This window comes from Perognathus longimembris, chromosome 16 (assembly GCF_023159225.1).
Source record: "Perognathus longimembris pacificus isolate PPM17 chromosome 16, ASM2315922v1, whole genome shotgun sequence".
Lineage (NCBI taxonomy): Eukaryota > Metazoa > Chordata > Mammalia > Rodentia > Heteromyidae > Perognathus > Perognathus longimembris.
In genome coordinates this window covers 21057504-22081245 of record NC_063176.1, presented here as the reverse complement: position 1 = coordinate 22081245, position 1023742 = coordinate 21057504, and the positions used below count along the sequence as shown (strand labels likewise).

The following is a 1023742-nucleotide window of genomic DNA, read 5'->3' as shown; positions in this document are numbered from 1 at the left end:
TTTACTCCTGACTGATCTAGGGTCTATAAAGTAAATCTGGAAATGGCCTTTCCTAAAACAGAACAAAAAATTAACCAAATCACTTTCATGTAATAAATATTTGTGAGTAATTCCTTAATTACTAGGGTGACCAGCTGTCCCAATTTATTGCAGACTGTGTGTAGGGGAGGGAGGGGGTTTAATTTAAGGACATGGGCTAGAGCTAAAAGTGGGTCAATCCCTCTCAGGGATGGTGTCTGGCAAATTATATGGCTAGTCAGGCTTTTAGCAAGCAATGATGAAGCCATAGTAAACCTGAAAGCCTCTCCAAGCTATGAAGAAATAGAGATAGTGTCTACAATATTTCCCCTTCTCCATCACAGAGAGGACTTACATCATGTCAGCTGGAGCCCAGCCAGGCAAGGTTACAAACTGACTTTTGAACCATCACAGTCATGCTGGCACCCTGTCTAACTTTGGATTTTAAGCCAAAAAATAGGGAAATGAAAAAGGATAGCGAAAGGGAAAGGGAGAAAGATTTTAGACTAGTATATGTACACAAATAAAATGGAAAGTATTTTTAATTTTTTTAATTTTAATTATTTGTGAATTTGTGCTTCATTTTTGGAAACCTAGACTTTCTACCAAGTCATACTTGTAACTCAGTACTAAAATATGACACCCTGGTGAACATCTATAATCCCAGCAGCCAGGAGTTCTAAGGGAGCCTGGGCCACATAGCAAGACCTTATCTCAAAAAAAAACAACAACTAGTGGTTGGAGATGTAGCTCAGTGATAGAATACTTGTTTACCATGTGTAAGCTCTGGGTTCAATCTCTGGCACTATACACCCACAAAAATAATTATTTTGTAACACAAAAATATGAATGCTAATAAATCCCCAAACACTGTAAATTCAGTTTAATGAACAACAATAAAATGATGTTGATACCTGATGGTTACTGAATTTTACTGGCTCCCTCATTGTCCATGTCTGCTGCCTATGCATGCTATTTTTGTGTGTTCAATTTTATTTCTTTGTTTATTTATTTATGGCTGTACTGACTTTGAAAGCAGAGTGTGGCCCTTACAGTGCCAAAGGGTTGAGCCACATTCCAAACCTTTTTTGCTTCAGTAATTTTTCAAGTAGGGTCTCACTTTTGCAAGGTCTGATCTGAGATCCTGTATCCGCTAATGGTGGCCTCCCTCATAGCCAGCCACATACCCAGCCCTGTAATTATTTACCTACTGAACTTATTAACAATTGTTTACTGATACATACTGTGTACCATTTTAAGTACAAATACTAGACATTTTACTCTTAAAAATTCTGTAGAAATTAGTTTATTTCTCTCCTCTTTTACCTAATAAACAACAAAAGTGGCAAATAAACAATCATAACAAACCAAGACATTTTCCAAATTATCTTTTTGGTGCTAAAAACCATACAGTCTGTCTTATTTAGAAATGGGCATCTTGTATGGCATCCAGGACCGCAGCTCTGACTCTCCCAGTACTTTCCTGGCATCCTGGAAGTGACTCAGATTCACATCACATGGGACGTGATTCATTATATAATGTCTACAGTGATTCAAAGGAAGAAAATAATTCTCCCCTACCTACAGGTGACAAAGCTTATTTCCACTTTTAACAGGTAGAGTCATTAAAGACTAAGTTTCTTCATGTCTGAAGTACTTCTCAAGAACAAAATTAAGTGCTTCTGCAAAGTACCATCACTCCTCAGTAAGAATCTCCATATGTGACCACAGGGATGCCAACCAATGTCAGCGAATGATTACCAACACCTGCATTTGGGAATGGACATGTTTTAGATGCAGCTTCTCAGAAACAGATTTGATACTAAGATTGCATGCAAGAGGTATATTGGGGCATGCTCCCAAGGGCAAAACTTGTGGAGGAGGAGGTAAAAATCAATGATCAGGGAGAAGAAAGAACTGTAATAAAACTGCAAAAAACAAAAACAAAAAAAAAAAAACCCTACCTCAGACAACTCCATAGGTAGCTCTGGGGCTGAGATGGCCTTTCATAGTTACTTGAGTTAAAACAGGTAGGGACGCTAGTGCTCTGTGTCTGTGCATGGGCCAATCATCAAATGTGGACTGTCCCTGTATGGGGTGCAGAGCTTCTGGTAAGGCAGACGCTGTTGGCTTAGTTCAGTTATGAAGAAGGACTCGACTGTGGCAGATCAATGGTAAACTATTGTGGGAATGAGTGTCATTCCTGAAGGAAATACCTAGGCAAATGCAACTACAGAATCTCCAATCCCTGTGTGGAGCATCCACAAAATGCCCAAGGGGCCCCAGAGCTACTTTGATGAATATCGTCTCTCATGTGAAAAGTCATGCCTTCACAAGCCAGTGCAGGCTTGGACTGATGTCGTAGAAGGATAACAGTGATTGGCAGCCTCCTTTCTCCAAGGCTTTCTATTGTATCCCTGGTCCAAGTCAATTTGCCAATTCTCAGTGAAATTAGGGTACTCATATTCTGTCTCCTTTTATCATCTGTTCATTTCAACAGTATTCATACTCTGAAGGAAAAAAATGATCATATTAGATACATAGCAAGTTATTGTCAAAGTATAATTTCCAAATAATTTAAAGGCCTCACATAGAATCACAACTTTGATCTATAGCCTACCTATAACAATTATAAACCCTTCATATACTTTACAGTTCAGAGAAACTATGATGGTCCTTGATCCCCTCACATACAATTTCTCTTGAGTCTTACCTCACTTTGTACCCCCTTTGCCCTTAACCACCTTCCAGATGTCAAAGCCTATCTCCTTTCCATTCCCATAGTGACCAATTCAAGTCAAAAGCCAGAGGAAGGATCAACCAAATGGCTGTTGGGGTCGGGAGAAGGGGGTGCTAGAGGCTGAGCCCCATATCACAGAGAGAGGGAACCTGGAGCTGTCTCTCCCCCAAGGTAGAGAGAGATGAAGCTTGATACTGGTCTATTGGAACCTCAGAATAGTGAGGGAGATGTCCAGATAGGAAGATGATGACTCAAGCTCAACCTGTCTGATAGAACAAGCCAAGAAGAGAAGTCACCTTGCAAGAGGAAGTGGCACCAAGGTGTCTTAGCCTAAGTAAGATGAGGAGGAATTCTGGAGTAGGAAGTGAAGCACAGATTCACACAAGGAGTTGTCCTGATTCAGTGGTTGCAGTATAAATAGAAAGAGAAGACAGTCTACATCCAAAGCCAGTACTTCATCTCAGGATATCAGACCCTGGACTGGGGATGATAGAGGCTAGGCATCACATGTGAAGAGGAATTCTGGAAAGAGGAGAAAACCCAGACTTGGGTATCTGAACTTAAGCAGGTAAGAAGGGATTCAAAAAGGGGAGAGGTTGAGGAGAGTGAGAGGTATCCTCTACAGGTCTTATAGCCCAGGTGGGTTGTAGAAGGTGTCCAGGCAGGTTGCAGTTAAGGACTATGTCAGCCTGAGAGTGAAGTAAAAAGACTTCTGTATACAGAAAAGGCCGTAGACGTCTCTTTGCCCCAGAACTGTTCACGCCTCCTGTCCCTTCCTAATAGAGCTGCTCAGCCACCCATCTAACCCAGTGCCCCCCACCCCCGGGGCCCCCACCCCAACCCTGTGTCCAGCAGCAGCCCTGGCCACGCACCGCCCTCAGGCCTCGTCCTCACTCGAGCATGCACACAAGGTGTGGAGCACTAAGATTGTTTCAGCTCGTCTCTTCTGCCTCTGGCTCACGTCTCCTGCTGAGATCTACAGGGAATAGCAAGTGCAGCTGTGGAAGAGAAGGAGCAAGCCGCCGTCCACCATGCAGATGTGGCCAGTGTGTTCCAGGCGTCCCAGCAGCACAGGACACGGAGGCAAGGTGAGCATCTACCACTTTGAGCCACAGCGCCACTTCTGGTTTTCTGGTGGTTCATTGGAGATAAGAGTCTCATGGACTTTCCTGCCTGGGATGGCTTTGAACCTCAATCCTCAAATCTTAGCCTCCTGAGAAGTTAGGATTGCGGATGTGAGCCACTGGGGCCTGGCCTTACAAGTTTTCAGTGAATTCCAGCCACCCTAGATGTCTCAAGTGGACAGACAGTCAACAAGGACATACCGTGTTCTTTTCTGGAAAACTTACCCGTACTGGGAGTGTTCTAGGTGGCAGAGAAGCAGGTGTTATGACACCATTTAAGTGTAGTTCAACACCCACTCCAGTGTACAGACATGGAAGTCCCTACAGCACTGTAATTACCGCCACAGCCAAGAAAAGGACAGGGCGTCAGCCCACAAAGTTCCCTCTTACCAGCTGGACCCTTGGTGATGGCTTTCTGCAGCACCTTAGCATTCCAGAACCTCCTCTGGCTCTGAGGCCTGCACCCCTGCTCACTCTGTGCGTTTAGAAACCAGGCTGTGTTGTAGTTGTGTGTGCTGGGCAGTGTGATATTGCAAAGACGAGCCCTCAGCCATGTGTCTCCTGTTTGTGGAAATTTGGCTTTCCAGTTTTGACTCAAGAATAAACCACTTTCCTGTAAAAAAAAAAAAAAAAGAAAAAGAAAAGGCACAGGCAGATTGCAGGAACAATAAGGACTCAAGCAAGATGAAGTGACTCTTCTCCAGGTAATAGCAGCCATGCATGAGGTTTGGGGCCTGAATGAAAGTCAGTCAAGATGGTAATGTCAGAGCTCAAGCAGGATTGTGGAACAGTTTTGCAAACACTATAAGATTGGTAATGATTTATCCATTCAGGGAGTGTCTTCTTCTGTTAAAGTTACTGTAACAAAACGTCATAAAGTATGGGACTTATAAATCACAGAAGTGGAAGGCAGGAAATCAAAGACCAAGGCCTTGGGTGACTCAGGGTGTGACGAAGTCCATACTATCATATTGGGGTTCAACTTCCAATTTATGAACTTTGCAGGGACATATATATCGATTCGTAGCAGTGGATAAATGGTTAAATCAACTGTACTACATCCATCCTGTATATGATTAATGACAATGAAAAATCAAGAAATTGGGGCTGGTAACATGGCCTAGTGGCAAGAGTGCTCATCTTGTATACATGAAGCCCTGGGTTCAGTTCCTTAGCACCACATATGTAGAAAACAGCCAGAAGTGGCGCTGTGGCTCAATGGCAGAGTGCTGGACTTGAGCAAAAAAAAGCCAGGGCCAGTGCTCAGGCCCTGAGTTCAAGGCCCAGGACTGGCAAAAATAAATAAATAAATAAATAAAAGAGAGTGGGTTGAGGGATGAGGATGTGAAGACAATGGGAATAAACAACCTTAAAAAAAAAAGAAAAAGAAAAATCAAGAAATTGTTGACACATCCCTGGCAGTAAAGGAAAAGCAAATAAAAACAACCCTGAGATACCACCTCACTCCAATTAGAATGGCCTATATTCTGAACTCAGACAACAACAAATGCTGGAGGGGATGCGGAGAAAGAGGAACCCTTCTCCACTGTTGGTGGAAGTGCAAATTAGCACAAACACTTTGGAGAACAGTATGGAGGTTCCTCAAAAAGCTCAGCATAGACCCACCCTATGACCCATCCATACCACTCCTAGGCATCTATCCTGAACAACAGGTCTCAGGATACCATAAAGACATCTGCACATCCATGTTAATCACTGCACAATTCACAATAGCCAAAATATGGAAATAACCCAGATGCCCCTCCACAGATGAATGGATCCAAAAAATGTGGTACCTGTACACATTGTAATACTACATAGCTATTAGAAATGATAAAAACAATGGTATTCACAGGGAAATGGTCAGAACTTGAACAAATAATGTTGAGCGAGACAAGCCTAGAACACAGAGAACAAAGGAGCATGGTCTCCATGATATATAGCTGTTAGACCAGTCATATGACCATATATGACAGTAGAGACCAGGTCTGCAAAATAACAAACTTCTTTTCAAATGGTATTTCCCCATGTTTGGGTCAGCAACTTTATATTATGTATCTAAAACCAAACAACAACTAAACAAACATAAAATGGTCTAGAATAGACCTATCAGTGCATCACACTAGCTCAACAGCTATGTACACGTGATTATATAAGATGAGGATAAGCAAAAACAACTCCAAGAGAAGGACACAGGAGGATTCTATTGTTGGCATTACATTTAATGTTCTAGGTGAATTTCCTTTGGCGTACCCTACGTGGTTACTGTATATGATTTTGGTATATATGCCTACCTGATCTAGGGAAGGGAAAGAAAAATGAGGGTGTAACAGATATCATAAAATGTACTCACTACCTTATTATGTAACTGTACCCCCTTTGCACAACACCTTGTCAATAAAATTTAATTAATTAAAAAAAAAAGAAATTGTTGATACATGCAACAACTTGGCTCCATCTCAAGGGAAGTATGCAGATTTTTCTTTTTAAAAAGCCAAATTAAAAAGGTTATGTCCTTAAATAGTCCATTTATAAAACATTCTTGAAATTCAAAAAAAAACACTTAGAAATTAAGATAAAATTGGTGATCCAAGGTTTTAGGATTATAGTTGGGAGGACATGAGTATGGCTACAAAGGGGTAATTCAAAGGAGAGCAGCATTCAAGAAACAATTGTTTCTTGATTGTTGTGCATATATAAAGATTCATAAGGGATAAAATTACAGACAACTATGCAGCAATGTAAAACTATTTAAAAAATCGGAATAAGCTTTGTACGTTGTACCATCAACTTCACAATTTTGATCTTGTGTAATTATGTAAGATATTGTCATCTAAGGATAAAAGGTAGCTTCCTGCACTTTTTTATTTCCTCATTCATCTCTAATTAGTTCTAAGTAAAAGACTTTTAATGAATGATAGAAACATAAACCTATAAAGTTGTAGATCATAAGTCTATGTTAATATAAGTAAGCATATGAATAAACTCAAAGTTTTATAAGAAACAGATTATTAGAGAATTTATACCCACAAACTCTGAAAAAGAGGAAAAATTAAGAATCCAATGTATAGTCTACAAAATGAAGAAGAGTGGGGCTGGGAATACGGCCTAGTGGCAAGAGTGTTTGCCTCATATGCATGAAGTCCAGAAGAGGCGTTGTGGCTCAAGTGGTAGAGTGCTAGCCTTGAGCAAAAAGAAGCCAGGGACAGTGCTCAGGGCCTAAGACCAAGCCCCAGGACTGGCAAAAAACAAAAACAAAACAACAAAAATTAAGAAGAGTGGGGGAAGAGTATGTAAGGGAAGATGTGTGAGAATGTTGAAAGGGGTTACTTTGATCAAGATATATTGTATTCATAAGTGCCATGGTTAAATGGCAACTCCTTTCTACAATCACTTGAAAATAATAAAAAGTGGGCTGGGGATATGGCCTAGTGGCAAGAGCGCTTGTCTCATATACATGAGGCCCTGGGTTCAATTCCCCAGCACCTAAATAAATAAATAAATAAATAAAATAAAATAAAAAGAAGTTAAAATGAATAAAATAAAATCAAAGATTAGAAAGTTTAAAAAACTTAAATTTACTTTGGATAAATCTATAAATCACTGGGCAAATCGCCTTATCAAAATCAACATCACCGGTAGTCATGAAAAATAAATTTCCTACTTGCTCCTCATAGTTTAGAATGCACTGTCCTACACTCAAGTTTTCCCTTCAATCAAAACTAAGTTATACATGGGGAGAGGCAGGACGTGAGGAGCTTTCCTTGCTGGTGCAAGCAGCACAGGCAATGCTTTGCAGAGTGAGCGGCTCTCCTGCAGCCTACTACTCGAGTGTGGTTTCAAAAGCTGACTAGTAACCCACATGTCCTTGTGAGTTATATATTCCTCTTAATACATTCCTCTCAGTAAATGTAGATTCTGTCTTCAAAGACAGACAAGCCCTAACTGTCTAGCATCACTATGAATTTGAGTTAGTCATTTGGCTGGCATTTCCAATTCTGATTTCAAAATATAACAAGGAAAAGTCTTGATGAATTGTGAATTTTTAATTTATCCATTGCATTTATTTGCTATTGGTATTCTTCTGATAAACTCAGATAACCCTGAAAGACAGAAAAAGCAATGTTAGATTTTTAATGAAGGAGGAAGAAAGCCAGTAAAATTTGAGACTTTTACTTAAACAAACAATGCAAAAATATGGCTTTTAGATAATGAAATTCAAATAATGAGATTAATTATAGAAAGAGACAGATCAAAATGGAGACAAAACAAGTTACAACTAGGAATGATTAAAACAGTCAAGGATATAAGTAATCTTTCAATCTGTCACTCCCAGATTAAGCAATCTGCATATTTATACATACTTCTGAGTTTATAATATATAATAAATTAGAATAACTTATAATACTAATACTAACTTTGTGTCAAAACAACTACAAAATAAAAGAAACAATTTTGAATAATAATATATAGTTTTCAAGGTGCTCCTGTATACATATTGGATTTTGTTATTATTACTATAAAGGTGATGTACAGAGGCATTACAGTTACATAAGTTAGGTAGAGTACATTTCTTCTAGAATAGTGTCACACATTCCCTTCTTTTCTCCCAGTTTTTCCTTTCTGTACCCAACCCCCCCAATAAGTTAGATAGTTCACTTCAAACATAATGTCTAGTATCACTGCTGAATTTGTTCACCCATTGTCCTATCATTTCTGTGCTCCTCCTTGCCCTCCCACAAACAGATAAACTTAAAAACAGGACAAAAGATACAGAAAACAAAAACAGTAACAATGGAAAAAAAATAACCTTCTGTTTCCATTTCTTGCAGTTCATTTTGACAAACATCATTTCATATGATCATAGTCATATAGCTATTGTGCCTTTGTGATCCTCTCCTAAGAATATCCTCCTGTGGTCTCACTGTGTGACTGCCTAGTCTAATGTCCAAGTGTATTTTTTTTCACAGGGGCTGTCTGTGAGCCTCTTTGTGCTCAAGGCTAGTGTTCTAAACTTGAGCCACAGCACCACTTCTGTTTTTTTCTGAGTAGTTTATTGGAGCTAAGAGTCCCACAGACTTTTCTGCCCAAACTGGCAAACCATGATCCTCAGATCTTATTCTCCTGAGTAGCTAGGATTATAGGCATGAGCTAATGGTGTCAGGCTGCAAGGGTATTTTTTTTTGTCTTTTATCATCTAGTATGTTTATTTGTAGACTTATAGTCACATTGTAGTCATGACAAATGAAGAAAACCATGCAACATATGTTTCTTTGGATCTGGCTTACTTTGCATAACATATTTTTCCCAGGTCTTTTGATTTTCCTTACAAATAGTACAATATCATTCTGATGGAAGTATAGAATTTCATTGTGTATATATGCCACATTTCATCCAGTGAGGGGAATCTGGTTTGATTCCATGTCATGGCTATAGTAAACAATGCTACAAGAATGTGGTTGTGCTAATCACTTTATTGTGGCATTGTTTGTGTTCTATTGGATAAATGCCTATGAGTGGAATTGCTAGGTTATAGGGAAGCTCTATATTTAGATTTTTTTTTTTTTTTGGCCAGTCCTGGGCCTTGGACTCAGGGCCTGAGCACTGTCCCTGGCTTCTTCCCACTCAAGGCTAGCACTCTGCCACTTGAGCCACAGCGCCGCTTCTGGCCGTTTTCTGTATATGTGGTGCTGGGGAGTCGAACCTAGGGCCTCGTGTATCCGAGGCAGGCACTCTTGCCACTAGGCTATATCCCCAGCCCTATATTTAGATTTTTGAGAACTTCCATACTGCTTTCCTGAATGGTTGGACAAGATTACATCCTCACCAACAGTGTAGTAGTGGTTCCCTTTTGCTCACATCCCTGACAGAGTCTTGATAATAATTCTTTTGATAATGACCATTCTAACTGGAGTGAGGTGGAATCTCAATTTTGTTTCAATATGCATTTCTTTTATAAACAGAAAAGTTGAACATTTCTCTGTCTATTCTTATTTCTTCTTCTGAGAAGTCTCTCTTTAAGTTTTTAGCCCCTTTATTAATTGGGTTGTTATTTCTTTGAGGGTTTAAGTTTTTGAGTTCTTAGTATATTTTAGATATGAAGCCTTGTCTGATGCATAGTTAGTAAAAATCTTCTCCCATTCTGTTTTTTTTTCTTTTTATCTTGTTATCTATGTCCTTTGCCTTGCAGAAATTCTTCAGTTTTATGCACATATTGGAAGCTTTTACAAACATGTTTTCAACTTAAACAAGATAGCTTTTAACTTTTTGTAATCTACTTTTTAAAATACATCTTTAAGTACATGTAACAAGGGAAATTCAATTAGACAGGTTAGCTGTGAGTATAATACAGCACAGTAACACTATTCCTATGTATATATGTGAATGTGCAGCTAGGTGATGAGCGGAGGGGTGGGGTGGAGAGAAATGGGAGACAATGATTGAACCGATGACACTGATCAACAAGTCAGCTTTTGATGTGTTAATAAGTGCTCGCTTCTAATTCTTCCTTGTCCAGAGCCTTCCTCAAAAGAAATAAGCAAATAGGCCTAGTGGCAAGAGTGCTTGCCTCATATACATGAAGCCCTAGGTTCGATTCCTCAGCACCACATATGTAGAGAAGGCCAGAAGTGGCACTGTGTCTCAAGAGGTAGAGTGCTAGCCTTGAGCAAAAAGAAGCCAGGGACAGTGCTCAGGCCCTGAGTTCAAGCCCCAGAACTGGTTAAAAAAAAAAAAAGAAAGAAGCAAATAATAAGTACTGTGTTATCCTGAATAATACCTTAATGAAGATGGCCTCATTCAATGCACTCAACTAAGAAAATTCTGAGTTGGCTACATCCTTCTTCCTTTATCTTCAATCTTCTAAGGAGTACAGGTGACAACAGCTAGGTTTCCACTATTCTCATAAAGAGAACTGCCTCTTTCCGCCTAAGCATTAATTTAAACACTTTGCAGGCAACATGAAAAATATGGAACTTTTAAAACTTGTTTCTAACTTGTTGATCTAACATTTTTAACAGTCACATTGTTTCAGCTCCAAGATATTTTAGCTTTAGATATGTAACTCCTTCTTTAAGATTGAAAAAAAAATTGAAATGTTATTTTGCTCTTTAGAATAACTATCATAAGTACTTTAATTAAAAAGAATTTTTGTGTGTTTTGGTGGTCTTGTGTTGTTCATGGAAACTACTTGATTAGTGTAAATCCAACTTTATCTTAACAGCCCATATGGCCCATAGATAATCCATCCCGGTTTTCTTGAAATCTTTGCAAGGAGCAGTAAGAAAGTTGTTCATCATCAAATGGCCAATGGGTTTGTAGTGAATCTGGCTAACAAAAATACCAATATAAGCTCACTGAGCCACAAGTACCTGAGGATATATTTTTTTTAAGATTAGTTCATCAAAGGTTTATTTATTACCCTGATCTTCATACAGTGTTAAAATCTTATCAAATGAAAGGTGCTCAAATTTGGATAAAACTATTTTAGTTAATTAATTAAACATATCATTTAATGCCTGCTCTTTGTACGGCATTCATCTGTGATTTTTGGAATACATGAAGTCTCTGAAGAGAGATGTCCTTAACGGATATTCTAATTGTTATGCAGAAAAAAATTAACCCAAATACCAAGATTTAAATGAGTGTATGATAAAAAAAAATTAAATAAATTCTGATAGAAACAATCTTTATAATATTTGACCTATATTCCTCTAAGTCAAGGTCACCAAACATAAGGTAACTTGGAAAACTGTCAAGGAAATGAACAAGTTAAAAGGACATAGCAATTAAGGATATCGAGTCAAATTAAGGAAATCAGAAGAACCTATGAAATTTAATTGATAAATTATATTAATATTGATTCATCAGTGGTAATAAATATAATGTACTTACATGGCATGTGAATAATAGCAGCTGTATCCAGAAAACAAACAAAAAGAATTTCAAAGAGGGAGAAATTACTCAAAATAGTAGAGATCTAAGTTTACAGAGGACAAAAGATTCAATCTTCATCTTAAAGATGGGTAGTACCTTAAATGTTGTCACAGATGAGGGCTGGAGCTTTGCTTATGGGCTAGAGTGATTGTTTCGTAAACTCAAGGCCTGGAATTCAATCCCCAGTACAAAACACAAAGAAAGGGCTGGGGATATAGCCTAGTGGCAAGAGTGCCTGCCTCGGAGACACGAGGCCCTAGGTTCGATTCCCCAGCACCACATATACAGAAAACGGCCAGAAGCGGCGCTGTGGCTCAAGTGGCAGAGTGCTAGCCTTGAGCGGGAAGAAGCCAGGGACAGTGCTCAGGCCCTGAGTCCAAGGCCCAGGACTGGCCAAAAAAAAAACCACACACACAAAGAGAGATTGTGATATATGGGAGAAAGAAAAAATATGTAGAAAGAAAATGTCTAGTCAGCTCACATCTTAGAGTATGAAGGAATAAATAACTGACATCATGAATTGGAATAGACAAGCCATATTACAAAAAAAAATGTTTTACTACTTACCTATTATCTTATATGGCTTTAACATAATCTGAGATGCTTTTGATTTTAGATGGGGACTATGTGGCCCAGATTGGCCTTGAACTCTGGGTCTCAAGTGAGTTATATCTATGACCTTCCACTCCTAGTTAGAATTGGAGGGGTGGGAGTTTAATTAACATCTATTAAATAGGGAAATTGTTTTGACATATTTATATTTACTTCCAAGTTTTCCTTATCAAATTCACTTCCTCTATCACTCTCTCCTTCCTTTCTCCTTCCTCTTTCCTCCTTAAAGCAATCTAACTGTTTAATTTTTCCATTTTCCTACATGTATATAATGTACTGCCACAATATTTGCCACCCCACCCCCACACTTTACTGGGCCTGTTTTACAATCTTATAATTCATATTTCTTTTCTTTCTTTTTTTTTTAGTGCCAGTACTGGGGATTAAATTCAGGACATAGGTGCTGTCCTGAGCTTTTGTACTCAAGACTAGCACTCTACCACTTGAACTACAGCTCCTGGCTTTTTTGGTGTTTCATTGGAAGTAAGAGTCTTACAAACTTTTCTGCCCAAGTTGCTCTGAACCAAAATCCTTAGACCTCAGGCTCTGGAATAGCTAGTATTATAGGTGTGGGCCACAGATGCGGGGTTTTTTTGGTTGTTGTTCTTAATTTTGACCTTGACAAATTGGCATTTTAAAATCATTCACTAATGATTTCCTTTCTGTGGCACTAATATTTAATATAAACCAATGAAGCCAGTAAACACAAACACCAACATGATATAAAAGAGATTAAAGGTAAATTCAATACACTGTGAGGTGATTGGTTTAAAACTCATTGAATTTTTTGGCGTTTGAGTTAATACCATCTTTTGTTCATACATGACATAGTACAGGAAGAATCATGTGGCAGTCAAAAAGAATAAGCTAACCAAGCTGATATCTTCACTGTTCATCATTTCCCTGACACTTCTATCAAAATGGTTTTCCACCCTGAATTGACAGTCAAAACAGAGGCACTTCACATAGAATTTTAAACTATATTCATGTTCAGTGGTAACGCAATGCCATACCAAACTCCTGAGATCAAACACATAATTTCTCCTTTCCCTGAAGGAAACTTAAGACATTCATCATCCCTTTTAACTAGTAATTTTTCCTACAAGAATAACTTGTAGACAGTAAAGTGCATTGACATTCTTCATACATAAGTATATCCTTAGATTTAAACTGAAAGCTAGCTCCATGGGGAAAACAAGGCACAAAGAGTGTTTTCAATATCTTGATTGGGTCTTAATAAGAATTCTTACAGTAAAGACTGAAAATGAGAGCTTATAAAATAAATTTCTGAAGAAACATGACAAAATATTTTTCAATTACCCTCTTGCTAAAAACCATGAGCTATTCCATTCACAGTACATGAGGGGGAAGAGCACCTCTTCACAAACATCTACTGTTATTGATCCTAATCATTCAGAGAAAAGTTTAGGGGAATCCTTTCTGATACTTTTTGCACATTTATTGGTGTCAGGCTTATAGACCTGTGTCTCCACGATGTCTTGTCTCTGAGCACCTGTGAGCAGGTTAGTCACTTTCCATGCATGCCTTAGGACCTGCCTCCAGAAAGTAAATTCTCCCTTTGTCTTTTGCTCTATCTTGCATTTCTCTATTATCTTCAGATTATGCTATTTTTCAGACTTCCCTCTCTCTGGGGATCTGTTTAGAGCTTTTATATAAATGAAGTCATCTGATTTTTAAAAAGCACTTTCATTTTTTTTTTTAAAGTGTTACTACTGCTTCTTGAATCCATCTCCAGACTCTACTCAGGAAGCCACATCTCTCTGCTGTAGCATCTGCCTCGCTGTGATAGGCAAGTGATGAGAGAGCACGGAGAGGCCAGTGGAGCCGGGAGACAGGAAATGCAGCTTGGAATATGAGCTGTAGTGTGCCTTGAGGAATCATTCCCTTCGGGCTACACAGATTTTCTTCTTTGTATTAAAGAAGATGGTGGAACCGTTCCAATATTTATGGGCTTCTCCACATACACACGAAAGCACTAAACAGCTACATATTGAAGCAACTGCTGGAAAACAGTAGGATTCAGTAAGAGAAAATCTGTAAAATCCAGATACTTGGGGCAAAGCATAGCAAGAGCAGCAGATTATATGAGAACCTGCCATCCCTTCTCCACATCCAGAAGAGAAGTCTCCCCTCCAAAAAGACAAAAATAAGAGACCCAGGAAATTGTCAGCACAGATACTGGCAACCCTACTTACTGGAAAGTGTGCAATCCTTAAAGTATGTAGCTTACCTGGATCATCTAGACACGTGATGGTAGTAGCCTAGCCAGCAATGGGAAAGGAATTCACCTCTGCTCCTAACAAACCCTCAGGAGCCAACCAGGGACAAGGCCTATTGGAATCGGGATTTCTCTAAAGGTCTCAGATTCCTGTCTCTGAAACTCCACACATATTCCGGGACACTGGCGCCCTGAGTGGTGGTCGTACAATCCCAAACTTGGCTTAACAGAGTGACTCTGTTAAGAACACTACATCCCTTACGGGTCCTTGTGACATGGAGGGGGGATCAAAGTGTCACTCTCATGAGCTAGGGGGAAGGGAAGGATACATTCTAGACCTGGGGCATGGCCAGTGGTCTGTGGTTCTTACAACAGTCCCAGGTAACTGCCACTGGCTGTTCCATCCCTGTAGGGGCACGTCACTGCCAGGGAAGAGAAAGAACTCTAGCTCACTCCACTGCTTCACTACCCAAAGAAGTATGTTGTGGCAGTATTGTACAGTGCCCCAGCTCTTGTCATCCTGCCCTCCAGGGCATGCAGTTGATGAAAGGTCAGAGAGAAATTAGACAGCCCCAGCTGAATGTTGCTGTGACTCCTTCTTGTGACCCCACCAGCTGAAAGGAATTTTGTCAGGCTTCAGTTTTAATCCACACCTGCTTCATCTCAGAAAGCACTAGAGCTGAGAGAGTTGCGGGGGTGAGGAGCACACCTAGACCTTGCTCCATCTCAGGATGTGCAGAGCGAGGGGGCCCCTGAAGGCCCATTCTTAAACTGGCATTCTTGTAGTAGTAGCAGAGGAACTCTACAACTCCTGTCACCACCACATCTAGGTAAGTCCCAGCCACTGATCACCCCACACCTAGTCTGATCATACACTACTGAGGAGACTCGGTATGAATGTCACAGCGGGAATGTGGTGATTCCTGCTCTCACTGCTTCCCAGTGAAGCACCTATGCCCATAACACTGTCTAGTCAAGGAGATGAAGTCTTCAGACCCCTCACCACTATTGATGCAGCCAACAACAGAGATCTGAGATCCTTACAAGTAACGATGCCAGCATCAACAATGCCTAAGAAAAATCCATCACTTATCTGGCCTCCAGTACCATTCAAGGAGCAGCCACATTGGCTGTACCACACATATTCTGCTGGAGAGTGTGTATGCCACACTGTCTGAGCTGCTCATGTGTCCCCATGCTCTGTGACCTACAGAAACAGTGAGTCCCCAACTCTACCACAGTATACAGTGTATTACAAAGAAATTACAGAAAGCCATCATTAACGACGTAAACCATCCCGCTAGAAATAAACTCAGCATTAAAATACATCTTTAGGAGAAAGTTACTTACTAAGGAGGCCATACCATGAAAGTGGTAGTGACATTCATTTTACCATATGCACAAATCTTAATGTAAGAACTCCAAAAACAGAAAAAGCCAAGATAATATCATAATTCCTAAACATCATAACTCCCTACTAACAGACGGTAAAGATATCAAGATGGTTGAACTGCTTGATAAGAATTTAAATAGTTTTTAAAACACTCAGTGAGATCTGAGAAAAATATAGATAAGCTATTACATTAGGAAGACAATGCAGGTTGTGAATGACAAGTTCACCAAAAATATGAAAATTCTGAAAAAGAACCAATCCAAAATCTTGAAGAGGAAGAACTCAATAAGTCAAATAAAATACTTAGTTGAAAGTCTCAACAAGGAACTAGATCAAGCCAGGTGCTGGTGGCTTACTTACAGTTCTTATCTTAGCTACTTAGGAAACCAAGATCAAGGATAAAAGTCAGCCACAAGGGGAAAACGACCATGGGAATCTTATCTCCAGTTTAGCACCAAAACAAACCAAAAGTGGAACTGTGATTCAAGTGGTAGAGATCCAGCCTTGAACAGAAATCCTGAGGAACAGTACCCAAACCCTGAGGTCAAGTACCAGTACTGGTTAAAAAAAAAAAAAAGAAGAAATAAATAAATAAATAAAAAGAAAAGAGAGTATATTGAGAGGGAAAAAGAATATCTGAACTAGAAAAGGAGATTGATCAAAAGTTTCAAATTTAGAGAGAAAAAAAGAAAAGAAGCAAAAGAATCAGGACAACATTCAAGACCATCATTAGCGTTTCAAACGTCTAGATCCTTGGCATATTCAAAGGTGGGAAATAAAGGTTAATGATGTAGATGAGGTATTCAATAACTAATAACAGAAAACTTCCTAAAGCTTTGGAAAGGCATGGACATCCAGGAACAAGAGAGGCTTATAAAACCCCATGTAGACATGAGCAGAAAAGACCCTCACTATGACATATAATAGTCGAAATCTCAAAGGTACAGGATAAAAGAAAACTTTTGTAAATCTACAAGAGGATATCACCATGTCACAATTAAGGACACCCATTAGAATAATGGCAGATGTCTCAGTAAAATGGTATATACACCAAAGAGAAATAGAAAGCAAGCAAACATTAACAATATAAAAAAGTTAAAGCACAAAGATGAATGAGAGAAATAAATGAACAAAAAACATATTCTATTCTAGAAGAAAACCAAGGTATTAAGTATAAGTCTATGACTTTGAACAATAACTATGAATGCAAATTGTCTTCATTCTTCAATTAAAATGTACAAACTGAGTTTGCTTGCAAAACAAATCCCAATAACATGCTGTTACAAGAAATTTACCTTCCCAATAAAGGCACAGACAGATTGAATGTGAAAGGATACAAAATGGTATGCAAAGTAAATGGAACTCTGCCCACATCCAACAACAACAACAAAAAAGTAAATGGAATTTTTTTTCAAAACTAAGAGTAGTTGTACTAATGTCTGAAGAAATAGATTTCAAGACAGAAACAATAAGTATCTCAGCAGACAAGGACCAACTCAACAAGAAGATACAACCACTGAGAATCTATACCTAACAATAGAATATTTAATTTTATTTAAATACTAACAAAACTACTAGGCCTAGTGGTAGAGTGCTTGCCTCATATATGTGAAGCCCTGGGTTCAATTCCTCAGCACCACATATATAGAAAAAGCCAGATGTGGTGCTGTGGCTCAAGTGGTAGAGTGCTAGCCTTGAGCAAAAATAAGCTAGGGACAGTGCTCAAGCCCTGAGCTTAAGCCCTAAAATTGGCAAAAACAAACAACAACAAACCCCCCCCAAAAAAAAACCTACTAGGAGACCAAAAGGGGGAAATCTATTAAAATATTTGAGGTTAATTTCACCAATAGGTAGGTCAGAGAAAAATGCAACACAAATTATCAAGAGTTAAACTGTACTATAGATCAAATAGACCTAATAGACATTTACAAAACATTCCATTCAAACAACTATAGAACACACATTCTTTTCGAGCAGTATACAGAACTTTATCAAGATCAGACCATGTAAACACAAAATATAATACATCCTATATTTTTCTGATAATAGACTGGGGTCAAGGCTCAAGTGTAAAAGTATGAGGCTCTAAGTTCAAAACCCAGTGCTGAAAAAAATAAAAGGTAAAGGAGAATGGGGGTAAGTAAAATTAGCATGTGTTATCTACACTAACCAAAACAATAAGAGATTTTAAAAAAGTAGACATTGCAACGGATGCCAGGAAAAGATTATTAAGAGATTAATTTGAAAACTATATATTAATGAATTGAAAAATACAGGAAAAAGGACACATTTCCTGAACACATATGACCCACAAAACTGAGCCAGAAGATACAGACAAATCCCATTATTTGCAATTAGTTTAAAAAGAATTTCCTATCCTTGTGTTTTTGGAGTCCAGTGCAGAAAATCAATTGCCTGGAACAATATATTGAAATGATTCCTTTGTTTTCTCTTGGAGTCTCTGAGTTTCAGGACCAAAATCATGGAAACAATAGCAAAACTAAAATTGTATTGTATTGTATCAAGTTAAAAAGCTTCTGGACAGCAAAGGACATATCCAACATGGTAAAGGGACAATCTATTCAATGTGAGAAAGTATTTGCCAACTGTTTATCTAGAGAGTTCTTATATCTGGACCACTTGAAGAATTGAATAATCTCAGCAGCAACAACAAATAAGCTAATCCAATTAAAAGGGAACAAATGAGCCAATGCTGGTGGTGTAATTCTAGCTACTCAGGAGGCTGAGATCTGAGGATTGCAGTTCAAAGTCAGCCTGGCAGGAAAGTCTGTGGGACTTTAATCTTCAGTTAACCACCAGAAAACCAGAAGTGGCACAGTGGCTCAAGTAGTAGAGTGCTGCCTTGAGCTGAAGAGCTCAGAGACAGTGCCCAGGCCCAGAGTTCAAGCCCCACGACCAGAGCACCTCCCCCCCGCAAAAAAAGAGCAAATTATCTGACTATACACTTCTCAAAACAAGACAAAAAATGCTAATGACTGATAACTATATGAAAAATGAGCAATATTACTAGGCATCAGGAAAATGCAAGTCAAACTAATAAAGACTTACCATCTCATCCCAATCACGGTGGTTATAAAAAGATAAATGACAATAATGCTATGATTCTTGTAATCTTTATGTACATCCATGTACTAGGACCCTTATACGTGGTTAGCAGTGATGTTCATGAGTATAGCTACTATTGAAAACAGTATAGAAGCCACAGGTGATGGAGTAGGCCTGTAATTCCAGCTATTTTCATTATGGAGAGAGGCAAGAAACTTGAGAGCTTGAAGTCAGTCCAGGAAAAGTGTATTTTAGCAACAAACATATAAAGAAACGGGTTAGAGATATGGCTCAAGTAGTACAGCACTTACCTAATGTGCATGAGGCTCTGGGTTTGATATCTAGGATCCCTCCTGCCCATGTGATTGGGATTACAAGTATGTGTAACCATGCCTGGATCCCCCATCCCACTCTTTATAAATCACCTTCCCATGAAATGATCTTATTTGAATGTTTTCAAATAGTTTCCTACTGGAAACTGAATTGGAATAGCACTGTCCAGTCTTCTGACAACTCCAAGTTTATTTCTACCCTGATGCTTCTCAACTACTCTTCCTTATTTTTATTTAAGATTTAATCCTCCATTTCTTACTCTTCTAGCTCTTCAAGTTTTCGATTTCTTTTCTCCATAAAGAGCAACCAATCTGATTTTTAAGTGCATTCAACATTCAACGCGAATGCATACATGATATGCTCAATATACTACCTTACTCTCTCATTAAGCTGAATGACAGTATTGGCATATTTTTCTTAATCCCAAAGAATAAATATCAGATGGAAGAATGCCAGGCATCTGTTGCAGGTGGCTTATGGTCAGATATTTTGGTGGCAGTTGAGAAGAGGAACTGTCAGCTGTGGTTAAAATTCAAAGCTGTATTTAAAACACTTAACTTGCTCTCTCCCTGCTTTGAATCTGTTTAGTGATAAAAGTCTGGAGTGAATAGAAAACAATAATAAATCAATATGAAATCCGAATCAAAGTGTATAACATAGGAACAAGAGGACATAACTTTTCCAAATGGAATCCTTATGAAAGGTTTCGAAACTCATGTGTGGGATATTTGCATACTAAAAACTTCAGTGAGTGGGACGAAGGGGGGTGCAAAGAGCAATAAGGGGGAAATACTATAGGTGTACATTAGAGAGATGTGAATACTACAGTGAAACTCACCAAACCATTTAAAAGGATTTAAGAAAAGGAAGGAGGGTTAAGAAACAAAACACATATGGGGTGATTTTTTTTCAGGTTTCATTGTTCTATTTTCATGGAATGCAAACTTCATCTGTATCATTCTTATTCACCCTCATAAGGCCAATCTTCTCCCACTAGTGCTCACCCCAAGGAAGCCTGTTTCTCTCTCCCCTCCCCCAGCCCTTTGATCAATAGCTTTTACTGAGATTCTTGATGCTGACTTCATATACAGTTGCAGTGTTTTTCAAAATGTATTTGCGGGCTGGGGATATGGCCTAGTGGCAAGAGAGCTTGCCTTGTATACCTGAGGCCCTGGGTTCGATTCCCCAGCACCACATATACAGAAAACGGCCAGAAGTGGCGCTGTGGCTCAAGTGGCAGAGTGCTAGCCTTGAGCAAAAGGAAGCCAGGGACAGTATTCAGGCCCTGAGTCCAAGGCCCAGGACTGGCCAAAAAAAAAAACAAAAAAAAATCAAAATGTATTTGCCCTTTTTCTAACTAGGTGTGTGAAGTTTATCAGATAAATAAACATTGTACCACAATAAAACTCCTTTGTGCAATTATGTTAATAACATTTTCAATTCTTTTCTTAATTTTAAAATATATGTAACCATAAATTTATAAAAATACTCTATATTACTCCCTGTAACCATTCTTTAATATGAGTAAGGCTTTAAAAACTATACAAATATAAAAATGTCGTAAGGACTTTTTTAAATAGACATATTAGAGGAATAAAAACTGGATCGTCTGTACCTTACCAAATAATAACCCAAGTAAAAATATGCTTCTAGACATGTACAGATGGTTGTTTTATAATCACTGAAACTTAAGAAATGATGAAATATGGCTGGCCTTTAGGTTTTCTGGATGAAGTCTATTACAGAATGCTTTAGCATCTGAGGATGCAGAGGATGTATAACAAGTTTCATCACCAAAACAATATTGGATAAAGTCTTCAGTGGAGCAGAAGTAAGAACACAGCCTGGGGCCTTGGAAACCTTCTGTCTGGCCTGTGGCCCTGTTATCTGCCATCGTATCTAGTCTGTACAGAAACCTTATTTTAATTTCACTTGGGAGCCATATGTTTCTACTGACCTTTCCTTACAAGGATGACTTTTTTCCCACATTTTGCTATTTTCTGCTTTCTAAGCATGTGGATTTTTTCTTAATTCTTTTGGTTTTGTTGAAGTGACATTTTACTAGCTAAGACAAACAAAGCTTCTAACATAAGGGTAGTGATTAAGAGTTTGGTAGTATCTTAAATGTACACACAACATCACAAAGAATACTACAAGCATTGCATTTTATATTCCCATACTTATATTTAGGCTTCTGATGCCACATTTGTTGAATCCAAACACATTAATTTTTTCCTTGTTTTCACTTTCACTGAATTCATCCTCATTATCAAAATGCACTCAAGTTCATTTTCGTCAGTTTTTAAGGGCATTCTTAAAATTCATTTATAAGAATGTTAGAAAACCAGCCATATGTAATGATGCACAACTATTATGCAACACTTGGAACACTGAGACAAAAAGGTTGTGAGTTCAAGGCATCAAATTGCAGCACTGTTTACCATAGCAAACATATGGAACCAACCCAGATGCCCCTCAGTACATGAATGGATCAAGAAGATGTGGTATATATTCACAATGGAGTTCTTTTCTTTTTCTTTTTCTTTTTTTTTAGTAATGACTCTTTTATTTTCTGCCAGTCCAGGGGCTGGGCACTAACCCTGAGCTTCTTGAGCCACAGCAGCATTTCTAGCATTTTCTATGTATGTGGTACTGAGGAATCGAACCCAGGGCTCCATGCATGCTAGGCAAACACTCTACCACTAAGCCACATTCCCAGCCCCACAGTGGAGTTCTATGCCTCCATCAGTAAGAATGGCATTGCTCCATAAGGAAATGGAAGGACCTGGAAAAAATTATATTAAATGAAGTATGCTAAACCCAAAGAAAAGTAGATTCCCTCAGTTGTAAGAACTAGAATATGTCTATGATATTCTTAATGAGGGAGCGCAACAACCCTATTGCTTAAAATATAGCACCATATATAATAAAGTATACCAACATAAACTCCAAGATATGGATGGAAACAAGAAGTTCTTAATCTGTACTGTACATAGTTGTTTAATTATTTTTCTTTTTAGTATTTTTTCTTTCATTTCTCTTAATTTTCTGTACCTTGTGTCTTGTATATAAGATTATTCGACCAAAGGAAGGGAAAGGGAATCACAGAAATAACAGGTCAAGGGAAGAACTAATACAACAATGATACTTAACAATGGGTTAGATATCAACTTTACAACTTGGAGGGGAGGGTAGTCGGGAAGGGTAAGCAGGAGAAAATGAAGGATGGGGTAACACTGTCTAAAAACAGGTAATTACTAGCTTGGTTATATACCTAAGACTCCTTCTGTTCATCACCTTTTCAATAAAGACAATTTTTTTAAATACACTGCCTCGAATTGAAAAAAAAATTGAGACCCACATGGTTACATTTTTTTTAAGTCCTACAAAATAGTTTTTCAGATTTTCATGTATAATATGTAAATGTTCAACAAGCTGGTATATCTGGAATGCAATTGGATATAAAAGAACATTTTAACCAAACCAACTGTATTGAAATATACCTGAAGACTGAGAGCCCACATGGTCTGTAGGAAGTCATAAGCAGGAACTCACTTCCATCAGCACAATAATGAAGGGCCTCACTAACAGACATGGCATTGCTGGTAGAAGATGTTGAGGGGCCCTGTACACCATAACTTGATAATATCAGCCAGTAAGATCACCCTGTAACTGTGGATTTCTACCAAACCACTTAAATTTCCCTGGAAACATTTGCAAAGTGTGTGTGTGTGTGTGTGTGTGTGTGTGTGTGTGTGTGTGTGTGTATCAGTTGTTTGCAAAGTGTACTGGAATGTAAAGTGAGTAACTGAGGGGTGAGGTCTTGTATTTTGAATTGGCAAGCCAGATCAACTACAGAAAACTCTTGCGTGCAGTGTGCTCAGTATACTGTCCTCTCTAAAGCTATTTGGGGAATAAGCCTCCTGGTTGAAGAAGTAAATTAGATTATCCAATTTCTACTTAAATCTACAATTAAATAATCATATGCAAAAATCTCTTGTAAGATTACTTCCCATCCTCACTTCTCCTAGACAATTAATTACCTTGTTTTTTAAAAGACTCTCCCCTCTAGACCATATATACTTTTTGTCCCAATTCCCAACACACTGTCTGACCCATTATTACTACTCAGTAAATAATCACAAACACTTATCATACCTCAGTGAGAGATTTAGTTCAATTTAGCAAGAAAGAGTTCGGATTTATCTTAGTTATTTTCAAATGAAGTTATAACAATATTGGTAGAATGACTATAGGGATCAATAATGTTTTTGTTTTGTACTTCTATCTTCATTAGCATCACAAAATTGAAGTCTTTCTTAAGATACACTAACTACTTTCTTTTTTTTCTTTTTTTTTTTTCTTTTTTTGCCAGTCCTGGGCCTTGAGGGCCTAAGCACTGTCCCTGGCTTCTCTTTGCTCAAGGCTAGCACTCTGCCACTTGAGCCACAGCACCATTTCTGTGCATTTTCTATATATGTTGTGCTGGGAAATCGAACCCAGGGCTTCAGATACAGGAGGCAAGCACTCTTGCCACTAGGCCATATTCCCAGCCACTCTAATTACTTTCTACTTTGGATTGAAAATGTAGTCTTGGGCATGCTATAACATATTATAAAATGGGTAGCTAACATCGGAAATTTATTCCTTACCATTTGGAAAATGGCAAGTTCAAATTTAAAGCACTTATAGACTTGGTATCTAATCAAGTCTCACTTCCTGGTTCTGCCTCTCCTACATGACAGAAGAAGTGATCAGGTGAGCGAGCTCTGTGTTGTCGCCTGTGTAAAGACCTGAATCCCATTCGTGATAGCACTGTTCTCATAACCTAATCACTTCCTCAAATCCCACCACCTCTTATATCATCACCTGAAGAAATAGGGTTTCAACATAAACATTATAGGAAGCCACAGCATTCTGATAGAATATGAAATTTCAAGAAAAAGGAAATATATAGATATAATATTGGTAGGTTTTATTTTAGAATTTCACTCTCTAACTCAGATGATTTAAATTTTAATATTTTGTATTTTTTTCACTGCCTCTTCTAATTTCTGCTGGAGTAGAAAGTGACTAAAGTGATGAAACGATTTCAGTTGCCCTGGAGGTTCCCATTCTTTCTTCAAGTATACATCTACAGAGGGCTGATGCAGGAAAGGGTGGAAGAAAGACAGGCGCCGTCTGTCCTCATGGACCAGGCTAACCAGCTTCAGTCTACAAGGGAAGAGAAGGGAAAGTGAATTGAGGTGGACAGAAATTTTCATGAAAAACTCTAGATCTTAAAAATAGGAAGCCACCTCTTTTAATCAGAGTCTTGTGTTTTTCATCATCATGCATTCTTACTCAAACTTCTTTCTTCCCAGTTTGTCCTTCAGCTAGCTCTCTGCACTCCTTCCCTTCTGCCCCAGGATCTATTTCTCCAGGCCCCAGCTGTTTGTTTCTGTCTCTCAGCTGTCTTGCTGCCAATAGGGTGGGATGATCAGGCGAAGCCAAGCTCGCTGGATAATGTCATTGCTGGCAGAAACAGAGATTTGCAGCCGTCATGCACATTGTGCCTTTCTCACATTCCGGACACTCCCACGCATCAAGCGCGACTCACTTACGCAAAATTGGCTTTCCACTTCATTCATCTGGTAGCCAAGACCCGTAAAGTAAATCTGGTTTCCAGAAACAGCAGTGGTAACATCAACATCAAAATGGGTTTGTTCCATTCTCCAACTACAAAAATTTTGTTTTTATTTGCTTTGACAAGTACTACTGCAAGCAGTGTTTCTAGAAACCATTCCAACCATTATTTTTACTGAGATTTAACTTTTTCTTAATCACAAAAATAATGGCAACTGACATACAGTGAGTACTTTTCTAGGCTTAGGCTAAATGGTTTACATACCCTGTATCCCTAAGTTCTCATTTCAATTTCATCTGTGTTTTACAAATAACATGGTACAAGTGTGGAGAATAGTTATATCCCTTGTTTAAGGGTGTATAAGTCAGTCTAGACTTAACCAACAACTATGCTAGATCCTAAACTCTTACTATCTGCCAACCAAGTGATATAAGAATTTATCGTCTGTAACTTACAAGGCAGTACCAGAAAATAGATATCACTAGGAAAAATTGAAATGTAGACTCATTAGGGAACTGAATGTTTTTATACTGGGAGTTGAACTCATGACCTTGTTCTTCCTAGGCTGGTACTATACATCTTGAGGCATGCCTCCAACTGAAATGTATACTCATGTGAACTTTTTTGGAGTAAAATAATATTTCTTTCCCAAAATAAGTACATAAAAATGAACTTATCTACATTTTAGTATTAGAAACACATAACTATCACAATGACAAAATAATGAACATGAAACCTAACACAAGTAATTTCCATTTTTACTTTTTTAATAATTTTCTTTTGTTCATTCTTTGATATAAAACATGACCAATATGTACATTCATATACTCTCATGCTATGAAAACACAGATTAAGATAATTGAACTACCACTAAATGAGGAATATACTAAATGTAGTAAGCTACATTTAGTATAAACTCAACTATTAACTGGTTATGAGAACTCAATAGACAATTTACTTAATCTTTCATAATTGAAAAAACATTGTGCAGTAAGAGTGCTGGACAGAACAAACAAATGTTCTCTCCAGCTTGAAAGTTCTATTATTTCAATTATGTAGCTCAAATGACCACCATTCCTTTTCTGAAAAGGCCCAGAGGGAGTTCCTAAAGAGGAAAAACATACCAGGCAATTCAAACTACCAAAGAATCTATCATTACAGATCAAGTTCAAAAGTTCTACATTTCTAAAAGATAAGTAATTCTGTTCTCTCGATGGTTTGTATCAATCATATAAATGTTGAAATGACTCAATAGTAGTTCTACCTTAAATATTTCCTTTTTATTGTTGTTTGTTATTGCCTGTTCATATTTTAAACATAATTTGTTCTAAGAAGTTTTCCTGGACTTTCTCTGGGAAAATAAATGCACCTTTATGCATCCTGGTGCACATTAGTATAGTACTTGATGACTTGCCTAGTAAATTTTCATGTATTGCCTAGTAAATTTAATGTATTATACTTGCTATGAGTCTTCTTGCATTAATTTCATCATTTTCAAATGAGTATCCATTTCTGCTTCTCACCAAACCCTCCAACAGTTCCTGGGACATGATAATGATTTGATAAGTACTTACTAAAATTTTCTACAGTTCAATTTCCTCTCTTCACAGATGAGATTCTGGACTTCCAGTGAAGAGCACCCCCTTTTTTGTCAGTTATGCAGCTTGAACTCAGGGCCTGGGCCCTATTCCTGACCTTTTTTTTGCTTAATGCTAACCCTCTACCGCTTTGAGACACAACTCCACTTCCGGTTTTCTGGTGGCTAATTGGAAGCTCGCAGACTTTCCTGCCTGGCCTGGCTTTGAACCTCAATCTTCAAATCTCAGCCTCCAGAATAGTTAGACTTAAAGAGCCCTTTACTGGAACACGTCCTCTCAAATATTGAAGTACCTACTGTGTATTTTGAGTGTAACTTTAGGCAAAGTAGGGATAGTAATAAGATACAATTATATGGTAAGATATGTGGAGTTAAAACAAAAACATTGGGGCTGGGAATATGGCCTAGTGGCAAGAGCGCTTGCCTCCTACACATGAAGCTCTCGGTTCGACTCCCCAGCACCACATATATGGAAAACGGCCAGAAGGGGCGCTGTGGCTCAGGTGGCAGAGTGCTAGCCTTGAGCGGGAAGAAGCCAGGGACGGTGCTCAGGCCCTGAGTCCAAGGCCCAGGACTGGCCAAAAAAAATAGAAACATTGCTCTACTTTAATAGAGGCAGAAAAAAATTAAATTGCTGATTGAGTGTAAGATGTGGATATGATTAAAGCATTGCTGATATTTTCATTCAGATCCCAACCACTAGCAGGTAAGGACAGGACATAGGCATTTACTCTCAGAACATGGTAAGAAAAGTGAAAGAAAACTCAGAGTTATCAGGTCTAGGGAGGTAGAAAAAATTATATATTTTTACCATCTAGTTAATAGATAGACAAGAATGATTTGTAAACATACACATAAACCACACATGTGTAAATATACATTTACAGCTTATGTAAACAAGATTTTTAAAAATATACCACAGGTATATACATGTTCATCGCACAAAATTATTCTACATAAAGTCTGAAGTTATAAAAACCTTATGAGTCCTGAGAACAGGATGCCTACAAATCAGACACAGTGCATGTGATTTCATTCCCAAATGACTGACTTGCATCACTTTGAGTCCTTACCCTCCAAAACTCCTCCACAAAAAAAGAATCCAATGTTCCCATTTATGGCCACAGAGCCATGATCAGAATGTAAAATCCAAAGCCTGGAGTCAGAGATGGGGAGAGTAAGAAAGATAGACACAAAAGGAAAAGAGAACTAAAGAAGGAGACATGGTAGCTCCACAGAAGGTCAGCACGAGGCCCGATTCTCACCGCTTATTTTGCCTGTTGTCATTTTTAGAGACAGACACAGCAACTGCCTAGGGCTCACAGGAACCTCCATATAAACAAAAATCAAGACTCCAATGATAGCAGAACGAAAAGAGTGAAAAAAGCCTTTTAAATATTGAAGAGCTTCTTATGTTTCATTATGGCTTAGAGTAACAGAAGAATTCATTGACAAGTGATACATATTGTGAAATCCAGCTATATAAAGTTTATTTTAAAACACCTTACCTGGACATCCCATTTACAATATAGCATTCATATATGTGTGTATGTATGTATATATATAATAACATATAACTTGTAACCACATATAGTTTATAGTTTATAGAGTCATAAAAAAATCAGATGGACATATAGTCAGGCAAATTTCTTATCTCTTTTTGGATTCCTTTTTCCTTTGTTACATGCAAATTATTCAAAAGTTGCCTCTTTCTAATGCTTTTTTTTCTTTTTTTTTGCCAGTACTGGGGCTTGGACTCGGGGCCTGAGCACTGTCCCTGGCTTCTTTTTGCTCAAGGCTAGCACTCTGCCACTTGAGTCACAGCGCCACTTCTGGCCATTTTCTGTATATGTGGTGCTGGGGAATTGAACCCAGGGCCTCATGTATATGAGGCAAGCACTCTTGCCACTAGGCCATATCCCCAGCCCCTTTCTAATGCTTTTGGGAGGAAAAATGAACATATATTTCCTCATGTAAACCATCAGGTTATATAGTTGCAATGATGTAGCCCATTCATCAAATACACAAATCCCAAGGTATGTTGTCAAAAGTATATATCAAAAGTAAGGAGCCCATATTAAAACTTCTTTAGATCATTTTAATCAAAGGAAATTAGCAGAAGTATTGATTGACTAAAAGTGAATAAACCTCCTCAACCCCAACTCATTCAAGACTTTTAATTCTCCAGTAAGTAAAGACATTGTTGTATGAAAGGGTAGTGGCATCACTTTTTAAAGATTATCCTACTTCACTTACATGTCTAGACTGCCCAAGTGTGTGTGTCTTTCTGTGTGTCTGTGTGTGTGTGTGTGCCTGTGTGTCCTGAGTTCTGTCCTTTAGCTTTTGTGCTCAAGGATAACATTCTACACTTGTGCCACAGCTCTACTTCCAGCTTTTGGGTGATGATTGGAGGTAAGTCTCAAGGACTCTCCTGCTAAGGCTGGCTCTGAGTTGCAATCCTCCTCACATCTCAGATAGACATGAGCCACCAGCTCCTGGCTCCATTCTTTATCAATAATAAACCTTAAATGGATTCTTACATCAATTCCTCTCTCTACGCCTGCTTTCCCTTATCTGCAGCTGTGTTGGATGTTATTTGTTGTTTCATTTCTACAAAGATATACCCAAATGGCATAATGGAAAATACTGCTTCCATCCTGTTGTCATTTTATTAAACAATCAGATCCCAAGGTTTTTTTTCTGTAAATTTCTGAGGGGGGGAGAGAGAGAGAGGAAGAGAGAGAGAGAGAGGAAGAGAGAGAGAGAGAGAGGAAGAGAGAGAGAGAAAGAGGTCCTTAGAATAATAAGTGCTCTCTCCTGTACCAGGAAGTAAGGATGGGAAGAAATAATAACCCAAGGGAGAAAAAGTGATAAAAAACAACTGCTTATAGCGGTGTTTGGAGAAAATTATGTAAATATTTATGCAAAGACAGCTTTGCAGAACACATCGAGCTACATCAGAACTGCTCGTGCCAGTGCGCACAGGCAGCCTCACAGTTGGATCAACAGCCTGAAAAGCAGATGTGCCAATTTCCTGTATTTGATTATGATGATTCCTAATTATGCCAAAGCTGTGGCAATGTCCTTTCCTAGAATGACTCTTAATTTTGTTTTGCTAAACCACACACACAACCTGTTTGGCTGTGGAATTCACTGTCATGTTAAGTCTATGAAATACTCATTGTGTGCTTGATAGTTTGGAGGACAATGGTTCATATGGATACTGCTTTCTTTTATAATTTTGTATTCTCAAGCACTCAGGGAAATAAAAGAAAGAAAATATGCTGAGTGAATAGGCACACTGTCTCACATCAGGTGAGTATAGACTTGTTTACCACTGTCAACAAATTTCAAATACAGTTATATAATTATTAAAAGGCCCTTTCCTTGTTTTTGTCTGTGTTTATAGAAAGAATGTCATAAACAAGTAATCCTCAGAACCTTTTATGATTAGGCCAAGTGATGATTAGGATTATGATTATGACAGCACTTACATGCTTAGATCTTAACTATATGATAGCTGGGGAGAGAAAAGCAAAATATGATTCACGTCAGTCAAAAACATTCCACATGAGTCTTGTAAACCTGAAGAAGTATTTGCTAACCAGACTTGAAAAGATAAACTTTTCTGCACCTCCAGTACCAAAAAGAATGTTCGTATTTGCTTTACAATGTAAAATATGTGCTTAACTATTCTTTCTGTACTGTAAGCCTAATAGCCTCCTCTCTCATAGCTTAGCATGCTTCTTTCCTAAGCAACATGAGGTCCATCTAGTAAAGGCAGTAAATAATTAGCCTCCACACCCTCTTCCTTGAGATGGCATTCCTTTAGTTCGTTTATGACCATGTAAAGCAATAAGATCTCCTTAGAGTGACCTCCAGGCCTGGACAGTTGCAGGACCCCCCTTATCTACCATCTGACGGCAGCCATCAATCACAGCCCAACATGGTGAAGCACACTGAGGCCCCGCCTCCAAAACCTCCTAGGTTATATATGTCACCCCAGACAATAAACCACACTTCTCACTTCTCCCAGTGAGAAGGGGTCTTGCCAGCCCCTTTGCTGGCCATAAACTTTTCCTTTGTTCTCTTGTACCTGGATGTCTGCGTGGTTTCTGGCAATGTCTGATATATGCTAACATGTACACTGCACAGAAATCCTAGGAGGTGTACATTCTTATATCATTTGTTAGATATTTAGAAATAAGCACACAAAAGTTAAATCATGCCATCAAAATAAGCCACAGAACCAGAGCTTAAACTCCAAAGATCAATATTTGAATGTACTTATTTATTAACTAGGCTTGATCTTTATGAAAATAACAAGAGGTAAAATTTGTGTCTGGCTTTCAACTGTGACCATTTTTGATGAGTCCAAGTCAGAAGGAGACATACTTAATCCCTAGCTTTCTGACCAATGAAGCAAGTATGTTACCAGAAATTTAGCACAGCCAACTTGGCCTTGGTTCTTGTGTCTAGCAAAAGAAGAATTCAGGTAAGATGCAAACATAAGTAAAGGTGATGGAAAGTGTGTTGGCTGAGAACTATGACAGAGAAAGAGCACCTGGCAACAACCTGCCCCAGGGAATGAAGCATTTTAGACTATCTCACTCATCTTGAGCCATCTGTTTTAGTTTAGAACTTGGCCTTGGGTTAAATGGTGAGAAATGGAGTACTTAAAGATGGTTTTCTGATGGGCGGGCTTCCTTTTTGTTTCCCTGTAAGGTTGTGATGCCAAATATTTGCTGGCCTGTCCTTATTCCCTCATTCTTCCTCCTTATTTCCTCTTATTTCTTCTCTCTTCCTCCTTACTTCATCATTCTTTGTAGACCCTTGCCCCCATTTCGTTGTCAGGCAAGTTTTGGTATATGAGCTTACCCTGCCTTCTGTAAGTTCCATAGGCCACAATTCTGGGATTTTCCTGTTATTCTACTAACTCTTCCCACTACCCTCTAATTTGGGGGCGCAGAACACGGGGGGGTGGGTATGTCCTATTATTTTTTATTTCAATTATACAAGCATATAGGGCACAATTTCATAATTCAACACATGCATAGAGTATTTGACATTGATTTCTCTTTAAAAAATTTTTTGATTAACACAAAGTAATTGTATTTAGACAGAACTAACTTCAATTTTTATCTCTTTCCTTTTTTTTCTTTGTTTAGTACTGGGTGTTGAACTTAGGACCTTGTTCTTGCTAGGCAGGCAATCTACCACGATATGTCTCTAGCCCATATGTCTCTAGCTTCCACTTGTATTTCCCTGATGATGTATGAGGTAGAGCAGGATGAGATAAAGCACCTATCATGTGCATTCTGTAGCTCTTCTTTGCTGAAGTTCTTTTGTCCATTCTTTTTATTTGGTTGTTCTTTTTTGTCCTTCAGCTTTAAAAGTTGTTTGGAAAAGAATCCTTTATCAGATATGCCTTTTACAGAATTTTTGATGGCATCATTTACAGAGCATTTTTTTTATTTTAAGAAGTTTAGCTTTTTAATTCATTCTTTCTTAGATTTTTCCCTTAGTGTGGTACATAAAAAATTTCCAAAACTTATAATAAAAATCTAAGTTTCCTCCCATGCTATCATCTCGGAGTTATATAGTTTCATTTTCTATACACTTATTTCTGGGATCTATTTTGAGTATCACATTTCCAGGCAGCTTGAGCAGAAAAGAACATGGAGATTCTCATCTCCAATTAACCACAAGGCCAAATTAGAGGTGCAATACAAGTGATAGAGCACCAGCCTTGAGTGGAAAAGGTAAGGGACAGTGCCCAGGCCCTGAGCTCAAGCTCAAGAAGAAAAGAAAAGAGAAAGAAAGAAAGAAAGAGGTGGGGAGAGGCAGGGAGGAAGGGAGGGAAGGAGGAAGGAAGGAAGGAAGGAAGGAAAGAAGGAAAGAAGGAAGGAAGGAAGGAAGGAAGAAAGGAAGGAAGGAAGGAAGGAAGGAAGGAGAGGGGAGAAAGGAAGGGAGAAGGAGAGAGAGGGAGAAGGAGAAGAGGAAAAAAGGGAGGGAAGAGAGGGAAGATGAGAGGTAGAGGGAGGAGAGGAAAAGAGGAGAGGGTACTGGATGGGAGGGGAAGGAAGGAGACAGGAGAGTAGAGGAGAGGAGAGAAGAATGGTAGGGCAATTGTGATGTTTGAAGCATGAACAAAGAGTACATAGGAATGCAGAGGAAATAGCATTTAATTGAAAGTAGAGCATCAGAAAAAAACTCAACGGAGAGGATTCCTGAAAGTATTCTTAAAGGAGAGATATAGATTTTCTAAATAGAGAAAAGGAGGAAAACATTAATTTTGCATTAATATCATGTAAATTGCAAGCAAAATATGATGCATGCTCAAGGTGCTACAAGTTATTATTTCTGAAATACAAAGCACAGGTGAAGGATGGTGGGAAATGAGAGAAGGCAGATAAGCACCAAGTCTCCCACTGTATTACTCATGTACCGCCTTAAGTCAAGATGGATCATGGAAGAATTTCAAAGTATTGCAAAGTATTCAACGTATTGTTTTTCTGAGAAACAGCGACTCCTTCCTTGGGTCCATTAATTAAATATAAGCAAAGTAAAAGCTAGGCATCCCAGCTTCCTTCATTTTGTGTCTATGTTCTTAACCTTAGGCTATTCTCTTAGACAGTTACTTTGCAGCCATCTTGGAAGCCGTAGAGAACAGACAATAGACTGGATCTCCTGCCAATGTCTCATTATAATGAGGTTCCACCTAACCAATTCTAAGACAAAGGAGGTTCAGACCACTTCTAAAGATGCCTCTAACTTCTCTGATCATCCCAGACACCTCTGTGATCTGGGACTATTTTAGCTATGTATGCCTTGTCCCTCCCTCCTTTTAACTCTCACTATTGAACTTAAAGTTCATCTCTGTACACTGGAAGATGGCTGAATGTGAACTAAAATGCTGTCTTCTTGTATCTGCCATGAATCAATCTCCTTTCTCTGTTCTTCACCATGTCTTTGACCTCCAATATTGTATGAAGTGGTCAGACCTGACATGTGGAACTCCTGTTGTTAAAACAAATTTAATCACAGCTAGCTAAGTTAAGTTTGTTTGGAAGCAATTAAATGCACAAAGGGGATTTTAAAATCTCATAATAGTGATAAATTTTCAATTGAATTATAAAGTATTGTAAAATTATTGCATGGACAAAATTTGTTACCAAGTCTTTGAAACTTGAGCAAATTGAAGACATATAACCAGTACCAGAATGATGGCAATTTGCTCAAGAAAAAAATCCATTTCTGAAACATGTATTACATTAATTTACTTTTCTCTATCCTCATAGCCATCCCATCTTGGTCCTCGTCATTATCCTTCACCTGGAAAATTACATAACTTCCTATCTGATTTCTCTTTTCCTACTCTTAGCAGTCATTGAAGCATATTTCACAGAGCACTTAGATTTTATAAACTACAAATCTGGTCTCATTCCCCACCCTAAAAGTCTCCAGTCATTCCCTCCTCTCTTTAGGATGAGATGCATATTCTTAGTCCTATGGCCAACAATGCCAGCCACATCTTGGACTGTTCCATACATTTTATGCTCTAGGCATACCGCCTTCCTAGGTTTTTCTTCCTCAATGTCTATGGACAAGCTAACAACTAATTCAGTCTATTCATCACCTCGTAATCGTAAACATCACTTCCTCAGAGTAGACATCTAGAATATCTTCTCTCAAACTCTTGATGCTCCTAAAATCGACATGAAGTCTGCTGCAGACTGAGTTCTCTGGGAACTGGTTGAGTTCACAGATACTGAGCCGAAGTTAGGAGTAAATGTTTTGTTTGTTTAGAGGGGGGTGAGAAGGAGATGGGGAGAGAGCAACACCTGTGTAGGAAAGCTTAGGAAGTGGGATTGAGCAAGGGCACATTCAAATTATGATGCCAACTTGACCCAAATCTCTAACAGTACGCCCAAGAGATTTGAAGATTGTCAACTGTAGAGGATGAGCTCTACATAGAAATGTCTACTTCCTTGTACCTCAATCACAATCTGTAGTCCATGTATTTAAAACTAGAATTAAGCCTCATGACTAAATATTGAGGACAGCCATCTATCCAACAGCCTTACCTCTGGGATGTGAGTACTTTCTTGAAGGGATATCTGAGAAACTCATCTCCAAGTCTAACACAAAATCCCCATCTCTTGGGGCTGGGGATATGGCCTAGTGGCAAGAGAACTTGCCTCGTATACATGAGGCCCTGGGTTCGATTCCCCAGCACCACATATACAGAAAATGGCCAGAAGTGGCGCTGTGGCTCAAGTGGCAGAGTGCTAGCCGTGAGCAAAAAGAAGCCAGGGACAGTGCTCAGCCACTGAGTCCAAGCCCCAGGACTGGCCAAAACAAAAACAAAAGTTCTTGTATTTTGCTAGGCACTGGTGGCTCATGCCTATAATCCTAGCTACTTAGGAAGCTGTGATCTGATCATCACAGTTCAAAGCCACCCCAGGCAGGAAAGTCCATGAGACTCTTAGCTCCAATTAACAATCAGAAAACTGGAAGTGGGGCTGGGGATATAGCCTAGTGGCAAGAGTGCCTGCCTCGGATACACGAGGCCCTAGGTTCGATTCCCCAGCACCACATATACAGAAAACGGCCAGAAGCGGCGCTGTGGCTCAAGTGGCAGAGTGCTAGCCTTGAGCAAAAAGAAGCCAGGGACAGTGCGCAGGCCCTGAGTCCAAGGCCCAGGACTGGAAAAAAAAAAAAAAAAGAAAAGAAAACTGGAAGTGTCTCTGTGGCTCAAGTGGTAAAGTGCTCTGAGCTGAAGAGCTCAGGGACAGCACCCAGGCCGAGAGTACAAGCCCCATGACCAACAACAACAAAAACACAAACAAACAAAAAACTTCTTGCATTTCTAACATCTTTTCTCTTCAAAAAGTTCCTCAGAGGGCTGGGGATATAGCCTAGTGGCAAGAGTGCCTGCCTCAGATACACGAGGCCCTAGGTTCGATTCCCCAGCACCACATATACAGAAAAAACGGCCAGAAGCGGCGCTGTGGCTCAGGGTGGCAGAGTGCTAGCCTTGAGCGGGAAGAAGCCAGGGACAGTGCTCAGGCCCTGAGTCCAAGGCCCAGGACTGGCCAAAAAAAAAAAAAAAAAAGTTCCTCAGAATTCATGTATGAAATACTGGGTCATATTGCTCATTTTCCAGCTAAACTGTCCTCTTGAATTTTAGCTGCCAGTCCTCATTTTTATCTATTCCATTGCCATCTCCTCCACCAGATAGCGAGTTCCATGAGAGCGGAGGTTGTTAATTTAATTTTCCATGTATTATACACCCAAACCCAACACAAGGACTGAAGTATTGTGAGACTACAAATGTTTTCTGAATGAGTAAATGAATGTTCCTGATTCTTGAGGATGAATTACTAATAGGGTATTTGTAATTGGGATCCTGGGAAGTCAACACATTCAAATCACTCTACATTATTAGTAGCTTTAAATTAATAAGATTGTTGAAAGGATTAAGAGAATTCTTAAGGCTCTGTTCAACACATTGGAGACACCAAAACACATGATTTAATGCTAAAGTAATGTAAAAGCTATCTAAGATAAAATCCTTCCATATGCTGAAGCTTCTGCAAAGATTCAGAGAATTCCACTGCCCCTTCCAGTGTCCTTGGTAATTTAAATTATAGCCTATAGTTTAGAATATTGTTTGACCTCAGACTCTTCTGTTTTACCTCATTCTGTTTGCACTTCCAGCTTAGTGTTACATATTGCCTTTACTAATCTGCTGAGACTTTTGGCATCTACATCCCTTTCATCTTTGGCAATAGATAGTCATAGAGATCTACTGTGGGTAGAAGGCATGGTGGTTCCATAACTTTGTTCACTACCAGTTACCCAAACCCAAATCTTCTTCTTTCTAGGTTTTGAAGATCTTATGTTTCTAATATCTCTTTTCTCTAACAAGTTCCTCTAAATTCTTTTAGGTCAAATTAGGTCACCAGCTAAGCAGTTTTCCCAATTGGTAGCTTATATACCCCTGATCATGAGACAGGAGGGGCAACAGCTAGTAAGGCTATCAGAATATTACAGATTTTAAGACCTCACTACAGAAATTTTGACATGGGTAATCTCCATCCAATCCAGGCTTCACTTTGTGATTCTCAGTAACAATTTTTGGGAGGACCATAGTGAGTTTAGATTTTATAATTTTTAAGTAGCAAGAAAAGCTTGGAGACCCACAAGATGGACCATTTGGTACCTTCACACAGGGAATAACCTCACCTCAAATGACTATTCGGATGAGTTATACAAAGTCCTCAGTATGACAGTTAAAGAAAAAGATCTGTAGGCCTGGATTTAGACCCAAGCTTTGCTATACATGTCCTTCATGATACTGGGAAAATTGCTCACACTTCTCCATGCCTACCTCTTAAAGACAAAATAAAAGCATCCAATTGCAAGGTATTTATGAGTATTAGAGCTGCCTGTGGTGACTTCTACCTGTAATCCCATCAATTTGGAAGTGAAGTTAGAAGATTCATGCAGAGGAAGCCCTTATTTAAGGACATGTCAGATATAGAAGTACCAAGACTCATGGGAAATGGAGAGGTGAGCAAAACATGCAAAACGGGCCAAATGGAAAATAGATGACAACTGAGCTCTCAAAAGTTGCCACGTGTGAGATTCAAAAAGAGGTAGCCAGTCAATAAAGTCCACAAAAATGGAAATAACAAATCAGCCTCTAAATCCAAACCTGTGATGACTGAATCTCTCATGTTCCTATGTCCTAATAACCTCAGGTTCCTTATTTTCTGTCTCAGTAAATTCTTTTTTTTTTTTTTTTTTGCCAGTCCTGGGGCGTGGACACAGGGTTCTGGCTTCTTTTTGCTCAAGACTAGCACTTTACCACTTGAGCCACAGCGCCACTTCTGACCACTTTCTATATTTAGAAAATGGTGCTGGGGAATTGAACCCAGGGCTTCATGTATACGAGGCAAGCACTCTTGCCACTAGGCCATATCCCCAGCCATATCCCCAGCCCTCAGTAAATTCTTTTACCAACTTGTAACTAAAGCAAAATCCACAATTGATCACAGTTTGAGACCAGTGTGGGCAAAGTGTGAGACCCTTTCAGAAAGAAAATAAATTTTTTTTTTATTGAAAAGGACCAGAGACCATACTCAAAAGAGTACTTATGTTTCGAGCACAGAACAAGGTCTCCAGTTCCAATATGTTTCTTTTGTTTTGTTTTGTTTTGCCAGTCCTGGGGCTTGAACTCAGGGCCTGAGCACTGTCCCTGGCTTCTTTTTGCTCAAGGCTAGCACTCTACCACTTGAGCCACAGCGCCACTTCTGGCTTTTTCTATATATGTGGTGCTGAAGAATCGCACCCAGGGCTTCATGTGTACGAGGCGAACACTTTACCACTAGGCCATATTCCCAGCCCCCAATATGTGTCTTAATACTTGCAAGAACTGAAGAATATTTATGTGTGTGGGTGTGTATGTGTGGTATATCTACACACAAAAAAGTTCATGGTATGAAATATGCTCATGAAATCTTAATGATTATTGCTTAAATCACACATATGCATCTGTTCAATCGTCACTACCTCTCATCTCCTTTTCTATTCCTATCTCTTTCATCTCTTCTCAGGGCTTTTTCATGACTAGAAAAAAATCCTTATCTGCTCCTTCATTGAAACATGAGTGATTTATTGTTAATGAAAAACAATATTGTAAAGGGACTGGGTTGGTGGGCTCTGTTATGATTTTGTTCTGTATTCAGCTTTCCTCCCTGGAAAATGCACATAATATTTGTCTGCTTCCTGGGATTTTATGAAGAAAAAAACTATAAAGTACATGGTACATATATGTTCTGGGTAAATATTAACAGTTTGTCCTTTCCTTTATGTTTTAAGATTTTTTTTTCATTAGAGAAGAGAATTACTGATAAACTTCTGTCTTGGAGGTAGGCAAATGACTCTGTCTCTTATGCCCACAAACTTCCAAGTATTTTTACAGACTTCAAACTGTCAATTGAAAACCTTGCTTTCACATCCCTCCCCAATGATCATGTCTGTTTTGTTGTCGTTATTGTGTTGTTATTTGCTTTTTGTTTTGTTGGGGGTTGGGTTGTTTGGTTGGTCATGAGGCTTGAACTCAGGGCCTGGGTGCTATCCCTGAGCTCTTTTTGGGTCAAGGCCAGCACTCTACCACTTTGAGTCATGGCTCACTTCCAAATTTCTGGGGATTACCTGGAGATAAGAGTCTCACAGCCTTTCCTGCCCGGGCTAGTTTCTAACCATGATTCTGAGAACTCAGCCTCCTGAATAGCTAGGATTACAGATGTGAACCAGTGGCACCATGCATACCATCTGTGCAACTATTTTTTCCCACTTTCCTGGGAGATTTTTCTCTGTCTTGCCTGTCAACAAATCACTTCATATTCCATGTTGCTCATATTTTAAACCACTTCTTTATTATGCTTCCTCATTTGATTTTTCTCCCTTGAATTCCCAGGAAGAAGTGAAACAAGGACATGTTATACCATTGGGACCAGAACATTACATAGTCGCAGAAACTCAAGGTCCTAAAGATCTTTAAGTATAACTCAAATGTTGGTAAAGCAACCTTTTTCTCACTGCTTGTCATAGTACAGCCCTGAATTCTAGCCTGCACTCTTCTTCACTGTCACCTATGAGACCATGAGAATGGGTACGTTTGCTCAGTAGTACATTTTCTACATTGAGAGTGTGTTGGAAAATGTGACCCTCAACAGGAGAGGTAGGATGAACAGAAAGGGAGAGGGAGAGAACGGAAGGATGGAAAACAAGGAGTACCAATACAAAGAAAGAAATGAGGTGAGAGCACAGGAAATGAGAGAGGCGGAACAAGAAAAAGAATTTGAAGAGACTAGTGAGAAGTAAAAAAATACAGACTGAAACTGTCATAATTAACCTACTGAGTTAAAGGAGGAGTACTAGAGCTATGCTGACTGCTCACATTACAACTTAACCACTCTTGAATTAAATAACCTAGTAAAAAGTAACTATTTTTCAGTGCCTCAGTCTCCTTATCTTTAAAATGGGGGTGATAGTAAGTACCACTTACCTCATTTTGTAAAAAACATTATAGCCGGGCTGGGGATATGGCCTAGTGGCAAGAACGCTTGCCTTGTATACTTGAAGCTCTGGGTTCGATTCCCCAGCACCACATATACAGAAAATGGCCAGAAGTGGTGCTGTGACTCAAGTGGCAGAGTACTAGCCTTGAGCAAAGAGAAGCCAGGGACAGTGCTTAGGCCCTGAGTCCAAGGCCCAGGACTGGCAAAAAAAAAAAAAAAAAATTATAGCCAATACCCAGAACTTAGTAAGTACTCAGTATGTATGCCTATGGTGATTAGTAATTAGGATATTAATTCTTTTTAATTAGGGTGATCATAACAATTGTTATGTTTCTTGAATTATTAACAGTTTCTACCAACCCCTAATTATCTACTAATGCGATAATCAGAAAAATGTCTTGCCAGAGATGCCCAATATATTTATCAATAGTATTGAATGTTACCATCTCACTAAGAATGTGTTCAAGATAATTCAACAAAACAAAATTTTTAACAACATACCCAAATGTGCTGCAATCACTTAGGGTAAAAGAAAGAAGTCTAAGTACATTTTATATTGGATTTTAAGACTATTTTAGACTCTCTAGCACCATCCTCCCAGCAGGACCTCTTCCTTTAAACCATTAGGGTCTAGAGGAAGACACAAAGGCCAGTCATGACACGTGTGTCACGGGAAGCTCACCACGCATCCCAGCGCATGCGTATAACCATCTCAAATACCCGAAAGTAAACAAAATGGGAAACTAGTCTTGACTACTGAATCAACACAAAAGTTCTAATCAGAAAGATCTTCTCATTAAGATGTTCACATATTCAAAAGTTTAGTGCATCCCATAAAGTGTTGACATGTTTACACAGATTTGCCACAAAAAAAAAAAAAATCATAGAAACATCTTTTCCACTTAACAGGAGGTTTCAACAATCAGGCTCCTGAAGGGTTTTAGCGGCTCAAGCAGGTGAGTGGCAGATGTGATTATGATCATGAGAAATGGAAGCTAGATTGCCCAAGTCTTCTGGAATCCACCCCCTCCTCTGAAACATCTCACATGAGGCTGGGAACGAAGATCAAAGGGCGGGAGGAAGATGGGGAAGAGGATGAATGGTACTCAATTGACTCCCATTCCTAATCCAGGCTTTTTGTCTAGCCCTGCTGAAACTTTTGATCTGGAATCCTATATTTTTCAAATTAAAGGTGAATTGATCTTACTGTCTTTTGTCATTTACAGTCAGCTACAGCAAAGACAGATCTGATTTTAAACAGAGAAAAATACCTTGCATGAAACTGCCAAATGATACACTCCCACAAATACATTCACAGCCCAGTGACACTTACATATTCAAGCCATTATTATCAACTATCCAGAGCCCTAGTATTTCTTGGCTTTGTGTGATTTGGAGACCGAAGAACCCAAGCATGGTCCCTTTCACCATTATCTGATATTGCCATTTTATAACAGTCAGAGCAGGACATGATAATGCATTCCAATGAAGTGGGAGACAATGCATATGAAAACAGAAAAAGCAATTTGTGTGCTTTAGAGACCTTGATTTTGCCACTACTCATGATATTGTCATTTTTAAAAATGAAAACAATCAGCTGGGAATGTGGCTTAGTGGTAAGGCGCTTGCCTAGCATGCATAAAGCCCTGAGTTTGATTCCTCAGTTTCACATAAAAGAAAAGGCTGGAAGTGGCGCTGTGGCTTAAGTACTTGAGTGCTAGCCTTGAACAAAAGAAGCTCAGGGACAGTGCTCAGGCCCTGAGTCCAAACCCTAGGATTGATTGGCATCAAGAAAAAAAATGAAAGCAATCATTTATGTATGAATTGAACTTCCATAACTTTTTTAGCCATACTACTCATTAAACTTTCTCAAGTATCTTAAGGACTCTTAATTTCTAAGGTTATTCTGCATAACATGTCCTACATTCTTTTATCTCTACTTTCTTGATCCCCAAAACAGAGTTTAAAATCATGAGAACAAATATTTATGGCAAAGCACATACTGTTCATTACTTTTGTAATTATGTTTTTAGTTTTTCTTCTCTCTCAGAAAGGAGTAGGAATCTTTTTTTTTTTTTTGGCCAGTCCTGGGCCTTGGACTCAGGGCCTGAGCACTGTCCCTGGCTTCTTCCCACTCAAGGCTAGCACTCTGCCACTTGAGCCACAGCGCCGCTTCAGGCCATTTTCTGTATATGTGGTGCTGGGGAATCGAACCTAGGGCCTCGTGTATCCGAGGCAGGCACTCTTGCCACTAGGCTATATCCCCAGCCCCAGGAATCTTTTAATCAACAAAAGTTAGCTTTGTTTAAATGTAGATTTTATATTTTTTGTTGTTGTTTTAGGGAAGGAATGGCTGAAGGGAGCAATACTGGGATTTGATTCAGAGCCTTATACTTGCTGGGCTAGAGCTCTACTACTTGAACCAGGCCTCCAGGCCTCCAGGCCTGCCTTTTCCTAGTTATTTTGGAGTCTAGTGGTTTATCTGTTTCCACTGGCATGTAACTATGATTTGCCACATCACCTAAGTAATTAGAATTACAGGAATGTGTCACAAATGCATGGCTGTTATTTTTCTATAAATACTTTTCATTTAGCTCTTATGTTTGTACCAATGGAAAGCTGAATCCTGCTAATTTAAGATTTTTCAGTCAGTTATAGAAATGGTTTAGTACCGTATGCCTTAAAGAAAGAAAAATATGTCATTTCATGCTTTTTCCCTTTCTCTTCATCCTAAGAATGATCTAAATTGTGGGGAAGTCTTTTCTGTGTCCAGTGTCAGGCCAGGAATATATATGAAGTATACCATTCTTGGCTCTCACTCAATGATGAGCTGTTTGCTTAGTGTTTGGGAACCGCTCTGTCCCTTGATATATGTCTGAGACTTGAAGACCATTTCCTATCAAAATCTACCATCATCATTTTGCAAACCACTAACCCCTTTCAGGACTAGTGCCTACATTTAGCTCTTACCACTAAAATTGGCTGTCATGAGATCTGTTCGCAGACACTTCCTTCAGACCTGGTTGATCTTCTCTTCAGTCACTGTGTAAGGCCTAGAACTTTTCTGTACTTTGCAGCTTGGAAGTTTTACTCTATGAAGCTCTACCATGTTTCCATCTATTCCAGGTTTTTCATTCCATTAACCAGGCATTCTTCTGATTTCCCTACGAGGTTGACAAGTAAGGAGGACCCTTTCTACATTCACCAGAGCTTAACAGAGCCCTCTCATTTTTTTTTTCCTTATCACTAGATGATGGGAATTTCATCTCTTCTGTCAAAAACGCTGACAGAAATAAAAAATAAACTAGCTTTTGACTCCTTACAGTAATATCTCACCTCTACTGTTAGCATTAGTAAGATACCATGGCTAGGCACTTGTTCTCAAGAGACACAATGCCCAGGTCCATGTCAGTAGGATAGTTACCAGGTCTCAGATCAACCTTCTGAACTTTTTTTCTTTTAATGTTAATCTTCTTTTTCTATATTCCTACTGGTGTCACTTAGTTGTGCAAGAAGATTTCATGATAATATGTGCATATATGCTTACAACTTTGATGGAGCCATGACCAGCCTCCACCTCCATCAATCTTGAGAGGATTCACCACCTCCATCAGACTCCCTCCATCACTCTCCATCATCTCCCATTCCCCTTCCCAAACCATTCTCAGCAAGCTTTGTTGTTCAATTTTTTGAAGATTTCTTTTCTTCATGAAAACTGGCATAATAATAATAATAATAATAATAATAATAAAGGTTCCTATCTTAAGTAATCACTGTGATTAAATAAGCTAGATACTTAGTACAAGTCAGGAATATCTGTGATGTTCAGGAATGGATCTGGAACGTAGCAAGCAGTTACTTTTGCTACTATAGTTGCCCAAGCTATTATTTCTTAGGAATTTAGAAGTCAAGACTATAATTCAGATCCTGCTAGGTTCTCTTGCGTTTCTCATATTAAAGAAATAAGCTGCAGTCCAATTGAAGAAATTTTGATGCATACAATAACCAATATTGTGCCAATGTGTTCCATTTAGATTATAATCAATATAAGTCAAGTTGTAGTGACAATTAAGACAGGCTCAGTACTAGAGAGCAGGCTACCTCTTTCAATGTGTCTAGGTTTATCTAATTTTAGATTTAGAATATTTAATTTTTTAAAAACTCATCTCAAAGTTCACCCCATTCTATGCTATCAATGATCACCATACTGTGCCTTGATACTGATTCCTAATACCGTTCCCTTAGCACCACCACGGAAAGCTAAATACGATCTCTCTCCTTTGAAGTCACACCGGTTTCTGTCCCTTATGTAGCACTTATTGCCTATTGCATCATTTTGACTTTGCTTCCTTTGTCTGCAACTTGCACCTGGATTCCCAGTTCAGTTTCCTTTCCTAACAGTGTCTACTTCAATGATTTCTACTGAAAGGGGTACAAATAAGTGTTGCTGGACTAAATTTAAGAGACCATGTCTATGACACATAAGTAAGTTGTAGAGAAAAAGATTCTAAGAATTATTAGATGAACTTAATTTAATGAAGTATAGTGCCTTACAGTACCATGGACATTAAAACATCATTGGGTTTAAATTATATCTTTGCAAACTTTGTCCAAAAGTCTGCACAGTCATTTATCATTAAGATGTGGGCATTGTCAGCTATATGATAAAATAGTTATGAGGACTGAAGATACTGCCAAATTCTTACCACAGAATTTGGCATATAGTAACTACTAGTCAATAGCAGCTATTAAGCTTGGGAATGGGAATGCACACACTGCCATAGTTAGAACTTGGGGCCTTGTGCTTGCTCGCTAAGCTTGCTTGCTCTGCTGCTGCTCTACTTGAGCCACCGGTCAGCCTGGCTCTTGCTAGTTATTGTGAAGAATAAATTTCTCAAACTTTTATGTTTGGTTAGCTTTGAATGGAGACACTCCATATCTCTTCCTCCCGAGTAACTGGGATTACAAGTGTAAGACACTGGAGACCCAGCTATGATGCAAAACATTTTGTACTTAGCTTAGGGGACTTTTCCTTACTGATCAATTCTGAAAATACTTACTTAGAAAGTTAGAAGTTCTGGTAGACTGAAAATGCCAGTCTAGATACTCAAGTCCTAATTGCCAAACTTTGCAGCCCTTATCCATATATGTCAGGCACTCCCTCTGCAGATGAGATGAAGATAAGCATCTTGAGATAAGAAACTGATGTGAAATAACCACATAGATAATCAGGTGGCTCTATTAAGGAGGAGGCAGGAAATGAAAGAGATGGGAGGAGATAAAAAGATAAAAATAACAAATTGTAATGTATATGATCCACAACATAGAGGCTGCTATTAGAAACTAAAAATGACAAGGAAATGGACTTATCTTCCTGTAAGAACCAATCAATTGGCTGGTAATCCTTTGGTAAATACCTTGACACTCATATTGTAATTCTGTAATATTGTAATTGTAACATTCCAAGACCACACTACAGGTATATGTTGTTTTAATTCAACAAATATATAGTAATTTGCTGTTGCAGCAATAATAAAATAAGTACTGAAGTTCTGTAACATCAAAATATCACTACTACAAAAAACAATTTAGTAATGTATGATAAACTAAAACATACATTTACTATATGAGCAAACAAGTTCTAGTTACTTACCCCAAAAATATGAAGACATGGGATTTTATACAGAAGTATTTATTGCAGCTTTACTCATATTGACTGAAAGCTGGTGACAACCTATATGTCCATCCATAGGTGAATAAACAAAATTGACATTTATATAAGGGAACACAATGAAAAGATGCTACTGAGAGAATAACACAGGTGAATCTTTAAAACATTATGCTACTCAAGTGAGAGACAAAAGTGTACACATTATATCATTCCATTTTGATAAGTTCTAGATAAGGCCAAAATATTCTTATATGATAGAAATCAAATTGTTGATTGACTAGGAATCTGAGGCATTAGTATAAAGGAATGTAACCTGGGCTGAACATTTTATGGGGTTTTGTTTGTTTTTTTTGTGTGCTGCCCTTGGGGCTTGAACTCCTGGCCTGGGCACTGTACCTAGGCTATTTTGGTCACGGTTAGTGCTGTGCCACTTGAGCCACAGCTCCACTGCCACCTTTAATTGGAGATAAGAGTCTCCTGGGCAAGTGAACAGTGTTGGCTCCCACCTATAATTGCAGTTATTAAGAGAAGCTCAGAGAGCACCCAGGCCCTGAGTTCAAGCCCCAAGATCAGCACCAAAACACACACACACACACACACACACACACACACACACACACACACACACACACAAAATGGGAGCGTGTTAGAAGGGAGGGGGGAATGTTTCCTGGGCTTTCCTTCTCCAGATGGCTCCAAACCATGATCCTCAGGTTTCAGCCTCCTGATAGCTAGAATTATAGGTGTGAGACACCAGATCCTGGCTGCATTTTACGTTTTGATTGTGGTAGTGGATGCACAAAGTGTGTACATGTAAAAATAACAAGGGCCACTATTTTAAGACCTTAAAAACATTGAGGAGATAAGTCCACACAAGATTATTATTAAGTCCACATGGATTCCAGTGTTCCTATTTGGAAATCTAATTTTTAGAAAATAGTACTGAGAAGTTGCATGAACGAATATTTATTTGTAGAACTGAGAAGCCTTAAGATGCTGTGCAAAATACATAAAACATGAAAACTTGCTTCAGTGTATCATTTTGGGAAAAGATATTGTCCCTTTGAAGAAGGCATATGGGTAAGATTAAACTAAGTGAAATTATCTTCTATGTAGGCTAAAGAAATCAAATCTCAGCAATTTTATATAATCTGGTATAATAAAAAGTCAATTTTTCAACTAGCTCCATTTCTTTACCAAATGCTAAAATGTAAGCAGTTCATAGTTGTCTTAGAAAGCATATATATATATACAAAAATAATATTCAGTATATTATATATTTATATATCTTATATTCAAATGAATATCCTTTTCCAATTTATGCTTTAAAACTACAGTAGAATGGTTATTATTTTACTCTGTCAATTGGATTTAAAAGATAGTATATATTTTTAAAGTATTTTTACATACAAAATGCTGTCGGTTTAAAACACCCTGCATATATTTACATTCCAAATCAGTGTCACTTGCATCATATGTTACCATAGTACAGTGTTTCTTCTGTAGTGAATTTAAAAAAAGAGCAAAAACGCAAAAACAGGGTATTCTTAAGCAAGCAGACTTTGACAAGCTGCTCTGAACAGCTTAAGCGCATGCTTTTTTGATTAATTCAGGTATCTATAATTATCTTAAAAGTGTTCTAGATAGAACCAATTCCAATCAAATTCAGGTCATTCCTTCAAGTCTTTAGGCCTCTTGTCACTGGCTAAAAGGATGGTTTGGGAATGCTTAGAAATGACTGCTCCCTTCAGGGGTGGGGTAACAGAGTTAAGATTAGAATCTATTTTAAAATTAAAATGAAGTACGATGGGAGGGTGGTCTGGGAGGTTGGGGGGGGGAGATCATTTATACTTGTAATCCCAGCTACTGGAGGTTGAGATCCTGATGTTTGAGGTTGGAAGTCAGCTTAAGGCAGAAAAGTTCTAAAGACTGAATCATCAATTAGCCGACATAAAGCTGGATTTGGAGGTATGGTTCAGGTGGTAGAACACCAGCTAAGCAAATAAGAGACTGGGGCAAGAGAGAAGCCCTAAGTTCAAGCACAGTGCCAGCAAAAAAGAATAAATAAAATTAAAACGTCAAAGAAGTGTACATCTGTATGGTCTACTCCTATTTGGTAGTAGAGACCATAATTGTTCAGGAGGAATGAGAGGTGGGGGAAAGGCTGTATGTAATATTCATATCTTTATCTTGCCTTCAGACACAACTAGATAAAATATAATGGGATTTAAATGGACTATTTTAGTCCTTATGAAAGTATGCATATGGAAATCAGTCCTATAAATCTTTTTTTCTTTAGCTAGAAAGGACTTGAGCAAATTCAGAAAAATATGGAGTTCTATTTAAAAGAAAAAAGCATACAATGATTTTCTTCTTAAGATGGAAGATTTGTAGCTTTGGAAAGTGCCTAATTCTATTTCTCATTATGGAATAACATATGCATTTTTAAGTATTTACAGATAGTTCTGCTAACCTTTCCTACATTAGGTGTCTAGGCACTTGGGGAATATCAAAAACATATTTTTCCTTTTTTTCAAGAAAATAAAATTTCATTACTAGGTTGTTTTTAATTTTTTCTGTAAAGATGTTTTACAGAATTTTCAAAATTATTCTCTTCAAAGCAGTTAATTCCTTTCTGTTAAAACACACACACACACACCCATTCTACTATTCCCAACATCTAATAGCCCTTTTATTTTCTAGAAAGTGCAGATTTCAAAATTCCTTAAAATTACAAGTTAACAGAATACAATTCTTAAGTATTATTTTATGTTTTTGTTGGTATATCCCAGTTCACATATAGTCCAGAAACTGAAATTAACTATGTTTGAGGGTAGGAAGACATATTTTAAATACCACTGTTTTGAGATGGAAATGAAGGCTTCTTGCCTGTTTCTCCTTAAAAAGCCCTACTTTTAACCTTGTCTATCAGCTCTGGGAACTGAATATCCACAACATGAATGTAATCCCTAGGTAAGATAGTATAAATAGTAACAGAAAAAACAAATTGGAATTTTATTTTCTCTATGATTTTTTTAAGTACTCTTTTTATTTTCTCCTCACTTGCTTGCCTGGGAGGCAGTGAATACTGATTATAAAAGACACATTGGTGCACCCAACTTCAGTCCCTTCTATCCATCTGGGTAGAGAAAGTTTGACAGGCATGCGTGGGTGTGGATGTGTGTTATGAGAATATATAAGCAGGAATACAGGCTTGAGAGAGTGAGAATGTGAGAATGAGAAAATGGACTGTGAAAATTTCAGCCTACCCCAAATCCTGATTAACAAGACTGCTATTTATCTTAACTCATTCGGTAATCAGGGCACATGGGCATCTTTTTTTTTTTTTTTTTTTTTTCCCCCAAGAAAGCTTTCTCTGATTAGAAATGCAGAACCAATAGAATGAAAGCCTATTGTCTGAAATGCTTCTCTGGCCCTTGACTTTAGATGTCTATCAGCAAATACAGATAGAAAGGAAAAGTTCTCTAGTTTAACAACTAAAGCAAAAAGTGGGAGGTTAGAATAGACACAGTGGTATTAGAAAAACATAATCCAAATACACAGGCTTCCTGTCAAGTACATTCCCTTTGACCCTAGCATGCTAAATTCTATGGACTACATTCATTAACTTTGCCTTATTTGTTTGCCTAATTCCCATTGTTGGACATATTTTGAGTTTTCTCCTTGATTTGTCTTTTATCCTCCAATTCTTTTCATTTCTCTAATTTCTCACTCCTTTTCCCCCTTAAATCTCTGTTATCATCTATATCAGCTATTACAACTTTTCTTTCTTGCCATTTTTAAACAAATTTTAAGATTGCTTTTCTTCTATAAATGTGCATTTCTTAAAACTTTAGAAGTAATGGGCAATCTAATTCTTTTAGTGAAGTAGATAATATTGCCAGCTCCTCCCTGGATTAATTTACTTCTCATGTAGTGAAAGTGCACAGAGCTAATTAGTCTGTGCAAATGTTCTGAGAAGAAAATGGCACCTGTCAACTACTGACTCAGAGTGGTGTTAGCAGTAATTAGTATTTATAGGTGGTTTTGAAAAAATTATTCTCACTGATAGTATTTAATTCTCACACATAATGATTGCTATAGCTCTATATTATGAAGAAAGAACCAAAACTTAGAAAATCTAAGCCCCTTGCTAAAGGTCACATAATCCCAAATGGAGGAACAGAACACAAAGTTGGTCTATTACTTGCAAATACCATTCATTTTATCACATGAAATTCTGGCCAGTAAGTGAAAACTTGCCATATAAAAAGTTGAACTAAAGAGGATTTCTTTGAGCTGAAATTGTGGTGTCAGGGCAGGGAGGTAAAGTCTAAAGTAAGGGGGCAGACAAAGGGACAGAGGAAAGGTTAGTGAATAGAATCATAGTATTCTGTGTATATATGTGAAAATAGAACTAGGAAAACTGAAGTATTGAGTGGGTTGGGGAGAGAATTATAAAAGGGTTGAAATTGTTCAAGATTCATTGTACTCATAAATTGACATATTGAATTGAAATCCCTTTGTACAATTACTTAAAGATAATAATAAAAAGAAGATTTTTTAAAAAGTTTTTGCCAGTCCTGGGGCTTGAACTCAGGGCCTGAGCACTGTCCCTGGCTTCTTTTTGCTCAAGGCTAGCACTCTACCACTTGAGTCTCATCTCCACTTATGGCTTTTTCTATATATGTGTGCTGAGGAATCGAACCCAGGGCTTCATGTATGCAAGGCAAGCACTCTACCACTAGGCTACATTCTTAGACCATAAAAAGGATTTACATGAAATATAAACTATAACTTACATCTTTGCTTTGGAAAGCTTATCTAATGACATCTCATTAATGTCAGCTCACTCTTTGATCAGATAGTAGCTTTCCTAATGGCTAGATTAGAGAATGATTTGCCATTTTTGTAAATCATATCGAGACAAATAGTGACAACTATTTGTTTATGCATTGTCACTCCACCACAGTGATGGGGGTTGAATGGTTACTAAAGGGATCCTATAACATTGAATTCAAACAATATTTATTATTTGAACTTTCTGGAAAAATATTTGCTGATCTCTGCCTTAGGTAATTGTTTTGCTACTGTTCCTCCCTAAAAATTCCATTCCATACAAAAGTAGAACCACATTATAACTAGCCAAGTACAATGCCCATAAAATGAATTACATCTATGCAAGGTTGCTAAATTAGTCATTTTCAAATTATTGTTTATTAGTGCAAGTCACTATGAATTCTCTCTGTGTTAGAACTTACGTGAATGTGTGTGTGTGTGTGTGTGTGTGTGTGTGTCCATACTGGAGCTTGGACTCAGGGCCCCATACTTTTGCTTGGCATTTTTTTACTCAAGCCTGGTATTCTACCCTTGAATCATACCTCTTCCTTTTTTTTTTTTCCTGGTTATAAGAATCTCACAGACTTTTCTGCCCAGAATGGCTTTGAAACTTGATCCTCAGATCTTAGAGTAGCTTTTATACTTATTGAAAATCAACAGTATTAAAATGATTAGTGGTCCAGTCATTTTAAATGTACAAATTCAAATCATAGAAGAAATGTCTAGGGCTTTAGATTGTTTTCAGTAGGGATTTTGCTGATATTGGCTAGTTTTTCCTAGACAAGAATTAAATGATTTGCTTAAGAAAGAAAAATATTGAGAAATGTTTCTATGTTTTACAGAGATTAAATCTGTTGGATGTTTGCTGCCTTGTCTCAATAGTAACTAAACAATATGATGTGACAGATGTTTGAGAAACTCATGTACTAATTATACATCTCCATTTTTAACTTCTCAACTGACAAAACTATTGATCTTGAAGAGTTGCTTTTGTTTTCTTGTCTCTGATGGAAACCAAAAAATAACTAATTCATATGTATGTTTTTAGGGATAAATAGGCAGATAGATAGATATGTGCATACATATATACACTCTTTAGCTTGCATGTGTCCCCAAGTTTATGTGTTGGGTATTAAATTCCTCGATGGAATAGCATTGGGAAGGAACTTCTAATAAGAGCTGAATAAGAGCCGGGCGCCAGTGGCTTATGCCTGTAATTTTAGTTACTCAAGAGGCTGAGATCTGAGGACAGTGGTTCAAAGCCAGCCCAGGCAGGAAAGTCTGTGAGACTCATCTCCAATTAACCACCAGAAAACTGGAATTGGCTCTGTGGCTCAAAGTGGTAGACCACTAGCCTTGAGCTGACGAGCTCAGAGGCAGTACCCAGGCCCAGAGTTCAAACCCCACGACTGACAAAAACAACCAACAACAACAACAAAAAAAAGCGAAGAGGGCTTTGCTCTCATGAAATAATTCATGTCATTATTACAGAATTATCATAAGAGTGGTAACATATGCATAGGTAAAATAACATTAGTTATTTCAGTACCTAACCTATCAATGGATCCAAGTGACTTAGAAAATTGACCAATTAAATCAATAGTTATGAAAGGTAAAGCAATAGTTAACGGGACTCATATCCGTTCAGACTTAAAGACTAGGAAACTGCTCTCCAAGAGGCAAAGGATAAAATATCTCCACAGTGTGAATTTAAGATTCCTCTTGGAGATTGTTTTGTAAGCCTCTACCGGGATACACCACATGGGTGCTCTTGTCTCTTCTCATTAAGCATCAACTATCAACACCAAATCTTCCACTTAATATCCAGGAGCATAAGAGAATAAACTAGGATGTTTCAACAAAGCTTTTCTTCATGCCTGAGGGAAAATACACTTAGAAAAAAACATGTATCTCCAAACTTCAAGCTGTATTATAAAGCTATAGTAATAAAAAGAACTTGGTATTGGCACAGGAACAGCCCTGAAGACCAATGGAACAGAACTGAAGACCCAGAAATGAACCCACAGAACTATGTGATTAAGGAGCTAAAAAAAAATAGTCTGGAAGAAAGATAGCTTCTTTAACAAATGGTGCTGGCAAAACTGGTTCAACACCTGCAACAAACTGAAACTAGATCCTTATATATCACCCGGCACCAAAATCAATTCCAAGTGGATCAAAGACCTCAAAATCAAAACAGATACCCTGAAAACACTACAAGAAGGAGTAGAAGAAACACTTGGGCTCCTTGGCACAGGACGAAACTTCCTTAATAAAGGCCCAGAAATGCTACAAATCAAAGAAAGGATGGACAAATGGGACTGCATCAAACTGCAGAGCTTCTGCAGGGCAAAGGACATAGCTCCCAAGATAAACAGAAAGCCCACAGATTGGGAAATGATCTTTACCGGCCATACAACGGACAAAAGCCTCATATTTAAAATATATGTAGAACTAAAAAAATTTCATTCCTGCAAAACAAAACCTCAAAGAACCAATAGCCCCCTCAACAAGTGGGCTAAAGACTTAAAAAGTGCTCTACATCACTGGCCATAAAAGAAGTGCAAATCAGAACAACATTGAGATTCCATGTCACCCCAGTAAGAATGTCCTTTATCAAGAAAACTAAGTGAAATGCACTCCATGTTATAGAAATGACTGTTAAATCACTGTTGTGATTACTTTCAACACACCATGTGAAACTGTAGCTTCTTTTGTTGATGATCCTCTTGTATCCCTTCCTGTGGTTGTACCTGCACTATCACTGTATCTCATCTGAGTACACTGGATACTGTATATACTGGTATTAGAACTAGGGAAGTGAAAGGGAATATCAAAATCGAGAGACAAAGGATAAAAAGACAAATGACTCCAAAAGCAATACTTGCAAAACCATTTGGTGTGAACCAACTGTACAACTGGGGGGGGGGGGAGGGGAGAGGGAAAGGGGAGGGGGAGGGGGGAATGAGGGAGGAGGTAACAAACAGTAAAAGAAATGTACCTATGGCCTAACGTATGTAACTGTAACCCCTCTGTACATCACTTTGACAATAAATAAGCAATTTAAAAAAAGAAAAAGAAAGAAATGTGTATCTAACGAATCTGTCCTGTAAATGTGGCCAGTAAGCACTCATTTCAACTAGATAGTTGCTCTTCAAATTCCACCACACCATGACAGAAGCTTTCAAATTTTGATTTCTTCCTTGGAACAGTGCTCAAAGTTGACGCAATATAAAGGAAATTTTGACAAGATTGAGACAGAGAAAGAAAGAGAGAGAGAAAGAGAGGTAATGAATAGAGAGAGGGAGAGTGGAAAGAAAGGTATAGGAAAATATGTAGACATAGCTATAGGTCAGTAGATATGATCTCATATCTCTGATAGCAATAATTATTATTCATTAGTATTATTTATAATCATTGTAATTATAATGATCAGAATGATGCTCTGATAGAAATTTGAAAAGATTCCAAACTTATCTAACTTTGCCTTGTGAAAAAGCAAATATTTAGCTATACCAGGTCAAGAAGTAAGGTGATTGTTAACGCATGAATGGCACAGATGATAGTTCCCTGCGTTCGATGCGTTTCTGCTCCACCCAAGTCTTTTGTTCAGCCTTCTGTACATGTCCGCGGATCCCCATAGGATTCAGGGGTGGCTGGGATGGACAGACATTGTGCGAGTGTCCAGCCCGGCACTCTCGAGCTTCTACCTGCATATCTCTCTCTCTCTCTCTCCCTCTCTCTCTCTCTCCCCTCTCTTTCTCTCTTTCTCTCTCTCTTTTAGTCCAGAGGGCAGCTCAGAGGATGGGAGAGGCCAGCCACCACCAACGACAGCTCTCACAATCCGAGAAGATTCTGTCGCCGGTGGCCAGGCTGGTGGTGTGTAGACCTTGTGGAAGGCTAATTCCGGGCGCCCGTTGCATAGCTCTCCGAGGATCACCATGCGGACCGAGTTCAGCCCTACACGCATCTCAGTAAGGCAGTCATAGATCCAGCATCCCTCTCCCGCACCCCCGAAGAAACCAACCCCATCTCGCCTGAAGTGTGAGGCCCCCCGCATTCAGGAAACCCAAAATGGTACCACAGGCCCTGATGAGATTCGAACCCAGGCCTATCACACACCACAACCGCCCGGGCTATAGTCTGTGGCGGGGCCCTCAGCCACGGGAGGGACAGGCAGCCTGGAACCCACACCAAGAGCGTCTGGCTGCGAGGCAGGACCAGGTGCCCGAGCCGGCCTCGCCCCCACCCCCGGCTCTGCGCGGGGAGCGGCGCGGGTTCTAGCCCGGCCTCGCGGCCCTGACCAGTGGCGGCCGTCGTCGTGCGGTCGTTGTGTCGTGACAACGACACCCTGGTCGTTTCTGCGACAACAGGTGCACAGGTGCGCGGCCTTGGCCCCGGGGGAGGCGCTCCGAGGCTGCTCGGTGGTCTCTCCACACGCTCCTCGGCCTTCTCCTCCGGGGACACCACCGGCAGCGACCCTGAATCCGCAGGCCCCGCAACAGGCAATGGCGACCTCCACGGCCTCGCAGCAGCCCCTCAAGAGCATCCTGAAGAACAAGACCTCGGGGGCGTCCGCGGTGGGGGTCTCGCCCGAAGAGTCGCGCCAGAAGGTGGAGGAGGAGATGAATAAGAAGTCCCAGAAGTGGGACGAGATGAACATCCTGGCGACCTACCACCCGGCCGGCAAGGACTACGGCTTCATGAAGGTGGACGAGCCAGGCACGCCCTACTTCACCCTGGTGGACGACGACAACCCCGACACCTTCTCCTCGGACCCCAAGGCCTCGGGGGTGGTGAACCCGGCCATCCTGGCCCAGAAACTGGCGGCGGCCGCCGGCTCGGAACCCAAGTTCCGCATCCGACAGCGGGAGAGCGCCGCCGAGGAGGACGGCGGCCCCGCGCCCGAAGACCAGGAGAAAAAGGAAAAGTTTGAAACGCAGAGGAAGCTGCACTACAGCGAAGGACTGAGCATCAAGCTGGCTCGACGGCTCCTTTCCCAGGAACTGCTGGAAGACGACGACGACCAGGACGAGACTGGGACTGTGGACGGCACGAGCAGGGTGAGCGCCCGACCCACCAGCCCCGGGTCCGCCTCCAGCGCCGGGTCCGCCTCCAGCCCGGGGCCCGCCTCCAGCCCGGGGCCCGCCTCCAGCCCGGGGCCCGCCTCCAGCCCGGGGCCCGCCTCCAGCCCGGGGCCCGCCTCCAGCCCGGGGCCCGCCTCCAGCCCCGGGTCCGCCTCCAGCCCGGGGCCCGCCTCCAGCCCGGGGCCCGCCTCCAGCCCCGGGCCCGCCTCCAGCAGAAAACAGCAGAGCAAATCACCGCGTTCCTAGAAGCGAGCTGGGCGGCCCAGCTGTGCTCAGATGCAATTCCCTGCCACTCTATGCACCTTGCTTCTTGTCCTCTGCAATCCATGACTTCAGTACCTAAAAAAAAAAAAAAGAAAAAAATGCACACCAGTTATTACATATCACCAAGAATTAAATGGTAATCTCAGAAAATGATTGTACTGCAAATGGCTAATTCATGTAGATATTCTTGGGCCTCCTGAAAATTTAGTATCATGTCATCTGTCCAAAACAACTTTACTTTTGTAAGGAAGCTGGTTAATTTGTATAAGATATTCTATTTACTAGTTTGTCATGCTTTCAGGTTAGACGGGTTGTCTGTGGGGGTAGGGGTGGAAGAAAATGGCTTATTTTTGCCAATGCTAGATTGTAGGGAGCCAGCAGCAAAGTTGATCCTGACCTCTGGCCAAGCTGTTATCTCAAGGACTGCAGGGTCATGGCTTACTTGAAGGACAGCACTAATCAGAGATCTTTTATTATGTCTACAAGAGTCTGTTTTATGTTAACCATTCAACCTTATCTTGTTTTACTGCCTCTTGTTATTTACCAACTTCAGGGCCTTCTTGTTTTCCTTATATTTTTTATTGTCAAGCTGATGTTCAGAGAGGTTACAGTTTCATACATTAGGCATTGGATACATTTCTTGTACTGTTTGTTACCTCCACCCTCATTACCCCGTCCCCGTTTTCCTTTCCCCCCATGAGTTGTTCAGTTGATTTACACCAAACAGTTTTGCCAGCATTGCTTTTGTAGTCGTTTGTCTTTTTACCCTGTGTCTCTCGATTTTGGTATTCCCTTTCAGTTTCCCAGTTCCAATACCAGTATACACGATTTCCAATGTACTCAGATAAGATACAGAGATAGTGCAGGTACAACCACAGGAAGGGGATACAAGAGGGTCATCAATAATAGAAGTTATGGCTTCACATCACATGTTGAAAGTAATTACAACAGTGATATAACAGTCGTTTCCATAACATGGAGTTCATTTCACTTAGCATCATCGTATGTGTTCATAAGGGTATAGGTATTGGGCTCTGGTGATCTTCTGCTGTGACGCGCCTAAACCTGTGCTAATTATTGCCTATGAGGGAGACCATAGAGTTCATGTTTCTTTGGGTCTGGTTCACTTCACTTAGTATAATTTTTTCCAAGTCTTTCCATTTCCTTACAAATGGGGCAATGTCATTCTTTCTGATAGAGGCATAAAATTCCATTGTGTATATGTACCATTTTCCTGATCCATTCGTCTACTGAGGTACATCTGGGTTGGTTCCATATTTTAGCTATGACAAATTGTGCTGCGATGAACATTGTTGTGCTGGTGGCTTTAGTGTGTTCTTGCTTGTGGTCTTTTGGGTAGATGCCCAAAAGTGGGGCTGCTGGAGAGCCTTTTGAGGAATCTCCATACCGCTTGCCAGAGTGGCTGAACCAGTTAACATTCCCACCAACAATGAAGTAGGGTTCCCTTTTGGCCACATCCTCTCTAATATTTGTCATTGTTAGTTTTCTTGACATAGGACATTCTTACTGGGGTGAGAGGGAATCTCAATGCTGTTTTGATTTGCATTTCTTTTATGGCCAGTGATGTAGAGCACTTTTTCATATGTCTCTTGGCCATTCTCATTTCCTCATCAGAGAAGTCTCTTTTTAAGTCTTTAGCCCACTTGTTGAGAGGGCTCTTGGTTCTTTGCAGTTTTGTTTTGGAGGAATTTAATTTTTTTTAGTTCTGCATATATTTTAAATATGAGGCTTTTGTCCGTTGTATGGCCGGTAAAGATCATTTCCCAATCTGTGGGCTTTCTGTTTATCTTGGGAGCTATGTCCTTTGCCCTGCAGAAGCTCTGCAGTTTGATGCAGTCCCATTTGTCCATCCTGTCTTTGATTTGTAGCATTTCTGGGCCTTTATTAAGAAAGTTTTGTCCTGTGCCAAGGAGCCCAAGTGTTTCTCCTACTCCTGCTTGTAGTGTTTTCAGGGTATCTGTTTTGATTTTGAGGTCTTTGATCCACTTGGAATTGATTTTGGTGCAGGGTGATATGTAAGAATCTAGTTTCAGTTTGTTGCAGGTGTTGAACCAGTTTTGCCAGCACCATTTGTTAAAGAAGCTATCTTTCTTCCAGACTATTTTTTTAGCTCCTTAATCAAAGATTAAGTAGGCATAGTTCTGTGGGTTCATTTCTGGATCTTCAGTTCTGTTCCATTGGTCTTCAGGCCTGTTCTGGTGCCAATACCAAGCTGTTTATATTACTATAGCTTTATAATACCGCTTGAAGTTGGGTATTGTAATTCCTCCAGCACTGTTCTTTCTGATTAGGATTGTTTTTGCTATTCTGGGTCTTTTATTGTTCCATATGAATTTCTGGATCACTTCCTCTATTTCATTAAAAAATGGTGTTGGGATATTAATAGGTATTGCATTGAATTTGTAGATAGCCTTTGGCAATATTGCCATTTTGATTATATTAATCCTCCCAATCCAGGAGCATGGGAGGTTTTTCCATTTCCATAGTTCTGACTTAATTTCGTTTTTCAAGCTTTTTTTTTTTTTTTGGCCAGTCCTGGGCCTTGAACTCAGGGCCTGAGCACTGTCCCTGGCTTCTTCCCGCTCAAGGCTAGCACTCTGCCACTTGAGCCACAGCGCCGCTTCTGGCCGTTTTCTGTATATGTGGTGCTGGGGAATCGAACCTAGGGCCTCGTGTATCCGAGGCAGGCACTCTTGCCACTAGGCTATATCCCCAGCCCCCGTTTTTCAAGCTTTTAAAGTTCTCATCAAAGAGGTCTTTCACTTCTTTGGTTAAGGTTATTCCTAGGCATTTTATGTTTTTTGAGCCTATTGCAAAAGGAGTTGCTTTCCTGATTTCAGTCTGGGCATTTCGGTCATTAGCATATGGAAAGAGCATTGAATTTTGAGGGTTTATTTCATATCCTGCAACTTTGCCAAAGTTTTGGATCAGCTCTAGTAGCTTGGGAGTAGAGTCTACGGGGTTCTTTAGTATAGGATCATGTCATCTGCAAAAAGAGAAATATTAACTTCATCTTTTCCTATATGGATCTCTTTATATTTTCTTCTTGCCTAATTGCTCTGGCTAGGAATTCTAGTACTATGTTGAAGAGAAGGGGAGAGAGCGGACATCCCTGTCTTGCTCCTGATTTTAAAGGGAATGGCTTTAGTTTTTCACCATTTAGAATTATGCTTGCTGTTGGTTTGCCATAAACTGCCTTTATTATTTTCAGGAGTGTTCTCTGGAATCCCAGCTTTTCCAGGGCTTTTAGCATAAATGGGTGCTGGATTTTATCGAGTGATATAACCATGTGGTTCTTTACCTTGCTCCAGTTGATGTGGTGGATTACATTAATTGACTTGTGTATATGGAACCAACTTTGCATCCCTGGGATGAATCCAGTTTGATCATGGTATATGATTTTTTTGATGACCTGTTGAAGTCGATTGGCCAGAATTTCATTGAGAATTTTTTCATCTATGTTCATCAGGGAAATCGGCGTATAGTTCTCTTTCCGTGATGAGTCCTTGCCTGGTATTGGGATGAGGGTTATACTGGCTTCATAGAATGTGTCTGGTAGTGAACTTTCTCTTTCAATTTCATTGAAGATTTTGAGAAATATTGGTGTGCGTTCTCTTTTGAAGGCCTTGTAGAATTCTGCTGTGAATCCGTATGGACCTGGGCTTTTCTTGGATGGGAGATCATTTATTGCCGTTTCTATTTCAATCCTGGATATGGGTCTGTTTAGAAGGTTTAAATCTTCGTGGTTGAGTTTGGGGATATCACTTTTTTCTAGGAACTTATCCATTTCTTCGAGTTTCTCGAATTTGTTGGCATAAAGGTTTGCAAAATAGTCCCTTATTGTGTTCTGAATTTGGTTGTTTCTGTGGTGATGTTACCTGTTTCATCTCTGATCTTGTTTATTTGAGTGTGCTGCCTTGGTTTTTTGGTCAGGTTTGCTAGGGGTCTGTCTATCTTGTTGATTTTTTTTTCAAAGAACCAACTGTTTGTTTTGTTGATTCTTTCGATGGTTTCTTTTGTCTCTAATTGATTTAATTTTAATTATTTGCTTCCGTCTATTGACTTGGGGTTTGGCTTGTTGTTCTCTTTCAAGGAGATTAAGGTGCTTCCTTAAGTTGTTGAGTTGCTGTTTCACCAGTTTGTTGGTGAAGGCACTCAGAGATATAAATTTTCCTCTGAGTACTGCCTTTGCTGTGTCCCAAAGATGCTGGTACTTTGTGTACTTATCTTGGTTGATCCATAAACATTTGAATTTCTATTCTAATTTCTTCAATGACCCACTGATGGTTCAGCAGTGTGTTGTTTAGTCTCCATGAGTTGTAGGATTTTCTGCAGTGGCTGTTTGAGTTGAGCTCTAATTTTATTCCATTGTAGTCTGAGAGAATGCAGGGAATGGTTTTGGTACTTCTGAATTTGTACAGATTTTCTTTGTTCCCTAAGATGTGATCTATTTTGGAGAATGTTCCGTGTGCTGCTGAAAATAATGTGTATTCTGTTGTTGCTGGATGGAATATTCTGTAGATGTCGGTTAGGTCTAGTTGGTCTATGCAGTTGTGGTTTCTTTGTTCAGTTTTTGGTGTGTTGATCTGTCCAGAGGTGATACTGGAGTGTTAAAGTCTCCAACTATCAGTGTGTTTGGGTCTATGAGTGATTTTAGAGTCAGTAGTGTTTGTTTGATGAAGTTGGGTGCTCCTGTATTTGGTGTGTAGATATTTAGGATGGTTATATCCTCCTGTAGAAGAGATCCCTTTGTTAGTATGTTGTAACCTTCTTTGTCTCTTCTAACCATTTTTAATTTGAAGTCAATTTTATCTGATACTAGGATTTCAATGCCAGCCTGCTTATGGGGGCCATTTGCTTGGTAGATTTTATTCCAGCATTTCACTTTTAGAAGATGTTTACTTTTGCTGGATAGATGTGTCTCTTGGATGCAGCAGAAAGATGGATCTTGATTTTTGATCCAACTTATGAGCCTATGTCGTTTAATTGGAGAATTAAGTCCATTAATGTTGAGAGTTAGGATTGAGAGATGATCATTTGTTCCTTTCATTATAGCTATCTGTGTCTTCCCAATTCTTCATCTAATATTCTGGTTTTCTATTTAGGGTTCATTTCTCAGTATTGGGATCTCGATTATTTTCCCTGTATAGTACATCTTTGAGGATTTTCTGTAAAGCTGGTTTGGTGGAGATATATTGATTCAGTTTTTCCTTACTGTGGAAGACTTTTATTTGACCTTCGGCTATGAATGAGAGTTCAGCTGGGTACAGTATTCTTGGTTGGTAGTTATTTTTATTTAGTGTTTGGTATACCTCATTCCAAGCTCTCCTTGCTTTCATGGTCTCTGCTGAGAAGGCTGGGGGTAATCCTGGTTGCTTTTCCTTTATATGTGATTGTTTTCTTCTCCCTAACAGCTTTAAGGATTCTTTCCTTGGACTCTATTGATCCTGTTTTGATCACAATGTGTCGTGGGATGTCCTATTCTGATCTGGTTGGTTTGGGGTTCTAAATGATTCTTTTATCTGTATAGGCCTATCCTTCTGGATATTTGGGAAGTTCTTGGCTAATATTCTGTTGAATAGGTTGCTTATTCCATTAACTTCTTTAGGTTTTCCTCACTACCTCTTAGCCTTAAATTGGGCTTCCTGATTGTGTCTTGGAGCTCCTGGAATGATCTATTTTGTTGATTGGATTGGGTTTGTATTGATTTTTTATCTTTCTCCATAGATTCTAGGGAATCTTCAGCTCATGAAATTTGATCCTCTGCTTCAGCTAGTTGGGACTGTAGGCTAGCTACTTGATTTCAAATCTCTTTTCCTTCTGACTGGTCTTTCCTGATGATTTCCATGTCCTTGTTATAATTATCTCTTAGGTCCTGCATGGACTTCTTTACTTCATTGATTTGGTTGTGAGTGCTGTCTCTCAAAGCTTTTAGCTGGGTAGCTATCTTTTCATTTGACTCTTGAAGTTAATTTATCTTTCTATTTGTGGAGGCCATGAAATTTTCTATTAATTTTTGGTTTGCCTCCTCATGCTCTAGAATAGTTGACTGAAGAGATTTAAACTTTTTATTTATCATGTTTATCAGTAGAGTTTGTAGAGCATTTGGGGGGTTCTCTTCTATGTCTTTGATTGACTGCTCTGCTTCCTGCTTGTTTTGAGTGGGAGATAGGACTCCATTTTTTGCCATCTTTCTTGTGTTTCTTCTGCCCATTTGGATTGGGAATGCCAATGCTTTCTGTGTGATTTCGGCCCGTCCGTGCTCAGCCTGCAATCTGTGCGTGTCCACCGCCGCCTGGAGGATTTCTCCCTGGTCACCGCTGTGTGCTTTAGGTGTGGAGTGCAGGGCACTGTGTTGGCACCGGCACTGGTGTGGTGGTGGGACGCCGCCCAGAGCTCAAGTCTGTGTTTTCAGGCCAGCAAAGTTGATTTTTCCTTCCTGGCCAGAATCCCTATACTGTTATAACTCACTTGGGCTGTCTTTCTAGGAGTAAAAGTTCTGGAGTGGGAAAATTGCAATGTCGAAGGGAGCTCAGCTAGGGCTCTGCTGCTCCTCTGCCGTCTTCCTGGAAGTCCCTTCTTGTTTTCTTAAACTTTAGTTAATCCTATGCTATTCCCTGGTTCCTACACTGCATACAAGCTGGAAGTTAAGAATAAACGGGACTGCAATCTTGGGCTACAGTCTTTAGCTGCAAACCTCCCAAACCCTATCTTTTGTCTTTTGTCTTTTGTCTTTTGTCTCGTGTATCTTTCTTTTTCTTTATTCCTCACCCCCTCAATCAGGATTCCCTTGTGCTGCCGGCTGGCTCCGGCACTAGATGTGATACCTCTTATACGAAGCTTGATTTTTTTAATTAAAAAAAAATTGGAATGACAGGATAAATAGATGAATCACGATTCAAGCTAGAAGGTATTTTCACACTTCAACTTTTTCTACTTGGGGAGGAGTATAAGAGTTACTGTTCAGTTTTCTGACTGTTACATTTCCTGTTGAGTTTCTTTGTGCTTACAAGTAAAGGATTTAAACTTTTCTCACCAAATCTAGTTTTTTTTTTTCACAAATAAATTATCAAGTTAAACTTAAACTAATGTCTGCTCTGAATGTTTCTTTTGTTACACTGTGCAGACCAAATTAGATTTTTGAACTCATACATTCCCTGAATAAACTTGTCCTCCCCTCCTGCTTCTGTTTCCCACTGCTTTCTGAAAGTGCACATAGGACTATAAGGGTTGTATTAAAGGAAGGCAGAGTGGTTTTTGTTTGTAAGTATAGCGCATCTTCATTGGTGTCATCTCTTATCAGCTGAACCAATCCCTGCAAACTTAACCTCTCCCCTCAACGTTTCTATTTTCATATGATATTCATTGAATATTATGATGGAGTTCTCCCCTCCTCCCTCTCTTCACTCATCACCCCCCCCTCCTGTGAACCCACCACCCATCTCCTGGTATTCAATTTGTTGGATTGTGAGTTCTCCTCCACCATACTCCAATTAATATGTTTATATACACTTGCATACTACCTTGTATGTGTTTACCTGTGTGTATATGTATGTGTATATGTATGTATACACACATATATATGGTAGATCTAGCTTTCACATATGAGAGAAAATCTGCAAAAGGATGGCAAAGTTTGTCACATTAGGAGCTCTGCTTTTGCTCACAGAGTCTGTGTGTAGCTGTAAATAGTGACATTACCATTTTTCCCAGATATGCCCACTGGTCCTAATAAAGAAGGTAGGATAAATTCCAGACAAAAGACAGGACATACAACTTAACTGTGCAATGTCTATATCTCTCACTTACTTATAGCTTTAAAATTAAATGGCTATAAGCTCTTTTGGATTAATTAGACTTTAGTAAACAACTGACTGCTTTTGTTTTTATTTTTGCATGATAAGAGATTTGTATGTAACCAGTGTTGGTTCCTAAATGCACAGACAAAATGAAACCAGAACATGTTATTTCAAGGTAAAGATTTTTAAACTGTCCCTGCTTGGAAGGAAAATAAAAATGTTTATCATGACCAATGTGCTTTATTTCAGTGCAGTACTAATTGTTTGGATTTCTTTTCCTGAAATGAAGTCCAGACCCTGTGGATCTGGGTTTACTGATGGTTTAAGTGTTTACATCATCATTTTTTTCTTTATACCAAAAGAATTTATCATAGGAAAAAAACTTCATAAATTATGCATTGAAATTATATATGTATAAAATATGATTCATAAGTAATGTGTCTAAAACTTATGTGTATGTAAGTGTGAATGCATGTGTGCATGTGTGTGTGTGTGATTTATGATTCAAGCTAGACTTTTTTCCCTTTGGAGCAAGTTACTTGTAAATGTTCAGTTCTAGCCAAGGTAGATTTTAGTTTCAGTTTTTAGTGGGTATTGCCTCTCCTACTTAACTCTTTAATATCACTCCTCTGTTCATTCATCAATCTAAAATTCAGGAGGATGTCTCTTTAAAACTATGACATTATAGTATAAATGGGTTGTCAAAAGTAACTTTAATTTCCAGTTAAAGCAAAATGCCATTTTCCCGTAGGGATAGGGAAATGATTTGGTTGGACCTTTTTGTGAACACTTGCAATCCCAGCATTTAAGAAATAAGGGCAGGAAGGTCAGGGTTCAAGATCTAGCTGGGGCAAAGATCATGTGACTCCATCTGAAAAATAAAGCAGCAAGGGCTGGGGGGGGGGAGGTGGCACAAGGTCTGAGTTTAAACAAAAGTAATACCAAAAAAATAAACAATAACTTGATAAGGAAGCAAAACTGTAGAAGAATGACAAAAGGCACACAACAGTTCTGCCAAAGTTGTAGAAGTATGTGCCTGAGATGGTAAAATCTGCAAATCTAAGTATAGATGTGAACTACTGTTGGGGACTGTTTTGGCCTTGGTGGAGGAAGGGCACCAAGAGCGAGATGCTGCCCTTCCCCCAGCCCTGGGACAATGTGGGAGGGAGCCCCTCCCACCTTTCAGCCTCAACCGGAAAAGAAGCCGGGGGGGAGGGGGGGGGTCTGATGCATCCCACCATCACAGTGTGTCCCTGATGCCTTCTTTTCCGCCCCTGCTCCTGGTAACATGTGAGGAGACTGGGGGGAGGGGAGGCTTCAGCAACCTTTCCTCAACTTAGCGCAAGTCCACGAGAGTACACCTTGGCCTTCTGCTGGTGGAAGGCAAGGCTAAGTGCTCTTTCATAGATTTTAGGGTTCAGGCATTTTCCAGGGAGATCGGGGAGAAAGGGATCGATCAGATCCCGACAAACTATGGCAGGGCGAGAACCATATTCAAAAAGAACCACATTGGCTGGGAATATGGCCTAGTGGTAAGAATGCTTGCCTCATATACATGAAGCCCTGGGTTCGATTCCCCAGCACCACATGTGTAGAAAACTGCCAGACGTGGTGCTGTGGCTCAAGTGGTAGAGTGCTAGCCTAGAGCAAAAAGAAGCCAAGGGACAGTGCTCAGGCCCTGAGTCCAAGGCCTAGGACTGGCCAAAAAATAATAATAATAATTTAAAAAAAGAACCACATTGCAGAACCAAGTTCAGGAAATGTTGAACTATGATCCTGTAGTTTCAGCATAAAACAGTATTGGAGTGGGGCTAATAACTGCCACTTGGAATCTTGTTTTGGACTATGGAGTAATGGAGACAAATATTAAAACATCTCATCTTTATTGCTTAGAATAACCCACAAGTCAAGGACTTTCCTTTTACCTATTCATTCAGTCACAACCGATTGTGGACTACCACAAGCACCTGTGAGTGGCGAGCCCGCCTATATAAAATTTGTGACAGGAAGAGCCAAAATGTGTGTGTGTGTGTGTGTGTGTGTGTGTGTACTTTCTGTGCCCTAGATCCTAAGGAGTATTGTAACACACCTGCCTAGTTCCCTAGATCCTTCTTCCAAATGAGACAATCAAATGTCCCTTTTCCCCTCTAAAAGAGGAGTAAGGACATGATGCACATGTCACACCAGCTAAAATTTCCTATATGGAATGACTGAGAATGAGGGGAAACAAGGTATGTGCTGTTCCTTGTAGGTTGGGAGGATCTGTCCCTGTCTGAAATATCATAGGTTCCTAGAAGACTTGACATTCTCTACTTGCTGTGAGGAAGCAAGTATTTGGTAAGACAGATTTAAATATGTCCTGAGACTACAATGTGCATACAGACTACTATTGTCTACCTAAAGAATACTGAAGAAAGAACTATTCTGAATTGTTTGATTGAGTTGAGTTTCCTGCACACAGGGAAGCCCAGAAATAAGAAGATTCTCGAGGAAAATCTTCAACAGATGCTAAAGAGCCATGAGATTAAAGACTTTGAAATTTGAAAGGATTTTTTAAAGTTTTTAAAATAAAAATTTTAGATCAACTTTAGGTCCCCAACAAAATTGAGAGGAAGACCCAGAGAATATTCTGTAACCTTCCTCATACATGCACAGCTGCTCTTAAAAATGTCTTTAAACTGTCAAAACTGTATTTCAGACCTATAGTTTACATCTTAACTTTTTCTTGCCTTAAAAAAAGGAAACACAGCTTAGCATTGGTGGCTCACATCTGTAATACTAGCTACAAAAGAAGCTGAGATCTAAGGATCACAGTTCAAAGCCAGTCTGGGCAGGAAAGCCCAGCCAACTGTACTCTCCAATTAAACACACACACACACACACACACACACACACACACACACACACACACACACACACACACACTGATTCTGGTGCTTGTAGCTCATGCCTGTAATCCTAGCTAGTCAGAAAGCTAAGATTTGAGGATCTTGTTTCAAAGTCAGCCCAGAAAGTCTGTGAGAGTAGTTCCAGTTAATCACAGAAAAAGGCAGAAGTGGTGCTGTGGCTCAAATCTCAGGGCCCTAGCCTTGAGCAAAAAGGAGTTCATGAAGAGTGTCCAAGCTCAGAGTTTGAGCACCAGAATCCAGAAAAAAAATAACAAAGATAATGAAATAGGATGGAAAATGTGGCTTAGTGGTAGAGTGGTTGTCTAGTATGCATGAAGCCCTGGGTTTGATTCCTCAGTATCACATAAACAGAAAATGTTGGAAGTGGCATTGAGGTTCAGTTGGTAGAGTGCTAGCCTTGAGCAAAAGAAGCTCAGGGACAGTGCCCAGGCTCTGAGTTCAAGCCCCAGGACTGGTATAAAAAAAAGAAAAAAGGAGAAAAGGAACAGTTGTCTAACTGTTATGTCTAAGAAAAAACAATTGAAAATAATATCAAAACAAAATCTCTGGCTCTTGGAGAAATATTTGTGCTATGGTAGGAGAGAGTTAATATGGTAGGAGAGTGTTAATTATTAAACATTAAGGATGTAAACATTCATTCTTAGAGACAAGTTTCAAACTGATTTTTCAAATCTGACATTATGTTTGATGTTATTTCAGTATACTTTTTTTTTCAAATGAGTGCAAACCACTAACAATTCTTAATACACGTGAAGGCATGTAGGTGAGCAAACCTCACTTGTCACTGTTTCCCAACAAGGGAATGAGAAACTTCCTGTTTTACTCCAAGTAACTCACATCAACCAAACTGTGAAACTCATTTTTGCTCAAAAAACATCATTGAGCAATGTTTGTGTGCAAGCTTTCTGTTTCCCATAATGTTGTGCATCTCTGTGATTTTCCCCACCTCTGGTGATTTAGCCAATTCTCAGCAGTCTACTGTACAAGAATTTACATTTTAAATGCTTCCCTGTTTAGAACTTCTTTAAAATGGAATAATAGCTGTGTGGAACTTTTCCAACTCTTTGGTAGCACTCCACGGAGAAATCCTAACTACAAATATCCCCATTTTTTTTAACCATTACCTGTACCAACCACCATCACATTATATTCAAAAAGTGAATATTGTTAATAAACTGAAACTAAAACAAAATGCATGTTGTGACATACATGACACATGTAAACACATGTGTATGTGTATATTTATGTTAAAGGGTAGATAATGTTATTCTACCTACTTTCTATGGCTGATCCAGTAACTACTTGATTCCTCCTTTCTCAGCTTCTACCTATTACAGCATTGAGGAAAAAGAACAAGTTCTTTTTCAATGGTTAAACGTGAGTTAGGCCAAGTAACATTGCTCCATGCAATGAGATAATAGTTGCTAAATCTACTTGCAATTGAATCCTTTTAATATTCTCCTAGAGGAACCCAAACTAAGACAGCTATAGGAAGATAGAAGCAGCACAATGTCATACACAGGGTGAACTGGAATGGGTTACAGTGTGTGGAAGAGGATACAAGATGTAGAGATCAATCTGTGCTTGCTCTAGTTACTCCATATTATACACAACAGGACTGTGCTGTGTCCTAAAGCCATTTTATAAAACAGCAGCTTACCCCATTTTGAGGTCAAATGCTAAGGAAGAATGACTACATCTTATTTGTGTAAGTAGAAAGACTACCGTCTGTCTACTATACACTATGAGGCACAGATTAATAGGGAACTTAATTGCAGAAATAAAATGTTACTACCAATAACTTACCAAATCATTAACCCATGGACACATGGGTATACCAAACCTCTATCAGGAAAACCAGGACTATGAGGTTATGGAACACACCAGGCCAACGAATGAGGCAACTTCCTCACCTAGTCCAAATGACAGCAGAGCTACCTAAAGCTGGGAGGTGACTCCCACTGACATCCTAAGGTCTACAGGAGATCCACTAAATCTGTCCCAGCATCTTCAGCTCTGCAGAAAACCCTTGCTCAATGGCTGATCAGACTCAGCCTGGAAATGAAACTATGCTTTGACACCCTGTGCCACGAGAACTCAGTAAGTACTTTAACCTATATATGTACCACCTGGAAAGCTTGATGAGTCATGGAATACTGAGTCCCTAGCATTAGATTTTCTGATTTAGTAGTTTCAGGGGAGGACTTGGAAATGTTTATATCTAACAAGGGATCACAATTCCAGAACTACAAAATAATAAGGAATAATAAAGAATATCTGTCTGCTCAGTTCAGACTAGGGCAATGTTATCGCTCCTGAGGCAAAAATAAAAATAGAAAGAGTTACTAACCAAAAAGAAAACTGACTCAGTTCAAATGACTCACATGAATCTAATGGAGAAGGATAAAGGTACTCATTGATCTGAAGACACTTGAAATGACAGGACACTGTGAACCAAACCACTTTAATCCCTCTCTTACCATACTACTGGCATAGCTATTGAAACACAGAGATGATAAAGACTTGTGATAGGCACCAGTGGCTCATTTCTTTAATCCTAGCTACTCAAGAGGCTGTTTGAGGATTGCAACTCAAAGCCAGCCTGGATAGGAAAATTTGAGAGACTCTTATTTCCAATTAATCACCAACAATTTGGAAGTAGAGTTGTGGCTCAAATAGTAGAGCACTAACCTTGAACTCAAAAGTTCAAGGATAGTATCTAAGCCATCAGTTCAAGCCCCAGCACTGATGAACACACACACAAATGAAATGACTATGGTTAAAAAAAAAAAGATAAAGTTACTAAAATTGTCTTGGTAGGATACTGATCATAGGATCAACAGCTCACTGAAAAGGGGATTTATTATATGTGACCCACCCACTGTGTCCCTCAAAAGGCCTCAGGGGAAACTTCCTTCCTTAAAGCAATAAGGAATTTATCAGATCAGTGAGCAGAGAGGGCTGCCCTTCGTAAATCAGAGATAACAAGTAGGCATGCTCATATAGGACTTGGCTACCCTAATTTCAATAGGAAAGAAAGGGTTCCACAATAAGCGATGTTAGATTGATGCATTTAGTACGAGTTGGGGAAGGGATTGACAGCAAAGCAAAAAGACAAGAGTCCTACTCACAGAAGCATATAACAATTGCTACCAGACCTTGAATTTCCAAGAGGCAAACTAAATGTAGAGAGAAAATGAGAACTACCTCACCGATGTAACCAGAAAAGAACAAAAACAAGAGATGCAGAGGTCGCATACAAGGTCACACTTTCAGAAATACAGCTTCAGAAAAATAATAAGGTAGATTTCTCCACTCAATTCATACTAGGGCAATACTCTATCTCCTGAGGCAAAAAAAAGTTACTCTCCAAAAAGAATGAGAATGAGCTCAGTGAGAATACATGATCCTTCATCCAGTCTGAATATCAGACACAGAGTTTATTGGTCTTCAGTGACATAGTGGTATAGCTATCAAAGAGACATATACTAAGTTTTCAATAAACTTAAAGCTAAAGCTGGCATTGCTTGCTCCACCCAGTTGGTTGACATGACATAGGGAGAAGCATGTCTAGAAAACACCTATAGCAGTCTACATGAGTTATGGTAATCACAGATGGAATAATTCATAATATCTAATAATAGTAATGCCGCAATAACTCAAGGCCCAGATCATTAAGGGAGATGGCTTGTAATAACTCACTTGAGTAAGAAATAAGCAGAAGTGCTCACTATAGGTGAGAAGAAACCAGGAAGTGTTAATAGAGGAAAAAGAATATGAATTTCAATTACAACCTTCGTATTCATTGTATGAGTGTTATCCGTACGTTTTTCCCACTTAACTTCTTGCATTAAATGTTTTCTTTGGAACTGCAATATTGTGTTGTATTTCTAGAACTGTGATCTGAGCCACACATTTGAAGGCTCAGTAATGGAACTGATCATGGGTCATTAGTGCAACCAAACATTACGAGGAGGAGGCTAGATGCTGGTAGAAGCTGCTAAGGCTCCAGCTATATCCCCTCAGCCCTGAGTCCTTGCTCACACCAACCAAGCTTCAAACTACAGCACCTACGTCTAGTTACCTAGTGCCTTCCTCTGGCCACCCATGCCTGTTTTCCCTCCACATAAAACAGGAGGAAAGTGAGTGCTCTACAATATCTACCCAACCAATGACTGGTGAGCATGGGATGTAAACATGGCAGCTCCCTCTGCCTAATGGAACAACCTCATGTCACATTCAACTCTGTCCTAACCCACATCAAAAGCAGCATTTTCTTCACTGGTTTTTTTTCTCTCTCCCTGGTTTTACTTCCCCACCTCTTCTTAGGAAAAAAAAAAAAGTGTTTCCATAGATCCTCTTTCCAACACAACAAATAAATACCCTGAAGTGGGTTTTTTTTTCCTGGGAAGAAAAATGTAATTTTTTCCCCCTTTTCTTATGTAGGACTCTAACAAATCATTTCAGATGTCCATTGCCACAAAAAGATGTCCAATGGAATTTAAAATCTGTCATGAAACTCTAGAGGCCTGAAATGGCACTTTCAGAGTCTTTCTCTTGTGAGGTTTATAAGACATGTATATATTCTTATGCAAACGTGAGTTAAGATCCCGAGGGCTGCTGGCATTGCTGTCAATGTGGAAGGACTGGCAGTAATACCAGGGCTTCAGATGGGGCCAGTTCTGCACATGAGGAAGTATTGCTGCCTGACTGGGCCATGCTTACTCACACTTTTCACAAACAGGCTTCTACTGGAAAATCCAATAGACAGCCTCAAAATTATGGGAGGCTAAAGACATTTGCCCAGAAGCCAAGAAAAAAACCTCAAAGTCCTTTAGACATCAAATCCCATTTTTCCCATTACCATGAAGAAACATGTCTCCTTGATCCCCTGTAGCATCTTCTAAGTAGGAAGCTGAACTTTCAAATATCCAGATGATTATATAAAGTGGGGTGGTTTTAAATCTGAAAAAAATGAGATCATTTAAACTGTCAAGTTTGAATTCTGCCACCACACAGTCCATACTCTGCAGCCTAGGGGTTTCAATAAGTGCACGTCACTCCTACTCCATGTAGATTTTAGGTTTTCAAGAAATAACTGAACTTGCTGCATTTGTTAAGGGAAAACATACATTTGATAACTAATATTTTTCATTCATCTGTAGCATATGTCAAAAGTACATTTTTCCACTTGCATGTTCCATAGATGCAGAGGAAGAGAAAGGGAAGTGCTTCACACGGCAGGCTACACCAACACGAAGGGAAGTGCTTGGCATGCACTCAGCTCTACCAACTTGAGACCAGGAAAGAGACGGTGTCAACATCAAGAGGACCCCAGACCTCAGGGGACTTGGAAACTGGGCAGATAGCAGACAATAACATTCCCTGACCCTTTCCCTTCTCCTCTGAAACTCTTGTCACCCTCACTCCTGAATCAATCTCATGTCTTATCGTAACAATTCAGCCACTCGAAGATCAAATGTTATTAAGAAAATGTATCCTATATAAAGGAAATCCCTAGCTACATAGAACCCAAACAAGTTTGTTCTGAAGAATGAAGTCTTTGTATATTAAAATCATTTAAAAATATGAAATGTGGCCTAGCACATTTTTATTAGGGCAGAGAGAATTAGAAATATTTCAATGTTACTTACCTGAGCAAAATTAACCTATATTCCAAACCCACATCAATCTTTAAAAAATGCTGAAGACACAACTGTATAGAGTACTTTGCAAAGTGCTATCTATATGAAAAATTGTATAGTAACTGGAAATACAGAATGGAAACAATAATGCCACATATACAATATCCTATGCAGACACAATGGGGAAGCTTGGGGGAAAGTCAGAAGTGGGAAATAAGCTTTCTGTAGCTGGAAGTCGGGGACTGTTGATAATGAGGGGGCCAAGGGATCACTAAATCCTGTCAAGGAGGACCACAAAGCAAAATAATTAAAACCCAGCTTTGCTACCAGATGGGACTGGATTTTAATCCTGCTTCTGCCACCTGCTACCTGTGCGGTCATGATCAACTTATTTAACCTTTCTGAGAATTAGCTAAATGTTGTACAGATTAACTGAGATCTTATGAAGTTTCCACAGCATCCAAGTAGTCCAATAATTATCATCTTTTCATCCAATTCATCTAGGAGAGAGAGATGTGAGACGTAACATAAATAGGACTAATGATACACAAAGTACCCTGGAAATACAGGAAGCAGGACTAAAACAGAACAAAACACTGCAGAAGGCTCCTTGATTTTTTAATACATGTATTCTAATAAATCAGAGTAAAATTTTATATCTAGTCTGAGCAGCCAAGTAGGATACCTAACAAGCTATGCCCTGCTTCCTCCAAATCCTTTGGAGTCCATCTGAGCTGATAGCCAACCTGGGAAGTCAAATAAATGATTATTTTCAGGCCCTCACCCAGAGATTCTAATTCAAAATAGACTGCTTCATATTTGCAAAAAAAGGTTAATTATTTGAGACACCTATTTTTCTTCTACTTTCTGACAGTTGCTGCTAATTTTTCTTTTTGTTCTTCCTCTATTTAGTCAGAATCTGCTCTCTGTACATCAGTTTGATAATAAAAATTTGAAAAAAAAAGAATCTGCATGACTTTTGGACAAAAATTAGGAACAGAAATCCATGTCAGATTCCGGTAGCTCATAATTATTATTCTAGCTCTTCAGGAGCCTGAGATCTGGAGGATTGAGGTTCAAATCCAGCCCAGGTCAAAACAAACAAACAAATAAAAAGTCCATGAGATTCCTATCTCCAAATAACCAACAAAAAGCCAAACTGAAAGAGCAGCTCAAGTGCTAGACCATCAAGTGGCAGGGACAAGGTTGAGCAAGACTGAGGCCCTGAGTTCAACCCTAGATACCAGAAAGAAGAAAAAAAGATTGGTTTTCAATAGACCTTTAAGTTTTAAGAAACTAGTGCTTTGGAAGAGAAGAAAAGAGGCTTATTTTGAAGAGTAAAAGCAAATATTATATTATAAACATTGTACAGTCATATAATCCTCTATTCTCCACCTACCCTGAAGAAGAGATAGAACTTGCCCAACTAGAGAAAGGGAGCTTGCAGAGGGAGGAAAGAGGTCTGCAAGTCAGTTTTTTACTACTATAATGGAAACAGCTTACAAGGAAGATTCTTCTGGCTCACAGTTTCAGGTACTTTGGTCCACAGTCTTTGGCTTCCTTGCTTTGGGCCTGTGGCAAACCCAACCATCACTGGGGAGAGTGAGGTAGAATAAAACTGCACATCATGGCAGCCAGGAGGCCAACAGTGTAACTTCAAGGGCACAACTGCCTAGTCACCTCATCTTCAAACTAGGCTCTCCCTCAAAAGTTATAACACCTAGAGGAAGATGGCAGATTGCTACCATATACCATTTCCCTATGATTCTATCAACTGGAAATCAAACCACAAGTACTTAGCTTCAGGAAACAGTGCCCATGCAAGAGAGGGGAGGACACTAGTAGAAGTCTAGTCAGATAGTGGCTAGAGAAAAAATTTTAAATACTAATGTTAAATCTCTAAAAGGAGGAAAGAACCAACTTTTCTTGGATAGAGGCTGAAACCAAATTATGTAGTTGGATGGGACCTGCTCAGTCCCTTAATCATTCCAGTATCTTTTTTTAAAAAAAAATATGTATTTTTACAAGAGTCATCTTGTAAACACTGTGATATAACTGTCACTATTTCCCATATTTTATATGGTGAACATGAGCATTAGTAAATAATTTGACTAAAGATGTACTGAATACCAGGAAAATTGACATCACATTCTATTCTTTTGATCTTGCTGAGATCAAAATCTGTTATTTTATACTAAAAATATTATTTTAAATTGTAAGTATATGTTGGAATATTAAGAATTAATTTCAAGTGATAGTATTTCCTATCAATCCAGGTTGTGGTTGGGTCTTTTCTGGATTCAGATGCTTTACAGACATAAAGATCTGTCAGACATCACCAAAATTCCTTGTCCAGATCCTTACCAAGACTTTATAGCATATTTTCTCTCTGTGTTGAAGATACACTTTTGTGTGTGTGTGTGTGTGTGTGTGTGTGTGTGTGTGGTTTTGTGTATGGCTGTGGGTGCTAGTCCTGGGGCATGAACTCAGGGCCTGGGTGCTACCCCTGAGCATTGTATGCTTACAGCTGGTATTCTACCACTGGAGCCACAGCTCCACTTCCAGCTTCTTGGTGGATAATTGGACACGAGAATCTCATGGATTCTCTTGTCTAGGCTAGCTTCTAACTGCAGCCCATATATCTCAACCTCTTGAGAAATTAGAACTACAAGTGTGAGCCACTGGCACCAAGAAAAGATTTATTTTCACTATATGCTTCTAAGTCTAATCCCCAAAGTAGAAGTTGATGTATAAAGGCTCTTAATTTCAAAACAATTTTTATAATCAGAGACAAAAGTAAGCCAAAATATATTCATTGCTATCTATAAGATTTTACTCAAAAGAATGAAGTGAAAAATTCAATGTATAGCTTACAAAATTAAGAAAAGCCCAGAAAGGAGTGCGTAGGATAGGGGAGGGTTAAATGGGTGAGAATGTTGAAAGGGGTAATAGTGATCAAGATTCATTGTATTTATAAACTGCTTTCTTAAGTAGCAACTCATTTGTACAACTACTTAAAGATAATAAAAATAAATAAAATAAAAACATTAAATCAGGAGTCTATCCATGAAAAATATAGCTCACTGTTGGTCATGGTGGAGTATGCCTTCCTTTCCAGGTACTTGGGAGGCCAGCCTCCAGAAAAAGTCATCCAGATCCTATCTCAAAAATCAGGCTTCACATGATGGCCCATATCTATAATCCAAGCTACTTGAGAGGCAGCAGAGGTAGAGGATTATGATCCATCTGAAGCCCAGGCAAAAGTGTAAAACTGTTCCTGGAAAACTTGAACTCAGGACCTGGGCACTGTCCCTCAGCTTCATATGCTCAAGGCTAGCATTGTATCATTTGAATCACAGCTCTACCTCTGGCTTTGGGGATAATTAAAGATAAAAGTCTCACAACTTTCCTGCCCAGGATGACTTTTAACCACAATCCCCAGATCTCAGCCTCCTGAGTAGCTAGGTTTGCAGGCATGAGTTACAGCCATAAATAAGGTTTATCTCTATATTTATTTGTTTCTTTGTTTGTTGTCAGTCTTGGCCCTTGAACTCAGGGCCTGGGTGCTGTCCCTGAGTTTCTTTTGCTCATGGATAGTGCTCTACCACTTGAGCCACAGCCTTGCTTCTGGCTTTTTCTGGGTAGTTTGTTGGAGATAAGAGTCTCATGAACTTTCCTGCCTGGCCTGGCTTCAACTATGATCCTCAGATCTCAGTGTCCTATCTAGTTTGGATTATAGACGTGAGTCACCAGTGCCTGGCTATCTCTGTATTTATTAAAACAACAGTGGTAACAGCTCAGAGACAGTGCCTAGTCCCTGAGATTGAGCCCCAGACACCACATGCGCGCGCACACACACACACACACACACACACACACACACACACACACACACGTGAATCTTCATAACAGAGAGAAAATATGCTCCAAAGTCTTGGTAAGAACCTAGACATGAAATTCTGGTGATGCTTGTGAGTTCTTTACAGTCCATGTTCTCTAAAATTACAACAGATTAACACAAATAAAATGTATTTCCAATCCACATAAAACCTAATCAGGACCAACAGGACTTTGTCAATGCACTCTGAGACCAAGCTAGCAAGTACTGATGTCACTGATATTCTTAGACCTTGGCACATAGCCAGTAGATCAGCAAAAAGAAAGAATGTGAGGTCATTTGGATAATTTTAAGGTGAAATAAAAGGAAGAAGCAATATTATTTCTGTGCATTGCCATTGGGAAAAATCTCAACCCCCAGGGCCCACATCGATAATAAGAAAAGTGCAAAATGATAGCCTGCACTTCTCAGCAATATTATACACCAGGAAAAGTATATTTGTCAGTTGTAAACACCAACCACATTGGAGTTTAGACAATGAGAATTTAATATAAGCTGTTTATATATAAGAAGTTTGAATAAAATTTAAAACAGAAATGAACAAAGGTAAAGGTGTGTAACCTGAGATTTGCAACTACATAAAAGTATAACCAGCACTGAAGCCCTGCGACAGTACAGGGGCAGAACGCAGAATGGCTGGTGTCAGCACTTGTGGCAATTACATTGGATCTGTCCAACAGGTACATGAGTCCTGGGGAGACTAAGTCCTACCGATTCCACTCAAAGGAAATAGAGGGAGAAATCCATTTATTATTTTTCTTTTAGATACTTTCAATTCCCTACTTGTAACCTGTGTTACCTCTTTGGCAAGTTTGGCCAGAAATCAGTTGGTAAATGTGTTTGTTATTTCACTACTGAGACAAAAATACCGGACATAAACAAGTTGAGAGGAAAAGTTTCCTTTAGCTCAGAGTTGCACAGAACTCAGTAAATGACTACTCAGCCTTGGATGTATAGTGAAGCTGAACATCATGGCAGAGGAATATGGTGGAGCCAAGATGCTTACCTTGTAGCCAGGAAGTGGACAGTAGCAGGGGGAGGGACCAGGGACATTTGTACCAAAAGCAAGCCCACTAGTGACTTGATTGTTCCACCTAATAATATTCTGCTCACCTCTTCATAGCCCATGTAGTTATAAATTCGTCAATGAGTTAACACATGAATCATGTCAGCATGCTCATGATTCAGTCACCACTCAATAGTGCCACCAGCTGGGAACCCAGACTTCAGGCACGTGAGCCCTTTCCAAACTGTAATAGTAAGAAAAGAGGCTTCTGTATTACAGATCAGGCTACTAAACTGAAAAATAATCAGCACTACAGGAAGCATAAATCTTTAGTGAACATCTAGCTACCTCAACTGCATTCCTCTATGACATGCATAAAATGAATAATAATTATGCATACCTTACTAAGTATAGAATTACCTATCAAATTTTTTATTGTTAAGATGATGTACAGAGGGGTTACAATTACATACATAGGTAGTGAGTACATTTTTTGTCATATTTGTAACCCCCTTCCTCATTTATCTCCCCCTTTCCCTCCCTCCACGCCCCCCCTCCCCGATTTCATCGTGGTTTTTTTTTTTTTTTTGGTGGCCAGTCCTGGGCCTTGAACTCAGGGCCTGAGCACTGTCCCTGGCTTCCTTTTTGCTCAAGGCTAGCACTCTGCCACTTGAGCCACAGCGCCACTTCTGGCCGTTTGCTGTATATGTGGTGCTGGGGAGTCAAACCCAGGGCTTCATGTATACGAGGCAAGCGCTCTTGCCACTAGGCCATATTCCCAGCCCTCATCGTTTTTTGTTGTTTTTTTTTAACCTTCCCATCATCATTCTAGTCTACAATGCTTATGAACTCTATGAACATTAACAATAAAACAATTTTTCCAGGTCATGTGATATGTACATTTCTTTCCTTTTGCTTAGCATAATCTGTTCCCTCTTTTTCTCTCATTTCTTCCCCTCCCTCCCCCCCACCCCGCCCACCCCAAACCCACTGCCCTTGAGTTGCTTATTTTGATTTCAGCAATGCCCATTGCAGCTGTGGGGCCTCCTCTGCTGTATTGTTTTCCATTCATTCCATGCCCTCCTCCCAGCTTTCCTCAGTTGTGCACGTGTATACACCATATGTGAGGTAAAGAATATAGGGTCCACTAGATACTATAAGACTAATTAAGAAGAGGTCCTTATCTTTGGAGTTCTTTTCAGTCTGTATATTATTTTAAGTACATATGAAGTAGTGTTTAGGTCTTCCTTTTTGGTGCATTTCTCCCCAAACTGTCTTTTTTTTTTTTTTAAATCACACTATGTATTGGTATTTTAGGTCCTGTTTGCTTTGTCATGTCTCTTTGGAATTTGATTCTAACACCCACATATCAGGGAGGCCATGTCCCATTTGTCTCTGTTCTTGGCTTGTCTCGCTCAACATTATTTGTCCTAGTCCTGTCCATTTCCCTTTGAATTCCATGATTTTATCACTTCCAATAGCTATGTAGAATTTCACTGTATCTAGGTACCATAGTTTTTTGATCCATTCATGTGTAGTGCAGCATCTGGGTTGTTTCTATATCGTGGCTATTGTGAAGAGTGCAGCAATGAAGATGGAAGTACAGGTGTCCTTGTTGGATCCTGGATCATGTCGCCCAGGGTATATGCCTAGGAGTGTTATGGCTGGGTCATAGAGTATGTCTATGTTTAGTTTAGGAACCTCTAGAGTGGTTGTATTAATTTGCACTCTCACCAGCAGTGCAGTAGGGTTCCTCTTTCTCTGCATCCCCTCCAGCTTTTGTTGTTGGCTGTGTTCAGAGTATAGGCCATTCTGACTGGGGTGAGGTGGTATCTCAGGGTTGTTTCTGTTTGCATTTCCTCTACTGCCGGGGATGCTGAACATTTCCTCATATGTTTCTTCACCATTTTTCTTTCTTCTTCTGTGAAGTCTCTCTTTAGTCCCCTTGGTGTCTTTAGCTGTACAGAAACTTTTGATTTTAACCTATCATAATTTTAAAAGATAATACGGTCCCACATCTACAAAAGCAATGATACTCAAAATCACCAAGAGAATGATTGTCCTTTGCTAAGTGTCACAAAAACAGGTAATCTGGCAATTAAGCAAATGAAGATTAAGCTTTAAGACCCTTCACTTACACATGTCCCTTTTAAGCACCAAGAGAGGTGTGAAAAAAACATATTAATATGGTCATGTATTTTTGTTAGCTCATAAAAACTTACATTTAAATGTGAATAAGCCTTTTTGTCTTTGGACTCTAAACCTTCCATATTATTCACAGCGTTGTTGGAATCTAGTTAAAAAGCTGAATGAGGGCATATTGAGTTTGACTTTACTGAGATACATTCATATGCACACTCAACCCATGCTCAATTTATGTTATTTTGAGCCATTTCATGATAGCAGTGTCTCCCCATGATACAACACCTCAATATGCAGACTTGAATTTGTGACATAAAAGCTCAGTGACACATTTTGTAGCAGAAAATTAGAATGCCCTTCTAGCATTTGATAATGAAGGAAAACTAAGTTCAAAGAGTTCTGACCAGGAAGCTACTGATCAAATTTTGTGGCAATTCACTAAGTACTAACTATGCAAAACTGTGAGAGATAAGTCAGTGTTCATAAAAATCAAGATGGAAAATCTCCCTACTGATAAATATATCTGATAATGTATTTGACACAATTATAAATTCACCCCATCTCTTCTCTTTTAATCATAGTGAAATTATAATTGATAAAATGTGTAGAAATCTATGTAACTGAAAGACACAAGTCTGTAGCTGTATTACAAGTAGCAAGGATGAGCATGTGGCATTGGAGATGATGTTTATGCATGTAACTTGTGAATTATAGAAAAATTTCAGTTAGCTGTGCCAAAGACCTATTTTATTCCCTTTATTAAAAATGATCCTATATAATTTTAAATATGAGAAGTAATAAAAGTTTGTGTATCATAAAAGGTAGAGGAACACATGACAAAGTTATCATTGAGTTCAAAAATCACTCATCTTTTTCTGGATTTTCTTGTTTTACAAATTTGTTAAACTATTTATTTTTTCAATGCCTTTTTTCTCTCCTTAAATAAAGATTCACTATTCAACCTATTTTTAAAATTTATTTTCTTTGTCGTTACTGAACATGTCAAAAATTCTACAAACTTCAAACCCAGCAAAACCTGGATTGTGCCCAAACAGAAATTTTAAGGTCCACTTAAAATGTCTCATTGTATACCACTAAAATGTGAAGCACATTAGGATATAATTAAATTTATGAATGCAACATTCTGTATGCTTCTTTCCAAAAGAATGGTTCTGAATTATCAATGAGATTGTTGATGGGAAAGCACTCTGAAAAGTAGTAAGTGCTATATCAATGCAAACTACTGTCTTTATGATCCTTTTAAATACAAGCATCTGGACCTCTCAACATTTGTTTGATAACTATTTAGTGATCTCCCACTAAGTGCATGGCACTCTTGGGGATATAGAGGGTATAAAGATGAAATAATTTGAATCTTGCCTTCAGGGAGTTCACCATCTCCAGCATGAGACTATTGTCTTGAATCTATGTTGGTGATTTTCAATGTTTCCTCTTATTGCAATTCACACTTCAAACTGGTGATGATATTCCAACAAACACACACACACACACATTCATATACACACTAAAACACAGGTTTCACAAAAGACAGCACTTTATGCTTACTATATCCCCCCTCCCTCTTTCTCTTTCTTTCTCTCTCTCTCTCCTCTCTACTTCTCTCTGTGTCTGTCTGTGTGTCTCTCTCTGCCCTATGTTATAGTTTTTCTTGTACATTTTGTGAAATGCTGGTCATAATCCTGTAAATCAATTGCATATCCTCATAATGGATCATAATATAACATTGGAAAATACTGTTTTGTATTATCAGTTTGTCCTATAGTGTGTATATAACCAGAATGAATATTTTCTATCATCTCTAATACAAGTTTTTACTCTATTGAGTGAAAGGCCACTTAAATCCTAATAGACCCTTACTCTCAATTATTCATATATATATTAGGCCAAAGATAAGAGCTCTTTTCCTATATATGTGATATAAATTCATATTCACATGTGTGTGAGAACAAGCCCACTCACATGCCTTCACTTCCTGTATCTATATGTTAAATTGGATTGCTTTTGCATAGTGACAACTGCAATGAAAGCTCCCTGCAGGGAATCACAGGAGTCTGAGTGAAGGGGTTATTTTAGTGGTTTTTCACCATCCGAGAACTGCATTGAGCCACTAGAGCTTTCTGACAGGACTTGGCAAGCTTTGCATTGTAGACAAGATTGTTTATTCTGTTGGCAAATTGTTCCTAAAAGGGTTTGGCTCTCTTCTGTAGTATTTGTTAGTATGTGTGTGCATATATATGTATACATTGATTTCTTTAAATTCTACATAATGTATAGATACAGATGAGGTTCTATCTTAAATCTTTGTTGGCAACATTTGCACTTGAGATTTTATGTCATTAGAATGATAAGTATTGTTTACTTAGGAAATACATCCTATTGATAGAATAGTGCTGAGATCCTACCTCCTCACCACAAAACTTAGTCTATATTTAAAATGAACTTTCTGCCATCAGCTCCACATGTCTCAGAAGAAGATATTCTCAATAAAGGCAGTCAAAAATACACTTTCAAATACAGAAAAATAATAAATGTTTGTCAGTAATTGCTGAACTCAAGGTTTACTGAATTCATTTCTATGTTTATACCTAAAGAAATGATACCATAGTTCTTCTTTATATTGTACTTTTTAAAAAATATTTTACATTGAAACAGAGGCTTCAACTTAGAGCGTGACCACCTTCAGCTTTTTCACTTACAGCTAGCACTCAACCACTTTTTGTTAGTTATATGAAGACTAGAGTCTAATAGGCTTTCTATCCTGGGCTGGCTTCAAATTGCAATTCTCAGATCTTAGTTTCCTGAGCAGCTAGGATTATAGGCTTATGTCATGAATGCCCAGCTATCATGTAGTCTTGACTATGTCAGTAGACTTGCTTCATTTGACCACTTCAAGGGTGAGTAAAGTCAGGCAAGAGTAAGGACATGACCTCGAAACTTGGGGAACCAAGAAATGTCCTTGGTGTAAGCCCGGGAGACATTCACAGTTCCTTGTTCCAAGTGGTTGCTCTTAAAGCCAGAGGAGCATGTTGAATAGCTATGGAGATGTAGGATTGTAGGATGAAGGAAATGAATGTATTAGGAGATGGAGCCAACCAATTATTACAGATATATTACTCCCAGTTACTATTTGTACAGTTTTGCTTTTAAGTCAATTTGTGTTTTGCATTTATTAGTTGAGCATAATAGTTGGGATCACCAACAGCTTTCTTGTTCTTTAGTAATAAAATTTAGTAACTGCAGTTTCACTGCAGTTCTTAGTTGCTCAAATATGTACATACAGTTCATCTCTCAAGTTTGTCTTTACTGTGACCCACTTGTCACATGAATCTAAATTCTTAGTATCCATACTCGTCTTTATAATATTGTCTTTTAAAATATATGAATGCTGTTTTCCAGATTGTACTGTCTTTCTCCCTTTCCAAACCGACATCCCTCAAAATCAAGCTGGAAAAAATGTCCTGTGGAGCCTTCTCTGGTCAATCCTAGTGAAGTGAATCACTTTACCTCATGTCATGAGTGATTCCTGCACAACCTCAAGTCTTTCTCTTCTTCCTCCTTTACAAGACTGTATATTCTTGAGAGTTGAAACTGTGTTGTATGTAGTATTGATACATTTTCCTCCATGTCTCTAATGGAAACTGTTTCTGGGGTGTTTATAAGCAGAACTTGAGAGGGGAAGGGTGAAAAACGGAGCAGCAGAGCTCACTGGACAGGAGTGAAAGTGAACTATATAACCTGGGGATGGAGACTCAGGACCTGGGCACTGTCCCTGCCACTCAAGGCTAGCACTCTACCAGTTTGAGCCATAGCAGCACTTTTGCTTTTCTGGTGGTTAATTGGAGATAAGTGTCTCATGGACTTTTCTGCCCAGGCTTCCAACCACAGTCCTCAGATCTCAGCCTCCTGGGGAGCTAGCATTATAGGCATGAGCCACCAGCATGTGACATCTACTCTTCTTTTATTCTGAAGCACTTTTCTCTGTTGTTAATGAATTGTTCAGTGTGTTTATTAGACATTTATCAAGATAGTTTTTACTTCTTTAGAAATCTGGTTTCTTCACCTAAAAATTAAGCAAGATTCATCTTTTAATTAGATTAATTCCTTTTAATACCAGAGACAAGTTTTTGAAAGCTTTTGTCACTCCCTATTACTTGTAATTTTTTTTCTGTACTTCCATAATATTTGCTCTCTTCACCCCTCCTCCATGCTTTCCTGGACCTGTTTTACATTCCTATAAATCTTCTCTCTCTCTTTCTCTCTTTTTGTTTTTTCAGTGCTAGTCTTGGTGCTTGACTTCAGTACCTGGATGCTGTCTCAAGATGGGTTGTTTTGTTTTGGGGCTTTTTTGTTTTTGTTTTTGTTTGGCTCAAGGATAGCACTCTACCACTTGAACCATAGCTTCATTTCCAGCCTTTTGGTGGATAATAGGACATAAAAGTCTCATGGCTTTCCTGCACCTGTTGGCTTTGAACCACAATCTCCAGATCTCAACCTTTTGAGTAACTAAGGTTACAAGCATGAGTCACTAATGCCCAGCTTATTGCTTGTATTTCTGACTGAAGAGGTCTCCTTAGTGGAGCAAATAATTTAACTAGATCCAGTTTAATAATAAGATAAGGGTAGCAATTTATTGTTTCTACCAATTCTGTGGTTGATTTCCTTTCTAAGCAAGACTACTGTTTAAAGATGACAATTTTGGTTATGGTCCCTGAATGAGTATGAGTTCTCAGTAAGTGGGATCTAATTATAGAAGGTTGTTCATTCCTGATTTATGGTTTTCTGCAGATATAGTTGACCTCCCATACCTGGAAAGAGAGAAAATGTTCTTACATATTTCTCTTAGTGTTTTCCAGGATGCATTTGGAACTATCTCACCTGTGATGAAATTCAATTATAACTTCCTTTTGTCTTGGTTGGAATTCTGAAAAAAGAGGGTTCTTCCTTGTTTTATACGGGACAAAAATCCAAGCATGTCAAAATACTAATGTAGAGCTTGGCACTGGTGACTCACCTTGTAATCCTGGATGCCCAGGATGATGAGATCAGAGGGTCATGGCTCAAAGCTAGCCAAGGTAGGAAAGTCTGTGAGATGCTTATTTCCAATTAGTCACCAGAAAAGCAAGTGGAGCTGGAGCTCAAAGTGGTATAGTGCTAACCTTGAGCAACAAAGCTCAGGGGCAGCACACAGACCCTGAGCTTAAGCCCCAAGACAGGCACCAAAAAAAAAAAAAAAAGAAAGAAAGAAAGAAAGAAAAGAGATAGAGAGAGAATTAATCAGGTATGGTGACTCATCTCTGTGATTTCAGCTACTTGAGTGCTTAAGATTAGGTTCATGGCTCAAGGCCAGCCTGGGCCTACATATTAAGACACTTTCACAACCACCAGCTTGGGCAGCGGCAATGGCTTGTCACCTCAGCCATATGGGAAGCTAACATGGAGATGATATCAGTTCCTGGCCTGCCCCATCAGAAAAGTTCATGAGGCTACCTTAGTGGAAGATTCTGAGTACAGTGGTACTTTCCTGTCATCCCAGATATAATGAGAAGAGTAAAATAAGTGTATCACAGTGTAGGCATAGGCAAAAATCAAGATTCTATCTTTAAAAAAATCAGTGGAAAAAAAAGGTTGAAGACATGGCTCAGTAGCAAAGCACTTATATAAAGCCATGGAAAAGAAAAAAATATTATTACATGGGAACATTCAAGAAATCTCAGGTACTGCTGGCTCACAACTTTAATCCTAGCTACTTGAGAGGCTGAAATATGAAAATTTGGGTTAGAAGTAAGCCCAGGCATTAAAGCTCATGAGACTATTATCTCCAATTAACCACCAGAAAACCAAATGGGAATGGTGCTGTGACTCAAGGTGGTAGAGCAGTAACCTCTAGAGAAAGATCTCAGAGATAGTGCCTAGGCCTTGAGTTCAAACTCCATGACCATCCAAAAAAAAAAAAAGAAAGAAAGAAAGAAAGGCCGAAAGGAAGGAACGAAGAAGTCTCAGGCCTCATTTAGGAATATTCCATAGGACTGACAATAATATAAATCAATATACATTTCCCTTATAAAGGTATAATCTCAGCACTCAGAAGCTGAGGCAAGAGGCAAGAGGATTTTGAGGTCAGCCTCAATTATATAGTAAAAAATTTGCTTAGAAAAGGTAAGCACTACAATTCACAATAGCCAAAATATGGAAACAACCCAGATGCCCCTCCACAGACGAATGGATCCAAAAAATATGGTACTTATACACAATGGAATACTACATAGCGATTAGGAATGGTGAAATATTGTTGTTCGCAGGGAAATGGTCAGAGCTTGAACAAATAATGTTGAGTGAGACAAGCCTAGAACACAGAAAACAAAGGGGCATGATCTCCCTGATATATGACTGTTAACAAAGGGAGACGGAGAGACAGTAGAGACCAAGTCTGTGAATACTGTATATGTGCTTGATACATTGTATATTGTATATATGTCTACCTGACCTAGACAAGGGATAGAAAAACAGGACGTAAGATATCACAAGAAATGTACACACTGCCCTACTATGTAACTGTACACTTTTTGCACAACACCTTGTAAAAAATTTTATGTTCAATTAATAAACAAATTTAAAAAAAAAAGAAAAGGTAAGCACTAGTGGCTCATGCGTGTAAACCGAGCTACCCAGGAGGCAGAGATCGGAGGATGGGGATTCACCAGGTGACTCTTATCTCCAACAGGCTACTCAGAAGAAAGCTGAAAGCAGTGCTTTGGCTCAAGTGGTAGAGCACTAGCCTTGAGTACAGAAAGTTTTAGGGACAGAGCCCAGACCCTGAGTTCAAGCCCCAGGACTGGCAAATAAAAAAAGGAATGAATGAATGGAGGGAGGCAGATAACCAAAGGAAATAAATAAACATACAGGAAATAAAAGATACTTGCATATTGATGCAGCTTTATTCATAGCCAAACTTAGGATTGTGTGAGTAAACACACACACACACACACACACACATATACACACACAGTGGAATGAAACTACAAATGCTTTTGTAAAAGGAGGCAGGAAGGAGGGAAGGAAAGGGAACATGGCAGAGGCAGTGAATTTGTTCTAAGTGCACTATGTGCATGTTTGGAAAATCACAATGAAATCTCCTCATATTACAAATATACATACATAAAAAAAGAAAAAAAACGAAAGTGCAAGTCCTCAAGTGTACTCAAGAACCAATTTTTCCAGACAGTTTCAACTAGAATTAAGAACAATTTTATCCTCCACCTGCTATCACCAACAAGACCCTAAGTTGGCAAGAACTGTTCTGTTGAAAGTCTTGTTGGCCTAATATTAGCTTTTCCTAATGTTTAAATGTTATCTTCTTGCTTGGAACATTTCTATGATACAAGTATCAACATCCATTTTTAAGTATTCAGTGTCTCTTAATGTCCTTTTTATCTGCTCAAAATTGTACCTTAGATCTCAAGCTGAATTTGAGGTGGTTCCATGTCCTGAAGGCCATTTCCGCACACCTGTCCCGGTACCCTCAAATGACGTTGATGATTAGGTGGAGAGTGTTTCAACAATCTCATCAAGAAATCAGTACTTGGGGCTGGGGATATGGCCTAGTGGCAAGAGTGCTTCCTTGTATCCATGAGGCCCTGGGTTCAATTCCCCAGCACATATACAGAAAACGGCCAGAAGTGGCGCTGTGGCTCAAGTGGCAGAGTGCTAGCCTTGAGCAAAAGGAAGCCAGGGACAGTGCTCAGGCCCTGAGTCCAAGGCCCAGGACTGGCAAAAAAAAAAAAAAAAAGAAATCAGTACTTGAACTGAGGCTGTGGCAATGGAAATGAAAAGTTCACAAGGAAAAAGTATTTCAGAAGCATAATCAAAATAATTTGTTAACACTTGGAGTTGATGGAAAAGAAAGAATAACCGTAAATAAACAGAAATGAAACAAATAAAAGTACAAATAAACAGAAATAAAAATCATACTGCTTTTCTAGTTACTTATTACCTCAGTAAATTGAAAGAGAGAATGGAGGAGAGGGGATAGATACACAGAAACAGAGGAGAAAGAAATCCATTAAAAACAGTGAAGGATTGTCATGTGTTAGATCATTTCTGACCTATATAAATGCCAAGTTTATTTGATTCTTTCTAAAAGAATCTGCTAAGAACAAGCAGAATCATTCTTATCATTGACCATCTCCTTGGCACTTTACAATTTTCCTTTGGCAATATTATCATTTTGTGGGTACAGAAAAATACTCAGTGGTAAGTAGCATTAGCCTCCTTGGGTTTCTAAACTGCCAGACAATCTACAGATGGTTTCATTTTAATAATAATAATGCTAGATAAGAGCACTTCCATAAAGATTACAGCATATTATCCTCACAGTAATATGCCCCAGGGAAGATATTATCCTGGTCACAAGCTCAAAGAAACAAGCTCAAAGAGGTTAAACAGTCATGTGGTGACAAATGGAAAATGATGAGCTGCGAGTACTATGATTGTCCTCTTCCACTTTGCATGGACTGCCTCTGAAATGGAAAGAAAGAGTTGCGGTCTAGTACCCATCAGCAATGTCCAAAATACCAGAAGAAGAACAAAAATCAACTTTGATTCCCTAAATCATGATTCTTGTACACTGGCTAAATTGCTTGTAAAGGTGTGGAAGCTATTAAGTTTATCATTTCCCTTTTCAGACTACTTACACCAATACATCCTGTAGAATTTGAGTTGCAGACACTACTGGACAACCTGCCTGAATTACCCTTTCCTAGTGCTATCTGTTTTTGCCTCATGTCTCTGCGTTTTCTGGAGAACATTCCTAGTGCATTTTTTTTCTGCTTTTCACGGAAGGACTGCAGAAGAGTCTGGATTTTTGTTTGAAAAATAAAGAAATACCCCTGAAGAAGGATGAATGACTGTATTACTGTAGACTTCTTTCATTAATATGAGCTTCATGAAATACGAAGCTCAGTAGTGGGGTTCAAGGTTAGAGGCAGAAGACCACACAAACTTGGAGAAGCTTTAAAAAAATAAGAGTGGAAAACATGGTTTATTAGTTATACTAGTTACAGAATGAACAGCATATTGTATGTGCTGTGTTAGAGGTATGTTATGAATAACAAAAGCCCTGGAGCATTTACATATTTGTTTTCAGCAATCCTGGCAGTTGGATTTCACCATTCTACGCCTCTTTGCCAGAATCACTAAACACTGGTGCATATGGCATCTGAAGTACCATATGCCATAGAAAATGTTAGCTGATGCCTATACTTCTATATTATATTTCTATTTCAGATTTTTGCAGTTTGAACAAAGAGTAGAAAAAAGAAAATATTGGACAAGCAGTAAACAGTAAAGTTAAAAAAAAAATGCCTTCAGAGAAAGCAAATAAAGGAAATGAGTCAACCATGAGCTAACATGGCCTCTATGGTAATGGATCAGATATGAGAAGTAATTGTTTCACATTAACACAGTTACATAGCTTTTCATTCTATTATTTTGGTGCTAAGGATTACAACATGAAAAGTGAGAATTAGCTCTTTTTATTACCTTATTCTTTCTGACATTTCTTGTAAAGGCTCAAGTTTTCCTTTGATCGGGACTAATTAGCAAGGCTACAGTCTGCAACACCTAAAATGTTACAAGTTAAAACTGAAGAAAATTGAAATATCAGAAATTAATTTGGGAATGACTAGGCTTTTCAATGACATTTTTCCAGTTACCATCCAGGGTTATTCTTCAGTCCTTATATATAGGAGTGCTCTAGAATTAAAATAGATAAGATTGAATAATCACCTTGGTCAAAACAAAGAAACAAGCAAAGACCCTTCTCCCCACCATTTTTTTTATTCAACTTTTCTTTATTGTCAAAGTGTGGTACAGAGAGGTTACAGATTCATATGTAAGGCAGTGAGTACATTTCTTGTTCAACTTGTTACCACCTTTCTCATTTTCCTTGCCTCCCCCCTCCCCCTTGCCCTCTCCCCCTGAGTTGTGCAGTTGATTTACACCAAATGATTTTGTAGGTATTGCTTTTGGAATGGTTTGTCTTTTTGTCCTTTGTCTCTCAATTTTGGTATTCCCTTTCTCTTCCCCATATAATAATACCCGTATAAACAGTATCCAGGGTATTTGGATGAGATATAGTGGTAGTCAGGGTACAACCACAGGAAGGGAATACAAGAGAAACAAAACAATCAAACAAACAGACAGGAAAATAATAATAATAAATACAAAAGTTACGGTTTCACATGGATGATGATAATAGTTACACCTTTTTAATTGTTTTTTTATTTTCCAGTCCTGTGGCTTGAACTGGAGGCCTGAGCACTGTCCCTGGCTTCTTTTTGCTCAAGGCTAGCACTCTACCACTTGAGCCACAGCGCCACTTCTGGCTTTTTCTATATATGTGGTGCTGAGGAATCGCACCTAGGGCTTCATGTATGTGAGGCTGGCACTTTACAACTAGGCCATATTCCCAGCCCCCACTCCCCACCTTTTACCAATTTAAAGGAACATCAAAATAACAGGATGGTTCATACCACAGGGATGAATGTATTAGGAACATATATGGTTGAATATATTATTTCCAGGGAAGTAGGGATGATGTTATTCACAGTTTTCTAAATGAAGGCTACTTTTTAAAATAGTGTTGAAAACTGAACACCAGGCTGGAGGCATGGTTCCAGTGGTAGGGTTCTTCCCTAGCAAGTGGAAGTCCTGAATTCAAATTCCAGTACCATAAATTAGTTAATGAAAGGAAAACTGAGCAGAAGCTAGTCTGCAATTTAGATGAGATATTTGGATGGTGGTCTGTCCAAACTGTGAATGCAGATAAGGTAAATAAATGGTAAAGGAGTGAATCCAAAGGAGTAAAAGTGAGCATGAATGTTAATATAAAAATATGTTGAAATATTTCAGCTTAAATCATTTAACAATATTAGTAGCTCTAAATTACACTGTACAGTGCTTTATACCTTAGAAGTATGTTTAGTCTTTCCCACTCAAAAGAAACCCTTCTAAAAGTTAGATAGCAGGACTTCTCTATGTCACACATGAGAGAAACAGTTCCAAAAGTTCTTATCTATCATAACTATACACCAGAATTACATTACATTGTAGAAATACTCTTGCCATGAATTGGAAAGAGAATAAAAGCAAGATACCCTGTTCAGATGAATTATGACATACGGTACAAAACTGTAAGCGACTCATAAAAGGTTGCTATTTATAGAGGCTGTGAGGAAGATGAGATAAACTTAAGGCTGGGTTTCCATGTCCCAATCATTCTCTTGTCCTAGGCTCCCAAATATAGGCAAAGAAAATAAACATACATCCATGCTCTTCCACAGTGGAAGTACTCACCTCCCTTCCCAATGCTAAGTCTATACAAATAAAAAACTAGATATATTTGTCCCAATAGGACATGGTCAAAATTTATCATAAACTTTGTAATCTAAACTAATAGCAATTAGTGTTACTCATCGTTCAGAACCCCAGCAGTCCACAAGCAAGCTGGTGCTCCCTCCTCTCTGAGTCTCTAGGAGAGGATTCTTTCTTCCCTCTCCCTCACACTCTAGGAACTCCTGGGCTTGGAGCTGCACCAATCCAAGCCCCACCCATGTCTTTCTGTGGCCCTCTCTTCATCTTCCCATGTGTCACTCTTCTGTGTGTATTTTCTCAGACATTTTTCATTGGATTTAGCACATATTCATCTAGTTCATATTGGTCATATCTTTTTAAAAAATTATTGGAAAAATCCTAAAAACAAAGGAGTTATAGTTAGGTAAGTCAGGCAAAGAGTGCATCTCCTTCTGGAAAATGTCACCCCTTCCCTAGTTCTCTCCCAGTTTTTCCTTCCCATTCCACCCACAGATGAAGAGTTCGTTTTCATTTTTTAACTATATTTTTGTCTTTTCTTTTTTGGTACTGTGCATGGAGCCTAGGAGGTTTCCCTTGCTAGGCAAGCACTTTGCCAGTCATTTTCAATGTAGTGTGCAGTGCATTTGTTTATCCTTTGTCTTTCATTTTCTGTGCCTCCTCTTACCTTCCTAAAGAAATATAGATAGACAAGAGAAAAAAAGAAAAGAAAACGAGTTGGAAGCCTGTGGCTCATACTTGCAATTCTAGCTACTCAGGAAGCTGAGATCAAATGATCATGGTTTGAAGCCAGCCCAGGAAGAAAAGTCAGTGAGACACTTAGCTCCAATAAATTACTCAGAAAAAGCCAGGAGTGGCACTGTGGATCAAGTGATAGAGTGCTAGCCTTGAGCACAAATAGGCTCGGGGATAGGCACCAAGTTCAAGCCCCACAACCAGGAAGGAAGGAAGGAAGGAAGGAAGGAAGGAAGGAAGGAAGGAAGGAAGGAAGGAAGGAAGGAAGGAAGGAAGGAAGGAAGGAAGGAAGGAAGGAAGGAAGGAAGGAAGGAAGGAAGGAAGGAAGGAAGGGAAGACAGAAAGAAGAAAGGAAGGAAGGAAAGAAAGAAAAGAAAAAAGAAAAACAGCAAAAAAAGGAAAAAACCCTTTGTTTCCATTTCCTGGAGTTCATTTCAATAAATACTATTTTGTATGATCAGACGCACATAGACATTGTGCTTTTCGGTTCCTCTCCTAAGTGCCCTCCTTTGGTCTCATTGTATGTGAATGCCTAGAGATCTGTTTAATTTATTATCTCCCAATGCACTTTATATCTTGCTTCCCCATTTGAGAGAAAACATGCACTGTTTGTCTCTCTGAGCTTTGTGCCTCACTTAACATGATTTCTTCTGGGTCCATCCATTTCCCTTCAAATGACATGGTATTATTCTCTGCAATGGCTGTGTAAAATTCAGTTGGGTATAGGTACCACATTTATTGTAGGGCATCTGAGCTGTTACCATAACTTGGCTATTGAGAATAGTGCAGTCGTGAACATGGATTTTCAAGTGTCTTTATGGTGTTCTGGCTTGTGATGTTCTAGATAGATACCCAGGAATGGTATGGCTGAGTCGTAGGAAAGGTCTATGTTTAGTTTTTTGGGGAACCTCCAGATTGCTGTTCAGAGAGGTTGTATTAGCTTACATTGCCACAAACAGTACAATAGATCTCCTTTCTCCCCACATTCCCACCAACATTTGTTGTTGTTTGAATTCACAATGTTGTCCAATTTAACTGGTGTGAGATAGAATCTCAGAGTTGCTTTGATTTGCATTTCCTTGAAGGCCAGGGATAATGAGCATTTCCTTGTCTTTCTTTGCCATTCTTACATCTGAGACGTCTCTCTTTATCTCTTTGGCCATTTAGTGATTGATTATCAACATTGGGAGGGGTTAGTTTCTTGAGCTCCTTGTATAGTTTGGAAATTAGGCCTTTGTCCAATGTATTGCTGGTAGAGATCTTCTCCCCTGTCTGTTGGCTGTCTTTCTCTTTTATTAACTATGTCCTTTGCTGTGCAGAAAACTTTTTAGTTTGATATAATCCCATTTGCCAAGCCTTTCTCCTATCAGCTATACATTACCAAATGTATGCTAATTTAATTAATGAAATAATATAAGTAGCACAAGAAGTGGACTTGGAGCTTTTTAAAGCCCAGTTCACCTATTTTATTTATACTCCATGAAATAAGTAAGATAGATGCCAATCTGTAAAGACTTACTACTAGAACATTCTGGTCCAGAGAGTCCCCACTGGGCTGCTGAGGGACACATAAATGTCCTCTCCCTTGATCTCCACTTCTGAATGGTGGCCACTGTGAGCCATAACCTCTGGACAGTGTCAGGCTGTGACAGACTTCCTTCAATGTGCAAATCTGCCCAAAGAAAGCTTCCATGTGCGTTTCTATGTCATGGTCCCATCTTTTCCCTCCTCAGTGAATAAATGCCTCTAACTCTCCTACAGATTGTGATGAAAACGGCATAGTCATTCTCCTGTGTAAGAATTAGCTGAGGTGCTGGGGATATGGCCTAGTGGCAAGAGTGCTTGCCTTGTACACATGAAGCCCTGGGTTCAATTCCCCAGCATCACATATACAGAAAATGGCCAGAAGTGGTGCTGTGGCTCAAGTGGCAGAGTGCTATCCTTAAGCAAAAAGAAGCCAGGAACATTACTCAGGCCCTAAGTCCAAACCCCAGGACTGGCCAAAAAACAAACAAACAAAAAAAGAATTAGCTGAGCAGCCCCCATCACTTTCCAGGACTATGGTTCCATCTTTTTGAAGCGTGCCATATGCATACACCTACTCTTGGCCTGACTTATGTAACTGTGACCCCTCTGTTTTTAGCATTTTCAAAAAAAATGATAAAAAGGAATGTCACATACACAATATTACAACTTTCTGATTGTCTTCTTTCACTCCACCTAATTCTTTTGAAGTTCATACCATCCAGATGTTTCCATATATCATTACTTCCTGTATTTTCCTTGCTAAGCAATACTTCATCATGGATAGGAATCAGATGTTTCCTCCACTGAGGATATCTGATTGGTTTCAGTTTGGGCAATTATGAATAGAGTGCCTATGAATGTTAGCAAATAAGATTTTGTGAATATGTTTCGTTTTGCCACGGTAACTAACAAAACCATACAAAATAGGCTAGGAAATATAAGCTTAAATTTTGTTTAAAACACTGGCAACTATACTAAAAGGCCTGAGCCACTTTATGTTCCTACAAGCAATGTTCAACAGTTTCAAGTCCTCTGGGCTGTAGTTCAAGTGGTAAAGCCCAGTCGAGCAAGCAAACAGCACACACAGGCTCTAAGTTCAAGTTTCAGCATTGCATAAATGAATGAATGAGTGAATGAGTGAATGATAAGGAAAGCAACAAGGCTTTAGTAACCCAAGTGGTAATGTAACTGCTTAGAAAGTATTAGTATTAGTTCAAACCCCATACCACAAACAGGAAAAAAAAAAAAAAAGTAAAGTCAGGCATTTGTGGCTCACACCTGTAATCCTAGCTATTCAGAGGCTGAGATCTAAGGATCACAGTTCAAAACCAGCCTAGGCAGGAAAAACCTGGAGACTCTTATTTCTAATTAACCACCAAAAGAGCTGGAAGTGAAGCTATGGTTTAAGTGGTAGAATGCTAGCTTTGGGCACAAAAGCTCAGGGCAGCATCCAGAGACTGAGTTCAAACCCCATGACTGGCATCAAAAACAAGTAAGTATTTACATTTGTATGGATCCATTTCAGGATTTTCTATTTCATTTCCAAGACTGCTCTGGAGTTATTGATGAGGCTATCCCTTTAGCAATATCACATCATCCTGATTATTAATAGCTTCAAAGTATGGCTAGAGGTCAGGGGTTTCTAATTCAGTAAGTTTATTTTTATTTTTCAAGGTTGTGTTAGTTATTCTACCTCTGTCTTTTTATGTAAATTTTAGAATCATCTTTTCTATATTTAGAGAAATAACTCTTCTGTATTTTTTATAACTGTGTTAAATCTGTAGATTAATTTGGGGAGTAATCGAACTTTTTCCTACATTGAGTGTTTTAGTCTATATCTAAGACATGTGTCTTCATTATTTAAATTATATTTTGCTTTCTTTATCAGCATTTTATACTACTCAGAATATAGATACCCAACAGTTTGGTTAAGTCTATTACACAGTGTTCATCACTGTATGGGCTGCTTTTGTAATTTTTATAAAAATAATTTTGTATCAAATTGTTCATTGTTAGAATGAGTAATTATTGTATGTGTTGATCTTGTGGATTCATTTTGCATGGCTTTGATTTCATTATATTTATCCTCTGATTTTAAAACACATTACTGGGAGTCTGTAGGTGTGGGTACAGATGCTAATCGATATACCTAGATTATTGCTGGGGATCAAATCCAGAAGATCAGCCTTGCCAAACAAGCAATCTATAACTAAACTACAATCCTTGGCTCCAGAAATTTACTTATAGTGGAAATCCTGTCATCTACCAATAAGGGGAGTTTATTCCTTTTAACTACATATTATTTTTCTTGAATTATTGAAATGGCTATGGTTTCCAGAATAATGTCTAGTGCTAATAATGAGAGTGAACATTCTTGATAGTCTTTAGTCATAGGATAGATTTCATTTATTCTTTCTATAATAAGTGCAATACTAGCTAGTGATTGTAGGTGCGCTTTACCAGGTTGAAGAAGCACACTTTGATTCCAATATTTAAAAGAATTTTTAAAGTTGGATATTGACCGCATTTAGAAGAATGAAAGTAGACCCTCATCCCAAGTTACAAAGAAAAATCAACTTATAATGGGCTAAAGACATCAATATGAAACCTGAAAGTGTAAAACTACTGATATAAAACAGTAAAAAATATTTACAATGGAGTATTATTTCACCATCCAGAAGGAAAAAAATGATGTCATTTGTAGGACAATGGATGGAACTGGAGATCATATTCAGTAAGCTAAGCCAGGCTTAAAAAGCCATATGTCATATGTTTTCTCTCATATGACAAATATGAACTTTAAATGATAACGATGATGATAACAATAATGAGTGTGCAAAGGAAAGAATCAGTGATGGGAGGAGAGACACAAGGGGAAAAGAGTCAAAGTATTTTTATGTGTACTTGTGTGTGTTATAAACACAAAATATAGATTCTTCTTGCATAGACATGTGTGCACATACACACACATAAAGACAGCAGCATAAATGAGACTCACAAAATACTGAAAAAGGAGAAAGGGAGGGAAGGTGAAGGAAATGTAACAGAGGACACTATACACATATATGAATTTATCATAATGAAATTCCCTTGTATTAATATAGCAGAATGAAATCCTTTTGTACTATAATCTCCTTGTGCTCTTTTTGAATGAACAAAAATAAGTTTGTAAAACCTTATTTCTTTTAATGAACAATAAAATATTTAAACCTTTTTGACAATCTTAGCAAAATGGTTTGCTATGTCCCCCAAAATACAGTAAATAAAGCAAAAATAGAAAAGCAGGATTTCATCAAGATGAAAGGCTTCCACATAACAAAAAAATAGCAGCAGAGTAAAGAGACAATTATAAAACATTTGCAAATCATACAATGAAATGTTATACCCAAAATACATAAGAAACTCGAGTAACTCAATAGCAAAAAAACAAATAACCCAATTAAAAATAGACATGAACAGACGTTTCTCAAAAGGTATTCAAATAGCTAACAGGTATACTGAAAAAATATTCAGTATCATAATCATCAGAGAAACAAAAATTAAAACCACAAAGAGCTATCACATCACATCTGTAAGACTGACTTTTATTTAGAAGATAAAAGATGGTTTATGTTGATTAGGGTGCTGAGAAATGGAAAGGAGCACTAGTTACTGTTGGTGAGTATGTAAATCAGTCCAGACATTATGGAAAACAATATGGAGTTTTCTAAAAAATTAAAAATAGAACTGCCATATGATCCAGCAATTCCACTTCTGGGTATTTATATCCCAAAGAAATGAAACCAAGATGTGAAAGAAATCTTTCCATTCTCATTTTAATCACAGCATTATTCAGAATAGCCAAGATAGAAAATCAGCTAAGTGCCTATCAGCAGATGAATGGATGTAAGCAATGCGGTTCATATTCATGACAGAATACTTTCCCCTGAAGAAGGAACTCCTGCCATTTGCAAGCACTCACAGAAACCTGGAACACAGTATGGTGAGTGAAGTAAGGGGAGCACAGAAATTAAATTCTACTAGATCTCATGTACATAGGAAATCTATAAAGGTGAGATGGAAGAGGTAGTGAGCAGAGCAGTGAATATCATAGGCAGGTTAAAAACTTTGGCGAAATGGAAAGGTATTGGTCAAAGGATATTGTTTCAGTAAAAGAGTAGCATCAGGTTCTAGAGTTCTCTCTCCTAGCATATTGACTATAGTGAGCAATAAAGTAAGTACTGTGTAGTTGTATTTTTACAAATTTTATTTTTATTATCTTTGTTTATGAATACAATATATCTTGAGCAATGTCACCCCTTTCAACATTTTCCCTTATCCATCTCCTACCTACCCCTTCTCTCATTCTTCCTAATTTTGTAAGATATAAAATTATATTAAAATCTTGATCTTATTTTCACCAGAAAAGGGTAATTGCATGAGATGATGTATACACAACTTGATTTAATCATTGAACATTGTAAACAGGTATGAAAACATCCTATTTTTTCCATTTCTATTAGCATAGATTTGTTGTACAGGTTTTTTATTGTGACATTTCCATATATGCATGAAAATATCCAAGTTGTACTTCATAAATGCATACAATAATTTTAACAGTGTATATTGATACAATAGAGATAACTGAACAACCAAATCTATTGCACCACTACTCACAATAGCCAATTTATGGAATCAGCCTAGGTACCCATAAACAGATGAGTCCATTAAAAAAAATGTGGTGTGTGTGTACATGATGGAGTTTCCTTCAGCCATAAAGAACAACATTTTGCAGGAAAATGAGTGGAAGTAGGGATCATCATGTTAAACAATAAGCTAGATTCAGAAAAGCCAAGATCACCCATATTCTCTTGTATTCAGGGCTGCACACGCATAAATCCAGCTTCTTAGTGAATACAAATAGGAGGATTATAGTTCCACTCTGCCTAGATGAAAAGTTTGATACTCTATCTGAAAAACAAGCAGGCATGAAGGTACACATCTATAATTCCAGCTGGATATGGTAGCACATTTCTGTAATCCTAGTTACTTGGAAGCCAGATAGTACAGTCTAAGGCAAAGCCCAATGCAAGTCATGAGATACTATATGAAAAATAATAAAGCAATGCCATTACCAGCTGGGGGTCAATATGTGAAACTTTGGAGGACATAGAGCTCTCACAACCATTTGAACTCTTTTCTCTAACAGTGCACATTGACTTTAAGTGCACATTGCTGTGCAGCCTTTATCATTATCTCCAGAACACTTCCATCATTCCAAGCTGAAACTGTGTGCCTATGGAGGCACAATTCTCTTATCCTACTTCCCTTCCCCACTATTCTACTTTCTGTCTGAATAAATGAAATTATGTATTTGTCTTATTTTGTCTGGCTTATTTCCCTCTGTGCAATGTTTAAGGTTTATCAGTATTGCAATGTGTATTAATACAGTGTTCATTTTTATGGCTAAGTAAAATTTCAGAATATGCATATGATGTTCTGATTATCTGTCCATAAGTTCATCAGATATAGTTTGCACTTTTTAACTATGATGACGAGCTCTGCTAGAAGCATGTGCACAGGAGATTTGGTGTGAATGTATCTCGTTCATTCTCCTGAACGTGTACCTACTGGTGGACTTGTTAGATCCTGAAGTAACTCCTTCTGAGGAACTCGCAAGTTCTTACCTATACTTGTTCCTGTTGGCTTTTTTTCCCTATAGCCCTGCTAGCATGTGTGAGGTATAATCCCATTATATTTAGGATACTGATGACCAAGCTCTGAGTTCAAGCTCCAGTACTAGCACACATGAAAAGAAAATTTAGAAAATCAACATACAGGACTGAGGACATAGCTCAAATAGCCAAGTGCCTAAGAGGAACAAGGCCCTGAGGTCATACCTCAGTTGTTTTTTAAGAAGAGTTCTTTCGGGCTGGGGATATGGCCTAGTGGCAAGAGCGCTTGCCTTGTATACTTGAAGCCCTGGGTTCGATTCCCCAGCACCACATATACAGAAAATGGCCAGAAGTGGCACTGTGACTCAAGTGGCAGAGTGCTAGCCTTGAGCAAAAAGAAGCCAGGGACAGTGCTCAGGCGCTGAGTCCAAGGCCCAGGACTGGCAAAAAAAAAAAAAAGAAGAGTTCTTTCTGTAGTCATCATACAAGATCCTCATCAAATGTATAATTTGGCAAAGCACTATTGGCTTACACCTGTAATCCTAGCTACACAGAAAGCTGAGATCTAAAGATTGTGGTTTGAACCTAGCCCATGAAAGAAAGTCAGATACTCTAATTTCCACTAAACTATACTTAAAAAAAAAAAAAAGGAGCAAAGTGGAGCTGTGGCTCAAGTGCTCAAGTGGTAGAGCACTAGCCCTGAGCAAAAGACTCCTGTCTTCTTCCATCTTTTTTGCCTATGGGTTTTAGTTGAGAGACAGGAAGAAAGGACAAGATGGCAAAATTGGGAAGAGGAAATATTTCTGCAGTCTAAAGTTGACATAGATTTCAAACTGAAGGGATAGAAGGGACTTCCGCCTGCTATGGGGTTGATTTATTTTATAAGGTAGTCATTTATTTATGTATTTATTTAATATTACCCAAGTCTGGCAGGCATGCCTGAATCGTAAGGTGAATAAGCAAGCACAGCACCACTGCTCATGGCACAGGAAGCCACAAAATGATGATAGGAGTCCTCAAAGAAAGGCAGTCAGAAAGAAGTGCTCAAAAATTCTTACCCGTCTTCACTTGCCAAGCTTTCAAAGACTTCTGAAAATCTTTTTTATAAAGAGCTGATAGAAAGAATTCAGCGCTGATAAAGGATTGTTTAAAATAGAGACGCTTATATTTTTACCAAGTCCATTCAGATTTTAATTCCAAGCCAGGCATGATGATTCCCACCGGTCATTCTAGCACTTGAGTGGCAGAAGTATAAGGACCATGAGTTGCAAGCCAGCCTTGGCTATATAGCAAGATCCTGACTTGAAAACAAGCCAACAAACAAAAAAAGAGACAAAATTTTATTTCCAATTGGACATATCATTTGTTGTTTGGGGATAGGGCTTGTAGGAAACTGTAATCGTGAATAACTGTGAAGCAAGTTGTTCTTTGTGTCCTCCAAGACTGATTCTCTATCCTCCTCTCCTTCCCTGCCCAGCTCTCTCTTCGTGGAAGCCACCCCATGCAAATTCATCTCATGCTCCAGCACATTGCTGGCTAATTTCCAGCTAGATTTGGCCAATGCTTTCAAACATTAGCATGAAATCAGAACATGAGAGAAAAGAAAGATCGTAGTGATTATTCCTTCAATCCTCCTTTCTTACTATCTTTCTGGAAGTCCTATGTCTTTATTTCTCATTCTCCTCTAAGATTCTAGTCCTGAACAGGCTATAGAAATTCTAATTACTTTTCCAACCAAAATGTGCTATATTAATATCTGTGAGACTCATTGTCTCAGTCCATTTGCTGTTTCTGTAAAAACTATCTGGCTCAAACCTATAATCCTAGCTACTCAGGAGGCTGAGCTGTTAGCATCATGGCTCAAAGACAGCCTGGGCAGGAAAGTCCATGAGACTCTTATCTGCAATTAACCACCAGGAAACCTGAAGGGGTGCTGTAGAGCACTAGCCTTGAGGAAAAAAAAAAAAAAAAAAACTCAGGGACAGTGACCAGGCTCTGAGTTCAAGCCCCATGACTGACAAAAAAAAAAAAAAAAAAAAAAAAGAAGAGTAAAGAAATAAAGAAAAAGAAAAGAAAAATCCTAAGAGAGCAATTTACAGAGTAAAGATACTTATTTTGGGCTTATGGTTCTCAAGGCTAGGAAAACCAAAAGCTGGGTTCCAACATCTGGCAAGGGCCTAGTACTGCACCATAACATGGTGGGCAAACAGTAGGGTCAGCAGACCTGCCTGAACGGAAGAGAAACAAAATGGCTATGGCTGTCATGAGTTTGAGCTCACTCCTATTAAAATAGCATTCATCCTTGGATGCCATGCCCCCTCATTTAATCACTTCTTTTTTTTTTTTTTTTGCCAGTCCTGGGCCTTGGACTCAGGGCCTGAGCACTGTCCCTGGCTTCTTCCCGCTCAAGGCTAGCACTCTGCCGCTTGAGCCACAGCACCGCTTCTGGCCGTTTTTTCTGTATATGTGGTGCTGGGGAATCGAACCTAGGGCCTCGTGTATCCGAGGCAGGCACTCTTGCCACTAGGCCATATCCCCAGCCCCATTTAATCACTTCTTAATAGTCCTGCCATTAAATTATAAAAGTCAGATTTCGACTTGAGTTTTGTATGGGACAAAAACCCTTCACCCCATAGTATCACCACCTCATTGGTTTCCATAACTCAGCTTCCCAGTTAGTAAAAGTCTCAGTGGCTGACTACTTTTTCCTGCTGAGTCTCTGGGAGTTAACATCTTTTTAAAACTACCACTAGCAGTGGTAGCTCATGCCTGTAATCCTAGCTAATAAAGAGGATGAGATCTGAGGATCAAGGTTGTAAGCCAGTCTGGGCATGAAAGTCTGTGAGACTCTTATCTCCAATTAACCACAAAAAAGCTAGAAGTTGACTTTTGGCTCAAGAGCTCTTGTTTGCAACCCAACAACAATTCCCAACTCTTTAACCTTATCTTTTTATACTTAGAAGGCTAATTTCCCCAGATTCCTTTGTAGGTATCTGTGGCCAGATGAATCATGTCCAGCTAATGGAAAGTGAGAGTATGTCATTCACTAATAAAATCATCACAGCTCTTCGCCCTATCCCTTTTTTCATATTTAAAATCCTTGTGTGATACCTGGAATTATAGCAGTTACATTGCTGTCATGAGCTAATATATTTAAGGTTGTTATATAGAAAAAACAACATAGATTTTAAGATCATAAACACATATATGCCTAGTTAAATCTGAATTTCAGATAAATCATGAATATATTTTAGTATAAATGTCTGAAATGTTTTGCTGCATATACTAGGCATATATGATTTTATAAACAATAGCACACATACAGAGTAGTTACATTATGGCCAAAAATCAACATATTCAAGGTTGATGGAGAAAAATTAAAAACAATTTGACTCAATTTGTATACTAAATGCCACAAACACCTAATAACATTGAATTTTGTCATGATCACTTTATTTAAAATGAATGCATGCAAGGATATTTATAAAACATGTGTAAAGCAAAAGATAAACAAGGCATTGGACACCAGGTTTACTCCTAGCCTAAGCCAACCTCTATTTTGAATCCTATGTTCAATTTTCTTTTCTTTCCTTCCTTCTTTTCTTCTTTTTTGCCTCTCTCTATCCCCCCCCCGTGTGTGTGTGTGTGTGTGTGTGTGTGTGGTGTGTGTGTGCTGGTCAGTCCTGGGACTTGAACTCAAGGCCTGGAGTATTTGTGCTCAAAGCTAGTACGGCTCCATGTTTCGGCATTTTGGTGGTTACTTGGAGATAGGTGTCTCACAAACTTTTCTGCTGAGGCACACTTCCAAGATCTCATCCTCCTGAGTAGCTAGGATTACAGGCCTGAGCCACTGGCACTAGCTGTTCAATGTTCTTTTACTGTTAAACAACCTTTCATTGGGAAGTCTAGAAACTGAAACAGGACCTTGGAAAATGTAGCTAAGAAAGACTAACAACCCCCTTTCCCTAACGCTGATTACAAAGCTGACAAGCAAAATTGAAAACAGGAAGTCTTGTCTCCAAAGGTAGACGCTGGTTTTCACCCCGGTAGTTAGGTTTAGACAGAGGTACCAGACACACCCCACACAAGAAAGTGTTGGAAGTTTGTTGGGTCCATGTGTGTTTGCTGAGAAGTAACCTCAACCTCCTCCGGGGCCTCTGCCTGTCTGTCCTTCAACTGAGCCCCAGCCAGACCCCTGGCCGAGCCTCCCTCCTGAGATCTGCATATGCTTTCCTGCTAAATGAGTCTTCGTTTGGTTATCTCCTCACGGGATGTGGCTGTGGGGTGCCTCGCATCCTCAGCTCCCTTTCATCTTTCCGTGTCTCAACACATTGTTTCCTCCAGTCCCGGTGCCAGGGTGGGAGGGAGCCATGCTCAACGGCCGCGCTCTGGGATTGGCTGCTGAGAAATGATTGGCAGACGCGCTCTGGGATTGGCTGCCAAGGAATGATTGGCAGCAGCATCTCTGTCAGAGCTTTGGCACGCCGCAGAGTAGAAGCCCCGTGCTAATGAATGCCATCTACACCTACCAGATGTGCCACTGGGTGACATGCCAGATCTTTTACATAATGCCTTTCTGCCGGACACGAGACAGCTGGGGGTGGGGATATATTTTAACTGAGTCTGTCTTTCCTTTATTTTATTTCATTTTTAAATTTAGACGAGCCGCCACTGTCCAGGAGGCCACACCAGCTTCACCACTTGGGCTGAAAGCCCATGGTTGAGGGCGCTTTTTTCGCAGAGACAGCTCCCAAGCCGGAGAGATTGGGTTCCCAGAACAACTCCTGGGGTTTCCCCCGCGCTCACCGCCGTGACCCCTTCCCCCTTCCTCAAGTTTGCCCCCTGGCCTCTTCCAAAAGCCGGAAAGCAACTGCATTAGAAGAGCTAGGAAATAAAAGTACTGGAAGACCTGAACTGGAAGGAGGGGAGTGGGGCTGCCTCCCACGCCCCCGGCCTGGTTCTTGTGCCAATTGGGCAGCGCACCCATCCTTTGACACTCTCTCTCTCTCTCTCTCTCTCTCTCTCTCTCTCTCTCTCTCTCTCTCTCTCTCTATATATATATATATATATATATATATATATATATATATATATCGGTCTCTCTCTCGGTCTCTTTCTCCCCTCCCCCTCTCTCTATTCCCCTCTCCCTTTCTCTTCCACCACCGGAAACTGGGGAGCACCAGCCCCGCGGGCGCCGTCCTGCCCGCGCCCGTCCCACGTTCCGGCAGCAGCGGTGGTTTTCGGGTGGCGGCGTCCATACCCCTCTGCCGCTTGGAAAGGAATGTTTCCTGGAGTGGGATGGACGACGTGGGAGGAGAGGGAAATGAGAAAAGCGCTTCTGACGGGTGTGCGCGCCAGTACCCGGGCTCCCCATGCCCAGGGGGCAGCAGCGGGGTGGCGCGGGGGCGAGGCCCAGCTGGTCCACTTCACTTCGCCAAACTTGCCAGTCGGGGCAGCTCTGGGACCTGGAGGACTTGGCGGGGTGGGGGGGGGGCATGCTTCTAGCCTCCAGGGAGCGTGCCCCCCCCCCGCACGCATGCCCTCCCAGGGCACCCACCCCGCTCTGCCCCCTCCCGAGGTGCGGGCGCTCCCGGCCAGGCCCCCGCCCTCACACCCGCCCCCGCCGGCGGCCGGGGCTCCAGATGGTGGCTCCCGCACGCGGCTCACCGGCCCCCAGACGCGGCCCGGCAGCCGCCGCCAGTCTCTCCCTCCCCCCCAGCTGCTGCGGCCGGGATCCGGCCGCTCCGCGACGCGGGCGGGCTCCTGGGCTAGCGGGGCGGGAGCCGGGAGAGGGACGGAGGGCAGCCGAGGGGATCGCAGGAGCTCGGCTCCCCGGGTAAAGCCCGCGGGCGGGCGTGCACACGCTGCGGGGAGCCGGACCGCCCCGGACGCCCCGCTCGCCCCAGCCGCCTTCCTCCGTCCGCCCGACCAGCGCGCACGGCATAGGGCACGCGGGATCCAAGGCGCGGGCGGGACGGCGGGAGCCCCGGGGAACCGCAGGAGGGGCAGCCTGGCACCCCGGAGCCGGGGCGGGACGCGGTCGCTACGGGGACTCCTGATCCCGAAAGCTCCTTGGGTCCCAAAGGTCCCCCTCTTCTTCTGCCAGAAAGAGGTAACGCTCCTCACCAGCAATCCCTCTCCCTTCCTTGTCTCACGTCCTTCCTTCCCTCTCCACTGCCCTCCCCCTCTCTTCTTCCCCCCCCCCCCGCCTCCCTCCCCCTGCTCTTTGCATAATTACTTCCCTTCACTGCGCCCGGCCCTAGGGAGTTGGAGACGAGGGGGGGGGGGCGGTGTTTTCCACAGGTGCTTCCCTGGGGTCCACGCCCGCCAGCAGCCCCAACCCGGGCAGCCTCGGGGGGTCGCGGCCCCCCTCTCTGGAGGGGGGAGGCGGGGTGTAGGAACTGTTGGGTGGGATAGTGAGTGTCGGGAAGCAGGGCTTCTCCAGGACGCGGAGCTCGCGATTCCCGTCGCTGGACCGGATGCGTGAAGTTCATTCAGTCAGTGGCGGGATCGGGAGCCCCTTCACCCCAACGAAGAGTCAAGACCCTAAAGTGATCTCAGTGCACACACCGCCGCGCACGCGCACGCGCGCCCTAAGAAGTCAGCCCCCTCCGCGCTCCTGTTTTCTTCGGGAAGCAGTTGCCCTGGGGAGGGGGGTGAGAGAGAGAGAGAGAGAGAGAGAGGGGGGGGGAGCTCGAGGCCGCTGGGTCTCAGATCTCTGCCCGCAGCTGACGTTCCTAATAATCCCCAGTGCGCTCGCGGGCCGGCGCCCCGGGGCCCTGGTCGCGGCCCGAAGGCTTTAGACCTTACAGGTTCCCTAAGCTCTCCAGTTAAATCCCCTCGGAAACACTAATCACCCCAACAGCGAAGGCAAAATGTGTGTCCGTGCGAGGTCTGTCTTTAATCCCGAACATAATTCTGGAAAGCAGAAGCAGACAGGGGCTCTGTTAATCCCCCCATGTAGCCTGGAGATCTCTAACCGGGGGGCCCCGGTTTCCTGCACGGGCGTTGGCTTTCGCGGGGGACCGTGCAAAGACCAAAAGGAAGCGGTGAGAGAAGAGCCTCGGAGCACTGGTGCGATTATGGGGGGCGCCTACTCAAAAGCCCCGGGGTACAGTAGGCTCCCTGGCCAGGAGTCTGGGAACGGGGCTGGGGCCGGCGGGAGGAGGAAATGCTGGGCCCCAGGCCCCGGCGGGGTTGGAAGGCCGCTGGCGGCCGCGGGCCTGGGCAGAGCGGTCCCCTCGCCGAGGAGGCACGCCGGCTCAGGGACCGACGGTGCTCCCCCGGGGCCTCTTCCTCGCACTTGAGATTTCACTACCATGTCGTCCAATTAATCATATTTCCCTTCTCCCATTTTATTCAAACTCGTCTTTCACTTCCCTCATAATCGTAATTTGCGCCATTGCCTTTTATCTTTGATTAATTAGGAAGCTGAAAATGATAATGGAGGGTCGAGCCAATAAATTAACTTTAGGAACAGACGGACCCGCGTCCGGGGCTGCTGCGTGGGTGGGCACTGCGCATTGACCCGGGTGACTTGGGGGTGGGGGCGTTACCCCAACATAGGGAGGAGTTGAGAAGGAGCCTTGGCCCCCCCCGGGGGAGGGACCCCAGCTGAAACAGGCCTAGAGGCTCCAGCAAAGACCTCTAGACAGTTTACGTGGTGGAGGGCGTTTGTCTGGGATGGGTTCGTCCAGTTGGGGTCCAGCAGGGAAGGGAGGATGGAAGCCCTGGAGTGGCCTGAGGGCCCGCCGCCCCTTACATTCGAACAGGCCTAGCTGCACAGGCGAGCGGTTAGGTTACATGTCTAGTCAGCCTATATTTCTTTCAGAGGTAGGCAATTATATTTACTTTTCCATTGAGATTAAGACTGAAAGGTTCAAAGATGAGTGACTCGCTGAGCCCAAAGGAAGCTTCGAGAGGCCAGGGGCTCCCAGGCCTCCCTCCGGCAAGGGGGGAGGGGCTCCTCCTTTCTGCCCATGAAATCGATCATGCCTCTAGACGGCTGAAGGAGAGCACTTTGGCACTCTTCACAGCTTCGTCCCAGCCTCTTTAGCTTCCAATTGAAAACCAATTAAAGGTTTCTATAAATCTGTTAGCGCCCCTTTTATCTAGGGACCCCTGATGCATGCGATATTGCCCTTTAGATGCCTCTTCCGTGTTTTGTTTTACAATTGTTGTATCAATATAATGCGGCCTTTCTTCTCCTGTCTCTATAGATACAGATACACAAGGAGAACCAAAGCTATTCAGGCTCCTCATTTGTCCAGCAGCCTAACAGTGGTGCCCTTTCTCTACGTCTGCTTTCCCTGCTTCGGGAACAGCAGTTATGGTAGAAGCAGATGGCTACTGATTGGGAGAGCTTTGTGGCTCTAATGCTGAATACTTTATGGAAAAGGACTTTATCATGCATCGTTGGGCAGAGGAACAAGGACATAAGATTTACAGCCAGGAAAAATAAATCTTTTCCGAAGTTATGGCACCTTCTCACCATTGTCTCCTTTGCTTCCCCCCCCCCCAGGTCAGGCACAGAGGAATTGGTTTGTTTTCTTTTATTTGCCTTTCTGATTTCAGCATTATTTTTAGTCAAGGTCTGGAGAGAGAATAAGTCTAAGAGTCAGAACTTTAGGAAGTAATGCAGGTGGTGGTTGCTGTGTCAGAATGCTCTGCTGTGTGGGAAGGAGCAAAAGGGCAGGGTCTTAAATGTTGTTTGGAGTTATACTTTCCCATATGTCTTAAGTGAAGCCTCACCATCTATCATCCTATTATTCGCAAAGAATCAAACAAACGTGCACCCACCGGAAAAGTTAGAGAACATAAACACTGAAGGCAAAAGGAAGCCTTACAGGTACACCACCCACAGAGAAAGGGAGTGTGTGTGTGTGTGTGTGTGTGTGTGTGTGTGTGTGTGTGTGTGTGTGGTGTGTGTGTGTGTGTGTTTCCCTCTTCCCTTCCTCTCACCTGAATTTTAGGGACACAGGAGCCTTTCTTTATCTGCCCTTTCGCCTGCCTTCAATATTTATTTATTTATTTTTGTGGAGAAGTGTCACTCGTCCCTGAGGTCTTCCTCTCCCAGGAGCTGTCATTGGAGGCACATCTAAAGGTTCCTTAGTATAGTACTGCATGCCTCCTGGTTGCCTGGCACTGAGAGGATAGCTAGTCCCAATGTTGGGGCTCTCTTCCCACTTCAACAAGAGTCCTTGTCTCCCCAGTTCTTGAACTGTCATCTTCCATGAAAAAAGCATTTGTTGACACTTTTCACATTCTCTGCTCTTCCCCCTGCCTTTTGCATTCCTTTACCTAGCTCTTGGAAAGTCAAGAGGAAAAAACTCCCTCCACAAATATCACCTAAATGTGTACTCTAATCTATACCTTCCCGGGAAGCACTATCACTTCACATTTCATCAGCCCAGAGAAACATCTTCTGGAGAAAAGGAGGAGAAAGGGCGTGGTAGGAGAGCTGAGATTTCAAGGTTCTATTTGCCCATCATGTCAAAACTCAGATGCTTGATTGACTAATGTGGGGCATGTTTCTTATGCTAGACCAAGTGCTTGGCCAGACTTCTCACACTTCATTCTTATAATGACCCTTTTAGTTAAGTATGGCTGTCACTATAGCTCCACCTGCTTCACCAGGAAACAGAGGCACAGGGATGCTAACTAGCGGCCCAGTGAGCCCTCAACTCAAGTTTACTTTTGCAATATTTGTAACCACTCTATGAAACTGATGAATTTACTATATACTTTATAAAGGAAGAAACCAGAGAATTCAGGGAGGTTATGTTATGTATTCCCCCCCCCCAAAAAAAGAGCATACAGCTAGTAGATTGGTTGCAGATCCAGAGTTTACGTGTTCAAGGACCCCCTTATTTGCAGCTTTTACTTACTGCCTCTTGGATTCTTTTAGGAGGAGGGGGCTCGTCCTGGGTGCCAGGGCTAGGCTGGAAATTTTGTCAAGCCAGGTGAGGGGAAAATTTAAAGTCCCTGTTCTGGCTTTGGGAGAGGGACCCGGTTGGAAAAAGAAGATTGGCTGTGTATTTCCCCACTCGGCATGGGGCTCTGTGAGCCCAGCTGCCCACCTAGTCGCAGGATGCAACCCACATGCTGGTACCTGAGCAGGACCAGAGGGGAAAGGAGGCCTGCTCCTAGGCACCTGGGAGCTTCTTGCTGCTCAGCTAGGACTTCCTTATTCCTCCCAGCATGCTCCTTGGGTGTTAGGAAGAACCCTGAGGTGGTCAGAGCTCCTCCACTTTGGAGCTCTTAGTCTGAGCAGCTGTGGTTCACAGACCTTGGCTTTTGGCCAGAACGTTAGCATTAATGGTTGTCTATTTCCCCATCCCACGTGCATCAGGCCTTGCCATCTTGGCTCCCTGTTTCTAGTATGCACTCCAGCACGTGGTGCCTCCACCAGGCCTACGGAAAGGACTCTCAAATAGACATGGGAAGATTGGAGTCAGCAAACTAGCCTTCCTATCTGAAACTGATGGAATGGAGGAGCTTGCAGGAGGAACAACTAGGGCCTCTGGGTAGAATTGCTGAGCCCATCAGTTGTGGATGGGGTCTTGAACAGATTCCTTCTGCCTAGCTTAGCCTCCAGCAACTCCATACAGTACCCCTAGAAATAAAGACACCTTCAATCTCCACTGAGTCACTTGGAAAGTTGATGAACAACAAACTTATCAGAATTTCTGGAGACCAAGCAAAGGCAGTGTTAATAAGATAACCAGATACCAGATTTGTTCTAGGTGCTTGTTCTGTGAGCAACTCAGTGCTGGTAATAATTTTGAAAGGGGATTCTTTAATTGCCTTCAGGTGGCAGAGGAAGCCAAAAGAGTCCATACACCCAGGAACTTCCCTGAAGCAAGCAGGGAGTGGTACCTAGTCTAGTTTCCCTGGTAGTTTTGTGGCATACCTCAGCCTGACCTTCTTCATTGGTGTCTAAGACTGACTCTAAGGAGACTAGTGGTCTAGTCTCTAAGGAGAATGTTCATTGAATTACAAAACACACACGTGCACGCGCGCACACACACACACAGAGGAAACAGAAAATGTGTTACAGTAAGGCCACCAGCACAACTATGTTCATTGCAATACTATCCACCATAGCTAATATATGGAATAATCCCAGATACCCTTCATTGGACAAATGGATCCAGAAAAGAAGGTAAATCTACACAATGGAATTCTACTCATCTATTAGAATGAATGATGTGTTACCATTTGTAAGGAAATGAAAAGACTTGGGAAAAGATATATTATATATTAAGGGGAGTAAGTCAGGCCAACAGAAACAAAGGTTGCTTGGTTTCCCTCATATGTGGTAGCTACAATTAGCCTATAAACTAATAAGCAAACATATCAGATAGTATACCAGTGGTTACAAATGTATTATCTGAAATATGGTCGATTTTAGGAGAACTCAAATAGTGTAATTCCTTAGAAAGCAAAGCCTAACAAAATAAGCACCAGGAAATGAGTACCTGGGGGGGGAGGGGCAGTGCAAGGGATGAGAGGTAGAAAAATGAATTGAGGAAGGGGAGGAGAATGCAGTCAAGAAATCAATGCATAATCTACACAATTAAGAAAAGTAAGAAAAAGGATAGGTGGGACCATAATGCTGGAAGGAGTGGCACTGGTTAAGATGCATGGTATTCATAAGCTGCTTTGTTAAATGGCAACTCCTTTGTACAATTACTTTCCAAAGTTACTTTTTTTTTTTTTTTTTTTGCCAGTCCTGGGGCTTGGACTCAGGGCCTGAGCACTGTCCCTGGCTTCTTTTTGCTCAAGGCTAGTACTCTGCCACTTGAGCCACAGCGCCACTTCTGGCCATTTTCTGTATATGTGGTGCTGGGGAATCGAACCCAGGGCCTCATGTATATGAGGCAGGCACTCTTGCCACTAGACCATATCCCCAGTCCCCAAAGTTACTTTTTAAAAAAGCTATTCAGACCTTCAGAGGTTATCCAGTGCTAAATTGAAAATAATACTGCTCCTGGAAGATAAATCCTTCTTCTGCTCATAGACTGACTTTCCAACCCATGCTCACCACCCTTCGCCCACTGAGTTCTCGCTGTGATCCTAGAGGCCACCATTAGTACCTACAGAAGAAAGGTGACTGGGCCAGGATGTCCACAGCCAGTTAGTAGGAATGGGAAACATTGGCTCTTATTTTTCTAGGGGAAGCAGGGCTAACTGCAGGGCAGGGCAAACTGCACAGTGGCTGGGGCAGGTAGGGTAGTTTCCTGGTAAAAAGAATGTGTGTTTCTGAAGGCTCTACCCTTGGGACACTTTTCTGCTAAGAAGTGGTGATCTAGCAGGAGGTGAATGTGTCCAGTAATCCTTCAGAGGCACTGGATGGTGGTCAGAGAAGTGTCCTAGATCATTGATTTCCCAGGATGCCTCTTGGGTGCCCATGGGTCTCCCTGTGGCTTCTTCATGCTCCAGATTCACAGATTGCGTCTTTGCCTCTATAAGGGCACATCTTTTTGTTGCCCAGATTCCAACTGCTAGTGATTTGCTTTCTTTGATGACACAATGCAAACATAACTGAGCAGCTGGAGTGGTTCTGCCTTTCCCAGTATTGTAAGGCAGGCAAGGATTTCCTTGGAGCTCATCCTCTGTCGTTCTCTTTGGCTCATAGCTCCATCACTGTGCCTGCTGCTGATACAAGAAGGCTGGGGAAAACAGAAGTCGGGAATGTCCTAGTATAAAAAGGATTGCCAAGCCTTGCCTTGCCTCTGAAACTGCCACTTAAAGGGTCATTGGGGTAGAGCAACTAGTGAGTTTTGCAGGAAATAAATGAAACTTGCTGTACTCAGTACCTTGGTTTTTCCCTTGAAGGACACTTTCATAAGTGCAAGGGATCTCCCTTTTTTTTGGAAACAGAAATGCTGTCTTCCTAGAGCCTCCAGAATAAACTCTAGAATGTGAGTGCTCTGAGGTATCTTATATACACAGGCATTACACAGTAGAAGTACACTCCCATAATAACTCAGCCTGTTTTGCTTCTCCAGAACCAGTTGCTCCATTCTCTGACTTCACACTAACTATTTCCCAAAAACCATTTTACATGAAAACATTCACAAAAAGCACTGGCTATTTTGTGGACCTGAAAGCCAAATAAAATAAAGCTGAAGTTTATTTTTTCTAATTAATTTTTGATAGACTCCAGCCCTCCCTCCACACATACCCATACATTGTGGTAAACTGATCTTGAATTCTTTTGAAGACTACCTCTTTAAGTATTTACAATGAAGAAAATTTGTACTGGTAGTTTTAAGTGCTTTGAAAATCTTTTACATAGCTTTCTATGTAACATTTGGGAAGACATCTTCCATTGACATTGATGTCAAATTGATTCATGAAACATTTATAATTCATTTGAATTGAAGTCATGAAAAGTAGCTTTTACTCAATTCAATGGATGAAATAACAGAAGTAGTCATTTGAGTGGTGATTTCCAAGTTTCATACAGAGTAACATGAATCACCACTGCTCTTACCAATTGATATTGTGTCTCATTTCCTCTTGGGCCTCAGAAAAGTACGGCAAGGACAGGTTCCAAGCTAGAAAGGCCTGTGTACATGTGCCTTTGCTAGGCCTCTTCCCTAGAAGAGCCATGCTTTTGCTGCTCATCTCCAGAAACTCAAAACCCCCATAGCTCAGAAGACCAGTTGAACTCAGGTGCCAGGGAATCCATTCTTCCCAGGAACAACACAGTATGTAGCAATCAATGTCTTCTATTCTTAACTCAGGAATTTCATACTTCATCAAGGAAAGGGGGAGGAAAATCAGATGCTAAAACTTGAGGTAATGTCCTTTCTCCTGGCTAAGTCAATTTGATATAAAGTCTCTCAGTTCAGTGATATCCCAAGGCCTTTGCTCAGTCTTCTCAAAATCTTACTTAAGTCTGTTGGTTATCCCCTGGACTCATTGTGGCTAGATAGCCTGACCCATACGATGAAGTTATTCAGATTGAGTGACTGTGACCTGGCTCCATTTCCTTCTCCCCACTCTATACTGACAAGTTCAGGGGCTGGTATCTGACTCTAGGAAAAGCACTGGAGCTGACAGAAAAGTAGCTGTTCCTTCCCAGATCTCTAAACATTTATGTGCTTGGGGGTCTAGAAGTTAGAAGAGGGCTGGGGGTATAGCCTAGTGGCAAGAGTGCCTGCCTCGGATACACGAGGCCCTAGGTTCGATTCCCCAGCACCACATATACAGAAAACGGCCAGAAGCGGCGCTGTGGCTCAAGTGGCAGAGTGCTAGCCTTGAGCGGGAAGAAGCCAGGGACAGTGCTCAGGCCCTGAGTCCAAGGCCCAGGACTGGCCAAAAAAAAAAAAAAAAAAAAAAAAAGAAGTTAGAAGAATCCAGAAGGTCAAAACATTAATGGATTAGCTTCACAAATCACACTACCAAGTATCAAACATTGATTTCAGATCTGTAGCAGATCGCCACAGATTGCTTAGCCCTGTCAGACACACCCCGAAAGACAGCAGACTAAAATGGACCAAGAATGCTGTGCAAAAAGATGAGTTCCCCAGAGCTTTCAAAGAATTAGCTCTGTCAGCTGAACCTCAACAGACTTGTGAGTGAAGCTGGCGGGAGGCGGGGGATGAGAAAGAGAGGAAGAGAGAGAGAGATTTAATTTGAACAAAGGTAAACTGTAATTGAAATAACAATGGCAGTGGCAGCAGATGCAGTAGCATTCATTATGAAAGAAGGAAAACCAAAAGAGAAAGGGTAGCTCAGGAGGAATGCTCCCTGTATGTGGGAGCCTGAAGTCTCTCCTGATAGGCCTGAACCTATGTCCTTCCCAGGACTTGGCTGAGCAATGTGTGTTTACTTATCATCCAAAGAACCAAGTGTATCACTAGGTGAGGAACAGACTCACAAACTGTGCCAACACTGGCTCATTCATTAAAATGCGGTTGTCTTCAAGAGCAACTTTCTTTTCACCATGAATTGCCATATTCTTTTGTCAACTAAACTGCTGCAGGTGTTCCAAATCCTTGCTTTGGAAATTTGGGTTACAGGAGGATGACAAGACTTAGGAAGAAACAAAAAAGTAAACAATATATTTTCATTCTCCAAGGTAATAATCTTCAAGATAATTATTTGCATGATTGCTACACAAGTTATATTTTAGACCCCAGTTCCAGACCTATGAGGAGAAAGAGCTTTCTTACTCTAAGATTCACTGAGAATTAGATTTCCTTTCTTGTTCATTCTCCACCCTCTCATTTAGGTCATAAAAGGAACCACTCTGGGTCTCATTCATCAACTTCTTACACCTTTCTCTTCTATAACAACAATGCAGTAGTCTCCATGTGGATTTTAGCCCTATCAGAAGCCTTGCTAAATAAAGCACAGCAAGGCAAATATACTCATTCTTCATTGCTTTTCTTCTAAACACTTAATTGGAAATAAAATCCTAGAGAAAAGAGGCTCCAAATACAAGCATAAACCCGTTGTTCCATGTCAATTACATAAAACTATTGAGTGGGGTATATTTTTATGGTACTCTCTGAGGCTGAATAAATGCCTCAACCCTTCACTTAGTATCGGTGAATTCTAGCAAGTGATTTCAGAATAGTTTATTCATGATTTTAGCCAAGAAAATTCTACAGAAATATGAATAATTTGAAATTTTTCTTATCTCTTATTAATGATTGTCATTTAGATAATATTGTCAAATGAAATATGTACCATTTAAAATACTAGGAAGCCTTCCAAGTAGGAATTCCAACTTAATCTTATTCTCTGTATGTTTTTTCTTATTATGTCATTCATTTGATCTCTACAAAGAGCTGGTTGGAGCCATAAATGAGGAATTTAAATTTTCCGATATTTACTGGGAGCAGGAGGGAAAAAAAATCTATAAAGAGGACAAATGAACCTGAGATGAAACATCTCATGGCCAGATTCTTAATTTTTTAAAAAGGTAGTTTTAAAAATCCTATCTTTGATTTAGAGGGTTTTTTTTTGGGGGGGGTTGAAATTGGAAAGTTCAAGGTCATCCATAGCCAACTTAAATTGCCTAAATACTACTTTGTCCCAACTGTAGACAAGGCTTCAGTACTCCCAAGGGATACAAGATAAGAGGAAAGCAGACATCCCTTATGCTTCCGAAGAGAAAGAGCAGACACAAGAAAAAAAAGTCTTCTATTGGGTTCCCTTTCTAGATCTCCACCTTTTGGAATGGAGGGCTTTAAGTTTACAATAAGTAAGGATTATTTTTTTAAGTTACTTGCATGAGCAGATGACCTTTTCTGGGAAAGACAAACACTGTATCTTCTAATATGCAGAGCAAGCACAAAGGAGTAGTTTATTCGACTCATTAATGCAAGTAATAAAGTTTCTCAACCCCCTCCACTCTCACCTACAGCATATTATCCCATGTACCAGGCTGTAGCTTCTGTAGAACCACAACTCTCTTATGACTGCTTTCCTAACTTAACTTATGGATGGCTCTTTAGCCTTGGACCCTCTTGCCCTTTCTTTTCTTTCTTTTCCTCCTCTTAATTAACTTAAGTATCTGAGTACTATTCTTCAGTCCTGAGGTTTATTCCCCAGATGTCTAAGATGTCTATTTGCAACATTTCTAAATCTCCTACCCTTCTATTAGAGAAGCAATAGGGGGAGGAGGTTCCTGGCTCTGTGTGTGTGTGTGTGTGTGTGTGTGAGAGAGAGAGAGAGAGAGAGAGAGAGAGAGAGAGAGAGAGCATGAAAGAAAAATAAAAATGAGAGGTGCTAGATATTTCAATGAATCCATCAGTTGGTAGCTAAATACAGCTGCATATTTTTACATGTAAATAATAGCTGTGGATTCAGACATGCAAAGGCTTTCCTTGCACTGAACCTTTGTTCTTAGATACACTATTTAAAACTGTATATATTTGCATATGAGAAATGATACCTTCTGATGAATGAAAACTGCAATTCTACAAGTCAGAGACGAACCTGAAAGTTCAGGAAAATTTTTGCCCTTTCTGGCACCATAAAGAGGCTCATGGCCTTCTTACCTGGAGTCTTACTGTAGTAGAAGTCTCACCTAACCAAAAGGACTAAGAAATGATCAGGAACAGGGGTACTGACCAGAAAAAAAAAAAAAAAAAGCCCAGGGGTGGGGGGAGAAAGATCATGAGAAGTTGACCCCAGAGGAGAACCCCCCCCACACACACACTTTTATTGCTCTTTTTCAAAGTCACTAACTTGGTCTCCTATACCACTGGCACCTACAAGGAAAGGCGCGGAAGGTGACTTGTTGCACCCCTGAGTTCCAGCGAGAAGTCTCACATTTCCAAAGAGGATCAGAATAATAAAATAAGATGTTATTTGGCAACCTTCAATATACTCACCTTATTTCAACCCCTAAAGAAAGGAGCTGGGGATTGTCTCCTCCTTAAATCATGATTCTCCCTCTTGCCCTTTAGCCAGTAGGCTACACAATCGGATTTATCCTAAAGCTGACAGACTGCCCACTTAATGTGGCCGAAGCGTGGGTGGGAATGGAGAGGTCGTGCACACTACTCAAAGGCCTTTATTTCCGTATGAACAGAGAGCGTTGACCAGCAGGGAAAAGAAGTTGAGAGCCCCCAGCGACCTCGTTTGGTGCCCCCCCCCCCAGGAGTCAATTTCCATGCTGCTAAGGACCTCTGGTCATTAACATGCACTGTGGCACTAAAGGGGAAGCCAGCCACTCTAAGGTGCTCTGGGCAACTCCATTCGTTCCTCCCTCACCCGCTTCATGTGAAAAGCTCTCCGGAGCCCCGTTTGAGTCATAAGTTTTACTTTGAATCCTCCTCCTCCACTGCTAGGTCTTTCAGTCCCTGCCACTCCCATTGTGGGATCCTTCTGGGACCCCACTGAACACAGCGTGCAAAGGAAGAAAAAGCATTGGCAGGCTGCAGTCCCGAAACTTCGGCTCTTCTCAGCCACGTTCCCTCCCACCAGCACCCAGGTACCCTGGTCCTGGGACCTGAACACCTTGTAAATCCCCTGCAGGGCTTGGTGTTCACCCCATTTTATCCCCTTCTCTTCGGGGACACAGTAGGCAAAGCCAAGTTCTCACCACTGCATATCCTTTCCGAGTTAGGGCTTGGAAGTCTGAGCGCTTCCGAAGAGAGTGGGTGCTCTCTGACCCCCAGGCAACTAGCTTGCAAATCAGCTGGGGTTCAAAGGACAGAAAATCTCTCCAGGCTATTCCGAACCCTCTCTGCTCCTCAGAACTCAATGCTAGGGATACTGCATGGAGTTTGAGCGCACATTACACGTCCAGATCTTGGTCCTAGATCCTCCAAATGATAGGCAAACGGGAAAAGGCCGTCTCCAGTCCTTTGGGTACCTTTCTTGCAGATTCCGAACTTGATTTTGCCCTTCTACCAGCCCCAGGGGGCCCAAGCCTTAAGGCGGTGGGCCTGGCTGCTCCAAGAGAGGTGTCGCCTCTCTGGGGGAAGCGCTCAGTATCTGCTAGGCGCCGGCAGGCTGGGGAGAAAGGCTGGGAGGCAGGCGGCGCCGGAGGGAGCGCCCAGCCCAGTAAAGAGTTAAAGGGAGGGGACGTGGGCTGTCACGCGTCATTGGGCAGATTATGTGCAGCAAACAAAAAGTGTGTGTCTGCGTGCCAGTCAGTCACTGCATCGGGTCCATCTGTACAACTCTCTCCGTTTCTCTCTCTCTCTCTCTCTCTCTCTCTCTCTCTCTCTCTCTCTCTCTCTCTCTCTCTCTCACATCCTGTCTCCCCTCATCTTTCTTTCCTCCATCTCTCTCTAGGCAGAACCTACAAGACAGCAACACAGACATCTCTTGACATGGAAATACACTGATTGAAACACGCAAAAGGAACCCTAGCTAGCATCTGGCCGTTCCAAGTGGCCTTATTTGGGCGATTGGACCCTGACCTTTTTCCTGGTGAGTCTGTTTGCGTGGATGTTGGAGGGGGATGGGAAGAAGGCAGGTTCCGTGGGGAAGAGTGGGAAACGTTGTCCGCCCCTCTCCTCATTATCCAAAAGAGAGGGGGGGAAATGGTTGTGGGGGGGATCTTGGTTGCCAACAAGATGATACAAAGAGAGGAGCTGGTGGGGAGCACTTTGCTTGGGAAGCAAGGGACTAGGGAGCGAGCAGCCTCCAGACAATGCCTGCCTAGGGGCGGGCTGGAACGGGCGGCCGCAGCCACCAGCTCTCGGGACGAAGGCTGCGGGCTCCGGCGTCGGCTGGGAGGATGAGAACCCGGGACTTAGAGCAGCCGGCGGAGGTTGGGTCTCCAGACGACTGCGCACGCGAGCGCAATCGCGGTCTCTTGCCCAGCCGTTATTGTGACCGGCGGGAGGCTCGGGGAGCAGCCGCGGCTACCCTGACAGTGCCGCGCACCAAGGACCTAGTCGCCGTATTGTTAGGTAGGACTGCATTTTAATGATTGTGTCCCTGCTGTTGCTCGAAGTGACCTCCTGGCACAATGAAACGCTTGTGTGGGAGACTTCTGAAAAGAAGAAGGAAGATGGGGCATAAAACATAGAACTGGGGAGCGTGTAGAAGGGGGCGAATAGGGTTCTATTGTAAAGGAGGTGTTCTGTTTTGTTTTTAAATGTATTTTAATTTGCATTTGAAAATCTACAAGACTCTCTTGTGTGGCACATACAAACACGCTTGGAGTTAGAGATGTAGCGTATAAACTTTACAGGTTATTTTCTTTATTTCTGTTCTGTGGAAAATACACTCACCATCGAGGACTTGCAGCAAATGAATGGAAAAAGAGACGGACCAAAGTTTTGGGCTCCATTAGCTTCAAAACAGGGGAAAACACAATCAATCACACAAATAAACAGCACCACCTTGTAATCACATTTGCAAAACTACTGGGTTAATAGTCATTATGATGACAATAACCATTATTAGTATTTTCTTTCACAAATGGCTTTGCAATAAAAGAATTAGGTCTGTTTTTTCCTTCTACTTCAGTTACACAAAATATACATGAATTACTGTCTAAGATGAGATTATTAGGGAAAATCAACTTACTGATGATTTGATCATTTGGTCAGTAAAGCAATGTAGCTAGTTTTTTTAAAAAAAAACTTGAGATACCTATTTTAAAAATAAAAATGATAGTCTCGTGGGGGGGGGTGTCCAGTGGCAGATGAAACGAAATGTCCCTTTATGACAGCTTAATAAAGAGCCCTCCATTGGGGCATTACTTTCTAAATTACTGTGGATTAAACAGCTGGAGAACACACCAAGAGCTAGTCAAGCAGGGCTGCCCCCTCTTGCCCAAACAGGATTGTAACTGGGGGAAGTGAGAATTCACCAGTCATTACACACATTTCAGACAGGGGACACTCAGGTCTGCCCTATACCTGCTCACTTCATGGGCCACATGTGACTCAACCCACCCTCTTGTATAACAAGGTAACTGGGATTCAACCTCATCCATAAATAAGCATGTCGAAGAAAAAATAATTACCTCTGCTTGCTGCTTTTAATTAAAGCCTCAGAGGGACAGTGTTGGATTATGGTAATGAGCAGACATACGTCCCTTCTTGTAGGCTGCAGAGAAAGGTTAGCTGACACAGAATTAGTAGCCCTGACACCCCACTTGAAATCCATTCGATATGCTCCACTGTCTCTGCCTGCTTGCTAATGCTGCTTCCCTCTTAGGAAGAAAGGGGGAAAATCAGCTTCCAGGCACCCAGTTCAATACACAAGAGTAACAGAGCTTTTCCCTAGGGGCAAGAAGTATTTTTCTGTAGTCAGAAAAGTCTATATTTGCTGGGCAAAATATCTCCTTAACTTTTTCTCCCCAAAGCACACTCCACCTATTCCCAAGCGAATGCAAAAATAAGCTAGTCTTTCTAAATGCATTCTTCCTAGCCATCAAAGGGCTTCTGATCATTTAAAGAGAAAGGAAAAATACTTCTAAAATGGGCCTGTTTAAACCATGTCAGACTAATTTACTTTATTTGTTTAGAAAAAGAGCTACGGGAATGTGTGAAAAGCATGTCTGATCATTGAAATGTTCTGCCTGTGGTTGTCGCGGTGAAGGCAAGAGTGTAACTCGCTTCCCTGTCTTGTGTGTCTGTCTCCAGCGATGGAGGATTCGGGAATCCAGCGAGGCATCTGGGACGGAGATGCCAAGGCTGTGCAACAATGTCTAACAGATATTTTTACCAGTGTGTACACAACCTGCGACATCCCTGAGAATGCTATATTCGGCCCCTGTGTTCTCAGTCACACTTCTCTGTATGACAGCATAGCTTTCATAGCTCTCAAGTCTACCGACAAGAGAACAGTACCCTATATCTTCCGGGTAAGTATCGGCCAGAGTAGTAGAGGCAAATGGGGATAATATCTTGTTGAAAACCGATTAAGAACCATTTTAATGACAGGTGCAGAGAGTCATTGGAGACAAAAAAAAATGCAAGCAGTTCCAGCATATATGCCAAAAATTTGCGAAAAGTTAAAAAAGTATACTTAAATTGTAATAGATTACAACTGTAAAAGAAAATCATTAAACTAGATGGAATTGTACTGGTTGTTGTGGAATAACTGACCATTTGATTTGGAATGCTGAAAATGTACTAAAGAGTGCCTGAGACGGGTTTCGTCTTGGTGATCAAGACTTTTTGCACTATAAGGGAGATTTCACTGGGATGTGGTTATTGGTATATCAAGCAGTTCCTGTAACTACTTTTTAAAAAGTATTAGTTATGTTACATTCCAATGTACGAGGCCTCTTTCTAAATTTTAGTTTCTTCAGTAACATTAGCTAGTGCCTACAGTTTGTATTTAAGTAAAAAATGTACTTGTTTTGACAGTAAAGTATCAATAAACCCACCAGTTTGAATTTGAGGCTACCTGGCCTCTTGCTCCCTATTCTTTCTCTACAGAAGAAAACATTTTTAACGGTTCAAACTAAAATTAGAGAGATGGGAGGGATTCAATGGTTTCTATGAACTCCACTTGCTTTTAACTTCTGAAACAAAATTCTCCTTAGTTTCGTAATGTGTGATAGTTTTGGAGTAAATTCTGAAGAGGCTAATGCTAATCTGCATTGCAAGAGGAAATGTTGCTCAATTCTTACGCGAATAGTATATAAAAATGAGGTCATAAACGATCTATCGAATGGCTACAATGTCTCAATGGATAGTTATCTTGCCTACTAGTTACAAACACGGGCACATGTCACAACGTGGGCTGGTTTGACTCTTGGAAGGTTGGCCTCAGCTAATTCTTTGCAAAGCCTTTAGAAATGGTCGTCCCTCCGGTGGCTTCCATTTCTCACGTGGCTCTCCTTTCTCCCTCCCTTTCTTCTTGTCTTCTTCCTTGGGTTTTCAACTATAGGTAGACACCTCAGCTGCAAATGGCTCCTCGGAAGGTCTCATGTGGCTTCGACTGGTCCAATCAGCCAGAGACAAGGAAGAGCAGAACCTGGAAGCGTATATCAAAAACGGACAGCTGTTTTACCGCTCTCTCCGCAGGATTGCCAAAGATGAGGAGTTACTAGTTTGGTACGGGAAAGAACTGACTGAGTTACTCTTGCTCTGCCCCTCTAGATCCCACAGCAAAATGAATGGTAGGTTGGCTCAAGACTTACACGTGGGCCCCTGGCTAGCTGGGGAGAGGTTCGCAGAGAGGTAGGGGTTCGCCCTCGAGCCTTGGCCGGCGCGCCTGGCTAGCCTTTAGCATTTCCTAGGAAGCGTCTGAGATGGAAAGCTTCGCATAGGAAGCTTCCAGGACAGACAGGTGAGGATAAGTTGGGGCTCACTTGTCTCGATTACGTTGCTCCCCTAAAGCAGGAGGGAAGCCTGAGGTCAGATCGCATAGGATACTCTCTTCTCAGGCACTCAGATTCTGAGAGAGCCAGGAGGATGTGTGGAAGGGGATGCAGGCGAAGTGGCCCGGGCACGTCGCTGAGTAATCGTGGTGTGCGTGTGTGTGGTGTTTGCTAAGCAGGGTCGTCCCCTTACACGTGCCTGGACTGCAGCCAACGTTTCCAGTTTGAGTTCCCTTACGTGGCGCATCTGCGTTTCCGCTGCCCCAAGAGGCTTCCCAGCGGCGACCTGAGTCCCCCGGACGAGCAAGGCGGCGGCCTGGGCACCAAGGACCACGGGGGCGGCGGCAAAGAGCAGCAGCAGCCGCCGCCGCAGCAGCCCCCGGAGGCGTCGCTGGGCCCCAAGTTCTGCAAAGCCGGCCCCATCCACCACTACCCGGCCCCGTCCCCGGAGAGCAGCGCCCCGGCCGCCAATGCCGGCGGCGCCAGCGCCAAGCCGTCCACGGACTTCCACAACCTCGCCCGGGAACTGGAGAACTCGCGCGGAGGCAGCAGCAGCTGCTCCCCGGCGCAGAGCCTCGGCAGCGGCGGCGCCGGCCACCAGGAGGCGGAGCTGAGTCCCGACGGCATCGCCGCGGGCGGCGGCGGCAAAGGGAAGAGGAAGTTCGCGGAGGAGGCCGCGGAGGGGGGCGGCGGCTCGGGGGTCGTGGGGGGCCGGGCCCGCTTTGCCGAGCGGCCCCTGCCGGCCTCCAAGGAGGACTTGGTGTGCACCCCGCAGCAGTACCGCGCGTCGGGCAGCTACTTCGGTCTGGAAGAGAACGGTCGCCTGTTCGCGCCTCCCAGCCCCGAGACGGGCGAGGCCAAGCGCAGCGCCTTCGTGGAGGTGAAGAAGGCGGCGCGCCCCGGCGGGCTGCAGCCGGACGACGTCTCCGCCGACGGCGGGGGCCCTGCGGCCGAGGACAAGGACGCCGGCGGCGGCGGCGGCGGCGTCTCCTCCGCGCCCGCCACTGCGTCCCCCGCGGGCACCGAGAAGCTGCTGGCCCCGCGCCCCGGTGGCCCTTGCCCGGCCTTGCCCAGCCGGCTGGAAGGCGGCAGTCCCGCGCGGGGCAGCGCCTTCACGTCGGTGCCGCAGCTGGGCGGCTCGGGCGGCGGCGCGGCCGGGGGCGGGGCGGGCGCGGGGAGCGCGGGAGGCGCGGCCGGCGGCCAGGGCGCGGGGTCGGACGAGCGCAAAAGCGCCTTCTCGCAGCCCGCGCGCTCCTTCTCGCAGCTGTCCCCGCTGGTCCTGGGCCAGAAGCTGGGTGCGCTGGAGCCGTGCCACCCGGGCGACGGCGTGGGGCCCACCAGACTCTACCCCGCCGCCGCCGATCCCCTGGCCGTGAAGCTGCAGGGGGCGGCGGAGCTGAACGGGGGCTGCGGGGCCCTGCCGAGCGGCGGGGGCGGCCTGCCCAAGCAGAGCCCCTTCCTCTACGCCACCGCCTTCTGGCCCAAGAGCTCGGCGGCCGCGGCGGCGGCGGCGGCGGCGGCGGCGGCCGCGGGGCCCCTGCAGCTGCAGCTGCCCTCGGCGCTCACCCTGCTGCCGCCCTCCTTCACCTCGCTGTGTCTGCCCGCGCAGAACTGGTGTGCCAAGTGCAACGCCTCCTTCCGCATGACCTCCGACCTGGTGTACCACATGAGATCGCACCACAAAAAGGAGTACGCCATGGAGCCCTTGGTGAAGCGGCGGCGAGAGGAGAAACTCAAGTGCCCCATTTGCAACGAGTCCTTCAGGGAGCGTCACCACCTCTCCAGGCACATGACCTCGCACAATTGACCCGGAAAGGACCCCGACCCCCCCCCCCACCCTCTGACCCTAAGCTTTCCTGTGCTCACACAGCACACTCGAGCCACCTGCAGGAACAAACGCGCGAGGACCCACCCATCGCTCCCTTCAACTAGACACATTCCTGCACACTTACACACCTGTGCCCCTCCTTCCCAGGAACCTTCTCATTCAAATGTTTACCCGGGACACACACACACACACACACACACACACACACACACACACGTCAGGAAAGTGGATTTTTGATTGGGTGGGTTGTTTGAGGGGAGTTTTCCTTTGAATGCACGCATTTTCACTTTCCCAAAAGCAAAGGTACATTTTAAAAAATGTCATATATTGCAACATATTGATGCATTTGTCATACGTTTCTACTTAAATTATTAAGCACTTAACGGTTTAGATGTAATAATTCTATGTAAGGGGAAATTTTATTTTAGATATAAAGTCACAGAGGAGGGTGAGATGCTTTGTGCATTTCTCAACGACAGCTTGTGTTCTTATAAAAATGAGCAAAACGAATAAAAAGGGTGGGGGTGGCCATTCAATGTGAAGTTCCCAGGGGAAAGTGCATGTATCATGAAATGATTATGGACTTCAGTGGAGAATGTCATCAATATGTAAATATGTATTTCCTTTTAATACAAAGTGTAATTTTGTGTCAGTGACATGGAGTCTGAATAGTTATGTGTTTCTTTTATCCCTGGAAAGATTTATTAAACTTTATAGTTTATCCGGGTATGTTGGATGCTTTCACAATAAATGACTATTTTCTGCAAAACAATTACTTGGAAAGTTTTTAACATTTCTTTTTGGAGTTAAGTGCTACACTTTGAGCAGACAAAATTTATTATTTTTTGTGCGTCCCAGGGAGGGAAAGATAGTAGAAGAGAGCACCTCTACTTAGATTTACTTACTATAATCTGATTTTCAGTCTAAAAGTTTTGATTATCAGTTGGAAAATATCAGGAAGTGTTGATCTTCGCTATTTCATTTTTGAATAAGCCAACATCAATAACAGAGGGGTTCATTCTGATAATTGTGTAAGATGCATACAATACACTTCCTCTGTTGTATTCCCAGACCCTAACTTGTCCCTTTTCAGTGTTTGGTGATTGCATTTTGCTGTTTTCAGATATACTACACGTTCTTAGTTTTCACCACCTTTTCCTTTCCCCCTCCCCTTTTATATCTTTTATATTCACTCATCATCATTATCATTTTAGGTCTAGAGACCACAAACAAGGTAAAATATGTGTACTTTACTTTTGAGTTTGCTTTGTCTCATTCAACATGGTGACTCACCCACTTCCCCATGAATGACATAATTTCATTTTATTTATCAGTACTCCATGATGTATTTGCATGTATTCATCATCAACTCATTGGTTGTTGGCCACCTCTGATGACTTCTCAGTCTGGCTATTTCTTGTGAACAGAGCTGTACAATATGGGGTGTGTAGGTATCTCACTTACATGATTTATATTCCTTAATTTATGTATGCCCAAGGATGTGTGCTCAAGTGGAATGGTGGGATCATAAATCACAGACATCTAGACAAACCACCTGTCATGTAACTTGTCACTAGGGTGTCAGTATTCTTTTCAGCAGTAGGATACTTCCCATCTCAAACACGGCCAGAGAAAAATGGCTTTTAGGCTTGCATCTGGGAGGCTAGGTGAAAAGACCACTTTAGGTTCCAGTGATGAAGCTGACACGGACTTCCATGGCAACCATCTAGCATTCTATCAGCCAGTAAGAGATTCACTAGAGATTTCTCCTGAACCAAGTTTTTATCATAATCCTGGTATTTCAGGGCTCAATTTTTCTTCTAAAGTCTAACACACACACACACACACACACACACACACACACACACTTTCTCAAAAATACTACAGAGAAAAGTTACCTGGCAACTTTTCTCCTCTACCCATTCCTCTTCTTGTGGAAACCACTCTGTCTTCTTCACGAACGGCCCAAAGTTTAAACTGACTATAGATGTGTATGTATATGTGGTGAATACTGTACTACTAGTAGCAATATATGGTAAATACTAGACTACTAGACATAAAACTAATGTCCAGTATTGCCTTAGGTGTTAGGGACTGATCCTTGTAGCCGTGGGAACTCTGTGATCACTCTACAGATGCCTGCCTGAGGAACCCTGCACTGGTTTTGCTCTCTTAAGAGTGAGATTTCCCATTCTCTCAGCCTTCTTCATGTTCTGTTGACATTCCCCTCAATCTGATATTTGTGAGAAGGTCTAAAACAGGACATTTACTCAATATCTCATCACAGTCTTTTCAATGATTTCCGAAAGGATTTATAAACCTTCATTATTTTAAGAGCACCAGAAGACCAGTTATGATTAGAGTAGGAAATAGGTGTAGACTAGGTGCAGGGCAAAGAGATCTACTGTGTGTGTGACTAAAGTTAGTGAAAACAGCAATGAACTTCCTTGGGGTAACCCAACTTCTAGTGTGATATTTCTTTGAGGCCTGGTTTCTCCGTTTTCCTGATTGCCCCTCTCTGCCCCAGCAAGGACTGGCAAGAGCAGCGCCGAATTCAGTTCTGACACTGCTGCTCTGGATGAGTGTGGCTGTGCCTCCTTGCTGAAGTCATTTGGCCTCCTCCTCCTGGGCTTCCTCATGCAGCAGAGGCGAGGCTCATTCTACCAGGCTTGCCTCACTTCTGCCTTGGAAGACTTGCCAGTTTCTAATGAGCTAAACAACTGAACTTGTAGAAGCTTTCTAGAGAAAGACCAAGATTATTAGTTAAGTAGAAAAATTACCATGGCAGGAAGTGATGAAGATATTTAGGTGGGGCAAATGAAAGATGGCACTTAAAAGATTCTTAAATCACAAGACCTGAAGGGCAGACTAAACTGTCTATGCCCAGAAGAGTAGTGGATTTCTGGAGCAAAACTATGAAAAACAAACAGGTTGTCCCAGCATCTAACTTAAAGGGGGGGAAAAGCCAACCTTAAATGTCCTTTTCTTCTCTAACTGATATTTCTGGACACTCCTTTTCAGTCTCAATATCTGTTCGGCCTTTAAACTTGGTCTCTGGAAAGATAAGCACACACTGCTTTTTGAGGGGGGCTTCCTTTCCCCACCCCACCCCCATGATGGCTATAAAACTTAAGTTTGCAGACACAGCCTCTGCTGCGGGGGTTTCTTTTGAGTATTCACTAATGTTAAGACAGTAGAGCCTCCGCTGAGTTATTGCACACAAGATCCAAATAGAGGTAATCATGGCAGATACTTCAGGACAGGGTATCTGCCCTGCTGATCGATGTGCCCAGTGAGGCGATCTTGGCGAGAGGTACTAAGGGAAGGATGCCCAGAGCTAGTTTTACCCTAAGCCAAGACAAACTCAGGAATGTTTTATTTTTATGCGGCATTTTCAAGCTTTCAGCTGTACTATGATTCTCGGCATTTTCAAGCTTTCAGCTTTCTTGTCCCTGAACCTTCCCAGAAAGGGGATTTTAGTGTTCTACCACCCAGCCTGTCTCCCCGGCAAGCTGAGGTCGCAGATCAAGGCTGTGGCTTGAATATTTGCACACAGCTGTGCGGAGATCAAGTTCACAGGCTCGTGAGGGCACCCGGACAAGCTGCTCCCACAAACTCCCCCTCCAGGAGGCCAGAGCCACCGATACAAGCTGAAGGCCTGAACATCAGAAAAGCCGGTCCTCGAGCCAACCAGTTGCTTCCCGGGCTTCGGTGGTGTGGCGGCCGGTGGAAGAACGCCGGGAACTGACTCCGCTTCGCAGGTCTGCGAACTCTAGGCGGGCTCCGGCGCGGATCCACAGCCCCTCTCTTCAAGCAAGCGATAGTAGAGAGCGGCCTTTCTTTCCCGGGCTGAGCTTGCAGCCCGTCGCCTGCGCAAACAGGCGCGGAAGGGGCGCGCACCACCCGCAGCGCTGCAGAGTTCAAGGGCCCCGGAAATCACACGCAGAAGTCATCCTGGATGAGAAGCTTCCCGAGATCCCAGCAGCGCAGCCGCGCAGCCCTCACCCACCCCGGGCCCCCCGAGGTGGTCCCCGGACGGCGAGGCCTGCGTGTGGCCGCCGGTGTGGCGCGGGGACGAAGCTCCGAGGTGTGGGCCCCGCCGGCAGCTGCGGCCTTTGGGAAGGGGTCGGGGTGGCCAGACTCCCTCCGCCTGCCCTCGCGACCCTGCGGCGAGCTGACTGTGAAACTCCCCTCCACGCAGCGTGAATTCCGCAGCGGGGAAGTTGACCTGGCCCTGGGAAATCCTGCCGAGAGGCGTCGGAAACACGCAGCTCAGAGCGTCAGCTGGCTCCCTCCCCGATCCCGGGCAGCCTCCCCGCGCTCAGGGCCTCCGCCAGGTCGCCGCGGCCTCCCTCGCCAGCGCCGCAGGCTCGGGTGGAGGCGCCGGGCGCGCCGCTGGCTGCCGTGGGGAGCTGAGCGCGACCGCGGCGCGGCGGCCCCGCACCGCCCAGCCCCGCGCCGCCCAGCCCCGCACCGCCCAGCCCGGGGCCGCCCAGCCCCGCGCCGCCCAGCCCCGCGCCGCCCAGCCCCGCACCGCCCAGCCCGGGGCCGCCCAGCCCCGCGCCGCTCAGCCCCGCACCTCCCAGCCCAGGGCCGCCCAGCCCCGCGCCGCCCAGCGCCCGCCAGCGTCCGCCCGTGGCAGTCAGCTGTCCTCTCGGTATTCCGTCCCCGCGCGAGCCCAACTTCTGGAAGGACATGCGCTCATCCTCTGGTGTCTCCTGCGTTCTGTGTCCTCGCCTCTCCCCCCTCATTTCCACAGCCTTGCTGCCTTTTAAGGCCACGTGGAGCTTTTGGATTCTTCCTGCGGCTTTACGAGCAAAGTTCTCCGGGTGACTTTCCTCCACCGAGGTGGGACAGAGGCTCCCAGGGCGGCGCCTCCGGCAGCCCGCCCCGAAACTGCGCTGCCGCCAGTGAGCCCGCGTCTCAGCACCCCGGGATTCGAGGGGGAAAGCCAGCGCCTACCCCTCCCTTCCCCCACCCGTCTCTTTCTCTCCCATTCTCTCTCTCTCTCTCTCTCTCTCTCTCTCTCTCTCTCTCTCTCTCTCTCTCTCTCTCTCTCTCTCTCTCACTCTCACACACACACACTCACACACACACACACACACACACACACTCTTCTGCTCTTCTGAATGTCTCCCCCAGTTTGAAATTGTTTTCTACCTTTGGAGGAAACAGAACACTGAGCCTGCACAGAGTGAAGGAAGAAAAAAAAGGAGGGGGGGGGGTCGTCACCTCCTTTCCTCTTCTGAAAGGATCTTCATAGAGGGGAGAGTCCCCGAGTGTTGAGATGGTTTGAAACCTGTCTTGGCTGGTGGGCCTGAAGATGGCTGCCATCTTGTGTAAGGAACGCGGTTGGCCCTGAGGAGGGGACTCTTGGCCTTGCTGCAACCTAGCTCTCTTCCACCTTGCACTGAGGACTTAGAACTCTTTAGAAACACACCTATTCTCCAGAACTATGGGGTAAAGGAACCGAAGAAAAGCTCTTTTAAATTCCTAGTTCTAGATCTCTAGGGACAGAGGACAACATGGCATAGGTATCTTGCTTGCAATGACTGGTTATGTTTGTTATTATTTATTTTATGACTTCGCAAGTTATGTGTGTAGTAGAATATTTGCTCATGCATCCACTTGTGGATGCATATGCAAATTTATAAAGGCAATATGTGTGTGTAAATATATAGAGACAAGTATGTATATATGCTCTATACAGATTCATATGTACAAACATCATATACATATACACACATGTGTGTGCGCATACTCTGACACTAATCTGGCAGAACATCTTCGTGATTTTCCTTTATTGACTTTAAATCTCACAACTTACCCAATAAGAAAGCTACTGGGGACCTCACAACATCACATTTTAGCAGTCATCCTGGAACAAAAAAAAAAAGTTAGATGTAAGTATGCAAGAGAAAGATTACTAGCTCTGCCAGAAGTGGTGCTATGGCTCCCGTGGTAGTGTGCTAGCTAGCCTTGAGCAAAAAGAACCCAGGGACAGTGCTCAGGCCCTGAGTTCAAGCCCCAGGACTGGCAAAAAAAAAAAAAAAAGGAAAGAACAATATCTCTTCAACCAGGATTGTGCTCCAAATTCTGTGGCCTTTCTGTCTGTGCTTTTCTGTTTTCTTTATTTGAACATGTGACTAACACCACCTATAGGCTTGCCAGTGTCTTGAAAGGCCAATACAATTGTATATCATTTTTTCCCCTGTCATTATGAATGGCTCATTGAAGAGGTGGTGCTTTCAGCCTCACCTTCCTTAGGTCGTGAGGAAGCCCAGCACTGCAGTGAGAAATGCTGTATGGCTTTGACTCCTTTGTAACAATGCACACCTATTTTCAGCCTGAAGTGAGAGTAGTATTCGGTTTGATGGCGTGCATGTGTATGTAACTACTTGGGACTTCTTCCATATCTAAAGCTTACAGGAATCACTATTATAAAAAGATCTGAAACATAAAATCAAGCAAGCCTGTAAGTCATTTGCCTATATAAAGTTTTAATTGGCTGAGCTTCAATGATCCTAACTTGTAAGAGTAGTTATTTCTAACTATTTAAAAACTATAAACCCACATGATGTTGAAGATAAAAGGACTCTTAGAGGCATCCTAGCTGCAACTGCCCTGTTATAGAAGAGATAGTCAAAATGCAGAAGAGCAACTCAATGCCCTTCCTGGGTACTATATAATAAATAGCACCTTGCTTAAAAAGCTACACTGTGCTACCCCCCTGGCTCCCTCTGCAGATCCTGGTGACTGCTGTTAGATAGCCACCATCAGTTAAAATTAAAATAATCCAAAGGGACTCATGATGCCAGATCAAGATTTTAGTGTTTTTAAATAGAGTTACTTATAACGGATTCCTTTGTCATTAATAACTTTACAATGTTCCTTTACAATGGAGATTTGAAGAATTTATAGCATATCTCTTCTTTCCAAATTCATAGGGGAAACTATTGAAATCCTTCATGCAGGTGAAGATTTGAGTGGTGTAACTCCTTTCAAAAACTATTTTACAGTTTAACAAAACGGAATACCAGGAAGCTGGAACATTGCGTGTGTGTGTGTGTGTGTGTGTGTGTGTGAAGTCATGGGAAGAGGGTCGGAAAATGGAGAGGAAAAGTGGGCAAATGCAGTCATAATATTCAATATACTCATGAAAATGAAATCAGGGAGTTGAGAAGAGGGGGGAGAATTACAAAAGGAGTGTAATATCAGTACAATGATCAAGATTGATCGTACTCATAAATGGACATATTGAATTGAAATTTCTTTGTACAACCACTTGAAGATAATAAAAAATAAATTTTAAAAGATCTGTTATCTATCAAGGAATAACATGTATAGCCTCAAAGGATGAGACTTGTTAGGGAAAAAAAAATCTTCACTAATAGAAACAAATTTCCAGTGTCTATTCACTTTTCTTCTGTAAAATGTCTCCCTACTGATTGCAAGTCTTTCCATTCTTCTTTGTGTCTTTTTTTTTTTTTTTTTTTGGCCAGTCCTGGGCCTTGGATTCAGGGCCTGAGCACTGTCCCTGGCTTCTTCCCGCTCAAGGCTAGCACTCTGCCACTTGAGCCACAGCGCCACTTCTGGCCGTTTTCTGTATATGTGGTGCTGGGGAATCGAACCTAGGGCCTCGTGTATCCGAGGCAGGCACTCTTGCCACTAGGCTATATCCCCAGCCCCTTCTTTGTGTCTTTTTCAAGAGGAATAAACAACAACAACAACAAATAAAAATGCTCTGAGATCTGCACAAACAGGCAAGGATTTCACTTCTTGGGGGTTCATCTCTGGGTGGTTTTGCTAGTGTTGCATAATTACCTATGCAACTCAAAGAACCTTTTTCTCATATTTTGTTACACTTTTTTTTTTTTGGCCAGTCCTGGGCCTTGGACTCAGGGCCTGAGCACTGTCCCTGGCTTCCTTTTTTGCTCAAGGCTAGCACTCCGCCACTTGAGCCACAGCGCCGCTTCTGGCCATTTTCTGTATATGTGGTGCTGGGGAACCGAACCTAGGGCCTCATGTATCCGAGGCAGGCACTCTTGCCACTAGGCTATATCCCCAGCCCTTGTTACACTTTTTGGTGAAGTGTGAAACTTAAAAAATTTCTTAACAAAGCACTTGATGGTTTCTCCCCCTCTCCTGTAAAGAAAAAAGATGAATTAAGATTTTTCCCCCCCTCTGGCAAGATTTTTCACTGGGTCTTTGAGAAAGAAAAAACAGCCAAACAGTGACACCCAGCCCAGAAATCAATGTAAGTTACGCAAAAAAATTAAATTCCTCCAAAAGAAAACCGCAAAGAACTAACAGCCCCCTCAACAAGTGGGCTAAAGACTTAAAAAGAGACTTCTCTGATGAGGAAATGAGAATGGCCAAGAGACATATGAAAAAGTACTCTACTTCACTGGCCATAAAAGAAATGCAAATCAAAACAACATTAAGATTCTACCTCACCCCAGTAAGAATGTCCCATATCAAGAAAACTAAAAATAACAAATGTTGGAGGGGATGTGGCCAAAAGGGAACCCTAAGGCACAGTGCTCAGGCTCTGAGTCCAAGCCCCAGGACTGGCAAAAATAAAATTAAAAGAAAAGGGAACCCTACTTCATTGTTGGTGGGAAACTGGTTCAGCCACTCTGGAAAGCAGTATGGAGATTCCTCAGAAGGCTAAGCACAGAGCTCCCCTATGACCCAGCAGCCCCACTTTTGGGCATCTACCCAAAAGACCACAAACAAGAACACACTAAAGCCACTAGCACAACAATGTTCATGGCAGCAAAATTTGTCATAGCTAGAATATGGAACCAACCCAGATGCCCCTCAGTAGATGAATGGATCAGGAAAATGTGGTACATATACACAATGGAATTTTATGCCTCTATCAGAAAGAATGACATTGCCCCATTTGTAAGGAAATGGAAGGACTTGGAAAAAGTTATACTAAGTGAAGTGAGCCAGACCCAAAGAAACATGGACTCTATGGTTTCCCTCATAGGAAATAATTAGCACAGGTTTAGGCTAGTCACAGCAGAGGATCACAAGAGCCTAATAGCTTTGTCCCTATGAATGCATAAGATGATGCTAAGTGAAATGAACTCCATGCTATGGGAACAATTGTTAAATCATTGTTGTAATTACTTTCAACACACCATGTGAAACTGTAGCTTCTTTTGTTGATGATCCTCTTGTATCTCTTCCTGTGGTTGTACCTGTACTATCACTGTATCTCATCTCAGTACACTGGATACTGTATATACTGGTATTAGAACTAGGGAAGTGAAAGGAAATATCAAAATCTAGAGACAAAGGATAAAAAGGCAAATGACTCCAAAAGCAATACTTGCAAAACCATTTGGTGTAAACCAACTGAACAACTCATGGGGGGAGAGGGAAAGGGGGAGGGTGGAATGAGGGGGCAGGTAACCAAGAGTACAAGAAATGTACCCAACGCCTAACGTATGAAACTGTAACCCCTCCATACATCAATTTGACAATAAATTTTTTTAAATTTTTTTTAAAGTTTTTATTATAAAACTGATGTACAGAGAGGTTACAGTTTCATACGGACAATAAAATTTTTTAAAAAGAAAAGTTTTAGTATCTCTACTGTCTCCCAAACCCACCCCCTGGCACCTCAGGAATCTATCCTAGCAAGCAAATGAGAGCAGAGGAAAGAAAGGGAGACCATCACTGCAAGGTCTGCCCTAGAAAGATAAAAGTCAAAATTCTAGGAGGGGCAATTAACTTTTCCATTAAAATGCTTTCAGAGAGAGTGTAAGTGAAACTATTTGCTGTAGGAGAGCTAGGTAGAGATAAATAATGAATGTCAGAAAGCTTATCTTCGGGGACATTTAATCTACTTTCTAAATCCCATCCTCAGTTGCCTCTTAATTTTAGGCTTTGTTGGATCTGCTATACCTTTCCCCTCCAGCAAAGAGGGGGGACCTCAAATTCCCACCTGTGTGAACAAATCGCCAGAGAGAAAGTTTGAATTTATGCAAAGGTACTTTTTGGAGGATTCCATTTGCTTTTTTTGGCTTCATTTCTAATTTTTGAAAGATCTAAGTAAAGGAGAAACATTGGTATGCAGAGTTCTTCACCCAGGCTGACACTGCCTCAAACGGCTTCCAAATCAGATGCATTTGATTTTGAGGCTGGGCTTTATTAAGCTTCCAGACATGCCTAAACTTAAAACCAGGGGAAATATTTAGAAAACCTAGCTTTCAAAAGTCAAATTCCATGCTTAGTTAAGATAATAACATGGTGAAACAAGTTTCATCAAGTTGCACATTTGTCAGTTGCTCCCATCTGAATTTCTTAAATCCCTTAAATATTCAAAATAAATTTATTTATAACAACTCAGAAGTAGACTTGTTATTTTATCTTTCTATGCATCACATACCCATGTACTGTAATATGGTGGCCTTCTATAAACATTACAGGAGTAGAAATTTATTATTATCTGTTTTCATTACTACTATTATTATTAGTGGTGGTGGTGGTAGTAGTAGTAATAGTAGTAGTAGTAGTTTTGAGAAGGAGGAGACATGGGGCTGGGAATATGGCCTAGTGGCAAGAGTGCTTGCCTCCTATACATGAAGCTCTGGATTCGATTCCCCAGCACCACATATATGGCAAATGGCCAGAAGGGGCGCTGTGGCTCAGGTGGCAGAGTGCTAGCCTTGAGCGGGAAGAAGCCAGGGATGGTGCTCAGGCCCTGAGTCCAAGGCCCAGGACTGGCAAAAAAAAAAAAAAAAAAAAAAAGAGAAGGAGGAGACAGGGGCTCACTATGTAGCCCAGCTTGACTTTAAATTCATGATCCTTCTGCCTTAGCCTCCTGAGCACTGGGATTACAAGGCCTGCTCCACCATATCTGACAGAAGAAGTTTAAAGCTCAAATTATCTGATTTTGACCTTGCTCGTGATTTGGAACAAGATCATCCTATCCATATCTCACATATACCTGGGATGACAACTTGTGCCAGCATACAAAACCTGTTGAGATGAGAAGGGGAGGCTATTGTTAATTTTTTACTTGGGCTAGCTTCAAGCTGTGGTTCTGACTCTCCTGCCTGCACTTCTCAAGTAGCTGGAGTGAAGCATCCCACCTGATCTTCACATTCGCCTTGTACACTGTCTGTTCAGGGTCTCAGGGCTGTAGTCATCTAGAAAATCAGACAATGCTATTGGAAGAGGGAATCTGATAGTGACTTGATTCAGTAAAGAAAGGACTAAAAACAAAAAGATAATTTCTCCAAGACCCTGATTCTCAGAAATGTATGAATAATAGCCATTAGCAACTTACAAAGGAAAGAAAAATAATAATACCCACAGAGCATGCCAGAGTTCCTAGAGGAAAACATTCCCTAACCCAACTAGATAGCTGTTAACACAGGTTTTATGGGTTCCATAAGAAATGTGGTATGGTTCATAGTAGGACTCAGAACCATGCAGGTTAAGCCGTCTTCTGCAGGTCCTATAATAGGAGGCTCTTGATCCACACTTAGACTAAGAAGGGGTTAACACTAGCTCTGTGAGAACTTAAGATGTAAGGTAAATAAATATATGCATGTAAGATCTGTATGATGTAAGATATTATATATGTGTGTGTATACATATATGTATGTTTATATATAGTGTGTGTATGTGTGTGTCTGTGTGTGTTAGTGCTGGGGTTTGAGACCAAGGTCAGGCCATTGCCCCTTAACTTTTTGGCTCATGGATGGCACTCTTCCATTTGAGCTACAGATCTACTTCTGGCTTATTGGTGATTACTTGGAGATAAGAATCTCACAAACTTTCCTGCTCAGGCTGCCTTCAAATCTGTCTACTAAGTAGCTAGGATAACAGGCATGAACCATCAATGTTCAGCAAGAGATAGTTTAGAAAACACAATATTTGGGAAATGTTGAGGGTAAATTGAATTGTATGGTTATAAGTATAGAGTGCTTTTTTTTTTTTTTTTTTTTTTTTTTTTGCCAGTCCTGGTCCTTGGACTCAGAGCCTGAGCACTGTCCCTGGCTTCTTCTTGCTCAAGGCTAGCACTCTGCCACTTGAGCCGCAGCGCCACTTCTGGCCATTTTCTGTATATGTGGTGCTGGGGAATCGAACCCAGGGCCTCATGTATACGAGGCAAGCACTCTTGCCACTAGGCCATATCCCCAGCCCCGCGTGCTTTTTAAAAGTCTTGAGTGATGTTTTATCTTTATTTCAAATTGATCTGCACATTTTATTCTTTCTTTCTCATTCATGTCTTTGTCATACTATAATAATAAAAATTGTAATGTATTAAAAAAAAAGTCCCTATTAAACCAAACATGTAGATAAAATCTTTACAAGTACTTGTTTAAATGGTCCTATGCCATTACTCCCCTGGGTTTCATTTTAATTTTTATTTTGGGAGGTTTTTGATATATTAGACTTCCTAAAATTACTTGTCAACTTATTTGTATTATATCTTACAACTTTCACCAATCCAAGCTCTGACACAGAGCTCCTAAGACCTTTTTCAAGCCAAGCTTTGTGAATAGCTAATAGTACTAGAACTGACAATCTCTTGAGCTCCCAGTTTGCTCTCTGCTCTATTGTGGCAGTCTACCACAACTGCTTCTCTGCCAGCTGATGGATGCAAAGAAGCTGCCACTCTCTGATGGGGAGGGTCTCTAAGCCTCTGTTGATTCAGAAGCCACCAACATCTGTTGCAGAAGCGACTGGTGCCAGGAAAACAAGTCTCCATTCACATCGTGTCACTTGACTTAAGTCCACTGCATTATTCTCCTGTGTAGAATTTAGGCATGAGTCTTAGGAGGCAAAGCCAGAAGAGCTCAACTGCCCTAAGTAGATTGCTACACACAATGACCAATCACCCCTCCATTCTGACACTTTTCATTATCCTTGAACACACTATGAGGTCCTGTAATGTATCCTGTATGTTATCATGTCTGCAACAACCCTGCCTTGCCAGCTTTCTTGATATGTAAGGGCATGCCAGAATAAAAGGTTGAGTGCAGCCTAATATTGGGATACAGCTATAAAGTGAATACATATACACATACATATAATTGCCTATGCATGATGGCATAGAGAGCTACAAAAAAAGTCATATTAGGTGACAGATCTAACATCTGATCTCAATCTGGCTATGCCATTTCCTTAGTGTGTGACCTTGAATGAACTACTTCTTTAAGCTTCAGGATTCGCACCTGTAAAATAAGAAAGATGAGATCAGAGTTTCTCAGGCCACAGAATCTGTGATGAGTATTAAGCTGGAGGAGTGGGTTTCACTGTATTTCTGGAGATTCAGAATGAGCAAGACAGTGGCAGGGGTAATGAAATCCAAGTTTTAGTAACTGCTCTACATGATTCTCCTCTAAGTACTTTTGGAAAGTCTAGAAAGTGTAGATCAATGGTTCTCCATTGTGCTCTCCTACTAGGTCATTGATATGCTAAAAAAAAACAACTTTTTTTTTTGCAGCAAGGGTTGAGAAATCAGTGGATTAGATGACCTTTACAAAATTCTTAGTTTTTGAAACCCAGTTTCCAGGTTAGGTCAGATGCCTGCCTAGCAAGCTTGAGGCCTTGAATTCAATCCGTGGTGCTGCCAAATGGTAACCGTGATGATTTAAATAATAATAATAATGATAACAATATGGGGTGTGTTGTATGTTTGCTAGCTGTTAAGGCTGAAATGTGTTCCGCTTCCCTCAATACATTGTTAGTTCTTAATCAAATGTGACTATTTGGAGTTATGGCTTTTGATGAAGTGATTAAGACAAAAAAGTGAGGTTCTCATAATGTGTTCTTATTTAATATGACCGATGTTCTTCTCAGAAAGGTGGGTTAGGACACTGGAGAGATAGTAAGAAATGTGACCTTGACCTAGGAATGGGAGAAAGCTCTCGCCAGTACCTTGGTGTCAAACTTCTCATCTCCAGAATTGTGAGAAGATAAGCCTGTGTTGTTTGAGCCATCGAACTTGTGGTCTTTGGTTATGGTCTCTTTAGCAAACTCATATCCAAGACAAAGAGTTTATCAGGTAGGTTAACCTACCCAAATTGAAGAAAATATTGTTTGTCTTGTTAAGGAACAATATATTTTAAGTACAAACACAGTAAACTTTTTTTTTTAAAAAAGAAAACGCCTTACTTATATATAACTGAAGAATGGGACTTAATAGTATTTCTCCCAGGAAGTCATGATAGAAAACAAAATTTAGCAATGAGTAAAGCATTTAAAAATACTATGAACTATGCCCAAGGAAGATGTGTTAAGTAACAAGACTAAGAAAGAAGAGGATTAAGAAAATTTTCAGTGCCTTTTGATACCAACAATAAATAGTATTATATAAAATAAAATAATAAACCACTACCAAATTTTCAATGTAGGGCTGGGGATATAGCCTAGTGGCAAGAGTGCCTGCCTCGGATACACGAGGCCCTAGGTTCGATTCCCCAGCACCACATATACAGAAAACGGCCAGAAGCGGCGCTGTGGCTCAAGTGGCAGAGTGCTAGCCTTGAGCGGGAAGAAGCCAGGGACAGTGCTCAGGCCCTGAGTCCAAGGCCCAGGACTGGCCAAAAAAAAAAAATTTTTTTTTCAATGTAGTCCTATAAGAGTTAATGCTAACTGTAATTATGGGCATATGTGAAATACAATTTATTATTTTGGTTTTGAGGCTGGGTACATCCCTAATTTCCCATGTCTCATTGTTAAGCTTTCTCTAATGTTAATTTTTTTCAATAGGGTTTACTCAATGAAGAAATTACTCAAATAGATATATATATTTTTTTGGTGGGGGGAATAGATATTTTCTTTTTCCTTGCTTGAAAAAAAATACTTAGATTGTAAAGAAAAAGATATATCGCCACCTAGTGGAAAGTAGGAAGAATCAATTGTTTTTGTAATTCAAGTTCTAAACTACAGAATGTTTAACCTACAATAAGTGTCTTTAAATGATTATTAGTTATGAAATAATTATGCCTTACTAATTAGAAATGTGTTACATAGTTCACTATGATATTACTTTTAAGTTATATATTTTAATGTTTTAACAACTATTTCGAGGATATTCCACTGCCATATGCTATGTGATGACTTTGGACATTGTCTTTCTCAAAGTTATATAGTTAAAAGAATTTTTAAAAAAAGAAAGAAAAAGTCATCAGCAGCATGGTATTATGTACAATGTAAGTACAGTAGACTTAACTTGAACCCATTCTATCCCTGGACATATTTCTTCATCTAAAATATGAGGTTTAACTACATGACTTCTAAGTGTTTTCAATTTTAATAGAATGAGATCACACATTTATAGTATAATGACACTTTATAGGTCACTCTTTCTCTAAATAATTAGGGGATTGCCCAAGTTTGGTTTAAGAAATAGTGCTGATGAGTGAGTAGATGTTGTCCTTGGAATAAGGTTTCAGAAAGAACTAAAAGAAGCTTATTAATGGGAAGGAACTTCCTTTCTATCTATTTATTTGGTTGCCAGGTTCCCAGAGATTTTTTTTTCCCACAAGAGTAAGGTGACCTGGCTAATTTTAACTCGAGCAATCACATTTTATCCCGCCAAGTGATCCTTACAACTTCTGTTTGGATCTAGCATCCTTTATTGTTTCCTGTCCTGAACTTGAAGGAAGTTGTTCTTAAGTGATTTACTGCTGCTGACCTTTAGCTGTGGTGGAGGATGACATTAACTACTTAGTGACTTCAAGAAGCCAGGGAAGGAAATAAGAAGTTCAGTGCTTTGTTTAGTAGCTCTTGGTATGTCTTGAGAACGTTGCAACCCTTCATCACTTCCATACTATGTGGGTGTCCTCGGGAGGGTTTGATTTCAGAGGATGTCACTCAAAGGAGCTTAAGTTATCAAACTGGTTTGGATTAAGTTGTTGGGTTAAATTCCCTTCTGTATGGCATAGCAATAAAAGTATCACTAAAACCCTTTTCCAGTTAAGAGGGGTTTCATTTGAAAATGTCAAGAAGTCTAAAGGAAATGAAGAAGTATGTTAAATTCTGGACATTGTGAAATATACAGATAACTAGCTGGCTATACTTGCTTAACTTTGGAATAAGAAGTTATGAGAAAATGCATATTATGTGAGTGTATAGAGGACATAGAAGAGATTGGTATCACAACTTTTCTGGTGGCTTCCTTTGTTTCTCTTTTTTATTCTTTTCTCACAAAAACAACTAAAACAAAAAAAAACAGAAAAAGAAAAATGGTTTAACTTTTCAGATTATATTTGCTCTCAATAAAGTCTGGGAAAACTGGAAAGCTGAAAGGAAGAAAAGAAGATTGGGTCTCATTTTTCTTTCTAAACATTATTTTTGTGTGTTCTCTCAGAAATGATTAATTCTTAGGTGTATTTCACAGAATATATTGCCCATTTTACCTTCTCTTTTGCATAAACGGCAAAAAAAAATTGAGTCCCAAGTAGGAGGCCAAAAACATTCTGCCTTCCTAAGACCTAATTGCTTTTCTTCTACCGTTTGTATTTTACTAATAATTGAAGAGTAGAATCACCTAATTTCAGAGGCAAACACATCAGTTTGACATGTAAAGTATTCTATCTCACATTACTTTCATTATCAATGTCACCAGCTTATGTGTCTTCTTCTGATTTCCTCATTAGTCAGGTAGCTTCAGCAATACAGCGGGGAAGAAGAACACAGCATGCCTGAAATTAACAGTTGGATGTGACAAGGACAAATTAAAGGTTATGACACTTATCAATAGGGAAACAATTCCTATAGGTTTGAAAGACTGTCTGTTGGCTGAATAGATATATCTATCAACTGATTATTATTATGATTATTCTCCTTAAGAAATCCAAGTGAGAAACTCATTGGTACTCAGGCCCTGAGTTCAAGCCCCTGAGACCTACAAAAAAAAAAAAAAAAAAAGAAGAAGAAGAAGAAAAGAAAAGAAAGAAAGAGAAAGAAACCCAGTGAAAAGACAAGATCTTACCAACTAACCTATAATCCATTTTAATCTTACCAACTAACCTGAAATCCATTTTAAAGAAGACATCTTAAGTGCAGACCCATGAATGGTATTTTATATTGCTTACTGTTTTAAGTGTATTCTTTACATCTTATAAATTATTATTTGATAAATAATAAAATTTTTGTCCAATAATAAAAAGAATTCTATTACCCCAAAGGCCTCCTTATTTGCTACACATTCCAGGGAGACTGAGCTTAGAAAGGTAAAGGTCTTATCATAAAAAATGAGCAAGGATTTCTGAAGTTGTACATGTCAAATTCCACACATTTTTTATGGTGCTTAATAGAAAAATGTGGTAGCCTAATGTAATACTTTGGAAATGCTGTTGGTACACAGAATTTGGATAATGTTAGGCTGGAAAAATGTGTGAGAAATATATGCATACTGATCATTGCTTTCTCTTACAATACTGATATACTTAGGTAATAGCTCTCAATTCTATTGAATGCAATTATACATATGCATGATAAGAAGCTCATTTATATTCCACAAAACATTCATTTTTGGCAAGCAGCCTAGATTATTCTAGTGTTCTAAGAGTCAAACAAATGCCCCAGAGATTCCAAGTCTTTGTTTCTTTTTTCAGTATTTCAAAGCCTACCAATGCTTTGTCCTCTTGTTGCTTCAGTCTACAAAGTACACTAATTGACAAGTGACACAAGCTACCACCATGCATTCCGCATCCACTGAAGAGGCAGAGCATTCACTAGAGAATTAGACCCGGTAGCAACAATACTTTTGTGTACTCAAGTGAATGTATTTAGCTATCAGAATACAGGAGAAAAGTCACAATTTTCTTTTAATTGTCTTTATTAGTACATGGGTGTGACTGGACATAAGTCAGAGTTGAGAATTGTGCAGCTAATAAAAAAAATCCAGATACTGAGATCCTGGTGACTTAAAGATTGATCACTGCCCTTCCTTCCCTTTCCTAGACTGTTGGAAGGTAGAGTAGAGGAAGGCAGGATAGTTGGAAGGATCTTGCATGACCACTCAGTGGCTACTGTAAGCTCAACTTTCACCCCAAGTCTAGTCACCTCAATTTTTGGAATCTCCATTTCCTCTTCTGTTACCTGGAATATCAAAAACTAAGTAGAGATGTAGTAAAGTCTGAGGATCAACTATGAATGTCTCAGTCACATTGAAGATACTTAGGTAAAAATGATCACTTTCCTAATTCCTCTCTTGTAGATAAATTCTCCACTCCCTGTGGCTTCAGTTGTATAAACATTTTTCCTCCCCATGGAAGTGGAGAAGAGATTGCCTGTGATCTTTCTGTACATAGAAGAGGCTGATGGGAAATGGTGGAAACATATGTCCAAGGATATGGACTGTTTCCCCTCACCTCTTCTTTTTCAGAGAATGAAAGATGGGAAATTAACACCAAGTCCAGTCTGAACCCAGAAGCCTCCACACGTCAGAGTAGATTCCTTATCTTCCCTAAACATCTTAGCAAAAATCCATCTCCCCCACCCCCAACGGTTTTGGAAACCCAGCACTCCCCAGCTCCCTCCCCTGGTGGTCCGGAGGAGCCCAGGAATGCTGGCCTTTAGGGCAACAGGCCAGACCTGTTTGCTCACTCCAGCCTGGAGTTAGCTGTGTGGGAGGTGCTGATAAGCTGGCTACTCCACAGTCTAAGATGCTTGCTGAACATCTGTATAGACTGGCGAGGCAAACGGTCTACTAGTCACTAAGGAGTCTGTATTCTGAAAGAATTAAAGCATGATTTTTCAGTGCCATATTATCCTGTAAAAGCCCTAAAATATTCTATATAAATATTTTCTAATATATAGTTAAATACCTATATCTATATATATCTGACTTTGGAAAGTAAGCAGTCAATTCCTTAAAATATTTTTTTAGACTTTCTCCCTTCTAAGTTACCTAAGTACTAGAAAAATCTGAATCAAAGTAGATATTTATAATAATGGTTTGTATATAACAATAGAGACTCATGGTCTAAAAAAGAGAATATATATATACAAGGTAAAGGAGAACTGTTTAATTCAGTCTTAGCCCATATGAAGTTTTAAAGGAAACATGAAAAATAGACAAAAGTAATGCTTACATAATATTCTACATCCCATTCTCTTTTCAAATTTCTATGATTAAAGTAGGGTTGAGTTAGCAAAGGCTTCATAGTTACTGAAGCCACACTTGTCTTATAAAATGACGTTGCATGAGCTAGGGATGACCTACAGAGAGTTAAGTTTCTAAAGATTTGCAATTTCCTGCCTGGATTTGTTGCTCAAGTGTTACAGAACAAATATGAAGCATTGAGCTCAAACCTGGTACTACCTGTAAGTAATAATTTTAAAAGTGCCTAATCTTAAAATGACTACTTTTTGTACATATTTATTAGGGATGTCTGTAGAGTCAGTTTCTAAAAATTCCCTAACCTGAAGATAATTAGAATGGACAGGTAAACAGTAAACTGAGCCAGGTTTCATGGCACAGGTCTATAATCTCAGCATGGGGCTCATTCAGGGTACTTCTACATGCTATTTGGAATTTGTGTAAAATTTCTAGGCTTACAGAAAAAGTTTCTGAATCCCATCCTTCTCTTCCCTTCCCTTCCCTTCCCTTCCTTGTCTTCCCTTCTCCCTCTTCTTCGTCCTCCTCCTCTTCCTTTTCTCCTGTGCTAAGGATGCTAAGGAAAATCTCTATCATTGAGTTTTATTCTCTGCCCCTAAATTTCCTATTTTGTTTCATTTTTTCCCTCTGGGGAAAAGGGAGGGCACATAGGTACATATATATGTATGCACATGTATATACACATATGCCTTTTGAAAGAAATCACATCTTTTCAAGGTGAGGATTTCTTTCACTCTTCCCCTTTCATTTCATCACCATAGATCAACATCTTGTGCGCTTTTGCAGTGAATTTTCTTCATGTTGATGTTGATGGATGCTCGAGTTCAGCAGATGATCTGGGCTGTCTCAGGGGACTGAAGTAATTTTTGAATCTGAATGCCCCTCATGCACTGTATTGGTCTTAGTGGTGTGCAGTGGACCTGCTTCGTGGGAGGTAAAACACCTGGACTGATGAGATCTGGAGGTTCTTGAACCTAAACTGTATCTGTCACAGGCCGAATAAACATGTATTTTTGATCAGTAAACACCATGAAATGTGCAAAGAGTGCTTTTACATGTTTATCTTGTTTTATTATATTGGTGGAATATGTGAAACCTCTCTGAAATATTGATTTATAAAATTTGAAATCAATAAAAATAAACACATGTTTATTGTATGTATATGTGCCTTCAGTGACTCATACTTAAAAGAATACCCCCCCCCCCATACTCCTAATGAAAAGAACCAACCTTATGAGTGAAGCTAATAGCCCACTAGAGGTCACTTTCTCGACTTATTTTGCTTAATAACAAGAATTCAGCCTTGATTGCTGTTGCGATCTGTCTTATACATCTATTTCATTAGACATTCATGCTAAAACTTTTTCTTCCTTCCAGCACAATATCTGTTATTTCTCAAAACTTTTTTTCCATCTTCCTGATACTATTCCTAAGAACTCTTAATTATTCCTTGGGATCACCTATTCTTAATTTCCAAGTATAATGTTACATTTCTATGTATGTCTGCTTGCCTGTCTTGGGATTTGAACTCAGGGCTTGTCCACTGTCCCTGAGCTTTCTGCTTAAGGCTAGCACTCTCACACTTGAATCACTCCTCCGCTTCAAGTGTTTTTGACGATTGTTTGGAAATGAAAGTCTCATGGACTTTCATGCCTGGATTATACCAGGATCTTCAGATCTCAGCCTCCTGAGTAGCCAGGATTATAGGTATATTGTTACATTCTTATTGACCTTGTGAGTCTGTATTATTTCTCATTATTTAAAAGTCCTTGTTTCAACATAAACAAGCTGCATTTATTCCCTACAGTTTAACAAACTTTATACTGTTGTCTTAGCATCAACAAATGAGAAAATGTACTGATCTCTTAAGATTGTGAAACATCTACTTGATTTCTGCCTCTTGCTACAAACATCAATACCACTGAAAAATGTTTAGGATGAACACCTTTTGAGGTTTAGTCTTTAGAATTCGTCAGTCCTGACTTAATTTTACTAGTGATCCATTAAACTATGTTTTTTTTTTTTTTTTTTGGCCAGTCCTGGGCCTTGGACTCAGGGCCTGAGCACTGTCCCTGGCTTCTTCCCGCTCAAGGCTAGCACTCTGCCACTTGAGCCACAGCGCCGCTTCTGGCCGTTTTTCTGTATATGTGGTGCTGGGGAATTGAACCTAGGGCCTCGTGTATCCGAGGCAGGCACTCTTGCCACTAGGCTATATCCCCAGCCCCTCCATTAAACTATGTTTTGAGCTGCTCTTTTAATAAACCAGTAGTTGATGGCTAAGAATAGAGCATAGTGGCAGAGCACTTGCTTAGCATGCTTAAGACCCTGGATTTAATCTGTAGCTCTGCAAAAAGCAAGCAAGCAAGCAAACAAAAAAAGACCAAAGCTTCAAGAAATGAATGCCTGATTCATTTTGTTTAAATGAAGGGCACTTATTTTACCATTTACCCTTAAACCCTTATGAAAACCTTCATACTCAAGTAGTCTTATTATGTGTGCATATAAAGTATCATTACAAACTATTTTCTGTTAGCCAGAAAATAATATAAGCTTGCATTGTGACTTCCCACATGCTTACCACACCCTTCCTGTATCCATAACTATACTGATTTAAAAATATTTTCTATACTATCTTTCAAAATACAACCTAAAAAAAGGACTGGCAAAAAAAACAACAACAACAAACAAAATACAACCTAAATAGGTAGTTTCAACAATATGATCTCATTTATCCTTCATCTATGCTCACCTATTTAAGTGTCTGGTAACACAGTCTGCTTTCACAAAATTTCTCACACGTTTGAAAAGACATTGCTGCTGAAAATATTTAATTCTGTCAGGAAAAAAAAGTTAAAATATCAGGTGTGTTCTCAACAATTGCACTTGTAATATCTAATTTTAACAGTATTATTTGCTAAAAGTAAATTTGTGCATGAATATTTAGCCCTTGTAAAAGAGTAAAATATTACAGATAAGGCTGTAGCTTCCATTCTATTTTTCAGATCTTCTCTTACATAATTCCTGATGTATATTCTTCCAGATTTTTGGTAAACATATACATTCAAATGTATGCCTATCTAGAATATACACTGTGCTATTTTTTATTGTTTACATGTATTTGAAATCAATATTATAGAACACCAAAAAGTTCCATAATACACACTGCAGAACTGTGTTGTTTTCTATAAATCTTTCTCCTTCTTTTGAAGGACACATACTGCCTTTGAGAATGAATGTACCTGTAGTGAATTTACTCAGTTTTACTGAGAACATTTAGTCTGCTTTTCTCTTCCCCTCTTATTACATGGCCATGCATATCTTTGTATGCATAGGTAAGCCCACCTCTACAGTAGGTACTGGAATAGGATTGCTAGACCACAAGGAATAGGAGATGAACACTTTACTGGAAAACACCAACTCACTTCCCCAAGTGGTGCAATGATGTCTTCTTAATCAACAGTACTTTGAAAATATCAGGTGACTTACTATCTTTCCATCATGTACCATTAAACTAAGTTGTGATTTCTATGTCAAAATTACTTAATTATACTTAAATTAATTGTCCTTTCATGGTTTATTATCTATGCTTCTCCTTCTGTGAATTGCTAGTTCTAGTTTTTCTATTCCATTGTGTACTTTTTCTTATTAGTCTCTAGTTTTAAAATATTTCATTTACAAGTGTTATTTGCTACATTCATGTACCAGTTCACCTATTTGTTTTTCACTTTGCTAATCATTTCCGCCACAAAGGGATAATATAATGTTGAATTTCCCAATTCTTTCTCTTAGGATTTTGCTTTTAGTATCTTACAAGACTATTTCTATCCCTAAAACAATTGTGTTATCTTATATCTTTTGTAACTTATCATTTATATTAATATTGCTATTATTTAGTTTTTCTTATTGTCTAACGATTATTTTCATGTATGACTATACAAATCCAATCTCATTCCTTTTTTGGCCCAATAAGCAACAAATACGCCTGGCATTATTGGATGAACAGTCTGTATTTTCTTATTGGTTTAAAATTCTACTTTTATCATAATGAGAATTGAAGAAAAGTTTGGGCGTATTATTCCTTATTTTATTTGTCCTGACTTTAATTTACACAATTTGCTACATTAATTATTATTTAGATATTCTAGTTTAACATTGTATTTAAAAACCAGCAACTTTTTCTAACTTTTTCTTCTTCATTTTTGTCAAAATTATCTTTGTTATAGAATCAGCTTTTCAAAATTCTATTGAAAGTCAGCATGGCACTAAACTTACATATTAATTTGAGAAGAAATGGCGTATTGAGCATCTCATTCATAAGTGTAGCTCTGAAATATTGTGTCAACAATGTTCTCCAGGTGATTTAAGAGTTTCCAATCTACTAGTCTTGCTAGCTTTCTTCCTAGTCATGTCATGGATTTTAGTACTATGAATCCAACCTTTTATCCTTTGCCCACTTCTAGTAAATAGAATGTGCAGAAAAGCCACAGATGGTTACAGATTGATCTTGTTTCTTTCTATCTTGCAGCTTTAGCAATATTTTCACTAACAAGCAGCCTTAAAAAGTGAATTTCAACTAAGTATGGATCCAAAGGTTGACTGTTTGATCAACTCTTCATTTAGAAGAACCCTAGGGTTAATTCTAATTATTAATTCTAATAATGTGCCAGGTAATTCTCCTGGATGGTTTCAATGTCAATGATTATTTCATCACTAAGTAATGACAATTTTTTTCTTTTTTACCATGATATAAACTCCTTACTTATTTTACAATTTATTGCTTTAACAAAGACTTAAAATGCTGAGTAGAAGGAACATTGACCATTCATGTCTTCATTAATTATAAATAGGAAAAAAATAACATTCATCGTTATGACTTTGCTGAAATATTTGACCATCACCTTTTATTCAGTTAGGGAATGTGGTTTCACTTTTTTATTTGCAAGTAACAATTCAACAACATTCTTGTCAAGTGAGATAATTGCTATTTTGAAAGTTCTAAGAAGAATGAATTATTTTGTGTTGCACCACACTCTGAGTAAGTTGCATACAATATGAATTCATTGTCAGACATCCAATATGAGTGAAGCTGGGACCCTTGAAAAATACTCAGAAACAGCCCAAGCAACGAACTTTTGGATCTTTTCTTAACTGAAATTGATTGTTCTAAGGCTGCTTGTCAATGAATACTGTTGCTAAAGAACATATAAAGAACATACCACTGATGTTGATTTCAAAAGCCAAATAAAACACTTTTAAACTGTAAACACTTTGTCCCTAGCCTAGGATAAGTATAGATTTCTATCTATCCTATGCCAGCACTACACAACTAAAAGTGGTTAGAAAAACATACACAATCATACTGACTGCTGTTACTTTTAAGTTCAGTACCATGAATCGCCCACAGGCTAAGCACTGCCCAGCAATCTTGTTATGCTTCTGTGGTTCAAATTCATGTGCTCATTGTGTTGGAAAAGCTACCTGCATCTGCGAACCTGCTGTGCTCCTTTTGATTAACTATGTGTCTCTCTGCAGATAAGCCATCTGAATGGATCTTGGGATTTATTGAAAAAGTTGCTGCAGAAATTATTCTTTTTAATCCTCTGCAGAAATTATTCTTTTTAATCCTCAAATTTTCTCTCACTCCTGGGCCATTCCCAGGACAAAACTATGGTAATGTCTAAAAAAAAAAAAAAAAAAAAAAAAAAAAAAAAAAAAAACTTCTTTGGCAAATAAGTCTCTTTAACAATTGCCCCATAGCTTTAACATCTCTTCCTCCTCTTTATTGTCCTTCTCCTCCCCCACTCCCTTCTCTTCATCTTCTTCCTTCTCCTACTCTTCCCCCTCTTCTTTTCCTCCTCTCCTTCCTCTCCTTTTCCTCTCCTCCCCTCTTCCTTCTCCATCTCCTCCACCTTCTCCGCTTCATCTAACAACACAACTTCTTGAAATACTAATTTTTGCACACTTCCTCTTTTTCCACGCTTTCATGACTCCATTCCATAAGGTTTTCTTCCACACCACTTCCCTGATGTATCTCTTGGCAAAGGCACTAATAGATATCACACTGGAACATCCAATGATTATTTCTGTCTTTAATCAATTTATACCACCGACACTGTTTATATACTCCTGTCTCTATGACACATTTTTCTTTGCTTATTATTCTTTTACTAACAAATAACGGTTTTTAACTTTATGGTTTTATCTTTGTGGTTTTTTATGCTACAAACTAGCAAGACATTAAAACTTTTTTTTTTTTTTTTTTTTTTTTGCTGTTACATTGGGTTAATTCCTAGCAAGATATGAGTCCTCGTGGTGAGTGAGTATTGGAATGTAAAGAATAAATTGTCTTTCCTCCTCTTTAAAAGACAGGATCCTTCGTGAAATATCTTTCTTCATTTGCCTTCTGAAACATCCATCTTGGAGAATTCACCTGTTTACATTTGTTGAAGCCTTTTAGTTTCTTTTGTTGTTTTCTTTTTATGTCCTTAAAGTCTTAATGTAGAAGCATCACCAACTCTATTGCTCATATTGTCCTAGTCTTTAAATATCATTACAAGCTGCTAATTACCCAAAAGATAAACTAGCATGACCCACTTTCCTAAAGTGGTGACTATCCAATTCTTATTTGACATCTTAAATTTTACCATGATCTAGACATAATTCTTACTATCCAACCTGTTTCCATTATTTTAGTAGTAGTTTTATCGCAGCAAATAAATACAAATTATATACTCATGGTTTTTCATGATAAGAAATCTTTGATTCCTGTGTTTGATTTTCTTACTCCAGGGGCAACCCATTAATTAATTCTATTGGTTTAGATCAAAATATATAATCCTCATCTCATTATCTTTACCAACCTGGTCTAAGTCATGATGACTTTATGGTCACTGAATTAATACAATAAAACTTTAAAATTTCTTTGTGCTGCCATCCTTTTCTTGCTACAGGGACTTGATCTGATTTAAATTTCAAACTGAAAATTAACTATAAAGAAAGGTAAAAATAAAATCAATTTGATTAAGAGGCATTATAAGGATTTATGGTAGAGATGGTTGTAGCTTCACCTAGGCTCTTGGTGGCAAAGATAGTGGCATGAAATAAATAAATTATGAATACTTTTCATTATGAGAAATTTAAATATATTTGAATTTTAAATATATATGCAACTAGGAATAATAACCTCATGTACTTGTATCTATCTTCAAAAGTAACAGTGATTCACTCCTTAGCAATTCTTTTTCTTCTGTCTTCCTACTCCTTGTTTTGGACTCAGGGCCTGAGCACTGTCCCTGGCTTCTTCCCGCTCAAGGCGAGCACTCTGCCGCTTGAGCCACAGCACCGCTTCTGGCGGTTTTCTGTATATGTGGTGCTGGGGAATCGAACCTAGGGCCTCGTGTATCCGAGGCAGGCACTCTTGCCACTAGGCCATATCCCCAGCCCCTTTACTGGATTCTTTTAAAGTAAACTCTAGGAGGCAAATTAGCTATGCAATTTTCAAACAGCGATACTGTGTCTGTGCGCTAGTGGCTCACAGCTAGGTCTGGGGATTGCAATTTGAAACCAACATGAGTAAGAAAGTCTGTAAAACTCTTATCTCCAATTCACCACCAAAAAAAAGGCAAAGTGGCAAGTGGCACTGTGGTTCAGGTGACAGAGCATTAACCTTGAGCAAATGATGCTATGGGACAGCACAGCACCAGCACCTCCCACAAGAAGTGATACTTTTAAAACATAAATTACAATGTTCAAAGAATTAACAATTGGGCTTAAGAATATGGCCTAGTGGTAGAGTGCTTGCCTCGCATACATGAAGCCCTGGGTTCGATTCCTCAACACCACATATATAGAAAAAGCCAGAAGTGGCGCTGTGGCTCAAGAGGTAGAGTGCTAGCCTTGAGCAAAAAGAAGCCAGGGACAGTGCTCGGGCCTTGAGTTCAAGCCCCAGGACTGGCCAAAAAAAATATAACAATAATTCCTAACATCATCAAATATCAAATTAGTGTTTTAACTTTTATTATTATTATTGCCTTTGCTAATTTTATAATTTCTTTGAATTAAGAATTATAATGCAATTAATTTAAACAATTTATCTATTTTTAAACCTAAAACTTCCTGCTGGGCTTCGAGGGTTCATGCCTATAATCCTAGCTACTCTGAAGGCAGAGATCTGATGATCGTGGTTTAAAGCCAGCCTTGGTAGGAAACTCCATGAAACTCTTATCTCTAATTAACCACCCTCCAAACAAGGACAGAAGTGGAGCCAAGGCCAGAAGTGGAGCTGTGGCTCCAGTGGTAGAGCAGTAGCCTTGTGAAAAAGCTCTACGATAGTGCTTAGGCCCTGAGTTTAAGCTCCAGGACTGGTACAAAATAAAAACAAACAAAACTTCATTGTTCCACCCCCCACTTACAATCTATTTCATAAAAAGACTGGACACTTGTCCTTTAAAATATATTATGTTCTAGATTTTATTACTGAATTACTGAGGTATCATTAAATCATATTTCTCTGGCACATTTTCTTCTATTAAGCAGTTCTCTAGACGTTGGTTGTAATTCTTCATAGGTGAGATTATGATCACTTCTCAGGAGTCGTGCAGCTGGTTGTCTTTTATAAAAGTGACAATGGTAGTTTATGATCAGTGCTTTGACAATACAAGATTTTGAAAAATGGTGACACATTCATTCTACACTTTTGTTTGTGCCTCGAATATTTCTGTTTTATTTGCACTCCTTCAGAAAGTAGAGCCTGAGACACAAACTCGGTTACAAATAATTTCTTGTGGAAAATGATTCCAGAAAAAAGTACAGAGAAGAATAAGGGGAAGGGAAAGAAAGCTAATACAATCATGTATTGTCAAGTTAGTCACCACTGCGAGCAACTATGATACAATCACACTGGGATTTCCTGAGTAGCTGTACAGAATATGCCTCATAAATGTCTCATCAAGCAGAAATAGGCAAACTAGCTCTAGTCCCTCGTTAGCCAAGTATTGATCCATGGAGCATTAACTCCTTTCTACATCGAGTTTATTATATAAGAAGTAAGCCAGATAAATGATCCAAACTGAAGTGACTGCATCCTAAAGCAGGAAGAATGAGATTCAGTGGTACAGCTAAGGCAATGTGTTTGTAGTTTAGTCTTGGAGAATGAAGAGCAAGAGGTTAGGAGACAGTGAAAAACTTATATAACAAAATCTTTCTAAGTATTTGATCATTGCATGGTATAAGAAAAGCAAATTGATTTCACTTTATTTTTACTGTTTTCAAAATGATGACTGTTTCTTTAGAGTCATAACCAAGATATATTAGTATGTATGTGTTTTTTTAAGTATCATAATGAACTGATAACATAAACATATTTAATAGGCTTAAATCCATTTACTATAATTCCTACTGATGGGAATTTATGCAAATGTAGCTAATTTCTTCAAGGTGGCTCCTAAGTCTTTACAGTTTTTTTTTATTCTCATGTTTAACAAGATAGAAAATTTCTGTTCCATACTCCATAAGCCATGTGTATAAGAAGTGCAGCTTAATAATGGTATTTACAGATTATATTTTGGTTTGAAAACCTAGGCAACAGAATTTCCTGAAGGGACTTGATATGGAGTGTGAACAAAAGGAAGTGTAATAAAAAATAATTCCAATATGTCTGGCTTGTTCTGTGTCTGTTCGAGGTGTCTAGAAGCATAAGGTTGTCGGCAAGTAAGGTGGGAAAGGTGTAGGAATTGAAACGGGAGCAAAATTTGGACAGGATGAACTTTAAGTGTGGATACGTAAGTAGATGTAGAAGGCTGGATTGGGTGTGTAAGCATAAAGACAGTATGTAGAATCATGGAAATTCTTGAGCTCGTCAACAAAAGAAATACAACTAAAGCGATGAAAGAGACCAGTGACAAAGTCCCAGGACAGTTGTTACTCTTGATTAAGAGGTTGGTGAAAAGTGTAGAAACTGGGGCTGGGGATATAGCCTAGTGGCAAGAGTGCCTGCATCGGATACATGAGGCCCTAGGTTCGATTCCCCAGCACCACATATACAGAAAACGGCCAGAAGCGGCGCTGTGGCTCAAGTGGCAGAGTGCTAGCCTTGAGCGGGAAGAAGCCAGGGACAGTGCTCAGGCCCTGAGTCCAAGGCCCAGGACTGGCCAAAAAAAAAAAAAAAAAAAGTGTAGAAACTGGAAAAGGTGTTAAAAAGAGGAGATGTCTAAGAAGGAAGCCAATGGAGGTGGTATCCTGCAGCTTAGGAAGCTGAAGGAGGTGGTATCCTAGGATCCAGTTGCGAAAGAGTTCTCTATACATTATGACTCATTGGATGGAATGTTGCTGAAAGGGTAAAAATGATCAACACTGAGAATTGTTGTTTATAGTCAGCAACTTCATATCAACAGTGATAGAGAAATTTCACTGGTGTATTTGGAATAAGCACTGTATTGAATGACTGTAAGCTATGTGTGCCAAAAAGTTTATAAATCCGATTCTGTGTCGGTGACTCATTTATCTATATGTGGGCCAGTACTGCACTCTCAAGTGACCATCATTTAACATTTAAAACTTATCCTCTAATGGAGCAAATACTTCCTCCACACTTTTCAGAAACACCTCCACTATTCTTGATCTTTTACTTAGTACAGACACCAACAAAAGTTCCAAAAGAGTCCACAAATAATTGCGGAGCGTTTAGCCAAATGGCTAGATTTCAGACTCAATTGCTCCCTAATGTATGGGACCAAATAGCTAGAAAATTTGATTAACAAAAAGATATTTTAAGCAAAGCATTAAGAAATGTGAAATATGCTGGCAGTAAAGACAATTGTACAAGGACTTCTTTGGGAGGAAAATTATAAAACCCTATTAAGTTTTATAACATTTATAAAAACATTATAACTCTTTCTCTTTACTATAAAAGAAAACTTAAATAAATGAAGAAATAAATCATGCTCATGGAGGGGAGATTTACTATTACAAAGAAAACAGTTCTTTCATTGCATGATGTCATGGATAATGAAGGAGAGATGAGGGTCTTAGGGGACATTTGTACTTCCAGATGAAAAAAACAGAGAAGTCAAAATAGAGATTGTACAAGGTGCAGTGTGCTGCGAGAGTGTCACGAGAGAATGCCAGGAAAATAAGGCTGTACAACATCTTCAGAAGGACTGAACAGCTACTATTCCCTATGGCTGTCTACATAGTATTTACATCTGGCAATTACGGATCACTGCTATATTTTGAAAGAAAAGTTGCAGGCAGAGAAGCAGATGTGTAGGATGGAATTGGAGACGGTGAGCTCAGAAGGTGGAAAAGATGTCCGCTGAAGGTGACAGTGACCATCAACAGGGGAAAAAAATGCATTTATTTCTGAATTGAGAAAACTTGGATTCATATTTAGACAGAGAATGAACATAGCAGAGTAACAGAGATGACTGAATGAACACAGAAAATAGTACACTGTCCAAATTTATGTTTGTGAAAAAAGTAAAAGGCTGTGAGGTAAAAGCAAATTTTACTTTATTTTGTAAATTAAAAAAATACTGCATCTTTTCAGTTTGTAGAAGCCTCATAATTTCCAATGTGTCTATACCCTTTGTAATTATTTCAATTCCCCATGACATCAATTTGCATCAGTGGTTCTTTTCAAGTTTATGAATCTCTTTCTCATATCTCAGCTCATTCAAGTTTCAGAACAACACAGTAAGTCTGGTTAAGTGGCACTGACTATAGTACAAGTGAGGAAATTGAAAATAGTATTCTTTCATGGTCATAAATAGTTGATTGTTACCAAGTAGCACTACACTAAGTCTATTTGATTCAGCCATAAATAACGATTGCCTCATCAGTGTTCCCAGTTGTGTTGCTCTACACACAAGAAATGGATGAGTCAAAGGCTACGTTTGTGCAACTTCATTGAATCATTGCTAATTTGGCACACCTGAGTGTTGTGAATGTCATGCAGTCAGGATGCTGCCATAGGATATATAGCTGGGGTAGGAATGAGCAAGCAGAAATAATTACCAGAGTATGCAATACAAGCTATATAAAACTGAGAAGTCTGTACTGGTTTGACTTGAGAATTTAGGCAAACAATTCTCTCTCGTCAGACTAGAGAGAAATCATAAATGTTTAAAGATAAAAGTTGAACTTTTTCAGTGACATTTTTCATATAGGATTGAAAAGTCAGAAGGAGGGCTGGGGATATGGCCTAGTGGCAAGAGTGCCTGCCTCATATACATGAGGCCCTGGGTTCGATTCCCCAGCACCACATATACAGAAAACGGCCAGAAGTGGCGCTGTGGCTCAAGTGGCAGAGTGCTAGCCTTGAGCAAAAAAGAAGCCAGGGACAGTGCTCAGGCCCTGAGTCCAAGCCCCAGGGCTGGCCAAAAAAAAAAAAAAGAAAAGTCAGAAGGAAGCCCAATAACCCGTGTCCTAAGGAAATTAGACTGGGGAATTAGTGTTAAATTTGTGCTGGTTTTGAAAGGACAGGTTTTTGAAACATAAATGCCAGAATTCTAGCGTAGATAATTTCTAAAAATTTAGAAAAGAATGGGCAATGGTAGTGAATGCCTGGAATCATAGTACTCAGGGGAGGAGGCAGGAGGATGGAAAATTCAAGGCCAATCTGAACTATATAGCATGATTGTGCAAACAAATAAATAACAAGCAAAAATAGTTCCCTCAGTACCGCTGCTACTCCGTAGTAGAGATGTTGCCTAGAATGTAGAAGGCTCTGGGTTCAATGTTCAGTTCCACAAAAACAAAAACAAAAAACACAAAAAGCTTAGAAAAAAGTTGCAATACAATATTCTGTTTTAATTTAGCTATAGCCATTATTCCAATTGAGTAAAATTTAAACGTTTTCTAAGAGCAAAAAACAGATCTCAAAAATAATATATTTAAAAGCCTCATCCATTACATATACACAGATCTCATGCTGTATTTCTCTCTCTCTCTCTCTCTCTCTCTCTCTCTCTCTCTCTCTCTCTCTCTCTCTCTCTCTGTAGTACTGGGTATTGGGATTTGAAACTTGAAATTGGGGCTTGACTGGTTGGTGCTCTACCACGTCAGCTCTGTGCTTGTTACTTTGGAGAGTCTCTTGTACTTTTCTGTTCAGATTGGCTGAAAACTGTAATCTTGTGGATATTATTCTCCTGAGTAGATAGGATTACAAATGGTATAATGCCTTTGAAAAACTAACAGAGCTGGGAATGTTGTCCAGTGGTAGAGTGTTTGCCTAGCATGCATGAAGCCCTGGGTTCAATTTCTCAGCACCACATATACAGAAAAAAACTGGTAGTGGTGCTGTGGCTCAAGTGGTAGAGTGCTAGCCTTGAGCAGAAAGAAGCCAGGGGTAGTGTTCAGGCCCTGAGTTCAAGCCCCAGGATTGACAGAAAGAAAGAAAAAGAAAGAAAGAAAGAAAGAAAGAAAGAAAGAAAGAAAGAAAGAAAGAAAGAAAGAAAGAAAGAAAGAAAGAAAGAAAGAGAAAGAAAGAAAGAAAAAGGAAGAAAGAAGAGAAGAAAAACAAACTCACAATCTAACAAAGTGAATAGCAGGAGGCTAGAACTTGTGTTATGGGAGAGAAGAAGTCAAGGGGAGGCAGGCAGATGAAGAGAGAGAGGAAGAGGTAGGAGAATACAGTCATAATAGTCCATGTATATATGTAAAATGGAACTGGGTAAATTGGGTGGAGGGGTAGGCTGGGAGGAAAAAGGAGACTGGTGAAAGGGGTGACATTGATGAACATTCATGTAGTCCAAGACTGACACGTTGAATTGAAATCCTTCTGTACAACTACTTAAAGATATTTATAAAAGAAAATCAAGTGAACAGTTCTATGTCTTAGGCAGTGTTTAGCATTTTACATTTCTTTGCAATTGCTAAATGACAAATTTGTGTTAGCCTCACAGAATTTGAAGCTTCAATAAGGACATGGATGGGTCTTTGAGTGACAGTAAGGAGGTGATGCAGAGAGGTTTGGCTACAGAATTCGCAAGGCACAGGGCAAAAATCAAAGGTTGAGGGTCCCATTTTCAAAACTCCACAGAATACTGCTGGGAAAGCTACTCAAGTGTAATTTTTCCCTGCTTCTTTCATTCAACTTGTCTTTCATGATTAATGATCTTAGTCAAGGAAAAAACTTAAGTTTAAATTAATAACCCATATTTCACTAGGAAAGTGCTCTACCATCCACATCATCCAGCCCTTTTTGCTTTCCTTTTGTTTGATAGGCTCTTCCAGTTTTTTCCCTGGCAGGCCTCATGCTGTGATCCTCCTACCCCTGCCTGCCTCCCCAGCGGCAGGGACTGCAGGCATGCACTGTCATACTTTGTCTAGGCATCTTTGAAATATTTGTCGCACTTTCTAAACTTTATTTTTCTCTAAAGCTGAAAGAGGCACCTTACCTCTTCTGGATAAATGATCAGAGATGATTTTTCACAATAATTTTTATTTCAGGAGAAGTAAATTTAAATTTCTTTAGTATTATAAAGTAGTCACACATACTCTATCATTTGACCTTCATAACAATCTTGTCAATGACAAATGATTTTCAGTCTTAAAGTTAATAAATAAATAATCCCTTAAAATGTACCTTTTTTTTTTTTTTTTTTTTTGTCCAGTCCTGGGCCTTGGACTCAGGGCCTGAGCACTGTCCCTGGCTTCTTTTTGCTCCAGGCTAGCACTCTGCCACTTGAGCCACAGCGCCACTTCTGGCCGTTTTCTGTATATGTGGTGCTGGGGAATCGAACCCAGGGCCTCATGTATATGAGGCAAGCTCTCTTGCCACTAGGTCATATCTCCAGCCCCTTAAAACATATCTTAACACATTTATTTCTCCCCTCCTAACGTGTGAACTTCTTTAAGAAGTTTTTTTTTTAATTATATATTAGCGATGACAAAAATGCAGCTAATGGAGAATATGGGGTCTTTGAGGGAAGCAAATGATAGAGTTTTCTTGGTGTCATTAGAGACAGTTGGGTTGATAACTTACCATAGTCACGTATAGTTGATAATCACAGCTGAATATCTTTAAAACAAGGGATTCTTCATTGCAATACACTTTCTGTGTTGTTTTCTAGGTTAAGCAATGAACACAGGGAAAGAGGAAGTGAGAAATAGGCCCACATTTATTTGGTGAGATCACTAGTGTTAAGCACATTTTAGCATTTCCTCACAATAAAACATTCATACCAAAATATCACAATGGAGAGAGGATAATGAAATAAACAATTTGCAACAATGAAAACAGAACAAGGAAATCTGTTGGGGACACTATTTCTTAGAGGGAAGTATTCAGGAAGTGGTGGTGGGTGGTGAAATTGATGAGTTCAGCATTTACATGTGTGGAGATAAACAGTGAGATCTCTTCTCCCTGTATGACCAAGTCAATTTTAAAACATCAAACAACCAAAAAGCAAGCAACCAAGAAGAAAGAAAGAATGGGAACAAGCAAACAAGCATGCATGCGTACGGAGAATTAAGAACACACAGACACAAAAATCCCATAAAACCAAATCCAAGTTACTAATTTTCTTGAAAATGTCTCATGTAGTATTTTCTTCCAAAATTTAAATCACGTACACTAACTCTTGAAATCAGAATTACTGCAAAAGAGTTTTTCTTACCATGACAAGTCCAAAATAAATTTAAACTATCAAAGTTTAATGAGTAATCGTAAATATATTCATGTTCTTACTGTGTCACCTGCTTAAATTGTTAAAAATGTGTTTTATCTAATATATTGATAATAACATAGCACAGAAGTTGTAGAATCTTACCGATAATTATATTTAAAATAATTTGGTAGTCTTTAAGATTTCTTAAGTAAGGTTTGACTAAATGCTTACTGTGTGCTGCCTTCTTTAAATTTCATTCTGGTGACCAGTTTCTATTTTGAAGTCAGATTTCTTTTCCTTCTGCTAACTTTCCATACCTTTAGTGGAACACATCAATACTTGGAATACCTTTTCACACTCACACTTCCTCTCTCTGAGGTTTCGCTTTCCTTCCTTTTCCTTTCTCAGGGATCCAATTTCTCTTCTCTCAGTTCTCTTTAACCTTTCCTCCTTAGTCCTTCCTTCCTATTGGAGAAGAAGGAGGAGGGGGAGGGGAAGGAGAAAGGGCAAGGGCTGAGGCAGGGGCTGTTCTTGCTTCGCTTGCCCAAACTTCCAGCCCATCACTTTTCCACCTCACAACCCCACCTTCCTCCTTTACCACTGTGTTTATTCTCTCTCTTCTTCCCCCCCCCCTTTATTTTTTTGGCAATTTCTTGTAACTGGAAAACTGTAACTGGAATTCCTTCAATCAGTACTTATATGAGTTGTGGAGCTTCAACTCAGGGACTGTGTGAGGTCTCTGAGCTTTTTTCCTCAAAGCTAGCGCTCTTCTGCTTTGAGCCACAGTTCTCCTTCTGGTTTTCCGGTGATGAATCAGAAATGAAAGTCTCACAGACTTTCCTGCCTGGGCTCGCTATGAACAGTGATCCTCAGATCTCAGTCTCTTGAGTAGCTAGGATTACAGTCATGAACCACCAGAGCCTGGAAAGTACTTATATTTTCTTATCTTGCACTCATCTTGTTACAGCCTTTAAGATAAAAAGATAGAATTGTTTCAAAAAGAAACTGGACATATTGTAGTAGTCACCATAACAGTTACTATTGGAGCTTAGACGGACAACCTCACTCTAAACATTTCCTAGGGTTCTTCCTCCCACCTTCCCCGCCCTCCTCCCCTTTTTCTCCTCCCCCTCTTTCCCTTCCCTCCTCCCCTTCCTCCTCTTTCCCCGCCTCCTCCTTCCCCTCTTCCCCCCTCCTCTCCCTCCTCCTTTCCTCTTCCTCTTCTTCTTTCTTTCTTTTCTTTAGTGTTCATGTGTGTCGCATGCCCGCATGCACTTAATTGCAGGTAAGAGTCTCATAGACATTGCTTCCTAGACTGGCTTCAAACTGTGATCCTCAGATCTCAGCCTCCTGAGTAGCTAGCATTAAAGGCATGAACCAATGTCTGACTTCAGGCTTATAGTTTTTAAATAGCATACACTGCTAAGGTAGAACTTGGTTTGACACTGCCAAGATCCACACCAGAAGGGAAAGTCTGGCTTTTGATGTGAAATAAACATTAAGTACAAAATACCTACATATGGGGTTGAAGTTAGTTTTTTCCCCTTTTCTTCTATTCAGTGTCTGTGGATATTGTCAATGTCTTCAAAAAGCATGTCTCCTGAGTTTTTAAAGAAGCCTTGAGAGAGTATACACTTACCTTAATTCACACAGGGAAAGATATAGTATTCTTTATTTTCCAGGCCCCCATGGAAATTATTCACAAGAAAAATCCACAGGCATGAAATCAGGAATGATTATTTCAAAAACAGGCAGAACTAGAGACACATGATAGTTGTCTTCAAATAACCAAATCACTATTTGAGATTACTAAATGGAATAGCAATTAAATAACTACATTTCTTTTCAGATGATGGTAATTAGACCGAAAGCAGAATGTTTTTCACTGCTATAATCCGAGTGAGAGAGCATCTTGCCTTGTTGTATATTTATATGGGTTGTGTAGGTTATATCCTTTTTATATTGTTTAGCTGCAATAAGTGAAGGGAGTATCTATGGACAGAGTCTATCATGAAAGTCCTTTAGACCTAGCTTTATATATCAAGGAATATAAAGGAATTTATTAAATCCTTTCATCATAGTTGTTCTCAATGAGAGCTGATTTACACCCCAGGGGACTTTGGCAAGCTCTGAAGACATGTTTGGTTGTCACAGTGTGGGCTGGTGGCTACTAGGAAGAAGCCAGACATGCTGCTAAATAATGCAGGGGAACTCAAGATACTTCCCACAATCAACACAGTGCTCAGGAGGAGAACCCAGCCTATCCAAACAATAGCCTGCTTTGCAAAGGGAATCCCAATTAGTCCTGCTGCTTAATCCTGTTTTACATGTCAGAAGGCAAACTTAACTTGATTCTTTCTCTTCATGTTTTCTATAAATCTTTACTTCCCTCCCCTTCCTTGTGGTTGGATAGTTGTTTGAAGCTTGATGGAGGACATATATGAGAAAGATGCATATCATTGGAAAAAAAAATGATCCTTGATAAAAAGTCTTTCATGATGATCCACACAGTCTGTGTGCACCCACGCACGCATACACACACACACACACACACACACACACACACACACACACAGTCTTTCATGGTTAGAAAGATGCAAACAACTTCATATATCTAAACAGCCTGAGATATTAGTTAAAACTCTTTTTTTTTTTTTTTGCCAGTCCTGGGCCTTGGACTCAGGGCCTGAGCACTGTCCCTGGTTTCTCTTTGCTCAAGGCTAGCACTCTACCACTTGAACCACAGCGCCACTTCTGGCCATTTTCTATATTTGTGGTGCTGAGGAATTGAACCCAGGGCTTCATGTATATGAGTCAAACACTTGCCACTAGGCCATATTCCCAGCCCCTTAGTTAAAATTCTTTTGATCACTGTCTTGCCTCCTTACCCAGTCTCCACCTAAGCAGGGTGTGGCATCGCAGCACTGAATTAGGTTGTGTGGCTCTTCAGAAACAGACAAAACTTAAAATGTTATGCAATACTAAACTCCAAGTACTTAGGAGAACTTAAAGGACTGTGGATGAAGGCAGAGGATAAGGGAACGTTCTCAGGTATGGACAGGGAATCATATAGACTCAAGTTCAGAAATGGAGCTCACACCTGGTAAAGCTAATGGAAGACTCTCCCAGGTTGTTGGGAAGTTCAATCTGGAACTCTGGGCCTTGAAGCTCTTGTAGCATCTTCCAGAAGAAAGAGACTAGAAAAAAGTGACTAGTGTGTCCATTCTTCAGAGATAGAACATATATAACAGATGCTTGAAGATCATGCTATGACAGTTCAAGGAAACAATGATCAGCCCAGTGTCCACTTATATTAACAATTGGTTAATAACTTCACCCTCCTAAATTATCCCAGCTTTAAATGTGGAGAGAGCAAGAGGGAACGCCCAGGGGTGACTTGTTAATATGTTGCCATTGTGATACAGTGAGAACCAAGAGAAATGAACTCAATTGTAAAGTTTCCAAAATTGCATTTCCTTCCACTGTCAATTTATAATTCCATGTGCATTTCAATGGACTTGAAGGTAATTCTGCACTACTGAGCAGTGTTTGCAAAAAAAGCAGTGGTTTTCCTTAACCATTCATGAGCTGTTTAAGACAGCATTTTCCTAGCTACTATGCATGGTGTATTAGTGAGTTGTGAAGTCAGATTAGCAAGTTATAAAAAAATTTTAGCGAATAACAGTTCATATAAGAAAAAGGAAGTGAGATGCCTGAATCTCATCACACAACACATGGTTTGCTAAAATATTGCTTGGTAAGAGTGTATATAGAACTCACATAAATTTTAAAGACACAGTTCCAAGGAATGACTTAGACTCATTCCATTTTTCTCTCCTTTCCAGCCTATTCTCTTTGCAAGAAGTCTCTTATCTCCACACAACTTTATGTACTTTCCCATCTAAACCTTTTTCTCTTCTTCTTCGTTCTTATATATTTCCCACAGTCACATGTGGAACTCACATTGTACCAGAAAGTAATTCCATTACATCTTCAACTATATTTTAAAAAGCTCTCTTCATCTTCTTGCTCTTGCTCAACCTTCACTCTCCCTTGAGAACCTCAAATCCTCTAGGATTCTCTGAAGCCAAATATGTTTTGCTAATGCTCCTTGTGCCAGAATTATTGTAGGCGTTCTTCCAGACCATTGCTCTGCCCTTCTTCCTAACACCTCCAGCTTTGCAGCTCATGCAACCAGAGCATACCACTTACTCCCTCCCTTATTAGAGACCTGGAAGGATGTCCCTATCTCTTGACTTCTTGAAGACATTGTGTCTGTCTTTTCAATGTGATTTCTACTCTTCAGCTTATAAATTACTGCCGTACCCATATTGTATGTCCTTTATGCCCTAGCCTCTCAGTTCCTTGATCTCTTTGTGTCCCTTGATCTTATTCCACCTAAAGTCACAGTTTAATGCATTAACCATGCCTACTAATTTTTGCTTAAATTTACAGCCATTTTCTTTAGCTCTGTCTAGCATTCTGTCTAACAATTCACTCTAGTCCACTCATCCTCCCACTCTCAAGAGGCTGCTTCACTTCTCTTTTCCAGTCCCCACTGCTTTCTTTTCCCTTCTCATGCTCAGATGAAGCCCAGTCAATCAGAACTAATTCCATGTCCTTCTCATCTTCGTGATTTTCTGTACCCATGGCCACTTAGTCTGGGGCTATACCTGAACTGCCTGTTTTTTTTTTTTTTCTTTCTTTTTTTTTTTTTTTTTTTTTAAATCTAAGACCAAGTCCTATGCAAAAGGTTCTCCAACACAGAGAACAAAGGCACATGGTCTTCTTGATATAGGATTGTTGAGGGGCAGGGGGTGGAGAACACTAGAAAACAGGTCTGTAAAATAACAAACTTCTTTTCAAATGGTATTTCCACGTGTTTGGGTTAGCGACTTTACATCATGTATCTGAAACCAAACAATTACTAAATAAATATAAAAATATTTACGATAGACCTATCAGAGGATCACAATAGCTCAACAGCCATGTACATATGATTATATAAGATGAGGCTAAGCAAATGAACTCAAGAGATGGAAACAGGAGGACTTTATTGTTGTTATGTTTAGGAGGACTTTATTGTCATTATGTTTAATGTACTAGGTGAATTTCCTTTGACGTACCCCATGTGGTTACTGTATATGATTTTGGTACACTGGATATTGTATATATGCTTACCTGAACTAGGGAAGGGAAAGAAAAATGAGGGAGGGTGTAACAAGACAAGAAATGTACTCACTATCTTATTATGTAACTGTACCCCCACTGTACATCACCTTGTCAATAAAATGTAATTTTAAAAAAAGGTTCTCCAGGGCTGGGGATATGGCCTAGTGGCAAGAGTGCCTGCCTCGGATACACGAGGCCCTAGGTTCGATTCCCCAGCACCACATATACAGAAAACGGCCAGAAGCGGCGCTGTGGCTCAAGTGGCAGAGTTCTAGCCTTGAGTGGGAAGAAGCCAGGGACAGTACTTAGGCCCTGAGTCCAAGGCCCAGGACTGGCCAAAAAAAAAAAAAAAAAAAAAAGGTTCTCCACTTGGTTGATGTTTACCAAGCCTAGAGATACTTTTGTGGTCATGGTCCAGCTGTGGGGTAAAGACTAGGGATGTTCCTAAGCATTGTAAAATGAGCAGGATGCCAATGGTTGCAAGGCTTAGAAAACCCGTCCTACTCTAATGCACTCCCCCTTCCATTACCTCTCCCCATCTTCTTTGTTCTTAAATTGTTCTCACATAGCTGTTACTATATTGGCACAATCATAGCTAATTTGTTCTATTAAAAAAGTTTTAGTCAGGTGTGGTGGTTCATGTCTATCATCCTGCATTCAGGAGACTAAGGTAGGAGAACCACAAACTGGAGGTCAGTCTGGCCTACATATAGAACATTTCTCTCAAAAACAAATAATAGCAACAGCAAGTAAGTTTCCTCACTCTCACAGTTCCTTCTAGCCACTTCTCCACTTTTTTGATCCCCTTAAGCATCAGCATTGATGATTAGGTGCCAATTTTCTCCTCTGATTATTTCTTAATCTCACCTTTTTACCCTTTCTTGAGCACATTGCAACTAAACTTTATTTTTTTACTGTTTATGATAATAATGTACTAGGTTGTAAAAAAAATCGTGTGTGTGTGTGTTTGTGTGTGTGTGTGCCAGAACTCATAGCTTCAAGCTCATACTCTTTTTTCACCTCAACAGTGTGCCACATCTCTACTTCCAGCATTTTGCTTATTAATTGGAGATCAGGGTCTGGCTGATTTGTCTGCCCAGGCTGTCTCTGAAGTTCAATCCTTACATCTCAGCCTCCTAAGTAGCTAGGATTATAGGTGTGAGCTACCAATTTTCTGTTGGTGTTGTCAAACTTAATCATAAGTTCTTAATCACCACCAATTTTTATTTTTAGCATTTGACATGAGTGAATCACCTCTTGCTTTTTAAAAAAAATCTAAATAGTTGTACAAAGGAGTTGCTTTTTATCAAAGCCATTTATGAATACAATAGATCACTGCGATGTCACCCCCTTCAACATGCTCCCTCATTCCTCCCAACCCAACTTTTCCTTCATTTTTCTAAATTTTGTAGGATATGCATTAATTTTTTAATTTTTTTCTTCTTGCGCCTCCTCTTCCTCCTTCTCCTCCTCCTTTCCTCTCTCCCTTTCCTTTTTTTTTGTGCCGATCCTGGGGTTTGAACTCAGGGCCTAGGCGCTGTCCCTGATCTTCTTTTAGCTCAGGGCTAGTTAATGCCCTACCACTTGAGCCTCAGCTCCATGTCTGGGTTTTGCTGTTTCAAAGGAGATAAGAAAATCTCAGACTTTGCTGGCTGGGACTGGCTTTGAAATTGTGATTCTCAGATCTCAGCTTTCTGAGGAGCTACGATGACAGGTGGAAATCTCTGAAGTGTGTGTGCACACGTGTGTGTGCGCGTGCGTGCGTGCGCGCACATCTGCATTTCTTTTCCATGAAACCTTTAAAGCCACAGCAACATCAGAATCAGACTGGGGTAACACACTGGGGGATTTTCCCCACTTGCCTGGTGGGAATAGGTGCAATTCCCAACCCTTCCAGATGGTTCTCTCTCCCCCCTGCCACCTGGAGTGGCTGATTTCACTCACACACCTGGGTTGCAGGCCTGCGGGGGGAGGGGGGCTCTGTGAGCCCCCTGCATTAAATTTTTGACTGCATGTTTCCCCCTTCTTCTTTTAATTCTCTAGATTTCTGAGTTTTTCTCTCACTGTATTGGCTGGGGCTTTTAGTACCTTTTGCTTTAATTGTACTCACTGCAGAGCTTTGAAGTATGTAGATTGCTTTTCAATTTGTAATAGTTTCCTGGGTGCCCTGTTCTGTAGCTTTATATTTTATATGCTAATGGCTTCTAAATTTCTTTGGTACCAATGCTGGGGCATGAACTCAGGTCTGAACACTGTCCTTGAGCTTTTGTGCTCAAGGTTAGAGCTTTACCACATGATCCACATTATCCGTAGCTCTATGTCTGGCTTTTTGGTGGTTCATTGGAGATAAGAGTCTCATGGACTTTCCTGCCTGGACTGGCTTCAAACCATGATCCTCAGATCTCAATATCCTGAGTTGCTAGGACTATAGGCATGAGTCACTGGCAACCAGCTGGTTTCTGAATTTTGATCACTTGACCCAATTTCTTCCAACTCTAGACTTTTATACTCAAAGTCTATTTGAGATTTTTTTTGCATTTACCAAAATAGAAGTCCCAATTTCCGCTCCCAAACATATTCTTCCAGCAGTCTTTCCTATTTGGATTAGTGGCATATTTGCTTCGATAAAATATAAAACAAATAAAACAAAACTGGGTGTTTCCTAGGTGTAGTGGTGCATACTTGTAATCCCAGCACTCAGGAGTCTAAGACATTAGGCTGATGAGTTCAAAGCCAGGCTGAACTACACAGGGAGTTTAAGTCCAGCCTGGTTTACAGTGCAAGATCTTGTCTCAGAAAACAAACAAACAAACAAATGAATGCATGTTATGTCTAGCCTCCCACTCTTCCCTTGTACTCTATACTTTTATCCCTCAGATATTCCTAGTGTTCTATCACCACATTATATCTAGAATTCAATTAGTTCATTGTTTTTTCTACTGCAACTTTACTAGTTCAAACTGTAGCATCTTGGAGCTGGATTATTTCCAGATAATCTCTTACTAGAAATTTCAGCTTTGACTGAAGTTGCATATATTCCAGCAGACACTACGGGTCTATGTTCTTTCCAACACGAGAGTGATCATTTAGAAAATTAAGGCAGCCCAGGTAATTTTTTCCAGAACCCTTTGATGATGTCTTTTATATCTGAGAGAAAAATTCACAATTCTTGCCCCAATCTGATGGTCATACATGGGAAGCGCCTCCTCCCTGAGACCCTGCCACATCTATTATTATCCTTCATTCTCTTTCAATCACATTGGCCTCTTTGTTCCTCCTGGACTGTGTTAGCATTTCCCTAGCCTCAGGTCCTCAGCTCCTCCCACTAGCCCCCAGATCCACCCATACCTAATGAGTCACTCCTACTCACTACCTACCTACTTCCCCTTTACCCCCAGAGAGAGAAGCTGCCACCTAGATAAGGTGAAGACACCATGTAGCTCCCTCTCCCGTGGGAACTTTGGCCCCATTAATAAACCACCTTATGAACCTTCTTCTCCTGTAGGTGATTATCTCCACATGGTCCTCTGGGATGGCCGGGACCTATGCTTTCAGACTTCCCTAAGCATGTTTTGGTTTTCCAGAATATTCTTTCTCTTCATAATGGCACAGCTTGTATCCTCTTTTCATTATCTGATGGCATTTTGTCAAAAAGTCCTCCTTGGCCATTCCCCTATAAACCAGTCAAATAACTTCTCACAGGATAACTCTGTTCTGCAATGTACAATATTGTTGTTTTTAATGTGTTTTGGTCATCAACCTCCATCTATTGATATAAAATCTTACTTAATTTTATATTAAAATTAAACTGAGCTTTCTAAGTCATCCCTCTCCTGAGCCGGAATGACACTTCTGGAATGTTGTCTTCCTAGAGGAATACATTCTTGCGTGAGACAATTTGTCAAGGCAAACATGATGAAATATTAATGGTGTTCTATCACAATGAATTAAAATGTCTTTCCACTGAGTGTCAAGGCAGCATCGAAATCGAACACAGCCACAGTCCTCAGTGACGCTGTTTTTCAGAACTTTTCGGCAGCAATCTGGCATCAGTAAATATTTACTCAGTTGAATCATCTGAGAGAAGAATCTTACAATCACCTATAATTAGCCATCTTGATGTATGGTTTTCTCACAGCGATGGAGCAGTTGAGGTTGAGTTCTAACACGATGTGCTACCTCTGAGTCCCTGTTTAAGGAGTCTGGACCTCAGAATTATAGAGAATGTCTGGATGCTCATGTCAAACTACTGTTCCTGGGGTAAAAAAATTAAACACATAAAACAGTAAACGAAAAACAGAAAACCACTGAGATGCATTTCTGTTTTCCTCTTTCCATGTTGCCATCGGGGGCCACCTGCCTTCTGGCACACGAGCTGTGGTGACTTTCAGGTCTGCTGGTGTCTTGCAGGCTTTCCTTGTCTTCCTGTGGTGAGCTTCCCAAGCCACTTTGGAGCCACGGGCCCCTACTTCCACTCCCATCACGCTCCGTTTGCGCTCGGGAGGTACCTGTCATCCTGCTATGACAGTCTGTTCCGCCTGCTCTTCTATCCTGTGCCACCGTCGCTGTGGTTTCTTCACTATCAGTAGTTCCTGAACTCTGGCTACCGACAGCTTGCCAACAGCACACTCTATGCCCTTGTCATCTCTAGCCTAACACACCTGCTGCTGCCACCTGTCCCAGTACCTTGCCAAAACCTCCCCTATTGCCTTCAGAGCTGGCCAAGCTCCTTCAGGAGGATAAAGGGTATTTTTTTTCTTCCTTTCTTCTAATCAGTGGCTGCTACTGGAGAGTAGCACAACTGAACAGTGACATCTGGGAAATATCGTCATCTATCCTTGAGATAGAGAGCTACTCACTCTCATGGCTGCCTGGGTACTTAACCACCTGATTCTGGGCTCTGTGGCATTTAATGTTATAAGAATATACACATATAATTGTGTATGTATGTGTGTGTGTATATATATACATACATTCACATACACATACATACATATTTCCTAGCTTTCTAAGAACTACAACTTCTACAGAAATAAATGCCATTATTTCAAATTACCCTCCAATAAGTCTTGCTTTGGAAGTGATCTCCATTGATTCTCATATCAAAATTTGATATGGGAGGAAGGGTGGATGTATAGTTGACAAAAGTTTGATTCCAGTACCACTGACATTATCTACAAAGCATAGAAATAAGTCCATTAAAAAGAGCCTTATAGTGTTTATAAGGAAATTTAAATAAAATTGTAATTTAAAGTGAATAGTAATATTAATAAATGATCTATAAAAGATAACTAGGATATTTGCAAGCGAAGTATGCCCTGTAATATTCACTTTTTTCTAAGTGCTAAAGGAAAGATAGCAAGGAGGGAGAAAAGCAGTGAGAGAGGGTGAGAACGAGAAAAGAAGAAGATGGATGTTGTTTATATAGTAATAAAAATTAAGGTTTTTATGAATTTCATCTCTATAGCATAATAAGACAATGGAGAGCAAAATATGATTAATTCAAATCTTATGAATCAACTATTTAAATAATAAATTATCATTCAGATAAGAGAGTTATTTGGGGAAAGAGTATTTCCAAGAAACAACTTCTAGAAGTAGAACTATTTAAAAGCATACATGGTCTATACAGGTCTCTAGGCATTCATATACAGTGAGGATATGCTTAGGAGGGAACACAGCAGCACAATGCCTATGTGCATCTGATCATATACTATTTATTGAAATGAACTCCAGGAAGTGGAAACAAGAGGTTTTGTTGCTGCTGTTCTTGTTTTCTTTTCCTTTTGTCTTGTTTGTTCATTTATCTGTTTGGGGGAGGGTGATGGGACACAGAAGTGGAGGGACAAAGAGTGAACAAATGCAGGAGTGGTACTCTCTAGATACTATGTTGACAATGAAATGTAAGCTTGGGGCTGACGATGGAAGGGAAAAACTGGAAGAAAGTGAGGAAAGGAGTAACATTGTTCAAAAGAAATGTACTCTTTACCTGACATATAACTATAACCACTCTGTATATCACCTTTGTAATAACAGTAAAAATGCAATTAGAAAAAAATCAATAAGTAAATAAAGTTAAAAATAATAGAAAGTCTATTTTGTTTTTAAGAAGCTGAAATTGTTGAGGAAATACCTTAAAAAGCTATTTTAATCATATTACTTGTATTTTTAACTTCCAAATAGTCTAATAACATTTTCATTGCCCTTTAAATTATTAAGGATACCTTTATGAAAACATAAAGCTCAGAATAATGTTATTTTTGTAAAAGTGAGGACTCAAGAACTTCAGGGACTTAGGAAAATGAGGCAGAAGAAACTATAGTTTGAAGCTAGCCTGTCTTATATAGCCAGACCCTGTGTTAATAAAAGGGGCCATCCTGGGGTGCATTTCATTGGTAAAGTTCTAACAAACATGAGATCCTGTGTGTGTGTGTTTTTTTTTAAAAGGAAAAGTTCAAGCATTGCCTGGGGAGTCTATGGAAAGTTATGTAACATTTTGAAAATTAATCTGATCATATATTTTGAAACAAAAAGTAAATTTACATAACAGATCTAGCAATCCCAATTATGGAAAGCTACATCACAAGAAAAAAAATCATTGACATATTTGAAGTTTTATTAATGCATTATAAATAGGTAGGAAAAATAAACCAAAACAATGTGAATAACTATTAAAGCATATGAATTTATTATGTATCATTCTGTATAACATAAAGTAACTATTTAAGAAAGGTGATTAGGTTCATATGTATTAACCTAGGGTAAGAGACTACCCTTACTATGTTTTTATGTGAAGAACAACCATATAGATTACATGGCATCATTTATCAAAACTAACAAAAGCAACCCAAATGTATATTTTGGGGTAGATGTTTTATAATTGTATTTTTAAAGGTCTGGAAAAATATTACATGTAGTTAATATTATTTCTATTTTTAATACACTTTTTTGAATATTGCATTTCTTTTATAAAAATACCTAGAAGTGTGAAACTTTTAAAAAATGTCATGCTTGTCTATAATGTTATATGAAGTTATGTTTTTCAAGGATTTCTTTTGTATTTGGAAATTATATAAAACTGTTTTCCCAGTTACAATGACTAATTTAAACCTTAGTAACCTTTGGTTTTCATACATGAAACATTTAGGTTTCTATTAATAGTTTTTCAAACTTAATGAAGTTATGACCATAGGTTTTTATCACCTTTCTGCTGTTTTATTTTTCAGGTTACCTCAAACTGATGTCCTTCCTGCCTCTGCCTCCCAAGGGATGGGGCTGCTCAGGGTATGCCCCACTATGCCTGGTCCTTTGTCACTCCTGAAGTCCACACTTACATATTAGGGTTCCAATTGGGAATATATTCAGTAAAGGTCAAAAAGTTACAACTCGGGCTCAGGGGTATGGCCTAGTGGCAAGAGTGCTTGTCTCCTATATATGAGGCCCTGGGTTCAATTCCCCAGCACCACATATACAGAAAACGGCCAGAAGTGGCGCTGTGGCTCAAGTGGCAGAGTGCTAGCCTTGAGCAAAAGGAAGCCAGGGACAGTGCTCAGGCCCTGAGTCCAAGCCCCAGGACCGGCAAAAAAAAAAAGTTACAACTCCAAACCCAAGTATAACCACGCCCCCCCAATTCTGTTTCATTATCTCAAATTTCTCTAAATCTTTCAACTCCGTTGCAAAGGCTTTTCCTCAGTTCTTTATGACACATGTGGGTTACTTCTCCTGCATTCTATTGTAAGATGTTATTTTGTTTTGAAAACACTTATCCATATCTTTCTTCCTAGTTTGCAAAAGCCCCGAAGTAGAGTCCTGGCTCAAGGGGAAGAGCACTACCCTTGAGCAAAAAGTCAACCAACCAAACAAAAATTCTGGGAGAGTGCCTAGGCCCTGAGTTCAAACCCCAGGACTGAAATGTGTGCACACACACACACACACACACACACACACACACACACACATTGATTCTGATACAGCTAGATATTAGAATCATAGGGTATTTGCTCTTACCTCTTTTTGATAGTTTCCTAATTTTCTTTAATGACATTTACATGGAAAGTCACTCCAATTTTTTAAAAAAAATTTAAAGTAACCTTCATTTTATTTGAACCAATTTTTTTGCACTTGCTGACTCATTAGTATCAATAACTTTGCTTCTATGAATCTTTGAAATTTAAACCATTCAGTGCAACACTATGTAATTAGTGAGGCAATTGATGAACTAAGCTGATAAACAAAGTAGTGCCAAATACAGAGACATATTTTTTTTATATTGTGGCTGTAAAAGTATTATGAAAAGCCTTGATTAGTATTGCACTCGACACTAGGTGAGTTTTGCATCACAAAAGCTCTCCAAGTGTTGTTCCAAGACCACCTGCATTAGGATTACTAAGTGCTACTGCAAGTTACTTCCCTTTCCTATGTGCAATAAACACATAGTTAGCAGACCGTGTGACATTGTGACAGATGGTGAACTGGCACATCCCCCAAACTAAGGAGAAGACTAGACAGTGCTTCTGTGATGAGATAACTGAGAATAATCTTGAAAGATGATAAAGAGGAGTGAGGCAAAAGAGACAGAGTGAAGTCAAGGAGATGGGAGAACAAATCTTGTTCATTATCAATGAAATAACGAGACTGGAAAGATAAGCAAGGGCCAGTTCAAGAAAGGCCTTTTATTCCATATCTGTGTATGATAAGCAAGGTTCGACTCCATCCTCAAGATTAGGGGAATTCTCTGAAAGACCTCAAATAGGGGTTTAACAGGGTTAGATTTGTTGTTTTCTGTCCTCAAGGCACTGAGGCCAACCGACTGAAGGAAATAGGAAGCAAATGGAAGAACTCTGGGTGAAAGGCAAAATGGTTAAAAAAAAAAATCCTATAGTAGTTCTAAATTTAATTATTTGAAGAACTTTCATTCTATTTTCTATCATAGTTTTACATTTTATAATACAGCCATCCCACTTCTGTCCAAATAAGAATTGAAACTAGGGTCTTTAAGGGAATCACATTCCATGTCATGGTCTTACCATTCGTAATAGCTTAGAGGTAAAAGCAGTCCAAATACCCATTAGTGGATGAATGGATATGGTATAAGCATGAAGTGGAATATTCCTGGGAAGGAGGCCGTGTCACATACTGCAACATGGTTAGACCTGGGGGACATTAGGCTAAGTCCAATTAGCCACAAAAAGATAAATATTATGTGATTCCACTAAGAGAGTATCTAGAACAGTCAAATTCCCAGAAACAGAAGGCAGAATGGTGGTTACTTTGGCTGAGGAGAGAGGAGGAGAGGAGTTATTCAGTGGGGTTACATTTCAATGTTTCAAGAAGAAAAAGTTCTGGAGATCTGTTTCAAAACAATGTAAACACAAATCACACTACTGAGCTACTACTGAGTTACTTGGTTCTTGTCATAGCACAAATAAAGCAAATATTTTTAATTTAATTTTGTTGTAAAGGTGATGTGCAGAGGGGTTATAGTTACATAGGTAAGGTAATGAGTACATTTCTTGTCAAACATTGTTCCCCCTTCCCTCATTTTTCTTCCACTACCCCTGCCCTCACTCCCTCTCATTTGTAAAGTTCATTTCCAACCTAGTGTCTTGTGAGTATCACTGTTGCATTGGTGCACCCTCTGTCCTTGTTTTACTACTTTGTTATTCTCCTTCTGTCCCAAACCAAATAAACATATATATGACACAGAATCAAAATCAGTGACTACAGGGGATAGACCAAAGGAGAAAGAAGAAGGAAAGGAAAGAAAGAAAAAGGAAGGAAGGAAGGAAGGAAGGAAGGAAGGAAGGAAGGAAGGAAGGAAGGAAGGAAGGAAGGAAGGAAGAGAGGGAGGGAGGGAAGGAAGGAAGGGAAGGAAGAGAAGGAGAGAGAGAGAGAAAGAAAGAATAAAGAAAGACAGAGACAGACAGGAAGCAAACAAGGGAGGCAAGAGAGGGAGAGAGAGAAAAAGAATCATATAGTACCTTGAAAACAACAACATCCATAACAAAAACAAAACCCTTTTTGTTTCCATATGTTAGAGTTCATTTCAATTATCATCATTTTATTTGATCATATGTACATAACTATTGAGCTATTGTGATCCTCTGCTAGGACTATTCTGGACATACACTAATTATTACAAATGAGGGAAACCATGGAGCCTTTGTTTCTTTGGGCTGGCTTATTTCACTTAATATGACTCAACATAGAGCTTCCCTATGATCTAGCAATCCCACTCTGGGCATTTACCCAAATTATCACAAATAAGGCCACAGAAAAGACACCATCACACCTATGTTCATTGCAGCACTATTTACCATAGCTAAGATATGGAACCAATCCAGATGCCCCTCAAGAAAATGTGGTATATATACACAATGGACTTCTATGCTTCCATGAGAAAGAACATCATCCCATTTGTAAGGAAATGGAAAGACTTGGAAAAAAATCATGTTAAGAAAACAAATCTGGGCTGGCTTAGTGGTAGAGTGCTTGCTTAGCATGCACGAAGCCATGAGTTTGATTCCTCAGCACCACATAAACAAAAAAAAGCTGTGGCTCAAGAGGTAGAGAAGCCAGGGACAGTGCTCAGGTCCTGAGTTCAAGCGCTAGGAATGGGGAAAAAAAAAAAGCAAATCTTACCAAAACAAAGGAGAGGCTGGACTCTGGTGGCTCATGCCTAGAATCCTAGTTACTCAGGAGGCTGAGATATGAGGATCACGGTTCCAAGCCAGCCCAGGTAGCAAAGTCTGTGATACTCTTATCTCCAATACACAGCTCAGAAAAAGCCAGAAGTGGGCTGGGGATATGGCCTAGTGGCAAGAGTGCTTGCCTCGTATACATGAGGCCCTGGGTTCGATTCCCCAGCACCACATATACAGAAAATGGCCAGAAGTGGCACTGTGGCTCAAATGGCAGAGTGCTAGCCTTGAGTAAAAGGAAGCCAGGGACAGTGCTCAGGCCCTGAGTCCAAGGCCCAGGACTGGCCAAAAAAAAAAAAAAAAAAGAAAAAGCCAGAAGTGATATCATGGCTCACATGGTAGAATGTTAGCTTTGAGTACAAAGAGGCTTAGGTACAACACTCAGACCCCGAGTTCAAGTCCTAGGACTGGCAAACAAAACAACAAAACAGAAACAAACAACAACAAGAAAGAGAGCAAGTCTTATCAATATTGTGTGTGGGAAATGGAGGGCTGGGGAAATACAGGATAGTTGAAAGCCTTCTGGCTTAGGCAACCTGGTAGTAGAGACTATGTTCATGGAAAAGTACAGGGGACAGAGCAATTTAACACAAAGATCACAACAGACAGTCTGGTGCCTACCACAGCTTTTTTGCCCAAATGCTTTTCTTATTGCAGGGGTACAGATATCACAGTGACATGTGTGTTAATAAGGCCCAATCTCAAAGGGAGCAATTGAACATTTGCTTTTCTATTTCAAGTTTTTCTCCAAGGCACTGACACCCTTAACTAGAATCTGTATTTGAAAGGAAGAAGAAAATATTTTTTTCCCAGTGTTTCTGGTTTCATTCTCTCAACTATCTCTTTTTCTGATTTATTAGACTATCTTAAAAATACTGCAGTTTACAGCAAATCCTGTCGCAGGCTCCTATAAAAATGACAACAAAGATAATGAGTGATGTGACATGTAAAATTGTTGAGAGATTCCAAAGGCTTAATTCAAGATGAACATTAGAAAGCCAAAATTAATCAGTGCCACCTCAATGATAGTTTTTGTTTTGATCAGTCCTGGAATTTGAACTCAGGGCCTTGGGTGCTGGTCCGTGAGCTTCTTTGTGCTCAAGGCTATTATTGCTCTACCACTAGAGCTACAAAGCCAGTTCCAGCTTTTTCTGTGTTAGTTTATAGGTGATAAGAGTCTCATGGACGTTCCTGACCAGGCTATCTTTGAACCTCTATCCTCAGATTGCAGCCTTCTGACTTGGTTACAAAGCTGAGCCACAGGCACCCATCATCAAAGGTAAGTTTTAAGCACTGTCTGATTCCATTCATATGTGGAATATTTTTTTAAATGTCCTCATAGAAGTAAGTAGAAAGGTGGTTACCAGAAGCTGGGGAAAGGAGGAGGGGAAAAGGAAGGGGAAAGGTTGATCAGTGTGTAGTAGGTTACTATTAGAGAGGAGAAAAAAGTCCTGGTGTGCTATCTATCATGTAATAGCACAGTACTGGATATTTCAAAAAGTGAGAAAGCAGTTTGAAAATTTTCGCCATGAAGCAATGATAGACTGGGGGCATGTTTCAAGTGGTATAGTACTTGCCTGACAAGTGTAAGTTCCTGAGTTCAACCCTGTACTAGCCAGTCATTGATGGGTTGTGTCTGTAATCATAGCTATTCAGGGGGCTGAGATCTGAGGATTATGGTCAGAAGTCATCCTAAGCAGACAGATTTGTAGGGCTCTATGTCCAGTTAACCAGCAAAAAGCCAAAAGTGAACTCAAGTGAGTGAAAAAGCCCAGAGACAGAGCATGAGGCCCTGAGTTCAAAGTCTCAGTAGTGGCACAAAAAATAAATAAGAAAAGAAAAAGTGTTTGAGCAAATTGATATGTTTACGTTGATTTGAAAATTATATAATGTATACATGCATCAAACATTTTATGGTACTCTAACCAGGTTTTATGTATTTGTTTAAAGATAAATATAATCACCCAAGAGGAATGTTCCAGAACTGGACTTCAAGCTCCAGTGTTCACACACACACACACACACACACACACACAAAATAAATTTATGTTTAAAAAACTGGCTTTAATCATTGTCTTGATCATTCTGTTTTTCAAACTTCCAGTTCTTTCACAAAATTACATTTGCTGTTGTTACTGTGTTACCACAGATCCTATTTTGTTATTTTATTTCCTTCTTTCCTTTTTTCGTCTAAGGCTGGAGTTATAGCTCAGTGATGGAAAACTTACCTAGCATGCATGACATTCTAGATTTGGTTCCCAATGCTGAAAAAACAAAAGATAGTCCGATCTCAAGCACATTACCTGACCCTTTCCTTCCTCACATGTGATCACACACAGCTCTTGCTTCTTTTTAGAGACTTATGTACTCTCCTTGCATTTCTCTAATTGTCGTGCATAGTGGAATCTTTCCAACCTCTCTGATCCTTTATTCTAACAAACACAAAATGTTTTTAAAATGTGAAATGACAGTTATTTTGACTCTTCTGGGTCTTGTCAGTGTAAGAAAGATTTGTAACACACTTAAGTGAGCCTTCCTTCCTTCCTTCAAACTACCTTTAGGCAACCAACCTATTCCTGGGTCACATCGCGTAGTTGATGCGTGGTATCAGAAATGTGGTTGAAATCGGGATAGATCCACAATCTTTGGCACTTTTCCAAAGGCTAAATGAAATTACAAATGAAAGCTGCCTGTGTCCTGACAAGGCAACGTTACACTGAGCAAGTCAGAATTTTTGTCTCAAAGAGAAGAAAGTGAAGTTTGGAAGATGAAAAGATTAATCTAATCTTGTTTGTGGCAAGAAATACCAGTGAAATCCTGTCGTTGTTTACATGTAATTTTGAGCAAACATGAGAAGTCTCTTCTCTGGAGAGAGTATTTTCCCCTGTGCTTGTTTTCTCCCCTTCCTCTGTCTTATACTGACTATTGTGCTTTTCAGAAATAACTTTTTTTCATGAATTTTCTCTTCTTTATTAAATTTAGGTGATTTATTTACTTGACTCAAGTTTAAAGAGTATTATTGCAAATTGGATACTTAAGTGACATAATTGCCAAGATTTTCTTTTTTTAAAAAAGCACAACTTTAAATAAAAAAATATAAAAGAATAGTTCAATGTTGATGCTGAAAAAGGTTTAAAAACTCCTTAATATAGCTTGATGTTTATATATAAGAAAATGAAGACCTATGCTATTCAAGTGATATGTAAAATGCCGCATTCCAATTATTAGCATTAGAATTAAAGCATTTTTTTTTCTATTGTTCATTCTATCTTGGTTGTAGGCTGAGATTAACAATAGACATAATGACTTTTGTGTTGTTGCTGGTCCTTACGTTTATTACATTGGTCCAGTTTTTATATCTGTGTGTGTGTGTGTGTGTGTGTGTGTGTGTGTGAGAGAGAGAGAGAGAGAGAGAGAGAGAGAGAGAGAGAGAGACAGAGACAGAGACAGAGGCAGAGACAGAGAGACACAGAGAGAGAGTGTGTTGGTTGCTCCTAGGGCTTGAATTCAAGTGTCTGGGTGCTGTCTCTGAGTTTCTCTGAGGATTTTTGCTTTTCTGTTTTTTGTTTTTTTCTCAAGTCTAGCACTCTAGGACTTGAGCCACAGCTCTACTTCCTGCTTTTTTGGTAGTTAATCAGAGACCAGAGTCTCACTAATGGACTGCCTGGGCTTCAAACCACTCTTCTCAGATCACAGCCCCCTGAGAAGCTAGGATTATAGGCATGAGCCACCAGTACCCAGCAAGTGAGTACAGCTTTTAAAATTACCTTAGTGGATTAAAAACTTTGAGCCATCTAATAGTTTTTACAGGATTTATATTTTACAGAAGAGAGATGGAGAGATGACAAAGGTGAGTAACTTGTCCAATAACATGTCAGAGCCAGAATCCAAGCAGATTCATTCATATACTCAATCACAAAATAAATAATTCTGGAGTACCTTCTCTGCTACAAGTAATGTAGAGTCACTTCAGTAGGGACTAAACTAGAAAGCCCATTCCCCAAGAGTCCACTGTGAATTGTCACTGGGTTTCTATATATCTAATATTACCATAAGAAAGAGAACTTGGAAGCATTTAATTGTGGAATAGTGAGAATTCCTAATGGATAGAACCTTGAGTCTTTTGGCCTCTTCCCATAGTCTAAAAATATAACATACTCATATTCATAGTCTTTTGCATCTACTTACCACATTGTATATTGATTCTTTAAAAGACTGAATAAACAAACCTTTTTTTTTTCATGTACCAGCCTAAGGAACTAGGAGGAAGAGAGCAATCATGCATTCCCAGCTCCTCCCGAGCTCCTATGATCTGTGCTTCTGTGGTAGGTCAACTTTCTTCTCTTTGTTCACTGATTCTGCTTCAATTAGTAAAAAAAAAAAAAAAAAAGGCAAACTTTTTAGGTTTACAGGTTTTCAAAGGCAGATCTACTTGTGTGTACCCATTATGCTTAGACTTTATTGTCCAGTGAAAATGACTATGAGGTATAATAGATTGTAGAACCTAACTCTAGATGACAGGAAGCTGGTGGCAGACCATGTGTCATCTCTTGATTGGAAAATAACTTCCTATAAGTTCATATAAAAGTGATCCATATTTGACTGCATTTATGTACCTTATAACCTTAATGCCAATTTTCAGTTAGATACACTGACTCTTACACAACCCTTGTCTAGTCATTACTAGTAATTTGGTAATGTGGTGTTAAGAATCTGGTAAAAAGAATTAGGCTTATTCCAACCTAATGTCTGAAAAAGATATTGTTTTTTATTTTTTTGTTTTTTTGCCAGTCCTGGGCCTTGGACTCAGGGCCTGAGCACTGTCCCTGGCTTCTTTTTGCTCAAGGCTAGCACTCTGCCACTTGAGCCACAGCGCCACTTCTGGCCATTTTCATTGTGGTGCTGGGGAATTGAACCCAGGGCTTCATGTATGAGAGGCAAGCACTCTACCACTAGGCCATATTCCCAGCCCTGAAAAAGATATTGTTGAAATAAAAAAAAATTTAGTCATGAGCCTACTGTCCATTAAACTCCTTTACTTTTTATTTTTATTTTTTAGCTTAGTCAGTATAGGAGTGACATTAGGCCAAATTAGCCATTAAAAAACCATGTAAGCCAGGCACTGGTGACTGTAAGCTGCTGGTAGTTCTAAGCTACTCAGGAGCCTGAGGTCTGATGATCTGGGTTCAAAGCCTGTCCTGGCAGGAAAGTCTGTGAGACTCTTTATCTCAAATTTACAATCAGAAAACAGGAAATGGAGCTGTAATTCAAAATGGTAGAAGACTAGCCTTGGGAAGAAAAGCTCAGGGACAGTGCTCAGGCCTTCAGTTCAAGACCACTCCCCACCCCACCCCCCAAAAAGAGAGAAAAGGCTGGGACTGTGTCATAGTGATGGTAGAGTGCTTGCCTAGTGAGCATGAAACCTTGGGTTCAATTCCTCAGCACCACATAAACAGCAAAAACCAGAGCGTTTGTCTCAAGTGGTAGAGTGCTAGCCTTGAGCAAAAAAAGCAGCTCAGGGACTGACACAGAGGGGGGAGGGGAGGACACTCACTATGTAAATGGGAAGTGTTGGGACTCCTAGAGGAAGGTGAGGAGGGTGATGACAGAGGGGTGACGGATCAAGATGCACTGTACATAGAAGTAGACACATTAAATTGTAACTTCTATGTACAACGATTTGTAGACCAAAATATGAAGCTTAAAAGAGTAAAAATAGGGGGCACAAAGCATTGTAGAGAAGGCACAATGTGGATTTAATTAATTGTTCACCTAGGGACCTGTTAGAGAGAAGGAAACACTGAAAGCATGTCACAGAAGGGCTGATCTAGATTTGGGGTGGTGATGAGTCAGGACAAGCTCATTTGAGACAGCAGATTTTATTCTGAAATATTAGTACAGTAAGTAAGTAAAAGGCAAACATGGGGTTCATGGAGGGTTCATTTCAGGAGATAGAAATGCAAGTTCCTTTTCTCAACATTTGTCCCATCTTTTATGTTTTCCCTTTGAAGGATGAAGTCTGGTTCATTGGCATTTAAATTGCATTCCATACTCCTTAGGGCCAATTAAAACTAAGTTAAGATCTTGATTGTGGTGATGGTTTCATGACCACGCCTTTATCAAAACTCAGATAAGTACAGCAAAAGAATGAATTTTATTGCACATAAATTAAACAAAACAGAGCACAAATTAAATCCATCATTGACTCCTCCAGCAAGTTCTTTCAGCAACAAGTAGCATGAGAGATCAAGTATGCTTCCTGGAAATTCTAATCTTCCCCCTGGGAATGGAATGCTCACTCTGTTTCATTTGTTTGATTGTTGTATATTTCTAACCCAAGAGGGTCTCTTTAATAAAGCTTGTACTTGTAGACAGGCTAGAGAAATCCCCCAGAAGAAAAATATGTTTTGTAGCATACAGATTTGACAAATGAAGTGTCATTTTTAAGGCTTTATTCTGGCACTACATGACAGGTGCCTTTGTTATCTAGAAGAGATATAGCTACACTCAGAAGAACACATGATATAGGTTCCTGAATGCCAACACGCTTATAACAAGAAGACATGAGTGATCATTATTTCATAGCTTGCAAGGCTCTTGTACTATTGTTGTTAAATTGGAGGGCTGTCATTTCTCCGCCTGTCATCTGATACCATTATCTCAAATATTTATAACAAAAGAAATACCTTGGATTTTTACTACTCAGATTAAATAGTATATTCTTTACTTTTCACAAAATTGAAATAATCTACCTTAAAAAAGAATGTCAATCAAATAAAGAAAGGAAGGAAGGGAGAATGTAGCCATAATGTTCAATGTATAGCCTACAAAATTAAGAAAACTGAGGGGAATGATTGGGTTGGGAAGGATGAGAAAGAATGATAAATGGGATGATATTGATCAAGATGCATCAATAAACTGATTTGTTCAATGGTATCTCCTTTTTTTTTTTACAACTAACGGTAATATAAATATAATTTTAGAAAACATATCTATTTAAGTGGCATTTGTTAAGTTATATTCTCAGTCTCCTATAAACTTATTTCTTCTAAAATCTGCTAGGGAACAACGGAGATTCAATTTTCATGGTCAACAGTTTTACAATGTGACAGAAATGTATATTATTAAATCATGCACTCCTTAATTTTCAAGACAGTATGGTGAGATTATTGCTGTTTCCATTTTTATAAGTGAGGAAACTAAAGCTCAGGTAAGGTATGAAATCTGCTGCAGGCTATAAGCTGTGTGTGTGTGTGTGTGTGTGTGTGTGTGTGTGTGTGTGAGAGAGAGAGAGAGAGAGAGAGAGAGAGAGAGAGAGAGAGAGAGAGAGAGAGAGAGAGAGAGACTTGTGCCTGTCTAGGGGGTTTGTTTGCTTTACATTACTAGACTCAGTATGCTGGTAGGGAAGAAGGCATAATGCTGAGTAGCTCATGCAAACATTTCTAATGTTATTTAGCTCTATGCTGATTTCTTCCTGCCAAAGGACTGTATGTTATATCAATTCATATTAAGGCCTCATTACTTCTTAATTTCTGGAATTCACAATGACTTCAGCTTACTGTAGAGTCCCTAGGGTTTGGTTTAGTGAACCATTCCGATTTCAATGATAAATTGTAATTGTGAAACAATTGCAAAGGAACGTTGTAAAAGTTTCCCTCATCCTTATCACTAAAAGATAATAAAGATTCTAATAATAATATCAAAGGTAGTAACAAAGCCATGGTGATCTTTGCCACTGAAATAGACATGTCATTTATACTTATATGCTGTCGCTCCCTCCCTCCCTCCCTCCCTCCCTCCCTCCCTCCCTCCCTCCCTCCCTCCCTCCCTCCCTCCCTCCCCTCCTTCCTTCCTTCCTTCCTTCCTTCCTTCCTTCCTTCCTTCCTTCCTTCCTTCCTTCCTTCCTTCCTCTCTTTCTCCCTCCCTCCCTCTCTCCCTCCCTCCCTCCTTCCTTCCTTTTTTCCTTCCCTCCCTCCCTCTTTCCTTTCCACTCTACCTCTTGCTCCTTATATAGCCCATACCTGGAACTCAAAGTCCCCCAGACCCCTGAGTGCTGAGATTACAGATATGAGTCATCACGCTCAGCATACTTCTTTTCCTTAAAACATATAGAAACGTTAATTTGTCTTGGATGTGCTGAAAGCTTTTGCGAAAATGGTATGTTGTATTCAACATAGAGTCCTGCAGTACATCTTTATCTAAACAAATAAAGCTATATATAATTCAGTAAGAGATTCTAAAAGACTGTTCCTGAACTTTAGGAGTTAATTATAGATGAGGGAAACTCTCAAAGCTGCGTGTTTGTGTCTTAGTTTTACCAATGAAGAAATGGAGGCAAAAATGAGTTGGATTTTGTTGTCTTTAGCTACTTGCTCCCTGTGCAGTTATTCAGTTGAGTCAATATGAGATTACCTGATTTATTTTAGGACACATAGCTTTAACTATTATGGCATAAGGGCACCTGTTACAGTGGTATTTTGACTTAGAAATCTGAAAAAAAAAATCCCCTGCAAAGAACTGGCAAGTTATCTCCATAGACCCACACATCTATCAAGTGTTACACCTGCTGGATGCTAGGAGGTAAGCAACTATGACCCTGTGGACTATTGCTACCTTTATGTAGTTCTGGCAACACAAAGTGTCACTGAAGATGGTTGAAAATAGAAGTGGGCTTCTTTACTTCAGTTATTTCTATACAGTACTGTCTTTAAGAATAAGGAGATGAATCTCATGCACCTATATTCTACAAATGTTCATGAAATTGCCTTTGCTATTACCCTACCAGTAGAGATCCACAATCCAACCTTATAAAAAGCTACTTGACCAAGACATTCTGCCATATATTATGATATACAAGATCCTTGATTTTGTTTTACTGCCTGCATTTCTCCAAGGCAAAATGAACTGACTAAAAGACTTCTAGAATCATAGATTACTCAGACTCATACTTTGACATCTTTAACACAAAATTATTTTTGTTTAATTACTTTGTGTGCATGGTAACACTTGTTTTTATTTTCTTTTAAAATCAAAAGATATCAAAATAGAAATTATGATGCCAGTTTTTGTAGAAAAAAAAATATATATATATATATAAGGTTCTGAAGTTTGGCCCCTCTGTGTGTGTGTGTGTCCCTACATATGTGTTTATATTTAATGGGGCTATAGAATTAGAATTCAGACTTCTTGCTTTTATTGAGGGTTTTTTTTTTTCAATCCATGCTTCCCTGCTATCTACAAACTATCTTGGGCCTCTGTGTTCTTTTTCCCTGCACTACTAGAATTTTAAAAGAGATTTAGATGTCATTTTCTTTTTTCCAGTTGTACATAGTTTTGTTTTCAAGAGTGAGTTCAGTGAAAAATCAGCCAGATCTGTCATGCTGTCCCTGTCTTTGGGCTGCAATTCCCTTTGTGGTTGTGCATTAACTTCTCTCAGAAAGCAAGGTTGGATGTGGTGGCTAGGTGGTGGTTAGTATGTTTGCCTAAGAATGAGAGGGAACACTGGACTTGTCCTTTCCTCAGTCCCCTCATACCCCTCCATCCTTACAGAGTGGATGAAATTGAAAGAGCATTAGCAAAAACTCATCAAGGCATCAACTCAGTCTAAATCAGATGCTGTTTGACCCTGTTCTTCTGTTTGACCCGGTTCTGCTCTTCCAGACCACTCTTAGAGTAGAACTCAGGTACTGAAGTACTGAAGAAAAGGGTATTTTGTCCATACACCTGAATAGTGGCTCTCAAGCCCTCAATCATCAAGTCCATTTGTTTACTCAACAATTAATTATTGAATACTAAGATATATGAAGCATCGATCTAGGATTTCCATAACTATTTACAAACTGAGGAAAGTGCTCTATTAACATTGAACTTACAAACTAGCAGGGTGATGCACAGTGCCCAGAACTCACAATATGCAAACATACACACACACACACACACACACACACACACACACACACACACGTGAATCCAGTGACAAAGAAATATATCCTATGTTAAGTCAAGTGATAAAGGACAGCCAAGGTCTAGAGGCAAGAGTGTTTGCCTAGTAAACATGAAGCCCTGGGTTTGATTCTTCAGAACCACATATATAGAAAAAGCCAGAAGTGGCGCTGTGGCTCCAGTGGTGGAGTGCTAGCTAACCTTGAGCAAAAAGAAGCCAGGGACAGTGCTCAGGCCCTGAGTTCAAGCCCCAGGACTGGCAAAACAAAACAAAACAAAACAAAACAGGGCTGGGAATATGGCCTAGTGGCAAGAGTGCTTGCCTCCTACACATGAAGCTCTCGGTTCGATTCCCCAGCACCACATATATGGAAAACGGCCAGAAGGGGCGCTGTGGCTCAGGTGGCAGAGTGCTAGCCTTGAGCAGGAAGGACTGTCCAAAACAAAACAAAACAAAACACCAGCCAAGATAACTCACACTCCTGGAGCCACACTGCCTCTTTAGCTCCACTATGTCCTATTAATGAGACTTGATTAACTTACTTAGCTTCTCTGAGCCTGCCTTATTTTTTTTTCTTTTTTCTTTTTTGGTGCTGATTCTGGGGCTTGAACTCAGGACCAGGATGCTGTCCCTGAGCTTTTGTTGCTCAAAACTAGTGCTCTAACATTTGATCCACTGCTCCATTTCCAGCTTTTTGGTAATTCATTGGAGGTAAGAATCTCAAGAACTTTCCTGTCCAGGCTGGCTTTGAATCATGATCCTCAGATGTCAGCCTCCTGAGTAGCTAGGATTACATGTGTGAGCCACTGATGCTTGGTATTTTACGGCTCATTTTTGATGATTTAAAGACTCAAGACCATAGTGTCTTTCCCCTAAGGTAATTATGAGCATTAGCTGAATTAATATGTGGCCATATTCTTTGCCTTATAGTGGATACTTTGTAGCTCTTTATTAAAATTACTATGAAAATAATTTTAAAAGAAAAGTAGCAGAAAATCACAATAGCCTAATAGCTATGCCCTTATGAACACATAAGATGATGCTAAATGAAATGAACTCCATGTTGTGGAAACAAGTGTTATATCACTGTTGTAATTATTTTCAACATGCTGCGTGAAACCGTACCTTTTTTTTGTGTGACTCTCATATTCCCTCCCTGTGGTTGTAGCCCTACTATCACTGTATCTCATCTGAGTACCCTGGATACTGTTTATATCGGTATTAGAACTAGGGAAGGGAAAGGGAATATCAAAATCGAGAGACAAAGGATAAAAAGACAAGTGATTCCAAAAGCAATACTTACAAAATCACTTGGTGTAAACCAACTGTACAACTCATGTCGGGGAGAGGGAAAGGGGGAGATGGGGGAGAGGAAATGAAGGAGGAGGTAACATTGTACAAGAAATGTACTCATTGCCCTACATATGAAACTGTACTTCACTTTGACAATAAAGGAAAAATATATATAAAAAAGAAAAGTAGCATAGTATTATTATTATTTTTTTTTTTTGCCAGTCCTGAGACTTGGACTCAGGGATTGAGCACTGTCCCTGGCTTCTTTTTGCTCAAGTTTAGCACTCTATCTCTTGAGTCACAGCACCACTTCCGGCTTTTTCTATGTGGTGCTGAGGAATCGAACTCAGGGCTTTGTGCACGCTGGGCAAGCACTCTACCACTAAGCCACATTCCCAACCCTGTAGCATGGTATTATAAAATATGTGGAGGGTGTCATTTTTTTAGCACGTTCGTGTAGCAAAGACTTGAGGGAGGTGAAGAAATAAGAGAGACACCTCAGAGAAGAGAAGCTCCAGCTGAAGAAATGGCCTCTGGTAAGAATGTGACATTGATTTGAAAGAATATCCAGGAAGCCAGCATGGCTCCAATAGGGTAAGCCTGGAAATCAGTTGGAAGCCTGGCAGTCACCCGGTGGATTTTACCTTTTATATTGAGTAAAATAAGAAGTAATGAATAGGTTTTAAAAGAGGAGGGTCAAGAACCAACATTTATCTCTGAAAACAAAAAAAGATTACTTTGCTGCATTGAGAATACATTTCAGTGGGTGAAGGCCAAAGGCAAGAAGACTGACAATTATAGGCACCAATGTGAAATGCCAAGGGGGCTTACATTTAGGGGCATCAGTGAACCTGGCAAGAAGGCTTTGGATCAAGAATATACATAGGACATAAAGCCAAAAGAAGGGCCTGATGAATTGCATATAGGGAGAGCAGGGGAAAGAAAAATCAAGGATGAATCCAATCCTCCTAATGATTTATCTTGCCTGCTCTTCTTCCTGCCTGAAATTGTATTAATTGGTATTTAATGCACAGAGTATCCCAGGACTAGGAAAAAGCTGTAATTTGAGAAATTAGAGTACATTCATGAGACAATGGGGCAGAAACCAGAATCATCTACCTGGAGAAAGAAGATAGACTGGCAGCTCCTTCCCAAGAGCATCATGGGAACATTTCCAACTGGAAAGGGATGTGTGTGGATGCTTAGGATATACAGCTCTCTGGGCAATCTTTCATAGGTCGAAGCAGGTTCCAGAAGTTTCCCTGAGCCAATATGGATTTCTGTACATCTTGAGCTTAACAAAACAAAAGGTTAGGGTATTTTAAAATGAAGAATGATGTTAAAATTTCTTTGGAAAAAAAAGTAAGCCTTTAATTTTTGCTCTTTTTCCTCCTCAAGCTTCCTTGTAAAAAATTTTGTTCTTTTCCTTCATCTTCTATATGTGGGTATAAGCCATATCTAAATAATTAAAACAAATTGCTTCAAGAATTGATTCTGACTTTTGCAGTGAGGTCTGTGATTCCAATTTCATCTGTCTATGTACAGAACCAGCTCAGTACCATCAATGCACTCAAAATGTCACTATTTGGAAAGGATCATGCAGAAAAAAGAAGCTCCTTTGTCTCCATTTTCATGTCAGTACTTCTTTGCTTCCTCTCCTTTTTCTCCTTATGGCCCATTCTCAACTCTTATCAGTTCAATATACAACAGTAACATTGCTCCTATCTGTTAAATGAGTTTCATTTAGAGAGGAATTTTCTTGGAATCAGGACTGCATTGATTCACTCATTAACAGATGTTGTGGCCCCAGGCTGCATTTCTCAGGAGTAGAGAGTAAAAGGAGAAGGATTCACCAACATCTTCTGTCACAAGTCAATGAGCTGTCATTCGGATCTCCTGAGCCCTAGGCAGGTGCTCTTCCTTTCTTCTGACACTAGCAAAGGTCCCTAAGCCCCCCACGGCAGCCCCTGTACTAGCACTTTAGCCGCTCCACTGACAGGTGTTTCTCTGTAAAGCCAGACAACAGGTGTTTGCTGGGTGCAGCGTGCCAAAAGCCGGAGATTTGGAGTAGAAAACAAAGCCCATTGCAAAAATGATTACTGTAATTAAGAGCCATGGTAATGCAAATCACACACACACACACACACACACACACACACACGCACACACACACACACACCCCTCTTCCAAATCCTCAGGCCTCTTGACTTGAAGAAATGGCAGCAGATCAGCCAGCATTACAATACAGTTTTAAATGCAAACGTTTCGCTGCTAGGGGTGGGGGTTGGGGGGAGACATTTAAACAATTATTTAGCAGCTTTTGAAGCCATTGTTTGCTAGGATTGTCACATTGGATTTACATTGTCTTGCATTTGGGAGATTACAAGGTGGTATATGCCGAAAGGAGATTGCCTTTGGGGATCTTACAATTTACTTGAGATTATACAAACCCATGAGAAAAGCGAAGGAGCAAAGTCATAAACAACAATGCTTCTTCATTCAGTGAGGATGGCAAAAGGTTTCACTGTGTTGCCCTCTGGTTCCCAGCGGGAAATTGCTTCATTTGCAACCAAGAGAAATAGTGTTCGTAAAAAGCTGTAAAGTCTTCAATCCCACCCTTAAGGATCTCGCCTGAGCTTCAAAGCCAAGGCAGACAGCAGGGTGGATTGCATAAGGTAAATTCTTCTTTTTTAAATTCAGTCTGTGAATACACTCTAACCTGCCTCTCCACCCCCCTCTTTCTTGGCCCTCCTCCCTCCTCTCTCCTCTTTCTGTCTCTCTCTTCCATCTTTCCCGGTGTCTGTCTGCCTGTTTGTTCCTCTGTGTTGGGAAACGGGGGAGACAGGAAAAGGAATAGGCCGGAGTCCATTATCAACAGGCGAGGACTGTTTATTGAGGAGCAGGAGAGGCACAGACCTTGCTGCGGGATTGGAGGTTGTGCGAGGGGGTGAATTTGGGACCAGGTTTACATGGGGTCTGAGCAAGGGGAAGGTAATTGAAAGCGCCACTAAGTCTAGGAAGTTGGGGACCACAAAGGGTTGTTTACAGCTGGGTCTAGGTGAGAAGTCCTGCCTGCCTATCCCATATTGAGGTTTTGCCTGGTGCCCGCGTATCAAAGCAAGTTCGTATTTTGAGGCTCTGCCTGGTGTCCGTTTGGGCCTGAGGCAATAGGGTGGGGATCAGTCCTTCAGTATGTCTCCCTCTTTCTACCTTTTTGAAACAGGATCTCCTATCTAGGTGTGATCCTTCTCTTCCAACTAGAGTAGCTGGGCTTACAGAAGTGTATCACACAAACACTTTTCCTCCCCTCAGAATCAACTCACTGTTTGATCTGCATCAGCTAGTGGAATGAAAAACAAATATATCAAAAGACGCATACTTAACATGATTTTCAGATATTATACATAGGATCACAGTAATAGAAATGTTTTATGTCTTAGTCTCTGTGCTCCATTTGTGAGTGTGTGTGTGTGTGTGTGTGTGTGTGTGTGTGTGTGCGCGCTTTGGTACTGAGGTTTGAACTTATGGCCTGGGAGCTATTCCTTAGCTTTTTCCCTCAAAGCTAGTCCTCTATTACCTTAGCCACAGCTCCATTTCCAGCTTTTTGCTGGTTAATTTGAGGGAATATTCTCATGGACTGTCTTGGACTGTGATTCTTAGATTTTAGCCTCTGGTATAGCTGGGATTACAGGCACAAGCCACTGCCTGCGCTCTAATTTGAGTTTCATTTTCTCTATGTTTCCATGAGACAGAGAGAGGGTATGGTGGGAAGTTGTCATATACTGTGACTTATCAAATATTTTACACTATACCAACCAAGCATTGTAGAATTTTTCTGCCTTCTTTCTTTTTTTTTTTTTTTTTTGACAGTACTGGATTTTGAATTCAGAGCCTTATACTTTCTAGGCAAACCCTTAACCATTTGAGCTATGTGCCAATCCCTTTATGCTTTTAGTTATTTTTCAGATATTTTGCCTGGACTAACCTGGTCTGCCATTCTCCTACCTATGTTTCCTGACTAGCTGGGATCAGAGATAATCACCACAATGTCTGGTTTGCTTGAAATGGAGGTCTTGTTAACTTTCTTCCTGGGCAGGCCTTGAGCCACCATTCCCGGAATTCAGGTTCTCAAGTAGCCAGGATCATAGGAAGGAGTCATTGCACTCTGCCCTCTGGCTCGTTCAGCTAGCTATTTTGTGATTTGGAAATATTGAAAAAAAAAAAAAAGCAAAATGATGGTTCACAAATAATTCCTTTCCTTCTCCTCCCTTCTTTTTCATCTCCTCCCCTTCTCCTTCTCTTTCTCCTCTACCTTTCTTTCTCCTCTTCTTCCCTTTTTTCCTCCTCCCCTCTTTTCCTTTTTCTCTTCATTTTTCCTTTCCTTTCCTCTCTTCCTCTTCCTCTTTTGCCTCCTCCTCCCAACCCTCCTTCTCCTCTTTTCCTTCTTTCTCCTCTTGTTCATTCTCCTCCTCTTCCTCTTCGTTCTTCTTCATAGATAAGAAAAGTTTCTGATTTCACACCCTAGGTAGAAGTTATGGGAAATATATACAGAAAGTACTACATTGTTGCACAATTGACCACATATCTCTTATACTAGATATATATTGAACCAAAGTCAATTACAAAGAACCAGAATGGGCTTTGTTTTGGAGGGAGAGCAGGTAGTGTGGGGTTAAATCATGACATTGGTATCCACGTGAAACAGGCACAGGGAGCCCTGGCCTTCTCGTACTTTGAGGACAGATGCCTCCCTGCCACCAGTCCTGGTGCAATGAGGAACTGAGGTGTGGAATGCTTTGGGACTCCGTACCTGGATGTACCACAAGCTAAAGCAGACCTCATCACAAGGTTAGTGGAAACCATGGGAGCTTATAAGGAATAATAAATGAGTTCACTCAGGCCACAAAAGGCCTCCTGTTAGCAACAAAGACTACTTTGCCATCAGCCCCATAAGAAGCAAATGGGTGTCCATGGCTATTTCCAAATGGCTGCTGCCTCGTGGCTCTCCACTTACAGGAAAGCAGTGGACTCTGGAGAAAGGGGGAAGAAGTCTAAGCTCTTCCAACCACACTTCACTCTGCTGTTTTCTTCTCACCTAGCCGGCCCTGCCCACCCTTCTCAACCTGCTCATCCTGCTTCTTTAGCCACAGGCTATTTGCTGCTGTAGCTGCTGCCAACTGGGCTGGTGGGAAGGGAAGCTAGACCTGGAGGAAGCAGAGGGTCCTGGCACCAGCATGGACGGAGGGCCCCACAGGTCAGTTCCCACTCCTACAAAGCAAGTATGCATCTGCCTTTGTGAGGCAGCTGTAACAAGAAGACTGGAGACAGGAGGATTTTAAGCAAGAAACGTATATATCTTGCAATTCAAGTGGCTGCAAAATCTGAGATGAAGGTACTGACATGGCCAGGCTTTACTGAGGACCCTCCATGTGGTTTCTTCATATGGCAGGCAGGGGTGAGGATGAAGCCTGAATTTTACTGGTCCCTTCTTCCAAGGGCATCAATCTCATTGTGGGGACCCTACTTTATGACCTAACTATGTACTGCACCATCTCCAAATTCCATCAGATTGGAGATTAGCAATGCAACAGGAATTTGGGAGCAACCCACATATTCAGACCACAGGACTTCCATTTAAAATGGCATGAAATCAGAGGTGGCTGGAAGATGCCCAGAACATAGCAAAGAGTAGTATATTGTTATGTGGACACAGCCTCTGAGTTTGTAGAAAGGCTACAAGAAGAGTTCTTATTAAAGCCAGGGTTGAAGCAATTTTCTCAGGACATGCTGAAAAACCCCTGAGCTTCTCTTGGTATCAACAGAGGAAAGGAGGCCTGGCCTTCCCATCGTGCAGTGTTGAAAGCTACAGAGCAGACAAACTCCAGAAGCAGTGATCTGGCTGGACTGAGGCTTTGGAAAAGAAACCTGGCACTGCAGCAACCTGCTTCAGAGTAGCAGCCTCCTGGGATTGGTTTGCACAACCCTGGGTTGTTCATTCTATCCCACAGTCTGCTCTTGTGCATCTCAGGTCGTCCCACTATGCACATTTCCAGAGGAGAGTTATGACTGGAGAGCTTGTCCCTTGGGTGAAGGCAACTTTAGGCACTGATTTCTTTATCTCAGGTCTCTTTCCTTCATTTATTTCGATTCCAGACAGAGGGTAGAATAATGGTGTCTGCTTTTGTAATATAGGAGCCAGATTATAAAGAAGTTCACTTCCAGGATTTCCTCAAGGGAGACAGGAAATCTGGAAGGAGAACTCAGAGGCTGGGGTGTAGAAACAGTAGTCTGAGATGATCAAGCTTCTAGGCTAGCAAGGGTTGCAGTAGGTAAGCCTGGTTAACCTGTTGGGTAGTTTTTTGTGGTTTTTGTTTTGTTATTTTTTTTGGGGGGGTAGAGATGGTACTCTGTAAGGTGGTGTTGAGTTCTTTGTGGTTTTCCATCTTTTTTGGGGGGGGGGTGCTCTGTTAGGTGGTGGTTTCTTTGTAGTTTATTGTTTCTTCGGGAGGATTGCTCTGTTAGGTGGCAGTGAGAAGCCACTGGTCTTCCAGGACCATTATCTTCATCTATGCAGCTAATCAAGAGCGTGCACCTTCTCCATACCCTGCATACTGGCTCCAGAACAGGAACCTGGGAATAGTGGGTCAGCTGTGAGCACACCTGTATGCCTCAGTTGTTGGGAGCTTATCCAGACTCCCTTGTGAGAAGATGCTCAGAATGTTTCCAGTAGGAGGCTTTGGCCAACTGCCTACCAGAATTGTGGTATGGATCTGTTCTCTCTTTAGGATAGAATTGATAGTAGCCAAGAGTAGCCAAGATACTGAAATGAGATTATTATTTTTTATTTTTGGTCATGGAGCTTGAATTCAAGGCCTGAATTTTTTCCTGCTCAAGGCTAGCTTATGTTCTACCTCTTTGAGCCATAGCTCCACTTGCAGTTTGCTGGTGGTTAATTGGAGATGAGTCTCACAGGCTTTCCTGCCTGTGCTCACATTGAACAGTGATCTTCAGATCTCAGCCTCCTGACTAGCCAGTAGTGAGCCACTATGGCCCAGCATTGAAATGAGATATTTTTTTGCCTCTCCAAATGCCAATATGCACTGAACACAGATTAGATATGACTGGAAGTGCAGGCATGGCCTGGGAGTTAGGTTGGATTGTGTGTTATCACCACACAGCTGTGAAGGGGCGGGGGTTGGCAGCTAACACCATTGACAGGTATTCTGTGGTCTTTTCAGTCCTACTGGTCAGTCTTTGTAGTACTTTTTCAGGATCTCAATATGTTTTCTGACATTTTTCTCATTTACTTGCTATGTACACCAAATGGAGATTTTTGTGAGGACATTCTCTGTGCTACAAAAGACAAGTTTACCAGCCTGCCTCAGCTTAATCAGAGAGTTTAATCAAACTTAAGCACTATCCACAACAGATATGCTCTTGTCTCATCTTGGTGAAGACATTCCTTGCCCCCTCAGACTCTAGAAGACTACTTGCTGCCTCTAAGCTGAGACAAGCTAGAGCCAGAGCAAGAACCTTGGCTTTCCACAATCATTCTTCGACAAGGATTTGGTCCCCAGCTAGCACTTCTCAGGGGCCATTGTGATTCAAAAGCCAATCTTACAAAGAAAAGACAAGAGGCAGTATCTAGAAACATGACCCCACAGTTGTCTTACTTCACACTCCTTAAAAAGGAGGCTGATAAAGCATCTGCTACAAGAGTCATTCTCCTACTCTGCAGGAAGAAGAGAAACAAGCAGGTGGGGTTGTTTTAGGAAATCCTGGCCACTAGAAATCCTGAGGGCTAGACTGTGAGGCATGCTATAGAGAAGTGACCAATAGCACCCAATGTACCTTAGCCCCGAGAGTTTTGTCACAGACCCAGTGGCACAAAAGGCACAACACCCTATTGCAGCATCTTCCATTCATCTTCCCTAGAATGAGGACAGCTCTAGTGGACACTGTGATGACACTCCAACTCCAATAGCAGGGTGGCTTTCCAAGTGTCTATCAACCGCCTGTTAATCCAGAAGCACACAGCATGCACCTGTACCAGTAGAAAGAATGCTCAAAGTGAACAGTGCTTTACATAGCAGGTCAGAGGCCCCAGGCCAGGTGTCCTGTACTTCTGTGTCAGACATAGGCCCTAGCTTCTCCACAGTGGCTTCATTCAGTGCTCCAGGTGACTTTGTTTTTTAACAGCTTCCTCCATGCTAACTACTTCGTGGGAGATTTGATTTGCTCTTCATTACTGAGATAAGACACCTTAAGTGAATATTCAATAATGGATCAGGCCCTATCTCAGCATCAACTTTGGCTTCTGTACATTGACCTTATGAGTCAATACCACAGATTTTTCCATTAAAAAATGACCAATGAATAATGTATCATAACTTCATTTTTCAAAGCTTGAGATATGTTTTCAGAAAGAAATATCCCAAGAATGCAGGTCAGGTATATTTCTCAGATAAACAAAAGCCAAGGCTTTGCATAGAGGGAAATTCTCTGCTCTCAGGTTTCCTGAAGTTGAAATCCAGCGTGCGGGTCATCAATCATCCCCGGGTCGGTCCTCGCTTCGGTGGCATGTCTGAGTAAGCTGAGGCGGGCTGAGAGCTAATCCTTCCTGCCAAAGGCATCCTGGAGCGCAGGGGACAACTGGGCCGTAGGAGACACGTGCTGGTGTCCAGCCCCCCTTGCCTGGACCTGGGCATGGGCGTGCAGCGCGTGCGTGTATCGTATTGCGCTTACCTGCCTGAACACACATCCGATGTCCCAGAAGGAAAAGCAAATTAGGAAGAAAGTCCACAACAACTGAGAGAGAGTTTGCCATAGGGAAGCAGTTCGTGAGTCGTGGCGTAGTGATTCATAGTTGTTTTCGAAACGCTGAACAAACCCATTCTTTTGCTCATTAATAAGCCAGCAACAACAAAACCCACCTCCGTCTCCCAACCAGCCACACGAAAGCGTTTCCAAGCGCAGGTGGGAATTGGGGTTTGGTTCTTGCCGAAAGCACCGGGATCGCTTGCCAGGGGGCTGTTGGGGTGAGCTGGTGGATCTACCTGGCGAGAGGAGAGGACGCTGGAAAGGCGTCAGGGCACCGGGCCGGGGAGGGTGCACGCCAGGACACGTGTGCGCGGAAAAGGTGGCAGAAGAGGCCAGCCCAGTTTCCACATCTCCATCCCGCATTCCCTCGTCCCCCCCGCCCCGCCCCCCCCCAGTGTTCCGTCCGTGTCCTTGGTGGGTTCAACCGGGAACCGAGTTCCGCGCGTGGGGTGGATGTCGTGGTGTCGGGGTCCAGTTGGAGAGGGACGTGGCGGCGTGGTGCGTGATACCGGCTGGGGCGCGTGGCCCTTGTGTGGGCGCACTCAGCGTCGGGGTGCAGCCTCTCCTCCCACTCACTCTCTCCTATCTCCTCCCTCCCTCACACCCCCCTTCCCGCCCCCGGGACTCAGAGGCTCCCTCCCCGCACCGGCCAGGGAGTACACAAAGCGGCGGGTGAGGGGAAGCCTCGCCGGCGTTCACGGAGCAGTGAGATCACTGGCGTTATAAATATCCCTGTGCCAGCGCGAGATCCGCTCGGGTGGCCTCTCTCTCTCTCTCTCTCTCTCTCTCTCTCTCTCTCTCTCTCTCTCTCTCTCTCTCTCTCGTCTCTCTCTCCCTCTCTCTCTCTTCCCCGAGGCTATGTCCACCCAGGGCGGCGCGGGGGGCAGCGCCAGAGGCACGCAGCCGCGCGGGGGCCACGGAGCCCAGCCGCAACCCTCCAAGATGCACTTCGGACCCCCGCGGCTGGAAGCATGAGCTTGTCCTTCCTCCTCCTCCTCTTCCTCAGCCACCTGATCGTCAGTGCTTGGGCTCACGGGGAGAAGCGTCTGGCCTTCAAAGGGCAAGTGGGACCGGCTGTCACGGAGAGGAACCCGGGGGACTCCGGCACCCGTCGGAACAGCAGTAGCGCGCGTGGGTCTCCGGCCCCCTCGGCCCCGGCGGCGGCGGCGGCGTCCGCGGGCGGCCCGGGCAGCGGCGCGGAGCAGGGCACTTTCCAGTGGAGCCCCTCGGGGCGTCGCACCGGCAGCCTCTACTGCAGGGTGGGCATCGGCTTCCATCTGCAGATCTACCCGGATGGCAAAGTCAACGGCTCCCACGAAGCGAATATGTTAAGTAAGTTGTCTGCTCCCCTTCCACCCCTGCCCGCGGGGGGCTGGCGTTCCCGGGATCTCGTCCCGGAGCCCCAGCGTCTGGGACCGGCTGGTCCCAGGAACTGCGGGGGAGCTTGAGTGGGGAAGCGTCGCGATGGGCGCGCGCAGACGCACCCTTCGATTGGGCACGAGGAATGGGGAATTCGGAGGTGCAGGTTACCCTCAGGCTAGTCCTCAGACAGGCACCTTGCTCCCCGGATGCTCTGGTCCCAAAGATGAGCTTCTGCCCATGCGAGGGGGAGAGCCGCCCCTTCCCGCACCTCCTTTCTTCCCCAGCAGTTTCTGCTTACCTTCTGCTGGCGTTTGTCAGTCACTAGGCGTCAACGGGCATCACTTTTCCCTCTGCATAGCTTAAGTTGTTTGCTCGCTTGTGGGGTGAGAACGCAAATACTTCTTTTCTCTAAGTGCTACCGTGAACCCCCAATTAATATTGTATGAGCATATACATACACTTAAATGTGTAGATGTGTATGGACAGGTGTGTTTGCTTTGTCTATCATCTGTTTATTTACCTAACCATGTCTATTTTTGTCTAGATGGATAGATCAAGGCAGATATGGAGAGTAGAGAGTCCTGCTTAGGAGAAGGCAGTGGGATTTGGAAAACTGGATATGTTTTGAGAAGAAGATAGGATGGACATTGCAATTGTTAACTCCAGTAATTGGGTTTAGCAACATTGAGTGTTTGAGGCCATGAAAACTCCCTTGTGAGAAGGCTGGCCAGTTCTTCATTGGTCCCCAAGGACAATGAGAGGGAAGTTCTTTGTTAAAAAAATTGTCTAATACAGTCAATTTGATATGGGTGCAGAACTTTTAAAGAAACGAGTTACACATTGTTTTTCTGGGTTTCCCCAATAGTGCCCCCACCCTTTCCCTCCTTTTCCTGCCACCCAAGTTTCTAGACCATCACAGTTGTTCCTCTTATGCCTCACACGGCTTCTAGGAAGCTGAGGGGAAAAGTGGCTGAAAGGTGGCTTGGGGTGTGAATGGTGATCTACACAGAGCTTCTCTTCAACAAAAGCAGATTGTTTTTCTGGGGGTGGAGTGGGGTGAGATTAGTCAGCCACATAAAAAGCAGAGCTAGGGCCTCTGGGATACCCAAGAAGAGAGGAAATGTGTCCAGGAAATAGAACACTAGGCATTGTCACCTGCCCTTCAGTCAGCTCACAAGTGTGCCTAACTTGTTGTTTCACACCAAAGGCCTCTTTGGGGCGCCAAGCTTCTTACTCGGACTTCCGGAGGAGCTAGGAGTGCAGGCTTCCTAGAGTGCTGACAATCTGGCAGGAGCCCATGAAGTGCTTTGAGAGGTGTCAACATCAGTGGGGGTGGTTGGCTGACAAACCTCCCCTGGAAAGGTTGGGGAGCAAGGAGCAAAAGACCTGAGGCTTCTCACCAGGACAGGCAAGGCAGTCCACCTTCTGCCCATTGCATGTGTTTAGTCCTTGGGGATTTGTAGCTGGTTTAGCCGCACACATGGAGGTAAATCTGAGCACCCAGAAGAGAGTGGGCCACATGCATACACCCCAAGCTCCTCAGAGAAACCTATTTTCAGGTTTTAAAGTTCGCTGAATCCAATCAACTCCCATTTTGGGGGAGAACAAAGCAACAACAGTCTATTGTGGTGAAGGTGAGTTTTCTGAGACTTAGAGGCAGAGAAGGTTACTTATGTTTCTGTATTTCTATTTATCTGTCTCACATTGTAGATTGTCAGAGTTTATTCTCCACTGAGAAATCTTCCCTCTTCTTTTCAGGAAAAAACCTCCTCGAATTCTGTTTTTGTATTTTATTTATGAAATCAGTGCCAGCCCAGGACAATCTTTATGTGCTTAAGGAAAGTCCCAAAGTAGCCAGGCAGCAAGCAGCAGTTGGAGCCCAGGGACTAAACCAATGTGTCTAGGGATTACTGAAAACAGGGATCAGTCCCAGAATGCTGGCCCTTTTCTCTACAAAAATACTGGAATTAAAGATTTTGTAGCTAGGCCTTGCTAGTGGGGAAGAACTGATCAACAAAGAAAACCATGTCAGCTAAAGAAGACCTTGACCCATTGTCTGTTGTTGCCAAAATACAACTTATTTTAAACCCATCTTTAAAAATGTCTTCAAAAGAACAGTAATGTCACTGAAACAGTGCCTGCATAAAATGTAATTAGCTCTTTCCTAATGTGTCACTGTTTAAAACAATTCAGAGTTTGGTCTGTGTCTTTCACATGAATTGGTTTTAATCACTCATTCATCCATTCATGCACGTATTGTAGAATACCTATTGCACCAGTCATAGTTATTTTGGTGCTAGTTTTTGTTGATGTTGTTTCATTTGTTTGTTTTCACAAAGGAAAATATGTCTTAAAAATTCAAGTCATAGTGATAGCTTTGTGATGGCTGGTGTGTTAATACTGCTTTGTAAAATTTTACTACCATTGTTCAATGAAGACATTATAACAGAGCTTATATTGAGTAGGTTAGTCTATAATTGAGAAAGTTAAAAAGGGTCTCTGCCTTTACATAGCTATGAAAGAGAAGCAGGAACAGCTTGCTAAGTGCAGTTTGTCGTTCACTTCTTTGAAGGTAGCCCTAAATAGTTTCCTGACATTGTGTAAACTTTGTTGTTGGTCATCTGTTATTGCTTAGAGCATATGAAGAAATGCTGTGTTTTGGAAGAGAGGCTGGGTGAGCTGGGTCAAGGTTCATGGAGGATAGATGGGTCTTCCATTATCATCTAATTCTACTACTGTCAGAGAGTTAGCAATAATAGAAAATTGGTATTCTTTTTTGCTGTAAGCCAACTACTTCAGGAAAAGTGAACATTTTGCCACGGAATTTCATTCTAGGAGGTTCTTTTAAGCCCAGTAATATGATTTGACAGACAGAACAAATAGCTGTGTAGTCACAATTCATATTCAACAATAAATATTTTTGTAAATTGTGAGTATTTTCTAATTTCATCATTAGGAGTATGATTTGCTCATGCAAATTGAAACATAACTTCTTTAGTTTATATGTATCACTTAATCTAGTCTTAACTTCTCTTATACAATAACAATCCCAAGTTGTAAAAATAGAAAAGAAAACCAAAGTCATTGCATGAAGGCCCTTATTATGAGGAAATATTGGGGAAAGATAAAAAAATAAGACAGATGATATTATCCAACCATTGTGCAGGAACAAACAGCTTTAACTGCCATGCTTTCAAGTGTCTTTTTGACCTAATATTCCAATTGACCTACCTGGTACCAGTAAAATTAAGGAATCAAGTAAGTCAGTCCAGGGAGAAAAAGTTGAAAGTTTTGGCTTTCTAAGCCAAAGCATTCACACAGAATGTAAAACATCTCATTCACATTTTGATTACTGAAACCATTAATTTTACTGATTTTTTTAAAAAAAATCTGAATTGCTATCTGTTTCGGTGTCACATTACTCATGAATCCTTGATAAACCACATAAACCTTGACAAACCAGGCTTTGATAAACCAGAATTTTATCTATTATTCGAAGCTCAAGTGGAAATTTTGTGTTACTAACTAAATCGCAGATATGATAAATTGGCATAGCATATCTATTATTACATGGATGCATATAAAGAAACTTCACCTTTAAAAATATTCTTCCCTAGAAGTTTTTAGATGGGCAGCTTGAAGCTTCCGCACACATGGAATTTCTGTGTTATTCTAGATTTAGTCATCAAGTCTATAACTCTTACTACCACCATGAAGAGTTCTTTTACATTAGTAATCTCAAGAGGATTAAGTTAAGACAAAATGTCTACATGGGTATTCTTTCTGAATTAAATTTGCTTCATAAGGCATGATTATCTTTTAAAATAAGTAGAATAAACTGGATGTATAATCTCAGAGACACCAAGAAATTTTTGCCTTGCTCCGCTTCACCTAGATGTCCACCCTGAAATTCTACCAAGGGAGACTTTCTTATGTCAATCATTGACCTCCTTCTTTTAGTTCTCCTCAACAACAATACTTTAGGGAAGATAGCACACTAGCACTCTCTTGTGAGTTAATTAATAAGGAACGAGCCCTACCACCAAACAGGAAAGGCCCAAAAGAGCAGGACATCACATGTCTTGAAGCAGGGAAAACCATACTGTGAGTGTCAGAGAAGACAATCGAACCTACAGGCAGTCATTGACTGTGACCTGTGAGACAAGCTTTATCTTCTATGATTTTGCTGAAGCATACTGTCTTGGCATAAGGCAAACAATGTGGATTTTCATGGACCCTCCCCCCCCGCCCCCAATGATAAGTCTTTAAAATGCTTAAATAAAAAAGTCCGAGGTAGAGAAAGGTTTTCTGCAATTTACAAATGGGTGGTATAATGTTTATGAGCTTAAAATACTATGCACAATTCTGTAATGAGATATTGAGGTTTGGTATTGTAAAATAAATAAAGTAATAGCCCATTATATTTCAGGAAAGGGAACAGGAAGTTGAATTGTGAGGCAGATAGATTTTACACATCAATATTCTAGAAAGTAAGATAATATGAAAGCATTTCTGATATTTCTGTGTAATAGTCTTAATAGTAAGTCCAATATTAAACAATAATTACATTAACATTTAAAATATAAATACTGATGTTTGCTTGTGTGAAAAATATTTTTTTAAAAAAATCTCACTGCATCTTTTCTCTTTTTACCATTCACGGTAATAAACAGAATAATTTGTATAATCATGTGTTTTTAAGCTTCTATTTCCGTTTCTTAAAATTATCAGATCTTTCCATTCTCTGGTAAGAACTCATTGTGCACAGGAATTTATAAGAAAAAGACCCCACATAGAATATAATAAGATTATAACCCTCTCAAAATTCATTGCATATATACTCTATATACACAGGTTGTACATACATATACAAGTTAAATAGGTCAACATGATTTTTTCTTTAAAAATAAGATATGATAAAAATAGTATTTTTATTAAGTAACTATAAACTCCTTTTACATCAGGATCTTAAAAGTTAGCCTGAACACACATGCTTATGAGAAGGTATTTTTAGTACTATATTTTCATTAATATACAATTGATTTATATTTGTCATGCAAAGTAATTTCCCAGAGAATGAAATAAAAGCTTCTAAAAATGCATATATCAGTAGATATAAAGCCTAGTCTATTTGTCAACCGACTCTACATTGTCTCCTTTGTATTTATTAATCCAAATAGAAAGATTTTTTATGTTTTCCCTGCTTGTTTTTAACTACAAATGCTTATACAGAATTCACAAGCAGAGCCATGCTCTTTAAAATATAGTTTGTGATATTTTAAATATCATTTAAAAATTTCCTTCCCTGTAGTAATCCTTTTATTGTCTATATGTATCTCATAACATTGTGTCCTAGGTCTATACAATTTTAAAACATTATGAAAGTGAAAGCCAATTGCATTTTCTTTTTAAAAACTTTATTTATTGTCAAGGTAAGGTACAGAGGGGTTACAGTTTCATATATAAGGCAGTGGGTACATTTCTTATCAAGCTTGTTACCTTCCCCTTTGTTTTTCTCCCACCTTCCCCTCACCCCAGTTTCTTCCTCCCCCTCCCCCAAATTGTACAGCATATTGTCTTGTAAGTATTGCAGTTGCATTCGTTTGCCTTTTATCCCTTGTCTCTCCATTTTGGTGTTCCCCTTCCCTAGTTCCGATAAACGTACACACAGTACCCAGTGTACCAAAGTCAGTTACAGTGACATCATTATATCAGATGTCCTGAGCATTTTCTTAGCAATGCTATTATTATATTATGCCTTTGTAATTTAACTTTGTAAAGTTAAATACATTATGTTCACATGATATAGATTAGTAATTTAAAGTTGTAAATGCACTACTTAATTTGCAGTTGTATAAACACTTTATATACTTATATGAAGTATGCAATCATATTTATATAAGTAATTTATGTTTGATATAAAATATGCAAAGCATATATACCTGTAGAGTAGTGTATATACCAGTAGAGTAGTATAATTAACTTAAGAAAGTATTCTATGTACTTTGCTATATGATACAATGACAATTCTTTGAAGTCTTCTGTGTGTGTATCACAGTTGGACGACTTTTGTTACAAATTCTAATGTAAAGAGCATTTTGAAAACATTCTGAAGGAAATGATGAATGGGACATCTGTATCTTTATTGGTAGTTTCTTACTAAAGTAAAAGCAATTGATTTCCTCCCTTTTTCCCATTAGAATAAGTATTTTATTGTTATTGCTGAATCCAGTTGCTAATCCCTGTATTCCTAGCTACTTAGGAAGCTGAGCTTTGAAGATCTTGGTTTGAAGAGGGGTCAGACAGGAAAGTCTATGAGACTACCAAAAGTGTGGAGACGGAGCTGTGGCTCAAGTAGTAGAACACTAATCTTGAGCCGAAAAGCTCAAGGACAGTGCCCAAACTTCAGGTCTGTCACCAAAAACAGAAAGAAAAGAAAAGAAGAAAAGAAAGGAACTAAGATGTAGCTGCAGTTTTTCTATGCAGTTTTTTAAAGATAGGTTTTATTTATTCTGAGCAGAGAATATTCATAATGGAAAGTGTTGTTAGAGTTATTCCCCTTTCTCCATGAACTTCCTAATCAATTATTTTTAAGAAACGAAATGAATAAGAAGCAGTATTTGTTACGATTATGGTGCTCAGTTTTCATTGTGCAATGCACTTGCTGAAAATTTATTCATGTATATCATGTGTTATATATACTCCCTTATTTTGTAAGTTTTTTATGATAAACAATTTCAGTATAAATGCTTCTATTAGTATACATTAACAAGTTAGGATATTATTTATCCTCCCTCCTTCTTTTCCTTCCTGTTTCCTTTTCTTTCCTTTGGTTCCTTTCTAATAAAGATTCTTTCTTAGGTCTAGTGAACTTTGTTTTATTTATTTACTTATTGCAATTTCAGATAACTAACAAAAGTATTATGGACTCTCATAAAATTCTACATGATTTTTATGATAAATGAGCAGCCTTTTCCCTATTTGTACACAGATTGTGACTTATCTTAAAATACTTGAGTTGTGGTGAGCAATTCTCTTTACTCAGTAGATGTCAACTTTGCCATAGTGAAGAAGGCAAGAGTCATAATAAAGCTAACTATGAAATTCAAAACAGTAACAATAATGTAATAAAATATCTCATTAATTTTCTAGGATATGATTAAAATGCAACATGTCTCAAGGGATAATCCATTAAACACTTCACTGAGACAATAATTTCAAGTTATTATGTTTTCATGATCTTGTTATGTATAGAATTTAAGAGAACCACTAGAAATGATTGAGCATGGTATATACTTATCTTATTCTTTTAACTTGTGATAACTTGAGAAGAGGGATTTATTTTATGTAAATCGCTGCTCTTTTCCAGGCTTTGGAATGGCTTATACTTAAAGTGGTATATTTGTCTCCAGTGACAAAATAATGGATGAAAATTATTTTTAAGAGTGAGAGAAATGTCTTACCTTTTAGAACTTGAAGAGTCTATTGTCAAATACTGTTTACTAAAAACAACTTGTTATGTATAATAAAAATAGGACGTACCGATGAAGCAGAATCGAACTTTTAAACTTTGAAATTAATCATCATAAGTGAATACTTGAATGCTATCCATTATTAACATAGTGAATACCACAAAAAAGCATCTTAAGTACTATTTTTTACTTGCAGTAATAAAGAATATGTAAAAATTTAATTCTTCACAATGACATGCAGAAGAGTTTGTGTTTTATTTTGGGATTTCTGTCATCCTAGGTATTTTGGAAATATTTGCTGTGTCTCAGGGGATTGTAGGAATACGAGGAGTTTTCAGCAACAAATTTTTAGCGATGTCAAAAAAAGGAAAACTCCATGCAAGTGTAAGTAGAATCATTTATATTTGCTGAAGGTAACGCAGAGACTTTACTTTTGTAACAAAAAATGAAGTGACTTCTTAATTAATTGATTAGGCCAATAACTTGCTCAACATTTTTTCGTTTAGTATTATATATTCTTATAGCCAAGAGAATTGTTTGCATGTCTGTAAGCAATCATTTAAATATTTTGTTTATTTGAATTTCCGAAGTAAATGCATTTGGAAATAGCCCTCTCAAAATACTTGATACCTTTTATTTCTTAGAAAAGCACAAGGACAGAGAGCTATTATAGTGACAAGATATTATATACCATTTTAATTTTACATGTTTCTGTGATGGCGTGTGTTTAGTAATTATTTAATTTTGTAAAATATGATGCTGAAATATGGGTGAACATAGTTATTTTTACCTTATAAATGTTAGTAAGGGAGAAATCCCATAGGGAAAATTGATGAATTTGAGAACTTTCATCTTATATTTTTATCTTATATTTTTGTCATATCAAATATAATGACTAGATTACTTCTATACTTTATAATCAATCTATAAATTATTTCTTTGCTTTGTTATGAAAATGTTCAGCCAGTTGGAAAACATAAATATATCTAAAGGATAATAAAATATGTCTAGATTAAGTTTCCCACTCTCCGATTCTGTTTATTTGTATTAATATTCATGGCACTTAGAAACAATTTAAGCTTTCTTTTTTGTGGCATTTCAAGTTTATTCAAATGAAGTTATTTTAAAATAAAATTCTTCTTTAAAGTTAGTTCTTTAATATTTATTTCTTTTAGTTTGTATTAAAAAGAATGCCAAATATTACTCTCCAAAATTTCAAAGTATTTTGACAATTTTTAATTAAGGGTATAACCAACTTAAACATATTTGTGACTTTTACTTTATAGACCTTTAATATTGCAGTGAGATTTCTACTTGGTTCTATGTGTAAGACTTTTACAATTTTCCTTTCCTCAGCATCCAGAGGTGATTGTCAATAGTTTTTAAAGAACACATTAGAGTTGGAACGTGCTTTGTAGTTATTTAAATGAAACTGTGTATATATATATACATATATATACATATATATTGCTTAAAGTAATACTTGATGCTTTAAGTACTCAATAAATATTACAGACTATTATATGTAAAAAGTTACATATAATATAAACACAATTATCTACAAAAATCTTGGCTTATTAAAATAAATGGAAAACTTTGTTACACTCTGAAATCACTTATTGCCAGAATTATAATTTATCTATTTCATTCTCTGAGCTGATTATTGCACAATAGCAAGCTACAACATAGTATTCATAAAAGAATCACTCTGATTGAGCATTTGAAAATATTGGTGTTTTCATTTATTTCTCTCGAGACAAAATTATGAATCATTGTGGAACAAGACAGATATTTCATTTTATTTAAAACAAGATTTGAAATTTAAAAGTCTACATACAGCTTTGAACATAATGATGTAACACCTCTGAACAGATTAATCTCTCCTCAGTGTACTTTAAGATTGTATAAGATTGGAATGTCTTCAAAATCTAAAGATCACAATGATGTACAATATGCATAAAAGAACTTTCACTGCTTTGTTTGTTGTGGCTTAAAAAATCTTCACTTTGAAAACAATCCCTATTTATGCACAAGTCCATGCAAAAATTATATGAAACTTGGACCTGCTTAAGATAATTGCCACAGAAAGCAAAATATTATAAATGGATGCCAATTAGAAAGGTCAAACCAAGAGGTTAGGATACATGATTCCTCTGTCAAAAGCAAGTAACAAATTTCTAGAAATCTGACCCAAATGTCTAAGGAGGACTAGAGGGAATAATGCAGATAATGCAAAAACAGCATCTGTTATTCTTTCTCTTCTTGGCAAGCTAAAGTTATTTCATGGAATAATGACTTTTACACACTACAAAGCAAGTCTTGCTCCTGTCATTCACCAATTCTCTTTGATATAAAAGTCATTCTGGTGACTTTGAGCTGAATCATAGATAAAAAAATTAAGCCCCATGATTATATGGATTCTTTTAAAATCTATTGTTCAAACCCACTTTCTCTTATCTGAGCTTTTATTAACACTTTTTTTTTTACTTGCTGGAAACCTAATTAAATTATGAAGTGATTTATTTTTAAAGAATTTGATCTTAGAAATAAGTATTAATTCTAGTAATTACCAGTTTTTATGCCCAGATGGTTTCTTTCCTGTTTTCAGTTTCTAATTAAGCATGTTGAAATTTTGTCTTTATAACTTTAAATGTGACTATTTTATTTAGATTTAATTTGTATACCATCACAGTGTCACCAAAAAAGACTAAGATTAGATACGTATTAGATATGTAATTTGCGAGCTGTAACAAGGCATATAGAGGCATATCCATAGGTTCTAGTTACAAAATAAATGAGAAGTAGAAGTCTGAAGTATTCATGTAATTTGGGGGCAAGATGTCTCCCATTACAATGAAAAATATTCATGCATAATGGTCAATTTTCAAGCTGCTTTTTGTGCCAAAAGAGTATTAACTAGTTACTAGATAGGGACAGTTCTGTGAAACCTCTTTCACTCACATTATCTCATTAGATAATGAGGTGAGGAAAGAATCAGAGATGTGAAATTGTTTTCCTAAGGATACAAAGTTAAGTGATTGGACTCCAAACTATACACTCTTAAAATTGTTTTCCTTTCTTTAAATGCTACAAAAATTGCAGATGAGCGTTTGCTTAAGGAATCAATAAGTGCAGGACTTAATAATATTAGTGTATAATATTTTAAAAAGTGAACATTATAAATTACTCCCGAAGAATAATTGAAACACTTGGCTAAAGAAGTATGAAATTTTAGACATGGAAAATAACAAATTTCCCTCTTGGTGTCTCTCTCTTTCTTTTTCTCTCTCAGAACCCTCTCCTCTTTCGCTCTCTGGTTCAGAATTCTTTCTTGTGTTAGACTTTCCTCAACACTTTCATTTATCACTTTTGTCTCCAGTACTTGATTTTAGAGTTTAGAGAATCAGGACTATATCTGTCACAGAAGTGAACACAGACTTTTCTAAGTGTTGATTCTTCAATGTGATGTAGTTTCTTTTAGGGAAACTCTCAAGATGAACTTCCAAAAAATAAAATTATTCTCTTAGTTCAAAGCAGCCTTCATTTGGTTTTATTGGTAGTAGACACAAAGATAAAAAAAATGTTAGGGTATGAGAAGTTAGATTTAGGAGGCATTGAAGCTGGGGTCATTTTCTTTGTGTATGCTTAGTCAATTCCATGAGTTTTTTTGTTTTGTCTTCAGCTCCAGCTGTCTACCTGAGGCTCCTTGCTCTTGTTCCAACTTCCCTTGTACATGTGGCTCTCCTTAAAACATTTAGCATACTGTAAATATATAAGACAGACAAGTTCTTACCATGCAGTGTTTTTTAAGCAGTCTTTACAGGGTAAAGTTTATTGTCTTCTTCTTGTCAAAATGTGTCAGGAATCATGGAGAGTAGAAAGAGGTAATTGTTTCCCAGAGCACCCCAAGGGTCAGAACCATCTTCGATCTCCACATTCTCAGACTATGCCCTTCTCTGCCTGTCTCTGTCCCTTCGTGTGTTCCCGTTTTGTCCATAGACTTTGAGTCCTTATTGAAAACCCTTCAAAGAGCTTTTCGGGAATTGTCTGCGGTGGGCTCTGATATGAGTGAAAGTTCTTGGTTGTGTAGTTGAGTGTGCAGTCTGATTGACTATGGCCGAGCTATACATGATTTATTGGGACATTTTATTTAGTCTTTCTATACTTTGGTTTTATCAATGGTAAAAGGAGTAGCCACATGAGTTAATACAAATAGAATGCTTAGAATGGAATTTGAAAAGTATTCCTCTTAATGTGTAAACAGATCCTCTTGAATACACTGTCAGCTGGTTGGTTATTAACAATTTCTTTCTTCCTCATTTTGAGGTCAGGCAGCTGTGTTATTTCGGCTAGCCTCTAAAACCTCACTTTTCGTTGACCTCTTATGTTTGAATTCAGACCTAGTGTGCATACAATCATCCTTTATCAGATGTGCTTCCTTTTCTTCAGAGAACCAGCTTGGAAGCAAAATTTCTAATCTCATGTTGCAAAAGGCAAGGATTTCATAATATTGCTATTTTGAGGAGACCTATGGTCCATATTATTTTGATTTCTCTAAAAAATATAGATCCCAGAAAAGGCAGTACCATGTATTCTTTATTCTTTCATAAAACGTGGTAGCTTTTTGCCTATTGGGGGAAAACATGTTGGCTAATTTTAAAAATCCCAAGTGAAGCATGTGGTTGAATTATTTTTGTTTCTTAAGGTTTTAGGGGATCATATTTGGAAGGAGACTAATTGCAGAGTTTACGAAACAGGCATGGAATGCATGCTTGATCAGCCTAAGGAAGAACTAGAGCACCCTCCTTTCCTGGGTTCAGAGGGTGCCAGCTGGCTGGCCCAGAGGAGAGTCTAGGCTGGACTTCCGGCAGAGTAAGAGTCGACAGCCCCTTAAGCTGAGCATGTTTGATGAAAAGGGATATGGGACAATAGTTCTTATCACCATTAGAAAACAATCTAGTAAACTCTACTCTGTGGGTCAAGATGGTGACCTATGGCAAGACATTTGCAAAGAAACATCCTTTTCCCCTATTAAAAAAAAATAGCTGCCTGGGAATTCTGGGTCTCCTCAAGTGGGCTGGGAGCTTTACCATTGCCATTTAAATTCTTTTGCTTTTCCCTAGTGTTTCACTCTGCAAGTGTGGTGAGAAGGTGTACTTTAGTGAGGAAGTTTATGTTTAATGAACTGATGTGCAGCATCAGAGAGGCATGTTTGCCTTAAAGAAGGGATGGTGCTATATTTCACTGATGGCTTGGGGAATGATACATGACATCTGCCAGTATTTTCACATGGAAGGACTTGAGAGCAAGTACACTGAAAAAAAGTTGAGAGACCGACTTGGTTGTCCTACATAATGTATTGGAAAGGACATTAGCTATCAGAAGTTAGATTTCAATCATATGCCCAATCAGGCACTTGGTAAATTTAAGGATTGATTTAATTTCTTGATTGAGAGACAAATAGTATCCTAATCATCACTGAATTATTATAAGAGGTAAATAAATTAGTAAACTACTACTTGATAGGTACAAGCCTTGTGTAGCCCACCTTTTGAGAGCAGTTAAGGGTATCAGAAAGAAAGCTTCTGTCATATTTCACTTCTTTCCAGATTTGATCTTTACTTTGCCTGTATCAGACTCACCCAGGGCTCTGACTGATGAAGTACATTTAAGCCTTTCACCCCACAGGAACTAAAACAATCTTTGGGCATAGTGCTTAGGAAAATCCACATTTTGAACTGACTCCTGGTGTAATTTTAAGGCAGCTTCTGAAGAAAGAGAGATCCTCCACTTCTGAATGGAGATAGAGGAATCTGCCACATGGATATGCTTGCAACAAGGGAACTTTCTAGAGCATGATTTGGTCACTAATTTTTTAAATTACAGTCCAGAGTAACATTTTAATTTTTCCACTTAATTATTTCTTAACTTCATTGGGTTACTCAGGAGCAAGAGATAAATTAAACAACAACAACAGCAAAAAACAAAACAAAACAAAACAAAACACTCCTAAGTGAAATGGGGAATTAAAAGTGATTAAATATTTCACAAAGTCTAAGGTTTATGCTGGTATAGTCTAGCATCCCTCATTCATATCCCTATAGCTCTGTGTGGAGAACTGGCATTTGCATTGGTCCCATTCATTCATTAATTAGACTTTCGACTATCATAGACTATGATCATTACGAAGAAATATCTCTGCTAACAGATTTTAGAGAGATTCTTTTTAAAAATATCATTTCAGAGAGAATTACCTATTTGGTTTAATTAACCTTCTGTTTAATTACAATTTGATAGAACTAGTCTTTTCTAGACTGTTCTATTTTGCCTAAATTTGGCTTTTTAACAAGTTGACCAACACTTCCCTGCCCCCCTCCACCATCACCCCCACAACACAATTTCTGAGTTACAGTGTGCATATGGAGCCCAGGCTGGCCTTTATGGCAAAAAACACCACACCTGGCCTCACCATGACTTTGTTTAAGTATTTGCTATTTTTTATTTTATTTTATTTTTTTGTTGGTTGGAGAGCTTGAACTCAGGGTTTGGGTGCTGTCCCTAAGCATTTTTGCTCAAGGCTAGCATTCTACCACTTTGAGCCACAGCTCCACTTTCCATTTTTGAGTGATTTATCGGAGATAAGGGTTTCATGGACATTTCTTCCCAGGCTTGGCTTCAAGCCATGAACCTTAGATCTCAGCCTTTGGAGTAGCTAGGATTACTGGCATGAGCCACCGGCGCTTCGCAAATATCTGTTATTTAAAATGGATTTTTCACTATAAGAAGAGATGAATAGACTCAAGACAGTATGTTTTTATTACTTTTTAAAACTTATTTTCCTTAGTAGTGTGTTTTCCCACCTTGGAATAATTTCAATATTCAAACATAGTTCAATTTGCTAAGATTGGTTTTGAAAATTAATATTAAACTTAATTAAAACTAATGTCAATATTAAACTAAATGAATTGGTTAATTCAAGCATTTTATTTTGATTTTCAAATTATGGCTTGTTGAATGTAACATAAATGAAAGAAACTTAAAGAGCAAAATCCAGATAGATAACAAGATATATCTACCTATTTATTTATCTTGGTAGGATCAGGAAAATATCCATTGTTTTTCTTTATAGAAGCGGCAATCAGCACACTGCCTGGTATGTGTTAGGGTTAAACATCTCTTAGATAAACTATTTAAGAATGAATTTGGAACAAAAATAGAGATACTTTAGAAACATTGGATGATTATTTTTGTCCTAGTAGCTAATGGTGGTAGGCAAGTGAGATGATTTGTCTTAATTTCAATAGTTTATTTGAAATTTCATTTACTCCCCTATTTCATACCTTGAGTGACAACTTGCATTTTTTCTTTTTCTTTTTTGTTGTTTCAGTACTAGGGATTGAACCCAGGACAATGCACTTGCTAGGAAAGTGTTTTGCCACTGAGCTACATACCAGCTCTTGCCTTTTTTCTAGAGAAATATTGTATTTCTATTATTGAAGGAGCATACATTTTATTAAAGATGCCAAATAATTCACAGGAGAATTTGCACATGAAGATGAGAATAGAAAGGTTACTATCTAAATTTGTCTAATGACCAATTCATAGGTTTTAGTGGTTACAGCCAAGACCTATGATTCTTGCTGACACCACTGGCAGAGATGCTATGCTTCACATGTGTACAAGGACATATCACTTAGTTTCACCACCTTCCCTGAGAGGCAAGGAATCCTGACAGGGGCAATCCATCTTTCAAGAAGAAACTAGAGGGGCTGGGGATATAGCCTAGTGGCAAGAGTGCCTGCCTCGGATACACGAGGCCCTAGGTTCGATTCCCCAGCACCACATATTCAAAAAACGGCCAGAAGCGGCGCTGTGGCTCAAGTGGCAGAGTGCTAGCCTTGAGCGGGAAGAAGCCAGGGACAGTGCTCAGGCCCTGAGACCAAGCCCCAGGACTGGCCAAAAAAAAATAAAAATAAAAATAAAAAAAAGAAGAAACAAGATCTCCTAATGAAAATAATTTTTTACTGATATATTTGTTCAAATAGTTATGTTTTGTGAGAGGTGGAAGAATTTTTCAGACAAAACATTAAATAAGAAGTCAATTAGGAAAGCCAAAATAGTTGGATTGCCTTTACTCCAGTGTTCATGTAGGAATCAGAACAGCTGAAATGCTGCATACAGTGTGTGAATCCTTAGAACTCCATGTGTTCTGCTCTTTATGATGTCTAGGTGACCTTGGAAAAAATCTACAGCTTGATCGGTTATCTTCTTAAAAGGACTACTTTTGAGAAATATCTTTTGAATATGACTCTGGAGGGGAACATAAGAAAGTTTTTAGTTAGAATAATTTTAGTGGTATGGTAGAAGAATGAGGAATTCTTGGATAGAATTGATGTATGTTTTTAAATGAACTCCGATGTGTATGTGTGTGTGTGTGTTAGTGACTTCTTTTACATAATTGAACATGGAACCCAGAACCATTGCTGAATCACTTGAGCCACATCTATACTTCTCAATGACATTTTAAGACGATTTCTCACACATGCTAAGCAAATGTGCTAACACTAAGCTACAGGTCCAGCCCTTGTCACTGTATTAAATAAAATGTTCCATATCCTTCTAAAATGTTTATCCATAATGAAGTCAGAAAGTTTCCAGATGATTGTAGCTTTTATTTTCAAATAAAACTTTGGGATTATCTAATTAAATGAGAGAGCCCTTGCAAGAGCTAAGCAGCTGTAGACAAGTCTATGTTTAACTTGTAAGAAAGTCTTTAACCAGAAATGGCAACAGTATCAGATTTTCTAAAGTGTTGTCATCATCATCATCTTGAACTTAGGCCTGGGCCTAGGACAGGGAGAGATGATGCTGCCTGCATGCGGTAGTGCTTTATTAATACACCTGCTTTTCAGGACTGGCCCAGGTCTTTGTGGACCTTGTAAATTGCTTTGCAGTATTCAGATTTTTAGACTATAGTGTTGCGATCTGTATTGCAGAGAAATGTTTTAGAGAAACATTTAGAAAAACATTATTAGAAAAAGCAAGAACAGGGGGTGCTTTGATTCCAATTAGAACTCTTCTTATTTGATATGTTATCACATATTTTTTGAGTTTTATATATTAAGATAAAATATTTCTCCCAAGCCCAATAATTCTATGCAAACAGAACACTATGGAATTATACACTTGGTAGTCTAGATTTATGCAGGAATGCTAATTTCTTGGGGATTATTGATGAGTTTTGCTTGGATGAAACTAGATTTCTCCACTAGAAAAAAAATATTTTGATTTTCACAATAGTCTTTGGGTTAGCAGGTTGTGGACAAGAAGCTTAAGACTAAGAGCACAATTGGCCGAATTGATATTTAATGGCACATTTGACTCCATACTCAAGTTCTATCTTCTATAATTCCTTCAGAGTCCTCAGAATGGCAAATCAAGCCTTTGGTGTCGGTACTGCCTTTCTGTGGAAGTCTCATTGCTGGTCTTTCTCCCAGCCCTCCCTAATGGATGTTACATCAAACTACTTATAGGTGTTCAAAGTATCATATTGACTTTTGAAGGCTTTCTGCTTCCTGAAAATTCTCTTTACCCCTGCTTCCCTTACAGCGAATCTAAGTAACTGTATTCCAAGACATGACTCAAAAGTCTCTCTAATATATAGTTGTAGTTGAAGATCTGACTCAAGTGTCAGGTTTTCTAGGATGACTTTCCTGCCCTGGTCCTGCCATCTCAGCTCTCTAAGATGTCCTTCCTCTCTACTGTCAGTGTGCCTTTTGTGTACTGCTGCTGCTGTCATAATTCTATTCATTAATCTGTGCCATGATCTGTGTCTACTTGCCTGCTTTTCCTGAGCATTTTAAGTCCGTGTGTGTGTGTGTGTGTGTGTGTGTGTGTGTGTATGTGTGTAGATATGACTGAAGTCTTGCTAATGATTCAAATGGCTTTTTTTCTCCTGGAATCTGATATACTGTCCTGTTTCACATGTATAATAATGTTTTTTCCTTAAAGAACTTTAGCACATGCAATATTAATTGGGCCATATGCTACCCATCTCTCAGCAGAATGCATTACACTGATAACAGTGAAAAATGCATACTTGTTTCAAATGAATAATTTGATCCTATTTCTGCAAACATGAATTCATTCATGTTTTACTAGGCAGTTATTTCTTAACACACAGTTCTATTTTGTTTTCTTGATAATGTTGAGGGGACAAAAATCCTACATTAGAAAGTTTAACTACAAATTTTAAAGTTTCTATGGAGCAGGAAACATTTGAATGTATTAAATAAAATGGAAAGTACTATATGTTGAAGAGTTTTAGTTATCATTCGAAAATACATTGGCATTCTGTCTCTAAATGCACAGTGAACAGAATACAGTGATAAAAGATGAGTAAACTAGGAATAGAGAAACAAAAATAGGAAATTACAAAAGGAACTCTGAAAGAAACAAGCATGTCTTTATGAAAAGAAATGGAGCAGTAATCAGTCAAATTTTGGATTTGTTTCTTTCTTTTTTTTGGTTCTTAGTCCTCATGCTTTGTTACATGCTGAAACATTGCTGCAAGTTTAAATTTCCTTTTTTTTTTCTCCACATCTAGGCCAAATTTACTGACGACTGCAAGTTCAGGGAACGCTTTCAAGAAAACAGCTATAATACCTATGCTTCAGCAATACACAGAACTGAAAAGACAGGGCGGGAGTGGTACGTGGCCCTGAATAAAAGAGGGAAAGCCAAAAGAGGCTGCAGCCCGCGGGTGAAGCCCCAGCATATATCCACCCATTTTCTACCCAGATTCAAGCAATCTGAACAGCCAGAACTTTCTTTCACAGTTACTGTTCCTGAAAAGAAAAAGCCACCTAACCCTGTCAAGCCAAAGGTCCCCTTGTCTACACCTCGAAAAAACCCCAATACAGTGAAATACAGACTCAAGTTCCGCTTTGGATAATTCTCATCTTCGCTTTGGGAGAAACCACTGTTTACCTTCAGGAGTTTCTGCAGGTGTCTTTAGAGCTTTGAAGAACTTTTAGACACAGTCTCAGACTGAACTTAGATTGTATGGAAGTCAGGTTATATGTTTTGGTTTAACTAAAACAACAACAAAAAATGCTTTCTTTGCTATTCACAGAACTGGAATTCTGTGTTTCAATACAGGGAGTATACCACTTCAGCTCAAGAACACATAAAGCCTTTTGCTTTATGTTTAAGGGATATTTGGAATTCCATGTTTTTCAGAAAGTTAAATAGTCTGGACTACGTATTTTTCTGACTTTTACAGATCCACGTGAAAGAACAGACATGAAACATTTTATTTTTTTGGTTTCCAAAGAATATTTTGATGCAGATAAAATATTTTATTAACTGTTTGTTTTGTTTTTCTTAAAGTACCTCTGCATTGAGCATATTTTCTTACTTTTATTATTCTAATTAATATGACAAGCAATCATTTTAATGCTGTTTTTGAATTACACATGTTTTCATAGCTTATGTGCACGTGGCGATTTCCTTTGTATTTTCTAATTCACTGTTTTTTTTTTATTTTATTAGTCATACCTCAGATAATGTAAGCTTAGTTCAATATTTTCTAATGTTTAAATTCTCCTCCACAAAACCAAAGGCTCAGCATGGGTTTCCATGTGTCTATACAAATTCATAGCATTATATAGAATCCTACTCCTTTAGTGGCTAGGATATAATTGTTAGAAGTAAAGAGACAACAGGACATTTTGATGAAATTAAAAGGTGGAGGTAAAGAAAAGAATTAGAGGTTAAAAGTACACTAAGTTTTCAGCATTTATCGAGATCTAATTCTGTCTTTCTTGGTTTCTCCTTTCATCTACCCCCTGCCCTCATTCTTGAACAGCTGAAGGAATACATTTTATTCTGCCCAACAAGCATACACTATGAAACTGGAGTGCTTTAAAATACTTCTGTGACCTTGTTGTTCTTACTGTACAGATCCCCAGGAGCAGCCATTTAGAACGGGCTGATGGAGAACTGGAGATGAATGGTTGACCAGTTACCCATGTTGAACCCATTGTCAAAAATTCTTATTATTCAGCTAGCTACCTTTTGAAATTCCTATCCTAAAAGGAATCATTCCAGTGAATAGATCTACCCTTTGATGAGGAAACTTTCTGATATATATTTTTCACAAAAATCTGGACTTGTGATATGGGAAACTTAATTTGGGATTTTGATGAGTTGAAAAGGGATTTTATTCTCAGCCCAAAAATTTAATGGTGGACGTAAATCACAGCAAATACAACTTACAATTATTTACACAATTTGTTTTCTTGGATAATCATTTTTATGGAGTTTCATGAAATGTGAATGTTCATCTTATATTCAGAAATGTTGCAATAAAAAAGATACAGCTAATGTTTAGAAGTATGTCATTTATGGTAAAGAGCAAAAGTTTGTGGTTGGCACTTATGTATATTTATAGAATACTGATGAACCTTTATTATTTTTTTCCTAACAAAGTATGGCTTATTTGGTGAAGAGTGAAAGCTTATCAAAATTGAACTTTGCCTGCCCCAACAAATTGTATCATTTCAATGGAAACAAACTACACCTGTATATATTATGTATATAAAATTCATCTACCAATTAAAATATTACCCATATACACTAGCATAGTAATTCATCATAAAGTCAATAATATGACAAAAAATTACTTGCATTTGATGCATGAGTTTAAAGTACAAAAGGAAATGCTACAAAAGTTTAAATTAGTTTGCTCTTTAGATTACTCTTGGGTTAAGTAAAACAATGTTTCTCAACAAGCACCTCTCTTAACTGGCAAATCACCTTACATACAGAGCACAAAGCTACAAATGCCCTTCTATTGTCAAGAATTGTGAGCTATATTCTGAGTTCTTAGACAACATGAAATATTTAAGTTGTAAGGCAAGAGACTACTATCTGTGTTTCTAAATGGATAAGGGGCAGATGATAATAATCATAAGTACAGACTAAGTTAACAAATAATTTACACTAAAATAAAAAGAAATTACTTACCTTGTGCTCTTATTTTATTTACATATGATGGTAAAGGTAGGATAGCTACCAAGTATATATTATGCAAGTCAGGACTCATTAATTTCAAGATTTAAAGCCAAACTAAAATTAGAAAATAAATTATCCTTATCTGCAGTTTACTAATCATAAAATTGTATTTGATTAATGTTTAGTTAAACATACATTTACCTAAATTAATTCTACGCAGACTCATGTAGAGATAACATGTACAAATGTAACTGCTTATTCCTAAAAGCTCCTAAGAAAGTTTTTGTGTAGTGTTTGAAGTAACTAGATCTAGCATCAAATGAATTTGATTGTTATTATGCTTATTTAAAAATAAATTTCAATGAATTTTATGCTAATATGTAGGAACCAAACTTATTTCAAAGACAAATGACAAATATCTTCACTCAGACATTTTAGTTTTATTAATTATATTGTTTAAATTTTAATTTAATACTTATTTGGAATACTTGTAGGAATGTGTTTCCAAATAAGCCATGGGAAATTGAATTTTTACTTCATGAAGTCAATACTTCATTCTAAAAATAGCCTTACATTTGAGAATATGGGTGTATATATATGTAATATATATATATGTTATCCTAGTATTTTGTGTGTGTGTGTGTGTGTGTGTGTGTTTAGTTATCATACTCCACTAGTTGGAAATTTTGTGATAAAAATAAGGGATGCTGGCAAAAGTTGTTTCTATGTTATACATAACCTAATAACTAAAAAAGAAACATCATACACCAAGTAGGAAAAATGTCTACAAAATTGATCTTAAAGTGGCAAAATTACTTTCTTACCAGCAACATTATTATTTTTGTTTATCTTTCCAAATGAGAGAGAAACAAAGCCATGACTTCTCACACTTACAAAGGCAAAATAAAAATGTTGCACTAACAAAAACTTAAAAAGATGATTCTGGTTTCACAGTTGTAGCTAATAGTAGAGAGATAATTTTAACGATATAGAAAGTAAACGCAATGGGAAAAATAAAAGTAATTTGCAAAAGAATTCCATACTTCCTTTTTAAGGTTTTTGCTTCATTGCCACATACAAATTTTGCATCTGTAATATCTACTTCTTAAGCCAGTGGTATTTAAAAAATGTGTTTTTTTTTCCTTTTTTCTTTCTTCCTTTTTTTTTTTTTTTTTTTTTTTTTTACAGAGGTAACTTTGAGATAAATGAGTATGGCTCACTTATTTTTTGATAGTCAGTATAATTGTACTGGATAGTTCTCTTAAAAAAAAATTTTTTTTGCCAGTCCTGGGGCTTGAACTCCGGGCCTGAGCACTGTCCCTGGCTTCTTTTTGCTCAAGGCTAGCACTCTACCACTTGAGCTGCAGTGAGACTTCTGGCTTTTTTCTATATATGTGGTGCTGAGGAATCGAACCCAGGGCTTCATGTATACGAGGTGAGCACTTTACCACTAGGCCATATTACCAGCCCCCTGGATAGTTTTTTTTTTTTTTTTTTTTTTTGGCCAGTCCTGGGCCTTGGACTCAGGGCCCCGAGCACCGTCCCTGGCTTCTTCCCGCTCAAGGCTAGCACTCTGCCACTTGAGCCACAGCGCCGCTTCTGGCCGTTTTCTGTATATGTGGTGCTGGGGAATCGAACCTAGGGCCTCGTGTATCCGAGGCAGGCACTCTTGCCACTAGGCTATATCCCCAGCCCCCCCTGGATAGTTTTTAAAAGTAGGTTTTTATATTAAGAAATCTTCCTTCATGGACTCTTTGTTCTATTTGAAAGTCTGAAGTCAGAGGTGGTCTTTTTAATGTCTAAGAAATCACAAAAAGCATTAAACTAGTCAAATGAAACAGCATTTAACCATCAAGCAACATTTTATCAATTTTTAGTAAAAAACAAAAGTGATACACCAAGAGTTCTTATACACATTTTCATTATTAAATAACTTTTGGGTTGATTCTGTCATAGATATCACATTTTGCCTCTACCATTTGATCTCTAACCTCACTTTCAGCTTTATTATTAACGATTATATGAGTCAAAATGATAACAGTTTTGCTGAGGTGGAAAAAAAGGGACATGGTTCGTCTTCAGATGAAATAATCTGTAGACAGATAAAACAAGAAAGCTACATGACAATTTCCAGAAAATAACATTTTTGTTTTTGTTTTTAAAAAAATCATTTTAGTTTAAAAAACAAAAGTAAAACTCAGGCTGGGAGTGTAGCTCAGGGGTAGAGCATTTGCCCAGCATGGTCCTGGTTTGATCTCCAAAATGAAAAGCATGGAGGAAGTGTGAGATTGGACCAAAAAAGTTTAGTGTTTTATGAAGGTCCCTGAAAATTTGAATGAATCCAAAGGGGAATGATCAGAATGGTATGATTATTGATAATAAATGAACATACAATTTTTGACTACCTCTTCGTGATTAAAGTTCCACATTCCTTGCATATTTCATGAAGAAATATGAGCAATATTTTCTTTACAGCCAGAATAGGATAGCTCGCAATTCAACTTTCTGTTACCTTTTTACCTACTTTACTACTGACTAAAGAAGTTATTTTTCTTGTATAAAGCACCCAATTAGTAAGACATCTTTTATTTGCTCGGTACTTGTTCAGTGTATTTTTGTTGATGCTTGCATGAGTGTATTCTCCTAATGTGAAATTGGAGGACATGCATCTGATCTTATTGCACTATGTACAACTTAACATCAGGCTAATAAAAAGAACCTAAGAAATTCTCTTAGCTGATAGTCATTTTGAATGACATGTCCCTCTTACTTAAATGTTTTGTAAAAGCAATTGGATATGCTACTTATTTGTAAAGCTTAGTATGTACTTGTATTTCTAGGTTCCAGACATATGCTAGTTGCTCAAAAGTGATTTTTTTTTTTAGGATGGATAGAGTTGCAAAATAAGATTTACTTGAAGAAGATAAGAGAATTTCATGTTAAATATAAGACATCTCCTACAATAAGAATAGGATTGTTCACTGGCCCTCATGCTTAGTTTTCTTACATACAAATTTTGAGACCAAACTAAAAATATCTTGCCCTTCAAGCTGCATTTAGGTATCAATAAATTAGTTATCCTGTGACACTTCAATTTCATTGGCATTCATAAAAATAGGTCACCATGAAAATTCTGATGTTTTGGCTATTTGTAGGACAAACAGTTCAATGAGATGTCAGTAGGTATCAGTGGGGGAGTGAAGACATTTCTTCTTGGTAATTTATTTCTAGATGTGTTATTTTTTCCTTTCCTCAGATAAATTCCCTCAGTGAAGACTGACTTTTTCTCTACCCTACAGAGAGATTAGTGAATGCATAATCACACAGTGACAGGTCCCATTCCAATGTGTTTCTCATTAAATTCTCTGTTGTCCCCTCTGTGGGAAACTGGAAATTTTTTTTTATCAGATTTTCATACATGGAAGTGAATTTCTGCTGAGGAAGCAACGCAGTGTCTTTTGCTCTCCAGAGAGCAATTATGACTGTGCTTCCAGCAGCAGTAATTCATTTTATGGTAAAGATTTCTTTGTGGGATGCATGCATCCTTTAACCTGTTTCCATGCTCTGATATATTTACATTTTAAAAAGTTTGATGGTTGTCCTACACTTGCCTCCATAAAAGGCCCCTGAGAGTAAATGTCTCTGTATTCTAGATTATTAAATATGCCGGGAGGATGTACAAAGACTTCCAGAACAGCCCCCGTCCTAACAGAACATGAGAGAGAACAAATTTAAAATTTGGAAAGGAAAAGCAGCTTGAAAGTAGCACATTCTCTCCTTCTTTTACATGAAGGATGCATTACAAAGGAGTGAAAACATGTTTTCTGTTTAAGTAGTAGAAGAATGGCTTCCATAAACCACTCTAAAGTTTGGAATTCCTGTAAATTATGATTAGGAAAAGAAGTCATTCCCACTTAGGTTGCTGAAGTAGTTTTCTTGCTATGGTAAACTCTGAGAGATTTTACCTTAGAAATCATGCTACCTACATTTGTAACCTAGTCAAGAGAGAATGAGAGGAAAGGAGAGAAAAACATATCTATCCCAGCTTGCTCATGTGGAACACTGATCCTAAGACCTCAGGATTAGTCTAGAGAGTTTATGCAAAATCAACTCTGTTTAGCAAAACTCCAAAGTCTAAAAGAAGCCAAGGCAAACTCAAAGAATAATGGTTTCTTGGTTGCTAATAATGCATGACAGAAACCACTAATAAATTTCAAATAAGTGCCTTCAATATTCAGTTAGCTCCTTTATAGTACACCTGGCATTTTGCTGGCATTCTGGGGATAGAATTAAATATGATACCTGTTTGGAGGAAAACTTGCATCTTGCTTAAATTATCAGAGCAGTAAATTGAATTCTTTGAATGTTATATACTGGTCTCAATAGGTTACAAATGGCACTTATTCTTGCCAAAAGAATTTAATGTGTTAACATGGTTTGTCACCATAATGGATTCAAAAGCTCGAGTTGTAGGTTACATTATATATTTTAGAAGTGACTTGCACTTTCACTTGGTGTGTTTGTTGGAAATGCATGGCCCATTTTCCAGAATTATTGACCTACAGGGTATTGTCAAGGATGCAACGTTTTTTCTACTCTCTTTTAAAAAAAGAGGATCCATTAGAATATAGGATAATGATACATAGAAAATTTTTAAAAGGAGACTTCAAATTCTATCTGTTATAGACAACACTGACCTAATGGCTAGAACTGGATGCATGATTTCAGGATTTCTCAGATATTAGAAAAACTTTATCATACTTTCCTGAGTTCAGTTCATTTCAGAAGAATGACAATAGTGCAGAAATAGGTGGTGAATTTAAAAAAATCAAGATGTGAATGTAGTCCAGAATCTTGCTTATTAACTTTTCAGCTCTTTTCTACCTGCTTGCTGGGGAAAATTTGTTAACAATTTAGCACATTTTTAATAAAACATCACCTCCCACTGTTGGTCTTCAAGGAGGGATTATATATCAGACTCCCTTTGAGAACAGCTGCTGGTTTTTGGACTGCTGGGATTAGTGCAAATGAACCTCCCCCAGGACATTTGAGGGGGCTGGCAAATGTTGCTGTGTCTACCTTGGGTGTTAGAGGCACCTTCGCAGTGGTTCCAGCCAGCGTTCCTGTAAGGTTGGCCTGCAGTCAATAAACATTTCATGTCTCTTTCCCCGAGGGTGTGCTCAGAGGACCACCCTGCCAGTATCTGCCTCTGTGGTCACAGCTTCACTCCGTGGGCGGAGAGGTGGGTGTGAAGCCAGAGGCAGGATGTGCAGGCCAGATCCAATGTGGTTAAACTTTGGGATCACTAGTCTGGCTGTAGGGAATCTGGAGCCTACTTCATGTCAACACTCAGTCTGGAAGGAGAGGCATGTCCACCAGAGGATTATCATCAAGCATCAGTGTGACTCACTCAAGGGTTAATGGAAGGGAACATTCATAAGAGGTGAGGTTGCAGGCTAAAAGAGAAATAGAGGCCTCTTGCAGGTTTTCACTAGGTAACAGAATGACTTCTTCCCTTGAGGAAACTGATTGTTAAGGTTTTCAAAAGTTCCCAAAGGGCTCCAAGTAGGAAAGGGTCTGTTTCCTTTTTAAAACAGCATCATGAGTCATACATTTAAGAAGAACTCAGTAAGTGAACATCTAATGAACCAAATGATTCAGGGATTGGTCAGGAGTCTAATCGCCTAACAAAGGAACGCAAAGTTCAGGGAGAATAGAGACAATTTTGTATGTCTCACACTGATTTTGAGGGCCAGATAGGAAACTTCCTCTTGCTCTAAAAGAAGGCAGTTCTAGCTAGTATGCATTATCATTTGGTTGGCTTTCTTAGTTGGTCTCTATTTGGTTTCAATAACTGTGAGATGAATAACTAATATATGCTAAACAGGGCATGGAATATTGGGCATGTAGAGATAAATAAGATAGGACTTTTCCTTACAGAAACTTAATGGGTCCAGATGGGATGATGGATTCAGATGCACATCTGTTTTGTACTACAGAGGAGGGTTTGAGCTCTATGGGTAAAGTATTAGTCAATCACTTTACTACAGTAGTTACCTCCTTATGTTTGAACAGCATTTTTTGGTTTTGGCTCAATGATCTTAGGTTTCAGAACACATTTAGTTATTTCTAGAAGTGACCTTGTTTTTATATTTGGAGGGATACATTTCAACATTCTCATGGGCATAAGGATTTTTATACAGTATTCATAAGCCATGCCAGATTCAAAAGTTTCATTGTTTACACAAACCTTGAAATACTTATTCCAAACAGGTTCATAAGAAATTAATTCGTTGCTCACAAAATACTAACTAGGAGCCTGTGATTGTAAGGACTGCTCTAAAACACATAGTGTATTTCCCTAAATGCGTCTGTGACTTACCTTGAACATTTCTGAAAGTCTCTCAAAGAGTAGATCACTCTCCCATTCATGAAATGCATTATTTTTTAAAAGACTTGTTTTCCAACAAGTGATCATCCTCTTGATGATCAGGACTGTTCCTCTCTTATCTTTTTGGCTGGCTCCTCTTTCACTAACCTGAGGATCACAGCACTCAGTTTCTGCCTCTTTTCATTCACTTATTCATTCTGCAGCTTTGCTGCTCTTGATCTCATCTCTACTTTAAATGTTGCATGTGGACTAAATTATCCTCAAGTTTATATCATTAACCTGAATCTTTTCCTGAGCTCCAGTTCACATAATCATCTGCCTGCCCTCTATGGGACATCAAGCAGGGAAATCAAAACAAGCATGTCTCAAACTCAATTCTTGTTCTCAAGAAGGTAAAGTTTCCCAATTTAATGAGTTTAACAAACAGTACGATGATTTATGCAATGACCAGAGCCAACTGTCTAGAAATAATTCTTGAGTCTTTTATTTTGCACATAACATTTCTTCAGCCTATCAGCAGCTTTCATCGGCTAAATCTTCAAACTAAGTTGAGCCCATTACTTCTCTCTGTCAGTGTTCAGTACTTAGTCTAAATCATCTTATTCTTTTAGCCTCTGGCTTTTAGCAATGAATGCATTGGGTTATAGTGGAAACAAATGTCTTTTATCCTCACAAAAACTTAATACAATAAACATATTGATGGTGCATATCTCATACACAATATAAATATAGGTGTATATACCTAAAGAACATATTAGGTATATTCATACCTAACTATTAGTCACACTTTCATTACAGGGCCAAATAAAGTTGCATCTACCTCTGAGACATGTCTCCAGCCCTTTTGTTGTTGTGCTGGTTATCTTTGAGATGGGGTTTTGCAGAGGAGCAACTAGACCAAAATCTTGTTTTTTTCTCTTTCTACCACTTAGGATGACAAACATGTTGTACCATATGCAGCTTCTTCCATTGAGATAGAGTCATCTGGACACACACACACACATATATATATATATATATGTCCACATACACATATATACATATATTTATACATATATTTATACATATTTTATTTATACATATATAAATATAAATATATATATACATATATGTATATTTTGGTCATAGCTGGACTGGAACTGAGATGCTTTTGATATCTGGAATTACAGGTGCCTACCTACAGGTGCCTAGCTATTGTTTAAGAAGGGTAACTTTTGCCTTGAGTTAGATTCAAACCATGATACTCACACTTTCAGCCTCCCAAGTAGCTAAGGTTATAGACCTGACCCATCATATCCTGCATTTTAATGTTATCAAATAGCTTTAATCTTATCATCTTCAAAGTAAGTTATCTTTCTGAGATGACATTTACTCTGGAAACTAAAAGGAAAACACATAACTTAGATAGTTTAAGTCCAAAGTCTGTGATTGATAATACATAGAAATTTTGGATGGCATAGTTTTTAAAATAATAATTACTTATTTATTGTCAAAGTGATATACAGAGGGGTTACAGTTTCATATGTTAGGCCCTGGGTACACTTCTTGTACTGTTTACCTCCTCCCTCATTCCCTCCTCCCCCTCCCCCTAGCCCTCTCCCCCCATGAGTTGTTCAGTTGGTTTACACCAAATGGTATTGCAAGGATTGCTTTTGGAGTTGTTTGTCTTTTTATCCTTTGTCTCTCGATTTTGATATTCCCTTTCCCTAGTTCTAATACCAGTATATACAGTATCCAGGGTACTCAGATAAGATACAGTGATAGCACGGGGAAAAACACAGGAAGGGGATACGAGAGGATCATCAACAAAAGAAGCTACGGTTTCACATGGCATGTTGAAAGTAATTACAACAGTTATATAACACTCATTTTCATAACATGGAGTTCATTTCACTTGGCATCATCTTAGATGTTTATAAGGGCATAGCTATTGGGCTCTTGTGATTGGATGGAATATTTTTGTTACTAGTTTCAGTAATTGAGCTCACAATTACTAGATACTGGCCTCATTTTATTTTTAGCTCATATATGCATTAATTATTAAGTAATGTCAATTTCCAACTACACAGGTCAGCAACAATTAAAAATAAAATACATTAATGTTTAAATAACCATATATTATAAAAAATTGTTTTAAGACACCACACATTTTGTTATCAGATAATATTGATCAAATCTACAATGTGCAGGGGGCTGGGGATATGGCCTAGTGGCAAGAGTGCTTGCCTCATATACATGAGGCCCTAGGTTCAATTCCCCACCACCACATATACAGAAAACGGTCAGAAGTGGCGCTGTGGCTCAACTGGCAGAGTGCTAGCCTTGAGCAAAAAGAAGCTAGGGACAGTGCTCAGGCCCTGAGTCCAAGCCCCAGGACTGGCAAAAAAAAAAAAAAAAAAAAAAATCTACAATGTGCAGATAGGTTAAAATGACAAGAGAATATTTTCTTCTCTTTGTTTTACCCATGTTTGTCTTGCTTCATTGGTTATACAAGTTCTCTAAACCTGCGTTCATTTGAAAGCACTCTTTATCTTTGGAAGAGCTATGACTGGCAGATAGGAGAGATATGACTGGTAGATAACTTAGCCTTGTCATGAATTCGCCAGAAGGGTGTGGATATCTTATTGGGGTTTGACTTGAAGATGTGTGTAAATCTCTAGCCCTATGAGCTGGCTTTTCTACTGTTTCCCTCTAGCCAGTTTCCAAGTGGGATCCAATTAAAACCGAGCCCTCTTTGCCTACCATACATATTGTAGAGAACTCTTTTCTTCCACCATAACTTTGTAGACATCTGCAGGCTCCCTTTAGAAAAGAGCCTAGTAGGCAGATATGGTTAAGAGAAATATTTTGCTTAGGATATGAAGTCAATGAGTAGTGATAATTTAATATTTACTTAGAGAAAAGGGGAAGATACCACTAAAACATGGTTAGCTTAACACTTAGTATAAGTGAATGGATGAAAAGATTAACAAACATAGGTTCATCTCCTTTGTTGCTGTACATAAATTCCCAAATACCTCTTAACATTCCAATCTAGGTTGAAAGAAAGTTAACCCAAACCCTAAACTCAGCTACTAAATTAAAGCTTTATCTTCAACTTAACTCTCCTAAGATAAATCACACTTCTTAATGTGGCTCTCATTAGTCTCTCTTTTTGAAATTCATTTCAATTCCAGGATTCTTTTATTCTTTCTCAGAGTAAATTCTTTACAAATTAAAAGAAAGGGAGGGAGAAAATGTCTAATAATTGTTAACATGACTTAAAAAAAACAAGGCAAAGACGTAAGAAGATGGTCTAAATTGCTGCCAAGGCACTCTAAATCTTTTCTTAATCCAAAGTTTAAAAAAATGTACATAAAGTATACTCATTAGTAGCAAACATCTTGGTTGGCTAGTTGCTACAGTAATTATAATGTAGGTCATTCAACTTAAAGCTTAGTAGGGTTAAAATAGAATTTAAAAGAAGTAACCTTAAATATTTCAATGATATGCCACACATTCAATAAATTTATGAATTCGGAATGCTCATGATCTTGTCTCTAAGGGTTTTTAAAAGACAAATTTCACAAATGTCCTGAGCAGAAGAAATGAGAACACTATAGTTGTGCATGACAACAACATGGAAAATGAGTAGACTGATGAATTCATAAAAAATGTTTTGTCTTTAAAATACAAAGGCAGAGTCAAAGGGCACTTGAAAAATGGCATGTGCATTTTTAGCAAAAGTTATGACCACTCATATGATTCAACATAAGATGTGTCACGTCTGGACAATAGCCTTGTACTTGCTGCTGTGCAAATTGAACTATGTACTTTTGATGTACTCCCTATTCATGTTAAAGAGTAAGGAATAAATGGTAGAAGTCAAGAGTCATGACAATTGAACACACTGGGTATCTTTCTTCTGTGATTCTGACTCAGTCTCCTCGGTGGATTACTAAACACATTCCAGAAATCTCATAAGTTACTACTGGTCTAAAAATGGATATAATTAAAGATGAGTAAACCTACCGCAGAGCTTGATGTAATCTTTAAGCTAATTAACACAAACTATTTACAACAGACTTTTATTCCACTTTTCTAATGATTGCATATACGTTACTACAAGTTCATAGGCTTTTCCATTACAAAACATGACCCCTATATCAACACATTGAAACACAGAAAGATTTCTGCATTGTAACATACCTAGAGGAAGCTACTCTAGATACCATTGTAGTGAATACTGACCATGGCCAGCCCAAATGTAGAAATTCTTTATGAATTCCATTACTGTAAAGATATACCAGTAAGACACCTCTGGATGTGGGAGTACTAAGATTTGGAGGAAGCCAATACCCAAGATCTGATTGCTCAAACTCAGTTGTTTTTTATTGCTATGCTACTAGCTGCTTTCTGTGGGGAGGAGATAGATGATTCATTTGGAAAATTCTCCCTCTTTTCAGGTCTGACAAAGTGTTATTAAATTGTAGAAAATAAGTCTCCACTTCTGGCTGTCTTCTAGGGTATTCTTAACTCAGACACCACTTAACTTACCAAGACTTTAAAATTATTTCTTTATTTTTATTGTAAAGGTGATGTACAGAGGGGTTAGGTTTATTATGCGATGCGTACATTTCTCTTTTAACAGTTTTGCCTCTTTCTTTGTTTTCTCCCAGTTTTTCCCTCCCAACCCACTCCTCCACAAGTTGTATAGTTCATTTTCAACATAGCATTTAATGTGTGTGAAAGACCTACAAGAAGTAGGAATTTCTGGTTTACTTGCTGTATCTTCAAAGTCCTATTTGACAAATATTTCAGATACTGTGCTGAGTGCTTTCACCTTAGCTCTTTAGTCCTCACAACCACTGTTTGTGTTACACAGAACAATTCTTTCCTTTGAGGTTCAAAGAAACTGAGGCACAGACATTTTATCAAATCTGTCAAGGTCACAAGATAAAGTTGAGAATCAACTGGTTGTTTTTTTTTTTTTTTTTTCTGTCTTCTACTCTGCCACACAGAAAGATATTGTTTACTAAGTTTAGTTTCTACATGCTGTGGAAACTATAAATAAATTGCCTCAAAACCTAATTTCTCCATTTTTTTAGAGACAGCTCTGGGGGTGATAAAGAATTTAGAAAAGGAGAACAAATGATCAGATACAAGTTTGTTTGGCTAAGCTTGAACATGGATAGAACACATGAGAGATGGACCACTGAGTGATCAATTAAGAAGGTGGAAATGAATTACAGTCTTGAGTTTGAGCTGCTTTTGTCACTCTGCACTTCTACAAGTGCTCACTGATCTTTTGGTATATTGAATCATTTTCCCCATTTTTTCCATCTTTTGAGAAATAACAGGATTTTTCTTTCCAGAATTACACCTAGAGTTATGCCTAGATGTGCTTTCAAGATTTTTAACATCAAAGAACCCACAAACAAATTACATGAGTCAATTGTCACAAAACCCAGTACCCATAGCATATCTTTTTGCGATACCCCAGTCTCATTATAATTTGACCTGCTCTTACTTTAGAAGTAGTTGAAAATAATCCCCTTTTTCTCAGCTGTCAAGATTCAGTTGATACATCACAGATCCCTAAAGCTATGTAGGGAACTCTCCCCTTAATTCCACCGCTTCATGTCTAAGCATCTGAAATAGGGACGGCTGGGTTCAGCGAGAGTTCTGCTTGCTGTGAGTGTGAGATCATGCCCTGTGTAATTACAGTGAGCGTGCAGTGAAAATATGTGGTGAATATAATGTCAGGAAATCATGCAAATTTTATTATCATCAGTGAAGTGGTGGCTGGTGGAGAACTTGTCAGTATTTGCAGCTTGAAGCCTAATTACCTTGATTTACTTGTAGTACCATTCATAACCTTGCTGCCGTGCTGTTCCTGACAGCACTTCAGCATTTTACAAGAAAGGAATAATGCCATGTAAATAATTTAAAAACAATAAATCATTTAGAGTGGCTTTAAACCAAAACCTAATGCAGTAGCTGGCTGAGTACTTGCTATACTTGACAGGTAGCTGGCATGCAGAATACAACTGCGTCTAGGAGGTATTTACTCTTAACCTCCACCAATCTAAGTCAGGCAGATGCAAGAAAAACGAGACCTAAAGCCTCGTCAAACTTGAGTAGACCTTTTCCCCTCTTTGACGTGAAATGACAAGGAGAGGAATTAAAGTCTGTAGAGAATATTTTTTCTTTAAACAAGGATTTGCTGAGTTATGCTGGGTAAGTGACTAATTATAGCTGACTCCTTGAGCAGAGCTGGCTGGGTGTTAGAGGGGTACTTCAACATGCCTAGGGTGGTACCCCCCACTTCCCTCACCCCATACCAGAGCTGGATGGAAAAGACCGACAATTCTGGGAGCTGGAGGAGGAAGTCAGGCTGATAGGTCACATCTCCAGGAGGTCAACACTGCTTTCTCCCTGGTCATTTCTCCTCACACAAAGCAGATAATGAAAAGCAAAAGCCCTGGGAGAAATCTTCTGCTTAAGAGGAAAAGGTAGGATGACTTCCATTATGCCGGAGGGGAAGCTGGGGCTGCCAGCTGCTTTTGGACAATTGCGTTCCTACTGGGTGCCAAGCAAGTCATTATCTCTTTTAATCCTCACAACAATTCTCTGAGGTAGGTATGATTATCCCCTTTTATAGATAAGGACAAAACCTGAGTTAGATTAAGTAATTTGCCTGAGATCACCAGTTAGGAAGTGACTATCAGGATTAAGTCTGAATCTGTCTGACTCAGACAACACTCTTTCTTCATCCCCTGCTCTGATCCCTCCCCCTAGGTAGAGATTTCCTTACTTATGACTTTTCCTGGCCTTTCTGACATAGTTTTGAGGGAGTGCTAGGAACATTCAAAGGATGGAGAGGGATTGATTCTGAAAGGTAACTGGACAAGCTGTGGCTGAAACAGCTCTTTTCTGCCTCCCAGCAAGGAAGGGTCTTCTGGCTTTATCTGCCCAAGTGACGTGAGAATGAGCGGGGATAGGCCAGTTTGCAGCTTGCTTGACATACATATGAGGGCCATGTCTTCTAAGTCACTTCTGCCTGGGGAATTCTCTCCCCTTTCCCAGGAAGCTTCTTTCTCTGATTATGTATTTCTCTTTTAGGAGACATCCAGGTCTGCTGAAACTCCAATGTGTGTGTTTGGTGTTGGGTGCTTTGTTTTTCTTTTTTCCTTTTTTTGAGAAAATACTAGTTTTCAAATATTTACTCCTTAGATCTTTGGTTCTTACATTTTAGTCTGTCTGAGAATCACATGGAGGGCTTGCTAAAATAGAATGCTCTTGCGAATTAAATATTCATAATGCAAGATTCTGACTTTAGTAAATGTTAGTTCCTTTTCCGTGTATTTTCCTCACTGAAATTGATCCTATTGATTCCTAGACATTGAAAATCAGTTTCTATTTACCAGCAATAGTTCCCTTGAAATAACACATTCCAGAGGAAACTTGGTAGAATATTTTCAACCCATTTATTTGTATGGTGTGGAGAGGCAAAAGAGTAACATTTTTGGGCCCACCCATATATACACGACATATCCAGGAGACATGGTAGTGTGCCTATACTTGTACTAGAGATGAAGAAAACCAATATGCCTTTAGATAACTATTCACTCAAATGCTCAAAAGCCTGTACAATGTTTTGTGGAAAAGCAATTTATTCTGAAAAAAATCTGAGAACAAATGGCAGAGCCTAGCAGGTGCAATCTGCCAGTGGCTTACTGATGTGACTGGGAGGTCAGTATCTTTGCTCAAGGCTAGGCTCTGATGAGAAGAGATGCACTCAGGGCTGAGGGGAGCCAGTTGTGAAGAGTCTTTGCTTGTATGATGGAAAAGATCATCATGGAAGAAGGCTGCTGGTGGGCTTTTCTCAGCTGTGTGGATTCTCAGGGTATAATCCTAGGACCTGAGCAGCAACAACATCCCCTGGGATCTTGTTAGAAATGCAAATTGTCTGGTCTCATCCCAAACTTACTGAACCAGAAACTTTGGGCATAAAGCCCAGAAATCTGTTGTAGCAAGTCTTGCAGGGGATTCTGAGGAATAAGAAGGTTGGGAATCATTGTCTTAGGACAACTTTTTAAAAGCCAGTATCAGAAGGTTTAGAATGTATTGACCTAAGATTTTAGTTGTGATTCTGCTCAACTACCCCTAGTAGAGATTTCTATAAAGACAATTAGAACTAGAAGAGAACTCAAGGTAGCTTTTCTTCTGAAGAGTGGTCATTCTCCATTGCAACTGAATAGTAGGGCCACATGCAGGTACTTTAAAAATACCTTTCAAAGCATTCTTACTAATAAACGATATCTTACCTTACTAACAATGATATCTTGCCTAATGATGAAGGTACTGTGCATTCTGAGAAATGTGTCATTCAGCAATTTTGTCATTATGAAAATATCAGAGCATACTTACCTAGTTAGGACAGCCTAGGTTGTATGATGTGCTGTAATGCTTCTAGGCCTGTGATAAACAAATCAACATGAGGGTAAATCAAGTTGGAGAAACTATTATGGAATTGAAAGATTGATTTTATACAATATTAAAAGAGGATAGAGTAAACACTCAAACTATTGATACACTGTCTGATTTCATTATCAAACTTTGTGTGGGGCTGTGTGTAATTGGAAGTGCTGTTCTTTCATCCCAAGAGCAGTGCTATGAGTTTGTTCACATGGGCATCACCAAAAGCAGGCGATTAATGTGTTGTTCTACACTTCCACAAGGGCTATGCTGTCACCACATGATAGGAATGTTTCAGTTCCGTTATAACCTATGGACCAATGTCCTATACATAGTTCACCTCTTCACTTCACGATACATAAATCTGTCATTCCAGGCTATCTCTTAGCAACCTGCAGGCTTCCATGTATTTTTAAGAGCTCTCCAGATGTTCTAATGTTGAGTCTCTAATATTCCTGACTCTAATGGCTTGGGTTGAAAAATCACTGTTGTAGAGACTTTCCTTAAGATATCACAAAATTCAAGTGAGTGAAAGTGAAATTTTTGTGCTAGGAAGTAACAGCTACCATTCAATTGTGTACCTGGAGTTTCTATCATAATGAGTGGAACCTCCAGACCACAGGCTACTGTCACTGCTCCTAGCTTGAACTTATGTCACAGTTTTCTATTGCTGCCTGAGCCCATACAGAAGTACAGATGGCCACCTTTAAAGTAAGCCCACTGCTCTACATGCAAAGGAAAATGGTCAAATGCATGAAAAGAGGTATGTTTTCAGAATGAGGAATTCTACATTAAATTGGAGTAGTTGCATTTCCATAAACCAGGTCCAAAATTGAGTCAAACAATGTAAATATTATGCCTCAATTCTCTCATCTATACTGTTGAAAAATAAAACCTGTGGAAGAGCTGTGCGCTTAGTTTCTTCTGCCTTAGGCAAAGTGGTCATTTGTATATTCATAGATTACATGAACATATGCATTTTATATGCTAAGAGAGCATGTAATCCATTGCACCACACATTTTGATCCTTGAATCATACACTTTGAGGTTTTCCATTTATTAACTTTAATCTTTCACTTCAGTACATGAAACTGATGGTCCAAGGAAAATGTAGAAATTACTAGAATTATGTTCACACGGAGAACAATGTCCATTTTGTTTGTTCCAACTATAAATTCACAAGGAACAACATATTAGCTTGCTTCTAAAATCAAGTTTTCATAAAACAGATTACCTTCAGAAGGTAAGATGCTTCTCAAATAGAACTTTTTACATTAGCATAAGATGTACGGGTGACTCTTTTATTATTATGAAGCCAACTCAGAAGCTAAAGCTGAGAACTTGGCTGAAGTACATTCCTTTCCTCTCATAAATGATGCTCCAGACAGCATATGATTCTGAAAGGTACCATATGAAGCATATCGCACAATTATTACACTCCATTCATCATGGTTGGTTTCAACTGCTGAGTTTGGAAACCATGCAAGGGTCAGATTCTAAATGGAGTACTTAAGGAGACAAATCGAACCTCTGTCTTTATTACCCTACTATTCTATCCCTCTTGCGTTTTAGTGTTGTAAATATTTCTTCTGCTGTGGCATAAAAGATGTCTTTCTTTTCTTTCCTCTGTCTTCTCCAACATCACTTTCCTCTTTGTCTTGTACTCTAATATATTTCCAACTATTTAGCCAATTCAATCAATTTAAAGTGTCTTGTAAATGTTTGTATTTGTTGAAGCACAGATTAATGATTATAGTCCAATTTTCTTTTATTTCATTTTAATAAACTTTGATACACATCTGTGTATATGTGCATAGTTGCAGATTTCTCAGTTAACCATTTCCTTTTCTTGACCTAAAACTTAATCTTGAAGGCAGTCACATTACTCACTACTAGAGGGTAAACTACAGGACCAGAGAGAACAAAACCTCCATTAGATAAGGATGTTCAGTACCTTCTCATTGCATGAGAGGCTAAGTGATCACAGGGCAGACAGAACTGTATTTGCTTTCTATAATTGGTAGATGGGTTAAACTGGTATTGAAATTCAGTAAGCAGAGCTTACAGTACCTCTCTCGTTTGGATCTATATAGCTTGTAAATAGTATTTTTCTGTTATAACTAGACGCTTAAAATAATATGTTATAATATAATGAAATGTAATGAATTTAGAAATTGTAACACAAAAGGTTAAGTCAAGTTTTTTAAAAAACTTTGTTGTAAAGGTGATGTACAGAGGAGTTACAGTTATATAAGTAACGTAATGAGTATTCCTTTTTGAGCAGTGTTACCCTCTCATTCATTTTCTATTTCCCACCATGACTGTCGTCCCACTCAAGTTGTAAAGTTCATTTCCAACATAGTGAGTATCACTGTTGCATTGGTGAGCTTTTGTCCCACCATTTCTGTGATTCCCCCTCCCTTCCCCAAATCATATAAACATATATACAAGACAAAGAATACAGAAATCAAAACAATGACAACAGAGAATAAACCCAAGTTGGGGGTGGGGGAAGAAAAAAGAAAAACACTGCAAACAGTACAGTTAACAAAAACCACAAACCTCTCTTGTTTCCATTTCTTGGAGTTCATTCTGTTGAGCATCATTTTATATGGCCATATGCACATAGCTATTGAGCTATTGTGTTCCTCTGCTAAGAATATCTTAGATATATTCTAGTTATTACAAATGAAGGAAACCATGCAACCTATGTTTCTTTGGGTCTGGCATATAAATTCTGAGTAAATACTTTAAAAATATTTTATCATCTATTGTTTACTTGTAGATTTATAGGCATATTCTAATTACTACAAATGAAGGAAACCATGCAACCTATGTTTCTTTGAGTCTGGTTTACATCACTTAATATACTTTTTTTCCCAAGTCTTTCCATTTCCCTATGAATGGTTCTGCCAAATTTTAACATACCTTTGATAACTCTTTGTGTAACAGTTAAAAAGTCTTACCTGAAGGGAACAAGGGTTCATTAGAGAAGGAGAATGAATGAAGAGAGGAATGGTGGGCAAATTAAGTCATACTCACGTAGCTTGGTGAAAATGAAGGTAGGAAATGAGAAGGTGGTAGGGTTGGGATAGAGGGCAAGAGGTGACATGAATCAAGATGCATTATTCACATAAATAGAATTGAAATCCCTTTGTACAACTATTTGAAGACAATACAAAATTATCTGAAAACAAAGCTAGCCAGGTTAGAGGACAATTGCTTATGCATTTCCTGTGATTGCATGCATTTTCTTTTTAGAAGCATGTACTGCAATATATCTAAAAGCAGAACTAAAGCTACATTACAGGTTAATCTGTTTCTTCTGACAGAGGTCTTAGAGTTGTTTTTATAGTAGCAATTCAGTCTCTGTGTCTCTCTCCCTCCCTCTCTGTCTCTCTGACTGTCTCTGTCACTCTCTCCTCTCTCTCCACAAAAGAGAAGATATTTTTCATGAAGAACTGTTATGGCCATATTCCATAGAACAACCCCTGGATTCTGGAGGCCATTGCTTGAGGTGAAGCGGTTATCTCTGAACTGTTTCACCCTCTGCGGTAAAACACTAGCCTGACAGCTGAGCTGCTTGATGAGTGGGCCAGGAACAGTTTTAATGAAGAGTTGGATGTGGAAGATAGATGGACTTCGGGCTGAAATGGAGAGACATGTTGAAAACTTAACAGTAGTCTCAGAACCATTACAGACTTCTTGTCTAATTTTTTTATTACTTTTCTATCAGATTTGTGCCAGAAAATGCTTTTCTGTACTTTGTCATGTAAAATAATTATATAAGAAAAGTTGTCTAATTTTGTTGAAGTAGAGACTACTGACTACTTATTGTTAGACAATATACTCTACAAAATAATAATATTTTCCTTTAGCAGAAGAGTTGTGGTGGGTTTCACTATTGGGAGGCAATAGGCAAAAGAGCTAATTGTCAATGCAATTTATATTAAAAAAACAAAAAGAAAAGGAATGCTTTATTGGAAATAATTGAAAATAATGAAAATTAGATTTTTACTGAATGCAAAATCCAGACAAGTGTCTAAGTGTATACATTTAGATATAGCAATTCAGTGGTTTCATTTGTGGCTAAAGTAATATGGATTTTTGTTTCAAAAGAATTATTAAGGGGCTGGGGATATAGCCTAGTGGCAAGAGTGCCTGCCTCGGATACACGAGGCCCTAGGTTCGATTCCCCAGCACCACATATACAGAAAACGGCCAGAAGCGGCGCTGTGGCTCAAGTGGCAAAGTGCTAGCCTTGAGCGGGAAGAAGCCAGGGACAGTGCTCAGGCCCTGAGTCCAAGGCCCAGGACTGGCCAAAAAAAAAAAAAAAAAAAAAGAATTATTAAGAAGTAAAACATTGTTATGTTCTTACATAATCATAGGAAATCAACTAAGAAACTAGGGGAACTAATGAGTAAATCCAGCCAGAGTGTAGCATACAAGAGTAAAATACAAAATCAATTGTATCCTTAAACTCTTACAATGAACAACACAAAAAGATATAGTAAGCAATCCCATAGAATCAAGGTGAATAAAGTGTTTAGGAATAAATTTAACAAAGGAAGGATAAAACTAACAGTTGGAAAGCTACATACCACTATTAAAATTAAAGTAAATATTTAAGCACACAGAAATATATTCTAAACTCATGGATTGGAAGACATGATGCTGTTACGATGTTAAAATTCCCCCAAATTACTTATGGATTCAGTGCATCTCCTATGAGAATTCCAGCTGGATTCTGTATAGTTACGAATCTTAGAATTCATGTAGAAATTGAAGGGACTATACCAGCCAGAGCAATTTTTAAAAAAAGAAGAAGAAATTTGGGAGGATTTGCATATCCCAATTTCCAAACTTTCTACAAAATAATAATTATCCAGACAGTCAAAGATTATCATTAGGAAAAGTATATTATATATACACATATACCATACAGGCACACAGAAAAACATATTCTTAAATAGTATGTGTGTATTATATCTATAGAATAGCCAAAACTAAACTCAGATAACATGATCAATTAATTTGATTTTTTTCTTCTTTTTGTTTTTTCCCCTTTTTCCTTCCTTCCTTCCTTCCTTCCTTCCTTCCTTCCTTCCTTCCTTCCTTCCTTCCTTCCTTCCTTCCTTCCTTCTTCTCTCTTCCTTTTTTTCTTTCTCTTTCTTTCCCTCCCCCTCTCTCTTTTCTCATATAGGGTCTTGCTATATAGCCCAGACAGGCCTCAAATTGTGATCCTCCTCTTTCAACCTGAGTGTTGGAATTACAGGCTTGTACCACCAGGCCCAGCAGATTTGATTTTCAAAAAAGGATGCCAAGACTATTCAAAAGGAGAAGGAGACTTTTCAATAAATAAATCAGTGCTAATTTGAAAGTCATAGAAAAATAAAATTAGACAATGGTATAATTCTTCATACAAAAATTCACTTGAAATATATAAAGTGATTTGATGTAAGTGAAATTATATAACATATTTTAGATATAGACCATAATTTTAAAATCAATGTTTCAACTATCCTATTATTTTATCAAGTGGTGTGGTAGGCACTGTGGGACACCTAGAGAAATACAAGATATGGCTCTTGTTCTTGAGAAGATTCATAGAAACAGATCACTCATGACATGAATGAATGAAAATTTCAAGAAAAGAAATGACAAAGCAAAAATGTTCTACAATGAGAATTTTATTCATTCCATATGATTTTTTTTGGGCAATTCAATTGTTATCTCCTGCTCTGATTTTGTGGATTGTCTATAATCAATATAATTTTATTTTTGGTTTTCATATTGCATGAAAGAATTTAAAAGTTGATTAAATAAAAGATAAAACCATACAATCTGGTTGGTTGCTTTTGTTACATACTTATAGCTACTCAGTAGGCTAAGATCTGGAAAATTGTGTTTCAAGACGAGCCTGGACAGATTCTATTTCCAAAATGCCATCAAGAAACTGCATTGGAGGTCTGGCTCAAGTAGTGAAGTACCACAATAAGAAGTGGAGAAGGACTGGGTTCAAACCCCAATACTACCAAAAAATAAATAAAAACAAGCCAACATCACTTTTAGAAGTAAACATAAAGACAAGTTGTCTTCATCCTGTATTTAGTAGCTATTTCCTAGATATTTAATACTAGCATGAGCATCAGAAAAAGAGAGTAAACAGATACTTTGAACTCTATCAGAATTTAAAACATGCACTTCAAGTAATACTAAGCAAAGTTTAAAAAATCCTCAGGATAAGATTAGTCATTTGAAAATCATATATCTGATAAGGTAACTATATGCAGTATAAAGAAAACAACTCTCTCCATTTAATAGTAAAAAGGCATGTAACTCAGTTTAAATCTGGACTAAGGATGTGAAGAGAATTCTCTAAGAAGATATAGCAATAGCTAATAACACAAAAAAGATGTGCAATATTTTGATTCCTTAGGGAAATACAAACCAAATCCACAGTTAGCTCCACAAAACGTTAAACATAGCTGGGTGCTGGTGGCTCATTCCTGAAATCCTAGCTACTCAGGAGGCTGAGATCTGAGGATCACAGTTCAAAGCCAACCCCGTCAGAAAAGTCTGTAAGATTTTTTATCTCCAATTAACCACCAGGAAACCAGAAGTGGAGCTGTGGTTTAAAGTGGTAGAACGCTAGTATTGAGTAGAAAAAAAGCTCAGGGACAGCTCCCAGGCCCTGAGTTCAAGCCTCAAGACTGACTTAAAAACAAACAAACAAAAAAACGCGAAGTTAAACACGGAGCATTTGACCAAGAATTTCTCCTCTGAGGTGTATCCAGAAATGTGTCCATACAAAAGCTTGTATAGTAATAGTCATAGCCTCAGAAGTCGTGGTAGACAAATGATGGAAACAAACCAAATATTCATCAACTACTATATATATGTATACATATGCATATATATGATTACTACCTTACCAAAAATAGTGCAATGAATCTTTAATATGTTATGCTAAGAAAAAGTGTTCAGTCACAGAACATGTTTTGTGATTCTATTTATATAAAATGTTGAGAATAAGGCAAATACAGAGACAGAAAATAGGTTATTGGTTGCCTAGGGCTGGGGATGTGTGTGTGTGTGTGTGTGTGTGTGTGTGTGTGTGTGTGGTGTTTTGAATGAAAACAACTAAACAGTATGAAGGTTTCTTTGGGGGTTGGTTAAATATTCTAAACTAATAGTGTTGATTGATATACATATGGGTGAATTACATCTATCAGATTATCCGTTCTAAGTTTAAGAATTGTATATGTGAATTATATTTCAAAAATATTACCAATAAAAGTCTTATTTTTAAACAATAGTTATACTCTCAATATTAAGTATCCCGTTCAACATGTAGTTTCCAGTAAGTAACACTTAGGAAAAATAATGAACATTTGTAAACTACTTTTTGTTGAGAACTTTGGTTGGGGTGCATAAGTATCCAAAATACTTCTAAAATATGGATTCATTTAAACTCAGTGTGTTATTTATTAGCATTGTGAAGTTAATGGTTAGAAAGGTCAAGGGACATGAAACAGGAGAACAGATTCTTTAGGCTTTTGTTCATTTTAAAACAGGTGCACTCTATCCTCAGAAACAGTTGGTGTAACCTTTAGATCCATTTATTTGGTTGTTGGTAACTCAGTAGAAAATACTATTTTCAGAAAGCAGAGTCTTTCCAATGAACTATTCATTATTTATAACCTATTATTCTTTTTTAGCCATGAAAATAATCATAGGGCATTGAATCAGAATCCTGAAGAGCTGGCATGAGAGCCAATTTGGTGTGCCCCTGAGGCTGCAGCCTTACTACTTAATCGAAAAATGTCGTAGGTAAAATAATTTAGATTCTGCCTTCCTAAAGCTGTACTCTTAAGTGAGCCATTCACTTCTGAACAAAAATTCCCACCCCCTTTTTATTCTTTTGCCATCTTTCACCCTGTGCTTTTTCAGACCCAAAATGTCAAAGTACCAAGCAGATGGAATTACATTTGGAGCATTGCTTTGCTTGGGAATGACTCCATGCCTTTAGCAGATCTGTAGTTGTAATATATATTTTTTAAAACGAGCCATTAATAAAAAATTCATTGAATCCATTTCTCTGTCTCAATGAACTGCTGTGTCTAGATAAAATATTTCATAGTGTAAAATAAAACCAGCACAGTGCATTTGCTAAGGAGTCTAAGCGGTTTTAGTGGGTCAGACTTTTGTTTAGTTTTTCTTTAGAAGACAGAAGCTAAGTGCACTTCATATACTTTAGTTTCATTCTTCCTCCCCTTTCCCCTTCTCCTCTTCCCTCCCTGCTCCTTCTTCTATTTCTTTCTTTTCTCCTCTTTTCTCCCTTCTTAGCTTTTCTTCTTCCTTTTTTAGTTTGTATGGGCCTATGGCTCTGGAAAACCTCTTTTGACCCCAGTTAAGCAGAAGGTAAGAATGACTTTGTTTGTGGGGTCTTATGCCCACAGAGCAGCAGGCAAGGACATTTTGTTATGCCCCTTAGAAGAATTGGCAGTGTAATTTCCTTAATGAGCAGTTTACAGAAACATATGTTTGTGACTGGCAGTGCATTATTTCGGCTTTTATTTTCACTTTCTCTACTCCTTCCACATTTTGCCTTATAGACCTAAATAATGAGGATTATGTCTTAATGCATGGCTGAACATAGTTAGGGAAAATGTATGGATGAATGCTGGACAAGCCATTGACCAGGAACCAAGAATCCATCTGGCTTCTGTTACTTGATCAGCCATTGGATATTAGTTTTTTCATTCAACAAGTATTTTATGATGGCCAGATGTGGTGGCTCAAGCCTGTACTCTTAGCTACTCGGGAGGCTGAGAATGAGATGATTGTGGTGTTAGGACAACCTGAGCATAAAAACTCATGAGACTTTAACCCAACTGTGGTGTGATCCTGCCATGCATAGACATAGGAAAAGCACATGGCTAGTGCAGTGGCATAGTATACACCTGCCATCTCAGTGACAAAGGGAAGAACAAATGGGGTCATTGTCCAAAATGTCCTGGTATAAAGCATGACCCTCTTTTGAAACTAACCAACACAATCATGTGTCCGTGGCAGAAGACTGTCCTCCTAGCTACTCAGGAGGCTGGGATCTAGAGAAACCTCATATGAAGCTAGTTTGGACAGAAAGGTCCATGAGATTTCATCTTGAAAATAACCAGCAAAAAGCAGGGCTTGGGGTGTGGTTCAAACGGTAGAATACCAGCTAAGCAAGCAAGTTAAGTTCAAACACTCGTACTGACAAAGAAAAACCAATACAAAAAGAGACTGGTGGGGTGGCTCATATTGTAGAATCCTTGCTTAGCAAGCATAGTGCTGGAATTCAAATCCCAGTGTAGAAGAAAGGAAGGAAGGGAGGCAGGCAGGCAGACAGACAGACAGACAAAGTGTAAGGCACATGAGGAACCATGTAGCCCAGCAGCAAATGCTCCTGGCTGTAGATGTAGACATGTCATGGGATATGAACCATGTCATAAAGTGCCTTTGGTGCTGATTATGGATGCTTCCATCTTGCTGGGTCAATATACTTCATGGTGGGAAGGGATTATGACACCCAGCTCTGGTCCTGCTTCCCTCTCCTGCTCCTATCAAGGAGAGGCATTCAAGAGGCCAAAAGAATACGTTTGCCAGGGCCCTCCTCTTTCTCCACATCCTTCTTTATTTCTTGTAAATAGGGACTGTATGAGACCCATGGACATAGGCAGCTGTGTACACTCTGACTGAGAAGTGGTTAGGACAGGAGCAGATCCAGATTAAGTGCTGCAGCTTCAGTATCCACATGCATGTGAACCACAAATGGGGAGAAAATGGGAGGAGGCTCCAAGCCAAGCAAATGTTAGAGTTGACTAGGGAGTAGGTATTGACTATTTGTTATGAAAGTATCCTGTCATGTACGTTTCTATGATCATGGAATCACTTCGACTCTGCAAGGAACAGCTATGTATTTTCAAGGCAAGTTAACTGTAAATTCCAGATACAATGTTAAGTTGATTAACTGCACACTTTAAACCAAGTGCCAGTGGCTCATGCCTGTAATTCTAAGTATTCAGGAGGCTGAGATCTGTGGATCTCAATTTGAAGCCAGTCTGGGCAGGAAAGTCCATGAGGCTCAGCCTTGTGGTGGTTAATTGAGACTTTTTATCTCCAATTAACTACTACAAAGCTGGAAGTGGATTTGTGGTTCAAGTGGCTGAGCAAAAAAGCTCAGACAGGCCCCAAGTTCAAGGCCCAGTATGACCATCAGAGAGACAGAGGGATAGAGAGAGACAGACACACAAAGAAACAGAGACAGAGAAAGAGATCTCACACTTTAATCTTCTCTGTTCCCAATTTATTCCTTTTTTAGTGTTACTGGCATTTTCTTCTCAACACCTAAGCAATCACCCCATATTCCTTCTTTTGACTTTGAATGCTTATAATTCTCTCTAAATCAGATAACCTCACCTGGACTATGCTCAGTCCCTAGATTCTTTTCTTCTTTTCCTACCTCAAATCAACATAGGTTTTCCCTTTGTACCAGTAAAGGCTATGTTATTGTCAATTGCTTAAATAGTTAAATGTATCTTTGACAGCCCACTAACTGATTCCATTCATATGCTTTTTCTTATGAACAACAAAAGGCTTAGTCTTGTTTTAATCCATCTTTGTTCAGAAGGCATTTAACAGGAAAACAGCCTGCACTTAGAGATAGAAGCCCAGAGCATCCTAAGTTTTAAGTTTGGCCTTGATCATCCTCTATGTGTCTGCTTGGATTCTTCAAATTTTGACTGCAGTTTTTTTTTTTGGCCAGTCCTGGGCCTTGAACTCAGGGCCTGAGCATTGTCCCTGGCTTCTTTTTGCTCAAGGCTAGCACTCTGCCACTTGAGCCACAGAGCCACTTCTGGCCGTTTTCTGTATATGTGGTGCTGGGGAATCGAACCCAGGGCCTCATGTATACAAGGCAAGCACTCTTGCCACTAGGCCATATCCCCAGCCCCTTGACTGTAGTTTTGCAGCTTGGGTGAAACCTTCGTCCTTTACTGGCCCTTAGTGAGGAGGCCAATCTTTAAAGATATTTCTTTTTCTTTATAAATGTAAAGTAAAATAAAAGCGACACAAGCAGATTGTAAGGCACATTGAAGCGTTGCTTATCAAGAACTGTTTGTTTTGCTATCATGCGGTTACTGAAATCTTAAACTTCTAGTTTTTAGTGATTATGTAAGAAAACAATTATTTCAAGAGGCAAAGGCTGGAATGGGGGCTAGAATGGTTCAGATTCAAGACAACAAAGTTATTTTAAGGAGCAACACTAATGATCCTTGGCTGGTATTTTCAGGAAGACTGCCAGGGGAGCCTTTGGTTGGCAAGGCCTGATGCTCTTCAAACCATTCCACAGCACAGCTTCACCTGTGGACAAAACTGATTCTGCAGGGCATTTTGGGCAGAGAAGATACAAAGATTGGATCTTGCATTGGGGCTGGGGAAACTCAGGCAGGAGCGCCACCCACAGGAAGTTATACTACCCGTATTACTTAGAGAAGGACAAACCAAGATGCTATATGGAAGAAATATATACATCTCTATGTGAGAAGTAATAGTCAAGGTCATCATTAGGAAAGTAAAATACAGTATGATGTAGAGGGCCAAGTTAGGCAAGGATAGATTTCATCAGTAGTAGAAAAGAGAGAGAGTGGTGTGAATACAGTATACACATCAAACAATAGGCTCTAGACTGGGGTCCTGACATATGATTGAAAGCTGGCTGCTAATTGATATTTTGATTGTAGATCTCATGGGTTGAAGAAAAAGAAGACTTAAAAGAAAAAGAAGACAGCAAGGTCTGTTTTATGTAGCTCATTTCTTCCAATTAACTTCACTGTTTAACTATGTTTTGATGGAAACTAATTAGTACAATCTCTTATAGGAAAAATATGATTACAAAAGGTTGTAAAGTTTGACTAAGATGCCCAAGTAAATATGTGTAAGAACTAGGATTGGGCTTTCGTTTTCTAAAACATAAACTTATACGGTCTTTATTAGGTGTTGACTTCTCAAGAAAATTTTCTCAAGAAAATGACTGCCTTCTTGACCTACCAAAAAAACTTGATTACTTTATATTTGTGTAAGTATCCAAAGACCTACATTAAAATCACATTCAAATAAAAAAGATATTATTTAACATTGTTTAACATGTGGAGGAACAAATTAGTCATGTATATTATAATGGTTGATAAATTATATAGTCTCTTAATGGAAAGCAAATATTTCATGAAAATAATATAATCACTCACTGATGAATAATTACTAAGGTCAAACTTTCTGATTCAGTAGGATATTTAATTTTATTTTAATAACATCTTATGATTTTGAATTAACAATTAGATTTCTCCTTGTATATCAGTAGTTACTTGGAAACTTTTAAGTGATTGAGGTTAATTAGAATATTTGCCAGTAGCCGCACTGTTTTTTTTTTATTATTATTATGATAGTTCTTCAAGGAGATAACTGTATCTTTAATTGAAGCAAGCGATAATATTCTTCAACTACATTTTTAAGAGCTCAGAAATTGACTGTATACCACATGTTCACTTTCTGGAATATGTAACCTATTGGGAAACATTAAGGAAGAACATGGGCTGAATAACTATGTTGCTCTTAGAGTGGTTGTTGTGAAAGGCTCTCAAAGTACTCTGAAATCAATTGTTATTATCAGCCCTTTTTACAAAACCCCCTCAAGATTTATGAAACTAAACAGTAAAAGAAAAGAGGAAAATTTGGAAGTATAGTGCATTCTACATTGCATAATAAATGGAGGCCTAATTTATCAGTACCAATGCACTTACTGATGGATAAGTATGCCGGTAGAGCGTCATTCTGAAGCTTTAGTCTTATTTTTGTCTCATAGACTCATGATGGACATTGTGTTGTATTGCTGTCACACACTTCTTGCGTCTTGGTGTTCTCTCTCTCAATCATGGAAATCCAGGGAAACTACCAGGGCTGTCCCTGGAAGAAAGCTATTTCTGAAGTTAACAATAATGTAAAGAAGTAGAAGTTGGGCACCAGTAGTCTACCTGCAATTCTAACTACTCAGGAGGCTGAGAATATTCTAAGCCAGCTTAGGCAGAAAAACCATCAAGAATCCATCTCCAATTAAGCAAATGCCAGACTGGAAGTGTGGCTTAATGTGCCAGTCAAAAAGAAAAATGTCCAGAGGCACTGAGGGGCTTCCTTCTTTTCCTTTTTGGTGACCAGTTCTGGCATATACACACAAAAAAATTACAGGAAGACATGGACTGTTAAATCTCCATTCAAATATCCATATGGCAGTTGATATCCTGAATAAACACAGAGAACATGTTTTTGGAGAAATGTATAAAAGTAGAAAAATAAAAATATTAATGTAGTAATAGCAGGAAAGGAAACAACTAGGCGTTCTTTAACAGGCTCATGATAGTATAGATTTATTTATGTTATTGAAATAAGATTACATTAAAATACTACTGTAACACAGTAGTGATAAGCTAGTAGTCTTAAGCTAGGTAATGGTGGCTTACACCTGTAATCCTAGCTACTCAAGAGGCTGAGATGTGAAGATTGTGGTTCATAGCCAGCATGGGCAGAAAAGTGTGTGAGCCTCTTGTCTCCATTTAACCACCAGAAAACTAGAAATGGTACTGTGGCTTAAAGTGGTAGAGCACTTTGAGCAAAAGAGCTCAGGGACAGTGTCCAGACTGAGTTCAAGCCCCACAACCGATAAAAACAAAAACGAAAACAAAGAAAACTAAGAAGTCCTTCCTGGGTTCACAACAGTGACTCCTGAACATCTCAATGTGTGTTATGCAACTTATACATTCACGTAGCTAATACACGGTTGGTACACACTGACCCCAGTGACTTTTATAGGCATGCCCTGAGTGACTGTGGTCTCTGTTATCTTCTTTTTTTTTTTTTTTTGGCCAGTCCTGGGCCTTGGACTCAGGGCCTGAGCACTGTCCCTGGCTTCTTCCCGCTCAAGGCTAGCACTCTGCCACTTGAGCCACAGCGCCGCTTCTGGCCGTTTTCTGTATATGTGGTGCTGGGGAATCGAACCTAGGGCCTCGGGTATACCGAGGCAGGCACTCTTGCCACTAGGCTATATCCCCAGCCCCTCTGTTATCTTCTAAATGAGGAACTTCTTCCCGTTCTTTTGCTGGGACACACACCAGGGGCTATGACTACAGCAAAGAGGATACATAGAGTCAGAGACATTTAAAACCATTTTTGACAGTATTGTGGTTGGAATTAAGGAACTTATATTTGTTCAGTTGGTGCCCTACCATTTGAGCCATAACTTTAGCTCTGCTTTTGGCTTGTTAGTTTGGGGGATGTAATCTAGTGAACTTTTATGCTTGGGTTGGCCCCATTGTCTTCCAGATCTCAGCCTCCTACGTACGTAGCTAGCACTAGAGGCACGATCCCCTGCTATCCAGCCTCATAGACACGTTTGGCATGACTACTGTTCATCTCCCTCTGTCTCTCCACTGCTTCTTTTCACTTGTTTATTTAATTTTTTTTAACTTTTTTTCCCCTTTTGGAAGCATGGATCCTATTCTTGCTTATTACAACAAGTCATTTTTGTGGGTAATGTCAATCAGCACTTTGCCTCATCTAGTTGTAAAATCTTTTCATTTTTAATGACAAATATGTTCTAAGTATATTTACTGTTTAAATTATTTGGCTAGCAATATCATTATTCAGGTCTGAATTTTCTTAAAAATAATATCTATCCTATATTTTTGCATTTGAAAATTAAATTGGTGATGGCAAATGAAAGTTTTTGCCCAATGACTACAGCTAGTGACCTTCTAAGTTAGTATTTGAGGGCTTGTTAAAACACAATTCTGTCTTAAAACAGCCACTTAAATTCTACTGTCACATTGTTTCTTACAAATCATACCATATTGCTAGAAATTCTAATTCCAGTTTTATATGACTGACTGGCCATCTGGACATACAGTGTAGAGGGATATTTTAATAAAGTCATTCCTGCCAGCCCAACTGTGGAAAATAGTCCTATTTTCTAAGTCTTTCTGGATGAAGGGAAGAGTACCTCTTGCCAGTAACTTCTGTAATTCTCTACCTTACGTGCAGACTACACAGGAAGTAGTGAAAACACATCTGCAATCTTACTGGCCTTAATGAATATAGTTAAAGATGAGTGTAATAATCACAGAAATTTTGGTAGGGTAATCTTAGTAAAAGAAAAAAAATAATCACAGCCAGTGGCTCCCTGTCATAGGATTATACCTGAAATCCTAGCTATTTAGGAAGCTGTGAGGATAAAGGTTTGTTGCCAACCTAGGCAGCCCAAGAAAGACATGGAGGCTTAGAGTTTAAGGGCCAGTACTAGCATGTACTCATGCTAATACTCCCTCCCCCACATGAATAAATACATTAAAAATAGAAAATAAAAATAGCATTCTTATTTCTACACAAAGGATTTCCTTATGAAACTGCCAGTAACAGATATTGGAAGGTAGTTCAGTCTCTCATCTAGTTGAACATATTTTTTCTGTTTAATGCAATGTGCTCCTGTATGCCTGAAACCCATATGCTTGCATTTATTTATATATCTCTGGAGAATGTATTGTGTGTGTGTGTGTGTGTGTGTGTGTGTGTGTGTGTGTGTGTGTGTTATGATTCAGGAGCCTGTAGTCTGTTTAAGTAAACTTTCTGAGAAATTTGGAAAAGGAGGAAATGATGGAGGCAAATGGGAAAATATTAGAATAACAGGGAAGTACTGTGAAGTTAAGTTTCAACTATAGATTCACCAAGGGCTTTATATCAAGTGTGATCATCACTGCATTCTGATGATGCGTACATCAGCTTTCACTCGTCACAATAGAATATTACCAGCTGAATATTACCAGCTGTGGTCTCCTCTGTGTATTTGACATTTCTGAAGTACTAAATGATTCCTTATAGGTTTCAGTAGATATAAGGAAGCCAATTAGAAATGGATGTATAAGAGATTGGTGTTTTGCTTAAGGGTGGTTGCTTTAATAGTTTCATAGTAATGATAAAAATCAATAGTATTATGAAAGTTGTATGGTTACCATAATTAAATCTTAATTGAGTACAAAGTATATTCCAGACACTCTTTTTACTGCTTAGAATGTAGTAAAGAAGTATGCCTAGATTAGATTCTTCTCACATAGCATTCACATTTCACTAGGTGAATGTAAATATGTGTGAGTAAGTAGCAATATGCAGAGAACTGATAATGGGATTTGTCCCACTTGGTCACTGTGGCCTGGGAGTTTGGTATTCTCCCTGGTGTGTATCTGATAACCTGATAAGAGAATGATAGAAAGGAGCTGGCTAGGAAAAGATAAGGTTAAGGCGAGAGATGGCCTTCTGAGCCTGAGGAAAATGATCATCATAGATTTTGCAGACAGAAAGAAAATAAACTTGGATGGATGGTACTGGGGGCTAAGGAAGATGGTAGTAAAAAGGAAGACTAGGGAATAAAGGCAGAGTGAGGTGCAGGGCTTCTCTACATAAGGCAGGAAAAGGGTTTCGATTTTGTTTTTCATAATTGCATGAATGTTGATGAGGACTTTAGCAGGAGAGTCGTATAAACTCATGGATATTTTAAAATCAAATACTCTTTTACTGTGTGGAGTCTGGATTAAAGGAGAACGTGAAAGGGAAAGCAGGACATGTAGTCTTTTACTGGAATTTTCCAGGTGAAAAAATGGTTCTGTCTTGCACTAGGACGGAAGCAGCACAGATGGAAAGAAGTGAACAGATTAGAAATTATATATTGGCAGCAGGGAAAACTAAACTTGTACTTAAGTGAACACCTAGGCTCTTGGCTTGCGCAACAGAGTAAGTAATGTTCTTTGTTGGGACAGTGCATCACTGGGGGTAGAAACAGAAAGCACTATGTTTGGCCATATGAACTCTGAGGTATCTAATGGATATACAAGTAAAAATGTCAAGTAGACAGGGATAGGCATCTGGAATTTAGAGAAGAGTGTGAAGCTAGTGTTAAACATTTAAGAATCTGTAACAGGAAAAAATCATTTATGGTCATGGAACTGGATGAAATTTTCCTTAGGGAGAATATATAAATTAAGAGAGATAAGGGTCCAAGATTAAGTGAAGGAAGAGGGAGGTATGTCTACACACAGGAATGGAGATGTGAAAAAATCATTTAAAAATAAGACAGCAGACATACCAAGACAGTAATAGCCTGCTTATTGTCAGGCACACTTCTATTTATGGTATTGAAATATATTTATGAAATCCAGTGCTATCCTCCATCAAAGCACATGATAGGTGATGAGTTGTAAGCTATTTCCTTTGGGTAAATTCAAACACTTAGTGAGAGTATAAGGTAGAATTACAGAATTCTGAAGCCTCTGTGGCCATACCTTATTCTATTCCAAAAGATAAAATTATTTCCTGATTTCTTCCTTTCTTCCTCTTCTTCCTCCCTCCCTCCCTCCCTCCCTTCATTCTTTCCTTCCTTCCTTTCTCTCCTACTCCTTTTCCTTCTTATCCTTCTCCTTCTCTTTCTCCTTCTCCTTTTCTTCTTCCTTATGTTCTTTCTCATCATCTATGTCTTTTTTGGTATTGAAATTGGAAACGATGGCTTTATGCTTGTTAGGCAGAAGCTCTAGCTATTGAACCAATCCTTCAGTTCTTTATGATTCTAGTTGTTTTCCAAACAGGATCTCTCATTTTCACCCATGACTGGCTTCAGACTGTGGTCCTCATACCCATGCCTCCTATGTAAATGGGACTACAGACACAAGCCACCCTACCAGGCTTATATGTTGACATGGGAATCGAACTAACTTTTTTCTGGACTGGCTTGCTATTAATTTCTTTTTTCTTTGTGGGGACTGCTCTCTCTGCTCCGGCTCAAGTGCTCATTTCTTTCTCTCTTATTATCCTCGCATCGCCTTCTCCCCCGACCCTCGGCCTGCAGGTTTGTCGGGGTGAGACGTGGGGATGTCTCCGTCCTGGCGGGCGCGCGACCCGCGTGGTAATGTGACCGCTATCCTACTCTGGAAGCAACGGACATAGACCACGGAGTCAGCTTCTGAGAGCGAACTAACTTTATTGAGAGAGGGGCAAGGGTAGATGATCAGGGGAAGGGGGTTGGCCAGGATTCCCATAGGCCACGAGCTGTCAGGTGACCTCCAAGGGGCTGGTCACTTGACCTCCAAGGGGCTACGTCACTCGACCTCCAGGGCGGGGCTGGTAGGCGCCAGGCTGGCTGCCAGCTAGGTCGGGGGTCTCTTATCGGACCGGTTTCTCCAGATTCCAATGTAGGGAGGATGGAAGGGCTGCATTCCCCAGCTGGGGGAGGTGCCTCAGGCCCCTTCCATCTAGGGGGAAGATGGACCCCAACATCTGCCTCTTTTATATTTTTTTTTTTCGAACAGCAGGAGGCGCCCTACTCGAGAGCGCGCCATGTCTTAGGTTGCCCCCCCCCCAAGGGGAGTCTTACCCGTCTTGGGCTAACGCCCTAGCTCTTCAGGCTGACCTTCCTGCCGGGCTGGCGGGCCCGATGAGAGGCCTTGGGGAGAGTAGGATTGGCACTCGAAAGAGAGCCTGATAATTTTTCCGGTGCCGGCGGACCTTACTGAGCAGCCGGTCCTAGGGTTTGAGTGACGAGCCTCTTGGGGTGCTTATATGGCTAAAAGGCTAAAGGCCACTTGGTACCTAGACAGCTCTGGCCCATCGCTTACAACAAGAGACTCAATGTAAACATAAGGTGAATGGGAGCATAAAGCAGACATGAGCATAAGCAATCGTAATACAAGGCAAATGCAAACATGAGCAACTGTAACACATGAGTAATTACAACAAGGCACAAGGCAATGGAGGGTCTCTTATCGGGGTCAGTCCACGGAAAACGGAATTCTGGTCCAGTCTGGTGTCGCTCAAGGCAGCACAGATGGCTCTTCCTTCCCTCGATGGTGAGGTAGAGGGGCAGGTTCAGGTCCTGGTGATGTGGCGGCCAGGATGCTGGTAACTTAACAACTGAGGTTAGTAAAACACTTCATAATAAACATTGCAGCAAGGTGCCAATACCTTACTTATTATAAACATTTATAATAAAACATTAAAGTGTCCAAGTCCTTTAGCTCCTATTTCCCTCCAATGGGGACCCCTGAGATAAGCAGCAAAGGGGGGAGCGAAAGAGAGGGACAACCGTGCAAAATTTCCCTTTGGTCCTTGTGCAAGGCTGTGGGTCAGGCTGCCACAGCAAACGGTACTCCAAAGGGCGTCAGGCAGGGTCCAGGGAAGAAACAGGGCCGACACTGGGTCCAGGTCCATCGCTGGTGCAGGCAGGCTTTCCCGTTTCTCCTTAGAAAATTCCACCTCGGTCTTTGCTTTCCTGAGAGGAAACAAGGGGAGACATCCCTCAAGGGCAGATGCCCTTGGGTGGTTATTCTGTTGGACAATATTTTACATCTCTAGCTGGTATCCAGATTGGATTCGGTTCCCCAGTAGGGAAGACGCAGGCGAATCCCCTTCCTGCGCTGATAATTGGGTCGGGTCCACGCCACGCCCCTGTCAGAGAATCCTTCCACCGGGCCTCCACTTTTAAGTAGGGTGTTTGGCTTGACCAGTGTCTCTGGAAAGCCGACAGAGGTTGGTCCTTAGAAAAATTTAAAATATTCAATGTAAACATCGCTGTCCTCAGTTGGTCCTGGGGGCTTCCCCCCCTTTTTTGTTTTAATAATTGATCCTTCAGGGTCCTATTATGCCTCTCAATTATGGCTTGACCCTTTGGGTTATAAGGTATTCCAGTGGTATGTTTAATATTCCACATTTGGAAAAATGCCTGTAAAGGCTTACTGGTGAAACAAGGTCCATTATCTGTTTTAACCTGTAAAGGCAGTCCTAGGATAGCAAAACATTGTAAGAAGTGGCTTTCAGCATGCCGTGCTCTTTCACCGGTATGCAGAGAGGCCCAACATGCACCAGAGCAGGTGTCAATGGACATAAATATATATTTTAGCCTTCCAAAGGGGGCGTAATGGGTCACATCAGTCTGCCAAATTAAGTTGGGTCTTAAACCTCTTAAATTCACACCTGGAGATTGTAAGGGAGGGACTTGCACGAAAGGCATACATGATTTGCAAGTCCTTATAATCTTTTTTAAGTCTTTTATAGGAATTGAAGGAAATCTCTGATGTAACCCTCTCCAATTTAAGTGAGTACGCTCATGAAGCCCTTTGGCCATTTGGAGGTTTTGAGGTTGTACGATGGCTAGAGCTATGATGGTTCCATCAGTGGCCAGCTGGTCGGCCCTACGATTACCTTGTGCCAGGTCCCCAGGCAGTCCTTGGTGTCCACGAAGGTGCTGTAAAAAAATAGGCTCACTCCGCTCTTTTAACAGAGACCTGACTTGGATCATCAGAGGAGTGATTGGGTTTCCATCCAACTTGATATGTGAACATACCAGGTTGGGTAGCAAGTTAACCACATATAGACTATCAGAGAACAAGTTCATTGGCTGTTTAACATGGGCTTGAGTAGGCATACAGAGTCTAGTTTAAGCTCTGCCCCCAAGATCTTGAAGGGGTATACTTTCTGAACCTTGTTATTGGCTATATGCAGCCCTCCTCTTTGAAGGAGTGTTTGGGCCTTGCTATAGGCCAAATCTAGCACATGGGCATCTGCTGATCCAATAATAATGTTGTCCAATTAAATGCATATGGTCCGATCTGCTCCTGTATTAATTAAGAATCGGAACTTTTTTCCAAATATCATGATTACTGTCTCTGGCAATAGGGACTGCCCAGCAAGGGGCTTTAGGCTGTTTATTGCCTTGGTTGGTGGGAAATCTGAAAGCCAGGCTGTAAAGTTAATATTTTGCCCAGGGCGTGTTCGGCCTGCCTCTCTCAAGAACCATCCTCCTGGACTCATGAAAATCTGTAGTTTCAAGGCCTCTGAATTTAAAAGTGGCCAGGCCGGTCTTTTTTTTTTTTTGCTGCGGGGCACCGCCGCCGCAGAAAAGCGGCTCAGGGCTGCCGAAATCTGCATATGTATAGAGTCAAGCTGAGTTTCACATGGGGGAGGGGTAGCAAGCCTGTGGCTGCTCTGCTCATTTCCTGTCTGCCGCGGCTTGGGTTCCTGGGTACCGAACGAGATTTGGTCCCAGGGCTTTTTGGAGTAGGCATCGGGGCCCACTCCAGATCAAAATTAACTCCGGCTTCCTTCTCCTGAATCCAGGGACTCCCCGCCCGGGTCCCAAGAGAGGCAAGCCTTGAGAGTCTTAATGGCTCGCAGTGGGAGTTTTCCCCATGGTGCTGTTTGTAATTCCCGCTCTAGTTGGTCCCAAGTTTCCCATGAGAGTGGGTTGGCTCCAGTTAGCCACGGGACCCTGTGGGTCAATTCCTCCCAAATTTGTATGGCGCAGGGCTCTGAGATATTAATCCCCGCGTTTTGGAGGGTGAACTTTAGGATCTTAGGGGGCGAATTGTTTCGCCGACTCTGGACTTGTCCCATCCTCTTACCTGGGGTGGGAGGATCGCGCGTCTCAGGATTTCCAACCTGTTTCCGTCAGGGCCGGTCGGGAGCCGGGCTTTCTTGCGTGGATTCGTGCAAACCACGTGGGGCGCCACTCTGTGGGGACTGCTCTCTCTGCTCCGGCTCAAGTGCTCATTTCTTTCTCTCTTATTATCCTCGCATCGCCTTCTCCCCCGACCCTCGGCCTGCAGGTTTGTCGGGGTGAGACGTGGGGATGTCTCCGTCCTGGCGGGCGCGCGACCCGCGTGGTAATGTGACCGCTATCCTACTCTGGAAGCAACGGACATAGACCACGGAGTCAGCTTCTGAGAGCGAACTAACTTTATTGAGAGAGGGGCAAGGGTAGATGATCAGGGGAAGGGGGTTGGCCAGGATTCCCATAGGCCACGAGCTGTCAGGTGACCTCCAAGGGGCTGGTCACTTGACCTCCAAGGGGCTACGTCACTCGACCTCCAGGGCGGGGCTGGTAGGCGCCAGGCTGGCTGCCAGCTAGGTCGGGGGTCTCTTATCGGACCGGTTTCTCCAGATTCCAATGTAGGGAGGATGGAAGGGCTGCATTCCCCAGCTGGGGGAGGTGCCTCAGGCCCCTTCCATCTAGGGGGAAGATGGACCCCAACATTTCTTTATTTAAAAAAATTTTATTGTCAGACTGATGAACAGAGAGGTTACAGTTTCATAAGTTAGGCATTGGATACATTTCTTGTTCTGTTTGTTACCTCCTCCCTCATACCCCTCCCCTCCCCCTCCCCCTTCTCCTTCCCCCCCATGAGTTGTTCAGTTCATTTATACTGAACACTTTTGCAAGTATTGCTTTTATAGTCGTTTGTCTGTTTTACCCTGTGTCTCTCGAATTTAGTATTCCCTTTCAGTTTCCTAGTTCTAATACCAGTATACACGGTTTCCAATGTACTCAGATAAGATACAGAGATAGTGCAGGTACAACCACAGGAAGGGGATACAAGATCATCAATAATAGAAGCTACAGTTTCACATAGCACATTGAAAGTAGTTACAACAATGATATAACAATTGTTTCCATAACCTGGAGTTCATTTCACTTAGCATCATCTTATGTGTTCATAAGGGTACCACTATTGGGCTCTTGTGATCCTCTTCTGTGACTTGCCTAAACCTGTGCTAATTATTCCCTATGAGGGAGACCATAGAGTCCATGTTTCTTTGGGTCTGGCTCACTTCACTTAGTAAAATTTTTTCCAAGTTCTTCCATTTCTTTACGAATGGGGCAATGTCACTCTTTCTGATAGAGGCATAAAATTCCATTGTGTATATGTACCACATTTTCCTGATCCATTCATCTACTGAGGGGCATCTGGGTTGGTTCCATATTCTAGTTATGGCAAATTGTGTTGTGATGAACATTGTTGTGCTGGTGGCTTTAGTGTGTTCTTGTTTGTGGTCTTTGGGTAGATGCCCAAAAGTGGGGCTGCTGGGTCATAGGGGAGTTCTATGTTTAGCCTTCTGAGGAATCTCTATACCGCTTTCCAGAGTGGCTGCAGCAGTTTACAATCCCACCAACAATGGAGTAGGGTTCCCTTTTGGTCACATGCCCTCCAACATTTGTTAATGTTAGTTTTCTTGATAATGACATTCTTACTGGGTTGAGATGGAATCTCAATGTTGTTTTGATTTGCATTTCTTTTATGGCCAGTGATGTAGAGCACTTTTTCATATGTCTCTTGGCCATTCTCATTTCCTCATCAGAGAAGTCTCTTTTTAAGTCTTTAGCCCACTTGTTGAGGGGGCTATTGGTTCTTTGCAGTTTTGTTTTGGAGGATTGTAATTTTTTTAGTTCTGCATATATTTTAGATATGAGGCCTTTGTCCGTTGTATGGCCAGTAAAGATCTTTTCCCAATCTGTGGGCTTTCTGTTTATCTTGCGAGCTATGTCCTTTGCCATGCAGAAGCTCTGCAGTTTGATGCAGTACCATTTGTCCATCCTTTCTTTGATTTGTAGCATTTCTGGGTCTTTGTTAAGGAAGTTCCGTCCTGTGCCAAGGAGCCCAAGTGTTTTTCCTACTCCTTCCTTTAGTGTTTTCAGGGTATCTGTTTTGATTTTGAGGTCTTTGATCCATTTGGAATTGATTTTGGTGCAGGGTGATATATAAAGATCTAGTTTCAGTTTGTTGCAGGTGTTGAACCAGTTTTGCCAGCACCATTTGTTAAAGAAGCTATCTTTCTTCCAGACTATTTTTTAGCTCCTTAATCAAAGATTAAGTAGGCATAGTTGTATGGGTTCATTTCTGGGTCTTCAATTCTGTTCCATTGGTCTTCAGACCTGTTCCGGTGCCAATACCAAGCTGTTTTTTATTACTATAGCTTTATAATACAGCTTGAAGTTGGGTATTGTAATTCCTCCATCACTGTTCTTTCTGCTTAGGATTGTTTTTGCTATTCTGGGTCTTTTATTGTTCCATATGAATTGCTGGATTGCTTCCTCTATTTCATTAAAAAATGGTGTTGGGATATTAATGGGTATTGCATTGACTTTGTAGATAGCGTTTGGCAATATTGCCATTTTGATTATATGAATCCTTCCAATCCAGGAGCATGGGAGGTTTTTGCATTTCCTTAGTTCTGCCTTAATTTTGTTTTTCATGTTTTTAAAGTTCTCATCATAGAAGTATTTCACTTCTTTGGTTAAAGTTATTCCTAGGTATTTTATGTTTTTTGAGGCTATTGCAAAAGGAGTTGCTTTCCTGATTTCATTCGGGTCATTCCTGCTGTTGATTTCTTCAAACATATTTTTCTTGTATTCTTTCTATTAAGTCTGTCTTCATATACAATCTGACTTACATTCCATACTATACATACATTCTATCTATCCATCTATCTGCACATATACATGATAAAACCACGTACATGTTTTATTCATGTTTTACCTTGGTTATTCACAAATTTACACTCTCAAATCTGTATAGGTTATTTCTGTTCTTTTACCCAACCAACTCAATTAGAATATCACTGAACAAAAGGGTTTAGCATTATTTTTCTTGCACCTGAAGACCCAGCATAGTACATGACTCTTTGCTTACCTTAAATGAATGCTGTTGTGAATAAGTTTCACTTATGCTGCAGTTCAGTTCAAGTCAATAATATAGACAGAATAAATGGATCAAAACACTTTTATTGTGATTAATTTACCTGTAGTCAAAGAATGTTTCATGTCCTGGTAAGGCAGGGCTGGGGCCAATGAGTTCAATTAGCTCTTAATGGAATTGACACCATTTTCTTTCATGCTGCTTTTAGAAAGTCTAGTGATCTTCATTTTTTTTTTCCTCTCTGCATTGGCTTAGCTGTTCCTGAGATTGTATTAGTACCATAGCCGCAGAAGTACTTGAGTACCTGATGAGTTCTGACATTGTACTCAGAAGCTAAAAAGAAGATGCTGGTTTAAAATAGATCATGCCTCTCCTCTTAGTAATTCTATAGAGGTCACTGAGTATCTTAGAGGGGCTAAATATACTCCTCAGCGAGGCAGCCTGTTTCTGACTTGTCTGTGGGGTTTTAAAGATGTCACTTTTTATTTTCTCCTGAAATTTCATCTGAATTTCTTTTTCAGCCTCAAGTCACTGCCTCATCTTTTGAGTTAAGTACCAGCAAGTTCTATTAAGAATCCACTACATCATTATACTTCTTATTCTGAGCCAGTAAACGTTAGATCTGAAGCAAAAATCTTCTGATTCTTGCTTAAGGGTAAAGTATGTACTGAACTTATATAAATCCTTGTCTGTATAAATCCTTCCCCAAGTTTCTTTTTAACTCCATCTCCCCTGTAGCAACTCTGAAATTCAGACTTACCCCTTCTCTCTCCTGACCTAAGACATCTTCCTGACTCCCTCCAGTCATTCACTGCTGTCAGGAGGATTTCTCAAACTACAGATGTGAAGATAGGTAGTTTTCAAGAATCTCTTTTTTCCTTTCTTTCTTTTTTTGTTTTTGGCTTAGTGTATATAGGTTGAGGTGTGTGTGTGTGTGTGTGTGTGTGTGTGTGTGTGTTGTGTATAACATAGGTTCTCAGGGTCTCATGCACCATTTAGCTGTGGTCTCAACACTGGTGTGTTACAATGTGAGCCATGCCTCCAGTCTGTCATTTTTTGTTGTTTAATTAGAGATAAGAATTTCATGGACTTTCATTCTTGGGATGGCTTTGGACCACAAACCTCAGGCCTCAGACTCCTAAGTAGCTAGGTTATAAGCATGAGGTATGGAAAGAGCAAGGTGAGATAGCTGTAAATACACTGAGCCCAGAACGATCACTATCATTTCTGAGTGACCTTCCATTCCCTCCTGGATACATCCTGAACCATCATCAGATTTATCTAACATGCTTCTCTGAACATCTTCTCTTCTTCACCTTACAATTTTAGCACAAGTGATTCACTCAGATGGCCGTTTAATCAGTGCCTCGATTTATCATCCCTATATGTATAATTAAGCACACAAGATGATGTCAGGTTTCAAACTTTCCTTAATCACCCCTTATTGGAACTGAATTTCACTTCTCTGAATTTGTATAGCATTTCAAAATTATTCCTATCTCATGTCCTTCTTATACAGGTAATACCAAGTTCCTTTTGAAACTCAAATAACTCCGATTGTTTATTTTTGCCTTTCTCACACTAAGTGCAGTGTCTAAGATGAATGACTAAGATGTATAGAAAAGTGGTTTCATTTAGTAAATACATCTTAGAAAATACTATGCATAATCTTCAACTTCTTGTGTTTTAGATTCTAAGCAGTATTGATAGTTAGCAAATATTTTATGGGCAAGATATTCAGGACAAATGATCTATATGGAAGCTTTTAGAAAGTGCTGTGTGTGTGTGTGTGTGTGTGTGTGTGTGTGTGTGTGTGTATTAACTTCTGTGTGCCTTCTAAACATCTATGTAGAAAATTAACAGTTGAATGGGAAAAGTCTGTACTGTATAAACTGTTCTAAGCCACAAACAATAGTATATATTTAGGAATTATTGCAAAAGAAGTTGATGGTTCCTTTGAAAACTGAAAGCCATCTTGTGTACATGATACATTTCACGAGAGATAGGAGATGGCAGATGAAGGTCTATAACATGGTCTCGTAAGCCATGTTAACAGAAGAACTCAAACATAACTATTCTAGGAGCCACATTGGGTCTTATGCCCACATTTCTAGATACGCAGAAGGTTGAGATTAGAAAGATTGTAGTTCAAGGACTATCCAGGTAAAAAAATTTATGGAAACTGATTTCAACCACCAAAAAGCTGTGCATACTGGTGCCTGTCATGTCAGCAACTCAGGAGATATAGATAGAAGGATTGCGGTATAGACTGGCCTGGGAATAAATGAGACACCATTTAAAAATAACTCAAGCCCCCCCAAAAAGATTTAGGGTATATCTCAACTTATAGTGTGCCTGTCTAACAAGTTCAGGACCTTGAGTTTAAACCCCAGTATTGCCCCCCTCCCCTCGCAAAAAAAGATGAACTTGGTAGACTAAAAACTTGGGAAAGGCCAGGGTCAAGACGACTTGGCAAGTTGCCTCCATGAGTCACTGAGAGAAGAGGAGGCAATATATGAGAGATTCTATATTCAACAAGCTTGCCAAAGGCTTCCTAAGCCTTGTTGCCTACAAGAAAATGAAGCAGTACCCCGAAAGAGTGCTCCTGGTGAGTGACTGAACACGCAACACACACAAAGGAATAGTGAAAGTATGACTACAGCACTGAAAATCTACCTTTATGTACAAAATTGGTTCCTGTGAGGCATATGTGGGAACCAGCGAAATTGTAAATTAGGGAAGCATATCCATGTAGGACACTAAGAAAACAGTGACACTCAGAATTTCCCCAAGTAAAGCATTAAACACCTAGGATAAATATACTAAGAATAGAACAGGCACAACCTATAAGAAGGTGGCTAACAGGACAGAGATTATCAGATGCCTCTCAGTCCTAACTCTCAATATCAATGGACATAATTCTCCAATTAGAAGACACAGCGACTGGTTGGATCAAAAAGCAAGATCTGTCCATCTGTTGTCCTCAAAAGACACATCTTGCCAACAAAAGCAGACACATTTTCAAAGTGAAAAGTTGGAATAAAATCTTTCAAGCAAATGGCCCCAAAACACAGGCCAGAGTAGCAATTCTAATATCAGATAAAATAGACTTCAAATTAAAATTAGTAAGAAGACACAAAGAAGAGCTTTACTTGCTAATAAGGGAAACTCTGCTAAAGGAGGATATAACAATTCTAAACATCTATGACCTAAATGCCGGGGCACCAAATTTCATCAAACACAAGCTATGTGACCTAAAAACACACATAGATCTAAACACCTTGATTATTGGCAACTTCAACACATCATTGTCACCTTTGGATAGATCATACAGGCAAAAACTCAGCAAAGAAACCTCAGATCTAAGTAACTGCATTGACCAAATAGACTTAACAGACACCAACAGAATACTTTACCCAGAAGGAGAAGAATATACATTCTTCTCAGCACCCCATGGAACATTCTCAAAAATAGATCATATTTGAGGTCACAAAACAAATCTGTGCAAATTAAAAAAATTGAAATTATTCCTTACATCCTTGTCAGACCAACAATGGATTAAAATTAGAGCTCAACAGTAAAACCTATCACAGAAAATTCTCTAACTCAAAAGTAATCCAAAAATTCATGTGGAACCAAAAAGACTTCAAATAGCAACAATCCTTAGTAGGAAGAACAGTGCTGGCAAAGCATATAGGTAACAAGATAAATAGAAGCATGGCAAAGGATATAGCTAGCAAGAAAAATAGAAGGTCCACAGAATGGAGGAAGATTTTTACCACTATGCATCAGTCAAGGTCCTCATATTTAAAATATACTTAGAATTCAAAAGATTAAGTTACCCCAAAACAGATCCTCAAAGAAACAACTGCCCTATTAATAAATGGGCTAAAGGGGCTGGGGATATGGCCTAGTGGCAAGAGAGCTTGCCTCGTATACATGAGGCCCTGGGTTCGATTCCCCAGCACCACATATACAGAAAATGGCCAGAAGTGGCGCTGTGGCTCAAGTGGCAAAGTGCTAGCCTTGAGCAAAAGGAAGCCAGGGACAGTGCTCAGGCCCTGAGTCCAAGCCCCAGGACTGGCCAAAAAAAAACACAAAAACAAAAACAAAAACAAAAACAAATAAATGGGCTAAAGACTTATAGAGGAACTCTTAAAAGAGGAGGTAAGGATGGCCAATAGACATATGAAGAAATGTTCAACATCTCTGCCATAAAAGAAATGCAAATCAAAACAACATTGAGATTCTACCTCATCCCAGTTAGAATGTCCATTATCAAGAAAAGGAACAATAATGGATGTTGGCAGAGATGTGGCCAAAAGGAAACGCTCCTACACTGTTGGTGGGAAAATAAACTTGTTTTGCCACTCTGGAAAGCAGTATGGAGGTTCCTCAAAGACTAAACATAGAGCTGCCCTATGATCCAGCAATTCTAGTCCTGGGCATGTATCTAACAGATCACAAACAAGGCCATATTAAAGTTACTAGCACTAGGATGCTAAGGGCAGCATTGCTTACTGTAGCCAAGATATGGAATTAATCCAGATGCCCCTCAGTGGACAAAGAGATCAGAGAAATGGTATATATGCACAATGGTGGTATATATGCACAATAGAATTTTATGTTTCCATCAGAAAAAATGATATTTATACCATTTGTAAGGAAATGGAAAGACTTGGAAAAAAATTATATTAAGTAACATGAAGTAAGCTAGACCCAAAGAAATATAGATTGAATATTTCCCCTCATTTGTTACAGCTAGAATATGCCTATAGATCTACAATTAGACACATTGGATGGTATATGTATATATGTATATATACACATAGATAGATAGATGATATGACAAACATACAGGTCTCTAGATGGTCACATGGTAAGAACAAAGGAGGATATTCATAGGAGCAGGTCAGAAAGGCTCAATAGCTAATTGCATATGATCACATAAAATAGTATTTCGTGAAATGAACTCCAAGAACTGGGACCAAGAGATTTTTATTGTTGCTTTTGCTGTTTTGGTTGTCTCTTACCTTTGTCACATTTGCTAGTTTACTTGTCTTTGGGAGGGTGAAGTGAGGAGGCACAGAAAAGCTGGGACAAATACAGAAGCTGTACTTGCTAGATACTATGTGGAAAATTTGTGAGTGGGAGCAGGAGAGAGGGAGGGAAGGGTTGACATCATTCAAAAAGAAATATACTCATTACTTGATTCATGTAACTAACCCCTCTATATATCCCCTCTTCAATAGCAATCAAATATGTAAACAATTATATATATAAGATCATAATCTAACTTTTGAGAGTATTTTTATGAGAATTTAGTTATCTATTTTGCAAACCATTACTTGAAAATACATTTATATAAAAGAACACTGACTGGAAAAAATTAAAATGTACACACTAAATGGAAGAGGAAAGAGAGAGAGTGAGAGAGTAAGAGAGAGAGGGGGAGAGAGAGAAAGAGAGAGAGAGAGAGAGAGAGAGAATCCTGGTGGGCTTGAAATTAGGGCCTGAGTGTTGTCTCTGAGCTTTCTGGCTCAAGGCTAGCATGCTGCAACTTGATCCAGAGCTTGTAGATTTTTGATGGTTAATTGGAAGTAAGACTGTCACCTGCCTGGACTGGCTTTGAATCTAGATTCCCAAATCTCATCCTTCTAAATAGTGAGGATTACAGGCAGGCTTGAACCAGCCTGGCCTTTGTGTGGCCATCTTTTACTAATCACTTGACTTGTTTTCTGAGTATTTAATCACTTACTGAGAGTGCCTTTTCAGGGTAGTGCTTGATTTCCCTATAGGCCTTAAGCAAGCATGTTGGGGATATAGAGTCTGAGAAGCCCAAGTTTTACTATATTGGAGTTGGATGCAGTGATTACACCCATCATCTAATTTATAACACAGGAGCAGTTTTCATCCTTTTGTTTGTTTTGTGCTGGTGCTGGGGCCTGAACTGAGGCTTTGTCCCGATGCTCAAGGCTGGTGCTCAACCACTCGAGCCACATCTCCACTTCCAGATTTTTGGTGGAGATAAGATTTCATGGACTTTGCTGCATGAGCTGGCTTCAAACACGGATCCTCAGATCTTAATCCTCTAAGTAGCTAGCACTACAGGTGTGAGGCACCCAGTGCCCATTAGAGTTTTCATTCTTTATCAGGGGCCTATATCAGGAGTCCAGCAAGCAATTCCATCTTACATCATCCTTTTTCCTGGAGTCTTTCAAACTGCCAGAAATTGAAAAGAAAGGAGAAAACCTGGGAATTGCGACATGAATGTATTCAGTCTCCACATGTGAGAAGTAGAGAAACCTGAACTCCAGCACCCGAGGATAACAAATGGAGTGGAAGCCCAGTGACCTCATTGTAAGAATAGCTTACATAAATTCAGTGTCATCATTATTACGAAGCTCAAAAGAGCTTGATTTGGCTCATGATTGAGCAATAGCTCTCATCTAGAATCACAGACACTTAATAAGCAGTTGGGCAACTTCAGACAAAATCTCTTATCTTAGCAGAGTGAGCCGATGTTTTTCCTTCCTACAATATGGTTAAGTCTCTCATAATGCATCTCTGAGTTCTTACTCAGAATTCAGCACTAATTAGCATTATTAAGCAAAGTATCCCCTTTACTGTCCTGTCATCAGGCTGAGCAATGTTTTCTATTCATTTTGTTAGCTACCATAAACTATCACTAAACATTTGGGAACAGGAAAAATATAGAGTTTAATTAGAAATTATTTGTATTACTCCTGCATGTTGGTATAATACCAAAGCCTGTTTATTACAAATACATACTTTTTCTTTGTTGCTGTTGCTTGGTTTTGCCTACAACTTTCATTATTTTTACATTGAATCTTTTTTTGTTTTAAATCCTTTAAGCTAAATATGGCATGCATTTTGTTATTCTTACATGACTCCTATTTCTGGCCTTCTACATCTTGGAGTTTTATTGTGAATATATATAATCCTTGCTTGCCTTTTGGCAAAGAATGCAATTTCTGGGTTGGTGCTAAATTCCAGAATTCAATATTTAAAAGTCTTGGACTTGAAGTAGAAATGCATGTTATCCAAAGTAAAGTATTTCTTGATCATAACAAAGATCTTACAATGGGAAAGAGAGATGTGTTGGAACCCATTCATTTCTTTACTATCATTCTTCCATGCTTCTCATTCACCATTTAATGGTTTGAAACTTAAGTTGAAAGTTGAAATAAAGGACAAGGGAGTTAGGCTTACCATAGCTTTTGTATTTGTAACGTGGCTAAACTTACACATTTTCTTTTTCATTTCACTATTGGTAGAGAATGTGAGTGTTTAAGTTTGCAGTAGATTACTGGAGTCATTGACTGAAAATATTTTTATGGTTGGTAAAATTCAGATATTTTGGGGATTAATATAAATACTAGTCAATGAAACCATCCTTCTTTTGGCACATAAATTGAGTACTCAGTAAATGTTGTTAGTATTATTATTAAATATTTTCTTTCTGTTCTCTCGAATTCAGTGCTTTTGCTCTTAAAAAGAAAGTTTTGAGGGCTTTCTGAAAACATTTCCTAATATTTTGTTAAATAAAATTAACATCACATCGATTATTGTATTTATACCACTTAAAATTTGCACATTTATGACACCGTGATTGTTTTTTGAGAGGAATTAAAACTAGAGACATGGCTCAGTTGTAGAGCTCCTGCTTAAACTGCGACCCTGAATTCAAGCCCTAGTACTACTCACAGACCCCAGAAATACAAAGATGAAAACAACATAAAATTGTATAAGATAACTGAAAGGGAAATACCCTACTGAATATTGTCATTAAAATAATTTCAGCAAATCTATAAACAATTTCTATGTTAAGTAAGCATTTACAAAGTAACCAATGCATAGAATAGTACTATGTGCTAATTCTCAAGGACAAATTAAAAAAATATAATCCAAAAAATTATTCTGAAAAGTTTTGCCATCTGTCTATTGGGTTACTTTAAATCCTTATTTTTAAAATTACAAAAAACACTATTTTCCAAACAAAAATATTAGAAAAAAGCATTTACTTTCTAAATTTGTAGAAAAACTTTAAACTTTTAAATTTTTTTATTATCCTTAGGTAGTTGTACAAAATGGTAACCCTTTTGTAATGGTAAATTTATCATTGTAATTTTATAAATCAGGCTTTGAGTACAATGCTTCTTGGTCAATGTCACCTCTTCTTTCATTTGTCCTTATTTTCCACTTCCCATCCACTACCCTAAAGTTACATAGTTCATTTTTTTACATAATGTATACTGAATGTAATGATTACAATTGTTCACCCTTCCTCCCTCAGTTCCTGTGCCCTTCCAAACCTTTTTTTTTTTTTTAAAGGCCGTTTGCATTATGGGTTTACTGAAATTTAAATAGCAAAAGATAAAGAAAATTATAAAGCAAAAATTTAGAACCAGAAGAGGTCTTTAAAGAATTTGAGCACTGGAGCAGTGCCACACTTGGTGTGTATGGGGACTTGGTTTTCCACATCTCTTGGGGGTGTGAGTCAGCCTGTGGGTCAGCCTGCTAGGGCAGAACTTGAACATGTAGTGGGGGTACTTTGAGACCCAGCTCCCGGGGTTCCCTAAGAGTTTGGCCAAAGCTTGAGCTACAGCCGGAAGCCAGGGGGCGGGGCCAGCAAGCCATCGCGACCCCCCACTCGCAGGTGATTGGAAGGAACGATGTAGGCGGGGCCTTCCCACCCCGCCCCCTAGCTGCGGTTGCTAGGGACGCTTAACCCCAGGCAAAAGCCATGGCTCAGGATGATACGATGACGGCCGTGGACAACATAGTCACGCAGTTCAGCACCTATGAAGATTTCCTGGACTCGCAAATCACAACCGTGGATCTGTACTACCTGGAGGTGAGGGCCGCGGGTGGGCGGGGGCGGCTGCCGGGTCCCTGGGGCCCTCCGGGGACGGTGGCGCCATCTCGAGGCGCGCGCCCCCTGGCGGCGGCAGGCGCGGCAGTCGGTTTCCGGGCGTCAGCCTAGCGGGCGCCAGCCTCGGAGGAGGTGCGGGGTCGAGGGTAGGCGGGGTCGTGCGGTGCCCCTGCCACGCAGCGCGGACCCTGGCGCGCTCGCACTCCGGAGAGCCTGGGAGTGGTGCGCTTCAGCCTCCCGGGACGGAGCGTCTCAGCCCGGCTGAGAGTCTGGAGGTGGGGACGGGAAGGGGAGGGGAAGGGGGAGGAGGAGGGCTGCACTTCAGGGTGGAAAGAGTAACTCGGGGCAACTTTCCCTCTACGGTGCCCAGTGCTACTCGGGGACAGAGCGCGGCGTCTTCCCAGGGCGGCTGGCCACACAGACCTGCTGTATTTGGGGTGATCTTGGCCAACTGGGCTCATTAGCAACCGCCCCACTCTCATGGATTACCAACATGCCTGGATAAACCTCTGGGGCACATGAAAGTCGGGCAGATTTCTGATTCCGGGTTAGGGAGTTGATGACTGTAAAGAATGATGATGGTTAAAATGGAAAAAAAAAAAAAATCAGTCCACCTTTTCTCCTGGGGGAGCATAGAGGATGAGCAGGAAGGGAAGAGCACACTCCTAACTGGACTGAGCCGCAGGGGTTCTGTGGTCCTGGAGGCCTTGACCGGGCCACAAGAGGCCGAAGTGCCGCCTCCAGATGCGGGCCTGGCAGAGCAGGAGTCCCTGCGTGTTGTCAAACCACATCGAAGGCCGGGAAGGATGTGAACCGCTTCTCATGTGCCTCCTCACTCTGCATTTTAGTGAACGGATTGTGGACTGCAGAGTCTGCATCACTGAGGAGTTTCATTGGAATGTGAGCGACAGATTTGAGAAGCGTTTATCCTTCAAAAACACATTCGTGATTTTAAGAGAAAAGCTCTGATTTCAGCCTCCTAAGTAACCAGCATTGCAGGCATGAGCACCTGCCCCTGGCTAACATAATAGTTCAAAGTGTGTGTTTGTGTGTATAACATATATAATTATATATAATTTAATATACTATGTAGTAAATCACATACATTATATACCATATAGCATATTTTATTATCTATATAGAGATGTATATCTTTATTATCCATATATTATCTAGGACATATCATGTATATAGTGTGTACTATATACACAATACATAGGGTATATCTTTTATATACTGTGTGTGTATATGTACACACACAGTAAAATGGCTAAATAGAGCTAATTAACATCTATTGCCTTACATAATTACAATTTTGTGGTAAAAATACTTAGTCTACTTTTTATGCATCTTTTGCTGCTACCAGTACTGATCAAGGCCCGATCAGGGTCTTGTGCCATAACTTCAGCCCTTTTAGCTTTATTTTTTAGATGAATGATCATATCATTGTCCAGGGTAGTCTTGGATTGCATTTACCTATATATCTTGTATAGTTGGAATTAGATATATACAACACCACACCTGGCCCCTTCTTAGAATTTTCAAACACATGATATATTGTTAGTAACTACAGTCACAATATATATTTTTAATTTTTTTTTTTTGCCTGTCCTGGGCTTGGACTCAGGGCCTGAGCACTGTCCCTGGCTTAAGGCTAGCACTCTGCCACTTGAGCCACAGTGCCACTTCTGGCCGTTTTCTATATATGTGGTGCTGGGGAATCGAACCCAGGGCTTCATGTATATGAGGCAAGCACACTTGCCACTAGGCCATATTCCGAGCCCCTAAATTTTTTATTGTAATGGTCATGTACAGAGGAGTTACAGTCACATAAGCCAGGTAAAGAGTACATTTCTTTTTGAACAGTGTCACCCCCACTCTTATCAGATCTCTTGAATTTATCTGAACAAATTATTTTTATGACCATGTAAGTGGTTGTTACAAATGCTTTTCTCTTATAACAATTCATTAAGCACTACATTTTTATTTGTTTTTGCTAGTATTGAGTGGGACTTGAATTCAGGACTTTGTACTCTTGCTCAGCTTAGTCACTTATGGCCGGTTCTCTACCACTTGTACCATACCTTCACCCCTGAGATTTTGATGATTAGTTAAAGATAAGTGTCTCTTGGATTTGTTAGCCTGCCCTGGCTTTAAATAGCAATCAATCCACAGATCTCAGCTTCTTGAGTAGCTGTCATTATAGGTGGATGGCACAACCGCTCCTCTAAAGTTTCATTTTAACTGTCAATCAACAACTCTTAATGATATATGCCATAGGACACAAATGTAGTTATGGTTTATGGATACAGTATGGAATAATTAAATAATAAAAACTACCTAAACACACACACACACACACACACACACACACACACACACACACACACATATATATATAAAACTCCAAATATTTAGGACTTTGTAGTGAGATTTGAAATTCACTCTATTATCAGCTTTGAAGTATACAGGCTATTATTTATTATGTTTAACACACTGGGTAATAGAATAATTTTTCCTCCTACTGAAACTTTGTATTCATCAATAATAATACTACATTCTTTATTCTTTGACTCTCGAATTGGGCTTTTATAGATTCCACACTTAAATAGAAACAAGAGGGAGGCATAGTAGTTCACGCTTATCATTCCAGGCCCTCGGAATGTGGTAATGGGAGGATCAAGGTGCGTGGTCAGACTGAGTAAAAGCATGTTACCCTCTCTAAAACACAAACTTAAAGCCAAAGATCTAGGGGCTACTAAAAGCTTTTAGGTTTCATGAGAATGAAAATCCACAAAACCAAGTAATTCAGTTAATTCCAAGCCTAATAAATACAAAGTCACCTCAAAGATTATCTTAGCATGACTTCCTTAAATCAGTGATAAAGAGAAAAATCTTAAAGACAAGCAAAGTAAAAGTATTAAAATATTCATTCTTATAAGCCAACAAAGATAAAAATAAGTGGACTCAAAAGAAAAACAAGGTAGTGGATTAAAAATCCAACAATGAGAAATATTATAGCATAAAAATATAGCAATATTATATAAATACTTAATTAAAAGCCAAACAAAGTGTATAAAAAAGAGTTTCAGATCCATATATTCTGTCCTATGTTAAATACAAATAGCAATTTAGCAATCATATAGATATGTTAAGTGTATTTAATGGAAAAGGTTAAATAACTTTGTGTTATGCAAATACAAATAGAAGGTGAATTGGAATGATGATCTTAGTATCAGGCCAAATAGGTCAAACAAAGTATATTTCAGGGGTAAGGAAGGGCATTTTATATTACTCAGTCTATGCACCTCATAACAGATGTTCAAAATCCACAAAACAGACTGATAGATATTTGAAAGAATAAGTTGTAACTGGAGATGTTAATGGTACCTTTTTCATTAATTGATAAAGCCAGAAGATAGAAAATCTGTGTGGACATAAAAGTTTAGAAGAGTACTAACAACCAGCTTGTTCTAATTGACATTCATAGAACAGTCATTCAACTACAGACTACATTTTCTTTTGAAAAGATATGTGGGGCATTCATGAAAGTGATATCTGGTATGCCATAAGAAAAGTCTTAATATAAGAAATATATTCCCTGATCATAACATAATGAAAACTACAAATGAATTACAGAACTAAAACTGAAAATTTCTAAATATTTGGATTTTAAACACTTAGTTCTAAATAATTCATAATCAAGCAAGAATATCTTGACTTGGTTAAAAATGAAAATAAAACATGTTAAATTGATTGAATGTATACTAGGGACTTTATAGCCTGAAAGTCTTATACTGGAAAAGAAGAAAGATCGAAAAATTAAAGATCTCAGCACATTCATACTCTGAACCCACATACACAGCAAACTAAGTGTAAGCCCAACAGGAGGAAGTTGTTCATAAAGATAAGAGCTGAAATAAATGAAACAGAAAAGTTGAAAATTAGTAGAGACCATCAGTGACATAAACACTGTCTCACCAAATATCAAAATCAGCAAACTTCTAAGGGCTAATTGCTGTCATCCCATTCATCCTTTCCAAAGTCAGCTCTTTTGTGGGGCAGCTCTTATCTGATTGCTGTCCATTTTGAAGTTATAAAGATTTGACCACCAGTTCTGTGGGGCCTTCCCAATATTGGAGCTGCCAAGGACTTGTGGACAATCTTAATGCATACTTCTGATTCTTTTCAGAAATGTATAAAAGTGTGTGTGTAATATATACATATATACATGTACATTACATATATACATATATTACATACACATACATACATACACACGTATATATTACACACAAACACACATATAAACACATTCATATATGCACCAAAATCTGTTTCTCAGAGAACTTCCCTTTAAGAGGTATACTCTTCAAATGTCATGTTGTTTCTTTTAAAAATCCATGTATTTTTGTTTGGTTTTTGCCAGTCCTGGGGCTTGGACTCAGGGCCTGAGCACTGTCCCTGACTTCTTTTTCTTCAAGGCTAGCACTCTACCACTTGAGCCACAGAGCCACTTCTGCCTTTTTCTTTTTATATGGTGCTGAAGAATCGAACCCATGCTTCATGCATGCAAGGCGAGCACTTTACCACTAAGCCACATTGACAGCCTGTCATATTACTTTAATATGACAAAATCAGTACAATTTCTAGCACTTAACACTGACCTTTCCTCCTTGAGTGAAATTAGGGGGATATAGCCTTATTATTTTTGAAATAGTTGAGTGAGTCCAATAAATAAATTGAAAGACAAATCCAGATTCAGATATTTATTTGGAAGTACAGTTTGCTAAAATGTAGAAGTTCAAGTTAGTAGAGAAATAAACAGTATTTAAAAATGTTGTCACAATTATCTAGTTTGAAAAAAAAACTTCTAGGAAGCAACAGTACTTCCCTTTCTAAAATCAAAACACTATATTCCCAATGCGCTGAACATTTAGGTGTAAAAACAAAACTATATTTGTAGAGAGCTGCGAGCAGCTGCGCCCTGAAATGGCGCCGGCTTCTGCCCTCCGCCCTCCCGATGGCGAGTGCTCTCTGTGATAAACAATGCCTAATATGGTTAAAGCTTGGACTCTGGCTTGCTTCCGCGTACCTGGACCTATCGGTAATCCCCACGTAGCTTACCGGGATTGGCTACCCAGTTTGCACTTAAGGCCAAGCGGGAAGCCCCCGGGAGAGAGAGAAGATTTTACAAGGTCCTGAATAAACTGCTGAGAGAAGAATCCGGTGTTGTGTCTTCCTTGCTGGCCGAGGTGGACGCGACAAGTGGTGGCCCGTACGGGGAACAACGTTTCTATAAGGATTCAGAACTCTCCGCAGCCAGGGTGGTGCACCGGTAAGTCCCCGGAAAAGAAGGGGATCCGCGATAAAAGGCGGGAAGGGAATATAGGCTCCTTGCTGTAGACAAAGAAGGAGCAAGAGGTCCCCGGGTGGCAAGGGAAAGAGGTTAAGAGGAACGGGCTAAAGCGAAAGCAAAACCTTATAATTATGGGCGCCTCATCGTCGCACCCAATTTTTTTGGCTCTTAACGAGCTGTTGCTCTCGAAGAAGTTAAGGATAAAGAAGAGTACTTTGGAGAAATTTTTGGATGAATGTGACACAGTCGCCCCCTGGTTTGCAGTTTCGGGGAGCCTCACCGTGGCATCCTGGGAGAAACTAGGGAGAGATCTGGACTTTGCCCATGAACAGGGAACCCTAAAGAGCGGGGTTAGGCCCATATGGGCGCTTATCAGAGGCTGTCTTGGGGACCACCGCTACAGTGAGGCGGTGGAGAATGGACAGGCTGCTTTAGAGAAACTACAGGAAGAAAGATCAGAGAAAGCGGCGAGCGAAGGTGGAGGGACAATAGGGGGACTGTATCCAGATCTTGCAGAATTAGATTCCTCTGAGGTTACAGATTCTGAAGAAATGGAAACCATTTTAGAACGATTAGAGGAGATGAGGGTGAAAAGGAGAAAGAGACGAATAGAGAGGGAAAAACGGCAGCAGGATAAAGGCCCGCCCTATGGGCGCTCCCCAACTCCCTCCGCTCCTCCGCTATACTTGGGAGGATCCGGAAGTGGCGGCTCTGGCAGCACTTTCAACCCGGAACTATGGAGAACCGTTAGAACAGAGTTAGACCTGGCATGCCCAATATTTCAGGATCCGCAGGGACAGAGATATCATGAGCCTTTGGACTTCAAAGTCATCAAATCTCTGGCAGAGTCTGTGCGCGCTTATGGAATAACCGCTGCTTTCACGGTCACTCAAGTGGAAGCTTTGCGCAGACACTGCATGACCCCTAGTGACTGGAGCGGGCTCGTGCGAGCCTGCCTTAGCCCTGGTCAGTACCTAGACTGGAGAGCCTTTTTGCTTGAATTTGCCAATGAGCAGGCAGCGGCTAACCAAGCGGCAGGAAACGCGGCTTGGGACAGAGATATGCTTCTTGGGCAGGGGAGATTTGTTAACCAACAGACAGGGTACCCCGTTGAAGTGTATGAACAGATCAATAACATGGGGATAAAAGCATGGAAGGCCTTACCAAATAAAGGAGAAGTGAGCGGGAACCTTACGAAAATCCTGCAAGGCTCCACAGAGCCTTTTTCAGATTTCGTAGCCCGTATGGTAGAAGCCGCAGGAAGGATTTTTGGGGACCCAGATACTGCCATGCCACTGATCAAGCAGCTAGTCTATGAACAGTGTACAAAAGAGTGTAAAGCAGCCATAACCCCTTACAAAAACAAAGGGCTAGAAGCCTGGATGAAAGTGTGCAGGGAACTGGGTGGGCCATTGACTAATGCTGGGCTTGCCGCGGCGGTGATTCAATTATCACAGAAAAGGGGAGGCAACTCCGGGGTGTGTTTTAAATGCGGTAAAGCGGGACACATAAAACGCAATTGCCCGGAAAAAGGGGGCCTAATAGGGGCTGAAAGGGGCCCTCCAAGTAGACAGCCTGGGCTTTGCCCGAGATGCAAAAAGGGGAAACACTGGGCAAATGAGTGCCGGTCGGTAAAAGACATTAATGGACAGCCTTTAAGGCAAGCACAGGAAAATTACCATTCAAAAAATGGCCAGCGGGGCCCCCGCCCTCAGGGCCCTCAAATATATGGGGCAGTCGAGAGTCAGGACAAGAGCTCTTACCCGGAGCGGTGGCCAACACTCAGGCACCCCAAGGACCAAGGAGAGCCACTGCGGGTTCCGCAGGACTGGACCTCTGTGCGGCCACCCGACTCGTACTAACTCCCCAAATGGGGGTACAACTGATTGATACTGACTTTCAGGGACCTCTTGAGCCAGGTACAGTGGGCTTACTAATAGGAAGATCATCCTCCATATTGCGGGGCCTTAGGGTACATCCCGGAGTTATCGACCCTGATTATACCGGTGTGGTTAAGATAATGGCTGAATCCCCAAGAGGAATAGTGGCCATTTCCCCAGGAGATCGCATTGCTCAGTTGTTGCTTTTGCCTAGTCTGCATGAGAATTTCCCAGCACAGCCCCGATCGCGAGATCAGAAGGGTTTCGGATCCACGGGAGTGGACCTGGCCTATTTGTCTCTCGACCTAAATCAAAGACCTGTCCTTGAACTTGAGGTTGACAATAAAAGGATCCTAGGACTTCTGGACACAGGGGCAGACAAAAGTATAATTGCTAAAAAGGACTGGCCAACAGGATGGCCTGTACAAGCTTCTTCACAGACATTACAGGGTTTGGGTTATGCAAGGACCCCTGACATGAGTACAAGACAATTACGGTGGAAAGATAAAAATGGATACTCAGGCACCTTTCAACCTTATGTGCTAGAGCTCCCAGTCTCACTATGGGGGAGGGACCTTATGAAAGAAATGGGATTTACATTAAGCAATGATTATTCTCCCCCTTCTAGGAATATGATGATGCAAATGGGGTATTGCCCTGGTCTTGGCCTAGGAGGATATTTACAAGGAACTAGGGAACCTATAAAAGTGCACCAGAAAAGAGACAGACAGGGCCTGGGTTTTTCCTAGGGGCCACTGAGGAAGGGATCCCCATATCCTGGATAACGGAGGACCCAGTATGGGTGCCTCAGTGGCCACTTTCCTCCGAAAAATTGACTGCTGCCAAGGCTTTAGTTCAGGAACAACTTTCATTGGGACACATCAGACCATCGGTGTCCCCCTGGAATACCCCCATCTTCGTTATAAAAAAGAAATCGGGAAAATGGCGGTTGCTGCATGACTTACGCGCCATTAATAATCAAATGCAAGTCATGGGCCCGGTGCAAAGGGGCTTGCCTTTGCTGTCTTCATTGCCAGCCTCTTGGTCTATTATTGCTATTGACATAAAAGATTGCTTCTTTTCTATCCCATTGTATTCCCAAGATAGTGTTCGGTTTGCATTTACTGTTCCCTCTTACAACCATGAGGAGCCGGATAAGAGATATGAATGGGTGGTCCTGCCTCAAGGAATGGCTAACAGTCCCACTATGTGCCAATTGTACGTGGATATGGCCATCAGTCCGCTCAGACAAAAATATCCTCAGCTGAGATGTGTACATTACATGGACGACGTTTTGTTAGCAGCAAAGGATGAACGCTTGTTACATTCAGCATATGGGGATTTAGTCAATTTACTACAAAAAAGGGGCTTATTTATAGCCCCTGAAAAGGTACAACAGGAGCAGGTAGTTAATTATTTGGGTGCCAAAATAACAGATACAAGTGTGTTGCCGCAAAAATTAGAAATACGAAAAGATGGCTTGAAAACTTTAAATGATTTTCAAAAGTTATTGGGTGATATTAATTGGATACGCACTTATTTGCAATTGCCCAATTGTGAGCTAAAACCCCTCTATGCTATTTTACAAGGAGACACTGCTTTAGATTCTCCTCGACAGTTGACTGAGGAAGCTAGAGAGGCCTTGGAAAAGGTTGAAGAGAGACTTCAACATGCATGTTTAAAAAGGGTTCAGGAAGGCAAAAATATTCTCCTGTGCATCCTTCCGACTGTAACACAACCCACCGGGCTACTATGGCAGGAAGGACCACTATTGTGGATTCACCCAAAAATGTCCCCAGGGAAATCCATAGAACATTATCCTACTTCAGTGGCTTCTATTGCTTTATCTGGCATCCAACAATGCATACAGTTTTTTGGAACTATTCCATCTTCCATCATAACCCCCTATACTAGTCACCAGGTTAAGACCTTATGTGCTACCATTGATGAATGGGCCATTTTACTGTGCAGCTTTCCAGGAGATATGGACAATCACTTTCCAAAACACCCGTTATTAGGCTTTTTTAAGGAACACCCCGTTGTATTTCCAAAAGTAACTTTGTCTCACCCATTGAAGGGAGCCCCTAATGTATTTACGGACGGCTCTAAAACGGGATGTGGTGTATATATGATTGAAGGCCAGCAACCTGTACAGCATCAATTTTATCCCGATACCCCTCAAATGGTGGAGTTACAAATTGTTATAAAAGTTTTTGAAGCATGTCAATTTCCATTTAATTTAATATCTGATTCTGCTTATGTTGTAAATGCACTTAAGGACTTGGAAGTTGCGGGACCTATCAAAATGTCCAGTCCGGTGGGCCCACTTTTTCAACAACTGCAGCAGCTAATATGGCACAGGAGGTCTGGCTTTTACCCCTTACATATTTGGGCCCATACAGGCCTGCCAGGACCCCTTAGTGCGGGAAACAATATAGTAGATCAGTGGACCCGGCAAGACTGGGTGTTTCTTGCCTCTGCCCTAAACAGAGCCAGGACCTTTCACCAAAACTTTCATGTTAATGCAAAAACCCTTCAACAAAAATTCCAGCTCTCTCGAGCAGATGCACGTCAAGTAGTCTTAGACTGCCCCCAGTGCATCATTCATCAACATCCACCCAGCATCGGAGTCAATCCCCGCGGTCTACTGCCACTAAAGATCTGGCAAATGGATGTGACCCACATTCCTGAATTTGGACATCAGAAATATGTCCACGTGTCTGTAGACACTTGTTCAGGCGTCATACATGCCACGCCTTTAACTGGGGAAAAGGCTCGTAATGTTATCACCCATTGCCTGGAGGCATGGGCAGCTTGGGGCAAGCCTCAACAACTCAAAACTGATAATGGACCTGCTTATACAGGACGGCAGTTTCCCTCCTTTTGCAGCTCCATGGAGGTACAACTTGTGCATGGCCTGCCCTACAATCCCCAAGGCCAAGGCATTGTGGAGCGTGCGCATCGCACTATTAAAACATGCTTACAAAAACAGAAAGGGGGAATTGGCCATGGCCGTACACCAAAAGAAAGACTTTCCCTAGCTTTATTTACTATAAATTTTTTAAATTTGGATGCCAATGGTAGGTCCGCAGCAGACAGGCATTATGAATCCCATAGCCCAACAAAAGGATTAGTCAAGTGGAAGGATGTTTTGACAGGGCTCTGGCGTGGGCCCGATCCCGTGCTGACATGGGCACGAGGCTCTGTTTGTGTTTTTCCGCAGGACCAGCAGGATCCGGTGTGGGTACCTGAACGCCTCGTGAGAAAAGCCCAAGATGAGAGGACACGGGATACAGCAGATGTCAGCCCTCCTCCTAGTGCTTGCCCTAGTACAACAAGGAAAAACAGTACTGAGATGGGGGATTCTGTCGGTATTCCCAAAACCAATGCCAGTTCGGCATGATGCTCAAATGTTCCCTCGCCTATTTAGTAGCAACAGGACACTTGATGCCCTCTACCTTCCTATGGATGTGTCAGAGGCCTCGTTGGGGGCCCTTATAGGCCTTCTGGCCATGGTCATCCTGGTGTGCCTGTGGTGCATTTGCCGAATTAGGAGCTTCCAGCGTCGCAATACAGCCATGCTTGTCCAAGCCTTTACTGCCATGGAGGCCTGACAGTCCCCCCATGTGTGGCTTGCCACACTTAAGAAATAGCGCAGGATGCGAGGCTAGCGCACTGCACTTGGGAGACGCATCCCGGCGCTCGCCCCAAGAAGAGCATGTTAGATTGCATGTGGGTTGATGCCCTAGGCCCCACCTCTGTAAAAAAGGCATCGGACGGGTCTGGTAGTCCTTGGGAAGGCGCCACCTAAGTGAAGGCCAGTACAATGTCCCTCAAATAACATTCACAGAGATCTGACCTCTACTCTTGCCTGCCGCTCAGAAAATAAAAAGGGGGGAACTGTAGAGAGCTGCGAGCAGCTGCGCCCTGAAATGGCGCCGGCTTCTGCCCTCCGCCCTCCCGACGGCGAGTGCTCTCTGTGATAAACAATGCCTAATATGGTTAAAGCTTGGACTCTGGCTTGCTTCCGCGTACCTGGACCTATCGGTAATCCCCACGTAGCTTACCGGGATTGGCTACCCAGTTTGCACTTAAGGCCAAGCGGGAAGCCCCCGGGAGAGAGAGAAGATTTTACAAGGTCCTGAATAAACTGCTGAGAGAAGAATCCGGTGTTGTGTCTTCCTTGCTGGCCGAGGTGGACGCGACATATATTAAGTTATAGGCAGACAATTACCTAGGAAAAATATTTGCCTCCAGTACAGCATTTTACTACTTATTTTGGAGGTGGAGACTCGCGCAGTTTTTTGTTTTTGTTTTTTCTTGCCCGGGCTGACTTCAAATCAAAATCCTTCACCCTCAGCTTCTTGAGGATTACCGATGCCAGGTATTTGCACCCCGCTCAAGATGCATCCTTAAGTGTTAAGGAAGTAGGCCACGAGGGACTTTGTATAGCATGATCTTACTTTTATTCATGATCTTTCTTCTACCCTTACATAAGCAAAAAATAAGCATTGAAACACTGTATACCAGGATGTCAGGAAGTATCTTTGAAAAAGACCATGGTAAGTCTAAGGGTGATATGGGTCATATGTTGATCCGGTGTCTCAAAGTTTCATTTTATAATGATTATAATATTACTTTTTCAAAGGGGGAAAGACAGAGTGAAATTAGTAGCATTTTTTTGGCTGTGAGACAAATGACCAGTTATTACCTTTCTGACGGTCATAGATTTCACATTTCTGAATCCTAGTCCAGAAACATAAAACGGATGCATTGGGGTCTTGTGCTTGCGAGGCAGGCATTATACCACTGAGGCATTATACCTCTTCTGATTTTATTTTTGGATGCAAATCTGCCTCCTTTACAGAAACTTCTTCTGGATACTGGAAATAGGAGGCTGTCACATGTCAGCATTGGCATTATACTTTAATTGGCATTAGACTTTAAAAGCATTATTTTGGGAGTTGGGAAAAAAGGTTATGCCAGATTTTGTAAGTTATTTTAATCCCTCCTCTTTCCTGACAACAGGAGCTTCCTGGAATAATTTTCCTTGGCATAGTAGTTTTTTTTTTTAATACAAATGTTTATTATTTACTTATTTTAAAGGTGATGTACGGAGGGGTTAGAGTTAATAAGGAAATGGTAAGACTTGGAATCAATGATAAGCAGAATAACCAGACCCAAAGAAACATAGGTTACATGGCTTATCCTCATTTGTTGTTACTAAAATGGGCCTATAAATATACAAGTAGACACACTGGATGGTAAAAGACAAAAAAATGATAAATTATACAGGACTCTAGACATTCACATTCTCAGGAGAGGACCACAAAGGCTCAGTAGCTATGTGGGTATTATCATATAAATATTTTACTTATTTATTTATATTATCTTTATGTAGTTGTACCAAGGATTTGGCATTGAACAATGCCATTCATCCATACAATGCATCTCCATCAGTGTTAGCCCTTTCAACCTTTGCACACATCCTTCCAGGCCCACCTTTCTCTAAGTCTGCAAGATATGCATTGAATTTTTGATAGTATTTCCCCTATTCTCTTTTACCTTGCTCCTTTCTCTCCTCTATTTTCCGATTAACACCGACTTTTTGATCTTCAATCCTGAATTTTGTTTACCAATGTAATTGAATAAATTCAGTAGAAATTAAAGCATATTGTATGTATGTATACATATGATTTAAAATAGCTGTGCTCTTCACCAGCATGTTCCAGAGATATAAGAAATATATTAACTATGTGTAGAGATGACTAGTGATTCCATGAGCTCCCAAGATTGACAGTTTGCCTCTTTGGTCGAAAGAGTTTGACTATTTGTTACATTACAGAGTTACTGATTGCAGAATAATCCAAATGATTTTGTATAGCCCAGATAAGGTACCTAGGAATAGAAAATTCACTGTGTATGCAAAATAAGTACAGTAACTTCTTAATGATCTGTATTACATAAAAATATTGTGTTTACCATAAGACGTTTCTAGTCATACTGAAGAGTAATACAGTCTTGCAGAGCTGAATTCTTTCCATAACTTCCATTTTAGTAGTATATTTATGAAAATAAATATACATATCATCTCACTAGTTAACTCCCAAGTCTACATTGGTTTTCCTATTAAAGATTACTTCCACTAGGTGGAGACATTTGCTCAGTTTTACGGTCAAACTAAGTAAAGTGTATAGCAGTAGAGAATCTATTAAAAAGAGTGCTTCAGAAACAAGACCTATAGCTTTTGGCCTCCCAGGCTTGTAACTGTGTGTGTGTGTGTGTGTGTATAATGTGTGTATAAATATCATTAGTTTGGTTCCTAAACTGCTATTATAAAGTTAATATATAAAATTGCTCTCCCCCCTAGTTTACCACCAATAAACTTACTCTGTAGGTCTGTTGAAGTTCATATGTGGGGATGTCCTTAAAACTTGAGGCAATTTCTCAGTAGCCATGATTGAATCTCAGTGTTTTTTGGATTAATGTTATTCTTAAAAATTATTATTAGTGCTATTAGTTATACAAGGTTGTTTTATTTCAGATGTCCATTTGTAGAAACAGTGCATTTTGATCGTAACCATCCCCTCTGTTATTCCCCCTCCTTCCTTTTTCCTCTTCCCAAACCCGTCTCCTCTAGTTTCCCTGTTCCATTTCTATGCATGCACATAGATTATTATAACGATATTCACCCTTCTTTCTCATCTCTGTCCACTCTCTTTCCACTAGTCCCTAGTGTTCAAAAAGATCTTTGCTATAGAATCTCACACCTGCAAATACCATATTTTAATTGTATTGACTCTGTGTGTGTACATGTGTATATGTTTATGTAGACATGTATCATATACATGTACACACATATGATCTGGTGATATGTGTTTACACATAAATTTATATTTTAAGTCTAGCATTCCTATATGCTGGAAAGCATGTCACCTTTGTCCTTGGGAGCCTGGTTTACTTTACTTAAAGTGGTATTTCCCACATCCATACATTTCATTTTTGTAATGCTAAGGTCTGTAACTTTGCATTGTAATAACCTTGCAAATGTGTGTATTTACTCCAGGTAAATACAATGGAGTTCAGTTTAGGTTCTTAACTTTTAGCAAAGGAAGTAGTAGGTTTAGTATCTAAAATATTAGGTTTTGGTTGGATATTTTTATTTTTAAAAGAGTCATTGTGCATTGGAAGATTGTTAAGCATCTTAAATACCCTGATTTGTTTGACAGTTCCTTCATTCAATATTGATAATACTGATTAATGATCTATAATAAAAAGGTATATGCTGTTCTTGTGTTTTAATTAAGATGGTAATGATTGGAAAAATTGGGAAAAAATAAGGGAGGGGATGACACTATTCAAAGAGAAGTGCACTCACTATCTGACTTACATAGCTGAAACCCTTCTTATTTTTTTTTTTGGCAGTCTTGAGCCTTGAACTCAGGGCCTGAGCACTGTCCTTGGCTTCCTTTTGCTCAAGGCTAGCACTCTGCCACTTGAGCCACAACGCCACTTCTGGCCATTTTCTACATATGTGGTGCTGGGGAATCGAACCCAGGGCTTTATGTATACAAGGCAAGCACTCTTGTCACTAGGCCATATTCCCAGCCCCCTGTAGCCCTTTACAATGAATGTTTTCATATGATTTTGTATTTTAGCAGCTTCATATAACATGATATTCCTTCAAATCATAGAAAACAAATACTTTTTTTGAGTATGTTATGCACTTAACAATTGACATTGTCAATTTCAGTGGACAATTAACTGAAATATAAAAAGCCTAAATTACTGTGGGGATTTATTTTTGAACTTGAAGCTTGTTGTGATTATCTTCTTGGGCGTCTACTTTTTTGTTTTTATTGCTACCAACATTATATGGAAACAAATCTTTCCAATTAAGTGAGCAATTCATCTGCTCTGCTTTAGTTGTATTTGAAGTTACAATGTTTTGTGTCATCAGTTACTTGACTTCAAGGAACTAAGTGGGAAGCATTGAACTTCCTTAAAACAGCTGAATTCTCTTTTTGTGCAATTGATTTTCAAAGTCTTTCTTCTGTGGGCACAATTGTCTCTAACTCATTGTTTTAAGATATACTTTTAATTGTCTATTGCTGCTCTCATAAATTGATTAAACACATAGTAGACTTTTGTCTTTCAATCCCTCAGAGAAACTAGTGGTTGATGTTATTTCTCCTTTCATCTTGTATCTGTGGTACACAGAAAGACATGTGTCTAAATTTATTGTGGGAGAGCTAGTTTTCATATCTATTAACTTGTATCATTTTAAAACAATGCATTCAATTTGTCAGCTTACACAATTGCTTATGAATTGATTATCTCCAGGACGAAGGCCTGGCTCGCCAGTTGGTGGAGCTAGGCTACCGAGGGACTGGAGAGATCGTGAAAAGGGAAGATTTTGAAGCAAGGAAGGCAGCTATAGAGATTGCAAGGCTGGCTGAAAGGACTCAGAAAAAGTAAGTGTCTATATTCCAATTCCTGATTTTTTTTTTATATTCTAGGGTCTGTAAGAAAGTCCATTTTGCAGTTTGCAATAATTGGGAAGCACTGATGGGAGCAGGTAAAACTTGGAATACCCAAAGCATGTGCTCTGCAGATCAGGAACTGGAAGAGCTATCATATACTTGCAGTAAAGTCATATGCATCTTTGAGTGCTAATTCAAGAAATGCAGATGCCAAAATATGATCATCGTACCAATAAAGTTCTGTTAAAAAGTAACTCACTGTTACTGCTTTTTATGCATTTGTACACTAACAATATGAGTGACATTTGCCTTAGATATCTTTGTACTTTTGAGGTCTGTAAACGTCAGCATCATTTATGTTCTCGAATTTTCTAAACATTGATTTCACTCACCTACATTACCAATCACTAGCTTTTGTTAATGTGACTAATATGCGATTATATATAGTATGCAGGTAATAAAATATGTTAAAGTATTTAATAAGTATTCCTGAAGTGAAGCGTATCAAACTGGTAAGACGTGACAAAGGAATCATATATTTAATTAAATTATTAATTTGTAAATGTTGGGTAGGATGATAACTTTGAATCACTCTGTTTTTATTTTTATTTAGCTTTGTGAAATTCTGAGTGTGTGTGTGTGTGTGTGTGTGTGTGTGTGTGTGTGTGTGTATTGGGGCTTGAAATCAGGGCCTGAGCACTGTCCTTTAGGTTTATCCTCAAAGTTAGAGCCTTACTACTTGTACTACACTTCCATTTCTGGCTTAAAAAAATTTTTTTTTTAGCGTGTGTGTGTGTGTGTGTGTGTGTGTGTGTGTGTGTGTGTGTCTGTGTGTCTGTGTGTTAAACTGGAGTTAAGAGACTCACCAAGTTTCCCTTTTGGGCTGGCTTTGCACTATTACCCTCAGGTTTCAGCCTGCTGCATAGCTAAGATTACAGGCATGAGCCATTGGTGCCTGTCTAGGAAATTATTTTAAAATATTAAATATTTAAAATATATTTAACATTAAGTTGTTCTGTAAAATAGTTGGTGATTTTTATTAGACATTTTCAATATATTCATTATAAAATAATGAGATATGAATAGGTCCTGGAAATGTACAATTTTTGAGACTCTTTCTTTTCTTTTCTTTTCTTTTCTTTTCTTTTTTCTGCCAGTCCTGGGCCTTGGACTCAGGGCCTGAGCACTGTCCCTGGCTTCTTTTTGCTCAAGGCTAGCACTCTGCCACTTGAGTCACAGCACCACTTCTGGCCATTTTCTATATATGTGGTGCTGGGGAATCGAACCCAAGGCTTCACGTATACAAGGCAAGCACTCTTGCCACTAGGCCATATCCCCAGCCCAGAAATGTACAATTTTAAGTGGACAGTCTAGAGATTTTTATTTTAAAATTGTTACTGCATAGGTGATATACAGAGGAGCTACAGTAACATAGATCAGATCATGAATCCATTTCTTTTTGGACAGTTTCACTCCTTCCCTTGCTGTCTCACAGTTTTCCCCTCCTGTCCCCACCCACACGTGGTATGGTTCATTTTCAACATAGTATGTAGCGAGTAGCATTGCTGCATTTGTTCATCCTTTGTCCCTCCATTTCTGTGCCCTCCTTACCCTCCCAAAGACAAAGGAACAAACAAGACAAAAAGAAAAGAAAAATGAAGACAACACAGGAAAAAAAATCCTCTTGTTTCCATTTCCTGTAGTTCCATTTCCTGTAGTTCATTTAGATAAATATTATTTTATATTAAGAACATTAGAATATTAGAATTTATGATACTGCTCGTTGGGAATATTATAATTCGCCATTGCTGCTATAAAGGATTACGGTTGAAACAGTTTCATACAGTGTATCTCATCTGGGTCCCCTGCTCAAAAACTTATAGAATTCAAGTCTGCTGTTGGTTGAACTGGGCTGGAGGCTCTGCAGGGTTAGGACTGAGGTCCTGTGTCTGCATTAGTTGTCATTGAAATGACACAGACTGTATGTATGCAGTCCTCCATGTGAGGATCAGTACTCCAGTCTAAGGAGTCAAGAGCAGAAGTGGAAAGATTTCTGTGAGACTTTTACAAGGAATTTATGTTTACTCACATGTGACTTTACAAGAGATATAAACTCTTTCATATCAAGAGGAGTTGGCCTCATTTAAAGTACAAGTTCCATCTGGGTCACGTGTCCCTTTTGTGTTAAAGGATCAAAGTGGGTATTTCCTCTGCCATGGCCTTTTCACTGGTCCGAGCTGGAAGTCATCAGGCTACTTAAGTGCCAGCATTGGGAGGCTGATCCTGAGTTTCTGGGAGTGGAAGGCCTTTCATCTGCAGAGCTTCTCTGGCTGCCTTTGTATTGGGATGCGCCCCATATGTTGCCTCTTGTCCCATGTGGGAGTCACTTTGCTGTCTTCCTTGCTAGCCCATTTTTAGTGTTGTTGACAGCAGGGCCAGCAGAGGGCGTCCGAGAGCCAAGAATATTTGCTCAGAACATTAGGAAATGTGCTGGGGCACCTGACTATCTACTAACACTGACGCAGACTATTTAGTCTGCTCTATGAGACACCTTATAGTACGAACTTCTCTAGAATGCAGATCACAACTTAGGTCACAAGTCTCTGGTGGAGCAATTGTTAGAGTGCCCATTCATGCATTACTTACAATAGCTTCAAAGGAAGGGTGAAAGTTAAAGATACTAGAAAGGAATATTTTCATGAGGAGCAGTGCTATAAGAAAGCATAAGGTAAAGAAAAAGCTATTTGGGACTCTTACTGAATCTTGTACAAATATAAGTAACTACACTGTGTTAGGCATTATTCTATATTCTGGGAATACAGCAGAACACAAGACCTGGTTTGTGCTCTGAAAAAGGTAGGGCTAGATAAATGGGAGAAATTATATTGTAAGTGGGAATGGAAAGTGGATAAATATTTTGTAATTGTTCAACAAGTTAAATATGTTTGAGTATGTATGGCCCAGTGGTTCTACTTCTGAGTATATGAGCATGGGAAATGAAAGCCTAGGTCCATTTATCCAGACATGAATGCTCATGACAGCATTATTCATTGGCATGTAGCAAAAAGTGGAAACAACCCTAAGCCATAATGGATAAAAACATTGTATATAACTTTAATAGAAGCTGGTGGCTCATGCCACAACCCTAGCTCCTTAGGAGGCTGAGATCTCGGGATCAGGGTTCAGGGCCAGCCCAGGCAGCAAAGTCCACGGGATTCTTATCTCCAGTTAACCTACAAAAAGCTAGAAGTGAAACTGTGGCTAAAGTGCTAGAGCACCAGCCCTAAGCAAAAGAACTAAAGGACAGCAACTAGGCCCCAAGTTCAGCACACACACACACACACACACACACACACACACACACACACACAATAGCATAATGGAATCCATTTAGTCATAAAAAATAGAAAGTATTGTTTCATGTTAGGGCATAGATACATCATAAAAATGTAAAGCTAAATGAAAGGAGTATCTTGACAAAAAGACAGTATTACCATATAATTCAGTTTATATAAATCTCTCAAATAGGTCAGTACATAGAGTAGGCCTGGAAAGTGTGATGACAGGCACATGTTTGCTAACAGATAGGAAATTTCTCTTGGAGGATGATAAAATGTGTAATTATAATTTGTCAAGGATTATTGTAAATATATTGAGATTTATTAAAAATTACACAACTTTTTTAAAAACTAAAATTGGTCACCCATAGTATGTGATTTTTATTTCAAAAGAAAAGACAATTACAACAGTAGATGATTATGAAATCAGAGGAACTGTGGCGTCACCCTGAAGACATTGTAAGTGAAGATCTGTGAGAAAGATGTGAAAAATATGGAACGGTCTTCCTCAGACATAACTGTGAAGTTGTCTTGTAAAGAATGAGGCAGAATTCACCAGGCAAAGAGAGGTATTAAAGGTGAGAACATCTGGTTAGTCTTGGTTCTATCATTACTCTGCTTCAACACAAACCATTTTCTCCATTCAGTTTTAATTGATGCCTGTGTTTTCCCTACGACATCCCCCCTGCCCCCACCAATGCTATCCCAGCTCAGAGGCCACCCAGTTCCGCACTGCCGAGGCTGTGCCTGGTGGTGTGGCATTGGAGAAGTGGGTGGGAGTGGAACCGGTTGTATATTAGCCATCAATCTTTTCTTTCAGATATATCATGTGAAAATCATGTTTTAGAAAGTCTCTCATTTGGATTGCCATAGTTACAGATAGAAACGATCAAGTTTGGAAAAGAAGAATGGAAGTAGTTTAGGGGATGCTCTTTGTAAGGACCGTGTAGCTTATTCTCCTGCAAAGGCTGCTTGCATTTTTTAAATGAGGAAACTCCTTTCATACAGGCTTCTTCCATTTTTAGTGAGAAATGGAGCTGATTTCCATAGGTAGAACAGTGATGGATTTTGGCTGTTTGCTGAATACTGGGCTCCTGTGGTCTAGTTTATAATTATAACTGAATCATGCTTCTGGATGGACAGTTTCTTGGATGAACTTGTAAAATCAGTAGCCATTTCAAATTGGGTCAGTTTATTTAGTAGGACATGAGTGAACTCCTCTTGCAACTGGTTCTGGGCTAATGACCTTATTTGACTACAGTATAAGCTCGGAAACATTGATGGTAGGAATACCCCATTTGATAGACCTTAATTGAACTGGGTTGGCTGTTGCTATCTTCTCAGAAGACTTGGTAATTAGTCTTTCAACGTCCTGTAAACAGTTTCCTTGAAGTACTGGAGGCATTTGTAGTTCAAGTAGTAGAGTGCCAAACAAGTAAGCAAACTGAGTATGTACAAAGCCCTGGGTTCAAACCCTGGTAGGGGGGAAACAAAGTAAAAAGAGTTGTTTGTTAGGAACTTGCATGCTGAATGTGCAGAGATTTCTGTGCTCTTTTCATGGGGAGAGGAAGGGGAAGCACGGAAATGGTGGGACAAAGGGAGAACTAATTCAGCAGTGATACTCAGTAGACACCATGTTGGAAATGAACTATACAACTGTGGGGAGAGGATTTGGGAGGAAAAACTGGGAGAAAATGAGGGAAGAGGTGACACTGTTCAAAAAGAAGTGTACTCATTATGTGACGTATATAACTGTAACCCTTCTGTACATCACCTTTACAATAAAATCAAAATTAGAATAAAAATAGAGTATTTGTAGGGGGATTTCGGATAAGATTCTTATAACCTTTTCTCTTAGGGTGTCACATTAAATGTAAAAGCTAGACACATCCTCAAACTTTCTTATACTAATTGATCTAATCAATTGATCATCTGTTAACCTGTACTTTCTGGAGTAATTTGTACTTTTTCCTTTGATTTGTTTTTAACAATAGAAAATGGAACTACTAATGAAAGGAATTTAATTTTATGGGAATGAAGTTGGATAATAGGACAAATTTTTCACATAATATGGCTTTCTCTCATCTCATTGTTTTATTTTTGGTTAAAGTTTTATAGTGAGAAGTGAGTGTTGTAAACTTGAGAATGACTTGAAGGAATTTATATGTTTTAAGCGTGGCTGTGAAATGGTTTCAATTTTTTGCTTCGCTTCACATATGATAATTCTCAGAAATTATTCTCACAAGGCTTACAGTGCTTAACCCCTTTTCCCCCACCTTGACCATGTAGTTGTGATGGGTTGCAGATGAGCGTTTTTTAGCCAGCAGACATTACAAGTAAGAAGTGCCCATGTGACACAGGTGAAGTGAAGCAGATAGGGACAGAACAAGGCCAGAACCTTGATGCCATATTTACAGACTTTCCCATTACAACATAGAGCTCCCAAGTAAAGCTGCCAATGAAGAGTCCCACATGGGACATATTAGCTGGGTTTTAGTCTTCCTCCTGTGGCCAACCACTGCCAATTATCATGTGGAAGCTGCCACAGAAAAGTGTGATTTCAGCTAGAAAGCTGCTGGGTCTGTCAAAGTCCCAAGACCCTTACAGTTGGCGGCAGACCTGTTGTTTTTCTTCAAGGGGTATATGTGTGATGTATCTCCACTTCTGCCATAGTTCACCCCTTGTGGCACACAGATCCATTTCAGGTCAGCCTGAAGCAAATTCCTCCAGAGTATTATGGCCATTTTCTCTGGGCGGAAACTCAAAGAGCCAGGTTAGTGGGATGCACCAGAGCCTCCATTACTGTTGGTTTGGCGGCCACAAGTGGACATATATAATATTTAGGTAGTTCTTAAATAGGGTCACTATTCAACAAATCAGTCTATAAGTACAATGCATCATGATCTATATCACACCCACAACTGATACTTATTACTGCTGTCTTCAGCCATCCATTCTAGATCTCCCCCATTAGGGTAGAAAAGAAACTCATTCATTAAAACAATGAATGTGGTCACAATAACGGGTTTTCACAAGTAGCAATATAACAATCATGATGAGCTAGGATTCAATATGGGGGCCGTAGCCGCTGCAGGTTTGACAGTCTAATTTAGGCCCATCTAGATCTCCTGTCTCCAAGCGTGCACTCATAGACACAGTGGTCCTAGCATGGATGAACACTGGGCCTCTTTGCTGTCTGCCTCTTCTGAGGCTATCTGGAGATAAGTGTTGCAATTTCCAGCTCTTTGGATTTGTCTTATGGATTCATCAATGTGCCTTTTTAGCTTTATTTGCATAATATTATACATTTTCATGTTATATGCTAGGCCTTCATGGTTTTAGTTTCTTTTTGAAACAAAAATTGAATTTTATGCCATGATTTACTCTCTAAGCTTGAGTTGTGGCAAAATTAATTTTCATGCAACCTACTTTTTTCTGCTATTCATATAGCCAGGTTTTCTTTGAAAGAGTATTTGCTTGGGATACTTTTCTCATAATTTGACTAATACCTATAGTTAAACATTAAATGGATTTTTATGGACAATATGTTTGTATCTTGCTTTTTAAAAATGTTCTGTCGTTTATTTGCTTCAATAGGTATATTTGGATCACCAAGTCTGTATTTTTGTAATTGTAGATGATATCTAAGGCATATCAAGGGTATGCCTTGCCAGCTCTGTTGTGTTTGTCAAATTTAGTCTTTGTTCTTTTTTTCTTTATTCTTGTTTTTCTTGGAATTTAGCTTTAAAATAAACATTTCTGAAGCATTCTCTACCTCTGCCTTACTATGTAACCTTTCAAGCATTTTGTTAGTGGTTACTCTTTAAAAAAGAAGCTGCTAAATAGATTGTAATCTTTTAATTTTATATAATGTCTTAAAATTTTTTATTTTATTTTTTACATAATATATCCTTTCTTATGAATTAAGAGCCTTACCATAGTTTTAGTAATTCATCCAGCATTTTGTGATTTTTTTTTTTTTTTTTTTTTTTTTTGTCAGTCATGGGTCTTGAACTCAGGGCAAGGGTGCTGTCCCTGAGCATTTTCACTCAAGACTAGTGCTCTTCCACTTTGAGTCAGAGTACTACTTCTGGTTTTTGGGTGGACATTTGGAGACAAGAGTCTCATGGACTTTCCTGCCCTGGCTTGCCTCAAACTGTAATCTTCAGATCTCAGCCTCCTGTATAGCTGGGGTTACAGGCATGAGCCACTGGTACCCGCCTGGCTTGTCATCTGTTCTGATTCCATCCTTGTTGTCAATCCTGAAACTCACTGTTACCATCTTCACAAAAGACTGCAATTAAAATATTTTTTTAAATATGAAAAAATTACTTTACATTTATCCATTTTTGTCTTACTTCTGGTCATCTGTCTTTGTGTACATTGCCACTGCTGTTTGGAAGCATAATGCTTCTGCATGAGTAATTGTTTATCATGTCTTGTAGGTCCATTGTTCTTGTGATGAATATCCTCATCAGTCATTTGTCTGCAAAACTGTTTTACTTTAATTTGGTTTTTAAAACATTCAACCCACTCTCAGCAATCCTTGGACATCTGTGCCCTGGTGGGGGGTATAGGCTTTATGCCACCCCAGGCTCTTGCTCTTCCCTCAGCAACTGCACATCTTTCTGTCATATGACTGACATTTAATGTTTCATGGCCTGTTGTCAGCCTGTGGTAGACATTGCTGTTTTCTGCTGCATGAACTTGGTCAAGAATCTTGTCATCTGAACTTTAAGGGTGGATGATTTCTATCTCTTAGGATTATGGGAGAGTAAGTACTCTAATTATTACTTTGTGTAGTATAAAGTCTAACAAGCTAACTACTTAAAGCAATATGTTCCAATCCCTTATGAAATTCTCATATCCCAGCCATTAAGCATGAATTCTGTCAGCTAAAATTGTCTTTCTTTATAAGTTTTATTTTAACTGTTAGAAAAGAGTGGCATTGTTTTCATGTTTAGAATTCTCCTAAAATTTCTCTACATGGAATTTATTACTAAATATTATTTCAAATGCAACATTTCTTCTTTTCTTTCCTGCCCTCTCCCTTCCTACTTCATTACCTGCTTGCCTTTCTTCCTTCTTTTGTTCTTTCTTGAGATAAGGTGTCATTATGTAGCCCAAGCTGTCCTCAAACTCACAATGCAGTGCAGGTTTGCTTCAAAGTCATAATCTTCCTGATTTAGCCTCCCCACTCCTGCAATTACAGGCTTGTGCCACTATGCATGGCCTAGCAAATAATTTTCTTTTAATAAGTTCTATGTACAAAGAGCCTATACGAAGTTTTACCTCATAGAAAGCTACTTTCTCAAGTAACTAAGAATATGTGCAAATAATTTCAACACCACCACTAAATCTCAAAATCATACATCAATTCACTATTAACTAGTTAGCTATTGTATCATCACTGAGACTACTCATTGAACTTTTTCTCCCCTCTTTCCTTATATCCCTCTCCTTTACCTTTACTCGCCTTCCCTTTTCTCCTCCTGCCATCCATACACACACACACACACACACACACACACACACACACACACACACACACACACCCAATAAGCAATTAATTGCAGATTAGTTTTGAGGAACAACACATCTATTTACTCATCCATTAATCCAGAATTATCATTTATTTCATTGTTTTATGTTCTGTGCTTATGTGAACATGTTCATATACATATTTAGTTCAAACTGTCCAGAAAATGTAATCATTCCTTAGATAAATTGGCTATATTTAATTTGCTTGTTGTTATTGTCATCATACTTGGTTAAAGGGATTAGTTTATCTTGAGGTTAAAATAAATTTATGGAGAAAATTATGTAGACAAAATCCAGTATTACTGAGAGCTCAAGTAAAGATTAATCAAGAGTAAATAAAATTTGCACTCTTAAAGATTTTTTTTGCTATTCAGAATATCATTTAGATGTTTATTCTTGTTTTTAATGTACTTTGTGAGCAAATTTGAGGACCTGTTCTCAGATTTACCCTACTTGTTTATATTTTGCTATTGACTTTAATAGTAATGAGAAATTATCCATTAAAATGTTTGTCCTCTAACTTTTGTTATTGTATAACTTTTCTTTCGCCTTCTATATTGCTGATGTCAGCTACCTTTATTGTATCTTCTCATTTGCCACTAATTTGGATCTTTCTGAAAGGACCGGTTTTTTGTTTTTATACCTCTTACATTCTGCCACTTTTTTTTTTATCTCACTCACTCTTATCTATTCAGTTAAATTTTCAAGTTTGATTGCTCTCTCTTCTGGACTCTGTAGCAGTTTACTGTAATATAGTCAAATCAACTGTCAAATACTTTAAGGCAGCTCATTGTTCGTTTACTGAGTTCTTCAGTTAAACAAAAATGCTAGTTAGTAAAATTCTGGTAATACTTTTTGTCCCTGTGGACTATATATTTTAGTATGCTTTCAAAATGTGCTTGACGAACATTTCTCACTGGCAATCAACAGCACACTCTATTTTGTTCTTGTTCTTATATTCATAAATTTTTCATTCTTCTTACACTTTGGATTGGCTTAGTTTATCACATCTTAGCTATTTGCCGAATCTCAACTTGCTTCATACATCATGATCTCTGTCTGAGCATGTTTCTGAGGAATAGCTTTCAAAACATTCTTCCTGCTTTTCTCCCAATGTTCTCTTCCCTTTCTGTACGAACTGCCTATAGCCTGATTTCTACAAAAGAATGTGAGATGGAAAACAGTATATCTTGTGCCAATAAAAGTTTAAGCACTAGTGAAAAAGAAAAGGAAACATTGAAGAAATTGAATGAGGCTGAGTTGAGGTTAATGAGCAAAGTATCTGTTATTTTAAGTAGGCAGATCAGAGGGAAATACATCACACACACACACACACACATACATACACAAACACACACACACACAGAGCAGTGAGAAAGAACCTTGAATTATTTAATGCCCTCATCACTATCTCTGAGCTTTTGTACTCAAGGCTAGCTGCCTACCCCTTGAACCACAGCTCCACTTCTGGGTTTTTGATAGATAATTGGAGTTAAGAATCTCACAGACTTTTCTGCCCAGGCTACTCAGAACCACGGTTCTATGATCTCACCTTCCTAAGTGGCTAGTATAGCCACCCAGACATTGTATAATTATTAAAATCCACTCAGAAAAACAAAATCATTGAATAGAAGAAGCATAGATAGTTTTTACTCTAAGGTCTAAGTTTAAATTTTCTTCTAAGGAGCCAAATAATGAGACCCTAATGTGACAGAGTGAACCATATCCGAAGCCACACTTTATAACTTTAATAATACTAGAAAAAGCAACTCCCTTGCCCATTAGGTTTAAACTTTTCATTCCAGTGATTTTTCACACTTAGCAAAATAGTTCCATATAAAGTCTTTTTACTAAAAAAACTAGTAGCTTGCCACTAAATGGTCTGATCAAATTTCCTAATTTTATCTACCAACATTTATAATTTATTTCTATTTATTTGGTGAGTGTGTCCAAATTTTTTCCTGATTTTCTTACCCTCATCAGAAGTTAAGAAGATGTAGATTCTCAGGAATAGATACTGTCGTTGTCTTTTTTAAGGCATCCCTTTGATTGGTCTCTGATATGATAGTCAATATAACATGGAATAGGACTTGGCAGGTTTTCTATGATAGCCTTAGTTATAAAGCTCAAGAGACCTTGAAACTGCCTGATTTTGACCTTTATTCAATGTTTCTTATATAGCAAAGACTCTTATTCTTCCTCCAGTAATTGTTTCCTTTTAATATCTTCCCTTATCAATTTGTTACAATTCCCCCTTCCCTTCAAAAACATACACATATAAAACACTTAATGGCTTTCTTTATTCTATTTTCATACATGATTATGAAGTACTTTGAACATACTCCTACATTTTTCCTTCCACCCCTCTGCTACTAATTCCCATCTTCAACCAGCCCCAATTTGAAAAAAAGTGAGGTAAGAAAAAGTAATAAGGATCACAATGGCTCCTTAGATATATTCATATGATCTGATAAAATGATACTTATAGACATGAGCTCCAAGAAATGGAAACGAGGTTTTTATTATTTTACTATTTGTGTTTTTTTTGTTGTTTTGTTTTCCTCTTTTTTTTTCTCTTTTGTCTCTATTTCTGTATCCTTTGTCTTGTACATAAGTTTATCTGATTTGGGGAAGGGAAAGGAGAGCACAGAAACGGTGGGGCAAAGGGAACAGATTCAGCAGTGATACTCACTAGACACTGTGCTGAAAATTAACTATACAACTTGAGGGGGATGGGGTCTGGGAGGGGAAAAAGTGGAAGAGAATGAGGTAGGGGATGACACTGTTCAAAAAGAAATGTACTCATTGACTGACTTATGTAGCTAACTCCTCTGTACATCACCTTTACAATAAAAAAAATAAAATAAGGGTTTTATTTTCTGGGAAAAAAGAAAAAGTAATAGAGGGAAGAATTTGACCAAAATACATTATATTCATGGGCTGGGGATATAGCCTAGTGGCAAGAGTGCCTGCCTCGGATACATGAGGCCCTAGGTTCGATTCCCCAGCACCACATATACAGAAAATGGCCAGAAGCGGCGCTGTGGCTCAAGTGGCAGAGTGCTAGCCTTGAGTGGGAAGAAGCCAGGGACAGTGCTCAGGCCCTGAGTCCAAGGCCCAGGACTGGCCAAAAAACAAACAAACAAAAAAAAAACATTATATTCAAATATAGAAATATCACAATAAAACCCCTTTGTTTAATATTTTATTGCTAATAAAGAAGAAAACCCCCAAATTGCAATCAAATAGATACTTTATTCTAGTATCTAATTACTCATATTTTTTACTAACCAAGTGATCAAAACTCTTAATTCTTTTTTTTTTTTTGTCAGTCCTGGGCCTTGGACTCAGGGCCTGAGCACTGTCCCTGGCTTCTTCCCGCTCAAGGCTAGCACTCTGCCACTTGAGCCACAGCGCCGCTTCTGGCCGTTTTCTGTATATGTGGTGCTGGGGAATCGAACCTAGGGCCTCGTGTATCCGAGGCAGGCACTCTTGCCGCTAGGCTATATCCCCAGCCCCAAAACTCTTAATTCTTAAAATACAAAGGATGCTTGCTAGAGATGCATTACACTATGCCTAAAAGATCCTAAAGAATTCACCAAAATGAAGCTAGGTCTGATCAAGTCTGTTGGCAAAGTAGCAGGATTCAAAATCAGTAATAAAAATATATTAGCTTTTCTATAGAATAAAAACTGAAAAATCAAGAAATGAATCCTGGGATTATTCCTGGGGATTTCAATGTAGGTAGTCATGTCATGTAAAAGCAGTGATGTTTAAAGCTGGGTACCAGTAGCTTATCCTTATAATCCCAGCTAAGCAGGAGGCTGAGATCTGAGGATTAAAGTTCAAGGTCAACCTGAGCAGGAAGGTCCAAAAAACTCTTCAACCCCAATTAACTACCACAAAGTTGGAAGTGGAGCTGTGGCTCAAATGGTAGAGCACTATCCTTGAGCGATAAACTTCAGGGATAGGACCCAGATTCTGAGTTCAACACCCAGAATGGACACCAAAATAAACCAACAATAAAGTAAAATCAGTGATGTTTATTTCATCTTTTAAAATCATTTTGACTTTAATATTCTTTAAAAATATTGCTCTGTACTTGGGGAAATATAAGTGGTGATAGTGATTTCTCTTGTGTTGTTCTTGATTTTAAAGGGATATTATCTACTGTTTCCTGTTAACAATCGTGTGTGTGATTGTGTGATTGTGTACATATGAGCATATATGTGTATATTTAATGTGGGCATTTCCCTTCATGTGCAGTTTATTTAGACAGATGATCCTATAGTATTTTTCTTTACCAAGTATTGCAAGATAGACATGGGAGACATTTTTACTACTAACCCTCCTTGAATTTCTGTGATAAACCTCTGCATGTCTATCAGTTAGATAAGAATTTATCTGGATTACCTTTTGAATTCTCAACCCAATAGTATTTGCTAAATCTTCCTACCTGGTATCCTAGTAACAAATAATGCTTCCACCAGTGCTTTTTACCTTCTACAACCCCACCTTACCCCATTCCAGGCTTACATTAGTTTTTGATGAGTTCTTCTAGGAGTTGAGGGATTTGATAAAACATACTTCATTAGAGTTGTGATTCTAAATCCAAGGAAGCAAAAGCCAAGTTTTCACAGCTGTTTCTAAACATGTACTCCAGACAAAAGACTTATGCTTAATAAGACCAGAGCAGACCTGGATGATAGCAAATGAAAAGAAGAAGGGTAAGTAAGTAGAATGGATCTCGGGTCTAGCTGTGGCAGGCACAAGCAGAGTGATAAGACTTTAATAGAGAAAAAAATTGAAAAAACAAGATTTACCTAACTATTCATCTCAAACTCAAATAATTCAGATACGGCATTGGCTAACTTACTTAGTTTAGTTGAAAGCCTTTTTTTTTGAGAAAGAGATCACATACAACTTTTATTACAGTATATTGTTAAAATTGTTCCATTTTATTAATGCTTTTATCTCTTAGGGTAGCTAATTTTTAAGTTAAAATCTATCAGAGGTATGTATATACAGGAAAAGCACAAATCTCCGAGATTTGGAGCTATCACTGACATCCACTGAGGTTTTGGAAGGTATGCCCCATAGTTATAAAGATTTTGAACTTTCATTGTTTAATTGATATGAAAACAGCTAAGCATATTAAGCACATTTAAATTCAGGAACAGTACCAAATCTTTTACATAAAAATTTTTAGGCAGGGGCTGGTGGCTCATGCTTGTAACCCTAGCTACTCAAAAGGCTGAGATTTGAAAATCATAGTTCAAAGTCAGAGGAAAGTCTGTGAGAGATTTATCTCCAGTTAACCACCAGAAAGCCAGAAGTGGTTTTGTGGCTCAAAGTGGTAAAGTACCATCATTAAGCAAAAGAGCTCAGGGACAGCACCCAAACCCTGAGTTCAAGCCCATGACTGATATAAAAATACAAATAAGAAAAATAAGGGGCTGGGAATATGGCCTAGTGGCAAGAGTGCTTTGCCTTGTATACACGAAGTCCTAGGTTCGATTCCTCAGTACCACATATATAGAAAAGGCCAGAAGTGGCACTGTGGCTCAAGTTAGAAGTGGCACTGTGGCTCAAGTTGGCAGAGTGCTACCCTTGAGCAAAAAGAAGCCAGGAACAGTGCTCCAGCCCTGAGTTCAAGCCCCAAGACTGGCAAAAAAAAAAAAAAAAAAAAGGAAAAGAAAAAGAAAGGATTAAAAAAACAACCCAAAACCCGATTTCATGGATGATGGAACTGAAGCACAGAAAGATAAGAAAGCTGTAGTCTTTGAACTAATACATAGCAAAGCTGGGATCCAAATCAATCCAGGCAGAATGGTTCCAGAGCCCACAGTGATGTATTTTTTCCCTACTGTAATAATTGATATTCTTTGCCAGTTCTTTTGCCAGAGAGTTTCTTTGCCAGCTTTATTTAAGTATGATTAACAAATGAAAATTATGAGCCAGGTGCTTATGTCTGTAATCCTAGCTACTCAGGAGGCTGAGATCTGAGGATCACAATTCAAAGTCAGTCTGGGGCAGGAAAATCTATGAGACTCTTATCTCCAGTTAACTACCAGAAAGCCAGAAGTGGTGCTGTGGCTCAAAGTGATAGAGCACTCGCTTTGAGAAAAAAAAAAAAAGCTCAGTGACAGTACCCAGGCCCTGAGTTCAAGCCCCATGAACAACAACAACAACAACACACACGTGTTGTATGTGTGTACGTGTGTGTGTGTGTGTGTGTGTGTGTGTGTGTGTGTGTGTGTGAGGCCTCATGCTTGTTAGGCAGATGCTCTACAACTGTTACATTTCCTTTCTCTTGCAAATATTTTTCAATGTCATGTTTTTGCTCAAGCTGACCTGGAAGGTGACCCTCATATTCATGCTTTCTTTCTTTATGATAAATCTAAACCACCACATCCAACTTATAAGATATGGCTTTTCTAAAATTTTTGTTTGTTTTTGTCTAGCTGGCCTCAGACTGTGATCTTTTCAATCTTTACTTCCCGGATAGCTGAGATAACAAGCAGTAGCCACTACACCGAGTCTTTAAACATAGTTTTTGTAAACATTTGATATAAAATGGCCTATATCCAACATGTATTTCCTATTTATAATACTCAGATACTCTGTTCCAAAAATTTAATATGATGAATTGTTTTAGCATCCAAATTATTTTTAACAATGGGTGATATTCAATGAGTTCTTTCTAGCGTACATATACCTTCTAGGAGAATTGTTCTATTCAGTATAATAAGTGATCTGTTTAGTGTAATTCCTTTTTTGTTGTCTATAAGGCTATAGTAATGCTATTCTTTGCCTTGGGAGAGAATCTTTCTGGGTAGTTAAGGACTGCCTCCAACTTGTCATTCTCCTGCTTTAAGGCCTTGAGTCCCTGTCACACTCAAGATGGTAGGGTCACAGTCCAACTGGGCTGTTTAAATTTAATTTCTGTGTTTGCCTGGTTCTTTTTTTTACCAACTTTTCAGTGTATAACCTTTTCCAACTTGTAGTTACTCTATGTATTTATTTTCATACATTTGTAATTAATGTATGATGTATTATGAACCTTCACAAAGGTAGAGAGCCTGTGCATATTTTATATTTAATGTCATATTAACCAGTAGTAATACTGTAACTCTCATTTACTGATATGAAGTAGGTATTGGAGGAGTTTTGTTTTTTTTTTTTGGCCAGTCCTGGGCCTTGGACTCAGGGCCTGAGCACTGTCCCTGGCTTCTTCCCACTCAAGGCTAGCACTCTGCCACTTGAGCCACAGCGCCGCTTCTGGCCGTTTTCTGTATATGTGGTGCTGGGGAATCGAACCTAGTGCCTCGTGTATCCGAGGCAGGCACTCTTGCCACTAGGCTATATCCCCAGCCCCTGGAGAAGTGTTTTTAATACAGCCATTTTGGTGAATGTAAGGAAGTAGTATCTCCATTATATACACAAGGAAATAGTACACACAGAGTTTATATCTCAATTTATATGTTACTACAAGGAAACAAAAGCAATATTAAAACTCATTCTACTGTCAGAACTTGATTCTTAGCTATACTTTGTTGCCTCACATAATAAACTCTGTGGGTAAATACTCTTATCTTCACAATGCAACTTTCTCCTTAGACATTATGCTACCTATTCTAATCTACGAATTCACAGAGAAAACCTAATAACAATGTAAAATTATAACTATTGAATTCTTCTTGACAATATTGAGTTTGGAAAGTATGTCATAGAATGGAGGGTTTTCAGAATTCAAAGTTGGGATTAATCAGAATCCCAGTAGCCTCTTGAATTCACTCTGAATAGCAGATGGAGCAATGGAGCTTTTTGATGACTAAACACTCATGTCCTTAACATGCTTACTTAACATAAAGTTAAATCAGTTTTGAAGAGATGCAGGTGTGTTTGGGTAGCTTTTCTCTCTAAGCAGTGAATTTGTAACATTAACAAACTGTTTTTGCACCTGGACCTGAATAGCTTAACTTTCTCAGCCTAGAATAAATTGGGACTAGAATTTAATTTTTTTCCTGTTATTTTAATATGCTTGAATTCTAAATAGTTTTGGAAAAGTCAATGGCAGCAATAAATAAATAAAGTTTGTTTACATAGTTGCTAAAAAGCATTTCCTTATAACAGACATTGTTACTTTTTTGGAAGAAGTTAAAGTTAAAAGGCTTGATTGAGTTCAAGAGATAATTTATTTAATGGCAATGTTATCATGCATAGGTTTAATAGGCAATTGTTTTAAATCATTTTCCTGTTTATTTTCCCCAATACTAACAAATAGTTCTGATTTAATTACTTTGAGGATATGAGCTTGTTCCTGACAGAAAGTCTTGACATTGTGTTTTCTACTCAGAAATTGTGTTGCTTGCTGAGTCATTGTATGATTCCTTCTCACTGTGATCCTAGCTTGTGTGTCACTTGCCCTAGAAGTCTCCCCACACTGTCCATAGAAGCCAGCCAGCTAATTGATCTGTTTAATTTTTCTCTGAATCTCCTTTTTTCTACATGCAGTGCCATTCACCTCAAGTGCTAGTGAGTTCCGAGTGAGCAGCTGTCTTTTGTTCTTGCTAACCAATGCCTCTTCAGAGTCTATCAAATCAATGGATAAATATTAATACTTGATGGAAGAATTTTTTAAATTTAGACTAGAGAGTTTCATTCCTAAATGGGTTTTGAATTAAATGGCAGTGTGGTGATTTGCCATTCAAGTGATTTTGTCATTCAAATCTGGCAGGTGTGTCTAGCATGGATGACCGGGTTCTGTCTGGTATGGTACACATGACCCAGTCTAAGAGTTTCCCAATTTAAATCAAGTAGTTTTAAAAATTACAAAAACGCATACCTATTTATCTGTTCAAGCCTTAGTTTTTATTGTGTTATAAAGTGCTTAGGTAAATGGCTCCTAAGTGAGAGTTCCAGGTCAATTGTTGTGCTGCAATTATAGATATGTTAAAATATTTCACAATATTACGTAATTACATAATTATAAACTGTTATACATAAGCGTGTATGTGTAGAAACATAATTTTCAAGTAATTTTTATTTAGGGTAAAATACACAGTTTCAGTTTGATAGTGAAGCATATTTACATTAAGATGCAGTAATAACGTTATCAGTTTTCAGAACTTCAGTTCTACACAGTTTAACTAACAAATCATATTTTGCTCATGTTTCAGCTTTTGGCACTTTCTATTCTACTTTCTGCTTGTGTGAATTTCACTACTCTAGGAACTTCATATAGATGGAATCATGCACACTTGTCACTTTGTTCCTGCCTGTGCGGAGCAACATTCTGAGGTTCATCTGCGCTGCAGCATTCATTCAAATGTCCTTCTTTTTTTGAGATTGAATAACATAATATTTTATGAATGTACTACATCTTGTTTATTTTTTGTGCTTTAAAAAATTTTATTTATTTATTGTCAAAGTGATGTACAGAGGGGTTACAGTTTCATACATAAGGCAGTGAGTACCTTTCTTATCCAACTTGTTACCTCCTCCCTCATTGTTCTCCTAACTTTCCCCCTCCCCATTTCCTTCCCCACCATGAGTTGTACAGTTGGTTTACAGCATATACTTTTGTAATTGCTGGTGCATTCTTTTACATCTTGTTTATTAACTCATTAATCAACATTATGTTGTTCCTACCTTCTGATTCTTGAGAATAATGCTACTATGAACACATACATACAAATATTGAGAACTTGCTTTAAATCTTGTATATAATCAGAAGGCAGATTGCTGGGTCATATGGTTATTTCACTTTTAATAATTTTAGATGAATCATATTGTTTTCCATGATGGTTTCATCATTTCACATTCCCCAAAACAGTGCATAGGAGTTAGTGTCTCCTCATTTTAGGTAATTCTTATTATTTTCTGTACTCCCCCCTCCCAATTTTAAGACTAGCCCTTCTGATGGGTGTGAAAAGTAGCAGTCAAATTTTAACATAGGACATCAAACACATATTCCTTGGTGGATCGTGGACATTATGGTAGAATTGTTACAGGAAATATAGGCCATTAAGGGCCATGAAACTTTGGATCTTGTTGGTTTCTCTATCTGCCCAATGTAGGTCTCATCTCCCTGAACCAGACCTGCCTTACTTTTTTAGGTGGTGTCTGACACTGGACTGCCAGCAGTGGTTTCTGTTAGCCTTCTACAGACTGGCACCATGTATATTCTCGGGTGGTCTCAAGAATCAGTGTTGACATGGCCCTAAAACAGACTCCTGATAGGCATTACAAAACTCCAGAAACACTAGAGTTTAGTCACGACTACACATGTTATTTATTCCTGACATTTAAAATATGTGAAAGGATGTTGTATGCTTTTGATTTTTTCCCCTCATTCCTATTAACTCTCTAAATGTTATAACTTGCTAAGTACTTAAATGTGTAAACATCTTCATCTCAGAATGTGTAATTATAAAAAGCACAGGACAAAAGTAAATTATGTATATAAATACATTATGTAATATATTACAGAAAATATATTATGTAATATTAATTATACATATATAAAACTAATTGCAACCATAACTACAAACCATAACAAATATGTCTCACATAAGACCTAAGAAGAAATATTTTTGATGGATAATATAGAATGTTGGTATATTGATTCAAAGTTTGACAAGAAAGGTTATTTAATGGGATTTGTACATTTGTTTAAAAATATCAGAGTATGCTATGAACCTTATACATTTATATAAATTGATATATATATTTATCAGGTTATTAAGGTTATCATGTTAAAACAATCTATTTATCTCTATATAAATATCCCTCCACACGCATGTGTTGCTAAGTATTTTAGGACACCCTTCTGCTCACATCTAAATTAACAGCACTGTTTCAAATCTGACAAACAGCATTAAGTTTATATAGAGACTATGAATATAAAGTTAGAATTCGTTGTAAAGCCTATCTGACAATACGTTTTGCAATTTTCTGGAGAGCATATTATTTTTATTTAGTTTTTTTTGTAGGTTCTGAAAATGTATTCAGTTTAGTTATAAGATAGTGGCTCTGAATTAGTTTTCAATTATATCAGCTAACACCCTTTGTTAGTACCTCATCAAAATCTATGGCATTATGGGTGATATTTTTGATTATATCTACTCTTCATGATATATAATGTTGTAATGGAAAACAATGGCAATGGCAAAGCAATAGCAGGGAATGTCCCACATATGACCTAAGAGGAATAATTTTTGATAGAGAGTTTGGATTCAGGGTTTGAAAAACAGGCAGGTTATTTAATAGGCTTTGGACATTTGTTTCCAAAATATCAAAGGGTATGCTATAAACCTTATTATTTGCCTTGAAAATGTCTACTTCAACAGACACGTAAGCCCCAGGTAGATATATGTAGTGTTCTGTGTGTGTTGTGTGTGTGTGTGTGTGTTTTGTGCCAGAGTGGTGGCTTAAGTGGTAGAGTTCTAGTCTTGAGCACAAAAGCCCAGAGACAGTGTGCAGGCCCTCACTTCAACAAAACCAAGACAAACAACCCTCTCCATGCCCTCCACCCCAAACCTAAATAGGCTGATAAGGAGCTTTGAGCTCAGGGCCTGGCTGCTGTCCCTTAGCTTTTTCACTCAAGGTTGGTGCTCTACCACTTGAACCACACCTCCACTTGCAGATATTGGGTGATTAATTGGAGATAAAAGTTTCATGGACTTTTGCTGCCTTAGCTGGCTTTGAACGTTTCCTCTGCTTTCAGCCTCCTGATTATCTGTGGTTATAGTACCCAGCTAGCTTTCTTTGCATCATATGAAGAGGAAAGATGAGGGCTTACCTCTCCTCCATTCATGTGTTAGGTTGTTTGCTGACTTTTGAGGGAATGGTTAAAGCATTACAGATAACTGGAAAAGGAAGAAAATTCTTTGCTTTTCTTAAGAAGTTGAATTTCCAAAATGAAAACACACCCACGATGAGTTCTTAGGTCATCATTGTGTTTTCTTTGTATGTCTTGAAATTTTAGCATTGCTATTCAATAACATGGTTGAGTAGTATATTGAAAAAAAAAAGACCATATTTGTTAAGAAGGTATACTTCTTCTTTAAAATGTTTGTAAGAATGTGGAAATAGTTGGATATTTTTATAAATTTAAACAGAAACAAAAAATGAGAGAATTCAGCTGTTTTCAAATATTATTTTTAATAGTTCAAAATAAAACATTATAAGTATTGGCAACTCTTAAACCCTTAGAAATATATCACTAGATAAATACATGCAAGCATTTAAACCAATGCTGATGTCAATTTAAATCAACAGTGCAGAGTGTAAATTTAAATTGCAAAACCCATATCAGATTAAAAATATTCTAGACCTTAACATTTTCACAAACATATTGCTATATTTTTCTGGATAAATTTCCGGCCTTTTGTTTTGCTCTTTCTGTGCTTCCTTTTAAAGATGCTCCCATAAAGCTTATTAGATTATTTCATTCTTGAGTTGGAAGATGGATTTCTGTGTACACATCAAGAAGAAAACATGTTTTTAAAATGTCATCAAGATGTAAATGTTGATGGTTATTTCATGGATTGCATGAATTTTTATTTTGTTTGCACAGCTTTTCTATTTTAGCTTTTATAGAAAGTAGAAAGAAGTTATGAAACAGTGTGCTTCTAAATTTGGTCTTTACTGACAGGAATTATTCAAAGCACCTGAAATCGGATATAAGCCTTGGAGAAAGGTACCACAAAATGATAGCACACATGATTACAAAGCAAAGAGCCTCAGAAAGAGCAATATATTTTTGGAAGAAAGGGCAAGCACACCACTTGGAATGTTTTATCAACAGAGGGACACAGAACTGAAAAGTAATCCTTCTGCTTTATTTGGCCTTATTGCTGTGTTCGATTTTGGTCTTTGCATTTGGCAAAGAATATGGAGACTCTGGAGAAGGTCCAGCGAAGATCAGCAAAAGTGATGTAAGGAATGGGGGCTAGGTCCTGAGAGACAGCTCAGTGGGATCAGGACTGTTTAACTTGGAGGAGGGAAGACGAAGGGGGTGATTTAACTGTCTTCAAGTATTTGAAAGGTTATTATATGGAAGATGCAGAACAGATGTTCTTTACTTTCACAGGAGACCAAATAAAAGGAAATACTTTTAAATTGTAGCAAGAGAAAAAGTTCAGTTGGTCATAAAGATGGACATAAGTAGAAAAAAGGGATTAAACATTGAGACAGGTAACCAAGGAATATGGGGAGGTTCAGTCCTAAGAGATCCTTAAAACTAGAAATACCTAGCCATCTGCGGGCGTGATTTAAATGTCCTCCCACCTCAGCTGCAGGAGCTACTCATGTCTCCTTTTGAATCATTTCCAGCTCTTGAGATTCTGTGCGTATTGTTTTCACTCTCGTTGAGATATCTGGAAGACAGTCAGTTAGGAGCACTTATCCCTGAAGGGAAGTAGAACTCAGCAAAGGCAGAGATCAAAGAGCTACCTGCAATTTCCAGGCAGATCTTTGATCTCCTCTTAACCCCACAGGTCTTAGTGTTGGCCCTGGAGAGAGAAAGTGTTTCTTAACCTTTTCATTTGTATGTGTGGGATATGGGCCTTTTCCTCTAAACTGCATGGATCTGCAATGATAATTCAGGGAATTAAGATAGCTACTTCTATATTGAAGATCAGATATTGAATAAATTATCTCACTTAATCATAGTAAGGTTCTATGTTTCATTTTACAGATGAGGAAACTAAGAGGAAACTACATTTAGTTATTAGCTTAAGATCATTAAGATCATTTAACAGGTTATTGCAGAATTCAAACCTTTGCCTGCTAATTAGCTTTCTATTCTGTGTATAAGTTATATAAGTTTAGATTTATCATTCATTTTTAATACTGGTGTCTATTTTCAATGTGATAGTAAGGATGTAGTGTCTGCATTTGGAGAACATATGGAAATGTGAGTTGAATGAAGATGCAGACTCATGTTTGGGATAAAATTTGATGAGGTTGTGTGATATGTGTCATAGTTAAATTGCTATCTTCCATAAAATTATACTGTATATAACCAAGGAATTTAAAAATTATTATCCTTAAGCAGTTGTACAAAGGAATTTCAATTCTATATGTCAGTTTTTGAGTATAATCATCTTGATCAGTGCCACTTCTTTCATAATCAAAGACTTTATTTCCTTGACCTGGAAAAAATGCAAAAATAAATGCAATGGTTCATGTTATTTTATATGCTTTACTGAGCTAAAGAGATTTTTGCTTTTTGTAATAATTGGCTTTGTGTGTGTGTGTGTGTGTGTGTGTGTGTGTGTGTGTGTGTGTGTCTGCATTTCCCAAAGCTACTTGTTCAGTGATATCACCAGTACAGGTAAAATTTTGCTAAAAGTTTAATTGGTTTAGGTTTAAGAGAAAATGGGAGGATTAGAATTATATAGCAAATATAGAGCCTCGTCTAGAATCACATTGGTGTCATTACTGATTGTTGACTCTGTTGTTGTCCTCTACCTTTAGGTGGTTTTTGTAAACGGCAGGCATCTCTGGAAAAAGATATTAATGTGTCTGAACTTACCTGTGACATATTTCAGGGTGGGCCTTGGTAGCTAGAGAGATTTACAGGTATGAAGACGGGATTCACGCTTCCAAATACAGCATATTACCTTTAATGAAACCTTATTTGTCTGTCTAGACTTTTAAGCTGAAACTTACTCTGAATGAGTTAAAACAGAGGGAAAACAATCTGGGACAGTGAAAGGACTAAGAAACTTGAGGAACTGTTGGATGGAATTGATTCCAAATTAAAGGAACAGACACCCATTTTATAGTTGGGTTTCATGAAATGGAGTTGATTCTGTCTCAAAGAACCTCATGCTTCCTCCTTTCTGTACTTGACTGAATGTCTCTGTCATTCTTTCCTATCCTTAACTGTAAAGCCTGCTGCTCTGTTCTTCTGTGTTTATGCCAGAAAATGATTGATACAGTCTTAAATACCCTTTTGTCCAAGGACTCAGAACTGATAAAAGTTGTGATTCATAACTGCAAATTTCCAGGAGAAAGAATGTGCTGGACCCAGGTCTAGTCTCTCTGTCTAGGAAGACAAGGTCATTTTACCAAGCAAGAATACCATACCCAAATGGGAGACTTAGTTTTCTCCTTGGAGGCTGAGAGGCATGTAAGATGCCCAAGAAGGTTTCTTGGACAGTGGCATGTGGAAAATGGAAGTAAAGAAGAATATTATTCAAAATCTAATTTTTAAATAGAAAGCAGTTATTTTTTTCCTAGAATTTCAAAGGATTTTCCACATAGTCCTAACTCATTGTTTTTCAGCCTGTTTAAGGAAGAAACAAAGCATTAATGAGGCAAGTGATTTTGAAAGCCTTTTTCTTTTATTTCTCTGCCAGAATTAGTTTTACAAATGAGATATCAGGAATAACTCCACAGATAAAATAAATGCAGGTGAAATGTGGTGGATGGAGGGTTGTCAAGGGTGTGGGATGCATTCTCTGAATACATACATTTTAAAACATACATTTTAACCCAAAGTACATATATATATGTATATATATATATATATGTACCTTGGGAGACTTTCATCTTTAATAGTCACGCATCTAATTGTGCCCTTTATTCTGCAACATCTGTTATGCAAGAGTTTCATACCCATCTGTGTTAAGAACCAGGAAAGAGAGACTTTAACTTTTTAGTATAGCATTATGATTTTACCCACACCAACTGCTGCTTTATATGTAGAAGTGCTGAAGCAATGGTTGTAACCAATGAATATGGATTAGTAAATGAAACTGTTTACACAAGGACTATGTCCACACTGTTAAAAAGATTCTCTCAGTAAAACTAGGATTTAAAATAAATATTTGCTGAACTAAGTTAACTTGAAAACCATGTCTTTTATCACTAATGCTGTTTGGCAATATTATCACCTTGGCTGTGGTTACCTATCTAATGAAAATTTGGCAGTCTTTCTGGATTAGCCAATGTGTGGTTCAAGCCTAAGAAATTACTGAAGAGCTTAGAAGCTGCTACTAATTTTTTAAAATGTTTTTATGTCACCAGATGCAGGTGCGGTTTAGTGAAGTTTTCCTTTGGGTGTAGGAAGTCTTCACTTGAGGTCCTTGACTTTGATCACAGAATAAGAATTTCTGGGCAAGTTAAGATAGTAAGAAAACTTGGTGGAGCTTTATTAAGTAAGCAAGCAGATTAACAGGCATGCAGAGAAACGGACAAATGGATGGGCAGGGGACACTATCAGAGTGCAGGTGCTCTCATAAGGAGACAGAGAGAGACACACACAGCTCTTTGGGCTGTTAGGGGTATTTATATAGTAAAGGCAGGTGGTCTGGCTTCAAAGTTATAGAAAGAAAGTTGCTTTGTCTTTTCTCTAATCACACTTGGTGTTACTTGCTGAGGTTCCAGGTAAGCATGGATCTGTCCATAAAACAGATCTTTATCTTTGTGATAAGGGAGCACCTGTAATATGCATTTGGGGCAAGGTCTGGCTTAAGTTTGAAGAAGCAATTTTCTCAGGAAGGAATGTATTCTGTTGTCTCTCGTTGAAGCCAAACGGCACTTCTGTGTTTCTAAATACCATATTTCTGAGTTGCCTTCGTCAGGCCTTGGTTTCCTTAAGCTATTCTGTTTCATTTTCCTCTAAATGACTTTGGTCACTTATTCCTCAGGGAAGTACATGAAGCAATATCTCCAGTATTTGTGTAATCTTAAAGCTTGACAATAGGAAACTGCCATGCAGTCTTCAGGTGCCAAAAGAAGATTTATTGAACTGCCAGCTCCACTCACAGGTGGAGGTGCGTAGAGAAGGGGTCCACGGGTGGAGGGGGAGGAGGGGTGGCCACAACAGATGCCAGAGTCAGGCATTAGGTATTAGGCATTAGGATCCAAAGTAGGCATTAGGAGGTGGTCCAGGATGTGACCTCAGAGAAAGGGGAGGTAACTGCCCCTAGCTGTGCTGGTCACTTGGATAATGCAGGAGCTGGGCCAGGGGCTTCTAGGGAAGACATGTGCCTTCTTGCATGGAAAACAAAGGGGGAGGGGGAAGACTTCGTGCAGACTTGCATTGAGAAAGGCAGCCCTTTTCCTCAGTAGACCTAACAGTCTATCCTTTTGATAATTATGAAAGGTACCCTGCCTCTCTATGGATACTTCCTGCTGCTAAGGGACATTGACTTTAGAAATAGTAGGCAGAGATGTCTGGTCCAGACTGGGAGAAAGCAGCAGTGACTGTTCCTTGGTGTTGAACACACTTGTGTGTCTTTGGATGAAAACTGAAAGAAATCTTACAAGGCCTGGGCAATCAGAAAAATATTAGAGGGCACACAAACAGCAGAAGTAAGGGATCAGGGTAAAAAATTAAAATTTGGATGGCTTGGTTAGTTCAGTCAGTGTTAGAAAAGTTAACATTTAAAAATACCTTTTCTAACAAGCAAAAATTTACACAGCTAACCAAGACCTACATAGCTAAGACTCATTACAAATTCATCATTGAACACTTGACTCGGGTATGTGGGGGTGGCTTTAAAATCCACCATGTGGCCAAGATGACAAAAAACAAACTAGGATGGTAAGATTTGGTGAAGTTTTACAAAGTAAGCAAGTAAGTAAGAAGAGAGAGAGAGAGAGAGAGAGAGAGAGAGAGAGAGAGAGAGAGAGAGAGAGATTGAGCTCAAAACAAGGCTGAGAGGCCATGAGCAGAGATGTGTAACTTGACAAAGTGCCCTGGGTTTCTCTATTGTGATATTCATGGAGGCCAGTATCTGATAAGTTGGGATCCTGTCTACATGGGCAGGGTGTGGGAGGAGATGTCCCACCTCCCAGACAGAGCTGAGAAGGAGTGACAGTTGAACACCCAGTGTCTCAGTTGCCCACTCTTTGGGCAGGGTCCAGGTGGTGATTGCCAAGCAGGGCAGGTTTTTGCCCAGTGGCCTTCCTGGCCACACTTGAAACATGATCCAGGTGCTGTGTGCTGGGTGCCTCTTTGAGGAGTCTGGAGAGTAGCTGGCACGTTTCCTGTTACAGGCAGCTTTACTAGCCTTTTCCTGTCTCTTCTGATTATGTAAAACCTTAAAGGCCATGCTCACCTGGTCTCATTGGACTAATAACCATACCCTCCATCTTAGCATAGCGCTGAAGCCCCACCATGAACTGATGGAGGAAATCAACTGGATTTTCATTGGGCCCCTGGCTAATCTCCCAGGTCTCTGGTGATTTGGCAGAGATGGGCTGCCCACATGCCAGGGGTGTAAGGAAAGTTAGACAAGATTGGAAGGGGGAAAGACAAGCGCAGAGAATAAGGAAAGCCTGGACATACAGAACTTCTAACCATTTACCATTGCAATGGCAAAAATTGTCCAAGTTTCTGAGAATATTATAATCAAAAGTCCTGTTTTGGGGCCGTTGAGACTGATTGTCTAGTCAATATGATGTCCAGGCCTTATCCCAATAAAAAGATAAGGCACTTTGGCTTTATAGAGTCCTTGAGGTAACGGACACATAGAGAGCACAGGAGGCACTCATGAGGAGTGTCCCAGCTCTGGCGTGACAGCAGCACCCCATTGGAAACATGGGAAGGAGTCTAGTGTGCCGGGCTAGATTTACCTCCCCTGGTGTGGGGATGCTAAGCTTACTCCCTTATCAGTGCTCCCCTTTCCATCCTCTCCCCTGGGCACCCGACCAGCAGGTGGCCAAGGTGGAGCGAGGGACACGGGCTAGCCTAAGGTGCACGTAGCCGAACGAGATCCCCTTTTCCTCCCTCCTTACCCACCAAGGAAGCCAGGCGCAGACGGATCTCGGAGAGACGCTTCGGAGAGCAATCCGGTTTATTCGGGAGGGGCTCACAGTAATATAGTAGTGATGACGAGGATTGAGCATGAGCTGCGATAGGCTGGCGAGCTTGTCCGTCCAAGAGCAGCTCCCAAGGACCTCCCTCATGGGCTAATGTCACTTCCTATAGTACTGCTCTGTGTGCTTGCTGGCGCAAGGTGGGGGATGGTCTCAAAGCTACCCCTTCTGGTTCTGGGCCCAGAAGGAGATAGGTGTGGCTCACTTCTACACTGCCCCAGGGCTGGGGGAAGGGCAGTGTCTTGGGAGCGCTCTCCTCACCCTTCCCCCCTTTAAGGCCAAGATGAATCCCCAACACTAGTGAGTATTAAAGAGGTTACTAGATGGAAGGCAACCCTCTCCACCTGGGCCTCTTAGAGTGAGTGCCAGATTTTTGAGTCAGGTGTCCCCCAAACAGAAAGCAACTAGCCAGCCTATGGAGCTCTCTGGTATTGTACCATGTCTAGAGAGAGAGAGGCAGAGAGCGAGAGAGTCAGAGAGGTCAGAGTGTAGAACACTCACCAGAAGCAGAGAGTGGTGACCGTAGAGGCGGGAAGTCCGGCATGGAGTTCCTGCAGCAGTTTGCTCAGTGAAAGGTGTGGTCAGGGTGCCAATTAGCTCTCAGAAAAAGAAAAGTGGAGGGAATTCTGCTATTCCTGTCTCAAGTCCCTCCAGGGTTTGGGCACCATTAGGCAAGGTTTGCCAACAAGAAACTCCTATGCAGTCTTCAGGTGGAAAAAGAAAAGTTTATTCCAAATTGCTGGCCCTCATGTGGTGGAGGTGCCCAGGGGAAGGGGTGGATACCTGGGAGGATTAAAGTTGATGTAGGGAGGGGGTGTGAAGACATGTGGCTGTGGTTATGACCTTGGGAATCTCCAAGGTCCAAAGGAGGACCGATCAGGAAAGTCCAGGATGTGACCTCAGAGAAAGGGGAGGTAACTGCCCACAGGTGTGCCAATCACCTGAGCAATGCAAGTGATTCTCATTTAAATCTAAATTCTCATTTAAATCTTTGATATACCAAGATTAGTAAAAAGCCTGTAGCATGTCTTTATGTTGATAAGCTTGATTCTGCCATTTAGAATTGTGCATTTAAAAATTAATTAAAAATTGATCATCTTTGTCTTTCTTCAGATGAGTTTGATATATTTATGTTTTGTGATTGACATATTTTAGTAATTCTACCATCTTAATTTGCATTTTCTGTTTATGATATTTTTGTGTTTTTGTAAAAGAAAAAATAGAATTATGCTTTTATAACATGATTTTTTATGACTCCATGTTCTGACTGCAGTTTACCTATTGCATATTTTGTTATTTTTATACTTACTTTGTTTTTTTGCTGTGATAATCTATGATCTCTTCTTAGAAGGTTGTAGTTCAAAGTGTGATAAAAGAGTTAATACAGAATCCTAACATTGGTAAGCAACAGGACTATTTATTTATCTGATCTTGTATATTGGCACATTTTCTTTATCATTGGAAAGAAAAGAAATATGCATAGGTGCCAGTACTTTTTTTTTTTTTTTTTTTTTTTGGCCAGTCCTGGGGCTTGGACTCAGGGCCTGAGCACTGTCCCTGGTTTCTTTTTGCTCAAGGCTAGCACTCTGCCACTTGAGTCACAGCGCCACTTCTGGCCGTTTTCTGTATATGTGGTGCTGGGGAATTGAACCCAGGGCCTCATGTATAGGAGGCAAGCACTCTTGCCACTAGGCCATATCCCCAGCCCAGTACTTTTTTTTTTTATCTAACTCCCAATGAGCTTTTATATGAAACTAAAACCAAATAAACCCCACTGTTAGTCTTCATCATCCATCTGCTTAATCATGACATTGTAAGGAATATCATATGTGAAAGGCTTTTAAAAAGGAGATTTTACATATAAATCATTTTTTAGAGGTGAACAAGATTATTAGTAAAATTCTATGTCATGGACAGTGCTGCTAAGGATAGTTTTCTAAGCAATACTTGAACTCTAGAGCCCATAGTCATTTCTAACTACCACAAACTGCCACTGTATGTAAAAAATGGAGATATTCTTGCCTGGTCATGCATAGAAAACATTATAACCTACATATTCTTCGCTTAAATTTTTTTTCCTCTCTTTGTTTTAATCAGTGTCTTGCCACAGTGCTCAGGCTGGCTTGAGTTTATGATTCGCTTACCCCAGTCTACTTAGTGCTGAGCTGACATGTGTGTGCTCTAAAGCATAATATATGTAATATGTATATATACATATATATCATATATATTTCTTGAAAACCTTAAGCAATATTCTATATAATAAAAATTAGCAGTGGATAAATCATGGTATAAATGGTCTGTTGCTGATTCCTGAAGTGAGTAAAATGTGACATGGCTAGGAGTGCTAAACTTGCAAGTGAAAATATAAGATGCTCAGTTAAATTTAGTTGCTGAAAACCCCTTCCTCCCAATATTCTAAGCCATTCTCTGGTTTGTAGGATCACAAATCATCTGAGACAAATTCTGTGATACAGAGCGATGCTTATCCAAGATCTGATCTTTTGAGGCTATAATTTCCATGTCTCCCATAGAGGGCCAAAGTAGTCTATAAATCTATTTTGGTCAAGTAATCAAGTAGGTTTCTTTGGAGGTCTAAAACTGGATCCTATGGTGCTTCCTGATCTTTGGCTGTGCAACTTTTCCCAGATGTCCCTATGCTAACCCAATGTTCTTTCATCCCATGCAAGATTAGGCCAGCAAAAGTGGTGTTGATGTACTGATGATAGCTGTTGAAAGGTAATGGATAAACGCAAGGCACTGAGACACTGTGTCTTGAGATGAAGCTGCTTGGGGGACCCATATATTTCCCAGTGGAAGGGTTGCCTCCAGTCTAATTTACCTGGGAAACCAGTTTTCTCCCATTGCTCATACCAAGAGAGGTCACCCAAACCTCTGCAGACAGTCCTTTCAGGTGATCATGCCCCAGGCCCCTGAAAGACTTCAGACTTTTGTTCTATAGCATCAGTGAGTCAGTAGACCCTCCTGTCAGTATCTTCTGTTGTCTCTGATCTAGGTGGATGTATGTTCTCCTAATAAGTATCAAGCATGGTAGCAGATGAAGAATTCTTCTTTCTGTGGCTATATAGGCCCCTGCCTACTCTTACCGGTAGGTAGAGGGTTGCATTTTCAAAATCAAGAGTTCACTTTCTAGAAATGCAGTGACTATGAACTAAAGATTTCAAAAAGTGGCTCCCCTGGGAGGTCCATTTTATGTTATACAATTCTGAAGGGTATATATAACATTACCCAAAGAATTTTTTAATTCAAATTTTCCTGCCTGCTCTGGCTAAGTCTCTTTCTTGTAACCATTATGAACGAAGCACAGTGTCATCTTTTGAGTCCTGACTGCCAAGGTGTCATCAGGGAGAAGGCAGCTTTCCAAGAAATGATGTTATCAGGGCTGGGAATATAGCCTAGTGGCAAGAGTGCTTGTCTTGTATACATGAAGCCCTAGGTTCAATTCCTCAGCACCACATATATAGAAAATAGCCAGAGATGGCGCTGTGGCTCAATTGGTAGAGTGCTAGCCTTGAGCAAAAAGACGCCAGCGACAGTCTTAGGCCCTGAGTTCAAGGCCCAGAACTGGCCAAAAAAAAAAAAAAAAAAAAAAAAAGGATGTTATCAGTATGAATGGAGTGTCAATAAGGAGATAGAGAAGCAAGAAGATCTATATTTTGTTGCTGAAAATGGAGGACATCATGTTAAATGAAAAACGCCAGACAGAGAACGGCAAATATCACATTTTATCTTACATGTAGAAATAGTAAAAAAAAAAATTGGACTTGAAAATAAAAGAGAGATCAGTAAGGCCTGGGAAGGATGGATATGTGAAAGAGTATACAACCCATGGTGTATGCAAGGACATGAGCACTACAGTGATAATTACTTGGTATATAATTAATTGATAAGTAGCTGTGCTAATAGTAATGAAATTATCTTTACTGTTTTAGTGCAGCAAAGGTCCAAAGAGCCATGGCATTTTGCATAATAAGAATGTTTCTCTGTTTTCATTCCTGAGAGACTATTCACCAAGAACAGCATAGAACAATAAAGATCATGAATAGCTTCCTGCTTGTTCTGGAAGAGTTGGTAGCTACCTAGACATTGGAGAAATCCTCATATTACCTGACCAGAAAAAAATTAAAAATAACTAAATACTAACTCTCTACCCATTTGACTATATTATCATCAACTACTGGAGGTCATAATAAAGAACTTCCATGTCATTTAATCAGATTGTGTATATGGGGAGGGTCTTGCACACACCAATGGCTCTCAACCAGAACCAGTATGAAGTCTATGAATTGTTCAGAAGGAATGGTGCCTGTCTCTTTTGAGATATAGCTTATGACTTATATACTTGTGGAGTTACAGAATCTCTCCTACTTCTCTGAAATCTTAAAAATCCTGAAGCTACAAGACATGGCCATTTTCATGGTTGGAATTAGTGTTGAAAACTCAATTTCCAATGACTGCATCAGTGTGGGGAAGTATGGCCTGATGATAGAGGACTGGGCCATGATGGGGGTCAGGCAAATGGATTGCTGCCTTTATAGCAGGAGTGGGTTCTGCAAGAAGGATTAGTTTGACTATGTTTTGTCTATCTCTATCCTTTTTCACCATGGGATGACAGCAAGACAGCCCTTGCTACCTGCCAGTCCCTAGATCTTGGACTTCCTGGCCTCTAAAACAGTGAGACAGTAACCTTTCATTTGTTATAAATGACTCCACCTTAGATACCCTTTTAAAGCAACACAATACAGGTTGACAGTCATGGACTCGTAATGTGGAGATGGAGGTGGGAGAGGGAATGTCCTATCTTTCATATAGAACCGAAATAAAAGACCTCTTGGGCCAGGGCTTGGTAGATCACATCTATAATTCTAGCACTTCAAAGAGAAGCAGGAATATGGTGAGCTAGAGGCCAGCCTGCAGTATGCAGCAAGTACCAGACAAGCTTGAGCTACCTAGTGACACCCTTCTGTAAACACAGGATAACAAAAGACCAGTTAAGAATTCTTATTTCAACAAAAATTACCATTACTGTTTGGAGAAATTTTCATGAAGTTTCAAAGTTAACAAAATCTTAAAACTAATTTTATATATAAAGTGGTATTAAAAATTCATAAGAAGATAGAATTATATGACATAAGGAAATTTTATTTTAAATTTCTTTACAGTTTATGTTTTATTTTATATTTCCATATGTGGTAATAGTATGTGCATTCACATATGTGTTTAAGCCTGAATCTGCTAATGATAAATATAAAATGACAAGATGTAAGGACTGCCTTTAAAATACTTGAGAGGTGAGATGGCATGTAAGACAATAGATAATCAATGATTGTGGAAGATGGATTTAAGAAATATGCAATCAAGCCAATATATCAGGTATGAGAAGAACCTTTGCCTCTCCTTATTTTTTTTGTATTACCATGGCACTCTGGTACTCTGGATAGATGGTGTATGCTTTCTATTTGCTACATATATCTATTTACTAGTGATATATTTCTTAATCTTTTTTTATGTTTCATGGTTTACCCCTTAATCTCTCATGTGATCTTTTATTCACATCATATGCTCTGCACATGTCTTATGATTGTCAATAAATATGTGTGGAAAGTACAATAGATGTTCAACACATAGCCATTGCATTGAAAGCAGTGATTTCATAACAAATGAAAGAATGCATTCTTGGTTCTTGATCCTAATAATTATTTTTCTCTTGAGAGATTATAAAGAATATTTTTCCCACATTCAACAGTGCACAGGAATTTCTGAAAACACAAGACACTTTGGGGATACTTTTGTTAGATCAAGGATTATTCTCACCCTTTCCCTTTCCTTGGGGAAGGACAGGTTTAAGCTTCTGTGAAAGTAATCTGGGCTGTTTTATTTATTTTTTGTTCCATTGTCTGTTTCTAAGTCTTTTACATGGAATCTTTGTACAGGCAGGTGTATAAATAGACTTGTTTTCAATTAAAGGGAACCTTGCCCTTCACAAGGCTCTGAGCAATTTTGTATCACACCTGCAGCAATAAAATTGGAGAGAGATAATGTACTGAATTTTAATCACTTGTTGCCTTGTTACATATTCACTGTTTGAAATCATTGCCTTTATTGTGGAGTTGTTGTTAGTAAGAGGGCGGTATTGCCAGTTAAGCCATGGAATTGCTCAGGGAGTGATTTTACACTAGGGAATGGTTATAATCTTGTGTAAAAATAGAATCTCAGGTTAAAGTGAAATGATCTGGTAAACAAACTTGATGAGAACTGATCTCACCAAATGTGTGTGTATGTATTTAAACTCATAGAAAAGCTTATTATTATTATTGAGTTTTATTTTTTGGCCAAGTACACAAAATGAAACTCATTTAGCCAACAGCTATGCACGTTAGTGAGAGCCTTTGGAAGACTGTTATCTGAATCTTTAAGATGCTTATTACTTTTCTTTATTGATATATATCAGTATGTTTTTACTCATGAAGCTAGGAGTTGTTGAGACATATGAAATGATTAGGAAATGTACAGGTACTAGTACTTCTGTAGAGTATAAAAATTAGGAGTTCTGGGCAGTGTAATCCCTTGGGTAAATACAGATTTGGAGACTCTCAGTTGTTTATTCCTTAAAATAGGGGCCATCTCTTCATGCAGTGAAGAGTCAATCCAGCTTTCTGTGTGTCAGAATCTCTCTCTTATTACATTAGCTACTTGCTGGAGAGCACAGGGCAACTGAGGACTTCATCAAGTTCATAGAATCTGCTTTTTACTGTAAGGAAGGAAAGAGTTCTTTTCAACAATGTATTTTGTAGGCTGCTGACTCCGGCACCTATAACAAAAAGACAGCTTAACAAGAGAAAAGCACAAAAAATATATTACCTGTTTCTCTGAGTTAGGGAGGTCAGCTCTTAAATGCAGGTCTTATTCCTGCAGGGGGGAAAGGTATTGGAAAGGTAAAAGATACCTTCTTCCTTCTGCTGTTTGTCAAGTGCTAGTTTACCATGTTTTGGCCAGGGTGTCCTTAAGCATTTTTGTGTGTTTCTTTGCTGTGTTTGGGCCTGTGACAGAATTCATTGCGAATCTAGCTTTCTCTATTTTATACTCCGGAGTGAGTTATACAGGATATTTTCAGCACACTGCCTATAGAACATTGACCTACCTTTAGTTATTAGAGACTACTGAACAAGATTTTGAGGGACTATATCAGACTATTCCAATTTCTAAAACCTAATGGTTTTACCACAAAAGTTTTAATTTGTAGGTCATACACTCAGGGAGGTGAGGCTCTCTTTTCTGTCTTTGCTATGTCACTCACATTCAGTGGTGTATTTGAGCTGTCCCACACACTGACAGAAAGCAGATGTGCTTGTCATTTCCTAAGTTTGTTTCTAGCTTGGACTAGAACATGACAGGACTAGTCACAAATTGCAACTATGAGTTGTATAAACTACTTCCAGTGTGTGGGGGGGTGGTCTACTGGGGCTAGTTGACAACTATAGGTCAGTATTCTATTCTATTTATCTGAGAAAGTGCAGATTTTCATGGTCTGTGTTTATTCTGATAGGTCTTTCCTCATCACTCATTGATTTTAAAATATTTAGAATATCAAAGTGGCAAAGGAAGACAAAAGTCACAACATTCTTAAAAGGCATAGATATTTCTTGCTCCTCAGGAATCTTTCCATTGTTAGAAATATTCTGTTGTATTTCTTTTTTTTTTTTTTTTTTGGACAGTCCTGGGGCTTGGACTCAGGGCCTGAGCACTGTCCCTGGCTTCTTCTTGCTCAAGGCTAGCACTCTGCCACTTGAGCCACAGCGCCACTTCTGGCCATTTTCTGTATGTGGTGCTGGGGAATCGAACCCAGGGCCTCATGTATATGAGGCAAGCACTCTTGCCACTAGGCCATATCCCCAGCCCCTGTTAGAAATATTCTGATTACATAAAATCTTACTTATTGAAATGAACTCCAAGAAATGGAAAAAGACATTTTTCCTTTGTTGCTGTTTTTGTTTTCTTCTCTTTTTGTCTTGTTCATTCATTTGTTTATCTTTGTAAGGTGAGCATAGAAATGGTGGGACAAAGGGTGAACAAATGCAGCATTGATATTCATTATAAACTATGTTGAAAATGAACTATGCAACTTATGATTGGGATCAGGAGGGGAAAAACTAGGAGTGAGTAAAGGAAGGGGTAGTATTTTCCAAAAAGAAATGTACTCTTTATCTGACTATGTAACTGTAACCCTCTGCATACCACCTTTATAATAACAATAAAAATTCATGAAACAGAAAAAAATATACACACCCATCCCCTCTCCCAAAGAAATAGCCATAGCTTGAAGAGGATCCTAAACTACAAACATGGAATTGGAATGGCAATTAGCAGAAGAAATGAAGAAAACACTCAGGTAAAAACAGGTAAAACTATGACTGGTAATGGGACTGAATATAGAAACTCAGATTCTTGCATTAACTCACATAGGTGCAACCAAGTTTTTCTGTTGTTGTAGTTGATGGTAAAGTCCGGTCCCACCCTGTTCATATTTATTTCAATGTTGTGTTTTTATGGAATCAAGTATGTATATTGCAATAATTATAGATAGCCAAAAAGTTGTAAGAAATAACAAAAAAATTCCTGATTTCACCTTTCTTGAGCCACCTTCATTAGTAGCATGTGACAGCTCTGGTATTCCAAAGCCCCAAGATGGACACCGATGTCAAGATACAGACCATGGCCACAAGAATTTGCAATGTACTTCTGTGGACTCACTTCTGTTCACTCCACCTCCTTATTCACTAATGTGTTCTTTGAGCATGCACCCATAAAGGACATCCTTGGCTGTTTTAGGTAAAGCAGCAATAAACACTGTAGGTATATTGTGAATACAACTAATTATGATACAGCTGTTATAAATATTGATGCATAGGTTTTGATGTGAATGAGTTTTTCTTTCTCTGAGGTTAATGCTCAGGAATATAATTACTGAATTATATGGTAATTATGTTTTATTTTTAATTTCTGAAAAATGTTTTGGAGCACCCATACCATTTTACTACTGGATTAGCCAGATAGGCGATAGATGTACACCACGGTGGTCAAATATACATTGAAAGCAGAGGAGGAGGGGAGTGTCTCATGAACTTTTATGCCCTGAGTGGCCTCAAACTATGATCTTGCCATTCTCGGATTCTCATTGAGAAGATGTGAAAGTTTATTTTTTTCAAGGAATTGGTCAGTTTTACCCAATTTGTCAAAAATTTATATAGCTCTTTGTGTACTTTTTGTGGTTCTTTTGATGTACAGTCTGTAGTTATATTTTATTTGTCATTCCTGACATTCCTAGTTTTTATTTTCTCTGAAAGATTAACATAGGCTTGATAATGTTACTGATTTACACTACTTTCCTCTACCATTTAGCTGTTTAGAATGTCATTGATAGGTTTATTTTTTCTATACGTTTGCTTGTTTAAGGAATATATATATATATATGTATGTATGTATGGTTCCTTTTAAAGCATATTGTTTAGACCTTAAGTTTCTGTAGGCTCCCACACTGATGTTGTGTATTTTATTTTCAACATAAGTTTGCGAATGTATAGTTGATTAATAAAATTACATATATTTATATGATACAACAATATTTGATAAATGTATATATTTTGATATGCTTAATTCAAATGAAATAATGTGTTATATACCATTCCATATTACATCATCTTACATACTTATTATTATTATTTGTGAGAACACATTAGATCTCACCACAATTCCATTTTTAAGCATGAAATGCAATATTATTAACTATAGGCATTATGCTGTGCAGTAGAGCTCGAGTCCATCATCTTTACAATTGATTTCAAGTTTAATTTTTTTGTTGTTGACAAACCACATGGAATTTGATTTTAATCCCTTTGAATTTGGGATTGTTTTAAAGCTGAGAATATAGTCTATCCATATACAGGTATATATATATATATATATGTATATATATATTCCTTGGACACTTGAAGAAAATGAGGAATGGTTTTGGTGGAATCTTTATAAACTTTGAGTTTCTGTTGGTTAATGATACTGCCAATTTCTTTTGTATCTGAAAGTCTAAATCTACTCAGACATTATTGTTCTTTTATGCTAATATCTGGGATTCTTTTAAGAGGAAAAAATGAAAGCTAAATGTATATTTGTATGCATTCAAAACTGACAAATATTAATTAAAACTGTTGTAGCTGAATGGCATGGGGACTCTGAAAATTCTGTGTGACATTTTGTGCAAGAAATGCACACTTCTGCCCAAGGATCAATGCTTCACAATTTACCCTAAAAGATTAACACCCAGTGATATTAACATTATTTTCCCATTCTCAAATCTTGGAGCTACATTCAGCAATAATTTAGGCATCTAAACAAGATAGGAAATACATGATTATTTAGTGGTTAAAGGCATTTAGAAATTTGTTTTTATTTCAATTGCTTATGTGCTTTAAATATCTATAAAAAGACAAGGAAAGCCATACTGTTTATTTTGAAATAATTAATGGCAAATTTAAACTTTCACTTGTCTTGGTGTGTCTACTAATTCTTGTCTATTGAAGTCATTATTTACCAATTTGCTATATATTAGATGACATGGAAAGAAATAAAGGAAAGCCAATTAAGGAACAGCTTTTACTTTGTGCTGGTTCATTTCTGAGAGAATACTTCGCAAAGCTACTATGCTAGACAGAAAGTCAATGCAGTGACCAATGACCCAATAAAAATTGCAGATTTTGAAAAGATAAATTTTGCTAGAGTTGTGACACCACACCTTACCCTAGTTCTTATGATTTCTGGAATCTATGCTAATGTTACTCCTTTGCCCTGTTTGTATAGGTCACCCCATAAACGACTTTCCTTTAATTTCTGATTAATCCTAAATTCCATAAATTTTCTATACTCATTTTTCTACTATTATTATCCACTTAGTATCGTATGAAATGTCAGGTTTGATTTGAAAATCAGCAGGGGCTGTTCTTAACCCGTATTCCCTAAAGTGATGCAGGCAGCAATTAAGTCACAGGGTACTATGGTATAAGCTTGCATGATCGATGTGGGAATGGGGAATGGTGAAGGGACAGAATTTGAAACTTTGACCTGCGTAGCATCATGTATTTACAAACCAAATTAATTACTCTAGGAAAATAATGTACAAGCATAGTAACATAGGAAGAAAATGCTTCCTTGACAGGAAAATTAGCCGATTATGGTATAAATATTTAAGCAAAAACAACACTGCATTCTTTGAAAGTGAAATCATGAATAGAAGTAAACTAATATTTCCAGAATTATTGACAATCTGTACACAGTGTGTGTATTTTTCTTGGCTTCAAACGTTTTCTCACTAAATAAGGTTCATTCCATTTGACAAGAGTTGCAGAAAGGACATGAAGTTATTTGTGGATGAGTGCTTGACAAGTTCACACAATGTACAGTTCAGAGTTCAAAGTTGAAATCACAGCACTGTTTTGCTTGACAAGCTCTCTCTGGCAAATTGCCTAGTAAAATTCTGGAATGTTTCCATGTATCCCACCCGATATTCAACTAATAATACAAAATCAGTCATCAACTGGGACTAACAAGTCACTCTAAAAGTATTTAGATGATTATTAGCTTGGTTGAAACTTTAGGGGTACATTTAATTGAAAAAACTCAAATTTGTACTCTGAAAATTGGAGAGAAAACATACATTACACTCATATCTGGGAGAATATGAAATATATTAGGAAATTTTGTAATTGGCAGGATATAGAAATTAATATGTATTATGTAATATATACTGTACACAATATAAACTCTTCAGAAATGTTTCTGTTTAACTTCGTTTAATGATACATTTCTCTAGCATTTAAAATGTGCCATCAACATTTTTCATTTGTTTCGTGGATATGGTGCTGAAACTTTTTGTCATTTTGAGCTATAAACTCAGCTCAGTTGAAGTCTTACACAACATGTGCTTTGTTTTCAACTATAAGTGCCTCGTTTTCTCTCTTACTCTTTCCTCCTTTCTTACTTTCCCCCTTCTTCTTTTTATTTTCTCCCCAGTCCTTTCCCTTTCTTCTTTCTCCTCTCTATCTTCTATTTTTCTTAGCAGGTTTAGAGAAATCACTGAATTAGGGGCAGTTTTCTTTTCTTTTCTTTTTGTGAGTTCTTTTTTTTTTTTTTTTTGGCCAGTCCTGGGCCTTGGACTCAGGGCCTGAGCACTGTCCCTAGCTTCTTCCCGCTCAAGGCTAGCACTCTGCCACTTGAGCCACAGCGCCGCTTCTGGCCGTTTTCTGTATATGTGGTGCTGGGGAATCGAACCTAGGGCCTCGTGTATCCGAGGCAGGCACTCTTGCCACTAGGCTATATCCCCAGCCCTTTTCTTTTCTTTTTGAATTAACTTACTTTATTGTTATTATAAAGGTAATGTACAGAGGGATTATAATTATATGAGTCAAGTAATGAGTACATTTCCTTTTTTAATATTTTTTGAAATTTAATTTTATTGTCAAGGTGAGGTACAGAGGGGTTACAGTAACATAGCTAAGATATTCTTGTTGAACATTGGTACCCCTTCCTTCATCTTTCTCCCACTTCCCTTTGCCGCAACCTTTCCCCCAAAAGCGGGAAAGTTCATTTCCAACATAATGTCTTGTGAGTATCATTATTCCCTTGGTTTACCCTTTGTCCTTTGTCTCACCATTATATTGTTCCCCTTGCCTTCACCAAATTAGAAACGTGTATACAAGACACAGGGTACCAAAATAAAATGTGGTGACCACAGAGGATAAACCAAAGGAGAGAAAATAAAAGAAAAAAAGAAATAACTTCATACAGTACACTAAAAACAACAACAAAGGAAAACATTTTGTTTCCGTATCTCGCAGTTCATTTTGATTAGCATCATTTTATATGATCATATGTACATAGCTATTTAGCTATTTGTGATTCTCTGCTAGGACTATTTTAGACATATACTAATTATTACAAATGAGGGAAACTATGGAGTCTATATTTCTTTGGATCATGCTTACTTCACTAAATATGATTTTTTGCAAGTCTTTCCATTTCCTTATCAATGTGGCAGTGTCATTATTTCTGATGGAAGCATAGAATTCCACTGTGTGTATATACGGCATTTTCTTGATCCAGTCATCTACTGAGGGATATCTGGGTTGGTTCCATATTTTATTGATGGCAAATTGTACTCTGATGGTAGGTTTAGTATGACCTGTCTGTGGTCATTTGGATAAATACCCAAAAGTAGTTGCCGAATCATAGATGAGCTCTATGTTTATGCTTTTTTATTTTTTATTTTTTTGTCTTCGGACTTCAACTCTGGGTCTGTGCTTTGTGCCTGAGCTCTTCAGCTCAAAGCTAGCACTTTACCACTTGAGCCATAGTGCTACTTATAGTTTTCTGGTGATTAATTGGGGATAGCAGTCTCATGGACTTTCCTGCCTGGGCTGGCTTTGAATCACAGTCCTCAGATCTCAGCCTCCTGAGTAGCTAGGATTATAGCCCTGAGCCACCATTGCCCGGCTCTATGTTTATCCATTTGGGGAACCTCCATACTACTTTCCAGAGTTGTTGAACAAGTTTATACTCCCACCAACAGTGTAGTAGTATTCTCTTTTGGCCACATCCCCATCATCATTTGTTGTTATTAGATTCCTTGATAATGGTCATTCTAACTGGAGGAAGGTGGAATTTCAAGGTTGGTTTGATTTGCATTTCATTTATGGACACAGATGATGAGCATTTCTTCATGTGTCTGTTTCAAGCTAATTCCCTGTTTTGATGGCAGTTGCTTGAGCATGTGCAAATGTTGTGTGTTGCATTTTTGAGAAGTGCCCTTCTGGGACCTCATAGAAATCTTCCTCACCTGAGCCCATTGGCCATTAGCTCTACTATTTAAACTTTGCTGCTGCCAGCTTAGTCACCATTAAATGCTACTGACATCTATGCCTCGAAACTTGTTTCCAGTAATTTATTCCTCTAATGAGCATCTGGTATGATGCTCGCATGGCTCTTATGGCCATTTTTTTACATCTGTAATACCGTGCTAGTACACTCACAGCATAGCTTATTGTTCTCTATGCTAGTGCATCAGAAATTCATGAAGTAGGAACGATTTCTGAATACTAAGGCCTAGAATTGTACCTGGTTCACAAAAAGAACATTAGTAGGTTTTGAATTATTTTTTAAAAATCTCATTTGTAAGTATAGGTGGGAATAACTAAAAAAGAAAATAAATTTAGGAGGTATTTTATGATGGTAGAATATTGGGGGTGAGCACTTCTTCCTTTCAGGAGTGAGCCAGTGCACATGTCTTATCTTTAATGGAAGATAGTGCTCACTTTTTTTAAAAATGCATTTTCCCGATAGAACATTCAATCACTTTGTCTGCTCCCAAAGAACAACAACTCTTGTCCAAGGAAATTTCTAACAAGAGATTCTCCATGTGGCATAGCAAGGATTGAACATTTATTTTCTGTAGCTATTGTCCTCAGTTTGGTTTATCTGTTCTTAAATATAAAAAAGTTATAGAGAAAAGGTCTCATAAAGAGCTGAAGTTGTGTATTTTCTCCTAAGATGTTGTATCTTGGAAACCATGGATATGCTGTATGCTACAGTGGTTAAAGGAAGAATTTTATGTATGTATGCAGATAACTTATTTCTCTGAATGCACTTACAGCATTATAAATAACACATCTCAATGTTTAGAGATATATATATTTTGAAAAATTTTCTGTAGAATTGTCTAAGATTTGCTTTTAAGAATAAGACAATAAAAGAAAGAAATATTAATAGAAAAATAAAATAATTATGTACTTATACCATAGAAAATGATACAAATCAAAATGGACTCCAATTAACTTATATATAGTCATATATATAACTCATATATAGTCTTATAGTAAGTAATTGATACTTGTTGTAGCTTGATTAGTTCATTTTTTCACTAAACAACTATCAAATGTCTATTGTTTATCAGATGTTTAGTGCAAAGATACATTGCAAATTTGCATTTATCTACACTAAAATTTTTACTCTGGTTGTTGTTCCTTGTGAAAATTCTGATAAATGTTGGTGGAGCAACATCTGGTCTTCATGTGATGCTCTAGTCAACTCATTTCTTTCTGATTTAACAACATGCTACATGCAAATAAATAAGTTACTTGTTCTAAAGTTGTAACAAAAACTTTGCATCTCCCGATAATCTATTCCTTCCCCTTCTCCAACAATAAAAACTTTGCAGCAGATCATGTGGCCTTAAAGATCGCATTTTTCTAGCTTCTTGAAGGTGCTTCTGAGCATTTTCTGACAGGTCCTTTAAAGGAGGTAGGGTTAGCCTTTTTTCCATCCTTTTGTCATCCTGTTGTCGTGAGTCACCCATTCCCTCTTCTCCTTGTAGAGAAGAAAGAATCACATGACAGAAAGAGCCTCAGTTCTTCTTGAAAGCCCTGGGCTACTTAAGACAAGAATGAGAAAAGACTAAATCTCTCTTTTTTTCTATGTTTGACTCTTTGTTACATATTTTAAACCCATATCTTAAGACTAAATGTTGTGTCAAATATGATATGCTCAAGAGGCATAGCCCAAATATGTAGCATATTTGTTTTTTGGAGGTAGGAGGAACACAAGTATTAGAGGCTAAAATCTTGATTGATTCTTAAGGATGTTGAGGCAAACCATTGGTATGAGTGTAGCTTGACGTGTTTTAGCAGGGAGACCACATACTAACTGAGACCATAGCATTAGAGAAAATCATAAAAGGGTGGCAAGATCTTGATGGGTATTGACTGTGTCTTGTTCTTCTGGCAAAATCCTATGACAAAGATGAACTCAGACTAGTCTGCAAGCAAGCAGAGGTGGAAAGGAATACAGCTTTGCTAAGAAAGTCCTTTTGTGCTGGGTTAGCAAAATAAAGTCACTGTGAGTCCTATAATTTGAGGCTTCTAAGGGTTGAAAAAGTCAACTCCTTCAGTACTCCAAAACCAAAGTAATTATAATTGGTGGCTTCAAAGCCACTGCCTCAGTAGGAGATAAGCTCGGTGCTCTGCCAGATTTGGGAGCCAGACCCAAGGCAAAATCAAATTAAGAGTATTGCTTTCCCACCCAAACAAAATGGTTCAGATAGCCCACATGCAGTCTGTCTCCAAAGAGAGAGCGAGCAAAGCACACAGGATAATGAAGACAAGCATCTTGAAAACTGCATCTAGATTAGATCTTTGGCTACAGTTGCTTACATATGGAACAAATCCAAAACAAATTGCCTAGAAGCTTACTAAGTTTTAAAGGAATTGTATGGATAAAGAGCAACAACATGCCCTGCAAAAGCCTGTAATTGTTCAACCTCTAAGGAAATCCATTGGCTTGCCAAACCAGGACCAGCAAGAAGCAGGCTTCAGTAACATTTCAGCCTCAAAGAGGCATAATCTCTCAAATGCCTCCTTGATTCCCAGCAAGGGAGAAAACAGATAGGAGAATGCCTTTCAGAAGGCAGAACTAAAGACTTTGGAAGACAATGCGAAATTTTTCAAGGCAAAATTAGGTAGGCAGAACCAAGAAACCATGTGCTAACCTTCAGCAACTAGGTTCTGAGACAGGCACGCAGGCCCTGAACTGAAGTTAACAAAAAAGGACATTCATTTCTTTCTGATGGTTTTATGGGATGCTTGGAACATTTCTGAGTGATAGTCATATAGTTTGGTAATTTCCATTTCACACCTCATCGCTCCTCGTATCCTGGAAATGTATGGCTAGCTAAAGTGAGTGTGTTGCGTGTAGCTTCCAAGTGTGATAAATAGATAAATGACTGTGGTGAACTGTCCCATATAATGTTCTGAAACGGAACATCATGTAGATGAACGATAATTGAGGTGCGATCTCTAAGGCATTATTTAATATTGTATTGAGTGGAAATGATTATGTCATTGCTAGTTATAATGTGTGTGTGTGTGTGTATGTACAAACTCTTGTCACATTACCATCTATCTCTTTACAACTCCCAAAGACATGAGATGTTTATCCTCCTTGCTCATGGATAAGTTAGCCTGCCATAATTTAATGAATGCTGGCAGAAAACCAATACTTCAGGGTTTGAGATGAAGGGGAATTTATTATTCACAGCAATGGCAGCAGCAAACATATCATCTCTTTTACTTCTGTTACTTGACTCCCAGTTTCCCATAGAAGAGCATAACAGGGGTGAGTTAATGCCTGTGTTCTCAGTAAGGTGCCGTACCAGGGAGGAATCCTGAGAAGTGAAATGTCCATTTAAAAAATAATCACCAGGAAGCATGCCTGCTATTGCTCTTTCTTCTAAGGTGGTAAGCAAACCTACTTTTTGTTCTAGAAATAGACCCTATACTAGTGCTTCTAGGTCAGCTTACTATCCATATATCCTTGCAAAGGTATCGTCGAACAAAAGACATTCAGTATTTCTGCTAGGATCATTTCTGGGAATACGGGTCCCAAATTACTCACCAGAGTCATTATTGACATCTTAGCTTTTATTCTAGTGACCACTTTAAAAATAATTAAGTAGGCCTCTCTGCAGCTTACTGCTCTGTTGCTTATTGCTCATTTTACCCCATTCTGACTTCAGTTTGCACCATTTTTTTTTCTGCTTTCCTTTGACCATTTATTCATTTTTCTCTTTGATTCCTCACATACATTTTGGGCTCTCAAGATACTCCAGGTAGTCATGTAGGTTCCAAAAAAAATCTTTGCTACTTTATAATCCAGTTGAGGAAGTGGACAATAATTATGATAAGTAAGAGAAACCAATTGTTGTTTTGTAATTGGTTAGGTGACGGAAAGTTCTGATTGGGAAAGAACAAGGGGAATAGGGAGAGTGATTGAGTTATGACTTAAAAGCAAAGACATGGATGAGAAGGTAAATATATAATAAATGAATAGATATCAGAGAGGAGAGAGCTGCTTGGAGCTTAGATGATCAAAGGTCTATAATAAGACAACAGGAAACGTGAAGTCCCCGAGCTTGCAGTGATTGTAGAAGTCTCTGGTTTAGTTGTTTCATGTTTAGCTTCCAAAAGTTTCTTCAAGTCTAACAACATATGTCTACTCTTTTCCTGTTTTCTTATTTGTAGTGTGTGTGTATGTGTGTATGTGTATACATGAATTCATGTGGACTTCATCTATTTGCAAAGTCTCAAGTGGAGAATTTTCCAATTATCTAGTTATTCTAAGATAATTAAGTAACTTTTTTCCTGAATTGAAATATTTACAATAAGTAAATTTCTGTAGAAGTTGTTTTTACTCTTTTCTAATATTTGTTTTTTAATCTAAAAAAATCATTAGGGAGATTTATTTATACCAACATCACTTTATTGAAACATTTCTCAAATTTTTCTCTTATTTTTCTGATTGATTTTACTATCTTCATGTGCGTGTTCAATAGCTTCAAGGTATTTAAATTTATATAGCATGAGATAATTCGAAGTGACAAGTATATTGTCTTCTTATGCAAAGTTATGATTTGTGTGTTCATTAAGTATTATATTTTTCATTACACATTTAATATAAATAATATGTATTTTCATAATTAGCTATACATCTATACCTTTTCTCTTTTCAATTGTTTTAAGTAATTACTCCCTTCTGCATTTTCTCAGCAGTACTTAGAAGAGCTGCAGTTTCCTATACCAATATTTTAACTTACTAGCATTTCTTTTACATGATGACCTCATTAGGTAAAGTCAATTACTAAGTGTCATTGATTTATCCACTGACATTTTTCATATGAATGATTTCATTGGGTTTCATATTTTTTATATATTTGCACATTTTGAAAACAAATTGTTAACTGACTTTTGAAATAGCTCATCTTATTTTTCAGCTCTTCAGAGTTTAATTAAGATACATGAATGGGCACTGAAGAGTAATAGCGGATGGAGCACAAGGGGATTCCCAGTGATTTCTTTTATCCATCAAATCCTAAACAACTAAGATGAATAAAACAATATCTGTGTAGAATTAAGGACAGTATTTTTGTAATTTCAGATGCTTGAAGGTTTAAAGTCAACATTCTCATAGAAATATTCACAGGAAAATAAGGGGAAAATTTTTAACTTGAAGACAGATACTCTTGAAATACAATTCATTCAGAATGATCTGAGCTGTGTTAATTCTACAGGAAAGCAATTTCAAACAGTTTAAATGTTTTTTTTTTTTTTTTTTTGGCCAGTCCTGGGGCTTGGACTCAGGGCCTGAGCACTGTCCCTGGCTTCCTTTTGCTCAAGGCTAGCACTCTGCCACTTGAGCCACAGCGCCACTTCTGGCCGTTTTCTGTATATGTGGTGCTGGGGAATCGAACCCAGGGCCTCATGTATACGAGGCAAGCTCTCTTGCCACTAGGCCATATCCCCAGCCCCAGTTTAAATGTTATTAAAATGTTTTCTACCATAAAGTGTGTCGACAAAACATCATTGTATTATTATGAAAAATTTACCTGAAAATCAGCTTGATAAAGTTTTGCTTACAGCCACTGTTGGAAATGTACTGGGATTGGAACTTAGGACCTACGGCTTGCTAGGCAAGCACTCTGCTACTTGAACCATTCCCCTAATCTTTTTGGTGACAGTTAATTTTCAAATACAGCCTGGCATTTTTACCCAGGACATCTTGGGCCATAATCCTCCTATTTATGCTTCCTATTTATTTATATTTATCCTCCTATTTATATAGCTGGGATAACAGGCCAGAATCAAAATGCCCAGTGCTATTGATTCAATGAAGCTGGGATTATAGTCATGAGCCATTGAGCTTAGCCTTCTTATGTTATTTCAAGCAGAAAGCAGTTTACCAGTTCATTATGTCCACAGAGTAAATCTCATGTTTCTTAGTAAACATTTTGAAAGGAAATTGGAAAATTTCATTTATTGAAACATTACAAAACCTTTCCTAATGCTTTGTATTATGTTTATACAAAAAACATAAAAACCCAGAAAAATTTAATGTTTTTTCACCGAGCATATACAGATTCTTCCCCCAAGGTGATATTTTATATAGTATCATTAAAAGAAAAATTATGATTCCCTAGTCAGTGAGATGACCAGAGCTGACCAATGAGGAATTTTAAGATAGGAAATGAAGAAGGTAATGATTTCTAACCTGTTTAAATGGCTCACATTACAAGGCTGCAATTTTTCTTTAAAATGTTCTTCTTTTTTTTGTGACAAATATAGTAATGAATGTTTTTGTGGCAATGCTGATCTTCTTTTTTTTTTTTGGCCAGTCCTGGGCCTTGGACTCAGGGCCTGAGCACTGTCCCTGGCTTCTTCCCGCTCAAGGCTAGAACTCTGCCACTTGAGCCACAGCGCCGCTTCTGGCCGTTTTCTGTATATGTGGTGCTGGGGAATTGAACCTAGGGCCTCGTGTATCCGAGGCAGGCACTCTTGCCACTAGGCTATATCCCCAGCCCAATGCTGATCTTCTTGAACCCTCAACTAAAATTACTGAAAAATGTCCTCAAGTCTACTAATTTCTAAAGCCAGTTTTCATCAGAATAAAAAGAAAACAGAGCAAATCTAAAATAGGGTACAGAAGATAAATGATTTTGCTGGGGAGTAGAAAAGCTTTTAGCTGAAAATCTTGAGCTTTTATACTTGAGCCTCACAAGTTTTCAACTCTTTTTTTTTCTTTAATTGGTGGAATGGTTTTCCTATTACCAAGTACTGATAACTCAATAGTGATAATTCTTTCCTGTACAATGATTAATATATGGTATTTTTCTATGGGAAATACTTCCATTCAAAATCAAGTATTTCATTACTTGATTTAAAATTTTCAGTCTTTGGACATGATTGTAGATTCATTTTATTTTCTCTTTTGACAATGTTCTTTCCACACAATTAGCATTCCAGTAATAATTGTTTTACATTAACTTAGTCTCCTCCGTACCTTTTCCCATTACTAGCAACAGATTATGCTCTTGACAAAATGGAGCCTAATGTGGCTCAATTGATCTAATAATAATCCAGTGCCTGATTAGGTCTCACAGGTCTGAATCCTGTGTGCCACTTGTAAAAGTTTTCCTGGGAAACTGACTTTCACCAGCTTCTACAGCAAATACTCAGGCTTGTCAACTGTCAACTTGCGCCTAGTGGCAGGAAGGCAAAAACTTAAGTTGAAAACATTCATGGGGATGAAAAATGTAAACCACTAGTAGAATGGCAAACGCAGTTGCCAGAATGCCTTAGCTGATAAGATCTTCACCTTATAGATGACACAATCCTGGTAGGGGATGTATTTCAGAGCTTCAAGACAGTAAAGCCTGCCCTCTGCTTGGGAGTGCTGCCACAGAATAATGGTGCATATGATATGGTGTATGTTGTAACCTGCATCCTTTCCTTCCATTAAAAGAATGTGTAGCTGTAACTGGGTTCTGTGAGTATCTTTCAGCCAATTACATCATCCTGTTAGGATCAACTGGACCTTATTCATTTCATTCCATCCTTGTTCCTGTTCATACCCACCCACAGACTACATTATTGGACATGCCAATCCAAGTTAGTTTTTTTTCTAGCTACTGTCATTTCTAGGAGAGAACAGGATAAAATTACTTCTAAAATTTCTTCTGAGAATGTATTGGTTTCTTAGCTTGATAAAGGCCACAAGTAACCTATATGCAACTAGCTAAGTTATGTTAATGTACTGCCATTGGGGTAAAGGCTATTGTAAAATGTATCTGATTATTTACTTATTTTATATCATAGAAATTTAATGTCCTTTTGGAGCTAAAGACATTTTTGTTAACATTGTTAACATTAAAAAGGCCATCAATCCAAACTGAATAAGAAAAATATGGGACAATAATAAGTTTGAAAAATAATGTAATTAAATTATTATATTTTACTTGATTACTTGTTAAGCGGTAGAAATTGTGGGGGTAGATTATGGGATTTGTTTGAAGGAATATAACACATTTCCTCAAATGAAAACATCTGTCCACATTGGTGTTTTCCATTAGTCATCTCCAGAGATGTTAATTTAACTTAAAACAATTCACACTGCTCTGTTGATGATTAATTTCAAAATGATGTTTGCATTATTAGTTGAAGTCAGAGACACCATGAGAAATGGGAGTGGAAACAGATGGCCATGATGATGCATGTGGTACTTTGAATGTTTACATTAAAGCAGCCCCTGGTGTTTGCATAGAGATTGAGAGCAGAGAAGAAACTAAACCTGGCATAAGTTATTCACATGCCTCACTTGGAGAGTCAGTGTAAGCCCTGATCAGATCTCAAAGAAACTCTATTGTCTTACCAAGTTTCATGTGACTGAAGTAGCGTGCATTGACCTAGTATTCTGCATGGACACAGGGTAAGAAATGAAAACTCAATCTCTTCTTGTTCATACTTTAAGAAAAGTTTGAGGGCTGGGGATATAGCCTAGTGGCAAGAGTGCCTGCCTCGGATACACGAGGCCCTAGGTTCGATTCCCCAGCACCACATATACAGAAAACGGCCAGAAGCGGCGCTGTGGCTCAAGTGGCAGAGTGCTAGCCTTGAGTGGGAAGAAGCCAGGGACAGTGCTCAGGCCCTGAGTCCAAGGCCCAGGACTGGCCAAAAAAAAAAAAAAAAAAAGAAAAGTTTGAAAAGCATAAAAAGATATTAGAAGAGAACATACTTTAGTTCACTGTACCTTACAGGTCACAAATGTTCCACTGTCAACAGTGAATAATTTTCTGTTGGGAATTCAGGCAGAGATGTTTAGCCTCCTAAAGTAAGAGATGCGTTCTCACTTATCATCCCTCTCATTCATTCCTTCTCATTAAAAAAAAAAAATGCCAGTCCTGATGCTTGAACTCTGTGCCTGATTGCTATCCTTGAGCTTTTGTGATAAAAGCTAGCACTCTAACACTTGAGCCACAGCTCTACTTGTAATATGTTTTTTTTGTTTCCTGTGCTTACTTGGAGATAGTCTCATGACGTTTCTGCCCACTCTGGCTTTGAACCATGATCCTCAGCTCTTAGCCTCCTGAGTAGCTAGGATTACAGATGTGAGCCACCAGCACCAGCTTCCCTCCCAAATTATAGTGTACACACATCCTATCCTAGAAGTTTTCGATGACAGTCCAGTAATCTAAAATATAACAATGTTTCCTCACTTTTAAACTGAATAGTAGTTTTCAATACATTATTTCTCAAATTACATAATAAAATACATAAGATAATATGTGGTCATAAGGCTCTTCGGAGATACAGTAAGCCGAACAAGAAGATAAATTGAGGCTGGGAGTAGAGTTGTCATTATACAAAGGATGACCAAGGTAGAATGAGAAGAATATCAAGAATGTTGAACAGTTATTGAAAGAATATTATGAAGAAGATGATATATGAGCAAAAAGCTAAAGAAACTAAGTTCTCAACTTGGAGGATAGGCAGGGGCGGGTCCTTCCATGCAGTGGTGGAAGCAAGCACAGACTCCCTGGGGGAGGAGCAATGATGGCATGCTTGGGCATAACGAGGAGCCAGAAGCTTCTGAATAGAGTACTTGAGTGTCCGATACAGTCAGGGATATAAAGGAAGTACATAGATTTAAGACATGATTTAATGTAGCTTCTGTTTTTGAGATAGGAAGCCACTGGAAGGTTTTGCTCAGAAAACTGACAAGATCTGGTGTCAAAGGATCTCTGCTTGGATATAGAAAGAGTGGTTGGCAGTATACGAATGGAAGTAAGGACAGTGATATTGTGATATTGTAATAAGCCTTGCAATACACAGGCTCTCTGGGCCAGGATGGTAGCAAAATTACTGGGAAGGAGTTGGGTGGATTTGGAAGGCAAAAGAAAAAGAAATTTAAGATGAGAAGTTTTTTTTTTTCATTGTTGTTGTTATTTTTAATGTACTATGTGAATTCTGTTCTTTTTTGTTCCCAGGGTTTATCCCCTGTTGTTACTGTATTTTATTTTGGTACCCTGGGTATTGTACATACATTTATCTGAATTAGGGATGGGAATGGGAACATCAAAATGGTGAGACAAAGGATAAAGGGTGAACCAATGCAATAGCAATACAAGACAATATGTGGGAAATTAACTGTATAACTCGAGGGGAGAGTTGGGGGAGGGAAGGTGGGAAAAATGAGGGAGAGAGTAACAAATGTGACAAGAAATGTACTCATTACTTTACCTATGTAACTGTAACCCCTCTGTACATCACCTTGACAATAAAATACAATTTAAAAATTTCAGATGAATTCACTATGAAGTGTGAGAAACAGACTGGCTCAAGGATGACTTTAAGAGAGTTGTGTACTTGGAAACATGAAATAGTCACTCAGCTGCACAGAGAAGATGTGGAGATGAGAATATATGGAGTTGAAATCAGGAGTTTGTAGTTCAGACATGTCATATTTGAGACGATGTTATGGCTTGGATATGGTGTAAATGTATTTCACTCAGGTTCATTTGTTGGAAGCTTTATCCTTAACATATTGATGTTGGGAAGTATTCGAAATTTTAAGAGCTGGAGCTTAATGCAAGGTCATTAGGTTGCTGGAGGTGCTTCCTTCTCTAAAGAAGCTCTTGTAGAAGCTCAGTTGTCATGAGAGTGACATGAGAGTGACTTACAGAAAGCAAACATTACCACCTCCATGTCTCTGGGTTACTATTTCATTATATAAGAGACTTTTCTTTACATGCTCCCAACATGATGATATGCACCATGAAGCCCTGAACAGGGGTCAAGCAAATGTGAACTGAGGCAACCTTCTATCTTTTATCCTCAGGTATTTTGTTATAGTGATGATATATAAACTAAGACCGATGTTAGGTCGATATCTAAATGCAAAAGGAGAGAACATTTGGATACAAGCTGCTTTTTGTCATCCTTATGGTTGAGGTGAAGAAGTTGGAGATATTAAACTGTGAATCTTACAAGGATAATAGAATTTAAAGTCAGGTAAATGGATACAATAGAGAATATGTTTAGGAAATGGGCCCTCAAACTTTTCGTTATTTAGAGGTTTGGGAGTTGAGGAAGCACAAACTAGAAGCTATAGAAAAAGGCTAGCCAGAATGATCACAGGAAGTATGATCTGGATAACAAGAGAAGAAAGTGTTTTGAGGAGGTAATCCATCACTCTAAATGCTTCCTTAAAGAAAAAAATTGCAGATGTTTTCATCTGTAAATGGGTAGTGGTAAGGTTCTTATTATTTTATGAGGCTATGCAAACACACAAAAACGGAAGAGTTATGTAGTGCATAAGTAGTTCGCATTATACCAAAATGTAGCCACTTCAAATATAACTTTGAAGTAGGAAGAATTAAAACAAATTATTCAATTAAACATTAAATTGAAAGGCAAGAGTCACAATATTTGACAATCTACAGGCAACATTTTCCTTACCATCAGAATTAAATCATGAGGGAAATTGAGTAACATTGTTATTAGCCAATGTTCCAACAGCATTGCTAAAACCTAAAGTCACTACTGGGAATATTTGGAAAGTTGTTTATGGTCATTTCTGTTGTTTGGAGAAGAGTCAAAGAGATGACCTTATTGGTAGTATTTAGAAATATATTTTTGTGTGTATTTTCACACTTAGGCAAAATTAAATGAGGTAGTAAAGCCCTTTGGTGTTAGTGAATTGATAGAGTTATAGGAAATATTCTTTCTTTTCAATGTATTCTTTAAGTATTTAGAGTTATAAATAATGCCACCATGTGGTGAATTAACTCATTGAGTTAGTACTCAGCTCTTCTGTTACATTTCTCTGTATTCAAGCAGATAGTTGGGTTCTTTGCATATCTTCTCCTTTGTTTCTCTAGGCCTCCTTGCAAGGAGTCGTGAAGGGAAGAAAGGGTCCAAATTTTGTAAGGAGAGCAAAGGATTTTCTTTCTCACTCAGTAGACTGGAGGTTGGTAGATCTTCTATGTAGCAAGTGATATGCCCTTTCTCCAGAGCAACACCATATAGAGTGGGATTAGAAACCTGTGTTCTAAAAATGGAGGATAACATCCACTACATATTTTATGCCTCACCTGTGACATAGGGAAAGCCCTCAGCCTCTAGGGGTGGGATAGGAAGCATCTGAAGCCATTATTTGATTTTTTGAAGGTGCTAGAACACATTGTACAACGTTCTATTTGACACTGCCATTTCAGGTTTTTTTGCCATTGATTTCTAAGATAACGTTCAAGAAATCCAAGATTTTTTAAATCCAAGACTTAGTCCTAGTTCTTCTAAGCCAGCACAGTTTGGCCGCCTATTTCCTGTTAGATGAGTGGATCATTTTCAGATGTGCTCCAGGCTTTCTGGAACCACATTCCACAGAAACACTCATTTTTTATATAAGGCTCCATGTATCTCTATTGCCCTAACTACAACGAGGCCCCCCTGCTGAGGACACACGTTTTCTGGCAAGCATCTACAATAGAGACTATTTATTCATCCCGTGCTTCACAGAGCGTATAGCAACTTGTTTTTCGCAGTCATTTTTTCCTGCCTCATCCATTAAAGATCTCATTCTACTTTGAATCTTATTCTGGACACCCATTTCAATCCTTCTGTGATCCATTAACCTGTTTGTCAAAGTCACTGGCAACTAGGTCACAATTTCATTTATGAACCCCCCCCCCCATACTTTTGGACTGAATACCAGAATATTACTGGAAAAATTTCAACTATTAGTTGGATTTTTAACCAAAATTACCAGCTTCATTTTGAACTAGATTGAGTTATGCTCTATGATTATCTTACTTCAAATTGCTTCCTTTTATTATTTCTTTTTTAAAAAATTTAACTTATTTATTAATTGAACATAAATTTTTTGACAAGGTGTTGTGCAAAAAGGGTACAGTTACATAGTAGGGCAGTGTGTACATTTCTTGTGATATCTTACACCCTGTTTTTCTATCCCTTCTCTAGTTCAGGTAGACATATATACAATATACAATGTATCAAGAACATATACAGTAGCCATGTGGCCACGCCCAAGAAAGTTCGCCTAGGGCTTAAAATGTAGTGGTGATATTAGACAATATGTTGACAGTAGTCTTATATGATCGTACATACATAGCTTTTGAGCTATTGTATTCCCCTGAGAGGTCAATTTTTGAGTAATTGTTGAGTAATTGTTTGGTTTTAGTTACATACTGTTGGGTCGCTGCCCCAATCCTGTGGGGAATACTATTTGACAAGCAGTTTTTGGTTTCACAGACTTGGTCTCTACTGTCTCTCTGTCTCCCTTTGTTAACAGTCATATATCAGGGAGATCATGCCCCTTTTCTATGTTCTAGGCTTGTCTCGCTCAACATTATTTGTTTGAGTTCTGACCATTTCCCTGCAAATAACAATGTTTCACCATTCCTAATCGTATGTAGTATTCCATTGTGTATAAGTACCATATTTTTTGGATCCATTCGTCTGTGGAGGGGCATCTGGGTTGTTTCCATATTTTGTTTATTTATTTATTTATTTATTTTGGCCAGTCCTGGGCCTTGGACTCGGGGCCTGAGCACTGTCCCTGGCTTCTTCCTGCTCAAGGCTAGCACTCTGCCACTTGAGCCACAGCGCCGCTTCTGGCCGTTTTCTGTATATGTGGTGCTGGGGAATCGAACCTACAGCCTCGTGTATCCGAGGCAGGCACTCTTGCCACTAGGCTATATCCCCAGCCCCTGTTTCCATATTTTGGCTATTGTGAATTGTGCCACGATAAACATGGAAGTACAAATGTCTTTTTGATATCTTGGGGTTTGCTGTTTGGGATAGATGCCTAGGAGTGGTATGGCTGGGTCATAGGGTAGGTCTATATTGAGCTTTTTGAGAAACCTCCATACTGTTCTCCAAAGTAGTTATACTAATTTGCACTCCCACCAACAATGGAGAAGGGTTCCTCTTTCCCCGCACCCTCTCCAGCATTTGTTGTTGCCTGAGTTCAGAGTATAGGCCATTCTAACTGGGGTGAGGTGGCTTCTCAGGGTTGTTTTTATTTGCATTTCCTTTACCACCAGGGATGTTGAGCATTTCCTCATGTGTTTCTTTGCCATTTTTATATCTTCTCTTGTGAAGTCTCTCTTTAGCTCCTTTGCCCCTTTCCTAATAGGTTTATTGGGCTTGGAGGGGCTTAGTTTTTTGAGTTCTCTGTAGATGACAGATATCAGGCCTTTGTCTGTTGCTGTGCTGGTAAATATCCTTTCCCATATGGTTGGCTGTCTTTCTATTTTGGTGGCTATGTCGTTAGCTGTGCAGAAACTTTTTAATTTGTAGTAGTCCCATTTGTCGAGTCTTTCCCCTGTTTGTTGTGCCCCTGGGACTCTATTCAGGAAGCTCCTTCCTGTGCCTGTAAATTCTAGCGTCTTTCCTACTCTGTCCTTCAGTAGTTTCAAGGATTCAGGTTTGATATTGAGGTCCTTGATCCATTTTGAGTTGATCTTGGTGCATGGTGACAGGCTTGGGTCTACTTTGAGTTTTCTGCATATGGCTGCCCAGTTCTCCCAGCACCAGTAGTTGAAGAGGCTATGTTTATTCCATTGTATGTCTTTAGCCCCTTTGTCGAATATCAGCTGGCTGTAAGAGTGCAGTTTTATTTCTGGATCTTCAGTTCTAATCCATTGGTCTTCCGATCTGTTTTTATACCAATACCAGGCTGTTTTTGTTATGATGGCCCTGTAGTAGAGCTTGAAGTCAGGTATTGTGATACCTCCTGCACTGCTTTTTTTGCCTAGAATTGCTTTGGCTGTTCTAGTTTTTTTTGCTGTTCCATATGAATTTATGGATTGGTTTCTCTATTTCAGTGAAGAATGTGGCTGGGATTTTGATAGGGATTGCACTGAATTTGTATAACAATTTGGGCAATATGGCCATTTTCACTATATTGATTCTGCCTACCCATAAGCATGGGAGGTCTTTCCATCTCCTTGTGTCTTCTTTGATTTCCTTTATTAGATTTTTATAGTTTTCATTAAATAGGTCTGTCACTTCCTTGGTTAACTTGATCCCTAGGTACTTTATTCTTTTTTTGGCTACTGTAAATGGAATTGTTTCCATAATTTCCTTTTCTGTTTGTATATTGCTGGTGTACAGAAAAGCTGCTGACTTTTGTAGATTGATTTTGTATCCTGCTACTTTGCCAAATTGGTTTATTAGGTGTAGGAGTTTGGGTACTGAGTTTTTTGGGTCCTTCAGATATAAGATCATGTCGTCTGCGAATAGGGATAACTTGATTTCTTCTTTGCCAATGTGGATCCCTTTGATGTCCTCCTCTTGCCTTATTGCTATGGCTAGGGATTCCAGCACTATGTTGAAAAGAAGTGGGGAGAGTGGGCATCCTTTGTTCCTGAGTTTAGGGGGAATGGTTTTAGTTTCTCCCCATTTAATACGATATTAACAGTTGGTGTGTTGTATATGGCTTTTATTGTTTTGAGGAATGTTCCATCTATTCCTGTTCTCTCCAAAGCTTTTAATAGGTATAGATGTTGTATTTTGTCAAAGGCTTTTTGGGCATCGACTGAGATAACAATGTAATTCTTAATTTTAGATCTGTTTATGTGGTGAATTATGTTGATTGATTTATGGATGTTGAATCATCCTTGTGACTGTGGGATGAAGCCTACTTGGTCATGATGTATGATTTTCTTGATCAGTTTCTAGATCCTGTTAGCTAATATTTTATTGAGGAGCTCTGTGTCTGTGTTCATTAGTAATATTGGCCTGTAGTTCTCTTTTTTTGTTGGGTCTTTGCCTGCTTTGGGAATGAGTATGATATTAGCTTTGTAGAATGAGTTTGGGATTTCTCCCTCTGTTTCTATTTCACGGAAGAGTTTGAGAAGTATTGGTATTAGCTCATCACTAAAGGTTTTGTAGAATTCGTTGGTGAATCCATCTGGGCCTGGGCTTTTCTTTGTTGGGAGTTTCTTGATTACCTCCTGCATCTCACTATAAGTTATTGGTTTATTTAGTTGATTTATTTCTTCTTGGTTCAGTTTGGGCAGTTTGTACTTCTCTAAGAATTGATCCATTTCTGTAAAATTATTGTTTTTTTGCTGAGTAGAGGTTTTGGAAATAGCTCTTTATGATTGTTTGAACATCGTGTGTACTTGTTGTAATTTTTCCGGTGGAGTCCTTGATTTTACGTATATGAGTCTCTTCTTTTTATTTGTAAGTCTTGTGAGGGGTCTGTCAATTTTATTTATTTTCTCAAAGAACCAGCTTTTAGTCTTATTTATTTGTTGAATGGTCTTTCTATTTTCAATCAGATTTATCTCTTCTTTAATCTTTGTGATCTCTCTCCTCCTCCAGATTCTGTCATTTCTTGTTTCTCCAAATGTTTTAGTTTCATCGTGAGGTTATTCACCTGCTCTGCTTCCATTCTTTTAATGTGAGTGCTGAGGGCAATGATCTTGCCCCTCAGTACTGCCTTAGCTGTGTTTCATAGGTTTCTTTGTGATGTGTTTTCATTGTCATTGTGGCTTATGAATTCGTTGATTTCACCTTTAATTTGGTCTGTGGCCCAAGTGTTCGATAGCAGTGTGGGGTTTAGCCTCCAAGAGTGTGTATAGCCTCTGTGGTATCCTTTGTTATTGAGGGTTACCTTTAATCCACTGTGATCAGATATAATACATGGGATGACATCAATACTTTTGTATTTACTGAGGTTCTTTGTGTGTCCTATGACATGGTCTATTTTGGAATATGATCCATTGGCTGCTGAGAAGAATGTGTATTGGGTCTCTGTAGGGTGGAAGATTCTGTATAGGTCTGTCAGATCCATTTGGGACATGGTGTTACTTAGGTCCTCAGCTCCCTTACTGATCCTCTGGGTGTTGGATCTGTCTCTTGGAGGGAGTAGGGTATTAAGGTCACCCACTATGATTGTGTTTGTGTCTATCTTGTTCTGTAATTCTGTGAGAATTTGCTTGATATATGTAGGGTCTCTTTTGTTTGGTGAATATACATACATTTATCACCGTGATGTCTTGATTATGGATTTTTCCTTGTATTAATATGTAGTGTCCATCTTTGTTTTTTTGAGTTGATTTTAATGAAAAGTCCAGCTTGTCTGAGTTCAGGATGGCTACACCTGCCGTTTTGATAGGTGCGTTTGCTTGGTAGATCTTGCTCCATCCTTTCATTCGGAGCCTGTTTTTGTCTCTTGCTGTAAGGTGGGCCTCTTGTAGGCAGCAGATGTCAACTTTTTGTTTGCAGATCCATCCTGCCAGTCTGCTCCTCTTTTTTTTTTTTGGCCAGTCCTGGGCCTTGGACTCAGGGCCTGAGCACTGTCCCTGGCTTCTTCCCGCTCAAGGCTAGCACTCTGCCACTTGAGCCACAGCGCCGCTTCTGGCTGTTTTCTGTATATATGGTGCTGGGGAATCGAACCTAGGGCCTCGTGTATCCGAGGCAGGCACTCTTGCCACTAGGCTATATCCCCAGCCCCAGTCTGCTCCTCTTTATTGGAGAGTTTAAACCATTTATATTTAAAGAGATCAAGGGTAAGGATGTTTTTTCTCCTTCCATTTTCTTGTTGGGCTGTTTTATCTTCTTTTTTTTTTCTTGTCTTTAGTGAGCTGTTCTTTCTTTTGGGCTTTGGCTATTGTAGTTTCTTTCTGTTTCTGTCTGTGTGTGTTGTACGATCTCTGTTGGGTGGGGCTCCCTCTTAGAATTCGCTGTAGGGATGGTTTTTTATTCACATACTCCTTTAGCTCCTCTTTGGTGTGGAAAGATCTGGTTTTCCCTTCGAATGTGAACTCCAATTTCACTGGATATTTGACCCGAGGTTGCATATTGTTAGCCTGAAGTACTTGGATGGTGTTCTTCCACTCACTTTGTGCTTGGTAAGTTTGTGTGGAGAGGTCTGCTGTTATTCGAATCCTCTTCCCATTGTAGAAAATTTCTTTCTTCGCTTTGGCTGAATTCAGAATTTGCTCTTTAATCTTGAGATCTGAAGTCTTGAATATTATGTGCCTTGGGGTGGCTTTTCTGGGGTCTGGACTGCCAGGTGTCCTATAGGCTTCGGTTACCTGGATGGGGTCCCTTGTGAGATTGGGGAAGTTTTCTGCAATAACTTTATTGAGAACATGTTTAAACCCTCTGCTCTGGTATTCGGCTCCTTCTTCTATTCCAATTATGCGCAGATTATATCTCTTGTCTTTGTCCATTAGTTCCTGGATTAGTCTGCCCTGAAGCTTCACCGTTTCTTGGAGTGTGGTCATTTTCTGGTTGTTGTCGGCTGCTTCATCATCCAGGCGAGAGATTCTGAATTCCATATGGTCAATTCTTTGTGCTGCGGATTCAATTGCGTAGTTTATGGATATCAGAGAGCTATTTATGGTTGTCAGATCAGCTCTGATCGTGGAAATTTCTTCCTTTAAAGAGTTGTATTTTGAATCTATTTTTTCATCCATTTCAATTCTCAGGATGTTAAGGACTTCTTTAAAGGCGGCTTGCATTGTATCCATTTTTGCTTTCATTTCTTTCTTGGCTTCCTGGGTGTCCTTCAAGATTTCCGCTCTAAACTCCTGGAATTGTTTTCTGATTTCATTTCTGATGCTTTCCATCATTCCTGTTAACATGGCCTCATTTGCTTTTTTAGTCTCCATCTCCTCTTCAGTTGTGTTGCTTTTTGGAGCTGGCGAGTTGGCTTGCTCTTTGATGAACTGTGTTATGTTTCTTTGTGATTTGCGCATCTGGAGATCTGTGGATAGCTTCTCAGGTTTGGTTTATAGCTCTGCCCTCCCTCCTGTGTAGGTGTGTCTACCAGAGCAGGTGCTGCCGCTGTGGCCCTGCCCACCTGTGCGGGGTCCGCCTACCAGAGAGGGCACTGTCGCTGGGGGCCCCACCCGTCGGCTGGTGGGGGGAGGGTGCCCCGGAGATTCTCTGGCTCCGTGTAGGTTTTCGGCTCTTCTTTTTTACTCCTTTGTGTTTTCCTGCGTATCTCCACTGCTTCTGGCTGCTGGTTTTGCTGGGTTCTTGATGGGGTGTTGGGTGTTGGAGTTCCCAGCTCGCTGTTCAGTTGGAGCGAGTCGGGGTGCCTCCCTACTCTGACGGTGCCATCTTTCCTCTCCTCCTTTTATTATTCCTGTAAATAATTATTTTAATCTTTATTATGAGCTCTTTATTTGTGTGTTTAGATTTGCATCTCCTGTGTCATAGAATAGAAGCATACCAAAAGTAAGAATTTTCTCTAGTGGTTGCCCTTTTCTGCCCATGTGTCAATAAGTCTATATTCATTGTGATGACTTTATCCCATTTCTGTGAATGGACTGCTTCACTTTATTCTTGAGGTGAATGACTCCACTTGGATCCTAATCTCACTTTCCTTCTTAGAAACTTTGGGCAGTAAGGAATTTTCTTATTATGGCAGAATATCATGCTATTCCATCCTTGAACCCCCAATGTACAACATGGAGCATGGTATATCATAGACGTTCAAAACAATTTTTTTGTATTTTCATATACTTTTATTTATTTTTAATTAGCCTCTATTATTTGTGCATGAGGGCTTCATTTGACATGTCCAAATATACTTCCAATACATCTTGATCAAACTCTCTCCCTCCATCTTGAAAATTCCCCCCAATATCATTAAACTTGATTTATTCCACCTGTACATAAAGTATTTAAATGATATACACCCTCCTCTTTCACCCACCATGTTCTGACTAGTACCTACCCTACAGACAGGAACTCTTTTATTCCCTGTCATTCATTTCAAAACAAGTTTTAATAAGTGCATTTTCCCTTTCACATTTTCAATATCTTCCTTTTTACTTTTACTACCCATTCAATCTATAAATATTTTTCTTATTGAGTCAATACACCTAATTAAATAAATACATTGGAGCCTTGCCTTCTCAGTTTACAGTAGCCTCAATCTCTACTTGATTGTATACCTATTTGCTTATGTACTTGTTGGACCCTCATCAAGATTTCCTCCTCTTCCTAGATTTCTCTCTCAGTGAATGACAGAGTCCTAATAGGAGTATATATGGGAAATTTTGAGGTGTTAAAATAAACTATTACATTGATAGTACTCAAGTATGGAGGTGGTATGGGAAGGAAAAATTGACCCCTCAGGATAGAAGTTGGATTTTTTTCTTCTGGCATCTTCTTACTGTGTCCTTACATGATCTCTTTTCTGACAGTGACATGACTCCTGTCAGATTAGGTCCCACTGTTATGGCTTCATTTAATAATAATTTCTTCCATAAAAATCGCTATATCCAAATATAGTTAGGCTTTAGGACTTCAACATAGAACATTTTTATACTGTAATTCATTTTTGTCATCACTTTAAGCAGAAGAGAGGTTCACCTAGAGTGATGTTTTGCTCCGTGTGCAGTATTAGTATTGCATGCATAGCCTTGTGTGCACACACATCAAGACTCTGCCAGTTGGACCTGGTCTTCATTATCCACAAATATCTGCAACATTTCATTTTTAAAGTGAAACCTGATTAGAGATGGAGTAAAGTGTCTATATTCAGCCAAAATCATGTTTTTTTTGGCTGCCCTTGACTCAATAATAAGAGAACTAATTTTGACTTTTATTTTGTAAAAAAAATTACACACTCCAATCAAGCACTTCTATGCCAAGTTTAAGACTGGAACAAATGCACAAACCAAATTACAACTCCCTAAAAATGTAGGCGGTTGCTAGTTCCTCAACATCCCTCTACCACCAAGTGCTTGTTGAAATATTTGCTTACATTACTAGTAGTGAAGCTGAAGGAGCCCATGTTTTTGTACAGTTCAGGATCCATAAAATTGTTTCTCTACATTTGACCCTTTGACCGTTCATTACGAAGATGTGTAGTATTTTACCTGAAAGTGAGAAAAATAATTTTCATTGGCTATTCAAATTATGGCAGTGCTGTTGTATGATGCAGAACTTTACAAATGATGAATGTCTCTCAGTTTTCCAATATTTAAAACTTCTCCAAACACTTCACAGCTTTATACATAGAGTATATAGTCCAGGATTCCAAACTTCAAAGGCTTAAAAAATAAACTGCAAACTATTTGTTTATGTTTAGCTAACCTTTCCTTTTAAACACAATCTTTCTTAAATTTGCCATTTGCCGATAGTAATATTGAAATAATTCATTTTTAGTAAATTCTAAGTATGTTAGCTTTCTGTGAGTTGGACCAAATGACATAGAAACTATAAACTCCATAAGTTTTATAACTTCTACCTTTTTCATAATATTTTGACATGTCCTAGTGAACATCACAGTAAAAAGACACCTGGAATATTATTATTGATTAATAGAAAAACTTCAGAAACCTACTTTTTTCAGTTATTTTTCTCTCCTGTCAAGATAAAACATCTAGTTTTCCTCTTCTGTGATGAGATTAAACTTTTTTTAAAAGATGACATTTATGTGATAAATTATTTCATAAGTATAGTTAAAATATGTTCCCATGGCTAAGTATAAATTTATTTTTACAATTAGAAGAATAGAACTTATATTTGATTTATGTATGTAGAATATTCCAGATTATTTGTTAAATTACTTTTCTTTTCAATGTATATATAGGGGCTTACTTTTCAGCAGAAGAAAGTCATAAAAAGAGAACAGAACCAGGTATTGGTGGCTCATGCCTGTAGTCATAGCTGCTCAGAAGGCTGAGATCCAAAGATCACTGTTTGAAGCCAGCCAGGCAGGAAAGCCCTTGAGACTCTTTTTTTTTTTTTTCATTTCTTTATTGTTAAAGTGATGTATAGAGGTGTTACAGTTTCCTATGTAAGGCAGTGAGTACCTTTCTTATCCAATCTCCAATTAATCACCAAAAAAATTGGAGATTGGCTCAAGTGGTAGAGTGCTATCCTTGAGCAAAAACAAAACAAAATTTAGAACAGTGCTTAGGCCCTGAGTTCAAACCCCAGGACTTGAGGGAGGGAGGAAAGGAGGGAGGGAGGGAGAGAGAGTGAGAAAGAGAGAGAGAGAAAGGACAGAGACTGAGAAAGAGACATAGAGAATAGAAAATAATGAGAGAATAGAAAATAGATGTAGAGAAAAGAAAAATAAAGACTTACAAAATGCAAATAATAATTCCCCCAAACCCTTAAAATACCCAAACAACAAATAAATAAACATGCTTATCCCCCACCCCAGAGATACAAAGCCAAAAGATGAGGAAGAAGAAGGAAGATAGTTCTTTCCCTTGAGGAAGTTCTCTGAGTTGGGAGAGAAAGGAAGGGGTGAACTTTGGCACCACAGACAAGAGGTAGTAGAAGGCAGTGAATCAGAAATCCCAAAATGTACCACAAATCCTAGGGGCAGTGACGTTTGTGGAAAATTGGCGGAAGCACTAGCTCCAACTCTCCATCCTTCAGTAGTCCTCTTCCTTTCCCACACTCAAAAACCTTTTGCTATCTTATGAGTGAACGAATCCGTCCCAGCCATCCCCGGGGATAAAGCAGAGACAGTCACTGACAGAAGAAGAAGGTTTATAAGGAGATTTATTAGTGAGGCCCCATCTCCCATGCGAGAGGGACCTTAATCCAGGTGGTAGCTTTTATAACTCTGGGGCTAGAGGGGTAGCAGGTAGGTCTGAGTCGCGAGTGGGAGTGGCCAATTGTATGTAGCTCTAGGACAAGGAGTTTAGGTGTGGGTGGAGCTGGGGGCTAGTGAGAGGGTCTGAGGACCTGCGGTGGGGGAAATACTAACATTGAGTAATTTCAAACTGGTCTTTGACCTTCACCCTCACACCTCTCCATACCTTGAAAGATTGTAAAAAAGGAAACTGAAGAGAAGAAATAAAGCGCTTCCATAAAAACAAAAACAAAACAAATGAGCACACATAAGAAACCATAGCCTTCCTAACACATTTTGAGTTCTTCCTCAATATCTTAGCTCACCCCCCCCCCCCACTTTTTTTCTCTTTCCTGGCACATACATGAAGGAGGCAGACCCAAAGAAAACAAAAAGGGAAAGCCTAAGGAATAAACACTTCACATGATTAACATTCACAGCTCTGAGGTTGCAGCCGCTGCTCCCAGCTGTCTTTCACCAAATGGAACCAGTGTGCGTCTTCTTTCATTTAGCAGCAAGAATTTCTCAGAAGAAACAGATCTTCTTAGAAGTTCAGGAGTGCAGCAGTTTCCAGGATTTAAGGCTCCTGGTTGAAAATCTTTAAATGAAACATTTTGAATAATCCAGAGTTCCCAGAAAATCAAAGTTACTTTCTGGTCATTTGAAATGCATATTAGTTAACAAGGGGAAAAAATAGTTTTCATGTAATGCTGTTCTACACTGAAAAGGTATCTTCCTGAATGTTTTTGAAAAAAATGGCACCAAGTACAAATTAGAAACCCTTTGGGGATCAAGAGCTCTCTAGAACCTTTCTATGAATAGGAATAATAAGCATATAAGTAATGAAATTAATATGATAACTATTCATTGTTACATTCCTCAAGACTAAGTATTTTTAGACTCTAAAAATGGCTTATCAAGGTTAAAAGTATTGGAAGAAAGAAGGTACATAACTATTTCTCTGAATTAGGTGAAAAGTTGCCAGAGACTTGTTTTAAAATATTTAATCATCATGTTCCTTTTCTGGCATGTTGACCAGCATTAGAACTATGGTGAATTTTCCTGGAGTTTTCCCTTCCTACCTGAATAGCTTTTCCTCTCACTTCCTTGATCCAACGGTGGGATAGTTTCTCTCCTCTTAAGTACACCCCAGTCACAGGAGTCAGTCAAATCAGCATTCTGATCCTTTAGCTCTTGGAATGAAGTCTAGTAATGACTGGTGAAATATATCTGTATCAAAGGATGGAAAAATTTTATGCCTAAGTTTGTTTAGAAACTCTAAGGAAGGCAATCGATTGTTCTTGACCTTTTAAAGCAAAATGGTGGAGCCAATATTTAGCTGAAGGCTGTGGAGAAAGCCATAGAACTATTGAAGGATTGATCCCCACCTAATTCTCCCAGGTCGAGCAAAGCACCGGGTATGAGCTCACCTGCTTCAGTCAGGCCACTCAAACATGGGCTCAGTACACCTAACACCAGGCAGAGCTTGGAGCTTTCAGGGGAGAGAAGTTCATATTCAAATGTTTGCATGTCAATTGGGCAGTCTTTTACCAGATCAGTTGTTTGCTGACAGCCTGAAATTGGTCAAGGTGAAATTATTTACACCAGTGGTATTGGCAAAGCAATTAAGTAAGCTGTCTGTGGTGCCCTCCAGACAGATTTAGTTGCATTGATGATGAGCTAGAACTATTCTTTTTTTCTCAAGGCTAGCACTCTGCCACTTGAGCCACACCACCACTTCTGGCCGTTTTCTATAGATGTGGTGCTGGGGGAATCGAACCCAGGGCTTCATGTATACGAGGCAAGCACTCTTGCCACTAGGCCATAGTCCCAGCCCTAGAACTATTTTTAATAAGTTCTTTAAACTATGTTGAAAAATATGAATCTTGCCTCTTATATTTTTCCTTTTTATCTTCTTCATTTTGATCTAGATTTTTTCTTCTTACCCACTTTTCCTCTTTTCAACTTCCCCACCCTTTATTTAAAACTTACCTTTCTGCTGGATCTGATCCAGAAAGGGTTTCTCAATTGTCCTGCTCCTTTGTGTGAACTTTGCTGGCTTATAAGGTGACTATTTCAATTGAGTTCCTCTTAGTAAGCATACAGGAAAATATATTCCCTTTATGGCCTCCCAACTTTGGAATGTGTGTGTAATTTTGTCTAAATAGTGTAGATATTATGATTAAATGATCTGATATAGGTGTAGATGAAAGTCAATTCAAATGCTGATCTACATGAGAATTAACTCATTCATTCACAGGGAAAAAAAACTAGTTGATACTCTGCAGACATAATATTACCTCTTATCTTTTGCTTTGTTGTAGCTCTAAGATGTAGTATGTACTTTCATTTTATAATATTTAAAATAGAAAATATGTTAAAATTGCACCTCCTTTTAATATAGAAAAACATTGGAAATGAAAGTTGGGCATAGGTACTTTTGTTAAATAGACAACTCACTGACAAATGCAGTTTAGGAAGGGATAACATTTCTATGTCTCCCTTGCCCTCTTCCATTATTCTTTCCCTCAATTGGTGTTCTTACATTTGAGATCTCACTCTGCTAAAAAATTTGGATGCCTGAAAAAAGCAATGAACACACTTACTTGGTTGAAATTATGATCTATGTAACTCTGATCTATGGGTAGTAAAATTTGAGGTCAGTGTTTCTCAAATGACTACACTCAAATCCAGAAGAACTTTTGAAAAAAAAACTAATATACTTTATTAAAACTTTTCAAATGTTAATAAACTGATATAAATGGCTGATTAAAAAGACACTAGATTAAAAGTTTCCTTTATTAGTTTAATATAGGAAGCATACATTTTTTCAGTCACTTTAAAATGTTTATTGTGAAACAGTACACACATTCATGTAATGAATAAAATGTAGCTGTCAGCTTACTGAATAATTATAAGTATACATATAAAGTAATTAAAGTGAAAAATCTACAAAATGACTAATAACTGCTATGTCATTATTTATATCCATTACCACTTTTCAGTCCTCTTCTTCTCCCAAACATAATTACTTTCATAGCTGTGATTTTCATAGCTGTTCTGGGGTTTATAGGTTTACATGGGGAAAAAGCTTATAGATGAAGAAATATATACCCTTATTAATTCTGTTAATGAGAATTAGATCATTAATAGCATTTTCATTTTTACTTTGGATTCTAGGACTCTCAGGGCCAAATGCTGCCACATCAGTTATTCAAGTGCTCTTATTTAATGTATTTACTTGCTTAGTCCCTAGATACTTTTCATCTATCTGTTAAAATTACCTTATTTTATATAAATCCCTATTAAGTTCTATCATACCTTTAAAAAAAGGTATTTATTAATTAAATTTTGTTGACAAGGTGTTGTGCAAAAGGGGTACAGTTACGTAATAGGGCAGTGTGTACATTTCTTGTGATACTTTATACCCTCATTTTTCTTTCCTTTCCCTAGATCAGGTACGCATATATACAATACCCAGTGTACCAAAAACATATACAATAGCCACCTGGCATACGCCAAAGGAAATTCACCTAGAACTTTAAATATAACGTCAACAATAGAGTTTGCTTATCCTTGTCTTATATGATCATACATACAGAGCTTTTGAGCTATTGTGATCCACTGAGAGGTCTATTTTAGACCTTTTTATGTTTAGTAGTTGTTTGGTTTTAGTTACATAATGTAAGGTTGCTGACCTAAACCTGTGGGAAATACCATTTTAAAAAAAATTTTTATTATCAAACTGATGTACAGAGAGGTTACAGTTTCATACGTTAGGCATTGGATACATTTCTTGTACTGTTTGTTACCTTGTCCCTTATTCCGCCCTTCCTCCTCCCCCTTTCCCTTTCCCTTTACCCCTATGAGGTGTTCAATTCACTTACATCAAACAGTTTTGCAAGTATTGTTTTTGTAGTTGTTTGTCTTTTTTTATCCTGTGTCTCTCGATTTTGGTATTCCCTTTCAATTTCATAGTTCTAATACCAGTATACACGGTTTCCAATATACTCAGATAAGATTACAGAGATAGTGTAGATACAACCACAGGAAGGTGATACAAGAACATCATCAATAGTAGAAGATACAGATACACATGGGACGTTGAAAGTAGTTACAACTGTGATATAACAATTGTTTCCATAACATGGAGTTCATTTCACTTAGCATCATTCATCTTATGTGATCATAAGGGTATTGCTGTTGGGCTCTTGTGTTGCTCTGCTGTGACTTGCCTAAACATGTGCTAATTATTCCCAGTAAGGGAGACCATAGAGTCCATGTTTCTTTGGGTCTGGCTCACTTCACTTAGTAAAATTTTTTCCAAATCCTTCCATTTCCTTACAAATGGGGCAATGTCATTCTTTCTGATAGAGGCATAAAATTCCATACTGTATATGTACCACATTTTCCTGATCCATTCATCTACTGAGGGGCATCTTGGTTGGTTCCAGATTCTTGCTATGACAAATTGCGCTGCGATGAACATTGTTGTGCTGGTGGCTTTATTGTGATTTTGTTTGTGGTTTTTTGGATAGATACCCAAAAGTGGGGCTGCTGGGTCATAGGGGAGTTCTATATTTACCCTTCTGAGGAATCTCCATACTGCTTGCCAGAGTGGCTGAACCAGTTTACATTCCCACCAACAATGAAGTAGGGTTTCCTTTTGGCCACATCCCCTCCAACAATGGTTATTGTTAGTTTTCTTGATATATGACATTCTTACTGGGGTGAAATGGAATCTCAATGTTTTTTTTTCGCCAGTCCTGGGCCTTGGACTCAGGGCTTGAGCACTGTCCCTGGCTTCTTCCCGCTCAAGGCTAGCACTCTGCCACTTGAGGCACAGCGCCACTTCTGGCGGTTTTCTGTATATGTGGTGCTGGGGAATCGAACCTAGGGCCTCGTGTATCCGAGGCAGGCACTCTTGCCACTAGGCTATATCCCCAGCCCCTCAATGTTGTTTTGATTTGCATTTCTTTTATGGCCAGTGATGTAGAGCACCTTTTCATATGTCTCCTGGCCATTCTCATTTCCTCATCAGAGAAGTCTCTTTGTAAGTCTTTAGCCCACTTGATGAGGGGGCTATTGGTTCTTTGCGGTTTTGTTTTGGAGGAAGGTAATTTTTTTAGTTCTGCATATATTTTAGATACGAGGCCTTTGTCCATTGAATGGCCGGTAAAGATCTTCTCCTAGTCTGTGGGCTTTCTGTTTATCTTGCAAGCTATGTCCTTTGCCGTGCAGAAGCTCTGCAGTTTGATGCAGTCCTATTTGTCCAACCTTTCTTTGATTTGTAGCCTTTCTGGGTCTTTGTTAAGGAAGTTCCATCCTGCACCAAGGAGCCCAAGTGTTTCTCCTACTCCTTCCTTTCGTGTTTTCAGGGTGTCTGTTTTGATTTCGAGGTCTTTAATCCATTTGGAATTGATTTTGGTGCAGGGTGATATATAAGGATCTAGTTTTAGTTTGTTGCAAGTGTTGAACCAGTTTTACCAGCACCATTTGTTAAAGAGGCTATCTTTCTTCCAAACTATTGTTTTAGCTCCTTTATCAAAGATTAAGTAGGCATAGTTCTGTGGGTTCATTTCTGGGTCTTCAATTATGTTCCATTGGTCTTCAGGCCTGTTCCAGTGCCAATACCAAGCTGTTTTTATTACTATAGCTTTATAATACAGCTTGAAGTTTGGTATTGTAATTCTTCCAGCACTGTTCTTTCTGCTTAGGATTGTTTTTGCTGTTCTAGGTCTTTTATTGTTCCATATGAATTTCTGGATTACTCCCTCTATTTCATTAAAAAGTGATGTTGGGAAATTAATGGGTATTGCATTGAATTTGTTGATAGCCTTTTGCAATATTGCCATTTTGATTATATTAATCCTCCCAATCCAGGAGCATGGGAGGTTTTTCCATTTCCTTAGTTCTGCCTTAATTTCGTTTTTCAAGCTTTTAAAGTTCTCATCAAAGAGGTTTTTCACTTCTTTGGTTAAGGTTATTCCTAGGTATTTTAAGTTTTTTGGAGCTATTGCAAAAGGAGTTGCTTTCCTGATTTCAGCCTCTGTCTTTGGGTCATTAGCATAGAGAAAGACAGTTGATTTTTGAGGGTTTATCTTATATCCTGCAACGTTGCCAACGTTTTGGATCAGCTCTAGTAGCTTGGGGGTAGATTCTATGGGGTTCTTTAGGTATAGGATCATGTCATCTGCGAAGAGAGAAAGTTTAACTTCATCTTTTCCTATTTGGATCCCCTTTATATTTTCTCTTGCCTAATTGCTCTGGCTAGGAATTCTAGTACTATGTTGAAGAGCAGGGGAGAGAGTGGACATCTCTGCCTTGTTTCTGATTTTAAAGGGAATGGCTTTAGTTTTTCATCATTTAGAGTTATGCTTGCTGTAGGTTTATCATAAACTGCCTTGATTATATTCAGGAATGTTCCCTGGAATCCCAGTTTTTCCAGGGCTTTTAGCATAAATGGGTGTTGGATTTTATCGAACGCTTTTTCCGCATCCAGAGATAAAACCATGTGGTTCTCCACCTATGGTGGATTACATTAATTGACTTGCGTATATTAAACCAACTTTCCATCCCTGGGATGAATCCAGTTTGATCGTGGTGTATGATTTTTTTGATGACCTGTTGAAGTCGATTGGCCAGAATTTTATGGAGAATTTTTGTGTCTATGTTCATCATTGAAATCAGTCTATAGTCCTCTTTCCAGAGTCCCTGCCTGGTTTAGGGATGAGGTTTATACTGGCTTCATAGAATGTGTCTGGTAGTGAACATTCTCTTTCAATTTCATTGAAGAGTTTGAGAAATATTGGTGTGAATTCTGTTTTGAAGGTGTTGTAGAATTCTGCAGTGAATCTGTCTGGACCTGGGCTTTTCTTGGATGGGAGATCATTTATTGCCGTTTCTATTTCAATACCGGATGTAGGTCTGTTTAGAAGGTTTAAATCTTCATGGTTGAGTTTGGGGATATGAATCTTTTCTAGGAAATCATCCATTTCTTCCAAGTTCTCGAATTTGTTGGCATAACGGTTTGCAAAATAGTCCCTTATTATTTTCTGAATTTCGGTTATTTCTGTGCTGATGTTACCTGTTTCATCTCTTATCTTGTTTATTTGAGTGTGCTGCCTTCGTTTTTTTGGTCAGGTTTGCCAGGGGTCTGTCTATTTGTTGATTTTGTCAAAGAACCAACTCTTTGTTTTGTTGATTCTTTCGATTTTTTTTTGTCTGTAATTGATTTAATTCTGATTTGATTTTAATTATTTGCTTCCATCTATTGACTTGGGGTTTGGCTTGTTGTTCTCTTTCAAGGAAATTAAGGTGCTTCCTTAAATTATTGAGTTGCTGTTTCTCCAGTCTGTTGGTGTATGCACTCAGAGATATAAATTTTCCTCTGAGTACTGCCTTTGCTGTGTCCCAAAGGAGCTGGTACTTTGTGTCCTCATCTTGTTTGAATTCCCTAAACATTTGAATTTCCGTTTTAATTTCTTCAATGACCCACTGATGGTTCAGCAGTGTGTTGTTTAGTCTCCATGAATTGTAGGATTTTCTGTGGTTGCTGTTTGAGTTGAGCTCTAATTTTATCCCATTGTGGTCTGAGAAAATGCGGGGAATGGTTTTGATACTTCTGAATTTGTACAGATTTTCTTTGTGCCCTAAGATGTGATCTATTTTGGAGAATGTTCCATGTGCTGCGGAGAAGAAAGTGTATTCTGTTGTTGCTGGGTGGAATATTCTGTGGATGTTGGTTACGTCTAGTTGGTCTATGCAATTATTTAGTTCTGTGATTTCTTGTTCAGTTTTTGGCGTGTTGATCTGTCCAGAGGTGATAGTGGAGCGTTAAAGTCCCCAACTATCAATGTGTTTGGGTCTATGAGTGTTTTTAGAGTCAGTAGTGTTTGTTTGATGAAGTTGGGTGCTCCTGCATTTGGTGTGTAGATATTTAGAATGGTTATATCTTCCTGTAGGAGAGATCCCTTTACTAGTATGTAGTAACCGTCTTTGTCTCTTCTTTCCTTTTTTAATTTGAAGTCAATTTTGTCTGATACTAGGATTGCAACTCCAGCCTGCTTATGGCGGCCATTTGCTTGATAGATTTGATTCCAGCCTTTCACTTTTAGAAGATGTTTACTTTTGCTGCATAGATGTGTCTCTTGGAGGCAGGAGAAAGATGGATCTTGATTTTTGATCCAACTTATGAGCCTATGTTGTTTGATTGGAGAATTAAGTCCATTAATGTTGAGAGTTAGGATTGAGAGATAATTGTTTGTTCCTTTCATTATCACTATCTTGTTAAAAGCTTTGTCTTTCCATTTCTTGATCTGATGTTTACTATTTAGGGTTCATTTCTCTGTCTGTATTGTGATATTGATTACTTTCCCCTGTATAGTACATCTTTGAGGATTCTCTGTAAAACTGGTTTGGTGGAGATATATTATTGATTCAGTTTTTCCTTACTGTGGAAGACTTTTATTTGACCTTCGGCTATGAATGAGAGTTTGGCTGGGTACAGTATTCTTGGTTGGTAGTCATTTTTATTTAGTTTTTTGTATACCTCATTCCAGGCTCTCCTTGCTTTCATGGTCTCTGCTGAGAAGTCTGGGGTAATTCTGATTGCTTTTCCTTTATATGTGATTGTTTTTTTTCTCCCTACCAGCTTTAAGAATTCTTTCCTTGTACTCTACTGATCCTGTTTAATCACAATGTGTCGGTGGGATGTCCTATTCTGGTCTGGTCGGTTTGGGGTTCTTAATGCTTCTTGTATCTGTATAGGCCTATTTTTCTGGATATTTTAGAAGTTCTCAGCTAATATTCTGCTAAATAGGTTGCCTATCCCATTAACTTCTTTCTCCAAGTTTTCCTCAATACCTATTATCCGTAAATTGGGCTTCCTAATCGTGTCTTGAATCTCCTGTCGCGATCTGTTTTGTTGATTGGACTGGATTTGTATTGATTTTTTATCTTTCTCCAAAGATTCTAGGGAATCTTCAGCTCCTGAGATTCGATCCTCTGCTTCAGTCAGTTGTGACTGTAGGCTAGCTACTTCATTTTGAATCTCTTTTCCTTCTGACTGGTCTTTCCTGATGATTTCCATGTCATCTCTTAGGTCTTGCATGGACTTCTTTACTTCATTAATTTGGTTTTGAGTGCTGTCTCTCAAATCTTTTACCTGGGTATCTATCTTTTCATTTGACTCTTGAATTTCATTTATCTTTCTATTTCTTGAGGCCATGAAATCATCTATTACTTTATGGAAGGATTGCTGTATTGATTCAAACTTTTCATTTAAAGTGTTTATCAGTAGACTTGGTAGAGCATTTTGCGGGTTCTCTTCTATGTCTTTGATTGACTGCTCTGTTTCCTGCTTGTTTTGAGTGGGAGAAAAGACTCCATTGTTTACCATCTTTCTTGTGTTTCTTCTGCCCATTTGGATTGGGAATGCCAATCTACAAGCACCTGTGAGCACCGTTTAAGACCTAAAGCAGCCCTTACCAAGCACTGTTGTGTAAATCTTATAAGTTCACAATTATATACAGATACCTTGTATACCTGTCTATAAAATTAGATTTGGTGTTCCTAAAGAATACAATTTCAATATTACAACCAATCCTGGGCCCTGTATTCAGTAGTTACTTATTTACTGTTACAACCCTATGAGCAATTCTTGTTCTTATATTAAGTTCTTTTAGGAATGGCTTTCTCTATGAACCCCTTTGATTCACTCAGATTAAGCAGGGATGTCCTCTATCCAATAACCAGGAGTCAATGGAACCTGAAGGTCCTGGCAGTAAGTCAGGAGGGAAAGTTAGAGGTAGTAAAGAGAATAGAGTAAAATGTAGTGTGTGTGTGTGTGTGTGTGTGTGTGTGTGTGTGTGTGTGTGTGATGATTTTGGTTTAGTTTCAGTGACGTGGAAATGTGGAGAAGAGTAGACTCAGTAGAAAGAACAAGGTTAAAATGATAGGCAATGGAGAGTTAGCAGAAAAGAGTGGAGGTGTTACTCATAGGAAAGTAATTTTTAAAGAAAGAGAACGCAAAGAGAGAAATAAAGAAAAAATACTGGAAGACAGATGCACAAAACAGAGAAAAATTATTTAAAAAAATAAATAAATAGGAAAAAAAAACAGAAAAACAAACAACCAAAAAAAAAAAAACTTGATAAAACAAACAGGTAAAAATGGAAAACAAAAAAATCAACAACGTTTCAGAAGTGAAAAAATAAAATAAAAGTTTAAGAAATATTTGAAAAGAAAATAAATGGAGTCCTCCTTGTTTGGGTGGTCTTTCCCCAGTCTCTGGTTTCCTTGCAATGGTCTGCAGTCTATTCTGCCGCTTGGCTGGTTTGACTTGCTTTCAGTTTACAGGGGCTGGGTCTGTTCTGACCCTTCTCCCCTGTTGGTGCAATCCTCGGTCTCTGTGGTTCGCACAGCTTGCAGGTAGGCCTTGGACGTCCTCTGTAGATGGGGACATGAGCAGTCTCGGGCACCGTGGCTCCTCAGTCTGCTGTGGGGCAGCTGCCTTTAATGCCTGGCTTTGAATAGGCTGTGGATTCAGCAGGGCGGTGTGCCTCTGGCCTGTTTTACCCAGCCAAGAGTTGCTTGCCTGGGGCCGGTTCCTCTCTTCTGGGCGGAGTGGCCTCCTGGCGGAGCTGGCTATGGAATTCAGCTCCGTTTCGGGCTGGGAATTGGGCTTCCTCTGTAATGGGACCGTTTATCTGTCTCAGGAACTGTTTGTTCCCCTGTCTGGTATTTCCGTGCTGCCGGTAGCTGCTCACGGCTTTCGCCTTAAATTTAGAAATTCCGGTGGGCAGGGCGGGGCACCTCTAGCTAAGCCTCCTGCCTGGGCAGGGGGCCATTCTCCTGGGCGGAGCTGGCTCTCACTGGTTGGTCCCTCTTGCCCTTTTCAAAGATGGCTCCTTTGTCCTCGCTTTCCCCAGGCCCGCTTTAGTTCCAATCTGGTCTGACCCTATGCCAGTGTCAAAGATGGCGCTTTGCTCTGGAGGTGGGGGAAGGGCTGCCTTCCAGAAGCTGCTCTGTGGGCGCGAGTGAGAATATCTTTCGTGGGGTACTCACGCTTTCTCTGCGATTTCAGCCCGTTCGTGCTCAGCCGCCATCTGGAGGATTTCTCCCTGGTCTACACTGTGTGCTTTAGCCGTGTTCCGGGTTGCTGTACCAGGCGCTGTGCTTGCGCCGGCACTGGCGCAGCGGCAGGATGCCACCTGGAGCTCAAATCTGTGTTTTCAGATGAGCAAAGTCGATTTTTCCTTCCTGGCCAGAATCCCTGTACTGTTAGAACTTACTCTGGCTGTCTTTCTAGGAGTAACAGTTTCTATGGGGTGAGAAAACTGCGATGTCGGAGGGAGCTCAGCTAGGGCGCTGCTGCTCCTTCGCTGTCTTCCCGGAAGTTCGGGAAATACCATTTGACAAAAATGTTTTTTGTTTTGCAGGCTTGGTCTCTACTGTCTCCCCCTCCCCCTCCCCTTAACAGTCATATATCAAGGAGATCATGTCCCTTTGTTTTCTATGTTCTAGGCTTGTCTCATTCAACATTATTTGTTCAAGTTCTAACCATTTCCCTGTGAATACCAATATTTCATCATTTCTAATCGCTATGTAGTATTCCATTGTATATAGGTACCTCATTTTTTGGATCCATTCACCTGTAGAGGGGCATCTGGGTTGTTTCCATATTTTGGCTACTGTGAATTGTGTAGCAATAAACATGGAAGTGCAGATGTCTTTTTGATATCCTGAGACCTGTTGTTCAGGATAGATGCCTAGGAGTGGTATGGCTGGGTCAAAGGGTAGGTCTATATTGAGCTTTTTGAGAAACCTCCATACTGTTCTCCAAAGTGGTTGTACTAATTTGCACTCTCACCAACAGTGGAGAAAGGTTCCTCTTTCCCTGTATCCCCTCCAGCATTTGTTGTTGCCTGAGTTCAGAGTATAGGCCATTCTAACTGGAGTGAGGTGGTATCTCACGGTTGTTTTTATTTGCATTTCCTTTACTGCCAGGGATGTTGAACATTTCCTCATATGTTTCTTTGCCATTTTTATCTCTTCTCCTGTGATGTCTCTCTCTAGCTCCTTTGCCCATTTAATAATTGGTTTACTAGGCTTGGAGGGGTTATTTTTTTGAGTTCTCTGTAGATGACGGATATTAGGCCTTTGTTGCTGTGCTGGTGAAGATCCTTTCCCATATGGTTGGCTTTCTTTCTAGTTTGGTGGCTATGTCTTTAGCTGTGCAGAAACTTTTTATTTTGTGGTGGTCCCATTTCTCGATACTCTCCCCTATCTGTTCTGCCCCCAGGACTATATTCAGGAAGTTCCTTCCTGTGCCTATAAGTTTTAGCGTCTTTCCTACTCTGTCCTTCAGTAGTTTCAAAGATCAGGTCTGATGTTGAGGTCCTTGATCCATTTTGAGTTGATCTTGGTGCATGGTGATAGGCTTGGGTCTACTTTGATTTTTCTGCATATGACTGCCCAGTTTTCCCAGCACCAGTAGTTAAAGAGACTATGTTTTTTTCCAGTGTATGTCTTTAGCTCCTTTGTCAAGTATCAGCTGACTGTAAGAATGTAACTTTATTTCTGGGTCTTCTATTCTATTCCATTGGTCTTCAGGTCTGTTTTTATACCAATACCAGGCTGTTTTTGTTACGATGTCTCTATAATAGAGCCTGAGATCTGATATTGTCATACCTCCTGCACTGCTTCTTTTGCCTAGAATTGCTTTGGCTATTTTAGGTCGTTTGCTGTTCCATATGAATTTATGGGTTGCTTCCTCTATATCAGTGAAGAATGTAGCTGGGATCTTGATGGGGATTGCATTGAATTTGGGCAGTATGGCCATTTTCCCTATATTGATTCTGCCTATCAATGAGAATGGGAGGTCTTTCCATCTCCTGTGTCCTCTTTGATTTCCCTTTTTAGATTTTTATAGTTCTAATGAAATAGGTCATTCACGTCTTTAGTTCTGTTGATCCCTAGGTAATTTATTCCTTTTTTAGGTATTGTATATGGTATTATTTCCATAATTTCCTTTTCTGCTTGTACATTGCTGGTGTACAGAAAAGCTGCTGACTTTTGTGGGTTGATTTTGTATCCTGCTACTTTATCAAAATGGTTTATTAGGTGTAGGAGTTTGGGGACTGAGTTTTTTGGGTCCTTCAGATATAAGATCATGTCATCTGAAAATAGGGGTAGTTTGATTTCTTCTTTGCCAATGTGGATCCCTTTGATGCCCTCCTCTTGCCTTATTGCTATGGCTAGGAATTCCAGCACTATGTTGAAAAGAAGTGGGGAGAGTGGGCATCCTTTGTTCCTGAGTTTAGGGGGAATGGTTTTAGTTTCTCCCCATTTAATACGATATTAGCAGTTGGTCTGTTGTGTATGGCTTTTATTGTTTTAAAGAATGTTCCTTCTATTCCTGTTCTCTCCAAGGCTTTTAATATGTCTGGATGTTGTAATTTGTCAAAGGCTTTTTGGGCATCGGCTGAGATGATGATATGGTTCTTGGTCTTAGTTCTGTTAATGTGGTGAATTATTGATTTATGGATGTTGAACCATCCTTGTGTCTGTGGGATGAAACCTACTTGATCATGATGTATAATTTTCTTGATCAGTTTCTGGATCCTGTTAGCTAATATTCTGTTGAGAAACTTTGTGTCTGTGTTCATTAGTGATATTGGTCTGTAGTTCTCTTTTTTTGTTGGGTCTTTGCCTGGTTTGAGGATGAGTATAATATTAGCTTCATAGAATGAGTTTGGGATTTCTCCTTCTGTTTCTATTTCGCGGAAGACTTTGAGGAGTATTGGTATTAGCTCCTCACTAAAGATTTTATAGAATTCATTGGTGAATCCATATGGGCCTGGGCTTTTCTTTGTTGGGAGGCTCTTGATTACCTCCTATATCTCGCTGTAAGTTATTGGTTTATTTAGTTGATTTATTTCTTCTTGATTCAGTCTGGGCAGTTTATACTTCTCTAAGAATTGATCCATTTCTGTAAAATTATTGTTCTTTAGTGAATAGAGGTTCTAGAAATAGTTCCTTATGATTGTTTGAATATTGTGTGTATTTGTTGTAATTTTTCCAGCGGAGTCCCTGATCTTACGGATATGAGTCTCTTCTCTTCTTTTTTTTGTAAGTCTTGCAAGGGGTCTGTCAATTATATTTATTCTCTTAAAGATCCAGCTTTTAGTTTTATTTATTTGTTGAATGGTCTTTCTATTTTCAATCAGATTTATCTCTTCTTTAATCTTTGTGATCTCTCTCCTAGTCGTTTTAGATTCAATTTTTTCTTGTTTCTCCAAATGTTTTAGTTTCATTGTATGGTTATTCACCTGCTCTGCTTCCATTCTTTTAATGTGTGCGCTGAGGGCAATGATCTTGCCTCTCAGCACTGCCTTAGCTGTATCCCATAGGTTTCTTTGTGATGTATTTTCATTGTCGTTGTGGTTTATGAATTTGTTAATTTCATCTTTAATTTGCTCTGTGACCCAAGTGTAAGATAACAATGAGGGGTTTAGCCTCCAAGTATTTGTGTAGCCTCTGTGGTATCCTTTGTTATTGAGGGTTACCTTTAATCCACTGTGATCAGATATAATACATGGGATGACATCAATACTCTTGTATTTGCTGAGATTCTTTGTGTGGACTATGACATTATCTATTTTGTAGTATGTTCCATCGGCTGCTGAGAAGAATGTGTATTGGGTCTCTGTAGGGTGAAAAACTCCGTACAGATCTGTCAGATCCATTTGGGATATGGTGTTACTTAGGTTTTCGGCTCCCTTGCTAATTCTCTTTGTGTTGGATCTGTCTTTTAGAGAGAGTATTAAAGTCTCCCCTTTTGGTTGTGTTTGGGTCTATCTTGTTCTGTAGTTCTGTGAGAATTTGTTTGACATATTTAGGGCCTCTTATGTTCGGTGAGTATAAATTTATCACTGTGATATCTTGATTCTGGATTTTTCCTTGTATTAAAATATAGTGCCCTTCTACCATGCATCTTTTTACTTTAGTGAAAATTAAAAGAGGAGCAGTAAAGTTAGCACTATCATCTGACTTGGTGTGAGACCTTTACTGAAGAAGTTATTACTAGTAGAGTGTCCACAGTAGTTATGCCTCTGTGTCAGCTGCAGTAGTTTTCTCTCTCAGCCTCTACCTTTCCTTCACATGATGAAACAGAATAGTACAAAAGTTACAAGACACTGTTTCAGAACATTAAGACAAAATCTCTGCTCCTTAGACATATTACTAGGTCTGTTATAGTCAGCTACCTTCTCTCTTAAATGGACTGTGAAGAACTCATAAGAAAATGTACATAGAAATGATTGGTAAGCAGCAAATAGGCAAGTGCAACCTAGTGTATATAAAATTTTGGTCATACACATACAATTTGTAGAAACAAGAGTAAACAGTGAATTTGTTATTTATAAATTTATTATTTATACATTCTGAATTTATAAATTCTCTTTCTAGTGTAGTGTAAGTATATTATGTTTTTTTTTTTTTTTTTTTTTTTTTTTTTTTTTTGGCCAGTCCTGGGCCTTGGACTCAGGGCCTGAGCACTGTCCCTGGCTTCTTCCCGCTCAAGGCTAGCACTCTGCCTCTTGAGCCACAGCGCCGCTTCTGGCCGTTTTCTGTATATGTGGTGCTGGGGAATCGAACCTAGGGCCTCGGGTATACCAAGGCAGGCACTCTTGCCACTAGGCTATATCCCCAGCCCAGTATATTATGTTTTGAAATGCAAATTAGGGTAATATTTTAATGGATAGCACTAATTTAATTTCTAGGAATATGATGTATATGTAGATAACACCTTAAATGAAAACATTTTACTTAAAAGAAACTCATGCAAATATAATTGTATTTATCATTAATGAGTTATTATATACAAGTTAATGACATATTTGATTTAAAATTTTCACCTTCAATTTGGGATTGGATAAGTATCTCAAGTTCATGAAATTATTAGGTTGATTTAAAAAGTATTTACTTACTTTTTTTGAATCAAGACTGATAGCACAGCCACACTAAATCTACCAGCACAACTATGTTTATTGCAGCATTGTTTCCTATAGCCAAGATATGGAATCAACCCAGATTTCCCTCAGTGGGCGAATGGATCAAGGAAATGTAGTATATATGGAAAAATGAAATTCTACTCATCCATCAGAGAAGTAATTTTGTATTGGTTGTAAGGAAATAGAAAGTCTTAGAAAAAATTCTATTAAGTGAAGTAACCAGACCCAAGGAAACCTAGGCTGCTTGATTTCATTTGTGGTAGCTAAGATGTGTCTATGAAACTACAAATAAACACACTAGATGGTAATAATGGGACATAAAAATGATGCATTTCTTTAGGCATCCACACATAGTGAGACCAAAGGAGGGTATTCTTAGGAGGATATTCTTAGAGGAGAAGCACAAAAGAGCAATCCTATGTGCTTCTGATTATATAAAATAATGTTTATCCAAATGAACTCCAGGAAATGGAAACAGAGTTTTTTTCCCCTTTGTTGCTGTTTTAGTTTTCATTTCCTTTTCTCTTAGGTGTTCCTTTATCTGTCTTTGGGAGTGTGAGGGTAGGCATAGAAATGGCAGCACAAAGGATAACCAAATGCAGCAGTGATACACACTAGATACATTATTAAAAATGAACTATACAATTTGTATGCGGGGATGGGAGGAAAAATCTTGAAGAGAAAAGAAATTTCAAAAAGAAATGTACTCATTGCCTGACTTACAAAACTGTAATTCCTCTGAACATAACTGTTACAATAATAAAAATGCATTTAAAAGGACTGATAGTGTAGTGTATTATTAATGAAGCCATCATTTTGCATCCCTATGCTGTAGGCTACATATATTTTACAAGAAAATTAGTTACAAATATGTTTATTTTCATTTTGTAACTAATTATATCACTAAGCATGTTGAGAAACCATATAAAAAGTGAAATTAAATGATGTTAAAAGCAAAGTGGTAATAATGACAATAATAATATATATATTTTTCTATTACCAGGCACAGGACTGAATTTCCTGTGCATTAAATCACATTGTCCATGAAATAACTTCCTGTTGGGCGCTATGTTGATTAGCCCTTGCTACAAGAATATCTTTGGCTGGAGAGTTTGCATAGTCTGTTCAGGCCTCATGCATTGAGTTGTCCAGTTAACTACAGATTGCTAGCCTGTATTCATAAACATTAACTACCATAACATTATTGCACACTGTCTTAGTACTACTTTTGATAATAAGCAGATAAACCAGAATACTAAAACTAACCACCCTCAAAATATTTTTAGTTTGTTTTAGAAAAAAACAACCCTCTAACCCAGCTCTAGTGGCTCATATCTGTAATCCTAGCTACCTGAGAGGACGAGATCCAAGGGCTGCAGTTCAAATGTAACCCAGGAAAGAAAGTCCATGAGACACTTATCTCCAATTAACCAGGAAAAAGCCAGTAGCTCAAGTGATAGACCACCAGCCTTAAGTGGGAAAAAAACCACCCACAAATGAGAGCTCAAGGCCCCAAGTTCAAGCCCTTGTACCAACACACACACACACACACACACACACACACACACACACACACACACAAACACCCTAGACAAATTGAAAGAAAAAACAAACCCCAAAAACCTGTAGAAATGAAAACAAATGCCTCATCATCCAAACAAACATTTTAGCGAACGCTGTAGTTTTTAATGAGCCTATTGATAATATATGGCACATTTAATACATATGCTATTTTAAAAGAGTACTGTTATGCTATTGAACAGACTTTGGCAGTGAACAATCCTGTAGTGGTATTAATTCCGTCCATGCAACCATAAAAAGAATCCTTGCTAAATGCCAGCAAATGAGGTGGTAATAACTTCAGACTACTTTTCTCAGCAGGGAGAGAGGCTTGAGTTGGGTAAAACTGCTTTCAAATCTCTTAGGTTTTCAGTATAAAACCGAGACAGGAGATTCAGGTATGCCTTAGGGGTGAAGAAAGTTGAGGAGGTAATAACAAATGAAATAGGATGTATCAGTTCTACAGAAATGAGACATTCTTACAAGCTGGCATTGGGATTCCACAGTTGAACTGCCAGTGTTTCTGCAGGGGACTGGACCGCAGAGCTCGCTCTCCTTCCCTGCGCACCTGTGTTGACATTGAGGCCTTGGCCGCACCTGACCCAGAGCTTGTGCTGTGCTCTCACCCATGGCAAGCCAAGCTGCCTCTGCACTTTCACTAGCGAGCCCTGTTCTGTTCCAGTGTTGACTTAGCAGCCTGAAGCCTGGAGTTTAATAGAAATCACTCTGTTGAATCTCACTCACTCAGTTTAGAATATTACACAGAAATGTTCTTAACTCCTAAACAGGAATTGAGTATGCCTTGTAAACACTGTTGAACTTTAAAAAGAGGAGCAGTTTTCAGATGACCTTTTGCTTTTTTATGGACTTAATATATTTCCCCTATTTGCAGCTCTTGGTTGTTTTTAAAAAGAGGTTGTGTGTTTGCTATATTAAAGCAAAAGAACTCTACAAAATAGAATAATTTTTGTGACAGATTTTGAATGCTATGTTTTTAGTGAAAAATTGGATGCATATTATTTTTTAACCCCAAAACCTCCTCCAGAAACAGATGGGTAAATAGTGGAATGCATCCCCCCTTGATATACGTGTAGTGGGTAATGCAGTTATAGTAAAGTATGGCAAGTGTGAATTAAGTTATTGATTACTACTCTCTCTCTCTCTCTCTCTCTCTCTCTTTTGCCAGTCCTGTGGCTTGGACTCAGGGCCTGAGCACTGTCCCTGGCTTCTTTTTGCTCAACGCTAGCACTCTGCCAACTTGAGCCACAGCGCCACTTCTGGCTGTTTTCTGTATATGTGGTTCTGGGGAATCGAACCCAGGGCTTCATTTATACAAGGCAAGCACTCTTGCCACTAGGCCATATCCCCAGCCCCTAATTTTCTATTTTAAAGTTTCCTCACAAAGAAAAACCCCAAATTCATATAGCTTCAGGAGAGGCTTCTATAACAGAGAAATAGCATAGTTTTTAAGAACTGACAGAAAACTAATTGAACCAGGAATTGAACCCAGGGCTTCATGTATATGAGGCAAAGCACCCTTGCCACTAGGCCATATCCCCATCCCAATTACTATTCTTACACTGATTCATCAAAAGATAATGAGATGTTGCTTTCAAAGAGCTTACATTTATTAGGGGTTAAAGGCAAGCAAATATGCCATTATATGTGATATAAATAGAGAAAAAGCTGTGGAATATACCCTGTGGGCCTGGAGGAAAGACCCAAGCCTTGGTGCTGTAGGGCCAGGCAAGTTTGTATAGAGGAAGGTGTGACAAAGCTGAGACTTTACAAATGAGGAATGGTTGGTCAAGTAAGGGTCAGGTTCAACATATTAAGTTAAATTTTTAAATTTCAGTCTAAGGTAAAAAAACAAACAGCCTGATATTTTGCTTTAAATACCAGTACAGTTGGTTATCAGTTGATTCTTCTTTCTATGTTCTTTAGAGGAAAGCTTAATTCTTTGTCTTAATTTTTAAAAAGAAAGTTTGATGTACTTTGTACTGAAAGGCATTGGCATGAAAAGCCAGGGGCGTGATGATATGGTGCTTTCACATAAATGGTTTAGAATTCTATCTAAACAAGCAAATGTGAATAAATAATATGAGACTAGTATAGATGTCTCTTCACTTTTCTTTTTTGTTTCTTTGTTGTGATTGCAAGTCTGGGATGTGAACTTGGCACGTGATGCTTTCTCATTGGCTGGTGCTCTAACAACTGAGCCAGGCCCCCAAAACAAGTCTTCTGACTTGTAGCACATACTACACTAACTAGACATACATGACCTAATATGCCTTATAATCGTGCACTGCAAAATGGCCTATTTGAAAATTTTGTAAATTATATAAGAATTGGAAATGAAGTATACAAAGAGTACTTGGTTATTTTTTCTATTTCCAGGCTCTTAAAATACTTCTACATGTGGTTAATAAGTTTCATGAGACATATCTTCAGGAAATGCTAGATTAAGGAAGAACAAGTTGATTTTATTATTACAAGATTTCTCAGATCATTCACAAACTAATATGCCTATCAAAATGGAGAAAATACTTATACTTTTACAGTACACATTTTTTTGCCATATAGTCTTCAACTCTTAGGTAAGATGGTAACACATTTCTGGTCCAAAGCACAATTTGGATGATTAGCTATATACTGATAAAGCACCTACTTTTAATTATGAAAACTGATTTATTTTGAATAATAGAGAATGTTATAAAATTGCATCCATTAAATAAATGCAAATTATATTTTAAGTTTAAGCATATAGAACTATTAGTGTACTATCACAAGAAGCTCTCACATGGATATAATAAGCTTGCTTAGTTGACACAATTAGCCTACATCTTGGAGTTTTAGATAGGAAAATAATCTTTATATTGGTACTAGGTGAATTAAGTGGACACCTGGAACATTAACACATTCTGGGAAGTCTTAAGAGACCAAGTGACAAAAAGCTCACAGACTGTTGCCAGAAATTTAAAACACATGTTCTAAGTCACACAGGCCAAGTATCTGCTAATGGCTGTATCCAGATTTTTATTTTTAATGCTTATACCCAGCTGTAGAAATTTAATGTGGGACTGATTAATGTACTCTTTCTTTTTCTCATTTACTGAGCATCTTCCTTAAATATAAGTTAATGTAAAATTTTATTGTTCTTTTTTTCAGATATTATCCCTAGTCTTCCAGGGATTTCTATATAAAGGCGTCTAAGTAGACATTGTAAAAAAACATACGTTATTGATTGTTGTGAAAAGGTAAACTGAGGCATAATAACATTTGAAGAGTTTAATTGATGAACTCTACATGTGGTTCAGGAGTTGAACATTGCCAAAATCAGAAGTGGTTTTGGGATTCTCCCAAAGATATGTCAAACTTTAGGTTAATAGGTTAAACAGATCTAAAGAAAACAATTGATTGGTTCAGTTTCATAGTGCCTTATGTTGTGCCCACAGAAAAGACCCCAGTTATATTACACTACACCTCAGTTGGCTGCTTCTGATTGCTTGAAGTTAACTTTTGTTTTATTCTAACATAAATATCTTTGAGAATTGGCTCAAATTTTTCTTGCTGTTGCAAGGTTAAGGCTTATCTAGATTTGTTTGCTCATAGTTTTCAGGTTTGATCTCCATGTGAATCTACTTCAATTTTTTGGTAAATTATTTCAAAAATTACATTTTTGTGTTTGTAGTGGGGCTTGCAGTCATGGACTGGGTGCTGTCCCTTAGTTGTTCATTCAAGGCTGGTGTTCTAAAACCATTTGAGGCCCAGTTTCACTTCTAGATTTTTGGGTAAATTGGAGATAAGAATGTCATAGACTTTCCTGCTGGGGCTGGCTTTGACCTGCAATCCTCAGATCTCAACCTTTTGAGTAGTTAGGATTACAGGCCTGAGCCACATTTTTATCAGCATTTATGAAGGTAGGTAGCATAATGAAACTCCAAATAAAGAGAATTGTATTTCAAGAATTTTATCTATTATATATATTAAACTGTTAAGATTCTAGTGCTAGGTTTGTTTTAATGATTGAAGCTCGACTCTGTCTAAAAGGCATTTACAATGTAAAATACATTTTGCCCATAAATATATTTTGAAGTCATTCTGTATTGATCTACCACATAAATCACTTAAACAAGCAAATGATATTACTGAAGATCAACTGATGTCCAAATATGTGTTCACTATTCCTGGAAAAGTATCAAAAAAAAAAACCCCAACAGATGTATTTTTTTTACATCATTAGTTTCTCTGAGCCACATAATCAGAAATGGCATGTTCTAAGAAAATGATGTCATGTTTGACAGCTGGGAATGTTCAATCCTAGTACCTCTCAAAAGGGGCAACACTGTTGAAAAGGTATCAGCTCAGGTAGAGGATTTCAGGTTTTACTGAATTTGGGATCCAGTGGCTGATACCTGTAATTCTAGCTCCTGGAGAGAGGCTGAGATCTGAGGATCACATTTCAACGCCAACCAGGACAGAAAAGTCTGTGACTCAATTAACTACAAAAAAAAAAAAAGCCCAAAGTGGAGCTATGGTTCATATGGTAAGGTGCTAGCCTTGAGCAAAAACGCTCAGTCCACGAGTTCAAGCCCTAGGACTAGCACAAAAACAAACAAACCAAATAAATAGTTCAGACATTAAGACCTCTTTGAAAATGGATGTTGAAAAGTTTGCAACTGGTTGGAATGTTTCTATGTACCAAAACCCAATGTGTAATGTTTTTAAATGACCAACCAACACTGAAAAAATGATACATTTTAAAAGATCCATGTAATAGAGTTTAACTGATTTGAGACTGTCAGGTATTGTGTTCAACTCAAATAAGGGTAGTTCCTTTTTTTTTTTTTTTAACTCTGTGGGTATGGGCATAATAAATTATTGTGTTTTACTGGGTTTCCAAAGCTTATATGCAGTAGTTTTGTTAGTGTGATTTTTTTTCTGTAGAGAATGTAAATTACTGAGCATAGTCACTAAATGCTGATAAAAATTTAATACTGAAAAGAAGCTTGGAGATCTAGTCTGTGTTTCCTTATTTTAGAGATTGAGGAAACCATGTATATCCCTGGGGTTTTAAAAGTGACTTATTTTTAAAAGTACATGCTAATTAGTGGCAGAGCTGGGGTGAAAATACAAGTAACCTTAGTTTTACACTGGAAAATAGAATATATATTTGAACTATTATATATTTATTATTTACAGTATATGATGATATCAGTTCTTACCATGCATTCCCTTCCATTTTATCAGAGAATTTTCTAGAATGTGCCTTGTTTAGATTTATTAGCCAGTTCTTGGCTAATATTCATGATCAGTAACTTAATTTAGAAAGTTCATCCAATGATGTGAGCAGACAGAATATTTTTGTTTCAGTATACTGAGATTTGAAAATATGGTAATTCACTTGCTTCAAATGATTATATGAGAAAGGGTTACTATCTGAACCTAGATAGTAATAAAAGAAGTGGAAGATTTAGATCTTGTAAAATGGCTCCATAACTGCACAGGTGGAAACCCTATCTGGGAATATAGAATTTAAGGAAAGATTTTTATTATGCTTGAAATTCCTTTAGCAGAGTGTGTACTGGATCAACAAGAACACCCATGTTCTACTCTTCAGTAATATCCTTACTCTGTCTAGTGGCTTTTCTCTTTTATCTGACCAGAAGCAGGTATTAGAGATTGAGAGGAAAATTGAATAGTCATCTTTATCTAGATGATATTTGTATGATTTCTTCAACAATATTGTTTACAATGTGTTCATAGAGTGATTAAAATACCATTCAGAATTATAAGTCTCCTAAGAAATCTCTTAAGTCATCCAAGTAACAAGACAGCTTTAGCACATACACTTAATAAAATGTATTGACATGTAGGCTATAATGACAAATACATTTACAGATAGTTCATGTTACAATGATAAAGATAAACAGTAGGATAAAGGGAAAGTTTTCACTGGACTGAAGTTATAACAATTTTATACTGTTTATAGTACTAGCCCAAATTTTTGGTGCTATTCTTCTACTTAAATTTTCTTTAGTCTCACAATAATCCTACAAACTGTTAGTTGCCCTGTTTTTCAGCTTAGGAAATCATTATTTCAGGATTTAAAAAATGTCATTTAAAATGTCATTAAAAATGTCATTTAATGACTCAGTCATTAAACACTGATGATAAATTTGATGTTCTAATACAATGAATAATGGAATAGGTCATATATAAAAGTTGACTGTTAGTGAAAATATCTAAATCATATTCATTCAAAGATACCCAAAGAGGTTCATTGTCATGTTAACCATTGTGTTTTATAAATATAAGCTAAAAATTTGTCTGTATGAGTACTAATAAAATGCTGAAAACAAAAATTGTTCAAAGTACAGAGCCACAGTTGAAAATTTTCTTTGTACACTTTGTTTTTCTTTGAAAAAAATGTAACAAACTTTAGTTTTGATTTTACATTATTAATATAACTTTAGTGTGGAAGATTTAAGAAAAAGTATTACAAATTTCAGCATTGACTAAAATAAAATTGGTGTAAACATAATTTTATTTTATTTTATTTTTTCAAATTTTTATTATCAAAACTGATGTACAGAGAGGTTACAGTTTCATACGTTAGGCATTGGATACATTTCTTGTACTGTTTGTTATTATTTTAAATGCATGTTTATTTATATATCTGTAGTGAAGGAAAGGAGCTTTTGTCCTATCATGAGATTGTATTTCAGTATAGAAATGACTTGAGGTGTTGAAATAACATTCTTTGTAGAAAATCCTAGCGATGAAATCAGCATTTACAAATCACATTTTATAGGGACATGTTAAGTTATGCAGGAGTCTAGAAATCCCCACAGTGAGACCTAAGGAGGATACACACACCAAAGGAGGAGTAACACAAAGGCACAATGCCTATGTGCCTTTTGTGATGTACAATAATATTTATTTAAATGAATTCCAGGAAATGGAAACAAGATATTCTTCTTTATTGTTGCTTTGTTTTCTTTTTTGTCTTATTTGTTCATTTACCTGTCTTTGGGAGGGTAAGGAGGGGCACAGAAATGGAAGGATAAAGGGTGAACAAATGCAGCAGTGATACTCCTTAGTCACTGTTGAAAATGAACCATACAACTAGTGGGTGAGGATGGCAAGGAAAAGCGGGGAGAGTAAGGGAAGGAATGATATTGTTCTCTTTGTCCCTGTCATGCAAATGTAACCCATATCTACATCACCTTTATAATAACAAGAAAAAATTTAAAAAGAAATAATTTCTTTTTTTTTTCTTTTTGCCAGTCATGGGCCTTGAACTCAGGGCCTGAGCACTGTCCTTAGCTTTTTTTTTTTTTTTTTTTTTTTTTTGCTCAAGGCTATCACTCTGCCACTTGAGCCACAGTGCCACTTCTGGCTTTTTCTATATATGTGGTGCTGAGGAATCGAACTCGGGGCTTCATGTACACAAGGTGAGCACTTTACAACTAGGCCGCATTCTCATCCCCTAAAAAGAAATAATTTCTTGAGTCACAAAGGTCGATGAATGATGAAACCATTTGGACTGATAAGTAATTTTTTGAAGCAAAATCTAGGCCTAGTATCATCTAGGCCTAGTAAAATTAAACAGAGGTAGCTAGCTAGACAGGGGTGTCCCCTGACAAGATTTTGTCAATATTCACCTCCATGAAGCATTCTTAAATTGGATTAAACTAGCTATAGTTTATAGTGTATATAAGATATATAAATATAGTTTATGGAAAATAAAAGAATTTTTACAAAACTGTCACAACACAGGATGTCATAAAGGCAATCAACACAATTTCACCATGAAGTCAATGGTGATTGTGAGTAGATATGAAAAGAATTGTTCTTACTTGAAAGACAATTAAACAAAAACTAAATTAGACATGTAGAATTTATGATGCTAACTTTAACCAATTCTATGAATGCAGTTTTGAAAGTAATTAGATATAAATGACATTAGGCAGTACTAAAGGAGTTTGCTAATGTTGTAGGCATGATTACTGTAATTATGTCACAAATATTTTTGTGATATCTGTAGAAATAATTGAGGAAAATGACATTATGGAAGGGGTTTGAGTTAAATGAAGAAGTAAAAGGAAATAAAAGAAAATGGAAAAAATGAAATAGTAAATGAAGCAAAGAAGCCAAAATGTTGACCAAAATTTTTACTCTTTATCTCAGTTTATTTTAGTATTACAATCATATAATTCCAAATAATGTAGCACAGGCTCGACAGTGGATTTCCCAGAGCTACTTTTCCAGGTTAGACTTAAACTCATAATCCTTTTTTTAGTGTTGGGATTACAAGCATGTACCATCTCACCTAGCTATAAAGGCTCTTTTTATTTGTGACAATGCCTTAGGTGATAATTCTCTAAAATTCATTTCTGAAATGAAGAATTTATAGCCTTTATGTTAGGATCATGGTCACTAAATTGTAACATAAGTAGATTAGTGACTTAAATTCTCTGGTCTTAATATTTAGATTCTGGTGTCTACAGATCATACCAGAAACACAGACATTGCATGAGATTTCTGCTCCCCTGTTTGCTCTTTCTTTTAAAGGTATTCCAGTCTAGTGATTTCCATACCCACAGGGCCATGTGCCTTTGAGACAAGTTCTAACCATGTTGTCTAGACAATGCTCTGATCTTCAAATTCCAAAATGGTTGTTTTTCCTGAGCACTCACCAAGTTAGGATCAAGGAAGTCCCTGTCCAGGCTTGACAGCTGGAAGAAGAACTCTGGACTTCATCAATATTGAGTTTTAGTATTTGGTAAGTTCACTGTCATTAGCTGCCAAAAGTTAAATCAATAGCTCCCATACTTTTCTCCTTTGGAAAAAGGATTGGCTTGGAAAAATAGAATGTAAAGAAGCCCTTTTCTCCTTGTCCTCTACCAGAGTTCTAATGTTCCTCTACAGACAAATGTCCAGGTCTTAGTCTCTGTGATCATATTCGGTCTGTAGGTTGGAAAGAGATATGTGGTTACAAAGAGATATGTTAGTAGACCATTGCCTTTGCCTAGGTAGTTCTCATAGTTTCCTATATCTAAATTTATCCAGCTTCTGTAGGGGGCAGCATTGATCTACTGGTCCATTAAAACAACCAGCAATGGCCTTGAGCCCTCATTAGTTGGATATGAGCTTTTATACAATGTCCCAGGTGGCATGAGATAAGATATCAGGCATGCACAGAGTCAGGGCTCAAAGCATGAGGAAGTGTTGTGCTTGGAGCTAGCTAGTTACTCTGAGTAGTGAGTGCCTAAGTTTACAACCCCACTTGCTCCTGGAGATCACTATTAGATTAGTTGCAACCAAGGCCTATATGTTATATTTAAGATATCATAATAATTAAATAAAAATGATTGAAACTTATTCAACCTCTTCTTTAGCCTTTTTAGAACTTGTAATAAAATCACTTAGCTCCCTCTATTGAGAATTTCATGACAAAATTTAGTATACTCCATTTCTGATGAGGACTCCCTTAAGCCTTTGAAATTTCTTTTCACAATTTGATGGAGAATAAACGATGCTGAATAGCTCCTAGTCCACCAGCATTTAGATGTACCTCCCTCCTTTATTTCTAATTCTTATGGTATTTAGATTTAAGTTATTATCATTTAAATTTATGGCATTTGTGATATTTTCTTTAAATATACAGACTACCAGTTTTGACTTAGACAAGACTAAAGAGCACAGTTTTTTTCTATTTATCTTGCACAAATTTTTATTGGATTTATTATGTACAGACATTGAAAAGAAAAGAGAGAGGATGTGTGTGAGAGAGAAATAGAGAGACAGAGAGTGTTGGGTTCTCACCTACAGTGTTGCCAAGAACTTTTTCCTGGGTCTACAAGGCAGAGAGTGATATTAGTTTAACTTCCTCTTAATTATTATATCTTAATTATTAGCATTCACAAGGGAATTCATCCATATGAATATTCAATCACAATGATTCTGTACTTTGACTGTTTTTCATAATTCTGATGGGAAATGATGAAACTAATGCATGTTAAATTTGAAAATATGACCACAAATAAATGACACCAATGCTAAAAATAACTGTGTACAAAATACTAATAGAATATTACTGTATATATAAAACATAAAATGGTAATTTAGACAAAATACTGCTGTATATAGAAATATGAGTAAATTGGTAAAGTACTGTTTAACAGTGTTAAAAATGGATCAAGTCTTTTTATACTAAGTAGGAAACTGAAGATAGACTGAAATAACACTTCAGAATAACTCAAAGAGAATGAATGTAGAAGAATCCTAAGAAGTTCTGGCTTCTCAGTAGCTTGTGGAACATTTTCCAAAATAGACTATATTGTAGGTTTTAAAACATGTTTCACCAAATGTAAGGTAATAACTATTCATATCATGTCAGACCACAATATAATACAATTAGAAGTTAAAAAGAAAGGAAATCACAAAAAATATTCAAACTACTGGGGTGTGAATAACACATGGCTTAATGATGAGTAGGTCATTCATATAAGAGGAGAAATCCAAAAGTTCCTAGATCTAATGAAATGAAAATACAACATACCAGAACCTTTGGAACAAAGGGAAGTAGATTGTAAGAGGAAAATTAATAAAGTAGTACAAGTTCACATGGCATGTTGAGAATAATTACAACAGTGGTATAACTCTTGTTTCCGTAATGTGGAGTTCATTTCACTTGGCATCTTTTTTTTTTAATTTAAATTTTTAGTCAAACTGAGGTACAGAGAGGTTACAGTTTCATACGTTAGGCATTGGATACATTTTTTGTACTGTTTGTTACCTCCTCCCTCATTCCCCCTCCCCCTCCCTCTTTCCCTTCCCCCCCATGAGTTGTTCAGTTCATTTGCACCAAACAGTTTTGCAAGTATTGCTTTTGTAGTCGTTTGTCTTTTTTTACCCCTTGTCTCTCAATTTTGGTATTCCCTTTCACTTTCCTAGTTCTAATACCAGTATACACGGTTTCCAATGCACTCAGATAAGATACAGAGATAGTGCAGGTACAACCACAGGAAGGGGATACAAGAGGATCATCAATAATAGAAGCTACGGTTTCACATCACATATTGAAAGTAATTACAACAGTGATATAACAGTCGTTTCCATGACATGGAGTTCATTTCACTTAGCATCATCTTTTGTGTTCATAAGGGCTATTGGGCTGTTGTGATCCTCTGCTGTGACTAGCCTAAACCTGTGCTAATTATTCCCTATGAGGGAGACTATATACTAAGTGAAGTAAGCCAGACCCAAAGAAACTTGGCATCTTCTTATGTGGTCATATGGGTGTAGCTATTAGGGTATTTTGGTCTTCTACCATGACTAGCCTACTCATGTACTAGCTATTCCCTATGAGGGACACCATAGGGCTTATGTTTCTTTGGGTCTGGGTCACTTCACTTAGTATGATTTTTTTCCCAAGTGTTTCCATTTCCTTATGAATGGGCCAGTGTCATTCCTTCTGATGGAGGCATAGAATTCCATTGTGTATATGTACCACACTTTCCTGATCCACTCATCTACTGAGGGGCATCTAGATTGGTTCCATGTTTTAGCGATGACAAGTTGTGCCGCGATGAACATAGTTGTGCTGGTGGCTTTAGTGTGGTCTTGCTTGTAGTCTTTTCTTTTTCCTTGTTTGTTTGTTTGACTGAATGGTTTCTTTACTTTTGTCTCTCTTGTAGTCCCTTCCTGTGGCTGTACCCTCGCTACTACAGTATTACATCCAAGTGCCCTGTATACTGTTTATACGGGTAATAGAACTGGGGAAGGGAGAGGGAATACCAAAATCGAGAGACAAAGAACAAAAGACAAACCATTCAAAAAGCAACACTTAGAAACCGTTTGGTGTAAACCAACTGCACAACTCTTGGTGGGGAGAGGGGAAAAGGGAGAGGAAAGGGGGGGGAGATGAGGGAGAAGGTAACAAGTAGAACAATAAATGTACTCACTGCCTTTTGTATGAATCTATAACCCCTCTGTATCACACTTTGACAATAAAGAAAAAAAGAGGAAAGTTAATGATAAATTCCTATATTAACAAAAAGAGATCTCAAATTAAAACCCATTTGATGTACCTCAAGGTCTTAGAAAAGAGAGAACAAGCCAAACCACAAGCCAGTAGACATAAAGAAATAAGAAAGATGTGGAAGAAATCAATGGAATAGACAGAAGAAATCTATGCAAATAATCATCAAATGAAGAGTTGGTTCTTTGAAAAGATAAAGAAAATTGAGGAACCCTTAGCAAATGTGATCAAAAGGAGAGAAGCTACTATGATGCTATGAAGCTTGTTCTGTCTGCTAGCCTCCTCAGGAGTGCTGGTCCAAAGATCTTCTGCCTAGATAAAAGTGATTTTATCTTAGTTGTTATATTTGTTTTCATTGCAGTCAAGATATTTATTTAGATTTAACAAAAAGATCAGCTGGAGATAAGGTTGAATCCCTTACTAAACATTTGCTAGTTTTTATATCTTCTTAAACATGGGCTTATTACACCTGTATTAGTTAAACACATAGACATTAATTTCCCAACAATCTATCTTGAACAATAACAAGGCCATACTAAAGCTACTGGCAGCATTGCAGCATTATTTACCATAGCTAGGATATGGAGCCAACCCAAATGCCCTTCAGTAGATGAATGGATCAAGAAAATGTGGTATATATACACAATTTGATGCTTCTATCAGAAAGAATGACATCGCCCCATCCGTAAGGAAATGGAGAACTTGGAAAAAATCATATTAAGTGAAGTAAGCCAAAGAAACACAAATTCCATGGTTTCCTTCATTGGTAATAATTAGTATATGTTTAGGATAATCCTAGCAGAGTACCACAATAGCTCAATAGCTATGTAAATATGATCATATAAGATGATACTAAGTGAAATGAACTCCAAGATATGGAAACAAGAGGTATACCATTGTTGTTATGGTTGTTAATGTACTATATGAAGTTATTTCTTTCTTCTTTCATTTTTTTCCCTATGGTTTATCCCTGTTGTAACTGTGTTTGATTTCAGTACCGTGGGTATTGTATATATGTTTATTTGAATTAGGGAGGGGAAGGGGACCATCAAAATGGTGAGACAAAGGACAAAGGGGGAATCAATTCAGTGGCTGTACTCACAAGAAAATATATTGGAAATGAATTGTACAATTTGGGGAGGCGGTGGAGAGAAGGAAAGTGGGAGAAAAATAAGGGAAGGAGTAACAACTTTTATAAGAAGCTACCTTATGTATGTAACTGTAACCCCTTTTTACCTCACCTTGACAATTAAATTTAAAAAGAAGGCTATTTTTTTACTATGTGTATTTTAATTACTATTTCAAGTTATAGATTTTGTGAATTGGAAGCTGCTGTTCAAACGGTAACAGTCCTTCAGTCAATGCCTAGTCTAGGTTATCCCTGAATATGGTTATTTTCTTCATTTGCTAACTAACAAAGGAGGTAGTGGTGAATCTAGTAACCTATTGGCTTATGGTAGTGTGGAAATTCAGAAACTGGAGTGGATGATGTTTTAGCTTTGGTCTTGATCACAGAAGACAGAAAATAATATAGAAGAAAAGGAACACAAATGTAGAAAGTAAATATAGCTCTTCATTTAGTCTTCTTCTGTTATAGGTGGAAAGCAGTTATCTGTCAATCTACCAAGAGATGAACAGAAATCAACCTTATATTAAATGAATAACTTTGCTCCAGGGTTCACCTCCTATTACCCTGAATAGTTCTATTAGATCTATTAGACTACTAATTATGTCTTCTGTTTTTATTGACCATTAAGATTGCTCAGTTCTGTTTTTTAATACTTCATGGCCACTGAAACAACCTTCAGGTTATAAATTAGTTTAAAAATTAAATTTAATAATTCAGGTTTTAAATTTAAATTGAATTTCCTATTTTGAAGAAACAAAGTGATTATTTGCTGATGCAAATTTGATAGTTTACTTGCAGTTGTAAACAATGAAACAATGGATTTCCATTGGCTCTTGAAGGTTTAGTTAGTAGAATAAGTTTCTTCTGAGTCCAATGGACTGGGGAAATCTGATGAAGTGACTGGCCAGCTACTTCAGATATTTATCAACCTTCTAACGATAACTTGACTTTGAATTTATGTAGATCTATGTAGATCTTCTCTACCAACCTACTGAGTAGAGATTGATTCCATGTCCTAAGCATGTGTGGGCACTTTCTGCATCTTGGATTCTCTCTCCCTATGTCTGGTCAAATCGTTTGGAAAAATGACAGTACTTATATGTCGAAATAGCATGTAAACTCTCTGAGTTAGTAATTTTAAGCTAATGTTTAACACATTTTTCTATCCTTGTTTTTCCATTTGAACCTCTTGGCTGGTTTAGAAGTCACACTTTTGCTTCTACTTGATCCTACAGAGTAGAAGATCTTTGGGTACTGTAACCTCTTCTGTCTTCTGTGAAGTTCTTATACCTAGATTGGTTCCTGGCTAGTAATAGTCGTTGGATATTAAATAAATGTTACACTAGTTGTGTACCTGTTAGGTCATTCTAGAAACAGAATAATTTATAGATTTTGGGAGCTCTTAACCTACATTTGGTTGGTAAATGTAACATGGTAGCATCACTTGTTCTTGGAAAAATCAAACACATTTGTTTGTAACCACACAGTTCCAGCCCATGTCACTGCTCTTGAGAAGTCTCCGTCATCACCTAGGCTAAGGAAACCACTCTCTACTCCTTAACTTTCTGTCAGATCTGCTTATTTCTTTTTCTAAACAAATCAACATTACATTGTTTAGTTATTCATGTATTTATTACTGATTTTCTGTCTGTTTTAATAATATTTTTATTTTTCAATTATTTATTTATTGTCAAAGTGATGTACAGAGGGGTTACGGTTTCATACGTAAGGCAGTGGGTACATTTCTTGTATAACTTGTTACCTCCCCCCTCATTTCTCCACCTCTCCCCTCCCCTTTCCCCCCCTCCCACGAGTTGTTCAGTTGGTTTATACCAAATGGTTTTGTAAGTATTGCTTTCAGAGTCGTTTGTCTTTTTATCCTTTGTCTCTCAATTTTGGCATTCCTTTTCCCTTTCCTAGTTCTAATAGAAGTATATACAGTATCCAGGGTATTCAGATGAGATACCGTGATTGCGTGGGCACACCACAGGAAGGGGATACAAGAGGAACAACAACAAAAAGCTACAGTTTCACTCAGCATGTTGAAAGTAATTACAACAGTGATACAACACTGGTTTCCATAACATGGAGTTCATTTCCCTTAGCATCATATTATGTGTTCATAAGGGCATAGCTATTGGGCTCTTGTGATCTTCTCCTATGACTAGCCTAATTCCGTATGAGGGAAACCACAGAGTCCATGTTTCTTTGGGTCTGCCTCGCTTCACTTAATATAATTTTTTCCAAGTCCTTCCATTTCCTTATGAACGGGGCAATGTCATTCTTCCTGATAGAGGCATAAAATTCCATTGTGTATATGTACCACATTTTCCTGAGGGGCACCATATTTTAGCAATGACAAATTGTGCTGCGATGAACATTGTTGTGCTGGTGGCTTTAGTATGTTCTTACTTCTAATCTTTTGGATAGATGCCCAAGAGTGGGGCTGCTGGGTCATAAGGGAGCTCTATGTTTAACATTCTGAGGAACCTCCATACGGCTTTTGTTTTAATAATAAAGTTTAAATTTTTTCTTCCAACAGTGGGGCTTGAACTCAAGGTCTGAGCACTGTCCCTGAGCTTTTTGATCAAGGCTAACATTCTACCACTTTGAGCCACATCTCACTTCCAGTTTTCTGACCGTTAATCAGACATAAGAGTCTCATGAAAAAAATTTTTAAAAAAAGTGTCTCATAGACTTTATTGCCCAGCCTGGCTTCAAACCGTGAGCCTCAGATCTCACTCTTTTAAGTAGCTAGGATTACAGGCACGAGCCACCAGTACCCTGCAATAAGTTTCTTAAGTGGTTTTAGAGTCCATCTCTCTCTAGCCTATTTTTATGTTTCAAGCCCATCTTCCACTATGTTTTAGTGACTAAGAACAGAATAAGTGAAATCTGTGAAATTAATAAACATATTAATGTGTGTAACAAGGGCTCAGAATTATAATCAGAGTGATCATTTGTAGCAATGATGGGTCTTCATTATAGTTTAACTCACTTCAAGTCCAGAAATTTTCCCATTGGTCTAAACAGATATGTATTCATTTCACTGAGTATGTTTTAAAAGGAAACAGTCATTAAATTTTATTTTGCCTTATTAAAGAATATATTGATAGGCTCAATTTTATAGATTTGGTGTTAAAATGCATCATTAACTCAGTTTTACAATATAGATAGTAAGAGGAAGAAGAACGAAAATGATGAAGTTGGCTAAAACAATCATTTCCTTCCTGAAATGTAGGCTTGCTTTACTAGCACAAAAGAACTATAGCACAGACAAATTTTGCCTTATATATTTTAAATAACGTTTTAGGATGTTATTTAAAGAACCATTACAGATATATTTAGCAGCCAATTCTTGGTGATTGTGATATTTTTTATGTGGGTCTAACAATAAGTTATAGTTGCCTATTTTCTTCTTGTTTAGAAGTTGAATCTCTATTTTTGCTTAAGTAGTTTTATAATTCACAGCAAAGATCCTTTTTCTTAAAGTTTCTCAAAGTAATCATGCTATTTTGATTAATTACTAAGTGACATTTTATTATTTACCTTGACATATATGACATTTGAAATAAAAGTAAGTGTGCTAATTCAAAGTAAAAGGTGATTCAACAAGGTAAGAGCAATAGTATTCTAAAGGTAACATTTTATATCTGACATTTATTATAGAATATGATATTCTACAATAGAATACATTAACATTTGTATTATAAAATGTAAAATATAAGCAAAAATGGTAGTGCTTTTGGTAATTTGGGTTATTTTATTATGTTTTATCTTTTCATCTCCTCACATATGGAAATCTATATTTTATATATTTCTATATTTCAACTCCATATTTTATATAATCCATATTTTACACAATATTTTTATTATATAAAATTGCATAAATTTTTATAAAGCTATACATTCCATTTGAGTCTTATTTTTAAAGTGTAAAATAGTGTATTATGGGTAATGTTCTGAGGCATCAAATATTTTTCTGTAACAAATTTTACTTCTTTTTAAGTGACACATAAAATGACATGAATTAGTGAATTAGTGTAATGTTTGGGTACATGTATACATTGTATAATATTAAATCATTTAAATATTTTAAAATTTTATTTCTTTATTGTCAAAGTGATGTACAGAGGTGTTACAGTTTCATAGGTAAAGCAGTGCATACATTTCTTATCCAACTTTAATAGTGAACCTTAAAAAAATTTTTTTTTATTAGTCATGGGGCTTGAACTCTGGGTCTGTGTGCTGTCCCTGAACTCTTCAGCTTAAGGTTATCAGTCTACCACCTTCATTCACAGCATCACTTCCGGTTTTCTGGTGGTTAATTGGACCTAAAAGCCTCACATAATTTCCTGCCCCGGCTGCCTCTGAACTGCGGTCCTCAGATCTCAGCCTCCTGAAAAGCTAGGATTACAGGTGTGAGCCACCGGCTCTGCCCCGCAAATAATTTCTTATACCTTTCTTTTGTGTGTGTGTGTCGGTTGTGGGACTTGAGCTCACAGCCTAGGTCCCTAAACCTCTTTGTGCTTAAGGTCAGTGCTCTGCCACTTGAGCCATAGCACCATTTCCAGTGGTTAATTTTCAGTTTAACATTTGGTTTTGTTTTTGGAGTGGTTAATTGGAGGTAAGAGTCTCATGGGAATTTTTCTGCCTAGGCTGGCTTTGAACTACAATCATCAGATCCCATCCTCCTGAGTAGCTAGGATTCCAGGCATGTGCTGCTGGTACCTGGCTTCCTCCAACTTTTTGAAATGTCCCCTACTATATTGAGTATATTGTTATCTGTAGTCATCCTACTGTGTAATCATACAGTAGGACTTCTAATTATTACTACCAGTTGATTCGATATTTTTCTTGTGTCTCCCTACTCTCTTTGTATTTAAACTTCAATGAGACAAACAGTTTTCAGATTTTGTGTGTGAAAATAACATGGTATCCAGTTTTCTCTCTCTGTTTTATGTCACTCTGGAAGTTTTATTCATCCACTTCCACCACCCCCTCCCAGCATCAGGAACTACATTTCTCTGAAGTAAACCCATATTATTGAGTAGGCCAGAAAAATATCTCTAATATTTTCTTATTATTTTGGATTATTGTATTTTTATAAAATAAGCAAAGCTAATGTAGCTTTAAGGAATTTAGAAATCTATTCATTTTATTGATTTTTTTGATAAAAATGACTGACTTTGGCAGTTCTGTTTGGAAATATATTCAAGTTTTATGTTGTACAGAATTTTTAGATGAACTTCTCTTTATTTTTTTAATCCCACTGTAGTTTGTATTCAACTCCCATTTCACCTAAAATTTCCTTGGCTAATATATCCACTGATTTCTAGAAATCAACTCTGTAGTCACTTAATTTTTCTATCCTAACTAGTTTCTCTGGAGAGCATATGATGACATCATTGAGAGCAAATTTCTCAGAAGGTAGTGGGAACCTAAGAGAAAAAGGCCTTCTAATGAGTGGATGCCTCTTATTGGACTCTTAGTACATGGAAAACAGCTTCACTCTGTTCTCTTGTGACTAATTTCTACTTGGGTGAGCTCATTTAAAAACGGTTTCCTAATTTTTCACATACAAGTGCCTGATGTCTTTTATTAACATAAAACCTTGTAGTTTAAATTTGTGCAGGTTGTAATGTATTAGTAGAATTCATCTGTATAAAACTATCATTATAAATTGCATTAATTCTACTAGTCCAGTATACTGTCTTCTCATTTGTGGGAAATACCTGTTATTTTGTTGAAACGGCTGTCAAAACAATAATAAATTTATTCTAAAATGGCTTAATACTTGCGGCATTTGGCAGTGTATGCAATAAGTCTTTAATTGCATCTGATAGAAATACAAGTTCCATCTGTCTCACACATGTATCCTCTTCTGAGCAGGCACCAATGCAAATCTGTTTCCGATGCTCATAAATAAGATACCAACAAACCCACAATATTGGTACAGACTGTTCTGCTCCAGGTTCTAAAATGTTAACCACAGGAAATGATTTTAGTTCTTTTTTTAAAATCTTTTTTTCCTCTCCATCAGCCTCCTACGTGCTCTCAATGTGGCACTTCAGATTTCCTGGATCCTTAAATTACTCAGAATTGTTGGAATAACGAGGGGGAAGGTGATCTTATTAAACAAAATGGAACGACTAAAATGAAAGCTACCTTAAGTCTTAGATTGTTTTTTAAGAACTGCAGGTTTTAATAAAGTTAATTGAAGCTTGTAAATATATGGACCGAACATGATGAGCAGTTTTGATAATTTGTAAGAAAACTTGAACCATTCTAAGTCTACCTTACCCCATCAATGTTTTTGGTCATTTGTATTTACGCTATGAATAACTGCTTATGGAGATTTAAATTATGTTAAGTGATTGTGTTAAAATTATGTGTTTAATTTATGTTAAGTGAATGTGCTTAAAATGGTTGAACTCAGATTTTTCCAGAAAATTCTTACTTCTATGAATTATAATTTGCATACAAATATAAATTTACATATAAAATGATATACGTTTACATTCTAATAAAATACCTGTAAATATATAATTATATGTAAATGGATATAAATACATTAATTTATTAAAATTAAGAAACTGCATACATGTAACTGAAGAGAACTCTACAAATATTTTAAAAAGTGAATCTGTCAACATTTTTAAACAAAAATGTGTATATTGTTTAAAAGCATGATTATTTTTGTGAATAACATTTTTATTTTTCTTGAATATAACAATATGGAAACTAAAGCATATTGAATGTAGTGTTTCAGTAATGATCTGCCATTTTCATTTTTAGAGATTAGTTCAAATTATTATGATCATTTCTATGTCAATTTCTGATTCAGCATGTTGCTATTTCAGTGTCTTAGTTCTGCTCAATTCTCCCTAACTGCCTAATACTTCATGGCAAATAATTTGGAATTTTCTTATGTTTTGGGTAGTCTGTTAATTATACTTGAGCAAGTATGGCTACTTTGTTAAGAATACTCTGATGTGATACTTTAGCCATTGTTTTTATAGCGTGAAATGCTTAGCCTTGGATGAGTGAGTTGCTATAGTTTAATGTATTATAGCTGTGATAGATCAGTTTTATTTAAGATCATGGAAAGTTATAATTTATGTTCATTAATATTTTTACCTTGGAGATTTCACACTAGTCTGTTTCGTAGGTGACTTGTTACATAAAATAAGGAGAAAATAAAATACTATACTCTAATATGTTCCTGTAAAAATCAAGCTGTAGATTGGGTTATCTTGCCTATCAGTAGTTTACATTGATGCCATAAAGAGCAAGCCAGTATTAAAGTTGAGGATCTAAGATTTGCATCATATACCAACTTAGATAGTAAATTGTGTGTTTCCTTCACTAAAATAGTCTTTGTCTTTTTTCTAGATAGAAATAGATGCCAAATAAAAGGATCTTAATTTACCATTTATATCTTTATCTGAGCACTGTGTAGCATTTTTCATTCAAAATCAACACCTACCAGGCACCAGTGGCTCATGCTTGTAATCCTAGCTACTCAAGAGGCAAGATCTGATGATTGTGATATGTAGCCAGGATGGGAGTTTTCTGTCTTCTGTTTTCTGTTCACCTTGGTTTACCCAGGAAATATAATTACAAGCTCTAATAGATATTAGAATAAGACTCTAGAAAAGTTATGAAAATAATAATTCTTTTCAACAAGAGGAGACTCTGACCTCATTGACCTGAAGTAGTTAGGGTAGCATTCCTAAAGGAGCTGATCAAGGAATTTGAAGTTAGTGATAGAAATGAGGCATGGAAAGTCAGATGAGCAAGCAAGATCAGGTGCACTGGTCAAACACCATTTTAGTAATACCAATACTCAACTAAAATCCTTCAGTGCTACCTCAGCATCTACAAAATAAAGTTAAAATTCCTTAACTGAAGACTCAAAGTCCTTCGTATTCTGACTTCAATTACATTGAATCTGTTTTTATTCCTTCTTATGTAGTAGCTGATTGGTAAATATAAATGTGCCTTCCAGGCTCTTTGATTTGTGACATTTTCTTTGTATTGATTGATCCCTTTCTTCTATACATTTACCCCTTGATAGGCATCTTGTATTCAACATTCAAAGCTTAAGAAAATATTATTGTGCTTTTGTAATTGACCCACCAAGTGGGTTTGAATAAAATGTTTAGCAGGGCTTCAGCATGCTCATTTCATTTTCTAGAAGTAAGAATGATGGATGAGCATACAGGCCATTTAGTATCAGAAGGATTCCTCCATTTTTCATCTGTGATACTGTTCACAGCAATGATAGTACTTACTTCACACAGTTGTTGCAAAGGTCTATTGTGTACATATTTTAGGACAGTAGTGAGGTTTTAGTTTTCACTTACATCCACCAATTTCAAGTTCCAAGCTTCTCTTATAGACAGTCTTATTCACAAACACACACATATGCACACACATACACGCACATATTTGTAGATTGAGTTGAAAAGGATGCTTAAGGATTGATTACAAGTCAAGCTTTAGTCGGGTGATAGGTGGCATTTCTTTTCATCAGAACTGTGCACTACATGTGGTGGTCGGAGCAAGGGGTGAATTATGCAATCAAACATGTTTCATTTGTGAATGTTATGGCATTATAGTCAAGAAAGATGTGAAACACTGAAAATAGATGCGTACATAAGTCAGATGATCATACTGTTGCAGGAGTGCTGTGTAGCATTTTTCATGTTTCTTATGGAGATTGATTACATTTGGGAAGTTATAAATGACTTTTTGGAGGAAGTTACTGATGTGTGGTGGGATGGAGTAGTATGCTTTCGCTTGGTGTTGCAAGGATCTGGAAAGCAGCAAGAGGAGATGACAATGAGTATGGGTCAGAAAATGCAAAGGAGATCATGGTTGGATAAGGAACAGTGTGGGTAGGTAGGTATTTGTAGAGTAGAATAATGTTTTATGTTATAAGGACAATGAGCTAAAGGTATGGCTCAACTGGTACAGTGCCAGTGAGCAAGCAAATTGAGCAAGAATGAGAACTCGAATTTAAGCTCCAGCTTTATCCCTTTCCCTCCAAATAGAACAGTGGGAAAACACTTAATGTTTTAAGAAATGTAGGTTATCACTTTATCATTTAGGAAAACTAATCGGAGTCTGTGGATATGGCTCCATGATCTGGCCTTTACATACAGTATACAAGGTGCTGGATTCAATCCTCACATCTGAAAAAACATCAAGTGCAATATACAAATAAAATGAATAAGCTGATGCTTTAGGAGAAAGAGATGATCTTCTTAGGTAGGTCAGTGATGGTTATGTTGGATTGGAAAGACTGACTTACATTGATGAGTTTGGAAAACAGAAACAATAGAAATAGGATACATTCTTGCTCCATGAAAACTGATAATTCTATTATGGAACTTATATCCAGGGATAACTTTAAAATTACATCAAGGGGACAGCTTGCTTAGTGGAAAATGAGGGATAAAACAGTTCTGTAGAAGATTATGTGGCATATTTTAAGGGTAATTGGTTTGAGAAGAAGCTAGCACATGGTTTGCCAAGGCCTAAGAGAAACAAAAGTAAGAGTGGGAGAGAAAGACACAGAGAAAGAAAGTGACTGAGAGAATGAAAATACAAGAAAGATAATTCTTCCTAGAACAGAAGTGGATTACTATACAGTCAAATTACATATGTAGTGACCAAAATTTAACCCAGTTACTTCCTGAGCAGAGAAACAGTACAGTTGAAGTAATTTTTCTACCCTTATTAATTTATTTGTGTTGGTGATAACTGACATGTGACATGGAGTTCTTAACATCACCAGGCAATGACATAAAATGCCACCACCTTCTGTCATGTGAACATGAATTTGTTTTGACAGAGACTAGAAATGATATAATGAAGCCTGTTGAGGTAAAACTTGACAAAATGGCTGCTACTGTAAGTGTCTTATAACATGAGGCAGGCAGCTTTGGCTCACACCTGTAATCCTAGCTTTTCAGGAGGCTGAGATCTGAGGATTGCAGTTTGAACCAAGACTGGACAGAAAAATCCATGAGACTCTTTTTTTCTAAGTTTTAAAATTTTATTATAAAGGAAATGTACACAGATGAATTACAGTTATGTAAGTCAGGTAATAAATACATTTCCTTTTGAACCATTCACTGCCTCCCTCATTCTCTCCCATTTTTTCCCTTCCTGACTTCCCCTCCCCCAATTTGCATAGTTTATTTCCAACACAGTGTCTAGTGACTTTTACTGCCGAATTAGTTCATCCTTTTTCCCACCATTTCTGAACTTCCCTTTCCCTCCCCCAACTAGATAAACTTATATACAAAACAGATAAACTTATATACAAAACAAAGAGTACAGAAATAAAAAACAGTGACAGAGGTAATAAACCAAAGAAAAAAGGAAAGTAAAATAAAAGAATTGAAAATGGTATAATAAAAAGACCCTTGGAATTCTTGGAATTTATTTTGATAAGCATCACTTTATATGATCATATGCACATAGCTATTGAGCCCTTTGGATCTTCTCCAAAGAATATCCTTCTTTGTTCTCATTGTGTGAATGTTTAGATTATCGCCTAATTAATCATGTCCAAGTGTAACTATTTGTTTCTTATTATTCATTGGATTTACTTGTGCATTTATAGGCACATTCTATTACAAATGAGGGAAACCATGCAGCCTATGTGATTTGGGAGTCTTTCCATTTCCTTACCAATGGGGCAATGTCATGCTTTCTGATAGAAACGTAGAATTCCAGTGTTTGTGTGTGTGTGTGTGTGTGTGTGTGTGTATGTGTGTATCTATATGTGTGTATGTATGTATATATATGTATGTATGTATATATATATATGTATATATACCACATCTTCTAGATCCATTTATCCACTGAGTGGCATCTAGGTTGATTCCATACTATATGGTAAACAACATTGCAAGGAACATAGTTCTACTGGTTTATGGTCAATTGGAAGGATATTAGAAGTGGAATTGCTGGATCGATTATGGGGAAGCTCTATGGTTAGTCTTTTGAGGAATGCCCACACTGTTTCCAGAGTGGTTAGACAAGTTCAAATTCCCGCCAATTGTATAGTAGCAGTTCCTTTTGGCCAATCCCCACCAGCATCCATTATTGTTAGTTTTCTTGATAATGGCCAATCTTACTGGGGTGAGGTTAAATTTCAGTGTTGTTTTAATTGTATTTCTGTTATGGCCAGAGGTGTTGAACCTCTCTTCATGTGTCTATTGGCCATTATTATTTCCAGTTCACCACCAGAAAACCAGCAGTAGTGCTGTGTCTCAAAGTGATAGAGTGCTAGCCTTGAGTGCAACAACTCAAGAGGACACGGCGAAGGCCTTGAGTTCAAGCCCCATGATCAATCAAATCAACCAATCAATAAAATATGAATAATGACCAGTGTCTCTATTAGACAAGACAGATAGTATGCGTTGTAGGAGGGGGTCCGACAAAGCATAAGAATATATATAATTCCATAGGTAAAATGAAAATAGTGCTCTTTTAATTTGAAACCTTGAAAGATACTTTGTGCAAAGGATTAGTACACATACTAGATGAAGAGAAAATGTCCTTTTTTTTGGTCTCTGAATGAATTCCTATTCACTCAGCCATTTTGTTCTTAATCCAATATGTCTGCTAGGTAATTTCTACTCATCGATGAAATTGAATGTGCTTTTTATTGTATTATTTTTCTGTGTGGCAATGACATTTATTTATTTATTTATTTATTTATTTATTTATTTATTTATATTGTCAAACTGATATACAGAGCGTTTATAGTTTCATATGTTAGGCATTGGATACATTTCTTGTACTGCTTGTTACCTCCTCCCTCATTCCTTAGATGTAACTGAAAAAATATCATTTTAAGCCCTCTCAACTTTACATGTAAAAAACTGCCACTCGTAAGTTTCCAGACTGGGTTTTGGTAGATAGGCATTTCTTAACATTGTTTTCATTTAAAAAAAATTGGCTATACTAAATCCAGATGACATAATTTGAAACAGACTTTCAAATAAACTCCTGGATGTGGGAAATTTTAATTTTATATTCATATGGTTAGTATTGGAATCAGTGGGTGTTGTGTACATATGAAAATAATAGTACTGTAGTTGAGATAGTGTATTTGTCAAAGGAGAACTCTCATTGAGGTTAGACTAACTAAATAAAATTCTGTTGGTTTACTGTTTCTAAGAAATGTTTTGAATGAAATTCGAACTACCATTCTTATTTTAATTTAAATCATTCATTATTTTTCAGAAAAAGAGAAATTGAGGAATGAACTTTAATTTCTCCATGTTTTGCATTGATTGTCAATATATGGATTCTTAGACTGATGCAAGGAATCTAGAACCATTACTCAACAGTTAGACAAAATTAATTTTTTGTCTCTCACTCTTTTATTACTCCTCCTCTTCCTTTTCTCCTTTTTCTCCTCTTCCTCCTCCTCTTTCTCTTCCTTCTCTTCTTTCTCTTCTTTCTTTTACTTCTACTTTCAGATATTTTTTCTTTCTCCTTTTCTCATATATATTACTTTTCAATTTACTGAGAAATGAAAGTACAGAAAAAGAAAATAAATGTATGTTTATTATTATTTTCGTCATAACAATGTTTGTTAAGTTAATGAAATGTTAGTAAAACATAAATAAAAGAACTAGAGGTGTGGGGAGAACAGAGAAGATGGCGGAGGAGCGGCTGTGCCCTGCAGAGCTCCCTCTGATATCGTAGTTTTCTCACCTCATAGAAACTGTTTCTCCGAGAAAGACAGCCAAAGTAACTTCTAACAGTACAGGGATTCTCTACAGGAAGGAAAAATCGACTTTGCTGGTCTGAAAACACAGTTTTGAGCTCCAGGCGGCGTCCCGCCGCGGCGCCAGCGCCGGCTCCGGCACAGTGCCGGGCACAGCCCCCAGCACTCCACGCAGCTAAAGCGAGAAATACTCCAGACGGCAGCCGAGCACGGAGGACCTGACATCGCAGAGACTGCGTGAGTACCCCGCAAAAAAAAAAAAAAAAAAAATTATTTTCGCTTGTGCCCACAGTCCAGCTTCTGGAAGGCATCCCTGTCCCCACCGCCAGAGCAAAGCGCCATCTTTGCCACTGGCATAGGGTCAGACCAGACTGAAACTGAAGCGGGCCTGGGGAAAGCGAGGTCAAAAAAGCCATCTTTGAAAAGGGCAGGAGGGGCGGAATCAGTGAGAACCAGCTCCGCCCAGAAGAACGCCCCCTGCCCTGGTGGGAGGCGAGTCCGGGGCCTAGCCAGAGAAGCCCCGCCCTGCCCGCCGGAACTTCTAAACTTAAAGCAAAAGCTGCGAGCAGCTACCAGGGGCACGGAAACAACAGAAGGAGGAACAAACAGTTCCGGGGACAGCTAAACGGTCCCGTCACAGAGGAAACTAATTCCCAGCCCAAAACGGAGCTGCATTCCATAGCTACCTATGCCAAGGAGGCCGCCTCCCTCAGGCAAGCAACTCTTAGTGGAGCAAAACAGGCTAGAGGCGCCATGCTCTGCTGAGTTCACAGTCTAGTCAAGACCAGGCATCAAAGGCAGCGGCCCAACAGCAGACAGAGGAGCCACAGTTCCTGTGACTGCCCACGTCCCCATCGACAGAGGACGCCCAAGGCCTGCCTGCAAGCTGTGCGAACCTCAGAGACCCACGATTGCACCAACAGGGGAGAAAGTCAGAACAGAACCACCCCTTGCCAACTGAAATCAAGTCAAATCAGCCAATCAGGAAAATAGACTGCAGTCCATTGCAGGGAAACGAGAGACTGGTTTCTTTTTCTTTTCAAACATTTTTTTTTAACTTTTCTTTTAAATTTTCTTTTTAATTTTTTCACACCTGAAACATCATTGGCTGTTTTTTCTTTTGTTGTTTTTTTTTTTGGTTTGTTTGTTTGTTTTCCATTTTTACTGGTTTGTTGTATCAAGTTTTTTTGTGTGTTTGTTTATTTGTTAGGTTTGTTCCTTTTCGGTTATTTTCCTTTTTATTTACTTATACTTCCTTGTTAAATAATTTTTCTCTGTTTTGTGTATCTGTCTTCCAGTATTTTTACTTCATTTCTCTCATTGCGTCCTCTTCCTATAAAAATTACTTTCCTATAAATAACACCTACACCCTTTTCTGCTAACTCTCCAGTGTCTGTCATTTTATGAATGTTCTTTCTACTGATTCTACTCTTCTCCACATTTCCACGTCACTGAAACTAAACCAAAATCACCACCACCACCCCCCCAATACAGTTTACTCTATTCTCTTTACTACCTCCAACTTACCCTCCGGACTTACTGCCTGGACCTCCAGGTTCCATTGACTTCTGGTTATTGGATAGAGGATATCACAGCTTAATACGAGTGAATCAAAGGGGTTCACAGAGAAAGCCAGTCCTAAAAGAACTTAATATAAAAACAAGAATTGCGTATAAGGTTGTAACAGTAAATAAGTAACTACTGAATACAGGGCCCAGGATCAGATGTTATATTGAAATTGTATTCTTTAGAACACCAAATCTAACTTTATAGACAGGTATACAAGTTACCTGTTTATAATTGTGAAATTGTAAGATTTACACAACAGTGCTTGGTAAGGGCTGCTTTGGGTCTTAAACAGTGCTCACAGGTGCTGGTAGGTTGGCATTCCCAATTCAAATGGGCAGAAGAAACACAAGAAAGATGGCAAATAATGAAGTCTTATCCCCCACCCAAAACAAGCAGGAAGCAGAGCAGTCAATCAAAAACATAGAAGAAAACCCCCAAAATGCTCTTCAAAGTTTACTGATAAACATGATAAATGAAAAGTTTGAATCTCTTCAGTCAAATATGTTAGAGCGTGAGGAGGCAAAGCAAAAATTAATGGAGAATTTCATGGCATCCACAAATAGAAAGATAAGTGAGCTTCAAGAGTCAAATGAAAAGATAGCTACCCAACTTAAAGATTTGAGAGACAACACTCAAAACCAAAGTAATGAAGTTAATGAAGTAAAGAAGTCCATACAGGACCTAAGAAATGACATGGAAAACATCAGGAAAGACCAGTCAGAAGGAAAAGAGATTCGAAATCAAGTAGTTAGCCTACAGTCCCGACTAACTGAAGCAGAGGATCGAATCTCAGGAGCTGAAGATTCCTTAGATTCTATGGAGAAAGATCAAAAATCAATACAAATCCAGTCCAAGCAACAAAACAGATCGCTACAGGAGATTCAAGACACAATCAGGAAGCCCAATTTAAGGATAATAGGTATTGAGGAAAACTTGGAGAAAGAGGTTAATGGGATAGGCAACCTATTTAACAGAATATTAGCTGAGAACTTCCCAAATATCCAGAAGGAAAGGCCTATACAGATACAAGAAGCATTTAGAACCCCAAATCGACCAGACCAGAATAGGACTTCCCATCGACACATTGTGATCAAAACAGCTTCTGCAGAGTGCAAGGAAAAAATACTCAAAGCTGTTAGGGCAAAGAAAACAATCACATATAAAGGAAAAGCAATCAGAATTACCCCAGACTTCTCAGCAGAGACCATGAAAGCAAGGAGAGCCTGGAATGAAGTATACCAAACTCTAAATAAAAATAACTACCAACCAAGAATTCTGTACCCCGCCAAACTCTCCTTCATAGCCGAAGGTCAAATAAAAGTCTTCCACAATAAGGAAAAACTGAAACAATATATCTCCACCAAACCAGCTTTACACAAAATCCTTAAAGATGTACTATACAGGGAAAATAATCAGGATCCCAACACAGACAGAGAAATGAACCCTAATTAGTAAACACTAGATCAAGAAATGGGAAGACACAGCTTCAAACAAGACAGTGATAATGAAAGGAACAAACGATCACCTCTCAATCCTAACTGTCAACATTAATGGACTTAATTCTCCAATCAAACGACATAGGCTCATAAGTTGGATCAAAAATCAAGATCCATCTTTCTGCTGCCTCCAAGAGACACATCTATCCAGCAAAAGTAAACATCTTCTAAAAGTGAAAGGCTGGAAACAAATCTATCAAGCAAATGGCCCCCATAAGCAGGCTGGAGTTGCAATCCTAGTATCAGACAAAATTGACTTCAAATTAAAAAAGGTAAGAAGAGACAAAGAAGGTTACTACATACTAGTAAAAGGATCTCTCCAACAGGAAGAAATAACCATCCTAAATATCTACACGCCAAATGCAGGAGCACCCAACTTCATCAAACAAACACTACTGGCTCTAAAAACATTCATAGACCCAAACACAATGATAGTGGGGGACTTTAACACTCCACTATCACCTCTGGACAGATCAACACGCCAAAAACTGAACAAAGAAACCACAGAACTAAACAATTGCATAGACCAACTAGACTTAATCGACATCTACAGAATATTCCACCCAGCAAGGACAGAATACACATTCTTTTCGGCAGCACACGGAACATTCTCCAAAATAGATCACATCTTAGGGCACAAAGAAAATCTGTACAAATTCAGAAGTATCAAAATCATTCCCTGCATTCTTTCAGACCACAATGGAATAAAATTAGAGCTCAACTCATTCAGCCACCACAGAAAATCCCACAATTCATGGAGACTAAAGAACACACTGCTGAACCATCAGTGGATCATTGAAGAAATTAAAACAGAAATTCAAATGTTTATGGACTTCAACCAAGTTGAGGGCACAAAGTACCAGCTCCTTTGGGACACAGCAAAGGCAGTACTTAGAGGAAAATTTATATCTCTGAGTACATACATCAACAAACTGGAGAAACAGCAACTCAGTAATTTAAGGAAGCACCTTAATTTTCTGGAGAGAGAACAGCAAGCCAAACCCCAAGTCAATAGACGGAAGCAAATAATTAAAATCAAATCAGAATTAAATCAATTAGAGACGAAAAAAACCATCGAAAAAATCAACAAAACAAAGAGTTGGTTCTTTGAAAAAATCAACAAGATAGACAGACCCCTGGCAAACCTGACCAAAGAACGAAGGCAGCACACTCAAATAAACAAGATAAGAGATGAAACAGGTAGCATCACCACAGAAATAACCGAAATTCAGAAAATAATAAGGGACTATTTTGCAAACCTTTATGCCAACAAATTCGAGAACTTGGAAGAAATGGATGATTTCCTAGAAAAAATTGATACCCCCAAACTCAACTATGAAGACTTAAACCTTCTAAACAGACCCATATCCAGTATTGAAATAGAAACAGCAATAAATGATCTCCCATCCAAGAAAAGCCCAGGTCCAGATGGATTCACAGCAGAATTCTATAAGGCCTTCAAAACAGAACTCACTCCAATATTTCTCAAACTCTTCAATGAAATTGAAAGAGAACGTTCACTGCCAGACTCATTTTATGAAGCCAGTATAACCCTCATCCCAAAACCAGGCAGGGACTCATCACGGAAAGAGGACTACAGACCAATCTCCCTGATGAACATAGATGCAAAAATTCTCAACAAAATTCTGGCCAATCGACTTCAACAAGTCATCAAAAAAATCATACACCACGATCAAACTGGATTCATCCCAGGGATGCAAAGCTGGTTTAATATACGCAAGTCAATTAATGTAATCCACCACATCAACCGGAGCAAGGTAAAGAACCACATGGTTTTATCGCTGGATGCGGAAAAAGCGTTCGATAAAATCCAGCACCCATTTATGCTAAAAGCCCTGGAAAAACTGGGATTCCAGGGAACATTCCTGAATATAATCAAGGCAGTTTATGACAAACCAACAGCAAGCATAACTCTAAATGGTGAAAAACTAAAGCCATTCCCTTTAAAATCAGGAACAAGGCAGGGATGTCCACTCTCTCCCCTGCTCTTCAACATAGTACTAGAATTCCTAGCCAGAGCAATTAGGCAAGAAGAGAATATAAAGGGGATCCAAATAGGAAAAGATGAAGTTAAACTTTCTCTCTTCGCAGATGACATGATCCTATACCTAAAGAATCCCATAGACTCTACCCCCAAGCTACTAGAGCTGATACAAAACTTTGGCAAAGTCGCAGGATATAAAATAAACCTTCAAAAATCAACGGCCTTTCTCTATGCTAACAACCCGAAGACCGAGGCTGAAATCAGGAAAGCAACTCCTTTTGCAATAGCCCCCAAAAACATAAAATACCTAGGAATAACCTTAACCAAAGAAGTGAAAGACCTCTTTGAAGAGAACTTTAAAAGCTTGAAAAATGAAATTAAGTCAGAACTAAGAAAATGGAAAAACCTCCCATGCTCCTGGATTGGGAGGATTAATATAATCAAAATGGCAATATTGCCAAAGGCTATCTACAAATTCAATGCAATACCCATTAATATCCCAACACCATTCTTTAATGAAATAGAGGAAGCAATCCAGAAATTCATATGGAACAATAAAAGACCTAGAATAGCAAAAACACTCCTAAGCAGAAAGAACAGTGCTGGAGGAATTACAATACCCAACTTCAAGCTGTATTATAAAGCTATAGTAATAAAAACAGCTTGGTATTGGCACCGGAACAGGCCTGAAGACCAATGGAACAGAATTGAAGACCCAGAATTAAACCCACAGAACTATGCCTACTTAATCTTTGATAAAGGAGCTAAAACAATAGTATGGAAGAAAGATAGCCTCTTTAACAAGTGGTGCTGGCAAAACTGGCTCAACACATGCAACAAACTAAAACTAGATCCTTATATATCACCCTGCACCAAAATCAATTCCAAATGTATTAAAGACCTTGAAATCAAAACAGGCACCCTGAAGACACTAAAGGAAGGAGTAGGAGAAACACTTGGGCTCCTTGGCACAGGACAGAACTTCCTTAACAAAGACCCTGAAAGGCTACAAATCAAAGAAAGGTTGGACAAATGGGATTGCATCAAACTCCAGAGCTTCTGCACGGCAAAGGACATAGCTCTCAAGATAAACAGAAAGCCCACAGACTGGGAGAAAATCTTTACCGGACATTCAACAGACAAAGGCCTCATCTCTAAAATATATGCAGAACTAAAAAAATTACCTTCTTCCAAAACAAAACTGCAAAGAACCAACATCCCCCTCATCAAGTGGGCTAAAGACTTACAAAGAAACTTCTCTGATGAGGAAATGAGAATGGCCAATAGACATATGAAAAAATGCTCTACATCACTGGCCATAAAGGAAATGCAAATCAAAACAACATTGAGATTCCATCTCACCCCAGCAAGAATGTCATATATCAAGAAAACTAATAATAACAATTGTTGGAGGGGATGTGGCCAAAAGGGAACCCTACTTCATTGTTGGTGGGAATGTAAACTGGTTCAGCCACTCTGGCAAGCAGTATGGAGATTCCTCAGAAGGCTCAATATAGAACTCCCCTATGACCCAGCAGCCCCACTGTTGGGTATCTATCCAAAAGACCACAAACAAAATCACAGTAATGCCACCAGCACAACAATGTTCATCGCAGCACAATTTGTCATAGCGAGAAGCTGGAACCAACCCAGATGCCCCTCCATAGATGAATGGATCAGGAAAATGTGGTACATTTACACAATGGAATTTTATGCCTCTATCAGAAAGAATGACATTGTTCCATTTGTAAGGAAATGGAAGGACTTGGAAAAAGTTATACTAAGTGAAGTGAGCCAGACCCAAAGAAACATGGACTCTATGGCCTCCCTTATTGGGAATAATTAGTACAGGTTTAGGCAAGCCATACCAGAGCATCACAAGGCCCAATAGCTATACCCTTAGGAACACATAAGATGATGCTAAGTGAAATGAACTCCATGATATGGAAACAAGTGATATATCACAGTTATAACTACTTTCAACATCCTATGTGAATGTGTAGTTTCTATTATTGATGATGTTTTGTATCACCTTCCTATGTTTGTACCTACACTATCTCTGTAATCTTATCTGAGTATATTGGAAACCGTGTTTACTGGTATTGGAAGTAGGAAATTCAAAGGGAATACCAAATTCGAGAGACACGGGGTAAAAAAAGAGAAATAACTACAAAAGCAATACTTGCAAAACTGTTTGGTGTAAGTGAACTGAACAACTGGGCGGGGGGGAGGGAAGGGGGGGAGGGAGGGGGGCATGAGGGACAAGGCAACAAACAGTACAAGAAATGTATCCAACGCCCAACGTATGATACTGTAACCTCTCTGTACGTCAGTTTGAAAATAAAAATTTGAGAAAAAAAAAAAAAAAAAGAACTAGAGGTGTGGCTTAAGTGGTAGAGTACCAGCTATGAGCCCTGAGTTCGAATCCTAGTACCAACAGACGCAGAATAAAAGAAAAGGAGAAAGGATGTTCATGCATGATCCATAGAAGAATGAAAAAGACAATTTTCTGAACTAAAGTCTAATAATATTTTGGTTTTTGCATGAAAGAACAGTATATTTCCCATGGTTGTTTACACTTGAATTGAGAATTGAATTTACTTCAGGTTAAAATGAATTCATGTTTTGGTCATTTTAAACTGAGTACCACATTATTTTATTATGCATAGCTCTAAAAATGCAGTTACCCTCAACTCTGACATCTATTCATGCTCTGTCATGGAGGTTTATCCCTTCATATTTATAACAAGCACTTAGGTCCTTGAGTTCGCTCAGCTCACTTTGCTATGTTCATAGATGCCTGAATACTGATACTGGTGAAATTCCACAGTGACAAGCTTTAGGCAGTTGTGTTGAGAGTGATAGACTTCTTTTAAATTCTGCTTTTATTATCTTTAAGTAGTTTTTCAAAGGAATTGCTAATCAGTAAATTAGTTTATAAGTATAATGAACCTGGATTGATTTCACCCTCTCGAAAGTACTAATCTTTACAACATGACATGGTCTTGCTACTTCATATACTCCTAAGGTAGGTCTTAGTGATGCTAATTTTAATATATTGTTAGTGTATTTGGCAGCATGTAGAATTGTAACCTATGGAAAGAATTGGGGCAACTTTTTAATGCAGTACATTCAAAGTGTTGCATTAATTAATTAATGCAGTTTACAATAGTGCTTTTGGAAGCATTGCTTTCTTAGTACTTATACAAGTCTTCTTTTGGAAGATTCAGTCTTATTTGGAATCTAGTCTACCATCAAATCATGTTGATTCTACCAAAACAAGATATTAAATTTACTATAATTCTTCTGTTTTCACTGTCAGTGTTCTAGTCTAATCTTATTGCTTCATTTGCTACTTGTTAGGTGTATGTTTTCTTCTGTGACATTCTATACAAGCTCTATTCTGGTGCTTTTATGATGTGAACCCATTATCACTGTAAACATCAAGCATAAGGGACCTTGGTGATGGGCTCATAGGTTCAAAAATCTGCTTATAGGGATTTGAGTTGGGCTTCCTCCATTTAAAATAATAAATTATAGCTGATATCCCTGAAGACACTTAAAATAACAGTTGCATCCTTATACCATATACTGTAATTATTTGAATCCAAAATAACTTTAATTATACTAGCCAGATACATTTTTAAAATTGCTCTCAGCTGGTATACAAGAGTAATCCATAATTGTGACTTTAAAAGTTATGTCATGTCTACTGTACTCTAAGGAGAAAATAAAATAAAAACTATGCTCAGATTTTACTGAGAAGGCATTATTTCTTTACAGGATAGAAGTTATTATTAATTTTTCTATTGATTTGCTAATTTTCTGAAATTACTACACTTCCCCTTCTCTTCCCTTCCCTTCCCTAAACTTTCCTTCCCTACATTTCCCTTCCTTTCCTTTCCTGTTACCCTCCCCCCCTCTCCCCTCCATTCCCTTTCCTTTCTTTTCCTTTTCCTTCTTTTCCCTTCCTTTCCCTTCCTTTTTCTTTTCCTTTTTTTCCCTTCCCTTCCTTTCCCTTCCCCTTTCCCTTCTTTTCCTTTTTTTTCTCATTTACTTCTTCCACTTACTTCATTACAGCCACACTGATTGTGACTGGCCAGCTAACTCTTACCACAAAGATGTTATCCTGATAGTCTAATCTGTTCCTTCAACACGTATTACCTAGGGATTGATTGTATATTATCTTACGTACTCATTTATATTTTCTTAAGTTTTCATTTCCTATTTTCCACATTGGAATGTAAGCTTCTTGAGGACAGAAATTTTTGGTCATTTTTCTCCTGCTGGCTTATTAATAAGTGCGCAGAACAGTGTCTGAGTTATAGCAATATATATTGAGTAAATGAGTGAATCAAAATTTTTTCCAACTGGAGAACTTGTTGATTTTATTCATTTTTCAGGTTTCACAGTATATTCTTTCTTTATGAAGGTATTCTCTCCCTTCTGTCCTCCAAAACAAATAGCTGAACTTCTTTGCATTAATTACTATATACTGATCCATATTTTTTTCACTTTATTTTTCTGCCTAATCATATATCCTCTAAGGGGGGGGGAGACCAAGTATTTACCAATTACTTATACCTTCAGAACCTGCAGCATAATTGGTGTTTAGATTGTTACTGGTTGAATGAATAAGGACTACATCTATTCTGTATTGGGCTTCTAGAAGCATCATTTTTCTTAAGGACTATCTTTATGGAAACCCAAGATTTACTTGTTGCTCTTAAAGATTTTCTTAAAATGCATAACAAATAGGCTCTCCTTTTTCAAAATGGTGTGGCAAGTCCTTTGAATTAAATTTTTTTGAATTCTTTGAATTAAACATTTTTAGTATCATCACAGCATGATTATTTTCAATTTATTAAAATGTATTCAAAAATTAACAAATTGATTTTCAAGTAATAATATTTCTGTACCAGTGGAAATGAATATTGATTTCCCATGATCAGAGTAAAATTCTAGACAAAATCCAGGTTTAGTGTCTTGGATAATCTTCTTTAGTGTTATGATCTGTATTTTCAAATCTTCCTCATTGGCAGAAGACAACCAAGGAAGTTGCTTTCAATATATCTCAGTTCTTCTTGGATACTTGCTCAGGTAACAAAAGACTTGAGGTTGATTGAAATGTACTGGTGAAAACCAAAAGATTTATCCTTAAGGCTGAATTGAAAATTGATTTTTATTTTATTGGAATATATATGAAACAAAAGCTTTCTAACCAAACGCACTGTTTACACTTTCATTTAAAATTCTTAATGTCTTCAAGATTCTCAAATCTGTTAGCAGAAAGGTTTGAGAAATATTCCCTTGTAATATTCTAAATCTTGGTTGTTTCTGTCATAGTATTTCAATTTTCATCTCTGGTTTTGTTTATTTGAGTGTACTCTTCTCTTTTGGTAAGACTTTCTCAGGATCTGTCAATTTTGTTGATTTTTTTTGGAAGAACCAACTCTTCATTTTGTTGATTCTCTCTATGGTTCTTTGGACTCTAATTCATTTAATTTGGATTTAATTTTAATTATTTGTTTCCCTCTATTGGCTTGGGGTTTGACTTGTTGCTTTTTTTCAAGGAGCTTAAGTGCATCATTAAATTGTTGGATTGAGATTTCTTCAATTTGTTGATATAAGCACTCAGAGATATAAATTTTCCTCTAAGTACTGCCTTTGCTATATCCCGGGGGAGCTAGGATTTTGTGTACTTGTTTTTGGTTAAATACCATAAATGTTTGAGTTTCCATTCTGGTTTCTTCAGTGACCCACTGGCAGTTCAACAATGTGTTGTTCAGTCTCCATGAGTTACAGGATTTCCTATGGTGGCTTTTAGTGTTGAGCTCTAATTTTATTTCACTGTGGTCTGAGAGAATGTGAGGAATAATTTCAATATTTTAGAATTTGCAGGTTTGCCATGTACCCTAAAATGTGATCCAGTTTGGAGAATGATCCATGTGCTGCCAAGAAGAATTTATATTCTGGTGTTGCTGGGTGGAATATTCTGTATCCATGTTGGTTAGGTCTAGTTGAGTTGCCTAGTTTTGAGGTTTCACTGGTAAGTTTTTGCTGCATTAACCTATCCAGAGGTGGCAGTGGTGTGTCTCCAGTGATCAAGGTGTTTGGATCTATGTGTGGTTTTAGAGTCAGTAGTGTTTGTTTGATGAAGTTGGGTGCTCCAACATTTGGTGTAGAGCTATGTAGGATGGTTATGACCCCAAATAGCAAAAACAATCCTTAGCAAGAAGAACAATACTGGAGGAACATCAATACTAAACTTAAAACTCTATTAAAAAGCTGTAGTAATAAAAACAGATTGGTATTGTCACAACAATAGGACTGAGGACCAATGGAATAGAACTGAAGACCTAGAAATAAACCTGCAGACCTAGGGCCACCTATTCTTTGATAAGGAAGCCAACACAATAGGATGGAAGAAAGACAGCCTCTTCAAGAAATGGTGCTGGAAAATGGTTAAACATCTGTAAAAAAAAAGAAAGCAAGATCCTTATATATCACTCTGCACCAAAATCAATTCCAAATGGATCAAAGGCCTCAAGGTAAAACCAAATACCCTGAAAACATTTCAAGAAGGAATAGGAGAAACAATAGGGCTCTTTGGCACAGTTCAAAACTTTCTTTAAAAATTTTTTTTGTCAAACTGATGTACAGAGAGGTTACAGTTTCATATGTTAGGCATTGGATACATTTCTTGTACTGTTTGTTACCTCCTTGCTCATTCCCCCCTCCATCATCTCTCTTTCCCTCCCTGCCCATCAGTTGTTCAGTTGGTTTACACCAAACAGTTCAAAACTTTGTTAATAAAGACCCAGAAACACAACAAATCAAAGAAAGATTGGACAAATGGGATTGCATCAAGCTGCAGAGCTTCTGCACAGCTAAGGATATAGCTTGCAAGATAAATAGAAAGTCCACAGATTGGGAGATCTTCACTGACAATACAACAGACGAGGGCCTCATATATAAAATATACTTAGCATTCCAAAAATTAAATTTCCCCAAAACAAACTCTCAAAGAAACAACTGCCCCATCAATAAGTGGGATAAAGACTTAAAGAGAGACTTCTTGAAGAGGAAATGAGAATGGCCAAGAGGCACATGAAGAATGATTCAATATCACTGGCCATAGAATCAATACAAATCAAAACAACATTAGATTCCGCCTCACCTCAGTAAGAATGGCCATTATCAGAAAACTAGTAATAACAGATGCTGAAGGGGATGGGGCCAAAAGGGAACCCTACTACACTGTTGGTGGGAGTGTAAACTTGTTCTACCACGCTAGAAAGTGGTATGGAGATTCCTCAAAAGGCAAAACATAGAGCTTCCCTATGACCCAGCAGCCCCACTTTTGGGCATCTACCCAAAAGATTACAAGCAAGACCCCTCAAGGCCTCTGACAAATGTCAAGGCCTTTACACTTAGACTCAATTCTGAGCAAAATTACATGGAGTTGGAGTGAGTCTAGGAATTAAGTTAGTGTTGAAAAATAGTTATTGTCTTGTATAGTTTTTTGTGATGGGAGCTTCATACCTGATTCACGTATTTATTTCCCTAACATATTGAAAGTTTTAGCTAATATGTACCCTTGGCTTGAGGAGCAGCCACACTTACAGGAACACTGACAGTTTGTTATTGAAGTACATTCCAGGGTCATTTGAGTGACTCATGTGAAGCTCTGATTGGCAAACATTAATTTCTACAGGGACTCTACAAATGGGATTTCTTTGACCTTTCAGGCAATTACATTTTATATAAGAGAAAAATCTAGATATTTTCTATCATATATGCAAAAGCCACAGTAAGTGAAAGTTGCTGTCTGTTGTGTCTAGCAATTAGTATATTAAAGCCAAGGTAGAGGTCTCTAGGTTTTTAGACAGAACACAGTAATTCCTAAGTTCGTGGTGAATTTCTACCTCCCCTCAATATTTATAGGCTTATTCTGGAACACAGCTCTCCAGACACCAGAACCAGCCAAATGACAAGCTGCCAACAGAGGAGTGTTGGATTTGGTTTAGATCCCTTCTAGATTCAGAACTAGACTTCCAGAGCTGACCTTTGGCTGAAAGTCAGTTCTAGACACTTAGGCTTTCCTGCGGCAAAAACCTGAAGCTAATTCCTTGTCTCCAGATGCTTGCATGATGATCTTATTGACTCATGAGGATAAGGAAGATGATTAAATGGCAGGATGTATTGTAGTTGGACATAGATGCCAAAGTGTGGCTGGTGTTAATTAAATACAGAATTTGAACATTCATTCTGAATACATGAATGAAGTTACTTAATTTTAGTTTTAAACAACTTATTACAAATAACAGCATAGTGCTCGATATTCTATTAGCTTGTAGCATGCTAACAATATATGGTCAAATTTCTAATTTATGTGGAAGTATTTTAAAACAGGCTTGAGTAAATTGGGTAGAATTAGATGTGTACTTTGAAAATAAAGAATATAGAGTTTTAAAATATATTTGTTTTAAGTAGACTTGGCATTAATCAGAAGTAGAGAAATGTCAAAATCATTTGTTATGTTCATGTGTGATGGTAGAATGTAGTCAAGAATACATTGTTACTTGGCACCAGTAGCTCATGCCTATAATCCTAGCTACTCACGAGGCTGAGATCTGAGAATCACAGTTTGAAATTAGCCCAGAAAGGCAAGTGTCTGAGACTCTTATCTCCAATTAATAATCAAAAAGCTAGAATTGGGGCTGTGGTTCAAATAGTAGAGGGCTAGCCATGAACATAAAAAGCTCATGGACAGACCCAGGCCCTGATTGTAAACCCCAGGACCGGTACTCAAACCCAAACAAACAAACCCAAAACTCTACACAGCCACAAAAAATAGCATGCATTTTGAAAATTAAACATCTTTCTTAGTGAAGGGTTAAGGGTTAAGACATCTCAACTGCCAAGAAAAACCTCATAGATTTATCATAGTACTGTAAGCTTCAGCATCTCTTACTTGGTTTCTAGAAGATTTTTTGAAAACATTATTTTACACTAGATGAGCGCTTATAAACTATCTATTTCAAAATTTAGTTGGTTTCTAATTGCTACACTATTATTTGCTATCAGTGCCAGCCTCATGGGTGAACAAATTGTACAGTTTCAGAGCACCTCAAATTTAGAATGTTCCCGTGTTTGATTTAATGCTATCATCATCTTAATTTTAATGATTTTGAAAAAAAATGATCCATATATTTATTTTGTACTGGGTTCCCAAATTATACAAGACATAATTTCCAGGTTTCCCAAGCAAACTAATATATTCATTTTCTGGTTTTAGGCTTTTAACTTCCTGTCTGAAGTATGAAAACACATGATACTACAAGATAAATATTATCTTTGTTACCAGGGAGTTGTAGCAGGTGCTTATGGTACACATTCATCTTTTAGCTCCTGTGAGATGTAGCTACTACAATGAGTTCATATCTTATGTTATAAAGAGAGAGCTATTCAGTGGTACAGAGTACCTTGTTGTTTCCCTTGCATGACTACAGTTTCTGGTATTTTTCATGTAGCAGCGACAAAAGACTACAGCAAACACCTGGTCCAATTCATTGTAGATTATAGATATCCAGTAGTGTTTGGAGCAATGACCTTTCTAGCCTGGTTGATTTGAATGCCAACCTACTTTTATTTTCTGTTTAAGTGTTGTCTAAGACCTAATTGCAGAGGGAGTAATTATTTTCTCCATTAGAGTAACTTCATACATTTATACTTCTGTTTAGGTTAGAGTATGGTCGTTCTAGTCAGAGTCTCAACTCTGAACCATATCTTTCCTGCTCTCAAACTTAAAAAAAATGAGACTGTATATGTAAGAAGAAAGATAGGAAAACTAGAAATTATGAGAATATATCATAAGCTATTCTTTTTCTTATAAGCTTTAGAGACCATATTTTGATCATTATGGAAAAAATTCTAACATCATTTGAAACATAAGACAGTGATATTTAGAAGAAAAGCTGACCGACCACTTGTGACTCATACCTCTTATCTAATTTAAGGTCTTTAGCAGGCTGAGATAAGAGGATCACAGTTTGAAGCTACTCCAGGAAGAAAAATACATGAGAGTCTTTCCAAAATAACCAGCCATAAGCCTGACTTGAGGCATGGTTTAAGTGGCAGAATGCCAGTCACAAGCAAATACACTGAGTGTGAGGTCTCTCTGGTCAGTATCCATAACTAGAAAAATTAATTTTAATAGTATAGTAAAATTTAAACAAAAAAAATGACAATGAGGTTCATCTATGAAATTTGAAGAAATCTACCAAAAGCTCCCGAACTAATAAATGAGTTCACCAAAGTAGCAATATATAAAATCAACACGCAAAAATAATTTCATTTTTATTTTAATATTAAGCAGGCACAAATGGAAATTTAAAACCATACCATTTATTATTACTCTGAGAACAAGAAATACTTTGGTGTGAATCAACAAAGAATGTTAAAGATCTTTGTGCTAGAAATTTACTAAAATCTTGAAGGAAATAAAAGGGAGAGGTATGGGTTGGTCAAGCTCAACATAATAAAGATGTCAGTTTTTCTCAAATCAGAATGAAATGTCTACCAAAATCCTGTCAAAGTTTTCTTTAGAAATAGACAAGCTTATTCTAAAATTTGTATGTAAGGTACAGGACTTAGAGTTAGCTAAAATAATTGTTGCAAAGAAAACGTGTGAGGAATCATGCTACCAAATATAAGGGCTCTGCTTGTGGAGAGACACATTGATGAGTGGAACAAAATAATAAACCCTGTTCTCTTAATGTTCTTAACTGATGCTTGATGAAGGTAAAAAACAAAAACAAAAACGAGTGGTGTCACAATTGTCTTTTCAACAAATGCTGCTGGAATCAAGAGGATATCCATATACAAAAAAAATGAAAAAAAGATATGGCTTTTCAGTATGACTTAGTTCAAGTGCATTTTTTAGACTATATAGCCCAGACTGGTTTCAAACTTGCTACATAACCTAAGCTGATCTCAGATTCATAGGCCTCCTTCCTTAGCCGCCTGAATGCTGTGACTATAGTGTACCACCATGCCTTGCTCAAAATATTCTTTACTTGGGCTGGGGATATAGCCTAGTGGCAAGAGTGCCTGCCTCGGATACACGAGGCCCTAGGTTCGATTCCCCAGCACCACATATACAGAAAACGGCCAGAAGCGGCGCTGTGGCTCAAGTGGCAGAGTGCTAGCCTTGAGCGGGAAGAAGCCAGGGACAGTGCTCAGGCCCTGAGTCCAAGGCCCAGGACTGGCCAAAAAAAAAAAAAAAAAAAAAAAAAAAAAAAAAAAAAAATTCTTTACTTGAAAATATTCTTTACCTATTCAGTAGTCCAGATTCTACTCTTATTTTTTTCAGACTCAACAAGATTTTTTATCCTCATATTAATACTGCTTATAACCATTAAATGAAGCCTACTTGGTCATGATGTATGATACTGTGAACTCAGGCACCAACAAATGCTGGAGGGGATGCAGAGAAAGAAGAACCCTACTTCACTGGTGGTAGGAAGGTAAACTAGTAGAACCCCTCTTGAAGAGCAGTCTGGTGGTGCCTCAAAAAACCCAGCATAGACATACCCTATGACCCAGCCACACCACTCTGAGGCATATACCCTGAGCAACAGGATCCAGGATATGACAAGGACACCTACACCTCCATGTTCATCGTGGCACTGTTCACAATAGCCAAGATATGGAAACAACCTATATGCCCCACTACAGATGAATGGCTCCAAAAACTGTGATACCTGTATACGATGGAATTCTACACAGCTATTAGAAGTGATAAAAATAATGGCATTCTCAGGGAAATGGACAGGTCTAGAACAAATCATGTTCAGTGAAACAATCCTAGAACATAGAGACAAATGGTGCATGGTCTCCTTGATATATGAGTGTTAGAAATAAATAACAAAGAGACACAACAGCAAACAAGATACCAATTTACAGGGAGACACAAATAGGTCAGTCTTGGGAGAAAAGTACCAAAAAGTAAAACCCAGACTCTTAATTCATATGTACATAAATTAATATCCAGACTGAAAAGAATTCCAAAGATAAGGAAGCAAAGGACTTCCTAATTAGTCTTAAGAGTATTTAGAGGACCCTATACTCTTCACCTTACGTATGGTGTATACATGTGCACATCTGAGAGAAGCCAGGAGGAGGGCACAGAATGAGTGGAAAATCGGAGAGAAACACAATAGAAGGGGCCCAACAGCTGCAATGGACACCGATGAGAGCAAACTAAGCAACTCAAAGGCAGTGGGGGGAGGGAAGAAATGAGAAAAAAAGAAGGAACAGGTTACACTAGCAAAAGGAAAGAACTGTACATATCACCTGATTTGGAAGGAATTGTTTTATTGTTGATAATCATAGAGTTCATAAGCATTGGAGACAAGAATGAAAATGTCCACCAAGGGGAAGATTTTTTTTAAAAAAATGATTAAAGAAAGGGTGTGTGTGTGTTTGGGGGAAGGAATGCGGGAGAAAAATGAGGAAGGGAGTAACAAGTATGACAAGAAGTGCATATGTATTCACTACCTTAAGTATGTAACTGTAACCCTTCTGTACATCATCTTGACAATAAAAAATTGGAAAAAATACTGTTTATAAATGAGCATCTACAAATAGGAAATAATAGGTTATTATGGTGTAGATATAATGTGAGTATTTGTTACATGTTGATGTTTTCCTTTTTCTTTTTTAGTGTTCCATTGGCAAGTTACCACAATGGGACCAAATGACAATCTCTATCAGGCTGAAGTATTTTTCTTGACAATTCATTTCCCAACAGGCAACCTTTTCAAACCACCTAAGGTTGCACTTACAATAAGAATTTATCATCCAAATATTAACAGTAATGGGAGCATTTGTCTTGATATTCTACAGTCACAGTGGTCTCCAGCACTGTTTCAAAAGTACTTCTATCCTTCTGTTCTCTAGTGTGTGATCCCAGTCCAGAGGATCCCTTAGTGTCTACGATTTCTCAGATCAACAAGACAGATAGAGAAAAGTACAACAGAATAGCTTGGGAATGGACTCAGATGTGTGTATGACCCAATTAAAGAAACTATTGGCTAACCTCTACAAATAAAGTTAGGGGAACTCTGAAAGAGAAAGTCCTGTTGATTTCCATTTGACTTCTTTTTATGAACCCATGCCCCTTCTTCCCCTGTGCACGTGTTTACTTGACAAAACACCAATGCTGCATGTTGTACATACTTGGAACAACAAACTGTACCGACATTGCCTCCTAGCAGAGAAGCATGTGTGTGACAAGCCAATCTTCCATGCATAACCGAGGTGTTATGGCAGAAATTTGGATAATGGCGAGGTTTGAGGGATGGTGAGTACTACGAGGATGGGGGAAAGGTCCACTGGCCTGTAGGAGAGTGTTTTTAAGTGGAATACATTTAAACTCAAAACAGTTATGAACAGCAAAGTGAAGAACATGAAGGTACTTCTGTATTCATTTTCTTCAAAGGACCTACAACTTAAGTGAAAGTTATGACCAACCAGACTAAACCACATTCTGTATATTAAGGTCTAAGTTTAACTGATCAACATTTAAATGGATTAGGGCTATTTGTACAAAAAGTGTGATGGGCTTTGTTTCCAATTCTTTCACATTCCCCTACCCTTTCAACCTTCCTACTCTCCTACTCTCTCTTCTCTTTATTTCCATCTCTCCCTATTGTTTCACTTGTATGTGATTTCCCAGTTAATACATAGCTAGTAGCACTTATTATTCTTATGTGTTTCAACTACTTAGGTCTATTTGGATATAAGGGTGAATATTCATCTGATGGATATACTTGTATAGTTAAAGACCCAATTGCTCCTCTGGAGATTGTATGTTCAAGAATGATTAATCTGTGTAAAAATGATTACTATAGTCATTACATATAACAAAAAAGCAAAATAAAAATTCTCTTAACATTTTATACCTCAATCAAAATCAGCTTAAATTGAACGCAATTAAATATGAAACATAAAACATATAACACTTTAGAATGAAAGATTGGAGAAAATATGTGGCATTTAGAGCTGATCCAAAAGTTTGATATGAGATTAATGGCATTATAAACCATAATAGAGAACTTGAGCTTCATCAAAACTACAAATCAGAGTTATATAAAATCTAGTGTGGAAAGGATACATAAAGCCACAAACTGGGAGAAAATACTTGCATACCAGATGTCCAGATCAGAACCAAGTTCTTAAGAAAGTCAACAAAATTAAAATAGAAAAAAATTAGGATGAAATATTACAACAAACCATATATACAAATAGCATACAAACACATGGAGAGATAGTCAACAGCTATATGTGTGTGAGTACGTGTGTGTGTGTGTGTGTGTGTGTGTGTGTGTCTGTGTCTGTGTGTATGGATGCAGAATTGGGAATTGGATCCAAAACTTATGTCTGACTAGTCAAGTTCTCTACCATTCTAGCTATGCTGATGTCTAAATGAGCCTTTCAGTGATCAGAGAAATGTAAATGAAACTGCAATAAATTATCATATACATCTATAAGAAAGGCAGCAAGAAAAATAAAGTAGTGAAAACACCAAATGCTGACAAGGAGAAGCTTTATCACTCACTTTTAGTGTCAATATAAAATTGTTAGAACCATGTTGCAAAACAGCTTGAAAGATTTTTACAAAAGTAAATAGTCAATTAACATCCAACTCAGTAATTGCCCTCTTGGGCATTTATCCCAGAGAAATACAAATTTGTGTTCAAACACCTGTACATTAATATTCACAGTAACTTTAGAATAACAAAAATGAAAAACCCTGAAATTAGCCTGCGTAGAGTAAAACAGATGGATAGATCAATAACCTGTGCTACATACTCCATATGTAGCAAGAAATATTTTCCAGCAGTAAAAAGAAATGGCTTAAGTGATTCACACAACAAATTGGGTGAATGTTCAGAAAATTTTGCACACTGGAAAAATGCCAATCCCAAAGGTTGCATACCATTTATAAAGCATTTTAAAAATGGCAGCATTTTAGAAATGAGAGAGATTAATGCCTACCAGAGAGTGAGATAAGGGAAGGAGTAGATTTACAAGGGTAGAAATATACACATCCTGGAATTAAGAAAGCTAGCCCTGTGGTAAAGCAAATGCTAAACATACATGAGACTTTGTTTAATGCCCAGAATCACACACACACACACACACACACACACACACACACATACACACACACACACGAACACAGGTATAACTGGAAAGGTAAGTAATACTACTAGAATAGAATATATCATTATATAAATGAAAAACTAGGTGTGAGCACCCTTTTATGATGAAAGCTCTGGAGAAGCTAGGAATCCATGGAACATTTCTCAATATAATAAAGGCTTCATATGACAAACCTATAGCCAGCATTATAATTAATGGTGAAAAGTTAAAACCATTTCCTCTAAAACCAAGAACAAGACAAGAATGTCCACTCTCTCCACTCCTCTTCAATCTACTACTATCATTTCTAGCAAGATCAATAAGGCAAGAGAAAAACATGAAGGGATCCAAATAGAGAAAGAAGAAACAAAACTGTCCCTCTTGTACATGATAAAATCCTGTATTTAAAGAACACTATAGATTCCTCCCTCTAGTTACTTGAGGTGATCATAAAATTTGGCAAAATAACAGGGTATAAAATCACTTCATAAAATCAAGTTTTCCTTGACATTTTTTAATGAAATAGAGAAAGCAATAAAAAATTCATATGGAATAATAAAAGGCCCCAGAAAGCCAAACAATCCTTAGCAGGACGAACAATCATGGAGGAATATCAATACCAAAGTTAAAATTCTATTTCAAAATTATAGTAATAAAAACAGCTTTGTACTGGCACAAGAATATGCCTGAGGAGCAATGGAACAGAATAGAAGACCCACAAACCTATGGCCACCTAATGTTTGATAAAGGAGAAAAAAAGCAAAGGTTGGAAGAAAGCCTTTTCAACAAATGGTCTTGGCAAAATTGGCTATCCGCATGCAGAAAACTCAAGCTAGATTCATATATATCACCCTGAACTATCAATTCTAAATGACTCAAAGACCTCAATGTAAGGCCAGGTACCATGAAAGTATTACAGGAAGGAGTATGGGAAACACGGGCTCCTTGGCACAGGTTGAAACTTCTCAAGTGTAAAGAACCAGAATCAGAGCAAATCAAAGACAGACTGAATAAATGGGATTGCATCAAACTGAAGAGTTTCTGCATGGCAAAGGACATAGCTAGCAAGTTAGATAGAAATCCCACAGAATGAAAGATTTTTTATCAGTTATCTATCACACAAGGATATCATATCTAAAATATACTTAGAGCTCAAAAAATTAGCACCCCCCCAAAAAAAGAAATAAACCCTGGAAGAAACAACAATGTGATTAGTAAATGGGCGAAAGGGTTCAAGAGACACTTCTCGAAAGAAGAAGCAAGAATGGCCAATAGACATATGAATAAATGTTCAACATCCCTGGCCATAACAGAAATCATTCCAAAGATTCTACCTCACTCCAGTTAGAATGGCCATTATCAAGAAAACTAACAATAACGAATTCTGGTGAGGATGTGGCCAAAAGAGAACTCTACTACACCTTGGGTAGGAATGTAAACCTGTTCAACCACTCTGGAAAGTAGTATGGAGGTTCCTCAAAAGACTAAACTTAGAGGTCCCCTATGACCCTGCAATTCCACCCCTGGACATTTATCCAGTAGATCACAAATAATGCCAAAGTAAACAACCAGCATAACACTGTTTATTGCACCATTCATCGTTTACCATATTGAAGATATAGAACTAACCCTGATGCCCCTACCTACACAAATGGATTTAAAAAATGTGGTATATATACCCAATGGAATTCTGTCTTCCATCAGAAAGAATGACATTGTCCCATTTGTAAGGAAATGGAAAGACTTGGAAAAAGTTATATTAAGTGACGTAAGCCAGACCCAAAGAAACATACATTGCATGTTTTCCCTCATTTATGGTTATCAGAATGTGCCTACAAATCCACATGTAAACACACTTGATGGTAAAAGACAAAAAGGTGCACTTAGTCATGATAAATTATACAGGTTTCTAGACATTCACACAGTGAAACTAATGGAGCGTATTCTTAGAAGAGGATCACGAAGGAACAATACCTATGTACATATGATCATATAAGATGATATTTATTGAAATGAACTCCAAGAAATGGAAACAAAAGATTTTTTGTGTTATTTTGTGTTTTACTTTTCCAGCTGTTTTTGTTTTCTGTACCTTTTGCTTCATGCATAAGTTTTTCTGTCTTTGGGAGGGCAAGGGGGAGCACAGAAATGGAGGGAGAAAGGTGAAGAAATGCAACAGTGATGCTTTCTAGACACTATGTTGAAAATGCCTTATACAACTTGAGTGAGTAGGTAGAGAGGGAAAAACTGGGAGAAAGTGAGGGCAGGGGTGATACTGTTCAAAGAAATGTACTCATTACTTGACTTATGTAATTGTACCCCCTGTGTACAATATCTTTAACAAAAACAACATATATCCCTTATTTAGACTTTTCTTACTGAATGATCTGTTAGAATCAAACATAAGCTTTATGCAGTGGTACATGCATAGGATCCTAGTACTTGAGATGATGAGGTAGGAGGACAAGTAGTCCAAGGCCAGTCTAGGCAACTTAGTGAGACTCCCCTCACAACAACAACAAAGAACAAAAAGGATTTGGAATATGATGTATTGGTAATGTGCTTCTCTACCATGAGTGAGACTCTTAAATTCAACACTTACTACTATGAAATAATGAAAAAGAAAATTTTAAAACTGAAAGAAAGTAAATCAAGTTGAGAAATGATAGGATAATTAATTGTACACAGGAAACTGGGTAGTATGAGATCTCTTTGTATTTCTATCAATTTCATGTGAATCTCTGATTTTCTAAATAAAAAAAAATTTAGTGACCCCCAGGCAAAATTCAAGTATAAAGACTGTGAATTATAAACTACAACAATTTGCTGGAACTGGAACTCAATGTCTCATGCTTGCTAGGCATGTGCTCTATCAATGAGCCAAATCTTTAGCCTATCTTTTTTCCTTTTATTTATTTTTTTAAAAACATAATCTTTTGGGCTGGGAATATGGCCTAGTGGCAAGAGTGCTTGCCCTGTATACATGAAGCCCTGGGTTCGATTCCCCAGCACCACATATATAGAAAATGGGCAGAAGTGGTACTGTGGCTAGCCTTGAGCAAAAAGAAGCCAGGAACAGTGCTCAGGCCCTGAGTCCAAGGCCCAGGACTGGCCAAAAAAAACCCAAAAAACATAATATTTTGTTTCATCCAAGGACAGCTTTTAACTAAAAGCGGCCTACCTAAGCTTCTTAGTTTTTAGACATGCCCCACTCCACCTTGCCTAACGTTAAATATTTAGCTTTTGTCTTATTTTATATAGAGATATCCCTGGTTGACAGGCATGCCCCACCATAGCCTGCGTGCATTTACATATTCAGATATTGTCTTGTTTTATATAGAGAACAGGTTTGATATCTAATTCACTAGCTGTTTACAAAGAATATTTGGAAAAATTTGTTAACATTTTAATATCTGTGTGTGCATATATATGCACACACACACACACGCACACACACACACACACACTAGTTGTTTTTTTCTTGTACCAGGCCTTGAACTCAGGGCCTTGTACTCTCTTGGTTTACTCATGGATGATGCTTTACCACTTGAGTCATGCCTTCTAACTTCATATTTCTTATGTACATCTGGTTCTAAGGTATAGAATATTATTAATTTTTTTCCTATCATTCTGGGGATCAAACTCAGGGCCTTGTATTTGCTAGGCAGGTGCTTTACAATGAACTATATCTCTAGCCTCTATTGCTTTCTTAAAGCATGTAAGATCTCTTGATGAAATAGAACTTCTCATAGTATTTTCTGAGTGTGGGTGGGTGGCGGGGGAGGATTTATTCACCTGTGTGTCAGAGGTAGATGTTCCACTCTGACAGTGCTGTTACCAGAAAGATTTAAATAATTTCTATGATTATTTAAGCATGAGAACCAATATTTCACTGCAGTTGGAAAAGAATCTTGGCATAGAATAGAGCAATCTACTTCAGCCTTTAACCTTTACTTGTTTAATGCATTTATAAGATTAAGAGGTCACATCCTAATCCACCTGACCACATCTCCTGCCCCTGCCGTAGATAAGGCAGGGCTGGGTGGGGGTCGCCCCTTCTCTCCCTTCTCTCCGGATCATCTCGGCAACAGGCCAGCAGTTCGGTAATAAACTTTCTCTCCTGCCAGGAAAAAAAAAAAAAAGATTAAGTGTAGCTGCTTTGACATGCCTTTAATTGCTGAGGTCACCTTACTGTACATACTTTAAAGCATAATAGTAAGGAAATGTGGATGAACTAAGATTTTATTGTCACAGGTCATTTTATAACCTACAGATATTACTTATCTGCAGAACTGAAATAATTTTACCATAGGATGAACTTTCACCTTTTCAAGCTTTTCCATAAATTTAACAGAGGAAAGAAGAGAGCGATCTGTTCTATAAATCTTTCTCCCTCTCACACCACCTTGTTGAATATTTTTAAATTCTTGTTTGTTTGTTCATTTATTTATAATTATACACCAGAGTTTAAGTTCTACCTCTATGTGATTCTGGTAATCTTGTTTATCTCTTTCCTTGTCTACATTAAAATTAGCTATCTCATAAAGGGATTATGAATATACAGCATGTGACTATATATGGAAAGCTGAGGAGAGGGATTCATAGGCAGCAGATGGTATAACACTGAACTGAACTACAGAAGGTACATAGAGCATCAGTAATCTATTTTTGAAGCAAGTAAAGCTATATTGAATGCTTACTTGTGAGGCAAGCACTCTTGCCACTAGGCCATATTCCCAGCCCCTTGAATGCTTACGTATAAATGAAATTTATAGGACTATAGTAAATAGCTATATTTTAATTCAGTTATTCTTTTCTAGTAGGACATAAAATCAAGGTGTAATATAATTATACTTTATTGAAATACTCAAAACCACTTTTTTAGTTTAGTTTTTTTTTTTTTTAACTGAAGTGAATATGACTGGTCTTTAGAAACTTGCTGAGGGTCAGTAGTTACTAAAGATGAAGACAATGGCCACAATTTGATTGTGAGTTTGGCCACTGTAAGTACTTAGAGGCTGCTTCTTTTCCTTGAATTTTACCAAGAAAAATCTTCAAAGAAACTATATCATGACATTTTCTAAAGCTAATGACCCCAGACACAGCACCTCACTTAAACGCTGACTAAAGGGACTCTTTTTATCTTTTAATGGTATGTGCAATATCTATAGTTAAATCAAGCATAAAATAATAGGTCTACTTTGCTTTATGATTGAATTACCACAGTGATTATGTTAATGTCTCAGCCTGTAAAAATCACTATAGAAATCATTGCATCAAAGTTAAGTTCTGAAATGAAATTTTCTAAGATTCATAAAGGCATATAAATTCATGTTTAACATTCTTACTTCAGAAATTACTACCAGTTTTCTAAGAGTTTAAAAACAATGCTCTCCTCCCTTAAATGTTTCCAGCAATTGGACAGAATAAGTTGTTGTCCCCACTTCTAATACTTCTATTTGTGTGAAACTGGATAGAAATAAATATTAAGTATAACCTTAAAGGAGGAACACTTTCCTTTCTTAATTTGTGCTTAAGTGATATGGAAAGTAATAAGTAAATTCAACTTAGTTTTAACTTGAAAAAACATAAAAATTTACAGATACAAACCTAAACTTCATGTATAAAATGGAACATTTATTACCTAAATATCTGCAATATTGGAGAAAGTGTGAGAAGATAACAAAATATGCTCTGCTACAAAAAGTATGTTTTAAATAAGAAAAAAATGATGTACCTAACTTTTGAAAAACAATACAACAATACACGTACAGAAATCATGTGGTAAACAGCTATAAATGGTAACGCAGAGACTCACATTTTATTTTATTTTATTTGTTTTTGGCCAGTCCTGGGGCTTGGACTTGGGGCCTGACCACTGTCCCTGGCTTCTTTTTGCTCAAGGCTAGCTCTCAGCCACTTGAGCCACAGCGCCACTTCTGGCCGTCTTCTGTATATGTGGTGCTGGGGAATTGAACCCAGTGCTTCATGTATAGGAGGCAAGCACTCTTGCCACTAGGCCATATCCCCAGCCCAAGACTCATAGTTTAGATCTGAGGATATAGTCATCAGAGATTTTGGCAAAAATCTATATAATAGATGTGAGATATTTAATAAAATGACAAGTCATTAGTTATAAAGAAATGAAGGAATAATGTTACATGTGATTTCATCTTCCTTGGGTTCAAATCACCTGCTTTTGAACTTGCCAGCCCTGGGCTTCATGGAAATTGCTTAATTGCTCACCATCTGTATTGTCACCTGAAGCATAGTGATAATAAGTATTACATGATAGGGGTCTTATAAAGATTGAGTGAAGTATTATGCTTAAACAATAAGAATACTGAGTAATTGCACACTCACTACTCTCTAATTAACTGTTCATGTTGAATTCAAGAAGAACCTTTCCTGTTTTAATATGTAGTTTGTAGTGATTAGTGTTCTAAAACTTTCAGGATTTGTTGTTTTGAAAAATAGCTGTTTCTATATTTATTACATTATTTGAAAATAGGAAGTATGAAGTGCTTTGTAATCTATGTATACTTTTGACAGGGTCATTTTATACCAGGCAGAATGTCTAGCAGTTAAAACAAGTCTGTAAACATCCAATTGACTTCATTATGTTTCTCATAAATATGACTTGGAAGACTGCAGTTGTACACAGGAACCAGATGCTAGAAAGCTTTACCATATAGCATCAAAGTTCTTGCAGAAGAACAGATTTCCTAAGCTAAATACATTCACAAATATTTAGCTCTCCAGAACTACTGTAACAGCAATATACATGGTGTAGTAAGCCCAGAAGGAAGGCCAAATTCATATCCTAACATAATTCTGGCATTTTAAATTGATACCAAAAGCTAGCTAGTGCAAATAAAATGCAATATTGGTTGGTTTGTGCTACATGTACTTACTTAAAAAAGTTGAATAATTAAATCAAGTAAATCCTCAATGTAATTAACATGTTTTTTATGTTCAGTCACGGAGCATTTGATGTTATGGTTTATGAAGTACAAACTTGACAGTAAAATTGCAGGCATAAGTGCCAGTAGGCTGAAAACAACTATGTCTTCCTCACAGGCCCTGTTTAGCTCGATACACTCACTCTTGTAGGATATCATAATGGTTAGGGCCCAGACACCAAGGCTCAACTACACATGTTGGAATTCCAGAGTTTTGAATGCTGGCTGTGTGAATGATTTGTGTGAATTTATTTACCTTCTTGGTATGTTAGTTTCCTCATTTCTGGAGCAAATTATTCTAGTCACAACTTCATAAAGTTCATGTGAGGATTAAAGTCCCATACACACACAAACACAAAGTACAATGCTAAAGAATCACATCTTTATAGTGCTTGCTTTCCTGATATTCTTTTTCTACTCTTTTTTTCTGTATTCATACAAGAAGCAGAACTGGGATTGTCAATAATATCTCCATTGACATAGGCTAAAGAAATGATAAAGGTGTTGACATTTGTTTTTTATACTATCCTATCTATTTCTGTATGCTTTTCTCTCTTTGCTCTACTTTCAGCTTGCATTATGAGGCTTCTAACTTCTATACATGTGTTCTGGACAATACTTTCCTTTTATCTACTTCCTCCTCCTCCTCCTCTTCCTCCTTCTCCTCCTCCTCTTCCTCCTCCTCCTCCTCCTCCCCCTACTCCTCCCCTTCCCCCTCCCCCTCTTCCTCTTCTCCCTCCTCCTCCTCCTCCTCCTCCTCCTCCTCCTCCTCCTCCTCCTCCTCCTCCTCCTCCTCCTCCTTCTCTCCCTCCTCCTCCTCCTCCCCCTCCTCCTCCTCTTCCTCCTCTTCCTTCTTCCTTTGTTAGTCATGGGGCTTGAACTCTGGGCTTGGGCACAGTCCCTGCGCTCTTCAGCTCAAGGCTCATATTCTACCACTTGAGCCACAGCACCACTTGTGGTTTTCTGATGGTTAATTAGAGATAAGAGTCTCACAGACTTTCCTTCCAGGGCTAGCTTTGAACCTTGATCCTCAGATCTTAGCCTGCCTGGCTGTTTCTACCTTCTCACATAGCAATCAGATAACTATTTCTTGCTCCTTTACCCCATCCTGCCTTTCTCATCAAATCCATATGAATCTTTTTCAGATGACTAGTGTGTAATATCCCATAACCCCAAAACACATGCTCACTAAAGTATAACTAACAAGTAGCATTATCTTCCTGCTTTCCCTTGAGGCAAAATACTTCACCTCCCTTGGAGTAGTGAATACTGGAATTGCACATTTTAATAGTTTTTAGTGGACATGAGTAGTTGGATAGGTGAGGCCACCTTCTTGGAATTGGACAGACTTTAAAGCATGGGATGTATAGTCTCTGTACTAATATTTGGTAGAAATAAGTATCATCTGAAAATGAAAAGAGACTAAGGTAGGTAAAGAACAAAATTATTACGTCAGCATTTTTATTTATTCTGCAGAGCATTATTGTTTATTTTCTCAATATCACCAAACCCTTACATGTATTGGGATAATACTGTAAGAACAAATTAGGTGTTCTTTACTTATTGTACTTCTTAGGTTTATAAAATGATAGGTACCCATGTTAGGTAGTTGCACTTTACTATAAGAAAATATCTGAAGCAGCTAACACTATAAAGAGAAAATATTTATCTAGCTTGTGGCTTCAACATACAAAATCAGAGGGAAGGGCCTATGGAGGGGGTGACAGACAGCAATGGCAGGTGTGCATGTTTGTGTGTGTGTGGATAGAGACAGTGTCCCATAACACCCTTTAAGATAGTGTCCCATCACACCTCTGGATAGTATACCTATTGTGACCTAAGAACATCTGCTTGGCCCATGTAATTCTACCACTTCTCATAATGCCACCACTGAAGAGGAAGCTTTCAATTATTATGGTCCTTTAAGGGATTCTCATCAAATCTGCAGCACTCCCAAATACATCCATAATAAATCCACGAGACAGAAATCCATCTATTTCATTTTGACCATTTTGGATCATTGGCTTCAGTAGTGAGTATTTGTAAATACTGGCTTAATTTGAAGGAATTTAAAATAAGGCTTTGTAATGAATAGAATGTCTTTCCAAACTCCTAGAATACAAATTCTACATTCTCACTTCTATTGACAATAGGCATGCACACAGGTTGTAGCCATGTAATCTTTGGCCAAGGTGAGCCTGACCAGAGAATGCACACATGATACCAGTACCACTAGACTTGTTAACAAAAGCAAAGCAGGACCAGGATATCTGAACCCATTTTCTCTTAAAGAGTTGTGTCACTTACTCTCTAAAGCATAGGCAAGCCCAAGAAATGCCCAGAGTTCCTTTGAAAAGCATGTAGAATCTGATCTCATAAGTAGAGCTGTGTTAGGAGGAAGCAGTTGGACCATTGCATTTAAATAAATAATTTTAAGCAGCTGCTGTGGCTGCAATATAAACTTCACATAATTACCTTTGGTCACTTCTAAACTAATACGTTATGCAAGCACTCATGGTCCAACTTCAGTGAATCTATACTAGAGCTGTAGTGTAAAAAGCATCTGGCTGCAAAGACCAAGACAATATAATAAAACGTATTTGGTCACTAACAATATCATTTAACTATTAAAGATGGTTAATAATTTCAAGGGCAACAAGGATTTATACTTCCTTCAATAAGGTTAACTACAATTACATATAATTCTGTGTTTGACATTTTCAATATGTCCTTTTTTCTCTAAATTTCTGTCAATGAAATAATGACATTTTACATGCAATTTTATTGAAAGTATGAAACAAATATTAGATCAAGAATTTTACCAATTGTCTAAATGGACTTCTAGTTTTACTTTGGTTGAACTCGCATTTAACCCAAAATGTATGAAAGAGGTATATGTACTTAGATCTCAGATCTTACAAGGACTATGCATTTGATTTGGTTTAGATAACCCCAATTTGTCAGTTTTCCCAACAAAACTGATTTTTCATTTCCCAATGAACGTGTTTCCTAACACTCACTTTTACTCTCAAAAGTGTTTTTGTTGATAAAGCATACATAGACCCCACCTATATGAGGAATTTGCATGTGAAGCGCTGTTATAACCTAAAAACAAAACAAAAATCCTCCAGATGGTTGAGGCTGCAGCTGTGCGCCACAAGTAGTTGCAAAAAATGCAATCAAAACCAGCATCAGTTCTTGTTCATCATCCCGACTGGTTTGCTTTATGATGTGTTCCTATAAATATTTTTCAGTCCATATTTAGTAAAGAAACAAATTTATCATTTCATTCTAGCACATTTTATTTAAATTGTAAAATGTAGGCTGACTGCTTTCCTCCATTAATATTTTAATCTGTATAATACTTCATGATTTGGATTGTTTCTAGCAAAGGCTAGACTTGTGTTAGGTAATTTTATCCCAAAGTAAACTCTGGGTCTCTCGGAGTAGCACAGTGTCACCTATTCAGATGGTACCTTTTATCTGTAATTAACTTTTTGTTTTTGAGCTCTTTAGCTCAAGAGTAGCATTCTACTACTTGAGCCATAGTGCTACTTCTGGTTTTCTGCAGTCTCCCAGACTTTTCTGCCTGGCTGGTTTTGAACCAATCCTCAGATATCAGCCTCCTGAGTAGCTAGGATTACAGGCATGAGCCTCTGGTACTTGGTCAGTTATATTAGCTTTTCAAAGAAATAATATAAATGTTGATAGTCAATAGATTTTTTTCCCAGTCAATCAAATAACAAAACATAATAAAATTCTTTCTCATGGAATCTCTCATTATTGCTATCCACATTTATTAGATTACATAAAATATAAATGCATACTAAAAGAGGGTTAAATCACCCTTTGTATTTTAAAAATGAAGAAGGAAACACCAAGCTTGGTGGCAGACTCCTGTAATCCCAACACTCTGGAGTTAGGAGGACTGTGAGTTTAATTCCATTGTCCCTGGGCTACACAGTGAGACCCTGTATCAAAAAATGAAGTAAAAGGAAGTAAAGGGGCTGGGAATATGGCCTAGTGGCAAGAGTGCTTGCCTTGTATACATGAAGCCCTGGGTTCAATTCCCCAGCACCATATATATAGGAAATGGCCAGAAGTGGTGCTGTGACTCAAGTGGCAGAGTGCTACCCTTGAGCAAAAAGAAGCCAGGGACAGTGCTCACGCCCTGAGTTCAAGGTTCAGAACTGGAAAAAAAATGAAGTAAATAGAGGAAAAGAGACAATAGGACAACATGAGATCATTGAACTTGTGATGAACCATGCTGCAAAAAATTTCTCCTATAGAATTATTATTGGTAGCCTTCCAAGGACACTATGTGGCACTGACTAATGATTTTTTTTTGTTTTCCTGAAATACACATCCCTTTCCTGATCAGAAAGATGGCTTGTGATTTCAGCCTAAAAATAACTAGAGAAAAGAAATGATTGAGTTGACAGTAGGCCATGAACTTTCCAAGCTATAATTGGAAACCAAAGCTTGAGAAATACATTTTAAAAGCTGGGCTCTGCCCTTTGATCATGTTATTAATCTTTCAGGAATTTAATAACACCTAAACTTATTTAACTAAGAGGTAGTCAATAATTATAATAAGCTTTAAGTGCCTGTAATAGCATGATGAGAACAAGGAAAGCTCAACAATAGCATAGGTCACAGTGTTAAGTCTTTAGTTCTTGTAGTCAATAGGAAGAGAGTTACTGGCATAAAAGTAGGTAAGCCATCACTAAATTAAAGTGGTTGTTTAAAGCCCAATAGTCTCTTGAAGATATAATTGTCATCACATCAAAGACTTAAGCTTTATACTTTCTTGTCATTACTAACCACGCTTTCTTCACCTTTGTTAATCCTCTCTACTGGTTTTATTTACCTTTTGAATAGATTATTGTTATTAAGAACGAGAATAATTTTCTCTGCCTTTGAAAAAATATATCTAATGGAGATAAAAGCCTGACCATATGAAAGTTCAGTAACTATCACAAAATTGCTCAAGTAGGCAAAAAAAACAAACATTTTAATATCCTATTTCAAATTATTGCACAAAAATAAGCTGTTTGATTTTTAAATTTAATTTTATACCAGTTTTCTTAATGCACAGTATAAAAAACACCCACCCAGGGATACACCTATGAAACACAAAAGGATAAATTGCTGGCAGTACATTTCTTGAACTAAATTTCTTTTATTAGAATATTGCTAATTTTATGATGTTAAAAACAAATATAAAATTACTTACAAGCTATTATATAAATGTTTTTATTGCTTTTCTTTAATATATAGTAACCTCCACCAGATAAGTAAGAAGGAGTAAGGAATATTAGGACTCCTTGGCATGGGCAGGAATTTTCTGAGTAAAAATTCAGAAGCACAGTAAATCAAAGAAAGACTTGATAAATGGGACTACATCAAATTAAAATTGTCTGCAAGGAAAAGAACATAGCTAATAAGCTAAAGAGTCAGCCTACAGAATGAGAGAGAATTTTTGCCAGCTATACATCAAACAATGGCCTAATATCAAGAATATACAGAGCTTAACTCTCTCTCTCTCTCTCTCTCTCTCTGTGTGTGTGTGTGTGTGTGTGTGTGTGTGTGTGTGTGTGTGTGTGTGTGTGTGTGATGGTCCCAGGGCTTAAATGTAGGGCCTAGGAGCTGTTCCTTAGTTTTTCTGTGCAGGCTGGCACTCTACCTCATGAAACACAGCTCCACCTTCAGGTTTATGTTGGTTAGTTGGCAATAAGTATGTCCATGGACTTTCTTGCTCAGGCTGGCTTCAAACCTCCATCCTTAGTTCTCAGCCTCCTGAGTAGCTAGGATCACAGGTGAGAGCCACTGGCTCCCAGCTAGAAACCCCGTATGGAGAAAGAATCTAATGATTATAAACCATGAGAAACTGTAAGTGCAGTCTCAGTTGGGACCAAAATTCCCTTCCCTGAGACAGTAGAAGGGACAGAACATATGTTGATAGAGCTGTTTGTAAAATACTACTGGCCTACTTTTTTGTTGTATTCCATTAAAGTCATTGTTTTACAGTGAGGAAAGATGTAGCCAGAGCTTTGAGAGGAACTTAGATACTTTCAAGTGGCTGATGTGAGGAAGGAAGTGTTATGATGACACCGAAAAGTATTAATAGACAATGGTGGGTGAGCTGCGCATGGTTGAGGACGTAGATCCATTGTGACTCACATGCACTACTTATTTTTCCCTAGAACAGTTCAGCTGCCCTGGCGGTATTCAATTTAAGTCAGGACAAGTTATTGATGGATTTAATGAAGATGGGCAGTAATAGACACATAAATAAGCTATTTACTGGGAAGAATGTTAGAGGCATGAAAAAACTGGATGCTTTTTATATGATCTTAGTGTTGGTGCAAGGTGAACTGAGTGGAAGTTAGGAGATAGACAACTGTGGCTGTTTAATTTAAGGGTTTTCCAGTAGTTCCAGGTGATAATAAACTCGAGAGCACAGATGTGAGAGTTGATTGGTAAACTATAAGAAAAAATTGTTGACCAATTTGAGGAAGCAGAGAATAGGACATTTAAAGTTGGAAGACACCAGTTCATGTTAGCATTGTATAAGAACCATTGCTGAAGGCAAAAACTTCAGAATAATAGATTGGGAGAATGACAGTGATTGGTGGGTAAATAGCAAGGAGAAAGAGGGTGAAAGGATGGGTGTTATATAAGCCACTGAAGATCAAAAGTGATCGTGGAAGTCTATACACGTAAGACCTAAAGATATTATTTCGAATTAAGAACAGTGATCACCACTATTCTATCCTTTGCAGAAAGGGAATGAGAAGATTGAATACATTCCAATTGCTAGCTCTTTATGAGACTACTAAGTTTAATTAAGTCAGAATCATAAAGGAAATAGCTGTTCAGGATGCAGGTCATTTAATTTCTTTATGAATTTAGTTTTTGTTTTGGAGCATAGAGCTTTCTGGGGGAATAAAACTGAAAATCTTGATCAGATGAAAATTATGGAATAGTGTAGAGGTACGAGTCCAATGATGTAATCCTAGCAACTCAGGAGGCAGAATTGGAAGATCATAGTTCAAAGCCAGCTTGTGCAGGAAAGTCCATGAGACTCTTATCTCCAATTAACCACCAGGAAATTGGAAATGGCTCAAATGCTATAGCACTAGCCTTGAGCAAAAAGAGCTCAGAGACAGCATCCAGGCTATGCCCTGAGTTCAAGCCCCACCACCAAAAGAAAACCAAACCAAACAATAACAACAGAAAAAAAAAACTAGGATTTGACATGAGTAGTATTTTGCTCAGAGAAAATGCGTAGGAGGATACGGCAGGGAGAAGGAAGAACACACATAGAGACATGCACTTGGTAATGAAATGAATGCTGACAGGGCAAGCGCAGACAGAGCCATAGGATACGTGGGCTTCAGTGTAAGACCCATAAGTGCTGACTGTAGAGGAGTCAAAACTTTCATGGATGGTAGTGACTAAATATAAACTGATTTTTGTTGTAGGGAGCAGAGCTGACTCCCTCTTGACTAGGAAAACATGGTAGGAAATGGTGGGGGGAATAGATTAGGTCAACCTGACCCCAAAATTCTGCTTCTGTAAATGGCTTGCTTAACTTGTTTGTTGCCTGCTCTAGCCCCGCATCAACCTCCTACATCTGTGCCACACTTGTTTGTTGCTTGCTTTACCGCCTGAGTCAACCTCCTACATTTGTGAACTTATTGCATGCTCTACCCCCTGTGTCAAGCCCTTACATCTGTGCTACGCTTTTACCTTTATAAACCCCAATTTGAGGACTTCTTGGGGTCAAGGTGGCAGCTCCTGAGTCTAAACTGTGTCCCTGGCTGTTCAGTCTGCTTTTCACTGTCGCAGTTCAGCTCCCAAGTCAGTGCTGCGTCCCTGGCCAGTCAGTTTGCTTTTTGTTTCCCCAATAAATCCATCTTTTTGCTTCAGACCTTCTCTGTGGTGGTGGACTCTTGGAGGGATGGGGACTCCCCTCCCTCAAACCCTGTAACATGTCTAACGCCAAAACAGTTTTTGCCTTATTTCTGTAATTTCATGGCTTAACATAGTTACTAAAACATAGAAACCACTCAATGTTTGTTGAGCAAACAGAAGTACAGTGACTTAAAGGATAATGAACATGTGTGAATTAGAATAAAAAATATGATGACAGCCTGGAATTGGCCCAAAACAATGAAAAATAATGTAATACAAGGGCAAATATAAAATCGTAAATTTATATTCAAGAAATCTCTAACCTCAGTGCATATGGAGGTAGTGGTTTGGTTGTGAGCCAGGCTTCAGAACAGACTAGTGCTACAAAATATAGGGAGTTTAATTGACTATAGCCAAATATATGTCAACACTATCACACAACTGCTCTCCAATCTTGGGTTCATAAATAAATGTTGCATATTTTAAGTACAAAAAGCAGGTGGAGAAGTAGCTCAGTGATAGTGTTGCTGCCTAGTATGAATAAAGCTTTGGGTTCAATTCTGAACACTATAAAAACAAACAAAAATGCATTTCAAAAGCAAGTCAAAGTACACCTGTAGTCTCATTAGGAGGTTTTTTTTTAGATATTAAAATTTTTATTGAAAAGGTGATATACAGAGGGGTTACAGTTACATATGTCAGGTAATGAGTACATTTCCTTTGAACATTGTCACCCCCTCTCTCATTCTCTCCGTTTTCCCCTCCTGACACGCTCTCCCTCAAGCTGGATAGATTCATTTTCAGCATAGTGTCTAGTGTGTCACTGCTGAATTAGTTCACCCTTTGTCCCCCCATTTCTGTGCTTCCCTTTCCCCTTCCCAAATCAGGTAAACTTATATACAAGACAAAGGGTACAGAAATAAGAAACAGAAACAAAATGGAATAAATCAAAGAAAAAAGGAAAGAAAAAATACAGAACTGCAAACAGTACAATTAAAAACCTGAAGCTTCCATTTCTTGTAATTCATTTCAATAAGCATCATTTTATATAATCATATATACATAGCTATTGAGCCCTTTCAATTCTCTCCTAAGAGTATCCTCCTTTGTTCTCACTGTGTGAATGTTCAGTCTGTTGTTTAATTAATCATATCCATGACCATTTATTTTTTTGTTTTCCATCCATTGTGTTTAGTTATAGATTTAGAGGCACATTCTAATTATTACAATGAGGAAAAACATACAGTTTATGTGTTTTGGGATTTCACTTAGTATAATTAAGAGTTCTGAGTACCAAATTGTATGATTCACATTATGATTCACATCAGTTAGTGAACATTGAAATGGACCCAAAGGTTAGAGGGCCCTATTGGGAAGAGTTTTGTACAAGGGTAGAAGTAGAACACAGTAAGCATTCATAATATTTCATGCTTATGTTATGAAACAAGGAAAACTGAAGAGTGGGACTGAGCTGGGAGGGAAGGGGGGAAATGATGAAGGAGTGATATAGATGGATCAAATGCATTGAATTATAAATTGATTTGTTGAATGGTAATCATTTTGTACAATTACTGAAATATAATAAAAAAATATATATATATATTTTTTTGCCAGTCCTGGGGCTTGAACTCAGGGCCTGAGCACTGTCCCTGGCTTCTTCCCACTCAAGGCTAGCACTCTTCCACTTGAGCCACAGCGCCACTTCTGGCCATTTTCTGTATATGTGGTGCTGGGGAATCGAACCCAGGGCCTCATGTATACGAGGCAAGCACTTTTGCCACTAGGCCCCATCCCCAGCCCCATAATTTTTAAAGTTTGGAAGGCTGTGATCATGGCTCAATTTTGACATTCACTAGAGAAAGGGGTAGGAGGGAGAAGGAGAAAAAGAGGAAGAGAGGTGGGGAGAGGGAGGAGGAGGGAGCAAGAATGAGAGCAGAAAGGGAGAGCAAGCTGGGGAGGAGAGGAAGAGAGAAGGAGAGGGGGAGGGACTTTAGTCATCTTCCTCTCTTCCTGTTCTAGGAAAATGTTACATTGACTTCTCACTGGAGAATCTGAAATAGGTATTTGGAAACAACAGGTGATGGCAAATCAGAGATATGCCATATTTGAATTTCCATGAATCTAAAACAAAATATCAGGTGTGTGCCAGAAGACACGGGTGGGAAAAACAAGGGAGGGAAACAGCAAGCAGTTGACAGAGACTTTCTGAAAGTTTTTAAATTTTGAGATTTTTTTTTAAAAATTCAAATTGAGATTTTTTTTTTTTTTAGCAAAAGGACTCTAGCATACATAAAATGTTAAGAAAAATGGCAGACAATGGGGTGAGTGCTCTCCAAAAGGACTGGAAACAAAAGAGATAAATACAGCCTTAGGAAATGAGGAGGAAGGGTGCACATACTGGCACACTATAAGATCAAAGTTTAAGACAAGAGCTTCTCTATACATGCACCAAGCAGAAGCCAGAGAAGGGACCCGGTACTTCCTACCTTGTTTACTGCTGAACATGAAGGACAATCATCTCAGAAGATGTCTTACAGCCAACCTTCTCAGCTGGGGGGAGTAGAAGACTCTGTTATTAAATCTCCACCTCACAACCCAACCCCCACCTTTACGAGCTAAGCAAAGAGTTATGACTTGGACTTAGATTCTCTTTGCTGATTATTCCCTCTTGGATTCATAGAAGTGTTTATGTTGATGTAAGCTTTTTGCATTCTCCTGTCTTTCTAGGTGAGATCTTTCTTACCCTTCTATTTCATCTAGCTTACTTCAGGCAACTTTTTCCATCACTCTGGATATAAAGGCTCATTATGACAGGTTCTTCCATTTAGAATTATAGGACGTTAGATCTTTTCTTTTCTGTGTGAAGCAAGTACTGGATGAACGCTTTAGTCTCAGCATGGGTAACCATACTTGGCACATAATAGAAGTTTAATTTTCTTTGATCTTAATGGGTAAGTGACTGATTAGAGAGTTAATCCAAGAAATTAGTCATATAGAAGATACAGATCCTTTCAGCAAGACTTTTATTAAGTGTTTCTAAGATGAAAGCAGTATCTGGATGTCCTATTTAGCAATTACATATTTTATAGCACCTGTATTCGGGAGTATGGCATAGGTTACCCAGGTTCTCTGGCCTTGGTTTTTCAAGATTATAATAAAATAGCAAACTTAACTGAGATATAACTCTCAGTAAAGTCTGACCATCAAGAAAATGTATTCCTTTGGAAAGTAGCTCAGAATAGTATATTTTGGCTTAGAAAATGGAAGATTCATCATATAAGAAAGAGCTAAAGTCCAAAAATTCTCTATTCCTTTAGGAATTCTAGTGTTTCCACTATTCATTTTATAAAATGTTTTATGTAAATTTTACTAAAACATACTAAGTTAAAATCATAAATCTCTTGAGTAAGGACATAGTCTCTGCTATTTATGCTAATATATATTAAGGAACAAATTTAAATCAGATAACTCACTACTAGTATCCTTTTAATATTAAAGAGTGATTGAAACCTTAATAAAATGTAATGATTTTAATGAGCATTTTAATATGGACATAATCCTACATTTTCAATTGTAAATAAATTAAACTAACAAATTAAAAATAAATTAATAAGAATAACAAATTAAAATTTGTTAAAACATTTACCTTATTCATTGGCACTTATAATATTTCATTATTAGTATAACAGTTACTTTATACATTCTGTGTTTCTAATTAAAACTAATAAAGAAACTTGTATATTGGAACTAGGGAAGGGAAAGGGAGTACCAAAATGGAGAGATGAAGGATAAAAAGACAAAGCAGTTCAACAGCAATACTTACAAAACTATGTGGTGTAGACCAACTGTACAACTCATGCGGGAGAAAGAGAAGTGGGAAGGGGAGAGGCAGGGCAAAATGAGGGGGGAGGTAACAAGTTGGATAAGAAATGTACTCACTGCCTTATGTATGAAACTGTAACCCCTCAGTACATCACTTTGACAATCAAGAAATGAAAAAAAAAAGTTGACATGCATGCATACTAGAATGGATTCACTTTGCCCCTTCTATTAGAATTGCCCTTTAAGTTTCAGGTCTATACACAATTCAAATGTACTTTTGATGAATTAATTGGCATTAGGAGGTTTCATTTTGACAGCCCATTTATGCACATGATGTGCCTTTATCAGATTCATCTCCATCACTCTCTCTTAACCCATAACCATAACCCATAATCCTTCTCAAATGAATTTCAAGAAGCTTTATTGTTACATTTTCACATGCACATAAGGTATTTTGACTATACTAACCTTTCTTCAACCTCTCTGTTCTCTTTTTTCCTTCTATTAAGTAATGAGTATTAAGAATACTCATTGAAATGTTAGACTTTATTAAAGTTTCAGTCATTCATTAAGAAAAAAATGAAACTGAAAATGAGTTATTTCATTTAATTAAAATTTTACCTTTAATATATATTAGCATAAATAGCAGAGTACCCATATGGTATGCTTTTTAACTTCTTTTATTTTGGCAACGTGCATCATAATGATTCAAAGCAGTTTCATCATGGTATTTTACATGTACTCATACTTTAATCTAGTTGGCTCACACACCTACTCTCACTTTCCCTGACTTTACTACACTTATTTAGTTCATCAGATTTCAGTGAATTTGGTTTTGCTGTCATCATTCACAGATGTAATGTATTTCAGTGCTGCTCACCCTTTAACTTTTGAATTGCCCAATAAATGCTTGACTGCATATTCATTATGGCTTTCATTTTAGAATGTTATGACTAAGCAACAAATCTATTTTCAAATTTTTTCATCTCTTTTCATAGTATGAGATCAAGACAGGAGCTGTGTGAACTTGTGCTTTTTGGAACTATGTTCTCATTATCTGATACCTATCTCAACGAGTGTTGTGAGGATGAAATGAGATCAGTCACATAATTCATTAGTGGCATGTATATTTCCTGCTGAGCATATGCAGGAAATGTTAGCAAGCTCATGTTAATGCATCCTTTTCTTTGTGCTTCTTAGTGCCACATCATGCTTACTCACCATGAAATCACTGGGGACTTATTAGGAAGAATGTTTAGTATCAACAATAGCATTTATTCCTATAAAATGAGAGCCATTACCTAGACTGAAAGTAATTTAGGCAGGGAAAAATAGGCATTATTCAGAACCTCTTTCTTACAACGTTGGCTTTCTTAATCTTCATCAAATGCCACCTTCATCATATAATTTCCTTTTACAAAAATTTTATGTGGCTTCTGGTGTTCAGAGTTTGCCGAGTCAAGATCGGTGAGTGAAAGTCCCTCCCTCACCAGATTTTTCCTCATAGTGTTCAACCAATTAAGATTCTAACTACTTTACACGAGTGCCCAAAAGATTGCTATGGTTTCAGTTTCACCGAAATTGTATGACCTGTCTCACCTCCACTCTTTGGTTCATGTATCTCTTTGACTGGTATGTCTCTTCTATTCCAGAATTTATTAGGTGGTACAGTTTAGATTTAAAATGTCTTCCAAAGCTGGGTACTGGTGGCTTACATCTGTACTCCTACTTACTCAGGATGCTGAGATCTGAGGACCAAAGTTCAAAGCCAGCCTAAGCAGAAAAGTCTGTGAGACTCTTATCTCCAATAAACTACTCAGAAAAAGGCAGAAATGGCACTGTGGCTCAAGTAGTAGAGTGCTGTGAGTAAAGTAAGCTCAGGATCTGTGGCTAGGCCTTCAGTTCAAGCCCCAGGATTGGAAAAAAAAAAAGAAAAAAAGAAAAAAGAAATAGATGTCTTCCAAGGGTCATATGCTAAATGCTTAGTCACTAGCCTGATGAAGATGGGGTCCAGCTGGAGAAAGAAGGTCACAGAGGGCTCTGGTTCATCCTATCTCTTTTTTGACGTTGTGGGGACATGAGGTGACAATTTAACTTTATCATGCACTCCCATCTTGATGTTCTGCCTTGCTAGACACCTAAAACAATGGGGTGGGGCAAGCAACCATGGACTCCAATTATCTACCAGAATAAGTCTTTCCTCCTTTTTTTCTCCCTAAAACTTACATTAAAATTTAACTGCTATTATAAAGTGATGGAACATTTTAAATGGATTAAAGTCAGCATTGAGGGAGGGGGTCCTTTATAAGAGGGAGCTTTAGTCCCCTTCTTGCTTCTCTGCTTTCTGCCAGGACATGATGCACAAAAAGGCCCACACTAAATGCTAGTCCTTTGGTCTTGGATTTCAGTATCCAAAACTGTGAGATATAAATTTTGATTTATTACAAATGATTCATACTGTAGAATCTGTTAGTTATAACAGAGTAAAACACACTAAAATACTACTAACTTCCATTTCTAAATTGATGATATCATACTTGTTTGATATAATGTAGGCTTCTTTTCCCCTAGTTGTGGGGCTTGAAATCAGGGACTAGGCATTGTCCCTGAACTCTTTGGACTCTTTTGCTCAAGGCTAGCACCCTACCACTTTGAGCCATGGATCGACTCCTGGTTTTCTGGAGGTTAATTGGAGATAGGAGTCTCATGGACATTCTTACCCAGACTGACTTTGAAACATGATCCTCAGATCTTAGCCTTCTGAATAGTTAGGATTATAATGAGAGCCACCAGCAACCTGCTCATGTTTGTTTTGTTTTGTTTTGTTTTTTAGCACAATACATCATGAAGTATTTTATTCACTTGCTGTCTTCACTACTAGACTGTGTATTTGCTGATCATCAGAGTTGTATTTTATTTTTCTTGACCTTCTCAGTCTTTGAACTGTATCTAATTTGTGGAAGATATTTAATGGGTGCTTATTAAGTGAATGAATAAATTCAATAACATGATTGGAAGGGAGAAATGGATCAATAGTATTTATTTAGTAAATCACATAAAGCATCATAACTGTAGAAGTATAGTGACAGAGCAAAATTTGTGGTTTTGTTTTATTTGTTTTTTTGCCAGTCCTGGGTTTGGACTCAGGCCCTGAGCACTGTTCCTGGCTTCTTTTTGCTCAAGGCTAGCACTCTGCCACTTGAGCCACAGTGCCTCTTCTGGCCATTTTCTACATATGTGGTGCCGGGGAATTAAACCCAGGGCTTCATGTATATGAGGTGAGGAGGCGAGCACTCTTGCCACTAGGCCATATTCCCAGCCCCGACAGAGCAAAATTTGTATGCAGCTAGGTTGAAGAATAATAGAAGTAGTTTAAAACTTTTTAGAGAGACAGATCCCAAACATAAAGATTTTGAGTTTTGTTTTTTTTTTCAAATGCATTCTACAAATATTCTCATTGGGAAATACTTCTATTGGTTTTTTTTTCATACTCATTCATGTATAAAAATGCTTATTGGCTATCTCCATTTGAACTTAGGTATGAAGACAGATACATTTTTTCATAAGTTTCATATTTGATGAGGCCGGGAAGTGGGATAAAGGTGTTCAGTCCATCAATAAATGCAGCATGTACTTTCAGGCAATTATTGTAAATATGAAGAAAGCTAAAGGTGACTAAATGTCTAGGAAGAGACATTCCAGATGAGTTCATCAGGGAATATGCATTGATAAGTGGTGCTGAGTGCAGGAGGAAGCTGTGCAGGTGTCTGGTAGAAATGTGTGTCTGGCAGGTGGGGTATGAATAGAGGCATGATAGGACTTGCCTGACGAAGGTCAAGGACAGTACTGAGGAGGATGCAGAAAGTTGAACAGAAAGTTGGGAGTTGGGGTGGAGAAAATAAACATGGAGATCAAGCTAAGGATTTTGTTTTTCTGTGTACTGTGGGTGGTCATTGGAAGGTTTTGAGCCAAGCAACCTGAGTCAATCGAAATTAATCTGCTTCAAGCTGTCAAGTTAAAAGGATTCTCTGAGCCAGGCACTGATGGCTCACAATTATAATTCTAGCTAAGCAGAAGGCTGAGATCTGAGGATCCTAGTTCAAGCAGAAAATTACATGAGATTATTACCTTGAATTAACCAGCCAAACGCCACAAGTGGAGCTATGAAAAAAAGTTCAGGAACAGTGTTTAGATCCTGAGCTCGGATACCCAGGATTTGGGTGCATGTACACACACACACACACACACACACACACACACACACACACACACACACACACGGATTCCTCTGGGTGGTATAATGAAACATTAGTTGTAAAAGAATAAGGAAGAGAACAAGAGGGCAACTAGAAGACTGTCATGACAAAAATTCTAGGCCAAAATGGGGCACTGGTGGCTCATTACTGTACTTTTGGCTACTCAGGGAGACTGAAATCTGAGGATTGTGGTTTGAAACCAGCCCAAGCAGGAAGGTCCATGAGATGCTTATTTTGAATTAATCACACATAAAAGCCTGAAGTAAAGATGTGGCTCAAGTGGTAGCATGCTAGTCTTGAGAAAAAAGCAAAGGATAAAAAAAGCTCATGGCCAGTGCTGAGCTGAGGCCCTGAGTTCAAGCCCCAGGACAATCTCTCTTCCTCCTTTCCTCTTTCTTGTCTCTCTCTCTCTCTCTCTCTCTCTCTCTCTCTCTGTCTCTCTCTCTCTCTCTCACACACACACACACATACACACACACACAAACAAATTCTATAGAGAGATGGCAGTGGTTTGGATTAAGGTGAAAGCAGATGACATGGTACAATGCTGCCTACCAACTCACCATTTAGATATAGTGCCTTTCTTTTCTTGGCAAACAAGTTCTAGATGGCTGGGGAGCTGACATTGGCCTTTCTATGCACTGTAAGCATTAGCATAGTGCTGTGGGCCTAAGGAAATTGAATCATACATGAATTAACTTAAAAGATGGCAGATTTTCCTTTTTGCCAGTATGGTACAGAAATTTAAGTACATTATTTCATTTTGAAAGCAGTTATTTGTTTGTTTGTTTGTTTTTTTGGCCAGTCCTGGGCCTCGGACTCAGGGCCTGAGCACTGTCCCTGGCTTCTTCTTGCTCAAGGCTAGCACTCTGCCACTTGAGCCACAGCGCCACATCTGGCCGTTTTCTGTATATGTGGAGCTGGGGAATCGAACCCAGGGCCTCATGTATACAAGGCAAGCACTCTTGCCACTAGGCCATATCCCCAGCCCCTGAAAGCAGTTATTTGAAGACAATAGTAACTGTGATCTGAAAGAATAAACTATGTCACCAAGTTGAATTATTTTTTATATACCATAAATACAAAATTTTAAACTGCACATGACTTAGCAAAGCCAGTCACATGTTCATTAGCATGGGGAAGCTATTTCTATTTATTCCACAACAGATTTGAGCTCTCTGGTGTTTGCTTGGGAATGTGGGATGTCATTGGATTTAAAGGATTTAAAGGATTTAAAAATCTATCTGAAACTATGATCATGGTGCTTCCAAATCAATAGGAGCAAAAATATACTACTGTTAATGCTGAAGATTTCTTTCAGAAATCACACACACACACACACACACACACACACACACACACCACTTCTTGAAGTGAAATGATTTAAAGTACTTTATCACGTATCCTAATCCCAAGGTATTTTCCACATAGTGTAATTTATAGAAGTTTGCAAAAGTCATTTAACTATATCATAATTACTTTTTTTTTTTTGCTATTGCTGGAACATGCATCTCTTTTTGCTTGTTTCAATAATGATGTCCTTCAAGCAATTTAACAAATAGATTTATTCTATGTGCCAGAAAATTACACAGGTTTCACTAGGTAACAAAATAGTCCCTATTTTGTGATATTACTCCTTAAAGAAAAGCAGGATAAAAATCAAACAAGTTGGTCATAGAGTGTACTTTAGAGGATGACCAGTGCAATGGAAAAGGAAAACTAGAAGGCAATATTGGAGGAGGGGAAGGTGAGCTGTCATTTTTTTCATAATGGCACCCATAGAATTGGGAGGCTGATAGGGAAGAGATGAAAGGGAAATGAGGCAGGAAGCAGAGAAAGTTTCAGAGAGAAAGTGTCCCAGGAAGACAGAAACTCATTCAAAGACTTGTGCTTCAGGGACTGACTTAGAGTTGTTCAGTGAGAGTTGGTGGAAGAGAAATTTAGGACCTGTGGTCCTAACACCCTGTCAGTGGAGAATCTTCTGATTTGCTTTGAAAATGAGTGGAGTCTTTCAAATGATTGTAAGTGGATGGAAATTATAATGGTTGATATTTGGAAGAGATTTCCCCAATAGAGAACATTCTACTTGGCTTTCTGAACCCACTAGGATAACAGACAGACAGACACACACACACACAGCCTCCTCCAAGAACCAGGAATTAAAGCAAAATGAATTTCAAAGTAATCTACATATGAGGTACACAAGTCCATAGCCGGTAGAGATTTACTGAGCAGAGGAGATGGAGATAAATCAGGTGGCAGGAAAGAAGAAGCTAGAGAACTTTCTGATTAGGCTATCAGAAAGTAGGGGTTCCTCTGCTAGGAACTATCCTAAGCATATACTATTACAAATGAGGGAGCCCATGGAATCTATATTGCTTTGGGTCTGGTTTACTTCACTTACTATGATTCTTTCCCAAGTCTTTCCATTTCCTTATGAATGAGGTGATATTCTTTCTGATGGAATTCCATTGTGTATATATGCTGCATTTCCTTGATCCATTTGTCTACTGTGGGACATCTGAGTTGATTCCATATTGTAGCTAATGGTAAGTAATGCTGCAGCTGCAATGAATATAGTTGTGCTGGTAGCTTTAGTGTGGCCTTGTTTGTGATCATTCCGATAAATGCCCAAGGGCTGGATTGCTGAGTGGTAGGCAAACTCTATGTTTAGGATAGTCCTAGCAGAGGATTGACAAGAGCCCAACAGCTATGTTCATATGACCATATAAAATGATGCTAATCAAAATGATCTTCACCATATGGAAACAAGAGGGCTCTTTATTGTTTCCTTTTTCTTTTTTTGTGTACTGTTTGCAGTAATTTCTTTTTTTTTTTTTTTGCCAGTCCTGGGGCTTGAACTCAGGGCCAGAGCACTGTTCCTGGCTTCATTTTGCTCAAGGCTAGCACTCTACCACTTGAGCCACAGCACCACTTCTGGCTTTTTCTATATATATGGTGCTGAGGAATCGAACCCAGGGCTTCATGTATATGAGGCGAGCATTTTACCACTAGGCCATATTCCCAACCCCCTGTTTGCAGTAATTTCATTTGTCTTTTGTTTTATTCTTATCTGGTTTAGTCCACGTTTTCACTGTTTCTGATTTTGGTACCCTTTGTCTTGTTTATAAGTTTGTCAGATTTGGGGAGAGGAACAAGAATCATAGATAATGGTGGTACAAAGAGTGAACCAATGCAACAGACATACTCACTAGACACTATGTTCGAAATGAACTTTACAACTTGGGGGGAGGTAATGATGGGGAGGGAAAGCGGGGGAGAAAAAAAGGGAGGGGTAGCGCTGTTTGAAAAGAAATGCACTCATGACCATACTTATGTAATTGTAACCGTTCTGTACATCACTTTTACAATGAAATAAAATTTAAAAAGAAAATACATGGGCCATGATTCTAGAGTTGAAAGAAAACTGGCATCCAAATTCCACAGCTAGCAAAATTATGCTTCAGAAATTAAGAGGAAATAAAGAATTTGGCAAAGAAAATTCAAGAAAATTTTTCCCAAACTTACCTATACCAATTACATAGCAAAATGAATCATTTAATGCCATGAGAATTTAAAGTATTTGCTAATAAAAAGTTTTAAAAAACTGAAAAAAATAAGAAAGTAGGGGTTCCATGAGAGGTGTTGATCCCAGGATGTCTATGTCCTCTAACTACACTGAGGCTCAGAACTGGTCACCGGGATATAGGGTTACCTAGCAACGTCCCAATTATCCTGTTGTTTCAAGCCTAGAAACAAAAGGTTTGGAGTTTTCTTACAGTTAAAGTTTTCTCACATGGGTGTCTGTTCTTCCTGGTCCTTTTTAAAACATATTTTTGTCCTACTAGATTTACAAAAAAAAAAAAAAAGACACTCTCTACTCCCAGATCAAATTACTCATTTAGGGGCATTATATCTCACTTAACATCTTTAGGGGAAGGGAGGGTGATGGAAAGACTGTGGGCTTGCATGTTCTTAAGTAGCATGCCACTTTCTTGCTGTTTTAGTGATTTTTAGAGGCTTCTTCCCTAGTTAAGTCTCAGCTCCTAAATCTGGATTAATTTTGATATATTTTTAAATTTTCCTATTTCTTACCCTAAATATCTTGCCTCAAAAAGATTTGCACTTTGTAAATATGGCCATGGCTGCAGGATTAAAAGCAAAGGACAAAATGGGAAGGTAGTTAAGATACTAATTTTACAATCCAGGCAGGAAATAGCTAGGTGTCTCTCTCTCCTGCAACCTTAACTACTCAGGTAGAAAACTCAGATAATCCATCTCCAAAATAATCAATGAAAAGCCATGTTGGATGCATGACTCAAGCAGTAAATTGTTAACTCCTAGACCCAAGTACCAGTATCACCAAGGAAGAAGAGAGAGAAAGGAGAAGAGAGAGAGAGAGAGAGAGAGAGAGAGAGAGTGGGGGATTAAACCATGATGATAAGAAGGTGAAAAAAATGTGATCAAAATGTACCATAAAGGTTGCTCTCCAAAATTTTCTTATGTATTTGTTATGAAATATAAAAGGAATGGAATCATACATTATTTAAAATTATTTTAAATGCCTTATACTTTCATAATTAATCATACATTTACAATACATTTCTTTATAGATTTTGTTTAAACGTGTAGAATATAACTTAAAATATTTTTAAAATGTAAGATAAGGAGCTAGTAATAGTACTAGTTTTCAATATCTTAGTTTTTGGTTCTAACATTTGCTTTTAAGTGCCATTTGGGCCACTGGATACCAGCTGAAGTAGATGTAATATTTCACTTCAGAATTATGCTAAATCAATGTCTTTTGTTATCCTTTGAAATCAAAAGAGATAAACCACAAGGCTTATCCTAGACTGTAAGTGGTTCCTGATAATGAATTATTAAATATTATTTTTCCCCTTTCTCATTGAAAATAGATCTCTGTCTTGGTTCAAGTTGACAATATTTCCAGCTTAAAAAATGACCTTCCCAGACTCCTTTGCAATTAGTCAACATTTTTGATTAATTACATATGGAGGAATTTACTATTAGAGTGCCAGGAAATAAATATTTTTTAAAGATATAGATGATATGATATTTCTCTCCATTTTCCCTCTTGCTTCTACTTATGCTTGAGCTGTGGAAAAGTAGAATAGTGTATGTACTCAAATCTCAAGTAGGTATTTAATATCTTAGAAAGATGGTTATTTTGAGATGTCTCTTTGCATCCTAATTTTTTCCCTAATTTTTAAATAAGGAAATTATCATAGAAAAGAATGTGGGACTTTCTTTGGATTCTTTACTGCTGTGTTGGGAAGAAGTTGTCAGAAATGGTAATTAAAAAGTGGAAATTATTGCCTGTAAACTTTCTGACTTTTTAAAAACTCTGTTTGCAATATATAGAATTGAAAAGTCACATCTATACTGGAAGTCCACTCTTGTGAATTGTGTGGCTGAGTAAAAATTGACCCTGGCTTTTCCTAAATTTTTATGTGGCCTTGATATAATCCAGACAAAACTCATTCTTTGCACTGTAATGTAAGATTGCTATGTTCTCATTGCTTTGAAATAACTGAATCACACATAATAAATTATATGACTCTCACAAAACCCTGAAGCATAGTTAAAGCCATGCTAACAATTATTAATCTTCTAGCTTAAAGATTCTATTTGTTATTAGAATCATAAAGTAAAATAGTTTGCAATTTAAGTTACACATAGCATTTATTTTATTCATTTATTTTAAAATTTTGTGCTAATGTTTATTTATCACTTTAGTTCTGCAAAGTCAATTTCTTTTTTTTTTTTGGCCAGTCCTGGGCCTTGGACTCAGGGCCTGAGCACTGTCCCTGGCTTCTTCCCGCTCAAGGCTAGCACTCTGCCACTTGAGCCACAGCGCCACTTCTGGCCGTTTTCTGTATATGTGGTGCTGGGGAATCGAACCTAGGGCCTCGTGTATCCGAGGTAGGCACTCTTGCCACTAGGCCATATCCCCAGCCCCCAAAGTCAATTTCTTGATTGTTTTATCCTGGATAAAGAGGTATTAAAAATGAGGAAATAAATAATCTCCCGAAGGGTTCATGTGACAACTCCAGAATGCGTGCATAGCTTTTGATACCATGAGATTTTGTGAAATAGAAGTGAGCTATAAAGTACAATTCTTTCTTTCTTCCTTCCTTTCTTTCTTTTATTTAAAAACAAACAAACCTCACAGAACTGAAGGCAGCCTTGGTTTGATAGAGTTCTATCTAATGTGACTCCCAGGAGAGTATGAAGGACTTCCCACAGGGAGGATGTTTGGAGGATTGCTAAGAATTCTAACCTGCCTGGGGTATTCATTATTTTAATTTCACTGGGCCAAGTATCTCAGTACTGCAAACACTGTAATGATTTGTTGTCCTTTTGTTATGTCTATTTCACAGCTGACAAAGTTTAAACCCTATGTCTACTACGTCCTATTGAATTCCTTGAAAGTATTGTCTCCATATGAAAAGCTGTTCACCTGCTCTGCTGTAATCTGAGTTGAGCAATGTCACATACATGTCTGTAGAGCAGGATTTAAGAACTCATTAGAAATATTAAATCTACAGGCAAGCACAGGTGCAGGACTTCTGGCTTCAATTTCATTTGCATAATAGCAGTTGGGTAATTGAAGCTGCCACTAGCTACCTGACTAAACACTAAAGATTAAAAACATCATGTTCATGCATTGTTCCCAGAATCTACTTTTTGGTTTTTAAGAAGTTGAATGAATGTTTTTAATGTTGATTAGTATACACAGGTGTGCAATTGTGAGATTCTATTTATAAATTCTTTTACTGGAATGTCCCAGTTTTCTTTGAGATTTATCTTTGAGTTCTCTAACTAAAAGGGAAGACTTTGCCACTAAGTCCCCCCCCCCACACACTTTTTTTTTCTTATCAGTGTGGGTACCTTTGCAATTTTAATTATAGAAGAGCCTTAACTGTTGGCAAAACAAAGCCATTTAGCTTCCTGCCTCAGGGGAATTCAAAAAATATATTGTATTCTAAGATGTTAGGAACAAACATTTAAGATCTAGTCATTTCTCAAACATTTAACATTCAAAAGTCAAAATTGTAAAACTCTGTAACAATAATTTAGTAATATTTATTAGATGCTGTTTAATGTATATTAATTTTATCTCTCTCCCTCTCTCTTTCTCTCTTTCACACATACATTTCAAGTTAGTTCATCAAGTTAGTTATAGCACAATTCCTGGGAAACTTTCTATAGTAAAAGGTACAAAATACATGCAGTTAGATACTAAAGGATCCTATAAAATGATATTATACAAAACTGTCTGATGACTTAGGAATATATTCTGGATTTATTAAGTAAGAAATAAGCACAACAAGTAGGTATATTTTATGTGCAAATACTGGGAATATGGAAATTGCACTGTAGCTGAAAGTGGTAGAGCACTAGCCTTGAGCAAATAGAGAGCTCAGGAGACAGCTTCCAGATCCTGAGTTCAAGACTTAAAACCAACAACAAACCAAGCCAAATCAAATCAAAACAAAACAAATACTGGGAATATATGTAAATGTTGATTATATCTAGTGATTTCCTTAGGAGAATTGCAAGGCAAATATGGTAATCATGGGAATGGAATACCTTCATTGATTTTTGCCATCTGCCATGGGTAATGGAAAGGAAAATCACACTTTGATTGCTATTTATTTAAGATTTTTGCAAAAAGTCATTAAAGTGATTTTTTCTGGTTAATGAGATGAAAGAGAACTTTGTTTGTTTTGTTGGTCCCAGGCCTAGAACTCTGGGTCTGGGCACTGTCCCTGAGCTGTTCAGCTCAAAGCTAGTGCTTTACCACTTGAGCCACAGCACGACTTCCAATTTTCTGATTGGAGATAAGGGTCTCATGGACTTTCCTGCTTGGGATGGCTTTGAGCCACTATCCTCAGATTTCAGACTCCTGAGTAGCTAAGATTACAGGTGTGAGCCACTGTTGCCTGGATTATTTTTTCTTATCTTTACTTAGTGTTTGTTTTCAAACCTTAGAGGAAGAGTAGTTATTTCTTTAATAATAAAAAACCAAAAATTATATACCTTTAAGAATCTTTTCTTTAAAATATAAATGATCCACGCATTCAATAGAAAGTTTATTTTATAAATGAAAATTTTTCTCTTATATGCTGGTTAAGGCTTGGGAAAATTCAACTAATTTTTATAAAATTTCTAGACAAAGCTTTTCCATTTCATTTAGCTGTTTGCAATATATACTGCCTTGATCCTAGCAGTTACATGTATTTAAGGAAGATATTTAATTAATCTCAGTGATGAGGTGTATAATACTCATGATAACTGACAATAGACAACTATCTCTTAAGGTTTTGATGATTGATTCTTTTAGAGTTTATCAAATGACACAAGATAGTAGTGTATAATCTGTTGGATATAAAATCAGATTTTTAATTTTACACTTTTAAGTCTAGATTGTAGGAATATATTTTCATTTCAGAAAGTAAGTCATAGACTGTATAATAATAGAAATATCTCTAAGTTAAAGACATTTCTCTGAACTGACATAGTTACAGGAAAAGTATTTTGAATCACCCTAAAAATTATGTAAATAGGTGTCCTCCATTTTACTGAAAGTAAGTGAAATTCTATTACCAACATTTTCAATTTAACATTGACTATCTCAATTTAATGTTCAATTTAACATTGACTATTTTTAAAGAAAGTATAAGAACGATTGAAACTTTGGTCAATAGGAGTCATTGGAGATAAATTTATAAGAATTCTATTCATCTTATTTCTGTGCAATAAACAAGCAACAATGATAAATATTTAAAGCAATCTGCCAACTCACTGGTGTTCCTGTCCTGGAGATGATATGATTTTCTGAGAGAAGAGTTGCACTTCACCTAATTTGTTTGTGTGTGACTCTATTAAGAAGAATCATGTTCCATCTGGATAGGGCAAAACTCCTATCATAAAAACATGAAAAAGTAACAATGCAATATATTTTATGTTTCACAATAAGTTGAATAGATATATAGTCTGATTTTAGAGCCATCTCTAAGGATGAGAGAAAATAATTGTTTCAAAATTTCCAGACTGAGGAAATTCATGTCAATCCTCAGCCATTTTTTGATTGTTGAAGTAGAAATAAAAATTGAGATGGATGCAGCTTAATCAAAGAGTGGAATTATATTGATAAACTGCTTTGTTAAATGGCACTTCCTTTATTCAAATGCTTAAACATAATTAAAATAATTAATAAATAGCTACATCTTACCCTAGAGTGTAGCCCAATGGTGTGACCCTTCCAGTAAACTCAGTTCTGCCTGAAAAAAAATTGTAAATAAAAAAAAATACAGGAAGATGAAAAATATAGAAATAAAATATAGAAAAGTATAGAAATGTGAAAAAAGTATAGAAATCTCATTTGACCATCTGTAGTTATCCTGTAGTCCCAAGAACTTCAGTCATGAAAGAATGCTGTTCAGAAAGAAGCTACTTGCAAGAAATAGTTTCCAATGACTATATTTCTCTTGGCTGTTGGACTATTCCAAATTGGTGATCCCTTTGATTCAGCCACTAGCAACCATCCATGTTTTTAGCTTATTCTATGAACAGACCTGAACACAATTGAAATATGTTCACGACAACTTGTAAAACAAATACGGCAAATTAAAATTTATTTTGCTTCACCTTATTTTCCATGTATTCTTTTAAAAAGTATAGTTAATTTCCTTGGCAGACATATATTTGTGTTTTTTTTATTGCGCATATACCTCCCAGTTTGCAAAACTAGTCTGTACATGGAAAACAACAGCTTTTACTTTTATTTTAATATTAATATTTTTTGGTTTACCACAAGACCTCTGCGTGTCAGCAAAGTAAACCTTAACAAACTAACTGCTTTAGATAGAGTAATTGATCTAACTCTGTGCTTTTATGGAGTGCTCCTGCAAATATCTGGGTTAATTAATTAAAATTTTGTTAAGACACATATGGCTCAAAAGCATGTGCATGTTGTAAATGCTTAAAAGTATAGACCAAAAGTGAGCCTCCTATTGTATCTTTAGAGAAATAGTTTACAAGAAAGAGTTATACATTGGAATACATTCAGAGGAGGGCTGTCAAGCAAGTGAAAGCTCTAGAACTATGAAGATAATGAAGTGCTACTGTAATTAACGTCTGGGCCATCACAGTGGTAGGAAAAGTCAGCTTTATTAAAGAACCAGCGATCTCAGGGAGATGGAGGAAGTAGCCACCTCCTAGCTCCTTGGGGAAAGAAGGCTCCAGGGACCAAAACACTTGTAGTGGAAGAAAGGGTGCTTGAGTGGGCCAATGGGCAGGCAGGAATGCTGTATGTGGAGACCTATTTCTCCTGTTGATTTTCTTTCTCTCAAAGGAACATGGCATGGATCTTGATAAGCTATATCTATATCTCCTATCTCCCTAAAACAAATGTTGAATTCAATTACAGAAAGTTATGTATTTTGTGGTAGTACTAAAGTCTAAGGAGAACCCGTAGCAAACTAATCAGATATTACTCCTTCCATTATTCTAAATAAAGACATCATAGCTAACATTTTGACCACTAATTGGGACTTCTTTTCGGCAATGGTTTAGGGAGAGATACAAAGTAAAGGAGAGCTAGAGAGAGGGAAGGACAATTGCAAATGAGTGACTCTTTGACAAAGGGACTCATAATATTAGCCTTAAGGAAGTAAGGACTTAAATGATAGCCTAATAGCTATACTCAAGTATTTGAAGATATTCTTGTTGGATAGATACAGAGACAAAATTTGAGAATTTAGTAAAACAGAATTACAAAGAGTTAGTGGTAGTTGCTGTTATCAGTGAAAGGTACATTCTCTGATAATGGGAAAAGGGAGAAGAAATCCTCAACTCTTTCTTGCCAGTTTCCATAGGTAGTTCTTCTCTTAGCATCCTTCAAATAACCTGTGCATGAGTCACAGGGCACAAAACCATGACTGTTGCTTGAGTAATGTCCAGGAGCATGGCATTTAGAGAGTCCACAAGGTGAGGGAAGGAAGCACACTGAAGACACTTCTTTTGGTCAGCAGTACATGTATTTTTGGGGAGCCAGCAGGAAATGATGTTTGGGATTTAGTTTCAGTACTTTTGGTATAATTACGGAGTCTGAAAAAACTGGAGTACCTGGGACAAGCACAAAAGGAATAGTGTTTTAACCAAAGCAATTAATTTAGTGTGACTGACAGTTTTGCATAGTTTATAGCTTCTGGTATTTGTGGAAGTTCTAGCTCCATCAGATGTTCCTATAATGCCCATCTATGCTTTACTTATACAGAGTATTCTGTATTTTGCAACTGAGCACATTGGTGATATGCAGTGAAATCCTAGATACTTTCCATGAATTCAACAGGAAAAGTTTCCTGAAGAGAGAATACAAATCTAAATAAGTATAAATATGAATGAACTATTTCTAATTTGAAACATAATTAGATACTCTATGATGAACTGAAGTGATGACATTATACGCAGGTAAAATAAAATATCATAAAGTTGTGAATATCTAATACCTTCAATCAAGGACAAAAGAACATTAGTTATAACAGTTATAAAAATAGCATTTTATAGCTGCTTTGGTGGCACAGAAAGATGTATGATTAACTGATTAGAGAGCAACTTTAATGAGAAATTAAAGTTTGTGTACAGAGAAATGAAAAGAGTAAGTGACCATATATCGTGATATCTGGAAGATCTCTCTACATGTGTAGTAAGTCAGAAACCTCTCATTCCTATAAGAAAGATGTACTATGTATTTTCTCCACACATTTGTAAGCTGCCTTTCCATGATTTAAAGGATACAGTGTATACTCTGAGATGTAGAAAGGATGAAGTGCACTTCATATGCCATAAATGATACTTATTTTTTCTTATACCATGTAACAGACCTTTGGGGTGACCAGAAGGGAGCTATCTACCAATCTCTTTTAACTTTTGCAAAACTGTCATCTGCTCCTTTGATGGGGATTTTTCTTCTTGATAGTTATGAGCGCTTCTAGCCATACAGAAGGATCAGAGACGCCAATGGCTCAATGTGTGCTCTGATCTCTGTTTCACAGACAAATTTAAACCTTGCTACAAAGAGAAATTTGCTTCCCCTAAGAAATTTCATCGTCTAATTTTGCTTTTTCCAAGAAACATGATGGAGATGTTATTGTGTGTGATTTAGACATAATACTAACAGAAAGCAAACATTTCACATGAGAGTAAAGATTAGAAATACTGAAATGCAGTTTTCCCTTAACTTTCCTTAACATTGAAGCAATAGGATCTGTTTGGGTATATTTCATATAAACACACTTAGGTTATTTGACCTCTTCGTTTCCATGTTACAGCATTGAGGTTGCATTATGTGTTTCTTCAAAGGATGAATTACTTCAAAGCTTTTAATGTAAGAGAATATTAGGATATTTTTGGTATAATATTATACATCATTTTTATAGGCTTATTTGGTACTCGGTATACCTTTTAGCATTGCCAGTTCTCTTTTAGATCTATTTAATATTTTAGACTCCCAATTCTTTTATTGCTTTCCAAGACAGAACCTGTACCTTATCACATATCTACTTTTAGTACTTGTCAAAGTAACTGATGTTGTATGCCATATAGTAATTAGTATAGTAACAAACATTTATTGAGGCACTTTGTTACTTATTGGGTATACAGAGTTTTGCAATATAGGTGGGATTCTTGCTCTCACTAGAATTAACAGGATAAAATAGATTTCATAATAAAGCAAAAATAAAGCTTGTAAGGGCATAATGCAAAATACAAGGACTTTGTTGGAATTTATGGTAACCTTAACATAATGTGATAGGAATTCCTAGTTGGTTACCTATTTCCATGGTACTATGCTATTAGTGAGTTATTGCCACGGACAAATAAGGAAATGAATCAAGAATGTATTCATAAGCAAAGTGAGGAAAACCCACTATAAAGCACAACAGCAGGCTCTACATATATCCACCTACATAACTAATTAGATAAATTCAGATATAGAAAGCCAATGTCTTTTTCTCTTGTCTGACTGAGGGCTGCTGAAGCTTTTATCCCCCCTCCCCCATCCCTTAGTGAATTCATGTGAGATGTTTCCATCATCAGATGGTTTCCTTAAATCATTCCCTTTCTAGCAAATCGGGACTGTGGCATGACTCAAGTGGCTTGCTTAGCAAGCCTAAGGCTCTGAGTTCAAATTCCTGTTCCAACAAGCAAAGTAAAGAGAGGACTCTGAGTGAAGATGATTAGGATGAAGCAGAGGGTAAGAAATAGTTATTTGTAACCAGTTGGGCTCCACTGCTATGATATTTAATATAAACAATGACAGTGATTTGGACCAAAATAATGGCAAAGAAACAGAGGAATTAGAATGGTTTCCAGACATGTTACAGAGGGAGATTTTGTAGGACTTGGTAAACAGTAAGTGAAAAGACTACATTAATTAAAACAACCAAAGTATTTATCCTGGTATTTCTGAAAAATGCATACTATAGTATATTTGGCAGACATATGTTAGTGGAGATTCTGTGAAATGACAAAATAGTAACTGAAGGAAAAAATTGAAAGCTATTGGTGTTTGCCAAAGTTAAGGAGTTTCTTATGACCACAATAATTTCATAATTACTGTGATTATAGGAATAAATAATTGCTATTAAATTTTGTTCAATATAGATTCAACCTGCATATTACTGTAGATTTTACCTAGCAATTCTATTGGACATGTGAGACATCGATTTATGAGTAGCCATGATAATAATATCACATCTAGTAGACATTTAGTCACTGTTCACATTAGTTGTTTGACATGTACAAGTTATTCTTCACAATTTTACTGAGTCACTTGATTCACCTCTTCTAGCCTGTGTCTCTCCTACATTTAAATACAGCTCTGAGTATGCTTAGACATGAATAAGATAACCATAGATTATATATTTTAAGAAATTGTGTTAATTTAGTGATCAGATATCTAGGACTTTGATTAGGTAGAATTATCTCTGGCTTAAGTAGCTTAAAAATTGTAATCAACCCAGTTGACCTTCAGTGGACGAATGGATCAAGAAAATGGGGTATATGTACACTATGCTTCCATCAGAAAGAATGACATCACCCCATTTGTAAGTAAATGGAAAGATTTAGAAAAAATTATATTAAGTGAAGCAAGCCAGAATCAAAGAAACATAATCTCCATGGTTTCTCTTATTTGTAATAATTAGTGTATACCTAAGATAGTCCTAGCAGAGGTACACAATAGCCCAATAGCTATGTACATATGATCATATAAGATGATGATAATAAAAAATGATCTCCATGATTCCTCAGAAGGCTAAACATAGAAATCCTCTATGACCCTGCAGCCCCACTTTTGGGTATCTATCCAAAAGACCACAAACAAAATCACACTAAAGCCATCAGCACAACAATGTTCATTGCAGCGCAATTTGTCATAGCTAGAATCTGGAACCAACCCAGATGCCCCTCAGTAGACAAATGGATCAGGAAAATGTGGTACATATACACAATGGAAATTTATGCCTCTATCAGAAAGAATGACATTGCCCCATTTGTAAGGAAATGGAAGGACTTGGAAAAAGTTATACTAAGTGAAGTGAGCCAGACCCAAAGAAACATGGACTCTATGGTTTCCCTCATAGGGAATAATTAGCACAGGTTTAGGCAAGTCACAGCAGAGGATCACAAAAGCCCAATAGCTATACCTTTATGAATACATAAGATGATGCTAAGTGAAATGAACTCCATGTTATGGAAATGATTGTTATATCACAGTTGTAACTACTTTCAACGTGCCATGTGTAACTGTAGCTTCTATTATTGATGATCTTCTTGTATCACCCTCCTGTGGTTGTACCTACATTATCTCTGTATCTTATCTGAGTATATTGGAAACCATGTATACTGGTCTTAGAGCTAGGAAATTGAAAGGGAATACCAAAATTGAGAGACACAGGGTAAAAAAAGACTAACAACTACAAAAGCAATACTTGCAAAACTCTTTGGTGTAAATGAACTGAACACCTCATGGGGGAGGGGAAGGGATAGGGGGAATGGGGAGGGGGAATGAGGGACAAGGTAACAAACAGTACAAGAAATGTATCCAATGCCTAATGTATGAAAATGTAACCTCCCTGTAATTCAGTTTGATAATAAATACTTTAAAAAATGATCTCCATGATATGGAAACAAGAGGGCTTTATTAATAGTTGTTTTGTTTTTCTTTCTTTACTTCTTCTTTTTTTAAGTGAACTGTTTGTAGTTATTTCTTTTGTCATTTTTTTCTCTTCTCTGGTTTATTCAGTTTTATCCTGTTTACACTGTTTCTGATTTTGGTATTCTTTGTCTTGTATATAAGTTTATCTGATTTGTGGATGGAAAGGAGAATCACAGAAACAGTGGGACAAAGGGTGAACCAATGTAACAGCAATACTCACTAGACACTATGTTGGAAGTGAACTTTACAACTTGTTGGGGAGGGGAATAGAGTGGAAGGCAAAGTGGGAGAAATGAGTAGTGTAACACTGCTGGAAAAGAAATGTACTCATTACCTTACTTTGTAACTGTAACACTTCTGTATGTCACATTCACAATAAAACAAAACAAAACCCCAATAACTGATTCTGTAGCTGAGGGCCCTGTGCTGGCTCAGGCCCATAATCCTAAATCCTCAGGAGGATGTGACATAGAGCATTGCATTTTGAAGCCACCCAGGACAGAAAGGTCCAATTAACTTGCAAAACCTTTACTAGTAGTGTGGTTTAAGTGGTTGAGTGTTAGCTGAGCAAATAGCCAAGCAAATATGAGGTCTTCAATTCAAACCCTGCTAACCAGAAAAAAGATTCTATTCCTTTGTGAGTATTGATTACTCCTATGGAAAATGATTTCAGAGTTTACCCTGGTGCCTCTTCCTTTCACCTTCTACATTTAAAAAAACTTAATCTTTACATTTTCCCTAACTTAACTTCTCATATGACTCAGGAATAATTATGTAAAAGACTGTTTTCTAAATATATAGCAAAACATAGACACACATTTCTAGACACAGAAAGTATTAAATATGAAAATACAAAGGGAAGAAATTCATTCCTCACATATCCTGAAGCATGTACAAGTGTACAGGAGAGCTTCTCAGTTTCCTTTAATCCCCTTTTCTGGAAGCGGTGAGTTTTACAAACTTACAGAAAGCTGATTAAAAAAAACTTAAAAACTATACTGCTAATGCTGGCTAAGTGTCATGGGGCCATAGTGCTGGTAGCTCTGTGAACTGTTAAACATTTGTGCCAATATTTGGTCAGGTGTGAGCATTAGTGTAAGCCAAAACCCTGAAAACCCTGATAACCGTGGAAACTGTTCAACTGAAGTACACGAGCAACAATAATATTTTGCAAAAATCATTTACTCAGTGGAGTTTCAAATATCATACAGAAAGGACACTTTTTATAATTACTTGCGCATTTCATTAAACTATAAAATATCCCATATTAAGGTCCTTACAAAGGCATTTCCTATACATTAGATTATGCAAGTTGCAATCAAAATTTTATAATAGGTTTTTCAGTTGACAACGTGCCAACAACGTCAAAATGACTAACAGCCTAGCTTTAAAAAATGACTTCCTAATCCAGTTATTCTTGTAAAGGATAGCACATTTCACAAAGCTCCTCAGATGAAACATAAAATATGTAGTGGAAACAGAACATACATATGTAAAATATATTTGTTGTGATGATTTATCCATTCTTATTTCTAACTCACATATATCCTTAATTCAGTACTTTGTACTTGGTAGCTCATGGTACTAATGTAAATAGTGCCAAGTTGTAGTGCCATAAGTGCTGTTGTACAACCATTATTACCAGGTACAAAAATAACCAGATTTTTTTTCTTGGATTGAGTTTTAGGAAATTTATATATGCAATTCCTTAAATATTAAAGATAGTATTTCCATATCTGATTAGTATTTTAATTTTAGTATTTCTTAGTCTGTAATATCACTGCTAGTATTCTTAAAGTAACTAAAAGCATTGATTTACTTAAGATAAAATCTTTCATCCTATGTTTTTCAAGGAAATATTTAGATAGAAAAATTAGTTGTTAGAATCTAGCTTGCTTTTTTTTTATTGGGATAGCAGAACAAATAAGTGTTGCCTGAACACTGAATTAATAAAAACTATTAAATATCAATAGTGTAAATGGGAAATATGGGGCTGTGTAACTGAGGTAACCATGTATGATTGCTTATGTAATTGGGAGAATGTAAACAGAGCTGCTTTTACTGATGTAATGAATGCCTTCAAATGGGAATGAAAACAAAACATATCCTTTCCCTGGCTCTGACCTGTTAAATGCTTTCATAGCACAGATGTAACTGTAGCCTCACCCTGAGCCAGCCAGAATAGTATGGACCTTAATGGTCTTTATTGGAAATGAGTGGTTTATTTTATTATCTGACCTTTAAAGTGTTCTAGTATGTCTCCTAAGTATTTGCATGGTGCAGAATATTACCAGGGAGGCTACAGAGAGGGAGAGGATTATGGAAAAAGAGAAATATTTTGCTAACATGAAATCTGGCTTTGCAGGGACTTAAGTGTATTTTCTACAAAAGTTTATTATTTCCAAGCACTTTTATTCTTAATGTATATGTGAATAGCTAGATATAAGTGATAGTCACAGTTATTAAAATAACATTTGACTTTCAACTTTTTTTATTATATATGAAAACTATTTGAACCATCCATAAATGGAAGGGCTTACAAAAGGAAAAAAATCATCTATTATGATTAGCCTAATCATTTACTAGCTATTCTCTATGAGGGACACCATAGGTTTATGTTTCTTTGTGCCTGGGTTACTTCACTTAATATGATTTTTTCCAAGTCCTTCTATTTCCTTACGGATTGGGCAGTGTCATTCCTTCTAATGGAGGCATAGAATTCCATTATGTATATATACCTTCCTGATCCACTTGTTTACTGAGGGGCATCTAGGTTGGTTCCATGTTTTAGCAATGACAAGTTGTACTGCGATGAACATAGTTGTGCTGGTAGCTTTAGTGTGGTCTTCCTTGTAAATGCCCAAAAGTGGGGCTGCTGGGTCATAGGGTAGCTCTATGCTTAGCCTTCTTAGGAACCTCCACACTGCTTTCCAGAGGGGTTGAACAAGTTTGCATTCCCACCAACAATGTAGTAGGGTTCTCTTTTGGCCACATCCTCTCCAGAATTTATTAGTATTGGATTTCCTGATAATGGACATTCTTACTGGGGCTAGTCATGTTTGAGGATCAAAATACCCCAATAGCTACACCCATATGATCACATAAGATGATGACAAATGAAATGAACTCAATGTTACAGAAACAAGAGTTATACCACTGTTGTAATTATTATCAACATGCCATGTGAAACTGTACCTTTTATATATTTTTTTCTTGTCTGTTGGTTTGTTTGATTGTTTTGTTTCTCTTGTATTCCCTTCCTGTGGTTGTATACACCCCGCTACCACTATATCTCATCCGAATACCCCGGACACTGTTTATATGGGAATTAGAACTGGGGAAGGGAAAGGGAATATCAAGACTGAGAGACAAAGACAAACCATTCCAAAAGCAATACTTACAAAACCATTTGGTGTAAATCAACTGCGAAACTTTGTGGGAGAAGAAAAGGAGGAGGGGGGAGGTAGGGGAAAATGAGGGAGGAGGTAACAAGCTGAAGAAGAAACGTACTCACTGCCTTACATATGAATCTGTAATCCCTCTGTACCACACTTTGACAATAAAGAAAAAGTTTAATAAAAATAATTTAAAAAGGAAAAAAATAAAAGCAAAAACAAACATTTATAAAAGGAAAAAATGAAAAGCAAAAGAGAAAAGTGTTTTTCTATGCAAAAGAAATTTCTTTTTTTTAGCTCCTTTATCAAAGATTATATGGCCATAGGTCTGAAGGTTCATTTCTGGGTCTTCAGATCTATTCCATTGGCCCTCAGGCCTATTCCTGTGCCAATACCAAGCTGTTTTTATTACTATAACTTTGTAATAGAGTTTGAAGTTTGGTATTGATATTCCTCCAGCGCTGTTTTCCCTGCTTGGTATTGTTTTAGCTATTTAGGATCTTTTATTATTCCATATATATTTTTGGGTTGCTTCCTCTATTTCACTAAAGAATGGTGTTGGGGCATTGATGGGTATTGCATTTAATTAGTAGATAGCCTTTGGCAGTATTGCCATTTTCTGTGTTAATCCTCCCAATCCAGGAGCATGGGAGGTATTTCTACATCCTTACTTCCACCTTAATTTCCTTTTTAAGATTTTTTAAGTTTTGGGCTGGGAATATGGCCTAGTGGCACGAGTGCTTGCCTTGCATATGCGAAGCCCACGGTTCAATTCCCCAGCACCACATATATAGGAAAGCCAGAAGTGGCACTGTGGCTCAAGTGGCAGAGTGCTAGCCTGAGCAAAAAGAAGCCAAGGACAGTGCTCAGGCCCTGAGTCCAAGACCCAGGACTGGTGGGAAAAAAAGAAATGATTCTTAAAGTATTTATCAAAGAGTTCTTTCATTTCTTTGGTTAAGGGTCATTCATACGCATTTTATATTTTTTGAGGCTATTGCAAAAGGAGTTGCTTTCCTAGTTTCTTCCTTGCTGTTCATATTGTTTAGAGAAAAGCCATTGATTTTTGAGGATTTATTTTATATCATGCTACTCTGCCAGAGTTTTGGATTAGCTCAAGTAACTTCGGTCCTTTAAATGCAAGATCATGTCATCTGCAAAGAATGACTTCCCCATTTGTAAGGAAATGGAATGACCTGGAAAAAAATCAGATTAAGATTAAGTGATCTAGACTCAAAGAAACATACACTCCAATATCTAGTGCATATGACCACATAAGATGATGCTAAGCAAAATACACTCCAAGTTATGGAAATTCTTGGTTTACCATTGTTGTTATTTTCAACGTGCCATGTGAAATCATGCTTTTTTCTTTTGCCTTTCTTCCCCATGGTTTTACCCTTGACATCACTGTAACTGATTTTGGTATGCTGGGTATTGCATATATGTTTATCAGAAGTAGGGAAAGGAAGGGGAACATCAAAATGGAGAAACAAATGGTAAAAGGCAAACCAATGCAACAGTAATACTTTCAAGACAATCTGCTATAAACCAACTGTACAACTCATGGACGGGGGGTGGGGGATGAGGAGAGAGGAGGAGGGAGAGAATGAGGGAAGAGATAGCAAGATTGATATCTCTCATTGCCTTACATATGACTGTAACCCCTCTGTACATCACTTTGACAATCAAGAAATAAAAAAAGGACATTTCATTACATACTTGCAAAAATATTTGAACAAATATTTCTGCAATACATGTCATATCTTTAATTGTCTGTTTCATTTTGCTCTTCTTCGGGTCAAAACTTCAGAAAAGACCTCACTGTGAGTTGGTCTCATTCACCCACACTTGAGGTCCAAGTACATATTGGCTTTCTCACTCACATGTTTGGGATTCTGCTATTCTCACTAGTCTCTCTCTCTCTCTCTCTCTCTCTCTCTCTCTCTCTCTCTCTCTCTCTCTCTCTGTCTCTCTGTCTGTCTCTCTTGTTTCTTTCTATATATCCCTCTCTGACTTTTTGTCTCTTCTTCATTTTTTATCTCTGTCTCTGTCTGTCTGTCTGTCTTTCTCAGCTCATTGCTCAGGGTCTTTCTCCAATGCTGGGCTTCTCACAGTTGCTCTTCTTTCATCTTCTTTCCAGTAGGAAACAACATGGTACTTCTCATCCTGTTGTCTATTGTTCGTTATCATCGGATTCAGGGTTGCAGAGTGGAAAGACTACTTCTTATTGCAGGAGAGATGGCATGATCATAATATACAAAACCACAAAACTAGACACAGAGACAATATTTCTCATGGGAAATATTGGGAAACAACTCATAATACCGTCAGTAGTTAAGTAACTAAATGATGACTGAGAAAGGAGAGAAATATCTCACCACTAGATCACAATTCTCTGAGTAAAGTGCTATGTGAAAAAGTGGTATTTAAGATGAAAATGTGTATATATGATACCACTTAAATATTTGAATACATAGCTTCTGGTTTGTAGATATTACAAACAACAGGAACAGTGGAAATAAATCAACCAAATCCTTTTTTGGTAGTAAATAAAGTGTATGTAGAATGGAATAGAATAAGATAGAACCAGGAGACATGCAAGCTAGAGGCATTGGTTAACCTTTAGTTGCTATGACCAAGAACTTGAGATAAACAACTTATTATGAAAAAGGGTTGGCTTTAGCTCATGGTTTCAGAGGTTTCAGTCCATGACCAGTTGCCCCAGTTTGGGGGACAAAGTATGGGCCTATTGCAATGAAGAGCATCACAGAGTGTGTGGAGTACCAAAGCTGCTCACTTGCTAGTGGCTAGGAAGCAATGAAAGAGAAGTGGGGGTCAGGGTTCCAATGTGCATTTGAAGGGACCATCTCCAATGACTTAACTTCCTTTAACTAGGCTACACTTGATATAGGTTCCACCACCACCAGTAGTGTGATAGGCTGGCAATGAAGCCATTAGTGTATGGACTTTGGGAGACACGGAAGTTCCAAACCATAACAGATTTCTCTATACCTTTCTAGTCCATATTTGAATTTAGAATTCTGTAAATAGTTTATATGAATATCAGAAAAAGTTAGAAAAATCTTAATTAAAATAAAACCGATAAATAAGCCCAATTGTGTATGTAATTAGTATTATACCTGTTGTTATTTGCATTATAAATGTCTCTCAAAGGCCCTTTGTGTTGAATGGCTCCACTCCTCATTCCCCTCCAACCCCCAGGCTGTGGCACTTTGGGCTCGTGGTGAAACTTTGAGGTGGTAGGTAGGTTTAGTAGAAAAAAAAAAAAAAAGAAGTGACAGAGTTGTAGCTTTGAAGAAAATATTGGAAACCTGCTCTGTTCCTATATCATCCTTTGCTTCCTGCATGTCATGAGATGAAAGGACCAAAAAAACCTCCTTCCTTCTCCACTCTCATACATGCTGTGCTATGTTGCCACAGTACATGAGTAATAGAGCCAACTGATTATTGAGTGGATGCTCTGAAGTCCAAATCCAAAAGAAACCTTTGTTCCTGGTAAATCTATTACCAGGTGATATATACATATATATACATATATATATATACATATATATATACATATATATATCTATAACACAAAAGGTAACTTCCAACTTTATGGACTGTAAAACACAAACATTTGAACATACATCTATACTAGGATATACTGTGATTATTATAACATCTACACAAAAATCTTAAACTGTTTTCAATAAGCATATGCCTGATGGTAGTATTTACAGATCTTATTTATAACAAAGTACTGAATTTTTTTTGGCATTTGTGCATCTTAAAATTTTGATATGGTTGAAAGGACGTTGTGGACACAGGGAGTGTAATTGGCACAGGGTATCTTCGGCTCCTCTCTGAAACCCATGATGCATTTGAACCCAGGACACCCCTTTCACAGGCTGCTTCAGTGACAAGTATAGTGCGGATAGTTAGGCAGATGATTCCAGGAGCCAGTTGTCTTTACTGGTAGACTTGGCTAAAAGGACACCCATTTGACTTCCAACTTCGCTCTCGCCTCTGTTCTGTCTTCACCATCTCTCTCTCTCTCTCTCTCTCTCTCTCTCTGTCTCTCTCTTTCTCTCTCCCTGCATCTCTATTATTTGAGAGTCAGATTTACATTGTGATACTTCAATTTTTATTAAAGAGAGAACATACAGGTGTGTAGAGAGAACATTATGCACCGAGGTTTATTAAATATTTTGCAAGCATTGTTCTTTCTAAAGTCCCACAGTGAATGCCCTCTTCTTTCATCTAGTCTCTTCCTCATCCATATATGTCTTTGTTCACATTTTTTGTGACTTGGTCTTCCTGTGTAGTAAAGCCTCACACCAGATTCACTACTGTTCCACTATAGTGATCTCAAATGTGTCATTCTCATGTTTTATCCTTCCAAATCTAAGGATTACTGGCATGTACCACTATGACTAGCTCCACAGTACACTCTTATTATCTGAGCATTCAGGGATCACTCTTCCTGATGAAAACAGTGCATCTCACTTTATGTGGTTGTTAAGAAATGCAGTATAGGTTTCTATAGTGACTCTTTTCCTTTGGTGAATAATTGTCCCCTGGAATTCCGTTGTATCAAATAACAAACAAGAGTTCACTTTCCTTGATTTCTTGGCTTTCACTACATAAATAGGATGAGAGGGTCAGAAAGTACATTCTAAATCAGGATTACATATGTAGCTACCTCCCAGAAGAGAATAAAAGTACTTATATTTTAATATATTTCTGGAATAAAATCAAACACAAAGAACATTTATTTCCTTTCAAAATGGTATTTCTTTTCAGAACAACTTACCCTACCATACTTAAGAAATAACTGAAGAAAATTGGCCAGAAAAATAAACTGTGCAGAGACATTTTCTCACACAGAAGTCAACCCATTTTGTTCCCTCAAAGGAAAGCAAAGTTGTCATGTAAAGGGAGTAGTGCTTGACTGATTTAAGACACCAGTTCTTTTGGGACTCCCACTTGGGTTGCCCTTAACATGGAAAATGAAAAGCAGCAGCTGTCTAGGGTACATGTGAGCACTTCTTGTCTTTCTTTTGTGTGTTCTGACAGTGGGAATATTTCCCAGAGATGTTGATAGCTTTACTATAGCATTTGACCCTTTAAGGACTCTTTCACATATAAAAGGATATGGGAAGAGGTGCCATTTTTTTTCTCAATAGACATTTGTTCTTTTTTTTCTTATTTTTTTTATAGTTGCCTCCTTTCTGAAAGTTATTAGAATGTAATTGATGAGCTCTTGGAAATTACAATACATGCTGTAAAGGGTCGTAAACCATAAATCTCTGTAAGCATAATCCATATTGACTCAACTTCTAAAGAATATTGTTTTAATCAAATTAAAAGAAAATGAAAACCACAAGAATAGTTTTCAAGACACACAGGAAGCTTGAAACCACATGTAGGATGTAGTTCCGCCATTTCCCAATCCTACTCCACCTTCAGATTGTGCAAAGACAACCCCTTTGAGATTAAAGGTAGATTGTCCTGTTTAATTAATATCCAAAATAATAGTCTTAAAATAGTTCACTAATTGTTTTTTGCTTTGCATATAATTTTGGAACAAGAAATTTATTTGAAAAGGTCTATCTAATTATGTTCATATATATTAGCACATATATTTTTATCTGCATGCACACAGAAGAAACTATGCAAGATCTAAGAAAAGAATTTGAGGTTTATACTTCAGGTTTTTCCAGTTGCAAAAGGTGAAATATATATATATATTATATAAATAATCCATTGAAAAGTAATATACATGATTATATAATCAATAAAAGGGTCAACTTTAGAATAGAAGCCGTTTTGTTTTAAATATAAATTCATTGTCTTTTTTTTCTCTTATTTATTGTCAAAGTGATGTACAGAGAGGTTACAGTTTCATACGTTAGCCCTTGGGTACATTTCTTGTACTGTTTGTTACCTCCTCCCTCATTCCCCCTCCCCCTCCCCCTCTTCGTCTCCCCCCATGAGTTGTTCAGTTGGTTTACACCAAATGGTTTTGCAAGTATTGCTTTTGTAGTCGTTTGTCTTTTTTTACCCGGTGTCTCTCGATTTTGGTATTCCCTTTCACTTCCCTAGTTCTAATACCGGCATATACAGTATCCAGTGTACTCAGATGAGATACAGTGATAGTGCAGGGACAATCACAGGAAGGGGATACAAGAGGATCATCAACAATAGAAGCTATGGTTTCACATGGCATGATGAAAGTAATTACAACAGTGATATAAATTCATTGTCTTCTAATTCACCATACTATTTAAAATCTTTTGAGGGAAAGATACTGACTGGTGTAACATGTTTTAAAATTCACAACAGTAAAAGACTATTCCTAAAAAAAATTAAAGAAACAAATGAGATATATTTTTTCTGTGTGTGTGTGTGTGTGTGTGTGTGTGTGTGTGTGTGTGTGTGTGTGTGTGTGTGTGTTGTACTGGGGCTTGAATTCAGGGCCCAGCTTCCATCCTTGAGCTTTTGTCCTCAAGGCCAGCACTCTACCACATGAGTCACAGCTCCATTTCTGGCTTTTTGGTGGTTAACTAGAGATAATCTTCTCACAGATTTTCCTTCCTGATCTGGCTTCAAACCATGATCCTTAGTCTCCTGATTAGCTAGGATTATAGGCACGAGCCACTGGTGCCCAGCAAGATATGTTATTATTATCAATTAGTTCTACACAAACATAATAGATGCAGTAAGTATTTACCTTCTTCCCATTAATTAACAATTTTCATGGTTTAGACACCATTGCATTTATCAAGTTACATTTAATTGTATATAGAATTTGAAACTTGGAATTGAATCATTTATGATTATAATTTAGCAAATTAGAAAACATAAAAAACATCTGAGCATCGACTGTTCATTCATGCCTGTATTTCTAGCTACTCAGGAAGCTGTGATCTGAGGATTGTGGTTCAAAGCCAACTCAGACAGGAAAGTCTGTGATATTCATCCCCAGTAAACTACCATAAAAGCCAGAATTTGAGCTGTGACTCAGGTTGTGGAATACTAGCCTTAAGCAAAAGAAGCTCAGCGACAGCAACCAGGCCCTGAATTCAAACACAAAGATTGGCATATAGTTCGTATATCATTATGCTTCTGAAAATAATATTGGAAAATTCACAACCAAAACTTTAAAAATTGAATTTACAAATTATATCTGTTTTCTACTCACTTCTAAGGAACTAAAGTACAAATACTTATAGGAACAAAAATAAAATAAAACCATAAAAGTGGAGTTGTTCAAATAGACATGGCTGTCAAAGGTGTTAAAATTTTACTTAGAAGTAATCAAGAAAATGCAAATCAAAATGAAGATAAGAGGAGTCATAATAGCCAAAGCATATCCTAGAAAACTAGGAAAATCAAGGGTAGGGGTGAGTTTGGTGGGATCAAGGAAAATGAAAGCAGTGATATTGAACAAGATGCATTGTACTCATAAATTGACATGTTGAATGGTAAATGATTTATGCAATTACTTAAAAATAATAAAAATATAATTAAAAGAAGAAAATGAAAATTCTATGAGATACACTAACATGTATATGAGTTTAATAGTAAACATTTTATATTATGTGGAACAAAAGGAACTTTCCTGCCCCAGTAATAGGTATTTGACTTAAGAATTTTGGATATTTTTTAAACTATTTTGTGAATTTGAAATTATGAATCATTTTGTATTAACTACTCTGTTGCTATCCATAAATCTTACAGAATTTAATGTTCAAGATAGATGTACAGGAAATCTAGCAGCATGTTTATAGATTCAAATGAGAAATAATTCTGTGGTTTGTAAGCGAAATATAAATGAAATGTTGGCTACTCATACAATAGAATTCCACATAAATGAGGTGCAGCTACATACGTTAGTACATATGGAGCACAAAAGTATTTATGAGATAAAGAGCATTTTAGAAATTTGTGATTCCATCTTTAAAATCTTTAAAACCAGACAAAATTAAATTATATTGTTTACTAGTACTTATGTAATAAAGGGATTGATGACTGTGATTGAAGTGGAATAAAGAACAAGGGTGAATATGAGAAAAGATGGAAAACAGCACTGGGAGTATGGCTCAGATGGTAGCTACGCAGTCTATGAGTGAAAGCACAGGACTCTGAAATACAGAGGTTGAATTATATATTTAGACAACTGTTTGTAAGTTGGCTACAAATTCTAGAAATATGAAATGTAGACTATGCCAAAGTTCAATGGCATTGAGAAAATAAAAAATACCTCTCCGCAGAGTAGTTTGTTTTTTTCTTATTTATTGCCAAAGTGATGTACAGCAAGGTTACAGTTTCATCGTTAGGCACTTTGATCTAGATTAGAAATATAGCTGTGCCCAACTAGCTTTCCATGGAAGTCTTAAGATGAAGATTTCAGACCTCACTGCCCTTTCTCTGAACACTCTTGCTGAAATAAGCTTATTAGAACAATACCAATTATATATTAAAAAATTTGAGACAACTAGTAAGTCACAAATATTTACTGAAAAAATTTAACTCTAAGTGAACTCTTAAGCAAATAACTCTTGGATATAAGTTTTTGCTTTAAGTTTTCACTTTAACTCTTTGTTATTCATTCTCCTTTTTAAAATATTAACCTAATAATTTGAATATGTGTAATACAATGCATATATGACAAACTTAACTTAGAAAACTAGTACCCTAATTTTCAGGGTTAAGAATATGTTTGTAGTCATTTTGTAGGATTATGATTCCTTTAGCGAATGATTAAACACAGTTGGTAAAAAATAACTCACTCATATTGCTTTTACTCCATTTTTGAAAGTGGAACCAAACAACAAAGATGGAGTATTTGCTTTTACAAAACTCATAACCCTAAGATTTTGTAACAGATTTCCTTCAATTCTTGAGGAAGTAATTTCTGTCAAAATATTTATTTAAGCATGGTTTCTCAGGTCAGTGACTGTTAAAAAAATCTAGTTAAATAAAAGTTATATGTGTTAAAGATTTCATAATTCCTTACCACACACAATTTACATTGCCTTTCCTTCATTTTCAATATTTTTCCTTTCAGACAACTTCCAAATTCTCAGCTAAAGCATGGTATAAGTGTGGCTATTTGTATAATTTTTCCCAGAGCTATAAGCCTTTATTCTCATATATACATCTAGATACTTACCAGTTCATTACATTTATACATTTACCTATTTACTGCCTATTTATCATCAATCTATCTGTATGTTGTATATATAAATTTAGGTTTATAGGTATATGTATATGAGAGAATAAGAGCTCATATCTATATGAATGTATTAACATATAGATATAAAGCATCTAGACACTAACCTTGACTAAGAAATGCAAGACTGTTAACATCCGTTACCTTTTGTGCTGAGATTTTTGACGCAAATTGGATTTTACTTAGCTATAAAGTTATAAATATTTACAATAAAACAAGATATTTGGGGAGGTGGTAGGAATAGGGAGTAGATTTAACACCTGCAAACCTGAGGGGACATAGTGGTATCTCAAATGGATTGCTCTTTGATCAATAACAGATTTTGCTATGAACAATGTGAACAATGTCCAATGAACTAATTTAAATAGGGGACTTTTGGAAGAACATTGATTATAACAATTTCAAAACAAAATGGAAAAAATCATAGTATGTTTGAAAAATAATTACTTATAATTGAAAACCCTGGGATCTGGGCCATTTGTTACTGCAGCAAAACCAACCTAGTTCTGACTAATGCCTTTATAAAACTAATTATTTGTTGAAACCTCATAGAGAATTTCTAACACATTGATTCTGAACAGACCACAATCTGGAAATTGACCAAGAGATTATCAGATTATCCTGTGAGCAGTAGAGGAGTAGAACATATTTTCTGAGTAAGCAATTGACAAAATGAATTTGACACTTTTGAGATTTATTATTGCAGCAGTGTAGAGGATACAGGAACTGGAAAATAATGAAACATTCTCAAATATCTGATTTTCTTGGTCTATGTTCTGCTACTGCAAACCTGCTGATTCAAAGCTAGAAAAACAAAAGAAAGAAAAGTATGGGCAATTTAAAGAGTTGTATATCTAGATCATGAAAATTCATATCTGCCTATTCTTTATGAAACTTGTGGTAATCATTGCTTAAATCTTAAATGCTTAAAGCAGTCACCATCCAAGTCAGTGCTTTTCTCCTCTCATCATCACAGTTTAAATCAGAGCTTCCGATCCTTTTGCTTAAGTTTTAAACTTGAAATAATACTCTATTTAATTTGTTAAATATTGTTCTCTTCTGGCTCCTCCTCAGATAAATATTCTTTTTAATGCATGAATTTAGCCATCTTGTTTCCTTGTGTGAAGTCTTGGGGTTTAATAGCTTCTAGAAGACAAGGTTTAAGTTCCTTACACAGCCTTCCTGGAAGGCAAACACCACCCCGTGTTTTAGGACTGGACTCCCTGGGTTTGAGCTCAGGTTTTTCTCCTGCTAGCTGTGTGGCCGCACTAAATATCTGTAGTAGGAGGTCTATAAAAATGGCACTTTCTCTAATAATATGTGGTTTCTCCCTTACTTCCCAAATTTACTTTATGACCATTTGCCTTTACCAAAACTTGTCTTGAAATTATTTATCTTCTATTTCTTTGCAGTTATAGATACCTTTCCCATTTTCCAAACTCACTCCATGAATGGCTAAAAGTGTCTTATTTTTTAACATTCAGTTAAAGAATAATTTTTTTCCTTGTAACATTAAGTGACTCGTTTTTGAAAAGGTAGAATATTTTATTAGGCACTCTGATACTATGACCATATCTCTATTAACACAGTTAAGATGTGGTATGCCCTAATGTTTACATACCTGCCTTCTTTCTGAAACTGCAAGCAACTAAGATGGGAATTATCATTATTTCATGAGACACTTCCTGGGACATAGTGGATATATATTAAAAATAGAAAATTTCCATATACAGGACATGTTTATTCATTTACAAATCTTTAACTCACTCTTCATTATGTGGTCCAATGTTGTCTCGGATGTTTCTTTTATATTTCCTGTAAGTCATATTTCTATAAAAATTCATTTTTAACCTTGATTTTCTCCCCTTCTTAACTGTCTTTGTGATTTTATGTTGTAATATTTTTAAACACTAGGTTAACATATACTATCAAAATTTGCTCCTAAAAACATGGAAACTAGAAAAACAAAATCATAATTGTGCTTTTGTCTCTGACTGTCCCTGTATTTCTGGTGGAAATTTTTTCCACCAGAGGCACTGAAGTTCATCTCCTCCTGGTAGTGATATCAGTGGCTTCCCAATCTTTCATGGACAGAAACAACTTGGGGTGAGTGTGTGTGAGTGTGTGTGTGTGTGTGTGTGTAAATCTGTGTGCGTGTATGTTTCCTAGTCTTTTGGAGTTATGCACATAGTAGTTGAACTCATAGTATTTCCTTTCACCTAATAAATATATCACAATCTAGCTGCATTCTTGCCTTCATTCCTTTTCCTAATATGATTTTCTATTCCCTATCAATATTGGCTTAGCTACCTCATGATTTTCAATTTCTTAAATGAATTAATTATATTTAAATCACAGACAATTAATGTTTGTAGGAAGTGAATGCATAAATATTTTGACTATTCAGGGTGTAAAAACGAAAATAAAATAAGAATGTAAATAGAATTCATTGTATCTGAGATGAGTATTGACATGGATATTTTTATTATTTATAGTCTAATTTTAATTACTAACAAAGACTATACAGCTATTGAATTAAATTGAGAAATCTACTAGATAAAAATGATTGTGTGTATATAGTTTCAATGTCATAAGGGAACTGTCACTTGGAATAAAGATCCATGAATGTTGGCCCCATCTGATAGCAAAACATTTTAGTATAACAAAGATTTTCTCTGTACAGGACACTAACAAGTGCCGGTAAAGATCTGCAGGACAATTTTCTGAAGGCCCTGGCAACAAGAGAGGAAGACAATCGTACTGGGAAAGTGAGCGTGAGTACATTTCACCCCCAAACCTCAAAGTAATGTACAGCAATTGTGCAGTTCACACTGATAATGTAACTTCTTATAGCATCCTAAAACAATTTAGGAGGGATAAAATATGGCTGTTTTGATACTTGCATATTATAGGAATGTATGTATTGTGTCTTTTCATTTCCATTGTATCTGTAGAAGTTGCCAAACAAACTTGGAAAAATAATAATTTAAAGATTTCATGCAAATTTCTGTGATAGTGCTGCTTCTTTCATCATGCTTCTTTTTGGTCTAATTTCTTGTTTCACTCATAACTAATTGTGTCACCCATGGTCCTCCAAAGCTTGTCCTCTTGCGTCTGATTTTATGACATGATTAGAAGATAGTTCTATATCTGCTTTAAGGTCCTACCTTGGAGGATGTGACAGAAACCACATCATACAAAGACACAATCTGATTTATCCAAGAGAAACTTGCTTTGGTTTTAGTAGAATGTAGGGGATATCAAAAATGTAAAGGATACCCATAAATAAAGAATTATTATGTATCATGCATACTATATGTACTTACATATAGTTATGTATTGCAAATACTCATGATAAAGTCATTTTAAGACTTAAAATATTCTAAATTAAATTTAATAGAAAGACACATGCTGAAATATAGTGACTCATTTTCCAGAAAAATAACCAGAAGTGATGTGATGAAAAATTTAGAGCTACAGAAGAAATGTGTGCATAAGGAACTCTATTCACCAATGTTTTCTCAATGAAAATGTTGGAATTTTCCTATCAGGTTGATTGACTATTGCACATGGAGACAAAACCTTGAATGTACTTAAGAAAATGACATAATCACATTAGGGTCGATGACTGAATATTGTAAATCCATGCTTGAAATAATGGCTATTGTTATAGGAAAGAGGCTGTGAGAAATTTTTTTTTTTTAATTTGAGGAAGAAACTAGACTCTACTGGGACTTGTAAATTATAAAAAGGAAATAGGAACTTGTCCAATTCTTAATAGAAAGAACAACTTTGAAAGTGGAGGAAAGGCAGAAAACTGTGTTGTTCTAGGAATCCTAGTTATAGACTTTAAAAAATTACAAATGATCCTCAATGGTCAAGCTGCAGATTAAAACAACAGCAACAACAAGACCTTCCTTGATGAGAACACATTTTACTCATATTAAGGATGGAAATGTGATTCTGTACACTTGGAAAAATGATCCACAGTTAGTAGAATTACCAAGAACAAACAGTATCAGAGATTTTTAAGCTGGCATTTTTAACCATACTAGTTTACTTCTTAAAATACCTTCTTTCTGGTGCTGGTGGCTCACACTTGTAATCCTAGCTACTCAAGAGGCTGAAATCTGAGGATCATGGTTTGAAGCCAGCTCAAGAAGGAAAGTCCATGAGATTCTTGGTTCCAATTAAGTACCAAAAAACAAAAAGCCTAAAGTGGATCTGTGGCTCAAGTAGAGCAAGTGGCTCAAGTGGTAGAACACTAGCCTTGAGCAAAGAAAACTCTTAGAGATAGTGCCCAGGTTCTGATTTCAAGCCTCAGGAGTGGAAAACAAACAAACAAACAAAAATCCCTTCTTTCATTTTTCATTCCCTTCAGAGACTCCTTTGACAAAGCATTATCTGACCATAGTATAATAGTTATTATAGGCTCTTAACCTTCTCTCACCCATGTTCTCTTAAATATATGTAGAGACATTATATATAGAGACACTATATAAATATATATCTGTGACAGTCCTGGGGCTTGCACTCAGAGCCTGGGCACTGTAGCTGAGCTTCTTTTGCTCAAGGCTCACACTCTACCACTTGAGCCACAGCACCACTTGCGGCTTTTTCTTGTATGTGGTACTGAGGAAATGAATCTAGGGCTTCATGCATGCTAGGCAAGCACTCTACCCCTAAGCCACATTACCAGCCCTAGAAGTATTTTAATAAAAGTAATAGAATTAAAACATATACCTTAATGAAAATATACACCTCAAGAGCATATAATAAAAACTTAGCAAAATCTTAGATTATACTATGAAAATAAGATGATGACATGAAGAAAAGGTATATAAAATTTAAGATGTAAATTGGGTCATTTGGGGGTAATAATTTCCATTTATTTGTAGACTACTGTGAGATACTTGTGTAGATGTTCAGTTTGTCTTTCTCTACCATCTTGTTGTTTATGACATAGTTATTCTGTGGATTTCCTACTTCCTTCTGGTTTTTAATGTTAATGTCTTTCTGGTGATGATCGTTGATCACAGTATGCCCTCTTTTGACCTATGCCTCTTCCAGAGAGACTCCTTGCCTTAGCGAATTATTTAAATGCAAGAACTCATTGCGATATACTTCTTTCTAGATCTTTGTTGCTCATGTGTTAATTTGATTAAATTAGTCATTAATTGAATAGTGACAACTGGCTTTACAGCAGGTATTATTCTAGGTGCTGGGGATACAATGGATGCCAAATACCTGCAGAACTTACAGAGTCGTGGAGAAGAAAGTGACTAATCAAGTAAATACATCAATAAAATCAGAGTTGTGATTGTGATAGGTTTTGTGAGTCGCACAAAAACACTGACTTGAATGAAAGGACTTTGCTGGCAATAATGCAACATGAAAATGACTTCATAGATGGCATACTGATATTTCGGGTTGAAAGCATCACATGCCTTCAATATAGAGGGAAAATACAGAGAGAAGAAAGAAAACATCACAAGATGCCTAGCAAGACCAGATAAGAAAAGATGAGAAATGAGATGGTAGCTGGGGTCATTAAAATGAAGGTAATTCATTCCAGAGTTATTTGGAGAGTAAACTTGACAAGATGTGGTAATAGTATATGGCCAAGTAAAGGGAAAAAGAGTCATGATAGCACTCACACAGGTGGATAAATATAATGTTTTACTGTGTATACAGACACATATACAAACACATAAATACACAGTCACATATGACCACACACTATTTTTTGTTCCTACTGGTGTTTGAAGTTAGGGCCTTGTGATTACTAGGCAAGTGTTCTACCCCTTGAGCTCTAGTCCTTTTATTTTTCAGATATTCTTACTTTTTGCCCAGGCCAGCTTTAAACAGTAATTCTCCCCCACCCCCTGAGCCCTACTTTGCTCGGTGTCATCTAAGGTAAATATACAACTCAACCAATTTTCTTTCCCATTTTCATTCTTTAAGTCTTATGTCCAGTTGGTCGGTAGATAGAATTTGAATAAGTGTTGTGGAAGAACACAAGGAAGCCAATGTGGTGACCCACCGCTGGATTTATAGGGCCTTTTCCTGTGGTTAGTAGCATGGAAACATGCCCCAAGGATGATCGACATCCTGGAAAGAATTTAGATCAACAGTTCACGTGATCAGACATGCATTATAAAAGTACTTTAGCAGCAGCAGATGGGGAGAAGAATGTGTCTATAGGGAAGGAGAATGATATATGATGCAGGCAACACAACTGAGAGACCATTATAGAAGTCAGACAATTGATAAAAGGGTGGGATAGAGAAATTACAGAATTAATATGGAGGTTTATTTAAAATTAAGTATTGAAGCCATTATAGTAGTTAGACAATTGATGAAAGGGTGGGATAGAGAAGTTACAGAACCAATATCGAGGTTTAAATTAAATATTGAGGCTTAAATACTGAAGTTTAAAACAAGTTAAGCATTTGTTTGTTTGTGTTGGTGCTGGGGATTGAACCCAGTGTCTCACACATGCTAAGCATATGTACCACTGAATGGCACTCTCAGACGTAAAGTGATTTGTTTTGCTGTAGGAAATAGAGGATTTGTAGGAGGCTGTTCCCATGTTTCTATTAGGGTGACTCAGTGTAGAGTGAGCATCTGAAGATCATTTTAATAATGGGAAGAGAAGTACAGCTCTGAATTTAGAGGATTTTGGATTGCTCAGGATTTTGTGTTGCTAGATTAAAAATAGAAGTTGGAGATACACAGGGACTAGTTCCAGACTTGCTCCCGATTGAGTACTACAAATTATTTACAAAAAAATTAGCTTAGGAAAACCTATTATTTAAGGAGTTCCTTACATATTTTAAGCCACATTGTCCTCTTCTTTAAGGTGTGGATTGAAAAAGAATATTCTTAGCTTAATATTGAGTTTTAAAAAGAAAATAAGACTGAAAACTTGGAATGCTGCCTGAAACATAGCAAGTATTTATCAAACTGTAATTTTTTAACTATGATTATGATTAATAGACATGAAACTATTATGCCTTTTCTGGAATTTTTAAATGTAATTTTATTGTTATTGTTATTAAGTACAATTCTTTGTGGACAATGTTAACCTTTCCTCCAGTTTTCTCCTCCCATCCATGCCCACAAGTTACATGGTTCATATTTTCAATAGTGTATATTGAAAAACATGACTACCTTTGTTCACCCCAGTAGTAGTTTTAAGAGAGGAAGTAAATAGGTTCCAATTTCTCTTTACAAAATATAGGTGAAAGAGTTCTTTGTAACAAAGTTGCTTCCTCATTTTATTAGTGGCTTTAAGATTGTTACGTCATTAGCAAAATATTACAGAAATCTGAATACTTAAAGAAACACGTTATGAAGTGCTATAGGAAACTCCAATCCATTTTCTTAATATTCTACTCAATACAGTCCCTCCCTACAGTATTTCTATTGTAATAAGGTTATGCAGTTCTTTTATTTATTTAATTGTCTTTATTGTAAAGGTGATGTACAGAGGAGTTAAAGTTACATTAGTCAGGTAATGAGTACATTTCTTTTTTAACAGTCTCACCTCTTCATTTTCTCCCAGGTTTTTCCCCCTTATCCTCCTCCCCCACAACATTTAAGTGTCTAAATAGTGAAAGATTAAGTTACCATTTTTCAGATGGTAGTAGCTATGAAGTCTTTATTTGTGAATGGAAAAGACAAAAATAAAACATTCTCTACATAATCAGAAACTTATGATGAAAGACCACATACCATTCTGGGTGGGACCTTCTGACTCTTATTTTCCCCTGAATGTTGACTATGTAAACAGTTACATGGCTGATTAGTTTAGGCTTTGAAATATGCATTATTGGAGCTGGTATGAAAACATTGCTTACAACTTTTCCTTCAGAGTCATTCAAAGAAACCACTGTACCTGGGTCAGGAAAAATCTATGAATTAGGCAGTTTCCAATATACTTATTTCCTGTGTTGAAATCTCTATGAAACATAAGATTGTGTTGTATATGACCAAAAACATTGTGTTGACATGATCTTTTCCCTCCTCTCTCTTTTCCAACTTTTATAAAATGTTCTCTTTCAAGAAAATGAAGGTACTATACAGAAGTTTATTTCCTTTCTAATGGAGCCCATGCGCTTGTCCACTAATAACCCCATATGGAAATTATGACTCATAAAAATCTTACCTTTATTTTAAACAAATGACATCACTCTTTGCAAAATAAAATACATATCAACTTTAATTTCACTAGAAAAATATAGTAGATATATCTTTATCTTATTTTTTGATTCCCTAGTTATAATTATATTGATACTATATACTGATTCAAACATTATGGAAATAGTTGACAGAAAAATGGTATCTGGGTTTGTGTAGGGTTTAGCACTTACTACAAGTTAAATATATGTCTCAACATTATTCAGGTTAATTCTCATACTCACAATGGGGAGATAATTTTTACAATATTAAGATAGTTCTAGAATAAAACTCTATAATGTGTAAAGCACATACATACCTACAACATATATTTCTTTTTATTATACCTACACTCCTACCAATAGTATACTAGGTACCTTTTCGCCCACATTCACACCAGTATCTGTTACTGTGTTTGTATTTTTTTTTTTTTTTTGGCCAGTCCTGGGCCTTGGACTCAGGGCCTGAGCACTGTCCCTGGCTTCTTCCCGCTCAAGGCTAGCACTCTGCCACTTGAGCCACAGCGCCGCTTCTGGCCGTTTTCTGTATATGTGGTGCTGGGGAATCAAACCTAGGGCCTCGTGTATCTGAGGCAGGCACTCTTGCCACTAGGCCATATCCCCAGCCCTGTGTTTGTATTTTTGATGATAGCCATTCTAATTGGGGTCAGGTGGAATCTCAGTGTTGTTTTGAATTGCACTTTCTTTTTATTCATGTCTGTTGCCCATTTTTACCTCATTTTCTGAGAAGTCACTGCTTACTTCACTAGCCCATTCATTAATTGGGTTGTGGATTCTCTGAGTGTTTGGTTTTTTAAGTTCTCTGTATATTCTGGATATTATGCCATTGCCAGGTATATATCTGGCAAAAGCTCCCCTTCTGTAGGTTGCCATTTTAGCTTGTGAATCATGTTCTTTGCTATACATAAAGTTTTCAGTTTCATGCAACTCTACTTATTAATCTTATTTTTATTTTCAATTAGTTATAATTATTATGTATGGTGTTGTGAGGCTACCTAGAAAAGAATCTTAGGATTTAGTTTCCATGCAAGTGACCTACTGGGGAATTTCTCTCATGTGAAATCGATAATAGCATGAGGGAAGCAAAGATAGTTCCAGTGGAAATGTAGTCTTAATCTGATAAAGCATAAATCTTTTGAGTGTGAACTGTCATAGGCTTCTGCTTTAAGGTAAAGAATCTGTACCTCAATAGGACTTCATTTTGTCTTTCTCCCTCCATCAGTTAAACACTAGCTGTGACAGATGTGAAAGGCGGAGGGAGGAGGGAAGTCTTTTTGAAGAAGTAGCAGGTGAACACTAGTAAGGTCTTATAAATGGGTGCATCTGTCTGAAGTAGAGGTCTAGAAAGGTCACCACCAAAATCTGCTGCAGAGCTGTGGTGCTATTGGTGCATGTACATTTCCATGTAGAAACTCTATCTATGCACTGGGAATTAATAGATTAAATCATTAATGCATCATGTAGTTAATGACAATTGTACCTCTCATTTACAAAGCCAATCACGTTTGGTGAGAAACGAAAGTCTTAATAAGCCAGGCAATAGTGGCTTTCTCCTGTAATCCTATCTATATTGGAGGCTGAGATCTGAGGATTAGAGTTTGAAGCCATCCCAATCTAGGAAGTCTGTGAGACTACAATCTCCAATTAATCACACACGAAAACCTGGAAGCAAATAAGTGGCTCAAGTGGAAGAATGCCAACCTTGGGTAAAAATGCTGCGGGACAACATGAAAGCCCTGAGTTCAAGAATCTGTCCCCCCTGAACAAAAATTTGAATAAATATTGAATTATACCCATGTATCTTTTCTGGTGATAACACCATTTTAATAGACATAGAAGTCAAATGAAAAAGAATATCACATAATTACTAATGAAAATTGACAGTGAATTTTATAAAACATTCAGAGCTAAATGACAGTATTTGCATTAACTAATATGTTAACTACGAGAAAAGTCTATAGCCATAAATTCATTCATTTAAACAATAAGAGCAGTGAAACTATGATTGTCACTGTGACAGATAGCCAAGAAAGACAACTTATAAGGAAAATCATTTTGGCTCATGGGTTTCCCAGATGTCGTGGTCAGCTGTTTCCATTGCCATGAGTCTGAATTAAGGCAGGAAACCATGGCAGGGGGAGCATGTGGCAGAGGAGGCTGCACCCGTAGTTGTGGCCAGGAAGTAGAGAGATTGAGATCAGGGAGGGGTTAGATGTATCTTTCCAGTGATGATCTTCCTCCAATGGGAGCTCACCTCCGAGTATCTGCTGCCTCTCAATAATGCAATTCTATTAGGACAAGGAAAGAATGCATTTATTTGGCAGAACCCACAGGAGCCCATATCTTTTGCAAAATCCTGACAAAGTAGCCCTTAGCACATGAATCTTTCCAGATATTTCAGATTCAAACCACAATAAACTATCAAATCAATGAGCTAAGATACAGAAAAAGCTTAGCAAAATAAATCTAAACTATCAGTAGAATGAACATGTTAATAATAAGCTGAAAAGTTAGAAATAGGACTGAATGAATAATCAGTAGGGTTAACCAAAGGAAGTTGGTATTTTAAAAGAGAATAAAATGATAAAAATTCTAACAAAAGCTGATGACAAAAAACAATTTGATGGTGTGACAGTTTGATTTCAGAGTCTTGTGCTTGCTTGGCAACATTGGCCATGCCCTGCTGCTCTTCTCTCTACAGGTTTTATTTTAGAAAATGTCTACCTTCTTACACAGTCCAGCATGGGACTGAGAGCTCATCTATGACTCCTGTACAGATGGAATTATGGTCATACACCACCATGTCCTATCTATCGAGATAGAGTTCTCATTAATTTATTGCTTTGCTGGCCTAGAGATATGATCCTCCCAGTCTCTCCCCACCGAGTAGCTGAGATTACAGGTGTGAGACAGCACAGCCAGTATTCTGATGAAACCAAATTTGGAAGCCATATACAATTTTTAAATTAAAAAAAATGACTGTAGATTGAGAACTATTTTAGAGGAATTTTCAGATACATTTATTTCAACATTTAAAATTAGATGTTGTAAACAAATATTTAGAGAGATACAAATTGGGCCAGCTCCGGTGGCTCACACCTGTAATCCTAGCTATTCAGGAGGCTGAAATCTGAGGCTCATGGTTCAAAGCCAGCTGGGACAGGAAACTCTGTGAGCCTCTTATCTCCAATTAGCCACCTGAAAACTGGAAGTGATTCTGTGGCGCAAAGTGATAGCCTTGAGCTGAAGAGCTCAGGAACAACACCAAGGCCCAGAGATAAAACCCCATGACCAACAAAAAGAAAATAAAAAAGACAGAAAGGAAGGAAGGGAGGGGGGAGGGAGGGAGAGAGAGAGAGGTTGAGAGAGAGGGAGATAAACAGAGAGAGAGAGAAAGGGAGGAAGGAAGGAAGGAAGGAAAGAAGGAAGGAAGGAAGGAAGGGAAGGGAAGGAAGGAAGGGATTGGAAGAAATAGAATCCAATAATTTACAACCACGTAAAATGAACTAATAAAAAGTGACTTCTGATTTTTTTAAAGATAGCCTTTCTGGAATACACCAAAAGATGATATAAGGTAGTTATTTCTACTATTGGAAGGAATGGGCACTGCCTACCTCATACAAAGTGGAGAGAGGAAAGGAGAGACAGAGTGATAGAAATGAGACTTCTTTTCTATTTGTTTTCTAAAATCTGTACAAACTTGGTATCAGAGAGACAGTGAGAAAAGAAAATTACAGAAAATCCCATTTGATTAAGGTCATTGATAATGAACACTTAATTATTTCAAGTGTACTGCAAAGTTATGTGCATTATTTTCATAGAAAGATAGAGATATTTTCATAGAAAAGATACAATTTAAAGCAATTTACGGGCTGGGGATATGGCCTAGTGGCAAGAGTGCCTGCCTCGGATACACGAGGCCCTAGGTTCGATTCCCCAGCACCACATATACAGAAAACCGCCAGAAGCGGTGCTGTGGCTCAAGCGGCAGAGTGCTAGCCTTGAGCAAGAAGCCAGGGACAGTGCTCAGGCCCTGAGTCCAAGGCCCAGGACTGGCAAAAAAAAAAAAAAAAAAAAAAAAGCAATTTACTAGGAAAATGGCCGACATTAATTCATAGAGACAAATCTATATGCCATTTTATCACACTGGGAAATAAGCATTTTTAATAAATTTTAATAAACATTCATTAAATACGTGTGTTGTGTGTGTGTGTGTGTGTGTGTGTGTGTGTGTGTGTGTGTGTGTGTGCTAGTTCTGGGGCTTGAATTCCAGGCATGGGTGCTGTCTCTGATCTTTTCCACTCAAGGCTATCACTCTACATCTTGAATTACAGCTCCACTTCTGGCTTTTTATTGGTTATTTGGAGGTAAGTGTCTCATGGACTTTCCTGCTTGGGATGGCTTTGCACTGTGATCCTGAGATCTCAGCCTCCTGAATAGGTAGGATTACAGACATGAGCCACCAAAGCCCCACTTCTACACACTTTTAACAGGCTATGTATACATTATATGATTCTTCAGGTGGTTCTAGATCAGCTAGGGCAAAAAACCAACAACAACGATTAGACCTCATTTCAACAACAAAAATCCAGATGTGCTGATATGCAACTGTCATTCCAGCTATATGGAAGGTTTAAGTAGGCAGATTATGTCCAGCCTAGGCTAAATTTCTTAATGAAATTTCTCAAAACTAAGCAAAAGTGACTAGGAGAATGTTTTAGGTGGTGAAGCTTTGGCCTACTAAACACATGTTCTGAGTGCCATCAAAGAAACAAACATTTGTCAAAATATTTAACAATACAGTGTTAAAAGGCAAGAAATATCTATATTCAGTTATGAGATCTTTTCATGTGGTTTGTGTGTGTGTGTACATGCGTGTGTTGCACACGCACGTGTGTGCATGCTCCAGTAGTAGGTCTTGACTTTTAGGCCAAATGCTTTTGCTAAGTTTTTCAACTCATTTCTGGAGCTTCAGCACATGGGCTACATCTCCACTTCTATACTTTTTTTTTCCTGGCTAATTGGAGATGGACTCTCTCTTGAATTTGGTTTCCTAAGCTAAATTCAAGCCACCATTCTAAGACCTTGGCCTCCTAAGTAGCTAGAATTATAGGCATGAACTAATGGCACTTGGCTCATAAATCTTTAAAAAATCATATTTACAAATAAAAAATACCAGACCATTTTATCAGTAAATGTGTAGACTATAATAGGTGACTCAAAAGCAAGGAAGGCAAAATGATTAATAAGTAGATAGATATTCCACCTATAAGTAGATAGATATTCCATCTAGTAATCAGAAAAGTGAAAATGAATTAAGTTCACACCCACAAATCAACAAAAATGAAGGATGATTTTTATGAGTTCAGGTGAACAGCAAGCTGTGCTAGTGTATAGTATGATAATTCTAAGCTTTTTACTGGTATGACAAAATACCCAAGACACTGAACTCAAAGGAGGGAAGATTCATTTTGGCATAAAGTTCTAGAAATTTGCATTCTTTTGTACTTGTGGCATGGTGCTACTTTATGGTGTAAGAACATCAGAGCCGATCCCCTCATGGTGGACAGGGGTAGCAAGAGCAAGAAGGGACCAGGGATAAGATACAGGCCTTGAAGTTCCACCCCCTAAGTTGCCACTACCTCCAAATAATGCCTCCTTGAGATAAATTGTCAGGGGATTAATCCATGGTTGAGATCAGAGCCTTCATAATCCAGTTGGCTACCAAAACCCTACCTATGAATACTCCCAAACTAGGACTATGTCTTCAACATAGGAGTGATTGGAGGAGCATTAATTTCAGGTGCAAACTTACAATGTGTTCTTTGTGTACCTAGAAAGATATTACTTCCTCTGTGTTTGGTTCTCCATGATTTTTTCATGCATCAGTGCAAATAGTAATTAATAACTATTGAAAAATGACTGTACTTTTTTTGCACAGACACAGCATGATATATAGTGGGACCAGTAAAATATAAAATTGATGGATGTGTTGACTGCTTATATATATATATGTATATACATATTATACATTTAAAGTATAGAATATAATTACATACAGTATATATGATAAATATATATGTGGATGGACATACATGGAATAACTGTGGGATATATACATATATACATACACATATACATACATTTTACAGATATAAGAATGCAGTGAACATACCCAATAATTTTATATTTTACCTTCCCCAATAATATATGCATAATTATGATTTTATATATATTTGAATATTTTATTAATATATTTCATTATTACTTAGTATTTTTATTATATATGATATTTTACTTGTTAAAAATTTAAAAATGAAAATAAAAGGTCATGTTCTAGTTAAGGATGGAAAAATTAATAGATTGTTTGGGATTTGGACATGTGGAAGATAGATGATGGTACATCCCTCAGACTATTTGTTCTTTTCTTAGTTATTGGTACAGGATAACATCAATATTTATGTCATCAAACCACAAAATGTAAGGAATATTTCTGTGGGTTTTAAATTTTTCTATGGGTATTTATCTGTTTTTTTGTGAATAATACAAAACAAGCAATGAGAAAAGAACATAAATCTCAATATATAAAATATATTACTAGAACTGAATGAAGTAAATGTTTATTTCAAAACAAATAGTTCCACTTTCTGAATATTAAATGTGTGCCTTATAATAAATGTTGGAATGAAAATAAGGTGTCAGAAAAAATTTGGTCTGATAATAACAAAATGTTCAGAGTCCTAAGAAAGTTGTAACAATATTCTTTAAAATGTGTGAAAGCCATCACTCAGTCTACTTTGTAAAATGTGATAATAAAAGCAGCAGAGAACAACTCACATTGTCATTCATAACATTTCTCATTTAATACAGACTATTAGAACCCAATTACATTGCATCATAGTCAAAATATTTTTTAAAAATTTTCTAGTTGGATATAATTTATCACTTAAAGAGATATATGCCTATATTCTCAGTGTGATTTGTAGCACAAATAAAAATATAGCAATTTTGCTATGCTTTCTTGATCTCTGGAACTCCAGTATATGGAAGTCAGACTTGGCAGCCTAGATTTAAAGCAAATTTCTGTTAAGTTCAATGGGATAGCTCAAAGATGGGTGCAGTTGAACTTTTCTGTTACTTTCCCCATTCCTGAATCCTGGGGTGTGGGGTAGAGAAGGTCTTTTTGATGAGAACAGTGTGGATGTTGACAGGGGTTCTTACTCACCTCAGTTTTAGATATCTCACTGTTGCTAGTGTCTGCATTTATTCATCTGAACTAGAGCGGTTAAAGAGGAGGGTCTAGATATGAGCCAATTATGCCATTAGTCTAAATACCAAAAAAATAGAGCTGGCCATGGTGATACATTCCTATAATACCAGCTATTCAACCGGCAGCAAAAGGGATTCTGAAGTAGAGGCAACTTAGAAAGAATTAACAAAACACTATGTTAAAAAAAATACAAACAAAGATCTAGGGGCAAAGCTCATGTGGTAGGGAAATTGTCTAGTAAGTATGTTTAATCATCACTGAAATAAAAATAATGTAACATTAAAAATAGCAAATATCTGCTTCTGAAGTTAATTAGGATATATCTTATGCATATATAGATATTTATAATACATATACATATTTATGTACATACACATATTTATGATATGTATACATTGAATCTGCACCATATATGTATATACATATTTACATATGCATACACATATATGTACACACATATATATCTATATATTACACATATATATCTATATATTAGTTCTTGAGATACAAGAAAAGGTAACAGACAAATTAGATTATCTGTCACTCATTTTTCTAAAACCTCTTATCCTGATGGAAGGGATCAAGAAGCACTGTGCACTTAGGTGGATTTATTAAATATTTTTTTCCTTTTTTTTTTTTTTTTTTTGCCAGTCCTGGAGTTTCAACTCAGGGCCTGGGTACCGTCACTGGGCTTCTTTTGCTCAAGGCTAGCACTTAGCCACTTGAGCTACAGCGCCATTTCTGGCTTTTTCTGTGTGTGGAACTGATGAATGGAAACCAGGGCTTCATGCATGCTAGGCAAGCACTTTACCACTAAGCCACATTCCCAACCAGATTTATTAAATATTTTAAGCCCCTTTGTACAATCTTTTGAAGTTTAGAAATTAAAAAGCAAATAAAAATTCTTTCCCCCTTTTATTCATACTTAAGTTTAAGGCCTTTGCAAATATTGACAATTGCAATTTTAAATAAGGCAGATGTATTTTATTGACTACTTGTTTTGCATTGCCTCTTATGCTTTGTCAAATTACTGGTGCAATATTATTTATAAGGTTCCATGTCACTTAAATGACTGCAGAGTTTATAGTGACACCTAAACTTTCATTCTTGACACTGGTAATTTGTGTTATCTGGAGGTTTTTTTTCCTTGAATGGATCAGCTAGAGATTTATTAATTTTATTGATCTTCTCTAAGAACCAGCCACTAGTTTCACTAATTTTGAATGTTGGTATTGTATGATTAATTGTATTAAGGGCTTCCCTTCATTATTTTTTTCTTCTAAATATTTTGCATTTAGTCTGTTAATTTTCTTACGTGGAAGTTTAGGTCATAGATTTGTGAGTCTTTTTTTTTTTTAATAGAGTTGTTTCCATGCTATTCATTTCCTTTCGTGTACTGCTTTTCTCCATCTCATATTTGAACAATGTATTCCTTCCTTTCCATGTCATTCAATTAACGTCTACTTTTCCTTTCACACATGAATTAACTAAGGGTTATTTCATTTATAATACATGGATATTTTCTTATTTCATTTATTTTGTCTCCCTGTGTGGTCCTGATTGGCCTCTACATCATAGTCCTCCTGACTGCAGCAATTACAATTATATACCACTATGACCAACTAAATGTGTATTTCCTAGCTTCTCAGATTATCCCAGGCTTTCTGGGATTGTTGACTGAATTAATTTTAATTGCTCATTTCAGTTCTTTCTAGTCATGATCTTATCATTTACTCATGCTAGGGCTAGGTTGTACAGGCATATTGCTCCTCCCTCATAATTACTCTTTCTTGAGCTTGCATTATGTTGGAAGTATAAGTAATCTAATTTATATGTCCTTGTCATTTTTATCACATATGACTTTGATTTCCTTTTATCTTGTTTTCCTGTTTGATGACCTAATCTCTGAGGAGAATAGCAGTTTGGTTTTACTTTTAAATTTTCTTCTGTTCCCTTGTGCGTGTGAGAGAGATTGTGTGTGTGTGTGTGTGTGTGTGTGTGTGTGTGTGTGTGTATTAGTGATAGGTTGGGAGAGCTTGCCACTAGGCAGAGGCCTTCTTTCTTTTCTTTTTCCTTCATTGTCAAAGTGTGGTACAGAGGGGTTACAGATCCATATGAAAGGCAGTGAGGGCGCAGTTCCAGCTCCCAAGTCTGGGCCGTGACCCTGGCCCTTTACTATACTTTTTACTTCCCCAATAAATCCATCTTTTCACTTGAGACTGTCTCTGAGTGATGGACTCTTGGAGGGATGGGGGATTCCCCCCACTCGGACACTATTACATTGTGATCCCTTCCCTTGTAGGGACCCCATTACAGTATATATGTGTATTGGAGCTAGGGAAGGGAAGGGGAATATCAAAATCAAGAGATTTTGGTGTAAACCAACTGCACAACTCAAAGGGGGGAGAGGGAAATGGGGCAATGAGGGAGAGGTAACAAGCTGGATAAGGAATGTACACACTGCCTTATGAATGAAATTGTAACACCTCTATACATCACTCTGACAATAAAGAAATGAATAAATTTAAAAAGATAAAAATAGAGATAAAAAAGAAAGGCACTGAGTACATTTCCTGTTCTCCTTGTTACCTCCTCCCTCACTCCTCCCCTCCTCCTTCTCCCCCCCCCCACATTGTGCAGTTGGTTTACACCAAATGGTTTTGTAAGCATTGCTTTTTGAAAGGTTTGTCTTTTTGTTCTCTCGATTTTGGTATTCCCTCTCCCTTCCCCAGTTCTAAAGCCCGTATAAACAGTATCCAGGGTACTCAGATGTGATACAGTAGTAGAGGAGGTACAGCCACCGGGAGGGGACATAAGAGAAACTAAACAAACCAATCAGTCAAACAAACAGACAGGAAAAAAAGTGCGAGTTCACATGGCATGTTGAAAATAATTACAACAGTAATAGAACTCTTGTTTCCGTAATGTGAGTTCATTTCACTTTAGCTGATCATATGTGTATCATTGGGGTATTTTGATCTTCTACTGTGAATAGCCTATTCATGTACTAGCTATTCCCTATGAGGGACACCATAGAGTTTATGTTTCTTTGGGTCTGGGTCACTTCACTTAGTGTGATTTTTTTTCCAAGTCCTTCAATTTCTTTATGAATGGGACAGTGTCGTTCCTTCTGATGGAGGCATAGAATTCCATTGTGTACCACATTTTCCTGATCCACTTGTCTACTGAGGAGCAACTCAGTTGGCTCCATGTTTTAGCAATGACAAGTTGTACTGCGATGAACATAGTTGTGCTTGTGGCTTTAGTGTGGTCTTGCGTGTAGTCTTTTGGGTAGATACCCAAAAGTGGGGCTGCTGGGTTGTAGGGAAGCTCTATGCTTAGCCTTTTTAGGAACCGCCACACTTCTTTCCAGAGGGGTTGAACAAGTTTGCATTCCCATCAACAATGTTGTAGGATTCCCTTTGGCCACATCCTCTCCAGTATTTGTTATTATTGGATTTCCTGATAATGGTTATTCTTACTCAGGTGAGGTGGAATCTCAATGTTGTTTTGACTAGCATTTCTTTGATGGCCAGTGATGTAGAGCACTTTTTAATGTGACTCTTGGCCATTCTCATTTCCTCTTCAGTTCTCTTTTAAGGTCTTCAGCCCCTTGTTGAGGGGGCTGTTGGTTCTTTGTTTGTTTTTGAGAAATTTAAATGTTTGACTTCTGTGTATATTTTAGATATCAGGTCTTTGTTGTATGGGGTCTTTGTTCAATTACTGTAGACATTACTCTTCAGTATGTTGCCTGATCACTGGAGGATCATAACTGCCTCGCTGTTGATAGTTCTGTTTATGAGGGGAAAGCATGTTCTTCCTTTTTTTTTTGATATGTGAGATTTCATTGCCAATTAACGTAGATTTCCAAGAGCTACATTAAAAACTATTGCTGCTTAATCAATCAAATAAGCAGTTTTCCAGAACCTATATTATTATTAAATATTATTACATACCTGTATTTTAACAGATATTCAGACAAACAGAGCAAGGATAAATCTTACTAATCACATAAACCAGAATTCGTGTTTTACAGGTTTTGAAATCAAAGTCAAAATAAAGAAGTGATTTTGGACAGGGCCACGTACAAATGACTTGAGTTATAAGCAGTTCAGATCACTTGGCTCTCATTGCGACTCATCTTTAGGTGTGCCATGTTCTTTCTACTTTTTCATAGTTTTCTTCTATCCCTGATGTTTCATGTTTGCATTTTCTGCTTGGGGAGTGACAGGCAAGTTTGACATTAGCAAGTCCAATAACAAGTTTTTCTAGAGACATTATTTTTTTGCAGTGAACTCAACTAAATAGATCTTATTTATCAAAAGTTCTCACCTTTGAGTAGAGAATGGAACAGCATCTCTGAAGAGAAGATGATTATATATGGTCCTTCTTATGGGCTTGAAACAGACATATCAACCATTTGGTCCTCAGCTGGAAATCTTCCTCAGCACACTCCCGTACTCTGGATAAAGCAAACTTTCAATTGATCTACTCATTTTAGCTCTAATTCACTTTTTTTTGCCTTCTAAATTATGGTATTACTGAATCTTGAGTAGCTTTGTTGTGGGACCTGAATTCTGGGCCTGGGCGCTGTCCCTGTCTTTAGCTCAAGGCTAGCGCTCTACCATTTGAGCCACAGGGCCACTTCAGTTTTCTTGTGGTTAATTGGAGAGAAGAGTCTCATGGGCTTTCCTGCCCGGGCTGGCTTTGAAAAGTAGTCAACAGCCTCCGGAGTTCCTAGGATTACAGGCGTGAACCAGCAGCGCCTGGCTGTTATTCTTCTTAAATACAAACTCCTTTCTTTCCCTCTCTCCCTCTCTCCTTTTCTTCTTCCGTGAATTAAAACCAACTATGCCTGCTTCCTTTTTTTGTAATGGTGTCCACTGCTGGCTAGTCCAAAACTCTTTATGTATCTGCTGCTTTTGAAGCAGTAATGATATGACTTGCATCTGTAATTACTCTGTATCAAATGAATTGGGCTAAAAGTAATCATATGCAATGGCATCTGAATTGTTTGAGAGAATATACTGGAATGAAAGTCAAATGCAACATGTTCTGTAGTGTTAGGGGTGTGTGGGAACCCTAGAGATGGAGGCATTATGTCAAGGATGCAACATACCACTTTGATATTCGTAATCTGAATGAAATATTTATTAACTTATCTAACAAGAAAAATGGTGCACATAGTTTCTTGTATGCTTTTTCAGATAGTGAAGGTCTCCAAAATACTTGGGAAAATATTTGGGGAGGAGGAATATCCAGTTCCAAAATACTTTCTCCTTTGGGATAAGTGAAGTTGGCATGGCTCCCGAAGGTCTTTGGGGCTGACCCCTGCTGGGGGCCTCTTGCTCTGCTCTAGGGATCTGTGGAATTTGTTGGAATGAAGAACTGAGAAAATTAAATATTTCATTTTCTGCTATCATTGTGTGGACTGGGGGAGGGGAGAGAGAGAATGTGAACTGAGGGAGAGAAAGACAAAGAGAAAGAGAGATAGGAAATAAAGACATCTTAGGGGGAAACCCCATGGTAAATTGCAGCTTGGGAGTTACCAGTTCCTTAAAAGCTGTGAATATTTTGCTGGGGTACACTGGAGATAGGAAGACTACTGAACACTTTTGCACTGGGATTTTGTTCTTAAGACTTAATCTTTTTTTTCTTTATAAAATAGTAGAATCAGACTGTCCATTCCAAATGTCTCTTCTCTGATCACAAACAAAAACTAAATGTCAGTATCTCATGATGGTGACGAAAGGAGTTAATGCAAATAAGCAAATAAACTTTTCACAATATAAAAGCGACAGAGAGACAAAGAGGAAAGGGCAGGAGCAATGGAAAGAGGAACCGATAACATGTTTGATGCCATCTTATCATAAGCTACAGCATCTTATAAGTGATTGGTGCAGATTCTATCTTATTCAACTCTATTGTGTTAAACCTGGTGCCCATCCTCTGATAGATGGCTATGCAGCCATTTCTCAAATAGCTTAAATATTTCCATCTAGTGTTCTAGTTTCTTTGTAGGTTGTTATTTCCATTTCAACAAGTTCTCATAATTACAACATGAAGGGGGAAAAATAAATCTGTCTTGTATCATTACTGGTCTTCCGGGGCAATATAAAATTTGATTTCCCACTGTGATTTTTTTTTTTGTTTTCCTTATGGATTTTAGGCTAAAATTGTGATTTCATTTCATCAGTGATTAATCTCTTTAGCATTTTGGATAACTTCATGGAAGTCTCTAAGTTAAGACTCAACATCCCTAAAACTCCTTTTCATTTGTGTAATTGAAATGCAAGGTAAATATATAGAACTACATTTTCAGGCCTCTTTCACTGAATTCTTGTCTTTGAATTTTTTTTATTTATTTATTTATTTTGCCAGTCCTGGGCCTTGGACTCAGGGCCTGAGCACTGTCCCTGGCTTCTTTTTGCTCAAGGCTAGCACTCTGCCACTTGAACCACAGGGCCACTTCTGGCCATTTTCTATATATGTGGTGCTGAGGAATCAAACCCAGGGCTTCATGTATAGGAGGCAAGCACTCTTGCCACTAGGCCGTATTCCCAGCCCCTCACTGAATTCTTTATTTGTGAGAACTATCATATCATCAGACATAATTATGGTATTACATTTTCCTGGTTTTTCACTTTATGATGACACAATTTATTTTTTTCTAATTTAGCTGTTCTTGCATGGTAGATTGTAGTACTTGGCTGATATGAATAAGATGCTTTTAATATATTGTAGAGATGTTTGAATGAAACTGTATATGGATGTAATTTATAGGTGTAAATAACCTATAAATGTAATTGTTATGTTATGGGACAACACACATGCACACACACACACACACACACACACACACTTTTAGCTTTTTTAGTAGATAATAAGCAAAAGTTTTCAGTGACATAGCCAGTTTATATTCTCGGCAAAAAAATCATCACTACTTCACAGTCTTGGCAGCATTTCCACCATAATTTCCAATGTTATGTACTCTAATACACCACTGTGCAGTGCTACCTCAGTCATTAAATTTGTATCTCTCTGAATATAAATGTTTGTTATTGAGATATCATCTGAGAAGTCTGTTCAAGTACAGTTTTCTAATGTGGTTTATATTTTTTTTAATTAAGGTGTTTTTCTTTTTTTTCTGTATGTCATGTTTTGGAAGAATGCTTCTTGATTATATATACTGCAAATATCTTCTATAGGAGCTAACCTGTTTGCTCTCCTAATGAAAGCTCTAGAATTCAATGTCGACCAATTTTCTTTTCCATTATCGCTATAAATGTTGTATTCCATTTCAGACATCCTTGTTATCCATTGATCACTAATATCTACTCCTTTGTTACATTCTACAGGTTTTATTGCTTGTATTTGGATTGTTTAAGGTAGATGAGATGGCTAGTTTGCAGATGAAGGGAGGTTGATACCTAAGTATCAAGTTAAAAATACCTCCTGCACATCTTAGCAAAGTTGTCAGGTAGCATAGATACATAAATATGGATTTCAATGTGGAAGCCTATGATACTAAAATTTGGAGTTTTCAATGTACAAGTGCTATGATATTGATTGTTACATTAAATAAGTAGACATTGAGAAGAATTTAAGTATGTCACCCTCAACTAGATTTACTACTTCACAACCCATTTGAACCCATAGAGTACTGTGGTGCTGTACACCTGTATAACCTGGGTATTAGTTTTAGTAATGCATTTTTTTTTTTTTTGCCAGTCCTGGAGCTTGGACTCAGGGCCTGAGCACTGTCCCTGGCTTCTTTTTTTTTTGCTCAAGGCTACCACTCTGCCATTTGAGCCACAGCGCCACTTCTGGCCATTTTCTGTATATATGGTGCTGGGGAATTGAACCCAGGGCCTCATGTATAGGAGACAAGCACTCTTTGCCACTAGGCCATATCCCCAGCCCCTTAGTAATGCATTCTATGTAATGATTGACTTCATTGGTTTATGCCAAAGTGAAATCACAGTCTTAGCTTAATTAACTACTATAGTAAACCAGGCAGTAAGGTTTAAATTAATAATGGATATTAAGCCATGTACTTTATTCTGCCCTCAAATAGGCAACCACCCAAAATAAGAAAGGAGAGCATTGTATTTTAGAGTGTATTCTCTAATGATATTCTGAGTTCCATTTGTATTTGTTGTGTTATTCCCCTTTTCTTCTCTAATTTTATTAGATTATGTTGATCAGTTTTAGAGTTTTGAATACCTAGGATTGCAGATGTAAACCAATGCACCCAATTCTAATATTAAATTGCAGGTACATTAAATTGCAGGTATTAAATTGCAGGTACATAGCTCTTATCCCTACCTTTGCTATGTCTCAAAGATCCATTTCATGTTTCTCCTAAGAATCTTTTGATTTCTTTCTTTTCTCTTTGGTCATCTAGTGAATTTCTCAGTTTCCATGTATTTGAATATTTTCTGTAGTTTGCTATGCAATTTTTGTTTTATCCCATTGTAGTCTAATAAAATGTAGTATTTATTTATGTCCTAAATTATACATTTTAGAGAAAGTTTTCTGTGGTTTAGGAAAGAATATAAACTCTCTGGGTACTCACTGGAGTATTCTGTGCATGTCTGTTAACTTCATTTAATCTGTAGTGTAAATTCGGAAGTTTCCTTGTTGATTATTTTGTCTGAATGACTTATCTATTAGTGAGAGTATTAAAGACACCCACTCTGTTACTGTATCTGGAACTTATCTATTTATGACCACTAGTGTTATTTTTATGAAATTAAAAGTGCCAGGGTTGTGTGTGTATGTGTGTGTAATATAATCCCTTACTTCATTCTTTCCTTTATTAATATGAAGTGGTTTTGGACTCTTCTAATTTTGGATTGAAATCTGCTTTGTCAGTTATTAATATTGGTACCTCTGATTGCCTTTGTGCTCCATTTGTTTATTTTTTTCTTCTCACCTTAAGCATATTTTTATTTGCCAGTGAAGTGAATATCTGGTAGACAACAGATGGAGAAATCTTGTTTTTCATCTAATACAAAAGACTGCTTGAAAAATTGAGATATTATCATTCAAAGTTATGATGAAATGTAGGTTATAATTCCCATTATTTCATTGTTATTTTTCTTCTCTAATCATCATTTGTTAATCTAATTATCTAGTAAGATTTAGTTTTCCTATTTTTTTCTGATTGCATTTTTCTTCTACTTCTGTGTGTAGAATCACTCATGTATTGCTTTAATTTTCTTTTCTATAATGGATAATGTTTATTTCCTTTTCTATTATAAAAGAAGGATAGTTTTCCTAGATACAATAATCTAAGTTAATTGTTACTTTCTTTCTGGGTTTGAAATATACCCTCCTTCATTGCAGTGTTTCAAGTGAGGAATCTTCTGTTATTGTAATAGGCTTGCCTTTGTTTGTGAGCTTTTGATATTCTTTCTTTGTTCTGTGTCTAAGTATTTTAATTCACCAAGGATAGTTTCTTTTCTTTTTTATAATTTCTTTTTTTTAAATATTTACTTATTTATTGTCAAAGTGATGTGCAGAGGGGTTACAGTTTCATACCTAAGGCAGTGAGTACATTTCTTGTTAAACTTGTTACCTTCTCCCTCATTTTCCCTCGACTCCCCCCTTCCCGTATCCCTCTTCCCCCTATGAGTTGTACAGTTGGTTTACACCAAATGATTTTGTAAGTATTGCTTTTGGAATCGTTTGTCTTTTTATCCTTTGTCTCTTGATTTGTATATTCCCTTTCCCTTCCCTAGTTCTAATACATGTATATACAGTATGCAGGGTACTCAGATGAGATACAGTGATAGCCGGGGTACAACCACAGAAAGGGAATACATGAGAAACAAACAAAAAAAAGCTACAGTTTCACATGACATGTTGAAAATAATTACAACAATGATATAACACTTGTTTCCATAATGTGGAGTTCATTTCACTTAGCATCATCTTATGTGTTCATAAGACCATAGCTATTGGGCTATTGTGATCTTCTGCTGTGAATAGCCTAAACCTGTGCTAATTATTCCCTATAATGTGTTTTTTTTTGACTTGTGTATTTACTTATTTTTATTGTCAAAGTAATACACAGAAGGGTTATAGTTCCATCTGTAAGGCAGTGAGTACATTTCTTATCCAACTTGTTACCACTTCCTTCGTTTTTCTCCCACCTTCCCCTCTCCCCAGTTCCCTCCCCACTAGCCCCTCAGTTGTACAATTGGTTTACAGCATATTGTCTTGTAAGTATTGCTGTTGCATTATTTTGCCTTTTACTCTTTGTCTCTCCATTTTGGTGTTCTCCTTCTCTAGTTCCCATAAACATACACACAATACCAGTGTACCCAAGTCAGTTACAGTGACAACAAGGATTTCTTATATTAGCTATTTGATATAATGAAATGACCATTTCTTTCTCAAGATTTTAGTCTATTGTTTATTGCTAGTATATATGTAAATTGTATCTTTTCTTTCTATGGCTTTGATTCATAATGTTGGTCTCAATGTCTTACATGTTCCATTAATAACGCCTACCTGTTTTTCTTTATATGAGTGTTCTAATTCATCTGCTGATTTTTACTGACTTGCTGAGCCTTTTATTTCCAGAACTTCAATTTGTTTTTTTTCAGAATTTATACATTTTTATTGAAATCCTCTTGCATATATCCTTTATATCTTCTTTATTTTTCTCAGTTTTTTATTTGTAGTTTGGACATGTATTAGTGTCCTCTTTGATTTCATTTATTATTTCTATGACCATTCTTTGAGATTCCATCCACTTCATCATCATTATTGTCAATTATTGTGGAGTTGTTTATTTTGTGGGATATATATCTCTGTGTATATAAATAAATAAGTATATAGATATAGATATACACACACATTTTTTGTCAGTCCTGGAGATAGTGGGCTCAGGTCTTCGTGATTACAGGTGCTGTGCGGCCACAGGAGCCCCTTCTCTAGCCCTTGGAAATGTTGACTTTGGTTATTATTCACACTGCTGTATATTTGCTCTGGTATTTGTGGACCAGAGTGCACATCATTGGTTGTAATAGCATAGATCACCTCATGAATTTTCATGTGCTCCTTGTGCAAATGTCATGTTAATCTTCTTTGTATCATTCTAATTTAATATATATGCTGCTGGAGTGGGTATCTGTGAACCTTTCTGTGTTCCCAACTGCCATATATATGGATAGCAATGACAGGTCAGAACATTGAGTTTTGGAGAGGTTAAGCTATGTTCTTAGTGATCCAAACCAATAAGCCTAAAATATTTTACCGATCTCTAGTACTACTGGAATTGAAAAAAACTAATCTGTAAACATAAGTTCCAAATTTTAGAGGTATTGAACTGAAAGACCCATGTTAACAATTCATACAAATTCAAAATTCTCTTAGTTGTACCTCATGATTATGCTATTATGGTGTTCATGTAAAATGAATTTCTACTGCTCATCATATTTCTCACCACTACTCTGAAGCTCTCAGCAGATCTTTTGGCTCTGAAAGGGTTGTAAGAGCTCATTTGTTCCTGAAATACTTAAAACAGTGTTTTTCTAAGACATGTGACCAAAGTATAATATACTCCTTTTTCAATGAAGCAATAGAAGTTGTTGATATCACTAGGCAATATGTATGTTATACATTTCAAACTGAGATACAATGGGAAAATAAAACTTTAACTGCATCAAATCTCAAAGGGAGAGATTAGTAGTACATGAATAATAAATAGGAAAAATATTTGGAAAAGACAGTATGTCCAAATACCAATGACATCAGTTTAACATATATGAGGCCCCTACTTATATATAGCACATTACTAAACTTCAAACTGGCCTCTATAAGGGCAATATTCATGAAAGAATGAGGTCTACTGAAACAGGCTTGCAATATATTAGGCACTAAGATGCTTTCCTTCCATGGTAGGCATGCAGAACTTTTTCCCACCTGTTTATTTTTCCTTAAGCAAACATATTATCTGACCTAACTAGTCCAAAGAAAATTTTTCTCTTCCTCAATGTGAGTGAACTTCCCTCTTACCCTTTTGCTAAAGCCTGGAGTTCTTTTTTTTAATGTAGCCCAAAATCTTATATTACATCTACATCACTTTTTGTAATCACTTCCATGCTGTAATACCCTGAATTATTTAAAATCATTTAGTTAGCTTCTGTTTTGTTTAAGTCAGATTTCTTCTTAGTGTAAATTTATTTTTTCAAATCCAAATGTATTATAATACAGACTGGAACCCTGGTGCTGTTGTGAGATTTTAAATGAAAGAATACACTTTATCTTAATGACTTTTATATATGCAAAACCTTCAAAGTTAAAAATGTTTCATCAACTTTATACCATAGCTTTCATAAGAATTATATGCTGTGATTATTTATTTTCTTTTTTACCTTGAAAAATATCTGATTTTTTAGTCATAGGAATGACAATGATTTTTCTGTGCTCCAAAAAAAAATGTTTCTTATATGTAGACTTAATTCTGAGCAGAGAGAGTAGGTTCTGGAATCAAATTTTTAGACACAGAGTTGAGCTCTGACATTAGATGAAGCACGTTGGGAAATTTTTACACCCTTTCCTAGGCTCAATTTCCTCAGTTGGAGGAATAACATGAATAAAAAAGGCCCTCCATGAATTATGTAATTCCTAAAGTCAGATAGAATAGATGATGTGCTTGGTATGGTATCTGGTTTGTGAATGCTTAGCAAATATTAGTTAATAGGATATACACTTGAGGTTATTATATATGCTAACAACTTTCTCAAGAATCAGTAAAACAACACCCTCAAATGTTCTCCTGCCTTTCACTTCTGGATAATGATATTGACTCAAAGAAGTGACTAGCCTATAAGTTCCATCTTAATTATCTAAGAAGGGAAGGTGAAGCTTCTAATTTCACCATTATTCCATTTGACATTATTTAAAGTGAGACACGTGTACTTCTCTAACTTATTTTTCCTAAATTTTCAGTTTAACTAATTTGTTTATTTCTTAATTTTTTTTCTTTGCATGCGTTGCCCGCCATCACACTATGTTTAGCGCTTTTCTGAAATATAAATAGTACTAGTACAAATAATAAAATTTTGGTCTTAGGTGAGATTGTTTATACATGGCTTTTCTAAATTTAGAAATAGTTTAAAAGGCATCCTAAACTCAGAGGGATTAAATGATCTTGATTCTCAAAAAAATAGGTCTACATGGGAATAATGATTAGTAAAGGAAAAATGGGATTGCTATTGACATCACTGACCTTTTTCTAGACATGGGGGCAGCTAGTCTGAAGGAAAGTTCATTGTATATCATGGATCACCACAGTACTTCACACTTGATATTTGTTTGATTAGCTCCAACCCTGGTATGGGAATCATTAACTATATTCTTGTCCATTTCCATGCAAAGTAATAAATAATATAACAACATTCCAAGTCAGTGAAAAAGAAGGTATATGCTTTCTAAAATTGGACTACTTAGTAAGAATGTTTGCGAAGATTGTTTAAATAAATTGATGGTTATTCTTGTGGCTCTAGATTAAGAAACTATATAGTAAAAATGTTTAACATGGAAAAGAGTTTCATGTTTCAGTAGTGAATGCAAATGTAAATTTCTCCCAGTTCAAAAGCACTAATTGAGCCTGCCACTGTGGTTCATACCCAGAATCCTAGCTGTTGGGAGGACAAAAATCAGGAAGATCACAATTTGAGATCACCTTCAACAAAAACCCTCTTGGGAATTATCATCGTGGTGTGTGTGCCTACCACCCCAGCTATGCAGGAGATTTAGATTGATTAAGTCATGGTTCCAAACCAAACTTAGTAAAACAAACAAACAAACAGTTCATGAGACTACAACTCATAAGACAAACCTGGGTGTGATAGTTGCACCGGTCATTCTAGCTGTCAGTCCAGGCTATTTCCAGCCAGTCAAGGCAATGAGCAAAATCCTGTCTCAAAAGTAATCACAGCACAAAGCCAAATTCCCATTACTGCAAAATTAAAAAATAAACCAAAACAAGCATGACTGAAAAAAAAATCATTAAGACCACTAAGAATGCTTTATAAGGAGATTAAATATTAGATCTTTGCTTTACACTGGTTAAAAATGCTAAGATAATGGTTTAAATACAGAAAATTAAACAACCATCAAGATTTAGCTTGATGAGGGACAAATCCAGGTGGCTAATCAATGTTCTTTTCCACTTTGCTTAGCAGAGCAATGTCTCAATATGTGTGAATCAGTTGAGTGGAAGGACAGTACTGGTGCCCAGAGGTTCCCACCGTCTGTCAAGGACATCCTCTGAGGAGGAAGTGTTCCTTGTTATGGATGTCTTAGAGTTTCCCTCTCATCACTGTTTGTAAATGCACACAACTTTACTGACATGTGGCCATACCCTGTTGGGATGTTGACCAAGTACGCAAACAATTGTGCAACAGATGATGCAAGATGAGAGATGAGGACAGTGTGTATTCTACTACATCTCTGCTTATCAGCTTACTTTCAGTAACCTCTGAGCTTTATCTGTGAGGTATTGGTTGTATGTGGACATGACCTCTGTAGTGACTACAGTATAAGCAAATGTTCACATATTTGTGAGTGAAGATATCCAAGTGTGATATGAAAATTTAAAAATGGCAAAGAGTAAGAATTGTAAATTTGACCAAGTAAAGTTATATCATGTTAATAGTCTCTATGTAAGCAAAATGGACACAAAAAAGGCCAAATAGGAATATTTTATTGGTATATTTTATCTATCAATGTTATTTATTTATTCATTCATTCATTTCATCTGTGACATTAGCAGACTTCCTTCCTTCAGGGGTTTATATAAATATATGCACAATTAGAATAACTTTCCTTCCCAGATTGAGAAATTTTACCTTCTCAAAGGTAGCTATGATTGAGTGTTGAGAATAAAAGATGACCAAAGAATACATTTTACTATCAGTAGAAACTATTTGGTAATGTGATTAAAAAAGTTTCTTTTAGGAATTGTGTCTCAAGAATAGTTATGAACATGTTGAAGGATTTAACTATGATAATATAAATTCAATTAATTTATGTTTATTTGTATACATTAATATTACAAGGGTATTTTACTGTAAGAATTTCATGGCTGAATGTATATATGCCTATGTTTTCATTTAGATAAATGTGATAATAGTATAAATTCTAAACGCAAAATTTCTCAATTTGTGCGTTACTCCATTATATGATGGAATATTACATAACTATCACTGCATTTTCAGAAAAATAGACAATGGCTTTCGAAATGTTGTCAATAGGTAATTTAGAAATATAGTCTACCATCTGTCCTGTAATCCCATCCAGATGACCTCGTCACAAAACCCTTTATATCCTGTGGGAAAACAGATCTATGATTTTTTTTCTCGTGGTTTAATTATGGAACCTTGAATTTGTTTTTCTGTATTTCCCTTTTTCCCCTCAAATTTATCACTACATATTATTTCATGTGGTCACAAACCAAAATGTTCACTTGAAAAAGCAACATGGAAAAGCAAATTACATGTTGGATTAAATGTAGAGATTATAAACCCTGGATTTTTCACTTGTTGAACCCATTATACTTGCCATTACCAGACTTCCTTCCTTCAATAGTTTGTCTAAGGGAAAAGATGACCCAAATCTAAATAAAATTCAATGTCTCATAATAGAAACAGTTTTAAAAGAGACCTTTTCTTCAAAAGTTTGGTTTGAGGGGAAGGAAAAATAGTTTGAGAATCTACAGTTTGAGGGACTGAGGGTATCTAAATAATAAAGTTGAACGGTGAAGGAATGCAAGATAATGGACCTTTTTTGCTCATTGCCACCACAGAAATCTGGCCAGTAGGCAGTAAGTGAATTGGAAGCATATTTCACAAAACCATTGTCGTTATCATGTCCCTGGGACATACTACAGTGTCGTACTCTCTACATATATCTTTCCCATTTTGACATGGAGTCAGTCAGGAGAACTCAATATATATGTTTTTGAAAAATGTAGATGAGTGTAAGGTAGAAACCACCTCCTACCTTCTAAAGCATGGATTCGATTTAAAACCTGAAAACAACTTTTTGTTTTCAACATGGTGGCTTAGCAGTGACAATGAATAGATAAGAATCTGGGCAGATGTCTCACAAAGTCAAGTTCATCCAGTCAGAAATAAAGAGGTCTTGAGCTGGGATAGAGGGTGAAATGAATGAGCCTGACAACTGTTTAGCAAAGTTGGGAGACTTGTGCTTCCAGATGAATGAAGAGAAGACAAATACCCACATGTGAATTATACAAAAGCATGGATTACTTTGTACATCACCTGTCACAAAAGCAAGACTGATAGGTCTTAACCTATCAGGTCAATGACCTTCCATTTGGATACTGGTCCTAATGTGATGCCAGAAGGAAAAATTTAACCCCAGGGACATGCAAACAAGAAAAGGGAGGTGAATCTGAACAGATCCAATATTTGTGCCAAAGGAAGTATTTACACTAAAAAAGAAGTAACTGAATTCATTTTATGTTGGCAAAATCACATGTTTTGCCACAGGGGAAAATGGGGTTTCACAGGCAAGAACACTCATAGAACTCCAGTTTCACGCCTGAGTAATGTAGAATGCATATCTTCACTCAGAGATCAATTCCTATTTGTAATTGTACTTGAGGCCATGTTGAAAAAATCAGCTCACATTTTAAAGAAAGAGAACTGGATGATTTTCACTGAAAAGATCTTCTGTGCAGATGCATTTTTAATTCTAACATTTACTTTCCAACCAGGTGTTTAGTGAAAGGTCTTTGACTTTATTTTCCAAAAGCAAAAAGTAGCCTATGGGAGGAGAAGGAAAATACTGAAATGCTTTTCCTGAAGTATTTTTAATAATCATTTTTCCTGAAAAATAAAAGAACTGACACTAATACATCTTCCTCTAAGCACAGACTGAAAAGCTGAAAAACTTGATTATAAATCCAAGAGGAAATGATATTATGAAAGGCTGCTTCTGACTTTACTATGCTCTTTTAAATAAAAAATAGAAACAAATGTCAAGAATGTGTTTTCAAGAATCAGTTTATAGCTTGTGTTGTTTTATTCTGACTTTAAACATAACCTGCAAATAAAATTTTTAAAAAGATAGAATCTTTTTATATAAGAACAAAAACAATTTGCATGTCATCTACTGCAATTTGTACATCATTATGCCAGCTTTCATTAGGAAATTATTTAAATTATAGAAAAAACAGAATAAAGCAAATTTTTATTCAGAATAAACTTGTTACATATCATTTTCCCTATTTTATTCTTTCTTGCTTTCTTTCCTTTTTCTTGTTTTCTCTCTCTCTCTCTTTTTTTTTTAGCAATACCAGTCTATGAATTCAGGGTCTCATACTTGCAAGATTGATATGATACTACTGATCTATGCCTCCAATCTGACCCACAATCTGCTTACTTTTAGTCTTCCCATCATCACAGGGAGAACTGGTACTGTTATGTAGAGTTTCACCTCCTTGGAGTCCTTTCATTCTGGCCTGGCACCATGATTTCCTCAGTCTTGGCGTCCCATGTAGATTGATATGACAAGCACATACGCCAGATCCCAAGTATGTGTTGATAAAGCTTCTGAATAACTTTTCTTCTCAGACTGACCTCAAATTTCAGTACTGCAATTATCAGCCTCCCAAGTAACTAAGATTACAGGAACAGATATATATTTCAAATTTTTTCCATGTTCTGCCTGATGGATTGTTCTGTATATGATATTCTGCAATTTATTTTACCCATGTAAAAAGTGTCTTTTGGTATTATTCCATATAGATTTACCCCTAATCTTTTAAAAATATTTATTTATTAAAATTATTTTATAATTATTATAAAGGCGATGTGCAGAGGGGTTACAGTTACATCAGTCAGATAAAGAATACATTTCTTTTGGACAGTGTCACCTTTTCCCTCGCTCTCTCCCAGTTTTCCTTCTCATCCCACTCACAAGTTGTATAGCTCATTTTCACCGTATTTGTCAGTGAGTACTGTTGCTGCATTTTTTTCACCCCTCGTCCCTCCATTTCTGCGCTTTCCCTTACATTCCCAAATACATATAAATGAACAGAAAGAACAAAAAGGAAAGACAACAAAAATAGCAAAAATTGTTTGTTTTTTTTTTTTTTTTTAAACCTCTTGTTTTGGGCTCAGAATGTGGCTTAGTGACAGAGTGCTTGCTTCACATGCATGAAGCCCTGGGTTCAATTCCTTAGAACCACATACATAGAAAAAGCTGAAAGTGATACTGTGGCTCAAGTGGTAGAGTGCTAGCCTTGAGCAAAAGAAGCTCAGGGGCAGTGCCCAGGCACTGAGTTCAAGACCCAGGAAAGGAAAAAAAAATGCTTGTTTTTATTTCCTGAAGTCCATTTCAATAAATATCATTTTGTATGATCAGCTATATCCCCAATATTTTCAGGGACTGAATATTTAATTATATACTTGTGCCATGGCCTGTTAATCCATAGTCTAAATGGTGTAGTTTTGATTTCTTTTCTCTTAATTATTGTTGGTCAAAAACAAAACAAAACATAAAAAACACCAAAGATTTGCTACATAGATCTCCTCTTTTAGATTTGTACATTTAACTTGTGATAATAATTCTTGGAATAATTTGGTAACTATTTGAAAAATTTGTCTTTGGTGCATACAAGGAAAGAATGTAGGGAGGAAAAATAGAAGCAAGGAATGATACCAGCTAGGCTTGATTTGGGTGAGAAGTAATTCCTTTTTGTAAAATGAAAAATACAGGATCCCTCAAGTCAAGGTTATGATTATGGGGAGGGTTTGAACTCATTACCTTACACTAGCTTGGCTTGTGTGCTCACAGATGGTTCTGTCATATAAGTAATGCCACTAGCCTTGCTTTTGGCGGGTTAATTGGAAATTGTATCTTGAAGACTTTTCTGCTTAGGCTGACTTCAAACCTCAATCCTCTAGATCTTGTACTCTCAAATAAGTAGGATAACAGGAATGAGCCACTAGCACCTGTTATGATTATCTTTACTTCTTATTTTCTATGTGATATAATACTTCCTTAGGAGTGACTGTATATCAAATACTTTTATTTTATGAAAAGTAATATATCAAAATATTTTTATAATCCTTTAACTTTTTCAATGGCTGTCTTTATGGATAGACAAGAATCAGGAAAAGCTTTACAGACATTTTCTGTCTTGTTCATATATTTATAAAATGCCTTAGGTGGTCTGCACTTATTTATTTATTTATTTATTTATTTATTTTTGAAGAGCCAGGTGAGGTGTTTAGCTCCCATCATTCCAGCACTTGGAAAGCTGAGCAGAAGGACACGTTCAAGGCCAACCTGTTCTAGTACCTGAAGAAAGGAGAATCAATAATAAAAAAGGAAGGAAGAAGGGAAGGAAAGAAAGAAGGAAGGAAGGAAAGAAAGAAAGAAAGAAGGAAGGAAGGAAGGAAGGAAGGAAGGAAGGAAGGAAGGAAGGAAGGAAGGAAGGAAAAAGGATCCCAGCAGGAAAACATCATCACCACCAACCAAAATGGAGGAAGGGATAGAGAGAGAGACAGAGCGGCAGTAAGGAGGGAGAGAGGAAGAAAAAGAGGGGAAGGTAAAAAATGAGCAAGAAGACTGAAAATGCCCGGGATTAGAGCTGTAGATATTGAAGAAATGTGAAAAAAAAAAGAATTGTAGGGAGAAAAAAAGTAGAAAACACCAATGTGAGAATTTTAGTCTCTTTGGAATTCAATTCAGGGAAACATTGTGTTTTCCAGAAAATCAAAGGAATTGATGGTGTGATGATAACTAGGCTCCTGGGTACAGAAGGAAACTTTAGAAGGGCACTGCTCTTGAATAAGAGGTAAAATGTCTGCTTTCTATTCCCAAATGTTGTGGGAATAGAAATTTAATTACGGCCATGAATCTTCCAGAGCTAGTCCAGCATGGAAATTGCATTCAGGTAGGAGCCTGTATAATATAACAATATAAGTGTTACATGAAGTAACTTTACTTATTTTGATTTTACATTAGAACTTTGTAAAGATTTTTTTCATTTCTTTATTGTTAAAGTGATGTACAGAGGGGTTACAGTTTCATATGTAAGGCAGTGAGTACATTTCTTATCCAACTTGTTACCTCCTCCCTCATTTTTCCCCCACCTCCCCACCCCACTTTGCTCCCTGCCATGAGTTGTATAGTTGGTTTACACCATATCTTTGTCTCTCAATTTTGGTATTCCCTTTCCCTTCTCTCATTCCATATACAATGTCCAGGGTACTAAACTCAGTTGCAGCGATATCAGGGATAAAATCACAGGAAAGAAAGACAAAAGAAAAAGGGTATAATTTCACATGGCATGTTAAAAATGAAAACAACAATGATAAACCACTTGTTTCCATAACATGGAGTTCATTTCGCTTAGCATCATCTAATGTCTTCATATGGATATAGCTATTGAGCTATTGTAGTCTTCTGCTAGGACTATCCTAGATGTACATGTACTAACTATTCCCAATGAGGGAAACCATAGAGTCTGTATTTCTTTGGGTCTGGCTCACTTCACTTAGTATGAATTTTTCCAAGTCCTTATATTTCCTTATGAATGGGGCAATGTTATTCTTTCTGATAGAGGCATAGAATTCCATTGTGTATATATACCACATTTTCTTGGTCCACTGATCTACTGAGGGACATCTGGGTTGGTTCCATATTTTAGCAATGACAAATTGTGCTGCAATGAACACAGTTGTGCGGGTGGCTTTGTGTGGTCTTGCTTGCAATCTTTTGGGTAGATGCCCAAAAGTGGGGACTGCTGGGTCATAGGGGAGCTCTATGTTTAGCCTTTTGAGGAATCTCCATACTGCTTTCCAGAGTGGTTGAACAAGTTTACCCTCCCACCAACAGTGAATAAGAGAAACATTTGGGATCTTTGCCACAGGATGAAACTTTCTTAATAAAGGCCCAGAAACACAGCAAATCAACAAAATGTTGGACAAATGGGATTGCTGAGCTCCTGCATAGCAAAGGATATAAGCTTGCAAGATAAATAGAAAGCCCACAGATTGGGAGGTCAGACAAAGGCCTCATATCTAAAATATACTTAGAACTCAAAAGATTACATTTCTCCAAAACAAATCCACAAAGAACCAACTGTCACCTCAACAGATGGACTAAAGGCTTAAAATGAGACTTCTCTGAAGAGGAAATGAGACTGGCCAAGAGAAACATGAAGAAGTGCTCAACATCACCAGCCATAAAAGAAATGCAAATCAAAACAACACTGAGATTCCACCTCACCCCAAGAAGAATGTCCATTACTGAGGTGAGCACTTTACCACTAGGCCATATTCCTAGCCCAGTGTCCATTATTAAGATAACTAATAACAACAGATTCTGGAGGGGATGTGGCCAAAAGAGAACCCTATTTTGTAGAGATTTTTATAAAGCATCTTTCCTACCTAGCATTTGTTTTTGTTATTTCATACATAATTATAATGTGTGAAGATATTTATGTTAAAATTCTGGTGTGTGTGTGTGTGTGTGTGTGTGTGTGTGTGTGTGTGTGTGTGTGTGTGTGTATGTGTGCAGGTCATGGGCTCAAAACTCAGGGCCTAGGCACTGACCTTGAGTTCTTTTGTTCAACGCTAGCACTCTAGTACTTGAGCCACAGCTCTACTTGTAGCTTTTTGGTGATTAATTGGAGATAAAATATCACAGACTTTTCTTGGATCTCAGCCTATGGAGTAGCTAGGATTACAGGTGTGAGCCACTAGCACTTTGCTATCTTGATTTTTATAATCCTCCACAGATATCAGTTATCAAATACATAATTTTGGAAAACAGTCCACTCAGTGTGTAAACTTTTTATTTCCATCTATTTCTCTTAATTTATTTAATTAGCTTACATTTGTTATGGGGGTATTTTTTTTGCTGTCTTTCCACACATTTACAATATATTCCAATCAAACTTACCACCACTTTTATTCTTTATCTTCCTCTGCCGTCCTCCTCGTAAAATAATTTCAATAGGTTTCATTGTTATGTTTTTATAATTTAGAACAATCTATTTCAGTATTTAGGAACCTTCATCCTTCTTTTTAGCCCAACCCCCTCCTGCTATTATCCACTCTCTTCCTCTTTCCTGCTATTGATTGATAGCTTTCACTGAGATTCTTTATGCTATTTTCACATGTACTCACTTTCTTTCCTTCCCTTCCTTCCTTCCTTCCTTCCTTCCTTCCTTCCTTCCTTCCTTCCTTCCTTCCTTCCTTTCTTTCTTTCAGTGGCTCATAGGACTTAAACTTTGGACCTGGGCACTGTCCTTGAGCTCTTCCGCTCAAAGCTTGTGCTCTGCAATTGAGCCACAGCGTCACTTCACTGTCTTTCTTGTGAACCATGTCCCTTCTTTTCACCAATGCTGGTAAATGAGTTCATGAAAGAAAAGGAATTGAAAGTCAAAAAATACCATATCCTTAACTTTCTGTTCAATTTACTTATCGATAGTCTCATAGACAGATATCAACATATCTTATTGATTGCTTAGTCTAGTAGTAGAAAAGGATGACATTCAAATATACTTTAGCTGGGAGGACTTAGTGTAATATATGGAATATATTGGAGTTCCTTTCTTAGTTTATTGAAGTGAAATAAACAGGAGCCACAATGTTGTGTGTACCTTCAAGGAGCAACTGGCAACTGGAAACTGCTCATGGAAAAGTTTCGTTTACAAGTTAGAAAAAGATTTTGGCTTCATCATATATACATAGTCTGCTCCAAGGGCCATTGCTACTGTTTTCCAAATTACTCACTGGATTTGATGAATGGCAGTTATAAGTAGTACTTTTATGGCAATGTACAGATGTTGATATTTTCCATGATTTTCTTAAATTAAATGGATGTGGAAAAACTCATTTTGAATAAAAAAAATCTTTTCCACTTTTAAAAAAAATCAATAAACCCATAACTTTTAATTTTTTTAAGGAAGTTTGTTGAAGCCTCTTCACCAAATTGTTTTGGCAGAATTTTCTAAATAAGTACAGAAAACTGAAGCTATATCATTATATATCATCCTGCATCAGAATTAATTCCAAATGGACCAAAGACTGAAAGGTAAAAGCAGATACCCTGACAATATTACAGGAAGGGGTAGGAGAAACACTAGGGCTCTTTGGCACAGGTCAAAACTTCCTTAATAAAGACCCAGAAACACAACAAATCAAAAAAAGATTGGGCAAATGGGATTGCATCAAACTGTAGAGCTTCTGTACAGCAAAGGACATAGCTTGCAATTTAAGTAGAAAGCCCACAGATTGGGAAAAGATCTTCACTAGCCATACAACAGACAAGGGCCTCATATATAAACTATACTTAGAGCTCAGAAAATTAAATCACCCCAAAACAAATTCCAAAAGCAAACCACCCCATTAACAAATGTGCTAAAGCTTAAAGAGCGACTTCCTTGAAGAGGAAATAAGAATGGTGAATAGACACATGAAGAAATGCTCAATATCACTGGCCATAAGCAAATGCAAATCAAAACAACATTGAGATTCTTCCTTGCCCCAGTTAGAATGGCCATTATCGAGAAGTCTAATAAAAACGGATGAAGGCAGGGTTGTGATCAAATGGGAATGCTACTACATTGTTGGTGGGATTGTAAACTTGTTCAACCACTTTGGAAGTCAGTATGTAGGTTCCTCAAAAAGCTAAACATAAAGCTGTGATCCAGCAATCCCACTTCTGAGCATTTACTCAAATGACCATAAACAAGGCCACACTAATGCTACTATACTCATTTCAGCATTATTTACCATGGTGGAGATATGGAACCAACCCAGAAGCCCCTGTAGATGAATGTATTGAGAAGATGTGGTATATATACATAATGGAGTTCTTGCTTCCATCATAAAGAATGACATTGCCCCATTTGTAAGGAAATGGAAAGACTTGGAAAAATATATTAAGTGAAATAAGCCAGGCCAATGAAGAGTATGTTGAATGATTTCCCTTATTTGTAATAACTAGAATACATCTATGATATTTTTAACAGGGGATATAAGTAGCCCAGTTGCTAAGTGCATAAGACCATATACAATGAAGCATATCAACATGAACTCCAAGTACTGCAAACAAGAGATTCTGACTGTGTGCTGTATGCAGTTCTTTCTTTTTTCTTTTTCTGTTTTAGTTTTCTGTACCCTTCATCTTATATATGTTTATTCTACCTGTGGAAGGGAAAGGGAATCACAGAAACAGCAGGACAAAGGATGACACTATGTTGGAAATGTACTATACAACTTGGGGTGGGGAAGTAGGGAGAAGTAAGCAGGAGAAAATGAGAGAGGGAGTAACAGTGTTTAAAAAGAAATGTACTGATTACCACATGTAACTTATGTAACCCCTCCCCCCCTGCCATTCATCATCTTTACAATAAAGATTTAAAGGAAGAAAGAAAGACAGACAGGCAGACAAGAAGGAAGGAAGGAAGAAAAGAAGGATGGAAAAAGAAAAGTTTATTGGAATTGGGCACTGGTGGCTCTCTCCTGTAATCCTTGCTACTCAGGAGGCTGAGATATGAGGATCTTGATTAGAAGCCAGCCTGGACAGAAAAGTTCCTGAGATTCTTATCTCCAACAAACTACTCAAAAAAGCCAGAAGTGATACTGTGGCTCAAGTGGTTGAGAGGGAGCTCATATTGAGCAAAAGAAGCTCTTGGACAGGGCACGGGCTTAGAGTTCAATTCCCAGAATTGGCAAAAAATAAAAAGTTTGTTGAAAGAACCTGTCCTACTTGTCATTGGCATTGATGGAAAGTAGTTACCAACAGGATAAAGCTAAGAGGATTAACGACAGTAATAGAGAGTTAGAAATAGCATAATTTTGCTGAGATTCCTGAATGAGTTAGAATATGTATGTAAAACTGAGAAAAGATTGTAGGGAATGTGTGAGTATATGTGTGTATAAATGTGTGTCTATGAGTGTGAATGCATGTAAAAATATGTGTGTGAATATATATTCAATATTCAGTGCACAAATACATCCACAGAAAGAAACAGGTTTAGAATTTTTTGAAAGATAAAATAAGGGCTATTCGCTCACCAAGTGGGCTAAAGACCTACAAAGAGACTTCTCTGATGAGGAAATGAGAATGGCCAAGAGACATATGAAAAAGTGCTCTACATCACTGGCCATAAAAGAAATGCAAATCAAAACAACATTGAGATTCCATCTCACCCCAGTAAGAATGTCATATATCAAGAAAACTAACAATAACAGTTGTTGGAGGGGATGTGGCCAAAAGGGAACCCTACTTCATTGCTGGTGGGAATGTAAACTGGTTCAGCCACTCTGGCAAGCAGTATGGAGATTCCACAGAAGGCTAAATATAGAACTCCCCTATGACCTAGCAACCCCACTTTTGGGTATTTATCCAAAAAACCACAAACAAAGTCACAGTAAAGCCACCAGCACAACAATGTTCATTGCAGCGCAATTTGTCATAGCGGGAAACTGGAACCAACCCCTCCGTAGACAAATGGATCAGGAAAATGTGGTACATATACACAATGGAATTTTATGCCTCTATCAGAAAGAATGACATTGTCCCATTTGTAAGGAAATGGAAGGACTTGGAAAAAATTATACTAAGTGAAGTGAGCCAGACCCAAAGAAACAGGGACTCTATGGTCTCCCTTATTGGGAATAATTAGCACAGGTTTAGGCAAGCCACAGCAGAGGATCACAAGAGCCCAATAGCTATACCCTTATGATCACACAAGATAATGCTAAGTGAAATGAACTCCATGTTATGGAAACGATTGTTATATGACAGTTGTAACTACTTTCAACATCCCATGTGTATCTGTAGTTTATACTGTTGATGATGTTCTTGTATCACCTTCTTGTGATTGTATCTACACTATCTCTGTAATCTTATCTGAGTATATTGGAAACCGTGTATACTGGTATTAGAATTAGGAAATTGAAAGGGAATACCAAAATTGAGAGACAAAGGGTAAAATAAGAGAAACAACAACAAATCAATACTTGCAAAACTATATGGTGTAAGTGAACTGAACACCTCAGGGGGGGAAAGGGGGAGGGGGGAGGGGGGTATGAGGGACAAGGTAACAAACAGTACAAGAAATGTATCCAATGCCTAACGTATGAAACTGTAACCTCTCTGTACATCAGTTTTATAATAAAAACTTAAAAAAAATAAGGGCTATTGCATGAAAATGCTGCATGATGCGTCTTATGTTGTAATTAGGATTACCTACATTTGTATTTATTTATTGTTTTTAATTTAATTTTTATTATAAAGATGATATACAGGGGGATTGCAGTTACATAAATCAGGTAATGAGTACATTTTCTTTTGAACAGTGTCTCCCCCTTCCTCATTCTCTCCCAGTTTTTCACCTCCGACCCCTCTCCCTCACAAATTGTGTAGTCTAGTGACTATCACTGTTGAACTTGTTCATTTTTTGTCATTTATGTTCATTTTAACTTGGCTTTTCATGGTCGAATAGTCCGTGAGACTGTTAAATCAGTGCTTATACACCAATATAAGGGATGAATTCCTAGAAAAGTTTCCAAGATCTTTAATGCACAAATATATGCTGCTTGAACTCTACTATGGTCAGTGATGTGAGTTTGTTTGTTTTTTTTTACAAAATTAGATTGCATTTTGATAAATGTAAGGACTTGCCATTTTCATATTCAAAATAGCAAATATATTTTAGAAGGTCTGGGCTTGATCTCAAAGCCTTGTACTATCAGGTGCTATACCACCTGAGACATTCTTCCTGTGCTTTTTGCTTTTTGCTATTTTTCTAACAGGATCTTGCTTTTGCCAGGGTTGTCATGAACCTCAATCCTATTTATGTCTCATGTAGCTGAGGGTATGCAGGTTTTTAAAAATTGATTGACATGGAATCTCATGAGAGTTTTACCTGAGTTGTCCTCAAGCTACCGTCCCCAGATTTTGCTGAATACCTAGGATTACAGGTATAAGTCCTGTGGCCAGCTTACAATTAAAGATATCTCCAGTGAAAAGTAAACAATGTTCACAGCTATTAAGGAGGTTTTTATGATGTCACTTAGCTGTGTTAAGTAATCTTGATAATTATTGCCATATTATTTATACAATATTGCCAAGGTCAGGAAACTTCGTAGTGAAGGAAGGAAATAATTGGTGTGTTAGAGGAATAACCCTGTAAAAATGTTGCAAAGTTTGCTTTGTATGGCTTACTTATGTATTTTGGAGGTACAGTGATTTGAGCTTAAGAAGTTTACACTTGCGAGGCAAATGATCTACCGACTGAGCCATGTCTTAGTCCTCCTCTCATTTTTTGCTTTAGTTAGGATAGGATCCTACACATTTACCTACAGCTAGCTTTGAACCACAATCCTTCTACCTATGTATCCTCTATACCAGGGATTATAGATATGAAAAGGCATGCCTGGCTTATTTGTTGAAATGGAGTATCACTAACTTTGGTCCAGGCTTGCCTCAATTATTATCTTCCTGATTTCTACCTCCTGAGTATCAGAGTGTTTAAGTCATATTTATCTACAAGTTTATGTATACATTAGGTTATTTTTTCTATATCATGAATTTCAAGTAATCTGGAATCGTAAGATCAAGTATTATAAATATTTTTATTTTTTTGTGCCAGCCCTGGGGCTTATACTTAGGGACTGGGAGTTATCCCTGAGCTCTTTTGCTCAAAGCTAGTACTCTATTACTTGAGCTAGAGCTCCACTTCCAACTTTTTGGGAGTAGAAGAAAGAGTCTTGCTAACTTTTCTTCCAGAGCTGGCTTCAAACTGCGATTCACAGATCTCAATCTGCTAACTAGCTAGGATTACAGGCATGAGCCACTAGCGCCTGGCTTCAATCTTATTATTTGTGTTTATTTCTGTAATGAGTCAAAGTAATAATGGAATTCAGAATGATTTTTTCATACAATATTTAACAGTTGCAACTTTTCCTTATTTATATGACAACTTGTAGAATATTTTTCTGATTGCTATTTTATGTGTGTATATATTTTGGCAGCTTTACAGATATGTATTTTCACATTTGCATGCTACATTCTATACATTTGGGTCCACATGTCTCTGTTTGCTGATGGGTTTTGGCTGGCAAAAAATAATTTTACCTGAATAGTCCATGATCACTCCCAAAATAATAGAGTGAAAAGGAATCCAAAATTCTATAATGTTTGAATAAATCCAGATTAGTATTTTTGTGCTTTACCATCCAAATCATATACATGCACCATTTTATCTTTGAGAAATTTCTTAAGACTTTTTTGTTAGAAATGCTGAATAATGCTTATTAATGTCTATAGATCTGCAGATAATTTACATATTTAATTTACCTTTATGCCTTAAACCAAAGTTTTAAGTAATTTGTAAGTCTGATGGATTTCAGTCTCTTCTGTGTCTCTTCTTTTGGGTCATACAACAACGTTTTAACTTAATAGAATCTCCAATAAAAATAAGTGACCACAATGAGATCAGGAGGATGTGAGTGCCTTGGCGCATAGAAAACATTACACTAATTTCCAGAATTCACAGCCACCCACAATCTGGGTTTATTGCTGAAAGGACGAAAAGATTCTCATTACAGGAAAAGAACACAAGAACAAAAGAAATCAAATGGAATGCTCCTTTAGTACCTCTGGAGAGATTGCCACTTTGTGTTTCTATCTCCTCTGTTATCAGTGTCATTTTAACTAGATACAAGATGAGATTTCATTTCCACACATGTGTAAAATGCTTTCCAATCAACCCTAGCCTGTCATACCCATTATCTATGTCTTTCTTCTAACCATTACAACATACTTTGTCATTTTGTAGAAATTCACACTTAGTCTCTTTTACAGTTTTAATATTCTTAAACTCAGTTTCTCAGCTCTGTAACCTGATATTAATAGTACACAGTGAACACTTTTTTTTGTGTGTGTGTGCCAGTCCTGGGCCTTGGACTCAGGGCCTGAGCACTGTCCCTGGCTTCTTCCCGCTCAAGGCTAGCACTCTGCCACTTGAGCCACAGCGCCACTTCCCGTATATGTGGTGCTGGGGAATCGAACCTAGGGCCTCGTGTATCCGAGGCAGGCACTCTAGCCACTAGGCCATATCCCCAGCCCCACAGTGAACACTTTTAATTAATATAAGTCAAAGGACTTATGCTTAATGATTTCATCAGATGAAAGCCAAAGCTGAAAAGTTCATACAGACTTTATTTTCAAGTCTGTAAAATCTATGAAAGTACTGCTCCTGAATGCAAACCTGTAGTCCATATTCAGTGATCATAATGAAGATTTTTTTAATACTCAAATAGCTATCTCAAGTCTTGATATCAGTCCAGAAACTTGCTATTAAGATGGTTTCATCCATCATGGTGAAATTGCTCTGGGTGGCCTAAAATCATTATGTCATTATCAGTTGAGAGATGAATAGGTCACACTGTAGTTTCATTAAGTTTTCGTATCAGCTTCCAGAAATAAATGCAAATAAACAGGCCTCAAAGCCCTGCAGAGCACACTGTAAATCTTTGTAACTTCATGGCCAAACGGTAAACTGGTAAACCACAGGAGCATATGACTCAATTCCCTTGAGACCGTCATGTTATTCCTGTCAGACTTTTCCCCCCTCATTCATCAGCTGAGGGCTTTCATCTCCTTTTAAAGTCATGGCCTTTCAAGTAGGGGTGAAATTACACCTGTCAGAAATAAATGTTTCCAGTGCTTTCTGTAGTTTTGTCATTTCACAAGAGAAATTAAAAGTTAAGTAGAACATATTCCATTTTTAGCTAACAATTCTTTCTGGTCTTTCTCTACAGCATTTAAAAATGTTTTCTAGTAATTGCGCAGCTTTTGAAAATAGGCATTCTATGGAAAGGACATGAGAATGTTGGGTAAATTGGTTCCCATGTGAGCTGTACTTTACATTCAATAACTGCATTAAACTTATTTGACAGAAATATTTAACTTTACACCCAATCTACAACGGCAATCTAGATGTGCCCCTTAGCACACTTGTTCTGTTTATTTTTTCTACATTACACTCTAATAACTTTGTGGTTGCCCATAACACCACACAGCAGGTGCACCTGTGCAGCCACTTTTTTATTTACCTAGAGAACAAAGTTAATGTTTTATCAAATCCAGGCCACACCTGGACTGGAATCTTACTTGGCAGCTGAGTTCAAGTCAAAAACTGAAATTTGCTGTTAACCTGATGTTTGAAGTCCATTGAGCAAATTCTTGTGAGTTCTCGTGAAGGTTTCGAGGACTCAGCCTGTGAAGTCCCAGGAACCAAAAGGTGAAAGGGGTCCCAGGAGACTGGATACATGCCCCATAGACCTGCCACTCAATATCGTAGGTCATGACTTAGGAAATAAGGATAACGGCACTGACATTACTTCTTCCACTACACCTTGTCCAGGGTAGATAATTCTTTCACGATTCAGTAACTTTTAATATATGCACAGAATTGTGCAACTACAAATGGCGTGAAGTTTAGAATGTTTTGTTTACACCAGAAATAAAACCTTATTAATTTGCAGTCACCCCTCATATCCTACAGCCCCTCTACACTTAAGAGACCATGAATTCTTTTAAGTATTTTCCCATGCTCACATGCCATAGAAATACAGTCATATAGTATGTAACCTTTCATGGAGGAATTCTTCTATAAGTCTTAATATAACATTTTAAAGATTCATTAATGTATCATGCCATTTACAAAAATACCACAGGTTGCCTATCCATTTCAGAGTTTGTAGGGTTCTTTTTGCTTTTCACATTATTTTTTACATTTTGTAGAAAACTTGCTGTATGGTATATTTTTATTTTTCTTGAATGTATATCTGGGAATGGAAACAGTTAAACATAAATGTGTTTGGCTCCATGTATCTGAGTGTGAGAGCAAATGTTTTGATCACTATCCCCAAACTAAACTAAAATGTGTGATTCTCGGGACCTTCACAAATCACTGATGATGATCATGTCATAATTCTTTTGGTTCTTTGTATTTGCTTTTGTTTGTTTTCATCCCTTAAAGAGACAGTGTGAGCCAGTTATTTTAAATACCACTGAGAATACATGAAAGCAATTAGCCACCCACAGTTACTAACAAGACATGTTTTATTTTATCCAGAATTCTAAAGGAAGTATAATACTATAGCATCTTCCTTCCTTTCTTTCTCTTTTTCCTGCTAGAAACATGTCTCATTAAATTGGAAAACAAAACATGAGACTTACTAAGAAGGATGAATGTACCCAGTTCCTTATTAAAGAATTAACTTAAAAAATACAGGCTAATTTAATTTCTTCAGAAATGATTCCATGCAATATCACTAGGGTTTTATATGAAAAAATCCTATACTATTTAACATTAAACAACTAGTATCCTTATTTATAAAAATACCCCCATCAATATATAAGGCTGAAAATGAATTGCTTTTTTAATACTAAGTTTGTGAAAACTCTACATCTAGACAAATAAATAATTTGCAGAATTATATTATCACTATTCTGTGCCATTATTTGTTGTGGTTGTTATGCAAGTACCATAGCCTGCCCTCAGGGACTTGCACTCTCACTTGGCTTTCTTGCTCATGGACAGTGCTCAGCCACACATCCCGTTTCTTCAGTACAGCACATTGTTAGTGAATTTTAGAGATGGAGTCTTGCGTATTGTTCTGCTTTGGCTGTTTTCAACCACACTCCTCCAGGACTCAGGCTCCTGAGTAGCTAGGAATAGAGCTGTGAGCCACAGGCATATGGCTCTACATGTTTTTGTATTAGATGATTTTCCATGATTTAATTTAAAATGTTTCAATGATATTCCACTTAATGAGCATTAGAACTTACCACCTCTCAACTTTCTGTATGGAGTACAAAATGCTTGTGAATATGTTTAATACTCAAGTCTTAGACTCTTGCTTTGGATCTTTCCCCGTTTATCCATTAGCTTTTAACAGGCTTCAATATCTGTACTTTTCACCTTTAAAAGATAAGATATAGAAAGAATCAAGCCATGGGAGTACAAAGAGAAAGACTAACAGCCTAGGAGAAGAAAGAAAAATAGTATGTGCTGGACTTGTTATTTGGCTCTTTGGATAATTGGCGCATTGGAATCCACAGTCCTTGATGGAGTTTATTCCTTAATTCACAAATAAGCAGGCTGAGGTCCATGGAGCAATGCCCTATCCCCTAGACTACAACATGACAGGCATGGAATTTTAACATCAAAATATTTCATCTTAGCTCAGCAATAACACAAGTACATGTACCAAGAAATACAGAAACAAACACTTGTTCCTCTCCACCCATTTCCTCTGCTAAAGTGTTCGCTGACTCGTATGTTCTACTGCTGGGGCTCCATACCATCTCACAGGGTTTTTTGAACTGCAGTCGTCTATCAGAATCACCCTTAATCTGCCTTTAGGATGCTGCTCTAAATTAGGAAGTGGGCAGATAGGACGTAGGCTCATTAAAGTTTGAGACCACTGCTTTTCGATAAGACATTATTTCTATTTGCATGTTAGGATAGAAGTGCTCTGTAACTGACTGTATTTCGCAGCTCTATGGTACCTGCAAAAGCTAGAGCTTGGCCAAACCACTGTTACTAAAGATAGAAATAACTGGGAAAGCATAGATCTCCCCTGAGTTTATGAATGGTGACTTTAAAAAAATTTCTTCTACAGTTGCCATAGAAAACCAGGCAAGTGGGGCTGGGAATGTGGCCTAGTGGTAGAGTGCTTGCTTAACACGTATGAAGCCCTGGGTTCGATTCTCAGCATCGCATATACAGAAAAGGCCAGAAGTTAGCACTGTGGCTCAAGTGGTAGAGTGCTAGCTAGCCTTGGTCTAAAAAGAAGCCAGGGACAGTGCTTAGGCCCTGAGTCCAAGCCCTAGGACTAGCAAAAAAAAAAAAAAAAAGAAAAGAAAAGAAAAAGAAAAAGAAAAGCAGGCAAGCATATTTGAATTCTCACTTTCCAGTTTATATATTATTATTGTTTTCCAACTTTTATGGAGTTGGGTTTTGTTATTGCAGTTTGTGCAACTCTATTTTATCTGTTTTGTTTTGCCAGTCCGGGACCTTGAACTCAAGGCCTGAGCACTGTCCCTGGCTTCTTTCTGCTCAAGGCTAGCACTCTGCTACTTGAGCCACAGTGCCACCTCTGGCCTTTTCTATATATGTGGTGCTGAGGAATAGGACCCAGGCCATCATGTATATGAGGCAAGCACTCTTGCCACTAGACCATATTCCCAGCTCAACTCTATTCTATCTATTACGGATATTTTTATGTTTTTCCCCCTCTCTTTTTCATGTTAAATTTACTCCTACAAAATCTTGATGGTGATTTGCACTGAAATTATGGTGTTATTCCTATCTTATAGGATTTGATTACCTAGAATATTTTCACTGTTCAAGAAGTGATTTAAAACAAAGGCAAAATATGTTCCTGAAAGAAAGTGTCCTATAAAGTGAATTTATGTGACTAATAATGACCCGATCCCATAATATTATATTTAATAGAGATTACAGATAATCTGTACCAGCAGTGAGGTTCTGACTTTATATCAAGGTCTTTCTATTGAAGGAAGACCTTGATCTAGATATCATAGATACTGTAATCAGAAGAGATGGCTTTGACTAGATGTGGATAATGAGGAAGAATACAGATTGACACTTCGCTGGAGTAGTATGTGCTGTGTGTGGTACTAGAAACCGGGCTGTCTACTAAACGGTGGGAAAGCAAAACTAATTAGTTGGAACAATGCCTCTTCTCTCCTTTTCCTCCTTCATTCTTTTCTTCTCCCTTCTTCCTTTACACCCTTCTTTCTTTCTTCTTTTTTTCCGTTCTTCCTTTTTTCCTTCCTATTGGAAGATTAAATACTAAAAATCACTGGCAATGTGGCTCCTTCTGAATGTGGATACAAGTGTTGAATTTCAAAGAGCTAGTCCAATTTATTTTCAAATGTTGTGAAAACATTGCTTACACATGGTGTTAAAATGTTGTTTGAAGTTGAAATGTTTTGAAATAGTATCTGATCAGAAGGAAGAAACATGATGTTAATGTCAACATGTGGGTAACACCTTTGGTTGTATTTTTACCACAACATTGAGAGCAGTGTATTTCATTATAGCCCCACGTTTTTCAGTTATTCATTGATGTATTTACATGTTTATCTACCGATTACATTTTAAGCACCATATTATATTATGAATTTTCTCAGTGGTAAAAATATTAAAATTATCCTTATATTTTAATAGCGTCCTTTATTTGAAAAATTACATTTTTAGTTCATTAATTCTTTCTTGCCTTCCACATACCCAGTGCATTGTGACTAATACTGAAAACAAAAGTTATCACTGCTTTCTCACTGAGAACACAAATTTTCTACACTTTAGGAACTCTGATTTGAGCATAGGGAACTACAGTCTGAGTTCAAATACTCTTCATTGACTAGATAAACCCAGATAGGGATACAGACTTAAACAAATGCGAAGGAAATAACAACATGCTTATTTTCCCAACATTTCTAACAAACTATTATGAGTTATTGGAAGTCAAACTTATTGGAAGACAGAACAAAGCTTTAAGAACATTTTGATACCTAACTCTGCTGTGTCTAAATTATAGTAGAAAGCTGACAATGCCAATTAGTTTATTAGGAGGGCATGGGTCTTGATATATCAAGACGCATATATATGTATGAGACAGCAGAGCTGTTATAGCAGTTACTTTTGTCTTTTCTGTTGGACTCAGAATTTTCTACAAAACATTTAAGAGATCAGGGTGTCCCTATTTAAAGAAACTACATTATTGCTCATGGCTGTGGAATGCAGTGATATTTTTCTGGCCCCTCAATAATGAAGTATGAAAGTATTGAGGGTAGCCTCATCTCCATTCCTTCAGCCATTAGAGAGCTGGTAATTAGTGCTAATTACTCACTGCTGCACCCACTCTTCTGCAGGGGAGAACTGTCTAATTTTACAAGTTAATACAATCTCAGATGTTTAAGTAATAGCTTCAACTCAAGTCATAGTTCTTTATTTTATTGCATATATGTTATTTCTCCATAAGTGCTCGTATTTGTGTCTTCCCAGCTAAACTGAAAATTTTTATCTATGCATGTACCACTAGAACCAGGCCTAAGTGGCTCGTCTTTACAACTGCAGGCTTTCTGTCTGTCCCCAAACCGACCGAGTAGATGATTGTTGATGCTGAGATTATTGGCTATGAAGGAACTCGTGGTCTAGTCAGCCACATTATTTCTTGTTGTTTACATTTTTCTACTACTCAGCTAAAAGTGCATTAAATACATTTCGTTCTCATCATCTTCAATTGAGTCTTAAGATACTGTTATTAAAATGGGCTGTTAGCTATGAGAGCAAAAGAAATTTTTAATAAAAACAAAATGACAAAGATTTTAAGAATATTTGAAAGCCATACTAAATATTAGTCATTAAAATAGAGAGGAAGTCTGACATGTATATTCAAAAACATATATTACTTATGTGATTTTGGCTACCTCAGTATTTTTTAGTCACTTAGGAATTAGGGACAATTGGAAAAGTAGGATATTTCATTTGTACTCTTGGATGGTAATTGTTTTGTGTGGTCTTATGAACACAGAAACAAGACATGAAAAAAAAATACAACAATAACCACAACAAAGTTTTTACTTCCCAAATCAACATCTAGGAAACATTTTTTCTGATAAGTTAAGAATGAAATTACCATAGCTAAGATAGGGAAACAATCCAGATGCCCCTCAGTAGATGAATACATCAAGAATATGTGGTATATATGCATAATGGAATTCTATGCTTCCATCATAAAGAATGACATCACCCCATTCTTAAAGAAATGGAAATACTTGGATAAAATCTTATTAAGTGAAGTAAGCCAGACACAATGAAACATAGCCCCCCAGGGTTTCCCTCATTTGTAATAATTAGTATATGTCTAGTATAGTCCTAGCAGAGGATCACAGTATCTGAATAGCTATGTACATATGAACATAAAAAATGATGCTAATCAAAATGTACTCCAATATATGGAAACAGGAGGGTTTTTAATGTTTTTTTTAATGTACTGTTTGAAGTTATTTCCTTTTTCTTTCATTATTTTCCTTTGGTTTATCCTGTTTTGTTACTGTTTTAATTTTGGCACCCTATGACTTCTATTTATGTTTATCTGCTTTGGGGTAGGGAAGAGGAATAACAAAATGGTGAGATAAAAGAGAAAAGGTGAACCAATGCAACAGTGATACTCACAAGACACTGTTGGAAATGAACTGTACACTTGTGAGGGAGATCAGAGTTGAGGGAGGAGGGAGAGTGGGAGAAAATGAGGAAAGGGGTGACACTGTTATACAAGAAATGTACTCATTACTTTACTGATGTAACTGTAGCTCCTCTGTACATCACCTTGACAATAAAATTAAATTAAAAGAAGAATGAATCTTATATTAAATGAACTGAATAAAAATCCCACAAGGTGCCAGTGGCCTTCTCAGGGTAGGGTCTTTACAGAGGCACCAAAGGATCATGTACTTTGAGTTGAAATTCCATTTCTATCATGTTTTACTTTAAATTTAAAATTAAGTAATGGTACAAGAAATTTCAACTCAACGTATTTTATGGGTTTTTTGAAGTAAACTTCTTAAGTCATGTGCAATTATCAGAACATATTTATTTGATGTTGAACACTCAAATTACTTATTTCCATGATCTTTTTTTTTTTCCAATACTACAAGAAGGAATCAAGAAAACAATAGGGAACGAAAACCTGACTCACTCTTGTTTGAAGGGTCTCTTAAAAAACTGAATTCAGTGGTATGTTATATTTATCTCCAAACACAAGTTAGCTAGCAAAGAGCTATTCACTATGCACCCATTAGAACACCTTTTAAGATAGTGTCTTAGTCTCACTGGCTGTGATAGTGGATTTGAACTATTTTCCACATAGATATTTTATGTTTAAGGACATATTCTATTGTGTGTAACGCAATGATTTTATGTCATCTCTTTATCATCATCATATAGCCCATTGGGGTTTAGCTGAGACTGAAAGAATTTGTGACCATGATGTTTAGTTGTTCATTTTCTAGTATGTAATATAATTCTTAAAAATATTGTCTAATTTTCATATAAATATGTTGGTACATGCATAAAATATTACCAATAATCAGAAGCATTAAGAGAATAAGATGATATAGACTTATGGAAACAATTTTCCAATACTTGATGTAAAATACAAAAGCATTATGTAGCTATTATTATAATTCTTTGATTAAATACTTGTATACAGCAGAGTAGTCCAGGCTATGGGCAGTGAATTTATAGACAGAAGAATCTTCAGGGTTAAATTTTATCACTATCCTTCCTTGTTGGTATACTAACATCAATAGTATAATGCATGAGTCCATTTCTGGATGGCTATTCAGTCAGTGACTGAAAATTTAGAGAACAATAATCAGAGATTTGGAACAATTGTGGTGTTGTCAAGGATGGCATAGTGATAAAATAGATATTGCTCTACTGTTAGGGAAATTCAACAATATTATTGAGATTCGACGTGACTTTATCCAAGATAGTCGCTTAACAGCTTTGAAATGAATTCAGTACATCCTGACTTTGTGTTTTGGAAGCTTTATCTTCTCCAAAATTGGATGAATTTAAACTACATTGCTTGAAGGAGTTGGCTTGATCACTGATGCCTTACTGATAGGTTCAAATTCCTCTCTGTAATGGCGTCCTCGTTCTCATCACTTGATTTATTAGGTCATATTTTATGTCAGCTTTACACAGACTGACTGGCAACCTCTACCAATTCTTCTGAACTCTGTTCCTTAGCTACAGGAAGCCAACTGGGTATTGGTTTTTTCAATGGATAATGATGAAAACTAAACAGCACAAGTACATAGAGTTCCTGGAAGACTAAGATCACACAATCCTGTAAAGCTTCTATTCCTGTGACTGCTTTTTGAAAATTCTGCACTTTCTTTGGTAAGAAAGTACAGAAAAAGCCAGACACCCATGGATCACACCTGTAATCCTAGCTACTCGGGAGGCTGAGATCTGAGGATCTGGGCCCAAAGCCCGCCCAGTCAATAAAGTCCAATTAACCACCCAGAAGCCCAAAATTAGAGCTACGACTCAAGGGCTAGAGCTCTAGCTTGAGTAAAAATGCTTGAGGATGCTGCCCCATACCTGAGTTCAAACTTCAGGACAAGAACAAAAAAATTAAAATAAGAAAAAGAAAAGAAATGGAGATTACAAGAGGAGAAAAGAAGAGAGGGGAGGGCAGGGGAGGGAAGAGCAGAGGACAGAAGAAGAAAGGGGAGGGGAGGGGAGGAAGGAGGAGAGGGGAGGGGAGAAGTAGAAAAAAGCGATTAGGCCAGCAACTTTTGACAAAGCATTTATTAATGATACTTCATAGGGTACCTCCAATAAAATGGTTCTTCCTTTCAGTTATTACCTCAAATGTTTGATGTGGCATGAAAATGGAATACTTTTTGTAGGATTTAATGACAAGTAAGAGCTGCATTAAGATTTATGTAAGAAGATTTGAATGTTCCTACTTAAAGATAATTTCTTCCTAATGGGTAGGTTTAGATGCTAACACTCTAGAGTGAGTATTACAAAGGTCGGGAATAATTTAACATAAGATTCTTTAAAATTTGTTTTTGCACTTACTGGATAAAAGTCCCACTAGTACTTGAAAGTAGTTTTAATTTTCTCTCACTTATTTCTTTATCTAAAATATTTTTAATGTTTGTATTTTTCTAAAGTTTATTTTAACTTTTAGCACTTCTCTGGATGATCACTTGTTGTATTACTGCATCTGTTTTTGCTAGAGGTTTGGAAGAGGTATATTCTACTGGTTTGCAGGTAGATTATTACCAGAATGGGTTGAGCATCTGATGTGTGCCAGACACATGAAAAATTCAGGAATGAAACAATCTAAGGCATTTTCTAGAAAGGAGAAATTAAAAGTTGTTATAAATAATTCCACATAATCAGTACCTCAACAAGTTATTAATCCAACATGTCAACTGCTTTAACATGAAAGCATGAAGGGTATGTTGAGACAGGAAAAAACACCAAAATATTTTTGATGTTAAGGAAAGTAAGCAATTTCCAGATCATGTCGAGATGAAGTCTGCTGACCCAAAACATACCAGGAATAAAAGAAAGTATTTCCATTAGAAATATTCAAGGAGCAATATCCCATAGAAAGAAAGACTAATTGCCAGAGATTGAAGTGCTGTGCTTGGAAAGTCCAAATATATTCTTACGTACAGAGACCTGTAACCTCCCCTCCCCCACACCCCTAGGAAAGCACAGAACAATTCCGACTATACCATGCATTTTTAACTAGAGTCTTGCCTGGTGAATTACACTAGATAATATTAACATTGGTTCTAGGTTTCATAAGACAGAATATTCATTTGTATACATACATACAAACATCTTTTTAGCTTTGCTTCCCTTTGTAATCCTTTTTATCAATATGCCCTAGAACTTTGGTTTGGGATAGCTCAGGGATTTTTTCCTTTACGGACCACTTCTACTTCATAAATAGCTCTGAAAGACACCTATAATGAAAATACAAAACGTATTGCCATACTCAAAGGTAAAATCAATATCTTATGAACCAGAAACATAAAATTGTGAGCATATGAAATTACAATCTTCTAAGAATCTAGCTGCTACATACCAGAGTTCAAAACACCACTCTAGGAAGTTCTGAAAGTAGTTTTAATGGCTTACTACTTCACCTCTGGTGGAAGAAAAAGTCTTTAATTATTTTATTCCAGAATGAAACAACTATTCTTGTTCAATCTGATGCCTCTCAGGAGAGGAGGCAAGAATTATGGCTCTGACTGTGAATATGGACTCCAACTTTTCAGGACACTGGTGACCAAAGTGATGAGAAGATTGATATATTACCATTTTAACACTGAAAATTTAAATTTTCCATTTATTTGGCGACTAAATCTATAATCAAGGATGACACTTTGGAGAAGGACATATTTTATTGTTTGATTCTGAACTTATTAGAAACAAAGTTCAAAAGAATAATGAGGGCTTATAATAAGGAAGTAGTAGAAAAAGTGAAATTTCTTTTATTCAATGACATTGCAAGTTATGATTCGAAAGTATACAACAAACTAGTTAATGTTAACAGAGATGACCAACTAGTAGGGAATATGCACAAGAGTATATCCCATATAAAACTATTTTAGGGAGTAGTTTGACAAAATATTCATGAATAATAAAGACAATCATATAACAGACACACACATGGGCAGAAATAAAAGAAAATTAACTTGGCATGAGTAGAAGGGATGGAGCAAGGTACCAGTCCCCAGGGAACATCCTTCTACAGAATCATCTATTTAAATGATGCTTCATGAATGAAAATATTTTCAAAAGAACTAGAGAAACCGGGTGAGTGATCTCGTTATCTAGTTGTAGGTCAATAAGTAAAGGAACACTGAAGAGGGTAGAAGTTTTACATTACCTCTACCATCTCTCTCCTAAGATCAGGCAGCACAATGAATATAGAGCTGTTGCTCCATGAGAAAGAGAGGAGGAAATTATACACAGTAATTTATTGTGGGTCCCAAAACTGGACTGAATACAGTGAAACCCACACTGTGAAACCCACACTATGGTACTGTACTTCAGACTAGTACCTAAAGAATGAGCTTCTAGACGTTTTCTGCCAATGGGGCCCATGGCGCCCCAGGTTTCACTTTTGCTGTCTGTCTCTGGTGTGTAACACTTCTGGGCCAAGGCCCATAGCCTTGAATTGCAGGCATCCTTCTGCAGTAGATAGTTCTCAGTAGCCACAGGCTTCTGGAATGTTCCAGCCTAGCACCGGCTGCCTCAGTTCTCTTATGTGTTCTTTTTCTATAGTGGTTTTAGGGCTTTCCCAGAGCAAATCTGCACAAACTTAGGTAACTCAATAATTAAGAACAATCAGGGAAATACTGTATCACCAAATGGGCCAATTAGGTTGCCAGTTACAATCCCTAAAAAAACAAAAACAAAAACAAAAACAAAGAAAGAAAGAAATGTATGAATGGCTTAACCAACTGCTCCAAAACAACTCTTTTAAGAAAACTCAATGAGCCAGTCACAGTGGCTCATGCCTGTAATCTAGCTACTCAGTAGACTGAGGTCTGAGGATAGCAGTTCCAAATCAGCCAGGGCAGGAAAGTCGGTGAGACTCTTATCTCCAATTAACCACCAGAAAACCAGAAGTGCTGCTGTGGCTCAAGTGGTAGAGCTGCAGAGCTCAGGGACAGTGCCCAGGCCCAGAGTTCAAGTTCCATGACCAACAAAAGAAAGGAAAAAACCAAACCACTGTCAGCTTCAGGAAAATAAGAAAATATAGAAAAATAGTTTGAAGAAACAACACTCATAATGGGCCAAAGATCTAAGAAGAGACTTCTCTGGAGAGGAAATGAGTATGGCCAAGAGACAAATTAAGAAGTGTTCAACATCACTGGCTGTAAAAGAAATGTAAATCAAAACAACACTGAGATTCCACCTTACCCCAGTAAGAATGTCCATTATCAGGAAAACTAATAATAACAAATGCTGGAAGGGATCTGAAGGGAACCCTACTACATTGGTGGGAATGTAAACTTGTTCAACCACTCTGGAAAGCAGTGTGGAGATTCCTTAGGAGGCTAAACATAGGGCTCTCCTACGATGCAGCAGTCCCACTTTTTGGCATCTACCCAAAAGATTACAAGCAAGACCACACTAAAGCTGCCAGCACAACTATGTTCATTGCAATTTGTCATTGCTAAAATATGGAACCAATCCATATACCCCTCAGTAGATGAGTGGATCAAGAAAGTGTGGTACATTACACAGTGGAATTCTATGCCTCTATCAGAAAGAATGACACTGCTCCATTAGTAAGGAAATGGAAGAACTTGGAAAAAAATCATGCTATGTGAAGTGAGCCAGACCCAAAGAAACATGGACACTATGGTTTCCCTCATAGGGAATAATTAGTACATCTCTAGGACAGTTATAGCAGAAGAAGATCACAATAGCTCAATAGCTATGCCCGTATGAATACATAAGATGATGATAAGCGAAATGAACTCCAAGTTATGGAAATAATTGGTTTATCATTGTTGTAGTTATTTTCAACATGCCATGTGAAACCAGACCTTTATTTTCTTCCATTTACCTTCCTGTGGTTTTACCACTGCTATTACTGTAACTGATCTTAGTATCCCAGATACTGTATATATGTGTATTGGAACTAGGGCATGGAAAGGAAATACCAAAATTGAGAGACAAAGGATAAAAAGACAATCCATTGCAATAGCGATACTTACAAAACCATTTGGTGTAAACTAACTGTACTCTTGGAGTGGGGAGGGAATGGGGAGGGGGAAGATGGAGGCAAAATGAGGGAGGAGGTAACAAGTTGGATAAGAAATTTACTCACTGCCTTACATATGAAACTGTAAGCCCTCTGTACTTCACTTTGACAATAAAGAAGCAAAAGAAGAAAAAGGCCATCCCAGAAAAAAAAAAATGACACACATTACCTGTACTCATTACCTGACTTATGTGACTGTAACCCCATCACCTTTACAATAACAAAAACAACAAAAGTGAAATCAGTAATTGACTAGAAAAGTTAATAGGGATTTTAATAATGAAACAATTAAATAAAACTGCTAAAGCTAAAAAAAAATAATGAGCAAAGGAAATCTGTAACAGATGACATCAATAATTTAACTGAGGAGAAGAAAAAAATCTGTGGTTCAAATGACAATTTTTTCAAAATATCAAGTTAGAGATGAAATTAAAAAATTGATGAAAGACTGAAAAGTTTATTGAACTCTAAGAAAAGATCAAATGATTGAATGATAGGAATTTTAGAAAGAGAAATAAAAGACAAAGGGGTAGAATGCTTGCAAAGAAATAATAATAGAAAACTACAAACCCAAGGAAAGATGTACATTTCCAGATACAGGAAGGAGTCATTCACTTACAGAACTGATAAATTGTGGACTTGTGGATGAAAACCTATCGTAGTTCAATGGTAAAATCCTTCTTTAGTGTTCATTAGGCCCTGAGTTTGTTTTCAAGTGCTATGAAGAATTTGATGCTTTCATGTGCTAAAAGTAGACTGTCTGGAAAATAATAAATAACATGTTTCCATTTCAGTAGTTACAAAAACGGAAAAAGTACATAGAAACACATTTAATTATATAGGTAAAATTACTATACTGAAAACTGCAAATACTGATGAAAGAAGTTGATGCCCGATGACACAAATTAATGTAAAGGTAATCCATGCTTGTGAGTGGGAAGAATTTATTGCTAAAAATACCTGTGCTATACAAAGTAATCTATAGGTATAATTCCTTTCAAAACATCAATGGCGCTTTTTACACAAAGGAAAAGCAAAATCTTAAAATTCATATAAAGCCACTGAAGATACTCAATAGACAAATCATTTTTTCTTGTGCTAAACAGATAAAACCACAAGTATCATACTATCTGATTTTAAAGCATACTACAAATTTATAGCAACCAAAACATCAACTAGCATTAAAGCAGATATATGAATCATGGAACATAGTAGGGCCCAAAAATAAATAAGTGCATTTACAGCCAATTGATTTTCAACAAACATGTTACGGTTTGGTACTGAAATGAACCAAAAAGGCCACATGCTAAAGACTTGTTCACCATTCTGTGATGCTACTGAGAGGTGGTGGAAACTTTAAGAGATGGAAGATAATGGAAGGGAGTTAGATCACTGTAGATATGCCAGTAAAAGTGACATTAGTAACTTGGCTCCTCTCTCTCTCTCTCTCTCTCTCTCTCTCTCTCTCTCTCCATCTCTCTCTCTCTGCCTCTTTACTTCACAGTCATCATGAAGTAAACAAGCTTCCTCAATCATGATATACAACTATAATATATAACTTAATCCTTGGCAATATTACCAACATTGTGGTCATAGATTTAAACCTCTGAAATCCTAATTCCTAATAAATCCTTTTTCTTTGAAGGTTATCTCAGGACTTTGTTATGGTGATGAAAATCTAATTGACACAAAACTCACTAAGAATCGACAACTGGGAAAAGACAGTTTCTCCAATGAATGATGTTGTAAAAACTGTGTCTTTACCTATAGAGAAATCAAATTGGACCCTTATTTCACACTATAGTAAAATTGGAGTTCTAATGCATTGTGTTGACCATCAGTGCTTCTATAATAGTAGACAGTGCATTCATACTTTTAAGCTTTAAACATAAATAACTTTAAAAATATATTAAAGAACCAAAGATATGAAACTACTAGATGAAAATACAGAAAAAAAATCTTTGTGACAATGCTTAGGACATAAACATTTAAGTTGATTCCATAATTAAGTAATAGTGTGTGAATAGTAACTACCCAGAGACTCTTAAGATAAGTTTACTAATAGATATATTTATTTTAGTTTCCTTAAAATTACAAAGTAGTTTCTTGGTATAGCATTTGAACATATTGTTCTAATTTATTTCTATTGGTACATAATAATTTTTCATATTTATCAGATCCAGTGTGAAAATTTGACATATGTGTACTATATATTGATAAAATCAGGATAATAATCACTTCCAGCTTCTTAAACTTTTACCACTTGTTGGAATTTAGACGCACAAAACTAATATCTTCTCATCCTTTATAAAATATATAATACATTGTTATAAACTCTTGGTACATATAACTGTCTTTTTCTTCCCCACCTCCCCCATCCCTTTTTACTTTCCAGTAGTGGTTATCATACTTTCCTTTGTGAGAACATATATTTTTAGCTTTCCCATATGAGTGAGTGTCTATGTCCAACTAATCTCGCTTTCCTACATAGACTAGCTTCGAACTGCGATCCTCAGGTCTCAACTTCTTGTATAGCTAGGATTATAGACATGAGTCACTAGCACCTACCTTGAGCTTATTATTCTGATTAAATCAATTTACATGAATAATTTTTCAAAGATGTTTAGTTTTTAATGCATATCACTGTGTTTTATTATTGCTTTTACTTTAATAGTGATAGAAACAATTGTGAATATTAAAATTATTTCATACACATTAGAATCAGACTCATTTCTTTATAATTTTTCCCAGGCTGGCACTATGCCACTTGAACCAAACATCTACTTCTCTCTGTACAGTTTCATGATGCTCAGTTTATTGATTTGTGCTATTGATCTGAATGTTTGTATCACTCTCTACTTAATAAATTGAATTACTAATCCCCCACAATGATAGTTGAAGTAATTGTATTATTCACCAGAGTGAAATTTAAGGTGAAACTTTCATTAATGAGATTAGAGCCCTTATAAATGAAAGCCCAGAAAGTGTTTTCCATCGTCCAACCTAGAAGGAGACAGTCATAAGAAAATGACCTGGCTGATTCAAGACTTTCATTCTCTAGAACTGTAGAAAATAAATTTTTATTGTTTGTAAGTCACTCAATTTTAAATAATTTTGTTGTAACTTCCCAATGTGCTAAGATAATTTGTTTCACTGTGACAAACAATTCACAACAAAAATCACCTTCTTATACAAAATAGTTTTAGTTAATACCAATTTGATTCTCTCTTTATAAGGTCCAAATGAACCTTATTATGATTAAAATGTATTCATTTCCTTTGTTTCCTGGTAATTTATTCATGCCTTCAATGTATTTACATTTGCTTAGCATCTATTAAGTGCAAGGTAAAAGCTGTCAGTAAGTCACTTGGCATCATCAAAATTACTATGGCTAACAATAAGCAAAAATGAATAAAGACAGTGATTACTACAGTAAAATGAAGGATGATGGTATGTGAGAAGCAGAGTAATTCTGAGATAGAAAAAAATGGAGAGTTAAAATTAAAGCTCTATGAATGGTGTCATTTTAATAAACAGAATTCATAATGTGATGAAAACTCATGTGATGATGAATGGATGAACTATGGGTGAATTAACAATATTGTGTGGCTATTTTAATATCATAATTAGGACATAATACTGGAGAGAAATGTATTAATTATAGTTATTTTTCTTCCCTTGAAAATGCTTTTGGAAAAATTAAATTAATTTTAACATTATAATCTTTTCTTTTTTTAAATTTTCTTTTTCTTTTTCTTTTTTTTGCCAGTCCTGGGGTTTTGAACTCAGGGCCTGGGCACTGTCCATGAACCTCTTTTGCTCCAGGCTAGTACTCTAACACTTGAGCCACAGTGCCACTTGTGGCCTTTCCTGTTTATGTGGTACTGAGGAGTCGAACCAGGGCTTCATGAAGCTAGACAAATACTCTACCACTAGGCCACATCATTCCAAGCCCTATAGTCTTTATTTATTTATTTTTTTATTGCCAGTCCAGGGTTTGGACTCAGGCCCCGAGCACTGTCCCTGGCTTCTTTTTGCTCAAGGTTAGCACTCTGCCTCTTGAGCCACAGCGCCACTTCTGGCCTTTTCTATATATGTGGTACTAAGGAATTGAACCCAGGGCTTCATGTATAGGAGGCAAGCACTCTTGCCACTAGGCCATAGTCCCAGCCCTCTATTGTCTTTTCTTAAAACTGAAAAACAAAGTATGAATGCAGCATACTTTTTCCTCTTTCAAATGTGAAGCAAAGATCCGAGGAGTGCAGTTCGAAGCCAGCCCAGGCAGGAAAGTCAATGAGACCGTTATCTTCAACTATGTTCACCAAATAGCCAGAAGTGGATGGTGGCTCAAGTAATAGAGTGCTAGCCTTGAGAAACAAACCTCAGAAACAGCACCCAGACCCTGAGTTCAAGCCCCAGTACACACACACACACACACACACACACACACACACACACACTTACCATGCAAATTGAATGGACCTCATGACTTGGTTAATTTTCCATTCTTCAGAGACATTTGTTTTCTAGAGGAAAGCCTCTAACTTCAGAGTTTTATATATGGAAAGATATTATCAGGAATGCTGATAATTTCCTTCCTGAATTTTCTTTGCTTTTAATTAAGACCTCAAGTACACTAGTCATTACAAAATAAAATTAAATCCTGTTCCTTTGTTTGCTTCTGAATTTCATGGGAGAATAATTTATTTTTGACTGTACAGAATAGATACTTTGGTCAACGATTGAATTTGTTTAATATCAATTATGTTATTGTATAAAAAGGAATGGTTCCTGAAAGTAATTAGATTTAATTACAGGCTTTTCTCTACATGATTAATATTTTCCTTCTCTAAACATTTTAATAATGTAGAGAACAGAATTAAAAAAAAAACATGGAACTATTAAAGTCAAATGGAATGTAACTCTTGGTTACCAAGAAGAAAACACTTGAGATAATAGAGCACAGTATTTTAAAAACATGTGCTCTAGAGCCAGAGCCGATTTAGGCTAACCAGCTCTGCTCCCAACTTCTTAAGCAAATTATTGCATCTCTTTTTTCTCAGTTGTTCAAGGCTAAAATGGAGAAAACAGTACCTACTGTGGAGTGCTATTTCGTTATATTATTGTATGCTTCATTATATGCCTTCGTTGTATGCTGCTATTTTAATTATATATGGCATTAAGATGCACTTAAAAGAGTGATTTTTATTTCATAATAATTTCATTGTTTCTAGCATTTTCTACTTCGCTATTTAAAACATTGTGTCATGGCTGCCCTTATCATAAGCTGGTTTGATTTGGAGCATACAAGTTGGAGAGACGTCATACAAAATGCATTTCAGTAGAATGATATAATTGGAACATTAGAATGCATTCAAAAGTACATGCCAGGCTCGGGTCGCCTCCCCTGGCGCGGGGATCAAGGCTCTGCTATGCTTCTAACAGCTCCCTTTCTCACCCTCTCCCCTGGTCACCCGACCCGCAGGTAAGGCCAGGGTGGAGTGGGGGTGGGGGGGGGGCCAGGAAAGACCTCAGGTGCATGCGGTTGTACGAGATTGCTTTACCTCCCTCCTTACCGGTGAAGAAAGCGAGGGGTATGCAGACCTCAGAGACGCTTGGTGAGCAATCTGATTTATTAGGGCGGGGGCAAAGGCTAATGGTAGGAAGGGACGAAAGAAGGCTGATCGGCCAGGACGCTGATAGGCTGGCGAGCTTGCCATAGGACCCACCCATGAGCTAATGTCACTCAGAAAGCGCCAGGCCATGGGGAGACTGGGGGCCATGGGCTGGCAAGAAAGTTTGGGGGCTGTTCACAAAGCCGTTTCTTCTGGTTCCGGACCCAGAGAATTGTGGCCTGCTTCTGCATTCCCCAGGGCTGGAGGAAGGGCGGCGTCTCTGGAGTGCTCCCAATGCCCATCCCCCACAAGGCCGAGGGTTCCCCAACAAGTGCAATCATACTACACATCCTGGTTCAATATTTTTATACTTGCAAAAGCATTTTAGAGACTTTTACTTCTTTGAAAACACTATTATGAACATCTATTATCACTTAATTATAGTTGTGTTACAATTTTGGTTGACAGTTCTACTGAGTGAATGCCAACTGAACTAGATTTTGCTGAAATTTAAAACATGTGGAATATTTTTTGTCTAACCTGAAATGTACAATATGTGAGTAGTGAAATAAAAATAAACATTATGTATTCCACTGAGGTCATTGTAAATCATTTCTTGTGCTATCTCCTGAAGGAATTCAATTGCAACATGATTGATAGCCTAAAACTTGTGCTTTTCTTAAAACATGTATCCTTTATAGAGTAATTTAGCTCATAGGTAATCTAGCTTTATAAACTTGGAATTATAAAGTAAAAGGAAAGTTCAGTGTATATTTATGAAAGAGTTTCATTTTTAACAGTTCAAATCTCTTTCTCTCAACTTGACTTTAATATAAGTATCATTAAGGCTATAAACAGTTAAAATTGTGATAATAATATCCAATGGTCCTCATAAAAGATGTTTTCCATGAAAGAGAGAAACTGTCATAGAATAATCAGTTTGAAATTATATCATCCTACCATAATTTAAATGATGTGACATCTTTCCTTTCTCTTTTTACTTCCTGCTACAAATGACCATCCTTTCACACACAGCCAATTTCTGTTTCGTGTTTTAATTCTTTACTCCTAGCAAAAATAATGAAGAAAACAAGTTTAAATTAAAAAACGTTGTTAAGTGTAACTTTTTACTAAAATTTAAGATAAATTGTCCAAATTAAACTGATCACAAATGCAATATATGTTACAACTGCTATGTCCTCCTTATTCTCTATAACTTATTCTTGAAAATGAGATGAATAAGAATGAAGTGAAAGATTAACAGGGTAGTTAATTTATATGTTCACTTACATTTTCACAATGAGATTCCTTTCAAGTAATGAGGAGTAGTTTACTAGAAATCAGATTTTTTATGACCCATGTTATCATTGAAGGTAGCAGCAAGCATTCAATTTCTAGGTGGTAATATTCAATCATGAGCCCTCTCTTACTCAACTTTATTACCTTAGACAACTGTACAGAATTTGATCTTAGATCGCCTGTGAAAATAGCCCACGGATAATTGGGTAGTTTTATGTTCTTATCGGAATTGAAATCATGTATATATTAGAAGAAACCTCAGAAAAAATTCACTTCTAAACAAAAGAAATGTTCCATGAAAGGCAAATCTTATCAGCATTTCTGGCTTGTTAATAGAGTCCCATGTTGATATAAAAAGAAATACTTTAGACTACAGAGGTCATGCAATCAGGGTGGTAGTATATTTCAGGAGGCTTGAAAAAATGAAGGGAAGACCAGCCATGGTGATGTACATCTGTAATCTCAGCCACTGATGAAGTGAAGGCAAGAGGCTTATACATTTGAGGCAAACTTGAGCAATTTATCACAAGCCTATCTTAAAACAAAAGTTTATAAAGGACAGGGGACCTAGCTCAATGGTGAAATTATTATCTAACATATGGGAGACTCGGGGTTCAATCCCAAGCTAAATAAATAATTACACAAATAAATGCTCATCTTTCCCATGGAATTAGACTCCCTTATTCATATGTAAAGACAGGAATTAGTGAGAAAGAAAGGGAATAACTGTCTGGCTGGACATATCAGAAGTCTAAACCTTCACATGTCCTTCACCTTCACTTGTCTTTTCCTCTCCTATAGTCAGTCACAAGTCATTCCTCGAGTCTTTCCTTCTGACACTAATTCTATTATTGTGAGTCAATTGAACATTTCACTAGTAATTACTTTGAAACTGTATTGAATAGTTTAAGATTTACCTCTCTCAGTAAAGCAAGAAAAATAAAATATTTTCCAAAGGACAGTCTTTAAAACACAAAATATTTTAATAAGTGTCAGCATTTAATTCCATATTTGCATAAGAATGGTCAGAGGACAGTCAAGTGACTATAGAAATATTAGTCTTTCATAACTACATAGATCAACCTCCTTCAAATTACAATTGAGAAAGCTAAAGTAGGTTAAGACACATGCCCACAGTGACTTAACATGCCATAGCACACCATATTATATTATATGGACTAAGATAAGATAAGAGTTGGAAAACAGTTGCCTATAGCTTGCTCTTTACTTATGTAAAAACTATTTATTGGAAGAGCTAGAAACAAGGAAAAGTGTTAGAGGACTTACCTAGTAAGCAAAGATCCTGAGTTCAAAGTCTAGTACCACCAAAAAGAAAAAGAGGAAAATATTTATCCAAACATGGCTGTGTTCATTTTTGTATATTGTCCACAACACTATGCTTACACAAATGTTATCATTAACTAATTATAGTACAAACTATTACAAACATAAAATATTAACTTGTTTATTAAAGAAAAAATTGCCCATTTCTGGCATGAAGAATTAAGATATAATTATTCATAAGAAAAAATATTAAATGTTTAGTGTACCTATGTAAAAATAGTTACATATTTCAATCTGAGTCTCTAAACAAAAAAATAAAGACTATGTCTATTTATGGATAATGTAAGAAGTTTCATAATAAATTATTTTCATTCAACTATTAAAAAATCAGGAATCATAAACCTGTTATATTTAACAAAAAAGAAAATATTGATAGGGGAAGTCAGCGAAAGAGATATGGATAATATTTCCTAAATTGTATTTCATCAAAACAAAAGGAAAATGAGAAAAATGCCACTGTCAGCAAGGTGTAATAGGTATAATAGAATATACAGTAAAAGAGGAGAAGTGATAGACATGCATTTTCCCCTTGTGAAATGCCTTTACTTTGGAAAGAAATGGTTGTCAATGCCTGTGTATTTCCTGGACAGATTATACCATGCTGCACAATGGCAGCATTTGTCTTTGGTCTGTGGACCTAAGACAGTCACTATCGATAGAACCATTTTCTGTACAGGTAATAATAAGGTGGTCAGTCAGGCAACCGAAAGATCGAGTTTAAAGTTAAAATTAAAGAGGAATTCCCAGAACTATAGCATTTCATTTCATGCAAAGCTTTTTAGCGGTCAGGCTCGTTTACTTGTCACAGAGACCCAAATGAGATATACAGGGTTGACAAGAAAGATACAAGCATATAAGGTAGTCTTGTTCCATAAAAAAGGAGCTAACAGAAACACTACAACAGGCCTATTTGATGCCTTAAAGAGACTAGGAGAAAGGAGTAATTAATAAGAGCATATGACCTCTATCATGTCCTTTACAGGACATGACCAAGCAGTGGTTCACCTGGAGGTCATGATGATTTACAGCTGTGATTTCACTAGAGAAGCCTCATTTACAGTTAGTGCAAATTTTTGGTTTTTCTTTTATCACAAACAGTTGAGTATCCTAAAAACATTTTTTTAACTTAAAATATTGTAGTTGCTGTTTTGTAATATGTAAATTCTTATTCTTAATTTTTGACTTGTCCTCATCATTTATGTAGAAGAGAAGTTTGGTAGCTGTGGGAAACTTAGGAGGCCAGAGTCCCAGGAGATCCCACTTACCAAATCACTTTGACAGGCCAGGAAACTGAGGCAGAAGAGCATTTCTGCCAGACTTAAATAGCAAAATAGGAACAAGACTGGCAGACCCATGAAGAAATGACAACCTCCCCACTGCCATCAGCTTTGCACTGTGCCAGCCTTACTTCTTCTACTTGAAATAATTTATTTTATAGATTTTGTGGAGTGAAAGGGAGTTAATTTATCAAAGAATTTATGAATTTGTAAAAGAAAATACACCAAGTACTGGTATGTTGTATATATTTACAATAATGTATTTTTAATATGCTAATAAAACTTTATAATAAACACAATACAACAGAAAGAAAGAACAGTTCACCATTTCAAGGTTATGATTTTTTATATGAGAATTTGTGCTACTGTAGCCTTTGAATATTATTTAGCTGCTGTTCTTGGGTCTAGTTTTGAGACCCACATGAGAATATAACATTTTTGTGAAATGTAAACGCAAATGAGGTAGCCTTATTTCAAAGAAAGGAGCTAGAGATTTTCTGAATCAAAATCAGAGCAAGCACATTGATGTATTTTAAACATTGAGTCTAACACAAGCCAGGTCTCCTTGAACATTCAGGGACAAGTTTACAGCTCACATTTTCATAAGCTAGATAAAATCCAGAGTTTCTGGGGTACCAAAATAATCACATTTCCTGGTGGAAATTTTTATTTTTTTCCTATTAGATCTTATTCAATTTGAAATCCAGCACTGATGTCAAGGGTTGATCCAATATCAACCCACAACTTAGAAATGGTTTGGATGTTTTTCTCCCACAAGTTCATATGTTGGAAGCGGGGTCCTCAGGGTAGAAATGCTGGGGTGAGATGGGGCTTTAGAGAGGTGTATTACAGTCCTAGTTCTGGAAAAAGGTGATGGTAGTTATTTTAAGATCCCCATTAGGTCTCATAATAGTGAGTGCTTTGTTGTGAAAAGGAAACTGATTTGGTCTCTTGTGTCACTATGAGTGTTTCATTCATGTGCTCTCAGATGTTACCATACCATCCACTTAGAAGTTCTCACCAGAGCTGGCACCACAACTTCAAACATCTAGAATGGATGAGCTAATAAACCTTTTCAATAATTACAAGCCTCGTGTGTCAACAATAGAAAATAAATACTACAATATGATTCCATTACATGAAGCACTTTAGAGTACCTCTAAGTAAGTTGGACATTAGGGTCTACAATGGAGGAGAATGGGGAGTTATCGATTCATGGTTACAAGATTTCAATTTAGAAATATGGATGAAGACAGGAAGATCTGGAGATGAATGATAACAATGGGAGCACAAAGTTCTGAATATCCTTTATGAGCACCTGGCAGGGTAATCATATATCCTAATTAATAATGATGAGCTAAGTGTGAGGCCTTTCTAGGTCAGGTGCTATGGAACTGCCCAGGAGTTATATCAGATAATTCTTTTCTGATTTGCAGAATGCTAGGGAAATATGAAGTCAAGAAAGCTAGCTAGAATACTAGAAACAAGTATGTTTATGTCAGGGCTGGTAGGAGGTGTGAACTGGAAGAATGGATTGAGACCATATTAGGCAGATAGCTTTGCTTGCCTACCCAACCTAAAGACTTGTAGTTTTATTTTCCTAACATAAGCATTTGTGTTCAGGTATGCCTCTCTTACACAAAGTAACCCCATCTCTACTCAGAACTTAGTCTGAAAACAGAGTGATGCTGGGAGGCTTCACACACACACACACACACACACACACACACACACACACATCATTTGGAGAGTGATTGAAGGCATCACAATAATCCACACTAGGGAATATCATGCAGTTATTAGAAAATGTATTTACATTAGTTCTATATCTGTCATACTCGAGGGACTTCTGACATGTTCTTGTCAAGTGAAGGAAACCAGTTATAGAGCAATGTGCTTATTGTTATCTTAAGTTTTATAATAACAAAATGAGGCATGTGTCTGTGTAAATCTTTGAATAGTATCCTACTGTGATGTAAAGCAATATAGAATGGTCCATACTAAATCATTTACATTGGTTGTTTTTTGGATGGTGAGAATGTAATTATGATAGAAGAATGCCCATCTCTAGTTTTATAAAACTTTTCACTGCTTCACTGATGATATGTATTTTCCAAAGTAAACACTAATATCAAACTAGATCTACAAATTCAGCATTATTTTTTCCTCTGTGTGTGCGTCTATGTGTGTGCACTTGCACATACTCATTCCTGGGACTTGAACTCAGAGCTTTGTTCCTAAACTCTTTTGCTTAAGGCTAATGCTCTACCTCTTGAACTAGTTAACCGGAGACAAGAGTGTCATTTACTTTTATTTATATCCTCATGGAATTAAAGATCTTGATACTTAGAATGGAGAAAATGAGCATTTATGAATATTCTATATAGGTTATTTTAGGCACAGAGGAAACTCTAACATTTGTTTCTTGAGTGAATTGTGCACCGTATATGGAAGGCTTTTATTCCAGAGACAGACAGTTTCTTTCTCTATGACTCCGGTCCTGACTTTTGCCACCTAACTGCTCTATCTTCTAAATAGCACTTATTTTTTCAGTTCACACTTTGAAAAGTGTTCAGATTAGTCACAACATTGTGCTTTAAATTAGTGAATTACTTCTCATTGTTCATAGGATACTATGGTCATAATCAACTCTAAGCTTTGCAAAGCGCCTTCTTGACCTTGGGCTTTTGCACATAGAATGTTTACTTTGGGGGATGTTTTATACTCATATTCTCTACCTAATTAAGCCCTACTCAACCTGAAGATATCACTTTTTTCCAGAAAGGTCTTTCTGGACCTTTCAGACTAGCTTTCTGTAATGTGACTCTCTCCTTAGTTATTACAATAAAATGTAACATTTGGTTAATGTCTACACTGTAGCAGAAATTTCAGTTGTTTTTGTTCATCCCTGAATTTCTAGTATCTAGATAAGAATATTCAAGGAACTCAATAAGTGTTTAGTGAATATGTGACTAAATGAAGGTGTATAAAAGTTAAAGTTTACCAACCTTCTTCTGTTAATTTATCATTTTCTAGCATTCATATTATAAAACACAAGTTTGATAAGAAATGTACTCACTGCCTTACATATGAAACAGTAACACCTCTGTACATTACTTTGACAATGAATAAATATTTAAAAAATAAAAAGAGGGCTAGGACTGTGGCATAGCAGTAGAATGTTTGTCTACCATGCATGAAGCCTTGTATTCAGTTCCCCAGCAACTCATAAACAGAAAAAGCTGGAAATGGTGCTGTGGCTCAAGTGGTAGAGTGCTAGCCTTGAGCAAAAAGAAGCTCAGGGACAGTGCTCAGGCCTTGAGTTCAAGCCTCGAGACTGGCAAAAAAAAAAAGACAGAACAACACATATTTAGGTAGTGGAACCTATTAAAATTAGCATAAAGATGAATGGATAATTGACTGTCTTTTTAAAGATGAAAATATCACTTTGTTTTAACATATATACTTAAAAATTCCTTCTTAAATTCTTAGCTCATTTTCTATTATTTGGAAATTTATTTTGATGATTATTTTATTATATATGTGTATTGTTTTCAAGAATTATCTTTATGTGTAGTGGCTTAGAACAACAAAAATTCTTTATTTTCTGATTCTGAAGGCTTGAAGTAGGATGCACTACAATAGAGGCAAGCTGTTGAAGGTTTGGAAGAATCTGTCTTTACCATCTCCTCCTAGTTACCTGCATTCCTTGTTTTATGACCCCTCTAGTAATGTTGGTTTGTTTCTTTTCCATGCTACCAGCTCTTTGAGTTCTTCTCTATTGCCTTTCTCTTTCTCTTTACTAAGGACTCTAGAGGTTAAAAGGAGCATACCTACTAATCCAAGATGATCTTCTCATCACAAGGTGAGTTGATTAGCAAATGTCATCCTACCTGTGTCCTTAATCCTAACTAGCCATCTATTTCTGTGCTGTCATGGATTCTTACGTCAGGGTTAGGACTTATCAGAGGCTAGAGGTTCACTCTATAAAATGTATATTGATAACAAACATACACACAAGAGGCAGGTGGAGTTGGAGTCTTAAATACTTATAACGTAATTGGGGAGAGAAAATGTGATTGTAACCATGATATGAATAAAATGAGTGGCTAAGAGTCAGAGCTATTCCTTACTTTATTATGTCTTTAAAGATTCTAACAAAATCACATTTGTGAAATCTTGTTTAGAAAGATTGAGAAACATAGCACCCCAAAATGATAGTGAACATTGCTTTCAAAAGGTAACGAATGCTTATTCACTCCCTATCTCACGGTCTATGTGTTACAATGATATTCTTGTTGCCACCTGTGTTTTGTGTGGCTCGAGCTGTGTGGAGGAGAAGAAGGGTTTCTCACAGGTATCTCACTAGATACCTGGCCCAATCTCTGCCTTGAAGACATTTTCTTTGGGGGCCAGGTTACAATTTATATCCCTATCTAGAAAATGAACAATTTTTCTTCTTTTAAAATGGTGGCATTTATGGTAAATATAATCCAAGAATCACAGAGGCCAGGGAAAGTTCCACATTGTATCATAGTAATCTATTTTGTCTTAAAGGAATAATCAAAATGTCCTTTTTCACATCAGCAAACATGGAAACATGAAGACCGGGTTCAACTTCATATAATGCAAGTTAGTGCCTAGATTTAAGGCTGATTTAAAGGAATTAGTGCTAGATGCAGAAGCTGAGCTAATTTGATAAATTAAAGATGACCTTTGTGGATTTCTGATGGAAAACTCAGAATTTAGGATGTTTGATATGTCTTCTAAGACAGAGGCTTGAAATAACTAGGGGGAAAAAGGTGTCATTAGCTAGAGGGTGCTAGTTAGGTAAAATACTTCTCCATTGAAATTATTTTGGAGGTTGAGAAGAGATATTTGCCTTGGGTCATGTACTGTTCTTTCTTGTACTTGATATATTTTCTGAAGTCTTCATGTCTTTTAAGGTTAAGTGCCAATGTGACTTTGCTCATAAGCATAGAATGTAAAATTGGGGCACTTTGGCTTAGTCCTTGTGTTTTTACTGTGGCTGAACTTCTTTTAGTTTAAAGTATTGAGATTTTTTAGCATGATCTTGAAACACATCATTCCTTCCACTATTTTGCTTTCAGGCCTCAGCATTTACCACAGCAGTCTCTGAAAAGGCAGCATCATTTCCTAAATGTGGTAGTATCTTTGAACCACAGCTAATGAAAATGGAAGATTTTTAACTGCCAAACCACAACAGTGCCTACAGTGTCTGTACTCTTGCTTTGAGCTGGGACAAATGCATGTGTTTTGCATCTGTAGTAGAGAGGTTGGCCTTGACATTCCTTCATCCCATGCAATATTTGTTAAATAAAAGAAAAAGAAAGGAGCTGGACATGCTTCACCCAGATGTGACATTTAGTCATCTTGGAAATTCTTTCACCATGATTTTGCTGTCACCTAATAGTATCCACCATTGCTGGTCTCCTGCATCTAATTTGAATTGATGATTGCTGGTGACTTATTAGCCCAATTTCTAATCAGCAAATTATAATAGACCTACTGTTCCGAAGAGAAGACTGCAGTTTGTTCTAGTAGGAGCTGTAGTCTTAGTATCTTGTTTACAAATTTTGTGTTTAATTCATTCTCTGACAAGAGCCACTTTGATTTGTGAATTTCTTCAAAAAGAAGAGAGAAAATACAGGTCATGTGTCACAACTTCATCATATTAGCTTCTGAAAGACAATGCACACAGATTTCTGTTGCTTGGTATTGTCATTTGTCCCTCATTGGAAATCTTGATGATTCTCTTCTTTCTTTCTTCCCTTTCTTTACTTTTTTGGACCATTCACTGTACTATTTTTTTTAACCTTCAAAACCAGAAATCATATATCATTCTGCTAATGAGGTGAAATATATGAAGAATAGACCAATAAATGACTCAGTTTCATAGTGCTTCCAATCAGACACCCAACAATGTGGTTTAGAAGTATAGAATGGAAATAGTAATGGGTCACTGAACTGTTCCATTTCAATTTTTTTGAAAAGATATGAATCTCTAAAGTACTGTAAAGGTCAGGGTTTGTTGTTCTAGTGCATGGGCATTTCTTCTTCAAATGGCTTCCTCATGTAACTAACTGCATCTCTTCTCTCATCAGATTACAGGGAAATGGTCTTCATCCCATAAGATAGTCAAAGTCTTTTTCCATTTAAATTTTAAAACCCCCAAGTGTGCTGAAAAGGTTTTTGAGGTCTGCCAATTTGTTTGTGAGCACAGTGTGTTTAATTTCGGACAAGTTAGACTCTAAAATGAAGTTCGAGAATGTACACCATAACACATGTATATTTGCATATTATTTGTAAATATCCATCTTTGGATATATACATATATATATATGTGTGTGTACCTAAAAGGCAAATTGATAGAGATATAGATAATCTTCAAGCATTTTTCATGTGAACAGATGTTAACAGAAGCAGAAGACTGCCACTGGTGAAGGGAGTTCTAAAAAAAGAAATAGATCTTTTTACCATCATACTTCCAGACCTTGCACAGTTGGTTGCATGTGTGGGGAACCAATAAATATTTGTTAAATTAGTTAATAGATGATCTCAGCACAATTGCACAGAGCTCAATCAACATTAGTTAAATCTCAGACATCTGCTTAACGCATGCTCTTATCAGAATCCTTAGCTAAATATCAAATCATTTTAATTGCTAATAGTGAGATGGTATACTAGAAAATATTTAAAGTCTTCTCCATGTTTTATATGTATAATAAGGTGTCTAAATATTGTTAAGTGATCGGTGCAATAAAATGCTAGAAAATAATTCACCTTTTCTGAAACCCTTGGTGTCCTGCGTCCTTCAGGTGAAAGGTCACACTCATTAAAGTGTGTGCTCATGTACTTCTATCCCCTCTCGTTGTTTTGCATGCTAACGAAACACTTGTAATCCCAGCACTCCAGAGGCTGGGTCAGGAGGACTGAGAAGCTAGCCTGGGCTACCTAGTGAGCACCCTATCTCAAACCATAAAGAAGCAAGAAAGAACACTCTCTTTTGTTCTCAAACTTGTTCGTGCAATGTGTTCTTGTCATTTGCAATTAAATTAACATCACCATTTAATTGTTCATGTAATTGAGTTAGATATATGCATATGGAATGTAAGAGAGAAAAAGAGGTTTATATGAAAGGTAGCGGAGGTTTTGAGAAATTTGGGTTAAAATTATGGTTATAAAAATCATAAATTATTAGGAGGGATCTAGATAGTGTCTCTGCACAAGTTAATTCCTCGTGTTTTTAAGTTTCGGCTATTCTTTAAAGAAAGGAGTCTTAGAATTTGACACCTTAGAAGTAGGCGGTGTAAGATAAGTAAGAAACTCCTGCTTAGAAAAGCCCTTAGTTTAAGAACGGCAATTTCAGGGGCATTTGTATGTTTTAAACCAAAACAACAAAAATGTTGCCTTCTCATAATTCTGTCTGCCTGCACTAGCTCGCACATCCTCTGCAAGTCAGCCCTGTGAGTAGCTGGGCTAGAAGTCCTGAGCCAGCAGCATGCAACGCTAGTATTTGTTGAAGTAGAATTTTATGCCCAGGGCCAATTTTAGTGATTCTCCTACCTGTGCCTCCCACGTAGAAGGGATGGCAGATATACACCACCACACTCAGCTTATTGGTTGAGATGGTTGTCTCACTAACATTTTTGTCTGACCTGATCTTCAATTGCAATCCTCCAGAGTAATTGGGATGAAAGGCATGTGCTACCACACCCAGACTGATTTTAAAATATTTCTCAAAGATTCCATTTTGTGTCATATGGTTTAAATGCAAGTACTTTTCTTTAAGATAAATGTGTTCATCAGACATCAGGAAATTTCCTCTATAAATCACTGGGAAAGATGTTCTTTGTCAAACAAACAAACTTCTTTGTCAAACAAATTTCTACATAATTGCAAAAAGAAGTACAGTATTATCATTTCTTCAATATTGCACTGATTTTGGTTGGATTAGCCTACTTGTAAATATGTGAAATCATGAAAAAATAAGTTAACTTTCCAACACTTGTTTATATGAAAATATGGATGTTATTTTTAAATAAATACCATTTAATACCATGTTAGGAAAGTAAATAATTGCAAGAATTTGCAGAACTCAAACATTCATATATGGAGAGCTTCAATTTTGAGCTTTATGTGAGTTTTAAAATGATAATTTTAAACACATAACTTTAAAAAAGCAGTTTAGAAACATTAGTAAAATAATCAAAGAAACTACTTCATAGGATGTAGCTCCTTTTGTTTATGCATAAAAGTGTGTAAACTACAATTTCTTAAAATTTTTACTTCTGAAAGTCACACTGATATAACCTCTTTGGTCCTTAACTTAGTGTATTTTTTAATATTGTAAATTGTTTTCATCAAGAATAAAACCTTAGGGGCTGGGGATATGGCCTAGTGGCAAGAGTGCTTGCCTTGTATACATGAGGCCCTGGGTTTGATTCCCCAGCACCACATATACAGAAAACGGCCAGAAGTGGCGCTGTGGCTCAAGTGGTAGAGTGCTAGCCTTGAGCAAGAAGAAGCCAGGGACAGTGCTCAGGCCCTGAGTGCGAGGCCCAGGACTGCCCCCCCAAAAAAAAAAAAGAATAAAACCTTAGGTGCTGGGGATATGGCCTAGTGGCAAAAGCCTTGTATACATGAAGCCCTCGATTCGATTCCCCAGCACCACATATACAGAAAATGGCCAGAAGGGGCGCTCTGGCTCAAGTGGTAGAGTGCTAGCCTTGAGCAAAAAGAAGCCAGGGACAGTGCTCAGGCCCTGAGTTCAAGGCCCAGGACTGGCAAAAAAAAAAAAAAGAATAAAACCTTAATCATTTCTTCATATGTTAGTCAATTGACCCAATTTTTTTTTTTTATGTGCATGCCAGTACTGGGGCTTGGACTCAGGATCTGGACTCTATCTCTTAGCTATTTTGCTTAAGACTGGCACTTGCCTGCTGCTTAAGCCATACTTCACTTCCAGCTTGGTTTTTTGTTTTTTTGTGTTTTTTTGTTTTTGTAAGTTCAGGGTGTCCTTGAATTCAGGGACTGGGTACTGTACTTAAGCTTTTAAACTCAAGGCTAGAGCTCTGCCACTTGAGGTGTTTTTTTTTTTTTTGTTTTTGTTTTGGTTGTGTTGTTTGTTTTTAAATTGGAGATATGTCTCATGAACTTAACCTGCCCAGGTTGACTTTGAACCGGGATCTTTTGATCTGAGACTCCCAAATAGGCAGAATTACAAATGTAAGCCAGCAATGTTAGCTACTAATATAGTTTTATTTAGACAGTCATCTGTGGTTTGTACTGTTTATATTGTCTCTATCATATTAATGGTCTTCTCTCTCCATTTCTCTCTTCTCTCTCTCTCTCTCTCACTCACTCTTGAAGTTTGTCTTTAATTTTATTGTCGAGATGATGTACAGAAGAGTTACAGTTACATACATAAGGTGATGAGTACATTTCTTGTCAAACTTGTTATGTCCTCCCTAGTTTTTCTACCACCTTCCCTCCTCTCCAATCCTGCCCCGGCCCCCAGGAGTTCAGTTAGTTTACAACATATTGTCTGTGAGTATCACTGTTGCATTGGTTTACCCTTTATCCTTTGTCTCACCATTTTGATGTTCCCTTTCCCTTCCCTAATTCAGATAAACGTATATGCAATGTGCAGGGTACCAAAATCAAATACAGTGACAACAGGGGCTAACCCATGGTGAAGAAAAACCCATGAAAAAAAAGAAATAATTACACATAGTACATTAAAAATAACAACAACAATGAAAAAACAACTTGTTTTCGTATCTTGGAGATCATTTCACTTAGCATCATCTTATATGATCATATGTATATAGTCATTGAGCTATTATGATCCTCTGCTAAGAGTGTCCTAGATAAATACTAATTGACAATGAAGGAAAACATACAGTCTATGTTTCTTTGGGTCTGGCTTACTTCACTTAATATGATTTTTTTCAAGTCTTCCACGTGCCCATCTCTTAGAAGTATAGTACAAGGATACAGGCTGTAAGATCTCAACTTTTGGTTGATGGGGTGAACTACGTATCCAATTTATATGCTACTTTTTCTAAACTCTCATATCCAGGTTAATATGTTAGTTTTGTTTTTGTTTAGTTTGTGTTATTCTTTGCTACTTTCTGTTTTAAATCAATTGTTTGCGACTGAATATTTTATTTTTATTGGTTGTTTATTGTAACATACAGTTTATGAATTTATTTTTTTACCATTTAGATTGCAAATGTTTTTGCTTCAATATTTTGTTTAGGGCAGTTTTTAAATAGCAGAATTTTTGTTTTAGTGATCAAATTTTACAACCTTTTTTTTTTTTTTGCCTCTCAGGGTGTTCTGCAGGCACACACATTTGTGTGTGTGTGCGCGTGCATGCATGTGGGTGTGTGTATGGTGGTTTGTGTGTTGTGGTCTATGTTAGCTCAACACAATGGAGTGAAAAGCACAGCTAATATTTGGAACAATAATTTTGCATACATCCTTCAGTGTCACTCAGGACAAAGTCCAAGAGACTATGTAAGCAGTCCACTTATCTATGAAGTTGAGAATTCATTTGTGAAAATAAGAGATTGAAAATACTGAAAAGCAGTTTAATTTTTCCCAAAAAGAATATTGATTTTACAATATGAAACCAAGAGATAACCTTCCCCCAAGTCATGTATTGGAGTGGTTTTAAGTATACAGAAGAGAAAATTCTCAGGAATATAAAAAGTTACATGCATGCTAGGAGATAAAATTTAGTGTTGTGATCCAGTATTTCAAAACAGGCAATCCAAATTAAGCTGTGAATGTCACAATAACATTTTTATCTGATGAGAACTTGAAGCTCACTGATGATGCCAATAAGTGTTTCCCATTAGAAGTGACACGGTACATTTTTGATGAAGAAATACTATTGCTAATGGATGTAGAACTTTAATGGTGCCAGAAATATTTCATCAAGTAAATTCTCTACATGAGGTAAACTTTCAGCAAGTTTTAAAATTTTATTAACAATGTTTTATAAAATATATTTCTATATTTGGCAAGACTATAGAGAAATGCTAGAAACAAGGAACATAAATTTCAGGGTGGTAGTTTCCTCTGGGAGTACATGAAATAGGCGTAATCAGGGAGAGCAAATAAGGGGCGAAAAAGTACTAGGAATATTTGATTTGGTGGTTGTTACACACAGCTCTTAAAATATGTTTCTTGCTGGGCACACTTGGCTCACTCCTATAATCTGAGCGATTTAGGAAGCTGAAATCTGAGGATCAAGATTCAAAGCTAGCCCTGGCAGGAAAGTCCTTAAGACTCTTATTTTCAATTAACTACAAAAAGCTGGAATTGGAGCTGTGGCGCAAGTGTTAGAGCACTAGCCTTGAGGACAAAATCTTACAGACAGCACCTGGGGCCAGAGTTCAAGCACACACACACACACACACACACACACGTACACACATATACACATTTCTTATATATTCCACATATATTATGCTTTGATTTTGTCTGAATAAGATGATTATATTTTGATAATTTATTTTAAAAGAACAGAAATGCTTATAGTGAACACAATATTAGTCATAGGAATTTGAATGTATGCTCTTCCTTGAAATCATCTTCCTTTTTCCTGGTGTGTCCCACATACTGTAGACGCCCTACTCCTCTTGTCTCTGCTTCACCTCTGACATTCTTCCCTTTTCTGTGGTGGATGGCTCCTTACTAGACTTCCTGAAATTTTCTCTGTAGAAATACCCTAGACAAGACCTCTATCAACAACACACTAATGAGCTTGAGCTCACCTGTTACAGAATTGACTTACTTGTGCTTGGTTGCTGCAGTATCCGACTCATTCTGGATGATTCCTCAAATGAAGAATATGAGTTCAAAGATCATTAAAGACAATATTTCCTAACTTTAATACTTAATGTGAATATGACATGCTACTTTATTTCCATCTTCATTCCCTTTTCTTAGCCCACATGCTCTGTACTTATCTGCATGGATAGCTTTTGTATTAAACATGTATGAAATGGATGTGTACTTCCTCACCCCTCTCCCAAACCTTCTCTTTTAATTTTTAAAACAAAGAGGAAAGTTTTCTCAAGTTAAGGTGATTTTACAGAGGTGTCAGAATGACTCACAAGAGATGTCCTAAAGCCATCCCCTCCATGCCTCTCTGTTTTTACTATCTGTTTTTCTGCTCCACACATATAGGTTGCAGCCTCATTTTCGCTCAGCTGTATGTATATGTAGGAAAAAATACCAAATGGCCTCACTGACCTATGGTGTCTCTTTTTCAAATTTATTTTCTCCAGAGTGAACTGTCAGGGCTAACCTCCTGTTCAGAAATCACAATGTGCCCTTACTATTTCCACCGGCAGTCTCTGGGGTATGTCTCAGAGGGGAGGGGTCAGAGTGAGCAACTGGAGTGCCTGAAGAAAACAATGTACTTCTGTTTATATTTGTTTGAGAGGAACTCAATAACACAATGTTTTAGGTAAGAATGGTATTCATAGTGCCATCAAGAACTATTTCATTTTACTTTAAAGTGCCTTTGAACCCTATAATGCTATTTTACAAGTTTTCACTCAAACTATTCATCCTTTAATACTGAAAATTATTTCATACTCTCGAATATTTTTCTTAACAAATGAGACATCACAATAATTTTAATTTTTTACTATGTTCTATTTATTGTTTTGGGGGTTGTGTGGAAGTGAAGAGCTGGTTTGTGTCCTGCTTTAAAGCACTTTCTCAGAGAGCAAGATTCATTTTCATGAGGCCTGAACTAATCTGAGCACTATCATGGATATACACTATGCTCCTGGCTTCTGTGACGTTTGAGATTCAAGATAATCTGTAGAATATGTGGTTTTTTCCTGAAGTAGTACAGAGTATTCCTTTGACAAATGAGGGTTCTTTGCATTCTTGTTCTTAGATGAAAGAACCTGGTACTTTAGCCTTAAGAACAATTTGAATAGAATCACATATCCAACTTCCCTTTCTTTTGGGTACCATTCAATAATGGTGAAAATTTATTACAATATACAACTCATTAAAAGACTTCAATTTCTAGTAGTAATGGGAATGAAGTAGTAGAAAGGGAGTGAAGAAAGAATGCCCCGTTCAAGTTCAGAACAAAATATTAATGCTCATCTTATTCCTGCAAGATCCATAAATAACAAAAATGGAGAGGATACTAATTATAGAAACAATGTGAAAGGAAATGTCCATATAGACTTTTTAACTTAAATTGGCCTCTTATTCTAATTTAATAAATGTTCATAAAAATAGTCACTTAAGAGACTAGTTGCTAATCAGAGATTCTTGAGAACAAAAAAATGATTATATTGGTCTATATTTGTCTTAGAAAGGTTATTTTGTAAGATGAGCATCTATGTTATTCTGGAAAACTCAAAGCAAGACATAATATCCTAGAAAGTAATATCACAGAAACTTCACATAGAAAGAAGTAATAGCACATGGAAAGAAGTGATATTCTAGATAGTAATATTGCAGAAACTTCATCAATACATCCACACAGACATTTTCTTATAGTTCTTGGTTTTCAAACCTTTGCCACACATCTCACAAGTGCCCTTTTGGAAGACAGAGTCCTGGCATTAATGAGGACTCAGCTGGTGATTAGAACTGTTGCAAATTCCACAAGTGGGAAATGTGTTCATTCCATATGGATCAAATCTGCTTGTGTTTGAAGTCAAAGCTTTATTTTTCACTCAGCCTTCTCCCATCAGTTTCTGTGGTATTCCATCTATCCATGTATCTGGAGTGATAACAGTACTAAGTTTCTCTTCATAGGTTTTGGGCACCATTCTTCCATGATATTTCCCCTACTCACAGACTGCTGGGTTTAAAAAAAAATAAGATATTAAAGGTGCATATAAGTTGATAATCATTTATTAGCTTTCTAAAGGTGTATGTTCTTGGTGTTTTACGCTATCCAAAATTAATAAACATAGTAAAAATCTTCAGTGAAACTTATTTAGAATATGTGTTACCCATTGAATTATAGGTCATTTGTCAGCTGTGAAAGGGTCATTTTCAGTAATACAACTTTTTGTTAAGAAGTTTCTCTGCAATGGATAGGAAGACAGGATTTCCTAAGAAGAGAGGATTTTCCTAGAATAAAATTTTTCTATTATACTCAACTAAAGGTTAATGAAAAACCAGTTTTACAAACAAATGTTTTAGAATCCCAATATAATATGCTTTGTGTATATTGAACTTGAACCTGTAAAACCAAAAGGATCCTTGCTAGAAAGAATTGGTGTAGGTGTGTTCTATGGTTCTATGGTTATGCGGGCTTCACAGATTTTTTTTGCCTTTTTTTTTAGTTGTGGGGCTTGAACTCAGGGCCTGGGAACTGTCCCTCAGCTCTTTTGCTTGACTAGCACTGCATCACTTTGAGCCACAGCACCACTTCCACTTTTCTGGAGGTTAATTGGTGATAAGAGTATAAGCCACCGGCACACAGCAGTTTTTCTTTTTATTATTATCTTTAAGTAGTTGTACAAAGGGATCTCAACTCAACATATGGATTTATGAGTACAATACATCTTGATCCATGTTGCTTTCACCATTCTCCTGATATTTTGTTCTTGAAGAACAAATAAAGAACAATCATCTCATCTCTCAAGGGCATAGTCATTTTTTTTCTTTCACAAATATGGTTCTGTTTTTAAATATTATTCTAATTTTATTTTCTTAAAATGCTTTAAAAAGTGAGGAGATGTGTCAATTGTAAGACACAGCTGTTCCAAAGATCAGGCACAAAAGAAGCCTAATAATATTCTCAAAGTGGAATTGAGATTGCAATTATGTGGATATTAGCCACCAGAATTATAAACATGGTTCCCCAAGAGGAAAACTAGAATGCTGCCAAGTGCATTTTATAAAACCATTTCACATATGTCACAGAGAGTTAAGGATGCACACCCCTTCCTGCTTCTGGGGAAGAGCTTCTCCTCTCTCTCTAGTTGAAGGTGTGCAAGTAGGCCAGCTGCAGGTTGCTTAAGGATTTCATCTACTGGGTTCATTCACTGAGCACCTGCACCAAATTATCACACAAAGTTTTGAATATGCATTGCTCAGCTGAGCTTCAAAGGAATGCAAAGTAATTTTATCTTCAATATTTGTATGGCACATTTTTAAGACCTTAAAAAAGAATATAGATCAAATTATTGTTGCAGTTTGATACCAAATAAGAGTATTGTTAGGATGGGAAATTTGAAAAATAATTTTTATTTTGTCTTATATACTCTGCAATTTCCTAGTAAATGCTAAAGAAAGGTGGGGATGTTTTTCTTTTTGAAAGTATTTTGAGCTGAGCACTGGTGGCTCACCTGTAATCCTAGCAAAATAGTTTGTTTTTCTCTACCTCCAGCAGCAGCATATGCCTCCAGTCCTACGACGGAAGATAGACACAAGTAGTAGAAGACCTTGCAGGGAAATGCTCACAAATATGCTTTCTGCTTATTCCAAATACATCAGCATAAGATTCCGTTTTCAAAGTTGAGGCTTTCCAGAGAGGCTAACTGAAGGAGGCAGGTAAAAATTCTCAATATTGGTTAGCTCAGTATCAATCTAGAGTAACTTTCAGAAAGGCAAATTTATTCACATCTTCTATTGTATTATCCAAATCACCCTCTGAAAGCACAATTCCCTGGTCTCTCCCTGCTTTACAGATCAATCCCATAGAACACCCTTCCCTTCCCCGCCCCCCCAGCCCATTCTCTGTCTCTTGCTCTTTTGTTTATTAGCCAACAACTGCCTATTTAAATTGACTTTCAATTTTTTCCCCAAAATATGGCTTTTATTTTAGGTATTTATTCAAAAGTGTCATTATGTTGTATCTTGGGATTTCATTTCTAAGGTGGAGAAATAGAGAAGACTAGGTCTAATTTATCTTGTCTAGAACCAGAAATCAACCCACATTAAAATTTTTTTCCTATGGTAATGTCTGAGACTGTGCAGTTTTAGTTTATTTTGTCATACATCTAAGACTGCTTCTTAAGTATCTTTCATTATCTTTTCCTTCTCTATCAAATCTCTAAGTTAGGCATTCATCAACGACTTACTCCAGTGCCTCTGCACTCCTTATTGCCCGCAGTTTCATGACAGTGAAATCTCTGGACCAAATCTTCATTTCCATTTAAATACCAATATTCTCACTTTAGCCTTCACATGTCTGTTGTCCTATTTCCAGCTGGAGATTTTGTACTTGATTATTCTGTAACAAGAGATAATATCCAGGAAAATTACAATGTTTCTTTTTTCTTTCTGGTGAATAGATAAGACACCCAGCTGTCTGACAAAGATGATCACATGTGAGATGAAGAACAAATTAATAGGCAAAGTATAGCATTTTGATTTTCCATAAATTGTCAAAGAAACTTAAAACACAAAGTTTGAGGAGCATTCTCAACTCCTTCCACTTAGCATTATCAAGGCTAACTTCCAGAAAACTTAACGGTGCAATTTTTCCTCTAGTGCTCTGATCTGTTTCCTCATACCCATGTAGTAGAATTCAGAAGGATGGATTTCTATATAAAGAATGTAAAAGAGATGGCTGCCTGTCTGTTTGCAGGGGCTTGCTGAAGTAGAATGCTGGCAACAGAAAGGAAAAAATAACTGAGGGTTAGGGATCATGTTTGCAATCCTCTGTTCTTCTGTGAGGTGAATTTGGGAACCACTTCGAGCTTACTGGGAGGATCACAAAGGAAGAGGACCTTCCTTGGCTCTTGAAGAACATTGTTCCTGGACTATCTGTGCTCCTGCACTAGGTAGAGACATAAAGGAAGCATGACCTTTTTATCCTTGTTGGTAAGAGGATCCCTGAACCAACTGAGAACTTCATTCAATTCTTCTGCTGTGTGGAGAGGCTGCAGATCTGGCCTAACATCCATATTTGAGGAGGGGTGGGATACACAGCATTGAAGCCACATTCATTTCTAAGTTCACAAATACCAGTCAAGTTTGAGTCTGCAATATTGTTAAAAAAAATAATCCACAATGCTTTCCAGAGTGGCTGAACAAGTTTACATTTCTACTAACATTGTAGTAACATTCCCTTTGGGGCACATGCCCACCAGCATCTATGACTGTTAATATTCTTGATAATGGCCATTCTTTTGGGTTAGGTGAAATCTCTTTTTTTCTTTTTCTTTCCCTTCCTTCCTTCCCTTCCTTCCTTCCTTCCTTCCTTCCTTCCTTCCTTCCTTCCTTCCTTCCTTCCTTCCTCCCTCCCTCCCTCCCTCCCTTCCCTCCCTCCCTCCCTCCCTCCCTCCCTCCTTTCTTTCTTTCTTTCTTTCTTTCTTTTCTTTCTTTCTTTCTTTCTTTCTTTCTTTCTTTCTTTCTTTCTTTCTTTCTTTCTTTCTTTCTTTTCTTTCTTTCTTTCTTTCTTTCTTTCTTTCTTTCTTTCTCTTTCTTTCTTTCTTTCTTTCTTTCTTTCTTTCTTTCTTTCTTTCTTTCTTTCTTTCTTTCTTCTTCTTTCCTTTCTTTTTTGCCAGTCCTGGGGCTTGGACTCAGGGCCTGAGCACTGTCCCTGGCTTCTTTTTGCTCAAGGCTAGCACTCTGCCATTTGAGCCACAGCACCACTTCTGGCCTTTTCTATATATGTGGTGCTGAGGAATTGAACCCAGGGCTTTATGTATATGAGGCAAGCACTCTTGCCACTAGGCCATACTCCCAGCCCAGGTGAAATCGCAATGTTGTTTTGATTTGCATTTCTTTTATGGTCAAAGATATTGAAAATTTCTTTGTGACTACAGGCCATTCTTCTTCTGAGAATTCTCTCTTTAAGTCTTTAGCCCACTTATTAATTTGGTTGTTCTTTCTCTGGAAGCTTATTTTGGGAAGTTTAAATTTTTGAGCTCTAAGTATGTTTTAGATGTGAGGCCCTTGTCTGATGCATACCTGGTAAAAAGCTTCTCCCATACTGTGGACTTTCTGTTTATCTTGCTAGATATATCCTTTGCCATGCAGAAGCATAGAGCTTTCCTATTATCCAGCAATTCCACTCTTGGGCATTTACCCAATATACCAAAAACAAGGCCTCACTAAAGCTACAAGCACAACCATGTTTATCACAGGATTGTTTCCCATAGCCAATATATGAAATCAACCCAGATGCCCTTCAGTGGACAAATGGATCAAGAAGTTATGATACACACAACATGCACACATAAAATTGAATTCTGTGCTGCCATCAAAAAGACTAATATTTACAATTTGTAAAGAATTGGAAAGACTTGGAAAAATTATATTAAGCAAAGTAAGCCCTATCCAAAGAAACATAGGCTGAATAGTTTCCTCATTTGTTGTAACTAAGAAGTACTTATAAATCTACAGGTGAACACATTGGATGGTAAACGATAAAAACATACACATAGATATCATTATTTCTACAGGACTCTCAACATTCACATAGGGAGACCAAAGGAGGACATTCTTAGGAGAAGCTCACAAAGGCTTAATGGCTATGGCATATGATCATATAAAATATCTATTGAAATGAACTCTAAGTAATGGTAATGAGGTTTTACATTATTTTGCATCTTGTCTTTAAATTTTTTTTTTCTCCTTTGTCACCTTTTTAAACATTTCTGTACCTTTTGCCTTGTAAGTTTATCTGTTTTGGGGGAGACTAAGGAGGAGACTAGAAATGGTGAGACCAAGGGATAACAAATGCAGCGCTGGTATCACTAGACACTATGTTGAAAACGAACTATACACCTTGTGTGAGGGGTTCAAGAGGGAACAACTGGGAGAAAACAAGGAAAGAAGTGACTGTTCTAAAAGAAATGCACTTATTTCTTCACTGTACATCATCTTTACAATAACAAAAAACCCACAAAGAACAGTAACATATTTTACTGCCTTAGCAAGGACTGAACTTATTTTGCTCATCATACTCAAGCCAGGGATAGCCAGCATACGGGGAGGGAAGGCAAGAAGAGTAAGTAAGACAAGTTGAACTATGTGATGTGGTTGAACAGCTTTTCTGTCAAAGAAAGTAAACATCTTGGGAGAAGTTGTACACCCTGGGCTCTGAGCAACCCTTCATATTTTTGGTGAGTACCTTAGACCACAAAAGTTTTAATTTTTTGTGTGTGTATTCATGCTGGCATTGGGGCTTAAATTCAGGGCCTAGGCACTGCCTTTTAGTTTTTATTCCAATGAATGGTTTTTTACAGTGGAGTCATAGCTCACTTTCAACTCTTTGCTCATTAGATGGAAATCAGTGTCACAAACTTAAGTAAGTTGCGATCCTCAGATCCCAGCCGTGAGTACCTAGGATTACAGGTATGAGACATGGCACCTAGATTATAATTTTTTTGTTTTATATTTAAATACATGACCAATTTTGAATTAATTTTATGTAAACTGTGTAATTTAGGTTAAGTCTCATTCTTTTATTACCTAAAAATGTCCAATTGCTTAGTAACTATTGTGTACATGTCAGTGTTGAGGCTTGAATGCAGGACCTGGGTGTTGTCCTTTAGTTTTGCTTTTTCACTCAAAGCTGGTATTCTACCACTTGAGTGCAGTTTTGGGCTGGCTTCAAACCATGATCCTCAGATCTCAGCTTCCTGAGTTGCTAGCCATGAACCAGTGACACCCAGCTAAGGGTTATCATCCTAATACTGAACAGTTGCTTCAGAGTGTCACAGAGGCAGCTAAGTAGACCAAGGTGAGCATTATGTGAGTCTTTGAATCACATCCCGAGGGGATGGGCACTGGTTTATATGTTCATTGCTCCAAAGTGCTCAGCCCCTCACTGCAGATTTCCATCAGCAGTCTATGTGTCCATCTCAGCCTGTTCTATTTTAGGGTAATGAAGCTGGAGAAACTATGTGGGTGCTGTAGTGTTTATTGTAATAAACTTATTCCAAACCATGCGGTGTCCCTGGTTGCCTTGGACACCTGGCAGTGAAATGGCAGGTTTACTCATTGCCATCTTCCCTTAACAGCATTCCTGGCCCAAAGCGCCTGTTAAGAAATCCCCTAACTTGCTGGAATGGACTGATTTAGTGTCTCTTGCCATATCTGTAGCAAGTCTCAGCTTGGTAAAGATTCTGTGGACAGGCTTAGTTTCGACCATGTTGGATTTCAGATGCAGCTGAATAGCCTTGGTTTCTAGAGCTCAGCAGCTGTGGCCAGAAGTCTGTTATGGTCCCTGAAGTCAGGAGGTCCTAGAGACACAGATCCTTCCTACACAAAAATAATGCAGTACACATTAGCTTTATTTTATTTTAATTAATTAAGTAATTAATTAATTTTTTTGCCAGTCCTGGGCTTTGAACTCAGGGCCTGAGTACTGTCCCTGGCTTCTATTTTTTTTTTTTTTTGCTCAAGACTAACACTCTGCCACTTGAGCCATGGCGCCACTTCTGGCCGTTTTCTGTATATGTGGTGCTGGAGAATCGAACCCAGGGCTTCATGTATACGAGGCAAGCACTCTTGCCACTAGGCCATATTCCCAGCTCCACATTAGTTTTAGTTACCCTTTGAGAAGAGTGAATGTTGCCTTGTGACTTTCATGATTGGCTTTGCAGAAGACAGTTTGAGTTCAATGGTAAACAGTTTCCCAGAGTTCTCAGAGTTAAACAGCCGCACTGAATGAAATGCTCATAAAGAATACCTTTTAATTCTTGGTATATCATTTTCATTGATGTGGTCTAATTAATGCCTGAGTTTGTCTGTCTGTCTGTCTTGTAACCTATTAGTAAAATCATGTCTTGGCAGTTTATAGACATACTGAATGATTTAAAATTTTTTAAGTTTTTGGGTATGCCAGCACAGAGACTTGAATTAGGGACTCATGCTCTTGCTTAGGCTTTTGACTTCCATTTTCAGCTTTTTGCTAGTTGGTTGGAGGTAATAGATTCATTGACCTTTCTGCCTAGGGTTGACATTGTACCATCTTCCTCAGATCACATGAGTATCCAGGATTACAGGCATGAGCCTCCAGCACCCATCTTTTAAGAATCTTAAATTGTAAATGATGTCTGTCTGGTGTGGGCTATCCTTTCTTCAAACAAATTTTGAAGCTCTTTGCAAGGCATAATATAGTCTAAGTCTAAATGACATTCTGGTGAAGGGTAAACGGCACCATGCTGTGACATTATGACCATGGAACAAAAGCCAAACATTTCCTCCTGTCTCTTAGGGGAAATTGTAAACATAGAAGTTGTAATCTGGGATGTGATTATTTGTGCTATGAGGATTAAACCAAGTGCTTCTTCCTTTACTAAGTGGCCCTTGATTTTTGCAAATGTTACTGGAAACTGAAACATTTATTAGATCATAAGGGTAGGTGATATTCTTTGCAGTAGGAAATAATTAACAATTCTCTTTAGTGACCAATATAGTGACCAATAATGTCACATATAGTGACATTATTGAGACACTAATGTCTCAATATAGTGACCAATAATGGCTGTCAATATTATATCATCTAAGAAATCTTTATCTCTAGATGAATGATTAAGAATGCTGAATTTATGTGTCAAATCTTTATACAGGGGCAAACCCATATAACATATTTTAAAGTATATACACAGATGATGTAAAGCTTTTCTCGTGGTATACTTAATCTCAATACAATGTCTCTATCATGAACACAAGTGAAAGTTTGGTTAATTTTTGCCAGTTTAGAGATTAGAAGGGTATGTTGAGGACAATAAAGGGTAATTTAGCCTCTTTATAGAAGCCAGAGAAGTTGAAATGAGTGTTTTCTGTTGTCTCCTGCCTTAGTAGCAGTTGAGACACTTATTTTCCAATTCACTTTAGGTTAAGAAATTACTTGGTGGTGGGGAGGGCTAAGGAGAAGGAGGGCACAGGAATGGAGGGAGGAATGTTGAGCAAACACAGCCATTATAACTAATGGACATTACATAAGCATTGGACTTCACAATGTGAGGGTAAGAATGAATTAGGGAAAGATGGGGGAGAACGATGGAAGGGATAAATTGGTCAAGATGCCTTGTACTCATAACTTGATTTGCGCAGTTGAAACCCCTTTGTAGAACTACTTAATAAAAATTAAAAACAAAAATAATCAACAAAGAACAATAACTTATTTCATATCACTGCATCACAAAAACAGAATTACTTTTGTTCATCATGTTCAAGCCATTACTTCCAGTGACCAGGCCTTTACTGGCACTTTTGTCCCAGAATGTCCTAGCCTTCGCTCTACAAATACAATTTTACTACTTTTAAACTATACAATTTTCACCTTCCCCACAAAGAATTATTTAACTACCTTGAATGGAAGTATAGCTCTCTTACCTTAACTTTAATTTATATGTTTAAATATATTTATAATGTCTTAGAAACTGTAAACTGTGTAGGTAAAGAATTTTACTTGTTTCATTATTTTTAACATTCTATAAGAAATGGTTTGTATTTTTTGTACCTCCATAGCTTTCAGCATCATTTTCAGACTTTAAATATTTAAAAACTTTTGATGTGGTCAGCCTATAGCTAGATCCCAGAAGTTGGTTTTGGTATTTAGCTCCAACACAGAGGACATTAGTTCAGAAATTCCAGGCATATAATTTTCCCTTCCTTTCCTTCCTTCCTTCCTTCCTTCCTTCCTTCCTTCCTTCCTTCCTTCCTTCCTTCCTTCCTTCCTTCCTTCTTGGTGTGTGTGTGTGTGTGTGTGTGTGTGTGTGTGTGTGTGTATGTGTGTGTGTGTGTGAGAGAGAGAGAGAGAGAGAGAGAGAGTGTTCTGGGGTTTGAACTAAGGATCTGGGCACCTCCCCTGTGCTTTTTCACTCAATGCTAGGCCTCTACCACTTGACCCACAACTCCACATCTGGCTTTTGGTGGTTAATTGGAGACGAAAGTCTTGAATTTTTCCACCCAGACTGGCTTTGAACCATGTTCCTCAGATTTTAGCCTCCTGTGTAACTCTGATTACAGGTGGGAACCACCAGTGCCCAGTTGGAAATTTACTTTTTTGTTTTGTTTTGTTTTGTTTTTTGGCCAGTCCTGGGCCTTGGACTCAGGGCCTGAGCACTGTCCCTGGCTTCCTTTTGCTCAAGACTAGCACTCTGCCACTTGAGCCACAGCGCCACTTCTGGCCATTTTCTGTATATGTGGTGCTGGGGAATCGAACCCAGGGCCTCATGTATACGAGGCAAGCTCTCTTGCCACTAGGCCATATCCCCAGCCCCAGGAAATTTACTTTTAAGATGACAACAGGTCCATTTATCTTAGGACTTTCCAGTAAGTTATTACTTCTGGGTTTTGTTCAAACTAATGAGCTGTCCTTTCAAGTAAGAATAGTTCATATTTACCTACCACTAATACAGGCCAGGCCTACAGTAAATAGAGACCATTCTTCTTCACTGGACTTAATAAACAATGAGTGGGGCAGCCCTTTCCTAAATATAGTTTGGTAATAATATCTGGTCTCTTAATTATATTTCCATAGAGCTTTTGGCATTGTTTTAAATGTGCTCCTGAACAATGAGTTGGAATTACAGAATAAAATTTTGAACAGGATATTACAAAGGGAAAGTAAATAAAAATTATAAACTTGTAGCTAATGAAATTATGAACTTGTAGCTAATGAAATAGGCTGATTTAAATAAGGCATAGGGTTTGTATACCTCTCTCTCTGTCTCTCTCTGTGTCTGTCTCTCTCTCTCTCTCTGTCTATCTCTTTCCTTACCACTTGAGCCACAGCATCACTTCTGGCTTTTTCTGTTTATGTGGTACTGAGAAATCAACCCAGGGCTTTATGCATGGGAGACAAACACTCTACAGCTAAGCAACATTCCCAGTCCTGTACAACTTCTTAAAGATAATAATAATAATAATAACAATTATAGTAAACCAGGTGCCACGGGCTTACACCTGTAATCCTAGCTACTTAGGAAGGTGATATCTGAGGGTCCAGGTTCAAAGCCAGCCCCAGAAGGAAAGTCCGTGAGACTACTACCTCCAGTTACCCTACAGAAAACTGGAAGTGGCACTGTGGCTCAAGTGATAGAGCACTAGCCTTGAGCAGAAGAGTTCAGGGACAGCGCTTAGACCCAGAATTCAAGCCCCACAACCCACTCCCCCCCTAAAAAAGTTATGGAATAATTCAGCACAAGGACTAGGGATGTTGCCCAGTGCTAACATGTGTGCTTAGCCTTAAATTCTGTCCACAGCACCACACTAAAGAAAGAAAAGCTGTTCACCAGTGGCTCACACCTGCAGTTCTAGTTACTCAGGAGGATTGTTTTTTTTTTTTTCCTTTTTCTTTTTAATTTATTAATTTTTTTTTCAAATTTTTATTTTCAAACTGATGTACAGAGAGGTTACAGTTTCATACGTTAGGCATTGGATACATTTCTTGTACTGTTTGTTACCTTGTCCCTCATACCCACCTCCCTCCTCCCCCTTTCCCTTCCCCCCCTGAGGTGTTCAGTTCATTTTTCACCAAACAGGTTTGCAAGTATTGCTTTTGTAGTTGTTTGTCTTTTTTTTTTTTTTTACCCTGTGTCTCTCAATTTTGGTATTCCCTTTCAATTGTAAGTGGAGTTGTGGCTTGAGTGACAGAGCACTAGCCTTGAGCAAAATTCAAGCCCAACACACACACACACACACACACACACACACACACACACACACACACACACCAAACAAAAAGGGAAAAATAAAGAAAACAAAGAAAGAAACAAAATTAATCACAGTCAGTGTCTTTAGATAATGTAATTGGCTCCTGCTGTAACACTTTAGATTGTAATATTATTATTTTTGATACCAGTCCTCAGATTTGAACTCAGGGCCTGGACACTGTCTGTGAGCTTTTGTGGTCAAAGTCCTGCTCTACCACTTGAGCCACTGCATCATTTCTGTCTTTTTGGTAGTTAATTAGAGGTAAGAATCTCACTGATTTTCCTGCCTTTGAAACATGATTCTTAGATCTCAGCTTCCTGAGGAGCTACGATTACAGGCAGGAGACACTGCCTGGGCTTTATCTGTGTCAGTTTGTGAAGCCATCACAGTTGGGATTCTGGTGTAGCAACTGTATTTTTTTTTTTGTCGGTCATGGGGGTTTAACTCTTGGCATGGGTACTGTCCCTGAGCTCTTCAGTCAAGGCGAGACTCTACCACTTGAGCCCACAGTGCCACTTCTGGGTTTCTGGTGGTTAATTGGAGATAAGAGCCTCACAGACTTTCTTGCCCAGGCTGGCTTTGAACTGGGATTCTCAGATCTCAGCCTCCTGAGTAGCTAGGGTTATTGGTGTAAGCCACCAGTGCCCAATGCAACTGTACATTTTTGTGTGGAGTTTTAAATGTTATGCAGCCATGCATGACATGTCCTAAGTGGGGAAGTGGCTCTAGTGGTAGTGCACTTGCCAACAGGCATAAGCATGTGGCCCTTGAGTTCAAATTCCAGCACAGGCTGGGGTGGGGGGATGAAAGGGGGAAGGATCTTACAAGAAATAATTAGATAGCATAACTGCTGATGCTTCCACAAAACCTTGCTATGGTGTTCCCCACTCTAGGACGTAGAATGTTTCATGACGGAACACTTGTGAGATATAGGCCAGTCCCCTGTCATTTACACTGAAGCACACATCTTTCTGGCAATGTAAATTCAGGGTTTTGAAGTGAAGGTTATCAGATTCTGACCAAAAAGTACCTAATGAGATGGGATTTGAAATCTAACCAGTCTAGGTCCAAACACAGCCGATAAATGGTGACTGTGGTTGTGTCTTTTATGTCAGGGGATTGTAGTGACTTACTTCTCCTGTGAAGCTTCACCTTTCTTGGGGCTGGACGTGCTGCTGGGGATTGAATCTACAGCTTCATACTTGCTGGGGCGGGGGATGCCCTTCTACTGCTCTGTACCACTGGTCCAAGTCAGTTCATTTATTTCTTCCTTCGGGTTAATGATGATTAAATTATTCAAAATCTCCAATAACTACCTATGTATTCAATGATACACAAAAAACAATGAAAGAATAATAAACAATAAGCATATTATCATTAAAATTTGTAGATGGGTGGTTATTTGAAATGAGGCTTACAGAGATACAAATGTATCAACCAGATATTATTTTATTCTAGTAAAATGTGCATTATATAAAATCTACCATTTGCCATTTTTAATGTACATTTAATGGTACTAAGTATATTTATAGTGTACAGCTACCACAGGCACCAATCTATTTCATATTCTTAAGCTGAAACTCTACATCCACTGAACAATATTTTTTTCCTAGTAATTAGCCCTAAAACCTAGGAACGAGGCTTTCTGCACTATGTAATCAAACACTGTTTGTTAGCTTATTTATTTACTGTATTATATTCAAGTTTCATCCTTGTTGTACCATGTTCAGCATTTTATTCCATTTTAAGACTGAGTAAGAGCTTGCATAAATACATGCTGTCTGTTCATTTGATGTTGACGATGTTTTCATGTCCTTATTGATATTTTCTATTGCTTCACTGGGGAAATGTCTGTTCTGGGGTTTTGTCTATGTCTTAATTGGATTTTTGGTTTGATGTTATTGTTGGTGATATTGTGGGAATTTGTTTACATATTCTCAATACCCATACATTTTCAGATGTGTAATTTACAAATATTATCTCATTCCATACATTGCGTTTTATTCTGTTGATAATCTCCTTTATTGAACAAAAGCTTTAATTTTTAAAATTTATTTATTAGCTCTCAAAGTTATGTACAGAGGGGCTATAGTTTCATATGTAAGACTGTGAGTACACTTTTTAGATCAAACTTGTTACCTCCTTGTTTCCCACCTTCCCTTCCCTCAATTCCCTCCCCCCGAGTTTTACAGTTGGTTTACAGCATATTGTCTTGTAAGTATTGCTTTTGGTTCACATTTTACCTTTTGTCTCTCCATTTTGAAGTTTACCTTCCCTTGCTAGTTCTGATAAACAAATATAAAATACTCAGGGTACCAAAATCAGTTGCAGTGACATCAGGGGTAAAACCATGGTGAAGTAAAACAAGAGAAAGGCCCAATTTTACATGGTATGTTGAATATAACAAAAACAATGGTAAACCACTTATTTGAGTTACTTGGAGTTATTTCGCTAAGCATTATCTTATGTGTTCATATGTACATAGCTATTGAGCTACAGTGATGTTCTGCTAGGACTATCCTAGGCATACTAATTATTACCAATGAGTGTATCCATAGACTCTTATGTTTCTTTGGGTCTGATTCACTTTTCTTAGTGTGATTTTTTTTCTAAGTTTTATCATTTCCTTACAATGGGGTGAAGTTGTGCTTTCTATTGTGTATTTGCACTACATTTTCTTGATGCATACATCTAGTGAGGGGCATCTGTGTTGGTTCCATATTATAGCAATGACGAATTGTGTTGTGATGAACATAGTTATGCTGGTGGCTTTAGTGGGGTCATGCTTCTAATCATTTGGGTAAATGCCCAAAAGTGGGGTTGCTGTGTCACAGAGGAGCTCTATGTTTAGCCTTTTGAGGAACCTCCATACTGCTTTCCAGAATGGTTGAACAATTTTACACTCCCACCAACAGTGTTGTAGGGTTCCCGTTTGGCCACATCCCCTCCAGCATCTCTTGTTATTAGATTTCTCAATAATGGACATTCTTACTGGGGTGAGGTGGATCTCAGTGTTGTTTTGATTTGCATTTCTTTTATGGTCAGTGATGTAGAGCACTTCTTCATGTGACTCTTGGCCATTCTCATTTCCTCTTCAGAGAAGTCTCTTTTTAGGTCTTTAGCCCATTTATTAAGGGGGCAGTTGTTTCTTTGAGGATTTGTTTTGGGGGGAACTGAATTTTTGAGTGCTAAGTATATTTTAACTATGAGGCCCTTGTCTGTTGTATGGCCAGTGAAGATCTCACAATCTCTGGGCTTTCTATTTATCATGCAAGCTATGCCCGTTGCCATGAAGAATCTCTTCAGTTTGATGCAATTCCATTGGTCCAACCTTTTTGATTTGTTGTGTCTCTGGACCTTTATTAAGAAAGTTTTGACCTGTACCAAGGAGCCCTAGTTTTTCTCCTATTTCTTCCTGCAATGTTTTCAGAGTATCTGCTGTAACCTCAATGTCTTTGATCCATTTGGAATTGATTCTGGTGAAGGGTGATCTACTTTTAGTTTGCTACAGGTGTTTAACCAATTTTGCCAGCACCATTTGTTGAAGAGGCTGTCTTTCCTCCATCCTATTTTTTTCTTAGCTCCTTTATCAAGGAATAAGTAGCCACAGGTCTGCGGGTTCATTTCTGGGTCTTCAGTTCTATTCCATTCTTTCTCAGGCCTGTTTTTATGCCAATACCAAGCTATTTTTATTACAGTAGGTTTGCAATAGAGTTTGAAGTTTAGTATTGATTTTCCTCCAGAAGTGCACTGTTTTTCCTGCTTAGGATTGTTTTTGCTATTCAGGGTCTTTTTATTGTTCCATATGAATTTTTGGATTGCTTCCTCCAGCACAACTATGTTCATCACAGCACAATTTGTCATTGCTAAAATATGGAACCAACCCAGATGCCCCTTAATAGATGAATGCATCACGAAAATGTGGTACATATACACATTGTAGTTCTATTCCTCTATCAGAAAGAATGACATTGCCCAACTCATAAGGAAATGGAAGGACTTGGAAAAAATCATACTAAGTATAGTGAGCCAGACCCAAAGAAAGATAGATACTATGGTTTTCCTCATTGGAAATAATTAGTATATGTCTAGAATAATCCTAGCAGAAGATCACAATTGCTTAATATGAACACATAAGATGATACTAAGCAAAAAGAACTCTGAGTTTTGGAAACAAGTGTTTTATCGTTGTTTTTGTTTTTTTCAATATACCATGTAAAGACATGCCTTTTTCTTGTGTCTTTCTTTCCCATGGTTTTACCCCTGATGTCACTGTAACTGATTTTGGTACCCAGGATATTGTATGTACATGTATTGGAACTAGGGAAGGGAAGGAGAATATCAAAATGGATAGACAAAGGATAAAAGAGAAATCAATGCAACAGCAATACTTACAAAATTATATGCTGTAAACCAACTGTACAACTCATAGGGGGGTGGGGAAATGAGGAAGGGGCTAACAAGTTGGATAAGAAATGTATGCACTGCCTTACATATGCAACTGTAACCCCCCTGTACATCACTTTGACAATTAAAAAAATTGTGTTGGAATATTGATGGGTATTGCATTGAATTTGTAGATAGCCTGTGTCAGTATTGCCATTTTCACGATGTTTATCCTCCCAATCCAGGAGCATGGGAGGTTTTTCCATTTCCTTAGTTCTGAAAAGCTTTAATTTTGTGAAATTCAATTTATCCAGTTTTCTATTGTTATCTCTGTCTTGTATCACATCTAAGACGTCATTGTGAATACCAATGTCCTGAAACTTTGTGCTATATTTCTTCCTAAGAGTTTTATAGTTTCAGATCTTGTGGTTACCTCCATTTTGAGGTTATTTTTGTATGTAGTTTAAGGTTAGAATCCAACTTTGTTTGCTCAAAAGTGTACACTTTTGTTAATGAAGCTTTATAGTAAGCTGTGTAATCTAGCGGATGAGATCTCTGACTTTTTATGAATAATTACTTATTTATTGTCAAAGTGATGTACAGAGGGGTTACAGTTTCATAGTAAGGCAGTGGATACATTTCTTGTACAATTTGTTACCTCCTCCCTCATTCCTCCCTCCCCCTTTCCTCCTCTCCCCCCACCATGGGTTGTTCAGTTGGTTTACACCAATATTTTTCTTATTTATTGCCAAAGTGATGTACAGAGAGGTTACAGTTTCATACGTTAGACATTGGATACATTTTTTGTACTGTTTGTTACCTCCTCCCTCAATGCTACTTTGGCTATTAGAAATCTATTAAGGTTCCATATGAATTTCACTTATCAACCACTTACTTTCTCCTCCCTAACCTATGCAAAGAGTCCCAAGAATAATCGATATTAGTACCTTAGGACTTTTAAGCATCTCACAGTATTAAAAATATAAATAACGTCCTAATAATCAGAATGCAATATTTTTAAATGGAAACATCTTTAAGCTACAAGTAGGAAAGTTAAGAATAAAGCTCTAATGTAGATTTATCTGCAGGGTCAACCAAAAGCTGTTTACAACTTTTGAGCTTCAATTTATCCATTCTCAATTAGGAAGACTGAAATAGGATACATCTCTATTTTACTAGTTTATGGAAAATATTAATTCTGGTAACACAATATGTTACTGTTCAAATCTCTTCCCATACCTCCTGTTAACAAATTTTATGATTATGAAATAGCCCTCCTTCTTTGTTGAAATATATTGTGTATATTCCTTTCTATGGCTATCTCCACCTGTAGATTTTCTTATTATCAAGTATAGATGCATATTGATTACTGTTCCATCAGGAGGTTAATGAAATAGAAGTCTAACAAAGGATGAAAGATAGGTTGAACACAGATGTCAGATAAGTGAAGGTAATTAGCAAGAATGTTTAGTGCCAAAGTAAAAGTTCAGAGGCCCATGAAGGTAAAGAATGAATTAAATGGTTGGGATTTGAATGCTGGAAACTTGAGTAGCAAAAAGCATCAAAACCAAAATTAGGGCTGTGTATTTCTTTAGTCAAGAACCTATTGATGTAGAGGCACCGAGAAAGACAGAAATGTGTCTGGTACCTTGAGAGAGGAGAAGAGCATAAAGATCAGTATGAAATTAAAACTACAATGTATTATACTCTGAGATTAGCCAATGTAGTTTAATAAAAGGCAAAAGGTATAAAATGTATAATGTGATCAGGATTGGTGGCTACCAAAAATTACCTAGACCTGAGCACTTTCTCTGTTTCATTTGCTCAAGGCTAGTGTTCTGCTTGACCAACAACTCCATTTATGGCTTTTGGTGGTTAATCAGAGGTAAGAATCTCATGGACTTGCCTGTCTGGGCTGGCCTTGAACAGTGATCCTCCTGAGTAGCTGGGATTAGAGCTGAGAGCCACCAGCCCCTGGGTCCCACTCTTAAATCGGAATAAATCCTTATGCTTTCTGGCTAAAAAATATCTAGTACGTAAGAACTAAATTTTGTAAAGTCAAATGTCCTATGTAAGTTTCTCTTGGTTATTCAACCTAATTTTTTTGTCATTTCCAAGGAATATTTGATAGAGTAGACTAACATTTATTTTGTAATACACACAGGCATATCTTTATAGACTCTACCTTGTTTCATTAGCCTGTTATGGATCTATCAACATTAAGCTTAATGTTCTATCTCGTGAACATATTTGTGTTTTAGCTTAACTTTTAAAAGTATAATGAGTTCCATATGTTTACTACTTAATTGCTTAAGGCAAGTACTTTTGGAATCTTTTTATAATACCAGTTTTGGAAAATATGAATAACACCTGCCTTGGCAACAAACCCTAATGTATATTATGCTGCATGCAGTACTTGCATTTCTGAATATAGAATTGGATTGAGACTAACCTAATTTCTGAGGTGTTTAGCAAACATGCACTGTTTACACTGAACATTATTCATAGCAGATGCTCAATAAATATTTAAGTTACTGGTGTGTTATCATGGAAATCTAGTATATTTCCTTTTCGGCATTATAGTATTTCCTTTTCTGAGTTTTAAGCAGTACATATTAGTTCTAGCATTTTAACATTAGGCAAGCAAGCCAATTTCTCATACTTTTTAGAATTTCACATACTTCAAGATTTTTTAAAATTTCACTTTTGAACCAAGGCTTCCCCAAATATTCTTTTTATGACCTAATAAACTTGTCTATTGCCCCTTTCTGAATCTTTGTTAAAATAAATCATATCCTTTTTGTTCCTCAAGTCATTAGTATCTAAGCCTCTAGGTTTCTGGATATAGAAGACCATTTATATTTGGCTAGGAGAATCTTAAGACATTTTGTATATTTGTTTATTTTTCTTTCTGTTAATTACACTGGGGTGTCTGTACTTTTTACTCTAATAATTATGTGCTAGTTCAGTTTATTAGAATCACAGTCATTGTATTACTTAAATTACACTTCTACTGTAACTGAAATCTAATCCCTGTCCTTACCAATTGATAAGATTTTGCCATAATTTGCCATTATTTATTAGTGCCTTACAAGAATCAAAAAGGTTTATTACAACCACCATCATACTTACCTTTACTATGTAAGTAAATGTGCATCTTTCTATATAGTGTCTTTTCTTTATTTATCATTTCAAAATTTTCTCTGTTCATTAGGCTAAGATACTTTAGATGTATATATAAAATCATATTATATTAATGAAGATATAACTTAATTGATTCACAGTTTTGTAAATTAAGTTCTGCTAAAATTATTTATATTTAAATTTTTGTCCAAAAGACAGTTGGCTTTCAAGATTGCAATGTATAATAGCTTAATGTACTTTTTGGTCTTGTTCTTAATCAGTTGATATTAATGATGAGATATATGCTACTTGTATCTGGCTGCTGAAAATACTTTTTGCATTTCAGTACTGTTGAGGTAAAAATAAAGCTGTTACTACTCAATCAAAAAATTATATTATTTTTACCTCAAACCAAAGGAGTGTGATTGAAAACAATTAAAATCATAAAGTTAATATAATACAATTATACTTACATTGGTATATATTATTTTGTGTAATCAAAGGTAATTCAAGACGTAGTAGAAAAATCATTTACATTGTGTGTGTGAATGTTGCTTTATGAAAGGCAACAAGCAGGAAATTCAAACTTAAAATACGCTGTGCAACATTATCTTTTGAATTTTTTCAGGAAAAAAAGACTATAAATTTGGCCCCATATATTCACTTAACTTTTCTCTAGAGTTTTCATCACTTATTCTAGAAGCTCTTGTTCAGTGAATAAATTTTCATAATGTTATTAAATTTGGGTTACTAGTTTCTCAGATTTAGTTTGAGATCTCTGAGGGAAAAGAAAATCCAAGGCTTCAGCATGAGCTACCCAATGCGTAATGTCTGCTTTCAAAACAATGAGCAAGGAAATATGACCTTGTGCTTGGGAATTGAAGCCTTGCCAGTTGCACTGAAGTGTTCCATTCATTATGTCATACCACACACATCTGATAAGAGAAGACATAGGCTGTTGGAGAGTTTCTTATATACAAAAAAAAAAATCTATAGGTCCAGTAAAGAGCTATTTTTCATTTAATAACAAAACTATGCAGGTGCTAATTTGCACCACATGCAGGACAATGAAGAAATATTTTACTCCACAGTGGAGTTGGTTTTGTGTATGAGCGCTGGTATTAAGGGGGGATTTTTTGATTAATTAAGGTGCCTATGTTCTGGTTAGTTTAAGCCACAAAAATGCAATTGACATAACTTTGTAAAAAATGAAGCTTGTAGAAAACTGTCATAATGCTGAAATTTTTCCTGTTCCTTCTCTTCACACACCCTGACTTTTTGAAGCTCCCTATGGACCATTTCATTTGAGAGAAACATATTGGACACTGAGAAAGGCCAAATTAGAACTGAGGCAACAATTGACTCTCTCATTAAATATGCCTGCCATGGGATCTACATAGTGGATCTGGCATAAGTAATTCTGAATGATTCAGGTTCTTAATATTTTTCATCTTCTTGTGGGAAGTAAGTTGGAAAAAAGCTCCCAGAGGTAACATGGTAAGAACCATTTTCACAGTTTAATTGCAAATTTGCACTAAGCAAGTATAGGCTACATGTTGAAACTTAAGGAAACCCACAGTAACTTTGATGAATATTTTATTTTAAGACTCGCATAAAATCCTAAGAGAACATTTTAACTTCTGACCCAGTCTAGTGAAATATGTCCACTTCACAGTTCTTACTTTTTGTTTCTATGCATCTCTAGAATTTTGTATACTTCTCTAGTGTCCTTTTGAGAGTATGTTATAACAATTATCTTAGTTGTAATGCTAATATTATTGTCTAACTTCTTAAAAATTTTTAAATCATTCTTTACTTTATGATAATTACACACATGTATGTTGAGAGAACACTTTGACAGTTTACTAGACATATAAACATTATCCTCACTTTCATTGTTTTGTGTGTTTTTTGACTAATGAACAACATTGAGGTCTTCGGTGCTGTGGTAGTACATGGATACAGCTTCTAACTATAAAGAATAAGAACATTTTAGTAGATATAAATACTAAGCATACATTTGATACTTAACCAGAAGGATGATCTTTTCTTTCCCTTTTTGCAGCAAGTTATTTTAAAATTTTATTTGTATAACTTTTTTTTTATCATTTTTAAATAGTTGTACAAAGGGGATTCAACTCAACATGTCAGTTTATGAGTACCATGAATCTTGATCAATATAACTTCTTGCATCATTCTCCCCATGATGGCATATTCTGAGCCATCATTTCAACCAGGACATAGCAACTCTGTCAGGAAAAATGAAAATATGAAAAATCTCCCTCTAATCTCTAGCTTCCAATGCAGTAAACAGGGTAACTTACTTGATATATTGTTACTTCAGGTAGACTTCTGGCTGAAACTACCTGAGTTTAGCCTTTTGTACTCTTATTCCTAAATTAGTAGCTTTTGACTTACTTTTACACCCATAACACACCACAGTTATCATTCTTCGGATTCCTGATACAACATACTTTGCAAAAGTTGTTATTTTAGAACATATTTTCACATCTAAAATACAACTTGTAGCCCCCAGCTAACTAACTAAGTCATTACACCGTCTGGCCCCATCTATCAGTTAGTTCTCTGCCCTAGTGCTCTTTAGTGCAGGTTTCCACTCAAGCAACTTGGTCCCATCTTCTGAAACTATTACGTCACCTCCCCTCAGTTCACCCGATTCCATTTCCTTGGAATGCGCTCCTCCCTCCTTTCTGTTTATTAAAGCCCCATATTTCACATTCCCACGTCAAACCCAGTTTTACCACCCAGGATCTCCTCAATCTTGAAGTTATTTATTGTGGAATCCTGGATGTCTTTCTTAAATCAACTTTGTAAATGATCTATTTTAACATACTCATTTTATAAGTAATAATATTGAGACTCATGGAATATAAAATTACTAGCTTATTATTTCAGGAAGATTTTGAGATACACAGACGATGGAATTTATATCAAAATGAGCATTAGTATTGTTCTTTCACATCAAGATTAAGTTTTAAACCCATCACCTAACTTGTCATTAGGTACTTTAGAGGTATTTGAAAACAGTATACATCATGATGAGATGATGTAAAAGAACTGGCAACTATTGTTAATTATCTGAAGTCCAGTTACAAAATAAAGCATTAGTTTCCATCATTAGAAAATTTGCAACAAAAATTTGCAAAATTTATTTAATAGGTGTTTGCCCTTATCCCTACCTTGAAAAGCTAAATGCATTCTATTAAGAAATCATTCCCGCAATGTCTCTGACTGTTGCTTATGTACAAAATCTATACAAAATCTTCTATTTGAAAAATTATTATGGGTAAAACTGCCACTGACTTAAAAATTGTTGGTGTTTCTGGCTTACCACTGAATGTCAGAAATACAACAGTTGAAAGCCACACACGCAGATACCATCTTTGGAATTTTCTCTGTTTGATCATTGCTAAACAACATGCAAAGCTTTCTCACCTGAACAAATAGTGCTGTACATTCACACGTGGAGGTCAATACATATGTCACATACAACAAGCAATCTTTAGCTTTTTCCCTGCCTGCTCCAGTGAAAGCAAAAGGTCCAGCACTTGTGCTACCTGCTTGAGACTTGTTGAAAAGTGGCTTGTATATAGTGGAAGTTGGGAAAGTGTTACAGAAAAAATGATTCAGGCATCTATATTGTAGTCCTGAGCTCTGTACCCTAGACATTCAGTTTTTTCTTAGTAGCAGTCTCCTTGGAGCTATATGCTTAGCTTAATTTTTCTAATCTTTAGAAAGCATGATTCTTTTAGTTTCCACTTTACACTGGCTTTTCTGACAAGCCTGCCTGGTTTTTATTTGGGGGTGGGGCGGGCATTCAATTTAACAAGTCATTTTATGTGTACTATCCATCTTGATCATGTTTATTTGGCTGTTCTCATTATAAACCTGATTATATACACTCAGTAATCATCATACCACAGCTCCATACTACATTCTCTAGAAATTTACTCTGTCAGGTAAATTGGCTCATTGTTTTTCAATTCTGCTTCATTCAGTCTTAGAACAATGATAAAATGTAGAGAATTTCTTTTAGGGAATGTAATGTGAATGGCAGTCTAATTTCTAATAGAGTCCTGTTCCTGTCCAAAACCCTAGGAGCCTAACCTTCACTGTTCACATTCCGGAAAGCATTGTGGTCTTCATACTGGATCTCCCGCTAGAATCTCTCTTTCAGTTCTGTTTATAATATTCTTGGACTTGCCTATTTTACTTCTCCAAGTGTTTCCAAATTCTTCCTGGCGACCAGTTCCAAATGCTTCAGAACCCCATGGTTCGGTTTAATTACAGCAACAACTCCAGTCCTCTGGTACCAGTTTTCTATATTAGTTAGCTTTCTTTAGTATCACTCAAACCAAATACCTGATTTAAAATATGTTAAAAAAAAAGAAGCATTTTTTTCTTTTAGTGTCAGATGTTTCATCCATCATGCATAGTTGAGCTGGCAGCTTTAGTGTGGACTTGTTTGTGATTGTTTGGGTAAATGCCCAGGAGTGGGATTGCTGGGTCTTGGGGTAACTCTATGTTTTGTCTTTTGAAAAACCTCCATACTGCTTTCCACAGTGGTTGAACCAGTTTACATTCTCACAAACAGTGTAGTAGTGTTCCCTTTTGACCACATACCCATTGGCATCTGTTATTATTTGTTTTCTTGATAATGACCTTTCTGAATAGAGTGAGGTAGAATCTCAATGAAGTTTTGGGTTGTATTTCCTTATGGCTAGAGATGTTGAACAGCATTGTCATGTATATACTCCTCTGTGTATATATGTTAGAGTTTTACTTTGCGTCTAAGATCCACATATGAAAGAAAATATATGTCTTTTGTTTTTCTGGACATTGCTTAATTTACTCAGTGTGATTCACCCCCCCCCCTCAGATCCATTCATTTCCTTGCAAATAACATAATTTCAATCTTCCTAATGGCAGAATAAACCTCTCTCTCTCTCTCCACACATATATACACACGTGTGTATATATTTAACTCCATATATATGTGTGTCTATGTATATATAATAGCAAATATGCACTATAGTGTACATACTACATAATATTTACACTATATATAATATATATTATACAACTGTATATATAATGGGTGCATATTCACATATATACATATCTCTCTCTACATATATGTGATGAATGGATCAAGATAATGTGATATATATATATTCATCATTTATAGGGCATCTGGAATATTTCCATAATTTAGCTTTATTTGAGCAGTGTTGCAATAAACATGGACATACAGATGCCTTTGTTCTGTCTTCTAATCTTTCAGACAACTGCTCAAGAGTGATATGACTATTATATCTTAGTTCTATTTTTGAGGCATCTTATTTCCATATAGTTGCATTACTCTACAATCCCAGCAATGCAGTATTAGCACGTCTTCCCTCCATCCTTGCCAGCATTTGTTATTCATACTCTTAACAGCCATCCTGAGTGGAGTTAGATGCAATTTCAGTATTTTTTTTATTTGCATTTCCTATTTTGACCTCTAATTTCATGTCAGTAACATGGCAGGGGGCAGTATATCCCACATTCTTTGGGATAGTATGAGAACAAATATTTTGCTTTGACAGATATACATTAATTTTAAGGCATGCTAAAATAGTGTAAGCCTGTTATGAAAAGCAAATAACTCAGAAATAAAGTCAAAGATTTCATAAATACTTGTGTTCTGAAGAAATTCAATCCTGTCTTTTTTACCTGAAAAACTATTTGGCATGATGAATAACATTGCCAGTTTCAAAACTGACTGGTCGAAGATTGAATAAAAATTAGCATTGAACCAACATAGGTCCCTCAAATTAAAATTCTGCCTCTGTACCTGTGTAGCTGTGTGACTCTGTTAGTTTAACCCTATTTCTTATGAAATGGGGCAAAATATATGCCATGTATACATTTCATTATTATATTGTAAGAATTAACGAGAAGATAATTCACTTAAAGACACCAATATGTCCTGCTGTGAAAACTCCATCCTAACCACAACTATGCTCTTTCACTACTTGCCACAACTATATTCTTTGACTACTGACTCTTTCAAGGCAATAATTTGCTTTTTCTATTATTACATCTCCAGGATCTAGCCCATTTTCTAAGAGTCAGTGAATGTTTTTGAATGGATAAAAACAAGGTAGATAAATGGAGGTATCCGCATTTGAATCTCTTAACCGATTAATTTGACTCTTCCACTTGTATTCTGTCCAATGTGCTATATATTTTCAGTATTTCCTATGTACTAGATTCTATTTTAGATTTAGATAGTCATTGACTTGGCAAATTTATATCAAGTGTTTTAATGACTTTACTATCATAAGAGTAATGCAGTAAAGAGGTCAACTGCATATGGAAATTACGGAGTCTTAAATATTTCTAGCAGTTTGCATTTTTTAGCTTCCTTATACTTGGTATGAAAGAAGTCACCCACCAGTAATATTCAAACTCTGCTTCCTCTTCCCTCATTAGAGTAATTGCTGAGGGCTCTGAGACGCACTAACTGATACATCTTATAACAACCTTCTTATGTCTGAGATTAGTTAAGTACTGTCTCAAACATGTTAATTTAAAAAGCAGCTGCTCTAAACAGATCTGGTGGTGGTTTACTGTGCCTGTGTGGCTCCCCTACAGGGCGATGAGAGGCCTGTCAACATCTTAAGATGTCCTACTTAATGGCCACTCCAACAGACAACTGCTTATCTGTTTCTGCCTCTCCACAAGTCCCCTTCAGCTTCCACATTGCTTCTGGATGCAGAAGCCCTTTCACTTCCTCACAACGCGGTAACAAAGTACCTTGGATCCTCACAGGGCCCAAGATGGGAAGCAATCCATAGCGAATGGGAAAAGTGGGGCGGGGGGGCGGGGAACTGTTCTCTAATTTGCATATTATTAGAGAGTCCTAAGAAATACTGGTAGCTGATCAACATCAAGAAAGCATTTGGGGGGCAGGAAATGTGGCTTAGCGGTAGAGTGATTGCCTGGCATACAGGAAGCCCTGGGTTCAATTCCTCAGCACCACATAAACAGTAAAGGTTGGAAGTGGTGCTGTGGCTCATGTGGTACAGTGCTAGCCTTGAGCAAAAAAAAAAAAAAAAAGAAGCCAAGGGCAGTGCTCAGGTCCTGAGTTCAAGCCCCAGGACTGGCAAAGAAAAGAGTAAAGAAAGCATTTGGGGGCTGGGAATGGCATAGTTATAGAGTGCTTGCCTAGTATGCCTGTAGCCCTGGGTTCGATTCCTCAGCATCAAATAAACATAAAAAGCTGGAAGTGGCGCTGTGGCTCAAGTGGTAGAGTGCTAGCCTTGAGCAAAAGGAAGCCAGGGACCGTGCTCAGGCCCTGAATTCAAGCCCAGTACTGGCAAAGAAAAAAAAAAAAGCATTTGAAGACACAGGTGATATAATGTGTTTTTATCTTATTTACTTACTCAGCTCTGCGAACTTTTTTTCACTGTCAAATTTATTTGTTGTACTGTTGAGAGGCTCATTGGTTCCTCAAATTCAGGCTTCCAAAAATTTAATATGTTAAGTTATCTTTGAAACTTTATTTGATTCTTAATGTTCTATTCGAGATTTGGGGCAGCTTTGGTTGATTTTGGCTCTAGGTTTGAACTGTCCCAGGTTTTAATTACTCAAGTCTCTTGTTAGATTATGATTGCTAGAACTTAGCTCTGAAAAGGCCTCAACTTAATTTGGCATCTCCATTCTCCTGCAACATTTCACCCAAGGAGAAAACCGACCAGATTTGCCTATGAAAAGATAACTCTGTGTTCTGGAGCTTTTCTATCCTTAAAGAAATTGAAAGCTGTTTGAAAGCAAGGAAATAACTCATAAGAATTTAATACTGATTTCACACTTCTTTTAATTTTTTTCTCTTTTTTTCAGTTTTGTTTTAGAGACAAGCTTTCATTTTTGTAGCTGGTCTCTAACTCACTCTGTAGTCCAAAGTTGGCCTAGAATTTTCCATCTTCCTGCCTCACACTTCTGAGTGCTGGCATTCCTGAGGCTTAGAAAAGATGAACCAGGAAGGATTATGAGTGAAGAACGTTCAAATTTGTACTTTAAGAAACATGTTTGATAGAGAAATTGGAATTAAAATTAACAGAAATTAATAGCCTGAAAGAGAAAATGAGGAAAAAAAGAGAATTCGTAGATGAATTTCATCTTTCTGATTACCATGCTGATTCGGTATAATAAAGTGACTATATGTACATGCCTCTAAGGTAGAAAAAGCCTGGAGTTTATAACTGACTTGGAAAAGTTATGTAAGCTTCTTCTTCATAAGATCATAATAATAATTACTTCATAGGTTTATTCTGTGAACACCAAGTTAATATTTGTAAATAATCAGGATAATGCCTGGTATTTAATAAGTATTTAATGTTATTGATGTCTGTAACTATTGTGATGGTGCCTATTATTTTAATACTCTCAGTCAGATCATGGTGGTATCACTAGCTAGCATAGAAGAGGCCCAACAAATTTAAAAGATAAGGTAGTATTTTAATTTTAGATTGAGTATCAGGTGTTAGGAAGCAGTACACAGCAAGAAAATATACCTGGATCTCTAAGGGATTCTTTTGATGGAAAATTGTGAGTATGTGAGATTGTCTTTTTAAAAAGCCTGGGGAAAAAAGTTTGGGGTGCTAAACAGCAAACTAGGTCATACAGACAAAAATGAAGTGAGAATTTCATAAGATGATTAGCCTATTTTTTTTCAAGAAATTTATATGTAAGAAAGTTTGACAATAAACAGATATAGGGATTTCAAAAATTAAATAGGATAGATTGGATGTTTCTAGACAGTTTATAAAAAGCCAGAGAGCAAGGCAAGGACAAAAACCACAATGGAAATTAAAACCTAATACATATTAAAGACTTCTTATTTTGTGTCAGAGACTATGCTAATCACTTACATGCACACTCCCAAGGGAGCCTCAGAACCAAGCAAGCAACCTGGGTAGGGGGGGAGAAGACTGTGGGCTAAGTTGAATCTAGTACTTAAATCCAATAGCTATCATTTATGCCTTTAAACAACATATTGTTTTGCCTCCCATACCTAGAATAAAAATGACAGGTGGATTATATTTTCTAAAAAGATTAGTTGGAAGCTATAATTGAGACTATAAATAGAAAAATAAAGGCAACCTAAAAGGTAAAGTTATAGTTGGAGAATCTTTGTGTTCAATTAGAAGGTACAGAAAGCCAGTTTCTCAGCCTGCCCTTGTGAAAATAGAAATAGTATTCTTTTTAGTTTAAAAAAATGGCTGAATTCTGATCATCAAACAGATATCATTAAACAAGTTTAGTTAGGTTGCTTTTTTTTGTTCTAAAATCTTGCTAAACTCTTGGTAGGAAGTATTTGGAAATGATATTTAAAAGAATAATCTTAAAGGGGATTTCGGCGGAAGACGGCGGAGGAGCGGCTGAGCCCTGCAGAGCTCCCTCTGATATCGTAGTTTTCTCACCTCATAGAAACTGTTTCTCCGAGAAAGACAGCCAAAGTAAGTTCTAACAGTACAGGGATTGTGAACAGGAAGGAAAAATCGACTTTGCTGGTCTGAAAACACATTTTTGAGCTCCGGGCGGCGTCCCGCCGCAGCGCCAGCACCGGCTCCGGCACAGTGCCGGGCACAGCCCCCCCGCACTCGGCGCAGCTAAAGCGAGAAATACTCCAGACGGCAGCCGAGCACGGAGGACCTGACATTGCAGAGACAGTGTGAGTACCCGGCAAAAAAAAAATTATTCTCGCTTGTGCCTACAGTCCAGCTTCTGGAAGGCATACCTGTCCCCACCGCCAGAGCAAAGCGCCATCTTTGCCACTGGCATAGGGTCAGACCAGACTGGAACTGAAGCGGGCCTGGGGAAAGCGAGGTCAAAAAAGCCATCTTTGAAAAGGGCAGGAGGGGCGGAATCAGTCCAGAAGAACGCCCCCTGCCCTGGCGGGAGGCGAGTCCGTGGATTATCCAGAGATGCCCCGCCCTGCCCGCCGGAACTTCTAAACTTAAAGCAAAAGCTGGGAGCAGCTACCAGGGGCACGGAAACAACAGAAGGAGGAACAAACAGTTCCGGGGACAGCTAAACGGTCCCGTCACAGAGGAAACTAATTCCCAGCCCAAAACGGAGCTGCATTCCATAGCTACCTATGCCAAAGAGGCCGCCTCCCTCAGGCAAGCAACTCTCAGCCGAGCAAAACAGGCCAGAGGCGCCACGCTCTGCTGAGTTCACAGTCTAGTCAAGTCCAGGCATCAAAGGCAGCGGCCCCACAGCAGACAAAGGAGCCACAGTTCCTGTGACTGCCCACGTCCCCATCGACAGAGGACGCCCAAGGCCTGCCTGCAAGCTGTGCGAACCTCAGAGACCCACGATTGCACCAATAGGGGAGAAGGTCAGAACAGATCCACCCCTTGCCAACTGAAATCAAGTCAAACCAGCCAATCAGGAAAATAGACTGCAGTCCACTGCAGGGAAACCTGAGACTGGTTTCTTTTTCTTTTCAAACATTTTTTTTTAACTTTTCTTTTAAATTTTCTTTTTAATTTTTTCACACCTGAAACATCATTGGCTGTTTTTTTTTGTTTGTTTGTTTTCCATTTTTACTGGTTTGTTTTATCAAGTTTTTTTTTGTGTGTTTGTTTATTTGCTTGGGTGTCCCTTTTCTGTTATTTTCCTTTTTATTTACTTATGCTTCCTTGAAATAATTTTTCTCTGTTTTGTGTATCTGTCTTCCAGTATTTTTACTTCATTTCTCTCGTTGCGTCCTCTTCCTTTAAAAATTACTTTCCTATAAACAACACCTACACCCTTTTCTGCTAACTCTCCAGTGTCTGTCATTTTATCAATGTGCTTTCTACTGATTCTACTCTTCTCCACATTTCCACGTCACTGAAACTAAACCAAAATCACCACCACCACCCCCAATACACTTTACTCTATTCTCTTTACTACCTCCAACTTACCCTCCTGACTTACTGCCTGGACCTCCAGGCTCCATTGACTCCTGGTTATTGGATAGAGGATATCCTAGCTTAATACGAGTGAATCAAAGGGGTTCATAGAGAAAGCCAGTCCTAAAAGAACTTAATATAAAAACAAGAATTGTGTATAAGGTTGTAACAGTAAATAAGTAACTACTGAATACGGGGCCCAGGATCAGATGTTATATTGAAATTGTATTCTTTAGGAACACCAAATCTAACTTTATAGACAGGTATACAAGTTATCTGTATATAATTGTGAAATTGTAAGATTTACACAACAGTGCTTGGTAAGGGCTGCTTTGGGTCTTAAACAGTGCTCACAGGTGCTGGTAGACTGGCATTCCCAATCCAAATGGGCAGAAGAAACACAAGAAAGATGGCAAATAATGAAGTCTTATCCCCCACCCAAAACAAGCAGGAAGCAGAGCAGTCAATCAAAAACATAGAAGAAAACCCCCAAAATGCTCTACAAAGTTTACTGATAAACATGATAAATGAAAAGTTTGAATCTCTTCAGTCAATTATGTTAGAACGTGAGGAGGCAAAGCAAAAATTAATGGAGAATTTCATGGCATCCACAAATAGAAAGATAAGTGAGCTTCAAGAGTCAAATGAAAAGATAGCTACCCAACTTAAAGATTTGAGAGACAACACTCAAAACCAAAGTAATGAAGTTAATGAAGTAAAGAAGTCCATACAGGACCTAAGAAATGACATGGAAATCATCAGGAAAGACCAGTCAGAAGGAAAAGAGATTCGAAATCAAGTAGCTAGCCTACAGTCCCGACTAACTGAAGCAGAGGATCGAATCTCAGGAGCTGAAGATTCCTTAGATTCTATGGAGAAAGATCAAAAATCAATACAAATCCAGTCCAAGCAACAAAACAGATCGCTACAGGAGATTCAAGACACAATCAGGAAGCCCAATTTAAGGATAATAGGTATTGAGGAAAACTTGGAGAAAGAGGTTAATGGGATAGGCAACCTATTTAACAGAATATTAGCTGAGAACTTCCCAAACATCCAGAAGGAAAGGCCTATACAGATACAAGAAGCATTTAGAACCCCAAATCGACCAGACCAGAATAGGACTTCCCACCGACACATTGTGATCAAAACAGCTTCAGCAGAGTGCAAGGAAAAAATACTCAAAGCTGTTAGGGCAAAGAAAACAATCACATATAAAGGAAAAGCAATCAGAATTACCCCAGACTTCTCAGCAGAGACCATGAAAGCAAGGAGAGCCTGGAATGAAGTATACCAAACTCTAAATAAAAACAACTACCAACCAAGAATTCTGTACCCCGCCAAACTCTCCTTCATAGCCGAAGGTCAAATAAAAGTCTTCTACATAAGGAAAAACTGAAACAATATATCTCCACCAAACCAGCTTTACACAAAATCCTTAAAGATGTACTATACAGGGAAAATAATCAAGATCCCAACACAGACAGAGAAACGAACCCTAATTAGTAAACACTAGATCAAGAAATGGGAAGACACAGCTTTAAACAAGACAGTGATAATGAAAGGAACAAAAGATCACCTCTCAATCCTAACTGTCAACATTAATGGACTTAATTCTCCAATCAAACGACATAGGCTCATAACTTGGATGAAAAATCAAGATCCATCTTTCTGCTGCCTCCAAGAGACACATCTATCCAGCAAAAGTAAACATCTTCTAAAAGTGAAAGGCTGGAAACAAATCTATCAAGCAAATGGCCCCCATAAGCAGGCTGGAGTTGCAATCCTAGTATCAGACAAAATTGACTTCAAATTAAAAAAGGTAAGAAGAGACAAAGAAGGTTACTACATACTAGTAAAAGGATCTCTCCAACAGGAAGAAATAACCATCCTAAATATCTACACGCCAAATGCAGGAGCACCCAACTTCATCAAACAAACACTACTGGCTCTAAAAACATTCATAGACCCAAACACAATGATAGTGGGGGACTTTAACACTCCACTATCACCTCTGGACAGATCAACACGCCAAAAACTGAACAAAGAAACCACAGAACTAAACAATTGCATAGACCAACTAGACTTAATCGACATCTACAGAATATTCCACCCAGCAAGGACAGAATACACATTCTTTTCGGCAGCACACGGAACATTCTCCAAAATAGATCACATCTTAGGGCACAAAGAAAATCTGTACAAATTCAGAAGTATCAAAATCATTCCCTGCATTCTTTCAGACCACAATGGAATAAAATTAGAGCTCAACTCATTCAGCCACCACAGAAAATCCCACAATTCATGGAGACTAAAGAACACACTGCTGAACCATCAGTGGATCATTGAAGAAATTAAAACAGAAATTCAAAGGTTTATGGACTTCAACCAAGTTGAGGGCACAAAGTACCAGCTCCTTTGGGACACAGCAAAGGCAGTACTCAGAGGAAAATTTATATCTCTGAGTACATACATCAACAAACTGGAGAAACAGCAACTCAGTAATTTAAGGAAGCACCTTAATTTTCTGGAGAGAGAACAGCAAGCCAAACCCCAAGTCAATAGACGGAAGCAAATAATTAAAATCAAATCAGAATTAAATCAATTAGAGACGAAAAAAACCATCGAAAGAATCAACAAAACAAAGAGTTGGTTCTTTGAAAAAATCAACAAGATAGACAGACCCCTGGCAAACCTGACCAAAGAACGAAGGCAGCACACTCAAATAAACAAGATAAGAGATGAAACAGGTAGCATCACCACAGAAATAACCGAAATTCAGAAAATAATAAGGGACTATTTTGCAAACCTTTATGCCAACAAATTCGAGAACTTGGAAGAAATGGATGATTTCCTAGAAAAAATTGATACCCCCAAACTCAACTATGAAGACTTAAACCTTCTAAACAGACCCATATCCAGTATTGAAATAGAAACAGCAATAAATGATCTCCCATCCAAGAAAAGCCCAGGTCCAGATGGATTCACCGCAGAATTCTACAAGGCCTTCAAAACAGAACTCACTCCAATATTTCTCAAACTCTTCAATGAAATTGAAAGAGAACGTTCACTGCCAGACTCATTTTATGAAGCCAGTATAACCCTCATCCCAAAACCAGGCAGAGACTCATCACGGAAAGAGGACTACAGACCAATCTCCCTGATGAACACAGATGCAAAAATTCTCAACAAAATTCTGGCCAATCGACTTCAACAGGTCATCAAAAAAATCATACACCACGATCAAACTGGATTCATCCCAGGGATGCAAAGCTGGTTTAATATACGCAAGTCAATTAATGTAATCCACCACATCAACCGGAGCAAGGTAAAGAACCACATGGTTTTATCGCTGGATGCGGAAAAAGCGTTCGATAAAATCCAGCACCCATTTATGCTAAAAGCCCTGGAAAAACTGGGATTCCAGGGAACATTCCTGAATATAATCAAGGCAGTTTATGACAAACCAACAGCAAGCATAACTCTAAATGGTGAAAAACTAAAGCCATTCCCTTTAAAATCAGGAACAAGGCAGGGATGTCCACTCTCTCCCCTGCTCTTCAACATAGTACTAGAATTCCTAGCCAGAGCAATTAGGCAAGAAGAGAATATAAAGGGGATCCAAATAGGAAAAGATGAAGTTAAACTTTCTCTCTTCGCAGATGACATGATCCTATACCTAAAGAATCCCATAGACTCTACCCCCAAGCTACTAGAGCTGATCCAAAACTTTGGCAAAGTTGCAGGATATAAAATAAACCTTCAAAAATCAACGGCCTTTCTCTATGCTAACAACCCGAAGACCGAGGCTGAAATCAGGAAAGCAACTCCTTTTGCAATAGCCCCCAAAAACATAAAATACCTAGGAATAACCTTAACCAAAGAAGTGAAAGACCTCTTTGAAGAGAACTTTAAAAGCTTGAAAAATGAAATTAAGTCAGAACTAAGAAAATGGAAAAACCTCCCATGCTCCTGGATTGGGAGGATTAATGTAATCAAAATGGCAATATTGCCAAAGGCTATCTACAAATTCAATGCAGTACCCATTAATATCCCAACACCATTCTTTAATGAAATAGAGGAAGCAATCCAGAAATTCATATGGAACAATAAAAGACCTAGAATAGCAAAAACACTCCTAAGCAGAAAGAACAGTGCTGGAGGAATTACAATACCCAACTTCAAGCTGTATTATAAAGCTATAGTAATAAAAACAGCTTGGTATTGGCACCGGAACAGGCCTGAAGACCAATGGAACAGAATTGAAGACCCAGAATTAAACCCACAGAACTACGCCTACTTAATCTTTGATAAAGGAGCTAAAACAATAGTATGGAAGAAAGATAGCCTCTTTAACAAGTGGTGCTGGCAAAACTGGCTCAACACATGCAACAAACTAAAACTAGATCCTTATATATCACCCTGCACCAAAATCAATTCCAAATGGATTAAAGACCTTGAAATCAAAACAGGCACCCTGAAGACACTAAAGGAAGGAGTAGGAGAAACACTTGGGCTCCTTGGCACAGGACAGAACTTCCTTAACAAAGACCCTGAAAGGCTACAAATCAAAGAAAGGTTGGACAAATGGGACTGCATCAAACTCCAGAGCTTCTGCATGGCAAAGGACATAGCTCTCAAGATAAACAGAAAGCCCACAGACTGGGAGAAGATCTTTACCAGACATTCAACAGACAAAGGCCTCATCTCTAAAATATATGCAGAACTAAAAAAATTACCTTCTTCCAAAACAAAACTGCAAAGAACCAATAGCCCCCTCATCAAGTGGGCTAAAGACTTACAAAGAAACTTCTCTGATGAGGAAATGAGAATGGCCAATAGACATATGAAAAAATGCTCTACATCACTGGCCATAAAGGAAATGCAAATCAAAACAACATTGAGATTCCATCTCACCCCAGCAAGAATGTCATATATCAAGAAAACTAATAATAACAATTGTTGGAGGGGATGTGGCCAAAAGGGAACCCTACTTCATTGTTGGTGGGAATGTAAACTGGTTCAGCCACTCTGGCAAGCAGTATGGAGATTCCTCAGAAGGCTCAATATAGAACTCCCCTATGACCCAGCAGCCCCACTGTTGGGTATCTATCCAAAAGCCCACAAACAAAATCACAGTAATGCCACCAGCACAACAATGTTCATCGCAGCACAATTTGTCATAGCAAGAAGCTGGAACCAACCCAGATGCCCCTCCATAGATGAATGGATCAGGAAAATGTGGTACATTTACACAATGGAATTTTATGCCTCTATCAGAAAGAATGACATTGTTCCATTTGTAAGGAAATGGAAGGACTTGGAAAAAGTTATACTAAGTGAAGTGAGCCAGACCCAAAGAAACATGGACTCTATGGCCTCCCTTATTGGAAATAATTAGTACAGGTTTAGGCAAGCCATAGCAGAGCATCACAAGGCCCAATAGCTATACCCTTAGAAACACATAAGATGATGCTAATTGAAATGAACTCCATGTTATGGAAACAAGTGATATATCACAGTTGTAACCACTTTCAACGTCCTATGTGTATGTGTAGTTTCTATTATAGATAATGTTTTGTATCACCTTCCTATGTTTGTACCTACACTATCTCTGTAATCTTATCTGAGTATATTGGAAACCGTGTTTACTGGTATTGGAAGTAGGAAATTCAAAGGGAATACCAAATTCGAGAGACACAGGGTAAAAAAAGAGAAATAACTACAAAAGCAATACTTGCAAAACTGTTTGATGTAAGTGAACTGAACACCAGGGGGGAGGAGGGAAAGGGGGGGAGGGAGGGGGGCATGAGGGACAAGGCAACAAACAGTACAAGAAATGTATCCAATGCCCAACGTATGATACTGTAACCTCTCTGTACGTCAGTTTGATAATAAAAATTTGAGAAAAAAAAATAAATTGATGGAAATGCCTCGAAAAAAAAAAAAAAAGAATAAAGACCACATATCTGGGAGAAAATGACAAGTCCATCTCACCCAAGAGCTACATCACTGTGATTCAGAGCAATGAGGCCATTTGTCTGCATCCCGCAGGAGCTGAGTCCAGACCCTGCCTCCTGCCCAGCAAGGTCCTATCTATTTCCCCCTCATTCCTGGTGTGCACACATTAAAAGCTGCCAAATGAAAATAGAAAAAAAAAAAGAATAATCTTAGATATGATCTATTTAAGTACTCTCTTTTAAGGCAGGAAATATAGCAAGATTTTATTGGTATCTCTAAACTTTTTTTTTTCAAAGCTTGAGTCTGGTTTATGAGATAATTGTAAGGTAAATCCCTGCAGAAATGTTGGTGGGCATTGAACCCCTTGCACTATCTTTTCCCTTGTTTAGGTATGCAGTATTTTCCTGATTTGGAGAGTATCCCTATCAGTTCACAGCAGACTTCTAAAACAGAACGTATGCTTCTACATTTTATAGGCAAATAAAATAGAATAATGATAAATAATAAATGTGCCAAGGTGATAATATTAATCAGATTATTTAAACAAACCCCAAGTCATGTGCCAAATTTCTACCATCTTGTGAAGGAGCAGTTTTGTTCTTTCTATGTGGCCAGATTTTATTGGTGTTATGAGGCAGGAATTCAATTCATGTAGGTCAGGAATGACCTTAAGTCCTGTACATGCTTCCAGGGTGTATCTTTTCAAACAGGTAGGAAAATGAGGTGAGGTAGAAAAAAGCGTACATTAATGCTGAAGATATTAAGAAACAGCTTTATTTTTTGTAATGTTCACTCTCAAATCTCAAGCTTTTTAAATTTATTCAAATGTATTGCAAGACTCTGAAGTTATCATTGCTTACGTTGTATTTTTCTCTAGTATAGCATAACGGCAGGCATACTTTTATCATTATAGTTGCTTGTTTTTCCATAATCTCTTTTTACATGTATTTGATGAATCAGAACTTGATTTGTTCAAGGATTTGGTTCACTCAAGCATTTTTATTTGTTAAGAAAATAAATTTACCAATTAAAGAAACTCATGGCAAAATATTCTCTTGGGAATATTGAAAGATTTGAATTTTTTCTCTATACTTACGTGAAGTACTGAGTTATTCTTAAATGGAGTAGGGTTAAATACCTTACCACATATCGGAAGTGTTGGCATCAATGCAAACTAATCAGCATATTTAGGTCATTCGACATCATTGTGCCCAGATAAGACCATACAGCCATTTTATTTATCCCTTGTTATTTGAGTAAATTTTGGAATTTTATTGAATGTATTTTTTTCCTGCCTCTCTTTCATACTAAGTGATAACAAATACTTTTCATTTTAGGTTTTTAAAGCAGTCATTTGAGATCTCAATAAAAAAATTAAAAAGTGTGTGTGTGTGTGTGTGTGTGTGTGTGTGTGTGTGTGTGTGTGTGTGTGTCTATACTGGCTCTGGGCTTGAACTCAGGGCCTGGGTGCTGTCCCTGAGCTTTTTGGTCAAGCCTAGAACTCTACCAGTTGAGCCACAGCTCTACTTCTGGCTTTTTGCTGGTTAACTGAAATAGGACTTTTATGGACTTTCTTGCCTGACTGGCTTGGAATCAAGATGCTCAGATTTCAGACTCTTGAGTAGCTAGGATTACAGGTGTGAGTGATCAGCTCACTTGTTTTCCTTAGGCATTTATTCTTGCTAATTGTTAGCAAGGTTTCAAATATGGTGTCATTGCTAACAAATAAACCTTAGTAAAATTCAAAATTATTCCATTTGAATGTGTATTTGGATTGATGGAATATTTCTGTAATAGTCTTGGAAAAGATGACATAGTGGAAGAAATGCTTTAACTTTCTGGAATGGTATGATGGAAATAAGCTGTGCTAATCGTAGCCTTCATAGAGAAGTTAGACTCCAATTCCTACATATTTCATTGTCTCATTCCTACTGGGGTCTGTTTCTTCGCTGGTAACCCTACATTGATTTAGTAGGATTTGAGGGGAATCTATCTCGCCCCTTAACATAGACATAGCCTACAGCAACTTAATAAGCAGTTACGAAATGTTAAATGTGAATCCCAGTAAAAATCTACAGTTGTCTTCTTTATTACGCTGAAGACCTCCACTATCTTTGCTTAGATCTTAACCTGTTGACCCACTGGTTTCTGTCACAAACACTATGACCTCAGATATTTCATCCATGTCTGAAATGCTAATGAAAAGAATAATCTAGTTGGCAGTATATCTTCCTATATATCACTGAAATGCTAAGTAATCTCTTAGATTCTTGAAATGGCATTGATTACAGGATGTCTTTAGTATTTCTGTATTGAGTGCGAACATCTGTCTTGGTCCATTTTGTGTTTGTATCACAAGATAACTGACATTAGGTAATATATTAGGGAATGAAGTTTTTGTAATTTACAGTGTTGGAGACTAGGGGATTAAGAGCACAGAGTTAGTATCTGTTCTGATGAGGGGCTAATATGGTAACATAGTGGAAAAGCAGAAAGGCAAGCAGGTGCATGTGAAAGAGATAAAAAGCACATGGAGTAGTCTTGCTTCATAACAGCTTGTAATTAATTCAATCCTGGGAGGGTGGTGTTAATCCCTCTTTTAATGACCTAATCACCCCTTAGAGGCCCACTGACTAACAGTTCACAACAACCAGGTTGCAACATGAGTTTTGGAGGAGACAAACTACATTCAGACTAGAGCCACATTTTTTTGTAACTAAGGATAAAAATATTAAGAAATTAATCTGGGTTTAAATTAAACACACTGTGAAAGCAAAAAGGTTTGATTTTTTTTTAAAAAAAAGGGATATTGGTGGAAATTTTTTTACAGACTAGTATGAAAAAATTGAAATGTTAGTGGAACTTTTTTAGAAAGACTAGTAATTTTTTCAGGCTTTTTGTTCTATTTTCATACATGCTTATAAAGTACTTTGACAATATTACAACTGCACGGATATTCTCCTACTTATTCTTCTCTCTGTAGCTGGGATGGCAGGTACATATCATATACCTAACCTTTTCTATTGAAATAGGATCTCATGAACTCTTTCTGCACAGGCTGGCATTGAACTGCTATCCTCCTGATCTCTGCTTCCCAAGTAGCTAGGATTACAGGCATGAGCTACTGGTGCATGGCTGAAAAATGTCCTATGTCCTACCTGACAACAGGCAAACTATTCATGAAAATTGTTAGTGGGAAATAAAGTGTAATACCTCTTTTTCCCTTAAGTTGGCTCACTTTTGTGAAGCCACTCCTTGCCTTTGTTATCTGCATAATGTATCTGTGATGTTTTTTAAGACAGAGGATGGATATCTACACACATCCACTTTCGTTGCCATAGGAAAGGTACAACAGTGCTATGGTAAGGCAACAGCCTGGAAATTGACTGACAAATCCTGCCTGTTCTGTCTACTATTTATAGGACCTAATCCAAAAGTGTGACTTCTCTGAGCTATATCTTTATATTAAGAATTAAATGGTTAATAAATGCAAAACTATAGAACAATGTCCAGAACATAGAAAACAACCAACAAATACTACATTGTTATTTCCTATCAGTAGTTATGCACATATTAGGCCAACTATAGACTTGCTTCATCAAACTCTGGAAACATCATTTTACATCATAACTCCATGAAAAAGTTCAGAAGCAAAAGTGACAAATATACCATTTTACCTCCTAAATGAGCACATATATTTGTAACTTTGAATTAATGGCTCCAGAAGTTTCCTGTTGTAATCAAAGCATATCATATCACAGTCAATGGGAAATTCTGGAAGTGACTGTAAGTACTTGTTTCTTATGTGTTAGGCAGATAATCCTTTATTAATGGGTTACGTACAAATTCAGATTTCTTTTCCCACCTTCCCCATGTGTCATATGACTTGTGCATAATGTCCTGTGAAAATTTCAGTTTTGACAGTGGCAAATAAAGCTGTCAAATATGCATTCTGTGACAAAGACATTGATCATTTCATTGGGTGTAAATGCAGAAGATTATAATAACAAGAAGTGAGAAGAAATGGAAAATACTGAGCGGTAAGACTGGGAAGAGAAGCTGAGTCTTTCACTTACCTTTTCTCTAGGATTTAAGATGCAGTCAGCTCATGTACTCATGCTTTCAGATATTGTGAAGTATTTAATTACTTATAAATAATTGAAACAAAACCATTTATATGCTGTATAAATCTCGATACATGTGTTCTCTACACTCTATTTTACTTTCCAGCTCTTTCTTTGATCTTTTCCCCATAACAACATAATCCTACTCTCTCAGAAGAATATTTTCCTCTAGACTTGTCTATTGTACTATTTTGCTTCTGCTTCTGTGAATATCTTTCACCCATCTTCAACTGCAATGTTCAGCCCATTTTATCAATTATCTCGATTAAGGCATAATAAAAGACCAGTTGCTGGAGATAGGACATGGGATGTATAAATGATTCTTTTAAACATTTCTTAGTAAAAAATGACTAAAAGTTTATGTGTGTGATGTGTGTATTTTGCATATATGTATATGGATATGTTGAATTTTGCCAAAAAAAAGACTGCATGTGATGAGAAAAACGGAAAATGAAATAGACAAAACAGGAGGAGGTGGAAATAAATGGAGTTATGGGTTATGGTAGCCTGTTTCTGTAGTGCAGGTGGCATGAGATAAGGCATGATGGACATAATGCACCTTCATTCATCTGTTAGGGGAAGTAAGGAGGGACATTCATCTGATGATAAAGGTAGGTGAAAGTTGAGGAATTTGAGGAAGCCATGTAGGATGTCTTGTATTTAACTGCTGAAAATTAGAAATGCAGGGTTAGTGATAGACACTTAAGAAGTTCTGGAAGAACTATCATTGAAAATAAGGTAGGTTGTCAAAGTTAAATTGAGACTTACTTGTGATTAGATACATATAGAGATGATGTAGGGTCCAGTCATAGATTCTCATAGTTGTTTTTTTTTCAGTTCTAAGATATGGTATGTACCGCTACTTTATGGCTAGACTGATGATAAACATAGAAGAAAATGGGTTTAATGATAGGTCAGTGTTATTTTTGGAAAGAAATAAAACATTCCCGGAATTCTAGAAGTAGAATTCCTTCAAGGCTTTTATAATAAAATGGATAAATATTGGGTTCCAAAAGAATCTAATGTTACAATTATGGCTTTTTAGATGGAACTATGTGTGTAGATAGATATAGCAAAATGCTTGTAGAAGTTTCAGTCAATTCTAACTCATTTTTTAATTTTTATTTTTATTGTAAAAGTGATGTACAGAGGGGTTACAGTAACATATTCAGTACATTTCTTTTTGAAGAGTGCCAACCCGTGTCTCCCTCTCTTTCCCCCAAAGTTGTATAGTTCATTTCCAAAACAGTGTCTAGTGAGTATCACTATTGAATTAGTTCACCCTTTGTCCCACCATTTCTGAGCTTCATTCTGTTTGTAAAATGTCCATATGCATGATTTTCTATTATGAGAGTTGTCAGTCAAGAATTATGTCTATGTCTTCAAAATGAAATGGCCATTTTGGCTAGTTAACATATGATTGTGTAAGTTGAATAAATCTCATTCATTTGTCATTTATGGCTACTAAAGCACAGAGTAACTATCTTTAGGCTTCAATATAGGATTAAGAAGTAATTATCAAAGATAAAGACGTCAATATCAACACAGAGTTGGAGAAATAATTGTAGCCCTCATTATGTTAAGTAGGGTAGCTAAAGTACATTGACTCCACCAATTATAAATGTTTCAACAACTGGAAATTTTATTTGCTCACACATCCACTCTGGACAATTCAAGTCAATGAAATTCCAGTTCAGTAGTACATAATTTGTTCCACTCAATCATTCAGAGACCCAGGTTATTGGAGCCATCTTCATATCTTATGCTCTAAAAGTGTACATTTGTCCCTTTCTAAGAAGATGTCTAAAAATATCAGAGAAGTTGATCTATGAGAAATGTGATGGACTAACCTGAAAGTGTAGTACATTATTTATGCTTATGCTTCACTGTCCAGAAGTCTATCATGTGGCCCAATCCAATTGTGAAGGAATCTGAGAACATAGTGTAGTTGTGTGCCTAGAAAAAGCAGAAACCCACATTCCTTAACCATTGCTATACCAACTACTGAGTCAGTGGTGTGAAAATAGCCACTGGAAAAGAGATCTAAAAGGGAGAGTCATTTCTTCCTTTCCAATGCAAATCTCCATCTAATAGTTGGGGATATGTGACTAGTTTGTGTGTGTGTGTGTGTGTGTGTGTGTGTGTGTGTGTGTGTGTGTTGACCTTGAGGCTTGAACATAGCCTGGGGCTTTCTCCCTGAGGTTGTTACTCATGGCTAGCACTCTATCACTTAAGCCTCAATATCACTTTTGACTTATTTGGGCAGTTAATTGGAGAGAAGAGACCACAGACTTTCCTGTCTGGGTTAACATTGAATCACAGTTCTCAGATCTTGGCCTCCGGGGTAGTTAGGACTATAGGGAAGAGCCACCAGATCCCTGCTATAATTAGATTTCCTATGATTATTTTTTTTGAAATCACCAATTGATAGGAGACTATATATAAATTTATTTGCTTAACACCATTCAATGACTCCTAAGATATTAATGAAGCTACATGAGACATTTTTGTGAATATAGAGGTCACAAAGTCTTATCCACATTGTGATTAGCAACAATAAAAATCAATGAATATATTTATCACAGAAACTGAGAAGATTAATTTGTTAAGGCAGTGAGATTTTGTCCATTGCTATTTTTTTTTTGTTAATTTTGGAATATTTATGCAATCAATAAAAACTGGTATTCCTCTAAATGAGCATTCAATAGTTTCAACTGTGCTTAAATGTGCAAGGTAGGGCATGGCAATGTTCATATTTATACGAATGTCATGAAATGTTAAAAATTAAGATTTTACTTCATAGTCTAATTTGACTTCAAATATAGAATTTTCTAAGCAAGTGGAGCCAGACACATTCATTGAAAAATGTTCATTATTACTGGTCTCTCTTCTCTATGGTCTGTGCTACGTCTCAAGCAAATTTTTGTTTCTTCTCATATTTCAGTGTGAGTTTTTATGAGCATATAAAACAATAAAAATTTTCATTAAAACAAATGAAGGTATTTTCCAAACCCCTGTGTTTTCAAAAGTTAAATGAAAATTGACTTATATTAGTCTTGGCCCCACAGCGTAACTTCTAAGTTAAAGGCAATAAAGGTTTTACCAAAAGCAAGATTTGGGGAGGCAAATAAAGTATCTCCTGATATTTTCCCAACATAAAAATATACAAACTTCTAACAATAATAGACCTTACACATGAAATTATAGCCTAAATAATAACATGAAGGGTCAAATAAAATTATTTAACAAAATTAAGTTGAATACCTACTTTCATGTAGCAATTGTTTCAATAGCAGATTACATGTATGTGTTTGTATTATATATACATATTTGGCACACATGTTTGGAATGTGGCTTTAGTGGTAGAGCCCTTACCATGCAAAGCTCTAGGGCTAACTCTCAGTATCCCCCAAAAGCATGTTTATTGTACATATAAGACTAATTTTCCTAGTTTCCTTTTGTTCTAGCATGAATTTATTAGGTATATTTATTGAGTGGGTTTATTCCAGTTGGTTTGATATTTCTATGTATAATTACATGTCTATACATTTGCATATTGTGAATGCAATGTATGTGTCTTATGTATATGTATGTATATGTGCATACATATATGTGTATATATGTGATTTTCTTTCATTATATATAATAATAAGTTACATGCATGTTTCATGCATTGGCCTGAAGTGCTGATTTGGTCCTTATCAACCTATCTCCAGTTTCATAAAGTTAATCATGTACTTTGGAATAGAGAAAGAAAACGTGATAGAATACTAAAGGTTTGGAGTCCTAATTAAATAAAATTGGAGGAAATATGAATATGTATTTCTACTAAGTGTTCCATTTCCCCAAATGTTTGATCCTTGGACCACACATTAAGACATGCTGCCTCAAGGAGCCAGTCTGAAGCTTTCTGTGTTGGAATCTTTTATCAGCTTACATTGAGGCTTAAGCAAAGTGGTGTTACTTGTGTTTTGTGTATGTCCAGAGTCATATTAAATATGACTTGTATGATGACACATGGAGACCTTGACAGATTGCTATGTCCTGTTTTGCTTTTAAGCATGGAGCATTTAAGCTAAGAGGCGCTCACAACCATGGACTGGGGGCCACATTTGGCCTACTGCTTTGTTTGTAGGGTTTAATAGTTTTTATAATTTGAAATGATTGAATTCAAAGGAAGAAGAATATCTCATGATTCCTAGCAGATGGTCATAATACCTCAATAGCTATGTACATATAATCACATAATATGATGTTAAGCAAAATGAACTCCAAGTTATGTAAATCAGTGGTTTATCATTGTTGTTGTTTTCAATGAACTATGTGAAATTATGTCTTCGTCTTTTGTTTTTCTTCTTTATGGTTTAGCCCCTGTTGTCACTCTATTTGATTTTGGTACCCTGGGTATTGTAAACATGTTTGTCTGAATCAGGGGAGGGAAGGGGAACATCAAATTGGTGAGACAAATGGTAAAAGGTGAACAAATGCTAGAGCAATCCTTACAAGACAATGTTCTATAAACTTATCTGTACAACTTGGGTGGGGGAGGGAATTGGGGAGGCAGTAAGGTGAGAGAAAAATAAGGGAGGAGGTAACAAGTTTGACAAGAAATGTACTCACTGGTTTATTATCCATTGCTGTTCATTAATTCAGCAACAAAGCTAAGAAGTAGAAAGATTCATTTTTGATTGTTCTCTGTTCAGTACTAATCACAATGACACAATTAATGTCTCAATAATATTTCAGGTGCCACACATTTAGTCATAACATAATATAAGCAAAGAATTATGCTTATTATGCTTATTTGAGTCATAGTAAAATAATGTATATCAACATTATTATCCCAAGGTAGGCTCTCATCCTTATGTTGCCAGAACTTAGGTACCATTAGAAAATTTAAAGTAAAAAAAAAATAAAAAAGGAAATGAAACCAAAGATTTTAAGTCATTCATTTGTTAATCAAGCAAGTAAGTTATAATGAGATAATGGAATCATGTTTTCTAGTGGTGACTAAAGAAATTTATCCGGGGAAAATAAACTTATTTAGGACCATTACCCTTTTTATGAAAACAGTTGGTCAAAGACATGAGATTGTTGGGAATAACATCAATCATGATATGAAAAGGTTCTTAGTGAAGCTAAAGCTGGTGTCTATGTTGTTTCCATGTTTATTTGAGAAGTCAGTTTTGAGTGTAAAGTGACTGAAAAATTAGCCTATATATAAATAGTATTGGTGGAAGAACTATAAGCAAGAAAATTTTAAGTTGAGAAACCACAAATTCATTACAACCTGAAATAGAATCAGATAAGATATTACAAATGATAGTGTTGAAAATATGTATAAAGCAGATTAATTGGTACAAATTTACAAACTATGTAAAAAATCATATGCCATGATCAAACTGGATTCATTCCAGGGATGCAAAGTTGATTCAATATACACAAGTCAATTAATGTAATCCATTACATCAATTGGAACAAGGTAAAGAATCTCTAGATGTGGAAAAGGCATTCAATAAAATCCAGCACCCATTTATGACAAAAGCCCTGGAAAAATTGGGATTGCAGGGAACATTCCTGAATATAATAAAAGCAGTCTATGACAAACCAACAGCAAGCATAATTCTAAATGGTGAAAAACTAAAGCCATTCCCTTTAAAATCAGGAGCAAGACAGGGATGTCCGCTCTCTCTCCTCTCCTCTTCAACATAGTACTAGAATTCCTAGCCAGAGCAATTAGGCAAGAAGGAAACATAAAGGGCATCCAAATAGGAAAAGATGAAGTTAAACTTTCTCTCTTTGCATATGACATGATCCTATATATTAAGAACCCCATAGACCCTACTCCCAAGTTACTAGAGCTAATCCAAAACTTTGGCAAAGTAGCAGGATATAAAATAAACCGTCAAAAACCACTGGCCTTTCTATATGCTAATGAACTGATGACCGAGGCCGAAATCAGGAAAGCAACTCCTTTTCCAAGAGCCTCAAAAAACATATAATACCTAGGAATAACCTTAGCCAAAGAAGTGAAAGACCTCTATGATGAGAACTTTACAAACATGAAAAACGAAAATGTAAAGCTGTTTAAAACAATAGTTTAGGAATTTTGTGGAAAATATTTTGGGGATTATGAGACCAAAATTGTAAATGGATATTTTATTTAATTTTTCTAGTCCCATGGTTTTTTGTGACACAATTTCACTTTTATTTACTTTATTGCTATTACCAAGGTGATGTACAAAGGGATTACTTACATGAGTCACACAATGAGTTAGTTTCCTCTCATAGTGTCTTCCTTTCCTTCATTCTTCATTCCTTCATTCTCTCCCAGTCCCTTTCTCATATTCACCCATCAATTGTATAGCTCACTCTCATCAGTGTCCAGTGAGCTCAACTGCTGCACTTTTTCCCTTGAGTTCTGTACTCTCCCCAAACCCTCCCGAAGATATACACATCACTTTTATGTAACTGAAAAATAATATGCATATAAACATTCTTGTACACATTCATCTGTTGTTAAACTCTGATTCCATAAGTTAGCTATAATATTCTTAGGGATACAGCTATCTCTATTGGATGCTGACTTTGACTCTTTCAGGTGTTCACCCAAGAGCGATTTTTGACTAAAACAGAAATAGCAGAAATAGGCTATCTTGAGCGGCCTTATCATATTAAGTCATTTAGTTTTCTTATAATTATTTTACTCAGAGCTAAATAGGAAGAACCACTCTCAGCCACTGTATTTATATAGGAAGTGGCTTTGGAAATATGTTTTCTTTAAGCAGAAGAGTTTGCTTAGATTTAACCTAAATGATATATAAAACAAGGAGTATATGTGAAATTTTACTGTAGTGAAGTCATTTTAGTAACAACATACATGATTTGAGTCAAATATACCACTTTTTCTATCTCTCTGTAACAAATTATCATAAACATGGCTGCTTTAAAACATCACCCATTTCTTAGCTACAGATCTGTAGGCTACAAGCAAGGTATTTGCCAAGCTAAGTTCTCATTTGAAGACTCTTGGGAAAAATCCACTTCCAAGTTATTTTTGTTGTTGGCAGAATCCAATTCTTTTCAGTTGTGGGACAGAAGACCAAGTTTTCTTTACTGGCTGTTAGCCAGAGATCGCTCTTAGAATCTAAAGTTTGTCCTCATTTTTCTACTTGACCCTTTCCCTCTTCAAGCCAGAATCAAGTCTATCAAATCATTCTCAGAATTAGTATCTCTGGTTTTCACCACCAAATTTAAAAGATTTACACATTGAGGCTTATGCATGAGAGTAAACTCTATCTTGTTCAGTTTCCCAAGGATTTCAGAGTCTACTCATTTGTGGCTGTTTACACACTATCATAGCAACATTAAAATGCTACCATAGAGGCCATGTGTGATATTCTCATGACTCAGATCTCAGGAATGGGGATATGAGAAGTCACCTTTCTACCACATCTCAGTAATATCAAGGTATTTCATGCATATTCATGCTGTCAGGAGGTGAAATAAAAGGGAAGAACAAAAAGAAGAAATAAAAAGACATGAGCATTTCCACAGAAATTCACTGCAGACATATTTTCCCAACTCAAACTACAGATCTAGTTGTATTTTTCAAGTACAAAGGAAATTTCCATAGTTTTTTGATGTGCAGTTCAGAAATTTACACATAATTTTCAATTGGAAATGATTAATCTATATTGTAATCACAAACTAAGAGGAAAATACTGAGAAAAATGGAATAGAATTCTGTAATGTCTTTCAAGCAGTGAATATGCTCAATTAAATCATATCATTGTGAACTGATACCAGTACTTGGCAAGATCTATGTGTGTGAACAAAAGAAAAAAATAGATTTTCCAAGAGGAAATATGCAAAATCTCATTTTCGTCAGAATTAAACATGGGAATTGGCACTTGATTTTGATGACAGAACAATATTGATCCCAAATTAAGCAAGGTATTCTTGAAACCACAAAGAATTGTATGTGTGATTAGTAAACATTCCTTACCAAAAGTAATAACCTATAATTATTGTTTGAATGTCACCAAGAAAATGTGCTCATTTTTTAACTACCTGAACATCCTCAAATGTTCCTTTGACTCACAACAATCTAAACTATTTTCTACTTATCGCTTTGTAGGAAAATTTTGTTATTATCTCTGCCTTTACAACCTGGCACTTTAGAAGCATCATGGGACCATGAGAGTGATAATCTCCATATTTTATCACATATTTCTTTTTTATTTAATTTTAATTTTATTTTTGCCAGGCCTGAGGCTTGAACTCAGGGCCTGGGCACTGTAAGCTCATGGCTAGCACTTGAGACACAGTGACATTTCCGGCTTTTTTTGTTGATGTGGTACTGAGAAATCAAACCAAGGGCTTCATGCATGCCAAGCAAGCCCTCTACCACTAAGCCATATTCCCAGCTCTATCATATTTCTATGAGCTATCACATATAGGATTGACTAAACAACATCCTAGTCCAGAATGACCATATGAGTTCTTTGTGTTTGGCATTCTCTTTTGACCATCATTTTATATTCAGCTTTAACTCCCAGGTAAATTAAATTTAATTATAAATTTAATGCTCTAGGAATTTCCAATATATAATTTTCTGTTAACCTAGCTAATTTTAATGTTCATTATATTACTTTTTGTGAACTTCAGAGCTACATGTATGTGTGTATGTACATATATACATATATAATTTTTATAATAAATTGTGAATGTATATAATATACACATATATTATTTATATATGTTACATGTACACATACTATATATTCATGTACTCATGCTAACTATGCAAATGAAAGTGATGGGAGAAGTTTATTTCTCAGAGTTGCCATTAATAAGTATTTTTTTAAAGTATTTTTGATTTTGTTCTTAAAACGTGGGGTTAAGAATGAATAGATGAATGAATAAATGAATAAACAAACACAAAAAATTGGGGTTCGTAATAGAGCTTGCAAAGTACATTGTAATTTTGTGTAGTTTTCTGAAATCAATATAATAATCACTCTCCTATGAAATATTCATCATAACAATGGCAGGATATTTCTAAGTATGCTTCAAAAATATAAAGTAAACTTTTGTGTATTCCCACATGTGACCTCCATTTTTAGAAAAATGTACTTTGTTGTTTCCTAAAATAATATTGTCTTCCCACTTGATTTCAATTTTTGAAAACAGAAAACTTCAAATCTCTTCTTAAGAAATTACAAACTATCTCATTTAATATTTCTCAAGAAATATCAAGAGTAACAAAGTTAACAAGTTCAAACCTAATAGTTTCAAACCTAAGTTCAAACCTAAGTAAGAGTTCAAACCTAACTCATTTCTTTATTGCCTCCCATAACAGGACAAAAGGAAGAAAAAGACAAAACCAAGAAAGTATACAATTCTTCGTGAACCGTTGGCATGGCTTCTTCACACGTTATGTGCCAGATAGTATATAATTATTGTGGGAATATGCAAGCAAGAAAAACTAGTTTGGGGAGACCACAGACAAAATAGAATTAAGTAAAATATATTATTAAAGGAATTTAGTAAAATGGCAAACAAACAAACATGGTGTTGGTGGCTCAGGCCTATAATCCTAGCTACTCAGGAGGCTAAGATATGAGAATTGTGGCTCAAAGTCCTCTGGCATAGGAAAGTCTGTGAGATTCTTATCTCTAATTAACCATCAAAAAACACTGGAAATGGCACTGTGGCTCAAGTCATAGAATGCTAACCTTTAGCAAAAAAAATCCAGGGACAGTGCCCAGGCCCTGGATTCAAGCTCCAGGATTGGCGTGTGTGTGTGTGTGTGTGTGTGTGTGTGTGTGTGTGTGTGTGTGTGTGTGCGCACGCACACACACATACACCATGCACTTATGATTTGTGTTTAATGTTATTCAGTCCTTCAAAACACTTACTAGATTACTTTCTCTGAATCAAGTACTCTTGTAGATATTGTAGATACATCAGTGTACATGAAGAGAGTATGTCACTATGTCACATGTAAAAGGAATCCTTTCCTTTTGTGAATACAGGAGCTGACACTTCAACTATAAGACCTGCTTATTAAATAATGAAGAATGTGTTTTAATTTAAAAGAACAATGCATGTAAAGATCCTGAGGCAGAACTCATTTTGTTTATTGCACAATCCCAGCACCTGGTAAATAACTGCTAAAATAGTTTCTGTATCATGTAATGTGGCATGGAAGGAAAAGCATGTTGCAAATAAGGGGGAAAAGAAAGAGCATTCAAGGGATCACATACTTCAAAAGAGAAGTTAGATTTATTTTAAGCAAAAAGATAAGTCAACGAAGAATTTCAGGTCTGGGATGATACCCCTGATTTATGTTGTGAGCATGCATTTTGTCACATCATACCTTTTTGTTCAACATTCTAACAAAACTTTGTACATTTCCTCATTGTCTCAACATTCCATGCCTGTGTATATGCATAATTTTTTTTACTCCTTCCTAAAAGAATCTTTATATCTTCCTTTTTTCTCCAGTATGCTGTAAGTTGGGATGATGAAGTGTTTCCTTAGACACACTCAGCTTTTCCTTTACTAGTATCTTCCTTATAGTTTTGACGTAACTTTATCTCATTCTAGCCATTGTGATATTCCATTAGTTTCCATCAAATTGATGTGAACTTTTCAAATATAGCTGCCAGCTCTTCTTCAAGTTCATGTCCCCATATGTGTTTTTTTTTAATTACACCTGGTACGTAATAGTTATTCAGAAAATCTTAGCTGAATACCAGATCTAAAATATTTTCTTCTGATATTAGATTTAATTATCAATAGTAAGCATTATTTCCAAGACATAGTAGTGAATTTACAAATGTAGTCAATTCTCACTGTTGGAAGCAGAATAATTTGGATAAGTATTTTTGGCTAGAAATAAATGTTCATTGCAGTGCAATTTGTCATAGCGAGAATCTGGAACCAACCCAGATGCCCCTCCGTAGACGAATGGATCAGGAAAATGTGGTACATATACACAATGGAATTTTATGCCTCTATCAGAAAGAATGACATTGCCCCATTTGTAAGAAATGGAAGGACTTGGAAAAAATTATACTAAGTGAAGTGAGCCAGACCCAAAGAAACATGGACTCGATGGTCTCCCTTATTGGGAATAATTAGCACAGGTTTAGGCAAGTCACAGCAGAGGATCACAAGAACCCAATAGCTATACCCTTATGATGACATAAGATGATGCTAAGTGAAATGAACTCCATGTTATGGAAACAATTGTTATATCACAGTTGTAACTACTTTCAACATCCCATGTGTATCTGTAGCTCCTACTATTGATGATGTTCTTGTATCACCTTCCTGTGATTGTATCTACACTATCTCTGTAATCTTATTTGAGTATATTGGAAACCATGTATACTGGTATTAGAACTAGGAAATTGAAAGGGAATACCAAAATTGAGAGACACAGGGTAAAAAAAGAGAAACAACTACAAAAACAATACTTGCAAAACTGTTTGGTGTAAGTGAACTGAACACCTCAGGCGGGGAAAGGGTAAGGGGGAGTGGGGAGGGGGGTATGAGGGACAAGGTAACAAACAGTACAAGAAATGTATCCAATGCCTAACTTATGAAACTGTAACCTCTTTGTACATCAGTTTTATAATAAAAACTTAAAAAAAAGATTCCAAACTAAAAAAAAAAAGTGAAAAGAAGATTTAGATTCCAATTACTCATGCCCATTCAGATTACTTAAAAATACATGTTCAGTCAGTCCTAACATTCTGCTCTAATTGGGTTGTTTATAAAGTTCAACTGGTCTGCATACATAACCTATTTATTTTAAAATATGAACATTAGAAAAATAGGTGACATTATCCAATTGAGTTCTGTATTAGACAGTTCTAAGAAAGAAATATGTATGTGTTTCTATTGATGTTCATATTACCCAGAAGTAAACTTGTGTCTACACACACACACACACATAATTCCTACTTTCATTGGAAAACACTTACCTATTTCTAGCATTTGCTTGAGTATCATTGAGAAATACAAAGGATTTCAATAAATTTTAGGGATTGAATTTAGAGCCTTTAGTCCCTGAAGTCTTTTTGCTGAATGCTAGCTACAGCTTCACTTCTGTTTGTTTGTTTGTTTGTGTTGTGTTTTGGGTGGCTAATTAGAGATAAGAATCTCAACGATTTTCCTGCCTAGGTTGGCTTCAAATCACAATCCTTATAACTCAGCCTACTGAGCAGCTACGGTTATAAGCATGAGCTACTGGATCCCAGCTAGTTGCTTTGACTTTTAAAACTGTCATTTGTGCATATACAAACTCACCATTACTATAAGTCAATACCTCGTGTCTATAGTATTTATTTCATAATGTTGCTTAATTCTCATACTCCTGAATCTAGTCATAGAAAATAAATTCTAGGGTCCCACACATTACATTCAACTTTATGCCTTTTATGTGGGCAGTAATTCTGTTATTTTTAAACTTTGAATATTTAAAGACTTCAGTGTGTGATTCATACATGTGGTTAAAAGTTAACTATCTGTGTAGTAAACTGCAAGTGGGAGAAAAGGAGCACTCGATTCCAGTTCAAGAAAGTAACATTAAATATGTAGCTATATACCACAATAACTCTAGCTGTCATGAATTAGATTAGTGGTCTTGGGAGGCAGGAAAACTCAGGAATCTGATGAGGGACTTTCTGAAGTTCCCTCATGCAAATCACAAACCTTCAGTTATTATCCATGAGGGACAGATAGTTTAAGCTTGGAACTATCAGTTCAAAAATCAGGATATTTAGAGCCAATATCAATAGTAACCAGGAGTATTGTATGCTGACAAGTATATCTAGGTTACAGCTGCTCACCAACAAACCCCACTCTTGGCATATCACTTACCTTGCTTTTTTTTACTGTAATTTTCACAGTTTGGCTATTTGATGGATTTACAATCCATATAACAAATATTAGAGTTAAAGTATTTCTTCCCTTTTAGTTGGCTAAACAGATAATACCAACCAATCTATGCTTCATGCTTATATTTTTATTTCTTTACAGACCACCTAGATAAGAATCCAAGCTTAATAGGAAATGGAGATATTCTTGGTTCTTCTGCTTTTTATGTAAATGTATTCTAGGTTCACTTTAGCTTAACAAAGCCCAACATTCCACACAATGCCTGCCATATTTTTTTATTAGATTCAGTATGTTATTTACAGTTTAAATTATAGTCTTCATGGACAAATTGAACTGGGAAAGATTGTTGGTTGATTCTTTTCGTTATGAAGTTGCTAGAGATTTAAATTGGTGTAAAGATATTTATAAAAAGCCAGGTGTTCGTGGCTCACACCTATAATCCGAGCTCCCCAGTAGGCTGAGATCTGAGGATTATGGTTCAAAGCTAACCTGGGCAGGAAACTCCACGAAACACAATTAACCACCAGAAAATTTGAAGTAGAGCTGTGTCTCAAAGCCATTGAGTGTTAGCCTTGAGCAAAAGAGCTCAGGGAAAACACCCAGGCCTCGAGTTCAAGCCCCATAACTGACAAAAATAAAGATACTTTTGAGAAATAACTTTAATGTTAATATGTTTAGCATACTAAAAATGAGTGCATATGTTCAGAGAGGTTACAGTTTCATACGTTAGGCATATGCTCAGTTTGATAATAAAAATTGGAAAAAAAAAAAAGAAAGCCAATACTGAAAAAAATATGCTGAATCAGAAAAATTAAATGAAATAAAGTAAACAATGTTTTAAAAAAATGAGTGCATATGGAACTGTCCTAACATCTTCCTTTCGATGGAAAGAGGCACTTGGGAACTTTCAAAGTTATTATACAGTATGCTCTTTCTGCCTACAATCACTCATACACAAAAACAATGAATATTATTATGTGGCTAGGAACAAGTAAAATTTAAGACTGATAATTTTATGGGGGAAAACATTCTTGTATTTAAACTTTTAACTACCAATACTTAAAAGTTCACAAAAATATTAAAATAAATGACTATAAGCATCATTTACAAAAGCAACAAAAATGTTTTCAAGAATTAATATAGAATATCAGAACCTGGTTACTTTAATACCTAATCAGTAGAATATTGGCTTTAAAAGTTCAAAAATCTTACAAAGTAGATATCAGTTCTGTTTATACTTTTATAAATTCTATGGTTTATTAACATGTTTACATTTTTTCAATAGTTAGAAAAAGTGTGCTAAATTGTTTAAACTAAGAAATGTATTCCTATAAAATATATTTTACATATAGCTATCTCAGTTCTAACAAGGAAAACCCAGTTTTCTTTTCAAAGTTTAAGTGTTTCAGTTGTCCATGTGTTTTACATTTACTAAAGGATGTGGCTCTTTTAAAAGATGTTTGGCTTACAGCCGTTGTGTTCTATGAGTAAATGAAAGCAAACTATGCTGTAGTAAAGTATAAAGACAAAATAAAAATTTGCCAAGGTTCTAAACAAGCATAAACCTACAATACTTAAAAAAGTAATCTGAATTAACTCTCAAAATTGTCAGACACACTGCTTCCAGGGCTGGTCTACTCTTAATATACTTATTTTTTCCTATTCTTTTTTCTTAACATACTTCAACTATTATCATTATTGTATATGTATCTGCTCAGTTTAAATTGCTGCTTCAAGCTGAATGGATCATGTGTCACCAATGTTCTGGTAGTTCAGATTCTGGACAATCTGATCCAGCATAAGCCTGTAGTGTTCTTTCATCCATAAGCTAGATAAAATGTAACACAAACACGGACAAGGTCAGTGGGGTCACTGGGCACAGGATTTCTTAGACTGGTTGAACAAGAAATTTGTTTGACTAAGTCAACACCTGGTAAATGATTCAGATTTCACACCTGTTGTTAGCAGTGTGCAAAAATCTGGGTACATTATTTAAACACTGAATAAAATATCTGTGGGCAAGAACACAGAAAGAAAGAATGGATTGGGGCAATTGTTTTCCTTAAAGTTCTCTTCCATTAATATAGTTTGTGTAAATAATATGAACATGAGTCAAGATATGGTGGAATGTAATAGCAACTATAAGACGATAGGCTCTGAAGCCAGTTCCATGTCTTAGCCAAGACACTTATGCCTCAGTTTCCCCACCGCAAAGTGAGGGTAATATTAGTAACAGCACCTTCTCATGTACAAATTAAATGAGTCCAGAAAATGTGTCGAGTCTCTATGACATTCATAAAGCATATGATGTTAGTAATTAAATCAAACCATCTATCTATCCACATATTCTAAAATTGTGTACTTGCTGTTTACAGGTGAACACGTGACTTCTTGATTTCCCACCATATCTGTGAGAATCAATTCAAATTTACAGTCATTAAGTACTGATTAAATTAAGTACTGGAAAAATTGGTGGAAGACAATGAGAATAGGTCAAAAATTAGATAAGACAGTGTTGATAATGGCATAGTTGGAGGAAACTTGATAGAATTAGAAACTCTAACCAGCTATGCACAGGATCAAATAATCAGAAACAGGAACTCCAGAGAGCATTATAGCTGAGTCTCCTTTTCAGGCCCAAAGTTGAAGTTGGTGAAAGCATTTCTTTCCCATTGTTGGGGATAGTTGAGTATAATAGGTTCAACTTGGTCCAAGGAAAGCAAAGTGAAGAAACCAGAATGTGAAAACAATTTTCTTTTTTTAGGGATTTGCAAAAGAGAAATTTGGAATTGAAGAAGGAAGGCTCAAATAAACATAGTAGAGAAGTAGCCTGTTTCAATTCTGCCGACTTGGTGCTGGGTTAGGACAAGTCCCAAGTGTGCTAGAATCAAGCATTATAGATGGATGGCTTAGGACAAATTCAATAAAGTAACCTTTTGGCTGTCTGTTTTAGTCTATGATGTATAAAAGATTTGGAAAAATCTTAAAGTAAAGTGTATATTCCCCAATTCCATCAGGATTTGCTCTCTCCTCCTTCTCAACCTCCTGACTCACCTACTTGGCCCTTAGCAGCATGTGAGTGAGAGATCTCTCTATTCCCATTTTTATTGTCCTTTTTGTGTACAATAAATGTATTTATGCACATGTAGTATCTGTGAAATGTAAATGAGCAGTAATAACTGGCTATATATTTTTATGCTAGGACTTAAACAATCTATATTTCTAACCCTCAGACCAACCTTATGGGAGAAGCTAACACTACAGATAGTTTTACAAATGAGGAAACTAGGGCTGGGGGATATAAAATGCCTTCTCCAGCAGGTCCATCATCATCCTAATCTCTACAGACTACCTAGAGCCAAGTTCAATGCTTCCATGTTTCCCAATGTATCGTGTTTATTACTACTATCTTGTAAAAAAAATAAAAATAAATGCCCAAGGAATATTTTTCTGCAAAATGGTCTCATCCAGTGTACCATATTTTCTAATTTACACTACCAGAAAGAATTGTTACCTTCTATGGAGATGAGAATACTACAAGATTAAACCCTCAAGTAGGCTGATTGGATACTTCACCCAAACTTTGTAGAATACCAGTTCGTTAGATGGGTCTGCATCTTTTCAAATAGGCAAAAGTGTTCAGTTGGTGTTACCACCCCAATGTTAATAATTGAATTCTTAGCTTACAGTTCTAAAATGGATCATTTTTCTGGGTTAATTCTAGCATCAATACTAAAGGAGCAATGGTTACCTTGTCTGAAATGTAGTAGTTGAGTGTATGTTTCTTCTCAGTAGCTTAATTAATCCAAGCTTCTGATGGATTCACAGTTCCTGAGAATGTGGCTAAGAGGTAAATTCCCTGAATGCTATTGGTACAAGTCTTTAACAACAAGCCTCCTTATGTACTTTGGGGATTTGGTTACATCTGTGTAACCACACTCCCTTCAAAACCAGTCTTCCCTAACATCTGTTCTTTAAGTACTATTTTAATTATGACTGCTTAGCATAGTGAGAAAAAATGGTACTACTGTTACCATTAAAAGCCTGTATAGCTGGGATAAAGTAGATTTGTTTCATTTAACCGCAAGTATCAACACAAACTTCAGATAAGTACTGATTCAGAATCTAGGTTATATGTGATAACATGAATTATGATAAAGACTGACTTACAAGAGATACTTAAATTCTTAGCTACTAGCTCAAGCTTGTACACTGGCTGATGAAAAATATCTTGTTTTGACTTGAACAAATTAAATGTGCACATTTTTAACAGTGACTAATTGTACAATCCCTATATTTAACAATTTTCAATTCTTTTCGTCCCTAAAATTAAACCTTAAGCTTTCAAATAAGCAACTAAATATGATAAGATGAATACAAAGACTTAAAAACCAGATATAGAAACTATTTAATATGATTTGTCAATTGATTGATTCTACTTACCAGGGAATGATATGTCCTAAAATAATCAAACTTTTGAGACCTCACAAAATGTGTACTACAAGTTCTGTGATATATATATATATACATAAATATATATGTTGTCATTATACAGTTTGAATAGTATCATACACTAAATTTTCAAATGGCAACTTTCTTTTTCTGCATTCTCTGATCTATCTTTAGTGAGGTGCTCTATTAGAAGAGTCTGCTTTTGTTCATCTACCCATTCATTGAGTGTCTCCTGTGTGTCAGATAGAACACTGGATGTTGGAAGAGAGTGGTGAGTCCTTCATTGAACTAGGAGGCTAGGTGAATTTGTAAGAACTGATTATTGAAGGCATTACTGTAGGCATTAACCAAGTAGAGGATGAAATAAATTCTAGTAGAATACAGAGATAGCAGTAAACACATGGAGGTAAAGCATCTTGTAAAAGACCATAAGTAGGTTAGTGTTATGGACCACAAATTGAAAAGAGGAAGGGGAAAGAAGCTAGAAAGTTGAGAAAAGGCTTGGAAGAAAGGACCTTATTAATTAGAATGTGCCATGTACAGAACCTTTGAAGTGTTAGTGTTCAGAGCATTGCAAAACTAGCTGTACCATGGGCAGTGTATAGTTTTGTGTGTTCTCAGAGGTTAATGCAAGTCAGGTAAAGAAATGAAGATAGTCAAAACAAAGCTTTCGTTGTTGCATTTTGAAAACTAGTTTTAATGCCGGAAGAACCTGGGGATAATAGAGAAATCCCACAAAGGCATCACCAATAGCAACAACAGTAACATTAGTGGTAACACCATTAGCAATCAGAATTTATGAAGCACTTACTATGCACTAGGCATGACGCCAAACACTTTGCATGCTCCACTGCAATCCTTACTATCAATGTGTGAGTTAAGTTCTCTTCTAATCCCCAAGTTTGGAGAAGCTCATATAAATAAATCATAGGTGAGTTGACTCAATGTTAGATATTTTAAACGTTCTGTGCCTTCACTTCTGTGCTATGTGGCAAAACTTATTTAGTCCTACCCAAGTAGAAGTAAGCTACTCAGCAAACCCCATCCAACTTGTCAAGGAATACTTTTTTGCCTCTTTACTTCTATTTCTTATTTCTTTCCTTTTCCTAGATTATGTGAAACCCAATGCTATCTCCCTCAACTCTGGGAGAAAAGTTACTCCAAAAACGGATTTGAATAACGTATTTATGGATATTCCTCCTTGAGGATAGCTAATGTCAGAGCAGACCACAGGGAATAAAGGTGGAAAGATAATAAAAGGCTCCTTGAAGTATTTAGAAATCATGGTATCTGGAAAGAAGTAACTCAATTTTTTAAATTGTTATTTGAAAGGATTTACAGAGGAGTTAGTTACATAAGTCAGGTAATCAGCACATTTCTTTTTGAACACTGTTACCTCTCCCTCATTTCCTCCCACTCCCTCCAACTTCACTCTCCCACAAGTTGTAAACTTCATTTCCAACATAGTGTCTAGTGAGTATCACTGTTGAATTGGTTCATCCTTTGTGATTCCCATAATTCCCCTTCCCTTCACCAAATCAGATAAACTTGTACACAAGACAAAGCGTGTAGAAATAAAAAAATAGTGCCACCAAGCAATAAACCAAAGGGGGAAAAGGCACATTCTAGTTACAAAAAATGAGAAAAATCATACAAGTTACCTTTCTTTGGGTCTGGCTAATTTTTGTATAGTCATCTGATGTGATGAACTCTGACATTCACTCAGTAAGTAATCTTTATTCAAATTCCATTCTTGCAAGCAAATTAATGATTATTTGACTTTCATTGTGGTTGGACTACTTAGAATACTGTGAGTCAAGGATTACTCCGACATGTGGGTAATTATAGTTCTTAATGATAATTCTTAAATTATCATCTGTTTTCTCCATTATATAGCCATGAGTTTTGGTTAATGTGAGTCAACTCTTAAGACAAAGTTCCATATCTAGAATACTTACAAATAAAATTTATAAACCAGAAGAATTGAGGAAAGACCTGAAGTAATGATCTTTTTAATACTGTTCGGCTAAAAGCTACTTTGTTTCCTTTGTATTCTCACTTAGCTATGTTGGGCTTCCCTTTAGACATGTTAGAACCTGTTTAGAAAGCAAAATAATCATCCCAAGACTTGGAAGGGCGATAGAATTTTTGATAAGGCAGAGTGTTTCATTAGCTCCAGATTATATCATCTAGGAAAACTGGTCCATCTTTGAAATTTACTAATCATTCTTCTAACATTGAAATTTTTTACCTCACTGTAAGGAAAAATACCAATTTTGACAGATGCTCATTTCTTCTAATTGCATTTAATCAAAGAGTTTATTTTGAAGTTACTTAGAGTTCTTACTGCATTCCACAGAGCTGACTCCTGGCACATGTAAGAGGACTGATAGTCATACTAAAACCTCATAATTTTCCAGGTAGTTCCCTGTCTTACCTAATAAATCCCTGTTTCTCTTCTCAAAAGTTATTAGACATCCTAGGCATTAAGTAGATCAAGTTGGGCAGATGTTTTGAAGAAGTTCTGACCAATCCAAATTAGGAAAGAGGTATTTGGAATTCACTATATAAACATAATAGATTTAAAATTTGGCTGTGCAAACTGGGCAGGATGCAAGTAAAGAAAGAAAGCATCTTACTGCTTGTACATGGCCCAATCTTACTTTAGAGAAAGGGAAGAAAATAGACAAGTTGGCCTACTTCACATATTTTGATATCTTTTCAAATCCTGACAATACTTATGTCTGTTTGCTACTGATAATGACAGTTCACGCAATTCTTTCCACAAAAAAGTTTGTTTTGTAATAACAAATTAGTTTTATTTCTGATGTGGAAATAACAATTTTTTTAATTTCCTGAGGGCTGTCATAAGAAATATACTTCCGAAAATCCAAAATGAGGCTTTAGTGTGTGTCATCAATCATGTTACATTGGTCAACAATTGAGTTAGCATTATAGTATGCACATTTTAGGAATCAAACAATTGTCATAAAGAAATGAAAACTGACTTTAAACACATAAAATGTGATTTTTTTCCTAAACGTACATTTCCATACTTGTAATAAAGCATAAATTCTTCATAAGATTGCTATTGGAAATGTGATGAAGTTGGATGACTTTATGAAGCTTTAGGTTTATGAACTCCATTTTATCTGTGAATAAGAGTTTCAAATCAGGGGTCGCAATGCTAATCAAGATAAAGGCAAGGTCAGTGTATTTTTCATCAGATCTTGAATATGTATCCATTTAGTGTTAACAATTTAACCATATAACATTCAACAAAAGCACTTGATATTCTGACAACTTGATTTGATATCTTTTATATCTGAAACTGGAAATGACTCTATAAAGGCTAATTCTAATAAGCCTGAAAGAATATAAGGCTATATATAGGTTATACAACCCTGAATGAAAGTAAGGGAACAAAGTCTTCACAATAAAATAGAAAGAGTAAGAAAAAAGAGACAGTGGCTCTGTTAACAATTCCTTTAAACTTTGATGTGCTGTGTTAATGAAATGGAATTGGTATGTGGGTGTCTTTTTTACTCTCCCACTGATCTTGAATAAAGATACAAGACATGTAATCTTTTACATTATTCAGATGGAAAAATGAGTCTTAGAATACTCAAATAATCTAATGCCTGACAGCATGTGAATGCCAATAGAGATAATTCTAACTTAGATAATGCAACAAGTATAACTTGTGATGTATAAAACAAGTCAATATCAACTTTGCTTTGATGACATACAAAAACCTCCTTACACCCATGTAAATATGTGAAAAACTGTCATATTGCCATGCCTTATGTCAAAACACTCACTGAAAGTACTGTTACTTCAAGCACATTGGTGCATGGATCTTTTCAATCTTTTACATTTATCTGAAGTCTTACAGTGAAAAGCTAGATTTAGCTCTAGTGATATCTTTTTAAATCTTTCTTCCTTCCTTTTTTTCCCTTTTTCTCCTTCCTTCCTTTCCTTTCCTCCCTCTCCCCTTCCCTTCCTTTTTCCTCCTCCTCCTCCTTTTCCTTGCTTCCTTCCTTTCCTTCCCCTCCTCCTCCTACTTCCCCCTCCTCCTCCTCCCTCTCTCCCTGCATCCCTCCCTCCCTCCCTACTTCCCTCCCTGGCTTCCTTCCCTCCTGCCTGCCTACCTGCTTTCTTCTTTGCACTCAGGTTTTAACACTTGGCAGGCTATCACTCTACAACTTGAGCCATACCTAGATCTGCTTTTTGCTGATAATTTTGGAGATGATGTCTAGCAAACTTTCCTGTCCTGGCTGTTCACAAACTATTATCCTCTAGATTTCAGCTTCCTGCTTAGTTAGAATTACAGACATGAGTCACTGGTGCTTGGTTTATTTATTTATTTTTTACTTACAATTAAAGTGAGTATCTTGTTCACTTTTGACTGGATGAAATAACATGATAAAACATCTAGCTCTTAACCTTGTACTTAAGTTCTAAATTAAGTGGTTTAGTTGAATCGGGATTTGTGCATGTTCCGTGCATAGCTTTGGATTAAGGAGTACTAACCATGCTCACCTGGAAGGCCTCTTAGTATCAGTGGTGACTGCCAATGGTAGACTGTCCTTAGTTGCAAACAGTAATTGGCACTTTAGCCAGTTCCACTAGAGAAATGAATTTGCATACTCACCAGTGTCTGTTTCCAACTGAGATCCTAGAGCTCTCTTTGTCCTTCCATTTAAATATGCACATCCACTAGAGAACTTATGCACTTACCTACTCAGTCACTCAATAGTTACTCCGTCAGTAATATTGACTCAAACTATGTTCTCAGTGCTGGAGTTGCAGAAGTGAATGAAACAGACATGTCTCCTGTTTTTATGGAGTTTGTGAAATATTAAGAAGAAATACAACTAAAATAAACCGTGGTGAATAGTATAATAGGGGAAATTGAGAAGGAGCTTAGGATCACATAGAAGAGTACCTGAACCTAGTCTATAGGGATTGGCTTCGTTTTGGAAGTGTATATGTATCCACAGAAAACTTAAGGATGAGTTGAGTTAAGCTGTTTTTAAATCAAAGAAAAGAAGCAGACCGTCTGGGAATGATTTTCTTCTGTGTAGTTCCAGCTTCTCCTATGACAGATGAGATACACAAAGTCATATTTGAGTTCTTTGTTGTGACCACTGTGTGTTACTGGAAATAAATCAGGTCAGCAGAAATGACATATGACTACTCCTTATTTCCAGCTACTGGTAGACAAAACATTGGAAATCCTGCATTTCCACAAAACGTATGCTAGAAAGGTCTGCAAATTATTTCTATCTCTGGCACAATGTTGAAACAAAGAATAATATCTATCTCTCAATAAGAACAAATTGATAGTCAGGAAAGCAAAAACTGCTCTCAACACAATGCCTGCTTTCAAGAGCATTTTTTATGACACTGTTTTTATGTCTTTAAAATTTTTAATTGACATAGTATTTGTTCATGTTTATGGGGTATTATTAGTAATAATATTATTGAAAATCCAATAAGGTTGATATTTTTAATCATTGTGTCCTATGAATAAAAGTTCTGTAGAAGTGAATCTAGTTTAATTCTCATTTTATGTCTTAGTCATAAAGTTTATTGTCATAAGATGTTAGATATACAAAATATACTTGTTGAAACCTGTGCTTTCCCCTTCTCACAAATATCTTCTCATTATTAATCACTGTGATTTTAAGAACTTTTAAATTTCAAATTATAATTACATGTTAATTTTCTGATATCTGTTTCAATGTCCTACTAAACACTGAAGCCACAGTCTTTGTGTTCAGAGCAAAGTAAGGGAGAACAGGAAGAATTGAAAATGGCACACAATTTTGTTGCTAGAGGTCAATATGGTGATTTTTTCTGGGTATGTCCTAAAGGATTTTTAACAATGATATGTGGCAGTAGTAAGTCTGGGTGACACTGTACTGAAAAACAAAGAAGAAAACCAAGGAGGAATCATAGTAAAACTCAGAGGGAGGAAATACATTGCACAATGTTTCCTCTGGGACAGGAGCCATGTCTTCAGACCCATAGTTCTAGTATTCAATACTAAGTGCAATTCTAAATCTTCCTTATCTGGTGAGTTGAAGACTATATAGATGGAGGAGAAAAAAATCTCTTAAATTAAGAATGGGCTCAATTTCACTATGATCATGTGGAAATTGTATCTGTGTATAGTATTTTGGAAAGTTGTCAAGAGTAAACTATTGAGTGACCTTAATGAAAGTAGGGAGAACATATGCGAGATAATGAAGATAAAGACAAGAAAATAGAAGTAAATGTTTAAGATATACCACTTTAAAGATCTCTTCTACATTATATCACAAATAAAACTTGAATAAGTTTCATGAAGTAAAAATATCACAGGGACATACTGACCAATTAGAATTTATTGGCCATATAAGTCATTTCAAGCTGGATGCCAGTGGCTCACACTTGTAATCCAAAAAGTAGACTGCTAGGAGTGGTGCCGTGGCTTAAGTGGGAGAGTGCTAGCTAGCCTTGAACACAAAGAGGTTCAGGGACAGTACCCAGGCCCTGAGTTTAAGCCCCATTACTGACAAAAAAAACAAACAAACCCCAAAACCAAGAACAAAACAACAACAACAACAACAAAAACACCTCACAATGCTTACCAAATAGTAGATGGCCAGCTAAGCAAGCAAGCTGAGCAAGCACAAATACCTGAGTTCAAACCCCAGTACTGGCAAGTGAGTATATTCAACACGCCATATTTTACTAAAAGCTTGGACTCTTCACCTATGACAGCATCAAAATAATATTGCAATGATGTATCAAGGATGTCTGTAGTTTTTAAGTGTTTGGAAAGCTGTTTAAAATGTCTTCACTAATATTATTCATGTAATCACTAATATTCAGCAAATATTTGTCTGTTAATTAAGAAAAAAAGTATTTTAAAATAGTCTTCCATTTATTTTGTACATATTTAAAATGAACTTAAAAATAAAGCAAATACATAGCTTATTTTTGTTTACATAGTTTATATTGAATACAGTGACTACATTTGCTCACCCTTCTTTTAGTATAGGCCTAGATTGATGGAGGCTTGCAGATTTTACATTATTTATTGTAAATCAAAGGTCAGTGAAGACTTTCTGTAAAGGCTCAGATATTCTAGTCTTTGTAGGCCATATTGTCTTTCTTGCAATCACTCAACTTTACCATTGGTGCAGAGAAGTATATACAGGCAACGTGTAAATGCACAAGTGGGGTCATGTTCTAATAAAACTTTATTTGTAGATTAGAATATTTATAAACATAGAGAAAACACATTTTTACCATTTATATTCACAGTTGAATGAAAAATCTTCAAATTATGCAAATGAAAAGGAAAGAAAGAACAAACCATGCTAAGAACAGTATTTTTCCACACTTCATGGATGCTAGAACGTGTGATGAGCTGTCTTTCTCTGTAATACTTTTGGTATTTGATGCACATAGCAGATCAACACCAGCATGTGTTCTTTCCTTTTTTTTCCATTTCCTCACTAACTTCAACTTTGTGGAACTGGCTATACTACTTACCATTGGTGGAATAAACTAGTTGGCTTGCAGTTGATTTAAATTAAATCTGATATTTCAAAGATACAAATACTGTTTTTACAGTATTACCACAACACTCTTGAGCTATTTGTCAGTAGAATACAGGTATGTGTTTATCAATATGTCTTTTCTCATCTAGAAATACTTTTCATTATTAGAACTACCTTTCTTTTAGTCTAATAATGTAGCTCACAAACAAAGCTTAAGTATTCTTCTACATCTTACCCAAACCTTACAGAAAAATACAATAAATACTAAGTAAAAAATGCTCATTAAGACCTGGAATAAAGTTCTATGTATTCCAAGGTAACATTTAAATATTTTAGGAAAATATTTCCTTTCAATATAAAAGAACATCTATAACTTTTCTAGGAAAAATATTTTTTTTATTTCATCTCACTATCAAAACATGATAGAGAGCAGATTTTTAGGTAATTTAGTATAAGTATCTACATGCTATTGATTTCCTTCTGGAACATTATGTTTTACCACTATGATATTTTAAAATAGTTAAGATGTCTTTATAGAAGTATTTAAGCATCCTGTATTTTATTTTCCTTCTCCAAAAAATGTAAGAAAAATAATGGACAAACTGTATTAAAGACATGATATAAATCTCAGATCATTGTTTTTAGAGTAACAAATGGCTTAATAACCATTTAAGAAGGTCAAGAATAGTGAAGAGCAATAGATTCTTCAGCCAAACTAGCTGAGTTCACACCCTGATTCCATCAGTTACTATTTTCTGTATATCCATGGGCCTTGGGCTCCTCACTTCTCAAGTGGACTAATAGTTCATGAAAATGTTAAGAAGAAAGGCACCATACATACAGAGCACAAAGTACAGTGCCACTGCTGCATGAAAATACTAAATGGTACCTATTAATCATTACTATTATAATAAACTCCTTCTTTCTTATAGCTACCATTACTAACAGAGTTCATTTTAAGATCTTATCCACAGACATCTGTTGTTAGATTCATGACAGTCACTCTAACTTTGAGTTACTCATCCTGTTCTTCAGTTGATTAACAAAATACTTTTTCACAAAGGAGCCTAGAAAATAAGTGTGAATTGTTTGGTCAAATCTATTGGAAAACTTTTCATAGCATTGTGAAAAGATCATAAAATTAATATTTAATAAAACACAATCTTTGTTAAGTATTATTATTTAATATGCTTATTAATTGACTAAATCAAGAAGTTTCTAAATTTATTGATCATTTTCCTTCTGTAACCAAAGAACAGATCAGATCCATTGTGTATTAAATAAACAATAAAAACATAACTTCTGTCCTTGAAATCAGGAGTAGCAGGGATTTTCCTCCAAAAAATCTTACAGTTTATACCCATTTGGGCCAAAGTGTAGTTCAGTGTTTCGGTGCTTACCAGGTATGCATGAAGGACTAGGCTCAACTCCCAGAATACACACACACACACACACACACACACACACACACACACACCACAACAGATATCTAGAGTCTAATCCTAGTCCTATATCTGTTGTGTGATAGATAAAATAATGGTTCCTCAAAGAATACCACATCCTAATCCCTGAACTCATGCATAAATTAGGCTACATAGTAACAGACTTTGAAACATGATTAATTAATATTCTTCTGAGAAGAAGAATTTATTCTGGTTACCTAGCTGGGCAAAATTTCATCACACCACTATGTGAAAGCTTATCCACGCTATGATCAGAAAGGTATAGTTGAGGAAGAAAAGTCAGATGGATGAAATACAATGTTCATAGTTTTGAATAAGAAGGAAGGAGGACATAAGACATTGAATGCCTCTTGCCTCCAGAAGTTAGAACAAATGAGAAAACCGATTTTCATGTAGGCCCTTTATAAAAATGCAGACACACTGATATTTTTATAGTAGCCCAGTGAGATTTTTGTCAGACTTTTAGCCTATAGGTAGTAACATAATAAAGTCATGTTGCTTAAAACCTACTGCAATTTAAATATTAATCGCAGTCAAAACATTTCCAGGTGGAGTTGGAAAGGAAATGACACTCAATATTTCTGTTCTCAAAGCTCAGTACATAATTTTCCAGCTGATAAGATTTGTTTCCCTATTTACCACCTTATACAGGCATAACAAAACAATTTTATCACTTAAAAAAATTATGGGGGCTGGGAATATGGCCTAGTGGCAAGAGTGCTTGCCTCCTACACATGAAGCTCTCAGTTCGATTCCCCAGCACCACATATATGGAAAATGGCCAGAAGGGGCGCTGTGGCTCAGGTGGCAGAGTGCTAGCCTTGAGCGGGAAGAAGCCAGGGACAGTGCTCAGGCCCTGAGTCCAAGGCCCAGGACTGGCCAAAAAAAAAAATATATATATATATATATGTGGTACTGAGGAATTGAACTCAGGGCTTCATGCACACCAAGCAAACACTTTATCACTAAGCCACACTCCTAGCCCGTACATACTATTTTTTGCTATAAGATTCTTCATTCTAAGACTAGTGTTTTGCCTATTAATTTCAAGTATAGAAAAACATACCTTTTTTTTTCACACAGGATTTTTCAGCCTTTATTAACCAAGAGTGAAGCCAAGGCTTAGAGTTTCCTTGAAAAACAAAAACAAAAACCAAAACAACAAAAACCCAACCTTGTTTATGGCCAACAATGATTTAACTCTTAATAACTCATAAATGATATGTTCAATACCACAGAGCAAGAATTGTTTGCTTTCCAACAACTTTTCTTCTAAGATTAAAATGCAAGTGTAAAATAGGTTAAAGTAAGATTTACTCCCCAATGATGTATAAAAAACTCCAATTGAAAGACATTTCAAACACCGTGTGTGGAACTTAGGACCAAAAGATAACATATATATATATATATATATATATATATATATATATATATATATATTTACCTTTGAGGTAGCACAATAATGCTAAATTAGGTTTTGGTTTTTTTAAATTACAGTGAGCTTAAAAAAAAATAAACAACAAGAATGAGGAATCTACTCTTTACTCAAGGTGGGCTAAATGATTTTCTGCAAATAAAAGTGCAGATACTTTGCACAGAGAGAAAGGAAAAGGACCCATGAATATCATCTTTTTTTTTTTCCTATTCAGTTGGTTGATGTTGGAATTTTTGGTTTTGACATGTACTGGTAAACGATTCTTGCCAAGATCTGATCTTTCCCCTCCCCCACACTACAATTACCTCTTGTTCTTCCTGTCTTGACTGCTGGCATTCCTCAGTCATTCTAATGTCTATTTTATGGGAAGCAGCCATCCCATGAGTTTCCTTTTACACACTGCAGGGCTATCTTTATACTTTAAAAAAAAAAAAAAGGATGAAAACTGTCAGTAACCTCATGAGGTATTTGCAGAAAATCATTTAGCCCACCTTGAGTAAAGGGTAGATTCCTCATTTAGTCCACCTTGAGTAAAACATAGCTTTAATACCTTTTATATTTTCCGAAACCAAAGGAGGAACAGACTTAAAAAAATACCATGGGAAAACTAAAACTAAATCCTTAAATTCCCAAAAATGAACTCTCAAAGAAACAAGAACCCAATTAATAAATGGCTTAATGACTTTAACAGAGACTACTCAGAAGAAGAAATAACAATAGTCAAAAGGTACATGAAGAAATGTTTAACATCTCTGGCCACAAAGAAATTGCAAAGCAAAGCAACATTGAGATTCCTCTTCTCCCCAGATAGAATGGCCAGTATCAAGAAAAATAACAGTAACAAATACTGGTGTGGATGTCGCCAAAATGGAACTTGTAAACTTGTTCAACTACTCTGGACAGTAATATGGATGTTCCTCAAATGACTAAATATAGAACCACCCAGGAATTCTGCTCCTGGACATTTATCCAATAGATTACAAACAAGGCCACACTAAAACTACCAGCACAACCATGTGCATTGCAGCATATTTTACCACAGCCAAATACAGAATCAGTATGCCCCTCAGTGGACAAATAAATCAAGAAAAATGTGATATATGTACGGAATGGAATTCTACTCCTCCATCAGAAAGAATGATATTGCACCATTTGTAAGGAAATAGAAAGACGTGGAAAAAATTATATTAAGTGCAGTAAGTCAGACCCAGCTAGAATATGCCTATAAAACTATAAGTAAACACACTGAATTATAAAAAAAATAATAAACTGGGACATGATAAACTATACAGGACTCTAGGCATTTATACACAATGAGACCAAAGGAGGATATTCTTAGGAAACGAACACAAAGGTGCAATAACTATGTGCGTCTGATCATATAAAATGATATTTATCAAAATGGACAGAAAAGATGTTTCCTTTTTTGCTGTTTCTGTTTTCTTTTTACTTTATTTATCTTTGGGAGGGAGAGGGGGAAACAGTAAAGGAGGAAAAAAGATAAACAAATGCAACCGTGGTACTCACTAGACGCTATGTTAAAATGAACAATTTATCTTGTGGTTGGAGTTGAGGGAAAAACTGGGAGAGAGTGAAGGAATGGGTGACATCATACAAAAATAAACATACACTTCACCTGACTTACATAACTGATACCCCTCCGCACATTACTTTTATAATAACAACTAATTTTTTAAATGAAAGAATACTTTTTCTAGTAGCACAGCATACTTTCATTCTTTTTTTTTTCCCCTTAGAGTTAGGAAACTATTATGAGCCATAATATCTAACTGGGATTTCTTATCTTTTTTCAATTTGTATTTTCTTCCTTATTCTTAATTGATCTTACTAAATAAATATCCTCATAATGAACTTAAATCATTTCTCTTTTTAATGAACTACTAACAACAATGTACTTTGCCTTTTCAGTACATCTCATTCCATTCTCTTTTTGTTTTGTCTTCTAAACTTCTTTGAACCCAGGCCTACAAAATGAGAATTGGAAGAAGCAGTTACCCATGGCCTCTACTCCTCCAACCACTCTCTCTCCACACTGAACAGAAGGGTTTTGTAATTGACTTATATTTCACTGGTGAAGTTGAACTTATTAACAAAGTGTAGATGTATCTTACACCTTTCCCCTAGATAAATGTTTGTAGCTCTTTGTTTTTCTACAAAGTTGTCTTGCCATGAGTTAGCACTCCTTCCAGAACTACACTTGAGATTCTATACAGGAAGCTCTGCATTATACCACTGCAAGCTAAATGCTCTTCCACTTATCCATCACTCAACCTCAACTTGCTGTGTTCATCTATGCCTTGAAGTAAATTCACACCTGTTTGTGGAAGGAAGCTCCAGTTATCCTTCAATAGGTGTAATTTTACGTAATCCTCTCCTCTAAGCTGACTTTTGTGAGTCACTTCTAACATGGAAAGCAACAGAAGTCATAATATGTCACTCTTGAGATTGGGTTATAAAGACTTCTTCTTTCTTGGGCACTCACTCTGAGAGAGGCAAGTCATCCTGTTGTAAGCAGCCTTGGGGGGAATCCTCTTTAGAGAGATTGGAAGTGGATATGTACTTCATTCCTAGTCAGGCCTTGCTGAATTTAGCCCCATCCAAGTAGTATGACAATAGCCCAGGGAAGAATAAAACACAGTTAAGTCAGGCACAGATTCTTGACCCAGAGAAACTATGGGATTATAGATCATTGTGGTTGGAAATACCAAATTTTGAGTGAATTTGGAAAATGAGCAGCAATGGGCATTGCACAATAATTTTTTTCCTCACAATTGTCAAACCTGCTTGAAATGACTGCTAAAATTTCATTATGCTGCAAAAATATTGAACTACTAAGGTCTTTCCATACACAGTGTGTTGTTATATTATTTCTTTTCATTTATTCAGATTCCCCTTGCTTTTTTGTTCTGCTCTCTGTCTCTACTTATTCTCTAGTTCTCTTCTGAGATGACCACCTAAATAGCATCCCTTCTCTTACTTCAGTACTTTACACCTACCATTATTTTGCCTAGATACTGTTACATAGTAATTGTTCAAGATACAATGACTTACAAACATACAATCTAAGTCTGCATGCCTATTTTCACTGTTTGTGTTTAAAGATGATACCAACTTTTCCTAGTGCAAAAACATAAAGTAAAACATCTGTGAAGGAAGTGCTTGGTTTATTTATTTTTTTTGACTTCTGAAAACTTTAAAAGGCAAAATCAAATCACATATTGAAACCAGTGTAAGGTGATTGCATATAGCTAAAGTAAATGTTAGAGTGTGTGGGTAAACAAAAACATGCACAGTAAAATCACTGGATCTTCTGCATTTAAAATATGACCACTGGCAATATTTCCTCAGCATCCCCTCAGTCCCAACTGACAATAAAAGGGAAGGCATACGTGTGGAAATGCACCATAATGGTTTGTAAAATAACTTTCAAATTACACCAAATCAAACATTCTGGTTTCTGTGGGGCTCACTAGCCATTACCAAGCTTTAATGGATACAGGTGGAGTTGTTTCTTAATATGTTTTTGTTTTCACTTAATCTCTTTATCTCTGGCTATAACCAATACAGCACCATCTGCTTGCTCCTTCTCATCCTCACACTCTTGTAGCAATGCCATGACCAACTCAATTTGCCATCAGAGGCAAAAATGTTCCCTGATTTCACCACAATCAAACAGTAACAGATGGAAAAACGCTTTGTTTTTTAGTTGACTGGCCTAAAGTTATAGCAGCTCAAGTGATTTTCATTACCTGTTCTTGTCTTTATCTCATAATGTCATAATTACTACCTGTTAGTATTGAATTCTAGAAAACACCCTGAGTTTTAAAATTCTCATCACACTCGAACATGACTCTTTGCTGTTTTATTTTGTTGCAGTGTATAATTCTTCTTATTTTATTTTGTTGCAGTGTATAATCATTTTGTTCATGACCTTGTTGTAAGACATTAAACTTGTTCAAAGCTTCCATAAACTTTTATTTTCGTGATAGGCTATTATTCCTTTTAAAATGCTGTGCACGGATTTCTCTGTATTAAAAAAGCAAAGCTCTGTGTTTTGAGTGTAGACACTCAAAGCAGGAAAAAGACCAATCTGATTGGAAAAGTTCCAGAAAGAGTGGAATATTTGAAGGAAATGATTCAGTTTCATGGTTTTCCCTCATAAATCTTGTTTACTTGGAGAAAAGCCATAGATCCAGGAGTTTGCTTTGAGGATCCCACACCTTTAACTATGAGTTTCTGCTCAATCTTTTCAGGTGCATTGAAAGATCATGTTCCCATTACACATTAACCTTAGTTTCATCCCTCTTTAATAAATAAGAATGTTCCTTCATTTTGCTTGGAAACAACACACACACACACACACACACACACACACACACACACTGAGTAATGTCACACATGAATTATTTAGAGAATATCAAAACTTCTATCTACTCAGAAAAGAATCAACAACTGGGGGAAACATCTCTTGAACACCCTATTAGATTTTACTAGTCTAATTCCACTTTTAGAAGCAGAGAAAGACTTGTCCCAAATGGTCATTATCTTTTCTTTTTTCCCTAACAAACTTGTCATCTGACATCTAAATCTACCAGATTTGTGCAGGAAGTCTTCTTAGATATCCTGTCTGAGACTCCACATGGAACATTTACATTTGCATTGTGAGATTCTTTTCTGTATTCTTTGTGCTAGAAATTGTGTTCTACTATAGACCTCCAACAAATATTATTGAGGAAAAGAAGCAAGTGATAAGTACTCCATATAAATTTTTCACTCTAAAAGAGCCTTCAAAATACAGTTAGTGATGTTTTCTAACTTTGGATGACTAAAAGTCTTTTTAAAAAAGTGCTTTCTGTGGATCATCAAAAAAATTCCTAGAAATATACACATTCAAGTTGATGTTAATTGTACCCTCACTAACACTGTAATTATGGTCCTTTATGTTCTAGATATGGCTATAATTTTGAGACAAATTCTATCATATTAATACTTTTGCGACTGACATATGTCTAAATACTATAATAATTTTGAGATCTACATATGCTTCTTACATTGAACTAAAACCTAAAGTCTACAAAGAGGTATTGTATGTGACTTAAAACTTGTAAGGCATACAAATTAACTTTGAATGAGCTACTAAATTACTTTTTAAATTTTTGGAGTTTTTGATAACTTATTTAACTTTTTTGGGGAAATATCCTAATGGAGGTACTCAGAAGTGTTCTTTACTGGCTTCCTAAGTATCTTCCAATACAATCAAATTAATAGGCAAGATTAACCATTCCAGCTGGGTGTAGTACTTCAGGCCTGTAGTCTTGGTCCTCAGTAGGCAGAAACAGGAGGATCTACTAGAGTTCTTGACCAGCCTAGGTTACTGATGTCCAGAAGGGGAAAAGAAAGAAAGTTTAAACATCATAATCCTCATCTTTTGAAAAAATTTAAATTGAGTTATTTATTGTCAAAGTACAGAGGGGTTAGAGTTGCATATATAAGGCAAATGTGTTACCTCTTTCCTCATTTTTCTTCCACTTTCCCCCCTCCCCCATTTTCTCCCCACTGACCACCCTGAGTTGTAAAGTTTGATTCAAGCATATAGTTTTGTAAATATTGCTGTTGCATTGTTTCTCCTTTTTCCCTTTGTTTCTCCAGTTTGATATTCCACTTCTCTTCCATACTTCTGGTAACCATATATATAATACCCAGGGTACCAAAATCAATTACAGTGACATCAGGGTAAAAACATGGAGAAGAAAGACAAAAGAAAAAGGCATAATTTCACATGGTATGTTGAAAATAACAACAATAATGATAAACTACTCCATTTTGCTTAGCATCATCTTATGTGTTCATTTGGGCATAACTATTGAGCTATTGTGATCTTATGCTAGAACTATCCTAAATGGGTACTAATTATTATCAATGAGGGAAACCATAGAGTCTATGTTTCTTTGGGTCTGGCTCACTTAGTATGATTTTTTTCCTCATCTTTTAAAGAGGAAAATACTTTCAATAAGGTAGTCCAACATATTATTTAAATAATACTTTGAGTATTATTTACCCAAATCACATTTAAATACACTATTTTCCATTTACTATACATATGTATCTATCACATGTTATAAAGGGTGGTTTGTAGAATCTGTAGCTTGCTCTTGACCTATGATAAAATAGGAAGTGTATTTGATGATGGACTAATGCCTATCATATGTTGATGTTTGGTTATAAATATAAAATAATATAATTTGAAACTCAAGCTTACCATATATTATGATTTAGTTTTTCGTAAACTAGTTTCTTGCTGCTCTAACTATAGATCTTTAAAAGAAAGAATTTAGCTGCACAGTGGTATTTGAGAATGAGTAGGATTGAAATCTATAAAATATGACTGACTTTGCCACGTGTCAGAAACTATAAAAGCAAATGTATCTAAAGGTCTTTCATGCCTGCATGTATAACATGAGTGGTCTTTTTCATCATTTATAGTAAATATGATTATTGCCAGATTGTAAATGTGCACTCAGTCTGTTCCTGGGGAAATATAGTTCAATCTGCTGGCAACTCTTTACAGATGTTAGTTTTCCACAAAGATCCTATCTTTGTACTCTTAAAAATTTGATTAGATTATTTCATTTATCCCTTAAAAGTATATGATAAAATTATTTATGTAATTCATGTTAGACTGATTGAATGTCCATGGTTTCCCATCAAAATAAGTGGAAGACAAAAAGGAAGAAAAATAAGATGGCAGTCTTGTGTACAGAAACTTGTCTTATTCCAAAGATAGCCGTAACAGATGTGCTATTACTGCTTTTCTATTGCTTGGAAGCCAAGATCAAAGTTCACTCATCTCAGGTCCTAGTGTTGAGCCTTCTTGTATTCTGCATCTTAGTTTAAGAGTCTTCTCTGAACCTGACTTACCAGCTCAAAAGTTGGTTCACAAGAACTGGTTGAGGTCATGAATAATAGCTAGCTAGCTAATTCACTCTACTTTTGGAAAACGATGTTCACATTTTACTTATATGTGTGAGCCCTGAAATGGTGGCCTGTGAAAGGATTTGTAATCCTCTGCATATGTGCCTCACTTGTCCCTTACCTTTGATGGTTTTCTTCATTCAATTAACTTCTTAATACACAAGAGCTGTCCAGGATAGAAATAACATTTAGGAGTTATTTACATGTTAATAAGAGGTACATTGACTCATTAAGATCTTGAACATTTCATAGTAACGATTAATCTTAATATCTCCTGAACATAACAAAGTAATTTCCACAACTTTATGAAAAACAGCTTAATTATCTAAGGTACAAATCAATTTACTTAAGGTTTGTGCAAAATGATCCTCTAAAAAGATGGTAGTGGTGGTGGTGGTGGTGGTGGTGGTGGTGGTGGTGTGTGTTTATTTTGGAGAGTGATTATCCATCTAATTTGAATCAGTAAAAATTCTTGAAGGATATGAGATTTCTGATAGATAAGTAATGAATGTCATTCTACACTGAAGATAAGACTTCAGTATTTCTGCTTTTAAGATAAAGTTTTGTGAAAATGAAACACAACAGAATGACTTCAAGACAAAGACCATAAGCATATGAAATACTTTTAAAAATTCACAAAGTAGGAAGGAACTAAGTCGTATAGAACAACATAAGCTGGAGGCAGAAAGGGTGATCACAAATCACTTTGTTATAGCATGTCTATACTCAGGTTCGGTGATTCATCCTGATGCAGAGTGCCTATCATGCAGTGCAATCTCAAAGGATTATTTCTGAACTGCTCTGCATGCCCTCTGACAGTTTTCAGATCGTTACAGGCAGAATAAAAAAAGGTTTGATCTTCTACACTTAAAAATGATGATGTTTAATACAATAGCAATATGCTTTGAAAACTTATTATAAGAAGATCTTGCACTGGCCTTGATGTCATCGTATTTCATCCTAATTCTGTTTTCCATGGCTAATGTATTGTTTTCCCCACTTTGCATGTAAGGAAACTAATTGAAAGTACTTAATGAATTTGTAAAAAGGTTTTGCTTTGGTAATAAATATGAAAATAATGGCACTGGTTGTAAATGATATTACTAAAATGACCAGCAAATGGAAACAAAAAAATGTACAATTTAAATTGCTGGCTTGAAAATTCCACTTCAATATGATACATCAAATAAAATTCCAAACTTCCTATTTATAATTCACTAAAGTGAATTATAAAAGAGCATTTGTTTCACTTTTTCAATAATCTTTACAGCACATCAAGATCTACAGAAAGTATGTGAGGAAAAAAAACAGCATTTCCATGTACCCACACAGTGACTTTGAACTATTGTTAATGAGTATCTTTGTATGATACATTTGTCAGAATTAATGAACCGATACTTAATCATTACTGTTAACTAAAACCTGTAGTTTATTCTGACTTCTTAAGCTTTAACCTAAGGCTGTTTTTCTCTTGTAGGATTTCTTTTGAGATTCCCTCATTACATTTTTGTCATTTTGCATCCTTAGACTTATTCTCAGTTGTCCTGAAGTCTCAGGGGTAGGGGTTATTTTGAAAGCCTTGTGGGTTTTGTTGAGTACTGATCAAAAGTCCCAATCAGAATATTCCTTTGCTGGGATTTATCTGATGTGTTTCTTAAAACAAGAAATCTCCCAAGGAATTACATTTAATCACAGTTTTCTATACTCTCATAGCTATCAATTCCTTCTGAGTTTTTTAAAACCTAGTTTTTTTGTAGATGTAAACAATTGGAAATATCAAGAGAGACAAAGGAATGAACCCATATGTGAGTCTTGGTTCAGCCGTTTATTAGACTTTTAGACTAGGACAAATAGTCACCTGTATCCTGCTTACTCATAAATCAAGGGATACCTTTCATTTTAGAGAGTATTCTAGGAAATGAAAGTGTGCTGCATGCTAAATGTCTGATGCACTGAGACACAATATATTAAAAATAGAGCACATATTAGGCTTTATAGAAATCCACTACAAATGAATTCTTGAAGAAACATGTATGCTTAGTTGTGAAAGTATTTCATTTAGAAATAAATATTCTCAGAGGAAAGGTGATATTTTGCATATGAGTTCACAACAATGACACCCTTTCTCCAAACAAGCATTCATTTCTTTTTTTTAATTATACAAAAGAGTTTTAATTCAGCATATCAGTTTATGAGTACAATGCATCTTCATCTATGTTACCCCTTTCATCATTCTCCCTTATCTTTCCCAACTCCATTTACCTCCCTCAGTTTTTGTATGTCAGTTTTCACATATATACCTTGAATATTATGATAGGATTCACTTACCCTTCCTTGGGAAATGCTGTCTCCTATTTCATTGCTCATCCAAGTGAGAGGTTGTTATCAATAATGTTGACACGGCTTTCTTCAAAAGGAGAGATGGGCTAGTATTTTAGTGGCTGATCACAACCAAGAAATCCTGTTTTATGTTGAACTTCTAGTGAGTTAATTGTATAGAGAAAATGTTCTGGTATTGGAACAAACAGCTGTTTTCATAAACTTGTATTCCATTCTATAGTTAAGATAGCATGAGGTAGATACTGTGTAGTCTTATTTGTAATGCACTTTTTTATTTAGAAGAAGATTGAAAGATCATGATAACCAGGATTGTCCTTTTTATCCCTGGCTTTAAAAGAAACCAGAATAGGTTCCATGGAAATTGGGCTCTGAGCCCAAGAAGAATTAGGCAGGGAGCCTAAAGGAAATTTAATGTTCTCTTGCTTCTCCTTTCTGCTTTCTATTTAATTTGGTTTTGGAAGAAGTTTCTATTTGTGAGATGATTTTTAAGTTTATCTGAAGCAGGTGGATGATGACTTTAAGTTAACTGATGGGAGCAGCCAGAGTAAAAGGAAGAAAAGATGAGGGCACCAACCTTTTAGTAAATGTCAGACAGGTGTGGAAATTACTGCAAATAGAACTTATCAACTGTAATGTGAAGGAGTTTTATACATTTTGCTTGGGAGAACTGAACATCTGGCAGTTTATCTTTGTTTTATAGTTTACTTAATATGTCCTACATTATTATTATTATAGAATTCTGATATTGCATAATCTTAAATAGAATTTGATTAGTTTTATTTACTAGATGTTTTCATCGAAAAGGATTCCCTGTATCCATATAAATACATCAAAGCATAAGAAACATTTCATTTACTTAAGCCCAATCTTATCTTTTAACAAAATGAATATGGAGAATGGAATAACAAGCAAAATGTCACAAAATCTTAACTATAGAAGGAATTTTAAAATAATACATTTGTGAGAAGTTTTGAGAAAGTCAATTTCCTCTGTCTCCTCTTAGAGAATGTCTGGCTTAATAGTGATTCCACCTTTGTGAAATTTATTGAAATTTTATTTAAGGAGACAAAACAATAATGATGACAGTCTGAAAATTTAAGATAATCTCAAACTGAAATAGATGAAAACAAATGGCAGAAGCATCTCAATTTAAGTTATTGAAATGTCTGACTCAAAATAAACATAATGAACAAAATAACTCCTTTCCAACTTCAGAGACTGAGGTTGAACTCAGGGCCTGGACTCTTCCTCTGAGCTTCTTTGCACAAGGCTAGTAGTGCTCTACCACTGGAGCTATAGGTCCACTTCTTGCTTCTTCGGTAGTAAATTGGAGACAAGAGTCCCATTGGCTTTCTTGCCTGGGCTAGCGTCAAATCAAGATCATCAGATCTCAATTTCCTGAGTAGCTAGGATTACAGGCATGAGCCCCTAGCACTTGGCAGGGGATTGCAATGTTTAAATTGAAGTGATCACACAAATAAAACAATAGAAAGCCAAAGGTAACAAGAAAAAAACAGCAATTATTATAGAAAATGATTATTTGATGCTAATACTATACTTCTTATAGGCAGATGGCTTTATAATTAAGATGTGATGGATGTGATCTTATAAATTAGGAATATTAATATTAAACACAGACTAAACATTTAAAATGATAATTAAAAGCAATTTAAACAGAATCTTGAGTTTTATTAAGCTTTGTTACTTACAATTCAGTTTGGTTTTTTTTTGAGCAAATTATTTTCATATTGGTGCCATCTATGAATTGGCATTATTTTATCTGGAAGTTTTATTACCATTTAAATTAAATCCAGTATAGCCATCAAATGTAAATAAGTAGAAAATTGCAAGGTATCATTTATACATAATATCATTTATATCTTTGTTAACAGAACATACCTGTCATATTTGATAAATTAGCTTTATAACTGGACACATTTCTGGAATATATATTTATACATATAGATTCCCATTCTTTGATGCTTTGTAATAACAAAGTATCATTACAATTATTAAAAATTGTAGCTCTCAATAAATATTGCTAAGCAAAGGTGGAATAACAAAATTCCAAAATAGATACTTGTAAGTGATGAAGATTCAAAATTCTATTATTCAGAGGCAAGATGTCTATAGGGGAAAAGGATATAGAACTAAAAACCGTCAAAATTACTGATGAGTCCAGTTTTTTTTCTTGTCATATATCTAGATTTCAGCCTATCTTTGGACAGAAATAGGCATTCAACTGTTTCCCTACTACAATTTTCGTATTTGCCTTGTCAAATCAGTAGCTCTAGAGTTTATGATTTCACTACTAACCAAATTACTTTAACAAAGAGCACTTTTTTTATAGGAGAGTCTTGAGACTCCTGGCATTTAGCCACAAACTATAGTTTGCCTTTCTGCTGTGCACTTGAGAGCTGAGGGTTTTCTAGCATGCCCCTTAAAACTGTCAGTGATTCAGTGGAATTGTCCCTTATCAGTAGCTATTGACGAACCTGATAATTCTATTTTTTCTTTTATATTGGGTAACAGATTCTTGGTTTACTCTGACATAATTAAAATTATCACATGCATAATGAGAAGAATCCTTAATTTCAGTGAATTTGTTGTGCTGTATATGAACGGTAACAGTCCTTAAAATAAAACTTAGAAGTAACTTTGTAAGAAAATGTTTAGGATGAAAAAGAGAAGTAGCAAGCACTGTTTCATTTTTCGAGTATTATAAATAATGCTACAATGTTTTTATGGTGGAGTGGTGTATATATTACTACAAAATATAACCAGCATTAGTATTACTATCTAATGCCATTACTAACTTTTTTTTTAGTGGGAAATATGCAAAGTTCTTTACTGTCTTTAAGCTTGTATTTCCAATAGAAATGAGAGACTTCCAGTTGGTAAGCCCTTCATCAAATCTTGAGGTTGTATGACTCATTCAATTATTATGAGTTTGTAGATGTACCACATTTTTGTTATTAATACACATTTCACTGATTGCTAAGAGACTGAAACTTTATTCCCATGCATTTCTTGGCTACTTGGATTTTTGTTAAATGAATTTTAGTGATTGTCTAATTTTTACTTACATTATATATTGCCTTTTGATTTACAGTGCTCTTAAAACATAATTTGTATTCAGACATTCTGTAAGTTATATGCATCACAAATGCCATCTCTCCCCTCCTCTATATCTCACCTTGACCTTTCTTGAATAGTGTCTTAATGAACAAAATCTCTCAACATAGTTTGATATTTTCCCTTATCAGCATATAATTACATTTATGATAGTTTCAAAATCCTACATATAGTAAGATTATATTTGTTGAAGTCGATTGGCCAGAATTTTGTTAAGAAGTTTTGCATCAATGTTCATCAAAGAAGTGGGTCCATAGTTATCTTTCTTTGATGAGTTCCTGTCTGGTTTTGGGGTAAGGGTTATGCTGGCATCATAGAATGAGTTGGTAGCAAACTTTAACTTTCAATTTCATTGAAGAATTTGAGGAGTATTGGTGTGAGTTCTGATTTTAAGGCCTTATACAATTTTGCTGTGAATCCGTAAGGACCTGGGCTTTTCTTGGATTCTCTTATTGCTATTTCTACTTCATTGCTGGATATAGGTAAGTTTAGTAGATTTAAATCTAGTTGGTTAAGTTTGGGCATATCAATATTTTCTAGGAATTCATCCATTTCTTCCAGATTCCCAAATTTGTTAGCATATATATTTGCAAAATATTCCCTTATGATATTCTGAATCTTGATTGTATAAGTTTTGAAATATTCTCTTATAATATTCTGAATCATTGTTGTTTCTGTTGTGATGTTTCCATTCTCATCACTTTGACCATAAATAAATAAATAAATAAATAAATAAATAAAACATGGTCTTTTTCTGGAGGTCTTATAGGCAGCCATGGAGAGTAATAAAAATAATCTGTGTTCAGGTGGGTTTTTTTTTCCTCTTTGAATGCTTATATTCTCATCTTCTATAATAGCTTGGTGGTAGCATACCCAATTGACTTGTGTATCAATTACTTCTTGTGTCCCTTCTCTTCCTTAATATGGCAAGCATTTATCTGAATGTCTTTTAATTTCTTGGGATAATATGCCAAATTCTTTTGTATTTTTGTGCTTACTTACTCTTGGTGTTACTATCCAATTTTATGAGGTAATCCATCATTTATGTGTTTAAACATTTATATATTCAGATGCAACATTTTTCTGAGTTTCTTATTTGTAAGCCTAGCCAGCTAGTTAACATTTCTACTTATATGTCTTACCTGCACACAAAGTCATAAAAGTATATGAAAAATTAGCTTAAGAAATTTATACAGAGAAGTCTCTTTGTAAGTCTTTAGCCCACTTGATGAGGGGGCTATTGGTTTTTTGCGGTTTTGTTTTGGAAGAAGGTAATTTTTTAGTTCTGCATATATTTTAGAAATGAGGCCTTTGTTGAATGTCCGGTAAAGATCTTCTCCCAGTCTGTGGGCTTTCTGTTTATCTTGCGAGCTATGTCCTTTGCCGTGCAGAAGCTCTGCAGTTTGATGCAGTCCCATTTGTCCAAACTTTCTTTGATTTGTAGCCTTTCTGGGTCTTTGTTAAGGAAGTTCCATCCTGCGCCAAGGAGCCCAAGTGTTTCTCCTACTCCTTCCTTTAGTGTTTTCAGGGTGTCTGTTTTGATTTCGAGGTCTTTAATCCATTTGGAATTGATTTTGGTGCAGGGTGATATATAAGGATCTAGTTTTAGTTTGTTGCATGTGTTGAGCCAGTTTTGCCAGCACCACTTGTTAAAGAGGCTATCTTTCTTCCATACTATTGTTTTAGCTCCTTTATCAAAGAAGACTTACAAAGAGACTTCTCTGATGAGGAAATGAGAATGGCCAAGAGACATATGAAAAAATGCTCTACATCACTGGCCATAAAAGAAATGCAAATCAAAACAACATTGAGATTCCATCTCACCCCAGTAAGAATGTCATATATCAAGAAAACTAACAATAACAATTGTTGGAGGGAATGTGGCCAAAAGGGAACCCTACTTCATTGTTGGTGGGAATGTAAACTGGTTCAGCCACTATGGTAAGCAGTATGGAGATTCCTCAGAAGGCTCAATATAGAACTCCCCTATGACCCAGCAGCCCCACTTTTGGGTATCTATCCAAAAGACCACAAACAAAATCACAGTAATGCCACCAGTACAACAATGTTCATCGCAGCACAATTTGTCATAGTGAGAATCTGGAACCAACCCAGATGCCCCTCAGTAGATGAATGGATCAGGAAAATGTGGTACATATACACAATGGAATTTTATGCCTCTATCAGAAAGAATGACATTGTCCCATTTGTAAGGAAATGGAAGGACTTGGAAAAAATTATACTAAGTGAAGTGAACCAGACCCAAAGAAACATGGACTCTATGGTCTCCCTTATTGGGAATAATTAGTACAGGTTTAGGCAAGCCATAGCAGAGCATCACAAGGCCCAATAGCTATACCCTTATGAACACCTAAGATGATGCTAAGTGAAATGAACTCCATGTTATGGAAACAATTGTTATATCACAGTTGTAACTACTTTCAACGTCCTATGTGTATCTGTAGCTTCTATTATTGATGATTTCTTGTATCACCTTCCTGTGTTTGTACCTACACTATCTCTGTAATCTTATCTGAGTATATTGAAAACCGTGTATACTGGTATTGGAAGTAGGAAATTGAAAGGGAATACCAAATTTGAGAGACACAGGATAAAAAAAGACAAACAACTACAAAAGCAATACTTGCAAAACTGTTTGGTGTAAGTGAACTGAACACCTCCCGCGGGGGGGGGGGGGGATGGGAAAGGGGAGGAGTGGGGGGGCATGAGGGACAAGGTAATAAACAGTACAAGAAATGTATCCAATGCCTAATGTATGAAACTGTAACCTCTCTGTACATCAGTTTGATAATAAAAATTTGAAAAAAAAAAGAAAAAAAAGAAATGTATACAGCTATTCAGTGTTTTCTGTTTATGCATAATGTTTCTGTTTGTACTCATTCCTTAAGTCATTTCATGCTACCTGCCACTAATGGAAGATGTGTGTCATCTGAAATGAGTAATTACAGAGTCACTGAATGGGCATTTTATCAAGAAGGATTTGCTAAAACAACTATGCAAATGAGATGTACTAAATCAAACAAAGGTGTTCCTGTGGTAAAAATAAAAGTACACTCCCTTAGGAGACCTTCAGGGAGAAATCTGATCATGAAACTTGAGTCTTGGAATCTTTTATGAAGAACACTTAATGATTACGCTATATATATATATGTATGTATGTATATGTATGTATGTGTGTGTGTGTCTGTGTGTGTGTGTGTATTTACAGAACTTCCTTCATTCTTAGAATGTGTTTCTAAGAATGTAAGTACAGAAAATGGTTTACGTAAAACAGTGTCCTCATAGCCAAGAAGACTGACTGCTGTGGGAATTAATGCGTTCTCACGGGACCATAGATATAATGAGATGTAGACAAGGCCTCTAGCTAAAGTTTATGGTTGGGAAAGTCCCTGTCAGAGGACTTTTGAACCAATAAATTCTCTCATCACAATCAACTGTTGCACCAAGATAATAGTGGAATAGGGGATTTTGCAAACTATATCTGGTTGATGTTGAACCTATTTTCATGAGAGGAAATTGTTACCTACATATTTCCATGATAATACAATGAGTGGAACAAAAGTGCTCAAATGTCCAGTGCAGATCAGATATTAGCCTGCAAAGAAATGTCTTAGTGTTGCACAACAAAATAATCACATGCTTCCTTCTATACCGCACACATACTTAGCAAAATGGGTATGAAATGAACAAGATGATGAAGGACAAAGTGAGGTAAAGTAGGAAAGAAGACAAGTCCCATGGATGACTTAGGAAATCAGGAAAAATGAAATCAAAACCTTCTATGAAAAGCTAACAAGGTCTGTACTTCAGAAAGAGGCAATTAGCTGGCCCCGCCTGTGTCCCAGCCCCGGGGTCACGTGTGGCTATTACGCCTGAAAGGCGGTTCTAGCTGGCACCGCCTCCCAGCCTTGGGGCCATGTGTGGCCAAAATGGCGCCTGATGGTGAACCTGGAGGTGGTCCTGTGGGCTGTGACATAAAATAAGGCCCCCTCGTAGGATTGGTCCCTTGGCCCTTCACCCTTGACAGACAGCTCAGGCCTCCTCACAGTCCCTAGATAGGTGCAGGAACACCCCTCCCCTTCCTGCCGATCTTTGACCTGATTGGATCCTGTGCCTTATTTAATGGTGAGATTTACCTCAATAAATGAGACTTTGTGTTGACTTAGATCCTATAGGTGCCTGTTGTCCTCCGGTAAGGGAGGGCTGGGTGTGGGCAGTCCGTGGACCCTTTCATTTTCTTGGCTAGCCCAGTCGGGGCGTGTTTCCCCATCTCTCCTGCAGGTCAGGAGAGCGCGGGAGGCTAGAGACCCCGACAAAGGTCTTTTTTTCCTTATGTAGTGTGTTCACGAGCATATATTCAGAAAGGTGAAGGAGAGGGCATAGAACTTGATGGAAAAATGGTGGGAAAGTGCAGCAGTGGAGCTCACAGGACACAGATGAAAGTGAACCAAACAACTCATGTGTGGAGACAACAGGGATGGATTTGGAGAGGGTGAGGAAACAGAAGACATTATACAAGAGGAAATGTACTCACCACCTGCAATTGTACTCCCTCTGGACATCAGAGGGATTAATTATTTAAAAGAGAACCAACAAAGGATAAGTCTACCGACATTATGTATACATCCATGTTTTTCCATTTTTCCTACATTGGAATCTGACTTGTAGCGTGTTGTAGACCTAGTGCCTAGCTAGCTCCATGATTATCATAAGTGTCATGGAATCTTCTATCAATGAACATCCTAGTGACATTTAATCGCACAATTGAATAGCAGTTTTTGTTTGGCTTTGGTCTCAGGAGACTGAGAGGTCAGAGAAAAGAGACAGAAAGGGAAATTTTCATATCAAGTTAGCAAAGCAAGACGTTTAAAAAGGATCTCATCAGTTCGTATGAAAGGTAGTTAACCTCACCTGGATCTGATAATCCAGCCAAATATCCTGCCACAGTCACCAAAACATATCGCTAGAGACAAATGATGATGAAACAAACTGAAGAAAAACAACAACTCCAAGGGCTGACAGAGTTGTCTTAGCAGAGAAAAACCCATTGAAAAGATGCAAAAGTGAGATTTACTGAAGGAACAACAACAACAAAAACTGTTCTTGAAGCAAAGAAAAAAATATTATTGAAGCAAAAGCAACAATGTACCCTTATAGGATATTGCAGGTGTGCCTCATGATCACGTAGCAAAGTGCATTGAGCTCTGAGTTCTCCAGCACTTTTATGGGTATAGCTTAATAATTATGCTAAAGGTAATGTACATAAGCAAAAGTATTTCTTAGGAATGGGAGGGCATTTCCAAGAATCAGAGAATGAGGAGTGCTTTATCTAACAAAGTTTCCTCAGTGTCGTGTTGGTGATTTCAGAGGAGGAGTGTACATGAAACCACCACAAAAATGAGATTCAGATAAGGCCTCTCTCTGGCTCCCCTTTAGTGCTGAGAAAATCTCTGTTTGGGAGACTTTAAGCCACTATGCAGAAGAGTAGGCTCAACCATGCTCAGCTGTTATGCCAGGACAATAGTGGAGCAAGATGATTGTTGAAATTCACCTGTCCACACTTATGTATCCATTCACTGTTTCTTTAGAGTCATCATTTCCTTTCTGCTTGCTTATCTAAAAATATCTATTATTTATCACTCAAATGTTTCTACTTTTCAGTCTTTTGTTAAGTCATGGACAGAATTTACCAATAATCTTTGGAGTCATCTTCTTACATTAACTTATCAAATGAAACCCTTTCTTTACTTTGAAAAGTTATCTACTCAGGATGGAAAAAGTAACCCAGTCACTGGTGGCTCACACTTCTAATCCTAGCTACTCTAGAGGCTGAGATCTGAGGATTTCAGTTCAAACCCAGCCTGAGCAGAAAATTCAGTGAGACTCTTATCTCCAACTAACTACTGAAAATCCAGAAGTGGGCGTGTGGTTCAAGTGGTAGAGCCCTAGCCTTGAGCACAAAAGCTCAGCATCCAGGCCCTGAGTTCAAGTCCCAGGACTGGACTGGAAAAAAAAGGGAAAGATTAACTTACAATTTCCTTGCTTCAACTCCTCTAATATTTCCCCATAACTTTAGAGTAATTAAATGTTAATAATCCTTTAAAGAAGCTAAAATAAGCAAGTCTGACTCAGTCTTTGCAACCTCTCCAGCCTTATTTCTTATCACTCCCATAGATGAATGTGTGCCTTCTCTACTAGATTATAAATTCTGGGCAAACATATTGTTTTTCTTCTCTGGCATTTAGTGACAAAACATTTTAATTGAAAAGATAGAATTCATTTATGTTCATCTTTTCTATTTTTTATTTTGGTTATGGTTTTAATTGTTTATTTCCACTGTTTTCTAGGAATTCAGAAAAAAATTAACTGTGGCCAGTAGTCATTGTGTTTCTAAGGAGGTATCTTCTTACCACTACTCTCTTCAGAATTTTTGTCTGTATTTCCTTCTAGGCCAGAGTTTGGCTTTGCACTCTCATACAAAATAAGTGTCTTAAAAAAAATAATTTGACCATTTGTTTACCCAATGAATTCTTTGATACAGTGAAGCAATGGATGGGTTTATTTATTTTTCTTCTGGAAAAATTTAGAGCTCCATAATAAAGACAATGCACATAAAAGCACAGTGTAAAGACTATTTTACTACTATTTTACTACTCTCTAAGCATCCCTTTTTCTGTAGAATATGAAAATATTCTTTTATATTCACCAATCCCATTTTATAGGGAAAGAGAGAGAGTAAGAGAAAGCATTCTGTCTTTTTCACAGAAAATCTATTTATTTAGACAAATTAGTGAATACTTAGAGAATCTACTACTACATGTTATTTACTGCCTAGACAGTACTGCTGCATATTAGACGTAACACTGTAGAGTCTATAGCCTGGATTGGACTTCATTCAAACACATAATATCTATTTAAACTACTTGACCTCTCTTAGGATTGGATTCCTTACAAATAATATAAAATCATAACATATTTTGTGTGCCATTATGAATATTATAGGAGAGAATATTTACTACCAGGCATCAAATACCTGATAAATTATTAGTAAATCTTATCAATTACTGAAGTAAAATATTGGAAGATAAGTCTTTTGGTTGAAGTTACTGTTTAGACTTTAAATATATGCTATAATACTGGCATGTAACAACCTATTTTTTCTTAAGTGTAATTTTTACTGTTGTATCACACAAACATACAGTAAATCATTCATTCAAACTATGAAAAGTAGTATTATAATGAAACCTTTCTTTACCATCTTTAAAAGTAATATTTTAAGAGGTTAGCAATTTTAAAGTATAGATGGTGTGTTTCCTATATCCAGACTAAAAATTGCATTGTGTACTGAATATGAATGAGAAAAGAGGATACTACCATTAATACTTGTGTCATTCTTAGCTGTTGTAACATTCTGACATACTTTATTATAATTACTAGGTTTCCATGTGGGATAATACCATTATCAAGTTCATTACATGTATAATAACAATGAGTTATCTGAATAAGAGTCATAAATCTTGTGTGATATTTTTCCACCTGTGGATTGATGATCTTGGAACTTAGCCATGATTTTTCAACACAAATGAAATTTTTCTTGACTATAAGATACAGAAAGCACAGTGGTCATTAATTATAGTTCTTTATTATACTAGAGGCTTGGAACAATTAATGTTATTTACAGGATAAGCTTTGTGTTTGATTTAAGTTATGTTGAAAGCTGCAGACCATGTGTGAGTTATTTTGGCATTATCATGATATGATTTTATAGTAAAGACATCAGAAAGAAAATGTGCTTTGGATTATCTGACTAATGAAACTACTCTCTCTCTCTCTCTCTCTCTCTCTCTCTCTCTCTCTCTCTCTCTCTCTCTCTCTCTCTCTCTCTCTCAGGGCCTGGGTGCTGTCCCTGAGCCTCTTTGTGCTCAAGGATAGTACTCTGTCAGTCGAGACATAGCACCAATTCTAGCTTTTTTTTTTCTTTTTGAGTAGATTACTGGAAATAATAGTCTTATAGACTTTACTGCCCAGGCTGGCTTTGAACCATGTTCCTCAGATCTCAGCCTCCTAAGTAGCCTGGATTACAGGCTTAAGACAAAACTGCCTAGCTGAAACTAGTCTGTAAGAGGGAAAACAGTATGGAGGTTCCTCCAAAGACTAAAGATAGAGTTCCCTTATGATCCAGCAATCCCAATCCTGGCATTTACCCAAATAACCACAAACAAGGCCACCTTAAAGCTACCAGTACATCTATGTTTATTGCACCATTTTTTACCATAGCTGAGATATGGAATCAACCCAGATGCCCCTCAGTAGATGAATAGATCAAGAAAACATGCTATATATGCACAATGGAATTCTATGCTTCCATCAGAAAGAATGACATCACCCCATTCTTAAGGAAATGGAAACACTTGGAAAATATTATATTAAGTGAAGGAAGCCAGACCCAAGGAAACACAGACTGCATTGTTTCCCTTATTTGTAATAAGTAGAATATGTCTAGGATATTCTTAGCAGAGGATCACAATGTCATAATACCTGTATGCCTATGATAAGATAAAACTATGCTTATAGAAATAAACTCCAAGATAGATAAGAAATGTATGCACTGCCTTACATATGAAACTGTAACCCCTCTGTACATCACTTTGACATTAAAAAAAAGAAAAAAAAGAAATAAACTCCAAGAAATGGAAAATGAGAGTTTTTTTTAAGTATGCTGTTTGCAGTTATTTCTTCTTTTTTTTCCCCCCTCTGATTGATTCCCTGTTGACACTTTTTTATTTCTTTACCCATTGTCTTGTATATAAGTTTATCTGGTTTGGGGAATGGATGGGAAATCACAGAAATGGATAAAGTTTGCACAAATACAACAATGATATTCACTAGACACTGTGTTACAAATGAACTTTATAACTTGAGGGGAAGGGGAGGAGAAAGTGGGAGAAAATTAGAGAGGGGGTAACACTGTTCAAAAAGAAATGTACTCATTACCTTACTTATGTAACTGTAACCCATCTGCATATCACTTTTACAATATATATATATTTTTTTTGGCCAGTCCTGGGGCTTGGACTCAGGGCCTGAGCACTGTCCCTGGCTTCTTTTTGCTCAAGGCTAGCACTCTGCCACTTGAGCCACAGCGCCACTTCTGGCCATTTTCTGTATATGTGGTGCTAGGGAATCGAACCCAGGGCCTCATGTATATGAGGCAGGCACTCTTGCCGCTAGGCCATATCCCCAGCCCACTTTTACAATATTTTTTAAAGAAGACAAAATAGGTCATCTGCTACTGACAACAGCATGGAAGCCCCAGGCTCCTTGGCTGAGTACAGTTACATTTGGACTGTCCCAAGCCAGCAGACCCCAGAACAAGTGGACAGATCCAGCCAGGCTCTGTCTTCCAACACAGAGCTGAAGCTGATGGGCAACAGCATCTCTGCAGAGGCTAGGTGGCCTTGAGCCTGTGGAAACAAGAACAGGTACAGCAGATACTGGCCTACAAGGGCAGGTGCTTAGTGGTCATGCCTGGCTTAAGACTGTGCTCCTCAGATCTCAGCTCTTAGAGCTCTTGTACCCACATTGGTGAAATCTCTAAGAGTCAAGGTTCCTTGATCTAGAAAGTCACCGAATCCCAGGGACTATGGAAACCCCATTCTCATGGCTACTGCAACAGGGTAGCAGCATCCATCATTCCTGAGAGAAAGCTAGGCCTCCTTTCCAGGATGGAATAAGGGGCGTAGATGAACCCCCAGTGTTTGGGAGCACATAACCCCCCAATATCAAAATGTGATAAGATGTTAACCCTAAGTGTTAAAAAAAACAAAAAAACAACCAGACACCTAAGAGATAAAGGAAATCTCATCAAGTTAATTTACTTTGGTGCAGAAGGGTGCAGTCTTCAGGAAGCTAGAAAGCATCCTGTCAGAAAAAAGGTTCCCACTTTGTTGGGGTCTTTCTTTTAACCCCGTTGGAAAGTCTCATGCCTTTGACACCATTGGATGATTACAAACACCACAGCAAATATCTATAGTTGAAGTCAAGCAGCAAAAAATTATAGGAAATATAAGTACAAAATGGCAACAAGATGGTGAGTTTTTGGTTTGACAGAAAATGCTGCTTTTCTCAAAATAGCAACAGGAAAAAGCAATTCAAGGACTATTTAACTCCACTTCACAAACTTTAGGAGACTCTATTTCTGTCAATTAAACACCCATACACAGGGAAAGAAGACCAGGTTTAAATGAGAGCTTACTGTGTGCAAAGTGTTTGACAATTGTTTATAGTATTTTCCAGTTTACATTCAAAACTGCACTATAAGCATGCATTGTACTTTCAGCTTCCTCTATTTCATCATCCTTTTATTAGGAGTAAAGAAAACCTATGGAATATGTAGTCATTCAGCATTTAAAATGTGTTCAGAACAAGGTCTACTGGGGGAAATCTTGAAGAAAGTGGAGATGGGTGGGCTGCAATTAGGTTAGAGTGGAAGAGCAGAGCACAAACACACTAAGTGTGTACTAGAAGGACCTCTGGCAACATTATAATTGTGATTCAGTCCTGGAGTAGAATCCCAAGAGAAAGGCTGGTTGGATCCATTGCTCTCTTTCATAGGAACAAAGTACATGAGGGCTGGGAGATGACCAATATCTAGGAAATGAATCTGAGTAGGAGGAGGACAGATTCATTACCCAGTATCTAGGAAATGGTTCTGAGTAGCAGGAGGACAAATTAATTCCTGGGATCAGGAACATTCCACTAAGGAGTGGAGGAGTTGTGGCACTGGAGGAGTAAATGGTGAATAGACTGGAGGTGATGTAAGACATGAAAATATGGGGCCAAATTGTGAAATGAGGAAATGGACTGTAAAATGATGCAGTATACCTGCTCTCTGTCGCTCATTTACCACCTGAGCTCTAGGACCAATTCCACTCACCCTGGTCTTGAGAGTCTGCAACACAAAAAGTCTAGAGTGGTGGTCCGAGAGTGACATCTCAGGACCACTGGCTGACTTCACTTGTGTGATGAAGGTCATGGCCTTGAATATTCTTGTGTACAACACAGCTGTGAAAGCACACAGCTAGAGCTGGTCCTGCCCTGCCACTCAAGTGGGCAAGGTGGATGGGGAAGGGGTAGCAGAAGCAGCACTCATGTTGACGCCACTCATTTTGCCTGGATCACAAGGATTTAGGTGCAACCCTTTCCTGTTGCTTATTTCTGGCCAATGGGATACAAGACTCGAAGCCACACTTATTGTGTGCTGCCTAAGGCCATTGGCATTCCCATATACAGGCTTACACCACTACTAGCAGTTGAGAGAGGTAGAGGTACTGCACGGTGGGTGAGATAATCCAGATGATTTCAGAGATCCTGTAGAAAGTAGACATAGTTGGTGGTGATGGAAGGAATAGAGGTGATTATAGAGAGCCAGGTAGCCCCTTACCTTCCCCACCTTAGCCCTGGATGTCTTAACAAAGAGGATTTAAAAAGTATAGTAGCTGCAGGGATGTGCTATCCTGGTGGACTCATCAAAGCAAACAAAAACAAAGAAAGAGAGAAAGAGAGAGAGAGACAAGGAGAGAGAGGAAGGAAGAAAGAATTTTAAAGGGGAGGTTACCTCAAGACAAACACTAGTGGGGATTGTAAATCAATCCAGGGTGCCACCAATGACTACCCTGACCCTGAGCCTCCCCCCTGGGTCCTTCCTTGCCAGAATCTTTTCCCCTCACAATATGTCAGGAACAAGATGTCAGAAGTCCTACTTCTTCAATTTTTGAGTGAATTCCATCTGTAGGTAATAGTCAACTGGTACAAAAAGTAATGGAGGCATGAGCAGTGCTGGAGGGGAAGCTGGAGTGAATGAAGGAGTTAGTGACAAAATTAAAGTTGGAGGAAGACATTATCAGAGAAGTTAGGGATAGAGAGCTCCCCATGGAAAGACAAGTCCAGCAGATAAGCGAACTGAGGGAGGAGAAAGAGCAAGGAGTGAAGCAATTTTCAACTACAGGACTAGCTGGTGGGCGTTTGTAGGGCTGGTACCACCACCACAGCTGAAGAAGGAGCAACAGAACTCGGAGGAACAACTTTACCTCCAGACACAGGAAAACCAGAGCCTCAGTCTCCAGAACCTGAAGCTTCAGGCCCAGGTATGGAATCAACATGCCCAGGGTCAACACAAGCTCTAGAGACAATGGAAAGAGACCACAAGACTATGAGGTGCACCATACTGCACACTGAGAGATCAAAGACCATCTGGCCTGCTGCAGGATGCCTTCCATAGGGTGAGCAGTGAGCAGTGAGAAGATGGAGTTCACCTGTGTCCTGCACGCAGAGCAGCAAGTGAAGAAAAATCTTAAGGAGAAGCTGGATCAGTCAGAGGAGAAGTTAGGAGAAATGAGACAAATATCCAAACAGCAAAAAAAAATAAAAAAAATCTGGAAGTAGGGGTATGTATCAAGTGGTAGAAGTCCAGCCTTCAGTGAAAAACCTAAAGGATAGCATGAAAGCCCTGAGAGTGTATCCAAGAACCAGAACTGACATTAAAAAAGAAAAATTTTCTTTACTAGTCTTACTTTCATTTTCTTAATGGTGTCTTGGTGCATAGAGATCCCGATATAACTATGGCCAAAGTATTGATTGTTCCTTATGGTTTGTATTGTTTTCTTGATCTATCCTAAGCACATGAAGGTATTCTCTCAGATATCTTATTTTCCTCCCAAATTAATGTTTATCAACTACATAGTGATAAATTTTTATTGTTTCTCTTTTTCAAATAAACTCTCTCTTTTTCAAATTGTTTTTATAGTTTCTCTTTTTCAAATAATTGAACAAAAAAAATTGTAATTCAATATGTCCATTTATTTGTATGGTGTATCTTCATAATAGTCACCCCTTTGATTATTCTTCCTCCATTCTGTCTATCCCTTCCTGCCTCTGGTCATTTCCTGTTTCTCATTTTGTTTCAATTATCTTGTGTCAGTACCCAATCTTGAGTTCAGGGCCTTCTGTTCTCACTGGGCTTTTTTCCACTCAAAACTGATATTTTACTATTTGAGCCACCCTCTTAAAAGCCACCCTTTTAAAAGTAGTTAATCAGAGATAGAATCTGCCAGAGTTTTCTGTCTGGGCTGGCGTCGAACTACAGTCCTCTGATCTCAGCCTCCTAAGTAGCTATGATTATGGGTGTGATCCATGGACCCATAGTATCTTTTCTTTTCCAATGTCTTTTCCTGTGTGAAGGTTTTGTTTTTTTTTTTTTGGCCAGTCCTGGGCCTTGGACTCAGGGCCTGAGCACTGTCCCTGGCTTCTTCCCGCTCAAGGCTAGCACTCTGCCACTTGAGCCACGCGCGCCGCTTCTGGCCGTTTTCTGTATATGTGGTGCTGGGGAATCGAACCTAGGGAGGGGCTCGTGTATCCGAGGCAGGCACTCTTGCCACTAGGCTATATCCCCAGCCCTGTGTGAAGGTTTTTGATGAACCTAATTTACTATTTTATTATTTTGAAAGTCATGCTTTTGGTATTGTAGCAAAGACATATTTGTGTAACAAATGTACTATGTTTTCTTCTAGAAACTTTCTCTGTTTTCAGATTTTCTGCTTACATTTTCATCCATTTGCAGTGGACTTGATACTGTTGTAGGCTATAGAGTGTGCATGGAATTTCACTCCTGTGCAGATGGATATCCAATTATTCCATCAGCATTTGCTCAAAATACTATGTGAGCTTTCTGTTGCACTCAAAACCTTCCTATTAAAAACAGTCCATATTCAAATAGCTACATGTCCCAGCTCACCAAGAAAAGGATGAAAGTTTCTTCAGCAAGAACAACCTTGTCACTTATGACAAGACATGTACTCACTACCTTAAGTATGTAACTGTAACCCCTCTGTACATCACCTTGACAATAAAATTAAATTAAAGAGAATAACCATGATATTAGCTAGACCTAACGAGAGAAAATTACATATCAATATCTCTCATAAACATAATTAATACTTTCAACTTTATTCCTATGATTGCTACTGATTTTTATCATTTTATTCATGATTTTTCTGCCTGTGTTATCATTTATTAAGAGACAATTATAGCTGGAAATTATAATGCCTTTATGTTTAAGGCAAGTTTCTTGTAGCAACAAATAACTGGCTCTTGCTATTTTTTTTTCAAGTCTGACAGTCCTGTTCTTTCTATTCAGTATTTTCATTCCTATTATTTTATTCATATAATTGAGCCAACAAATCTTCTTAATTGTTTTTATTGTTCTTTGTTTATTTTTAACACTTTTGCTTCTTTTTGTGTAAGTATTCATAAATTGATTTAATCCTCCACTATTGACTTTTCAATTATGTGTCACCTTAAAGGTTTTTGTTTTTTGTTGTTGTTGTTTTTTATAGAAAATGATGCCATAGTTTAAAATATAATATAAGCCTTTATTTTGTGTGTCAATTCTGGCTCCTGAACTCAGGGCCTGGGTTCTGTCCTTGATCATATTTGCTTAAGGCTAGAGCTCTAACCCTTAAGCCACAGCTCCACTTCTCACTTTGGGGAAGTTAATTAGAGATAAGCACACATGGACTCCCCCCAGGCTGGCTTCTAGCCACAATCCTCAGATCTCAGCATTTTGAGTAATTAAGAGTACAGGCAAGAGCCACTGGTACCAGCCTTTAGTATATTCCTTTACCTTTTATTTAGTACAAAAAATTACATTATTCACATTTCCCCCACATTCTCATACTATTATTTTCATCTACTTTATTTTAAATTTATTTATATAAATTCGACAAGTCATACACTAATTTTACATATGAAGTAGCAATCTCCATGTTGCTACTCTGTGTTAGGTTGCTTGCATTTTAAAGCAATTAAAATGTGATAATCTTGTCATATATAGCATGAATGTGAACCATCCTTCAAGAAAAACCATTCACAGGTGGGAATTACCCCAACAGCAGAATGTAGGACTAAGCTTTCAGAGCTGCATAATAACTGCCCCCACAGTAGGAATTTCTATTCCTCTTCTATTCACTGTAGACCTAGGAAGCAGAAAGGAAGGAAGCAATTTCTGTATCTAAAAGGCTACCAATGGGCCATCACAGACACCCATCTTGAGGCCTAGATTCTGTGGCTTTTATCTTCATCTCTAAAATGTATTCATGAAGTAGATTAACAGCAGTGTTAGTTAAGGAGATGTAGACTCTTCATTTCATAGTGCACTATCTATGATTAATCCTATAAAACTATAATAAGTAATAAGTAATTTTTCCCTTAGAGGAAAAGTTAAAATGAATTTCATGTTTATTTTTCTTTTTCTATTTCCTACCCTGTCTATTAATATGTATAGATCTAATTGTTTTCTCTTGAATCATATTACTTTTGCTTGAAGTACTTTCTTTAGTTTATACGGAAGGTCTGCTGACAGTGAATTTTTCCCTCTATTTGCCCGCAAAAGTATTTATTAACTTTTATATATTTTGAGTGCTTTAGAACTCTGGATTAATGGGATTTTGTTTAGTCTATAAGTATTTTAAAGATTTCATACCACTTTGTAGCTTATATTATTTCTACAGAAAAATCTGCTCTAAATTTTACTTCTGGTCCTCTGTGCTGTAAGACATTTTTTCTTCTGGTTGTCATCAAAAATGTCTTTCTATTATTTGTTTTCAGCAGTTTGAACATGATCACCCTGAGTTCTTGTTTGTTTTCTTTTAATCTATTCTGCACAGTATTCTTTCAGTTTCTTTGTGGTTTGGTGTCAGACATTAATTTTGGAAACTCTCCAGCCATTTATTCACCTAATATTTCTCTGGTCCCCACTTTTTTTTTACTACAGTCTTTGACATACTAATCAGAATAATAATACCTTGTGAGTCTTGTTTATCCTCTTGGTTCTTCACTTTGGAACCAGGTCTGTTGTCTTGTCTTCAGTCTCAATGATTCTTTTCTCTGCCATGTCCCACTTAATGAAGATCCATTTCAAAACACTTTGTATCTATTCCTTTTGGTTTGCTGGTTTTATTTCAAACATTTCCATTTCATTCTTATGCTTTCTATCTCCCTGCTGAAATTATCTGCCTAATCCTAAATGTTCTCTCCACTTTTCTACTAGTCTTTGGCATACTAATCAGAGTAAAAATGTCTTGTGGGTCTTGTTCTGTGTATTGCTTTGTCTCCCACCCATATTTTTTTCTTCCTTTCTGTATGCCTTCTAATTTTCTGTTGAGAGTTTGACATATCGCATAACAATATAGAAGTAAATAAATGTCATGCTTGGAAAGGGCTCTCTTTCCTTCTCAATGACCTAATTCCAGCCTCACATTTAGGTTTGGGCCATGCATGTATTCTTCCTTTTTTCCCCATGAACAAAGTGGGTATTTTATGTTTCCCTTCTAATTGTAATGGGTTTTTCACAGAGTCCCTAAGGGTAACAGTGTTTGTTGTCCTTACCAAACAATTTTAAGGCTTTTCCCCCATGGAAAAAATGGGGGAGGGAAAGGATCTGTTCAGGATTTTATGCCTTTTTGAAAATTAGTTTTTACAGTGCTGCTCTTCCAGGCCAGCAGTCCTGCTCTTCTTAGTAGACTTATTCATAACTTCCATTTGTCTTCTATTGCAAAAACCTGTTGAGTACTGTAAATTGCCTTGTGCCTGCAGTTCTCAAATGTTCTGCACTCTCTTGGCACCCTACAACTAACTTTTAGCAAAAAAAAATTAACTGAGTCTTCCTAAGGATTCATTGGTATCTGCTCCAGGTGATAAGGTGCCGGCTTTTATTTCTCTATGGGATGCTTGTCTTTCCTTAGATTCCATGTTTATTGGTTTGGACTATCAGATCCCTTGTGTTGTCTATAACCTCCTCCCCCCCCCCCCCCAAACCCATGTGTTGGCAATTGATCAGGTTTGCATAGTTGTGTTTGTAAGAGTAGGAATGGGGCACCTTTTAATATTCTTTTTCTTATATGGAAACATTCATATTGAAGTCATTAAATAGTCAGAATTCCAGAAGAGATATTAGTACTAAAGAGATCCAAAGATTAGTAGAAGAGCATTCTCTGGGTCAATATACAAAAGAGGGGCTGGGGATATAGCCTAGTGGTAGAGTGTTTGCCTCACATCCGTGAAGCCCTGGGTTCGATTCCTCAGCACCACACATATAGAAAAAAGCCAGAAGTGGCGCTGTGGCTCAAGTGGTAGAGTGCTAGCCTTGAGCAAAAAGAAGCCAGGGGCAGTGCTCAGGCCCTGAGTCCAAGCCCCAGGACTGGCAAATATATGCAAACAAGAATGAAGAAATCCTAAAATAGTCATAATGAAGGGAGAGACACATAATGGACAGTGGAGAATTTTCCTTTAATTTTTTCCTGATTATTTTATAGGAAGCATCTCTCTGTAACACTGGGTATGCTGCTTGAGAGGCATGAGGCCAACTGCAAAATTGCCTGCTTTGTAGTCAGATCTAACAAAGAGAATAAATAAAACAACAGCCATGAATAAAAAATGTCAAGTTCATTGTAGGACATCAAAATTTATTACTTCTTCCGGTTTTATTTCATGATTTAGAAACTATTCTTCAATGTTTTCTCAATGATAAATGCTGGCAAAGTATTTTAGGAATAAAACAAGGGAACCACAAATTATGCAGAACAGATGCTTAGAAGATTCTACATTCAGCTATTAAGTTCACCCTGTACCCTTCAAGTGATAAGTGAATAATGAAAAGGATGTTTGAACTGGATAGGGAGTAGAAAGCAAAACAATCCAGTGCATGAAGAATCCTGGTTTTGTCACTGCTCAAGGAGAAAATGCTCCATTTCTAAGCTGTAATTTTTGTACAAAGGCCAGCACAGTTTTTATTAGGACTCTGGCCAGCAGAAGCATCCTTTCATTTATTTGACTAGCAAATATTTTTATGCTTTTATATGAGTAAATAAAAAAGACCAACTCTGACAATCCCATTCCTTTGCTTTAGTGCTTTTCTAACAAAATGCTCTTCTTGAGTTTGGAGCAGCTCTACCATTCTGCCCACAGTTCCTCCTCAGACGTATCAGGGAAGCAGAAACTGTGGACTGCTTGCTCCACATTCAAGAAAGCATCAGATACCCAGGTTCATGAATTTGAGGGAAAAGTGTCTGTGTGAGCCCCTCATTTCCCAGCCAGATTTCATCTTTTCAAAGAGAACCAAATTTCTTTGCTTTAGATTTATAATATAGAAAATAACAATGACTACATTGAATCTATCAATTCTTCATCAAAATCATCAAATAGCAAAGTAGATTTGTCTTTGGAGCATTTTTTACTTTGTTTAGATCTTTCTACATCCCAATTCTCTCCATTTCTTCTTTTTCCTATGAAGAAAGTGTGGTTTAATGTTTGAGTGGTTGTCTTTGCAGAGTGTCACTGCATATATGTATCTCTATGCAAATTAAATAGCTTATTCTCTAACCAGGAGAATGTATTTAAGCTAGTTCATTTGTGCTGTCTCTGACCTCTATTAGTGAGCTTGAAATTTATAGCGCCTACAACTGAAGTCAGTGCATAAACTCATCAATACTTTATATCAGCAAATAGCAACCTATAACCTATAAGTGAAATCCAGCCCTGAAGCTCAAGAATGTTTAAAAAATATTTTTCCTTTCTTCCTTACCTCTCTCTCTTCTTCCCTAGTTTCTTTCTTTTCTCTTCTTCCCACAGTTCTCTCTCTCCGTATCTCTTTCCCTGTCTTCATCATTCTGCACTTTCTCTTATCCAATCTTTCCTTCTTTTATCCTACTGCAATAATGGAGATTTAACTTAGATAGTCACACAATTGAGTCTCTCTCTGACTTGAGCCATATGGCCATCCTTTCAGTTTTTATTTTATTCAAGAGAATAGGGTTTTAGTATTGATCTTTGACTCAAATTACAATCCTCCTGCCTTCACCTCCCCAGTAGATGGAATACCTGGGATTACACACATGTCCCACTAGACTCATCCTTTTTTTGCGGGGGGGTCACTTTCTAACAAGAAAAGAAATAGAACATCATTTCCTAATGTGAAAATTATCTGAAAGTCAAATTACAAAGCTCATAAACAGTTGTATTAGAACACAGCCGCACTCATCCGCTTATTAGACATTTATATTTGTTTCCAGGGCACAGCGAAAGAGGAGAAGGAGTTGCCAGGAGTAATATGACTCATAAAACATGAATATTATCTAATAATTTACAGAAAAAATATACTTCTGTCACACAAAAATGTGCATAGGTGGAGGTCAGGAATTTCTTCAGGGGACAATAGTGTGCTGAAGATTAGTAGTAGTATGGTACATACAGTATGTAGATGGTACATACTGGTGAATATTGGTATCTTTATCAAAGTTTTGGTAGTTTTCTAAAATATACAGACATTACATAATCAAATGTTTGTTATTTGTGAAAGCAATCAGCTGATACAGATGATGCTTTCCCAAAATTTACAAATCATGATTTGGGACTTTAAACATTTCATATTAGAATAATTAAAATAATTTAAAATGATCACATAAATCACACATAGAAGCTAATGGTTTTTTTCTGTAATTATAATGCATTTGTTCTTTGTTTTGTTTTGTTTTTGCTTAGGTAAGTTGACTTTTTGGGTTCTTGCTTCATTTGTTTCTTATCAAAGAAGTCAGAAAGAATTACATAACAAGAAAAATATAATTATAATTAAAAATAAATTGTGAGATACTTGGTATTATTCAACTGTGTAAAATATTGTTTTAACCAAAGATCTGGTTGCTAATGTATTCTAAATTATTTTCTCATGACTGTGAGCAGCTGAATTTACAAGTGATGAGGGTATTAATGTTTCCAAGATATTTCAATGGGAATGTCCATTGATTTTACTTCTTTTCAAAATATTTCCTGAAAGCTAGATTAGTTATAAAAAGAAATATTATAGTCTTACTAATATCATGATAATGATTCTATACTAAAGATATTGGTAGTTGTTTTCTCAACTTTTTTTTTTTGTACTGGGGATCGAAACCAGGACATTGCACTTGCTAGGCAAGCACTTGACACTGAGCTACATCTCAGCCCATTTTCCTCTTTACCAGAGTTAACATTCCATTATTTAGCTTGATAGTATAATGTTAGATATTAACAAGTGAATGTGGATATTATGCCATTTTTGTTTCCATAAATTCAAATTTTATTTAACTAGCATCAGCTGAATTAAATTGTTGCTTCCTTGTAGGACCATTTTCCATAAACTATATATAATACAAACAACAGAAGATAGAAAGAATGTCTAAATAACAGTTTGCGGCCCTAAAGTTATTAATTAAATATATAACAGTTCTCTTTCTCCAAAGCTTGTTAATTTGGTAACCTAAGTCTATGTTTATCATATAGGCATGTTACACTTTCTTGAAACCTCAAAACAGAACGTTGCTTGTCAAAATGACCACAAAAATTGAAACACTTGCTGGGCATTGGTGGCTCATACTTGTAATTCTAGCTACTCAGGAGGCTGAGATCTGAGGATCTCTATTCAAAGACAGCCTGGGCAGAAAAGTCCTTGAGATTTTTTATATCCATTAACGACCAAGAAACTGGAGGTAGAGGTGTATCTCAAAATGATGAGTGCTAGCTTTGAGCAAAAGTGCTCAAGGACAGCGCCCAGGCCCTGAGTTCAAGCCCCAGGACTGACCAAAAAAAAAAAAAAATGGAAAAACATTCTTTTTTTTGGTAAAAGCAGAACATATTATAACAATTAAAACACTTATGAATATTAAAATAATATAGGTGTTTATTGCTGATTTTTATACTATTTTTAGCATTTTTTGCTTCCATGTTTATGGTTATTGTAGAGGTGATGTACAGAGAGGTTGCAGTTACATAAGTCAGGTAATGAGTACATATCTTTTTGAACAGTGTTCAAAAGATCCTTGTTCGTAACACTAACTGTAGAGGAGAAGCAACAAAACACATACAAATTATTTTAAAATATATGTTAGAGTAATTTGTAATATAGTAGGTATATTACATAACATATAACTAATATATTATATTAGACATATATGTAAACAATATATATAATTACATAAAATGATAATATTTATAATTTGTATATATATATGAGTTTATATGTACTGTTGTTTTAATGTAGAACAGAATTTCCAGTACCATCAGCATACTGGAACTTAATATCTATTTTAAAGATATCTAATAGAGAGAAATAAAATAATTTTACATGATTTACCAAGTAATCTAATTAATTTCTGGGTGAGTTTTCTACAACTTTATTTCTTTAATATCAATATAGATTTCTTATGCTCATTTTATAATATCTAGGTGTTATGATGGCAATACTGTATTTGAATTATGGTACTTAGAAATTTCTCTGTGCCCGCAGACAGCCTCTTCAAAAGTCTAGGAAGTGTACAAGGCGAGAGAACTATTTTTATTTACTTTATAATAATTTAGTCTGTTTTGTAATCTTTGTTTTTTAGTGTTTTTTTTTCCTGCCAGTCCTGGGGCTTGAATTCAGGGCCTGAGCACTATCACTGGCTTCCTTTTGCTCAAGGCTAGCACTCTACCACTTGAGCCACAGCTTCACTTCCGGCTTTTTCCATTTATGTGGTGCTGAGGAATCGAACCCAGGGCTTCATGCATGCTAGGCAAGCACTCCACAGCTAAGCTACATTTTGTCCCAATGTTTTGTGATCTTTGAAAACTGTCTAAAACTTAGATGTCCTTCCATATTTTCATATTAGTTCCATTATTTTATCTAGAATGAAAAAATAATAGGAAGTCATGAACTTAAAACTTTAACATTTTAGCTACATTTTCAAATTAAGCAGGGTATTTAATATTGTCAGAGAGACTGTGTTCTTAGTACTATTTAAATCATAAGGGTTTATATTTTATAACTTATATTTGAAAAGAAATTCAGAATTAATGTATGAATTCTACAATAATGGGTAGTTCATAGAAAGACAAGGCTTTATGTAACTGTGGAAGAACCTGAAGAATGAGAAGGAGTTATAGAAGGAAAAAGAGCTGAACATAGAGCAAGGGAGAATGACGATGAGCAAGGACTCATTGTTACTTCTGCACCTTCCTCCACCATATCTCACCTGATTGACAAAGAATGATGGCTACTGTCTAAACTCCAATCTGCTAATTTTTTTCATACTTCTTTCATGCCTAATCTTAACCAGGAACTATACAGGAAAGAAGATTCTGAGAAACAATTTCAATTAATAATATTATTACTTTATTTTAAGTCATTTATATAGTTGTTCATTTATTCCATAGCTCTTTAGCTCTTTGATAGTTATTGAAGATAAAATTCTACACAAAGTCCTTTCTCTTTAACACTCAAAGATTTTCAGGCTCAAAATTATAAGAAATAACTGCATTCTGGTAGCTCACATCTGTAATCCTAGCTACTCAGGAGGTTGAGATCTGAAGATCACAGATCACAGCCTGTTCAGGAAAGTCTGTGAGATTCTTATATCCAATTAACCACCATAAAAAAAAAAAGTGGTACTATGGCTCAAACTGGTAGAGAAGCTAGCTTTGAGCAAAAGAGCTTAAGAGCTCAAAAGAGTTCAAGCCCCACGACTGATTATCTATCTATGTATGAATATTTCAATTTTGACTACTTTAAGAACTACAAGTAAGTTTGAGAGAACGTGTCTGGGACTCTTATCCATGGAGTTTACCAGGGTCACCTTCCTAGGCAATGAGACATCTAAGTTGGTACCTGGTAAATTGGCAGAAATGATGACAACGATGTGTAGGAAATAAGGAAGGAACGTCAAGTGTAAAATTCCTCCAGACTGAGAGACCACATGGTGTATTCCAAGAGCTAAAAGGAGTTCCATGTAAGTATAATTTTGCATTCCCAAGAGGAAGATATAACCTTTGACACACATATTACTTTCTTTTATACATTATAATTTTTCGGCTCCCGTCCCCATCCTCATCTTCACAGAAGCTGAGTCATCTGAGTATCATCATTTTAGAAGTCCCTCTGATTGCACAGGGTATTTTCATAAGTATTATTGTCTCTTGGCAGATGATGGAGAAAGAATTAAGTCTGACAGAACCACATCTTATTTTAAAATCTCCATTTAAATTTGTCTAAAAGTATAATATAAACAGGAACATATGTTTAGCCAAACTCTTTTTTTTCCTCTTTCCATATCCACCCAGTAAATATCCTTTTACTCTTGGGTGGTCACCATTGCAATATTTGTTTTTATACAAAGGAAAATATAGGAAGGTGCTCCTGTAGAGTAAGTTAGAAAGGAATTTTGATTAGCATTGGACTGTTAAACCACAATCGTGCATTTTATCCTATGGCTGTTATTAGCATGGCCAATCTCTACGCTCAATGATATGCTGCACTCTTGAATGCTGAAGCATTCATATGCTTCTATGGAAGGGAGAAATGAGGCTTCTTTCACTTAAATCTAAATATTGCATTTAAAGTCCTCATTGTTTATTCAGTGAAGTTGATGAATACAATTGTATACAGGGGAAAAATACCCCTCCCCCAAGTGCCCTCCTCTACATCTGTAATAGTTAATTCAAGAAAGGAATTATTTTCTTTATCATAATTACAAATATTATGTAATTAAACAAGTAAATAATAAGAAATAAAATCAACAAGAATAAACAGTTTCTATATAATGTACTACACCCCAGTCACATTTTCCATTGGAGCCTGATGTTTTGTTCTATTTTGAGACAGTGTCTTATTATGTCACCCAGGCTGGGCTTAGACTTTAGATCCCCCAATCTAATCCTGTTGAGATCTGGCATTATAGGTAGACTACCTCACTCAACAATAATAGGATTTTAATTTTATTTTTATTTTTAACTGTTACTAGGGTTTGAACTCAAGAGCTGGTATTTGTTAGATAAGTTCTTGTGCCTCACTGCTAGTACTCTTTGCTTTAGTTATTGTTCTGTTATGATTTCTCAGTTTATCCAGGGTCTTCCTTGGAATGTGAGACTCCCACCCACATCCCCTGAATTACTGAGGTTACAAGTATGAACTACTACCATTCTGGCTTGTTCTCCAAGGTTGTATCTCACTAGCTTTCTTGTAACTGGATTCACCTCAAACTATGGTCCTCTTATCTTTGCCTCCCACATACCTGGATTATAGCCTAAGATTTGTTTTAACTACCCTAAGAAAATATTAGGCAAACAGAGATTGTATTTTATATTAAAGTAAATTACAAACATACATCCGATGCAGAAGTAGACAAGCAGATTAATGGAGATATTTTAAATGTAGGAACAGATTTCAGTGCTTGAATATTTGTGTTCAAATGAATGTGTGTGGGGGTTAAGTGTATTGAAATTCTAATTAAGTCAATGAGTAAATGTTTCATGCCAGACTAAATGATTCATGGTGCCATTTCAACTTTGTAAATATAATGGCAGATACATAAACTACATTAATAACTTCAAGTTTCAGCACATATCATTTCTTGTCCTGAAAGTTGGCAAACTAAGATAATATTAAAGTCTTTCCACATCTACACAGAAATGTTGGTGGGAGAATAAGCAACAACCAAAACAGTGGGCCTTTTGAAGGAGATGTAAGAAAGAAATTTTAAACAATATACTGTGCAGTTTATCTGAGACAAGTCTGTTGTAATGTGCATTTGTACTTCTAAAAGCAACTTAGTTTGGATAATTACAGTAATTGTAAATAGAGATGTATGTACTATTAAATGACCTTACTTTAAGTGTGGTAAAAATAAAGTACAAGGTAACAAACAGTACAAGAAATGTATCCAATGCCTAATGTATGAAACTGTAACTTCTCTGTACATCAATTTGATAATAAAAATTTGAAAAAAAAAGAAGAAAAAAATAAAGTTTCTATATTGATTTCAGTAAGTAAAAGTGTAAGTTTGATGTTTGTCTAGGAATAGAGGATGAGGTTGACAGCTCAAACAGATTGGAATCATGTTTGTATTCCTGTAGGCCTGTGGTAATACCATAAAGCCAGCCTTTGTCAAAATAGACACTCTTTTATCAGAATAGTCAAGTTATTAACCTTTTAATTATCCCATGCACATCTTTTCAAAGAAATTAATGTTAATTTTGAATATGTCATATTAAAAACAAATGTTCCAATTCTTATGAGAACACGGTGTTTCTGGTTGTACACAATCTGTTTGCATTGGATATGAAAATATATTTAATGTGCTTCAGTTTTGCAAGTATGAGAATTTTAATAAGTGAGCTCCACGGTGGCATCAATGCCTTTGGCATCCACTGTCTTCCCTTCAGGAAGGATGAATCATCAGTAAGCAAACATTAATAATAACACCTGAAGTTCTAAACAGAGCTTTTGAAAAGCACAGAGGGTTTTACTATGGTTCTTAAGAAGTTACATGAATACATTTGAGATGGTGGAGAGAATCAACTGAAAGTTATTTGCATCAAGTTAGTCTTTTTATCATAAAATGCTTGCATTTGATTTCTCCCAACATTTTATTTGCATTAATTAGCTGTACAGGGTGGGAGTGGTTTAGACATGCCTATATGTGCATATGATTATCTAGGAGAGTTATGAAACTCACTCTCCTACATCCTCCTCTATGTCCAAACTAATCTTAGGAAATTTCATGGCTCCATTTTCATATATGTATATAAAATATCTTGAACATATTTTAAATGAATTTTATAAATTAGCTGGTTGTACCATACTGCATAAAAACTAGCATAACACTGAAACAGTATTAAAGATAAATTTATCTTCCAGGCACAAAATTATTTCCATCACTAAGCATGACTAAATACATTGGTTTGCCTATGAAGGCCCAATATTCGACCAATAAAAACAGAGAAAAAAATGTCCTGAAATATTGAAAGTATTACATTAACTGAATGTATTGAATAGAATTACCTTCTCACAATTCATTTTAATTATGTATTTGTTTCTACTATGCACCAGACACTTTGTTAGATTCTGTGATATAGGGTTGCATGTACAAAGAGAAGAAACAAATACTGATTTACAACAGTCTTCTATCTCAGCAGAATAGAGGCATGTAAAGCACTTGTAGGATGAAGTAGACCTTAAATTAAACTACAAGTCATAAATGCTGTGGTAGCTCAGGGGATGGAAGGATTGAATTATCTATGAGGATTCAAACAAAGCCTTCTGCAGAAGATGTTTGAATTTGACCTATAAAGTAAAGACTTTGTAGGGAAGCATATTGTATTATTTTGGGTGAAATCTTTTGAGAGCTGCCAAGACACTCATTTGAAAGAAAAACTGTAAGGTTTTATTCTTTTTCAAAATAATGACACATACATTTTGATAAGTAATTACTGGATGATTGATAGTTTCCTTCAAGCTTAGTAAGAATTACAGTGTTCAATTCATTTTGGTATGGTACAGGTATTATTTTCCTGCTTTGATAACACAGGGAGCCTCTTGATATTTTTAAGAACATGGATCTATGATAAGTATTACTTCTGAACTGTTAAATATCTTCCTGGGAGGAGGAAGAATATTTCACATTGAAACTATTTCCTCCTACTAATGTATGCTAATTCAAAAATAAAATAATTTAAATCCATTGATGTGTATGTGTGTGTGTGTGTGTGTGTGTGTGTGTGTGTGTGTGTGTGTGTACACAAATTTAAAGGTGACCGTCTCATTTCTTTCAAAATAACACTTCCTGAAATCAAGATGTTAGGCAGCTGGTCCCACATTTGGCAGTTCAACTAAGGAAACATTAACTTCCTCACAATTTATTTCTTTTGGTTGTAGGAATAGGGTCCCAGCTGATTTGTTGTTTGTTACTTAGGCATCAGAGTCAGGTCCCAGAGGCTGTTTTTCAGTCCGTGCCACATGGTCAATCCTAGGAGCCCTCTCACATTTCCAGCCTTTCTGACTTGTCTTTTTTTATGTAGAGTTGAACTGTATGCTCTCCATTTTGGTCAACTCAAAGTCAAGTAATTAATAACCAGCTATGGGAATTATATACCTCTGTACTTTCGGGGTCTCTGCACAGTCAAGAGGAAGAGATTTTAATCAATTGCACCTAGGGAACGGGAATTGTAAGGGACATATTAGGCTTCTGCCTACTACAGTGACATAAGTCAAAACTAGGTCTCTTTTATTCTAAAGTCTTTGCACCTTAACATTATTATTTTTTTTTATTTTATTTATTTATTTTTTGCCAGCCTGGGGCTTGGACTCAGGCCTGAGCATTGTCCCTGGCTTCTTTTTGCTCAAGGCTAGCACTCCACCACCTGAGCCACAGCGCCACCTCTGTCCGTTTTCTATATATGTGGTGCTGGGTAATCGAACCCTGGAATTCATGGATACCAGGCAAGCGCTCTTGCCACTAGGCCACATCCCCAGCCCTGCACCTTAACTTTATGATATCCCAGACGTCATTGAGCTATTTCAAAGCATAGTTCTTAATATGCTATGTTAAAATGAAGACCTGTGTGTATGCTTTCTCCAAGTGTCAGGCTCAGGCCAAAATTATTCACTTCCCACCAACTCAGACATAAAGCCATACTTATCTCCAGAATATAACTGTTTGTTGAGGAAACATTTTACTAATATAGATATTAATCATTTTCACAAATGTTACAGCTTATCATTTCTTTTTTCCTACTCAACCAGTTGAATAAAATCATCATTTTTTTAAATAAGGAAAAGTGGTTTTGTATAAGACAGAGTATCTTATCATCTTATATTTTCAGTTAGAAGTCTTTTCAACCATCATAAATGTTCTATTAACAACAGTGAACACTTAGACATCTCCCTCTCCTTTTAAAAGTAACAGGCTGATGATGATAAGAAGGTAAATCCATTCTCTTGGATTCTGGGAGCAATCTGTTCTCCACTTAGGTTGTGGCTCAGGCATCTTAGGTACTTTTTCCAACACATGGTTTAAGTTGGCCTCTGCATCTCAAAAGGTAAGTACAGAGAAAGCTTGGACATTTCTGTGAAAGAAAAGACCAGATATTGTATACATTACTTTTCCCCACATACCATTTCAGTAGCCAGCAACTAAATGCCCATTTATAGCTACAAAGGAGTCTGAGAAATTGTCTTTGCTGAATAATAAGAGGAATGGTAAAAAAAAATGTATTATTATAGAAAAAAGGAAAAAATATATAGATGGTCCAGTAGTGCTCTAGCACTGCTTGCCACATTTTGTCATTGTGATCCCAAGTTTTACTGGCTTACACTTTAGGATGAAGAATTTTCACCTATCATCACAAATAATAAAAGTACAGGGTATTACACAGGATATGAGTATCTAAAGTTTTATGGCCTTGGGGTATAAACTTCCTTAAAATATCAGCAAAGGAAGCAGGTGGTAATGATCAGTGGTCAATAAGGGGTTACTTGGTATCTTCTGCTTCATAAAGGGCATATAAACATCCACACAGCCTGGAGAAAAGTGACAAAAATGTTTCAAGAATTTCCGTGAAAAACGCAGGATACAGATGTCTGATCATTGTATAGAATGCAAAGAAAATGAGATGTGCCTGTCTATATATGACACCAGAATATAATAGCACAGTCACAGACTAGTATTCAGTAATAATTCAGTGTGGTCCCATTTCAGCTAATACAATTTAATGTTCTAAATTGAATAATGAAGCTGTGAAAGTCATTCACATAAAAATATTGGGTATTATTTGACTAACTTTTGTCTCATTCACTTGAGAAAGCAAATTTTACATAATTTTATTACTTACCTATCAATCTGAGATCTGAAGTAAGGGTTTTGCCCTTGCTAGGCACATATTCTACCACTTGATCCACACCCCCAGGCTTAGTTCTTTTGTTATTTGTCAAGTCTCTCTCTCTTTCTATCCCAGGACAATCTGGAATAAGATGCTAACATTAATGTTTTGCTGTGTAACTTCGATGGCAGTTCCATACCAATGGTCTCAGTATTTATTGGTTTATATCCAGGTCATCAGAGAGGCATGTCTCATGAACTACTTGCCTAGACTGGCCTTGAATTACATTCCTTCTGATTTTTGCTTCCTGGTAGGATTACAGGTGTTCTTCACTGTGCCTGGCAGAAAAGGCCCATTTTTAGTATATTGTGTTGTTTTTACTGCTATTATTAATGTGACAATCACAATTTTAGCCAAGTTTTAGGATATACATGGGATGCCATCGGCTATCTTTTAAATGTCCATCAGAATTGTGGTCTGAGTATATTGTAAGAATATGTCAGAAATTCAGAATAGGGGCTGGGGATATGGCCTAGTGGCAAGAGAGCTTGCCTCCCATACATGAAGCCCTAGGTTCGATTCCCCAGCACCACATATACAGAAAACGGCCAGATGGGGCGCTGTGGCTCAAGTGGCAGAGTGCTAGCCTTGAACAAAAAAAGAAGCCAGGGACAGTGCTCAGGCCCTGAGTCCAAGGCCCAGGACTGGCAAACAAACAAAAACAAAAACAAACAAACAAATAACAAATAATTCAGAATAATATGAAGCAAGAACTAGACTGATCTGAAAATGTAAGTTATCTATTGGTCTGAGGAGATGAATACCAAGTAAACAGAAGATAATCTCTGCTGTCCTTGAGTTAAGAGGGTTAGTGCTATTAGCCTATCTTCTTTGGTGGGTATGGACTGAATTCCATGGTCCACATAAAGACTGGAGAAGTGGCCTATGGTTCTCTTAGTGGTGAAGGGAAAAATCTACTGCAGCCTAAGGACCATTCTTAATCTATCTCCCTTTGGAAATGGTAATACCATAAGGTGGCCAGTTATGACACTTCATCATAGCTTCACTGAATTTGTCTTTCCAAAAATATGCTATCCTAGCTACCCAGGAATTTTAGATATGAGGACCAAGTTAAAAGCTAACCTGGATAGAAAAATCTCTCACTCTTATCTCAGGTAAATGTCAAAAAACCGACAGTGGAACTGTGGCTCAAGTGGTAGAGTGCCAACCATGAGTGGAAAATGCTAAGGAACAGTGCCCAGCTTCTGAATTCAAGCCCCAGTACTGGCATACCACACGCACACACACAGAAATGGAAATTTTTATTTAAATAACCAATTTTATTAGCTATTTAAACTATAGTAATAATGTGATTAGAAGCACTATATTATTTGGGCAGTTAGAATTTATGTATTAGAATATTTATTTTTGACTCATATTTTAGTTCAAATGTTAAGAATCTTAACGACATGCTTCAAGTGTACTGTATTTTGGAATTTAACATGAGAATTACTAGAACTGTTTAAGTATTCTATAGTAAATTCCTGACAGGGACTAGTTGAATTATTCCAAAAATATGTTACTGTGTTGAATTTACAAACAGGATGTAACTGAAAAATTTTAGCTTATAAATGGTAGAAATTGCTAAGAAATTCTGGCTTATTTCCACTAAGCTGATTCACATTAACCAAAAGCTTCCTTGAGATGGTTAACATATATATAATTTAATTTAAAAGAATAATAAAAAATTATTGTATGCCTTAAAAACTGAACTTAAAATTTCAAGAAAAATAACTCTCTGTATGTTTTTACTTTATTAAATTAATTTAAATTTGAAAATTCCAAAGACTCATAAATACTTTTCATGGCATATACTGTCTAAAATCTTCTGCAAATATCTTTTTAGAACAACCATACTGATAATTGATGTCTTGTAAACAAAAATAATATCAATTTAAACAAAACAAAGACACTTGATAGGTAAATAATGCCAAATAGAACGGCTCCAGCATGAAGTTGTAGCTACTAAGTAGGCAGAGATGAGGAAATCTAGTTTGTAGGCCAGCACATATAGGAGTTCATGAAATTCCAGCTCAACCAATATCTGCCTGCTTTGACAGTGGGTGGGTAGATGGGGAAGAACAATGGCTGGGTACAACATTGGAACCATAAATGGAATGATCACAACTGCTCAAAGCTTTTTGAAGCCTGCAAATAAACACCATGTGAAGGGACTAGAAGTGGTAGTCCAAGTAGCAGGGCAACTACCTGACAAGTTTCAATCAAAATCCAGTACAAAAAAAAGTTAAATAATACTTCTGGGCTTCCAAGTACTTCTTTGCAATGTGTGTGGGGTGGGAGGAGGGAGGTATTTATTCACACTTTCTGTCTCCTCTAATATAATATATACAAATATTATTGAAATTTGTTTTCTCTTATAAAAATATGTTTTTATATAAAGAATATGCTAGATAACCAATTGGTAAAACTTTACAAGTGGCTAATAAATTATATGAAAAATACAGAAACTCATATTGAAGTGAATAATTATACATAGAGATGGCTAAATAGTTCCTCTGTTTATTTGGCAATCATTTCATGAACACTGTTTTGAATCAGGATTTGAATGAACACTCATCCTATCATGGGTAGCAGCAGTGAACCTCAACACTCTCCAGAAAATTCTTTGCAAATATGTGTTTAATGTTTTAGAATAGTGACAGTCCTCAATCTGATGGATTCTTTTCCATGTACTTATGTGCATGGACACTCATCAGAATCATAATTATTAAAATGCAATAAAATAAGAAAGGGTGTACTTAAAAATAATGTAAATATTTGTAGAATGTATAGCCAGTAAAAATTTTCAGAATAATGGCATGAGGATATGTTTAATCTGAAACTATGATATAAATATATTTACATATATATTTATAACTTATATCTGAACCTCTATAAACATGTTTCTAATTTAAACAGATGTCACAAAATTTATTGTTTAAATTTATACAAAGCTGTTAATAAAACTAGAAAACATTTGTAATACCTCAGACACATTGTAATACTTCAGCATAGTAGAATTAGTAACTCAAAAAGTTTTCTTTATACTATTCTTCTAGGTTTTCTTCAGTGAACATGCATCAATAGTAACAAACAATAAATTATTTAAATAGTAACAATAATAGTGTATATTTAATTTTATGTTTTTACTGTATTCACTGATATATAACAAGGTCCCTTTCCCCTGTAATACACGCTATGTGTATGTGTATATATGTGTGATGTGAGTGTATGTGTATGTGCATATAGTGAATATATGCTATATATATATGGCATATATATATATATACATCAACTATATATATTGCTGATTGGTTTAGTTGATATTTTTATTAAACTTTTGTCTTTTTTTTAATTCCTTTTTTTTTTTTTTTTTTTTTTTTTTTTGCCAGTCCTGGGCCTTGGACTCAGGCAGGGCCTGAGCACCATCCCTGGCTTCTTCCCGCTCAAGGCTAGCACTCTGCCACTTGAGCCACAGTGCCCCTTCTGGCCATTTTCCATATATGTGGTGCTGGGGAATCGAACCGAGAGCTTCATGTGTAGGAGGCAAGCACTCTTGCCACTAGGCCATATTCCCAGCCCGACTTTTGTCTTTATTGACAAAGTATAGAGGGTTTACAGATTCATATGTAAGGCAGTGAGTACATTTCTTGTTCAACTTGTTACCTCCTCCTTCATTTTTCTCCCACCTCCTCCCTTGCCCTTTCCCTCTCCACCCAAGAGTTGTGCAGTTGATTTACAACAAATGGTTTTGTAAGTATTGCTTTTGGCATGGTTTGTCTTTTTGTCTTTTGTCTCTCAATTTTGATATTCCCTTTCCCTCCCCCAGTTCTAATATTCGTATAAACAGTATCCAGGGTATTTGGATGAGATATAATGGTAGTGGGGGTACAACCACAGGAAGGGAATACAAGAGAAACAAAACTAAACAAAACAATCAAACAAGAAGACAAGAAAAATACAAAAAAATACAATGGTATGGTTTCACATGGTATGTTGATAATCATTACAACAGTGGTATATCTCTTGTTTCCATAACGTGGAGATCATTTCACTTGGCATCATCTTATGTGATCATATGGGTATAGCTATTGGGGTATTTTGATCTTCTACCATGACTAGCCTAATCATTTACTAGCTATTCCCTATGAGTGAGTGACACCATAGGGTTTATGTTTCTTTGGGTCTGGGTCACTTCACTTAATAGTTTTCAGGGTAGTGTAGAGAATATATGCAGAAGTGAAATTAGGAAAATTGAGAGAATGGATGGGATTATAAGAGATGTGGGAGAATGGTCAATAGGGTAACATGGATCAAGATGCATTACATCCATAAGCTGGCATGTTGAATTGTAACATCTTTGTACATCTATTTAATGATTTAAAAGTATCAAAAAGATTATTAGCAAATCAAGACATCTCCCAAGGTTTTAAAAGTTATTAAAATCCTCAACCTTAAAAATATCTTAAAGGAAGCCCTAGAACATTAAAAGTGAAAAAAATCAGTTCAAATATATTTGTATAAAAGCTTAAAAATTTTAGACTTGGGAGAAGTTTGGAGAATAAATTTTAACAACTGACCATCCAAATAAAACATGTTTGTCTGGGATGCAAATTCATAAACAAAATAGCTGTATAAGGTGAGAACGGCATGAGTCTTTGTTTGCTCCGATATTATTTTTAACACATTGGAATATTCCAGTAAATGATTTGAATTTCAATTTGAGAACCAACCAAGTGAACAAAATAAATATGACAATTTGATGCCATTTGAGGCCATTGGAATTTTTCTAAAAGAAATTGTCTTGTAGAGCAGATGATGGTTCTGGCTCAAGGTGCTCTTTTTCTCCTCCTCCTGGCCCTGGATGTAGATTGTTGCCATCACGTTCAAAACCCTTCTGTGCCAGCTCCAACACCATGGAAATAATTGAAGGATGGAATGGTTGAAATGCTTCAGGTTAACAGAGGCTTTTACAACTGTTTACTATACAAGGGAATACTTGTATAGGTGTTCAGGAGTGGGACTATGCAAACATACCATGCTAACTTAGCCACACAAGTAATTTAGAACCACTGCCAGGAGTTCATAAGCCCATGTTCCTATTTTCCTAAAATGTCATGTCACCCTAGTTGCTCAGCCTTTATTTGTGTGTTTCTAGCCCCAGAGAACTCTGTCTCCTGTTTTTTTCTTCTTGTTGTTATTGTTACTTTAGTTTCACTTTATAAACTACAAAGATGTCCCCATATATGTTACAAGATTTCACAATATTCTGTAGCTGTGTGCAAATATTTGGCCTATGTATATAATCTCAAATGCCTGTGTGACTTCTAATTAAGAACCATTGTCTCAGCAATTGATTCTATTTTCATTGAAGTCAAATAATTGAAAAAATCAAATATAAAAATAGGACTATAATAACAATATTTACCAATGCAATAGTGATACTCACAAGACAATATGTTGGAAATTAAGTGTGTAACTGGGGGTTGGGGGAGGCAAGGTGGGAGAAAAATGAGGAAGGGGAAACAATTATGACAAGAAATGTACTCACTACCTTACGAATGTAACTGTAACCACTCTGTACATCATCTTAACAATAACATTAAATAAAAACAACAATTTCTACATCTCTGTCAGGCCAAGTACTCTGGGATGAGGCAGAGGTACAGTGCAAATACAGCAATATGATTTCTTTTGACATAACTCAGTGTGATGTATATGAACATCGGTATATAAACCAAGATCTTCTATGATGATAATTTTTGCAGCTTGCTCATGAATGCACAAACTTCATGTACTATTATATTTAGATTTACATATTGAAACATTTCTGTAAGAGAAAAGGCAAACTTTACAAAAGAGGAAATTACTTCTAGCTGTTGTAGTTGCTTATAGTTCAATTAAAAAGTCATATCTAGGGGATGGGAATATGGTCTACTGGCAAGAGTGCTTGTCTCATATACATGAAGCCCTGGGTTCGATTCCCCAGTACCACATATATAGAAAATGGTCAGAAGTGGCACTGTGGCTCAAATGGCAGAGTGCTAGCCTTGATCAAAAAGAAGCCAGGGACAGTGCTCAGGCCCTGAGTCCAAGGCCCAGGACTGGAAAAAAAAAAGTCATATCTACAAGTAATTCCTGTTGCCCTAGTCCTACATGTTTCCCCAATGACAAGAAAAGTTAAATCCAATAACTCTAGGTTTTGAAGTTTGGTCTCTTATGGCAGATCAAGATTCAGTTTTTTCAAAAGTTATTGTAACCATGATGTACAGATGGGTTACAGATATGTAAGTCAGGTAATGAGAAAATTTCTTTTTGAATAATGTCAACCTCTCTCACATTCTTGCTCAGTTTTTCCTCTCCTGACGACTCCCCCAGGAAGTTGTATAGTTCCCAACCTCCCAAGTTGTATAGTTCATTTCTAACATAGTGTCTAGTGGGTATCACTTCTAAATTGGTTCACCCTTTGTCCTACCATTTCTGTACTTCCCCTTCCCCTCCCCACATCAGATAAATGGATATAAAGATAAAGAATATAGAAAGCTAAAACAAAGACAAAGGGAATATATGAAAGAAAGAAGGAAGGAAGGGAGGGAGGGAGGGAGGGAGGGAGGGAGGGAGGGAGGGAGGGAGGGAGAGAGGGAGAGAGGGAGGGAAGAAGGAAGGAAGGAAGGAAAGAAGGAAGGAAGGAAAGAAGGAAGGAAGGAAGGAAGGAAGGAAGGAAGGAAGGAAGGAAGGAAGGAAATAAAAAGAGTGGAACTTCAAGTAGTACCATCAAAAGCCTCTTGTTTCCATTTCTTGGAGTTCATTTCAATAAGCATCAATTTATATGCCCATATACACGTAGCTATTGAGCCCTTGTGATCCTTTCCTAAGAATATCCTCCTTTGTTTTCAATGTGTGAAAGTTTAGAGTGCTGTTTATTTAATTATGTCGAAGTGTAATTATTGTCTTTTATTATCCATTGGGCAATGTTGCCTAAAGCTGTCTACAAATTCAGTGCAATACCTGTAAAAATCTCAACGAAATACTCCAATGATATTATAGAAGTAATGCAAAAGTTCATATGGAATAATAGAAGACACCAAATAGCAAAAACAGTCTTAGCAGGAAGAACATTTCTGAAGGAAAATCAGCATCAAACTTTAAACTCCACTACAAAGCCATAGGAATAAAAACAGCTTGGTACCAACACAAGAATAGGCCTAAGGACCAATGGAATAGAATAGAAGACCTAGAAATGAACCTATAGATCTGTAGCCACCTAATATTCGATAAGGGAGTCAAAAGCAATGGATGAAAAAAAAGACAATCTCTTCAACAATTGGTGCTAGCATAATTGGCTGTACATGTGACATGTCAGAAAAATGAAGTGAGATCCTCTTTCTTTTCCCCACCAGTCCTGGGGCTTGAAATTGTGGTCTGGGCATTTGTTTCTGAGCTTCTTTGTTGAAGGCTAACATTCTATCACTTGAACCACGGTGCCTCTTCTGGCTTTTTCTGTTTATGTGGTACTGAGGAATCAAAACCAGGGTTTTATGCATGCTAGGCAAGCACTCTAACACTAAGCCGCATGATGCTTATATATCATCTTTCATGAAAATCAATTCTATTTGGATCAAAGACCTAAGTATACAACACAGATACTCTGAAAATATCACAGGAGGGATAGGGGAAAGACTAGGGCTCCTTGGCACAGATTAAAACTTTCTAAGTAAAGATCAGGAATCACAGCAAATCAAAGAAGGACTAGATAAATGGGCTTGCATCAAACTTAAAAGTTCTTGTATGGCAAAGGACATAGCTATCAAGATAAATAGAAAGCCCACAGAATTAGAGAAGATCTTTACTAGCTATGCATCAGACAAGAGCCTCATATCTAAAATAGACTTAGAGCTCCAAAAATTAAGCCCTCCAAAAATAAATCCTCAAAGAAACAACCACCTTATTAATAAATGGGCTAAAAACATGAAGAGAGATTTCTCTGAAGAAGAAATAAAAATGACTAATAGACACATAAAGAGATGTTCAACATCTCTGGCCATAAGAGAAATGGAAATCAAAACAACATTGAGATTCCACCTGACCATGGTTACAGTGGCCATTATCAAGAAAACTAACAATAACAGCTACTGGTGGGGATGTGGCCAGCAAGGAATGCCGGTTCACTGTTGGTGTGAATGTAAACTTGTTCAACCACCCTGGAAAGCAGTAAACATAGTCCAAAGACTAAACATAGAGCTTTCTGATGACCCAGAAATCCTATTCCTGGGCATTTACCCAAATGACCACAAATTGGGCTTCCCTAAATCTACCAGCAAAATCATGTTCATTGCAGGATTGTTTACCATAGGTAAGATGGAATCAACCCAGGTGTTCTTCAGTGGACAAATGGATCAAGAAAATATGGTACATTTACACAATGGAATTCTATGCTTTTATTAGAAAGAATATCATTGCCTCATTCTTAAGGGAATGGAAAGACTTGGAAAAGTTATATTAAGTGAAGTAAGCCATAGAAACATAGGCTGTGTGGTTTCACTCATTTGTAATAATTCAAATGTACTTAAGTCTACAAGTCAAAAAATATTTAAGTTCTCCTTTTTCTCATTTTTTCCCCCAGTAGACAGGCTTGAATTTAGGACCTGGGCTTTGTCCCTGAACTCTTTTTTTTTTCAAGGCTAGTGTTCTACCACTACAAGTCCACTTCTTGTTCTCTAGTGGTTAATTGGAGATAAGAGTCACACAGGGACTTTTCTGCATGGGCTGGCTTTGAATCATGATCCTCATATCTTAGCCTCCTGCATAGCTGGGATTACAGGCATGAGCCAGTGGTGTTCAGCTCCAATTTTTGCTATATAGACTAGCTCAAGACTTTCTGGTTGTATTAGGCAAATATTTCCAAACATCTCATGCAAACTGAGCTTATCACACCAGTCTGGAGAGGAGACAGCCTTACTTGTACCATCCCCTAGACCTCCTCTGTGAGAATGAGAATCCACTCCTCAGGACTGGCAATTTATTTGTCCTGAGTATTGACTCTAGTCTGTGCTGAGGCTTCAGCTGACTCTCATTGTGCAGCGAGCAAACAGGACTCCCCTGCCAATTAAGTCGAACTTTTTTAATATTTTCTTACAAGTACTAGTTTACCATCTGTCCCATTTTAGCAGACACTGCTGGTACACACTAGGTCCTTAGTATATGACTCTATTCTCCAGAAATCATATTCGGTCTTCTCTTTCACCAGAAAGCTGCAACATAGTCATTTCCTCCACATTTCTTGCTTTGTGATAATTGAGATATTTTGAGGTAATTGTAGATTTACATGGACTTATAAAAAAATAGAAGTCCATCGTACAAAACTGTAGCACAACATCATAACCAGTGTATTCACATTGTTGTAATGCATCATCAGTCTTGGATTTCCTCGATTTTACTGGATTTATCAATGCATGTGTATTTGGTTTGATGCATGTTTCTTTTCCTTATGTGTAAATTAACCCATACATTTGTACTTGTATGACTTTGCCCCAGATACTTTATCTGTAGAAAATTTTCCCCAAACCCTGAGATATAGGGAAGATAAGACTTTCACCTCTTCATCACAAAGCAGACTAAGCATATAGCTAAAATGTGAGCTAGACAGTAGCGTTATGTCCATTAGCATTGCCATTTCTGACAAATTCCACTGGTTTTCAGCTCTTCGGTGTCTTCTGAATGGTTACTAAATAAGAGTTTCTCTAAACAACTCCTTTAATGCATTACTTAATTTTTCAATAGTAATTTAGGGATTTGCATGCTGTTTTTCATAAGGGTTATGACTGTATTTCTACTAACAGTATATCCAGTCTCCTTTCCTCTCTTGTACTATTTCTTGTATTTTTTTATAGTAGCCATCTTGATAGGTGTGAAATGATATCTCTCATTTACCTAGTGATTAGTGAAGCTGAAGAGCTTCTCCTATACCAATTGGTCAGTTTTAATATTTTTGGAAAAATAAGTACTCACGGTCATTGTTCATTATTTGATTTCTTTTTCTATGAGTTCCCAAAAGTTTTGGGTATTAAGCTTCTATCAGATATGCAGTTTGAAAACAGATAGTTTTCCTAGCTCATAGTTTTCTTTTTTATATCATGTATTTTCTGTGTTTCCTTAACTATGAAAATTCTTTTATATTAACTTAAAGTATTCCTTATTTGATTTGGTTTCTATAGTTTCATCTTTTGATGTGATATTCAAAAATATTATCTAGGCCAATGTTAAAGAACATTTTCCTCTGTGCTTTCTTCTAGAAATTATGTGGTTTTAGGTCTTTTAGTCATTTTGACTAGATTTTTGTATATAATATTTGACTGAATTTATCAATGCATCCTATTTCATTTTTTGCACATGGAAATCTGAAATCATTCATTGAAGAAACTATGGTTAGACTTTCATAAATATCCATATCCCTCTTAACAATGGTATGAGATTCACCAGTGTCTGTGAACTAAAGTGTTGCCTATTTATCAAATGTTGAATTATTCTTTCAGAGCACCTGTACTATTAATCATTTCTTTTTCATTTCTAGGACCATAATGTTCTAGGATCACATTCTAATTGTTTCTGGCAGTTTGTTCCTGGATTCATGAATTGAAGATTTAAAACATTTGTTAACTACAGTTTGTGGAAATGTGAAATTGTGGGTTCTTGTGTAGACAAATGTGTTTAATAACTGAATAGGTATGTACTCTTAGGAGAGGATCACAAAGGCTCAATAGCTATGTGCATAATCATATAAAATTAAGTTTATTGAAATAAACTCCAAGAAATGGAAATAAGAGGTTTCCTGTTATTTTGCTTTAGTCTCTCTCTCTCTCTCTCTCTCTCTCTCTCTCTCTCTCTCTCTCTCTCTCTCTCTCTCTCTCACACACACACACACTCTCTCTCTCTCTCTCTTTTCTGTCACTGATTTTGATCTCTGTACCTTTGGTCTGTATATAAGTTTATCTGTTTGGGCGAGGGTCGGGGAGAATACAGATGTAGTGGGACAGAGGTTAAGCAAATGCAGCAGTGCTACTCACTAGACATTATGATGAAAATGGAACTTTACAACTTATGGGGGAGGGGGAGGGGAATAAAATTATTGGGAGAAAATGAGGAAGAGATGACCCTGTTCAGAAAGAAATGTATTCATTACCTGACTTACATTAATGTAACCCTTCTATAAATGCCTTTGCAAAAAAAAAAATTTAAAAAATAGATACGGTCTGTGGCAAACTGGATCAGAACTAGACAGAATGAGCTCAGGATAGAAGTTAATCTATTTAAGCATAATTATTTATTTATAAAAATCAGTATAGTCTGGCAAACAAAAAAATCAGTATAGTATTTTCTTAATGATTGGTAGACAGTATTTTCCACAAGATACTAGGGTTTGTTTTTTGTTACTGAAAAAAAATGGGTTCATCACACCAAAAGCTCCGTGTTTCATAATACAGCTAAAGCATTTTAGTGAAGTAAAGCTATTTTTAAGGTAATTTTTTTAACCTGGCAATAAATTTCTCTATTCAGAGCCAAGCAGAACATATTTAAAATGCTTATTAGTTTATTTTTCATGTCAGAAAGGGAGGTCATATATTTTCTACAAGTGTTGCCATTTGGTTTTGCCATTGTCTTTAGTGCTATTTAGCCAGTAAACAAGTTACTCTGAATTCTAACCCAGTGTTGCTAGGTTGTGATGAGTAAAACAGATCTTTATTTGGTGGCCTACTGTTTCTGGGGAAGTAACTGTGATAGCTGAGGCTGTTTTCATGCCATGGTTTTAAAAGGTTAAGCTTATTGCAATTAAGTCACAGGTTAGTGTAGAAAAAGGTAAAGGGGGGAGATATTAACACCAATGACAACATTGCTGTCTAAATTACCTTGACTATTTGATGTAGCAGAATAAAAAGTGGTGATTTGTAACTCTATGTGTATCCAATAGCCCAAGAGAGGTTGAATTTCATTAATAAAACTATAAAGACCAATTTGCCACATAGGTGCTCTGTTAGTTTTCAAACATGAAATGCTTTAAAAGCTAAAATCTAATTATGGACGATAGTTATTCTATGAACATTAATAAAATTTAGACCAAACTTAAATTATGCTCTCTGTAACTTTTTAAAAGTACAAAAAAAAAGTCAAACCTCAACCAATTATAGTAACAGTGCTGTGTAGGAGGTTTGCAAATATATGATACATTTTGACAGCTGTTTTTTACTGGAACCCTATCAAGATAATCACTAAAATATTTTGGAATGCTTAAAATGAGAGGATGCTGAATTTGTAGCTGTGCCTCTGCCGCTTGAGGCCCCAAAGTTCAAAAGGGGTTTTGGCTGTTCCTTGCTACTAGTTCTTCATGTCTGCCACTTTCTGGAACACAGATTTTCCCCAAATCATGCTAATTATATAGTTTAAATTCAGTCCTCTACTATTCCAAAAATTGGTGCCATTTGTGCAAAATAACATGCCTTTCTGACATGCTTGTTCACATAACAGTTGTTCAATCACGATAAGATGGTAACTATAAAATAGATATGATGATTAGATGATATTCCCAAATGTATAAAAGACAGACAGTTGACTAGATACAGGAAGGAATAAATGCAGATTCTTGACTCTGTCAGTATCAAGACCAGGTCTTATCACATGGTCTGTGCACTGAACATGTGTAGTAAATACAGTTACATATATATGTATACACATGTATGGATAATCTCAATCTCCCTTAAATGATTGCTGTTGCTGGTGTTGCATATTCCTAGGCTTTATTTAGAATGAGGTTAATTATAATATGTAAAATACCTCTTCTTATCCTTCCACCCCTCATCTTTTTTTTTTTCTCAAATTTTTATTATCAAACTGATGTACAGAGAGGTTAAAGTATCATACGTTGGGCATTGGATACATTTCTTGTACTGTTTGTTGCCTTGTCCCTCATGCCCCCCCTTTCCCTCCCCCCCAGGTGTTCAGTTCACTTACACCAAACAGTTTTGCAAGTATTGCTTTTGTAGTTATTTCTCTTTTTTTACCCTGTGTCTCTCAAATTTGGTATTCCCTTTGAATTTCCTACTTCCAATACCAGTAAACACGGTTTCCAATATACTCAGATAAGATTACAGAGATAGTGTAGGTACAACCATAGGAAGGTGATACAAGAACATCATCAATAATAGAAACTACACATACACATAGGACGTTGAAAGTAGTTACAACTGTGATATATCACTTGTTTCCATAACATGGAGTTCATTTCACTTAGCATCATCTTATGTGTTCCTAAGGGTATAGCTATTGGGCCTTGTGATGCTCTGCTATGGCTTGCCTAAACCTGTACTAATTATTCCCAATAAGGGAGGCCATAGAGTCCATGTTTCTTTGGGTCTGGTTCACTTCACTTAGTATAACTTTTTCCAAGTCCTTCCATTTCCTTACAAATGGAACAATGTCATTCTTTCTGATAGAGGCATAAAATTCCATTGTGTAAATGTACCACATTTTCCTGATCCATTCATCTATGGAGGGGCATCTGGGTTGGTTCCAGCTTCTCGCTATGACAAATTGTGCTGCGATGAACATTGTTGTGCTGGTGGCATTACTGTGATTTTGTTTGTGGGCTTTTGGATAGATACCCAACAGTGGGGCTGCTGGGTCATAGGGGAGTTCTACATTTAGCCTTCTGAGGAATCTCCATACTGCTTGCCAGAGTGGCTGAACCAGTTTACATTCCCACCAACAATGAAGTAGGGTTCCCTTTTGGCCACATCCCCTCCAACAATTGTTATTATTAGTTTTCTTGATATATGACATTCTTGCTGGGGTGAGATGGAATCTCAATGTTGTTTTGATTTGCATTTCCTTTATGGCCAGTGATGTAGAGCATTTTTTCATATGTCTATTGGCCATTCTCATTTCCTCATCGGAGAAGTTTCTTTGTAAGTCTTTAGCCCACTTGATGAGGGGGCTATTGGTTCTTTGCGGTTTTGTTTTGGAAGAAGGTAATTTTTTTAGTTCTGCATATATTTTAGAGATGAGGCCTTTGTCTGTTGAATGTCCGGTAAAGATCTTCTCCCAGTCTGTGGGCTTTCTGTTTATCTTGCGAGCTATGTCCTTTGCCGTGCAGAAGCTCTGGAGTTTGATGCAGTCCCATTTGTCCAACCTTTCTTTGATTTGTAGCCTTTCAGGGTCTTTGTTAAGGAAGTTCTGTCTTGTGCCAAGGAGCCCAAGTGTTTCTCCTACTCCTTCCTTTAGTGTTTTCAGGGTGCCTGTTTTGATTTCAAGGTCTATAATCCATTTGGAATTGATTTTGGTGCAGGGTGATATATAAGGATCTAGTTTTAGTTTGTTGCATGTGTTGAGCCAGTTTTGCCAGCACCACTTATTAAAGAGGCTATCTTTCTTCCATACTATTGTTTTAGCTCCTTTATCAAAGATTAAGTAGGCATAGTTCTGTGGGTTTAATTCTGGGTCTTCAATTCTGTTCCATTGGTCTTCAGGCCTGTTCCGGTGCCAATACCAAGCTGTTTTTATTACTATAGCTTTATAATACAGCTTGAAGTTGGGTATTGTAATTCCTCCAGCACTGTTCTTTCTGCTTAGGAGTGTTTTTGCTATTCTAGGTCTTTTATTGTTCCATATGAATTTCTGGATTGCTTCCTCTATTTCATTAAAGAATGGTGTTGGGATATTAATGGGTATTGCATTGAATTTGTAGATTGCCTTTGGCAATATTGCCATTTTGATTATATTAATCCTCCCAATCCAGGAGCATGGGAGGTTTTTCCATTTTCTTAGATCTGACTTAATTTCATTTTTCAAGCTTTTAAAGTTCTCTTCAAAGAGGTCTTTCACTTCTTTGGTTAAGGTTATTCCTAGTTATTTTATGTTTTTGGGGGCTATTGCAAAAGGAGTTGCTTTCCTGATTTCAGCCTCGGTCTTCGGGTTGTTAGCATAGAGAAAGGCTGTTGATTTTTGAAGGTTTATTTTATATCCTGCAACTTTGCCAAAGTTTTGGATCAGCTCTAGTAGCTTGGGGGTAGAGTCTATGGGATTCTTTAGGTATAGGATCATGTCATCTGCGAAGAGAGAAAGTTTAACTTCATCTTTTCCTATTTGGATCCCCTTTATATTCTCTTCTTGCCTAATTGCTCTGGCTAGGAATTCTAGTACTATGTTGAAGTGCAGGGGAGAGAGTGGACATCCCTGCCTTGTTCCTGATTTTAAAGGGAATGGCTTTAGTTTTTCACCATTTAGAGTTATGCTTGCTGTTGGTTTGTCATAAACTGCCTTGATTATATTCAGGAATGTTCCCTGGAATCCCAGTTTTTCCAGGGCTTTTAGCATAAATCGGTGCTGGATTTTATCGAATGCTTTTTCCGCATCCAGCGATAAAACCATGTGGTTCTTTACCTTGCTCCGGTTGATGTGGTGGATTACATTAATTGACTTGCGTATATTAAACCAGCTTTGCATCCCTGGGATGAATCCAGTTTGATCGTGGTGTATGATTTTTTTGATGACCTGTTGAAGTCTATTGGCCAGAATTTTGTTGAGAATTTTTGCATCTATGTTCATCAGGGAGATTGGTCTGTAGTCCTCTTTCCATGATGAGTCTCTGCCTGGTTTTGGGATGAGGGTTATAGTGGCTTCATAAAATGAGTCTGGTAGTGAACGTTCTCTTTCAATTTCATTGAAGAGTTTGAGAAATATTGGAGTGAGTTCTGTTTTGAAGGCCTTGTAGAATTCTGCGGTGAATCCGTCTGGACCTGGGCTTTTCTTGGATGGGAGATCATTTATTGCTGTTTCTATTTCAATACTGGATATGGGTCTGTTTAGAAGGTTTAAGTCTTCATAGTTGAGTTTGGGGGTATCAATTTTTTCTAAGAAATCATCCATTTCTTCCAAGTTCTCGAATTTGTTGGCATAAAGGTTTGCAAAATAGTCCCTTATTATTTTCTGAATTTCGGTTATTTCTGTGGTGATGCTACCTGTTTCATCTCTTATCTTGTTTATTTGAGTGTGCTGCCTTCGTTCTTTGGTCAGGTTTGCCAGGGGTCTGTCTATCTTGTTGATTTTTTTCAAAGAACCAACTCTTTGTTTTGTTGATTCTTTCGATGGTTTTTTTCGTCTCTAATTGATTTAATTCTGATTTGGTTTTAATTATTTGCTTCCATCTATTGACTTGGGGTTTGGCTTGCTGTTCTCTCTCCAGAAAATTAAGGTGCTTCCTTAAATTACTGAGTTGCTGTTTCTCCAGTTTGTTGATGTATGTGCTCAGAGATATAAATTTTCCTCTGAGTACTGCCTTTGCTGTGTCCCAAAGGAGCTGGTACTTTGTGTCCTCAACTTGGTTGAAGTCCATAAACATTTGAATTTCTGTTTTAATTTCTTCAATGATCCACTGATGGTTCAGCAGTGTGTTCTTTAGTCTCCATGAATTGTGGGATTTTCTGTGGTGGCTGAATGAGTTGAGCTCTAATTTTATTCCATTGTGGTCTGAAAGAATGCAGGGAATGATTTTAATACTTCTGAATTTGTACAGATTTTCTTTGTGCCCTAAGATGTGATCTATTTTGGAGAATGTTCCGTGTGCTGCCGAAAAGAATGTGTATTCTGTCCTTGCTGGGTGGAATATTCTGTAGATGTCGATTAAGTCTAGTTGGTCTATGCAATTGTTTAGTTCTGTGGTTTCTTTGTTCAGTTTTTGGTGTGTTGATCTGTCCAGAGGTGATAGTGGAGTGTTAAAGTCCCCCACTATCATTGTGTTTGGGTCTATGAATGTTTTTAGAGCCAGTAGTGTTTGTTTGATGAAGTTGGGTGCTCCTGCATTTGGCGTGTAGATATTTAGGATGGTTATTTCTTCCTGTTGGAGAGATCCTTTTACTAGTATGTAGTAACCTTCTTTGTCTCTTCTTACCTTTTTTAACTTGAAGTCAATTTTGTCTGATACTAGGATTGCAACTCCAGCCTGCTTATGGGGGCCATTTGCTTGATAGATTTGTTTCCAGCCTTTCACTTTTAGAAGATGTTTACTTTTGCTGGATAGATGTGTCTCTTGGAGGCAGCAGAAAGATGGATCTTGATTTTTGATCCACGTTATGAGCCTATGTCGTTTGATTGGAGAATTAAGTCCATTAATGTTGACAGTTAGGATTGAGAGGTGATCGTTTGTTCCTTTCATTATCACTATCTTGTTTAAAGCTGTGTCTTCCCATTTCTTGATCTAGTGTTTACTATTAGGGTTCATTTCTCTGTCTGTGTTGGGATCTTGATTATTTTCCCTGTATAGTACATCTTTAAGGATTTTGTGTAAAGCTGGTTTGGTGGAGATATATTGTTTCAGTTTTTCCTTATTGTGGAAGACTTTTATTTGACCTTCGGCTATGAAGGAGAGTTTGGCGGGGTACAGAATTCTTGGTTGATAGTTATTTTTATTTAGAGTTTGGTATACTTCATTCCAGGCTCTCCTTGCTTTCATGGTCTCTGCTGAGAAGTCTGGAGTAATTCTGATTGCTTTTCCTTTATATGTGATTGTTTTCTTTGCCCTAACAGCTTTGAGTATTTTTTCCTTGCACTCTGCTGAAGCTGTTTTGATCACAATGTGTCGGTGGGAAGTCCTATTCTGGTCTGGTCGATTTGGGGTTCTAAATGCTTCTTGTATCTGTATAGGCCTTTCCTTCTGGATGTTTGGGAAGTTCTCAGCTAATATTCTGTTAAATAGGTTGCCTATCCCATTAACCTCTTTCTCCAAGTTTTCCTCAATACCTATTATCCTTAAATTGGGCTTCCTGATTGTGTCTTGAATCTCCTGTAGCGATCTGTTTTGTTGCTTGGACTGGATTTGTATTGATTTTTGATATTTCTCCATAGAATCTAAGGAATCTTCAGCTCCTGAGATTCGATCCTCTGCTTCAGTTAGTCGGGACTGTAGGCTAGCTACTTGATTTCGAATCTCTTTTCCTTCTGACTGGTCTTTCCTGATGATTTCCATGTCATTTCTTAGGTCCTGTATGGACTTCTTTACTTCATTAACTTCATTACTGTGGTTTTGAGTGTTGTCTCTCAAATCTTTAAGTTGGGTAGCTATCTTTTCATTTGACTCTTGAAGCTCACTTATCTTTCTATTTGTGGATGCCATGAAATTCTCCATTAATTTTTGTTTTGCCTCCTCACGCTCTAACATAATTGACTGAAGAGATTCAAACTTTTCATTTATCATGTTTATTAGTAAACTTTGTAGAGCATTTTGGGGGTTTTCTTCTATGTTTTTGATTGACTGCTCTGCTTCCTGCTTGTTTTGAGTGGGGGATAAGACTTCATTATTTGCCATCTTTCTTGTGTTTCTTCTGCCCATTTGAATTGGGAATGCCAGTCTACCAGCACCTGTGAGCACTGTTTAAGACCCAAAGCAGCCCTTACCAAGCACTGTTGTGTAAATCTTACAATTTCACAATTATATACAGATAACTTGTATACCTGTCTATAAAGTTAGATTTGGTGTTCCTAAAGAATACAATTTCAATATAACATCCGATCCTGGGCCCTGTATTCAGTAGTTACTTATTTACTGTTACAACCTTATACGCAATTCTTGTTTTTATATTAAGTTCTTTTAGGACTGGCTTTCTGTATGAACCCCTTTGATTCACTCGTGTTAAGCTGGGATACCCTCTATCCAATAACCAGGAGTCAATGGAACCTGGAGGTCCAGGCAGTAAGTCAGGAGGGTAATTTGGAGGTAGTAAAGAGAATAAAGTGTATGGGGGGGGGGGGTGGTGGTGATTTTGGTTTAGTTTCAGTGACGTGGAAATGTGGAGAAGAGTAGAATCAGTAGAAAGAACATTGATAAAATGACAGACACTGGAGACTTAGCAGAAAAGGGTGTAGGTGTTATTTATAGGAAAGTAATTTTTAAAGGAAGAGGACGCAACGAGAGAAATGAAGTAAAAATACTGGAAGACAGATACACAAAACAGAGAAAAATTATTTAAAAAGGAAGCATAAGTAAATAAAAAGGAAAATAACAGAAAAAGAACAACCCAAACAAATAAACAAACACAAAAAAAACTTGATAAAACAAACCAGTAAAAATGGAAAACAAACAAAAAACAAACAAACAAACAAAAAAACAGCCAATGATGTTTCAGGTGTGAAAAAAATTAAAAAGAAAATTTAAAAGAAAAGTTTTAAAAAAATGTTTGAAAAGAAAAAGAAACCAGTCTCTGGTTTCCCTGCAATGGACTGCAGTCTATTTTCCTGATTGGCTGGTTTGACTTGATTTCAGTTGGCAAGGGGTGGATCTGTTCTGACCTTCTCCCCTGTTGGTGCAATTGTGGGTCTCTGAGGTTCGCACAGCTTGCAGGCAGGCCTTGGGCGTCCTCTGTCGATGGGGACGTGAGCAGTCACAGGAACTGTGGCTCCTCTGTCTGCTGTGGGGCCGCTGCCTTTGATGCCTGGACTTGACTAGGCTGTGAACTCAGCAGAGCGGGGCGCCTCTGGCCTGTTTTGCTCGGCTGAGAGTTGCTTGCCTGAGGGAGGCGGCCTCCTTGGCATAGGTAGCTATGGAATGCAGCTCCGTTTTGGGCTGGGAATTAGCTTCCTCTGTGACGGGACCGTTTAGCTATCCCCGGAACTGTTTGTTCCTCCGTCTGTTGTTTCCGTGCCCCTGGTAGCTGCTCGCAGCTTTTGCTTTAAGTTTAGAAGTTCCGGCGGCGCTTCAGTTCCAGTCTGGTCTGACCCTATGCCAGTGGCAAAGATGGTGCTTTGCTCTGGCGGTGGGGACAGGGATGCCTTCCAGAAGCTGGACTGTGGGCACAAGCTAGAATAATTTTTTTGTGGGGTACTCACGCTGTCTCTGCAATGTCAGGTCCTCCGTGCACGGCTGCCGTCTGGAGTATTTCTCGCTTTAGCTGCGCGGAGTGCGGGGGGGCTGTGCCCGGCACTGTGCCGGAGCCGGCGCTGGCGCAGCGGCGGGACGCAGCCCGGAGCTCAAATCTGTGTTTTCAGACCAGCAAAGTCGATTTTTCCTTCCTGTTCAGAATCCCTGTACTGTTAGAACTTACTTTGGCTGTCTTTCTCGGAGAAACAGTTTCTATGAGGTGAGAAAACTACGATATCGGAGGGAGCTCTGCAAGGGCTCAGCCGCTCCTCCGCCGTCTTCCTCCCAGTCCCCCCACCCCTCATCTTTTATTCACTCTACTTCAGTGCCCTTTGGTTAACCCTGTTACAGCCTAGCTAGAATCTCCAGCTTCTGAAAAGCACCTGAGTCTAAGGCTTTCTTCTGACTCTCTCCCATTTTTTCCCTCTTAGAAAATAATGCAGTGATAGCAGGGGTCAAACCATGGGAAGGGAATATGAGAGAAAAGAAAAAAGAAAAAAAGGGTAAGGTTTCACATGGCATGTTGAAAATAATTACAACAATGATATACAACTTGTTTCCGTAACTTGGAGTTCATTTCGCTTAGCATCATCTTATATATTCATACGGGCATAGCTATTGGGTTATTGTGATCTTCTGCTATTACTATCCTAGATGTATACTAATTATTCCCTATGAGGGAAACCATAGAGTCCATGTTTCTTTGGCTCTGGCTCACTTCACTTAGTATAAATTGATCTTAGTACCCTGGATACTCTATGTACGTGTATTAGACCTAGGGAAGGGAAAGGGAATACCAAAAGGATAAAAGGACAAACCATTGCAATAACAATATTTTCAAAAACCAATTGGTGTAAACCAACTGTACAACTCAAAGGGGGAAGAAGGAAATGAGGAGAGGGGAGGCAGGGGAAAAATGAGGGAGGAGGTAACAAGTTGGATAAGAAATGTACTTGCCTTACATATGAAACTGTAACCCCTCAGTACTTCACTTTGACAATAAAGAAGAACAAATATTTATAAAAAGAAAATAATGCATTTCCCTTAGCCATGTAGAGCAACCTGAGCCAGCTCAAAGGAATGGCGGTTAGTAACAGGAAACCCAAGTTTTATAGAAACATCACTCCAGGCATTTTTCCTTTTAGTTATTTGCATTTGTTATAGCCCCTATCCTGAGCACTTGATAAGCCAAGACATAAACTATTCAAGATTTTTAGCTACACCCTAGTTCTAGTCTTTGACTCAGGTCTTCAGTCTCTGGGAGTATCTGACACTTGGACTTCTCTTTCTATTTCTTCTTCTTTTTCTTTTTTTTTTTCCAGAGCTGAGGACCGAACTCGGGGGCTTGCGCTAGCCAGGCAGGTGCTCTTTCACTGAGCTAAATCCTCAGCCCCTCTTTCTATTTCTTTATACTTGAAAAAAAATATTGTAAAACCTTCTTGCCCACAGATCCAGGATCAGTTCCTTAAGGAACCTTTCCACCACATCTCCAAGTGCCTCTGGGTCTTGTCACTAGCTTTTTTATGTGTATGCTTCTGATTCTCAAATGTCAGTATTTACCAAATTCACCCATATTCCTTTTAAAATATAGATTCCTGGAACCTACTTCCTGAGTTTCTGATCAGTAGGTCTGTAATAGGCCTTGAGTGTTTGCATTTCTAAAAAATCCCTAAAGATGTGGATGCAGCTAATCTAAGGATTATATTTTGGATGCAGTGTGCCAGGGTTTCATTAAACATAAAAGCGTAGGCTACAGTGACCCCAATTCACTGGGGAATGTTTGGAGGCAAATAACTTGGCTTTTTGTCTTTATATGTTCTTTTAGTACCCAAGCACAATGCTTGACATTCAGTAAGCAATCAATGCTGGAAATTAGAAGCTTATAGTCTTAGATACAAGGTAGAAACAAGCCTGAGTCTACTTATTGTACCAGTACTTATGTGAACTTGGATTTGCAAAACTTGTGTTGCAATGTTGCCTGTGAAGCCTGTGTTTTTCTCATATGCACTTAAGGATTAAAAAGCAGTCCAATGACATCTGGTCATTTTGAGAAGTTAAATTACATTTATTTATATAGGTGTCACATCTATTTGTAGTGTGCGTGTGTGTGCGCATGTGCACACATGCATACATATGCATGTGCTCTCACTGGAGCATATAGTGATAAAGTATGTAGTGTGTACACTCATTGGTTAGTACATCTTATGTACTTAGAAAATAGTATTGTATGTATGTGTGTGTATCTGTGTGCATATGGGTTTTCTAATCATATTAGATATACAGTTATGCTAGCTAACTTAATGGGTGGGGCAAGGAAATTAGGAGAAAATCTATTATAAAGAGGAGGCAGGAAAATATATAACAGTGCTCTGAAATATAATTTTCTGTGACAATTGGAAAATCTTTGTTAAAAGTGGTTTGGGGTTAGATAATATGTTCTTGGATTTTTCAAAGATTTGGTTTCCTTGGGAATGGGTTAGTCTTTAAATTAAGTGTGGTTGACTCAACATAAACATCTAATATTTTTTCTTTTCCTCTATCTGCCCACCTCAGAACATTGCTGAGTCACTTGAGGGTTGCTAAAATAGAGCTCTTGAATAATGGTCACATACAGGATGAGGTTATATTTCCATATGGAGATTTTGACATATGGACATTCTATGTAATTTAAAAAAATTCCCAATTCTAGGAAATATAAGTAATCAATGTTATGTGCCTAAATATATACAGTTGTCTCTATTCTAACTAGTAATAGTCAAGAAGAAAGGTGCGTGAGACTACCATGGCTCACAATATCAGGAGGGCTTTTCTTACCACCTCAATCCTGAATACTGAGCCTGCCTCTGTACACATCTTCATCCTATACTGAAATGAAAAATACCAAGAAGAAACAGACTCAGTATTCAGGTGAATGTGTGAAGGGAATACTTTACAACGCATTAGCAATGCTTGGAACCCAAGCTCTCTGCTTTAGAGAACCCTGTTAGTTTGTGAAAACATTAATGCTGATGGAACATTACCTGATACAGGGTTATAAGCTGGGTTTTTTTTATTACTACTCTGATAAATTATCCTATAGGTGCTGGTGATTTTTGCCATCTGTAAATAAAAATATCAGTAGCATTTATTTTAGGCTCTTTGAAATATATTGACACAAATATTGCTCATATGTTTTATTATTTATTTGCTGGTACTAAGGTTTGAATCCCCAACCTCTCACCTGAATAACTGGCTTTCTACCACTTGAACCATACCTCCAGACCAGCTTTTTGCTAGTTATCGTGGGGATGGAATCTTGAATTCACCAAATTTCAACACCTTGAGTAGCTGGGATTACAGGCATGAGTCACCTTCCATCATTCATTTGGTTTATTTTTGTCACTAATTTTGAGATAAGCAAATAAAGTACAGAATAAGAGATTATTCTAACCTTTGGGAAGCAGACTTGTGACCAATCTCTTCTAGAGTCTGGAGTTGACTGTTTTTCAACTAATCCTTTCATATTAACATGGGAGTCTATTCACTTGATCATGTATTTTTTTGGTTTGTTTTTATTTTTTGCCAGTCCTGGGCCTTGGACTCAGGGCCTGAGCACTGTCCCTGGCTTCTTTTTGCTCAAGGCTAGCACTCTGCCACTTGAGCCACAGCGCCATTTCTGGCCATTTTCTGTATATGTGGTGCTGGGGAATTGAACCCAGGGCCTCATGTATATGAGGCAAGCACTCTTGCCACTAGGCCATATCCCCAGCCCTTGATCATGTATTTTAAAGATGCTTTTAGGCATTACTAAAGTTACTAAGGAAGGATGTTACAAAAGCCATCTACGTTCTATGAAAAACAACCCCTTTTTTACAGGAAGGACTACAAGAGTCAAAAAGACAAAAGGGACAGGAAGCAAAGGACAATTCCAAAAAGGCACCTAATACTGAATAAAACCTATGAGTTACGCATACACCATGCCTACATTTTATTTTTAAATGAGTGTTTTTACTATTATGCTCCAAAAGTATTTTCTATGAAATAAAATCTATCTTTATTAGAAAACAACTTGTTCATCTTAAATAGAAATACTATGATAGAAATATGATGACAGACTTCCAATTAAATTCATATCTATGAGAAAAAGTAAAATCCCATATGTTTCAAGGCAGCTTTTTGAGTTTTTCTTCTTCTATTGCTCTGTCTGATTGATGGATAACAGAAGAAATCATGACAAGTGAGCTAACTGTCCTGTCCCCTGTGATTGTCAGTGGATGTTTCTCCAAGTCCATACATACTATTATGATAACATCTGAGAAGGACAATGGTGAGCAAAACAGACTGTTGATAAAACTGCAAAAAAGGCAAATCCTCTTTCACAGAGGAGAGATTCACGGAAGAGGTTCGGTAAAATAGTGACCCATTTTGCCCAAAGCACTCTATTTTCTCACATTCAAGCGCCTGTGAAGTTAACCAGAAATGTAATCCTTATGTAGTCTATTTATTTTCAGCTAAATCAGGACAATATTTTGCAAGCAATTTTTGATGTCAGAGAAACATGGTTTTTGTTTCTTTACAGCCATTTTTGTTAGAGCAGGAAGTTAAAAATTAGCATAGAGAACAAAACACTAAATTTTTCAAAACGATTTAAAACTTCAAAATAAATTACTCTAAAACTTGTTTAAAATTAATTATTTTAGCCATCATTTTAATTCAAATACTCAAAACATTCTTATCTCAAACTTCTTATTTGCCTTATGAAAGAAATACTAAATTCCAGGATTGCAGGAATGGATAGGGAGTAATAATTAACTTTAAATCTATTTTAAAAGCAATAGGGCATAGGTTTTAGGATTTGTAGGCTCAATCATTTTGAGGCCTGGCTTTACTCATAATACATGTTTTTAGAAGTGGATGAGTACTGCTAGTTGTGGTACACATGATTTGTTTTTTGTTTATTTTTCAGTTTGATTCTCATTCTATCATCTTATAAGAATAATACAATTATGGTTTTTATAATATGTGACTTCATTATTAATTGCCATGATATTGGTTCGTTGGTAGTCATCTTTGAGCACACTGGAAGCTTCCTGTGCCATGTTAGCAGAGGCCCAGATACCCTCCGCTCTTGTGTCATCAAAAACAGTCTTTGAGCTGGGGATATGGCCAAGTGGCAAGAGTGCTTGCCTCTTATACATGAAGCCCTGGGTTTGATTCCCCAGCACCACATATATGGAAAACGGACAGAAGTGGCACTGTGGCTCAAGTGGCAGAGTGCTAGCCTTGAGCAAAAAGAAGCCAGAGACAGTGCTCAGGACCTGAGACCAAGCCCAGGACTGGCAAAAACAAAACAAAACAAACAAACAAACAAAACCCATCAGTCTTTGAGACTTGAAACCTACAAAGTGTACAAGTAGCTCTGGAAAGCTTAGCAGTAGTTGACATGAGCCCCACAAACCATGATTTCTTTTTTTTTTCATCTTTCTCATGAAAAGATTATATCATATTTTACATGGCTTTTCTGTGGTACAGGAATTTAGTGTCAACTCAACTTCAACAAATTCAGTAATTTAGAAAAAATAAAAACTTTATAAGCCATATGTTTCATAATTTGGTTGACATCTATATCATGGCATATATATTATTGGTTTGTATAAATATTGGTAATTTTTATACTGGTGTTTTTATTCACTTTAGGTGATAATTTGGAAGAATTCTCTCTCTTTCTTTCTCTCTCTCTCTCTCTCTCTCTCTCTCTCTCTCTCTCTCTCTCTTTGTGTGTGCGTGCATGTGTGTGTTATGCTCATACTGAAGCTTCAACTCAGATCCTGGGTCCTGTCCTTTAGCTTTTTTAAAAAAGATTGATTTATTTATTGTCAAAGTGATGAATAGAGGGGTTACAGTTGCATAAGTAAGGTAGTGTGTACATTTCTTATCAAACTTGTTACCTCCTCCCTCATTTTTCTCCCACCTTCCTCCCAACCAAATCCCTCCCCGCCGAGTTGTGTGGTTGATTTACAGCATATGGTTTTGTCAGTATTGCTGTTGCATTGGTTTGCCTTTTACCTTTTGTCTCTCCATTTTGATGTTCCCCTTCCCTTCTCTAGTTCAGATAAACATATATACAATACCCAGAATACCAAAATCAGTGACATGAGGGATAAGATCATGGGGAAGAAAGACAAAAAAAATGGCAAAATTTCACATGGTACGTTGAACATAACAACAACAATAATAAACCACTTATTTCCATAACTTGGAGTTCATTTCACTTTGTTGTTCAAGGTTGGTGCTCTACCACATGAGCCACAGCTTCCCTTCTGGCTTATTGGCAGTTAATTACAGATAAGAGTATCATGGACTTTAAAAATATAATAATTTTATTGGCATTATTATGGTATTGTACAGAGTGGTTACCATTTCAGAAGTGAAGTAAGGAGTACATTTCTTTATTCCTTTTTTTTTTTTTAATTTTTGCAATGTCTGGGGCTTGATCAGGGCCTGAGCACTGTCCCTGGCTTCTTTTTGCTCAAGGCTAGCACTCTATCACTTGAGCCACAGCGCCAGTTCTGGGTTTTTCTGTATATGTGATGCCGAGGAATCAAACCCAGGGCTTCTTATATACGAGGCAAGCACTCTACCACTAGGCTACATTCCCAGCCCCACCCATGGACTTTTTAACACAAGCTGGATGTGAGCCATGACCCTCAGATCTCAGCCTCTTGAGTAGCTAAGATTACAGATCTGATCTGTAAAACAAAGCTACAATAATGCTAATTTTTATACCAATAACTTTTTAATACATTAGGTTTTTAAATCACATTTAAAAGTTCATTTTTAAGCTAGTTTTTGTAATTGCACATCTTACATTTAAAAGAAAAAGTGAAGGTTTATGTCCTTTATATACCTTCAAGTTACTACCTCTTCTATATTATTTCATTTCATCCTGGACAATTCCCTCAAGAATTCCTTAAGGGAAAGTCCAGTTACAATTACTCCTGCTGCCTTTGTTTATCTCAGAATAACTTAATTTTTTCATATTTATTTTTTGGCAGTACTGAAGATTGAACTCACACTTGCTAAACAAATACTCTGCTATTTGAACCATTAACCCCTCCTATTTAGCTTTACTTATTTGTTAGTGTTGTATAGTTTTTGCCTAGGGCAGACCTAAAGCCAAAATCCTCATACATGCCTTGCCTACATAGCAGGGATTGTATGCTTGAATCACTATGTCCAGTTTATAAGTTTGGCTTGTTGTGTTTCTTTTTTCCTTATCAGGACAAGGACTTGAATACAGAGTTTCATACTCTTACTCACCTTTCTGGCTCACAGTTGGTACTATATCACATGAACTATATCTCTAGCTTTGCTTTCACTGGTTAATTGGAGATGGAGTCTCAGACTTTTCTGCACAGGCTGGTTTCAAACCACAATCCTTCAGGTCTCAGCCTCCTCAGTGAGTAGCTAAGATTACAGAGGTGAGGCACTGGCCTATTTGGCATCCATTTCTTTGAGTTTATCTTCCTTGTTTACATCTGTGTATTTCATAATCTTTGGAAAGTGTCTGGCCATATTTCTTTTAATATTTTCTCCACCTCTTTCTCGGGTCTTGTCTCCTCCTTGGCACTGAAGGAGTTGGAATATTGGGATGCTTGATGATGTTTCAGATGTCCCTTTACATTCTGCTCACTTGCATCTTTTTCTCTATCTCAGACTGGATATCTCTATTGTCTTGAATTCAACTTCTTTCATTGTTTGTCTGCCTATACAAACATGCCTCTGAATCTCTCTATTGAAATTTATATGCTAGATATAATCTTAAACTCTGGAATATCTTTATTGGCTTCCTTTTAGTTTATTTTTCCCTCTTAGCTGATTTTTTACACATTGTTTATACATCTTTTTCCTGACTTTTGCTCCATCATTCTTCAGTTCTTTGATAATTTTTTAACAGTTGATTTGGAGGATTTTTATCTGGTAGAACTTCCACAGGTCTTTTACGGGGACCTTCGAATGGATTTTTCTACCTTGGAGTGACTTACTCTTTCCCATTGTGTATGTGTGTACTCTGTGACCTTTTTAAATTGAGCATTTAGTTTACCAGTGAGTTTAACTATGGAAATAATATTTTTCTCTTTCCCCAAGTTTCACTGTTCTTTGTTTGTATTATTTGGTTTTACACTGTTTTATTGTTATGAATTATTTCTGTGTAAATGATCAGTTTGAGGTGTAGACTCAGAGTTTTTTTTAGGTCTTTTCTGAGTTTGTGTTTTTTCCTAAGTATGAGTGGTTCCTTTCTAATGTTTACCATACATAAAACTGGTTTGGTGGTTTGAAATTTCCAAGCCTTTAATGTCTGTCTCCAAAAATGGTGGGAGGGAGGAAGGAGGAAGGAACTGAGGGCAGGGATGAGAAGAATGGAAGACTGTCCCTTTAAATATCCTGGAAGTCACTTCAGAAGGAGGGAGAAGGCAACTGGATAAAGGTAGGAGTTAAGAGTGCCATTCATAACTCCAGACCTGTAATCCAAACTAGAAATTACAACAAAATACAAATTCCTAACATTTGGAGGATATGATCCTTTTGTCCACTATAGGTCCAACATGTCACATGCAATTTGCTTCAGGAACACATGCAAGTTGGTCTTCTGACTTGGCTAGGAGATGAAGATGGGGATGGGTAACTGCTACTGGGTGGTAGGAGGTGAAATAGCCAGAATTAGATACATTGTACGATTTATAATTTACCCAGTAATTGAGAGTATTAAATAGACTCTAGGGTTCTAGATAGTTAAAACAGACCAATGTATCCCATGAGATTATTTCCTAGATGGGAAAAAAGTTTGTTTCTTTTGTTATATCATATTTTTATACTTCTCTCAAAATGTGATCATTTATAATACTGTCAACATAAAATTAATTTTATATTTTATCTATTTGATTCTGATTTGTCAAAATCTCATGCTTATTTCATATTAGCACCACATGAAAACACAGATTAGCTACATTTTAGTAGCTATACTTTAGTAGCTAATTCAGTAGCTACATAGATTTGTCTACTATAAGTGATTTCTTGCTATAAATAAGAAAATATGTTGGACAAAGTAAAAGCATGACACATGAAACATGCTTGTTTCTTTCTGATGGCATTTTCAGTGATTGAGTAATGACGAACAGATTGGCATCAAATAATTGAGTTTTTTGAAGTAGTCCATGTAATGAAGAGGATGTACACTAATATAGTCATGAAGATATTATTGAATGGTGGAAGGGCAGTACAGACTAATGGATGTTATTAATTGAAGTGAGTATGAAGGAAGAGAAAGACTCAAGAATAATGCCTTGTCTCTGACGTAGACAGATCTATATGGTTGTTTGTCTATTTAGTTAAATATAGAAAAATAGCATAGACCTATTCTGGATGGAAAAGAATTTGTTTTAAATATGCTGGAATGAATAAGGAAATGGGTAAGGGCCGAGCAATCACGGTAACAATTAGGAGATATGACTCTCATCAGGTGAAGGTAATACAAAAGCCTCAGGAGTAAATAGAAAATCACTCAGATGTCTAGAGTGAGATAAATGAAAGTTGATGATGGTCTCCAGAGAATGACCACTAGGTGTACACAGGAGGGTCAAATGAGTAAGTCACTGATATGGTAAATAAGCCAATCTTTAATTGTTAGTCTTAGTAGATGGCATCTTCATGAGCAAATTGCTGAGACTAAAAATTTGAGAGACATTCAAGTCTCTTCCTTTTCACTTGTCAATCACATTCAGTTAGCACTTTTACTTCTGGAGATGAACCTTAAAATATTATTTTACATGAGTTACGTTTTAATATGCAAATGTTCAAAAGTTCATAAACTAGCTTGGTGCCAGGAGCTCACTCCTGTAATCCTACTTATTCAGAGGCTGAGATCTGAGGATCTTAGTTCAATGGCAGCCAGGAAGAAATGTCCAGGATACTCTTATCTCCAGTGAACCACCACAAAGATGGAAGCAGAGTGGTATTTTAAGTAAGAGAGCACCCACCTTGAGTGAAAAAGTTAAGGGACAGTATCCAAGCCCTGTGCTCAAGCCCCAGTATAGGCACACACACACACACACACACACACACACACACACACACACATGCACACACAGATTCATAAATGTACATGTTTAAACTTTTGATTCTGATAGTAAAATATTGAATTAAGCAATTAACTTAGCTTGAGATATTTTTTCTAAGATATACAGATGCCCACATGTATATAGGTGACAAAACCTTATATTTTCAGAGTTCTTTTGCTTTTTGATGAGAGCCCTATATGAAGAAGGAATTCATAGAAGATGATATTCTGCTACCCTGGATGGTCTTTGTGAGGACATTAGCATGCAACAACTATAGGAATCAAACTAGAAATACCAAACACAGTGGTGTGGTGTTGATCAGTAACTTCTTTTCCTCCAGAATAACACTGTAATTTCATGAAGGAATATTGAACTTAATTTTGAATACAAATGTATTCCCTCCAAATGCCCTAAAATATTTTCTTAATTCTGACCTGAAGGAGATGTATTGAATTTCACGAAATAGAGCTTTCTGATTTTAGTGTATTACATGGTCAACCATGTTGCATTTCAGTGTATATATTGTGATCTCTGTCTTTCCATAATATAAGCATTTTTAAAGCTGCTAACCTGCTACTCCATATGCTGCACATGTTAGACATTAACTAATGTGATTTTTTTTCAAGAAACTTGTACATGTGACACATTTAGGACTAAATGCCTGTGAAGGTCTTGATTCTGAGAGCCACAATTATAGGTTAGAACCCATTCTCCCTTTTTATTTGTGGTTCGGTTTTAATGTGGTCACGGTACATAGTCACATGATTTACAATCAGATGGACTAACCACGGGCTTATGCCTCACATAGCATTATAAATTCAGATACATACCTTCCAGATGCAAAGAAAATGCAGGAACATTTTCATAATGGATTATTCAGACCATTTTTTTTTCGGTTGGGAGAAACTGGTCCAAAGCAAAACAGCTTTTACATATGGCATCCATAGCTCCAATGCTATTTTGCCAAAAGTATTCAGACAAAGCAAAGATGTCCTTGAGAAAGACAAAAAATAAATAAATAAGTAAAATAAACTAAAATAAAAGAGGCCAACAAAGTATTTATAGATGCAACTGTCAAATTTAGAGTAAACCTTTGCCTCTAACCACATTTGCAGTGGAATTCTTCTCACTAATTGCAGGCTACTCTTGCTTTTCATGGAGACATCTGCACTGTGACACACCCTGTAATTATACAGGAAGGGATCACTCATAATTTGGTTGATAGTGTATTATAGCTAAATTCTTTGGGATAGAAGCAGAACTGTATTGTTTCAATCTAAGGAAAATTAGTGAAACTTTTAAGAAAATAAAATATTCCAAAGGATAATGTTTCATCTTCTTAATTGTTTACAATGATCCTTTAAATTTGTGAAAGAGAAAGCAGGGAGGAGAGAAGATGATCTGGATAGAGGCAGGATTGTTCCCTCTAGCATGCCTGAGATGAGTCATAATCACCACCACCCTGGGCCCTTATCATCTCTTGAAGATTTGTTGTAGACGCTTGAGTACAAAATCCTCCTGTAGCCTTCACAAGAGCTCTGTTCTTCAGTCTGTCCCGATCACTAGTCAGTGGTCAACCTTCCTCACTCTGTTTCCATTATATTACATGTGCTCTCAAAAGTTTAATGGCTCCCATTCTTAGAGAACAGATGGCCTTACTTTGCTTTTTCAGATCCCAAAAGCTGCCACCATCATCTTTTCTAACTCTGTCCCCTCCAACAATGCAGCATCAACAGTGTTTAGTCACCTGAGTTAATTTGCTTCTCACTGCTAAGAAGTTAATAATTCTCGGGTTTGATTACTTCAACTATTAAGTAGGTATAATAATCATATCCAATAATAATTATAATAATAACATGATAATAATAATGCATGTAAAATGCTTATAACAATGTCTGGCTCATGAGTAAGCACTCAATAATTGATAGCTATGTGATTGTTATTGGAAGACATTTATACTCTGGTAAATTATTTTTTCTCACAGAAGTATGTTACCTCGTGAGCCATGTTTAAATTATTTTTAGAATTTTCATCCTTCTGCATTGATTATGTTATATAGGAATTTAGGCTTCACATTTGGCTAACTCAGCCTCTGAAGGGATTCAGAGGTCTTTGCCCAAATGAATGCTAGCCTACCTATTTTTAGAAGGTTGAGTAGCTTCCCTTACACAAAAATCATGTCAATTCTGAATCTTTGCAGGTGACCCTATTTACAACTGTTGTATTTGCACATATAATTAGTTAATAATCTTGAGATGGAGTTTCCCTGAGCTTTCATATGACCTGTATCCATTGAGTATTGTCATTCTAAGAAGATGAGCATGAGAGGAGGTGAAGAGGTAAAGACGGAAGACATGGCCATGAAGCGCTAATAGACCAGGGAATTCCAAGGGTTTCTAGCAACCACCAGAAGCTAGGGGAAAAAAACAAAACTAGAATGATTTCTAGTATACATCCTCTGTAATGAGCCACCTCTGCCTACATCTTTATTTTAGACTGCTAAATAAGACAACAAACTTATTTTGTTTGAAAATACCTAGTTTGTGGTGATTTTCTGTGCAAGGCTATAGGAACTATGTGAGCATAGCTCTGTCCTGAGAAACTCATTTTAGTTCCTACCTGTGTGGAAAACCTTCATGGAAATCACTCCTGCTCTGAATCTCCACCAAAGCAGGCTTTTTATCTTCTTGTCCTCTTTGCTTTATCCATTTACATGCCTTGTCTCCACCACAAGAATATATTCTTTGTAAGAAGGGAAAATTTTAGCTCATACATTTTTGCACTATACATGAGAAAAGATAATTGATATGTCAAAATAATTCTGTGTGTGTGTGTGTGTGTGTGTGTGTGTGTGTGTGTGTGTTTGCCATTACTTCACCTCAGGGCCTGGGCCTTCTCTGAGCTTTTCTGCTCAAGGCTAATGTTCTACCACTTTGAACCACAAGTCCATTTCTAACTTTTTGGAAGTTAATTGGAGATATGAGTCTCACAGACTTTCCTGCCCTGGCTGGCTTTGCATCCTGTTCCTCAGATCTCAGCCTCCTGAGTAGCTAGGATTACAGGATTGAGCCATCAATGCCTGGCATAATTAATTCTTAAGCATTTAGAGTAAAACATTTCTTTATATGTGCAGAAAGAAACTAAAATAATATGGGTTGCCTAAATTGCAATAATCTTTTACCAAGATATTCTCATACATGAATTGCATATTTAAAATTATTATTCTGGGCTAGGAATGTGGCTTAGTAAACTGCTTGGCTCACATCCATGAAACCCTGAGTTCAATTCCTCAGTACTGCATAGCCAGTAGTGGCACTGTGGCTAGAAGGGTAGAGTGCTAATCTCAAGCAAAAGAAGCTGAGAGACAATGCCTAAGCCCTGAGTTCAAGCCCCAGGACTGGAAAAAAAAGATTATTCCACCTTTTCAGTGTTGTCATAATACATCGGCCAACTATGCATTCCAAAACACATAATACACACATATGTATATATTGTATATGTGTATATTTCATATATAGATGTATATGCAATACATGTATATGTTATATATAATATGTGGTTTTTACACTATACTTAATCTTTTTTAATTTTTCAAAATCATTTTTATTTTATAGAACAGTGCAGTGTAATATTTTTATATTGTTATCTAGACAAAGATTACTGTTCTAGAAACTTATATCATGTTTATTTTGTGGTTACATATTGTTATTTTTTTCCCTTTGGCTGAATCTTTTACCATAGGATTTATTTGTATACTCAATAAGAAGCAAGAGTATAGGTCTTAGATTTAAGTAATTAGAAAATTAGAACCCTAGCAAAGTTTGGGTGCCTGGAGCTTGAATAAAAATGCTAAGTAGGTATTAGAGTAATATATTTGCTCCATGGGTCCATTTTTTCCCTCATCTTAACCATGTGTTCTTCTTTGTTTAAAAATATTTACTTATTTATTGTCAAGGTGATCTACAGAGGAGTTACAGTTTCATATGTAAGGCAGTGAGTACATTTCTTGTTCAACTTGTTACCTCCTCCTTCATTTCCCCCCATATAGCTGTTATTTAAAACATTATTTAGTTGTATACATTGCTATCAGCTATGATAATAATTAGCTGCTCATATTAGGTTTGCATTTAACATATGAAAGTGTTATCTGAGTGTACCACTTAATTTGACAGATGTATTGTTACTATTTCACCTAATTTAAAAAAATAATTAGTACATTAAATGCAATAGCCAAGAGCATGCATTTGATCTCTGGTGAGCTGGTTAGTTTCACTCTTAAGTGGAGCTACCGAAGAAGCTCCGTTTGGCCACAACTGGCTGATTCAAATCTCTGTGGTCTCTAAGAGAAGTGATCTCCCAAGGAGTTGATGGTGTCTGTTTTGTGTTTAAAGGACTACCGGAGGTGGGTTGTGGATTGGCAGGATTATATCTCTGGAGACTCAGAAAGGAATTCAGTGATTGAAGATAAGACATCTGACACTTGTGACAAAGAGTGTAATCTTACATCAACTGAAAACTCAAGTGTACAAGGAATGTACAAGAACACCAGACATAAAAGCATAATGACACATAATGGAGAAATGTGGAAAGGGACAGAGAACCATACAGATCTATAACTAAGTTGAATGTATTACAGTTAATATTTTTTAATATATTTTTTTCTAAATATATAAGGAGGTATATTCTCAAGAAAGAATTTTTTCAATAAAGAAGAAAAAAACAGATAGTTTCTGTAGTGGGAGATTAAGTCGCTTTTTATGAGACAGAGAGGAATGCATTCATATATTTTTAAATTCCAAATTTAAATTTATACCAATGGTGAAAAGTATATATCCAGGAGGTTAAGTTGACCAGAGAGTCACAGCTGGAATTGTGATCACCTATTATGTGTCACAGCTTCTCTTGCAGACATAGGCCCTGTCTCCAGTGAGACTAACAGTTGAGTGGACACACCAGCTCTATTCAAGTACAGAATGGCAAGTATTTTGATATAGATTTGCATGAAGATCAAGATTGCACATTAAGAGTGTCCTTTCTCTTATACTGGGACCCCTAAGGCATCCAAAAGGAGATGACTCAAAAGATGAAGGAGTCTCAAAATTCTAAGTAGCTCCCATTTATTCCATTTGTTTATTTTGTAAGTAATATTGAATCTTCTAGTATCACTTAGTAATTAATATTGAACAACCTAATTTTGAATTATCTAGTATCATTTAGTAATTAATATTGAAAAATCTAGTGTTTTCAAGGTACTACAAAAGTCTTGAAAACCTTTTGTTCCCTGCAATCTAACCTGGACCTTGTAATCTAGAGTGGACCATCAGCATGATCAAATTAGCACTCATAATTTCATCATATCCCAATGGAGGCAAACTATTCCCATTGATGGACACTTTTGTCTAGAAATTGGGCATTTGTATAAAAAAGGAATGATTACAGAGAAAGTGCTTTAGTTGATCATAACTTACACAAATAATTTTCACATCAATTTATCCCAAAGCCTAGATAAAATAGGTTGTAAAATATGCAAAAATGCTATACAATTCATTGCAATGCATGCTAGAGTCATATTTTGTGCTTGAGTCTAGTGATGTAACTAATATAGGCATACTCATTGAAGTCTAGGAACATTTCTCTAAGAAAGTAACAAAATTTCTTGGGAAATTTCAGCAAACTTTCAGAAAACTTTAAAGGAAATTGTGCTGCTTTAAAACTTCAAAGTACTATAACTTTCATATATGAAAGCACAGTGCCTATGAGATGAAAATAATTTTTCTATGTGCATGCACAAATATTCACATGTATATAAACAAACTGTGTGCTAGCATTAAAGGAAAAGGTTGCATTATATAAATTGAGAATGTTGTTGCAATACGAAATACTTTGAGTCTACCACAGTAAATTTATGAGCAGTATTCTATCACTCAACAACTAGATTTATGAAAGGCAAATTTCCAAGAATGAAGGAATTTTTCTGCAGCTTAGATATTTATTCATAAAATGATATTAAATTCCTCAAAAGAATTTTCATAAAAATCAGAGACTTGTATATGGGAAATTAAACAATGGGTCAAAGTAATTCTCCATATGTATTTACAGAAAAGATATTTTCTGCTTTTCCTTATATAATTATTGGAGACATGTATCCCATCCAAATAGTAAGCCTTTTGGGCTTATGAATAAATCCAGTGGGTCATCAACTGTATCTGTACCAAACAAGACAGAACTCTCAGGAATGAATACTTTGACTTAATTCACATAGAGTTCAGAAGTTTAAGAAATGAGTCCATTTAAACACCTGTTTTTAGGAAAAAAATGTATATGTGAGTAGCCATAACAACTATTTAAGACAAACAAGAAAATATTGCATATGTATCATCGACACAAGTTTAAGTATAGATTATAGCTCAACATTTCAATGCAGACAAAAGTTTGATACAGTTTCTTACTCAGTATCATCAAAATAGTAATAACTTCAGCAAAATCTAAAGGAATATTTTCAAAGTTCTTAACATATAATGATATTTAATTCTATTATATGGATTTACTGTTAATGCTAGATAGGTAAGATTTCTTGTTTTGGTACTTTCCCAATTAACAACATACATTTTAAAAAGTTAGGAGACTCACTTTTTGTATCTCCCCTTCTGTAATTGCTTATTAGTTAACTAATTCTCAAAAGTACTGCAAAGTTTCACTTAGTATGATTTTGTTTTCTTTTTGTGTCTTCTGTTGTTGCACTTTCCCAAAGCTCCAAGTAGATCACATTTAAAGCTTTGCAAAGTGTGTTTGAGCAGGTTGAACTCTATTACACTTCATCACTTGCCCTAAGAAGTGAGCTAATGATGTCCTTAGCTTTTACAGTGTTTGTTGAGACATTCACACGTGTTGCCCAGCAACGCCTCAAACTTGTGACAAGCACGTGCCTATATCAGTGCTCTGGAAATGTGCCCTATTCTGGCACTTGGTATTAAGCACAGATGGACACAAATGTCATTAGCAAACTCGTAAGAGATTTTTTTTCCCATGTTTATAGTGGGTTTTGAAAGCCTTTGGATAGTTTCAATGAAAGGGGAATAGTTGAGCCAGAACACACATTCCAAAGAAAAATATGCGAGAAATCAACTCCCCAGTGAGCTCTGTTCATAAGAGTCTTTTCCTTGAGACTTTTGTAATTTGTGAGTAACTTTAATGTCTATGACTACTTTGCATTCCAAGCATGTGGTTGAGAACACTTCCTCAGGGTATTTAGCAAATTTAATTATTTTTACTTTAATACAGCTATTAATTTAAAAGAAAAGTTAATTTGGGGAGGTCTCAAGATATTAAGCATTTTGGTTGAGATGAATTCTCAAGTGAATATTGACACTAGAAAATAAGCATAGCAAAACCTGATGTAACCTCTTATCTCCTAAGAATAATTCAAGCAAGAAAAAAATTAATTAACAAAATTGCTGGCAGGATAAAAATATAGATTAAAATTTCTGATTCACATAACTGTGCCTTGAAGGAATATAAAATCTAGAAGACATGCCGTTCATCTACATATCTTCAGTGGACACACACACACACACACACACACACACACACACACACAGCAATCACCAGAAGTTGGACACTGCAATCCTCCATTACATTCACCAAAGGTGAAATGGACTATTGAGCCCAAATATGAACCAATAAGCCAAATATGCCAAACACATGATGAAAACTAACTGCCAACAGGAAAAACAGAGAAAAACTTAAAATTGGCACTTAATGTACTGAAAGGAGGTGCAGATATTTCATCTGTAAAACATAATTTCACAGGCTACTGTGAGAAATAAGTAAGAGTTTTAAAAATTAAAAATAAGATGTGATAGAAAATGACCTATGTCATTTGTGGGCTATGATGGGAAGGAAATGGGGGGAAAGCGAAGGAAGAGGTGACTTTGTCCCAAAACAGAAATGTACTCATTACCTGACTTTTGAAATGGTTTCCTTTCTGGACAACACCTTAATAATAACAATAAAATATTTTAAAAATGAGATATAGTAAATGCTCTAGATATATGCTCTTGCTTAAATCAATCCTAACTCCTTCATCATACACTCTAATGTATGTGTATGTACAGGACAATCTACATTTCTCCAAGTCCTTTCTACTGGGTTTTGTGTGGGACCTAGCTACTTTCTTCATGGATATTCAGTGTAGGGGATATGGAAGACAGTGAGTGTGTGAGTGCAAGCTACACTGGCTTAGTACCTACTTGATGGTACACCAAAAGAGGCTTGTGACTTTTCTGTGGCAAGAGATCTAAGTTTCTGTTGTCTGGCTTTATAGAAATGGCTGTGACATCTGTTTGGTGGTGCAGATTAGGACTGAGATTTCATTGTCTTACAGTGAAGAGAGAATATAGTGGTAACATCTCTTATTGTGGCTGAAGCCTTTGGACCTAGAGCCAGTATCAACTTAGGAGAGGTCACACATTGTCAGAATCACGCCTGGTGTGTCTAGTTCTCCATTCTTGCTCTTTGATACAGCATACTCATTTTGACCTTCAAATGATTTTTTAAACTTCAGGTTCCAGCTGTTTCAACTTTTGCTTAAAGTAGCCCGAGTGCTACAGAATCCAATCGATATGTGTTGGTGCCTAAGTAAAATTTCCCATACAGAATATGGAGCAGAAAACACAATAGGTACACATAAAGACTGAAGCAGTAAGCTGGAAGATCAAAGTTATTTCTGTCTCAGCACACAAATAACTGGAGATGCAAAACATGAAACATAAAAGATGTGTTTAAAAATACAGGTTGAATATCTCTTCTGTTTGGAATTGGAGTGTTCCTGATTTTCTTGTTTACGTTTTGGAATACTTGCAAATGTGTAATGAGATACCTGTAGCCTGGGACCCCAGTAATTGTTATCTTGTCTCATGTATACCTCATACTCACAATCTAAAGGAAATTTCATACAGTATTTTAGTGCACCTGCATTTTGGCTGTGATCTATCAGACATGGAGAAGTGTGAATTTTCTCACTTGTGACATAATGTCAGCTACTCTCCAAAGACAACTTTATACAAAACACTTGAATTCAGAAAAAGATAACTGTTATGTTACAGAATCATAATGCTCCCACTTGAGAGAACATCTTAAAATACTAGTGAAATCAACAAACTCAGAGCTACATCAAAATCTGAGCAGATTAACAAATGATGAATAAATCCTCTTGAATTAAAAACTCATATAAAATATATGCAAAATTTTTCCCAAAGCAATTCACACTAGTATTTAATTTATAAGTGTGAGTGAGTGAAGTTCTTCTTAATCTGGAACCAACCCTTAAGAAATACAACACCAAATGTAGAATCTACCTTAAGTCTTGAAAAGGTCATTGAGAAAAAGAATTTAACAGCGTTTCTTCAGCAATTAAAAAAAATCAAATAGGGCTGGGGTATAGCCTAGTGGCAAGAGTGCCTGCCTCGGATACACGAGGCCCTAGGTTCAATTCCCCAGCACCACATATACAGAAAACGGCCAGAAGCGGCGCTGTGGCTCAAGTGGCGGAGTGCTAGCCTTGAGCGGGAAGAAGCCAGGGACGGTGCTCAAGCCCCTGAGTCCAAGGCCCAGGACTGGCCAAAAAAAAAAAAGAATCAAATAGACAAAATGGTAGAATGGAACCTCAGTTTGAAATCACTACCTTTTGCCATCATTTCTTTGCTCCTGATGCAATGCAAACTAAGAAAAAGCTTTCTGCTGACAACCTTGTTTCACAGAAGGATTGTTCTCCTTAGAAGAGAATGTACCGGTCAGCCAAGACAGATAAGTCAGTCCTCATGTTTTTGTATTTCTCAGTGGAAATTAATAGATCATTGCATGTATATATTGTGTTCCTATGAATCATTTTCTTCATTCCTTATCATAAGTAATGGATGCTTAATAAGAAAATGTGAAAAAAATAATACTTTAGTAAACAAAGAAGTTCATATTTGCTTTTTCTTTAATGTAAAAAAACAAAAAGAAATTAATTGGCATATCATTATTAACATAAATACTTTAAATGTAATTAATCTGCTAACCTGGCCTTCTAGATCCAAAAATATACATTAGATTCCTTTGTTTAATGTCTTATTTCATTTCATTACAATTGAACCCTCAGAAATCAGACACAATCATTTTCATTTAGGACAAATCTGTGTATTATGCAGTGAGAGCTAGGAGCCACTACAACTAGTCCTTACAATTAATGTTTACTAAAATAATTTCTATATAGGTTCAAAATACTTCTCTTCCTCCTCCTCCTCTCCCTCCTTCCCCCTCCTCTTCCTCCTTCTCCTTCTTCTTCATTTTATGCTGGTACTGGGGCCTGAAAACAGGGTGCTGTCCCTGAGATTTTTGCTCAAGGGTAGCACTTAACAACTTAAGATTTTTTTGGTGGCTAATTGGAGATAAGAGGCTCAGGTTTTCTTGCTCATGGTAGCTTGGAACTGCTATTCTCAGATCTCAACTTCCTGAGTAGCTAGGATAACAGGTGTGTGGGCCACCAAGATCCGAGTTATTTTCCTTCCAGTTTTTTTTGTTGTTTCTTAATCTAAGTTGACAAAAAGTTATTTCTAGTAGAAGTTTTCCCACGATGACTTTGCTGTATGTTCATCATGATCCTAAGTTTCTTCAAATGAACTGAAAACTGTGCCTCAGTCTCCACAGGAGAATGATTGGTGGATGTATACAATCTCTTCCTGTGAGTACTAGACTTGGCAGATGCTCCCATCAAAGGAAGTCAAATTTGCATATAACCCAAAAACATCTTCCCATATACTTTAGTAGGGATTGAACTCATGATATGAGCCTTAGCTTTTTCACTAAGGCCTCTTGTTCTACCACTTGAGCCACAGTTCTACTTCTGACTTTCCTATCAGGTCTGGTTTCAAACCAAAATCCTGAGATTTCAGCCCTTTGAGTAGTTAGGATTCCAGATGTGAGCCACTGGTGTTTGGCCTTTCTATTTCCATTAAATAACTTCTGGGACTTTCCTCCCTGGGCCAGTTTTGAACCAGGATCCTCAGATCTCAGACTCTTGAGTAGCTCAGATGACAAGCCTGAGCCAACGGTGCCTGGCTAAACCATTGTTTTTAAATTTAATTACCTCCACCTATCAGAAGATGGGTCTAGATATACATGATTTGCCAAAGGAAAAGAATGAAATGAGGGAAACTTTCATCACCTAAATAACAGCTAGACATGAGGCCCTAAAAATAGTTGTCATGGTAATGTCATCTGGGGCAATGGAAACATAGCATTTACTTCAAAATGATTCTAGAATCATTCAAACAATAACCTTAAGCATAAATAGACTCAGAAGTGCATCAATGACTGAAGCACACTGAGAAGAGGTAACCTAACAATATTTCTCTCTCTGAATGGCTTGAAGGGAAGAGACTATGTCTGCTTTGCTATAAATTATAAGTGCATAAATGTAACTCTGAAGGAAAAATACTTACCAGAAAAAATGATGGATATATGTAAAGTAAGGATAACAGGAGAAATGTGATTTGTTGTGATTTAGGTCTATAGGAAAGTCATTGTATACAAAATTGATTAATGAGAGGCAAGAGAAAGCTGAAAGTGATACATTTGAGCAATAAATTCTCTGTTAGGAGCAGAAGTGATCTAGAATGTATGAATGCCTTAAATGGGCTATATACTGTGTAAGGAGCAAGGAAGAATTCACAGAATAAAAACAAACTGTATCTGCAGGCTAAATAAATATCACAGAAGGGTTTTCGAAGAGCCTCAATACAAAAGTACTCAAAGGGTGAACCAATTCAACAGTGATACTCACTAGATACAATGTTGGAAATGAACTGTACAACTTGGGGAGAGGATGAGAAAGGGGGAAATGGGAGAAAATGAGGGAGGGTGTAACACTTCAAAAAGAAATATGCTCATTAGCTGACTTATGTAACTGTAACCCCTCTATAAATCACCTTTACAATAAAATTTAAATTTAAAACAAATCAACACCCAAAAGTACTCATAAAGGCCTCCTCAGGTGAGTCCAGGTGGCAGAACTTCAGGCTAGGTGTGCTGAGTGTTAGAAAAGGAGGTGGTAGGCTTTGACACTGTGGAGAGAGAATGAGCGAAAGTGTTTTTGCTGAGCCCGGGGGAGCAAGGAGTAAGTTTTCCAGTCCGTTAAACCAGATAAGCAGACAATTGGAACTTGATTTGTACACAAGTGAAAGGGGGGAAACGGACATAGAAGAAGAAATGTTACAGCATTAAAAACACTCAAGTGAGACTCACTGAATTAGTCCGTTCTAAGCCTTGATTATAATGTGTGACAACTGATTTTAGTCATTTTTGTTTTTCTACATGGACAGAATCTATGTGGAAACTTTACAATTCATAAAATAAATAGGTTTCAGAATGTTTTTGATTCAGGAGTGCTGTGAACATGTAATATGAAACTAACAAAATTTGTTTTATTAGTTTTGTTTATTAGTTATTGACACAACAATGTGTCAACCAGTTCATACTCAGAAATTTTCATGGGTAACAAAACCTTAGGGTATATTTTCTTAAGATTAATTGAAATGACCAAGCTTCTTAAAAACAAACTGAATGTTCATGGAAATCAGAGATCTGAAATTTTTTATTTTATTTATTTTCACATTTTCTGTTCACGTACAAAAGAATAGTGTTTCTTCCACGTTAATAATAATAATAATAAAATCCCCGAACTAAAAACATGCCCTCCCTCAACCATCCCCCAATTAAATATACAAACATCTTCAAAAACACGCCATCTAAATGGGCTTGATCTTGAAGTGTAATCCGATGAGACTGAACACCAAGCATTTCAAGTCCTGCGCCAGGTGGTAAAATACTTGAAGGCCTTCCGGGTCTTTTGACTGATTCACGTCAATAAGAGAACCAGTTTTGGATGTGGTGAAAGAAATGGGCTCATCTCCAATGACAATTTGAAGCTCCTGCCGACCGACCCTGTCGGGCGGCGGCCACAGAGCATCATCTTCCTTTGTGATCTCGCTGTCGTCGATGATTCTCTTCAGTTCCTCCATCACACTCTTGTGGGACGAATGCCTCCTTTCTGATCATGACGTCCTTTTTGTCATTGCTGCTGTTGGCATATCTAAGCTTTCCGTCCGGCCGGAACTTGAACTCCAGAAACTCGTGTCTGAACTTGCCTTTGTGGGGCCCACGTTGTATCACAGGTAGAAGTCACTGGCCAGCGCCATCTTGGGCCCGGCGAAACCAGAGATCTAATCTTTTCTTTGTTTCTTCTCTCTTTTTAAATTTGTATTGTCAACGTGATCTACAGAGGGGCTACAGTTGCATATGTAAGGCAGTGAGTGCATTTCTTGTCAAACTTGTTATCTTCCCCCTCATATTTCTCCCATCTTCCTTCCTCCCCTACACCCCCCCCCCCCAGTTGTACAGTTAGTTTACAATCTACTGTCTTGTAAGTATTGGTGCCCTTTGTCTCACCATTTCCATGTTCTCCTTCCCTTCCCTAATTTCAGACAAACGTGTATACAATTCTCAGGGTATCAAAATCGAATACAGTGACAACAAGGGCTAAACCATAGGGAAGATAAACCAAAGAAAAAAGAATTCACTACTTATTACAAATGAGGGAAGCCATGAAGACTATGTTTCTTTAATTCTGGCTTACTTCACTTAATGTGATTTTTTTTCCTCAAATCTTTCCATTTCCTTATAAATGAGGTAATACCATTCTTTCTGATGGAAGCATAGTATTCCATTGTGTATGGGAACCACATTTTCTTGATCCATTCATCTACTGAGGGGCATCTGGGTTGGTTCCATATTTTAGCTATGGAAAATAATGCTGCAATGAACATTGTCGTGCTGGTAACTTTAGTAGGGTCTTATGTGTGATCCTTTGGGTAGATGCCTAAAAGTGGGGCTTCTGGGTCATAGGGGAGCTCTATGTTTAGCCTTTTGATGAGCCTCCACACTGCTTTCCAGAGTAATGAACTAGTTTATACTCCCACCAACAGTGTAGTAGAATTTCTCTTTGGCCACATTCCCTCCAACATCTGTTGTTATTAGTTTTCTTGATAAAGGCCATTCTTACTGGGGTGAGGTGGAAACCCAGTGTTCTTTTGATTGCCATTTCTTTCATGATCCAGGATGTTGTTCTTCTTCAGCGAAGTCGCTATTTATTTTTTAACCCACTTATTAATGGGATATTTGTTCTTTGACTCTTTTTTTACTGTAGATGTGTGGCTTGCTGTACTGTAGTTGGCTTGCTTGCTCAGCTACCATTCAACCACTTGAGCCATTGTTCCAGACTAGGTCTGGCCTCAAATCTGGTCACAGTCCTCCAGGATGTAGCCTCTGGAGTAGTTAGGATTACAAGTGTGAGCATTAGCTCACATCTTTTTTCTGTTTGGGGTTTTGCTTTTTTCATTGTTTTTGTTTTCAGTTTTGGTTTCCAGAGTCTGAGAAATGATTTTTTAAAAATTACCTACAAATTAAAATGGTTATTCCACAGAAACTGAAAAAAATATCATATAAGACAATATAATATAAGACATCTTGAAACAAATATTTCTTTTTATGACCTCAGAATATGCCTCTAATATCATGTAGTTTTACCAGCTACTTAGGTTTACATTTTAAGAAATAGACTCAGGTATTTCTGGCAATATTATTTACTGTATATTCCTTTTCTAGTTTAAGACCAGATAAGAATATACTATTTTTTTGTTCTTTCAATAAATTCTATATTGAATTTTCCCTTTCTGAAGGGAAGTTCTAGACACAGGAAACTAAGAGAGAAATTTAAACAACAAAACTCTGTCTTTGGCAAACTGAAACAAGATGAGACAAACTAGAGGTTAGTGAAAATAGCGTTTGATCACAAGAAAAGGAGAGAGTCATAGCAACAAAGAGGTATGCAGATATAGATAGATGTTCACTAGGTTGGAGAAACAGCAAGAAATCATGTTGTGGATTAGCATGAGGACAAGAAGGAGAAATAATAGGAGGGTACTGAGCTGGGTGAGAAGTCAGTATGTCATTTCAGTTGACTTCAGAGGTTTGGGGGGTTTTTTGCAGAAGAGGTAGGTATTCTCACTCCTGTTTTACAAAGATCCTGTGGTAACTAGCTACAATAGCAAGGTGGGTGGGCAGACATGGGGCTGGAAGATCAGAATCATTCTCCTCCTCCCTATGACGGTGTATATATAGAACATTTTCCAGAACACATGAGTGAGTGAATCAGTGAATAAGTAATGAATGAAACTGCTTTATGATTGATTACAGAATTTTGTGAAGTAATAGATCACTTTCACAAATACTCATTTGAGAAGTTGCGTAATTGTGGATAATTAAATGGAGGGAGATTTTTTTAAACACTGAGAACCAGGCAAAAGCTTCACAGATTGGCAATACTGAGCTATATTAGACTTTACTGATCCCCTGGTCACGTTTCATGAATAGGGTCAAGAAAATTTGAGCAGCTGTCAGAAAGATGACAATGATGACCATAGAACTGATTTGTCACCAAATAATTGGTCAGACTTCAACAAAATAGAAATCCCCTCAGCAAAAAATTGTTTTGGAATATTCTCATTAAGATATTAAACTTTATAAATACTTTACTATGAAGGAGCCTATGAAGTAAGCCCATGGGAAAATCATTCACAACACAGCAAGCTCAATAAGAAAGTTTCATTCTCATTTTTACAATCTTGAAAATGAAACTGGGGATGAAAAAGATTCTGTTTCAAAAGATAATTGTATGTCTTTTTTAAACTTTTATTGTCAAGGTGATACACAGAAGGGTTACGGTTACATATGTAAAGTAGTGTGTATATTTCTTGTCCAACATTTTACCTCTTCCGTATGTCTTTAGCAAGGAGAAATAGATCGAAAAGCAAAATTAGTTCGAAATCATTCAAATTATCCTTAACTCTTTTAAATATAACACCCCCTCAAAAGAAAAAAAAAACACCTCATCCATTTTGGGAAAACACAGTTACACAAACAAGCTTCTGAAAAGAAATGTTTCAAAACCAAGCAGGAGATGTGTTCTTCTGGTAGGAATGAGAAAGCAGAAAGCAGCACACCTGCTTCCAGCTGGGCCGCCTCCCCCTTCTGCAAATCTCACAGGGCTTTGCCCTGTGAAGTCTCCGCCAAGCCAAACAAGTAGCAATTTTAAAGTAGCACCTAAAGAGGAACTAGGGCAGAATCTGCCAACAAAACCTGAGACCCTAAAAGTTCCTGCTGTACGGGTTTTATTTTCATTTCCTTGACCCATTTGCGGAGAGTTGTTACTGATGGCCTGCTTGGCCTCCCTGTACACAGTGCACGAATAATAAACAGAGGCCAGCTGACACCCCAGACACCTGCAGAGCACTCACAGTGAGGGATTGTTCACCCAAGGGGAAACATTTTCACTGGGGGTAGATGGGTAAGCATCCATTGGCTCATTACATACACAGGCACGGACACACACACACACACACACACACACACACACACACACACACGAAAATTTACGAAGGCCCCTCCGGAGGGCCTGCTGGACTGCCAAAAGAGCTAGCATTGCTGACGTAGGGAGCAGTCTGTGAAAAGATCTTTGTGTGCAGGCATCTTCTCCTGTCCCAACCCTTGGATTTGCTGAAATTCATTTTGCAAAATTTGGTTGAAACCACATGCAAACTTTTGCACAAAGACTTTAAGGCATTGCACTTCTTACTCCACTTTCTTGAGATCCAATTTCTTATTTATGCATAAACTGCATAAACTGTGTATTTGCCAATAAAAATACTTGGTTGAAGGTCTGATCAAGCAGGTGCATTGAAATAACCTGAAAACCCTTCACTAACATTTGAAAACTTTTCAGAACTGCATTTCTTGGAATTGACAACGAACACTTATTTTTTTTAAATGTTCCATGAATTCAAGGTTGAAATATTATTTTTAAAAAATAATACAGAAAAGATGACTTTGGCTTATAATGGATCAATGAGATAATATAGAATAACATTAATTATATTATGAAAATAACATATATTAAATATATTCAATTATTATCATTAGCATCTTTAAGGAGCCTGCTCAAAATTAGCTATTCAGTACATTCCCTGCTTTGGATGAATGCTGATAATTATACAAAATACTGATTTTAAGATGTACTATTCAATTCAGTTTCCATAATATTTAAAGTTGGGTTATGCTCTGTCCAAGCATGTAAGCAAATAAAAATATTGAAAAGCATTGAACCTAAAAATGGGACATAAGGTAACTAAAGGCCATAAGATGAACAGAATTGACATAAAAACTGGAATGCTATTGTCTAACACCCTAACATTTTTTCTAGAATATTATGCAGTCCAATTTTTAGATGAAACCCTAATATCCTTCAAGAAAACTGAGTTTTTCCACAATATGTGTTTTCTTAAAAATTATATGGTTTAGAGATTTCAAGCATATTGAAATCTTGTTTTTATCCCCCCCCCCTTTTTTTCATTAGCAAAGTCCATCTTTCTGATGGTCTTTAAAATCACTTACATCGAGTTTTAGGAATATTCTAAACTATTCTTGGACAATAGAGAACACACCAGCTGTGGTATAAACAGCAATGCAGCTGTTGCAAGTATGTGACTAAGACCTGGGGCTGGAGAAAAGCCAGTTTGCTTTAAAGAATTCCACCTGGACCTACTTAGCACCTCCCTTGCCCTAACCTTAAACATACAGCCTGGGCCTCCTCAGAATAGGAATGGAACCACTAGAGAGCAAGAGGGGCTTAGGACATAGTTCATGTTGGAGAGATTGTTCCAGGCTCTTCACCCGAGTTTGTTCCTTCTTCCCTCTATGCCGCAACAGAAAATTATAGCTAAAGCCTGGAGATATGCTGCCTGCTGATAAGTCAGAAACAATAGCATTTCTCCATATTGTCTTTTTATTATTTTGATGAAAGAAATCCAAAGTATATGCTGGAACCCATCTTTCATTATGTGTAATCAGAACAGTAAATAACTGGGTTGGTAGATAAAATTGTAGATAAAATTGATTCTGCAATCAACATAAAAAGTCTACATGATTATGTTTTTCAGTATGCTTGTCCTTAAATAGAGACACCATCGTTTTATAGCCCGTAGCTGAACAACAGTTACCAAATATCCTGTAGGAGCATCTTTAGGAACTTTGTTTTGCCTTCATTTGTTCATTCAGCAAATACTAACTACAGTAGATTAAGCCAATGTTACATGGTGTGCTTGGTGTTGGGTTAAGTATTCTGCATAGATTGTATTGCATAAACACTGAAGAAATGCATGAAATAAGTTCTACTATTATCTGCCTTTTCTGTATAAGGAAAATAAAAGTCAGAAACAGTAAAGGAAACTTACCCAAGATTACTCAGCTAAGAAATTACAGAATTAGTATTTGTTGGTAACAAGCATATTACTGATAGAAAATAGAAACCATTCTGTAATGTTGTTTACTGTAATGTTGTTTTCTGTCAACTTTTCTGCATGCTTTGAAATTTTTATAATAAAATATCAGGAGTGAATGGCTTGTATTTTCATTATCATGAAATATTTGTGGATAAAATATGTTGATTAATTTGCTATTCACTGAGATCAACATTATAAATGATAATGCAAAATATAGGCACTATGCAAATGCTCAGAAATCAGAGGAATAGGAAACTCCAGGAATCTGCTTTCCTATCTAAGCATCAGGCACAGGACAGAATCTGTGTAGTGTAATCAGTTTTTGAAGTTTGGAATAGAATGAGGCTTGCAACTTTTGCAGGACTGGTTGGCAGTTTCAGATCTTAACAATAACTAAATAGCCCCTAGCCCTGCCCCAGACATAAGGCAGATAGTTGGACATGTGTTTGTGCAACAACTTGCATGCAAATTGCATGAGATGGAGTAGGGAAAAGTCCTTATGGTCGGTTGTAGTTTCTGCTCAGAGAGGTACAAGGTGGAGGTGGACAGCCATTTTCATGCACATGTGCACCTGAACTGTTACAAGCCTCTCCCTCTAAAGTGACTCCAGGAGTTTATTTTGTTCCCTGTTCGTTATCTCTTTGCCATTTGTGGAGCCAAATATTAAAGACTACATTATTCAAAAGCAACTCTGTGTGTGTGTGTGTGTGTGTGTGTGTGTGTGTGTGTGTGTGTGTATGTGTGTTGGGTGGAGGGAGAAAATCACTGTGGGTGATGAGGTTTAAGTTTATAGTTCAGGCTTTTCCTCACATAGATGTAAGATAAAACAACAACAGAAGAAAGAAATATAAAAATGCAAGAAAAAAGACAGAAAACCACTGGGGAAGAGGGAGAATCTAATTTCCAGGTTTACCACATCATTAATTTCAAATACCTTGTTTTCAACAAAATTTGAGGAGATATTGGGGAAATAAAACCATAAAAAAACAACTGATTCAGGGTAAAAAGAAAGAAGAGGGGACAGAAGGAGGGAATGAACAAGGAAGAGGAAAGAGAGAAGGAAAAGGAAAAAAATGAAGAAAAGAAGGGAGGGAAGGAGAGGGGGAGGAAAGGAAGGAAGGAAGGAAGGAAGGAAGGAAGGAAGGAAGGAAGGAAGGAAGGAAGGAAGGAAGGAAGGAAAAAGGGAGCGAGGGAGGGCGGGAGGGAGGGAGGGAGGGAAGAAGGAAGGAAGATCTTCAAAGAACAAGCAGATGACAGATCTATTAACCAAAAAATAATTTTAAAAAAAGGAACTTTCAAACAACTACCATAAAAGGACCCTGGAAGTCATTGAGGATATTAAGAAAGTTATCTATTTTTTGTGCAAAATGGATTCATCACTAAAAAGATTGAAAGGAATCCAAAAAAATCTAAAGATAAAGATGCAAAAACAACTAAAAAACTCATTAGAGATTGGAAAAGAACAATTAAGCAGGCAGAAACTCTAAGCACAATGGAAATTATCAAAAAACAGAGGAAGAAAAATATCTGAAGAAAAGCAAACAGAGCTAAAAGGAACCTGTAGAATACCATGAAGCAACAGAAGTGCATTGAAGGAAACAAATAGAGAACAAGAGACAGGTTATTTGAAAAATTAAATAAATGATAAAAATCTTCTCACTTTGGTGAAAGGCATGATTATAACAAGCCATAAACCTCACTGAACTCCATATAAGAAAACTATATACAAAGGCAACTTTTGTATGTTATTTAAGCCATACTGATACAATTAAAATTAGATTGTTAGTCTTCACAATAATCATCAAAATAGTTATAAACTACACACAAATAAACTGAGGATACAACACTGGGTTCAAAATACCAACTAAACACAAATGAAGACAGTAATGTAGGAAATAAGGCATCAAAATGCTAAATGACTAATAGAAAACAAATATCAAAATGATAGAAAAAAGTCCCTCCATCTCAGTAATTACTTAAAGTCTAACTAGACTATTCCGATTGGAAGGCAGATATTGTCAAAATGCAAAAACACTTCAAATTAGAAAATGTCATAGGGGAGGAAAGACATTTTTAATAAAAGTTTCAAAGTAGCAATGATATATATTTATAAACATTTACATCTATAATAATAATACAACTTCAAAAATCTATGAGACAAAAATGGATAGAATTGAAGGAAGAAATGAGTAGGTCCACAATAATAATTAGAGACTTGAATATCCTACTTTAAGCAGTTAATAGGACAACCAGACAGAAGAAAACTAAAAAAATTGAGTATCTGGCCCAACATTAAAAATTTATAGTGAATTCTTATAATTCAACAGCAACAAAAAGCAAACAACCAGATCAAAAATAGACAAAGGACATGGAGAAATATTTCTGTAGAGAATACATTTAAATTGACAATAAACACCTGGAGGAAAAACCTTCAATGATCAGCGATGAACTAACTTTTAGTTATTAAGATAGTTATTGTCAAAGAAAATAGAAATTCACACATGTTGTGGAATGTGATATAAAAAATTCAGTCCTCTCTGATGTCAGTTTATAGATAATAAGAGCAGTGTTTTACAGAAAGCAAATGAAGGTTTACCTTGCCTGGCAAAATGAAGAAGACAAAAGCCTCAGTCCCCAAAGCTGTGGTTATACTCAAATCAGGGCGAATGTTTGGGATTTTTTACTTTTTAATGTTTTTATTATCTTTGAGTAGTTGTATAAAGGGTTTGCTATTCAATAAAGCAGTTATGAATACAGTGCATCTTGATCAAAGTCACCCCTTCCCATATTCTTACCAACCTCTCCCAATCCACCCTTCCCACATTTTCCTTCTATTTTTTTTTCATTTTTTTATTGTTAAGGTGATGTGCAGATGTGTTATAGTTACATACACGAGGTACTGAGTACATTTCTTGTCAAACGTGTTTCTAGGATAAGTAGTGAAATTTTTTTTTCCATTTAACAAAATGGTCATTGAGTACAATCCATCTTGATCTGTATTATCCCTTCAACATTTCACCCTGCTTTGACCCACCCCTTCCTTTAATTTTCTCAGTGTGTGGGAAAGCCATGGATTGTGGGTTCCTGCGGTTCACGCTGAAGCCTGGGTTTGGGGCAGACAGTGGCTTTGGCTGTGCTTATGTCTCCACACACTGGCATTTGTCCCCAGACCTGCAGATGTTGTCCTGGATGTTTCTGCAATTGTGTGGTCACAGAGATAAGGAGAGGTGCTTGATGACCTTGCCCAAAGCTAAGAAAGATGATTTGGGGATCATTGACATGAGGGCATGTACATAGATCAGCAGAAAAGACAAAGAGAAAGGAAAGGAGGAAACGTATCTTTAATACTTTTGTTCAAAACACTTGCATCATTGAAAGCAAACTACATAGTAAAGTGAATTAATCATTGGGCTAAAACCAGCTGTGAGCATCTGTAGGCATCTGTTCTTGTTGCAGGAATGTGAAAATATTAAAGTTCTTATGCACTCTTTTTTTTTTTTTGGCCAGTCCTGGAGCTTGGACTCAGGGTCTGAGCACTGTCCCTGGCTTCTTCTTGCTCAAAGCTAGCACTCTGCCACTTGAGCCACAGTGCCACTTCTGGCCATTTTCTGTATATGTGGTGCTGGGGAATCGAACCCAGGGCCTCATGTATACGAGGCAAGCACCCTTGCCACTAGGCCATATCTCCAGCCCCTTATGCACTCTTGATAAGAGTGTAAACTGGTGTTGCTGCTGAGGAAAACACCATGACAGTTCCTTAAAAATGAAACGAGGGCTGGGGATATAGCCTAGTGGCAAGAGTGCCTGCCTCGGATACACGAGGCCCTAGGTTCGATTCCCCAGCACCACATATACAGAAAAAAACGGCCAGAAGCGGCGCTGTGGCTCAAGTGGCAGAGTGCTAGCCTTGAACGGGAAGAAGCCAGGGACAGTGCTCAGGCCCTGAGTCCAAGGCCCAGGACTGGCCAAAAAAAAAAAAAAAAATGAAACAAAAGCTTTGAATAATAATACATAGTAAGTAGCCATTAATTCTATTTAGCAGTATTTCTTTACGTCCAATCAGAATCACCTGTATCATTAAAAAACAAACAAACAAAAAAAAAAAACCCTGTACCTGTCAGGCCTTCAGCCATTAGACTGGCTTTGTAGAGGAGTCAGATTTCTTAAACTTCTCACAAAAGCCCCTGCCAAAAGCCACCATTTGCAGTTTATAGCATTATTTTTCAAAACCGATCTGTGGGGTTAGCGGTAAGGAATAGTTACTAAAATGTGAATTCCAGGCTTTTTCTTGTACTTTTCAATCACAATATCTAGGAGTAAGCCACAGAAACTGCATTTTATTTCTCCAGTGATTTATATTCTATAAATTTTGGTAACGATGAGCCTGTGGCATTGATCTACATTCACATTATAATGCTATCTTAATGAAAAGCTACATCATTCGTATTCAAAATATGAATCCCTGATATAGCCATTGAGAATACAGCATTTTCTTTTTAAACAAAAGTCAAGTTTATTTGCAGGTGAAAGGAAACCTAACCTGTGAAAGTCTAGCTTAAAGTCTTCATCTGCAGAAGTCACTAAAGAACATTCCTGAGGTCGTATTTTATCATCTAATAATTTTCTGTTCCTGTTACCCATTTAAAACCACAATCACTTCATTGTCCAGCATTCCTGAATTTGTCATTATTGTATAAAAGCGCGAACATGAATCCAGTAATCACTATTCACTGATAATGTCTTAAGTACCTTTGTGTGTTAGGACTATACTATGCCATTCATAATAAAAATGAAGCTATGACATATTTGTAAGAGTTCTCTCCAAATAAGGCTTCTATTGAGAACATTTGTCAGATTTGACTTTTTGTATCAGAAGAATGAGCATAATATGGGTAGACTTTGTTTCTTTGGAACTCCAAAATATTTATTGTTTAATGCTTAGGGACTTTGTCTCCACTGAAGCTGATTTCCCATGGGTCTATAAGCTAGGGCTACTTTGTATTGTGACACGTCATATCTTTATTTTCTATGATGTGCTATGTGGCAACATTGCTCAGCGTCAATGATTATGCCCAAAGGGAATTTTAACATGCTAAACTAAATCATGCTCTTATCTATTTCTTGTTATATCTCATTGGTGAACATAGCCACTATAAAAAGTTTATGCTCAGATTTGTTCGCAAAAGTGACTTAAAAGCACGTTGATAACTAAAAGAAATAAAAGGCACATATTAACTGAAGATAACATTGTTGACAATTTGCTTTAAAATGATCCAGGTTCAGAGAGGGAAAAGGCATATGTTTTCTCTCATGTGGGTAAGTTAAGTCTAAAATATAAATATACAAACCTACACACAGCTGTATGCATATATACACAATCAATCTGATCCAATTATACTACATACATGAATGAGAATCTACAGTGTAACTTTTTGCAAAGAGATAGTTTAACAAACTTAATACCAGGAAGCTGTCTTGTGTGAGAGAGGGGGAAAGGGGCAAGGAAGGTGAACAAATAGCTAAAAAACTGCAGGCAAACCCAGTCATAATGTTCCTTGTGCCTACGTGAAAATGGAGCTAAGGAAAGTGAGGAGATAGGTAGTGAAGGGGTAGATGGAATGAGAATAATGAATACTAATCAAAATGATACTAATCATAATACATTGCCCATATAAATAGGCATATCAAATTAATTGAAACCCCCTTCTATCACTACTGAAGATAATAATAATAAAAAGAGGCAAACATGATAAGGATCATGACAAAGGCTGTAAATTTCAAAAAGTATTACATTTTAACATAAGAATAAAAATTCTGAGTTTATTCTTCATCTCAAATTGATGTGTAAATATTTGTGTTTGTCTTAACTTTGACTGTTGACAAAGATTAGTTGTAGCTCATTTCAGAGCAAGAGTTCTTGTTATTTGTTTGTTGTGCCAAAAGTTGAGCCCCACTCTGAATGTTTTCTATGACAGAAATATCTGTGTGCTATAACATTCATTGGTCACATTTCTGTCATGTAAAGAAAAATGCAAGACACAACATAGCGAGAAAAAGAACAGAACAAAAAGGAAAAGAAGCCAGGAAGAAAGATCAACGCTACAACCAAAAAACAATTAATCTAAGGTCTATATGTAAAGATATATGTTCACATCTAATACCTTCCATGATATTCTCATAATTGACAAAAGAAGCCCGAATCCATCATTGTATTACACTTAGTAATGATCTAATCTGTAATAAATACCAGCTGAGCCTTCTGACAAATCATACAACTTGAATCTTAGTAATTGTAATTTTATTCTTTCTTCATTCCAGTCTTTTCCATCTCTTTTCAAAAGATATAAGAAGCTAAACTTTTGTTTTCTATAAGCATATTTAACATCTTTTTTCAAGCCTTATTACTTTTCTGCAAAACATCGTAACTAATTTTCCTCAAAACATTCAGTCTTCATTCTAGCTAACTTCAACATTTTTCCAAATTTGTCTCTCAAAGTTCAGTTTCTTGTTTTCTTAGCACAAAGTGCTGAAGTTCTGAAGTTCACCTTCTTTGTAATTGTAGTGTCCATAATCTGACACTGAATTGACATTTGAGGACTACCTGCAGCTTCCATGTAGTCTCCTTTGCACAAGAGATTTGTTTTCCTTCATACTTATATTCACTTTACTCGATAATATATTCACATATTTTCTAAGACTCAAACACTATTGCAAATAATGTATTAAATACGTATGTGTTATTATTTTCAATTTTCCTTCCAAAAACTTTACTTTGCCAAGGTTTTACCATCCATAAAATTTTAGCAGTATACTTTTACAGAAAGTCTGTACAATAAATAGTATATGATGCTCCTCAGAATCATTATATAATAAATTCATTTAATCTAAATCAAAATTAATTGTTCTTACTACATATGTAAATATATTTAAAATTGCATGTCTTACATACTTACATTATCTTAAAATAAGTATACTTGCCCTTGAATTAAAAATGAACTCAACAAGAACTATGGTGCTACCTGACTTCAGCTATCCCTGAATAATATACTACTACTGACATTTCTTCATACTTTAGTTTTCCTTCTTATTGTGGAAAATGATTATTTCTTCCTACCTGTCTTTTCAAATCATTCCCCTTCCATCCTTCCCATTATTTTGGGTACATAATTTTGTGTTACATAATTATTCTTTGCTTACAATTTTAGCAGCACTGAAATATTAGTTTATAGAATCAAAAAGCTCAAAGTGTTCTAGTTACTGTGATTGGATTTTTTTAAAGCTTTTCAAAGGCATCTGTGCCTCTTGCTTGTAATCCCAGATACTCAGAAGGCTGAGATCTAAGCTACCCTAGGCAGGAAGGTTCAGGAGACTCTTATCTCCAATTAACTACTACAAAGCTGAAAGTGGAGTCATGACTCCAGTGGTAGACAGAAACCTGGAATAAAAAGCTCAAGGAAAACATCCAAGCTCTGAGTTCAGGCTCTATGATTGGTACCAAAAATATAAAAGCTTTTTTAAACTATGAGGTTGTCTTGGTTTCTTACTCCCTTCATTTTCCATGCACCAAGCACTAATCCACTATAGAATTTCCTGAAGAACCCTAAGTGTCTTCACAATGCATTCATAGCCTCTCACTGATTTTCTTTGAGACATTTGCTTATTCACAGTCTTCCTCATTTACTTGCACTTGATTCTTTCCGGTTCACAATAGAGACCTTTAAGGAGAATTCTTTCACCAGCATCCCTGGTCTTGTCAATGTTTCTCACTTAGGATCCCCTAATAAATTTCAAAAACTACTCTTATTTTTGTGTTTGCTACATTTATTGTAATGTTTGAGGTCATTTCAGACTAGAGACCGTATCTCAAACATTATGTTATTAATATATTTCTTGTCACCTAGTTTTATGGCAGGTAAATAAGCAACAATATTTTTGGAGGCAATTAAACAAAGGATGAAAAACTAATCTTCTAGGGATATATTTATTTAATCATGCTTCATATAATTTGTCATGTGTAGCAGAACATGATGAATAGCACCAAAAGCTGCATTTATTGAGTTTATACTATATCTTAGGATTTCCTACTGTTTAATCCAAACCCCCATGACTCATAATGTTGGTGCTATTACTAATCTCATTTTACAGGTTAGAAAACTGAAGTACAAGGAGAGTAAGGAACAGCCTAAGGTCATTTGGTTAGTGTGTCAGTCAGTATTCCAAGAGGAAACTATGGCAACATGTGTTTATTTACACAGCGACTAATGGATGGCTTGTAGGGTCACAGTGAGGGATATTACATGAACCTGGGGCTAGTAGTAATAAAACTGACACCATTCCAGCTGTTAGCCTCTCCCTTACCATATTCCCAAGAGGAACAGTTGATCAGAACTAAAAAAAAAAAAAAAAGTAGACTAGTATAGATCGTAAACATTGAGAAGAGCACAAGCCTTATTTCATAAACAGTTGCGGGCAATTTTATGAATGAGAACCAAGAGGAGCTGGACCTTTGCACAGCCAAATCTGATCTGGGTAGGTTCAGAGCCATAATACTCTACACTACTTTCTTTGAAGCAGGCTCCCTGGTCAGAGGGTCAAAGGGCCCTGAAGCAGCAAACTAAGTTTCTCAGAAAAGCTTGTGGTAATGCTGGGAATTGTACTGAGTGTCTACTCTGAGTCTTTGACCTTACTATGATGCTATGCTTGTAAGGCGGGAGGCAGGAAAAGAGGATCAATTTTCAGGTTGAACTCTAAGAACAAAGTATTTTATCTGACCAAAAGATTTTGATCCATTTCCCCCCTATCTGCATTGTATCATGCACCTTACAAAGAGAATGTGATTGCTTTGCAGATAAGAGAAACAATCTTGTGAACCTAACAGCGCAAAGATTGCAATATTGTACAAGCATTCTAGGTATCAGGAAAATAAGCATTTGGTGTTTTTCAGGGTGTTGGTTTGTAGCAACAGCTTTCATGCACAAAGGAAACCTAAACATCTAAAAATCAAAACAAAATGGTCTGAAAGAATTTTCTTATTTCCCCAAAGTAATAACATCCTAAAACAAATAATAGAAAAAATATTTAATCCCAAAAAGAATTTAGTGAATTAACCAGACTTGATATGGGTTAAACCCATTAACAGTCACCTGGCTGCTACCCTTTTCCCCTGCTCGGCTGGAAATAAAAAGTAGAGGAGGCTCAGTTCTCTGTGTTGGCTTTCCAGGGCCCTTCAGTACCATAGACTTATGGTCTGACTAACAGATTTAGAGCCTTATGGTTCGAGGCCTAAGAATTTGATTCTTAGGATTCCAAACTTTAAAACCTAGAAACATATAGTTGTAGGTTCTCTGGGCGTTTAATGCCAGTGGTCTGACTTAGAAGCTAGTATAACCCTCAGCTTCTAACAATAACTAACAGGAGTGGTAGTCAGTACCAATTAATGTTGTGGCTTTCCAGATTTATTCAACAGGACCCTTGGTTCCTGAGGCTTGGCAGTTCCGGAGAATTCTCCCAGCAACAAGTGCTGTAAACATCTCATCTTTGGCCCTCCAAGTTTTTACCTTCCGCAGTCTTAGTTTGTTGCCATCTCTTATTTTCTCTGAACTTCCATAGTTCTTTATTGTCCCAGCAACTTCTGTTCCTGGAAGCTGCATTACCTCACTTTCTAGGTATCTTTAGTTGCAATCAGAACCTTACAGGAAGACCAATCCCATGTCTGCAAATCTTGTATTGCATCAAGTACAGAATCATAGTGAAGGTGCACTTCATCCTTCTTGAATGAAAATAGCATTGTGGGTATTGGTGGCTCACACCTGTAACTCTAACCAATCAGGAGGCTGAGAGGTGAGGCCTACTGTTTGAACCTAGCCCATGCAGAAAAGTCTATAGACTCTTATCTCAGTGATGTACCAAAAATGTCAGAAGTGGCGCTGTAGCTCACATAGTATAGCACTAGAAAAAGAAATGAAGGGACTAGGCCTAGGCCCTAGGCCAAGCCCCAGGACAAGCACCACTAAAACAACAAACAACAACAACAACAAAACTGCAGAGTCAACAGAACCACCTAGACTTTCCAAAAGCTGAGACTTCAGTGCCAGTACTGATTTGCTTGAGTTCAGGACCCCCGAAAAGACCACCAGAGACCAAGACCGTTATAAGCCGCAAGGAGGCGTTTGTTGTGAGCTAGCTCAGTCCTCCTCGTACACAGCAGCAATGGTGAGGCTAAGAGGCCCCGAGTCCAAGTTTAGCAGTCTTTTAATATCATGAAACAACTCTTAAGCAGTTTGGGGAAACTTCCACACAATCAGGCATATATTTGATTAACAATTATATCACACTAAGTAAGTAAAGGGAAATTGGCTAATTTTATCTATATATAGTTACCTTTGTTAACAGGGGGGTAAAACAAAAGTCCTTCCTCTTGTCCCTTGTCTGTCTCAATCTCTGTTCATATTTAGCACATACACCCTCTATTTGGGACATTCAGCAGTTTTTCTCAAAAAAATGTTTATGCAGGCTTTCTGTGTAACTTCCTGATTTAGGGGAGAGCAAGTTTAAGGTTAGGTTTTTAAGATAGAGTCACTGGGTTTTTTTGTGTCTCTTCATTCCCCCATTTCTTTTATGAGCTTTGGAAACCAAAAATGGGTTCCTTTGAGTTAGTTCATAAGATTTTACCTCACCATAGCATACAGGTTGGTACTGGGCTCGTAACACCAGTAATTGAACAGCACTAACTCTATCTTTTACAAAGGCAATAAGTTTGTTATTTATACAGGTTCCAATAGTAAGCACAAGCAAAAGTATTATTAGGGGCCCCATAAATGTGAAAATTAAGGTAGTCAGCCAAGGGGAGTGGCGCACCCTTTTTGTAAGGCTACACATAATGAGCCAATCCAGGCTTCACCTACAAAACCATCTTAGCAAGAGAATCAAGCAGTTAAAGATATTTACATAAAATCTTTCTGGTGTACATTTAGATGACATCATACAAGTCCCTTAACCCTGCAGGTGCAGATACAGATAGACATAATTTCAGACCGAAGTCCCAATTCTGATTCTATTTATATTATAGCCAACTTAATTACATATCAACTTACTCATAAGCTCTAATTTTAAGATATACTCATCCATTTGCTACATATGCAAACTTTCTAGGGATTGTCTTCCTTTACTAAAGGGAATCACTTGTTTTCCCCAATTCTCTTAAAGTCTTTATTATCAGACTTGAACATTCTGTGACAATTGACAATCCTTACTTTTCAAATTCCTTTCTTATCCAGAGGAAACCATCTTGCTTCCTCTATCCCTTTCTCCAAGGCTTTCTATACTAACTTTCCTCTTTACATTTCCTGGGGTTTCTTTGCTGCTAGAGTTTTAAACTGTCTATATTTTCTTTTCCTCTGGTTTGTGGAATCTGGTTTATCTAATTTACTGTGACTTCACCCACAGGCTGTTGGGGAAAACAAAGATGGGGCAAGGGTCAGTCCGATGGGACTGCTGCTCCTAAGAAACCAGACAAGAGCCAACTATCATAAGTTACTATTTTAGAGTGGATTACTCCAGTTTCCAGTGCCTCTAAGTGCCTAAGGTTGGCCAGTGGCATCTGTAAGACCCGCCCCCAGGAGGGCTCCATGAAGATGCCCCCAGCAGTTTAAATCTCTGTCCAGTTACCTTGGTACCTGGCACAACTGATGGCAGTTACCTCCCTCTCTTCTCTGAGGTCACACCCTAATCCATCTGGACACACTCCAATACACTTGGACACACCTCCCACCCCAGGCATTGCCTGGAAGTGACTCTCCAGCCTGTCATACATGCTTGGATTTGGCAGCAGGCCATCAGTTCCATGGAATTGTCTACTTGAAAATCTCTTACAATATCCAATTTTCTTAATAGAGGTAGTTAACTCCAGTCAACTCAAGAATATCCCTCCAAAATTTTAGTTTTGGGAGATCCAAAGCACTTTCCAGAAGAAATGAGGTGTGTGTGATAGAGTCCCCTCTGTTTTTATCAAGATAGGGCTGCACAGGGTGAAAATGTAGATTCTTCCAGATGACTGTCAGGCTGTCCTTGATCTTAACTCAAATAGAATGGGCAGCAGCAGGTAGCAGTGTTTCCCAGTGGCTCCAACAGAATGTCACACCTCCTGCTGGGCTGCCTGAAACTCTGCATAGACTCTATTAGTAATCAGATATTTTTAATAAGGCTAGGAAAATTTTTTTAAAGCCAACATAGAAGCTTGGCCTAAAACCATTTCTCACAAGTGCAGTCTCTGTACACTTGTTTACCTGTGTTTTCCATGCCTCTAGTTTATCCTGACTCATCTTCCCCAAAACAACTCTGGTCCCTTGGTCCTCAAGGGTAGCTGATGGGCGAAGATCATCCATCTTCTGTAATTTCTTCAAGCTGACTAATGGGCACAGCTTACCTAGTTAGGATCCTATTACCTTAAACTACTTTACCAAGGTGCAGCAGGATCAGAAGTCCTTTAGGAGCTTTACTCCATACTGGAAATAATTAGTCATTTAACTTTTAACAATTATACAAACCCTCTCTTGGGCTACAGCACTGTAGCCTCTTGTCATTTTAATTTGCATAAGCATTTTTTTGACTGGCTGAGGAAACCTAACAATGCCTAAATTACCTTTGCAGGCCTAGATCTCAATAAAGATAATTTTAGGTCCACAAGCTTTCTTTCCTGAACAAATATGCTAGCTTAGAATTCTCATTGCCAATTAGAACTTTGAATAGATGCAGGGGTTTGGGATTTTAAACTATCACCCCATGTGACAATCTTATCATTACTACTCTCTATTACAGATGGCTGGCAAGTTTCAGCCCAGTTGCAGATATGGGCATTAGAAAGGCATGCTTAGAAAGTATTCTTCTAGGACCTCCCGGCTCTGATTAACTTTTGAAGGGCCAAGCACACATGACTCTAGGATCTGACACCATCTCCACCATTTAAGCAGTGGCTTACTGCATCAGGATGCTCCATCACTTTTGTCCCAGGAGTGACTTTTCCATTCTGAGGTAAATGCACCTTTGGCATTTTGCTTGGTCCATCGCTAGACTTGGCCTCGGGTCCTGAGTGCTGTCCCTCAGCTCTCCAGCTCAAGGCTAACACTCTGCCACTTTGAGCTCCAACATAACTAACAACTCTGTTCCCAGCACTCTGCTAGCTGATTAGAGATGAGACTCTCATAGGGACCTTTCTCTGCCCGGTCTGGCTTCGAACCACAGATCATGAGTCTGTAAGGCCAATTTACTCCAATTAAAGCAACAAGGTGGTCCATACAGAAATCGGTTTTAAGCATGATCTTACCTGGAACTTATTAAGGACCAAAGTTACATCTGAAAAACTTGTAGGAATCATCTGTCCTTCTCTGTGGGCCTGCTGGAAACTGTTACAAAAAAACCTACAAACAAACTGGAATGGCAATTAAACATTTTGGTAGCCATAATTTTCCTTTTCTCACTTTGCAACAATCATTTAGGACAATTTTACTTCCAAATTTCTTATCTAGAAATGCATTCTTGATTTCCAAAGCCTTTTACTAACCTCTGCTTTAACACTAACACTTTAGCTTTTATCTGCATTGAAAAAACTCTGAAGCTTACAGGCATTCTGAAACCAGGTGCTGCCCTTTGCCTCCTGGCTGCCTGTTTTAAAAGAGCCCTCTTTTTTTTTTCTTCAGTCCCAGTTACTGTATGAAGACCTTTGAACTCAAATGACAATTTTTCCTTAATGTAAGAATTACAATTACAAAATTAGAAATACTTATCCATTCAGCTTTCCAATAAATTAGTGAGAAACATTAGCTCATTTTGCCATTTCTTCCTACATACAGAAAGTTAATGAGAGTTTACTTCTATCCCCATTAGTTTAATATATATCCTTTAAAATACTTGACTGATTACATGTAACCTAAGATAGTTAAGAGTCTTACTATTACATCACAGTATACACATAAAATTCAGTACCTGAATCATTAAACTGATATCCAAAACAATTGTAACAAAAGTACTTTTGACAGTGTTCACCAGAATTACAAATACAAGAAATCCAGTCTCAGCATCTTTGCTCTTTCAATACATCTGAATTGCAAAAATAGCACAGGAATCAAATCACATCAGGTAAATAAACTTTGTTCAATCATTTTAAAAAACTTTTCCAATTTTTAGTACTTCTCAAGGGGTAGTTTTAGAAATTCCCATCAAATCATTCATTTTTATCACCAGGTTTCCAATGTTCACCTAAAAACAAAAGAGACAAAAGAAAGGCCTCCACTGGCCTATCCTACAGAACGGCCTATCTCCATCCTACTCCTCAGAGCTTGATGAACTGTCCTGGTGCTGGCTTGTCCTCTTCCACCATGAATGGACACCCCCTTATGGCTGTCCCACCACGTGGATTCCCTCCAGGGCCTGTGCCACCATGTGGACTGGCTAAGCTGCACCTTTGCCAGATCACCCCTCACTCCTGTGGATAGGCACACAGGCCCGTCCTAGGTTTTTCCTGTCCTTTCCTATTGGTCTCTGACTAAGAAACCCAAGTAGGTTTTGTTTTTTTTTCAGTGATATTTACATTCAAATTTCTGACACTTAGCCCTGGTTTTTTTTAATTAAAAAATTTTTTTAACTATAGTTCCTCTTTAAACCAGTGCAATAATCCTTTAAAGCATTTGGTAACGCCCAAACTTGATGACCATTTGAATTTAAACTTAAACTCACTGAATTTTACATCATAATAACAGTCTTGAACATGTTCACACTCACACATGCACACACACACACACATTCAAAAGATCTTAAAGCATGCAAAATAAACATCGGCCATACATTTTCCAGTGGCAAGAGGTATTTTTGCCAGTCTTACTCCTGCAACACCCAAATTGTAAGACAGAATTTTTTTTTTTTCCCCAGTCCTGGGCCTTGGACTTAGGGCCTGAGCACTGTCCCTGGCTTCTTTTTGCTCAAGGCTAGCACTCTGCCACTTGAGCCACAGCACCACTTCTGGCCATTTTCTGTATATGTGGTGCTGGGGAATCGAACCCAGGGCTTCAAGTATACGAGGCAAGCGCTCTTGCCACTAGGCCATATCCCCAGCCCTGTAAGACAGAACTTTTAACAAATGATTTTAGCATTCTCCAGCCTCATTTTCCAGGGCTTGATAGTTTTAGCAAAACATTTTAGCACACCAAATAATTTTCTACTGAAGAAAGCTGGGTGGGGTCCCCCAGAGTTCTCTGATTGTGAGCTGTCGCCTGAACATCATTCCAATGAGCTAAACATAAGTCCAGGGTGGGGGGTGGGCGGTAGAGGGAGTCTATCCCATTTCGTCAGTCACAGTCAGGAGATTCAGAAAACAGAGAACAACAGTCCAGACCACAGCAAAATCAATTTTCCCCTCTCAGTGATACAACCTGATGGCATTTATCTCTTTTTGCTTAACACCCAAAACCAGCTCTCACAGAATCCACTCAATCCTTTCTACTTTCTGCTTCCAATCCTAACTCCTCACCTTTCCTTTCACTTCCTCTCACATTCAAGCCAACATTCAGCAGTCCTTTCTATCAGCCCAAAAAACATTTACCACAAAATATGCAACACACAATATAATAACAAAAGCAATACCATAAAACAAACAACAAACACCTAGGCCTTCTGCCACCAGGCTCTCCCAGTGGTTTGGGACCTGCTTAAGTTCTGAGGAGACCACTTCCCCCTCAGCCAGAGGCAACCAAAACAGCCAAACAACAAAAACAAGCACAAACACAAATGTTACAAAAGAACTTGCTGAACGGCGTGGATTGCTAACTAGAGACCAAAGGCAGTTGTGGATGGAGAAACCGTCAATCATAAATACAGGTGCCTTTAGAATGAGGCAATCCACTCAGAACCAGAACCAGAGGGGAAAGGGACATCTCCAACAAACCCCGTCAGCGGCCCTATAGTGCGTCCACTAAGACCCTTTGCCAACTTGAACAGAAAAACCTGAATCTGCAGGCAACCAGAGTACTCACTGCGTGACATGGATTGCTAAACAGAGACCAAAGGCAGTTGTGGATGGAGAATCCGTCAATCACAAATACAGGTGCCTTTAGAATGGGGCAATCCACTCAGAACCAGAGTACAGAATCTCACAGATTGACAATGTCTTCCCTTCACTTACCAGCCGGATTTTTACCGCCTCTCGATCAGGTGTCTGGGTGGGCTTGGGCGGGGGGGGGGGGGGGGTGTGTTATCCCGGATGAGCCCCCAATATTTTCTCGAGTTCAGGACCTCCGAAAAGACTACCAGAGACCAAGACAGATGTAAGCAGCAAGGAGGTGTTTATTGGGAGCTAGCTTGGTCCTCCGCATACACAGCAGCAACTGATGACGCTAAGAGGCCCCAGTCCAAGTTTAGCAGTCTTTTTATATCATGAAACAACTCTTAAGCAATTTGGGGAAACTTCCACACAGTAAAGCATATATTTGATTAACAATTACATCACACTAAGCAAGTAAAGAGAAATTGGCTAATTTTTTCTATAGTTAACTTTGTTAGTAGAGGGCTAAACCACAGTCCTTCCTCTTGTCCCTTGTCTGTCTCAATCTCTGTTCATATTTAGCACATACACCCTCTGTTTGGGACATTTAGCAGTTTTTCTCAAAAGAAAAATGTTTATGCAGGCTTTCTGTGTAACTTCCTGATTTAGGGGAGAGCAAGTTTAAGGTTAGGTTTTTAAGATAGAGTTGCTTGGGTCTTTTGTGTCTCTTCAGTACCAGTTACCTGGGGGAGACTGTGACTTGGGCAAGTCCTCCTGATTTGGAAATCTGCGGCTTTAGCAGTACCATGGGTTCAGTACTCTTAGAGTTTCCTTTAGACAAACTTGAAGTGATAAATGCATCTGGGATGCCATAATGAGATTGTGGTCATCAAAAGAGAGACTATTTGTTTTTATCTTAATTTCATTTTATTGTCAAGGTGATGTGAAGAGGGGTTACAGTTACATAGGTAAGTCCGTTCTTAATGGAACCTCCATACTGCTTTGAGGAACCTCCATTTTGCTTTCCAGAGTGGTTGAACATGTTTACACTCCTACAAACAGTGTAATAGCATTTGTTTTTGGCCACATCCTTGCCAGCACCTGTTGTTAGTTTTCTTGGTAATGGCCATTGCAACTGGGGTGAGGTAGAGTCTCAATCTTGTTTTGATTTGTATTACTTTTTTTTTTTTAACTGGATGCCTTGTAGGACTTTCTTTTTTTGTTATTATTAATTAAATTTTGTTGACAAGGTGTTGTGAAAAAGGGATACAGTTACATAATAAGGCGGTGAGTACATTTCTTGTGATATCTTACACCCTCGTTTTTCTTTCCCTTCTCTATATCAGGTAGGCATATATACAATACCCAGTGTACCAAAATCATATACAGTAACCACATAGCATACACCAAAGGAAATTCACCTAGAATTTTAAATGTGATGTAAATAATAGAATTCTCCTGATTTGTATTACTTTTATGGCCAGAGATATTAAGCACTTCTTTGTGTGTCTCTTGACCATTCTTATTTCCTTCAGTGAAGTCTCTCTTTACATTTTTAGCCAACTTATTAATGGGACAGTTGTTTCTTTGAAGATTAGTTCTTGGGGGATTTAATTTTTTGAGTTCTAAGTTATATTTTAGATATGAGGCCCCTGTCTGTTGTATGGCCAATGAAGATCTTCTCCCAATCTGTGGACTTTGTATTTATCTTGCTAACTAAGTCCCTTGCCAAGCAGATGATCTGTAGTTTAATGCAATCCCATTAGTCCAACCTTCTTTTGATTTATTCTGTTTCTTGGTCTTTATTAAGAAAGTTTCTACGTGTGCCTGGACTGCCTATTTTATAACTCCCATTCAAGCCAGTTAGCCACTAGACAAGGACCTAACAATTGTTTATCAAAGAACTAAATCAACCAAGCCCTCCTTAACATCTTGGCTTATTTGAAAGTTTAGTAACTATTAGTGAGCATGTATAATAAAAACTAATCATTAACATTAATATTCATAACATAAATTAGCAGTGCATAATTCAGCTCAGTACCCTGAGGGAGAATGGAACTTCTCTATCTATCTCATGATCACTTTCTTAATAAGGTAAGGCTACACGCTGTTATAGTAACACAATATATGGGTTTATAATTAATTAAAAATGAATGTATGTTAAATTCTAGTTCTTATTGTGGACTTTATTTTGTCAATCTGAAAATTTCTCCTCACTTTTTCTATAACATTCGGGGTTTAAAAACTGATGCATTTTGTCAAGCATCAGTGGCTCACACCTTCAATCCTGGCTATCCAGGAGGCTGAGATCTGACGATCGTGGTTTGATACCATGAGGGAAAAATCCATGACACTCTTATCTTAACTAGCAAAAAGCCAGAAGAAGTAGAGCTATGGTTTAAGTGGGAGAGCACTAACTTGGAGCAGAAAGAAGCTCAGGGACAGCATTTAAGCCCTGAGTTCAAGACTGAGGATCAGTATAAAAATGTACATATTTTAATATATGCATCTGAATAAAGGAAATCAAGCTGTGCTTTAGAAGGACTCATCTAATGCTTACTGAAAGATAATTGTGTACTATATGCTGTCTTAGGTGCTAGACATGTAGTACCTAACAAAATAAGGTCTTGACTTCATGAAGCACACAATCTAAACAGAGCAAAGGACATCTTAAGTTCCCCATTTGGAAACCTGGAATGAACTTCCTTCCCTTCATTCATCCTGTTTTCAGAATACCAGTCTCTACTCCCTTGCAGAACCCAGTTTTCCCCCTAAAACCATATGATGCATCTTATTTCTTTATTGTCTCTTTGTTCTTCTGTTCAATTTTTAGCTGCTGTGAACAGAAGACCACAAATATGTAAATAAATAGCTACATATAGAAACACTCTGTTATGAGATCAATAGAACTGCTAGTAAGTGGAATTAATGCAACAGATAGGGGAGTTGAATCAAATCTTTCTAAGAATAAAATGTTTAATGTGAAACTTGAATAGCCATGGGAAGATACAAAGCAAGAATAACCCAGGAAAAAGGGACAGTAGATTCAGTGTCCCTAAGGCAAGAATTCTCCTTTACTTCAAGTCACAAAAAGAAGGCCAATGTGTCTGTCTAGGTTATAGTGACACCAGGAAAGGAAGTGGTGAAGGAGTGGTGTGAGACCAATTTTGAAATGAGATGAATGCTGGGAGTGTGGCTTAATGGTAGAGTGCTTGCCTAGCATGCATGAAGCCCTGGGTTCAATACCTTAGCACCAAAAAACAAACAAACAAACAAACAAAAAACAGAAAAAGACAAAAGTGGCTCTGTGGCTCAAGAGGTAGAGTGCTAGCCTGCTAGCCTTGAGCGAAAGAAGCTTACGGACCATGCCTAAGCTCTGAGTTCAAGCCCCAGGACTGGCAAAAAGAAAAAGAAAAACAAAAAGAAATAAGGCACAGGCAAATTCTGTAGGTCAAGGAGATTCTGGATATGGGTTTAAATTAACCTAAATAAAACAGGAAGATGTTATTGTGAAGTCTTTTTCTCAAGAGAATGTGAATTCGATTTTTTTTTTTTTTTGCTTAATGACACTTTTTAAGAGATTGAAAGGTCAGGTGGAGAGGACAATGGGCTGAGCAGATGGAGCTATGGATAGAACTATAGAGGAATAGAATAGAAAGCTTGCTTAAGAGAATGGGATGATGATTTGTCCCAGCCCTTTATTATTAAGTAACTTGTAGCAAATATAAGCAAAACAGTAATGACTTCTATTTCTTTACATTGCAGATTGTAGGTTGGCATTTATCTTACAGATGTTTAACTGCAAAGCACTAAGATTAGACTTACTGAAAATATCCCTACAGAGTATAGGGGAAGCAATGATTGCAAACCCTGAGAACTGTATTGATGATTTTGAAATCATTAAGCCCATTTTACTGATTAGAATACTATGACTTTAAAAGAAGTATTTTGCCCACATTACAATAAATTTGAGAGAACTAGAAAGAAAAGGCAAAATTTGAATTCCTGAGAATATTTCACTAGTGTATTCTCTGCCGTCCTGAAAATAAAGGAAAGTTGAATGGATCCAGCAGTAAAACAATATAAGAAAGCAGTGTCAATTATTACCCAATGTCTTATGATAAAACTAGCTAACAACTACCAAGTTCAGCCATGTTATAGGTAGTGTATAAGTACTGGAGCTACAGTGTACATACACACACACATACACACACACACACACACACACACACACACACATATAATTGGAACTGTTCAAAGTCTTCCATTTCTTCCACTCTACCCCTTTTCTTCCAAAGAAGAAATGATAACCAGGTTTAGGATAGGCACCTAGCAAGAAGTATTTGAGAACATCCAGTCTTTTTCCCTAATACACTTTGAGAAAGGCTGGAATAAGTGGATTTGCCTCTTTTCTCTTGATTTTAGAAAGAATTCTGGCTTTTCTTCTTGCCAAAGTTTCTTATCATTAGACTAGTAAACACACTTAATATGAAGACTTGGGTTAAAATGAGACACAGTCCTTTAAATTTATTGCCATTGGCTTTGAACAAGAATTAGACCAGTCTGAATAACATTTTTCATGTGGTTCAACTTAGCTTAATCTTAGGTCTACTTTGGGTTTTAGGGGAAAGCTCCATTTTACAAGAGGGTTCTGGGGACATGGGGAAGATCACAAACATGTTGAATGGTAAACTCTTTGAACAACTACTTAAGGATAATAAAAATATAATTTTAAACATAAATAAAATAAATATAAAAGAGGCGTTCTCAACTGCTAATGAAGGTTGTTATCTGGTAGTTTTCAGGACTCCCAGTTTTGAATCAAATATAATCATAATATCACCATAGATGTAACATCTCTCATAGGGATTGTTTTTAATTTTTCAATTAGTTGATTTCTAAAACTATAATTATAGGGTATATGTTGGGATCCAGCCTTTGGACTTGACGGGGGACTTGATGCCCTTCCCCCCCAGCCCTAGGGGAATGTGGAAGCAGGCTATGGTTCTCTGGGTCCGGAACCAGAAGAACCGGCTTTGCACCCAGCCCCCAACTCTTTCTCCAGCCCAGGCGCCTCCTAGCCTCTCCCTGGCCCAGCGCTTTCGAGTGACGCTAGCTCAAGAAGGGATCATGTGATAGCACCCAGCCTATCGGCGTCCTGGCCGATCGCCTTTCCCTTCCTATCACTTCCCTTTACCCCCGCCTTAATAAATCAGATAGCTCTTGAAGCTTCTCCTAGACTCGTGTATGCCTGGCTTTCTTTACCGGTAAGGAGGTGGGTAAGCGTTCTCGTTAGGCCGTGCGCACGTGAGGTCAGTGCTGACTCCCCCGCCCCATCCTGGCCTTACCTGCGGGTCGGGTGACCAGGAGAGAGGGTGAGAAAGGGGGTGGTGAGAAACTTAGCTGAGCCTTGATCCCCATGCCAGGGAAGGCGACCCGAGCCCGACAGGTATATTTGTGATAAAATTTCTTATCTTGTGTAGACTTAACTGCTATTTGGGGGCCACAATACAGTTAGTGACTATGTTGAGACACCCAATTGAATGGTTATAAAAGAATAATTGCACCATAACCTTGGTAGCATTATGGTGATATTTAAGACTAATACTCTAAAGGTAGGTATTTCATGTTGCTTAAGATGAGTTACTGCCAATGAAATCACACATCAAGGGGAACAGAAACCCCTTGCCTTCACATGTGGTATTTCCTGCCAAAGATGATGTGTATGAGATAGAATGACATAAGCATTATCAGCATTTCAATTGTTCACAAGTTTATGTATTGGTGAAGTGTTCATTGTTACTGTGTTACTGTGCTTGCTACACAGGTAAATAGAGCACCATTCCTGCCTATTCTTGCAGGCAAGAATTTTTTTTATACTATTTTTATAGTCCAGTGTACAATTAAGTGTTTATCATTTGTGAAGAAACAACTATTACCAGGCATTTTCATATAGTGGAAAGAATCTCCATAAGATAAAAGTGAAAACAATCAAAACCTACTCCAAGTTTCACTATTAGCCAGATGTGACCACAGGTAAATAAACTCTTTGGGACTCAACTGCTTCATTTTTAAAAGGAAAAGCATAAAACTGGTGGGATATTTCAAATGTTCTTTTGAAAATCCAACAGGCAAAACCAGTTGCTTTGAGGCTACCCTGGTTTGATGTTTTCCAATAACTCTAAAATAACTTATGTGTTTAATAAATATTAAATTAAAAGAAGGTCATCTTAATCTTCTCCTTCCTTTGCTTCTAAGTCTCAAAGGATCTTTAAACAACTCAAAATTCTTATGCATCATGCCAGAAAAAAAATCAAAACAAACCCTGAGAGTAAGTATCAGATAAAAAGAGCTGCCCTTAAAGTCTCTAAAATCCAAAATATTCAGGAAGTGGTTTAAGTGCAATGAGCAAATCCAACATTGTGATCTCAAGATATAATAATAATACATGTATGTTTACCTTTTGTTATCTGCCCATGTAAAATCCTTCTGTTCTTAATGGTAATAATTAAATAACATAGCCCAGTTGTATTTATCTTTAATAAAAGTATAAATTTATCTAATTTCAAGGATGTCAGTTTAATCTCTCAGCTAATCTCAGTCCTTTCTGCTTCTGTGATGATTTGTGTACCCAATTTACTCTTGATTTTTAAAACAATAACCATTTTTGATGGACACAACCACAGAGATAGTGAGTACTAAACTTGATTACAATACACCATACACCATCTAACTCATATTTTAGTTATAGGATTCATCATTTCATTGTCTGTAGAGTTGAGACAACAGCCCTCCTCTAATGTATCATGTTTCAGAATGCAACTGGGATTTTATTGCTAGGAATTTGATTACTTCTTGATGGTTTCCCAGAGACTTGGAGCCTCAGAAGCAAGCAAAGCAAATGAGTTGTTCTAAGTAAACGACACTATTTGATAGAGCAGAGCTGAACTTCCATTATCTCAAAATACATTCCAAAGGGTCAAAATGAGAAATCCAAATTCCAAAGAGAAGATCTCTTTTAAAAATCCAACTGAACACCTCATAGGGGGAAAGAGGAAGGGGGAGGAAAGAGGGGGGTATGAGGGATGAGGTAATAAACAGTACAAGTAATGTATCCAATGCCTAACATATGAAACTGTAACCTCTCTGTACATCAGTTTGATAATAAAAATTTGAAAAAATAAAAATAAATGAAAAATTAAAAATAAATTAAAAATAAAAATCCACTGAACTTCCTGGACACTCTTGTCTGAGAACTTAATTTTAATATGATCATGAAAAAAACCTCTGGTTTACATAAGGGTATTACCTTTTTACAGTGAATTTTTTCTCCTATTTTCATATTTTTGCTACACGATACTCTGATAGGGAACTTAGGAAAGACATTGTGAAAGTTTAGGAGCAACCCTGAATTAACTAAAGCAACATTTTCCTTGCAAGACTTTTTGTGGAATTATAACTACGAAAACTTTATGAGAAAATGTGCCACTGGTACTAGACTAGAACCTAAGGTCAACTATCTGCTCTATGAGAGTTGATATCAAGAATGTTGGCAGCAGTCTGTTTTTGTTTGATCTGAGTGTTTGATTGTGTTTGTGTGTAAAATGTGTTTTGTGTTTGATGCATAAAACATGACCCCAGATATACTAAAACAGCATCCTCCTTTTTATAAGGTCTTTCAGGTGATTTCTGCGAATGCTGAGCATTGCAGAAGCACTGTTCAGAAAATGTTGCACATTTACATACCCTGGGTATGGTATATATGTTTATTGGAACAGGGGAACAGAAGGGGAACATTAAAGTGGAGAGACAAAGGTAAAAGATGAACCAATGCAACAGCAATACTACAAAACTATATGCTGTAAAACAACCATACAACTCATGGGGGAGGGATAAGGGTGAGGAGAAGGTGGGAGAAAAATGAGGGAGGAGGAAACAAGTTTGATAAGAAATGTACTCACCGCACTGCCTTATGTATGAAACTGTAACCCCTCTCTAACCCAATTTGACAATAAATTTAAAAATAAATTTTAAAAAAGAACTTGATGAGTGATTGGATGAAGAGGCTGGCAATGAGGGAAAGGATAGGGTAGGAAGGAAGGAATAATCTTAGACTTGCAAACTTCCATTTTAAAGGAAAAAGATTTATAAATGGCAGGAACGTATATGTTTTGCTTTAATGAATAAACTTCTAGAACAAAAGAATGCAGACCTATTTGGAGTCAGTAGATCACTGAAGTCTCTCGACTTATCCTCAGAGTTTATGAATTATCTAGTAGTATAAGACCTTCTTCATACAAGTATGATGACCAATGAGCATTCCTTCTTTCCTGTTAAAAGTGACTGCTAAAACACAAACTTGTTACAAGAAGATTGTGGTTTTCAAAATTTTTCACCCTTGGGCAGCAAAATCATTATCTTCTAAGAAGATGAAAAGAAATGCATATTATTAGATGGCATATGTGCTGAACATGTAAAGTTAGAAATTCTGGTGTGAGAAACAAGAAACTTCTTTATAGGTCTATCTAGTAATGTCTATCTAGTAATGCTAATATCCCACACTGTGAAGTTAGAGAACCATTCAATAAAATGAAGTGAAGAAATCAGAGTGAAGGCAGGAGGGGAAGAGGGAAAGGTAGAGGAGGAAGAGTAAGATGAGTAAAGGAAATGGAAGAAAAAGGGGGGGGGAGTAAAGAGATAAATAGAGAAGCTTCCACCAAAAGCTGCCTTCTTGGCAGATAATAAGTCTGTTTCTGTTTCCAGCATGTCTAGGCAAAGAAGGAAGGCTGACCAATATATTTGGATTTCCTCTATCACCACATTGTCCTCAAGTTAGAACTCTGTGTCTCTACTTGGGAGACAAATTTCTCAAGGATTATGTGAAGTTTTGTGTGAAGTTTTTAATTGTTATTACAGAGAGGATGTACAAAGGGGTTACAATTACATAAGTCAGGTAATGAGTACATTTTTGGACAATGTCACCCTTTCCTTTGCCCACAAGTTGTGTAGTTCATTTTCAACATAGTGTCTAGTGAGTTATCACTGCTGCATTTTTCACTCTCTTTTCATTTCTGTGCTTTCTTTATCCTCCCAAAGACAGGTTAACAAACAATCCACAAAGAAAAGAAAAAAAAAATCACTGGGGATATGGCCTAGTGGCAAGAGTGCTTGCTTCGTATACCTAAAGCCCTGGGTTCAATTCCCCAGCACCACATATATAGAAAACGGCCAGAAGTGGTGCTGTGGCTCAGGTGGCAGAGTGCTAGCCTTGAGCAAAAGGAAGCCAGGGACAGTGCTCAGGCCCTGAGTCCAAGGCCCAGGACTGGCCAAAAAAAAAAAAAAAGAAAGAAAGAAAGAAAAGAAAAAAACAAAAACCATAAAACCACCTTTTTTTCCTTTTCCTGGAGTTCATTTCAATAAATATAATTTTATATATCACAGGCACGTAAGTATTGTGCCTTTGTGTTACTCCCCTAAGAGTATCCTCCTTTGATTTCACTGTATGTGAATGCCTAGATATGTAAATATTTTTATTTCCTCATTTCCCCCTTCATAATCAATCTATCCTACTTGACCATATCATCTACTGAAATGCCTTTGATCATACAAAGTTCTTTTCTAATGAAAATTTCAACAATGTGATCTGCAATTCCCTACAACTTCTTTCTTTTAGTAAGTACATATATATTGAGAACACCAAGTTATCCATTTAACAACTTAGAAGCTACTGTGTCTTAAGTACAGAAATTGTTAATTGAGCATAGATATAAAAAAGGAAAGACTTTACATTTATTGATCCTACAATCTTAGGAGAAGGAAAAAACAATCTAAGAGATAAAATATCAAGAAATAAATACTTACATATCTATCTAGAGATATGTATTACATGTCTCTACCTATATAAGTATATATATTAATATATGTAATATGTCTTTAGACAGACAGATATTATAATATGTAATATAATAATCTTATAGTAATATAAAATTATATTAAATATACAATATGTATTGTATATTATATATGTATCTCTAGAGATACTATATATAAATAGATATACAGATATAGACAGATCTATATATGTATATACAGATGTATATGTACATATATGTCTATATATATATACGTATGCACATACATATCTGTATATATCTTTCATGAAGAAAGAAAAATATGGCAAAAAATCAGAGCCTGGAGTTTGTGAGCTATTTTAGTTCGAGTGATGAAGAAACACTATAAAAGGAGTGAAATTTTACAGACGCTCATAAGAAGTGAGAGACCAAGCTTTCAAATGTCTGAGAAAGACTTTTTGGCCACAGGAATATGTCAGAAAAAAAAGGGGCAAAACAACAGAGAAAAACAGTGTGCTCAAGGGGATGGAATAACTGGAATAAAGTGATTTATGGGGATCAGAGTAGTAATTGAACCAATATGCTTAGGTTGAAGGTTGAAGCAATAGGACTTCCAATGGGTTACAACAGATGTGAGACATAATGAGAAATTGAATTTTGGTCTCAACAATTAGGTAAATGATGTTGCTTATTACTTGGAGAGAAAAAAATTGATTAAAGTGATCAAATGTTTGATCAAGGAAATAATTTCATGAAGGATATGAAGTTTGAGATACCTAGGAGATCTCTGAGAGAAAAATTACATGCGCAACTATCTTTTGAGTTAATACAAATAGAAAAAAATATGAGAACTGAGCCTTGAAAAACTTCAAATCTTAAAAAAATCAGAAAAAAAAACAGAAGAAGATAATGATAACAACTCAGATGTCCTACAGTAGATGAGTGGATACAAAAACTATGGTACCAATGTACAATGAAATTTTACACAAAAATTAGAAAGAATAATAACTTGTAATTTACAGGAAGATGGATGAATCTAGGACAAATCAAGTTAAGTGAGATAAGCTAAACTCAGAGAGACATGTTTTCGCTCATATACAGAAGCTACAACTACATTACACCGAGTCATGATAAATTATACAGTACTCTAGGAATTCACACACAGTGAGACCAAAAGAGGATATGCTTTGGAGAGGAACACAAAGGCACAATCTCTATGTGCATATGATCATATATAATATATTTATTGAACTGAACTCCAGGAAATGAAGACAAAAGTTTTGTTTTTTTTTTCATCATTGCTTTTTTTGTTTTCTTTTCCTTTTACACTGTTCATTTATCTGTCTTTGGAAAAGTGGGGTGGGGTTTCACAATAATGGAAAGACAAAGGGTGAATAAATGCAGCAGACACTAGACACTATGCTGAAAATGAATTATACAATTTGTGGTTACAGGCAAGAAGGTAAAACTGGAGAGAGCAAGGATTGAGGTGACAGTGTCCAGAAAGAAATGTACTCATTACCTGACTTATGAAACTGTAACACCTCTATACCTCATCCTAAAATAACAATAAAAATTTAAAGGAGTGTGATAAAGCAGAAGAAAGCCTCAGGAATATGTAAGGCACTGACGCTAGGTAAGGAAACTATTTCATAAAAGATAAGGTAAAATTATGTTAATCACACAGGGAGTTTGAGTAAAATAAAAACAGAATTAGCTGTTATATTTGTAAACAAGAAATGGTTAGTACAGATAGAACAGTTTTAGCAAAGTGCCCTGGGAAAATAACCAAATAATTGTGAATGTCGCCGTCAAGACCAGTGCTTAAGAGGTTGAGGTACATGAACTCTGAATTCAAGGCCAACTAAGGCTATCTAGTGAGATCTTTCTTCACAGGAAGAAGAAAAGAGTGGATAGAAGCAGGAATTTGAAACTACAATAGTATTTTTTCCAAATTCTAAATATTATAGCATCCTTATGTCTCAGTAATAATGAATGGGGTCAAATACACAAAAGAAGAGACTGACCTTAGTTGGCTTTAAATAGAAGCTCAGGTTTTGCAACATTTACAACAGGTTGTAAAGATGTAAGGAAGAACATAGAAAAGGTAGTTATGGATAGGCAGATTTGATGGGAGAGACATGAAGTGACTCATTTCTGATTTCTTCTATTTTCAGAGAAAAAGCAAGGATCATGTTGACGTTTGATAAGAGAGTAGAACTGAAAAAGTAGAGGTGTGAGAGAGATGAAAATATAGACTAATATTTGCAATGGGTATATATTCATTGTGGTTTAAGGTTTTTAAATTTTAAAAAGGCTAGTTACAATAGTTTTCTTATCTACCCAATCTTTTTTTTTTTCAATTTTTAAGAGTAAGTTTTACTAGGACTTACTGTCTATGCAATCAAAACTAGGCACTTTACATTTGAATCAATCATCAGGGCAATGATCACAATCATGATTCAGCAAGTAGCCATTAATAATCCTTTCTGTTCAAAATTGGAATTAAAGGAAAGTTAAGGCAGACACTGGTGCTTCATCCTGTAATTCTCGCGACTTAGAAGGTGGAGGGTCTAAGGATTGTGGTTCAAGTCAGCCCAAGCAGGAAAGTCCATGAGACTCTTATCTACAATTAACCACTAGAAAACCAGAAGTGGAGCTGTGGCTCAAAGTGGTAGAGCACTAGCCTTGAGTGAAAGAGCTCAGGAACATAGTTCAGACCTCAAGTTCAAGATCCATGACTGACAAAAATAAAGAGGAAATTTAATTAAAATGATGTTAAAATTTATGCCATTAATATACAGAAGGATGTATCCAAGGAATTTAAAAGGATATGCAGTAAACAGTCATAGCGCTCCACTATACAATCTATACTAGGCAAAGAGAAAACTGAACTAATAAAGAAAATAATCGTGAAATGTGATGGTTCAATGGAATAGTAGCTGTAAGAAACTAGGCCTGCTGTGGCATGAGGTCTGAAAAAGAAAAGCAGTGTTTCTGAGGAGTCTCATGTAAGAATAGCCAATAGATACATGACAAAATGTTCCACATCTCTGACCATAAAGAAAAGGCAAAGCAAAAGAACTTTGAAATTCTATCTCACCCAGGTAGAATGGCCATAATCAAAAAATAAGCAACAATAACAAATGCTGACATGGATGTGGCCAAAAGGGAGCTTTATTAACCTGTTGATAAGAATATATCCTTGGTCAAGCCTGGAAAGAGTATTGAGATTCCTTAAAAGACTAAACAGAGAACTACCCCATGACCCAGCAATTCCACTCCTGGATATTTATCTGTTAGAGCATAAACAAGGCCACACTAATGTTACCAGCACAAACATGTTCTTTTCAGCATTACTGACCATATCCAAGTTATGGAATCAGTCTAGATGCCCGTCAGTGGACAAATGAATCAAGAAATTGTGGGATATATGCACAATGGAAATGTAATCATCCATCAGAAAGAATGATATTGTACCATTCATAAAGAAATGGAATGACTTGGAAAAAACTATATTGAGCAAAGAAAGCCAAACCCAAAGAAACATAGATTGCATGGTTTCTCTCATTTGTGGTAGCTAGAATGTGCTTATAAATCTACACTGGGACATGATAAATTGTACAGGTCTCTAGGCATTCACACACAGAGAACAAAGTAGGATATACTTACGAGAGGATCACATAGACTTAATAACTATGTGCATCTGATCATATAAAATATTATTTGTTGAAATGAACTCCAGGAAATGGAAACAAGAGATTTTATCTTTGTTGCTGTTTTTCTTTTCTTTTCTTTTTGTCTTGTTTGTCTTTGTGAGTGTAAGGGGGGCACAGAAATAGAGGGACAAAGGGTGAACAAATGCAGCAGTGATACTAATTAGACACTTGAAAATGAATGATACAACTTGCAGGTGGAGACAGTAATCACTGGGAGTGAGCGAGGGAAAGAGTGACACTGTTCAGAAAAAATGTACTCTTTACCTGACTTACATAACTGTAACCTCTGTACACATCACCTTTCTAATATCAATGAAAATGCATGAAGAAAAAGGAAAAGAGATGCAGATGATAAAGTGGCATGCTTGAGCTAGGCACTGGGGACTCACTTCTGTAATGCTAGCTATTCAGGAAGCTGAGGTCTGAGAACTATGGTTTGAAACTCCAGTTAACCAGAAAAAACAAACAAACAATTGATACTGGAGCTGTGGCTCATGTGGTAGAGTGCTTGCCTTTAGCAAAACCCTCAGACAGTGAACATACCTTGAGTTCAAGCCCCAGGACCAGCACCAATAGAGAGGAAAAAGAAGGAAGAAACAAAGGGGTGGATCAAGGGAGAAAGGAAAGGCTTTGTTCAAAGACAGGTATTATGAATGAAAGCGAGTGTACTACTTTATGCAAAAGTGTTTATATTTCATACATACCTAATTGTGTGCATGAGTATATTTCTGAGATAATTACCTGCTCAGCTATTACCAGTGATAGATGGCTTATTTATTATAACTTACACCTAATAATGCAAGCTATATTGCTTACTCCAATTTTTATCTTATTGTTCTTAATCATTTTATTTATGGTACTTTTTAAGTATTCTGAACTACTCTTTTGACAGTTTGCTTAGAGTTTCTTTTTATGTATTTTATAGTAACTTTTCTTCAACAAAAAAATTTAAAAATATTTTCATGAGAATTTTAAGATTTATACTTTTAGAAAGATTTTAACACAAAGATTTTGAAAATTTTATCATGTTAGTAAAAAGCATAATGCAAATTAAAATTACTTCTCAGTAATAATTTATTACTAGTACAGAAATAAGGCATTATTTTTCCGTGTTCATTTTGTGTTGAATGGATATATTGAACTTTGTCAAAAGTGATTTTATTCAATGACTTGGATTTTCTAGGCAAAATGATAATTTCATCCTCTCCTTTATAATATTTTAGAGATTAGATTTTCATTCATTAAAACTTACAGAACCTTGTGGATACTAATGGTGGTACCAGACATTCTTATGTTATTCCTATCTCATAGGTAATACAAAACATATAAACAGGAAAAAGTTACCCTAGTCATTTGTAAAATTGACATGTGTCCATTTTAAACTAGGAGCGAAAATGTAAAGTCCTTTAGGAATTAAATCTCTAAGCTATTGCAAAATGAGCAAGCCAAGCTACATGTAAAGTTCTTTGGAGTAAGTTGTTTTTAGGTTAAGTTCTTAGGTTAGGTTCTTTGTAGTAAGTTTTTATGGATTGCAAAATAGACACAGTTCTTGACCCTTATGTCCATCCATGCCTTTTTTTGCAATAACGCTCTTCCTACCAAGAAAAGAACAACCAAAGCATATCAATTATCTTTTCCTGCAGCCTTCCTTCACCAACAAATCAAAGAAAAAATGTTCTTGTTCTGAACAGGAGTAAAAATGCCTAGATCTGTGTAATACATAGCTCTGGTAATTGTGAGAACACTGAAAATGTCCAGCGGAAATTGAATAAGAGGATGCATTTTTAAAAAGAATTGTTATTATGGACATTTCACAAAATAACTAATATCAAAGAGAGTTATACTGCCAGATATGTAGAAATGTTGAAAAACATACATTGGTTCCAAAGTAATGACTCCATTTACACAATTATTTCTCTTTGGAAATGAATAATTTTTCTAAAAGTATGCATAAAGGTCTTCCGGAATTTTAAAATCATATCATAGCAGATAACCATTCTCTCAATTGTCTGTCTCGGAGAGCACAGTTAATGTTAAAATTTCAGAAGTTATACCCAGAAACTTAGTTTTGTTTGACAGTACTCATTTCCCCAAAATGGATATTTTCCATTTTACCACTCCAAAATTCTGCTTCGTATGCTTTTCTGTTGTTGTTTTTTGCCTTGGACTTCACTGTTGTCAAAATCCCATTTCAATGTATCAGGTTTATGTCTCCTCATTAGTATTTGGCAAGAAAAATCGGGCAACGTGTGTAGTCAATTCATTATAAGTTTATGAAGTTGTATTTTAATCTACTTCTGGGAAAAGACAAGCAGCCAACTATCTAAATGATATATTAATGCTCTGAATTTTGCTCTAATTCAACTTTTTCCAACATACAAGAAGTATCAAGAACCTAAGCATTTATTCTGAGTCGTTTTCAACTACAGTTAGTTCACTTTTGAGATCACAGACTCACTCAATGAAATCTTAGATTCCACATGCTCCTTAGTATCTGAGTCTGCAACTCAATATTGGGAATAAATAAAATTGGTATTTTCCAATGTCTTGTTCTTATAGGCTTCTTATTTCATTTTTGCTTTATTCTTCTTTGTTTTAGTGATTTAATGTAGCTAGTGGTTTTGGATTATGATGCTAAGAAATACAAGTCAACATATACAACCTCAAATGGGATATTTTATAATTTAGCTGATGTATTTTTGTTAAATCTTGACTTATTATAGAAAAGACTAAAGGATTTTTTTCTAAGGAAAAATGTGCATTCCAGAATATAGCATCATTCAAAAGAGATCTTTAAAGTACACTTTTCATGTATCTCTTGGGAAATTAACTGTAATCAATACTGTTATTAGAATGAAAACAGGTATATATATGATTTCATTTATATGAAAATAAAGAAAACCTCATCTATAGAGACAGAAAATTGATAAGTGATTGCCTGAGGCTAGGGTGGGAATATGAATGAATGGCAATGTTCATCTGGGATCTCCTTGGGTTGATGGAAATATTCTAAAATGACATTGTGTTCAACAACTGTATAAATTTACTGAAAGTCATTAAACTGTACAGTTAACTTTCTGTCCTATTATATAAATTACACTTCAATGTAGATATCATAAAGGAAAATATTATTAGAGAAGTTTAAACAATTATTTGTAACATCTTTCAACTATTTTTAAAACAGCAGAAGCTCTAAATACCTGAGCTTTCAGTTATTGAACTACACTGATTCCAGGTTAAAATTAAAATTTAGTCTTGAAAAGACTCTGTGCTAGGTGCCAGAATTATGGATTTTATTGTATATAATCAACAATGCTTAAAAAGTCTGTCTTAATTTTAATTACAAAATACATCCAAAGTTTTAGTTAGATGACCCAACAAATGAACTATGTACATTATCCTAAACATAACTATACACAACTAGGCAGAAGAATTCTGACATGATTTTCCATTTCCTTGTCCCTAAGGCATGAACCAAGCTGTTAACATAACATAAATACAATATCAAAAGAGTAGTAACATTTTTAAATATTAATAGATTCTATTTATTGAATATTTACCTTGTGTTTACCTTAGTGCTTAAAATAAACATTTAATTTGAATACCAGTGTTAGTGTTAGAACCACTTTGTGATAAAGGAAACTTAATCTTAAAACGTGTAAATGGAGGGAGGAAGTGTGAGCAAATGGAGTCATTATATTCAATGTACATTATGTGAAAATTGAACTACATAACTTGAGGGTAATGATGGGAGGAAGAAAAATTAGAGAAAATGTAGGAGTGCCATCCATCAACATGAATTATACTCATAACCTGACTTATGAAATTGAACCCTATTTGTACACTATATAACAACAACAACAACAATAGGTAAAAAGCTCATCTGATTTGCACAAAAAGAAGATGGTAAAGCCAGCACTTGAATACAGGTCTGTTTGTTCACTACACACTGAATTAGAACATAAAGGATAGTGAAAAACTTACCTCTTTGTGAGTGTAGGAGTTTCTCTCTAACTTCATTTCCTTGGGGAGATTCTGAAACTTACTGCTTTCAGATGTTATATTAATAAAATGAGGGTAATGTCCCCTACATACTACAAAATTTTTGAGAGCTATTTATGATTTGCTCCAAACATACTGGCCTTTTAAGGATAATAAGAAGTATGTATAGTTGCAGTAATTATTGTTCACTTGAGGAAAAATACATGCTAAATTAATCAAGAGTATTGATTAACTTCCTTGTAATTTTCATACCACAACATACAACATAAAGGAAACACTAAGATTTCACCCACATTATGCTTGTTTGTAACTATCACCTCTTCTCTTATATCACAGTATCATCACCTCTTCTAACCCCATAGCCACAGGCTGTGTATTTGTAATGATGTAGTTATAAGTTAAATGTCAAATTCTAATGTCTTGATAATTTATACCAAATTACCACACCTTATTAGTACTAATTAAAATTTTAAACAATTTTTGGAGAAATACTTTCATGGAGAAGATATATTCATCAAACATTTTTATTTTATTAAAAATACTTTTAATATACTTTTGCATATATGTGACCATTCTAGGGAATATAAGAACAGGGGAATTTTTTATCTGTCTTGAGCAGATTTGTATGAAAGGGGACTGAACATTTTCTCCTCTTGAAATAGAAGAAATTATAGAAATTAAGGAAATTTTCATTAATTCCTATTAAAAATTAAACAGTACTGAGATATTGGTATGGAACTTACCATTTCATTTTTTGTAAACTCTGAGTATACCAGACTGTGATCTAAACAGTGCCAGACAAACAAAAGAAAGGAATCATGCTGTTTCTCTACCTCTTTGAGGAACAAACAGAGTGAAGAGAGAATTGCTAGGTGGCTGAACTAAGGAAATGCTTGGTTCCATGCAGGATTTTGGAGGTTTGCTTCCTTTGGTTTTATCTTGTTGTGTTTATCACAGGTACTTTCTAGATTTTTCAGAAGCCTGCTCTAGGGTATCAGATTTGCAAATATGGAAGAAGCATTCTGAATTAGAGTGACTTTCCCCAAAATAATCAGTGAATTTAGAGGAACAATATTTATATCCAGTTAAGCCTCATTTGAGTTTTCCTAGAGTCAGAAAAGCTCGAAATTCACAAAAATAACACAGCAGACTTAAAAGGTTGGGAAAGTAAGATTGGAAATACAGTTCTGCATGTAAAGGGAGGGCTAACTGTCATGAAGGTACACACACACATACACACACAGGTATGTATGTATAATAACAGAAAATAATGAAGCTAATGGAATATATGTAGTTTTAGTATATCAGTCCTTTTGTTTTCATAAGAATATTGAAGAGTAAATATGCTTACTTTCTTAAGATTAACACAAAGCATTCAGGCTTGCCTTTTCAATTCTTTAAAAATCTATTGTAAATTTAACTTATACATCTATATTAATTTACCAATGTCTACTTAATGTAGAAAGTAATGATAGGGACAGTCAAAGCTAAACTACTGTTAGGAATTTAAGCAAAGAATTTGTTAAAACCCCTATATGTTTCCCCAACTAGGTTGACACTTAATAATCTGTGAAAAAAATAATAAACAGTACTTATTTATGAGCTGGAGGCATGGTTCAAAGTTAGAGAGAACCAGCTATGAGCAAAGAAACTCAAGCAAAGTGATGTCCTTAGTTCAAATTCCAGTGTTGACAAAATTAAAGAACATAAAACTCTATGGATTACCATTCATTTTGTATTTGTGCTGCAGAAACTGAAAATTGAAATCTATATGAATTTGACATGAAAATAAATGTGTGGGAACAATGAGGACTATGAATTGAAGTTTATGGGAAGATAAGTCAGTCAGTCAAGGTCTCATAGCGAATAAGTGGCAAAACTTATATTCAAACCTAGGCTTATATTTGTTTTACTATTACGTTCTTTTCCCAATTGAACCATTATGTATTTTCTGTAATAGAGATATATATAGAGAGAGTACCTTTCATCTCATTATCACAAGAATCAATGTCCTTTACAAAACTCCACAAATCAAAATTACGATAATTGTGTATTTTAAAATATTTCTCATTCATAGTAATTACAAATATCATTAACACCTTCTACATTTTCTGTCATTTTTATGAAATAACACAGTAAAAACCAAGAGTGCTAATTTCCAAGGTCCATAACTCATGGCCTTGTGACAAGACAGAGACAACATATGCAAAAAATGAATATTTCACATGAATGAAGCTGTGATGTAGCAGCGAACATGATTAGCTACAGAATGATTTGTTAGAAAACACTTATTTATTCAAATATTAATTATTAATTAATTAGTTTGTGATTTTGCCAATTCTGAGGCCTGAACTCTGGGCCTGGGCATTGTCGTTGAGCTCCTTTTGCACAAGGCCAACATTCTATCAGTTGAGCCATAGAGCTACTTCCCACTTGTCACATGATTTAATTGGAAATAAGAGTCTCACAGACTTTCCATGGATCCTCAGATCTCAGCCTGCTACATAGCTAGGGATTACAGGTGTGAGCCTTCAGTACCCTCTGTAAGTACTAATTTAGATGGTAAGGAAAGATCTCAAAAGGTCAACCCTTATAGGAATGAGCAGAATAGGAGAATCATAAAAAAGGCTTAGGTAGGACAAAGAATGAAAGAGGAAACAAGGAAGTATATTTTGGGGGAAATGCCACATATCTCAAGTTCTAAGGGGGAAAAAGGAAAGGAAAACAATAAATAGCTTCCAAACAGGAAATGTTAACACATTTGTTTTCAAGTATCGATCAATTTTTGGACCCTCATGGAAAAGTTCTTTATTTGGGAAAATCCCTGAGACTTCCGTTTTCTCCAGCAATTACTGAGTGCCAATGGCTTACACCTGTAAGCCTGTAGATACTCAAGAAGCTAATATTTAAAGATCACAGTTTGAGGCCAATCAAACCAGGAAAGTCCCCGAGACTCTGATCTTCAGTTAGCCAGTATAAAGCCAGAAGTGGAGTTGTGTCTCAAGTTGTAAAATTCTAACCTTAAAAGAGCTCAGGGACAGTGCTGAGGTCCTGAGTTCAAACCCCAGGACTTGCACATTAAAAGAAAGTATATAAGTCTATTACAAACAAGGTGTTCTTAGAAAGGGTTGTATATGTTATTCATTGATGTTATTATATAAAATTACTATAAATACATCTTACATGCACTCTTAGTTAATTTTTGTTTCTATACCTGCCAGGAGAAAATGATTGTATCTACTTGAGAGAATCATTGTAAGGATTTAACATAAGCATTGGAAATAGTCCTAGTGAATACAAGCCTCAGGAGCTGTAATTTTTATTATCAAGTACAATGTACTTTTATGACTTTTATTAATTTTCTCTCTCTATTCTTTGTTCTTCTATGCAATCACCAGTCTGTGATCTTCATTCGTGACAAAAATGTTCATGGGCAAGAGGTGTCAGGTTACATCGACTATGCCCACAGACTCAAAAATGAGGATTTCGAAGTCTACTTTAGTGGGAAAAGAAGACTTCTTCCAAGGACCACGGATTTGAGGTAAACTATACACAAACTTTGTGACTTCAGAGACAGGGACGAAGGGGCTTAATGTCTTAGTCTGCATTGTACCTAGAATGATAATGCTGTGTAGTAGAAATAGGATAAGACTAGCGATTTTTTTAAATTATACATTAGAGAATAAGCATAGGTGTATTTTTACCCTCTAATGAACTAAAACAAAACCTCTTGCTTAATGTCATCTAATAACTAATTTTCCCTTTTTCATTTTTTTCACTAGTTGTCTCAAATGGTTGATCAATCAAAACTCAAATAAGTTTTATTCTGTCATTCATCTGTGTCACTTTGTAACAATTCTTTCCCTGGTATGCTATTTCTAAGTTTTTCTTATTTTCAAATTTTTCTTTCCTGCAACTGTGGCTTAAATTCAGAGAATCTAGCAGCCATACCTCTACTTTCACTTTCTTTCTTTTTTTTTTTCAGCCAGTCCTGGGGCTTGGACTCAGAGCCTGAGCACTGTCCCTGGCTTCTTTTTGCTCAAGGCTAACACTCTGGCACTTGAGCCACAGCGCCACTTCTGGCCATTTTCTGTATATGTGGTGCTGGGGAATCGAACCCAGGGCCTCATGTATATGAGGCAGGCACTCCTGCCACTAGGCCATATCCCCAGCCCCTACTTTCAGCGTCTTGCTAGTTAGAGTTAAGAATCTTGCAGATTTGTCTGCCTGGCCTAACTCCAACCTGTGATTCTCAGATCTCAACCTCCTGAGTGGCTAGGATTAAAGGTGTGTACCACTGGCATCTAGATTGGCTAAGATTAAAGGTGTGTGTCACTGGCATCTAGATTGGCTAGGATTAAAGGTGTGTACCACTGTCATCTAGATATGCTACTGAGATTTCCTAGAGAAACCTTTGTTTCCCTAGTTTGAAACGTTTCAGGTGTCTTACATCCTTAATTTGACTGATAGTCTCATATTGTTATTATAATCTAGCTTTCTCTCTTTATTTCTGTGAAATGATTGGACCAAATGAAGTTTAAATTTATCCCTAAATAAGAAATTTTAATAAGTGATCCAATATTCCATATTCATCCAATTTTACATCTCTCCCATTTTGAACAATGTATTCAAATAGAATCAGCCTAAGCCCTTTATTAGGTTTACCTTCACATTTTACTCAATAATTTTTGCATTTATTAATGAAAACTAATTAAGTATTTTTAGTAAAGTTGGATTTTTTTTAAATTTCAATCATTTTTCATGTACTTTTGCTAGAAAAATTCCCATACAATAATTCTTCCTCATCACTTATTTGATTACTTTGAAATGTAATTCATGAAAAATGACCAATTATCTCCTTTCCTTAGTTTATAAAATAAAATGTGAAACTAAAATTTTACCCTTGTATATAGAAAATGTTAAATTATTTCTCAAAATGGTTATACCAATTTGTAACCACAAGGAGGAATGTATATAAATGATCAGGTTAACACTTATCCTTACCAATAGGTGATATTAAAAAACATTTTCCCATTGTGGTAGGTATAAATGATCTCTCATTATGGTTTTAATATTTTTTCCACTGTTACTAATGATTTTAGACATCTTTGGTGGGCTGCTCCAATTTTGTTTCTGTGAGCAATCTATTAAGATTTTTGCTCACTATAAATATTGGAATATTCTTCCTCTAGTAAATTCTAGAACTCTTTTTTATTTATTATGAATATTGTTCAACATTGTCTATCTTATGTATGCAAAAATATAATCTTTTATATCCTTTATTTTCAAATTACTTTTAATAGCCAAGTTAATGCATTTTAATGTTGCTTTGCAGTTTGAATTTTTAGATTTTCTTTAATAAATCTTCATCTTTTGGAGGTCATAGACACTCTTGCAGAGTTTTGCTGTTTTGCCTTTTTCACTGTCTCCTTTAACTTATTCGAGTTACTATTGCCTACACCAGTTAGGCAGTTGTTGGGGGAGGAGCAGGATATACCCTTGTTAAACATCACTCCACACTTGGTTCAACTCATAACTAAAGCAAATATTTTTAAAGTGAGATTTTTATAAAACTTATTCCATTTCCTTACCATTTGACATATTGTTTTATGCTGTGTAGTGAGAGAGAGAGAGAGAGAGAGAGAGAGAGAGATTCCTAGGATTAGAATTCTGCCATTCAATTTTATTGTGGAAAAAAAATAGATAAATGTGGAAAGACAGCTGCAACTACTTTGAAACGCAGCAGTGGGAAGGTCCCTGAGAACTTGATCAACTTGTCAACCCAGATTCAGTCTTGACCAGATCCTTCCAGCCCACCTCCTTCTCAAGATACTTGGGAACAACTAATGAACAGAAACATTTTAGTTTGTCAAGTTCCCTCACATTTCGCCACATACTATAATATATTATATATGTAATATACTATAATATACTACAACAAGCACTGTTCTTACCATCTGAGAGAAGCCAAGTCACTTAATAAAGCATAAATAAATACTGAAGTTCTTAGCCATTTTACTACACTACGATTCTATATGTGTTTTAATACATTTTTAATATAATTTATTTCTTTAAATAGTTGTGCAAAGGGATTTTAGTTCAACACGTCAGCTTGTGAGTATAATGCATCTTAATTAATGTCGCCCCTTTTATCATTCTCCCTCATCTCCCACAACATTACCCATCCCCTCATTTTACCTGGTTCCATTTTCTTATATGGACATTGACTATTATGCCCATCCTTCCTCTTCCTATTTGTCTGTCTCCTACCCCTGGAGAGGTCCACCCACCTCCCCCACACCTACAAAAACCCATGTGTCAGCTTTCTGGTATTAATTTTGTTAAACTGTAAGTTTAGTTAATGTGATGTATACATATGTTTATGAAACTGTACTTACATATGTACAATTATCAATTAGGAATAACATTCACATATGAAAGAAAGCATGCATCCTTTGTCTCTCTGAGCCTGACTTAACTCAGATAATTTTCATCAGTCCATTCAGTCTTCCTGATGAATGAGTAAAATTACATTATATATGCATATATATGTATGATATGTATTATATATAATATATACATATAACATAGCCATTGAAGAGCATCTGAGCTATTTCCATTACCTGCTTATGGAGGATCATGAAGCAACAAACATGAGTGTGAAAGTGTCTTTAGTATATCTGGCTTTAAGGCTTTTTTTTCCCAAAGATGATGTACAATGTAGAATATTTACTTTCTGCCCCACATACATCTGTTTATATTTTTGTGTTTATGTGTTTATTAACTAGAAGACCTAAGGCCTATTTGTGAAGCTTAAATAAACCCTCAGGGAGGATAATCAGGAGGAAATGAAAAAATACCTTTCTGCATTTCATTTCTCTTTGAAGATTCCATGAAATATTCATATCTTGGACCAGAGATTTCCCCTAAATACTAAAGCTTTCAAAGTTATTATTATCAAATTTCCCATATACTCCTATTGTCAGTTTTTTTTAAATATTCCAAATACCTGAAGTTAGAATGATAAGTACTTATCCTGTGCTTAAGTGCAGACTTATGAAATCATCTAATAAGATACTGGCAATTTCTTAAGTTTGAAAAGCCACTAGGAACAAATAACCAGTGAGCTTAAAAGAATGATATAAAATATTACTTGTTATTAAAGTGTTGTTCCAAAATCAAACATGGTCATAAATCATTATCAGTTTAGTCTCATCAACATTTATCCACTAAATTTCAAAGAAAGGGTAATACTTTGGCACAAAAGGAAATAGAATGAAGGAGACTTGCCACAATAACCTGGAGTGGCCAATGAAATCATCTAAGGTACTATAAGAAGGGAAGGATTTCAGTCTCTGTACCATCCAGTGCATGAGAAATATTGCATTAATATGATCCTCAAACTTTTACATATTCAATTTGTCCTTATCCATTGGTGCAGATATAGCAAAACACAGGAGTCTGAGTAATTTGTAAATAATAGTGTTGATTTCACATGTGTACCACAGGATACATTTTTCCCATTTGTGGAATTTGATCTGAATCATAAATATATGTGTGCAATCCTATATACGGTAATAAGCATATATAAACGAACATTAAAAAGTAGGGTATGTCTATGTAGGAGAATATGTCATTGGTATAACTCTTTTGAACAACTAAACAGTTTAACAAAATTGAGTACTATGAAGCTATAATATGTGTTGTTTGGTGGGTAAGGTCAGGAAAGTGGGTTACACAAATGGAGAAAGGAAGAGTGGGCAAATATAGTCATAATATTCAGTGAATCTATGTGAAAATGAAACTAGGTAAACTAAGGGTTGTGGGTAAGTTTGGAAGAGATGGGGGACAGGATGGAAGAGGTAGAATTGATCAAGTACATTGTAGTCACAAACTGACATGATTAGGAGGCACTTCATGCAAGTACCCAAAGATACTACAAATAAATACATTAAAAATAATGAACACATAAATCAAATCATACTTTGTTCTAGTTAGGACTTTGTCAAGTAAAGATACAATTTTTGCCTGTGATCCTCTCTGGAGCCCAGCAGTGATCAGATCATCTATGTCTTTTTCAGCTATGTGTCTCTCTGACAAGAACTAATTTGGGATTGTTTTTCAAAACTTTAAGCAATCTTGCTGTCCACAGTTAAGGTTGGGAAATTTTGGCCATCCTGTACCCACCCATTCCACTTCCTCCTTTCATTGAGCTTGGTAGAAAACAACCCTTTGTACTTAACCAGGCTTTCATTTTCAGTCACTGTGAGTAAGAATTACAGTGTCCCATAGCTTTGTGTGTGGAAGAGCTCTGAAGAGACCTAAAAGTGGTCTATAATTGTGGCTTTAGCCTAAAAGTCTTTAGGGATAAATTGGCCCTGACTCGTTGAACCTCAGTTACATCCCAGGATACTTTTAGAATCTATTCATATCCTCCACTGTGGCCCACATGATTTCTGTAAAACCTACTTGGAATTCTTTTACAGATAAATTTAATTTTCCAACACTTAGCTCATTTTAGCTTCTCATTATCCGTAGCTGATGAAATGATGAAGAAGAGACTTCCCAAAAGTTGTGTGCAGCTACACTTCCCCCTTGCCTATAAGACCTAAATAGGCCTGTAGTTTACAGTCCCTATTGAAACCTTACTGCATCACCCTGGACTGAAATTTCATCCAGACCCTGTTTCACTCCTTATATTTAAAAATCTAGATCCAGAGAACTCTTCTAGCATTCTTTTAAATCATCTACAATGAGCTTCATGTCTCTGGATAACCCTTAAATGAATAATTAGAGATCTAACACAGCCACTCGTTTATTGACAACACTGACTGCGGTTCAGGCAGGGTTATTCTTTCCACAAGAACTTTCCAACTTTGTGTAAGTTTTGGTAAAATATTCACAGCATAAAATTTACCATGTTAGCCATTTTAAGGGTACAGATTACTAATATTAAGTACATTTAATATTTTGCAAATTTTCCCATGTGTTATTCTTAAGTGTTTAATGTTTTTAAAATCCTCACAGTACAGAACATTAAAGATGAATGGATTCACCACATAGACTAAACAACTACTAACATTTTTTAGATTTTGCTTCAGCTTTCTTTGGTATTTTGGGGTGTTTGGATATGTGTGGTATTTGTGTGTGGCATGTGTGTATGTGACATATGACTCTGTGTGTGGGGGTGGGGGTGAGGGGTAACTCTGTGTATACTACCTGAGGGAGTTTAGGGATTTCATTGCTAAATATTTTACCATCACCTGAGGATAAGAACTTCTACTATACAACAACACTGTTATCCTACATAAAAAATATTACTTTTTAATGTTTATCTTTTTCAAAATTCAAATTTATTTATTTTAATTGTCAAGATGATGTACAGAGGGGTTACAGTTTCATACATTAGGTAGTGAGTACATTTCTTGTTCAACTTGTTACCCCCTCCCTCATTTTTCTCCCACCTTCCCTCATGTAATACTCATATTACTACTAGTTACTCTCCAGATGTATTTTATAGTTAGTTTTGTGACCTACCATCTAATCAACATATAAAGTTCTTCTGTTCAAGTCTCTTGACCATTGTTTACTTTAAAACAGCCACCCAACCAGATTTTATTTCTTGGTAAATGGCATTGACTTTGTTTTTCTTTTGTTTTCTGTGAATATTTGCTTCATTGTTCATTTTTCTTGGTTTTGCTTCTGAGATACGATCTCATCAGGCAGCCAAGCAAATGTTAAATTTTCCATTTTGCTGTCTGTCTCCATAGTGCTGAGGTTCATGGATAACACTGACTTTTTAAAGAGTTTACCTTAATAAATTTTGATTGATGATTTGCAATATCATTTGTTTGTCCCATCTTGTGTTAGATTTAAATGAGGAGATAACCTAGGGTTATTTGATTTTAGAGGTTTAATTGTATTCAATATAAATATTTTGTTAAATAAAAATTCTCTATTGATAAGTAAATATATATCACATCCTATAAAGTAGTGTGGAATATCAACTTTTTACACCACTATTGATACTCAATTTGACGTCTTACTTAAAGAAAAATTGTTGTGTGTTTCTTACTTAAAGCTACATTTTCCTTATGTTGGCACTGTCTTATAGTACTTAAACTAGTTTGAAGTAACTACTTGTATGTTTGTGTAAACCTAATTATTTTTCTATTTTTTTCTTTAAAATCTGTATCTTAAATGGTTTGTAGCAAATTAACTTTGGTTGTTTTCCAGTCTTCTGAATTAGTAGAAATTGTAGTACTTATGATACTATCCAAACTGAATTAAAACTTGTAGTGTATAAATAAATGAAGTATGCAAAAATTCACTGCTTTATTATTTGGAACTCATTCTGAAGCCTTTTTTTTCCTGTGGGTATTTTCTTAGTAAAGAAAATAAGTTTCTCAGATCATCCATCAGATATATAAATCCATTTTTCTATGAAAAATTAATTTTATTCTATTTATTAATAAGTAATAAAAGTCCTTGCTTTCCCGTGACTCCCTAAGACTTCAGCTGTTATCATGCACACCTCATCTGGGATTAAAAAATAAAAGAAAAACAACGCAAATTACCATAATCATTATTCTTTAGAAATCTTATCTGTAGTCATGACAGAATCCAAAAAACAAAAAGAAAAAAAAAACAAAGTAAATGATGAACTTTCTTCTCCACAGAAAATTATAGCTTCTGTTCTTTAAATACATGCAAGCCAGTATATTCTAAGTGTATTAGGGCCAATTGTCCAATATTCATGACTTTTAAAACTCCCAAAATCTATAGATGCTTCAAGTGGAAATCTCAAGCTTAGAATAGGATTAATTAAGCTTATTGATTAAAAGAGTAGATAAAAGTGGGTCTACATTCAAGATATCCTGATGCTTAGTTCAAATTTTTTCAATATTCCAAAATGTTATCTATTTTTTATTTGTACATCCAAGACAATTCTGTTCCTTTCTCTCTATTTCAGTTACTTTTAAACTGTTCAAAGGAGGTTTCAGTGTATCAGTTTTTGGATGCAAAGCATCTTGATCTATGTCACCAAAAACTGATTTACTTTTTTTTTTTTTTTTTGCCAGTCTTGGGCCTTGGACTCAGGGCCTGAGCACTGACTGAGCACTGTCCCTGGCCTCTTCCCGCTCAAGGCTAGCACTCTGCCGCTTGAGCCACAGCACCGCTTCTGGCGGTTTTCTGTATATGTGGTGCTGGGGAATCGAACCTAGGGCCTCGTGTATCCGAGGCAGGCACTCTTGCCACTAGGCCATATCCCCAGCCCTGATTTACTTTTTAAAGTGGATAATTATACTTACACATCCTCTATGGGTTTTTTTTTTTTTTGATAACTATGGCTGAGCTAAATAGAAGAAGAATGGACATTAGAAACACAGGGACCAGATCCAAATCTGTTTAAAGTATTTCCTATTGAGAAATTCTGGAGGGATTCTAGAGATGAACTGAGAGAAATTTTCTACTGCCTCCACAACCTGATTCCATTTACCTTAGAAGTCCTATTCTATATGCTAGAAAAGTCTTCTCAAACTTTTACAGTCTAGATTATAATTAAATATTCTCAAATTCTATGTAACCATCTAAAGACAGATGATTTTTAAGATACTCTCAATCAAATTTTCTATTTTTAAATGAAAACTTTCTATCAAATTTCCCTCTCTTGCTTCCCGTGTCTTCTGACCTTGCCACATTTCTTTACTTTCTTTAATAGCAAAGAAATTGACAATTTCCTTAATTCAAACACCTGTGTTCAGGTTCTCCATTTAGTGAACCCTTCCTTCAGGACAAAATAAAAATGTGGCTTCCTTTCTCAAAACTCTTCAATCCATGGCAAGAGACAGCAAATAAACAAGAGCAAGTACATCTATCATTCCATCTGCATGTGTGTACAAGCATGTGCTTTTTTATATACGTACTTACAATAATTTAAATTACAGTATAATTATGTTTTAGTATTTCATCAAATTTTCATACTAAAATATTACAGAAAAAGGCTTGCAGACACATTAATATTTTTAGTCATATATATTGAATCATGCAGAAATATATAAAACACAACAGAATTTATATACATTGTTGGTGATATGTATTGAAAGTCTGATCTCTAGAGTGGTCATGGTGGCTTATGTCAGTATTTTAACCTGTGCAGGAGGTTGAAAGTAAGAGAAAGGCAATTTCCCTGGGAAAAACAAAGGACCCTGTGCAGAAAAACTAAACTAAACTAAACTAAACAGTATAGAGGAATGAAGTTGCTGCTTAAGTAAAGCACCTGTCTGTAAGCTTATGACCTTGAGTTCAAACTTCAGTACTCAATATACATATATTTATATATACATATATAAGTATGTATGTAAAAATCCTTTTACAATTGTTTTCCTTTTTTTTTTTTTTTGGCCAGTCCTGGGCTTTGGACTCAGGGCCTGAGCACTGTCCCTGGCTTCCTTTTTGCTCAAGGCTAGCACTCTGCCACTTGAGCCACAGTGCCATTTCTGGCCATTTTCTGTATATGTGGTGCTGGGGAATCGAACCCAGGGCCTCATGTATACGAGGCAAGCTCTCTTGCCACTAGGCCATATCCCCAGCCCCTGTTTTCCATTTTTACATGCATAATTTTTACAATTCTTGCTTATATTTTACTTATATTTATTTTTTTGTGTAATATTTTTAGCAGCGTGAACCAGGCAAGCCCTGGTACATACAATGTAAGCCATTGTAATTATAATTGCACTTCATGAACAAATCTCACAATCTGCTGATGTACATGCATATGCTTCTTTTCAAAATTTAATTTTTTAATTTGATTTTTAAAGTCATCCAGTTGCTTTGGACATAACTTAGAATCAAACTTTGCTTTTACATTTTCAAATAAATAAAAACACAAGTCTAAATATAAAAAGACAGTCATTCAGAACACCAGTATCTTTTTTATTACTTATCATAAACTCCATTCCCTATTGTTAATACAGGTGGAAGTTTTCAAATTCAAGTTTTAGGAATTTTTTCTTTAAATTATAGGGGAAACTGGTGCCAAAATGTTTTGACTATGACATACTATTAATAAGGTTCAGAAAATGAACATGATGAGGAAAGAAAGACAAAGAAAGAAAAGAAGGAGGTACAAAAAGAAGGTATATTATGTTTGAAATCTTAAAAATATCTTTTAACAAAATTAAGAAGATTGGCATCATATATTATTTTGCAGCCACAGTAGCACAGGATAGAAATCTACTTCATAAAATTCACAAACATGTTAAAATTTAAAAACATAGACTCCTGACAAGTACTCCAAAATCAAGAAGGTTTCAAAAGGAAAATCTTGAGATCTGAAGGGGAAACTCATAATTTTACGACATACGTCAATGGAAACAATATATCTGGAATTATGTAGTATTATAAAGGTACTTCTAAGAGGAAAGTGACAAATAGCTATAAGACGAAAAGTGTAAAGATCTCAAATAAACAACTCAAACAAACAACTTCAAGGAGCTGCAACCATTCCTTCTTTCCAAGGAAGGAAAAAGTAAATATCAGAGCAAAAATAAAGTATATAGAATAGAGAAGATATGTATCTAAGAAAGGCTTTTGAAACTATGAGAAAAATTCATGATGTTTTTCCTAGACTAAGAAGAAAAGAAGATAATATGTAAAGTGACAGTCAAAACATTTAACTGATTTCAAAGAAATAAGAAATAACATAAGAGATTAATGAAAGTAATTACATGTTAATATGCTAAGAAATCTAGAAGTAAATTAATCCCTAGAATCATACAATCTAGTGAGACTGAAATGTGAAGAATAAAAATGAGTCTTTATGAACCAATAAAAAGCAAGGAGATTTAATCATGAATCAGGATTTCAACAAGACAAAGTCCTTGATCACATGGTTTCACCGGAGGTATCTGTCAAGCACTGAACAACCATTAATGGCACTCTTCAACTTTTCAAAAAATTTAAGAGGACGGAACACTTCCAAATGTCTTTTACGAGGCCAGCATCACTTTGATATGAAAGCCAGAAAAGAATGGTATAATAAAATAAAACTACAGACAAATATTCAAGATGAACACACATGTAAAAATCATCAATAAAGTGCTAGCAGTATGAATTTAATAGCACATCTAAAGGGTCATGCAACATGATCAAATGGATTTAAGTGTGAGGATAGGAGGAGTTAACATATGCAAATAAAAATTGTAATGCATGCCCTCATAGACTGAAGAATAGATCATATAATCACAATGGATGAAGACAACACTGTACGATGAAAACTCAACAAACCAAGTATAGAAGGAATGTATTACAGCATAAGAAAGTCTGCATAGGACAAGAATATGACTAATGTCAATTGAGAAAAACAGAGGATCACAGACCCTAATAGCTATGCCCCTATGAATGCATAAGATGATGCTAAGTGAAATGAACTCCATGTTATGGAAACAACTGATATATCACTGTTGTAAACACTTTCAACATGCTATGTGAAAGCGTAGCTTCTATTGTTGATGATCCTCTTGTATCCCCTTCCTGTGGTTGTACCTGCACTATCACTATATCTCATCTGAGTACACTGGATACTGTATAGACTGGTATTAGAACTAGGAAAGTGAAAGGGAATAACAAAACCGAGAGACAAAGGATAAAAAGACAAATGACTCCAAAAGCAATCCTTGCAAAACCATTTGGTGTAAACCAACTGAATAACTCATGGGGGGAGAGGGAAAGGGGAAAGGGGGAGGGGGGAATGAGGGAAGAGGTAACAAACAGTACAAGAAATGTACCCAAGGACTAACGTATGAAACTTTAACCTCTCTGTACATCATTTTGACAATAAATAAGAAAAAAAAAAGAATAGAGAAACATTCCTCTAATGGTTGGGAATTAAAATTAGAAACCTTCTCAACTTGCTGGAAAGTCTAGTTTCCTTTGTTTACTGAACACATGCCTTTATGTTGTCTTTTTTTTTTTTCAAAATTCTAGGCATTTTCTTCAGTAGCTTTTAAAGAATGCATGTTATTTGAAAGATCTATAGCTAGATGATGTTTGTTGCTTTCCTGTATTCAAGTTTCCTTGAACACTCATTCAAAAAATGGTGCAGCAATGACAACTTTCCCAAAGAGATTTTAAGGCTGTAAAGATCTGAAAGATGTAGAGGTTTTGTTGATAGTTTACACTTCTTTAAAGATGACAATGGTCTATTTAGCTCATCTGTGAAGCAGCTGTGCAGATCTGTAGAAGCCCATGGTAAGGACAAACCACTGTTAGTAAACAAAGAAATATAAAGATGGTCAAGGGATAAAGGAACCAGAAAATAAAATGTATTCAAAGAAAATACATGAAAGAAGAAGTTTTTTTTTCTCTGCCAACTCGGTAAATGTTTAATCTGGAAACATGCTTTCTACATCTGGCTTATGTTTAGTATTGTAAATATTACTTCTTCTGTTATTTTATGTAAATGTGAAATTATTAACAAAAATAAAATGAAAAATCAGTGGATATGGTATTTATTACTACAAATGTCAAATCTTTCAACAAAAAAATCTCAAACACAAATATTACATGCAGTGTTACATGTTTCTGAATCAATATTGAAAACACTGGAAATAATAAGTACTTGAATATTCTGTGAATAGGAAACAATTAATATGAGAAATAGATTTTTAACTCTCAAGATGACCAGGAGAGAAGTTATTTTGGGATCTAGACAACACAGCATAATTTCAAGGCGGTTATAATTTATTTAAAAGAAAATTAAAAGGGAAAAAAAAGAAGAGAAAGGATTTGTTTGCACTTGCTAGCTTAAGTTAGTATTACAAATATCTGTATCCCAAAAAATGAACCAGTCTCAAATTGAATTAATTCTTTTGTTTTTTGAAAAAACCCTAAGAGATCCTTACACTCTTAACATAAGCTCTACTAATCAATATGAGGCCTTCTTGGACTTCCTTGCCCCCCTTTTCATGTCTTGAAGAAGTCAGCTCATATGTAAAGCAAGTAAATCTAACACAATAAAGAAATAAACTAGAAGTTCATTCTCTGGGAAAGAGAAGTGAAATTGACTGATTTTCTCTATTTCTGCAGAAAAACATATATTGCTAATCATTTATATTTTGTAGTTTATTGGATGCTTTAATGAAAATTAGGTCATTTTAATATACTTTAATCAATGGACGTTATTTCACGTATTATAAAAAAAATTCAGAATAATAAAACCTATCTTACTCTTCTGCAAGTGCTGTAATGAAGTATCTGTAAAATATTATAGGAACATATAGGTGTAACTAATCATTGGGAAAGTACTTACAAGGTAGTAATTCAGTTTGCCCTTGAATGCAAAAACAAACAAACAACAACAAAAATAAACCAAGTTATCAAGCCAGTAAATATATGGAAACAGAGGCTTGAAATTATATTCAGAGACATGAAGAAAGAAAAATTTTAGGAACTATGAGTAGTTGATATCTATGAAGCACTATCAGCTCCAGAGATATTCTACAATTGCTGGGGTTAAATAAATGGAATAACCTACAGGATATTTCAGAACACCTGTTATCATTTCACAAGAGACAAAACCTCTCTAAAAATTTTTATTCTAAGTTTCCATAATCGTACATTGTATGTATTATGATATGTATATTATATGCATATTTATAATAATTTCTAATACTTGCTCAGTATAATTTGTGGGGTTTTATGTGTGTCTATGGGGTTTGAACTCAGGGTCTGGGTGCTGTCATTAAGCTTCTTTTCATCAAGGCTAGTGCTCTACTACATGAGCCACAGTCCCAATTCCAGCTTTATCGTAGTTTAGTGGAAATGAGAACCTCTCTAACTTTCCTGCCCAGGCTGGCTTCGAACCACAGTCCTCAGATCTCAGCCTACTGAACAAGATTCCAGTCATGAGCAACCAATACCTCGTGTGCCAGTATAATGTTATATTGTATATAATAATTGTTTAGTAGCACTATTGTGGGCTAAGGTGTGTCTGGCATTGGGAAGTCAATGAAGAATAAGAGGCTAACTTCTCTTGGAGTACTTATAAACGTAACAATTATTAGATTTACTAGTCATGGGTCTTAAGTACATAAAGCAAATTCTACCAAAGCTAGCATAAATGAATGGAACTTAAGGAGATATAAAAGTTCGCAAAGTCTATGGAAGCACCCAAGAGATAGACTTTATTTTTTTCAGTTGTGGGCCTTGAACTCAGCCTGTCCCTGGCTTCCTTTTGCTCAAGGCTAGCACTGTGCCACTTGAGCCACAGCATCACTTTTCTATATATGTGGTGCTGGGGAACTGAACCCAGGGCTTCATGTATACGAGGCAAGCACTCTTGCCACTAGGCCATATGCCCTGCCCAAGAGATAGACTTTAAACGGAGCCTTGGAAATGATTCCTAAAGTGATACTGAAAGACCAAGTTGGTGAAGGAACCACAGAATTCGCCACAAGCAGAAAGCAACATAATAAGGAAGCTGCTGTTACTGTGGCCAGTTCCAGAATCAAATTCAGGCAGCAGGATCCTTCTGCCACACTTGACAGCTGTAGGACTATCAAATTGTTCTCTACCCCTTATGTCTTCTTCCAACCTAACTTAGCTCAAAACTGATCTAAATCACAGCCTTAAGATCATCTTGGAAAAGTATCTCCACACCTCTGTGGTACAGGATAGGGATTCCAATGGAGGTATTAAACAAAATGATCCTCCACACTTGACAAAAGTGATGAATGAGTTGAGGAAGTAATTTCCAAGAAATAAACAAAAACCAAGCCTGGGAGTAGCCATCATGAGCTTCTCTGACATGATAGGGAATATCCCCTACAAGGACATAAAAAAAGGCTTATTTCCTAAACAATGAGAAAGCCATGAAAAGAAACAGCAAAAATAAAAGTTCTAAAGTTTCACACGAATTGTGAAAGTGGAAAGCAGTGTGTGTGTGTGTGTGTGTGTCTCCATGAGTGTGACTGTGAGCACTGATGTAAATAGTGTTCCATTATCAAAGAGAGAGATTAAGAGAGAGATTCACAGACAGGCGATATAAGAGCCCAAAGCAAGGAAAAAGACTCTCAGCACTCTGTCATATGCTATTCTAAGTCAGATCTTTACTACTTTACTTTTATTCCTTTATATAATATGCATTTGTACAATGAATTTAATAGAGATGATATAAAACTAAAATACCTTTGAAAGTATCACATGTGTCAATCTAACAGCTCTGTGTATGATGAAGAATTGGTTTATCAGCTTAGTTTATCAGTAAAAAAGATGTGTGCCTTTTCTCTAACTAAATTTGTTTATTAATGATCATATTTGGATCTGTTTTAGAAAAATTATGTTTAACAAGAAAACAAAAGAGTGGACAATCCAAAAGGAAAAAGGATAACAGTAGTAGTGATAAAATTTAAAATATCTTTATACTTGAATAGCAGTACTCTGAAAAAGTAAAATTTGGTATGATTCAATAAATATTTAATCATAATAGTAATAATAAAAACAGCAATCCATGGTTTTCAAATCATTTAAACTTTATTTCTAGTTGTGAATTTATCAACACATTTTGAGAAAATAAATTTATAATTTACCAAAACAATTTTGGTTCTAAAAATGGAAAGTAAACTGATGTAGCACATATGGAACAAATAATCAGAGGTCAAGATTGCCTGTGGAGGCAGAATTCCCCCTTGAGTCATAAAGGAAAATGGAGAGGGGAAATGGTAGAATAAACAAAATACACTGGGCACAACAGGAATCAGATTCATGACTGATCAGATAGCTCAGTGGTCAGCACTAGCCTAATATACTTGAAGCTCTGGCTTTGATCCTCCAGCTCAGAAGATAAAAAATTGAATTTGAGTGATATAACTTATCCTCATAACAATGAACTATGTCATGTGTGCACAAACAGCACATATTAAACAATTTTATTGTTTGAAAATTCATCACTTTAGCAACAAATGGATTGCTTTATTTGTATGATTCATCTGAATGTGATGTTCTCTTAGTACTGCAGGCAATCTTCAGCTGCAAGCAGAAGGGTCATTTACTTATAAAAATATAAACTATATAATACATATAGAGAGATATACACACATGCATATATATACTGTGTATATAATGAGGGTTTTTTTGTTAAGTAGTTATACAAAGGAGTTGCCATTTAACAAAGCAGTTTGACTACAATGATTTTTCATCAGTTAAAATATTAATACAAACTAATGGCACAAAGAAGATTTATTTTCACATTGCATACATGTATATAATAAATGTACTTTCATCAAATTCACTTTATATGTGTTTTTCTTCCTTACTGCCCTCTCTCTGTCCTCTATTTTAAAACTATTTAGTAGGTTTTATTATAGATTTCATAAATACATATGTTGAATTTAGAACATACATGCTATATACATTTATTACTAAGTCCATATATATGCTATATTATGCAATGTAACATACACCTGTGTCATGTATATCACATTTACATGTATATGTGCATATATATGTATATTCGTACATGATCATATTCATCCCTCATCTACCTCTCTTGCTTCCTCCACTATCAAAGTAGTTTCTCCTTAACAAATCTCCTTTTAGATTATGTCATTGTTGTTACTGCTATTACTATTGTTATTATTTATAGATTCTACAGGTGAGCCCCAAAATGCAAGCCTTGTCTTCTTTTAACTTGGCTTAACAACGTGAAGATCTCAAGGACCATTATTTGTCTAATAGCACAAGACAAGCAGTTATATCATGGTTTTTGTTCTAGCTGTTCTTTCTTCCTAGGAGACTCTTCCATTTTGGCTCATTACTGGCTATGATCACAGTTAGACCTGCGCAAACCACTTAAAACTAAAACTTATTCCACCATCTCCTCTTTTTAAAATATAGAAGCAGCTTTCTGTATTTTATCCACGTCAAATTTCTCTAGATGCCTTATTTACATCCTTACTAACAGGGTGGTTTTTGTGTCTTTGCTTTCTTGTTATTAGTTTGTTTTTGTTTTTGTGTGTGTCCTTGGTGAGCTCCCAGAGTCTACCAAGAAAATTCTTCTCTCCTGTGGGCAAATCAACCAAGAAACAGAACAGTTATGTAATTTGTGTGTCCAGGTATTCTTACAAAACATCCCATCCCCAGGAAGAGTAAAAATGGAACAGAAGTCATTTGCTCTTATGCCTACCCATAGTCATAAACAATTTTGGGGAATGTATTTGGCTTCATTTTGGTTTTTCTAAAATGCTTCATGACTTTTAGATACGGCTCCAAGCGTATGGCAGCCTGTTTGATCTGCTTGGCTCTTTAAAACCACCTGAAATTGAATTCCTTACTAATTTTTATCTCACTTTACTGTCTAGAGTAATAGATTTTCATAGTATACATTACATTTATTAATACTTTACTTTCTTAGCCCAGTCATTGCTTTTGGTCCAGTTCTCTGACTTTTCTCAATTAGGGATATCTAGTTTAGCTTGACTATGAGGATAAAGCCTTGAAAATTTGCAAAAGGAACTTGGAAATTTAAAATCTTCTTTAATAAAAGTTTTAAAAGAGTTTTCATTCTTTGTTCCCCTTTGAGATTGCCAGCTGAATTCTATCCCTTTCCCCCACATCAGCCAACTAGCTCTTGGCTTAGGATAAAATTTGTTTCTTTCCCTCTGTATCCTGATCTTGTCATTTCTAAAATTAAACACTACAGCTTACATATCTGCACATATATTGTAAAGGAAAGTTCAACAAAAATACTTTTCATTAGTGAAATTGCACTATTTTCAACTCAGTTTTGTGCCCCCCTCTTTTTCCCTGAAAAATACCCTAGAGTTATGTTTCTTCCACAGGGAAAGCTTGCAGGAGTTTTTGGTTTGGCGAGATCTTTGACATTTTCTTTTCTTTTTCTTTTGTGGTAGGTAGAGGAGGCATGAAATGTTGGAAATTAAGGCCTGTGCCAACCATCTGTTTGTCCACAATAAATCTATGGCAAAAGATGACTTTTGTTTTTATTATCCTTCTTTCCTTTTTGTTTCTGATCTGATTTATGGATTCTCTAGTTGGTACTGAAATATGCCACCATTCTGTGACAAGAAAAAGGGATAGCTGGTTTGCTCACTACATAAATTATCATGTGGTTTCATATATCATTATTTTTATGTAAATTAAGACTTCTTGAAGCAACCTTCAAATAACTTCATTAACCTTTTACCTCCAATTATATTTGATAAGTCTTCTTTAAAAAACATACTTTTTACAAAGTAACATAGCATATATAGGATATTATGTTATTGTTTTGTCTTCTTAAAAAACATACTTTTTACAAAGTAACAGCATATATAGGATATTATGTTATTGTTTTATAAACATCTCAGGGGAGATTTCTTCTGCTACAAAGAAACTATGCCTATTTAAATAGTTAATATAATTTCATATAAAAGGATATACTATAACCAGATCAAGATTCATAGAAAACTTGTTCCCTTAACATGAATAATCCTTTATATAGACTTATTGATAAAGCCAAAATGGGCAACCTTGACTCTTTAGTGAGATCATATTGGTGAGTTCCCTCCTTTTTTGGCTAGGGAAGTGTACAAAATCTTACAGGGCAATTCCATCTTCCCAACGTTTGGCCACACTTCAGAAGTCAAATCACATGTCTGAAACAGAATGATTAGGGATAAGAAGTTGTAAGTGTTGTGCATGTCTGGTTCATTAATCTGCGTAAACCCCAAGAGAGATTTTTTTTCTTATTGAACCAAGAAAGAATCCAAAATTCTCAAGAAATAAGACAATGGAAAGATGACAAATTTAATTACTATTTATGATCCAGAAAAGGAAATTTCTTATTCTTTCTCAGTTGCATAGAAAAAGAAAACCTGAGATTACATCTAAACCAAAATTACTCATTATTATAGCACTACTTTTATTCCAATTACAAAAATTGTTGCCCTTACTGAAGACCATACAGGTAGCATATAAAAATAGTATTCTATCTTGCTACACATGGCTCTAAGTAGCTTCTATACAAATCCTTAAATAACAAACTGCAACCTAACAGTACATAAACAAACTGAATACTGAACTTGAAATATGCTTTTGAAATAAATATCTGAATCTCAGTGAACCACAGGCAGCCAACCATTCAAACCATAGTCAAATGAGGCAAACCAATCTAGCCATTTCTATACCTCACTTCCATTTTCTGTACGTCACGCCTTCTGCTCTGGCATAAGTGTAACCTACATATGTAGTGGGATGGAATATTCTAGGTCATTTTCATCCAGATTGCTGCTCAGTTTAAGAACTTCAGTCAAAGCCAGCTGAGGTCTACAAAACCAGTTTTAATTTTGTCCTTAGAAAAAAAGAAATTAAAATCACTCATAATTTTACCCTACCAAGACATAAAATTATTATTACTCATTATTTTAGGTGCTTCTTTTCTTCTAGTAACTTTTATTTATAGAATTATATATGTAACTTGGTAAATACTGATAGTAATATACATAAATACATAAAGGTTAATTTAACTTTTTCTCAATCTTTGGAACATGTAAGGGAAGTTCACAATAAAACTTTTTTGTATAATTAATATGTTAATAAAAAGAAAAAGCATGACCTAAATTTTATGCTATAAAAAGCACTTTTAAAAGACACATTTCTACTTCCTATACTTTTTAATATTGGAGGTCCTTATTTCTTAAACTGTGGAAACAAAACTACAGGAGCCTGACATTCTTCAGTTGCAAAGAAAAATCCAATGCTTTTTTTAACAAGCAAATCTTACCATTTCAATCACTTGATCGTTTCAGATCACAATACTACAGGTCAACAAATTTTAATCTGGCCCATTCAATGAAAACAAACAAAAACATGTAGCTGCTTAATTACACTTACTGTTACGTTTGAGCATTGCTATGCATTGTTGCTTATGTCCAGCTCCTGAACCAGGAGACTGAAGTTCTGAATTCCATTGATCCTCATTAAAATGCATTGGATCCAGCAAATAGTACTCTTTGTTGTCAGGGAAAGACTATAATTTTAAAGAGATGTGTATCCCAAAAATTAATATTCTTAGTGCTCAAAGAAACTTTTGACATTTTTGTGTAAGAAAACAATGAAATGTATTGAGATTTAGGGTTATCCAAGTTTTATGTACAAAAATGAACAGTAATTTCAAAGTGATTCTGGTGTGGAAGGCACCCATTCGCTCCTTCCATTGTCCACAGTGTTTTGCGGCTGCCATCTTACTGGTCACCTAAGTTTATGGCTGTCAGTATTTGAGTCTCTCTTTCTTCCTATTTTCTCATCCTTTAAAAAATTACCTTTAACTCTTTGTACAAAGGGGTTCTTAATTCACCAAATCAGTTTATAAGTACAATAAATCTCCATCACCCTTCCCATAATTCCTAAGTCTTACACTCAAATTCTCTGGTGCACTTTTCACATATATACATGGGGTGTAATGATTATATTTTTCCACCCTCCCTCTCTCCATTTGAACGCTGATATTTTGAGTATGGCTTTCCCTCAACTATAATAATGTTGGGGGGAGGGAGGAAAGGGAAAAAAAAATTCTTCAGTCTACCAAGAGGCTGATGCCCAAAAGCAAGGGGATTTTCTCACCTCTCTGACTGCTACCTGGGGAACAGTATTAGTTCCCTTTGGCTTTGCTCTGGCAAAGGGCTCGTCCCTGCAGGTTTTGATGGTGATTTTCATCATAAGATTAACAGGCAAATGCTGAGTGATTTCAAGCTCTGTTCAGGGTCTTGCTCATTGCTGTATGACTTTTTCAACTCTCATAAATTCCTCTAACTTTTTCCCCATGGTCCAAACAATTCCCTAACTTAGCAAGTGTGTAGTGAACCATAGTTTTAAGTTGATGCTGCCTCTGTGGAATGGCAGCCGGGCTTCAGGTAGTGAATGGATCCTGTGGGTTACATTCGTCAGAACTGCCAAAAAGCAAGCAAGCACAAAGGCAGTGAAACGTCATTCATTTTGATGGTGGAGTGTCCCACAGGGTTTCCATTTTCAACCTCCTCCTTTCCTTGGAATATTTTGGGAATATAGATTTAGCATGACATTCCTACCTGCTTAAGTAACACTTTGGAAAAAATCAGCAGAGGAGTAACCCAACATAGAGTTACGCACATAATTTGCCTCTTGTCTGATCTGCTTTGGAGATACATTGGCCCCTACACACCAGCAGACCAAATAGAAAGCATGCCTTTCTCATGCTGTGTCTCATTACATCTACAGATCAAAATGCTCTTTAGAATTAAACTTAACAAGCAAAATCATCTAATTAGCACTAGTGTACCAAATCTCAGAGAATATTTATGGTCCCTCAATAGTCAGCACACTACATCTATAAATATTGTCAGTATACTACATCTATAAATATTTGTTCAAGACGTCTTTTCTTTTCTTTTTGCCAGTCCTGGGCCTTAGACTCAGGGCCTGAGCACTGTCCCAGGATTCTTTTTGCTCAAGGCTAGCACTCTACCACTTGAGCCACAGCGCCACTTCTGGCTTTTCTATATATGTGGTGCTGAGGAATCAAACCCAGGGCTTCATGTATGCAAAGCAAGCACTGTATCACTAGGCCATATCCCCGGCCCTCAACATTTCTTTTTAATTGTTCTTGATTTATCTTAAAATATATACCTTCAAACACATAATTTTGTGAGTTGTCACATTTTCCACAAGTCATATGTGCACGATAGCAATTGTCTACTTAAATTTCTGTAGCACAGGTTGTGAATTTAAATTTCAAATCATTCTTACCAATTGCCTTTATCTACTACTTGATTGCTTATAATTAACAGTATTGGGTTTAGCCTTTTCCAAACTTCAGTAAATGCTTGGGGTGTTTCACCCTTGTAATAAAATAGAGTTCATGCTATTCTCAATTTCCTTCATTCCTTCACTCTTTCCTCCCTCCCTCCTTCCCTCCCTCCCTCTTTTTTATGTTCTACCTTTTCTTCCTGATTTTCTTCCTTTCTTCCTTCATTCGTTCATTTGTTCGTTCATTCCTTCCTTCCTTCCTTTTTCTTTCCTTCCTACCTCCCTCCCTCTTTTCTTGCCTTCCTTCTTTTCTTCCTTCCTTTCTCTCTTTCTTTTCTTCCTTCCTTTCTCTCTTTCTTTTCTTCCTTCATCCTTTCTTTTTTATCTGGTAGTAGAGTTTGAAGTCTGGGACTTTTATTCATCCAACTTGATTGGCTGGTGTTTTACCACTTGAGCCATGTCTCTAGCCCAGCCTTTTGCTGTTAATTGGAGTCTCCCAGACTTTTGTGCTTAAACTGATTTAAATTGTGATCCTATAGATCTCAGTATCCTGAGTAGCTAGGATTACAGGTGTACAGCTGAGTTAATTCTTTTTTAATTGATTTATTTATTGTCAAAGTAATGTGCAGAGAGGTTACGGTTGCAGTGAGTACATTTCTTTTCAAACTTGTTACCTCCTCCCTCGCTTTTCTCCCTCCTTCCCCCATTTCCTCGCTTTCCATGAGTTGTACAGTTGGATTACAGCATATAGTTTTGTTAAAAATGTTTCATCAGAGATTTGATACAAGATTTAGTTTCTGACTGGCAATAGCTTGAATTTTGCAGTGTTTTAATAACTTTCAAAATAAATTTGCAGTTAACTATTATAAACAGATATTAAAAATCAATCCACTGTGTGATGGTGAATTAACTACAAGGAAATAATACGTAATTTTAAAGCCCTGGAAAGTATGTATGTGATACATATCCATGGATCTTGACTGTGTCATTCTGAGGAAGTTTTATTCATTATGCCTTTGTTTTAAGCTTGAACTGGAATAAGTACTTAATTTAAGTTTAAAAGTCATATTCACTTTTAAAACTTGATATTTTTCAATATTCCATGCTAATAATTGAAATACCTGTGAATTTAAAAGAACATACCCAATATATGGCCATTTAAAGGTTAGAAGATCATGATGCTTTGGAATGTGTTAGGTTTCTATACTTTTCTGAAACAAACTTAAAATGATTTTTATTGAATTTCATCTAATAACTGAATTTTTTGAAAAGTATAAATTAAACTCATACAAGTTGATTTCTATGATACAGCAATGGCTTGAATTAATTCTTTTAAAAATGCATGAGTTGGTAATTACTTCTAAGTACAACATACAAGAAAATATTGTGTAATAACAGAATACATGTTTATTTCCTCTCTTAGAACAACAGATTAGTATGCCAGTTTATTTATAAACTTTGCCTCACCACTGACAGTTCATTTTACATATGTGAACACAACTGTCTTGAAATACGTCAATAATGACAATTGACATAATTTGAGACATTCTGAAAGTATACTAATTCAGCAAATATTAACTCAGAGCTCCCAGAAAGATATTTTTTCTGTTCTCTGCAGCTTTTAGTTACCATGGGGTATTAGAAATGCTTTAGAATTAAAAGCCATTCTGATAATAATATACTTAAAGTAACATTTTCTATTAAATATACTTAAAATGTTTACAGCTGGGCATTTCAGAGCATTTAAATAATTAAACCGGAGCTCTTCCTCTCTCTGTACCTATGTCTTTGAGCTGCTCTGTTCTTAAAGTTTCCTCATCTTTTACTAGCTTTTATTTTTTTATTCATTTTATTTGACTTTTATCTTATAATGATTGCTTTTCAACCCTTTCCTACTTTTTACACTCATACACTCTTCTCATTCTACTTAACCAAACTCACATTTGAAGAAACTTTTTCTGACATAAATACAAGTCAGTTTACAAGAATATTCATATCAAAGTTATGTGTAGTTAAGTGTATTGATTTGAAAAGAATGGAAATAAAAGCCTTTTCTGGTTCAATTCTATTACTCACACGAGATTTTGATAGATTTGAAACTAGGTATCTATGCCAAATGGATTTTTTTTCATATTTATTTGTCTGTATGCTGGAAGGAAATTCATATTGAGTGCATTCATCATCCAAATTGATGTCAGGCTTAGGTTATTGGGGGGAAATCTGGCTGCAATAAAATTCTGGTCAATTCCATAAATTTCCTCATGGCTTTCATGTCATACTACAGTACCTCACATGGACCTCTAAAACCATACCACATACCAGAGAAAGGAAAAGAGAATTACCCCTGTCAAGATCAGCTGAATGGCATCAGAAGTACTTTCTGAAGAAGAAAATGATTTACCAAAATGCAATAGACATTTGTTTTACATTTGAGAAACTTGGGTCAATTTGTTTTTACTTTTTATAGAATTGAAAATAGTTGATTAGTTTTTAACTTCATAACAGAACTTGTCAAAAGAAAATCTTTAAATTGCCCCCCCAAAATATACATATACACATCTATACCTATGAGTATAAATTCACACATATATACATATGCACATAGGTATATATAAAATATATGTGAATGTATCTTATATGTATTTTATGGGAATGCATAGAGCCTACTTCTGTACTTTTATTTTGAGAAACACTGATCTGTGGACACTAGACAACATGATTCAATAGTATCTTCTTTTTCTTTTCTGAAATGAGGTTATTCTGTTTATCCCAAGCTGGCCTTGAACTCACAATTTGATTCTCGTGCCCTAGCTGGGATTCTAGACATGTGTCACTACATACAGATAAATAACATCGTTCTTAAAAATAGAAGAGTATGAACATTTCAACTTTTAAATTAATTGTTGTATTTCTTAAGATGATTGAGAGTTCTGTGGGCTTTTCACTCTAGCAGACAAAAAAACAAGTAAGAAAATAAGAACCTAACAGAAATTCCCACCTAATGGTAAACTGCAAAGGAATGATAAGAATGGTCTCTCTTCAAGGTAAGTTGATACTTAGATGAGTGATAAAGAATAGGCATCAAATTATCAGCACACCCATCTATTGCCCTCCCAAAACCCTGAAACATAATGTCATCATACCCATCAGAACTGTCCACTAGAAGGGCCATTTGGCACAGAACAAGAGGACGATCACCTTTGGAGGAGGTAGGCATAGGCCATCTGTGGAAAATGCATCCCTCACTCTATGGGTTTTGCAGAAGGTTCTATAGTCATAAGCAGGGTTGCAAACTGCAGAGAGACGGGGAGGATTTGTCACATTGGCCCACACATGCAGCTAAAGTTCAGAATCAGCAGTAACCCAGGGTGATGACCCCACAATCCAGCGTTCACCCAAGGGAAAATGGACACAATCCAATCCTCAGCCCCATTTGGGCAACAGCAACTGCTGGCATTCTTTTTTTTTTTTTTTTTTCAAATTTTTATTATCAAACTGATGTACAGAAAAGTTACAGTTTCATACGTTAGGCACTGGATGCATTTCTTGTACAGTTTGTTACCTTGTCCCTCATACCCCCCAACTGCTGGCATTCTATAGAGAAATACCATTCCTTCCAATGAGGGCAACTGCTAGCCAGGCTAAACAACATGGGCCCAAGCTCGGGGTCCATGATGGCCCCAAAGGACTGAGACCTGAGCTCCATGACTTTTCTAGGGGAGATCGCAGACAGGAAGGATTCAATGGGAAGTATGCATCCTGACAGGAAGGAAGAGCTATCAGGAGAAGCAAAAGTGTTTGTTCAGTCTTATTACTACCCGAACAGTCCTGTCTCTCCAAGTTCACCCTCAGAATGACATGAGAGCAGAAGGATATTTAGGAACGTTTTCTAGTGCTATCGCTTTACCTGGATGGGTCCAAGGACTGGACTTTCTGAAAGAAGGCAATGGAGGCAGGCTTTGCAAGGGCAACAGGAGATGCTTGCTAGTGAGTGAGCGAGAAAAGTGAGAGGCGCTGTGGAATGATTCCACATGGAAAGAAGGAAATAAACACAATCCATGTAGAAGCAGGAGGAACCAGCCGGACACTACGTGAAGGTGAGATGAGAAATTGTGGATATTCTGGCATCATTCATTTGCTTTGCGTTCCAGTTTCCATTTGATGTCCCTAATGTACTGTGGAATCTGGGTAGCTACAAAACGCTGCAGGTTCGTACCTCTCAGACTCCATCACAGCCAGGATTCTGCATGAGGAATGGGCTTCCTGCTTCATTTCGGAGCTATCGTGAGGGCTAGAAAAGCAGGCCTTAAATGTTCAGTATGGGGATCTTTACGAGAATAGGTTTGAGCTTGCATAGGAAGGCAGTTTTCTACCTGGGCTGGAGTTTTCCTGCATTGGACAGGCTGAATGATGCTGAAAGCTTCAATTGAAAAGAGAAATTACAACTCTGACATCGTTTCTTCTTCTGTCCTCCTCGTCCTTGTCCTCGTCCTCGTCCTCGTCCTCGTCCTCCTCCTCCTCCTCCTCCTCCTCCTCCTCCTCCTCCTCCTCCTCCTCCTCCTCCCCCCTCCCCCTCCCCTCCCCTTCCCCTCCCCCTCCCCCTCCCCCCTCCCCCCCTGCTACTCCTCTCCTCCTTCTCCCTTCTCCTACCCCTCTCCTCCTGCCCCTCCTTCTCTTCCTCTTTCTCATGTCTTCAGTTATCCTCTGTTCATCTTCCTCTTCCTCCTCTTCTTCCTTCACCTCCTCTATTTCCTCCTCTTGCCCTATCTTACCAACGTTTTTTATGGAATAGAATCTAGATACAGTCAAAATTCTTGATTTTAAACTATACAGCATAGTTTTGGGAAAATAGCCATACAAATATTGCTACAATGAAGATTTGCAATAATTTGTCACCTCTAAAATGTACCTTTGTCCATTTAGTGCTCAAACTCTACTACTATCCATATTGATCCACCTTTATTTTTACTACTATACTATAGTGTCTCTTTTCATTGCGTTTTATGTTGATGGGATTCAACAGTCTACTTCTGGAGTGTGGTTTCTTTCAATGAAATCAATCATTTTCAGACTTATGCATGCTTTCGCATGGGTGTAGTTTATTTCTTTTTATTCAATTTCATTGTATACTACTATCAGTTTATTGGTCAGTTGATAACCATTTGAGTTCTTCACAGTTTATTAATGGCTATTATGAATAAAGCAGCTGGAAAAATACATTTCTTGTGTGGATGTAAGTTTTCTTTTTCTTGGATAAATAGGAACTATAAGGTTATTAGATATGACTACAAACATACTTAACAGTATCACAAATTACCAAAAATATGTATTTTCCAAAGATTTCATAGGCAGAAAAATCTGTGCCATCTCTCTTTTATTTTAGCTCAACCTAGCTAGAAATTTCTCAGATTTATTGATCTTTTCAAAGAACACGTTTTTAGTTTGCTTTTCACTCCATTTTTTTTCTGTTTTCAGAAATCAGTTTTACTGGGGCTGAGAATATGGCCTAGTGGCAAGAGTGCTTGCCTCGTATACACAAAGCTCTGGGTTCAAATCCTCAGCACTACATATATAGAAAAGGCCGGAAGTGGCGCTATGGCTCAAGTGGTAGAGTGCTAGCCTTGAGCAAAAAGGAAGCCAGGGACAGTGCTCAGGCACTGAGTTCAAGCCCCAGGACTGGCAAAAAAAAAAAATCAGTTTTACTGATTTCTACCTTTTTAAAAAAAATTATTTCCTTCCTTGTATCTCATATCATTGTTTTGTGGTCACAATTTCTTTTCTAACATAACTATTTATTTCCCTAAATTTTTTTTTTAATTTTTGTTTTTTTGGCCAGTCCTGGGCCTTGTACTCAGGGCCTGAGCACTGTCCCTGGCTTCTTCCCGCTCAAGGCTAGCACTCTGCCACCTGAGCCACAGCGCCCCTTATGGCCATTTTCTATATATGTGGTGCCCGGGAATTGAACCCAGGGCCTGATGTATACGAGGCAAGCACTCTTGCCACTAGGCCATATCCCCAGCCCCATTTCCAATATTTTAAAAAGCATTTGTGATATTTTCTTTGACCCAGGAGTTATTTGAAAGGCTTTGGAAATTTCTCAGTCATTTTCTATTGCAAATATCCTTGCTTAGCACGGAGTATAGAATTCTTGATTGACAATTTTTCTCTTTAAGTACATTAAAATATTACTTCAACTTTCTAGCTTGCATAGATCAGATGTGATGCCTTCTATCCTTCGCATGCTCTTTTCCTCTGCATCTTAATGTGTCTTTTTCTCTGGTTTTCTTTGCCTATGATTTTCTACAACTTGGCATATTTGTGAATTTTTTCTGTTTTTTAAATATTCTACCTAGATTTAATGTTATACCTAGATTTCTTAATTTACCTAGATTTTTTAATGTTAAACCTAGATTTCATTAAACATTTTACAGGTAAGGCTTATAGTTTTCATTAGATTTGAAATAAATTTGGGCCTTTATTTCTCAAGATGTATTGTTTCTTCTAAACCTACTTCCGACCATTCCCTTAGATCCTTCTTCCTCTTATTCTTGGACTTCAGTTATATATATTCTAGTTCAATCAGCCTCTAAATGTCTCTGTCCTTTCAATTGCTCTGTTTGTTTGTCTTCTACAATATCTAATCTGATTAATTCCATAAAGTTGCTTTTCATTCTAGTTAACCACTTTTTTTGTTCAAGCTTAATTTGAATTACTTTTATACTCTTTGTACTATCTGTTTACCGTGTGCATATGCAAGCTTCTTTGCAAGGCAACAGAGATACAAATTTGGTGACACTAGCGGCTAAACTTCACAGTTAATGTTTATATTAGCTTTTCACAAATTTATGATTTCTTTCAGCTATATATACATCTTGTGTTTCTCCTTCTTCCTTTGAATTGTGTATTGGTTGAGTGCTGTCAATTATTGATTTTTACATTGTTGGTGCAAGATATTTCTGAATTCTTTGGAAGAATGCTACCCCTTTCCTTAAAGTATAATTAAGCTATATGGAAACAGTTCTCTCCAATGCTTACTTTAAAGCAAAGTTTGAACAGGTCCAAAATAGACTCAAGTCTAAGTCTAGGTTGCCTCTAGCTTTGGCTAATGGATTATGAGATCCAGGGTACTCTGGCTGATAGGAACTTGATCTATTTCTAACCCTGCATAAGTGTTGGCAAATATTTCTTTAATACATTAGATACAGTATTTATGCATTCATTGTTAGCCGTAGTATATTCTACAGAATCATATAAATAAAAAGGAGAAATGTTCTTTGCTGAGATTATCTAAGGAAATAAAGTAATTTATAAAAGATATTGAAACTCAGGCCCAAATGACAAATTATAATCAAGAGTAGAGGTAAAGCTATTTGTTTTAGAGATATACTGTATGATAAAGCAAACAAGGAATTAAATCTGGTAGGAAGTACTGTGTTCAGTGTATCAAAGAACACAAAGTTTGGAAATAAGAAGGTCTACTGTAAAAGCAATGAAATAATTTCATTAAGGGTAAGCACAGCACAAAAGGAAGAGGGAACATGATTACAATGAGCAATACTTGGAAGAAATTATTTGGAAGGAAAAATTTAATGACAAAATGGATCAAGCAATATTAGAAATGGAAAGGGAAGAATCAAACATGACTCAGAAGAGAAAAGAATTTGGACAAGGAAATGTAAATCCTGAGATGTTGAGTAAGGTTTGGACTTGTGTATTATGATGAAAGTAGCTCACCCAAGTAACTACGTTCTGGACACCATGGAAATCTAACAAACTCAAAAAAAGTAGAATGAGACAGAAATCTGGAAAGAGAAATCTGGTCAGTATGAATGGGTTTTGTTGCTTTTCAGGTGTATTGCTGTTCACTAATCTGCCCTTGTGTCATTCTAACTTGCATTAAAAGAACTTATATTGCAAGAAATAATATTTATGTTAAATGTCCCTTCGTGTCTACATTTTAAAAGGAATTAGAAGTATCACAAAAATGCAAAGATGGTTACTATTCTGAGCAATTATTGACATAAGAACTGGAAGACTTATATAAAATGTTGTGTTTGAGGGAACTCCAGCCATATTTATCAGAGCTTTGGCGAACCTTCAGATAAACAAGCCTCCAAAGGGCTCAATAGTCATCTCTGGCAATTGCCAGTGTAATGCTTTCATTTCCTTACCCTGGCTTGTGTTCCAAAGAACCTGAACTCTCTGAGTTGTTAGGAAAGTTTTCATGCAAAAAGACATGCCATAGGGGCTGAGAATGTGGCTTAGTGGTAGAATGTTTGCCTAGCATGTATGAAGTCCTGGGTTCCATATAAAAAGAAATATCTAGAAGTGTCTCTGTGGCTCAAGTGGTAGAGTGCTAGCCTTGAGAAAAAGAAGGTAAGAAGGTCAGGGACACTGCCCAGGCTGAGACCAAGCCTGACCATATATATATGGCATATGTATCACATATATAGCACACATAGCACACATGTGTGTGCTATACATAAACACATATGTACATATATGTATGTATACACACATAAACACACACACACACACACTGTAAAGGCACAACACATTGCTATTTTGCTGGTTTCGTAATATTGACAACTTCCAGACTGGATCTCACAATTATTTATTCTCTACCAAAAAAATTTCCTAGGGTAGCAATCCATTCAATGCTGCTGCTGTAATCACATGACAAAGACAAAAACCAGCCATCTAAGGCATGTTAGAAATCACCTGGCATAAAACGAAATAGTGGCCTGTCCAGATAATTACAATTACAACTGGAACTGAATTTCTTAATACTTTAGTCAGTGCAATTTGCACTACCATTTGCTCTGCTCCTTTAGTAAATATTTGTTTAAATTGTCATAGGATAAGAAGATACCAATCATACCTACTTAATCTGATTCTTTTCTGCCTTGTCAGTAGTGTATGCTGCCTTGTTGTTCAGTTATAAGAAAAATGCTGCTGATTAACCCTGAGTAATTTTTAACAAAAGATTCGTGCAACCAAAAAGATTCCGTTGATTTCATAACATATCTGAAACAAGTAACTTTTTTGTTGCTACATGCCTTGTCTCTGATTATGAGATAAACTTCTAGTTTCTATGGCTATGAATAATAAAGAGGTGAATTTGAGCCTAACTTCAAAAGTTGGGAAATTTAACAAATAAAGATGTCCTGATTCATGACTACTCATACTTAACTTGTTCTCACAGATTTCAATTTTCTAACAAGCTTGTCTTCCAGAAGTTTATAAACTGCCTATGAGAAGTTAGAAACAAAATATGTTCTCAACAAGATTATATATGCAATTTAGGTGTATATTTTTAATTATTTATTTATTGTCTAAGTGATGTACACTATTGTGTCTGTGGTGTGTGTGCGTGAGGGTGTGTGCGTGTGTGTAAACTAATATTGGGAAAATTGATGTCAATTCTCTATTGATGTATAAAATATTTTGGAAGTTCTTGTATGTGTCACCAATATTGCCCCTTCTTCACTCCTAGTGGTGAAAGGGTGCATCCTTGCTTCTGCTCTGGCGTAGGTTTCATAATAGCCGCCTCATTCAAGAAAGCTGGAAGGAAAGAGGAGACTGCAATCTCACTGCTACATTGAGTGTTTCAATTTTAGAACAGCATTGTTTCTAGATTCTAGTTGTGATGGGTAATATAAAATATTTGTCTTTTTGTTAGTATGGAATCTGTTATTTCACAGCAATGAAAAGCATTTGATTTTTTTTTTTTTGTCAGTGTCAGGCTTGAACTCGGGTCCTGAGTGCTGTCCCTGAGCTGAATTTTCTCAAGACGAGTGTTCTAACACTTTGAGCCATAGATCCTCTTCTGGTTTTCTGGTGGTTAGTGGGAGATAATTATCTCACAGACTTTCCTGGCCAGGCTGGCTTCGAACTGCAATCCTTAGATCTCAGCCTCCTAATTAACTAGGATTACAAACATAAGCCTCCTGCGCCCACAAAGATGTGAGTACATTTTAATGGCTGATTATACTCTATTGTGACTATCTAAAACATTTTCTTTGATGGATATTTAGATTAATTCCATATCTTAGCTACCGTAAATATGGACAAAGTACTGTTCACAATATACATAAGCATGTAGGTATGGTTTTGGTGCACTTACATTATTTCCTTTGGATACATATGCAGGAGAAAGATAATTGGATGATATGGTTGCTCCATTTTTATGTTTCTGAGGAGCCTCCACTCTGTTCTCCATTTACGTGGCTCATCTGTGGGAAAGTATATGGATAGTTGGAACAGGGGCAAGGCCTCTTTATTTAATTCAACGTATTTTGATTAGTTTAATACAGAACCTACAACTCTGAGGACCTGAGTTAATTTTTCCTCTGACTATTTCAGTATATCTACATCGACTTCTTATAAATACTTGCTCTAAAGTAGGCTGCAAGTTGAGCAAATTAGAAAGCAGAGTATTTCTATTTAGAATGGCTTCCAGATCCCACAATTTAAGTTATAATCCAATGCACTGTATCAATATTTTAACCTCCAAATGTTTCAATAACCAGGTTGAATTACCATGCAACCCTCTAATTCAACTTATTGGACAAATGTGGTATATGAAGTTCAGGAATTTAGCCTCTGGTCTCAATCATGTCTAAGGCAAAAAAAATGCAGTCATCTGCACATTATAATTCCAGTTGAAAGATTTTTCTATTATAGTTTCAGGGTATTATAATGTTTTCCATTTTCAACTGTGGGTATGAGGTCCTCAGGTAATGTTGAATTATCCACTTCTTACCCTTAAAATAGCTCATGTACTTTCCAAACTACATAAGAATCTGTTTTACTTCTAAGTCCATGACTCACAAATTCAATATGTTTGGATCATTTTCTAATGAGGTGAGCATCATTTTTTCTCTTGTTGGATTCCAAATTTATCTACTTCACATAGAAGTGGGACATCCTGTTCACTCAAACAAAGTTTATTAAGTGTCTATTAATTCCAGGCTTCCATCAGATAGTACTATTGTGATTATCACCAACCAGACCAAGTTGAGTGTAATTTTTCCTGCATGAAGGCAGATCCCTCAGGACTCAAAAGCTGGATGCATACCCCAGAACATCTGCATGAAGAGAGTTAGAGTATGCCTCTTTTGTAAGGGCTTTCTTGAATACCCTCTGTAGCTAGACAGTATAGACCTTGCTTATGACCTTGTTTCAATTTTCTAAGAATTGTCTATCCTCGTTTTAGAATTTTATCAGTAAAAAATATAGACTTGTAAGACCTTCTTTGTGTAAAATACTGCAATTATCTGATGTATTCCTCTTATTCCCACTCAAAGAATCATCTACTGCAGTTATTTCTACCTTTGTTGTGTTCCCGTTCAAACTTAGAAGGCAAGACAAGTAATCCTAGTCAAAATTTAACTGTGAAAGAAAAACAAGTGTGTAAGATATCACAAGAAATGTACTCACTGCCTTATTATGAAACTGTGCCCCTTTTGCACACCTTGCCAACAAAATTTAATTAATAAAAAAGAAATGCTTATTGAATACATGACTTTCTATTAACAGTAAAATTTCTAATATATACTACTGTGCTAAGAAAGAATTTTATAGTTAAAATGACTAGACTTTAAAAGATAAAAGAATGAACTCTTTAATCAAAGTACTGTTGCTTCAACATAGGTGTATTGCCTTGGGGTCAATAAAAAAGCAAACAAAAAAAATTTAACTGTGACGACAGATGTCTGTGTGATTGGTCAGCATCTACCAGACAATATGGAACTAAGCTCCTCCCTCAAAATGTGGCTCACCTCTCTGACCATCATTAAGTATAAGCCAGAGCCTACACAAGGCAGAAGCTTGCAGCCAAAAGGAGCACTGAACCAAAGCTAAATACAGCAATGGTAAGGGTGGGAAAGAGCGCATGTGCCATCCTGTAGTGTCAGCATACCTAACCTACTTCCTTGTACTACAGAAGTGGCACAGTTATGTGACTTATTTCTCCCTGGGATGCTCTTCACAGACGTCCCTTCTGTCTTCTCTAATACACTACATACATAGTTGCTCAGCCTCTAATTCTAGCCTCCATTTCATGCTTTTCTTCTCACCCTTTTCCTTTCAGTTCTTTAACACATACTATAACTGAGTCAACCTATCCTAAGACCCATCACCTTTTACTACAAAAGAATGGTGGCTTGTTTCCTTTCATTGCTTGCAGAAGGTGTCCAGAAGTCTTCTCATCACCAATGACTTAATTTATCAGGAAGGGGTGAGCCCTTCTCTCAGTTTCCACTACCTTTTTGGAGAACATGTTAGGCTTTTGGAAAGGAAGGGTTGAGCTATGGCCAATTTTCTCAAAGCACTGAAATGAAACCAAATTTACTCCTAAAAATGCTGTTTTCCTGAGGAAGGTTGTTTAACCTACTCCTTATGTAACACACACATTCTTTATATTAACCTGGCTTTTGTTCTATTCTTATAAGCTGTGATCAGTTTTCTGTTTAAAAAAAGCTTTAACAATGGTTTATTTTAGTAAAAGAGGATTAAAGAAAGGAGAAATAGGAAAAGACAGAAGAGCATTCCCTACCCCTCCTAAGGAAGGAAGCAAGCAAGAGTCAAAGACTCAAAGAATAGCAATTGGTATTTCCTGGGGGGCATTTTCTAGTGACCCCTAATCCTTGAACAATGAAAAATCATTTTCTTATTGGCTAAAAGTATTTACATTCTCTTCTAAACTTCTGTGTCTAAATTTCTCTGACCCAATTTCCCCCAGTATTGACAAAGACCAACACTGAATTCATACCATGATCTTATGACAGCAAGTCAGCACTGGGTATCAAACGCAGGGCATTAAACATAGTACACAAATTTTCTGCCGCTTTGTTACAGCTCCAGTCCTTGGTTTGCTGACACAACTCCCACTATGTAGTTCAAGTTGGCTTTGGATTGGTTCTATACCCCAAGATGGCCTCAAATTTGCACATCTTCAGCCTCTGACTCCTGAGTACTTGGATTACAGACTGGTGCCTCCACTCCTTTTCTGTTACAATATTCTTGATCCCTAAGGGGTTTTAGGAACAGAGTTCAATATAACTTCTGACACATTATTATGTTCTGAAGGTATATTATGACCCTACTATGTCTTAAGAACGGTGTGAAGTGATTTGAAACATGATAAGTAAAGTGCAACCCTTTCCCTGGAAGACTACATTGTTTTGAAGAATTAGTAGTTAGACAATTATAAGGTGAGATGCAGATGCAATGAGATAGATATTTCCCAGTGTAAGGGAGAGTGGAGGAGGAATTCGTGTGGGGGAAAGGCTGGGCTTCATAGAGGAGCTGGTAGTATATAGTAATTTTTCAAGAATGTACAGTCATTTCTAGGAATGGGAGATAGGAGAGTGGCATGTGAACAACAGAAACAGCATGAGTGAGGGTGTATTTGGAAGCCAGCACAGTTCAGAAAAGAGAAATGATTAGCAACTCAGGGTTGCTATAGCATAAATGTAAAACTAAGAGCAATAAGACAAGAAATGCATGTCAACCCTACTAATAACTTTGGAATGTGTACGTGGTAGTGAGTCCTTGCAAGGGATTTGCACCAAAGAGCAATGGTTCAATCTGTGAGGAACAGCCTTGCAGGCTTCACAGAAGAGGGATTTGAACAGATTGAAGACAGAAGGGAAGGAAACCAACAAGCTACTGCCGAGGAATTGCATTCAAGGCAAGATGATGAGACTCAAAATGAGAACAATTTAGAAGAAAGTGGTTATAGCATGCTGAGTGGGAATGGGATATGAAGAGAGAGACAACACAAGCACACATCAAAAACACACGTTTCTAGATAAACAGAGATAACCATAAATGTAAGAAAAAACTCAAGTGATCATAATTCAGGAAAGATTGAGGCCTCGGCTCAGAACATGTTGTAGTTAAACTTCCTGTGCCATGTGTAAAATGTAGTACATCATAGAAGATGGATATATAAGCCAGAATCTCTGATACATGTAAGTGGAGAGAAATATGGATATGAGAATTATTTGCATGTAACTAATTAAAACAATGGGAAAAGATGATTTAATTTTAGGAGGTTATTCTTTGTGCACTGGCAGTGTTCTTTGCAACTGTAGCAGCATTGTCTATAGGTACTACAGGATTTTTATGATTGTTTTATATGTTTCTGAGTTGCACATATTTTGAAGATGCATGGTTTGCAGATACACTTAAATGTTTACTTGTAAACTTATACATGTAAAAATAGGGAAACAGGCACCACTGATTTCCATTATCTTATGACTGAAAGTTGGGTTGTTCTTTTAAATATTGTGCTTAAAAGTAAAGCAGTAGTTTCTGTATTTACAGATGGATTACATGTCAATTCTTACTGTCATAAAGACACTTTTCTCAAAAAAATGCCCATTTTATACTCTAAAATTGTTAATATAATCTTATGCAAAATGTAGCACATTGAGACAGATACACAGTAACTCCCACAGGAACTTGATATGCATGTTCTAATAAAGGGATTTGTGCACAAAGTTGTTTTATTTTCTGGAGGACCTGAGATGGCATGTTGAAAGAACTGCACTGAGTAAGGAAAACCCCAGAGAAATCTGTGAGTGTCAATATATACAGTGACTAGAGAGACAGCTTCCAGGTTTCAAGGAGTTTGTGTCCTATACTAGAGTGTGTTCAGCAATATTCAGTATGAGGAAAGTAGTTTAAAAGGGGATATGATAACTGACAAGATAGTCTTAAAGAAAACTGTTGTTCCAGAGGGATGATTTGTGGATGATGTGTAGACCAAAGGTTGGGAGGGTAGATGACTAATTGTGAGACACTTATATCTGTTAAGGGAAGAGTTGATTTGTAATACTGCATTTAGAAAGTCATATATAAGCATAGGCTAGATTAAGATCAAGATTACATCCCTAAATCTTCATGAGAGGATGCAGAGTGGAGGAGTAGGAAAACCTTAGGCCAACCCACATTTCTAGCATTGGTGATTTGGTGAGTAGTAAGTAGTATTTACTTATGACTCATATCCACAAAAATATGACTCAAAAACATGATAAAACATTGGTCCTTCCTGTTTCACCATGAAAATTTCAAAAGGAAGAAGAATTGCTGCAAAGGGAAAGATTAACTGGTATTTTAGTCTAATTAAAAGAGTGATTATATAAGAATTTACAGAATAAATATAGGACAATCTCCTATTTGTGAGTATAAATCAATCAGCATTTTATTATCTTGATTAAGTAGGACCTTCCGAAGATATGTCAAATGAGAGATATTTCCTTCTGAACATTCGCTTTCACTGAGTCTTACTACTTCACCTCAAATGCAACAAATAGCTGCCGCAATTTGACTACCATCTAGAATAAACAGAAACATATTCTGCTTTAGTAGAACATATGCTTTAGTTCTGTATAGTTCAGTAGATTGTGGAAGTCCTGGAGCTTGAACTCAGGGCCTGAGCACTATGCTTGATCTTTTTTGCTCAAAGCTAGCACTCTACCTCTTGAGCCACAGCTCCACTTCTGGCTTTTGTGTATGTGTTTGTGTGTGTGTGGCTAATTGGAAATAAGATTCAGACTTTCTTGCCCAGGCTGGCTTAAACCACAATCCTCAGATCTCAGCCCACTGAGATCAGCTATAATTCTCGATTGTTCCAGTTATGTTTCTTGATGTTTTGAGTACACAATGAGATCATATTCCTTTAATTATTCAAAATAAATTTTGAGCTCCATTCTATCCCCCAATTCTAATCATTCTAAAATGTTTCTTCTGTAACATGTTGCTTGTACACAACGATCTTGAATAATATACTAGGTTTTCACTATCAAGTAACAAATTACCACAAATATAGCCATTTCAAATAGCACCCACCTACGGTGTCAGAAGTCCTGTGAGGTGCGACTGGGTCTCAGACCAGGTTAGTCTAAAGACTGGGAGAAAAGTACAACAGGGTTGTGTTTCCTTCTGGGTGATCTGGGAAGAATTCATCCCCTACCCTATTTAGATTGTTGGAAGAATTCTGTTCATTTTGTCTGTAAATACGAAGTCTCCAGGGCCCTTGTACCTTAACATGTTCAACAGCATACTAAATCTTTCTCCAGAGAAGGTCAGAGGCTCATACCTGTAATCCTGGCAATTCTTAAGATATTAAGAGGATTACAGCTTGAATCAGCCTGCACAAAATGTTGACAAAAGGCAATTTCAATAAATAAACTAGATATGGTGGTTCATGTCTGTATTTCCAGCTATATGGGAGCAGGGAGAGGCAGAGCATATTGTGTGGTTGATGAAGGCATAAATGCATGATCCTCTGTGGAAAATAAGGTAAAGAGAGGATGGCTTTGTGCATGTATGTGTGAAGTTCAGACAGTAGAGTAAACCTGCTGAGAGAGCATGAGGCACTGAGTTTAAACCCCAGTACTGTCAAGGAAAAAATTCCCTAAAAAATAGTAACAAACCCTTCTCATCCTCTGAATTTCCCTGACTTCTTTCTTTCCTCTCTACTTCCAACACACCATGTGATTACACTGTGCCTATTTGGATAATGACAAGTACTCTCCTAAAGTCACCTTAATGCTCTGTAAGGTCTCTGGCCAAGGAACAGAAGCAATGCCAGAGGGCAAAGGTCATGAGAGACAGTTTTGAATTGTGCCTACTCCAGCTGCTCATCACTAAGTTATCATGCATCTACCTTTCTACTTACGAAAGGCACTTAATTACCAGGTGCCCCACACTAACTGGACAATCTCTCCAAACAGAGCAAAAGAGGAGAAAGTCTCTCAGCATAATGTTTCTTCCTCACATCTCCATGCTGCCTACTTCTCAATCCATGATGCTCATTATAATAATATATGGCTCTTTAATTTCACATCTTTTCTAGTTTTTATTTTTACAAGTTTAAAGCCATTTTGTTTCTGGGCACCATTGTACAATCTGACCCTGCAAGACAATGTGGTCTCTTCCAAAGCAGACCTGTAAGTCTTGGGGGCATGGCTCAAGTGACAGAACATCTGACTAGCAAGCATAAGAACGTAAGTTTAAACCCGAGTTCTACCAAAACAATAATATATCTATCCAAGTTTCTTCCTCCTAACTTCTCTGACTGGTCCCTAGAATTGAGAAACTACCACTGTTTCTCCTCCTCTGAATCTTGATTCTACTAATGACTAGAAAATTGTAATTCTAGCAAAGCCTAGAAATGTATCCACAGATAAGAACACGGTTTATGGTAATTCCAATTCAGTTATGAATAATGTAGACATTTTACTAAGGTTAAAGAGCATCTCAGTCCTCACAACATAAGAAAATGAGAGATGAAGCTGCTGGTACAATCTCTGAAAATATTTTCATATTCATAAAATAAGTTACCAAGAACTTTCATTACAGAGGGAATCTGATATATCACAGAGTGTTTGTTATCTCTAGAGAACAGAAATTTAATCTTATAATTTCAATGTAAGCAACAAAAAATACTTTTCTACAAAACATTCTTAGCCTAGGATAAACATACAATTGCCAAATTTTACTCTTCATATTCTCATGCCTTTTCTTTTTGACAAATGTGATTCTCTCATTATTTTCTCATCCTTTTTTTCTTTGATTTCCAGGATATCTATCCTATTAAAACACTCCTCTTATACTTGTGTGAGATTCTCAATTCTTCCCAGGCTTTTACAATGTATCATAAATGTGGATATCCTGGAGGGTCTGTTTAGAGTCAACTGTTCTCTTTCCCACCAAATTAGGACACCAAAAAATTGGTATTTATATAGGGGGGGGGAGTCCCTTTATTTAAGTTAGAGGCGTAGAAAATGAGTTTTCCTATAACCTTATGAATGGCAGTACCATTATCTATGCAGTTTCTCAACTGGGAACCTAAGAGTTATCTGCAATGCTTCTTGCTTCTGTAAATATCCTCTAGAAATTATCTCCTTTTCCAGAACATAATAACTAATAATAATCCTCTTTCAAATCTTATCTAGATTACTAAAACAGATTCTAAGCTTTTCCTCACCCAGCATTTAGCATTCTCCAACCCCAGCCACTACCAGATGGTCCTTGAAAACTGCTTATCTTGCCATGAGGCTTAACTGATTATTGCATTTAGATGTTCTCTTTGCCTGCAGGATAAAGGTTATATTATTTGGTGCAGTTAAGCAGGAAATTCTGTTACTGGTTCTCTGGGTTTGTCTTTAATTTCATTTCTTATACACTTGCTGTTACTTTCTGTTTCATTGATAGTCATTTGGCATTCAGTTTCTCAATGGATTTCTCCATGCTGTCTTACGTAGCTGAAAAGAGATGGATGCCTTTTCCTAGAGAAGTCACAGATGAAGTTTCAGCATTACCACCACTGAGAAAGTATTTTAGGTGTTTCTCTTCTCTGTCTGGCTTGGGCTTCCTCATCCTGCCTTCTTTAATCCTGATACACTTATGTTGTATGCTTTATCTCTTCCCCCATCTCAAAGTCGGTGGACCCAACCAAAATCTAAAAAGTGTTCTATCTATCCTAAACACGTGAATCAAGCCTAATAGAAAAAAAAAAAAAACACTCTGTGCTCTCCCTGAGATGAAATAATTCTTTCTTCTTGGTTGCTTAGTGGACTATGAAGGAATATCTGGCTCAAATAAAAATCCACTCTTTGGAGTTAATTCTTCTTTGTCCCTTCCATATAGTTGGCACTGAGAAAAAAAAATGGCTACTGCTGTGGTATAGCAGGAGTTTGGCATTACCTAACAAACCCAATAGACACTAATAGTTAACCAAAATCAGCAATAAATAAAAATCATTTCAAATTCATAGATTGAATATTCTGTAACTTTTTCTCTAAACGGGCTAAGGTTGGGGTTCGGGTTCAGCACAGGTTCAGGTTCAGGTTCTGGTTCAGGCTGGTGCTCTGTCTTGGATTCGGGTTCGAGTTCAGACTCAGGTCTGGGTTTGGGTTCGGGTTCGGGTAAGCATTTAGGTTCAGATTCCGGTTCAGGCTGGGATTTGGGTTCAGGTCCATGGTTCTGGTTCGGGCTTGGGTTAGGCTCGGGTTTGGGTTCAGGCTTGGGTTCAGGTTCTGGTTCTGGTTTGGGTTTGGATCGGGTTCAGTTTGGGTTTGGTTTCGGGTTTGGACTTGGGTTTGGGTTTGGCTTGGGTTTGGCTTCGGTTTAGGGTTCGGGTTCGGCCATGTACACAAACATGACCTGTCATAACATTTCCATACACAATATGAGTATATCTTGATCGTTTTGTAAATGAGAAAGCATTTTTTTGTGTCCAATGCCTTGAATATTTATTGCTGGAATGGCTATATTTTGAGGAAACTGTCTTTAGATACAACAGTGGTAATCTTTAAAGTTCATGAAAGTAGTACCCTGGAAAAAGTAGTCACGAGAATACAAAATAATTATTCACAAATGCCACCTATATTGTACTAATTAGAAATATACAATTAAGACACATTTTCTATCATGAAATGACTTTTAAAAATCTTTTAAAAGTTCAAAGGGAGGAAAAACGAAAATTAGAGATATAGTAAAAAGATCAAATGACTGTATAAACCCTCATGAATATTGAATTTTAAGTAAGCTCCTCTTTGGCTTAGGGACCAGGTCTGAAACAGTTATTGGTAGAGAGGTAGAAGAAAAGTGAGGGTTATGCAGATGCAGGAGAGATTGTAGAGGTCAAGGGGAGGAGAGGCAGGCACCTGGCTTTTGGGCCAGGAAGTTGCTGATAGTCTGGGCCACTGAGACAGTTAATGCAGTCCCCTTGGGCAAAATAAAATCCTAGGATATCCTGGAGATATTTCATGGATAAATACAACAATGGTCTCATCAAACCTTCCTTCTTGGTGGTGCTGCCAGGGATTCCTTAGACTTACCCCAATCCCTTTCTCACCCCCTCAGGGCACAGATGGGAGTTCACCACTGCTCTCACCAGAAAGGCTCTTTCTTCTTCTTTCAGAGGCTACAGACCTTAAAGGCACCATGGACTCTGACTGATCTTGTCCCCCCAGTTCCCAGCCAGCATTAGCACCAATTAATAGTAGAATCACTGGAACTGTATTGAGGAGGAAATGAAGGTATGCTTACCTGCCACACCATTTCATCCCTAAAACACACTCGCCCAGAGTTCCTTCTGAGTACAGGATTTGGAAAACCCCTTTTTCTTTTCATTTTTCTTTTTGTCCCTTTTGTTTGGAACCACATTTGGCCATATCATATAACTGATGTTGGACGAGCTACTAGCATTCTTGCTTGACTTTGAGATTCTCAGCCACTTTTTTTTTTTTTTTTTTGCAACTGGCTGTAATACAGGACAGCTCTAATACTTTATAACTGCAAATTAAAAAGAACCGCCTTGATAGCCCCGAGAAGGGGAAAATCTTGGATGGCGGTGATTATCACTTTCCTCTCCCCTGCTATCCTGGCCAGGATGAGGCATTCAGGTGGTCCTTTCAGAAGTCTCCAGTGCTTTGGGGAGATACCGTTACAGTTAAGGTAAAAGGAAGCAATTATGGAATCTTCCATCAAGACTTCCATCTATAGGGAGAGTCCTTCTAGACAAGGAGTTCCTCTGTGATAACCTATGTAACCCGGCCATTAAAGCTACTTTTTTATTTATCCCTGGGGCCCTACTTAGACATCACAATCTTTTCACCTTTCCCTCAGTCTTCCATAATCATCCACCAGTTCAGAGCCCATTGCATGATGTACAAGCCAGATAGGGGCCCCCCTGTCAACGGCGCGGGTGAGGATTTGCAGTGTCGGCTAGCTGGCAACACTCTCCCTTGTATTTATCTGCATGGCAGTGCAGAAAAACCAGACTCACCAGCCCTCTGGGCTTCCTTCTGCTGCCCCAAACAGAAGACACACACAGTCAACATTTCTGCGCTTTTGTCGAAGGCCATTCAGGAACAAACTTTACAGTTAATTCTCAACCCACAGTATTTTACTTTTTTGCCTTGTCCTTTGGTGTACTCCATTCATAATGATTGACACGGATGTACACATTTTCCAATTCTTATCAAACCTAAATTTTCTGATGTATTCTACCTAAAATACTTGGTTATATGGCTTTCCATCAGAACCCCCTTCCCCACACATGTGTATATTCCTTTTTAACTTTTAGGATAAAAAAAAATCCAAGAAATTAATTTTTATTGAATCATCTTTCACACTCTTTTAATCTTTGTCTCTCTCTAATTTTTGACTCTTGAAGATAAGACCTGCTTACATTCATTATTTTGTATCCAGTAACCACTCCTGACACTCCTGCCTGTTTCTGTCTCTTGGACTTTAAATGTTCATAATTATTTTTCTAATATTTATGGTAGGTATTTCAGTAGTTGTCTATATTTTCCTAACTATAAGTAAGAATTTATGAAACAGCTGATTGAAATTAGCGGTATGATATATAGTCATGAATAGGAGCCAAGTTAACATAATATAAAAGCCTGAACTTTAAATTTCATATTCTTACTACCCAAAATAACTGATCAAACACATTTTACAGGGAATGTGGTATTTCAGAAAACTTTGATTATAAAATATTTTATTGCTTTGATACTGTTTGAAAAATAGAAAAAAGGAGTATGTATTATTCTATATTAACTTTCATATCTCTGTACCACATTTGCAATTCCATGTAATACAATTTTCCACAGCAATCAAATCAAATTTTAAAAAGGATCAACCATAAAAAGCATATTGTAGCTTTGTTTAAATACTTTTATCATATTTTGGTATATCTGTGGCAAAACTTTGGAAATATTTTACATAAACCTTAGGTAAATTAATTGGAAATCAGAAACATTAAAGTGTTTTATAGGTGTGGAGACCACACATTTCAGTTGTATGAAGGAATAACTCAGACTTACCACTTGCTGTCACAACCCAGCTATTAAGAGCAGCCCCTTTCTTTTCCAAAAGGGTCCTTGATTATGAAATAAAATTAAAATATTAGTCTGCCTACATGCTGTGCACAGAGAGAAAGAGATGATAACATATGATACCTCATAATTGATAAAGTCTCACTTTTTCCTATTTTACAATTATATATATGAGATGTACAACTGTGAAATGTATTGTGAAATAATTACAACTAAACTAATAAACAATATATTATCCTATATAACAATCACTTTTTCTTCTCTCATTTTCTCTTCTGTTTCTTTCCAGTTCCCTCTCTTTTTCTTTACTTATTTTTTATTTTTGTGGTGGGAACACTCAGGACGTATAGGACATTAGTGTTACCTGTGATTATCATTACACAGAGTAGATGTTCAACTCTTATTGTTTACCTTGCAAAAGTAAAGCTTAATCCCTTTGACCTTTTCCCTCTTACTTTTGGCCCTAAAAATGGGTCCCTTTTTTGTACCTTTGAGCATGATTATTTTAGATTACAAATATGTGTTCAAACAGTATCTGTCTTTCTGAGTCTAGTTTATTTAATGGATGGCAATAATATTGTCATACATAGCAAAGGTTTTCTTCACTTAAGATGGAATAATATTATATTGTATGTATTTCCTATATTTTACCTATCATTTCATCAATTAATGGACATATAGATTATTTCCATATCTTGGTTGCTAAGAATAATGCTGAGATGAACAAATGAATACAGGTATCTCTTTCACATTTGCAATATACATCGAAAAGTGGTTTTCCAGATCATCTATTTTAATTTTTGAAGAATCTCCATAATATATTCCATACTGGTTCTATCAATTTACATTCCAGCCAGCGTTGTATCTGGATTCTCCTTCCTTTACATTCTCGCCAAATGTGATTATGTCTTGTTTTGTTTTGTTTGAGATGTGGTCAAGTTGTGCAGTCCAAGCTAGCCTAAAACTCACCATCCTCCCCTGCCTCAGCTACCTGAGTGTCTGCAAAAGAGGGTGTGCAAATAACTGAATTGTCTTTTTGATAATTATAATGTATATGAAAACATTCATTCATGATGATTTGACTTCAAATTTCCTAAATATTAGTAAGATTGAGTACTTTTTCATATACCTGTTTGTCATTTGCCTTTTTTGAGAAATTTCTAATCAAGTCATTTTCCTATTGCTAAAGGGTTATAAGATTTTCATTTTTTTTATTGAGCTGTCAATTTTTTCTGTAATATTTTGAATAGTATGGTTTGCAAGTATGTACTCCAGATTTGTAGCTTGTGTCTTCATTCTTTTGAATGTTACCTTTGTTATGCAGAAGCATTCTAGTCTGATGAAATCCCATTTGTCTATTTGTTTTTATCACCTATGCTTTTAGGATCATATACAAAACAGCAATAAAATTATTGTGCAGCCCACATCAGGAAGATTCTTCTCTATGTGTCCTAATAATTTTATTATCTCCTTCTAGTCTTACAGTTCAAATTACCCGATTTGGGGTCAATTTCTTTAGATGGTGTGAGATGAAAGTCTAATTTTATTCCTCTGTTGGTTGGAAACAGAAAAATAGTTTAAACTTTGATAGTCTTAATTTCTATGCTACTTTGTCTGAAATGTCAAATTGGAGGTTACTGTAATGGTACCTCTATGCTTATTAACATAGTGGAGGTTGGTCTCTGTGTATCAGGAGAAAATGTGGATATATACACAGTGGAATTCTATGCTTCCATCAGAAAGAATGGTATTGCCCCATTTGTTAGGAAATGGAAAGGTATGGAAAAAATTATATTGACCAAAGTAAACAGACCCACAGAAACATGTGCTGCATGATTTCCCTCGTTTGTTATAACTAGAACATATCTAGCATATTCGTAGCAGAGATCATAGTTGCTCAATAGTATGACATATAAAATGAGTATATAAAGTGATACTGCTTATCAAAATGAACCCCAAGAAATGGAAGCAAGAGATTATTTTTATTGTACTGTTTGCAGTTATTTTATCTTTCTCTTTTTCTTTTTTCTTTCTTTCTTTTCCCTTTGGCTTATTTCCTGTTGTCACTGTTTTTGATTTCTGTACACTGTCTTGTATATACATTTATGTGATTCGGGGAAGTGAAGGAGAATCACAGAAATGGTGAAACAAAGGGCGAAGCAAGGCAACAGTGATACTCACTAGACACTATGTTGGAAATAAACTTTACAACTTAGGGGGAGATAGGAAAGGAGGAAGAGAAAGTGAAAGAAAGTGAGAGAGGAGATGACACTGTTCAAGAAGAAATGTACTCATTACCTTAGTTCTGTAACTGTAACACCTTTATACATCACCTTTGCAATAAAAAAAAATTTAAAAAGATCTTAGCTTGTCTGAAATTTACTTTTAGGAATAGTTTCTTATAACCTTTGATAATGCTTTCCATTTTGAACTTCCATAATTTTCATGAGTTGTTCCTTTCCACTGCCTTTGAAGGAAGTTACATATCTGTATGTGTGTGGGCATGTGTGATCACATATATTTTATGACAAGTCTTTTGATTTGATTTTTTTGCCTTTTTAAAGTCTTTTTTCTCCTTCATACATGAAAAAACATAATTAAGAATATTCCATCTTAAGAAAAATAAATTCTATGCCTTTATGTTAATATCCTTTGGAAGTGCTCTCCTAGTTTTCTCCTTCACAAGTAAATTGTTAAAAGAATTACTCTTATCCAGTGATCTTCTTGCCTTTCTCTTACTTCTCTGTTATCTGACTTTATCTTCCCATCACATCACTGTATGTGATCTTCTTGAAATATTCTTTTTCCGTTTATTTTTTGGACTTGTCAGCCACTCCTTTAAATTTAAGCATCCTGGATACTTCCAGATCTATTATTTACTCTGAGAAACTATGTCCTTTTACAATTGAAGGCCTGCTTAAATTATTCTAACTTGGCTGCAAGACAAGCAAATCGAAACACACAAAGTAGTTATGTGTTGGAATGATGGGAGAGAACCCACATTCCCAGGAATCTTCTATGGATTTCAGCTTGTGCTTGACCATGTTTTATTTCATAGGGTCACATAGCTTTAAGACCTGAGTAGACTATAAGAAATACAAGCTAAATATTTTTTAAATTAGTGATTTTATGGACCAGAATATCTGGCTATCTCTAATTTCTCTGTCTTCATTGAACTCAATCTTCAATTATTTGGTTTCTTGAACTCTATTTATTTTAAACCAGCCCAAGATTATGATACCAACTAGATAAAATAATTTGGTTATTTCTTATTGCAGATTAATACAACTGATGTGAAAAAAGTGATGCTTAAGGTATATGTATTATATAAATATAAAAACATATGTCATGTAAAGAATACTTTTATAAAATGTCTGGATTTCCTTGAAGCTTTTAATCTGATGTCTGAGCAACAAGATAGGAATGTGTGATATAAGCCATGCCACTCTAAGCATAGCTATGACTCAAGTATTTTCTTGGAATTATCCATATCTATAGATCTCATAAATAATTAGGGAAAACATACATGTCAAGTTGAAAATACCATGTCTCCCATGCCAATTTAGCAATCTTCTTGCTGAAGAGTCAGTAAGAAGAAGGACAAATTACCTTCTTTCTGATATAATAAACTGAATTAGAAAACCCAGCTTTGGTCAGCTTGAGAGATAACACAGTCAAAGTAATTGCTTCTACTTTGTCCAGTGAATTGAATTTTCTCATCAGGTATGCTATGTGTTGGCCATAAAAAGAATAGTGGAATCTTGGCAGCCCAGAAAGGAAGTTCTGTGAAACTCTTATCTCCAATTAATCACAGAAAAAGCTGGAAGTGGTTCTGTGGCTGAAGTGGTAGAATGCCAGCCTTGTGCAAAAGGAGCTCAAAAATAGCGCACATGCCCAGAGTTCAAGCAAAATAAAAATGTAGCGGAGAAAGGGAACAGATGGTTCTCTCCAAGAAGCTCCATCTTGATGGCATAAATACAAAACCTGTATTAGCTGGGTGCTGATGGCTCACACCTGTAATCCTGAGTATCAGGAGGCTGAGATCTGAAGATGCTGATTTGAAGGTCCAGCGTGGAAGAAAAGTCTGTGCAACTCATACCTGTAATTAACAGTCTTCCTAAGTAAACACTCAAACATAGCTTCTCCAACTCCCTAGGTAATGAAACACAAATCAAAAATAAATAAAGAAAGAAATAAATTTGAAATAGTTTTGAATGAAAAGCGGTGACTTTACCTGCCCTTCCTCTAATAAATAGTCTTTTTATAATCCTAAGGCTCTGGTAACCTTAATTTGCATCAATTTATTCTGGACTCCAAGAGAATATACTGCAGGAATAAGTTCTAGGTTTTATGACATGTAAACCAGTAAAATTATGCAAAAATATTTATGATTATATATTTAATTATTGGAGAATAACTGAATCTAATCTATTCTAAAAGGATTTAAATCTCATCTGTGCTCTTCATGGTTCTGTATACTGTCTATAACCACTTCTCTTGAGACTGAACTACCCACAAAATTATCTGCAACATTTTGTTAATTTAATGTATTATTTATCTTAACTTCTAATGAATGTTTATTTTTATAGCTTTTACAACTGGGATAGTCATGTTGCTGTTTGCAATTCAAGTTCCAATTATCAAGTTATTGCTGACAATCCTGAAGGCTTACTTTTCAAATATAAAAGAGACAGAAAAATTCTCAATGTGGATCCAAAGGTAATTCTGGTTCATAATTGTCTATCTCTTCACATGTTATTATATTCCAACCTATTAAAAATCCATTCATTATTTAATAGCTCAAAGTTATTTTGTTTAGGAATTAAACCTGTTTTGAAATTTAGAACATGAACTGGCTTAAAAAATAAACTCCACGGGCTGGGAATATGGCCTAGTGGCAAGAGTGCTTGCCTCGTATACCTGAGGCCCTGGGTTCGATTCCTCAGCACCACATATACAGAAAATGGCCAGAAGTGGTGCTGTGGCTCAAGTGGCAGAGTGCTAGCCTTGAGTAAAAAAGAAGCCAGGGTCAGTGCTCAGGCCCTGAGTTCATGGCCCAGGACTGGCCAAAAAAAAATAAAAATAAAAATAAATAAATAAATAAATAAATAAAATCCAAAGCTTAATAAAATATAAGACATTAATAAGAAAGAGTTTAGAAGGAATTTAAGTAGACCTGAAGACCTGATAATTAGGAATACTTCTATGAAACTGTGAACCGAATTAGATCTGGGAGTCAGTGGATAGCCAGTTCTAGCTGTCTCCAGTCTTACTTTACTTTTAGTGTGCAGGGGGAGGGAGTGGGTCAGAGGAGATGGGCTCTCATATTTGTACCCAGAATTTTAATCCTCATCTGTATTTGACTAATAATGAAATTAGTAAAATGGTATGTCTGTCAATGGATTTGTAAGTATTAACTTAAAGACACATTCTGAGTATTTTAAAGCTATGTTCATGGCACATACAAAGTGCTCAGTAAATATGTGCCCAAAGAACTTATGAATTAAATTCAACAGTAAGAAGTAGATTTACCAGGTGCTGGTGGCCCACACCTGTGATCTTAGCTATGCAAGAGGCTGAGATCTGGGTGATACTGATTTGCAGCCAGCCTGGATAGGAAAGACCATGAGACTCCATCTCCAATTAACCAACCCAAAGCTTGGCTAGAGGCATGGCTCAAGTGATAGAGCCTCAACCACCAGTAAGCGGGCAAGCCCAGCAAGTGCAAGGATACTGAGTTCACACCTCATTACTAGTAAAAAAAAATTAAATTAAAATAAAGGAGTAGCTTATGGTCCACAATCAGATTCAACTGGAAATATTATTTTTTCTCTTAGAAATCCTAAGAGAGGGCTGGGATGTAGCTCAGTGCCAAAGCACTTGCTAGCAAGTGCAATGTCCTGTGTTCGATCCCCAATACCAAAAAAGAAAATACAAAAAAATACAGTTTGAAAAAGAAATTCTAAGAGAGCAATGAAAGCTTCTCTCTAACACATCATTCTAGACAGTGGAAGCTTGAGACTAGAATGGCAGCCTCTATCATCAGATGCCAAAATAGCCACTACAATCCTGTTCCACACAGGACACTTAGAGCAGGGTGAGGGTTTGCATAGATATGCAGTCATTTCCCCGTAAAGAAATTTCTCATATACTCCCATACAAATGGTCCCTCCCACCCATAGTCATATAACCAGCTCCAGCTGTATAAAAGGCTGGGAAATACAATCGTTCTTCAGGAGACCGTGAGTCAAGCTAAAACAGGGGTTCTGGTACAAGAAGAGAGATTTGGATAAATAGCCAGCAGCTTCTAACACTACTTCAAAACAACACTACTGGTTTTGGGTCTCAGGTTTCTCATAACTTACATGAGTTTCTAGAGCAGAAAACCTACGAACCTATGAGTAATAAGATTACTAGCATGCCTTTGTGCTAGTAGTGTCTTCTTATCTATATAAAGTGCCAAAATGGCATCTGTTTATGCAAATAAAGAAATTTAAAAAACAACATTCAGTCTTTTCCTGAGAAGGCTAAGCTATACAAACAGGAAAAGCTTAAAATCATTCATTGCTTCTTTAAGATGTGTGAAACAAATATTTGAATTAGCTTTGAATAACATCATACTTAAGCTATTTAAAATACTTTAGGGCTCTACTTTATTAATGGCATACTTCTTGAATGTATATCATGAGTTAGAGTTGTTATGGACTTTGGGGAATTATTATTGAATGCAATCTATTACTTTAACATGGCTCAAATAACTAACTAAGACTCTCAGATCTGATAATTAACCACAAGATTTTAAATAATTTGTCAATAATATATGATATATAACATATGTCTTCCTATTTTCTGGAAGGAAAAATGAATTTAAAAGAAGTTACTCCAAATTTTGGAAAAAGACAAATGATCTAGTCCATGAATTACAAAATAATCCTTCAATAAAACATATGATGATATTTGAATACTTTAAAATTTGTATGTTATTTTTCTTGTATTTCATTTTAATTTTTACATTAAGTTAAATTGAACAACACTACTTCTAGAAAGAAATTTCTGGCCTCGGTATCAATAAAGGAACTTCTAGGCCTTTGCTTGACTATATTGGCTATATTGCCTTGACAAATTAATTTAACTTTCCTGGGTTTTAATATTCAGAACTGGAACCTAAGGCTTTGCTCCTCATTTTTTAATTGCCTTACTCTGGTTGAAGTCCTTCCTTCTAATGTACCAGAATAAAATTTCAGATATTCTTCCTCAACTAAACCCCAGAAGTACAATTTTAATAATCTACCACTGTGACTCTACAGGTTATCAATGAACCACAACTTAAGAAAACATTTTCCATAAAAAGACAATAGAGACATCAAGATATCAGGCATTCTATTCTGAAACATAAGTAGAAAAACACATTGATTTTGGTTTTTGTGGACAAGATAGATATAAAATCAGAATGTATGGGCTAGTGCAGTGGCTCTGATGATAAAGCAGTAGAGTATCTGTTTCGTAAGTTCAAGGTCTGAGGTCAATCCTCAGAACCACAAAAGATAAAAGAAGACAGAAAAAGAGGAAGGAAGGAAGGGAAGGAGGGAGGGAGGGAGGGAGGGAGGGAGGGAGGGAGGGAGGGAGGAAGGAAGGAAGGAAGGAAGGAAGGAAGGAAGGAAGGAAGGAAGGAAGGAAGGAAGGAAGGAAGGAAGGGAGAGAGGGAGGGAAGAATAAAGGAAAGAAAATTAGTATATATCTCTTACATAATTCTTTACTCTTAGTCTCTGAGATCCCTAATATTCTCTATTTCTATATTTTATACATCTAGAATAATATTTCTTAATCACACACAAGATAATTCATAAATGAGAAATTAAGATCAATGTGTATTTTAATAATGGCAAATAATCAGAATTGTACTAAACATTCTTCTTAGTAATTTTCTTCAAGTTCTTCCAAAATCACGATCTTAGAACTCCAACATTTAAGGTTCTGCACATTATTATATGAACAGTGCCACCCTTCTTTTCCTTCAAGTACCCTCTTTGAATAGTTTATGCTTGGAATTAAAGGGGTCAAGATAAATGAAAGGTAGAATCAGTGGTAAACAGGATGTGTTGCCTTTGTACAACACAGATGTAGGCTCATTAATTCTGAACTGTAGTTCCCATGAAACACAGTTGTTTGTGAATGGTAACAGTGGAAAAAAGAAAACCATACAGGTCTTAGAACAAGTAATATGAGTTCATTGGTTAAGAAATTCCAAATGCAATAAGAGTTTGGTTGCATTGAAAACAGGACCACTGGCTTTAACTTCCCTGCAGCTGTATAACATCTGGAACAAATAAGGCAAGTTTCTATTTTTGAGTGAAGAATGCTTGTCTGAGTGATTCACACCCACCAGAATGTTTCCAGTGTATTATCTTTAGAGGGCTTGAGTTGGAGCACTTTACGCTCACTCTCCTATATTAGCCAAAAAATTGAAAAAATATACATCTTCTTTTAATGTTAGAAAATATTAACTATGTTTTAGTGTTACCATAGCATACTAGCTCTAAAACTGAAATGACCCACCAACAGGATGAGAAAGGTTATATAGACACAAAACAGGGGGGAAAAAAACTTTTCTTAGTTACATTATCTCTTCTTTTCATGGAAAAAGTCCATGAGAGCCCATCACTTGGAAAAAATACCTATTAACAAGTAAATGCTAGGTAATTATGAATAAATAATTGAATTAATGATCCTAAAGCAAACAATAATAATAATGTCACACTAATTCAAAATCGAGTAGATGATATCATTAATATTTGACATAACAATGATAACGAGTACAATCATCTCACTCTATATTTATCCAACTAAATCAGAAAAAAACTGCAGGAATTTATCATTGGGAAGAGGTTTGGTAGAGGTTATGGAGAAATCTTTATTTTGCTTTCAAGTCTTCTTGTGTGGTCCCAGGAATGTGTAATTTAAGTTATCTCAATGAGACTATTAAATTAGAATGTATTTTTGACTTATGAACAGACTCCAACAGTTTAAGTGATCTGCTCAAGGTCACATAGTACATTATTAGTACAATCTAGCAGTGAAACAAACTCAAACAGTGAGACAGCACAGAGGCAAAATTGAGTCAGCCTTTGTTCTTTAATGATGTTTGTTTTCAGTTAGAAGCTAGTGGAGATGACAGGTAATATGGGGGCAGCATGGAGATAAATGTTACCTAATAATAGAGAAGGAAGTCTTTATTTTTAGCTATGACTTGAAAAATGATTAGAAATTGACTTTATAGAAAGGAAGAGACAGTCAATAGCAGGAATTGAATTTACTAGCCAACCTTCACAAGTGGAAGACAGGCAAAGGATATTTTAAAAATAATTTCAATTTGGCTGTTGCATTGGCTTGAAGGAGTGAAGTGGGAATTAAGCCTGAAGTCTCAAAAAGCCTTTCCTGCAGGACTGATGAGGATCTTGGACTGGGTGTGATGGGAAGTGGGAAAAATGCCAATCTACTTGTGCTTAGAAATAAGATGGTCAAAAAAATCATGTTTTAAATGGATTGGAGGATATAAATCAACACATACTAACAATGGGGACAACAAAAAGGTAAATGTATTAAACCAAATAAAGAGCAAAGATTAAAATAGAGCTATTGTTATAGTTAGTGTATTTGGTTCATGTTTTTAATATTCCAACTGCCTGATTATTTCAGGAAAGAACAACTTGGAGAATTTATATCTTTCTAGGAGTGTTTTTGAGAGATCTCCTTCAACCTCCGGAAAGATATACTGGATCATACCTTGGATCTAGTTGCTTACCAAATGGCTAATAACAAAACAGGCAAACAAACAAAGCATGTTTAAAAGATCACTGAGGGTATGTGGTTTCTCTTAGATGTTGGATAAACAATAGTGGGAAAAAAGACCTTGTTATAGAATAACATAGACATTAATTTGTTCATAATTAGTTAAGTATGCATTAATTTAGCAAGAAATAGTTCTGTTTTTGCTTTATGTATCAATACTCTTGACTATACCAGCTCAGCCTCCTCACTTGACCATAAGCAATAAAGCATTTCCTCTTCCTCTCTCCTTTCCATATTAGGCCAATTAGAAAACCCCAGGCTCCAACTCTGGGAGTCAAATGGAATCAGTCTAAGGTGAAGGCCAGAAATTTATATTTTTAAGTCTCCTGAGGTGATCCTAAAGATTAGCTCGGTTTGATATCCATGATTCTACACAGTAACTTTTTATTAGCTATTGCTTCACCTTACTATATATGCATAAAGGAACAAAGTTTCATTCCTTTAAAATGGGTTGTAATTCAACAGTCTTAATTTTAAGGATCTTAAATTACATATTCCTGGGAGTGCACAAAGAGACCAGACAGTATACCAAAGACTTCTGGGTAGCCTCCACGAAATACAAGTGCACTGCAAGCTTCCACGGATACATTGCTGCCATTACAAAAAAAATAGAAAATCACAGAAAGGTGAGGGGTGGTTCCTAATTTTGGTATCACTGTGATCTCAAGAATTATTTTGTGAAGTCATTTTGTCCAGAGTCTCCAATTAAACATTAGTGACCAAATCATATAAAGTGTGAAAGGTAGGGCATGAGCTTTCTGGTTGTTTTACCATTGTATCACCATTTTTAGTGCCGAATTTGCACATAGTAGATACTCAATAACATCTGCAAAGTGAATAAATTGAATATTAAATATTTGTGAGAGAAATGAAATGGTAGGTCCAAAAATAATCGTGGAAACTTTTGAGGTTAACTCCAAAATACTTTAGGATCTTAGGGACTAGAAACATATGTAAAGCTAAAAATATATTTAGTTGAAAACTACCAGAATAATTGGAGCTAGTACTTTTTTTTTTCTTCTTGGTAGGTGCATTAAACCACAAACATTCTTAGCTGAGCCTGGAAATGCTGACTATGTGTGTACTAAGCGATGACAATATATCAGATGTATACTTGAATTAGAGTGACAAATATTTAATCAGTTTTAAAAGCAAAGGTATATTTGTCGTTATCATTGTCATGTATGCAGATGCTATAAGCAAATATGTCAGATAATAATTTCTTTTCAAAATTGTTTTTGTTTTGTTTTTGTCAGTTGTGGGGCTTGAACTTGGGGCCTGAGCACTCTCCCTGGCTTCTTTTTGCTCAAGGCTAGCACTCTGCCACTTGAGCCACAGCACCACTTCTGGCTTTTTCTATATATGTGGTGCTGAGGAATGGAACTCAGGGCTTCATGCATGCTAGGCAAGCACTCTACCACTGGGCCACATCCCCAGCCCCCTTTATTTTTTTTTTCATTTCTTTTCTGTCAGAGTGATGTACAGTGGGTTTCATAGTAGGCCAGTATGTACATTTTTTAGCCAATTTGTTTATTGTACAGGTGATGTACAGAGGGGCTGCAGTTATATAAGTTAAATAATGAGTATATTTCCTTTTTAACAATGTCATCTCCTCCCTCTTTCTCTCCCAGCTTTACCCTCTATACTCCCCTTCCCCCAAAGTTGGATAGTTTATTTCCAACATAGTAACTAGTGGATTTTACTGCTGAGTTGGTTCACCCTTTGTCCCACCAATGCTGTGCTTTCCTTTTCTCTCCTCAAATAAGATAAACATATATAAAACATAAAGGGTACAGAAACCCAAAACTGCAATAGATAGGAAATAAACCAAAGAAAAAAAGGAAAGAAAAAAAGCATACAGTACAAAAATCAACAACAACAAAGCAAACTCTTGTTTCCATTACTTGGAGTTCATTTCAATAAACATCAATTTATATGACCATGTGCACATAGCCATTGATACCTTGTGACCCTCTCCTAAGAATGTCCTCCCTTGTTCTCACTGTGTGAAGGTTGAGCATGCTGTTTAATTCACTGTATTTAAGCGCAATGATTTGTCTTTTACTATCCATTGGGTTGACTTGTAAATTTACAAATTACAAATGAAGAAATTACATATAAATTACAAATGAAGGAAAACCATAGGTTAAAGATTAAAGAGATTCTTCATCAAAGAAATAAGAATGGCCAGTAGACACATGAAGAAATGTGCAACGTCTCTTGTCATAAAAGTAATACAAGTCAAAACAACATTGAGATTCCACTTCACCCTAGTTACAGTGGCCATTATCAAGAAAACTAACTTTAGCATGCTGGCAGGGATGTGGCCAAAAGGAACCCTACTACACTACTGGTGGGAATGTTTAACCACTCTGCAAAGCAAGATGGAGGTTCCTCAGTAGACTAAACATAGAGCTTCCCTATGACCCAGTAATCCCAATCCTGGGCATCTATCCAGTTGACTACAAACCTAGCAACACTAAAGCTATCATCATAAACATGTTCATTGCAGTATTATTTACCATCGGCAAAATATGGAACTAACCAGATGCCCCTCAGTGGACAAATGGATCAAAAAATATTGCATATATACACAAAATGGAATTCTATGATTCCATCAGAAAGAATGGCATTACCATTCACAAGGAAATAGAAAGACTACTTGGAAAACATTATATTAAGTGAAATAAGCTAGTTTCTTTTACTGTGAGAAAAAAATTGATAGGTCAGTTAGATTTTTAAATTAATTTGATCAAAAGAAAATACCTGTTAATGTTTTTGTTTTTTATTTTTAATTTAGAGGGAAATTCCAGCAGCACCAATTCTCTCCTCTGTTCACTCACAACAACAAGTACCACCCAGGTACTGCTATTAATAGGAAAAGTGTTCATTGCCTTGGATCCGCTTCCAAGTTCATTGATTGCTCTTAATTTCCCTTGCCACCCAGACCTTCATATCCCAGCCCACCACAGCCTATGAACATTGCTGTAAACGTGGAAGCCTTTACCATCCTTCAAGCAAATCTGCTCCATCCTTTATTGATAGGGATTAGTTTTGCAATCTGTCTTTTCACAGGGGACGGGTATATTTCCTTTGAACATTAAAATAAAGCCAAGCTTGTGAGAGTGTAGCTCAGTGGGAGGATGCTTGCCTGAGTTCATTTCCCAGAATGGGCAGAAAAAAAATTACCAAGCAGAGTAAGTGTAAGAAAATTTCAAACATTCTTTAAGAATGTCCCCTCAAATGCCACTGAAAAACTGAAGTAAATAACTGAGCCAATAGGTCTGGGGCCACTTACTGAATCTCCATTTTTTTGGCCTTTGGCTTTGCCTTGGAGGCTGCTTGTAAAATAATGCTTTTTAACTGTGGCACAGTTGTAGTCATTAAGTAAAGCTGAGATCTTGCCAACTTTCTGGTTTTGCTGCCTAAATTACTGAATATTTGGTTGATTATAGCCTTAAAACACCCACATACTAAGTAGCTTTTAAACATTTTTCCCCTGGGCAATCACCTGGTATATCTGAACTAAAAGTCCACCACATATAAATTAAGTATTTACTCAACTAACTACTGCTAAAAATCAATGGCCTTAAGGAGCACATTAAAATTACATAATTGAGCTTGGCTTTTATGAATTAAAACTCCTAAAGCTTAAATTCCATGTCCTCCTCTTGACCTGGAAGAATGACTTTAATTTTACACGCAGTATTTATGGAACATGCCCTAGAGATAAGCACATTGCTATAAAGTATCCAATATCTGAACATATATTTGAAATGGAGCACACAAAAGATGAACTGGAAGAAAGAAAAATCTTAAATACATAATTTTGAATTATTCCACAACTGCTATGACTAACTTTCACCACACCAACCAATGCTTAATTTTCTCAGGCATTAAAACTCCAGGGCAAGGTGAGAGAGGTTGACCTATTAGAACATGAAGCACACTAGCATGAATGATGGTAGAAAATGAGAAAATCCTCCTATTGGTAATGTCTAAGTGATGTTACTGGCTTGCATATCTTCAGCATAAGCAGTGGTGGCCTGGATTGTGTGCATTGCCTTAAACTGCTAAAGCAAGAGTCAAAATTCATACGAATACAAAATGGCACAACCTCCTCGTCCCCCAATGGCAGGTGAACTCACCAGCCTGAATAACGACCTCTTAAGCACATGAGGCTGCTCAAGAGATTAGAGTATTAATCTTTTGGGTAGCATAACTTATTTTTTAAATTTTGGTAAGTTTCATAAATTCATCTGACACCCTTCCATACAAGAGTAACATAATAAGGTCAGGATGTTCAAACACACATGGCACTTACTGAAACTCACTTGAGGCTTACTGAGGGCTACTCTAAATATTTGGGAACTGGTGAAAGGGCTAGGAATGGCCACAATATTCAGGAAGGATAAAGCCATTCAAGAGGGGCAATATTTTAAGTGGGTTGCAGAAATTTTATCTGCTCTGTAATTAGGGGAAATCACTTAACCTCTGTGAGTGGTGCTTCACCTCTGTTGCATCATCTATCAAAATCTATGCAAACTGTAATTTTACAAGAGGTGGTCTTGAGGGGAAAATGAGAGAATATGTCTAAAATGTCTGCTATCAAGTAGGTACTTGAATAAATATTTCTTCCTTGTGGGATATTACTTTACAAATCACAAATATCCTAAATGGAAAGACTGTTGTTTTTAACTGACAGGAGTTAAAAACTGTAAATAGTCCATATGTCCATGATTGGGCAATGGTTGAAAAGGTGTTATGATTGACATAAGAAATAGAATATAACAGTTTTATTTTGACCACCATGATTAAGTGGCAAAAACAAATTGCAAAATAGTGTCAATAGTTGTTTATCATTGTTAGTTATAATTACTTATATAATATATATTATTATACAATGTATTACATATAATATAACATAATATATAAGAATTTCCCACTCATAATCATTAAGGTTAGTTCTTGTTTTCCTTCAACTAACAACTCTACAACTAAGTGTCTGTGGGGGTTTCCACAGACAGACTTCTAAAAGTGAAATTACTTACTTTGTGAAGCCTTAAAGGTACTGTCAAATTGTGTTTCAGACCACATCCATTTACAATTACACTTAAACTCTCCTATGACTCCTTTGTCAAGCTCTATTTATTTTACATTTTTAAATATAATATTATTGTTATTATTAAGGTGTTGTACAGAGGGATTACCGTTTTATTTTGTATCTTTAAACTTCATTATGTAGACCAAATTTAATTGAGGTAAATTTCTTTACATTTGTATTGTGATTGGAAATTGTTATTGGAAATAATCAATATTGGTTATTAATCAGCAGGTCAAGAGGAGGACATGGTAGTCATTTAAGGAGTTTCAATTCATGTTTTTAAAAAGCTCAACTGTGTAATTTTGTGTGTGCAAGATGGTTCTGGTTCTTGAGCTCAGTACATGGGTTTCGCCCCTAAGCTTTTTTCTTCAAACTACAACTCTACCACTTGAACCACAGCTCCACTTCCAGCTTTTTTTTTTGGCCAGTCCTGGGGCTTGAGCTCAGGGCCTGAGCACTGTCCCTGGCTTCTTTTTGCTCAAGGCTAGCACTCTGCCACTTGAGCCACAGCGCCACTTCTGGCCATTTTCTGTATATGTGGTGCTGGGGAATCGAACCCAGGGCCTCATGTATATGAGGCAGGCACTCTTGCCACTAGGCCATATCCCTAGCCCCTCACTTCCAGCTTTTTGGTACTTAATTGGAGATAAGAGTTTCATGAACTTTCCTTCCCAAGCTGGCTTCAAACCATGATTCTTAGCTCTGACCGTCCTGAGTAGCTAGAATTACAGGCATCAGACACTGCACTCAGCTTCAATTTTATAATTTTAATGTGCTTTTCAAGGCCTTTGATTTTTAGCAATAGTTAAGTAAATACTTAAAGTATCCATATTAGTCTACTCAATTGTTTTCTTCCTGATTGTTACTTTCTTCTTCTCATTTTTTCCAATTAATATTTAAGTATGTTATGTATAAATGGCTACAATTTAAACTATAATTGGATAAGCCTTTATAGTCCTTTATGGTATGCAAAAAAATCTCGATTGTTTATATAGTCCGAACTAGTACTTTTTCTGAGTTTTAAAGTTTCCATATTAGATTTTGAAAATGTTTTCCTATATATTTATCTAAATCTACATATCTATATATTTATTTATTTATTTTGTTTGTCCTTTTCTTGATGCATTGAAATTTATGATTTTTCTTGGATTTGGTGGAGCAAGCTGAAATTCCTTCATTTTTCCCTTCATCCATATTTCTCAGCAATTTATTATTATTATTATCTTAGTATCTTGTTTTACTCATATTTTATACTTGGATTTGAGTCCAGTCTCTTTGGGGGTTTGGCAATTAGTTCAAGCAGTTGTTTAAAAGCTTCTCACAGTGAGATTTTGAAGTAAGGGCTTTCCATATGTTGATTTTTCTCTCTGCAACAAGGCTTGCTCTTGCTAATCTGTATGTATGGTTGCCATTAGCAATTTTATGATTATTAAAGAAAACTAGCTCAAAAATAGAATTATGATTCTCATATAAATAAAAAATGGGCCTATGTGAGTGACTTGTAACTGATTAATCAATGAGAGAACAGCAAAGTGCTACCATTCATTGATTCTAGTGCTATGCTGTTCCACTTTATCTCATGTTAATCATCACATAACACCCTTTCCTTTGGCCCTAAAATGTACCCAGAAATATTGACTCAGTTTATCCACAAAGTCTTTACATTGCCAGTTCTATACTGAAATGTAGCTCCTAGAAGTTCTTGGTACAGAGATTCTGTAACTCTTTTCTTCTTCCTGAGAAAATTAGGGCCTATACATTGTCAGAGACTTTAGGGAAGCATGAGAATAAAATACTAGGCAGAGACTAAAATTGACTACTGTAGAATTCTGACTAAAAATTAACCACTGAGAACAGTTAATTGAAAGTTAGTAACAAGAGTAACTCAGCAAACCAGGGCAACGACACCAAGCCATGCAAACAAATGAGGCAAATTAAATGTATTTTCAAAGAAGTCTATGATTGGTGGATCTGACTCAAAAATGATTAAAAATAATTTCATTAAAGAAAAAAGATCTTGAAATATGGCACAATATTCCCAAGATATAATTGTCAATACTATGAACAGCAGGTAAAGAAATTTAGTTAAGATCTCAAATATTTATAGTTTTAGCCTGTAGCTAGAATTATATCCAATAACATTATACTATTATTATCTAATTATCATCAAGCAAAGCACAACTAAAAGTCTCACAAATATAAGAAAACCAGTTTTCCATGGAGATTTAAACATATATGAAGTTAAAAGCAGTGACCAACTTCCCCTAATGCAGATAAACATTTTCCACATATTTACATGAATAGTAACACATTTACACAAGTTTACCTAAAAGGCTGATCATGTCTTCTGATTTGTCAGCTCCTCCGGTGAGAGTATAAAACAGACTTATTTTGGGCATCATTTTTCAAACATTCAAGACTGAATCTTTTTCTAATAATTACTTATTTATTGTCAAAGCGATGTACAAAGGGGTTACAGTTTCATATGTAAGACCATGGGTACATTTTTTTGTACTATTTGTTACCTTCTATCTCATTCCCCCTTCCCCCTCCCTCTTTCCCTCTCCCCCCATGAGTTGTTCAGTTGGTTTACACCAAATGGTTTTGCAAGTACTGCTTTTGGAGTCTTTTGTCTTTTTGTCTTTTGTCTCTCGATTTTGATATTCCCTTTTACTTCCCTAGTTCTAATACCAGTATATACAGTATCCAGGGTACTCAGTGTCACAGCAGAGGATCACCAGAGCCCAATAGCTATGCCCTTATGAAAACTTAAGATGATGCTAAGTGAAATGAACTCCATGTTATGGAAAAGAGTGTTATATCACTGTTGTAATTACTTTCAACACACCATGGGAAACTAGCTTCTTTTGTTGATGATCCTCTTGTATCCCCTTCCTGTGGTTGTCCCCGCACTATCACAAGACTGAATCTCTAAAATTGTTTTTCTGAGGTTCTCTTTAGGAAATCTCAAAAATAATTTTGAGCATAAAAGAAAACCCAAAAGTTTTATTTATTTTCAGTAACAAGGATCCAATTATGAAATGGAAAAAGTCAGAAAAACTTGTCAATGCGTATTCTTATACTTTATTAAGCAACCAGAGAAATACTGAGTTAACTAAGTATACATTTATACATTTTAAACAATAAAGTGTTTTAAAATGAATAGAAGTTAACTACAGAACAGAACATATATTCTGCATTTATACAAGAAAAGATACAGATCTTTCTAATTTGTATCAACACATAGAGAAACATACATAGCTCATAACCAGAAAAGAAAAGAAAATCATTCTGCGTGCCTGAGATACATTTTCTACTACTGTTAGTATAAGATTGTCAATTTAAGTTTAGAGAAGTGAGCAAACAATAAAAATAAAGTTCTAGAAAATTAATTTTCTATTGTTTCTAACAGAGAATAAAATTCTATACTCAATGCTTTTACCGAGTTCACAAGGGTTAGATTATAAAACTATATTCTGAATCATCCACTATCCCCAATTGAGGTAAAACTTATCAACTATAAAAGATTCAAATACAGAAACACAAAAATGACGAAAAGTCTAATATGGATAAAAACAATGGATCAGTGAAGTTAACAATTTATTGCTACTGAGGATTTACCTCTAGTAGCCAAGAAAGATGACCCTACCATCCTAGGAGGTACAACCTTCTCCTGGAGAGAGAAGGTCGGTCAGCCTCCACAGCACTAACTGTGCACTTCAGAGGCAGAGTGATAACAACCCTCACACAGATAGAAAATGAATGTGCCCAAGATTTCACTTGATTCATTGATTACAGATGGCACCAGAGAGATATTGTAATAATTTCAAAGAGAATTCAGTGAGTGTAAATATTCAAAACAGTTGGTTATTTTCATTTTTTATTATCCATAAGTAGTTATACAAAAGGGCTTCAATTCAACGTATCATACTATGAGTACAGTGTATCTTGATCAATGTCATCCTTCTGATCATTCTCCTCACCATCACTCCAAGCTTTACCCAGCTACCTCAAGTTACCTGGTTCCATTTTAGTGTATGTTCCATGAATATTGTGACTATTTGCCCATTCTTTCTTTCTCCATTCATCTTACACCCACCCTTGAATCCTATCTCTTGACCAAGCATGTTGGGTTAACTGGTATTAATTTCATTAAACTGTTATATAGTTCAAAGAATTATCCTTTGCACATACCATACTTTAGTCAATTTGTCTGGTTGTATGTACATATGATCCTATATATTTTTCACATGTGTTTATAATTTACATCTAACCTCCACACATGAGAGAGAAAATATGTGTCCTTTGTCTCTCTGAGACTGACTTAATTCACTTAACACAATTGTTTTCAATTCCATCATTTTCCCAACAAATGACATAAATTTTTTCTCCTTGATTGATGAAAAAAATTCATACACACTCACGCACACATATAAGCATATACATGTCGCTATATGATTATTAGTTTCACTCCATTGAATCCAAGCAATTTGCATTTTACAAGCAATAATAGTGGCAATTTTCTACAACTTAAGTAATTGCGAAACAACTCAAACAAAAAAACAACAAAAAGTAAAAACAAGATGGATGAAACCGTTTGATTTGCCCACTTTAAGACTTTACAGTTTTTCCAATCCTGTTTAAAGAAACATGGATCTAAAATATTCACAACCCTGTAGCCATGAAGCCCATAATAGAAATCATCACTACTCCTGAGAGAAAAAGAATCATCAGGGGTGGAGTAGGATGACCGCCATGGAAATAGTCATTTTAGCTTTGTTTTCTGTACTATGAAAGAAAAATCCTCTAATGCCAATTATTTGTATGGATTTGGTTAATAATGAAATTGTATATTTTAGGCTCAACCTGGTGACAACTCTACTAGAATCCCTATTCAGACAGACCTCTACATACAAGCTGTCATTTTTGACCATGTTTCCAGAAGGAAGACTTAAGCACCAATATGTTAGTTGGTTCTATAATTGCTTGTTAAATCAAAATTAATTCTGTGTAAAAAAATAATTGGAAACATAAATGAGTCTTACAACTGGAATGCAAATTAGAATAATAAAAGTTAATAAGGAAATTAAGAAAAAAATCTGTAATTTTGTCTGTCTTTTTATTGTGCAGATAGCCTCTTGATCTGACTTGAGGTTTTCCTATTTTTCCCCTGAACATTGAAGCTGATTGCAACAGTTCATGGAAGAGAATCTTGTTGCCACTTCAAAGATACGCTAATTGGTGACATATTTTGAAGCTCAGATTTTCCAAAACAAAAATGTTCCAGGTCCCACAATTGCCAAATCTAGCATGCCAAACATTATACCATATGGCTGTGCTGGCAATACTGTACCCTAAGATCACTGAATATTGATAAGGAGCCCCAAATTGGAGAGTGGGCATGGGAAGCACTGTAATGATACAAGTCTTTCAACAGTTCTGTGTAAATGAAATATGAAATGACCTGTGTGATGATCTTAACAACAATAAATGTGCTTTGCATGCTTATGTGACTGGACCACACAAGTCCCGTGCAATGAAGCTCCAAAATGAAACGTAAAAGAAGCCCAAAATCTTCATAAAAGAAATGAACATGTTTTCCTAGTGTGTTCTCCAGGTGGCTTTGTGCAGAAAAGAAGTTTAGAAGCAATCTGTTATTCAAAATTAATGTCTGGTTCCTCCTCTTCTTTCCTATTGTTTTCCTGTTCTGTGCAGTCTATTAGTGAGGTAAACAGGAAAAAGAAAGCCAGGTGGGCCTCTGCTCTATGATATTGGGTTAGGAGATGGGGTGAAAAGCATATGTTCATGGGGTACAACAGGAAAGTTTAGATCCCAAGCAGGGTGGGAGAGGAAGTCCTGTTAAACAGGAATTAGATGTCATGGTGTGATCTCATAGTCTTCGGTACATACAAAAGATGCAAACAGTGAAGCAGGGAAAATACAGGAGTCTTAAAAAGAACTCACCAAAAAGCAAAGTCCTCAACTAAGGAAGAATGTATCAAATGGACCAAGAATTTACATTGAAGGAGTTGTCAATGACCAAATCTGATACAGTTTGAGCATCAACATGAATAATCATAAGAATAGGAATCAAATTGGTCATTGGAAATTTAACTTAGGCTGATGGTTGAATGCAGGATCCAGGAGAAAGGAGATACACAAGGAATGTTAGAGTCAGCAAAAGAAACAGTGATCCAAAGACTCAGGACCAAAGCCTGGGCTAGCCAACTGAAAAGAAAGGAAAGAAGAAATGGGGCAATGCAATAAAGAATAAAGGTCATTCCAAACCAGGCTATTTGGCAAGCTAAAGGTGGTTATTGGCCAAATCACCTTATCTCCCCAAATTTTGGATCCTGAAGGGTCCTACAAAATCCAAAGCTGTCTCTCTAAAGTATTTATAGGCTCAGTTGAAGTGAAGTCTTGCAAGTGTAATTTTCTCCCAGTGGTGTTTAGCTACATTATTCAGGGATTCTGGATGGTTGTAACAAAATCCAATCTGAATCTTTATTATAAAAACACAGGGTTATCTCTCAAACCTGGAAGAAAAGTGTATGCCTTTATCCAAAAATAATATAGTAAAAAACCTCAAAGGCTGGAGAGAAGCTAAGTAGAAGAATACTTGCCTAGCATGTGCAAGGCCTAGTGTGTGATCCCAACACTACAAATATGTAAATAAGTAAAAATTAGATACCATCAAAACTCCATGTCCAACTAATTATTGCATCCTTATTGCAACAGTATACTTCCACTTTAGAAGCCTCTGTGTTTTTCCTGAACTTTTGGTAAGAAATATGGCTCAATGAAACTGTAACCTCTCTGTAAATCAATTTGATTATATATATATATATATATATATATATATATATATATATATATATATATGAAACTCAGGAGAACCAATTCATATCCTATTGCAGGAAAGGGGTAGGTAACCATACTGAAATGGGCATCAGGGTTTAATTGGAGATGGCATCTTGATTTGTGGGTCTAGAGAGCATACGCTTTAGTAAAAATAAACTTTAATATGAAATCTAGAACCTTTTTTTGCCAGTCCTGAGGCTTGAACTTAGGGCCTGAGCCTCTTTGTGCTCAAGGCTAGCACTCTACCACTTAATCCACAGCACCACTTTCAGCTTTTTCTAAGTGGTTTATTGGAGATAACAGTCTCATGGACTTTTCACCCAGGATGGCTTTGAACTGCAGATTTCAGCCTCCACCTGAGTAGCTAAGATATAGGCATGAGCTCCCAATGCCTGGGTGAAATCTAGAATCTTAATGTAAAGTGTTCCATTGTCACAGATCTCCATTTCTTTTCCTTTAAAAATAAACCTAACCAAGTTTTTAAAGTGTGACTATAGGCCATCTCTTCCAGATTACTCATTTTGTCATCCCAACCCTTAGAAATACAAAATTTTGAAACTATCCCTGGTATTTTGCTTTAGTAATAGACAACTTGCAAATGAGAAAGAATCCTTGAATTTTGGTTTATTTTTCTTAAATGGTTCTACTAATACAGGATTGTAATGTTTTAAAAGACTCCTATCAGATTATTGTTCAAAAAGTGATAACAGGTTAATAAAGATCACATTAATTTCTAAAAAAAAAAAAAAGAAATATGGCTCAATGAATGATTCTAGACTCTCATTCATACTCGCATTCATGTTCCCAAAACTTTCCATCTGTCTACCATCTTCTATTCTTCCTTCTCTATTCTTTTATCACATTCCCAAAAATTCCCCTAACAACTTCAGGAGTCCAGTCACACCAAAATTTAAAAACCTCAAATGAGGAGGCTGTGCAGAATTATATTTAATAATTACAGTGACCATGATAACTTCTTGGGTAAACAAGAGTATACAAATGACCAAATGTAATCTGCACAGACAGTGTGACCTTAGGTGATTTTTCCCCATGTTAATTGTAGATCTTCATGATTTTTTTTGATTCCTTGGTTCTTTACTATGTAAGTATTAAAATGTTAATACATCTAGTAGATATATAGTTTTATTTCTCACTATAAATGACCTTGAGCAAACATGTATCCTTTTATTGAACATTTTGAAAAAATCTTTTAAAACTTATACCTTTTTAAAACTTTTTTTATCATTCCTTATCTCCCAAGAGATTTGGAAATGTTTCATATATGCTATTTTGTAAAAAGTGAGATGCAAATATTTTCCTTCTTTATTTTTTCTGAATTTTATGGCAACTTCAGTTCTGCTGAAAAGATTTCATTTTTAATCAATCAAGCTCACTGAACTAACCTACTGATACACACAAAATTAGGGGGTGAGTGGGCCAATGCTGGGTCTTGAACTCAAGTCCTGGTCACTATCCCTTAGCTTTTACGTTTAGGGCTAGCACTCTATCACCTAACTCTTCCAGCTTCTTGGTGATTAGTTGGAGATCAGAGTCTCATTGACTTTCCTGCTTGGGCTGGCCTGGAACTGAGTTCCCCAAATCTTAGCCTAATGAGTAACTCGGACTACAGGAATGAGTCACCAGCACACAGTTCAAAAAGTAATAATAATGGAAAAAGAATGTTCTTTTCCAAGGAAAAGAAAACAAGGAAAAAGAGATTGCTGTTTATTACCCAGTATAGACCAAGATTTCTCAACCATCAACATTATTGATGATGGATAATTCTTTGTTTTAGAGGAAATGTCTTGTACTTTAAATTTTAGTAATTAGTTAAAGATGGCCAGCAAATAACAAAAAAAAATAATAATAAGCAAGAGAATTTAGGCTGAGCACAGGGACTCTCTCATCCCAGCAGCAATCAGAAGTCCAGCCTAAACAAAAAGTTAGAAAAATCTATCTAAACAAATGAACTGGACATAGTGGCATGCACCTGCCACCCAGCTCCATAGGCAGACTATGACCAGCATGACCAAGAGAAAATCATGAGAACCTATTTCAAAAATAACGAAAGCAGACTGGCTGTGAACCTGAATCAAGTGGTAGAGTGTAGTCCTGAGTTCAAACCCTAGTACAAAAAAAAAATAGCAAATCCTTTTGAAGGGAAGGCCCTCAACATAAAAGATTAGAACTCTAAAACTTGAGCCACACCCTAGCTTTTTGTTTTTAAGACAAGGTCTCATTAACTCTGTACAGGCTGACCTTGAACTCTTGATTCTGTTGACTGCATCCAATCATATTTTATTTTCACTGAGTTCTATATGGTCAGTTTGGGTCCTTTATTTCTCTAATATTTAATTTCCTCTAGTTTTACACTTTGGAAAATGGATCCACAGATAACTCCATCTTTTAAATTTCCCTTTATTTCTAAATCTTCACAACTGATTAGTTTTATTTCACTAGTATCTATTTCTAAAGATCAAATTTGTCAATTCTCATGTAACAATAGTGCTCACTTTAATTTAAAAATGGCTTATCACCAAAACAGCATTACGAAAAAGGTTTCTTTTCTCAGAAATAATTTCCTCTTCTAGAAATATAAACACTCTCAATAATATGCTGTGGTCACATCTTTCAGGAAATCAAATAAATGAGTATTTAAGTAAGAATACTAACAATCGAGAAACAAATTGGGTTTTTTTTCTTGGCCATTATTTATTCCATAGCTGGAAAGAAATAAGGCAGAAAATATGTACTTACTGTCCAAGTTATAACCACACGTCTAAGTTCAAAGAACAGGGAACTTGCAAATCATATTTTTAGTTTTTAATTTGCTAATTGTTTTTGAAAAACAGTATTTCTTTCAATTTATCATTGTAAGAAAGATTAACTATTGTAATTATGAGGAATTCCAGTGAAGTGTAAAACCACACAAAGTAAATAGCTTAGAAAGGTGTAAGAATTGAAAACTCTTATACACAACAAGGGGAGAAAAAGGAGCTCAAGCAAAGAAAGATCTTCACGTTCTTGGATACTGAGATAATAAAAACAATTATTTTGAATACATGAATCTAAAGTTCCATTTGTCAAATTTTTCTGCAATTCTTATTGCTGACTAGAACCCAGACATAGGTATAAAGGCAAATATTATATAAAGTATAACAGATAATTAATAAATCATAAACTAATAAATTATAACAAATGAAGGAGCTGTCAGAGTGCATTCTGTATATTATAGTTGCCAATATATCCTAGAGACCTTCACCAACTTAAACTTAAAAAGACTCATGCAGTTTGATTGAGCTTTTTCAGTAGCTCAAGGACCTCATTCCTTCAGCTATGCAATTCTAACACATCAAAATTCTTTGCCATTAAACACATTATAGAATATTGCATCAGAACCTCTCCTTCCTTACAAGTTTAGGACTTCTTTGTGAGACCTGTCCTACAATGGCGGACATGATATATTCAGCTTGTAAGCAATGGCACTTAAGAGCCTGCATCTGAAATTGTTACACAATGTAATACGCTTGGAAGAATGAGTATTCAGTACCCAAGCAATGACCTGGTTGAACAATGTCCATTACTATTCATGAAATGAATACTTACTAAGTAAGCATATACTAACTAGTATGTTCCTGATGATCCCATAAGAGCTAGAACTACAGTAGTAAAGCACATAGTTATTTTTTTTGCCTTTTTCATAAATCAAATGGAATTTTTTTAATTTTAATTTTTTGTTGTAAAGGGTTACAGTTATATGTCAGATATTGAGTACATTCATTTTAAACAGTGTCTCCCTTTCCCTTATTTTCTCTCAGGTTTTCTTCTCTCTCCTCCACCCTAAATTGTGTAGTTCATTTCCAACACAGTATGTAGTGAGTAGCACTACTGAATTAATTCACCCTTTGTCCCACTGTTTCTGTGCTTTCCCTTCCCCTCCCCAAGTCAAATAAACTTACAAGCAAGACAAAAGGTTCTGAAATCAAAACAGTGACAAAAGAGAATAATATAGAGAAAAAAGAATCACAAAAAAGAAAAACCTCTTGATTCTACTTCTTAGAGTTCATTTCAATAAGCATCATTGTATATGGTCATATGCACATAGCCATTAAGCCCTTGTGTTTCTCTCCAAAGAAGATCCTCCTTGGGTCTCACTGTGTGAATTTTAGAAACTTGTTTAATTTATCATGTCCAAGTATAATCTTGTTGTCTTTTACTATCCATTAGAGTTACCTATAGATTTATAGGCACATTCTAATTATTGTTTCTGATTTTCAAGAACTTATCTTGCAGTGAGGAATACAAGCAATACACAAACAATGAAGAAAATCGTTGTCTTATACATTAACTTTTATTTTCCTTTCATACATTTGTTATTGTTAGTATAAAGGTGATATATAGAGGGGTTACAGTAACGTAAGTCAGATAAAGAGCACATTTCTTTGTGAACAATGTCATCCTTTCTCAATTTTTTCCTCCAGTCCTTACCCACAAGTTTTATAGTTCATTTTCAGCATAGTGTCTAGGGAGTACTACTCCTGCATTTGTTTACCCTTTGTCCCACTAATTATATGTCCCCCTTAACCTCCCAAAGACAGATAAACCACCAACAACAGAGAAAAAACCTCTTGTTTCCATTTCATGGAATTCATTTTGATAAATATTTTATATGATCAGATGCACATGCACATACATGTTCATCTCCTAAAAATATCCTTCTTTGATCTCACTCTGGAAAGCAACATGGAGGTTTCCTCAAAAGACTAGAGATTGGGTATCCTTATAACCCAGTAATTCCACTCCTGGGCATTTACCCAGTAGAACACAAACAAGGCCACACGAAAGCCACCAGCAAACGCATGCTTATTGCATCATTGTTTACATAGCCAAGATATGGAATCAATCCAGACGCCCCTCAGTGAATGAATGGATCAAGAAAATGTGGTATATATGCACAATGGAATGCTATTCATTCACCAGAAAGAATAATACTGTACCATTCATAAGGAAACAGAAAGACTTGGAAAATTATATTAAGTAAAATATACATTATCTTAAATTTAAAAATCTTCACAAACAGTTCTAGCATAATTTATGAACAATGAGTTTAGATTCAACTCTGCATTTTTGTGCTTATTCAAATTTTAGTTAAAGTAAAATGTAGAGAACTTAAGGTTACTTCTCATTTTTGAGCAGTACATTCTTTTTCAAGTATTAATTTGCCCCATAATTATCATTTTGATGGTTAATGAAAAATTTAGAAATGCCCAATAGTGCAAAAATATTTCTATTTCTCAATATAAAACGTGTTGATATTCTATTAAGTTCAGTGAAACATCAATAGGCAATGTCTTAACAACACAATCAAAGTACTAGGAAAGAGTTGACTATCCTCCCCCAAATTAAATTCAGAACATTCTATCTCAACTGTTAGCATTTGTGAGAAGCATTTCTCAACACATTGATATTAGCCTGAGATTAGAAATTATAATATTTTGAAATGTTTCTCTTTTTATTTTTTTAAATATGTCCTTGAACTAAATACACTCATTTTTAAATGTCAAAACTGGACTAGGAGAGATTGTTAGTCCAATGAGACTTGTGACAAACTTGTTCCTCAGAAAATTAGAAGTCATAAATCTAAGTAAACCAGTTAGATGGGCTAATGATTTAAAGAGAGACTTCTCAGAAAAAAGAAGTGGCCAATACACACATGAAGAAATATTCAACATTTTTTCATGTTCAACATGATCATAGAGAAAATGCAAATCAAAACAAAACTGAGGGGCTGGGGATATGGCCTAGTGGCAAGAGAGCTTGCCTCGTATACATGAGGCCCTGGGTTTGATTCCCCAGCACCACATATACAGAAAATGGCCAGAAGTGGCGCTGTGGCTCAAGTGGCAGAGTGCTAGCCTTGAGCAAAAAGGAAGCCAGGGACAGTTGCTCAGGCCCTGAGTCCAAGGCCCAGGACTGGCCAAAAAAAAAAAAAAAAAAAAAAAAAAAAACTGAGATTCACCTCACCCCATTTAGAATGGCCAATATTAAGAAAATTAATAGTAATAAATGCAAGCATGGATGTGGCCAAAGGGAACTCTGTTACACTGTTGGTGGGAATGTAAGCTTGTTCAATCTTTCTGGAAAGCAGTATCGAGGCTCTTCAAAAAAAACTAAATATAGAACTACCCTATGAGCCAGCAATTCCATTCCTGGATATTTATCCACTAGAACACAAACAAGGCTACATTAAAGTTACCAGCACAACCATGTTCACTGCAGTACTATTCACCATAGCTAAGATATGAAATCATCCCAGATGTCCCTCTATGCATGAATGGATCAAGAAAATGTAGTACATATACACAAGGAGATTTTACTCATCCATTAGAAAGAGTGTTATTGTGCCATTCATAAGGAAATGTAGAGATCTGGAAAAAATCATATTAACTAAATTAAGCCTAACCCAGAGAAACAAAGGTTGATTTATTTTCTTCATTTGTGTTAGATAGAATATGCCTATAAATCTACAAGTAAACATGTTGGGTGGTATGCAAATGGTGACAATTGAATTAACTGGGGCTAGGCATGTGGCTTAGTGGTGGAGTACCTGCCTTGCATGCATGAAGCCTAGGTTCTATTCCTCAGAAAGACGAATGACATAAATAAAAAAAGCTGAAAGTGGCGCTGTGGCTCAAGTGGCAGAGTGCTAGCCTTGAGCAAAAAGAAGCCAAGGACAGTGCTCAGGCTCTGAGTCCAAGCCCCAGGACTGGCAAAACAAACAAACAACAAATGAATTTACTGAAGTGTAATAGACTCTATGGAGAGCTCAAAGAGTATATATTTTTAGAAAGGTTAGGTCAAAGCCCAAGCAAATAAACAAAAAGAAATGGATATTTGCAAAAGTGGAAAGGCAGGGGAGAAGGGTAGATAGATGAAGGAAGGAAAGGGGAGAACACAGTCAAGAATTTATTGTATATACCATAAAATTAAGAAAAGTGAGGGAAGAGGTGGGTTGAAGAGGTATTAGAGTGCCCAAGGAAATGACAGGGATCAAGAGGCATTGTATTCATAAGCATCTTTGTTAAATGGAACCTCCTCTCTTTACAACTCCTTAAAGATAATAAAAAATAAAAATAAAAATAAAATAAATCTTGGCCAATTCACAATAATGACTACATTTATTATCATTGTGTTTGATAACTTGTTTTAGGGAAAATAGAGTACTAAACTTCATGTACTGCTTATTTAATCAATTTAGGAAGGAAGAAAGAAAGGAAAGAAGGAAGAAGGGAGGGAGAGAGGGAAGGAGAGAGATAGGGAGGAAGGGAGGCAGGGAGGGAGGGAAAAGTTTATAGCAAACTTTTGCTTATCAAAAGGAATTCCACTAGCTCAACCTTCAGTATGAAAGCTTTTATTAACTTATTGTAACATCTTCCTATTTTTGCCTTCATCTTTACTGAACTAAGAAATGTGTGTAAGCTATTCACCAGACTGGTCCTTTACTTTCTCACGAAATGCTTTTTCATATCACTTTTATTAAAATTTTGCTTTATTGTTATTATAGAGGTAATGTACTGTTACAGAGTCAGGTACATTTCCTTTTGTACAGTGTCTTCTGTTCCCTCTTTCTCATTCCCCACCTCTTGTTCCCCCCACCCCCCCCCAAATTGTACATTTCAGTTTCTTCAGTATCCAATGAGCTCCACAGCTGCACTCTTCACCCTTTTTCCCCCAAGTTCTATTCGCTACCTCCAACCCATCTGACAATGGATACTTGAATACACTATACATAAGGCAAAGAAGACTGAATTAACAAAAAATAAAAACTGAAAGAGAGAGAGAAAGAGAGAGAGAGAGAGAGAGGTGTCTCCTACACATCTTTTTGTTTGTGATGTTCTTCATTATTGTCTTTGGTTGCTAAAAGTCTATTTGTGCTAAATGTGAAATCCTTTACTACTTCTTTCTTCATGTGTTTTTTTCTGATTTCCCTATGTGTAAATGAAACATTTTCCCATTTTTACTTCCTTAATCTTAAGTTATGTCTCTTAAATTTATGTCATTCCATCTTTTTGTATGCAAAAATGTTGCTTTATACTCAAATCACAAGCTTTTCAAAATGAAGAATCTTCACTTTCTTCTTAATGCACTAAAGAAATGCTTGAGAATTTTCTTTTCTGGAAAAAAAAATACAATGCAATATGAATCAAGCCAGGCAAGTTGGTATATACTCTCGATACCTAAATGGCAGAGGCACAAGAATTGTGTTTATTAGACCAGATAGGCTTCATAGCAAAATACTAACAAAAATAAAAGAAAGAGAAGGAAAACAAGGAAGAAGAGAAGGAATGGGCAGATGGGCAAACATTCCTCTTGTTGTATTAAAAAGACTTAGTATGGGGGGGCGGGGAAAAATGAGGGAGGAGGTAACAAGTTGGATAAGATATACTTGCCTTACATATGAAACTGTAACCCTTCTGTCCTTTACTTTGACAATAAAGGAAAGACAGTATAAAATACCTGATTTGCTTTAAATGCAACATTTTAAGTTATTATCTTTGTGATAGCATAGAGAAAATATTATAAGTTTATAAGATAATAATAATTTTAAAAAAACCTTCTCATGCAACAGGATCATCTGTCTCTCCGTAACTCATTGTATAATAAGGAGATATCCTTCTGTCCATAAATTGTCTCGTAGTCAGAACACTGTCTATGTTTGGTACAGTTCTTTAAAAATTTTCCAATGTTTCTTTCCCTATTCTCTGACTTGCTTATTTTTCCATATTTCAAAAATAACAATTTTGTCTTCTCTAAACATGTACTTTCAGAGCCCTAGGCGGAGGACCAGGCTAGACAAATGTGCCAAACATATGGATGACAGGGGGATGATTTTCCTAGAAATGGGAACCACATGAAAGTTGTCAGTGTTCTGCTGGCATCAGCACTTTTGGAAAACACAAACTAGTGTGGCAGAAGTTCAGGTTATATAGAAGAAGAGATAAGAACAGTGTCACAATTTTAGAAAAGCAAACCTCTTTCTCGATGTATAAAATACTGTATATACTGGTATTCGAAATAGGGAAGAGAAAGGGACTATCAAAATCGAGAGACAAAGGACAAAAAGACAAACGACTCCAAAAGCAATACTTACAAAACCATTTGGTGTAAACCAACAGAACAACTCATGGGGGGGCAAGGGCAAGGGGGGAAAGAAAGGGGAAATGAAGGAGGAGGTAACAAATTGTACAAGAAATGTACCCACTGCCTTACGTATGAAACTGTAACCCCTTTGTACATCACTTTGACAATAAATAAGTAATTATTCAGAAAAAAATACCTTCATTATTTCTAAACATTCGTTCTACTTCTAAAATGGTAGTTTGGGTAGATGGTAAATTTATGAAAAAGAAAATGATTGATGGTGCAACAAATAAAATTTGGGGCCAGAAATAGAATAGCTAATTTTTAATAGTCAATTATATTAAGTGCCTACTCTAATGGGCACTAGATTAGGAATTACGAATACATAGTTGGTAATACAGGCCTTGTCCTGAACAAGGCTAAACACAAAGCCAATTCAGAGCTCATTTGCTCATCAAGGAGCTAATTAGCTTTCAATAATTTCTTCTGAATGATTTAACTTTTAGGAAATTGACCTGCCTCTGAGAATTTCAAAAAACTTCAGAGAACACAGAAAAGGGTAATTATAATGAATAAATTAATTTTTATCTAAATAATAATTAGGAGCATTTACAAGATTTTGATAGTTTATAGACATTTAAAGATTATTTGGAATATGTCAGAAAAGGTGATCTCTGAAGTCAGCTTTAAAAAAAAAGAAATGATCATCAAAGATTGGGTATTGGAACTATGATGCGTAGTTAGAACAGGATATCCTGGATGTCTTTTAAGTAAGTTGGAGCTTCTGAGACAAAATTTCTAAGGTAGAATAAGAATACCGAAACAGAGAAAAGGAGATCAATAAAAAAAATCCAGCTCATAGAAGCCCTTGTATATATGTATATATATATATATATGTATGTATGTATGTATGTATATGTGTGTATATGTATGTATTTTGAAGCCTAGAAAAACTAAAACAAAAAGGTTTAAGTATAAGAAGATTTAGATGAAGTACATGAAAGACCATTTTAATGTGCAGGTTATATGGAAAGAAAGACATGAGACAGAGAGGGGGAGAAAAGTTAGACTGGAAAAATGAGAAGCTGGAGTAACTTAGAAGGAAATGCAAAAATTCATGAATAAAAACAAGTCACAGGCCATAACACATTTAGAAGAGGAACAAATGAGCAATATTTTAGAAATAGAATTAACATGATCTATTGGCTGGGAGAATGATGACATTGTCAAAAGCTGGTACTCTCTACCTAGCACATAACACTGAACGTAGAAGAAGTAGAGCAGAGTTAAATACAGCCCAGGTTAGTAGACAAGTCTGAAATTTTTGTAGCATTTTGTGATGTTGCACTTAAAATGATTTCTCTAATTTTATCCAAACTGCATAGTTAACCCACAAAACAATATGCATGGAAAAGGCTTTTAAATCATTCTTTTCAAATACTTTATATGTTTTAGTTAACAAAAGTAGTAAACTTGTGGGCTGGGAATGTGGCTTAGTGCTGGAGTGCTTGCCTAGCATGCATGAGCCCTGAGTTTGATTCCTCAATACCACATTAACAGAAAAAGCCAGAAGTGGGATGTGGCTCAAGTGGTACAGTGCTAGCCTTGAGCACAAAGAGGCTCATGGACAGAGCCCAGGCCCTGAGTTCAAGTCCCAGGAGTAGCAAAAAAAAAAAAAATGTGGTAAACTTGCTGAATACTGTGTTTAGGCCATTTCAAATATTTTGCATTCTATTTCTTTAACATAAAACTGGAAAATGCTTCACAGGAAGTTCAAGTAACTCCAAGAGTCTACAATTAACCCTGATTGCATTTAAAGCCTAAACTTTAACTTTGTAAATTTTTATCTTCCTACAGCCAAGGTCATAGACGACTAAATGTTCTTCATTTCTAAGCACAATAGCAATTACTATACTGAATAAGGCTTTATATTTGGGTAAGACTCTATGTATATCTTTGGTAAAATGGGAATCCATTTGGTTTTTATGGTATGTTAGAGTTCACATAATATTTGGACATCTTATTTTGGTATTTTAATAGTCTGCTGTCTGCTTTCCTATTTTAGAGATAATCTAACATGAGGTTTGAAAACACAATGCTTCATTTGGGAATTCATACTTAATATATGTTTTTCTAAGCTTTGTATTGTGTTATTGCCAATAGAAAATAGAAAGGGAAATTCAGTAATTTGGCTGAACCTGCTAGTTAATTTACCCAAACACTTCCAAAAGGTCAATCATATTATCTTTGATGGAAACATTACACATAGCAAATTAATTCCAGGAGATTTTATAACAGAATAAGAATCTATTCCAGTGGAAATTGTGAATTATCATTCATTGTGCAGCACCCACATCTGACGAACATGTTCAGAACTGGACATGGTCTGCGTGTGAATATGTTTCATTGGCCCTAAATTGGAGAGTCAGACAGTCTTTATAACTCGGGTCTGTTTGGGACTACATGACACCAGGGATGAAAGAAATGAGAGCAGTAGTCAACTGGCTGAAATTTGGTTTCAAAACAGAAAAGGAAAATGGTATGTAGAAAGGAACCATTATTTGATATACCTCTACCTTGGAAAAGCTAAGACTTTCTATGTCCTAAAGAAGGAATAAGATATTATACGTTTCATATATATATATATATAATGATGTATATTACATATAGTATACAATTTATAGTATATTATATAGTATGTACATATTTATACCATATAACAGATAGCCTATATACTATATATTATATACAGTATACATTATATAGTATATTATGTATTAATATGTGTGGTTATGTTGTGTCTCTGTTTCTTGGGGAGATTTTAAAGATGTGACTTATAACCAGACTTGTATAAATTTACAAAGTAACACAACAGATCCTTTAGAGGTTACATAGCTAAATCCTTTGAAAGGCTTTTCATGTCCTCAAATTTTTAGAGACGGACATTCACAGTATCTTGGAAAGCAAAGCTACTGAGTGACTCACTGAAGGCAGTTATGTTCCATTAAAGCACAGATCATGGCCTTTTCCCTGGGCAGTGTCTCAAAATGGCAATAAGGAAAAGTAACATGAGAAGTTTGTTGACTAGCAAAAAGAGCCTAGAGAAGCTCTGCCTCAGGACAATTGGGCATACAGGTGTGTGCAATCCGGAAGGAACTTGCTCTTCCCTACAGCAGTTTGTCACTCCTTGTTATCATTTTCTTTATAAGGTGACATTTTGAAATGCAGGGGTTAAGAGTATACTTCACAAACACACAAGCACCAGCAGCAAAAACCTGTTCCACATGAACAAATTCCTCATTACCTAAATGTGTACTCATGCCTCTCAGCTCTGACCGCTTTATCGTATGATTTCTGTGAGTTTACCCAAGATTCGTGACAACTACATAAGATATTGGAGATACTAGCTTAAAATAATCTCACAAATTTAAAAAAAGAAAACTTCAGGAAAATAGATATATTTCATTGAATTTCAATCTTTCTAATTTCTCAAACAGTAGGATTGGTGACAGGTAGTTCCTCTCTAAATCACTGACTGTCATTTTCTAAGAATACATCCTAGTGACAGCATTATGATGAAGAAAAAATGTATAGTTTTGAAACAAGAAAGTATACATTTTTGAGCAGTAGAGAAATAAATCACTTCAATAATGGTGTAACTGTGTAACATTTTCTTTATATGTCATTTCCAAGGTCTTATATATTGTATTATTTTGGATCCCTGGTTATATTTGAAATGTAGCAGCAATGAAGAGACACAAGCAGGTGGCTATCAGTAGACATTCACAGACATCATCTTCTAATATCCAGGGGATTCTCTTCTTGTTTTTCACTTCTCGATTACCTCAATGTTTAGGGGGAAAACTGCCGTTAACTTCTTGTTCCATAGACACTTAAGTGACCTGAGTACAATAAGTATGTTGTGGAATTCTGTCTCATTTTTCTAGTCGAAGCAGAGTCCATCAGCCTGTTCTCTCTTTTAGGAAAAAAAAAATAACTTATCTTTCCACTGGCTCTAAGTCTCTGATTAGCTCTAAGCTTAGATGTCTAGAATGAAAGAAGAAAACACGATTGGCCTCTCCTCTGTAGCTTTCTTTTGTGTATTTATTTTGTCCCCCCTCTTCTGCCTAGATGCTTTCCCTGTCTTTCCAAGTTTGGCTTCAGATAAGTGGAAGTTTGAGAGAAAAGAGCTTTGGGCGGCTACTGCAGTTGTGTTCTGGTATTGTTCCCCATTTGTGGCAGATGTACAATCCCAGTACTTTATCCTGTGCATCCCTTTGCTAGGCCAAGTTCTCAGACTCCGGTAATGGCACATGTCACCCCCTGAGCTTTTGGACTCAGAGGCTTAATCTTCTTCTGAGGTTGCCTGGCCTTTTCAGGAAGTCTTCCTAGATGAGATTCCTTTAAAAATAATGCCTACCCCAAGCAGCAAGGTGCCAGTGGCTGGCGCCTAAAATCCCAGGCTGCTCAGGAGGCTGATTTCCGAGGTTCTCCTGTTCAAAACTGCCCTGGCAGGTGAGTCTGTGAGACTCTTATCTCCAATTAACCACTAAAAAGCTGGAAATCGAGCTGTGGCTCAAGTAGCCTAGCTTAGCACCAGCCTGCCTCAAAAACTCAAAAGCTCAAAGACAGTGCCCAGGCCCTGAGTTCAAGACCCAGGACTAGAGTGTACACATGAACACACACAAATGAGGCCCCACATTTAAGTTGTATCCCCATCTTCTCTCTCGGAAACTGGCACTTTCAGCCCTCTACTTGCTCTCTCTCCAATTTGACTTTGAAGATGGAGTTAGCCACTGGTCCCTTGGTCCTCCAGACCTGCGGCACAGGTCACAGTGACGTGGTTTCTCAATGCACACTTCTGCTCTTGGCTAATTTAGAAAGAATTCCTCTCATTGGGTAAAAGAATATATAAAGCAAAAAATACCTCCAAAAATGTAATTTTTGTCATGTTCCTTTTTTTTAAATTATGATGATTATTGGAACAATGAGGGCCACTCAAGTTTTGTGGCCTCTCAGTATATCCTGAATGATCTTGCTCTATAATATGGACAGTTATATACCTATCTCATTATTCTAGGCTTGCAGTGTCTCTGCAGGCATTCTACGATAATAACAAATATGATAGTTTGTTGGGATCGGTCTTTCGCCTTGATGGAAGGGGTTTGATGCCCCTCCCCCAGCCCTGGGGAATGCGGCCCGGCTACCCTCTCTGGATTGCAATCCAGAGAAACCAGCTCAGCAAACAGCCCCCCAACCCTCTAGCCAGCCTGGTGCCTACCAACCCCGTCCTGGCTCACGCTCGAGTGATGTTAGCTCAAGGGGAGATCAGGTGACAGCACTCAGCCTATCGGAATCCTGGCCAACCCCCTTCCCTCGGAATCATCTCCCGTTGTCCTTGTCTCAATAAAGTTAGTTCGCTCTAAGAAGCTAACCCCGAGGCATGTGTATGTCTGACTTCGTCTATTGGTAAGGAGGCGGGCACACATTCTCGGCCAGGCCCAGTGCATGGCAGGTCAGTGCTGACTTCCCCGCTTCACCCTAGCTTATCTGCGGGTCGGGAGAGGGTGCGAAAGGGAGTGTGGAAAGAAAGAAGTAAGTACCCGAGCCGGGAGAGGCTAACGAGCCCAACAATAGTTGATGTTTTGTATTTGTATTTGTATGTCTGAAAACATACATGAAATACTCTGAATCATACATGTATATGTGTATACATGTATGTGTATACACATACATGTATACACACACACATCCACAACCTCTGGAAATAAGCAATTGAAGAATATGTGCTAGTATGTAGTTAAATTGCATATTACTAATGCATTATCATCATTTTTAAAGCAAACATGTGGCTTTGGTGCTCATTCAGGTTTTGGAGATACTAACTCTCATAATTAATTACTTTGCTTAAGGCACTTACTTCAGTTTGTGGCTATTATTATCTGTGCATGTCTTCACTGACTGCCTTACTACATTCTACTGTCCGCTAGTATATATTCCTAACATTAAGCAATTAGTAGACATTCATGTTGAAACAAATATAAGAGAAAAAGAAAACTAGGAGCGAATAGGAGTGTTACTTACAGTGGATAGGGAAGGCACAGATGAGAATTATATTACACTGTACAATTTTTGCTTTTGTTTCTGTTTGGTGCTGGTACTAGGCTTGAACTCAGTCCCTGAGCTTTTGTCCTCAAGGCTAGGGTTCCATGAAGTGAGCCTCAACAACACTTCTGGCTTCTTGCTGATTCATTGGAGATAAGTCTCTCAGAACTTTCCTGTCCTGGCTGGCTTTGAACCCAAATCCCCAGACCTCAGCCTCCTGATCCAGGATTATAAATGTGAGCAATTGGTGCCTGGCTTGTACAGGGTTTTTAAGAGTGGGAAGAAAGAAGAAAGAAATTCAGGGGAAAATGAATGTGCCACTACATCCATGTGTACATTTTTTCTCTACATCTTGAACATTTAAATTCCTCTTGTATGCTGAAAATTCTAAGAAAAAGAAAAAACTATCAACACTATATAATATTTTGAAGGTCATTTTCAGTGAAGTCAGAATACCAAGAGCAAAGTCATTCTCTTTCTTTAGTCTAGGCTGTTGTCATGAGGCAAGAGGTGTTCTTTTGTGTAGACAATAGGTGTAATCGAGTGATCTTTACAATATTATGAAATGATATGTGCAAAGGTGCCCTATAAGAAGCAATGTGATAGAAAACTTACTGTAATTTTCTTATATTTGATTCCTTCAATTTCTGGGCAATACTTTATATGTATTCCAACTATTAACTCAGAACCCCTCTGAGGGACTTTTATTATCATTTTCTGAATATAAACTTTTATTCAAAACTAGCAATGGAAATTTAATCTTTCTAAGGGAGGAATGACTGGGCATTGTAGCTTTGACTTGGGCTCCTCTGAGGTTCTCTGCCCTAATGGAATGGCTGTCAGTTACCACTGCCCTCACTTCAGCCGCAAGAGATGGTATTGTCCTTTTGTCCATGTGGCTTGGATATAACTTCCTTTATTGCTTTAAGGAATAAGCTAACCATCAAACAGACTTTACTAAATACCTAGAGAGAGACATAGTAGCGGTATTAAATGAACATTTAGAGACAATGGAAAGATAAGGAGGATGAAGGGAAACCAAAGAAGAGCAGAAGAATGAATGAATACATGACCCAATTTGATGCACTACATTTTAGCCAGATACACTTGACCCTATGACATTATTCACAGAAACCATGGACTGTACAGAAGCCTAACAATTGTCCTCTCTCCATGGAGGAGTTCCGTGTTAGAAAAGACCATGAGCGACACTCTAGCAACTCAAATGTATCATCCAGGTATCAGACAAACACACAAGCATTCACATATAAGTCCACCTGCTTCTCTACTCAAAGTTATTGTAATTTAAAGACATTTATTAATTAGGAACATTTCTGGATGATTCGACAGATAACATAAGCTGTATATCTTAAACAATAAAAAAAATTGTAAGGGAATTCTGAGCCACAGAAAAACAAATGTATTTGTTTTAATTTGACATCCATACCATGATTTGTATTGTACTATTTCGCCAAAGAAATTGAAACACATAACTAGTTGAATAAAACTAAAACGTATTATTTTTATGCTTCTTTTCTTAAGTAAGTCAAGAAGGAAAAGACCTTAAGTCATTTTTAGGGCTCTGTAAAATTCCAGCATTACTTACAGGTTATAATATAAAACTCAAAGGAATTGTTTTTGTCCCCACGGACACAAAAATCCATCCTCTGTTTTCCTATTTAATAATGTAATGTTTTAATAATGATGTCTTAAGTCTCAGAAAGTAAAACAAGATAGGAAAGTTGTATAAAGGCTTTTGAAGTATAAATGGCCTCAGGCACAGATCAAGCAATAGTAGAGCCATTATTTTTATAGAAGAACAAAACTGAGGTTTCCTAATTGAATTAGTGAAGAAGAACTGAAGTTCACAATGCCATGTAGATTCAGTATAATGAAATGAACTCACTCTAATGTGAGTGTATCATGAATAGTGTCTGATAATGTAATTCCAAAACCATACAATAAAGAAGCAGAGAACAATGAACAGTCAGGAAGAAAACCCAAAATTTCATAGAGATGACTGTGTTCTTTCTATATATCCCCTTACTGTGGTTGTCCCTGTGCTATCACTGTATCTCATCTGAGTGCCCTGGATACTGTATATACTGGTATTAGATATAGGGAAGGGAAAAGGAATATCAAAATCGAGAGACAAAGGATAAAAAGACAAATGATTTCAAAAGCAATACTTATAAAACCATTTGGTGTAAATCAACTGAGCAGCTCATGAAGGGAGAGGGGAAGGGGGAGGGGGTAAATGAGGGAGTAGGTAACAAATTGTACAGGAAATGTACCCACTGCCTTATGTATGACATTGTAAGCCCTCTCTGTACATCCCTTTAACAATAAATAATTATTCAGAAAAAAAGAGTTCAGTTTGTACTACATTTTTGAATGGTGCATATAACCACTCTAAATGTTAACTTCTTCTTTTTTGTTGTTGTTGTTGGTTATGGGGCTTGAACTCTGGAGCTGGGCACTGTCCCTGAGCTCTTCAACTCAAGGCTAGCACTATACCACTTGAGCCACAGAACCACTTCCAGCTAACCATTCTTAATTAACTATCAGGCATATAATCTTGCTTCTCTATACTTACTGAGAGGTATTATAAAAAATCAAGTGGCATCCAAGAAATCTGGGTAATCACAATATTCTCTAATTAGTACGTGTTTAAACCACATCCAGTAAACATATTTTATATATCTGTCCCACTGGTATGCCACTGACATTATAGGGGCTACTGAAAAATAGAAAAAGAAAACTATTAAACAATGAAATATGATATAATATGATAACCTGTTGGTAGAGGTAGAGTATTTGATGGAAGTCCAGGGAACAAGCAACTAAACATGTTGGTGGATTTGTGAATATTAAGGGATTTCTAATAAATCAATTTAAGATTAACTTATAGCTTTTATTCCACCTCCCATCTTGCGCCATTTTTGTCATTCTTTCTGTTTCTCATCATTCCCTAGATTTCTAGCTTTGCATTCTTCCTGTCCCAACCTAACTTGTATTTATTCCTTTCCACTGTCTGCAGTTATAACCAACATAGAAACTGGAAAACAGTTCTTAAAACTCATTCATTCCTCAACCTCACAGAGGCTCTATTTACCTTGAAGAATGAGTTTTGACTTAGTGATTATGAGATCCAGATTCCAACTCTGATTTTACTATATACCAACAATAGATTGCTAAGAATAAATAACCTGTTAGACTCTTATCAGGTTCCTCTTAGTAATAATTGCAACTTATAGGTTAAATTGCAAAGAGAATTGTAGGTAAAATGTGTATAAATGCTGAGATTGTAAACCAAAGGGAATATTATAGAGATACATAAACCAAAACAGGTCTAGTTTGTCTGAAATGGGAAGTGTTTGCGTGGCTTTGCTTTGAGAAACATAAAGGGCTATACTGTAATTGTACCATCTCCAAAATCAGTGAAACTACAGAGATGAAGAAGGTGTCATTATTCTACAGTTGTGTGCTTAGTTTGTCATGAATTTTGTTAGTAAACTATATAAGTATGTAAATATGGCTGCTAGAGTTTTCAGGAATATTTCTAAGTGATTATATATGCATCATATTCCCCTATTCTTTCCAAGATTTATGGAGCTTTTTCATGATAAAATAAAACCTTCTTACTAGATGAGGCCAGGAAGCACATTTCCATTTAAATGTGGACAAAATAAGCTATCTTACATATGAAATGGACTTATAATTCCAAATTCTCAGATGTGGGTTTCCATTGCTTACCATCATCTGCATGTTTATTTCAAAGCTAAACACTATTGAGCATGCTACTCTTTATTTTCCATTATCTTCTCTGCCATCCTCAAAGAAATCTAACAGCTCAAAGGAAGGAAAAACAATCTAAAGAGAGTGACTTACCATGTTCTCTTGTATTTATAGTTGACTGTTTCCAAGACCCAGAGTGATAATTCAATCTTGTCTAGCAGTATTTCCAGACTTAGTGAGTCACCTTTAGCAGAAACTTTTGGATAAGTGTATTTTAAAACTCTAAACAGTCTTGTATTTTATAAAAAAGAATCCTGTTGATTTTTCTATTAAATAATTTTAAATTTCTCTTTCTTTGAGCAAAGCAATGCTTAGTTCAGGGCATTTTAGGGAATATATTTTTCTCCTATTGTGGTTCATTAACTGAGTTGGTCATTCTTCAAGCAAATATTTCTTAAACTAATAGGTTCCACGTTCCCTTTAGCTGCAAATCATTGCCTATTTTAAAGGTAAAGATACCTGGATAAAGACAAATAAGCAAAACTCAACTAAAATCCTAATGAAGTTTTCTTTCTGTTCACCATGTCCTTATGGAATTACTTCCCCAATAAAAGCATACTCGGAAATAAATGCCAAATTCTGTTTGAGTCTTTCAAGAACACCCTATTCACTTAGGGGGATGTGCACTGTGTCATAGCGAGAGTTGTTCAGATTTCTGCTTGATAGTTTCCATGTTATATTAAAACCTAGGCAACAGGGGATGGGGTGGGGGGGGGGAGAACATCAGATTTCCCTTGGCTACAAGATTTGCCATCTAGTGGCAAGGATTAGCAAAATGTCTATTACAACCACTTACCTGGCTCTAAATTGTTCTTTTCTTAGTTCTAAATGGGTCTCAGCTTGGCTCAGCCACCTTCAGTGACCAGGGCAGACTCATTTTCATGCTGATAAATTACTAGGCAGACTTTTTTTTTTTTAAATTAGGCAAGACCACTCTGAATCTTCCTTTCTTGATGAAAGAATAAAAGTGCAGTCTTCCATTGCTGCCTTTTTTGGAAAGAATGCCATTCTGCATACAACAGAACCCTGCAGGCACAAGCTACAGTGAGAGATGGCAAAGCAGAGGCAGCTAAATTAGGATTTAGGAGTTTCTAGATTCAAGAGTTCTCTGCCCTTTTATTTCTCTAGCTTTCAAAAGAACTCTTGGAAAATATCTTGCTGTTTTTGGAATCCTACTCTTTTTCACTTAAAAAATGCAAATTCCAGTCTTTCTTATCAAGTGACAAAAGTAAAGTGCTTTGGGATTTTCCAATGAGCACTGACATTTGCCAAAAATTTCTAAACTTGAAGTCTGAGACTTTAATTAAATGACCAGGCATAAAAGTAGAACATTTTGAAGTCTTGGATAGGCCTACTTTTTTATTTTTGGTTTAATTTCTGTTACAGTCCAACTCTGCCACTGAAACTCTTGAAGCACTGAGATTCTCCCTCTGGAGTGGGAAGACCCTGACTGCCCATTCCCAAAGAAATGCCTTCATCAGCCCCGTGACTGGCTGTGAGGCAGATGGGGCGCCTCTGTATACTGGGCAACTGCACTTCATCAAGAAAAACAAAAACCCAGGTGCAGACTATACTGGGACAGTGCAGATGGGCCTTCAGGGGTGTCCACTGTTTACAAGACAGAAGAACTATGCTCTCATCACTGAGTGGCTACTCTGCCTTGTGATCCATTTCCCCAGCTGGTCTCAAGCAGAATAGCCCCTACTCCTAAAAAAAAAAAAAAAAGACTCAAGCAGCAGCTGTCAGTGACCTCTGCCCCCCTTTGCTGGGAGCGGCTGGGTGGCCGCTTTCACCAGGTCAAGACATGCTAATTACTTAAATAAGAGACTCTTCTGAGCCTACATAATGCAGCACTGTCTGCCCCCATGCATCTTTCTTTCCTTGCCCTTAAATCCTTTGAAGGAAACCAGTTGACATCTGTGTCTGTACAGATTCCTGGCATCTTTTCCATCCAGTTGTGTGTTAGCTTCCAGTTATTTCTGGGACATAGTAGGAATGAAAGTCGCCCTAGGAACCAGGATTTATGGAAGAGAAATCTCCAGAGACCTGAGCTGTACCAGGGGCAAGTCTGTCATGCACAGAAATAGCTCCATCTGATCATCATCATAATTCCTAGAGAATATTCTGATTCAGACTCAACAGACATGGAAACTGAGGCCAGAGGAGAATGAGAGTTTTTATGGCACGCCAAGCCCTCCTTATCTTTTTTAGATTATTCTTCCTAAAAGGTGACTCTTGATTATTTCATGTTTGTATATTCATTCATTGTCTCATAAATGAAGTACAAATTTCCTCATTGGCCTTGTTTGGATTTAGTCTTATTTGGACCCTCCAACCCTGCCTCAGCCTCCTCAGTGACACAAATGTTACCAAGCTTCTTCTCTTCCTCCAAGCCACTCAGTCTTCACTCTCCTAGCTCCTTGCTGTTTATTCCTGATCTTCTCACAACAATCTTGACCATATCTCACAGATCAGCATGAAGATTGTCTTCCTCATAAAACCATTTTGTACCTTTTTAATATATATCAAGTTCACTATAATTCTTATAGCAAACTTATTACTCTTACCATAGTTAGCTGTCCATGTTCACAGTTAAAAAATTACAATCAAAACAAAATGCAATAATCACCTATGTGGGGCCCTGTATTAGGAGTCATATGGGGAATGTTTGAGAAAAGAGAGGGAAGTTTTGATTGCTCCTGAGAAATATTGAGGAACAGAGACATCAGACAGACATATAGGCAAAGATTCGAGTCAAAAAATATCGTAATGAAAGTATGGTAAGTACTTTTTTAAGTAACAAACTCTTGTTATTTTGTTTTATCAGGAAACATGACAATAAGAGATTTTCATATAATATATTTTATAGGGTGGCTGAGATGAAGGAAAATAAATATTACATTTCTTAAACTGGCATAATCCTGTTTATAACCTCATTTCACACATAAGCATAGATGATTTAACATTAAATTTCCATAAAGAAGGCTTAAGAGTTAGTCTACAAATTTCTGCAGTGTAAATTTTTCACCACTAATACTTTAGTTTTAAGCTACAAACATGGCATCTCTTACAGTGGAGTTAGAAGAAATACACGAACCTACCCCTCAGAAGCTCATACCATACCTCTCTAGCACACTACTGTAAGAGCTAATAATTATCCTTATTAAGAAGATGAGGAAAGTGAGAGCAAATGAGATGTTGACACTTGTGTGGGATCACACAATAGATGTATGGAAGACATGTGCTTCTAATCTGATATGTTAGATTACAAGTGCCACTCTTCTTTGACGGAGAATTCAATCTGGAAAACATCAGCAAGTCACTGAAGAAAGGAAAAGGAACAATGGCACCCCTCATCCAGGAGTAGAAAATTGGAACACAAAGAAACAGTCATATGCTAAGCAGATCTTCCAAAGATGTCAACAAGGACAAAAGTTCTGGTAGCAGATAGTGATGTTTTTCAGAAAGAACAGAGAAAGATAATAAGTATCAAGTGTTTGTGTTTATACATGGCTGGTCCTCTATTTATCCTAACCCCTCACTTTCAACCCCACCACTGTCCCCTTTGTCCTTAGTTATGAGGCAAGCACTCTTGCCACTAGGCCATATTCCCTGCCCCCTTTGTCCTTAGTTAAACCACAGTGATATCTCCTTAGTCACTAGTCTCTAATACCCCCTCCCTTTCTCTTTATCTTTTTTAATCTGACATTTTTTTTTCTGTTCCTCAGATTGATGGAAATTATAAGAAAAATGTGTGGGAGTAGAAAACTAAGCCAAAATACTGGAGACAAACAGAAAAACAAAGAGCAGAAGAAAGACAATGACCTGACACATGAGCAGCAGAAATTACATTGAATAGAACTATAGTGAACAGAATTTCAAGAATGCTACAGAGCTCAAAAATATTATGAATTTTCCAGAATCCCTTTCTTTTTTTCCTGTTTTCCCTTTTACTTACTTCTCTTTTTCATGCTAATATTATTTTATTCTTGTTTTACTTTAAGTTATGTAGGATCTAAATACATGTACTATTTCCCAATGCTGTATATCAAACATAATCCTGAATTGTCAAGACATTTTGCTTAGATAAAATGTAAAAGAAATAGTCAGAGAAACAGTAGTGCACAGGAGTTTGTTGTGAGAATAAAGCAGCTTTACCCCAAAGCATGAACCTCCCCCACCTGAAAATTTGAAATACAAAACTAATTTCTGGAGTAGCAAGCTATATTGGTTCTTTTCTATATATCGAAGCACAGGTTAAGGTACAAATATTTATGCATGTAACACTAGATCCCAATATTTTACAGAGGAAAAGAACAAGTACTATGAGGAATAGCAGAGTATGAATTTGCTTTATATACAGTTTAACACTATTCATTTCTAACTTAGCCTCTGTAATAAAAAGGATCAGTGATAAAATGGTTGATGCTGCCTATCAACTAAAATCGAAAAGCTCATGTCAGAAAGAATTCTTTCAATTAAATGAAATATGAATTTTTTAAAAGTAAAATATGGGGCTGGGAATTTGGCCTAGTGGTTGAGTGCGTGCCTCGCATACCTGAAGCCCTGGGTTTGATTCCTCAGCACCACATACACAGAAAAACCCAGAAGTGGTGCCGTGGCTCAAGTGTTCAAGTGCTAGCCTTGAGGGAAAAAAAGCCAGGGACAGTGTTCAGGACCTGAGTCCAAGCCTCAGGACTGGCAAAAAAAAAAAAAAAAAATCAAATATGCCTTGTACCAGTGGCTCAGGATTGCAGTTCAAAGCCAGCTGGGAATGAAAGTTCATAAGACCCATCTCCAATGAATCACCAGAGAAAAGAAATGGAGCTGTAGCTAAAGTGATAGAGTGCTAGCCTTGAGCAAAAAAACAAACAAAACAAAAAACCTCACAGACAGTGGCTAGGCTCTGAATTCAAGCCCCAAGATGGCCACAAAAAAAAAAGCAAACAACAACAACAAACCCACAAATACATAAGAGTCACTTGTTGCACTTAGTTTTTGTCTAAAGCATTTGCAAATAATTTAGAGGAGCCAATGGACCAGCCACCAGCATTCTCTTAATATCCTCTGTTTGTCAAACCATTTGTCAGCACACTGTAGTACCCAAAGCGTGCAGCCTGCTATAGTCTTATCTGGAAAGTCAGGCAAAGCTTAGACACTTACATTTCAATCTCCAGCAAATGAAAAGAATCAGCCTTGATGAGGCTGGCCACTACTGCAGCAGGCTCATCAAGAGAACCATTAAAAAGAAAAGTGATCAACTACAAACAAACAAACAAAGCTAAAAGCGAAATTTTAAAAAAGCCAAGTGACAGAAGAACTTAAGAAGCAGTCATGACGATCAGACCATATCCAGGACTAGATTTCTTCATCTTTACTTTAGACATGATTTTCACATCAGAAATGAAAGTGTTTTTCTTTCTTTCTTTTTTTTTTTCTTTAGTAAAGCATCACCAGGCTATAGCTTACATTCTTAACTGCATAGATAAAATTCAGGGGTTGACCAAGCAAGAGTACACTAACTTTTAAGTCACTTGCCCTAAACAGGGGAAAGTGTGATTAAACCAGTCAGAGTGTGCTTTGGAGCTTTGCTTGGTCTTAGAAACTCTGAAATAAAGAATATAGAGTAGAGTTCTCTGAGAGAGGAGGCTACTTATTGGTGCAGCTGGGAGAGATCTTGACCTTCATCTAGCATGCACATTGTGTTCAAGGCTTTGTGTACAGACCCATAAAGCAGGACTTCCTTTATTGGCTGCCGCATGGCACTGGAGCTGAGCCTTGACAGGAAAATAGGAATCTAAATCGGTGCAACACTGCCCTTGGAGGTGAGAAGGTCCAGAGTGATGAAATAAATACCACTTAAGGACCTGGTTAAGGATTTTCCTGACCATGCTTTTCAATAATCAACAGAATATCATTGTTATCATTTTATGAGATGAGGATAGTGAAGTTCAAAAGTGGTGAGTAACATACCCCCAAATTACACAAATTTTAGAAAGAGACGGGGCTTGGTTTTACACCCTTGTCTCTCTAACTCCTAAGCTAATTTGCTCAAATAGTACTTAGTGTCATCTCAAAATTACCTAACCAGAATCTCTTGGGATGTTTGTTTAGATTGCTAAATAAACCCTGGGGGGAATGGGGAGTTGTACATCTGGGGGTGCATGATATAGGAGCAGGGGGAATAGGAACCTGTTGTTCTTAAATTCTCAAGTGATTGTTGTGAATATTCAAGTATGTAAGCTTCTGTACAACTCTATATTGCCTTTCTAAGTGCAACTCAGGAGAACCTGATCTGAATTCAAAATGCATACTTACAGAATTAGAACAAGGAATGTAGATAACAAGAGCAGTATAAAAACCAGGTTAGAATGCCACTCTGCTTTTTCTCTGCACATGGCAAAGTAGCGTCTCTCAGAAGGGGGCCTGGGAGAGAGCAAGCATGGAGAATCCTCACCATATGTCTCCACCAGGGGCTGAAACCTGACAAGGGAACCCGTTTCTACAGCATTCTGTAAATTGGTCAGGTCTACATCTGTAATGATAAATTCCTGCTCTTTGTCTCCTCTGGCTGACCCCAATCTTCCACTGATACACTTTTAATCAGTCACAGGGTGCAATAACATTGACTACGTTATTGTTCTTGTTTTTAGCTTCTGAAGAAATAGCTTTGATTACCTCTGTTAGAATGAGACCCATACCTGATCACCCCCATTAATTACACATCTGCAAACTATTTCTTCAGCAGAGAATAGTTTTATAGATAATATAAATAGCTACCAGTGATATGCACCATATGCCAGATACTGTTCACAGATACTGTTCTAAGAAATGACTTGTGCTATCTTTATTAATATTCACAGTACCTTGTGAAGGAAATATTGCTCATTGCCTCCCTTTCACACATGGAGAAACAGGCACAAAGACATGAAGTAAACCTCTGATAGCTTAGCAGCTAAAAGCTGTGTGGAGGGCTGGGGATAAGCCTCAGTCTATGATCTTTCCTACCATGATATGTGCTTCAGAGAATGTTTTCATGCTTGTTTTGCTAGGTTTATTGTTGACAAATGTACTTATATACACTTGAGATGATTAAAAATGACTGTGGGGCTGGGGATATGGCCTAGTGGCAAGAGTGCCTGCCTCATATACATGAGGCCCTGGGTTCGATTCCCCAGCACCACATATACAGAAAATGGCCAGAAGTGGCGCTGTGGCTCAAGCAGCAGAGTGCTAGCCTTGAGCAAAAAGAAGCCAGGGACAGTGCTCAGGTCCTGAGTCCAAGCCCCAGGACTGGCCAAAAAAAAAATGACTGTGGATATAATAAAGGTTCACTAGACATTGCATTTTTCATACACAGGAGAATGACCTCATGAAACTAAAATACCTTTCAATATCGACTTATCCTGTTTCCATAAGTACAGTGCCCACTCCTATTAAGTGATTATCTTAAAATTACATAACGCAAATTCTAAGCACAAATGTCACTGGGAATATTAAATCTGTGTAGCAAAGTCATGGCACACAAACACACCACTTCTTTCCTCTGGTCGCCTCTCCCGCTGAGGTTTGTCTAGATTTTCTTACTCCTAAGCTATTTCAGAATCATCAGAACTTAAGGTCTACTTTCACTTTCTAGTTTATATTATTCTCTTTACTGTACTGCTGCTGATGTTGATGATTGCTTCCAAGCTAAACTAACTTACATTTGATCTAAGTGTTTACATGCATGTGTGTAACTATCAAATGAAATTCCTTTACATGGTTAGTTTCTAATAAAAATTAGCAGGTATAAAAACATTCCCCACCATCTCACTTTTTTATTTTTCATGCATTTTTATTGTTATTATAAAGATGATGTACAGAAGGATTACGTTACCTAAGTCAGATAGAGTCGTTTCTTTTTGAATAATATCACTCCTTCCTTCACTGTCTCCCAATTTTCCCTCTTGTTGTAACCCACAAATTGTTAAGTTCATTGTCAACATAGTGTCTAGTGAATACCACTGCTGCATTTTTTCACCCTTTTTCCCATCACTTCTGTGCCCCCTAGTACCCTCCCAAAGACAGATAAAAATCAAACAAGACAAAAAGAGCAGAAAACAAAAACAGTAATGAAGAACAGTCTGTATGTATTCATGGTACACAACATAATACCTAACTAATCTTGCTTTTAAGCTTAATCCTTAAGTGATCCCTTGGAATATCCAGGACATCGGGAGATGAGAGCTTGCAGAAATGATAACAGGCCAAATGTAAGCTTTGTTTCCACTGAGTTTCTCTTGTATGATGTGAAGACTCAGCGCAGCTGCCTGCACTTTCCACACTGAGTACCCTTTGCTCTTGCTATGGGGGTCTCTGTTAGACTGAGAGGCACAGTCATATGGATTTTCCAAAAGAGTGATTTAGGAAGCTCTGCCCTCCACTAGAGATTGAAAGTAGCCAATGTTCCTTGGTGAAATGGCTTTCCTTTCAACAAACAAACTGAAAGTATAAGCATTTCTCCCTTTTCCATCCTCCTTTCCCATTACTTTGATTAAATGTTCTGTTAATAAATGCAATCCAGTCTAAAGCATTTCACTTCTAGAAAAGTCTAAGAAACTTCTGATTACTGAACAGCCACAATATAATTGCCTATATGTAAAAGAGAAAAAAAAACATGAAATGCTAAGATGAGCATTCAATCAATTCACATATTACCATGAAATCAATTATTTTAATAGTGTGAAATAAAAGATTAAATGAGTCCATTTACAGGTAAATGACCAACTGGACACCAACAGCCCTTGGGAAAAAGTATCAGATATCTTTGTTTGTAGAGGAGGTCCATGCTAACCATTAAGACAAAATATTGCAAACTGGGCAATTTGTAGGTAACAAAACATTATTAACCTCTCTGTACATCACCTTTAGAGTAATAATAAAAATTTAAAAATTATTTCACACAATTCTAGGAGCTAGGAAGTCCAAGATCAAGATGACTTCAAATTCCTAAGTCCTCTCACCCAGAGAGCCTACCTTGATGTACACAGAGCAGAAGAGACCAGGGAGCACCCTTGAAAGGCTTTGATCATGCCACTGCCCACAGCTGGGAAGGGTTGTCTTCATGACTTAGTATCTTTCCTAAAATCCCACTCTCCTAACATTTCACATAGAAATTAAGGCTCAACATATATATTCTAGCAAACCACAAATGTTCAGACTACATCAAGGAGAAATATCAAGCATGCACCTTATGTGCAAGATCTTTGGTTAGTAAAGAGCATATATGAACACCAAATATGAAACATGTTTAGGACAATTCTGATTTCAAATATTCTATTCTCCCTATGGATTTATCAAATGTCTCCTACATGCCTTACAGAGTACATACTATATTTCCTGAAATTTGTTTGGAAAATATGGTAAGAATTGATATATATTCATTTTTCTACCATCAATGAGCTTTCTGAGGATGAAATTTCTAAAGATATCTAAAAGAATTTCTATATAAAGGAATTTGTTTCAAGAGTCCATGTTTCTAGAACTAGCTTGCTGTTTGTCTTACTAGCTGTGTGAACTAAGGTACATAATTAAATCTCAATGGTTCTTACTTTCCATCTGCAAAGTGGGTCATGACAGGGCCTACTTCATTGAATTGTTAAGGTAATTATGTGAGTTATAAATATAAAACTTGTAGAATACTCAATACTTGTTAAGATTCAATAAAAATGAACTCAAACTGTTTTATGTAAGCTATTGAGCAATTTAATTGACCATTGGATGAAATTGATACAGAAACTTTACCATTTAACTGACAATTTTCTCTGGGGGATGAGATTGTTGCTCAATGGTATACTGAGTGCTAAGTGTGTTCAAGATTTCTTCCCAAGAAAAATACACACACACACACGCACATAAATAGTTGTGTATAAAGTTTATTTGTACTGAACTCATAAAATTTAACACAGTCCGAGAAAGTTGTTTTGCTGTTTACCTTGCTCTTATAAAGCATAGGTATTACATTGTTGTATAGTAAGTACTTTTTTTTTTTTTTTTTTTGGCCAGTCCTGGGCCTTGGACTCAGGGCCTGAGCACTGTCCCTGGCTTCTTCCCGCTCAAGGCTAGCACTCTGCCACTTGAGCCACAGCGCCGCTTCTGGCCGTTTTCTGTATATGTGGTGCTGGGGAATCGAACCTAGGGCCTCGTGTATCCGAGGCAGGCACTCTTGCCACTAGGCCATATCCCCAGCCCCCCAGTAAGTACTTTTGTAATGTGAGAAAATATGCTTGTCTTAGGTAGTGTCAATATATCTCACTAAAGATAAACTGTTCAAGTGGATATTATCACACTGACTTATTAACAGTCTTAATACATATCCAAATGAATATAACTTTTTTAATTAGCCTATTCACTAATATCAAATTATTTCAAGTGTTAGATCAATGACATATTGGCTTATTATTCTCTGTTTTGGTTTATTATAAAACTTTAGGGCATTATATGTAAGAGTCAGGTATCTTTAATTCAGACTACTTGAAGTCTGAAGGATGAAAAATCTATGTGCTTTTCTTTTAACTTGAAATAGGAAATGTTTATACTTGTCACCCTCTTCTTCATTATAGATAACCAAAACAGACAGAATAATGTGGAAAAATATATGAACAAGACGTGACCAACACGTAAGAACTCATTAATTCTTGAAAATGAAATGCTATAAAATGCCATGACAAAAGCCTGATTCTTATAGACAATCAGATTCCCTGGATCCATGGGGAAAGACAGATGATTTCACATGTGAGAATCGACAGAATAGAGTTGAATTCGAGTCAGTGGATCAAGAAAAAGAAAAAGAAAGATTTATTAAGACATTGGCAGGACAACTTTAAACCATACCATCTAACACACATGGAAATGCCATCAATTTTAAGTCTCCCAGGAAATCGGGAAGTAATGAAAAATGGAATGATCCCTGATTTATAAGAGATGGAAGCTAACTGCAGAATAATTTGTGTGACTAACTGAAGAATAATTTGACTTTGATATATTTTAGTTTATATAACATTTTATTTGCAGGGAAAATGGTTATTAATTTTAAAATGATTATTAAGATATTAGAGTTTAAAGTTCTCTCTACTAAAGGAAGTTATTGCAACTTTCAAGTGAGAGCTCTGTGAAGTTCATAAAATGATTTACAAAATGAAGCTATTTTTATTTCAACTTCTTTGAAGAAATTAAAAACCACTGGTATGTTTTCCCAAATATCTTCCCCTCTATCAACACATATACATATATATGAATATTTTGCATATTTATTTATAGGTACACACACGTGTGTGTGTATGTGTGTGTAAAGGTATGGGATTCCATAAAGGAAAAAGGAGACATGGGCCTTGGTACACAGGAAGAAACTAGAATATTTCTGTCATGCTTCCCCATGATGAGTATCAGGGAGTATCTATACAAGTCCTAAAGTGAGCAAGGGCTCATCATTATTTCCTTCTGCATCACATGAAGCAAAGTGTTGAGGAAAGCAAAGGACCAGAGATACAGCCTAGGCAGAGCAGTCACTCCAAGTCTCAAGTGTGCAGAGTGCTATTTTAACCTTGTCTTGTCCTCCTACCTGGCCATGTGTGAGGGGTTAGTACCCCCTCACCTCACTGAAAACAGAAGGATGTCAGGGGTGTGGGGTGGGTCAGAAAATAAGAACCAGAATTTCCTAAGTTCAATTCCTTATATGTGGTTAGCATTTTTAAAAACATATCCAAGGGTTGCTATTGAAATGCAAATGTGTGTTTTCTGTCAGGAGGAAAATGTTGTTTCTTAAAAAATACATAAAAACATAGACAATGCCCAGAACTGGAAATTGCCCCCGGGGCCAAGGAAAGATGTTGGGTAAGAATAAGAACATGAGGGAAGAATGGGCCAAGGAGAGAGGGATAAGGAGTAAAAGGACCAAAAAGAAGGAGCAAGGACCTCACGGACACCCCAGGAGAGCCGATTAAAAAGCCACAGCTGGGGCTGGGAATATGGCCTAGTGGCCTAGTGTGCCTCCTACACACGAAGCTCTCCATTCGATTCCCCAGCACCACATACATGGAAAACGGCCAGAAGGGGCGCTGTGGCTCAGGTGGCAGAGTGCTAGCTAGCCTTGGGAAGAAGCCAGGGACAGTGCTCAGGCCCTGCGTCCAAGGCCCAGGACTGGCCCGTTCCCCCGCCCCCCCCCACCCCCACCCCCCCCCGCACCACCACCACCAAAAAAAAGCCACAGCTGAGCCCAGCCTTTGCCACACCAAGAAAGAATTCTCCAGACTTAATGGGCAGAGTGGTCAACTAGTGAGGACTGGAAGTTCCTTGCCAATAGGGCCAAAAACGGTAATGCTGAAATACCCTGGTATAAATGCTTAGTATATTGGTGTATATTAAGTGATACTTAGTCAAAGGTTTTAGCATGGCATTTTCATTCATGTCATAATCAATTTATACTGAAGAAATTAAAAATGTCTTAGCTACTGATTGATGTGAGGGACAATTTAAAGTTTGAAGCCAGATGTAGTGGCTCAAACCTGTAACCTAGTATACAGGAAGCAGAGACTGGAGGACTGTGGTTAAAGGACAGTCCAGGATTGGTGCTAAGTACCTGGTATTCCAGATGCAGAGGAAGCACAGTGGTTGAGAATGGTGGTGTGCTCTTTTGTATTAAATTACATGAGAAAGCACAACTATAAAGATCACAGCCCAGGCCAGTGCAGGCATAAAGCAAGGCAAAACGGGGTTGGAGGCATATCTCAAGTTATAGAAAGGCTGCCTTGTAAGCTTGAAGCCTAGAATTGTCCTCATTGTCAGCAAAACAACAAAAAGGAAGGGAGGGAAGGAGGGAAGAAGAGGGGGAGCAAGGGAGGGAGCAAGGGAGGGAGAGAAAGGAAAGAAAGAAGGTCCTGAGATAAACCCCCATACTATCAAAAATAAAAATAAAATATATTGCTTGAGCCAGGCCTAGGGCGCACTTCTGTATTTCCAGCTACTCAGGAGAAGGATATTTCATGGTTTTGGCCAGCCCAGGTCAAAAGTTACCAAGACTTCATTTCAACACCCAAACTAGACAGGGTGGTTGAGCCTATAATCCCAACTACTAGAAGTAGGAGTATCTAATTTATTTGGGAGGATCTGATCATTGTCCAAAGCCAGCCATGGGCAAAAATTAAATTACATTAAATTTAAATAAGACCCTCTCTGAGAGATAAAGTAAAGCCAAAAAAGGATTGAGGCATGGCCCATATGTTGGGGCCTAGCAAGCTTAAGGTGAAATTCAAATTTTAGTTCTACAAAACAACAACAACAACAATAATTTTAAAGATTTGAGAACTGCTTCTTGAATAGTTATGAGGGCATGGAGATGTGATTAGAGGTGTGTCAGTGACGATGCAAAACAAATGATCAGATCTCTAGCAGAATTAGTAAGAATCACCAACAGTTAAAGACCCAGAAGAGAGGGAAAGGACAGACATTGGGCTGTTTTAGCTTGATTAAAAAGCCATTATAATATAAATAACCTATGTACTCCAAGAAGCCAGAAAAATACAACATGTCTTCCATTCCTTCTGTTTTTCTCCCTGGGCTGGGGCTGTTGAGTCACTGAGTAGCCCAAGGCTGCCAGCTATCTTGGCCCAAAGGAAAGGCCTAGACTTCAAAGATGCTTATCTCTAATTCATCATTAAGATCCTTAATGTTAACACAGCCTGCATTAGAGCTAATTGTTTGTTTTACAACTGGTGGGGAATACTCCTTATCTCATCCAAATAGTAAGCGTTGCTAGAAGAGCAACACCTTTAAGAGTGACCCTTGTTTATTCTTCAGGACATCCTGTCCTGGAGTAGATCTCCTTATCTGAACACAGCTAGGTCTCCAGTGTCCCAAATTTGGAGTTGGAAAGTAAAAATCCAAGGATGAAGTTTAAAGAGCATTGCATCACAATGAACATTTTTGTCCTGAACTTGAGATGTCCCTAGTTACTGGTATGGTGACTTGACTAAGAAGAGCACCAAGTCACAATGAACACACTAAGGTAGGAACTCAGGCAACATTTGTTTATTTATTTATCCAACAAGTGTCCTTTTTTATGATAGTTACTATTTGAAAGTTCTAAAGGGCTTTAATATAACATAAGGAAATAGTGAAACACAAGACATTGCATCATGTCCATAGAGCTACCTACCAGAGGAGACTACAGAGGCCTGGTGTACTGTGGAAACTTCACAAGGGAAACCAAATCTAAACTTGGGCTCCAGGGCTAAGTAGGAAAATTCACCTTCCTGTGCTAAATCTGTCTTCCCCAACACATTAAATCCCATAGAGGGAAAGGGTGAATAGGGGAGGGATGAATGAGAATGTTGAAGGTATAACATGGATCAAGATATATTGTATTCATACACCCCTTTGTTAAATGGCAACTCCTTTGTACAACTACATAAAGATACTAAAAAAAAAATAATAAAAGATAAGTATCTAAACAATTAAAAGATTTGGGTTGTGGTTTAAATGTTGAAATTTGAAATCAAGCTTTAAAATCTCAACTGAAAGCTTTCTTTTCCAAAAATGTTTCCTGTGATTTCTTTGAGATATATATATATATATATATATATATATATATATATATATATATATATATATATATTTTTTTTTTTTTTTTTTTTTTTTTTTTTTTTTGCCAGTCCTGGGCCTTGGACTCAGGGCCTGAGCACTGTCCCTGGCTTCTTCCGGCTCAAGGCTAGCACTCTGCCGCTTGAGCCACAGTGCCGCTTCTGGCCGTTTTCTGTATATGTGGTGCTGGGGAATCGAACCTAGGGCCTCGTGTATCCGAGGCAGGCACTCTTGCCACTAGGCCATATCCCCAGCCCCTTGAGATATATTTTATAAAGTAGATTTTTAAGTTGCCTTTTACAAATAATGTATAGAAACAACATTGTAAAATATTTACTAAGTGATATTTAGATTAGAGTGATATGGAAGTCTGAAAATCTTACCTCAATATACCGAGAGTCTACTTTGTGCCAAGCACATTATATCATTTTACTAAATGTATGTAATACTCCTGGGGTAGAATCAATTCTCATTTTTCACAATACTTATGGTCTATCAGGTCACTATGAATATACTGAATTAGTGAATACTAAATCATAACTCCTTTGAAAATACAGGATTAGATTCTTGGGAGTCACCGGTCACAAAATATTCACCCAAAGTATCAATATATAACCTTGTTTTTTATGTGTTTCTGTTTGAAGACACCCTTATCTAATATATAATATGAATACTTATCAAATATATATTCAAATATATAATGTATGTGTATATAATACATGTATATACATATATGTATGTTATATATGTGTATATTATGTCTAATATATTATATATTTATATGTACATAATATATGTACATAACATATATGCATATAATATATTCTAATATATATGTATATATATATTCATTGGCATTGAACTCACAGCCAACACTTGAACTCATGCCTAAATGAAGCTTATCTAATAGGTGTACTTTCTCCATGAGGCGCTCCAAGGGCCTTTTGTTTTTCAAAACCCCAGTCAGCACTTTAGCAAAAAGCTTGGAGGCTTTTTTAAATAGCAAAAGCACCCAGCACAAACAATGCAAATAGCATGGCACTTAATAAACTGTGGGAACAGCTGCTCATAGCATGAGAACTGAAAGAAGAAACCTTGAGTCACCTTATTTAACAGTGTACCCTGGGACAAACTTTTCACCACTTTGCATGCAAATGAATGAATGGCTGCAAAAAAAAAATAGTCTCAGTATTGACTGGATGGATACAATTTAATTTTAGCAAGTAGGTAAATTTATAAACAAGGAATCTGCTTGTCCATGGAATATCAGCTTCTTGAAACCTGCTTATATCACTGATGAAGCAAAGACATCAGCAATCACGCTATAACCAGAAGATTATGATTAAAATAAATAATGCTCTGGAAGTGATCAACATTAGTCTGAGCATAGGAAAGTATACACTGAATGTTAACGACTTAATCTCTGTGTTATCTTCTTTGTAGCCAGCCTACAAAAAATGCGAGATGAATGAAACACTAAACCAGGTAGAGGGCATTTGATTTACTCTCCAACAAACTGATGACAAGATATGGAGAAGATTCAGATCAAAGAGTATACAAATGTTTTTGTATAAGATGAACAAGGATCTACTATACAGCATAGTGAATGTTAGTAAAAACATTATATTGAATATTTAAACTTTTCTCAAGAGGGTAAAAAGAAAACTTCTCAAGAGGGTAAATACGAAAACTCCTAGAGATAATAATTATGCTTATGCCACTGCAGTTTGCAATGGCTTTGTATTTATCTTTAAATGAATTAAATATATGTGTATATATACACACAAACACATATGTATATGTATATATTGGATACATACAGATGTTTTACAAGTCAGTCAGACCTCAATTTTCATGTGTGTGCAGGTCCTGGAGCTTGAACTCAGGGCCTGGGCATTGTCCCTAAGGGGTTTCAGTCAAGGCTAGTGCTCTACCACTGAGCCACAGCTCTAGTTCCAGCTCTTTGTGGTTAATTGAAGATAAAATTCTCAGGAACTTTTCTGCCCAGTTGACTCTGAACCACAGTCCTAAAACCACAGTTTCCTGAGGAGCTAGGATTACAGGGGTAAACCACCAGCACCCAGCTAAGATCTTATGTTTTTAAAACAGACTTGATTATACATTAGAATTTTGGTGCCTTTTTTATTATAATAGGTTATTTAAAAATTAAATGAAAGCCACTATAATGCAATTGAATAAAAAGTCAGTATCTTGGGAATATGGCCTGGTGGCAAGAGTGCTTGCCTCGTATACATGAAGGCCTGGGTTCGATTCCCCAGCACCACATGTATAGAAAACGGCCAGAAGTGGCGCTGTGGCTCAAGTGGCAGAGTGCTAGCCTTAAGCAAAAACAAGCCAGGGACAGTGCTCTAGCCCTGAGCAAGGCCCACGACTGGCAAAACAAAAAAGAAAAAAAAAAGAAAAAGTCAATATCTTGAAAAGTTTTGTATTAACCTGGGTCAAATTTACTTTCTAAGTAATTATAAACATTTATAAATTAGAAAATAAAAAAAAAATTCAAAAGTTTAAAGACCACTCATTTTCATTTGAAGTAAACTGAAACTTGCAGTAATGTGTAAATCACCCTCGTGATATAATAATTAGCAGCTCCCAAACTTACTGACTCAGGCAGATTTGTTCTTCACTGCCCATCCACCTCAGCTGAAAACTGATCCATGTGGTAGGCCCTGGATTTGAAGGATAATCATTGGCGGGGTGAGATATATATCAGAGTAGCTTGCAACCTGCCTTTGACCTGCCTGATATAATCAAATCAACCAGAAACCTTCTAATGGAATAAGTAGTTGGTTCAGAACCCATTCTGTACAATTTTATATAAAATTTATAAATATCTCCTGTTCGAATATGTTTTAAAACATATATATTTTTCTCAAATGTCCTTTTGAAATACTTTGCTTCCACTGCTTAATCAAGAATGTAATGTTGTGGTCATCACAGTTTTCTTAAGGTAATTAATTTTGTGTTTACTTGACTATATCACAATGCCCTGTAGCTTCATCGGTCAAATGTCTACCTGTTGCTGTGAAGGAATTTGTGAATGTGATTAACATTTTACAACTAGTTTTCTTTAACTAGAGCTTATTACCCTACTTGTCATTGCTGGAAATTATCATAATCAGTTAAATCTATTAAGAGCAAAGACTGAGTTTTCCTGAAGAAGAAAAAAAATACTGACTCTAAGTACAACATGAAGAAAACAATACTGACTCTAAGTACAATATAGAAATTACTCCTTAGCTTTTCTCTTTCTGCTCTGCCTTACCAATCTCAAACTTGCAAGCATCAAGTCAAATGGGTGAAGTACTTAAATCCAGAGAGAGAGGGAGAGAGAGAGAGAACAGACAGAAACAGACAGAAAGGAAAGTAGATGATAGATAGATAGATAGATAGATAGATAGATAGATAGATAGATAGATAGATAGGAAGGAAGGAAAGGAAGGATGGAGGAAGGAAGGAAGGAAGGAAGGAAGGAAGGAAGGAAGGAAGGAAGGAAGGAAGGAAGGAAGGAAGGGAGGGAGGGAGGGAGGGAGGGAGGGAGGGAGGGAGGGAGGGAGGGAGGGAGGAAGGGAGGGAGAGAGGGAGGGAAGGAAGGCGGGAAGGAAGGAGGGAAGGAAGGAAGGAAGGAAGGAAAGAGGATAAAATTTAGATGCTGGTTGGGTATCCCTTATCTTAATTTCTCTTGACTATAACTGTTTCAGATTTCAGAATTCTTGGGGTTTTGAAATATTTCCCTAGTTTTTAATCAATGTAGCTCTCCTAATAAAAATACAAAATATGAAACGTTTTAAGTATCATATTACACTTGAAACATTTGGACTTTGGAAAATTTATATTTTCAGATTAAGTATATTAAGCTAGTAACTTCCTCGCTCTCCATCTCTCTTTCCTTCTCCAGAAATATCCTAATTAATACAGGGACCAATCATTTTAGTTTGCCCAGGATAGAGATATTGGGAAGAACGTGCATAGACCCAGTACTAAGGAACAAACAAGGCCAGTTGTTCTCACTCTCCTCTAAGTAACTTTGACCTATGGTAAATTGCCTGGTGTCAAAGAACAGCAGCATTACACAAGTGACCCGGATGATTTTCATTATTTCTGGCACAAGTTATCTAACCAATCACAAACTAATTGATAGATAACAAATTCACACTGCTCTATGTGTGTGTGTGTGTGTGTGTGTGTGTGTGTGTGTGTGTGTGGTGTGTACCAGTGATGTGCAAACATTACTACTACTTTGTTTTCAGAACATAACATCTCCCCATCTGGAAACAGTTACTCTTTCTAGCTCTTGGAAACCATTGTTCTATTCTCTGTCTATGGATTTATATACTCTGGGTATTTCATATAGATGGGATTATAAAATATGCATCTTTGAGTTCAAGAAAAAAAATTATGCAGATGTTTATACCAGCTCTATTTACAATAGCCATAACAATAGCAACTCTAATGTCTATCAGGAGCTGTATGAGTAGACAGATGGACATCCAGACAAAGATGCACACTTGGCAGCAAAAACGATTAAGTATCTATACATGTACAAGGTGACAAAGAAAGCATGCTCACTGTATTCATTTATTTTTTAAGTATAGAAAACAAAATAAATAAATAAATAAAAAGAGCTAGAGACTGATGGCTTATTCCTTTAATCCTAGCTACTCCTGAGGCTGAAATCTGAGAATTCCAATTCAATGCCAGTCAGGGGAAGAAACTAGCCACCAAAAGCTAGAAGCACAGGTGAGGTTTAAGTGGTAGAGCACCAGCCTTAAGCACAAAACACTGAGTGAGAGCCTGGGTCCCTGAGTTCTAGCCTGAGTTCTAGCCTAGTACCAAAATTAATTAATTAATTAATATATTTTAAACATTTTTGACCACAAGCAAAATTTTACAGGAGTCCTCTCCTAAACCAGTTGTTCTCCTATAGCAGTAAACCCTGCATGTACCAGTCTTTGCAGAAAACACTTACTAACTCTTCCTACTAGCAAGATATCTTAGAGGTTGAAAAGATAGGATTTACTAATTTAATCCTCCAACTAGCCTCCTCATGTTATATACACACAAATAGAGGGGTCATTCATGACTCTATGTATATTCATATGTACATGTCTATAAGACTTTCATAGAAGAACTAAGGTTAAAATTAGAAATAAGCACTTTTGTCAATTGGTTAAGAGATAATTACTAAAATAAGATCATATTTTGATAGAGACAAAGTCAGGGCCCTGCTGACCCCTAAACCCCTAAACTCATTCACTTATTTGTTAAACATGTATTAAACCATGCACAGTTAAAGCAGCAAATCAGAGGAGCAACTCCACGTTAAAAATGAAGTGTAATAAGAAAGATGAACAGAACTGGTTGATATCAGTCAAGGAACTTATAGGAACAACTGAGTGCAATGAACACCTATGTAACCTAAGGCATTGAGATTTTTTAAATAGCTACTTTTTTTGGGGGGGGGCAGTCCTGGGCCTTGGACTCAGGGCCTGAGCACTGTCCCTGGCTTCTTTTTGCTCAAGGCTAGCACTCTGCCACTTGAGCCACAGCGCCACTTGCGGCCAATTTCTATATGTGGTGCTGGGGAATCGAACCCAGGGCTTCATATGTACAAGGAAAGCACTCTTGCCACTAGGCCATGTTCCCAACCCCTAAATAGTTACTTTTTAGAAATTGTGTTCCACATCATAATTAGGGGATAGGAATATCTATTAGGAAACAATGAGAAAAAAATATATTCAAGCTGAAATGATTTTCCACTTTGGTTGAATGGCAAGCATGAACTAGATGCTTCTCACAGTTCTGAGAAATACACTGCCATCAGCGCCATAGATTTACCCTCCAGAGAAGCTATGGATGGCAAATGTGTTAGGTGCATTTATTGAATGTATGAGGAAGTGGAAATGAAGCTGATGGAGTAGTGAATATAGACATCCTATATCTTCACATAGAAGTTCAAATGTCATTTGTTAGTCCTTAGATTCCAGAACAAATATGAAGTGATGCAATCTTAGCTATCCTACTCCTGTTTCTGCATTATGGAAAGAGTCAAGGGACACATACAAGCAATCATGCTATGTCAGCACGAAGACTAATACATCTTGTCATTGAAGAGGAAGATAAGAGTAATAACTGTAGAAACAGAAAGTTTTCTCACTTTTTACAGGATTTAAAAAACAAAACAAAACAACAACAGAAAAAGCCTTTCCAACCCAGAATGACTTTGAGCTGGGTTAGGCTATGCATTCAGATATTACTATCAGATAAGAAATACCATTAAACACCTGTGTTAGGTAATAAACTCCAACAACATCTCCTTTATATTCATACCTAATCTATATCCATTGATATTTAGTAGGACTTCCACCATGACCTGGTAACTAAATACTTCGAACGAGGCCACCTTTCCACAGAACTAGCGATAAGTACTTCCACAAATGATTGCTGTTATGATGCTACTTCTTTCACATTTACAATCCCGTCATAAAATCAACAATAATACTTTGTACTTAGGAATTGCCTCACAGTCGAAAATCTCAAATGTTTTATAAGCCATAAATTCTCCCAACACGTCATGAGATAAAGAATAATTACTCTCTCAAATTCACAGGTAAACTGGAAATTAGCATTGCTGAATGACTTGCCCAAGGCCACTGAGGTAAGGCAGAGTCCAATTGTTCTGGAGGCATAAGCAGTGCTGATCTGGACAAAATAAGCAGCTAGGCAATCCTGGCCAAGGGCCCCAGTTTCTCTTCCTCTTTCTCTACTACCTTTTGGCAACTTTCCTAAGTTTCTCTTAAGGTGTGAACTGATACTATTTGATAATGCTCAAGGTGTTAGCCTTCAGGGATATCTGTGTTTTATTAGGGGGCTCTTGAAGCCTGGCTGAATGTCAAGAGTCAAAGAAAGGACTCTTTGAATTGCTGGTGGAAAGACTGCTCCCTTTTCATAATGCACAAGGTGTATTACCCCAGAGGCCCCACACCCCCGTGCCCTGCCACCCAAAGGAGCATCCCCAAGGAGAAACTTTCTCTCCTATAACATCAGTCTGGGAGTAATGGAAACAATGAAATCAACTTTGTGGTCATTACTATCTGACATCAGGATGGGTCTGGATCTGTCAGAATCATCTCTAATTTAGGAGGGAATACCTAAATCTCATTCGTAACTAATCGTTTCCTATCAATTGCTGGGAATAGAACCCAAACAATGCCGATACCCAAGGTGGGTTTTCTTTCAACTACAGGGTGACCGTTTTCCTTGGTGTTTTCAAGGACATTGACAACATTTAAAATCTCTTCCTACCTTGAGAGGAAGAAAATGGAACCATTTGAAACCACTAAGCAAATATCTGGTTGCCCATCACTTTCTGTTGGGACTTGTGTCCGATTTCCTGGACACATTTCCAATAGGAAGACTGTTACATATGATTCTAGGGAAAGGTAGGAATTAGTAACTCAAGGACTGATGTTTGCTATGCTATAGGAGATCCCCAAATCTATAAGAACATTCATAGTTTAAATGATTTGGAGAAGGTAAGCACAGTTACATTATGAATAAGTACTGCCTGTAAAGAGTAATATACTGAAAACATTTTTTTTTGGTTGGCTGTGGGGCTTGAACTTAAGGCCTGGGCACTGTCCTTTAGCTCCTTTGCTCAAGGCTAGCACTCTACTGTACCAGTTTGAGCCTCTGGTTTTTGAGGGGTTAATTGGAAATAAGAATCTCATGGGGATGTTTCTGATTGGGCTGGCTTTGAACCCTGATCCTCAGATCTCAGCCTCATGAATGGCAAGAATTACAAGCATGAGCCACTGGCACCAAGGTGAAAACTTTTTTTTTTTTTTTTTTGCCAGTCCTGGGCCTTGGACTCAGGGCCTGAGCACTGTCCCTGGCTTCTTCCCGCTCAAGGCTAGCACTCTGCCGCTTGAGCCACAGCACTGCTTCTGGCCGTTTTCTGTATATGTGGTGCTGGGGAATCGAACCTAGGGCCTCGTGTATCCGAGGCAGGCACTCTTGCCACTAGGCCATATCCCCAGCCCCTAAGGTGAAAACTTTTGACAAATCATCTCAGGACTAAAAATCAAATGATACAGGGAAACAAATTTCTGTTAAAAGATAAATTTCTATCAACACGATGCATAGAATATATTCAAGTTCTCAACTTTTACTTTAGCTGGAAAAATTAGAACATCATTGACTATACCTCAGCCACCACAGTCTAAATGATATTTATGGATACTTATTGTTGCAAAGAACTCCCCTGGCATCATACATGTCTCTTATCTGCAAGAAGCTGCTACTGAGTAGAGAGCAGATGTCTTAAAATGTCCATTTATATTGTCACTAACTCTAGTAAGTTTATGTATCAAATCATAATGGTCTGGGAATCATGCAGGAAAGCTTCACGGAAACTAAAAAAATAAAATCTGAACTTTACCAATCTGGAGAAGATTAACATCTTGGTTGAGTTGTGTGTCATATTACCAGGAAATTTGCTCTGGAATATTTGAAGGTAAGAAAAACTGCCCCAGGACAACAAGACATTCCTTAAGGTTAGTCCTTGTCAGTGCCTCAGCATTGGTAATTACCTAACTGAACCAGCTACAGAAAGGGAAGCCTGAGTTTCTTTAATTATTTGCACTTCCTTCAAAACATACAACTCAATCAAAATGTGCTTCTTGCTTAGTGTATATGTAGGCACATGAACACACACACGTGAGTGCACACACACACACACACACACACAGAAATGCTGAAGCTTTTGCTCTTCCACAGTGAAGGATCTGTCCGCATCCATTCCATTGTGATCCTATCTGGTCAAATCCCACCCAGCTCCTCCAGAGCTATCCAGACACTCCAGCTCTGTTTACAGTTCAGCAATAGTTACCAGGATTGACAACATGGATACTTGAAATATTTATGTAGCATTTATGCAATCACTTTTCATTGCCCAGGAAAAAAACTGGTTTGCAGGACCTGGCTTCTTGCCAGAGTTATCTTGATCTTAATTTTATAAGGCAAGAATTAACCCCAGAGTTCAAAAATTGAAAAACAGGGTGGAGGAGTTGTTGGTAGGAGATCATTTGTGGTCAAGGAAAGCTATTTGCTGTTCTGTGGGCAGATATCCAGGCACAGTTTAAAATGACTTCCCTCAAGGAAGAAACGCCAGAAAAACACCTGGAAGCCCTGAAGCAGAAGTCAAGAATGGAATTAGTCTCCAGTGGTGATAGTTAGCATTTCCACACCCGCAACTGCCCATGTATCTGAAGAATTTGTCACCAAACTTATGCAACTTTAATTGATCCTGTTAAGGCTTTACAAGGGTCATCTGAGTAGCGACACCTGGGCATTTGCAAGGTGAAAAGGCAGAGGCTCAAAACCATGCTCCTGAGTAGATCTCTGAGTTGCTGAGTTGACACATAAGATCATGTCCCTCAAATGACTCCTCCACAGATGCTACAGGGTTAGTACCTTCTGTCCACAGTCTCCATGCCTTCAGCCTCCTGGACTACATTAGAGCTAGGAGAAGCCAGCCAGAGGTGACCAAGCCCTAGAGCAGCAAGAGGCAGCTGCAGGAACGGCAGAGCTCCCCCCATGGGCTCCAAGCAGGCCCACTTGACAGTCACTTGAGGGGCAATGTTCATTAAGCTGTGAAGGGACCAACTGCCAAGCCATAATATGTTAATTAATTAATTGTTATTTTTTTTAGAAACTCAATTTAGGAACTATTCACCAAAGGGATGAAGTAGAAAAAGAGATAGACTCTAAGGAAAAAAAAGTAATGTAACAATTTTTCCCAAAAGACAGAAATGGAATACTGACAGACTTCTCTGTGCAGAAATGGCTGTTAAGGCTCAGCGAGAGAAACCTGCAGATAAATGAATTCTTATGGGCTTTCAGAGGCCATAAGAATTTAAACCAACATTACAAAGGGAACATGCTACCTATACAACCTTCAGGGAGAAACTGATTAGAAAGAGGACCGCGGGTACCACTCCACAGAGCAGACCTTGTAGACTGGTAGGTGTAAAAAATCAATGCAAACGACTCCTGGGCAGACCCTGCAAGACATGGAGGAGTCTTGAATTAACAAACCTGGGGAGCAAAACATTCAAGGTAGAACCACAAAATGCAGTGATTCAATCATGGTTCAAATCATCCCACCAGAAGGAAAATTAACAAGGAGAACTAAAATGTTAACATATTTGGTAAGTGGAGTAGTGAATTTTCAGTCAAAAATTTCAGTAAGGGGGCTGGGGATATAGCCTAGTGGCAAGAGTGCCTGCCTCGGATACACGAGGCCCTAGGTTCGATTCCCCAGCACCACATATGCAGAAAATGGCCAGAAGTGGCGCTGTGGCTCAAGTGGCAGAGTGCTAGCCTTGAGCAAAAAGAAGCCAGGGACAGTGCTCAGGCCCTGAGTCCAAGGCCCAGGACTGGCCAAAAAAAAAAATTTCAGTAAGGGGAGATATTAAAATTGAACAATAAAAATATTCTCTCGTTTCTCCAGTATGTCACCTGATTTCTTCATCATGAAGAAGGAAAGAAAATAGGATACAAAAAGTTTTACTCTCCTTATAAGAAGGTTTTTTAGGTAGAAAAATAAAAAAATTGCAGTATAATTATAACAATATAATCAACACAGAAATATTCTACCCCTGGGCATAGAATATCAGAGAGAGGGAAATATACCCTAAATGCTAACCTTGGCTTTGTTTGGAGCTTGTGACAATGGGTGATGCAAAAATATATAAAACACTGTTTCTGCCCTCAAGGAACGAATTCTTATTTCTTATTATATTTGTTTAATGATCTTTAATGTTCATATCGCTAAAGTTTTAGAGACTATCTTAGTAGAAAAGTAGTTGAGGTGAATTTTACAGAGGAGAAAAACCAGCAACTGCTAAATTGTCTTGCTTTGGTCAACAGGAATATGAACAAACTTGTTTTTTTAAATCTGTTTATAAAGGAAAACAAATGTGTTTGGCAGGAGATATTTGATGGAACACACCTTGAGCTTATCATTATTAGACTGGTTTCAGCTCAGCAAATATTTAGTAAGCAGGTAAAAAGACAGAAGGAAATTCAGAAAAGTCACTGAGGAAAAGCCGAACTACCTGCTTTGGAGATATTAGCATCCAAGCAGAAATAAATGATGCAATAATCTTTTTACCTCTCCCTAAATTGGACCAAACCTTCAGGTAGAGCCTCTGAGCGAGTGAGGATTTTCAGTACAAATTATTAAGAAAATGAGACATCTTCAGACATTGGACAGTGCTCACAAGCTGTATGACTAGTTTCTACTTTTGTTGTCTGGAACACTTTTGTTTTTGCCAATCCTGGGCTTGGACTCAGGGCCTGAGCACTGTCCCTGGCTTCTTTTTGCTCAAGGCTAGCACTCTGCCATGTGAGCCACAGTGCCACCTCTGGCCATTTTCTATATATGTGGTGCTGGGGAATCGAACCCAAGGCTTCATGTATATGAGGCAAGCACTCTTGCTACTAGGCCATATTCCCAGCCTGGAACACTTTTCTTTTCGAATGTCTGTGTCTAGCTTTCCAATCAATCTAGTTTTGATTCAAATGATAGGTAGTCAGAGACGCCTTTCCTGACCTTCAGCCTCCCATAACATTGCCCCTTTCCAGCCCAACAACCCCTCCCCCCCCACCAATCACATAAACCATTGTTGATCCTATTATTCTGCTTTATTATGCTATTTCTGTGAAATTCGTTGTTTTCTTTGTTTCAACCTATATCATCCATTTCTCTTCCTATATAAACCTTATGAGGATAGGGAATCTCAGCTGTTTCATATGATTATACTCCCAGCTTCTACACTGTGTGGTTCATAATGTACACTTTTTCATAATGTACACTCATAATGTATACTTTTGAACAATGGAGAGAAGAAACAGCTGCCTGTGACTCTCTGGGCCTTTCTATCTTGATTTGAGACTTTGAAATAAGACAAACTTCACTTTGCTCCTAGCTGCATGTCTGGCACCTAGAAGAATGTCATGTATAGTGAATACTGAAAAGCTGAAAGTAAGATAGGAATAATGAAAGAAAAGGAAGAAAATTGGGAGTGAAAACTTCTTTCAAGAAAGATTACACAGCTGTGTGTTACCTTTGCATGTTTATTCCCTTAAATCTTCAGCCAGTTACCGAACAAAGGTCCTGTTTGAATTTTTTTTTCCAATTTAGCTGATACTGAGTAGGTTCTTAATGATTTCTGGTCAATTTTATAACAGGAATGGAGCTACCTGAGAATGGGGCATAAATCTAGAGGCCGGGGACTTACTTATTATGGTAGACAACATTCTAACATGGCTTCCAGTGCCCCATGTTCTAGTATGATCCATTCCCTCTTAACGTGGAGGGTGCCATGGTTGTGAGGGGATATCACTCAAATGATTAGGTCTGTCATATGGCAAAGGTGACTGGAAGAAAGGGAGATAATTGGTGGGCCTAGCCTCAGGTAAGCTTGTTTAAAGGATGAGGGCTCTTTCTGGGGAATGAGATTTGAAGTACAGTACTAAACATGATAAATCCTTCATTGTTAGGTTGAAGGTATAAGGAAATATGTGTCAGAAATAGCAGATGTTTGTTAAATGTTAAATAGTAGGTGCTATGTTAGTGGCAACTCCTTTGTACAATTATTTAATGGTTTAAAAAAATAGCAAGTGGCTTCTCCTAGCTGATAACAAGCCTCAGTAACAGCCAGTAAGAAGAGACCTCCATTTTCTTGCTGTAAGGAACTTTGAAAACCAGCATTTATTTGAAAGATGATTTCTACCCAAAGCCTTCAGATAAGACCCCCACCTGGCCCTCGAGCCCTGAGCAAAGAACTCAGTGAGTCCACCAGAACTTTTGGACTACAGAACTGCTGTGAAATAATAAATACATGTTTCAAACCTATAGGTTGGTATTAATTTGTAATGCAGTAATAGAAATCAAGTACAGTTAGAGGGGAGAAATGGGATGCCAGGAAAAAGAGTTTGAAAATAGTCTCAAATAAATTAAACTAGTTACTGAAAGAGGCTGTAAAAATAAAATAATAAAGAGGATGAATGGATTAAATACTAAAGACCCAGCATTTATGGATTGCAAATGGTGGTTCAAGCAAAGCTAAATATAAGCCTAAATCTTGGGACCTGGCTGGCTAAAAGGGGAAGGAGGCCATTCATAAAAATTTCGATGTCAAGAATGTATTTGGAGGGGTGAGATTAATTCATCAGGTTCCTTTTATGTAATTTATTTTGAGTTTTTAATGTGAGGAGATAGGTTTATTAATCATTCCACATTGTAAATATGTATTCAAATGTTGCATTGTAGCCCATAAACTATAAAGAGCATGCAGTTAAATATACACTATTTTAAATATATCTATGGTGCCATGACCATCACAGGTGAATTAATACCTTCAGTACCCAACCTTATTTCATTCATGTATTTATTCATCATTAGGGTATTTATTTTTATTCTACCGGTAATTAGGTCTATCACAATGGGTGCAGAAACTCCTCTCTCAATGCTCATATTGAATATAGATGGAAAATTAAGATAATTCAGACACCTCTATGTAATTGTAATTGTCAAATCATCCAGAATGAAAAAAAGACCCTGATTAAACTCATTAGCAGGAATCTAGGCTGAGAATCTTAGTGATAAAGCTAGTTCTTAAAGACAAAAGTTTAAAAAGATTCCCTCATTGTTATTTAAAATATTTCTGCAGATAATAGTGATGCTGTCAGTTATGCCATGCCCACTCCTTTTAAAAACTATTGGTAGCTGTAACCACCTCTGAATTTGGTTTAAATCTATTTTTCCTTAGTTATACTTTTTATTTTTGATAAGTAAGAAATCAACCAACCACAGTTTGGCTTTCCTCATTGTGTTCATCAAGATTAGAAAAGTTCCAAAGCTATAATCTGTTCTCAGTAAATGTGTGCTGAAGTAAATTGAATTATTTCCTATCGGGTTTGTTTCCTATAACTGAAATCAAGATGTCACTAGGATGTCCACACATTTATTGAAAGTAAAGAATGAACCACTGTAGAGAAGTCAGAGTTGGGAATGTACATCATTTGATCAATCTTGATGGCTGAAGAAAAATGCATGGCTAAAAGTTGAAGAAATAAGCAATGAGGAGGATTGGAAAATGTGGCAAGAAGATCCCAGAAGAATGCTCCTTCCCACCTCTGTGTAGGTGACATTCTTCCTCTGCCTGGAATATCCTATCAGAAGTACTCTTGGAAAATCACCTGGTTAACTTTTCATTTCAACTCAAGTATCCCCTTTCCATGCAGCACCCCTGCTGTGGTCAGCAGATAAATAAACTCAGCCAGAAAAGAAACCACACTCAGATCTCTAAGTAGACTAAGTTTCCTAAAAGGAGGAAACATGATTTGATTTTTGTATCTTCAATGATAAATTTTGTCAAGGCCACGCTGAACACTAAATATTTATTAAGTGAATGAAACAAAAATAAGAATAATAAAACAAGGAAAAAAGAGAAATTATACATGTGAAGATAGCCTAACATGAGTACTGAATAGTTTTCGATGTAAAAATTTTGGGAAAGGAATGTATATAATGCTCAAGGATGCCAAGAAAAACATAAACGTGAATAGAGCACATACACACATAGACCCACAGGCTTTTGTAGTCAAAAGTAAAGTCAACTTGACATGATGTACTAGAATTTCAAATTCGTCTTTGCTCTTTTTCTTAAGTTAAATTCTGTTGTCAAGATGAGGTACAGAGGGGTTGCTGTTGCATACATAAGGTAATGAGTACATTTCTTGTCCAACATTGTTATCCTCGCCCTCCTTTTTCCCACTTTGCCTCCTCCTAAGTCCCCCCTGACAAGTTGTAAAGTTCATATTATAATTTTCTTAGTGTTTAAAGAGCAGAAGTGTCCTGTGCTTCAAGAGTTGCCTGTATCCGTAACACGGATATAAATTAGTAAAGTCCTAGTATTAAAACACTTTTATTGAGTTAATCTGACATTAGAGAAATCAGATGCTAGAGACTTGAGCCCTGGTATGTTGAGCTCTGAAGTTACTTTACTTGAGAAGCTGTGAGTCTTCCATAAATTAAGGAAAGCTGATACTTAGCTTGAATTATGAACCCTCCAGCCTATTGCTTTTGGGGTGGGGTATTTAAGGATGGCATTTAATCCATCTAGATCTGGGATTCTTTGGCCTCGAACAACAAACACACCACACCACTCACTGTCTTGGGATATCTTGAGATGGCATCTCCAGGTGTTCTGATAAGAGAATAGCTTACTTCCAATTCAATTGCCCAAGAGTTCCTTAGAAGGTTAGCAGTGTACCTCTCTTCCTTGCTGCTGGACATGCTGCTCTTGGCTTCACCCAATGTATGTGTTACTCCATCTTCCTGGGTGTATTGGCTGTACATGATGGTATTAAGTTCAGGATAGGCTTTCTACCAGTGTTCTGTAGTTTCTGGGCTTCCATATCGACACTGGATTCCAGTCTTATAATTACAGTGACACTCTCTGTCAGGGATTATTCCATATATTTAACATTTTGTTACTTCACTTATTCTGAATGTAATACCTGGTTCCTAAAATATAAATAGAGGTATGGCTTGGCATTTGCTCTAGACAAAAACTGACAAGCAGTCTTCTTAGGTCTCAGCTAACTCCTCTTAAGCATTTCCTATGTGGTATATGCTAATCTCTCTCTCTCTCTCTCTCTCTCTCTCTCTCTCTCTCTCTCTACTTCCCTCCCTCCCTCCATCCCTTCCTCCAGATCTCTTTTCCTAGGGATAGAGTGTTATTATGTTATTACATTGTTGAACTCACAATCCTCCTGCTTCAGCAACCCTAGTGCTATGATTACAGGCATGCACCACCACACCCAGCTACATGTGTGTCATTTTATGACATGGGCTAGCCAACTATTCTTCATTTAAAAGCCCTGTAAGAGAGAAACTACTACTTTGTGCTGAATACTTAAAAGGAGGTAGAGAAAAGGGGAAGGTACCCAGAGCCAGGAACAGGTGAAAATACAGTGATGACATTTAGTCATCCGCAATAATACAACATGGCTTCCTACTTCCTATAAACTAAAACTTACAACATTGAGGACAGAACAACAAATGTTACCATGGAAATTTTTATGAGAGCTGAAGGAGACCCTCACAGGCACTTCCTAGGAAAGAAGATGAACACTGCCAATGAGGGCTCCAATTGGAGGAGACCCAGATCTATACTACTGAAAGATCTGAAGTAGCCATTAATGCAGCAGGAAAAAAACACAAATTTTCTCCTCAGTTGGGCTTTCTCCTAAGGTACTGTATGAAGCAGTGAGAACTTTATAGAACACATCTCACAGAACTCAGAGCAGAAAGGAGAGGAAGCAACCCAAGATTCAGAAGGAAAAAAGTCCTACTGGGGCCTACTGAATATTGCAATTAGGTCTTTATTATGTTCTGTAGTGTCTGCTATTAATTTCTCTAGGTCAGACAAAGATCACCCTGTTGATCTCATTGGATTTTTCAAATCATTCTTAAGTTATGTGTTACTATCTGCAGATGAAAGCTCTCCAGATCCAGGGTGGCTTAGAGCAAAATCCAAACCACAGTAGGTTGAGAAGTGATGGAGAAGAATCTAGTTAATACTTGAGAGAAATTAGAACAACAAAAAAAAAGGTAGGGGGGTAGGGGCTAATTGAATCACTACTAAAGGTCAGTTAACAAATTTCTAAAAAGTCTGTGGTGTTGTTCATCAGTAAAGAAGAAACTGAGATAAGGCCATTGGTTTTGATCCTGAAGCCTGTCTTTTTTTTTTTTCCACCAAAGTTCATGCGGCAAAGGGGAAACAGAGCCGAAAGGAATTTTGATTGAGGGTTTTGTTGCACCTGGCCAGGAACTGTACTAAGAATTTGAACACAGGTTGTTCATTTTAACTGCTGGTCCAGAAGTTATTCCCTGAGTAAAGCGCTCGGCTAAGTGGATAAGTGGATACTAAGTATCCATTCACCAGTGGTCTGTAAAATAGGCTTTATCTTGAACATTATTGCAAATGGTAATGGGAACGACTAAAAAAAATGAGTGCCAAGCCATGATGCCTTCCAGGTTAAATGGTAGCTGGTCTTTTAATCTCCATTTTACAAACCAGAAAAGGGAGTGTGAGCAAGGGCCTCTGATCATGAACTCTTGGGTTAAAAAACCACTTCGGGGAGCTGGGAACCCAGGTCTACCACCGTCTGAGCATCTCACAGGAGAACGCGTGGGGGAGGCCATCAGGGTTGGGAGTGGCCTTCCACGGTGCTAAGCGGGTTTACAGGGGTTAACGTGGGATGGGCAAGATCCATGAGGGCTTAGCTTCCAGGACAGGTAGCCAGGGCCCAGAGGCACAGGTGTCGGGCCCGCAGCTGCCACGGAGACCTACTAAGGGGGTAAAGGTAGTATTCAAGAAGCCACTTTGTTTGGGAAATCTGAAAATCAAAAGCCAAAATCCCACCGGAAGACGCACTCTTTTATTTGGCTCTCCCTCTGTTTTTTAAGAGATTTTTTTAAGTCCCTCCTACTCTTTCTTCCTCGATCTTCTCTCCTTTCTCCCTCCCCTGTCCACCCCCCCCCCACACCCCCACTTCCTCTTCTCTCCCTCCCCCTGCTGGCTCGCGGGTTATTTCCCTCCCTGCTTTCCTGGCTCTAACCCGGTCTGAGCGGCGGACTAGAGAGAGCCTGAGGGCTGAGGGCAGAAGGCTACATTGGCGGCCCGGGGAGTGGGCCGATCAGCTGGAAAGGGGGAGGAGGAATTCTCTCTCTCTCTCTCTCTCTCTCTTTCTCTCTCTCTCTCTCTCTCTCTCTCTCTCTCACACACACACACACACACACACACACACACACACACACACACACACACACACCACGTATATTCAAAACTCTCGGACACTCCTCCAATCTGGAAAGATCGGGGACCCTCGGGTCCCGCACTCGCGCCGGGCAGCCGGGGTTCTCATCCCCAGCTGAGCCTCCGCCCCGTGCGTTCCTGCGAATAAAGTGAGGAGAGTGGAGAGAGCCAGCGAAGCGATCCCCGCACCGACCGGGCCACACGCGCAGACCTCCAGCTCGTTGGCGGCGGTGCGGTGGAGCGGCGCCCGCAGCGCCCTGCGCGGGGGAGGTCCGCGCCGCCGCCGGGCAGAGCCCACCTGCCTCCCGGCGCTCCGCCAGCGCCAGACGCGGGGCGCCCCGCTGAGCCCGGGGCTCACAGCGCCCTCGCCACACCTGCAGGTGGACCCCCGGCTCGAGGCTCGGCGTCTCGCACCTCCCGATTGTTTGTCCCCGCTGATCCTAGCGGCGGCCGACGCGCCACACCGCCCCGGGACCTCGCCATGGCTGGGGCGCTCAGGCTGCTCTGTCTGTGGCTGGGCTGCTTCTGCGTGAGCCTGGCGTGGGGAGAGAGACCGAAGCCGCACTTCCCCGAACTGCCCCGGGCTGCGCCGGGAGATCGCAGCGCAGGTGGCGGCCCGAGTCCCGAGCTGCAGCCGCTCGACAAGGTGTCGGAGCACATGCTGCGGCTGTATGACAGGTACAGCGGCGGCGGCCGGGCCCCCGCGGCGCGGAAGCCGGGCTCGCCGGAGCGGGGCTCCCCGTCCCCGCGCCCGCATCCTCTGCGCCAGGGCAACACCGTGCGCAGCTTCCGAGCCGGAGCAGCAGGTGAGTGCGCGCGGTGAGACCCCCTTCCCGCGTCCCGCCCCAGCTTCGCCCACCCCCAGGACCCCCGCCGCTCCCTCCAGCGGTCGGGACGCCTGGCGAGCTGGCCCGGGGCCGTTCCCCGCCGTCCCCGGCCGCCCTCTTTGCCCCCCCCCCCCCCGGTGCCTTTACACCCTGCCTTCCGCCAGCTACCTTCCGAAGCCGCTCAGTTTGGGATTGGAAGAGTAGGAGGGAGGAGATGGGGCGGATGAGTAGCTGAAGCAACTGCGTGGAAAAGGGGGAAGGGGCGACACCCCATGCGCAGCGAAGCCCTCTTGCCCAGGGTGAGGGGAGCGAGCGTGGCTAGGAGACCTGGGGCTCCGCAGCGATTCCTCAGTCAATCCGCGGACTCCCCCCTCCCACCTCGATTTGGACTTTAGCTAGGTTTATCCAGAAGCAAATGCCATTTTCTGCCACCCCACGGCCCTACAGAGAACACACACACACACACACACACACACACACACACACACACACACACACACACACACACACACACACACACACTTGAACTCGACGCCTTGGGAACTCTCCTGTCCACGGCCCTACAGAGAACACCACACACACACACACACACACACACACACACACACACACACACACACACACACACACACACACACACACTTGAACTCGACGCCTTGGGAACTCTCCTGTCCAGACCTTCCACCCGCTCCTAACTAGCGCCTTACTAGACTTGATAATCTCTCCATGGCAAACACAGCCCAGACCAGGTGCTTGAATGTTTAGCTTCTTTAACACCCATCTGGACAAATAGGGGATGTATCATCTACCCCAAGAGAAGTGGGGGTGGAGAGGGGGGCGCAGTGGTGGATAGTAAACACCTCTTGGAATCTGCAGTGGAAATCTGCTCATCCTATTTTTCAAAGCAAATCACTGCAGATTGAAATCCATGGCTTAACAAGGTTTGGTTTTTTGGTTTTTTTTCTCTTAGCCTCTGTGGTGAAGGGAATAACTTACACTAACAGGCTCCCTCCCTCGTGTTAACAGCTTGAGGGAAAGTTTCTTGGCCACTCTACCACTGTTTATGTGCTTTGAGGATGCACCAGGCTCCCCCCATCCCCCTACATTCAGGATAAAGGGAATGTGACTGCACAGCCCGTCTTTGGTAGACCTTTGAGAAATAGCCAAGAATCTTCAAGGAAGGAGGCTTTATCTTCATGCCCTATCAGTTCTGTCAAAATCACTAGAAAGTTCCTGAAACTTTGATATTTAGAACTCCTAGGGGGGAAAAAAAGGAAAACTAAAACATCCATCAGGCAAAGCCCTAGGATGACACTGTAAATACTCTCTCAGCTCACAGGCATGATGACATTTACAATAAATGTGAGTTATGCTTCCTAATGCAAAAGCATTTAGCAAGAGACTGAGCTGAACCAGATTTCGCCTTCTTCTAAGAGCCATGAGCAAGATCAGAAATAGCTGGCCTAGGCTACAGGAGTAGAAACCTGCCTGGCCTTATCCACAGCACCAGGCCAGGGGATGAAGCTGTCTGACAGGGGACCACACCAGGGACAGTGACAGATCTGTTTACTTTAATGCATCTCTGCCTCCCAGCTCAGAGAAGCAGCAGTGTGGGGCTAAGGAGATTGGAAGCAAATTGGGGAGGGGCACAGCAGGTGGTGATAAGAAAGATACTCAAATCACTCTTCTCTTGATAATCACTTTCTTGGTTCTGTGGTTATGTTTCTAAGGGAGTGGTTGAGGCACCTAAGAGACAAACAGTAGTTTGTTGTGGGTGTTTGTTTGTTTTTTTTTTTGTAACAGCAAGTTTTATTTTTAGTATAAATCACAGACTTTGGAGGGAGACTGATTTTTGTTTCCACACATATCGTATAGCTTTTTTGTCTGTATGGTGGGGACCTGGGAGGGGGTAGATTTGAATATTTGAGACAACATATAGTTTGTGGCTTCTACTAATTCCATTTATTATAATTTCAGTGTCCATTATCAGTCTCCTGTGGTCTTATATCAGCAAATGATAAACTCTGATTACAGAGTCCAGATGTTCTCTTGAAATGATGAATTGGAGCTCAAAGCATATATACAAGGCTGTGTGCCTTGATAAGAAAACTAATCCCTTTAGCATCCTAGGGACTGTCCTAATGACTTATTCATCAAATGTAGGCACTGGTTTTTGTGGAAACTTCAGTGTCTTGTTACCTGGTTGGGAACTCCTGGAGAGGTGGTTCATGCTGGACCTCTTCCAAGAGTGTTTGGTTACTAACACACTGAAAAGACTTCATTATGGGGCAGTTCTGGCTGTAACAAGGTAGGACTCCAGGACGGTGCCAAGGGTTTTGAGCATGTCAGTTCCTTTTGCTTCATCCATACCAGCATTTCCTTAACTCCCTTTGAATTGGGACCTGTGTCCTGATGTACATACAAAATACTGTTTGCATTAATAAATGAGAACTGTTTCCCAGCCCAAGGTGTATGGAATTTAAAAATGTATATGAGCTTCTCTATACCAAAGATGCAGAGGATTTACAGAAGATGACATGCTGTGCTTCACACATGGAGTGACCTTGGGGGGAAGGAGGGAAGGCACTGGGCCGTGAACTTGGGGCCTGGAGCTGTCCCTTAGCTGTTTAACTCAAGGCTGCTGCTTTACCACTTGAGATACATCACTACTTCCAGATTTTTAATGCTTAATTGGAGATAACAGTTTCATGGAATTCCTGCTTTGGACGGAGGCCCTTAGATCTCAGCCTCCCAAGTAGCTAAGATTAAAGGTATGACTCTCCAGCACCTGCTGGAGTGATTTTGTGAGTGCTTATTTGTAGTGCTTTGCTCCTTACAGCATGCATGATTAAAATTATTTATTGTTCTATACCTAGAGTTTCTTTGGTTGAAATTTAGCTGCTGCGGTCTCCCTCTGGTTACTTTTTACTTAATCCATTACTTGATGGTGGGTGGCATCCACCCTAAGTACACTTGCTGCTAACCCCTTTTCTCCTCCCTCAACTCCAGGCAGTTGTTGCCAAAACCAAAACGCCTGGCTATTTATAAAGTGTGTGTGTGTGTGTGTGTGTGTGTGTGTGTGTGTGATGTGTATGGGTTTACATAGTGACAGATTTTATCTTTTCCCTTTGTAAAAGGTGACTTAGGAAAATATTGATGACAAATTGACCAAAATAGATCACTTGGAGGAAATACAGAAGGATGTTAAAATAGTTTTTAGTTGAATCTCAATTTAAATGTGGTTCTTGGCTACTATGAGATAAAAGAATAATATTTTACAATAGGTTTTCTCCTGACTTGATCCGTAAGGTAGATACTTTTTTTTTTTTTTTGCCAGTCCTGGGGCTTAGACTCAGCGCCTAGCTCTGTCTGGCTTCTTTTTGCTCAAGGCTAGCATTCTACCACTTGAGCTACAGCACCAATTCTGGCATTTTTTGTATATGTGGTGCTGAGGAATCGAACCCAGGGCTTCATGTAAACGAGGCAAGCATTCTACCACTAGGCCATATTCCCAGCCCAGGTAGATACTTTTTGTTTATGAACTTTCTTACTCACTTTACAGACAAAAAAAAGTACCATTTCAGTGGTATGTATCACTTTTATAAAAGAAATAACATGTATCTCATGAATAAGAGAAAACAGTATTAGGGTAAAACAGGTTCTCCAGGAAGGAAGAAAAGGAAGATGCTTTCCTAATAGGAACCAAAACATTTAAAAATAAAGAATTTTGCTGAGCATTGGTGGCCACACCTATAATCCTAGCTACTCAGGAGACTGAGACATGAGTCTGTGAGATAATTATAGCCAATTAAACACACACACACACATACACACACATACACACACACACTCAGAGAGAAACACACCAGAGAGAGTGGTGTGGCTCAAGTAGGACAGCACTAGCCTTGAGCATAACAGACCATGGACAGTGGTCCTGAGTTCAAGCTCCAGGACTGGTACACACACAAAAGGGGAAGAATTTTGGTTTTGACATGTTTCTGAAGTCTAAGGCTCCAGGAAAGATGATATGGAATTAAGGCTGAATGATCACCACTTGAGTAATATCCATTCCTATGAAATACATGGACCAGTGGGAAAACACACTGATAGGGTTGATGGCAAGGAGCTGAAAAAACTTTATCAAAACATAGTTCTTTCTTGACATACCCAGCATTTGAAACGAAAGAATACTTGGATTATATGATGTTTTTGTTTAAAGGACAATAATACATCTGGAGAAGAGAAGCTGGATATGCAGCTGCTTTGAATTACACACTCCTTTGAATACATGATAGCCTTTAATGAAGTTCTTACTGTAACAGGCAAGACAGCTTTATAATCTCTGACATTTAAAAATCCATAATACCATGAATTCTTGATTATTCATGCTAAATGGAAATGAGAAATAGAATGAATTGCATTTCTTTTAAACAATCAAATACTACTAGCTTTGTAGTATTGCTAGGCACATTCAAAGAAGCCAAGAGACCATGACTCAAAACCCCTAAACAGATATTTCATTCAGGCATATTATTCATTCAATATTTTTACATGAAGTTATATACATAATAAATAATTAAGGGGGTTATATACATTTTACCTAAGTATTAAAAGTTCAAAGTCAGATTCAGATCTGTTTTTACTTAAATAGAGATATGAATGTCATCTACTTCTAAGTATTTTTGTCTTATATTACAGAATTTTGTATATGGAGAGACATTGAAGAAAATGAGTTCAAGCTCTCTAATAGGAGAAAAAATGGCCACTGTCATACTATTTACCAGACAAATGAGCTAATGACGAAAGTTATTGTTTCTAAAGATCTGATCTCATTTTTAAAAATTAATTAATTAATTAAATATTTCTGTTGGTTATGGAGCTTGAACTCAGGGCCTAGTCCCTGTCCCTGTGTATTTTCCCCTCAAGGATAGCACTTAGAGCCATAGCCCCACTTCCTGTCTTCTGGTGATTAATTGGAGGTTAGAGTCTCACAGACTTTCCTACCTTGGCTGACTGACTTCCAACCTCGCCCCTCAGATCTCAGCTTCCTAAGTAGCTAGGATTATAGACATAAGCCACCAGTGCCTGGGCTTCTGATCTCATTTTCTAGGGAAATACTTCATGAAAAGAGGTCGTTTGAAGATGTTAACAGATGTTACATAAAATTAGGTCCTGTGGTCATCAAATAGGTTTGGAAAGAGTGTCAATTTTCTTTGCCTTGAGGTCCTTGATTGATAATGAGTTCATGAAAAGGAGCACATTTGCTCCTGAAGAGAATATTTTATAGAATTGGTGTTAAAATGTCTAGTTTAGGAAACAGATTGAGAACCATCTTAATGTAGCAGGAAAGGTATACAATATCCACTGAATACCACAACTGGAAACTATCTCAGTTCCTCAGTTTCCATCTCCCATTTGCTACCTATCTCAGGATGCTTACCAGTATTGTTTGCTTTAGAAATTGGCCCAGTGGGCATTCTACTATTGTCCTGGTTTCTTTTCTCCAGTGCTGGGGCTTGAACTCTGGGCCTTGGAGCTGTTCCTGAGCTTCAAGGTGACAGCTCTACCACTTGAGCTATAGCACCACTGCTGGCTTTTTTGAGCAGTTTATTGGCGATAGAGTCTCATGGAGCTGCCTCACCAGGCTGGCTTTGAACCACCGTACTCAGATCTCAGCCTCCTGTGTAGCTCGAATTATGGGCATGAGACATCAGTGCCCAGCTTGTCCTGTTTTTATTTTATTAATGAATATGATTTTAGAGTTTCCCTATTGCTCTGCTTTATTTTCAACTTTCTGTGCTTCTGTATTGTTTTCTTCTGTATGGTTTAGTACGTTATGGCAGGTATAATGTTTAAAAAGGAAAGCTACTTTGAAGAAAAATACATTCGAGATTATACACATCATGTGGTCAGTGTTCCAGCTCCATTCAGACCTTTATGAAAAACACACTTATTCAAGTATCTATCAGTTCTCTTAATCTCCAGGATTGTTATATTTGCTGGATAGGACAGTTGTTAAGCAACTGATATATATTTTCTCTCTTGGTTAGATGGGAATTTTGCTCTACAGCATCTGGCTCTACAGAACATTGGATGGTTCTTGAACTTTTTAATTTCCATATTGTGGTAATCAGTAATTGTTTTTCTGTGTATATGTTAGGACCAAGGCTTGAACACAGGGCTTTCCAGTGTGCTTCAGTTTCCTTGCTCATGCCTGGTCCTCTACCTACTGAGCCACATCCGGCCTTTGGGTTAGCATCTTGATAGTTTATTTTAGTGGTCATAGTTGAAAGAATGGCCTCAAGAGATTGTCTACATGTGAGCTATCCTATGCCAATTTCAGTCAAGTAAATTTTTCAAATTAGCTTGTAAATTTAAGAAAATAAATGTTTAAATGAGAATACTGACATAGTATTAGTCAGTGATGCACAAGGTAACACCTTCTTTGGGATAGGGGGAGGTAATGGCAGTATAACAAAAGATTCTTCAAATATGAGAAAGACTTGGCAAGCAGTAAAATTGGTAGCCTTTTCTCATGTTGATGGTGATTGCATCATGGCATACTGGCTTACATAGTACTATAGTAATAGAGATTTCTCGAAATATTTTAAAAGGCAAGAATTTCTGGACGTATCTGATATATGTATGTACGTATGTATATATGTATGAATGCATATGCATACACATATGGTGGTGGTATAAAATGAAATGTGTATATATGTATATGTGTGTATATATGTGTGTGTATGTATGTATATGTATATATACATACATACACACACATATATATATGGTGGTGTTAAATGATTCAGGTTTGTTCATTGATTTCTTCAGTGCCATACCTATCTAAGGCCCATTTTTTTCATGGACAGAAAAAGTAGAGAACAGTAAATACAGTACCTTTCATATTTGTAATTGGGAATACTATGAATAAGCTGGATGAGAAGATCTCATCAAATTACTATTGTCAATTAGTTCCTCTGACTTTACTAAATAAAGTAGTTGTCAAGTCTTTTTTGTTTGTTTGGTGCCAGTCCTGGGATTTGAACTCAGGACCTAGGCCCTGTCCCTGAACATTTTTCCTCAAGGCTAGCATTTGACCACTGGAGCCACAGCTCTGTTTTTAGCTTTTTGGTGGCTAATTGTAGGTAAGAATTCCATGGCCTTTCCTGGCCAAGCTGGCTTTGAGTTGAGATCCTCAGATCTCAGCCTCTTGAGTAACAAGGATTACAGGCATGAACCACTGGCACATGGCTCAAATACTTTTATATAATACTTGTAGCCAATAGTTATAGGAATCCAAGGTTCTTTTTCTAGCCCTCCCATTTTCCAATTAAAGCAACTAATGTTGGTCAGATGTACTTTTATTTATTTTTCCTTCAAAGTTTCTTTAATTTACTTGCACAAATTAACCTAAAGACTGAATTGAATGAGATTTGTGCAGTATAGGTAAAAGAAAAAAAAAAGATTGCTGAAGACTTATTTTCCTCTCCTTCTTCCCAGTTCTCTTCTCTTCTCTTCCCTTCCCTTCCCTTCTCTCTCTCCCCTCCCTCCCTCCCTTCCTTCTTTCTTTCTTCCTTTCTTCCTTGTTGTTGAGCTGGTACTGGAGCCTGAGTCCCCCATATCCAAATCTTGAATCCCCTCTCATATAAGGATTCAAGCTCAGGTTTGATCACAAAGAGTATTCTACCACTAAAGCCACAGCTCAGTTTTTTTGATACTTTCTTTCATGATTAATTGAAGATGGAGTCTTTTAAACTTTTCTGTGTGAACCTGCTTCAGCCTTAGTTCCTGAATCTCAATCTCCTGAGTGCTAGGAGTATAGGCATCAGCCAACAGTGCCTGACTAAAATTTTATTTTTCTATTGCTTAAGACTAAGAGTAGGGATAATTAAATTTGAATCTTGACTAAACTATCAATTAATTGTCCTCTCATATTGCTATACTCATTTTGTCATCAATCAAATGGTTTAAATCAGACATTATGTGTCTCACAAAAAAGTGAAATTCAATTGAGGAAATCAATGAGATATGCATGCAACCTTGCATTAGTGAGTTTTTTTATTAATACTGTAAATAATTTTCAGACACTGTCTCCCTCTAGCTTCCCACAAAGCCTTGAACATGTCTCAGATATTAAAGTAAGCCTTTGTTCATAGCACACAGGATATTTGGGTGACAGTATAAACATAAAGATGACTACCACTAGTGATCTTTGACTACACCTGTGATAATCCAACCCTGCGTTCAGCAAATTACTGTTTCTCTCCTGGTAGCTGAGAGGAGCAAGTTGTACTTTTCTTATAGCGATTTCTTGAGTTAGTCTTATAATATAGCTCCTGCATCGAAGTCATCTAGAATGTATCACAGATGCTCCAGCCCATGCCAGACATTGTGAATCAAACTCTGGGAGTGAAAATGGAAGTTTAAAGGTATACACACACACGTACATTTAGTGTGTGTGTGTGTGTGTGTGTGTGTGTGTGTGTGTGTGTGTGCATACACCTTGGTACTTGAATTTAAGGCCTGGGCATGGTCCCTTAGGTTGTTCATTAAAGGCTGGTACTCTACTACTTCTGCCACAGATGCTTTTTTTGCTTTTTGTTGGTTATTTGGAGATACCAGTGTCATGATCTATCCTGATGTGAGGATTTCAGTCTCCCGAGTAGCTAGGATTACAGATTGTGTCTTAACAAGATATTTGCTTTTTCCTGATTCATGTTTGAGAAGCACTGTTCCAATCTTCTGCCTCCCCTCTCCCCCCCTTTTTTTTTAGTATTTTACATTATAACTAGCATTTGCAATTTAGGGCTGATTAGTGTGCTATTTTGGGGTGTCTGGCCCTTTTAGTTAGCATCTTCATGGACAAATGTTTGATAAGCATATATAACGGGAAGTTTCTTTTGCTTTGGGAGGAATGTAACTGTGTATCTGACACGTTTTTCCCTGGAGGAGGCTTCAAAGTAAGTTAATCAAGACTGTTTGCCATTCTCACAGCTGCAAAGTTGTGACCTAACAGATTTACTTAAAAGAAAATCTTCCCAAATGAGCCTCTGGAGGGCCTGGAGTCTATTTCATTTCTCCCATTCTGAGGACCTGACATAGTTTGTCATGTAGTTTGAATTCAGTAAATACTTGAGTTGAATTGATGTTTGGAAGATAAGAAAAGATCGTAGGAAAGCTATCAGCCAGGCAAAGGCTCTTTAAAAATAAACTTGCCTTGAAAGAATTTCCCACAAGCTTATTATCATTTGCATGTTAAATGGCAATAACATTCTACTTCACCTAAAACTATTCTAATAATTATTTTCAAATGAACTGGCAGAAAACAATATATAGCACTTGGGCATTTTCCAACTTTAAGAATTTGAACTTAAAAGTTTTCTCACTTCAATATTAAGTAGGAAACACTTTTGAATCTAGTAAATTTGAACAACTGATCGTTTAAGAATTCTAAGAAATATTTTTCAGGATATAGATGCTCCAGACTGTGGGAAGTAAGCGTGAGGAATGCAAGAATTTACAGGGTAGAAGTCTGCCCTCTGAGAGCTCACAGTCTAGGAATGCCCCAGGGTGGAGAACAAGAGTAGATGAACTGATTAGTGAACATTTGGCTATTCTAGAAAAGCATACATTATATCATCTTTGGCCATGTTTTACTTTGGATATGGAGACGGATTGTTTTGAGATCCCATAAAACTCAGTCATTTGATTTGGATACTGCAAGAAAAACAGTTCTGTGACTTTGTATTCTTACACATTAGCTCTCCATCTTGTCCGTGCCTAAAAGTGGAAGGTATCTTAGAGAAAAGTTCAGTCTTGACTTAGCAGCAAATAGGTAGTGACTTTGAGGTGTGTGTGTGTGTGTGTGTGTGTGTGTTTGTGTTTGTGTGTGTGTGTATGATCTACTCCTAAGCACTCCAATGATACTTGTAGCTGAACTGTGTTTGGAGAAAGAGGTGGAGGGGAATAGGGAGCTGTTCATAGTTACATATTTTCTGTCTGACTAAAATGTTTCCCCTGTTTCCTAGGGATTTAACTAATCATCTAGCTTTCATTTAGTCTATTTTCTTTAACATCAAAACTTACATAGAAAGCTTTGCATTGTATGTTCTAATTCCCTTTGAAAATGTGGTGTGTGGGCCAGCATGAAAGTGAAGTCCCATACCAGTGACAGACATGGTCTTTCCAAGCTCAATTAGAAATTAGTCAGATAACTTCCATCGTCTTTCATCTAAAGTTCTGTAGATTCTGTAGATAAGCATTAACATTTATTTATTTATTACAAAGTCATTTTTATAGGAAGACACTGGTGGCTCACTCTTGTAACTGTAGCTACTCAGGAGCCTGCGATCTAATGATTGCAATTTGGAGCCAGCCAAAGTAGCAAAGTCTGTGAGACTCTTACCTCTGGTAAAAGTACTCAGAAAAATGCCAGAAGTGGTTTTGTGGCTCGAGTAGTAGAATGCTAGCCTTGAGCACAAACAGGCACAGCTCACAGGCCCTGAGTTCAAGCCCCACAACTGACAAAAAAAAGAAGCCCTTTTTAGTGAATAAATAAACTTTAATACCCCTGGGTATAGCTTATGTATCAAACCCTGTGTTATGTTACAGGCAGGACAGTATAATGGAAAACAATGTTTTATCATTAGGGAAGTTATAGTCTTAGGAAGGAGGGACAGAATAATGCATTGCTAACAGTGGCAGGATCCTAATCAAGGGTGGTCACAAGCTTGCCTTTGGGAGCAAATCTGGAGGCTACAGGGGTATCTCAATAGCAGAATATTTATTTAACATGCACGAACCTTGGGTTTGATCTCCAGAACTGCAAAAGCAAAAAAAAAAAAATACACACAGGGCCTCGTATATCTGGACTATGAAGGTAAAAAAGCTAGAAAGAGATGTTCCAGAGAGAAGCAAGTACCCACAGAGGCAAGATCCCCAGTGTATAACAGTGCAGGTTTTTCAGAAACTTACCCTATTTACACACTCCCTTTCAATTCTCACATGTTAAGATGCAAAAATGTCAGAATAGAAGATTATAATGTGGATGGTAAACCTTTAACCAGACAAGCAGATAAATAAATCCTTAGCAAGGAAAACCGGCGGTTTCTGCAGACAGCAAACTGTGTGAAAACAGCACCACCTACTGGTTGCCATCCTGTAGAATGAAAATCATTTTTAGGGGAGAGTTGGAAAGAAAAAGCCCAATTTTATATATACTTACAAGTTTTTACGAAATAGTTACTTACCACAATTCATCTTCCACACATTAGCTACCATAGAAGCATCCTTCTATGATATTTTTAAATTATTACCACTTTTTCAAGTCCCATGATAGTTCTCAATAAATTAAGTCAAATAGAAATTCATGATGTATTGGCCTGCATCTGGTCTCCATTTAACTATCACCTGTAGATTTAATTTACCAAAGTTACCTCTTCCTTATGTATTCCTCCGTCCCCAACCTGGGACAGCTAAGGATTTCACTCTGTGATCATAAATACCTTTGGCAGTGTTGATATGCCATTATTCTTCATTACTATACAATACTCCTGAGTTCTCGCACTCCCCACAGTGAGAACAGGAGCATGTGTTTGTACAACCCTATATATCCTTGCCCAATTTCTAGAAGGTATTCCATTCACATTTCTTAAAAAATTATTTTTCTTTGGTCTCTGTTCTTCACTGGTTGTGGTATATTTACATGTGTAATGGGCAAATGACATCATGGAAGCTGTATTGACAATTCCGTGTTCTAAGCCTTGTTAATGCACTATCCATTAGCCCTATTCTAGATCATTTTTTTTCATTCTTAGACTTTTGACTACAGTTTGAAATGATTAGCTAAAGCTAGTGGGGAAATTAAAAAACAATCACTAACATTGTCTTTATCTAATATGGTCCTTTGAACAAGAATGTTGCATTTCAGAAAGATAATTTTTGCTCAATTTACTGTTTGTTTTTCACATTTATACTGAGAAAAATCTGGAATTCTTTGCTACATCTGGAAAAAAAATGCCTTCTAAATCCCCTTTGGGTCCTATAAGTATAAAACTAGTGGCTATCCTAGAGAACTACTATCATCACTCAATAAAGATTTAATTTGAATCACAAATGTGAGCCACATATATAATTTTAAAAAATGTGTAGTCACCTTTAAAAATGTGAGAAGAAACAAAGGAAATTAATTTGAAAAATTCATTATATTCCATCCAAAGTATTCTAATTACATTTCAACACATATTCTCTATAAAATGTATTAACATAATACTTTGGACACATTTTTGTATAAAGTCTTAGGAATTTACTGTGTATTTTATTCCTTCAACGTATTTCAGTTGCATTGTCATCTTGTTTCTAGTTAACTTTTATTTTCTGATTCTTCTATGTGCTGTGGTCCTTACCTGAATTCTTTTCATTAGTCTTCACAAACCTGTAGTTTATGGCCCAAAGTTCATTGTTTAGGTGAGCACACTGATATATAAAGAGCTTGCTATTTGTGTGAGAATTTCTACTGGCTCTGATGGTCTTTGAATCAGGTAATTGAGTTTGACTTCAGCGCAGTGCACCAGTCTGCAATGAGAGTGACAGGAAAAGGCCGTGTGACAAATTCTGAGAGATTTTGTGAGGAGATGTTGATGGTTAGAAACACAGGTGGTGGCTAACTTAATAGCTGATCAAAAGGTGTCAGTAAAACTATTCGAAAGACGGAAGCAATCTGAATCAAAACATGAGGGGAAGGAGTAAGATGAGCTTACCAAGTGAAATACTACCACCCTTGTCCCCTGAGTTCATTTATTCCCTGCCAGCGTACTTGTGTGGCAGACACTGCATTGCCACATACTTAGAACTGAATGGCTTCTCTTTCTTTCATTTTAAACTTCCATCTGCTACACGGAATTTGGGTAAAAGTATGTACTATGGTGACTGGTATGAATTAAAGCCAAAGTCTCTGAACAACCCTGATGCCATGGCTTTGTTATAAAGGTCTGTAAAATATTACCCTGGTGTCATGGATTATACAATGTGCACAAATGGCAGTTTCCTCCTTCTGCTTCACACAATGTTAAAAATGAGTAAAATGTGTTTCCCGTTGCAATTCCCCTGTGCTTGGGGACTCAATGAACTCATTTTAAGTTTCCACGTCTTTATAAAACTGTTTTGTTTTTTACTGAAACATGGTTTTGATCAAGAACATAATTTTGTGATTGTGTGTGTGTTTCTGAAACAAGCATGTATGTGGACCTTACTTGGAGGAAGGTTTACATTCTGATGACCGAGCCCAAGACAGGAGATTCTTGAGTTCTAACTTCAGCCCAGCACACCATCAGACATGCTCAAGAGAAAAAAAAAACACAAAAACAGCTTGTCTTTACTAACCAATCTCTGTCACTTTCTGTCTCTTCTTTCCAGATTCAAAGAACTGGAACTGCAAATGAATCATGCCAAATTTAAATTTCTATTTAGATTTCTTGCCATTTCTCGTATGTAAGCTGTATAGCAAATTGTTAAATTGATGGAATAGAAAACTTCAAAGAACTGCGCAACCAAATTTTTCTATGTGTTGGAATGAGAGGCTCATCATTAAATCTATTATATGAATAATATGATACATTGTTCTGCTTATAGAATGTATATTTTGTGAAGCAGGTAGGAAATACAATTCCTATAATTCAGTTAATATTGACACTAATCACAAAAAGAGTTTGTAGGTAAAAACATTTATCAGATCCTTTATGAACTGCTTTATACATGTCTCATTTAATTATGATGGAGGTCGACATTTTTAAGTAGAGCCTTAATCCAGAGATGCAATTCTAGTGGCTCACAACCAAGATTGATTATGGCTCCTTGCCCTGGAAACCAAAGAGAAAATAATACTGGGGAGACAAGAAAGGAATTTAATCAATATGGCCATATTGAGAAGACAGATATCAAGCACACTGACCTGTCTTTGGAGTGGCAACATGAGCTTTTGGTTTAAATAGAGGAATAATTTGCGTTGAGGGTGAGAAGTAAATATAAGGAAGCAGTGTTGAAGAAATTGTGATCTGCTGGGTCACCATCGCAGTCTTCATTTGGGGGTCACTCTAGACAAGTCTTTATCTCCAGAGGAGACAATCCTGCGCCCGCCCGTGAGGTGATTGCTCTTGCTGTGGGGACAGAGAGAATGGCCTCCATTCCCATCAGGAGCCAATTGTTCCCATTTAGAGCGGGCTGTCTTCATGAGGTGATCTGTAGTTCCTGGGATCGCAGGCAACTGCAGGCTTTAGACAATGAATTGGAGACCTTGGGCGCCTTTTGAGGAAGAGGTCTGGGAAAGCTGTAAGAAGCTGACAGGAAAATACCTGTTATCCTTGTCTTTGTGCCTTCAGCCTTGAAGGGGGATGAGCTGGTTTGAGTATACTGAGGCCTGATCAACCTGTATCGCCATTTTTAGACAGGCACTCCTTAAGTGATTAACATGCCTGAGTAGAGAACTGAGCCAGAATCCCATCCAAACTGAAGGAGACAGATGTAAGAAGAAGGCAGAGATATCAGCCTTTTACTCTTGCTTTTCGTTTATTTTTTAAAAGCAGTTTCTTCACTACCTGTTACAATATACTATCTAATACTATAATCGTATAATATTATATGAATGAGTATATTAGATATTCCAGAGCTACAAAGTTCATCAGTAGCAGAGGCAGTGTTAAGTCAAGATAGTATAAAAGCATTGGTTTGTGACTTGTAGTTTATATAGGCTTTAGACGTACTTTGATGAGTTCATAGAAATATTTCTTGGAGAGGGCTGGGAATATGGACTAGTGGTAAAGTACTCGCCTCCTATACATGAAGCCCTGGGTTTGATACCTCAGCACCACATATACAGAAAATGGCCAGCAGTGGCGCTGTGGCTCAAGTTGTAGAGTGCTAGCCTTGAGCAAAAAGAAGCCAGGGATAGTGCTCAGACCCTGAGTCCAAGGCCCAGGAATGGCAAAAAAAAAAAAAAGAAAAGAAATATTTCTTGGAAGTACACTCAACATCATGTTTATATGTAGGTGTGTGTGTACACATACACAGCTAGAGAGAGTTTAATACTCTGTGATACTTTCTGCATATTTTTGTTGCTTCAATAATGGAAAGAACTTAGTACAAATAGCTAATATTTGCTGTAATCTTTTTTTTTCTTTAAAAACTACTTCTGTTGAGCCAGGTTTCCATGGGTCACATTTGTAATCCTAACTACTCAGGAGGTTTGAGCTCTGAGGAGCCAACCCTGGTACAAAAGTCTATGAGACTCATCTCCAGTTCACTACTGAAAAGCTGGAAGTGAGCTATCTCAAGTGGTAGAGCACCAGTCTTGAACTTTTTTCTCTGTCATTTAGCATAATGTTTTCAAGGCTTATCTACATAGTAACACATCATAGTAGTTATTCTTTTTTCACAACAGTAATATCTTCTTTATAGATATAGAATAATTTGTTTATTTCTCCCATTGATGGTCATTTGAGCTATTTCTGCCTTTTGGCTTTTGTGACTATATTTATTTCAATGTGTATTTTCTATTTAAAGGGAATTCCTGGATTGTAGACTAATTCTATGTTTACATATTTTAGGCACCACCAAAACTAATTTCCCCAATATCTGAACCATTTTTATGTTTCTCCACCAATAATGAGAGGAATTTCCAATTTCTCCAAATCCTCACACACTTTCTAGGGTTTATGTGTGTTTGCCCTTTTGCTTGCTTGTCTGGTTTCCATACTAGCCTTTATTATATAGTATTTCATTGTATTTCCCCCAATAGCACCATTTTCATAGGTTTATTAACCATTTGTATGTATTTTATGGAGATATGTGTAATCGGGGCTTTTACTCCTATTTTGTTGTGGAATTATAATGCTATTGTGTTCTCTGTTTTGAATGCTAAACTTGTCAACAACCTAGTTAGCAAATATTTACCTCAGTCTATAAATTAGCTTTTCACTTTTTTGATAATACTCTTTGATACAGAAAAGTTTTAGCAAATGCTAGTTTTTCTACTGTATAAATGCATTTCTATATCATATTTATGTATTTTTATATTTATATCACATTTATATATGGTACATATGAATTATTGCTCATGCTTTTAGTGTCGTATCTAGGAATCTATAATCAAACCCAAGACTATGGCAATTTATCTGTATGTGTCCTTCTAATAATGTTATGATTTTTGGCTCCTAATAACGTTATGATCAGGGCACTCACTTGAATTAATTTTTTAATATGATATGAAATAGAGATCCTGTTTATTTCTATTTACTTTGTTTTACTTTTGTTCCTTCTTAGGAACCCTGGAAAGCAAGGGACTACATATTTTTAATCTGACTTCTCTAACCAAGTCTGAAAACATTTTGTCTGCCACATTGTACTTCTATATTGGAGAGCTTGTCAACATCAGCCTTATTTGCCCATTGTCCCACGGATGTTCTGATGATGCTCAGAGGAAACACATCCAGCTAGATCTCGCTGCATGGATCCTCAAACCCAACCAAAATCAAAATCATCTACTGGGTCATTTGTCAGTCGATGTCGCTAAACCTCATCGAGAAATCATGTCCTGGCTCTCTAAAGACATCACTCAGCTCTTGAGAAAAGCCAAAGGGAATGAGGAGTTTCTCATAGGATTTAACATTACCTCCCAAGTCCATGAGCTGCCAAACAGGATGTTACATTTTCAAGAGCCTTATATCTTGGTGTATGCCAATGATGCTGCCATTTCTGAACCAGAAAGTGTAGTATCAAGCTTGCAGGGACACCGTAATTTCCCCACAGGAGCTATGCCCAAACTGGATAGTCACATCAGAGCTGCCCTTTCTGTTGAACGAAGGAAGAAACGCTCTGCTGGGATCTTACTTCCTCTGCAGAACAATGAACTTCCTGGAGCAGAGTATCAGTACAAGGATGATGGAGTTTGGGAGGAGAGAAAGCCCTACAAGACCCTTCAGACTCAGCCCCCAGAGAAGAGTAAGAGCAAAAGGAAACAGAGGAAAGGACCTCACCAAAAGACCCAGACCCTGCAGTTTGATGAACAGACTCTGAAGAAGGCAAGAAGAAAGCAGTGGATTGAACCGCGAAATTGTGCCAGGAGATACCTTAAAGTAGACTTTGCAGACATTGGCTGGAGTGAATGGATAATCTCACCCAAGTCTTTCGATGCTTATTATTGCTCTGGAGCATGCCAGTTCCCCATGCCAAAGGTAGCTATTGCTTGGTCCTGTACTTCCTTCCTATTTCCATAGTGTAAAAAGGCAGGCCGAGTAAGTTATAAAGTGTTTGTGTGTATGTGTGTGTGTGTGTGTGTGTGTGTGTGTGTGTGTGTGTGTATGCATACACCATCTAGTCCCTTATTTACTACATTCTCAAGTGTAATAGGTCTTATGGTTACACTTGAATTTTCTTAACAATTGTTAAGTTAGATGAGGTCAGCATTGACATGAAGGATATAAAAAAAAAGTTAGGTATAAAAGAAGTATTTTGCATGGCTTCCAAACATGAAATATAGCATAAATATGCTATATTGATACCTGTCCATACAGTAAGCTAGTCCCAAATGGTAGAAGACTGATATTTCAGAAACATTCAGGGAAGGGGTGAATATTGTGGAAGCAAAGGGAATGACTAAGGGGATTTATGCCCAATGCAGAATATCTTTTGCTAAGTAGTGCCTTCTGAGACGAGTTCTCCACAGAGGTCAGGATCAGAGTTTGGCTAAGTAAACTAGCCTAATGAAATTCACCAGATGCCTATTTCATTTGCTAACTTGGAAAACATAAAAAGAAGGCAAAATATGATATTATGACTCTATAAAGTTCTTCCAAGCTCAGCTATCTCTCCCATTACCTATCTATGGAAAAAGTCAGTATGAACTGTATTGTATTATGCGCATACTCAGTAACCAGGCAAATACATTGTCACAAGTCTCTCTAACTCTCAAATGATGGTTATCTTTGAAACTAGAGTATAACTAGACACTCTATAGTAAAACACAGTCATGCCCTCCAACCTTTGGTTAAGCTTGTTGCTGTGCCTCTATTCTCAGCTTGAAACAGAATCTCTGTTAAATGATGAAAATTGACTTTACAGAATTCAGAAGAATAGAGGCTTTTTTAAAAAAAAAACTTCTATCAGTTTCGTCTAATGTTTGATAATAGAGAAAAAAAGATTCTTTGCTTCCAAGTGGGACCCATTTCTTCTCCTAGGTCTTTAACACAATATTTTGATGTTCTGGACTGATAACAGTTGGGTAACAGATGCATTAAAAACAAAGGGCGAGTGCACAAGGCCTGCTCATTCTCAGGGTCAGAAATGATTGAAATCCAATTTTCTGGTTAAACTGTCTCAGAAAAATGAACTTTCTTCGTTTTCTAAGATTTGTCTATCCTCAAAATTTTTGATCATTTTACATTTGTAAACTCAAACATGAAGCCAAGACTATATACACTTACAATGATATAAACACCATTTGCCATGTCTAAAGAATCATAAAGGATACTTTAATGGTCAAACAAAACATGTAAAAACCCTACAATGCCAGGATTACAAATGTAACAAGCAGAGATGAATCCTTCTTGTACAGAGTAGATTGACTGTGGCATTGAGAAGCAACAATGGATTCAAAGTTGGTTTGTAAATCCAGGATGACTGAGTTTAGGTGGGCATTAGGGTTTTCCAAATATTATCTCTCATAGCCTGTAATTTCTGCATGGTCACCTGGGCTTCTACTTTTAGGGTCCTGGGAGCCAGACTGAGGCAGAGAATTCTCTCAAGCTCGGGAATACTTGCTCAGTCTCTACTCCTCCCCACTTTCTCTCACTTCACCATGCTTTTTTACTGTTTGAAACCTTGTTGCTTTAAAACAATTTCACTATGGTTCTCAGAGATCTAAAGAATAATAACTTATAACTTAACAAGAGGTAAGTTAAGAATAGCAGAGATAAATTTCAGGAGGGAAGTATGTTAGTGTGGCAGAGTCATTAAACAGATCATAACAGATGAAAGAGCTCATAAATTGCCTGGGATCATGTTAATATAAATGTCCTAATCCATGGCATTTGGGGAAAGAACCTAAGATTCAGCACATCAAGCTCTGAGATGATACTGATACTACCTGTCTACATATTGGACTTGCAATAATAACATTGAGAATTAAATCCTTCTGGCTTGAATCGTGCTTCCACCATTGAAAAGTACCTACAAATCTTTGGCTAAGTCACCCAAACTATCCACATTTTAGTTTTATCATCTCAAATGGGTAAAATAGTAACAAAAATATTAGTGTAAGCATAATGAAAACAGTAGGAAAACGCTACTAAGAACAGCATGCAAACAGCATATTGTAGGTAAATATGAATGGCCATTATTGAGACTGAGAAAAACAGAAAGCTAAATGTTGATGGCTGAAAACAGACTACATAGGAGAGTATGAAAACTCAAACTGTAAAGCAAGAAGGAAAATATTGTAAATGTTTCTAGTCCCTTTTCAAACATCTCCGAGTTGAAAATAGGATTCTCCCATGGGTTTGACAGCTTTCTAGCTCTTCAGTGAGGCAGGCTTCTTTGAAGAATAATAAGACAATGTTCATTGCAACAACTGGACTCATCACAGTGTCAAAACTTGGAAAAGCCTCAGAGCTGAGGGGAGGCATAACAGGGATCCGCATGAAGGTTTTTCTCTGAGCCTGAAATTTCCTTCTGCCAAGTTGAGAGTAGAATTTTGGCTGTCACAAACAGTGCTCTGACTCTTCCCTTGTGTGGAGGGGCTTAACTTTTAAAGCTATCTAGTGGTTCCCTTTAAGTCTTCCAGGCTTTGTGTCTACTGCTTGAAAGCAAAAGGATGGGGTGCATGAAGTAAAAAGAATAGATAATCAACACCACTATCATCACAGTGTCTAACTGGGCAACAAAAGCAAATTACTTAAGAATGCAATCTTACCATCAAAGGCAAATGAAGGCATCTGATCAGATCAATACAATAGACAAGGAATAACTGAAAAGCCAACAGATTTTTTTTCTGACTTAGATATATATTTTGTCCCAGAGGAAAGTTCTCCTAAGCTAGACTCTGCTCTCTCTCGCTCTCTCTCTGTGTCTCTCTCTGTGTCTCTGTCTGTTTCTGTCTCTTTCTCTCTCTCTCTCTCTCTCTCTCTCTCTCTCTCTCTCTCTCTCTCTCTCTCTCTCTCTTTCCTCCTGGGCAAAAGCCTGTTCTATATGGCCAGGCTCTCTGTCTGCAAAACTTGACAACCTGCTCTGTAATGCAGAACAGCTGTGTTTCTGCCTTTCCCAGATTCCAAGCTTTGCCCTTTCGCTGATTCCAATTAGATAGTTTCTGGGCCATCACACCCATATGGGCTGGACTGCGAGTGTGGAGCAAAACCTCATGGGCTAGGTCAGGAATGAAGGCTCTTAGCTGATGACATACTCTCCCTGGCTAATGCATTTGTAATCAAATTCAACTCGAGGACACCATACACAGCTTGGCAGGTGCAGGCTTGACCACTACAGATTTCATTCACACAGCAGTTTGGATTTCTTTTTTGTTAATTTCCAGCTCTTACAGCTAATCTGTTCTCCCAAAGAGAGACTTTTGGAATGCTGTCATGAGATGAAAAATACCCAGATAGCTAAAGCCAAGTTCCATGTCTCTGCCTCCCTCACCAGGCTGAGCAGAGATGGAAAACAGAAATTTCAAGAGAAAATGATTGGAGCCGTTGCTGCTGACAGAGATCCAAGAAAACAACAAGGGTTAGAGGAATGAAGTTATTTTTGCAAGGAATTGTGCGAAAGCTAGGAATAGCAAAGATGAAGACATAGACACAAATAATAAATATTTTGAACTAAGTATCTCATTTAAAAAATACACCACAATTCACATTTAATGAGTTCAAAATGAATTTCCTAGTTCTAATCTGGTGAGGAAGATAAACAAAACCAAGGAAGATTAAATTTTAATATATTAGATTATCTATGCTAAAAGTTTCCTGAGCTGATGAAGACAGGTTTCACACTTATTAAGAAGAAACTGATGGGCTGGGGATATGGCCTAGTGGCAAGAGTGCCTGCTTCATATACACGAGGCCCTGGGTTCGATTCCCCAGCACCACATATATGGAAAACGGCCAGAAGTGGCGCTGTGGCTCAAGTGGCAGAGTGCTAGCCTTGAGCAAAAAGAAGCCAGGGACAGTGCTCAGGCCCTGAGTCCAAGGCCCAGGACTGGCAAAAAACAAAAAAACAAAAAAGAAGAAACTGATGAGAGAAAGAACATAGCACTGATTTGTGGTTCAGAAGTTTTTGTGACCCCAATACAGACAGTGAGGAAAACATGATCCAAGCTCAAAAACAAACAGAAATTATGGACTGGCAACATACTTCACACCAGCAAATTACAACATAGATCCTTTGTGCATGACATAATTATTTCTGGTATTGGCAACTTGATCAGAGGATTCCATAATGAGAAAAAGAGGGAAACTCCCTAGTATTCTGAAAGGTTTCTGATAAGACACATCAATCTGGAAACAAAGGATCAGGCCTAAATTACGGTGAGCCACTGGACAGTGTTCATCTATTCATAGTTTTAAAATCCATCATTTCTGAGTTGGAGCTTAAAAAAATGGACAGGAATTTTCCTAGGAAACACCCATGAATATTTTCCATATTTATGCCAGGTCATTTTCACAGAAGCTTTTTTAATTGATGGGAATTGTTGGCAAAGAAATAGGTACAATGGAGGGTATACTTAAAAAACAACAACAACAAACCAAAACATTTCCTCCACTTATCAAGTCTTCCTTAGGGTTTCACGTTGCCACTGCTCTTGCCACAGACGCTCAGTGCGGCATATCAATACTCAGTTCCCAGTGCCTCAGCTCATTAAGTTGATCTCTGTGTATGAAATTTAATATTATAGTAGCCATTAAACATTAACAATAACAAAATAGTGTCAGAGAATCCGGCTTAAAAGTCTTTTGGGGCTTATGACAAGCTTTTTGGATGATTCAGTTCTTAGAAGAGCGAGAAAAGTGGAAATGACCAATATTGGTGAAATAATAAACAGCGACTTTGACTTCTTATGTAATCCTGATAGCACTTTGCATAAAGTGCCCATGGTTTTGTGGTTTTTGTTAGTGCATATTAATGATAAAGGATGAGTTTCACTGTGAAATTTTAAAACATGCATATAACACATTGATTCCCTTTGTCCTTTCCTCTCCCAATATCTTCCTTTTCTCTAATATTCCCTGGGCTATAAAGTTTACATATTTTTGTTAATGTGGGGCATATAAGATACAAAGTAGAAGAACCTGGGCATGTTTTTGTTGTTTTGTTATTACTTAGAAGGGAAATACTCTGCACTGCAATTGATTAAAGCTAATTAATCAAAAATATCTATTTTCACAAGTATTTTCACACATATTTTGTCTCAAAAGAGGAAAAGTAAATGCCTCTGATAAAAACTAATTTTTAAAATGATTTCTCACTTTTATCATAGGTTGCAGGCTAACATACAGATAATTTTTTTCATTGAAATTGAAAGATGGGAGGACAAAATCAGATAGACCAAAAGAATCCTTTTTTGTTTTGGTTGTATCTGTTTTGCTTTTGTTTGTTTTTTTTGACTCCTAAATTATTTTAAAACTATATTTATTTTAAATATATATATATATATATATATATACATTTAGTTTTAAAAGCTGCCAGTTTCCAGTATTATCTTTCTTTTCTCTTTTCTCTGCCCTTCAACTCTTAGTTTATTCCAGTTTTTCACGCTGGAATTTTAAACGAAAAGCCCTAGCTGAACAGGGAGAATGGGTTTGTTCCTCTGATACACACACACACACACACACACACACACACACACACACACACACACACACAGGGATATGGCTCAAATCCTAAAATTTTAAAGCCACAGTTTTAGGCTAAATCCTATTTCTAATTTGATCTCTGATAAGTTTATTTCTTTCCCTCCTTCTTTCCCTCTCCCTCCCTCCCTCCCTTCCCTCCTTTTCTCCCTCTGCCTCCTCTCTGCCCCCCACCCCCTCTCTCCTCTCCTCCATCTTGCTCTTTGCTGTGCTTTGGATCAAACTCATTCAAGTGTTCTAACTATGTTTAAAATAGCACTAGTTTCACTCACCTAAAAAGAGACACTGATGTTGAAAAGTATGACATTTCTTCCAGAGTTCTTCTAACCATTCTGGCAGTATCAAACCATTTTAGGCTTAGGAGTAATTCCTCCTTTTAGATAGAGTAAAGCTGTATGGAACTTTCTAAATAAAACCACATGCTTTACTTGGATGTTAGTGGTAGCGCTTGGCATTTTCTCAGAGAAGAGATTTAACCCAGACTTCTTTGGTTAAACTCCTGACATCCCTGGTATAACCTTAAGCTCCCCTAACCCCCTAGTTGATTCCCATAGAGCACTGTCCACTCTTAGAAAACCATTGCTACCAAGTTTAGGTCTAAAACTATGGGGCAACAGTGACCCCCAGTGGTCAGTAGTGTGGTGTTTTTTTTTTTTTTTCAAACACCAATTTGTGTGTGAGAGAGTTGAATTAATTACATTAAAATAGTCACCATCCAATTCATCCTTTTGGCAACTACCTCAATAAACCAGTGGGCCTCTGTCTTTCTTAGGTTTGGTTTCACAAAAACGTTTAAATATAATGTTAGTAGTGATAATTCTCTCTGTTAAGAAGGGTGTTCGTTTTTTAGGATTAATATAGCCAAGAACATTTTGTTTTGTTTTGTTGCAATCTTATTATTGAAAACATTGAGGCTGGATTACTTAATTAAGAACTAAGTTGCTTAGCATCAAGTTCAAATGTTCACTGTACCACTTACTACCTGTTTGACTTCAGACATGTCCGTTAGTTCTTCAGCATATTTACAAAGTATAAGCAGTGATGGTTAAATTCCTAGAACATAGTATGCACTTAATATATAAAATTCCCTTGGGCATGGAGCTGCACAGGGTGGGGGGCAGGCTGAATGTGCAATGATGGAAGGTTTTACAGCTGCTGGAACGAATTCATTAATAACCATTCTATGTAATGCAGGCTGCAAAGTGCAAAAGCAATCCTGCCTAATCCATGTGTCCTGTCATTTCTTTTTTCTAGTCGTTGAAGCCATCAAATCATGCTACCATCCAAAGTATAGTGAGAGCTGTGGGGGTTGTTCCTGGAATTCCTGAGCCGTGCTGTGTTCCTGAAAAGATGTCCTCACTCAGCATCTTATTCTTTGATGAAAACAAGAATGTTGTGCTTAAAGTATATCCTAATATGACAGTAGAGTCTTGCGCGTGCAGATAATAGGGCAAAAAACTCATTTGAATGCTTCATTCAATCATTAGATTATTCCCATGGACTTTTATTTTGCACTGCCAATGCGTTTGTTCCTAAAGATTTCTTTTTTTTTAAATAATGAAAAGAGAATGAACAAATAGATTGAAGATATCCACTAGGCAGAACTGAACTGGATTTGTTTCTGAATGTAACTAAAAAGCAAGATGTTAAAAATGATGGCCATCTATCTCTTTTCCTTTTAATTACAAAAGAAAAAACTTTCACTCAAACTCTTTTTGAACTGCTAGAGAACACACTTATTTTTGTAATAGGCTTTAAAAGTAGATCCCCAAATCCCAGCAGTAGCTAATCATTGACCTCTATTCATCTACTATGACTAGAGGGAAACAGAGAGGAATTTCTTGTTTTTAATAGGCTTATTGCCTTAGATCTCTGTGCAACCCAGCCAGTGCCAAATAATCTAATTATTTGTGATGTTTATATTATTTTTTGAGACTCACGTGCCCTTGATTTTTCTCCACAAGTTCTTGTAAATCTCTGAATGTGTGCTCAGTGGTGAATAGTGTAGAGGCAGGTACCAGATCTCTGCACCCTCTGGGAAGTCTGCTTGACCGAATTCGACAACTTGGGCTACACAGAATTCTTTATTTTTAACTGTATGTTCTGGAAAGCTTCATTTGGTTCTTCTGTAAACCTCACCGAGAATGATGTAATGATCCAAGAGCATATGCAGACAGTGACCACTTAACCATTTCAATTGAAATACTGTTATTTTTATTCCATTGCCTCCAAGAAAGGGAATCAGCAATTCAATTTTTGAAAACCTGCATGGAGTTACTCTCCTCTTTCACAAGACTTTACATCCCCCCTCTAATTTTAACTCAAAATTCCTTTGTGCAGTACTAGATGGACTACTAGAAATCTCCTTTAAATGATCAATTTTGTTACAATCACATATTTAATAATTTTTCAGTCACATGCAGGTTCGGGCATTCTTCACATGTAGCAGAGCTTTTGCCTCAGTCAGGGAATTGACAATTCAGCAAAGCTTGCTAAAATATTATCCACCAGGAAAGAGAATCAAATACAGACTTTAGTCTCCTCTTTTCCCCCAATGTCCAATTGTCATCATTAACTCCCTTATAATTTCGGTCCTTGAAAATTGTTTCAAAATATTTCACTAGTTGTATTTACTTGAGAGATAAAAGGTATGTTTAGGCCTAGATGGTCACTGATGTTGTATTTGTGGTTAGTCTGCATTTAAGTTCAGCCTCATCTGGTGATTAGAAATAAGTATCATGTTTTAGAGGCTGTGTGGTATCAGAAGTCATAAGATTTTTGTTCTATTTCTTGCTTGTATCTGTGGAGGTTCAGTCATCTCATAAAGACTTGTGTATCATCTGTTTTGTATAAGGCACTATATTGACTATGTATCTTAATGCCTGCTCCCATAAAATAAAAGGCTGATCACTTGAGTTGGATGGCCCTTTGGGAACTAAAAGGTTGGGTTTCTACCATGAGTTATTATGTGCAAATCTTCCTTGAAGGGAGGATACTGATAGATAAACACAGCAAGTATTTCTACTAAAAAATTCAGTGCAGGAGCAGCCTCCCTATGGCATTCTCTGTGGTCTAAATTGTATATTATTGGAAGCCTTTTAAAAGATGATAGCCATTATAAAGACATTATTTGCCACTTTTGAAGTATAAGTAAGTTGGTGTAGATATGTGTTACAGCTCAGACATACCAGGAGTTAAAAAAAATGAATTAAGTTTGTATGGCTAACTGCTGGATTTTCTCTTTTTGTTTTGTAATAAAAAGCTAATGATTCAAACAAAGATAAGGATGAAATTACTTCAAAATACATTTCCTTACAAATTTGAAAGCAAAGTTATATAATAGAAATGGACCATATTGGGCATCATATTCTAGTCGTACTGTCTTTCCACAGAGGATATGTCTTTTTCCATGGCAGATTTGATGGAATTTTTGACTTAATTTCCCCAAAAGATGAAATTTCAAGTTTATGGCCATTCTTAGTACCAGTTGTCAACTTTTTACGCACAAATGCCTCTAATCTTTTAAAATTTGAATCAATGCCTGCTGGTCATAGATTAAATGTTACAGGGATCAAGAAATCCTGTACATAATCAACAGTTCATGTACCAACTAATTACAATTTTATTTTAAGAGCAATTTACATGATAAAATTAACACACAGTGAAAGAGCTTAGACACAGATTTCTGAGTAACTTCTAATAATCATTTCAGCCTCTACTGAATAGATCACATATTGTGGGATATACAGGAACAATTTTATTCCAAAGCAATAGATATTAATTTTCACTAGTGAAGGATGAAGTAGATGGACCAATATTTAAATTAATAAAAATGTATTTTAAATGAAAATGTAAGTATCAAGTTTTCAATTTATTATGTGCTAGTGTCCATATTCTTTGTACCTAGACTTCCAAGAAACCTGCCAGTGTTAAATTGACATTGACACAGAAAATACATTTATAAGTGCTGTTTCCTCAATCAAGTGTCCTCGCCTTCTCTCAGTTATTTTCGCAGCTATTCCTTGATATGTGCTTGCAAGCACACACTTGCACACGCACACACACACACATCATTGAAGAAAAGAATGTTTTCTAAAACTCCATTTAAGGTAGTTGCAGTATCTGTCTGGTGTGTTTTAAGACTAATTTGTTGTAACCATGTAAATACTATTCAATTGATAGAATTTGGAGTTGTATAACTGAACCTAGAAGATTGGATTCTTCAGATCTCAGGATTCCAGATTTTCATATCCATGTACTCTATTATCTGGTGATCACTTATTCATCATTATTCAATATAATACGTTATCCTCCTACTATTTCTGTATAAAAGCTTCAACTTCCCATTTAATGTTTTTATAAGTAATTGTTTTGAGTGATACTGTCAGCACCCTATGAGCTATACAAGTTTTCACATAATTACACTAATTGGTTACTCATGCCATAGTCACCTTTCTCTGCTAACAAATAACTACTTGTTGCTGTATACACACTTTTTGTAACACTTACTACTTATTGAAGCAAGGCTGGGTGAGAGAACTGTGCTTCCTGACGTGTAACATTAAAGAGGTGATTAAGACATTGTGAGTTAAGTCTGACTTCTCTACACAGCTTTTCTTCCACTGAGAATTATATTCTTGTGTAGTTTGTAAGTGATAAAAATGATCTTACTTTTCTAAAAGTGAAGCCTTCCCTTCATCTCTTCCTATTTCTGTAAATGTTTTAGTGGAGAATTTAATGCTTGTACAGTCAATGGCAATTAAATATATATATATATTATATGTATATGGAAAAACTTTAAAGATGCTTTTAATTTATTTAATGACTGTTGCCTTTCTATACTGGTAATAATTTTCATTTATAGAAGTTAAGAAAACTTCTTTTTCACTCCAGTTCCTAAAAGCAACACAAAATTTGGTTCTTTTGTCAAATTCACTTGAAGAGTGTATCAAAGTGAAGCTTCACTACTGATGGATTAAGTTTTGCTGTTTGTATCATTTTCCTCCAAGAATGAACTGCTTTTCATTATATATTATGAGAATAAAAGATGCTTAATCAAACATTTTTGCATTCTTTTCTATTTACTGTGAAAGAATATTTCTAAATTGTTTCCAAATATGCTGCATTTGAAAAGAAATAGGCTGGGGAATGGAGTTGAGCATTTCCAAATGCTCAAAGGGAGCACCATAATGTATTAGCAACATAACATGATTAACATTATCAATATTCCTAAAATATACCCATCAGAGTGCTTTCCAAACTTGGGAAACATAATTTGAATCATTCTATATGAAAAGTGCTACATCAAGCTCATGCTTGCTATCCTAGCTACCCAGGAAGCTGAGAACTGAGGATCCTGGTTCAAACCTAGCCCATAAAGAAAAGTCTGTGAGACTTATCTCCAATTAACCAATTAAAAGACAAATGTAGTGGTGGTTTTAGCTTTGAACAAAAAGTTTGAGGGACAGTGCCAGGCTCTGAGCTCAAGTAAGTACTGGTACCAAAAAATATCCAAACAACAAGAAGAAGAGATGAGAAGAAAGAAAAGGGAGGAGGGAGGGAGGGAGGGAGGAGAGGAAGGAAGGAAGGAAGAAAAAGGAAAAAGAATGAAAAAATAGCAACACTTAGAAACCATTTGGTGTAAACCAACTGCACAGCGCTTGGGGGGAGAGGGGAAGGGGAGGGGGGAGAGGAAATGAGGGAGGAGGTAACAAGTAGAACAAGAAATGCACTCACTGCCTTTCATATGAACCTGTAACCCCTCTGTATCACACTTGGACAATAAAGGTAAAAAAATAAGGTTAAAAAATAAATAAAAGAAAATACATAAAAACATAAAAAAGGAAAACAAAGAGAAAAGCTGTTCATTTTAGGATGATAATGATTTAAACTTAACTAATCTGATAATTGGGTTGTGGCTTAGATTTCTCCTTAAAGATAAAATAATGTCCCAAGGAAAAGCAATAAAATAGGCCAGTCAGATACTAGTGTCTCATTCCTGTAATCCTAGCTCTCCTGCAGGCTGAAATCTAAGAGTCATGATTCCAACCTAGGAATGTCTTTAAGACTCTTCTCCCAAATAACCACCCAAAATCCAGAAGTTGAGTGGTAACTCAAGTGGTAGAACAGTAGCCTTGAGTGGATAAAGCTAAGTAACACTACTCAGGTCCCTTAGTTCAAGCCCCAGAACTGAAAAATAAATAAAGGAAATATGCCTTCTCATTTAATTTTCTAAATCTGTCTCTATTAAACTAAGATATGAGTAAATAATAACACTTTGAGCACTTTAAATTTCGTATGAATTATATCTTTTTCCAGTTGCACTTAGTACAACACTCCATTCTAGGCTTGTACACAGGGCTAAACTTTCCTTTACTTCTGAAATTTTCTTTCTTACTTAAATGACCTTCAAAATCCCTTCTTCCTTTGGTATACCAGATTCAATGAACCAAATGTCCACATTAAGTCATTACTTGGAGATATTTTTGCCCTGATAATGTCTAAAGGAAAAAAAATAATGAACATTATTTTGAAAGTTATTTGAAAGTTATGATGAAAGGGAATATGAGAATTGAAGAGTGAATAGATGCCTCTTCCCATCAGTCAGAAGATCATAGAGCGTGTCTTAATTCTAGCATACAGTATGGGTAATGAGACTCTTCTACCTTCACATCTATATTTACTTTAAAGTTTCTAAAATCTCATTTTAATAGTATAAAATAGTTAAAACAACAACAAAAAGAGAAAAATAAAGCAGATGCAGGGAAGTGACACAAGTAGTGACCGCCTACAAGAGAAAGGCCTTGAATTCAAACCTCAATATCATATGTATACACACACACACACACACACACACACACACACACATTTTACCCATGTATTTTTAGAACAAAATAGAAGCTCTATAAAATTTGCTTTTGATTCATTAATTGAGCCTACCTGTGGTGGGCATTACTCTCATGTTACATGCCAAGGAAAATAATTGACTTTCCTTAGGTTAGAGCCATGTTAAGATTCTGGGGTCTGGAGTCAATGCAGCTGTGCCCGTGCTCTAGTTGTCCTATTATTTTTTTTTCTACTTTTCCACGGATGCTTGGGCATCAAGAAAGTCAGCAGAGGACTGGGAATATGGCCTAGTGGCAAGAGTGCTTGCCTCCTACACATGAAGCTCTGGGTTCGATTTCCCAGCACCACATATATGGAAAACGGCCAGAAGGGGCGCTGTGGCTCAGGTGGCAGAGTGCTAGCCTTGAGCGGGAAGAAGCCAGGGACAGTACTCAGGCCCTGAGTCCAAGGCCCAGGACTGGCCAAAAAAAAAAAAGAAAAAAAAGAAAAAAGAAAGTCAGCGGAGTCAGGTGCTGGTAGCTCACACCTATAACCTAGCTACTCAGGAGGCTGAGATCTGCAGATCATGGTTCAAAGCCAGCCCCAGTAGAAAAGTCCATAAACTCTTATCTCCAATTAACCACCAGAAAACTGAAAGTGGTGCGGTGGCTTCAGTGGTAGAGCACTAGCCTTGAGGTAAAGAGCTCAGGGATAGCACCCAAGCCCAGAGTTCAAACCCCACTACAGAGAAAGAGAGGAAGGGAAGGAGGGACGGAAGGAGAGAGGGAGAGAAAAAGAAAGGGAGGAAGGGAGGGAAAAGAGAATGAATGAAAGACAAAGAAAGTCAGCAGAGTAATCATCCTATCATCCCTCAGAGTTCTGATATATGTGAGGGAAACACAACCACCATATAAGGAGCAAAAGATAGATTTTTTGGTAATGGCAATATTTGATTATTGCTTGGTCGGAGGTGCTTTCCAACTGCGTTGAACTTTCCTGTTCAATTTCAGAACATCTGTAAGGGACAGAGAGACTTCTTAGAAGATGAAAAAATATGCATTCGATGGAGAAAAATTATGAAAAGGGAAAGTAAAGAAGGACTCAGCTATATACTCTCATTTCTTGTTTATTATTGTCACCATTCATGTAAAAAGACAGGCTGCAGATCATGATAGAAAATATTGCTCTCACACTGCTTTCTCTGAACAAATACAAGAAGATATCTATTTCTGTCTGGGGCCACTGGAAATAGGGTGTTGTTAAGAGCCTCCCATCATCCACTGCTTCCATGTGCATATGGTTTGAGTGTATTCCTCAAGGGTTCATGTGTTAGAAACTTGGTCCTCAATGTGGTGACAATGGGAAAACTTTAAGAAGTGGATCTGGTTTTGTGCAAGTTGATGTTGCCAATGGATATGGAAAGATACTGCCCTCCACACACAATATTGCCATATAAGGGGAAAACGTGTCCTTCCCTACATGTCTTTAAGCTTGGAGAGGCCAAGAGAACAGGAACCCAATTGGCCATGACTTTAAATCCAATCACGGCCCCACCCAAAATCACAGGACAGTGGATGAATGGCCAGTCTTCACCAACTGAGCAAGAGAATCATTGTTCCTCCTTCCACTAGAAAGAGCAATGAAAGAAGGGTAACAGTATAGGAAGCATCTTTCACTACCGTTCCCTCATAGCTAGTGAAACAGAAGTCCAGCCCCTTTATGGGAAAGTGGGGGATGGGGTAGAAGAAACTCCTCCAACTGAGAATGAGACTTAAATTGTCTTCAATCACTTTGAATCACATCTAAACATGTATTATAAATCTAAAAACAGAAGCATTATATATAATAATCATTTTGAGAAGGGGCAGATTTTATTTATGTCATTCCCCTTCCTTTTCTCAGAATATGTGGAAAGAAAACTCATCTTTGATTTTATTTGTCTGAGTATTTAAGTTGCAGCCTATAGAAAAAGGATACTAGCCTGAGAGGCAGTTAGAAGCCCTTCATAATTAACAAGGTAAAAGTGCAGTATTGCCCACTTCCCCACTCCTTCATTCAGTGTCCCCAACTTTCATTGGTCACATGTGAATTTCATTTAGTCCTCATTTTTTCCCAGAGCAATGAAACATTGCCCTGATGGAAATAAGTAATTTAGTTCTAGACAAAAGTTAAATTAGAGAGTAGCAGGTGATTTTTCTTCCTTACATTTCCTTTATTTGTCCTCTTCCCCCACACTTGAGATGAGGAATAGGTGAGGGGAAAAAGGAAGAACAGGACTTACTTCCACCTTAGCATCATGGATGCTGTGATGGGGGTATGATTATGATCCTACAAAAGTATCAGCAAAACTAATGATCAGAGTCTACACAGAAATAAGTTGTCATCAATTAATAGTCAAAATCAGAATCTGCCTTAGGGAGCTTAAGCCAGATGTGAATGCAGTGGTCCACAGATGAGGCAGTTATTTGGCAGAATCATGGGAGAGAGTTTCATCACAATGGCCTTGAATAAGAGAAAGTTTGGTGCTTGTAGGACATCTGCCATGCTATCTGGTGTTACCCCATCGTGATAAACATTGACATATGCACACATGACATGGATGTTTAAAAATGAGTTCAGCATTTATAATTTCATTAAATCATCTCATTTTAAAAAATAAATGGCAGCAGTTAATGACATGATGACCAAATGTTGGCAATTGAGACAGTCTGAAATGCTGTGTAGAAGCTGGAGTCTGGTGTCAGCAACATGAATTAGAAGACTTAGCAGTGTTAGGAAATTCTGGGTGATTTTTCAATGCAGAGGTAGGTGGCACACCTACTCAGAGAGTGAGATGCAACCAGATCATTAGGAGCTCTGTTTCTGCTCTTCTTGAATTGAGGAGGATCTTTGAACACTTCCACAAGATGACAATTTATTACAAAAAGAAGCTCCAAGATTAGTGAGCTAGGATGAGAGCCCTTTGAAATTACTGTTATTTCTAACATTGTCACTAATTCCTCAGTCTTCTTGTAGGGTGTAGAGTTATCCTCTCAAATTTTATACCACTCCAGTAAAATCTGGCTGAAGATTTTGAGTTGAGATGTAGAGTCCATCTTTATACAGGATATTTCTGTCTTGTAGTGGGAAGCCTTTTATTTTGAACTGTCTATTAAGAACATAGCAAACTGTTTCATGCCTGGAGAACAAAGGAGAACCCTCATAAGCACATACACTCCTTTAGAGTAAAATGTAATATTTTCTCTAAATATGACATCTGAAAAATTACCTTGGACTTAATTATCATCCTTTCTCTTTCAAATTTCTGGAAGAAAACTTGGATGTGAGAGAAGACATTTTAGCCTCTAGAGTGATGGTTAGAGACATTAGAGACGATGGCCTATACGGCTCAAATCTACTATGAGTTAGAACATAAAGAAAAAAATAAAATAAATGGAAAATGGGATGACTCATTCCACCCATTTAATTAATGAGCTTCCTGTGCCTATAATAAAATACCCCAAATCATTAACATATAGAAAAAGGGTGTACTTTGGCTCACACTTCTATGGTTTCCCAACCTGAGACTCGGTGTCTCTGATGAGGCAGTGTGTCATGGTGGATATGTGTGCTGAAGCAAGCCACTGACCTCACGGGATGGGAGGGAGGAGCTACAGAAAGAAGAGACCAGGATTCCTTTGAGAGTTTACTCCTCATGACTTGAAGACTTCCCCCTGGGCCTTAGTTCTAGAAGGCTCACCACTTTCCAGTGGTGCCTGCCTAAGGAGCGTTAAGACATGTAAGTCAACCCCAGAGAGACAATGGATATTTGCTTTCTCTCATGTGTGGAAGCTAGAACTATAAATATATAAATATACACTTCTGGATTGTGTCCATGGATACCCAAGTATATTAACTGAAATGTGGTAGATTCAGGAGAGCTCTCAAATGATGACATTCCTTAGAAAGTCTAACTCACTGTCCAACAAATTAAATACCAAAAGTAGGGAACTGGAAAGCAGAAAAGTGGAAACAAGGAGAGGAGGTGAGAAGAAAGAAGAGGGGAAATGCAGTGTATATTCTCCACAAATAAGAAAATTGAGGGAAGGTTGAAGTTGGGAGGGATGGAGAAGAATGATGAATTGGAGACCATTGATCAAGATTCAATTTATTCATATACTACTTTGTTGAATGGCAACTCCTTTTATAGCTATTTAAAGATAATTTGTTTTACAAAACCATGCATCTTCTAGGGACACTCATTGTAATCATAGCACCACTGTATATTAATTGAAACAATTTCTTAGGTTGTAAAATTTTGTTATTATTATTATTAAGGTGATATGCAGAAGGGTCAGCGTTTTATATGTCAGATAATGAGTACATTTCAGGGGGAGGGGCAATGCTGTTCCTTCCTTCCTTCACTTGTTTTTTTGAATTCATGAAAAAAGTCAGAGTCAAGCACTGGACTAATATAAAACAATTACTTTGAGCATTAAGTTTCTCACCTAAAAATGTATCTGTTTTGAACCACTGGGAATTTGAAATGTGTTACCACAGTCTAGAAATCCTTATTAGTAATTTATTCATTCATGTACGTAAACATCATGTGTAGTAGAGATAAGCTAAAGAAAAAACAGCTCTCCGGTCAAACCAACAAAATCAGTCCTTTAGTCATCTGAAAAACAGTCTCAATTTTAGTTTTGGCCTACTATTCAAGGTCTTGGCATCTAACAACTCAGAAAAAATTCTCTCAGTGGACAAATTCTCTCTGATTGTACAAATGCCATGGCCATTGGCCATATGTAGCTACTTACCTTTACAATAATTAAGATTGAATAAAATTAAAAATTGAGTCCTTCAGTTCAACTTACCACCTTTCAAGTGCTCAACAGCATGTGCAATTAAACATTACCTTTATTGAACTCTACTGAGAGTTGTGGGACAGCACTGACTTAAAGGATAAACATGAAGTAATTTCACTTTTAGTCTGTTGTTTCCCTCAGTCAAATACAGTGCATGATGAGAAAGGAACTCTTGAGCTAATGTAAAACCTCCATGTTCTCCTGTTGGACTAAAACTTGAAAAATCATTACAAATTTATAACCCATACGTAGGCTATGTGTTAATCCCTCTCTGATGTAAGAGCTGCCTTGGGTCATTTCTCTTGGCATTGAGTCTGGTTTTTACTCAACAGCAGTTTATAATGCAGATGTTAATTAACATTCGAACACAGCTGTGCTTCTCATTCCTGCATTACATAACCAAGAAAGCTCCTAGCACATCTTTCCTTTGATTCTAAACAATTTAAGATAAAATTAAATCTGCCTGCAGTAATTCCCCATTCAGGCATTCAGATTCACTTTTTAAAGAAGCCATCTTGTGCTCGTATGAATTTAGAGTATGTGTAGATACACGTGCAGACAGACTAAGATAACCAGTTAAGCATACAGTATTAAATCACTTTACCCTGATTGTCCTCAGCAGTTATTTCAAAGGAGTTGGCTAGGCAAAGGCATTGGTTTTAACCAAGTAAATTTCATAGAAGAAAATGTCATATGGAAGCATGAATACTGAATCATTTGTTGTTGCTTAAAACTCAGTTCTCAGCAGTAGAGACTAGGTCTGCGAAAGCAAAAACTTCTTGTCAAATGGTATTTCCCATAGGTTTGGGTCAGCGACCCTACATTATGTAACTAAAACCAAACAACTACTCAACATATAAAGGCCAAAAATAGACTTCTCAGTGGATCACAATAGCTCAAAAGCTATGTATGTATGTTCATATAAGACATGGATAAGCAAACTCAATTGTTGATGTTACATTTAAAGTCCTAGGTGAATTTCCTTTGGCGTAGGCCACGTGGCTACTGTATATGTTTTTGGTACACTGTGTAATGTATATATGTCTACCTGATCTAGGGAAGGGAAAGTAAAACAGGGTGTAAGATATCACAAGAAATGTACACACTGCTCTATTATGTAACTGTACCCCTTTTGCAGAACACCTTGTCAAAAAAATTTGTTTAATTAATAAATAAATTTTAAAAAACTCAGTTCTCAGAGACAAAATAACAGAAGAAAACTTTGAAATGTAATATGTAAATAATGATAAATAATCAGGAAATGACAATACAATTGAAAAAAAATGTGAAATATAAAGGATGAAAAGTTTTATCTGGACCGCAGTAGCTCACATCTATAATCCTAACTATTCAGGATGCTGAGGTCTGAGAATTGAATTTCAAAGACAGCCCAACTGGAAAGGCCTAGCAGACTTTAACCTTCAATTAACCACCAAAAAGCTGAAGATGGAGGTGGGTTTTGAGTGGCAGGGTATCAACCTTGAGCAATAAAGCTAAGGATATTTCCCAGGCCCCGAGTTCAATCCCTAGTACCAGCACACACACACACACACACACACACACACACACACACACACTTCAAAACGTTCATACATTTTGCCTAAGATACCAGTAAGAGTCTTCTAAAGACAACAGAGTGCTAAGCATTTGTTTTGAAATTCTCCTACGGCTCAGAATTCCAGTCTGCTTGGACCTTCACCCAGAAACTCTTTCTCATTGAATCCCATCCTGTTATCTCTTTCTCAAATATATGTAGAGACAGAGACAAGCCTTTGCACACATGAATGAACACATACATTTAAACAGGAGAGTGTTTCTCCAAATATATTCCGCATGACTGGCAAATCTCCATTAAACTCTGCCCAATCCTCTATGATACACCTGCATTCTGATTTTCTGGAGAGGAAAGAGTGGAAACTTTTGGAAGCTATCAAACTCCTCTTAAATCAACCAGGTAAATGAGTTACACATGGCTTTTAGTGTTCACAGGAGCCCAAATAATATGGCAAGGAACAAATGCAATCCACAGTAATGCACAAAAGAATAGAAAGAACCTACAGTTTATTCCTGTTATTGTGAATAGTATACTTACGTAAATGCATTGTACATCTCAAAGTAGTATACAAAATTAATTGATACTGATTTCTATGTATCCAATCTATTAAATTCCAATCATCCAAACCAAGGAAGTGTTTCCTACTTTCTAATTTTGTGAATATTAATGGTACTCTTATTTATAATAGGTGAGACGTGCATAATAAAGTCACATAGTTTTAAAGTCTTAAACTATTAATCTAATTATTAATAATGACAATGGTAATATCTTTCACTTACAGAGCAATAGGCAAAGTAACTTTTTTCACAACATTGAGCTTAATCTTCATAGCAGTGGAAACTAATTTGGGGAAGCTAAATAACTTTTTCAAGACATATCAGTCAACAAAAAGTTATATTTTAATGGATTCCAAATGCAAAGCTAATAGTGAAGGCACTATCATTTATAAGTGTATTCTATGAACAGTAATTACAGTTTACAATGATGAATGGCATGCATGATGCTGCACTATGAGATTTTATTATTATTCTCCCGCTAAGGCTGTGGAAAATGAGGTCTGGAGAGAAGTAGAGTTTCTAAATTTATGTAGCAAATTACAATGTTCATCCTATTTATTATTTTGCTTTTCTTTCATCATTATTTATTTATTATAATTTATTTATCTCATAAAGATTTGTTAAGCTCTGTGCTTGGCACTGTGGAATGGCTAGGACTGCAAGCATAAACAAGACCATATTGGCCCTTGTGCTCAAGTGGTTCTGAGTCTAGTAGACTCAACATGAAACTCAGTGGGCAAAGCAGAGTGACCCTATAGAATGCCAAGAAAGCCAGGTGGTAGACTAGCCACACACACCCTCTGCCCAAGTTACCCAGTAGATAACGTGGAGATCAGCAATCAGCAACCTCAATTCTTGACCAAGTAAGCAGTAGAGATGATTGTCACTGCCTTAGGCTGACCATCAGAGTGTAATTATCCAAATACTGGAAAGCTAGGCATGCTGCCAGAAACCATCGGAAACCCCTGAAAGTGCAGGGGCCATTTCCTGGCAGCTGACACTAATAGTTTCAGGGCATCTGGTCATGAATTCACTAAACATTTATTGGGCACGTACAATATGTTGGGCCAAGAATGTAAATAACATACTATCGGGGATACCACCGTGTAAATGATAATAATGTAACTTGTGTATATACTGGACTCATGCTCAATGAGTGATCAGATTCTCCCAAACCTGTTCCCTGAATACATTGTCCAAACCCAGTTCAGATAATAAATCATCAACCATTGTAAATGTCATACAATTGAAGATATCACATTAAGAGTCTTATAACCAGCATGACCATCCATCTCAATTTTCCCAGGGCCAGCTGCAGACTTCATTTGGCTTCAGCATAACTAAATCAATGCCCTTTCACTGTCAAAAGTTATCTCATTTGTTTGATAAATTATATGATCAGCTAAGTTATGATAAATGGAGGCTAATGATACCTGCCTTGCTAATACAGGGAATGTCTTGATTTTCATGGCCAGAACACTGAGTGTGTGATAGGCATTATACTTATGTCACTTCACCCTTTCTAAGAAGTAAATGCACTACTATTATCTCAGTCCTACAGATAACAAAATTGACAATTTATATAGGTCAGCTGCTTGTCTAATTGAAATCATATAATACTCTTGATGACAGGAGAATTCAGGCATACACCTGTTTGATTCCACTCTACTTGAACACAGAATAATCTCAACAACAATATTAAGGCCTACAGAAGTCTTCCCTCAAGATGTTGAGGTTGATATGTCCAGTGCCCAGGTAAGACATAGTCATAACCTGAAGTCTGTGCAGACACAGGAGGTGAGGGATGTCACTGAGCTCACCCATGGAAGGCATATTCCTAGGTTATCCATGCCAGCCATTTGTCTACACATAAAAGTCATTAGGCATATCTTCAGCTCTGGGGTGTGTGTGTGTGTGTGTGTGTGTGTGTGTGTGTGTGTGTGTGTGCGTTTCAGTTTTTGGGATTGAACCAAGGGCCTAGCAGTTGCATGCAAATACTCTTCTACTTGAGTCAGGCCTCCCCCCAACCCTCTTGTTCCTATTTTGTTTCTGAGATAGGATCTCAGTAACTTTTCTCAGGCTGGTCTTGCACTGCATCTTCCCATCTCTGCCTACAGCTAGCTAGCATGAGGAATGAGAGACACCATGCTGGGCCAGCTCTCTTATTTTGAATCTAACAATTGCAATACACCATGTCCTGTAAGGGGTTGCGTGCAAACTGAGGGGATATATTCTGACCACGTGTGTATTCTGCTCCATATTCCCTTAAGAGAGGGTCTTTGTAAGTTTCTTATTTACCTTCTTCCATATGGAGCCCTAATGCAGTGTCTGAGGGATATGAAAAGAAATTTTTTCACTAGGAAAATGGAAATTTTATGGTCTGTGAGAAGACGCATCTCCTTTGTCAATCTATTTATCTACCTCTGCAGTACTATAAACTGAAACAGGAAATTATACTTTCAGATTAAGAAAGATCCCGGAAGTATAGTAAAGATTTTCACAAGAATTTGCCCTAATAGCACAGTCTTTCTCCTTTTCAATAAAAATTGCTTAATTGGTTTATCTTCTAATAAAAGTAATCTATCATAGTTGTGGGAAATGTAGGCATAAAGGTAAAAAATGAAAGTAAAAAAATGCCTGTAATTTTAGCACTAAGAGATAAGCACTAGAAATGTTTGAAATGTTACCATTGTGGATATTTTCCGTGAGAATTCACATATAAACACACTATGTGAAAACTATGGTGTCCTGCCCATCTTTGTTTGCAAGCTGTATTATCTTTAATATATTATATTATTTTAGACGTTACATGTAGTTCTATGTAAATATTACCTCAGTACAATATAATATTTATCAAATATTATTACACTCCAACATGGCAAGATATTATGGTCAGTTTCCTCTACCTCATTTTTCATTGCATGAAATCTTACACTGAAGATTAGTACATAAACAGCTGGGGATAGTTATACATTCAGTTGTTGCTTTTAAACATAGCCTGAAAAAAAGAATGTCACACAGTCGGCTTCCTATCATTAAGCTTTTCTCTACATGAGTTACCAGTACTTATTCCTTTCTTCATCTTTTCTACATAGTCTACATTTTCTACATATTAGTGATAACTAGTTTTCTTGGAACTCTTCTGCTCTAACCAGGATTTTCAATTTCAAGTTTTATCAATTTATTTAGTTAATTAAAAGTTGATTGCTAAAAAATGTAAATGGTTCATATTATTGGGTATTGTTAATTCTTGTCACTAAGAATTTATATTTTTGTTATTAATTTGTAGGAATTCGTCATACATTAATAATATCAAACTGTTTTGTTTTGTTTTTTGGTCTCAATACTGTGGTTGAAATCAAGGTCTTGAACTTAGACCTTCACTCTCTTGCTTCTCTTTTTCACTCCAAGCTGGCACTCTGCCACTTGAGCCACATCTTCACTTCTGACTGATTTTTGGCTGGTTAAGGAAGAGTCTCACAGACTTTTCTGCAAGATTGTTTTTGAGCTGGGATCCCCAGATTTCAGCACCCTAATTAGCTAGGACTTTAGGTGTGAGCCACTGACACACAGCGGATCTTTTACCCAATGGTCACCTGTCTTTTGTTGGTTATGGGTTTCTTATTGACTAAACATATATACACCTATATATGTGTGCATTTACACGAGAAGAGATAAACACATAGACAGAGCTACGAATACATAGGGCAACAGACCCAGATTACTATTTATGACATGTTCCCATATCTACCACTTAAAAGTAATTAGCTAACCCTCAATCTTCTACATGGAACTCCCTTGTGGATTTCTGGGTATGAAATTTAGCACTCTCTTTGATATATTTTAGAGACTTGGATTCAAAAGTTATTTCTTCTCTTGACCTCGAAATCCTTGGAGCACCACAAAGCACCCATCATGGCCCTGGCAGTCATTAAGTAAGTGTAAGAAAGCCTGTGACCTTGCCCTCGCCTACAACACAAGACACTGTCCTAGAAACCCATAGTCTCCAGGACTTACTCACACTCTCACGGCAAAGGTGCTGGTGCTGAGGTCACAGAGCAGAAGGAATTCTCCACATTTATTTAGTGCTCTTTCCACTAGTCTCCTATGTTTCAAATAACAATAAAATGCATTACCCAGCAACTGTTCCTATGGGACTGCCTTAAATGAATAAAATCACTCCAGCCTGCAAAACAGACGGCCACAACAGGCTCCTGCTTGACTTAAGGGACCCATCAGAGCACCAGATACAGACCGGCCCAGAAGCACTGCCCTTGGTTATCCTCTACTACCCAGCAGCCAAATCTCAAGATCAGTTTTATGGATTTTGCTTTGCTTTAGTCCATGCTGTCAGTGAGTTCGTTATTCTGACCACTAGAGGGAGTCCAGCCATTAGCCTGAAGAAACAACCACAGGCTTTCTATCCTAGGTTTGAGGTCACAGAAGGTGATCCCTCCCTGGTGATTAGGCAGCTCTTCCTTCCAACTGCTACAATTCCAGGTAAGGTCGGAACTCATTTTCTCTTTGCTGTCAGCTAATTTTTCATTTGTGAGGCTGATCAGTGGAATCTTTTTTTAAAACTTAATTTCATTGTCAAGATGATATACACAGGGGTTACAGGTACATTCTTAGGTATTAAGTGCATTTCTTGTCATACTTGTTACCCCATCCCTCATTTTTCTCCCACCTTCCCTCCCGCTAACCAACGCCCCCTGGAATTGTATAGCTAATTTCCAACATATTGTCTTTTTTTTAATCCTTACTTTTTTTTTTAATTGTCAAACTGATATACAGAGAGGTTACAGTTTCATACATTAGGCATTGGATACATCCTCTCTCATTCCCCCCTCCCCCTCCCCCTTTCCCTTTCCCCTCATGAGTTGTTCAGTAGATTTACACTAAACAGTTTTGCAAATATTGCTTTTGTAATAGTTTGTCTTTTTTACCCTGTGTCTCTCGTTTTTGGTATTCCCTTACACCTTCCTAGTTCTAATACCAGTATACACGGTTTCCAATAGGGAATATTAGCACAGGTTTAGGCTAGTCACAGCAGAGGATCACAAGAGTCCAATAGCTATACCCTTATGAACACATAAGATGATGCTAAGTGAAATGAATTCCATGTTATGGAAACGACTGTTATATCACTGTTGTAATTACTTTCAACATACCATGTGAAACTGTAGCTTCTATTATCAAGATATTGTCTTGTGAGTATCATTATTGCATTGGTTTGCCCTTTGTCCTTTGTCTCATCAGTGGAATCTTGAAGTAGCATTTAAATGTCCATACAGTACTCAATTTTCTGTCTCTCTGTCTCTGTCTGTCTCTCTCTGCATCTCAGTCCTCTGTCTCCTATTCTTATATTTATTATCTCAAGATTAAAAAAAGAAAGACCCATACTAGGTATAAAATAAATGCACAAGAGAAATGTAGATGAGAATAAGAGAAAACTGGAATCCTCAATTATATAACTCTGAGATATGACTTTATAAAATGATTCTAATTAAAATGAACTCCAAGATGTTGAAATAAAATGTTTTGGTGGTTTGTTTCTTTTTAGTGTACTGTTTTCAATTGTTCCTTTTGTCTTTTATTTTTCTCCTTTGGTTTATTCCCCTTGGTCACCGCCCTTGATATCAGTACTCTTTATCTTGTATATAAGTTTATCTCATTTAGGGAAGAGAAGAGGAATCACAGAAACGGTGGGATAAAGTGTGCACTAATGCATCAGTGATACACACTAAACACTAGGTTGGAAACGAGGAGGAGGGGAATGAGGAGAGAGGGAAAGTAGGAGAAAACAACAGAAGGAGTAACACCGAAAAGAAATGTACCCATTACCCTACTTATGTAACTATTATCCCTCCATACATGACCTTGACAACAACAAAAATTTCACAATCACTTCAATTCGCTTGCATAAGAATTAGTTGCCTATGCTTCACCAGGAGGTTCTAACCTAATCCTTATTTAGAAATAGAGAAAATAGGGCTGGGAATGTGGCCTAGTGGTAGAGACGTGCCTGCCTGGAAATAGAGAAAATATCAGCTTAAAGACATGGTTATGTGCCTCAGTTTTGTATTTATACGAATGGAGCTGAATACTACTTGATCCAAAGAGCTCAACTTTTGTAACACGTGTTAGACAGCTCCCCGAAGCAACCTTCACATAATTTCAACTTAGAATGCTTGAGAAATTGAAGACAGGCCTGGGAAAATAAGAAATCATTTAACAAGTTAGTGGCAAATTTCCAAACTATGGCTTGCAAAATAGAATAAGATCTCAAGTTATAGCAAAAATCCTCTGGGAGATATTTTATGTATTAAAATATGTATAATATTACCTTCCTTTGTAATTTTCCTTTTTACTACATACAGTTTAGGTAGAAAAATAATAGAATATCTTTGTTGTCTTTCTTAATTTCCTTGGCAAATGCTATAATTCTCAGACAAAATATGTATGAGAACAGATTAGGTCTGTCAGCTTGAAGGGAAAGTTGCACTATTGGACCATGTTAATAATTTCACAGGAATTTTGTATAAATCAGATACTCTTGGATAATTTATTTGCATCCCATTACATGCATAAAAAGGAATTTTGCATTATATATGTACAACTTCACTGAAGGTGCATTGCAACTTAACATATTAATTTCAGCAATATTAAGCCTAGACACGACTATACTCAGGAAGCTGAGGTTCATATGCCCACGTAAGATACAGTTAAAACCTGGAAACTATGTGTGGAGACAGTAGCAACACAGAAAGTTCTGTGAAGAATCATTATGCTATGGAAAAAAGTGAAGTCAGTGGAAAAGCATTAGAAAAGCAATTCAAATGGGCTCAAGTAAAAAATTAAGTAACCACTTCAGAAATGTTTTCTAAACTTTAGAGTTAAAAATAAATAGCTCCTATAAGCATGCATGTGTGTGCGCACACACACACACACACACACACACAGCAGACAATGGAGTATTATTTAACTATAAAGAACACTGAATATGTCCTCTGTAAGAAATGAATGGAACTGGAACTGAAGACAATGATGTTAAGAAAGTAAGCCAGGTTCAGAAGGTCAGAAGGATAAAGGTTACATGTTGTGTTTTCTCTAATATGTTGATGGCAGTCCTGAAAGAAAACATTCATACCGACATACAGGATCACATATACATACAGTATCACACACACACACACACACACACACACACACACATATATACATATATACATATACAGAGAGAAAACATATTTTAATTGTGAGCCTGTTTGAGGGGATGAGAGGAAGGGAAGAGAGGAAAGATATAATGTTACTGGGCATACAATACCAGAATACGTTGCACAGGTGAATAGAAATGGGATAAGGAAACTCACTGAAAGCTGTAGGGAATGGGGAAATGAGGTGAAGTGTGAGAGTCAATCTGAATAAAGCAACCCTATATGTGTCTATGAAACTCCCTTGAATAATTAGCATACACCAAAAATAATGTGTCAGGAAAGTAAAACAAGTCCTGCTTAGATGTGGATACTAGTGGGAGAAGAAGCAAATTGAGAGAGTGAATATTGTTAAAATACTTTGTGTTCATGAAGCTTGTTGAGATTGGTTTGGGAAGGTGGAAGAGAGATGAAGGAGTGATAGAGAGGTGAGTCTGATAAAGAGACATTGTATGCGTATATGGTGGACATGTCAAAGTGAACCCATGTGCAACTGTTAATGAAAATATGTGGAAAAATTTAACTGTAAAAACATAAGGCTCTGAGTTCAAACCCTAGTACTGCTTCATCTCCCCAAAAGTCAATCACACAATGTACACCATGTTTGCGTAACAAAAGAACCTAAACATAGCACAAATATGACTGAATCTCCTTTCTCCCCAGACCCATCATCCTTCTTATTTCTTGTGTTTGTGAACTGTACAGTTGTATGCAGTGATCCACGTTAGAAGCCTGAAAATCATTCATAGATTTTTCCTCATTCTGTTCTCTATACCCAATCAATATTGAATTTCTAATAAAGTGTGTAACACTCTTGGATTCTTCTCCTTTAACTTTCATTTTAATTGTTACCTACTTATAAAACCACGAGGAAAGTGAAACCTAACAGCCTAGAGAAAAGAGAAGTTTAATTTGCTCTTTTGAATAACTTCTAACACACACTCCTTGTGATAAATGTATCCTGGATTTCCAGGTGAATCTTTGTATGGGCTAAGTTCTCCTGCATAGACCGTGGTGGTGAATTTGGTAGCCTTTTAACTCATCCAGAGAGAAGTGTGGAGTAGCGAGGGCTTGGGGAGGGAATGAAAGATGAGGAATCACATTTTATATATTTTCGAATAAGTTTGAAAATTTCCAATATACTGGTAACTGAGAAAATAAATGTAGGGATGTTAATTAAACAGTGGCAGTGGAGGTGACCTTTAATGCAATTGTTAAAAATGAAAAATGAGGGGCTGGGGATATAGCCTAGTGGCAAGAGTGCCTGCCTCGGATACACAAGGCCCTAGGTTCGATTCCCCAGCACCACATATACAGAAAACGGCCAGAAGCGGCGCTGTGGCTCAAGTGGCAGAGTGCTAGCCTTGAGCGGGAAGAAGCCAGGGACAGTGCTCAGGCCCTGAGTCCAAGGCCCAGGGCTGGCCAAAAAAAAAAATGAAAAATGAGGGCTGGGGATATGGCCTAGTGGCAAGAGTGCCTGCCTCATATACATGAGGCCCTGGGTTCGATTCCCCAGCACCACATATACAGAAAATGGCCAGAAGTGGCGCTGTGGCTCAAGTGGCAGAGTGCTAGCCTTGAGCAAAAAGAAGCCAGGGACAGTGCTCAGGCCCTGAGTCCAAGCCCCAGGACTGGCAAAAAAAAAAAAAAAAGAAAAAAAAGAAAAATGACTAAACTCTAGCAAGTGGTAGACAGCATGTAAGTAAAACAATATGAGCCAATATTTAGCAAGCAGATTGTAACTTATTCTGCTAAATGAGTGTCACCCTCTCAGCTGAATGCAACATTCTCGTGAAGCTATATGGTTTATATGGTTTTATTATTATTATTATTATTATTACTCCCCTAGTTTGTGTGAAAGTATGCATCTTTACAGTTTGGAGAATTCTGTTTTAAATCCAAATAGCATTGTTTATCAACTTGTAGATATTGCCAGGGTTAGCTTCTATGAATTTTTGTCCATATAGCCTGCATCATTCCCATTATTCTGGCATTCTTATGGTTACTAAAGAACTAGAATGTTCCACTGGTTCTGAAGGTAATTTCCTTGAGTGGTTAACATTTGTTCATACATTGAAAACCATCTTGTGCCTTTGTTTTCTTCCTTAACACACAGTGAAGGCAACTCTAACATTAAAAGTGACAATGAGCTCTCCGAAAATAGCAGGCCAGTGATGGTGATGGCCCAATCCTGCTGTGGAGAACCAGAATTCAGCTCTCATTTGAAAAAAAAAAGTGGAGAAAAATTAAGCAAGGAGTCTCTTTATAGTCTGTGTACTACTTGCATTTCATTAGCAGGAGGTTATTTCAGACTTTTGTGAAAAGAAAGACAGAATGTAAGTAGCCACTGAAGAAAATGGTTAGAGTAGTTGCATGTATAAAAGAGCTGGTATTCCAGAAATACTTTGAAGAGTAACTCCTTATCACATACTTAGTTACAACATTTTCTCAAATATTCTGAATAGAAATTTTTCTATCAGATATATGACCACAAGTACTTTCTTCTAACTTGTAAATTACCTTTACTGTCAATCGCTTGCATGCTGTCCAGGTACTTTTAAATTGCTATGGTGTCACTTTTTTTTTTTTTTTTTTGCATTTGCTTTTGTTGTCTGTACTTTGCTGGTTCACATCAAGAAACCATTGCTAAGGCCAATGTTAGGAAGCTTTTCTTCTATTATCTTACAGCTTCAGGTCTTGCGTTCATTCTGAGTATTTTTTTAAATTTAATTTTATGTGTGTTTATGTTTGAGATTGGATGATTCAATTTTATTCGTTGGTTGCATGTAGGTTTCCATTGTGATTTATTGAAAATACTACCCTTTTCCATTGTGTTTTCTTTACATCCTTATCAGTTGCCTTTAAGTATAGATTTATTTCTGGGCTTTCTATTCTGCCCCAATGCTCAAAATGTCTGCTTTTTTGTTGGTGTTCCATTGTTTTGCTTGTTGCTTTGAACTCAGGAAGTGTCCTGGTTCAATATGTGCTTCTTTCTTAAGATTGCTTTGGCTATCTGACTCTTTTTTTTAGTTTCATAAGCATTTTAAGACATATTTTTTTCTTTTTTCTTTTTTTTCTATTTTCTTTTTCTTTCTTTCTTTCTTTTTCTTTCTTTTTTTTTTTTTTTTTTTTTTTTGTAACCCAGAACGAGAACTTGAAATTAGGTCCTCTTGCTCTCATTTGGCTTTTTCACTCATGGCTGGTGCTCTACCACTTTACTACTAGCCTTTTACTGGCAATTAAGAATAACATGAACTCCTTGCCCAGACTAGCTCTAACCTTGATTCTCAGATCTCAGCCTCTTTTAGTAGTTAAGATTCCAGGCATGAGCCATCAGCATCCAGATGTCATTGGGGTTTTGATACAGTCTGCACTGACTCTTTTTACTGCTTTCGATAGTCTGGATAGTTTAATAATATTTAGTTCTCCAATTTATGAATATGAATCTTTTCCCATTTACTTGTATGCTCTTCCACTTCTGTTACTGTTGCTTTATTCCTTTTCATTTTTGAGCCTTTGTCTGCAAAATATTTTTTTTCTATTTTCTTCTTCCTCAGTTTTCATAGTGAAGGGCAGTCGTCAAATTTTATGAAATGTTTTTGTGTTTTTCTGCTGAGATGCCTCTGTGATTTTGATCCTTCACTCTACTTCGTCATTAAGTGATTTGCACATGATATTCTCATATCATGGAAGCAGATGCTACTTGTTCTTTTAGTATGCTACTGGATTTGATTTTCTAGTATTTCACCAAGAACTATTTCATCCCTATTCATCCAAAGATATTTGCCTCTAGTTTCTTTTCTTTGGTGTACTTGGAATGAGGGAATATTGGACCTACTGAGGGAGCTCAGAAAAATTCTCTTGAAATAACTGACAACATAGATGGAGCTAAAAGACATGCTAAGTGGGCTAGTCAAAGAAGGATAAATACTGTGCAATCTTACTCATACAAGTTAACCGAAACAGTCACACTCAAAGAAATACAAATAGAATGCCAGTTGTCTGGATGACAGGAAAATAAGAAATTTCTGTTTAATGAGTATGATGTTCCAAGCTGACTAAGTTCTAGATATCTGCTATCTATCATTTTGCTCATAGTTAACCAATATTGTTACCTAATTAAAATATTGCTATCTAAAATTTTCAGAGAGAGTATAACTCGTGTTATATCTTATAACAAAAGCAAGATAAAAAAGCAAACTAGACATTTGCTCATTACCAAAATATTTATTAATGACATTTAGGCTAATTTAGAAAATAAATGGAGTGAGTACTGAAAATAACCTATACTTCTACTATCCAGAGGTCAAAACTTATTCTTTTGCAATGTTCTTTTGTTCTTTTCTCTTTCTTTCCAAACAAATATACTGTAACTATTTGAAGAAACTTAAGATTTCACTTTCTACTAGTAAAATACAATGACTTTTTCCATATGAACCCAATTTCTACATAATACAAAACATGTCCTGGACCAATGTTAAGTGATTAATATGTAACACAAAAATCACAGAAACTTGGTAAACAAAAATAACCAATAAATTCTGGGTGGCATTTATTTTAGTTGTTGGATGGATCATTTTGTATATTAGGAGTCAAAATGTATGTTGAATGAATGATGGATTTTAGCACATAAAACAGTAAGTAGATTAAAAGATGAAATAAAAATAGTGTCACCTACTTTGTCTTATTCCAATAAAAATTTAAGAGATAGTAGAAAATGAATTTGGCAAAGAGACATAAAAAGTTAATAACACTCTTAGACTTCCAGACTTATCACACTCTGGGACCTAATATTTGACAACATTTTTATAATAGTTGTTGAATACAATTAAAATACATAATATGACAAGAAGGATAAATATATATTGGTGATGGCTCCTTACTCTGCTCAGTCACATTCTATCCTGTTTAATTGTACTATTGCATTTGAAACTGTGATGAAAGTCTCTGGCTTATATATTTATGCAGAGGGGAAATTATTTTCTTTTTTTCCAAATTATTAATGCAATCTTGTTTTTGCTTCATGGGAAGTACCCTTGGTTCCTTCTGAGAACTATCTACCTGCTGATTGGTATTCGTCCCATAGGGGTTGCACTGAGAAAGTCTGAGCTTTTGAAAGTCAAAGGCCCATTTAGTCTCAGTTCTCCTCCTTTTAGCTTTTAAACAACCAGGCTTTGAGAAAATGACCAGAGAAGTTTTATTCTATGTGTTTTTTCTATGTAAAGGGAATCCATAAAGATGGAACAGAGAGGAAGAATTTCCCTCCCAGGAAACTGTAGAAAGGAAGAGGGAGGTAGAGTACCTTCCTTTTCCTGTTCCGGGCTCTGCATAGGCATCTGTTGAACAAATGATGGCATAGCAACTTCTGTTGCATAGTTCAGCTGGGCAGTGGGAGGCCAAGAATAAGAGTCATCATCAATCCTCTGATTCTGAAGGCCTGGATAGGGAGGGGACAGACAAGACTGGGTTTGTAGAAAGCAGGTATATTTATAAGTTCTGCAAATCCAGTCTCAGCTAGAGCTGAAAGAAACCACAAGGAAACCCTAAATGTCTTTAGTGCCAGTAGTAACCAAGGGGAATCTGAGCTATGGAGGTAGGCCTTATCCTAACCAGAAAGAGCAACTGGTATACTCTTCCAATTTGATTCTGTGGCCATGAACAGGAACCAAATATCACCAAGTTCCATATAATGCATTGCACACTGTCTTCCATTTCAGTAAGGAATATAATTAAAAGAAATGCTAATGCCTTGTCTCTGGTGTCTCATGCCTGTAACCCTATCTACACAGGAGGCTGAGATAAGAGGATGGGGGTTTGAAGCCAGCTGGGTCAGACAAATAGAAGACTCTTGTCTCTAAATAACCAGCAAAAATCCAGAATATGGGTCAAATGGTAGACTGGCAGCTTTGAGTAACAACCAAGTGAGAACATGAGTCCCCGAGTTAAGCCCCAGTGTCAACATGCATACAAAAATTTGCTGAGTGAGCATCTGAGCATTGTTGTCTAGAAGACTGAACATTTCATTGGACAAGGTTATCAGATATGTTATGGCTAACCATAAATACTGGCCTTGCCAACTAAAGCCACAGAGGCTTACACTCTTTGAAATGGGGGTAAATCCTGACCCTGGTATGTGCACAAACTTCCCCACTGTGTATAATTTGCCCTAGGTGAACTATTTTAAATAAGACAAATTTCTTCTCCTCCTAACCCCCACTAGTGAAGTAGTACAAGCTCAAAAGAGATGAGGTAAGCTACAGATGCTATTTTTTGTTTCATGTACAAATTTTATGTCGACCTAAACTTCATTGGTCTGAGCAGTTATGGTCAATCTCTTGCAATTAGAATGTTTGCTATCTGTTGAAGGCATATGTTGTTCACTGATGAATACCATTATCTGTCACTGCTCCTACTTGTACAAAAAATTAGTGGAGAGAATCAACCAGTTAACTAATTAATTGACTAACACATATGCAATTAACAGAGATAATTTGGTGTCAGAGATACTCTGCCAAGGGCAAGGGAAAAGATAGAGGAACTGAATCTAGCCTGGTAGAAGTATCTTTTTTTTTTTTTTTAACTAGTCCTGGGGCTTGGATTCGGGGCCTGAGCACTGTCCCTGGCTTCTTTTTGCTCAAGGCTAACACTCTACCTCTTGAGTCACAGTGCCACTTCTGGCTGTTTTCTATGTATGTGGTGCTGGGGAATTGAACCCAGGAGTTCATGTATACGAGACAAGTGCTCTTGCCACTAGGCCATACTCCCAGCCCAGAAGTAAAAATCTTTACAAACAACCCAACATACCTAAATCTGCTGCTATCTAAATAGCAGGGTTGGCTACTTGTCTTCTAGTGAACTTGTGTTTCAGTGTCATCATCAGCCTACAGTGTCATCCATTGGCCTACAGAGGAAGCTCTATTCACTCTACATGGGTTCAAGGTTTAACCAGCAGTGTTCCTTAAGCACTTCATATTTTCTCTTCCTTTCTCCTACCTCAAGGTATGCCTTTCCCTCCTTGCTGAAGAAAGAATAAATCTCTTGTTACTTTAGTTGTATAATCTATCAACAAATAAGGAAATAAACAAACATGTTTTGGTCTTATCTCCTTTAAAATTGAAATGCGTCAGTTATAGTTCAGTCTAATGTTGCCTGAAATACACGAGACAAATTATTATTGTTTCTTCCTATGTTTCAGGTGGCTTGTATCTGAAATTCATTCCAACACTATGTAGAAAGAGAAAATGCAAATAGCACTTAAAAATCCAAGCTAAATAAACTAAATACTATTTTAGACATATTTTATACCTTGTCAATTTCAAAACTGAGCTACTTTGTACTGTGTCAATTTAGCTAAGTCAGAGGTATGTTTCTCAGAATTTCTTTCTTTGCTGGGATCTGATTTAAACTTTCTCTAAGAGGATTTTGGATAAAGTTCTGAAAGACATATGTAAAAGGCAGCTACATTACACTCTGGAAGTCAGTATAAGATCAAGTTCTGCTGCAGCTCATGCAGATTACTAATGTAAGGATTCAGCTTTTGGTAGACAATAGCATTCAGAGTTGGTTTCTCTAGTTTTAGCCAATTTTCCTTTTATTATCATCTTCAAGTTTTAAGCCAGGCAACAAGGTACTCTGTAGTTCACCCAGATGTCTAATATTGGTTAACATGAGAGAAAGATGAAAGTTTGTCTACATGGTTTCTGGCCTGTTATCACACATTCTAGGGTATTTTTTCCCCTGAAGAATCAGTTTTTTTCTCTTGTGTCCAATTTATTTTTGCTCCTGCAACTTTATATGTACTTCTCCTACCCCATTTAGTAGGAAAGAGACTGGGAAGTAGAATGCCAGCGAATGATTTTCTAATGTTATGTAATGTAATGTTATCACTTTTGTAATATTCAATTTGTTAATGGGAAGTCGCCAAATTCAGCCCACATTGAAAAGGAGAGAATTATAAAAGGCAAGCATACCATAAGGAGAGCCCACAGGAAGCTGCCTACTGTACCCTTTTGAGCAGACCTTTGAAAGGTGCTAGGAAAGACCTTCTTCTGTATAGAAACAGAACTCAAGATTTTCTAGAATTTTCTCATATCATTCTATGTTTTAAGCTATAGATAATTTAATGGAGTCAATTATGAGCAGATCATGGGAAATAAATATGAAGAACAATTCGCAGGCAGGAAAGCTGAGACCTACGCAGAAAATGGTAAATACTATGCCAGGCTAAATTTCAGAATTACTGTAGACAAGTGACTGCTTTGTGACACTCACTTTCCTAGCTCTCCTCAGGCACAAGTATCTGTCATGGTTATCTTTTGCTCATTTTACTATCTAGTGTTGTGAGTGTGGGAAGCTGATGGGTTCACTCATTTTATGATGGAAAATATTCAAAAATCATACTTGAGTGGCACTCCTGACTTAGATTTAGATGGTGAGATGCTGATCTTGAGCCTGACCTGAGCCTGATGATATTTTTAGTGACGCCCTGGGAAGGAATGAATTCGTTTTGCGTATGAGACTAATGTAAGTGCTATGTAGCCAGAAAGTGGATTGTATTGAAACTTTTTAAAAACTACATGCAAAATTTTAAAACTCTATTGATTAAGAATTTGCATCTATATTCTGCTCTGTCACACCCAGGTGGGGGCTTAGGTGCTCACCAAGAGAATAGAGCAGAACCAATGCTATAAGACTGCCAAATATAGGAGCCTCCTTGGCTCAAATACTCAATCAAGGATCCGGAGGGTTCTGGGAAAGAAGCCGACAGTTTTGATGAGTATAAGCTATAACAATGACAAATTTAGACTACATGTTCTGCAGTCTTAGTTATTGAGTAGTCTCAGATAAGCAGTCCCAGCTCAGGTACCAAGTATGAAAGTGAAGAGGCTTCAGGTGACTCTAGGGTCCAGTCATTAAATTGCCCCTAGTCTTTAAGTGTTTGAATCTGATGCCCCAAGTATTGCCATAGAGAGACAAATCTTGTTAGCCATGTGTTGCCTAAATTCTTGACCAGTAGAATCTTGGAGAACAACAAAATGTTTTTCTCAGTGCCTAGGTTTTGAGATAACTTAGTATAGAGTCAGAGAAACCAGGACTGATTCAGGAAAAGAATCGGAAGTAAATTGTGAATAAAACAAATATTTATAGGCTCTATGCAGTTGGGGGAAGCAGTCAACATTCAATGTGTTCATAACTATTTTAGAACCTTTATGAATGAGACAAAAAATGTAAGTGCTTCTAATATAATGTCCAACAATAAAGAACAAGAATTTATTATTAATCCAAGAGAGATATTGTAAATATTTATTTCCAACTGATTATTATCAATGGACTACTAGCATAATAGCCTGCCCTAACATTTAAAAATTTTAAATATCTATTACCCAAATCCTTTTTTATTAAAAAAAATGTGCTTTATTGTTTGAAGTCATGCAAATTTACACCGAACTAAAGCTTTTTTAAACTAAAAACTTCTTATTTTTACTTCTACAGTCTCCTTCCTACAGACATTTTAATATTTATGGCAGGATTAAGAAACTACAATTATGAAATTTTGATCCCAAGTGGAAAAATCTCAAGAACAAAAACTTAGCCTTATATCTTAGAAAAGAGAGATTAGACATAACATAATGATTAAGAATATATTTGAATAACTTTCTGTATTTCCCTGTGCATGTCTTTAATTCATAAAAATGAAAACTCAAATTAAATTAATAAAGTACTTCATCTCTTTTAATACATTGAAGTTAGATCAACCATCTTTACTGCAAGATTGAAAATTAATAAAAGGACAGATACTGGGTTTAATTGGTCTAATACGGATGCCATTAATACATAAGGTTCAAAAATAAAAGATAATTAAGCCCCTTTTATTTATCATAAAGATAGTAACCGTAGCTCTCAACTATGTAGAAATAATCATTTCATAATACCAGGTAAAGAAGATATCATATTTACTCCCAAAGACAAGTTTCTAAAGCAAATATTACTTTAATGCTGTTTTTCTACAAACGTAAAAGTAATTACTCAAGAAAAGTAAATAATTTTCCAAAGGTCACTTAGCTAGAAACTAGTGGAGCTGAGATTATATGATGGTCTAATTTCTCATATTTTTAATTTTATAAAGCCCTCTGAAGAAAACACAATAAAATCACATGTGGGTACCGCATATGACATGGCCAGCCACTGACAGAATTAACCTGGTGTACTCTTGGCTTTTATCTCTACCTGTGTAGGGTCTATTTTTAATTACATCTATTGCTCTCCTTTGAGAATGCCATTGCTATTATAACTATACAGTTCTAATCTCCACCAATCATTACATAAATTTTATACCCGTGTGTGTTTGAAACTTTAAAATATATACATGGAAAAACATAGCTGTACATAAAAACTAAATGCAAATAAAAATAGTTTAAAAATTTTAGAAATTCTTTAAGCAGGTTATGTTAATTCTTTTAAAAATGGTTCTCTTTGTACAATACATAATCTTTAAAAATACTACTCTATGAAACAAAAACTCTTTGGTTCAGCAAAAGGACTCAAGTGTGGAAATGCAGTTAAGGATGCACTTTCTCAGTTACACTTCACTTCTCTGACTTAAGTTTTCAACAAGCACGCAGCTAACTTTCTCTGCATGATGCAAATATGTGCGTGGAGTGGGAGTAGGTTGCTTTGCACATAAACTACTTTCATATAAAAATATAAGCAGAAGTTTGAAAAATATGGGAAATCAGATGTTAGTTTTACTTGCCAGTTTAAAAAAAAAATAGAGCAACAAGCTCTGCTTCTTACCCATTTTGAAAGGAAGCTAAGAGAAGGATCATGGTCAATACATACAAGCATTCATAAGGAAAGTTCTTAGGTACTGGTGTCCAACTGTTGAGAGTATCCTATATATTGATTGGAAGATTGCCAGAAGTGTCAAGAAAAGGCCACAACTTGGGTGTTATTTTTTTCTTTCTAAAATGCTACCACTTCTCCAACAGCTCATGTTAAAATTACCAATATATGCATGGCTCAACTGTCTTTAAAAGTATACATTAACTCTACAGTACTTACAATGCATCAACATTTGCCAAGGGGCTTCTCACTAAATATTAACAGGGCTCATACTATACTATCTTTTGTTTTATTATAGCAAGAATAACAGAATTGGTCAAAACATCTCAGAGTTTAAAAGAGTCCACAACTTTACCTATTAAAATGTATTCTTGTTTATCTTTAATGAAAAGGAAAAGCCTCTTTTAATTTTATTCTGATGTATTTTTAGTATTTCACAGTCTGATGTGAATTTTAGTATAGTCTTTCCAAAGGGCTACTGATCATTTATTTAAGCATACATTATAACCATTCTTAACAAAGTTTGTGAAAATTTTCTGAGGTGTCACAAATGGTTACAAGAGAAAATACTTCCCTTATATGTTTTCCTTCCTTCTTTAGTAAAATATAATTACTCCATTGGATTAATTAACTCAATGGGGTAATAGTCAAATTTTCCTTTTTTAAACTAGTGTCAGAAGACTTTCAGTAATTTTATCAGACTTTATAGATTGAAAGAAGATGAACATCTGGTCTAAAAACCACCATCTTAAGATGCATTCATAAATACATGGAGTTGTTTCAAAATGTGTGTGTATTCCTCTTTCCGTTTGCATGACTTAGTTATTCAAGAACAAGGTCCTTGTTAAAATTCACTGGGACTGAGAGGAGAGCAGTCTGATCTGGGAAGAGCAATAGATTGCAGAGAAAGTGATGCCACTGCAACAAAAATGGTTTGATTGTATAAAGGAGAGGCAAATAGCCTTTAACATCGGAGACCAGCATATACTGTGATAAATGAACACTTTACAGCATCTAAATGAGACTTCATCACGCAGAACCATCTCCATACATTCTCTTCCACCTCTTGTGCAGAGATTTCTTGTCCTTCATGGTCTTCCAAAAGTTCATAGAATACTTTGAAGAAAGAACTAATCAGTGTTGGGTTATTGATTCATATAGTCCTCTTCTGAGGTATGAAAGCAGGCATCACCTTGTCTTTGGTCAGAAGTCTTTATCCCAGCCTGATAGCTCATCGGGTGGCACCCCCTTTTCGGGTGGATACTTGTCGAAGTAGCTGTGATCTACGGGTCCACTAATCTAATGTAGGGAAAGAGTTGAAACAAAGATGAATATAATGTTCATTAAGCATATTACAATCGAGTGAGACATTGTTATTATTATTTTATTATCTTTAAGTCGTTGTATATAAAGGAGTTACCATTCAACAAATCAGTTCTTACGTACAGTGTAACTTAGTTGCTATCATCCCCCCTTTCAGTTACTAGTTGAACCTTAATTTCATTCTATAGCCTCTTGTAAATTGCATATAAAAATTGCTCAACATCATCATGTAGTTAATCTCAGACTTGTTAGATCTCCTTCCTCATGAGAATCAAATGTTTTGGTCCTTAGACTACATTATGAAGAGCCATCTGGTATGAGGAGCTATTTTCTTTAAAAAAAAAAGCCAGCAATAATACATATTTTTATCCAATTGAAAAATAGTTTAAGTAAATATTCAAATTTAAGTAAAAATAGTTTAAGTAAAAATTCAAATTTAAGATTTACCTCTTCTACTTTCAGAAGATTCTGACCAATAGTAAATTTTATATGGCTAACTCATTCCTATAAACTAGGTAATTTATAATTAAGGGGTAGTTAGAAATATTTGTGACCTCGTTAAAAGAAAGAAGAGTCTGGTACTAAATTATTTTTCAAATCAGGTGGCTTCAAATTCCTTGCTTTTCAGAAAAATTCAATAGTACCTAATAATCAGACAACAAATCATTAAGATTTCTCTGTATGACAGGTCATAATGTGTGGGGAAGAAATCATCCACGAGTTCACGTGACTCAGCCATTGCTTAGGTATTTTCAAGTTCAACACTGTACCACTTTATGCTAATAGTTTCTCTGAAAGAAACATTAAGCCTCATGGTCTATATTTGTAGACTGACCTCTGAATTTTTAAATGAAAGATTAAGTACTGCTGGGTGCCAATGGCTCATGCCTATAACCCTAGCTAGTCAGGAGGTTGAGATCTGAGGATTATAGTTTAAAGCCAGGCAGCAAAGGCAGGGATGTCTATGAGACTCTTATCTCCAATTAACCAATAAAAACTGAGGAGGGAGCTGTGGTTCAAATGGGAGAATGCTAGCCTTGAAATACAAAACGACCAAAAATGGTATAAATATTATGGAGAAAGAACACTTGTGTGTTGTAAATATTGACATTGTCAAAACATTACTATAACTTCATTGAAATATATCTAGTATAATTGAAATAAAATGAATACATGACATCCATCAGCCATTTAAACAGTAGGAATTTCATATCCCTCTTTTTTATCCTTTTGCTTCCATTTCATTTTTCCTATAAAGTAGATGTTAATGTAATAGCATTATGCTTGAGAAGAATACTTGATCATCTTTAAGTGTCTTGCTTATATTTTCAATTTCTGTGACAATACAAGTATTTCTTCTAGAGTGATATAATTACATTTTTAATAGTATACAATATCAGATAACATAAATAATTACAGTTTCCTGAAGGTAACTGTTAAATAAGAAATTTTATCTGTTTGCCTATCCAACTGTGCCTTTCTTGGGACATAAGTGGAATTGTCATGTAATTAGTTCCTGAAAAGTTGACTTCACACTCATCAAAGAATCAATATAATTTAGTCTGAATTACAAGTAAAATTCACTTTCATTTAATTAAAAACACTTGCTAAACTGTTTGCTTTTTCCTTTATTTTTGTTTCATTATTCTATCTCTTTCTCACACATTTGAATACTGAGCAATTGAATATTGAGAAACTTAGCAACATATCCTTCTCCCTTTAAAGGATTCAGCCTGATAACTCCAGGAGCCAAACTGACTCACCCAAGTCACAGTTATATGAATCAAAAACTTTACATTTAACATATGGATATTTTCTGTGCTACTGGCCTTACTCAAAGTTTGCCTCTTTCCTAATAAGATTTCATTTCTCTACTCCCAACTTGTGTTAAACTGCATCTTAAACAATATTGTATTAACAAAGCAATCTATGAGTACTAACAATCTTAGTCAATGTCACCCCTTTCAGGGTTCTCACCTACCCCTTCCCCACCCACCCCTTCTCTCACTCTTCTTAATTTTGTCTAATATACAATGTATTCTTGACTGTATTCTCCTCCTCTTCATTGCTCTACTCTTTGTTCTTGAAAGGGGTGGGGTGAAGTGGAAAACACTTTTAAGAAACCATCTAATTATGGTATGCATGTGCATGAACACGCAGAAACATCCATCTTTTACACATCCCTCCATAAAATCTGTTTGGAAAAACAAATTCCAAGGACAAAATCAAGAAGGTAATGTAGTCAATACCATACCTCTCTTCGTAAAGGTGACGGAAGGTTCCTTGCCTTCAGTCCCTCCCAATTGAACCCATTTAGCCACCTGAGAAATTAAAGAAGAATGTTGTTTATTTAATAAACTATTAGCAAGTTATGTATCCATTCATTTATTTTGACTCTCTCTCTTGCTCTCTCTCTGTGTGCGTGTGTGTGTGTGTGTGTGTGTGTGTGTGTGCGCGCCTTTGCTTAGGATCAATTCCTCTTCTGCATACTTGTTTCTATTGCCTGTTTTCTATTCACTGCTATACTCCTGTAATTTAATTCTTCTTTCTCCTGTCTTCTCTCCTGGATCATTACCACCAATATGGAAACACAATAAGCACCAAGCACCATCTTTAGCCTTCTCTCAGTCCAATTCTCTCCTTCCCATGGGAGGAGAAAATCCCTGCAAGGATTAACCACTCTACAAATCCATTTCTCTGTTGACTTCCCTACAGCCTGGTTTTCATCCCACCAATTTACCTTGATTTTCAGTTTTCCTCTTACTTGGATTTTAGTAGCCACAATTTTATTTCCTAGAACACGATTTATCTGGCTTCCAGATTCTACTCTCTGAGTGATATCCTTCATCCTGTTATTTTCTGTTGAAGCTGGTGTGCTCCAGAACCCAGTCCTCTTTTCAACCACCCTTGTTTCTTGTGTTTCTTTCATTCAGTCTTATTGCCTTAAATAACATTTAAATTCTAATGTCTTTTTTAACTCTGTTCCCTCTTATGAACTCCTTAGTGGTTTGACAAGCTTCCATCTGCAAATGCTATTCCTGATGTCTAAGAGGCAACTAGCATATATCATGTCCAGATTGGAGCTCCAAAATTTTTCTAGCTAACTTGCTTCAAGCATTCCACTCACCCCGTAGACATTAGAGTTAAGCAAATCGGGTAAGCATTATCTTCAAACTTTATCTGTATTCAGAATCTGACCAATTCTCCAAAACTTTACCAGCATTACTTTTGTCCTTGGGAAACAACCTAGAAACAAGAATAATCTAACATCACAGGTTACATGGCAGCTTTGCTCAGAATTCCCCAGTGTTTTCTATCCAGTTCAAAACTTGTCTTCATCATGTCATACTGTAGCCTCCAAGGCCTTACCTAATTATCCTCTCCACCACCACCACCACACTCTCCAGTCATTATGCTGTCCTACTTTTCTTTGTCTCTTCCTTGCTAATCTAACCCTTCAGGATTATCTCAGCCTGCTTAGGACTTTCCCACTTCAAGGCCTCTGCACTCACTGATGGATTATTCTTTATCCAGGTTTTGATATTACTTGTTCCCTCAGTATCTTCAGGTTTTTCCTCCCAAGTCATCCTCATAGCAGGGACTTTTTAGGCCACCTACTATCCCTTTATAATATTACAACTTTTGTCACCTGTGTCCCAATACCATCTTACCCTTTTTCTCAGCCTTATTTGATCTCATTAGCTATCCGATGAACTGTCTGGATCATCTTGTTGATTTCTTTGGCTTATTTTACTTACTTTCTATCTCTTCCTCTAGACTATAAGCTCCAACTCAACAAGGAGTTTTATTCCTTTCCTTAATACTGGAGGAAGTACATGACACAGAATAGGGCTTAATAAATATCGGTAGAATCTTAAGTAGGAACACAACCTTGCACAGGAGTTACTACTACATAAAGGCATAATATGACACCATCATGGGAATGGTATCCCTGGTAATGTGAATATAAAACATTGCAAGACAAGGGAGTATTTTATAGTGATAATTTAAAATACAGAACTCAGCTAATAAAAAAAGATGAAGTTCTTTCCTTGCTTCTATAACATTTATTTCCAAGGGATGCTTTCAATATATCTATATATCTATATGTATTACATACACACATATATGTACACACATATATATTTATACACACACACAAGCATAGAGTTTGCTGGATTAGAAGTGTAATACCAAAAATCTGGAGGCCTCACTTCTCTTAAACACAATCTGTCTCTGTCTATCAATCTGTCTGTCTGTCTCTCTACCTCCTCTCAGAATCTTATAAAGCGTGTTGAATAATAGACTTTTGCACTCACTGATCTTTTCTGTGGAGATACTGAGGTCAGTCAACAAAAAATTGTGACAAATGAAGAAAGAAAGTGGGAGGAGAATGCATAAAATTCAAGGCATAAAGTAAAGCAATAGCCAACCCTTTAAAAATTGAATGCATATCTTACAAAATCAAGAAAATGGAGGGAGGGGTAGAGTTGAGAGGGATGCAGGAGAACGATGAAAAGGGTAACACTGATCAAGATGCATTATATTCATAAACTAGTTTATTGAATGGCAACTCCTTTGTACAACTACTTAAAGGTAATTTAAACAATTGTGCTAAGACAAGTAGGTCTTTGAATGAAAAAATTCAAAGAACTTACATTAAAAATGTTTTTATTTGGGTGGAAGATGACAGACAAAAAAATCCAAGTAAATAACACAGAGCACTTAGTTTTAGACACTATTAAGCATGATAAAGTGGTAGATGATGGCTAGATAAGAAGTAAGTTGTAGGTATTGATTTTGGCTAGGATGCTATTTAAAGTGATATTTGAATTAAAGCCATATGAAGAAAAGAGTGATGTCATTAGAAGATACGGGGCAATGACCTTGCAGAGAGAAGGAAGAGATGGGAAAAACTAAAACATAAATGTAAAGAAAATGATGGGGGGAGATAAAAGAATATCTGAGAAACAGTCAAAGGCCAGATCATGTTATGACGTTTTAGGACATAGTAAGGAATCTAAACCATTTAATGTGATGGAAGAGAGTTGAAAATTCTAAGAAAATGGTTCTGTTCGTTTTGGGAGAGATAAATCTGGCTGTGATGTGGAAGGCCAGGGTAGAGTGGGCAGTGTGGTCAGGGGATGGGTCTGAGACTGAGACTGGGGACTTCTGCCACTCTGGAGGAATAGTTCTTCTCTTCTACCTCTTTCAACCTCTCTTCACCCTTGAGTGAGTTTATGTGAAATCCTTGACTAGATTTCCTTGTTCAAGTCTAAGTTTAGCAATTGAAAAGGAACTAAAAACAGAGAAGGCTGACTCTAGTACATTCCATTTTAGTTACCATTTTGGTAGAAGCTGCTGGAACTCTAGTCAAAGAGTAAGAGTCACACAACAGCCCAGCTGTTTTATGTCCTTCTTCTGCCCTTGCTGGCGAACCACAGAGGTTCTGTCCTAGATCCACCCATCCTCTCTTCATACAGACTGAGGTTCCATTTTCAGGGATTTCTAGGTACACAGTTCTGTGGATTCTGGACACCAAATATGGCAATAATTCCTTCAAACATATTTTTACAATGCTCTCTACCCAGTAGGTGTTTTCGACAATATTAATAGAATTGATTTTTATTCATCTGCTAAATCAGGGAGCCTGTAAATTGCTGATGGTCTACTTATTGCAACGTGACTTATGACAATATTTACTTAACATGAGTGGCCATTCACTTAATACTTGGAGTTTTGACACTAACCACATTGTAAGTAACCCAAATGCCAGCATGTTCTCTTATGTGGAAAATATTAGCCAAAAATTATTAACATCAACAGCTCATAAATTGCTTCTTTGTTTTTGAAAGAGTTGTAGACATTATTATTAAAAGTAAAAATAATCTTAAAATACTGGGAACAAATCATTTCTACTCTTATCAAGAAAGGATTAACTGTACCCAAGTCCCTTAGTCTTCTTTTAAAATAGGTGTTGAGAGACAAGTCCAGTATTTAGTTACAAGTATATAGGGAAGAGAAGAGATCTGTAATTATTTTTAAGACACATAGCTTTACATAAAATGGGCACATATACATAATAATATGTGACAATTAGCTATATGTATTTTAAATAGAAAGCTAAAATGAATTATTCTCTAAGAAAAAAAGTTTAGAGAAAAATGGAAAACATTAATGTCAAGCCTTAAGAATTTTCCTTTCAATTCTGGCTGGTAAGGATACAAGCTGTTTTTATTAAAATTCTTTATTTGGAGAAGCAGGCAACTAACTTTGCCCCCAGGTTCCTTGTAGCTTTATAGCTTAAGTAGCATGAAACCAGGACAATAGATGGATAGCCTGTTTCTGAGGTCAGAAAATTCACTATAAACTTGTTATATCTTATTAGTCAAATAGACCCGGCACTCTGTACATGTATTCTATTGCTACACATAGCAAATGCAATCTAGCTACTTAAGGACAGGCAAATTAATAAGGAAAGATATTCAGAGTCCTTTATTACAATGCTTAGGTACCGAAATACTTTAGTATCCATTTGCATGTGCATCCAATCACAATTTGACAGCTACACTTAAATAAGCCTCAGGTAAATAAGAAAAAAAAAAGGATAATGCTAGATGGAGACTGTTAATAGTTACATCACTTCTGTTTCCCAACTACCCCAGAGCTAGGCATGCAGACTGGTTAGTGAGATGAAAGAGGACAATATATTGGACAAATTACTTTAATTGATGGGACACTTGTTTCCTCAATATGAAGGGTATGTTTATGTGTCATTTTATAATGAGAGAGGAAACTGTGGTAACAGCATGAGGTGCAGGAAGAAGATAAATTGGAATAAGACACATAATGAGCTTCAAAATTGAAAGCAATCCAAAGGATGATAAAGAAGATTAAAATACTGCCAACACTTTGATGTCTATAAAATTCACAGATGTGTCTGTCTTATCATGTCCTTTTTTCTCTGTCCCTCCCTCCTTCTTTTTCTAATTCATTCTAAAGGCAGAGGCTCCACACTAGTTTACAATGTTGAATACATGGCTTTATTTCAAGGAAGTTCATGAATACATAGAGGATAGTTGACAGCTTGGGGATTTATTTAATTATTTATCTCGAGGCTGTGCTGCTACTGTGGAGGAAAATGAATGGTGTTTCTATTCAGCAGCTACCTCGTTCCCTTTAGCTTCACTCTGTGCTCCTAAGTTTTCAGTGAAAATATCCACAGAGGGCTGGGGAAGGTCGCTCACTGAGAGTGTGTGCTTAGCATGCATGAAACCCTGGGATCCATCCCTAGTACCAAGAGAAATTTTAAGAAGAAAAAAGAAAGATAAAGAAGGCAAGGAAAAGAAAAATGAAAAAAATCCATACAGGAACAAGACATTGGGAGGTGTTTTCATTTCTTAAGGTGAACACATTGGTGTAGTCAAAGGCTTTCATAATGGAATTCTGGGTTTTATTTCTGGCACCATCAGTGTATTTTCTAACTGATATTTTCTGTCAATTATAACAAAATGATTATAGGACTTCCTCAGACATTGACTTAAAAAAACAAATGCCCGATGGCTTAAAGAGCCATATTTGAATATTTAACCAAATCAGAGAGAATGTCTTCAGGAGGTTACCAAGGATTCTGCAGGCATTTAGAAATTCATATGACTAGAAATGGCATGTTAGATTACTGCATAGGGAAAATTTACTGTTTGCGATTCTGTGTAAACCAATGTACTTTGCCCTCCAAAGTAAAAAAAATCAGCATGAGGCTTCAAACTTTGGTGACATAATCACAGGGAAATCATATTTACAATAAATAGATAATGTAAGCTAAAAGTGAAATGATGAAGTCCTATATGGATATACTCATTGTAAGTTGGAAGTGCCCTAAATAGAAATACATACCAAATATCATAGCTAACATAACAGTGCACTGTAGAACTGGTTCCTTTTCCTCCTGATTGTGGTATATCTGCATGGCAGTTGTGGCTCAAACAGCTGCTCTGCACCTCAGAACAGAATCTTAATACTTACCACTGGTTTCAAGAAAGATCAAAATCAAAATTTGCCATGATTTCTACAAAGTACATACTGCTCTTCCACTAACATAACCTCAAAATTCTCATTAGTCAGCACTATATAGTAGTTGATTGAACTTGCACAGTCTCTTGAAAACTAGCAACAATATTAACAATAATAATCATAATCTCTTTTAATTTGCTCATTCAAAGCCACAATTAAAATTCAACTCCTTCACAGAATCCTAAATGGTAGTTATAAAGACAGCAGTGGATAAAATGTGAAGTGTCTATGACTTGACAATGTGATTTTATAACTTGCTTTGTGACTTCACCCATTTCACCCATTTTTGATAGAAAGTTCTAGCATTAAAAAAGTGTTTGGAGATTGATTATGATAACTACATCTAGTAAAACATCAAGGATAAAACAACTGAATCTATAAAAAGAACATTTTCGTCTACAGAGATAAACTACTGATATTAGTATATTATTCTATCAACTTCTATATTTTTTCTGGCCAAAGTAGTAACTACCTGTGTTTCTTTATGTCATTGATTCCGTTCTTCAGATTTCCCAGCCTTTCTGTTGGATTTTGCCTGAAATGATAATTTTCCAAAGGCATGTTATAATATACTTATTTGTTGGTTACTTTAGTCACTCAAAACCATTCATTAAGTTTTTACCATAGGTTAGATGTCTGAGTACAGGGAAATATGAATATGTAGCCCCTAATTGAGTTAGTCCTTCAAGGAAACTATGAGTAAATGTTTACTAAACTCTATTTTTCATAAGGACTTGGTAAGTCCTTAAGTCAATAAATCTTGTTTTATGTAAGTCCACTCCAGATTTCCTCAGTTCTGCTGAGGAAAACTGGGAGAGATTTACAGCGTCATTTACACCTAAACATGCAGAAATTCTATGTTTAAAGCTTATGAACTTTCAATGCTTTAAACAGTGTTCAAACATGGGGGAAAGCAGCAGCACAATAGAATTTAGCACCTCTCCTGCTCTCCCCCAAAAAACAAGAACAAAAACCAGGACTCTCCAATTTTCTGACACATGATTTTCAGTAGCAAAACAAGTCTTGCACATTCAAAGTAAGGCCAGAAAAGTACTCTTCAAAAAGAAAAAAGAAGCAGAGATTGAAAGAGCCCAATTCTATCATTGTCACTGATTTTCTCTCAAAGCAATGAGATTGTAAGTTAATTACTTTAAACCAAGGTGTGTCATTCTGTTTTGTTCATAATAGTTCCATTAGATGACTTGCAAATGTAGTTTGCAAGTCTGAATTGTTATACAGTGATTCTGTGACATGAGGTAAACTCAGATTATAAAACAGAAATAAACTTACTTTAAATGTAATTGGGCAACATAGAAAAATGTGAGACGACAATGTATAATAATTTTAACATATACAAAACTAAAACCTGCAAGCCTTCACAGGTTCTGCAAAGCAAGTATTTTTTTTTTTTTTTTTTTTTAGGGGTCATTCTCACCTGCAAAGCCTCCTAATCAAATCCTCAGGCCGCCTTGTTATCTTTCTGGGAAAATCCATTTTTTCAATTCCTTTTAGAATTAAATTATAGGTCATCATTTGGTCAATTCCAGAAAAGGGTGGGCTACAAAAAATTCAAAGTAAACACACTAAGACTACATTCCACGTCTCTTCTTTATTCCTTCATTTTACTCTGCCTCCCTCTTCATCCTTCCTTCCTTCCCTCCTTCCCTTTTCTCTTTTCCCTTCCCTTCCTCCTGTACTTTCATCCCCTTTTCTTTCTCTTTCCTTCTCCCCTCTTTCTCTCATTTTGTCACTAGTTGTTTTGCTAGAAATTTGAAATCTGCTAGAAAGTAATTTCATTAATTTCACATCATATAATGATGCACTTAAAATGTAATTGTTATCTAAAAATAAAATGAACACACACAGAATGACAGAAAAAGTGTGACTTTTTTTTTTTGGTGCAGTAAAATAGGAAAAATCCTTCTCCTGAGCTGACAGTGGAACAGAGGTGTAAGTGAAGAGAAGGAATGAGCCACACTGTTATCTGTGGGCTGGATTTCTGAAACAGGAAGTACAACGCCATCCGGTAGGAGTGGGCTGGAATGTTCTGGAACTGTGAGGTGGGCAGGTAACTGGTGGAGTGAGTAAGCAGCAAAGGGGTATAGCATTAGTAGCATCACATAACCAGTATATTCTGAGTCAGTGATCTAATTTACAGCAACCAGAGTCAGCAAGTTTTAATTCACAAGGGATAAGCTGTGCTGTGGGGGAGGCCAGAGGCCTGGAAGGATAGTAGTATTGAAGGTGAGACGTCTAAAGTTTTAATCTATCTAAACTATATAATGGATTGGATATAGTGTCCTCCTCTCAAATTTATACAATGACACCTTAATCCCAGCATGTTGGCAATTAGAGCTGGAACCTATGGCCTGTAGTTAGTACATGTGGATGCAACTCAGATGAATAAAATCAGTGCCCCCAAGGCAGAGGCCACAAGGGCTGACTAGTGGTCTTTCCACAATCTGAAGATCTGAAGAAGTCCGAAGTTTTCAACTAGGATGAATCCTTGTCAGAACTCAGTCTTGCTGGTACCCTGATCTGGGATTTCCAGCTACTAACACAGTAAGAAATAAATGTCTGATGTTAAAGCTACAAATTTAAGGTGCTTTTTTTTATAGACAGTGTAAGCTAGGACAGATGGTAAAGGCCAACAGGATTTGCTAATGGGGTGAAAGTCCTGTGGAAGAGAAAAACAAGCATCAAGAAGATGCTAAAGTGTTGTTGTCCAGATGCCCATACAAGGGAGCTGTAAGCATCCTTTATGAGCTTAATTTTAGAAGTCTCTCTTCACTTAACAGAAGGAAAATGGGGTGAAGTGGAATGCCCCCTAAACGTTCCCATGTTAAAGGCTAGACCACAGCATCGGTGGGTAGTGGGACCTGTGGGAAGTGAGATCTAGGGGAAGAAATTGTCACTGGGGATGTGTTCTTGGACAGGATACTGGGACTTACATCTCTGTGCCATGTCCATCACTAGGTGAAAAGCCTTCTCTGCCACACGCTTTGGCCGTGATGTACTATTCTGCTATAGCTCCAAAGCAAGAAAGCCAACTACTTCCTTCAAGCTGATTATGTCAGTCATTTTGTCACAGCAAAGAAAAGCTGACAACTCAATGGGTGTGCAAAACAGATTAAGTGGAAGGGACTCAAGGATCATAGTGTGTGTGTGTGTGTGTGTGTGTGTGTGTGTGTGTGTGTGTGCACGCCAGTTCTGTGGCTTGAACTCAGGGCTTGGGCATTGTCGCTGAGAGTTTGTGCTCAATGCTAGCATTCTACCACTTGAGCCACAGCTCCACCTTTTGGAAATAAGATTCTTACAGACTTTCCTGCCTGAGCTAGCTATGAACCACAATCCTCAAATCTTGGCCTCCTGAGTAACTAGGATTGCAGGTGTGAGCCACAGCTACTTCAGCCTTCAAGGCCCTCTTTAAAATTTTTGGTGTTCTGGGGTTTTGAACTCAGGGCTTCATACTTGCTAGGCTTCATTGGGTATTTTATGATAAGGTATTATTTCTTATCATAATATGGACTAGTGCCATGAGCTACCTATTTTGGGCTTCTCATCAGAGCTCAGATCTCAGCAGCTAGAAGTACTAAGATGGCCTTGAGCCACCACAAATAAAAACTTATTTTCAATTGATGATTATCTGGAAATTTTTGTTTCATCCAAATCTGAAGCAATAAGTATTTGAAAATGATTACAGATAATATAAAAAGATTTTTCATATCTGTCCAATGTTTATGGACAAAATTTAAATCAAGCCACAGGATATATAACATTAAAATGTATAGTGTAAAAAGCTTAAAAGTGCTAAATATTAGTGGCACAGTATTTGTCTAGTATGACTGAGGCTCTAGGTTTCATCTCTAACACTGAACATAAAGTTTAAAATTTTAAAGTTTTCTTCTTGTGAAGTATGTATTGAGACTTGCAACCCCATCTGTGGATCCATTCTAATATTTCTTAGTTTTGTTTTTGCCAGTCCTGGGGCATGGACTCAGGGCCTGAGCACTGTTCCTGGCTTCTTTTGGCTCTGCCACTTGAGCCACAGCGCCACTTCTGGATTTTTCTATATATGTGGTGCTGAGGAATTGAACCCATGGCTTCATGTATTCGAGGTGAGCATTTTACCACTAGGGCCCCCCCCATTCTAATATTTTTTAAACAATCTCACACAAATCTTCTCTAAGATGAAGATTGAGGGTATGTGTTTATAAAGTATTGTGTGAATTACCATAAATCACACATGTGTAATGGTAAGTATGTCACATTCAGAGCCAGAAAGATCTGATCATATTACTCATCTTGAACAGCAAGCTTTGTTGCCTAGTTTTCTTAACCTATAAAATTTTAACCATAGAAATAATCATAAAATTTTAAACCATAGTCATAATAAAAACTCTTGTCTTATCTCCCTTACAAGTATATAAAAATTAAACCAAACTGGATAGTATGTATATGACTGCTTTGTGAACCATAAAGTGTTTTACAAATATGAGGTAATATTCCATATATTCTGGATTGGGAAAGATGTTCATGAATGCATGCTAAATATTTGAGACACTGCACTTGTTAATACAGTCTTTTAATCTCTTTGGGGATGAAAACTCAATAGTAACTGCTAAAACCCCGCTGTGCTTTGTCTCTGTTCATTAGCACTTCTAGAAAGGAGTTGACAGAGGGATTAAAATTGAAACCAAGCAATGGAGCTTTCTCTTAGCATTTCTGTTTAATGATACCTTGGGAAAATGGGAGAATGTGGATAAATTTGGTTTGATTGATCAAGGTATTCAACTAGACTAGAAAAATAGCTATTCAAATTGAGAAAAATATCAATATGTTCTTTTTCTGGATTATTAAAGCCATCACATACTTAATTTATTATTTATAATAATAAACTATCCCATTGTAGTTAAACCACAGCAATTTTCCATCAACTTCCTGAATCTTTTCTCCATAGTGTAAAATTTCAAACCCATTAAGTGCAAAGGAAGGAAAAGGACATACTTAAAAAGATTTCCAAAATGTTATACTTTTGTGTTTTACTATTTCTAAGTCGTTTTTCCATATGTCTAAGGAAGAGGCTGAAGGAAACTTGAAAGTTCACACTTACTTGCCCGTTAGAAGTTCATATACTAGGATTCCCAGAGACCAAAAATCTACACTGAAGTCATGTCCTTTGTTGAGAATGACTTCGGGAGCTACATACTCTGGAGTCCCACAGAATGTCCATGTTTTCTGTCCAGAACCTATCTTCTTAGCAAATCCAAAGTCAACCTGAAAACAATTGTCAAAGAAAATTTCAGCAATTGTACAATCTATTATTGTTTGTTATTATTATTATATTTTTTGTTGGTTCTGTACTTCTTTTGCTCAAGGCCAGCTCTCTACTGTCTGAGCCACAGCTCTACTTCTTGCTTTTATTTTTGGTAGTTTATTGGAGATGAGTGCCTCATGGACTTTCTTGCCAGTTTGGCTTTGAACCACAATCATGAGATCTCAGCCTCCTGAGTAGCTAGAATTATAGGCATGAGCCATCAGCACTCAGCTAAAACTTAAATTTTTAAGGTCATTCTTAACATTTTCACAAATTTCCTAAATTTACTACACTCTTATCCTTATTGTCACCACACAAACACACAGACTTTTGTTCAGGGTTGGGTATAGAGCTAGCAGCTTAGGAGACAGTTACATGCACACACTTCTATATTTATTACCCTGGAAGACAACAGACGTTTTTTGTTTTGTTTTGTTTCTTTTGTTGTTGTTTTGTTTTGTAGGTCATGGGGTTTGAACTCTGGGTCTGGGTGTTGTCCCTGAGCTCTTCAGCTCAAGGCTAGTGCTCTACCACTTTGGGCCACAGTGCCACTTGAGATTTTCTGGTGGTTAATTGGAGATAAGAGTTTCACAAACTTTCCTGCCTGGGCTGGCTTTGAACTGCTAACTTCAGATTTTAGCCTCTTGAGTAGCTAGGATTACAGGTGTGAGCCGTCAGTGCCGTGCTAGGCATTTATTTTCAAGCAGCCTGTAAGAAGAACTTAAGACAAAAATGAACTTGAAGATAGTATTCCAAAGAAGGAGATAAGACAGGACCTGGGCCTGTAAAGCTCATGATAATTTAAAATTACCAAACTGAGAGTCTAAACAAAAAAGAAGGCTTCAAACTGTATCATTCTTAAAAATCATTATGCATAATGCCTGCTTCTGATACATTTTGGTCATCCAAAGCAAAGCCCACAGCATTTCTTGCCACACACTGGCTCCATTAAGGCAGGTGGTGGATAACATTTGTATTAACTTATTTCTTTGGAAAACATCACTTAGCACCCATTCTAGGTCAAGCTTTGTGATTGACCTGTAGATACAGAGTTGACTATGAGAAGATCAGAGTGTAAAAATTACACATCATATTTTGTCATGCAAATTACAATGGAGAGTGAGGTATAAACTGGGGGCAAAAATCATGTACTTCCAGAGCATTCAGAAGTGAGGGCTGGGGAGGGTGGGATTTGAAGTTGATATTTGAGGTAACTAGAAATCAGGAACTCTCCTAGAAAAAGGCATCGGGAGGCCGAGGATTTAGCTCAGGCATAGCAAGTGCAAAGCCCTGAGTCTGGTCCTTATCAGTGAAGAAGGAGAAGGGGGCTGGAGGGGGGGGGAGGAGGAGGAGGAGGAAGAGGAGGGGGAGGAGGAGAAGGGGGAGGAGAAGACAGAAGAAGAAAAGCTAGAAAGACCAAAAAGAAAAGAGGCAGTACTATACTCTTCTTTCTTAATTTTTAAAAATTTTATTGTAAAGGTGATATACAGAGGGGTTATATACATCAATGAGGTAATGAGGACATTTCTTTTTTAACAGTGTTACCCCCTCCCTCATTTTCTCCCACTCTCCCCTACTCCCAGACCTCTCCCCCAAAGCTTTAAAGATCATTTCCAATGGAGTGTCCAGTGTGTTTGGCTGTTGCATTGGTTCACTCTTTGTCCTATGGTTTCTGTGATTTCCCCTTTTCTTCCGCAAATTAGATAAACTTATATACAAAACAGTGGGTACAGAAAAGAAAAAAAAAAACATTTTCAAAGGGGAGTAAACCAAAGTGAGGCCCGGGAGGGGAGAAAGGAAGAAAAAGGAAATAACCGCAAACAGCACACTAAAAAAACCAATCAAACAAACAACAACAGCAAAAACTCTTATTTCCATTTCTTGGAGTTCATGTCAATAAGCATCATTTTATATGCACATATGTTTTGAGCCATCGTGATCCTCTACTACGAATATCCTAGTCATATTTTAGTTATTACAAATGAAGGAACCCATGCAGCTTGTTTTTCTTTGGGTCTGGCTTACTTCACTTAATATAATTTCTTCTTTCTTTTCAGAACAGGGCTTCTGGATTCCCTAAGCTTCTACTTGGTGAAGTCTATGAACAGGACAAAGAAGAAGGCTGCAGTTGGAGCAGGTCCTCATTGAAAGGAGACAATGTATATCTACAACCCTGTATTGCTCAACAGTTTGACTTCCTTACACAGATGTATGTAGCAGGCACTTACTTTTTTTCCAAGCCTGTGCTTGAACTCAGCACCTGGTCCCTATTCTTGGGCTTTTTCACCTTGAAGCTACGGAGACTCTTTTTAATCTCTAATAGTTACAGATTTCATTTTCACAAAACCACCTTCTACCTCCTTCAAGTTAACAAGCATACAAATTATTCCTTGGCTTTAGCATGCACATTTTTTGGGAGGGGTGGCAAGGGTGTGTATGTGTGTGTGTGTGTGTGTGTGTGTGTGTGTGTGTGCACGCGCACGCGCGTGCACAGGTCCTACGGCTTAAACTCAGGGCCTGGGTTCTGTCTCTAAGCTTCTGTTGCACAAGTCTAGTGCTCTACCACTTGAGCCACCATAGGACTTCCGGTATTTTTGAGTACTTCAATGGAGGTAAGAGACGCATAGTCTTTTCAACCCTGGCTGCTTTGAACTATGGTCCTCAGATCTCAGCCTCATGAGTAGCTAGGATTCCATGCACATTTTAATATTTATGGTACACATAGATTGTTTCAGTAATAGAGCAAAAATCCTGAATATAAAAATTAAATAAAGGTAACCCACTGGAGAAAACACCTAAAAAAGAGTGAATGAAGTAGATAATCTACCATTTTTTTGGTCTAATACTAATACTGAATTTATTTTTTAATCTTAAATCTCTTGGAAACTTGGCATTTGATTGATACCTTGTAGTACTTATCAGATAATGGCAAATCTTTTATTACTGGTAAAAAGAATCCAAATAACCTTCTTTAAAGTAGGCTTTTACTGTGTTTCTTTTCATACTCCGAATGACTCACAACTGCTATATCTAAGAGGTGGCTGGGAGATACTATAAAATTAAAATTTGTAACCAACTGAGATTAGCATATCTACTGTTCCTCAGAGAAAGAGCCAATATGAAAATCCTAGCTAATTGTATAAAGGCTGAAATTTAAGAGACAAGGAGGCAATGCTTATAATTACATTTGTATGCACAAATGTATGAGACTGTTGTATTTTGTTGGTTTGTAATGGGCTCTCATCTCATTTTTAATTTAACTTAATTTTCCTCTTAAGAATGACTGGAAGTTCATTAACTATTTAGGAGAGTTTTTTCTACTTTCTAAAATAATATGTTTTAATTTGAATTGCTGATTTTCCTCTAGTAATATTTGCATATTAGTCCAAAGAGATGAACATTTTAGAATGTATAGAAGAAGATGACTTTCTTTAGCTCCTTGGATCCTAAAACCTTGGTCTGTTCCATTGCATTATAGAAAAGAGACATATCCAAATTTTTGTTCCTAATACAGAAGACCTTGGGTCCTGTTTGTCAAGTTCTGTGTATGTTCTATTAAAATCAAGCTATCTCTGTCAACAAGCTATCAACAAGGACAATCATGACAACTTGGTTCTTTCTTTTCTCCACCGACTCGAGGTAACAGAAAGGTAAGTTCCTCCATTTATTCACCCATTCAGTAATTTTTTTAAAAAAACACTACATGTAAACCATCAGGAATTAAAATACAGCCCAGGAATTAAAAGACAGTTGGGGTTCCAATAGAGCTGATATTGAACAGAAGAGATTCATACTAAACATAGAAATATACCATCATAATGATAATATACTGCCACATAGTAACACATAATACGAAGAAAGAAACAGCAGAACTAAGTACATGAACAACGCCAATTGTCCTTGTAATAAGGTGACCAGATGGAAAGCTCCAGGGGGAGGTAGTGCATGAATAGCTTTGAGTGGAAATCTGAATGAAATAAGGGAGTGGCAATCTGTAAGTATCTGCATATGAGTGACAGTGCCAGAAGGTAGAGCTAGCACAAATGTTTTGAAGTGGAATTATGCTTGCTAAATTCGTAGGTTGGCAAGAAGACCAATATGGTTGGGCCATAATGGGGAGAAAGGCAGGAAGTGAGGACAGTCTCTGGAGAGGGTTTGAAAAGGAAAAACCTTGAAGTTTTCTTCTAAGAAGTCATCATAAGATTACGAGAAAGAAGTATGATAGCATGGTCTGATTTATGTGTTAAGGGGATCAAAGGAGCAAGAAAGCAGATTTTATTCCTCTATTTTCTCAAGTTCTACTAGTAAAATAATTTTATTCAAAAGGAGCATCTCAAACAAAGATCTAGAATATACAGGTTTTCCTTTGGATTAATGTTCAATTCATTAAATATGACTGACATTAAACTAAATGTTTAAACAAATTAAGCTTCCACAGATTGCAGTAAGGTTTAAGAGACTTCCAGACCTGCAGCCATGATTTGCATCATTCAGAAATGGACAAATTATCATTGTGGCTTGCTAGAGTTTGTGTCTGGTAAGTATGAGCTTTTTCCCAGAAGTTTCTCTCTGGGTCAGTAAATTTGTCAGATACTGGTTCTCTCAGTCACATAAAAATGGACACAAAATGACCAGTCTAATTAAGCCAGATGATTCATGGAAACATAACATTCTGAAAAAATATTTATGTGGCATTTTTAGGGCATTTTCTTTACCCAAGTCTAGACAAGGGTAAAATGGAATCTGTTTATCCTGTCTGCCAACACCCAAAGTTAATTTAATGTCCTTCTGATACTAGTGCCCTTCCTCTAAACAAGCAACGATGGTTTACAGAGAGTGTCAGAGAGAGAGAGAGAGAGAGAGAGAGAGAGAGCACACAGAGAGAGAGAGAGAGAGAGAGACAGAGAGAGAGAGGGACAGACAGAGACAGAGAGCAAGACAGACAGAGACAGAGAGCAAGACAGACAGAGAGGGAGATAGAGACAAGAGACAGTCTCAGACAGAGACAGGCATAGAGACACAGAGACAGGCTAAGATATGAGTAGATGATACTTTGCTACTACAACAGCCCATTCTTCATGAGGCTATGGTGACTCAACTAATATATTCAGAGTACTTGGTCAATGTACTCTGGCTAGATAAAGAAAAGATTTATATGCTCAAGGGCAAACGATAAAGTTTGAGTTTCACCTTACATAACACCATCTCCTTGAAGCCCCCCTTGAATTACAAACCTCCTACAAAAATTCCCTAACACCATTTTCATTCCATTGTTACATTTTTGGTAGCAGTAGTGTCTAGTTGGTTTGAATAAACCTATATTCTTGAGTAAAAGTGAATGCAGTTTGACCCTACACTACTCATAACATGGCAGATTTTCAACTCAGGTTTTTTGAAAAATGAAGCAATAACAGTTAATCTCATTTCAGTAAGATATGGTAAAGTCTAGGAAGGTCAGGATGCTTGTAGGAGGTAAGCCTTGAATGGGGTTTCAAAGGGAAGATAAGTACTAAGCACAGGGATAAGTGTAATTTCCATTTAATAAATACACCTAACTACATTGGATTATTTGTCTAGCAAGAGAATATGGTTGGAATCAGTGAGTAAGTTTTATAACTAACGTTGAGAAATATGTGATACACACACACACACATACACACACACACACACACACACACACACACACACACACCAGACAAAAATTACAAAGCATGGCATAAAATAACCTCATGCCACCACCAGCAAAATAGCTAAAGATAACCAAGAGAGAAACCTCATATGGACTCCCAGAGTCTGTCTTCCTGCCTGTTGCTATAGGCACACCAGTGCTCAGGAATTTGCATTTATCATTTGCTTGAGTCTACCTATCTAACATCTCCAAATATTATATAAACTTTTAGTCCTTAAGTCAGACTTGTCACACCTATCTTGGGGGAAAATGAGATTTTTTTCATTCAGAATTATATTTATGGACTTAATGTACACTGGTACATTTATTTTATCATGATACATGAATTAATACACCATGATTCTTTTGCCCATTCTGCTGTTGATGGACATGTATGATATTTCTCATTTTGTGTTGTTACAGAAATGCTTCTATAGAACGACTTTCTCATATTATCTAGTGGATAGATATAAGGAACTGTGAATACTGTGTCAAAGATGTAGTATTTTATTAGATATTGTCAAACTTCTTTCTTCTTTACTGGTAATGTGTAAAAGCTCTTGCCCTACCCCCTCATCATCATTTGTTTAATACAAACTTTTACTTTTTGATATTTATAAGTGTAAATTCATAGTACTTTTAACTCGTATTTTTCCACTAGTAATTAGTTTGAACTGTAGCATTCTAATTAACTCCAATATCTGAGAAAGCAATCTCCTTCGACACTGCTCTTCTTGTCTTCATTAATGTCTTGGATATTCTAAGTCCTTGGTTATTCTAAAGAAACTGACGAATCAGCATGCCAAGTTCTATGAAAAGCTCTGCTGGAAGTGTGTCAAAATAGATCGACTTTCTGAGCATCAATAACTTTAAGGATGTCCAGTCTTTCTATTTTTAAGCATGGTGCATTTGTTTGAGTTAAAGTAAATAATTTTAGAGTAAATATTTCTAAGAAGGTCCAAAAGAAGAAACTCTACATTAACTTACTTCTACAGATACTGGGTTTTCCTGAACAGCAAGTGACTTTCAGGAGTGTAGGCACTATTGAATTTAGGGTTCTGGCACCAAGACAGAATGAATACATAGGAATCACTTAGTGGTAAAGACCACTTTGGTCAACATTTCACTAGCTAGAATTATATAGTACATGGTCAGAACTACCCAGAAAGAGAGGTGAGATAGGTTGGCTAGCCTTGGGCATAGCAGAGAGAATGACCCAGATCACCTATCAATTTAGGTCTTTTAAATATCTTTCCATATATTTATCAATAAAGCTATTATACATTGTTAGACTTGGTCATAGATACATTATATACTCATGCTTTTGTTGTTGTTGGTTCTGGGGCTTAAACTCAGGGCCGGGGAGCTGTCCCTGAGCTCTTTATGCTGAAGGAAAGCACTCTACCACTTTGAGCCACAGCTTCCAGTTTTCTGGTGGTTAATTGTACATAAGAGTCTCATGGACTTTCCTGCTTGGGCTGGCTCTGAACAGCGATCCTCAGATTTCAGCCTCCTGAGTAGCTAGGATTATAGGCATGAGCCACCAGTGCTCAGCATATTCATGCTTTTGGAAATGGTATTTATGTTTCTATTTGTGAATTGTGTTTCTGGAATTTAAAATATACTCAGTTTATACATTCACAATCTTACATCCCACAACCATATGATAAATATTCTAATTAAAATATTTCTTGTCACATTTTAGATTTCTATAGAGTTAATCATACCATCTGGTAGATTTGTTGTTTACTTTTCAACGTGTCTTTTTAAATTTATTTATATCTTACTTCACTGGGTAGAACCTGCAGTGAAATACTGAATGTTTGCTCTAAATTTTATTAGGCATCTTTCCTTGGATTACTAAGATTTATTTCCCTTCTGAGATTGTTAAGATATTTTATCTGGACTAATTATAAAAATGCACTAAAATTATCTCTGCAAATTTTGAGAGATTATGTAATTTTTTAATCTTGTAATCGGTTAAGGGATAATTTATTTGAATGGGCTTTCTTAAACTTGAAGTCTTTTTCTTTAAGAGTGGACAGTGAAACTAGAATCTTCATAAAGACTTCTTATAGATGCCTAGCTTCCCCCCGACCCCCGTGCCCAGTTTTTAACCCATTAATTGCAGCGTTCAGCATTACATACAGCATGTACAGCATTATAGGTCATACATTACAGCAGGTGAAGCTATCAAAGAGGGTACACTTTCAGTTCATAGGTTTGGACAAATATGTAATTTCATGTATGCAATATGTTGACATACTGGACACATTTTACTGCCCTAAAAATATTACTCTCCTATATTCCAACTCTTTTTACTTTCCCCAACAGTTTTTCCTTGTTACAAAATGTCACATGGTTGACATAACACATTATGTATTTTTCCCATAGTGGCATTTTTTTTTACTTGCAAACATGCATTTACTGTTTCTACATGTCTTTTCATGGCTTGATAGTTCATTTTATTTTGGCACTGAATAATATTTCCGTGTCAGATGTACCACAGTTTTATCTATTCACCCACTGAAGGGCATTACAGTGCTTCCAAGATTTGGTGATTATGAATAATGTTATAAAGTTTCTTAAACATTTGTGTGTAGGTTTTGTGTGGTCATAGGTTTCCAAGTCTTTTATGTAACTATCAAGGACATGATTGTTAGATCCCATAATAAAGATCTGTTTAATTTTGTGAAGAAACCAGCAAACTGCCTTCTAAAATGGTGGCACTGTTTGCATTCCCAGCCACTGAGCAACAATTCCCAATGTTCCAATTCTCACCGTCATTTCATGTTGTCAGGGCTTCAGATTTTAGTTCATCAAAAGATGTGCAGTACTATTTTGTTGCTTTAACTTTTAACATCCCAATTGTACTTTTATACATCTTCTTATAGGCACATTTTCTTTCTGTAGATGTTCTGCAGTAAGCTGTCTACTATTCTACCCATTATTTAGTCAAGTTGTTTTTTTCTTCTTTTGATTTAGTTTCAGTATATTCTTTTTGCCTTGATAACAGTCCTTTTTACACCTTTTACTGAAAGTTTCCCTTAACCTGTACTTTTCTTGACTTTTCTTCTACAGAATATGTGTCTAATGTCAACGAAGTCTAGCTTTTCAGTGATCTTAGTGATTTATATCACACACACACACACACACACACACACACACACACACACACACATCCCAAATGGTCACCACCATACTCAAAGTCATCTTAATGACCTTGTGTTGTAAGGAGGTTTATGAATTGTACCTTACATTATTTCTGTGATCCATTTTGAATTAATATTTATGTATCGCATGGTGTCTGTCTAAATTCACTTTCTTGTATGAGGATACTGTTATTCCAGCACCACTTGTTGAAAAGATTATTGTTGTTTTATGACCTACATTTGCTTTATTGTGCCTATTTCCAGACCACCTACTCTGAATGACATACTATTCTATTCTTTTACCAAAGGCGTGGGATGACTCTGGAGTACTTGTATTTTTTGTGTGCATGTGTGTCAGTCCTTGGACTTGAACTAAGAGCCTGGGTGATGTTCTTGAGCTTTTTTACTCAAGGTTAGCACTCTGTCACTTAACCCATACCACCTCCAGTTCTGGCTTTTTGGTGGGAAATTGAAAATAAAAGTCTCAAGAACTTTCTGCCCAATCCAGTTTCCAACCCTGATGCTCAAATCTCAGCCTCCTGAGTAGCTAAGATTACAGGCTGTGCCACCAGCACTCAGCTATTAATATTATTGATAATTTTTAAAACTATTTTTGCTTCATTGATTATCTGTAAAGATTTCCCATTTTCAATTTTTGTAAAGTCTGCAAGGATTGTTATTTATTTTGGTTACTTTGAATTTAATTTGTTCTTCATCTTATGGTTTCCTAAGTAAGAGCATAGATGATTGACTTTAGGACTTATTCATCTTCTAATCTATGTACTTGATCTTTTAGACTTCTCTATAAGCTCTTCCTTTCCTTCATTCTACAAATTTTGGTAAGTTCTGTTTACATTTTATTTAATTTAAAGTATCTACAATTTTTTCATGGATCCATGTGTAATTTACATTCATCTCTATGTGTTTAGGGATTTTGTAGTTATTCTCTATTACTGATTTCCACTTTAATTCCATGAAGCCTGACAGCAGACGTTGGAATGTCTTCAATCAAACATTCAAATGGCATTATATTTCAGGTGTATAAAAGCAAAATGATCTTAATTCTTTGCATATATCATCGATACCATTCCTTTTAGTTATATGTAGAAATATAATATGCTTTGAAGTTCTTGGATCTGTTAGTAGTTGATATTAATTTTAGTGATTCTCAGTGATTATAGTTTCAAATATTGTTTTTGTACTTTCATGCTCTTTTATTTCTATTTTATGATACATATTTTATGATACATAGGCAGTTTTGTTTTCCATAGTCCTTGGAATTTCTTTTTTATTGTTTCCTTCATTCTTTGTTCTCTGTGATCTTCATATTTTGAGATTTCTATAGAAACTCACAGATTGCTTTTTCTTCCTCAGTTGTGTGTAGTCTACTCATAAGTCCATCTAAGGCATTCTTCATTCTGTTGTAGAAGTTTGATCTCTAATATCTCTTTTCACATTCTTCCCTAAGATTTCCAAATTTCTGCTTAGATTGCACATCTGCTTTTTTTGTATGCTGCCCATTTTATCTGTTAGACCACGTTGTACACTAATCACCGCTGTTTTAAATTCTCGGATCCAATATTCTTACCTTCTGGTTCTGATGCTAGTGCTGCTTCTTCATATTGATTTTTTTTGGCTTTTAGTATGCCTAGTAATTTTCAATTGATAGCCAGCTATTATGTAAACTGCCAAAGGAATTGTAAAAAGCCCTTTGGTAATGGCGTAGCAGGATGAAAGCATTCAATAATTTATCAGTCCTTTAGTGAGACAAACCTCTGGACTGTGAACTTCCCTGTGTTTCTCAGTTATTTTGCCCTACCCCCTTAGATAAAGCAAGACAGCAAGAGTGGGCTGATAAGAGATATTTTAATCCTCCGGGTTCTTGGGCTCTGACAATAACCAGTTTTCCATGAGAGCAGTCTTTTTTAAGCACAGACTTCTCTGTCATATTTCAAAATGGCTCAGTTTTTCCCTCCCAGTACTGGAACTATTTTCTGTAGTATTTTCTTGTTTTCAGTAAATATTTAGTGGTTCAGCTCCTGGGGAAAAAGCTCACAAAGTGTAGGATCCTGACCATGACTCAGTCTCTCTGGGTTTTTCAATGATACACTGAGTCTCCAGCAATTCCCACCCAGCACTGGTTCCTAAAGAGGTTTTCACACACAAGGCGCTTCCCCTGTGAACTATGATGGTGCTTGTGTCTGTGTCTCAGTCTTCAAAGTATCACTTTTCCCTGTGTTTTCACCCTTTTCTTAAAAATCCAAGAAGCATATTTTGGGATTAAAAAAAATTATTTGGTCTTCCTAACATCTACTGCTTAGTAGAGTCTAGCAATTTCTGTGCTCCTAACATGTGGAACTGGGCAAAGACTTTTTTGAAAGAATTTTTAATGTTAAACTATGTTTACATTCTTAAGATATATATAGCCTAGTGATGCTATGTTAAGAGTTTGTATTGATTCCAATAGTGAATACTAGTAGTCGGCTTATGATTTATACACTGGATTTATGAGTGAGTATTAGTGTGCTTTTCTTAGAAGATTCCTTGGGAGAGTTTACAGTAATCGCCTTATAAAATTCTGATAAAAATTATCCTTCGGTTTTTGGAAATAATTTGCATAAAAGTTCCATTAAGGTTGATGTTACAAAAGTTTTTTTTTTTTTTTTTTTTTTGGCCAGTCCTGGGTTTTGGACTCAGGGCCTGAGCACTGTCCCTGGCTTCATCTTGCTCAAGGCTAGCACTATGCCACTTGAGCCACAGCACCACTTCTGGCCATTTTTTTCTGTATATGTGGTGCTGGGGAATTGAACCCAGGGCCTCATGTATATGAGGCAAGCACTCTTGCCGCTAGGCTATATCCCCAGCCCTACAAATGTTTTAATAGGATCTGCTCGCTCAGACTTTCTACTTCTTTGGTTAGTTTGGCTGGGTAGTTTGTGCACATTTTCTGTTATCTAAGTTTTTCTAGGTAATTTAAGTATCTAAGTGCTTCATCCTCCACCGCATAAAAGGGAACACCTGGAGACACATTGCCCAAATTCAGACCTTTCTCTGACACGCTTTCTTTGTTCAGTATTTCTATTTGAAAAACAAATTCTTTCCTATACTTGTTTTCATTAAATAGCCGGCCTCTTGTAGATATTAGATGCAATTGCAAAGAGAATTAAAATGTAACTTATCAGAATTTATAGAATGAAACTGAGGTCCTCCTACAAGGAATCTTTTTTTCCTTAAAGTTATTCAGGCCCCAGGCTGGGGCGCCCACCATGTCCTTCACTCAGATGACACCCTGCTGGGCCAGCTGACACCCCAATTTCACCACTGTTTCACTCCCACAAAGCCCTCTCCTTCAAGGCAATGCTGAAGGGTTTCCTGTCAACACTACAATTCCTATTTTTCTATTTGCTGGAATTTGCTTAACCGCCCATTATATAATCACATTTTATTCACATATTGGGAAAAATATTCTACAAGTCTATTAGATCAAGCTTATTAACTGCATTGCACATATTTTCTAAAGCTTTAAGGGCTTTATGGTCTAAATGTTCTATCAATTTCTGAGAAAAGTGAACTAAAATGTCTAAACTTGTCATGTTTCCTTACTCTGCCAAGGTCTGCTATTTATTATTGAGGCATCTCATCAGTAAATAAGAGGCTGGGACAGGGCACTGGTGGCTCATACCTGTAATTCTAGCTACCCATGAGACTGAGATCTGAGGCTAGAGGGTCCAGGGTTGAAGCCAGCCTGGGAAGGAAAGGCCAAGAGACTCTTAGCTGTCTTATCGCTCTCTTATCTCTTAACTATTCAGAAAAATCAGAAGTGGTAGGGGTGGTGCTGTGGCGCAAGTGGTAGAGCTCTAGCACTGAGCACAGTCTCAGGGACAGTGCTCAGGCCCCAAGTTCAAGTCCCAGGATCAGCAAGGAAAAAAAAAAACTCTGATTTTTTATGTCATTTTGGTAAAATGAGCCTTTCATCATTATCTAGCAACCTTTTTTTTAATCTCTAGGAATATGTCTTCCCTGATATTACCATGATGAAACTGCACTTAAATTGATTAAATGCTTCCCAGACATATCTTTTTCAACCTTTCTACACCCTTGTATTTTAGATGTCTCTTTAAAGCATCATAAGGTTGATTATTTTATGCATCTATTTGATAACATCTTTAGCTGGAGAATTATTAAGTGCATTTAAGTACATTAGAGTTATTTCTTTATTTGTGTTTTGGGGCTTTCCATTTTATTGTTCTCCTTTTCTTTTCTTGGTTTGGCAGTATTGAAGTTTGAACTCAAGGCCTCCCTCTCATTCCATTAGCTTACTCTAGCCCCACTCTTTGTTGGTAGTTTTGGAAATGGAATCTCACAGACTTTTCTACCTGCACTAGCTTCTAACTGTATTCTCTCAATTTCAGCCTCCTGAGTAGCTCAGCTTAGCAGTGTGAGATACCAGCACCCAGATCTTTGATTGTTTTCTACATTTCCTGTCTCTTCTTTTCTATCTTCTTAAATGCTATTTTATCCTCTTATTTTAATTTCAATGACTCCTACACTCAGTTTATCTGAGACTGGCTGGTGTTTGGTTATTTAGCATTTGTTCATTTTAATCCTACAAATTAACGATTATGATTATTGCTTTATACCATCATTTTAATTGGGTTAAGATCTGTATCATTTTTCAATGGTCCACACCCTACCTGGCTCCCCAGATTTTTCATAAGATAATTTTCATGTCTTTTGTATGTAGGAGTAAACACCTTTATCTTTCTTTAAAAATGTCTTCATTTCACTTTTTCTGACATGTAGTTTCACTGGGTTTATAATTAAAGTTTATTTCTCTCAAAAAATTTTAATCACTCTACTGCATTTTGGCTTAGTGTGGTGGTATCAAGTGAAAGCCTGTTTCCTTTAATCCCTTCAGTTTACAGAAGCTATCCTATCTCTTTCAAGATTATCTCTTAGATTTCCTTCAGAACCTTCTTACCCCAATAGCCAGCATCCACAAGAAGCCCCAGAGATTCACTTCTAGTGTTCAGCGGTAGAATCTCTGACACTGGCCCTGTCTAATCAACAGCAGAGATGCTGATGCATGCTTTAGAGTAGGTCATGAAAGGCCTGGTAGCCTTTCCTCAGGTATTTCGGTGACTCACTTTGATAGAAACCAGCTGCAAAACCATAAGGATATTCATCTAGTCCTGTGAAGGAGAGGTCTATGGAGAAACAAGGCCTCCAGTGAATGATAGCATCAGCTCAACAGCCATGGAAGTGTATCACTCTGGGTTTGGTCCTATACTCCACTGGATGCACAAGCCGCCAAGTGACAGTAGCCTGGCCAACTTGTGACTAAAACTAAATGAGACACCTTGAGTCTGAATAACCTCACAGAACCATTTCTTAACTCCAAAACTATAGAGTGTAGAAAATAATAATAGATTATTGCTGTTTACAGTTATTAAATTTTGGAGTGATTGAGGGGGAAAATAAACAGTGCTGTCTGTATAATCACCCCAAAGTTCTAGCAGAGGTGGTAGAAATCAAGGTAATGGCCGTCTTTGGGAGAAACATTTACCTTGAAACAAACATGAGAAAATCTTCTGAAATAAAGGTGTGCCTGCATTTTGAGCAGGTGGTGGCTGTGGTTCTATGAGTGCAATCTGCATCAAAATCTAGTGAATTCTATGCCACGTAGGTGTCTGTGCACTTGATGATGTCAATATGAAAGAAAAAAATGCATTGGAAAAATTGAATAGCAGAGGATTGATACAGAGAGAAAAGCCAAGAAAATTTAAATGATTTATGAAGAATGGGGCATAAGGACATTAAAATGGTCACTGGAAAGAAATGAAGAAACTTGAAGAATGGGGTCAGACATTCTGACACAATTTAATTTCAATCCTAGATTAAAATAATAATAATAATCCAAAATGTGGAAAATATGTGAAAATATGACTGGGAATATTTTAGAAATGTGTAAAAGGCACCAATGATAGAGCAAAGGAACCTTGACAAATCTGAGGGGTAAACTGTGTATTTGAGCTTCTATTTTTTAGTAGCTGTATTTAGTTTTACAGGCCTATAATCAATTTTAATTAATTTTTACTAAGCATATGTTAGAAAACAGGCTCAGCTCCTTTTCTTTTTTTAATATGGAAATCCGATTATTGTAGCAAAGCCTCCTGAGAGACCTAGCATTACCTCTTTCATTGACTGTCCATTTCTGAATTTTAATTTTCTAAACTGAGGTATTTGTCCATTCTTGCATCAATATCATACTTCTTCCATCACAAGAACTTTATAGTTAGTCTTGATATCATATAGCACAAATTTTCAATTTTGTTCTTTTTGTACAATGTGGCGATTACCTCTTTTAAATATTCTGTATAAAATGTAAACTTTATGAACTGAACACCTCGGGGTGGGGGAAGGGAAAGGGGGAGGCGGGGGGGGGGGTATGAGGGACAAGGTAACAAACAGTACAAGAAATGTATCCAATGCCTAACGTATGAAATTGTAACCTCTCTGTACATCAGTTTGATAATAAAAATTTGAAAAAATAAAATAAATAAAAATAAAATGTAAACTTTAGGAGTAAAGTTCTCTGTAGATCATTTTGAACATCTTATTAAAGATTGAGTTTATATGATCCATAAATACAGTATGTATTGCTAATTACTGATTTCCCATTGGTATTTTATGACTTTCAATGTAGAGGTCTTATAAAAATGTACATATAAAATATACTTTGTAAGTTTTTATAATTTATTCACGATAATTATATCATCTTAGTAAGATATTTTATAAAATTTGATGTTACTGTTTTTAGCCTTATTCACTTAAAAGCTTTGCTTCTAGTATGTGAAAATAAAACTTTTAATTGCACATTGATTTTGTATCAATTGTCACATTTAATTTCTTCATTCTCATACTTCTTTGTTAGACTTTTAAACTTCTACATTAAAATTTATGTTATTTACAAATATGGGAAGCAATTCCTTATTTTCTAATCTTTGACTCTTAGTTCTCTTTCTTGGTTGATTTCATTTGCCGAGACCTCTGTTACTATGCTAAATTACAGCTGTAAGTTTAGCTATCCTTACCTGGAAGGGAGTTCAATATCTCGTCATTGGGTATGATGTGAACGAAAGGTTTACTTTCCATCTCTGTCCAATGAGCAATGTGCTGCAGTGCGCAGTGGTGCACAGGTTGTTCACATGTAGATGTCACCTATCATGATGCCCTTTTATTAAGGCTTGAATATCTTTTCTTTGTGCCCTCACACAAGTTTATGAATATGTCATAATCTGATCAAATGTCTACTCCAGGAAAGCTATACCATCATCAATAAAAGCTTTGGTTGCATATTTAATATGAATTATTATAGTCTTAGCTTCTTAATAGATGCCTTACTCGGCTTTTCCTCTTCCAATTTGTGAGATCTTTTGTGAAAGATCTCTGTTCCTCATTCATTTTAAAGTGCATTAAATACACTTACTGTACATTCTGTATCCAATTTCTCCAAAATAAGAGGCACTTATCTGTCTGCTTTTGCTCTTTCCTTTTTTTTTTTTTTTTTTGTTTCTGGCAAGTAATGCTAACAGTAGTTCTTTTTTTTCTCTCATACATTTATTTTGTTATTTTTTAATGTAACTTCATGTTTCCTGGAACTTTATCCCCAAGAATTCTTTGTGTACTCACTTTAGAATATATGCTTCCAGAGAAAATATACAGTGAGTCTTAGTACCTTGGGAATGCCACAACATGGATTCATTTGAATTCTTGCTTATATTTTTCCATCCTGAAAAACTGGGCAACTAACCTCCATTAAGACTAGCCTGTGGTCAAGAATTCTTAGAGAAGACTTTTCTGTCTTGCCACAACATGGATTCATTTGAATTCTTGCTTATATTTTTCCATCCTGAAAAACTGGGCAACTAACCTCCATTAAGACTAGCCTGTGGCCAAGAATTCTTAGAGAAGACTTTTCTGTCTAGAGCCAAAACTAAGAAAGGCATGTTTCCTTGCATGTATTATCTCTATATATTTGATATTTGTTTCCTGGATTTTTCCCTCTGAAAGTTTAATCTCTGTGATTCTTGGACTTATACAATGTTCTCTGATTCAACTTTCTCATACTGCCAATGTTCAGAGCTTGGTCTCCTGTTCCCAAGTGTATAGCTACTAAAAGGAAGCCTCTCAACTGCTCAATGTTGCTGGCACTCACAAGATGGCAGCTTCCATGTTTGACCTTCACCACCAACTATTGCTCAGCCTTGCTTCCCAGACCCATGCTGTGTTATGAACTCAGCTATGCATTTGTAATACTGCTTGTCATGACTTTTCTTGCATGTTCAGATATTGTTGTAATGAAAGGGTTTCAGAGTGTTTTAATAAATACCTAGAACAGAAATATTCAACGTTTACTTTTTTGGGTGTTTTTTTTTTCAGTCATGGGGCTTGAACTCAGGCCCTAGGTGCTGTCCCTGAGCTATTTTTCTTTTTCTTTTCTTTGATATTTTTTCTGCTCAAGGCTAGCACACTGTCACTTCCAGTTTTTTGCTGGTTAATGGGAGATAAAAGTCACAGAACTTGCTCGCACTGGTAGCTTTAAACTCAATCTTCAGGCCTCAGCCTCCAGTGTAGCTAGGATTATGGGCCTGAGCCACTGATGGCTGGCTCAACATTTACTTTTTAATCTTTACATGTGTTAGTTTTTACTCTTCACTTAGGTGACTGGTAAATGAATGAGTAGGACAGATAACAGTCATTGGATACTATGCATACAAACACGGACCATTGCCCATGATGGTTTACTTCTAGAATATTCCAAAGGTTTCCTATTATCCTCTAGAGCTAAAGATCTCTAGAGACACAGCCAGTGAAAATGGTGAATAAGAGGAGTGAGACTGAGAGTACCTCCAATTCTCATACTGTCTTACTTGGATAAGATAAAGATTGAATGGACCAAAACAGTTCTTGGAAGTTAGCAAAATTTCACACAGAAAGAGGCTCTCCACAAGGAGCAATCATACATAGTAATTTAATCACTAAGCCTAAATTTTATAATTATATCATATGTCTTATAAAACCTATCTTAAAGGCTAGGAATATGGCCTAGTGGTAGAGTGCTTGACTTGTATACATAAAGCCCTGGGTTCAATTCCTCAGCACCACTTATATAGAAAAAAAGCTAGCCCTGGGTTCAATTCCTCAGCACCACTTATATAGAAAAAAAGCTGGAAGTGGCGCTGTGGCTCAAGTGGTAGAATGAGCAAAAAGAAGCCAGAGACCGTGCTCAGGCCCTGAATTCAAGCCCCAGGACTGGCAAAACAACAACAACAACAACAACAAAAGAAACTATCCTAAAAGTTGTTAAACAGAGCTGGAACCTGTGGTTCATGCCTGTAATCCTATCAGGAGGCTGAGAGCTGAGTATCACGGTTGGAAATCAGCTCAGGCAGGAAAGTCTGTGAGACTGTCATCTCCAACAAACTACAGAGAAAGTCGGCAATGGCACTGTAGCTCAAGAGGTGGATCACTAGCTGGAACAAAAAGAAGCTCAGGGACAGAACCCAGGCCCAGAGGTCAAGCCCCAGGACCAGCAAAATACAAAACAAAATAAAAGGTTGTTAAATAGATTAATTGAAAAAGGTTGAGCATTCTGTCTTTTTCACCTAAGAAACATTCAGGAAATAATGTTCTTCTGTCCTTATATGAAAGGTTGAAGTTGAGGCTGTAAAATTCAGAGATGGTTTAATGTCTTTAGGGAGCTATCAAAATGGACCCAGGGAATCTCAGCCTTGGTTCCTCATCCTTCTGGGTTCTCACCTGAGGCCCAAAGTACCTTGATTTCTCCATAGCTGTGGCCCTCTAGTTCTAACATAGCTAGAACACTATGCAATGTGACACTCAAAAGAGTTTCTGCTGGACATCAATAACTCCCAGATAGCAAGGAGAGTCTCTGTCCTCAAAGGGCCTGTGGTTTAATTTGATTCTCACCATCCATTACCTATTAGATTCACTTGGAAAGATTTCCAAACACCTGTTAATGCTTATGTGTTTATTGTCTCTCCCTCTGTATATATGTGGATATCTTGGTACAGGAGTACCACTATTTTCTTTATTGCTCATAGACAGTACCTATGTATAAAACACTTAAAATTTAGTTAAAATTATTCAACAAAAACCCCAAACAGAATCTAATTCTGAAAGCAAGCCATTATATGAGTCTTGAGTAGGAGAAACAAACATGGCTGACACATTGAACTTGCAAGCCCTGAAGAATACATTAATAACATTGTTCCCAATGTCATACACCAGTTTCAAAGGCCAGACTGAAAACAATAGCTCCACCAAATTATAAGGAAAATTACAACCACAATCTAACTTTGTCCTGGAAACATCTCACATGTTACTATAAATAAAAGGACTTGGCTTACCAATTTAAGGTAACCCTCGGCATCTAGAATTAAGTTTTCTGGCTTCAGGTCTCTGTAGATAATACCTAGTCGGTGCAGGTAATCAAATGCTTCCGTCACACAAGCAACACAGAATTTGGAGGTGGGCTCATCAAAGCTGCCTCTGCAATAAAACCATTTCCATTTTTAATACCCCAGATATATGTCTTTGGTGTTATTCTAGGTGTCCATTATTATAGTGCACTTTATATAATGTGGAATCTTTTCAGAGCACCAACACTAAAATATATTTTATACTTTCAATGAATTAGGCTACTGATCCTAAAGAATCTAACTGCAATATGGAAATCAAAATGTCTACATTTAAGTAAGTGTTTCTAGTACTCACACATAAACATGTAATATAGGAAAACAAAAAAGAGACTTTTGGACTTCTGTGGCATGTTGTGATAGGAACATATTATTGGATATTCCTATCACAACATGCTCATCTTCTTCTCAGATGGTCATTAGACATTTCTTGCCTAGGCCAGTGATTCTCAGCCATAAGTGCACAAAGCAACTTTTTGTTTGTCATGGGGTTTGAACTCAGGGCCTGAGCACTGCCCTTGAGATTTTCTGCTCAAGGCTAGCACTCTATCGCTTCTAGCCACAGCTCCACTTCTGGGTTTCTGGTGGTTAATTCTAGATAAGAGTCTCACAGACTTTCCTGCCTGCGCTGGCTTATAACCACAATCCTCAGATCTCAGCCTCTTGAGTAGCTAGGATTACAGACATGAGCCACGGGTGCTTGGCCAAAGCAACATTTTTAAAAAATTGATTCGCATGGCACCAAGCCAGATTAAATGAATTACAAAGTTTGGCTAAGTATATCATATGATGATCATATGCAGCCAGGGTTGAAAAATTACTGCCCCAGGTGAGACTGTCTAGATGTTTACTTAGCTTTAACTCCTATGACCTAATAGGGGTTAGCCTTCCCACTTACTTTTCTGCTGTCTTTGTATTTGTACACTCTATTTACTTCTACATACTCCTATGCTCATTATCCAAAAGATTTGATACTGTGTCTACCTTCCTGTGTTTTTCTTTCTCTACCTCTGTTTTCATTACCTGTCCCTTAATATACTCCACAGCTCCCCACCTAAGCAGGCCTCCAGAAGCATGTACACGTATTTATTGTCCTTGAAAGTACGATATAACCTGTAAAGACAGATTAAAAGCACAGTTAGAAATACAGGTTACATTTCATTTTGCACTTCTAGTTTTGTGAAAACAAGTTATTTTGAGAAATATGGTTTTAAAACTCTTTACAATTGCTTTAAGTTCATCATCAATAACATTGGAGAAAAAATAAGCCTCTTTTCCATACAGATATCCTACAGCCACACTGGGCTTCTTACCAAGTCCTCTTTGATCATTCCTGGGACTCTGGAGTTAAACTGCTCTGCTTCTTCCCACAGGCTGAACTGCTTAATCTCAGTTGCACTGAGAAAGTTTTATCCCTTCTTTATGGCTAAGCCCCACGTCCCCCTTCATAATAAAATAGCTCATTATCCCGCCTACAAAACATGACCTCTCCCCTCCAAAGCCACGGGCCTGTGTGTGTATAGCACTTTGAAGATAGGCCTTTCACAAATAAGTCATGTCGTATGCCTCCCAAACTTATTATCTGGTGTTAGATTCCTTGAGAAACAGACTCTGAGACATAGCTTTCTAAGCAGTAAATCTAAAGGAGAGTGATTGAGAATAATATCTCCTATAGGTGGTGGTGGAGGAGGAAGCAGCCTGGGCAGAACAAGGGAGGGCTGGACTATGACTTAGTTTCAACAAGGCCCACTGTCAAAGAATTGAAGTTGTATGGCCCTGGAAAGACAACATGTTGAGCAAGGTGGTTCTCCTCACGTCAGAACAAGGCCAGAGAGGGTTTAAGCTATGATTCTTACATGTAATCGTCCAAGAAGCTGAGAGGAATAGAATCCTTAGGTCTGCAGTATATCTAGGAACAACACCATATTAACAGTAAAAGTACTATCTGGGTTCTCATAATGATCAAGACTCCTTTCTCTTCCTAGCATCCTGCCTGGGCTAGTGCAGACAGTAGAGCACCCAGGTTATATGCAAGTAGAAGACCCTGGAGCCAGGCAGCCCAGGCAAAAATCCCAGCTCGAACCATTTCTAGTCATGCAAGTTCAGTTTTCTCTCAGAACATATATGTTTATTTGTTTGTATATTACTTATGTATTATTGATGATACATATTTATTGAAAAATATAAATTCACTTGGTCCTCCTATTAGGCTAATAAGACAAATGTGATTATTTTTTTACCCCCTCTACATATGTACTTCTTAGAAGAGTACATAGTACATGCTAACCTTTTAGTATTGTATATTTTGCCACTTACGGTATTTATTCTTCTTCTTATTGCCTTACTACATGTTGCATACTTTATGAAGGGCTAGAAGGGGAATATGAATACCCTAATCTATGCCATTAAAAGTCTCATCATATCAGGCTAATAAAATATTAATTTTGAAAGAGTATCTGAGAAGATAATTAATATAAAAATAATTAGAAGATGGCTGCAGCATTGCCTTGAGTTTAGACTTGCTTTAACTTTGAAAACTAGTAATATGCATCATCTGGGAATATGGCTAGGAAGAAAGATTCTCTCAAGGCATTTGATAAAAATATAAATTTTCTTCATTATAAGACACTGTGTATCACCCCAAATCACAAATCACTGCAACTGTACTCTGGAGCACTATGGAAAAAATGTGCATATAAACTGGCTTACATGATAAATAAACCCATGAACTCACAAGTGAAAAGGGTAATAGCTCAGATTAATTTCTGTTTCTCCCCTGAACTCTGGTGATATTTACAGAAATTAAAATATAAATACTAGGAGATGTTTCCTATGGTACTTAAGCATTGCAAGAACCAGGTGTGGATAAAATAACCACTTGAAAATACATTGCAATAATATTGCTCGAGCAGGTACACACATACACACACATACACATACACATACATACACCCCCCCCACACACACACTTGTGAGGCTTACCCATAAACAAAAAGAAACTGACAACTTTGTCCCTAGAACTGGTTGGAAAATCCTGCCCTTTAGCATGCAAACACTGACAAGATGAGCCAGAAACCTGTGTCTGGGAGGCCTGAGCTCACTTACTTTACAATGAACGGAGAGCACAACTCCTCCAGGATCCTCTTCTCCGAGTAGATGTGCTCTTGCTGCTTCGTGTCTACTATGTGTTTCTTCCGTATACATTTCATAGCAAAAGCAACATTCTCATTTTTTACTTTAACCTATGCAAGAAACAGAAACATCTTCAAAATTAACTTACTAGGAAACACTTGGACTATCTATATAAAATATGCTAACAGCTTAAACTTGTCTCACACTTAAATAATATGCAAGGTTTACCCACGTATCCTATTAGGCTTGAGTTCTATTTACAGAAACACACTTCCTTCTCATCATGATTATCCACATAGTCATAGATCTGGTCTGAATTTTTTGGGGGGTAGAAAAATTATTCTGGTTAGGAGACCTAAAAGTCATTCCATTTTAATTGCACAATATGAAATATAAGTATTGTCCCCAAATTCTCACTTTTTAATGTTCACTTCTAATTGTATTCATTTATTTTTATTTATTTTTTATTATCATCTCTGATTTTTAAAATAAAAAAGGAAGTGCTACATCGAGCTCCATATCTGCACTATTCACTAGGGGTTGCTTAAAGTTAATTAAAACTAGAAACTGAATTTCTCAGTTATATTGTCTACCATTTCCAAAGCTCAACAGCAACATCCACCTATTTGCTATCATGCAGGGTAAGCCAGATAGCAGGGCATTTCCATCAGGACGGAGATTTCTATTGGATAGAGCTCTAGTTTCTGAAAAAAAATCAAAATTTTTCTTTAGGGACGAGGTAACAAGTTTGATAAGAAATGTATTCACTGCTTTACATATGAAACTGTAATCCCTCTGTGCATCACTTTGACAATAAATATTTTTTTAAAAAATCAAAGCAAGTATCTTTTACTCTATAGGTTTAAACCCAGTAAGTTTTGGTTTGAAGAAAAAAAAAGTCTAATAAATAGATTACACTGAGAAGTAAATAATACTTACTGTGCAGCAATAGCTGCATCCTATATTTTGCTTACATCCTGTTAGTACTACCTATGAGTTTTTAATCAATTGTTGAGTTACTGCTTTAATAATTGTCTGGGAAAACAGTTATTAGCTTTTTAAATTCAATCCTTCTTTCTCTTGTAGTACTGAGGATTGAACTCAGGGGTAGGTAGGCTCTGTATCAGTTGACCCACACCTCCAAACCTAATTCACTCTTTTAGTGGAACATACCACTACAGATGGATACCTGCATATGGCATGAGCAACATATAGATTTTTTGTGCCCTATTATGAAATCATTATTCCCTTCCACCCATCAAGGACAAGTACAGACTATGTGGGAAATGTGCTAGTTTCTAGCATTTCAGGTCTGCCCAGGGCCATCCAGCAGATGGAGGCATCAATAGAGTTCCCAGAGGTCAATGCACAGTGATTTGTTAAAAATCTGGTCGGCAAAGAAGGTCTAGGAACTGCCAAGGGCTCAGCGCCATCTGTGCCTCAAATGGTCCCAGATTCCCACTCTGCCGTTTCATTAGGACACTTAAACTGACAGAACGACTTCTGCTACTCCTTGGAAGCTGATTATTAAGCTTAGACAGTTGGTGGTGTGGAAGATACAACTGAAACCAGTCTGTACGTTTCCAGATGTTTTACTGAGCTTTGCAGAGGCTGCACATCAGATATCCTTTTGCAGTCATCTTCTTTTTTCCTGATGGAAAATTTTAAACAACCCCAAAATAGGACAATGAAAACTGAATGTAGACATGGTAGTGGAGTTAATTACAATTACTAAAATATTAAAGATTACTCTTCTATGGAATATCTGTTGGCTGGATTCCCTTTCTCTAATATGTAGAGCTAATGTGTTGTGTGTGTGTATATATACATGTATATATATGTACATATGTATATATACACATATTTTGCTGTTAGGAAATGCTTTTTTTCACATTTGTAGTCCTTGGGAAAGCCTACTTGGCACATTTTTCTATAATTGCTATCCAGAAAAAAATTCACGAAAGGGTGTGACGTGAGAAGCTTGAAATTGCAGTTAGTTATTGTGTTACTAGCACAGATATGCTGCTATACAATAGACAGATGAGCAAAGTTTACTTTCCCAATTTGAGTTCAAAACAATACTTAAGATAGCAATAATAACTCATATAGTCCTCCAAGATAAACTGGAATATAAAACAAAACAAAATAAATCAAAACAAAACAAAGAAGTCAAAAGGCTTCTCTCAGATGCTTGAAACGTAAACCCCTTACAAGCTCAACTCTTCCGAACCCACCAACGCCCAGTGTGGCGATAATCTCAAGGTTCTGGAATGGGGATGAGGAGGAAAATCTGGCCACCTTCTCCTTTAGCTGAATCATCTCCAGAGAGAGTGCTTTGGACAGCTTCCAGTTAGACATGGATCGCCTGCACAAGAGAAGTGAAAGTTGACATACACACACCCTTAGGCAGGCAGGCACCAGGTCGTTCATAAATTCCACTGAAGTCTTACTTCTGTCTATACTACTGCCTGGAGTACCATAGAAACTGTATCAACATTGATAGATTGGATTCACATCTGGGAAGAAATAGAGCCACACACACACACACACACACACACACACACACACACACACACACACGGACCAAGGAATGTACAAAGGTCAAAGAGATTCAACGAGAAGTAAAATAAGTTTTGTAGCCTTCAAAATAAGCCTCAGTAAAGTTGTTAATAAACAACCCAGAAAAGGAAGTGATGGAAGGGAATAAAACCAGGGCTATTTCATTGGTGGCACAATTAGAATGCCACACTCAAAGTCTTACCCAATTTTACTACGTGTGCTAGTTTGGTAAGATCTTTTAGTTATTGAAGACTTGCCTGGGAAAATTGCTTTGTAAAACATTAAAACACGTTTCTTATTTTATGTCTAAATATCACTCTTTGGGAATACTTATTTTTCTCTTTTCATTAAGACTTACCATTCTGAAATATATATATATATATATACACATATGTATACACATATGTGTATATATATATACACATATGTATACACATATGTGTATATGTATATGTGTATATGTGTGTATATATACACTGTCATTACAAAAGGGCCTTTGGCATGCTCAAAAACTGATATGCTGAATTGGAACCTTTTTGTGCAACTAATTCAAGATAATGATTTTAAATGGCTGAGTGCCAATGGCTCACCTCTATAATCCTGGCTACTCAGGAGGCTGTGATCAGAGGACTGTGGTTTGAACCCAGCTCTGACAGAAAAGTTCACAAGACTCCTATCTCCAATACACTACTAAGAAACCTACTATTTTGAAAAGGTTGTAAGTGGAGCTGTGGTGCAAGTGATAGAGTGCTAGCCTTGAGTAAAAAAAGGCTTAGGGATAGCACCCAGGCCATGAGTTCGATCCCCAGAACTAGCACATGCGTGCGTGTGCATACACACACACACACACACACACACACAACTAAAACACACAAATAATAATAAATTAAAATTTCAAGTGTACTGTCTTCTTTGTGTAAAACTTATTAGCCACTACTGATTGATTGTTCTAATTTAACTCAAAATTCAGTCTTCTGGAAAATTTGCCTTATAACTTTGAAAGTACTATTACAGAAACATGTCTAAGCTTTCATTCAAAAAAAGGGCTGAGGGTTTGGCTTAGTGGTAATCACTTGCCTCGCATGGATGAGATACCCTGAGTTGAACCTCACACTTATAATCACACTTAAAAAATTGGATTTCTATTCAATTTTAAAAATCATTACTGTTAGTACATTTCAAGGCCCACGTAACCCTTTGTCTGTACACATTAAGTCCTTGAAACAAGCTCCAGCAAGCTTTTTCAAACCATAGTCTTACTCTACCTATAATCAGCTATCATTGATCCTGCAATTAAATCACCAAAACCATTATTCCCTTTACTGAGAAATTTCTCCCTATAATTCGTATTCCTCACTTAAAACAAAGGTGCTAACTACTTACAGACTTAAACAATCTCTATTTGAATGGTAAGAAGTACCATGTTTGTGGAAGAACTACTTAAAAATTCCCCAAGAATTTCCTAATAAAGTCCATGTTCATTGCTGCACTATTTTTATTTACCATAGTCAATTTATAGAAACACTCCAGATGGCCTACAATGGATATACAGATTATCTATTATATATATACATATATGTATGTATAGATATATCTACATACTTAATATATATCATAAATATGAGAATATATAGAAAAGTGATACATATGAATATATAATGTATATTCTGTATATAGTCTATATATTTCATATCATATTCATACATATTCATGTGTATATATTCACATATATATTACTTTTCTTTGATCCATACACTCACATATACAAACACCCACACATGCCCACAAACACACATACAATGGAATTTTATTCATCTATCAGGAAGAATAACATTATATCATTTGCAGGGAAATAGATGGACTTGGAAAAAATTATGTTCAAATGAAATAAGTCAGGCTCAGAGAGTAAAAGGGAGCATGTTTTCTCTCATATACAGAAGATAGATCTAAATTATAAACATGTATGAAAACATATATACACTGACTATGTTATATGCAGGGGAAAATTCCAATAGTTTAACTCCTCTGAACCACTAAGTTACAGTTTAACAAAATGAATACCAGGAAACTGAAACATATTTTGTTGGGAGGGGGAGAGTTCAAGGGGAGAAGGATCAGATGAGTGGAGAGAGGAAGAATGGGCAAGGACAGCCACAACATTCAAGGTATGTATGTGAAAATGGATCCAGGCAACTTTGGGGGGGGGGCGGGGGAAGTAGGATTTAGATAGATGACAGAATAATGGATGTGGTGAGACTGATCAAGATGCATTGTAATTGTAAATTGACTTACTGAATTGCAACCCCTTTGTATAGTTACTTAAAAATAATTTAAAACAGTAAGATAAAATAAAATAAAAATTACTCTATAGGGGTGTTCGTATGATGGGACAGACAGTCCAGCTTTTCATATGATTCTACTCAGTTGTTGGTGGTTGTCTGCGTGTATGGATAATTTGGTATGGCCCTCCAATAATGTTATAAATATCCAAATGGCTCCTTGGCTGATTCAAAGTTCCCCATCCCTTCCTCATTCTTTTTTTTTTTTTTTTTTTTTTACCAGTCCTGGGCCTTGGACTCAGGGCCTGAGCACTGTCCCTGGCTTCCTTTTGCTCAAGGCTAGCACTCTGCCACTTGAGCCACAGCGCCACTTCTGGCCGTTTTCTATATATGTGGTGCTGGGGAATCGAACCCAGGGCTTCATGTATACGAGGCAAGCGCTCTTGCCACTAGGCCATATCCCCAGCCCCCCCTTTCTCATTCTTATCTTCCAGCAGAAGTGAAGTCTTTCATAGGAAAATGTCTCCCACGTACTTTGCATGTCTCTTTTCGTCATCTCGGTTCAGGGTGGCCACGTACCCTTCAAGGTATTTTTGGAGTTCTTCAAATGTCCCAACAGTTTGGTTGAATGTTCTAAACAAAAAAACAAACAAATAGATAAATGCCTCCATTCTGATCATGGCAATACAAATTGCTATTCTTAAACTCATGAAAACTGTTTAGTTACTTGTGGCTTTTTATAATTCTTTAAAATAATTTATGGGATAGTAAAGCTACTGCAATCAATAATGTAGACTAGTTACCGGAAGTTTATATTGATCATGTGAGTTCCCGAAATAGCTATCAGTGAGAAGACCAAACATTTTCTACAGATTTCTGTCTTGTAGTTTTGCTTTCTCAAAAATCTTTTCTTTTTGGGTGGACGGGTGCTTGGTTTTTATTGTTCTGTTTTGAGACAGTGAAAAGGAGTGTATCTGATGTGTTTTCTGAATCTATGGGTAACAAGTGTTACAGATTCTTCTAACTTTGTTTATTTGAATTAGACTATGTAGATTAAAATTTAAAATAAACTTATTCCTTTTTTATCTCTGAACATTTCCCACATGTAACATTCTTTCACAACTAACTTCTCCATTTTTTACTTTAACTTAATATTTCTCCAAGATGCATGCTAGCTCATGCTTCATAGATAACAGATATATATTGGGTGCCTGTTTTAATCTCCTATCCCAGCCCCTTGTCTGTGGGATTTCTTGCATACGTGGCTACCCATGAGAAAAGAATCAATCCCCAGTGAAAGGATCATTTTCTGAATTACACTTCCAATTCTCCACACATACCCACACTTACCTATCTACCTTGATTTGTGACTATTAGGTACTTATACTCTCTACATCAAAATAGAAGCCTTGGAAGTAGAGAACCTGCTTTAAATAGCCCTGTAACATTAAGCACCTAGTATATAATATAACAAAAAATTACCTCCAAACATCTAAAAGTAAATAAAACCAGTATCACCTCAATCACATACTGTCATGGTTTACTGCCTCTGCACAAATTTAATTGACAGTCAACCTTTATATTACTTAGCATGTATTACAGAACTAGGCTGTCTATTTTATATTCTTGCTTCCATAAATACCTTCCATTCTTTTCTGCTTGTTCTATAAACTGACCCTTGGTAACTGCAGTAAGAGATAAAACAATACTACCATGGGATTCCTGTTTTCCAGAATCGTTGAAATTTTCAAATAAAAAAGAAAGATTTGGGGCGCTTTTATTTTTATTTTATTCCACCCTTTGACAATATTTGTTCTTTGCTATTAATCTCACTGAAGTATTATTAGAAACAAATCTATGTTAAGTATAGGTGATATTGGTATTACAAGTCTCTGTAGATTCGGCCCCTTAATCTTTAAACAATAGTTGAGTAGCTACAACATTCTACCTGTCACTTTGACTCAGCTGTGTTTATTCAGTTGTCACAGTTTGAAGGGCAGACTAATCAACTCATTTGGGATTTGATCGATCAGTAATGGAGACATCACCAATAGCACTTGCCAAACAACACATTCCCATGTTTTATCACCTTTACAAAATAGGAACTAAAACTCAGACTTTTAACTCTCCTTTTTCTGCACTGTAATCATTCTAATCATTTGTTAAAAATCATGCTTATGAATGAAGAAATGCAGATCTGGAGGTTTTTAGTCACTGCATTTCAGAACAAGGTGGTGCCCTTCATTCAGCCATCTGGTAACACTGCCCCTATGCCAAGGACTGTGTCAGATGCTGGCAATGTAGCCTCGTGGCAAGAGTACTGTGTTGCTGTATTCATGAACAGAAGAGTGGTAACACAGATGTTAAATGAAACAAGTATAAATCTAAAATTAGCTATAGAGGGTGCTATGTGAGCATTATTTTAGGATTTTAATTGACTTTATAAGTCATAACTAGGGAGGTCATACCATTTATCTCCAAAACGGAATACTTTTCATAGTGCAATAAAATATAAAAAATAAATACAATGTTAGGATAACCCTCAATGTCCCAGGAAATTAAAAATTCTAGGACAGCCTAATTGTAGTGGATACTGAAACTCTCTTCATATCATGTTTCATTTTGTGTTGTGCCAAATGTATAGACTACAAATAATAAACACATAAAATAAACGTTTCAATTATATGTTTGCAAGTAATTTGTAAAACACATAGAATTCCATTTTTTCATGGGTATGAGATAATATATAAATATTCCATGTATATAAGTACAATAAAGAATGGGGAGTTCTTTCTCTCTATCATATATTTTGTCCAACAAATTGAAACAGCTACAGCCTACACTTGATGTTATTCAGTTTATACATGCATTTTTAAGAAACTTATACAGAAAAAATGAATAATTGAGGCAATATTGTACCAAAACATTTTTTCCATGTGAGAAGTGTCATCCAAAAATTACCTTTAACTGAGCACCTTTGACGCTTTCCTAGCCCTGCATCTTTTCTTTGGAATTTTATTTCACCTGGAGTGAGTTCCACATTTCTTCTTTGCTCAGAAAAATCCTCTTAATTCTTTAAGCCCTATTACTACACTAAAAAATAAAATACAATAGCCACTACTTCATTTTCTGAGAAGGTGGTATGGGAGCCAAATGGAAGAAAGAAGAAAGAAGAGAGAAGATGGAAATGACTCCAGAAGGCTGGAAATACCTCCTGCTCAATTACAGATGGACTGTTGGACAATTCTTTAACCTATTTTATAGTCACTTTTCTTATCTGTAAAGGAGAATAAATATAATTCTAAGTGATACCAAGAAGTACCAGGTTTTAAAAAATATTAGTATTATTATGTCCAGCATTATAAGTAACGCTTGGATTCTAGATGAAACAGTTTCAGTTTTGGAGTGTGCCTAAAAAGTGTGAACTAGGCATAGATTAATAAGGGGAATATGGATAAGATATTAAGTGACAGTCATTTAGCTGGCATAATATTTGAAATTTTCTTTGTATTAAATCAGCAGTTGACTATATATTCCTTTGTGAGGCCTCTTGTCATTTTACTGGTTGTTCTGATATTTCTCATGAGTAAATCCAATTTATTTGGCTATACTGTGACTTCACAAAGACAATAGCCAGCTCTGATATATTTGAATTTCTTTTGTCATACCTAGTAAGTAGGCAATAAATGCTTAACTTATTAATAATAGACCGAAGAGGCCAAAATATGATTTGACATGAGTGAAGGGTACGATATCAAACATTCTGAAAAACAATCTAAGATAGACAAAAATATTGACACATGGAACAAATTACTACAAATGTTCAAGCTTCTCTGGAAATATACATTGCTACTGAATATTGTATGCTTTGAGAGAGGGTTTATTCAAAACTTTTTTGATTGCTGGCAACATTAGAAAACAAATTATGACCTGTAGTACTATTTAATCAGGAAGCTGAGATCTGAAGATTAGGGTTTTGAAGCCAGCCAGAGTATGAAGTCCTTCTGTCTCTTATCTCTAAAAAAATCAGGAAAAAAACTGGACTGAAAGTATGGTTGTTTCAGTGGTAGAGTGCCAACATCCAAAATAAAATGCCTCTCCCCTGATTAAAGAGAATAGTTAACTAGCAAGGAGACAGATAGATTTGTTAGAAAAACAGTCAAGAAATTAAAATATGATAAGCCAGTTAAGAATAAGATCCCTAGATAGTGTTTTCAGTGCCTTACCACCCAACTAATGAGATACTAGAGAAACCTGAGTAAGAGAGCCCAAACCCATGGGTTGATATCAGCACAAAAATACAAATGAATAATGTGTTTAAATCAGGTTACATGCTAAAAATTATAAAATGATTCACTATGTGTATGGTAATAAATCCATAAGGGCACCAATAATCTGAATTTTCTAGAGAACGCAGAATTTAAGTCAGTGTATGCCTGGTATTTATGTACAAACTTTGCACACAAAATATTTAGCCTGCCATTATCTTTCACTGCCACAGACAGATTAGATCAGAAGGCTGCTTCCTTCTCATGAATTTTAATCAGAAATGCTCACAGCTGAGGATTGTCCAGCATTTCTGAGTAGTGATGAAAAATGAAAAACAAACAAACAACAACAACAACAAAAATCAGCCTTCGGAGTAACAGAAGACTAAGTCTTCCGTGGTGGCAGTAGTCTGATTTTCCCAGCAACATAAATGTACTCACTCTCGATCTATAACTAGGCACGCAACATCATTTTCTTCAGCAATAATGTTAGCGGATCTGACATCATCACTGTGGACAAAAGCAGGGAAGTCAGCTTTCAATACAGCTAGAAACAAGACATTCAGCTTTGTTAAGAGAATCTAGTACTTTACACAAAAGGCACAGACATCACTTAGATTTCCAAATGTTATGCTTAACATTGTAATTTATTTTCACACACACATATGCAAAAACACACACATAGGATTTGAAATGCATCCCAATAAAGCTTACATATACAAAATTTCAAAGTAGATATCTGTGCTGGGAACATACAAAAATAATTGACTATATCTTTGTATAGAATGTTGTTTTTAACTCTTTGTCACTCAAAATAAAACACCTACCTCTTGATTAAAGGAGAATAACTAATTATCATGCAGGCAAAGTAAAAATAAATTATTCAGAGAGATTCGTTGGGAAAACAGTCAAGAAATTAAAGTATGATAAACCTGTTGAGAATAAAATCTCTGGATGGTGTTTTCAGTGCCATATCATCCATTTCATTAAGTACTAAAGTACCTTCGCCTCACAGAATTTAAAATTAATATTATTGATTTAAAATATGAAATTAGTAATGCCATATATGAATTGCAATTGATAATAAAATGTAGTGTGACTAATAGTAGCATCTTAGAGGTGTGTAGTAGAATAGACCATCTTAGGATGGAATATATATATATATATATATATATATATATATTTTTTTTTTTTTTTTTTTTTTTTTTTTTTTGCTAGTCCTGGGCCTTGGACTCAGGGCCTGAGCACTGTCCCTGGCTTCTTTTTGCTCAAGGCTAGCACTCTGCCACTTGAGCCGCAGCGCCACTTCTGGCCATTTTCTGTATATGTGGTGCTGGGGAATCGAACCGAGGGCTTCATGTATAAGAGGCAAGCGCTCTTGCCACTAGGCCATATCCCCAGCCCTGGATTATATATTAACTGATGGCAAGTTTAATTTCTTAATGAATACAAATGAATCAAACATAATGTAATAAATTTCTTTTTTATTGGAGGCCTTATTATGTGAGATTTTTCCCTCTGTTACAAATTCAAGATTCCAAAAAAAGTGATCCCAAAAATTTACACCTTTTATCTAGTACTCAGTGTTCAAAGATCCACTGTAGGTAAGCTAGGAGTAAACATTGGGAAAGCTCTGACAAATTCAACACAAAGGGCGACCTGCAGAGAATGGAATCACTCAAGGCCCTCCACCTTAGTGAAGGACAAGGAGAAATTCCACATGTAGCCCATCTCTTCCATCCTAAAGAAGCCCTGTGCCTGCCTAATTGACATCCAAAGACCTTCTGGCATAATTTACAGTCGAGTCTCTCCCCAGTTTACAAAATCCTGGCTTTTGGGTCAGAGGCATGGTAGATAATACTAATTTATATCTGTAAATAGATAATATGATAGATAATACTCAATTTATATCTGTAAATATGAGAGAGAAAGAGAGAGAGAGATTGACACAGGATCAGAGGCAGAAGAAGAGGCAGGAACAGAGGTAGGGATAGAGTTGGGGAAAGTAGCAATGGTTGAGATAAGAGACACGTAGAAGTGGATATAGCCACAAACATACATGTTAATGTGGGTTGTAGACCAACTATTTGTGAGTTCCGACACAGGAAAAAGGTATGGTATTCCTTTCACATGTCAGTGTCATGATGGTCACTGACAAATGCTTTACAACTATTAAATGTTCATACATTCAAGTTTATTTCATAGTAACTGTAAATGGCACGGATTTATTTCTACAAATAAAATTATTCAAGAACTCATGGAACTATTTCATGTCAAGTCATGAGGGTATACAAGGAATACTGATTTACAGTGAGCAACTCCTTAAAAAGTACAAAAAATGTAAAAGGAAGTGCAAAAATGTAAAAATATTTGACTACAACATCCTTCTTCTTCACTAGCTTGTGCTTTCAAACACAGGTTGGGAAGTTGAATGCTTATATGTTAAGCCTAAATTTCTATGTTTGTCATAGGAAGATAATGTAATTGAGTATCAGCTTGTTTTGTCTAGAAATATGAGAAAAATAATCTATAAATGTTAAAAATATACACTGAAGTCCTACATAATGATCTTGATTATTTACAAAAAGAAAGATAATTTCCGTTACTGAATTGTCACATTATCATCTAGTAAGTGAAAAAATTAAAGTTTATCTTGTCGATAAATCACACTTGTAAGTTGTTTAATAAATTATAACCACTTTTTAAATTTTAATACTTGAGTTTGCTTTTTAAAATGAATAGTTCATTATTTTTAAATAATCAAATTTGTAAGTAATTATAAATACTTTTGTTCTCTGAAATTATAAAAATGTCATACAAATCAGCAAAATCTTGACTTCATAAAATAATCAAGATAATAAGTGAACAGCAGTGCAATTCCTTTTCTCCAAGCATAAATTTGGAATTCAATCCTTTAGTTGTAGCACCAGTTTTAAATACATCATAAGTAATTTCAAGTATTCATATAAGAACATATGTCACTCCAAAAAAGCTAGGTTGCTTGGTATTTCAGGTAGCTATTTCTAATTAGGAAAGTGTATTTCTCTATACATGAGGTTTTCTGACTTTCAGGAAGTTCAGTGTCATTTATCTGCCATTGAAAACATTATTACATGAGTTAGATCAATAGCAAATGAACTCATACCTCAAAAGACTAAAGGTTAAAATAGAAATTTCAAGCATAGTATTTTGACATGTTTCTAAAATGTACAAAATAAACAAGTTTCAGAAATCCCTATGTATGCATTACTTTTTAAATGATGATTTAAAACCATCCCTATTTAGGTGAACAAATGCAGCAATGGTACTCACTAGAAACTATATTGAAAATGAACTATCCAACTTGTGGGTGGGAGAAAGTGAAGGAAGTTATTACCTGACTATGTAATTGTGATTGGTAAAACAAAACAAAAACCCCCACAATTTTATAAAGTCTCCATTTGATTAAAATAATTAAGCAAAGTACTCTTTCAAACTATGTAAAACTTGTTCTTAAGTTTCAAATTTTCCCATTGTAATCCTGTTTACTATCTCTTATTTCAAACACAAACCTAATACAACTCCCATCTTATTTTTCCTAATAAACTTGAGACTTCACAATGACTTTCTGTGCAAAATTAGTATAAGTGTATATTTCATATTAATTTCTTAGAAGTCATTGTAATGTTTTTGTTTCATTCCTAGGTATTTATTGTCATTTACTAGTAACTCAATTTGACCATTTTGAATAAATAAGTTCCCATGCATGTAAAATAGTCCAAGTACTTTAAATATTCATATAAATTCATGGGTTCACCTGATGAGAGCTTTTTCTCCAAAGTACTCTCCTTTCTGCAGGGTTTTTATCAGCTGTGGTTGGTCATGGTCCTCTGTACTCTGTGTGACTTTTACCTAAGTGATGTTACATAATTAAAAGGAAAGTTAATTTTTAAGCTACTGTCTTTATACATTATTTTACTATATTTAACTAGGATACATCAATAGTGCAAGAGTTTCATCATGGTAATTCCATATATGCAGATATGTACTTTGAACAAGTTCACCCGTTTTAGACTGCTACCTGTGTCTTTCCTTTCCTTTTCAAATACTGGTTGATGAATTTCATTGTATTATTTCATACATATAATGTACTTCAAGGTAACTTTTTAAAATGAATCTAGTGACTCCTTCCTATAGATCCTCAAAGCAAGTATCAATGGTCCTGTTTAATGTTCTTTTATTTCAAAAAGTTTAATTGAATTAACAAATCAATCACAAGTATGACAAAATAGCCAGATCCTGTGTACCCTCTAAAATGGAATGCGAGATGGGGTTTGGAAGAGACCACAACTTCTTTGGGCATCTTAAAATGAAATATGATCCAGGAAAATATAAGAAATCCATAGAACATCCAAACAAAAAGTTCAATATTACCTATTTATGGCTAGAATTATTTCAATCTAGCATAGTAATAGTGTTGTTTCATGGTGATTAGAAATTCTGATTGACATTTATGTCAACAAATTACCTTTTTTGTTAGTATTAGTAATAAGTACAGCCCCTTTATTAACCAGATTTTTTTTTGCTTTTAAACACAGTTACCATATAAAGGAGAGATGGCAAGAATTGGTTTTGACTATTGGGGATATTCAAAGGTTTGGAACATTTTGTCTGAACTTTTCCTTCACTGGGGCACAGTTCAAAGTTCATTTGCATGTAAACCAAAAAATTACAAAAAAAAATACCTAGGTCTTTGAAAATAAACTCTTCCACAGAAAAAGAAGACATATCAAATATCTGACAATTTAAATATAGAGGGGCTCTGAGTCTTTGCCTCAATATTTCTCAAATATTTTTTGTATCTTTGAGGAACACTGAGTTGAACACAAACCAGTTACCACCTTAATAACTAAGTAAAGAAAAGAACACAGACCCATGATAGATATGTAGAGAGAAGATAGATTGATAGATGACAAATATATATAAAGACAAATTTGTATCACTATCTAAATCAGTTTGAGTTACAGAATATAAAATTCTCAATCCATGCTGGTTTTAAATCTTGATGTCTAACCACAGCAATCCTCAATTATTGAGTCCATTTTTCTCTAGCTGCTTGTCATCCTGTCTGTTGGATGAAAGAATATTCCAACACTGTTCTTGGATTGATGGAAAATATGTATTTACAGCTAATAAAGGACCTCAGAGATAACCTAACTATAATATATAATGAAGCTGGGCCCAAAGAAAGTCAAGTCGTTGCCTAGGTTGGTCACTAAGAGAGTTACTCTTCAGCTGTAACTGGGCACAAGACGCCCCTGGCCCCACCCCAAATCCACCTCTTTTGCATAATCCCAGGAAATGCTCCCACAGGAAGTTCTTTTATCCATCCCATGCAATGGAGCGCACTATACATTTATGGAAAACTGATTAAAACAAAACTTTTTGTGTTACTTTAAATATGATTTCATTAATAATTACCTTTCCTTTTGCCAAAATGAAAAAAGTGCTTCCTTCTTCACCTTCCCTAATGATATAATCTCCTTTGTCGTAGTATTCCTATTGGGAACACAGGAGAAAACATTAGACCCGAGTGGAGGCATACAATCTAAGACATAAAGGCAGTAGAACATTTATCTCTGAAATGAATGTTTTGCACCTGCTTCTTTTATTTATTGCTCATTGTAACTTTAAGCTTTTCTTAAATTGCCATCATCAGCTGTAGAAAAGGTTAGGAGACTTTATTATCTACATTACATTTATGGTTTTGGTTTGGTTTCAGAAAAAAAATTCACTTGGAATATTGACTTTTAGCTATGGAGAACAACATCACAAAGAGAAAATAAACATAATTAACGTGCAGTGAGTGTTCACCTACATAGTCTAAATATAAATGTCCTGGTGATTGGCAACTCGCTGAACATTACATCTAAAAAAGAGCAAATGATTACATCGTATATTGAAAATATTATCCTTAATGGATATTGGGACCTCAATTTCTATTTCTCCGAAGATCAATAACTCCTACAAAGATCCCACACATATTAACTAGTTTTTTCATATGTATTCTTTTTAAAGACAATAACTTAAAATATAAAGAAATTAGACATTTTTGTAAATGCTGATTTATCTTCATAAAATTTCAAATGATCACATATTTATTTTTATGTATTATTGTTTCTTTCCCTCATAGAATATTATGTAACTAGAGAATGCTTGAGCAAGGAAATATAGTTTAACCGCTTCTCAAATAAAAAGACCAATATAGTACCTGAGAAAGCAAAAGATGGATTTAACTGTCTGTCTCTATATTGCTTTAATTTGATCTTGTCTCAAAGTTATAGAACTGAAATGGATCTCTTAATTATTTATGCACATAAAATAGACTTGTTTAATTTTTTAAAAAGACATAAACCACAGCATAATAGCTCTCTTTTGTTTGTCTTTTAGATTTGAAAATAAATTCCAGCAAAACTACTTTTGTGTGATTGATTTTCATTATCTTCTTGGTCAATTTACTCTTACAACCAACTTACACTTATGAAATAAGTATTACTCCTAATCTGAATAAGGATTTTTTACTTACATGGCATTACGCACACTTGAAAAACATCTCAACATGCCATTGAAAGAAGTATGATGTCTGAGGGAGGAAAGTATTTTGAATCCAAACCAACCTATTTTCAAATCTCAGTTCTACACTGAGTTCCATTTATCAATGCGTTAAATTAAAATCCATTTACCGTTCAAGACTTAAACTATTTGCTTTCAGAGACTTAGAAAAACTCATTCATTTTTTCTGCCACTGAAACAAATGACCACAAATGCAGTGACTTAGAACCTCTTTTATTGTATCATAACTTCTGGGAATCATAAAATCCAGGCACAGCCTGGCTTGATTATGTTTCTCTGCTTGGGGTGTCTCAAGGAAAAGTTGGAGTTACCATTGGAGATGTGATTCCTTCTGGAAGCTCAGAGAAAATCTGCCTTTAGTCTCATTCAGGTTGTTGCCAGAATTCATTTGTAGAATGAGGCCCCCATTTCCTTACCAGCTATCAGAGGAGACTGCCCTTTAAACCCTGCAGGACTATTATATAGGACCCCCTCTATTACAGGATCGGTAATGGTCTGTAGAATTCTAACCCTTGGTGCCTCTACTCTAACAAGAAATGTCTCCTCTGTCGAGGGCTCATATACTTTTACTCAGCTCACCTAGCCAATCTGAATAATGCCCTATTTAAATATATCTTCAAAGTCTCTTAAATCATAAAATATATCACAGTCACACATTGCAGGGATTAGGGTTTGGCCTTTTGAAGGATCATTTTCCTTATTTCAATAAGTTGTTTGAAGACAAGGTTTTCTGGGGCACTAAGAACATCTTGCATATAGTAAGTGTCCTTCTAACAGTTCCTGTGCAAAGGATGAAGATTGTTATAATTGATTAGCAGTTCTATGTACTGGACTTCAGTTTCCTTTGCTGTAAATACTAAGATTATATACCTACTACAACCTAACATTGTTGGAGGATGAGTAGGGGGTAGGTGCATGTAAAGTGCCTGGTAGAGTGTTTAGTATATACCAGGTACCTGGTGACCGTAATGTCTGGGAAGAGGCTACAGGCTGATCCTCAATGCTCTATGGACACATATGGCAGCAGTGCAGGGGAGTTCCTACTGTAGTTGTAACCATATAATTAACTTTGAGCTGAAACAACTGGGGCAGAGGTGATACATCCTACATCCAGGCCACACTCATGAGTACTTTTGTGCTCACATCTTCAGAACTTTTCCCCCATTTTAATGAATGACCCCATGAAACCTTGAAAACCACATGCTGGTAAAAATGGCCAAGTAGTCATCAGCTTCAGTTCCTGAGTGTATGTGTGGATGTGAGCGGAAACATCTTTCCTGGACTGATATGTGAACAAGAGCCACATTTCTATTTCATGTGAACAGGGATGTTCTGAATTTCTTTGCATTCTGCTTTGCTTACTCTACCTCTTCACATATTTCTCATTTTAGACTTATCACAAGTCTTTGTTACAGACAAGATCAGTTTAACAGAGGTGTTGATTATGACCCTTATGAATGACCATAATACCAAAGTACAGGTGCTTTCATTCTCTAGTTAATATCCCTTTCCTTTTACTAAAACTGCAGTCATGTCTGATTTTTTTCTGATTCTGATCATCTGCTCGCCAGTCTTTCTGTCCCAATCTCTGTCCCCATTGCCTACAGAGCATAAAGAACATGGAGAATTTTGGCAGTGCTATTCAGTGGGATAAAGCCCTTGATGTATACAGAGGTGTGGCTTTCAATCCAATCAACCAGATACATTTAAAAATAAAACATTAGAAAGGAAACACTGAGACAGAGCTTAATTGTTTCATGAGGGACAACTTTCCTAGTAGCATTTTTCCCAGGAATGATTCTTTGTCACCCAGTACCCCAGAAGGAAGATGAATAATGCCTCCCAGTGTGTTGACAGTAACTTCATAGATCAGAAAGGCTGTGGAAATAGGTCAGACCAAAATATATAGTGGTAAGTACTGGCCATGATGCTGGATTCTCCAGTGTTTGTCAAGCCAGGGTGGTCACCAGGACCAAAAAGAGAAATGCAAACACTGTGGTTATTGTCCTTGTGGTTTCGTTGCAAAGGGGTCCTTTAAACGACACAGAAGCCATGGACTCTGTCCTGTAAAGCAATGGGTTTCAAGCATTTTTCTTATCTACAGTAAGAAATGCATTTCACATGTATACCCAATGCATCTACTAGAGTATGCACATGTGTAGACCCTTGTATAATTGAAATGTATTTTTCAAAGCAATATTTGTGTTTACTACTCTGATTTTTAAAAATTGTCCTACTTGGCCAGCTTCATGACCTAGCAATGATTTATGACTTGTTGCTTGGTCACAAATGTTTCAAAGGAAGATGACTAAAAGCTATGAGAATAGTTACTCTGGTGTGTGGCCAGAAAAAAGAAATCAATTTCAGGGTAGACTAAGAAGTTCAGAAGAAAACCATGCACAGAGACAGCAACAGCTCTAGATGGAAAGATTTTAGTTCTCACTAAGGAAAACACTCATTTTGTGTTAGCGTACCAAAAGGCTAAATACAGAGTGACTGTAAAAAGCCTATATAAAACTAGAAGGAAACTCCAAGGATGTGGAGGAAAAACAAGCTTAGACAGATTCCCTAAGACTCTCTACTATGCATTTGCATCTAGAAATCATCATTACAAAGAAATATCAACATTATCAACATATAACTATGCATGTGATACACACACACACACACACACCCCACACAAACATTTTCATGTATCCTGCAACTATATACCCAAATTTGTTGCTTAAAACTTTTTACAATTTGAGTTGTTACCATTTGTGTTTTAGTTTTCAAGTACAATATTTAAGATAGCTTTAAAATTTTAAAGCCAACACACATGAGTTAGGTGGATACTATGTAAGGTATTGCACATTAATTTAGTACCTGGTTTCTTATTTCCAAGGGACTAAATCCTACACAGTGGAATCCAACACAAATTTTTCCTATCTGGGCAAGGCAGCTCTGCAGAATTCTGTGACTTAAAGAATAAAATTCATAATGATGTGACCCATCGTCCCATTGTTTTGTGACCATGTGCACGATATGCTCAGCACAATTAACTGACAGGACAGTAGCAGAGGAAAAACACACTCATTTCCAGACTTTGGACTAGTGTATTTTCCACTTCCAGACCTGCTGAGATAACTGTGGCAAAATCCACAAGTGTCTCTGCTTTCGTGTGGTTCCAGTGGAGATCATGACAATGAGGAAAATGCTCTGACTTACACCCTGCTAGCGAGGACTTTCAGAAAGGAAGACTAGAGTTGGAAAGAAAATGATTAAAATTCCACAGTGAAGAGGCAGACCATGGCACACTCTGAATACATAGATTCTCTTAATAAGCAAACCATTGCACCTCAATGCTTCACTGAATGCAAGCATCCCAACTGAAAATGTTAATAACGTGGATTTAGGGACTCCTACCAAAGTTTCAGGTTCAGAATTGTATGGGTGCCAGGAAATGTGCCTTTCAGTAGGCACCATGGGTCTGAAGAAAGAATACGTTGCATGCTACTCTGTCCCCAGGCCATAGTACAAGTGTGGCTTTGTGAAAGACAAAGGTTGAACAGACTGCAGAAGGCCACTGGGTCAAATTCCAGGGATATGCAGCACTGGGGTGACCTTCTAATGAATCAAGGTGCTTGTGACTCAGGAGAATACCCTTTGGACTGTCACCTGAGAGGGAATAGAAACACTTTCTTTCTTCTGCACCACACAGCAGCCAGGTGCACAAGGCACATGTGATTGATTTCCATTTCATCAATTGTGGCCCTCCATTCTGATACTGTGAATCTCCTTAGTTGACTCTGAAAGTGCAGAGTATTGGTAATATTCCCATTTGAGTTCCCATCAGATCAGGAAAGACATCAAGGCAGTGACCTCTTTGAGAACAGAACGCTCTGTACAACTCAAGCTACAAAGCGAGAGAGCTGCCAGGTGCCAGTGGCTCATGCCTGAAATCCTAGATACTCGGAGGCTGAGATCATAGAATCAGCGTTCAAAGTTAGCCTGGAAAGAAAAGTCTCTGTGAAACGCTTGTCCCCAATTAACCAATCATAAACTGCAAGTGGCACTATGGATTAAGTTGTAGAGCACTAATCTTGAGCACAAAAGGGTTAAAGGATGGTGCCCAGGCCCTGAGTTCAAACCCTACAACTGAACCAAAAGGAAAAAAGTAAAATCAAGAGATCAAACTGGACCATAGCACAGTTGGGGGCCTTTGTCCAGAACTTCAATACACAGTGATCTTCAACATATGAGGTAAACTGCGTAAGGATTGGTGTGTCTCCCTTCTCTACATCCCTTCAGCCTACCCTTCACCACCTCCCAGCACACACAAAGAAAAATCCTTCCAGTTCAACTCCTAAGCAGCATAACAGACTCTGTTTGTTTTCTCAGAGATCATGGTACCAGTTTGTGGAATAGCTGGTCTGAGAACTCAGCGGGTGCTCTCTCATAACTCTGTGCATTAGGGATTGACTCTTGTCAGGACTATGTTGATGGGTCCTGAGTCCAAACTATGCTGATAAGCTGTATGCTTTCCTTAGGCCGAAATAGATTCCATTACTTCCTTGTTAATCACTTTTGCATCTGAGAATTTTCACACATTACAGAGACACATTTGTTTGCCAGGTATGAATAAAGAGCTCTTTATAAACTGTGCTGCTGTGTGCAAATGCTAAGATACAGGAAAGCACATTTTCTAGGGTGTTTTAAAAGATGAGACTTTCATACATGAATTGTGTGCTAATTAATACAGAATCTGAGCCCCCATTTTATGTTCTTTAGCTATTGCTTATGGCTGAAATAATATGTCTAATTGACCATTTCGTTTTAATGATACTAAATTTTCATATTTGCTATCAGCATGGAATTCCCCTCTGGTGAGTCTACTCTATTAGTATTATATTAAAAACAGATTTCTTTGGTTAACAAAAAATACAGGGTCTCTCTTGCTTTTCTAAAAAAAACCACCACCCTCAGAAATTGGGATGAATTATTAATTTGTAACATCTGTGATTGGGTTATGTTACACTGAGGAAATCCCGAGGGATGCTGGGCAAGCAGTATTCTTGAAAATGACTTCATAACTGAACCCCTGGGGATACCGGGGCATGCACTGTGTCATCATGACCTGTCCTTGAAAAACTGCTGGATGGCTTCCATGAATTGTAAATGGAAACGTTACTGGTGTCACTTACACTTAGGATATAATGACCCCTGCTCCCTTCTCAATAGAGATTAATTTATGTTGTTCAGTATGACTGACAGAGGCATGAATCTGTCAACAATCAATCTTGCAGTGCCTTTCCATTTTCCTCCCACTGACAGCCACTTGAATGCTCCAAGTCTTCATCTGACACTTTCACCAGTCCCTTCCTCCTTTTAATTCCATGAAAGCCACTCTGGTTTCATTGAAAGTGACCTATCTCTACACCAACCACTCCCACCGGAAAACAAAAAGTTAGAGAGGTAATTTGCTTTAAATTTTAATCTCTGAAATCTGAGGAGGTTTTCATAAAATGCATATCATTAGAAACCAAGGTACATGTACGTCATAAAAGCATTATTCACAAAAAAAAAAAGAAACACTTGACAAGTCCTGGATTCAAACCGACCATCTGGGTAGTGCCTAAAATGAGTTTTGAGCATATTCCAATACACCACTTTCCTCTAGATATTAACATAGGTAGAGGGATTCTTGAGTTCAGTTTCTTTAAATGTATTTTCATGGCCTAGAGTGTGCAAGGAAAGAATGTTTCCTAGTCTGATTCAGAGGCTTGTCACCAAAAGCAACCACATGCCCTTTCTATGCTCTAGCTCCTAATTACGCCTCACTGCCTCCTTTATACTATAAAAACTCTGCAAGGGATTGTGATGCTAATTGTAGAAAAATCAAATGCCTCCTGTGGAAGGAAGATTAGTTTTATAACATAACTAAAAAAATTAAAATATGTAAATCAAATTTCACTTTGCACATGCAAATCCACTTTCTTTTGGTAAACTTCAGAAGAATCTAACCTTTTCTGGATTCCAAATTCAGCAAGAGCTAGACTAAGATTTTTCAAAATAGGAAATGGCTCCCACTCTCTGGAGACTGGTAATCTACCATTTTTTCCTCTTTATTCATCTACAGTCCTAATAATAGTAGATGATAAAATCTAATAAAATTTATTTTTTACATTAAAATGTCTTACCACTTCCAAGCAGTCAATGATCTTGGTCAGTTTATCTTCAGGTAAATTTTTCAGCAAGGATACACTTCAAAAGGAAAAAGAAAGAAATCTTTACTTAATTATCTTTCCTTTTCTCTCTGACCCCCACAACCACCCCACTATATAGTCCATGCTGGTCTTAAACTAAAGTTTTCCTTCCTCAGTCTCCCAAGTGCTGAGATTATGTAGATTCTTTTTCATTTCTTTTTTAATTAAACTTTTTCTTTATTGTCAAAGTGTGGTACAGAGGGGTTACAGATTCATATGTAAGGCAGTGAGTACATTTCTTGTTCAACTTGTTACTTCCTCCCTCATTTCCTCTCTCCCTTCCCCTTTCTATCTCCCCGCCCCCCAAGAGTTGTGCAGTTGATTTACACCAAAAGGTTTTGTAAGTATTGCTTTTGGAATGGTTTGTCTTTTTTTCCTTTGCCTCTCAATTTTGATATTCCCTTTCCCTTTCCCAGTTCTAATACCCGTATAAATAGTATCCAGGGTATTCAGATGAGATATAATGGTAGTAGGGGTATGACCACAGGAAGGGAATACAAGAGAAACAAAACTAAACAAATCAAACAAACAAATAGACAAGGAAAAATAAGGGTACAGTTTCACATGGCATGTTAAAATAACTACAACAGTGTTATAACTCTTGTTTCCGTAACGTGGAGATCATTTCACTTGGCATCTTCTTATGTGATCATATGGGTGTAGCTATTGGAGTATTTTGATGTTCTACCATGACTAGCCTAATCACGTACTAGCTATTCCCTATGAGGGACACCACAGGGTTTATGTTTCTTTGGGTCTGGGTCGCTTCACTTAGTATGATTTTTCCAAGTGCTTCCATTTCCTTACAGATGGGGCGGTGTCATTCCTTCTGATGGAGGCATAGAATTCCATTATGTATCTGATATTAAAATGATGATTTACATTCATTTTTCAAAGTAAGTTTCAAATATCGGAAAACATAAATTGCTGAATTTTGTGCACATTGGAAATGATACATATTTATCTCAGACATATATCACAAGCAAATAAGTGAAAATAATAAGATGTTGTAAAGTGAAAAAAATTACATTGTATCAGTTTGGGACATTAAGACATTTGGTTTGTTTGGTTTTGAAAGTGACTCATGTCTGGAAATATGTTCCTCTCCATACCTCGATATCTCATCTGTTATACTGAGCGAGAAGCTCCTCTCAGAGCAGAGGATCAAACATTCATCTGAATCCTCCTAATAAAGTCCAGACGCGCTCCAGGGAATGTGGGCATTGCCACTGGAATGCCATACTGTACTGTCTTCTAAAATCAATGATAGCCAGAGGCATATAATAGGAACATTTTTACAGCTAATAATTTACAGAGAATGAAATAGAATACAGAAACCAATTATTTCCACAAATCAGAAATGATCATGATTAAATTGTGCTCTTAAATAAAGTTCTCTTCTACTTCACCAATTTTTATTTAAGATTATGGATATAATTTCTTCCTTCTTGCCATCTAAAATTTGACACCCCTATGGGGAAAAACAATGATATTCCATAAATTCACTATCTCAGATCTGATTATGTGAACACAAAGAGCTCTGGACTGACTTCTGTACACAAGCACCAGGAAGAAGAATGCCAAGAGCCATGCATAAGAATGTCTGCAGTAAAACAGCTTGTAATTGCAAAGCAAAGCATTGGAACAAGTCCCAGTGGGAAAACAGATAACTCAGCACTAGAATCAAGGAAGGACGCTGTATAAGAGACCTACATGTTAGAAAAAAAATGTATGGAAAAGACACAAAAACAATGCCATTTTTAAACCTTGAAAATATACAAAATCAAACTACAGGCAAAATTATTTTTAAAAATTCTAAGCTTCATCCTCAATCTATTCTATGGAGCAGGAGAGGGGGAATGGGAGGCTAGCAAATCAGAACATATAAAAAATTCAGTAACTGAGCTAACTTTCTGTTCTTCAGGTTGGGCAATAGCTTCATGAATATTGTTATGATCTTTTAAATGTAAATACATTTTAACTGATACATAAAAACATAAAAATTATACATTTGTATCAGTGCTCTTTATGATATGCCTATACGTGTAATCATTTTGATCTGTTTAAATCCCAGTAAACGTTTCTCTCCTCAAATATCTGTCACTCACAGTAACAGCATGCAAATTCCTTTCTTCTACCTTTTTCAATGAATCACTATAATATCAATATGTATGTTCATTTTGCAGTGAAATACCACACTAGAATTCTATACACATATCTATCTATAATTTAGTGCCCAGTTGATCAGCATGTTTCCATCCCTCCGTCCAATTCCTCCAGCTTCAAATAACCATCATTCTACCCACAACTTCTATAAGCTCAACCCTTAGATACCACACGTAAGTGACATGGTTTCCTCTGCTGGGCTTCTTTCACTTAATATAATCATCTCCATGTCCAACTCTGTCAGCACAAATTAAAGGGTTTCACCCTGTTTATGGGAAAATAGTGTTGTAATGTACAAATGTAGTGTGTTTTCTTTATCCATTCATTGATTTATTGATGAGCTGTTTCTTTTCTTCTGTATGGAGAATGCTGCTGTACAGGTGTCTTTTCAATGTATTGGTTTCATTTTCCAGTAGTGGATTTGTGGGTGACTTTGTAACTTACATATGGAGTACATAACTCATATCTTATATACCTTAGAATATAATTGTAAAGGAAAAAAGAAAGAGCTTATTGCATAATATGAAATGAAGAAAAACATGCTTCCCTAGCATGCTTCCTTATTGATGAAGTAGTAATCTGGTAGCCAGAATTCATCATTATTTCACACAAAGTTGTTATTAAAAAAAGTACACCCTGTCTGAATTGAGCTCTTTACATAGAAGACCTATCACATTTGAGAAATGATAGGGAAATAGATATGAGGGGAAATCTCAGCCTATCTTTCCTCTATGAAAATAAGGATCAGGTTTACCTTGTCCACCACTGAAGCCACATGGTATGACAAACTAAAGGAAGGAAAGAAGTGATGTACTAGTAGATTATCTGAGCGCCTGCCACTAAGTCAGAACATACTAGACTCCTAAAGGATGAGCTGCTATACAGGGGAATTTCAGTTTTATCTCAAATATTCAAACATGACCCAAAAGCATGGGTTTATTTATGAAGTTCTTGTTTGGCCCGTGTAGAAGTGTAGGCTACTAAGTGCTGACCTACCCCACTCATTTGTTAGTTTTTGAGATTACTTATATTCAGGAAGATCTCACAAAATAATAACTAAGGTACTGACTGGTAGATAGGTAAGGTACTTTCTTGTCATGATTGTGGCTCACGGCCAAGACATTATTATTGCTGAGAGGACAAGCCAAGAAAATTCTACATAAGATACCTTAATACCTGCAGTGTTCTACTTGATTAGTAGTGCATTCTTTAGATGTTTATGGAGCGCTCACTATGGGCTAAGGCATCACGCAGCCCTAAAATCGTTAGTGTCACAGGTTTGCTATGCAAGATAAAAATCACCCTATTTCATTTAAGATGAACTTTGTATTTATTTTTGGAAACCACACAGTGCAATATTATTATTGTTCCTACTCATCATAAGTAACACTTCGTTACAGAATGTCTTACAGATCCAGAGACTATAAAAAGTCTCACAAATGATACAAAAGTAATTGTGATATGAAATTTATAGTCCCCAAACTTTCCTTTAATTTGGAAATTGCTTTCTAATCACATAGACACTTGCTTCTCTATTGATTGATGTTTCAAGTTGTTGAGGTACAGATATTTCATGAAATTAGCATGTGCCACGAATCTGTGTTATTGTGACATAACTAAAATATTAAAGTAATGTTTGGGGCAACTTAAATGCACCAAATAGTGATGAGTTGGAAGATAGAATGGGTATGTAAATGAAAAAAAGGAATGTCTAAGTGCTAGAAGAGTTAGAAGAGTTATCTTTATGCTATTCTCTTTCCAACCTCAAAACATCATCAGCCAAGTAAGCATTTGACACAGATTTATGTAGGATTCCTTGCACAGTTTTTCAATACTGTACACTATGGCTTGATCAATACAAGGTCAAAAATTGTGGCAAAAGAAAACCAGTACACAAACTAATGATAAATAAATATACATTTTGATGCAATGACATTTATTTTTCTTACAGGGGCAAACTATACTAAAATAATCAAGCTTCTTAAATCCTAATATCTGTATTATGCCTATAATATATTTCTGCAATTCCCCCACAGGGTCATTCTTACCTTCTGAGAAAGTTTCTGTACTGCTCATCTCTAGCTTGGGCTGTTCTTCTCATTATATTCTGAAAGACCTCTCGGTCAAGTGCCCAAGTTTTAACATTGGTAATGGCTATAGAAAAAAAAATCAAGAAAACAATAAAACTTGTGTATAGTACTATATTAAGAAAACATGTTGGCCAGCTGCCAAAGGCTCACACATGTAATCTTAGATATTTGAGAGACTGAGATTGAGAAGATTATAATTCCAGAACAGTTAAGGCAGCAAAGTTTAGGAGACGCTATCTCAACAAAAAGAAGCTGAGTATGGTGGAAAACATCTATTAGCGCCTGAAATAGGCAAATCACAGACTAAGCACAACATAAACACTCAAACAGGAAAACAGATCCTATCTCAAAAATGACCAGTGAAAATGAGAGCTGAAGGTGCAGCAAAACAGAAGAGCACCAGACTAGAAACACACACACACAAAAAAAGAAAAATTATTCCCAAATATTATTCAATGATTTTGCATTTTTAAGAAAATGCATTATTTAAACATGTAAATGGAAGGAAGCAGTAAAATTAAGTGATTAGTTTTATAAATCATTTTGGCTCTGAAATGTACCATGATCTGGAAGTGGGTAGTGGAAGATTTCTTTTCTAATTATGTTTGGTTACAATGATCTGCAAATAAGTTTGCAATTCTCAGTTATGTACTACATCATCAGGATGTAATTCAGATGAGTGTTGTTCTATTAGAGAAGACCAGGGAACCTGTATAAATCTAGAGTGAAGAATTCAGAAATAAGAGCTGCAAATTTAAAAATCTCTGGGATTATGTGTTTTAAGACCTCTTCTTGTGTTGTTTAAATATGGCTTTCAAAGACACTGGAACCAATTTTAAGGATCTCAATGATTACTTACATATAATATACATGCAAATAATTTTAAAGAGACTATAAATTTTTATTGGAAGATATTAAAAGCAAACATAAAAACCAAAATGGAAGTAAATCAGCAGTAGAAATCCTACAAATGTATACATGGGGTGCCATTGATTAATTTACAAATACAGATGTATTGTACTCATAAATTGATATGCTGAATTGAAACCCTCTGTACAATTAAAGATATGATAATAATAAGTAATAAAGCCAGGTGCCGGTGACTCCTGCCTATAATCCTAGCTACTCAGGAGGCTGAGACATGAAGATTGCAGTTTGAAGCCAGTCCAGGGGAGAAGATCTATGAGATTCTTATATCCAATAAACTATCAAAATGTCCGAAGTGGAGCTACAGCTCAAGTGGTACAGCAATCTCGAGCAAAAGAAGCACAGGACAAGCGCTCCGCCTCCCACTCCACAAACCAACACTCAAAAAGAAAGAGTAATAACCCTAAGCTCTGGTAACTGTACTTTAGAGTTCATTGGAATGACCTCAGAATTATTGTTAAACAATATAAACTCCTGAGGCCCCTGGCCAGAAATTCTTTTTCAACTTTAGAGACTTGGAATCTGAAGTTTCTTTAAATACTTCACAGTGATATTACACATAACCCAGTCCACATACCACACCTGAATAATTCTGGAGAAAATCCAAGATTTTTCTCTTCATGAGTAATAACTTAATGTGTAAAAATAAGAATCCTCAGAAGAAATGATCAAACAATTGTAAAACTCATTCACATAAATGCTCATTACTTGAACTGACATCCTTTTTTAGCTATGTATATGTGTGCATAAATACAATGCATTTGTGTATACACACATTTTCACTGGTTTAATTTTTCTGGTTCATAATATGGTCAGAAATTCGTGGAAACAAGGAGAGAATCATTTTGGACGAGTCAAAGGCAGATGTCTATGTAGTAAAAAAAAAAAAAACAAAACAGTGAAATATGGCAGCTAAAGAAATCCTGGAATTTGGCAATTGGAAAGTATTTTCCAATAGCATATAAGTGTATATGAAAGAAATTTTCTTTTTTAAATGGACTATTTAGGCTTTTCTGTATAAATCCTATTACAGCCATAGCACTTCTATTAACAAAGCATATAGGGTGATATAGGAAAACAAAAGACTGGAGCAGGATGCAAGCCTGACTGAATGAGATAACTACTGTGTAACAATCCGGATGGGGCATTTCATCTCCTGTTACCTTTCACAGAGGCTGTTCTTGTACAGTTGTACAAAATGGCGAGTTCCCCAAATGTTGTCCACATAGGGATGGACGATAACAACTTCTCTCCTTGGAACACCTCTAATCGGCCCTCTGTGAAGTACAATGTAAGACAATAAAAATCATCAAAATCTACCTACATTCCATAAATTAAAAAAATCACAAAGCATAAAGGTAAAATGGTGTGTGTGTGTGTGTGTGTGTGTGCGTGCGTGTGCGTGTGTGTGTGTTGTTTTTCCATAAAACTTTCTTTTGGTGAATTAACCTTTGAATTTCATGTATTTTCAATTTCTTGAATCAGTTTTGTTTTATTACGTGTATGCATACACGGCACGACTCAAATACAATGGGTATTGATCAATGGCTTACCTTAAGAAAAATATTTTCCTGAAGTTCTTCACTGGTCATGGAAATATTAATATTAATAATAATATTCACTTCATACTTTGGTCATGAGAATTTTAAAAGTTAATAGAAACAAGGCATTTAGAACCTGGGGCGTTCCGAGAGAGCTGAGGGCGGTCTGCTTCCCGGGGTCCTCCAGGCCTTGCTGCCCCAGGCCGGAGGCTGAGCAGAGAGTCCGGGACCAGCCCATCTTGCCCATCCAGTCCAATGCCTCGCGGGGCTGTGGAGGTCGCGGCGCCCTTGGGATGTAGCGGGCATGCGCAGCAAGGCGAGTAGAATGACAGAGGCCTTCACCTTTCACCAGCTGGAGGAGGAGACCGCAGGCGGCCTTGGAAGCTCGCCAGCATGGCTGATCCGGGGCCTGGGGTGACCTCCCTGCCCCACAAGAGGGAGACCTCAGCCCTCCACCAACCAGGACCGACCAGGCCCTAATGGCCCTGGAAGGTGAGCGGAGCCGGATGGCTGCAGGTGCATCAGTTGAAGGCCAGGCCCGGGGCCTGGGCTGGTGGCCGCGGATAAATGGTAGAGCGAGGAGCACAGGTGCCCGCCGCTTGCAGGCCTGTGTGTATAATATGAAAGGCTGCTCTCCACTTCCCCCCAGCCATTGAAAAAACGATGTCCAGTCCATCTGGACATTACAGCTGTGAAGTAAAGGTAGAACATGGCACTTGCCAATGCCCATCTGTTTGTAAAAACCATTACAGTGTCTTCTAGAAGCGACTGTGAATGGTGATGTTGGACCACCTGTAGGCGAGCCAGCCAGAGCCACGCTCATCCGCATTTGTTCTGCGGATGGACAACGTGGAACAGGAGACGCATGAAAAGGAAGAAGAGGCTACTGGCGAGAACGCTTTCCAATGACAGCCTCTGATCGGTGTACGTGGCTCCCCCTTTGCTGTATCTAGCGTTGACTGCTTAAGTACCTTTGATGTTGAAGTGCCTGGTGTATTTTTAAAGTAGGAGTAGGAAAACAGCATGTTTTGTAAATGTCTTTTCGTTAAAATTCTTGTGGAATGCATTTTTGGGGAGGAGGGAGAATTGTCAACCCCTTGAGTTGTGGGCATGGTGCTTGTGCCCTGGTTCCCAGGAGAAAGAAATGTAAAGAGGGACACACCAGTGCTTACAGTGAGGGTATCGTTGCAAAAGTAGAGTTAGTAAACTAACACAGTGAGTACATTTTGTGTTGAGATTTAAAGACTTGAAACATCAAAGCAAAATCATTAAAAATCCCCTGGCAACATTACAGATGTGTAAATAACGCTGACATTGGGTTGATGGTGATGAGAAGGGTTCTAGAGTAGAATCTCCCTTTCAAATTAGAGCTTTTATTGAGTGTGTATGTGCTTTATCTGGTGCTACTTGTATGTTTGGTTGGAAACATTAGACCTAATTAGAAGCCTGTTGCCATTTTTGTCTTCAGTGAAATTTTTATCCTTAAGAAAAGCAGGATTGCAATTTTTTACCAAACAGATTGAGCTGGTATAGTTTATTCTTGGTTATCAAAATATATATGTAGCTTTGGATTTTAAATAGGTGAATTCATAACATTTTGGAAAGCATGACACAGACCGTGCGATCTTAGTTACCGAAAAGGGAGGATCTAGACAGTCATGTTCAACTGAACTGCTTGTCACAATAATACTTTGCACTTTGCCTATTTATGTTTTCTGTAGTGCACATGTTAAATGAAGGTTTTTTAGAGAAGAACCATGCGTAGCACACAGTACATTCCATTTAAGTATTAACTATGTTTAATGTTGTTATTATTGTAACAAAGCTGCTTCCTTGCAGGAGTGGATGACAAGTGGTTTGTTGAAAATTTATTTTACTCTAGGAAAAAAGTAGCACATAAAACTATTTCTTACTAGGAGCTCCACAATTACAGATGTCTTGAAAACATACACAGCTTTTGGTCATAGGAAGGCCAGCTTCTCATTATGGACAAACACTAGCTTTGATTCTTGGCTCCATTCCTTACTGGCTGTGTGACTTCATGCAAATTATTTTGTGGTCCTTCACTATTATCAAATCTCTATTTTATTTCAATATAATACCTGCCCATTTTAAAAGGAATTCACTAACCAGAGGGCTTAGCCCTTGTCTAACCCTAAGCAAAAACTGGAGAAAGGTTGACTAGGGCAAGCTTTTCATAATTGTTTTGCCCTAAACCCATGATTTTTCCCCTTCAAACAGAATCTAATCACATTAAACTAATCAACAAAATATTTAAATTCTTAAAGGAAGAAAATGGATGCAGTAATGTCTCTTTCTGTTCAGGAATTAATTCGATTTTTTCCTACCATACCATTAAGCACCTCTAGGATCTGTGTCCATTCACTCATTAAGCAAATTTGATTTGAGGACCCATATACTGCCTATTTGAACTATTCAAGGGGCCAGAGCAACTGAGTAGGCAGAAAAGAAAATGAAATTTTGATACAACTATTCAACTACTCTGTTTTGGTTCCAAGTCCCACAGATTAGATACTAATTTTAATGGATTTTCATTAAAATTTTAATAATTTTTTATTACAGCTAAGTCTGTTTCCATTAAAGCCATTTAACAGTATTGCCTAGTAGGGTAGGTGTCCTGGCTCTCTATGCATTTCAAGGATTTTTTTTCCTAATTGATTATTGCCCATAGGACTTGAGTACTGCTGAAGAATTACATGAAATATAAAATGTCTTAAGTTAAATATGCTTGTGCTACTTGCTATTTATACTATATTTTATAAAGGATTTTTTAATTATCAAAATAATTTGCTTAGCCAGATAATTAAGCCAGGAAATTCAGACTTTAGATGGTGCCATAATTAATTCAAATAAGAAACCATCCAATTTTCATTTCTACATGTACTATAGCCCTGATTTCAATAGCAGCATTCATGCTGACTTCTGTCCAACCTCTTCTCTCCCCAAGCCTTTCATCAGAGTTACTGGCAAGGAACAAGACAAGCTGACATGAGTTTCTCGTCTTTTCCTAGCAGGTTTCATAAATATTTGTTGACATAATAACTTATCTTCTCTTGCCAGAATGCTCCAGTGTTGCTAAAATCGATGTGAAATAACCAACAGAAAAGTTGCAAGAAGGAAAAGTGGTCCAGATCAACCATTACTCTGGGTCACTTGCCCCTATAAATCTGAAGGCTACATAAATTCAGACTGTAAATTCACTACTTGATTATTTGCTTGTGAGTTATCATAGAACTTTAGACTTGCCTATAAAAATTACATTATATGGAAAAATACACATGTAGTTGTAAAGCTGACATGTTCAAAGAATCTTAGGATATGAAAATATCCTAATTGCTCACATTGGAGTTATAATAACATATGTCTATTAACTTGTTTGGAAAGGCAAACCTCTACTCCCATGCATTACACAAAAAGCCCTAAGAAAACAGAGACAGTATTGCTTGGGTGATCCAGACATACAAAGTGAAACAGATATCACAACCTATCTCAGGTTATCTCACCATCTGGGTAAGACAGTATAACTTGCTTCCCTTAGACTCAAAAATAAGAGCAACTCAGAATTTGACAATGCATCCAATAAACTTAATCCCTATTGAGAAAATTTCTTGTTTCTATATCTAAGTAACAATAATAACAATCATAATTTCTTAAATAGCCATCACAAGACCTACATATTTCAAAAATGAAGCTTTTATCTCTTCTAAGTTTCCCAACATGTAAGCATGTTCAAGTGATTAGACACAACTGGTTGTGCAAACCCCAAATTTAATTGGAAGACATTGTATTTGAGTTGTCTATTGATTAAACATATCTAAATTATCTTTTAATACCATGGGTATATAACCCAAAGTTTCTAGAACCACAAAGACAATTTGTCCTGATGCAATCATCTAATCTTATCAACATAAGAAACTGTATTTTGAATAGAGACTTTTTTTCAGTAAGTGGTACTGTGCTTGAAAAGTACTTGATTGTGAATTTGAGCTTTACCTTCACAGATATGTGACCTTGAATAAGTAACCTCCTTGAAATGGGTTATATGGAGATAATAACCTACATTAGAACTATAGAGGGAGAGAATAGTACTTTCCTTGTAGGGTTGGTGGGAGATGAGATGAGACCTTGACAGAGATGCAATACAATGCCTGATATATAGAAAGCATTCGATAAATGTTGCCACTATGATTTGATCAATAATGTTGCCATTTCATGAACTCAAATCTGTTACATTTTATACAAAGAGCAATTAATTTTGTGTTGTTAGAAACCTTTGCAAAATATCACAGTATAATATTTGTCATGTAATAATGGGAAAAATCTGTGAAGCCTACCTGCCAGCACAAAGATATGATTTCCTGGTTCTCCTTGCTTAATAATGTAACTGCCTTGTTGGTAGTTTCTCCCATACATACATTCCACCATGTCTTTGATCTGCTGAGGGTCCAGTCGCTTCAGAAACTGGTTTTTATTTAGGGCATCTGTAATGAGTTTCTTCTCACTGGTGAGATAGAAAAGAGACAAGATGCTAGCTGTAATGAAAGAAAATCATACCTCATGATTCTCAGGATTCATTCATTGTGGTTATTGATATTCCTACTTGCACACATGAAGTTTCCTGCAAGTACAGACTTTTCCGTAGCCCCACCTCACCTTTGTCACTACCATACCTTGCATTCAAACCTGTTATATATTTTTGAATATTTCTCTGGTAGTCATTATCACACAATGTGTTATTGTTTCTACTTCCAACATGACATTTCTCAAGGGAGCATCTTCAGATTTCCATCTCACACAATTTTCAGATGGAGAATAAATCTAGTGAATAGGAAAATCTATATTCAAGGGATAATATCCCCATATCCATTCATGATGCATGTATGCACAAGGCCTACAGAATGAATTGTTTTGCATCATGGTTTTGTGACCTATGAAATCATTACTATTCTCATTTTAACTAAGGAGCAAGAAGCAAATTATTCTCTATAGGGTTTAAAAATTCATCTGTGAGTCAAACAGCTAGGATGCTTCCATTCTATTTACTCTTTTTATGACAAAAAAAGCTGGATCCTTAAGTTTAATTAGACATAGAGGGGAATGGTAAACATCTAGGTTTGCTTTGCTTTTATCCTAGGTGTGTCTGGTCTGGACAAAACCTGTGTTTGCAACATCAAAGCCTGTTCATTTTTTAAATCCAAGTCCTGATTATTGATAATCCTAGAAGACTTTGCTAATCCTAGAAGACTCTGCTTTCTATGGAAAAGAAACAGCTCAAAATAGCAACTCAATCATCATAAATCACAAATGTTTAAACTTACATTTTAGATTAAAAATGTCACAAAATTATTGAACTAGAAGAAAATGTACTTTTTTTTTTTTTTTTTTGGCCAGTCCTGGGCCTTGGACTCAGGGCCTGAGCACTGTCCCTGGCTTCTTCCCGCTCAAGGCTAGCACTCTGCCACTTGAGCCACAGCGCAGCTTCTGGCCGTTTTCTGTATATGTGGTGCTGGGGAATCGAACCTAGGGCCTCGTGTATCCGAGGCAGGCACTCTTGCCACTAGGCTATATCCCCAGCCCGAAAATATACTTTTAAGAAGCTATTACAGGGCTGGGAATATGGCCTAGTGGCAAGAGTGCTTGCCTCATATACACGAAGCCCTGGGTTTGATTCCCCAGCACCACATATATAGAAAATGGCCAGAAGTGGTGCTGTGGCTCAAGTGGCAGAGTGCTAGCCTTGAGCAAAAAGAATCCAGGGACAGTGCTCAAGCCCTGAGTCCAAGGCCCAGGACTGGCAATATAAAAAAAAGAAAAGAAAAAAAAGAAGCTATCACAATCTTTCTACAATATATTTAATATCTGCATGACTTTCCAAAATAGGCTTTTTTCTTTGCTGGAATTTACATTAACATGTCAACTCTTGATTTTCTACTTGAAAACTTATGAACTTGTTCTATGCAAGTTCTTAAAAATATGAAGCCAGATTCAGGGCAATGGTTACATCCTTCATGATTACATCTAATCCCTGAATTGTGTGAAGAAAATCAGTGACACTTTTACACAGAATTTCCATTCCCCAGCAGGGACTCTACTATCCTAGAACTGAATATCATAAGAAGTTTCTTCTATCTTCATCTAAACTATCAGTAATAGTAAGATGCTCCATTTAACCCAAATATATTATATTTATAGTAAATATACATATTTACTATAATATAGTAAATACTAAATATTTTAACTAGAAGACAAAATCATCACAGTGCTAAAGTAAAACAAAAGGGAAATGTCAACTGTGTGTTATACAGATAAGACAGACTTTAAAGCAAAAATACAAAGGGAAAACATAATAGGTAAAAAAGTATGAATAGATTCATAAGATTGAAATAAAAAGGGGAATTCTTTGAATACAGTAGCGTAAATTAGAAGTCGATAACTACAGATAACCATAGAATCCTCAAATGTCTGAAAACTGAGCAAGACATTTCCAAACAATCCACTACACAAAAATTAAATCATATGGTAAGTCTAATAAATTTTTGAAGCTAAGAATAAAATATAATGTGTTAAATTTTGTAGGATGCAATTAAAACAATGCTTAGAATAGATTAAAGAAATGAATAAGGACTCTAAATGAATGATTCTGTTTCAAAAGGATAGAAAAAAAAAAGTAAAGAAAAGCGCAGCCAGGAGTAGTGATACACTGTCTGTTATCCCAGAAATGGGAAGCTGAGGCAGGAAAAGTCCCAAATATTTGAAGCCAGCATGACTGCATATCAAAATCTTCCTCCCTCAAAAAGAGAAAATTAAAACAAACTGATTACACACAACAAAAATAAAGATGGAGGAGTAGGAAAAGAAGAAAATAAATAAATACAAAAGAAAGGTCTTCCTCAAAATTCTAGAGTCACATGACTTTATTGTAAACTTTTCTGGACAGTTAAGGGGATAAATTACATTAAACTTCCAGAAAAAAAGAAAGAGAATTTTTCCTATTTAGGAGTATTTTAGGAGACAAAGTTTTTTGTTTCTTTTTTTTTTTTATAAAAACTCATAAGCTAGGAGCTGGTGGCTCACGTCTGTAATCCTAGCTACTCAGGAGGCTGAGATGTGAGAATCTAGGTTGGAAGCCAGCCTGGGCAGGCACATCCATGAAACTCTTAGTACCAATAAAACTAACTACTCAGAAAAAACTGAAAGTGGCCAGGTGGCTCAAGTGGTAGAGCCTTGAGTACAAAGAAGGTCAGGAACAGCGCCCACACCCTTAGTTCAAGCCCCAGGACTGGCAAAAACAAAACACAAACAACAGAAAATCACTCATATTACAAGAAAGGAAAACTAAAATGTGTCTAAAAATAGTTGCAAATCAAAAAGCAAACAAAACTAAGTAAAATAGTCTAAACACATGAAAAGAATAAAAGATGAAAGAAATAGTAAATTTAATTGGATACAGAAAAACTAGTTGGTAAAGTTATGTATCTGTAATGGTTTAACATCGTAAAGCAGTTCATAAGAAATTATGAATAACAATCTTAGTTCAACAAAACATCCATAAAGCAAAATGAAACTGAAAACAATGTTTGGGCTGTGAAATACTAAAGCTTTGATATTAATAGTAGATATAGGACACATCAGCTCAAACCTAAACCAGAAACATCAGCACATTCAGTGAAACTAAGAAAAGAAAAAAGTAGAAAAATGAGAGGAAACCCAACAGAAGTGAAAATACAGGAAAAGATGAAATTAAATTACTCATGTTTTTCAAAGGGCATGGTTGTATAGTGAAAAACTCAAAATAAGAAAAATCGAGACAAAGGATAAAAAGACAAATGACTACAAAAGCAATACTTGCAAAATCATTTGGTATAAACCAACTGAACAACTCATGGGGGGAGAGGGAAAGTGGGAGTGGGGAGGGGAGAATGAGGGAGGAGGTAAAAAACAGTACAAGAAATGTATCCAAGGCCTACCATATGAAACTGTAACCTCTCTGTACATCACTTTGACAATAAATAAGAAAAAAATAGAAATTAAAAATAAAGAAAGAAGTAGGTGGCCATGCCTGTAATTCTAGCTACTCTGAAGGCTGAACTATAGAGGATTCTGGTCACAAGTCAGCCCAGGTAGAAAAGTCTGTGAGATGGCATCTCCAAAATTACCATCAAAAAGCAGGGGGAGTGTAGCTTAAGTGGTAGAGCACCAGTTAAGCAAGCAAGTTGAGTAAGCAAACCCAACATAACAAGTCTCTAAATTTAAAACCAGTACTTCCAAAAATGGCCCCTGGGTGGGGGTGAGGGGGTTGAACAACTAAATGATCAAAATTAACAAGTGTTCTGGGCATGGTGGGTCATATCTGTAATCCTAGATACTTAGGAGGCTGATCAGGAGGATTGGGGTTTGAGCCATCCTTGGCTAAACTCTATTTTTAAAATGTAGGTGCAACAGCAGAGGATCACAAAAGCCTAATAGCTATGCCCCTATGAATGCATAAGATAATGCTAAGTGAAAAGAACTCCATGTTATGGAAACAACTGTTATATCACTGTTGTAATGACTTTCAACATGCCATGTGAAACCGTAGCTTCTATTGTTGATGATCCTCTTGAATCCTCTTCCTGTGGTTGTACCTGAACTATCACTGTATCTTATCTGAGTGCATTGGAAACTGTATATACTGGTATTAGAACTAGGAAAGTGAAAGGGAATACCAAAATCGAGAGACACAGGATAAAAAGACAAACGACTGCAAAAGCAATACTTGCAAAACTTTTTGGTGTAAACCAACTGAACAACTCATGGGGGGAGAGGGAAAAGGGGAAGGGGGAGGATGGAATGAGGGAGGAGGTAACAAACAGTACAAGAAATGTATCCAATGCCTAACGTATGAAACTGTAACCTCTCTGTACATCACTTTGACAATAAATAAGAAAAAAAATAAAATAAATAAATCTAGGTGCAAGTTCACATATTTGTTATCTCAGCTATCAGGAAACATAAATAGGAGGATTGTGGTACAGATTTGGCCTGGGAAAAATGTAAGACCATATTTTAAAAAACTAACAAAATCAAAAGTGGGTTGGGGACATGGCTCAAGCTGTAGGATAGCTGCCCAGCAAGTACAAATAATTGAGTTCAATCCCAGAAAGTATAAAGCCTTGAGTTCAAACCCCAGTATTACACACACAGAGAGAGACACACACACACACACATGAAGGGAAGAAAGTGAAAGAAAAAAATCAACAAGTGATTATCAATATTTCAATAGCTAATAAGTCAGCATATAAATTACTTACATTAATATATTCTGATACCAAACAAAATAAAAATTTATCTATGACATTATTCATTTAAAATAGAATAAAACCATCAACTATGTGGGATTATATTTAATACATAAACATATATTTATATAAAACCTCTTCACAAAAAATACAAAACATCAGTAAGAGAAATTGAAGAAGATACAAATGAATGAATTTGCCACATTGCGAATGAGAATATTAAATGTTATTGGTGTCAAGTCTATTTAAGTTGGTCAATTTTCAATTAAAGCACAATCAATAGTGTTTTAACTCATAAAACTGGCAAAGTGATTCTAAAATTCTTATAGTTGTAAAAGGACCCAATGATAGGAAAGCTTCAGAATGTTGAAGAAAAATAACAAAAAACTTAAAGTGATGGATATCAAGAATCATAAATTAAAATAATAGAGAATATATTATTGGCAGAAGACTGTACAAAAAAGATCTTTGGAACATTATTCAAAGTCCAGAATTTGGCCTACACATACAGAAATACCTGATGTACAAGAGCAGCTTAACTACAAACCTATGAGGGGAGAAAAAAGAAATCAATGGAAAAATACATCAAATAGTGCCCTAGCGCCCAACAGAAAGCCAGTGAAGGCCACAGTGAGATGCTACAATATATCCACCAGTCAGAATGGCAAGAATGCAAAATGCTGAGTGTCATATGCTAGAAACTTAACATGCACACACATTGCTGTGGGTGCCTGCTTTTGTTCAATCACTTTGAAAAGCTCACAACCTGTGGCCAATTTGAACTTAAAAATAATGTACTCTCCAACTATTTCACTTCTACATTTCTATTCTATCCTACATCATACACACCTGATGCAAAAGACATGGGCAAAGGATCGATAGTCGCATTGTTCATAATTGCTAAACAACAGAAGTAAACAAAGAGCCAGTGATAGCAGAAGTGGTCAATTGTTTATACTCATGCAATAACTAACCCTTTAAAGAGAAGACCATTAATAAGCCACTGCTATGTATAATAACATAAATGAATCTCATATAAATGAAAGAAGCCTCAATCTGTATAGTCCATATTTTATTACTGTATTAAGATAAATTTCAAATGTATGCATGTATGGTGATATAATAAATAGAGATTGTCCTTATTTAGGGCTTCTAAGGTTCTTGTAATGTTCTATTTCCTGCTAATATGTGGTGGTTACATCATCCTGACCCATTCATCCATTCAGGGGAATCTGAGCTGATTCCTTATGTTGGCTATTCTAAATAACTCTGCAATAAACATGGTTGTCACTTTAGTGTTTGTATTCTATTGGATAAATACCCAGAAGTGGGATTGCTGGGTCATAAGGTCACAGTATGTTTAGGTTTTTGAGGACCCTCCATGCTGCTTTCCAGGGTGGTTGAGCAAGTTTGCATTTCTACCAACAGTGTGCTGAAGTCTACATTTTGTTTGTTTGTTTTAAATGTTGTTGTAGGTGATGTACAGAGGGGTTACAGTTACATAAGTAAGGTAATGAGTACATTTCTTTTGAACAGTGTTACCCCTTCCTCATTTTCTCCCATTTTTTCCCCTCCTGACTCCCCTCCTGCCAAGTTGTATTGTTCACTTCTGAATTGGTTAACTATTTGTCCCACCATTTCTGTGTTTTTGCTTCCCCTCCCCAAATCAGATAAACTTATATGCAAGACAAAGTGTAGAGAAATAAAAAAAAATACTGACAAAAGGAAATAAACTCAAAGAATAAAAAAAATAACTGAAAACAGTATAATTAAAAAAAAAACTCTTGTTTCCATTTCTCCTTCTCCTTCTCCTTCTCCTTCTCCTTCTCCTTTTCTTCTTCCCAGTCCTGGGGCTTGTCTCTGGCTTCTTTTTGTTCAAGGCTAGCATTCTACCTCTGGAGCCACAGAGCCACTTGTGGCTTTTTCCATTTGTGTGGTGCTGAGGAATTGAACCCAGGGCTTCGTGCATGCTAGGCACTCTACTGCTAAGCCACATTTCCCAGCCCCTCTTGTTTCCATTTCTTAGAGTTCATTTCTTTTCTTTTTTATCTTTTTTTGCCAGTCCTGGGGCATGAACTCAGGGCCTGAGCACTGTCCCTGGCTTCTTTTGCTCAAGACTAGCACTCTACTACTTGAGCCACAGCACAACTTCCCGGTTTTCTGTGCATGTGGTACTGAGGAATCGAACCCAAGGCTTCAGGCATGCTAGGCAAGCACTCTACCACTAGGCCACATTCCCAGCCCTTGGAGTTCATTTCTATAAGCCTCATTTTATATGATCATACGCACATACTATTGAGCTTGTGAGCCTCTCCCAAGAATATCCTGCTTTGTGCTCACTGTGTGAATCTACAAGTAAAACCAACGGGTAGTAAAAGACAAATAATTACACTTGGACATGATTAATTAAACAACACTTGAACTAGACTAGACCAATCCAAGTGGTTATAAATGAATTAACAGAAGTATAGTAGAATCTATGGAGAATGCAAACAACAAATCATATAATTCTTTAGAAAGACCAAATCAAAGCCTAACAAAATGAGTACTAGGAATTGGGTACTTGCAAGGGGGAGGAGAAGGTAGAAGGAGGGGTAAAAGAATCAATTGAGGAAATAAGTAGAATGCAGGCAACAATTCATCATATAATGTCACAAAACTGAGAAAAATAAAGGAAGAGGGGGTGAAGATGTTGAAGGGATGACACAGAACAACATGCATTATATATATATATATATATATATAAATGATTGTGTTAAATGGCAATATATCAATATGTAACCTAAAAATTAAGCAAAGTGAGGGAAGACATAGGGTGAGCGGGTGGATAAGAATATTGTAAGAGGTGACATTGATCAAGAGGCATTGTACTCATAAACTGCTCTGTTGAATGGCAACTCCTCTGTACAACTACTTAAAGAAAATAAAAAATATATAAAATAAAAGCCTAGGTTTAAATTTCTCAATTCTGCTACCTTTTAGTTTCATATTCTTGGACCAGTTACCTAACTTTCTGATTCTCAGATTTCTCACCTGTGATTAGAGCATGTCATCCTACCTACTTCATAGGGATATTACACATATTAACTCAGATATGTGGTAGTAAATATTTGATGCACAGAAATGCTGGTAGTCAGCAGTAGAAGGAGTTGTAGTGTGTTTTTGTTTTGTTTCATTTTCTGGAAAGAACACATGGGATGTGAAAGGTTTGAGAATCTATTGAGCAATAAAAAGGTGCTTTTAGGAGCCTTTAAACAGCTCAAGGTTCCTCTAGTGGACCTTCCTCTCTAATACATATGAGTCTGTGGCAATAGCCTAATCCTTTGGCAATCCTTTTACCCCCAACTTGCATAATCATCCCTAGAAGCAATATATTCTTGTCTTCCAAGGTGTTGCAGGAATTTCATTTGTCAAAGTTCACAGATGGTGCTTATGGGTCTCTGAGGCTTCTGTTTGCACAGTTGTTTTTCTCAGGTCCATACGCACTGTTACCCGCAACCTTCTCTGCATGAGGCTCAAGGCAAAGTTATGGGCCAGTAGCTTTTCTGCCTTCTTTCTTATCTACCAAAAATTTCTTGTGAGCAGAAGGATGATAAACACCTAAAATGATGATGATAAACATGTAAAATATGCTACCTCTGGGTTAGCTCTTGCTTTGCTTAATCAGCATGTGTTACCAATAATTTTAAAAATGAGTGAGAAAAACAAAAACTATATTCTAAGCCAGAAAACTGTGGTTCGTGCCAAGATGCTACATAAGAAGCTGATAGCTGAAGATTGCAGTTCAAAACCATCCGACTCATGAAAGTCTGTGAGATTCTTATCTCCAATTAACTACCACAAAGCTGGAAGTGAAGCCATGGCTCAAAAAAATGCCAAAAAATAATGTCCAAACTCTGAGTTCAAGCCCCAGTACCGACAAAAAGTAGGTAAATAAACTATATTCTGTTCATAAGACTTGTCTTTATTCATTTAGGGAGAACACTCTGAAATGCTGGTAAAATGCCTGACAGTCTACATCCTCTGCTTGCCTAGCTAGCCTCCCATACCTCAGGGGATTCCAGGGCCACTGAACTTCTTGACTTCCACAAATGTGTTCACCTATTCTGTCTCCTTACAGTCTCTTCTTCCTTCAAGATCCAGCTCAGTATTTTCTCTTTTGTGGAAGTGTCTCAGACTCCCACAAGTCAAGAATGTTCTCTTTCCTGTGTACATTTATCTCTCACACAGCATTAGTCACAAAAACTGAAATAAATAATTTTAATTTCCCTGCAGAGGAAATTCTGAACTTCAAGGGCACAACTATGTTTTCTCTGCCCATTTACTACTTCACATCTATAATGATACCTGGCACACATGTGGATCTCAGTAAAAAAGAGAAAGCTAGAGGTCATTCGAGGTTTTTTTCTTTTTATTTAAATATTATAGCTACAGGGATATTGAAAAATGTTAGTAACCTACTATATAGGCATAGATAGCAAATAGGATACATAATCTCTTTATTATATAATCCTCTCATTCAAAAATCTGAACACAAAACAATCAACATGATACCCAATAAATTCAAATGATCATAAATTGGGGAACCAGTGCAAGAAAAATGAGAGCATTCTGTAGGTAATCAGAAAATAGGCATGACTTTCTCCTGTCACTCCTCTCACCTCTTGCCCATGTAATCAAGCATGCTTGTGATTTAATCAGGTTGCTGTTATTTCTTGCTCACAACAAACATTTCTCTGTCTCTTTCTTAAGTCTCTGCACATTATCTAATTCCCAGGAGCACCAAAGAACAGACTTCAATAGTGAAATGTTGACAACAACCAAAGTTTACAAGGAAGTTAACCTGACAGACTCAATGATATGCATAATCATCATTTGGGTAGCATGGTAATTGGGTATAAATGGCAAGTGGTTCTTGGAAATGTCTTCAATTAGTAATGCTCTTAGATCATCAAACTAAATGTTTTGGGAGTCAGCTGCAAGAAGACTGTTCTGGTAACATGATAGCTTTCCATCTTGGCTGCATATTAAGACTATCTGGAGCTTTTCTAAACCCATCATCCTAGGGTGTTACCTTCAACCAATTCAACCAGACTCCCTGGGGGTTGGATCCAGGCATAATTTTGTTTTATTTTATTTCTTGTTATCTTTAAGTAGTTGTACAAAGGAGTTGCTATTTAATAAACAGTTCATGACTACAATATACCTTGATGAATGTCATCTCTTTCAATATTCTCACCCATCCCTCCTTTGTGCACCCTTCCCTTACTATTCTTAATTTTGCAGGATTGAATTCTTGTTGGTGTTTTCCCCTTCTTCTCCTCTTCTTTGGTCTATGCCTTCGCCTTGGCTCCATCCTGCCCCTTTCAAGTACCTGCTTCCTGATTCTATTTTGCTGAATTTTTATTTTGCCCTTCTAAGGGAGTACACTATTTGAGATCCCCTTGAATCTACCATATTTCAGGTAATATATTTGTATACACTTGCATGCACAACTTATGAGTTTGTAAACTAAATCCAGCTTACACATATAATGAAAACTATACATCTTTTGTCTCTTTTGGTTTGACTTGCTTCATTTGATGTACTCTTTTAAATGATACAATGCCATACCACATTTTCTTGATTCATTCATCCATTGAGGGGCACCTGGGCTCATTCGATACCTTGGCTATGGTGAATAGTGCTGCAATGGACATGGTTATGCTAGTAGTTTACTGGTATTGTGCTGTTGGATTTACTGCTGGTTGTGCTGGTTTGTGATCTTTTGGGTAATGTCATTTAAAAACAAATGTTCCTCAGGTAATTACAATGTGTGTTCATGATTAAGAATTGCAGTGGCACACAAGAAAACATCAAGGAGTTTCAAGTAGCCCCTGCTTTCTCAAGTTCCATGGTACTAGCATGAAAACATGTCTGTATGGAAAGTTCCTCTTTAATCAACTAATATAGATGGAAGATAGATAGATAGATAGATATCCTTTCTGAAACCTGAAACATACCAGGTTCTAAAGGAATGCACTCATTATTAACCCTAACATTCTTGACTTCTTTTTGGTAGGAAATATATGATAAATATATAGCATAAAGTGTACCATATTAACTATTCTAGGCTGAAGTATATACACCCACCTGTACAGTTTTTCTCATCCTCCCAACTAGATATATTAGATTGTAAACTGACTGTTCCCCTTTCCTCCTTCCTGTCCCTGGCAACCTGCATTGTACTTCATCTCACTGACTTTCCTGGGTATTCCATACATGTGGAAGTATGCAATATCTGTTCTTTCCTGAACTTGAGTTACTTCAGTTGTCATAATGTTTACAAGGCTTATTACTACTTGTACCATGCACTAGAACTTCCTTTATAAGGCTGGATGATATCTTACTGTATGTATATACTTGTGTTTTGTTTCTCCATTCACTCATTGAGCATTGGGTAATTTCAGCTATTTCAAGTATTCCTTGTTTTTTTTTTTTCTGCATTCCAACTTGGAAAGGTTTATTATGAGAAGATCATAAAAACATTCTTTTAAAAATGAAAACTAATACCACACAGAGAGAGACTATATGGTCAAAGTAAGATGGAAACCCATTTCCCAATAGCAAAATGACAATCTAAAGTATAGTTATTAAGTAGGGAAATATTAGAGAGTTCAGAAAATTTCTGAGATTGTAAGCTTCCATAGGCATGATACAAGATCCTAGGGATGTGAATTATTATTGGTTATAGATGGCTTTGAAGTGTGTATGGGGTTTTGTTGGTTTGTTTTTTGTCTCTCAATATACAATCCTATAGACTACTCTTTCTAATGGTCAATTCTTTGGGTGTCTCAACTGATTAATTTGAGCCAATAACTTGAAAAGAAAAATTATTGACATCATACAATGGAAACTTGGAAATTATATTCTGTAGAGAACTTTCCATTAGCCACTACCAGGATAAGTCAACGCTAAGGTCACTTAAAGTGAATGACCTCAACTGGAAGACTTACACAGGACTACTGTCAAAAGACAGGATTCAAACTCCTATGATTTTCCTTTACAACCCAGTGAAAGCCAGAAGGATTTCAAGTAATGTCCTTAACAATAAAAAGTAGTTTGCTCATCTCAAAGGAAAAGGGCCTAAAATGCTACCTTAAATGCCTCACTTGAGTGATTTCTAGGATATTTTGAAATCTATATATTCACCCTAATCTCTTCTTCTAAAGCAGATTGTTTAATTGGCTTTGCTGTAGCCCTAATAAGTCGAAAGGGAAAGGGGTATCACATGTTAAAAACATCAACGAGAGATCAAAATATAGCACATCATGATTTTAATAGGAAAAATGTCACCGTATTCTTTCCATCCAAAGGAAATATAGTATAGTGCATCTATTTAATTTGGAATCATTTGACAACAGTTAACAAAAGTTCCTCAATTATTTTGGATTTAGTATATATATCCCAAAAAATTCTGACACTAACAGTTAATATTCAGTTTATACAATTAGCATGCATTTCCATTACCGTATCCTTTATTTTAATTAATATGGAATACATTTTATCAACATTTTCCTGAGCTTCTTGAAAAATTCACTCCCTTATTGAAAAAACAAAGAAATCACACTTTCTTTTTACTATTAGGCTGCTCTCACACATACTTTTTGTTATTTTTCATTAATGTACTATTTGGATTTCTTTTTTCTTCTTTTTTATTGTCAAAGTACAGAGGGGTTACAGTTTCATATGTAAGGCAAGTACATTTCTTATCCAACTTGTTACTTCCTCCCTCACTCACCGCCTTCACCCCCTCCCCACTACCCTTCCCCCTATTTCAAGTATTTCTATGAATCTGGATAAACAAGATTCTACAGTATTTATTACCTGTATTACCTACAAAACCACCATCCTTAACAGGAGACACTCACCTCAGAGAAAATGAAGAGCCTGATGCACTGTATCATATTCTAGAACATCCCCATGATCTCTACACCTGCTGTAACATCCTTACCTTACCCCTTGACTGATGACAGAACCTGTGACTTGGTCCTCTTTACAGAATTCAGCAACAATGATAGAGGGACAGGCAAGGTGTGTTAAAAGATGATGTCTTAGCCAGCTGTAAAGGGGCTCGCCAACTTCCAGAAAGATCTGTCCTGTAGAAAGGAGACTTGTAGGAGGGACACATAGCCATAAACTCTGGGCAGCCCCACTCCAAGTAGATGAGAGAGGTGTAAGGTGGTAGAGCCCCAACAGTGAGCAAGTAACATCAACTGGCATCCAGTAAGAAAATGGTGACTTGAATTCTATAGCTAGGAGTAATCTAACTCTGCCAAGAGTCATGCAAGCCAGGAAGAGAAGCTCTTCTTCTAGAAAGGAACAGTTTCAGGAGACCCCTTGATTGCAGCCTCATGAAATTGAGCCCATGACCTGCTCCAGGTCCGTCTGGACTGCTGATACATAGGACACTCTGAGTAGCAAATGTGTATTGTTTACATTGCTGATTAAACAACAGAAACAGAAAACTCTCTGAGTTTCTACTGCAAAATTTTGAGTGGTAGCTTGTTCTGTTCATTGTTTATTATTTTGCCCTTTCCTCTTCTCATCTGGATGGCTAGTGTGCGGGGAGGAAGGAATGCTGGAAGTGGCAGAGTTTTCTTTCTATCATACTTCACAGAACTTGATCTGTAAACCTCAAATAGATTTTAATATGCTGATTGAAAACTACCAATTAAAGTTAATTTGGAGTAAAGAAACAATAACCTGGGAAAATTAAACATGGGGGATGTAGTGAGCTCCTAGCCACTCACACTGGAATAAATTATACATATGTAGCATCTTCTGGTCATTTCCCAGTATGGGATGCAAAGAGAAACTACCAACAATAAAAATCTGCCCCAAATCTGTGAAAAATGTACAACTAATTAGTCGGATGTTGGTGACTTGTACCAGAAACCCTTGCTATTCAGAAGGCTGAGATCTGAGGATTGAAACAAAAGCCAGTTCATACAGAAAAGTCTATCTCCAATGAACTAGCAAAAATTGACATATTGTTCAAGTGGTAGAGAGCCAGCAGTAATCAAGCAGGCTGAATGAGCACTCACAGCCCTGAGTTCAAGACCTGAAGAGGGAAAAATAAATTTACAACTAAGAAATATTTTGAAGACAAATTACTTTTAAGAGAGACTTAAAAGCAACAGGTTTGGTTAAGTCATTAATTCAAAACATATATCTTTCATAAAGAAGATAATTCAAAGAATCTAAAAACCAAGAGGATTTCCTCTTCACATCTCTTCCCTCTTTGGGTATAGGAGGCTCTGAATGCAAGAAAGCATCAGACAGCCCGTGCTGAACAGCTCAGACTATAGGCAGAAAAATAAATTCTATGTTTAGGTTTCAGTGGCTTTGACCTGACAAGCAAGGAAAAGAAAGCTCACCATATTCTCAACTATACGGTTTCTTCTGCCATCTTTTCTCAATACCTAGCATGGAAATGGCTAGTGTCTATGACAGCGTGGAATTTTTTTGAGTAAAGGGTTGGGAAAAAAAAGAGGTTATTTTGCAGGACACTGAAGAGACCCAAGTAAAAAGAGCCAGAAACTACTTCCCAGACCAGCAGCATATCAGTTCAAAGCCTCAGAAATTCTCAATTTGAAATTTATTGAGAACCAAGCAAATCTAAAAAATTGCTATAAACATCCTATAGAGTAAGAAGAGAGCAATCAAAATAAAATGAGTATAGGCTTCAAACTTTTTTTGGTTAAATGACAGCTGTATGAACATCTGGGGGAGGTTACACAGGTTTACCAAATGGCCATGGACTAGTTAGGCTTGCTGGGCCTTGGCTAGTAAAGCTTAATCTATAAGTTTACAGTGCAAACCAGGAGAATAATAAGCAAGGCAGTGTATCTGGCCTAGGATAGATATTCAAACTGGGACTGGTAGCCATGTAGAAGTCAAACACTGAAAATGGGATAGATTAGGAAAGAACAAAATAAGACTACTGGTTAAGCCAGGTTTGGTAGCCTTTAATCCTACTTACTTGGAGGCAGTAATTGGAGGACTCATGATTCAAACCCAGTTGGGTTTGACCACATCTCCATTAATGACTGCAAGCACAAAATCTTTGCACAATAATGCATGTCTGTCTTACCACTGTCAAAGGGAAGCCCAAGTAGAAGGATTGCAGTCCAGGTTAGCCCGGGCATAAAGCAAGACCTATTTTGAAAATAATGAACACAAAACGGGACTTGTGGAGTGTTTTATGTGGTAGAGCACCTACTTAGCAAGTAGAAGCCTGAGTTCAAACCCCAGTGTTGCCAAAATAATATAAAATTTTTTAAGGATCACTGATGGGAAATGGAAGAAAGGAAAGAAAAACAATAATAAAAGGGACAGAGCAGTAGAAAGAAAAAAAGATCAATGAATGTATTTCACCAATTCAGTATTCACTGAGTATATGTTGACTCTGTTAGTCTGAAGGGGTTAAAAGAATCTTAGCTGGAATAACTGCCAGCCAAGGCTATTGGGTCAAAAATCGATGTGGTTTCTGTGAGGTATAAAAATAGCATGGAACATCCTTTAGAAATGTATCCCATAAGCAGGATAGGCTCTTGGGGTCATCACAATGCTTACAACACTTGAACTTTTTACTATTCAAAACAATAAGCCTTCACATCCAGAGTGTTTTCTGAGGCTTCATTTAACATTTTTTCTAACACCTAGCAATTGACAGCTTGGAAGTGTTGCAGATTCAGTGAGAGGGAGTAAAGGGCAAAGGCAAACAGAGCAGATGATCTGAGCCTTGAGAAAGGGTGGGGGTGGGGAAAGGCAGAGAGAACAGAGCTCAGAGCCCTTTGACTCCTGGAGAAAAGAAAAGGCAGTAACAGGAAGTAAGCAAGGCAAGAAGCCAGCCTTCAGAAAGGCTGCCAGCTTCATTAGCTGCATCCAGATGAAGGCGGGTGCCACTCAATTCTAGCCACTTCTGAAACCTCTTCATGCAGTTTTTTACTTCTTCCATTCTTTGCAGCTTAATAATACATCCCATCAAACCTAGTCCTCCAAAATGTCTGGATTCCAATTTCACAATCCCAAAGGAAGTCATTCATAACATAGGCTACACAGTCCAAAATGCTATTCATATTGCTATAAAGATATACATTTGACATCAGGCAGACTCAAAACTGGTTCTTGGCTCAATCAGACACTCTAACCTTGAACAAACTGATAAATGACTCTGAGTTCTACCTTCCTCTTTGATATCACCCACTTTATTAGACAAGTCTAAAGCTTCCATAAGATAGCATAAGGAAAACAATCAACACCTAATAGATAACTCATGGCTTTGTTCCTCATCCAAGTTTCCAAGAGCAACTTCTGATCTGACAGATTCCTGCTCATTATTACTGTAAAGCATAACTTTGTTTTCCAAACACACTGACAACTTTCATTAAACAAATGATCTGTCAGATTGCTACACAATCCTCTTTCCCTTCTTCTTCCTCCATACCTTCTGTAGGAATCTTCATTCTTTGCTTTTTTCCAAAGACTCAGATGAGGGCAATCATATTTTTAACCACATGAATCAAATTTGACTATCCAACTAATAAGAAAGTTTGTACATACACTCTTGGTTTTTAAAAATTATCCTTATCAAAACAAATCTATAACCTCTCACACAGAAATATGTAAGTTACTAATTCATTTTTTTCCAGCAAAATTTCCTCTCCTACAAACATAACAAAGTCACTCTCTCAGGAAGCTGAGTTTTCAGAGAAAATTAGGAAAAATTTAGGGAAAAATTAGTAAAAGCCAGAGAAATTCAGAAAAAAATAGAAAAATTTAGGGAAATAACAATAGCAGAAGGTCGTCTATTAACATAATATTTTAAAATATTGTCTAGGCAATAGTGACTCAAACCTGTAATCCTAGCTACTCAGAAGGCTGAGATATGAGCATCATGGTTCAAAGCCAACACAAGTAAGAAAGTCCAGGAGACTCTTATCTCTAATTAACTACCAAAAACTAGAAGTGGAGATATGATTCAAGTGGGATAGTTTCAGCCTTGAGTAAAAACAGCCAAGAGAATGTAAGAACTGAGTTCAAGCCCCAAAGCTAGCACACAGAAAAAAATAATTTGCATCAAAAAGTACATATTTATTCTTTTCAAGGCTTCCCCCAAAATGTAGAAAGTACTTTGCTATGAGCAACCATACATGAGTCGTTAAAGTAGACTGATGATAGCAAGATTTCTAGCTTTGAATTCTAGCTCCAAATTTAAGAGCTCTGTGAACTTGAACAAAGATATATATTTCTGCATGCCTCAATTTTCCCATATGTGATAATGGAGGTCTGATAATAATCTTACAGGTTTGTTGGAAGAATTGCATGATTTGTTAACTATGAGGCATTTGAAGAGGTGTCCAGCACACAACTGTGACATATAAATATTTTTTTCCATAAAAATCTTCTTATAAGGAAAAATCTTCTTAATAAGGAAAACTCATTTCTCTAATGCACATTCAACTAACTGTTCAGTACTGTTGTAGAAAAGAATCACAGATAATAACAATATGTTCTTCCCCACTCCTTTTTTACATCTTGCTTAAATTAGTGACTCACTAGCAGCTTCTACTTTTACCTATTCTGCTCCTGGGGTGGGAGTGACAAATAAAACGAATTGTCTTTCTGAAAACTGGAGTCAACATCTGAAGTCAGATGGGAAGTCTTTGTTTTATCTTTTCTTTTCATGAAAGAACAATAGTTTCAAATGATAGTTTAGGCAGCCTTGCAAAAAAAAAAAAAAAAAAAAAAAAAACGGCACTCATCCCAGCTACTTGCCAGATGTCTCAGATTAATTTGCCTGTGTTCCACAAGACATTAAGCGTGAGCTTGTAATTTGTTCTGCCAGGGCTGGTTTGCTAAACAATGTGAACATCCACAGAGAACTTAATTTCAGTAAAAGTTTTGACCTCTGGATGCATGGTTGTCTCAGTGCTCAAAGCACATCAGACATGGACAGGAGTGCTATCAGTACCAGAAGTAATCTCTCTCTCCTCTCCTCCTTCATCACTGATGCCCAGATTTCAGCCTTGAGAAGCACTGCATTCATCCAAAAACCTTAGGTTCCCTTCCAGATACACTATAGTTGGATCACCAGATGGATCAAACCTACCCTCCATGTCCTTTTCTCACAGGCCCGAAGACTGAGGATGTAACTTCTCATAACCATTGGTGCAATGGCAAACTGCTCAGCATCACATAGGACAAGCAAGAAGCACCACTGTTCTTACTATCAATAATAGGACAAATTGTCATAAGGAAGACTCTGGTTTTGATAGATCTGACTTCATATCTTCCATCTTTGAAGGGAGACATTAGAATAGTGAGGCAGCGCTACTGAGAAGAAGGACTCTTCAAATTCCCAGAGTTAAAAAAAGCGTTTTAGATTCCCATCTTAGCTCTGTCACCCTTGGTGGAATAGTCTGTAAACCCCTGCTCCTTTTTCTTCTGTGCTTCTTCAGGAAGAAGAGTAACAAGCCATCTATAGTTCCACATAATGTATATTCACCATATTACATTTAAATCAGAGATCAGAATTCTGATACAATGTACTTCTTTGAATCACCACGTGATTGATGATACTTCAATAAAGCTGAGTGCCTATAATAGAAGTAGGCTATGTACCCACAGAGCTGTATGCTTTTCAAGGTCTGAAATGGTCCATAGGCACAAAGCCAAATCACTACAAAGGGTTGTACAGGTTCTCCAATGCTTCCCAGAAATTCCACTTTGTGCCCACCACAATCTGACAGGCACAGAAACATTTTCTGTGGCTTTGTCTAAGATTGCACAATGTTCTTACTTTGTCAATTAAGTGTTTCCAGCCCCACTAAGTCAAAGATCTCATCACAGGCAATACCAATTACTGCAGTAAAAAAAAAAATTGAATGAGAATGAAAACACATAATCTATACCTGCAAGATCCAATATATTAACCTTTGGACATCTGTGAGTATTTAATTTTACAGTTAATTAAAACTGAAAATCTACTTCCCTAGTGACACTAACCACCTTTCAAGCACTTAATAGTCACATTGGGCCATTGGCTACCACATTGGGTAACCGAGATTATATAGCACTTTTAGTATGATTTATTTATTTATTTATTTTTGGTACTGGGGATCAAACCCAGAATGTTGTACTTGCTAGGCAAGAACTTTGCCACTGAGCTACCTCCCAGCCCTATATAGCACTTTTATTACTGCAGGAAGATGTACTGAATAGCACTGAATTACTCTATGACCTTAAAAAGTAGACCATTGACCAGGCACTGGTGGCTGATGCTTGTAATCCTAGCAACTTGGGAGGAGAAGAACTTTTGTGGCCAGCCTGAGTAGGCAAATGGCAGGGACTCTTATCTTCAGTTAACCAGTAAAAACCAGACATGGAGATGTGACGCAAGTGGTAGAATGACAGCTGTGTGAGAAAGTTGACGGGGTATTGGAACTAGAAAAGGGCAAGGGAATACCAAAAATGAGAGATAAAGGATGAAAAGAGAAACCATTGTAATAGTGATACTTACAAAACCAATTAGGGTAAACTAACTGTACAACTCATGGGGAGGGGAGAGATGGGGGAAAAATGAGGGAGGAGATAACAAGTTGGATAAGAAATGTACTCGCCTTACATATGAAACTATAACCTCTGTACTTCATTTGGACAATAAAGAAGAAGAAGAAAAAAAAAGCTGAGGTCTTATGTTTCCAGAAAAAAATAAAATAAAATGTCAACCCTTGAATTTCTCATGGGACAGATTTCTAGAATTTCCCACCATCTTAAGAGTGCTATTAGACATCCCTCCATATAAAGCATGAAGTACAATTACACAGTTTTAGTTACCCCTTCACGCTCTATAAGAACACTTGATAGGTACAGGACCATGAAGCTGGCCTGAACTGGGTCTGTTTTGAAGTTTATGAGGCTTATAACATTTCTGAGCACAGACAACTCAGAAAATCATACTGATGGGTTTTTAGTTACAGTGTCTCATGGATTTTTGGAGCTGAATTCGCAAATTTTTAATCTATTCCATCCAATCTCAATCTTCTCATCTGATTTTTTCAGTGCTTATGGCCCAACATTTTTTATTTTAGGAGCTCCAGTTCTCCTTCTCTTAGGTCAGTAGTCATAAAGCGTATCAATGGCTTTCTGATCTAGGGGAAGATGAACTCTTATCTATGTGTCTAGTTAACACACATTTAATAGGTATAAACTTAAGTTTAAATTTAGCCAAGAAACTTCATAGAAATTCAACTACAACAAAAATGCTATGAGAATCTAACAATAAAAAGAGGAATTATTTTAATTTGGAGTCTTAAACTCTAATATCTAGTAGGTCATGTTTGGGCTGGTAGACAAAAAAATCAGTGGACAGTACTTCATTCTTTTGTTGGTGAAGGACATTTCTGTCTTTCCAATTCTCTAACTTTTAGAAAAATATTTCTTCTGAAATTTTTTATAGATTTCATACAAGAAATATAAAAATTGGGGCTGGGGATATGGCCTAGTGGCAAGAGAGCTTGCCTCGTATACATGAGGCCCTGGGTTCGATTCCCCAGCACCACATATACAGAAAACAGCCAGAAGTGGTGCTGTGGCTCAAGTGGCAGAGTGCTAGCCTTGAGCAAAAGGAAGCCAGGGACAGTGCTCAGGCCCTGAGTCCAAGGCCCAATACTGGCCTACTTCATTGTTGGTGGGAATGTAAACTGGTTCAGCCACTCTGGCAAGCAGTATGGAGATTCCTCAGAAGGCTCAATATAGAACTCCCCTATGACCCAGCAGCCCCACTGTTGGGTATCTATCCAAAAGCCCACAAACAAAATCACAGTAATGCCACCAGCACAACAATGTTCATCGCAGCACAATTTGTCATAGCGAGAAGCTGGAACCAACCCAGATGCCCCTCCATAGATGAATGGATCAGGAAAATGTGGTACATTTACACAATGGAATTTTATGCCTCTATCAGAAAGAATGACATTGTTCCATTTGTAAGGAAATGGAAGGACTTGGCAAAAGTTATACTAAGTGAAGTGAGCCAGACCCAAAGAAACATGGACTCTATGGCCTCCCTTATTGGGAATAATTAGTACAGGTTTAGGCAAGCCATAGCAGAGCATCACAAGGCCCAATAGCTATACCCTTAGAAACACATAAGATGATGCTAAGTGAAATGAACTCCATGTTATGGAAACAAGTGATATATCACAGTTGTAACCACATTCAACGTCCTATGTGTATGTGTAGTTTCTATTATAGATAATGTTTTGTATCACCTTCCTATGTTTGTACCTACACTATCTCTGTAATCTTATCTGAGTATATTGGAAACCGTGTTTACTGGTATTGGAAGTAGGAAATTCAAAGGGAATACCAAATTCGAGAGACACAGGGTAAAAAAAGAGAAATAACTACAAAAGCAATACTTGCAAAACTGTTTGGTGTAAGTGAACTGAACACCAGGGGGAAGGAGGGAAAGGGGGGGAGGGAGGGGGGCATGAGGGACAAGGCAACAAACAGTACAAGAAATGTATCCAATGCCCAACGTATGATACTGTAACCTCTCTGTACGTCAGTTTGATAATAAAAATTTGAGAAAAAAAATTAAAAAAAAGAAATATAAAAATTGTTTAAGATTCCTTTTTAAGATTCCTGAACTGGAAATGTTTGGAAATTGAAGATAAACCATTAATCATGAGTACATTAGAATTTTTTTTTTTTAAAAAAAGAAGCCTCTAAATTAGTAAAGTTAGCTGTGTTTAACTTATTACCTCAGACTTTAGGAGAGCTGTATTTAGTCTTTACATGGAAAATTGAGGTTCAAACCAGTCAATAAAAGGAATGAGTCTGCTGGATACTGCTGGCTCCTACGTGTAACTCACACTTCTCAGGAGGCTGAGACCTAGTGGGCTCAAGTTCAAAGCCAGTACTAGCACAAAAGTATGACAGATCTCATTTCCAGTAACTAGCTGAAAGCCAGGGCGCAGGCCTGGCTCAAGGGGTAGACTACTGACAGCCTTGAGCAAGAAAACATAAGGAGCATAAGGTTCTTAGTTTAATTCTCTGTACCCACAACAAGTTTCTATGTTTCAATTACAGAACCAAGAACCTGAAGACTGTAAAGCAGAGGATTATTCGAGTTAAAATAATCTACTTTTCTATCTCTTAAGATCAATCACTAAGTAATCGCTTAATTCACTTCTTTATCTTGATCTCAGTAAGACCTATACCTTTGTGGCTTGCTTTGGAGTAAGAGAAACTTTTAATATTATTTCTTCAGGGAATATAATACCTTGCCTGTGTCCCAGTCACTACAGACACAAGAAAAGGAATGTGGATTCACTGAGAAATTGACAGTTCAAAACTACTGATTTTCTTTGCCTGGTTATAATGCAGTTATTAAAACTATTCAAAGGGCTAGTAATATGGCTTAGCAATAGAGTGCTTGCTTTGCATGCATGAAGCCCTGGGTTCAATCCTCAGCACCACAAAAAAAACCAAAAAACCTAGAAGTGGCACTGTGACTCAACTGGTAGCATGCTAGCCTTGAATGAAAAGAAACCAGGGACAGGTCCCTGCTCAGGCCCTGAGTCCAAACCCCAGGGCTGGCAAAAAAACAAACCTATTCAAAGGAATATGCTTACCTCAGTTTATTCAGCCATAGAAGAATATTGTTTTGCCAACAAAGTAGTTGGATATATATTGGTTCAAAGGAGAAATATGGTGGCTTACATAAAGAGAGGATCAAAGATTAAGAATAAGTATTGAATTGTCTTATGAAAGGACCTTGTTATTTGAAAAGATCTGGAACAAAGAATTGCATATATATTATGTGATATATAATTATGTAATATATATCACATCATGGTATCATATAATATAGCATATTGTATATTATATAATAGTAGTATGTCTTCATGTATCTCTCATATCAAAAAAGAGCTCTGGATGACATGTAATTTGTGTGTGTGTGTGTGTGTGTGTGTGTGTGTGTGTGTGTGTGGGAAGGACTTCAACTCAGGGCTTGGGCATTGTCTCTGAGCTTCTACTCATAGCTAGGGCTCTACCACTAGAGCAACAGCTCCACTTGTAGTCTTTTGGTAGTTTTTAGTGGAGATAAGAGTCTCACAGACTTTCTTGTCCAGACTGGCTTCAAACTGCAATCCTTAAATCTCAGCCTCCTGAGTAGCTAGGATTATAGGAGTGAGACATCAGTGCCCAGGACTATTCAGTGTTTGAAAAACAAACGTAAGTTTGTTGCAGCTATAACTTCTGAGTTCCTACTATTAAAATCAACTAATTATTACTTTGAAAAGGAATAGATACTCTTTCTAAACTAATTAAAATAAGACTTTGGAGGTAATAAAACTCCCTGAACTCTAATATTAATCAGTTTTCTTTCTGCCACAGACCATTATGACTAATAATCAAATATGATGTTCTACTTAATAGTTATTTATTAATCATTCAGCATGTGTCAACTACTGTCAAATTTAAATACGTCAACCACCTTTTATAACGTTGCTACAAAAATGAATCACTTACTTGATTTATACTACTTGTATCTATGAACAAATTAAAATTTGATTTAATTTCACAGATCTTGCATTTTAAAACAGAAATCCTGTCTCAGCAAAGACATTATCAAAACAAAGACCTCATTTCAACAGATAAATATGCAATTTTTAAGATAATTCAAAGGACAACCTTAATTTATATTTCTAACCAACCCTTCCTAGTTAGGAAAATTGAGCTTTAGCCCAAAGGAAAAAAGTATACATCACACATTTATATACAAAGCTCACATAAACATAAGAATATGGTGGGATTTACATGCCCTTTCAACAATTTTAATTTTGCTCCAAACATTAAAAATGATTAATTTGATAATTACTTTGATTTGATCTGTACGTTGCATAAATATATGTTGGAACATCACGTTGTACCCCATAACAAACATACCCAAATAGTCCATGTTTTAAAGGAAAATAGTCCAATTTTAATTGATTCTCTTTTTAACTAGTCCCTTTGCCTGAAATGCTCTTTTTGCTTTGTCTCTGTTTATTTTTGCCCTTCAGGTCTCAGCTAAAGGTCACTCCCTCAGCCAGGCCTTCATGACAATCTAATCTCTGTCATCCTCACCCCTTCCATATACCACCTACTATTTTGTTGTAAATATAATATCATTTATCTTAATTAGTAACAACACATTTCTTGTTTGCTTTAGTACATACTCTCTTCCCTACAAGAAAAGCTTCTCTATTTATATTAAGCATCCAGCACAGTGGTTGGTAGAAGATGGAATTCAGCATTGCATGTGCAATGACTGGATGAAACTACTCTTCTTTGAGCTGCTTGCAGTATCTTTCTCTAGGTAAATTAAATCTCAAGAAGTTGTTTTTCTTCTACGTATAGTCATACCTCACAGTAATTGTGTACACCTTTAAATCTGTTCCACTAGAAAGAGGAGCAAGGACTTCCTAATGCTAACTCTTCATGCCCCTAGGATTTTCAAGATAATGGAAATGACTTTCAGTAAACTCATTGTTTTGTCTGTCTGCCTCAACATCCAGAAAAGAAAACATCTTTAAAGAAAACATCTGCTCCAAGGAGCAGGTACTTGTACAAAACAATGCCACCTGACAACCCACCCCACATCACCAAATCTGGAGGTTTATGAACATCATTCTAGTCCTTCCTAACAGGAGATCACCTGATTTAAAAGGGCATGGGAACATCTTACCTGGAGTCCTTTCTGACTCTTGCTTTCTCAAAGGAAAACTCGGGAGGCTTGTTGAGGTCATAGGTTCGGGTGGTTGGTTCAGCAGACACTCCAGCCTTTGCACCCCTCCTACTGTGGAGAGAGACCAGTCCTGAGGCCTTGCGGTGGACTTCCAGAGGCACTTTATCCGGAGAGGCCTGCACCGGACTCCCTCCTTGCATATGGACCACATCCTGCAGCTTGTTCAGCTGGATACACTTGTTCTGCAGCTCCTCTGTGAGTTCAGCAATGGCCACTGTCTGCTTTGACAGCTGCTCCCGAAGCTCCTTCAAATGGTACTCCCGCTCCTGAATCTCAGCATCCTTCCTCCTCAGCTCTCTCTCCAGCTCTACCACCTTGTTCCTCAGAGCATCAGCACTGAGGCTCCCAGGGTGGCCATCTGGGTGCTTGGAGTGTTTGGGTTTCACAGAACCATTTCCCATGTTGCTCAGGGGCCTGAGAAAGGAAAAAGAATTGGGAATGACCAAGTGGAGTTTCATTTTTTCAAAGTACCTCCTGCCCTCATTCTGCTTTCTCCTCCTTTGAGGGACAGTAAATTCCAGCCAATGCTTTCAGGAGGAAAACTAGTGATTGATTTCCTTTCTCTCTCTGTGAAGTAAAGCTGGAATCTAAGTTATGCTTTTCCAACCCTTCCTGAGTTCAGGTATCGCCCTCAAGCATTTTGCACAACTGGTCCAAGTTACCTGCTGTTCTGTTTGGTTGTTCTCTCAGTGTAGCTGTCTAAAGCATCACAAGACTAGGGTTTGGATGTCAGCATGGCAGAGACCAAATGTAAAAGAGCAGCTACAGCGACAGAGGTTTGCAAAATGTCACAACTCTCACAGCTCCCTGTGTAGCTACAGTAAGAAAACTTCCGCTGATTTAGAAAATAACACATCTGCATTTTTCCCAAAGTAGATGCAGAGCTGCTGTGGCTTTATTGGTACTTTTCTCCTGCTGTATGTACTATTAAACAGAATCTTTGATAATGCTCACTATTAAAAACTACTGGGCAGTGGTCCTCATGGGGATTTTTCAATAGCCTTTAGTTTAGGTGCTAAAAGCAGATGTCCATAAAATGGTGACTTATTGTGCTAGGTGCTGGTAACACCTGTAATCCCAGCCACAGAGGCTGAGATCTGAAGATTACCATTCAAAGCCAGCCTGGGCAGGAAAGTCCAGGAGACTCCAATTAACCACCAAAAAAAAAAAAAAAAAAAAAAAAGCAAGAAGTGGAACTGTGGCCTAAGTGACAGATTGCTAGCCTTGAGAAAAATAGCTCAGGACAACACCCAGGCCCCGAGTTCAAGCCCCAGTACCAGCAAGCTCAACACACGCACACTACAAAAGAGAATCGTCATGTGGATCCTAAAGTTATGACCAATTTGATAGTTCTCTGGATATGACAGAAAGATTGAGGATTAGGAGAGATAATTTGAGTTGATACTGAATTTTTACTTCAATGGGCATGTATTCCATATTTATTTAAAATATAAAAATGAACAAAGTAAAATTTTGGCTTCTGGACATTCATACTTCAGTAGAGAATAATTTAAGTATTTAGATTTACTGAATCTATGAAAATAAAAGTAAATATATGCTCATAAATAAATACATAAAAGCAAAATGTTGAAAGTAGAGCTAGAAATTTGGCAAATGTTGGTGTGATACACAACTATAATGTCTCAAGAGTTTTTGGTTACCTAAACTTTGTGCTTTTACAATAATACATGAAACATTACAATACTAGGAAATGAGGCCTGAGTGAGATGAAACTTTTAAGTTTCCACAATTTCCTATCTCTCTTGCCCCCCAAATTTTAAGTTCAGGTAGAAATGAAGTACTCAGCTTTATTTCACTAGTCCTATCAGATTAATTGTAACCTCTGAACAGGCATAAATATAAGGATATTTCATAGCTTCTAAGTTTCAAGCAGATAAAACCAATTTGCCAATGAGAATTGCTAAGGATAGATGATAGGGCAAAAGAATTAAATTCAGTAATGAATGCAATCTGAGAACTCTAGCATATCTCTTGTGGAGTTCAGGTTCAAAGTAGTCATTAATAAACATTACCCTGCAGATAGTTGCCTTTGTATGTTGCAAAAACATGACAAGCTTAACCTTTAAATTTATTTTCAGCTAGAAACACATACTACCTTTAGATGTGAAGAATATATAAGAAGGTTGAGCAGACTGAAATTTAACATATCCCTGAACATATCTGCAATCCTGAATAAGTGATTCAAAGGATGTCAGAGCAAGAGTTGAGAATGAACTTGAATGAGATTCTAAATTACAATCATATGACGATGCTCCCATAAGTATCTTACATTGACATATGCACAAATTTTTATCATGAAACACTAGGCTAACTTCTAGACAGGATGTTTGGTTCATGGAGACACAGTTTTTAGGCCACAGAGGGGTAGGAGGAGGAAGGAATTGCCTTGTAAGGAACAAAAGCAAGAACAAACACATTTAAATTTAATATTATACTAACAACTCATCCTTTATTCATAGAACAGTTGTTTACTGAGATCTAACTACGTGTCATGTACTATAACAGGGCATATCCTTTCACGGATTTGCAGGAGAATTTGACAGTGAAAACATTTCTAGCACCTCAAACATGGCAAGATCTAAAATAATTTTTGCTATGTGAATGACACTAAAAAGATTCTATGCCTAATAGATTACAACCAGAAAGCACAATTAGGTAGATGATATAAGTCTAAAACAAAATACTACCTATTTTCTTGTTTTAATGAAGTCAGTTAAGACACTGTACAAAGCTTACACATTCTTTAGAAATTTAGAGATAGATGGAAAGAGAGTAACAAACTCAATTTTCAGGTCACTATTTGGAGATAAGTAAGCTGTGACGTGCTCACTACTAGCCTGATTTCTTAGTTTAACTGTCTTTAGTTTTTATCTGTTGGTTTTCTTAGTTTAACTATTGAAATTTTGTTGTCCCTGAAGCCAAGGTTTCAAGTCACTGGCTTCATAAAATCTAATTAGATGCACTCTGTTTGCTTGTATCAGTCATTAAGAGAAGCCATTTTTCAAGTATGGATTGCTGGCCACAATTGAACTACAGGATGCTGTTTTGTCATTGGAGCAATACAGGTTATTAAAATCATTCTTACATGTATAGTGCTGCACATGATGTAACAACAAATGACTTTAGAAATAAAGGCACAAATTTAACGTTAGCAAATAATCTGCTCTTCCCGATCTTTCTGTAAATTACATGGTCTCTCTGATTTAGCTTTTTTATTTTTTAATCTAGAAAGTGGATGTATTTATATCCATCTTATATGGTTATTATGAATATTATGTTTGTAAAATACCCTCCAAAATGTCTGCCATGTGGTAGACACCAAATAAATAGTAGCTCTTTTAGTAGTATAGACTAAAGACAGGTGCTTAATGTCTTAGAGGTAATAAAACAGAAAAGACTTTTCCTGGACAGGCAGACTAGTAGAGTATTAGACGCCTTCCAGACAAGAGGGCTATAAAATGCAAATATTCTCTTGGGAGAGGCAGAGACTTTACTCTATTTGGACTATATAAATAAGTCATGGGGCTGCAGTGATGGCACATTTGTAATTCCAGCTAATCAAGAGGCAGAGGTAGGAGGATCATATTACAAAGCCTTCCTAGGAGAAAAAGTTAACAGACTCTATCTCAAAAAATAAGAGAAGTATGGTTCTTACATGACTGTAATCCTAGTTACAGGAAGTGGAGGTATGGGAGGACCATCGTGTAAAACCAACTGGTCAAAAGCATGAGACCCTATATGTAAAAAAATTCAAGCAGAAAAGGCTGGAAACATAATTATGAGGCTCGGAGTTCAAAAACCCAGCACCACAAGTAAAAATCATTCTGTAGCATTCTGAAACAAATTACACTGAACGATTGATATAAAAAGGCATTCTGGGGCTGGGAGTATGGCCTAGTGGCAAGAGTGCTTGCCTCCTATACATGAAGCTCTCAGTTCGATTCCCCACCACCACATATATGGAAAACGGCCAGAGGTGGCGCTGTGGCTCAAGTGGCAGAGTGCTAGCCTTGAGCGGGAAGAAGCCAGGGACAGGCCCAGGACTGGCCAAAAAAAAAAAAAAAAAAAAGAAAAAGAAAAAGAAAAAAGCATTCTGAATAACACAAAGCCAATTTAGAACTGCAAGAAGTCCTTGACCTTAGCGGTTCCCTCATGTAATCCCTATTTGTTTTAATACATGGCCGTGAAATTCTGAAACTCAAAAGGCTCCCCAAATTAACTTTGAGAGCTGGAAAAACAGCCTATTTCACTGAGGAAGTAATGCATATTGGAGACAGAGGTGGGAGAGGTATAAAGGAGAAGGGAGGAAAAGGAGAGGAGAGTGCAGAGGACTGGAGAGAAGGGAAGAGAAGGATGAGAGGAAAGGAGTGAGGAGAGGAAAGGAAGGAGAGATGGGAGGGGAGAAAGGAAAGAGGTGAAGAGAGGGCAGATAGACAAGAGAGGACTGAAGAAGGGAGGAGAAGGGAGAGGAGAGGGAAAGAGAGTAGAAAATAAGTAATGGCATTTAGCAAGAAGAGAGGGAAATTATTTAATATTATAATTTTTACTATTACATTAGTTCACTCACTTAGGAAATGCCATCCACCCAAATGATAAATGGAAGAATGCAAGTATAAGGGCTGCTTCATAGCAAGTCACATCTGGCAGTCACTTTGGAAGGAACTGGGCTTTGTTTCACTCAAATCCTAAAGTAATATGAAGCCAAAATCTTGGGCATGATCTAGATGATACCTGTTTCTCTCTGTACTCATATTGAGTCTGATATAAATATTCTCACACTGGCATAAACACAAACATACACTCATATATTTGTATCTGCAAACATGGGAGATGGAAGAATGCTAGCTAAGGTTATAGAGCCAAACAGACTTGACATAACACAATAGAAAGGCTCAGAAGGGATCTTTAGCTCAGTACCTGGATAAAGCCACAAAGGCAGACTCCCTGTCTAAGCTTTGCCCTGCTGTTTCTATGCCCCCTTATTCCAACTTCTGGACTTCAGTGTCTGTGATGGGAGAGATAAGTAGATAGAGGAAGTAGTAGATAGAGATAGTTGATAAGAGATAAGTAGACAGATGATAGATAATTAGATAAAAATAATTTTGCATATTGTTGATGGACAGATTAACAAAATAAAGTTGCCTATTACTTAGAATTCGTAGAAGATTAAACAAAATAGACCATAATAAGATTTCTCAGAGCACCTGGTATATAGCACTTTGTTGAATACATATTAAATATTAATATTATTATTATTGTTGTTAGTGTTATTTATCCAACAAGGTAATTTTTAGTAGAAAAATATACTGAGCAAAAATCTGAACTAAGTCAATAGAAAATTATAGGAGAACATATTCAGAGAACTGACTCTTCCCAACTTACTACAAAGTTACAATCATCCAGATGTGAAAAGCAAAAGAACTGTGAAGGCTCTGGTGAAAGAATACACTAGATCAGTGGAACAGAACAAAACACAGAAGTAGAATCATGTAATGTAGCTAACTGACCCTTAACAAAGAAGAAAAGACAAGTCAAGAGAGAAAGGGAAATATTTTGTCCTTTAAGCAAAAATAAAATGAAATAAAAGCTAGCTAGGATCTTGTATCTTTTGCAAAAAAATTAATAATAATTCCAAAGTAGATTATAAACTTAAATGTATGATTAAAAAAAACTATAAAACACTTGTGAGAAAGAAAAAATCCAGATAACTTTAACCTTTTGATCTAAAGGACTAACAATACAATTCATTGAAGGAAAAACTGATCATTTAAAGTTCATTGAGATTAAAAATCATCTTCTCTACAAAGAAAGAGAATAAGATGTCACTGACTAGGAGAAAGTGTTTAATACAGATCTAATAAAACACAAATGAATAAAGGAGGAATTCTTAACACAACAACAATAATTTGTGTGTGTGTGCTAGTCCTAAGTCTTGAACTCAGGGTCTAGGCACTACCCAGAGGTTCTCTTTGCACAAGTCTAGTGCTCTATTGCTTGAGCCAAAGCTCTGTGTCCAACTTTGTGTTGGTTAATTAGAGATCAGAGTCTCATTGAATCTATGTTTCTTTGGGTCTGGCTCACTTCACTCACTATGATTTTTTCCCAAATCTTTCCATTTCCTCACACGTAGGGCAATGTCATTTTTTTCTGATAGCAGTGTAGAATTCTAGTGTGTGTGTGTGTGTGTGTGTGTGTGTGTCCTTTTCTTGATCCATTCATCTACTGAGGAGCATCTGAGTTGGTTCCATATATCCATGTTTTAGCTATGGTTAAATAATGCTACAATGAACATGGTTATGCTAGTAGCTTTAATATGGCCTTGTTTGTGATCCTTTGGGCAAATGCCCAGAAGTGGGGTTGCAGGGTCATAGGGGAGCTCTACATTTAACCTTTTGAGGAATCTCCATACTGCTTTCCAGAGTGGTTGAACAAATTTACTGTTGTTCCCTTTGGCCACATCAACACCAGTTGCTATTAGATTTCTTGATAACGGCCATTCTAACTGGGATGAAGTAGAATCTCAATGTTGTTTTGATTTGCATTTCTTCTATAGCCAGAGATGTTGAGTATTTCTTCATGTGTCTATGGGTCATTCTCATTTCTCTTCAGAAAAGTCTCTCTTTAAGTCTTTAGCCCATTTATTAATGGGGCAGTTGTTTCTTTGAGGATTTGTTTTGGAAGATTTAAATTTTTTTCTTTTGTTGTTGTTGTTGTTGTTTTCTTTTTTAAAAAATTTTTTATTGTCAAACTGATATACAGAGTGGTTGCAGTTTCATACATTAGGCATTGGACACATTTCTTCTACTGTTTGTTACCTCCTCCCTCATTCCCCCCTCCACCCTCCCCCTTTCCCTTTGCCCCCATGAGTTGTTCAGTAGATTTACACTAAACAGTTTTGCAAGTATTGCTTTTGTAATCGTTTGTCTTTTTTACCCTGTGTCTCTCGATTTTGGTATTCCCTTTCAGTTTCCAAGCTCTAATACCTGTATACATGGTTTCCAACGTACTCATATAAAATACAGAAATAGTGCAGGTACAACCACAGAAAGGGGATACAAGAGGATCATCAACAATAGAAGCTACGGTTTCACATCGCATGTTGAAAGTAATTACAACAGTGATATAACAGTCATTTCCATAACATGGAGTTCATTTCACTTAGCATCATCTTTTGTGTTCATAAGGGTATAGCTATTGGGCTCTTGTGATCCTTTGCTGTGACTAGCCTAAACCTGTGCTAATTATTCCCTATAAGGGAGACCATAGAGTCCATGTTTCTTTGGATCTGGCTCACTTAACTTAGTGTAAGTTTTTCCAAGTCCTTCCATTTCCTTACAAATGGGGCAATGTCATTCTTTCTGATAGAGGCATAAAATTCCATTGTGTATATGTACATTTTCCTGATCCATTCGTCTACTGAGGAGCATCTGGGTTGGTTCCAAATTCTAGCTATGACAAATTGTGCTGCGTTGAACATTGTTGTGCTGGTGGCTTTAGTGTGTTCTTGCTTGTGGTCTTTTGGGTAGATGCCCAAAAGTGGGGCTGCTGGGGAGCCTTCTGAGGAATCTCCATACTGCTTGCCAGAGTGGCGGAACCAGTTAACATTCCCATCAACAATGAAGTAGGGTTCCCTTTTGGCCACATCCCCTCCAACATTTGTCATTGTTAGTTTTCTTGACATAGGACATTCTTACTGGGGTGAGATGGAATCTCAATGTTGTTTTGATTTGCATTTCTTTTATGGCCAGTGATGTAGAGCACTTTTTCACATGTCTCTTGGCCATTCTCATTTCCTCATCAGAGAAGTCTCTTTTTTTTTTTTTTTTTTTTTTTTTTTTGCCAGTCCTGGGCCTTGGACTCAGGGCCTGAGCACTGTCCCTGGCTTCTTCCCGCTCAAGGCTAGCACTCCGCCACTTGAGCCACAGCGCCGCTTCTGGCCGTTTTCTGTATATGTGGTGCTGGGGAATCGAACCTAGGGCCTCGTGTATCCGAGGCAGGCACTCTTGCCACTAGGCTATATCCCCAGCCCAGAGAAGTCTCTTTTTAAGTCTTTAGCCCACTTTTTGAGGGGGCCATTTGTTCTTTGCGTTTTTGTTTTGGAAGAATGTAATTTTTTTTAGTTCTGCATATATTTTAGATATGAGGCCTTTGTCCATTGTATGGCCGGTAAAGATCTTTTCCCAATCTGTGGGCTTTCTGTTTATCCTGTGAGCTATGTCCTTTCCCCTGCAGACCCATATCCAGCATTGAAATGGAAACAGCAGTAAGTGATCTCTCATCCAAGAAAAGCCCAGGTCCAGATGGATTCACAGCAGAATTCTACAAGGCCTTCAAAACAGAACTCACACCAATATTTCTCAAACTCTTCAATGAAATTGAAAGAGAAAGTTCACTACCAGACATATTCTTTGAAGCCAGTATAACCCTCATCCAAAAACCAGGCAAGGACTCATCATGGAAAGAGAACTATAGACTGATTTCCCTGATGAACATAGATGCAAAACTTCTCAACAAAATTCTGGCCAATCGATTTCAACAGGTAGTCAAAAAAATCATACACCATGATCAAACTAGATTCATCCCAGGGATGCAAAGTTGGTTCAATATACGCAAGTCAATTAATGTAATCCACCACATCAACCGGAGCAAGGTAAAGAACCACATGGTTATATCTCTGGATGCGGAAAAGGTATTCGATAAAATCCAGCACCCATTTATGCTAAAAGCCCTGGAAAAACTGGGATTCCAGGGAACACTCCTGAATATAATAAAGGCAGTCTATGACAAACCAATAGCAAGCATAATTCTAAATAATGAAAAACTAAAGCCATTTCCTCTAAAATCAGGAGCAAGACAGGGATGTCCGCTCTCTCCCCTTCTCTTCAACATAGTACTAGAATTCCTAGCCAGAGCAATTAGGCAAGAAGAAAATATAAAGGGGATGCAAATAGGAAAAGATGAAGTTAAACTTTCTCTCTTTACAGATGACATGGTCCTATACCTAAAGAACCCCATTGACTCTACTCCTAAGCTACTAGAGCTGATCCAAAACTTTGGCAAAGTTGCAGGATATAAAATAAAACCTCAAAAATCAGTGGCATTCCTATATGCTAATGACCTGAACACTGAGGCTGAAATCAGGAAAGCAACTCCTTTTTCAATAGCCTCAAAAAACATAAAATACCTAGGAATAACTTTAACCAAAGAAGTGAAAGACATCTATGATGAGAACTTTAAAAACATGAAAAATGAAATTAAGGCAGAACTAAGGAAATAGATAAACCTCCCATGCTCCTGGATTGGGAGGATTAATATAATCAAAATGGCAATATTGCCAAAGGCTATCTACAAATTCAATGCAATACCCATTAATATCCCAACACCATTTTTCAATGAAATAGAGGAAGCAATCCAGAAATTCATATGGAAAAATAAAAGACCCAGAATAGCAAAAACAACCCTAAGCAGAAAGAACACTGCTGGAGGAATTACAATACCCAACTTCAAGCTGTATTATAAAGCTATAGTAATAAAAACAGCTGGTATTGGCACTGGAACAGGCCTGAAGACCAATGGAACAGAATTGAACACCCAGAAATGAACCCACAGAACTATGCCTACTTAATCTTTGATAAAGGAGCTAAAAAAATAGGATGGAAGAAAGACAGCCTCTTTAACAAATGGTGCTGGCAAAACTGGTTCAACACATGCAACAAACTAAAACTAGATCCTTATATATCACCCTGCACCAAAATCAATTCCAAATGGATCAAAGACCTCGAAATTAAAACAGATACCCTGAAAACACTAAAGGAAGGAGTAGGAGAAACACTTGGGCTCTTTGGTACAGGACGGAACTTCCTTAACAAAGACCCAGAAATGTGACAAATCAAAGAAAGGATGGAAAAATGGGAAAGCATCAAACTGCAGAGCTTCTGCAGGATTTAATTTTTTGAGTTCTAAGTATATTTTACTCACATAACAATATGTTGGAAATTAACAGTACAACTCGGATAGGGGGATTGGGGCAGAGGAAAGGGGGGAGAAAAATGAAAGAGGAGGTAACAAGTTTGACAAGAATCATACTCACTACCTTATGTATGTAACTGTAACCCCTCTGTACATCACCTTGACAAGAAAATTAAAAATTTAAAAAATCTCTTGGATTTTCTGGCCCAGTCTGGCTTCCAACCATGATCCTCAGATTTCAGCCTTCTGAGTAGACAGGATTATAGTGGTGAGTCACCGGGTTTGTGGCCTCACAATTAGGTTAAATATATATTAAATTATATATGTGTGTATAAATATATAATGTATATGAAGAAACGGGCAAAAGATCCAAACAGACACCATCCCAAAGATTCCCAGATGGCAAATAAGCATGTGAAAAGATGTTTACAACTCTATGTTATTAGGAAATTTCAGATAAGAAACCACTGTCAAGATACCACTAGCCACAGATTAGAGTGACTCCAATCGAAACTACAGACAACACCAAAAGCTGGCAAGGGCATGGAGAACTATGAATTCTCATTCATTGTGGGAAGGAGTGTAAAAAGGCATAGCAATTTTTGGAAGATAAGATGGTAGTTTCTTCTAAAGCTGGTCATGAATCCTGGTATGATAGAAATATTTGAAATCTCTATTTTCTCTGGAGCCTGCAGAATTATTCATAATTGCTGAAATTTGAAAGTCAGCATGTCCTCCCAGGGGATAGTAAACTGTCATATATCTATGTAATAAAATAGTATTCAATAATAAAAAAGTAATATCAACTAATTACTAGAAATGGAGGAACTCTAAATGCATATTATTACATGAAAGAAGCAGTGTGAAAAATTTACATAAGGAATAAATCTGACTATAGGGCATTCTGGAAAATACAAAACTAGAGAGTACTAAAAAAATCATCAGTGGTTGCCAGGACTTTGGGAGAACGATGGGAAAATGAACCAGTAGAATAAGATGATTGAAATACCTCATTATCAACTACTGTCCAAACCCAAGAAAGACTCAACACAAGAAAAAAGTAATGAGCTGTTTTGTTGTCGCTGCTGCCAATCCTAGGGATTGACCTCGGGGCATGGGCACTGTCCCTGAGCTTTTTTGTTCAAGGCTGGTGCTCCACCATTGGAGCCACATTTCTGGATTTTTTTTTGCATAGTTTATTGGAGATAAGAGTTTCTCAGATTTGCTGCACAGGCTAAACTATGAGCTTAAGTTAATAGTAATAGATCAGTATTTGATCACCAATTACACCTAATGTTCCACACTCTTGAAAGAATGCTGAGGAGAATCTAGTGGAGAGGGCTATGTAGGAGAAACTGAAATTTTCAGGTACATTTTCTGTAAACACAAGACTACTGTTAAATAGAAAGTCTATTAATTAAAAAAAGAATCCTGTACTCGGAAATGGATGTAAGAAAATGGGAAGCATTTTTAGAAAGCAGGCTAAAATGCAAACTGGGTAGAAAGAAAGTGATGAGTAATGAAGCTAAAACAGTAAGGAACTGGAGTAAGGTACTGAAGGACTTCATATGCCACCAACAGCAAATGGATTTAAATGCAAGCCAGATTCTTTTTAAGTTATATGGTCAGATCTGTCCTTTAGAAAGAGGAAATTTATTTTCTTGGGAACAAATGTGGAATGGAGTGAAAAGAGTTTAGAGGAAATAAGACAAAGTAAGAGGTACTGCAGCAATTCAAGCAAGATGTGGTAAGTATGAGATTCAGACCAGTGCAGTCCCAACTCTATTTTAATGACATGAACACTTTTGAACTAGAGGGAAAAAAATAGCCCATCTCCATAGTAACAAGAAAAAATATTCTCAGAAGGATTTCATAAAAGTTGTGGCTATAGGTAACCATAATTTTCTTTCCTTCAATAAACCATGAAAAGAAGAATCATTCTTTTCTATGATATAGCAGTTAAAAAATAGAAGAGTAAATTATATAAGCTTTTTAACATAAAATTCTAAGTGTATATAAAACTAACATATACATATGTATGTACATATATGTATATCAATTTGGTCTTATCATCAGCTGTCTTGTCCTAGTTCTTTTAGAAATAATTGATTGAATATAGAAAGCCCTTTTATCATTCCCCAAAGCAAATCAGACCATTTTCTTTATGAGAAACAGCTAACTTCCACATCAATACCACAATTAAAAGCATCTGTCCACTGCATCTTGATTTGAAGAGTAACTTTGTTTAACCTGAAATCATATGAGTTTATTGTACCAACATTTCCCCTACTCCCAAGGCTATCTTTGAAGTGTCCTCCCTCAGAAAAAAATGTTCACAGTAGATTTTATGAATGACACATTCTATATTTTGACTGCCAAATTTAGTACCATTTGGTAGTAATTAATTTCTAGGTGCTACATTAGCAGATAAACAAGAAAGCACAGGACTAGAGGCATGTAGGTAGATATCAGGAGATGATAGCTGATGGAATTTGAGTGGTGGTGGAAAGAAAATATATATACTTTCAAGTTTATATTGTAGAAATTGAGTGAGGTGTGATATCAGTAACCAAAATAAAATGCAGGCCTGAGGCCTGAGAGATGAATTGCTAATTTAATTTTGGACATGCTAGAAAATAAAGTTCAGGGAGACCTAGGGAGGAGGGGGAGAGAAGGGGGAGGAAGGGACTTTAAGTGAGGAGATTGAGGAAGCAGCAAGAAATTAAGGAGAGGGGCTGGGGATATAGCCTAGTGGCAAGAGTGCCTGCCTCGGATACACGAGGCCCTAGGTTCGATTCCCCAGCACCACATATGCAGAAAACGGCCAGAAGCGGCGCTGTGGCTCAAGTGGCAGAGTGCTAGCCTTGAGCGGGAAGAAGCCAGGGACAGTACTCAGGCCCTGAGTCCAAGGCCCAGGACTGGCCAAAAAAAAGAAATTAAGGAGAAGAAAATTAAATGAAAGGAAAACAATAACAGTAATCAATACATATGTGGATCTGAAACTGAGGAAGGATGTGAAACTGAGATTGGTCATAAGAAAAGGAAGAGCCAAGTGCCCATGACTCACGCCTGTAATCCTAGCTACTCAGCAGGCTGAGATCTGAAGATTGCTGTTCCAAGCCAGCCCCTGGAAGGAGAAACCTTGATATTCTGATGTCCAATAAACTTCCAAAAACTTGGAAGTAGTGCTGTGGCTTAAGAGGTAGAGCACTTTGCCTTGAACATACTAGCTCAGGGGTAGTGCCCAGGCCTTGAGTTCAAGCCCAGGACTGTCAGAAAGAGGAAGAAGAAGAGAGGAGAAGGAGAAGAAGGAGGAGGAAGAAGAGGAAGAAGAGGTGGTAGTAGTAGTTGTAGTGGTCATGAAATAGGAAAAAGTAATTGTACAAACAAGAACTCTAAGAAGGAAACAAGCCATGGAAGTGAAAGTTTCAAGAGGTGAGCAAGCAGGGTGCATGTCAGATCCAAGTCATATCCAAGGAAATGAGATTAGAAGGGAAACACTGAATTTATCCTTTATAAAAGAGAAGGGTGAGGACAGAAACTCAATTACCAAATACCATAGAAAGGGCCAAGACTAAGTGTAGAGACTTCAAGGTGGTAACATAATTGTAGAACAAATGATTTTTGCAATGGCAATGAGAGTTTGATAAACCCAAGATAATAAACTAATGAGGATTGGAAAAGGACAGGAAAGGGAGACAACAACAGATCATAGAGACTGGGCACCAATCCAGGCCACCCAAGCCTTTGCTGTGATGTGAATTCTCGTTAACCCCTATTTACAATGAAGTCAGAAGGCTGGAGCTCAAAATTCCACCTAAAAGAGGAAGACAGTAAGTATTGTCTTTGTACGTCACTTATTCTTGGTTATCCTGTATCCCAATGGAGAGGAAAGGTTCCAGATTCTCCAAAGAAAATTCTCTCCTGAATCCACTCCTAGCATGCCCGCCCCCTGCAAAACTGGCAACAGCTGTTGTGTAGCATGTGGGACGATCGCCTTCTCCCAGAGTTAAATAGAAACTTGCAAAGAAAAGGAACAATTTCGGAAGAACTGTGTGCATGGGGGTGTGGCCGGGAGCAGGTGTATGCTGCGCTCTTCCTTTAAGAAAAATAAAATAAAATATCCCTGGGGCGGTTGGATGGAGATGGAGAAGTGAAGGCGTCTGTCTGGGCGTCATCCTGTCCTCCCTAATGGCGTTAGCAGCATCATTGCTTTGTATTCTTAGCTCTGGCCTCAAGGGCTGTGTAGTTTGTCGGTTTTATTTTTTACACTTTAGCTTTCACACTTGTGAGCTTGCAGCCCTTTCTGGTTCTCTCGTCCCCAACGTGGCTGTTTCCTTGCTTTCATTTGTTTCATCACCAGGAAAATACAGAGCTGTGGAAGCGCCTCGCGCTGCCCGGAGTGACATAGGACACCCAGACAAGTTCACAAGGACTTGTAAAAGTCCTTGTCCCACAGCTGTGTCCTCGCAGCTCCCCAAGACCTGGCAGACGCACAGCCTGGCAGGGACGCACACCTGGACCCCGCCTTCGAGCCCCCGACCCGTCGCTGCCGCGATCAGGTCCAGTGTGAGCTGCTTGCTGCACAAAAGCGACCGTACCACCCCGAGTGAACGCGACGAGTGCACACACCGACACACACACACACACACGCCAGGCACCCAGCTGGGTGTGGACCCGTGGGGCTCCGCGCGCAATGCACACACATACAGCACGAACCCCCAAGGACTCCGGGTCCTGTCCCTCTCCTCGCACCCCAGGTCCCCAATCCTCCATCCCGCCGACCTCACCCGCCAGCCGGGTAACTTTCCAGGTGCGCAGCTTGTCACCTCCGTGCGGCCGCCCCTGCGTCTCTCGTCCTTCTCCGCTACCGCCTCCCCCACAGAGGCTGCGGGCGCGCTTAGCGCTGCGGGGTCCGCTCGGCCAGCCCCGGCCGTGTGCACCGTGCGCGGCCAGGGCCCGAGGCTGCGGGCGGGCGCTGCGCGAGAGCCGGGGACGCGGCGAGCGAGCGCGCTGCGGGCAGGAGCTGCTTGCCCGCTGGGTGCCGCCGCCTCACTCCTCTGCCAGCCGGTGCCTAGGAGGCGCGCAGGAAGGGAAGAGGTGGAGGGAGGGAGGAGGAGGAGGAGGAACCGAGGAGCTGGAGGTGTGTGGGGGGGGGGGGGTGCGGTCAGCGGGGCTATGACATGCAAGAGCAAGAAGCTTCCCTAAAGGTGGGGTCACTCCGCGCGCGCACCTATGGCCGCCCGAACCTTTACTACCGACACAACCCGGTGGGCCAGAGCCAGACGCAGTGTACCTAAACACCCCACAGCCTCCAGAGTGAGGCAACTTCAGGAAAGCCATCTCGTCCTGCTAAGCGCCTTTATATGAGGATTCTTCTCTAGAGCATGTGGGGCGACAGGGGAGGAAAGTTGGGGGATGGGGCAGGTTGATCATTTCCTTTCCTCCCTCTCCCCCATTTCTCCCTAACCTCAGTCCCTCTAGCCTGTTTCAGTGACAGGTTCTCCCATCTCCTTTGCCAGAGCACAGGCAGACACAAGCATTCTAGACATGCATTCCCCTGTCATAGCATTGCCCTTCTGGTAGACATGTGACCCCCCCCCCCCCCCCAAGCCGCCTAGAGACGTGCTCTGTGCTCTTCCTGGACTCTGGAGCCATAACTTAACATCTAGCTTGTCAATGCAAGACTTTGAAGGGACAGAGGTTCTATCTCCCCCAGTGAATAGGTCTTCCACAGAGAGCTTTCTTGATCACTCATCCAGGTAACTTAAAACTCTCATCTCCTTTGGCCACATGTTTTCTTCCGGAGCATGAGTTAGGAACATATATATATATATATATATATATATATATATATATATATATATATATATCCACATTATTTACTGTGCTTTCTGGGTTTGTGAGATCTTGGTGAGGCTTCTCTGCTTTCCTACTGCCCGAAGACCAACTTCTCTGGCAAATCTAACAAGGACAAGGGCAGTTTCTGTGTGGAGGTCGGGGAAGTACAGTGAGGGCCTGTTCTTCACTGTGTATGTATCCGGAGAAATATTAGAACCAGACTCCCTTAGGAGTTTCAACCACATAGTAGCAATCTGGCTCCTGCAACCCCAGCATACACCATTGCATGCATACATGCATAGAATGAGCCCGTGTAAATGTGCTCAATGGAGCCATTAAGATTCAGAGGAGGAATAATATAGTCCTGTTTGCTTTTGTGTAAAACGGGAGGAAAAAAAAATATGCTTAAGTACTTTTTTCCATGAGCTTAAGCCTAAACTTGGACATCTCATGCTGACCTCTGGTAAAGCCTGAGGAGATAGGGAGTGCAAACAGAATTGCACAGGAAAAGGGAAAAGAGTTAAGTCACTGCTAAGTCGCTGGAGTACATGGGCTGAATTTTAGTCAAGAATTTGACAACAAAATGGAAGAAAGTGGAGAATTTTCAAAGTCTTTGTATTTCTTTCAGTTTAGGTTGTTTTGAACTGTGGGTTGCTAATTAATGGGTGATAAACTTGACTTATCCTGTCACAACTATTTTTTTTAATATCGGAGTAGAATAAAACAGCAGAATTGTGGCACATAGGAAGAGTAAATCTGTTTTTAAATCTTTTGTGCAGTTAAATTCAAATATGTTGGCAGTAGGTCACATATGTTACATATACTTTCTTCTTGCTCATTGAGGCAAAAGCTTAAAAGCCACTGATGGGGCACAGGCTGTTACCGAGTCAGAATTTGAGAGACAACCTCAGCTCTCTCCTAGCAATCTTGAATTATGAGCTCAACCATGCTGAACAGGGAAGAAGAGCAGGAGGGGGAAGGGAGAAAGCCTGGAGGCTTTATGACCATTATTGAATCCTTTATGCAGTCTTTTAACACAGGGCTTTCCCCAGCTCTTCCAGCTCAAGCCCACTGCTAAAACCAGGAATTCAGTGATGAAAACAATGACCTTGTCATCTCTCAGCATAGAGGCTATAGTCCAAATGGGAAAAGCAGACATTAAACAAACACAAAATAATGACATATGCAATGAATACGAGGGAGGCAAATAGTAGAGAAATAAACATGGGGTCATCATCGAAGACTGCTGTTAATAATTACCTCAATTGAAAATGTCTAAATGATAAGGAAATTGATTGTTTCATATGGCAAGAAGTCCGAAGGTCCAGAGGTGCTAGCAATGTCAGGAAGGGCCCAGGCTTGTGCCCCTGCTCCCTGCCATCCCAGTCTGCCAGACGGGAACCAGGAGCTGCTCTGCACATGGTTTCAGAACGGTTGGAGCAGCTCCAATTATGCAATTCTGAGAGTGCCCAAGGTAGCAGTGTGTCTCTTTTCAAGGGTGGGGATGTCCTCTGAAATTTCTAAGGAGAGTTTTCATCTGTCATTAGTCAAAAACAAGTCACATGCTTGTCCCTAAATGCTGGGATTGGTGAGGATGGGTAGGACTCTCCGAGAACCATTTCTGAGATCTTCGGGATTGTATCCTTTGAAAAATGAACAAAGAACGAAGGCGGCAGTGGATGTTGGGAAATCTAGAATCTGTTACAGGGGTTCAGAATATCTTCTCCAGGAAAATGTGGCATTTCAACCTGAGATGAATACAAGTCAGATAGGAAGTGAGGAGAAGGCCTCTCAGGCAGAGTGACTCCCCATGCAGAAGGCTACAAGTGTGGTAAATGCTGATTTCCTTTCTCATTTACCATTTGTTAGCCAGTGGAAGAGTCAAGTGAGCCTCAGGCAGCAAGCTCAAAGCCTTACTTAGCCTGATCCAATTTACAATGCTAATAGTTGCAGAGCCAAACTAAGTCATTCCAGAGCCTAAAAGCATGAGTGCCCTCAGAGAGAAGGAGATGTCATCATCTACTGAAGTCGCAATCTACTTTCTAAAAAGACTACAGTCATCCCTAGTCTTCCAGGTAGAGATCCAAGCTCCCTTTTCAATGTTTCTGTAAACCACTGGGACCAAAGGGCATTGTATTTATCAGTAAGCCTCCAACTGGATGTACCTCTTCTCTTCTGCATGCCCTGGTATCTGTGAACCTTTACTATCAAAGAGGGAGGATCCTCATGATGACAAAGCTCAGGGGTAGTCTACAGAGATGAGGAGAGTTTATATATAACTAAAAAAGCTTCCAAGCAGCTCCATGTTCTACAGAATCTGTCTTGCAGACTGTGTGTGTGTGTGGGGGGGGTGGTGGTGGTGGTCCTAGGGCTTGGACTGAAGGCCTGGGTGCTGTCCCTGAGCTTTTATGCTCAAGGCTGTGTGTACACTTGAACCACAGCTCCACTTTTGGCTTTTTGGTGATTAATTGGAGATACAGTCTCACAGACTTTCTTTCATGTCCTGGCTGACTTTGAACTATGATTCTCAAATCTCAGCCTCTTAAGTAGTTAGCATTATAGGCATGAGCCTCGGGAGCTCGGCTTACCTACTCTTATTTTATCTCTAAATGAACTGCCTCTCTGCGGCTAAGCTGGGAATAGAGTCCAATAGGGTTTCCAAGCCAAATCAATCCTTAGAAGCCCCAAGATTACTAATTCCTGTTCAAGCTCATCCAACATGAATTCTGTTTTTGTGGGATGACTTTCTGCACAGGAGATAAAGGACCATTGCATATAACCAGCTCCCATCAGACTAATGGTAGGCTCACAGGAATTGGAGTTTAGCTGAGAAATTTCCAGGCTCAAGGTGAGTTTCCTACTAGGTTTGGACACATTTCCAGTGGACTTGAGAGAGTTTCAGTATCCTGATGACCCATGCTGTTTCTCATAACCATGAGAGCTTCTCTCCTTTCTTCCTTCATATGTTCTCTTGTTTTCATTCTTACTTGTCTTACCACATTAACCTCATGAGTAGTCATTCCAACTTCTAAGACTAGAGGCTTACGTTGCTATGTCCCCTCTGATTGACTTTGCCACAGTCTTCATGCTATTGAACCTCCACAGAATACAATTCTTTCATTCACATTAATACTATTAATTTCTTCCTTGAAGTCCACTGACTATGCAGGAGAGTGGTTACCCTTCTGTGGTCCCACAGTTATATGCTGCTCCAAGTTACTAAGACTTGTGAACTTGTCCATCTCTGTACAGACATTAGAAAAAGGACATTGCTATATACTTCTATCTCCAGATCAAATGTATCTTACATTTTCATATATACATATACACACATATGTATGTATGTATATATCCATATATACTGTCTAATATATCTAATATATTTAGTTTCTTTTTTAAAAAACCTCCTTACGAAGATAACAGAGACCTGAAAGAAATGCCTACTCATCTTCATGACTATTTTCCTTGTGGGAGCTCATTAACTAATATCATACAAACCTCAATTCCCAGCACTGGGATTATTCTCCATTCCATCCTGCTCTTTACAAGGGGACAGTGACCTCCCATTTACCAGATGCCGCCCCCCTAATCCCTGGTGGGAAGGAGAGTGAGCCTCATTGGCCTCAAGTCCTGGCACATTTAGGCTGCTTCCCAGATTCAAGGCAGCAGCCAGAGCCTCTATGTGTCCCCCATTTTGAATGGAACAGTGTCTTGCTCATGTTTGTCTTGAATGTCTTCCTCTCTCTACCTCTGCTCCCACCCAGTTTAATTTTCTCAGGACTCTGTCTTTAACCATGACCACCCATCCTCTTCTCCTTGCATCAGTCCTTACCTCTAGATGCCTGGCCTTCCTTTGGAATTCCCCCAGTACTGGACTTTATCTCAGCCCCTCTTATGATGTCACTTTCTATTTTGTATTATTTTTATCATTCTCTGTCTACATACCTTGTCTTTCACTATGGGACTGTAAACAACTGGAAGGTAAGGTTCACATTCCTTCCAATCTTTATTTTTTAATTAGGCAAACATCAATTTACTTGGTGGAATTCTTTTTTAAAATGTTATCTTATTTTATTGTAAGGGTGGTGTACAGACGGGTTACAGTTACGTAAGTAAGGTAATGACTACATTTCTTGCTAAACATTCTTACCCCCTCTTCCATTCCCCCCCATTTCATTTAGCATCATTTTACATGATCATATGTACATCTGTTGAGCTATTGTGATCCTCTTCTAGGACTCCTAGACATATACTAATTATTACAAATAAGAGAACTTATGGAGCATTTGTTTCTTTGGGTCAGACTTACTTCACTTAATATGATTTTTTCCAATACTTTTCATTTCCTTACAAAAGGGCCGATGTCATTCTTTCTGATTGAAGCATAAAATTCCATTGTGTACGTATACCACATTTTCTTGATCCTTCCAATCTTGATGATATGCAACCAGTACTTAGTACCAGAAAAAAATACATATGTTCCTGAAATTCCACAGAATTTAGAGCATGTACTTGATTTTCTTTCTGGAATAAACACAATTGTTTGACATAGTGATGTTTCATTTGGAAAGCAGTAACCTGCCTGAAAAGGTCTCAAGAAATGGTAAATTTTACTACAGAGCACACAATTTGAAATAAATTTAATATCCTGGTTTTAGCTACATTGACTTTCTTACACAGTGTTTATTGATAACGTTGTGGTGCTCATTAAGTAATATAGCCAGTGTTTACTACCTACATACCAGGCTGGCAGTATCTGCTCACAGTGTTAACCATCCATGCTCTTTCAAAATGGCATGGACCACCCATTCACACTGTGACCCCCCTCAAGATTTCATCTCTTCTCAGAGCCAATATCCTGCATCTCAGTCAGTGTCATTCATATTCATACACAGAATTTCCACTCAAATCACTGGTTATTATAGTGCATATGTACTGCAGGTCAGCTTAGTCCCATGTGCGCCAAAGCTTCAGTTTCTCTGTCACAATGGCCAGAGCAATGGTGTAAGCTCTCCCCACAGTTGTAAAGCATCCATCAACTTCACATTCATTTGGATAAAGGCCAGCACAGCCTCTTTAATATCTGCTATAGACAGAGCTTCACTAGTTCCAACCTCCTACACTGACATGACACAGAGGCTTTAGCTTCCCAAACTGCTACCTGGAGAGGCCCAAACATAACCCAGGAATATAGTAGAGTTAATGCTCTGTGGAGTTGACCTTGGGCGCTGAGAGCCAGGAGCCAGGAGCAAGACAACAGATAAATTGTTCACCCTTCCTGCCCACCCAGGAGCTGTTCAAAGATGCAATGGTTTTATACCTCTGGCTGCTCTAGCATGACTCAGCAACCAGCTTTGCTGTCTAGAGACACTGTGGGCAGATTGGTAATGCACCCCTTGAGTCTGTTTGTTTATTTTTTTTTCTTTCTCCCTTTCTCTCTGATTTCCTTTTAACACACATTCCTGCTGCCCTAGAGTAACATCCTAAATAAAGGCTTGGCATGTGAGCTCTGACTCTATAGATTGTACTTTCTAGGGAACACATATAATTGCAACCTTTATCCTTCAAATTCACTTGCTCTTTCTCTTCGTGAGTTTCTAACTTTCCAGAAACCACTGGCTCCTTGATCCTCTTTATTTCTCTGTCTTTACTCAGTTTCTTAATAGTTCAGCAAGCAATGGCATCTGTTGTGTCACTCTTTTGGTACTTTTCCCCATTCTATATGCTACAATAGCCAAAAATCCCAAACCAAACCCAAACAAACAAACCACCTATCCTAGAGGAAGCACATTTCTTGACGTTAGTGGAACAAGGTAGATAATGCTTCGATCTCCTCTTGTAAACTTAGATTCTGTATTAATGTTAGCAGATTAGACTGGTAAATCCATTTAAAGAGTCATCCAATTGTATTTGTTCATATTAAAATAAGTGCAATTTACTGTTCTTACCACCTCTGTAAATTTGAAATAGATCTATAGATATCAATATATCTACAGATGTCACATTATCTTTCTTCTTGAATGGGAATGGTAAATTTTTCCATCTTTCTTCAAACCTTCATATACTATACACCCTTTATAATTGAAGAACAGATAATTCTAAAGAATAGAAGATAAAAAAACTGTGATATTCTCCTATATGCAATATTAGAGCTGAACATGAGAGGTAAGTGAATGAGAGAAACAAACATACATACACATGCATGCACATATGTATACTCATTATGCATATGTATGCAAATATACATACTATTATAAACACATACATTCTTATACTCCAGACACTCATATGGCCTTGGGTCTTCCAAAGGCCATTGTCCATAATGTTAGAATTGAGTAGAACCTTTATTTATGTCACAATTTCCATTAAGAATTTTATAATCAAGTCTTTGCACACCAGATTTTGGATTGAACAGTAAAATTTCACACAGCTAAAACAAGCTTTCCTCCATAGTAGTTACTCAGTGAATATCCATGTTTTTCAAATGTTCGCCCAGAATAAAAAATATATTAATTAAAATTTAAAATGATGTTCAGAAACTATTCAAGTGACAAGCACTGGTGTCTCACACTTGTAATCCTAGCTGCTTAGGAGGTTGAAATTCGAGGATTGTGCTTTGAAACCAACCTGGGAAGGAAAGTCTGAGAGACTTTTATCTCCAGTTAACCAGCAAAAAGCTGGAAAGGGAGGTGTGACCCAAGTAGTAGAGTGCTAACCTTGAGCAGAAAAGCTCATGGACATGGTGTTGGGAACATGGCCTAGTGGCAAGAGTGCTTGCCTTATATACATGAAGCCTGGGGTTTGATTTCTCAACACCACATACATAGAAAACGTCCAGAAGTGGTGCTGTGGCTCAAGTTGACAGAGTGCTAGCCTTGAGCAAAAAAGAAGCCAGAGACAGTACTTAGGCCCTGAGTGTAAGCCCCATGACTGGCAAAAAAAACAAACAAAAAAAAAAAAAAAAACACCACCACAAAACAAAAGCAAAACTCATGGACAGTACCTAGTTCAAGCCCAAGAACCAGCACACACACACACACACACACACACACACATACACACACACACACACACACACACACACCACCCCTATTCAAATCATTTAAAACTTTTAAACACCTTAAATC

At 37.4% G+C, this 1023742-nt stretch overlaps 6 protein-coding genes, 1 non-coding gene and 2 pseudogenes across 11 annotated transcripts; 6 read left to right on the top strand and 3 right to left on the bottom strand.

Annotated features, from left to right (window-relative positions):
• Window positions 1-54795: 54795 nt before the first annotated feature.
• Window positions 54796-55620, top strand: LOC125364500 (protein phosphatase inhibitor 2-like). Its single transcript, XM_048364108.1, has one exon. It carries the CDS (start codon window positions 54796-54798, stop codon window positions 55618-55620), a length of 825 nt encoding a protein of 274 aa, XP_048220065.1.
• A 63757-nt stretch (window positions 55621-119377) lies between these two features.
• On the top strand, window positions 119378-122937 carry Prdm8 (PR/SET domain 8). Its single transcript, XM_048364638.1, has 3 exons — window positions 119378-119663; window positions 120698-120929; window positions 121310-122937. The coding sequence occupies exons 1-3, from the start codon at window positions 119445-119447 to the stop codon at window positions 122935-122937; spliced, it is 2079 nt and encodes a 692-aa protein (XP_048220595.1). The 5' UTR covers window positions 119378-119444.
• Window positions 122938-194438: 71501 nt separating this feature from the next.
• On the top strand, window positions 194439-213777 carry Fgf5 (fibroblast growth factor 5). The gene is made up of 3 exons (XM_048364419.1): window positions 194439-194931; window positions 202714-202817; window positions 213040-213777. The coding sequence occupies exons 1-3, from the start codon at window positions 194571-194573 to the stop codon at window positions 213385-213387; spliced, it is 813 nt and encodes a 270-aa protein (XP_048220376.1). The 5' UTR covers window positions 194439-194570; the 3' UTR covers window positions 213388-213777.
• A 49890-nt stretch (window positions 213778-263667) lies between these two features.
• On the top strand, window positions 263668-796748 carry Cfap299 (cilia and flagella associated protein 299). Its single transcript, XM_048364482.1, has 6 exons — window positions 263668-263778; window positions 279379-279509; window positions 461095-461185; window positions 733590-733732; window positions 781430-781559; window positions 796653-796748. Exons 1-6 carry the CDS (start codon window positions 263668-263670, stop codon window positions 796746-796748), a joined length of 702 nt encoding a protein of 233 aa, XP_048220439.1.
• LOC125364988 lies at window positions 405091-405434 on the top strand (annotated as a pseudogene).
• Window positions 484920-485025, bottom strand: LOC125365079. The gene has a single exon (XR_007213634.1). It is a non-coding gene; the product is annotated as a U6 spliceosomal RNA (small nuclear RNA).
• On the bottom strand, window positions 690864-691393 carry LOC125364793 (annotated as a pseudogene).
• Window positions 796749-850622: 53874 nt separating the features above from the next.
• Window positions 850623-878755, top strand: Bmp3 (bone morphogenetic protein 3). Its single transcript, XM_048364624.1, has 3 exons — window positions 850623-851035; window positions 867374-868284; window positions 875203-878755. The coding sequence occupies exons 1-3, from the start codon at window positions 850711-850713 to the stop codon at window positions 875392-875394; spliced, it is 1428 nt and encodes a 475-aa protein (XP_048220581.1). The 5' UTR covers window positions 850623-850710; the 3' UTR covers window positions 875395-878755.
• A 26859-nt stretch (window positions 878756-905614) lies between these two features.
• Window positions 905615-1015822, bottom strand: Prkg2 (protein kinase cGMP-dependent 2). 5 transcript variants are annotated; one of them, XM_048364172.1, is made up of 19 exons: window positions 1015565-1015822; window positions 1000725-1001198; window positions 975995-976161; window positions 971262-971375; window positions 969130-969235; window positions 964850-964913; window positions 957519-957596; window positions 955855-955949; window positions 952500-952568; window positions 948325-948423; window positions 945164-945317; window positions 942926-943062; window positions 940844-940933; window positions 939752-939893; window positions 920295-920458; window positions 916617-916739; window positions 915654-915716; window positions 909363-909429; window positions 905615-907084 (listed from the first exon to the last, which is right to left on the bottom strand). In XM_048364172.1, exons 2-19 carry the CDS (start codon window positions 1001183-1001185, stop codon window positions 906989-906991), a joined length of 2289 nt encoding a protein of 762 aa, XP_048220129.1. In that variant the 5' UTR covers window positions 1001186-1001198; window positions 1015565-1015822; the 3' UTR covers window positions 905615-906988. The 5 variants fall into 5 exon arrangements, with proteins under 5 accessions (XP_048220129.1, XP_048220131.1, XP_048220128.1 ...); XM_048364174.1 differs by lacking the exon at window positions 1015565-1015822 and adding an exon at window positions 976331-976478 and having other exon boundaries at window positions 1000725-1000765; XM_048364171.1 differs by lacking the exon at window positions 1015565-1015822 and having other exon boundaries at window positions 1000725-1001357.
• Between the last annotated feature and the right edge of the window lie 7920 nt (window positions 1015823-1023742).

Coding starts and splice junctions, on each gene's coding strand:
- Prkg2 (XM_048364171.1), bottom strand. CDS start 1,001,242: ATGAAACTCCACTTGGTCATTCCCAATTCTTTTTCCTTTCTCAGGCCC. Junction 969,236..971,261: donor AAGAACAGCCTCTGTGAAAG/GTAACAGGAGAT, acceptor TTTTTTCTATAG/CCATTACCAATGTTAAAACT. Junction 957,597..964,849: donor TCATTGACTGCTTGGAAGTG/GTAAGACATTTT, acceptor TGTTCCCAATAG/GAATACTACGACAAAGGAGA.
- Cfap299 (XM_048364482.1), top strand. CDS start 263,668: ATGGCTCAGGATGATACGATGACGGCCGTGGACAACATAGTCACGCAG. Junction 263,779..279,378: donor TGGATCTGTACTACCTGGAG/GTGAGGGCCGCG, acceptor GATTATCTCCAG/GACGAAGGCCTGGCTCGCCA. Junction 781,560..796,652: donor TTCTCAATGTGGATCCAAAG/GTAATTCTGGTT, acceptor TGTATATTTTAG/GCTCAACCTGGTGACAACTC.
- Bmp3 (XM_048364624.1), top strand. CDS start 850,711: ATGGCTGGGGCGCTCAGGCTGCTCTGTCTGTGGCTGGGCTGCTTCTGC. Junction 851,036..867,373: donor CTTCCGAGCCGGAGCAGCAG/GTGAGTGCGCGC, acceptor GTTCCTTCTTAG/GAACCCTGGAAAGCAAGGGA. Junction 868,285..875,202: donor GCCAGTTCCCCATGCCAAAG/GTAGCTATTGCT, acceptor TCTTTTTTCTAG/TCGTTGAAGCCATCAAATCA.
- Prdm8 (XM_048364638.1), top strand. CDS start 119,445: ATGGAGGATTCGGGAATCCAGCGAGGCATCTGGGACGGAGATGCCAAG. Junction 119,664..120,697: donor CAGTACCCTATATCTTCCGG/GTAAGTATCGGC, acceptor TTTCAACTATAG/GTAGACACCTCAGCTGCAAA. Junction 120,930..121,309: donor ATCCCACAGCAAAATGAATG/GTAGGTTGGCTC, acceptor TTTGCTAAGCAG/GGTCGTCCCCTTACACGTGC.
- LOC125364500 (XM_048364108.1), top strand. CDS start 54,796: ATGGCGACCTCCACGGCCTCGCAGCAGCCCCTCAAGAGCATCCTGAAG.
- Fgf5 (XM_048364419.1), top strand. CDS start 194,571: ATGAGCTTGTCCTTCCTCCTCCTCCTCTTCCTCAGCCACCTGATCGTC. Junction 194,932..202,713: donor CCACGAAGCGAATATGTTAA/GTAAGTTGTCTG, acceptor CTGTCATCCTAG/GTATTTTGGAAATATTTGCT. Junction 202,818..213,039: donor AAGGAAAACTCCATGCAAGT/GTAAGTAGAATC, acceptor CTCCACATCTAG/GCCAAATTTACTGACGACTG.